Consider the following 921,439-nt stretch of genomic DNA (forward strand, 5'->3'; position numbering starts at 1 on the left):
GATCGGATCTTTGGGAAATCTATGCGTAACTGATTCTCTGAATCAGGCGCATAAATTCGACGGCCCGCACTCAGAGATACGACGGCGTATCAGGAGATACGCCGTCGTATCTCCTATCTGAATCCAGGCCACTATATTTACATGCACTTGTCGGAGGTAACTGTTCTTGGCTCTGCCTGCGATGTTCTGAGGTGGGTGTGAAACCTTCAGTGGATGTGTTTAAGACACTTGAGATCCGAGGACGTCCATTGTGCAGTGATATCTGAATGATGCCTGCAGCTACAGGCATCATTCAGATATCACCGTCTTCAGCCAGCGATTCTGTGCAACATAAGAATGATCAAAGTGGCGGTTCCGCCGCTTGATCGTTCTTATAGGCGGCGGGAGGGGACATCCCCCCTCCCGCCGCCAACCGGTGCTTCTCCGGGCTATCCCGTGCCATCGGGGGCCCGGAGAGCGAATCGGCCGGCGTTCGTTGGGAAAGCATAGAGATGACTGGTGACCAGATGGTCACCAGTCATCTCTATGACCGTCGGAGGTCCGGGCGCGACGTTATGACGTCACGCCCGGTACACGGAAGTAAACAAAGCCGCAATTGCGGCTGTCGGCATTAGATCGGTGAATTTTTTTCACCGATCTAATGCTTGTAAGCCTGGAGGAGAGATGTGGGGTCTTATTGACCCCACATCTCTCCATAAGGAGGACCTGTCACAGTGATTCCTATTACAAGGGATGTTCACATTCCTTGTAATAGGAAATAAAAGTGATCAAAAAAAAAATAGGTGTGGAGTTTTTTGGGGAGGAGGGGTGGTCAACCATATCGAAGGCAGCAGAGAGGTCCAGGAGTAGGAGTACAGAATAGTGTCCCTTCGTTTTGGCCGTTAGTATATAGTTTGTTTGTTTTAGGAAAGCAGTTTCTGTGGAATGTTGAGGACGAAATCCAGACTGAAGGGGATCAAGATGGTTATTATCAGCAAGGTGGACGCTCAGTCGGTTGTAGACTAGACGTTCAACGAGTTTGGATAAAAATGGGAGCAAGGAGATGGGGCGTAGGTTGTCAAGATTGGATGGGTCCAGTGAGAGCTTTTTAAGTATGGGGCTGACTAGTGCATGTTTCAAAGAGTTATGCCCTGTACACACGATCAGTTCGTCTGATGAAAACGGTCCGATGGACCGTTTTCATCGGACGAACCGATCGTGTGTGGGCCCCATCGTTTTTTTTTCCCCATCGGTGAAAAAACGTAGAACCTGTTTTAAAATTATCTGATGGTTAAAAAAACGATAGAAAAAAACGATGGTCTGTGGGCAAGTCCATCGGTTCAAAATCCATGCATGCTCAGAATCAAGTTGACACATGCTCAGAAGCATTGAACTTCATTTTTCTCAGCATGTTGTAGTGTTTAACGTCACCGTGTTCTGACACAAATGAATTTTTAACTGATGGTGTGTAGGCAAGACTGATGAAAGTCAGCTTCATCGGATATCTGATGAAAAAATCCATCGGTCCGTTTTCATCGGATGAACCGATCATGTGTACGTGGCATTAGGGAAGATGCCAGAAGAGAGGGAGGGATTGAAGATGTGGGTTAGAGAGTGTAGAATAGAGCCAGAGGGTGAACGTAGCATTTGCGAGGGAACAGGATCCAGAGCGCAGTGGTAAGATGGACGTTATCCCCTAGGAAGCAAGTTTGACTAGACATTTTTTAACACTGGATTTCACTGAAAGTCCTTTGTGATGTAGCTCAATAAATGTAGTTATTACTTTCAATGTGTCTCATAACGTCCCTTGGGCATGGGCGTCCGCTCCATAGGGCAAGGGGGGTCAATTGACCCCCCCTGGAAGTCAAAGTGGACTGCACTTTTCAGGCTCCACACACACACCATATCTTAAATTATTATTTTTAATAATGTGGAATACTTTCTATGTAGAACCCGAAAAGTCCCAGTATATTCCTGACATTGTCATGAGTATAAAGAGACATACAGAATACAGCAAAAGTTCGGTACACAGAGAGTATATTTGTTCCAATTTACTATGTTTATTATGCCTCAGAGAAAGGAACTGGAGAATTCACACTTAGTCCCTTTCTGTTTTTTGAAAGTGAGCTATCAGGGGTCTGTTTAGTCCCCTGATATTTCACCAAAGCCCCCCCAACAAGACTGTTAAAAAATGTAAAAATAAATAAATTTGTAAAAAAAAAAAATAAAAAACGACTGACACCGTCCACTGCCCTTCTAACACCACCCACTGCCCTACTGACACCATCCATCCTATTTGGCTGCTGGGGGGGGGGGGGGGGTTTAAACCTCAGCTAGTGGTCGAAGACAGGGTTAAATGTGACTGTGTATTGCCGCTGCCACAGCGCCCCCCCTTGAAAAAATTTCAGCGGATTGTTTTTTGTACTATTGTACTGCATATGGGGCTGAGACACTTTATGCCCATGCACACCAGCCATTTATTGTGATATTTAGTTATGATCATCATAACTTAATGATTATTGCTCCCCCCGCTAGATCAGTGGATGTAGAGTCTCTTTTAAAGGGATAATGTAAGTCTGATGTGTATCTGTTAGGCCCCGTACACACAGCCGAGGAACTCGAAGTGCCAAGCACGTCGAGTTCCTCGTCGAGTTCTGGGATGAAGCCGCCGAGGAGCTCGGCGGGCCGCCTTCTCCCATAGAACAACGAGAAAATAGAGAACATGTTCTCTATTTTCTCGACGAGCTCCTCGGCGGCTCAATCGAGCCAAAACTGTACAGACGACAGAGTTTCTCGGCAGAATCCGGGTTTTGACCGAGTTTCTCGGTGAATTCTGCCGAGAAACTCTGTCGTGTGTACGGGGCCTCATTGTTGCATTCTGAGCACTTAAAGGGGTGTTCCAGTCATTTTTAATGTTAACAACTTGCTGACCAGCCGCCGTCGTTTTACGGCGGCAGGTTGGCTCCCCTGCGCGAAAGACCGTAGCTATACGTCGGCTCTCGCGCAGGCCACTACGCCCCCGACTCCCGCGTGCCCGGCGGGGACCGGGAGCTGTGTGTGTAAACACACAGCTCCCGGTCCTGTCAGGAAGAGAAATGCTGATCTTCTGTTCATACAATGTATGAACAGAAGATCGGTCATTTCCCCTAGTGAGGCCACCCCCCTACAGAACACACCCAGGGAACATACTTAAAGCGGGAGTTCACCCAATTCGTTTTTTTTTTCTCTTTTCCCCTTAGCTTCATGCTCGTTTTGTCTAGGGGAATCGGCTATTTGTTTTAAAATATGATCCGTACTTACCCGTTTTCGAGATGCATCTTCTCCGTCGCTTCCGGGTATGGGTCTTTGGGAGCGGGCGTTCCTTCTTGATTGACAGTCTTCCGAGAGGCTTCCGACGGTCGCATCCATCGCGTCACTCGTAGCCGAAAGAAGCCGAACGTCGGTGCGGCTCTATACTGCGCCTGCGCACCGACGTTCGGCTTCTTTCGGAAAATCGTGACGCGATGGATGCGACCGTCGGAAGCCTCTCGGAAGACTGTCAATCAAGAAGGAACGCCCAGTCCCGCAGCCCATACCCGGAAGCGGCGGAGAAGATGCATCTCGTAAACGTTAAGTACAGGTCATATTTTAAAACAACTAGCCGATTCCCCTAGACAAAACGAGCATGAAGCTAAGGGGAAAATGTGTTCTCTATGGGTGAACCTCCGCTTTAATCCCTTCCCCGCCCCCTAGTGTTAAACCCTTCACTGCCAGTGGCATTTTTATAGTAATCCAATGCATTTTTATAGCACTGATCGCTATAAAAATGGCAATGGTCCCAAAAATGTGTCAAAAGTGTCCGAAGTGTCCGCCATAATGTCGCAGTACCGGAAAAAAATCGCTGATCGCCGTCATTACTAGTAAAAAAAAATATTAATAAAAATGCCATAAAAATACCCCCTATTTTGTAAACGCTATAACTTTTGCGCAAACCAATCAATAAACGCTTAAAGCCATTTTTTTACGGAAAATATGTAGAAGAATACGTATCAGCCTAAACTGAGGGAAAAAATTTTTTTATATATATTTTTGGGGGATATGTATTATAGCAAAAAGTAAAAAATATAATTTTTTTTAAAAATTGTCGCTCTATTTTTGTTTATAGCGCAAAAACTAAAAACCGCAGAGGTGATCAAACACCACCAAAAGAAAGCTCTATTTGTGGGAAAAAATTACGCCAATTTTGTTTGAGAGCCACGTCGCACGACCGCGCAATTATCAGTTAAAGCGACGCAGTGCCGAATCTCAAAAAGTGCTCTGGTCTTTGACCAGCAATATGGTCCGGGGGTTAAGTGGTTGAAAGTCAGCATCTACAAAAAGTGTAGCTGCTGGCTTTTAATAAACATACACTCACCTGCTCCACGTTCCAGCGACACGCCGGCCGGCGCTCCGCTCCTCTCCCCCCCTCTCCAGCCGTCTTCATCCTAAGAGTGGGCACCTGGCCGTGACAGCTTTCGGCTTCACGGCCGGGCACCCACTACGCATGCGCGAGCGGCGCTGCACCATCCGATTAGACAGGCGATCGCCTACAGGGAGGGGCTGCCAAAAGGCGATTAGACTATTTGCCTTAGCAGCCACTCGGCGGAAGGAGGAAGTGGGACAGGAAGTTCCACTCCTCCTGAAGCCCCCACTCGCCCCCCAAAAAAATTACATGCCAAATGTGGCATGTAACGGGGCGAGGAGTGGATTAAGCGGAAGTTCCACTTTTGGGTGGAACTCCGCTTTAACAAACTTGTAGTCTTTGATGATGTGCTGTGTGGATGCACAAAATCCAAATCAAATGTCATGGTTCTTTAACCACTTCAATACCAGGCACTTATACACCTTCCTGCCCAACCCAATTTTCATCTTTCATCGTTGTCGCAATTTGAATGACAATTGCACGGTCATGCTACATTGTACCCAAACAATCATTTTGTTCCCACAAATAGAGATTTCTTTTGGTGGTATTTGATCACCTTTGCGATTTTTATTTTTTGCGCAACAAATAAAAAAATACAGAAAATTTTGAAAAAAATAAGTTTTCCTATTCAATGACGGGCACTGATATGGCTGCACTTATGTGCACTGATAAGGCAACACCAATGAGGTGGCACTGATAAGGTGGCACTGATGATGGGCACTGATAGGCGGCACTAATGGGCACTGATAGGTGGCACTGGTATGCTGCACTGATGGGCACTGATAGGTGGCACGGATGGGCTCTGATGGTCACTGATAGGTGGGTACTCATGGGCAAGGATGGGCACTGATAGGTTGCACTAATGGACACTGATGGGTGGCACTGATGACACTGATGGGTGGCAGTGTGTTTACTGTGCAAAGATGCCTTCTGCGAGGCGTCTCCTGGCTGCTGTTCCCTCAGCAGACCGGGTAGAGTTGGTTGGGGGGGGGGGGATTGTCAGGTTCGGGGGTCAGGTCATCACATATGTCAATCTCCAGGCCCCTTCTCACTGCGAAGTTGTGCAGAATACAACATGCACCGATGATCTGGCACACAAAGTCTGGGGAATACAACAGGGTACCCCCAGACTTATCCAGGCATCGGAAACGTGACTTCAGGAGGCCAAATGTGCGTTCCACCACTGCACGGGTAAGTATGTGTGCAGCATTGTAGTTTTCCTCTCCTGGGGTTTGGGGGTTCCGGTATGGGGGTTCCGGTATGGAGTCATAAGATGGGGTCCCAGTGCATATGCAGAGTCACCTTGAAGGGAAAAGCCAGAAGGATGTTAGTCATGTGCCCCTCGTGATGTCTGCATCATGGGGGGGGACAGCTGTCCCCATACACATTCTGTTCCAATTCTCTGGAGATGTTGCTGTGATGGAATATGTAGCTGTCATGGCTGGATCCTGGAAATTTGGCACAGACGTGCCATATGAGGTATTTGGCATCCACTATCACCTGGACATTGATTGAATGCCAGTGCTTCCTATTTTGGTACATGTGCTCTGTCTCATGGGGGGGCTGTAGTGCCACATGTGTGCAATCAATGGCCCCGATGGTGCGTGGGAATCCAGCAATTTGGAAAAAATCGGTCATTGTGTCCATTCGCTGGACCTCCTTGGAGGGTTTGATGAATTGATTGGCCATGCGTCTCAGGATTGCATGGACAACCTGGTGCACACAACTGCTCATGGAGGATTGTGCCATCCCAGCCACACCTCCACTTGTGCGCTGAAAAGAGCCAGTGGCAAGGAAATGCAGTGTTGCCAGTACCTTGATCAGTGGCTGCACTGCATGTGAGCGTTGTGTTGGGCTGGTGAGGTCATCCTGCAGGATTGTGGTTATTTCCATGATGGCTTCACGGCTGAATCTGAAGGTGCGATACACCTCTGCTTCCCCCATGCCAAACACATCTAGGCGTCTGCGGTATACCCTCTCCTGTGCGCTCCTCCTTCTCCTCCTCTTCCGCCGTTCCCTCCTCCTTCTTAGCGCGTCTAAAGTCACTAGTGCAGTTATGATCATGGAGACGCCTCACAGAAGGCATCTTTGCACAGTAAACGCACATTAAACATGTCACAATGAGAATGCATCTTTGCACAGTAAACACACACATTAATTATGTCACAATGAGAATGCATGAATGCACACCACTGTGGTCCCTAGCACAGACACATCACATGCACATCGAATTGGATTAGATCCAAGATCGCCCCCAATGGTACTTGGGAGCAGTAACGCCCCGCCACGGCTCCAATTATGTCACTGTGCATTCATACACCATTCTGGGACCTGGGATCACTTCTCCCTGGTCCTGGGGATCCCTACTCCACCAAAACCTAGGGTGACACCCTTATTTAATCAGGAATGCCCACCCCCACATTCACACATCATTCGCACACATGAAACAAATCATAAGTACAGTATACAAAACAAAATCAGAAAAATAAAAAAATAAAAGTACCCCTGCAAAATTAATGGCGGCGGCGATTGCAACGCCTGGGCCGCCCACGGCCACGGACACGGCCACGGCCAACCAGAGGAGCCTCCTGGGGGGGGGGTGTGAGCAGGGGAAGGAGGATCATCCTGGGGGGTGTGAGCAGGGGAAGGAGGATCATCCTGGGGGGGGTGTGAGCAGGGGAAGGAGGATCATCCTGGGGGGGTGGGTGAGCAAGGGAAGGAGGAGCCTCCCCTGGTGACTGTCCTCCTGCTGGCCTGCCCTCCAAGGCCACTGCTATCCTTGTCAGACAGTTTGTGAGGGCAGCCGCATTGGCCTGGCCAGCCCGGGTATTGTCCTGGACAGCCTGGGTCAGGGCACTCACCTCCTGGGCCACGCCTGTTGTGGCGGTCTGCAGGTCACACAAGCATGTGATGACCGCCAAGGAGTTTGTGGCCCCATCAGTGATTGCCTCCCTCATTGCACCCAGGCTTGTCTGCATCTGGCTCAGAGTATCTTTTATCTGAGCCAGATTGCGGGTCTGCCGGGCATTGTCCCTCTGCAGATTGGCCGGCAGACACTCGGCCACCCCCCTGGTCTCCTGGGTCGCCATCCTGCCTGCCCCTGAGGCTTGTGCCCTGGGAGGAGGGGAGAGAGTGACCCTTGTGGGTTGAGGCCTGTTGGGGGAGGAGTGGGAGGGGCTACCCCTGATGGTGGCCTGACTGCTGCCAGCCTCAGGGGTAGCCTCAGGGGGAAACAAATCAGAGGCCAAAAGGACTTCCCTGCCAATCTGCATATCTTCTTCCTTAGCCTCCCCCCCCTCATCCTCCTCCCCCTCAACCTCCTCATGAGGGGAGGTGTGGCCAATCCCCTCCCCTGGGGACTCCTGCCCTTCTTGGGACTCCTCAGCAGTCTCTTGTCCTGGGGATGGTGCAGCAGCCTGGCCTGATGGGCCTACAATCTCCTGGCCTGATGGGCCGGCAACCTCCTGGCCTAATGGGCCAGCAATCTCCTGGCCATCTGTGGAGGACACAAAACAATCACAGGTTGGAGGATCCACACACTTGGCACATCTTCCCTTCCCCCACCCACACATGCTAATCACCAGATAGAAAAACCAAAAACGTACCTGTCCTCACAGCAACATCGGATTGATAGCCACGCAGGCCCACCACCTGCTGTGGGTGGAAACACCAGGACACTGGCCATTCCTCCTCACTGAGCCTGACGGGCAGGGTCCGCCTCCTCCAGTGCCCGTGGCATGTGCATTTATTTTGGCCATCTTGTCACGGACCACGCTCCTAAGATCGTTGATCTTCTTTTGTATGCCAGCGGGGGTCCTCGTTTCCCCCCCCCCGCCGCATTGATCTGATCCGTGATTTTTTTTATCATGTCCTTCCTTTGGGCCGGGGAGGTGTTCCGGCTATCAGGGCCATGCAAAAAAAAAACATATTGGACGATGCCCCGAGCTAGTATCTACTTCTCAATCGTGGAAAAATTGAGCTTCCTTTGCTTCGGTGCCATCACACCCACCACTCAGCACCAACAAAAATACACACACAACAAACAAACAAAAAAACTCACACAACAAACAAACAAAAAAACTCACAGAAGAAACACACACAAAAATCTAAACACACAAGCAGATAGCAAGAAAAGAAAAGAAAGAAAATACACTTAGGAAAAAAACAATCAGAAAATACACTTAGCAAAAAAAACACCAAATACAATCTACTACTCCTCCAAAACGTTTATCTCACACACAACTCACCAACACACACCAACAAACGATCAGAGCAGAAGCAACTTGCTCTAGGAAGGGGAACACAGGGATATACTTTTGCAAGGGAAGTGTGTATGTCTGGGGCTTTTTATACACAGGGCGATCCTCAAACTAAGTACACTTGGCCTTTTACCTATCTCACTGATTGCGCCGAGCAAAGTTCTGCACATGGCCAGTGAGGAGCAGATTCGTGCGCGCATGCGCAGTACGACCGGCCCTTCATTTGCATGGGGTCACGGCTCATTACAATGAAGCACGCCCACTTCCTTCCCACTTGCAATAACCCCGCCTTACGTCTCGGAATTTAAGTTACACTTGCGCAATTTTGGACGCAAATGCGCTGTGGATACGGCACTTACGACACAAAATTAGGGCGCCGTAACTTAAATGACATAAGTTTTGACTAACTTAATTTGCGCCGCTGTTTGTGGATCTGGCCCTATGTTCCTGCAGGCTCAATTAAGGTGTTTACCCTCTCTATGACACACTGATAAAAAAAATAGCTGGGCTATCTGTTTGGAGGTTTTGCTAGTCCTCTAGAGTTGTGCTTACGTTGGGGTGAGATATCTTTCATCAGATGACCTATATGCATATGATTGTATTTTGTTATATATACATGTTTTGAGATTTTTAGACCATAGCATGGTCTCTATGTGTGTTATGACTTTATAAAAAAAATATATACACATTTTCTTGTTTAATGATATACTTTTTGCTTACCTATCGTGATATTGTACTTCTTGCGGAAGCTCCTGAGGATGCCATGATCTTGGCAAAACATGTAGTTTCAAAACAATTTTGTACAACGACCATGTGAATTTATTCATGTTAGTTTTAATATTTGTTATTTTAATGATGTTTATTACATAACATTTAATAGCGTATACGGGCACGACCGACCCCGAAGATTAAAGTGCAAGTGTGCACGCAATGTGTGACAGAGAGTTGCTGGATGATCTTTAGCTCCCCTGTGTGTTCCTGAGTTCCTGTTCCTGTTGTTATTGGATTTCCTGTCACTGACCTGCCTTGCCTTTGACCTGTCTTTTCTCCATTCCTGGCTTTGACCCTTGGCTTTTTCCATTGTCCCTGCTTCTGCCTGCTGATCCGTGTATGACCTTTTTTAAGTCCTGAATGCTAGGGAGGCATGTAAAAATCCATCATTTTATTCTTGAAAATTTACAATCTGGGAGGTGAAAACTGAAATACCTCATGCAAATATAGAGATTTTAGAGTAGTAAAACCAGTCAATCTATCATTTGTTGTAGTAATGAAGATTATTTTTGATAGCATGGATGTCTTTTAAAATAAGATACTGAATTGTTTCTGTTAGAAAAGGAAATACCTTAGATCTCTTAAGTTTGTCATTAAATCTCTGGATATTCCAGGAGACAAAATGCACTTTATTAGTTATACTTATAGGTAAAAGAAGAGGGCATATAATGAGACCAGAAAAATGAAATCCACCTACCTAAGAGCGCAATTTGGAGAAAATCGTGTTGACATCCAAGAGTAATGGAGAGGAGTGTCAAAATGTTCAGAGAGAATGCATCAGGAAATCAAAGAGCAATCGTGAATAATAATTTTCCAATCCACCTCAGGACCATCTGAATCATGTAGAAGGCGAAATGCAATGTTACTGGTGGCTTACATAAAGGCCTCGTACACACGACCGTTTTTCTCGACAGAATCCATCAGAAAACTTGGTGGCAGAGCTTTTTTGCCGAGGAAACTGTCGAGGAACTCGATGAGGAAAAAAGAGGAACAAGTTCTCTTTTTCCTCAACAGGAGTCTTAATTTCCTCGTCGTGTTCCTTGTCGGGCTGGTTTTCGACGAGAAACACGTTCGTGTGTATGCTTAGAAACCTAGCAAAAGCAGCCCCAAGGGTTGTGCCAGTGGAATCGAACTTCCCCTGCCGTTGTATGTGTTGTACGTCACCGCGTTTGAGAACGAGGAGATTTGGTCTTGACCGTGTGTACACAAAGAAAGCTTGTCAAGTTTCTCGATAAGCCTAACAAGGAACTCGTCGAGGAAAACGATGTGTCTTTTCCAACGAGTTCCTCGGTCGTGTGTACGAGGCCTTATAGTTACATAGTTTTTTTGGTTGAAAAAAAAAAACCATCTTGTTCAATCAATAAAAAGGAAAATTATCATACGATTTTATATACACAATCCTATACCCACAGTTGATCCAGAGGGGGAATGTAAATAGCAGGACGTCCAGGGACGTCCACCTGGCAATTGAGAGCCAAGCTGTGGACATCTTTCGTCTTACTGCTGCTCCTCTCTGCCAATCCCTTCACTGGCTTCCCCTACCCCACTGTATAAAATTCAAAATGCTAGCCACAACATACAAGACCATTCACAACATCGCCCTATCAACATCACCAACCTCATCTGCAGATATTTCCTAAATCCCCCCCCTCCGCTCCTCCCAGGACCGCCTGCTCTCTAGGTTCCTTGTTACCTCGTACAATGCTCGCCTTCAGGACATCTCCAGAGCCTCTCCCATCCTCTGGAACTCCCTGTCCCGGTATGTCCGATCAGCCCCTAACCTTTCCACCTTTAGGAGAGCCCTGAAAACGTTATATTGTTAATATATAACTTTTATTTATTCATGGAAGCCTATCCCACACCCACCTAACAACTGTCCCTGAGCCACCCCCATCAAGTCATTCTCAGCAGCTATTATCTTTTGTACCACCACCCCCTCCCTTTAGAATGTAAGCTCTACGAGCAGAGCCCTCCTATTCCTTCTGTATTGAACTGTACTGTAATTGTGTTGTCCACCTTCTACATTGTAAAGTGCTGCGTAAACTGTTGGCACTATATAAATCGTGTATTATAATAATAATACTAATAATAATAATAATAAATAAATAGAATCCTTACAAGAAGACTTGAAGAGTTGTATCTAATATTTTCCCAAGTCATAAATTCTGAATTCCTGTCAGCCAGACGAGATAAGAAGCTGGCCAGGAGACTAATGTTTATGTTATAATGAGAAATGTCTCACGTTTCAAATGAACAAGCATGTATTTTTTTTTCTCCTCTCTTTTCATGACTGAGAGAAGGGGCTTATTCAAAAGCTGTTTTTATGAAGTGTCTTATATTATTTTATTGCAAATAATTAAATTAGCAATAATGTTTGTTATATTATTAATTATATTAACATTATCTTGGAGTGATTATATAGCCACTTAATTTAATAATTTTACATATATTGTTTTTGTATTTTTACAAAATTCATACATATTCAGGATAGAGTGGTTGATATTACTAAATGATACATATTAGTAAATATATTATTAAAAACGAGCATAATAGGTTTGAAACACTATGAATAAGGCTGCATTCACACCTCAGCGTCGGTCGTTCTGCGTTTTTTTCGGCGTTTTTTTCCGGCGTTTTGTCGCGCGTATTCATGCTTATTTGCGCGTTTGCATACAGCGTCGTCCGACGTTTTTGTACTTCGTCGTTTTTTATTTTAGCCAATAGGAAAAATTATCATCTTTTCATCACTTGTTGCTATGTTGGTAGATTTTTTTAATCTTCTGCATGGGCGACAAGTTCTATTGATTAAAGCGACGAAACGCCCGTAGCAAACGCCCGTTGTCCGCGCAAGTCGCTTGAATCGAGCGTTTCCATTACTTTCTATGGGTAATGGAAACGCTCAAATACGCCCAAACCGCCCGATACTTTTTTTGGCTACAGGCGATGGGCGTCAGGCGCATCAGCGTTCAGATGTGAACCATCCCCATAGACTTTCATGTATTTTGGTCCCTCTGGCGTTTGTGAGCGTCGCGCTACAGGCGACAAAACGCCTAGGTGTGAATGGGCTCTAAAAGTGAACTTGCATGTAGCCAGTATGTTTTTTGTAACCATGACTTAACTTTCAAGGTATGTGAGAAGTTAAGTTAATGACCTTATCCAAATCTTCTCCAAACCATATATTTTAAAGAGAGAAGAATGTCTGATATATATGTCAAGGTGATAGAATCCTTATCTTGCTTTATTATGTTCTTTAAAGTTAAAATCAAGGGTTATTTGGCAAGAGTTTTTTTACATATTAAGAAACATTTTAAAATAATCTTTACTACAACACTGCCCCTGTTGATAATTATGTTAAAAGTCCAACATGTCCTCCTAGATAGTGTTGCCATGGTTACATGGTAAATAGCATGTATTTGACATCATTCATTACGTAGCAGTGACATACACATAAATTTTTTGGGGGAATAATGGGTGGATACACAAAGCAGAGAGGGTAGAGAGGGCTAAGATGAGAATGGAGAAAGGACGGAAAGGTCTATGGAGGGAAAGGTATCATTGGGATACACAACTGAGATCTCTCAAACAAAAGTTTGTTATATTTCTGGTAAAGTATAATTTTCTTCTGCCTATTGGTAATTGAATTATTTAAAACACATACATAACTAAACAGTGCTGGTGCTCAAAATTTTTGGGGGGCGCAAACAAATGAAAAAAAAAAAAAAGACAATTGCAGCCTTACTGTGCCCATCAAAGGCAGCCACTGTGCCCATCAAAGGCAGCCACTGTGCCCATCAAATGCAGCCACTGTGCCCATCAAATGCAGCCACTGTGCCATTGCATCAATTGTCGCCACTGTGCCATCAATTGTCGCCACTGTGTCATCAATTGTTGCCACTGTGCCATCAATTGTCGCCACTGTGCCATGCCAAACGCAGCCACTGTGCCATCAAACGCAGCCACTGTGCCATGCCATCAAACGCAGCCACTGTGCCATCAACTGTCGCCACTGTGCCCATCAACTGTCACCACTGTGCCCATCAATTGTCACCACTGTGCCCATCAATTGTCACCACTGTGCCATGCCAAGCGCAGTCACTGTGCCATCAAACGCAGCCACTGTGCCATGCCATCAATTGTTACCACTGTGCCCACATCAATTGTCGCCACTGTGCCCACATCAATTGCCGCCACTGTGCCCACATAAATTGTCGCCACTGTACCCACATCAATTGTGCCCACATCAATTTTCCCCACTGTGCCCACATCAATTTTCCCCACTGTGCCCACATCAATTGTAGCCACTGTGCCCTGTAAAATGCTGCCAGTCAGATTGCCCCCCCCCCCCCGCCCGGCACTTACCTTTCTGGGGTTAGCCATCCTCCTTCCACGGTCCCTCGATGTCTTCTGCCGCCCTTGATGACGCTTCAGCCAATCAGGTTACTGATAACCAGAATCGGTAAACCTGATTGGCTGAGACGGCCGTTGGCTCTGATAGGCACTTTCGCACAGCCAACCAGCTGCCGTTATTCAGTTAGCCGGCGCCCTATGTCCGGCCATCTGAATAGACCAGCGGCAGCTGGCCACAATAAGCTGCAGAACGACATTCTAAAAGCCTTAAACGGCCCATTTTTTCTCTTTTTTTCTGACTACAGGAGGGGGGGGCGGCACCCGGGAGCCCCCTATGGACGGGCCGCCACTGTAACTAAACCATTAAATCTTTGTAGCATATTTATTGGAATTGTTTTATTTATAACTGCAGTATGAGATTCCCCCTAAGTATGAGATTCCCCCTAATTTTACATTTTTTTGCCTGTAAGATTTTTTTGCCTGTACTCACTGTATAAGACGACCCCCCCTTCCGAGTTTTAAAGTTTGAGCTTGCAAGATCTGTTTGGTTGAGAGAAATCACATATCGATTTCAACACTTCACTGTTTTCTTTGTTTTTGTCTCTGAGGAAAAGTTAACCATTTACATAGCAGTTACTAAGTTTCAAGACATTGGCATTTTAAAACTAGAGCTTGTGGTTGTGTCTCAGCATGTGTTTTACCCATATCGTTGATATTTGAAATTATATTCTGTGTTTATCACCAGTAATTTTTTTTTTAGATTACTTTGCACTGATTTTTAGTAAATATATATATATATATATATATTTGCACATTATTATTTTCCTTTGTCTTCAAATTAGCACAGATAAACAAATTCAAGTTATTTGGGTGATTTGTGGAAATACATAAAAATCTCCTAAATCATAGATTTTTGCTAATTTCCATAAATATAACACTGTTTAATATTTCAGTATAAATACCCTGACATAGTTTATTTAAATACAGCAACAAATTGAAGCCAAACTACAGCTAATACTTTATTTTCAGTTACAGAAAACTGTTTTTTTTTTTTCACTTTGGAATAAAGGCTACATAAATAAAAGCTGATGAATTTAACCACTTAAGACCCGGACCTTTAGGCAGCTAAAGGACCTGGCCAGTTTTTGCGATTCGGCACTGTGTCGCTTTAACTGACAATTACGCGGTCGTGCGATGTGGCTCCCAAACAAAATTGGCGTCCCTTTTTTCCCACAAATAGAGCTTTCTTTTGGTGGTATTTGATCACCTCTGCGGTTTTTATTTTTTGTGCTATAAACAAAAATAGAGCGACAATTTTGAAAAAAAAATAATATTTTTTTTACCTTTTGCTATAATAAATATCCCCCAAAAATACATAAAAAAATAATAATTTTCCTCAGTTTAGGCGGGTTTAGGCCTATACGTATTCTTCTACCTATTTTTGGTAAAGAAAATCGCAATAAGCGTTTATCGTTTGGTTTGCGCAAAATTTATAGCGTTTACAAAATAGGGGATAGTTTTATTGCATTTTTTTTTTTTTTTTTACTACTAATGGTGGCAATCAGCGATTTTTTTCGTGACTGCGACATTATGGCGGACACTTCGGACAATTTTGACACATTTTTGGGACCATTGTCATTTTCACAGCAAAAAATGCATTAAAAATGTATTGTTCACTGTGAAAATAGCAATTGCAGTTTGGGAGTTAACCACAAGGGGGCGCTGAAGGGGTTAAGTGTGACCTAATTTGTGTTTCTAACTGTAGGGGGTTGTGGCTGTAGGTGTGACGACATCGATTGTGTTTTTTGTGTGTGTCTTTTTGTAGCTGCTGACTTTTAATAAACAGTAAAAAAGCCTGGAACTCGCCTTTAAGCAATCACATTGAAACTCATGTTAAATAGGAGTCAATACACACCTGCCATCATTTAAAGTACTTATGATTAACCCCAAATAAAGTTCAGCTGTTCTAGTAGGTTTTTCCTGACATTTCCTTAGTGGCATCCTACAGCAAAAGCCATGGTCCGCATAGAGCTTCCAAAGCATCAGAGGCACCTCATTGTTAACAGGTATTAATCAGGAGAAGGGTACAAAAGAATTTCAAAGGCATTGGATATACAATGGAACACAGTGAAGACCGTCACCATCAAGTGGAGAAAATATGGCACAACAGTGACTTTACCAAGAACTGGACATCTCTCCAAAATTTATGAAAAGGCGAGAAGAAAACTGGTTAGTCAGGCTGCCAAGAGGCCTATAGCAACACTAAAGGAGATGCAGGAATATCTGGCAAGTACTGGCTGCGTGGTACATGTGACAACAATCTCCCATAGTCTTCATATGTCTGGGCTATGGGGTAGAGTGGCAAGACAAAGGCCTTTTTCTTATGAAGAAAAACATCCAAGACCGGCTACATTTTGCAAAAACACATCTGAAGTCTCCCAAAAGCATGTGGGGAAATGTGTTATGGTCTGATGAAACCAGGGTTGAAATTTTTGGCCATAATTCCAAAAGATATGCTTGGTGCAAAAACAACACTGCACATCACCAAAAGAACACCATACCCACTGTGAAGCTTGATGGGGGCAGCATCATGCTTTGGGACCGTTTTTCTTCAGATGGAACATGCTCCTTAGTTAAGGTAGAGGGGATTATGAAGAGTTCCAAATACCAGTTGATATTGGCACAAAACCTTCAGGCTTCTGCTAGACAGCTGAACATGAAAAGGAACTTCATCTTTCAGTATGACAAAGACCCAAAGCATACATCCAAATCAACAAAGAAATGGCTTCATCAGAAGAAGATTACATTTTGGAATAGCCCAGCCAAAGCTCAGACCTGAATCTGTTTGGAAATCTGTTAGCGTGATCTGAAGAGGGCTGTGTACAGGAGATGCCTTGGCAATCTGGAAGATTTGGAGTTTTTTTGCAAAGAAGAGTGGGTAAATGTTGCCAAGTCAAGATGTGCCATGCTGATAGAGCCATACCCAAAAAGACTGAGTGCTGTAATAAAATCAAAAGGTGCTTCAACATAGTATTAGTTTAAGGGTGTGTTTATGCAGCATTTTATTTTATTTTTTTATTTTTACTTCCCTCCAGTGTGAACCTCCAGAGCCGGTTCACACTGGGGCGACTCGTCAGGCGGCTCAGCCACCTGACGAGTCGCGTCCCATTCAATGCAATGGAACCGTTCTAATAGGAGCGACGCAAGTCGCTCCGACTCATGCCGCGTACACACGGTCGTTTTTTGTCTTGCAAAAAAACATCGTTTTTTCTCATGAAAAAAAAATAAAGTTTTTCAAACTTCATTTTAAAAAACGGCGTTGCTTACACACCATAGTTTTTTCAAAATGCTCTAGCAAAGCGCGGTTACGTTCAGCACGTACGGCGGCACTCTGTTCCATTCAAGCTCGCGTCATAACTTGCTTCTGAGCATGCGCGGGTTTAAAAACGTTGTTTTAAATGTCGTTTTAACCTACACACAATCATTTTTTATGACACAAAAAACGACAGAAGTCGTTTTGCAGGTCGCCTCTGAATTCGTCTTCAGGACGACTTGCAGAGTCGCACCCGAAGTCGTGCTGCGGAAGTGTGAACCGGTGTGTTGTCATATTCTGCTCCCTATCGCAGAATGCTGCGGAAGTCACGTGGTGACCAACTGCGCATGCGCAATGCACTCCAACGGCAAATGCGATGCGTTCCACAGGATTTACGACACTACCCTTCAGTGAACCCATCACAATTTGTCACGGAAGTGACGTATTACGATAGAAGGAGCGGGGGGAGAGAGAGAGAGACACATTCAGAGCGAGAGAGAAATAGAGATATAGAGATACTGAGATACATTCAGAGCGAGAGAGAGATCATGTACATATATTTTATATAAGGGAAGTAATGCACATAGGGGAGGTGATCCCCTCCCTGAACCCCGGTTCTCTCTCAGTATCTCTATATCTGTATCCCTCTCTCGCTCTGAATCTATCTCAGTATCTCTATATCTCTATTTCTCTCTCGCTCTGAATGTGTCTCTCTCTCTCCCCCCGCTCCGTCTATGGTAATACGTCACTTTCGTGACAAATTTTGATGGGTTCACTGAAGTGTAGTGTCGTAAATCCTGTGGAACGCATCGCAATTGCGGTTGGAACGCATTGCGCATGCGCAGTTGTCCGCCACGTGACTTCCGCAGCATTCTACGATAGGCAGCAGAATATGAAAATACACCGGCTCTAAAAAAGATTTCAGTTTGTTGTTCAATTGAGTTACACAGTTTATAAGTCACAAATTATAGGTGGAAAAAGTTGTGAAATTTTTTTACATCACAAAAACCTGACATTTTAACAGGGGTGTCGACTTTTTATATCCACTGTAAATGCATTGAATTTCTGCCATGGGATTGACTGATTAACAATTTGTGTTACCAAGCAAATGAACAGGTGTAACTAATAAAGTGTCCGCTGTGTCTATTTGCATGTTTGGTCATGTAGACAAACATAAACTTGTAATCTTCTTCATATTCCAGAACAGCTAAAGCTGATATTTATCCTTTCTTTTTTTATCTATGTTTTTTTCCTTTTGTAGATTTCAGATTCCATATGTGTACTGTGCGGTGTGGGCATGACGATGAGGGTTTGATGGTGAATTGCTGTAATTATGTTAGGATGGTTGTGGTAAATTGCTGGGATTATGCTGGGGTGTTGCTGGAAAATTCCTGGGATTATTATATGATGTTGCCGTATTTTTACCAGGATGTTGCTGGTAAATTACTAGGAATTAACTGAGATGCCGCTGTTAAATTGCTGGGATTATGGATTTATACTGCTATGTGATATTATATAGTGATTGTTATGATATCATGTAACCTTCCATACTGATTTATAATAAATGGAAAATTTAAGGTGAAACTCCAGTTTTGATAAGGAAAAAATCCTCCAGGTTCTTTAAATATGTTGCAAGAGTTTCAGTAAATTTTGATACAGTTCATACATGCTTCTGTTTTGTAAATAATGATGGTCTTCAAACTGATTGCAATGTGTATGATAATATGGCTTTACAATAATCACATAATCATTCTTAGTGTTATGCTACAAATACATGTAGCACCAGTAGCCATTTGCATGTGCATGAACTGAAATTATTGTACCAAAAATGAAAATCTGGTTTCCAAGTCCCTTTGCCATCAGTCTTTGTGGCCAGCCTTCCATCAGAATCTCATCTGTCAGGACTGCATATGCATGTCAAAGTCTCCATTGAATCCTATAAATAGTTTTGACACCACCAGAGGGTTTCTGTGTTTTTTATCTGGGATTTTTTTATAAATGGGGTAGAGTCCTCTAGGAAGTATATGCAGTAACATGAATGGGGGTGCACCTATCTGTGCACAGGAACCACTGGTCTAAAAACATGAATTTTATTCTACCCAATGTGACAGGAAGTCAGGTAAATCTGTGGGTGTTGTCACAGACGGAACATACATTTCTGCCTTGTTTAGACAATACACCAATTGTTATTAGGCGTCGGCTGAAAAAGTAGCCAGAAATGGTCTAAGGGCGTTGGAAGACTTCAGCTGTTCGGAATGAGGCAATTAAGGCCTCTATAAGTAATCCAGAGGATTACCACTGATTTGCTGAGTGAAAGAGAGCGGTAGCTGAAAGTCTTCTGAGGAGGTGAGGAGGAAATTGATTTTTCTGTGTGATAAAAATCAAAAGACTATTGTTCTTCTGCTGTATGACCAGCAGTGTCTGCCCAGCACTAGGCTGTGCCAGACTTCATTAGATAGGTTACTGTGTGGTGAAGATAGATGCCCCAAGTGGCCAGGGTTTATTTTATGTTTGATTTTGTTTCTGCTGTTTGGATACTTGCACTTGTCTCCAGCAAGATGGAAGAATAAACCGAAATCTTTGTTTTCAAACGTCTTCGACTGCCTGTCTGTATAAATTCAGTGTGTGGTGAACCCATCTAAGGGGTCACACACCCCGCTACCGAGCTAACCCCTTACACCAATTAAAATTGCAAGGCTACAACTGGAGGTGTCACACCTTTGGCTCATATAACTGGTCTCATGGGGTAGATTTACTAGACCTGGAGCACTCAGAATCTGGTGCAGCTGTTCATGGTAGCCAATCAACTTCTAACTTCAGCTTATTCAATTAGGGTTTGACAATAAAACCTGAAAGCTGATTGGTTTCTATGCAGAGACCAACCAGATTTTGCACTCTCCAGTTTTAGTAAATAACCCTCATAGTGTCCACATCTTAAGGCACAGTGAGACTGTGGACAATAGAGGTCAAACATGTCCCATTCAGGCTGTATAAAAAGCTTTACTAGTAGTATTCTTTGGCTCTATGCTCAAAGGGACTTCAGATGCTAAAAGGCTTAGTCTAGCTCCCTGAAGCCCAGCTTACAAACAGTGCCAGCCCTGTCCATTCATGCACTATTTGCTTGCATAATGTAGATCAGATTAAAAAAACACTTACTGTGATAGGCAGTATCTCACTCAGCCATAACTATAACCATGTGTAAGAAAAGTAAAAACCTATCAAAAAATAAAGTAATTTAAAGTACACATACCCAAGAAGGACCTAACATGTTTCACTCTAAAAAAAAAAAAGCTTTGTCAGAGGTGCAATATACAATAAAAGTATGGAAAATATTTGTGTCACCACATGGCAAAAGAACGATGGCCCCATAATTTGACATAGGACCATATAGTTTTTGCTCCAAGAAGTATAATCAAAATCAAGAGTCCATTGTTGTTTGTAAATGTCAGATGCAAAAGACAGGAATCACCCCTTCTTACTATGCAGAAAACACATAATCACTGTATGGCGATTTGTATAGAGCGGAGGGCTTATTTTCCTTTGTAAATCCCTTTAATGGCAGATGAAAACATTAAATGGTCGGTCAGTTATTATTGTACTCCTGGAAAATGCATAACGTAAAATGTACTGGTTCATATTTGGACAAATTAGGTTGCTTTAAACCACTCCTGTTGTTCTTGCAAGTTACCTCAAAACTTTGGGGGGTGCAAATATGCAAAATGAAGCCACACATGAGAATGGAGACCTTTTTTAAAGCTGGGCTGTTTGCTTTCAATTGTAAGTCTGGTTGGGCTGTTTTTTTTATTTTGTAGCTTACATTTAAAGTCTTTGCTTCACTTATAATAAGATGTGCTAAAATATTTGTCATATAGATTTAAAACATTTTTTTGAGTGATAGCATTATCACCATTTATTGCCATGATAATTTATTATTTATTGGCATACCAGTATACATTTTCCTTGAAGTTTTGGAGAAGTGTTATTGGTTAAGGGTCAAGTTTGGTTTCGAAAACTTAGGATTAAGTTATACATTTTCGAGTTAGGTTAAGGTTTAGGGTTAGGTCACGGACCTGAATACCACCAGTATATCCCAAGCAGTGGGAGATGGAGGTAATTTAAAAAAAATCTTATGTGTCCATTGTTTTCAGATCCCTTTCCTACGCAAGTAGATCCTACTACTGGCTGGCTCTGATTTGAGAGGTTGTACTATATTACTGTGCATTTATCCAAATGCTAATGCCAGATTAGTTCTAGCTGACCTTTCAATGGAAGAGAAGTGAACACTTCAACATTTGAACAGTCCACAGCAAAACTAAAGCCCAAGAAGGAGGCTAAACAGAATTTTTGCAGCTTACTAGTAGTCCAGCAGTCCGGATGCCAGCCGGGTTACAGGGGTTTACGGGTGGTACCACCGTTGATCAGTCAGGGCCCCGTCGGTCAGTTAGGGCAGTGCTCAGGGCAGCTTCTCTCCGGGCTTTGGGCTCGTCTTGGTTCCCCAGCGTCTCCTTTCCGTTCGGAGCGCAGTACTCCGCTCCCCAAGCCCACCCTTTTTTAAAGCCTATTAGAGCCTCTGGCCCGGATTCAGATAGGAGTTACGACGGCGTATCTCCGGATACGCCGTCGTAACTCTGAGTGGCGGGGTCGTATCTATGCGACTGATTCATAGAATCAGTTACGCATAGATTTCCCTAAGATCCGACCGGCGTAAGTCTCTTACACCGTCGTATCTTAGGCTGCATATTTACGCTGGCCGCTAGGTGGCGCTACCATCGATTTTCGCAAGGAATATGCAAATTAGGTAGATACGCCGATTCAGAAACGTACGTCCGCCCGGCGCATTTTTTTTACGTCGTTTACGTTAGGCTTTTTCCGGCGTAAAGTTACCCCTGCTATATGAGGGGTATCCTATGTTAAGTATGGACGTCGGGCCAGAGTCGTATTTTCCGTCGATTACGTCATTTACGTAAGTCGTTAGCGAATAGGGCTGGGCGTAATTTACGTTCACGTCGAAAGCATTGGCTTTTTGCGGGTTAATTTGGAGCATGCGCACTGGGATACGTTCACGGGCGGCGCATGCGCCGTTAGCCAAAAACGTCATTTACGTGGGGTCGGCCATCATTACCATACAACACGCCCACTGTATGGAGAATTTGAATTCCGCGGGCTTACGCCGGACCACATGCGTTACGCCGCCTTAACTTAGGGCACAAGTTCTTTCTGAATACGGAACTTGCGCCCTACTTTACGGCGGCGTAGCGTATCTGAGATACGTTACGCCCGCCGAAAGATACGTAAATGTATCAGAATCCGGGCCAACGGCTCTAATCACGTGCTTAAACCCCCCCATTGGAATCCATGCCCTCCATGTAGATCAGGGGCCGGACACATGGATGGGGGGGCGGTGCCTGTGCACCCCTAATGGACAGGCAGCCACTGATTCCAATCCAGCTTATTATTAGGCGTTTGTCAAGGAAGGGGCATCAACATTTTGCTATGGGGCCCCAAGATATGTAGTTATAAATTTTAGCTAGGTTAAGTTGAATTTAATGGTTAGGTAACTGACTGTTTCATTTGAGAAGGGGGGGGGGGTTTAAATTAGGTTTTGTGTGTTTCCTGAAAAAGAGCACATGGTATTGGTGCAAAAAAACGTGTGCACCTTGAAAAGCCATGCCAGTTTTTAGAAACCAATCTACATGTATATTGTGAATCTAATACTGTACATACTATTTTGCAGAGGATAGCCGTGTCCATTACTGCCCAAATCTGACAATAATTCTTAGCAGAAAATGAGCCTCTAATATCTATCTTTTCATGAATCCATAGCATGTTGTTGAATTCAGATAGTTTAGCATTACAGTTTGATATAAGTAATATGGTTTGTAACACCATGCTTAACTACCATCTGTGTGTGGAATACAATTCCAGCTTGGTACAGATTTTTCATTTTAAAACAATATGGGAATTAATCAAGAGAAGGAATGCAGCTTTCATAGCAAGGATCCTGCTCCTGCTGCTGGTAGGCGGGTTCAATATTCCTGCCTCCTGGAGATAATGTCAAGAGTGGAAAATATAAAATAATGAGCCAATTACATTGCTATTTGCAGGGAGTACGAAAACAATTAACAGCAAAAGAAAGAGGATTGATTTTTTTGTCTCTAGAAAGTCAACAAAGACATGATTTTCAGAAAGTGACATTTAATACAGAAGAATAAACACTTTGGTGAATTAACATGTGACTTTTTTTCAAGTTCTTTAAAACAGAATGATTGAATTTAGAAAGTACCAATCAGCTGAAGCAACAATCAGCAATATATCAGAGTCTATCTGCTGAGATTCTTGTTGTGTTCACTTAATGCTCCATTAGGGTAATTCAAAGCACCACCAATCTGAGTAGGAAATAATTGAGTACTTATCAAGGAAAACCCCAGTGTTCCCTGGTACTGCCGAGTTCCGTGACCTTTTAAACACGGTGATTAACATGCCCAATGTACGTGTGCAACAATTGATGGCTGAGAAAACAGGTTTTCCATCATGTTCAGCTGTGAAATCTTGGCCACAGCCTCAAAAACTAGGAAAACTTTCTTTGTGAAAGGAAATTGGGCTTCATGGGGATTTGGAGCTATTGTCTGGATGCAAAAAGTGGTAACCTATCTTTCTCTATCTGAGCTCTGACATGGTGATTAAATTAAATAATCTTGCTACAAGTGACTGTGTGACAACTGCATGATGCGGTTAGAATGGGAGTCAGTTAGTGGTCTGATTAGAAAGCATAGAAGAGGCAGGTGACTTAACTGAGACTAAAAAGGAAGTGTGCTCAGGAATAACTAACACAGCTCTTCCTGAAGTTTTAGAACAGACATTGCTGTGAGCTTATTGCTTAACTCCAGCTTTATCTTCAGACTTGCACAGCGGCATAGGCTCTTCTTCTGTTCTGAAATTGTTAACTCTGATTTTGCTTTACACTGTGATGTGATCATCTCATATAGCTAGATTCAGAGAGAATGGCTTAACTGTGTGAGCCTGCGTAGCGTATCGCATATACGCTACGCCGCCGTAAGTCAGAGAGGCAAGTGCTGTATTCACAAAGCACTTGCCTCCTAAGTTACGGCGGCGTATCGTAAATGGGCCGGCCTAAGCGCGCCTAATTCAAATGTGGAACAGGGGGGCGTGTTTTATGTAAATGATTTGTGACCTGGCGTGATCGACGTTTTTTTACGAACGACTCATGCACCGTCCTTGGACATATCCCAGTGTGTATTGCTTCAAAGTACGCCGCAAGGACGTATTGGTTTAGACGTGAATGTAAATTACGTCCAGCCCCATTCACGGACGACTTACGCAAACTACGTAAAATATTCAAATTTCGACGCGGGAACGACGGCCATACTTAACATTGGCTAGGCCAGCTATTTGTTCGACTAACTTTACGCCGGAAAAAGCCTTACGTAAACGACGGAAAAAATGCGCTGGGCACACGTACGTTTCTGAATCGGCGTATCTAGTAATTTGCATATTCTACGCCAAACTCAACAGAAGCGCCACCTGGCGGCAAGCTAAAATATGCACCCTAAGATACGACGGCGTAGGAGACTTACGCCGCTCGTATCTTAGCCTAATTTAAGCGTATCTGGTTTCCAGAATACGCTTAAATTTACGACGGCGTAGATTAAAAGTTACGACGGCGTATCTACTGATACGCCTGTATAACTGTCTCTGAATCTAGCTAATAGTGTGCATCACAAGCTGCAGCAAGTCATACTGAGCCATCCTCATTTTCTGGCTGGAGGACATCCAGCATCGTCTAATGCTTTCCTTCCAAATCTTATTGTCGCTGACCCTCCCATTCCATTTATTGGATTTCAGTACATTATGGAGGCTCAACATCACATGTGAGTATTGCATTGATAACAACAAAAGCCTGGGGAATGCCCAGGAAAAACCAAGCCTACTTACCGACCAGCTTGCAGACAACCAATTAGCCTGTCTAACAGTATTCGTTAAAAACAGGGGTTTTGTCTGCATGCATTTGCAAACGCATGCGTGAGCCACAGAGCCACGTAATAGCACCCTGGAATGTGTGGTCCTAACACTAAACTATGAGTGTCCCCACAATGGAGGCACAGGCATTCTGATGGATAGACGAGGACAGGTGGCTGAAGGGGAGCCACCCCTTCTTAATGGTACAGGAGCATACCAAACACCCAGCATGTATTGCATAGAGCAGTCTGTATGCAAATGCAGACTGTCTAGAAACACCCACTCCTCTAGGCTGACATTTACTCCACAAGGCATTTTGATATTTGCATAACTTCTCTCAAGGACCATTTGGCTGTTTGCATCAGGCCTGAATGCTGTTGAGAGGAGTACTAAGGCATAATGCTCTAATGTTTTCAGGAAGTTATGTGCAGCATGCTCCCAACATCCATAATCTGCTAGCATTATATAGAAAAGCACAGAAACACAGTGGTGGCATCCCTGTGTCTGGGTCTAAAAAAAAAGTATGTGATGAAAACAGAAATGTTTTATTCAAAAGGTTTTATTTAGAAATTGTATTACTTTGTTGATGAGAAGAGAAAGGAGGAACCAGGGACAGCAAAATAAAGATAAGTAAATTTAAACTTCAAAGGACATCTAAACCCAAGAACAAAAATGTAATACAATACAACCTAACAGACCTTAGTTTTAGTGGTTGCATTCATTTAAATTTTTTAGGCTAAGAAAATGTTTTGCATATACTGAAAATACCTGTTGATCTTGCCAAAAATACAGTAACTTCCCGTGAATGGAGCTAAAATTACAAACAATGTTACTTTATCTTCCTTCGAAGGCATCCCCTGTCAATTAAACATTCTCATGCCCCCCATTTAATACAAATATTTGTTGTTCAAACCTAGAGAGGTTACGATGCTGCTCCCCCATAGATAAATTATGGGGGCCCCTGGAAGAAGTAATATCTTACGAAATGGACGAAGGGAGAGAGGCGCGCTGTTGTCACCCAAGAAGCTCTAAACGTTCCCCCAGTGGACGGGTGCCTGAGTTTTGTGTACCGGCCGGCACATTAGATTCAAGGCGACTTTTTAACTGCATAATTGTAAGTGCAATTTTAACTTTTTAAATACATTTCTACCCATTTAATACACTATGTGGAGCTGTTACTGTTTCTTACATGGTGGGCACTGATACCAGTGAAATTTCTTGTGAACGAGACCCATCAGGACCGTGAAACCGTGAGATATCTGAAACCATGAGATTGGGACCTATTACATGCTGTTTCTGATCCCCTGTCATAAGGGATCATGGAAATCATTTAAGAGGCCAATCTATAAGTCTGGTGGAGGACATGTCACTCTCTTCTTTTGGACACGTTTACAAATAATCTGTCATGTGACACAGATGCACGGGTGTTTGACATCTTACCTGCTATTTATGGACTTTTTATTGTCAATACTTTGGACTGTTTATTATCACTATTATTATTATTATTATTTCATGCAGAGCAAAAACTCAAATTCAGTTTTTTTCCGTTTTTTTTGATCTAAGTGTTATTTGTTTGTTTTTTCTTTTAATCACCATCACTACTACGTATTGTTGAGGGGTGTTGATGTGGCTGCATAGTGCACCCTAGCGGCCACCATTTGTCACTGTTTTGATATAGCAAGTGAACTCTTCCTAGACACCCACTTTTATACGTTTGTGTTTGTCAAGAAGGGTTGCGCGATTTATATTTCTCTCATGTGATGTATAGGTGTTATCCAGATCCTCTAATGCCTTGGTCGTCCTTTTTTGGGAACTGGCATCCTTATTAGGTCTGCCCTGGCCCCCAGATTTCTGGCTCCCAGGTGTCTTCTATACAGGTAATAAGCTGAGATTAGGAGCACTCTCTTAAAAGGAGGGCTTCTAATCTCTGCTGGTTACCTGTATAAAAGACACCTGTCCACAGAAGCCAACAATCAGATTTCAATCTCTCCACCATGGCCAAGACCAAAGAGCTGTCCGAGGATGTCAGGGACAAGATTGTAGACCTACACAAGGCTGGCATGGGCTAAAAGGCCATTGCCGAGCAGCTTGGTGAAAGGGTGACAACAGTTGGTGCGATTATTCGCAAATGAAAGAAACACAAAATAACTGTCAATCTCCCTCGGTCTGGGGCTCCATGCAATATCTTACCTCGTGGGGTTTCAATGATCATGAGAATGGTGAGAAATCAGCCCAGAACTACACAGGAGAATCTTGACAATGATCTCAAGGCAGCAAGGGACCATAGTCACCAAGAAAACAATTGGTAACACAATATGTCGTGAAGGACTTAAATCCTGCGGCTCACATGTCCAATAGCGTGTAAGGCCCCTTTCACACTGAGGCGGTTTGCAAGCGCTATTGTGCTAAAAATAGCGCCTACAAACCGACCCTTAACAGCGGCTGCTGTTTCTCCAGTGTGAAAGCCTGCAGGCTCTCCCCTTGGGGAGCAGATTTTGGCGGCCCAATCTGGTGCTCCTTCTGGGAGACCTAACGGCAGATGTTTCGTGCCTGAGGAGTTGCGCACTCAGTTGTTGCGAACCTACCATAACTCCAAAACCGCGGGGCATCCTGGAAAGAATCAGCTGTCCTGGGCTGTTTCACGTTTGTTCTGGTGGCCTTCTCTACGTTTTGACATTGCCGCATATGTAGCGGCATGCTCTGTTTGTGCCCAGAATAAGTCCCCTCGGGACCTTCCGTTGGGCCTTCTACAACCCATTACCACTGGGGAGCGCCCATGGTCACACCTTGGGATGGACTTCATTGTGGACCTTCCTGCGTCCCAAAGCCATACGGTCATTCTCATGATTGTGGATCGGTTTTCCAAAATGTGCCACTGTGTTCCACTCAAGAAATTACCTTCCGCACAAGAGTTGGCCACGGTTTTCGCCAGGGAGGTCTTTCGGTTGCACGGTTTGCCCAAAGAGATAGTGTCGGATCGGGGAAGTCAGTTTGTGTCCAGGTTCTGGCTCGCCTTTTGCTCCCAACTGGGGATTCGGCTCTCCTTCTCCTCGGCCTTCCACCCTCAGTCCAATGGGGCCGCTGAACAATCCAATCAGGCCCTGGAGCAATTTCTTCGTTGCTATGTCTCCGATCATCAGGACAATTGGGTTGACCTTCTGCCATGGGCTGAGTTTGCCAGGAACACGGCGGTTAACTCTTCCTCTGGGACGTCTCCCTTCATGGCCAATTATGGGTTCCAACCTGCCGTGTTACCGGAGTCATTCTCTCCCCAAGATATTCCGGCTGTGGAGGATCACCTTTCCACTCTACGTGCTTCTTGGGTACAGATCCAGAGGTCCCTCGAGGTCTCTGCGGAGCGCCAGAAACTCCAGGCTGATCGCAGCCTGCTCCTTCCTACCAGGTCGGAGACCGTGTATGATTGTTCACTCGCAACCTCAACCTTCGAGTGCCCACTCCTAAGCTGGCTCCTCACTTTGTTGGTCCCTTCCGAGTGCTCCGCAGGGTAAACCCGGTTGCCTATGCCCTTGCGCTCCCACCTGGCATGCGGGTCTCCAATGTGTTTCACGTTTCCCTGTTGAAACCACTGGTGTGCAATCGCTTCACCTCCTCGGTTCCTCGGCCTCGTCCGGTCCAGGTGGGCGACAATGAAGAATATGAGGTGAGCGATATCCTGGACTCACGCTTGGTCCGCGGTCGGTTGCAGTTTTTGGTCCACTGGCGTGGTTATGGTCCAGAGGAGCGTTCCTGGGTTCCCTCCGCAGATGTCCACGCTCCTGTCTTGCTCTGAGCCTTCCACTCGTGCTTCCCCCAGAAACCGTTTTTTGCGCCGCGGAGGAGGGGCCCTTGAGGGGGAGGTACTGTCATGGTCTTACCTCCTTGCAGGCTTCTTATTACTGACATGTGCTGGCAGCCATCTTGCTTCCTGGGGTTCTTATAAACTTACCACGCCCTGCGGCTCCTCCTTCCCACTGGGAGGAGCTGGATGCTCATCATATATATATGAGGGCTGTTGCAGCATGTCTTTGCTTGGGCCTCTCGTTTACACGTTCCTGTGATTGTGCTGCTTGCTCTTTGTTACCGACCCGGCTTCCACGGACGATCCTTCTGGCTCCTGATCCCTGACTTTGTTTCACCACCTCTCTCTGACTACGGACTCTGGCTGGCTGACTCCCATTTCCTGGCTATCGACCCTGGCTCCGGTGGAAGACTCTGCTTACTGTTTGATCATCCGTTTGGACTTTAACCTTGCTGTTTGATTTTTAATAAAGCCTTCCTATTTCATTTATCTGTTGTTGTACGTCTGATTCATGCTTCCGTGACAACTTTGCAGCATTGAGTAGGTATTGAACCACCGATTTCTGGTACGACCGTGCCAGGATTACGGTGGCGTGTAGCAGAAGAGCGCAGGGTCTTTCTGAATTGTGTGATCTGTAAATTTCTGAATGATTGTTGTCCAAAAGTGTCGTAGTAGTGGGCAGGACCAGAAGATATGGAGGAGTGTCCCTTTTTCTGTCTGGCATCTCCAGCACTTGTCCCATGTAGTAGGGAAAAATCTGTGTAGTAACTGAGATGTATAATACCACCTAGTTAGAATCTTATAATTTGTCTCTTGAATTTTAGTGCAGATGGACGATTTCAGGGAGAATCTATTAATTTTTGTATGGCTGTGAAAGCAGAGCATAGGTTTTGTAGAGTACCTGGGGTAGTGTTCCTTCGTCCCTACAATAGTCTTCCAGGGTTGTCTAGTTGCGTTTGAAATGTGCAGGTTCTGGTATTGAGTGAATGAAATGGTGCAGTTGGATCGCTTTCCAAAATGGTAGCTGAAAACCCCCATTATCCCTCATCAGTGATTGGATAGAGGTCCAATGATCCCCGACTACGTAATGTAAAGCACAATCTTTATTCGCCGTCCAGAGCGTCTCATACTCTGAGTGGTCCAGTCCTGGCGCAAACGCAGGATTGCCAAGAATTGGAAATAGAGGGGACTGTCTTAAGGTTGGGGAGGTGGTCTTTGTTACGATAGAGCCCACATATAATGTGGCCCCTACGATAGGATGTGTAGTCATGTCTGGGGGGAGTCGATCATAGCACCAGATTGCTCCCTTTAGCGGGACACCTAGCTGGGTGCGTTCTACTTGAACCCATAATTTAGATTGTTCATGTCTGTTCCAGTTGATAATCCTCCCTAGGTGCACCGATTGGTAGTATTGTTTCACGTCAAGGAGGGCCAGACCTCCATAATGTTTCAGTAGCGTTAGGTAACATTGGCGAAGTCGTGGTTTTGTCTGTGACCATATACATTTTGTGAACATCGAGTGTACTCTCTTAAAATATAGGGAAGGTATCCTAATTGGCAGTGCTTGGAACAGATACAGAAATTTCAGGAGAATGCACATTTTGATGAGATTTCACCTGCTGAAACCAAGAGTGGAGTCCTTTGCTCCACTCTTCGAGCAGCCCTTTTGCTTTGGATAACATTGGGGGGAAATTCAATTCAAATGTGCGTTTCAGGTCACTAGGTATACTGGTTCCAAGGTAGGTAAGATGGCTGTCAGACCATTTGAAGTTAAATTTAGATTTCAAGGGAGTCAATTTGTCGGCCGTCATGTTAATGCCCATAGCTGTGGATTTGTCGAACTTAATTTTTAGATTAGGTATGTTCCCATATCTCTGAAATTCTTTAATTAGGTTTGGGAGGGACACCACCGGGTTATAAAGGAAAAATAAGAGATCGTCCACATATGCAGAAATCTTATATTGGGCCTGATCTATGGTGATTCCAGAAATATCTGGATTCCGGCGTATCGTACATAGGAAGGGCTCCAGCACTAGTGCAAAGAGAAAGGGCAATAAGGGGCAGCCCTGCCTGGTACCATTGGAGATGGTGAAGGAGTCAGAGAGGACTCCATTAGCTTTGAACTGGGCTGTCGGTATGGAGTAAATATTTGAGATTCAATGTAGCATGTGCCTACCGAGTCCGATGTGTTTAAGAACCGAGGACATAAATTCCCAAATCACCTGGTCAAAAGCTTTCTCAGCGGTTGTGCTGAGAAAAACACATGGTGTCTTGGTCACTGAGGCCCTGTGTATCAGGTCAAGCACCTTGGTGGTGTTGTCCCTAGCCTCCCGGGAGGGGACGAAACCTACCTGATCCAGGTGTATCAGACCTGTCATATGCTGGGATAATCTGTTGGCTAGTATTTTAGTAAGGAGTTTAAGATCTATGTTCAAAAGAGATATTGGCCTGTAGCTGCCGCAGACAGTTGGATCTTTTCATTCTTTAGGTATAAGGGAGATGTGGGAACTTAAGGTATCCCTTTGGAGCTGGCCACCTTCTGTGAGATTGTTAAAAAGTTTGAGCATGTATGGGCCTAGTACTGGTAGGAGGGTTTGATAGTACTGAAGGGTGAACCCGTCAGGGCCTGACGCTTTACCCAGTTTCATACTTATAATGGCGCATTTCAGTTCCATCAACGTGATGGGTTCTTCCAATGCAGCTCCACTTTCCTATGAGAGTTTGGGAATATTGGACAAATTAAGATAGTTCCTTAAGGCAGTGTCACTGATATGCTGTTTCGGGAGTAGGAATGAGCCGAACACCCCCCCATTCAGTTCGCACCAGAACCTTCGAACGGACCGAACGTTCGCGCAAACATTTAGAACCCCATTGACGTCAATGGGACTCGAACGTTCAAATTCAAAAGTACTAATTTTAAAGCCTAATATGCAAGTTATTGTCGGAAAATGGGTTTGAGAACCTGGGTCTTGCCCCATGTATCAATGGAAAAAAAAGTTTTAAAAACTTTCGTTTTTTCTGGAGCAGTGATTTTAATGATGCTTAAATTGAAAATTATAAATAAAAAATCCTTTAAATATCGTACCTGCTGGGTGTCTATAGTATGCCTGTGAAGTGGCACGTGTTTAGAATTGCCCCTGCACAAAATGAGATTACTATAAGAAAAAAGTAATTCAAAACTGCTTGCGGCTTTAATGTAATGTCTGGTCCCTGCAATAATAATGAAAATCATTGAGAAAAATAGCATGGGTTTCCCCCCTCACCCCAGGTCATTACCAGCCCTTTTGACACTATATACTTTGAACAGCAGTATACAGGCGGTGCAAAAAAGACAGGGACTGTAGGTTTGTTGTTAAGTAGAATATGTTTGTAATTGTGAACTGGTACTTTTTTAAAGTGTAGCTCCAGCCATAAAATCTATTTTTAAGCTTTTCTGAAAACATAGAGAAGGGTTATCACCCCTGTAACATTTGTTTTGCTGTATGTGTGCATCTGTTCAGAAGATTGCAATTAACTTTTTGTCCCAATGACAAATGATTTTTTGAAATTTCGTTTTTTTTTTTTCGAAACAAGGATTGGTGATAAAGCATCAGTGGTCAGGAGACACCTCTTACAGAAGAGAATTTCCCATCCTAGGGGTAGATTTCCTCCCACTTCCTGTTGTCTCCTACCTTTTGCAAGTAGGAGTCTTTTGTAAGTTAGATGTTTGAAAGTAGGGGCCTGCCGTATATACTCTGCATAAATTTGGGCCCTAGGTGTTGGTGTTGCCACAACACTGTAAGCCCTCACAGTTAGTCTTGGTGGGCGGCGAGCGCTGGAACGCCCTGCTGTGTGAACTATTATATCAAGAACTCTAATTACATGCCATTCTTGAACAGTGGTAGAAAAAATGGGCCTTTGGTGCTGGCGCTGGTGCCACAACACTGTAAGTCCTCACAGTTACTCTTGGTGGGTGCAGGAATGAGCCCGCTGCAAAGTATTGCATCAAAAATTGTAATTACACGCCCCTGTTAAACAGGGGCAGAAAAATTGGGCCTTAGCCACTGGTGCCACAACACTGCAACCCCTCACAGATACTCTAGTTGGAGCGCAGGAATGAGCCCGCTGCAAAGTATTGCATCAAAAATTGTAATTACACGCCCCTGTTAAACAGGGCCAGAAAAATTGGGCCTTAGCCACTGGTGGCGGTGCCCAGAACCAAAAATGTTCTTACAAGCTATCAGCATGATCATTGAGGAGGAAAAGGATAGTCACTCAGCATAATAGGATAGTCACTCAGCATCAGTATAGGCAGTCTTGAAGGGATCTGACATTTAAAAAAAAATTATTCAGTTACATCAGCATTAGGTGCTTAGTAGCTGGTGGTGATCCAAGCCTGATTCATTCGACTCGATCAACGAAGTCGGTGGAGAGGCGCACCCTGTGATCGGTTACAAAGTCTCCAGCAGCACTGAATGTGCATTCTGAAAGAACGCTGGATGCAGGACAAGCCAGTAGCTCAATTGCGTACTGTGCAAGCTCTGGCCAGTGATCCATCCCCAAGACCCAGTAAGCCAGAGGATTTTTAGTGGGAAAGGTGTCCAAGTCTGATTTTGCCCCTAGGTATTCCCGCACCATGTAATACAGACGCTGGCGATGGTTGCTGGAACCGGTCATACCTTGGGGCTGCGGACTAAAAAATTGTCTAAACGCATCAGTCAGACGGCCACCTTCTACACCGCTCCTTCTGTGACTCACCGAAGCCTCAGCAACATGTTGTCCAGGACCAGGATTTGGTAAACCCCCAGTCTCTGGGAACGCGTTGCACAGACCTTTCTACAAGGCCTCCCGAAGATGTTTCATCTTCTGCTCCCTCTGCGACGACAAGATAAGGTCCGCAGCCTTATTCTTGTAACGTGGATCAAGGAGAGTTGCCAGCCAGTAATGATCCCTCTCCTTGATAGCACGAATACGAGGATCCTTATGCAGGCTTTGCAGGATTAGGGAGGCCATGCAGCGTAGGTTTGCTGAGGCTGTCACTGAGGACGACAGGATCCGCAGCCACCTCATCCCAGCCACGTACAAGTCCATGGGTTCCTTGGTACAGTAATTGATCCCTAGAAGACTGCTGCTAATGCTGAGTGCTAGACTCCACCTCCATGCTGACACAATCCTCCTCCTCCTCCTCCTCCTCCTCCTCTTCCTCTGTGTTAGGCAGGCAAGCAGGACCACTGTCTGGATAAAGGGGGCCTTGAGAGGTAAGGAAGTCCTTCTCTTCCTCCCTCTGTTCTGCCTCAAGGACCCTGTCCATTATTCCACGCAGCGTGTGCTCCAACATGTGAATAAGAGGGACAGTCTCACTGATGCATGCACTGTCACTGCTCACCATCCTCGTGGCCTCCTCAAATGGTGACAGGACAGTGCATGCATCCCTGATCAAGGCCCACTGGCGTGGGGAAAAAACCAAGCTCCCCTGACCCAGTTCTGCTGCCATATTGGCACAGATACTCATTGATGGCCCTCTGCTGCGTGTGCAGCCGCTGCAGCATGGTCAATGTAGAGTTCCACCTGGTGGGCATGTCACAGATTAGGCGGTTCCTGGGCATGTTGTATTCCCTTTGGAGGTCTGCCAGCCGAGCACTGGAATTATATGACCTTCGGAAATGCACACAGACTTTCCTGGCCTGCTTCAGGACATCCTGTAAGCCTGGGTACCTGCCCAAGAACCGCTGCACTACCAAATTAAGGACATGAGCAAAACAGGGCACATGGGTCAGTTGTCCCTGTCACAGGGCGGAGAGGAGGTTGGTGCCATTGTCGCAAACCACCATTCCTGGCTTAAGCTGGCGTGGCGTCAACCAACTCTGAGCCTGCCCCTGCAGAGCTGACAGAACCTCTGCCCCAGTGTGGCTCCTGTCTCCCAAGCACACCAGCTCAAGCACCGCATGGCATCTCTTTGCCTGCGTACCTGCATAGCCCCTTGAATGCCTACGGAGCACCGCTGGTTCTGAGGACACATCAGCACAGGAAGAGGCCACAGAGGAAGAAGACGAGGAGGGGGTGGAGGAGAGAGGTGTGTCACAACCAGTAGTAGCATTTTGGAGGCGTGGTGGCGGAACAACCTCCAACACTACTGTACCTTGTCCCGCATCCTACCCAGCTGCCAGCAGAGTCACCCAATGCGCCATGAAAGATAGGTAACCTCCCTGTCAATGCCTGCTGGACCATGAGTCAGTGGTAATATGCACCTTACCACTGACCGCTCTGTCCAGCGAGGCATGGACATTGCCTTCCACATGCCGGTAGAGAGCCGGAATCGCCTTCTGTGAGAAAAAGTGGCATTTGGGAACTTGCCACTGAGGTACCGCACATTCCACAAACTCACGGAAGGGGGCAGAATCTACCAACTGAAAAGGCAGCAGTTGAAGTGCTAGCAATTTAGCTAAGCTAGCATTTAACCGCTGGGCATGTGGATGGCTGGGAGAGAACTTCTTTCAGTGCTGCAGCTGGGGCAGGGAAATTTGCCTGGTACAATCTGCCCTCGGTGTACCGATAGTAGATTGCCCGCATGTAATAGGCTGTGACACACCTAATTCTACACCTTCAGTCCTATGAGTGCAGGCTTCAGAGAGGACTGAGGGTATAGTGGGGTTGGAGATCCCAGCTGATGAGGGGCAAGGGGAGGTCAGCTTTGTTCTTTGGTGTGGGTCTTTGAGGTACGCTTGCCAATGAACTGCATGGCAGGTCGACATATGTCTGGTTAAGCATGTGGTGCCCAAGCGGGTGATGCTTTGGCCATGCGAGATACGCTTGAGACATATGTTGCAAATAGCAGCGGTGCGATCTGATGCACTCGTCTCAAAAAAGGCCCACACCAAAGAACTTTTGGAATAACGCTGAGACACAGCAGCGTCCTGCACATGCGTAGCTCTGCGTTGTGATGCAGTCGGTGTGCCGCCCTTAAGCTGGCCCCTGGAGGGCATCCTGCCTCGTTGGAGATGTGCCTGTGCCTCCTCCTCCTCTCTCCTATCAGGCACCCACGTAGAGTCGGTGACCTCATCATCCCCTCCCTCCTCATCACTGTTGAAAACCTGGCAGTATGCTGCAGCTGGGGGAACATGACTGCCAGATTGCAGTCCTTCTTGGTCACCCCCTCTTTCTGAAAAGAAAAAATAAACCCGCGCTACAGAATTAAAAATATATGTTAAAATGTGGCAGGGAAAGTATAAGATTTGCAAATGCGATTGAATGCAATTAAATGCGATTTAGAAATGTGATTAAAATGATAAAATATAAAATATAATGCAGATAGTGAAAGGGAAGAACAGTTAATTAGGTGGCTGCCTCTACTTTAATTATCCCACCTAGATGGGTAAATGAATGAATAGGAATTAGTTAGTAGATTTGGTGCCTATCTAACAACTATAATGTACTCATGCTAGTGTATTAAATTGGAATATAAATTATATAAATACAAATAATAAAAATAAAATAAAGTGATAAATTGCTATGCAAACATGCAGTGAATATAATGATTAAATTCAGGTGATGCGTGAAGTTATATTAAATATGTGACAAATTAATAAATAATTAATAAATAAATATTAATAGTGGGTTTAAATCAGTCCATGATAATTGAAGAAAAAAGGAGAAGAAAGTGCTTCGTGCTGAATCCAGAAAATCCTGGAGATTGCTAGAGAAAACTGTGTCCGTATCCCATGCAGTGACACCTTCTTCTGTGCTCTGATAGCTACCACACTCACCAGATCCAGCCCCCCTCTTGGGGTGGAAAGCTTTCACAGTGTATGCCCTGTGCTGCACTCTGGCGTTTTCTCGTTCCCTTTGATCCACTTTCAGTGTCCAACAATAAACATATGTAGAGAGAAGGGATCCCAATAGTGTGATACCGTTTTATATATTGTACTTTATTTATTTTTAAAAAAGGGTACTCACAATACAGCTGGTTAAAATAGGCAGTGTTATTCCAAATCTCGGAAATGTATGGTGACAGCGGTAATCGCCCGACCGGTTTCGTTATAAAACATTGTCTGGAGCGTGACGCTCCAGACGACGTTTTATAACGAAACCGGTCGGGCGACCCCGTCACGTGACCCCGTCCCCCTCCGACGCAAGGGGAAACGCCAGGCTTTTCTCAGCATCCTCAGCATCCTTCCCATGTTGAGGGCATGTGGCCTGGTACGGTTCAGGAGGGGGGGCGCTCTCTCGCCCCCCCCTCTTTTCCTGCGGCCTGCCAGGTTGCGTACTCGGACAAAGGGTCTGGTATGGATTTTTGGGGGGACCCCACACCATTTTTTTTATTTTGGTGCAGAGTTCCCCTTAACTACTTAAGACCCGGACCATTATGCAGGTAAATTGACCTGGTCAGTTTTTGCTATTCAGCACTACGTCACTTTAACTGACAATTGCGCGGTCGTGCGATGTGGCTCCCAAACACATCCTTTTTTTCCCACAAATAGAGCTTTCTTTTGGTGGTATTTGATCACCTGTGCTGTTTTTATTTTTTGCGCTATAAACAAAAATAAAGCGACAATTTTGAAAAAGTTTAGGCCGATACGTATTCTTCTACCTTCTACCTAAAAAATTGCAATAAGCATTTATGGATTGGTTTGTGCAAAATGTATAGCATTAACAAAATAGGGGATAGTTTCATTGCATTTTTATTAATACATTTTTTTTACTACTAATGGCAGCGATCAGCGATTTTTTCCGTGACCGTGACATAATGGCGGACACATCGGACAATTTTGACACATTTTTGGGACCATTGTAATTTTCACAGCAAAAAGTGCTATAAAAATGCATTGTTTACTGTGAAAATTACAATTTCAGTTTGGGAGTTAACCACTAGGGGGCGCTGAAGGGGTTAAGTGTGACCTCATATGTGTTTTTAACTGTAGGGGAGCAGGGCTGGACTTGTGATGTCATTGATCGTGTTTCCCTATATCAGGGAACCAACGATCAATGACAGTGCCACTGTGAAGAACCGGGAAGGTGTGTTTACACACACCTCACCCCATTCTTCAGCTCCGGAGGACCGATCGCAGGACACCGGCGGCGATCGGGTCCGCGGGAGCGGTCACGGAGCTTCGGACCGGGTCACGTGCGTGCGCCGGCGAAGGGTCTGGTATCTATATTTCCCCTTAATATCCATACCAGACCTGAAGGGCATGCATTTTTTTTTACAATACAATAGCAAGAAAAGGAATAAACCTATATTAAAGTAGAGAACAAATCTAGCCATCCATCCTCACAATAAAGACAAATAAACCAGCGACATCTCATATTAAATTCATAAATTAGGAATATAAAGCCACAAAATATGCCTAGTAATAAATATTACTACAATTATTAACCACTTGACAACTGGGCACTTAAACACCCTTAATAACCAGACCAATTTTCAGCTTTCGGTGCTCTCACATTTTGAATGACAATAACTCAGTCATACAACACTGTAACCAAATGAAATTTTTGTCCTTTTTTTCCCACAAATAGAGCTTTCTTTTGGTGGTATTTGATCACCTCTGCGGTTTTTATTTTTTTCGCTATAAATGAAAAAAGAACGAAAATTTTGTAAAAAAATGAATTTTTCTTCATTTCTATTATAAGATTTTGCAAAAAATGAATTTTTCTTCTTAAATTTGGCCTAAAATGTATACTGCTACATATCTTTGGTAAAAAAAAAAAAAAAATTTGGATATTATTTAGTCTGGGTGAAAGTTATAGGGTCTACAAGCTATGGTACCAATTACTGAAAATTGATCAATTTGATCACATCTGAAGTACTGACGGCCTATCTCATTTCTTGAGACCCTAACATGCCAGAAAAGTACAAATACCCCCTAAATGACCCCTTTTTGGAAAGAAGACATTCCAAGGTATTTAGAAAGAGGCATGGTGAGTTTTTTGAAGTTGTCATTTTTTCCCACAATTCTTTGCAAAATCAAGGTTTTTTTTTTTTTTGTTTTTTTTTTCCACAAAAGTTTCATATTAGCAGGTTATTTCTCACACACAGCATATGCATACCACAAATTACACCCCAAAACACATTCTGCTATTCCTCCCGAGTATGGCGATACCACATGTGTGAGACTTTTACACAGCGTGGCCACATACAGAGGCCCGACATGCAGGGAGCACCATCAGGCGTTCTGGAACACCCAGACCAATTCTGACATTCCTCTCCTACATGTAAAAATCATCATTTATTTGCTAGAAAATTACATAGAACCCCAAAACATTATATATGCTTTTTTAGCAAAGACCCTAGAGAATACAATGGCGGTCGTTGCAACTTTTTATCGCGCATGGTATTTGCACAGCAATTTTTCGAACGCATTTTTTTGGGAAATAAAACAGTTTTGTGCTTTTTAAAAAAAAAAACATTAAAGTTAGCCCAATGTTTTTGCATAATATGAAAGACGAAGTTACGCCGAGTAAATAGATACCCAACATGTCACCCTTCAATATTGCACACGCTTGTGGAATGGCGCCAAACTTCGCTACTTAAAAATCCCCATAGGTGACGTTTTAAATGTTTTTACTGGTTACATGTTTTTAGTTACAGAGGAGGTCTGGGGCCAAAATGATTGCTCTCGCTCTAACGTTCGCAGCGATACCCCACATGTGTGGTTTGAACTCAGTTTTCATATGTGGGCGGGACTTACGTACACATTCGCTTCTGTATACGAGCACGCGGGAACAGGGGCGCTTTAAATATTTATTTTTTATTTTTATTGTTCATTTTACTTAATTTATTTTAGTTTGACACGTTTTTCCCCAAAAATAAATGTTTTGATCACTTTTATTCCAATTACAAGGAATGTAAACATCCCTTGTAATAGGAATATAGCATGACAGGTCCTCTTTACAGTGAGATATGGGGTCAATAAGACCCCACATCTCACCTCTAGGCTGGGAAGCCTGAAAAAAAACAAGAAAAAAAACGATCCTGGCTTCGATCGCAGCGGTGAGTCAGAAGAAGCACCGGAGGGCGAAGGGAGTGGGGACGTCCCTTTTTGCCTCCCGTAAGAACGATCAAGAGGCGGAACAGCCGCCATGATCGTTCTTATGGTGTAGAGAATCGCCGGCTGAAAAAAATGATATCTGAATGATGCCTGTAGCTGCAGGCATCATTTAGATATCCCTGCACAAAGTCAAGGACCTCATATGACGTGGGCGGGAAGTGGTTAAAACACATTTTTTTCCCCAGAGTATTTTCTGGGTATTGCAAAGTATTGGCCGGGGTATTGCAGAGTATTGGTGCGGGGGTATTGCAGAGTATTGGTGCGGGGGTATTGCAGAGTATTGGTGCGGGGGTATTGCAGAGTATGGTGCGGGGGTATTGCAGAGTATTGGTGCGGGGGTATTGCAGAGTATTGGTGCGGGGGTATTGCAGAGTATTGTGTGGGGGGTATTGCAGAGTATTGTGTGGGGGGTATTGCAGAGTATTGTGTGGGGGTATTGCAGAGTATTGTGTGGGGGGTATTGCAGAGTATGGTGCGGGGGTATTGCAGAGTATTGTGTGGGGGGTATTGCAGAGTATTGTGTGGGGGGTATTGCAGAGTATTGGCCGGGGTATTGCAAAGTATTGGTGCGGGGGTATTGCAGAGTATTGGTGCGGGGGTATTGCAGAGTATGGTGCGGGGGTATTGCAGAGTATTGTGTGGGGGGTATTGCAGAGTATTGTGCGTGGGGTATTGCAGAGTATTGTGCGTGGGGTATTGCAGAGTATTGTGCGTGGGGTATTGCAGAGTATTGTGCGTGGGGTATTGCAGAGTATTGGTGCGGGGGTATTGCAGAGTATTGCGCGTGGGGTATTGCAGAGTATTGCGCGGGGGGTACTGCAGAGTATTGCGCGGGGGGTATTGCAGAGTATTGCGCGGGGGGTATTGCAGAGTATTGCGCGGGGGGTATTGCAGAGTATTGCGCGGGGGGTATTGCAGAGTATTGCGCAAGGGGTACTGCAGAGTACTGGCAGGGGGTACTGCAGAGTATTGCGCGGGGGTATTGCAGAGTATTGCGCGGGGGTATTGCAGAGTATTGCGCGGAGGTATTGCAGAGTATTGCGCGGGGGTATTGCAGAGTATTGCGCGGGGGTATTGCAGAGTATTGCGCGGGGGTATTGCAGAGTATTGCGCGGGGGTATTGCAGAGTATTGCGCGGGGGTATTGCAGAGTATTGCGCAAGGGGTACTGCAGAGTATTGCGCGGGGGTATTGCAGAGTATTGCGCGGGGGTATTGCAGTGTATTGAGCGGGGGTATTGCAGTGTATTGAGCGGGGGTATTGCAGTGTATTGCGCGGGGGTATTGCAGAGTATTGCGCGGGGGTATTGCAGAGTATTGCGCGGGTGTTTTGCAGAGTATTGCGCGGGTGTTTTGCAGAGTATTGCGCGGGTGTTTTGCAGAGTATTGCGCGGGTGTTTTGCAGAGTATTGCGCGGGTGTTTTGCAGAGTATTGCGCGGGTGTTTTGCAGAGTATTGCGCGGGGGTATTGCAGAGTAATTGCGCAGGGAAGGCAGAGCATTGCAGAGTATTGCGCAGGGAAGGCAGAGTATTGCAGGGGGTTAATGCAGAGTATTGCACAGGGAAGGCAGAGTATTTCAGGGGTTAATGCAGGGATGGCTGAGCAGGGATGGATGGATCTGTGACTGCAATGGTCACAGATCCATCCCACACTGCTGCTGCCATCCGCGCTCTCCTCTCACACTGTACCGATCGGTACAGCGAGAGGAGGGAGGAACCGGCGTCATCAGATGACGCCGGTTTGTTTACCTGTGATCGCGCCGTCATTGGACGGCGCGATCACATGGTAAAAGACCGGCGTTGCCGGTCAGTTACCGTGATCTGTGTAGCGCCGGGTCTCATAGACCCGGCGCGCACAGAATTTTCTGTGTGCGCGCCCGAGGCGGCGCGCATTACTGCTTCTGGTGGGCGCCGTTTCAGAACGGCGACCCCCAGTTAAGCAACCACCTTGCCGCCGTTTGTAGACGGCGGCTGGTGGTTAAGTGGTTAACCTGGATTGCATTCCTTCCATACCACTACTTAAATGTTTCCTTTTTTATTTATTTTTTTCTCCCCTGTGACCTCTAGGGGAAGGGGTCTGGGGAGAGGTTTCTTTTATTTGAAAGTAGAGAAGGGAAGGTATAAACAAAGGCATTTTTAAAAAAAACTTTGGTTCTGGGTTCCCCTTAATATTCAAACCAGACCCAAGGGGCCTGGTAATGGACTAAGGGGGGAACGCTGTTTTTTTTTCAATGACTTTTATCTGTATTGCCGGGACCCGACAATTCATTATAGCCGTGAGTAGTTTTAAATGACTTTTTTCCTTTAGAAATGTCATTTTGTGCAGGGACTTTTCTAAGCATGGAAAACATGCGCTACTTTACAGGCATACTATAGACACCCCCCAGGTACGAAATTTAAAGGAATATTTCACTTTTATTGTTTCACTTTAAGCATTATGAAAATCACTGCTCCCGGAAAAACTTCAGTTTTTAAAACTTTTTTTTGCATTGATACATGTCCCCTGGGGCAGGACCCAGGTCCCCAAACAGTTTTTATGACAATAACTTGCATATTAACCTTTAAAATTAACACTTTTGATTTCTCCCATAGACTTTTTTTTTTTTTTCAAATGTTTTTTATTGTATTTTTCAAAGATACACAATAAAGCACAAATAAGAGTCATAACAATACAACAGTTTCTTAGTCATACTATGTGTTCAACAGTGTGCCTGGGTAGGCTTCAAATTATCATTTTACTAAACAGTAACCATATAGGGCCTTAGTCCAGTTGGATAGTGGTCAGATGCTTAAACAAGTAACTAGCAATCCCTGTTTACCCCAACGGGATCATGCTGTAAACAAGGGATTATGGCTCATTATCTTATATTATTTAATAAAATCAAAATTAACATAAAGGGGTATCAAGGGAAGGAGGGGAGGGGAAGGTGAGTAGGAAGTTATCTTTTACATCCGGTCTAGTTTAGGAGTGTAGTCGTTCAGGAACACACTTAATAATTATTAAAATTCTTCAGAAAATTTGAGGCCCTAGGATGAGTAATCCATTCATTCCAATTTTTAATGAATTTACTTATGGTTCCTTTCCTATGTGCTAACATTAGCTCATAGTGAGCCTGAGTATTGAGTCTCTGGACAACATCAGATAAGTTAGGTGCTAAGGTAGATTTCCATAGTTTTGTTATGGTGAGTCTCGCTGCTGTAAGGAAGTTGGCAACTATAGTTCTAAATTGAGGAGGATAGACATCTAGATTTAAACCTAGTAGGGCTAATTCAGGTGTGAGTATTTTTAGATTACCAGTGAAGGATGCGATAAAGGAGGATACATTATTCCAGAAGCTAGATAAGGTTTTACAATCCCAGAGGGTATGTAACAAATTGCCAGTGTGGGATTCACATCTCCAGCATATGGGGGAGGAGCTAGGGAATATTTTGGATAGTCTGTAAGGGGTCAAATACCAGCGGTTTAGTATTTTCTGGGCGTTCTCCCAATGTTCTACACAAGCAGAAGAAGAACTGTTAATATGGATGGCTCTTTGCCATTCTTCCTCCCATAGACTTTTAAAGAGTGTTCCGCGGCTTTTCGAATTTGCCGCGAATACCCCAAATGATTCGCTGTTCGGCGAACAGCCAATGTTCGAGTCAAACTCATGTTCGACTCGAACATAAAGCTCATCCCTAAGACATCGACTGGGAATGCAGACTTCTACCCGGACGTCATCACGTATCAAATAATAGTGAAGCAGGAGAGACACTGGAAGAACCATTCCTGGCTCTTCCTGTGTAGTGTCCTTCATAGGATTTACTGTAAATAACAGCAATCACTTTGTAATTGACAAAGCATATTATGTGAATAATAAAAAAAACACTTAAACATAAATAAAAATAAATAAAAATAAGTAATAAAAAATTATAATTAGAAAAATAAAAAAATATTATAAAAAAATATTATAAAAAAGGAGGTTGTTTCTCCAAGGTAAATTTAAACCTCCAGTATTAATTAAGATATCAAATATGACAGGATAATTAGTAATGATATAACTAAAAAATAGTATATAAAAACTTTGAAAAAAAAAGTATTAATATTTCCAACTATCCATCTGATATCAATATAGTTAAGGTGTATGCCACTAATACGATGGGTACATAATACCCACCTGAAATAGCAATACACAGGACTCCAGCATGGATCCCCATGAACACAGAATACCAAAAATTGAGAATTAAAAATATGTATATAATAAACCACTGATGAAAACTGTTTAATATTAATTAATTATAAGGCTCCATGCACACTGGAATAAAAAACGTTGCTTCTACAGGAGTTTCATGTTCTGCCTGTAGATGCAACTCAATGTTACCCTTTGTGTCCATACACATTAGGACGTTTATAGGCATATTTTTGAGAACAACTATTAGAGGCAGGAAAAAAAAAACCTTCTCATTCGCGTTTCTGATTGGAGATCACTGGCAGAAAAAACGTAAAACTCTCCTAAACTCATCTAAACTTTGTACAAAAAATGCTATATATGGAAGTTTTTTGCTCCAAAAAGAACAGACGTTTTTTTTAAGCCCAGTGTGCATGGAGCCTAAAAGGGGACAGAAGATATTAACTAAAATTACTCCTAAGCTAAGGAAGGGAAATGGTAGGCAACCAGATCTATCTATTTTCAATATAGCAATTCAACTCCCATTCTACATTGAGGACCTAGGGGACTATATGACTAGAAGTCCTATATTCACCAGGTTTCTCGACGGGAAATGTGTCTCTTAAGGTTATTGCCCCTCCGATGTGGGTTATATTTTTCAATAGCTATTACTTGAAGGAGAGAAGAATTCCTCCCATGATGGTAATGAAAATGTTTGGACACACTGGCCCAGATTCTCAAAAGAGATACGACGGCGCATCTCCAAATACACCGTCGTATCTCTGCCTAGCGCCGTCGTATCTATGCGACTGATTCTTATGCCGCATACACACCATCACTTTATGTGATGAAAAAAAACGACACTTTCTGTGAAGTAAAAAATTACGTTTTTGAAACTTCAATTTTCAAAGACGAAGTTGCCTACACACCATCGTTTTCTCACAATGATCTTGCAAAGTGAGGTTACGTTCCACCACGTTTTACCATTGAAGCTTGCTTCATAAGTAGCTTCTGGGCATGCGTGGATGAAAAAACGTCTTAGAAAACGACGTTTTTTGCTACACACGGTCAATTTCTGTGAAGTAAAAAGTGCACTTTTGAAAAACGACACATAAAATTGAAGCATGCTTCAATTTTTTTTGGTCGTTTTTTACAAGACATAAAACGACGTTTTCCCCCACACACAGTCAATTAAAGTGACGTTTTTAAAAACGTCATTTTTTTTCATCACATAAAGTGATGGTGTGTACGCGGCATTAGAATCAGTTACGCATAGATATTGATTAGATCCGACAGGCGTAAGTCTCTTACGCCGTCGGATCTTTAATGCAATTTTTTGCCCGCTAGGTGGCGCTTCCGTCGATTTCCCTGTCGAGTATGCAAATTAGCTAGATACGCGAATTCCCGAACGTACGCGCGGCCGACGCAGTAAAGTTACGACGTTTACGTTAGGCTTTTCCCGGCGTAAAGTTGCCCCTGGGTCTATGAGGCGCAGCCAATGTTAAGTATGGCCGTCGTTCCCACGTCGAAAATGTAAAAATTCACGTTGTTTGCGTAAGTCGTCCGTGAATGGGGCTGGACGTCATTTACGTTCACGTCGAAACCAATGACGTCCATGCGACGTCATTTGGAGCAATGCACACTGGGATATTTTAGGGACGGCGCATGCGCAGTTCGTTCGGCGCGGGGACGCGCTTCATTTAAATGAAACACGCCCCCTACACGCCGAATTTGAATTCCGCTGGGTGATTTACGCTACGCCGCCGCAACTTTAAAGGCAAGTGCTTTGTGAATAAAGCACTTGCCTGAAAAACTTGTGGCGGCGTAACGTAAATGAGATGCGTTACGCCCGCACAGAGATACGCCGATCTCTGTGAATCTGCCCCACTGTGTTCCATAAACCCTTTGGGAATATTTGTTAGATGTTCCCCTATTCGGACATTTAGTGCCCTTGTGGCCTTCCCAACGTACTGAAGGCCACAAGGACACTTGAGAATATAAATGACCCCTATAGTTCCACATGTAATAAAATCTTTAATATTATATGTTTTAGAGGTGACCTGTGGGGAAAATCTAATACCCCACCGATTATCATTAACAGTTCTCATAAAGGAATGTAGAGATTTCTCATCCCCTTTCCATAAAAATAAGGCGTTGTCTATATAGCGATGCCAAAAAAGGAGGTGGGGACATCTCCAAGAAAAATATGGTAATTCTCCCATAAAAGGTTGTCTTTCCAGGTTGTCTTTTCAGGCTATAATTTATTAATTCATTCATATTTTTTATACACATAAAGGTTCCAGATGAGTAGGAAAAGAATAGGGATTCACGACTTCTCCTGGAAAAACCTCCACGCTTGGGCTCAGCTTGTCCAGACCACATTCCATCCCTCAAGAGAGACACTGTCAGTTCAGTTGACCTCTGCTCTGTTACAATCTGCTGTACACCTGTGAGTGTTCCTGGTTGGGCTGCGTTTCACTGAACTTCTTGTGATTCATTGTATTCTGACTACAATACAAGTTCTTTCTATTTGCAACTGGACTGTGCGTTAGTTACCGCTGCACCCTCCCACATCCGCACCTACCTCCTAACTTCCTTTTAATTTTCCAGAGTTTGTTTCTTTGTACCAAAGACTAATGTTCAAGCTTTTCACACTGTGAAGTGCTTTGGATCCATCTCATAACCTACAGTACAAGTGCACAAAACACAATTAAAATGTTAAAGCGGAGGTTCACCGGTACAATATACCTTTTCCCCTTAGCTTCATGCTCGTTTTGTCTAGGGGAATCGGCTAGTTGTTTTAAAATATGAGCTGTACTTACAGTTTACGAGATGCATCCTCTCCGTCGCTTCCGGGTATGGGCTGCGGGACTGGGCGTTCCTATTTTGATTGACAGTCTTACGAGAGGCTTCCGACGGTCGCATCCATCGCGTCACGGTTTTCCGAAAGAAGCCGAACGTCGGTGCGCAGGCGCAGTATAGAGCCGCACCGACGTTCGGCTTCGTTCGGCTACTAGTGACGCGATGGATGCGACCGTCGGAAGCCTATCGGAAGACTGTCAATCAAGAAGGAACGCCCGCTCCCGAAGACCCATACCCGGAAGCCGACGGAGAAGATGCATCTCGAAAACGGTAAGTACAGCTCATATTTTAAAACAAATAGCCGATTCCCCTAGACAAAACGAGCATGAAGCTAAGGGGATTGTTTAAAAAAATATATTAATGGGTGAACTCCCGCTTTAAATATGCATTCTTATAAATACAGGAGACTGGAGGAGCCTGGACTTTGGCTTGACATATCCTTAAAACATTTATTCAATGCAAATATGTTTTTTTCTACAACTTTGAAGAATTGGTAATGTACCTGGACTGGTTTATTACTACTGTATATGGCTGATTTACTACTATAAGGCTGTAATGCTCTTGTCAGGGTCATAAAGCAATACTAGAAATTGCAACAGAGCAGAACATTTGAACAAAAGCCCTTTAGCATACTACTGTTCTAACAGTGTTGGCTTTCAATATAAGGTCAGTGTAAAAAGACAGCCAGCTAGTAAAACAAAATGTGACACGTGTTGTTTGAAGGCTCACACCTGTCTGGGTCTCTTCCACCACATTGCTCTTGGAATGTCGCGCACTACATGTAACACTTGCCAATCGGGACATCAAAAGGACATCAGAGTTCTACAACATATATTAAAGATGAAAGAATGCCTGCCTTTCTATTTAGATATACATGTGGATGGCCACTGGTAACTTTTATGCACAGTTTTTTTCATTAGTTAGTGTATTTTACCCAAGAAATCCAATTGTCTTTTACATTTTGAAAGCTTAAAATGACACTTAACGCTGATCTAAAAAAAAATCTACTAAAAGTATGTATTCTTAAATAAGAACTTCATCCAAAAGGGGAAGTGTTCACAGCGTCTCCCCGCAGGGATGTATTCCCAATTGAGGAGGCGAGCACGCTGACTAACCCCCAACCAGAACAGCTCGGATGATGGGGGCAAGCTTACTGAGGAGGAACAGGAAGTGAGAAATTCAGACAAAGAAAAACAATATTTAGAAGGGAAATCAAAGGAAACGGTAAGAGAACCAACAATGCACTAACTTAAATGAACCTATTTAGAAAATAAAAACAAACCTTTGCAACCCCTTTAAGGTATATTTATCAATTCAAATCATTGATGAGTCTCCTATAGCCAGTAAGGGAGATGTGGATTTCAGGGTATGTCCATTCCATGCAGTATCATTGGGTCATCGTAGAAAGAGGTGGACAATGGCAATTTCCTGACCGGTTTCACTGGTCTCAGCCGGCTTCTTCAGAGGCTGATGAGAGTATGATCTGCCACCATGTACTGTATATCGTTGTGGCTTTAAATGGCCATCACTGCACATCCTCCTATTTGCATGCATTACCACTGCTATTGTGCATGAGCCACTAAGTCATCACGCACAAGACGCAATGGCGTCACCGTGCACGCATTACGATGAGGCAATCATGGCAAACGTGGATACAGGCTGTGATGACTGAAGTGTGCTTATCATTATATAAATTGCCAGAAGTCTCCAGGAAAGGGAGAAACAGTATAGATAGGGGCAATGCGGGGCCAATGTAATGTTAGCCAATGACATGGTGGCTAGATCTTCTCTCATTTTACAATACCATATAAAAGAATGAATGTAAAATCAATTAAAGAGGAAGTAAACCCTGGTGGGTTTTACATCTTCTTTATCCCCCTGTAAAGTAAAAGCATAATGGGTTAGTATGCATCGCATACCAGCTCATTATGTGGCACTTACCTGCGATATCCGCAATGTCCCCTCTGGTGGAAGCAGCCATCTTTGCCCCTCTTCCTTCCGGGGCTGCGGACTCCGGCTCTGTGACTGGCCAGAGCCGCGTGAGGACACTGCCGCAACTTGCACGCGGGAGCAACCAGTCACTACACGCGCTGGGAAGAAATGGCATGGAGGGCCATTTCTTCACTGCGCATGCGCCTATGACATCATCGGTGCACTACAAGGCAAATATCTCCCAAATGGCGCACGTTTAGGAGATATTTTCAGTACATATAGGTAACCACTTTAAGTCTTTAAAAAGGGAATAGGGTGAGGAATTAGCCAGGTGACAACAGCGCTGTATCCCTGGACAGGTTAGTTAGGTTAATTTCAAAAGTACCTTCTGTTCAGCCTTCTCAAAATCTCTGAAATTCTCTTTTGTTTGTGATCCAACTTCCTGGGGGGGGGGGGGGGGGAGAAAAAAGGCCTGAATTTATGCTGAAAATTCCTGTTGCCTGGTTGTGATTGCAAAGGGGACCCAAACAAAAAATTCAGCAGCCATTAAGGGGGAAATGCTACACATTGAAAAGTGCACATGACTGCAACCAGGCCCGGACTGGGACAAAAAATAGGAACGGGCATTTTGGATTGAGAAGCCCATGACATGCCAACCGGCCCCTTCCCTACTCTCGGCCCTGACAGATCCCCTGAGATAGGGGATGGGGGAACCCAGCAGAGGGGATGGAGAGCTCAGGGCAGAACCTTGAGAACATGGGGTGGGGCGAGAGCACAGAGGAGAGGCAGAGAACACAAGGAGGAAGAGGAGAGCACAGGGAGGCAGCAGAGAGCATCGGGGGAGGTGGAGAGCACAGGGGAGCAGCAGAGAGCATGTGGGTAGGTGGAGAGCACAGAGAGGAAGGCAGAGAGCATGGGGGAGGTGAAGAGCACAGGGAGGGCGGCGGAGATCATAGGGGGAGGTGGAGAGCACAGGGAGGGCGGTGGAGAGCATGGGGGAGGTGAAGAGCACAGGGGGGCTTGTAGAGAGCATGGGGGGATGTGAAGAGCACAGGGGGGCAGCAGAGAGCATGGAGGAGGTGGAGAGCACAGGGAGGGCAGCAGAGAGCATGGGGGAGGTGGAGAGCACAGCGGGGCTGGTGCAGAGCATGGGCGGATGTGAAGAGCACAGGGGGGGTGGCGGAGAATATGGGGGAGACAGAGAGCACAGGGGGGGCAGCAGAGAGCATGGAGGGAGGTGTAGAGCACTGGGGGGTGGCAGAGAGCATGGGTGAGGTGGAGAGCACTGGGGGGGGGGGGTGGCAGAGAGCATGTGGGAGGTGAAGAGCACTGGGGGGTCGCAGAGAGCATGGGGGAGGTGTAAAGAACAGGGAGGGCAGTGGAGAGCATTAGGGGAGTTGGAGAGCACTGGGGGGGGCGGCAGAGAGCATGGGGGGAGGTGGAGAGCACTGGGAAGTGGCAGAGAGCATGGGGGGAGGTGTAGAGCACTGGGGGGTGGCAGAGAGCATGGAGGGAGGTAGAGAGCACTGGGGGTGGCAGAGAGCATGGAGGAGGTGGAGAGTACTGGGGGGTGGCAGAGAGCTTGGGGGGAGGTAAAGATCACCAGGAGGCAAAGAGTATGGGTGGTGTAGGAGGAGCAGTGGGGGCGACTGCATATAGAACAATCATTCTCTCCATCTTCCTGCTACAGGCTCGGAATGCCTGTTTTTCCTCTACCTCAGGCATGCAGAAGGGAGATGGAGAGAATGATTGTTCTATATGCAACCGCCCCCACTGCTCCTCCTCCTATCCAGGTTTACAGGGGTGCTGCACTCACGTTTTCTGCCCCCGGCACCGACGGCTGGCCTATACGAGCGGCAGTGCGGCCGTGGAGAGGTTGAAGGCTTCCAATCTAGCTCCTTCCTCCTCTATGTTTACATCCCCCCGGGCGGCCGTGGAGAGGCTGGATGAGCGGCGCGGGCTTAAATAGCCTTGTGCCCTGCTACGACTTGCAGCCTGGTGGCCGCGGCCCACCGGGAAAATGCCCGGTTTGCCCGATAGCCAATCCCGGCCTGACTGCAACTAATGTGCACTGGCTGGAGGAGAGGCATGGGAGCTCAGAGGACATTACAAAGAAGTAGATAACTAAGAATTGTGTAGTTGTGCTAGCTGTTAGTGTAAGCAATTTCTTTAGCTTAAGGTTAAGCCTGAGCTGTGAATTTGGGTCAGGGTTCAGTGACTCAGGGCAGTCTCTCTGGTGCCTCCCCATGTTTTCTGGGAATTGGAGAATGTGCTAAACATAGGGGGAGTCAGGTGGAATATGGAGTGCTGAGGAGGCTGTCAGTGGCCCTCAGAGGTGCCCCTAAATCTGGGGGGGGGGGGGTGACCCTGGGCTAGGGCTCAGGTGCTGGAAGGATCCTGCCATAACACACAGAGGAATTTTGGGCTGAATTCGGACCTGAAACGGACCAAAAGACGCATAGGGCTCCTGTGCAAATTTGCACAGGAGCTGCACTAGAGATGTGTGAACCAGCTCCATAGAGAGCCGGTCACATTCTCCTGCTATTGGATCCCACATCTAATTCACAGTGTGAACCTAGGCCTTAGAGTAAAGAGTGTCCCCTAAGTTCATAACCATTTAAATTCTCTCATTACTTCTGAATAATTACTGATATCTTTTATCTTGAATTGGAGGTCACCATGGAACAGTTTGTAATTGTGTAGTAATTACTCTATGCATGAGTTTTTTTTAAGCTAAGGTTTGTTTAAAAAACAAAACAAAAAAATATATATTAAAAGGGCATATTAAAATCTTATTTGTACCAAAATACCTCTCCACATTCTCCACAAAATACCTCTCTCACAGCTGCTCCAAAATATCCTTTATACAATTTATTGAGCATTCCTTTGCTGCTTTCAAGTTACCTGAATGGTATCATTAAAAAGTGACTATTCTTACAGATCCAATTTACCCCTTATTCCTGATTACTCCCGCCCCAACTCACTTAAAGGGGAGTTCCAGGCTTGTTTAATGTTTATTAAAAGTCAGCAGCTACAAAAAGTGTAGCTGCTGGCTTTTAATAAACAGACACTCACCTGCTCCACGGTCCAGCGACGCGTCGGCCGGGCCTCCGCTCCTCTCCCTTCTCTCCGGCCGGCGTCTTCATTGTTAGTGTGGGCACCCAGCCGTGACAGCTTTTGGCTTCATGGCCGGGCACTCACTGCGCATGCGCGAGCGACGCTGCACACTGTGATTGGTCAGGCGATTGCCTGGGACCTGTCACGTGTCCCAGGCAATCGCCTGCAGGGAGGGGCCGCTGTAGGCGATATGACGTATCGCCTAGGCGGTCCCTGGGCTGAAAGGAGGAAGTGGGACAGGAAGTCCCACTCCTCCTGAAGCCCCCACTCCCCCCCCCCAAAAAAATTACATGCCAAATGTGGCATGTAAAGGGGCAAGGAGTGGGTTAAGGGGAAGTTCCACTTTTGGGTGGAACTCTGCTTTAACCCACATTGATAATATAGACACACATCAACATCCGATGTTTGACAAAATCTTCTACTACAATTCCTTTCCATACACTCCCGAACCTCCCTAATCTTAGATCTCCCTGTTTCCCCCAATATTCTCACGTCACACTTCATGCTTTCCCTATAGCTATGTTGGACTATCCTGACCACAGAATTGACACCCCTTAAACCAATATACTCGACAGGGATTGCTATTGGTCCGGCGACTGCAACCCTGCGAGGCACCACCACCTAGAAAATCATTAGGCCATTAACCTAGGAAGACACACCTAAACCAATATCTATGAAGAGCTACCGCACACGTAAATATCTTGTACGCCCGATAAAATACAGATACTCCTACAGACAATATAACATATACGACTCCTAACAAACACATTGAATGAACTTTGATACTATGCTTATTATCCACATTGCCTGCATCACGCTGGCTATTGTTTTTTTTTACACTTATGCCGCATACACACCATCACTTTATGTGATGAAAAAAAACATCATTTTCTGTGAAGTAAAAAACAACGTTTTTGAAACTTCAATTTTCAAAGACGAAGTTGCCTACACACCATCGTTTTTTCACAATGCTCTAGCAAAGCGAGGTTACGTTCACCACGTTTTTCCATTGAAGCTTGCTTCATAACTAGCTTCTGGGCATGCGCGGGTGTAAAAACGTCGTTTTAAACGTCGTTTTTTGCTACACACGGTCAATTTCTGTGAAGTAAAAAACGACGTTTTCAATTTCAAACGCATGCTTCAATTTTTTTTGTTGTTTTTCACAAGACATAAAACGACGTTTTCCCCCACACACGGTCATTTAAAGTGACGTTTTTAAAAACATCGTTTTTTTCATCACATAAAGTGATGGTGTGTACGCGGCATTATACCCTGAGTTATTCATTTTTGTCGTTTAATCACTACCTTCTCATAAGCCTCGATTACACATCATCTAACTGTAGGATTTTTCACCATCATCTTGCCTCTATACAATGACTCTGTATTTGTAAACCTTATGACTATGTATACACTTGAAATGTATAAAATGTGTACAATAAACATTCTCTTTGGAAATTAAAATAAAAAAGTGACTGTTGGTTAGCTGAATCATGCCTGACAGCCAAAAAATATTTTAGATAATGGGATACCTAATTATGTTTCCAAACAGAGTTCCACTAAACTGATAGGTACATCCTCAATAAATGCACAGCCTTTGGTCTAGCTCTCATTTAGAAAATAGCATAAAGTGTGTTATAATAGTTTTTAATCATTTAAAATAATTTTGAATGACACCCTACCTCACCTAGTGCAGCACAAAATGCATGCATTGTAACTTATTGCAGAATACAGATGAGAAACATTGGTGCATTGTGGTGCACTGTGCTTTTCCGTGTGTTGCTGTACTGTGTACAATTGTAGCTATTAATGCAGTGCATGGTAGTGAACGACAACATTAAAGTGCTAAACCACATGGTAAGCAGCACTTAGTCACACACTCAAATCAGTGGTGTCTCTAGGGGGTGCAGACAGTGGGGGCGGAAACCCAGGTGACACCCGCCAGTGGGGGTGACACCCAGGGCCATCTTTTGGGGTAAAACTTGGGGTAAAAATCCACACCAGAGGCAGAACTAGAACGTCCAAGTCCTGCCTGTCATAATGATTGATTGCTGGGCCCACCTAGCAACCAATCAGGTGCATGGAGGCCCCGGCATTCAGAGGAGGAAGATGCAACTTCCGCCTCCTGAGCTGCTTAGCCTCCACCTACTTCCCACTGACAAGAGAATGGTCGGGAGTCTGAGAAGACTTTCTATCTGGACAAGGATAGTGCTGTTGAGCTGGATGTCCAGGAGTCTAAGGGGACCTCAGAGTAATCCAGACTGGGACACTGCTAATGTAAGTGAGCAGAGCTCAGGCGCTGGCTGCACACAGAGGAGGAGGAAGGGGGCAGGGATCACACAGGGGTATTCTAGAGAGGGGAAGGACAGGATTCCCCAGAACTGTGTACACTGATTGCAACATCACCACACCATCCACAGTCTCGGATTGTCTCCTGTATGATGCCTGTAGTCTCTGCCTGTCTTTTGTATGATGCCTGCAATCTCTGTCTGTCTCCTGTATGATGCCTTCAGTCTCTGACTGTTTCCTGTAAGATGCCTTCGAAGATGGTCAGAGACTGCAGGCATCATACAGGAGACAGTCACTGTCTCCTGTATGATGCCTACAGTCTCTGACCATCTTCTGTATGACGCCTGCAGTCTCTGACTGTTTCCTGTATGAGGCCTTCAGTCTCTGGCCATCTCCTGTATGATGCCTGCAATCTCTGACTGTCTCCTGCATGATGCCTGCAATCTGACTGTCAGATTAGATACTCATCAATCATCATCCCCCCCCATGTTTTTGTCACAATGCTGGTGGTCTTATTGTCGTTGTTTAGAAAAATGCAGCATGTCTGCATTTTTTTGCACTGTATTGCGCATCACACCAGCATTGTAGTGTGAACAGGGCCATAACACAAAATTGTTCTGGTGTTTTATCAAGTTTTATCAAGTTGGCCAGGCAGAATTAAGTCCTGTTGTTGAGCGCACCATGACATAGAGGGGGCGGGGGCTTCTGTGACCACAGAGGACTGGATTGAAAAAAGATATTTACACAGATCGGATATTTACATAGATAGGAGGAGGAGGAAAGCAGTGGTTTTAAGCAAATATACAGGGCCTTGAAAAAGTATTCATATCCCTTAAAATTTTCCACATTTTGTCATGTTACAACCAAAAAATGTAAACATATTTTATTGGAATTTTAAGTGATAGACCAACACAAAGTGGCACATAATTGTAAAGTCGAAGGAAAATGAGAAATGGTTTTCAATTTTTTTTTACAAAGAAATATGTGAAAGGGGCATTTGTATTCAGCCCCCCTGAGTCAATACGTTGTAGAACCACTGCAATTACAGCTGCAAGTCTTTTTGTGGATGTCTCTACCAGCTTTGCACATCTAGAGAGTGACATTTGTGCCCATTCTTCTTTGCAAAACAGCTGAAGCTCTGTCTGATTGGATGGGGAGCATCTGTGAACAGCAATTTTTAAGTCTTTTCACAGATCCTCAATTGGATTTAGGTCTGGACTTTGACTGGGACATTCTAATAACTGAATATGCTTTGATCTAAACCATTCCATTGTAGCTCTGGCTGTATGTTTAAGGTCATTGTCCTGCTGGAAGGTGAACCCTTGCCCCAGTCTCAAGTCTTTTGCAGACTCTGTAAAAGATTGCCCTGTATTTGGCTTCATCCATCTTACCATCAACTCTGACCAGCTTCCCTATCCCTGCTGAAGATAAGCATCCCCACAACATGATGCTGCCACCACCATGTTTCACGGTGGGGATGGTGTGTTCAGAGTGATGTGCAGTGTTAGTTTTCGGCCACGTATAGCATTTTGATTTTAAGCCAAAATTTTCAATTTTGGTCTCATCTGACCAGAGCACCTTCTTCTACATGTTTGCTGTGTCCTCCACATGGCTTACTGCAAACGGAACTTCTTATGGCTTGGCTGCCTCTCTGAATAAAGCTCTCCTTGCCCGGCCTGTCAGTTTAGGTGGACGGCCACAATTGGTTCCACTGGATTTTAGTTAGGGGTATCAGAGTAAAGGGGCTGAACACAAACTTTTCAGATATTTATTTGTAAAAAAGTTGGAAAACCATTTATCATTTTCCTTCCACTTCACAATTATGCGCCACTTTGTGTTGGTTTATCATATAAAATACCAATAAAATACATTTAAGTTTTTGGTTGTAACCTGACAAGATGTGGAAAATTTCAAGGGGCATGAATACTTTTTCAAGGCACTGTAACTAAGGGGTGCAACCGCTCAGGCTTGATCTCATTGGTGTGCTGCTAATACTTAATTGCAAGATGCAGACGGAGGGTCAATGCTGGGACCCTTACTTTTTAATATCTTTATAAATGATATTGGGTCTGAGATCAAAAGTAACATTTCAGTCTTTGCAGATGACACCAAGCTATGCAGTGGAATAATGTCCTTACAGGATGTCGCCAATTTACAAGCAGACCTCAATGCTCTGTCTAATTGGGTGACTATGTGGCAGATGAGGTTTAATGTTGATAAATGTAAAGTTATGTACTTGGGGACTAAGAATATGCATGCATCATACATACTAGGGGGAGTAAAATAGTAGTGCTATGTGCAAAAGTTATTTTAAACAATCCTAATTAAATGTGAAAATAAATCTGTGACAAAGTATACACATACTAAACCATAATAGGTATATGTGAGAAGTGGAACATAATGAAAAAAACAATATATAAATAATAAAATGTTCCGAGGAAAAAAAACGTTCATCCAGTGATATAAAAAATAAATTAAAGTCCATAAGTGATTAAATTCCAAGTGATTAAACTTAAAGTGTCCAAAAAAAATCTTCTTAAACAATCTTGCTTGAAACCTTTCACCACACCATAGTGCTCAGTGACTCCACACCCAAAGGAATTGCGCTTACCAATAAGATATGCCTTGCATTCACATGCTTGGCAATATAGCTGAATAAATCAACAAACATAATAATCAATTCCACCAGTGTTCCAATAAATCAGAAGTTGCTCCACATTTAAAAGTAAAAATGGCTCCAATAGTGAAGTATATCAAAACTAATTTATTTAAAAGCAACACAAGAAACCTTCACACGTTGCACTCACATTTAGCAAAACAAATAGACGCACTTCAACAATGAACTCGGCAGTGGGCTCCAAACCAAAGACAATTTCGCAATAAGCTTGTTGTATTATGGTCTCAGCGGACCTAAGGTAAACCGTCAGTCTCACCCCCTGCTCCGTTCGTTCCCCTCTTCACTTCAAAGCACTGCACACTTGGTGGTCGGTTTTCCGAACGTTTTCCAGGAACACGAGTAGTAACCACTCCTAGACCAGTTTCGTCGCTCAGGACTTTTTCAATAGGATTGGTTACACGGTCTAATAACCTCCCCTTTATACACCGTCCGCTCGTTTACTTGGACGTATGTCACGCGACGTCTGCACGTACTCCGCGTTCCTATGACAAACTACATCTGCTAGACGGACGTGTATCACATTACGTCTGCACGCACTTTGTGTCCCCACGACCATAACACATCAAGCCCTGACACATATAAAGCAGTCGTAGAGAAATAAAAACATTTAGAGTGCACTGTACTTGTACATACTTTGAGTCATTGCGAACTGCCATATATACCAAATATAAGTGCACAATTAATCACAATAATACATAAAATTGCATCACCTAAAAACATTTAAATAATACAATAATATAATGATATTAATATATTTTTAAAAAAGCACATAGTGCTCACCTATGGATTGAAAAAAGAGAAAATATTCTTATTCATATATCTTATGTACATATGTGTACTAAAAAACTAAAGGATATTGTTACAATATCATTATTCTACAAATCAATGCATATCAGGTCAAAAAGATAAATTAACCGTTGCGTTGACACCACCTGTCAAGATGGAAACCCCTTACCCCAAATTGGCAAGATGGAACAAAGCATAACAAATGATATATATATATATATATATATATATATATATATATATATATATATATAAGGATAAAATTAGAAATTGCTAATAAAACAGTTAAGGTCGAACAGTTATGAGTCTAAATATATGTAGGAGTGGTTGGAATTTTTCAATAGAGCAGGAAGGGAACTTCATGGGTTGGTATTAATTTACAATTTACAGGTCAAACTGGCGCCTCACAGTGAATCCAACCAGGTTAAGGATTTTAATATTAGTATGCGGAAAACATTTGAGAAAGTGGATAGAGATATCCAGAAAAAGAAGGTCAAGAAGTATAACAGAGATTCAAATGATTTTAAAAGTAGTAAAGTTTACCTATGGCAAGGTGTCGGCGCCACCAATACTGCTAGTAATGGGGTTACTGGTAGCATGAATGCTGCTGAGAAGGACACTCCAATCGAGCATGTAGTGGGGCAAGCCGCCCAAGCTGTCTGTGAGAAAACACAAAATAGAAAAGGAAGAAATAACACTATGAAAGGGAATACCAATAATACCCCTAGGAAGGTGGGGGAACTAGGGAACAGTATGGTAATGACCAATATGAGAGGTTTTCCAGGGCCCAAGGTTATCCCCAGTATAACAGGGGGGGTGGCTCGGCCCCAAACCCCCAGGCTGAATACCAACAATGGAATCAACATACCTAAACCCAACAAATAGATCAAAGACATCAGATCCCTATTCAGAACAGGTATCAAACTTTGGAGTATGAGGATTATGGAGGGAATGGAGGTTATCAGCAATCTTTTTTAGATCAACGGGGGGAGGGGGAGGGGGCACTTCGTACAACCAACCACAATATGGAAACAGCAGAGGGGGAGGAAGGAAACCTGCTCCCTATTACCCCAACAGGGAGATGCCGTTGCCCCAAAGGGAATGAGAGGTTGTAGGGCAGGCAAACGTGTACAATCTCAAAAAAAGAAGGAGGGCCATTTAAAGACTGGAATTTATAACCTCAGCAAAATAGAATTAAGAGAAAGTGAAAGGAATATTTTAGATTTGGGTTTAAAATGTGCCCCTAAAAAAAGAATGAATAAATTTGATGTATTTATCGATACACATAAATTCATTCGCACATTAAACATGAAGAAATATTTTCTGAGTCATCCGAGTGATACATCCAGACAGATAGGGAGAGTCTCTAATAATATAGATAGTGGCCGGCGCAATACGTCCGTATTTAATGCCCAGAATGCCAATAATCACTTTGTGGAAGTATTTAAAAATATGGTAATAAAGGATATTGAGGCACTCCCCTTTAAAAAACGCATTAACCCTGAATACATCCGGGAGGGAATAAAAGCCCTGGAGGGCAGAAAGGGAATCATTATCTGCCCAGCGGATAAGGGGGGAGGGGTGGTGATATTGGAGAAATCCTTTTATCATGACCAGCTAATACAGCTTCTTGGTGACCAGACGACGTATAGGATGCTGTCAGTTGACCCGACAGAAGCATATAGGGATCAACTCAATTTGTTGATTGAATGGGGATTTAGAAATGGTGCAGTGAACACGAAATGAAAGTCAGTACCTTAACCCATCTTCATGTAGAATACCGGTTATTTACACTCTACCGAAGATTCATAAGAGTAACCCTCTTGCACGCCCTATCGTGAACGGCATTGGGTCAGTCACGGCGAGGCTTGGAGAATCTCTTGACTGGTTTCTCCAACCAAGTGTCAAAAATACTAGTGCTTATTGTAAGGGGTTAGCTCGGTAGCGGGGTGTGTGATCCCCTGGATGGGTTCACTACACACTGAATTTATACAGACAGGCAGTCGAAGATGGTTGAAAACAAAGATTTTGGTTTATTCTTCCATTTTGCTGGAAACAAGTGCAAGCATCCAAACAGCATAAACAAAATCAAACATAAAATAAACCCTGGCCACTTGGGGCGTCTACCTTCCACACAGGAACCTATCTAGGGGGTCTGGCACAGCCTAGTGCTGGGCAGACACTGCTGGTCATACAGCAGGAAAACAATAGTCTTTTGATTTTTATCACACAGAAAAATCAATCCTCTCCTCACCTCCTCAGAAGACTTTCAGTACACTGCTCTCCTTTCTCACAAAGCCTCAGGATGCAGCAAATCAGTGGTAATCCTCTGGATTACTTATAGAGGCCTTAATTGCCTCATTCTGAACAGCTGGAGTCTTCCAACGCCCTTAAACCTTTTCTGGCTGCTTCTGCAGCCGACGCCTAATAACAATTGGTGTATTGTTTAAACAAGGCAGAAATGTATCTCCCGTCGGTGACAACACCCACAGATTTACCTGACTTCCTGTCACATTATCTTAAGGATACAGATGACCTTCTACGGTTGCTGGAGGAGGTCGAGTTAAAACCAGCTTGCCAGACCTTTCTAGTAACCACAGATATAAGTTCACTTTATACCACTATACAACATGATGACGCCCTATTGGCACTGAATTGGGCATTGAGCAGACGTGGAGATATACCGCATGTGCAGAAATGTTTTTCGGGTAAGGTGCTGGACTTCTGTATGGCCCACAACTATTTCTGGTATCATGACCAGTTTTTCTCCCAGCAGGTTGGCGTGGCTATGGGAGCGAAATTTTCCCCTAGCCTCGCCAACCTGTTTATGGCAGAATGGGAGGACAGACATGTTTTCAGTGAACACAGACCGGAGCTGAAGCTCTATAGAAGATTCATTGATTACCTCCTGTTTGTATGGGAGGGGTCAAGGGAATCAGTGGAGGTGTTTGTGGAACATTTAAACCACAACACCAATAACATCGTACTGGATCATGTGATCAGTGAACAGGAAGCTGATTTCTTGGATTTGACAATCATGAAGGCTGGGAATGTGATCAGTACGAAAGCTTATTTCAAGCCCACTGATAGGGCCAGATATTGAGAATTCGCCGGAACTGCACAGCATCCACTAACTTTTTGACGCAGGCCAACATATTAGGGAATAAATTCCTACATAAAGGATATAAAGAGGAATTTATCAATAACACTATTGCTGAGGTAGCATTAATGCCTAGGGAACAGTGTTTGAAAAAGAAGGAGGATGTAATCACTAATAATTCACACCAATTGGGTTTTATATCAGATTTTCACTATCAATATAGGGAGATAGAAGGAATTTTTTGCAAACATTGGAACATCCTATGTAGGGATAGACATCTTTGCGAAATTCTACCAGAAAGACCGAGGTTCATCTATAGGAGAGCTCCAAATTTTGGGGATCGGGTGGTACAGAAAATCCTAGATCCACCTGACAAACAGAGCCTCAGCAGAGATTTCAAAGGCTTTTACTCCTGCCGCAGGTGTATCTGCTGCAGGACAGTGAAAGTCAATAATAGGGGTAAGAAGAACTTTACGGGTAAAGATGGCCGTATCTTTGATATTGAGCAATGTATTACCTGTAATTCATCTTTTGTGGTGTACCTTTTTTGGTGCCCATGTGGGCTGTACTATGTAGGTCGAACCAAGCATCTCCTAAGAGTACGTATAGCTGAGCATTTGGCCAATATCAAGAAAGGATTCATACATCATAGTGTTTCGTTACATTTTAAGGAGAAGCACAGTCAGGACCCCTCTGTCCTTCAATTTTGTGGCATTGACTGCATTTTTCCAGTTTGGAGGGTCTTAAATCGAGTTAGGGAACTCCCGCAGAGAGAAACAAAGTGGATATTTCTTCTTGCGAGCCTCCACCCCAGAGGATTAAATATTGAACTTGACCTTAACAGTTTTATTAGCAACTCCTAATTTTATCCTTTATATATATATCATTTGTTATGTGTGGTGCCATCTTGCCAATTTGGGGTTCCATCTTGACAGGTGGTGTCAACGCAACGGTTAATTTATCTTCTTGACCTGATATGCATTGATTTGTAGAATAAGGATAGTATAACAATATCCTTTAGGTTTTTAGTACACATATGTACATAAGATATACGAATAAGAATATTTTCTCTTTTTTCAATCCATAGGTGAGCACTATGTGCTTTTTTAATAATATATTAATATCATTATATTAATTTTTAAATATGTTTTTAAGTGATGCAATTTTATGTATTATTGTGATTAATTGTGCACTTATATTTAGTATATATGGAAGTTCGCAATGATTTAAAGTATGTAAAAGTACAGTGCACTCTAAATGTTTTTATTTCTCTACGACTGCTTTATATGTGTCAGGTCTTGATGTGTTATGGTCGTGGGGACACAAAGTGCGTGCAGACGTAATGTGATACACGTCCGTCTAGCAGATGTAGTTTGTCGTAGGAACGCGGAGTACGTGCAGACGTTATGTGACATACGTCCGGGTTAACGAACGGACGGTGTATAAAGGGGAGGTTATGAGACTGTGTAACCAATCCTATTGAAGAAGTCCTGAGCGACGAAACTGGTCTAGGAGTGGTTACACGGCATACTACTCGTGTTCCAGGAAAACGTTCGGAATACCGACCACCCAGTGTGCAGTGCTTTGAAGTGAAGAGGGGAACGAACGGAGCAGGTGGTGAGACTGACGGTTTACCTTAAGTTTGCCGAGACCATAATACAACAAGCTTATTGCGAAATTGTCTTTGGTTTGGAGCCCACTGCCGAGTTCATTGTTGAAGTGCCTCTATTTGTTTTCTAAATGTGAGTGCAACGTGTGAAGGTTTCTTGTGCTGCTTTTAAATAAATTAGTTTTGATATACTTCACTATTGGAGCCATTTTTACTTTTACATGTGGAGCAACTTCTGATTTATTGGAACACTGGTGGAATTGATTATTTCGTTTGGAGATTTATTCAGCTATATTGCCAAGCATGTGAATGCAAGGCATATCTTATTGGTAAGCGCAATTCCTTTGGGTGTGGAGTCACTGAGCACTACGGTGTGGTGGAAGGTTTCAAGCAAGATTGTTTAAGAAGATTTTTTTTTGGACACTTTAAGTTTAATCACTTGGAATTTAATCACTTAAGGACTTGACTTGTTAATTATTTTTTTCTATCACTGGATGAATGTTTTTTTCCTTGGAACATTTTATTATATATATATATTGTTATATATTGTTTTTTTTCATTATGTTCCACTTCTCACATATACCTATTATGGTTCAGTACGTGTATACTTTGTCACAGATTTATTTTCACATTTCACATTTATTCAAAATAACTTTTGCACATAGCGCTACTATTTTGTTCATTCAGAATTTTTTACATATTATTAATATTTTTTAAGTAGCTGCTTTTTTGGGGGTTTTCATATTGATTGGCACAGTGGGTGGAAGAAGGTTGAAGGGCGCATATAATTTCCTTTTTTCACTATTTGTTTAACACTAGGGGGAGTACAACTGGGGCAATCCGTAGTGGAGAAGGATCTGGGGGTTTTGGTAGATCATAAGCTCAATAATAACATGCAATGCCAAGCTGCTATTTCCAAAGCGAGCAAAGTCCTTTCTTGTATTAAGAGAGGTATGGACTCCAGAGAGAGAGAGAGATATCATTTTGCCCCTGTACAAATCATTAGTATGACCTCATCTGGAATTTGCAGTTCAGTTTTGGGCCCCAGTTCTCAAAAAGGATATTGGGGAACTGGATAAAGTGCAGAAAAGGGCAACCAAACTAATAAGAGGCATGGAGGAGCTCAGCTATAAGGAAAGATTAGAGGAACTGAATTTATTCACTCTTGAGAAGAGGAGATTAAGGGGGGATATGATCAACAGGTACAACTATATAAGGGATCCATATAGTGAACTTGGTGAGAGGTGGTTCTGGCCAGCTCATTAGATTGCTTTAAGAAAAGCCCGGTATCTTTCTTAAATGTACATAATATAACTGGGTACTGACATTTATAGGTAAAGTTGATCCGGGAAAATATCCGATTGCCTCTCGGGGGATCAGGAAGGATTTTTTTCCCCAGCTGTAGCAAATTGGATAGTGCTCTGCTGGGGTTTTTCACCTTCCTCTGGATCAACTGTGGGCAAAGAATTGGGTATATGGGATTGTATGATATTATTATTGTTATTATTTTTTTTTTTTATGGTTGAACTGGATGGACTTTTGTCTTTTTTTTGTTCAGCTTGACTAACTATGTAACTATGTATATGGTATTTAAGTGGGTTTATTGCTGAACTGAAGAGTAGTTCACAGAGAATTCACAGACATAGCTTTGCTGTATGGCTCCAGTGCAAACCCCCCAAATCTTTGCTAAAATCAAAAAATATCAAAATTTCAAGGGGTATGAATACTTTTCTAAGGCACTGTATATACCGCCTTTACTTTGACTTTAACATCTGATGCTTAGTCTTCTTAGAGCAATACAGCTTGGTTCCTGACTCACCCCCAGCCTGTTAATTGTTAGCAAAGAAACATTACCACGCTGATGAGATCATCACTCTGCTTTCTTTTTCCTGTCAGGTTGACAGTTCTATGCAATGCACTACACTAAATGACTTACACGACCATCTCACACCCGCTCAGTTTGAATCATAATGTTCAAGGGATTACAGGAAACTAATATAAAGACAGTTACTAATTTTAAGTGTATTAAACAATACATTTAACTATTTTTAACATATACATAAGTAAAAATAAACGTTCAAGGTTTTTTTTTTTTTTATGCCTGGAATTAAAGGGGTTGTTGTTTTCTAAATAGGTTCCTTTAAGCTAGTGCATTGCTGGTTCACTAACCTTTTCCTTCGATTTCCCTTCTAAATGTTTTTTTTCTTTGTTTTCTTTGTCTGAATTTCTCACTTCCTGTTCCTCCTCAGTAAACTGTTCTGTCTGACTAACCCCCAGCCAGAACGGCTCTGATGATGGGGGCAAGCTTACTGAGGAGAAACAGGAAGTGAGAAATGCAGACAAATGAAAAAAACATTTAGAAGGGAAATCGAAGGAAAGGGTAAGTGAACCAACAATGCACTAGCTTAAAGAAACCTATTTAGAAAATAAAAAACAAACCTTTACAACCCGTTTAAGCTTAGGCCTCATGTACACTGCTGCTGGTAAACAGATGTTTAGGAGCAGTTGGGCATTTTTTTCAACTGCTTCTGAACTCTCCTCTATGTTATCTTATCAGTACATGTACACAGGGTTGTTTTATAGTCGTTTCTAGGCAGTTAAGTTGAGAGGGTTTTTTTGGAACGCAAAAAATGGGTTCAGAATCTGAGTTTAGAGGCATTCCAAGTGCCAAATGCTTCTAAGTGCGGCTAAACGCGGTAACCCGCATTTAGCTGCATTTCGTTTACAGGCGTTTTTAATTTTTGCATATTTTGAAAATAAATACATTTTTAACCGCTTCTAAATGCAAACACGGCAAAATGTCGCTAAACGTGGCATGTCAACGCGGCAAAACAAACGTTTTAAATGTGGGTTACTATCTGTCAAGTTAAATCATTCAGGAGAGGTTGTAAAAATGTCCCGTGTACATGAAGCCTTAGGCACACCTGTACACACTCCACACTGCTATGTGACACCTCTGGAAACATTATACCTTAATGCCCGTCACCTACTCTTATATCGTATCTCAGATCTGATATTCTAGACTAACATTTACCAGCAACTACTGTATGCAGAGACTTGCAAGAATTTTTGTCTACTTAGGCGAAGGTGCATTTTGCCAAACGCCCCCCCTCTTTAACTGTCCTCCCGCCAACCCCTCTACCCACCACCGCCTCTCCACAATGGCAGTCCTGAAACCATTTTTTTATTTTTTTGTTTACATGTTTTAAAAATCATTTTAGGCCTGAAGATTACAGCTTCAGTCCAGGAAGTGACGTCATACACTGGTCTGTGTACAGGAGGGAGGCTGAGCAAAAAGGATGTCCACTGAACTATTGCTGCCCTTCCCAGCAACACCCGCAATTACAACACCAGTGGAACAGCAGAGCCCAGTGAACATGGAGGGGGGTGCAGTACATTGCGGTAGTGGTGGAAGTGATAGGCGGCTTCGCAGCCGCTTGTATCACTTCCATAGTAAAGTTGACGAATGGCTTCACTTCAAGTACACACACATTCTCGGCCAAAAACTGCTACAACATTACAGTTTCTCCTGATGAAGCAGTTGTATTGAATGGTTCACACTGTACAGGCAGGGCTGGTAACTTCCACCTTACTGGAGGTGAAATTACTGGAAATACTACAGCACAACTGAAAAAGATGGATACCTCTAAGCGAGGTGGGATTTTTCGGGCAACCAAAAAGCAATTGTGACAACTAGGTCATAAAAGTATAAATTTTTAATACATAAATTCAAAAAATAATAAACATTTCATAATGACAATATTATTTAAAAAGATGAAAAATTTTCTAGATTGAAAAAACTGTTACTGCTAGAGGATCACCGCACACCCCAGGACTAGGCTAAGGGCATGGATGGTCATTTATCCGACGCGTTTCAGATGTCTCAGTAATACATCCTTCTTCAGGGAACAAAAAGCAGTGAAAATTTTTTCTGAAACAAAAAAGGGTATATAATAACATATATATAGAATATACCTGTGACCAGACATTGACATTTGCAGCATGTAGAAAGTCAAGGGAAGAGGTGGAAAGCTCAATATGTAAAAGGAATGGGACTCACCCTTTTCCAAACACAGAGCGCCTAGATCATCCCCAAGGATGAGATGCTCAATGTCCATAACGATCCCCCACTCCAGAGGGCTCCATAACCATGGGGGGGTGGGATAACATAAGTATCCACAACAAAGTCAGCAGTCAAAGAGGAATAAGAAGTGTCATGGCTGGGGAGAAATTTAAATAAATGTATACAGGGAGGCTATTAGATTCTTCACTGAAAAGGCGAAGCCAGGAGTAAAATAAAGAAAATCTCCCTAAAGTGTACTCACCACTCCCAATACATCAGCTCAAATAGAAATGAACGGACACTCCAGTCATGGAAACCAAATAGAAAAAGACCAGAAATCAGAATAGCCTCCCACTCCAACAGGAGATGGGAGGAAAATGAGTGCTGACAGAAACCCCCCTGACTCCCCTTTATACTTACTTGAAGGATGATGGGCCTCAGGTGTAACTGATCCACTCACTCCAGCAATACAACAGCTGTCCTTGGATTAGATAGGGTAATTGCTTGTGGGAGGAGCGATGAACAAGCATTGACAACAAACAAACAGGACTCCTGTCCTCCATGTCCACTGTGTCAGGCGTGCAAGCAGCGCGCCCACTACTGACGTCAGCGTCAGGTGGCCGGGCTCTAGTCAATCAGAGCACAGCACCATGGCCAGGCCGCTGGTGACGCGCATCCTGCGCGTCATACAGCACATGACCCAAGACGTCCAGTGTAGTCCCGGCATCCCAGGGATCATGTGACCGCAGCGCACCCAATCAGGCGCGCGAGATGTCAAACGACTACACCGGAGAGCAAAGCACTCATTGGGACCGCCCATTGTACGCGTCACAACGACGCGAGTCAAGGGCGCTCAGTAACCGGGTTCTAGCCAGCACAGGAAAACAAAACAGAAAAAGTGTCCGCACAGAGTGAGCGGAGATCGCTGCCCACTCATAAGGACAGGGTAGCCTGTGGGATAGCAATAAAAAGTGCATGCAATTTCAGGACGTCATTGGACAGGGGGACCAGGGAGAATAGAGAAATCAAAAATGATTACATTTATAATGGAAAAAGACCATTAGAGGGACGCTGCATATGTGGAATGGGAAGGAGAAGGGGGGGCCCACAGGTTTCCACACAGTACCCAACCAAGGGAAGGGAGGGGAAATCATGTTCCCGAAGGAACTCCTAGAAACAGGGCAAAGATGTTTACTATGCCTGAATATTTGAAAACTGGCAGATGAGAAGTCTGACAGTTGGAAGAAGGGAAATAAAATCACCACTGCCGGGTAGGAGAGTGCCCCCAGGGCATAGAATGCCCCTGGGGCAGGCACCAAGGTGCTGCTCTCCCCCGGCAGTGGATGGAGGAGCCCTCTTGTATTAGGAGGGGTAGGAGCATCACGGACACCAAAGACACCCAGAAAGGGCCGGTCGAGAAATGGTACCCATCACATGTGACTCCTAGGTGGAGGGCCACAGAGTATGCTGCAAACAAATCGTCAATATTTAATCACAGGTTTACAATCAAAAATTACATATATAAATCAAAAAAACATCTCGACTTGTACATTTACAGAATCAAATCATACAATAATTTATAAATATAAATCCTACTTATTACACATCTCAACTTCAAGCCCCAGTGCCCCAAATAATACAGGTGGAGTATAAAAGGGGGAGGGGGGGAAGGGGGGGTCATATCTTCAAGCATCTGTAAAAGATGTATAGTATCTTTGGTGTAGGATGGTAGGTTGAGAACGTGTGGTCTCAGGTATTGGTCAATGACCTCACTGACACCTTCAGAGATTGAGCCGTTACCCGAAATTATAGGTCTCCCTGGAGGGTCCACAAGATTTTTGTGGACCTTAGGGAGAGCGTAGAAGGTGGGTTGTCTGGGATGTTGAACCCTTATAAAATCCCATAAATCTTTGATTATGACCCCTCGATGAAAAAAGTCATCAACGAGGTCATAAAATTGTTTATTAAAGCCATCAACCTGGGCTGGCGAAATTTTGAGATAGCATTGTTTGTTATTTAGGATTTTGAGACACATTCGCTCATAGTTGCTGTTATTCATCAAGACCACATTTCCCCCTTTGTCAGAGGCTTTAATAGTAATATCTGAAAGATTTCTCAGAGTTTTCAAAGCTAGTTGTTGTTCGGAACTTAGATTTGAATGGACACTGTCCTTTTTCATGGCTTCAAGCTCTTTGGAAGTTTCTCTGACAAAGTGGGAAATGGCTGGATTTTGGTTTAGCATGGGGAATTTATTTGATCTTCGTTTGAATCTAGACATTGGATCCTTATTTTTGGTGTTATCCTCACTCTCCATTTCCTCCAAAGCCTCATTGTCCCAAGCTCCATCTAATGTCTCATTCTCCTGAAGTAGGAGATTTAGGTCCCTAAGGGCTTTGAAGTCTGCTGCCCTAAGGTTGGGGGCCAGCTCTTCGAGTGGATCAATATGTTTTGCATATAGGCTTTTATAAAACAGCCTACGGGCAAACAAATGTATGTCTTTAACAGCATCAAATATATTCGTACCACTATTAGGACAAAAGGAAAGTCCCAATGACAAAACCTCATGCTCTACTGCTGTGAGGTTGTGGGAGGAAAGATTGATGATGTTCAGACCCCCTCCTGGTTCAGATTCGGTAGTACAGGTGGTATATCCATTATTGTTAGGTTGGGGGATGCTGCTGGATTAGGGAATGCGCTGGATTAGACACCTTAAAGCTACAACCTTTCCAGGATTGAACGAGATGGAGAGCTTTAGGCCCTTCTTAGAGGGGTTCAGTTCGGGCAAAACGGACTAGCCCCCATAGGCTACTGGGAGATCATCCATATGCTCCTCCCTCTTTCCTCCCTCTTTCCTCACCTGCTCCTCCCACTTTCCTCAATCAATCAACTGTTTTTTCTTTCAATTCCGTTTTTCCTTTCTTCCCTTAACCCTTTCATTTCTTCTCTCCCCAAAAAAAACCCTTCCCCCTTCCCCCCTTCCCTTTCCCCCCCCTTTTTTTTTTTTTTTCCCACCTCTCTCTCTCCCCCCCTTCCCCCCTCCCCCTTTTATACTCCACCTGTATTATTTGGGGCACTGGGGCTTGAAGTTGAGATGTGTAATAAGTAGGATTTATATTTATAAATTATTGTATGATTTGATTCTGTAAATGTACAAGTCGAGATGTTTTTTTGATTTATATATGTAATTTTTGATTGTAAACCTGTGATTAAATATTGACGATTTGTTTGCAGCATACTCTGTGGCCCTCCACCTAGGAGTCACATGTGATGGGTACCATTTCTCGACCGGCTCTTTCTGGGTGTCTTTGGTGTCCGTGATGCTCCTACCCCTCCTATTACAAGAGGGCTCCTCCATCCACTGCCGGGGGAGAGCAGCACCTTGGTGCCTGCCCCAGGGGCATTCTATGCCCTGGGGGCACTCTCCTACCCGGCAGTGGTGATTTTATTTCCCTTCTTCCAACTGTCAGACTTCTCATCTGCCAGTTTTCAAATATTCAGGCATAGTAAACATCTTTGCCCTGTTTCTAGGAGTTCCTTCGGGAACATGATTTCCCCTCCCTTCCCTTGGTTGGGTACTGTGTGGAAACCTGTGGGCCCCCCCTTCTCCTTCCCATTCCACCTATGCAGCGTCCCTCTAATGGTCTTTTTCCATTATAAATGTAATCATTTTTGATTTCTCTATTCTCCCTGGTCCCCCTGTCCAATGACGTCCTGAAATTGCATGCACTTTTTATTGCTATCCCACAGGCTACCCTGTCCTTATGAGTGGGCAGCGATCTCCGCTCACTCTGTGCGGACACTTTTTCTGTTTTGTTTTCCTGTGCTGGCTAGAACCCGGTTACTGAGCGCCCTTGACTCGCGTCGTTGTGACGCGTACAATGGGCGGTCCCAATGAGTGCTTTGCTCTCCGGTGTAGTCGTTTGACATCTCGCGCGCCTGATTGGGTGCACTGCGGTCACATGATCCCTGGGATGCCGGGACTACACTGGACGTCTTGGGTCATGTGCTGTATGACGTGCAGGATGCGCGTCACCAGCGGCCTGGCCATGGTGCTGTGCTCTGATTGACTAGAGCCCGGCCACCTGACGCTGACGTCAGTAGTGGGCGCGCTGCTTGCACGCCTGACACAGTGGACATGGAGGACAGGAGTCCTGTTTGTTTGTTGTCAATGCTTGTTCATCGCTCCTCCCACAAGCAATTACCCTATCTAATCCAAGGACAGCTGTTGTATTGCTGGAGTGAGTGGATCAGTTACACCTGAGGCCCATCATCCTTCAAGTAAGTATAAAGGGGAGTCAGGGGGGTTTCTGTCAGCACTCATTTTCCTCCCATCTCCTGTTGGAGTGGGAGGCTATTCTGATTTCTGGTCTTTTTCTATTTGGTTTCCATGACTGGAGTGTCCGTTCATTTCTATTTGAGCTGATGTATTGGGAGTGGTGAGTACACTTTAGGGAGATTTTCTTTATTTTACTCCTGGCTTCGCCTTTTCAGTGAAGAAACTAATAGCCTCCCTGTATACATTTATTTAAATTTCTCCCCAGCCATGACACTTCTTATTCCTCTTTGACTGACTTTGTTGTGGATACTTATGTTATCCCACCCCCCCATGGTTATGGAGCCCTCTGGAGTGGGGGATCGTTATGGACATTGAGCATCTCATCTGGTTTGACCGCCCTGATCGCGGCTCACATACAAGCTCCTTGGGGATGATCTAGGCGCTCTGTGTTTGGAAAAGGGTGAGTCCCATTCCTTTTACATATTGAGCTTTCCACCTCTTCCCTTGACTTTCTACATGCTGCAAATGTCAATATCTGGTCACAGGTATATTCTATATATATGTTATTATATACCCATTTTTTTTTCAGAAAAATTTTTCACTGCTTTTTGTTCCCTGAAGAAGGATGTATTACTGAGACATCTGAAACGCGTCGGATAAATGACCATCCATGCCCTTAGCCTAGTCCTGGGGTGTGCGGTGATCCTCTAGCAGTAACAGTTTTTTCAATCTAGAAAATTTTTCATCTTTTTAAATAATATTGTCATTATGAAATGTTTATTATTTTTTGAATTTATGTATTAAAAATTTATACTTTTATGACCTAGTTGTCACAATTGCTTTTTGGTTGCCCGAAAAATCCCACCTCGCTTAGAGGTATCCATTTTTTTTTATTTGATACAGGGATGTTGGCAACTTCATGCCTCCATACATGAGCCAAATCTTTTCATATACTACAGCACAACTAATTACTTTTGGATATTTGCAATAGGGCCGTTTAACTGGATTTAAATCCACCTCTCTGAGACAGAGATAATGAGTATACAGTTTATAACTCTCATCTTCCTCTCTTTTATCCACAAGAGAGGCAGACTGTATCAGATTTCATTTGTTTTTTTGCGCTTCCTGCAGTCTATGGGCACTCACAGTGATAGGTACATACGAAATAGCAAATGTCCTTTTAGGTGGCATTCTCTCTTCCAGGGCCCACTGCCTCATATCTTCTGTTGATAACAATGACATGGTCGTTCCTTAATGTCCTGATCGAAGATATTTATCTCAGCAGTGCCTCCAAATGTAGCGCTATTCTTTTCTACTCTCTGTGGCTACTAGGGTATGATGGCGCCACCTGTATATTATTTAGGAGCAGAGTCTTTATAATCTGTGTGATCGGGACTGGATCTCTATGCGCTAGTGCCTCCACTCAATTGGGGCTTGTGAATAGCAAGTGAAATCCCAATTGCGAAATGTATCATCCACATAGACAGTAATCCACGCTTCCTGACGACGTGTCAATCACGAAACGTACGCCGAGGCGCCTGGTTACGTACAAACAACGCACTTCCGGTCCCGCTGGCTCTCTGGCCTGGAACGCACGCCAGTTCCCCAACGAGGAAATCTCATCTGGCCTGGAACGCACGCCAGTTCCCCAGCGAGGAACTCTTATCACATTTTCTACCTGCCACGCTGACTAGCCTCAGTGCCGGGTCTAAGGCACTACACAAGTAAGAGGCCATTTGGCGACGCTGTATATTTTTGATACATTTTATTAAATAGTACTTCACTATGGTGGTTTCCCTCTCCCTCTTTGTTCAAATATCATGAGAGTACCTGAGTCTAGGAAACGTAGAGCCGCGCAGCTGAATCCCTGAACTGGTTTAGTGACCAACTGCTCTATTTGACCTTTTCTAAACAATTAGGTCAACACCTTGTGGTAAGAAGCCATCCATTAGCGCACTTTTGGGGGATCTTCTTGGTGGAGGTGGACACCTTTCACACTGAATTTTCAGAACATCTTTGAATGGACTTTATTCAACACTTTTGAATGGACTTTATTTATTCATTTATTCACTTATTTATTTAATTATTTCTTTAACTGTGTTTATGTTCACTAGCTCACCTTTGTTGGTTCAGACGGAGCATCTGATTGTATTGTATTATTTTTATTGATATTTTCTAGGTATCACTTATTTACTGATTCACAAATTATCTAGTTATAGCGCCCCCTCCATATACCATTAGTAATCCACACAGCATTGTATTTGAAAGACCATGTATTGAAGAAATAACATTCAGTGAACCATCCAACATAAGGTATTTTCCAAACAGTCTCTATGCATGTCTCAGTATGGGAAGGCTGCAGCAACTTACAGTCTGTGCTCTCTCTCAGGAGCAATCCTTTGCTCTCTCTGCAACATGTGATCTCTCCTCCCCCACACCTACCCAAGAATCCTTTCCATACCTCTGCTCTTCTTGATGACCTCATCCTCAATGCAGAGATAGAGCATAGCAGTCATATTGGAAAAGGGAAAAACAAACACTGCATTACAGGAATATACACTTGGCAAATGGGCAAATAAATTAACACATCACTACACACTAAAGCATTTGTTTTGTGTAGAGTGAAATATGCCTAATTGATTCTGCCTTCAACTGCCCCTCCCATCCTCTCTGTGTCCCCATTACAGCCTGAGATTGTGTAGACCAGCTGTTGTCCACTCTGGAGCATGCCCCAATTTCAGTTCCCTTCTAAGCTCCTAATTTCCTCCTTTTTCTTATCTGTGCAGCCCACATGACTATAGAGTCAAACATGTGGGCATATGCACAGTGGTAAATGACACTCTCCTCCCTCCCTCCCTCCTTCCTTCACGGCTTCCTATTTATTGCTAAACGTTATGGTGGTAGGATATAGTATGCTGATTGATTACATTTACTAATAAACTCACAAAAAGCGTATTTTTATTTGCTAATACCTGTAAAGTAAAACAAAAAAAAGCCTTGGATGCATATGCCATCTGAACAAAAAGAAAGCTAGTGTCAATCATCCTTCACTCTGCCTACATTATATTAATGCACAAAAATTAACACATTTGATGTTCAATAAAGGTTTAGAAAAAGATCATGTGACCACACAACAGCGCTACAGGAATAGGATACTTTGATTTAACAAAAAACTAAATACAGTGGCATGATATATACGTTTTATGGGAATGAATATTGGTAATTAACACTTTTCTATTTAGTATCATTTTAAATCTAAAGACTGCCTCTGTATTTTTGCTATAGTTCCTAATCATCATTATTATAGAGTTGGCACTATGCAGCCCTGGCACACTAACTTTCCCAGCGCAAAAGTAGCCAAAATCTCATCAACTTTTAAAATATTTTTTGTGTTTTTTTGTCATTTTAGATCTAATCTTACCATTTATTTCAGTTGCGTTACAATTATTTCTGTAATGTGAATCAGTACTTCTCCTCATTCCCCTAATTAAATACACAATATGTTTGATACAACTGACCGGTACCAATTTCTTTATTTTTCTTCTAAAATCACCCATGTTGTATGACAGCTACCTCCTGATAATAAGGATTGATGCAGGTGATCTTAAAACCAGTCTTTACTGCCATCTGGTGGCAGATTGTTATACTACACTAAGGTCAATCAATGAGCACTTTACTAAATAATATTTTCTAGTTTTTCAACGATGTAGTATTCAACTTTTTATAGGAAGGAAAGATGAGACCAGATTGGAGTATTTTTAATTTAGCAGATCCTTAGTGCTTTAAAGTATAGCTAAAGGCAAAACGTATTTTTGTTTTGGATATATTGGAGAGGTATTAGGACACCTGGGAAATTTTACAATAGGGACATTAGATCTCTGGTGACCCTACTGACAACCAGGGACTCACTTCCTCTCACTATTTTTGGGCTATGGGAGAAGAAGTGAATGGACATCTTCCCAATGGGATGCAGATGGGAAAAAAACCTGGCTGGGTTTTTAAAACTTCATTGCTTTATTCAAAATAAGAACAAATGTTTGCCTTTAGTTCTATTTTAAGTTTAAAAGAATATTACTAAGTAGATGATTTTTCATTTTCCCTGTAGTTCAAATTTAAAGCCCAACTCCAGCTTATTTTTAAATAAATAAATTATTTTTAACCTCCAATTAAAGGAGAAGTATAGCCAAAGCTATAGTTTCAGCTGACAGCAGGCATAAGTCCGCTGGTAGCTGACGTCACAGAGCTGGTCCAGGCTCTAAAAAGATCCCGATCATATGGTAGGGATCCACCCAGATGTCTGGACCGGAAGCTGGCTCAGCCTCTCAGCAAGCTGCTGAGAGCCTAAACCAGCCGCTCCCGCCCTCTCTAAGGCCCAGCGCTCCAGCGAGCACTGGAGGGGCAGAGCAGAGGGCTGGTGACTGACAGTCACTGGCTCGCTGCAGGCTGAAGACCAAGAGCTGAGCGATCAGTGGTGTTTGATGACTTCATTTACCGTCTTAGAGCCGGAAAGGGACTGATGCTGCATCTGCCTAGGTGAGTATAACTTGTTTTACCTAAACCCATACCTCTCTTTTAATAATAAAAAAAGACAATGCAATACTCATCCACTCTATGCTCCACTCCAATGTATTCACCATTCCACTTCCAAGTTGAATGACACCCAGCTACATCCAGCCCCTTCCTCTGAACTCAGGCTGTCATAGACACACCCCTGGCCTCAGTGTGTCAGGCCATGGCCAGGTGACAAGTGCACCCCGTTGGGGTCGGGGATGCACCACAGGGTAGTGAACCCTATAGCAGACTGCTGCTATAGAGAGGAAGCGTGAACCCAAGATCACCCAGGGCGCGGAGTCTAAGACCCAGCTTTGTGTTCACTAGAGCCTCTAGTGGTGAGGATGGCTTTGGCCGCAGCTGGATCCAGGTCGCGACCCCCGAGATCCCTAGGTCACACTCCGCAGGGAGAGAGGGGAAGCAGCTAGCAGGACAAATGGTAGTGATGGGTAGGCCGAGTTCAGGGCAACAGGCAGACAAGGGTAACTGTGGGACAGGCAAATGGTCAGGGGCACAGGCAGACAAGGGTAACCGTGGGACAGGCAAATGGTCAGGGGCACAGGCAACCAGGAGAAGTCAGGGACAAGCCAAAAATGGTACACAGGAAGATGATCGTAGCACACTGCAGACAGGAACTACACTACACTGTTGAACAGCACCGCAGACCTGCAGTGCAACAGTTAATATAGACTTCCTGGGATGGCCTGGGTGGGGCCATACAGGAAGAGGAAGTGATAAAAAGGGGAACCAAAACAGGGTCAGGCCTCTAATGAACAGATGGAAAAACAGGTAAGCTGCCAGACTATTGCATATTCATGACAGTACCCTCCCTCTTACGAGGCCTCCCCCTTCCCCGCCTGGGTCCGGGTTTAGAGGGAAACTTCAGATGAAACTTCTTCAATAGACGAGGTGCAAAGACCTCTGATGCAGGAACCCAAGACCTCTCCTCAGGACCAAAGCCTTTCCAATGAACGAGGTACTGAAGAGCGCCTCTACAGAGTCGGGAATCCAGAACTTGACTGACCTCGTATTCCTGATTATCCTCAGAGACTGGCGCCATGGTAGGGAGAGGACCAGAGAACTTATTGAGGACTAGAGGCTTCAGAAGGGAAACATGGAAGGAGTTAGCGATTTTGAGGCTTTTGGGAATCTGAAATTTGAAACAAACTGCATTCAGTTTAGACGTTATGGTGTATGGACCAATGAATCTTGGAGCAAACTTCAGAGAAGGAACTCGGAGCTTGATGTTCCTGGTGGAGAGCCAGACTTTGTCCCCTGGTTGAAGAGAAGGCGGTTTACACCTGTGACGGTCAGCAAAGCCTTTGAATTTGTCAGCAGCCGCCCGGAGGGAATCATGAACGTCACTCCAGATGGAATTGAAGCTGAAGCCAAAGCTGGGATATCCGGAGAACAGGTCATGGGAAGCGGAAGTTGAGGATGTCTTCCATAAACTGAGAAAAGGGTGTTCTCTGCGAACTGGTATTTACAAGATTGTTATGAGAAAATTCTGCCCACGGAAGTAGAGAGGACCAATCGTCATGATGAGACTAAGGTACGAAGAAAAACCTCTAACTCCTGATTAACCCTCTCCGTCTGCCAATTGGATTGAGGATGGTAATAAGAGGGAAAATCCAAGGCAATATTGAGGGATTTGCAAAAGGCTCTCTAGAAGCGAGATGTAAATTGAACATCCCTGTCAGAAACAATATGAGAAGGAACCCCATGTAGGTGGAAAATTTCTCGAACAAAAATGGGGACCAAGGCAGGAGCAGAAGCAAGACCAGGAAGGGGAACAAAATGTGCCATCTTGGAGAACCGATCGACTTCCACCCAAATGACCGTATTACCGTCAGACAGTGGAAGATCGTTATAAAATCCATGGCAATATGAGCCCAGGGCTCCTTAGGAATAGACAAGGGCATGAGGAGACCAGCAGGAGCTTGTGTGGAGGATTTGGACTAAGCACAGACATGACAAGCCTTGACATAGTCTTTGACCTCCGAGCGGAGATTAGGTCACCAATAGTGACGACTGATGAGTAAGAAGGACCGGAGGAAACCAGCGTGGCCCGCCACCTTGGAATCATGTCCCCAACGAGATTTTAGCTCAGTGGGGACAAAGGTCTTGCCAGGAGGAATTTTTGAGTCCAGGGTGGTAGAGTGGGCAACAATGCATGAAGTTGGAATGATCAGCTCAGGTTCAAGAGTGGGCTCCTCGTCCAAAGTGTCAAAGGACCTAGAGAGCGCATCAGCCCGACCGTTGCAGGAACCAGGTTTGTATGTAATTGTGAAATTAAAACGGGAAAAGAAGAGACTCCACCTGGCCTGTCTGGGATTCAGACGTTTAGCATTCTGTAAGTACTGTAGATTCTTGTGATCGGAGAAAGATCGTTATGGAGTGAGGGGAACCCTCCAAAAGATGACGCCACTCTTCTAGCGCCAATTTGATTGCGAGAAGTTCCCGGTTGCCGATGCCATAATTTCTCTCTGCCTGGGAATTCACACATGGTTGACGTCTCTTCTCAAAGAGTTGAAGAAGCACCGCTCCCACCCCCACTGAAGAAGCGTCCACTTAAAATAAATAATGCCTCCTCAGGATTTGGTCTCCTCAAGAGAGGTCCAGAGACAAAGGCCTGTTTCAGATCGTGAAACGCAGAGACAGCTTCGGGGGGCCAGTCTTTGGCATTAGCACCCTTCTTGGTCAAAGCGATAATAGGGGCGGCAATGGAAGAGTAATTCCTGATGAACTGCCTATAATAATTTGTGAAGCCAAGAAAGCGCTGTGTGGCCTTGAGGCTAGCAGGAAGAGGCCAATTGGTAATGGCTAAGACCTTCCCGGGATCCATACAAAGGCCCAAGCTTGAGACAAAGCATCCTAGAAACAGGACCTCAGAACATTCAAATGAGCATTTCTCCAGCTTGGCATAGAGATTATTCTCTCTAAGGCGCTGGCGTACAGTGCAGACATGGTTTCTGTGGACACACAGATTTTCCGAAAAGATAAGAATGTCATCCAGATAGATGACAACAAACTGGTACAGCAGGTCCCTGAAGATTTAGTTGACAAAGTTTTGAAACACAGCTGGGGCATTACACAACCCAAAAGGCATGACCAGGTGTTCGTAATGGCCGTCTTGAGTGTTAAACGCAGTCTTCCATTCATCACCTTCTCGTATTCAAATGAGGTTGTACGCCCCTCTGAGATCCAACTTAGTGAAAATGGAGGCACCCCTCAACCTATGGAACAACTCAGATATTAAGGGTAAGGGGTAACGATTCTTAATAGTAACAGCGTTTAAGCCTCGATAATCAATGCAGGGTCTCAAGGTACCATCATTCTTGGCAACAAAAAAGAACCCTGCTCCTGCAGGCGATGACGATTTCCAGATGAAACCTCACTCAAGATTTTCTGCGACATACACAGACATGGCCTGGGTCTCCGGGATGGACAAAGGGTATGTGCAACCCCTGGGCAGAGTTGCTCCAGGAACAAGGTCAATGGCACAGTCAAAAGATCTGTGGGGAGGAAGCACCTCAGCCGATTTCTTACAGAACACATCCCGGTAATTGCTGTATGCAATGGAAAGATCAGAAGATACCGATGTGGTAGCAACCAGAAGTCTCTCCTTGGGAGTCACCTTGGAAAGACATGACGAGAAACATGAAGGACCCCAAGCCAGGATCTGCCCAGAAACCCAGTCCACATGGGGAGAGTGGAGCTGTAGCCAAGGAAGGCCCAATACAATGGGGGTAGAGGCTTTGGGTAGGATGACAAAGGATATCTACTCCTGGTGGAGAATCCCTATCGACATCCTAATAGGTAGTGTCTGGAAGCGAATAGGACCCCCTGGGAGAATAGTGCCATCAATTGCCGAGACTACCAGCGGTGTAGTGAGAGGTGAAAGGGTGAGCTTCATAGAAGAAGCAGTTCTCCAGTCCATAAAGTTGCCGGCAGCCCCAGAATTCAGATATGCAGGGATCGATAGGGGAAAAGTGCTTACATGAAGGGACACCGGAAAAGGCAGATGGGAAGGTGATGTTTATGGGTCCAATACTCCACCTTCTAAATGTATAAGACCCAAGCGTTTCCCGGGCGAAGCGAGCAGGAGTCACAAAAGTGGCCCTTGCCTCCACAATTGAGGCACAAGCCCAGAGTTCTGTACCTAGCACGTTCTTCGGGGGTTAGTCTGGTCTGGCTCAGCTGCATAGGTTCCTCAGCAGGCAGAGGATGGTCCACGGGACGAAGTGAGGGGAGCTCAGACTGGCTAAGACCTAGGGAGTGCTGGCGTCTTTTTTCTATGGACCTCTCCTGAAAACGAATATCGATCTGGTTGCATAGGGAGATGACATCGTCCAGACCGACGGGGATGGTTTTTCCCGCTAATTTGTCCTTCACTCGGTCAGAGAGGCCATGTAAAAAGGTAGCGACAAGGGCCTCATTGTTCAAGCTCAATTCAGCTGAGAGGATACGGAACTGAAGAGCATATTGTCCCACTGAACGGGATTCTTGGCGGAGACGCAGAAGAGCACTAGCCACTGAAGAGGCCCGAGCAGGCTCTTCGAAGATGTTACAGAAGAGCTTCAGGAAGTCAGACAGGCTGGAAACTACCGGATCATTCTTCTCCCACATAGGGGCAGCCCAGGCTAAAGCTTCACCGGAAAGGAGGGAAATAATATGGGCTACCTTTGCCCGATCAGACAAGAAGTTTTGAGGCTGAAGTTCAAAATGGATGGTGCACTGGCTAAGAAACCCCCTGCAGGCCTTGGAGTCTCCAGAAAAACGGATTGGAGGTGGTAGCTTCAGTGAATGCGACTCTGCGACTGGTGCGACGGGCGCAGCCGCTGGTTGTACTTGGGGTTGTGGATTCGGGGTTCCCAACAAGGTCTGAAGCTGATCAAAGCGGGAAGCCAGATTCTGAAGGAAACGCATCACCTGATCCTGATTAGCTTCATGCGTCTCCAGTCTGCGAACAATGGCATGTAATGGATCGTCTGCGGGGAGCGGCACGTCGGCCGGATTCATGGCTGTTCAAACTGTCAGGTCACCCGTGGCCAGGTGACAAGTGCACCCTGTTGGGGTCAGGGATGCACCACAGGGTAGTGAACCCTATAGCCGACTGCTGCTATAGAGAGGAAGCGTGAACCCAAGATCACCCAGGGCACGGAGTCTAAGACCCAGCTTTGTGTTCACCAGAGCCTCTAGTGGTGAGGATGGCCTTGGCCGCAGCTGGATCCAGGTCGCAACCCCAAGATCACCTAGGTCACACTCCGCAGGGAGAGAGGGGAAGCATCTAGTAGGACAAACGGTAGTGATGGGTAGGCCGAGGTCAGGGCAACAGGCAGACAAGGGTAACCATGGGACAGGCAAATGGTCAGGGGCACAGGCAGACAAGGGTAACCGTGGGACAAGCATATGGTCAGGGGCACAGGCAACCAGGAGAAGTCAGGGACAAGCCAAAAACGGTACACAGGAAGATGATCGTAGCACACTGCAGACAGGAACTAAGCAAACTACACTGTTGAACAGCACCGCAGACCTGCAGTGCAACAGTTAGAATAGACTTTCTGGGATGGCCTGGGTGGGGCCATACAGGAAGAGGAAGTGATAAAAAGGGGAACCAGAACAGGGTCAGGCCTCTAATGAACAGATGGAAAAACAGGTAAGCTGCCAGACTATTGCATATCCATGACACAGTGTCATCGTACAGCTTGGTTTCCTGATATTGACAACAGTGTACCATGGTTGCACAAAGCATGCCGACTTGTAACCTCCATTAGAAACCCATGTGACAGGGTGACAACTCAGGAACACAACTGTGAAAGAAGAACCTTCATGACAGGATCGGTAGGTATTACTTTGCACACCTTAATATTTAATTTTGAAATGAAATTTGCATGGCAAAGTCTGTAAGCAGTGACAGGCTTCACATTTGCTTTAAAGCACTATTAAACATAAAAAATAATAATAATATATTGCAGCTTACCAACTCTAATGCCGCGTATACACGATCGGTCAAACCGATGAGAACGGTCTGATGGACCGTTTTCATCGGACCAAACCGATCGTGTGTAGGCCCCATCAGTTATTTATCCATAGGTTAAAAAAAAGCAATCTTGTTTTAAATTTAACCGATGGATACCTAACCGATAGAAAAAAAACGATCGTTTGTAGGCACGGTTAAAAATCCACGCATGCTCAGAATCAAGTCGACGCATGCTTGGAAGCATTGAACTTCGTTTTTTTCAGCACGTCGTTGTGTTTTACGTCACCGTGTTCTGACACGATCGTTTTTTTTAACTGATGGTGTGTAGGCCCGACTGACCATCAGTCAGCTTCATCGGTTAACCGATGAAAACGGTCCATCAGACCATTTTCATCGGATGGACCGATCGTGTGTACAGGGCATCAGATGTAGTGGCTGTATTAGTTTCCTTTTATTTAGGCTTTTTCCTTTTTTTATTATTTAATAGCTGCAATATAATACATTTTGTTTAGGAGTTTATTACTATGTTAAGGTATATATGCTAGGGGGAGGTTAGGGGAATGGAAACCTTTTGGACTTGGCATGTATGTGGTCATGATTGCTGAAGTTCTCTGTATATCCAAATATCCTTAAAACACACATTAAAGTGCACATTATGCCATTTATATTGTTCTTCATATTAGATATCGTGATCATTGCTCCTTTGAAGCCTTCATTCATTTTATAATAGATATGTTTAAGTGATGTTTTCAGGAATTTGCATCTGTGCTATCTTTGTGCCTCATTATCTCAAGGACTTTCTTGATGCAATGAGCATAATTTCATTACGAATCATTTAGAAACCGCAACTCCTTATATCATTTCAAGGTCACTTAATTATACAAAGCTTCAAATCATAATTATGTATTAAACTATGAAAATGAAATACAATTCTCTTGGGTCTATCTATGTGAATCAGGTGGCTTGGTGACACAACTATCTTACATCTTATTTCCTGCAGTGGTATTAAAACTTAACTTTGTAAATGCTGCTAAAATGCCCCACTTATCAGAGTTTATAGTCTTTATATGTCACTTATAAGACAATATTTAATGCGGTGTGCCTGAAATGTACTTTGTGTTCTTCAAAGATATGCTATGAATCATTCCAGATTGCTTTGTACTGCAGTTGTGCAATATATTTATTTTCTTAGTTCTGTTTGTTTTTTATAGTAGATACTTGTGCAATAGTTTCTTTGGATGTATATGTCCTGCATTCACTATGCACTTTCTGTAATTTTTTTTCCATGATAGCAGATAAATTATTGTCCACCCTACAACTAAAGCCTTACCCCAGAATTTGTTTTAGTTTTCGATAGAGTGGTGAAGTTCAAACACTCATTGGGGAAATATTAGGGAGATATTTCCTCACTTCCTTGTGATACAAGGAATGGAACAGTTGTCCCCCCGAGGTAGGAAGTCATGGACATAAAATAAAAAAGGTAAAATGTTTTGACCCTTTCCAAAGCTACAAAATATGTTTTTGGTTTTGACTGTGTCCCTGTTGACTAGATTGAGTAAATCTTCCCAATGGGAACACAAAAGGTAATAAAATCCTGACAGAGGCCCTAACTTTTTCCCTGCTCTATCCAAAGCAAAATAAAAAGTTAGTCTTCCAGCATTTAATATTTAGATTTTTGTTTTATAATGGCAGGGTAGGGTTGCCACCTCATCCCTTTAAAACAGAACACATATGAATTACACAGGTTCTGTGGCTGATTAAGGTGGTAATTAAACTCACTTGGTGCCTTACCTGCATTAAATTTGCCTCAGAACCTGTGTAATTAATATGTGTTCTGTTTTAAAGGGATGAGGTGGCAACCCTATGGCAGGGTCAGTCACCAATTGCCTTCTTATATATTTTACGGATTCTAGCTGAAATGCTGTGCACCCATTTTCCATCCTATGCTTCTCCTGCCATGGAGTCTCAGGCCCCATACACACGAGAGGATTTATCCGCAGATACGGTCCAGCGGACCGTATCCGCGGATAAATCCTCTCGAGGATTTCAGAAGATTTCAATGCGATGGCGTGTACACACCATCGCATTGAAATCCGCGCTGAAATCCTCTGCCGATGACGTGTCGCGCCGTCGCCGCTATTATGACGCGGCGACGGGCGCGACGCTGTCATATAAGGAATTCCACGCATGCGTCAAATCATTACGACGCGTGCGGGGAATCCCTTTGGACGGATGGATCCGGTAAGTCTGTACAGACGAGCGGATCCATCCGTTGGAATGGATTCCAGCAGATGGATTTGTTGAGCATGTCAGCAAATATCCATCTGCTGGAAATCCATCCCAGGGGAGATTTATCCGCGGATAAATATCCGACGGAGTGTACACACCATAGGATCTATCCGCAGAAACCCATTTGATGGGATTTATCTGCGGATAGATTCTATGGTGTGTATGGGGCCTCACTCTAGTTACTCTGTGTTGTGGAAATTTTATGAAGATGTATTTAATATGTATTGTCATAGTGTCGCCCAGTGTTAGTACTCCCGCAGCCCGCTCTAAAGAGCTGACTGGTTCAGACTAATGCTGGTTGAGTCCCGTCTGGTAGTGGAAAACTTCTTGAGGTTGGATAGAGGTGTTTGCAGAGTGGGGATATGTCCGCCAGAAAAAGGGCCCCTGTGCATTAGCACAGATGTTTATCTAGAGGGGATATGTTTGCTCTGCAAGGACATTATCGGTTATAAGCGGATGTACGCTCTTGTCTCTGCCGTGTCTGATCAGCATATGTCGGGATTCACAGCGTACACCTGCAGATAGCATCCCATCCACAAGGAATGGTAGTATAATCTGGATATGCGTTGTTCTCTGGAACAACGCAGAAGAAGAATTCCTATCAATGGAAATACGGGAGCCTTTGGGTTGTTATGATCAGAGACGGAGTTTGTTCAGCCAATGCGGCTTCCTTTTTTTCAGGTAAAGACATGCACCCTGCCTCCGCTCAGAAACACCCATAGGACTCCTTTAGCCATTATTCATTGGTTGTTTGTATTAACTCATCCTGTTGGAAAGATTTCCTGTTTGTCGTTTCCTGTGATATCATTTTGTATTGAGGAAGCGATTGGCTATTGTGGCGATCACTTCCTGTTTGTCATAGCTTTTGTGATGTTGGAATGAAAAGCCAAGCAGACTGGTCTTTGGAGAGTCATGCTGATGGAGCTGAGACGTGACCTGTGGTGATGTCTGTTTACTTGGGGATATATGGGAAATAGAGTGCTAGGTAAGATGCATTATAATAGTAATGAATTATGCGCTAATATTAACTAAAGTGGTATAGCAGTGTACAGCAAGAGTGTGACACCTAATAGGTATCTACACATATATATAGTGAAGCACAAATAAATACCAAAAATAGCAGTAAATACACAACAGTCCCAGTGTATATGCTGTAAGGCAAATGTGCAGCACACCCCCTATGAAGGGAGAACCAGTTTGTGATATTGATTTGCGATGCTGGGTAGAATGAGAAACTCTGCACTTCCTATGGCTGCCACAAACACACGTGTGAGATCTTCAGAGCAACACAGCTCATATGAAACAGAGGGGAGAAAAAACAACAACAAAACTCATGGTGCAATATTGATAAGACCCAGGTAGGAGACAGAGACTTAAGCTTGTATGAATGCACACTCACGAATCCCCGGAAAAAGGAAAGCCAAACACTCCTGCTGCTGCTCAGGTTGATGATCTCCTTATACGGATACACATCCGTCGATCCCGTCACTTGGCTCCTCCCCCACGCGTTACATCACTAGACACGTGACTTAGTCATGGGTTGCTGTGCTGCTGTGAGAAAACGCTTGTAAAAATGCAGCAACTTTGCGGGGGCAGGAAAATTGCATAGTCAATATGGTAATCCTTAATAATTATTTGTATTGCACACATACAGTGTCCATTGGTCCAGCTTTGTATAATGTACTGTATGTATTCATATCTCATACCTGATGGATCATTTTGAGACCTGAGACAAATACTGTAGTAGTCAGCGATGCCACACAGCTATCCACAGGGCATCACTTGCTTGGCTTTGGCACCAACCTTTTTTTCAGTAAATGCAGATTAGGCTAGATGAAAAAGATGGGCATCCCATCAGGTATGATAAATGTATACTTGCATTATGCCAAGCTGGTCCAATGTAAGTATGCAATACAAAAATTCCTGGAGTTTAGCTTTAAGGATACATGGGCATTTTTTCTACATTCATTTTTTATTGGGTATAATCACATCATATGTGTGTGCATGAAAGGTCCTTAAAGTGGGAGTTCACCCAATGAAGTTTTTTTTTCTCTTTTCCCCTTAGATGGATGCTCGTTTTGTCTAGGGGAATTGGCTAGTTGTTTTAAAATATGAGCCGTACTTACCGTTTTCGAGATGCATCTTCTCCGTCGCTTCCGGGTATGGGTCTTCGGGAGCGGGCGTTCCTTCTTGATTGACAGTCTTCCGAGAGGCTTCCGACGGTCGCATCCATCGCGTCACTAGTAGCCGAAAGAAGCCGAACGTCGGTGCGGCTCTATACTGCGCCTGCACACCGACGTTCGGCTTCTTTCGGAAAATCGTGACGCGATGGATGCGACCGTCGGAAGCCTCTCGGAAGACTGTCAATCAAAATAGGAACGCCCAGTCCCGCAGCCCATACCCGGAAGCGGCGGAGAATATGCATCTCGTAAACGGTAAGTACAGCTCATATTTTAAAACAACTAGCCGATTCCCCAAGACAAAACGAGCATCCATCTAAGGGAAAAAAGTGTCATGTACGGGTGAACCCCCGCTTTAAGGTGCGTCATTGTCATTCACATGTTCATATTGCATCATAAACTATAAACACAACACTATCTTTGATGCAGCTGAAACAAGTGAGCTGCTATAAAATATTGCTCTTAGCAGATCTTTTCTAAGATAAAAGATTGAATTAGTGATAAAGAACAGATACCTAAGTCATACTTCAGTTATCTGCAATATGTGGGTGTGATGACCTTAAGCTGAGACCTAAAATCTAATTATAATGCTCTTCAAAATTTCAGCTATGCCACATTCTTTCTGTAGGCATCTATCATAGTTGTGGTCAGATAATGAAGTGTGAAATGAAGCTCATTACTTTTTTATTTATTATAGGTAATTACACAGAGCCAGCCCTTTACACAGCACTTTACATGTACTTTACATGTGCTTTACATTCCCTGCCTTCAAGGGGCATAAAATCTAAGGTCCCCTATTACATGCTTACATGCACATACACATGCGGCTCCCCCCAGGGATGTAGTCCCAAAGGAAGGGGGCGAGCATGCTGACAAACCCCCAGCCAGAATGGCTCAGATGATGGGGGCAAGCTTACTGAGGAGGAACAGGAAGTGAGATATTCAGACAAGGAAAATATTTTTTAGAAGGGAAATAGAAGGAAAAGGTAAGTGAACCAACAATGCACTAGCTTAAAGGAACCTATTTAGAAAATAAAAAACAAACCTTTACAGCCCCTTTAAAGAAGACCATTAGTTGAACATTCAATAATACACATATGTGGTTCTCATCTTTAAGGAGACCACTGGGGGCATCAATTTTGGCAGTGTCTAGTGCTATCTCAAAGTAGAAGAGGAGGGAGCTGGACAGGACAGAGGAATGAGGACACAGATGGTGAGTGGGTGCAGGAGCGTGTGTATTGACTGAGCTGCCTACCTGTAAGATACCCCACCGTTGGAGATTGCCCTCTAGTGCACTTGGAATTGAAGACAGTAACCAGATGTGCCCAGGGCCCTGTTGTGGGTTGCTGTTTCCTGGGGACACTTCCAGGAAACCAAGGGACAAACCGCTGTGAAGAGCTTTGACTTGGAAATCTTGAGTCTACTCCCTTGGATGGTGTGAGGGATTCGGTGAACACCTTATGTGACTGGACTGCCTGATAAAGCCTCCCCTTACTTTGCTGATGACTAAAATTATACCAAACTGCCAATTTGCATGAACTCATAGAGTCTGGGAATGAGTGTGGTGATTATCTCATCTACCACTGGCCAGTGAGGAAGGGTTTGTTTAGCCGCTATAATTGATTTCCTCTTGGTACTAAGCATAGGCTACCTTTAACCAGTTCCCGACCCCCGCATGTACATATACGTCCACAATATGGCACGTACAGGCACATGGGCGTACACGTACGTCCTCGCCTATTAGCGGGTGGGGGGTCCGATCGGGACCCCCCCCGCTACATGCGGAGGTCGGGTCCGCTCGGGGAGCGATCCGGGACCACGGCGCGGCTATTTGTTTATAGCCGCTCCGTCGCGATCGCTCCCCGGAGCTGAAGAACGGGGAGAGCCGTATGTAAACACGGCTTCCCCGTCCTTCACTATGGCGGCGCATCGATCGCGTCATTCCCTTTATAGGGAAGACACGATCGATGATGTCATTCCTACAGCCACACCCCCAAACAGTTGTAAACACATACTAGGTGCACCCTAACTCCTACAGCGCCACCTGTGGTTAACTCCCAAACTGCAACTGTCATTTTCACAATAAAGAATGCAATTTAAATGCATTTTTTGCTGTGAAAATGACAATGGTCCCAAAAATGTGTCAAAATTGTCCGAAGTGTCCGCCATAATGTCGCAGTCACGAAAAAAATTGCTGATCGCCGCCATTAGTAGTAAAAAAATAAAATAAAATAAAAATGCAATAAAACTATCCCCTATTTTGTAAACACTATAAATTTTGCGCAAAGCAATCGATAAACGCTTATTGCGATTTTTTTTACTAAAAATAGGTAGAAGAATACGTATCGGCCTAAACTGAGGAAAAAAAATGTTTTTATATATGTTTTTGGGGGATATTTATTACAGCAAAAAGTAAAAAATATTGCTTTTTTTTCAAAATTGTCGCTCTATTTTTGTTTATAGCGCAAAAACTAAAAACCGCAGATGTGATCAAATACCACCAAAATAAAGCTCTATTTGTGGGGAAAAAAGGACGCCAATTTTGTTTGGGAGCCACGTCGCACGACCGCGCAATTGTCTGTTAAAGCGACGCAGTCCCGAACTGTAAAAACACCTTGGGTCTTTAGGCTGCATATTGGTCCGGGGCTTAAGTGGTTAAGTTGCAGATTGCTAAAAAAAAAAAAACGAATGCTTAGCTATTATTATTTCCTTCATACCTTTATACAAAATATGCTACAAAAAATGCTGTTGTCCAAAAGTGACTCTATTGTTCCTCCATACATAAAGTGGAGTGGGAGTGTAGTTGCTGTAAGACAGCAACTACTGGCAGGATCACCAGGTAACTGGCAGGATCACCAGGTAAAAATAAAGGAAAAAAGTAAACTAATGCAAAAACTACATCTAAGGCCTCATGCACATGGACAGTGAGAGGCTGGAAATATGCTGGACATAAAATTCTGGACATTTTCCCGTGCCTAGGAAGCAGCAGGTGTAGCATACAGTCTACCATACACGTGAATGGCTATATACAGGGGTACTCTTGTACACAACAATGCTTCAGTGTATCTGTGTTTACTTATGCATTACAAATGCAAGACTTCCAGGATATATTTAACCATTTGACCTCTGGATGGTTTTACCCCCTTCGTGACCAGGGCAATTTTTGCTATTCAGCACAGTATTAATTTAAAGGAGTTGTAAAGGAAAACTTTTTTTTGCTCAAATGACTGTTTACAGGGTATAGAGACATAGGGCCAGATTCAGGTACATTTGGACAGGCGCAGCGTATCAGAGATACGCTGCGCCGCCGTATCTTACCTGGCTCTAAGTCGAATCCAGGAAGATTTCGCGACGTAAGTTACGGTGGCATAGTGTATCTCTCGGCGCGTATTTCAAATTGGGCGAGTAGAGGGCGTGATTCATTTAAATGAAGCGCGTCCCCGCGCCGATTGAACTGCACATGCTCCGTTTTAAAATTTCCCGCCGTGCTTTGCGCGAAATGCCGTCGCACCGACGTCATTTTTTGAACTTCGACGTGAGTTACGTCCTTTCCTATTCACGGACGACTTACGCAAAAAAAAAAAAAATTCGACGCGGGAACGACGGCCATGCTTTAACATGGCAAGTCTATCTATACGCCACATAATAGCAGCTTTAACTATACGCCGGGAAAATCCGACTAGCGACGACGTTAGAGAATGCGACGGCCGCGCGTACCTTCGTGGATCGACGGAAAAAGCTAATTAGCATACCCGACGCGGAAAACGACGCAAACTCCACCCAGCGGGCGCCGAAGTATTGCACCTACGATCCGAAGGCGTACGAAGCCGTACGCCTGTCGGATCAAAGCCAGAAGCCGTTGTATCTTGGTTTGAGGATTCAAACTAAAGATACGACGCGGCAAATTTGAAAGTACGCCGGTGTATCAGTAGATACACCGGCGTACTTGCTCTGAGAATCTGGCCCATAATAGTTAACTGATTCCTTTTAAAAACGATTAAAAATAGATAAAAATCAATCATATAATGTACCTGTAGTTTCAGTTTCGTTTTTGCATGTTATCCTGCCTCTGTGCTCTATAGAGCTATAGAGAAGTGATGGTTTGGAAAATGAACTAGAATCTCCCAGTACTGTGGTCCTCAGGAAACAGACAACCAGGAAGTGTCCAGAACAGAGCAGAATTACAGCAACATCAGAGCAAAAACGAACAATGAGGACATGAAACCAGGACTGCAGTAAGGTAAAGGAAGCTATTTAGCTAAAAAAAAAATTCCTTTAGTGAGCCTTTAACTGTACGCAAATTAGATTTATTTTAAAAAAAATCACACAAATAGAGCTTTCTTTTAGTGGTATTTTATTTTATTATTTATTACATAAATGAAAAACAACTAAATACATTGAAAAATTATTTTTTTCTACTTTCTGTTATAAAGCATATTCAATAAAATGTCTTCATAGATTTAGGCCAAAATGTATTCTGCTACATGACTTGGCAAAAATGGCAATAAGTGTATATTAATTGGTTTGTGTGAAAGTTTTAGCGTCTACAAACTATGGTATACAGTATCTCACAAAAATGAGTGCACCCCTCACATTTTTGTAAATATTTTATTATATCTTTTCATATGACAACACTAAGGCCCCATACACACGATAGAATCCTATGGTGTGTACACTCCAGCGGATCTGTTTCCGCGGATATTTATCCCCTAGGATGGATTCCAGCAGATAAATATTTGCTGACATGCTAAACAAATCTATCCGCTGGAATCCATCCCAACGGATGGATCCGCCGGTCTGTATAGACTCACCGGATCCATCCGTCCGAAGGGATCCCCCGCATGCGTCGTAATGATTCGACGCATGCGTGGAATTCCTTATATGACAGCGTCGCGCACGTCGCCGCGTCATAATCGCGGCGACGGCGCGACACGTCATCGCCAGAGGATTTCGGCGCGGATTTCAATGCGATGGTGAGTACACTCCATCGCATGGAAATCCGCACAAATCCTCGAGAGGATTTATCCGCGGAAACGGTCCGCTGGACCGTATTCGCAGATAAATCCTCTCGTGTGTATGGGGCCTAAAGAAATTACACTTTGCTACAATGTAAAGTAGTGAGTGTACATCTTGTATAACAATCTAAATTTGCTGTCCCCTCAAAATAACTCAACACACAGCCATAAATGTCTTAACCACTGGCAACAAAAGTGAGTATACCCCTAAGTGAAAATGTCCAAATCGGGCCCAAAGTGTCGATATTTTGTGTGGCCACCATTATTTTCCAGCACTGCCTTAACCCTCTTAGGCATGGAGTTCACCAGAGCTTCACAGGTGGCCACTGGAGTCCTCTTCCACTTCTCCATAATGACATCCCGGAGCTGGTGAATGTTAGACACCTTGCTCTCCACCTTTAGTTTGAGGATGCCCCACAGATGCTCAATAGGGTTTAGGTCCTTTAGACATGCTTGGCCAGTCCATCACCTTTATCCTCAGCTTCTTTAGCAAGTCAATAGTCATCTTGGAAGTGTGTTTGGGGTTGTTATCATGTTGGAATACTGCCCTGCGGCCCAGTTTTCAAAGGGAGGGGATCATGCTCTGCTTCAGTATGTCACAGTACATGTTGGCATTCATGGTTCCCTCAATGAACTGTAGCTCCCTAGTGCCGGCAGCACTCATGCAGCCCCAGACTATAACATTCCCACCACCATGCTTGATTGTAGGCAAGACACACTTGTCTTTGTACTCCTCACCTGGTTGTTGCCACACACGCTTGACACCATCTGAACCAAATTCGTTTATCTAGGTCTCATCTGAACACAGGACATGGTTCCAGTAATACATGTCCTTAGTCTGCTTGTCTTCAGCAAACTGTTTGCAGGCTTTTTTGTGCATCATCTTTAGAAGAGTCTTCCTTCTGGGAGGACAGCCATGCAGATAAATTTGATGCAGTGTGCGGCGTATGGTCTGAGCACTGACATGCTGACCCCTAACCCCTCAACCTCTGCAGCAATGCTGGCAGCACTCATACATCTATTTCCCAAAAACAACCTCTGGCTATGATGCTGAGCACGTGCACTCAACTTCTTTGGTCAGCCATGGAGAGAACTGTTCTGGGTGGAACCTTTCCTGTTAAACTGCTGTATGGTCTTGGTCACCATGCTGCAGCTCAGTTTCAGGGTCTTGGCAATCTTCTTACAGCCTAGGCCATCTTTATGTAGAGCAACAATCATTTTTTTTCAAATCCTCAGAGAGTTCTTTGCCATGAAGTGCCATGTTGAACTTCCAGTGACCAGTGACCAGTATGAGAGAGTGAGAGCGATAATACCTAATTTAACACACCTGCTCCCCATTCACACTTGAGACCTTGTAACACTAGCGAGTCACATGACACTGGTTGGGAAAATGTCTAATTGGGCCCAATTTGGACATTTTCACTTAGGGGTGTACTCACTTTTGTTGCTCGAGGTTTAGACATTAATGACTGTGTGTTGAGTTATTTTGAGGGGACAGCAAATCTACACTATTATACAAGCTGTACACTACTTACTTTACATTGTAGGAAAGTGTAATTTCTTCAGTGTCGTCACATGAAAAGATATAATACATTTTTTACACAAATGTGAGGGGTGTACTCACTTTTGTGAGATACTGTTATATATTGGAAATTACACAGCTATAGACACTATACTGTAATGGCGTTGATCAGCGACTGCTAGTTTGACTGTGATAGGGTGGCAGGAAATCTAGCGCTAACAGTCACTGGCTGAGAGGGTCACTAACTGATACTGACGTCACCAAGGACGCTAATATAATGATCAGTGATAATAATGTACACTGTATCTTAGGGTGCATATTTACGCTGGCCGCTAGGTGGCGCTTCCGCGTCAAATATGCAAATGCGCAAGATACGCCGATTCACGAACGTACGTACGCCCGTCGCAATTAGTTACGCCATTTACGTTAGACATATGCCGGCGTAAAGATAAAGCAGGTCTCTAGGTGGCGCAGCCAATGCAAGGTATGGACGTCGGAACAAGCATATCTTTTTACGTTGTTTACGTAAGTCGTACGTGAATGGGGCAGTGGGTAAGTTACTTTCACTTCACAGGCATTGAGCCGGCGTATCTTTGGGCGTAAATACGACGTGATACTGAGCATGCGCGCGCATGCGCCATTCGTTCGGCCATGCATCCACATGGGGTCACGCTTAAATTAATTTTCAATAATGTTTATTACATTTTTCATATAAACATACAAAGGTAACGTCTTTCCATAAGAAATATGTTTTCCAATCTGGTTCACATAACAATGAACCGTTGCATTTTGAGGATATATCCTCCTATAGCATATGAAACTCAACAGCAAGGAATAGGAAAGTAGACGATTCTTAAAAATACTTCAAATATGTAGGGTAAAAGGAGGTAAAGAAGAAAAAAGGAGAATCAACCCATAGGGGAATGACGAGAAAGGAGACAGTGGGAAGGGAAAGAAGAAAGGGGGGGGGGAGTTGAGGCTCCCCGCTACCCAAAGCCATCTATAACACCTAAGTTCCATTCGACCTAGAATCATTGGTTAAGTAGCAAATCCATGGGTCCCAGATTTTATAGAACTGCTTCATCCTGTCCTGCGTGATTGCCGTTAGCCGCTCATTCAGCATAAGCCAAGACAGTTTATATTTAAGTTGATCAAATGGCAAGGCCACAGACTTCCAGTTTCTCGCTATAGTTATTTTCGCTGAGGTAAATATGAACGCCACCAGCCGTCTCTGGGATCCAGATGCGCCAGGTACTCTACCTCCCAGGAGCGCGTGTTTAGCTGATTTAACTAAATTAATCTGGGTAAGGGAGTACATGAAATTATACACCCTGATCCAGAACCTCTGGACCTTAGGACAGGTCCACCACACATGGTAGGTGGAGCCCGTCTAGCCACATCCTCTAAAGCACTCCTGAGTGGCACCAGGCACAAAGGCGGCCAGTCTAGCCGGAACCATATACCACCTCAGCAAGACCTTGTAGTTAGCCTCTATAATGGAAGTATTCATGATCGAATGAGATGCCGATTCCGACAGCCTATGCCATTCATTAATCTCAAATGTCTCCTGGAGATCCTGCTCCAATTGGAGCATATAGCTCAGCTTTTTCGAGGTATATGATAGGATAGAGTAAATAGCGGAAATATGGCCTCTGACTTTGTCATATTGCTTGCATATATATTCCATAGAAGTCATAGTAGTTAGATCACCTTTACGAGCGACAGTTTGCAAAAAATTATACAATTGCGTATATCTGAAACGTTCTGTCACTGGCATTTGATATTTTTCTATTAACGTTCTTTCCGACAATATCCCTTTATGGTCGCAAAGATCAGCTATTCGTAAAAGACCCTTGTTTGTCCACCAGTTAAAGGGGTGGTTCCCCCTAAAACAAAATTCTAACAATACATTCGGATGTCTGCTTACACTGCGGGTAGGCTGGCTTTTGTTTTTTTGTTTTAGTACATACCTCGATATCGCCGTTTCCTCGCTTGGCGGTGGGCGTTCCTAGTTGATTGACGTTCCTCAGACGGGCGCATACTGCGCGTCACGACTTTCCGAAAGAAGCCGAACGTCGCTGCGCAGGCGCCGTATAGAGCCGACTCTATACGGCGCCTGCGCAATGACGTTCGGCTTCTGTCGGAAAGTCGTGACGCGCAGTATGCGCCCGTCTGAGGAACGTCAATCAACTAGGAACGCCCACCGCCAAGCGAGGAAACGGCGATATCGAGGTATGTACTAAAACAAAAAAACAAAAGCCAGCCTACCCGCAGTGTAAGCAGACATCCGAATGTATTGTTAGAATTTTGTTTTAGGGGGAACCACCCCTTTAAACACTAAGGGAGAGAGGCCCGGGGTGAAATCTCTATTTTTGAACAAGGGGACTAATGGATTGTGAGGGGACTTAAATTTCCTGGACCTTGAGAGTCTGTCCCAGATTTCCAATGAAAAGGAAAGAGTAGGACAAAGTATGAGCGGTGGTCACGCTTAATTTAAATACAACACGCCCACGACCTGCCTACTTTGAATTACGCGCGCTTACGCCGGCCGATTTACGCTACGCCACCGTAACTTAGGACGCAAGTGCTTTGTGAATACAGCACTTGCCTCTCTAAGTAACGGCGGCGTAGCGTAAATAAGATACGCTACGCCCGCACAACGTAAAGCCGCCCTACGTGAATCTAGGCCAAAATGTCTATGTATGAAATGAACATTATGGGCCAGATTCAGGTAGACTTACGACGGTCGTATGAGTAGATACGCCGTCGTAAGTCGAATCCCCGCCGTCGTATATTTTAGTGTATTCTCAAACTGAGATACGCTTAAATATTGCTAAGATACAACAGGCGTAAGTCTCCTACGCCGTCGTATCTTAACTGCATATTTACTCTGGCCGATAGGGGCGTGTACGCTGATTTACGCCTAGAATATGTAAATCAGCTAGATACGCCTATTCACAAACGTATGCCCGGCCGTCGCAGTAAAGATACGCCGTTTACGTAAGGGGTTTTCAGGCGTAAAGATAAACCACCAAAAAGATAGCGCAGCCAATGTTAAGTATGGACGTCGGAACCGCGTCAATTTTTTCAAGTTTTACGTTGTTTGCGTAACTTGTCAGTGAATGGGGCTGGCCGTAAGTTACGATCACATCGAAAGCATTGACTATTTTCCAACGTGATTTGGAGCATGCGCACTGGGATGCGTCCACGGACGGCGCATGCGCAGTTCGATCGAAACATCATTTACGTGGGGTCACACTTAATATACATAAAACACGCCCACAGCTTCAACATTTGAATTAGGCTGGCTTATGCCGGCCCTAATACACTACACCGCCGTAGCTTCGGCCACAAAATCTTTGAGAATACCATACTCGCCTCTCAAAGTTACGGCGGCGTAGCGTATAGGAGATACGCTACGCCCGCCTAAAGGTATGTGAATCTAGCCCTAAGTGTCCAAATAAAGATGAAAATGAATAACCATAGAAAAGGAAACAAATTCCACTGTGTCCAATGGGAGGTGCAATCTCATAGAGTGATCAAAAAAGAGTGCAGAATATGAAGAATGAACCGCTGTCCACCACTACCGCAATGGATACATCCTCAAGTGCCACACACAGGTGAGAGAGGGGGGAACCCTCACCAGATAAGTTGGACCTCAGGTGACAAGGTCGTGTAAGCTTTGCAGATATACCTCTGCCGGGTTTGCGTAGTAAACCGGAGTATCCAGAGTATTGAACTCCTCAGAGTCTCCTCATCTCCATTCCTGGAATCTCCGCTGGGGGTCCGGTGAAGTTAATAGCTCCAGAATTCAAGCAAAGCCGTGGGCAATATAAAAATATAAATAAAGGCAGCAATGTGCGTTACCTTTTTATAAAACTTTGGATCGTTTATTGAATTTAAAAACCATACAGCAAACAAAACAGATAGAATATTTTAAAACAGCCGGCAAAAATTAAATAAAAGCGAACGCCCGTGCTTCCGGGGTTATGTGGGGACGTGGTGACGTCGATACGAAGCACCGCCCTGACCAGTTTCGTCACAAATGACGATATCAAAGGGCATGGGCGACGCATCGAAGTTACCACTAATTATACATATAGAAGCTTAACCAAGCCTCGTTTTCATTCCACAACTCCGGGCGGAACATGGAACCAGACCTCATTTAGGACTAAGCATAGACGGCGAGGGGAGGAGAAACTGATTGACAGGAAACTTCTCCACCTCTTCATCTTGTTAATAAACAAAGCGTCATCACTCTGTAGCAACTGGTTAAAGTGGAGGTTCACCCTTTAAAAAAAAATTTGACATCACACGGAGTCGCGCCATCCTACCGACAGAATGCCGGTGTTTTTTTTTTTTTCTCAGCACATACCTCTTAATCCCGATTTTCACCTCACGGCAATCCCGCAGGAGTGGGCGTTCCCAAGCACTGCCTGTGATTGACAGGCTTCCGAACATACTGCGCGTCACAGGTTGCCGACAGAACCCAAACGTCGGTACGCAGGCGCCGTATAGAGCCACACAATGACGCGCAGTATGCGCCGTTTGGAAGCCTGTCAATCACAGGCAGTGCTTCGGAACGCCCACTCCCGCGGGATTGCCGTGAGATGAAAATCGAGATTAAGAGGTATGTGCTGAGAAAAAAAAAAACACCGGCATTCTGTCGGTAGGATGCCACGACTCTGTGTGATGTCAGAATTTTTTTTGAGGGTGAACCTCCACTTTAATACCCATGAACCAACACAGGAGCCCAAACAGAGATGAAAGTAAAAAACAACATAAAATGTAAACTAAAAGAGGCATTACATTCCATTCAAATGCTACCAAAACAGGCCTCAGGTCTTGATGGATATTGTAAGTGAAGGAAAAAATATTGTTAAAATTTTTTTAAGGATATTTACGGGCGTAATTTTTCTTCTCTACGAATATAAAAGCAGTTTAACGCAATACATATACGATGCATTGTCTGTATTTTAATCAACATAAAAGGGGAAATACTTAAAATATATATAGAGAAATATACACCATATTAATTAGACGAAAATGGACATAAATAATAATTATAAAGCCAAACCAATTCACAAGTCTGGCTAAATAGAATACAAGACGGGGAATATATATATATGAATATATATATATATATATATATATATATATATATATATATATATATATATATATATATATATATATATATATATAAACTGCTCAAAAAAGCCTCTGATATCACACACAAGGCCAACTCAGACCCAACCTCTGTTGTACACGGTTTATTCTAAAATCGATACCAATACCTCATTAAGAGCTATCAATAAAGGCATTCATTTCGATGTCTACATTAAGGCCCAACGGTTTTAAACATTTGACCCTATGGATCCAACTCATTTCGAGTTTGGAGATTGTCCTTCTTTTGGAACCTCCTCTCCAGTGGCATTGGAGTTTGTCAATTGCTATAAAAGAGGTCTCCATAGGGTCTCTGTTGTGCACCTCCCTGTAGTGTCTAGATACGGAGTGTTCCTTGAAACCTCTTCTGATATTACTTATATGTTCATTTAACCTCACCTGTAATGGTCTAATTGTGCGACCAATATATTGGAGCCTAGTTTGTAGGCAGTTGCAGTCTAATTTCTCTATTGTAGGTGGTGCTCGACTGCAGCTGAATTGCAGTTGGAGGGGAAGTCAAGAGGAACATGATTCTTCTATAGTTTCCTGGGTCACTGGGGAAGCTATCCAATTGGATGCTTCCGTCCCATGTGACTCTGGCAGCCATCTTGGATCAGGGAGAGCCTATTTTAGGCGCTGGCTCCCAGGCTTGGAACTAATTTCGGGTGTGGTTGGTGTAGGGACAGGTCACCCATCTGACAGGGACAGAAATTAAAGGCAGGGAGAGGTTCCAGACAAGTAAGGAGGATAGGGAAATGCCGCCCTTTGTGGACAACAACCCATTTGGGTACAGAGCAGACAGTTTCCTAACAGTGAAGCTGCTTAACAGGTGGTCAGGGGAAGGTTTGCCCTTTTTTATTGGTGGTCAGAAGGAAGAATGTCCTTTTTATATTTGTGGTCAATTATACAGATATGCATTGCAATTGTTTTATGAGGAATTGAAGGCAAATTGAAGCTTTATCAGGGTATTGCTTAGCCTTGCTACATATTCTCTATAAGGCAACACATCTTCACATTTTGAATTTAGGTTTGCTTTAAAAATAATCATGAATGTGTGGAACAGTAAGTGAAATGTAAAACTCACAACACAGTTACTTTCAGCCAGTCATTTTCAAAAGATAAACATTCTACAGTTGAACCTCGGATTAATAATAATCCGTTCCAGGAGTATGCTCGTAATCCAAAGTACTCGCATATCAAAGCGAGTTTTCCCATTGAAGTCAATGGAAATGAAAATAATTTGTGATGCAATACCGAATGCGGCCAGAGATAAGGGGGTGCCAGAGAGCGCTGAAAACGTCCGAAAAGGCGCAAGGACACTTCGGCTCGTTTCATGCGCCCCTGTACCTCAGGCCAAATGAGGTACTGCGGGCCCTTTTTTTGGCTCTGCTCGGCTTCTGCGCCCCCATACCTCAGGTCAAATGAAGTACTGCAGGTCTATTTAGCTTGAATTCTGCTCGTCTTGCGAGTCAACACTCGCAAACCGAGTCAGAATTAAAAAAAAAAGTTGCTTGCAAATCAAAAGGCTCTCAAACCAAGTTACTCTTAAACCAAGGTTCCACTGTATTTATAAAAAAAAATGCATAGCTATTTGTCAAGTGAAATTGCACGTGTGCTCATTCTGTGTGACTTAACCAGCTTTCACTTAAGTTTATGGATTTTTTACACAAGCTGGGACTGTTGTGCGAATGGGGCAAAATAAAGGGTATTTCCTCTTTTAAAATGTCTTGTTAAATGTCCTTCGAGGCTTTTTCACTTCTGATCAAATGTTCTTAGGCTATTGTTTGAGGCTATTTTGGTCAAATGTTCTTAAAGCGGTGGTTCACCCTCCTTAACATCATTATACCATTACATCCGGCATCGTAGCGCGAGCTACGGTATGCCGGTCTTAAATTTTTAATCCCCGTACTCACTGTGCTATCGATCATTGAAGTTTCCGACTCCCGCGGGGAATGGGTGTGCCTATGGAGAGGGAGGATGATTGACGGCCGGCTCTGGCACGTCACGCTCCCCGAAGACAGCCGGAGTAGGTCTCGGCTCTTCACGGCGTCTGCGCACAGGCTATGCGCAGGCGCCGTGAAGAGCCAAGCCTATTTCGGCTATTTCCGGAGGAGCGTGACGTGCCAGGGCCGGCCGTCAATCACCTTCTCTCACCATAGGAACGCCCATTCCCCGGAATCTTCAATGATCCATATCACAGTGAGTACGGGGATAAAAAATGTAAGACCGGCATACCGTAGCTCGCGCTACGATGCCGAATGTAATGGTATAATAAAAAAAAACATTTTTTTTTTTAACAGGGTGAACCCCCGCTTTAAATACTTTTAGACTGGGCCTATTTTTCAAACTTGTTGTTTACAAGTTAAAATATTTTTTTTTGCTAGAAAATTACTTAGAACCCCCAAACATTATATATATTTTTTTAACACCATAGAGAATAAAATGGTGGTTGTTGCAATACTTTGTCACACCGTATATGCACAGCGGTCTTACAAGCGCCCTTTTTTTGTAAAATATTCACTTAAAGAAACAAAAGGTAACAGTAAGGTAAGCCCAATTTTGTTTTATATTATGAAAGATGATGTTACACCGAGTAAATTGATACCCAACATGTCACATTTCAAAGTTGAACCCGCTCGTGGAATAGCGAAAAACTTTTAGCCTTAAAAATCTCCATATGCGACGTTTACAAAATTCTACAGGTTGCATGTTTTGAGTTGAAGAGGAGGTTTAGGGCTATAATTATTGCTCTCGCTCTAACGATTGCAGCGTTACCTCACATGTGTGGGTTGAAAACCATTTTCACTGTTTCGCTACTCACGTATGCATTCGCTCCTGCACGCGAGCTCGGCGAGACGGGGTGCATTTTAAAAATGTATTTATTTTCTTATTTATTTTTGACATTTTATTTAAAAAAAAAAAATGGTGTCACTTTTATTCCTATTACAAGGAATGTAAACATACCTTGTAATAAAAAAAAAAGCATGACAGGACCTCTTAAATATGAGATCTGGGGTAAAACAGACCTCAGATCTCATATTTACACTAAAATGCTATAAAAAATAAATAAATAAAAAATGTAATGTCATTTAAAAAAAAAATGATAATGGCAATGGTATGGAGAGGAGTGGGGGCCATCTTCCCCTCACTCATCTCCATACCTAAAAGGGGAGCGGACACGATCGCCTCTGTTGCTGTCGGAGGCTCCAGTAAGTGGCGGAGGGCACCGGAGAGAGTCGGGGGGGGCCCCTCCTGCCGCCAAAAAAAAGTGATCTTGCGGCGAATCAGAAGAAGAGGATACCAGGGTTATGGTAGCTAGCTGCTGCAATAACAATGATATTTCTCTTCTAAGAGCCGCCATATAATGACGGCGGGCGGTCTGGAAGTGGTTAATCTATAGTTTTAGACTATTTTCTCTTGTAGTTAGATGTTCTTAAGCTTTTGTTATAATCTATTTTTGCTTCTGGTTGAATGTTCTTAGACCATTTTCTCTTAGCATTAAGAATCGGCATAAGTAGCTAATTTGCATACTCTACACTGAAAACCACGGGAGCGCCACCTCACAGCTGTAGTATAGACAGCCTAACGATCCTCGTACATATACAGCACTAAATGCAGCCAGGGGACCTAGTCCCAGGTAGTAGCATATGAAAAAATGGCAGAAAAAAAAAATATATAGTGTAACTGTAGGCCAATGGTAGATACGGATAAATCACACACTGATGCACTCACACAAAGTGACAGGATAGTGGGAGTATCTCCACGAGCGCCGAGCTCGCAAAACTTCCTCTGTGTCCCCTCTAGTCTCTCCTTGCCTCACAGTTACAGCAGGTGTTACTCAGAGAAATGGCAATTTAAATGGAAAAAAAGGAGACACATCGCATAGTCCCGCAACACAGGAACACATTTATTGGTAAAAAATCATAAAAACACTCACAATAGCAACAAATCTGCATTCAGTGACCTCTACGAGCGCCAAGCTCGTCTGCCTGCCGTCAGATGGTGCCTGGATCTAGTGCTCCAATCCCGACGCGTATCGTCACGTCACTTGACTTCATCAGGGAATAACACTAGTTACACTAGATACAATGCATAGGTATATATAGTCTGCAAAATTGGACGCCCGGCGGCCATTTTCTTGAAGCTCACTGAGTACAAATCATTCTCCATAGGATATAGTGTAATGTTACCATTTTGCCTGAGACGGATGTATAATATAGGGACCTATAAGGGATTTGCACACGATCATGGCAGTATTAAGTGCTGGTGTCCCCAAGAAACATGCTACATCAAGGGTGTAAACAGCACCTATATATACGCCATATATAAGCTACAGAGAAAGAAAAGGGGGCAATTAAAACTGCTACACATACGGCGTGAATGGCTAGTGCTAGAATTGTTGCACACGCTCAAACGCACGCGACGGTACCTCACATATGTGGTTTGAACACCGTTTACATACGTGGGCGTGACTTGCGTGTGCGTTCGCTTCTGAGCGCGAGCTACCGGGGACAGGGGCGTTTTAAAAAAATATATATATTATTTTTTTTTTTATTTTACTTATTTATTTATTTTGATCACTTTTATTCCTATTACAAGTAGGGGTGCAACAGATCAAAAAACTCACGGTTCGGATCGTTCCTCGTATCAGGAGTCATGGATCGGATCATTTTTCGGATCGGCAAAAAAAAAAAAAAAAAAATTCCCCCCCACTGTAATATTCACATCTCTCCCCCCAACTGTAATATCCACATCTCTCCCCCCCCACATTAATATCCACATCCCCCCACTGTAATATCCACATCCCCCCCACTGTAATATCCACATACCCTCAGGCAAGACGGGGTGCCCCTCCCTCAGGCAAGACAGCCCCCCTCAGGCAAGACAGCCCCCCCTCAGGCAAGACATCCCCCCTCAGGCAAAACAGCCCCCCCTCAGGCAAGACAGCCCCCCCTCAGGCAAGACAGCCCCCCTCTCAGGTAAGACAACCCCCCTCAGATAGTACAGAGTCACTTCTAGCGGTGTGTCCCACGGCCTCGAGTGCGGGCTCCTCCTCCTCTGTGGGTGTAAACAGAGGAGGAGGGCCGCTGCCGGGTGTATCAAGATGGCCGCGGCTCCGGAGCTAGGCCGAAGCCACGGCCTTTCCTAATGTTATTGCCGGAGCTAGGCCGAAGCTACGGCCTTTCCTAACGTTATGGCCACTGCTCCCGAGGTAGGCCGAAGCCGCGACCATAACGTTAGGAAAGGCCGCGGCTTCGGCCTAGCTCCAGAGCCACAGCCATAACATTAGGAAAGGCTGCGGCTTCGGCCTAGCTCCGGAGCCGCGGCAATCCGCGGATCACAGTGTGTGCCGATCCGAAGGGTGTGACCCGTTCAGATCACGGATCACCTGTGATCCGTTGCAGCTCTAATTACAAGGAATGTAAACATCACCGTTTCGCTACTCACGTATGTATTCGCTCCTGCACGCGAGCTCGGCGGGACGGGGCGCATTTTAAAAATGTATTTCACAAAGCCCAGGACGTCATATGACTTCCACCCGGGATGAGAGATCCCCTCTGTGGACGTCATATGACTATGGGCCGGTACGGAAATGGTTAAATGATAATTGAGCAGTCATGAAACACTGTACCCAAACTAAATTGTAATGATTTGGTTTACACAACTAGAGTTTTCTTTTGGTGGTATTTAATCACCACTGGGTTTTTTATTTTTTGCCAAATAAATGAAAAAGGACCAACATTTTAAAAAAATCTGTTTTTTCTTTGTTTTTGTTATAAAATGTTGCAAATAAATGACCGTTCTTCATAAATTTAGGCTAAAATGTATTCTGCTACAATTCTTTGGCAAAAATAACCTAAATTAGTGTATATTATTGAGTCTGTAGGAAAGTTACAGAGGCCACAAACTATGGTATATAAGTGAAAATTGATCAATCCTGATCTGACGGTTCATTTATTGGGCCCAAAAATGTAAGAATAGTACAGATATCCCACAAATCACCCCTTTTTGGAAAGTAGACAGTCCAGGGTATTTAGTAAGAAGGCATGGCGAGTTTTTTGAAGTTGTCATTTTTTGTCATAATTTTTTTGTCACCAGAGCAGTATATAATATACTACTCTGGGGAATAGATCAGGATTATTCTTTTACTCATTATGATTGCTTAACTGCTTCCAGACCGCCCACCGCCGTTTTACGGCGGCAGGTCGGCCCCCCTGCGCAAGAGCCGTAGTATAACGTCGGCTCTCGCGCAGGCCACGAGGCCACCGCTCGCCCCCGACTCCCGTGCGCATGCCCGGGATCGCTTGTTACAGAGCGGGGACCGGGAGCTGTGTGTGTAAACACACAGCTCTCGGTCCTGTCAGGGGGAGAAATGCTAACCCTCTGTTCATACAATGTATGAACAGAAGATCAGTGATTTACCCTAGTGAGGCCACCCCCCTACAGTTAGAACACACCCAGGGAACATACTTAACCCCTTTCCCGCCCCCTAGTGTTAACCCCATTCACTGCCAGTGGCATTTTTATAGTAATCCAATGCATTTTTATAGCACTGATCGCTATAAAAATGCCAATGGTCCCAAAAATGTGTCAAAAGTGTCCGAACTGTACGCCATAATGTCGCAGTACCGAAAAAAAAAACGCTGATCGCCGCCATTACTAGTAAAAAATAAATATTAATAAAAATGCCATAAAAATACCCCCTATTTCGTAAACGCTATAACTTTTGCGCAAACCAATCAATAAACGCTTATTGCATTTTTTTTTTACCAAAAATATGTAGAAGAATACGTATCAGCCTAAACTGAGGAAAAAAAAAGTTTTTTTTTGTATATTTTTCGGGGATATTTATTATAGCAAAAAGTAAAAAATATTTTTTTTTTCAAAATTATCGCTCTATTTTTGTTTATAGCCCAAAAACTAAAAACCGCAGAGGTGATCAAATACCACCAAAAGAAAGCTCTATTTGTGCGTAAAAAAGGACGCCAATTTTGTTTGGGAGCCACGTTGCACGACCGCGCAATTGTCAGTTAAAGCGACGCAGTGCCGAATCGCAAAAAGTGCTCTGGTCTTTGGGCAGCACAATATGGTTAAGTGGTTAAAGCAGTGAATTTTATTGCTATAAGTAAGCATTTTACTGATTTAAATCGATTCATTCAGCTTGTTTTGTTGTGATTAGCTGTGATTGTCCAGAACTAATCACATGGTACGGATGGGCTGTAATTGGCCCTGTGTGTACCATGTGATCATTGTGGCCAATCACAGCTAGCAACACAATTGTACACAATGAATGGCATTAAAGGATACCACAAATTGTTTACAATTATCATGTGATCCGCTGTGATCGAGCTGCTGCAGTGATCAGTCATCTGACAGCCGCAGCAGGACCGTTCTCATCAGATGGACCGACCGTGTGTACGCGGCCTAAGACTCTGGTGCTGGGAGAGATCATGTGACTGGACCATGGCATCTTTCTAGATAGAATAGGCTTAGGATAGGGATGGAAATAGATTTAACCTTAGTTTTGACTGAACTTGCACTTTAATTAACAAAAAATAACATTTCGCACACATTAAAAACATTTGTTAGGGTATTATTTGTGTATTGCATGAATACTGATACAATCATACAGCACATTTTTAAAACAAATATAGTGTTTTGTATGGTTTCTGTTCTTTAATACTTTATTTGTTTAATATGCAACAACATTGTAGTATGTTGACAAATGAAACTTTATTTTGTGTTGTATTTTGTAGCACTTAATTTTCTCTTCTGTTTTCAGTAGACACGATGTTACACTCATTAGCAATACCCTCAAAGGCAACAGTGTAAAATGTGTTCCTTGGTGTGGAAATGCTCAGCAAATTAGGGTGTAGATGTGCACCCCTGGTCAATATTCACATGCTTGATGTGTCCTATTGAAGTCTCCAGGAAACAGATTCACAATACAGAATGACTGGCAAGAGGCTGCAGTCAAACCCTGATGTATAATGAAAGCTCTCTTTACAAATGTGAAAATTATATACGAAGCTCGAAATATATATGTTTGATGGTTTTTGGCAGAGTGGCAATGTTTTTTTTCAATGACATTAACATTTACCGAATGATTTTACTTGTCTCCTCTACATGCTTTTTAAATGCTTATTGCTTCTTTGAACAGCTGTCACTCAGAAAAGCTGGAAGGGTCTTGTATGGCAATATTTGATTTAATTAGAACCAAAAAGGAGAATGAAGGATTAGTGGTTAACTGAAAACCAATCAACCTGGCATTCTGCGGGATTGAAAACACTTCCCCATATCAACATCCTTCTGGCTCACTGCTGCATGTAATAGCATCTGGATGTTACTAGGAGCACTGGATATGTAGGTTAGCTGTAGAATTCTATGTATTCTTCACCAATGAATATAAAAAAGTATAAACCATGACAATTCAGTCATGTGTAGCAAAAAAGGAAAATATTGATTACGCGAAGTCTTTGTAGTCTCTCAAGAGATACAACAAAAGTATACATAGACATGCAAAACCAAATATTATATACAAAAGTATAAGTATAGATAAACTTATGTCTAATAGTCTATTGGAAGCTCAATTTTATATTATCTTCCAAATTCCAGTGAATTATTGTTAAATATTCCATGTATATTCCATGATGGTGTCTTGCGTTAAACCTTTTCTGGACCATCATCTATTATTTTTCCATTTAGACAGAGTGTGCTGTTTTGCAGATTATCTTTGGCAGCTTCATCATTAGTAGGATTGCCATTGTATTGCCTTCGGTAAAGCATTCTGCAGATAACTGTGACGAGGAACATTTCCATGATCATGAGCTGTTGATTCATATCTGTAAGACATGATATTCAAGAAATGTGGTGTTAGATAATAATAATAATATCAATTGCTAATAAAACAAAAAGAAAAAAAAAAGATTGAAATTAGAATGTGAAACCAGAGATGAGCAAATCAGGTGTACAGTACTATTATTTGATCTTGGATCTTCATGATTGATGGTGATAGATCTATAAGAATAACATTCATATCTGAAATGTATTATATCCATGGGCGTAGCGTAAGGGGTTGCAGGGGTCACAATTGCAACCCAGCCCCTAGCTCCAGGGGGCTCCTGCAGCCTCCCTGTCATATCATATCCTCCACAAAGTCCAGCTCCGCTTTTCCCTAGGGCCCCACAGCTACACTCCAGTACTGGGCTTCCGCTTTACATTCCACAGTCCACCCCTCTGTTCTCATTGGCTGGGGAGAAGCTGTGAGCTATTTCCTGAATGAAGAGGAGCATGGGGTGAGAACAGCCCAGGATGGGGAAGTGTCTGTGCTGTGTGCTGCCAACATGGAATGGTAACCAAGCTCAGTGAGTTAAGAGAAGGAGAGTGCCGTCCTGTAGCCACAATAGGACAGATGGCTCTTAAGCCACTTTGAGTATCTTGGCATGCGGTGGGTGTATCTGCACGCACGGTGAAAGTGGTGGGTGGTAGTTGGAGGGGCCAGGTCAAGTTTTGCATTGGGGCCCACAAGTTTCAAGCTACACCTCTAATTATATCTGTGGTATTCCACTGCCATTTACAAGATTTGTCTTTCACAAAAAATCTTACCTCCAATACCTCTGGTAAACAACAATGGAACCCTAGTCAGGTGGTTTGCTTATATTAATAGGAAAGGTAATCACTCACTAGTGAAATACAATCTGAAGACATGAAAGGGGCTGGTCTGATAGTAGCAAACATGGTGATTATAAAAATGTTTGTCGTGGTCTGTCCTGGACAGGGGTACAGGGATTCTAGAAGCCGATTGATATTTAATGAGCATTGGACAAAAATCATACAGCACACTTGCAAATTAGTGCAAGAACCCTAAATTTCCTAATCCGTAATAACTGTGAACAGCATACAGCCTCTAAAATCCTACTCCTGCCACCAGATGTCAAGCAATGATGCCCATGGCAACTCTCTAATCAGAGTGAGAACCTTGTATGGTGGACATGGAATGAGGAGAGCTTACTTTAGGAAGTTAAAACAAGCTGTGATACAGATATTACTGCTTGCGATACCGTTGTCCACTACTGGAGCAGTGTTGCCAACCGCCAGCATTTTTACTGGCAGCCTGTAAAAAACAGGTTATATTCTCCTGCCAGTAAAAGTAAAAGGTTGCCAGTAAAAAAACGCTCGGTTTGGTCCGGAGCTGGCTGGAACCATCCGAGTGCTTGCCACAGTGTGATCGGACGGCTCTGGTGGAGGTGGTGCCCGAGCATGTCGTGTGATGTCATGGTGCAATTGAGCCAAGCAGAGTGACCAGAGCCTTGTGTGTGGGCCTGCGGTATGGGAGCAAGGTAGGCTGGGACCGGGACCGTCAGTGCTGTTTAGACTGGAGTGACCACTTGGCTTGGAGAGAGACTGCCACTGTGACTCATGAGGGGACGTGTTGTGTCAGTGAGGTCTCGTCATCATCTGTGCGACTGCACACTGCTGTCAGTGTCACTGTGAAAGTCAATTTCATGTGTGTGTGCCGCCCATTCTAATTTCTTGCCCTCCTGAGGCTGGTCCCTGAGCTACTTACTTACTATATCAAAAATAATTGTGTTTTAAATATGTTTTTTGCCTTTCTATCTACCTTAAATCATATTGGCAATTGCATATTGTATTTGTCTGTAGCTTAAATACTCTAATTTGCACTTGTAACTTTTGGAATGCCAGTAAAAACTTGGTTGTGCCAGTAAGTTTTGGGTGTTGTGTCAGTAAATGTCAATCTGGTAGGTTAGCAACACTGTACTGGAGGGTAACTTGGCTAAATCTAGCTGGCTGAACACACACAGGTAGATAAAAATCTTGCATAAATCTGGTACACGCTAAGGACTGTGGAGCAGCCAAGTGATTCCCATACACTTCCAACAAACAAGCTACCCTGTAAGTTAGAATCATGATGTTATCACAACCTTTCCTGATGCCTGTTCTGTTGGAAAAACATCAATTGCAGCCACTGTGCCCATAAAATGCAGCCACTATGCCATCAAATACAGCCACTGTACCCATCAATTGTTGCCTCTGTGCCCCATAAAATGAAGCCACTGTGCCATAAAATGCAGCATCTGTGCCATCGACTACAGCCACTGTGCCCAAACGCAGCCACTGTGCCCATCAAATGCAGCCACTGTGGCCCATAAAATGCAGCCACTGTGGCCCATAAAATTTAGCCTCTGTGCCCATCATATGCAGTGCATGTGCCCATCATATGCAGCCTCTGTGCCCATCATATGCAGCTTGTTCCCATCCTATGCAGCCTCTGTGCCCATCATATGCAGCCTCTGTGCCCATCATATTCAGCCTGTGCCCATCATATGTAGTCTTTGTGCCCATTGAATGTAGCCTCTGTGCCCATCATATGCAGCTTGTGCCCATCATATGTAGCCTCTGTCCCCATGATATGTAACCTGTGCCCATCATATGTAGCCTCTGTGCCCATCATATGTAGCCTCTCTGCCCATAATATGTAGCCTCTGTGCCCATCATATGTAGTATGTGCCCATCATATATAGCCTCTGAGACCCACCATATGTAGCCTGTGTGCCCATCATATGTAGCCTGTGCACCCATCATAGGTAGACCTTGTACCCATCATATGTAGCCTCTGTGACCCATCATATGTAGCCTCTGTGCCCATCATATGCAGCCTCTGTGACCCATCATATTTAGCCTCTGTAACCTATCATATGTAGCCTCTGTGACCCATCATATGTAGCCTCTATGCCCACCATATGAAGCCTCTGTGCCCATGATATGTAGCCTCTGTGACCCCCCTGCTTGTCATCTGACCGCCACACGCTTACCCCATTCTGGTGGCGGGTGACGGGCTGGAGAGAGGGGGCGGCGCCCGTTCACCCTTAATGGACGCACCGCCACTGGTTGGCATGCTGTTGGGTGCAAACCAATAGAACAGGCTCCAGATGAATTACCTTTTGGTCATTTTTTTATGCTCCTCAATTTATGGTGATATGGACGTGGGACAGACTCTAACCCTTGGCTACTCACTTTTGGAGGTGTCACCTTAACTCACCATTAGTAGAGGTTCTTGCCTCCTGAAATGGACATAAGTTAGGCCAACCACAGACAGTTTGAATCTTGGCCAGTTCAATAGGAACCAGCTGAGATTTGAACAGTATATGGGCAGGCTGAATGCACCAAGTTGATCGATCGATCGATCAACTTTGGTACAACCAGCATACCGGATTTCATTGCGATTAATGCCTATCGGCTGCGATAGCCGTTAGCAATAATCACTGTTTTCTCCTGGTAGGGACAGCTTCCCCAGCCCGCCCTCGACCCCCACACCAGGAAAACACGATGTCTCGGTAAGAGGGATTCCCCTGTCAGCACTGTCGATGTTGATGGGGGAATAGTGCAAATTCAAACTCTTTTGTCAGGTTCTTGACAAAGGAGGAAGGGCTGGTTTTGATGACTGAGTTAAGTTAGGATTTCTGACATCAGCGCATTATCCTAATCACAGCAAGTCCAAACACTCCATGACTGGTGGGATCCAAAATGGCTGTTTTATCTGTCTCTAGGGGGTCTCTGTCCCTAGGGGGTTCTGTACAACTAAAACATACTGTTTTTTTAAATGCACATTCTGTAGTTTCCATCTCCCAGAGACTAATATAGATTTTAATTAATATGAACATTTTCCTCTGATCTTTAGGAAAATGACAAACAGTTTGCAGACAGCATGGAGCCCAATGTGAACAGATCCCTTCCACCCTGCTTCTTTTGGAGTCATCCTGTCTGAAGGATTCTTCTGAGTGCTTCTGAAATAATAGTTCTTGTTCCCTAATCTACAGCTACCCTGTTTCCCCAAAAATAAGACCTACCCTGAAAATAAGACCTAGCGTTATTTTTCAGGAGGGCTGCAATATAAGCCCTACCCTGAAAATAAGCCTTGGTTAAAAATGCTTGTAAAATCCTATAATACACTCTATTATAGTAGTATATAATGTACAATGTGTGTGTTTCTGTAATATAATTGCGGGGGAAGAGAGCTCCGGCAGGTAACAAAAGCACAGAGCGGCTCTATAACAAAGGTATTTGGCACAATTATATTACAGAAACACACACATTGTACATTATATAATACTGTAATAGAGTGGAATAGGATTTTACAAGCATTTTAACTCAGTTCACGCTGGGGATTCCTGGCAGGGAGGGAGAGAAGACATCACATTACATAGTAAGACCTACCCTTAAAATAAGCCCTACTGTGTCTTTTGTTGGCATAATTAATATAAGACCCAGGCTTATTTTCGGGGAAACATGGGTACATGCCCACAGGTCCTGTCAGAAATAGTTAGCAACAAGGTGTTAGTTCCTCCAATGCCCAGGCCTGAGCAATCTTTTCAAATTCAAACTGTGAACATGTGTCTACTATTGACCAATAAAGTTTAAGCCCTCAACTTCATACAAAGTGGCCCGTGGCACAACAGTTCAGAGAGGCAACAGTCCTTTAGAGCAGTAGTCTCCAAACTGCGGCCTGGGGGCCAGATGCGGCCCTTTGCTTGCTTTTATCCGGCCCTTGGGGCGCTATTTCATCCACTGATACCAACAATGGAGCATAGTTTCTCCTACTGACACCAACAATTGGGCCCAGTGACACCAACAAAGGGGCTCAATGACATCAACGATGGGCCACAATTCTTCCCAATGACACCAATGATGGGACACAATTCCTCACAATGACACCAATGATAGGGGACAATTCCTCACAAGGACACCAACAATGGGGCACAGTTTTTCTCAATTACACCAACAATGGGGCACTGTTTTTCTCAATGACACCAACAATTGGACCTAATGACGGGGCACAATTACTCCCACTGAAACAAACAATGGGGCGTTAATTTTTCCCACTGATGCCAGGACCTTTTCGACTCCCACCTACCACTATCTGGCCCTCGTAAACTCTGAAGGAAGAGGTGGTAGTCCTCTCATCAAAAGAGCTCCAGGGTGGGGTGTAGGAGAGCTGAAATGTTTGATGAGACTTTAAGGTAATTTTTTTAATTATATCAATATTTCTGGACAACCATGTTTTACAATCAGGCAACCAGCAACACACAGCAAGATACTTACATAACATTCTGTAAGTGTTTACATCTACAGTGCCTTGAAAAGGTAGTCATGCCCCTTGAAATTTTCCACATTTTCTCATGTTGCAACCAAAAACGTTAATGTTACTTATTGGGATTTTATGTGATAGATCAACACAAAGTGGCACATAATTGTGAAGTGAAAGGAAAAGGATAAATGGTTTTCCATTATTTTTACAAATAAATATCGGAAAAGTTTGGCGTGCATTTGTATTTAGCCCCATTTACTCTGATACCCCTAACTAAAATCTAGTTGAACCAATTGCCTTCAGAAGTTGCCTAATTAGTAAACAGAGTCTACCTGTGTGTAATTTATTCTCAGTATGAATATAGCTGTTCTATGAAGCCCTCAGAGGTTTGTTAGAGAACCTTAGTGAACAAAACAGCAACATGAAGGCCAAGGAACACACCAGACAGGATAAAGTTGTGGAGAAGTTTAAAGCAGGGTTAGGTTTAAAAAAACAAAAACAAACTTTGAACCTCTCACAGAGCACTGTTCAATCCATCATCTGAAAATGGAGTATGGCGCAACTGCAAACCTAACAAGAGATGGCTGTCCAGCTAAACAGGCAAGGAGAGCATTAATCAGATAAGCTGGTAACTCTGGAGGAGCTGCAGAGATCCACAGCTCAAGTGAGATAATCTGTCCACATGACAACTATTAGTTGTGCACTCCACAAATCTGCCCTTTATGGAAAAGTACCAGGAAGAAAGCCATTGTTTAAAGAAAGCCATAAGAAGTCCCGTTTGCAGTTCGTGAGAAGCCAAGTGGAGGACACAGCAAACAAGTGGAAGAAGGTGCTCTGGTTAGATTAGACCAAAATTTAACTTTTTGGCCTAAAAGCAAAATGCTATGTGTAGTGGAAAACTAACACTGCACATAACCCTGAAAACACTATCCCCACTGTGAAACATGGTGCAGGCAGCATCATGTTATGGTTATGCTTTTCTTCAGCAGAGACAGGGAAGCTGGTCAAAGTTGATGGGAAGATGGATGAAGCCAAATACACAGCGGGCCATATTCTCAAATAATTTACGCCAGCGTATCAGCAGATACGCCGACGTAAGTCCGATCCTATGTTTAAGTGTATTCTCAAACTGAGATACACTTAAACATGCCTAAGATACGACGGCCTGCGCCGTTGTATCTTAGGCTGCAATATTTACGCTGACCGCTAGGTGGCGGTCAGCGTAGAATATGCAAATGACTAGTCACGCCGATTCTCTAACGTACGCTTTCCCGCCGTAGTGTTTTAACGTCGTTTCCGTAAGCGATACGCGGCGAAAGATAAACATTTCACGTCGTTTGCGTAAGTCGTCCGTGAATGGCGCTGGACGCCATTTACGTTACAGTCAAAACAAATGACGTCCGTGAGACGTCATTTAGCGCAATGCACGTCGGGTAATTTACCCGACGGAGCATGCGCATTACGATCAGCGCGGGAGCGCGCCTAATTTAAATGATCCACGCCCCCTACCAGGATCATTTGAATTAGGAGGGCTTGCGCGGGTGGACTTTACGCGCCGCCGCCGCAAGTTTACAGGTAAGTGGTTTGGGAATCAGGCACTTGCCACTTAAACTTGCGGCGGCGTAACGTAAAGGACATACGTTCCGCCACCTCAGATCTTTAAGAATATGCCCCACCATACCTAAAAAAAAACCTGTTAAGAGTCTGCAAAAGGCTTGAGACTGGGGCGGAGGTTCTCCCTCCAGCAGAACAGCAACCATAAACATACAGCCAGAGCTACAATGAAATGGTTTAGATCAAAGCATATTAGTGTGTTAGAATGGCCCAGTCAAAATCCAGACCTAAATCCAATTGAGAACCTGTGGCAAGACTTGAAAATTGCTGTTCACAGACATTCTCTATCCAATCTGACAGAGCTTGAGCTATTTTGCAAAGAAGAACGGGCAAAAATGTCATTCTCGACAAAGCTGGTAGAGACATTCCCAAAAAGACTTGCAGCTGTAATTTCAGCAAAAGGTCGTTTTACAAAGTATTGATTAGGGGCCTGAATATAAAATGCACGCCACACTTTCACATATTTATTTGTAAAAAAAAAAATTGAAAAACATTTATAATTTTTCTCCCACTTTACAATTATGTGGCACTTTGTGTTGGTCTATCACATAAAATCCAAATAAAAAACAATTACTTTTTTGGCTGTAAAATTACAAAGGGCCAGATTCTCAAAGAGTTACGCCGGTGTATCAGCAGATACGCCGACGTAACTCCGAATCTAAGCCCGTCGTATGTCTAAATGTATTCTCAAACTGAGAACATGCCTAAGATACGACGGCCTGCGCCGTCGGATCTTAGGCTGCGATTCTAGGCCGGCCACTAGGTGGCGCTTCCATTGCGGTCGGCGTAGAATATGCAAATTAGTCGTTACGCCGATTCACGAACGTACGCTTGCCCGTCGCAGTAAATTTCCCCCCGTTTCCGTAAGAGATACGCAGCGTAAAGATAAACATGCCCCCTAGGTGGCGTACTCAATGTTAAGTATGGCCGTCGTTCCCGCGTCGAAATTTGAAAATTTTACGTCGTTTGCGTAACTCGTCCGTGAATGGGGCTGGACGCCATTTACGTTCACGTCGAAACCAATTATGTCCTTGCGACGTCATTTAGCGCAATGCAAGTTTGGAAAATTTAGGGATGGCGCATGCGCAGTACGTTCAGCGCGGGAACGCGCCTAATTTAAATGATCCACGCCCCCTACCCGGATCATTTGAATTAGGCGGGCTTGCGCCGGGGATTTACGCTACGCCGCCGCAACTTTACAGGCAAGTGCTTTGTGAATCAAGCACTTGCCCGTAAAACTTGCGGCGGCGTAACGTAAATGCGATACGTTACGCCGCCGCAGATCTACGGGAATCTGGCCCACAATGTGGAATACTTTTTCAAGGCACTGTATTTAACAGATCTACAAGTGCCTACATTAATGTCTCCCTATGCAGTTTGTCAAAGCACTCCTTCTCCTTTCCCTATCACAGCTAAAGTACATTGTCACTATTGTTACAGTGACCTCATCCTTTTATAGTAAGTGGGGCTTGCTTATCCAAATATCTTGTTAATAGCTCTTCTAAGTCAGTGAACCCAAATTTTAAAGGCCAGGGAGTGCATGATGGTTTCAAATAATTTGGTATGGTGCAGCTCTTCTCTCCACTCACTTCTGGGTCTCGCTGGCTTTGCTGGGGCTTCGAGAGCCATTGGCTCCCAGTGCTGTCAATCAAAGCCAGTGAAGAGGGAGCGGGGTGCAGGGCTGAGTCCTGCTGTCTGTGTCAATAGAGCAATACAGCAGCAGGGCTTCTTGTGCGGGCATGCACAAGTGCTCCTATGGGAAGCAGATTCCCATGGGGGCACTGGACAAAGGGGAGGGTCCATGAGTGCTGGAGGGGAACCTGAAAAGAGGAGGTTCATGCTTTTTTTTTTTTAAGTTTACCTTTACATTCACTTTAATCCTCCCCTATGCTATCCAAAAGGAAAAAAAAAAGGTTTGCCTCTAGATAAACTAAACTTTAAAAGCCGGCCATACATGGATCACAATTTGGCTGGTTCAGCAGGAACTGGCCAAATTTTGTTCCATTGATGGGCACCATGGTTGCACACAAGTTGATCCATTGATAGACTTGTGTACAACCAGCCTATCAGGTTTTCCCAGAGCGATTAGTGCAACAGGCTATAAGCCGTCAACACTAATGTTGCCGGGAGGGAAGACTCCCCGCTGGGAGAACACAATAGCACTGCGGCAGAGATTCCCCCATCAACACTGAATATGTTGATTGGGGAATTGAGCAATTTCCTTTTTCTCCAATCTGTGGTAGAAGGAAAGAAAATTGCATAGTGGCTTTTTTAGTCCAAGCAATGACGAGGAATTTGAAAAATGTAAAGTGCTGGTTAACACACAAAGATTTTAAAGTGGTTGTAAAACCTTACACACCACTTTTACCTACAGGTAAGCCTATAATAAGGCCAGGGTCACCATTAGGAAGGGTGCAGGCATTACACTTGTAAGGGGCCTGATGGCCCCCAGGGGCCCGGCTGGCCCCCCTCCCCCTTGTAATTTTTTTTGCATTACACCTATAAGGGGCCCGATGGTCCCCAGGGCCTCTTACAGGCCCGACTGGCCCCCTCCCGTTTTTCTTAAAATTATTTATTTATTTATTTTTTGCATTACACCTGTAAGGGCAGCACAGTGGTGCAGTGAGTAGCACTTTCGCCTACCAGCAAAAGGGTCGCTGGTTCGAATCCCGACCACGACACCATCTGCCTGGAGTTTGCATATTCTCCCTGTGTCTGCGTGGGTTTCCTCCGGGCACTCCGGTTTCCTCCCACACTCCAAAGACATGCTGGTAGGCCCAGTATATATATGTATGACTGTGTGTCCCTAGCGTGTCGAGATCCTACGGGGTAAAATTACCGCACCAGCCAAGCAGACACTGGCTGGAAAAGTGCCCAGAGGCGATTCAGTTTCGCATGTGCAGCGCTATACAAGTCATTCATTCATAAGGGGGAAATTTGTGATTGCTGCCCTGAATATGGCTTACCTGTAGATACTATAAATATCTTCTAAACTTGCACTGTTTAGGAGATATTCTCTGTATCAGCATTCGCGACGTCATCGCCACATGCGCACTGAAGAAACGGTGCGCTTGTGCCATTTCTTCCACTGCTGTGCCGTTACCAGCAGCTCCCGTGTGCACGCACGGGAGTGACGTTATTGTGGCTCCGGCTAATCACAGCGACAGAGCCTGCGAACCAGGAAGTAACTCCTGGAGATATGTTGCTGGCCACAGCAGTGTACAAGGACCGCTGCGGGTGCTTCAATCTAAGGTAAGTATTTCTTTGTCTTTGTCTTGCAGGTTTTTTTTTTTGCCATGGGTTTACAACCACTTTAAAGCGGGAGTTCACCCATAAAACAATTTTTCCCCTTAGATGGATGCTCGTTTTGTCTAGGGGAATCGGCTAGTTGTTTTAAAATATGAGCCGTACTTACCGTTTTCGAGATGCATCTTCTCCGTCGCTTCCGGGTATGGGTCTTCGGGAGCGGGCGTTCCTTCTTGATTGACAGTTTTCCGAGAGGCTTCCGACGGTCGCATCCATCGCGTCACTAGTAGCCGAAAGAAGCCGAACGTTGGTGCGGCTCTATACTGCGCCTGCGCACCGACGTTCGGCTTCTTTCAGAAAATCGTGACGCGATGGATTCGACTGTCGGAAGCCTCTCGGAAGACTGTCAATCAAAATAGGAACGCCCAGTCCCGCAGCCCATACCCGGAAGCGGCGGCGAAGATGCATCTCGTAAACGGTAAGTACAGCTCATATTTAAAAACAACTAGCCGATTCCCCTAGACAAAACGAGCATCTATCTAAGGGGAAAAAGTGTCATGTACGGGTGAACCCCCGCTTTAAAAGCCTTTTGAAATAAGTTATGTTATTGTGTAGAAATCTAAAGAGTAAAAAGCATCAACAATCCCTTTATTGTGACTGCACCACATCTGAATGTTGGCAGAGTCGGCAACAACAGTGTCAGTCATTTCAAAAGGCTGTCCTTCATGGCGAGACACCTGACCTACCTGTTCAGGGTTGGTCTGTGAATGGCTTTATGCTACAGTAATTCCTGCAGATCCCAGGTCCATAGATAATATATCTTATCTACAAATGCTTTCCTTATAGTTCATCTTTTGTTGTAGACCTATAACCAAACATTGATTACACTACCAAAGTACACAGTAGTCCCGTCTAGCAGAACCTCCCAGCAATATTGTGTGCTGGAATGAGATGATAATAGGGAGAGGACAAGAAGTAGCCAGAAAGCCTTGTCTGTGTGACAGCCGATTACGTGTTGTAGTGCTATTGAGGACAGAGTTAAACTATCAACCACTTCTCTAGTTCCTATTATTAGTATTTTTACACAATCAAACATTTTCCAATTCCCTTTGTTACAAAATATAGCACATCCACAATAACAGGTTAAAATAATGACACCTTTGACTATCATCTGTCGTACAGTCTAGGTGGTATTTTTCATTTATATTGCTACGTAAGTGTTATTTCTTTTCTCTATTTGATTGTTTATATTGTATGTGTTTTTTGTCTTGAGAGTAAAACTTATCTTTGTTGGGTTAAATATTATTTACACCTTTGTACATTTTATTTATCTATAGCAAATACAATAACCCAAGATTAGGGTCTGCAATAGTTCTTTGTCTCTGGGCTAAAGTCTGTTATTGAATGGTTAACAGGCTGAATTTTTTTTTTTTTAGCAAAAAATAGAAATTGAAAACATTTCTGAAGATTCATATCTTTTTAAAGGATTATCTAAAGCTTTGTGTTTTAAAAAACAAAAATGACAAATATGTCATACTAACCTACTCTGTGCAGTTGGTTTTGCACAGAGTGTCCTCAATCCTCCTCTTCTGGAGTCCCTCAGCGGCGCTCCTGGTATTTCCTCTTCTCGTGTGCAACATTGGAGAGCCGCTCTCCCTCAGGGCACTCATGCGGGCGTGCTCCCGTGTCCTGCTGCTGCGTCTATTGACACAGACAGCAGGACTCGGCTTTGCCCCCCCCCCCCCCCCGGCGTCATTGGATTTTATTGACGGCAGCGGGAGTCAATTGCTGCGCTGCCATCAGTCTATTCAATCAGGACCCGAGACACCGGTTGGAGCTGGTGTGCTCGTCACTGTCTCCGGAAAGACCGGGTTCAGGTAAGTATAAGGGGGGCTCTGGGAGACTGCATAGAATGCATTAGGGTGAAAACCCCCAAGGGTTTACAACCCCTTTAAAATTGTATTTTATCTTCACACTCACAAGAATGAGGTGAGAAAATCCAGTCTGTCCACTAGGGGCAGAAGCCAAATTATTAACTTATCAAAAGAGCAATCTAAGTATCTAGACCTTTGTCTGTACCATGCTTTATGTTTTTGTACTGTATACTATAGCTCAGGGCTCAAAATTTCAAGTCCTGAGCTACTAGCCAGGCCTCGAAATGTTACTCGCCACCAGTTGCCCCACCCAGCCCGCCCCGCCCCTAAAGATGCCCTCATAAATAATCTCATGAAATGACTCTTAAATCGTTTATGCAGAATTAAGTTATAGAAATAAATATTAACAACAACGGTATCCGTGCCCACCAATGCAGGCTGCCTATGCCCACCAATGCAGCCTTGTGTCCACCAAACGCAGCCCGTGTCCACCAAACGCAGTCTGTGTCCACCAAACGCAGCCTGTGTCCACCAAACGCAGCCCGTGTCCACCAAACTCAGCCTGTGTCCACCAAACCCAGCCCGTGTCCACCAAACGCAGCCTGTGTCCACCAAATGCAGCCCGTGTCCACCAAATGTAGCCCATGTCCACCAAATGCAGCCCGTGTCCACCAAACACAGCCTGTGTCTACCAAGCGCAGCCCGTGTCTACCAAACGCAGCCTGTGTCTACCAAACGCAGCCCGTGTCCACCAAATGCAGCCCGTGTTCACCAAATGTAGCCCGTGTCCACCACATGCAGCCCGTGTGGCTCTCTTTCTCTTCCCACTCCATGGTCACTGGGAGAAGGACTCCCATTACACACAGACTGCCGGTGGTGCTACCAGGCAGCCCTTTCTCGTCAGTCCTCAAAATCCACTCGCAAAATGCGAGCAGGCGAGTGGATTTTTGAGGGCTGCATAGCTTATCTGTAGACAGAGATAAAATTGAAACCAGCTACACATTTATAAAAAAAAATGAAATGTAATGTTAGATTCAACTAATAAAAGTACCTGAATCTGTCTTGATTTTAATCTTTGGTAATCACCTGCACAGCAATACTCCTCCTGGGAGGGTCAGCACTCTTAACTATTCAGGACTTTATTTCTGTAGCCCCCTAGTCCTAAACAGGGACTATTATGTCAATTTAGATTTGGGCTGAGCTGTATCTGGTTTTTCCTAAAAGGTTAAAAGAGAAGTATTTTTTAAAGAATTATACTTACCTAGGTGGATGCAGCATTGGTCCTATGCTGCATCTGTCCCCCGCTGGATCTAAGATTTAAAACAGAGCGATCAAACACAAATGATCGCTCAGTTCTCAGAACTCTGTGAGCAGAGAAATGGTGTCTGTCAGTCACTGCTGGTTTCCCTGCCCCCCCCCCCCCTGCTCACTGGAGCGCCGGGCTGTGGAGGGGGTGGAAGCAGCTGGCTCAGGCTCTCAGCAGCTCACTGAGAGGCTGAGACAGGTGTTGGTCTAGGGCTGTGGGTGGATCCTGATTATGTTGTCGCAATCTTTCCCCAGCCTGGACTGGCTCTGACATCAGCCGACAGTGGGCTTAAGCACGCTGTCTACTGAAAATGGGTCACAGGAGTGCAGAACAAACTGCATCCTGTGATCTACAGGAGAAGTACAGCCAAACAAGCTTTTTCTGTACTTCTCCTTAAAGTTCGCTTGTGATTTCTCACTGTCACCAGTAGATGTCACTGGTATCACAGGTCATAGTGTAAGCTTTTATACTATAAATTATGAGTGTTTATATTTTCTTTAGCCAGTCTGGTAGGAGGTTCATGCCACTGGTGTATGCTGGGGGAGGATATAATATTTAGGACAGACCATGTGCTTGCTCTCTTTCCCTGGGCTGAGACCTAGGTAAGTGCTGCTGGATTGAGCTCTGCTGTTAGGCCCCATAGCCTGGTTTGGGGCCTAACATGTGCTGAAGTGGTTCTGAAGCTGTCTTGTCTGGTCTGGAGGAAGCTGTCCCAGAAGGGCCTGGTGACTCACTTGGAGGATGCACTGAAATTTTGGAACGCCCTTACAGTGTTGCTGGGTCGGCATTAAAGTTCTGACCCTGTGAAGCTGGACATTGATCTGGAGAGTCTGTAAGTTATCTGCTACTGTATCTGAGACCCCTAACCTCTATCTCCTTAAGCATTCTGCAATAAAACTTTAAAAAGACAAAAGTGACTGGCACCCATTATCCTTTCTTGGTCCCACTATTTTAGCCAATGACTCAGCCCTGGGGTGAAATGCTAGCCCACCCCTGTCTCTGGGGGTACTATCCTGCCTTTGGGGTGTTAGAGGGGTGCTACATTTTTTTGCACACTACTGTCAATCCAAAACACAAAGAGTGCCTTAAAAAAGTATTTATACCCTTGCCATTTTCCACATTTTGTCTTATTACAATGAAAACGTGAATTTATTTTATTAGGGTTTTATGTGATAGACCAACACAAAGTGGCACATAATTGTGAAGTGGACGGAAAATTATAAATGGTTTTCATATTGCCTTACAAATAAATATCTGAAAATTGTGGCGTGCATTTGTATTCAGCCCCCTTTACTCTGATAACTAAAATCTAGTGGAACCATTTGCCTTCAGAAGTCACCTAATTAGTCAATAGAGTTCACTTGTGTGTAATTTAATCTCAGTATAAATACACCTGTTCTGTGAAGCCCTCAGAGATTTGTTAGAGAACCTTAGTGAACAAACAGCATCATGAAGGCCAAGGAACACACCAGACCAGGTCAGGGATAAAGTTGTTGAGAAGTTTAAAGCAGGGTTAGGTTATAAAAACAATATTCCAAATTTTGAACATCTCACAGAGCACTGTTCAATCCATCATGCGAAAATAGAAAGAGTATGGTCTCGTACACACGACCGAGTTTCTCGGCAAAAACCAGCAAGAAACTTGCTGGGAGATATTTTTTTGCAGAGGAAACCGGTCATGTGTACATTTTCGTCGAGGAAACTGTCGAGAAACTCGACGAGCCAAAAAGAAAGCATGTTCTCTATTTCCTTGACGGGAATGGAGAAAATTGGCTTGTCGAGTTACTCGACGGCTTCACAAGGAACTTGACGAGCAAAACTATGTGTTTCGCCCGTCGAGTTTCTCGGTCGTGTGTACGAGGCCTGAGGCACAACTGCAAACCATCCAAGACATGGCCATCCACCTAAACTGACAGGCCAGGCAAGGAGAGCATTAATTAAAGAAGCAGCCAAGAGGCCCATGGTGACTCTGGAGCAGCTTCAGATATCCACAGCTCAGATGGGAGAATCTGTCAACAGGAAAACTATTAGTTGTGCACTCCACAAATCTGGCCTATATAGAAAAGTGACAAGAAGAAAGACATTGTTGAAAGAAAGCCATAAAAAGTCCCATTTGCAGTTTACAAGAAGCCATGTGGGGAAAACAGCAAACATGTGGAAGAAAGTTCTCTGGTCAGATGAGACCAAAATTTAACTTTTTGGCCTAAAAGCAAAATGCTATGTGAGGCGCAAAAATAACACTGCACATCACCCTTGTCGTTCAAAGTATTGACTCTGGGCTGAATATAAATGCACGCCACACATATTCACATATTTATTTGTAAAAAAAAATGAAAAACATATAATTTTTCTCCCATTTACAATTATGTGCCACTTTTTCCAGACCTAAATCCAGTCGAGAATCTGTGGCAAGACTTAAAATTTGCTGTTCACAGATGCTCTCCATCCAAGAAGAATGGTCAAAAATGTCCCTCTCTAGATGTGCAAAGTTGGTAGAGACAGCTATAATTGCAGCGAAAGGAGGTTCTACAAAGTATTGACTCAGGTGGATGAATACAAATGTACCCCACACTTTTCACATGTGCCACTTTGTTGGTCTATCACAAAAAATCCCAATAAAATACATTTACAGTTGTAGTTGTAACATGACAACATTTGGAAAATTTCAAGGGGTATGCAACCGCTCAGGCTTGATCTCATTGGTGTGCTGTTGATTCTTAATTGCAAGTTGCAGACTGGGATATGGTATTTAAGTGGGTTTATTGCTGAACTGAAGAGTAGTTTACAGAGACTTCACAGACATGGCTGTGCTGTATGGCTCCAGTGCAAACGGTCCAAATCTTTGCTAAAAAAAAAAAAAAATCACAAAAAAGGGCAACGATTAAATGGAAAAAATTAAGACTTAACCGTTTGTGTTTTTATAGAAGCAATAGATTATATGTTATCTTATATGTACATCGAGAAGTCTTTTTTCTTCTTAAGGTATAACAATAGACAAAACTTTTTCATTTTGGACAAAGTGGAGAGGGTGTTCTGTCCACCAGACTCATATTCTTATTACCTGTATCTGTATTGTAAAAAAAAACATGTAAAATCTGTAATTTACATAAGACAATCATATGTGGAGTGCAGGCTCCATCTAGTGTTATTTTTTGGTATTGCTTTAGTTCTGTTCATATACTACTGTATGTGTAGTTTAGGAAGTTGTTAGTAAGCATGGAATTCTGGGTAGAATCTTCACAGGAAGTAAACAGCCACCATGCTTTGAGAAGACACTGAAGGGAGCAGGACATGTCTTGTTCAATCTATCGCCATCACCCCTTAGAGAACTTAAAAAGTACGTTTTTACTATCACATCTTGTATTGTATATCAGTGTTTCTGTTATGTATGCTGTATTGTATGCAATATTGTACTGTTTGAGGTCTATTTCTGTTATTTTGTACTTTCACCTAGCTTGTTATAATAAACTGAGATCAAAGAAATATGGTATCTGAAGTTTATGGGATAAGAAGGTTTAGCTGAATGTCCTTGAGACAGAACAGAGGGATTTAGGTTTTATTGCTGTATGTGCACTTGTTAGGGAGATTCACCCTCTCTATCTGTCTTGTCTAGCATTTGCATTAAAAGTGAAATGAAAAGAAAATCACAAATTTTGGGTTGTCCTCAGAAAAGTAATAGAGGGGATATCTTCCAATAGGGACCTGGGGGGCCTAAAAGTATTTGCATGGATTTCCTCTTACTTCCTGTCTTGGCTTTTGGAAATGAAGAGAAGGTAAATCTCCTCAAATGGGACACAAATGGCAATAAAAAATGCAACAGGGGGTATAACCCTTCCTTAGTTTATCCAAAACAAAAAATTGTTTTTCTATAGTTCTATTTTAAGTTTTGCTGGGAACTTCTCTTTGCTATCTAGCGAACTAGCATGATATGTAAAAATACTTTTAGTTTTCCAGGAATTAGATATACTGTATGTGCAAAAAATTTCATGACACAGAAAAGGCTTCTGTAGGGCAATGTAGGGAGGGGATACAAAAAAAAGACAAACAACACTACTTCTTCTCTGTATGAGAGTCAGGCCTCGTACACACGACCAAGTTTCTCAGCAAAAAACAGCAAGAAACTTGCTGGGAGATATTTTTTTGCTGAGGAAACTGGTCATGTGTACATTTTCGTCGAGGAAACTATCGAGAAACTCGACGAGCCAAAAAGAGAGCAAGTTCTCTATTTCCTCGACGGGAGTCTCAAATTGGCTCGTCGAGTTCCTGGTCGGGTTGGTTTCCGAAAAGAAACTTGAGCGTGTGTATGCTAAGAAACCCGCGCTTGCTCAGAATAAAGTATGAGGCGGGAGTAAAAGTAGCATTTGTAATGGAGATAACACATTTTTCAAGCTGTAACAGACTGAAAAGTGCAAATCGTCTCTTAACCACTTCTCTACTTTGGGTGTTTTTCAGATTTGGCGTTTACAAGACTAAAACATTTTTTTTTGCTAGAAAATTACTTAAAACCCACAAACATTATATATATTTTTTTTCTAATACCCTAGAGAATAAAATGGCGATCATTGCAATACTTTTTGTCACACCATATTTGCGCAGCGGTCCTACAAGCGCACTTTTTTTTGAAAAAAATCACTTTTTTTAATTATAAAATAAGACAGCAATACATTTGGCCCAATTTTTTTATATATTGTGAAAGATAATGTTACGCCGAGTAAAATGGTACCCAACATGTCACGCTTACAAATTGCGCCCGCTCGTGGCATGGCGTCAAACTTTTACCCTTAAAAATCTCGATAGGCGACGTTTAAAAAATTCTATAGGTTGCATTTTTTGAGTTACAGAGTAGGCCTAGGGCTATAATTATTGCTCTCGCTCTAACGATCGCGGCGATACCTCACTTGTGTCGTTTGAACACCGTTTTCATATGCTACTCACTACTCACGTATGCGTTCGCTTCTGCGCACGAGCTCGTCGGGACGGGGCGCTTTAAACATTTTTTTTTTTTTTTCTTATTTATTTTTATATATTTTATTATTTTTTACACTGGAAAAAAAAAATGATCACTTTTATTCCTATTACAAGGAATTGGAAAATGTCATTTTTTCAAATGACAAAAAAAAAAAATGTTTCTTTAAGAGGCTGGGCGGGACTGACGTTTTGACGTCACTTCCGCCCAGCCGAGCTATGGGGACGGGGGCGAAGGAGATTTTTCCTTCAGTCTCGTCCCCGCTCAGCTCCCGAACGGTCGCGATCTCCTCCGCCGCTACCGACGGCTCCGGTAAGCGGCGGAAGGCGCGGGAGAGCGGTGCCCTCTCCCGCCACCGATAATGGCGATCTCGCGGCGCATCTGCCGCGGAGACCGCCGTTATACCGCTGACAGTAAAGATAGATACCTCGGTTGTGGCAGCAGCTGCTGCCGTTACCGAGATATGTATCTTTAAAGTGCCGCCGTATAAAGTCGTACAGCGGTCTGGAAGTGGTTAACAAACTTTTACTTAACACGCAAACACATGAGATTAGCAAAACCAGCCCCAAGAGTTTAGCCAGTGGAATCGAACTTCCCCTGCCGTTGTATGTGTTGTATGTCACCGCGTTTGAGAACGAGGAGATTTTGTCTTGACTGTGTGTACGCAAAGCAAGCTTGTCGAGTTCCTCGACAAGCCTAACAAGGAACTCGATGAGGAAAACTATGTGTTTCGCCCGTCGAGTTCCTCGTCGTGTGTACGAGGCCTCACAGCTCTGAAAGCCGAGGAAGTACAGCAAGTCTATAATATCTGGAATTAATGAAAGAATTAATTTCAGACTAAATAAACAGAAGTGGCGCATATGTGACATATACATCAGTAAAGGTAACTTTTTTTATCCCAACAGATATAACCAAAAGCTCTCTGGCATGAGTTCAGCTATAACTACAATTACATCACAGAATTGTGATAATACTAACTTTTATTAGTCACACAGTGTATCGATATGTAATTGAAATTGTTTGCTGTAGTATGGCCCTTTATTAAATTAAAGGTAAAACAAATGTGCAGTGCTAAAGGTGAAACAATGAATTCAAAAGTATTAACAAATGAAAACAAATAATAAACAAAGTAATGTGAATCACAGCCAAAAAGGCTGAAAAAACGTGAGTCTCAGTCACTGGGGAATGAAACAACTTCAAAACAAGAAAAACACACTCCTCTTATCAAAGGGGAGTGATATATAAAAGTGCAAATAGAGTTATCACACACAAACAAGTCCCATGTATGCATAAATGTCTCTAAAACACTGATGAGTGATTTCCAAAGTGCAATGGCGCAAGCGAAGAAAGAAGGACATCCATCGTGAAATCACATAAGTGAAAACATCAAATGTAAGGTAGCGATCCTGCCACCATGAGATAAAGGTTGGTACTCTTACCTATGGGACGAAATGCATAGGGTGCTTCACATCTGTAGCCATTTAATGCGCCTATTACCCTTTTTTTTGTGATCACTCATGTTACATTCATTTACCAGATGTCTGTATTTTATGCATTTTTTTATTAAATTCTTTGGTCATTTTTGATCTATGCCATGTGGAGGCTTCTTTTTTTCTTCCATTTTTTATCCTTCTGAGGCATCCATTCTTAACCGCCTGTTCCCTGTGGAGGGAATTGTTGCTGAAAGCGGGACATTCCTTAATCTTTCTCGCAGGATGCATGCTCGATTCAACAGTTACCAGAAGCTATATCGGTCACCTACCCTGATTAACATCCGAGGAAGAGAAGATCCTGATACTCTTACTGTTTTGCGATTTTGACTTGCCACCCTCCAGTGTCTGAGTCCATTTATTACGGTAAGAATACCGACCCTTATCTCATGGTGGTGGGATCACTACCTTACATTTGATGTTTTCACTTATGTGATTTCACAATGGATGTCCTTCTTTCTTCGTTTGCACCATTGCACTTTGGAAATCATTCATCAGTGTTTTAGAGACTCTAACTCTATTTGCACTTTTATATATCACTCCCCTTTGATAAGGGGAGTGTATTTTTCTTGTTTTGAAGTTGTTTTATTCCCCAGTGACTCACATTTTTTCAACCTTTTTGTTTATTGTTTGGTTTCATTTGTTAATACTTTTGAATTTATTGGTTCACCTTTAGCACTGCACATTTGTTTTACCTTTTGTTATACAATTTCTATTTGTATGTGCTGGCCGCTTTACGTACCAGATAGTGCGGTAATATCCTTCCATACACCATTAAATGAAAGGTACTCACATGATGCTCTGGATGGTCCCGAGAGTGGAGGAACACAGGTAATCACTGCAACATTACCAAGAATCGTAATGATCGACGTTTGCAGTTGGCTCAAAATAACAATGAACTGTAAAAAAAAAATAACGATTTTAAACAAGATAAATATCAGTGTGCTCCATTCACAAAATGAAGTTGAGTTATTTAGGTGTCAGGACACATTTTGACGAAATATCACATGCAATCCTGAAACTAGACCGTTTCCAGTAGTTACAGAGACATTTTTTAAAACACTCAGTAAATACTGCATGAAAATAAGTTAAAATCCATTCACAGAAAGAAAAAAATAATTAAATGCATGTGGAAATTAAGTAGTGGTCCAGGCATGTGGTATGTGTGGAATGTGTACTGTTTTAATAACTAGCGGGTGGCTGCCCACTCCTTAACAGACAGTTAATAACATGGTTGTTAAGGAGCAGGTGGCCGCCGCGTCCTTAACAACCGATCAGTTATCAGTGAAATGTGAACAAAATGACCTGGGCCCCCCCAAATTCACACCAGGCCTTTTTGGTCTGGTATATCTTTTAAAGGGAACCCCCACGCCAAAAATGGTGTGGGGTCCCCCTCAAAATCCATACCAGACCCTTATCTGGGCATGTAGATCAGCAGGTCAAGAAAGGGTTTGCTTTGCCCCCCAAAAGTACTGTTCCCATGTTGATGGGGACAAGAGCCTCTTCCCCACAACCCTGGCTGGTGGTTGTGAGGGTCTGCAGAAGTTTTGAGAGATCCCACCCCTCCCCCCATGTGTCTGAATGGAGCTCAGATCAGGTGCCCTCATAGAAAGCTGCTGGGCTGGAGGGAGGGGCCAGGAGCAGCGAAGAGGAACCCAAAAAAAGGCTGCTCAGGGCAAATCCACTGCAACAGAGCAGGTAAGTGTTTGTTTTTTAAATAAAGATACTTTACAATCACTTTAATGGCATCTCCACACAAGTGTCCCAGGGCCATCAGTAGATAGGGATCCCTTGCACAACACATTTGTTCACCAGCGATATAAGTTCATGTAAAAACAAACACATATACACTCTTCATAGTGTAGAATATTGCATGGTACCTTTATTCGTATTGCAGAAAATTTCTGAAAATCCCTTATATATTGTTAATATCTTTTACAGTGATGTTTTTCTGTAGCTCTGCTTACCGATCCCTGAAACCTTTACTTTCTCCGCTAAGTAAAATGATGTCCAAACACAGGGTGGGACTTGGTTTAGTCTAGGTCTCTGTGTGAAGCAAAGGGATACATTTACTAAAACTGGAGAGTGTAAAATGTGGTACAGCTCTGCACAGAAACCAATCAGCTTATAGGTTTTTTTCCTGTCAAAGTCAAACAAAGGTAACGTTAAAAGCTGATTGGATACTATGCAGAGCTGCACCACGCTTTGCACGCTCCAGTTTCAGTAGATCAATCCAAAAGTGTTCCTTTATTGCTCTACATCAGTTATTAACCTCCCTGGCGGTATGATTCTTTCAGAAAAAACATGCTGAAAGCGGTACCATTATTTGCAAGGAAATTTGGCGTTTTATATTGTAGGTCTGTAATTCTTAGGAATAACTCACTTAAAGCGGGGGTTCACCCTTAGAGGGCACTTTTCCCCCTTCGCTTCCTGCTCGTTATTACTAGGGGAATCGGCTATTTATTTTAAAATATGTGCAGTACTTACCCGTTTACGAGATGCATCCTCTCCGTCGCTTCCGGGTATGGGCTTCGGGAATGGGCCTTCCTTCTTGATTGACAGGTTTCCGAGAGGCTTCCGACGGTCGCATCCATCGCGTCACGATTTTCCGAAAGAAGCCGAACGTCGGTGCGCAGGCGCAGTATAGAGCCGCACCGACGTTCGGCTTCTTTCGGCTACGAGTGACGCGACGGATGCGACCGTCGGAAGCCTCTCGGAAGGCTGTCACTCAAGAAGGAACGCCCGCTCCCGAAGACCATACCCGGAAGCGACGGAAGAAGATGCAGCTCGAAAACGGGTAAGTACTGCACCTATTTTAATACAAATAGCCGATTCCCCTAGACCGAACGAGCAGGAATCTAGGGGAAGAAAAAAAAAAAATTTAGAAATGGGTGAACTCCCGCTTTAAATCTGACCAAACAAGATTCTAATAGGCATCCCGGGTATGACATTTTTTTAAAAACAAAATTATAAATTATAATATAATGAATAATTATAAATAATTATAACAAATAATAATATAATTATAATAAAAATTATTCAATAATGTAATCAAATCAAAATCACTGAAATTTGCTCAGTTGCAGAATTGTTGCTGTCATTATTTTTTTTTTTATGATGAATTTCCCCACAAATCGCTATCGCACAATTCTGCAAGTGATTATAATTTATTATCGCTGTTTTTTAGCTGATCTAAAACCATTTTTGACATAAAGGGACACTTTTGGTTGCTATGGAGTATCTACAGTTTGCAGGGAGAAAGAAACGTTTTTATTATATAAAATGACATGCATGACACAGGACAGACCACTAGGGACAAGGGGGGTGTGTTTTTTTTACATACAGTACTGTAATCTATAAGATTACAGTATACTGTATGTATAGTGTTTGTTTACTTTTTTGAATTTGGCGTCACACGGAGGCACTGTGTGAATCGAGCAAGGTCCTGCTCGCTCACACAGCGCGGTGGCATCGCTGGATCCAGGGACAAGGTAAGTAAAACTCCCTGTACATCCAGCGAGGCGAGCCCGAGTCTGACTCGGGGTTACCGATCCTAGCCCAAAAATCTCACCCCGAGTCAGACTCGGGAACACCGCCCAGGAGGTTAAACAAAGCTAATTCTAATGAGTTACATTTGCCCCGAACAGAAAAATTACATTGGTTGTCATTTTATTACTTCACTTTTTTTGATCATTTATTCCGGTTATGCTTTTGTTTACTTACATTTAAAGTGAACCATTTCATTCATAATTTATGCAGCACTTTACATATTGTACATTCATATGAGCCCCTGCCCTCAAGGAACTTGCAATCTAAAGTCCCTACTTCACATGCATACACACTATGGCCAATTTAGACAAGAGCCAACTAACCTACTAGCATGTCTTTGGAGCATGGACAGAAACCAGAGTACCCAAGGGAAATGTAACAAGTGCAGGGAGGACATGCAAACTTCATCCAGGTAGTGTCTGGCTTTGGATTCCAATTGAGGACCCTAGTGCCGCACGGCAGAAGTTCCAACTGATAAATTAAAACTAATGGATGCTTCAATAAAAATTGGATGCTGGGGTAGGTGCTCAGCACATGAATAGGCATGCTGACATGGTTTCAAACATGCCCTGTCTGGCTGTTGCCAGGTCTATAGGTCTGAGCAGTAGTGTATTTAGGTTTTAGGCCTGACTTAACTCATGCACCCCCTAATTTAAATATGACCCACCCCTTCCTGTCAAGGTCACACCCCTTTCTGTTTAAGACCAGCCCTGAAATTTTCAAATGGAGACACTAGTACTGAGGGCCTGGGGGGGGGGTTGGGGTTGGGGGGCGCAGTGGATTCCCATAATTTGCATAGATTTCCTCTCACTTCCTGTTTGGCTATGGGGCAGTAAGTGAAGAGAAATCTCTGCAATGGGACAGGTATGGTAAAAAATAAACTGACAGGGGCTATAACGCTCCCTTACTCTATCCAAAATTAAAAAAAAAAGTGTTGCCTATAGTTCTAATTTAAGCACACATTTCTGATAATTAGATGGAGAAGACTAAGAAGATATAACCATGCCAATGGTGCATCAAAAAACATATAGCACAGTGAGGAAGGTTTGTGGTCCAGGGTGATAGGACAGTCAAAATTGGAAGCAGTGCCCCCCCCTTTCGGAATGCCGGCCGCCCGCATACCGGAAGCAGTGCAGCCACTTTACGGGGCCACTAGACTAATTTAACTCTTAGCCCAGTCCGCCCCATAAGACTGCCGCTACACTAACAGTGTAGCACAAGCCGGCGGGGACTCTTTCCGCGCTACCCCCCGCAAAGTGCTGCTCTAGGCCTGGGCCTTGTTGGCCTAGGCCAGGAAACGGCGTTGGGTCAGAGCATGATTGCCAGCTAATTGCCCAAAAGAAGAAATCAACCTGCTAGTTTAGAAAACCTGTACTGATAGATATTGTGATAAGCAGTGCCATTTGTCAATGTCTGTACTTCTTCTTCGCACTTCCCAGAATCTGCGACAGCAGTCAGATAGCACAGACAAGCGTAATTGCTTTTGAAAGTTTATATGTACATTAAAGGCAAGATTAGTGTTTCTGCCTATGTTTATCTGTCAAAAAAAGACTATTCGGTTATCATGCCCACATGTCCAGTCACCCTCTTATATTCATGATTATAAGGTGTAAGTAACCGTCACACAAGCCTGATTACTTTTCAATATCTTACCTGATAAGCAGCAAATTTTGGAATAATATTCTTATCAGTTAAGTGAGGTCTGACGAGATTAAACATAATTCCAACTGCCCAAAGTGCAGTAAGCGTAGTAACCGCGAGCACCACACTTATATAAATTGTAGCCGATTCTCCTCGTGACTGCAAAAAATATATATATTACAGAAGTCATTCTTCTGGAGTTATTTGCACAATGGTGACACAAATAAGCAACAATTAGTGACCTATGTCCATAGCTGAATTTAGAAAATGTATTTTTTTAAGCACAATAAAAGCTAAATACAAAACATTTGCATTATTTAAAATTTACACACTACTTAGGTATTTGCAACTTTATTCTACATACAGGTAAAGGACAAAACAGTGAAGGAGATTTACTAAAACTGGAGTACTCAGAATCTGAAGCAGCTGTGCATGGTAGCCAATCACCTTCTAACTTCAGCTTGTTCAGTTAGCTTTGTCAATAAACCTGGATGCTGATTGATTTCTATGCAGAGCTGCACCACATTTTGAATGCTCCAGTTTTAGTATATCCCATCCAAAATGCTAATTATAATGGTCTGGAGTTTACTCTATACTCGGTTGTGAAACATTTCAGGTTTTAGTTTGCTAAAATCAAATCAGAGAATGGTGAATTCTTATTGTTTGCTGTGAGTTACAGCAGGTTTTCTTACTGAATATTTCTGTTTAATACAAAAGATAAAAAAAGGATAAATGTTAAAGATAGAGACAACAGATGACTTTGATATTGATCAGATTTTTAGATGACTGAGATGCTTATGCCGCACACACACGATCGGAGTATACGATGGTCTAAAATCCGATGGATTTTTTCATCGGAATTCCGTTCAAGCTGTCTTGCATACACACTGCCAGACTATTCCGACAATTCCGACCGTCCAAAACGCGGTGATGTAAAACACTACGACAAGCCGAGAAAATGAAGTTCAATGCTTCCGAGCATGCGTCAACTTGATTCTGAGCATGCGTGGATTTTTCTCAGACGGAGTTCCACACAGATTTTTTTACTTTGATGGAAAAAAGTCACATGGGGCCCACACATGATCAGAATTTCCAATGAAACAAGTCCATCAGACTTTTTTCATCGGAAAATCCGATCGTGTGTACACGGCATTAGGGTTCTTTCACAAAAAAGCTGCTTTAAATTTTTCCAGATCTAAAACTGATGTTTTGGAGGTAACCCATCTGCCCATAGAGCTATCACTGGTCCACCATGTTCTCCAGACACAAACTGAATGGGCACCCATATCAAAAATCTGACATCTGTCCCATTTAGGTCTGATTTAGCATAGGATCCGCTCAGGGATCTGTGGTTGAACGGAGCAAAGGGGCTCCACATGAAAGAATCCTTACACTCCTGGGCACCTGATGACTACACCTCTATAGGGAATGTGGCCTGCTCTTCTTAGAGCAACTGGAAATTCTGAAGACATCCCTGGACTTCTTGAGCAGTCTGATAAGCTCTTAAAGAGGTTGTAAACCCTCGTGTTTTTTTCACCATAATGCATCCATTGGCTCCCTATGCTGTCAATCAAATTCAATGAAGTGGGTGCCGGGGGGCTGGGGCCGGGTCCTACGTTCAGCATCTATGGCCTCGGGAGTGCGCCCGCAAGGTAACCCCCTGGGAGAGCGCCTCTCCTAGGGGGTTATACGATGCGGGGAGGAGCCAAGAGAGCCACAGAGGGACCCCAGAAGTCAAGGATTGGGGCCACTCTGTGAAAAACTAACTGCACACTGGAGGTAAGTATGATATGTTTTTTTAGTTTTAAAAAAAAGCTTGAAACTTTACAATCACTTTAAACTTTTTTACTAATGTTTACGAAACATATAGTAAACAATATACGTGTAAGCAGTGAAAACAATAGAAAAATTGCATAAAGACAAAAACTAACATACATCTACTTAGGCAGTCCTATAGAAAGTATAGTAACATGTAGGGCTGTCCAGAATAGGGTAAGGTTACATAGTTGCATATACTACATGTCTAGCACTGGTTGTACTGGTCAAAACAGTAACTAAAAAGACTCCACTTTAGTGAGGATTGCTCTGAACCAGTCTCCCAATAGTTTAATTATTGCAGGAGAGCCTAAGTTAAGAAAAAAAGGGGGGTATGGAGGGAAAGAATAGGGGAAATGAGAGGGGGAGGGTGTTCACCCTCCTTGGCCAACACTGAGCCTGAGGCTCCGTACAGACAAGCGGACTGTCCGCTGAAAAAGTTTTCAGCGGACATATCCGCTCAGAGATTTCGGTCTGATGGTTGTACACACCATCAAACCGAAATCCACGCGGACAGACAACGCGGTGACGTGGCCACGACGATGACGCGGCGGCGTGCGCGACCCTGGAAGGTCAATGCTTCCACGCATGCGTCGAATCACTTCGACGCATGCGAGGGATGGCGGCCGATCGGACATGTCCGGTGAGTCTGTACAGACGACCGAACATGTCCGACGGACAGGCTTCCAGCGGACATGTTTCTTAGCATGCTAAGAAACATTTGTCCGGTCGGCCGTACACACGACCGAACATGTCTGCTGAAACTGGTCAGCGGACCAGTTTCAGCAGACATGTTCGGTCGTGTGTACGAGGCCTCAGAGTCTCTATGGGGTTGATTTAGTAGCACTGGAGAGTGCAAAATCTGGTACAGCTCTGCATAGTAACCAAACAGCTTCCATTTCTTTTGTCAAAGCTTAATTGAACAAGCTGAAGTTAGAAGCTGATTAGATACCATGTACAGGTGCACTAGATTTTACCCTCTGTAGTTTTAGTAAATCGACCCCTATATAGCTTATTTAAGTTAAGGAAATGGGTATTCCTCTCCTCTCAGAGCATAGTGCAACAACATGGGTGACAACTGCAGACCTCGAGACCACTGAGCACTTCACCGGGCAAAGACAGAAATCTCACTATAATTTCAGCTTGCGTAGATTTGTTGGAATTCTGTGGTGCAAGAATAGGCTTTCTAGTGGAACCATATTTTATGTGTTTTCTCCTCTATACCTTTAAAACACGTGTCCATTTATCTTCAATCTAATGAAACCAAAGTGACAAAGAGGGCAACGTGGAAGATTTCCATAGTGAAAGATATAGGAGCAGGCTGCATAAACTAAAAGGGCCTGATCCACAGCCAGCGGGTTTAACTTAAATATTCGGATTTAAGTTACACCGCCGGAAAATTTCGACCTAAGTGCCCGATCCACAAAGCACTTACCTAGAAATTTTCTGCGGTGTAACTTAAATCCGTCCGGCGCAAGGCGTTCCTAATTTAATGGGGCGAGTCCCATTTAAATTAGGCGCGCTCCCGCGCCGGACGTACTGCGCATGCTCCCGACATCATTTTCCCGACGTGCTTTGCGCGGTTTTACGTTGCGCCGGGTTTTGAGAATCGCGACGGGCGTAAAAAAAAAATACGAGTTGTGGCGAAAAAAAAAAAAAGGACAGCGACGCGGGATAGAAGGGTCTACTTTTACAAGGTCTAAACAGTTTAGGCCTTGTAAAAGCAGCCCTAATATTGCGACGGCAAACTAATACTTACAGAGAAAAAATTAAGCGTAAAAGCTTTGTGGATCTCCGTAAGTGCTAATTTGCATACCCGAAGCGGCTGCGGTACTGCATCCTAAGATCCGACAGTGTAAGTCCCTTACACATGTCGGATCTTCTGCCTATCTATGTGAAACTGATTCTGTGGATCAGTTCCATAGATAGAAACAGGGATACGACGGCGTATCAGTAGATACGCCGGCGTATCCCTTTTGAGGATCAGGCCCTAAATGTCTAACAACAGACCAGTCAGTCAGTAAACTTCTGTACTACGGAATGTATTTGCTTCCAAAATGTTTGGAGCATTGGGCAAGACCAGAAGATGTGTATCATGTCACCCATGCCCATTCCACAGCGTATCTGGCACAGAAGGGTATATATGGTGGAGCACGTCTGGAGTGCGGTACCACTGCGTAACTGTTATAGCCAATTTCCTGATATTTACTGCAAATAGAAGATTTGTGGAAGATGGTTAACATTTTGGTCTGTTCTTCTAGCATCAATTTGAGTTGGAGACCTCTTGGGATCCCATTGGGTTAAGAATTTCAGCAGTGCATGGGGGGACTTCATGAGCAGAAGTTTATAGGTGAGAGATTGGACATGATTAGTGGGGACTTCATTTTGGCATTACCTTCTGAATGCTGTCAGGAGGCAAACAGAGATGACGTAGGTAAGGATTTAAAGAAACAGGACAACTGAAGCAAATGAAACCAGCCCAGGTAGTAGAACGGCTGTATCTGTGACAGCTGGTGGACATCCTACCAGTTTGATTGTTGGATGTAATGTAGTGCAGAGTGCATATCCTGTTGATCCAATGGAGAGAAACTTGTACCCTGTAAGCCCGGGACAAATTTGGCTTTGCCTAGGATTGGTCAAAGAGGTAATGGGAAGGGGCCATATGTAGTGAAGGCTTTTGTATAAAGTTTCTAGGTTGGAACTATAGTCAAATAGTTGAGTAAGATATGGAAGGCAGTGAAGGGAACTACAGCAGAAGTGTTAGGGGTGTGAGAGAAGTGTGTTGTTCCATGGCCATCCATTGCCTAGTGTGTAAGTGTCTGCTCCATTCTATGGCCCTAGAAAGATGTGTCACTAATTGGTAAAGTTTCACATAAGGTAAAGCCATACCACCATCTGGCCTCGTACACACGACCAAGAATCTCGTCGTAAATGAAATGTTGTTTTCCTTGACGAGGTTCTTGTCGAGAATCTTGTCAAGCTTTCTTTGCATACACACTGTCAAGACAAAATCTCGTCGTTCTCAAACGCGGTGACGTACAACACGTACAACGGCACTATAAAGGGGAAGTTCGTTTCCACTGGCACAACCCTTGGGGCTGCTTTTGCTAATCTCATGTTACTGCGTGTTAAGTAAAAGTTAGGTAAGAGACGATTCGCGCTTTTCAGTCTGTTACAGCGTGACGAATGTGCTATCTCCATTACGAATGCTACTTTTACCGAAGGTGTGCTCCTGTCTCACACTTTATTCTGAGCATGCGCGGGTTTCTAAGCATACACACAAACGTGTTTCTCGTCGTAAACCAGCCTGGCGAGAAACACGACGAGGAAATTGAGACTCCCGGCGAGAAAAAAGAGAACATGTTCTCTTTTTTACTCGTCGAGATCCACAACATTCTCGACGAAAAACATACACACGGCCGTTTTCCTCGGCAAAAAAGCTCTGCCAGCATTTTTCTTGATGGATGTTGTCGAGGAAAACGGTTTTGTGTACGAGGCCTCTGTCTTTCGTAGCGCAGTTTGAGGACTGCATGTTTAATTCAGGCTGGCTTATTGGCCTATACAAACTTATTCCAGGTGGAGCGGATACAACATTTTTTAATGTTTGTTAGGATATATTTTTTGGGAGTGCAATGATTATTTTAAAGGGCTAGACTGGGCATAAATATGTCGAACATTTAATCCAATACTGTTAAATATTGGATAAGCAGTGCTGAGATGGTGAAGCTAGAAGTTTACTATGCTCAGTAGCAAGTAGTAGTAGCAACTGTTGGGTAGATAAATACCTTTTTATACCAGTCTAAAATTTATAGAACGGGTCTTCTTTGATTTGCATCAGATTTAGAAGCCATTCACTTACCTATAATTAGGGTTGTCCAGATACCGATACTAGTATCGGTATCGGGACCGATACCGAGTATTTGCGGGAGTACTCGTACTCGCGCAAATGCTCCCGATACCTAAATAGAATACTTTTTTTGTATTTATCAACATGTTCTATGAAAATTCTTTGAGTTTTTTACTACTGCGTGACAAGCAAATAAAACATTTTTATTCATTTTTACTCATTTTTATTCTTTTATAATGTCTTGAGTTAGAGTTCTTCATAATTCTAAAGAAAATATCCTTAGTCTGTATTGTGGTTTGAAAACTGTCACATGACATTTAAAAAAAGTATCGGTATTCGGTATCGGCGACTACATGAAAAAAAGTATCGGTACTTGTACTCGGTCCTAAAAAAGTGGTATCGGGACAACCCTACCTATAATGCAGCTTTACTAACTAAAGACTTCAATGAAACCCATGATGCCACAAACACCCTCGTTTTTTTAGCCTTAAAAGATCAGCCAGTAAATTACTCACTTCACCAATTATGTAAGTTCCATTACTCCAAAGAACAACTTGCAAAAACATAAGAAAAGGCCTTAGCAGTGCGAACTGAAAGGTACCAAACTTCAAGATAAATAAGGTAATCCTGTAAGAAAGGGAAATAAAGACAGACTTGCATTTATTATTTTTTGTTCTTTTTTTTTTTTTTTGATTCATAAGGCTAGCATACAAATACATTTAAAATTTTTGTACAATTGATACATTTCGAAGGTCTGCTTCTATTTTATTTTTGAGTAAGAAAACAAACAGAAAAGGAAAGGTAGAAAGAACAATAATACAACAAAACTTTTATAAATAGAGTATACCCAGGTATGGTTACATTGGGGTTGATTTACTAAAACTGGAGAGTGCAAAATCTGGTGCAGCTCTGCACAGAAAACAATCAACTTCCATTTTTTTTATTTGCTACTCTGCAGAGCTGCACCAGATCTTGTACCCTCCAGCTTTAGTAAATCAACCCCGTAGTTACGTCCAGGTTGAAAAAGTCCATCCACTTCAACCAATAGAAAACATAAAAATAAACAGAATAAATTAATAGAAAACCTCCATATGCAGAATCCTATACCCACAGTTGATCCTGAGGAAGACAAAATACACTCCTATATAAAAACATGGTCAAATTTGCTCCACCGGGGGAAAAGTTAATTACTTCCTAAAAAGAGAGGTCTCAGCATGAATACCCTTTACAAGATAATTTAGAGTTGCTTACTGAGGATACGGCAAATGTATTAAATAACTTCCTCAACTCAGTGTATACAAAGGAAAATGGTAAAGTTCAAGTCCATAATGGGCACAGTAACCCAAAACAACCCCAATGGTGCCGCTCTAAACTGATATAGTCCAGAAACATTTATACAAAATAAACGAGAATAAAGCACCTGGACCAGGTGGCTGACATCCACATGTCCTCAAAGAGTTAGCTCTGTTATTTCTAATGCTGGCCATACACTCCACAAAAAATCGTCCGAACGAATTTTCGAAAAACGAACGTTCGGTCGTGAGCACAAACGATAGTGCCGTCATGTAATGACCGATAAATTGTTCAGTGGACATAAATTTAAAAAAATTGGTTAGTTTTTTTTACATATACCTAGTGCAGAAAATTTGGACGGGAAACACATTAACCTTCCGATTTATCGTTCGTTCGGCAGTACATTTCGAAATGTGTCCTTCGTTGTCTGAGCTGTCTGACCGACCACATTTCGGCCATATTTTCGTATAGTGTATGGCCAGCATAAGTCATTGTTTCTCATTTTTAGAGACTCTTAAATTATTGACTCTGTAGCATTAGATTGGCTCAGGACCGATGTGGTACCTATATTTAAAAGGGGTTAAAAATCTTTACCTAATATCTACAGACCAGTTTAAGTTTAAATTTATCATTGGGAAGATACTTTAACCACTTCAGCCCAGGAAGGATTTACCCCCTTCCTGACCATGGCACTTTTTGCGATACGACACTGCGTCGCTTTAACTGACAATTGCTCGGACGTGCCACGTTGCACCCAAACAAAATTGATGTCCTTTTTTCCCCACAAATAGAGTTTTCTGTTGGTGTTATTTGATCACCTCTTCGGTTTTTATTTTTGCACTATAAACAAAAAAAGAGCGACAATTTTGAAAAAAAACAACAATATTTTTAACTTTTTGATATAATAAATATACCCAAAAATATATATATTTTTTTCCTCAGTTTAGGCCGATACGTATTCTTCTACATAATTTTGGTAGAAAAATTGCAATAAGTGTATATTGATTGGTTTGTGCAAACGTTATAGCGTCTACAAAATAGGGGAAAGATTTATGGCATTATTATTATAATTTTTTTTTATTAGTAATAGTGGTGAGCTGCGATTTTTATCATTACTGTGACATTACGGTGGACACATCGTACAATTTTGACACTATTTTGTAACCATTGTCATTTATACAGCAATCAGTGCTATAAAAATGCACTGATTACTGTGTAAATGACACTGGCAGGAAAGGGGTTAAACACTAGGGGGCGATCAAGGGGTTAAGTGTGTCCTAGGGAGTGATTCTAACTGTAAGGGGGAAGGTCTCACAAAAACATGACAGAGATCACTGCTCCCGATGACAGGGAGCAGTAAAACCCTGCCATGTTGCTAGGCAGAACAGGGAAATGCCTTGTTTACATAGACATCTCCTCGTTCTGCCTCTCCGTGCCACGATCGCGGGACACCAATGGACATAGAGTCCACGGCTCCCGCGTGTATGCATGGTAGTGACTTCATTGCGGCTCCGGGCAATCACATAACCAGGGCTCGTGAAGCTGGAAGAAAGACAGGGGGAACATGTCAGCCCTCTCAGCAGGGACGTAACAGCACAGGAGGGCTTTGTTCCAAGGTGAGTATTTTCATAATGTGCTAGTATGCGATGCATGCTAGCACATTATGCCATTGCCTTGCAGGTTTACAACCGCTTTAACAAATGTAGTTTGTTTTATTTGATGTTAAAATCATTATCATTTTGCATCTTATTTTTGATCACCAATAGTTAAGCATAATATATACTTCAAATCTTGCTTTAACTCTTTTTCAGCTTAGAAGTGGCTAACTTTTTCAGACGATAAGCCAATTTTTTTATTTTTCATACAGCATATAGTTTCATATAATGGACACAAAAATTAACTAATGAATCCCTGCCCCAAGACCAATACTTTCTGAAAGCACATAAAATATAGCAAAAAATCAATATCCTTCATTTTGTACATCCCATTATGTGTCTGCAAATGTTTATTAAAACAATATTTTCAATCAAAAATATGATTATTACCCCAAAACAGAATTTTATTAGCAAAATTGCCTCTGTAATAAAAGGTAAAGTAATGTTCTGGTGTATTGGGTTAGTGTTAGCATATAAAAAATATAACATAACAGTGCACTACAATGCACGGTAGTGTGTTATCATGCGTTATGATGCATTTTATTACAGGTGTGTTGGCATGTACGTAGGGTGACCACATTTCCAAACTACCATTCAGGGACACCCTCCCTTCCCAAAAATCAGCTTGTGCTGTAACGAATCACAGCACAGTGGTTGGACACAAGAGGCAGGATTTATGATTTCTCCAATCCCAAGCAGGGGGTGGGATTGTGCTCCTCCAGGCATTCCCGGCCAGTACAAGTACTGTCAGTGAGTAAACGGTGATGTGGCGGCATTTTTTGGGGGCATCAGATTGGCCCGGGGGGGTGGCTGTGTCAGTTTTATTCCGGGACACTGTATTGTCCTGGAATGTATGTGCCCGGGGCAGACATGCAAAATGCGGGACTGTCCCGGGCAATCCGGGACACGTGGTCACCCTACATGTACGTTGGGGTGCCAATAGAAATGAATGGTACATAATTACAAATCCATGTTACTGCACCTCAAGTGAGTGAATAGACCCTAAAACTCATGATTGTTTCAGTATACCTGCACTTTCAAAGGGAAAAAGATTTATACAGTAAAATGCATGTATGTAAACATGCTAGCTGCAATAATGTGGCTTCTGATGTACGAGGCTGCAAAAAATGCATAAAAAATAACACATTACAAGATTCACTTAAAAAAACCCTATTAAAAATGCATTTAGGAACAGAAGGCTGAAGAGGCTACATGTTTATCTCACCTGTTAATATCTTTCCGTGGAAAGCATACACAACAACAGCAAAGTGGGCCTGTGTTGAGTTGAAGTTTTTGTAACCCAAACTTATTGAGGAATTCTTTTCTGCCACCACATTCACTCACCAGCATAAGTTGAAACTTGTGTATAACAACAGCGAGAAACCTTTAATAAGAGAGAATAACAAAGTGTTGGGGTGCCATAACTATTTAAAAGAAATGTAACATTTATTAAAAAATAGAAAGAATTTGGTAGGTACCTATCATCTACCTTGTGGACACAAGAAGGTGAAGACTCTGAAGCCCTGTACACACGCTCGGTTTTCCCAATGGTAAACAGTCTGCCGGGAAAACTGAGGGGAAGGCCTCGTACACACGACCGAGGAACTCATCGTAAATGAAACATCGTTTTCCTCGACGAGTTCCTTGTCAGGCTTGTCGAGAATCTTGACAAGCTTTCTTTGCGTACACACTGTCAAGACAAAATCTCGTCGTTCTCAAACGCGGTGACGTACAACACGTACAACGGCACTATAAAGGGGCGGTTTGGTTCCACTGGTGCCACCCTTGGGGCTGCTTTTGCTAATCTCATGTTACTGTGTGTTAAGTAAAAGTTTGGTGAGAGACGATTCGCGCTTTTCAGTCTGTTACAGCGTGACAAATGTGCTATCTCCATTACGAACGCTACTTTTACCGAAGGTGCGCTCCCGTCTCATACTTTATTCTAAGCATGCACACGAACGTGTTTCTCTTCGTAAATCAGCACGACGAGAAACACGACGAGGAAATTGAGACTCCCGACGAGGAAAAAGAGAACTTGTTCTCTTTTTTTCTCGTCGAGTTCCACGGCAGTTTTCTCGACGAAAAACATACACACGACCGTTTTCCTCAGCAAAAAAGCTCTGCCACCAAGTTTCTTGATGGATTCTGTCGAGGAAAACGATCATGTGTAGGAGGCCGAAGGCCGAAAACCCGGCAGGAAAACTGCCATGAGAGCTTTGGCTGGGAATCCCAGCCGTGCGTATCGCAGTGCTTCTCATAGGAAAGTATTAGTAAATCTGGCGGGAAAAGAGAGCAGGTTCTCTGTTTTCCCACCGGGTTTACCGGCTGTTTTCCTGTTGGGAAAACTGCGAGGAAGCATACACACGCCCGGTTTTCCTGGCCAAAATCTCTCTTGGCAGTTTTCCTGGCAGGCAAACCGGTCTTGTTTACGGGGCTTTAGAATCAGGCCTCGTACACACGACCGAGTTTCTTGGCAAAAACCAGCAAGAAACTTGCTGGGAGATATTTTTTTGCCGAGGAAACCGGTCGTGTGTACATTTTCGTCAAGGAAACTGTTGAGAAACTCGATGAGCCAAAAAGAGAGCATGTTCTTTATTTCCTTGACGGAATTGAAGAAAATTGGCTTGTCGAGTTCCTCGACAGCCTAAAGCCTCGTACACACGACCGAGAAACTCGACGGGCGAAACACATAGTTTTCCTCGTCGAGTTCCTTGTCAGGCTGTCAAGGAACTCGACAAGCCAATTTTCTCCATTCCCGTCAAGGAAATAGAGAACATGCTCTATTTTTGGCTCATCGAGTTTCTCGACAGTTTCCTCAACGAAAATGTACACACGACCGGTTTCCTCGGCAAAAAAATATCTCCCAGCAAGTTTCTTGCTGGTTTTTGAAGAGAAACTCTGTCGTGTGTACGAGGCCTGACAAGGAACTTGACGAGGAAAACGATGCGTTTCGCCCGTCGAGTTTCTCGGTCGTGTGTACGAGGCTTCATAAGGCAATCGCAAGTCCTAGAGGCAGACAATGGGAATAACACACAGAGTAGATATAATGGGCATACATATAAGCATGTGTACAGTATTGCGTGGACATGTCGGGGAACAAAAGTTGCTACTTAAATGTATGAGGTATTGTAGAAATTGACATTATAAATAAGACCAAAAAAAAAGTGTCAGCGACAGTAATAAAGATGTCTTTGCTCTCCCTATCCCTTCACGCCATTCAGGCCAGAACTGGCATTCTGGCAACTTTGGCAACCATCAGATGAGTTAAATACTTGCTCCCCCCCTAGCCACTGTGGTTCATCATTAGGATGGTATAATAAGAGATAATGTCAAAAATGTGTTAGGCCCCGTACACAGGGCCGAGGAACTCGACGTGCCAAACACATCGAGTTCCTCGGCCAGTTCAGCACTGAAGCCGCCGAGGAGCTCGGCGGGGCGAGAGCTCCCATAGAACAACGAGGAAATAGAGAACATGTTCTCTATTTCCTCGTCGAGCTCCTCGTCGGCTTCCTCGGCCGAAAGTGTACACACGACCAGTTTCCTCGGCAGAATTCAGCCAGAAACTCGGTCGGAAGCTGAATTCTGCCGAGGAAACTGGTCGTGTGTACGGGGCCTCAGACTTTTCTGCATCCTAAGGAGGTGGAGAATTTTTTTTCAATGCATTGTAACACACCACAAAGCTCATACTGTATGTAGACCATTTATGTGTTGTGCTACTTGGCCCGTGTAGGGATGTCGCTGAATACCTGGACAGGTGAGTGTCCTTTTATTAAAAGTCAGTAAAAATCAGCAGCTACAGTATTTGTAGGTGCTGACTTTTTGTTATTTTCAAACAGGGTGAAAGCCCTCTTTAAAGCATTTGTTATCCCAGCATTTCATATTCCTAATATGTGCATGCTATACCATGTACTTGTATGAGAAAGTATCCTGTTTTCTTTGTATGCTCCATTTATGTGGTGTTCCTGCCATTCCCTCTGCTTTCCTATTAAAAACTGACCGCACTAAGCAGCAGAGCACACGGTGATCAGTTCTCTAGCTATGCTGGGAACTCATTGTGCCCTCCTCCAATGATCAGATTTGTCCTGAAATGTCCCCGCTGCACAGCCATTCACTGGGAAGCTCAGTGTGCTTTTGCTTCTCCTCCCCCCAGCTCTTATGCAGCTGAAAACAGGGGGAATGTGATCACTTAATAAAAAAAGGGGGGAAAAGTGTATTTATGATGTATTTTTATATCTATATGGCTTTTTATCTCTATTTTAAACTGGATGAATTGTTTTATAAGGTGATCGTTCACAATCACTTTAAGTAAATTAGCTTGTGTAAGTGAAAATGTAAACTATGTTTTTTGTTTGTAATTTATGGAAAATGTAATTGAAGGGAATTTCTCTTATCTTAATACAATGTGCTCCTGCAACACTAAGGCCCCTTTCACACTCCTGAAAGTCGTACGACTTAGACGCGACTTTGCTGCACGACTTTGATGCGACTTGAAGCAATGCCTGTGTAATCTTCAGGTCTATGGACCTCAAGTCGCATCAAAGTCAGACCAAAGTAGTGAAGGTTCTACTCTTAAGTCGTTGTGATTTGAAGTCGCACAGATATGAATGGTACTCATTGGAAATCATAGGGTCGACCTGTCATGCGACTTTGCATTCCCAAGTCGCATGACAAGTGGCATAAGTGTGAAAGGGGTCTTACTGTAGAAAATGCAAGACAATATTACTGAGATCAATACTGTATGTATATAAAAACTCTAACTATACATACACAGAAGCAGTGAAGTCTGTGAACATAGTACTCCTAGGAATCCACATTCCCACTAATGATGTTGTAGCAATTATCTGCAAACACAATGACAAGAGAGTGCATTTTTAGCCAAAAACATACATATTGAGGAAATCAGACATCTTACACTTTTCTAACATATAAGATTAAAGTACAGTGGAACCGCGGTTTATGAGTAACTCAGTTAACAACTTTTTGAAAGACAAGTAACTTTTTCAAAATAATTCTGACTCAGGTTGTGAGTGTTGTCTCGCAAAACGAGCAGAATTCAGGCTAATGGGGCCTGCAGTACCGCATTTGGCCTGAGGTGGGGGGTGCCGGAGCTGAGCCGAGCGGTTCGGAAATCCATGAAAAGGCCTGAGGACAGCTAGGCTGATCTTGGCAAATCTCGGGAAGTACGTTTTTCCGAGGTTTGCTGAGGTCAACCGAAGTGTCCTCGGGCCGAGGCTCTCCGGCCCCCCCCCCCCCCCCAGCCTCTGGCCACATGCGGTATTGCATGCCATTGAAGTCAATGCGGAATTAATTCCATTGACTTCAATGGGGAAACTTGCTTTGATATGCGAGTACTTTGGATTGCGAACATTCTCCTGGAACGGATTATGCTCGTAATCCAAGGTTCCACTGCATACAGTATGGTGTACAGATCGCTGTGCGTAGGTGCCTATTAGGAGCATAACATTTCTACTCCAATAGCATGGAATTGCTAAAAGCCTAATGACTAATGCCCTGTACACATGATCGGTTTGTCTGATGAAAACGAACCAATGGATTTTTTCATCAGATATCCGATGAAGCTGACTTTCATCAGTCTTGCCTACACACCATTGGTTAAAAATCCAAACGTGTCCAACGCGGTGACGTAAAACACCAATGACCTGCTGAGAAGAATGAAGTTCAATGCTTCCGAGCATGCGTCGACTTGATTCTGAGAATGCATGGATTTTTGACCGATGGATTTCCCCACAGACGATCGTTTTTTTTCTATCGGTTTTTAAACCATAAGAAAAATTTAAAACAGGTTCTATTTTTTTTCACCGATGGGGAAAAAAAACTGATGGGGCCCACACACGAATGGTTCGTCCGATGAAAACGGTCCATCGGTCTGTTTTCATCAGACGAACCGATGGTGTTTTCAGGGCATAAGACCCACATAACACAGAGCATGGTGTACCCTTTTCAAATGTCTCTGTGGGTTTGTATATATGGGCCAAACAACCCTCCAATAATGTGTTAGAATTAAAAAGTCCAAAAATATGGTTTATGCATTTCTTTCGAGAAAAAAAAAAAAATCCTCCGTGCTTGATAAAAATAGTAATGAGCAATAATTCAGAAGTAAGTTCATTGACACATCATACATAAGACTCTTCAGGAATTGTAAAGCTCAGGTTTATGACCTACATTGGATGGTTTTGGAGTTATTATATTGAATATGAATGTATATTGAATATTGAAAATATATTGAATAAGAATGACCTCAATTCAAACTTGACAGTAATTTCTAAATTTAAAAAAATAGAAGCACTGTATGAGAGAAGGCATCTTAAATTTTCTTAATTTTGCCTTTTTTTTGACAGAAAGGTCTCTTCTATGTGCCTCTCTGACCCCGGTTACATTGTGTTACTAAAGGCTCAACTTTCCAGATTTTAGGGTTAGGACCTACCAGCAAATAATACATTTTGCTATAATAAATATCCCCCAAAAATATATATAAAAAAAACTTTTTTTTTCCTCAGTTTAGGCCGATACGTATTTTTCTACCTATTTTTGTTAAAAAAAATCACAATAAGCCTTTATCGATTGGTTTGCGCAAAATTTATAGCGTTTACAAAATAGGGATAGTTTTATGGCATTTTTATTAATAATTTATTTTTACTACTTTATTGTGACTGCGACATTATGGCGGACACATCAGACACTTTTGACACATTTTTGGGACCATTGTCATTTTCACAGCGAAAAGTGCTATAAAAATGCACTGATTACTGTGAAAATGACAATGGCAGTGAAGGGGTTAACCACTCGGGGGCCGGCGGCGCGCTCGCAACCCACGGCTGAGCTCTTAAAGAGGACGTATATATATACGTCCATGTGCCCAGCCGTGCCATTCTGTCAACGTATATAGTCGTGCGGTGGTCCTTAAGTGGTTAATAACAGACTTTTTGTCTTAATACCAGACTTTAGCTTTTAGGTCCTGTATGTTATAGAGCTGCATACAGCCACCCATGCACATGAATCGGTGAAGGTGGCTGTACGCAGCTATGCCCCGCTATTTGTTAGTGGCGCATTTTATAGTATTAAATGCGCACAGATATAATGCAATACATTATGAGCATTACATCTGTGCTCGTGTGTTTCTTTGCACAAATACCTGCATATAGTCACCTTTACCTATTTATGTCTATGGGCTATGTCTATATGCATTTTTATGTCTGTATGCCGCTCTACGACATCTGAGAAAACAAAAAATGCACTGCGTCTTTGCACTGCACAGGCAAATGGGCACATATACGTATAACCTTCAACTTCGATGGCTGGCTGTAAGCAGCTTTAGGACATTCAGGACACCAAATAAACTTTATGATGCATGGGTAAATGTGCCCATGTGCACATAGCTTTAACCACTTAAGACCCGGACCAATATGCAGGTAAAGGCCCAGGCCCCTTTTTGCGATTCGGCACTGCGTCGCTTTAACTGACAATTGCGCGGTCGTGCGACGTGGCTCCCAAATAAAATTGGCATCCTTTTTTTTCCCAGAAATAGAGCTTTCTTTTGGTGGTATTTGATCACCTCTTCGGTTTTTATTTCTTGCGCTATAAACAAAAATAGAGCGACATTTTTGAAAAAAAATCTATATTTTTTACTTTTTACTATAATAAATATCCCCAAAAAAGATATAAAAAAACGTTTTTTTCCCTCAGTTTAGGCCGATACGGAATTCTTTTACCTATTTTTGGTAAAAAAAATCGCAATAAGCGTTTAACGATTGGTTTGCGCAAAATGTATAGCGTTTACAAAATAGGGGATAGTTTTTGGCATTTTTATTAATAATTTTTTTTTTTACTACTAATGGCGGCGATCAGTGATTTTTTTCGTGACTGCGACATTATGGCACACATCAGACAATTTTGACACATTTTTGGGACCATTGCCATTTTCACAGCAAAAAGTGCTATAAAAATGCATTGATTATTGTGAAAATGATAATGGCAGTTTAGGAGTTAACCACTAGGGGGCACTGTAGGGGTTAAGTGTGACCTCATGTGTGTTTCTAACTGTAGGGGGGGCAGGGCTGGACTTGTGACGTCACTGATCGTCTTTCCCTATATCAGGGAACAGACGATCAGTGACACTGACACTGTGAAGAGCGGGGAAGGTGTGTTTACACACACCTCTCCCGGTTCTTCCGGCGGCGATCGGGTCCATGGGTCCCGCGGCCGCGGTCACGGAGCTTCGGACCGGGTCACGGGCGCGCGCCCGCGGCTAGGCACTTCAAGAGGATGTACAGGTACATGATTGTGTCCAGCCGTGCCATTCTGCCGACGTATATCGGCGTTAGGCCGTCCTTAAGTGGTTAAAGTATAAAATAGCTGAAAGTTTACATGTAAACAACAAGGGAAGTTGTTTTGGATGTACACTTTACAGATTTTAAAACCTAAAAGTCTTGACCCTTTGCTGCTGGACACATTTTTTGTTTGCTCATGCCAAAATGCTCCTTTTTGGCCTGAAAAATATTTATTATCCCAAAACATATAGCTAGATTCAGAAAGACTTAGGCTGGCGTATCAGTAGAATCGCCAGCCTAAGTCTGAATCTGCGCCGATGCAAATTTAAGCGTATTCTGGTAACCAGATACGTTTAAATTAGGCTCAGATACGAGCGGCGTAAGTGTCTTACACCGTCGTATCCTAAAGTGTACTTTTTAGGCTGACCGCTAGGTGGCGCTTCCATTGCGGTCGGCCTAGAATATGTAAATGAGTAGATACGCCGATTCACAAACGTACGCTTGCCCGACGCAGTAAAGATACGCCATTTACGCAAGGCATTTTTAGGCCTAAAGTTATTCCATCAAATAGCTAGAATAGTAATGTTAAGTATGGGCATCGTTCCCGCGTCGAAATGTGAAAATTTGACATTGTTTGCGTAAGTCGTCCGTGAATAGGGCTGGACGTAATTTACGTCCACGTCGAAACCAATAGAACCGTGCGGCGTACTTTGCCGCAATGCACACTGGGATATGTACACGGACGGCGCATGCGCCGTTCTTAAAATTAGTCAATCACGTCAGGTCACCCCTCATTAACATAAAACACGCCCCCTCAGCCGAATTTGAATTAGCCGCGCTTACGCCTGCCCGATTTACGCTACGCCGCCGTAACTTAGCAGGCAAGTACTTTGTGAATCATGTACTTGCCTCGCTAACTTACGACGGCGTAGTGTAAACACGATACACTACGCCGCCGCAAAGTTAGGGCGGTCTATGTGAATCTAGCTAATAGTATATTTTTTTAAACGTGCAGGAACTGTACGAAAAAAATGTGGGAGGTGATAATTTTTATGTTGGGATTTAGCAGCTTTACAGGCCCCTGATTATGTCTTCATTACAGCACGGCGCTCAGGGATTCATTTTAAAACTGTCTCACGACTGTTATTATTTTAACCCTTTCAATGCCATTACATGTAGGACAGATGCTTGGCAGGGTTACAGTAGAACTCAAGACAAAACTTTTTTTTTTAGTTTGGGATTAGATATGGAAAGGTTTGAATCTCCCCATGTGCCTTTTTGGACAGTCTCCTCTTTCAGTCCTAGAGACACAACAGGACGTGAGTAGTGAGTTGAAATCCTAACCAGGTGTCCCATTAGGAAGACATCTCCCCACCTCCTGTTCTGATGGAAACCATAAATGATTTTAATATTTTGGATTTCAAATAATTTTCTATTTTGTGACTCACATCACCAGGACAAACTAAGATGGCTGATGTATACAGGAATAAAAGCCTTGGAAAAGTTTTAACCTTTGGGCACCATGCAAAACAAGAAAAACAGGTGTATTATCTGAAATGACTCAAGGCCTGCACAATTATATGGCTTAGTAGGTCGGACTTGTATCTTCTGGAGATGGAGCTTTTTTTTTAATGTTTAAATTTGCTCAACTTTGGTTTTTGTGTACCCTTTGAAAAGGACTTAAAATGATATCAGTTGTACTTACTGGAGCACCAGCATTCACCCAGATGATCATGGATTTTTTGGCTCCAGGGATTTTCTTGTACATATAACATGCTTCTTCTATGAATACTATCACTGCTATTGCTGTCATAAATGTTAGAATAGCAAACAGCAACTGTCCAGTGATGTCAAGCCCTAGAAAATAAAATAGCAAAAATATGCTGGTTAATAATAACCCAGGTAAATATAAGCAATGGTAATGCTTAAATAGTTACATAGTTCGTGAGGTTGATTTATATGAAAGCCTCTTAGTGTAAAGAATAAACATACAATTATAGTACCATCATCATGGGAATCAATTTTGAATAGAATAAAGGTTAATGGGGCCCCAAAGGCCCAAAAAGACCATTAGAACAGATAGGGGCAAAGGGACTATAGCTGTACTAAGTAAACAAATTTGGAGAAGTGTTTGTAGTAAAAGTAAAAGATATAAATCAATTTATTTAACAAAATATCAAAAAACAGGAGACACACATAGTTATAAAATACATCAAAAACAGTATAAAATGGTGGACATATTGTACGACCAACCGTCCCAATCACCGAGATGGTATGGACCCTAGACGAAGGGTGGCGGTGAAACTAAGTCAAATCTCTACTAGTTTTGCAACGATAGTTGCTTCGTCAGGAGAATTTCTGTACAGAGAGACCACCTGCTAAGGAGCCATGGGCCGACCGAGGAGATTAAATCTCACATGGGGGGGGGGGGCACGTAAAGATGGAAAGCGGGTCCAGCAGTGGGAAACCTGTATTAACTGTGAAAATATTCAAAGTAAGGGGGCCCTGAGACCTTTATGATAAAAAGCAACAGCACATAATCAGCGGCGCAGGGAGCTGTGAGTAACAGATTAACCTGTGTCAACAACAAGGAGATTGTCAAACAAGAGTTTTTATAAAGTGGCAGGATTATATTTTTATCTCTGGAATAAATTCCCTTTTTTATGCATACTAATATTTTGCTAGCTTTGCTTGCTACAGCTTGGCATTGCATGCCTTTGTGAGTCTGTGATCTACTAGGACCCCCAGATCTTTCTCTATCCCTGATACCCCCAGAGGTTTTCCTCCAAGCGATTAATTTTAATCGGCATTTTTGGCCCCTAAGGCTACATTCACACCTGAGCGTTTTGTCGCCTGAAGCGCGATGCTCAAATACACTAGAGGGGAAAAAATACATTATTCCCTATGGAAATGGTTCACATCTCCACTCCAAGCCGCTGAACGCCTGAAGCTCAAACAAGTTACGGACCCTTTTTTGTCGCGCGTATCGGGCCGTTTGGTCGTTTTTGAGCGTTTTCATTTCCCATAGAAAGTAATGGAAACGCTCGATTCAAGCGACTAGCGCGACAACGAGCGTTTGCTACAGGCGTTTCATTGCTTTAATTAATAGAACATTTCACCCAGGCAGAAGATTAAAAAAATCTACCAACATAGCAACAAGTGATGAAAAGATGATCCTTTTTCCTATTGGCTGAAATAAAAAACGTCGAAGTACAAAAAGCATGAATACGCGACAAAACCCCCCGGAAAAAAACGCCGGAAAAAACGACCGACGCTCAGGTGTGAATGCAGCCTAAGTGCATTACTTTACATTTTTCAACATTAAACCTCATTTGCCATGTAGTTGACCAGCCCATTATTTTTTTGAGGTCTTCTTGTAAAGCTTCTATATCTTGCTGTGAAGTTACTACCTTACTTAGCTTTGTGTCCTCAGCAAACACTGATATTGAGCTTTTTATAGCAACCTCTGTATCATTTATGAAACAATTAAACAGAATTTTCCCAGGACAGATCTTTGGGGAAACCCACTTACCACTCCATGTCCCTGTAACCAGTTTTCTATCCATTTACAAACCCTATGGTCCATGCTTACAGACCTCAGTTTGTGAATTAAGCGTCTATGTTGAACTGCATCAAATGCTTTTGCAAAATCAAGATACACCACATCCACTGTAGAATGTCAATAGATTGGTTTGGCAAGAACAACCTTTTATAAACCCATGCTGATTACTACTAATGATACCGTTTTCATCCGAAAATTTTGTGATATAGTCCCTTATCATCCCCTGCAATAGTTTACATACTGTCAATGTTAGACTGACTGGTCTGTAGGTCAGTTTTTTTTTTATTTTGGCACCATGTTGGCCCTTCGACAATCAGCTGGTACTAGTCCTGTCATGTTGTCCATAAAAATTTGGAATTAATGGTCTGGCTATAACCTGGCTGAGTACTTTGAGGACTCTCGGGTGTAAGCCATCCAGTCCTGGTGATTTAATTGTGTTAAGCTTTTCTATTCTTTTCTGGACTCCGGCCTCTGTTAGCCACAAAGGTACATCCTGCGGCGTGTTACTAACAATACAGTTGTCATGGATATGTAGTATGTCTGGCAGCTTATCTTTCTTTCCATGTGTTCATTAGAGGCCAGACTCTCTTATCTGGCTGCCTTTATCATCTCTCCACCCCAGGCCATCCCAGGAACTCTATATTAACCAGTTCACTGCAGGTCTGCTTTGCTGATCAACGTTGTTTGTTAGGATTGTGTTCCTGCTAGCCGTGTGCTACATTATTTCTGTGTACCGATTTTGGCTTGTCTCTGACTACTCCTGTTTGCCTGTGACCCTGACCCTTAGCCTGTCCCTTGGTTATCCTCGTCTGCCTGTTGCCCCGACCTCGGCTTATCCCTCACTTTCTCTGTGTCCTGAGTGGCTGCTCCCCCTCTCTCTCTACGGAGCGTGACCTAGGGGACTCTGGGGGCCGCGACCTGGATCCAGTTGCAGCGAAGACCATCCTCACCACTAGAGGCACTGGTGAATACCAGCTGGATATTAGATTCCGTGCCCTGGGGAATCTTGGTCTCAAGCTTCTTGTAGGGTCCCTGTTTTTGCCCCAGTGAACCTCTCCTCCATATCCTCTCTGTGGTCCATCCGCAGCAGTCTGCTATAGGGTTCACTACCTTGTGGTGCACCCCTGACTCCAAAGGGGTGCACTTGTCATCTGGCCACAGGTGATATGACAACAGTCTTTGTTATACCCCTCCTTTTCCTGTGTAAAACTGAAGAGAAGAAAGCATTTAGCACAGTTGCCTTCTTATTTGTAACCAACTTTCCATCATCATCCTTTATGAGTCCAAGATTCCCCAGGGCACAGAATCTAAGATCCAGCTGGTATTCACCAGTGCCTCTAGTGGTGAGGATGGCCTTCGCTTCAACAGGATCCATGTCGCGGCCCCCGGAGTCCCTTTATGAGTCCAATATGCTCTAACCTCGTTTTTTTACTGTTCATATATTTTAAAAATTATTGGGATTGATTTTGATAAGAAATTAAGAAATTACATGCCTTTAAAAAATTAGCATTCCCCTCCACCCAGTCAATATCTGTATAGTTGAAACCATGCCATTTCAAACTGTGATATGAGGGCCAATTCCTCCTCATCCTTCAGATTAGGGGGCCCCACTATTAATTTCCCACTTGTCCCTTCGCTTGGAAGCTCCACCCACAGGAACTCCATCTCCCCCTTTGACTATTTGCAATGTAATTTCTCACATTCACTTACAAATCATTTTTGATATACAGACAAACCCCTCCTCCTCTTATACTCTCCCTGTCCCTTTGATTAAATTAATACCCCTGGATAGATGCTGACCAATCATGTGAGCTAAATAAAAAAATATTTTTCCAATGTAGGAAATCATGTGAGCTGCCAAACCAGGTTTCTGATAAACCCACTAAGTCTAAATCTTCCTCAGGTAACAGCAGCTCCAACTCCTCCATTTTGTCATTTGGCATTTGTGAACATGCCTCTGAGTTTTGTGTGCAAATTATTTCTTTCTTTCTTTGTTTTTTTTTAGGCTTTGCTGATATATTGCCAACCCAGGGTTTAGGTATTATATTACCACCAATGTCTCAGTGAATACCCTCTAACCTCTGCTCACAGTTGGCTATTGCTTCCTCTAACCCCCCCCCCCCCCCACTACCACCTAGTTTAAAAGCTAATTGCTGGTTACAACTGTGATTATTTTAGGCAAAGCAATCATTTACTCACATACATTAACTGAGAAAAGATAATTTTCTGTAATTATAATGTTATTACTTTCAAAGCAGTGAGCTTTTAGACAGTGGTGTTGACATAAAATGATCAACACGTGCCACCGCTGTATGTTCTGAAATAGACCTGTAAGAGGGTGTTAGTTTCCCCTTTTTAAGGTGGGGCTCTGCCTGCCTCCAGCCAGTCTGAACTGGTACTTCCTTTTCACTTGCAGGGTACATAAATGCTTGCAGTGGAGTTACTAGTGAGGCAGTTCATCGGAATAGCAGAACCATGGATAGCTCCAGCAGGCCTAATCCAGTCCTTTAGGACAGGGGTCTCCAAACTGCGGCCCGAGGGCCGGATGCGGCCCTTTGCTTGCCTTTATCCGGCCCTTGGAGCACTATCCCTCCCAATGATATGAGACACTATTCTGCCATCTGACACCGACAATGGAGCACCATTTCTCCAACTGACACCACTAGTGGGGCACTATTTCTCCCTATGATACCAACAATAGGGCACTATTCCTCCCCCTAATACCAGATGTTTACTCCCACTGATGCCAGGAAAATTTTCACTCCTGCTGGCCAAAGTCCGGCCCTCCAAGAGTCTGAAGGACAATAAAGCGGCCCTTTGTTTAGAATGTTTGAAGACCCCTGCTTTAGGAGAATAGTTCTGTGATTGCAGTGCTGGATTATTGAACCAGTGGAAGAGATATTAACATTTGAACCTTTTTTGTCCTTTCAATGTCATTTTACCATTCAGTAGAGTTAGCAGTTTTCTGGTGGCCCTCAGGGTGTCAGGCAGAGCATAGAAGATTCCACTGCTACCCTGGGATGAAAGAGAAAAGCCAGTGGAAGATACATTTGAACCCAGTAAACCACCCATGGACTGTGAGGCCCTGGAGGTCGCAATATGGTGACATGTAACCGAGCTACAAGGAAGAATTAACCCAATCTCATAACTTACAGTAGTCTCCCTAGTGTGGGAACTGGCTTATCAATAGAGATGGACTGAACGGACCCGAGGGTTCAAACACTGCGAAAGTTCAGACTCAAATAACAAACCCCATTAAAGTCAATAGGACCTGAATGTTAAATATCAAAAGTGCCCATTTTGAAGGCTTAAATGCAAGTAATTTGGCATACAATGGTTATAGGGGTCTGGGTCCTGCCCTGGGGGACCTGTATCAATAAAAAAAAAAAGTTTGTGAAAAACGTCATTTTTAAATGAGCAGTGATTTTTTGATTTTTTTTTAAAGTGAAAGCCTAAAAATGAAAAAATTCCTTCCAATATAGTGCCTGGGGGGTCCCCTTAGTCTAACTGTAAAGTGGCAGATCTGTATAATGTCTAGAATCTGCTGCTGCAATAATTTCATTTATAAAGCCCCAAAAAAATGAAAATATTCCTGCAAGCTGCCTTTATTTTGCTCAGCAACAACTGGGGAGCCAGTGTGTATGATGAGGCCACAATGTAGTGCACTGGGTACAAGATTAGAGATTTTTTGGATACATTCTGGTGTCACTTTGACTAAAATTGGTCTTTGGGTGTAATGGCGCCTTCCCACCGTAACCCTATAGAGATAATCTTGATGAAAGCAAGAATTTGTCTTGCTGTAAAAAATTGCAATGATATGCACCTGTCAGACAGGTACTGAAAAATTGGTCTTTGACCAGCACGTCCACCTTTGCCTGTCGACAAATTTGTTGCTGGCCCCCTTACAGTCCCAGAGAAACGTCTGCCTCTCCTTGTTGTCCTCCCAGACATTATTGGGAGGGAGGGATGGGGCTGTGCTTATAAGCAAATGTAAGGGGGAAGTTGAAATCTGTATGTAAATGCACTTTAATCAATGTAAAAAGGTGTTTGGTCCCCTTTAGTTTGAGTACTCACACTACACAGACACACTCCACGGATACAATATAATATACTGCAATATAATGAGCAAAACTGGCAGTAACGCACGCAAAACTATATGGCGTTGAACTGGCAGTAACGCACACAGAAGTGAATGGCATTAAACTGGCAGTAACACACGCAAAACTATATGGCGTTAAACTGGCAGTAACGCACGCAAAACTATATGGCGTTAAACTGGCAGTAACGCACACAGAAGTGAATGATGTTAATCTGGCAGTAACACACACAAAACTATATGGCGTTAAACTGGCAGTAACGCACACAGAAACAAATGGTGTTGAACTGTCAGTAACGCACACAGAAGTAAATGCCGTTAAAATGGCAGTAACACAATCAAATAGACAGTGTTCAATAGTCACTACACTGAACTGTCCCTACTCTAGCTATACACTATACATGTCAAGATTACTGACACAGTCTCACTAAACTACATTACACTGAAACTATCTGAGCTGTCCCTACTCTACACTAATGTATGTATGAATGACACAGTCTCACTAAACTAAAGTAAAACTTTCTGAGCTGTCCCTACTCTAGCTGCACACTATGCAAAGCTGAATGATGGTCCTCCTCACAACACTCACACTATCCCTAGACTGACACTAAACTAATATTCTACACTGACAATTGAAGCAAAATAGCACAGTATAGCACACTAACTAGCTAATAGCACTAAACAGAGCCCTGTTCCATCTCTCTCCACGCCAAAATCACACTGATAATGGATGCAATTGCAGGAATACTTCTATACTGTGGGTCGGGAATGAGCCATGATTGGATAAAGTCATGATGGCAGTGTCCAATCGTGACTCTGACAGTGCTCTGTGCCCTGATTGGCTGAAGTTTTCACTGCTTCAGCCAATCAGGGCTTTCAATGCACTTTTCAGCGCCGCAATGCATTGTGGTCAGTTCGGGGGGGGGGGGGGGGGGGCGAAAAAACGGTCGAACGTCCCGAAAGTTTGACTGTTTCCAGAATGACCGAACAGCGAAAGTTCAGCACAAACTTATGCTCGGGCCAAACCGTTTGCCCATCCCTACTTATCAAATGCCACTAGGGGGTGCTTTATGCATAAACATTGGAGTAAAAATGTGTTTTTGATTTGCCTACAGCACCAAATAAAACACTAAAATATTACTGTATACTGCACTGCATAAATACCTTCTTCCACATCTAAAGTGTAACTCCACCCTAATTTTTTTCATTTTAAAGGATGCAGACCATACACTTTGTAGCCTGTTTTAATAAGATTGTGCAATTTAAAATGCATTGTGTATAGTCTCTTTAAAGCAGCAATAAAAGCTACATCGTGTTATACTGTTATGACTCCGCGATATACTGGATATGATGTTTATGGAATTGGATCTCAGCTGAGGAGGCCTCTCAGATTTCAACCACCAGTTCCCTCTCACAGTATAATAGAGAGTTTGGGGTTTACAACATCACATCCTCCAATGAGAGCAAACCATAAGTAAAAGCTTAATAACTCTTAAGCTTAACTGAGTGACTGATATATATATATATATGAACAGTCCTGATATTACAAAAGAAAAGATCAACTTAATCTGAGGTCAGCAATCAAAATAACCAAGTGTTGCAGTCTCTGTTGAATATCACCTCACAATATGATTATCATTGAGTAACACTGCTATAACTGATGGAAGTATGTGAATGTTACCAGATAATAGGTATCCTGGAGATTACAGTCCTGGGTAGCGTTTTTAGTATTCACTATAAGCAAAACATCATGGTAATGAAATACTTGCGGTTAGTAGTTTAGATTGTAGCTGGATTCACAGTATAGCTGGAGGTGTTGCTCCTATGTTCAATATGGCACAAGCAGGTTGTTGATCCAGTAGGGAATCCTTTTCCTATAGTGCAGATGATGGGAAGTCCCAATAGGTAGGCATGCAGGAGTTTGGATGGGGTGAGGTCTTCAGAATAGGAGTGAGCAGAGTGGAGGCTCCAGGTGATAGAGACCAGGGTTCAGGCTCCGGGGACAAGGGGTGCTACAGGGCAATCTGTAGCTTGGTTCCGGGTTCCAGGTGGCGGCAGGGTCCAACGAGAATAACCGAACACCCTGCCACCGATCCTGGGGGGTTTAAATAGCCCGGGTGCCGAGCGTTCCACGCTGGGACGCGCTTCCGCGTTCCAGCGTGGAACGCAGACGTCCGCGCACCGGAAGTGACGCGGACGTCTTACAGAACGGAGCGCAGCTGTTAGAAACAGGGACAGCTGCGCTCGTTCTGCATGGAGTAACGCCGAGGGCGTTACATATACAGCCTCAATTGGATTTACCAAAACTGTGTAAGGTGAAAGGCTACCTAAGCTACTCCCTACTAAATCTCTCATCTTTAAAATATATAAAAATCTGTAAGTTTGTAAACTCTAGGAGATCTTTATTAATAGAGATGGAGTTTCCCTGTTTTTATACATATTTCCTGGAATAATTTTTGTAATAAAAAACAGTAAGAGATGAATATTATACCAATAAGGCCTACTGTACACTGCTGCTGGTAAACGGACGTTTATGAGCAGTTGGGCATTTTTTTTAACTGCTCTTGAACTCTCCTCTATGTTATCTTATCAGTACATGTACACAGGGTTGTTTACAGTCATTTATAGGCAGTTGAGTTTAGAGGCCTTTTCTGGAACCCAAAAAAATGCTTACAGAAGCTGTGTTTATAGGCATTTCAAGCTTCAAACGAAGCTAAACGTGGCTAAATGCAGCTAAACGCGCTAACTCACGTTTAGCAGCGTTTCATTTATAGACGTTTTTCATTTAAACAAAAAAATTCAAACACTTCTAGACGCAAACACGGCTAAACGTGGCATATAAACACAGCTAAGCGGCCATTTTTAGACACCGGTTTCTAGCTGTCAAGTTAAATCGTTCAGGAGAGGTTGAACAATGTCCCATGTATATGAAGCCTAAGCTAGTATTTATCTTTTTAAAAATTCAACTTAATATAGTAGCAGATTTGCTATTATGTTTTAAAACCGTTTTTCATCCAATGTGTCAGATTTTTATGTCTACTAAATGTATCTAATGGACACCAAGTGTAATACAGAAAGGGTCAATTGCAAACAATTGGAATGCTAAATCATAATTAAGTTCATGTCACAAAGATCATTGGTATGGTTCCTATTGTGCTGATGCTTTATGTGATAATTGCAGATTTTCTGCACAGAGTGAGCTTTTATCATTGCCCACTTTCATGGGTTTATAGATTTTTTCTAACATGTTTCTTCTGCATTATGATTGCTTGTTTATCTGACACCCAAACTAGATTAAACTTGAAGAATCCATTCTCTGGCTAGGTTTTGTATAATAATGTAGATGTTTTAGTGTGTAATATAGTATCAACATTATTAATTACATGTTTTTTAGGAAAATGCCTTATTTCTTTATGGCAACTGATCCTCACATACAGTTATCATTATTATTACTATTATTATTTTATTGTATTTGCAGCCATTTTATATTGTAGCACATTACAGTATGTTTTACAGAAACCATTGCATTGTTAGAAAAGTAAAGCTTTATTTATATCTATGCATTTTGGTGCATTGCGGGCATAGCCTGTTATACCTCCCAACCGTCCCTGACTCGCCAGGACTGTCCCAGAATTTGATCCATGTCCCGGGGTCCCGACAAATTAGGATTGAGTACTGGAACTCATTTACACTTTGCATGGCAGCTGGCATCTCTCCCTGGCTGCCTCTGACACACAGTGCAGAGCGGAGTGCACTGAACCCTCTACCCTCCTCAATCTGTGTTTTCCTGTACACAGAGGAAGAGGTGGGGAGCAGTACAACTACTCTGCCATAATGCCGGGATGGGATCCGGAAATGGATGGAGCTTGGATGGGATAAGAGCAGGGATCCTTAAACTACGGCCCTCCAGTTGTTGTAGAACTACACATCCCATGAGGCATTGTAACACACTGACATTCACAGACATGACTAGGCATGATGGGAATTGTAGTTCCTGAACAACTGGAGGGCCGTAGTTTGAAGACCCATGGATTAGAGCAGTGTTTCTCAACTCCAGTCCTCAAGGCGCCCCAACAGGTCATGTTTTCAGGATTTCCATCATTTTGCACAGGTGATTTAATCAGTTTCACTGCCTTAGTAATTACAACAGCTGAGGGAAATCCTGAAAACATGAACTGTTGGGGTGCCTTGAGGACTGGAGCTGAGAAACACTGGATTAGAGGACTGGATGGAGTCAGAATGGGATTGGGGGAATTGGTGCAGCCGGGATGGGATCAGGGGAATAGATGGAGCTGGGATAGGGTCAGGGGAATGGGTTTTGTGTAACCACATCCCACTGCTAAGAGCTTGGCCATGCCCACATTTAACCACGACACACTATGCACGCCACAGGTCTTGTCCCTCTTCCAGTGTCCCTCTTTCTAAAGTTCAAATGTTGGGAGGTATGGCCTGTTATTTATTTTAGGTGTTTTTAATATGCTTTGCCATTTAACCCTATGTACTGTGCATTTTGCAGAAACCTGGATCAAAGACACAGCAAGCAGGACTTTAATTTAATGCACCACAATGCCCTGTCAACAGGATTGTAGTTCATGTAAGTACTGCTTCTTAGTCAATGGGAATGCAAAAAGAGCTCTAGTTGGGTTAAAGATGTTTAGTAGTGTTTAGTAGAAGGAAAAATGCAGGTCAGAAGGAGGTTAAAGCGGAGTTCCACCCAAAAATGGAACTTCCGCTTTTCGGGAACCCTCCCCCCCAGTGTCACATTTGGCACCTTTCAGTGGGGAGGGCGTGCATATACCTGTCTAAGACAGGTATTTGCACCCACTTCCGGGAATACACTACTGCGGCAGTCATGCCCCTACCCGCACCCCCCGCTGTCTTCTGGGAAACATACTGTTCCCAGGAGTGAGCGGGGACCAGTGGCGGCGCACTGCGCTACTCCCGCAGTAGAAAACCGGGCAGTGAAGCTGCAACGCTTCACTTCCCGATTCCCTCACCGAGGATGGCGGCGGGTGCAGCCGAGGTGACGAGCGATTGCTCATCCTCGGCTGCCAACATCGCAGACGCTCTGGACAGGTAAGTGTCCATATTTTAAAATTCAGCAGCTGCAGTATTTGTAGCTGCTGGCTTTTAAAAAAAAAATTGGCGGAACCTCCTCTTTAACTGCAAGCATGAGCAATGTACAGTATTTTGAGACCCCTAAGCAAAGATCTCAGCCCCACAATTCAGACCCCCACTTCCTGGAGTGTCGGATCGTGAGTCTTCCAGCATTCCTGTCCCTCCCCCCTGCCCTCTCAGCACCTACGTCATTGGTGTATTTCTGTCGAAAGAAAGAAAAAACTAGTATGATTACCAAAAGCTGTTGCATAGTATAACCTCCGTCATTATTTACTATACAATGGCTATCAATGTTGATCTTGTATGATTTTTGTACGTTCAGCAGAAACACTTTGATGACAGGGTGAGGGCACTGCAGGCAGCCAAAAGGTCTCATGATCTGACACTTGTAGAAGGGTTGTTTTTCTCTATGAGTTGTGGGGTACAATCTTTGCTTAGAAGTCTTAAATTTCTGCAGCAAGCAGAGCTTCTGTAAGTACAAACAATACAGATTGCAAACCTTTTGTTTAATTGTGAGGGTAAAAGGTAGTGTCTTGGTCTCTTTAAGTGTGGAAAAAGCTTGCAGCTTTATGATAAGTCCTCAGATTAAAGTTGAAGTTTACATGTGTCACTCACCTTTAACAATGCCAGAGAGAGCCATAAATATCTAGCAAAGTAGGCGTGGTAGTGTTTGCTTTTATGGTCATAGGCTATTCACCTCTTCTTACCTTTTTCTTTTTATAAGTGTCAAGAAAAGTAAATATGTACAAACACATTTTGCAGAACAGATTTTACTGCTAAATTGCACTAGTTTATTCTGTAGGGAATTACAAGTTACACTGATACATTTTTTTCAATGACCGGAAGTCATCAAAATATCTTTAAACAATCCTTTTTTTCCAGATGAGGTACATGCAAAATTGTAATGTTATTCTTACAAACCGTGTAAATCAGGATGGGTCAGCATTTTCTCCCTGTTTTGTGCATTTTGGGCCGGGACTACAAGCCTGCCCATGGTTTTTCCATGTGATTTTGGAATTTCTGTGCATTTCCTCAGCTTTTTTTAGCCCAAACTGATTTGTGATATGGGATACTTTTCAGGGATTACAGACACAACTTTTTAAATTTAAAAACAATAATTATTACATCTAACAGCTATAGTTGCCTATAGATCTGAGAGTGTGGCAATTTAAAAAGTTATTATTTGAATGCCCTCATGACAAGCTTTTTATAGAACACCTTGCAAATTCGAGTCTCACTGTTTTTTTGTTCAGTCCAAAAAACTGAGGAGCTCTGGAGAAGCTTGCTGAACCAACTATGCAATGTTGGTACACCGATCTCCCTGAGCTTTTGTGTTCTGACAAGGGGATTGCCCCCACCAAACCAAAACACACCGGTCAGCTCTGGCAGCCTTTGGCTGCCACTGCTGATCGGATGACAATTAGATGCTGGTTTTCCAGGATGCCCGCTCGAAAGAAGCTGGCTGTTCGGCCGGCTTCTTATGAACTCACCAATACCAGCCAATATTCGGCCCATGTCTACTAGACTTTTTTATGTTTTTGTGAATAAAGGGGATAGGGGTAAGGAGGCAAAATGTCATTGTTTGCTTATCAGGGGAACCTTTGGGACAAATTTTCAATTCTGTCCCAATGCTAAATTTTCCAAGTGGCAGCATTGATGTGAACCCACAGAATTTTGACTTGTACCAGACAGACTGGATGACTCATGTTATGTCTATGGTAGCTTTAGGCTTCATGTACACTACAAATACTAAACTTGCGTTTAGGGAGCTTTTAGCGTTTTTTTGCCAAAGCTCCTAAACTCAACTCCATAAAAGCCTATGTGTCAATGTACACTAATGCCGCGTACACACACGCTGAACTTCCGACAACAAATGTTCGATGGGAGCTTTTGGTCGGAAATTCCGACAGTGTGTAGGCCCCATTGGATATTTTCTGTTGGAATTTCCAACAACAAAAATTTGAGAGCTAGTTGTCAAATTTTCTGACAACAAAATCAGTTTTTGTAATTTCCGAGCGTGTGCAGCCAATTCCGATGCACAAAATTCCACGCATGCTCTGAATCAAGTACGAGACGGAAGCACGCAGTCTGGTAAAACTAACGTTTGTAATGGAGATTCGGCACGCTGTAACAGACTGAAAAGATCAAGACTGAAAAGCGTGAATCGTCTCTCACCAAAGTTCTACTAACACGACTGGTATGGAACTTTTCTAATGAACTTTTCTAGTGCCATTGTACGTGTTGGACGTCACTGCATTCTTGATGTCCGTAATTTCCGACAACATTTGTGAGACCGTGTGTATGCAAGACAAGTTTGAGCCAACATCCGTCGGAAATGTATCCACGGTTTTGTTGTCGGAATCTCCGATCGTCTGTACGTGGCAATAGGCTTTTACCAAAGTTTAGTGCGACTTGTCTCACGAATTTGGACTGCAAAATCGTATGACAAGTCATGCTCCATTATTTTCAATGACTACCATTCATATTGGCACGACTTTAAGTTGTGCCTACTTCAAAGTAGTCCTTGCACTACTTTGGTCCGATTTTGATGCCACTTACACAGGCATTGTCGCGAATCGCGGTAAAATCGCGTCCGCAAAATTGCGGTAAAATCGCGCGACTTTGAAGTCGTACAAGTGTGAAAGGGGGCTTAGGTGAGGATAAGATAACCTCCCGGGAGGCTCACTCTCTGGCTCTGAACACACCTACTTAGCTTCATTAGGTTTTCAACAGCTGCAACAGCATCTAGATACCCACAGCCTACTTGATCCATTTCAATCTGGCTTCCGTCCCGGACACGGGACGGAAACAGCATTGCTCAAAATATGGGACGACGCTCTCGAGGCCGCAGACGAAGGAGAATCTTGTCTCCTGGTTCTGTTGGACCTAAGCGCTGCCTTCGACACTGTAGACCACAAACTATTACTGACTCGGCTAGCTGACGTAGCCAAAGTCGCAGAAGATGATTTATCTTGGTTCTCCTCTTTTATGTAAAACCGGTCACAAACAGTGAAATTGGGACCCTTCACTTCTGAGAAACGCACGGTATCATACGGAGTCCCTCAAGGATCTCCTCTATCGCCGGTGCTGTTTAACATCTACCTTCGTCCTCTTTTTGAAATCATTAGCAGCCAAAAACTGCTTTATCACTCATATGCAGACGACACGCAACTGTATTTCCGCATTTGCAACAAAAAGGATCACCACCTCAATCTAGAGACATGCCTCTTTGATAGAAGACTGGATGACAAAGAGTTATCTTAAACTCAACGGAGCGAAAACAGAACTTCTCCTGTTTCACGCCAAGCGTATGAATCAACCTGCAACAACTTGGTGCCCCCCGCCCATTCTGGGCAAATTCATCACCCCTAGCGCCAAAGTCAAAAGTCTCGGAGTCATCTTTGACTCCTACATGACAATGGGTGCACAAATAGGGTCAGTAGTCAGCGGATCTCACCATCTGCTGCGCCTACTACGCAGACTTACTCCTTTCATTCCCAAAGAAGATATAGCAGTCGTGGTGGGAGCAATTGTAAACTCCAGACTGGACTATGCAAATGCCCTTTACCTCGGACTCCCCAAGTACCAAATCGCGCGTCTGCAAGTCGTTCAAAATACGGCCGCCAGACTAGTGACTGGGAAAAAACCATGGGAATCAATCTCACCTTCACTGAGATCCCTCCATTGGTTGCCAGTAAAGGACAGAATTGTTTTTAAAACACTCTGTCTAACGCATAGATGTATCTATGGGAATGCTCCCCATTATCTATGCGAAAAAATAAAAGCTCACAACTCCAATCGCGTTCTGCGATCCACCAACCAAAATCTCCTCCAGATTCCGAAAGCCAATTACAAGTCCAAAGGAGAAAGAAGATTCGCGGTCCAAGGTCCCAGACTATGGAACGCTTTACCAACCAGCATTCGGTTGGAGGAAAATCACTTAGCATTCAGGAAAAAGCTTAAGACGCATCTCTTTTGATATCAAAAGAGACAGGAACAACAAGCGCCCAGAGGCGATTAAGTTCACATGTGCCGCGCTATATAAATTTTCATTCATTCATTCATTCAAAGAAAGTTAACAGTAACGCTACAACACGTAGATCTATATAACCATTGCACTTGGTTGTAAAAAAAAAATGATTTGGGAGAAACTAAACCTAAATATATAGAAAGTGCTAAAAAAGAAGGGGGAATTTACTTATAAAGAAAAGCTAAGTCATCACAGAGAAAGAACATATTGAACTAGGATGTTCCCGACACTCAGTATTACATTGATGTGTAGCTAAATGAATTCAACCTTAAAACAAGTCCAGTTAAATGTGACTAGCTGTGACTAAATTAAATCTTTCCAAGACATATTTACCCTGGCAACTTCCAGAGAGTATTTATTACACAAAACCCTATTTTGGAACTACGCAGACTGAACAAACATATTTTTCTGATCAGTGAAATGCTGCATACTGACTTAAAATTGTAAAGAAACTTTTGGTCAGTGAGCCTGCCTGCCAATCAGACTGATGGACCAATAGCAAGGAGTGGGGTTGTAATTGCAAGGCTCCAATTTTTGGACTAAAGCTGACATGTGCCTAACAGAGCATCCTGGGGCTGGGGATCTCCGAATGCTCTAAAAGAAGATAAAGATGCCTCTGTGCACCAGGTCATGCCCACTAGTCTTTTCAGTTTTTTGAGTGCAATTTTTAGTAAGGCAAAATTTTGTATAGGTTTACTTTAAAGGTCATATATAGGCAACACATTTGTTTTAGCTTTGAGTAGAATCAGGAATGTTTAAATCCCATTTCAACGTGTGTCACTTCCTGTCCTGGAGATAAAACAATTGGTAATAGAAAATTAGCATAAAATGAAATTGCCAGCTGTCACCAGAACGTGTGTTTCCATTGTGAGGCCCCGTACACACGACCAGTTTCCTCGGCAGAATTCAGCTTCCGACCGAGTTTCTGGCTGAATTCTGCCGAGGAAACTGGTCGTGTGTACACTTTCGGCCGAGGAAGCCGACGAGGACCTCGGCGAGGAAATAGAGAACATGTTCTCTATTTCCTCGTTGTTCTATGGGAGCTCTCGGCCCGCCGAGGTCCTCGGCGGCTTCAGGGCTGAACTGGCCGAGGAACTCGATGTGTTTGGCACGTCGAGTTCCTCGGCCGTGTGTACGAGGCCTAAGATTCATCCTCACATCTTGGTCTGGGAGCAACTGCAGGAAAGCAAATCACTTGATTCCCCCATCAACACTGAATGCGGAGCCATTGTGTTCAACACAGTGAATACTGCTAGCCACTAAATAGCCGTTAGAAATAATCGCATGTAAAATCCGACACACTGGTAGCACCCAAGTTGATCGTTCGATCAACTTGGGTGCTACCAGTCTGTTGGATCAACTTGGGTACAACGATCAACTTGGGTACATTCAGCGTGTCCATCCCTACCGATCCGGACAATATTCGAACTGTCGATGGCCAGCTTTACACAGGCTGCATTCCAGCAGAACCTTCATGCTTTCAGTATCTTCTCACAGAAATAAAACACGGTCATTAACAAAGATAAGCTGCCACAGTGACTCATACAATGGGAAATTCATAATTTTGGTTGCATACAAGATAATAACTTTTCTGAAACTATCCTGAAACCATTCTTATACTGTCTACAGCAAACTGTAGGCTAGTGAAGGCTTAAAGCGGGGGTCCACCCAAAAAAATTTTTTTGGCTGTTTTTTTATTTCATCCCCGTACCTACCGTATTTTCACCGCCGCTTCCGGGTATGTCTTCTGCGGGACTGGGCATTCCTAATTGATTGACAGGCTTCCGACCTTCGCATACTGCGCGTCACGAGTTGCCGAAAGAAGCCGAACGTCAGTGTGCAGGCGCCGTATAGAGCCGACTCGCAGTCCGGCTTCTTTCGGCAACTCGTGATGCGCTGTATGCGACGGTCGGAAGCCTGTCAATCAGTTAGGAACGCCCAGTCCCGCAGAAGACATACCCGGAAGCGGCGGTGAAAATACGGTATGTACGGGGATAAAATAAAAAAAACTTCCGATTGTCATACTGACAACTCGGCTGAATGTAATGTTAAAACATTTTTTTTTGGGTGAACCCCCGCTTTAATGTATAATCTGCATTTTACACAACATGTGGCTTCCCCCCTGATTAGAAAGCATCTAGTTTGGGTGGAGACCGTCATTTTTTTTATTATAGTGCCAACCTCCCTTTTTTACATGAGAATCAGATTTACAATACACAGAGTAGGGATGTATCTGTCAGCACTGAGCACACAAACCCAAAAACACATAAGTGAACAAAAAAATATTTTATTATTACAAAAATAACTAATTTCGGTATAAAATGATATATAGCACCCAAAATGTTGTGGATAATGTGGATGCCAAATCCCATTTTTTAACAGAAGGGATAAATAATTTGAACAAATAAAATAATTTTTGTATAAAGTTTGGCTTTGCGTGATGTGTGCTGACAGATAATTCTCTGTACAATTTCCTTTCCTCGTTATTACACTTATATAGAAGACGAACCTGCACAGAACTTTGATTGTGTTAAAAACATTACATAACTAGGAAATGTTCACTTACTTTCTAGGATCTCATAGGCATATGGTCCTTGTCTGTTCCTGCAGATAGGATTAATTGTAGTAATACTCGCATTAGTTGTAGGATTTTCTGTTACAATCATTTTGTTGTCCACTTGATTAGTTAAATCAGGTTTCTTTCACTGTTCCTTGTTGTTCCCAGCCTGTTTTTTATTCTGTCTGACCGTTCAGAGCTCTAACGACAAAGGATTTAGATTGCCAAACAATACAACTTTTTCTCTTTCCCCAGAGGCAGCCTGGTAACAACTAATTTCATAATAAAGTAATGAAGCCGAGCTGTGTTCTTCCTCTGCTCTTGTAGACTTCTTATAGTCAGCAGCACATGTCTTAAAGCCAAGGCAAGTTCAGCTAAACATCAACCAAAGGATATAAAACAGGTTGTAAATAAGTGATCCAAGTGTTCCATAGTGTAAAGGAAGAATGTATGCTGGCTCTATTTAACTACTTAAGCCCCAAGTTACATTTTTTTTTTGCTAGAAAATTACGTAGAACCCCCAAAAATTATAATTTTTTTTACCAACATCCTAGAGAATAAAATGGCGGTCGTTACAATACTTTTTGTCACAACGTATTTGCGCAGCGGTCTTACAAGCGCACTTTTTTCGGAAAAAAATCAAGTTTTTGAATTAAAAAATAAGACAACAGTAAAGTTAGCCCAATTTTTTTTGTATATTGTGAAAGATAATGTTATGCTGAGTAAATTGATATCCAACATGTCATGCTTCAAAGTTTTACCTGCTCGTGGAATGGCGACAAACTTTTACCCTTAAAAATCTCCATAGACGACATTTAAATAAGTTTACAGGTTGCATGTTTTGAGTTACAGAGGAGGTCTAGGGCTAGAATTATTGCTCTCGTTCCAACGATTGCGGCGATACCTCACATGTGTGGTTTGAACACCGTTTTCATATGGGGGGCTGCTCACGTATGCGTTCACTTCTGCGCACAAGCTCGTCGGGACGGAGTGCTTTAAACAATATATTTTTTTTCTTCTTTTTTTAACTTAATTTTTTTTTTACACTGTTTTTAAAAAAATAAATTGGGTCATATTTATTTCTATTATGTAAACATCCCTTGTAATAGAAAAAAACATGTCAGGTCCTCTTAAATATGAGATCTGGGGTTAAAAAGACTTCAGATCTCATATATAGACTAAAATGCAATTAAAAAAAATGACCCTTTAAGAGCATTGGAAGGAAGTGACGTTTTGACGTCGCTTCTGTTCTGCAGTGGTATGGAGACAGGTGGGGGCCATCTTCCCCTCACTCGTCTCCATACTCAGCCGGCAAGAGGACCCGATCGCCTCCGTCGCTGCCGATGGATCTGGTAAGCAGCGGAGGGCACCTGAGAGTGGCGGGAGGGGGGACCCTCTCCCGCCACCGATAAAAGTAATCTTGTGGTGTATCCGCAGCTGAGACCACTTTTTTCTGAAAGAGGACCGCCCACCCTTGAAGAAAATACCGGGGTTATGGTAGGTAGCTGCTACCATAACAACAGTATTCCTCTTCAAAGTTGCGACGTATAATGACTGCGGGCGGTCCGTAAGTGGTTAATATAGCAGATGGGAGGAGACATTTACATATAGCTCCAGAGAGACTTTTTTTTTTAATCCAATTTCTTTTTAATTATTTTCTTTTCTTATTTCATACATTTATATGCCTATTTGGCATCCAATGCAGTTCAATTGACATACACTATACAACATTTTTACATTCCTATAATATTCCAATGTACGTCTCCTTTTCTTTATATCAAGGGTGACAGTGATATTACTCCCAGTGATCATGTTTGTTGTTGTTTCTGTAGGGCATGCCGGAGCTGGAGATACTGATAGAAGCCCCGTGGGGCTAATTGGTATTCCCTGCACAGCTGCTCGTAGGTTTTCATTACCTCACCCTCGTACAGCTGTGAAAAGAACCAGATTCCCCTTTTTTTCAGGAGGTGAAGCCTGCTAGATCCTGTAGCTCTGCATATCTGGGATTATTCCATATTGGGGTGAATGGTAGCACCCCCTCTGTCCCTAAAGTTTTCCGTAACTCCCCCCATACTTTTCTGAGGAGGGTTCCTGTGGGTGCTGACTGTGGCATACTGGGCAAGCCCATCTCAAGATGGGAAGCTGCCTTTAATGAGGGAGCAGTACCAATCACCATATTTCTATTTGGATCCTCTCTTCCCGTCCCCATGCCACCAACTGCTGTAACTGAGAGGCTAAAAAATAAGTTTTGGGGTGAGGTACCGCCAACCCCCCTATCCTTTCCATATTGTAAAGTAGTTAAACTAATCCTGGCTACCTTTTTCTTCCATATCAGCTCCCGCATCTGGGTATCAATTCTTTTAAACCATTTGTTCGATATCCATATCAGTGAATTATTGAAGATATATAGGAGTTGTGGAGCCCATACCATTTTGATTAAATTAGCTCTACCTACCACTGATAGGGGGAGTTTGCACCAATTATCGCATTTCTCTCTTTGCTTTGCCAGTAGTGGACCCAGGTTCAGCTGAAGATATTCAGCCGTATCCGGGGAAACCACCACACCCAGATAGCAAAAACTACTCGCTATAGTAATCTGCTCTGCTCCTACAGGTAGCTGCTCCCTCAATGAATCTACAGGCATTAATATTGATTTGGACCAATTTATATTAAACCCAGAGAAGCTTCCAAATTCTCTTATTATCCCCATTGCTGTTCGCTGGGCCGCCGCCGTATCACCTAAATATATAAGTATATCATCTGCATATGAGGAAATTTTTTCTTCCCTCTGGCCCCTGCAAAACCCGGACACCTCCGATGTACTTCTAACCAGTATCGCCAACGGTTTAACTGCCAGGGCGAACAGCAGTGGGGATAGCGGACATCCCTGCCAGGTACCTCTGTGTAACTCAAATTGAGGGGAAAGGTTATTATTAACTCGGAGTCTAGCTCTAGGCTTGGAATAAAGCACCTTTACCCAGTTTATAAACCTGTCTCCCAATCCAAACCTAGTTAATATTTCCAAGAGGTAGGGCCACTCCACACTATCGAACGCTTTAGTAGCATCCAGTGACAGAATAGCCCTACCCCCTGGATTATGCACCGGCACCTGTAAGTTCATATATAGTCTTCTTATATTATCGGCCGTTGAACCGTTAGGTATAAAACCAGACTGATCTTGGTGCACCAACCTGTCTATAACCTGCGATAACCTGTTGGCCAGAATTTTAGCTAGAAGTTTGACATCCGTATTTAATAAAGAGATTGGACGGTATGAATCTTGAGACAACTTATCTTTACCTGGTTTAGGAAGTAATATAATTATAGCCTCCTGCATACTGTCAGGTAAAGTTCCCTTTTCCACTGCCTCAGATAATGCTTCCAGCAAGGGCTGCAATATAACCTCTCCATATTGAGAGTATACCTCCACTGGTAGTCCATCTGGACCTGGAGATTTGTGTTGCGCAGCCCCTTCCAGAGCTTCCTTCAGTTCTGCCGGTGTGATAGGGTGATTTAACATCTCCCTATCCTCCTCAGCCAGTTGGGGGATGGGGCAGCCCTGAAGAAAAGAAGCCATCTCTGAATCTACCGTCTTAGTTCTGGAGGAATATAACTCCCTATAAAACTCGTAGAAATCATCTAAGATGTCAGAGCTAAGAGTGTGCGTCTCCCCGGACTCCACTCTTATAGCCAAAATGTTCGAGGAAACCCTTTGCTCCCTGGCTACCAGTGCTAGAATGTGTCCCGTATTTTCCCCTTCCTCAAAGTGGCTCTGTTGGAGAAAATATCTCCTCTTCTCAGCTGCCGTCAACAGTACCGAGTTGTACAATGATTGCGCCTCAACCCAGGAATCCTGATTACTCTGAGAGGGGTCTACTACCAGCGCTTGTTCCCTGATTTTCATTTCATCACTGACTTTATCCTCCCATTCCCTGGAGCGGGTCTTAATGCCCGATATTTCCCTAATCAGGCACCCCCTCAAAAATGCTTTTAATGTATCCCATACCACCCCTGCACTGGCCGTACCCCTATTAAGTTGCCAAAACTCCTGTAGCAGGCCTACCGTCCCGTCTGGGGATGGGAGTAAGGTCAGCCAAAATAGGTTCACTTTCCACAGTGGGTGACCCGTTGCAACCGTAGCATCCAGTCTAACCCAGAATGGAGAGTGATCCGACAATAATCTTGGCTCATAGGCCGAATCCCTTACCCTTTGCATTAATGTTTCATTTCCCAGGCCCAGGTCTATTCGAGAGAGTCCGCAATGCGAGGCCGAGTGACACGAATAACATCTCTCATCACCATGTCTCTCCCCCCACACATCACGGAGTCCTACTTCTGAAAGCAACAGAGCAAACGTACTTTTTCCAACCATCTGTCCTGTCGCCCTTAGATATTAAAGACATTCTGTTCAATCCTCAATCCAGAATGTTATTGAAATCCCCCAGTGCTAGCATAGGGGCATCTGGGTATGAAGCCATGAATTGTGCCAGCCTTCTCAGGGGTACCGCAGAAAATGGGGGGGGGATATAGATTGCAGCAATAATACACGTTAACTTATTTAATTTGCATAACAGGAAAACGTATCTGCCTTCTTCGTCCACCTGTTGTTGGATACATTCAAACAAAACATTTGCAAACACCATTACGCTGACCCCCCTAGAATTAGAAGAGTATGTGGAATGGTACTGCCTCAAATATTTGCGTGAACTCAGCCGGTGGATAGAGTCAGGCCGCAGATGCGTTTCCTGTAAGCATATTATCTGAGGCTGCAGCCTATCAAAGTATCTAAACATTGCGTTCCTTTTATCTCTATTCCCTAAACCCCTGATATTTCATGTCATAAGTAGTACTCCCTTCTTTGTTACCTTATTCATTGAGACTTATCAAACAACAAGTTATACTAAAAATTACCAAAACAACAAAGGAAGAAAAGCTTACAACATTTCCCTCTGCTGTGGTGTTTAAAAACAATAAATCTGACAGTAGTCGTGTTTCTCTATTAATACTCCTATACCGTCTAGTGCATACATAATTCATATCTCGCCACCTTACTGTTTGTGATTGTATTTGTAGATTAGTGTTTAGTGATTTGTCTTTTCCCCCCCTTCCTACCCCATCCCCCCCCTGGCCCATCTAGGCCTACCCCCAGGGTTGTACTTATGGCCTCACTACCGCTCATACTCCTCCACTCTTCTCTCACATACCTCCCTACATCACCCTCACCCATACCCATTCGCTCCTTCCTTCTACCATACATCTATACTCCTTTTATACCATTCCTCCCGCTCCCCCCCCCCCCATTTTGATTGACTTTAGTGCTTCCGTGCCTCTTCCATGGTTTCCATGCAAAGAGCAGGTAATTATAGAGATGTTTGTTATGTTTTTTTGTTTCCTTTACAATGACTTTAAACCACTTGCCAACCGACTCACGCACATGTACGTCAGTGTGGCATGGCGCAGCACTTTGAAGTGCCTTTATGCGCTGTGGCATTAGAAGAATTTTGATTTCTGACCTTTTAATCCAAACAAGACTATCTGTTACTCTATAATTCGTTCTATGGAAGCAGTAGGTTTAAAGAGCACACCAAACTCTTAAGATAACTTCTTTATTAACTTCAGCTTTTCTTAATCTATAACACTGACAATTTTGCAGCAGACAGTCCATGTACAAACATGTGTTGAATAAAGTATAACAAAATGGCGGTTCAACTGTTCAATCTTGTCATTCTACATAAAATGGTAGAGACATTTCTCTCTTCAGTATCTGTACTTTGATTTTAAGTTATTTAACCTGCCTGGCGGTCTTCCCGAGTCTGACACGGGGTTAGATTTTCCTGCTGCGAGCGGAAACCCCGAGTCAGACTCGGGATCGCCTCGCTAGATCCACAGGCACAAGTTACTTACCTTGTCCCTGGATCCAGCGATGCCACCGCGCTGTGTGAGCGAGTGGGACCTCGCTCGATTCACACAGTGCCTCCGTGTGACGCCGATCTCCGTTCCCTGCGACGTTACGACGCACGGGGACGGAGAACGGCGCCAAATTCAAAAAAGTAAACAAACACATTACATACAGGATACTGTAATCTTATAGATTACAGTACTGTATGTAAAAAAAACACACCCCCTTGTCCCTAGTGGTCTGTCCTGTGTTATGCATGTCATTTTATATAATAAAAACCTTTTTTTCTCCCTGCAAACTGTAGATTGTCCATAGCAACCAAAAGTGTCCCTTTATGTCAAAAATAGTTTTAGATCAGCTAAAAAACAGCGATAATAAATTATAATCACTTGCAGAATTGTGCGATAGCGATTTGTGGGGAAATTCGTCATAAAAAAAAAAAAATAATGACAGCAACAATTCTGCAACTGAGCAAATTTCAGTGATTTTGATTTGATTACATTATTGAATAATTTTTATTATAATTATATTATTATTTGTTATAATTATTTATAATTATTTATTATATTATAATTTATAATTTTGTTTTTAAAAAAATGTCATACCCGGGATGCCTATTAGAATCTTGTTTGGTCAGATTTAAGTGAGTTATTTCTAAAAATTACAGACCTACAATATAAAACGCCAAATTTCCTTGCAAATAATGGTACCGCTTTTAGCATGTTTTTTCTGACAGAATCATACCGCCAGGGAGGTTAAAGGGTCACTAAAGGAATTTTTTTTTTAGCTAAATAGCTTCCTTTACCTTACTGCAGTACTGGTTTCATGTCCTTATTGTTCGTTTTTGCTTTGAAGTAGCTGTAATTCTGCTGTGATCTCCACACTTCCTGGTTGCCTGTTTCCTTATAACCATCATACTGGGAGATTTTCACGGTGGTCTAAGCTGTCATTACTGTGTGTCTAAAACTCCTCAGAACCAATCAGATTCATTTTAAAAACAAAACACTGCCCTGGATTTGTTTGTTTTTGTTCTGTGAGTCTTCCCGACTCACCTCTCACCCGGAACTTCATGTATGTCCTTTAAAATCGAAAGTGAAACTAGAGGCACATTATATGATAGATTAAATTACATTTTTAATCATTTTTAAAAGCAATCAGTTAACTTTTATGTCTCTATACCCAATAAACAGTCATTTCAGCAAAAAATGTTTTTTCCTTTAGTGACCCTTTAAACACTTTATGATCTCTCTGAAGCTTAATCAATAGTTTTACTCACTCTATATTGCTGTTTGCAGTTTGATAGCACATTTGCTATTGCAGTTTGATAGTACGTTTGGTGGAACTACAAGTGAACACATAACTAGTTCAGTATACAGTTCTAATCACATTATTAACAATAGGAACATATATAACTCTATTAAATACCTATTTTGGCCACTTGCTTCCATAAAACAGAACTCTGACTGGTGTGTGTCTGTTCAGATCTTCTCTCTCTCTGGTGTAATGAGTTCTAACAGTGTGCTAGGGAACTTTCCAGACAGAATGAGTGTAAGGCTGGCTGTGATTGGCCAAGACTTCTGCTCAATGTGAGATTGGCTGTGATTGGCTAAGACTCCTGCTGAATAACAAAAGCTTAACTCTATGCTTTCTGGTTTAAATTCTGCTGGGTCAATATACAACTGTTACATGACATCCATATATAAAGTCACAGTAAATAGCTCTGCTTTTATCTCTCACATATGAGCATATGAATTGTATTAAGGTTATTAGCAGGTCTAGCTGTATATGCATGTAAGTTAGCAACCTAGGACAGGTCTTAGCTGTCCAGCTACAGTCGGCAAAGTGGTTCGTTCCCACGAAAATGCCGTACACGTACAATTACTCCTTTAAAAACCATAGCAGACACTTGTGCACCGCTGCCGGCCACCCGCGATTGCGGGCACAAGAGCCAGAATGGGAATTTGTGTGTGTAAACACACAAATCCTCATTCTGACAGGAGAAAAGAGACAGATCTGCTGTTAGTAGTAAGTACAAACAGCGATATGTCTCCTCCTCCAGTCAGTCCCATCTCCCCACAGTTAGAAACACTCACAAAGGAACACGTTTAACCACTTGATCGCTCCCTAGTGTTAACACCTTCCCTGCCAGTTACGTTTAAACAGTAATCAGTGCATTTTTATAGCTCTGATCACTAAAATGTGCCCGTCGCAATGTCGCAGTCCTGCTAAAAATCGCAGATCACTGCCATTACTAGTAAAATAAATAAATCATAAAAATGCCATAAATCTTTCCCATAGCTTGTAGACGCTGTAACTTTTGCGCAAACCAATCAATATACAGTGATGGCCGAAATTGTTGGCACCCAAGAAATTTTTCCAGAAATCAAGTATTTCTCACAGAAAAGTATTGCAGTAACACATGTTTTGCTATACACATGTTTATTCAGTTTGTGTGTATTGGAACAAAACAAAAAAGGGAGGAAAAAAAGCAAATTGGACATAATGTCACACAAAACTCCAAAAATGGGCTGGTCAAAATTCTTGGCACCCTTTCAAAATTGTGGATAAATAAGATTGTTTCAAGCATGTGATGCTCCTTTAAACTCACCTGGGGCAAATAACAGGTGTGGGCAATATAAAAATCACACCTGAAAACAGATAAAAAGGAGAGAAGTTCCCGTAGTCTTTGCATTATGTGTCTGTGTGTGCCAGACACACAATGGACAACAGAAAGAGGAGAAGAGAACTGTCTGAGGACTTGAGAAACAAAATTGTGGAAAAATATCAACAATCTCAAGGTTACAAGTCCATCTCCAGAGATCTAGATTTGCCTTTGTCCACAGTGCGCAACATTATCAAGAAGTTTGCAACCCATGGCACTGTAGCTAATCTCTCTGAGCATGGACGGAAGAGGAAAATTGATGAAAGGTTGCAGTGCAGGATAGTCCAGATGGTGGATAAGCAGCCCCAAACAAGTTCCAAAAAAATTCAAGCTGTCCTGCAGGCTCAGGGAGTATCAGTGTCAGCGCAAACTATCTGTCGACATTTAAATGAAATAAAACGCTATGGCAAAAAACCCAGGAGGACCCCATTGCTGACACAGAGACATAAAAAAGCAAGACTACAGTTTGCCAAAATGTACTTGAGTAAGCCAAAATCCTTATGGGAAAATGTCTTGTGGACAGATGAGACCAGGATAGAGCTTTTTGGTAAAGCACATCATTCTACTGTTTACCGAAAATGGAATGAGGCCTACAAAGAAAAGAACACAGTACCTACAGTGAAATATGGTGGAGGTTCAATGATGTTTTGGGGTTGTTTTGCTGCCTCTGGCACTGGGTGCCTTGAATGTGTGCAAGGCATCGTGAAATCTGAGGATTACCAAAGGATTTTGGGTCGCACTGTAAAGCCCAGTGTCAGAAAGCTGGGTTTGCGTCCAAGATCTTGGGTCTTGCAGCAGGACAATGACCCCAAACATACGTCAGAAAGCACCCAGAAATGGATGGCAACAAAGCGCTGGAGAGTTCTAAAGTGGCCAGCAATGAGTCCAGATCTAATTCCCATTGAACACCTGTAGAGAGATCTTAAAATTGCTGTTGGGAAAAGGCGCCCTTCCAATAAGAGAAACCTGGAGTAGTTTGCCAAGGAAGAGTGGTCCAAAATTCTGGGTAAGAGGTGTAAGAAGCTTATTGATGGTTATAGGAAGCGACTGATTTCAGTTATCTTTTCCAAAGGGTGTGCAACCAAATATTAAGTTAAGGGTGCCAAGAATTTTGACCAGCCCATTTTTGGAGTTTTGTGCGACATTGGGCCAGATCCTCGTAGCGCGGCGCATTGTTGCGGCCGGCGTAGCGTATCTCTGATACACTACGCCGCCATAACTTACAGCGTATTTTCCTTATCCTCAAAGAAGTTGCGCTGTAAGTTACCGCGGCATAGTGTAATTTTGGCGGCGTAGGGGCGCGCAATTCAAATCGATGTGATGAGGGCGTGTTTTATGTAAATACGTCGCGACCCGACAAAAATTACGTTTTTTACGGCGCATGCGCTGTCCGTAAGGGTATCCCAGTGCGCATGCTCGAAATTAAACCGGAACAAGCCAATGCTTAGGACGGTGACGTCATTCTATGCAAATCCCTATTTGCGAAAGACTTACGCAAACGACGTAAACATTTCAAAATTCACCGCGGGAACGACGGCCATACTTAACATAGGATACGCCTCATATAGCAGGGGTAACTATACGCCGGAAAAAGCCGAACGCAAACGACGTAAAAAAATGTGCCGGACGTACGTTTGTGGATCGCCATATCTAGCTAATTTGCATACTCGACGCGGAATTCGACGGAAACGCCACCTAGCGGCCAGCGGAAAAATGCACCTAAGATCCGACGGCGTACTAAGACGTAAGCCTGTCGGATCGAGCCCAGATGCAGTCGTATCTTGTTTTGTAGATACAAAACAAAGATACGACGCGGGAACTTTGAAATTACGCGGCGTATCAATAGATACGCCGGCGTAATTCTTCTGTGGATCTGGCCCATTATGTCCAATTTGCTTTTTTTCCTCCCTTTTTTTGTTTTGTTCCAATACACACAAAGGGAATAAACATGTGTATAGCAAAACATGTGTTACTGCAATACTTTTCTGTGGGAAATACTTGATCTGGAAAAAGTTCTGGGGTACCAAGAATTCCGGCCATGACTGTATGCTTATTGCAATTTTATTTACCAAAATGTAGAAGAATACATATTGGTCTAATCCAGGGGTCTCCAAACTTTTTACTTCGAGGGCCACATTCTATATTTTACACATATTCGCGGGCCGAAAAAATAATTTATAAATAAATCCACAGTAGAAGAAGAATAGAATTTGACTTACTGCTGACAGCAGGACTGGCTGGTGGCCCTGTATTCTTTGCTGGCACCTTAACGCTGGAGCATCATGCAGCGGGGCTAAACTTGCAGCGTGCACGAGGCTTTACACCCGTGTCCCCATCAGTCTCCCCATCCATCTGTGTCCCCATCCATCTGTGTCCCCATCCATCTGTGTCCCCATCCATCATCCATCAGTCTCCCCATCCATCTGTGTCCCCATCCATCTGTGTCCCCATCCATCTGTGTCCCCATCCATAATCCACATTTGTCCCCATCCATAATCCATCTGTGTCCCCATCCATAATCCATCTGTGTCCCCATCAGTCTCCCCATTCATCTGTTTCCCCATCCATCTGTGTCCCCATCCATCTGTGTCCCCATCAGTCTCCCCATTCATCTGTTTCCCCATCCATCTGTGTCCCCATCCATCATCCATCTGTGTCCCCATCCATCATCCATCTGTGTCCCCATCCATCTGTGTCCCCATCCATCTGTGTCCCCATCCATCATCCATCTGTGTCCCCATCCATCTGTGTCCCCATCCATAATCCATCTGTGTCCCCATCCATCTGTTTCCCCATCCATCTGTGTCCCCATCCATAATCCATCTGTGTCCCCATCCATCTGTGTCCCCATCAGTCTCCCCATCCATCTGTGTCCCCATCCATCATCCATCTGTGTCCCCATCCATCTGTGTCCCCATCAGTCTCCCCATTCATCTGTGTCCCCATCCATCTGTGTCCCCATCAGTCTCCCCATCCATCTGTTTCCCCATCCATCTGTGTCCCCATCCATAATCCATCTGTGTCCCCATCCATCTGTGTCCCCATCAGTCTCCCCATCCATCTGTGTCCCCATCCATCATCCATCTGTGTCCCCATCCATCTGTGTCCCCATCAGTCTCCCCATCCATCTGTGTCCCCATCCATCTGTGTCCCCATCAATAATCCATCTGTGTCCCCATCCATCTGTGTCCCCATCCATAATCCATCTGTGTCCCCATCCATCTGTGTCCCCATCCATCATCCATCTGTGTCCCCATCCATCTGTGTCCCCATCCATAATCCATCTGTGTCCCCATCCATCTGTTTCCCCATCCATCTGTGTCCCCATCCATAATCCATCTGTGTCCCCATCCATCTGTGTCCCCATCAGTCTCCCCATCCATCTGTGTCCCCATCCATCATCCATCTGTGTCCCCATCCATCTGTGTCCCCATCAGTCTCCCCATTCATCTGTGTCCCCATCCATCTGTGTCCCCATCAGTCTCCCCATCCATCTGTTTCCCCATCCATCTGTGTCCCCATCCATAATCCATCTGTGTCCCCATCCATCTGTGTCCCCATCAGTCTCCCCATCCATCTGTGTCCCCATCCATCATCCATCTGTGTCCCCATCCATCTGTGTCCCCATCAGTCTCCCCATCCATCTGTGTCCCCATCCATCTGTGTCCCCATCCATCTGTGTCCCCATCAATAATCCATCTGTGTCCCCATCCATCTGTGTCCCCATCCATAATCCATCTGTGTCCCCATCCATCTGTGTCCCCATCCATAATCCATCTGTGTCCCCATCCATCTGTGTCCCCATCCATCTGTGTCCCCATCAGTCTCCCCATCCATCTGTGTCCCCATCCATCATCCATCTGTGTCCCCATCAGTCTCCCCATCCATCTCTGTCCCCATCCATCTGTGTCCCCATCCATCATCCATCTGTATCCCCATCAGTCTCCCCATTCATCTGTGTCCCCATCAGTCTCCCCATTCATCCATGTCCCCATCATCTGTGTCCCCATTCATTTGTGTCCCCATCCATCTGTGTCCCCATCCATCTGTGTCCCCATCCATCTGTGTCCCCATCCATCTGTGTCCCCATCCATCATCCATCTGTGTCCCCATCCATCTGTGTCCCCATCATCTGTGTCCCCATTCATCTGTCTCCCCATTAGACCCCACAGATATTTTTGTCCCCATCAGTGTCATCACCCCCCCCCACATTTTTGTCCCCATCAGAGTCATCAGCCCCCCCCCCCCCCCACACACACACACATTTGTGTCCCCATCAGTCTACAACCCCCCTCCCCCCCACGTGTGTCCCCATCAAAGTCATCAGCCCCCACATATTTGTGTCCCCATCAGAGCCATAAGAGTTATTAACCCCCTCACATTTGTGTCCCCATAAGAGTCAGCCCCCCCCCCCCCCCAAATGGGTGTCCCGATGAGAGCCATTCAACCCACCTCCACACAAGTGTATCAGCCCCCCTCCTTGCATGTGTCCAGCGCGTCTCCATCACTGGCTTTGCAGACCTGTTGCACCTCCCGACTCCCGCCCCGCTGGTATTACACACTCGTTACTGGTTAACAGCGAGGCGGGAGGCGGGAGCAGGGAGGCGGCTACGGGTCTGCACTAAACACCTCATTGGCTGCTGGAATGCCGTGGTCCCAGCAGCCAACACAGTGAGACGCCGGAGGGGATTGCGGGACCTGCGCTGCTTATTGCCTGGGGCGAATATGCAGCGCAGGTTCCAGAACCAACAGGGGAGCTAAGAATTCAAGCTGCGGGCCGGAAGAAATGGCCTGGCGGGCCGGATGTGGCCCGCGGGCCGTAGTTTGGAGACCCCTGGTCTAATCTGATGAAGATATTTAAAAAAAATATATTTATTATAGCAAAAAAAAAAAAATATATAGGTGGATTCAGAGACGTTTACGCCGGCGTATCGGTAGATACGCCGTCATAACTCTGAATCCACGCCGTCGTAAATTTAAGCATATTCTGGAAACCAGATACGCTTAAATTAGGCTAAGATACGAGCGGCGTAAGCAGGGCCGCTGATAGGGGGGCCACCAGTCCTCCTGTAGGGGGGACGGGCTCACAGGGGGGCCCATACAGCAGAGGGAATCAGTGCGGTCGGATGGAGGGGCAAATACAGGATGCCCAATGTGAACCCGGTTTCTCTCCCTCCCACAACTTTCAGCTGCTGCAGGGAGAGACACGGACACAGCTGCCAGCTTCCCTGTCTCATTAAAAAAATAACAAATTGTTACCCTGTATTGTTTTAAACCCTTGTAAAATGTAATAAAATTCTTGGAAAAAAAATGATTTTTTTTTTATAAAAATTGTGTCCGCTAAGAATAATTTTAGTATATTTAAATTGAAAATCTTGGTTTGATATATTTGAGGGGGGCCCTGCCAGGTAGGCTGTACGGGGCCCCGTGATTTCTAACAGCAGCCCGGGGCGTAAGTCTCCTACGCCGTCGTATCTTAGGGTGCATATTTACGCTGGCCGCTAGGTGGCGCTTCCGTTGAGTTCGGCGTAGAATATGCAAATGACTAGATACGCCGATTCAGAAACGTACGTGCGCCCGTCGCAATTAGTTACGCCGTTTACGTAAGAGATACGCCGGCGTAAAGATCAAGCTGCTCCCTAGGTGGCGTAGCCCATGCAAGGTATGGACGTCAGAACAAGCCTATCTTTTTACGTCAATTGCGTAAGTCGTACGCGAATCGGGCTGGACGTAATTTACATTCACGTCGAAACGCCGTACTTTGGAGCAATGCACACTGGGATATGTCCACGGACAGCGCATGCGCCGTTCGTTAAAAAGGTCAATCACGTTGGGTCACCAGTCATTAACATAAAACACGCCCCCCTGTTCCACATTTGAATTAGGCGCGCTTATGCCGGCCCATTTACGCTACGCCGCCATAACTTAGGAGGCAAGTGCTTTGTGAATACAGCACTTGCCTCTCTGACTTACGGCGGCGTAGTCTGGTGAAGAGGCAGCCAGGTTGGCTAGCATTTAATACAGTATTAGACCTGGGACCTGTGTCTACAGGTAAGTTGGAGGAACTCCAGGATGCAGTTCACAACACATTGTGCTACTTTCTAGAGGCACTTAGGTTCCTAGCCTGTAAGGGGCTGTTGCTAATCTAACAGAGACTGCTAGCCTGTACAGAAGAATCAATTGGAGCTAAACAAATGAATCACTTGTAGCTGTATAGAAAAATGTATCAGAGTTGTATATAGAGAGGAAGTTGTCCCTGGTTTTGTCACTTTCAAATTGGGCATTTCATAATTCCTATCCTCATCCAAGTTATTACCCCCCCCCCCCCCCCCCAATAAAAGCATACAAACAAAGCTCAAGGACTGTTCACTGTGTCTGAATGAAAGCTGGAAATGGTATGTGCCTGGCTGTGCAGCAGTGGGGAACCCTGTTACCTGCAACCCCTATGGGGGTAGTGCTACACTTACCACACTTAACTGCTACATTTGTAGGACAGCTTATTTAGATGAAAAACTACAGACATATTGGCTAGATTGCTATTTGAAAATAAAGGAAAGAATAAAATGAATGCAGCCATCACTTGTAAGAATTGGTAAGTTGCAATATAATAAATGCTTGCTTTTTGGGTTTAATACTTCCTTAATATGAATTTTATGTGATCCATTGTACTACTACTGAGAGACACTGAAACTTCTTTTGACTTTTCACTTTCACTCTCTGGTAAGCACTTTGTTTACTTTCTCATTCCACAGCCTTGCAGATTGCTTAAAGGGGTTGTAAAGGTAATTTTTTCCCCCTAAATAGCTTCCTTTGCCTTAGTGCAGTCCTCCTTCACTTACCTCATCCTTCGATTTTGCTTTTAAATATCCTTATTTCTTCTGAGAAATCCTCACTTTCTGTTCTTCTGTCTGTAACTATAGAAAGTAATGCAAGGCTTTCTCCCTGGTGTAGAGAAATCCTCTTGAGGGGGGAGGGGGCGAGCAGGAGTGTCAGGACGCCCACTAACACACAGCTCCTTTCTTTATCTGCAAAGTAGAGAGTGTCCTGACTTGCCTGCTCGCCCCCTCCCCCCTCAAGAGGCTTTCTCCACACCAGGGAGAAAGCCTCGCATTATGGTGAGTAGTTACAGACAGAAGAACAGGAAGTGAGGATTTCTCAGAAGTAAAAAGCACATTTAAAAGCAAAATCGAAGGATGAGGTAAGTGAAGGTGGACTGCACTAAGGTAAAGGAAGCTATTTAGGGAATTTTGCTTTACCTTTACAACCCCTTTAAGACCCTAAATGCTCTTCTGAAGTTTACACACAAGATTGTCTCCTTGCTCAACCCCTTGTGGTTGCTCCATGTAGAGATGTCTCTTTGGCCTAATTCACACCAGAGCATAGGCGTTTTCAGGCAGAAAGTCGCGCAATTTTACAGCGATTTTGCCACTCTTTTTGCAGCGTTTTTTACTGCATTTTGCCACGATTTTGTACAGGTCAAAAGAAGTTGTTTGAGCTTCAGGTGTTTTAGAGCTTCTGGCTTCAGGCGTTTTGGAGAGGAGATGTGAACTATTTCCTTAGGCCTCGTACACACGACAGAGTTTCTCGGCAGAATTCACCGAGAAACTCGGTCAAAACCCGGATTCTGCCGAGAAACTCTGTACACTTTTGGCTCGATGGAGCCGCCGAGGAACTCGTCGAGAAAATAGAGAACATGTTCTCTATTTTCTCGTTGTTCTATGGGAGAAGGCGGCCCGCCGAGCTCCTCGGCGGCTTCATCCCAGAACTCGACGAGGAACTCGACGTGTTTGGCACGTCGAGTTCCTCGGCCGTGTGTACGGGGCCTTAGAGAATAATAGATTTTTTTCCCCTCCAGCGTTTTTTAGCTTTAGGCTTCAAGCTACAAAACGCTCAAGTGTGAATGGGGTCTTAATGTCTCCATATAAGAAAGCAGTTTTAGCTTCTAGGTGTTTGACTCGCATGTCCTTCCCAGCTGCAAAGCTTATGCCCCGTACACACGATCAGAAATTCAAACAGCAAAAGTCCGGTGTGAGCTCATGAACGGAATTTCCGACTGTTTGTATGCTCCATCGGACTTTTGTTGTCGGAATTTCCGCCAACAAAAGATTGAGAGCTGGTTCTCAAATTTTCCGACTGAAAAAATTCCTATTGTCTATAGCAATTCCGACTCGCAAAATCCAAGCTTCAGCCCGAGGTACCCCTCCCCGGTAATGGGTCCTTTAAGAGCCACTGACAGCCTCCCTTTAGCACTGCTTCTCCATCTTCCACCTGAACTCTCTTGCTGGCATTGCTCATGTCGATTAACGGGTTTCCCAGACCCCTGTCAGGCCCACTCATGGGGATTTGCTGAGGGCCCATAAATATTCAAGGCAGCCCCTCCTAGCCTCAACTCACAAAATTCTAGAATATTCTTCAACATTCTTGAAACAGGGGGGGGGGGGTCAGGGAGCTGCCAGGATGAGTCATCCAGCCCTGAACTCTTATAACCTTGACTTAATTACAGACTCACCATGCAACATGGGTCAAGCCCCATACACACTATCAGTTTTCCTGCAGGTTTTTCTCTTCAGGTTTACCAAAACCATGTAGTGCAAGGGCCTGCCTGTTTGCATACGAATTGAAACTCTTTTGCCGCGTACACACGATCGGTCAAACCGATGAGAACGGTCTGATGGACCGTTTTCATCGGACCAAACCGATTGTCTGTGGGCCCCATCGGTTATTTATCCATAGGTTAAAAAAAAGCAATCTTGTTTTAAATTTAATGGATACCTAAATTGATGGATACCTAACCGATAGAAAAAAAACGATAGTTTGTAGGCACGTTCATCGGTTAAAAATCCACGCATGCTCAGAATCAAGTCGACGCATGCTTGGAAGCATTGAACTTTTTTAGCACGTCGTTGTGTTTTACGCCACCGCGTTCTGACACAATCGTTTTTTTAACCGATGGTGTGTAGGCACGACTGACTATCGCTCAGCTTCATCGGATAACCGATGAAAACGGTCCATCAGACAATTTTGATCGGATGGACCGATCGTGTGTACAGGGCTTTAAGGTTTGATCTCATATTAGATGGTTTTGGTAAACCTGAAGAGAAAAACCTGCAGGAAAACTGATAGTGTGAATGGGGCTTCAGAGTATGATTTACCTACTCTCACTACTAGTAGCACACAATAGAGGGTGCTACACAGTGTAATAGAATGTATAAAACACTGACTCAATTTTCAATATGTGTTTTGACATACTGTAGTTAGCTTAACTAACAGTTTGTATAGAAACACGCCCTGCAAGTCATTGTGGTTAAAGCTGATTCATGGAGCAGCCTGTTGTGTAAGCAAAATCATCAACTAGTTCTTGTTAAACTAAAATTCAGCAGTTTTTTTTTTTTCTTGCTGTGACTTGTAGTGCTGTCCTTCTTTTAATAAAAGGCTACAATTTGTTCAGAGTGCAGCTGTCCAGAGACAATCTTTGTTCTTGCTTTGCTAAGTGCATTGCCTGCACCTGAGTTGTCTGCAACGGAGGATATTTATCTGGGTTCCCACCTTAAGCGGCTATTCCTTTTTCCCCCGGTATTCAGTACAGGTTAGAGATCTTATGAACACACTCAAATCTGTTTCTGTGTCTTATTTTATTTCTCACGGATCCGGGGGTTACTGAAAGTTATCCTGCATTACCTGAAGTACACCTGGGTGGTGGTATTACCTGCTTCACACAGTATGTGCCGAAACGTATGTAAACACGTATATGCTTGTAATCCCTTGATTAGAATGAATGATATTCTGGCCAGCAGAATGAGTTTACACACATATCTAAATATGCTTATTTATGCACAAAAAACAAGCATTTTAATGAATTTAAAAAAACACAATATATATATATATATATATATATATATATATATATATATATATATATATATATATATATATATATATATATATATATATACCCCAAACTCAGAGTAGAGTTACAGAGCAGGTCTAAAGCTAGAATTATGGCTCTCGTTCTAACATTTGCGGAAATACCTCACGTGTTGTGTGAACACAGTTTACAAATGTTACTTATGTATGCGTATGATTCAGAGATAAAGGGATGGAGCGGTTTACGTTTTTTTTCATATTATTTATTTTAGTTTTGTTTTTGTTTTATTTTTACACTATCCCTTTAATATATATATATTTTTTTGTACCACTTTATTTCCTATTACAAGGAATATAAACATTCCTTGTAATAGAGACAAGGATGACAGGTCCTCTTTATGGAGAGATCTGGTGTTAAAAAAACCCATATCTCTTCTTTACCTTTAAAAGCAAAAGATCAAAAAAAATTGCTTCGGTCCTTCAAGTCCATAGAGGCGATCAAAGAGCATCTACGCTTTAATAGCCTATAGATGCAGCTGGCTGCACCGTCGGACCATTTCTCAGGCGAACTGGCAGAAACGGCAAGGCCGAGAAACAGTGGCGTCCCCTCTCGCCACTTCTGAAAGCGATCCAGCAGCTCATGAGCCGCTTGTAATGCTTTCAAGAGAAAGCCAGCTGCCGGCTGTAAAAAAATCATAGTGGGGTTTTGACTGATATCTTTAGCCATAATCCTGGTAAGCCACCGGCAAACTGAAATGTAGATATACTGTATGTATTGCTGTCGGCAAGTGATTATTATGCCTGTGGCATGAATCCTTAGGCCCCATGCACACGAGAAGCAAATGCAAACTCATCTAAACACAAGTTTTGAAACGCAAAAACCGGCGTTTAAAACGCCCGTTTTTGCCGCGAATTTCGCGGCGTTTTACTGCGTTTTACCGCGTTTTACCGCGTTTGGGTTAATAAGCATTTGGTTAAGAAACATCATAAGACCCTCCCTAAGCTCAAAAAACAGTATTATTTAACCATTTCAGCTATTTTGTGAGACCAGAGCAGCTGAGAGAGCAACAGTGTACGTGTATTTAGCGTGTCACTTGCCACGTCACCTGCCAAGTTGTGAATTGTCCACTTGCCACGTCATCTGCCACGTCACCTGGCCACACCACCTGCCACAAGTTGTGGATTGTCCACTGGCCACGTCACCTGGCCACGTCACCTGCCATGTCACCTGGCCACGTCACCTGCCACAAGTTGTGGATTGTCCACTTGCCATGTCACCTGGCCACGTCACCTGCCATGTCACCTGGCCACGTCACCTGCCACAAGTTGTGGATTGTCCACTGGCCACGTCACCTGCCACATCAACTGGCCACGTCACCTGCCACAAGTTGTGGATTGTCCACTTGCCACGTCACCTGACCACGATGCCTGCCACAAGTTGTGGATTGTCCACTTGCCACATCACCTGCCACAAGTGGATTATGCACTTGCCAAATCACCTGGCCACGTCACCTGCCACAAGTTGTGGATTGTCCACTGGCCACGTCACCTGGCCACGTCACCTGCCATGTCACCTGGCCATGTCACCTGCCACAAGTTGTGGATTGTCCACTTGCCATGTCACCTGGCCACGTCACCTGCCACGTCACCTGGCCACGTCACCTGCCACGTCACCTGGCCACGTCACCTGCCACGTCACCTGGCCACGTCACCTGCCACAAGTTGTGGATTGTCCACTGGCCACGTCACCTGTCACATCAACTGGCCAAGTCACCTGCCAAGTTGTGAATTGTCCACTTGCCACGTCACCTGGCCACGCCACCTGCCACAAGTTGTGGATTGTCCACGTCACCTGGCTATGTCACCTGCCACGTCACCTGGCCACGTCACCTGGCCACGTCACCTGCCACAAGTTGTGGATTGTCCACTGGCCACGCCACCTGCCACGTCAACTGGCCACGTCACCTGCCACAAGTTGTGGATTGTCCACTGGCCACGTCACCTGGCCACGTCACCTACCACAAGTTGTGGATTGTCCACTGGCCACGCCACCTGCCACGTCAACTGTCCACGTCACCTGCCACAAGTTGTGGATTGTCCACTGGCCACGTCACCTGGCCACGTCACCTGCCACATCACCTGGCCACGTCACCTACCACAAGTTGTGGATTGTCCACTTGCCATGTCATCTGGCCACATCACCTGCCACGTCACCTGGCCACATCACCTGCCACGTCACCTGGCCACGTCACCTGCCACAAGTTGTGGATTGTCCACTGGCCACGTCACCTGCCACATCAACTGGCCACGTCACCTGCCAAGTTGTGAATTGTCCACTTGCCACGTCACCTGCCCTCGCCACCTGCCACAAGTTTTGGATTGTCCACGTCACCTGGCTATGTCACCTGCCATGTCACCTGGCCACGTCACCTGGCCACGTCACCTGCCACAAGTTGTGGATTGTCCACTGGCCACGCCACCTGCCACGTCAACTGGCCACGTCACCTGCCACAGGTTGTGGATTGTCCACTGGCCACGTCACCTGGCCACGTCACCTGGCCACGTTACCTGCCACAAGTTGTGGATTGTCCACTTGTAATGTCACCTGGCTACGTCACCTGCCACATCACCTGCCACGTCACCTGGCCACGTCACTTACCACAAGTTGTGGATTGTACACTTGCCACGTCACCTGGCCATGTTACCTGCCACAAGTTGTGGATTGTCCACTGGCCACGTCACCTGCCACAAGTTGTGGATTGTCCACAATGCAATGCAAGCAATTAAATTTTTATGTTTTTTTTATGGTTTTTCATCATTTGCCATCATTTTTGAGATTTCTAATGTAAAAAAATAGGTCACCTTTAAAAACGCCTATAAACGAAATCGCGGCAAAACGCCGGTACCGCGATTTGCCGCGATTTGCCGCGATTTGCGTCTAAAACGCGAAAGCTGAAAGCTTCTGAACCCAACATTTTGGGTTTGGAAAAACGAGCCTAAACCCAACTGCTTTGAAACGCCAAAAAACGTGATTGTGTGCATGGACACATAGGATAACATTAAATGTGTTCAGGGGCAGTTGAAAAAAATGCCCAAATGCCTCTGAACTCGAGTTTAGCAGCGTCTCGTGTGCATGGGGCCTTAAAGTATAACTAAAGGCAATTTTTTTTTCACATTGGATTGAGTGGGGAGGGATTAGAACGCTTGCCAGTTTTTTTTGCTGTCTGTTCCCCTGACAAGGAGATTCACTTCCTCTCTACGTGTCCTACTTACCATTCTAATTGAAAGTGAAAGTAAAAGAACATCCCAAATTTTCAGTTGTCCCCGGAAAAGTAATGGAAAGGAAATCTTCCAATGGGGACTCTAGTTCTTGCGACATGGGGGTTCCCAAGGAATTCCCTTAATTTTCAGAGATTTCATCTCACTTTCCTGTTTGGCTAAGTGGCAGGAAGTGAAGTTAAATCCCCACGGACACAGATTGCAGAAAAAATCAAGTGTTATAACCCTTCCTGGCTCTATCCAAAATAAAAAAAAAAAGGGTTTGCCCATATTTCTACTTTAATACAACCCTGTTTAGGATACGTACTGAGAAAAAAATAACTATGTATTAACCCATAACAATGTATTGACAGTGTTCTTCATAAATACTTTCCTTGATACACTTTTTAAATTCCTCAATTTTTTTTGTTGATGCTGCATATTCTGTTTTATATTCCATTTCAAATGAGCATGCACTAGTTTCTCTTCGTGTGAGAAACACTACTTGGGTCTTGGAATTATATTTCCATTCTGGTAATTAGTTGTACAGTAAACTGTTCCCAGAATTCCAAGTAAATGCAACCCATGAGAGTTCTAATCTAGGGAGGAAACATTTATTGTAAATGTAGAAAGTTGCAAAGTCTGAAAACAAATTTAGGAAAAGAAGGACTATAGGAAAAATTTGTACCACTGTACCAAGGGATTACTTTAAATCTCGGAAAACAGACATCTGACAATACAAGGATATTCCCTGTAAAGCTTTGTAGCCATTGTCATTTTGAAACTGCCTGAAATCAGGAAAGTATATTTGATTAACAGGATGTTTTAGAGAATCTGTCAGGAAGAGATTTCTCTTAGAACGCTTATGGCTACTTATATAAAGCCATAGAGTGCTGTGCTTTAGTTATTCTCTGCAATTTTTTAAGTAAATAATTATATAACACTTTTTCATTTGTATGGTTTATATTAAAATGAACCAGTAGGACGTTCATTTATGAAGATGTGTTAGATTGAAAATGCGCTGCAACCTCAAAAGACATGCTGAGGGTAATTGGGCTCTGCCATACCAACAGCCTAGAGGTTGATTAACCAATTCAGCCCCAGAGGATTTGGCTGCCCGATGACCGGGCCATTTTTTGCGATTCGGCACTGTGTTGCTTTAACTGACAATTGCGGGGTCGTGCGACGTGGCTCCCAAACAAAATGTACGTTCTTTATTTCCCACAAATAGAGTTTTCTTTTGGTGGTATTTGATCACCTCTGTAGTTTTTATTTTTTGCGCTATAAACAAAAATAGAGCGCCAATTTTGAAAAAAAGCAATATTTTTAACTTTTTGCTATAATAAATATCCCCAAAATATATATATATATATAAAAAAAACAAAATTTCTTTCTCAGTTTTGGCCAATATGTATTCTTCTACATATTTTTGGTAAAAAAAATCGCAATAAGCGTATATTGATTGGTGTGGCATTTTTATGAATATTTTTTTTTTTTTTTTACTATTAATGACGGGCGATCTGCGATTTTTATCATGTCAGCGACATTATGGCGGACACATCAGACACTTTTGATGCTATTTTGGGACCATTGTCATTTGTACAGCGATCAGTGCTATAAAAATGCACTGATTACTGTGTAAATGATACTGGCAGGGAAGGGGTTAAGCACTAGGGGACGAGGAAGGGGTTAAGTGTGTCCTAGGGAGTGATTCTAACTGTGTGGGGGCTGGGCTACCAGCGACATGACATTGATCACTGCTCCTGATGACAGGGAGCAGTAGATTAGATTCAGTGACCTGTCACAAAGCAGAACAGGGAAATGCCTTGTTTGCACGGCGGCAAATTCAAAGCAGCGTAGCCGTGCCATTCTGCCAACGTATATATGCGGGAATGCAGTCGGCAAGCGGTTAAAGATCAGGTTTAAAATATAAATAAAAATCCGGGTTTTTTAATAAATAACTTTAAAGCTGATTGCACACTGGGTATATATAACATGGGTGTTAGGAGGCGTCTGGGCTTTTTTTTTCTGTCTCCAAACACCCCTGCATGTTAGCCTATGGCATGGGTGCTCAACCTGTGGCTCTCCAGCTGTTGCGGAACTACAATTCCCATGAGGCATTGCAAGCCGCTGACAGGTACAAGCATGTCTCCCAAAGGCTGAGGCATTATGGGAATTGTAGTTTTGCAACAGCTGGAGAGCCACAGGTTGAGCACCCATGGCCTATGGGGGTTGATTTACTAAAGGCAAATAGACTATGCACTTTTAAAAGTGCAGTTACACTCTGCAAATGCAGTTGCTCCAGAGCTTAGTAAATGAGGTAAAGCTTCACTTTGCAAAAGTTACCCAATCACGTGCAAGAAAAACATTTGTTTTTGCTTGCACATGATTGGATGATGGAAGTCAGCAGAGCCTTTGCTCATTTACTAAGCTCTGGCGCAACTGCTCTTGCAGAGTGCAACCAGGGCCGATCCTAGGGTCACAGACGCCTGGGTGCAGAAATATTTATGGCGCCCCACATGGGCGTGGTCATCTTACTAACGCCTCCCCTTTACAATTGTTTCTATGGCTATGACTCAAACACAGAGATGCTCCCCTAAGAAGTTTTCATTACCCTGGGATCCTCCCATGATCTTTTAACAATAAAGAAAATTAGTACACTAATGGGACCTGGAGGGGGGGGTCTCTCTAATGCACACAGAGAGGCCTTCTGTTAGAGAGTCTGTTAGAAAGAGCCCCCAGACATTACTAAAAGGGTGGCACTCGGAGAGCATTTCTGGAAGAGGACGGGATGATTGGCAGCATCTACGGCCAACCCTGAAGCCTCTCATCACACCGCCTATGGGAGAAGAGCAGACACATGCAGAGGGAGCAGCTCAGACAAGAGACTGCTCCACCACGTTCCGGTACTAGGCTCCGCTGCGGTACCCAGCCCGAATTCCGGGGACAGCGGGAGGTATGTGCTCTTGGCAGTTGCCGGCAGAGAGAGCAAGCGGGATGGGGAACCACAGCACCCGCTACATGCGCTCCGCCTCTGAACACAGATGAGAAGGAGGGAGGGGAGCACTCTGGAGCTTCGGTGTCCTCACCCCTGTGGCGCCTGGGTGCGGAGCACCCCGCGCACCCTGCCGAGGATCGGCCCTGAGTGCAACTACACTTTGCAAAGTGCACAGTGTATTTGCCTTTAGTAAATCAACCCCATTGTCTTTTTACATTTTTGAATAAGGGAATTGTCAAACAATTTTTCTTTATTTTTGACACTTTTTTGTTAAAGAGGGCTTCCAGATTCCGATAAGCCCCCTGCCCACAGACCCCCACAACCACTACCCAGGGTTGTCGGGAAAAGGCTCTTGTCCCCATCAACATTAATATATGTAATCTAGAAGCTAGGACTTGGGGAACACGTAGCTTCCCATTTTTGATCTTGAGCACACTATTCCTGGTGTACCTTAACATTACCTAGTTCTGTTTTTCACAAATTTGGTCAATATTGGCTGCCCATAAGGACATCTGGTGTTATGTTATTTTGCCCATGGACATCAGATGTCCATTGCCCATTTAGGCTGAGTGATTATGAAAGGATAAGGAAGCGGTTGGTTAACTGAATCCTACTCTTTACTTTTCAAGAGCCCCCACCAGTACCAGAGAAAAATATGTATATTGGCTTTCCCAGTGATTTCTATCTTTTCTCCAAGATAAAACCAGAATGGGGGTGTCTGGGAACCCTCACCTAAAAAGAGTGAGCCGTTTATGCCATGACTGTACCATGGTCTGATATTCCAACCTCTAATGGCAGCTTTAGTGTCACTTTCTGGGGACACATAAGCTGCATGCAAACTTGTTTTCTCTATGGTCCTTGAAAACGAAAAGGTGATGTACAACCTTCTCCCGGCCACGACACAAATGTAAAAATCAGTTCCAAAATAGAGATATGAAAAGAGCGAAATTCACCCAACGTGCACAATGGATGTTTTGAAAGCCTGTAGAAGGATAATGGAACACTAAAGATGCTCCATACAATGTTGATGGTCCTTCAGCAAAGGTGGGTTTATGCTTGAACCTGATGCTTGCACAGAGAGCACAATGACAATGACTAAAGGTAGAATACTACCCTAGCGTCTCTATGGAATGGACTTTATATTCCACAGAGGGTTGCCTGGCGTGAAACTGCGGGGGGTGGGGGGTCAGCTGCCTGTGCAGTGCTGTCTTCTCACTGCCACCACCCAGAATACTCTCTGCTAACATCATATACTTTACCTTTTTCTGTGCATGTACAGTCAACAGATTTCTTGTTTTGTAGCGAGTAGAGCGGCTCAGATGTGCACCTTGTGTATGTTGGTGCTTCTGTGAGGTCTGCATGCTTCTCATATCTGTGTCCAGGGAAGAGTAACCTGTTCTTTCTCTACAAAAAACAATTGTAAATAAGTAAGTTTTATCCTTTACTGATGGGCACTGATAAGGCGTCACTGACGCGCACTGATAAGGCACCACCAATGAGGTGGCACTGATGGGCACTGATGGCACTGATGATGGGCACTGATATGTGGCACTGATGGGCACTGGTAGGCGGCACTGGTGGATGTCACTGATATGCAGCACTGATGGGTATTGATAGGCGGCACTGATGGGCACTCATGGGGGCACTGATAGGTGACACTGATGGGCACTGAAAAGCTGAAATGATGGGTACTTATGGGTGGCACTGATGGGCACTGATAGGGGGCACTGATATGCAGCACTGATAGATGGCACTGATAGGCATCCCTGGTGGAACTGGTAGGCATTGTGTATGGGTGCTGATTGGAAGCTGCCTGGGCATTGATTGGCAGCTGCCTGGGCACAGATTGGCATTTCCCTGGTGGTCTAGGGGGGCATACCTGGTGGTCCAGTGTGGTCTCTCAGTCTGGTTCAGTAGGAATCACATCAATGGGAAAGACTGCTGTCCTGACAGTTGTGCAGAAAACCATCATTGACACCCTCCATAAGGAGGGAAAGTCTCAAAAGGTAATTGCAAAAGAAGTTGGATGTTCCCAAAGTGCTGTATCAAAGCACATTAATAGAAAGTTATGTGGAAGGGAAAAGTGTGAAAGAAAAAGGTGCACAAGCATGAAAACCCCAAATCCACAATCTCAGAAAATTCGAATATTACATGCAATCAATAAAACAAGGATTGTACATAGAACAATATCGGACCTCTGAAAAGTAAAAGGAAGCATGCATATGTACTCAGTACTTGGTTTGGGCCCCTTTTGCAAAAAATACCGCCTCAATGCTGTGTGGCATGGAAGCTATCAGACTCTGGCACAGCTGAGGTGTTATATACATGATAAATTATAAATTATTTACATGAAAATTGTTTAACAACAATAATATAAAATGTACATTGTGTACAAAATATGGATAAAACATATTACCTCATAGCTATACAGAACTAACAATTATTTTCTTTGTTTTACCAAAAATCATATAAATATAATAAAGAAAGAAATCTAATCATTAAATACATGCATAATCATCATGCACCCCCTGTGACCTATACGCATATTATCCCCACCCTGAACCAATCATACAGTGTGGCATCAATGTCATAGAAGGTATTTTATAATATTCTACATAGCTTTGATAGCTGAATACAGTTGCAATAAAAAGTATGTGAACCCTTTTGGAATGATATGGATTTCTGCACAAATTGGTCATAAAATGTGATCTGATCTTCTTCTAAGTCACAACAATAGACAATCACAGTCTGATTAAACTAATAACACACAACAAATTAAATGTTACCATATTTTTATTGAACACACCATGTAAACATTCAAGGGTTCACATACTTTTTATTGCAACTGTATCTGCAGATGATGGCTTATCGAGGTGTTATCATGTTTGTTATCTAAAAATCTCTATTGCCAAGATGTAGCACTATTTAGATCTAATATGAGTAAGTTAAAGCAAGATAAGAAGATTAAGGAAGATATGGTAACTATTTGTTACAACACATTTTACATCATACCATATCCAAACCCACGAATATAAAATAAATGTATTGCATCTTACCAGTCATAGTTACATACACTGAGCAAAATTATAACCGCAACACTTTTGTGTTTGCCCCTATTTATCATGAGCTGAACGCAAAGATCTACGACTTTTTCATAAAAAGCCTATTTCTCTAGAATATTGTTCACAAATCTGTCTAAATCTTTGTTAGTGTGGCATATCAAGATGCTGATTAGACAGCATGATTATTGTACATACAAACAGATACACAAAATTATTTTGTGTAGGCAGCGCTACAAAAATCAGTACGCTAAACCATGTGATTATACTGATATCAAACGTACACCGAAATATTAAAAGTAAATCTTTAAAACTACTGGTGAATTCACCATTACGATAATAGAAATGTTCGCTATGAAAGTTACGATAATAGAAATGTTCGCTATGAAAGTTACGATAATAGAAACGTTCGCTATGAAAGTTACGATAATAGAAATGTTCGCTATGAAAGTTACGATAATAGTAATGTTCGCTATGAAAGTTACGATAATAGAAATGTTCGCTATGAAAGTGCAATAAAATCAGTCCAAAATGCAGATTAAACTGTGAGCATATCCCTGGAATCCAGAAATTGTATATACGGTTTTCCACTGACACTTTCACCCGTGCAGTACTGGGGGTTAAAAGATATCCCCCTATAAAATGAACTCTTACCAGACTAAGCATAATATCGGCATAACATGGTAGATGAATAGTTGTTTCAAGATCTCTTCCGGTATACTGCTCACAGGATCCGCTGTTGACAGGCTGGGCGGGTCATTCACTAAATTGACTCATTCATATGGGAAAGAAAATAAATTTTTTATTTCAACAAAATTACCCCCCTGTAGGAAATGCATTTACACATTTTCAAACAAGTACTGGCATCAAACACTGTATTACATCCAATGATTGCATGTGGCGGTGTATCTCGTACTCCCAACGCAATTTAAAACTTTCAATATGTTTCTCAAAGACTTGCTCATGTTATTGTTAATTATTGTACAGGTGTGCCTTAGGCTGGCCACAATAAAAGGGCACTCTAAAATGTGCAGTTTTACTGTATTGGGGTCCTGGGGGGGGAGGGTCAGTCAGTATCTGGTGTGACCACCATTTGCCTCACGCAGTGCAGCACATCTCCTTTGCATAGAGTTGATCAGGTTGTTGATTGTGGCCTGTGGAATGTTAGTCCTTTCCTCTTCAATGGCTATGCAAAGTTGTTGGATATTGGCAGGAACTGGAACACGCTGTTGTATACGGCGATCCAGAGCATCCCAAACATGCTCAGTGGGTGACATGTCCGGAGAGTAGGCTGGCCATGCAAAAACTGGGATGTTTTCAGTTTTCAGGAATTGTGTACAGATCCTTGCAACATGGGGCTGTTCATTATAATGCTGCAACATGAGGTGATTATCGTGGATGAATGGCACAAAAATGGGCCACAGTATCTCAGTGCATTCAAAATTCCATCAATAAAATGCACCTGTGTTCATTGTCCATAGCATACGCCTGCCCATACCAAAACCTCATGGGCCACTCGATCCACAACATTGACATCAGCAAACCGCTCACCCACACGACACCATACATGCTGTCTGCCATCTGCCCTGTAACCGGGATTCATCCGTGAAGAGAACACCTCTCTTCACTGTGCCAGATGCCATCAAATGTGAGCATTTTCCCACTCAAGCCCGTTAGGATGACGAACTGCAGTCAGGTCGAGACCCCAAAGAGGACAACAAACATGCAGATGAGCTTCCCTGAGACGGTTTCTGACAGTTTGTGCTGAAAATCTTTGGTTATGCAAACAGATTGTTGCAGCAGCTTTCTGGGTGGCTGGTCTCAGACGAGCTTGGAGGTGAAGATGCTGGATGTGGAGGTCCTGGATTGGTGTGGTTACACGTAGTCTGCGGTTGTGTGGCCGGTTGGATGTACTGCCAAATTCTCTGAAATGACTTTGGAGATGGCTTATGGTAGAGAAATTAACATTCAATCCAAGGGCAACAGCTCTGATGGACATTCCTACAGTCAGCACGCCAATTTTAGAGTGGCCTTTTATTGTGGCCAGCCTAAGGCCCCATACACACGAGAGGATCTATTCGCTGGAATTTATCCGCGGATCAGTTTCAGCGGATAGATCCGCTGGTGTGTACGACCCAGCGGATATTTATCCGCGGATATATTTCGGGCCGATGGATTTCCAGCGGATAAAAATTTCTTAGCATGCTAAGAAATCTATCTGCTGGAATCCAGTCCAGCGGATTGATCCGCTGGTCTGTACAGACTCACCGGATCAATCCGTCCGATTCCCTCCCTCGCATGCGTCGTAATGATGCGACGCATGCGTGGAAGTCCTTATATTACAGCGTCGCGCACGTCGCCGCGTCATCATCGCGGCGACGGCGCAACACGTCACTGCGGAGGGAATTCCGCGCGGATTTTGATCTAATGGTTAGTACAACCATCAGATCAAAATCCGCCAGAGGATTTATCCGCGGAAACGGTCCGGAGGACCGTTTCCAGCGGATAATCCTCTCGTGTGTACGGGGCCTTAGTCACACCTGTGCAATAATCATGCTGTCTAATCAGCATCTGGATATACCACACCTGTGAGGTGGATAAATTATCTCGACAAAGGAGAAGTGCTCACCAACACAGATTTAGACAGATTTGTGAACAATATTTGAGAGAAATAGGCCTTTTGTGTACATAGAAAAAGTTGTAGATCTTTGCATTCAGCTCATGATCAATAGGGGCAAACACAAAAGTGTTGCGTTTATAATTTTGCTTAGTGTAGTTACATAGTCAGGTTGAAAAAAGATCTAGTCCATCTAGTTCAACCAAGAGAAGCAAATAGAATAAATAGAGTCCTGTGTCCAAAGTTGGCACAAAAAAAAAACTATAATGCATGAATACAATTTATTTACTTTGCTTTTACCTGGCGATCCTGCCAAGAAGAGCAGCATTGTCACCCTAAGACTACATAGCATCTCCCTTATTCTCTATAACATAGGTGGGAGGTGTTTTGCTGTTCACAGAGATAACTCGGAGTAAAGAAATTAAAAGGAGTGCAGCCAAGGCAGAAAACACAGAAAGTTATCAGCTCATAAGATTTCTGGCATGATCAATAATAATTATTGGTTTGTTAACATTTATTGAACAGATATAATGAAGCACCTTTAATGGTACAGTATAATTAATGCACCAAAAGGGAACAACTAAAGAAATTCATTGTTGGGACTTCCATATACATTAACTGTAGAACCATTAGTGACTATTTGTCCACTTCTTTGAGTATACAGTATATCCAAATATGTGGGTGCATCGGTTTAATTGCCCTGCTCTGACATCCATCTGCTAGAGGAAGAAGTGTGAGTTCCATCTGACCACTCGCTGCAGGATTAATCCAGACCTTTGGGAACCACGGCAGTCCCTCTATATCTTTAAGATCTCAAGCCTGCTTGACCCACTGTTATATAACAGATGAGTCCACCAGTTCTGGTAAGAGTATCTCATTTGTTTACAAGTGTGAGATTTTTAGCAGTCAATCTGTTCCTGTACTCTGTGCCATCTTATGGGAAGAATTTTACCATTGTGTTTATCTCCATATGGACTTCCTCTCCATCACCTATTGAAGCCTTTTGGCTTCCCTTTATATTTTTTACTATTGAACTTTGATATATTTGATTTTTTCACATTCATTTTTACTGATTTTAGTTTGTTTACCACATACTATTGATTTTTTTAGTGCTGCACTATTTATACTTCTCTAGGTTATTAGATGAACCTGTTTCTTTGCCCTGAATATGTGGCTTTAAAGGTAGATATTTTTTTTTACCTTAATATATTCTCTGCATTAAGGTAAAACACCTTCTGCATATAGTCTTCACCCCCCTTATACCTACATGAGCCTGATCTCGATCCAGTGATGTGCACAAAAACAGAGACTCTCTCTGCTCACTCCATCCTCATTGGCACAGAGACAGCAGCAGAAGCCATTGGCTCCTGCTGCTGTCAAGCACAGTCTGTGATGAGGGAGCAAGCCCAGACAAAGACTTGGGAGCAAGCCAGTATGAGTGCCCCCATAGCAAGTGGCTTGCTATGAGGGCACTCATAAGGGGGGAGGAGCCAGGAGCAATAATGGGGATCTGCAAAACCACAGAGCAGGTAAGTATATGTTTGTCATTTAGAATGAAAATAAAAATGATGTTTAAAATCACTTTAACCACTTGAGGCCCAGAGGATGTTATATGAGCTTTGGGCTTTGTGGGGCTATATCTGAATGATACCTGCAGCTTCAGGCATCATTCAGATATCGGCATTTTCAGCCTACGATTCCCTACACTGTAGGGATGGTCATAGCGGCTGTTCCACCACTTGATTGTTCCTATGGGTGGCGAAATGGGACGTCGCCCTCCGGTGCTTCTACCGACTCACCTGTGCGATCAATGAGTTGGTGACAGGATCCATTGGCCCCAGATGCTGATCATAGAGATTTTCGGTGGACCAGATGGTCGCCGGAGTCTCTATGATCGTCGGAGGCCAGGCGCGATGTCATGTTACGCCCGGCCTCTGTATTAAAAAAAACGGAGCCGCTTCAGCTGTGAAGCGGTGATCGTCATTTTTATTTTTTTAGGCTTCCCAGCCTAGTGGTAAGATGTGTGGTCTTATTGAACCCATATCTCACTGTAAAGAGGTCCTGTCATGCCATATTTCTATTACAAGGGATGTTTACATTCCTTGTAATAGGAATAAAAGTGATAAAAGAAAACAATAATTAACAATAATAATTTTTTTTTTAAAGTGCCCCTGTCCCCGTGTGCTCGCACGCAGAAGCAAACGCATATGTAAGTCCCACCCACATATGAAAACGGTGTTCAAACCACACATGTGAGGTGTCGCCATGAACGATAGATTGAGAGCAATAATTTTAGCCCTAGACCTCCTCTGTAACTCAAAACATGTAACCAGTAAAAATGTTTAAAGCCTTGCCTATGGGGATTTTTATGTACTGAAGCTTGGTGTCATTCCACGAGCGTGTGCAATTTTGAAGCGTGACATGTTAGGTATCGATTTACTTGGCGTAACTTCATCTTTCACATTATGCAAAAAATTGGCCTAACTTTACTGTTTGTTTAAAGCATGAAAAATTTCCCCCCAAAAAAAAGCGTTTGAAAAATTGCTGCGCAAATACCGTGTGAGATAAAAAGTTGCAATGACCGCCATTGTATTCTTTAGGGTCTCTGCTAAAAAAAAAAAACATACACAGTGTTTGGGGGTTTTATATAATTTTCTAGCATAAAATAGCCAAAAATAATGATTGTTAAATGTAGAAACGAAGTGTCACAATTGGCCTGGGCCTGAAGTGGTTAAGTGACAGGTTTACTTTAGGAAGTATCTCTTAAGAATAAACTGTTGACCTGTTGTTTTTATGCTAATGGTAGCTTTGATGTTCTTGTGTGTGCTTGTCACCGCCAACCAGTAAAATTTCCTTTGGACACACATTTATACGGAAAGGAATATAGTATTAGCTTTGAACCAGAGGTTGTTGCCATTGAGTCATGTCTTATCTGAGAAAAGATCAGAAATTAGATCTTACAAACAAATCTCCATCAGAAGGGTAACCATAACTAAGCTATAAAACAGATCATTAGAAACATCATACTTCTTCTGTAATAGCCTGTAGAATCCTCATAAAATTAAGACATATTTCTGTTATCTGATTGAGCAGAAGAATTTTTTTAACAACGGGTTATTTTAAGTCAAATAAAAAGTAATCTCTATTACTATGTTTTTTTTAAGCATTTACCAAAAAAATATAGACTTTATATTAGCAAATGGGTTCGTTGTACAGCAGACACATCCAATTTGCATGTCAGGAGCCTGTGACCGGCTCTCAATTCACACAGCTCTGGGACGGCTGCGGAACGAATTGCACAGGAGTCCTGTGTGTCTTCTGGTCCGTTTCAGGTCTGAATTTGGACTGAAATTGGACCTGAAACAGTGAACAGGTACACACCAGACCCCCGCTGTGAGCTGCTCTGCACGAAAGTGTGAACCCAGCATTAAAGTGGATATAAACCCACCCACTATAAACTAATGTCACAGTATTAATGTAGATATACATGCAAGCCCCCTGCATGTATCCCCACCTTGCAAATATCACCCCCTTCAGCAGTAGGACCCCCGAAAAACTCAGGAATCAGTGGGTGGATCTCTTTGCTGGAGCTCAGTGGGTGGAGTCATAATGTCACAAGACTCCCCGCCCACCTCTACACTCTTCTATTCCTCAGTCACACAGTGCCCTATGATGAGTAACATCTAGTCAAAACTCAGAAAAGTCACCACATGACTTCAGCATGCCCAATAATGCTGAGGTGTGGGGCAGCCAATCCTGGGAGAGCTGGAGAAGAAAGGAGGAGGGATGTGAAGGTGGTATCATAACACACTCTCTGCTATCTGCTCGTTCATGAGATGTCAGTCACAGCAGTGGGGGATGTGGCAACACAAACTTATCTGTGTGTCGTTTTTTATCTTACTAAAAACATAACAGGATTGCTCAGAGCTGGATTAACTCTTTCTGGCGAGAGTGGGCACAGATGACTTGATATCCTCTACTGTACCATTTAGAAGTCTTGATTTAAATTAAATCTACTTTAAATTAAAATGAAAGGCAAAGCATTTTTGTATAGATATATAAAAACATTATAAACACATTTTTCCCTTTTTTTTAATAAGTGATCACATTCCCTCTGTTCTTAGCTTCATAAGAGCTGGGGGGGGGGGGAACAGCAGCACACTGAGCATCCCAGTAAATGGCTGTGCAGCAGGGGCAAGTCAAAGTCTGATAATTGGAGGAGAGACCATTGAGTTCCCATCATAGCTAGAGAACTGACCACGATGTGTTCTCCTGTGAACGCCCCATACACACCATCAGATTTTCTTCAGATTTTTGTCTTCAGATTTACCAAAACCATGTAGTGCAAGGGCATTCCTGATTGCATACAAATTGAAACTCTTAAGATTTTACCTCATATTATATGGTTTTGGTAAATCTGAAGACAAAAATCTGCAGAAAATCTGATGGTGTGTATGGGGCTTTAGTGTCGTCAGTTTTTATTAGGAAAGCAAGGGGACTAGCAGGAACACCAGGGATTTCCCTCAAAGGAAGAAATACAAAGATAACATGAGACTTCTTCATACTGTACATGTACATGGTATAGCAGGCACATATCAGGAATTTGTATAAATACTGTCCATATTAACTGAACTACCCCTTTAATGTTCATTGTGTGTAAAATTCAACTTGAACTACTTGAACTACTGAGCTCTGGAAACAATGGTATTGTGTTATCACTCAGGCTTAGAATAGCTTTCAAAACATGTGAAAAGCAGCAGAGAGTGCCAGTTGCTGGCTAAAAACAAGAATGCTAAATATATCACAAATACTTGACAAAAAAGGAAAATGTTTTTAATTTGTTTTATTGATTGCCAGTGGATTTTTAGCATGGCAGAAGGGATCTAAGAAGCATGTAGGTGAAGTATCTTAGAACAGGGTGGGGGGAGTTTGTTTTTTTTTTACTTTTTTTTATCTCTGTTGTTCCTCACCCTTTTTTCCTCTCCCTTCCATGTATTCTCTATTTTTATTCCTTCTCTTACTCTTTGGTGGGGTATGAGTGGCAGTGCTGGTGGGTGGTGGGATCAGTGGCAGTGCTGGTGGGAGTTCTGATCAGCCAACTTAGGTGCTCTTAATCAAGGTCATCTGCTGATCTGAGAACTGTAGTGGGGACTTTTAATGTCAACTCTAATCACTGTGTCTCTGGCTTCACTGTGTCTCCAGCTCTGTGGAGTCTCTGCCCCCCACACATACTGTAAACTGAATGGGTGGCTGCGAAGAGGCTGAGTGGGCGACCGCAGGCTCCAGGGACAGCCCTGCTTGGCATCTACGAAAAGCCTGGGAGAGCGGTGCGGGCTTCAGGAACAGCCTAGGATTCGGTGACCCCCAGGCTTAGAACCACTGCTCTACAAAGTTCACTAGCAAAACCCTTCATTCAGCAGTGTTCTTGTTGCAAATGGATCACAAAAACGACCAAAGTACACATTCATCAAAAGCACTAGTAAAGGATTGAGCCTAGGCCTTGTGTACAGCCTACAGTGGGGATCGAAAGTTTGGGCACCCCAGGTAAAAATTTGTATTAATGTGCATAACGAAGCCAAGGAAAGATGGAAAAATCTCCAAAAGGCATCAAATTACAGATTAGACATTCTTATAATATGTCAAAAAAAGTTAGATTTTATTTCCATCATTTACACTTTCAAAATTACAGAAAACAAAAAAATGGTGTCTGCAAAAGTTTGGGCACCCTGCAGAATTTATAGCATGCACTGCACCCTTTGCAAAGCTGAGACCTGACAGTGTCATGGATTGTTCTCAATCATCGTCTGGGAAGACCAGGTGATGTCAATCTCAAAGGTTTTAAATGCCCAGACTCATCTGACCTTGCCCCAACAATCAGCACCATGGGTTCTAAGCAGCTGTCTAGAAAACTGAAACTGAAAATAGTTGACGCTCACAAAGCTGGAGAAGGCTATAAGAAGATAGCAAAGCGTTTTCAGATGTAAATATTCTCTGTTCGGAATGTAATTAAGAAATGGCAGTCATCAGGAACAGTGGAAGTTAAAGCAAGATCTGGAAGACCAAAAAAAAATATCAGACAGAACAGTTCGCAGGATTGTGAGAAAAGCAATTCAAAACCCACGTTTGACTGCACGATCCCTCCAGAAAGATCTGGCAGACACTGGAGTTGTGGTACACTATTCCACTATAAAGAGATACTTGTACAAATATGGTCTTCATGGAAGAATCATCAGAAGAAAACCTCTTCTACGTCCTCACCACAAAAATCAGCGTTTGAACTTTGCAAATGAACTTATAGACAAGCCTGATGCATTTTGTAAATAAGTTCTGTGGACCGATGAGGTTAAAATATAACTTTTTGGCCGGAATGAGCAAAGGTACGTTTGGAGAAGAAAGGGCACAGAATTTAATGAAAAGAACCTCTGTCCAACTTTTAAGCATGGGGGTGGATCAATCATGCTTTGGGGTTGTATTGCAGCCAGTGGCACAGGGAACATTTCATGAGTAGAAGGAACAATGGATTCAATAAAATTTCAGCAAATTTTGGATGGTAACTTGATGCCATCTGTGAAAAAGCTGAAGTTAGAGAGGATGGCTTCTACAAATGGATAATGATCCTAAACACACCTCAAAATCCACAGGGGATTACATCAAGAGGCGTAAACTGAAGGTTTTGCCATGGTCTTCACAATCTCCTGACCTCAACATAATTGAAAATCTATGGATAGACCTTAAAAGAGCAGTGCATGACAGACAGCCCAGATATCTCAAAGAACTGGAAGACTTTTGTGAGGAAGAATGGGCAAAGATACCTCAAACAAGAATTGAAAGACTCTTGGCTGGCTACAAAAAGCGTTTACAAGCTGTGATACTTCCAAAAGGGGGCAGTACAAGATATTAACTCTGCAGGGTTCCCAAACTTTTGCAGACTAAATTTTTTTGTTTTCTGTCCTTTTGAAAGTGTAAATGATGGAAATGAAATATAACTTTTTTTGACATATTATAAGAATGTCTAATCTGTAATTTGATGCCTTTTGGAGATTTTTCCATCTTTCCTTGGCTTCGTTATGCACATTAATACAACTTTTTACCTGGGGTTCCCAAACTTACGATCCCCACTGTAAGTGTGGCATGCAGAAGCTCCACAAAAACAAGGAAATTGATGTGAAGACCATCACAGGTAAACAGTAAGGTGCCTGCACATAAGCAGTATAGATAGTTTAGTCAGTAATTTTTTAGGATATGAGAATTTCATTTCAAGTCAGAAGCCAGTCGCTAAAATTGTACGTAGCATAAACCTAAATCAAATTACTTAAAGGCTATTTTCTGTCAGTTGGGCTACATGGGCTATGACCTAAAAGAAAAATTATGTTGGTGGATACCTTCTTTCAGTGGACAAATAGCTACTGCGGCAGGATAACACTGTAATGGGCCTATATAGTGCAGTTTCTATTTTTTACAAGCTGTATGTCTGTTATTATACACCACTAGTGATATAATTACATAGGTTACATGAAGAAAGATTAATGATCCCATGTAAGCAGATTTGGAATAGCTCTTTGAAAGGTGATTGAAGTGTTCTACTGTATGATAAGCAAGCAATTTAAAGGGGAAAATGGCAGTCATTTTGTAGAATATTGATTCTTAAAATGTAAGTGTAGTCCCATCTGCTTCTTTGTGTTAAAATGTACCATGATTGCCATGTTCGGTAAATGGCAAGTCTAATGCCGCGTACACACCATCGTTTTCTGCGATGGAAAAATGCGACGCTTTATGTGCTTTAAAAAAACGTCATTTTTCAAACTTCAATTTGAACAACGACGTAGCATACACACCATCGCTTTTTCACAATGCTCTAGCACAGCGCAGTTCCGTCAATCACGCACGACGTCACTATAAAGGGTCGTTTCCATGCGGAAGACGGCCTCTTTTGCTGATATCGTGTTGCTGCGTGTTAGTAAAAGTTTGGTGAGATACGATTCGTGATTTTCAGTGACTGTGCTTTAAATATCGTTTTCTTGTCTATAAGCTGAAAAACACCTTAACGAATGTGCTGATTCCATTCTGAACAGTCGTTTTACATGAATGAGCGCTGCCGTCTCCTAACTTGCTTCTGAGCATGCGCGGGCTTAAATCGACGTTTTTACGTACACACGGTCAATGTTTAGAACACAGAAAACGACGTCGGCCAAAAACGACACATAAAATTGAAGCATGCTTCAATTTTTTTCTGTCGTTTTTTAGAAGACATAAAACGACGTTTTTGCCCACACACGGTCAATTAAATTGACGTTTTTGAAAATGACGTTTTTTTCCATCGCAGAAAACGATGGTGTGTACGCGGCATAACTGAAAAAATCTAGTCTTTTTTTTTTTTTTTTTTTTAACTGTAAGAATTAAGTCCAACAAGATGTATGCACCACGCTCCAATATCCTCCACTCAAGTTGTGATTTCAGACACTATTGCAGAAGCCTAAAGTATTCTGGGATTATGTGTGTAAAAATGTAATTACTATATGCGAACAAATGCTGTATGTGTTATAAAGATAGCTTAGTTAATTAACTTTAGTTTCTATACTGATTTTTTTATTCATATTTTTGGTGTAGTTAATAAAAAGAAGACATATTTTTGGGTGATACAAACAAATCAAATGCATTAATGCAATGTAAAACCCATTTGTTTGGTAAAATATAAAAAAAAAACTAGGTTGTGTCAAGTAAGTAGACAATAAACAGGAATCAATTTTTAAATGTACTCATTCTTAAATTGACAACAAGTTTCAGTACAGTATATTTCCTGTAGACAACACTTTAAAATCTTCTACAGATCATCATTTTGGAATAAACTATGTATAGAACTAGAAAATGCATTTCCTGCAGAAAATGTGTGGGAATGCTGAATAGCTGAATTGCTAAAGCTAACTGGATGAATAGGTAAAATCCGTAAGAAAAAGTTGAAGAAGTGAGAATAGTTGGAAAAGTAGGATTGGTTTTAAAATAAGCATGAATTTCATTAAAACAGTTTAACAACAGAGTGCGCATATGCGGGATCCCGGAGTCAGACGTGCTCTGAAGGAACTCCGCACCCCCCGACCGACTAAAGCTACATACAGCACAGACAGCGGGAATCCGGCTTCCGAAAACCGTTCGGTTAGCAGCCCGAGGCCAACCTTAAAAATGTCAGAAACAGCAGGTTAAATCCTATGGAGGAACGGGACCCTCCCCCGGACACAGGCCGAATTCAAAGATGGCACCAGGACGCGTGGATACACGAGGCAGCCAGGCCTCCAAGGCACAAAAATACCAGCAGAGGGACGAGGAGCAGAATCAGCCTGACCATCCCAGGGATCCCTTTTCCTCGCAGTGGTCAGGAGACCTAGAGGCAGAGCTGCAGGGTGAGTCTCTCTCACAGCCCCCATCACCTGCCACATACAGAGGCATGCAGGAGAGTGGAGACAGTGGATTCCCCTTTGTCATCCATGGATAGGAATATGGCTGAGCTGACAGAGGCCATGTATAACCAATCCAGTCCAGATATCACAACACCTCAGTCAACATCTTACTCTGGTGATGCAGTGTTGCTAGCCCACTTCTCAGCTATGTTGCAGCAAGAGCTTTCTAAAGCCTGTACCTTGATCGCCACAGACCTTAGGAGGGACATCCACAGCTTGGGAGAGAGATTTGAGCTGATCGAAATAAAAGTGCACAGTACAGTTAAAAAGGTCAATCAAAACTCTAATATAATTACTGACCTTCAAGACAGGTTGGAGAAAGCTTATACTAAAATAGAGGATTTGGAGAACCGCTCTTGCAGATATAATGTGCGCATACGCGGCCTCCCTGAAAACCACACTGATTTGGAGGGGGCCAGGAGAGAACTGATGAAGGAACTGATTCCTGACATTAAGGCGCACCACATGGAAATTGACCGCATCCATCGCGCCCTGACAGCCCCAAGGAAAGATGGTCTGTCGTGCGACATTATAGTTAAGCCGCACTATTACAGAATAAAAGGAAAGGCTGATGCTGGCCGCCCGCAATAGACAGGACTTGTCATTATTCGGAGCACCGATCCAACTTTTCACTAATCTAGCTCCCTCCACGGTGCAAAAACGCAGGAACCTGAAACCCCTGCTACAGCAGCTTACAAACAAACAGATAAAATATCGTAGGGCATTTCACTTTCGGTTATCTTTCACATTTCAAGGAAGGTCCCATTCCTTTTCAAGGTTTCCAGAGGGCGAAGAACTTTTGCTGAGTCTTGGTATCATCACACCACCTCACGCCAGGACCAACTCTCCCCGCTGTGGCAGGATCGGCAGAATTTGCAGATGGGAAGATCTCCTCGGATGACCTGAATATGGACACAACCTCTTTCCCCTGATGGGGTCAGCTGTTATCCCTCCAAGTTGAATTGATTGTAGTCCATTAGTGGCTGTAGCCTAGACTCAGTCACCCTGGCTGCATGTGAGACGTGCAGTTCCTGGTATAACCAGAACAGTTGATCGAGAGTTTTTTTTTCTTTTTTTTTTATATATTTCTTGTATTTTTCTCAGGTTCGTCATTGCCCGTGACCGGCTGGAGAATTATAAAACATTAGCATAATACTTTGTTGGCCCCCTCTAAGGGTGGAATCATTTTTTTTATTTTAGTTTTTATTTTATTTTTAATTGGACTATATTTCATAACATTCATTCCTTGTTGACCTGCTTTAGAGGTTTCAATATTTTGGGACAGGGTGGCTTCTCCTCGGAGGGTACCCTTGCAAATACGAATCCGGGCATTGTATCCAGTTGGGGCTATTCCCCACAATGTTGCTAACTGTCTCAGGTTAATTGTAGGGCTGTTACTGATCAAAATTTTTTTGTTTGATTAATCTTTTTTTTTTTATCGATTAATCGACTAATTTCGATTAATTATAACGCACATACAGATCCAACAACTTTTAGCTTATCTCCTTGGAGATAAAATCGATGTAGCTACATAAACTGTAAAAATGGTGCGAGTAATACCAAACGGTACCAAAAGCAGTCATAAAAACATGTAGCTAAGTATGATACTGGTATAAAAATGTGTACAATGATACCACTGCTGAATCCAGATAAGGAGAGGTTAACATCAATCCGTCGGCATGTAGATGTCCCATGAAGGGAACTATCACAACTCCCAGTGGATGGTTGTAGAATCCCAGGTTGATAGAGAGAAGTGTAACAGCCCTTGCGTGTGGCAGATAGTAAGGTCCCGCCGGCATGAAGATATGAAGGCACAGCAAAGGAGCCCTTCAGATGGACACGGCAAGCCCCGCCGGTGTCCGTGACATCACCGGATCTCCGACGGAACTCCCTGAAGGTCCAGAAGCCGGCGGAGAGGTGAGTACCAATCAAAAGAATTTTGATCGATCAAAAAAATTAAAGATTAATAGATTAATTAAAAGTTAATTTGCACAGTCCTAGTTAATTGTAAAAGTTTTACAGGCCTATGGCCGAATGTTTACAGTAAAAGTTTTTTTATTTTTGAAAACAGACAACAACATACACACAATTACGACAGTACAAAGATTGCAAAGATGACAAAAAGAATGCATATAATCATACATAAACAGCATTGACACAGGACAGTCCTGGTGGGATGTTAGGCCAGCAACACCTACAATGGGACACACAACATGGACAAGAGAATCACCATTCGAGGGGTGGACGCCACCCGGGGGGTCACTCGGCTGTCATTCCTGCACCGTCACCCCCCTAGGGGGGGGCGAGGGGGGGAAGGGAGGGGGGACACCACACTCCGGGAGGCGGGAGGGGAGGGAGGAGAGGAGGAAAGGGGGGAGTGGGAGGGGAGGGGGGGAAGGGGGGGGCAGGGAGCCCCAGCCTCCCACAGCGCCACAGTGTTCAGGACACATTATAAGGGGAATTATCAGGAGTTACCAGATGAGTCAATCCATTTCGACCACATTTTTTCAAATTTTGCCGGGCAATTCCTGCTCTCATATGTCAACCTATATAGTGGTTTGATTTTCTTTTTTGTTCTACCTTCCTCTCTTCTACTTACTTGAAGTCTTACTGAGAGACATCAATTTTGGTCTATTGCTTGCTAATGGGTTACGTATGCTATGGGAGGAGGCTTCCTCAAATGTAACGGTTCACTACCATGTAACCCTGGTGGTAAAGCTTATTTCATGTTGAAAAGACGATATCTTTGTGAGTTATACTGCAAAACTTTAATAAAAATTATTGAACCATAAAAAAAAGTTTGCAGACTATTTAAAGTTTTTTTGAAAAGCTGACACTAAACTGAATTGTCTTTTCAAAAATGATTTTTTTTTTTCAAAAAAGATTTACATTTTTTCCCAATAAATTATTTTTTTCAAAAAAAAATTGTTTTTCCAAAAAATGATTTTTCAAAAAAGAATTTTATACAGGACAGTCAATGGAAGAACGTGTAGAACTCTTGTCATTTGGAAGCTCAACTAGCTAAAAGTAAAAGGCGTATCACAAAACTGAGCACATTGCCAGTTTTATGTACATTGTATAGTTTTGATGTATAAATTGTGTATGACAAGTAGATCTTGTGGGCGTGAGAGCAATTTATAGAGAAGAAACTAAGATCGTTTTTTAAGGCTCTGTGCTCTAGCTATGACATCATCCACTCTAAGCAGCCCATAGACACCCTGTGTAATTGATAACATTTCCTGAAATAATCACTAAACTTAAACAGTTTTTTCACAAAAACTGTAAAAGATATCAAACTGAAAATTACACAACCACAGCCCAGGGATGTCGGGAAGCGGCCCCCTGCCCCAAAGCACCCCCCATGTTGAGGGCATGTGGCCTGGTATGGTTCAGGAGGGTGGGGTGCTCGCTTGTCCCCGCCTCTCCTGGCCTGCCAGGCTTCATGCTCAGATAAGGGCCTGGAATTGATTTTTGGGAGGACCCCACACTGTTTTGTTTTTTTTAACATTTTGGCCTGGGGTTCCCCTTAAAATCCGTACTAGACCCGAAGGGCCTGGTATGTATTGGGGGGAGGGACCCCACACCATTTTTCTTCAGATTTTTCTATTGCCGGAAAATGGTATTGTATTTCCAGAAATTTGCATTTTTTTTCTTTGCTGCAGTAGGTTCTATACATGGTACAGATGTGCCACTTTACAAACAGACTAAGGAAACTCTCCAGGCACTTTATTTAACAGGATTTTTATTTTTATTGTTGCACATTAAGTGTCATTAAAATCACTGCTCCCTTAAAAACAATCTTTTTTTAAAGTTTTTTTTTGCATTGATACATGCCTCTCAGGGCAGTACTCGGGCCCCAATACCCTTTTTATGACCAATAACCTGCATATAAGCCTTCAAAATGATTTCAGGCTGCATAGACTTCAATGGGGTTCTATGTTCGGGTCCGAACTATTGCTATGTTCGGGAGTTCTGGTGTGAACCGAACCAAGGGGTATTCAGCTCATCTCTAGCAACCACTTTGTTTCCTTTAAATTTCCTTTGGACATTTGCAACTGCCTGGGTACCCTTATGTGAAATAAATGTTTTCTGTATTAAAAAAATATAGCTGTCCCCATACATATTCAAGTGGATTCTCTATAATACAAGCAATTAGATGCAGCAACTTCTTGCACAATACTTATTTTTCGTTTTGATTGAAGTACGAACACTCATGCTCCGTAACCACCTCCCCACAATTCTCGTAAAATAAATACAAGCTAAACTTCCATTATTCTGTAAAGAAAACGATCTTTGATCTCAATCATTGGAATAATATTTTTTTTTTCAAGAGTCAGAAGCAAATCGATCTTCACTGTTTCAATTTTGCTACAGGAAAAAGTGATAAAATGTAACGTGCTTTCAAGTTACAAATGCAATTGGGACCACATAAGAATTGTACATTTAACCATCATATAGATACTTATCTCAAGATGACTATCTCCATGCCCTTCAGGGTAATAACTATAACAGCTGTGAATGTGATAGAGAGCTTAAATGTTATGACTCATTTGTGTCTACCAACTCAAAAACTCTCTTATGAAAAAATATATTGAATAACACAAGGGCCTCTCAGGCAGGCTGCAAATGATGAGCTATTAGCATAAAATGTGACCTATTACTGCTGCTCGCCTTACAAAGCTTCAAAGTCACAAATGTTGCGAAGCTTTCAAATGAATTATTTGATCATCTTAGAGAAGTAATAGAATTCATGCCTAAATGAACAATCCTTACATGCCTAAAACAGAAATAGCTGACTCTTGCTAACTTTTTTTAAGGCCCTCTATCTATCTATCTATCTATCTATCTATCTATCTATCTATCTATCTATCTATCTATCTATCTATCTATCTATCTATCTATCTATCTATCTATCTATCTATCTATCTATCTATCTAACCCAGTTGCCAGATCAGACAACAATCCCCTGCCTATGTCAAGAGTGAAGGTTCACTCTTTGGGTGATCACTTTTTAGGGGACAGATTACTTGGGTATATTTGGAATTCTTGACTGACAGCTACTTATTTTTTACATTTTTAAAATATTTTTTTTTTTTTACATTTTTATAACGCTGTTGGGGTGATGGTGCTTGGATGAAATATCTCACCTTTGAGACAGAGAAATAAATTGAAGACACTTCTCTGTAGCCTCAGCTGCACTGAAGATGAATGAACAGGAGACAGAAGCTCCCGTTCATTCTTTTTAACGAAAGCATAGTATACACAGTTTATGAATGGACACAGGAGCAATCTGTACTGATTGCTCACTGTGTCCAATTCAGGGAAGAAAGGGGCTAGAAAAATTACATATTTACCGGCCCCTTCCCCCACTCTCAAACCACCTGTGCACCCACCGGCAGCACTGCTGGGGGGGGGGCATGGGGGGCCCAGACACACAGTGGGAAATCAGATGTGGACAGCACAGGAAGGGGTATCGTCAGCGGGTCAGCAATGCAATTACACAATTATGCACTGTGTCTGTGTATCTCCCTCCAGCAGCTGAAAGCCAGCAGGAGGGAGAGGGTAAGAAACAAGCTTTTAGCTGCTGGAGGGAGAGACACAGACTCAGTTCTTGATTCTGTAATTGTCCTCCCGTCCTGCTGCACCAATTTCTCTGCTGACCGGGCCGCCCTGTGTGCCCGGGCCTCCTACAGGAGGTGCCCCTGGCCACTGTTGTTTCTGAGATTAACAGTATATGGAGCTGTTTTTCCTTTTTTTTTTTAACCTCCATTGAGCTTTATATGTTCTCTTGGGTAAGCGGTATGTATGTGTTAAAAAGAAAATGAACTTCAGAAGCTATGCTCAAAATAAGACAGACAGAGGGCGAAGTGCTAGTCACCTGCATTTCCTGTGGTCTCCTCTTTCTTGCCTCTTCATTTAAGAGCTTCCAGCAAGGAAAACTTCAAAAAGCAGTGACATCATCAAATCTCACTAGACAGTTGCAGTCAGAGGCAGCAGTTCCTTAGCTCACACTGCAGACAGTGGTACCTGATGGTACCATTGTACCAGGCAGCACTTTCAGGGGGGCAGCAAATTTCCTGCCTGCACGCCATCCCATTCCACCAGCTCCACTCTCCACTCCACTGTGGGGCTAATTGCCGCCCGACCGCTCCTCCTGTTCCGCTCTCCGCTCCACTGTGGGGTTAATTGCATGAATAGAGCCATAACAGGTCCTTTTTATACTCCTATATACATGTATAGAGCCATGATAGGTCCACTTTAGTTATCATGATATAAAATAATGGATGTGGGGGCATTTTGGTGGGCGTAATTTTTTTTTCGGGGTGGCAGCATTTCATTCTTGGTACCAGGCAGCACAATGTCTTGGGCCGGCACTGACTGCAAATATACCACTGCCTGTATGCACAGCACTGTCTAGGCACCCTCACATACCAGGATGTGCATTGATACTCTTTTGGAGGCATTCTAGAAAAAAGGTGGATTTTTCAGGGTACTGCCAGGGAATAATTATTATAACTAAATGTTCACTATAACGTATGTTTCCACTTTAAGGCTATAAGGCATTTTGCTGCATGTTTTGGGTTGTGAAGAAAAAATATGTTCTATATTATTGGCAGAGATGTTAAAATGTTGCTTAGGCCTCAAATACAGATGAATTGAACTATTGCTCTTTTGAAAACCTTTTAAAGAAAAGCAGATGAGCTCAGATATTACAAGTCTTCGATATATCAACTATTGAAGGTTTTTATAAGCAGATGTTGGGACAGAGATTTGCCTGGACAATAGGGTATTTTGTCACAGAAACCAGAAAAAAATGTATCTGCACTGAATGGACAAGGAAAGCAATGCAGATATATGGCTAAGTCTGGTCACGCATAGAAATTACTTGTGATTAACAAATGTCAAACCAGGAAAGCCAGAACAAATAATTCGAGTAAGATTGCCCCTTATAACGGCTAGCGTTGATTCATCTTTTCCCCAAACAATGGCATCATTAACGCCTGATTGATTCTACAACCAAAAGACAAGAAGTTATCTTCAAAACATCCATTGGACTGCTCAGAGTCCATCCTAACACATGGTGTAAAAGATTTGAAGTTATGCCAGCCAGAAACATTTTAAAAACACTTATGCCCTGTACACACGATCGCTTCGTCTGATGAAAACGGACCGATGGACCGTTTTCATCGGATGAACCGATTGTGTGTGGGCCCCATCAGTTTTTTTCCCCATCGGTGAAAAAAAATAGAACCTGTTTTCAAATTTTTGTATTGTTAAAAAAACGATAGAAAAAAAACGAACGTCTGTGGGGAAATTCATCGGTCAAAAATCGACGCATGCTCAGAATCAAGTCGACGCATGCTCGGAAGCATTGAACTTCATTTTACTCAGCACGTCATTGTGTTTTATGTCACCGTGTTGGACACGATCGGATTTTTAACCGATGGTGTGTAGGCAAGACTGTTGAAAGTCAGCTACATCGGATATCTGATGAAAAAATCCATCGGTTCGTTTTCATCAGACGAACCGATCGCGTGTACATGTTATTATAAATTATTCAAATTATCTATGATATTTTCGGTCACAGAGATGATTATAATTTTAGTATCTGATGACCTAAGAACCTTGTTATAAGAAAACGATATATAAGTAGTGATTTTATAAGTAGAAATGTTTTGAAAAGCTAATTAACATTATGAAATACACCCAATTATGATTATAACTACATAAGACTGTAGGCCTATGTTTAGATTAACGCATACTCATCGGATATATCAGAATTATTCATTTATCCATAATCCATTAATCATTTTGTGTGATATTGATTGATATATATATAACCTATTTCACTCCTAGACAACCATTTTAAAAGATATACACAAATCTTATATATATATATATTGTAAGGGGTTAGCTCGGTAGCGTGGTGTGTGACCCCCTGGATGGGTTCACTACACACTGAATTTATACAGACAGGCAGTCGAAGATGGTTGAAAACAAAGATTTGGGATTATTCTTCCATCTTGCTGGAAACAAGTGCAAGCATCCGAACAGCATAAACAAAATCAAACATAAAATAAACCCTGGCCACTTGGGGCGTCTATCTTCACCACACAGGAACCTATCTAATGAAGTCTGGTACAGCCTAGTGCTGGGCAGACACTGCTGGTCATACAGCAGAAAAACAATAGTCTTTTGATTTTTATCACACGGAAAAATCAATCCTCTCCTCACCTTCTCAGAAGACTTTCTGGCACTGCTCTCCTTACTCACAAAGACTCAGGATGCAGCCAATCAGGGGTAATCCTCTGGACTACTTATAGAGGCCTTAATTGCCTCATTCTGAACAGCTGAAGACTTCCAACGCCCTTAGACCATTTCTGGCTACTTTCCAGCCAACGCCTAATAGCAATTGGTGTATTGTCTAAACAAGGCAGAAATGTATGTCCCGTCTGTGACAACACCCACAGATTTACCTGACTTCTTGTCACATACCCCCCCTCTTGTTTCAACCCTAGGGTTGGGACACAGGTTGCCAGGCAGGCATGCACTCGGGACAACCCATCTGCATTCCCCATTTTAGCACCGGGGCGGAATCAGTTACCACAAAACTAAATTCCTGGAGGGCCAGGAACCACCTATTTATTCTCCTATTGGTCTCTTTGTTCTGTGCCATCCACTTCAATGGGGCATGATCCGTCACCAGTTCAAACTGTCTACCCACGAGGTAGTACTGGAGAGAATCCAAAGCCCATTTCACCGCCAAACATTCTTTCTTAATAGTGGCATAATTCTCTTCATGGGCCTTCAACTTTCGGCTGAGGTACATAACAGGGTGTTCCTCCCCCTTGATAATCTGAGACAGTACAGCTCCTAAGCCCACATTTGACGCATCTGTCTGAACCACGAAGTCCCGTGAAAAATCAGGCGAATTTAAAACTGGCTGACTACATAAGGCCTGTTTTAAAGCCTGAAAAGCTGTTTCTGCTTCGGGAGTCCATTTGGTCATTACAGACTCCTTCCCTTTGGTCAAATTGGTCAGGGGAACAGCCTGTGAGGCAAAACGGGGGATAAAGCGGCGATTGTAGTCCACGATCCCCAAAAATGCACGAACCTGTTTCTTGTTGGTGGGACGTTGCCAATCCTGAATAGCCTCAACTTTGTTTATTTGGGGCTTGATTAGACCTCTTCTAATGGTATATCCCAGATACTTTGCCTCTTCTAGCCCAAGGGTACATTTTTTTTTTGATTGGCTGTAAACCCGGCTTTCCAGATGGAATCCAACACAGCCTGAACTTTTGGCAAGTGTGATTCCCAATCCTCACTGTGGATGACAACATCATCGAGGTATGCCTCAGCATAGGCTCGATGAGGCCGAAGGGTCTTATCCATGGTGCGTTGGAATGTGGCGGGAGCATTTTGTAACCCAAAAGGCATCTTCCGATATTGGAAAGATCCGTCTGGAGTTACAAATGCTGTTTTTTGCCTGGCCGACTCCGAGAGAGGAATTTGCCAATAACCCTTGGTCAGGTCTAACGTTGTCATGTACCGGGCAGTGCCTAGGCGATCAATCAGTTCATCTATGCGGGGCATGGGATAGGTGTCAAACTTAGTGATTTGATTCAGGTGGCAAAAGTCATTACAAAACCGCCAACTTCCATCTGGTTTGGGAACTAAGACAATGGGACTTGACCAATCACTATTTGACTCTTCTATCACCCCCAGCTCAAGCATTTGTTTTACTTCCTGGCAAATTGCCTCTCGCCGGGCTTCTGGAATTCTATAAGGCTTCAACTTGACCTTATCCCCTGGTGTGGTGATAATGTCATGTTCAACTCTGGAGACCCAACCTGGCAGGTCTGAAAACTTCTCCTTATTACGGAGCACAAATTCTTTAACCGCCTGTTTCTGAGTTTTGGATAGAGTCTCCGCTATCCAAACTTCAGGGACAGCCAGGTTAAATGGAGCAGAAAATCGGGTAGTCTTAGCGACCAAGGACTCTCTATCCTTTCATGGTTTCAGCAAGTTCACGTGATAGAGCTGCTCAGGTTTTCTTCTTCCTGGTTGGCTAATTTTATAATTCACCACTCCAATTTTTTCCAACACTTCATATGAACCCTGCCATTTGGCTAGGAATTTACTTTCGACCGTGGGGACCAACACCAACACCCTATCACCAGGTGCAAAGGAACGGACCTGGGCCCCACGATTGTAAATCCTTTGTTGAGCCAATTGGGCTTGGGCTAAATGTTCGTTCACAATCGGCATCACTTGGGCAATTCTGTCTTGCATTTGGGCCACATGTTCAATCACACTTCGATGAGGGGAACTCTCACTCTCCCATGTTTCCCTGGCAATGTCCAGTAGGCCCCGAGGGTGCCTCCCATACAGTAGCTCAAACGGAGAGAACCCTGTGGACGATTTGGAAACCTCTCTTATTGCAAACATCAGATAAGGGAGCAGATAATCCCAATTCTTTCCGTCTTTATCCACCACCTTCCTCAACATTTGTTTTAAGGTTTTATTAAACCTTTCCACTAACCCGTCTGTCTGAGGGTGATATACTGATGTACGTAATTGGGTCACTTTTAGGAGTTTACTAAGTTCTTTGGTCACCCTAGACATAAACGGGGTGCCCTGGTCAGTTAGGACTTCCTTATAGGAAGACCCACATGGCTGAAAACCTGAAACAACTCTTTGGCAATGGTTTTAGCGGAGGTGTTTCGGAGAGGAATCGCTTCTGGGTACCGGGTGGCATAGTCCATTATTACCAAAATGTGCTGATGCCCTTTAGTGGACTTCAGTAAGGGGCCAACCAAGTCAATGGCGATCCTCTCAAAAGAGACCTCAATAATGGGCAGGGGTACCAACGGACTGCGGAAATGTGGCATGGGTGCAGTAATCTGACACACTGGACAGGAAGAGCAGTACAATTCTACTTCTTTAGTGATCCCAGGCCAATAAAACCTCTGGGTGATCCTCTCCCGGGTTTCTTCCGCTCCCAAATGTCCAAGAATGTGCCCATGGGCCAGTTCCAAAACCATCTTGCGGTACGGTTTAGGCACTACCAGTTGCTCAATGATGTCCTCTATCCTCTGTGACACTCAATATAACAGGTCCCTTTCAATAATGAAGTAAGGGAGGGCAACCCTCTCGTCAGGGTTAACTAACTCCCCATCTATCTTAACTACATTCTCCCGGGCTCTTAGCAATGTGGGGTCCCTCAATTGCTCAGTGACAACATTTTCTCTGTGCACCTCGAGGTCATCAAACCCTATCGGCCGCTGTTCCTCTTCTGAGGTAGCAGGCTCCTCCCTAGGGACTGGTGTTTCCCCTGCTAATACTGAGAATGGAAACTCAGGAGAATCCTCACAGTTATAGGTTTCTGGAGTAGATGGTTCAGACTCAAAAGAACCACCTACTGGGGAATCTGGGCAGTCCCAGAGTTCCCAGAATTTTGGGAAATCCCTTCCCACAATGGCGTCATTTGTGGCAGTTTGGGAACTAAACCCACCTGGTGACACAAGTTACCGAGGGAGGTTTCAAAGGAAACCGTAGTCACCGGGTATTCTCGAGAGTCCCCATGTACACAAACTACAGCCATTTTCCTCAGATGTAGATCACTAGATCACTTTTCACTAAGGTGACCAGGCTACCTGAATCCAACAATGCCACAACATTTTTACCATCTAAGCACATTCTATATAAAGGTTTCTCATTTCCCTTTACTGCAGTGCATGTGGTTGCAAAAAGGGACTGTCGTCTCTCTGTCAGAAAGTCACACTGCATGGGTTCATCACCCGCTGGGCAAACCGCTGCTACATGTCCCTCTTCCCGGCAACGGTAACAAATCAACCTTCTGGTCCTCTCCTGTGGGATGGGTCTTCCAGACTGCTCTCGCCAAACATTAGCAGTAGTCCCGATAATTCTACTAGTTGCTCCTTGGTACCTCTCTCCACCCCCATCCCTTGATGCAGTCTTACCTATAGGTGGGGAGGGTCTGGTCTTTTTGGGAGTTTTTAACCTTTTGGGAGTTATCAGCAGAGGAAACCACCTCGGTCGCAGATGTATGACCTCATCCATTTGGCTAGGAAATGGCTGCAGCCAGAAACTCTGTCCGGACCAAAAATTTAGGAGCGAGTAGTCATGGACAAATTTCTTAGGTCTCTTCCTAACACCCTGCAGAAATAGGTGAACCATGGTGGTCCAGAAACCGCAGACAAACTTGTAGACCTGTTCGAAAGGTACCTAACAACAGAGAATTTGTCCTCTTCCACCAGAGACGCACAGACTTTTAAGGTCAGGTCAGTGTATGTAGGACAGGTCAGGTCAGTGTATGTAGGACAGGACAGGTCAGTGTATGTAGGACAGGTCAGGTCAGTGTATGTAGGACAGGTCAGTGTATGTAGGACAGGTCAGGCCAGAGTATGTAGGACAGGTCAGGTCAGGCCAGTGTATGTAGGACAGGTCAGGTCAGGCCAGTGTATGTAGGACAGGTCAGGTCAGGTCAGTGTATGTAGGACAGGTCAGTGTATGTAGGACAGGTCAGGTCAGTGTATGTAGGACAGGTCAGGCCAGTGTATGTAGGACAGGTGAGGTCAGTGTATGTAGGACAGGTCAGGTCAGTGTATGTAGGACAGGTCAGGTCAGTGTATGTAGGACAGGTCAGGTCAGTGTATGTAGGACAGGTCAGGCCAGTGTATGTAGGACAGGTGAGGTCAGTGTATGTAGGACAGGTCAGGTCAGTGTATGTAGGACAGGTCAGGTCAGTGTATGTAGGACAGGTCAGGTCAGTGTATGTAGGACAGGTCAGGTCAGTGTATGTGGGACAGGACAGGTCAGTGTATATGGGACATGTCAGGTCAGTGTATATGGGACAGGTCAGGTCAGTGTATCTAGGACAGGTCAGTGTCAGTGTATGTAGGACAGGTCAGTGTCAGTGTATGTAGGACAGGTCAGTGTCAGTGTATGTAGGACAGGTCAGTGTATGTAGGTCAGGACAGGTCAGTGTATGTAGGTCTGGACAGGTCAGGCCAGTGTATATAGGTCAGGACAGGTCAGGCCAGTGTATGTAGGTCAGGACAGGTCAGTGTCAGTGTATGTAGGACAGGTCAGTGTCAGTGTATGTAGGACAGGTCAGTGTCAGTGTATGTAGGACAGGTCAGTGTATGTAGGACAGGTCAGTGTCAGTGTATGTAGGACAGGTCAGTGTATGTAGGTCAGATCAGTGTATGTAGAACAGGTCGGGCCAGTGTATGTAGGTCATGTGTCAGAAACAACCCTGAAAGACATGCTAGTGTGCCTAAGAGCTTCCTTACATACTGATGTCATGCAATGTGTAACTGACATACATACACACACTGACTTGTGTGTCTGTGTGTACTGACACACGCGCGCGTAGGTCAGGTAAGTCGCACCGCACCCCCCCCCCCCGTTTCCGGCTTTGGGCTGAAGCCCATGGTCTTTTTGCCACCTAGCAACGCCCCTGCCACTGCTTATGATTGCGGTACATGTGCTCTGTGGCACAGGGGGGCCGTAGTGCCACATGTGTGCAATCAATGGCCCCCACGGTGCGTGGGAATCCTGCAATTCTGTAGAAATCCTGCATTGCCTTCTGCCGCAGATGCTCATGGGTGGGTTTGATGATGTGGTGGGACATGCGTGTGAGGATTGCGGGGATAACCTGGTGCACACATCTGCTCATGGTGGATTGTGACATCCCAGCCATGACTCCACTTGTACGCTGAAAAGATCCACTTGCAAGGAAATGCAGTGTTGCCAGTACCTTGACTAGTGGCTGCAATGCATGTGCGCGTTGTGTCATGCTGGTGATGTCATCATGCAGGGCTGTGGCTAATTCCAGGATGGCAGCAGGGCTGAATCTGAAGATGCGATACACCTCCGAATCCCCCATGCCAAAGACGTTCATGCGAGTTCGGTATATCCTCTCCCGTGCCCTCCTACGTGCCTGTGGACACAGTAGTAGTGCTAGGACCACGGCTGCCCCTGGCATGTTGGCATACAGATGTGTTGTCCTGCAAGTGTGGTTGCTCAACTCATCCGTAACGGTGCTGCTGCAGCTACTCTCCAGCTGACCTGTGCAAGTCTGGTGCAGAGTTACCCCTGCTTTATGAGGGGTAACTTTAGGCCGGAGGTACAACTTACGCGCACCACGCGTAGCCTGCGCCGAACGCGCGTACGTTCTTGAATCGGCGTATCTTCCTCATTTGCATATTTGAATAGGAAATCAATGGGTGCGCCAGATGCGTTCAGCGTAAATATGCGCCCACGATACGCCAGCGTAGGAAAATTACGTTGGTCGGAAGAAGCCTATTTTCAGGCGTATCTAGTTCTGTGGGTACGGCGCACAGATACGACGGCGCATATTTACACTTACGCGGCGTATCTCGAGAATCTGACCCTATGTGTATAAATACCTATCCCGACCAGTGTCAGCACAATACAGGCACCTCTGAGTGCCCAGGTACACTGATATACACATATACCCTGGTTTAATAGCCTAAACGCCTGTCCTTACCCACTTCCAGCTGCTGATGTGGATTTTGTATAAGCTGGAAACTTATGGACATTTGCAAGGCTTTTTTTCCCCTCAACATAAGAGTGACTTTTTTGCCATTTTGCTACAGCCTTGAAGAGGAAGTAAACCCCCATGTGTCCCTGCAACGGTAAAGCATAGTGGGCTACTATGCATTGCATAGTAGCCCATTATGTGACACTTACCTGTAGGAGAAGCCCGCAATGTCACCGTCTTCCACACTGGCAGCGAGTATCCATTCTTCACACCTCTTCTTCCGGGGGCTCTGTGACTGTACGGAGGGAGCCGTCTTTCGCATGCCCTTTCAAGATGGCACATGTGCCATTGAAGGCGTCGCTCTGGGAAATTGAAAATATCTCTGAGACCGTGTAGGTCTCGGAGATGTTGCAAGCACCTACAGGTAAGCCTTAATCTAGACTTACCTGTAGGTGTAACTTGTCCCCAAGGGTTTACAACCACTTTAATTTTCGAGCCTAAAGACAGTCGCATCCTTATTTAACTTTTTCATGGACATCTGTTGTTTTGTTGAAATAATGGTTTAAAAGACCTTCATTTTATGTTCTTGTAAGGTCGTTATCTGGTCATATGTTATTTTGTTTAATTAGAACACCTGCATAATCTGGGCATATCTAAAAATCAGTCATCACAGTTGTTATGAGTGATCTTCAACTAGAAGGCAAAACAGTTGTTTTAAACTTAGAGAAATAATTATGTTAAATATGTACATCTCATTGGCTCTGTAGAATGTTACGTAATATCAGTTCATGTCTATGAATTGTAATAAGTGTATAAAAGCATATATCTGATATCAGAATGATCACTTGCTTGCATCGTTCTCACACATCTGGTAAATAAAGCTTTGCTTTGCATAGAAATAAATCTTCATTCTTTTATTAAGGGGTATGTCCAGCCCAGACAATGCTGAGCCTCAGTATTGGCCCATTACTTTGATGGGCAGCCTCATTGGCCAAGAACTTGACTTGGCTACAAGAAGTGCGACAAGGGTCCCAACCCTTTGATCAAGAAATCAACAGAATTTCAGATTATCCATGAAATTTTTATTTTTAAGGGCACAATAACATGTTTGGTGGATAGCTGACTCCCTCCAGTGCTTGTGTTTGCCTTCTACTTGCTACCCTGCTACAATAATCACAGCCAATGGAGCTTCCAAATCTTACAGAATGGAAAGGTGCCATCCCCAACATCACACAACAGTTTTGGACCCGATTTTAAACAGCTAGCACCACATTATGGAAGCCGGGACACCGAGATTGCCTGGACTACGTTTTCCTCAACGTTCTGGTGGGTGAATGGGGCAGTTGAGAAAATTGTGGGAGTTCAAGCACCAAAGCATGCCTGCTGTCAAACAAATCTGATACTTTACAATGAATGTGTAAAATACAAGTCCATTTTACATTGAAAAGTAACCTGTCAGGGTGGCACCTAGAGGTATCTACTGTGTGCTCACACTGCTGGATTAGGTTAGCATTTTAATAATCAGGTTTTCTTTAAGGCCCCGTACACACGTCCGAGGAACTCGACGTGCCAAACACATCGAGTTCCTCGTCGAGTTCAGTGTTGAAGCCGCCGAGGATCTCGGCGGGCCGACTTTCCTCATTGAACAATGAGGAAATAGAGAACATGTTCTCTATTTGGCCCGACGAGTTCCTCGTCGGCTTCCTCGCTGAAAAGTGTACACACGACCGAGTTTTTCGGTAGAATCCAGCTCCGATCGAGTTTCTGGCTGAATTCTGCCGAGAAACTCGGTCGTGTGTACGGGGCTTAAGACTTGAGGTTGGAGATACAGGGGGTCCTAAAATGATTCCACTAAGCGGCAATATTGTATGTAGTCAGGGCTTTTTTTCAGGGGGAACTTGGGGGAACTCGGTTCCACCACCTCTGACTCAGACCCTTGGGGGGGGCTGCTTACCACGATCACTTGTAAACACAAAAGTCTGTTTTTTGTGTTTACAAGTGACATCTCTGCACTCTGTGTGTAACCCCCTGAACTCTGCACTCTGTATGTGATGCAATCCTGGTATTTATTGCCCCTTTAAGACCCTCCTACTGTTTGTGAAATTTGAACGGGGTCGTAGTTGAGTTCCTGCACCTATTTTCTGAGAAAAAAAGCTCTGTATGTAGTTATTTCATCTCTGTGAGTTCTTATTTAGGGGTAATATGTCTTTATTGCTTTTCAACAGAAGGATACAATACATATAACCATCAGACGTCTACAATACAGGAAGGATCATATCAATATAAATTGTCTGAGACACGAAAGCCCATTACGAGTTGTGTGCTCTTATTTAATATGACTAAATGTTAACCATTCCTTGTCAGTAATTGCCGTTTTCTTTGACAGCTGTCAATAATGGCTATTTTATAGAAGCAACATAAAAAGAAGTTGATAGATTTTGAAGGGAAATAAAAAACACAGATATGTTGATTTGCTCATAAAAATGCATTATAGAATCTGTCTGTAGAATTCTAGAATCTAGAGACCTCTAGTTTTAAACTGCAAAGAGGACTCATAGAGAACCAACTGAGCAGACCTTACAAGAATCAGCATATGGACCCCTCAAAATTATATATTTTCTGTGAAAAGAAAGAAATGGAATTACACAGAGACATTGATTATTATTATACAGTGCAGCATGTTCCTTTTTAGAGGGGGGAAGATTTTTCCATTCAAACATGAAATGCTGTTTTAAAGAGTCAGGCTTAAAGGTTATGTAATTATACCTATTTAATATGTGGGCAGGGGGCTTTCAGAATCTCCTCTGGGAACTCCTCGTCCTCAGCATGTACACTGCACGATGAAAGTACCTTTTCAGGCACAACAGCGCAATTCAGGCTGTCACACGGCAGGGAAAAAAAATCAGAATCAGGGTCTATTCTTTAATAGAAAGCAATACTGTAGTTTAAATTAGCAAGCAGCTGCTGAACTGCTATTTAAATCAGTGTTTGCACTGACATTCCCAAAAAAGTGTTTTTTTTTTCTCCCCTTTTTAATTATACTGTCAGTGCAGCACGCTGCTCCTCAAAATCCTTCTGATTTAGACCTTTTAATAGAAAGTGACAATTCAAACTGCCATGTTAGCAGCATACGTGGTGCTTAGCGTTACTACTCGACTGATGCCGTTGCTGGCTGAAGACCAAGTTGTTAAGCGGAAAAAAAAGGTGCATGAGGGGGGTAAGAACCAGTCAAATCACTATTCAAGACTGAAGCACTTAATATAATGACCTTTATCATGATGAACTGATTAGCTGTTGATGTGGAGGAAATATATCATTTCATGCAAGCTACATTGCAACTTAACAATTAATGTCCATTTATTGTCAAGTGAAACCAAATAATTAAGCTGCGGTAACCCTTACAGTGCCAGAGTGTAGCGGCAAAAACAAATAATTAAGCTGTCCTGACCCCAGGTTGATGAAAATGGTTAATTTTGTTAATTGCAGATTTAATTCATATTTGGCTTCTCACTGATGTAGCATAGCAAAGAAAAAAAATGGGGAAGGTAAAATGTCAAGTGTGTAGCTCCAAAGCTGGAAAGGTTGGCAGCAGATCAGACCCGGGCACATAAGTGATGTAGAAAGAGAAGAAAAATACCCACCTTCTGAAAATGAAGTTCATGATACCTAGTTCTCTATTTCTAGGGGGATTATTGAAAATAATTGTGACCTTTTCAGGAAAATATGCCAGCCAGACTGATTTATCTTAAAGGAGTTGTAAAGGAAAACATTTTTTTGAAGGGAGCTGCGGTGGCTCAACGCGATTGGCACTGCGCTGACAAGCCATTCACCTCTGCAGCTAGGGGTTCGGATCCTGGTCTCGGCTACGTGTGAATTGAGTTTGGTGGTCTCAGCCCGGCTCCTGGTTGGTGTGCTATGCGAGGTAAGCCTTCGCTTAGTACGCTCACCCCCCTCCCACAAAAACCACCACACTTACACACGCACTCGAAATTGGGTTAACATGCACGCACTTTGACCACGCGTTCTCTAAAAAGAGAGGCAAAGGACTAACGGGGCTGGTTGAGCGGGCTAATCCTCTCACTCCCTTATAGGGAGTCCCTCTGCCCCGTTGGGCTTCAAAGCGGAGCAGGTAGGGCGGGCTGTGTGGGAGGACCCCCTCACACACCCGCCATTGCCACCCGGGGCATGGAGAAATGTGGCAGATTGCCTCTGGGGGAGGCCTGCCTACTGGGAGTAGACAGACAGTCCGGCTCCTCTCTCGAGTACACGCACACAAAAAAAATACACTTTAAAAAAAAAAAAAAAAAGAAAACATTTTTTTGCCTAAAATTAGGGTCTGCAAGGTAGACAGACAGAATAGTGTAATGATTCTGTTAAAAAACGAGTAACTACCTATTAAATTCGTTCATCTATATCACCTCCGGCGTTCTAGTTTCTGTTCTCTCATTCACTTCCTGGTTTACGGCACTCGTTCATGTACTGGGTACTGGGCGTGCATTGTGGCACGCCCAGTAATTCACACCTCCTCGAAGTCTCTAACACATAGAGAGCGCCCTGCCGCACAGATGTAGTTCCCAGGAGGGGGTGAGCACGTCACTGACCACCGCAGTAAAGCCTCCCTTCACGGTGGTGAGTAATAATCAGACAAGCAGGAAGTGAACAGAACAGAGAAGAAATAGAACAACTTCTGAGCAAAAACGAACAATGAGGAAGTGAAAAGAGGAATGTCTGCAGGTAAAGGATGCTTATTATGAAAAAAAATGTTTTCCTTTACAACCCCTTTAATTCACTCTTGTGTATTTGAGCACAACTAATAATTATATAATATATACTATACCACCTATAAAGTAAATGTTTTTTTTATATACATATTTTTTTTCATTTTGTCCGGCATTAAAGAATAAACATGCTTGTTGTAAGCAGTCCTATAGGTGGCCATCAATTTTTTTATAATAAAAACTAAGCTGATTCATTTTTCCCTCTTGGGAGCTGAAATTGGAGTATCTGTTCTCCCTCTGTTACACTGTCTTGCAGTTACTACTGTGTATAATGTATCATCTAAAGTAAAAACGAGGCAGTGAGACCGTGTCTCAGTGGACTTTGAAACTTACATTCAGAGGTCTTGCCACTGGAGACCCAACAAGTGTAAAAAGCCTATGAGTGATTTAATGTGATGACATATAGCTGGATTCACATAGGGCGGCATATTTTTGAGCCGGCATAGCGTATTGTATTTACGCTACGCCGCCGTAAGTCAGAGAGGCAAGTGCTGTCTTGCCTCCTAAGTTACGGCGGCGTAGCGTAAATGGGCCGGCGTAAGCGCTCCTAATTCGAATTGTGAAGAGTTGGGCGTGTTTTATGTAAATAAACCATGACGTGATTGACATTTTTAACAAACGGCGCATGCGCTGTCCGTGGACATATCCCAGTGTGCATTGCTCCAAAGTACGCCGCAAGGACTTATTGGTTTCGACATGAAGGTAAATTACGTCCAGCCCCATTCACGGACGACGCGGGAACGACGTCCATACTTAACATTGGCTAGGCCAGCTTTTTGTTAGACTAACTTTACGCCTGAAAACGCCTTACGTAAACGGCGTATCTTTACTGCGATGGGCAAGCGTACGTTCGTGAATAGGCGTATCTCGCTGATTTACGCATTCTAGGCGTAAATCAGCGTTCACGCCCCTAGCGGCCGGCGGAACTAGACAGCTAAGATACAACGGCGCAGGCAGTCGTATCTTAGCTACATTTAAGTGTATCTCAATTTGAGAATACACTTAAATGTACGACGGCGCAGATTCAGAGATACGCAGGCTTAACTCTTTCTGAATCTAGCTAAAAAACTATATCAAAATAATGTGTTTTGTTTTGGGTGAGCTGACTCCTTGTTGGCTTTTTCTATTCCTTTTTTTTTTAAAAAAAAGAAGGAGAGAGTCATAAGAGATAAAGGGTGTTGCAGCTGTGACATTTTAGTAATCAGTATTTGTAAAAACCCTAGCCGGGATGGGGAGGGGGGGGGGGGTGCACTGGGCTAGGAGGCAAGAATTTGCAAGCCAGTACTAATAAGATATTTTGGGTCGGAACCCTGAGTTGAAATCTGTCACAATTCAGACATCATGGAGTCTGCCAGAGGCAAGTCACCCAGCATCAACTTTTTCTGTGGCTCTGAGAAGTCATGTGAACAAATGCTAAGAGCTGCAAAGGAAGCACACTCTGCATAGTACACTTTTCCCCCTCAGAAATACGTACTGTACCTTTCATGATGAGCTACTTATTTGTGTTTAACTGGCAGGCAGGGATGGACTGGGACAGAAATTTGGCTCTGGACTTCATCCAGACTGGCCCACTTTGACAGGTCTCTCCCATGGCAGCCGGGCAACCCCCGCCCCCCCCCCCCCCCCCCTCCAGCCACCTCTCCCCCTTCACTAGCCATTCTACTTTTATTAGAGTAGAATGGCTGGTACTGGTCCTCTTATAGGCAGTACCAGTGGGGAAGCTAGACATTGTTTAACCCAGGGCAAAGAATCACTTCCGTGCCCCCCTTATGGGACAAGATTAGGTAGAAGTGAGAAACTCCCAGGCCATAGCTGTTGAGTCAGCTGTCTGTCCCCTCCCCTATGCTCCTCTGGTCCTCCCCCTGCTCCTCTGGTCCTCCCCCTGCTCCTCTGGTCCTCCCCCTGCTTCTCTGTTCCCCCCAGGTGAGCGCTGCGGGGAGGGAGAGTAGGTGAGCGCTGTGGGAAGGGAAAGACAGAGGAGCAGAGGGGGGCGGCAGTCCGCTGTCACTGAAGCCGGCCCACTGAGCCATCGGCCCACTGGGAAACTCCCTGTAGTCCCAATGGCCAGTCCATCCTTGCTGGCAGGCCAAAGGTTCCCTGTAATACATACCACCTCCCCACTTCAAAATTAGGCCCCGTCCTCATGGGCCAAGAAACATGCCAAAAATTCTCTAGTTCACAAGAGCAAGGTATTCCACGATACATAAATAATGGGTAAAAGGTGTAATATGTGTATGCTTCATGTTATAATTCAAGTTCAATTCTTATACCCAGTTCCTTATCATGTTGGGAAACAGTTAACAGTTTTGGTCATGTGATCTGGGGGTGGGGATTTGTGGTTAGTTCTAAGATGGAGGCCACTGAATAAAGACCAAGCTTATGTTCAAGCTCATGCTGTCTGCCTATTCTTCATGCTAAATCATTGCATGGTACCAGAAGTGTGGAACAGAAGAGTTATGGCAGCAAACAGCAACACAAAGTACATTCCATGTCTGTATTTGGAATCAGGGAATGTGTCTGAAAACTGGTCACAGTGTAGGGAGCTGATAGAGCTTGTGTTTGCAGGACCAGATGCAGACAGGTGGTCTGATCAGCAGAAAGCAGCTAACTTTCTTATTTGTGTGGGACAAAAAGAAGGTGATGTGTGCAGAGCCTGGCAAACAAGTGGAGATATCACTGCAGAGGACAAAAAGAAAACAGAGGTACTGTTTGCAAAGTTTGAGGCATACTGCAACCCAAGGAGAAACTCCACAGTGCAAAGGAAATTGTTTTATGAGAGGAAGCAGTGTGGAGGTGAGTCTCTGGATGAATGGGTGACACAGCTTAGACGCTCACTTTACAGTGGGCATTTGGCGCCTAACTAAGCTCAAAAAATCAATCAATCACAGCTGTGCTTGCTTGCCAAAGACTGTGCTTTCTATGATGCTGGAGATATGATATAAAAACGCATTCTGATGGGCAGTAAGTTTAAGGGAGTTCAGGAAAAGCTGCTGCAGTAAGAAGACTTAAATCTTGAGAAAGCCATAAGGATTGCCAGAGCATATGAAATGTCAAGAAAGGACATGCAGGTACTGGAAAGAAAAACAGCTCCAGATTAATGCTATAGATAATCACAGCAGCAGATATGGGCAAGAAAGAACACACACAGGAGTAAAGGGCACCTATGGCCCTGGGACAAGTAACACAAAAGCAGCGTGTGGATATTGTGGAAACATGCACCACAAAAATAGTGTCTGTCCGGCAAGGGGGCGGATATGCAATAGATTCAAGAAAAGAGGACATTTTGCCAAGGTGTGTAATCTGTCTTCACAAACTGGAAGGTCAAAAACACGTACTGTACACGCCATAGAGAACAATGATGACAATGCAGGGTCAGCCTGCACCCCAATATATCTTGCAGCAATACAAAAAACACATCAGTCTGCAGATGAAGCAACTGTAACATTACAGATAGGGGCTAGCAAAACTCCAATCACATTCAAAATAGATACAGGAGCACAAGTAAATTGTGTACCAAGCCACATATACCTGGAACACCTCAGTAATGAATCCCCCTTAGGCCCCATACACACGATAGGATTTATCCGCGGATACGGTCCGCCTGACCGTATCCGCGGATAAATCCTCTGCGGATTTTAATCCGATGGAGTGTACACACCATCGGATTGAAATCTGCGCCGAATTCCCATCGCGGTGACGTGTCGCGCCGTCGCCGCGATGATGACGCGGCGACGTGCGCGACGCTGTCATATAAGGATATCCACGCATGCGTCGAATCATTACGACGCATGCGAGGGATGGGTTCGGATGGATCGATCCGGTAAGTCTGTAGAGACCACCGGATCGATCCGCTGGTGCCGATTCCAGCGGATAGATTTGTAGACATGTCTACAAATTTTTATCTGCTGGAATTCGGAAATATCCGCGGATAAATATCTGCTGGAACGTACACACCAGGGGATCTATCCGCTGAAACCGATCCGCTGAGATTTTTCAGCGGATGGATCCTCTCGTGTGTATGGGGCCTTAGAGACTCAAGATCTACCAAAACTAATGGGATATGGGGGTGAAAAGCTGAAAGTAATGGGTCGCTGTCATGCAAAATGTTCATACAAGGGATCTGAAAAGGTTTTACAATTGTTTGTGATAGAAACTCAAGCCCCAGCTGTGCTAGGTCTCAGAACAAGTAAAGAGATTGGACTTGTGAAGATCATAATGACTGTGGATCGTAGGCACAGAGGTCTGACAGAGGCTGACATTAAACGTGAGTACTGTGATCTATTCAAGGGCCTGGGGTGCCTCCCAGGTGTAAGCCGCATACGTATAAAAGAGGGGGCATAGCCTGTCATTCATGCCCCAAGAAGAATACTTTCAACTCTTGTGGATAAAGTCAGACAAGAACTCACTAGAATGGAGAAGCTGGGGGTAGTAAAAAAGGTCAAAGAACCATCAGAATGGGTGAGTTCTATGGTTGTGGTGGAGAAGAAGAACACAGGTGCAATTCGTATATGCATTGATCCACGTGATTTGAACAAAGTCATAATGAGAGAACACTACAAACTCCCCACCATAGAGGATATATCGCACAAGCTAGTAGGAGCAACATTATTCAGTGTACTAGACGCCCATTCTGGTTACTGGCAATTGCGTCTTGATGAAGCCAGCAGTTACCTGACCACTTCTAACTCCCCTTCGGGTCGATGACGCTTCACAAGGGTACCTTTCGGCATAGCATCTGCACAGGAAATTTTTCAAAAGAAATCACACAAATTGATCGCTGGTCTACAGGGTGTTGAAGTAATAGTTGATGATTTGCTGGTCTATGGAAAGGATCAAATGGGACAAGCATGACTAATCTTTTTTGTGATCAGAAGTCCTCGCCCTAAAACCCCAAAAAAGTTACATAGCAGCAGGGCTTTTTTTCTCAGACAATAGGTGCAGGAACTCCCCCTTTCCGAGTCACCCCTTTTCTTCGCCCCTACCCACCTCTCAGTAGTGTCCCTTTTAGACAATATAGAACCAAGTATCATTTGTATGGAATTTGGTAATGATATCAAGAAAAGCAGTAAAATAGAGCCCCTGCAGCCGGCAGCAATAGATCCCCCTAACAACAATGGACCACCCACAACAAAATAGACTCCCAGCAGCATCAACAGATCTCCACACAACCAGCATTAATAGACTCTCTGGCTGCCATCAACAATAGACCCCTCGCCCAATAGTAAATCTCTTTCAGCAACAACTAACCCCCCAGCAACATAAGACCCCCCAGCAACAATAGACCCCCCTGCAAAAATTGATCCCCAGCAGTGAGCATCAATACTCTGCAGCACACCCCAGTACCCCTTGTCATTACATACAGTCAGTCCAGAATGTGTCGGAACTGCGTTCCCCCGCGTTCCCGCTGAAAAAAAGCCCTGCATAGCAGAATCATCATAAGCAAAAAAAGGACAAAATACAAAAGACAGAGCACATACTACATTGACACACACACAACAGGAATGAGTTAGCAGGAACATTCCTTTTTATTGAAAATGACATAGCAATTGTAAGTCTAACATGTGAGATTTAGAAGCAATCATCAAACAGCCTTAGTAGAGTGTGCAGGGTTAGAAATGATGCACCCCCCAAAACCCACATCTATTTGAATCTATTAGAACCCCCAAACATTATATATTACAGAATAAAATGGCGGCCATTGCAATAATTCCTGTCACACCGTAATTTGCGCAGCGGTCTTACAAGCGCACTTTTTTTGAAAAAAATACACTTTTTTGACAACAGTAAAGTTAGCCCAATTTTATTTATATTGTGAAAGATAATGTTACGCCAAGTAAATTGATAACCAACATGTCATGCTTCAAAATTGCGCCTGCTCGTGGAATGGCAACAAACATTTACCCTTAAAAATCTCCATAGGCGATGTTTAAAAAATTCTACAGGTTGCATGTTTTGAGTTACAGAGGAGGTCTAGTACTAGAATTGCTCTCGCTCTAACGTGAAGATACCTCACATGTGTGGTTTGAACACTGTTTTCATATGCGGGCGCTGCTCACGTATGCGTTCATTTTCTGCACTCAAGCTCGGCGGGAAGGGGGCGTTTACATTTTTTATTTGTACACTGTTCTTTTTTTTAAAAAAATGTGTCACTTTTATTCCTAGTACAAGGTAATGTAAATATCCCTTGTAATGGAAAAAAAAACATGACAGGACCTCTTAACCACTTCCATACCAGGTACTTACGCAGCTTCCCGCCCAAGCCAATTTTCAGCTTTCAGCACTGTTGCACTTTGAATGGCAATTGCGCGGTCATGCTACACTGTACCCAAACAAAATTGGCGTCCTTTTTTCCCCACAAATAGAGCTTTCTTTTGGTGGTATTCGATCACCTCTGCGATTTTTTTTTTTTGCGCAACAACTAAAAAAAGGCTGAAAATTTGGAAAAAAAATTACGTTTTTATTTTTTTCTGTTAATTTTTTTGTAAATAAGTTTTCTCTTTCAATTACGGGCACTGATATGGCGGCACTAATGGGCACCGATGAGATGGCACTGATGGACATCGATGAGGTAGTACTGACGGGCACAGATGAGGTGGCACTGATTGGCGGCGCTGGTATGCGACACTGATGGGCACACATAGGCGGCACTGATGGGCACACATAGGCGGCACTGATGGGCACACATAGGCGGCACTGATGGGCACACATAGGCGGCACTGATGGGCACACATAGGCGGCACTGGGCACTCATGGGCGGCACAGATGGGCACTCATAAGCGGCACAGATGGGCGGCACTGATGGATACTTATGGGTGGCACAGATGGGCACTGATAGGTGGGCACTGGGCATGGATGGGCACTGTGGGGTGGCACTGATGGACACTGGGGTGGCGCTGATGGACACTGGGGTGGCGCTGATGGACACTGGGGTGGCAGCACTTATTTTTGCCAGGTTGCCAGTCAGTGCCCATTTGTGGGCACTGACTGGCATCTTTTTTCTTTATGCTTTTTTTTTTTTTATTTATTTTTTAGACTTTTTTTTTTTTTTTTTGCCATTTTTTTTTTTTTTGCCCACCCTGGTGCTCCAGGGTGGGCATCCCTGGTGGTCCAGTGTGGCGATCCGAGGGGGGGCTGCGCTGATAAACAATCAGCGCTAACCCCCCCTGTCAGGAGAGCCGCCGATCGGCTATCCTCTACTCGCGTCTGTCAGACGCGAGTGAGGAAGAGCCATCGACGGCTCTTCCTGTTTACATCGTGATCAGCCGTGGTTGGACACGGCTGATCACGTGGTAAAGAGTCTCCGCCGGAGGCTCTTTACCGAGATCGGAGATGCAGGGTGTCAGACTGACACCCCGCATCACCGATCGCCGCGATGCGCGCCCCCACGGGCGCGCGCGGCATGAAATCCTGCAGGACGTTCGAGAACGTCCTGTCAGGATTTCATAACCACTTCCCGGACGTAAATCGGCCATAGGCCGGGCGGGAAGTGGTTAAATATGAGATCTGGGCCTGGGTCAAAAATACCTCAGATCTAATATTTACACAAAAATGCAATAAAAAATAAACAAATTGTTGTTTTAAAAAACAATTGTCTCTTTAAGGGCTATGGGCGCAAGTGATGTTTTGACGTCGCTTTTTACCTGCAATGGTATGGAGATGGCTGGAGGCCATCTTCCCCCCACTCAGCTTCATACCACAGATGGGAGAGAACCTGATCACCTCCACCACTGCCACTGCGTCGGCAGGGGGGCCCTCTCCTGCCCCTGATAAAACTGATCTTATGGCGAATCCGCCACAGAGACCACTTTTTAACTGAAAGCGGACCACCCGCTGAAGAAGAGGATACCGGGGATATGGTAGCTAGCTGCTGCCATAACAACGATATCCCTCTTCAAAGTACTGACATATAACAATGGCGGGCAGCCCGTAAGTGGTTAATAGTCTCAGTAAACGCACAACAGCACACATATACTGTGAGTGCATAGTGACTGCCTCCTCCACATCATATGACCACCAAACAAATTAACAATAATACACAGCACATTTTATTAATCATGCAAATATATCTTTCACATAACAATGTACAATCATGATCTACAATCCAGGATCAAACAATAAACCAATATCCTTCTTCTTAGTTAGCATATTCCCTCCCAGATCCGTCTTCACCCAATCCTCATATGTAACTTGACAGGTATTCTCAGAAAGAACAGAAACATTGTATTGACCACTGCCTACAAACTCCTGCAGAGCGAATATATCACTGACCTATAAATTCAGCAACTTCTGTAACATCCACAGTGATCGTCTTCAAACCCACTTCACCACGGTGTTCAGGATTTACCTGGATTCTCATAGAATTTCACAAACGCATCAAAACCTGCAACATGTCAATGTCCTTTATTGGTTCCTCCTTTATTTGGCCTCTCGTTTATCCAGTGGTCCCCCTAGAACACCCCCAACCCAAAGCCTAGGCATGCATGACACCATAGGTGTGCGCAGCCTATTGCATTAAGGTTTCCCCCCCCCCAAAGCTCAAACACATACTACAGATCACTCATCATGTTCATTCATAAAGGGAAGGGGCTGATAAATATATATATTTACCAGCCCCTTCCCTCACTCATCCTAAAACATCTCCGCAGCGACACCCGGCAGGAGAGGAGGGAAGCCGGAGGTGCTGCAGAGGGAAGGAGTGGGGAGTGGGGAGCCAGGGCGGTAGGGGGGGAATCTGTGCTGCACAAAATTATTAGGGTGTGCCTGGGCACACCTGGCACACCCTGTGCGCACACCTTTTTTTTTATCCAGAAAACGAGTTTATTGAAGCACACATATAAAATTACATACATCGAGATTGCATTCAGGTATAAGGCATTAGGCTACATTCCGTTACAATTTTCAACAATGGTACATCGTATCACTCCACCATCCACATACATGTCAAAATCCGATCCGTCCCCGACCCCATCCCAACCCCCCTACACAATGAATTAAAAAGAAAAAGAACAAGAAAAGTGGTTTTCCACATCCCTCCGACCCATCTCATTTACATTTCGCAGATCAGGTTGGATTGCTCAGGCCGAGTAACCTGCCCGTGACCAGGTCCACCGGGGCCAAGCCCGGTACATCCAGCCACCTGCCCCACAACTTCTCAAATTTCTGGGAGCACCCTCTGTGTTGGTATATCACCTTTTCCTTTCGGAGCATCTCCCCCATTATATTGATCCACTCCTTCAGGCTGGGAGGTTCCTCCGCTATCCAGTGAGACATTATGAGTTTGCGAGCTTGGAATAGGGATCTAGCAACCGCCATCTTGGTACCTTCCTCCCACTCCAGCTCATCTAATATAAGGAGTAAGCATCGTTTAGGGTCAGTAGGGAGCAAGACTTGGAACACCCTATTAATGGTGTCCACTATTCCCGCCCAATAGGGGTGGAGCTTCGGGCATCTCCATAGTGGATCAGGTCGCCATGATCTCTCTTACACCTAGTGCATAGCGGGGTGGGCCTTAGCCCCATAGCAAAAAGCCTATGGGGGGTGTAATACACCCTCAGTAATAGGTATAATTGCGACACCTTCTGGGACACATTCAAGGAACAAAGTGGTACTGCCTGTAAGGCTTCATCCCACTGTTCGCCGTCCATTGGGCCCGCATCGCCCTCCCACTTGGCCTTCACTCTCAGCGGATGCTTGGACATGAAGCTGTGTAACAGCATATTGTAACACTGCGATATGAACCCCTTGGTAGAGGCTGCCCCTGCAATCAGATTAAACAAAGGGGTAGGAGAAGGAAGCCAGTCTGAGGCGTCACCCTGGGCCTTTACCGCATGACTAAGTTGCATATAGTAGAACTGCATGGATTGTGGTAACTTGAAAAGATCCCGCAGATCTTCAAACGGGAGGAGTTTCCCGTTGCGAAATATCTGTTTCAGATGAACTATCCCATATCTCCTCCAGAGTGCCCCATGTTGTAACTTGGCCAATTCAGGGTATGAGTCATTTGACCAGATGGGGCTATAGTCTGTGTATCCTGTCACTCCCTGCCGGTACCTAGCTTTGTTCCATACTTTTTGCATAAGGTTATAAGTGGGGTATTGCTTGTTCGGCTTCCCGAAGGCGAGCGCCTCAAGGGCAGGAGCTACCGACTCCCTCCCAACTGTATGGAGCATCACCATCTCCGAGGAGCCCCCTCCCTCCCCCTCCCTCCTCTCCCCAGTGCTAACAACCCCTACCAGCTGTTGCAGCTGAGCTGCTATACAGTATAGTATAACCAGGGATTAGGGAGGGCGAGCCCCCCCTCGTCCTTCGGGCACTGGAGATGTTCTAACTTTATCCTGGGGGTACGATTTTTCCAAATGAGTGAGCGGAACAGGGAGTTAACAATCCTAAATATCTTCAGGGTCACTACTGTGGGGGCATTATGAAGTACATAAAGCAACTGGGGCATTAGGATCATTTTGATCAAGTTCACCCTACCGGCCACTGATAGGGACAGGGAATTCCATGTTTTAATACGGTCACGAAATTTTTGCAGCAGCGGGGATACATTCAGTCTACCATACTCGCATATCTTGGGTGTCACCTGGATTCCCAGATATCTAAATGAGGCAGTCAGGGGCACCGTAGACGACGTTGGGGGAGCCCCCCCTTCGTCAATAAGCATCAGTGAGGACTTAGTCCAGTTTATCTGTAGTCCCGAGAACCTACCAAACTCCCGTATTACAGTCATGGCCCCCGTCAGTGAGCTCTCCACATCCCCTAACAAGATCATGGTATCATCTGCATACAGCATTATTTTCTCCTGCCTGTCCCCGTATCTGAACCCCACTACCTCCGAGCTGGCTCTGATTTTAATTGCAAGAGGTTCTATCGCCAAGGCGAATAGCAGAGGCGACAGTGGGCATCCCTGTCGCGTGCCTCTCCCCAAAGTGAAAGTGTGTGAAACCGCCCCTGAGGACCGAATGGCCGCCTTTGGGTTATAGTATAATAGCCGGACCCAGGAAACAAAGGATTCCCCGAAACCAAACCTCTCGAGAACCTCCCATAAATACTCCCACTCAACGCTATCGAAAGCCTTCATAGCGTCCAGTGAGAGCAAGGCCCTTTGTCCCACATTGTCTGCTGAGGATTGCATATTAAGGTATAGCCTACGCAAGTTGACAGCCGTCGACTTGTCAGGCATAAATCCTGCTTGGTCCGGATGGACCAAGCTAGTAATGACCCCGTTCAGCCTGATCGCTAGCATTTTAGCCAGCAGCTTAATGTCGCTCTGGAGCAGCGATATCGGCCTGTAGGAGCCCGGATCCAACGGATCCTTGCCAGGCTTTAATATCAGTACAATGTTAGCAGTAGTCATGGAAGTGGGCAAAGTCTGTCGTTCCCTGGCCGCATTAAACACCGCCAGGAGTTTCGGTAGGAGTATACCCGCGTATTGTTTGTACACTTCAATGGGCAGTCCGTCTGCCCCCGGCGCCTTACAGTTAGGAAACGCGGCTAGCGCTGTTTGCAGCTCTTCTAATGTGAAAGGGGCGTCCAAGGTCCTCCGCTGCACCTGACTCAGTCGGGGGAAGTCAATGTCCTGCATGTAGGTCAACAGTTCTGTCCGGGTAAATAGCTCCGTCGGGAGGTACAATGTCTCATAAAATCTAGCCAGTTCTGCCAAGACCGCGTCCGGGGAATTCACTATCTTGCCCTCTCTATTTCTGATTGCCCCAATACTGGGAGACCTCTGCTGGGAGTTAGCTATCCTGGCAAGCATACGCCCTGTACTTTCACCCTCCTCAAAGAAAGCCAGCCTAGAGAAAAATAACTTTTTTTCTGCCTTAGAGGACAGCAGCTGCTCATATGCTGATTGAGCCGACTGCCATGCCTCCTTAGCAGCCTCCGTTGGGGTTTGCACGAAGGCCTCCTCCAGGGCCGTTACCTGTTTTTCAAGGTCCTCTATGAGCCCCGAAGAATCCCTCTTCACCCTGGTAATTTCCCGGATAAGTAACCCCCTCACATAGGCTTTAAAGGCATCCCACTGTTCCGACAGGGATTCAGCAAAGCTCCCTCTATCCAAAAACTCCCGCATGCTCCGCTCCACCTCCTCGTGCGACAGGAAAAGTTCCAGCCAAAAGGCGTTAAATTTCCATGGGGATCTGGGAAGTGTAGAGGGTGGGGAAGCAATTAAGCTAGTCACCAAATGTGAATGATCTGAGACACTACGGGGCTTGTACGTCACATCCGAGATGGATGGGAGCATGGCGGGGTTGCACACTACCAGGTCTATCCTAGACAATGTCCTGTGGGTCTTGGAAAAGCAGGAAAACTGCCTCTCCATTGGGTTCCTAGACCTCCATACATCTATCCATCCTACCTCGGTGAGCAATCTTAGCAATGGAGAGTCCCTCAGAGGGGACGAAACCCCGAATGCGGGGTGTCGGTCCATCGAGGGACTCAGCCAGCAATTAAAGTCCCCCACTATCAGCAGCGGGAGGTCCGGCCTGCCCTCCAAATAGGCTAGCAGCGACCGGAGCACCGCCACCGTGAACGGCGGGGGTATATAAACACATGCCAATATACAGTTCAGTTTTCCCACCCGGCAATGTAGAAAAATAAACCGCCCCTCCGTATCAATACACACATCCATTTCCTGAAAATCAATAGCAGCGTGTATCATTACGCTCACACCTCTAGAGTACGAGGTGTGAGTGGAATGGTAGGCCTTACCCACCCAGGCATATTTAAGACAGCATTGCGTTTCAGTGGTTAAGTGCGTTTCCTGCATACATAAAATCATAGGATGATACTTTTTCAGACAAGTGGATACCATCATACGCTTCAGTGGGGAGCCTAGGCCCCTCACATTCCACGATACCACCGGTAGCTCAGCCATTGGGATATAGCATGCATAAATGAAAGAGTAAAGGCAATATAAATAAAAACATCAGCCTCCAGTTGGTACCTAGGGTCCCGGGTGTGGTCAGGACAGAACGGACATGGTATCTCGGTGTAGCCATTCGTTCGCAAAGTTCTCGATGTAGGTGGTAAAGGTGCAAAAAATAATAACAGGCCTGGGCCGTCAACAGAACGAACCCGTATTCATGGCCTGTGCTCCAAAAACAGCACTGCAGTGTGAGAAAAGAAAAAAAACAAGTCCAGGCCGCCAACAGAGCTGGCCCCTTGGCTCCAACAGGGAGCAAACCATAATAAGGCACTTTTGCTCCACGTAGATTGTGGAGTAACCGCATTTTCCTTGCAACTTTACAAGATGACTCAGAGTTCACATCCTAATATAACGTCTCCCAGCAGAACATAGTAAAAAAAAAACTTTAGTCACTCAGGTAAAGGAAGTGAAACAAAATTGAAAGGGGTCCTTTGTGCAAAGGTCAATGAGTAATAACAGCAGATCATCTTCCGCAGTCCGGGGAAGGGGGAAGAGGGGACCAGAATCAAACCCTCCGTTTCAAAGAGTGCACGCATTGCACCGAAAAACAAGACTAGAACTTAAAACATAATAACCTGCTCCAGCTTCTGTAGGGTCAGTCTCCTTCCTCCTCTCTCTCGCGGTGTCTCAGGGCCTGCTCGTTGCGATCGAGCCACATTGCCGCGTCCTGGGCTGATTCAAAGAATTGGGCTTGTCGATTAGCGGTAACTCTCAGCTTGGCAGGGTAGAGCATGGCATATGGCAGTTGTAGTGCGCGAAGGCGCCTTTTCGCATCCAAAAATTTTGCCCAGCGGCGTTGCACCTCAGCAGAGAAGTCCGGGTAGAAGGACACCCGGACCCCATTAACCTGGACATTGGCCTTCTCTCTAGCATGTCTCAGCACCGCTTCCCTGTCCCTATAGTGAAGCATTCTGGCCAGAATAGGCCTAGGGGGGGCCCCAGGCTGTGGTGGGCGACCCGGTGTGCGGTGTGCTCTTTCAACTGTGAAAAACGGAGAGAAGGCCTCTTTTCCAAATACTTCTATCAGCCAGCCTTCGACAAAGGTGGTGGGGTCCCGACCTTCCGTCTTCTCCGGCAGCCCCACTATGCGCACATTGTTGCGGCGTAAACGATTCTCAATGTTGTCAGCCCTGTTGTTAGTGTCTCTGGCCAGCTGCATAGCTGCATGGGCCTCTCGAGCAACTGGGGGCAGCCTATCTTCCACTTCACTCACCCTGCTCTCCACAGCCGTCGTTCGCTCCCGTATCTTTTGCATGTCCTGCCGCAACAGAGACACATCCTCTCTGAGACCCCCAAACTGTTCCTTGAGTGTATTTACAGAAGCAGTGCATACATGAACCGCTCTCAATATTTCAGCCAGGGTCGGTTGCTCTGTATCCCCCGTCTCAGCATCCGTATCTGTGGGTATGGAAAGTGGTTGTTCCACTGCATTCCCCTGTTCTACACATCTCCAGGCCCCTCCATCTGCCTGTCCCTGTAAGGCCTGCCCCGAGTCCTGGGCCCGATCAGCTTCCCCCCTTCCTTCCTGCTCCGAGGGACCCCCCAGCTTTTGTATAAAGAAAGTCATATCTCTCGGGTAATCCTTACCCTGTGCCTTTGCTGTTTTTTTGCTAGTCTCCCCCCTGGGCCTGTCAGCGCCTCGTGGAGTGCGGAGAGCCTGGGCCGCGGCGGCGCCATCTTGAATCTCGAGCGCCGGCCAATCATCCTTTTTTTTGGCCATTCCGCGGGTGCAGAGAGCCGGCGGGTGGACCGGGAGGGTGACCGGGTGAGTAGCCAGCTGAACAGCCGTTCAAATCCGTCGGATCGCTGCCGGGAGAGGATCAATGCCAGGTGCTACGGAGGAGCTGTGAGAAACACGTCTTCTCACATGCCGGTCTTGGCCACGCCCCCCTGTGCGCACACCTTTGCATGACACCTGCTCTTGTGTCAGGAGGCCAAAAAGTCATCTTTGTAAGTAAAAAATAGGCATATCCTTAGGCCAAACAGCAACCACAAATGCTGGCCTTTAACCACTTCCATACAGGGCACTTATACACCTTCCTGCCCAGACCAATTTTCAGCTTTCAGCGCTGTTGCACTTTGAATGTGCTACACTGTACCCAAACTAAATTTGTATCATTTTGTTCCCACAAATAGAGCTTTCTTTTGGTGGTATTTGATCACCTCTGGGATTTTTATTTTCTGCTAAAAAAAATTAAGAAAACAGAAAATTTTGAAAAATAAATGTTTTTTTTTGTTTCCGTTACAAAACTTTGTAAAGAAGTACGTTTTCTCCTTCACTGATGGACACTGATGGGGCTGCACTAACGGGCACTGATAAGGCGGCACTGATGGGCACCGATGAGGTGGCACTGATAAGGTGGAATTGATGGGCACTAATATGCAGCACTGATGGGGCACTGATAGGCGGCACTGATAGGTGGTGCTGATAGGCGGCATGGATGGGCACAGATAGGCAGCACGGATGGGCACAGATAGGTGGCATGGATGGGCACAGATAGGCGGCATGGATGGGTACAGATAGGCGGCACGGATGGGCACAGATAGGCGGCATGGATGGGCACTGATAGGTGGCACGAATGGGCATGTATGGGCACTGATACGTGGCACGGATGGGCACTGATAGGTGGCACAGATGTACTGTATTATAGTGTACTTATGGATGCCAATCAGTGCCAAACAACAATGCCTGCTAATCAGTGATGTCCATTGGCATCCATTGTGGGCACTGATTGACATCCCTGGTGGTCTAGGGTGGCATACCTGGTGGTGAGCATCCCTGTGGTCTGGTGGCATACCTGGTGGTGAGCATCCCTGGTGGTCTGGTGGCATCCCTGGTGGTCTAGTGGCATCCCTGGTGGTCTAGTGTGGGCATCCTCGGGGGGGGGGGCTGTGCTGATAATCGATCAGCACAAACCCCCCCTGCCGATTGGCTCTCCTCTACTCTATTTTTAGATTTTTTATCCAATATTTTTTTTCTCCTTAAGCTCCATTTTAGGCATTATGGTTTCTCTCCTACCATTTATGCTACAATCGAATTGCTGTTGTTGTTCTGCCTCAATTGTTGCGATAGATCATGCGCACTTTTGTCAACAACAAATTCATATTCTTTTATTAACGTTCTAATTATTTTACATTGATTGTATATGATAGCCCCTATTATATAACTTTTGCGGTATTTATCACAGAATTTATTGGCACTTTCTCAATTTCAGTGCCATTTTTTAATAAACTTTCTTCTAATATTTTTAATATTTCATATTTTAATATTTTAGCATATACCAATAAACGTAAAGTTTTTTAACATGGTATCTATTCATTATTCCATTTTGGATATCCAGTCCTTTAAATCATTGATTATCCTGCATTCTTGATTGAATAAAGCATCTTGATTTGCGACTCGAGATTAAAACTTCGATTTTCTCGTAGTTTTAGTTTATCCCTTTGTTACCATTGGTTTCAATACTGGCAGGGATCCCAATTCCAAAATGGGGGTTCACGCCCTCGATTTCCAAAGCTCAGAGCTGGGTGGTCCTGGGTGTTTGTTTTGCTGAATAAAGAGTGGCGAGTCAGCACGCCGCTCGTGCCCCTGGAAGAAGTCATTGTTGTGACAAAACGGCGTAGGGAGGAGCGGCGTGCTGACGTCACCACGAGTTGTACCACGCTGTCTATCCGGAAGGACGAGCGGATAGCAGAGCCGGCCAGCTACAGCACAGAATATACGCACTTTTTATCTGCATTCATGTGAGTGTATTTTTTTTAAACTATTAAACCTTTTTAGACGTTATTACGCTATGTCAGTGTTTTCCTTCTGGGTCATACATATGGAGGAGAGACGGTCTGACGAGTAAGAATATGGAGACACAGACAGAGTGACAGCATTCCTGGATCTCTTGGGCTGGCTTGTTTGATTACATGCGTTGTTGATCTCGGTAGATGTCCTATCGTTTTGGTAAGCAGTTAGGATATAAGTGGTGGAGGCTACTCTCATCAGTCTTAGGCCCCATACTCACGACCAAACATGTCTGCTGAAACTGGCCCGCAGGCCAGTTTCAGCAGACATGTTTGGTCGTGTGTGGGCGCGAGCGGGCCGAATTCCAGCAAACATTTGCCCGCCGGGCCTTTTCCCAGCAGACAAATATTCCTGGACTTGTTTTAAAACAGCCCGCTGGAATTCAGCCCGCTCGGACATGTACGGTCGTCAGTACAGACCTACCGTACATGTCCAGGCGCCCGCCGTCCCTCGCATGCGTCGAATGACTTCGACGCATGCGTGGAAGCATTTTAAAGGCGGGCCGCCCACGTCGCCGCGTCATTGTCGCGGCGACACCGCGTCATCGACGCGGCGACACCGCGGACACGCCCCGCGTATTGTTTACGCGCGGACTTCTGTACGATGGTGTGTACAACCATCGTACAGAAGCCCTCTGGCAGACATGTATGGTGAAAACGGTCCGACGGACCGCTTTCACCATACATGTTTGTCCGTGTGTACCCGGCCTTACTAATTCACAAGATTGTTTCTGGACCTCTTATCACCCATTTGGAGAGTCTTCTGCCATCTCTGTCATATCCCCTTCTTTTTGAACTTTTGGGATACACCTATCCATATGGACTTTTTATTATTTCACTTGTGTACCAGATATTAATTTTGCACTGGTGTTCTTTGTGCACTATATACAGCATACTGTTTATTCTATGTTGTTTTAAGTTCACATTATCTTATATGCAGCGCAGCTTTTCCTTTTTTATCTCCTCTACTCGCGTCTGACAGACGAGAGTGAGGAAAAGCCGATAACGGCTCTTCTTGTTTACATCGTGATCAGCCGTGATTGGACATGGCTGATCACGTGGTAAAGAGTCTCCATCAGAGACTATTTACCTAGACTGGTGTTGCGGGGTGTCAGACTGACACCCTGCAACAACGATCGCCGCGATGTGCGCCCCCGGGGGCGCGCAGCGGCTTAATATCCTGAGGACGTCATATGACGTCCAGTCAGGATATTGAAACCACTTTGCTGACGTCTTTTTGCAATAGGGCGGCAAGTGGTTAAATAACCTAACAAGCTTGCTCACTTCCACCCACCCAGTAAAGGACACACCCACCAATGTAATTGATCCTGTCTCTTGAGATAAGACTCAAGTGTTCACACCTGTTTATTAGGAATACACACTCGTTACAAATGAAAAAATGCCTCATTGATATCTGGGCAGGGTAAAAGGGGAAATAACAACTTTAGGGCAGTTCTTCACACAAATTGGTGACAAAGCACATTCGTCATTCATCATAAGCAAACAACATTAAAATATGTGTGCAGCATCACACCAAACGTATAGATTCATATCTGGGAAAAAAACATCCCAGCTCTAGAATTGGTGCAAACCCACACTTGCTTGATTTATAATGTGATTTCTTGGGGTTCTATTATGTGAAACCCATCAAAAATGTTAGCGCTGGTGAAAAATAAAGTTTAACACCACAACATTTAAACCTCCAGCCAGCTAGCAGGATTGGGACTCAAACCAAGAAACTCAGTATTGCAAGGCTGAAGCTCTAGATTGTGAAGCACTGTGCTGTTCCATGTTTTTTGGCTGCATCTTTGTGGTGTCAAACTGTCCTAAGTCCCAGGGGTGCAAGAAGTTAATCAATACAGATGTACTGTGGAAGGCCAGAGAGCCAGTGAACAACCTGTTTCTGGCATATGCCATCTATTTTGAAGGCTGGGTATGGCTGATTACTGCCAGCATGCTGAGAGATAAACACCTGTCATTTTGTGGGTTTTGGCTTTTTAAGAGGCTGCAATTAGTGATGGTGGGGAGATGTTAAGGCTGATTATAGTCCTTTCCATGGACACAATTTGCAATGGTGGTGGAACCCTCCTACACATACAGTACCTGCCCGTGAAAATGTGTTTCCAGCGTGATTGCATCGGGCTGGTTCTCGGCGACAGGGTGCTGTACATTTCGCGCTGGCTGCAATAGGAAAAACACATTACAGCGAGTGCGAGATAGAAGCTTCGGGGATCCGACTTGGAAATTTTAAATAAAAAACCGCCATGGGTTCCCCTCCAGGTGCATACCAGGCCCTTGGGTCTGGGATGGATTGTAAGGAGAACCCCCTACGCCAAAAAAATGGTGTGGGAATTCCCCCAAAATCCATGCCAGACCCTTATCCGAGTACACCGCCCTGCCGGTCAGGAAAGGAATGGGGATGAGCGAGCGCCCTCCTCTTGAGCCGTACCAGGCCACATGCCCTCAACATGGGGGGGTGGGTGCTTTGGGGCGGGGGGCGCCCTACCCATTCACCTGGAGGAAAAGTGTAAAAAAACTACACAGGTTTTAAAGTAATTTATTAGTCAGCTCCAGGGGTCTTCTTCCGACTTCGGGGGTCTTCTTTCGACTTCTCCGCTCTCTTCTTCTGCTTTCCTGTGTCGTCTCCTCGCTCCCTGGTTCTTCTCCCACTCTCTGGTGCCTTCTTCCTTCTGCCGGGCTGCTCCACTATCTTCTTGCAGCTCTTTTACTAGCAGCGGCCAGCCCGGTCTTCCTCCGTCGTCTTCTTCCCTCTTCTTTTCTTCTGATGTTGCCACGACACTCCCTCCCGCTGTAATGCCAGGTGTGCGGTGCGCAACGATTTATATAGGCCTCGTATGACGTCACAGTCCCATCATTCTTCGGGTGGTGACAACATAATTACCCCACCCCCTTATGTCGTCACCACCCGAAGCATGATAAAATTGAGACTCATTTTAAATTTGCATTGCAATGGTATTGTTTTTGGTTTGTAAAGACACCTGTGTGAGTTTGGGTAAAGATTTTTGTGAGATAGAGAGTAAAAAGTGAAAGTGGCAGAGAAAAAAATATTTTACCAAAATGTGAAAACATTACACATTCTAGCATTCTTAAAAACAAAATTGGTTGAAAAAGAAGCAACAGTGGCCCAGATTCAGGTAGCAATTTCGCCTGCGTAACCATAGTTACGCAGCGCAATTGCTGACTTGCGCCGGCATAACGAGTTCTCCTGATTCAAAGAACTCGTTACGCTGACTGCAGCCTAAAATCTGCGTGGCATAAGGCTCTTATGCCACGCAGATTTTAGGCTGCATTCTTGCGTTGACTGCTAGGGGGCGCTCCCATTGTGGTCAGCGTATAGTATGCAAATTGCATACTTACGCCGATTCACAATGTTGCGTGCCCCCTGCGTACGCAAGTTACGTCGGTTGCGTACGGCATCTTTAGTGTAAGGCTGCCCATGCTAAAAGCAGGGGCAGCCAATGCTAAAGGATACCCGGCGTTCCCGCGTCGCGACATTCGAATTTTACGTCGTTTGCGTAAGTGAATCGTGAATGGCGCTGGACACCATTCACGTTCACTTTGAAGCAAATGACGTCCTTGCGACGTCATTTGCCGCAATGCACGTCGGGAAACTTTCCCGACGGAGCATGCGCTGTATGCTCGGCGCGGGAGCGCGCCTAATTTAAATGATTCCCGCCCCCGGCGGGATCATTTACATTGCGCGCGCTTACGCCGGGCAATTTTGCCGGCGCGCCCTCGCAATTTACAGAGCTACTGCTCCGTGAATCGAGGGCAGCGCAAATTATTTGCGGGGGCGTAGGGCAAAATCATTGCCCTGTGCCTCCGCAAATAAAGCGCAACTCATACCTGAATCTGGGCCATTGTTACAAAGATAATTTTTTGGAGCGAAAGAAACATTTCATCTCAACGTGAAAAGGACCCCTCACATTTTTGTAAATATTTTATTATATCCTTTCACGTGAGAACGCTGAAGAAATTACACTTTGCTACAATGTAAAGTAGTGAGTGTACAGCTTGTATAACGGTGTAAATGTTCTGTCCCCTCAAAATAACTCAACGCCATTAATGTCAAAACCACTGGAACAAAAGTGAGTACACTCCTAAAAGAAAATGTCCAAATTGGGCCCAAAGTGTCAATATTTTGTGTGGTCACCATTATTTTGCCTTAACCCTCATGGACATGGAGTTCACCAGAGCATCACAGGTTGCCACTGGAGTCCTCTTACACTCCTCAATGATGACATTATGGAGCTAGTGGATGTTAGAGACCTTGTGCTCCTCCACCTTCTGTTTGAAGATGCCCCACAGATGCTCAATAGAGTTTAAGTCTGGAGACATGCTTGGCCAGTCCATCACCTTTACCCTCAGCTTCTTTAGCAAGGCAATGGTATGCTTCAGTAAAGGCACAGTGCACGTTGCATTCATGGTTCTCTCAATAAACAGCACTCATGCAGCCCTAGACCATGACACTTCCACCACCATGCTTGACTGTAGGCAAGACACACTTGTCTTTCTACTCCTCACCTGATTGCCACCACACACACTTGACACCGTCTGAACCACATATGTTTATCTTGGTCTAATCAGACCACAGGACATGGTTCCAGTAATCCATGTGTTTGCAGGCTTTATTGTGCATCATCTTTTGAAGAGGCTTCCTTTTGGGATGACAGCCATGAAACCAATTTGATGCAGTGTGCAGCATATGGTCTGAGCACTGACAGGCTGACCCCCACCCCTTCAACCTCTGTAGCAATACTGGCAGAACTCATACGTCTATTTCTCAAAGACAGCCTCTGGGTTTGACGCTGAGCACGTGCACTCAACTTCTTTGGTCAACCATGGCAAAGCCTGTTCTGAGTGGAACCTGTCCTGTTAAACCTCTGTATGGTCTTATCCACCATGCTGCAGCCCAGTTTCAGGGTATTGGCAATCTTCTTATAGCCTAGGCCATCTTTATGTAGAGCAACAATTTTTTTTCAGATCCTCAGAGAGTTCTTTGCCATGAGGTGCCATGTTGAACTTCCAGTGACCAGTATGAGAGAGTGAGAGAGCTAACACCAAATCTAACACACCTGCTCCCCATTCACACCTGAGACCTTGTAACACCAATGAGTGGCATGACACCGTGGAGTGAAAATGGCTAATTGGGCCGAATTTGGACATTTTCACATTTAGTGTACTCACTTTTGCTGCCAGTGGTTTAGACATTAATGGCTGTGTGTTGAGTTATTTTGAGGGGACAGCGCATTTCCACTGTTATACAATCTGTACACTCACCATTTTACATTGTAGCAAAGTGTAGTTTCTTCAGTGTTGTCACATGAAAAGATTTAATAAAATATTTCCAAAAATGTGAGGGGTGTACTCACTTGTGTGAGATACTGTATGTCTCTTTCCCATCACATAAAGTTATAGGTGTAAAGAATTAGCACTAGTTGCAAAAATGAAGGTTACTATTATAACCTGAACATAGAATTAACAAGCACCAATGTAGCACTGCCATCTAGTGGATGTTGTAATCATATGTAACTTGTCTCCCTCCAAACAACTTATGTGCACACCAAGAAAATGTTAATGTTTTGTGTTTAACCCTACAAACAACAAAAATGTATTTTAGTGTCACATCTGTCTTTCTATTTATCGGTCTATGTATAAAAGGTGTATGAAAATAAGGTATAGTTTTTTTAAAGAGTCAAACTTTAGGAATTTTTGGGGCACATTATCTTTACGAGTATCTCCAAAAAAAGGCAACCTGATTTATTTTTTTAGTTAAATAATTTTAAAACATCTTATTCCCTGCACATACAATATTCTACATTTTCCATATGTTTATGAAAAAATGGTTTAATTAAATTCAATGATGGGAAAAGTTTGTACACTTCTAAAATGGAACATCTATTTGAGGAACAAGTGGAATCTCCTTTATCAGCGATAACCTTGAAGTGAATCTATTTATATTAAACAGGCCCTTACCCCAAATCGTAACTTTGGTTGCCTAGAGTTAATGTGACAAAGCAGGTCAGCAAAATAGAGCTCATTTAGATTTCCATCACAGTATACTGAGCCAGTGATACTCACTATAAAGCATATTGATGGCTTGAGCACACAAGAATTAAGCCACGTACACACACGACCATTTTTCATGTCATAGGAAAAATTAAGTTTTTCTCTACGTGATTCTTGTCAAGCCTGCCTTGCATAGACACGATCATGGAAAAAAAAATGCTTGAGCAAAGCGCGGTGACGTAGAACACGTACGACGGCACTATAAAGGGGAAGTTCCATTCGGATGGCGCAACCCTTTGGGCTGCTTTTGCTGATTTTGTGTTAGTAAAAGTTTGGTGAGAGACGATTTGCGCTTTTCAGTCTTCGTGCTTTTCAGTGTGTTACAGCGTGACGAATGTGCTATCTCCATTACAAATGCTAGTTTTACCGTTGTTAAAGCCTACACACGACTGTTTTTCACAACGTGAAAAACGTCAAGAAAAATTAGAGCATGTTCTAAATTTTTAATGCCCATTTTTCACATCGAGAAAAATGCTCTGGAGTCTATACACGATCGCTTTTAATGACCAATTTAAAAAATGAAATTTTTCACGTCATGAAAAACAGTCATGTGTGGCATTAGACTTACACCTCTATGAAGAATAACAGAATGTATTGGCAAGTTAGTCAACCAGCACAAACATAATAATGAGTACACAAGCAGCTTCACAAAGTCCCTTGCAATAATTTTAAACTCCAGAATATAATATGACCCTAATAGCATAAACAGTAGCTCTCCTCATAAAATTAACTTCTGCAAATGACCAAATAAGTAACAACAGGGATCAGTCTATGTCATTTGAAAGCATTCCTGAAAAGGGAGTATGTTTTGGCCTAATGCCGCGTACACACGATCATTTTTCGGCATGTAAAAAAACGTTTAAAAAAAATGTAATTTAAAAAGATCGTGTGTGGGCTTCACATCATTTTTCGGGTTCTGAAAAACGACAAAAACAAAATTTGAACATGCTGATTTTTTTAAGCAATGTCATTTTTCGGGTTGTAAAAAATGATCCGTGTGTGGGCTAAAACGACGTTAAAAACCCGCGCATGCTCAGAAGCAAGTTATGAGACGGGAGCGCTCGTTCTGGTAAAACTAGCGTTCGTAATGGAGTAAGCACATTCATCACGCTGTAACAGACAGAAAAGCGCGAATCGTCTTTTACTAACACTAAATCAGCTAAAGCAGCCCAAAGGGTGGCATCATCTGAATGGAACTTCTCCTTTATAGTGCCATTGTACGTGTTGTACGTCACCGCGCTTTGCTAGAGCATTTTTTTTTAACGATCGTGTGTGGGCAACGTCGTTTTAATGATGAAGTTGGGAAAAAACTTTGTTTTTTCTAGAGGCTGAAAAATGTTTTTTACAAGCCGAAAAATTATCGTGTGTATGCGGCATAAGAGTATGAATTTAAAATCAAACACAAATCTACCGTAAGGAGGGCATTATCTGACTATAGATAGTTCTTAATGTGAATCCGTTGCCGGCTAGGTTGGGGCTCTTGAAGACTTTGGCATGCATGGATGGATTATGTCTATGATTTGAGAGGTTACAGTACTACACTTCAGGCGTTGGATTTAGTAACAGGGAGAGAACTTTTGGATACAATAGAATAATTAGATGAAGGGTAGGCACAGTTACAGCAATTAGATGAAAAGTGTGCACAGTTTTGCAGTGATATGGAAAGAACAGGTAGATTGGTCACGTTGGCCCTAGCTAAGCAACAACAGCAACAGTTAGAACAATGGTGTGTGGGAAACGTATACCTGCAGCTTCTTGCAACTTGAGACTATTAATGCTATAAAAGGTTCAGCTTAACTGTTTGCTATTTTATGCTTTCCCGGGATCCCTAGATTCCTTAGTAATACTTGATCTCTCGGTTGCAAGTCTTGTACCCTCACTCTAGAATCAATGGGCCTGATTCTCAAAAGAGATATGCAGACTTAACTGCTGTTCAGTCTGTGCCTAACTTTGGAAACGATTCTCAAAAGGCTTTTTCCAAAGTTAGGCAGAAAATCTGACATGTGTAAGACACTTACACGGTCAGATCTTAGGATGCAGTACCGCATCCGCCACTGGGGGCATTTCTCATTGAAATGCAGCTTTGCGTATGCAAATGAGGACTTAAGCAGATTTTCAAAGCATTTCATCACTGTGATTTCTGCCTAAGTTCCGAATTTGCCTGCGCAAAACTAGGGCTGGTTTTATAATGTGGAAAGTTAGTCACACATTGTAAAGGCCCATTCCAGCGACGGCATTTGGTATGCATTCCCGAGGGAGAACTCCACGGCAATTTTTAAATTCAAAACCGGCATGGGTTCCCCCCCCCAGGAGCATACCAGGCCCTTAGGTCTGGTATGGGTTGTAAGGAGACCCCCCCTACGCCGAAAAATCGACGTAGGGGGTCCCCCTACAATCCATACCAGACCCGTATCCAAAGCACGCTACCCGGCCGGTCAGGAAGGGAGTGGGGACGAGCGAGCGCCCCCCCCCTCCTGAGCCGTGCCAGGCCGCATGCCCTCAACATGGGGGGGTTGGGTGCTCTGGGGCAGGGGGGCGCACTGCGGGCCCCCCCACCCCAGAGCACCCTGTCCCCATGTTGATGAGGACAGGACCTCTTCCCGACAACCCTTGCCGTTGGTTGTCGGGGTCTGCGGGCGGGGGCTTATCGGAATCTGGGAGTCCCCTCAAATAAGGGGGCCCCCAGATACCGGCCCCCCACCCTAAGTGAATGGATATGGGGTACATCGTACCCCTACCCATTCACCTGGAGGCAAAAAGTAAAAGTTAGTAAACACACAACACAAGGGTTTTTAAAATAATTTATTATTCTGCTCCGGATGCCCCCCCTGTCTTCTTTATTAGCTCTATTACCAGGGGGGGCTTCTTCTTCCACTCTCCGGGGGTCTTCTTCCACTCTCCGGGGGTCTTCTTCCATCTTCTCCCCTCTTCCGCTGTTGACTCGGCGAACCCCGGTTCTTCTGCAGATGTCCGGTGCCTTCTTCTTCAGCGCTGGCTGCCTGCTATCTTTGTGTGTTAGCTCAATTTCTAACAGGCAGCCGGCGCGGTCTTCTGTGACGTCAGGTTCTTCTCTTCCCTTCTTCCGATGTTGACTCGTCGCATCTTGTCACTGTAATGATGGAAGCGCGCCTTGCATCCCATTTATATAGGCATCACCATCCCATCATGCTCCGGCAGGTACCCACGTGGTGGGTGCCTACCCACGTGCACCCACCACGTGGGTACCTACCGGAGCATGATGGGACGGTGATGCCTATATAAATGGGATGCAAGGCGCGCTTCCATCATTACAGTGACAAGATGCGACGATTCAACATCGGAAGAAGGGAAGAGAAGAACCTGACGTCACAGAAGACAGCGCCGGCTGCCTGTTAGAAATTGAGCTAACACACAAAGATAGCAGGCAGCCAGCGCTGAAGAAGAAGGCACCGGACATCTGCAGAAGAACCGGGGTTCGCCGAGTCAACAGCGGAAGAGGGGAGAAGATGGAAGAAGACCCCCGGAGAGCGGAGAAGCCCCCCCCGGAGAGCGGAAGAAGAAACCCCCCCCGGAGAGTGGAAGAAGACCCCCGGAGAGTGGAAGAAGAAGCCCCCCCTGGTAATAGAGCTAATAAAGAAGACAGGGGGGGCATCCGGAGCAGAATAATAAATTATTTTAAAAACCCTTGTGTTGTGTGTTTACTAACTTTTACTTTTTGCCTCCAGGTGAATGGGTAGGGGTACGATGTACCCCATATCCATTCACTTAGGGTGGGGGGCCGGTATCTGGGGGCCCCCTTATTTGAGGGGACTCCCAGATTCCGATAAGCCCCCGCCCGCAGACCCCGACAACCAACGGCAAGGGTTGTCGGGAACAGGTCCTGTCATCATCAACATGGGGACAGGGTGCTCTTGGGTGGGGGGGCCCGCAGTGCGCCCCCCTGCCCCAGAGCACCCAACCCCCCATGTTGAGGGCATGCGGCCTGGCACGGCTCAGGAGGGGGGGGGGCGCTCGCTCGTCCCCACTCCCTTCCTGACCGGCCGGGTAGCGTGCTTTGGATACGGGTCTGGTATGGATTGTAGGGGGGTGGGGGGGTCTCCTTACAACCCATACCAGACCTAAGGGCCTGGTATGCTCCTGGGGGGGGAACCCATGCCGTTTTTTTCTTTGAAAATTGGCATGGAGTTCTCCCTCTCAGGAATGCATGCTGAGCGACGCTGTCATTTTTTTTTATAATTATTTGTTTTCCCGGCGCGTCTTTTTTTTTTCACCCGTCGCAACTTTAGTGTCCCGTCGAAATTCTCAAAGCCGCCCGGCGTTAATTACGTTCGCGCGCTGCACGTCGGGAAAATGACGTCACACGCATGCGCAGTACGGCCGGCGCGGGAGCGCGCCTCATTTAAATTTTAAACGCCCCCAGGAGAGGAGGACCGCCTTACGACGGCGGCACTTAAGTTACACGGCCTGAAATTTCTAGGTAAGTGCTTTGACGATCGGGCACTTAGGTAGAGATTTTAAGTCAGTGTAACTTAACTGCTGAAATGTAAGTTAGGCTATGTTTTTGGGAATTTGGCCCAATGTTCTTTTTTTTTTAACATTATTTACATAGGGCTTTTGAGTCTTGCAAGGCCTTCTTATAAGTAGCTTCTAAATTCTTCTTCAGTGGCTCTACGTACCCCTGATAGGTGGCAGGGGGTGCATGTAGTAACGCCAAAGTAACAAAAGCCAGGTCTACTGGTAGCCTTGCTTCCCTGCCAAACATCAGCAAGTAAGGGGACTAACCTGTGGCATCATTCTCTGTACTGTTGCAAGCATACACCATGGTGGCAGTTTGCAAGCTCCATTGTTGTTTCTTCTCAGTAGATAAGGAGCCAAGCATATTTAAAAGTGTTCGATTGAACCGTTCAGGCTAAAGGTCTACCTCAGGGTGATAAGGATAAAGAAGTCTAGAACTACTCCCCAACAGATTTAACAGTTCTTTGTGTTTACCCTCATAGACACAGTAATCTGAGTGTATGCATTGGGGCAAGCCATAGTGCATGAAGAACGTCCAAAAAAGGACATTGGCTACAGTAGAGGCTTGCTGGATTTTTGTTGGGAACACCTGGGCGTATCTGGTGAAATGGTCCATTTTTACCAGGTTATTCCCATAACCACTAGAATCAGGCTCCAGGCACATGAATTCAATTTACACTATTGGACCTTGGTTCTGGAGATGCCCCATGGGTGGGGCTTGTCAGAACAGGGTCTTCCTTGGAATGCAGCATAAAGAAGTACAAAGATATCCCCTACACACGCTTGCATACAGGGCCAGTTGAAACGGTCTCTGATCAATAAAGAAATGTGAAATTTCACCCCAGCAGTAAATGGCCATGCTCATCATGTAATGACTTTAACACTGTCTCCTGGTATTTTTCTGTTAGGAACAGTTGCCATTTATCATCTGCATAAGGGGGCGGCCCAACCATTAAGGTAACACGGCACAGTCTCCCCTATCCATCGCCGCCGCAACCCCCTATCCATGTGTCCGACCCCTTTCATGACACTGATACCATGGATTCCAATGGGGGGTGGGTGTTTTTTTGAAGCACTGATTAGAGCCAGAGGCTCTAATAGGCTTCAAAACAGGGTGGGCTCTGAGCCCAGGTGTGTGAGAATAGCGAATGAATATTCCCTATTTCTACACTGAATCATCTCCATCACGTAGCTGTAACCATTTAAATTCCTTATCCCCTCTCTTGGCATCCTTCGGGTCACCTGCTAACAATGTGTCTGCATGCTCGTTTCTGAGTGCCTCCCTGGTCAGATTTCAGAGGCAATCCTTCTTTTGCTCATCTTACAGGTTTCTTATCATCAGCCTAGTCAACCCCTCAGTTTTCAGTTGGGATATATTGCAGTAGTACTGGGGAACACCCATGGCACCGATTACCAAGACTTCTGTACAGGCATCGCCTGTGGCGCAATGTTCTATTCTCTAACTCAGTGCTTGTACTTCAGGGGTCCAATCCGGCCCAGTGCCATGAGCGTCTGCAGCTTGGTTTCAAACCCCTGGAGGATATTTCAGGCTGAACAAGAATCCAGAGAGAGCAGCCAGCCATCTGTGTCCAGTGTCATCCAGCGTGAGGTGAGTATGTAGGTCAAAGGATTTTTTAATTGGTCTTGACCAAGAACTCTGCCCCATACAGGTAATCTTTCAACATATTTACCAAGGCCCACTTCAGAGCCAGGAACTCCAACTTTTGAGTGGGGTAGTTCTTCTGAACTGTAGCCATATTTCTGCTTACAAACGCCACCTTTGTGCTCCTGTTATAGCACACCACCCAATACTTCTCGACTGGTATCTACATGTAGCTCATATGGTTTGAATGGGTCAGCATAGGACAGACCCAGAGCGTTAGTCATGCCGCTTTTAGTTGATGGAACGATTTTTCACATTGTTCCAGCCACTATTCACAAATAGGTTCTCGGGGCTTCCATGGACCCTTACTGGGCTTACTTGTAGAATGTGTTCCCACACTATCCTTGTTATTCTACAAATATTTAGTAAGGGAAGTGGCTATCTTGGCCAATCCCTCAACAAATCTTCAATAGTAGGAGGAGAACCCCAGAAACAATCTTAGCTTGGTGGCTGTCTCTATTTTGCTGGAGTTGGTTGCAATCCCGTCAGCAGGAACGACATACTCCTAATATGTGACGGATGGCTGAAAGAATTGACATTTCTGCAGAGACAACCTCAGCCCTTTGTCATGAAGTCTGTGCTGCACCTTTTCAAGCTGCTCTTCGTGTTCTACAAGAGTCATTATGAACATAATATCATTCAGGCACACCAGGACTTCAAGGAGATTCATGTTGCCCACTGTGCGCGCCATCTGCCGGTGAAATGTGGATGGTGCATAGGAATTTGATAGTATCCGCTTTTCAGATCCAATACACTGAACCATTTGGCTCCTAAAACACAAAAGGGTGACTTTAATCCTAGGCACAGTGTACTGGTTGGGGATGGTCCTTCAATTGAGGGTTCAATAGTCATTGCACGTGCATAAGGAGCTGTTCTTCTTTCTCACCACGACTATAGGAGAAGTACCTGTATAAGGGCTTTGTGTCTCCTTATTGATGCCTGTTCTTGTCATTTTAGCCAGCTGCTTTTATAGGTCTACCAAATCTCCCAGTGGGATAGTTTGGACTCTCTCTCGTATTGACTTGACCTAACTGACCTGAATCCTATGACAGGCACTCTTGGCACAGCCTATATTGTAACCATTTTTTGAGAAGATGTTCTGCCAGTTCAGGAGTCGACCCTTTTTCTCCACTCGTTGGGTAAAGGAGTTGTAAAGATAGAACCCACCCTTGGCCGCTCCTTTATGAGCTCCCTCATCAGACACAGTGCACTCACTGGGGTTGCTACATTCACTTGTCCGAGCAGCATTCGGGGCTTTATTCTGACAGGGAGCTCCATATTGTTTCAAACACTGACAGGTAATTTGCCATGGTGGGAATTATTTCAGGAATCACTTTAGTCCCAGTGTCTTTTCCCCCGGGGTCTGTTTCAATGATGACAAAGGGACCGGGTCGGTCCCAGGTCAGTCTGACTGTGACCTTCAGACAAGCAATTTCACCAAGTTGAAGCTCCCTTTCTTCCAGTCCACACTTCTATAGTTTCCCTACTTCCTCTTCAGGAATTCCCTGTTCATGCTGAGTGCATTTATAAGTCTGGTGTAACTGAGGGGGAATTGTTTCTGTGGATAATTTGTTCTTCATGGCTAAGGGAGTGAGCAACCTCTGCATATTATCAATATTGGTCCCTATTAGCAGGGAGCTCTGCCTTGGCGCTGGAGGGTGCGGACACATGACTGCCAAGGTATCAAAGGTCTTGGAGATTTCTACTACCAAGGGACTGAAGGTTAACTTGGTGGGGACATAATCATCATATGGGATTATGGGTGAAGGGGGTTTATGGGTGAAGGGCCCACTAGGTTGTCTGTAAGCTTGTTTGGGCCAGGTTCAGCAGTCCAAATATGTGCAATCTTTTTTGGTGCTTGTGATGCATTTGCCTATATGTCTCAGTCTAATTCTCCCTGCTTGCCCTGTGTGATTCTGTCCTCGGCTAACAGGTTATTGACGTGCTAATGTCCCCTCACTATTTCTAAAGGTTAATTGATCTATTGTGTTGTGTGAAGGAGATCTGTGTTTAAGTGGCTTATGTTAATTATTCTGATTGCTCCAGTGTGGTAATTATCTCTCTATATGCGGGGTCGAGCGGTCTAGTTAATGTATTTAGTACAACTAGTAATCAGCGTCCTTGATGTCATTGTCTAAAGAAAATGTGTTTTCAGCATCGGCTCCGTCGTGTCTGCCTAATCATCTGTATGGAAGCCCCAGTGTGAGGGGGCGGAGATTTGTCATTGTAACAGTTTTGGAAATGACATATAAGCTGTGTGATATAACATTAAAGTCTGTCTTGTTCTAGCAGTAAGCCTGGACTAATGTGTGGCTTAATGGGCGATCTCAGGAATATTTCTCCTCGTGGAATATTGGGTGATGTTCTTATGGAAGAAGGGAATCTTTGACGGGGATATCATACCGATACCGTCACAATTGGTTGGCAGCAGCGGGATTTTCCCTTCTATTCCCCTTTACACCCGGATTCCAAGCAGACACTGGAAGAACTACTGGAAGTTCGTGGAAGGATTGCTAGCAACAAAACCAAGCGGGTCATCATAGCAGAATCAATGGAAATAGACCAGCAGGACGGGATTGCAGCAACGCCAGCAGTACAAGAGATGGAGACACCAGTGATTCAGGAGGAGGAATCGCCAGCCAACAAGCTAATGAGAGAGAAGCTAGCATGGTTCGGCCCGAACCCAACGACGGATGTGGTGCTGAAAGTGATGGACCTGTTAGCGAAGGAGGCTAAACAAATAAGAGATGCAGAACTACAGGAGGCTAAACAAATAAGAGACGCAGAACTACAGAAGGCTAAACAAATAAGAGACGCAGAGCTACAGTTAAAACTGGCAGCAGTCCAACAAGCAGCCGCACATTCTCCAAACAGTGAGTACAGCACAGCAGACACAAGGAAGATCCCGTTTAGCGCTTTTAAAGCTTTTGATGAAAAGGACTGTGAGATTGATAACTACCTGGCAGATTTTGAGCGACAATGTAACCTGCACCGAATAGCTAGAGGAGAGTGGGTTGCAATATTGTCAGGCAAACTGTCAGGCAAAGCTTCTGATGCTTTCCGGACCGTGCCAGATCAGGATATCCATAGCTACGCCCGGGTTAAAGAAGCGCTCCTGGCTCGTTATGCAGTAACCCCAGAGTCCCACCGACAGAAGTTCAGGGACTCACGCAAAACCACGAAAGACTCTTACGCGGAATGGGCATGCCAGTTGTCCCTGTCGGCCTCTAACTGGGTTAACAGCAGCCAGGCCACCACCGCAGAGGACATTTTGCAACTAATGCTCCTGGAGCAATTTTACAATCACATCCAGACGGATGTCAAAGATTGGGTGAGAGATCGCAGGCCCATGACTCTACCAGAGGCCGCGAAGTTGGCAGATGAATATGCGGATACTCGCAAGACAAACCAGGTCACACCACGGGTACAACCTCCACGACCAACGGCGCCCTCACACCCACCAGCCGCTAGATACCAACCGCCTAACAGACCGATGACATCTAGCCCTCGCTATCAACGCCAGGAGGACAACGAACAACGCTGCTTCCGGTGCAAACAGCTGGGTCACTTCAAGCAGAATTGCCCCATGAACGACAACACCAGGTCAAATTGGTCTCAACCTGGGTACCGCCCACCAGCAGCAGCCCATTGTGTAGACTCGGCTTGGGATCTCCAGGAGCTGGGTCCGGAAGAACCATTGGACACCATTTACGAAGTCCTCACGGTACAATCTGGTATTACGGACAACAGGGAACACCATTGTCAGCTGGTCATGGGCGACAGCCATGAGCCGGAGGGGCCCTGGTGGGAGCGGGGCAGAAAGAGGCACCGCCGGCTACCCCCCAAGAAGAAGAGGTCCTGGAAGCCGTATAACAAGCTGACCTGGAAGGAGAAGAAGCGACTGGAGGAGAGGGAGTCGCAGCGGGCGTCCCAGATGCGGGCCGAGATGTTCGCCAAGGGCCCACCGGTGGCCCCTTACACCACCACCCAGTTCCTGATGATGAAGGACCACGTGGAGAGCCTGCAGGACATGAGCAAGCAGGAGCTGATCCGTGAGTACATGGAGCTGGAGGAGTGCATAAGCCGCATGGAGGAGGAGAACAACCACCTGAGGTCACAGCAGGCTGACCCCCCCAGGCTCCATGAACTGGAGATGGAGCTGGAGAAGCTCAAAGAGGAGAACTGGCGGCTGCGGAGGGAGCAGAGGGTGGCTGACCCTATGGGGCCCTGATTCCCCCCCCCCCGAACTCTGAGCACCGGTGCTACAGCATTTCAACAAATATAACTTTTTCTTTTTATGAATCTCCTGTGACTGTCACTTCAGAGCCATAACCTGCCCCTCCCATAGTGGGACACCTAGATGGCGGCGCACAGACCCATTCGCCGTCTTCACACTGACTTCTGGTGACTTTGCAGATCGCACAAAGACTTGGGGACTGACCGGCGTGTGATCTGACGACCCGGTGGCATACCTGAGTCTGAAGCAGTTGCCAAGGGAGGTCAGTCACGCCAAACGGAGTTAACCTCGGACTAAAAGCTCTAAACCCGTCAACCCTACTGGACCAGGGAAGGTCCAACCGGGTTTGCCGTAGCAGGGGGAAAAAGGGGGGCCATTGTGATGCATTTGCCTATATGTCTCAGTCTAATTCTCCCTGCTTGCCCTGTGTGATTCTGTCCTCGGCTAACAGGTTATTGACGTGCTAATGTCCCCTCACTATTTCTAAAGGTTAATTGATCTATTGTGTTGTGTGAAGGAGATCTGTGTTTAAGTGGCTTGTGTTAATTATTCTGATTGCTCCAGTGTGGTAATTATCTCTCTATATGCGGGGTCGAGCGGTCTAGTTAATGTATTTAGTACAACTAGTAATCAGCGTCCTTGATGTCATTGTCTAAAGAAAATGTGTTTTCAGCATCGGCTCCGTCGTGTCTGCCTAATCATCTGTATGGAAGCCCCAGTGTGACATATAAGCTGTGTGATATAACATTAAAGTCTGTCTTGTTCTAGCAGTAAGCCTGGACTAATGTGTGGCTTAATGGGCGATCTCAGGAATATTCCTCCTCGTGGAATATTGGGTGATGTTCTTATGGAAGAAGGGAATCTTTGACGGGGATATCATACCGATACCGTCACAGTGCTGATTTCTCTTGACATTTCTTAGTAAGCCTGGGTGCCTGGGTGACAATAGGCAAACTATGCAAATTGACCTGCTCCCCAGGCGGGTCACTGGTGACCGTCTGCAATGTCATCAGTGCCAATTTTTGGGTTTCTTGGGATATGGAGCTCTTGACAATTTCCAGACCCACGGACAGCTGATTCACTAGGGCCCTTGAAGTTTCCCTCTATCTTACCGAAGAATAGTTTCCGTAATACTTTCACAACTTCAGCCATGAGGTTGGCCATAGTCTCCCCATTAGTGCATTGTGCTCTAAAATGTCCTGCTTATTCACAATAAAAGCACTTTCTAAATGGGCAAGGGGCAGATTTTCCTCTGTCTGCTGCTAATGTGGTCACAGTCTGGAGCTCCATCTTACCGAAGAATAGTTTCCATAATACTTTCACTACTTCAGCCATGAGGTTGGTCATAGTCTCCCCATTAGTGCATTGTGCTCTAAAATGTCCTGCTTCTCCACAATGAAAGCACTTTCTAACTGGGCAATGGACAGATTCTCTTCTGTCTGGCGCTAATGTGGTCAGAGTCTGCTTCACTCAGTCACTTTTGCATATTAGCATGAGCTTTTATAACTTTCCCTACTGTCTTTTGGACTTCATAGAAGGCCTGCTGTATGGTAGTTTGGACCTGGGCCATCTATGATCAGCCTCTGTGTTGACACTAGCTTAAGAGCAATAGGTAGCATCACAAGATTTATGTTATTTGGGGGTCTGAGACCTTCAAGCTTTAGCAGCAATGATCGATTCCTCCTACCAGATAGTCTTCATTATTTTGGAGTAAATCAATGGTTTATTCGGGTCTGTAGCACTAAGCTGGAGAATGATGGGGTCTTAAGGCTTGGCCCCTTTCTGAACTTGCGATAACAAGGTCTTGCTTGCAGCTTCTGCTTCCATAACACCTTTCACTATAACTTGGTGAAAAATGTTGTCTAGTCACCTGACATAGTCCAATAACTTCTTATTCTCTCATTGATAAGTATGTTCGAAGAGATAAATCAGTTCTGTACAGTGCTTATCGTGCTTACATCCAAAGCTGGGGGCCTGTAAGCTCTCGATCTCTCTCTGCCTCTTGACAATGTCAGCCACTTCCTACTCCTCGATGGCTTGGATTTCTTCATTGATCCAGGGGTTAAAGTCATCTTCCCCAGAGGGTGTAGGAGACCTGCCTGAAAAGAACCTTAGCTTGCAGTAGCCGTAACTGATTAGTGTGGAAAGATTCTTCAGAAGACCTACCAGTTTTCTGAGCTCAGACATCAGAGAAGTCAAGAATCCTTCAGAGGTCATGACAGGGACAAAGTTGGCTACATCTGGGTCTGGTATGACTCGCCAAGAGCTTTCTTGATTCTGTCTTGGCCCGCCTAGTCGGATCAATTGGGCTTTGAATGAATTAGCCAATTGAAGATTGTCACTTTACAGTGCAGCAGGAATCCGTTTCTTCCATTCTGTCCAAGACGTAGAGCGAAGAGTATCTAGATTTGTCCTCATATCAAGGATGAACACCTGGGGATCGGAAACCAATGCTACTAGTGTTTGATGTGCCTGTTCTTCGGACTATGTGCCCCCAGGTTTATCAACCACCAAACACAGTTCCAGTTGGCAATTTTGTTCTTGGCACCACTCAGCAGCTGCCATGGGTTCCATGTTATCTTCATTTGGCTCGTTAACTGAATCGCTACCAATTAGAGCAGAGGAATCCCGGACAAGCCCCCACATGTAGCACTACACCCACAGGAGCTGCTGGTTATTTGGATCCTCTGCTCCTGTACAGCCTTGTGTGAAGCCTAAACCTCACTGGCACCACTAGAATATGTTTCTGTAAACTTTAATGAGCACACAAAAATTAGACTTACCACTCAATGAAGAATGTAACAGGATGACCCGTGACACCCAGAGAGGTCGTAAACGGTGGTGACCGTTACAGTGGTGGCAGCAGTGGGATAATTCCATCGCTTAAAGGACGGCTACAAGGACACAGGACGATGGAGATGCTGTATGAACGGCTGAAGCTCTCTTCCCTCAAGGACTTACTGGAGAGCCGGGGCAGATCGGCCTGCAATCGTAAGAGAAGGGACATTATTACAGAGCTTGTCCAAATGGATAGAGCTGAAAGGCCCAGCATAATGCACAGGACACCCGATGAAGAGTTTTTTGACCGGGCTGTTAGACGTGGACTGGCACAGTATGGACCTAATCCTCCACCGGAGATCATAGACCTGGTTATAGCGGCTGTGGATGCCACTTGGCTACAGCAAAGAGGTGCTGCAGCAGCAGAAGTCACAGCAGCACCAACTGAAGAGAGGGGAGAGGTACAGAGACCAGTCAACCTGGAAGTGGAGTTCCAGGGAGCCGGGGGAATTGGCCCCTCTCCCCAGCAACAAGCTGTGGTGGTAAAGCGTTTACTCCCAGCTGAATCTCTGACAGCAGGGCAGGATGCTACTGGCTGCTGCACACAACTGCAGCTTGAGCTGACATTGGGGGATGGGACTGTGGTCTCCCCCCAAAGCGACCCAGCAGAAGGGCTGGCAACGGAGCAGAGTGCCACAAGTCTCTGCTCTCAACTAGCAGGAGAGGGAGTTCCTGTGGGAGTGGATGGGACTGTGGTCTCCACTCAAAGCGACCCAGCAGAAGAGCTGGCAACAGAGCAGAGTGCCACAAGCCTCTGCTCTCACCTAGCAGGAGAGGGAGTTCCTGGGGCAGTGGATGGGACTGTGGTCTCCGCTGACACAACCCCAGAAAATGGTGCGTCACCGAGACAGGAGGATGTCGGCTTGGCTTTGCAAGCATCAGGGGATTTTCACCTACCAGTGGATGGGACTTCAGTCTCCACTGGTATACCCCAGGGATGGGGCCAGTTGGCCCAGATCCCCAACCACATGATGGACTAAGCCCAGTCACCCTGTCTTCTCTCCAGTGGCTGAAAGGACTCCAGGGAGAAGGGCCAGTCCAAGCCTCTCCCCAGCGACAGGCAGGTTCTCTGAGAGACAGAGGTTGGCGGGGTGAGTAATGCTCTGTTTGGAGCAATTTATTTGGGGTACGGTATGGACAACAGCATTGGAGGACTGGATCTACTGACTGACTTCGGAGTCAAACCATTCGGGGTCTCCTCCTGTGTCAGTCTCCCACCGAAAGGGGAGAGATGTAACAGGATGACCCGTGACACCCAGAGACTTTGTGAGGATGGGGGATACTCCTGTGTCAGCGTCACTGATAACTCTTGGGTCTGAGTCCACCCTGTGCCCTTTGGGCATGGGGTGGCAAGTGAATCATAATTCATGTATTACATGAGATGGGACATTAATAATAGTTCATATTGCAGGATATCTTGAGATATCACAAGTTGTTGGCTTATTCAATGTGGGGACACATTCTTTTGAAAGGTGTTAATTGCATAGACTCCTAAGATATTCCATTGACCATTGTGTAAGGCTGTAAAGGTGTTAATCCAGGTCTGCTCCCAGACCTCTAATTATGTATGCTAAATACTGTTTATGTGTGGAATGTACTTGTCGGAGACAGAACGTCTGCCTAGGGAACTCAGTGTGTGATGGTGTTTTGTTTGTTATGCTGTTAATGAAGGAATGTGCAGTGATGAGATCATGATAATTATAGGCCGGCGCCGACACGTCTAGAATGTTTAGTAATTAGCCTTAGTGTGTTATTAGGGGGGTGGAGATCTCATTGTCCCTTTGAATACTGTCACATGATTGTAACTGTATATAAGACTGAAAGAAACCATTAAAGTTGTCATTACATTTGGAACAAGTACAGAGCTGCGTGTCTCGTCTTGATTCTGGGAAAATGCGATGTGTGTCAGATGAGCTGTCGTGGATGGGATGGAAGGTCGTAAACGGTGGTGACCGTTACAAAGAATAACAGAATGTATTGGCAAGTTAGAGTCAACCAGAACAAAACATAATAATGAGTACACAAGCAGCTTCACAAATCGCCTTGCAATGATTTTAAACTCCAACATATATCATGACCCAAATAGCATAAATAGTAGCTCTCCTCATGGTATGAACTATGGCAAGGGACCAAATAAGTAACAACAGGGACCAGACTCTGCCACTCTGACAAGGGACTAGGTTTTGGCCTGACAGTAGAAATTTAACCACTTGCCGACCGCACACCGTCGTTATACGTCCACAAGGTGGCTCTGCTGGGCGAGAGCACGTAATAGGACGTCCTCTCCCCCCGCTCGCCCCCGACTCCCGTGCGTGTGCCCGGCGGGCGCGATCGCCGCCGGGCACACGCGATCGCTCGTTACAGAGCGGGGACCGGGAGCTGTGTGTGTAAACACACAGCTCTCGGTCCTGTCAGCAGGGGAAATGCTGATCTTCGGTTTATACAATGTATGAACCGAGGATCAGTGTTTCCCCTAGTGAGGCCACCCCCCCCCCACAGTAAGAACACACCCAGGCATACTTAACCCCTTCCCCGCCCCCTAGTGTTAACCCCTTCACTGCCAGTGGCATTTTTATAGTAATCCAATGCATTTTTATAGCACTGATCGCTATAAAAATGCCAATGGTCCCAAAAATGTGTCAAAAGTGTCCGAAGTGTCCGCCATAATGTCGCAATACCGAAAAAAAAATCGCTGATCGCCGCCATTACTAGTAAAAAAATATATAATAAAAATTACATAAAAATACCCCCTATTTTGTAAACGCTATAACTTTTGCGCAAACCAATCAATAAACGCTTATTGCGATTTTTTTTTACGAAAAATATGTAGAAGAAAACGTATCGGCCTAAACTGAGGAAAAAAATTTTTTTTTATATATTTTTGGGGGATATTTATTATAGCAAAAAGTAAAAAATATTTTTTTTTTTTCAAAGTTGGCTCTCTATTTTTGTTTATAGCGCAAAAACTAAAAACCGCAGAGGTGATCAAATACCACCAAAAGTAAGCTCTATTTGTGGGAAAAAAACGAAGGCCAATTTTGTTTGGGAGCCACGTCGCACGACCGCGCAATTGTCTGTTAAAGCGACGCAGTCCCGAATCGCAAAAAGTACTCTGGTCTTTGGGCAGCAATATGGTCCGGGGGGTAAGTGGTTAAAGTCAAGCACAAATCTACTCTTTGTATAACGTTATCCGACTATAGTCCTTAATGTGAATCTTCTGCCAGTAAGGTTGGGGCCCTTGAAGGCACTGGTGTGCAGGGACAGATTATGTCTATGATTTGAGTGGTTACATTACTGCACGTCAGGAGTTGGACTGAGTAACAGGGAAGTACATTTTGGATAAAATTTGAATAATTAGATGAAGGGCAGGCACAGTTGTAGCAATTAGATACAAAGTGTGCACAGTTTTGCAGTGGGATGAAAAGAACAGGTAAATTGGCTGCTTTGGACCTAGTTCAGCAACAACATCAACAGTTAAAACAATGGTTTGTTGGAAAATTGTACCCGCAGCTTCTTGCAAGTGGAGACCATTAACACTGTAAAAGGTTCAGCTTAACTGTGGGTCTGACAATGACTCAGATCTCCATCCAGACTGTATCTCTCAGGGTCCTTTCACACGTGCGGACCGTTCGTCCGTTTTTTCATACGTCCGTTTACGGACTGCAATGCTTTCCAATGGGATAGCGTACGTTAGCGGATGAGCATCCGCTAACGTCCGTTAACATCCGTCTCTATTAAGCTCCGTTTTTTTGAACGGAAGAAAACCCTATTTTTCCTCCGTCAAAAAAACGGAACGGACGAAAAACGGATGTTAGCGGATGATCCGTTTAACATCCGATCCGCTAACATCCGTTTTTCATCAAAATATGTAATAAAAATAAAGTTCTAACAAAAAAAAAAAAACGGATGGAAAACGGATGAAAAACGGATGACAACTGATGAAAAACGGATGTAAAACGGATGAAAAAACGGATCAACTGATGATAAAAAACTGATCTAAAAAACGGTCCGCACGTGTGAAAGGACCCTCAGAGTACTGCAGTCTAAAGTCAATCTCAACAAAAGCACACCTGCTGCTGCCACTTTGTGGATGAAACAAGTCCTGCATAGCCAGTAAAATTGCCTTCTGTTGCACTTCTAAAGTAATAAATAGTCTAGAGCAACCAAGGTGATTGGCTATATATGAGGAGAAGCAGATAAAAATAAACTTACTCTCACACTAAGGTCATGGCAGTTGATAAGGACTCTGCTCTCCTCATATGGTTTTGACAGGGAGCAGAAAGTCTATTAAATTTCACACACCACAATCCCTTATTTGGCAGTTATTCTCAGCTCAGTGCAGCTCTCCCATATCACCTTCATCCTTGCACAACTTGTATTTCTAGTTTCATTGTTGTTTAAAAAAGCAAAATGATCTCAAATGACATATTATCTGCATTTTTAATTCCCCCAAAAATTGCTATTTTTTTTTTTTTTTAATTGACAGTACTTACAATAATATATTTTCAATTGGCAATGCAGATGTCGAATGACATTTCTTTTCTGTTCCCTGTATAGCATGCTGTTCCCTGTATAGTACGTAATAGTGATCTTTAGTGTCCATATTTAGTCCACATTTTAAAATCTTCAGTATATTAAAATGGGGCTTTTGTCCAACCATAGCAAGATCTACTATGATGCATTTTTCTCACTTGATGAGCAACAATTCTTCTCTACTATGCTATTTAACTACAATATCATTAATGCCCACCAGATGTCAGTAGAATAGTTTCAATGCTTAGAGTGCATTAGACTCCTTTAAGATATATTTCCTATTTGGCTTCGAACACGGCCCTCTAGTGGCCTTTACAGCATCGATGGATGCAAATACAATTTCATTTATGCTTATATTTTCAGAAAAGGTAATCCATTATACTGGCATTTTAATGGCCCCAGAAACACATACAAAAGTATAGTGATACTATATTATTTTGTTATGGTGATTATTATTTTGTTATACCTTAATTCAATGAAAAAATCTGATCACATCTTGAATCTTACACTTAGAAAAAAGATAGGTTACAAAATAGGTTATGCTAACTGTAGGTTAGGTGTAGCTTTAGGTGAGAGCTACTTAAGGCTCGCTTCACATGTGAGCTGCATCCATCGCACAACAGGGATCCGGTGCCTGCTGGTTCACCGTTTCAGGTCCGTTTTAACCAGAATTTTGGGCTGAATTCGGACCTGAAACAGACCAAAAAAGCCACAAGTTTTTTCCTGCAAAATGCACCAGACCTGCTGCAGAGATGTGTGAACCAGCTCCATAGAGAGCCAGCAAAATTATCCTGCTATGCGAATTGGATGCAGTGGAAAGCTCCTCCTACCTGAACTCTCATCATTGGAGAAACTGTGCAGTTTATTAATGACTGTGGTGTACTGATCAGCCAAAAAGTTATATAGAGGCAATATTTTAATTTAAAAAGAAGATTTATAAGCTGTGAGCACTAGGGGGGGATGAACTATTTTCATACTACTGGGTTAAGTAACACATTAAGGGTTTTGTTATAGAACATACAATATGCTTCAGTCTAGATAAAATGTTCAGCGCACATACCTCTGACATATGTTCTAACAAGGGATTAGACTATTGCGATATGCATGTACATTGTATTATGTTTGGAGTGATTGCGTGGTTTATGCAGTAAAAAAGTCCCTGAAAATCTGGAGAACTGATCCAAAAAGGGTAAAAATTGCTCATACATCCCTCCAATATTGCATGCCTGGACCACTATTTATTTAACGCATGCATATAATAATTTATTTCCATTAGTGAATGGACTTTAACACTGTTCTATGTGGTATTTACTGAAGGGTTTTGCTTATTGAGGTTAATAGTACATAAAGGGATAGTGAATCAACCTTTTCAGTATCGTATGCGATATTTGGGAAAAATGTATCATGTGACTCAAATTCCGCATGCAATATGGTTTAGTAAATGGAGCCCAGAATCTTTTTATACTATATACAGAACACTGAAACAGGGGGTGTGCAGTATTTGAATTACTTAAAGTTTAAGTACACATTTTAGCGCCGTTACAATTATAATGTATTGTCCCCTACCCCAGCAGCAAAATCTTTTCCTTGCTGGAGTAGAATATGAAATCCCCATTTCATAGAATAGAGAGAATACTGTATATGCACACCCCAAATTTACCAGATATTGGACAAGCAGATTGGCATTATAGGAAATATCTCACTGGATTGGGGACAGGTAATTTTTTTTCAAAATTTTCAGTCTTTTTTTAGTTGTTGCGCAAAAAAAAAATCGAAGAGGTGATCAAATACCACCAAGAAAGCTCTGTTTGTGGGGAAAAAAGGACGCCAATTTTGTTTGGGTACAGTGTAGCATGACCGCGCAATTGCCATTCAAAGTGCGACAGTGCTGAAAGCTGAAAATTGGCTTGGGCAGGAAGGTGCGTAAGTGCCCTGTATGGAAGTGGTTAAAGACAACCTAAAGGTTTTTTTTTTGGAGTGCGGCTGTCCATCTCTTATCCTCTACAATTTGCCTTGTGCATTGCCGGCACCCTTGATCTCCTGAATAGTCACTGATTGTTCATCATACCCACCGGTAACTTCCTTTCTCTAGTGTGTATACTTACCTGTCGCCGTGCAAACCTGCACATGCTCGAAATGACTTTGACGCATGCGCGGTAGCTTCCACGGCATAGGTGGGATGAAGCAAGATGGCAGCGACGGCATCGATTGTGACGAGCGCATGCTCGTCGTACGCAATGACGTCACCGCGTTCTTTCCTTTCAAGAGAACCGCAGTTCTTTTGAAACAAAAGTCTGTACACCCGGGCGACAAGAGTTTCTTGCCGAGAATCTCGTCAGGGAAAACGACAGGTTTTTCCTGACGAGATTCTCGGTCGTGTGTACGAGGCTTTAGGGAAATTCCTGGTTGTCACCAAAGTCACCAAAACTAGGAAGATTTCCACTTTATTGCTGTTCTGCTGACCCAAAATTTGGGATTTCCTTTCACTTTCACTCTCGTGATAATGGTAAACGGAATAAATATAGAGGGTGAATATCCTTAATAGACAAGTAAGACCAATGCTTTTTTGGCCATACTCTTCATATGGGTTACAGGAGTGCACTTATTTCTGCACTCCTGCAATCTAGATTCAGCCATCATTGGTCCAGGCTCTGCAGGAATCCCAACAATACTGTTGGGATCTACCTAGATGCCTGACCAGCAGCCTCTTTAAGGGTCAATTCTAAAAGGCAAACTTAACATTTCTTTGAATACTGAAATTACCTGTTTTAATAATGGTGTTAAGGAAAGCTGTATGAAAAGAACATTTCACAAATTACACAAGCTCAGGGCACATCAACAACAGCATAATGTACAATGTAGTACTACTTGCACTGTACCACAAAGGGCATTTACAGCTGCATGGAGCATATGAATAACGTATCTAAAATTGATTTCCAGGCATTTCTCAGTGCTGCAAAATAGAGAAATGTGAAGTAATTAAGAAAGAAACTGTGTGGGTGGTATTTATTTCCAATCTTGCTATAAATTGATCATTGTACTATTTTCACAAAAGCAAAGTGTGGAATCAAAGCTTTACAAAATTCAAAATAATTTATGGCATTCACTGCAACTTAAATAGTTGTTACTATCATTTTAAAATGTTTATGTAGCAGCAAATATATGAGTTATAGTGGAGAAGCCAATACCACACAATCATTTATTTCAGCAAATACCCAGGAAAAATTTTGTGAAAAAAAATCTACTTTCATATCTTGATGATTTTAAGGTGGAACCAAACCTGTTATATGTGCATGAAACCCAGTTGCAAAGGGGCATACAAAGTCTACAGTGGTCCAGCTCTATATGAGCAGGGCCATCTTATCATGGACCCCTGGGCAAAGTAATGCTCTGGGGCCCCTACAATGGAGACAGGAGACAGTGCAGGTAAACAGACATCAAGTAGGTAGGAGGCAGACAAACGGAGCTTCTCCTTTTGGGTGGAGCTCTGCTTTAACTACATGAACAATCATTCTGTATAGCAAAGAAAACGTAGGAAAATTCTACATACATAAAGTAACAAAACTGTCCTGTGCATAAAATATATCTGCTAGAATGATGCTCAGGACAGTTGTGATAAGTATAGACACAATTGGAGGACTTGTAATCTTATAGGATCTCCCAATAGGAACAAATCCACCCCTCAAAGTTTAGTTATAGTTTCGCTCTCCGGAAGGGAAAGCGTAAAGGTAATAGGATGGCTCAATGGTTACCACTTGTAGATAGGGCATGTATGGCTGGGAAAAAAGGAAATAGTAAATTCTTGAATACTTATGATGAGGGGAAGAGTAGTATGTGAAGTCTTCGTTATTAGAGAGTAGGGTGTGACAGGTATTATGAAAAGTGACGGAAGTTTCTGTTTGATTTGACATAGGGCTCTGTAGGGAACTAAGGATGAGCAGGAGGATGTGTCTAGCAGGGGGTTAAAAGGAAGGTTAAAGTCACCACTCAGGATGAGAATATATATTTTAAATTCTGCCAGTTTGACATACATGCTTTGTAGAAAAGGTACTTGTTTTTCATTAGGGCAATAAATATTTGCATGGGTAATCAGTATATTACCTAACCTTTCTATGAGGAATAAGTAGTAGCCTTATTTATCGGCTTTCTCTTTCTCTCTCTTCAGCCAATAGCTGAATCGGGATTGGCACTTTATTAAGTGCTTGTACCTAGATTCTGTTTAGGTTGAATGTGTCTTTTTAACTAGGTTACACCTATCAATCCAGGTGTGTTTTAATGTTGAAATGTTTGCGGCATACGATCTGAGTCGGATCAATCCGATCAGTCTGAATGACCGCAATGCATTACCTTTTTTTTATATATTTTTTATATACTTTTAGCCAAAGTGATCAGCTGCTATATAATTTTATCCATTATTGGGAATTATTGTCAGCACCAATATCTAACTGTTGTTGAGATACACACTGTTTGGGCTAGGATCCCTCAACAAAAATGGCGGATCTGTGTCCACGATCCCCGGAAGTCAAGTCTGGGCGGTCCTATCGACACTGAATGCACATAAGTAGTGGCGAGTCAGCACGCCGCTCGTGCCCCTGGAAGATGTCATTCTACTGACGAAACGGCGTAGGGAGGAACGGCGTGCTGACGTCATCACTGTTTGCCCGCGACTATCCGGAAGGAACGAGCGGATTATTTAAGCCGGCCGGCTTTTACATTTTAAATACACGCCTATGTACTACTTTGGACATGTGAGTGCATAAATTTTATTTTATCAATAAATCGCTTTGTTAGCAGTACTACCCTATGTTTGCCCTTCTTGTTTTCACTCCTGGGTTCAACGCACGAGTGCGTTCAGGCTAAGGATTATCCATATTTTTCCCATCTGGTGTGGAAGAACCTAGCTGGGGAACGGAGGCTTTCAGATTTAGTGCTACATGCGATTTATTATTTGGTGTTCGGTAAGCAGAATATTTACTTGAGGTGGAGGTGCTTCAATCAGCTGTCATACACTCATTGTGGATTTTCTTTCCAACACAACTCGGTGTTTACATGAAGATTTGTTATATTTAACCATCTTTTAGCTGACCACAGCTATACGGACTATATACATTTCTGTGCACTATTTCACTTTGTAATTTTAGCACATAAGCACTTTTTTTCTTGTGGTTTGTACAATGTTTGCCATATCATGTTGGTAATGATTTACACATACACAGTATACTAGCAGCGCAGCATTAGTCATCTTTACATTCTATATCATTTGTTCATCTAACATTTTTTTGCTGCAGCAGCCACACACACAATTTATTTTGACATCACGTCATCATTAATTATATTCATAGACCTGCGCTGTATTCCTCACATATATTGCACTTTATTTAGATACCACTTACAGCAGCGGTTATTACACTACATAAGGTAGAGTTTGTATATCATATACATTTAACAGTTTGGAATCACATTTTTTTCCATCTAGATTTTGATTAATCTGGGTTGGTAATTTGTTTCACTTTTATATCACATATTTAATTATGGATGTTTTTGAATACCGAGCTGCCAAAAGAGTAATACTGATGGAGTATTCCAGATGTATCAAGAAGGGGATTTGAGTGGTCTGTTTGTCAGACTGAAAAATCTGACCATTGCTGAGATACATACACAATGGGATGTAGCCTTCTTGGAAACCTATATCAAGTTAAGTATGGTTCCAAGAAGCCTGAGATGGCAGGTGAGCCCCCAAAAGGGCGACCTAGATCTCCAGGAATGGTTCCGATATTTTAATGAAGCAGGGGTAAATTTCTTGGAATTTTTGGTTACCAGGAAAAATACGAAGCTCACCAAACTAGATAATGAAATTAAAGCGTTAAAGGAAACAATGTCATCTCATAAGGAGAGTGACGAATATAAGGATAGATCCTCTAACCTTTTAAAAATTTTAGATAGAGAAGAAAAGGAACAGAAAATAAAGAAAAAAAAAAAAATATATAATAGAGATTTTAGTGACTACCAATCGAGTCTAGTTTTTGAATGGCAGAAGAAACTGGCTGCTGAGGAACAATCTGAATCTAATTCCCGAATGGAAGCTATTATGCAGGGCGAGGAGACCCCCATCACAAGGGTCACTCTCCCACAAACCCCGCGGGTTAATAAAGATCAAGGCAAGACTCCTAAAAAGAAAAAGATTGCCAAAAAAGTAAATAAGACTCCATATACACTTCCAAATAAAACATCTGGTACTTTCCCCAACAATTACCATCAAGAATACAACTCGGGTTGGGTCAAACCATCTCATGGTAAACATGTGGGTAATACAGAACGTAATGGAGGTGCTTATTACCAAGGTCAATACCACCAATATAGTGACTCCCCAAGGAGAGAAAGAGGTAATGGAAGGCATGGTGCTGAAGGCCATTACTATGGCCCCAATCAGGGACCTATAAGTCACCATGGTATTCGCCATCATACAGGTAGAGGTGGAGATGATTATGATGATGACAGTGATACTGATGTGAGAAACCAATTTTATCCATTAAGAGATAGAGATGGACCACGTAATACCAGTCAACTAGATTATGAGAGGGCTAACCAGATTCAAGAACTTTATAGGTTGGGCCCCTCAAGGGACTTCCCTTTAGACCAACTAGGCACTCGCACAAACGATCAATGGGGTTTTCCCAGGGCCAATCACGGTGTGAAAAGACCAGTAGAAAACAAAGAGGGTGCAGAGGGGGGAGGAGAACAAGACCCAAAGAAACAAAGGATGTAGGGGATTTGGGCATTTATAATTTGAGTTCTCACACTTTGACACAACCTGAATTGTTACTGTTGGATAGAGGACTCAAATTTGCCCCCCCTAAAAAAATGAATAAATTTTCTACGTATATGGACGTTCATCGTTATATACGGAAAATTAACATTAAGCGATATTTCGCTGGCCTCCCTAACCAAGATAGAGTTACAACTCAACATCCCTCCATCCATTCAGGGTTGGCTAACGCATCCACATGGAATCCTCCAGGAACGTTGGCACCATCCCTTAGGGTCTTTAGGGATGTTGTACTCAGAGACTTGGAATCTATTAAGGTAACCAATCAGAAAATGGACCAGGAATTAATTAAGGGTCTAGACTCCTTATGTAACAATAGCCAATTGGTTATCCGTCCAGCGGACAAGGGAGGAGGCATTGTTGTCATGGATCGTTCGAATTATATTGAAGGTACCATGAAATTGGTTGATGATCGAAACACCTATTCACTCCTTAGGGGCAACCCAGTGAATCAATACCAAAATGAATTGGAGGTGTTAATTAAGAAAGGCTTTGATCTAGGTATATTGAACGAGAAGGAACGGGAATTTCTTATTCCTAGGGCACCTAGAACCCCAATTCTCTATTGTCTGCCAAAGATTCATAAAAGCCTCACTTGCCCCCCTGGACGTCCGATAGTCAGTGGCACAGACTCGGTTACGTCCAGGGTGGGCAAGTACATTGACCATTTCTTACAACCCTTGGTCCAACAAATGCCATCATATCTGAAAGATACCAAGCAGGTTATTAATATGCTGTCTCAGATTCAGCCTAGTGATGATACCTGGCTGGTGACGGCTGACGTAAGTTCATTATATACCATCATTCCACATGAGTTGGGTATATCAGCTGTCAAATACTATTTAGATGCTCTCTCTGATTTACCTCAAGTACAGAGAGATTATTTGATTGAACTTTTGGAATATGCCGCTGGACATAATTATTTCTGGTTCAATCAAAATTTCTACCAGCAAATTAGAGGTGTCGCCATGGGCGCAAAATATGCGCCGAGTCTCGCCAATCTTTTCATGGCTAAATGGGAGGAGGATGTCGTCTATAAGGACCGGAACCCACACATTTTGTTGTGGGCGAGGTATATCGACGACATCCTCCTCCTATGGAATGGCACTAGACTCCAACTTGATGAATTTATAGGTTCCCTTAATAATAACAACAGGGGGATCCATCTCGTCCATGAGATGGATAAGGAAACAATTAACTTCCTTGACCTTACCATCAATAAGAAGGGAGGTAACTTTCAAACACAAACATACTTTAAAAAGACGGATAGGAATTCCTTCATTCCGGTGGGGAGTTGCCACCACAGAAACTGGCTCAATTCTGTACCCAAGAGCCAGTTCATCAGAATGAGGAGGAACTGCACGTCTCTTGAAGATTACCTATCTCAATCTGAAGTCCTTAAAATCAGACTAGTTGAGAAGGGCTATGAACCTAGTGACTTGGATAGTGTAAGGAAAGAGGTTGCAGATATCGACCGCTCAAAACTTTTAGATTCCACCACTAGGTCACGCAGGGAGGGCCCCATTGTACCATTTGTTACTAGTTACTCTACCCAGCATTATCTTATCAAGAAGATCATCAAAAAGCACTGGCATCTGCTGGGTAATGACAGGTTAATTAGCACTTTTCTTCCTGCTAACCCTCAGATTATATTCAGAGGTGTCCCTTCATTAAGGGACAAAATAGCACCAAATGTGGTTGACCCACCAACTAAAAAGGTTTCTTTTTTTCAGAGGGGTATCTCTGGATACCATCAATGTCGCAGATGTCAAATTTGTACATTAAACAAGGTTGCATCTAAAAAAACTCTGAAGTTTATGTCAACTAGCACCTTGAGAGAGCATTCCATCGAACCATTCATTACCTGCAGCTCAACGGGTATAGTCTATTTGCTACAGTGCCCATGTGGGTTGCAATATATAGGCCGAACCAAGAGGTCCATGCAGATTAGATTGGGGGAACATGTAACCAACATACGATCAGGGTTCCCAAATCACTCAGTATCACACCATTACGATTTGTGTCATAACAGGAATCCTGAGGGAACTTTATTCCTGGGCATAGACAAGTATGATGCCCATTGGAGAGGTGGTTCTCTAGTAAGAGAACTATCCAGGCTAGAAATGGCCTGGATACACCGTGTCCGCACATACACCCCATACGGATTAAATATAGATGTTGATGTCAACGCTTTCATTGATAATAGTTAGGTCATCTCACATTAGGAATGCTTAATAGCATCTCTGAAATATACGTTGTGAACCTGACTTGACATCCGGGGTATCAGGACTTCCCTAAAAAATTGTTTTTTCTTTTTCACTTTTTCCATTTTTCACAAATTTTCTGTTCCTAGCATTACACCTTATGTGTGCCTTAACGGCTCAATTTGATATGTTGCTATTTTTAAAAAAAAAAAAAAAAATCCTTTTTTATTGATTCTTGCCTTTGTTGTTCCGATCATTTTCTGCCATATATGATCGAGCATCTTAGAATGTCATACAATCGGATCATGAGTGGATTTAATGACATAAATCCTCTCTTTGATTTGATTTCATATCCATGATGTCACATTGTCAGCCAATAGCTGAATCGGGATTGGCACTTTATTAAGTGCTTGTACCTAGATTCTGTTTAGGTTGAATGTGTCTTTTTAACTAGGTTACACCTATCAATCCAGGTGTGTTTTAATGTTGAAATGTTGAAATGTTTGCGGCATACGATCTGAGTCGGATCAATCCGATCAGTCTGAATGACCGCAATGCATTACCTTTTTTTTATATATTTTTTATATACTTTTAGCCAAAGTGATCAGCTGCTATATAATTTTATCCATTATTGGGAATTATTGTCAGCACCAATATCTAACTGTTGTTGAGATACACACTGTTTGGGCTAGGATCCCTCAACAAAAATGGCGGATCTGTGTCCACGATCCCCGGAAGTCAAGTCTGGGCGGTCCTATCGACACTGAATGCACATAAGTAGTGGCGAGTCAGCACGCCGCTCGTGCCCCTGGAAGATGTCATTCTACTGACGAAACGGCGTAGGGAGGAACGGCGTGCTGACGTCATCACTGTTTGCCCGCGACTATCCGGAAGGAACGAGCGGATTATTTAAGCCGGCCGGCTTTTACATTTTAAATACACGCCTATGTACTACTTTGGACATGTGAGTGCATAAATTTTATTTTATCAATAAATCGCTTTGTTAGCAGTACTACCCTATGTTTGCCCTTCTTGTTTTCACTCCTGGGTTCAACGCACGAGTGCGTTCAGGCTAAGGATTATCCATATTTTTCCCATCTGGTGTGGAAGAACCTAGCTGGGGAACGGAGGCTTTCAGATTTAGTGCTACATGCGATTTATTATTTGGTGTTCGGTAAGCAGAATATTTACTTGAGGTGGAGGTGCTTCAATCAGCTGTCATACACTCATTGTGGATTTTCTTTCCAACACAACTCGGTGTTTACATGAAGATTTGTTATATTTAACCATCTTTTAGCTGACCACAGCTATACGGACTATATACATTTCTGTGCACTATTTCACTTTGTAATTTTAGCACATAAGCACTTTTTTTCTTGTGGTTTGTACAATGTTTGCCATATCATGTTGGTAATGATTTACACATACACAGTATACTAGCAGCGCAGCATTAGTCATCTTTACATTCTATATCATTTGTTCATCTAACATTTTTTTGCTGCAGCAGCCACACACACAATTTATTTTGACATCACGTCATCATTAATTATATTCATAGACCTGCGCTGTATTCCTCACATATATTGCACTTTATTTAGATACCACTTACAGCAGCGGTTATTACACTACATAAGGTAGAGTTTGTATATCATATACATTTAACAGTTTGGAATCACATTTTTTTCCATCTAGATTTTGATTAATCTGGGTTGGTAATTTGTTTCACTTTTATATCACATATTTAATTATGGATGTTTTTGAATACCGAGCTGCCAAAAGAGTTAATACTGATGGAGTATTCCAGATGTATCAAGAAGGGGATTTGAGTGGTCTGTTTGTCAGACTGAAAAATCTGACCATTGCTGAGATACATACACAATGGGATGTAGCCTTCTTGGAAACCTATATCAAGTTAAGTATGGTTCCAAGAAGCCTGAGATGGCAGGTGAGCCCCCAAAAGGGCGACCTAGATCTCCAGGAATGGTTCCGATATTTTAATGAAGCAGGGGTAAATTTCTTGGAATTTTTGGTTACCAGGAAAAATACGAAGCTCACCAAACTAGATAATGAAATTAAAGCGTTAAAGGAAACAATGTCATCTCATAAGGAGAGTGACGAATATAAGGATAGATCCTCTAACCTTTTAAAAATTTTAGATAGAGAAGAAAAGGAACAGAAAATAAAGAAAAAGAAAAAATATAATAGAGATTTTAGTGACTACCAATCGAGTCTAGTTTTTGAATGGCAGAAGAAACTGGCTGCTGAGGAACAATCTGAATCTAATTCCCGAATGGAAGCTATTATGCAGGGCGAGGAGACCCCCATCACAAGGGTCACTCTCCCACAAACCCCGCGGGTTAATAAAGATCAAGGCAAGACTCCTAAAAAGAAAAAGATTGCCAAAAAAGTAAATAAGACTCCATATACACTTCCAAATAAAACATCTGGTACTTTCCCCAACAATTACCATCAAGAATACAACTCGGGTTGGGTCAAACCATCTCATGGTAAACATGTGGGTAATACAGAACGTAATGGAGGTGCTTATTACCAAGGTCAATACCACCAATATAGTGACTCCCCAAGGAGAGAAAGAGGTAATGGAAGGCATGGTGCTGAAGGCCATTACTATGGCCCCAATCAGGGACCTATAAGTCACCATGGTATTCGCCATCATACAGGTAGAGGTGGAGATGATTATGATGATGACAGTGATACTGATGTGAGAAACCAATTTTATCCATTAAGAGATAGAGATGGACCACGTAATACCAGTCAACTAGATTATGAGAGGGCTAACCAGATTCAAGAACTTTATAGGTTGGGCCCCTCAAGGGACTTCCCTTTAGACCAACTAGGCACTCGCACAAACGATCAATGGGGTTTTCCCAGGGCCAATCACGGTGTGAAAAGACCAGTAGAAAACAAAGAGGGTGCAGAGGGGGGAGGAGAACAAGACCCAAAGAAACAAAGGATGTAGGGGATTTGGGCATTTATAATTTGAGTTCTCACACTTTGACACAACCTGAATTGTTACTGTTGGATAGAGGACTCAAATTTGCCCCCCCTAAAAAAATGAATAAATTTTCTACGTATATGGACGTTCATCGTTATATACGGAAAATTAACATTAAGCGATATTTCGCTGGCCTCCCTAACCAAGATAGAGTTACAACTCAACATCCCTCCATCCATTCAGGGTTGGCTAACGCATCCACATGGAATCCTCCAGGAACGTTGGCACCATCCCTTAGGGTCTTTAGGGATGTTGTACTCAGAGACTTGGAATCTATTAAGGTAACCAATCAGAAAATGGACCAGGAATTAATTAAGGGTCTAGACTCCTTATGTAACAATAGCCAATTGGTTATCCGTCCAGCGGACAAGGGAGGAGGCATTGTTGTCATGGATCGTTCGAATTATATTGAAGGTACCATGAAATTGGTTGATGATCGAAACACCTATTCACTCCTTAGGGGCAACCCAGTGAATCAATACCAAAATGAATTGGAGGTGTTAATTAAGAAAGGCTTTGATCTAGGTATATTGAACGAGAAGGAACGGGAATTTCTTATTCCTAGGGCACCTAGAACCCCAATTCTCTATTGTCTGCCAAAGATTCATAAAAGCCTCACTTGCCCCCCTGGACGTCCGATAGTCAGTGGCATAGACTCGGTTACGTCCAGGGTGGGCAAGTACATTGACCATTTCTTACAACCCTTGGTCCAACAAATGCCATCATATCTGAAAGATACCAAGCAGGTTATTAATATGCTGTCTCAGATTCAGCCTAGTGATGATACCTGGCTGGTGACGGCTGACGTAAGTTCATTATATACCATCATTCCACATGAGTTGGGTATATCAGCTGTCAAATACTATTTAGATGCTCTCTCTGATTTACCTCAAGTACAGAGAGATTATTTGATTGAACTTTTGGAATATGCCGCTGGACATAATTATTTCTGGTTCAATCAAAATTTCTACCAGCAAATTAGAGGTGTCGCCATGGGCGCAAAATATGCGCCGAGTCTCGCCAATCTTTTCATGGCTAAATGGGAGGAGGATGTCGTCTATAAGGACCGGAACCCACACATTTTGTTGTGGGCGAGGTATATCGACGACATCCTCCTCCTATGGAATGGCACTAGACTCCAACTTGATGAATTTATAGGTTCCCTTAATAATAACAACAGGGGGATCCATCTCGTCCATGAGATGGATAAGGAAACAATTAACTTCCTTGACCTTACCATCAATAAGAAGGGAGGTAACTTTCAAACACAAACATACTTTAAAAAGACGGATAGGAATTCCTTCATTCCGGTGGGGAGTTGCCACCACAGAAACTGGCTCAATTCTGTACCCAAGAGCCAGTTCATCAGAATGAGGAGGAACTGCACGTCTCTTGAAGATTACCTATCTCAATCTGAAGTCCTTAAAATCAGACTAGTTGAGAAGGGCTATGAACCTAGTGACTTGGATAGTGTAAGGAAAGAGGTTGCAGATATCGACCGCTCAAAACTTTTAGATTCCACCACTAGGTCACGCAGGGAGGGCCCCATTGTACCATTTGTTACTAGTTACTCTACCCAGCATTATCTTATCAAGAAGATCATCAAAAAGCACTGGCATCTGCTGGGTAATGACAGGTTAATTAGCACTTTTCTTCCTGCTAACCCTCAGATTATATTCAGAGGTGTCCCTTCATTAAGGGACAAAATAGCACCAAATGTGGTTGACCCACCAACTAAAAAGGTTTCTTTTTTTCAGAGGGGTATCTCTGGATACCATCAATGTCGCAGATGTCAAATTTGTACATTAAACAAGGTTGCATCTAAAAAAACTCTGAAGTTTATGTCAACTAGCACCTTGAGAGAGCATTCCATCGAACCATTCATTACCTGCAGCTCAACGGGTATAGTCTATTTGCTACAGTGCCCATGTGGGTTGCAATATATAGGCCGAACCAAGAGGTCCATGCAGATTAGATTGGGGGAACATGTAACCAACATACGATCAGGGTTCCCAAATCACTCAGTATCACACCATTACGATTTGTGTCATAACAGGAATCCTGAGGGAACTTTATTCCTGGGCATAGACAAGTATGATGCCCATTGGAGAGGTGGTTCTCTAGTAAGAGAACTATCCAGGCTAGAAATGGCCTGGATACACCGTGTCCGCACATACACCCCATACGGATTAAATATAGATGTTGATGTCAACGCTTTCATTGATAATAGTTAGGTCATCTCACATTAGGAATGCTTAATAGCATCTCTGAAATATACGTTGTGAACCTGACTTGACATCCGGGGTATCAGGACTTCCCTAAAAAATTGTTTTTTCTTTTTCACTTTTTCCATTTTTCACAAATTTTCTGTTCCTAGCATTACACCTTATGTGTGCCTTAACGGCTCAATTTGATATGTTGCTATTTTTAAAAAAAAAATAAAAAATCCTTTTTTATTGATTCTTGCCTTTGTTGTTCCGATCATTTTCTGCCATATATGATCGAGCATCTTAGAATGTCATACAATCGGATCATGAGTGGATTTAATGACATAAATCCTCTCTTTGATTTGATTTCATATCCATGATGTCACATTGTCAGCCAATAGCTGAATCGGGATTGGCACTTTATTAAGTGCTTGTACCTAGATTCTGTTTAGGTTGAATGTGTCTTTTTAACTAGGTTACACCTATCAATCCAGGTGTGTTTTAATGTTGAAATGTTTGCGGCATACGATCTGAGTCGGATCAATCCGATCAGTCTGAATGACCGCAATGCATTACCTTTTTTTTATATATTTTTTATATACTTTTAGCCAAAGTGATCAGCTGCTATATAATTTTATCCATTATTGGGAATTATTGTCAGCACCAATATCTAACTGTTGTTGAGATACACACTGTTTGGGCTAGGATCCCTCAACAAAAATGGCGGATCTGTGTCCACGATCCCCGGAAGTCAAGTCTGGGCGGTCCTATCGACACTGAATGCACATAAGTAGTGGCGAGTCAGCACGCCGCTCGTGCCCCTGGAAGATGTCATTCTACTGACGAAACGGCGTAGGGAGGAACGGCGTGCTGACGTCATCACTGTTTGCCCGCGACTATCCGGAAGGAACGAGCGGATTATTTAAGCCGGCCGGCTTTTACATTTTAAATACACGCCTATGTACTACTTTGGACATGTGAGTGCATAAATTTTATTTTATCAATAAATCGCTTTGTTAGCAGTACTACCCTATGTTTGCCCTTCTTGTTTTCACTCCTGGGTTCAACGCACGAGTGCGTTCAGGCTAAGGATTATCCATATTTTTCCCATCTGGTGTGGAAGAACCTAGCTGGGGAACGGAGGCTTTCAGATTTAGTGCTACATGCGATTTATTATTTGGTGTTCGGTAAGCAGAATATTTACTTGAGGTGGAGGTGCTTCAATCAGCTGTCATACACTCATTGTGGATTTTCTTTCCAACACAACTCGGTGTTTACATGAAGATTTGTTATATTTAACCATCTTTTAGCTGACCACAGCTATACGGACTATATACATTTCTGTGCACTATTTCACTTTGTAATTTTAGCACATAAGCACTTTTTTTCTTGTGGTTTGTACAATGTTTGCCATATCATGTTGGTAATGATTTACACATACACAGTATACTAGCAGCGCAGCATTAGTCATCTTTACTGTGAAATGTGTATTTTTAGTGAGTAGAAGTGCAACCCCTTTTGTTTTCGAGAAGTTATTATTATTGTGGCATACTGTAGTGTATATAAAGTTCCACATAACAAATAGTAGTGCGCTAAACCTCAAATGTATACTTAGGCCCCTTTCACACAAACGGACCCTCTATCCGTTTTTCTTCCATTCGTCAACGGATGCCAGTGCATTCCTATGGGCAAACGGATGACCATCTGTTACCAACCGTTAACCTTCGCTTCTGGGCGTTCAAGGCTACGTCAAGATCTGTGAAAACGGATATTAACTAAAGTTTAAGGACAATGTCCGTCAACGTCCAATCAGTTAAGATCCGTTTTGAAGAAATATATATTTTTTTGTTTATTTGTTTATCTGTGAACTTAACCTATGACCCAGGCAGTAGTTGGACAATAGGAAGTACATTAGAAGTACATCCCCAAGGCGAACCATGGCCAGAGATGGCTCCCTCTCATGTTGCATCACAGGTCACGTGACTTTCTCAAGGGAAAATTCAGTGACGACACTTCCGATGTCTCGTAATCGTAGAAGTGTAGTGAGGAAGTGAGCTGTCCCATTGTGAACTGATCGTTTTGAAGCTTTTTTTTTCACTATCTAAATGTGAGTGCATATGTTTTTTATTAATTAAAAGCAAGGAATTCATTCGATCTTGCGCGATGATGATTTTTTATTTGCTTTGAGAAACAGAACATGGAGAAATTAATTTTATGTGGAGAAGTTCTGATAATCCTGGAGCCAATAGTTAAAATCCTTTTCTGATCTGGCTAATCTTTTTGGAGTATCATTGAAAGTACCAATAGACCCAAGGGGGTCTTCCTTTGAGGTGAGCAGGCATTGCACAATGAGGTGGTGGTGATTATTTTGAGAACATATATTCTGCAGAGAATTTAGTGATTTTTAATCAGTCAGCAGTCAAGAGATTTATATATTTTTGTGCATGTGGACTTTTGTTGCATATTTTTTATATTTATATGTAATCACTATTACATGCACTTATTGACTAGAGATTATTACTAAGTATACAGTTAAGGTTTAGCACACTATTATTTGTTATTTGAAATATTATATGTGGTGTCAGAACATATTGAATAGTTGCAGCTGCTCCCCATTTATATATACAATATATTTTTTTTAATTTAATCCGTATCAGCGCTTTAGTCATTTAAAATCTTTATAGTGTATATAAAGTGCCTACATTTGAGGGTTAAATCGCGTTTGAAATGATTTTTTTAAAAAAAAAAGCTATTTGTGCTTTTAGTTTGTGAAGGCCATGAACAATGTGTGACTTTTTTTGTTTGTTGGGGTCACTGTCAAATATGCGACTCGTTTCTAAGAGGAAATGTGTGGCTAAATGGAAAGCACTACCAATGAGTAATTTGCCTGTCTCAGAGAATTTCCATGAGAACACATAAGGCCCTCTTGTTGCACAGAATTATGCTGGACAGATCCTGGAATATCTTTACCTCAGAACAGTTAGGCCTCGTACAGACGACCAAACATGTCTGCTGAAACTGGTCCAGTTTCAGCAGACATGTTCGGTTGTCTGTACGGCCGAGCGGACAGGTTTCCAGCGGACATTTGTCCACCCGACCGTTTTCGAGCGGACACATGTTTCTTAGCATGCTAAGAAACATGTCCGCTGGAATCCTGTCCGTCGGACATGTTCGGTCGTCTGTACAGACTCACCGTACATGTCCGAGCGGCCGCCATCCCTCGCATGTGTCGAATCACTTCGACGCATGCGTGGAAGCATTGACCTTCCAGCGTCGCGCACGTCGCCGCCTTATCGTCGTGGCGACAGCGCGGACACGTCACCGCGCTGTCTGTCCGCGCGGATTTCTGTCTGATGGTGTGTACAACCATCAGACAGAAATCTCCAGCCGTACATGTCCGCTGAAAATGTCCGGCGGACTGATTTCAGCGAACAGTCCAGTCGTCTGTACGAGGCCTTAAAGGTAAGTAATTATTGGTCTAAAACTTTTTGAATTATTTCCTCCTTTAACTGATAGATAACAAAGTAGAAGATTACTTCCCTTGGGAGAATCTCTCTATTCTGCACAGTCACAGTCAGAGGACTCATGGATATGTTAACCACTTAAGACCCAGACCAAAATGCAGCTAAAGGACCAGGCCAGGTTTTGCGATTCGGGACTGCGTCGCTTTAACAGACAATTGCGCGGCCGTGCGACATGGCTCCCAAACAAAATTGGCGTTCTCTTTTCCCACAAATAGAGCTTTCTTTTGGTGGTCTTTGATCACCTCTGCGGTTTTTAGTTTTTGCGCTATAAACAAAAATAGAGCGACAATTTTGAAAAAAATTCAAGATTTTTTACTTTTTGCTACAATAACTATCCCCCAAAAAACATTTTTTTCCTCAGTTTAGGCCGATACGTATTCTTCTACCTATTTTTGGTAAAAAAAAAATGCAATAATTATCGGTTGGTTTGCGCAAAATTTATAGCGTTTACAAAATAGGGGATAGTTTCATTGCATTTTTATTATTTTTTTTTTACTACTAATGGCGGCGATCAGCGATTTTTTTCGTGACTGCGACATTATGGCGGACACTTCGGACAATTTTGACAAATTTTTTAGACCTTTGTCATTTTTACAGCAAAAAATGCATTTAAAATGCATAAAGCATAAAGATCAACGTACATATACGTTGATGTGCCCAGCCGTACCATTCTGCCGATGTATATGTGCAGGAGGCGGTCCTTAAGTGGTTAAAAATCAATAGGTAACTCCAGAAGCCTGTCCAACAGGTTATAAAAAAAAGGAATGGAATGTCTGTGGGATCTGCTCTGGCTCCTTCAATTTAAGGAATTACCTTAAATGGCATGTTTCGGCAATGGTGGTTCTTGATATGTCTCTACCTTTAAAGGGGTTGTAATTTTTTCTTTCCCTAAATATCTTCCTTTACCTTAGTGCAGTCCTCCTTCACTTACCTCATCCTTCCATTTTTCTTTTACATGTCCTTATTTCTTCTGAGAAATGCTCACTTCCTGTTCTTCTGTCTGTAACTCAACCCCGTAATGCAAGGCTTTCTCCCTGGTGTGGAGAAAGCCTCTTGAGGGGGGAGGGGGCGAGCAGGAGTGTCAGGACGCCCACTAACACACAGCTCCTGAGAGGGATGAGGGAGGAGTCTAGGATGGTGCGGTCTGTCAGTCGGAGCAGCTAGATGGGAGCTCTCACTCCCCAGCCTAGCTTAGCTTCAGGAAATGGTTAGCCAAGGGATCTCTCCCTCTCCGCATCGGACCCCCCCCCCCCCTCTGCTCCACACTGAGACCTCTGTCCTCCCCCTTCCCCCGTCGGAACTCGTAGATTCTGACCCGGGCGGCTGAGCAAGGCTTGGTGTGTGTATAAGTCTATCCACACGAGAGCGGTGACCGGATGAGCGGCGCTGGGCGTGCAGGGGGGCCGGGGGGAGTTGGAGCTGCTCGTGGACGGCGTGCAGAGAGGTCCCGGCGGAGTACTGTGACGATCAAGACACGGGGACGCTGTCAGTAGTTGGAAGCTGCAAGAAGGGTGAGCAGAGGTAGGTGAGGAGAGCCTCGAGCACCACTGAAGCACCTCTGAAACACCAACAGCAAACCCGCACGGACAGAGCAAAGAAGAGGAGCCGGAGTCCCTCACTCCCCGTATCCCACACATACATCGGTGAACAGTAATACAGCACCGCTCCGGTCAGTTGGTTTCAGCTTTCTTTTGCTGAGGCAACAAAGTGGTGAGTAAATCTTATCCCATAAATTAAAAGGAAAAAGAAAATCTGCTGGGACATAAGGTTTATGGTCTGAAGAAATGTAAAATATATAGAAAACCAGAGTCGGGTATGAACTTTTGTGACATTTTTGCTCTTGCATTTTTTGTTTTTTATATAATATGGAATCTCAATATGGAATACCACTGTTTTCCTGATTCTTGGAGCTTATTATAAACAGATCTAGAAATGAATAATATACCACAAATTCACATTGGTGCTTGTTCAGACAGTGCTGATAATTCTTTCTCTGAACTTCCCTTGTCAAACAAACATCACCATTGGACTGAAAAGATATATTTAAAGCGAGAAAGAGGAAAAAATAAGTAAAGATCCTATCTATACACCCCGCATCTATACACCCCACTGTTCATGCGGTTTCATGTGACTCCCTGAAATGTAATGGTGTAACAGTGAAAACTGTAAACGGTGAATGGTGAAACCATGGACTATGACCTGAGTGTGCTTGTTAGTATGGATAACGAAAAGTAAGACTGGATATTTATGCTTAAAGCGGGGGTTCACCCTTAGAGGGCACTTTTCCCCCTTAGATTCCTGCTCGTTTTTACTAGGGGAATCGGCTATTTATTTTAAAATATGTGCAGTACTTACCCGTTTACGAGATGCATCCTCTCCGTCGCTTCCGGGTATGGGCTTCGGGAATGGGCGTTCCTTCTTGATTGACAGGCTTCCGAGAGGCTTCCGACGGTCGCATCCATCGCGTCACGATTTTCCGAAAGAAGCCGAACGTCGGTGCGCAGGCGCAGTATAGAGCCGCACCGACGTTCGGCTTCTTTCGGCTACGAGTGACGCGATAGATGCGACCGTCGGAAGCCTCTCGGAAGACTGTCAATCAAGAAGGAACGCCCGCTCCCGAAGACCCATACCCGGAAGCGACGGAAGAAGATGCAGCTCGAAAACGGGTAAGTACTGCTCATATTTTAATACAAATAGCCGATTCCCCTAGACCGAACGAGCAGGAAGCTAAGGGGAGAAATTTTTTTTTTTTACAAATGGGTGAACTCCCGCTTTAAAAAGGGTGGAAGACTGTATTAATACGGAAAACCAGAACCATGTAAAGGGCATAAACAGTTTTTTTTCCGGGGGGTTGTTTTTGTGAGCGTTCCATATAGCATTGAAGCTGCCAGGGTCTCCTGCTTCTTTTTCCTCTTTTTTTTTTCTTATTTTGTTTCCCCCTCTACTAACGCTATGTTCATATAGTGACCCAGGTTGATCAACTGATAGATGAGCAAGGTGTAAAAGGAAGCTACAACAAAGATAAACCAAATTTATATTTCTAATTTGACTCTTTTGACTCTTCAGAGTCTCATGATACAGGTTTGGTTACCATCCCCCTTCACTCAAAGACCTTAGAAGTTAAAACCCTTCAGCAGCCTTCAGCAGCCCCCATTAGGGCCAGCGTTAGGTTCAGTTTATAGACTGGACTGTAGGGGAAATTAGAGGAGGAAAGGGGGGTGAAAGATGAGTATAAGGGGAAGAGGAGCGAGAGGTGGGGTAGCCTCAAAATCCCCTCGGTTAAGTCAAAGCCCGGGGCCGATGAGTAAATTTGTCTCCTATGGGGAAAACAGAGACAAACAGCCCACGGAAAATCAGCAAGGGGTTAAAAATACCCAGACAGAAAAGGATAAGAAAAAAGATAAGAAAAAAGCAGCTACTATAATACCTGCAGAACACGACACACTGTCGGAGTCTAGAATAGGCCAGGAGGTTGAAACAGTTTTTGAACAGAGAATGGAGGAAGAACAACAAGATAGGTCACTACTACCAACAAAAATGAAATAGAAGGAATGTTTGCTGCCTTAGAAAAATCACTTAAATTACAAATGGAAAGAATGGAGAAAAATATGGGGTATATGTTGGAAAGAGTGGAAGAAGTAGAGAAAAAATGGATCTTAACGTAACTGTGGTTAAAAAACTTGAGGAAGAAATTAAACTTTTAAAAATTAACCAACGAGAACAAGCGTACAAATTAGAAGATCAGGAAAACAGAGATAGAAGGAAAAACATCAGGATACGTGGAGTACCAGATTCATCGCAGGCGGAAAACCTCCCAGAAATAATAATGAAAATCTGTAATCCAATATTAGAGAGAGAAATAACCTCCCCACTAAGAATAGAACGAGCACATAGGATAAGAAGACCAAGTGGATTATCACAGGAGAATCCAAGAGATATCATTGTGCGATTTGAAAGTTGGGAGGAGAAAAATCTATTATGGAGAAAACTGAGAGGCTAGTCGCCAATAAAATTTGAAGAGTACAGTATTCAAATATATCAAGATCTGTCTCAAGAGACACTGAAAAGAAGAAGAAGTTTAAAACCATTACTAGGAGTTCTGCAGGAACTTGAAATTCAGTACAACTGGGGGTTCCCAGCTTGCCTGATTGGTAGGAAAAATGGGGTCATGGCAAGATTGAGGTTTATTGAAGAAATATCAGAATTCTGCCAAAAATTTGATATTCCAATACCAAATACTTAAGGATTGAGCTTGCCGGCCAGAGGGAGGGGGGGAAGTGGGGGAGGGGGTGGAGGGATGGTGGGGAGAGGGGTTACAGAGGATCAATATAGTAAGCTGAACAGCGGGATTTGGGGATGGGGGATCCTGGGAGTGCTCCGCCGCCATTGCCCTAGGATTAGGGGAAAGGAGATAATGCCAAATAGAACACCACCTTAGCGGGAGGAGCAAAATAGCACCTAGAGCGCCAAAGGGAAAAGGCTCTACACGATGACCATAGGGTCCAGGTACAATCAGGGGAGAAGGGGAGGGAGAGGTGGGAGGGGTTGCCAGGGGGAGGGGAAGGGGACTCGGATCTGTATACCTCACAGGAAAAAACATATACCTGTCTGAAAAGGAAAAGGGAGGAAGGGGGCTCGGAGCTGTTTACCATATAACAAACATATATCTGTCTGAAAAAGGAAAAAAAAAAGAGAAAGATATGGCTAACATAAACTTTATAACATATAACGTGAGAGGCCTTAATTCCCCAGAAAAAAGGCATATGGTATTAAGAGAGATTGAAAGGTACTCTGCAGAAATAGTTTTCCTGCAAGAGACACATATAGCATTAGACTCCAATGTGAGACTCTATTCTCGGGCAATCCCAATTTGGTACTATGGAGATTCTCCAAAGAAGAGAGCAAAAGGGGTCGCCATAGGAGTATGGAAGAATATCTCTTTTAGGGTAGAAGAAAGAAAAGTCGACCCAGATGGTCGCTATTTGTTCCTAAGGCCCCATACACACGATAGAATCCATCCGCTGAAAAATCCCAGCGAATGGGTTTCAGCGGATAGATCCTATGGTGTGTACACTCCAGCGGATCTGTTTCCGCGGATATTTATCCCCTGGGATGGATTTCCAGCAGATAAATATTTGATGACATGCTATCAAATCTATCCGCTGGAATCCATCCCAACGGATGGATCCGCTGGTCTGTATAGACTCACCGGATCCATCCGTCCGAAGGGATCCCCTGCATGCGTCGTAATGATTCGACGCATGCGTGGAATTCCTTATATGACAGCGTCGCGCACGTCGCCGCGTCATAATCGCGGCGACGACGCGACACGTCATCGCCAGAGGATTTTGGCGCGGATTTCAATGCGATGGTGAGTACACTCCATCGCATGGAAATCCGCACAAATCCTCGAGAGGATTTATCCGCGGAAACGGTCCGCTGGATCGTATTCGCGGATAAATCATCTTGTGTGTATGGGGCCTTAGAGGGGCCCTCCAAGGGAAAAAGTATACGCTTGTAAATATATACTGCCCTAATAGACACCGTCAAAAATACCTTAGGGGGATTCAGAATGCCCTAATGGATTTTAAACAGGGTTATGTAATACTAGCAGGAGACTTCAACTTTTCAGTGGAACACCATCTTGATAGTATGTCGGATGTACAGATGCGAGATACCAAACAACTTTGTTTACTAAAAAAAAAAAATGTTTACCCAGCAATTAATAGATCCATGGAGGATCACACATCCAAACAAAAAAGACTATACATATCACTCATCTGTGCATGGTACGTACTCAAGACTGGACTATATGATGGTAGACCATTGGGTATTGGAACATGTAACCAAAACCTCAATAGGTACAATATCAATTTCAGATCACGCACCGGTAATAGTTAAAATAAGATTCAATGTAAGAGAGCAAAGAAAAGAAATGTGGAATCTGAACGAAGAACTTATAGATGATACAGAAGTAAGCAATGTAGTAAAAAAAGAGCTGGAGCATTACTTTACGATAAACAATACACCAGATGTGAGGGTAGCTACAATATGGGAAGCCCACAAGGCGTACATTAGGGAAAAGTTCATCTCTATAGGGGCGGGGAAAAAGAAGGCAAGAGAGGCAAATATGAAAAAAATACCAGCGGAGTTAAATGAACTTGAACAAAAACACAAAGAACGAGGAGAAAATGAGGTTTACCAGAAAATAGTAATAAAGAGGGCCCAGCTCAGAGACATAATGAAACTTGAAACCAGGAATATATTAAAAATGTTGCAAAAGAAAGATATAAGTGGGGAAACAAACCAGGGAAATATCTAGCCAGAGTATCTAAGGAAAAAAAAAACATAAATTATATTGAAAAAATAAAAAATCAGGCAGGGCAGATGAAATATAAAACCTCCGAAATCGCAGAGGCCTTTCAGACTTATTACAGCACATTATATTCTATCCAAACCAAGGAGACTCAAGAGCAGGAAGAAATAAGAAATCAGGTGGGCTGGAGTTGGTGACATTAGCATCTAAAAGTATGTGTCTCAACATTATGAATGGGTCACTCTTCTAAAATGGCATATATCCTGGGAGATATTGTGGATAAAAATTACAGAACCGTTTTAAAGCAATCCAAGACATATTCTGAATGTCCATTATTTTTTGGCTCATACTTTCTAAGAGCTTCTGGGTTCCACGGGCCCTCCCATTACATCTCTCCCCTTTTGGCAGGAGACTAACACAGGAGGAGACCCCAGACAGGTTGACTCCGAAGTTAGTCCATAGTTCCATTCCTCTAATGCCTGGACAACCCATCAGCATTGCCATTTTGCTTACCGGGTCGGTAGCTGATGGTGAAGTTGTAAGGTTGCAGGGCGAATAATGGAATTCAGTTCTTGAACAGTCACTTGCTTTGCTCTCTCAATGGCTCCCAAAACTTGTTGCTGATGCTCTTGGGAGAGGTAAGGCAAAACCTGGGCGTAAGCAGAAACGAGGGGGGGCCAAATCATTCCCCAGTAGTACATCCATTGGCAAATCCTTTATCATCCCCACATTCATGTGTCCCGAACCAACCCCCCAATCCAGGTGAACATGGGCAACGGGTAGCCGGAAGACGGTGCCTCCCGCTACTCTTACGGCTACAGTGTCTCCGGTGTGTTGGCTCTCTGGGGTGAGGTTCTTCTGTAGTAGGGTTATGGTGGCGCCAGTATCACGTAGGCCATTGGCTACCTTTCCATTGACCCAAACAGTCTGCCTGTGTTGTTGCCTGTTGTCCCGATTAGCTGCTTGTATTGGATCTGCCTCGTGCAGGACGCCCCAATGTTCTTCCTCCTCAACGCAGTGGGCCGCTTGCATGGATGTGCGGGGGTTTCCCCTTGCTGGCTGTCTCCATGACTGTGACTGCCTGGCTGGATTCAATGGACAGTCTGGCTTTTTGTGCCCTAGTTGTTTACACCAGTATGAATGGGACATTTTTGGTAATATGGTCTCTAGTGGTTGCCAACACCCCTGGTAAACAGGAAAAAATGGAGAATCCCCCAAAGTGGGGCTTTTGAGGCAACAGTAGTTAAAGTAGTCAAAGTTACAGCTTGTATATAAGGACGTGTTTGTTCAGATGTGCATAGATAAAACCTGTTGATGTTGACAGGGCATTGAATTGCACTGTGAATTTGTGACCTACTCCTAATTTTTATTGTTAAGCCTCAGCTGAAATTGATCTCTTTGAGATAGGTAGGTAATGTTTTGCTCCAGTTCAGCCTGTAAATGATAGTAATGTGTCCAATGATTTGATGACTCTACACGGTTTGCTAAGAAAGGAATAAGATGCTTAATGAGGGATGGATTAGGTTAATCTTCCTACAGTGCTGGACTGCTCTGTGCAACGTACACCTTCCTGTGGCTGGAAAACATGTTTCTTCATAGAAGAACTCCATTTCTCTTTGTGCTGTTTTGGTTGGCAGGTAAGAATCACTTGCTAAAAATGTATTTGGGATGATTAATAATTATGGGAGGCATCATGAGGTGCCAGAGAAGAGATCTTTCATCTTTGTAAGAAAAGACTAGCCCAGCTTTTTGGTCTTCTGGGAAGTTATTGTTGTGCACTGCATGAAATTAAATCTGGAACTGCAATGTAATCCACATATTATAATGTAGATGGGAAATTCCCAGGACCCTACTTTTGCTGTTACACAGTCAGCAATGGTAAAAAGTAAGAAATGTAATTTAAAACATAGCTATATTTATTTTCCAGAAAAAAAAATGCACGTCTTAGCTTCACAATGAAAAGAAAGTCTTAAAAATTACAAATTGAATTGTAGGTCATAACTGTGTTACTAGTATATTCACCGCTCACTCTCATTACAGCAAGAAGCAATGCAGCTAAAGACAGCATTGAGATGCATAGACAAGCTTAGGAGCCAATTCAAGGAACCCAGAGACCTATCTTTGATTAGGAAAACTCATTAATAGTTTATATAAACCATTGAAACTGTCAAGGAACTAATACTGTAAATAAGCCGCAATGTTTTCTGAAAAGACAGTGAGTGAATATGTAATATATCATCCATGCAATATCATTTGAATATCTAGAGAAAGTTAACCAAACCACCACTTGTTTTTAACCACTAGTAATTTATTGAGTTTCTAAAGGATATAACAGATTTTAAAAGACCAGTTTAGTTAAAATGTTTGCTGTCCCCTTATGTTTGTTAATTATAGAGCTTTGGCATAACAACGTTTTCTAATATCATAATGCTCAGCATTTAAAGACAGCTATACCCACTATGACATAATTTGTAAAAGGCAAAATTGGACCATGTGTTTGCCCAAAGACCAAATACCTTCAAGTAGATCTAAACTCAATCATTTCATTTATATACATTGTTTGTGTCAATTCAAAGTTGTTTTGAAGGAGACAACTGTTTTCTAGTTATGCTCCTGCAATGTCACCCTATCTCATGGGCTCATTTTAAAGATTACAAATTGGCATTTGAACAGGTTGTTGACCCCTGTTATAGCAATCGCCAAATTTATTTCCGAGTAAATTGCAAACAGGCATTCTAATGACAATAATTATTCCATGTAAGAAAATATTGCATATACTATATCATTAATGATCTGCATTGGAAACAGTAAAAAGCATGTATGCATTCACCTACTTGTTTAAACATTTCAAGGAAAAAATAATCAACTGAGACATTTGTCAAGAGCCTCTAAAGCCAAGCTTAAAACATTGTAGTATAAAAAAAAGGTAAAACCACATGCTGCCAAGGAAGGAGTTAGAATGTACAATCTACTTATAGTGTAAGCCATTGACGTAGCCCATAGAACACTGAACCTAAATGACCCTGGATGCTTTTGACTTTTTCAATTCACTTAGGAGTAACTCAAATGATTACTTAAAGGTTAATACTTATAGATCCCACTGTAATTAAATAAGATATATACATTGCACCTTTCTTCTATTTTAGGAATCTGTAACAATTAGAAGCATAAACAAAACAAATATAAATCTGGTTGCTTTTCTAGAGGTCCGATCTTGGACCTCATATTTTTTGTAAGGGAGTACAGGTTGTCTTATGAACAACCCAGTGACACAATTATTAGGTAGTGCCTACACCTTAGCTTAAAGAGGAAGTAAACCCTCTGAAATTCTTCCTAAAAAAACCTGCAAGAAAAAGGCATAATGAGCTAGTATGCATAGCATACTTGCCTTTTTATGAATTACTTACCTGAGATCGAAGACCCCGCAGCGAACCTCGTTCCTCTCCTCCGCAGCCGCAAAGATACCCGGAGTGACTTCCGGGTATCGCTGCTCCGGCGCTGTGACTGGCCGGAGCAGCGATGACCTCACTCCTGCGCATGCACGTGTGAGGCGTCAGGGACGGCATGGTCCCATTCATTAACAACACGCTCATTGCTCCTGCGCCGTTGTCTACAGCGCACATGCGCCATAGACATCGGTGCAGTCTTTTCTGTGTAGGTTAAGGAGATATTTCTTGCACCTACAGGTAAGCCTTAATCTAGGCTTACCTGTAGGGCCAAGTGGTCTGTAAGGCCGCGTACACACGGTCGTTCCAAACGGATGAGAATGGTCCGACGGACCGTTTCCATCGGTTCACCGCTGAAGTGGCCTGATGGTCTGATGTGCGTACACACCATCAGTTCAAAATCCGATCGGGTCAGAACGCGGTGACGTAAAACACACGACGTGCTGAAAAAAACGAAGTTCAATGCTTCTAAGCATGCGTCAACTTGATTCTGAGGATGCGCGGGTTTTGAACCAATGCTTTTGTGTACTAACCATCGGTTTGGACCGATCGGTCAGCGGTCCATCGGTTCGATTTTAAAGCAAGTTTTAAAATTTTGGTCCGAAGGACAACAGATCGATGGGCCATACACACGGTCAGTTTGGACCGATGAAACTGAACTTCGGTCCATTCTCATCGGTTTGGAATGACCATTTGTGTGCGGCCTAAGGGTTTACAACCACTTTAAACTCCCAACAGGCACTTAGATTGTTTATGTCGTTTTCTCAGACATTCACACATGTGTTGCAATTATGCACATAGATATTTAGCATGCGTTAAAGCAAAACTTTACCGAAAATGGGAAGTTCCGCTTGTCTGTCTCCTCCCCCCTCCTCTTTAAGTTTTTTCACTTTATTTGGTGGGGGGAACTGGCACCTAGTTTTGACAGGAACCCTCTACCCTTCCGGCGGGATCGCCAAGCGGACATTAAAGACGGGATCGCTCCAGAGCCTGTACTGGATGAAGTGAGCCAGCAGTGGACTTTAGCCCACTGTCGGATGAATACAGATCACAGGAGTGCACTCCTGTGACCCACAAGAAAAGTAGGGCCAAAAGGGCTTTAGTCCTACTTTTCCTTTAATCTTACTCAATCTTTCATGGCTTACTCAGTCCAAATCCAACGCTCACTACAGGGGTTATTTATTACAAGTTCATCTTCTCTAGGCTGTATCCTGGCAAGCTCTATATGAGAGAACAGGTTCAAGCTGACATCAAATGAGAAGCCACACTCAGACACATGGCTGCCAGCTGGCCCAAACTCTAATGCCACATACAGACGATTGGAAATTCCAACAACAAAACTGTGGATTTTTTTCCAAGGGATGTCAGTGTGCTTACCCACGGTCGCACAAATGTTGTCGGAAATTCAGAACGCAAGAATGTGGTGACGTACAAGACGTACGACGGCACTATTAAAGGGAAGTTCAATACTAGTCATGTTAGTAGAAGTTTGGTGAGAGACGATTCCTGCTTTTTAGCCTTGTGCTTTTCAGTTCGTTACAGGGTGACGAATGTGCTATCTCCATTACGAACGCTAGTTTTACCAGACCGAGTACTTCCGTCTCGTACTTGATTCAGAGCATGCGTGGAATTTTGTGCGTCATAATTGTCCACACACAAACGGATTTTGTTGTCGGAAAATTTGAGAACCGGCTCTCAAATTTTTATTGTCGGAAATCCCGACAGCAAGTGTCCAATGGAGCCTACACACGGTCGGAATTTCCGACAACAAGCTCCCATCGAACAATTGTTGTCAGAAATTCAGAAATTCGGAGCGTGTGTACGTGGCATAACTCTGCCCACAAGCTCTCTTTGGTAACTGCGACTGGATAACCTTAAAGCTTATACATGCTTTACTCCCCATGGCTTAATGGAACAGCCTGTGAATGAAGGAAGTCAGGGTAGGTATTGATGGAGTGATGGGCATTAAAGAGTACCTACTTTTCACTTAAAGCTGGTATCTCAGCAGGATGAATCTTGCTACATAGAAATGTTAACTATACTATAAACAACTTAAAAATAAATGAAAAATAATTACAGTCTGTGCAATTTGACAGCAGTATATCTCTTTTCTCCATTGCAGAATGGGACAGCAGCAAAGCTCAGAATGTATCTGCTAACCTGGGGAATAACAGAGCATCTGAGATAATATCTAAAGATATTTCAATTTGTTTAAATAGTATTAAGTGTAAATTAATAGCATCTAAAACCAATTTTTTTTCTTAGTTTTTGATGCAGTGCCAGGTTTTTCTTGCTGTTTCTTTGATGGGGAGATTTACGATTCACCTGCCTTGACTGTCCCAAAATCCATTATTACTGGGGCAGAACGGGAATTGATTCTGTACTTTTCTTATACTAAATTAATTAAAGATGTTGATCATAAAGACAATATACTGTAGGCAGGAAATGAGGAGGCAGTTGGGCGGGATAAATCCCATGGGGACACTTCATTAGCCTCGTGTCGACAGCAGTTGTAGCAGATTTCCCCATATTTTAATGCTGGAGCTAGTAGAAAAAGCACAAGACTAAAATATAGATGACTTGCTTCTTTCTACATCACCAATATTCAATTGACAGAGCAAAAATATGCAGAATTATTTCTATAAAAATGAACTGCAGCTGGGGAGATCGTTAACAGAATCTTCCAATTTACACATGAAACTATGGTCATTACAACATATGATAAATGCACCTCATTATGAAGTTGCTTGAAAGGGTATTGTATGTAATGAAAAAAAAATGCAATATCATGTCAGAGTTTCCATTAAAGATTAATGTTGTGCTATGTTCTATGAGGCTGAAGTCCAATCACTGAGTTTGTAGCTTCATACACTCGTGAGTAATATCAGCCATTATATACATTTCTTCTGCACCTTAATGGTAGAGAATAAAACAGGAAAAGGCACATTTAGAAGAGCATACCTAATTGTATCCAGTGTACAGAAACCCTGTAGTGTATGCTCTTTATAACAATATACTGAAATCCCCTGCTGATGCTTTGCCATAATGGCATCTTATTTGATACTTCAGCCCATACTACCTTTTATGTTACAGTTGTTGAAAGTGGCAAAGCTGGAGATGAGACTTCATCAGCTGACGATGAGAATGACACATCGACAAAAGGTCTGCGGTTATCATGAATGTATTTTTTAGTACAGGCAGTGAATGTATGAACCTTATTGAAGGAAAGTACCATTACAATTTAAAATTTAGGTTTATTAAAGTGGAGGTTCACCCAAAAAAAATCTATTTTTAACATTAGATTGAGGCTAATTACTGGAAGCAGAATCGGGTGTTTTTTTTATAAATCAATGCAGTACTTACCGTTTTAGAGATAGATGTTCTCCGTGGCTTCCGGGTATGGGCTGCGGGACTGGGCGTTCCTATTTGATTGACAGCCTTCCGAGTTTCCGAAAGTAGCCGAACGTCGGTGCGCAGGCGCCGTATAGAGCCGCACCGACGTTCGGCAACTCGTGACGCGCTGTATGCGACCGTCGGAAAGGCTTACAATCTAGGAACGCCCAGTCCCGAAGACCATACCCGGAAGCGGCGGAGAACATCTATCTCTAAAACGGTAAGTACTGCATTGATTTATAAAAAAACACCTGATTTTGCTTCCCGTAATTAGCCACAATCTAATGTTCACATATTTTTTTCGGGTGAACCCCCGCTTTAAGCATACGAATAAAAAAAAAACATCCAGATAAACAAGAACCAGTATAAGAAGAAATACAATGGCTGTCTTTTTTTGACCTTTCTTGGAAAATGAGAGTTGCCTAGTCATCTGCCCAGAACAAGCATCAAGTCAGTGAAGTCTGAACACCCAAAGCCAATAAAGTTTGAACACCTAAACCACACACACATATGAATATTGGACTGGGAGAACTATTATACAGTGGGACCTTGGATTACAAGCATAATCCGTTCCATGAGAATGCTTGTAATCCAAAGCACTCGCATATCAAAGCGAGTTTCCCCATAGAAGTCAATGGAAACTAAGATAATTAGTTCCGCATTGACTACTATGGCATGCAATACCGCATGTGGCCAGAGGTGGGGTGCCGGAGTGACTCAGAAATACTCGGGGACCACTCGCCTGATCTTGGAAACCCTCGGAAAGGCTCGGAAACACTTGAGAATGGAGTATTTACGATCGTTTCCAAGTATTTCCGAAAGGCTTTGAACGGCTCTGCGGCTCCTCTGACCAAATGCGGTACTGCACACACCATTAGCTTGAATTTTGCTTGTTTTGCGAGACAACACACAAGAGTCAGGATTTTTTTTTAAAGTTGCTCGTCTTTTAAAAAACGCTTGTTAACCTTGTTACTCGTAAACCAAGGTTCCACTGTACCTAAAGAGTTGCATTTTATGTCCAGTGGATATGTAGGTTTAGTACAGTATGTGCAGTCTGTAATTAAACTTTCCCCAGAATTTGTGTAATTCGTTTCTGCCAGTATTTGAATTGGCAAGTTGGCAATTGCGTCAGAGTGTCAAGCTAAATTTGAATTATTTTATTTTTAAAAGAAAAATGTATGTAAACTTTTAGCCTTTTACAGGCTACCATTGATTCCTCTAAAAGTCACCTCACCCATATTCTTATCACATGGCTTCAATACTTTTTGCATCATTGAGCTAGAACAACAATGCAAGTGAGGCCCCGTACAGATGAGCGGACAGTCCGATGAAAACGGTCCGTCGGACCGTTTTCATCGGACATGTCCGCTCGGAGATTTCTGTCTGATGGTTGTACACACCATCAAACAGAAATCCGCGCGGACAGGATATGCGGTGACGTGGCCGCGACGATGACGCGGCGACGTGCGCGACCCTGTGAGTCATACCCGGTGAGTCATACAGACTGCCTAACATGTCCGACGAACAGGCTTCCAGAGGACATGTTTCTTAGCATGCTAAGAAACATTTGTCCGCTGGAAACCTGTCCGCTCGGCCAGGAATCCGGTCCGGTCGCCCGTACAGACGACCGAACATGTCTGCTGAAACTGGTCCGCAGACCAGTTTCAGCAGACATGTTCGGTCGTGTGTACAAGGCCTAAGGGATTCTGACTTGCAAGGCTCCATGTTGCATGTTACTTCAGGCAATCAGCATTTTTAAAGGGGATCAGCAATGGTCACCTACACATTTCTCCCATTGCAGATGTATTTGAACTATATTGAATCTTTTGTTTTTTCATGCACCAAATACCTAGAGTTATCCAGCAGTGAGGTAAGTTCAGTTATTTATTATTTCCTGTACATAATTTCATGATTTCAACAACTGCTAATCGTACCTTTGTTTTCAAGACTTTGTTCAGTTGTACCTGCCATCAAAACCTTTGTAGTGTTTGCTTATCAATATTCCATCTATGTATAATGCCAGTGTACAGTTAGATCAATGCCTTCTCCAAACTGGAGCACACACAGGCCCATACAAACTGTTTAGACTTGCTCCCTGTGGTAGCTGACTAGTATCCCTCAAAGCAGTTCTGTATAAGAATTCTGAGCTTTGCAGTGCCTCACCTACAGTGAGAACGAGTATTATTACTTACTTACTTACATCCTTTCACAACACTGAATTTGATCAAAGTTCTTTGATGGTTTTACTGATATGGTGTGTAAAAAGAAATGGAGCTACCTAGGTGACATTTTATTATAGGTTGTTGTAACTATAGATAATACACTTCTGGATCTTTAAAAAATAAAGACTCAACCTTAAAAAAACTGATAAGATGATTATTGCCTGATCTGCCATGACAGTGTTTATTAAGCACAAATCAGTGGCCAGTTGCATTTTGTGTGGTTACCTTGTGGTTTTAGATGCATCTACTGGACTTATCTTCTACTGTTCCTAACTGTGATAAGTGGTGTTAGAAGCACCACGTATCCGAACCTTCTAAATAGGTTCCTTTAAGCTAGTGCATTGTTGGTTCACTTACCTTTTCTTTTGTTTTCCCTTCTAAATGTTTTTTTTTACTTTGTCTGAATTTCTCACTTCCTGTTCCTCCTCAGTAAGCTGTTCTGGCTGACTAACCCCCAGCCTATGTACAAGGGACACAGCATCGGTCTCCTCTCCCTGACAGGACGTGGATCTGTGTGTTTACACACACAGATCCACGTCCTTGTCTGTGTAACGGCCGATCGTGGGTACCTGGCAGACATTGCGGCCGCCAGGCACGCGCATCCGCCCCCCAGTGGCCGGAGGAGCCAAGGACGTCAATAGAAGTGCTCCCGGCATTGTAGAGCCACCTTGTGGCCGTCAATGTACAATGCCGGGGCTCCAAGTGGTTAATCAGCGCCGCAGCCAATCGACTACAGCTTAGAAAAAGAATAGGTGCGCTTCCATAAAATACATGACTGTATCAACTATAGGTAAATAATATAATGAACTAGACAATGCATTTCCTGAGGAAAATGCGAGTGGGAATGCTGAATAGCTGAATTGCTGAGCCCGCACAAAAGCCATTCACCATAACCACTACACTATCTTTAGGACATACAAGCAGTGTTCCTTCAGTACTTATAAAGCCTAATATCACACAGCTCCTTTCTCTATCTGCAATATAGAGAGTGTCCTGACTTGCCTGGTCGCCCCTCCCCCCTCAAGAGGCTTTCTCCACATGAGGTGGGGGAGGAGGACTGCACTGAGGTAAGGAAAGCTATTTAGGGAATCAAAATACCATTAGAAACGCTTTCATCCACACACAAAATCAGTTATCGAAGCCTTCAAACAAAACGTAATAAATCCACAACCGTACATGCGATCGATACAGCGACTTCACCGTTTGAAAGACACGGCCCTTGTGAACGCATCGATATGAAATTTATGTTGATAAACTTAAAAATGTGGCCATGTCAGCGATTTAGAAAAGAGCGTCTTTGTGTGTTTTGCAGAAACATTTTTTAGACTTTTTAACATGACTCTTGTCCTTTAGAAGCTCCTGGAACTAAAACTAAAATACGTATCACAAAACTGATCACATTGCCTGAAACCAGACAAGCATACCTACGTTTTGATATATAAATTGTGTATGACAAGTAGATCTTGTGGGCGTCAGAGCAATTTGTTCGCCCTTTTTTTAAAGATCATTTTCTTTTTCAAAGATCTCCACTGTAAAGGTCACATGACACACTCTAAAGCTGCTCCATAGGGTTACATTATAACCGATTGCATTTTCTGAAAAAATCGCTAAACTTAAATTGCGTTTTCACAAAAACCGTAAAAGATATCAATCTGAAAAGTCATGTTTGGATAGCTGAATATTTTGTGACCGCTTTAAAGTTTGTTTGGTGTCTGTAAGTGAAAGTATGAAGGAGCTGAAACTTTTGGCAGAACGTGTGTTTTGAAGCAGGAAAAAGGATGTTCTCATTGACTTCAATGTTAAAAAAAAGTGTCTAAAAGCTTAATATTTTAAAAAGTATAAATAGTACAAAAAAACTTGAAGAAGTCCCATCGTAAGCTGAATGAGACGAACATTTTAAAAGTTAAATGGTCTCAATAGCTGAAAGTATGCAGAAGTTACGCAGAGCCAAAAAACGTACGGAATAAAATTAAAATTAAGAATAATAAAAAACGAATATCAATACTGGGAATGCTTATTAAAGCATTCCCACTAATTATTAAAATGATCACAAACAATAAAATAGAGATTGTGAATGATTCAAATAGTGAAATTCTTTGAAATCCTTTCCTTCAATGTGACCAATGACACATGCAGACTGTCTTCTTCCGGTGCCCCACACAACGAGCATCGCAGTCCCTTACCAGTACTCCATGATCTCTGAATACAAAGAGATTATTAGCGCTTGTGTAATAGATTGCCAAGTGGGTGGCCAACTCAACTTATGCTTGTGGGCCAGATATCACTCTGCTTTAATAGCATCAAACCAGCAGGAACAAAACCACGATCCACTTCCAATAATTCTTAAAGATCACATGGAAGAACAGAAGCAGACCACATAGAGTAAAACCATAAAACGACATCCTTTATTTACAATGTGGGTTGAGAGACAAGCATGAAACATCTCACCTTCCGTATTTGGTGAGTATGATGACATTAATGCTGCGCACACACAATCGGGCTTCTGCCCGACCAAATGCACATCGGAGTAATTTAGAGTAAAATAGAACATGTTCTATTTCTAAACTCCGATGGAATTTCTCGGAAAAAGTCAGATGGGGCACACACACGGACGGACTTTTTCCATCGGAAAAAACGATCGTGTGTACGCGGCATTAGGCCTCACCCAATAAGTTTAGGCTACAATCAACTGCAAAATATTATATTAAAACAACAGGGGAACATCTGGTTGGTAGTCAGGCTTCTTTCATACTCCACATCAATATAAGAATACCCTTGACTCTAAAGCTAGCAAAGCTATTAAAAAATCGGTGCTGAGTAATGTTTTTTCTAATACTCATGTCTATAGGCACATCTCAATTATCCTAAAATATTTTATTTTATTTTATTAATAAGCATATGAAAACATTCTTCAAATTCCTTATGTGTTTGGTTTCCACAGTGGCCTAATAAGGCCTGCAAGTGTGACTGCCAGGGAGGAAGTGGAACTGTGCCATCTTCTAGAATAACTGGACTGGAATGCATGCCAGGTGAGTGCCATATCTTGGTACCAGTTTTTGCATTATTTACTTTATGGTTCCATTTAAATCTACGGCTAAACACTGTTTTATTCTTGGATAGGTTGGGAAGAGTTAGAACCTCTGTCAGGTTATTGTTGGCTATGTCGCCGGGGCCAGAATTATCACTTACCACTTATAAAAGGGCTTTTTATTTATTTATTAAATACATCTGGTTTTAAGAACTTACACGAGAAGATGTCTTTTTCTTTACTCATTCCCATGTGAGTGCACCCACTGACTGGTTTTACCTTCACTGAGATCCCTTCATTGGTTGCCAGTAAAAGACAGAATCACTTTCAAGGCACTCTGCCTAATACATAAGTGTATTCAAGAAAACGCCCCCCAATATCTAAGCGAAAAAATAAAAGCCCATAACCCCAATCGCATTCTGCGATCCACCAATCAAAACCTTCTCCAGATACCCAAAGCCAGATACAAGTCCAAAGGAGATCGAAGATTTGCAGTCCAGGGACCTCGCCTGTGGAATGCACTACCAACTACCATCCGACTGGAGTCGGACCACTTGGCCTTCAGGAGAAAGATTAAAACCCATCTCTTCTGAGGTCAAGGGGTTCCTTACCCATGAAATGGATACAGCGCCCAGAGGCGATTCAGTTCGCATGTGTTGCGCTTTACAAGTCTCTCTCTCTCTCTCACTGTCTATGAGGAGAAAAATACTGGATACAGAGTTGATTCCACTGCGATGCTGTTTAACCCTGCAAGGGTACATCTTTCTGGTGAGTGTGGACCTGAAGGGGGAGTACGCGTGGATATTTCACCTAATTTTCACAGATGATATGATCCACTCAAGCACAAGTCACCCTTTGAATGCTATCACTTATGTGAATTTATGAACTTTGATTTTCTGTGGAAAAAAAATTGTGGAGATTTTTAGATTCTCTATTGAACAGTTTTTTTTACCATATGGATTTATTTCCTTTGCACTATTAGCACATTGATCAATAGAATTTGTTAAGTGATTTATGTTTGTAATCAACAATATTTATTTTGTGCATTTATAGATGTGGTTTGCAACTTAAAAAGATAGTACACAATGGGGTAGATTCACATAGACTTACGACGAGCGTATCAGTAGATACGCCGTCTTAAGTCCGAATCCCCGGCGTCGCAACTTTAAGCGTATGCTCAAACTGAGATACGCTTAAATGTTGCTAAGATACGACCGGCGTAAGTCTCCTACGCCGTCGTATCTTAACTCCATATTTACGCTGGCCGCTAGGGGCGTGTACGCTGACTTACGCCTAGAATATGTAAATCAGCTAGATACGCTGATTCACGAACGTACGCCCGGCCGTCGCAGTAAAGATACGCCGTTTACGTAAGGGGTTTTCAGGCGTAAAGATAAACCACCAAAAACATGGCGCAGCCAATATTAAGTATGGCCGTCGTTCCCGCGTCGAAATTTGAAAATTTTACGTTGTTTGAGTAACTCGTCCGTGAATGGGGCTGGCCGTAATTTACGTTCACGTCGAAAGCATGACGATTTGCCGACGTCATTTGGAGAATGCGCACTGGGATACGTCCACGGACGGCGCATGCGCCGTTCATTAAAAACATCAAATACGTGGGGTCACTAGTATTTTACATAGAACACGCCCCCAACCAGCCTATTTTGAATTAGGCGGGCTTACGCCGGCCCAGTTACACTGTGCCGCTGTAAGTTTCAGCGCAAGTTCTTTGTGAATACAGGACTTGCTGCTCAAACTTACGGCGGCATAGTGTATCTGAGATACGTTACGCCCGCCTAATTCTACCTGAATCTAGCCCAATGTTTATGTTTATTTTTATTCATTCAATTATACTTGATTTATGCAATGTATAATACACATTAAGATTAGACAGCACCACATCCCCCCCCCCCCTCTTCCCCTACCATACACCTATAAAAAGGGCACCTACTCTACTGCTTTCCACTACTCCTTTCAAAGCCAAATCTTTATTTCCCAAATTACATTAATACCTTTTAGGATGCAACACAAATGCATAACTACCTGTAACTAAATGCAGCTCCTGGGTCCAGTGAAGTGAAGATGCTGCAGCCTAGGCACTTGTAGGTATTACTCTGGCTGCTTCTGTGCAATTCTAACTGCTTCACGCTCAGTGCTGCCTGGTTCACTATCTATCTGCATTTTACCCGCAGCCAAAGGATTTGCAAACTGTAAAAAAAGTTAAGAACTGGGGAGTAATCTGGAGCAATGTAATGTGGATTGAAAACATAGGGTCCTGTAGCCTTATTGAAGTTCCTGGCTCTGTAACCTCCATCTAAAAGGTGATCCTTTTTCTGAGAATTTTAGAAGTAGGAGATGCAACATAAACATTAACACAGTTTCTAGGTTCTATGTTCTATATCCTGCTCCTCTCCCGCTGCTGCTCCCCCATTGCTATTGTCAACAATTACCAGCTGTCAAAATGACAGCCAGTAATTGCAACTTAGTACATAGTTGGAGCAACTGTCAAAATGCAGTGGTATATGTGTAACATGACACTTGTAGCTATTGCGTCATTAATTAATTGTCATGTATTTTTACATTTTGTTTAGTTTCAATTATATGTAGATCAAATATGTGACCTTACAAAATACAGAATAACAAGAAAAATATAGTCCTGAATCAGGTGTTACAGCTCAAGAAACTTGCTGGCATGACAGTAAGGCCTCATTTACACTGCTGCTGCTAAATGGACGTTTAGAAGCAGTTGGGCATTTTTTATAACTGCTCCTGAACCCTCCTCTATGTAATCTTATCAGTACGTGTATACTGGTTCGTTTATAGTCATTTCTAGGCAGTTGTGTTTAGAGGCTTTTTCTTGAACCCAAAAAAATGTGTTCAGAAGCTGTGTTTAGAGGCAGTTGAAGCACCAAACGCGGCTAAATGTGGCTAAACGCGGCTAGCAGTGTTTCGTTTACAGATGTTTTTCATTTTAACTGTCTAAATGTGGCTAAACGCTGGTTTCTAGCTGTCAAGTTAAATCGTTCAGGAGCAGTTGAACAACGTCCTGTGTACATGAAGCTTAAGTCACATGCAACTTCTCTTGACACATGACTGCCTTAAAGTGGTAGTATACTCTGTACTACCACTTTAACCTACAGGTAAGCCTATAATAATGCTAACCTGTAGGTATAAAGAATATCTCCTAAACCTGTAAGGTTGTTGACAAACGGTCTAAAGATGCTTATCTGAAGTCTTTGGCTGCACCACCGCTTAGAATCCGGCCTGCACAAGTGTCCCCAAAGTAAGCGCCTACTATGAGGGTACTTGGCAGGGGGAAGGAGTCAGGAACCCAGGGAGTCGACCATAGCAGACGAGGATCACCTGCTTTGTGCAAAACCATTGCATTGAGCAGTGTAAGATTGGGGTGATCAGACTCCAGCGGTAGGTGCGTTTTCCAGTGAGTACGCCATTGCAGAACTGAGTTTTTAAGGGCCTGGTAGCCCACTTTTATTTAAAAGCACAAAAGTTCACAAACACAACAGTATTTCTGCATCTTGCATAACCAACAGTTTAGCCTTCCTCAGAACAAACAGTTTCCTAGGGATAAGCTCACACCTAGCTTTCTCCTGATAAGCGTCTTGCTGCTCAATCATCAAACGACATCTGCCTCCTGGAGACCTGCATGCTCTAGCTGCACCTATGCAGCGTCTCTGACTCCTCTCAGAGGGATTGGGAATCCACCCGGTTCCCAGGAACAGACTTCCTGTCTGTGGGGTGGGGCTCTGAGCCATGTCAGGTCAAAACTAAAAAGCCCAAGACACAGCTGTGCAATTAATGTCTTTCTCTCCAAAATCTGGCGTAAACCAGCAATTTTCACATAGCACAGAGTCCCACCATCACAGCAGGTAAGTATGACATGTTTGTTAATAAAAAATTAAATAATGCTTTTAATCACATTAGAACCTCTATTGGTTTAGTATTCACCTCTGGGCTCCCAAGTAATTTTGCCTTCACGTCCTCTCTTTCTGGCAACAAAATAAATAAGGGAGATCTGCCCAACAAAGTTGAATAGGCTGGTGCAGGTATATGTTGGTGAGTTCACCTATTGAGATGATGGCGGGCAATCCAATTAACTATGCAGTGATAAAGTCATCAGGTGAAGTGACCGCTGCATAGCCCCAGGGAGAGCATCCGTGCTGTCTCTAGCGGCGTAAGGGTGCCTAATTTAAATCGGCAAGTAGGGGGGCGTGTTTCATTTAAATGAAGCGCGTCCCCGCGCCGAACGAACTGCGCATGCGCCGTCCCTAAATTTCCCGCTGTGCATTGCGCTAAATGACGTCGCAAGGACGTCATTGGTTTTGACCTGGACGTAAATTACGTCCATCCCGATTCACGAACGACAAAAAAAAATCAGGATTCAAACCAAAGATACGACGCGGGAGATTTGAAAGTACGCTGGCGTGCTCTCTTTGTGGATCTGCCCCTTAGTATTTACTCATTTATTAAAAAAAATAATGAAAATAAATGTGATTGTGTTGCCACAAAACGGATTGCCTGCTGCTAACGATACAGACACGGCCCTTTAACTTGTGGGGATTGCATTAAATTATGAAATGTTTGTCCTTAATACTATACAGTTTATATATAACCTATTTTCCAGAATGTCCATATCATAAGCCTCTGGGGTTTGAATCAGGCGCTGTTACTCCAGATCAGATAAGTTGCTCAAACCAAGATCAGTACACTGGCTGGTATTCTTCCTGGACCTCAACCAAAGCCCGGCTCAATGGCCAAGGATTCGGGTGAGACAGTTTAAATGTTTAATACATATTTGTATCCTTACTGTGTTAAAAAAAAAAAAAAGTGAATTTGGTTGATGTGATTTGTATAATTCATTTTTACTTTGGGTAGGTTAGGTAGTTTTCCTTATGGACTGTACAGTTCAGGGACTATATTAGTTTATTACCTGCTGGAGATACAGGACAAGAGGTGAGAGAAAATGTAAAATATTTGGTGTCACTATTTGAAAATGGTAAACCTTTTCCAAAAATAAAGAAACCTAAAAGCTCAAAATTGTACATCCCTGCACCAGCATTCAATTTGCTTGAATCTTTCTAACTAGGAATTATTTGTCCTGGTAACTCAGTGCTCACTGTATATTATCACTTAACAGAGTTAGTCATGAAAAGCAGCCATCAAGATGTTACTCAGTGAAGGAATCAGAGGTACAATCAGTGCGGCCCATCCGTTAGGGGTGCAAAGGCACCGCCCCCCCCCCATCCATGCATCCGGCCCCCTAATCTACATGAAAGGCTCTGGACGCACGGATTCCAATGTGGGTTTTTCTTTTTTAAGCACGTGCTTAGAGCCAGAGACTCTGAGGCCGCGTACACACGGTCGGTCCAAACCGATGAAAATGGACTGAAGTTCAGTTTCATCGGTCCAAACCGACCGCGTGTACGACCCATCGGTCTGTTGTCCTTCGGTCCCAAAACAGAGAACTTGCTTTAAAATCGAACCGATAGACGCCTGACCGATAGGTCAAAACCGATGGTTAGTACGCAAAAGCATCGGTTCCAACCCGCGCATGCTCAGAATCAAGTTGACGCATGCTTGGAAGCATTGAACTTCGTTTTTTTCAGCACGTCGTGTGTTTTACCTTACCGCGTTCTGACCCGATCGGTTTTGGAAACGATGGTGTGTCAGACCATCAGTCTGCTTCAGCAGTGAACCGATGAAAACGGTCCGTCGGACCATTCTCATCGGATGGACTGATCGTGTGTACGCGGCCTAATAGGCTTCAAAAAAGAGTGGGCTCGGGACGCAGAGCACTGCGCGATGAGCCCACCCAGTTGAGTGGCAATAGCGAATGAAGTGGGTACTATTCCTGCCATTGACCCCAATGATGGGCACAATTTCTCCTCCTACTGACCACGGGCACTATGTAATTTTTTTTCCTATAACCACCAAGCCTGGGACATTTTTTACAATATACATTGACTCTGGGGCATTTTCTACTTCCAATGGCCTCCCCAATGTCTGAAGGAAATTAAACGGGCCCTTTGTTTAGAACGTTTGGAGACCCCCACCTTCAAAGTGTATTTTTACTTTGGACTATATGGACTTATCATAGTCACATGTTTTTAATTATTCCTTCCTCACAAAATTCCCCCAATGTTTTATTTCTTGTTTTAGTCAATGGACAAACACTGTGGCTGGTGCAAGCGCCAACTCTTTCCTATGTCTATATTGTGACATGTAAACATTTTATTCATGGTGTTTGGAAAGCTACTGAAAGGCTCACTTTAAGTTTAAAAGCAATATATAAGGTTTTATTATTATATATTATCTTTAAATGTTATGTTTGGGATAAAAAGCAATAATTAATAACAAGTAAAAACACATTAAAGGTTACACCTTCAGGTTTTCTAGCTGTAATTTACTGCTCTGCTGTGAATAGCCTATGTAATTTGATATTGAAATGTACAGCTGAGGATACACCCCCTTTTCCTTTTTCAGCTAATGGCGTCATAAACATTTAAGGGTACATGCTGAAAGAAGGACATATTCATTTTAGAAAAAGTATGAGAAAATAAAAGCATAATGATTCATTTAAGAAATATGCGTAGACATTAGGAATAGATTTAAGTGTATAGAATATTGTTGACATACTTTTATATTCAAACGTCACATAAGTTGAAAGAGGCCATTCTTCTGTTTTCTGGGTTACTTCTGATTTTTTGGAGCATGAGAGATATTGGGGATGAGATTTTACAGGGTTTACAACTTCAACAAATCACCTTCTGTAACTGGTCTCTTGAGACCTCTGTACTGTCAAGCCTAGTACACGTGCACGGTTTTCTCGGCAAGAAAACTGCTGGCAGAGCTTTCTTGCCGAGTAAACCGTGCGTGTGAACGAGGCTTTGTGGTTTCTCATCAAGAAAACTGCCCAGAATCTTGATGAGAAAAATAGAGAACCTGCTCTCTATTTTCTCGGCGTCCCGAGCGTGTGTATACTTACCTCTCCATGGAAACCCGCGCATGCTCGAAATGACTTTGACGCATGCGCGGTAGCTTCCAAGGCATAGGTAGGGTGAAGTAAGATGGCGATGATGGCATTGAATGTGACGAGCGCAGGGCCGCCATCAGGAATTATGGGGCCCCTTACACAGCTTCAGGCATGGGCCCTCCTGGAGCAGAGAACCGGGGGTGCTGCCGCCTGAAATTGAGAAGCGGGGGGGCTGCCGCCATTTGAGAAGCGGGGGGGCCCTTTAATAAAAATAAATAAAAAATATATATAAAATATATATATATATATATATTTTTTTTTTAAAGGGGGTTGCAATCTGGGGCCCTTTAATAAAAAAAAAAAACCTCTGGGCCCTTTAATAAAAAAATAAATAAAAAAAATAAACATTTATAAAAAAAATATATATAAATAAAAATAAAAAATAAAAGAAATAAAAAAATATATAAAAAAAAGATTGTTTTTATAAAAAAGGGGGGTTGTCATCCGGGGCCCTGGAAATCTACGGGCCCCTGGGGACCTCCGGACCCCTAAAAAAAAAAAATGGCCCTTTAATAAAAAATAAAATTAAAATATATTAAAAAAAATATATATATTTTTTTTTATAAAAAATTAATTAAAAAAAGGGGGGGTTGCCATCCGGGGCCCTGGGGGCCTCCGGGCCCCTGAGGACCTCCGGACCTCTAAAAAATAAAATTGTCCCTTTTAATAAAAAATAAAATAGAAATATATTAAAATATATATATATATTTTTATAAAAAAAAATAAAAAAAATGGGGGGTTGCCATCTGGGGCCCTGTGGGCCTCCAGGCCCCTGGGAACATCCGGGCCCCTTACAGGTGTACTGCCTGTACCCCCCTGATGGCGGCCCTGGACGAGCGCATGCTCGTCATAGTCGATGACATCACCACGTTCGTGCCATTCAAAAGAACGGCGGTTCTTTTGAATGGCCTGTGTGTACACTCGGCCGGAAAAAGAATCTTGCCAAGAATCTCGTCAGGAAAAACTGTGTTTTTCCTGCCGTGTGTACAGGGCTTCAGACCAGGATTAGCAGTTTTTTTTTTTTCATTAAAAAAAAAAATTCTGAAAGGTAAATCCTAACAATGAGTGAATCTGTCAAAATGTGGAAAAATATACATTATCAGTAATAATAAATAATCGTATTTATTTCCCCATTCACTTGCTGGGCAAGGGACAAAGATGGAAAGGGTTGGCTTCCTTCAGGTGAGGTGGGAGAGGACCCACTTAGGGTTTTTCAAAAAGGAATTCACCTAGTTAGGGGTCAATATGACATTGCTACCAGTTCATTGAATGGATTAGTCACGCAGAATCTAGATTTTAAAAAGTCGATTTATTCAGCACTATGAAATCCTTATTAGATGCCATATCTTCCTGCATACACTTGTTTCTTGCACTATATGAAGCATGCAACACAAAGAAAGGGGTTCATCTTAGGGTTGCACCGATAAGGTTTTTTTTCTTGGTGAGTACGACTACGGATACTTGTGCTGAAGTTCTTGCCAATACCAATACCTTTTCGGTGTGATTTGAGCCCATACAAAATGAATGGGCTCAAATCGCACTGCAAAGAATCGCATTTGTCGGCTCCATCTAGGGGCGAAAATTCAATATTTTCCTGATTGGGGTGTTTTAGGAAAATACCGCATTATGACCACAAGATGGAGCGGATGATCATAGGAAATAAACACATTAGACACTTTCGGGTATTTTTCTGGATGGCTATAACAATGCTAAACATTATTGATAAAAAGACACCAAATTGTATAAATGGTTTATTTTTATTGATTTATTTTATTAACTGTATTTATTGCTTTTTATCCAAAAGGTGTGCTTGGCTATCCAAATTCCAGGACAATAGTCAGTGGCTACAGATTGATCTGAAGGAAATAAAAGTTATCTCTGGGATTTTGTCACAAGGAAGGTGTGATGCAGATGAATGGATAACTAAGTACAGTGTGCAGTACAGAGTGGACGATTCATTGAACTGGGTTTACTACAAGGACCAAACTGGAAACAATCGGGTCAGTTCTCACTATTTTAGGCAACGGTAACATGTAATAAGTAATTATTTTTAATGGGTATTAATTTATTTAAGTATGACGCCACAGACAGACTACAAAGCAGTGGTGGCTGGTGCTCAAAATTTTTGGGGGAGCGCAAACAAATAAAAAAAAAAAAAGACAATTTCAGCCTCACTGTGCCCATCAAAGGCAGCCACTGTGCCCATCAAATGCAGCCACTGTGCCATGCCATCAATTGTCACCACTGTGCCATCAATTGTCGCCACTGTGCCATCAATTGTCGCCACTGTGCCATGCCAAACGCAGCCACTGTGCCATCAATTGTCGCCACTGTGCCATCAATTGTCACCACTGTGCCATCAATTGTCACCACTGTGCCATGCCAAACACAGCCACTGTGCCATCAAACGCAGCCACTGTGCCATGCCATCAATTGTCGCCACTGTGCCCACATCAATTGTCACCACTGTGCCCACATCAATTGTCGCCACTGTGCCCACATCAATTGTCGCCACTGTGCCCACATCAATTGTCGCCACTGTGCCCACATCAATTGTAGCCACTGTGCCCACATCAATTGTCCCCACTGTGCCCACATCAATTGTCCCCACTGTGCCCACATCAATTGTCCCCCACTGTGCCCACATCAATTGTCCCCCACTGTGCCCACATCAATTGTCCCCACTGTGCCCACATCAATTGTCCCCACTGTGCCCACATTAATTGTCCCAACTGTGCCCTGTAAAATGCTGCCAGTCAGATTGCCCCCCCACCCGGCACTTACCTTTCTGGGGTTCGCCACCCTCCTTCCAGGGTCCCTTGATGTTTTCTGCCGCCCTCGATGACGCTTCAGCCAATCAGGTTACTGATAACCAGAATCAGTGAACCTGATTGGCTGAGGCGGCTGTCAGTCTTATCCAAGGGACGTAGCCCCCCTACGTTCCCTGGATAAGACATCGGGGAGCTGAAGGGCTGTATTTGGAAAGCATATCAGAGCCGCTGGCACTTCCGCACAGCCAACCAGCTGCCGTTATTCAGATAGCCGGCGCCCTATGTCCGGTTATCTGAATAGGCTGGCCACAATAACATACACTCATGCAAAGACCCATGTCTTTGGGGAATTTGCTTTGTGCACTGGTCCAAATGATTTGGTGGAGGGGGATTATGGTGTGGGGTTGTTTATCAGGGGTTGGGCTTGGCCTCTTAGTTCCAGTAAAGGGAACTCTTATGCCTTGTACGTTCCAGTTGGGAAAACTGCCATGACAGCTTTTGGCTGGGAAAACTGGCCGTGTGTATGCTCCATGCCAGTTTTCCCAACAGGAAAACACGTTCTCTTTTTTCTGCCGCGATTCCCGGGGGTCTTTTTCCCGGCAGTTTCACTATAAGAAACACTGCGTTGGAGCATACACACGGCCCGGATTCCCGACCAAAGCTCTCACTGCAATTTTCCCAAAGGGAAAACCTCTGGTGTGTACAGGGGGAAAGTTACCGAGCAGGTTCTTGGTTTTCCCCCCCGGGATTCCCGGCGGTCTTTTTACCGGTCGTGTGTACAGGGCTTCAAGGTGTCAGAATAAGACATTTTGGTCAATTTTATCCTCTCAACTTTGTGGGAACAGTTTGGGGATGGCCCCTGTTCCAACATGACTGGTCGGCACAGAATCCTGACCTCAAACCCTGTCCTGACATCGGTCATGTCCGCTGTTATGTAACCTTTCCTTCATATTTTTCACCAGGTGTTTTATGGGAACTCAGATCGCTCATCTACCGTACAGAATTTCCTGCGCCCTCCAGTGATTGCACGTTACATCAGGATTCTCCCACTAGGCTGGCATGTTCGCATTGCTGTAAGGATGGAGTTATTGGAATGTATGAGCAAATGTGCTTAAATTAAAATCGAAAAGAGTTTTGGATGAAAATTGTGAACCATGAAACATAAAATTAAAGCATCTTCTTTATGTCTCATTGCATAAATTAATTGAATGTTCTTATAATATACTGCAAACCTTCATTTGAAATACCAAACCATTGTAGGCTGTGTATCATCAACTTTGGTAACATGACAACTTCAATTTGGGTCCAAAATACGCCTCCTCCTGACCAATGACACCACAAAGCTCCTAGTTTACTCCCTGGTTATCTCTCGCCTCAACCAGGGCCAGATTAAGAACATCATGGGCCTGGTGCTGAGGATTTTGGTGGGGCCTTTTAGGCTGCATTCACACCTCCGCGACAAGTAATGCCGCGTACGCGGCGTATTTTGCCGTGAATAGTGTAACTTTTTTTTACAAATCCTTCCTATTGCTTTGTATGGCCGAACACCAATGCCGCCTGAAAAAAAGGGTCCGGGACTTTTTTTCATGCCGCAGGTGTACGGCGTCTATGAGATGTGAACCATCTCATAGACAGCAATGGGAATTCTCCCCTCCAGCGGCACGAGCGGCCGGCGTCGGGCGTTTTGTCGCGGAGGTGTGAATGGGGTGTAATAAATAATAAATAAATGCGTGGGAATGACATGAACGCAGCCCGGCCAAGGCAAGTGACCAAAGGCACAGAACCCAGAAGGAAGACCGGGTGAAGATGGAAGTGTCCAGGCCCCGCCTGATTCATCGCAGCACTGGAGGGCTCAGTCTGAAAATGTAAGTGTACACTAATGTGCTAATATGCTGTGCATACTTGTACATTGTGGCATAACCTACCCCAGGGCCTCTAAAAAGTAGTAATGTCAGGAAAGTTTACTACCGCTTTATTATCGCAGGATCCCAGGAGCCTCTCATGGGGCCCCCTGACCCGGTGGACGGTGGCCCTTGGGCAGTGCCTAAGTGCACAGTTGCCAACATTTAAAAAATATTTTCAGGGCCACTTTTTTATATAAGTGCTATATTTAGAGTAGCTGAGATCCCCGATGTTCCTCTATACATCATAGTAGTAATCACAAAATTAAATGAGTACTAATAATGGGGCAGAACAAATATGAGAACTGATATTTCCTTTAGTTGAACTAACAAAAGTGTGTCTATTCTAGAGCTGGTAACATTGAGGATATTCAGTATAATTTTAAAGAACTGTTTTTGTGGGTAAGCAACATAGGGGAGGAGTATGGACGGTATATAAGTGGGAAGTATGTGCAGGTGAGGGAGAGGAATGTGGAGGGTCTAACAGTGGGCACTATGTACAGGAGAGGAGTACAAAGGGTACGGAAAAAAGCATTATGTACAGGAGAGGAGTGTGAAGGGTATGACAATGGGCAGTATGTACAGGAAGAGTGAGGGGGTATGACAGAGGGTAGTACGTACCAGAGAGAAGTGTGGAGGGTATGATGGGGCAGTATGTACAGGAGAGGAGTGTGGAGGGTATGACAGTGGGCAGTATGTACAGGAGAGGAATGTAGATGGTATGATAGTGGGCTCTATGTATAGGAGAGGAGTGTGGAGGGTATGACAGTGAACACTATGTAGAGGAGAGGAGTGTGGAGGGTATGACAGTGGGCACTATGTATAGGAGAGGAGTGTGGAGGGTATGACAGTGAGCAGTATGTACAGGAGAGGAGTGTGGAGGGTGCGACAGTGGGCACTAAGTACAGGAGAGAAGTGTATGACAGCAGGCACTATGTACAGGAGAGGAGTGTGAAGGGTATGACAGTGGGCACTATGTATAGGAGAGGAGTGTGGAGGGTATGACAGTGGGCACTATGTACAGGAGAGGAGTGTGTAGGGTATGACAGTGGGTACTATGTATAGGAGAGAAGTGTGGAGAGTATGACAGTGGGCACTATGTACAGGAGAGGAGTGTGGAGAGTATGACAGTGAGCACTATGTACAGGAGTGGAAGGATATTTAGGGACTGAGTAGTGGTTAAGCGGGTCATACATGGATTGAAATTACGCCAATTATGCAGAGACCAGCCATAGTCAATCTATGTATGGGCTAGCTGGTTTTACACAAGTCAATCTATTAATCAACTTGAGTACAACCAGCCTGTTTTTTTTTTCTTAAAACAATCAGTACTGCCAGCTAAAGTTAGCAACACTGATCATTGTACGCACTGGCAGAACACAATAACACTGCAGGAGTGATTCCCCCATCCACAGGTCAGCAGGTGAGAGGGTGTGTGGGGACAGGCTGGGGAGAGATACTAGTCAGTGGCTGGGTAGGCACTGGTAGTATCAGAGCCAGATACACACAGGTTACATACGCCACGATCGTTAGAGCGAGAACAATAATTCTAGTACTAGACCTCCTCTGTAACTCTAAACATGTAACCTAAAAAAATGTAAAGCATCGCTTAGGATACCAAAAAAAATTGTGCTAACTTAACTAACTAACTGTTTTTTTAATGAATGAAACATTTTTTTCCAAAAAAACATGTTTGAAAAATTGCTGCGCAAATACCGTGCTAGAGCTGCACAATTAATCGTTAAAAAAATCGTGATCTCGATTCAACCCCCCTGACGATCTCCAATGCAGAGTTTGCTGATTCTTTCATATAACAAGTGGAGAGACTTTCAGCTGTCAAAAGAAAATATCTGGGCAGTCTGCCAAGTTTTTAACAGGAAACATTGTAACTGACACTTCCTTCTTAGATCAAAGGGTGAGGCCCCATACACACGAGAGGATTTATCCGCAGATACGGTCCAGCGGACCGTATCCGCGGATAAATCCTCTCGTGGATTTCAGAGGATTTCTATGCGATGGCGTGTACACACCATCGCATTGAAATCCGCGCTGAAATCCTCTGCCGATGACGTGTCGCGCCGTCGCCGCTATTATGACGCGGCGACGGGCGCGACGCTGTCATATAAGGAATTCCACGCATGCGTCAAATCATTACGACGCGTGCGGGGAATCCCTTTAGACGGATGGATCCGGTAAGTCTGTACAGACGAGCGGATCCATCCGTTGGAATGGATTCCAGCAGATGGATTTGTTGTGCATGTCAGCAAATATCCATCTGCTGGAAATCCATCCCAGGGGAGATTTATCTGCGGATAAATATCCGTTGGCGTGTACACACCATAGGATCTATCCGCAGAAACCCATTTGATGGGATTTATCTGCGGATAGATTCTATGGTGTGTATGGGGCCATACACTTCTGTGTGTAAAGAACAAATCTGGGCAGTCTGCGAAGTTTGTAAACAAAATTAAACATTGTAACTAACTAACATTGTAACTAAATTTAACCACTTAAAGTCCAACACTTGTTTCTTAAGTTAAAAAGCAATATTATTTGCTAGAAAATTACTTGGAACTGCCAAACATTATATATATTTTAGCAGAGACTCTAGGGAATACAATGGCTATTGCTGCAATATGTTATGTCACACTGCATTTTCCCACTTCAATGAATAATAAAAACCATAAAAACAAAACAGTGAAGTTAGCCCATTTTTTTTTTTTGTTTTAATGTGAAAGATGATGTTACGCCGCAACAATCGTGAGAGAATCGTGATCTATCTTCTAAGCAAAAAAATTGCAATTCTCATTTTAGCCAGAATCGTGCAGCTCTGTACCCTGCAACATAAAAAGTGCAAAGACCCCCATAGAGTAATTTTCTAGCAAAAAACAAATGATGATTTTTACATGTAGTAGAGAAGTGTCAGAATTGGCCTGGGTGGCAAGGGGTTAATTACCATGAGTAATATACAAATAATTATTATAAGCACTGTGATCCTATCAGTCTGCTGCAATGTGTCAGCTTGTATTTATATTGGCCGCTCTGAATGTAGCTTCTGACAGGCTGTGCAAGCAGGCCTGTATCTCCTGAACCATAAATGATAGCCGTCCCATATTTTAACCAGTTGTGGGGTAGGTCTTCCCATGCCTACCCCCCAAATGTGGGGTTTCTGTGACCTCTGGTCATCGAGCTACAACCCCCCAAATTCGATCTTAAAAAAAAAAAATTCTCCATCAGCCCCATTGTTAATCCGGCCCTGGCCTCAACTACTGCAACTCCCTCCTCATTGGCTTACCTTTAAATAGGCTAATCCCCCTTCAGTCCATCATAAATGCTGCCAGACTCATCCACCTTACCAACCGCTCAATGTCTGCTACCCCTCTCTGCCAATCCCTTAATTGGCTTTCGCTCACCCTACAAATTAACTTCAAAATACTAACAATAGCTTACAAAGCCATCCAAAACTCTGCACACAGCTGCATCACTAACCTAGTCTCAAAATACCAACTTAATCGTTCTTTTCATTCCTCCCAAGACCTCCTGCTTTCTAGCTCCCTTGTCACCTCCTCCCATACTTACCTCCAAGACTTCCCTTGAGTCTCTCCCATTCTATGGCTCTCCCTACCCCAATCTGTCTGACAATCTCCTAGTCTGTCCACTTTAAGACAATCCCTAAAAACCCTTCTCTTTAAAGAGACCTTCCCTGCCCCCATCTAATAAATGAACTTTTATTTTCTCAATCAGCTCATCCCTCACAGTTACCTTTTGTATCTCTTGCCCCTTCCTTCTAGATTGAAAGCTCTAATGAGCAGGGCCCTCTTATTCCTACTGTATTAAATTGTATTGTAACTGTACTGTCTGCCCTTATCTTTTAAAGTGCTGCGTCAACTGTTGGTGCTATATAATCCCGTAAATTAATAATAATTGGGTTGGGGTGTCGATTTTTTTGAAGTTTTGAAAAATGATAATGACGTTTTACATGGTATCACAGTCATGTTAAGAAGAAAATATTTTGGTATTTTTTTTTACATCTGTCTTTGAACGTGTACATGTTTATGAACTGATTTCTTTATTTTAAAATATATATATTTTACAAAAATTGAATACAGAGTACACCCAGAACATTCCTTGCTAAGTGTTCTAATAAGAAAGCCCAGAATGACCTCTATACTTGGAGACACTCTGATTAAGCCCTTACGGACCGCCTCATGCCGATATATGTCGGCAGAATGGCACGGCTGGGCACAATCACGTGCAGGTGCGTTGCCCTTTAAGTGCCCAGTGCTCGCGACCCAGTCCTGAGCTCCGTAACCACGCCCGCGGACCCGATCGCCGCCGGTGTCCTGCGATTGGGTCACTGAGCTGAAGAACGGGGAGAGGCAAGTGTAAACAAACCTCTCCCTGTGCTTCCTAGTGAGCCTGTCACTGATCATCTGTTCTCTGTCATAGGGAACAACGATCAGTCATGCCCCCCTACAGTAAGAATCACACACTAGGGCACACCTAACCCTTACGGGGGCCCCCTAGTGGTTAACCCCTTCACTGCCAGTGTCATTTTCACAGTAACCAGTGCATTTGTATAGCACTGATCGCTGTAAAAATTACAATGGTCCCAAAATAGTGTCAAAAGTGTCCGATGTGTCCGCCATAATGTTGCAGTCACGATAGAAAATTGCTGATCGCCGCCATTACTAGTAAAAAAAAAAAATATTAATAAAAATGCCATAAAACTATCCCCTATTTTGTAGACACTATAACCTTTGCGCAAACCAAACAATAAACGCTTATTGCGATTTAACGTATCGGCCTAAACTGAGGAAAAAAATTGTTAGGTGTGTAACAGGGTTGACATCCCTAGTAGTGTCTGTAACATGGAACATACATTTAAAGTGTTACTAAACCCACAACAGTAAAATCAGTGGGCCGGATTCAGATAGATTCGTGTATCTATCTGCCGGCGTAACGTATGTCCGATACGTTACGCCGCTGTAACTTTGGGCGCAAGTTCTGTGTTCAGAAAGAACTTGCGCCCTTAGTTACGGCGGCGTAACGTATGTGTGGCTGCGTAAGCCCGCCTAATTCAAATGGGGATGTTGGGGGCGTGTTTTATTTAAATTTTACTTGTCCCCGCGTTTTTGACGTTTTTTTTTAACGCCGCATGCGCCGTCCGTAAAATATCCCAGTGTGCATTGCTCTAAAGTACGCGCAAGGACGTATTGGATTCGATGTGTACATAAATGACATACAGCCCTATTCGTGAACGACTTACGCAAACGACGTAAAATTTCAAAACTCGGCGCGGGAACGACAGCCATACTTAACATTAGCTACGCCTCATATAGCAGGGTTAACAATACGCCTAACGTAAACGATGTAAAAAATTGCGCCGGCCGAACGTACGTTTCTGAATCGCCGTATCTACCTAATTAGCATATTCCTCGCGTAAACATACGGAAGCGCCACCTAGCGGCCAGCCTGAAAATGCAGCCTAAGATACGACGGTGTAAGACACTTACACCTGTTGGATCTTAGGGAAATCTATGCGTACCTGATTCTCTGAATCAGGCGCATAGATACGACCTCCCGCACTCAGAGATACAACGGCGTATCAGGAGATACGCCGTCGTATCTTGTATCTGAATCTGGCCCACAGTGTATATGCAGCAAAGCATGCTTTGTTATACTCACTGTGGGACCTAAGGGTTTAATCCTCTGCATTGTGAAAGACTGTTTGATCCTGTATGCACAAATCCTCCTCTTCTTCCACTGACTCCAGAACATGTCCAGATAATACAGAGCTTTTGGCATCACTCTGCACAAGCTAAGTTTGGTGTGTATTGCTAGAGAGGTTTTTTTTTTAAGAGTGCAATGATCACCACAGGGCCAGTTAGCACTGTCCAGATAGAGGGTCAGGGGTCCTGCAGTCTCATAGGACAGCTTAGTGCAGTATGAAAACTCCTCCTACCTACAAGCTTTACCAGGAACTGATAGAAGTCACAAGATTGCTATATACTGCTGATGAGAAAAGGTATTTAACAGTTTAAATTTACTAAAATAATTGTATTTCCATGTTCTGTGTACTGCTGGAAACCAGATATAGTGAGTGCAGGGTCCTGGGCTTTGTAACACTTTGAGAAGTGTCGCTGTGCTGGTGCCGGCTATCTTCAAAGTCCTCTGTCCTCTACCCCCAGCTCTGCAGTCACAATCTTTAAATGTTGCGGGGGTTAATACGAGTGCTGGAACTGTCACATGCACTCTTCAGACTCAAACAACACCACACTACAATCCTGCGCTCATGGGAAAAAAAACATGTATGCAGACTGTCTCTTGATAATGTGGAAAAAATCAAACATTTATTCAGCCACAAAATAAAAAAAATAAAAAAGAATTCAAAATCCAATCCTAAATGGACTCCAATAGTAATAACAGATAAAACACTTGAAATATCCCATGTGTTTCTTAGAGCAGGGAGGGGCTGACAGTTCCCAAAGTGAGTCAGTGCTGATGTAATGACCTGGATCAAATAGCGGATAACCGCTAGTACCTTATGACTGGATGTTACCCGGGGGACATGCAGTCCGGTATGCGGGGGCCCTCCAACACACAGGGCGCAGAATCCAAAGCGGTGTCAGCGAAAGGGTGAGATCCAGGAGGCTCCGTGTCGAGCAGGGAGATGACGTCAGTCCCGACGAGACGTCAGCCCAGGGGCTAGAGGAGTAGAAGCCACCTCTTTTTATTATTTTTTTATTATTTAAACTCCTGAAGGTGCCTTACTCCTTGACTTTGAAAAAGCGCATGTGCGCGAAACGCGTTGTCAAGGCAACCTTCTCACATACACTTGACCCCGCACTGGGGGACATGCAGTCCGGTATGCGGGGGCCCTCCAACACACACTTGACCCCCCACTGTGGTCCCCCTGGGAATACAGCAGCAGTCAATTGGCTTCAATACAGCTCCCTTAGCAGGGCTCTCTCCATGACGTGCAGTTGAGAGCTATTATAGTGGGTGTATTTTCCAGTCATCCCCACCAGAGAGCAGCAGAGCACAGCTGTGACTCATTTTGGAGAGAAAGAGCACTCCACGGCGCACCTATACCATTGCGTGGCTGCTCCTCTAGCCCCTGAGCTGACGTCTCGTCAGGACTGACGTCATGTCCCTGCTCGACACGGAGCCTCCTGGATCTCCCCCTTTCGCACAGGGGATATTTCAAGTGTTGTATCTGTTATTACTATTGGAGTCCATTTAGGATTGGATTTTTTATTATTTGTAATTTTGTGGCTAAATAAATGTTTGATTTTTTCCACATTATTAAGAGACAGGGCCAGATTCTCAAAGGAGATACGACGGCGTATCTCCAGATACACCGTCGTATCTCTGAGTCTGAGCGGTCGTATCTATGAGCCTGATTCTTAGAATCAGTTACGCATAGATTTCTATTAGATCCGACCGGCGTAAGTCTCTTACGCCGTCGGATCTTAACTGCATATTTACGCTGGCCGCTAGGGGCGTGTACGCTGATTTACGCCTAGAAATATGTAAATCAGCTAGATACGCGAATTCACGAACCTACGCCCGGCCGACGCAGTACAGATACGCCGTTTACGTTAGGCTTTTCCCGGTGTAAAGTTACCCCTGCTATATGGAGGCGTACATGCGGTGTACCAATGTTAAGTATGGACGTTGTTCCCGCGTCGAATTTTGAAATTTTTACGTCGTTTGCGTAAGTCGTCCGGGAATGGGGCTGGACGTCATTTACGTTCACGTCGAAACCATTACGTCCTTGCGGCGTACTTTGGAGCAATGCACACTGGGATATGTCCACGGACAGCACATGCACCGTTCGTAAAAAGCGTAATTTACGTGGGGTCACACAACATTTACATAACACACGCCCACATCTTACAAATTTGAATTAGGCGGGCTTACACCGGGCCTATTTACGCTACGCCGCCGCAACTTACGGAGCAAGTGCTTTGAGAATACTGCACTTGCCCGTCTAAGGCTCCGTACACACGAGGGGATCTCCGCTGGAAATGGTCTGCCGGACCGTTTCCAGCGGAGATTCCTCCTCCGGATTTGGATCCGATGGCCTGTACTCACCATCGGATCAAAATCCGCACGGAATTCATCCGCGGTGACGTGTCGCGCCGTCGACGCGATGATGACGCGGCGACGTGCGCGACGCTGGAAGGTAAGTACTTTCCACGCATGCGTCGAATCATTACGGCGCATGCGAGGGAGGGGAGCGGACGGATTGATCCGGTGAGTCTGTACAGACCACCGGATCAATCCGCTGGTCCCGATTCAAGCGGAGATATTTCTTAGCATGCTAAGAAATTTCTATCCGCTTGAAATGGTCTAGCCCGAGGAATCTCCGCGGATAAATATCCGCTAGGCCGTACAGATGACCGGATTTGTCCGCTGGAACTGATCCGCGGATCAATTCCAGCGGATAGATTCGGTCGTGTGTACGAGGCCTAAATTGCGGAGGCGTAACGTAAATAGGATACGTTACGCCCGCACAAAGATACGCCGATCTACGAGAATCTGGGCCACAGTCTGCATATGTTTTCTCCCATGAGCTCAGGATTGTAGTGTGGTGTTGTTTGGGTTTTTCCAGCTGCTCTGGGGATACTTCTTTCCAATTTGATTTTCCATCCCTAACCATGAGGTTTCATGACAATTATAGCACTTGTGTTTTTGTTGTACTGTTCAGACTCGCCAACTATGCCAGCGCTTTCCAACCCCTCCTCAATTCATAGAAGCTGTACTACAACTTCTAACTAACAACTATTAACCCCGTAGCACCGTAAGGTTATTGCTGCTGGGGTATAGGGTAAAGGGAGGGGGGAAGAGCACTTTGGATTTTAGCTAGGACAGCTAAATACAGGTACTGTCCCTAGTGTTGAGTTAAAAAAAAAAATACCTAATTTTAGGATTTACGTCTGAAGGGGGACTGTACTTTTTCCATTTTGCAGCCTTTCAGTAGTTGTGGGTGTTGAGCCATGTAACAAAAGTGATCCTGCCGCTACCAGAAACTCACAAGTGATAGGATAAGTGATAGAACTGCTAAGAAGCCACTCACCAAAGGTTTCCTCCTTGCTGGCTGCCCACTCTATTGCTGCCTCCAACCTAGTAAGATCCTGGATCATTTTGATCAGTGAGGGTGCAATTCTGTAAAAGCAAGTGAGTGGTACCTTTGGCGATTGCTGGTGAGTAGCTGACTAGGGTATACCAAGGAAAAGAGGAAACGCTCACATGCAATTATAACTTATATCATAAATACAAAATCATGATAAAATAAAAAAATCCTTCAAATATATAACAAGTGAAGTGTATAATCAGTGCCAGTCCTAATAAAAGTCATTTTAATCTTGCTTCACCACCACATGCTCAAAAATCCATCTGTGCATTCCAACTGCATTCCAAAGCAGCTCCCTGTTATGATATGACCCATATTTCTAGAAAGGTCAAAAAACGCTTAAAAACAAATGATCATTTTAAGAAAATTGAAAACATTTAAAATAAGCTTTGGCATGTTCTAAAAAAAAAGATAGAATGTTCGGGTCACAATTACCAAATATCATATGCAAAAAAGCTTCTTCTATGAGGAAAAAAAAGATTCTATAATGTTGGTGAAGAAAGATTAAAAATTCCTTTATTAGGACTGGCACCAATTACATGTCACTAGTTATGTATTTGGATTTATTAGTAACTTTGCATTTGATGTATATACAGTATATGGTTTTACACCAGGGGTAGGCAACCCTTGAGGGATGGAGGTCTACCATGACAACATGGAAAACAGCAAAGATCACGGGGGTGCGGGCTTTATATATTTTTGTTTGTTTACTAGCAAGTCCCCAGAGGTCAGTAATATGTAGGGCCAGGCCCGTCGGAACCCGACAGGCAAAGCAAGCATTTGCCTCGGGCCCCGAGCTGGCCAGGGGCGCCCGAGCTGGCCAGGGGCCCCAGCAGGGAGGGCCCTTGCCGCACCGCTGCGTCCTCCTGCAGTCCGGTCGGCCGTGTACCATAACCGCGCGGTACAGGAGAATCAGGTTCCTGTTCCCGGCCGGACTGACAGGAAGTGCACACACTGAGTGTTCACTTTTTTTCAGTCCGGCCCCGGGAACAGCAAACTGAATCTCCTGTTCCGCGCGGTAATGTTACACGGCCGACCGGACTGCAGGAGGTCAGTAGTATGTAGGGCAGTTTTTAGAGGCCAGTAGTATGTAGGGCAGTGTACAGAGATCAGTAGTAGGTAGGGAAGTGTAGAGATCAGTGAGGCAGATGAGAGGGATGAGCAGGACAAAGTTAGCAGGGCAGAAAACAGGTCAAAGGACAGGGGGTTAGCAAGGCAGGGTAAAGGGGGGTCAGGAAGGCACATTACAGAGGGGACAGAAGGGCCTAGTACAGGGGGGTCTGAAGGGTATGCAACTGGGGGCACAAGAGGGCTGGAGGCACAGTACTGGAGGGTCAGGAGAGCATCACACTGGATCTTCAGAAGGGCACTGTACTACAGGGGTAGTCTGGAGGGCATGGTATGTGAGGGTTAGGAGGGCACGGTACTGGGGGGTCAGGAGGGCACACAAAGGTGTCAGGAGGACATGGTACTGGGGGTCAATAGGGCACACAGAAGGGTCAGTAGGGTATGGTACTGAGGGTCAGTACAGTACAAGTGTTTTCCTGATGCAGAGCTGCGTAGGAAAGCTGCTGTGGCACAGCTACCTGTTCTAATGCGCTGATCCCGCCGGTCCTCCTCTCTCAGCACATGATGTCCCCCACAAGCACATCCACTTGAATAAACTAGAAAGGACAGCTTGTGGGGATCAGCTCACTAGACTTAGTTGGACGTGAGCCCGAACATGATGCTAGTAAATTCTAGGTGGTAGAGGCATTCCCCCACCCTGCAGTCGCACATTAAAGGGGCGTGCTGAGGGGTGGGGAATGCCACAGCCTATGCTTCCCGGTTTGAGCGCTTCTCTGCGCTGTTCGCCAATTGGGGATATGGGGGGAAGGAGGACTTTCAGGTCGGCAGGATGGGGAGTTGATCATGATTTACCCGTCACCTGCCTGTGGTCAAAACGTAGTTTGAGATCGACGGGTTTCTAACCACTTTTTCACCTTTGAAGCAGTAGCCCCCCTCCCTCTGCAAAAATAAAAAAGCACCTATGCAGTAGATCAGGGGTCCTCAAACAACGGCCCACTGAGGACCTTTATCTGGCCCACTGCACGCAGGGCCAGTAGACTGCTGTGTCAGGAGCTCACTGAAAAGTTTGGGCGTACTGTGATAAAAGTCCCGCCCCCCTATTAGACCAGGTCGTGTGATAGACGCAGTGTTCTTTCTATCACATGAGCTAGTCTAGGAGGAGGGCGGGACTATTTTCACAGCACGCCCAAACTTTTCAGTGAGCTTCTGACGTGCACGTCAATCATCTATGCAGAGCTCCCCGTCGGGGAAAAGGAACGACACACCCACTCCCTGCAAGGAAGAAGACCCGGAAGTGCGGCTGAAGACAGGTAAGTGTACACATAAAAAAAAAATGACAACGCTACAAGCCTTTATTAAGGCTACAGATAGGTTAGCCAAAAAGTTAATTTTAGGGTGAACCCCCGCTTTAAGAAATTATTGAATTGGGTATATGTTATTAGGGGAAATTTTGTCAATAATTATCCCTTACATATTAAATGAAGTAGCAGCTAATACATGTTCAATGCTGCATATATTTCCTGTAGAAAATATGACTAGTGTTTGTCATGCTCCACATCTTGGCAGAATAACATTTGGCCTACAAAGCAGAATATATATTTAGGAAAAATACATTTCATATCGTAATATTCTGCAGTACATTTGTACCCTGAGGGATTTTCTGGCCGTAGTTAAGATAATTAATCAGGCCTTGAAACAAGAAGTCTGTATTAGAGAAAAACAAAATTGTTCAGGCTTTAATAACCTTTGCACAAATGAGAACATGTTACTGCTTATTAGTTATGACTGGCAGCTTGATTGGCAGCTAGTAATTAGCGGCATTGGTTTACTTTTCTTTTTTTACTAATAGCACATTTGGCAACACAAAAAGTTAAAGCTGAACTAAAATATTAAATATATACAAATATATAAAAGATACAAATTCATGCAGCTCTGTATGTACCTTTCGAAAATGCAAGCTTTGCAAGTACCTGAATTTTAATTGGTATCAACTAGGGTTGTCCCGATACCACTTTTTTAGGACCGAGTACAAGTGCCGATACTTTTTTTCATGTACTCGCCGATACCGATTACCGATACATTTTTTTAAAATGCAGCCATGTTTCCCCCCTAAACGCAGCCATGTCTCCCCCAAAACGCAGCCATGTCTCCCCCCAAAATGCAGCCATGTCTGCCCCCCAAACGCAGCCATGTCTCCCCCCAAACGCAGCCATGTCTCCCCCCAAAATGCAGCCATGTCCCCCCCCTAAATGCAGCCATGTCTCCCCCCAAAATGCAGCCATGTCTCCCCCCAAACGCAGCCATGTCTCCCCCCAAACACAGCCATGTCTCCCCCCAAAATGCAGCCATGTCCCCCCCCCTAAATGCAGCCATGTCTCCCCCCAAAATGCAGCCATGTCTCCCCCCAAAATGCAGCCATGTCTCCCCCCAAATGCAGCCATGTCTCCCCCCAAAATGCAGCAATGTCTCCCCCCAAAATGCAGCCATGTCCAGCCCCAAAATGCAGCCATGTCTCCCCCCCAAAATGCAGCCATGTCTCCCCCCAAAATTCAGCCATGTCTCCCCCCAAATGCAGCCATGTCTCCCCCCAAAATGCAGCAATGTCTCCCCCCAAAATGCAGCCATGTCTCCCCTTGTGTCCCCCAAACACATCCATGTCTCCCCCCAAAATGCTGTCATGTCTCTCCTTGTGTCCCCCAAGTGCAGCCATGTCTCCCCCCAAAATGCAGCCATGTCTCCCCCCAAACGCAGCCATGTCTCCCCCCAAAATGCAGCCATGTCTCCCCCCAAAATTCAGCCATGTCCCCCCCAAAATGCAGCCATGTCTCCCCCCAAAATGCAGCCTTGTCTCCCCCCAAAATGCAGCCATGTCTCCCCCCAAATGCAGCCATGTCTCCCCCCAAAATGCAGCCATGTCTCCCCTTGTGTCCCCCAAACGCAGCCATGTCTCCCCCCAAAATGCAGTCATGTCTCTCCTTGTGTCCCCCAAATGCAGCCATGTCTCCCCCCAAATGCACCGTTGTGTCTCCCAATATCGGCTTTGTGTAGGTCTCCCCCGCCATCTAGTTGTTCGATGCTCAGGGAACATAACAGCTTTCATATGAATAGCTGTGTGTTCCCCGCCGCGCGTCGTCATAGCCCCTCCCCCTTGTCCGGGCACTTTGATAGACAGATCGCTGTCCAATCCTGGGACCTGTCGGACAAGGGGGAGGGGCTATGATGATGCGCGGCGGGGAACATACAGCTATTCAAATGAAAGCTGTTATGTTCCCTGAGCGCCGAACTAGACTGCGGCAGCAGCAGCAGTTCTCCTACAGTGGCATGTGTAATACATACCCGAGGACTGCTCGGCTCCCTGCCTCCCACTCCGCCTTTCTCTCCGCCCTGTCAGTCTCCTCTCGGTCTCCTCTCCGACCGTTCCCCGCCCCCTCTGTGACCGCTCTCCGCCCCCACTCAGAGAAAAAAAAAAGCATCGGCGAAGTATCGGGAGCCTTTGCGCGAGTACAAGTACTCGCGCAAATGCTCAGTATCGGTCTGGATACCGATACTAGTATCGGGACAACCCTAGTATCAACCTCTTGTAATACCTGCACAGTACTCAGACTGGTAGGGAGAGAAGCATTACAAGCAAGTGGCATTGTAATGCTCATGTGCTAACACAGAGCATACTGATAGGAGGAGAGAGCTGAGTGACAGAGAGATAAGCCAATCAGCAATCTGTTTCTCATTTCACTGTCCAGTCACTAGTTAGGGACTGGAAGGAGCAGTGTATTCTGTTAGTATCTTCTGCCTCAATTGACAGTGTGCGGTGTAAATCACAGGACTGAGCTTACATTTATGCATTTAATATTTGTATATACCTGTTTTTTAGAGTTAAAGTGTTACTAAACCCACAACACTAAAATCAGTCTGTATATGCAGTATAGCATGCTTGTTATACTCACTGTGGAACTTAATTGGTTAATCCTGGGAATTGTGTAAATAAGCTGTTTGATCCTGTCTTCTCTGATCCTCCCCTTGTTCCGCAGTCTCCAATCCATCTCCTGATAGTACAGGGCATTGGGGGTACTCTGCACATGCTCAGTTTGATATGCATTGCTAGAGAGTTTTTTTTTTTTTGGGAGGGTGCATGTAATCAGCACAGGGTCAATCAGCATTGTCCAGACGGAAAGTAAGGAGTCATGCAACCTCAAAGGACAGTCAGAGGAGAATGAAAACTCCTCCTACAAGTTTTACCCAGTGCTCGGCTGGACACTGATAGAAGTCACAAGACTGCTTTATACTGCTGATGAGAAAAGGTATTTAGCAGTTTATATTTATTAAACTAATTGCATTTCCATGTTTTGTGTGCTGTGGGAGACCAGATATAGTATAGAGTCCTGTGTTTAGTAACACTTTAAGCTTTAGGTACACATTTTTATTGGAAATTCATATACAGTAATACCTTGGATTGCGAGCATAACTCGTTCCAGAAACATGCTTGTAATCCAAAGTACTTGTATATCAAAGCAAATTTCCTCATAAGAAATAATGGAAACGCAAATGATTTGTTCCACAACCATTTATTCATAGTTCCTTAAGTTTATAGTCCATATAAAAAGATTCTAGCAATGTGACCAGGTTGTGTAAGACCCCTTTCACACGGGCGGACCGTTTAGGTTTTTTAGGCAGACCTGAATGCACGCTCCATGCAGGTCTATGGAGCGACGGATGTCAGCAGTGACATGTCCACTGACATCAGATCCGCTAAATTCAGACGGATGGAAACCCTATTTTCCATCCCTCTGGCGGATCGGATCAGATAAAAACGGACTCTATGGCCTGTCTTCATCCTTCATTTTCGGCATGAAAAAAATGTTGTTTTAAAAAAATGTAATTTAAAATGATAGTGTGTGGGCTTCACATGATTCTTCGGCTTCTGAAAAACGACAACATTTTTTTTCGAGCACGCTGCATTTTTTAACAACGTTTTAAACAATGTCGTTTTTCGGGTTGTAACAAATGATCGTGTGTGGGCTAAAACGACGTTAAAAACCTGCGCATGCTCAGAAGCAAGTTATGAGATGGGAGCGCTCGTTTACACACACAGATCCACGTCCTTGTCTCTGTAACCGCCGATCGCGGGTGCCTGGTGGACATCGCGGCTGCCAGGCACACGCATCGGCATCTCAGTGATGCGGCGAGCACGCGTGCCCCCCAGTGGCCTGAGGAGCGGAGGCCGTATATAGACGGCCTCCCGGAGATTAAGAACCACACTGCGGCCGTATAAAGTCGTATGGCCGTCAGGAAGTGGTTAAGGACCGCCTAATGATGATATACGTCGGCAGAATGGCACGGCTGGGCACAGGCACGTACAGGTACGTCGCCTTTAAGAGCCCAGCCATGGGTCGCACGTGCACGCTGATGGCGCGCTCACGCGACCTGGTCTGAAGCTCCGTGACCGTGCCCGCGGGACCCCATCGCCGCTGGTGTCCCGCGATCGGTCACAGGAGCTGAAGAACGACGAGAGGTGTGTGTAAACACACTGTGGCAATGTCAGTGATCGTCTGTTTTCCCTGATGTAGGGAAAGACGATCACTGATGTCACACGTTCAGCCCCGCTACAGTTAGAAACACACATGAGGTCACACTTAACCCCTTCAGCGCTCCCTAGTGGTTAACTCCTGAACTGCAATTTTCACAGAAAACAGTGCATTTGTGTCAAAATTGTCCAATGTGTCCGCCATTATGTCGCAGTCACGAAAAAAATCAATGATCGCCGCCATTAGTAGTAAAAAAAAAAATATTAATAAAAATGCCATAAAACGATCTCCTATTTTGTAAACGCTATAAATTTTGCGCAAACCAATCGATAAACACTTACTGCCATTTTTTTTTACCAAAAATAGGTAGAAGAATACGTATCAGCCTAAACTGAGAAAAAAAATTGTTTTTTTATATCTTTTTTGGGCATATTTATTATAGCAAAAAGTAAAAAATATTTATTTATTTTCAAAATTGATGCTTTATTTTTGTTTATAGCACAAAAAATAAAAACCGCAGAGGTGATCAAATACCACCAAATGAAAGCTCTATTTGTGGGAAAAAAAGGACGCCAATTTTGTTTGGGAGCCACATCGCACGACCGTGCAATTGTCAGTTAAAGCGACACAGTGCCAAATCGCAAAAACTGGCCAGGTGCTTTACCTGCATAATGGTCCGGGTCTTAAGTGGTTAAATTAAAAAAATTATGTATTTTTACTATTTTGGGCCAATTTTCCTTTGATAAAAAAAAAAAGAAACCATTACCACAAAAAAAGACAGATTTTGCCTGAAAAAAAAAACAAGGTATAATCCACCCAGACACTAAGTAGTTGTGACGATATGTACAGTTTAACTAACTCAAAATTTGCAAAATTAAGCTTAGGTTTTTAGATTTGTTTTACCCTTAGGCGTGAGGGGGTTAAAGTAGAATAAAATCAAATCACTAAAATCTCATGTAAGTGGTAATGTGATAATAAACTCTAAAATGTGATTTTCAATCTTCATAAGTCTCTAGTTTTCTTTAAATACCTGTTGGTTGTGCCATGAAGCTCCATGTTCAAGTACTTCTTGATATATCTAGACACGTGTTTCCCAATTGTGCTCTTGTGTTGTTACCTGGTCACATGCATCTGATTGGGAGGGACAACCCAAAGGGAACACTCATTGCTGGTCTGAGGGAGCGTCTAAGACAAGTATGGAGCCGTAGTAGAACGTAGGTGGAGTACAGCATGACAGGGTGTAGGTAACTAGCAGTGGGGAAGAGGTTAAAGGAATGGGGGGTGGTTAGTGAGCAAGAGGCTTAAGGGATTGGAAGATGCAGCAAAGGGGAGGAGTTGGCTGGATTCGTGGGGAGAGAGGAGGAGGGGACAGCAACAGTCGGAGAGAGGAAGCCTGAAGGGAAAGTCATCAAGCTCCCAGCTTCTGCAGCGGTACGTGCGGCCTGGTTAGTCAGTGAGGGAAGATGAGTGAGGTAGCTAGTTTAATGGAGCAGCTGAGGGCGGTGGCGGAGACTCATGGAGCGGACTGGCTACAAAGCCAGATTACCGCGTCTCTGCGGGGGGTTCAGCAGGGCCCTCCCAACACGCGGCCTGCATCCACGCGCTCGCGGCGGTCTATTCCGCCGGAGCGCTTTAGCCCGGACAATACCCCCCGGTCACAGAGGAGGGTGAGGAGCCCCAGTCGGTCCCCGTCGGGCCCCCCCGCGAAGCAGGCACAGGCATCCGGCGCACGTGCGGGGGGGGGGAGGGCGCAGGGCGTACAGCGCGGCGAGTCCCGGGTCTCTAGGCCTCCTTCCCCTATGATGGTGCGGGCACAGATTCACTCGGCTGCCCCCACTGGCGATGCTCCGGTCGGGGGGGCGGCCCGACGCGGGAAGGATCCTCCAGCAGGCGCCGGCCTAGCGCGATCCACAGGCGGCGGCCTAGCACGTGGCGAGGCCTCCACTAGCGGTGGGGGGGGAGCGGCAGCTACACATTCGCGCCAGTCGGGAGGTCCCGCCTCCAGGTCTCGGCAGGGGCCTGGGAGGGTTGACCGGAGGGAGGATGGTGCTCAGGCCGCGTCGGCGGTGCTGAGGGACGAGCTTATAGAAGAGTTCAGCAGCGATGGAGAGGAGAGCCCTCGGGGGGGGGTCGCCCCCGCCCCTCTCACTACGCCAGCTGTGTCCAGAGGTCGAAGTGGAGGAGGAGAGGAGCGTCTGCGGCCACACGGGCAGGCGGCGGTGCTATCCAGCAGCAGTGAGGAGGGGGAGCTGACGGAGGACCCCCTGGAGGACGGGAGAGCAGCAGGACTTTCGGCTGGAGGACCGTCACGGCCGCGCCGACCCGGTAAGACCAAGTCTCAGCGTTCTATGGGGGGAGGGGGGCCGGTGGGGTTACAGGAGATTAGTGGGGGGGTGGCGGTGCTTAATCACACGGGGGAAGGGGGGGTATGGGATGCTTTGCGGGAGCTACTGAGGAGGTTAGATGGGAGTTCCCCCCAAGTTCCTGCCCCGGTGAGTCCATGGGTCCCTTCCGTACAGGTGGGTCTCCCCACGGGGTCGGCACCCCTTTTGCAGGCAGCGCAGGTACCAGTGGTTGCCCCCCCCACACAGACGGCAACCACGACAGGAGTTGCAGGGACGCAGACAGAGAAGGACAGCGAGGGATCTGCGGCGCCAAAAAAAGACAAGGACAAGGATAAAGACGTCGAGAAAATTCGGTTGGACGACGCGGCGAGGGGGGAAATTTACATATGTTTTGAAGGGCCACTAGGGGCCCACCTAAAGCCGGAGGTGAGGGAGAAAATTGGAAAAGACGAGTTTGTGGAAATATTTTCACTGCTCCCGCTGGAAAAATTTAATCTCGACCGGGTGAAACCGGACGAGAGTAAAAAAGATGAGGAGGAGAAGCGCAGATACAGGCTGATTCCACGCACGTTTGCGAATTGGCTGCAAGCGTTTGCAATTTTTGCGAGCGTAATTGGGGAAAAGTCCCCCGAGAACTGCTCCGCACTGTTCTGTTACCTTGATGCCATTCATGAAGCGCATAGGGTTTATGGGGGGTTAGCGTGGCTGCGGTATGACGAACAATTTCGTCAGCGTAAGGCGGTGCGGCCGCACATTCGGTGGGATCATAAGGACATTAGTTTGTGGATGAGGTTGATGACTAGGCCGGCGAGCCAGTCTTTTCCAGGCGGGGCCGGCGGCACTTCCGCCGCGGGATCGCCGGCCCTTAAAAAGAAAGGGGTCTGTTGGCAGTACAATGACGGAACCTGTAGGTTTGGCGGGTCCTGCCGATTCAAACATGAGTGTTCAGGATGTGGGGGGACGCACGCCTTTAACAGATGCTTTAAACAAGGAAAAGGACGTTCCGGGGACGGCGCTGGAAAAGGGACTGACGCCGGTGAGACTGGGAAGGATGCTGCCTTTTCTAAGTAAGTATCCGGATAGGGCGGCGGCGGGTTTGTTAGAAGCGGGTTTCAGGGAGGGTTTCGTGATCCCTAGTACGATGCTGGAGGTCCCTCCGGTGTCGGGGAATTTGAGGTCGGCACTGCTCCACCATGGAGTGGTGTCGGCAAAATTGGCCAAGGAGGTGGCGCTGGGCCGGATGGCCGGCCCATTTCCGGAGCCGCCGGTAGCGGGCTTGATAGTGTCCCCGCTAGGGGTGGTTCCTAAGAAGGAGGCGGGGCAGTTTCGGATGATTCATCATCTGTCTTACCCAAAGGGGAATTCGGTTAACGATGGTATTGACCCGCAGCAATGTGCGGTTACCTATACGTCGTTCGATGCGGCTGTTTCCTGGGTTCGGAAATACGGCAGGGGTGCCCTGATGGCTAAGACGGATGTCGAGTCGGCATTTCGGCTTTTGCCGGTGCATCCCGCCAGTTTGCGTTTTTTAGGGTGTCACTGGCAGGGCGAATATTTCGTTGATCGTTGCCTGCCGATGGGGTGCTCCATTTCCTGCGCCTTGTTTGAGGCTTTTAGTTCATTCTTTGAATGGACAGTCAGGGAGGTGGCGGGGGTGAATTCCGTCGTCCATTATTTGGATGACTTTCTGTGTGTGGGGCCCCCGGAGTCCCGCTGTTGCGGGGTGTTGCTAGGCACAGTACAGTACTTGGCGGAGCGTTTTGGCATTCCCTTGGCGGCGGATAAGACGGAGGGCCCGACTTCAGAATTGGTTTTCTTAGGGATCACTATTGACTCCATGGCCATGGAGTGTAGGTTGCCGGAGGACAAAGTGGTGGCGCTGCGGAGTGAGGTAAGTGTAGCTCGGGTCAAGAGGAAAATTCGGTTGAAGGAGCTGCAGTCTTTGCTAGGGAAGTTAAATTTTGCCTGTAGAATCATTCCTATGGGGCGCATCTTTAGCCGGCGGTTGTCGGCGGCCACGGCGGGGGTTCGAGTGCCGAACCACTTTGTGCGGCTGACCGCTGAATTGAGGGATGACCTGAGGGTTTGGGGGACCTTTTTGGATTCCTTCAATGGTCGCTCGATGTGGCAATCAGGACCGGTCAGCAACGCTGATTTGGTGTTGTTCACAGACGCGGCAGGGTCGGTGGGTTACGGAGCTTACTGTCAAGGTCGGTGGAGTGCTGAGCCCTGGCCGGAGGCATGGAAGGAAGCTGGTTTCCTTCGCAACTTGGTGTTGCTGGAGTTATTTCCCATTGTGGTGGCAGTGGAATTGTGGGGGGAATCTCTCAGGAATAGGAAAGTGCGGTTCAATTGCGACAACATGGGGGTGGTGTGGGCCATTAACAATATCTCGGCATCTTCCCCCCCAGTGATCAGGCTACTGCGTTACCTGGTGCTTAAGTGTTTAAAGATAAATGCTCTGATTTATGCGGTGCACATTCCCGGAGTGGATAACAGATTAGCGGATGCTTTGTCTCGTTTCCAGTGGGAAGAGTTCCGGAAGTTGGCACCGGAGGCCGAAGGGCTGGGAGAGCCTTGCCCGCAGAAGTTGTGGGCCATTGCACTGGAGTCGCCGCAGGATTGATACGGCAGTCGCTCAGCGAGGGAACATGGAGGGCATATTCCAAAGTGTGGCAGGAATGGGGCGCGCTGAGGGAGGAGGTAGGGGGGTCGGAGGACCCAGAGGAGGTGCAAGCGTTAGTTTTATTTTTCATCTGCAGTAATTATGAACAAGGTAATTCGAGAGCAGCCATAGGTAAGAAAATGTCGGCGTTGGCGTTTTTATTCCAAATGGCGGGCCTCAAGGATTTTACAAAATCCTTCGTGGTGCGCCGGGCGTTGAGGGGATATGGGAGGGGTGGTCCTGCCAGGGATTCCAGGCGCCCGGTATCATTTGCGGTTCTGGATACGGTATTGGGAAATCTGGGGAGGGTGTGTTCGACTCCTTACGAGCAGGTACTATTCCGGGCCGTTTTTGTGTTGGCCTTTTTTGGGGCATTCAGGGTGGGGGAAATAGTGTCTCCTTCCAAGACGGTGGTGGGTGGACTACAGTTTCGGGACATCCAGTGCTCCGAGGAGTCGGTAGCGATCTGGATTAGGCGGTCAAAAACGGATCAGCAAGGGAAGGGAGTAAGAGTGGAGTTATTTCGGGGGCATTGCCCGTTAACTTGCCCAGTGGTGACGGTAAGACAATTTTTGGGGGTTCGCCCACAGGGAGATGGTGCCTTCTTTGTGCATCAGAAGGGGGAGTGTCTGTCGAGGTTCCAATTTACAGCGGTCTTTAGGAAGTGTCTAAAGGAGGGAGGTTTGGTACCAGGGGAGTATTCGGCACACTCATTTCGCATTGGGGCAGCGACGGAGGCGTCAAGATGGGGGTTGCCTGCAGATTCTGTAAAGCGGATTGGCAGATGGGAATCCAACAGATATAGATTGTATGTACGTCCTCACTTGTTATGAATATGTGGACTGATGTGGTTATGATAAGTCATGTTATGTGTTAGTTGGGGCTTTTTTTGCTAGGTATTTTTCAATTTTGTCATTTCAGATCCCCAGGGATGCCTAGTCTGGATTTTGGGACATTCATTCGTTTTTTGGGGGGCAAGGCGGGCGGACGTCAAGCCCGGGGGCAGACAGCTGGGTTTACCTAGGGAGGAAGGAAGGGTCAGGTGGATTGGCATAAGGGGATTGATGTGGCAGAAGGTATTACCGGAGGTGCACAGGGGCGCAAGCTTAGACCGGGTGCCAGACATTTTGGTAATACATGCGGGGGGGAATGACCTGGGCATTCGTCCTATGCGTCAGGTCATCAAGGACATCCAGTGGGATTTCCGGCGTCTCCGGGCCTCTTTTCCTGACTTAATCATAGTTTGGTCAGATATAGTAGCTCGTATGGCGTGGAGAGAGGCCCGGTCGCTGGAAAGATTAGATAAGGCCCGTATAAAAGTAAACAGGGAGGTGGGCAGATTTGTGGTCCAGCAGGGGGGGGTGGCAGTTCGCCATCCAGAACTCGAAGTCGAGACCTGGAGGTACTTGAGAGGGGATGGGGTGCATCTCAACCCGATCGGGATCGATCTGTGGGCCTTAGGATTGGAGGAGGGCATCAGGAGGGCTTTTTTCGTTTGGCGGCGGGCACAAGTGTGAGGTGTCTCACTTGTGCCGCAGTGGCGGTGTGTGCCCTGACGTTTTTCTAAAGAGAAGGATGTTTGGGTACAACGGTAGGGGCACGTTTCAGGGATTGAGTCCCCCTCGGTGGTCTGGTGTCAGTCTGGACCACCAGGGAGAAGTGGGTGGGTCTGTGGTCAGCTAGGGTCCTCGAGGCGGTGGTTGCGACTGGGGACATGTTGTTAGCTACGAGGGTACCACAGGCCCAAAAAGAGTGATCAGTGGGTTGTCAGGGGGCTGACAACCAAGGAATGGTAAAAAGGTTTATTAAAATGTTGTTGTTTTATATTTTGGGATTGGGATATATATATATATATTTTTATATATATATACAATTATTTTGGTTATTTTGTTAAATAAAGGCCGAACAGGCCATTTTAATCCAGCAGGTGTCAGTGTGTTCATTTATAGAGAGTTAAGGGGTATATGTATTTGTGTTGGTTGGTGCAGTAAGTTATCCGGCTGCCCTAGTCAAGACAAGTATGGAGCCGTAGTAGAACGTAGGTGGAGTACAGCATGACAGGGTGTAGGTAACTAGCAGTGGGGAAGAGGTTAAAGGAATGGGGGGTGGTTAGTGAGCAAGAGGCTTAAGGGATTGGAAGATGCAGCAAAGGGGAGGAGTTGGCTGGATTCGTGGGGAGAGAGGAGGAGGGGACAGCAACAGTCGGAGAGAGGAAGCCTGAAGGGAAAGTCCCGCCCTCCCGCCCTAATTTTATGAGGTAATTGGGGGTTGTTGGGTAGGGGGTAGCGGTGTGTGCCCTGACGTTTTTCTAAAGAGAAGGATGTTTGGGTACAACGGTAGGGGCACGTTTCAGGGATTGAGTCCCCCTCGGTGGTCTGGTGTCAGTCTGGACCACCAGGGAGAAGTGGGTGGGTCTGTGGTCAGCTAGGGTCCTCGAGGCGGTGGTTGCGACTGGGGACATGTTGTTAGCTACGAGGGTACCACAGGCCCAAAAAGAGTGATCAGTGGGTTGTCAGGGGGCTGACAACCAAGGAATGGTAAAAAGGTTTATTAAAATGTTGTTGTTTTATATTTTGGGATTGGGATATATATATATATATTTTTATATATATATACAATTATTTTGGTTATTTTGTTAAATAAAGGCCGAACAGGCCATTTTAATCCAGCAGGTGTCAGTGTGTTCATTTATAGAGAGTTAAGGGGTATATGTATTTGTGTTGGTTGGTGCAGTAAGTTATCCGGCTGCCCTAGTCATGTGATTGGTTTGGCTACTAGTAAACACAGTACACTCACAATAGTGGACGGAGTGTCGATGCTGGTTCAGATGTGTGATCTATCTGCTGCCAGCAGACAAATTCTACATATTATATAAAAACTATATTTTAAATTCTATACATTTACCTGTTGCCAGGCAAGGCTGTTTTAAGAAAGTTTACATTGAGAGATTTACCTTTAGTGAAATAAAGGCCAATAAATATAAGTGACCTCAGATTTAAATAATAGGCTGCACATTGATTCCAATCGCTGAAATATATAATTAGGTAAATAATGCCTACTGAATGCATACAATGCACACTTAGACAAAGATCGTTTTCTTTCTCTATATAAAATGATCTAATAACACCACTCAAAGTATAATACGTACTTTTAAACAAAATGTTTGAGTGATTTTCTGGAGACTTTCAGTACTCCTGCAGGCTAAAAAATAGGTCACTCATTTTATCACTGTTAAGGCACACTTGAGCTGTAAACAACACAACGGATAAGGATATTGCACCTGCTCCTTTCACACTGATATGAGAAGCCAACTTGGAGTTTCAGAACTTGCAGCCTTTAATCACTTCAGCCCCGGAAAGTTTTACCCGCTTTCTGACCAGGCCATTTTTTTGCAAAACGGCACTCCGTTGCTTTAACTGAGAATTGCGCAGTCATGCAATGCCATACCCAAATAAAATCCATGTAATTTTTTTCCCACAAATTGAGGTTTCTTTTGGTAGTATTTGATCACCTCTGCGGTTTTAAATTGTTGCACTATAAACAAAAAAATAGCAGCAATTTTGAATAAAAAACAATATTCCTTACCTTCTGCTATAAAACATTCCTATCAAAAAAAATATTAAAAATAATTTCTTCAGTTTAGGCCAATATGTATTCTGATACAAATTTTGGGTAAAATCCCAATAAGTGTTAATTGATTGGTTTGTGCAAAAGTTATAGGCCCGGATTCACAAAGCACTTGCGCCGACGTATCTCCAGAAGCCTGACCCACAAACTAAGATACGCCAGAAAATAGGCTTCATCCGACCAACGTAACTTGCCTACGCCGGCATAGAGTGGGCGCATATTTACGCTGGACGTATTTGGCGCTCCCATTGATTTTCTATTCACATATGCAAATGAGGGAGATACGCCGATTCACAAACGTACGTTCGTCCGACGCAGTGCGCGTAAAGTCATACGTCCGGCGTAAAGTTATGCCCCATAAAAGAGGTGTAACTCAGCAGCATCCATGCAAGGGGCTGCACCAGGGAACTCAAGCCGACGTATTTTACGTAGTTTACCTAGGACGTGAATATGACTAGGCGTAGGTTACGTTCACGCCGTAGGCAGTGATCTGACGTATCTTAGGCAGTTGTTCCGACGTGATTGTGAGCATGCGCACTGAGATGCGCCCACGGGACGGCGCATGCGCAGTTGGCGATACGTATCTGTCTGGCTCTCGGCCCATTATTTGCATGGGGTCACGCCTCATTAGCATGGCTCACACCCACTTCCACTTACGCCGACTTACGCCATGGAAACCCAGCGCAGATTTGGAAGCACTGGCTTTGTGAATTCAGTGCTTGCCTCTCTGCCCTGCGTCGGCGTAGCGTAAAGGAGATATGCAACGGCGGCATAAATATGCACCAGTGTCTGTGAATCCGGGCCATAGTGTCTAAAAACTATGGGCTAGATTTATGGCATTTTTATTTTGACTAGTATTGGCAGCGATTAGTGATTTTTAGTGGGACTGCGACATTGTGGCAGACAAATCTGACCCAAAATTCGACTTTTTAGGGACCAGTGACACCAATACAGTGATCAGTGCTAAAAAAAATGCACTGTACCCTGTATAAATGACACTAGTAGGCAAGGGATTAACCCTAGGGGGCAATAAAGGGGTTAGGTCTGTTCTAGGGAGGTGCTTTCTAAAAGGGGGGGGGGAGTGTTACACTGGAGGAAAACAGAGATTGTTTTTCAGCTTATCTGAAACAGAAGATCTCTCTTTTCCTCACTGACAGATTAGCGGTGTGCCTTGTTTACATAGGCAGACCGCTGATCCGTGTCACCTGTGAACGATTGGCAGGTCTCGGTGGCCATCAGACCCGCTGATTGGTTCCCAATGTGTTCGGTTACAGTGGGAGCATTGCTCTGTCGGTGCGCGCCCCCTGCACCGTGTGCACAAAATCACTTACAGGTATGTATATGTACGGTGGGCGGTCCTTAAGCTGTTAAGCCCTGTACACACGCTTGGTTTTCTCGGCGGTAGAAAGCCCACCGAGAAAACCGAGGGGAAAGCCGAGAACCCGGCAGGAAAACTGCCATGGAGCTTTGGCCGAGAAATGTATGCTCCATTGGCACTGCCCCGCAGTGTTTCCCATAGATAAGTAGTAGATCGGGTGAAAAACCGCAGAGAAAACCGACAGGAAAATAGCAGGTTCTCTATTTTCCCGCCGGGATTCCCGGCTGTTTTCCTGATGGGAAAACTGCGAGAAAGCATACACACGTCTGTTGTTCCCGGCCAAAAGCTCTCCTGGCAGTGTTCCTGCTGGGCAACCCGGTCATGTGTACAAGGCTTTAAAGTTGAATTCCAGGAATTCAGCTCCTTTGCAAAATGTGAAGGCACACTATGAGTTAAGTCCAAAAAGGTGCATAACATCTCCTACGCTTACTGTATCTCTATTGTTTACATCTGACAGTTTTATTGCATTCAAATAAGGGCTTGATGCTAATGCGTCAGGTCTAGAACTGGCCATACATTATACAATTTTCTTTTAGATTTACCAAAACCATAAATTATGAGGTCAGACCTAAACACTTTCAATTTGTAGGTAATCAGGCAGGTCCTTGCATGATATACAGTAGTTTAAGAAAGATCTAAAGGAAATTGAATAAGAAAATTGTATAATGTATGGTCAGCCTAAGCATCTTTATCATTAGAGTCAGTGCAGCTGCCAAACCTGGCCCTTTCCTCCCCTCCTTCTGCCCAATCACAAAAGCCTTTGCATTATGTGAACTCATTCACAAACTACAAAGGCTTCTCTGAATGGGTGGCAGAGGGGCGGTCATACCTGATCTATGCGCTTCTTTCTCCTCTCACACAGCCCCAAGTGGCAGTGTATGTTCCGACAGAGCCATAAACCTGTCAGAGATGTCATGCACCTCCTTAGTGTAATTTCATTTTTTACAAAGTACCTACATTCTTGGAATTCAGCTTTAAAATAGTTCAGAAATGTTTACTGATGTCTGATACCTCACAAACTTAAGGCAGCATTACTATTTTATTCCATTTCCTTCAATACCATGCAAAAATAAATCACACAAAACACCCACAACTATAGCCACAAGATGATATGATCTCAATAAAGTAACACCATGAATGTTATTTAATAATAATCTGTTTCAGTAAAGAGATTTCTTTTTAAAACAAACATTTTATTGGACAGTGTTTCTGAACGAATTTCATTCTATGCAAGATTTGAGCTGTGTGATTGTCTTTATAGTCCTTGTAGCATCTCAGAAGATTTATACAGACATTCACATCTCATTGTAGACACAGGTAGGTGTTTCAAATTCCATCTTCAATAGAACTTACCGCCAAAAGAAAAATGACATTAAGACAGATTTAGCAGAGCAGAATATTCACTGTCTACAATAGACTTTTGCATTGCATATATTCACTCTTTTACATTAAAAATGTAAGTAAAAATGTATCCATATTCCATGAAGGAAGGTCTTAAATATATATATAAAAATATACTTTTAGGTTTTATTTTTGATAGTAAAATTGAAGCTGTGGCTATGCGTTAACAATCAGTTTTCTCCGTCAGGTTATACATTGGCTAGTATTTCCATCATGGATTTCTCTTAAAGGCCACTGCAAAATATATTTGGCAGGTCCCCTTAACACATTAGCGAATAAAAACAAACATTTGCTCTGCTCTTTCATTCTTTGTGTATCGTCTAAACTGGCTTTCCAGTTTAAAGCGGAGGTTCACCCTAAAACAATTATATACCATTACATCCAGCATACTTCCGACATCTAAAGTATGCTGGGGTTTTTTTTTTTGCCGTACGTATCGTTTTATTGTTATTTTCCCCCCGGCTTCCGGGTTCTGGCTCCCGCGGGAGTGGGCGTTCCTATTCAGAGGTTAGATGATTGACGTCTGGTGAAAAACTTCCCCTGGCGCATAAGGCGCGTTACCAGTTTTCCGTAAGTAGCCAACCTGCGAGTTGTCTCTATACGGCGCTATACGGCGCCTGCGCCCGCCGTGTAGGGCTGACTCCGCAGGCGCCATATAGTTTGGCTACTTACGGAAAACTTGTGATGCGCCTTATGCGCCAGGGGAAGTTTTTCACTAGACGTCATCATCTAACCTATGAAAAGGAAAGCCCACTCCCGCGGGAGCCAGAACCCGGGGGGAAAATAACAATAAAACGGTATGTACGGCAAAAAAAAAACAGCATACTGTAGATGTCGGAAGTATGCTGGATGTAATGGTATATAGATGTTTTTTAGGGTGAACCTCCGCATTAAGTAGAAATTGAGTATCTACTTGGGACTCGCTGCAACATGGAGGGATCCTTAAGTCCCACAGCCACCTAGTAAACCATCAACAACTGTCATATTGGACAGATAGGTGACCATTCAGATCCAGTGCTTTACAGTTGTGATGAGATACCAACATACCAGTAGGTGGTGCTACAGATTACTGTATCTGCAGCTTCCTACACTGGTAGACCTGGAAGATGTAGGAGAGCGGATACCCACAGTGTTACAACACAGAAGGGTCATTTGTAAATAGGGGGACATACATTTTAACCGTAAATACCACTTTAAATAGACTAAGGCATGGCATACACAATGTCTGTGGTGCATTGAGTAGTCATTTCTGCAAGTAATTTAACTGCTCACAAATAGCTGCACTAAGTCCAGTGTTCCCATGCAGAAACAGCCATATTGGCCACAGGCAGTGGGTATGTGCCATTTCGAAAACATAGCAGTACAATAAACTTGGTTCTGAAAACAACTCTTTGCAACCTTACCAGGCTATTAAACACGTCATGAATACAATATATATAACCAACAGTAGCATTGCTTGCTCTTTAAGATATACAGTGTTACATTCTATAGACCATTATAACATGTACATAGACAGGAAAAAACGAAAAATTGCCTGTTGACTGTTAACATAAAGCTATATATTTTTTATGTCTCTAAGGCCGGATTCACACTTTTGCGGTGCAAATTTCAGCTCTCTTATCTCCGCAGAGAGATAAAAGAACTGTTCAGCAGATCAGCTTCGTTTTAGATGCGAATTTGGAGACCTGGGAGAGGGGAGGGGCAGGGCCGATCCGCCCTATAGGCTCACTATGCAAGCCGCTTAGGGCCCCCCAAATTACTAGAGGTCCCACCTGGTGAGAAGTCATTTTCGGCCCCTCATCCCGCTTCTCAACTCGCTGGCTGCATGGGAGAAGAGGTAAAAAGCCAGCACCCCCCGCTTCTCACTTTAATGTAAGATGTCACATTTCCGACAGCAGAACACCCCCTACCCCCACTTCTTAACTTTAATGTTTAATGTTCTCAACTTTAATGTGACATGTCATTTTGCTTAGGGCCCCAGGGAGGTCAGGATCGGCACTTGGGAGGGGGGAAGTGTATTGAGCTGAATGAGAGAAATCCTGAAGAGAAATGAACACATGTGCGAATCAGATGCGTGCCCAAGATAATGGGCCAGAATTCGCACCTGAGCCGCACCGCAATTCCTAGAAAACGCACACGTTTTTTCGGCAATGCGCAGTGCAAATGCATCGCACATATGTGAACCAGCCTCATTGAAATCAATGTATTTTATAATGTTATGAGAATTGGATGCAGTTTAAGCCGCAACCAATTCGCATAGGTGTGAACCCGGCCTAAAAGATATAACCCCTGACCATTATAGAAAAAAAAGTCCCTTATTTATATGGTGAAGGTTATTGTAAATATAAGATATGTATTACTGTAAATGCTTTATATCTGTCTTCTAAATAGATAGATACATACAGTAGAATGTATGTATTTATAGACAGAATGATAGATTGTATGAAATAACTCTTTTAATAAAGACAACCTGATTAAGAAGAAAAATAGACCTAAAAGATAGATAGATAGATAGATAGATAGATAGATAGATAGAGAGAAAGATAGATAGATAGATAGATAGATAGATAGATAGATAGATAGATAGATAGATAGATAGATAGATAGATAGATAGATAGACAGTAAGTAGAAAGATGAATAAAGAGTCAGTAGGCAGATAGATAGATAGAGTATCTCACAAAAGTGAGTACACCCCTCCTATTTTTGTAAATATTTTATTATATCTTTTCATGCGACAACACTGAAGAAATTACACTTTGTTACAATGTAAAGTAGTGCGTGTACGGCTCGTATAACAGTGTAAATCTTCTGTCCCCCCAAAATAACTCAACACACAGCCATTAACCGCTTGCCGACCAGCTGCCGCAGTTATACGGTGGTAGTTCGGCTCGGCTGCGCGAGATCACGTAATATTACATCATTTCGCATTTCAGCCAATAGGGGGAGAAATGACGGATCGTCTGTTCATACAATGTATGAACAGCGATCAGTCATTTCCCCCAGTCACTCCCACCCCCCTTCAGTTAGAACACACACAGGGAACATAATTAACCCCTTCCTCGCCCCCTAGTGTTAACCCCTTCCCTGCCAGTGGCATTTTTATAGTAATCAATGCATTTTTATAGCACTGATCGGTATAAAAATGCCAATGGTCTCAAAAATGTGTCAAAAGTGTCCGGTGTGTCCGCCATTAGGTCGCAGTACCGATAAAAATCGCTGATCGCCGCCATTACTAGTAAAAAAAAATATATTAATAAAAATGCCATAAACTATCCCCTATTTTGTAGACGCTATAACTTTTGCACAAACCAATCAATAAACGCTTATTGCGATTTTTTTCTTACGAAAAATATGTAGAAGAATACGTATCGGCCTAAACTGAGGAAAACATTTGTTTTTTATATATTTTTGGGGATATTTATTACAGTAAAAAATATTATTTTTTTTCAAAATTGTCGCTCTATTTTTGTTTATAGCGCAAAAAATAAAAAACGCAGAGGTGATCAAATACTACCAGAAGAAAGCTCTATTTGTGGGAAAAAAAGGACGCCAATTTTGTCTGGGAGCCATGTCGCACGACCACGCAATTGTCAGTTAAAGCGACGCAGTGCCGAATCGCAAAAAGGGGCCTGGTCATTGACCAGCAATATGGTCCGGGGCTGAAACTGCTGACAACAAAAGTAAGTACACCCCTAAGTGAAAATGTCCAATTAGCCATTTTTACCTTCCCGATGCCATGTGACTCATTAGTGTTACAAGGTCTCACGTGTAAATGGGAAGCAGGTGTGTTAAATTTAGTGTTATCTCTCTCACTCTCTCATACTGGTCACTAAGAGTTCAACATGGCACCTCATGACAAATAACTCTGAGGATCTGAAAAAAAGAATTGTTGCTCTACATAAAGATGGCCTATGCCTCCAACGATGGGATAAGAAGATCTTTACATGGTTTGGGAGAATCAATATCATTAAAATGAACGTAATGCCGAGACTGCTTTACTTATTTCAGACTCTACCTGTAAAGATCCCCCTTGGATTTCTGAGAGACTTGAAATCTAGATTTGCTAAGGTTATCTGGGCAGGAAAGCCAGCGAGAACAAGGAGGGAAGTCCTGACTCTACCAAAAGAGAGGGGAGGAGTGGGATTCCCAGACCCAATGAGCTATCATAATGCCGCTCATATGGCACGGGTCGCAGAGTGGTGTATCCATCAGAAGGAAAAACCATGGATTCACATAGAACAAAAAATAACGAATATCCCCTTGGAGGGCATGGCGTGGATTCTAGATGCAGACATCCCGCAAGAGGTGAAGAAACACCCTACAGTGGGAGCTACGATACGAGCTATAAAAAGGATATTCAGGAAAACTAAAATCTCGAAATACCCAAGCCCACTGATACCGGTCCTCGGGAATCCGAGGTTTGAACTAGACCTTACAGATCTCTATTTTAATAATTTAAGACGTCTGGGAGTGAGCAGACTTATGCACTTTATGAGTGATAGTCAAAGAATGAATGGAGGGGAAAATGAAGAGAGAGTCAGGAGGGAATTAGATCCAATGAGACAAATACAACTGAAAGCCGCTATTCGAGCAATGAGAATACAAGGGGAAACGATTCGAGGACTATCAGACTTTGAAGAAGTTTGCTATAAGGGAGAACCAGTGAGACACGGCCTATCATATATGTACAGTCTTTTAGTGGAGTCAGAAGCCCCGCAAGACCTAGCATTTATCCAAGCCTGGGAAAGAGACTTGGGGATTACATTCTCGGAGACTCAGAAAACGAAAATCTTTAGGTTTACACACAAGGCCTCGTTAGCTACCAGCTACCAAGAGGGTGGGTACAAAATTCTAACCAGATGGTATAGGACTCCTGTAGCATTAAAGCGGATATTCCCGCAAGTTTCAGATCAGTGCTGGCGATGTGGGGAAGCGGGAGGCACCATGATACACCTGTTTTGGGAATGCTCTAAACTGAAGGAATTTTGGGAAATGGTAGCCGATACAGTAAAAGAAATTACCGAGGTGAGTTTGGGAGGTAATCCGGCTGCATTTCTGTTAAATGACTTTCCAATCTCCATGGTAAAATATAAAAATTCTCTGCTCAGGCATTTACTCACGGCAGCAAGGGCTTGCATCCCAATTCTGTGGAAAAGCACGGCATCGCTGACAAAACAACAGTGGCTGGGCAGAGTAACAGAAATACAGCTGATGGAAAACCTGACAATGGGAATGAGAGAGCAGGAGGAGAAATACAGACAGGTTTGGGCGCCATATATTAGCTATAGAGAGCAGAACCCCTGAGGCGGTGGGAGGGGGGGGGATGGGAGAGGGGGAGAGACATACACCCTTTTTTTTTCTGTTTGTTTGTCGGTTTATTTTTTGGTAGATAACCAGGGGGTGTGCCTGGTGGGAGGGGGTAGGGGGTAATTATAATGGCATAGGTAAAGTAAACATACAGAGATTTAAGATTATGGTGTAACCTAAGAGAGGAAAAATGTATATTTAAAAGCTATAAATAAGAATGTTCGCAAGTATTATACTGTACATATTTTTGTTTTTCTATGTACGAATTATGGAGAAATGGAAGAAAAAGCAAAAAAAAAAAAAAAAAAAAAAAAAAAAAAGATGGCCTATGCTATAAGATTGCCAAGACCCTGAAACTGATCTGTAGCACAGTGGCCAAGACCATACAGTGGTTTAACAGGACAGGTTCCACTCAGAACAGGCCTCGCCATGGCCGACTAGAGAAGTTGAGGGCACGTGCTTAGCATCATAGCCAGAGGCAGTCTTTAGGAAATAGACGTATGAGTGCTGACAGCATTCCTGCAGAGATTGTAGGGGAGGGGGGTCAGCCTGTCAGTGCTCAGACCATACGCTGCACACTGCATCAAATTGGTTTGCATGGCTGTTGTCCCAGAAGGAAACCTCTTCTAAAGATGATGCACAAGAAAGCCACAGTTTGCTGAAGACAAGCAGACTAGGGACATAGTTTACTGGAACCATGTCCTGTGGTCTGATGAGAACAAGATAAACTTATTTGGTTCAGATGGAGTCAAGCATGTGTGGTGGCAACCAGGTGAGGAGTACAAAGTTTCTTGCCTACAGTCAAGCATGGTGGTGGGAGTGTCCTGGTCTGGGGCTGCATGAGTGCTGCCACCACTGGGGAGCCACAGTTCATTGAGAAAACCATGAATGCCAACATGTACTGAAGCAGAGCATGATCCCCTCCCTTCAGAGACTGGGCCGCAGGGCAGTATTCTAACATGATAACGACCCCAATCACACCTCCAAGATGACCACTGCCTTGCTAAAGAAGCCGAGGGTAAAGGTGATGGGCTGGCCAAGCATTTTTCCAGACCTAAAGCCTGTTGAGCATCTGTGGGGCATCCTCAATCGGAAGGTGGAGGAGCACAAGGTCTCTAACATCCACCAGCTCTGTGATGTCATCGTGGAGGAGTGGAAAAGGACTCCAGTGGCAACCTGTGAAGCTCTGGTGAACTCCATGCCCAAGAGAGTTAAGGCAGTGCTGGAAAATAATGATGGCCACGCAAAATATTGACACTTTGGACCCAATTTGGACATTAATGGCTGTGTGTTGAGTTATTTTGAGAGACAGAAAATTCACACTGTTATACAAGCTGTGAGCTCACTACTTTACATTGTAGCAAAGTGTCATCATGAAAAGATATAATAAAACATTTACAAAAATGTGAGGGGTGTACTCACTTTTGTCAGATGCTGTAGATAAGTAGTAAGTAGAAAGATGAATAGATAGAGAGTCAGTAGGTGGATAGATAGATAGATAGATAGATAGATAGATAGATAGATAGATAGATAGATAGATAGATAGATAGATAGATAGATAGATAGATAATGTAGATAGATAGATAGATAGATAGATAGATAGATAGATAGATAGATAGATAGATAGATAGATAGATAGATAGATAGATAGATATCAAAGGTAGAAGCAAAGCATTTACAAAATACATTGGAATAAAAAAAGACAAATATCTAGATTTGTTTCATGGTTCTGCATTTGCCCTTGCATTACACAAAATATAATTTGTTTGGAAATGCAACCTAAATAATAAGCATGTCATTTATAATCTTTGGTCTATCTATGCCCTACTGTATGAGTGGAAGAATGAAAATCTGTTGAGTTTTGTCCACCGGTCACTGCCTTTCCAGCTGTAAAGTATATTGAATCGCAAGGTCATTTTACCTTTCAGCAGCTCTTTGCATTGTCCCAGCAGCCACATAAAGCAGGAGCAGTTATGTTTTAGTTTCCTAAGTTAGTCAAAATAAATCAGTCAAATCTGCTCTTGTAGTTGCACAAGATCCATGCTGCTGCAGGCACACCAACATCCATAGTCTTATTCCCTTTTATTAGACGTACATTAATACTGCACAAATGTATAAAAATATGGCAGAGTTGTCATCATAACAATACCTTCTTATATATATATATGCTTATAGATATAAAAATTACAGTTAATTTAACATATAAACAAACTACACACACAAATGTCTGAGTGTGCAGATAATATATATATATATAATTATAGATTTTTATATATATAATACTTTTAATGCAATATATAAATGTTATACTGTAAGTTTTTATATAAACTACTTTTGCTGTTGTACGGCTTCACAATGTTTTAAACAGCTCAAAATAACTTGACGTTGTAACAATGATATGACTCTATGATAAGAATTAATCATAAATAATCTTTACAAAAAATATCAAATATGGAAGTGTTATTTCCTTAAAAATTCCTTTATCTGGATAAATTCACTTTTTTTTTTAGCATTTAAGCCTAAAATAGCATTGTATTTTCTGAATAAGGCTACGCGTTTCTGTCCTATAAATAGATAAGTGTCATAATGGTTTGGGGTTCTCTTCTTTTCATGGAATTGGGAAAATTCCTCAGATACGCCGACATTATCTTCTTAACTTATTGCACATTCTAATGTCACGAGGAAACTGGCAGCGGAGAAACAGACAATCAACAAAAGTATTTGTGGGTAGATTTGCGGCACAGTGTAACCTCACACAAGCGTATTGCACATATCAGTATAACTATAAGTACTTGCTTACACATACCTCCTGCATTCTATAATAATTTTTTATTTATTTTTGGAGGGGGGATTATTACTTTTAAACCATTAAGATTATGAGGCTTGGAAAAATAGATCAAATCTGAGATTTGGACAGGGCTTGGTAAATCCAAGAGCAGGCTTGGGTGTATCAAAAATGGAATATAATTGGTTAGCCTCCTAAAACTGCTTTTCCCATTATGAGTGGAAAGTGGTGGTGCAACTATATCCTATTAGCCCTCTGGGACATCGCTGAAAAGACCTCTCCACTGAAAATTCTGGCTCTGCCATGTAAAATAAAGAAGTCACAATGAGCATGAGATCCCTTTATAATGGCCATAGCAGGTAAACGACACTGCAGCGATGTTGCTGTACTCAGAAATTTGCAATGGGTGATTAACCATCGGTCTCCCCAAAAATTATTTTCAAGGTTTTGGTAGATTTACTTTTCTTTTTTGAAAATTTAGGATGCTGGGAGGTATTCTTAAATATCTCTTTGAAGCTCTTTTACCAAATTGCTATTCACTCGGTACTCATTATCATGTATACACTGACTGTTTTACAAAGAAGTCAACTAAAGAGCAGTCTCTTTAAGGTCATTCAAATTTGGCAATCGGGTTCTTTTTGTCCGGTTAAAAGGCAGGCCATTCTGTCCAGGTTTTGAAGCCAGCTGGTCGGGAAAAGAAGCTCCTTCACTTGTCCCTCTGTTTACCGGAGAAACATGCCAGTGCGACTCCGGCTGTCCAGGAAGCTGCAGGCCCTGCCGGCTCTTTGACTGTGCCTCCTTTCGATGGGCAGAGCTGGAAGGCTGACCCATTGGGTGTATTCTGGCCTCTGAGAAGTTAGGTGTTTTAGGCGGTTGGTTTGGTAAAGGTTGGAAATGTGGATTTTGGGGAACTGAGTGGTTTGATGATGATGGGTGTAAGAGTTTCCATAACGACCTCAGAGGCTGACTCTGCAAAATAACAGGTTTGTGAGTAAAGAGGTTTAAGGCATCCAAGCAGCCCATAACATGGCATACAGTAACCAATAACATTTGAGAAAGTTTAAAATCACATGTTCCTCTACGTGTTATCCATTATATTATTACATGTACATATTAGATAGGTCTGGTTAAAAGCACTAAGATTGTATTTTAATCACTATCAAAATAATATGCACATACTGACTGCAATGATAGTGGATGTGTGATTTGTGAGCATAAAATGAGCATATCATTATGACAGTATTGACCTTGGCACAGGCAGCCTCTTAGTAATCCTGCTGCTGGCAATTTGTCAACATTGACAGCAGCAAGTTCACAAGGGGCAGGGTCGCCCATCGGACATCAGTCTAAAAAAAGGGTAAAATTCAGTGTCTAATACATATCACCAATTAAAAGCTCTATGTGTCTAAAAAAAGATAATACATTTGGGTATATTATTGTGTGACTGAGTAATTGTAAAACTATCAAAGCACTAAAAAATTGCCTGTAGGTAAGGGGTGTAACATGCTGGTATTGAGGTGATTCATCTGCCAAGAGATTTGTAATTCTCTGCAGCCAGTTTTGCAATCAAAACTCTCCAGCTAGACAGCATAGCTGGGACCTCTGCAATGATAGCAGAGCTTGGTCCTGAACACACCTCCACCATGGTGATAAATAATATCGGATGAACTGTCCTGATTGGCTCTCGAAAGCTCTGTACTAACAAAGTCGTTTCGAAAAGCTGTATTTTTCGTACAACTTTCGGATTGTGTGTACTGGGCTTTACACTTACATTTGACTGATTGAATTATATATATAGAGATATATTTTAATTACCTGCTAAGAATAACTTGTCAATAAGCATTGGTATGAATCGTTTAGCACCCAAAAAAAGCTTAAAAAGTAGAAAAACACTTACATGTGAGTGAATTTCTGCCATCTTGTCTGGGCGCCACTCCTTGTGCCGGCTGCTTTTGTGACTGGAGGGGAGGGCACCTTTCTGTATGGCCAGATGTTCCTGACCTTCTGTATTAGGCATCTAACACAATAATAAAACAAATTATAATTCACCCGGAATATCCCCCCAAAAAAGCACCAGTGTCAATTGTAAACCTTCCTATTGTAAATATATGAGGAGGCCATATAAGGTTCTATCCAATCTTAGACAGCTATGTGGAGTTTAGAGAAGTTAAACTACAATAATAAATCCACTTTTTATCTGGACCTAGAAGGGATATAATAAGTCCTGTACTCACATTAACTGTCCTGTAAATGCCATCAACCCTAGTACAGTAAGTGTGTTATTGGCAGGATCGCTCAGTAAAAATATATGAAAAATGTCTGAAAAATAAACATAATAAGAACTTATAAGTTTATTAAGGACTGTTTAAAGCTGCTTTAAATTGTGTCTATTGTGTGATGCCACTGTGCAATATAGGGGTCAGGGGTGTTCAGACCCCCCCCTCCCCCCCAGAGCTTCAGTGTAGAATAGAAGTTGTGCCCTGCTGCCGAAACAAGTTCTGGAACTCGACTCCACTAGACCACCTGGCAGTGTCAAGGCTGAGACACACTCCCCGCCAGCACAGCTCACCCACCTACCACTCAGCAAACCTCTGGCTTGTCCGCCCACTCTACAACCTGTACAAAAGAGAGAGGAGGGAGGCTAGGTCAGCTCCACAAGCTCACCCTGTGCCTGCCCACAACTCCCACCCTGTGCTTGTGAAGGGGTTGTGTGAGTAGGAATTTTAAAGCAGTGCACATGATCTCCCTGCCTGAGATTCTGGAAACCAGCCAGCCTCTGGTGAGTAACCTTTCCCCTCTCTCTCTCTTCCTTCCATCTAGTCCTTGCTTGCATGTGTCATAGTGATCCTTCTTGCCTTCCATGTGCTTTAGTAAAGCTTTTGCGGTTTATATGTTTTCCCAAGACACCAGCTTGTGGCACAGCATTTAAAGCATTTTTTAAAGATACAAGGAAGCCCAGGTATTGTTTAACCACTCCCCCTAAGCCTCTCCCACTAGCATGTTTGGCCCTAGTCCCTTATTCTCAAGTTCAGAAGTTGGGAGGTATGTTCTGTATGTATGAACTCTGCACAGTACCAATTCTCTTGTCTGGTATGCTGGGTTAACACAAATTTAGTGAGCTTCCAGGCTTCCACAAAATGGTGCCCTTTGCACCTGCTCAGTAAGATTGGCTATTACAGTGCACCACCCTGTGGTAGGCAGTCCAATGGTGGAGATCACTGACTGCTGTGTTCTCTTGGGGGTTGGCAGTCCCCCTGTCAGAACACAATTGAACAGTGGGGGAGATGTGTTAGTACAGTATTCCGTATTTCATTCAGCCCGCTTCTGTTCAGCATACAGTGTGTACAAGGCTTTAGACTGGACAATAGCCAACCTAACTGGGCAATGTTCATAAAAACTGGAAGAAGGCAAAACTGAAATCGGGTTAAATTTTCAAGAGGATCTGAGCAAACAGAATTAAGGATGTTATTGCTTACTATGAGCAACACATTGTTCTCCCTTTTTCCAGCTTTATGAATTTGGTGCAATTTATTTTGTTTAAAAAGACTTTTACTTAGTAGCTGTAGCTGACTCTATATACGTATCTATTAAAGACCACATCTCCAGATATAAGTAAATTAAGTGAACATTGGAGAAGGGATATTCCAAGCTGGGTGAAAGAGAATTGGGAGAAAGGGTGGAGGTTCCCATTTCAGATATTGATATCACTCCGAGATAAATGAATACAATTTAAAATAATACACAGGAGCCACACCATATAAGCTATATAAGATCTCTCCATTAAACCCTCAGAACTGCTGGAGATGTGCAGATGAATTCTGGAGGGAGGTTTTGAGAATAATTGCTATGGTGACATCAATAGTTGTAGAACAGGAGGCAGAGATATGCCTGCTTGGATTGGTTGGGAAAGATATTGTTTTGGTTGGCAGGAGAACACAGGTGGGTCTATTACTATTTTATGCTAGAAAGACGATAGTTATGAATTGGAAAAGAGTGGAAGCTCCCTCGATAGCACATTGGAAAAATTTGGTAACTAACAATCTGCCATTGTATAGGGACATATTGGAATAGAGAAATACGAAAGGGTATGGGCAAGTTGGATAGAAAATCCCATGACAGCTTCAGGATAAATAAGGGGAGGTGTCCAAGAAACAATCTATAAGATTCTGACAAGGTGGTACTACACGCCTCAGCTGTTACACAAATTCTTCCCTACCACGACAGATAAATGCTGGAGGTGTCAAGAGGAAAAAGGAACACTTCTCCATGTCTTTTGGTCATGTCCACGGCTGCTAAATTTTTGGACGGCTGTGGAGACGATAACACAAAAGTTCACTGATCACACCATTCAAAAAGATCCAGCATCCTTCCTGCTGCATGCCGCCACAATCCCGGCGCAATCATACAAGAAATGCATTGTGAGACACTTGCTCAATGCCGCAAAGTCTTGTATTCCAGCTACCTGGAAACAAAACACGCCTCCTTCTGTTGGTTTGTGGTTGCGTAAAGTGGAGGAAATTAAGAAACTGGAAGACCTGGTGCTTACAGCACAAAATAAACAAGAACAACACTCCAAAGTCTGGAGGCTGTGGAACTTGTACATATACTCCGATGAAGGGCAGTCCTTGTTGAACTCTTAATAGCTACCTCGTTACTGGCCACAGGAACAGGGGCAGTGACGATGTGCCCATCACCCTCGTGCTGAACATTACCTTCCCCCCCTCCTCCCTCTCCTCTTTGTTCTTTCTTTTTCTATTTTTAAGTTCTATCAACTGATGGTTTGACCAGATATTTGGATGCCGTGTTCTTGTCTGAGACACAAACGCTCTGACTAAACATGCGATCGACCAAACATGCTTTTGTGTGATTAAGACGACACGAATATTAGCACACTAGATCAAACACGTTTATGATCACACTATATGAACACAATGTTATTGCACTTGTCTATTGCGACAGTCTCGATGTCTTGTGTTACAGATAGGCATGAGATTCTCATTGGAACTCTTATGCCGCGTACACACCATCACTTTATGTGATGAAAAAAAACGACACTTTCTGTGAAGTAAAAAATGACGTTTTTGAAACTTCAATTTTCAAAGACGAAGTTGCCTACACACCATTGTTTTCTCACAATGATCTTGCAAAGTGAGGTTACGTTCCACCACGTTTTTCCATTGAAGCTTGCTTCATAAGTAGCTTCTGGGCATGCGTGGATGAAAAAACGTCTTAGAAAACGACGTTTTTTGCTACACACGGTCAATTTCTGTGAAGTAAAAAGTGCACTTTTGAAAAACGACACATAAAATTGAAGCATGCTTCAATTTTTTTTGGTCGTTTTTTACAAGTCATAAAACGACGTTTTCCCCCACACACAGTCAATTAAAGTGACGTTTTTAAAAACGTCATTTTTTTTCATCACATAAAGTGATGGTGTGTACGCGGCATTACACGTTTGTTTTACGGTCTATTTCGACCACAGTTGTTCTGTACTTTTTATGTATTTCTCTGTGAAAAAAACTAATAAAAATGTATATTTGAAAATAAATAAATAAGGGGAGGTGAGCCACACCATTGGATCAAGGGAGTGAGAAGAATGTATAAAGGTCAGGTGAATGGATTGTTAAATGGATTTTTTTTATGGAGGCTCGAGAAGAGAGCAGATAAATGTAAAGAATGAAATGTTAAATGTGAAATGTATAAGTATATGTATGTATATCATTTTTTTGTATGGAAAAAAAAGGATGGAAAATTAATAAAGAGATTTAAAAAAAAAACTTAGTAGCTGTAGATAACCCCCCCCCCCCCCCCCAGAACAAAATATTATCTGCGGCCCTATATAGAATACTGTAGAAGACTACAATTCAGTTGGTTTCTATTTGTGATATCAACACCTACTAATCTTTTAAATAACATCCTGCTCTCAGGAAGTTGCGTGCCATTAGTTAAGCTAAAAATACAGTATTGGCTATACTTTGCTATTAAACCTTATCATTTAATAATTCAGAGCAATTATTACAATCTTGCTTTGCCAAGAATAACCCAAGATGTCTCTTTTAGATATGTTTCCTAATTATCTGCATTTCTGGTAGGCTACCCATTTTCATTTATTTAGCAGTGCTCTACAGAAAGAAAGCAAATGTCCCGGGCCACGGGGAAATTGGGAATATAAGTTACAATCTTGACAATGATTACACTAGCCATCTGAAATGTACAGCCCAGCTTTTGATAAAATCTTGCTTTAGTTTTAGATAGAGTAGGGAAGGATTAAAACATCTATAAGCCCCATACACACGGTAGGACTTTTTGACAACAAACTTCAAAATTAGCACGTTTTCAAAATAATCCTACTGTGTGTACGCTCCATCGGACAAACTTTTTCGGTTTTCATCGGACAAAAGTTCGCTCTGCAAACGGACAAACTTTTCGGCAACAAAAGTCCTACGGTGCAAAGTCCTATCATGTGTACAGAAATCCATCAGACTTTTGTCCGAAGTACAAATACGCATGCCCAGAAAAAATGTTAAGATCAACCAACAATAGCAGAAGTTGACCAAAGGGTGGTGGTAAAGTGCAGAATAGAGCAGAAAAAACATGTCATGTTGGGAAAGTTTTGGGAAAGTCTGCAGAATGTGTATGCTATAGCATGTGTATGCTATGGGTGTGCCCGGCCAACTCCCTTCAGACAAAAATCCACGGAAAAGTTTGTAGTCCGACCGTGTGTACGGGGCTTAAGGTTACAGCATCTATATACCAGCTGAGATTTTGAAGGAGCTTCTATTTTTTTGCTTAATTTTATTGAAGAAAATTAACATTACAAATCGTAATACAAAGGAGAAAATGAGAAGGTAACATTATAAGCCTCTTCAAAGGGGTCGGCTTTCTGTCTAAATGCACCTGTCACCAGGTCAGGAATAAGGAGGATCTCATCAATGGCAACACAGACAGCAATGATAGCTGAAAGAGATTCTGCTCCTCTCCAGTCCACTGGTATTTCTCTAGTCCATTGTAATTCCTGTATGTGTCCCTATTAGGCCCCGTACACACGGCCGAGGAATTCGACGTGCCAAACACATCGAGTTCCTCGGCCAGTTCAGCCCTGAAGCCGCCGAGGAGCTCGGCGGGCCGAGAGCTCCCATAGAACAACGAGGAAATAGAGAACATGTTCTCTATTTCCTCGTCGAGCTCCTCGTCGGCTTCCTCGGCCGAAAGTGTACACACGGCCGGGTTTCTCGGCAGAATTCAGCCAGAAACTCGGTCGGAAGCTGAATTCTGCCGAGGAAACTGGTCGTGTGTACGGGGCCTGAGAGAGATTTAACTTTTCTGTTGGCCCTGGTGACACCTGTCACTGAAATATGAAGTCAGGGAGACTCCCAACAGCCATTTGAAAGGGGTGCAAGTACGAGCAAATCAGAATTGTAAAAGAAGATCAGGAGAAAGCTCCGAAAGGGAAAACCTATTTTGGTGACAACCGTGATTTTGCCTTTCTATGTAAAGATTTCATTTTACTTCCTGCCAGGTCTCTAGTGCAGGAGCTACAGGGAAACGTACCCTAAGGGGATACAGACAGCAATAAAACTCATTCAAACACTATAAAATAAAATAAAAATTGGCTTTAGTTTTACTGTTTGCTATTAATTGCTGATAATGTCTACAATGCATGTGAATATTTCAAGGAAGCCAACAAATGACACTGGTGCACGGGAAAAACAAATGCAGAAAAATTAATACAATTCATAAAGTCACAAGATTTGTTCCATACTGCCAAGCAGATTTTAAACCAACAGGTTCCCTTTTCCCAGAAATAAACACAGTGATTGCCATGCAGATCTCCACACCACCCATTTACATGCTGTTAGTTCCGAGCAGAAAAGAAAGTGGAAAAATTGAAAATTTAATTTTTTGGGGAAACTTGGCTTGAGCATGATGAAAATGTGTTATAATACTCGCATTTGGTTTGGAAGTGCATGGGGTATAACAGGAAATGAATGCCTAATGTAAGAAAATGTCAAAATACAACAAAGATTTACAGTTCAACTCTACCTTTCTAGCAAGATCAACAGTTAAAAGTAGAACTGTGAGGGGCTATATTTATTGTTAAATTCTTAATGCAACCCTGTTGTTATAGAAATCATTTTCTACTAAGCCTTACCTGTAAAAGAAAAGCTCACCTTTCCTGCTGTCCACACCACTGAACTTCTCAGTCTTTTGCTGAAGTCTGTACTGGAACCAACACTTTTGGGGATGTCAGTCTCTGTGGTTCCCCATAGCTCTCACTGCTTCCCCCTGCTGACCTTGAAACATCATCATGAAGAAACCAGTGACATCTACAGCAGGCCATGGAAGCCAACACTACCAGAAGTGTTGGTTTTATTGCAGACTTCAGGAAAAGACTAGTCAGCATTGAAGGGGAGTTTGGCAGTGTTGCAGCAGGCAATATGGCGTATGTCTTGGTAGAAATTATTCTGTATAGTGATAGGGTCACTTTAATAAGCAGTAAATAACCTTTAAAACAAGCCCAACCTCTCCTCTGTAGCTACAGACACTGTAAAGCAATGTTACTCCATGCTGCCAGCAGAAGCAAGTAATGTTTTTAAAGTGTTTATAAGGTAATTGTTTAAAATAAAAAAAGAGGATATGCTTACGTGCTTTGTGCAATAATAAAACATACAGCGGCCCCTTACCTCCTCTTCTGGAGTCCCACACCGGCCATGTCCGTTCCTTCTTCCTCTGGGTGCCCCCTCAGCAAGCTGGGTGTTCCTTTAGCCAGGCTGTGTGCGTCTGTAGACGCACACAATGCGGCTCGGACATGTCCCCCCACAAAGATTTGACAGACAGCTTATGGCTTCTGCCTGTGTCCCCTGTGAGACCAGGCAGAGAGATCAGTGGTGCTGGAGCATTAGAGCATTCAGGTGTTTGGTGGGGAGGGTGGGGATTTTTTTGCCTTAACACAGGGAGTGCATTTAGGTAAAAATGTTGACTTTAGAACCACTTTAATCACTTGACTACCAGGGCAAACTGTCACCTTCTGCACAAATGTTATAATCTGCATTATTGGAAACCCCCCCAAAAAGTAATTATATTTTCTGAAGGGCAGAGACCCTGGAGACCCTTTTTTACGTGGCACAATGTTTGCACAGTTTTTTATCAAATACATATTTTCAGGAAAGAAATACACCAAATTTTATTTTAGTGCAAACAAACACAATATTACACCCAGGTTTTTTGGTAAAATATAAAAGATGGGGTTGCATCAAGTAAATAGATACCGAACTTGTCAAGTCTTAAAACTGCGTATGTTTGTGGAATCACAAAAAAACGATGGAACCCAAAATTCTCCATAGGCGAAGCTTTAAAGCTTTACAGGTCATCAGTTTTGAGGAGGGGTCTCCAAACTTTCTAAACAATGGGCCAGTTTACTGTCCTTCAAACTTTAGGGGGCTGCACTATGGCCAGTGGGAATATACATTTTCCTGGCATCATTGGGAGTAAACATTGCCACATTTTTTATTAGGGGGAGGAATAGTGCCCCATCGTTGGTATTATTGGGAGGAATAGTGCCCAATTGTTGTTGTCAGTGGGAGAAATGGTCCCCCGTTGTTGATGTCAGTTGGCAGAATAGTGTCTTGTATCAGTGGGAGGAATATTGCCTCAAAGGCCAGATAAGTGCAAGCATTTTAGAGACCACAGGTTTAGCATAAACTGTGAACTATTGCTCTCATTCCGATGTTCACTTCAAATGTGTGACGCAATTGATGTTTTCATTCAAGAGGAGAATAAGGGGGGATATGATCAACATGTACAAATATATAAGAGGTCCATACAGTGAACTTGGTGTTGAGTTATTCACTTTACAGTCAACACTGAGGACAAGGGGGCACTCTTTACGTCTAGAGGAAAAGAGATTTCACCTCCAAATACGGAAAGGTTTTTTCACAGTAAGAGCTGTGAAAATGTGGAACAGACTCCCTCCAGAGGTGGTTCTGGCCAGCTCAGTAGATTGCTTTAAGAAAGGCCTGGATTCTTTCCTAAATGTACAAAATATCACTGAGTTCTAAGATTTGTAGGTAAAGTTGATCCAGGGTAAATCCGATTGCCTCTCGGGGGATCAGGAAGGAATTTTTTCCCCTGCTGTAGCAAATTGGATCATGCTCTGCTGGGGTTTTTTGCCTTCCTCTGGATCAACTGTGGGTATGGAGTTGGGTGTATAGGATTTTACTGTGTTTTTTATTTTGTTTTTTTATTTTTTGTGGTTGAACTGGATGGACTTGTGTCTTTTTTCAACCTGACTAACTATGTAACTATGTAACTATGTGCTCATCCTACACTTTGCTTTTTACTTTTTTTTTCTTTGTTTTATGTATTTTTTTACACTTTTAATTATTTTATTTTTTTTACTTGTTAGACCCACAATGTCTCCCCTGCCCTTCAATTGATCTATTCAAACTCAGATCATGTTTGAATAGCTGTATCCTTGACTACACTAGCTGAGGAATGACAGCTGTGACCCTGGAAGTGACGTAGTACATGTTACTTCCAGAATCATTAGTCGCAGGAGGGATCGGGGAACAGATGTTCCCACTTGTTTACTATACTGTTCATAAACGTACCTTGGTAGACAAGTGGCTAAAGTTAGGTCCCAGTAATCTGTTCTCTCACTTTTTCCTGTGCACTGCTCTGGGTGAACATTAGAGATTTAGAAGTGAGAAATTCCGCGCCTAAACATTAAGTTAATAGATAATATAAGCTGCTCCTCATAAACAATAAAAATTGTAAATATGTGAAAATAGAAAATAGAGGGCGCTAGGCCCATACAAATAATTGTATATTGCCGTGAACCAATCCAATGGGATTGGCAATTTAATTAACAATCTCTAATAAATAATTAAATAAAAATATATAAATAAATAATATACTAAAGTCCCATATATTGCAGACAGCGCTGCACATTCGCAAACAAAGTGAAAAGTTCCAATGTGATCAATGTGAATATATAAATCTTCAAAAATATAAAGGAAATTGTTGCAGTCCAATATGTTCGTTTGTGATTTTCTTTAAAAGGAGAGAAAGTGCCACCACCGCTCTATATAACTTCAATTCCACCCAAGGTGCTTGAGTTTAAATTGCTCTTACCAGAGCTAGTTGACCAGTTTAATGAAAAAGTGGTCAAACTAGCTTTTGCAGGATTGTGCCTGCGCACATAGGGATATAGACAACCAATAGACAGATCCAGGAGCTCCACATGGGATACGTTATGCAAGAGAAGAAAGCCAGGAAAGCCAATAGCGTAATAACGTTTATTAAAAGTATTAAAAAACACATAAAAACAGCCAAATGGCCTCTTACTTCCAAGGGTGCCCACCCGGCACTGAGGCTGCGGACTTGTCACCGACAAAAATGCGGTTTCAATTGTGGGATTCCGAAAGGGGGAGGAAGCCGCCGCTGTCTCACCACCTATTGATCCTTACCGACACTCCACAGCGCAGGGGGGACGTCACGTGACCAGGTCTGCCTCCGACGTACGTTTCGTTATCCTAACGTCATCAGGGGGGCGTACCTGGTCACTAAAGCATCATGGTATATGTAGTCTAAAGCGAGCCGGTCATTGGTCAAAAACAAATTCAATTTTGGATTCAGCCTCGGTGCCGCGATCGCATACACAGATAAACAGTACACTTATAAACAGGTTCTACATTTGGGATTCTATAATTAAAGGTACATTTTGCATATAGATTTATAAAAAAACTCATAGAGCCCCGCAATTTGAACCCAAAAGGACACAGCACGGAAAAAAGCAAGGTTTAAACTGAACCGCTCCTCTCGCATCCCTCCGGATGTGCACAGTCATTATATTATTTCAGATGGGATAAAAAAACTTGCAATAAATTGATCAAAACATTTTTTAGAATAAAACATGGCCTATATAGGGCAAGAGATAATATATGAGTCCTATACAACCATAGATATGGACGTTATCAACAAGTAGAATAAGTGCACAAAGATATAGAAACAAGGGGGAACCTAAGCAAAGAGACTTCCATTGACTCCCTCTGGGAGTGCATCTTACATCCAGCTTCCCACTATAAATCCAATATTAACTTATAAAAATAAAAATAAAATTTCCAACCTAGGGAAATTTGTGATACAAGATGATCACATATTCTTGATAAATATGTGAATAAATAAAAAATATATATATGTGTAGAAAAAATACAAAATTTAGCAAACATTTAATTAGAACATTATAAAAATATATATTGGATATATGGTGATGAAACAGAGAATTAGATCTTAAAAAAATTCTCGGATTGTATTAGGCTAGAAAATATAGGGTTAGTCATCAGTCAAAAAACAGTTGAGATCAAGTTCAACGTTTAGTCCTGATGGTTGCATGGTACGTAATTTGTGTACCCATTTCATTTCGTTTTGAGAAACACTCCTCAGCATGTGTGTACCTCGCCAGTTTCTATCAATTTTGTCTATACCATAAAATGTGCAAAGACTAGGATTACTATCATGATGGCTGGCGAAATGTCTAGACACACTGTGGTTAGGAAAACTGTTTTTTATATTCTTTAGATGTTCATTAATACGGATCTTTAATTGGCGTGTGGTTCTTCCCACGTACTGTAAATTACATGGGCATTCGATCACGTATGTGACGTGATCAGATCCACAGGTGATAAGGGGTTTGATTTTAAACGATTCCCCCGTCACATTTGATCTAAACTCCGTTTTTTTCTTTTTATCACCAGAATTACGTGTAGTTCTACAGGCCTTGCATCTTGTGCAATGATGGAAACCTGATCCATCCAAGAAAGTAACCAACTTCCTTGGTGGATCAGGAACATTGGGAGCAATTTTGTTCCTCAAGCCTGGAGCTCTTTTGTAAATAAATTTTGGCACTCTGGGATGGATGTGATGAGATCTCTATCCTTTCTCAAAATGTGCCAATGGCGTTTAAAAACTGATTCAACCTGGCGATATTGCCTATGAAACCCAGAAATGAAAGGTACTTCGTTTTTATACTCTTTCTTTGGTTTAGGAACCAACAGTGATTGTCTGTCCAGAACTGCCACTTGGTCATAAGCTTGTTTTAATGTTGCTTCAGAGTACCCTTTCTCTAAAAATCTAGTGGTCAGAAGCTTGGCCTGTGTCTCAAAATCTTCTGCAATATCACAATTTCGTTTTAGCCTCATAAATTGTCCTTTAGGGACTGCCCCTATCCAAGATGGATGGTGGCAACTGTGGGTGGGTACAAACCCATTCCTATCTGTAGGCTTGAAATAAGTAAGCGTTATAAATTTAGAGCCCTTCTTTTTAATCGTGAGATCCAAATAGTTTACAGAGGACATACTGGTTTCGGCTACAAACGTGAGGCCATACTTGTTTTTGTTCATCTGCGTTATAAAGATCTTTAAATCCTCTTCAGGACCCTCCCAAAAGAGGACAATGTCATCGATATATCGCTTATAGAATTTCAATGACTTGGGTCGATTTGCAAAAATTGTTTCGTGTTCCCACTTATTTAAAACAACATTCGCAACGCTAGGTGCATATCGTGCACCCATGGCTACACCACCAACCTGATTATAAAACTGATTATTTGCCCAAAAATAATTATTTTTCATCGCTAATTCAAGTCCTCTTATTAAATAATTGGTTTGTGCCTTTTTAAGCTTAGAAAACTTGTTTAGAGCCCATCGAAGAGCAACCAAAGCATCAGTATGTCTGATATTAGTGTAGAGTGATTCGATATCCACCGTTACCATAATCGTTTGCTCTGTTGCTGGTAAGGTTTGAAGTACCAATATCAAATCTCTACTATCTTTTAAGTATGATGGACTCTGTGAAACCAGTGGCTTGAAGAAGCCATCAAGGTACTCTCCTAGCCGAGAGAACAGGGAACCTATCCCACTGATTATGGGTCTACCTGGGGGATTCACCTTATTCTTATGGATCTTAGGTAGAGTATATAGGACTGGAATCCTGGGCGCATGCAAAACAATGTAATCAGCTTCTTTAGGGTTTAGAATACCTCTTTCGAGTCCCTCATTAGCCCAGACAATCAACAAATTGCTGAGCCTCAATGTGGGATCGCACCCAAGAAGCTGATACGTTTTCCTATCATCTAATTGATTTTGCATTTCTTGATAGTAATATTCTTTTTTGAGAATCACGAGGCCACCGCCCTTATCAGCCGGTCTAACCACGATATTTTTGTTACTTTCTATTGTTTTTATGGCTTCTCTGAAGTGTTTTGAGGAGTTGGAAGGCACAACTTTTAAGTCACGTATATCATCTTGGACTAAAGTCCGAAAGACTTCGATATAGTGATTTGAACCTCGGTGCGGATTAAAGACAGACTGATTCCTCAGACTACTATGGATAAATTTTTCTGGGCTTTTGGGTCTAGATTCCTGGAGATTATTTGCAAAGTGTTTTTTAATATTAAGTTTCCTAATGTGTTTCTCTATATCGATATAGACTTCAAATTTGTCGATATCTTTATTTGGTGCAAACTTCAATCCCTGTTGGAGAACTTCTAATTCTGAGTTAGAAAATTCTACTTCTGCCAAATTAAAAATCCCCTCACTTATTCTAGCCTTTTTCTTTTTCTCTCTCCCTCTTCCTCGTCGTCCTCTCTTTCTGAATATTCTTTTTGGGGAAGGGGGGATCTGGGGGGGATACGATACGTATCCTTCCACCCCCTCCCATCTCCCCCCCCCTGGTGCTGATTGTAATAAGGTGCAGGTCGACCTCGAAAATTACCCCTATGGCCCCCCCGAGGGGGTCTGGGTGGATACTGTGAACGATAAGGTTCATAGTAATAATGATCCGGACCTCTATCATCTAGGGGGCCGAATCTATTATAGGTATCTATTGACTGAGGATAAGGATGACCATAGGCATTAGGAGGAGGATAGGTAGAGGGTTTGTAGTAAGGGGTCGATGGTTTGGAATTATTTTTGATAGCTGATTTTTTTGGGGTGCTGGATATTTGTACTTTTTTCTTTTCTACATTTTTAGTAGGCTGGGAGGGAAGCTCTCCATCTAGACTGATCTCATGAGAATCACTTACTCTGAGAGTGTCTTGCCATTTATAGACCTTGTTCTCTTCAAAATCTTTTACATCCCTCTGATATTTCTTTAGTTTTTTAATTTTAATTTCACTGTCATATTTAGATAAGTGTACTTGTAAAAGTTTAGATTTTTCCAAATATTGAGGCTCAGCAATTTGTTGATTGTCTGGGCTAATGAGGGACTCGAAAGAGGTATTCTAAACCCTAAAGAAGCTGATTACATTGTTTTGCATGCGCCCAGGATTCCAGTCCTATATACTCTACCTAAGATCCATAAGAATAAGGTGAATCCCCCAGGTAGACCCATAATCAGTGGGATAGGTTCCCTGTTCTCTCGGCTAGGAGAGTACCTTGATGGCTTCTTCAAGCCACTGGTTTCACAGAGTCCATCATACTTAAAAGATAGTAGAGATTTGATATTGGTACTTCAAACCTTACCAGCAACAGAGCAAACGATTATGGTAACGGTGGATATCGAATCACTCTACACTAATATCAGACATACTGATGCTTTGGTTGCTCTTCGATGGGCTCTAAACAAGTTTTCTAAGCTTAAAAAGGCACAAACCAATTATTTAATAAGAGGACTTGAATTAGCGATGAAAAATAATTATTTTTGGGCAAATAATCAGTTTTATAATCAGGTTGGTGGTGTAGCCATGGGTGCACGATATGCACCTAGCGTTGCGAATGTTGTTTTAAATAAGTGGGAACACGAAACAATTTTTGCAAATCGACCCAAGTCATTGAAATTCTATAAGCGATATATCGATGACATTGTCCTCTTTTGGGAGGGTCCTGAAGAGGATTTAAAGATCTTTATAACGCAGATGAACAAAAACAAGTATGGCCTCACGTTTGTAGCCGAAACCAGTATGTCCTCTGTAAACTATTTGGATCTCACGATTAAAAAGAAGGGCTCTAAATTTATAACGCTTACTTATTTCAAGCCTACAGATAGGAATGGGTTTGTACCCACCCACAGTTGCCACCATCCATCTTGGATAGGGGCAGTCCCTAAAGGACAATTTATGAGGCTAAAACGAAATTGTGATATTGCAGAAGATTTTGAGACACAGGCCAAGCTTCTGACCACTAGATTTTTAGAGAAAGGGTACTCTGAAGCAACATTAAAACAAGCTTATGACCAAGTGGCAGTTCTGGACAGACAATCACTGTTGGTTCCTAAACCAAAGAAAGAGTATAAAAACGAAGTACCTTTCATTTCTGGGTTTCATAGGCAATATCGCCAGGTTGAATCAGTTTTTAAACGCCATTGGCACATTTTGAGAAAGGATAGAGATCTCATCACATCCATCCCAGAGTGCCAAAATTTATTTACAAAAGAGCTCCAGGCTTGAGGAACAAAATTGCTCCCAATGTTCCTGATCCACCAAGGAAGTTGGTTACTTTCTTGGATGGATCAGGTTTCCATCATTGCACAAGATGCAAGGCCTGTAGAACTACACGTAATTCTGGTGATAAAAAGAAAAAAACGGAGTTTAGATCAAATGTGACGGGGGAATCGTTTAAAATCAAACCCCTTATCACCTGTGGATCTGATCACGTCACATACGTGATCGAATGCCCATGTAATTTACAGTACGTGGGAAGAACCACACGCCAATTAAAGATCCGTATTAATGAACATCTAAAGAATATAAAAAACAGTTTTCCTAACCACAGTGTGTCTAGACATTTCGCCAGCCATCATGATAGTAATCCTAGTCTTTGCACATTTTATGGTATAGACAAAATTGATAGAAACTGGCGAGGTACACACATGCTGAGGAGTGTTTCTCAAAACGAAATGAAATGGGTACACAAATTACGTACCATGCAACCATCAGGACTAAACGTTGAACTTGATCTCAACTGTTTTTTGACTGATGACTAACCCTATATTTTCTAGCCTAATACAATCCGAGAATTTTTTTAAGATCTAATTCTCTGTTTCATCACCATATATCCAATATATATTTTTATAATGTTCTAATTAAATGTTTGCTAAATTTTGTATTTTTTCTACACATATATATATTTTTTATTTATTCACATATTTATCAAGAATATGTGATCATCTTGTATCACAAATTTCCCTAGGTTGGAAATTTTATTTTTATTTTTATAAGTTAATATTGGATTTATAGTGGGAAGCTGGATGTAAGATGCACTCCCAGAGGGAGTCAATGGAAGTCTCTTTGCTTAGGTTCCCCCTTGTTTCTATATCTTTGTGCACTTATTCTACTTGTTGATAACGTCCATATCTATGGTTGTATAGGACTCATATATTATCTCTTGCCCTATATAGGCCATGTTTTATTCTAAAAAATGTTTTGATCAATTTATTGCAAGTTTTTTTATCCCATCTGAAATAATATAATGACTGTGCACATCCGGAGGGATGCGAGAGGAGCGGTTCAGTTTAAACCTTGCTTTTTTCCGTGCTGTGTCCTTTTGGGTTCAAATTGCGGGGCTCTATGAGTTTTTTTATAAATCTATATGCAAAATGTACCTTTAATTATAGAATCCCAAATGTAGAACCTGTTTATAAGTGTACTGTTTATCTGTGTATGCGATCGCGGCACCGAGGCTGAATCCAAAATTGAATTTGTTTTTGACCAATGACCGGCTCGCTTTAGACTACATATACCATGATGCTTTAGTGACCAGGTACGCCCCCCTGATGACGTTAGGATAACGAAACGTACGTCGGAGGCAGACCTGGTCACGTGACGTCCCCCCTGCGCTGTGGAGTGTCGGTAAGGATCAATAGGTGGTGAGACAGCGGCGGCTTCCTCCCCCTTTCGGAATCCCACAATTGAAACCGCATTTTTGTCGGTGACAAGTCCGCAGCCTCAGTGCCGGGTGGGCACCCTTGGAAGTAAGAGGCCATTTGGCTGTTTTTATGTGTTTTTTAATACTTTTAATAAACGTTATTACGCTATTGGCTTTCCTGGCTTTCTTCTCTTGCATAACGTATCCCATGTGGAGCTCCTGGATCTGTCTATTGGTTGTCTATATCCCTATGTGCGCAGGCACAATCCTGCAAAAGCTAGTTTGACCACTTTTTCATTAAACTGGTCAACTAGCTCTGGTAAGAGCAATTTAAACTCAAGCACCTTGGGTGGAATTGAAGTTATATAGAGCGGTGGTGGCACTTTCTCTCCTTTTAAAGAAAATCACAAACGAACATATTGGACTGCAACAATTTCCTTTATATTTTTGAAGATTTATATATTCACATTGATCACATTGGAACTTTTCACTTTGTTTGCGAATGTGCAGCGCTGTCTGCAATATATGGGACTTTAGTATATTATTTATTTATATATTTTTATTTAATTATTTATTAGAGATTGTTAATTAAATTGCCAATCCCATTGGATTGGTTCACGGCAATATACAATTATTTGTATGGGCCTAGCGCCCTCTATTTTCTATTTTCACATATTTACAATTTTTATTGTTTATGAGGAGCAGCTTATATTATCTATTAACTTAATGTTTAGGCGCGGAATTTCTCACTTTACACATTACTAGGTCTCAAGAATTTTTCATTTTTGTACCTTATCTTCACGCAGCCATGGACGTTTTCAATTTTATGAGAGAACGCCATATTAATTTAGAAGAAATCTTTCAAGAAACCCCAAGTCCCAATATTGATCTAGAAAAGGGTTTTAAAGAATTACAATTTGATATGGAGAAACAGATCAGAGTTTGGTGGGACATTGCTTCGTTTGAATTATATATAAGCAAAAATCTCACCCCCAGGCGCCTTAGATGGGATGTCGGTCCCAATGATGGGAATGACAGTTTACAATCATTAGAAGAATGGTACCAATTTTTCAATGCCTGCGAACAGAAGCTCATGCAGCTTATGGTCCGGAGACGTAAAGCCAAAAACGTACTTCTGGATTCTAAAATCGCAGACCTTAAGAAAAAAATGGAGCCATTTGTTGCCAATAGTGAATATTTGGAAAAATCTAAACTTTTACAAGTACACTTATCTAAATATGACAGTGAAATTAAAATTAAAAAACTAAAGAAATATCAGAGGGATGTAAAAGATTTTGAAGAGAACAAGGTCTATAAATGGCAAGACACTCTCAGAGTAAGTGATTCTCATGAGATCAGTCTAGATGGAGAGCTTCCCTCCCAGCCTACTAAAAATGTAGAAAAGAAAAAAGTACAAATATCCAGCACCCCAAAAAAATCAGCTATCAAAAATAATTCCAAACCATCGACCCCTTACTACAAACCCTCTACCTATCCTCCTCCTAATGCCTATGGTCATCCTTATCCTCAGTCAATAGATACCTATAATAGATTCGGCCCCCTAGATGATAGAGGTCCGGATCATTATTACTATGAACCTTATCGTTCACAGTATCCACCCAGACCCCCTCGGGGGGGCCATAGGGGTAATTTTCGAGGTCGACCTGCACCTTATTACAATCAGCACCAGGGGGGGGGAGATGGGAGGGGGTGGAAGGATACGTATCGTATCCCCCCCAGATCCCCCCTTCCCCAAAAAGAATATTCAGAAAGAGAGGACGACGAGGAAGAGGGAGAGAGAAAAAGAAAAAGGCTAGAATAAGTGAGGGGATTTTTAATTTGGCAGAAGTAGAATTTTCTAACTCAGAATTAGAAGTTCTCCAACAGGGATTGAAGTTTGCACCAAATAAAGATATCGACAAATTTGAAGTCTATATCGATATAGAGAAACACATTAGGAAACTTAATATTAAAAAACACTTTGCAAATAATCTCCAGGAATCTAGACCCAAAAGCCCAGAAAAATTTATCCATAGTAGTCTGAGGAATCAGTCTGTCTTTAATCCGCACCGAGGTTCAAATCACTATATCGAAGTCTTTCGGACTTTAGTCCAAGATGATATACGTGACTTAAAAGTTGTGCCTTCCAACTCCTCAAAACACTTCAGAGAAGCCATAAAAACAATAGAAAGTAACAAAAATATCGTGGTTAGACCGGCTGATAAGGGCGGTGGCCTCGTGATTCTCAAAAAAGAATATTACTATCAAGAAATGCAAAATCAATTAGATGATAGGAAAACGTATCAGCTTCTTGGGTGCGATCCCACTTTGAGGCTCAGCAATTTGTTGATTGTCTGGGCTAATGAGGGACTCGAAAGAGGTATTCTAAACCCTAAAGAAGCTGATTACATTGTTTTGCATGCGCCCAGGATTCCAGTCCTATATACTCTACCTAAGATCCATAAGAATAAGGTGAATCCCCCAGGTAGACCCATAATCAGTGGGATAGGTTCCCTGTTCTCTCGGCTAGGAGAGTACCTTGATGGCTTCTTCAAGCCACTGGTTTCACAGAGTCCATCATACTTAAAAGATAGTAGAGATTTGATATTGGTACTTCAAACCTTACCAGCAACAGAGCAAACGATTATGGTAACGGTGGATATCGAATCACTCTACACTAATATCAGACATACTGATGCTTTGGTTGCTCTTCGATGGGCTCTAAACAAGTTTTCTAAGCTTAAAAAGGCACAAACCAATTATTTAATAAGAGGACTTGAATTAGCGATGAAAAATAATTATTTTTGGGCAAATAATCAGTTTTATAATCAGGTTGGTGGTGTAGCCATGGGTGCACGATATGCACCTAGCGTTGCGAATGTTGTTTTAAATAAGTGGGAACACGAAACAATTTTTGCAAATCGACCCAAGTCATTGAAATTCTATAAGCGATATATCGATGACATTGTCCTCTTTTGGGAGGGTCCTGAAGAGGATTTAAAGATCTTTATAACGCAGATGAACAAAAACAAGTATGGCCTCACGTTTGTAGCCGAAACCAGTATGTCCTCTGTAAACTATTTGGATCTCACGATTAAAAAGAAGGGCTCTAAATTTATAACGCTTACTTATTTCAAGCCTACAGATAGGAATGGGTTTGTACCCACCCACAGTTGCCACCATCCATCTTGGATAGGGGCAGTCCCTAAAGGACAATTTATGAGGCTAAAACGAAATTGTGATATTGCAGAAGATTTTGAGACACAGGCCAAGCTTCTGACCACTAGATTTTTAGAGAAAGGGTACTCTGAAGCAACATTAAAACAAGCTTATGACCAAGTGGCAGTTCTGGACAGACAATCACTGTTGGTTCCTAAACCAAAGAAAGAGTATAAAAACGAAGTACCTTTCATTTCTGGGTTTCATAGGCAATATCGCCAGGTTGAATCAGTTTTTAAACGCCATTGGCACATTTTGAGAAAGGATAGAGATCTCATCACATCCATCCCAGAGTGCCAAAATTTATTTACAAAAGAGCTCCAGGCTTGAGGAACAAAATTGCTCCCAATGTTCCTGATCCACCAAGGAAGTTGGTTACTTTCTTGGATGGATCAGGTTTCCATCATTGCACAAGATGCAAGGCCTGTAGAACTACACGTAATTCTGGTGATAAAAAGAAAAAAACGGAGTTTAGATCAAATGTGACGGGGGAATCGTTTAAAATCAAACCCCTTATCACCTGTGGATCTGATCACGTCACATACGTGATCGAATGCCCATGTAATTTACAGTACGTGGGAAGAACCACACGCCAATTAAAGATCCGTATTAATGAACATCTAAAGAATATAAAAAACAGTTTTCCTAACCACAGTGTGTCTAGACATTTCGCCAGCCATCATGATAGTAATCCTAGTCTTTGCACATTTTATGGTATAGACAAAATTGATAGAAACTGGCGAGGTACACACATGCTGAGGAGTGTTTCTCAAAACGAAATGAAATGGGTACACAAATTACGTACCATGCAACCATCAGGACTAAACGTTGAACTTGATCTCAACTGTTTTTTGACTGATGACTAACCCTATATTTTCTAGCCTAATACAATCCGAGAATTTTTTTAAGATCTAATTCTCTGTTTCATCACCATATATCCAATATATATTTTTATAATGTTCTAATTAAATGTTTGCTAAATTTTGTATTTTTTCTACACATATATATATTTTTTATTTATTCACATATTTATCAAGAATATGTGATCATCTTGTATCACAAATTTCCCTAGGTTGGAAATTTTATTTTTATTTTTATAAGTTAATATTGGATTTATAGTGGGAAGCTGGATGTAAGATGCACTCCCAGAGGGAGTCAATGGAAGTCTCTTTGCTTAGGTTCCCCCTTGTTTCTATATCTTTGTGCACTTATTCTACTTGTTGATAACGTCCATATCTATGGTTGTATAGGACTCATATATTATCTCTTGCCCTATATAGGCCATGTTTTATTCTAAAAAATGTTTTGATCAATTTATTGCAAGTTTTTTTATCCCATCTGAAATAATATAATGACTGTGCACATCCGGAGGGATGCGAGAGGAGCGGTTCAGTTTAAACCTTGCTTTTTTCCGTGCTGTGTCCTTTTGGGTTCAAATTGCGGGGCTCTATGAGTTTTTTTATAAATCTATATGCAAAATGTACCTTTAATTATAGAATCCCAAATGTAGAACCTGTTTATAAGTGTACTGTTTATCTGTGTATGCGATCGCGGCACCGAGGCTGAATCCAAAATTGAATTTGTTTTTGACCAATGACCGGCTCGCTTTAGACTACATATACCATGATGCTTTAGTGACCAGGTACGCCCCCCTGATGACGTTAGGATAACGAAACGTACGTCGGAGGCAGACCTGGTCACGTGACGTCCCCCCTGCGCTGTGGAGTGTCGGTAAGGATCAATAGGTGGTGAGACAGCGGCGGCTTCCTCCCCCTTTCGGAATCCCACAATTGAAACCGCATTTTTGTCGGTGACAAGTCCGCAGCCTCAGTGCCGGGTGGGCACCCTTGGAAGTAAGAGGCCATTTGGCTGTTTTTATGTGTTTTTTAATACTTTTAATAAACGTTATTACGCTATTGGCTTTCCTGGCTTTCTTCTCTTGCATAACGTATCCCATGTGGAGCTCCTGGATCTGTCTATTGGTTGTCTATATCCCTATGTGCGCAGGCACAATCCTGCAAAAGCTAGTTTGACCACTTTTTCATTAAACTGGTCAACTAGCTCTGGTAAGAGCAATTTAAACTCAAGCACCTTGGGTGGAATTGAAGTTATATAGAGCGGTGGTGGCACTTTCTCTCCTTTTAAAGAAAATCACAAACGAACATATTGGACTGCAACAATTTCCTTTATATTTTTGAAGATTTATATATTCACATTGATCACATTGGAACTTTTCACTTTGTTTGCGAATGTGCAGCGCTGTCTGCAATATATGGGACTTTAGTATATTATTTATTTATATATTTTTATTTAATTATTTATTAGAGATTGTTAATTAAATTGCCAATCCCATTGGATTGGTTCACGGCAATATACAATTATTTGTATGGGCCTAGCGCCCTCTATTTTCTATTTTCACATTAGAGATTTAGAAGGCTGGCATCTTATTGCTGGCAGGAGGGAGCAAAATGAATGCAGCCGATGAAATCAATCTGAATGTACTTTCTCCTTTACACTACTGTGCCTATAGCTAAAGAGGTCAGAGGGATTGCTTTAAGATTAAATATCCATAGGCCAGCCACAGTTTTACTTTAGACTATGACAGTGATACTCAACTTCGTAAACAAAATTATCAATGTCATTTCCTTATGCCCACACAAGCTTTTTGAAGTCTCCTTTGTGCCCAGTAGATCATAATTTGAATTCATTTGTTGTCAAAGAATAACCATAAACTCTTGCTTTAACACTGCATAGACAACTGCACAAGTGTGTCTACAGTTCAGCCACAGCAAAAAAATAATTATAAACTGGACCCAACTGAGTTCAAATCCTGCACAGACACAATGGCCCGGATTCACGTAGCACTTACGCCGACGTATCTCGGGATACGCCGCGTAAGTGTAAATGTGCGCCGTGCCCATAGAACTAGATACGCCTGAAAATAGGCTTCATCCGATCTACGTAAGTTTCCTACGCCGTCGTATCGTGGGGGCATATATTTACGCTGGCCGCAAGGGGCGCTCCCATTAATTTTCAATTTGAATAAGCAAATGAGGGAGATACGCCGATTCAGGAACGTACTGCCGCCCGGCGCAATAAAATACGCGGTTTACGTAAGCCGTACGTCCGGCGTAAAGTTAAGCCTCATAAAGCAGGTGTAAGTCATGCAAAGGTATGGACCAGGGAACACAGCCGTCGGATTTTACGCTGTTTACGTAGTACGTGAGTAGGGCTGGGCGTAGGTTACGTTCACGCCGTAGGCAGTGATTCAACGTATATTAGGGAGTAGTTCCGACATGATTCTGAGCATGCGCACTGGGATACGTCCACGTTCGGCCCATCCTTTGCATGGGGTCACGTTTCATTTAAATGGATCACGCCCACTTTCACCTACTTTGAATTAGGCGGGCTTACGCCGACTAATTTACGTTACGCCGGCGCAACGTTGGGAGCATTTACTTTGAGAATCCGGTGCTTGCCTCTCTGCTTTACGTCGGCGTAGCGCATATGAGATGCGCAACACCAGCATAAAAATGCGCCGATGTTTGTGAATCCGGCCCAATGGATGTAGAAACCAAATAAATACAATTTTACAGGTTCATTTTCCAACTGACCTGCAGATTTGTTAGAAAGGAAGAGTTCTTAAAGTGGAACTAAACCCACCAATTTAATGGTCTTGCAAAAAAAAGCTCAAGTAAGAAATGTTCAATAATTTTACATTCCGCCTACTTTCCCATGTGCAGTGTATGCTACACAAGGCATACTTCTGGCAATAACTGTCACATTTGCCAGTGTTCTTATGTCAACTCACTCAAATGGCTAGTGTCCTAGCTGGTCACATGTGCTGCACCACAGTAACTGCAGATTTAAATAGAGGCTAAGATGGCACCCTCCTTCGTGAATAGAAGGATACAAGCGTTTAGCTTCCCTTTAAGTCTGCCAATCTTGCTATTACAGGTGAATAATTCATTGTGGCTCTTGCATCAGTTAGATTAGTGAAATTAGATAATGTACCTATTTATATATTTACTGCACATTTTTTGGGCAATAGTAGTGTGGCGTCTAAGCATGCATTCAATTCATAATGCAAATGTGAAACAAGTATACATGATGCAATACAAAATTAAGTAAAAATCAATTACCCTTACTTAAAACAACCCTGGTGCTTAGTTAATAGCATGTAATAAAGCAGGGTCTCCCAAAGAAGAGGATTTATGCTTCCCTGTCCAGCTGTCCAATGGATCTTCACCCCCTTGTAGTAGATTCACTCTCTCCACATTGGATACACTTCCAAGCGTAGCAGTTGCCTCATCTGCCATGTGCTTTGTTGCTCCTTCCATTGATCCCTATATCCCTAGAGGACACCATAATGATGTAGGGGTCAGCAGAAGGAACCTTTGTGCATGGTGGGGAACATAGAAATCTGCCACTCATGGAAATGGCCAAAGTGGAAATTTTTCAGATGGCCAAAACGAAGATCAGAGGAACATGGCTGGGACAGGTGAAGAACACATGGTGGGACAGGTAAGTATTAAGTGTCTTCTTTTTCAAGTCCTGCTTTGTTTCATCTTTTTAGGGTTGCTTTAATACGGTAGTGCAAAGTGTGCAGTAACTCTTGGCAACCAAATAAAAAACTGAATTTAACGCCCCAAAATTGCACCCACCATGTCTACAGTGATTTGGCTTAGCATTCTCTCTCAGCCTGACACTTGTGTTTGGACTGCGTGTGCAGTGCCCCTTAAACTGCGAGGTCCTAAAGGTGATAGCTAATTTTCTCAGCAAAGGGCTTTTACTGCTAAGGATAATTTGTCAAACTGCCTGCCGAATTTAAAATGCTTGCAGCTTTTCTAAGTTGCCTTTTCATCTCTGAGTGACAAGGGACAGGAAAGATTAATTGTTCCCAATTTGCAACTGTTTTCAAAAGCTAACTTTTCTGCTACAGCTGTTTTGTAGCTCATGTGTCGCCCCTGACAGAATATTTGAGAACGGTGAGACTGAAACGTTTGGTCTATCTGCAGCAACAAATCATGTGCCATTTATCTGACATCATAAATGATGTCATATGGGACCATTCACTACCATGAGTTTTATGTCTACAACCCTATTAGACAACAGAAGGTGTATCACATACCAAATCTAATGAATAGTTCTAGAAATACATTACTTGTAAAGTACTTGAAATACCATAACACAAGCTAATGCCTAGTACACACAATCGTTTTTTCCCAACGGTCAAAAGACCGCTGGGAAAACCGAGAACCGGCTTAGTCCCTTTTCCCCTGTACACATGGCCGGTTTTTCCCGACAGGAAAACTGCCAGGAGAGCTTTGGTCGGGAAAACCGACCGTGTGTATGCTCCCTCGTAGTGTTTCCCATAAGATAACTGCGGGAAAAAAGAGAACATTTTCCTGTTGGGAAAACTGCTAAGGAGCATACACACGGATGGTTTTCCCGGCCAAGGGAAAACACGGCAGTTTTCCCGACGGGAATACCAATCGTGTGTACTAGGCATAAGAGGTACTCGGTAAACATTGTTTTTATATTAAAGGTACATACTTTTAGGCTGCATTCACACCTGAGCGTAGGGCGTTCGGTCGTTTTTTCGGGCGTTTTTTTTTGCGCGTATTCATGCTTATTTGCGCGTTTGCATACAGCGTCGTGCGACGTTTTCGTACTTCGGCGTTTCTTATTTTAGCCAATAGGAAAAATTATCATCTTTTCATCACTTGTTGCTATGTTGGTAGATTTTTTTTAATCTTCTGCATGGGCGACAAGTTCTATTGATTAAAGCGACAAAACGCCCATAGCAAACGCCCGTTGTCGCGCCATACGCTCAATACGCGCGTTTCCCATTACTTTCTATGGGGAAAAAAAAACGCTCAAACGCCGCTGTCGCGCGATTCGCGCGACAAAAAAAGGTCCGGGACTTGTTTGAGCTTCGCGCGACAGGCGTTTGGGCGTTCAGGTGTGAACAGTCACCATAGGGAATAATGTTAATTCTCCCCTCTGGCGTTTGTGAGCAGTGCGCTTCAGGCGTAAAAACGCCTAGGTGTGAATGGGGCCTTAATGAGCTGAGACACTGCTTTAGATAAAGCAAACTGAAACGGAAAGCCCTGACAGCATCTTCTAATGTTTGAAAGAAATTTAAAAACAAAAACTTTGTAAACAGCTCTTAGGCGTAAAAAAGAGAATGGATCAATGTCGGCAGCGCCAGACAACAATTAGGATATCTACCGACACATCAGCAGACAACCAACGGATCAATCTCAGAAGTTATGGGTATAGGGGGATTTACTAGGGTTATTTTTTTTTTCATCCAAACGCCTTTTTATCTTGTGAGTTAAAAGTAATGCAGGACCTGTTTGCTGAGCACATATATGCTTTACAAACATGAATTCCTATGGTTGCCGTGAGTTACTGCACTCTTCCGATCTTCATTGTTTTTAATGCAGTTTTATTAGATAGCCCAAGCAGAACAATAAGATGCTTGATGAATGCATGAGCACATCACCTTAGCTATCATAAGGGTGTGAGTGTGCGGTAGCAAAATCTCCCTCAAGTGTTTGGTGGCAATGATGCAATACAGGGCTGCCACATGCAGTTAAGTGAAAAAAAAGAGATGGCAAGGATCAGAGCTTTTCATTCATTAGTGTTATTGCGCCATCTGGCATAGGAAAAGTTCTGCGAAATAGTGGCAAGAATGGGTTACTGGGAAAAGAACGAAAGTCTCTCGACAGCCCATATCCATGCTGTTTCATGTGATGGGAGAGGTATTAATGTTTTATTGCCAGCTTATTTAAAGAAAAAAATACCATTGGCAGATTGACTACAGGCAGCTTTTTCAAAGAAGAACTACTCTTTAAATTGTTCTTTGAACTAAAAAGTGGGAAGAGGCTTTTCTTGATGCTCGGTTTCTCAGACTCTGTGGATTCTGTCTGCAATATATAATATACAAATAAACTAATGGCATAGATAAAGCATTTGTATTGAAACCTTGCACAATAATCAGCAAATTATGACCTCTATTGCATGCTTACTATTATGAATTAAAAACACATTCCATCACAGTGAATATCTAAGCAATACGATAATTCAGTTCAGTACCACATGGCCAGAATGGAAGGAAGGAGATTTATAGTTTCATGGGGCAACACAGGCAATTCAACAAAACTGGAGAAGGCAGAATTTGAAGCGGCTGTTCATGGCAACCAATCAGCTTCTATCTTTAATTTTTAAAGCTTAAGGCTACATTTGCATGTCAGAGGTAGGAATCTACTGATTCCTGCTTCTGTTTTTAACAGGGGTGAGTGGCTAGTGTGCCCAGCAGCTATTACCGAAGATAATCACCAGCTGTGCAAAGAGCAACGAATAGGTGTAGCCGCTTATAGCCCTTCATGAAAGTGTATGGGTTCAACCGCAACAGCTAGGCACTCACACCTGTCAAAAACAGCAGCGGGAATCAGTAGATTCCTGGCACTGCCATTGGCACAGTCTTTCTGACAGTTTTGATAAATTCCCCCCAGTGTTTTTCCTTCTGACACACTAAGGCCCCGTACACACGACCGAGTTTCTCGGCAAAATTCAGCCAGAAACTTCAGTTAGGATAAGACAGGTGTATCCAATATGTTAATGTTGCACCCTAAAAGTACATAAGCTGTGGTATTTGATTACTGCATGTCACTTCCTACTGAATTTATTACTGTTTCAATAAGCATGTGTTAAAATTTACCTGGACTAAGCTGGTAGCTTTCTGCCCCATCCAAATTTAGAATAGGGTCAATTAGTCAGAAGACTGAAAACATACCATTATATGTAAGCTGTGGGAGCAAATCCATGCAATTTTGTGGAGAACACAATTGCCTACAGCCAGAAAACTAGATGGCACTGCTCCAAAAGCCCATCTGACTCTCTCATGCAGCTCAAGGTACTGGTTCTGGTTGAATAGCTCTTTCTTGCTCCAAATCTTGTAACAAAATAAAAAAAACACGACCACCACACACTGATCTCAGCTCAGTAATCCTTTCACTGGAACATTTTGGGTAACGATCCCCACCTAGGTCCATGGTTATGATGCATTTCACCCTGTATAGGGCTTAGTCATGAAGATACTTGGACACAGGGAGGGGCTGGGATATTTGAACACCAGTTATTATGGGTCAGAGCTGCATCTGATTGTTAAAATAACTGCTGATACTATCTAGTTATATCAGCTTGTGATCCTCTTTACGCAATATTGCACCTAGTCCCAAAATCTTACATGATTTTTACAGGAACTTTCAATAATGCAACACAGCCAGATAAATATATACAAGGGTTCTGCGAAAAGTTTATACACTTGTTTTAACTCTATTAAAGTGGAAGTAAACCCTCCCATCGTTTTTAGCCAAGGAAGCTGCCATCTTGGCCTCTGTTAGATCTACAACTGTCGTGATGCTGCACATGTGATCAGCTAGGACACCATTGGATGGTTTGACAGTTTGGTTGAGAGCACAACTAATGGGAGTGTAACATTCCTGGCATGTGCAGGAAATATAACTGTTTTTTAAATGGTTAAATGGATGGGTTTACTTCCACTTTAAGTGCCGGTTCGCACAGGGGCAACCCGACTTACAGCGCGACTTTGCAAGGCGACTTCAGCGCGTCTTGGAGCAACTTAGAACGCGACTTAAAGTTGCCTCCAGGACAGGCGACTTTGCTAGTGGCCAATCAAACAATAATCAGCTCTGTGGGAGGGAGGGGTTTGCCTGAGAAAACTATTTTCTCTTCCTGTAAAGTTGCTTCAGTTAAGACAGTGATCCGACTTTGAAGGCAACTTCCATTGGGTACAACTTGCTTAGAAGTTGCCTTGAAGTAGTACAGGTACCTTTTCTGAAGTCGGAGCGACTTCAGTAATTTACATTAAGACCGCTCTCATTCACTTCAATGGAATTTCTCATGTCGGGCGAAACAAGTCGGATCCCAAGTCGATGTAGTGTGAAACGGCACTTAATATTAAAAACTTTTATTTTGAAGACCCCTCAATTATATAAAAACAAATATCCCAAACAAAATGTATCTCTATGACCAAGCCCTTTACAGGATGAAGTGTGTTGGAGCTACATGGACTCAGGAGGAGGTTGTTCTTCAAAATATGTCCCAATGAAAGGATTACGAAGCATAAATCTGTATGCAGTATATTTGTTTACTACATGTAGAGCAAGCCCAGGACTTAACCCTACAAGGTAGAAGTGCTACACCATATACCACAGGATCAACCAACAATTCTAGCCCTCAAAACAGTTTTTTAGTCTAGTTACATCGACAACACACTAAGGCAGTGAAGAGAGAATGCAATTCATTAATTTTTCTCTCTATGGCTTGATACATGGATGTTTAAAGTGCACTTGGCTTTTTTACAGGATGCATGTATGTGCCTGTCACTATATACAATGAAAACAGTTATTTTGGGAGATGATTCAAGACCCAGTAACATCACAATAGCATTCTGTGAAGCTGTCTAGCAATTAACTGATGTCACTGAGACTTGCCTAAACACGGATATTTACAAGCCGTGCAAACTAAACATCGCTTACAATGGGGCAGCAGATTTGTTAGGTAGCATCTGCAAACAATTGAAGGGCACAGTATCACATTTTTCCAACATAAGTAATATTTTAACCCTTTGAATTCGTTTTTGATACACATGAATGCCAGCCGAATCAGGATAAAAGTTATGACAGGCTCTGGTGGTGTGCAAATTAGAGGTGACTAAGTGACAGTGGGTGTAATATATGCATGATACTAGAAATCTTTTCTATTCCTGTTTGGTTTCACTGCTTGTATGTTCCATTTAAATAAAATAAAAAAAACACATTTGGACTTGATACATCCTGTAGCCTGAAGAATAATAATGACAACAAGAAAAGTCAAAGATAAAAAAATATAGTAAATTTAACAACTCACTGGTTGGGGTTTCTTCTTTTTCTTTTTTATGACTCGGAAAAAACTTTGCTTTTCTTTGTCTTTGATTTGTTCTGAATGGCTTTTTTCTACTCCTTTCCTGCAAGTAAATAACAAATGTGAATTATAAAAAAAACGATCATTCATTTTAAAACATAAGTTACATTAAACAACGTTATGACAAATTACTGTAAAGGCCCATACACACGATCGGATTTTTCGACGGAAAAAGTGTGATGACAGGCTGGTGTCGGAAAATTGGACCTTTTGTACGCTCCACCAGACAATTGTTGTAGGATTTTTCGCCAACAAATGTTGGATGGCGTGCTTTAAAAAATTTCCGACAACAAATGTGTGATGTCGGATTTTCCCATTGTGTGTGTACACAAGTCCGTCATAAAAAAAATCCACAGTACAAACACGCATGCTCAGAAGCAATGCTCACATAACACAACATTAGCAGAGTTGCCCAAAGGGTGGCGCTAAAGAGCTGAAAAAACACGTAGTTTTGTGTTTGTTGACTGACAATTCTTTGCCGTTTGTATGCAATACAAGTTCACAGCCAACGCCCTTCGGACAAAAGTCCTACGCTTTGTCCATGGAAAATCCGATCGTTTGTATGAGGCTTAAGACTGACACTGCAATACATTATTATCAAACCTCTTGTTCAAGTTTTTTTTTTTACATGTACTGTATTTATTGGCGTATAACACTCACTTTTTTACCCTGAAAATAGAGGGTAAACCGTGCCTGCGTGTTATACGCAGGGGGCTGTGGAAAGTTTTTTTCCTGAAACTTCCCTCTTAAAGTTAGGGTGCGTGTTATATGCCTGTGCGTGTTATACGCCGATAAATACGGTATATCCCAACTGATGTTTTTCGGTCCGTCAAGCGGTTCTGGAAGGCTGTGGAAGTGGCTGCTGCTTTTGAAGAAGTTCAAACATGAAAAGCACCACCAAAAATGCTTTCCACCTGTTTTTACTGGTTAGGCTTCGAATTTAGGAAACTGAGCAACCTAGTAAGAGTGGTAACAGGTACACATACAAATAAACCTGTTCATTAAGTACTGATCACTGTTTTTGAAAATGCAGACTCCATGTTTGTCATCCTTATAATTTCTTCACCACTTGAGGTGTAAAGCCCTGTACACACGATCGGTTCGTCTGATGAAAATGGACCGATGGACCGTTTTCATCAGACAAACCGATCGTGTGTGGGCCCCATCAGTTTTTTTACCATCGGTGACAAAAAAATAGAACCTGTTTTAAATAGAAAAAAACAATCGCCTGTGGGGAAATCCATCGGTCAAAAATCCATGCATGCTCAGAATCAAGTCGACGCATGCTCGGAAGCATTGAACTTAATTTTTCTCAGCACGTCGTCGTGTTTTACGTCACCGTGTTGGACACAATCGGATTTTTAACCGATGGTGTGTAGACAAGACTGATGAAAGTCAGCTTCAAAATCCATCAGTTTGTTTTCATCAGACGAACCGATCGTGTGTACAGGGCATTAGTGACCTGAAAAAAGTATGTGCATATCAGGTGTTATGACACTTGATATGTATGTACTTGTTCTGGGTCAGTGCCTCACTACCTAATTCTTCAAAGGTCATAAGATCATAGCCTGGAGATTGCAACTTCAAAGCCAAGTAGGTAATGCCCATATTTCCAGTCTGACAGCTTCCCTTGTTAAATGCCATTATCTATATTCACATTCCATCTGTACACCCACAGGGGACAATACAGTCTACAGCTACTGTTCCTTCACTGACCACTAGGTGTCTCCAAGATCACATGATTCAGACAATGCATATTATTCTGCATTCTGATGGGCCCAAGCAGCGCTGCATTTTACTAAATGATTGCAAATTTGAAATGTTATCGTCTTCTACTGCCATATGTGAGAATAGTTTATTAATCTCTTTACCTTACACTGCATTCCCTCTTATTCCCTGTTATTTACTCTCTCCTGTTTCACTGTCACCTTGGCTTGTACGGAGTCGGCAGCAATCCAGTACTTTAGACACATGTACTATTGAACTCCCTTCTTATTCCCTATCCGTGTATGTTCAAATGCACAGATTATTGCCAGCAGTCACTGAGAAAACTAGACAGCAGTATTTCTCTTATGCTGCATTGCAAAGATAATCTACCTCTCTGCTGATCTGTATCATGAAGCAAAGAGACAGAGTCTGTGCATTATATCTTCCCAGTTTGTATGTCAAACCTGGTTTACAGAGTGTTAAAAAAACTTTACAAGACACTGTCTGGATGCACCTGATAAACATATTGGTGCTTGCGCTCAGCATTCATTTACAGTCACTGCCAGGTGGGCTGAATAATCTCTCCAAGCACTCCAACTGAATGGAGAAACAGGTTCATTACATTTTTACTGAAGCTCAGCAAGATTCCTCTGAGGATGCAGCTATGAATTCCAGCGTTTAGGATTTCACAGATAACAAATTCAGACTTTTTATTTCTTCCACTTGTGACATGGAAAGCATGAAAATACGGTGCTTTGCATAAATATTCATCCCTCTTGTACTTTTGTAGTGTTAAAACATGGAATTAAAATGATTTAACTGCGTGGTTTATGTCACTGCTCTACAAATATAGCTTATCTAATGGAAAAAAATATCCAGTTTTCTAAATTATTTGCAGATAAACCGAAAAGTCTTGATTGCATCATCCCCTTTGCTGTGAAACGCCTAAATAAACTGGTGCAACAGATTATCACATATTTAACCACTTAAGCCCCGGACCTTTAGGGAGCTAAATGCCCAGGCCAGGTTTTGCGATTCGGCACTGCATCGCTTTAACAGACAATTGCGCGGTCGTGCGAAGTGGCTCCCAAACAAAATTGGCGTCTTTTTTTCCCCACAAATAGAGCTTTCTTTTGGTGGTATTTGATCACCTCTGCGGTTTTTATTTTTTGCGCTATAAACAAAAATAGAGCGACAATTTTGAAAAAAATGCAATATTTTTTACTTTTTGCTATAATAAATATCCCCCAAAAACATATATAAATCATTTTTTTTCCTCAGTTTAGGCCGATACGTATTCTTCTACCTATTTTTGGTAAAAAAATCGCAATAAGCGTTTATCGATTGGTTTGCGCAAAATTTATCGCGTTAACAAAATAGAGGATAGTTTTATTGCATTTTTATTATTTTTTTTTACTACTAATGGCGGCAATCAGCGATTTTTTTCGTGACTGCGACATTATGGCGGACACTTCAGACAATTTTGACACATTTTTGGGACCATTGTCATTTTCACAGCAAAAAATGCATTTAAATTGCATTGTTTATTGTGAAAATGACAGTTGCAGTTTGGGAGTTAACCACAGGGGGCACTGAAGGAGTTATGTTTCACCTAATGTGTGTGTTTACAACTGTAGGGGGTGTGGCTGTAGGTCTGATGTCATCGATTGTGTCTCCCCTATAAAAGGGATGACACGATCGATGCAGCCGCCACAGTGAAGCACGGGGAAGCCATGTTTACAAACGTCTCTCCCCGTTCTTCAGCTCCGGGGAGCGATCGCGAGGGGGCGGCTAGAAACGAATAGCCGCGCCCTCATCCCGGATCGCTCCCCGACGATTTCCGACCGCCGCATGTACCGGGGGGGGGGGGGGGGGGTCCGATCGGACCCCCGACCCACGGAAAGGCAGGGACGTACATGTACGCCCATCTGCCTGTACGTGCCATTCTGTGGACGTATATGTACATGCGGCGGTCGTTAAGTGGTTAAAGTGGATGTAAACCCACTCTCATCCTTTCTAAACTACTGCCATAGTGCTGATCTATATGGATATACATGCCTCTTGCATGTATCCTTACCTGTCAAATGTTTCCCCTCTGTCTGTTATAAGAACTAAAAAACTGCAGATTCTGTGGGTGGATCTGTTGTCTGCAGCTCTGTGGGTGGAGTTGTGATGTGAGTAGACTCCCCGCCCACCTCTACACTCCCCCTGTCAACATGCATTTTTCCTGTGTATTCCTTACACGAAATTCTGCTATGATCACTAACACCCAGTCAAAATGCAGAAAAGTAACCACATGACTTCAGAAAAGGAGTGGGGGTGGGAATTGAAAAATAATGCCTGTCTCCAGGCTAGTGCATGAGATATGTAAATAACCTGCCACTCACAGCAAGGGGGCGGAACGGACTAAGGTTTTTCTCTGTAAGTCCGTTTTATTTCACTGAACAATAAAAGAGGATTGCTCAGAGCTGGATTAACTCTGTGTGACAAGACTGGGTACAGATGATAGGAAATCGTATACTCTACATTGTGACATTGCGACATAAAAAAAAAAAAAAATATTGGGTTTGCATCCACTTTAACCTGCCTGGCGGTGTTCCCGAGACTGACTCGGGGTTAGATTTTCTTGCTACGATCGGTAACCCCGAGTCAGACTCGGGCTTGCCTCGCTAGATCCACAGGCACTTTTTACTTACCTTGTCCCTGGATCCAGCGATGCCACCGCGCTGTGTGAGCGAGCGGGACCTCGCTCGATTCACACAGTGCCTCCGTGTGACGCCGATCTCCGTTCCCTGCGACGTTACGACGCACGGGGACAGAGAACGGCGCCAAATTCAAAAACGTAAACAAACACCTTACATACAGTATACTGTAATCTTATAGATTACAGTACTGTATGTAAAAAAAACACACACCCCTTGTCCCTAGTGGTCTGTCCTGTGTCATGCATGTCATTTTATATAATAAAAACGTTTCTTTCTCCCTGCAAACTGTAGATTGTCCATAGCAACAAAAGTGTCCCTTTATGTCAAAAATAGTTTTAGATCAGCTAAAAAACAGCGATAATAAATTATAATCACTTGCAGAATTGTGCGATAGCGATTTGTGGGGAAATTCGTCATAAAAAAAAAAAAATAATGACAGCGACAATTCTGCAACTGAGCAAATTTCAGTGATTTTAATTTGATTACATTATTGAATAATTTTTATTATAATTATATTATTATTTGTTATAATTATTTATAATTATTTATTATATTATAATTTATAATTTTGTTTTTAAAAAAATGTCATACCCGGGATGCCTATTAGAATCTTGTTTGGTCAGATTTAAGTGAGTTATTTCTAAAAATTACAGGCCTACAATATAAAACGCCAAATTTCCTTGCAAATAATGGTACCGCTTTCAGCATGTTTTTTCTGAAAGAATCATACCGCCAGGGAGGTTAAGTACATTCAGTTTCTACCTGTGTGCATTTAAAGGGTCACATGGTCTTTAACCCCTTCATGAAGAAGTGTAAAACAAATCCTATTACCTGAACACAGTTTCACAACTTTGGTATGTGTTTGTATAACTGTACATATCAATCCAACTACTTATACACCCCGTACACATGATCGGAATTTCCATCGGGATAAACTCAGACGTATTTTTCTGACCAAATTCCGTTCAAGCTGTCTTGCATACACACTGTCACACCAAATTCCGACCGTCCAAAACGCAATGACGTACAAGACTACGACGAGCCGAGAAAAATGAAGTTCAATGCTTTCGAGCATGCATCAACTTGATTCTGAGCATGCATGTTTTTTTCTCCGTCGGAGTTCCATACAGATGAACAGAATTTCCGATAAAACATGTTCTCTTTCTAAGTCCGTCGTAATTTTCCGATGGGGCACACACATGGTCGGAATATCCGATGAAAAAATTTCGTCTGACTTTTTCCATCGGAATTTCCGATCTTATGTACAAGGAATTAGTGTATCCAGGGGAATTATACCTAGTTTATTTCTGGGCTTTCATTTGGTAGTAAATGGTAACAGATATCTTCTGACTTTTTCTTTATTGTCAAAGGTAATTTTGCTGTATAGTTCCTGCTCTGGTCACAGCAATACCACATGTTGTTTGTACCCAAAGTAAGATCTAGAAACAATAGTACGCATTTTGCTTTTTTTGTATCCTACCTAAAATATACTTTCTCTGACCTTTGACTCTGACCATGACCTAGATCAAACCCCGATCTAGCTATTTAGCTATTTTATACATACATACATATATATATATATATATATATATATATATATATATATACACAGTGTATATATATATATGTATATAGTGGAAAAGTAGTGTAGCGCTAATAATATAAATGTGTAAGGGATTGCTCCTGAATATTGAAACTCAAAAAACACCTTTGTGAATAAACTTCAAGGTGAATAACAAAACAGAAGCTGTATACAAAACACACTATAAGTGATGTGTAGTGAAGTCCCAATCAAAAATATAGGCTTCCAATGTACTGGAGTGATAAAAATATAGGAAAATTCCACAAAAACAGGAAAAAAAGCAAAGGAAACATCTTCCTATTGAAGTGACACCGATTAGTAGAGGTGAAGAAAAGAGTTACCTGTAGTCACTCTTAAAACTCTTCTGAGGTAAGTGAATGGGGTACTCTTATCAACTAGGTTGGACACACCTGTCTTCCGACAGTGGGTCACCATTTGAAGCCTCTTTCCTTTTATTTTTCCGTTGGAGTCCATGAGGAAAATTCCCAGTGTGTACCTAGTCTGACTTGACCCCGAAGGGACATTTACTGTTCCTGTGGCACCCAGCAGCTGCGATCAGGGAATTATACATCGTGACCCATCGGGACCATCCACTTCTGCTCAACAGCGGATCCAGACCATCCAGGACCCCAAGCTCACATGACCCACTGTCGGAAGACAGGTGTGTCCAACATAGTTGGTAAGAGTGTCCCATTCACTTACCTCAGAAGAGTTTTAAGAGTGACAACAGGCAACTCTTTTCTTCACCTCTACAATTTGGTGTCACTTCAATAGGAAGAAGTTTCCTTTGCTTTTTTTCCTATTTTTGTGGACTGTGTCTTATATTTTTATCACTACATTGGAAGCCTATATTTTTGTTTGTGACTTTACTACACATCACTTATAGTGTGTTTTGTATACAGGTTCTGTTTTGTTATTCACCTTGAAGTTTATTCACAAAGGTTTTTCACTGTGTTTTTTGAGTTTCAATATTCAGGAGCAATCCCTTACACATTTATATTATTAGCGCTTCACTACCTTTCCACTATTCCCATTAGACTTTGTTTGAGTGTTAGCGGCTTTCACTTTTGTTCTTTAGATTTGGGTTTCATCGCAGTTTTTTACATATATATATATATATATATATAGTTACAAACACTTTTCTTTGTTACATTTTCTTCTCTAGCAAGGTACCCTTTTCTCCATTCAAGGAGAAAAAAACACAGGGTCAGATTCTACAGTGACTGATCACTGTGATAGCCAATCAGAGACTATGACAGTGATCAGATGATCAGGAACTGGGCCTCCCAGATCCTGAACATTACTAGGAGATACAAAGTTCTTAGTGATACCTTGGTCTTTGTGCTGGGAGTGCACAGTGTAGCGTGCTCCCAGCACAAAAACAGTGGTGCCAAACTTCCGTGAGGCCACACATAATACATCTGATTAGCTCTAGGAATTTGTAGAGATGGTGAGGCTGATTCACACAAAAAAGTGTGAAGATTCACTTATCCAAACATGTGAAAAGCAAACTCTTTATTGAATCTGCTTCCATATCATACCGAACTGCATGGTGAAAACCAAGAAGCTATTAAAATAGGTTGGGGATAATGTTCTTGAGTTGTGGGTGCTAGGTTTTCTTTTCTCTTTAATTACCTCAATACAGGGCACTTTCAACCCTTCCTGCTCAGGCTATTTTTGAATGACAATTGCGTGGTTATGTACTGTACCAAAATGATTTTTTTTATATTTTTCTTCACACAAATATAGCTTTCTTTTGGCTGTATTTTTTACAAATAAAAAGAAAAAATGTTTTTCTTAGTTTCTGTCAGTAAATTTTGTTAATAAGTAATTTTTCTCCTTCACTGATGTGCGCTGATTAGGCTGCACTGATGGGCACTGATGAGGCAGCACTTATGGGCACTGATTAGGTGGCACTGATAAGGAGGCACTAATATGCCACACTTATGGGCACTGATATGCATCACTGATGAGCACTAATAGGCGGCACTGGTGGGCACTGATAGGCAGCACTGGTGGGCACTGATAGGCAGCATGGATAGACAGCGCTGATGGGCAGGCACTGAAAGGATGGCATCACTTATAGACACTGATTGGTGGCACTTATGGGCATTGATTGGTGGCACTGTTGGGGCTTTCCTGTAATCAGGGAACAGATGATCAGTGCCCTGATTACCTGCCCAGGTCTCACCTGCGAGGATATGCCGCTGATCGGCAGTCCTCGCCACACACTCTGTCAATGTAAAGCGAGGACTTTCGTATTTACATGTGATTTGACACAGCCGATCACATGGTTAAAGAGCCACGGCCCTTTACAGAGACTGAAAAAAGGTTGAGAAACATTGGTCTAATGTTTCATTTATAATGTTTGAAAAAAAAAGAAGAAAGAAACACATGCCATTCAAATACATTTTCATAATGCGTGTAATTGTGGAAGTTTTATAGATTTACCTTTTAATAGTTTCTCAACATAAACCTCCATTTTGCTGAAATACATTGAAGCTTCAGGAATGATAGCATGTTCAATTATTCACAGCATTAAGTCAGCAGCTATGGCAGGAATCCCAAGAGTAATGACTGCTAAGAGTCACAACCAGTGACCTCATTTTGAAGCTTCCCTTCCTAACACGGGAAACACACTTATTATCTTAGCTCCACTTGTTTAAATTCATCAGGCAAGTGCTGTGCGTGTAGCTAGGCTGCAATAAATAATAAACCAGAAAAGAGATGTAGGCAGTGCACCTTTTTGTCCATCTCTATAGGGAGCTGCTATTATAACTTCAAGGTTGATAACAAACGGTGAAGACTGGATCACATATCAGAAGTCTGCTGCCTTTCATTTAATAGTTACTCTACAGATATTCTGTTATCAGACTATAGATAAGAACAAAAGATGATCAGGACAGCCGCACTCCAATCCAACGTAACTTTAATGTAAAAAACTGGAAACAGTCACTACAAGTCACAGCAACAGAACCTAGGACAGCTGACGTGTTTCACACTAACTTCAGTGTTTACTCATAGCTTGAGTAATAAGTAAACACTGAAGTTAGTGTGAAACGCGTCAGCTGTCCTAGGTTCCGTTGCTGTGACTTGTAGTGCCTGTTTCCAGTATTTTACATTAAAGTTACTTTGGATTGGAGTGCGGCTGTCCTGATCATCTTTTGTTCTTATTTGCCATGTGCATTGCTAGCACCCTCCTGAGAAGAAGATTTGCACCCAACAAGACCTGCCAGGAGCGGCAATCTCTGTCTCCCTATCAGACTATAGATACAAGGGGATAATGTCCTTACCTTAAGACACATTAACCACTTCCGGAGCGGCTCACAGCGATATACGTCAGCATTTGAAGAGGGATATTGTTATTATGGTAGCAGCTAGACCGGTATTCTCTTCTTCAGTGAGCGGTCTGGTTTCAGATAAAAGTGGTCTCTGTGGCAGATTCGCAATAAGATCACTTTTATCGGCGGCAGGTGCCCTCCCTTACCACCGCTCTCCTGTGCCCTCCGCCCTTTAACGGAGCTGCCGGCAGCTCCAGCGGAGACGGCGATCGAATCCTTCCCGGTGTTTGGTATGGAGACAAGTGAGGGGAAGATAGCCCCCACCCGTTTCCATACCATTGCAGGGTGGAAGCAATGTCAAAACGTCACCTCCGATTATCACTGTGACAGGAAAAAACAGAGGCTTTAGATGGGCTTCCACTTATTTCACAAACAGGCAGTCTAAAGGCCCGTACACATGATACGAAAATCGGATGGAAAAATTCATACGACGAGCTGTCTGCCCATTTTCGGATCGTTATTACGGTGCTTTTGACAGCCGATTTTGCTTTTTTGTCAGACAAAAGCTGGATGTGCAGACTATAAAAAATTTGTTGGATATGAAATCAATGTCAGATTTTCGTTTCATTAGTGCGGTTTTCGTATGAAAAAAATTGTAAGAGCAAGACTACACATGCTCAGAAACAAAAGAATACATACAAAACTATTCAACACATTACATCACTTCTGACATTGTATTCCGTTGTAAGAAAATGTTCAGATTGTGAGTAACCTCTTCACTTTCGACATGAGACTAGCATGCCACAAAATACAGATGTTCAGTCGTCTGAAAATCTAATGCTGCGTAAGCACGATCGGTTTGTCTGATGAAAAACGGTCTGATGGGCCGTTTTCATCAGACTAACCGATCGTGTTTTTTCATCAGACTAACCCATCGGTTTTTTAACCATCGGTTAAAAAAATATTAACTTGTTTTAAAATGATCTGATGGTTAACTAACCGATAGAAAAAAAAACGATCGTCTGTAGGCACGTCCATCGGTTAAAAATCCATGCATGCTCAGACTAAATTAGGGGACAGGAGCGCTCGTTCTGGTAAAACTAGCGTTCGTTATGGAGATAGCACATTCATCACGCTGTAACAGACAGAAAAGCGTGAATCGTCTTTTACTAACACAAAATCAGCTAAAGCAGCCCCAAGGGTGGCGCCATTGGATTTGAACTTCCCCTTTATAGTGCCGTCGTGGTTTACGTGATCGCGTTCTGACACAATCGTTTTTTTTAACCGATGGTGTGTAGGCACGATTGATCATCAGTCAGCTTCATCGGATAACTGATGGAAAAATCCATCAGATCGTTTTCATCGGATGGACCGATCGTGTGTACAGGGCATAAGCGTGTGTACAAGGCTTTACGGACCTAATGAGATGAAACAAGCAAAAAAACTAGGTTGGGTGTAGATTTAAACTGGACTGTCCCATTGTTCATACTAAATAATCAGAAGCAGCTGTAAATTAACAACTTGGCACTCACTCCTACCTAAAAAATGTATTTGAAAGCAAAACTGTAAGCATTACTTTAGGATCATGAGGATTCAGTCCGATAAATTGAATTATAATTTGCATGTTTCAGATCAAAATTTATTGGTAAATTGGTAGTTTAACTTTCTGAAACATACTGTATGTTTTGAGCATGGCTAAGAACTTTCCTACACCCTGGTGGTAGAGCACCAACTTATAAATGTACCCCCTCAGATGAAAAAGACAAGCATTACAATATATCAGTGCGCAGTACAAAGGTTTATAGACATTATTAAATCTATGGACCAAAATTAGCTATTATCTACTTGCAAATATTCTATACTAAAATACTAATACTAAAATTAAAACAGGTGCTCACCAGTGATCAAAAGTAGTCTGTCTCTTGGAGTGATTTGTTCCTGCACTGTTGTCAACTGGGTGTGAAGAACTACGGTTTGACACGCTATTTTCATGAAAATTTCCCTCTGGACGAGGTGATGGAACTGTGGAGAAGGAAAATGGTAACACATCAGAAGTACAATAAATGACAAAAAAAAAATTAGGCGAAAATAAAAAAATAAATAAGCTTACAGTCCAAATAATGCTCTTCAATATTTCTTATACTTGCTAGCTAGCAATATTGTATGAGGTTATGGCAATTGTCACACTATCCACAGCAAGAGCATTAAATACCGTATTAATTGGCGTATAACACACACTTTTTTACCCTGAAAATAGAGGATAAACTGTGCCTGCGTGTTATACGCCAATATTTTGTTTTTACCAACGGGGATTGGGAATCGGGCAGTCCGCCCCGGGTGCCACCCTTTGGAGAGTTTTAGGCCGGCTGCCCTGCCTCTCCTGGCCCTGGGACAGCGCTGCCAGCATACTTTAAAGTTAAGAAAACATTACTGCCAGTCCTTTCTCATACACTGCTCCTCCTGTGTCACCCTCAATGTAAATGGAAGCCTCTAAATACCTCAATTAGCACCGCTCTTTCTGGCCGCTCACCTCCTCCCGCTCTGCCTCCTCCTTGAGTGTAGCTTTTGATTAGAGGAGAGCGGTCATGTGACCGTCAATGAAACAGCAGGGGAGAGCAGTCACATGACCGGGTCCATGAACGGCATTAATTTAGGTATTTAGAAGCTTTGATTTATGACAGTGACACAGGAGGAGCGGTGTATGAGAAGAGGCTGACAGTGATGTTTTCTCAACTTTAGAGTATGCTGGCAATGCTGACCCAGGTGACTGGGGGTCTCCTGGGAGTGCAGGGGGCTTTATAATGAATGGGGGCCGTGTACTGTGCAGGGAAAGGGGTCTGTTTACTGTGCAGGGAAAGGGGTCTGTGTACTGTGCAGGGAAAGGGGTCTGTGTACTGTGCAGGGGGCTGTGGAATGTTTTTTTCTTGAAACTACCCTCTTAAAGTTAGGGTGCATGTTATACGCTGATAAATACGGTAGTTATATTTACAGCTCATCCCATTTATTGCAAATCCAAAAAAAGTCTGTTCTTCTATCCATAAACTCTTAACATTAGTAGTACAACAACTACTAACTTTCAGATAACTGGCTCTGGCTCCCCTTTCACGCCTCTCTACAAATCTTATCACTGCGATGGGTGGCCTCTCTAATAGTGACATACGGGAGGTAGGAGGGGTTGGTCAAAGCCAGTGAAAGGAAAGCCAGCAACTGTTAGCAGTAGAAAAGTACATGATATGATTCAGAATCCAGGGATGTTAGACAGAAGAGCAGATCTTGTGTATTTGCACCTTGAGATCCCTACACCACAATTTAAGTATTCTGTTTCATCAGGTGGGTGGAAGCAAGCATGCCATTTATTCTTCTGTGGCCAACTATACATCCAATACTCTTTGTATAAATAACAGATACCGCCTAAAACACTAAGGCTCGGATTCACAAACAGCGGCGCATATTTATGCCGCCGTAGCGTATCTTCTTTACGATACGCCGACGCAGCGCAGAGAGGCAGGCTCTGAATTCACAAAGCCAGTACTGCCAAATCTGCGCTGGATTTCCTAAGCGTAAGCCGGCGTATGTGGAAGTGGGCGTGAGCCATGCAAATGAGGCGTGACCCCATGCAAATGATGGGCTGAGTCTCAGACAGATACGTATAATGAACGGCGCATGCGCCGTCCCGAGGACGCATCCCAGTGCGCATGCTTAGAATCACGTCGGATCTACTCCCCAAGACACGACGAATCACTGCCTACGGCGTGAACATAACCTACGTCCAGCCATATTCACGTTCAGCGTAAACAACGTAAAATACGACGGCTTGAGTTCCCTGGTGCAGACCTTTGCATGGATGCTGCTGAGTTACACCTCCTTTATAGGGCATAACTTTACGCCGGACGTATGACTTTATGCGCACTGCGTCGGACGGACGTACGTTCGTGAATCGGTGTATCTCCCTCATTTGCATATGTGAATAGAAATATCAATGGGAGCGCCAAATACGTCCAGCGTAAATATGCGCCCACTCTACCCCGGCGTAGGCAAGTACGTCGGTCGGATGAAGCCTATTTTCAGGCGTATCTAGTTTTGTGGGCACGGCGCACAGATACAGTTGTATTCAAAATTATTCAACCCCCACTGAAATTGATTGTTTTGCCCAGTTTGACATTGATTTTGATCACTCAGTCATCCTGCTTACAATTAAATCAAAGAGGCACGTGTAGGTCAGACAAATATAACATAACATTTATAATGAAATAACCACAAATGTCTTTTCTGTGCTCACATCATTATCAGTTTTATTCAACCCCCAAGTGACATTCAATCTTAGTACTTAGTACAACATCCTTTTACAGTTATAACAGCTTTTAAACTTGAAGCATAGCTTGACACAAGTGTCTTGCAGCGATCTACGGGTATCTTCGCCCATTCGTCATGGGCAAAAGCCTCCAGTTCAGTCACATTCTTAGGCTTGCGCACTGCAACTGCTTTCTTTAAGTCCCACCAGAGGTTCTCAATCGGATTTAAGTCTGGTGACTGCGATGGCCACTCCAAAATGTTCCATCCTTTAATCTGCAACCATGCTCTAGTGGACTTGGAGGTATGCTTGGGATCATTGTCCTGTTGAAAGGTCCAACGTCTCCCAAGCCTCAGGTTTGTGACGGACTGCATCACATTGTTATCCACTATCTCCTGGTACTGAAGAGAATTCATGGTACCTTGCACACGCTGAAAATTCCCTGTACCTGCAGAAGCAAAACAGCCCCAAAGCATGATTGACCCCCCGCCATGCTTCACAGTAGGCAAGGTGTTCTTTTCATCATAGGCCTTGTTCTTCCTCCTCCAAACATAGCGTTGATCCATGGGCCCAAACACTTCTAATTTTGTTTCATCAGTCCACAGAACACAATCCCAAAACTTCTGTGGTTTGTCCACATGATTTTGGCATACTGCAGTCGACTCTTCTTACTCTTTGGAGACAGCAAGGGGGTGCGCCTGGGAGTTCTGGCATGGAGGCCTTCATTACGCAGTGTGCGCCATATTGTCTGAGCAGAAATTTCAGTACCCACATCTGACAAATCTTTTGTCAGTTCCTCAGCAGTCACAAGGGGACTTTTCTCCACTCTACGCTTCAGGTAACGCTCAGCAGTCGAAGTCAGCATCTTCTTTCTGCCACGACCAGGTAGCGTCTCAACAGTGCCCTTTGGCTTGAATTTGCGAATGATGCTTCCTATGGTGTCTCTTGGTATGTTTAACATCTTTGCAATCTTCTTATAGCCATTGCCCTTCCTGTGAAGAGTAATCACCTCTTCTCTTGTCTTCCCGGACCATTCTCTTGACTTCACCATGTTTGTAACCACACCAGTAAATGTCTAGAAGGAGCTGAGTATCACAGTCATTTTAAAGCTGCCTGATTGGTGCTTATTAGGCTTTATTGCTGCTCCCTGACATCCACAGGTGTTTTCAATACCTGATTGAAAACACTTCAATGAACCTCTGTTCTTCAGAATGGTAGTCTTTAAGGGGTTGAATAATTGTGTAAATGAAGAATTCACAAAATAAACATTTACTACTGTATTACAAAACCAATTGATATCATTTTAGTTGCATATGGTTCTTTAAGAAGTCATTGTAGGATTTCATTCTGAATACAATTGCAAATGTACACTAAATTCCCTAAAACCCTTTACAGCATTGGGGGGTTGAATAATTTTGAACACAACTGTACAAGGGCGCATATTTGCACTTACGCAGCGTATCTCGAGATACGTTGGCGCAAGTGCTTTGTGAATCCGGGCCTACATTTTCAACTGGTTTAATCTTGTCAAGCTGCTATGGAGATGGCATTGGCGAGCATCAAAACAAGCAAAACTTTAAAAGTGATCAAGGAAAATGTATAAATGCAAAGTTTGTTACCAGTCTCGGTGGGATGTCTAAAAATTAGAGCATTCTAAAATGTGGTCCACCCTTTTCTCAGAGTTCACATAGTCAAGCGTATGGCACTGGAGGATTTATTCCATGAAAGGTGATCATTTTAGTCCTTCTAAAAAACATTACCCCATGGTAGCCATAGATTCCACATCTTTCACTGCCATGGTTTTTGTATTTGGCCCAACTCAACATAACTTATAAGGACTACATCACCTTGAAATAAACAAATATAGAGGACTGATTTATTTCCTATAAGATACAAAGCCTGTTTTTTGTCAGATTTATATTGCAGCCACCAGAGCATAGAAAGAGTCTGATTCTATTACACGATAAGATGTAAGATGATTTAGTGAGACAAAGAAGCTGATGAGAATTTAAAGTGGACAATTTTATTCATTTTGCACATATTTCTCCAGCGCTGTATATCCGTGAACTGAATATGCCCCTACTGTTGAGAAGCTGATCCATAGAACTTATAAACAAAATCAAAAATCTATTTAAATGTGTAACCAACAGTTATTCGCCGGTCACAAAGAATCATTGTCTCCACCTTTACAGTACCAGATGAAGAACTGCAAGGCCATCAAAAATGTTACATCAAGGGTCATGGTGTTCTAAGTCCCCCTAAGGCATAAACTGTTTGACATTATCCGGAATGACAACATTGTTACCATAAACGTATATTACAGTATTGCTTTTCCATGCATTACTTTATAAAATATTAGTACAGTAAGAAGAATTTATACAAAGAACAGCTTTTACCTCTGTAGAAGCTTCCAACCCTTCTAGGGACTGTGTCACTGAAAATATGGCGGTTTTCTTTGGAGGACGCCCCATCATCTGCATGTGTATCATGATAAGGACCTCCCTAATACAAATAAATATACACATTTTTTAATGCTTGCATAATGATTTAACTGTGTTATTTACCAAAAGACAAATTAATCAAGTTTAATGTAACACCCACAGAAAACTCCATATAATGACCACCTCCAGGCAAAACTAGGAAGGTTTACAGACGTATGCCTCGAACACACGATCGGAATTTCCGATGGAAAAAAGTCAGACGGAATTTTTTTCATCGGATATTCCGACCGTGTGTATGCCCCATCGGACTTTTTCCTTTGGAAATTCCAACGGAGTTAGAAAGAGAACAAAAAATGATATCGGAAATTCGATTCGTCTGTATGAGAAAAAGGGAGAGTCAGGACGCTCTCTACCTTGCAGATAGAGAAAGGAGCTGTGTGTTAGTGGGCGTCCTGACTCTCCTATAGTCCAAGGGAGGGGGCGAGCACGACACTCCACACCAGGGAGAAAGCTTTGCATTACTGTGTGGAGTTACAGACAGAAGAACAGGAAGTGAGGATTTCTCAGAAGAAATAAGGACATTTAAAAGCAAAATCGAAGGATGAGGTAAGTGAAGGAGGACTGCACTAAGGTAAAAGGAAGCTATTTAGGGAAAAAAAATATTTCCTTTACAACCCCTTTAATATGCCAATTAACTGATGGATTGTGAATGTTTTTGATCATTTCTATAAAGCAATGAGCTGGCAAAATTCTTCTGTGAGATTGGGGGTGGGAAATCTGGTTTGTGCTGGAAAATATTTCTTGTTTATATTCCCTTCTGATAGGCAATTACTTGTTATGCCTAAATGTTCTTAAAAGCTGTGAAATACAAATGAATTATTTTTGTCCTTTAGAGCCCATTCACACAGGGGCAACACGACTTCTAGCACGACTTTGGGAGGCAACTTGGACACGACTTGAGTGTGAATCATCAGGCAACTTACAAGGCAACTTCAAGTTGCCTGCAGGACAGGAGGCTTTCCAGTGGCCAATCAAACAACAATCAGCTCTGTGGGAGGGAGGGCGGAGGGAGGGGTTTGCCTGAGAAATGTATGTTCTCTTTCTGTATTGTTGCTTCAGTTAAGACAGTGATCCGACTTCTGAGGCGACTTCCATTGAAATCAATGGGTACAAGTTGCCTACAAGTTGCCTAGAAGTCGAATTGAAGTAGTACAGGAACCATTTCTGAAGTCAGAGCGACTTCAGTACAGTACATTAAGACGGCTCCCATTCACTTCCATTCATTTTCTCGACTGCGCGACTTGGGGCAACTTGGGGCAACTTGAAGTCGGATCCCAGGTCGCCCCAGTGTGAACCGGCTATTACTGAGGAAAAAAAACACTGCAAACATGCAGGCTCTTTACTGCAATAGATACATGCAATATCTCCTGCAGTAAAATAAACTCACTTGCCTGTTCTCTGCAGAATGTAAAAGGAGCTGCGCAGCTCCGTTTACATTTTCGGTGCCAGTGTGTCGGGATGAATGACTCCTGAGCATGAATCTAAAGAGTTGCATGCCACCTTGTAGACTTATCTCTTTAATTTTCATCCAACACTTTTATGGAACTTCAGAACCACAGCTATCGTTACACTCCTGGAGCTCTGACAGGAGAAACATTGCCTTGTTACATACAGCATCTCTGCCTGCCCCTTCCCTCTGGTGCCCATTCACAGAAGCCTTTGTATTTTGTGAACAGGTTCACATAACACAAAGTGCTCTTTGATTGGGCAGGAGGAGGGGAGGGACAGGAATATTGGCTGCATGCGACTCTGAGACCAGAAGGTCCAGCATTGGAGGTATTATGAAATCTACACTGCTGGCGCCCCATAAAAGTATTAATTGTAAATTAATATTAGATAGCATGCACCTCACTGGACTTAACTCCTAATTATCCAGAACATTTTCCCAAGTGATTGAATTTGTGGATATCACGGACGGGGCTGCAGGAGGAGAACCATTGCCCAGAGAACTCTGTGTTTTTAAGTTATCCAGAAGGAGCTCGTCACTAATTGATTTTTGGCTACCTATGTATAACATATTCCTATGGGTCACCGGACTGTCTGAGGTGGCCATTGTCTGTGATAATGAAAATAGCTCTTGTCTGAGAGTTTTCTGTAAAAAATTCAGTGTTTTTTTTTATATAAAGGAGTTAATCTTCTGGTTTGCTTCAAAAACTGGTGTTGCCTAGTTCTTTGGGGCAACTACAGTTATTATCACTCGCCTCATGTTCCAAGCAGCTTAGGCCCCGTACACACGACCGAGGAACTCAACGTGCCAAACACATCGAGTTCCTCGTCGAGTTCAGTGTGGACATGTTCTCTATTTGGCCCGACAAGTTCCTCGACGGGTTCCTCGCTGAAAAGTGTACACACGACCGAGTTTCTCGGCAGAATCCAGCTCCGACCGAGTTTCTGGCTGAATTCTGCCGAGAAACTTGGTCGTGTGTACGGGGCCTCAGAAAGGCGAGGTGTCAAGGAAACCATCACAGTGGTGTTCAGCTTTAAGTTAAACATTCACTCACAAACACTGAATTAAATATCTTTGTATAAACATCATAAGGGCCCATTCATACTACAGTGCATACAGTAGAATGAAGGCACAACACATGGTACCACAACACATGGTAATGCACTGTATACGGCAGCCTTTTTGAACCGGCTTGCCTTTAGGTTTCCTTTATTTATTTTCCTAAATCCAATGATGCGGGGGGGCGGGGCCGAGTCCTGCTGCCTGTGTCTATAGACGCAGCAGCAGAATCCGGGACCGCGCTTGCACGGGTGTCCCAAAGGAGAGCGATTCTCCGACGTGGCACTCGAGAAGAGGAGAAGTCACCAGCGACGCTGAGGGACCCCAGAAGAGGAGGATCAGGGCCACTCTGTGCAAAACCAACTGCACAGAGCAGGTAAGGCCCCATGCACACGAGACGCTGCTAAACTCGAGTTCAGAGGCATTTGGGCATTTTTTTCAACTGCCCCTGAACACATTTAATGTTATCCTATGTGTCCATGCACACAATCACGTTTTTTGGCGTTTCAAAGCAGTTGGGTTTAGGGCCGTTTTTCCAAACCCAAAATTTGGGGTTCAGAAGCTTTCAGCTTTTGCTTTTTAGGCGCAAATCGCGGCAAATCGCGGCAAATCGCGGTACCGGCGTTTTGCCGCGATTTCGTTTATAGGCGTTTTTAAAGGTGACCTATTTTTTTACATTAGAAATCTCAAAAATGATGGCAAATGATGAAAAACCATAAAAAAAAACATAAAAAATGTAATTGCTTGCATTGCATTGTGGACAATCCACAACTTGTGGCAGGTGACGTGGCCAGTGGACAATCCACAACTTGTGGCAGGTGACATGGCCAGGTGACGTGGCAAGTGGACAACCCACAACTTGTTGTAGGTGACGTGACCAGGTGACGTGGCAGGTGATATGGCCAGGTGACGTGGCAGGTGACGTAGCCAGGTGACATGGCAAGTGGACAATCCACAACTTGTGGCAGGTAACGTGGCCAGGTGACATGGCAGGTGACGTGGCTTGGTGACGTGGCCAGTGGACAATCCACAACTTGTGGCAGGTGACGTGGCCAGTGGACAATCCACAACTTGTGGCAGGTGATGTGGCCAGGTGATGTGGCAGGTGACGTGGCCAGGTGACATGGCAAGTGGACAATCCACAACTTGCGGCAGGTGACGTGGCCAGGTGACGTGGCCAGTGGACAATCCACAACTTGTGGCAGGTGGGGTGGCCAGGTGACATGGCAGATGATGTGGCAAGTGGACAATACACAACTTGAGGCAGGTGACGTGGCAAGTGGACAATCCACAACTTGTTGTAGGTGACGTGGCCAGGTGATGTGGCAGGTGACGTGGCCAGGTGCCGTGGCCAGTGGACAATCCACAACTTGTGGCAGGTGGCGTGGCCAGGTGACGTGGCAAGTGGACAATTCACAACTTGGCAAGTGACATGGCCAGTTGATGTGGCAGGTGACGTGGCCAGTGGACAATCCACAACTTGTGGCAGGTGACGTGGCAGGTGATGTGGCCAGGTGACGTGGCAGGTGACGTGGCCAGGTGACATGGCAAGTGGACAATCCACAACTTGTGGCAGGTGACGTGGCCAGGTGACATGGCAGGTGACGTGGCAGGTGGTGTGGCCAGTGGACAATCCACAACTTGTGGCAGGTGGCGTGGCCAGGTGACGTGGCAAGTGGACAATCCACAACTTGTGGCAGGTGACGTGGCCAGGTGACATGGCAGGTGACGTGGCAGGTGGTGTGGCCAGTGGACAATCCACAACTTGTGGCAGGTGACGTGGCAGGTGATGTGGCCAGGTGACGTGGCAGGTGACGTAGCCAGGTGACATGGCAAGTGGACAATCCACAACTTGTGGCAGGTAACGTGGCCAGGTGACATGGCAGGTGACGTGGCTTGGTGACGTGGCCAGTGGACAATCCACAACTTGTGGCAGGTGACGTGGCCAGTGGACAATCCACAACTTGTGGCAGGTGATGTGGCCAGGTGATGTGGCAGGTGACGTGGCCAGGTGACATGGCAAGTGGACAATCCACAACTTGCGGCAGGTGACGTGGCCAGGTGACGTGGCCAGTGAACAATCCACAACTTGTGGCAGGTGGGGTGGCCAGGTGACATGGCAGATGATGTGGCAAGTGGACAATACACAACTTGAGGCAGGTGACGTGGCAAGTGGACAATCCACAACTTGTTGTAGGTGACGTGGCCAGGTAATGTGGCAGGTGACGTGGCCAGGTGCCGTGGCCAGTGGACAATCCACAACTTGTGGCAGGTGGCGTGGCCAGGTGACGTGGCAAGTGGACAATTCACAACTTGGCAAGTGACATGGCCAGTTGATGTGGCAGGTGACGTGGCCAGTGGACAATCCACAACTTGTGGCAGGTGACGTGGCAGGTGATGTGGCCAGGTGACGTGGCAGGTGACGTGGCCAGGTGACATGGCAAGTGGACAATCCACAACTTGTGGCAGGTGACGTGGCCAGGTGACATGGCAGGTGACGTGGCAGGTGGTGTGGCCAGTGGACAATCCACAACTTCTGGCAGGTGGCGTGGCCAGGTGACGTGGCAAGTGGACAATCCACAACTTGTGGCAGGTGACGTGGCCAGGTGACATGGCAGGTGACGTGGCAGGTGGTGTGGCCAGTGGACAATCCACAACTTGTGGCAGGTGGCGTGGCCAGGTGACGTGGCAAGTGGACAATCCACAACTTGTGGCAGGTGATGTGGCCAGGTGACATGGCAGGTGGCGTGGCCAGTGGACAATCCACAACTTGTGGCAGGTGGCGTGGCCAGGTGACGTGGCAAGTGGACAATTCACAACTTGGCAGGTGACGTGGCCAGTTGATGTTGCAGGTGACATGGCCAGTGGACAATCCACAACTTGTGGCAGGTGACGTGGCCAGTTGATGTGGCAGGTGACGTGGCCAGTGGACAATCCACAACTTGTGGCAGGTGACGTGGCCAGTTGATGTGGCAGGTGGCGTGGCCAGTGGACAATCCACAACTTGTGGCAGGTGACGTGGCCAGGTGACGTGGCAGGTGATGTGGCCAGGTGACATGGCAGGTGACGTGGCCAGGTGACGTGGCCAGTGGACAATCCACAACTTGTGGCAGGTGACGTGGTCAGGTGACGTGGCAGGTGACGTGGCAGGTGACGTGGCCAGGTGACATGGCAGGTGACGTGGCCAGGTGACGTGGCCAGTGGACAATCCACAACTTGTGGCAGGTGACGTGGCCAGGTGACGTGGCAGGTGACGTGGCAGGTGGTGTGGCCAGTGGACAATCCACAACTTGTGGCAGGTGGCGTGGCCAGGTGACGTGGCAAGTGGACAATCCACAACTTGTGGCAGGTGATGTGGCCAGGTGACATGGCAGGTGGCGTGGCCAGTGGACAATCCACAACTTGTGGCAGGTGGCGTGGCCAGGTGACGTGGCAAGTGGACAATTCACAACTTGGCAGGTGACGTGGCCAGTTGATGTTGCAGGTGACATGGCCAGTGGACAATCCACAACTTGTGGCAGGTGACGTGGCCAGTTGATGTGGCAGGTGACGTGGCCAGTGGACAATCCACAACTTGTGGCAGGTGACGTGGCCAGTTGATGTGGCAGGTGGCGTGGCCAGTGGACAATCCACAACTTGTGGCAGGTGACGTGGCCAGGTGACGTGGCAGGTGATGTGGCCAGGTGACATGGCAGGTGACGTGGCCAGGTGACGTGGCCAGTGGACAATCCACAACTTGTGGCAGGTGACGTGGTCAGGTGACGTGGCAGGTGACGTGGCAGGTGACGTGGCCAGGTGACATGGCAGGTGACGTGGCCAGGTGACGTGGCCAGTGGACAATCCACAACTTGTGGCAGGTGACGTGGCCAGGTGACGTGGCAGGTGACGTGGCCAGGTGACATGGCCAGTGGACAATCCACAACTTGTGGCAGGTGACGTGGCCAGTTGACGTGGCAGGTGACGTGGCCAGTGGACAATCCACAACTTGTGGCAGGTGACGTGGCCAGGTGACATGGCAGGTGACGTGGCAGGTGGCGTGGCCAGTGGACAATCCACAACTTGTGGCAGGTGGCGTGGCCAGGTGACGTGGCAAGTGGACAATTCACAACTTGGCAGGTGACGTGGCCAGTTGATGTGACAGGTGACGTGGGCAGTGGACAATCCACAACTTGTGGCAGGTGACGTGGCCAGTTGACGTGGCAGGTGGCGTGGCCAGTGGACAATCCACAATTTGTGGCAGGTGACGTGGCCAGGTGACGTGGCAGGTGATGTGGCCAGGTGACATGGCAAGTGGACAATCCACAACTTGCGGCAGGTGACGTGGCCAGTGGACAATCCACAACTTGTGGCAGGTGGGGTGGCCAGGTGACGTGGCCAGTGGACAATCCACAACTTGTGGCAGGTGACGTGGCCAGGTGACATGGCAGGTGACGTGGCAGGTGGCGTGGCCAGTGGACAATCCACAAGTTGTGGCAGGTGACGTGGCCAGGTGACGTGGCCAGGTGACGTGGCAGGTGACATAGCCAGGTGACGTGGCCAGTGGACAATCCACAACTTGTGGCAGGTGACGTGGCCAGGTGACGTGGCAGGTGATGTGGCCAGGTGACGTGGCAGGTGATGTGGCCAGGTGACGTGGCAGGTGACGTGGCAAGTGACACGCTAAATACACGTACACTGCTGCTCTCTCAGCTGCTCTGGTCTCACAAAATAGCTGAAATGGTTAAATAATATTGTTTTTTGAGCTTAGGGAGGGTCTTATGATGTTTCTTAACCAAATGCTTATAAACGCAAACGCGGTAAAACGCGGTAAATCGCGGTAAAACGCCGCGAAATTCGCGGCAAAAACGGGCGTTTTAAACGCCGGTTTTTGCGTTTGAAAACTTGTGTTTAGATGAGTTTGCATTTGCTTCTCGTGTGCATGGGGCCTAAGTATGATATGTTTGTTATTTAAAAAACAAACAAAAAAAATGTTTGCATGTGTATAGACTATATTCTTAGAAATACTGGTTTAATCATTCAAATACCTATTTTGCTGCCTGTGTCCTCATTTGGGAGAACTTTCCTCACATTCAATCTATTTCATGAGTATCAGACAGAACAACAGTTTGAGGGAAATACCCCCAGTAAGCACACAGGCAGCAATAAAGCACAATTCTAGTAGAATGATGGAGGTTTACAACAGGGGTGTCCAACCTTTTGACTTTCCTGGGCCATACTGGAAGAAGAGGAACGGTCTTTGGCCAAACACAAAATACATTAACAATAAGTATAGCTGATAAACAGAAGAAAATCGTCCAGATCACAAGTTAATGATCCCTGATACAGATAAAGTACCTATCTTAGTAATACAATTTTTTGTAATATTTTTTATTATAAAAGTAAAAAAATAAAATAAAGTTAAGTTTTATGATTTTGTGTTGGGCCACATTCATAGTCGTCGTAAGCCACAGGTTGAATACCCCTACAACCTCTGTCAGGATTTTATTGTTCTCTGTATTCCCATGATAGAGATTTCTTCTTTTGTTCATGTCACGCATAAATAGAAGAGAGGAGAAATCTCCCCTATGAAGACACAGACAGCATTAAAAATCTGATATAAAAATCATAACAGGGACAAAGAAAGTATATAAAACCTGAGGGGAGTTCTAACCCTTCCCAATTCTATCCAAAACTGAAAACAACGTAGAAAGAGTCTGGCTTTTATGCCGCGTACACACGATTGGAAATTCCGACAAGAAAAGTCCGATGTGAGCTTCTGGTCGTAAATTCCGACTGTGTGTATGCTCCATCGGAATTTTGCTGTCGGAATTTCTGCCAACAAAGGATTGAAAGCAGGTTCTCTATTTTTCCGACGGAAAAAGTTCCTATCGGAAAATCAGCTCGTCTGTATGCAATTCCGATGCACAAAAAAACATGCATGCTCAGAATCAAGCAGAAGAGCCGAACTGTCTATTGAACTTCATTGATCTCGGCTTGTCATACGTCTTTTACGTCACTGTGTTCTTGACATTCGGAATTTCCGACAAGATTTGTGTGACCGTGTGTGCGCAAACACAAGTTTGAGCCAACATTCCGTCAGAAAAAATCCAAGTTTTTCTTGTCGGAATTTCCGATCGTGTGTATGCGGCATCACAGCTGATCGCTGTTGACGCATAATACAGTTTCTATGAATGAAAGGTATAAAAACCCTGTTAACTGATAACATTCTCCATAAAAAGGTTTTATGCTGGAATAGACTGGGGGACCGGTTCCAGTGCCTTGTATAGAGGACTTTGTTAATACCGATATCGAACAAGCCACCATGAAAGCTTCATTTTAATACAATCACATACTGTGGAGTGGAACAACAAAAATGTTTCCTAATGTCAGAACAAGTTAATGTTAAGATTTTCTAATATAGCAGACTAAAAACAGCAGGTAGTTGTTTTTTATATTTTCAAGTACTTTAGTCTTTGACTATTAAGGCAATAACACAATAAAATGCAGCCATGCTTTGACAGATTAAGCTACAGACCTCTTATGTTTATAAGTAACTTTGAAAAAACGAGCATAAAGATAACGGTTTATGGTTAGCAGAACTGAGATTTTATAGAGTCAATCGTCTTTGGGACAGACAAGAAAGCATATTACAATGGCACAAATATTTTGGAAAGCAAGCAAGCTTTTTCTGTTTTGCATGCAAATGAGGAATGGAAAGAACATAAGGTAGGGCAAAATCATAACTGGAAGACAGTATATTAGGGTTATATTGCAGTTCACTGGCACTTTTCTTTCTTTTAGCTGAACCATGTCAGCAATCAAGACACATAGGTAGATTCACAAAGAGTTAGGCCGGCTTATCAGTAGATAAGCCGACCTAACTCTGAATCTACGCCGGCGTTTGTTTAAGTGTATTCTCAAACAGAGATACACTTAAACAAAGCTAAGATAGGCCGGCTTGCGCCGTTCTATCTTAGCTTGCAATGTTTCTGTTGTCCGCTAGATGGCGCTTCCATTGCGGCCGGCGTAGATTATGTAAATGAGGGGATACGCCGATTCACTAACGTACGCCAGGCCTACACCGTCGCATTACGTCGTTTCCGTAAGGGATAGGCCGCCTAAAGTTATTCCACCTATGAGGTGGAATAACAATGTTAAGTATGGCCGCCGTTCCCGCTGCGAGGTTCGAATTTTTTACGTCGTTCGCACAAGTCGTCCGCGAATCAGGATTTACGTAGTTTACGTACACGTCGATATCAATAGGCCCATACGGCCTACTTAGCCGCAATGCGCACTGGGAAATGTAGTCGCCCGGCGCATGCGCAGTGTAAAAAAACGTGAGGTCAAGCCTCATTTCCATACAACACGCCCCCATCCAAGTCATTTGAATTAGGCGCCCTTACGCCCGCTCGTTTTAGGCTACACCGCCGTAGATTAGCAGGTAAGTGGTTTGTGAATCACTACTAGCCTAACTAATTTACGGCGGTGTAGCCTAAAAAGGCTAGGCTAGGCCGCCCTAAAGTTAGGCCACTCTACGTGAATCTACCTAAGAATGCTCACTGGCATCCTCGAAAAAACCCTAGGTAACGAGAATGCTAAAAAGCAGAAAAATATGCTCTGTTCTTTAACTTGCTAGGGCCACAATAGCCATCACAGGGCCCAATGAGTTTTGACTAAATGACAAAAGGTGTCACTGTTGTATGGACATCAAAGAACATTTGTGTGAATTTGTACAACATTTCTCAATTTTATTCTAAATCTCTGACTTAAAATTCAGTGAAATGATTCAGCCTGAGGTTTAGACAACTTTGCCTGTCCAGCGAAAGTTATGTTACTCTTTAGTTGTGTGATAAATAATTGTCACCAGTGGATTCATGAATGGAGTTCAGTTTTGAAAATTACTTAGTCCCAACCTTACTCTGAAGTTTACCACATGATTTACCCGTATTTCGCAAATATTATATACTATAAATATATATGTGATTTCATCAAGATTATATTAAATGCTAATATTGCGTGATTCAGACCTCAGGCTTTTGACGCGTGTTAAATGAAGCTGTGCCTTCTCTGTTGGGCTCTTTAGCTAGTGGTCTTGAGTGGATGATCCCCTCTGACAGAGCTGGGTCAGCCTGCTAACAGCAAATAAAACATATGGATCATACAGTTTGTGAAGCAAGACAAGACACATTACTTGGTGAATACAGTTTACGTAAGCAAAAAATAAAAGCTCAAATACTTCAGCACACTGCATGGGACACATAACACCAACGGATACAAAGGGAAGAAAGCAGTTGTTAAAATAAGGAAACAGAATGAGGGTCATTGTGTTAATAATTACAGTAAAAATATAACTATAAAATATTAACAACTTAAAGAGAATACTACATAATATGGTTATTCTTTTTAAGATTTCGGCCAACAAAAAGTGACAAAGAACAGACTTTTTTTGGACTAATGTTGACAACTCATCAGCATCAAGACTGCTATGCAGGAAAGGGCAGGACAGGGAAATACTTATCCCCTAGCCCTGGTATCTGGCTAGCTGTGCTAGACACAAAAATGATGTCTTGAATTGTAAAAAGTATGCATTCAAAACTCTTTTTGATTATCATGTTTACTTCACAAGTTATTTTGGTTCCTCTACAGATCGTTATCAATTACAAAGACATGTCACAGTAAGGAGGAAAACATGGAGGTCCAAATGGAGATCAATGCCTCATTTCTATTAAACAAGTATCTAATACTAAGTATTGGGTTATGAGAGTTCAACTCGGCAGTTAACTTAATGATGATAAAGAAATATATGACAGCTCTTATTAAACTATGAGGCCAATTTATTGAAGGTTGAAACTGATTTTTGGGTAAAATTTCTTATAGACAACATTGATTCCAACAGTTTTGCCTGCTTCTAACACTGGCCTAATATAAAAGTAAAGTTGTGCTGACATCAATTATCCAATATTGTGTGAGAAAAATCCTATGTTATTTTAAATTTGTCTTACATTGGGTATTCTTTGCAATGCACATTTTCACATTGTTTCACCTCATTTATTAAGATATGTGAAAGTGCTCTACTCCTTGAGTAAATTAGGTTTGCAGTTTTTATTCTTATTACTTTACTTAACATTTTCTGGGATTTTCTTTTATCACCATGACTAAAATGCATTAAAGAGGGCTCTGTTTACAATAACAATACATCCATACAATATTAATATTGTTTGTTAATGTATATATATATATATATATATATATATATATATATATATATATATATATATATATATATCTATATATATATCTATATCAGGTATCAGACACTTTTAAACAGTAATTTTTGGCTTATCAAATAATCAAATACAGAACACCACAGACCGTTCAGAAGTACATTTCTTAATCAGTGCTCCATTTAAAATAAAAAAAACTTTTCTTATAGCAAGCAGCTGTGTTATATGTTCTAACCACTGCTATGAACACTGAATTTTAAATGCACCCGGGACAGATTCCATCAGACTGTGTCTACTGTAATGTTTGTCTGCATTCCCTTAGGCTAGATACTTGCACATGGTATGGTTACATGTTTAACAAGAAGATCAGCATTCTGCCAATCACTCATTGCACAATTTATAATGGTAAACAAATGTGACACTACACATGCCAGCGGATAAGAAGTGGCCCATTTTCATGCAGTCACTGAAATGCATTGTTTCAAGATTTTGTTTTGGGATTGTGAGGAGGTTCAGTTTAAATAGACACAATGGCACAGGGGCAGTGGCTATTTGTCCCAGTGCCATTTTAAAACAGCAGCCTGACTTAGTGGCTTCTGTGGGCCCCCTGGCACTAAAGCTGCAGCAAGCTGTCAGTGAGATTGGGAGTGTAGTGACATCACGAGTGACATCACAGTGCTTCCCCAGAGCATGGGCAGAGATGCTACACTCTGTCCAGCTGGTACCTGTAGCAGTAGATCACTGCTAATCACTGATTTCAGCCAGCAAGAGGTCCCTACTAGAAGTGATTTGTTGCTACAGAGCTGTATGGGATGGTTTGGAAATTGTTGACTTTTGTTGCCTATGAATAAAGGTGATATTCTTGAACAAAGGAAAAATAAAATTTACACTATACATCCATTCTTATGATCTAGATCAGGGATCTCCAAACTACGGCTCTCTAGCACTGTTGCGGAACTACATGTCCCATAAGGCATTATAAAACTCTAATATTCACAGACATGACTAGGCATGATGGGAATTGTAGTTCCTAAACAAATGGAAGGCCATCATTTGGAGACCCTTGATGGAGATGTACTGTATGTAAAAAAATATACAACTGCATTTACCACAACTTGAAATCCATGAAATTAGATTCAGATGTTACAATAGTTGCCAATGAAAAGAACCTCCTTGGGGAGGATGCAGGTGGAACCTGTCTTATTTAGGACCCTTTCACACATATGGATGGGGCGATTCGATAGCTTGGGTTCAGTTTGCCTTTTGAAATCAATGGGAAGCTACTGCAGCTATTCGCAGCTGAATACATGTAATTAGTTATGGAGTGATTACCGTCAAATGATCTGCCCTGAATGAAGACCATCTGCAATCATGGCCTATCATTTGCATTCTCTATGGGGTTCTTACCGATAGCTGATAGCAGGGTCCACTGCATCTAATCGCAAACGGCACCATTTTCAAGTGTGAATGGGGCCTTAAGACATCAGGTTTGAAAAGGTAATGAAATAATCTACAAGTGGAGTCATTTTAACCACTTAAGACCCGGACCTTTAAGCAACTAAAGGACCCGGCCAGGTTTTGCGATTCGGCACTGCGTCGCTTTAACAGACAATTGCGCGGTCGTGCGACGTGGCTCCCAAACAAAATTGGCGTCCTTTTTTCCCCACAAATAGAGCTTTCTTTTGGTGGTATTTGATCACCTCTGCGGTTTTTATTTTTTGTGCTATAAACAAAAATAGAGCGACAATTTAAAAAAAAAAATGCAATATTTTTAACTTTTTGCTATAATAAATATCCCCCAAAAATATATAAAAAAAACATTTTTTTTCCTCAGTTTAGGCCAATATGTATTCTTCTACCTATTTTTGGTAAAATCGCAATAAGTGTTTATCGGTTGGTTTGCGCAAAATTTATAGCGTTTACAAAATAGGGGATAGTTTTATTGCGTTTTTATTAATTATTATTTTTTTACTACTAATGGCAGCGATTTTTTTCGTGACTGCGACATTATGGCAGACACTTCGACACATTTTGACACATTTTTGGGACCATTTTCATTTTTACAGCAAAAAATGCATTTAAAATGCATTGTTTACTGTGAAAATGACAATTGCAGTTTGGGAGTTAACCACAAGGGGGCGCTGAAGGGGTTATGTATGACCTAATATGTGTTTCCAACTGTAGGGGGGTGTGGCTGTAGGTGTGACGTCATCCATTGTGTATCCCTATAAAAGGGATCACACGATCGATGACGCCGCCACAGTGAAGAACGGGGAAGCTGTGTTTACATACAGCTCTCCCCGTTCTTCAGCTCCGGGGACCGATCGCGGGACTCCAGCGGCGATCGGGTCCGCGGGTCCCGCGGTCCCGGTCATGGAGCTTCGGACCGGGTTGCGGGTGCGTACTAGCACAGGACGTACCTATACGTGCATGTGCCCAGCCGTGCCATTCTGCCAACGTAAATGTGCAGGAGGCGGTCCTTTAGTGGTTAAATGACTGCTAATTTGTTAAGGACTGGCTGACACATAAAACGCAGCCCAAGTGCTGACCATTTGGGGCTTAAAGAAGTCTCCAAAAAACCCAAAACGTATTTGCAGAATCTGTAAGCAACAGTTGACTTCAAAATGCATGCATCTACGATCAGAAAGAGATTGTACCAATTTAACCTGCATGGGATATGTGCCAAGAAAAGGCCTTTGCTGTCCAAAAAGAACACTATAGCAAGACCACAGTTTGCCATTGAATATATAAGCAAATGTCCTGGGACAATATGCTCTGAACTGATGAACCAACATTTGAGATGTTTGGCCACAGTAACAGCAGACATGTCAATTGTGAAGCGTAGTGGTTATGGCTCTAGATTGTTTTGCTGCTCAATGGCAAAACAACAATGATGGAGTATACTCCCTATATGATTCCAATGAACTTGGACTCTGGTTATCCGGACATTCCAGCCATGATGCAAAAATACGTAAGGCCCAGGGGAGGCTGGAAATTTTCCCGCAAAAAATCTCTCTGCCACTTCATACAATTCAGCCTCTCGCGGGAAGCCTTGAAACTGGTTTTAAGGCTCCCCGCAAGAAGCTGAATGGTATGAAGTGACGGTGAGAATATTTGCCTTGGACCTTGCCAAAGGTGGATGTGCTAAGGCTGACTTGACCTTCCGTAATTAGAGGGTCTTGGTGTTTCAGTAAGGCCTCGTACACACGACAGAGTTTCTCGGCAGAATTCACAGAGAAACTCGGTCAAAACCCGGATTCTGCCGAGAAACTCTGTCGTCTGTACAGTTTTGGCTCGATGGAGCCGCCGAGGAACTCGTCGAGAAAATAGAGAACATGTTCTCTATTTTCTCGTTGTTCTATGGGAGAAGGCGGCCCGCCGAGCTCCTCGGCGGCTTCATCCCAGAACTCGACGAGGAACTCGACGTGTTTGGCACGTCGAGTTCCTTGGCCGTGTGTACGGGGCCTGAGAGTACATATTAACCTGTGTGTCAGTGGCTCTAATAAGGAGGATTTACCTTTCCAGTTTTCTTTTCTTGCATCACCTGGGGAGTATCTATTTTCCATTTGACTATTTGATCTTAACCTTTGTGCGTTTGGACCCTATTGACCCTTCCCCATTGTCACATTTTTGTACTTTTATTATTTATTTATATTTACAGAGCAACTTACTTTTTATATTGCTGTTTTTGTGTTATATCTCACATTATTTGTTGCTGCTCTACACTTATTTAACACAAGCGCAATATTACTTTACAATTTTTTATAAACCAAATGAAACCCGGGGACTAAAGTGTTAAAAGATATTTTGATATGGTCAGCCTAAATTTTTGCTAAAATCAAGATTACCTCAAGTGCATTAAATGTTGGGGCTGATAGAGCACAGGATAGTACTTCCTGTGTTCTCATTCTTTCACAGGAGCCTGGATGGTCAGTCAGTGGGCGACCACCATTTCAGTTGATTTTAGAGTAGCTATATTCACCTCCCCTCTGTTCCTTGTTGGTATTAACATTATTGCCCGGTCTTCTTGCAGATTCAGCTTCTTTAGTTATCTTGACTGGCCGGGCCAAGATGACGTAACATCAGCACATGGACACAGACTTTTTTTTCCTGGTTCCAAGGTATGTCACACAATGACCTATGCATTTTAATGCAATGAGGGCTGTATTAAAGCACTTGTTGTTAACACATAAGCCTTAATGCTCATTTGTTAATGTATAAGTCAGAAAAGATCTTAAAAGGGCCGAGGTACAAGTAAAGTTAATGTGGTGGGGGGCTTAGGGTATGGCTAAGCAGGTACAGTATTTTGCAGGTATTTTAAGCAGGTGTGAAGAAATGATTTAAAGTAAGAATGCTTTCGAAAATATATATTTGAATTGTTTATATTTATCAGTTTACAAAATGCAAAGTGACTGAATAGAAGAAAAATCTAAATCAAATTAATATTGGTATGGTGTGAGAGCACTGAAAGCATAAGATTTACCTGGTCAGAAAAGGGGTATAAGTGTGCAGTAAGCAAGTAGTTAAGAACTATCTTTAAAATAAAGAAAAACAAGGAGTCCTCGAAGTGATGGTTTGACATTCATCAAGTGTGTCTTGGATTACATAAGGAGACAGAGGGATTTGGGGCAGCCTACATCCACAGAAGATCTGTGGTTATTTCTCCAAGATGTTTGGAGCAACCTACCTGCTGAGTTCCTTCAAAATCTGTGTGCAGGTGTACCTAGAAGAACTGATGATGTTTGGAAGGCAAAGGGTGGTCACACCAACTATTGATTTGATTTAAATTATTCTTCTGTTCATTTACGTTCCATTTTGTTAATTGATAAAAAAAATAAACTATTAACACTTCTATTTCTAAAAGTATTCTTAATTTACAGCACCTAGTTTTGGCACAATAATGTAGTTTTGCACTGAAAACCACCAGCGTTGTTCTCTATTTAAAATAGTTAACATGTCATTTTTGCTGTTTTGTACTGAGGTATGTCTATAGTTATCTATTACTAACAACAGAAAGTAGACACAACGTTTCATTCAGTGTACAGTTTCCACAAGGCAATGGAATCTGAACATATCAAATCTAAAATAGAAAAAAAAACACATAAAACATAACAAGACAGGTAACATTGCTATACTTTTAAACCGAATATATTCATTCAGCACAATTCCCAATTATTCCATTATACAAGGAAAGCCTACTTAGAAGATTTTAAAAGCAGTTTGAAAATATTTGCACAACCCACACAAAAACACCCACTCCCTCACACCGAACACTGACAGTGCTGCGTATTACCATAATACATTTGTTTCTGTTTTAAGAAACTGCAGCAAGGATGAATATAGAAGGGCGCAGTATAACACAGAAAGAAGCAGAGCACACAAAACGTGATAAGAGAAAACTAGGCTAAAGCTCCAGTATAGCCTAATTCCACAGGAATACAAATTATATTCAGTGATGCGAGATAACAGAAGGTGTTTTTGCTGAAGCATAGTTTAACCTGAAATCACTTTATTATTTCTATGTAGATCAAAACCCTGTGATTGTTTTCAAAACTTAAAAAGGGAAAACTGCCCTAAAAATAAGACTGACAAACTGCTAAAAAGGTTTATAAAAGAGAACACTCATCAGGGTGCTTCTGGTTAAGAAAAACGCTAATCTGAATGGTTGAAGAAACTGTTTCCACAAAGGTCAAACATATACTGATAATACGAGGAAGAAAAATATGCTCAGGTAGTGTAGGTAGAGGTAGGTAGCAACTTTAGCCAACAAACACCCTGTTCTGTATTGTTAAAGCTTAGTTAAAGTTAAATTGGACGTAAAGTCACTCTGTGTACTTACTATAATCCTCTCTGTTATATGCAGCTATGTTGCACAGTGTCTTTGTTTTATAAAAATGATGCAGCGCAATACCTTATTTCAGAGCACCGCTGTGGGTCACGGGACAGTGGGAGGGGCTGAGATTCCCCTCTGACGTCAGCTGGGAGGAGAGCAGTGGGCAGTCACGTGAACGCATAGCGGTGCTCTGCAATAAGGTATTGAGCTGCATACTTTTTAGCATGGGTAAGCCTAGTGTTTCCCAGCTTCACCCATTACAACCTTTTTTGTCACATAACCACCACCTATAGTTATGCACCTTAAAAGTTTAGTGATTAAAAAAAAAAAACACACCAGGGACAATACTTACCATGAATGAAGAGTGTCTCATGTGCTGGTGGCTGCTGTGTTCAGTTGAAATCCAAAGTTCTCTGCTTCCGTGATCTTTAAATGCCTTCTAGGCCCTCCCTATCTGACCCCTTGCTTCATTCAAACTTGTACTGTGAGTTCAGATTATGAAAAAGATTCAGTGTTTGGAAGAGGACTTTCCATTTATTTATCCATTCTTTCGTTTTCTTTTCATTGTGGAAACGGATAGCATGGGGCGGAAAAGGTGGGCATAATCAGCACTCATAGTAACATCCACAGCAGAGAACATAGGATTTCAAAAAAGATTTCATTCCTCCTATAACCCTAAAAGAGGAGAGGAATGACAGGACTGGGACTTTAAATTGTGCCAAAATAGGAACCAAGGTAACAATATTCATAAAAATCCACATTTTTATTACAAAAGTTCCAAAATATATCGTAAAGCCAATATGAAACATAGCACATTGAGCCATGTCAATATGTGTTACATCAACAGTGTTGTCATTTTGGAACAGTCCAAACGACACCAATTTATATCAAGAAACTAAGGCTTGCTTGATCAACGCGCTCCGCTAACTCTGCTTCCTCAGGATCCACGCCATATAACAAGAATGGGAAAGGAAAGGGAGTAGCCGTTTAGGCTCTCCTTTCTGCATGGGATCACGGCATGGGCAGTTAGGTAAGGGTTAAAGGGGATTATGAAGGGGGATTATGAAGGGAGCTTAGGGCAGTCGGGTTTATTCAGGTCAGCAGGGTCATTTAAAGGTCAGTAAGAAAGGTAAAAGTATGAGGTTAAGGGGATTGGTCACTCAGGTTAGCTGTTTGCTGAGGGTTCTGGAAGTTTTAGGGATAGGACAGTAATTGGTCAGCAAAGGTCAGGTGGCAAGGTGGAAGATTCTGGAAGCCGTTTCTGGCCTATATAAGGTTTGGTTCCGTGTGGGTCAGGTGCCGGTTACCAGAGGATCCAGCAGCAGGAGCTTACCGCCCTACAACCCCCCCCCCCCTTCGCGGCCGTTTCATGTAGTGGCTCCCTCAGGCAAGTCGCCAGAGGGGAGAATTAAGAAAGTTTCAAGTGTGATGATAAATCAGCTCAAGTCTCAGTGGCTGGACTGAGGATGGTTATGGAGAGATATTTGGTTGAGTTATATGCATCTATGAGTTATGAGTATGATATTATTCATATGGATTTATTTTAAACCAATGAAACAGGCCGTGGCCAAGTTATTTTCCAAAAAAAAAAAAAGAGATATACATTTTTAGATTTATATGGTTGTCTTATATTATTGAAAATAAATATCTAAAAAAGATTATTGTTATCAGTTTCTTTATTTCTCTATGCATGTTTGTGTTTAATGCATGATGCCTGTGATCCCATATGGCTTTATGAATTAAATACCAAGCGTAATAAGACAAAGTGCATATATATATATATATATATATATATATATATATATATATATATATATATATATATATATATATATATATATATATATATATATATATATATATAGAGAGAGAGAGAGAGAGAGAGAGAGAGAGAGAGATAACAACATTGTAATACAGTATAAAAAAAAATAAAGCCTCAATTTTGTCATTCCTCCCCACTTTTGGGGGTATAGGAGGAATGAAAACATTGTTTGAGTTCCAATTCAATCACGTATGTGATTCAAATCCTAAAGCCATATTTGTTATTATTTGGCATGGAACCTGAGGAAGCAGGGTGAGCGAAGCACAGTGATATAAATGCATGTAGTTTAGACTATTCCAACATGACAACAATGTTGATATGGTTCAATGTGCTATGTTTCATATTAGTTTTATGATATATTTTTAAACTTTGTAATAAAAATTTGGACTTTTAATGAATATTGTTACCTTGGTTCCTATTTTGGCACAATTTAAAGTCCCAGTTCTGTCAGGGTGATGGTTATGTGGCAAAAAGGTTGTAATGGGGGAAACGCTGGGCTACCTTAGAGGTCAGACAGTTAATACTTCTCATAAAATCATACTGCTGAATAAACCAGTAAGAGGAGAAAGAGGAGTGCTAAAGTCCATAATGACTCATCAAATAAAGAACTAAAAGCAGACTTGTAAGAGAAATCCTTCCATAAAGTGGTCTTGCAGAATGTGTCCTACAACCATGCTTTTTTATTAATTGTAACAGGTTGAGAAATTTGTTTCAGCTGTGATTAAGAATGTATGGATCATGTTGCATATAAGTATAATTGGGGCTCATCATCGTAAGCCGCATGCTAGAATTACTAAATGGTGTAGTACATGACTGAAGGTCAATGATACCAAGCAAGATATGTAGGGGCTATTTGGTGTATATAAAACTAGATCATAGCTAAATTATTTTCTATAAAACTATTTTTACTTTCAAATCATATCATTTTAATAAAAAAAAGTCTAAATTTCTGAATCTATTGCTCTATTTACACACTGCTAAAAAGCCGAAAAATTAGACGTGGATTCGTACATTTCTGATACACTGGCTATGTACCAATAAGTAATGTTGTTCTATAGGATGGGAACCAGTTAAAATACTCATCAACACATCTACCTACTGAAAATACCTAAAATGGAGTTACAGAGCAGCAGTAATGTGGATGAAAACTGACTCCCTCTTCGAGCATAAAGAAAAATTGTCTCTACATTTAGGACATTTACCCCAAAATCTAAAAACTTTGAATAGTGCTAAAAGGTCAATAGTAATAGGGCCTTCAGACAAATCTTGAAAAGTTTTTTCGTCCATTTGCTAGTAATAGGGCCTTGGATAAAGCTTCATGAACTCTCCAAAGTCACAAAGACATAACAGCACGAATAACATCACATTTGGTCGCACATTCAAGAAGTGACAAATCATTAGAATGCTGGGTTAAAATTAACTGCCAAGGAGCAATAGCTAAATAAGAAACAAAAAATCAAAATGACTAATGCACAGGTTACTTTTTAAGTTACAATACATATTCTCTTTATGTGAGTGTCATTCTGCATTGGTAAAGAAAGCTAATATATTCCTTCCAAAAAATGTAATTCTTTAAGGTTTCTGTTAACAAAATAAGGAGGGGCCATGCAATCCCCTGATGTTGCTTATGCTATCATTTAAAATAACAGCTTCCTACATGGCGTGTTATAAATAAGCATATTTTGTGAAAACTCTAGCCCATGTCAGGCCTGAAAGACTATAAGTACCTTGCATTTTTACATTTGATAAACCAAACAGACAAGAATATATACACTACCAAACTAAAAATGAAACCAACCCTAGAAGAGTCTTCTGTGCAGTCTTCCCGGGATGATCCAACAGATCTTGTCAATGTTCGATGTTGTACCTGAGGAGATAACAACTGTAGACTGTTTGCCCTTGATGCCATTCCCTGCCCAACACTGAGTCCTTGGTCATTGCCCTTAACTCGCACACGGTCTCGACTCGCATACATTGAATGCCTGTGAGGACGCTGTTGTGAGGAGAAAGGACTAGTGTAGCCTAGGCCATATGAAAAAGACTCATGTGGAGCCGAGTGGGAATGGGAATGACTACCATCCAGCTGATCAGGAAGTTTCAGCTCCTCCATGGTTCTGGAATGTCTAGTGGTAGGCCTTCGAGACTCTAAGGTCCCCTCTTTACGATTAGTCCTTCCAGAGGGACTTAACATGGCCCTACTGTCACCATGCCTAGGACCAGCAGGGCTAGTTGGAGAATTTAAGTCATGGCAACTGGATGGAAAATATCTACTGTTTGGCTCCAATGCCTGTCCTCTACTTTCACTAAGGTTTCCCACTGATTTTGAGTCTGTAAGGACACCATGATTTTTAGAATAGTTCATGTAGGAACTACTCTTCTTTGAGGACTGTGGGATCGTGTCAATGTAACTATGGCGAGCATGCCTTTCGCCAGGTTGTAAACTGCCAGTTTTTCCTTCCATAAATGAATGCCTGTTGTGCTGGGACCGGGAACTCGATTTCATATATTTGCTTCCTGGTCCATCAGTTGTTTTTTGATCAGTGTTAAAATCAAATTCATTCTTAGATTTAGCTTCTTTTGGACTAACAAGATGCGGCAAATTGTTGGGTAGATCCTTGTTGCCAGACCCACTTTGGTTACTCTTTTTTGGATGGACTGTTGGGCTATGAGATCCTGCTGGGTGGTTTCCATTAATGAATGTTTCATTCGGTGGATGAGCTTCCTCATTTCGTTTTGCTCCAACAGAAAGAGACTGAGCATCTTTACTGTTTGATCGGTGATGTGGCTGAGAACTTTTACTGGATGGTTTCCTAAAGGACAATGATAAAGCAATGAATAACTACAACAACAAACATAATAAAATAAAATAAAAAAACACATAAATCTTGTCATTACTTCTGTCGAAGCAGTATCACACTAATGCTGACTCATCAAATGTGAGCTGCTGTAGCACATACCTGAAAGTTAAAAGTTTTTTAATTTGTAGTTAAAGGGTGCTTTATCATCAAAAGCTACAGTGGTGAATAATTCATAGGGAAGAAGTAAAATAGTATTTTATGCTATGGATACTGCAGTTTCTAATTATAACAAGGTGCTTATGCTAGAAACGCAAGAAATAGTATTGCAATATGCCTAAAATGTCAAAAGGGCTAAAGGCTAAATGCTAATGTTAGTCCATTTAAAAATGTAAAACTAATAAGGGAAAAAATATCTTGCATTTCCTTTAAAATGTGTTCATAGACCATTTTTTGCCATCTGTGTCCCATGAGTGAGATCGATCCTCATGCATTGTACTGTACAAAAAACAGGAAGTAACTGGAAACCCATCAAAGTGTGGAAAATGGCCTATTGTCACCAGTTTGGCCCCGTACACACGACAGAGTTTCTCGGCAGAATTCAGCGAGAAACTCGGTCAGAGCCGGATTCTGCCGAGAAACTCTGTCATGTGTACACTTTCGGCCCGATGGAGCCGCCGAGGAACTCGTCGAGAAAATTGAGAACATGTTCTCTATTTTCTCGTTGTTCTATGGGAGAACTCGGCCCACCGAGCTCCTCGGCGGCTTCAGGGCTGAACTCGCCGAGGAACTCGATGTGTTTGGCACGTCGAGTTCCTCGGCCGTGTGTACGGGGCCTCAGTGTCCCCAAAGATTTCCCCTCTAATGCTGTACTGGTGACAACTCTAAATTTGAATTTCTCCCTCACATTCAAGCCCTGGTGATACTGGACTCAGACAAACTTTAGTATGGCGATATAAAGGCAAGGAAGACATCGGCTTGAGGACTGGGGAGAATGTGTTTCAGTGATTCCGATTAGATATATTTATCAAGTGATACCTACATTTAGGACCTGCAATTTATTTATTCAACTTGAATGGAAAAGACTTAAAGGGGAGTTCCAGCCAATATTTATGTTTATTAGAAGTCAGCAGCTACAAAAAGTGTAGCTGCTGGCTTTTAATAAACAGACACGTACCTGCTCCAGCGTCGCGCCGGCCGGTGCTCCGCTCCTCTCCCCCCCTCCCCGGCCGTCGTCTTCATTGTCACTGTGGGCACCCAGCCGTGACAGCTTTCGGCTTCACGGCCGGGCACCCACTGCGCATGCGCGCGGCCCTGCGCTGTTTGATTGGACAGGCGATCGCCTAGGACCTGTCACGTGTCCTAGGCGATCGCCTACAGGGAAATCAAAAGGTGATTAAGTATAATCGCCTTTGCAGCCCCTCGGCGGAAGGAGGAAGTGGGACAGGAAGTCCCCTTCTCCTGAAGCCCCCACTCCCCCCCAAAAAATACATGCCAAATGTGGCATGTAAGGGGGTGAGGAGTGGGATAAGCGGAAGTTCCATTTTTGGGTGGAACTCCGCTTTAACAGTGAGAAGAAAAATATAAGCAAAAACAAATTGCAATGCACCTGGTGGATAGGAATAAAAGATGTGAGTAGCCGTGACATAAACCACTCACCATTATCCTTCATTTGTAAGGGAAATCAAAGGTCTTCTTAAAAAGAAGCCTGTGTTTTGAGTACACCTAAGAACAACATCATTTTGCCAGTTGAGTTAATATTTCTAAGGACATAGGTAGCAATTGGGCCAGTGATACTAAGCCTAACAAACAGAAAGGTCGTACTTTCGTGAATGCTGTTTGCGACAAAAATGGCAGCCATCTTTGTATCAGTGACCAGACTATAGAGGTCACAAGATGTTTAGCTGCATCTAGCTCACTGCAGTGATCTGGGGTGTCTGTAAAGTGGTGTTGTGTTTACAGATGCTTACGACAACTCTTTCATTGAGATGAAAGAAACTCCCCATGCACTGTTGGCTATAAGAAGGTCTTTACTAAACAAGCACATGACTGGTATTGGAAAAATGTGATCAGTGAGACATACAGTAAGGGAAAAAAAGTAATTGATCCCCTGCTGATTTTTTATGTTTGCCCACTGACAAAGCAATGATCAGTCTATAATTTTAATGGTAGGTTTATTTTAATAGTGAGAGACAGAATAACAACAAAAATATCCAGAAAAACACATTTAAAAAAAGCTATAAATTGATATGCATTTTGAGTAAAATAAGTATTTGATCCCCTATCAATCAGCAAGATTTCTGGCTCCCAGGTGTCTTCTATACAGGTAACAAGCTGAGATTAGGAGCACTCTACTTCCCTCAGACAGGACATTGAAAATGGGTCATGGATAGGTATTCCAGCATGACAATGACCCAAAACACACCACCAAGGCAACAAATGAGTGGCTCAAGAAGAAGCACATTAAGATCCTGGAGTGGCCTAGTCAGTCTCCAGACCTTAATCCCATAGAAAATATGTGGAGGGAGCTGAAGATGTGTGCAAACCTGATGGCCAACTACAAGAAACATCTGACCTGTGATTACCAACAAGAGTTTTGCCACCAAGTACTAAGCCATGTTTTGAGAAAAGGGTCAAATACTTATTTCACTCATTAAAATGCAAATCAATTTAAAAAAAAATTTGAAATGCGTTTTTCAGGATTTTTTTGTTGTTATTCTGTCTCTCACTGTTAAAATCATGGGTCTTCAAACTACGGCCCTCCAGTTGTTCAGGAACTACAATTCCCATCATGCCTAGTCATGTCTGAATGTCAGAGTTTTACAATGCCTCATAGAATGTGTAGTTCCGCAACAGCTGGAGGGCCGTCGTTTGAGGATCCCTGGTTAAAATAAACCTACCATTTAAATTATAGACTGATCATTCACTCGTCATTTCAAAATTAGCAGGGGATCAAATACCCTTTTCCCTCACTGTAGCATGTTCCTCTATAGGCAACATTTTTTTTTTAAATAAAGGCAATACATAAGAATACATACACACTGGCATTCATCTTGCAGAAATAAAAATCAATGTATGTATCAATATTGTTTGGCATAGTGTATTTATATTGTGTTTTCTTACCATTTTTTAAAGCATAGAAAAAAATATAAACTGTGCTTCTAGGACGACAAATTAAATTGAATGTGCATCTCCACACATTTAAGGCTGCCCATGTATAAAGCTTATGGCCTCTAGTTTTTAAGCCATAGCCACAGTATATTTTTTGTTTATAGACAGACATCTATAAGGAGGGCAATAGTCTACACGTTTAACCTTTTGAAAAATATGCAAGTACGCATGCAACCACCAGTGCTGGCATATACATGAGCATAGCTATGTACAGAGATTTGTGTAATGCACAATATGTTAAAGCGGAGTTCCACCCAAAAGTGGAACTTCCGCTCATTGTACTCCTCCCCCTCTCCGGTGCCACATTTGGCACCTTTCTGGAGCCACAGCTGCGGGCATTGACATCACCGCCCCGGCTCCCTCCTACTTTCTTGTCCGCTGGGCCAGTAGGAGAGAGGAGCGGAGCTTTGCACATGCACAGTAGGGTTACCGGCGTGAAGTCGTAAGGCTTCATTGCCTGGGTTTCCTTACTCGCAATGGAGGAGGCATGCACCCGACAGCTGATGGACTCCAGGACAGGTAAGGCCACGTACACACGGTCGGTCCAAACCGATGAAAATGGCCTGAAGTCCAGTTTCATCTGTCCAAACCGACCATGTGTACGGCCCATCGGTCTGTTGTCCGTCGGACAAAAATTTTAGAACTTGCTTTAAAATCGAACCGATGGACCGCTGACCGATAGGTCCAAACCGATGGTTAGTACACAAAAGCATCGGTTCAAAACCCGCGCATGCTCAGAATCAAGTCGACGCATGCTTGGAAGCATTGAACTTCGTTTTTTTCAGCACGTCGTGTGTTTTACGTCACCGCATTCCGACCCGATCAGATTTTGAACTGATGGTGTGTACGCACATCAGACCGTCAGGCCACTTCAGCGGTGAACTGATGAAAACGGTCCGTCGGACCATTCTCATCGGTTTGGACCGACCGTATGTACGCGGCCTAAGTGTCCTATTATTAAAAGTCATTAGCTGCAGTATGTGAAGAGGACGCAAGTGTGTAGATTTACTGAGCTTGATTTACTATACACAAATAGACTGTTCATTTTGCAAGGGAAGTTGTGCTTCACAAGAGAATTTTCCCCAGAGCTTAGTAAATGAGATGAAGCTCTGCTGACTACCATCATCCAAATATGTGCAAGCAAAAATGCTGTTTATTTCCAAGTAAGGTGATTGCAAATTGAAATTTCAGCACGTTCACAAAGCTCTGAGAAAAGTTCCCTTGCAATGTGAACAGCCTATTTGCTTTTAGAAAATCAACCCCCGCTATGTCACTATCGCTTGGTTTCCTGTAGATATTTAATTTTAAAAATCGTGTTTTACATTACACATATCATCACATTTTACTAAAAGAGACAATGACCTGCTTGATGAGTTGCTCTCTGAATGATGGGTTTTTCTCTTGGATGATCTGGAAGGGGAGCTTCCACCCCGATCCAAGAGTCTCTGAGTCTGAAAAGCGGGGTGGTTCAAGCACTGATCGGTCAGGTATCGATCAGACGGATTTAACTTCAGTAAGTTCTAGATAAAACAAAGTATTGTTTATAATCAGGAAGAATACCCAGATATTTTCATTTATTTACCTTTATAAAAAAAATACAAAACAGCTTAATGCTAGAATCTGAAAACAATCTATTGTGTTTAGGTATTGCGAAGATGAACAGTATAAAAGTTCGATAAAATGGTAGGAAACCACCAAGTTCAGCATCAACACAGTATTTGACAAAATCAGAATAGAATGAATCTTCACACTGTACAAAAACTAATATTGCATGACTGGAAGAATAAAAAATGACATTAATTTGAAAAAAAAGGGCTACCCCTACCAATCATGTTCCTTTTAACCCATTATTGATTTTTTTGTTGTTGTTATATAGACCATGGACATAAACACACAGCAGGTTACTCGAAACGTGTATAGCTGCTAGAAGAGGAAAACAATTCTGCACAGCTGGGTGGATATGAGCATTCCTCCCAAGAAACTGTTCCCGCAAAATTGACCTATTTGTTCTGCAACCAACATCTCTACAAAAATATCTTCACACTAAAGAGAGCTCTCATCTTTAACCTCCCTGGCGGTATGATTATTTCAGATTTTAGGTGCTGAAAGCGGTACCATTATTTTTCAAGGAAATTTGGCGCTTTACATTGTAGGTCTGTAATTCTTAGGAATAACTCACTGTCCGAACAAGAGTCTAGTAGACATCTCGGGTATAAATTATAATATAATAAATAATTATAACAAATAATAATATAATAATATTAAAAATTATTCATTAATTATTCATGAATTAATTATTATTCATGATTATTATTCATAGCCATGTCCACAGCTGTGGACATGACTATGCCTAAGAATATTTGACAAAACATGTAAGCTGTTCTTATCTCCATTATTCTGTAGCTAAAAATGATTTTGATATGGCAGGCTCTCCTTATCAATCTGCTCAAAGCCTTACTTTGTCAACATTTTGTTGCCCTGTCCCATTCTTTTGAGATGTGTTGCTGCCATTAATTTAAAAATTACTTTATTCTTAAAATGGTACATTTCCTCAGTTTGATATGAACATTTGATATGTTTTCTTTTTTCTACTCTGATTAAAATATGACTTTATGAGATTTGCAACTTGGGGTTGTAGTAGATTTCCCTTACTTCCTGTCTGGTAAACGGACAGAAGGGGTAGGAGAAATGCCGTTGTTTTCTCTGGGCCATAACTAAAACTGAAATTGAAACTGAAGTCTCTAAATAAAGCTTAATGCCCCATACAAACGATCAGATTTTCCGTCGGAAAAAACATCCAAGGTTTTTCCGACGGAAAATCTGATCGTGTGTATGGGGCATTAAGCTTCTGCTCAAGCTTGGCTTGCATACACACGGTCACACAAAAGTTCTTGGAACTTTTGTCCGTCAAGAACACGGTGACGTACAACACTACGATGAGCCGAGAAAATGTTCAATGCTGACCAGCTGTCACATGGATGGATGGTCAGCATGGATGAAGGTGTAAGGGAAACTGAGAAACTATTTCTAGGTATCAGCCGACGCTGGCCACAGAAGGAGCAGGACCTCTGAGGCAGCAGTTTTGCAGAGGCATGAGCTAACTGCATAAGCCACTGCCTGGTCTAAAGTTCCAGCAGGAGTGTCAGGCAGAGTGATAACAACAGCGCGCCACCTTTTATCCCTGGTCGCCGTGGGATCCACAGCGGTAGCAGCACTGCAAGGCCAGTGTTTTAAATGGCATTGGGAACGCTGTGAACAAAATGATGTAACTGTCTGTAATACCAATCATCTATTGGGAATCGACCAAACTGAACAGGGAGTCAGTACAGAGAGACTAGGACCCGCTCATGTATGAACCTGAGACATCGTACCTCCCCATCCTTTGCCCATGTGCGAGTAGGAGAGGTGTTCCCCAGGAATGAACCAGGGGAAGCCCCCTAGGGGTGCAAGGGGCGACACAGGTGGAGACAGCAGCTGCATTCAGAGCATTCCACAGTTTCAGCATATGGGCAGTAACAGGGGACAGTGCCACAGAGAGCCATGGAGCATGAGACAAATTACTGCTGGCCAAAACTTTCGAGGAGGGACCCAAATTTAGTAGCGACGCGATGATGCCAGTCCAATATCTGCTTCAGAGCTTTTGCCTGATAGTATTTCCCGATAGAAAGAACCCCCAGTTCTCCCTGCCTCTTAGAGCACTGTAAGGTACGTAGGCCAGACTTGGGCTCCGGCCATGCCAGATAAATGAAAAAAAACAGACTATTGAGGGCCAAGAAGAAAGATCTGGGCAACAATATAGGCACCATTTGAAGGTGGAAAATAACTCTTGGTAACACATTCAGCTTCAGTATACTAACTCATCCAGGAAAAAGTGGTACAGTCCCACCTTAGTATGTCTGCTTTGATTGTGGAGTGTAAGGGGGCTTAGTTACAAGTGTATAATTGTGAAAATACGGTATGTTTGGGAGATAAATGCCTGAGTATTTCAAGGATTAGCGACACCATGTAAAAGAAAAAGAGGCTCGCAGTTGGGCGCCCAAGCCAGTGGGAATAGTACGAGGGAGAATCTCCGACTTACTAAAGTTGATTTTAAAATTTGATAGTGAATGGAATTATCTGTAGCTCAGCCACTATATTAGGAAGGGAAATTAATGGGTCAGCTACATAATATAGAACATTGTCTGCAATCCACAGCCCTACTGTCACCATCCACAGCCCTACTAACTGTCACCATCCATAGTCCTACTAACCATCACCAACCACAGCCCTACTAACCATCAACATACTCTGTCCTACTATCACCATCCACTGCCTTACTGTCACCATCCTCTGCCCTACTAACGATCACCAGCCACTTCCCTACTGACTGACACTGTCTACTGCCCTACTGATACCATCCACTGCTCTACTGACCCCTGTACACTGTTCTACTGACCCAGGTCTCTGCCATACTGGCCCTTATTATCTGTCCTACAAAATGGTGATCCCTGTACTCTTCCCTACCAATTACTAACCTCTATGAACTGCCCTACTTATTACTGACCTCTATACACTGCTCTACCTATTACAAACCTATATTCACTGCCCTGCATTCAAGCCTGAAACTAGTTGAGTAAGTCAGTACCAGGTGTTCTGCCATCTTGATAGACTCCTGCATCAGACTTGTGGGTCACCAAATACTCCCCAAATATGACAAAAACAGTGAATGAGTTCTTGTTACTTAGTTAAGCCTTACTAGTTAATTTTTTTTTTCAACCACTTAAGACCCGGACCTTTAGACAGCTAAAGGACCCAGCCAGGTTTTGCGATTCGGCACTGCGTTGCTTTAACAGACAATTGCGTGGTCGTGAGACGTGGCTCCCAAACAAAATTGGCGTCCTTTTTTCCCCACAAATAGAGCTTTCTTTTGGTGGTATGTGATCACCTCTGCGGTTTTTATTTGTTGCGCCATAAACAAAAATAGAGCGACAATTTTGAAAAAAATTTAATATTTTTTACTTTTTGCTATAATAAATATCCCCCAAAAATATGTAAAAAAACATTTTTTTTCCTCAGTTTAGGCTGATAAGTATTCTTCTACCTATTTTTGGTAAAAAAAATTGCAATAAGCGTTTATCGGTTGGTTTGCGCAAAATTTATAGTGTTAACCACAAGGGGGCGCTGAAGGGGTTATGTATGACCTAATATGTGTTTCTAACTGTAGGGGGTTGTGGCTGTAGGTGTGACGTCATCGATTGTGTATCCCTATAAAAGGGATCACACGATCGATGATGCCGCCACAGTGAAGAACGGGGAAGCTGTGTAAACACACAGCTCTCCCCGATCAGGTCCGCTGGTCCCGGAGCTTCGGACCGGGTCACGGGCGCGCACCCGTGACCCACGGCTGGGCACTAGCACAGGACGTACCTGTACGTGCATGTGCCCAGCCGTGCCAGTCTGCCGACGTAAATGTGCAGGAGGCGGTCCTTAAGCGGTTAAAAGGAACTCGAACACGGGTGATCTTTGATCTCTTTCATGTTGTTCAAGAAGATCTCCACCTCTCAAAGGTTGCTTACCCCTGTTCTAGAGCTACTGGGTCTCATGACAGTCAACACATAGCAGAAACATACCGTATTTATCGGCGTATACCGCGCATCTTTTTGCCCTGATTTCAGGGCAAAATCGTGGGTGCGCGGTATACGCCAATACCCGCTTTCCCGCGCCGAGTTTTGAATACTGCGCTCTGACACTCGTGTATTGTCGGCAATGCTCGGCTACCCGCGCTGACGTCCTGTACGTCCAGGACGTGAGCGCGGAAGTTGCCGAGACTGCCCGACTATACCCGAGTGTACTGCGCTCGGTATATGTCGGCGCAGTATTCAAAACTCGGCGCGGGAAACGAGCGAGGACGCCGCAGAAGGACACCGGACCCGCCGAAGAGGACACCGGACCCGCCGCAGAAGGACACCCGAAGCCGCAGAAGGACACCCGAAGCCGCAGAAGGACGCCAGACCCGCCGAGGCCGCCGATGGACGCCGCGCAAGACACCAAAACTGTAAGTAGAAGAAAAACTTTTTTTCCACACGATTTGGGGTCACTTTATGGGTGCGCGGTATACGCGGGAGCGCATTATACCGCGATAAATACCGTAAGTGCTGTTGAATTTACAGTGTCTTGTGTTTTGCTTTCTGAAAGAGCCTATTTAAAGGTCCACTTTAACCGAAGCTTCCCCGTTAAAAGTTTTTACTTACTAAATCCTGTCACATGTTAAGGGTCCAAACTCCCTAAAGAGGAACTTACGGTTTGCCCACCCCCTCACCTCCCTGCCCATCCTCTCACCTCCCTGCCCACAACCGTCTGGGACATGTCACAGAAGGATGCAGGACAATTCACAAAGTGCAGAGCGGCCCGTGCATGTGCAGTGACAAGCCGGATGTGAAGCCACAAGGAGTCACATCTAGCTTCCTTTAGTAAATGTGCCGGCGCCAGGGACCTGAAAACGGATGAATAAATGGCCCAGGTGTGGACATTGCTGGATATTTGGACAGGTACAGCAAGCGTCCTTTTTTATTAAACATCAGCAACTACCGTATTTGTAGCAGTGACTTCTAATTTTTTTCATACAGCCTGAAGATTCTCTTTAAACTGTTTTTTTGTATTGCTCTTACTGGCCACGTATTGTGCTGTGAAGAGAAGCAGAGAACAGCATCTCCACTCTTCATGCTAAATAAATCGCTGCACACTTTCTTAACAAAAACACATAAATGGCAAAGAGCACTCATAGAAGATGTTCCATACCTTCATGAGGTCAAGTAATACACCACTAATGATGCCTAAATATCGTCTTTCCAAAGACTGAGGGTGATTTACAGCCGGAAACTGAAATACAAAAAAGGGAAGAAATCTTTACAAAAAACACAAAATCCATAACAGATCCTTTTGTATCACAAATATAGTATAGAACATGTTCTGTCTTTGCATACATATACATACTTATAGCAAATGTACCACCCTCATGTAAAATATGCATTGGTATAATAAAACTTTGGACATCCTAAAGATTCTTTCCAACCACTTTTAGTTGGTATATAGAAAGAGTGGACTACTAGTAGTGATCCTTGAGGAAACTAAAGACTACAAATGCTTTGCAGTCTTTACTTATGTATATGCCTTTTTTACATTTTAATTTCTTGCTGGCCTTAGGGAGATCATATTTGTATGAAATAAAAAAATCTGTAGGCTCTAGGGCCGGTAATCGGGATTTGTTGTAAACCTATACTGAAAACATGTACCTTACTCTATAGCTGTGAAATTATGAGTGAAGTAAGGCAACTTAGATGTGTATTTGGCACATGACAAAAAGTTCACCACAGTGCATTACCTGAAAAGTAGATGAAAGATGGATAGCCGCACTCCAAGAACCGTGCAGGTTGTCTTTTATTTAAATAAACAGCAAATACATCACCAAATCATGAAACAGGAACAGGGGAACAGGCTGTTCCCCTGTTCCTGTTTCATGATTTGGTGATGCATTTGATGTTTATTTACATAAAAGACAACCTGCATGGTTCTTGGAGTGCGGCTATACATCTTTTATCTACTTTTCATGCTTGCCCAGTGCACTGCCAGCACCCTTGGAATCCTGTTTTAACGTGTGACCATATAGTAGACCCACCTGGAGCGGTGACTCTGTTTCTTACAGTGCATTACCTACTGTATCTTAAAGGAGTTGTAAAGGAATTTTTTTTTTTTAGCTGAAATGACTGTTTACAGGGTATAGAGACATAATAGTTAACTGATTCCTTTTAAAAATGAATAAAAATAGATAAAAATGAATCAGATAATGTACCTACAGTTTCAGTTTAGTTTTTGCATGCTGTTTCATGCTTCTGTGATGAACAGAGACAAAGAGCCAATACAGGGCAGTGATGGTTTGTAAAACAAAACTGATTGGTGTTGAAGGCTTTTAGACACACAGTAATCACACCTCCTTGATTAGTGACCACAGATAGAAAGCTCCCATGACTTTGTTCATCAGGAAACAGACTGTTCAGAACAGAGAAGGATTACAGTAACATCAGAGCAAAAACGAAAATGAGGACATGAAACCAGGACTGCAGTAAGGTAAAGGAAGCTATTTAGCTAAAACAATGTTTTCCTTTAGTGACCCTTTAAGTAATAGATCAGAACCAGAGATTTGCTAATAAAAAGACTATATACTGTGTGTATATATACCTGTATATATATATATATATATTAACACACATATACACACACTGAAATGTGGATCCTTTGGTGGATATCTAAACCTGAGCACAAAAATGTAAATATAGTAAGCGTCTAATTTATCTGAAGTGGTCCATACAGGGCTAATACTGTGAAGGCCTCATACCCCTTGTGGGTGCCTGGATCTGGTGAGTGAGGGACCCACCAGAGCATGTAAAGAGGGAGCACTGAGTGAACACTGTCATCTGCCTTATACCATATGAAGCACAAAGCACTTTTTTGCATGGACTGTATATTTAGTATCAGTTTATACTCACAGCACTGAGCACTTTAATCTAATTAAATTTTATTTTATTTATCTATTTATTTTCGCATTTGTATGGACTTTTTTACTTTGCACACAATGGTTAATTTATGTCACGGTTCAATAATGATCTGATTTATATACCACAGCTACAGTAGGTATATGAGGACCGAATTACAGGTTTTTAATTATTCATTTTTTTATACGTTAATAAGAGGCGCCAACACCTACTACCTCACCCCCCATTCACTTTTTACATTCCATTTCGGTGGAATTTCACGTAGGGGCAGCCACTTAATAAACAACTTACCTTTATTAAGATCACTATAGCACTTGGAAATTATAGGTCCGTGGCGCGGTTTCTACCTACCCCTTTCTTTTGCATGTCCATTGTATTTATGCAAAATTTCTTGCATAATCACAACAAGGAGCTCACATGTTTTATTCTAGATGGGAAGTGTGGCTGCACACTACTAGTTTAATGATGAATATGAAAATGTTATTCTCAGATTTGGAACACTGGTTAGGGTACTCTGCTGCAGTTTAATATTCTTACACTGGTTTATTGTTTCCTTGTGGTCTTGTTTTTTGTTTCTTTATTAAATTGTGTGTGCTTGTATCTATGATCTATATATCTATCTATCTATCTATCTATCTATCTATCTATCTATCTATCTATCTATCTATCTATCTATCTATCTATCTATATATATATATATATATATATATATACACACATACATACACACACAGTATCTCACAAAAGTGAGTACACCCCTCATGTTTTTGTAAATATTTTATTATATCTTTTCATGTGGCAACACTGAAGAAATGACACTTTGCTACAATGTAAAGTAGGGGGCGTACAGCGTGTATAACAGTGTACATTTTCTGCCCCCTCAAAATAACTCAACACACAGCCATTAATGTCTAAACCACTGGCAACAAAAGTGAGTACACCCCTAAGTGAAAATGTTCAAATTGGGCCCAATTAGCCATTTTCCCTCCCGTTGCTATGTGACTCGTTAGTGTTACGAAGTCTGGGGTGTGAATGGGGAGCAGTTGTGTTAAATTTGGTGTTATCGCTCTCACTCTCTTATACTGGTCACTGAAAGTTCAACATGACACCTCATGGCAAAGAACTCTCTAAAGATCTGAAAAAAACAATTGTTTTTCTACATAAAGATGGCATAGGCTATAAGAAAATTGCCAAGACCCCGAAACTGAGCTGCAGCATGGTGGCCAAGACCATACAGCAATTTAACAGGACAGGATCCAATCAGAACAGGCCTTGCCTTGGTCGACCAAAAAAGTTGAGTGCATGTGCTTAGCGTCATAGCCAGAGGTTGTCTTTGGGAAAAAGACGTATAAGTGCTGCCAGCATTGCTGCAGAGGTTGAAGGGGTGGGAGGTCAGCCTGTCAGTGCTCAGACCATATGCCGCACACTGCATCAAATTGATCTGCATGGCTGTTGTCCCAGAAGGAAGCCTCCTCTAAAGATGATACACAAGAAAGCCTACAAACAGTTTGCTGAAGACAAGCAGTCTAAGAACATGGATTACTGGAACCATGTCCTGTGGTCTGATGAGACCAAAATAAACGTATTTGGTTCAGATGGTGTCAAGTGTGTGTGGTGGCAACCAGGTGAGGATTACAAAGACAAGTGTGTCTTGCCTACAGTCGAGTATGGTGGTGGGGCTGCATGAGTGTCATGGTCTGGGGCTGTATGAGTGCTGCCGACACTGGGGAGCTACAGTTCATTGAGGGAACCATGAATGCCAACATGTACTGTGACATACTGAAGCAGAGCATTACCCCCTTACTTAAGAGACTGAGCTGCAGGGCAGTATTTAAACATGATAACGACCCCAAACACACCTCCAAGATGACCACTGCCTTGCTAAAGAAACTGAGGGTAAAGTTGATGGAATGGCCAAGCATTTCTCCAGGCCTAAACCCTATTGAGCATCTGTGGGGCATCCTCCAACGGAAGTTGGAGGAGCGCAAGTTCTCTAACATACACCAGCTCCGTGATGTCGTCATGGGAGTGGAAGAGGACTCCAGTTGCAACCTGTGAAGCTCCGGTGAACTCCATGCCCAAAGAGGGTTAAAGCAGTGCTGGAAAATAATGGTAACCACACAAAATGTTGACACTTTGGGCCCAATTTGGAAATTTTCACTTAGGGGTTTACTCACTTTTATTGCCAGCGGTTTAGAGATTAATGGCTGTGTGTTGAGTGATTTTGAGGGGACAGCAAATTGACACTGTTATACAAGCTGTACACTCACTACTTTACATTGTAGCAACGTATAATTTCTTCAGTGTTGTCACTTTTGTATTAATGTGACTCTGCGCGGGACAGGCACTGATAAGCTTCCTCTACCTGAGCAATATATTGCACAGTGGCAAACAAATGGAATGGGAAAGAATCGCAGAGCTCGTAAGTATTTTAAAGGTGAAAGGTGGGGGCAGTTCCATGATCCAGCAAATAAAGTCATTATTTTACTTTAGGCTACTTTAGGCTACTTTAACCACTTAAGCCCCGGACCAATATGCTGCTAAATGCCCAAAGGCGTTTTTACAATTCAGCACTGCGTCACTTTAACAGACAATTATAACAAAAACATATATAACATTTTTTTCCCTCAGTTTAGGCCGATACGTATTCTTCTACCTATTTTTGGTAAAAAAAATCGCAATAAGCGTTTATCGATTGGTTTGCGCAAAATTTATAGCGTTTACAAAATAGGGGATAGTTTTATTATTTTTTTTTTTTTTTACTACTAATGGCGGCGATCAGCAATTTTTTTCGTGACTGCGGCATTATGGCGGAGACTTTGGACAATTTTGACACATTTTTGGGACCATTGTCATTTTCACAGCAAAAAATGCATTTAAATTGCATTGTTTATTGTGAAAATGACAGTTGCAGTTTGGGAGTTAACCACAGGGGGCGCTGAAGGAGTTAGGGTTCACCTAGTGTGTGTTTACAACTGTAGGGGGGTGTGGCTGTAGGACTGACGTCATCGATCGAGTCTCCCTATAAAAGGGATCACTCGATCGATGCAGCCGCCACAGTGAAGCTCCGGGGAGCGATCGCGATGGAGCGGCTATAAACGAATAGCCGCGCCGTCGTCCTGGATCGCTCCCCGCGGGAATTCGACCGCCGCATGTAGCGGTGGGGGGGGGGTCCCGATTGGAACCCCAGACCCGCGGAAAGGCAAGGACGTACCTGCCCAGACCCGCGGAAAGGCAAGGACGTACCTGTACGCCCATATGCCTGTATGTGCCATTCTGTGGACGTACATATACATGCGGCAGTCGGCAAGTGGTTAATAGGGAAATTTTTGTCTGTGGACACTATTCTGTCCTTAATATTCTTGTCAACAAACTTTCATAAATCTTTTCCAGCCATGTTCTGTCCTCTTTCACACTGAGCCGCTCATAGCGTTGGCGATAAAATGCCGCTATTTTTACCACCGGAATAGCTCTACACAGCACTGGAGGGGAAAATGTTTTGCTAAGCGATATGTGCTAACAGCATATTGTATGTTGTCAGCTATCTGGTCCTGTTATTTAGTTTAGTACTTATTTTATAAGTTTGTCCACAGGTTGTACTTCTTTAGGCCATAGGCACATTTGTGTTCTCCTGTAGATTGTTAAAAACATAACGAGTAAAGAAATATCTGCCAGGTCAGAGATAATACAAACATTGCTATTTAACATATCCTCTAGGTGTGATATTAAAATAGGTTTTAAAAATAAAGAAATAAGCAAACAATCAAAAGGTTTAGAAAAACCCATATTGATCATTATTATGAAAAATACAGACCATTTTTTTTTTGCAGATCAAGGCCAGATAATGTTTAATGCTCTGTGGAGTTATTATTCTTTGATCATAGATTTTTAGGCTCAATTCAAAGGATTACAAATTCTCCCTTAATCTGTTTTGAAGGTACTTGCAGAGGTCATCAAGAACCCAAATGCTTGAAAATAGCTGGTAGCAACACGTTAGCCCTACAGCTCTAATTGTGGGAACTCCAGAAGGCATGAAAGCAAATTAAACAGTAATTTGTACTGCAGCAGAAAGTCAAGATTATGTTGTGTAAAAGCCAGCGTATGCTCCTGAAGCATCAACATACACTACTATTTTTAACATAGCCAAATATATTTTTCGATTGGCGCCTAGTTGCACCAGCCAAGAGTCATTCTTGGTATAAAATAGTTTATTTAATTAGACAAAGAACAAACTGCAAATCCATAAAGGCTTTTAGAAAAGATCTTACATAAAACTGAATTGATCTGACTACAGTACAATAAAAAAGACTAATTTGGGTTTCTGTCTGATATAAAAAGCTAAAGTGTCAGAATTATGATGTTATTTTCTGGCTATAAAATGTGGCAGGCTGAACAAAACCAAACATAATTTGACAAAAAAAACATGTACAATATATATTGCATCTATTTGTCTGAAGCTCTGCTTTACCTTTACTGAAACCATTTTTGCATTTTAATTACAATATATATTCTCAGATGTGAGATGAGCTTGGCAGCAACTGTTTATCAAATTGTTACTGAAGGGACCATTATAATTTTGTCCTGGGCCCATAAAATATCTTGGCCCTATGGCTTAATGAAATGAGCTGAATGAAAAAAAGGCCAAAGCCTCGTACACACGATAGGTTAACCAGAGGACAACGGTCTGACTGATGGTCCGTCACGCCTACACACCATCGGTTAAATAACCAATCGTGTCAGAGCTATTAAGTAAAGAGCTATTAAGTAACTTTAAATATGCAAATTAAGCAGCAATTCTCCTGTATGACATAAGCACAGTTCAACAATGGTATAGATATAGAATTGCGCTAAATAATTAAAAATAGTAAAAACAACACACTACTGTGTCAGTAGTTTTTATTTTACAATTTTATTTTACTTTATTTAAAAAAAATTACATTTTTTTTAAACAATGCTTCCTTTTTGGGGGGGGGGGGGGGGGGGGGGCGGGGTTGAACAGTGCCAGTGTGTTTTTTTTTTATTATGTTTCATTATTCATTTTTTTGCCCTGTTGGGGGGTGGCTTTGGTGAGATATTAGGGGTCTTAACAGACCCCTGACATCTCCCTTTTGAGACAGGGAACAGGACTGAGGACAGAGATTCCCCAGTCCCTTTCTCTGCAGCCTCAGGTGCACTGAGGATGAATGTACAGGAGATAGCTGCTCCTCTCCATTCATAAACCGAAGCATCATAAACAGTTTACCATGCTCAGTGAACACTGACCCTGTGCATTCGGAAAAAGAAGGAGCCGATAAATGACATATGAGCGGGACTCAGGAGCAATGGGGGACTGGAGCATGGAGGGGGACTGGAGCATGGAGGGGGACCAGAGGAGCAAAAGGGGGACCGGAGCATGGAGAGGGACCAGGGGAGCACAGAGGGGGGACAGTCAGGGGTGATTGGTGCAGTGCTGGGGAAGAGTTACAATCACTGATCTTCATGTATAGATTTCAATAAAGCAGCTAAAAGCCACGGAAGGGAGAGGAGAAGCGTTTGTCAGCTGCTTTATTGAAATCTATACAGGGAGATCAGTGATTGTAACTCCTCCCCAGTGCCGCAACGATCACCCCTGACTGTCCAGGTATCGGGTTAAGCATCGTACAAGTACCCGGGCAAATGCTCGGGATCGGCATAGATACCGATACTAGTATCGGTGCAACCCTACGTATAACAGCCTGGGTCTTTCTCCAAATCGCAAGGCTCTCCTGCACTTGTGGTGTCACTTATCTCAGTAGGATGGATGCGAAGTTCAACAAGAAAACAGAAAGCTCCTCATAGCATAAAATCTTTTATAATTACAGGGAGTGCAGAATTATTAGGCAAGTTGTATTTTTGAGGATTAATTTTATTTTTGAACAACAACCATGTTCTCAATGAACCCAAAAAACTCATTAATATCAAAGCTGAATATTTTTGGAAGTCGTTTTTAGTTTGTTTTTAGTTTTAGCTATTTTAGGGGGATATCTGTGTGTGCAGGTGACTATTACTGTGCAGAATTATTAGGCAACTTAACAAAAAAAAAATATATACCCATTTCAATGATTTATTTTTACCAGTGAAACCAATATAACATCTCAACATTCACAAATATACATTTCTGACATTCAAAAACAAAACAAAAACAAATCAGTGACCAATATAGCCACCTTTCTTTGCAAGGACACTCAAAAGCCTGACATCCATGGATTCTGTCAGTGTTTTGATCTGTTCACCATCAACATTGCAATGTGCAGCAGCAACCACAGCCTCCCAGACACTGTTCAGAGAGGTGTACTGTTTTCCCTCCTTGTAAATCTCACATTTGATGATGGACCACAGGTTCTCAATGGGGTTCAGATCAGGTGAACAAGGAGGCCATGTCATTAGTTTTTCTTCTTTTATACCCTTTCTTGCCAGCCACGCTGTGGAGTACTTGGACGCGTGTGATGGAGCATTGTCCTGCATGAAAATCATGTTTTTCTTGAAGGATGCAGACTTCTTCCTGTACCACTGCTTGAAGAAGGTGTCTTCCAGAAACTGGCAGTAGGACTGGGAGTTGAGCTTGACTCCATCCTCAACCCGAAAAGGCCCCACAAGCTCATCTTTGATGATACCAGCCCAAACCAGTACTCCACCTCCACCTTGCTGGCGTCTGAGTCGGACTGGAGCTCTCTGCCCTTTACCAATCCAGCCACGGGCCCATCCATCTGGCCCATCAAGACTCACTCTCATTTCAGCAGTCCATAAAACCTTAGAAAAATCAGTCTTGAGATATTTCTTGGCACAGTCTTGACGTTTCAGCTTGTGTGTCTTGTTCAGTGGTGGTCGTCTTTCAGCCTTTCTTACCTTGGCCATGTCTCTGAGTATTGCACACCTTGTGCTTTTGGGCACTCCAGTGATGTTGCAGCTCTGAAATATGGCCAAACTGGTGGCAAGTGGCATCTTGGCAGCTGCACGCTTGACCAGTTCATGGGCAGTTATTTTGCGCCTTGGTTTTTCCACACGCTTCTTGCGACCCTGTTGACTATTTTGAATGAAACGCTTGATTGTTCGATGATCACGCTTCAGAAGCTTTGCAATTTTAAGAGTGCTGCATCCCTCTGCAAGATATCTCACTATTTTTGACTTTTCTGAGCCTGTCAAGTCCTTCTTTTGACCCATTTTGCCAAAGGAAAGGAAATTGCCTAATAATTATGCACACCTGATATAGGGTGTTGATGTCATTAGACCACACCCCTTCTCATTACAGAGATGCACATCACCTAATATGCTTAATTGGTAGTAGGCTTTCGAGCCTATACAGCTTGGAGTAAGACAACGTGCATAAAGAGAATGATGTGGTCAAAATACTCATTTGCCTAATAATTCTACACTCCCTGTATAATAAAATGTTGCACTTACAACAGCATTAGAACAATTGCATCTTGAGTTTTGTGCGTCAGCCGACACACAACCAAACACACCCGTCCTTTCGGGACACGAGGGTGATGGTGACATCAGCACGTTGCACCGCCACATTCGTTTTGTCACAAAATGACGGCTAACTGTGAAATTTTAGGGGCAATGCCCCTAAATAGAAGATGATCACTGCTCTAGGTTGGTTTTCACCTGTATCAACTCCACTGCACGCTAGCAGGTGCTGGCCCTGTTCGCCACAGGCTTGCGCAGTGTGCCTGTCGGGGCCGGCAGCAGCCATTTTTTTCAGGTGCCGCAACCGATGCGTTGCTCTTCACCCAATCCCAGGGCAGGGGGACCTGGCAACGCGCTGGGAGACCTGGCAGCGCCTGCTGCTGTGACTCATAGGAGTCGGACTCCTGTGATGATCATGTGAGTAACTGACTGCGACTCACATTCTGCAAGCTGTGATGGCCGCACGGCGCCCCTGTTGCCCATGGCGCCCTGTGCAGCCGCACAGCTCGCACACCCCAAAGGCCGGCCCTGGCCACAAATCTAAAAAGATCAATTTTTATTAAGACATATTTAAAGTGGATGTAAACCCGATTCATGAAATTTGAGCTGTGCACATATATCTGCAGTGTTTTCTTATCTCTCTCCAAAACACTATGTCCTCTAGCTGTCTCTTGCTCCGTAGGTCTGTTATCAGCCTAATAAGTTCTCACAGGTTCTCCAAAACAAGAGATAGAAGTGTGTGTCGGGGGAGGTTGCATTAAATAGAATAGCAGTCAACTTGCTGTCTAAGAGCAGAGCTATGCACATTCCTTTCTTCCTTTGCCTATGAGGAGAGGGGGTGTGTGCCTTTGCTCTAATCAGCTGTCTTGGCTGTATGCCAATAATCCACTGACAGTGCTAACCAGGAAGAGAAAAACTTTAACACAAAGAGCACTTTCTAAAGGATATATAGAGATGAAGAAAGCAGATATACATGTAAAACGTAAAGGGTCGCAACCATGACACTACCTGGCTGGAGTTTGCATGTTCTCCCTGTGCCTGCGTGGGTTTCCTCTGGCATCTCCGGTTTCCTCCCACACTCCAAAGACATGCTGGTAGGTTAACTGGCTTCTGTCTAAATTGGCCCTAGTATATGAATGTGAGTTAGGGACATTAGATTGTAAGCTCCTTGAGGGTAGGGGCTGATGTGAATGTACAATGTATATGTAAAGTGCTGCGTAAATTGACAGCTCTATACAAGTACCTTAAATGATAATGAATGATAATGACATAGGGAGATTTGTTTAATCTCTGTGTATCATCTGAGGCTGTTCACTTCACTGTGTATATATGAGGATTTATATCCACTTTAAAAAGACTCTCCACACTGCATTTCATGGAACATATCACTCCAGTTAGCTCATGACTAAGCGCTTATTTTGGCGTGAAATGTGTTAGCTGGAGTGCTATACTCCCTTGAATGTCCCTTGAATGTAGTGTGCAGTCTTTCTTGAATATGACTTAATAAAGGTGATTTTATTGGATGTGCGGCCATTGCCCCTAAATAAAGGGCGTACTAGGAGATGGGTAGTGACAAGTGAATACTTATTAATGCTATTGTATTATAACTGTTGCTCATAAAGCGCACATTATTACATCATTAGCCTATTTGGGGTACTATGGATATGCACTCAGAATTGCTTTACAAAAAGTTTTGCCTTCAGTTATACCTTAAGTTAAAGAAAATCTATCAAAAGAGAAATATGAGAAATCTCATTGTTGACCATACAAATTGTAAGGTGTCTGGCCAGCAATAATCAGTAGCGTTTGAACATGTTTCAATGCCCTTCACGTCTAAAAAGTTATTTTCTAGCATTTAGCATTCGGCTTTATTATGTATGTCTTTGATTCCTATATCATAGTTCTTTACACTCCAGCCCTCACAGACTGTTTTTAATGTTGCACCCAACAGTTTTGATAATTAGTTGTCCATGTTATCAGTAATGGAAGCTGGAAGACAGCTGGATTAATTAATAGTCCATAAATGTTTGTGATAAGGCAAATGCACATTGAAGGCATGTCTGATTTACAACCAAAAGATAGCAGAATAATAATCAGTACAACGATTTTGCAAACAACTTCTTTGTAAACAAGACTATTAGTATTAAAAAAATTATGCTGAATTTACGACATGTCTGGTTCCCTATTTATTACGGTGAATTTGGGATCGTGGGCAGGATCACGCAAATTCGCCAGATGTGAAAAGTGCATCATTTATGAATTCATTTTCTTGCCAACAGTCCGAAAACATTCCCTGCTAATTTCTTTTCTTATCGACTTGGGCATTGTTTCAAGACTAATAGCTAGATTCACGTAGGGTTTTCTAACTTTGCGGCGGCGTAGCTTAGCGTGTTTAGGCCACGCCGCCGTAAGTTAGCGAGGCAAGTACTTGATTCTCAAAGTACTTGCCTGCCAAGTTACGGCGGCGTAGCCTAAAGTGGGCGGGCGTAAGGTCGCCTAATTCAGATTTGTCTGAGGGGGGCGTATTTTATGATAATGAGGCTTGACCCTACGTGATTGACGTTCCTTTTGAACTGCGCATGCGCCGGGCACCTACATTTCCCAGTGTGCATTGCAGCTAAGTACGCCGCACGGGCCTATTGATTTTGACGTGGACGTAAACGACGTAAATCCCTATTCACGGACGACTTACGCAAACGATGTAAAATTTTCGAATTTCGAAGCGGGAACGGCGGCCATACTTTAACATTACTATTCCATCTATAAGATGGAATAACTTTAGGCCTGATAAAACGTTACGTAAACGGCGTATCTGTACTGCGTCGGCCGGGCATACGTTCATGAATAGGCGTATCTAGTGATTTACATATTCTACGCCGACCGCAATGGAAGCGCCACCTAGCGGCCAGCCTAAATATTGCACCCTAAGATAGGACGTCGCAAGCCGTCCTATCTTAAATAGGTTTAAGTGTATCTCTGTTTGAGAATACACTTAAACTTAGGTGTGCGTAGATTCTGAGTTAGGTCGGCATATCTACTGATACGCCGACCTAACTCTACCTGAATCTAGCTATATACAGTTTCCTATCTGCTGCAATGTCAACTCTTGGCAGATGACTAATCCTGGTGGCCATGACCTTGGAATAATTATTTTATAGAAATTCATAGCTCTTGCATCCTGATTAAAAGTACACCATATTACCAAAAGTATTGGGACGCCTACCTTTATACGCACATGAACTTCCCAGTCTTAGTCTGTAGGTTTCAATATTGTGTTGGCCCACCCTTTGCAGCTATAACAGCTTCAACTCTTCTGGGAAGGCTGTCGACTAGGTTTAGGAGTGTGTCTTTGGGAATGTTTGACCATTCTTCCAGAAGTGTATTTGTGAGTTTAGGCACTGATGTTGGACGAGAAGGCCTGGCTCACAGTCTCCGCTAATTCATCCCAAAGGTGATCTATTGGGTTGAGGTCGGGACTCTGCAGGCCAGTCAAGTTTCTCAACCCAAAACTCACTCATGCATGTCTTTATGGACCTTGCTTTGTGCACTGATCCAAATCATTTGGTGGAGGGGGGATTATGGTGTGGGGCTGTTTTTCAGGGGTTGGGCTTGGCCCCTTAGTTCCAGTGAAGGGAACTCTTAAGTTAGTAGCATACCAAGACACTTTGGACAATTGAATGCTCCCAACTTTGTGAGAATGGTTTGGGGATGGCCGCTTCCTGTTCCAACATTACTGTGTACCAGTGCACAAATGACAAAGACTGGGATTCCATTAAAGTTCATGTGTGTGTAAAGGCAGATGTCCCAATACTTTTGGTAATATAGTAGAGGTGTTTAACCACTTCCCGCCCGGCCTATGGCCGATTTACGTCCAGGAAGTGGTTGTGAAATCCTGACAGGACGTCCATGGACGTCCTGCAGGATTTCATGCCGCGCGCGCCCGTGGGGGCGCACCGTGCGGCGATCGGTGATGCGGGGTGTCAGTCTGACACCCTGCATCTCCGATCTCGGTAAAGAGCCTCCGGCGGAGTGCAAAAGACCTAGCAGGAACCAAAAATGCTTGGGTACTTTTGCACTTGTAGGGCACATGTCTGGGTGTATTTATGGACTGGGCGGAGGCAGTGGGCCGGCGTATCTTAGGGGTCACGCCGGGGCGCAGTTCTGAGCATGTGCAGATGGGGGCAGTCAGCCCGTCGATGTCACTGAGCATGTGCGGTAAAAGTTGCGCCCGACGTATCTCCCTGCGCCACCGTCGGAGCTTCATTAGCATAGAGTGACGCCCACTTACAGTTACGCCGCCTTACGCCGTCTAAAATACACCCCACTGGTGCATCTGGGTGAGAATTTTTTTGTGAATCATGTACAGGCCTCTCCGCGCTGGTCCGGTGCAGCGGAAAAAAGATGCACTACGCCGGCATAAAGATCCGCCATTGTATGTGAATCTAGCCCAATGTTCTGACCAGACCTCTTAAAACTGTTAGTGGCACTGGAAAAATCACTAGAACACCAAGCCTATCCTTTTTTCCCCTTTTTATGGCATCAGGTGAGGCTGTGTAAGGTAGCCAGCCCCTATCAGACCAACACATTACCAACTACCATAAAGTTATTGAATAGCAGCTACATTAATTTACCTACAGAAACAGTTAATTGCAACTGAACGTTTGTAGTTCCATATACTGCTAATGTAAGAGATCTAACTTTGTTATTACAAGCCAAATGTATCATTGTGTACCCAAATTAAAATTATCTTGATGTAGTCTTATTATATAATAGGGACTGGCAAGATTTTTCCAGAGTAGCGTGTCATAACATGCAATTCATGGATCATCCTAAAATAATAGGTTTTGAAGGCAAGGAAATGGAAAAATTGTGTTCTGCCGAGGTGTGCAAGCAAAGGAGGAAAAATATTCAGATCTTCAAAAAACTAAGGGCAGGTTTGTAAAATACAGTAATGCATACATTTAACTTGGAAACAAAACGGGATGTGGTGTTAAGGTCTTGTTATCCTTGTGGCCAGCAGCAGGAAAAGCTTGTGTATGTAAAACCTACGAACATTGGTTTGTGAAGACAGAAATTCACATGCTAGATTAAACATTTTGGATAAACTGCATAAAACCTTCTTTGTCAAAACAGTACATTTTGTGCTGGGATATCTTCCTGTACAGGAAGGGTTAGTCATTGGCACAAATAATCCCAATTAAAAAGAGGTGAGTCGGCAAAGAGGGGTTTAAGTTTATATAAGGGAGGGTTAGTATTGGAGAATTAGGGTCAATTATAGCCTTAGGGGAGTGAGTGAAAAAGGACCTTAGAATAGAGCATCCCGCCATGTGATAGGAGCTCTGCAGTAAATTTTATTACCAATGAAAGCTCATGCAATGCATTCCTGAGTGACCTGACTGTACTTTTAATGCAGAGCTGCTAACCAAAAGTGTTCTTGTTTACAGTGTTAAATACCACTCCCCCACCAATAATCCATGCCACACAAATGAATAAACACTAGAGAAATTATAAAAACGCTGTACATTCTGCTGTTTTCGCACAGTCTATACCAATCGGGTATAATTCTTGGTACCTCTTGGGGATCCAAAATCAAACAATGGTCCTATCTTGGACCATGACAGCAATGACCCTTTTAACTGCTTTTTAAAGGCATAAATCCAGTATTTCAATTTTGCCATGTCAAAATTTGCCACAATCAAGACTATAAACAGTAGGGAGGTGGGGGGGGGGTGGATTTGGGGTATAAAAACCTCAGGCATTTAGGTATGCAATTTAATAAAAATAAGACATGATTTATTTCAACTTGCAATAATAATTGTGATGTATTTCTCTTATATCCCTTTTCTCTGAAAAATATTCTGTGTGCACCTTGAGTTTTGCATCACTTTCTCTTCTTCTATTACTAATAAAAGAATAAACGCAGTTTGATTTTATTCCCACCCACTACATAAAAATTTTGATGACAGTTTGTGTTATATAACTTAGTCTGTGAAAGGGGCTCAGCGAAAGAGACATATAAATAATTATTTCTTGAACAAAGAAAGTTTAAGTAGTCTTTAATGTAATAAAAAAAAATGACAGGTGGGGAAAGCTTTCTGTAATGCCGCGTACACACGATCGGTTTGTCTGATGAAAACAGTCTGATGGATTGTTTTCATCAGACTAAGGCAGCGTACACACGATCGGTTAAACCGATGAGAACAGTCTGATGGACCGTTTTCATCGGTCCAAACCAATCGTGTGTGGGCGCCATCGGTTATTTAACCATCGGTTAAAAAAAAGCCAACTTGTTTTAAATTTAACCAATGGATTCCTAACCGATAGTTAAAAATCCACGCATGCTCAGACTAAATTAGGGGACGGGAGCGCTCGTTCTGGTAAAACTAGCGTTCGTTATGGAGATAGCACATTCATCACGCTGTAACAGACAGAACAGCGTGAAACGTCTTTTACTAACACAAAATCAGCTAAAGCAGCCCCAAGGGCGGCGCCATTGGATTTGAACTTCCCCTTTATAGTGCCGTCGTACGTGGTTTACGTATCCGCGTTCTGACACGATCGTTTTTTTAACCGATGGTGTGTAGGCGCAACTGACCATCAGTCAGCTTCATCGGATAACTGATGAAAAAATCCATCAGTCCGTTTTCATCGGATGCACCGATCGTGTGTACAGGGCATAAATGTCACATTAAAAAATATTAATGATCATCTGCATATTTTCCATTCTGGAAAATCTGAGCATATTGCTTACTACACTCACCCGCATCCCATGAAACCGAGGGTTGCTGTAAAACAGCTTCATCTGCTCTGGTGGAAGAGGTCCTAATACTTTCTGAATTGTGAAAAGCTGATCAATTTCACTTTCTCCAGGAAAGAGAGGCTGGCCATCACTTAGCTCTCCAAGGATACAACCCACAGACCACATGTCAACGGCCTTTCCATATGGGGCTCTAAAAAAAAGAAAAGGGAAAAGAAAAACACATTTAGAGCTGTTAATCTGTCATTAGTGTTCTCATTAATGGTGTTTTACAAACTCAGACCCATCTCATGTATAGAATATCTCCAGCTACTCATTTGAAACAAACTTTTCATTCCCGTTGTGTGGTGCTAGAGACAATTGAAGAGTGACTTTTTGAGCTACCCCAATAACGTTGATGATATTAAAGTATTTTCTTAAAAAAATTGCTAAAAACCCATAAATACATGATCAACTAGTATAAATTATTAAGCCACAACTGATCCCCTATCCAATATTCTGATCTTTGTCTGGTGTCTAGTCTAATGTGCAGAGTCCTATATAGTGCTTCTGTGAAATTCTAATCCTTACCTGGTTAACACTGTATGATACACAGGATGAGATTTATATAGCTCAGCAACTCATACTCATGAATTTCTGGTGCCTTAAAGTGGCATTGCAGTTCCATACAAAAATCTGTATCCCCTCCTAACAAAATAATAATTTGGTATTACAGGCTTCAAATGCAGACATCACGTATGTTTCAATGGCATTCCCAACTTTGTAATAGTTCATATTCTTATATGTATATGCTGCACTGCTGTGGGGAGAAGATAAAGCTGTACCCTACTAAACAAAGTTACTTTTTTTAATGTGGTAGGGCACATTTGACATACTGCCAACAAGAAAAAAAGTGGTGAGACAAACTTGGGTGTGGTTTCATGAGAGCAGGCATACAATTAACCAGGCAGTCCCAGTCAATAACTGTCACCAAATTACAGTGCTAGTGCATCCTTTCTTAACCAGGGTGCCACGGCACTTTGGGTGCTGTCTGCGTTTGCCAGGGGTGGTGTGGAAACCTTGTTGAGAAAGTGCTCTGCACATTTCTTTTTTTGCTATGAAATTATTCACAATAAAAACACTGATGTAGAATCTAATAACAGTTGTAGTGAAATTATATTCTCAAAAACCTGTTGCAATAGGTTCAATTAACAAAGCTAATAAATCAGGATAATGGTCCTAATTTGCAAGAGTGGAAATACATTTATACCGATTCCAATCAGATTTGAAAGCTAGTCATATAGCTACAATAAAAAATTCTTATTCATTTGTAAAAGGCTTGTGAAATGAGCATATAGCCAATTTCCTTACAGAGTACACCTCCTGATATACTCAAAGCACCTGCACATTCCACTTACCTCACTTGCATATGCAGTAAATTGGAAAATGTACTCATTACAAATAGAAAGGTGAAATTTGTTCACTTTGCCAGAGACAGTTATTTTGTATCCGGGAAAACAATGGTTTTTCATTATTTGTAGAACACCTCACTAGGCTTCTTATAAAAATCTAACCAAAGTGAAATGCAAATAATGGCTTAGAATAAGTACTGTAGATCAAAGGCTGGCCCACCAACTACTTCTTTACTAGTGGTCATACCTCCCAACTTTCTGAGATGGGAATGAGGGACACCTATCAGCAAAAGTATGCAGGCATAGGACACACCCCTTGCCACGCCCCCTTAAAGGAGAATTGTACAAAAAAATAAGATTGGTTAGACCCACAAGTGCTTTTTTTACCACTACTATTTCTTTATATTGGCTTTTGGAATTTACAAATGCAGCAATTTAGAAATCAGATGAAAGTGTAGTGCTGGGAAACACTTTTTGATAGATAAAAAGTGCATTTTATATACATCTATATAGATCAGACCAAAATGAGGGACAAATGAGGAGAATGCGGGACAGAGGGACATTGCTCCAAATCAGGGACAGTCCCTCGAAATCAGGGACAGTTGGGAGGTATGCTAGTGGTCCTTACTGTGACATACAGGCTTGGAATCCAAATGCACTGTACTTTGACAGCAACCACACTATACACAGGTGTGAAACAATTTTGAATAAGACAATCTGACACACTCAAGTGCAACCTGAGACAAACACAAACAAACTCTAGTGTATCCCACTCCAAATTCCATTGTTTCTTTTTTTAAATAACTATTTGGTTGATTCATGACTGTGCTGTGTTGTAGGTCAAACTGCTTTGAATACATACTTTTAAATAATGCAAAATCTTACAAGGTACCTGTTTTACAATAGTACGTTTTCTGGGAAAAGTGTACACAACTTTGAGGCCACAAAAATATGTGGTCATGAAGAAAAAGCATAATAAAAGTGGCTCAAGACAGCAAAAATTTTAAATCATGTTTACTATTGTTTTAAATTGCTTTAAAGTGTTATCAAGTCCTGTATTGAGGTAGAGTACAAAGAGATGTGGAAAGACTCTCTTGAAAGTTTGCTGCTCTCAGGCCTGTTCCATTTTCTTGTATAAGAGGCAAGTGTTATCAAATCATAGAAAAAGTGAAACCCAGATGCAGAACAGTCAGACGCTGCAACTGTTATTAGTAACATTGCCAAGCTTCACAAGTGTAAACCAGAGGAGTGAAAATACTTCTTCTAAGATTCTAACTTAGGCAACATTTTCAAAGGTTCTAAAAAGCTGCAATTAAATTGCACATAACAAGCTTTGCAGCAAAACTGGGTTAAATAAGTGAAGCTATTCCAGCTTGAAGCAACTGCTTGTTCTAGTTTCTTGTGAACTCAGGAAACCTTGATTTATCTCACTAGACAACGTACACAGGTGAATGCCCACTGTGCACACTTTCCTGCCATTACATAGCATCAATAAAGATTCTGGGGTAGTCTGGGAAACAGACATTATCTATTTGTTATGAAAAAAGCCTTAGCACATTATCATTATCATCCATTTTCAAAAACTTTGAAAGCCTGAGGGCCATTATTCCTCAATGCAGTCTTCCAAAAGTGATGTATTATCTGAGAGCTTGTTCAGTAAATCGTGAAATCTCTTACTGCCATTACCGCAAACAATTTTAGCCCTGCACAGCTGCTTTGTCCAATGGACTGCTAGAAATAATTTTGAGTTTGTTGACATGGGCCACTTGAAAAGTAAATATAGATGCTCCTCTTGTACATGTTATGCTTTATTTACAAGTGACCCTGGTCACTTTTAATTCAATTTGTAACAAGGCTGTGCAAATCAAACTAAGCAAGGGATGATTAAAGGTTGCCATCACCGAAAACCGCTGCAAAACATTTTGTAGATCCACAGTTACAGACAAATAAGGCTATAAATAAGTCTATTTTCCTGTAAAATCCAACACCTCGTCCTCACTACTGGTCTTCCATTATGATGGCTAGCTTCGTTGATCAATAGTTATGCTTGGGAGGTGGGAAGGATAAATCCCAGGGTGACTACATCACATATATATATATATATATATATATATATATATATATATATATATATATATATATATATATATATATATATATATATATAACAAGAAGATGGATTTTATTTTACTGAAATTAGTGTTTTCAGTAAAAATTTGTTAAAATAAGAGTTTAGCCAGCTGGCCCACACAGCATTGCCCCCCCCCCTTCCTCCTCTTTGTTGCCCGAAGTGGATCTTAAGTAGCTTCTCTGCATGCTTTACTCTTCTCCTCCACCTTTCACCCCTGCTTCACCCCTGTTCTGAATTCTAGAATGCCCTATTCCCTTTACTGTCCCCATTACCACCTCATATGGTAATGTTACCAATGGTGCTTCTCCCAGTCTCAATTTTAGCTATGAATAAGCACTGAGATACAGTGCGAAATGCGTCAGATTTTGTTCTGATTCTTTTGGCCGTGGCATGTAATTTTGTGACCAATTTTTATTAAAAAGGAACTTTTTTGGAGTGCGGCTGTCCCAGCTTTTCTTTCTTCAAGTTTGCATTTCCATTGCATTGCCTGCACCCATGGTTCGGATTTAAGGAGATTGGATTTCTGGTTCATCTGAGCGGTTATCTCTCCTCCCAGTCTCAATTTTAGTTGAATATGTACAGTTTCCTGTGCCTTGGGGTTTGTGATGTCACTTTCAGTGCAACCTCTGATCCAATCAGTAATCCTATTTATGTTGTTTTTTATTTGCCTCTCTACACTTATGGTTGTTGCATACTTTTCTTTATGTGAATGCCTTTCATACCTTGTATTAATACTTAAAAACACAATTAAAGTTTTGTGAAATAAAATAAAAGTTTAGAAATATATTATCATTATCGGCTTTTGTATTCCTGTGAAAAATGATTATTAGAATGTATTTCTCTGCTATGTAGGTTCGCCTTCTCTATTGGTCCTGGTGACCACTGTCACCAAAATAGAAAGCCATGGGAAATAAAGTAGCTGGGTTGTCACTTAAAGTGTGACTTAATTTCTGTTCAGAATGTTAGCATCAGTGGACATTCCTTGAAAATGTGGCTCATTTACATCTCTAGTACATGGAGGAGACTGCAGGAAACATTTTATGAACAGTCATTATCATCCTACACTGCCTGGCCCTGATTGTTTGGTTGTATAAAGAGGCTAATGCATAAAATGGGTCCAGGTCTACACAGTGCTTTTCAAGGCTGACCTGGGATTGTTGTCTGTGGTGTGTGATCTCTTGCCTTAATAGCAATGGTGAATCGGCAATGGCTTTAGTGTCTAAGATATATTTCCAAATATCAGAAGTAGAAAAGTTTTGAAATGAGAATTGTTAAGTAGAAAAGGTTTAGAATGATAGTCCTCCTCTAGGTCAGACTGAAATGCTATGTCCTGAATGACTGGCATGCATCATGTTAGAGGTATAATGTTTGTGATGTTGGTGTGCATAATGTGTGCAAAAATATTTTGTACCTGTGAGGGAGTGATTATTAATTGGGGTGGGAACGATGAGTCAGCGGAGAGTCTAGGAAATGTTGATTGAGTGGGGGAGAGTTAAGACTTTCGGCAGGTTTATTTTACCAACTTGCTTGGGAGATTTGCCATCACATCCTGCTCTAGGAACCATACAGGGATCGATAGGATATCTTATGGGATATATCACCATTGAAAACAAAAATAAGCAACTTTAACCCTTTCTCCCTCTATCCAAGAAAAGTTTTGTCCTGGAAATCCACACCACAACAAATGTTATGTATGATTTATCAATTTGTATTGCTTCATTGAAAACAAACTTTTACAATTATTGGATACACTGCTAGGAAATGCCTTTTTAGTTTGCTACATTTTGGAAAAATCCCCAAAATGAAATTAACAAACTTGGCAGGTTTCCACCTTTTTAAAAAAATGTTTGCATTAAATGTATCTGCATTTAACTTTTTTCTTTTATTAACTGTTTCCAGGGTTCACAAAACAAGTTGAAAAAAGGTTGTTTTAAATTTTTTGGAAGCCTTGCTTTTACTATTTAAAGTGGAAATCCAGTGCCAACCTATTTTTTTGGGGAGGAAGGGTCTAAACTTTGTCAGGATTTTATTGCAACGTGTTTCCCTAGCAGGATGATTTCCTTTCACTTCCTGTTGCAGAGACATAACAGAAAGTAAGGCCTCGTACGGGGGATCGAACATGTCCGATGAAAACGGTCCGCGGACCGTTTTCATCGGACATGTCCGCTGGGAGATTTCGGTCTGATGGCTGTACACACCATCAAACCGAAATCCCCACGTACAGAGAACGCGGTGACGTAGACGACACCGACATTCTCTATCGCGCAAGTTCAATGCTTCCACGCATGCGTCGAATCAATTCGACGCATGCGCGGGATTTCGGTCCGCTGGTTAGACGTACTAACCAGCGGACATGTCCGACGGACAGCTTTCCAGCGGACATGTTTCTTAGCATGCTAAGAAACTTTTGTCCGCTGGAAACCTGTCGGCTAGGCCGGAAAATTGTCCGGTCGGCCCTACACACGACCGAACATGTCCACGGAAACTGGTCCGCGGACCAGTTTCAGCGGACATGTTCGGTCGTGTGTACGAGGCCTGAAAGGATATGTCTCCTGTCATTTGCAAGCTGTCACCATAACAGTTTTCCCCATTGAAAGATTTATTATCACCTCCTATAATGTACAGTAGACAGCTCTTAAAATTTTGCATTATGCTTTGCCTTCTCTCCCACTGACAAAAGTCAGCACTAATAATGAAAGTAGATTTCCCAAACCAGGAAACCGAGAGGAAAAAAAAGATATACAGTGGGTGTAAACCTTCCCTGCTTTAACAAAAAGAAGAGTCACCCGGGGTTATACTTTAAGTATCCTCTACTAAAGAATATTCTTTCCTATGATGTGCTGTGCATGTAAAGATGGAGGCTCACTCTAAATTTCCCTCTTCCACAGCTAAGATATCTGATGAGAAGTAATACAAAACCTTCCTTTTTCCAAGGGTTGGTAGTATATCTTGGACATTAGAGCCATGGTCGATCCACTATGCTATTATAGCAGGAGATTTCCTTTCTACCTTACTTGTAAAAATGTCATCCAACAGCGCTGCATAAACAAAATGTGAAACCACTGTCAAAAAGCATAGGGGCTTTTCTTGGTAGCGTCACTACAGGCAGTATTATATCAGTCACTGTGCTCATTTCTTGTTACCTGTGCTGCCAATGATAATATATAGTAACACAGGCAGGAGAAGGGGATACAGCACAGGTCAGTTGCTGTAGACTATTACAGTCAAGCAGGTTACACAAGGGTCAACCAGTAATATCTCATTTAACAGCGTTCTATGGTCACAGCATACACTTTGATTTTTAACATCGGCATTGTTATAGCAATACAAACAATAGTTCTATTTGACAATCCAATTTAAGCTTACTTGAAAAACATTATTTCATGTTGTGAGCACTGCTTGTCTGCTGGCTATCACTTTCCACAACCTGTTGGATTCCCTACTTGTGTTGCACCATTTCCTCAGCAGTTTACTTTCAACTTCTAAGGACATTTAGCCAGATTCAGAGAGAGAGAGAGATGTTACGCCGACGTAACATAGTGAGGCAAGGTCAGTATTCACAAAGCACTTGCTCCGTAAGTTACGTAGCGAAAATAGGCCGGCGTAACCCCGCCTAATTCCGAGTAGGCAGGTAGTGGGCGTGCTACATTTAAATTAACCGTGACCCCATGTAAATGAAGGGCCGTTCGTACGGAGCATGCGCGCGCATGCTCAGAATCACGTCGCAAATACTCCCTACGATACAACGGCTCAATGCGTACGACGAGAACATAACTTATCCCCATGGGTGCTTAACTTGTGGCCCTCCAGCTGTTGCAGAACTACAAGTCACATGAAGCATTGCAAGGATGACAGTTATAAGCATGACTACCAAAGTCTGAGGTATGATGGGATTTTTATTTCCGCAACATTTGGAGGGCCACAGGTTAAATACCCAAGCAGTGGTTCCTGTACTGACTCAACCTCCTGAACCTCCTTCTCTCGCCTGTAGTTCAGAAGACAGTCTCTGTGAAAAGTGTGACACAGCAGTGCCAAATCACAGAACATTGTAATACGTGTCAAAGAATTCAGGGAAGTAAATGTAAATCTTCAAAAATAAGTATACAAAAATTCAAGATTGTTCAGATTAATATAATTAGGCTGAAAAAAATTGGAATTCAATGTGGAAATTAATATATAAGTTTAAATGTCACCCACGTTTGGTATTTCTGCTGTGTAGACAAGTGCTATAGTGTGTGGATCGGACAGTGTGACATTGTAATATCAGAGAAATTGTTTAAGGTTTTTTCAGTCAACAGGAAGAAAAAGAAAGCAACAATTTAATTTAATGTGCTCATAATATGGTCTCTAATCTCACAGACATTCCAGTTCTTCTGGCTTCAAAAAGCCACATTTCTATGAAGATAGGCTAATAACAAGAGAAGGAGTCCCAGAAAAAATCAAAATAATATCCCAACCCCTATGAAAGTCCTGTATGAAAAGATCTGCTCCACACTTTGTACACAGCTAGCCTGTTTATCGTTGGGCATACCTAAAGCCTTGTTCGTACACATGGTCAAATTTGCGAATAACCATGCATCCGATTTTTGTTGCATATGAAAATTCTCGCAAGACAGAATACAACTTCAGAAGTGACTATTTTTGTATGTATTCTTTTTTTTTCTGAGCATGCACAGTCTTGCGCTTATGATTTTTTTCGTACAAATTAAACGAAAATCGGACATTGATTTCCAGCTTTTGTCTGATGGAAAAACGGAATCGGCTGTTGAAAGCACCTTACTACCGATCCGAAAATCAGCAGATTGTTCGCCGAATAAAATTTTTCTTCCGATTTTCGTATGGTGTTTGTACGGGTCTTAAGAATGAAAAGTTGTGCACACCGATATTTACCTGCCACGAATGAAACATATTTATACAAGTAAGTTCACTACTCACCCCAGAAGCAGCTCAGGTGAACGATACCACCGCGTGGCCACATACTCTGTGTAATTTGCATTGCTGCCTTCAGATAAATTCCGGGCAAAACCTGATAATATAAAACACCGCACTTAGCAAAAACATTTTTGTTTTTGTATTTCTTTATTTATTACAGGTACTAATATAGCATCAACAATTTATGCAGCGCTTTACATTCAGATTTGTTTCTGACCTCAAAAATTCTATGCTCCCTATTTCAAAGACATACCGACACATACCAAGGTCAATTTAGACGGGGACTAATAAAAGCAAACATTCACCAATAAATCGAAAAGTGTCTCCTGTCCATCCCTCTTCTGCTTTACTACATGTATAGCAGCTTTTTTTTTTTTACCCTTTTTTCAGGAAAAGGGTTTGGTCCTTCCCTCCAATACATGTCATTCACGTAGGTGAATGATGCGTACTTTCCCCACTGTGCCTCCTCGGAAATGGACATCACTTATCCCAAGAGCCTTACTGTTTCATTCACAGAGGCACAGAGGTGGAAGGGGGGTGTGCCTAGTGGCACCTCATCTGGAGGCTGAACTCAGCCCAGCAGGCCTCTTAATGAAGACAGAAACAAAATGTTGGGGCGAGACCAAGTTGAGGCAGGGAATGAAAGGATCTCAGTGGGACAACTCTGGATCCACTGGATGGGTGAGTATCTGAAACATGGAGATCCCATTTTTCGGTAAGCGGGGGGTAAAAGGCAAACAAACGGGGTGGGTGGAGATCAGCTTTAACATATCAGCATGTGTTTGGAATGTGGAAGAAAACCACAGTACACAAAGAAATCCATGCAAACACAGGCAGAACATGCAAACTTCATGCTGTGACCTGGTTGGGAGTCGAGCTGATGACTCTAGCGCTGCAGTTTACTAATAACTCTATAGATATGTACAGTATCTCAAACATCCTCATTAAGGTTAAAGCCAGCATTGCAAAAGATTAGAGATCCTGTTGTTCACCAGAGAGTTGGAGGACACATGCAGGCAGCGAAACACTCACCTGCTTGCATGTGTCGCTCTTTTGCTGGCTGGATAAGCTAGTCATCTCTCTTTTGCCCGTGATTTACAGTTTCCCCAATTTTTGGCAGCAAAGGAATGATGCCACGTACACACGATCATTTTCCGGCATGATAAAAATGTTACCGTAATTTAAAATGATCGTGTGTGGGCTTCACATCATTTTTCGGCTTCTGAAAAACTACCAATTTTTTTCGAGCATGCTGCATTGTTTAACGACGTTTTAAACAATGTTGTTTTTCGGGTTGTAAAAAATGATCGTGTGTGGGCTAAAACGACGTTAAAAACCCGTGCATGCTCAGAAACAAGTTATGAGACGGGAGCGCTCGTTCTGGTTAAACTACCGTTCATAATGGAGTAAGCACATTCATCACGCTGTAACAGACAGAAAAGCGCGAATCGTGTTTTACTAATACGGAATCAGCTAAAGCAGCCCAAAGGGTGGCGTCATCCGCATGGAACTTCCCCTTTACGTGTTGTACGTCACCGCGCTTTGCTAGAGCATTTTAAAAAAACGATGGTGTGTGGGCAACGTCGTTTTAATGATAAAGTTGGAAAAATTTTGTTTTTTCTACATGCCGAAAAACGTTCGTGTGTACTCGGCATTATGCTTCACTGCTGAATCTGGATAGTTAATGTTCTTGCATGTCTTGTGATCCTGTAGCTCATTCTGGCTTGCAACAGGATAATAAAGTAGGATAGTAGTTTAACCACTTGGGATCCGCGCTATAGACGAAAGACGTCCACAGCGCGGCTCTCAAGTGGCAGGTGGACGTCCCTGGACGTCCTGTTGTTGTTGTTCCCCGTGCGCTCCGCTGGGGGCGCGCAGCGGGGAAACAACGTGCCCGGCGCATCGCTCGGGAGCCGATGCGAGTGCCTGGCGGCCGTGATGACCGCCAGACACCCGCGATCGTCGGTGACACAGCAGGACGTGGAGCTCTGTGTGTAAACACAGAGCTCCACGTGCTGTCAGGGAGAGAGGAGACCGATCTGTGTCCCTTTACATAGGGACACAGCATAGGTCACCTCCCCCAGTCAGTCCCCTCCCCCCACACAGTAAGAACACACCCAGGGAATACATTTAACCCCTTCCTCACCCCCTAGTGTTAACCCCTTCACTGCCAGTCACATTTATACAGTAAATAGTGCATTTTTATAGCACTGATCGCTGTATAAATGTGAATGGTCCCAAAATTGTGTCAAAAGTGTTCGATACGTCCGCCGCAATATCGCAGGCCTGACAAAAAAAAAATCGCAAATCGCCGCCATTACTAGTAAAAAAAAAAAAAAATCAGAAATCTATCCCCTTTTTTGTAGGCGCTATAACTTTTGCGCAAACCAATCAATATACGCTTATTGCGATTTTTTTTAACAAAAATATGTAGAAGAATACGTATCGGCCTAAACCGAGGAATTTTTTTTTAAAAAAAATGGGATATTATTATAACAAAAAGTAAAAAATATTGTGTTTTTTTTCAAAATTTTCATTTTTTTTATGTTTATAGCGCAAAAAATAAAAATCGCAGAGGTGATCAAATACCACCAAAAGAAAGCTCTATTTGTGGGGAAAAAAATGATAAAAATATAACTTGGGTACAGTGTTGTATGACCGCGCAATTGTCATTCAAAATGCGTCAGCACTGAAAGCTGAAAATTGGTCTGGGCACGAAGGGGGTTTAAGTGCCCAGTAATGAAGTGGTTAAGGGAGAAAGGAACATAAGTTTCGGATGAGTTTTTTTAAAACAAGATAATAACAAATAATACTGAGAAAAATGTGCTATAGTAGCAAAGCTTGTTAGTACACATGATACACTGTAATGCCGTGTACACACGGTCGGAATTTCCAACAACAAATCGGAATTTCCGAGCTGGTTCTCAAATTTTCCGACAACAAAATCAGTTCTCGTAAATTCTGATCGTGTGTGGAGAATTCCAACGCACAAAATGTCACGCATGCTCTGAATCAAGTAAGAGATGGAAGTGCTCGGTCTGGTAAAACTAGCGTTCATAATGGAGAAAAGCGTGAAACGCGTGAATCGTTTCTCGCTAAACTTCTACTAACACGACTGGTATTGAATTTCCCTTTAATAGTGCCGTCGTACGTGTTGTACGTCACCGCGTTCTTTCTGACAACATTTGTGCGACCATGTGTATGCAAGACAAGTTTGCGCCAACATCCGTCAGAAAAAAAATAGACGGTTTTGTTGTCGGAATTTCCGATCGTCTGTATGCAGCATAATAGTATGGGTGGAACTGGACACTGCAAACAGAACTTGCGAAACATTTCTCAGTATGGTAAAGCTACAATCCCATATTTCACCAGCAGGTGGCAGTGTAATTGAAATTGAAGATTACTTTTTCTGGGTTCAGTAGATTTTAGAAGCTTATTAACCACTTAAGGACCGCCTCCTGCACATTTACGTTGGCAGAATGGCACGGCTGGGTACAGGCACGTACCTGTACGTTGCCTTTAAGAGCCCAACCGTGGGTCACGTGCGGGACCTGGTCCGAAGCTCCATGACCGCGCCCCGCAGAACCCGATCGCCGCCGGTGTCCCACGATCAGTCACAGGAGCTGAAGAACGGGGAGAGTTGTGTGTAAACACACCTTCCCCGTTCTTCACTGTGGCAGTGACACTGATCGTCTGTTCCCTGATATGGGGAATAACGATCAGTGACGTCAGGCCTACAGCCACACCCCCCTGCAGTAAGAATCACTCCCTTAGGGCACACATAACCCCTTAGAGCCACCTAGTGGTTAACCACTTCACTGCCATTGTCAGTTTCACAGTAATCAGTGCATTTTTATAGCACTTTTCGCTGTGAAAATGACAATGGTCCCAAAAATTTGTCAAAAGTGTCCGATTTGTCCGCCATAGCGTCGCAGTCACGAAAAAAATTGCCGCTCGCCGCCATTAGTAGTAAAAAAAAAAAATATTACTAAAAATGCCATAAACGATCCCCTATTTTGTAAACTCTATAAATTTTGCGCAAAACCAATCGATAAACGCTTATTGAGATTTTTTTTATACCAAAAATAGGTAGAAGAATAAGTATCGGCCTAAACTTTTTTTTTTTATATTTTTTGGGGGGGTATTTATTATAGCAAAAAGTAAAAAATATAGAATTTTTTTCAAAATTGTCGCTCTATTTTTGTTTTTAGCGCAAAAAATAAAAAAACGCAGAAGTGATCAAATACCACCAAAAGAAAGCTCTATTTGTGGGAAAAAACGGACACCATTTTTTTGGGGAGCCACGTTGCACGACCGCGCAATTGTCAGTTAAAGCGACGCAGTGCCGAATCGCAAAAAGGGACAAGGTCCTTAACCTGCATAATGGTCCGGGTCTTAAGTGGTTAAGGGAATCCCGTTCATAATATTTCTCTGTAATGAAAGAGACAGAAAGTGGATTTCCTTTTAAAATGGAAATACTTTTTTAACAGTCTGAGTGCTGCTGTAGAGGAGCTTAGAAGAGGCCGATATAAAGACAAATTAAAGGTAAATCCACAAACACAATTTTTGCATATTGCAGCTTACCAGTAGTAAGCTGTGGTGGCTTTATTAGTTATCTTTTTAAAATCATGTTTTACTTTATTTTTACCTGGTGATCCTGCCAGTAACACACTTCCTGTCCTAGGGTTGCAATTCTCATTCACTCTACAGCAGGGCTTTTTTTCAGGGGGAACTCAGTTCCACCACCTTTGACTCCGACCCTTTGGTGCCTGCTCACCACAATCACTTGTAAACACAGAAGTCTGGTTTCTGTGTTTACAAGTGACAGCTCTGCACTCTGTGTGTAACCCCCCTGAACTCTGCATTCTGTATGTAACACAATCCTGGTATTTACCGTATTTATCGGCGTATACCGCGCACTTTTTTTCCCTGAAAATCAGGGCAAAATCGTGGGTGCGCGGTATACGCCGATACCCGCATCGAGTTTTGAATACTGCGCCGACATATACCGAGCGCAGTACACTCGGGTATAGTCGGGCAGTCTCGGCTCCTTCCGCGCTCACGTCCTGGACGTACAGGACGTCAGCGCGGGTAGCCGAGCATTTCCCGACAATACACGAGTGTACTGCGCTCTGTATATGTCGGCGCAGTATTCAAACTTGGCGCGGGAAACGAGCGGGGAGGACGCGAGGACGCCGCGAGGACGCCGCAGAAGGACGTCGGACCTGCCGAAGAGGAAACCCGACCCGCCGAAGAGGACACCCGACCCGCTGAAGAGGACACCCGACCTGCCGAAGAGGACACCCGACCCGCCGAAGACGGACGCCGGACCCGCCAAAGAGGACACCCGAAGCCGCAGAAGGACGCCGGACCCGACGAGGCCGCCGATGGACGCCGCGCAAGACACCAAAACTGAAAGTATAAAAAAAACAAAAAAACTTTTTCCCACAGGATTCAGGGCAACTTTAGGGGTGCACGGTATACGTGGGAGTGCGTTATACCGCGATAAATACGGTAATGCCCCTTTAAGACCCTTCTACTGTTTGTGAAATCTGAACGGGGTCGTGGTTGAGTTCCTGCACCTATTTTCTGAGGAAAAAAGCTCTGCTCTACAGTATCAATGAATGAGCAGTGTTGTCACCCTAGGCTGCGCTTCTGATTTTGTACACCTCCCACTCTCTTCATGTCCATTACATAGGGAGGAGGGGTAGTACAGTTCACAGAAGACAGCTTAGAAAGCATTAATTGAGATTTCAAATTAGTGCACAGGATGTTACAAGGACACTGGATTTCTATCAGGATCAACAGGTATTTCTCTGTACTTTTTGGTTTAGCCTATAAAATTTGAGTAAGGTAAGCTCTAATATATTCATTTTATGTTCATGGCTTTTAATATTTAAGGTACTTACACTAGCTGCATTTAAAATTATATCTAACTATATTTTTAATGAATACACTACTGAATTAATTGGTGATTTTTATGTCTGTCTGGAGTTCAGCATTAATATCTAGAAAATCGATTTGCTCTAAAAATTCAATCTCAGTTTAATGGGACTTTCCAGACTGTTCTAGGCAACATGCCAAATCAAAGACTATCAAGATCACCATGCCAAATAATAAGAAATTGATACAGCGCTTGTCAAAGAGATCTGATGTATTAGAAGATTTAAAGCGATAAATGAAAGTGAAAGCTGGTACAGAATTTAAAACCAAAGATGGGAATTATAAGGCTTTATACATGTGTGCTACAACTGCTGTAGATAACATGAGTCAAATGAAACGAATATCAAGCAAAGCGTGCCCGTTTCTTAAATGGCTAATTAAGAATGTTGTGCCTTATTTAATTGTATCATTAGTTATGCTCACATACAAGGGAATTCATAAAGAGTGTCTACGACAATCTTTAGAATTCCATCATGCCTCTGTTCAACAATTGTCAGCGTGGGCGTCAGATTCACGTACAGTGGGGGAAAATATTATTTGATCCCCTGCAGATTTTGTTAGTTTGCCCACTTACAAAGAAATGAAGGGTCTATAACTATTATCATGGGTGTATTTTAAATAATAGAGACAGAATATCAGCCAAAATTCCAGAAAAAAACACACGATACAAATGTTATAAATTGAGTTGCAGTTCAGTGAGTAAAATAAGTATTTAAACCTCAAGCAAAACATGGACTAGTACTTGGTGGAGAAACCCTTGTTGGAAAGCACAGGGTTAAGACGTTTTTTGTAGTTGGTGACCAGGTTTGCATACATCTCAGGAGGGATTTTGGTCCACTCTTCTTTACAGATCTTCTCTAAATCCTTAAGGTTTCTTGGCTGTCGCTTGGCAACTCGAAGTTTCAGCTCCTTCCATAAATGTTATATCGGATCAAGGTCTGAAGACTGGCTAGGCCACTCCATTACCTTAAAGCAGTGGTCTCCAAACTGTGGCCTGAGGGCCAAATGCGGCCCTTTGCTTGCCTTTATCCGGCCCTTGGGGCACTATCCCTCCCATTGATACGAGACACTATTCTGCCATCTGACACCGACAATGGAGCAGCATTTCTCCCATTGACACAACTAATAGTCCCCAACAAATCCCCTTAATTTGCAGGGATTTCCTATGACTTCCTGTTTGGTTATGGGACAGAAAGTGAAGGGAAACCTCCGCAATGGGACACAGATAGCGGAAAAAATCTGACAGGGGTTATAGCCCTCCTTTGCTCTATCCAAAATGAAAACGTTTTGCCTATACCTCTACTTTAATGTGCTTCTTCTTGCGCTACTCCTTTGTTGCCGTGGCAGTATGTTTTGGTTTATTGTCATGCTGAAAGACCCATCCATGACCCACACTGAAGACCATGATCTTCAGTGTTCGTCTAAAGGAAGAAGGTTCTCCTGCATGATTTTACACTACATGGCCCCGTCCATTGGCCCCTCAATGCGGCAAAGTCGGTCTGTACCTTTAGCAGAGAAACAGCCCCAAAGCATAATGTTTCCACCTCCATGCTTGACTGTAAGGATGGTGTTCTTAGGGTCATAGTCAGCACTTTTCTTTCTCCAAACACAACAAGTACCCTTTCTCATGAAGATACATGTACAGTCATGCCAATGAACATCTAAATGATTCAGAGAAGGATTGGGAGAAGGTGCTGTGGTCAGATGAGACCAAAATGTAGCTCTTTGGCATTAACGCGACTCGCTGTGTTTGGAGGAAGAAAAATGCTGACTATGATCTTAAGAACACCGTCCCTAAAGTCAAGCGCGGAGGTGGAAGCATTATGCTTTGGGGCTGTTTCCTGCTAAAGGTACAGGCTGACTTTGCCACATTGAGGGGCCAATAAACGTGACCACGTATTGTAAAAGCTTGGATGAAAACCCTCTTCCCTCTGCCACAACACTGAAGATGGGTCTTTCAGCATGACAATGACCCAAAACATACCGCCAAAGCAACAAAGGAGTGGCTCAAGAAGAAGCACATTAAGGTCATGGAGTAGCCTAGTCAGTCTCCAGACATTAATCCTATAGAAAATGTATGGAGGGAGCTGAAACTTTAAGTTGCTAATCGACAGCCAAGAAACCTTAAGGATTTAGAGAAAATCTGTAAAGAGTGGACCAAAATCCCTCCTGAGATGTGTGCAACCAACCACAAGAAATCTCTTACCTCTGTGCTTGCCAACAAGGGTTTCTCCATCAAGTACTAAGTTGTGAAATGCTTAGGGATCAAATACTTATTTTATTTACTGAATTGAAACTTCATTTATAGCATTTTTTGTATGTTTTTTATTGTTTTGTGGTGGTTATTCTCTCTCTATTATTTTAAATACACCTATGATACAAATTATGGACCCTTCTTTTCTTTGTAAGTGGGCAAACTTACAAGATCTGCAGGGGATCAAATAATTATTTACCCCACTGTACCTGTTGCAAACAGGTACATGAATTTGTGGCACGAGTGAGGAAGCGCACAGAGACTGGTGTGTTCAAATGGACAGGGACTCATATAGATGGTCTTAATTACCTCCTATTTTGTTATCTACAAACTGTAGGTCTTTATTTTTTTATTTTGGTGCAGTAGTAGTACCTGCCTTACATATTAGTAGCAGTGGCGTCATTCGGAACTACCTGAATTTCCCCCGTACCTTCATTAAGCTACTGAAAAGGGTGTCAGGTCATTTTGAATTTGGCACAGGATATTTTAAAGGGCCATACCAGAAAATTATAGGTAATGCTTTATTCCCATTGATAGTTTTAGAGTACTTTCATGCAGTCTTTTTCAACCTTTTTAACATGGAGGAGCCCAAGAAACAACTTTGCGTTCCCAGGGAACCCCTGCTGGGAGAACACAGTGATTATTGCTGGCAGGTATAGCCTCTGGCTATATTCGCATTGTAAAAATCTGACATGCTGGTTGTATCCAAGTTGATCGATGGACCAACTTGAGTACAATCAGCCTGCCCATACATGGTTCGAATCTCAGCTAATCCCTGCTGAACTGGCTGAGATTCGAACCGTCTATGGCCGGCTTTATTCTAGGTATGGATCCTAAAAGGTACATTTCGCCAGGTACAAGGAATTTCCCTTAAGGCAGAGGCTTTCACTTAACTTGTATCCCTGATAGACTAAAGATTTATGAAAGAAACTGTGCATGCCGCTTTTCTTCATATATCTTTAAGACCACATGATAAAGTCTTTTCTAATAGGATTAATATGGCATGTTTGTAGGAGAGTTGTTCTTTTGTTTCTGCATGTTGCTGAGAGCACAGTACTTTGTGCACCAACCCAGCCCTCATGGTGCATCCAAAGGGCTTTCACAGGTGTACATATAGGTATGCCCATGTGAATGAGGCCTAACTGTATTTTTTTTCTTTTTTTTACAGAAAATGCAGTCCAGATTTAATTACAGTGTTCCAAAATAAGCATTCTTTTGTGAGGCTTAAATGCATAGTTCATGTTTACCAAAAAAACGACTATGCAGATAAGGCATGTCTGTAGATAAAAACAAACTGTAGACCTTTGACCAAAATTGAATAAGGCCCTTGTTATCACATGAATGAGCTTTTCCTCTGATTCACATGTGCTTTGTTCCCTGATAAAGTATCTCTGAGCTCAAAGTCTGAGAGCTCACGCCTGTGATGGTGAAGATCAACAGTAATAGCTGGGCCTCACTTAGCAACGTCCTGGGAGGTTTACAGTTAGGCTCCATGAGGTATGTAAATGGCCTACACCTATACCATGGACATTATTCAACTTTAGTCAAAGCTGCACAGTTTTTTCTCTCCTCTGATGCAGTAGCTCTGGTCTCAGTGTTTGCTCACTCCTGTGATGGTGGAGGTGAGTAGTAATGACTAGACATCTCACAGCAATGTTCTAGGAATTTTCCAGTCAGGTTTCAGGAGGTATGTAAATGGCCTACACCTAAAGCAAGAGCATTATTCAACTTTAGTTAAAACTGCACAATTTGTATTTATCAGATGCTTCTTATCTGCATAGGCAGTTTTTGGTAAAGGAAAACTCACTCTTTAGGTTCTACTTTAAGAACAGAATTAGGAATTCCCTAAAGCAGACTCTGTGCCCTATACCTAAAAGATGGCTATAACGCAGGCTTAATTTGTTGGGAGGATGTACATGGACATCCTCCCATGATCGCGCTGCCCATGCGCCCCCTGTGGCACACGATTGATGGGCTCTGTGATCACTGAGTCCTCTGCTCTCCTCCAGCCTAGGCTGGAGGAGAGAAGAGGGAGGCGGGGATACAGCCTGCAGTGTGGGACGGACTGCAGACTGATAAGTACGTCCTTTCTCTATATACATTATGGATCTGAAGAAACAGCGGAGGCTGTGAAACGCGTCATCCCATTGGCTGGCTCCGTGTTCTATATCACTTCTATATCACTTCCGGTTCCACACTGACACGCACGCTGTCTTGAACGGCGCTTCCTGTTTCCTGCTTCCCCATGTCTCAGTGACACTGGGTCTCCATCAACCCAGCTCAGTATTTGTAGCGGCTGACGTTTGTTTTTTTTCCCCCCGGGCGGAACTCCTCTTTAAGTTAAAGACACCACAAATGTATGTATCAAAATGAATGGTCTGAAATACCACTGCACAGAACTGCATGTGAATCGCACAGGAACACATTCCTCTGTGATTCCTGGTTTGAACCGCTCTTTGGGAATGTATTTTTTTGCCTAGGTCAAAGCACAGCTTAACTTGCTTAATCTTGCTAATGTAATGACTATTCTCCAAACCTTTGTGTGGTTGGAAGCATGGAAGTACTTTGCATATAACCATGTAACTGCATGGATGTTTAAAATAGTCATTGAAAAGATTGAGATGAGCATTTAATGCACTTTGGTTGTATAATTTCCAGGGTTGTATTTAGAGGCAATGCTTTCCATTATGAAAATATAAGGTCAATTTGCACCAAATTCACATCTATTTCTACTAGCTATGACATAATTATTATAAAAAAAATAATAACAGTCTGTATTAAGGGAAATCAAATGTCCCTCATACAGACAGCACAGTCCACCAATCAAACCAGAGAAGAGAACAATACTTAAAGTCCAACTTCAGTATATTACCAAGCCCTATTCCCACCTCACTCAAAAAAAATAATCTATATGAATGCTCATTTTACTCACCTGAAGCCATAGTCACAGGACAATCCTTCTCGTTTCTTCTATTTACTGATCTCCATGGTAGGATCTGATCTCCATGGCAGGATCTGATTTCCATGGCAGGATCTTAGCTTTACTCATAAAGGAAACTGTGACTTTGGTCCTATACACTGCAGATGGCTTAGGTTTTTTAAATCAAGCCTGAGGAGTAAGGTAAATGGTGCGCAATGCACTATTTAAGTTTCACCCTTCCTGGAGTTGAGCTTTAAAGTGGAGTTCCACCCATAAATATAACATTACATCAGTAGTTTTAAAAAAATGTCATTAGTCCTTTACGAGAAAAAAATTTTTTTTTAGATGCCTTCAAATTGTTGTTGCTAGGCAGAATAGTTAATCTTCCCACTTCCTGCACCTAGGTGCTTAGGGGGTAATCCACAAAAGGGATACGCCGGCGTATCTACTGATACGCCGTCGTATCCCTGTTTCTTTCTATGGAACTGATCCACAGAATCAGTTTACCATAGATAGGCAGAAGATCCGACATGTGTAATTGAATTACACTGTCGGATCTTAAGGATGCAATTCTAGGCCGGCCGCTAGGTGGCGAGGCCATTGCGGCCGGCCTAGAATATGCAAATGAACACTTACGGCGATCCACGAACGTTCCGACGGGCCCGTCGCGCTAAATCTATGTTGTTTACGTCGAGTTACGCCGCGTAAAAATAGGGCTGAGTCCTATTTGACTAAGCCCTATTAAGTATGGCCGTCGTTCCCGCGTCGAAATTTTCAACTCTACGTCATTTGCGTAAGACGTTCGTGAATGGCGCTGGACGCCATTTACGTTAACGTCTAAGCAAATGACATCGGAGCGACGTCAGTTAGCGCAATGCACGTCGGGTAAGTTACCCGACGGAGCATGTGCAGTATGTCCGGCGCAGGAGCGCGCCTAATTTAAACGGGAATCGCCCATTTGTATTAGGAACGCCTTGCGCCGGACGGAGTTAAGTTACACCGCCGCAAATTTCCAGGTTAGTGCTTTGTGGATCGGCACCTAACTTGGGAGATTTGCGGCAGTGTAACTTAACTCTGAAAAGTTAAGTTGCGCTCGGCGGCTGTGGATCTGGCCCTTAATGATTCCTAACCTACACCGCACAGACTCCTGGGAATGTAGTGGGTGTAACTTTCCAGGAGTCTGTGCACTCCCCAGTCTCAAAGAATCATGTGACTTGGACAGCACAGGTGCTGAAACCTGATCTGACACTGCTTGTGCAGCACTGAGCATGTGCGAGGTCTGCAAGGCTGAAATCCAGGAAGTCATACAGTCTGGCTTCATGATGCCCACACTTAAGATGGCCCCAGTCAATTTCTATTTTATAAAGTGTCTAAATGCTGTAACAACCTAACAAAACGGACCTTAGTTTACAGACTAACTTTACTAGAATACATTAAGCTTGTGTATTACAGGGGTATTTATATTTAAAAAGTGAAATTGTGTCCGGAACTCCGCTTTAAGATACAAAATAGTCCCTACAGCCCCTTCTCCAATAACTATGGTGCTGGATTTGTAGCTACAAGTATTCAGAGAAGACCAGGCAAAAAAAAAAAAAAAAAAACACAATGGTAGATTATACAGCAAGATAACTCTTAGTACCAATAGAGGTAAAATGACAGTTGCATGACTTGGCTGTTTTTGGACGAATAACTGTCTATGTGAGGACCCTGCCAGCCGCTGTATGGGAAGCAGCTGAATTAGTCACAATTGCTACCCCATAGGCTGGATGCATGCAGCGTTTTCCAACACTGCTCATCTCTGCCCCCTTCCTTCTACTATCACCTGTGTGCAAATATTCAGGCAAGACAAACCTGTTTAAAGGGTTGGTTGATCTTTAACAAAAAACTTCCTATGCAGATAAGGGACATCTGTAGATAAATACAGACCTCAGTTTTGACTAAAGTTGAATAATGTCTTTGCAATAGGTGTGGGCCATTTACGTACCTCCTGAAACCTGACTAGAATGGTCCAAAGGACATTGCTAGGCCATTGCTAAGAAAGGTCCAAGTTGTTACTGCTCACTTTCACCATCACAAGAGTGAACAAACACTGAGCTCAGAGCTGATGCATCAGGGGAGAGAAAGCATGACAAGGGATTTGAAGCAGAGAAAGAGCTCACTCCTGTGATGGTAAAGATGAGTAGCAACAGCCATGCCTCTCTTGGCTACACCCTGGAAACTTCCTGTATTCCAGTCAGGCTTCAGGAGGCCATGTAAATAGCCTACACCTATAGCAGGGACATTACTTTAGTCAGAGCTGCAAGTTTGTTTTTATCTATAGACACCCCTTATCTGCACAGGCAATTTTTTTTGTAAAGGTGAATTAATCCATTAAGGACCCAGTAGTGCTTGGGGATAGTTGAATTAAGTATGCAATTTTTATAGCTCTGGGGTACCCTTACTGTGATGCCCTAGGCACTAACTTACAAGTGGCCAACGGTACATTTTTACAGTACAAGTAATCAAATAGCAAAGTTTTACTTATTGTGTATCGTTTTCTTCTTTTAAAAACTAGCCCTATCTTTTAGTGGTCCTTTCAAGGTGTTAAATTCTGACATACAAACTAATCTATTGAGATAAAGCAGAATTGGCTAAATATTCATTGCAAGCATTAAAGAGTTTTCGGCTCGCAGGAAAACGTGACAGATGCAAATTTTCTTACCAAAATCACTTACCAAAATCACAGAGCTTTAAGACATCACTGTAGCTAATTAGGAGGTTTTCAGGTTTAATATCTAAAAAAGAGAAACGTGATAGTTCAGAAGTCACATAGTTACATACATATGCATTTACAAACAGGCAAACCTAGTTATTAACAGCTTAGTACCTGCATGAGTAATACTACAAAAAAAAAAAAATACTTATACAGACCAAATTATTCTACTTTGATATTAAATCCTTGATGTTTAGGTGTATGAACACATTACGTTGATGTGAGATAACTATTGGCACAACATTCCCTAATGAGCATGAAGAAATGCCCCCTCTAATGTAAGTGGACTATTAAAATAAATAGCATATGCCAAGTGCAGCAGAAAAACTGCACAAACATATGCTTCAAAAAATAATTGATATACTTATATAATAAAGCTAATGGCTGTTACTTTATTCTACCTCCTTGGCTAATTCCTTGTGCTGAAAATTAATTTATGGGTCAAGCAATGTGGGAAGAAGTTAGCTAAGAAGTGTCCAAGGCTTCCCCTTAACTCATGTGATATCAGCTCAATCTTCAATGCATGGAAGATCTTGCAAAAAAAAATATGGAAATGAAATGGCTGACAGTGGGATATGTAAAGCAGTTAAGCTGTTGGGGTGTGTGATAAAAGTATATTTAAAAATGAATTCCAGGCATGGATATTTTCACATAGTTCCATTGATCCAACTTGGATCAATGGAACTATCAATGGATCTATGCATATACCCTACTTTGTCAATCCCAGTGGAAGCTGGAAATCATTCTGGAAGGCACTGCTACTACAGTGATCTCCACTAGCTTCTGGGTCCTGTGCCGAGTAGCTGCCCTGCTGTTTACTGAACACAGGATGTCACTTGCTTGATACGGGCATCATTTTTGGGAACACTGCATTTTCTCAATGAATGCAAAGTATATTTTGATTGAAAGAGATGGGGATTGTGAAAATCACCTCAGCCAATCGGACAAAACTTTGCTTTCATTGAAGAAAAGCATCCTCTGAATGTCTCCCATGGACCATGGAAGCTAGTGGAGATTTCTATAGAAGTGTGTCTACCCTCTTTCCGAAAAATATTTTACGGATAATCTGGACCTCCCATCCTCTGAAAAACCGAGATTTTCTCAAATCTTTAGTTTTACTAAGAAGCTTTGGTTAGATAAGACCGTGTCGGGCTATATGGCGGATTATGAGGTTAAATGTGACCAAGCCTTGGGAAGGAGGGGAGGAATTTCTATAATATATAAATCGCTTGCTGCTAATGAACAAAAATTACCTCATATGATTGCTTGGGAAAGGGATCTTCAGGTTGAATGGGATTTGAAAGAATGGTACTCTAATTTTGATAGATCCATGAAAGGGATTACCAATGTTTCACTTATAGAAGCTAATCTGAAGGTCTTTACTAGATGGTACTTGGTACCCTTGAAGCTAGCCACTATTTACCCCTCTCTGTCGCCTCTATGTTTTAGAGGATGTCAGGGAGTTGGTTCTATGATTCATATATGGTGGGAATGCCCAAAAATACGCAGATACTGGAATAGGTTATTTCTGTAAGGTACCTGTAAAAGGTAGTGTCCGAAGTGGAAGTAGTGTGCTTGAGATCCAGGCAAAGCGTCGTCAGGCAAATAGTTCACAATCAAAATCCGGAGAAGAGTCAGGCAGGCTAAGGTCATTCACGATCTGGCGGCAAGGTACAAAATCAGCAGGCTGTAGAATAGTCGGGATATCAGGCAGGAGTTCAATACAAGGAAGATCACTGAAGTCAAAACACCCAGGGAAGAAATCCAAATAAACGGGCACTGAGTGATGACCTCACTTCCTATTTAAAGGCTGTCCAGATTGAGAATTGTCCACAGCTGGCAGCAGGTGGAGCTAGAGAGTATGATGTAGTGTTGAACACAGTAAGGACATTCCCAAAGTCTAGATCTCTTCTGTAGCACAACAGGTAAGGCTATGGTTTAAGAGACCAGGAAGATCCCGGTTCGAATACAACCCGGGTCATGACAGGGCCCCCTCCCCAATGGACCCCTCCGGGGGCCTAGCGGGGCTTAGTGGGAAACGAGGTATGGAAGTCTCGTATAAGAGAAGGGGCATGCAGATCTTTGGCTGGAACCCAGGAGCGGTCTGTGACAGGATACCCCTTCCAATGAACCAGATACCGAAGGCCACGGCCCTGTCTTCTGGAATCAAGAATCTTGGAGACTTCAAACTCATTTTGTCCATCAACAAGAACAGGAGGAGGTAGCTGTTGTGATCTGGAGTAGCGGTTGAAAATAGCTTTTTTGAGGAGTGAAACGTGGAACACGGGATGTATCCGGAGAGAAGAAGGTAATCTTAAGCGATAGGAAACTGGTCCAACTCGAGCAATGATCCTGTAAGGACCAATGAATCGAGGGCCCAATTTGGTAGAAGGTTGTTTCAGTCTCACATACTTGGTTGATAGCCAAACTCTGTCCCCCACCACATATGGAGGTATATGGCGTCTTCGTCTGTTGGAAAAAAGCCTGTACTTGCCTGCTGACTTCCGTAGTAATAAACGAATCTTCTTCCAATGTAGTAGAATATTTTTCACCCGCTGATCTGCTGCTGGTACACCAGAAGAAGGCTGAAGTAGGGGAAAAGTCTGAGGGTGATAGCCTAGGGCTGCGTAGAATGGTGTGGTATGAAGAGCACTGTGCCAACGGGAATTTAGGGCGAACTCAGCTAAAGGCAAATACTCAGACCAGTTGGAGTGTAAGGCATTGACATAATGTCGAAGGTAGGTTTCTAGGGTCTGGTTCATGCGTTCGGTTTGACCATCAGTTTGAGGGTGATGTGAGGTAGAGAGTGAGAGCGTTACTCCCAGTTTCTTGCAGAACGCTCTCCAGAATCGGGAAACGAACTGGGATCCGCGGTCTGAGATGACATTGGTAGGTATGCCATGATGTCTTACAATATGGGAAAGGAAAAGAGTGGACAGTGCTTTCGCTGTAGGTAATCCCGGAATCGGCACAAAATGAGACATTTTGGAAAAGCGATCCACTGTGACCCATATAGCAGTCATGCCCTCGGACTTGGGTAAGTCTACAATGAAGTCCATGGTCAAATGGGTCCAAGGCTGGCGAGGTGCCGGAAGTGGATGTAACAGTCCAGCAGGTAATGTGCGGGGTACTTTATTAGCAGCACAAGTTGGGCAGGCAGCCACATAGTCAGTAACATCCTTTTTCATACGAGGCCACCAGACATGACGCTGCAAGGTCTTAAGAGTGATGGTGACACCAGGATGACCGGATAACACGCCATCATGTGCCCAGAGGAGTATAGGTTTTCTGAGACTAGGGGCTACGTACAGGCGACCTGGTGGTATCTTCAAGCCCTGGGGAACACGATTCTGGGTTTCTTGTAGCTGTTGGGAAAGGGCCGTAGAGATCTGTGCGACAATTTTGTGAGGTGGGATTATATACTGCTCGGCTGGTTGATCTTCTTCAGAGGAAGCGAACTGTCTGGAAAGAGCATCGGCTTTTTTGTTTCTATGCCCTGGAACGTAAGAAAGGACAAAATTAAAACGGGAGAAAAACAGAGCCCATCGAGCCTGACGTGAGTTCAGACGTCTAGCAGTCTGAAGATACAGTAGGTTTTTATGGTCAGTGAGGATAGTAAAAGGTTTGGAAGCCCCTTCCAGAAGATGTCGCCATTCAGACAATGCCAATTTGATGGCCAGTAGTTCTCGATTCCCAACATCATAATTCATCTCTGCCGGAGAAAACTTTCTAGAGAAAAAAGCTACTGGATGGATTCTACCAGACTTTGGCTGTCTCTGGGAGAGTACGGCACCTGCTCCAACCTCAGAGGCATCAACCTCAACAATGTACTGGAGGTCAGGATTTGGATGCTGAAGAATTGGAGCTTTACTGAACATGTCCTTTAATCGCTGGAAAGCTGATTTTGCTTCTGAAGACCACGCCTTGCAATTTGTACCCTTCTTAGTCATGGCAGTAAGGGGTGCCGCAATGGAGGCAAAACTCTTAATGAAGCGTCTGTAGTAATTTGCAAATCCTAAAAAGCTTTGGAGTCCTCTTAAAGTGGTCGGTTGGGGCCATTGCAAGACAGCGGAAAGTTTTTGAGGGTCCATTTGGAAACCGTCAGCACTTATGATGTACCCAAGGAAAGGAATACAGCTTTGATGGAAACTGCATTTCTCGATTTTTGCATAAAGATGGTTTTCTCTAAGCCGTTGTAATACCTGTTTCACATGCGAGATGTGCTCTGGAAGAGTCTTGGAAAAGATTAAAATGTCGTCCAAGTAGATGATCACAAAACGGTTGCTGAAATCATGAAAAATTTCATTCATGAAATGTTGAAAGACAGCAGGTGCGTTACACAAGCCAAATGGCATGACCAAATATTCAAAGTGTCCATTACGAGTGTTGAATGCTGTCTTCCACTCGTCCCCCTCATTAATTCGAATCAGGTTATAAGCCCCTCGTAGGTCTAGCTTGGAGAATATAACAGCCCCCTTAAGTAGATCAAATAGTTCAAGAATGAGTGGCAAAGGGTAGGAGTCCTTTACGATGATTTGATTTAACCCCCGATAGTCTATGCATGGTCGAAGGCCCCCATCTTTCTTTTCAACGAAGAAGAAACCTGCTCCTACTGGAGAAGAAGAGGGTCGGATAAAACCTCTTTCCAAGTTGTCTCTTACGTATTCCTCCATAGAGTTTTGTTCGGGCAGAGACAGGGGGTAGGTCTTTCCTTTGGGAAGAGGTGCTCCGGGAATCAATTTAATTGTACAGTCAAAAGGACGATGTGGAGGTAACACCTCTGCCTTTTGTTTGCAAAATACGTCTGCAAAGTCATGGTATTCACGAGGCAAGGTAGGTGGGATAGTCACAGGAGCCAACATGCAAGCAGAAAGTCTTTTGGGTTGAGACAAACAGCGAAGGCGACAGGACGATCCCCAGGAGGTTAGTTCTCCATTTTCCCAATCAAAAGAGGGGTTGTGAAGTTGTAACCATGGGTAACCAAGGATGATAGGCAGAAGCGGAGAATCAATAAGAGACAAGACAACTTCCTCTTTGTGGAGGAGGCCTACCTGCAGGGTGATTGTTGTAGTCTCGAATTTCACAATACCATCTCCCAAGAGCTGTCCATTCAGGGTGGTAATGTTCAGGGGTCTAGACTTAGGAACAAATGGGATGTTGTTCTTTCTTGCAAAAGTGTAGTCCAAGAATATACCCGCAGCTCCGGAATCCACAAAAGCCTCACAGAAAACAAGCTTAGAAGATAAATGGATAGTAGCCGGAACAGTAATCTTGGTCTTGGAGGATCTACCTGTAAGGTCTAAGCCAGCTCCTCCAACACTGGTTAGACCCTGCCTTACTGGACGGGAGGGGCAGACAGATACTAAATGTCCTTTAAGTCCGCAGTACAGGCATAGGCCCAATGAACGCCTCCTTTGTTTCTCTGACTCAGTTAGGTGGAGACGGCTCACCTCCATGGGTTCCACAGGTGTCTGGGGTTCAACAGAGGTTTCAGGTTCTGGCTGAGGTGGTGCTTGGAAGTTAGGGGCCAAACGGTAAACTGGCCTAGGAAACTTGCGGGTTCTAAGTCTCTCTTGGCACCTTTCATGGTACCGGACATCCAGACGAACACACAGCTCTATGAATTTCTCAAGGTCTTCTGGGAGATCCTTATAGACTAATTCGTCCTTGATGCGATCCGTAAGACCTTTTCGGAAGGCTGCACGTAATGCCCTTGAGTCCCAATTTGTTTCAGCAGCAAGGGTACGGAACTCAATAGCATACTGTGCCACAGATCTGGTGTCTTGTTGTATGTCCAAGAGGGAGTACTCAGCTGCAGAAACTCTACCTGGCTTGTCAAATACAATCTGGAGAGAGGCCAGAAATTTTTCAGTATCTTGGAGTACAGGTTCGTTGCGTTCCAAATAAGGAGAGACCCAGGCCAGGGCCTTCCCCTTTAACAAGGAAATTACAAAAGTCACTTTGGCAGACGAAGTGCTAAAAGTCGCAGGGTTGTTGCGGAAATGCAAACGGCAAACATTTAAAAAGCCTCTGCAGTCCTCAGTATCACCACCAAACTTGTCAGGCAAGGGAAGTTTTGGTGGTACAGAAGAGGCGGGTTGGACCGTAGCAGGAGTAGGATCCGGAGTCTGAACCGTTGCAGAGGAACCAGGCAAACAAGATTTGAGCATGGTGCAAAGTTCATCTAACTTGGCGTCCAGGGAAGAAAGATGCTGTTCATGAGCTCCGATCAATTGTCCCTGACGTGTAATCGCCTTAACAATCTCAGCAGGGTCCACTGCCATTGTGGCCCGTTTATTATGTAAGGTACCTGTAAAAGGTAGTGTCCGAAGTGGAAGTAGTGTGCTTGAGATCCAGGCAAAGCGTCGTCAGGCAAATAGTTCACAATCAAAATCCGGAGAAGAGTCAGGCAGGCTAAGGTCATTCACGATCTGGCGGCAAGGTACAAAATCAGCAGGCTGTAGAATAGTCGGGATATCAGGCAGGAGTTCAATACAAGGAAGATCACTGAAGTCAAAACACCCAGGGAAGAAATCCAAATAAACGGGCACTGAGTGATGACCTCACTTCCTATTTAAAGGCTGTCCAGATTGAGAATTGTCCACAGCTGGCAGCAGGTGGAGCTAGAGAGTATGATGTAGTGTTGAACACAGTAAGGACATTCCCAAAGTCTAGATCTCTTCTGTAGCACAACAGGTAAGGCTATGGTTTAAGAGACCAGCAAGATCCCGGTTCGAATACAACCCGGGTCATGACAATTTCATATTATAAGACGTATAACTGGTTGTAATATACACCAATCTCCAGCGATTGCTTTGCTGAATGGACTAGTACCGCATGCTCATAAGTCTACAAGAAGATTGATATTATTTATCCTAGTAGGAGCAAGGATTTCGATAGCTGCTGCTTGGAAAAAAACGACGGTTTCGATATCATATATGAAAAGGAAAGTGACTTGGATAATGGAGAATGAAAAACGGTTGGGCTTGTTGTTAGATTCAGGTAACCAGTTTCATGAGATTTGGGAACCGTGGATGAAGTACTTGGGTATATTAAATTCAACGTGAATGTAATATGGTGATTCACCGTATTCTGTTGTATACACTTGGCAGGTAGGCTATCTACTCTTCTTCCTCTCTGATCTTTAGTCCTCATCTATTCATCCTTTTTCTTTTTTCCTGTTCACCTCTTGGTTCGATTTCTTTAAATTTTCTTTTATTTCTAATTTTTAGATAACATATGGTACTATATATATGTGAATATGTTGTTAATGACTTGGTACTCTTCTTTATCATATAAAAAATGTGTTTTATCCATTTGGATGCACTCTATGATCAATTTGGATAAACTGGAATTTCTGGATATAATATCTTTTGACTCATGGATCCCGTGGAGAGTATATTGGAGGTGGATTCAGTTCCACAGACAATTTCTAGATATGGTTGTTTGACGATATTTTCTGGTATCAAAATATTTTTTTAAATAATCCGGAAATATCAGTTTGACAAAGTTTATGGTTGTTTATTCAATCTTTATCTTTTCATTTTATCCCTTCCAATTCTCAATATGAAAATATTTTGGCAATGGGGGATGAAATGAATTAATGGGAAACTATACATTGGTTGAAACGACTCGACTCTAATGTGTTTGAAGGATTAGGGGTGGGAGGTATAGAATTTAATTATTCTTAAGAGGTCAAATGGTATTACTTATGATTTGACAAATACTATAGACTGCCATGACTTTGAATTATATTGGATGATAGTTTGGAGTATATAGTATAAGTATAATTATTAGACCTCCGATGGATCGATTTACAAAAACAGGGGTTTGTTCCTTTAATTTTGTTTTTTATACCTCTGACTATAGAGTAATCCCTTCATTGGAACCTAAGTATTGTTAGAATGTAATGTACTATTAATATATGAATTTCTATATCACAATGTATTGATATTTATCTAATGTATAACATCTGATGTACCATCTACTTTTCATAATAAAATTAAACTTGATTGAAAAAAAAAAGAAGTGTGTCTACTACAGTGATTTCCAGTTTTCAGGGGGATCGCTCAGGTATGGTATATGCATAGTTACATTGGTCCAAGCTGGCCCAACGAAACTAAAAATCTCAATACCTGAAATTCACCTTTAAATGTCATAACAAAAATGACACACTTAATATGGTTTTGGCATCAGAAGCCTAGTTAAAAAGGAACTGCAGTCTCGTCACATAATTTATAATAAAAACATATTTGCCATTTCTGAAGCTTTGCATTTTATTTTATATATACTGCGATTCTGTACTTGCCAAATATGCTGCAGACATCTCCCACCACCAAGTCTGGCTGCAACCACTTTAAAGCAGAGTTCCACCCAAAAGTGGAACTTCCGCTTAAACCACTCCTCGCCCCCTTACATGTAATTTTTTTTGGGGGGGGAGTGGGGGCTTCAGTAGGAGTGGGACTTCCTGTCCCACTTCCTCCATCCGCCCAGGGACCGCTTAGGCGATACGTCATATCACCTACGGCGGCCCCTCCCTGTAGGCGATCGCCTGGGACACGTAACAGGTCCCAGGCGATCGCCTGTTCAATCAGGTAGCGCAGTGAGTGCCCGGCCATGAAGCCGAAAGCTGTCACAGCCGGGTGCCCACAGTTAGGATGGAGGCGCCGGTGGAGAGGGGGGGAGAGGAGCAAATCTCTGGGTGTCGCGTCGCTGGACAGTGGAGCAGGTAAGTGTATGTTTATTAAAAGCCAGCAGCTATGCTTTTAATAAACATAAAAAAAGGCTGGAACTCCGCTTTAACTGTGGCCAGCTGAAGCTGCTGTCTGTCCACTTTCTGAACTTACACAGACACACCTCCAGCTCTGCAGCTCTCATTGCAGAGCTCTTATGACTCACCCCACCTCCCTTCCTGGCAAACTCTCACAAGAGTGAGAAAGAGAGCTGTGCATGATGTCATAAGCCTAGGCTTTTTACCAGACAAGAAACAGGAAGTGGGCTGTATAAGCTATTTACTGGCAGAAAAAAAGAAAGGTTTTACTATCCAAAGTTAAAACAACAAGTACAGAGAATTTAAATAGATGGAAAGTTGAAAAAATTACTGAAGTTCCACTTTAGGTAAAACTGCATATTTTATCTGAAATTTCAGTCCAATTAGATATTGAAAAAAGGAAACTGCATTTTTTTTCAATGATACTACTAAAGAAGATAGCAGATACGCCTATGTACATCTGTTTACGCAAGTACCGGCATATATCCGCATACAGCCTCACACATCCATGGATTTCTATGGGCCTGTGGCTCTTGGGCAGAGAAATACGCCTTAATTTTATGTTCTACAGCCCCAGGTGCCCATGTGCATGAAGCCTAATATTATCTTTGTAAAGAATGAATAAAAGCATGATCCCAGAATGAATTGAAGAGATTGTCTTCCTAAAGTATCAAGCAGTGTTTTGGCCACAAAAGACCTAAACTGGGCCAAACACTGCCTAAATACTTTATAGTTATTTTTCTTTTTATTTCTGTACAGCTTTTTGGTGGCCATACATGCTTCTTTTTTATTTATCTGATCAATGCAGAATTCGATCAAAAGCATCAAATCTATAAACAATTAAATAGCCATAACTTCTTTAAAATTTTGATAAAATTCAATTCACCAAGGCAGAATCAAGTGTTTTCCATCAATCAGCAGCCATTAGATACTTTGTTCATGAATATAATCATATTTCGTTGAATCAGGTTACATGTTAGGAACAAATATACAATTCGAAAACGTATGTTCGTAAATTGTGATTCAATATTAGCTTTCGATCAAAGTCCACTTACTCTTGTAGGGCATATCAATCGAAAGGGTTGTCAACTATAGATCGATCATTCCTATCGGAATAAATTCATCATTTTGTTCTACAGACTATTGTCAGTGAAAGAGAAAGTAATAGAAAATCTACACTTAGTCACCCCCCACAGCAGGAATTGAGTGGAAATATACCAATGGGTAGATTTGTTTTCGTGACAATGGTATACAGCTGTATTTTCCTTAATTAGTAGAGATTTCTGCTCATTTGCCGCTATGATTGATTGAATGACTAATAAAAAAGATAAATCCTCCCAGCAGGACACAGACAGCAAAATGACACACATCTGACATCTTGTCCACTAAAGCTGGTTATACGCTAGTATAATTTTCTTCCAATTTTTTCATTTTAAAGTGGAATTACAGTCAAAATTAAAAAAAATCTACCCTGTATTTATTTGAAAAAAAAAAAAAAAAAAACGTTGGATTGCTAAATGTCTGATTAGAAACAACTGCCTAATTCAGACATTGAGCAACCCTCTTCTTCTTCATCGACAAAGGTTGCTCTAAACAACCTAATTTGGCTGCTCAAAGGCGCTTCCTATTTGTGTTGTCGGAGTCTGTTCTAACAAAGCCGCACAGCCCCTCCCAGCTCCGATCAGCCCGCAAACCCCCATCCCACATTCTCATCCTCAAATCACTAAAGAGCTCCAGGGCTGCAGGGCACGTCACACTCTCACTAGCTTTCACTACACGACCACCGACCGCCCTTAGAATCAGAAAGAAGGGAATTACGATCACATGAAAGGCAGTGAATTGCACAAAAAATAGAAGAATCGTAATTTTTGCATTTTTGGAGTATATGGCTGGCTTTTTATTGCATTAATGATTGTGAAGGGGGTATTTATGTGTAAGGCTTTTCTTTCACTTGAAGGATGTTGGTTCGATTTTCAATCTGTTGCTGCTCCTTCCCTGTCTAGTCAAAGGCTGGAGATGGAGAGGTGACCTAATTGAGAGAAAAACAGCAGAGTAAAGTCAGGCCACACAGTTGGCTGTGCTGCCTGGCAGGGCTGTGTAACTCTCAGCACTGGATAGAAGGAATACAAATCATTTAGGAGGCCCAACAGCCCCCATATATCGATTTTAAATATTAATTTAGCTGTTTGCCAGTTTAACAGCATTTACATTCCTTATTTACACTCTGCATTAAATTGAATCAATAAATCTTTTTTATAATCCTTTGTGAGAGGTGTTGATCTTCCTTGGACTCTCATTGGACCAATCTTTGGTTACTGCAGTTGTCACTGTAGTTTTCTTTTTAAATTTATTTTTATGTATTGTGGTTTTTTTTTGCTTCCTTAACAAACCCATACGGGTTATATGTTAATAAAATTATTTGTACTTTTATTATTGGTGCCTCTAACATTTGCTGTTCCTTTTTATAAGCGTACTTTATTTGTGACAGGGGTATCAACTTACACCACAAACTGTGAAACTGTAGATGAAAGACAAATGAGTAATTGGCATGTTACACACTCTGGCAACTCTTTGATAAATATATGTGCCCAAGGTGATTTGGCTGAGCTCTGTAGTGAACTAAATGATCTAACCAATGAAGAATGTAGCCATGCACTCCAAAAAAAAAATCATATCTTCTCTCATTATTTTTCTGTGAAGTGTTATCTGTTGTTACTTTTGTGACTTTTATGTTTGCCTGTTTTTGGATATTTCATATTCAGTTCATATATTTTCCTTTCCGACTTCCTTTTTTTCCTTTGTGAAAAAAAAAACAACAAAAATGCTGAAGCAATGTCTACATAAAATTCAATACCTCTATGAAGTAAATCGGTACTACAAAAATATGCTTCTACTATTTGATTACCTTTTTTTCAAATAAGACTTTGCCACTTTCAAAGCTTGCCTCAATATCTATCACTACATGAAAACATAACTTTCTAGTGTAGTTCATAAAGTAAATATATACTTTTTATGGATTGTTAAACAAAAAAACTAAAATATCCATATATTTGCCAGCTGAACTGATGTTCAATTTCCTTTGAGCTGTCTCATCAAATGAGAACTTGGGGCCAGATTCACGTAGAAGTGCGGCGGCGTAACGTATCGTAGATACGTTACACCGCCGCAAGTTTTCATCGCAAGTGTCTGATTCACAAAGCACTTGCAATGAAAACCTACGCCGGCGGCCTCCGTCGTAAGCCCGCGTAATTCAAAGGGGCGTGTGCCATTTAAATTAGGCGCGCTCCCGCGCCGGACCTACTGCGCATGCTCCGTTTCGAAATTCCCGCCGTGCTTTGCGCGAAGTGACGTCATTTTTTCGAACGGCGCCGGGCGTAGCGTACTTCCGTATTCCCGGACGTCTTACGCAAGAATTTTTTTTTTTAATTTCGACACGGGAACGACGGCCATACTTTAACATGGGCTATTACACCTGTCGGATCTTAGGGCAAACTATGCGTAACTGATTCTATGAATCAGTCGCATAGTTGGGAAGCCCCTAAAACAGAGATACGACGGCGTATCAGGAGATACACCGTCGTATCTCTTTTGTGAATCTGGCCCTTATAAGGTATGACTGTGTATATATATATATATATATATATATATATATATATATATATATATATATATATATAAAACAAACAAAAAAACACATCCAATATAGAGAATATTGCTGCACTTTGATGTTTTTTGTAATGGATGTTTAAAGCATGATCATTGTACAGTTCACGCTTACAAACTGGCATTATGAATTACAGGAAGTCAGGATTTGTACCTCCCCTTCTGTACCTCACTATTGGTTCAGAACTAAGGCAGACCATAGATTATTTGATTTTCTTTCTTGCAACCATGAGTCGCAAGAAAGAAAATTGCTTGATTCCCCCATCAACACAGACAGTCTTGATGGGGGAATCCCTCCCATAGAGCTATTGGGCCTGATTTACCAAGCCTTTACTCCATGACTCATGGAGTAAAAGCAGGAGTAGCAGCCGTTTGTCCATTTACTAAAGAAATACGCTGCTAGTGCAGTGTATTTCCCTAGTTACTAATGTGCTCCGTGCGCCCAGGAGAGGGTGCATTGTGCACCAGTACAGACCTGGCGCACGGCACATTAAACTATAAATTGCGGGGGTTTGGGCGGGAGTTTATTAAGGGGGGAGGTGGGGGGATGCAGGGGAAGTGAAGTGACATGTGTTTTGAAGTGTTTGGCGGGCCGAATTGAAAGGGAAAGTGTTTTTTGAAAACAGATCCCCGTACGCTTGCACAGTGCGCCTGAACCTCGGGAGGTTCATTTGCATACTGGGCATGCGCAGAGAGAAAAGTCAGGGATTCCCGTGCGCCTTGTCAGTACGCCGTGAAAATCTTGGTAAATACCAAGCGGCGTACCCGTGATTGCGCTGCGTGACGCGGCGCACGGGAATCTCCGAGCTGTTTTCAGCCCTGAAGGGGAACTCGGCGCCAAATTTCAAACTTGAAATCGGCGCGGGTCCCCCTTCAGGGCTACATTAGGCTCTTAGGCTTGGTCCGGAACGTGAGGGGTTAAACCCGCGCCGATTCGGCGCGGGGTTCCCCCCCAAGATCCAAACCAAGCCCTCATCCCAAGCATGCAGTCTGGCCCGGACAGGAATGGGGGAGGGGACGATCGAGCGCCCCCCCCCCCTCCTGAGCCGTACCAGACCGCATGCCCTCAACATGGGGGAGTGTGTGCTGTGGGGGAGGGGGGCACTGCCCCCCCACCCCAAAGCACTCTTGCCCCCATGTCGATAGGGACAAGAGCCTCTTCCCGACAACCCTTGCCATTGGTTGTCGGGGTATGCAGGCGGGGCTAATCGGAATCTGCGAGCTCCCTTTAATAAGGGGGCCCCCAGATGCCGGCCCCCCACCCTATGTGAATGAGTATGGGGTACATCGTACCTCTACCCATTCACATGGGGGAAATGTAAAGTAAAAAAAAAACACCACACAGAATAAAATATTTTATTAATCTGCTCCGGAGCCCCCCCTTTCTTCTTTAGCTCTCTTAGAAGGGGGGGTTTCTTCTCTCCCGATCTTCCGCCGGGACCCTGGGCTTCGGTGATTTCTGCCGGGGGAGGGCGCCATCCCTCGGTCCTCTCCGGAGCCTTCCGCCGGATGCCCCCACCCCATTTAAGCTCTTTTTCATTAGGGAGGGGCATCCGGACTTCGGGGTCTTCTGCCGGGGGATGGCGCCTATCCCCCGGTCTTTCCGGTGCCTTCCGCCAGGGTTCCGGTCTTCCTGGTCTTCTGCCGGGGGTGCGCCAACTCCCCGGTCTTTTCTCTTCTGTCTTCTCTGCTCCCTCTTCTGCCTGGCTCCCCCGCGGAACCAGGGCTTTCTTCCGTCTTCTTTCTTCTCTCTTCCTTCTTCTGCCTGTCTCCTCCGGGAGCCCAGGGCTTGTCTCCGCTGTCTTCTCCCTTCTCTTCCATTGGATGTTGACACGACGAGGTCCGGCGCTGGAATGCCGTCTGAGCAGTGGGCATGGACTTATATAGGGCAATGCCACCATGTGACCTCAACCCATGTGACATCACATTCCCTGGGCATGATGGGAATGTGATGTCACATGGGTTGAGGTCACATGGTGGCATTACCCTATATAAGTCCATGCCCGCCGCTGACACGGCATGTCAGCGCGGAACCTCGTCGTGTCAACATCGAATGGAAGAGAAGGGAGAAGACAGCGGAGACAAGCCCTGGGCTCCCGGAGGAGACAGGCAGAAGAAGGAAGAGAGAAGAAAGAAGACGGAAGAAAGCCCTGGCTCCGCGGGGGAGCCAGGCAGAAGAGGGAGCAGAGAAGACAGAAGAGGAAAGACCTGGGAGTTGGCGCACCCCCGGCAGAAGACCAGGAAGACCGGAACCCTGGCGGAAGGCACCGGAAAGACCGGGGGATAGGCGCCATCCCCTGGCAGAAGACCCCGAAGTCCGGATGCCCCTCCCTAATGAAAAAGAGCTTAAATGGGGTGGGGGCATCCGGCGGAAGGCTCCGGAGAGGACCGAGGGATGGCGCCCTCCCCCGGCAGAAATCACCGAAGCCCAGGGTCCCGGCGGAAGATCGGGAGAGAAGAAACCCCCCCTTCTAAGAGAGCTAAAGAAGAAAGGGGGGGCTCCGGAGCAGATTAATAAAATATTTTATTCTGTGTGGTGTTTTTTTTTTACTTTACATTTCCCCCATGTGAATGGGTAGAGGTACGATGTACCCCATACTCATTCACATAGGGTGGGGGGCCGGAATCTGGGGACCCCTTTATTAAAGGGGTCTCTCAGATTCTGATAAGCTCTCCGCCCGCATACCCCGACAACCAACGGCCAGGGTTGTCGGGAAGAGGCTCTTGTCCCTATCGACATGGGGGCAAGAGTGCTTTGGGGTGGGGGGGCAGTGCCCCCCTCCCCCACAGCACACACTCCCCCATGTTGAGGGCATGTGGTCTGGTATGGCTCAGGAGGGAGGGGGGCGCTCGCTCGTCCCCACCCCCATTCCTGTCTGACCAGACTGCGTGCCTGGGATAAGGGCTTGGTTTGGATCTTGGGGGGGGCCCCACGCTATTTTTTTGGGCCCCGGTTTAACCCCTTATGTTCCAGACCAAGCCTAAGAGCCTGGTATGCACCGGGAGGGAACCCACCTTATTTTTTTTTGGGGGGGTCTGGAGTTCCCCTTCATGAACAGCGATCTGTCATTTACACATGTCAGTCCCACCCCCCCCCCTACAGTTAGAACACACCCAGGGAACATATTTAACCCCTCCCTCGCACCTAGTGTTAACCCCTTCCCTGCCAGTGGCATTTTTTGAGTAAGCAATGCATTTTTTACAGCACTGATCGCTAGAAAAATGCCAATGGTTCCAAAAAACTGTTCGATGTGTCCGCCATAATGTCGCAGTACCGATAAAAATCGCTGATCGCCCCAATAACTAGTTAAAACAACAAAAAAAAAAAAATTGTAGACGCTATAACTTTTGCAAAAACCAAACACTAAACGCTATTTGCGATTTTTTGGAACCAAAAAGATGTAGAATACGTATCGGCCTAAACTGAGGGTTTTTTTAGTTTTTTGAATATATATTTTTGGGGATATTTATTATAGCAAAAAGTAAAAATAATTTTTACATATGTGGGCGGGACTTACGCAAGTCCCGCCCACATATATAAACATCGTTCAAACCACACATGTGAGGTATTGACGCGTGCATTAGAGCGAGAGCAATACTTTTACCACTAGACCTTCTTTGTAACTATAAACTGGTAACCTGGAAAAAAAAGAAAAAGGTCGCCTATGGGGATATTCACGGAATTCATTTTGGCCCCATTGCAGGAGTGTTTCCAATAGTAAAGCGTGACATGTAAGGTATCTATTTACTCAGTGTAACATCATCTTTCACATTATCCCCAAAAATTGGGCTCACTTTTGTGTTTTGTTAATTTTTAACCACTTGAGCCCGGACCATATTTCTGGTCAATGACCGGGCAAGTTTTTGTGATTCGGCGCGGCGTCGCTTTAACTGACAATTGCGCAGTCGTGCGACGTGGCTCCCAAACAAAATTGGCAACCTTTTTTTTCACACAAATAGATTATTAAATGTGCGTGTTTACTTCTGTCTTTAACACCTCCCCTTCAGGCTGGAAAGCATCAGATCAGGGGAAACCAAAAAAAAAAAGCTCTCATTCCATTGCAGCTTGGTTCCTACATGTGTGATGAACTGAGCATGCTCAAACACTTAGAAAAAAAATATCCTTTCTTTTTAAAAGGTGAAAAACACTCATTGGATGCTCATAGAGCGTGGTTTGGATTAATTGCAGGTGTGCCCAATTACAAGCTCACCCAAACTAGAGACTGCAATTTGTTCATGTGATTTCAATTGATTCATTACTAGCACTGTTATAAAAAGCTTGGATCGATCAGTCCTCAGCTGCCCTCAGAAGGGGCAGGCTGGCAGAAATGCTGTTGCTAAACACAAATGTGGTTTGTTGCATGGGTTTTGTTTTATTTTGCCAATGGTTTTGGTTTATTTTTAAATGATGTTCACTTTGATGTATGTGTCTATGTGGCCTTATTTTATGAAAAATGTGTAAAGCTATGGTTAATTAGAATTTTGAAATGTATTTTTGTTTGTTTGTCTTTTTTTGCTTTCCTTGTTTTGTTGACCAATAAAAATTACTTTAAAATTGTTAAGTTTGTCTTTTGTTACTTTTTCATGCTACATATGTTGACAGCTGCAGCTGAACTAGGTTAGGGCCTAACAAATTATGTGTGATTTTTGTCTAAGCTTCTTTCCTGGTGTGTAATCATGAAATGTTTGCCATGTTTATTCTCCCTGACTTTAAAGACAAAAACTGGTAAGTATTTTATTTATTCTGCAGTGGTCCTCAGCCCTCAAGTACCCCCGACAGGACATGTTTTGGGGATTTCTCTTATCAAGAATTGCTGTCCAGACTATTTTAAAGCACATGTGCAAGATGAAGGAAAACCTGCAAACATGGCCTGTGGGGGGGGGGGTTTGCTATTGGTGGACAGGCTTGACGTGCTGATTTACAGCACTGTGCTTAAATCTAGCGCAAGGCAATCCTATTCTAATTGTGGGTGTTTGAGGGAAGCCAAGTGAGTGTTAGAACCCCTGCTTTGTGTTTTTTTATTTTTGTGTTGAGCTTTGTGTCCCTTTTCTTAAAATTGGCTTCACTTCCTGTCACACAGCTGAACAGGAAGTGAGGTTAAAACCCTACCAGTGTCATTTCTTGGGGACACCGGTCAATCTAACTAGTGTCCCCATTAAGCAAATTGCACTCCTGCACTGCTGTGTACACCCCAAATCATGGGTCTTCAAACTACGGCCCTCCAGTTGTTCAGGAACTACAATTCCCATCATGCCTAGTCATGTCTGTGAATGTCAGTGCATTACAAGGCCTCATGGGATGTGTAGTTCTACAACAGCTGGAGGGCCGTAGTTTGAGGATCCCTGCCCCAAATGATTATTTAGTTTGGGGTTTAGTAAAGGCAAAGCCACTCTGCAGTACAAGCATAGTTGCTGAAAATCAGAGAGGAAGCACTGATGGTTTTAACATCCAATCCTGTAGAAGCAAAGTTGTTTTGTTTTCTTCCTTGCTTTGCACTTGTAGGAGTGGATTTGCCTTTAGTAAATGGACCCCAAAGTCCAAGATCCCTAATAATTTGGGGTGTACACAGCAAAATGCTAGAGTGCAATTTACATAATGGGAAACTATTTAGATTGATCTCTGTGTCCCCAAGAAAATATATTAGTAAGGTTTTACCCTCACTTCCTGTTTGGCTATGTGACAGGAAGTGAATGAATTAGAAAGGGTGAAGACACCTCACAAATGTTGTCACTATCAGGGGTGCAGACATCCCCAAAAAAATGAGCAGATAATACTTATTTGCAAATTAATAATTTTTTAGTTAACATTGGGTGGGGTGCTCTAACACACACATTCCTACATATTAGCAACGCTCTATCCTGGCCTATTGGCATGGTTATATTTTCTTAGGGCTCTCAATAAAACTCTATGAAATTTGTGCTTAAACTAGAACCAGGGGCGGACTGACAACTCATGGGGCCCCTGGGCAATAGAAGATTATGGGGCCCCTCTGGCTTACAGATGACCACCACGCCAGGAGGTAGTGCAGAGGCGGGCAGCTAAAATCTTGGGATATTCACATTAAAAGCATGTCATTTTCGGACATATCAGGGACAGATCTAAAAAAAACACAGATTTTTACATACTGTCCCTGGTTTTACTGAGCCTGGCAACCCGGATGGGGCCCCCTAGTGGCATGGGGCCCTCGGGCAGTGCCCGAGTGACTCAATGGTCAGTCCGCCCCTGACAAGAACTATAATCAACAAGTTTTATTTTCTTTCATTTTGGATAGAGTGAGGGAGGGTTATAGGCCCTGTCAGTTTATTTTGTATTATCTGTGTCCAATTGGGGAGATTTGCCTTCACTTCCTGCCCCATAGCCAAACAGGAAGTGAGAGAAAAACTATGCAAATTAACCACTTCCCGCCCAGCCTATGGCCGATTTACGTCCGGGAAGTGGTTACACAATCCTGACAGGACGTCCTGCAGGATTTCATGCCGCACGCGCCTGTGGGGGCACGCAGCGCGGCGATCGGTGATGCGGGGTGTCAGTCTGACACCCTGCATCTCCGATCTCGGTAAAGAGTCTCTCACGGAGACGGAGACTCTTTACCACGTGATCAGCCGTGTCCAATCACGGCTGATCACGATGTAAACAGGAAGAGCCATCGATGGCTCTTCCTCACTCGCGTCTTACAGACGCGAGTATAGGAGAGCCGATCGGCGGCTCTCCTGACAGGGGGCGTTTGCGCTGATTGTTTATCAGCGCAGCCCCCCCTCGGATCACCACACTGGACCACCAGGGATGCCCACCCTGGACCACAGGGTGTGCAAAAACAAAAATAATATAGAAGAAAAAAACAAAAAGCATTAAAAAATAAGAAAAAAGATGCCAATCAGTGCCCACAAATGGGCACTGACTGGGAAAATCAGTGCCACCCCACAGTGCCCATCCATGCACAGTGCCCACCTGTGCCACCCATAAGTATCCATCAGTGCCACCCATAAGTGCCGCCCATAAGTATCCATCAGTGCCACCCATAAGTGCCGCCCATCTGTGCCGCCCATGAGTGCCCATCAGTGCCGCCTATGAGTGCCCATCAGTGCCGCATAGCAGCGCCGCCAATCAATGCCACCTCATCTGTGCCGTCAGTACTACCTCATCGATGTCCATCAGTGCCATCTCATCGGGGCCCATCAGTGCCGCCATATCAGTGCCCGTAATTGAAAGAGAAAAACTTATTTACAAAAAAATTAACCTAAAAAAATAAAAAGGTTTTTTTGTTTCAAAATTTGCAGTCTTTTTTTAGTTGTTGCGCAAAAAAAAAAACGCAGAGGTGATCAAATAACAACAAAAGAAAGCTCTATTTGTGGGGAAAAAAGGACGCCAATTTTGTTTGGGTACAGTGTTGTATGACCGCGCAATTGCCATTCAAAGTGCGACAGTGTTGAAAGCTGAAAATTGGCTTGGGCGGGAAGGTGCGTAAGTGCCTGGTATGGAAGTGGTTAAGGGAATCCAGTGCCCCCCCAGAACTAGTGTGTGGGTCCCCTGAAAATTACTGGGCGGGGTTATACAAAAACAGGGTGTGACCTTGACAGGAAGGGGTGGGTCATTTTTCTATTAGGAGGTGCAGATATGTAGTCAGGCCTAGGGCAGAACCAAACCTTAATATACTACTGCATATTAGGGCTTATTTAGACCGGAACCGATTTACAGCGTGTTTTTATATTGTGGGAGGAAACCCACGCAGGCACAGGGAGAACATGCAAACTCCATGCAGATGCTGTCACGGGCGGGATTCGAACCAACGACTCTTTTGCTGCTAGGTCAAAGTGCTATACACTACACCACTGTGGTGAACGAACATGATTGCAGCTGAAAGCATGAGATCTTTTTTTTTTTTTTTCAATACCATGCTTTCCAGCCTTATTGACCCCGCCTCTCTCCATAAAGAGGACCTGTCACACACTAGTCCTATTACAAGGGATGTTTACATTCCTTGTAATAGGAAGAAAACTGATCATTTTTTTTTTATTTTTTTATTTCAGTGTAAAACATTATAAAACTAAATAAAAATAAATAAGAAAACCCCAAAAAAAAAATTTCAAGCGCCCCGTCGCGACGAGCTCGCGCACAGAAGCAAACGCATACGCGAGTAGCGCCCGCATATGAAAACAGTATTCAAACCACACAAGTGAGGTATCGCCGCGATCGTTAGAGTGAGAGCAATAATTCTAGCCCTAGACCTACTCTGCAACTCAAAAAATGCAACCTGTAGAATTTTTTAAACGTCGCCTATCGAGTTTTTTAAAGGGTAAAAGTTTGACGCCATGCCACGAGCGGGCGCAATTTTTAAGCGTGACATGTTGGGTATCATTTTACTCGGCGTAACATTATCTTTCACAATATAGAAAAAAATTGGGCAAAATGTATTGTTGTCTTATTTTTTAATTCAAAAAAGTGATTTTTATCCAAAAAAAGTGCGCTTGTAAGACCGCTGCGCAAATACGGTGTGACAAAAAGTATTGCAATGACTGCCATTTTATTCCCTAGGATGTCTGCTAAAAAAAATATATAATGTTTGGGGGTTCTGATTAATTTTCTAGCCAAAAAATTGTGATTTTCACATGAAGGAGAGAAGTGCCAGAATTAACCCGGTGGGCAAGTGGTTAAAGTACTCATGGCTATAAAGAATAGAGTCATTGCTCATTAAAAAAAAAAAAAAAAAAAGGGGGTCCCTCCAAATTAAATTACCAGGCCCTTCAGGTCTGGAATGGATATTAAGGGGAACCCCGCCGTAAAAACCCAAAAAAAAAAAGACGTGCGGTTCCCGGCAAATATCCATTCCAGACCCTTCAGGTCTGGTGTGGATTTTAAGGGGAACTCCACCCCAAATTGAAAAAAAAAATGGCGTGGAGTCCCCCTAAAAATCCACACCAGACCCTTATCCGAGCACGTTGACCTGGCCGGCCGCAGAAAAGAGGGGGGGACAGAGTGCGGCCCCCCCCCTCTCCTGAACCGCACCAGGCCACATGCCCTCAACATGGGGAGGATGTCCCCATGTTGATGGGGACAAGGGTCTCATCCCCACAACCCTTGCCCGGTGGTTGTGGGGGTATGCGGGCGGGGGGCTTATCAGAATCTGGAAGACCCCTTTAACAAAGGGGACCCCCAGATCCTGACCCCCCCCTGTGTGAAATGGTAATGGGGTACATTGTACCTCTACCATTTCACCCCAAAAAAAATGTCAAAGTGATAAAAATGACAGTAGCCGGTTTTTGACAAATCTTTTAATAAAATCTTCTTTTCTTCTTTCCTTCGGGGTTCTTCCGCTGCTTCTTTCTTCTCGTCCACATCTTGCCCGACGTCTTCTTCTATCTTCTCCGTCCGTCCTTCCGCCTTCTGGTCCCGCATCTTGCCCGTTGTCTTCTCCGTCCGCCTCCTCGTCCGCATCTTGGGTCTTCTGCGGTCTTCTTCTCGGTCCGCCGCCTTCTCGTCCCCTGCGTTTGAATTGTAATTGGCCGCCGTTTTCCCGCTCCTGGGACCCGCCCCCCTCTGACGCCACAAGTAAACTCCTTAGAAGGTCATGTGCGTCAGAGGGGGGCGGGGTCACATGAGTGTGACACGGCGGGAACTTCTTCTCCGGGCGGCGCGATTGAAATTGAATTCCCCCGCTGTGTGACGCTCTGCGACCCCGCCCCCCTCTGACGCACATGACCTTCTAAGGAGTTTACTTGTGGCGTCAGAGGGGGGCGGGTCCCAGGAGCGGGAAAACGGCGGCCAATTACAATTCAAACGCAGGGGACGAGAAGGCGGCGGACCGAGAAGAAGACCGCAGAAGACCCAAGATGCGGACGAGGAGGCGGACGGAGAAGACAACGGGCAAGATGCGGGACCAGAAGGCGGAAGGACGGACGGAGAAGATAGAAGAACACGTCGGGCAAGATGTGGACGAGAAGACCCGAGAAAGAAGCAGCGGAAGAACCCCGAAGGAAAGAAGAAAAGAAGATTTTATTAAAAGATTTGTCAAAAACCGGCTACTGTCATTTTTATCACTTTGACATTTTTTTGGGGGTGAAATGGTAGAGGTACAATGTACCCCATTACCATTTCACACAGGGGGGGGGTCAGGATCTGGGGGTCCCCTTTGTTAAAGGGGTCTTCCAGATTCTGATAAACCTCCCGCCCGCATACCCCCACAACCACCGGGCAAGGGTTGTGGGGATGAGACCCTTGTCCCCATCAACATGGGGACATCCTCCCCATGTTGAGGGCATGTGGCCTGGTGCGGTTCAGGAGAGGGGGGGGGCCGCACTCTGTCCCCCCCTCTTTTCTGCGGCCGGCCAGGTCAACGTGCTCGGATAAGGGTCTGGTGTGGATTTTTAGGGGGACTCCACGCCATTTTTTTTTTCAATTTGGGGTGGAGTTCCCCTTAAAATCCACACCAGACCTGAAGGGTCTGGAATGGATATTTGCCGGGAACCGCACGTCTTTTTTTTTTTTGGTTTTTACGGCGGGGTTCCCCTTAATATCCATTCCAGACCTGAAGGGCCTGGTAATTTAATTTGGGGGAACCCCTACACATTTTTTTGTTTGTTTTATGAATGAATCCCTTTAGAATTGTCAGAGCCGACAATTCATTATAGCCGCGTGTGAATTTTTAAATGACTTTTTTCCTTCAGAATGTCACTTTGTGCAGGGGGAGTTCTAAGTGCGGGAAAAATGCGCTATTTCACATGCTGACATTACACCCCCCCTAGGTACGAAATTTAAAGGAATATTTCACTTTTATTGTTTCACTTTAAGAATTATTAATTTCACTGCTCCCGAAAAAACGGCCGTTTTAAAAAATAAAAAAAGCATTGATACATGTTCCCTGGGGCAGGACTGAGGTCCCCAAACACTTTTTAGGACTAAACTTGCAGATTAGCCTTTAAAATGAACACTTTTGATTTCTCCCATAGACTTCTATAGGGAGTTCGGCGCGGCTTTACATATTAGTTTCAATGCGCCGGCTGCTACGCTGGTTCATGCGCCTGATTAAGCCTCCACCCGGAGTACTAATTAATGCATGAACCAGCGCAGCGCACATAGCTTAGTAAATCAGGCCCATTGTGTTCTCCTGGTGGGGGATTGGGTGAACATCGGGAGCCCTCCCTGATGGGAGAACACAGTGATTATTGCTAGAGCTATAGCCACTGGAAATAACTGCATGTAAAAATCTGAGATGCTGGTTGTACCCAAGCCGATTGATGGATCAACATGGGTAAATCACATGCCCATAGATGGTTCAAATCTTGACCAGTCCCTGCTGAACTGGATGCAAATTAAACCATCTATGGGCAGCTTTAGATAGGTGCTGACTACTAGGTGACAGGAGGGGGTGGGCCCATACAGTAATACAGTATTGGCTAAATAAATGACTCAAGGTTTTGGAGCTCCCAGGATGGATGAAGGGTAATGAAATGTACATCCTGCAACCTCAAGCTGAGTGCATTCAACTGTAACATCCTCCAGGAGCTCCCGAACCTCTCTTTTCCCCATCCACTTCCATTTGTTTAGAACAAGCAGAAGGTTCTTCTTTTATTTAAGAATACATAGGGGTTAATTTATTAAAACTGGACCACTCAGAAGATGATCGGCTACCATGCACAGCTGCACCAGATTCTAAGTACAACCTGTTCAATTAAAGTGTATATAACCCAGGACCCTGCATTCACTATAGCTGGTCTCCAACAGTACACATAACACACAGTAGACATGCAATAGTCTTAGTAAATATAAACTGCTAAATACCTTTTCTCATCAGCAGTATATAGCAGTCTTATGACTTCTATCAGTGTCTGGTTAAAGCTTGTAGGAGAAGTTTTCATTCTCCCCTGATTATGCTATGAGGCTGCATGACCCTTGACTTTCTGTTTAGACAGCGCTGATTGGCCTTCTACTGATCACATGCACGCTCCCAAATTGAGCATGTGCAGAGTGCCTCCTAGGGCTCTGTATTATCAGCAGATGGATTGGGGACAGTAAAAGTAGAGGATGATTAGAGAAGACAGGATAAAACAGCAGTTTTTCACAATGCAGAGGATTAACCCCTTAGGTTCCACAGTGAGTATAATAAGCATGCTTTAATGCATATACAGACTGATTTTACTGTTCTGGGTTTTGTAACACTAAGCTTTGACAAAAAAAAAAAAAATGGTAACTGATTGGGTTCTATGTACAGCTGCACCAGATTTTGCAATCTCCAGTTTTAGTAAAACAACCACCCCATAGAGTACTTCAAAGGATTTCTTTTTAAATCAGAGTTTAGTGTCACTTTAACCTGTAGTACAGAATAGCATTTAATATACTAACTAATTTACCCGATCTTTACTTACAATCAATCTGTTGGAAATAAAATAAGGTTAGTTAGTAGCAACATTTCTTAAGTTTATATGAAGTCAAATAAAGAATTGAAATGCAATAAAATGTGCATGAGCCTCAAAAAAAGATGGTATCCTGCGGGCTAAAGGCACAACTGAGGAAGCCTCATCAATGAGCTACAACAGATAAAAGTTTAATTCTTTGAAAAACCATTGTTCATTGTAAGCAGAAACCACAAACATCTAACATCCCATTCGCTATTGTTTCTGTGTAGTAACAAAGTACCGTTGTTTTCACTTCTCATTAGCTCAGAATGACATATGGTCGCCACATCCCTTGAAGCCTCAGCTTTGACAGAGATTACTTGGGATTCTTTTGTCACTGTTTGTCAGTGTTCATACATATTTCCTTTGTTTCACAAAGCCCCCGATAAAGTAAAAACATTTCTTATGGAAACTGAAAGGCCTACCACGATTCATGTTTTAAAGGGCTAATGTCAACTATCTAAACATAGGGTGCGTGCATCAGTTGTGTTGGCAAAACCAACTTACAGAGAGCCACAAAAATGTGGTTTACAGATACCATTGGCACAGGCCTTATCTCAGCTGTGGGTTGGATGGATCCTAGTCTGAAAAATTGAATACAGTAGATCAGGAGGTGCCTATAGACATAAGAGGCAATTCACAAAAATGTTTTAAAGCACAACTCCAGATACATTTTTCTAAATATCAGTTGTGCATTCAAAAGTTACCTCTCATTCGGTGTATGTCAGTGCCTGATCACTGGTATGCCTTTCAAAATCACTACTTGTCTTGACGCCAGATACTGTAACACTGTACTTCCAGCATCAATACAAGCAGTGACTTTGAAGGACACAGTGGCAATCAGGCACTGGCATAATTGATATTAAACTGATATTAAAAAAATGTGCCTGGAGTTCTGGAGAATTTTAACTCCACCTTAAAGGGGTTGTAAAGGTTTAATTATTTTTAAATAACAAACATGCCATACTTACCTCCACTGTGCAGTTTGTTTTGCACAGTGGCGGCTGTCCTGGCTCCTCCCCGCAATAGCTAACCCCGTCTGGGAAGCTCTGTCCTGAGGGGGTTAGCTTGCAGACGCACTCCCTGTCATACACTCTGCGTCCATAGGATGGCGTGTACACACATCAGACCAAAAGATCCCAGCAGACATGTCCGATGAAAACGGTCCGCGGACCGTTTTCATCGGACATGTCTGGTCGTGTGTACGAGGCCTTAGAGTTTGGGGGCAACAGGGCTGCAAAATACTCATAAATGGATGAACATTAAGATGCATGCTAATAAAATACTGTACATATAAATGGTCATTACTGCATTTTTAGTGTGTTGCAGTGCATTTTTATGTCCATCATGGTGTAAAAGGACCCTTAATGTATTTTGTTAATGCAAACAGTATAAGTAGCTAAATTTAACATGGTTGGAAAGGTGAATAGGAGAAGCAAAGGCAAGCACCTTGTCCAATCAGAGATGGTCTTGTATTCACTAAAAAAAAACAGGGCGTTCTGTGATTGGCAGTGGGGAAGAGGGAGCAACCCCCTGTGGACAATATTCAGTGGGGCAATCGGTCAGAACAGGACCCCGAAGATAGTGGCAATCAGCGCAGTAGCGGCAGCTAATACTCTTTCCGAAAATGAAAAAAAGTTTTGCATTCAGTCTTACTTGAAGTGAAAACACCCCATAATAGGGGAATTTAATTATTCTGTTCAGAATCCCATAAGTCCCTGTCCTAGCAAGTAAATATTGACACAGCCCATACACAGTTAAACTTTCATTTGAACACTTGCATGGAAATTCTGAAAAATAATTAGTCAGACCATCCTTTCTTGCCATCAGTGAGTCAACTAATTTTGTTCGAAAGCCCTTAAAATTTCATCTGGACCTGCTATTTGAATGGAATTTCAGATGAATTAAAACAGGTTTCTTTACAATATGTATGATCTTTCCCAAACTAAAACCACATTCACATCTAGAAATCCTTTTGTTCAAGAAACATTTTCTATTCTGCTCCTTTGAATTTTCTTGTCACTATGGTCGAAAATTAACATTGATTTGATCGCTCACTAACCACTAGGCAATCAAACGAATGCTCCAAAAAAGAAAATTTTTTGAACGAAAATGAAATATGATGGAGTGAAGTCAAGGAATCTAGCATGGTGTCAAAGAAGCCTTGAATCTGGGGGTTCCAAAACACTGGAAAGAAAAACAAATCTGGACTACAGACATCTTCAGGCATCTGTTATGTAGGCCAGAAGTTCATCTAATTATTTCGTATTCACGTTTACCTTAACTTAAAGATTTTGTACAAATGGCCATTTGACTTCTTGGGAACTAGGGCCATGCAAAAGAAAGCAACCAATATTCTGCCAGTTTTCTGTCCATTCTCCCATAAAAGAAAGCCAAATAGTGCTAAATATTTCCAACTGTTTAAAAGTTGAGTTGGAAAAGTGGGGGACCATGTCTGAGACCCTTTAGTCTTTGACAACTTAGGATTAAGGGCTCTGACTAGATTTGTGAAAATGGAAAACTTTAAAAAAAATATTGGTAGATTGTTAGGGAAATTTGTAAGTTCTGTATATAATTGTATTCTATTTTGTATGTATTGCACACTGCCCTCACTGTGCACACGGCACCAAACAATGTTTTCATTACTTGTTTGCATTATTTCGAGTCCCAATTAGAATTAGTCTGCCTATGTTACTCCCCTTGTTACCATAAACGTACAATTGTAATATTATTTGTGATAACTATGTAATCATGTGTATAAAAACCTTCAATTGCGTCATAATAAAGCAGAAGAGTTATTTGGAAAGATGCTGAGGGTATCTTTTGTGTCTGTTCCCTACAGCAGTAGTTATTATTCATTTGGAACCACTAATCAATATGAGGATAGGAGTTGCCAATCTATAAAATGTCCAGGTCAAGAGCAATTATTTTTAAATGATTATTATTTGCAGAAAATTTTAATTGTATTTTTTACGTATTATTGTATGCCAAAAAACATTGTAGTGGTTGTAAAGGCTCGAGGTTTTTTGATGCATGAAGGTAAAAAACCTTCTGGGGGCAGCAGCCCCCCAATACTTTATTGAGCCCCATCTCAGTCCAATGATGTGCACAAGGGCCTTAGCTTTCCAGGGACTCTCACCCCTCACTGGCTGAGGCAGAAGCGGAAGCCACTGGCACATGCAATACTAGACAGCTGTTTCAGCTTCTTTAACGTTTAATTAAAGGCATAACTTTTTTAACATCTGTCAGTTTTTGTTGTTGTTTGTGCCCCTGTTAAAGAGAGTCACTCTCTATTTGTTCTGTTTACCATTATCCTTGAAAAGGAAAGTAAAAGAAAATCCCAAATTTTGGGTTGTCCCCAGACATTTGGCCCATACGGGCTTTAGGGTTTAGGATCAAAAGCTGTAGGTTTATCTATTCTCTGTTCTAAAATGGCCTCAACAATTAGCCAAAATAGTTTATTCTTATTTTCCGGCAAGGAAGACTAAAGCTTCATACACACGATCCGATTTTTGGACGTCTGAACATCGTTTTTTTTGTTGCATGCTAGTCTCATGTCAAAAGTGAAGAGGTTATTCACCATACGAAAATTCTTGTACGACAGAATACAACTTCAGAAGTGACGTAATGTGTTGAATAGTTTTGTGTGTATTCTTTTGTTTCTGAGCATGCGTAGTCTTGCTCTTACGATTTTTTCCGTATGAAAACTACTAATTAAATGAAAATTGAATGTTAAGTTTATGTATACAAAAATGTTATAGTCTGCAAACCCAGCTTTTGTCTGACGACAAACTGGAATCGGCTGTCGAAAGCACTGTACTAACAATCCGAAAATCGGCAGATCATTCATCGGATGAAATTTACGATTTTGGTATTGTGTGTACGGGCCTTTAGAGATTTCCTTATACCAATTTTTGAACTACCGTATTTATCGGCGTATAACGCGCACTTTTTTCCCCTTAAAATCAGGGGAAAATCGTGGGTGCGCGTTATACGCCGATCCCCGCTTTCTGAGCGTAGCCGCCGACATATACCGAGTGCAGTACACTCGGGTACACTCGGCTGGGCTCGGCCACGCTCGGCTCCGCGAGAGGAGCCGAGCGTGGCCGAGCCCAGCTGAGTGTACCCGAGTGTACTGCACTCGGTATATGTCGGCTTTCTGAGCGCTGCCGCCGACATATACCGAGTGCAGTACACTCGGGTACAGTCGGCTGGGCTCGGCTCCGCGAGAGGAGTCGAGTGTACCTGAGTGTACTGCACTCGGTATATGTCGGCGGTGGCGTTCAAAAACAGCGCGGGAGAAGCGGGGAGGACACCACAAGTACACCACGAATGCCGCAGATGGACGCCGGACCGGACAAGGCCGTCGATGGACGCCGGGCAACTGTAAGTAACTGTATCTGTAAATTGTCAGTATTTCTTTTTTTCCTAGGATTCTCCTCTAGGTTTGGGGTGCGCGCTATACACCGGTGCACGCTATAGGGCGATAAATACGGTAATTCTTGTTGAGGTCTTTTAAATATATTTTCTCATAGTGGTGTTTATCCAGTACTACAATATTATCTCCTTTGTCGGATAGTTTAATTACTAAATCATGCTGTAATTGTTTCAAAGCTGTTATTTTATTTTGAGTCAAACTGTCCAATACTACAGTGTTAAAATTATCTATAAATCCTTCACCACATAATAACAACATTCTAAGCCCCAGCATTCAAACTGAATGGAGGAAATTTTTTAGACTTTAACTCTGTGTCACTTAGTGTCCCATAATCTAGAAATGTCTCACCCTTCTCTTGTTCACAAATCATTTCCATTTAAAAAAACATCAAATGGTAATTGTGCCTTTCTTTCATGTAACATTTAGGAATCTTTTTGAGTGGGATAACATTTTTAACTTTTCTTTAAAACACTGTTTTAAAGTCAGCGCCTTTCATAATAAATTGATAATTGTCAACTACTTAGTTACATGTTCTGGTGCATGTATTGTTTAATCCCGATTTCTTTATCAGAGGTGCTACTGTAAGGCTCTGTTCACACCTGGGTGTTTTTGGGCATTTTTTTACGGTTGTAAGCCTCAGCTCTAAAAACGCCCAACAAGACAAATCCCATTCATTTCAATGGCCCCTGTTCACATCTGAGCGTTCTGTCGCCTGAAGCAAAACACCTGTCGTTTTAAAAAAGTACAGGAGCTTCTTTTTTGGCAGATTACAGGCGTTTTCGGCTTTCTACATTGGTGACCTTTTGACCTGTATAAAATCATGGCAACAAATTGCGCAACTTTCTGCCTGAAAACGATACTCTCAGATATGAATCCAGTCTTATTCTCAAGTCCACTTTTCTTTTTCCTCTCTTGTGTAAAACCCTTGTGCTAAAAAATCTTTTGTGTATCTGCTTCATAAGATGTGTGTTCTTACTTCTTATTAACTTTATCCAACTGTTGTGCAAACAAGAAAGGGTATGAGTTCCTCCTGTTCTATGCACTGGCAAAATTCTTTTTTATAGAATGTCAACACGCAAAATGTATTAACACTGATCAGCAAATCATTTATTTTGATCTGATGCAAGTGCTGCACATGCTATCCATAGCGACATTCTAAATGCTTGATACTGCCTATATGTTGGATTGCTTTTGGCACACAGGCACATCTTGTAGAAAAGCGAATGGTCATGGGTCCCATATAAAATCACGATTGTAGAAGTTTGATGTGATCTGCGTTCTTACTACACTTTTGGCTGACTCCCATCTAGGTTAAGGGTAAGTCACTGCCTATTAGGAGTTTCAAGATTAATGGTGATCATTCAACATACTGTGCAGTATCCAATTTAAAGTGGATGTAAACGAAAATTTGAGCTGGGCACATAGATCTGCAGTGTTTTGTTATCTCACTTCAAAGCACCGTGTCTCTTAAAGCGGAGCTCTACCCTAAAGTGAAACTCCCGCTGATCGGAACCCTCCCCCCCTCCGGTGTCACATTTGACACCTTTCAGGGGGAGGGGGGTGCAGATACCTGTCTAAAGACAGGTATTTGCACCCACTTCCGGACACAGTCTGCGGGCAGGACATTACCCCCCCCCCCCTTGTGCTCCCAGAGCACAGCGGGAGCCAATCAACAGGCGCAGCGCAACTCGCGCATGCGCCATAGGGAACCGGGCAGTGAAGCCGGAGCGATTCACTTCCTGGTTCCCTCACCGAGGATGGCGGGGGGGCAGCAGAGTGATGAGCGATTGCTCGTCCTCTGCTGCGGACGGTGCTGGACTCCAGGACAGGTAAGTGTCCTAATATTAAAAGTCAGCAGCTGCAGTATTTGTAGCTGCTGACTTTTAATATTTTTATTTTTCAGTGGACATCCTCTTTAACTGTCTTCTGCTGCGTTCTTCTGTTATCAGCATGACAAGTTCTCTTTCACATATGCTAAAGGCAAGTTTTGTGTTGGAGTTTTGTGTTGGGGAGGATGCTATAAATAGATTAGCACAGCTCTGAACTATACTAAGGACAGACCCAAGAGTCTCTACCTATGAGGAGAGGGGGTGTGTGCCTTTCCTCCAATCAGCTGTCTTGGCTGTGTGCCCAGCTTCACTGCAGTTCTAACCAGGAAGAGAAAATCTCCTAACACAATCTGCACTTTCTAAAGGGTATATACAGCTTAAGACAGCAGATATACATGTAAAACATATATAGGAAGATTTGTTTCATCCCTGTGTATCATCTGAGACTGTTCATTACACTGGGCATATGTGAGGGTTTACATCCACTTTAATCATATGTCTGCTTGTGAACCGATTCGTAATTGTTATATGTTAATTATTAAAATAGTGTATATACAAGGGATCCAATAGATCTGTGCTGAAATTTATTATTTGGAGCTCTGGGGGTCCATACAATTCCTTCCGCAGATTTTGCCTCTTTGGAGCTCAACAGCAATTATCTGGATAAACTTTGCAATACATTGGAAGAATACATGTATTTATAGTGAGTGTTGGATGAACTAACCATTTGTGAACAGTCATAGATTAGTGTTGACGACTAACAATTATAGTATTGTGGAACATATTCCTATATGTATTGAATCTGCAGCAGTACATTTAATTATAGAACAGTAGGGTCCATGCTAATAGTGTAAGTCATTTTGTATTTAATAGTTTTTATTCATTTTTCTTTCACTCTGTGAACAACAAAGCTTTTGCATATTATTTAATTGCAGCATTCTCTCTTGAATGTAGACCTGTTGTGGTCACATATTGAGAGTTTTGTATATATATATAATTTAACATGCCTGATCAGAAGAAGTTTTTGGCTCCAAATTGCTCTAAATCCAGTTAACACTTACTAAACCTAACTAAGCTTTTTTTTACAGTTTGTAAATCCTTAGCCAAATACTTTTTTTTATATGCTGCCCCTTCTAAGCCTACGACACTAAAGTAATTGTGTAACCTGCAGCAAATTCACCAGCGACAGAATCACTGTAGAGGGCAAACATCATTCACCTGTTTCTGGGACACCACTGGATGGATCAATAAAGCATTCCTCCCTTGTGGCAGGGGAACATTTATGGGGTTCTGTCCATTGAGGGGGCAATTCCATACTAACAGATGTGTTTGTGTGTGTATTTTTTTTTTGTTGTTGTTGTTGCTCTGGCACTCCTTTAGTTTTGGATAAAAGGGAGTAAAAGTTAACAATTCTCTAAGGTACTTATTGTTAAATTTAATTGCATGGGTGGTGGGCATTTGACTCTTTCTTCCTGTCCCTGTGATCTAGTACAAGAAATGGGGGGGTTACTTGGACAGAAATGCAGACAGCAATAGACACACTTTCAAAAGTTCCTAACCTTTTGCACTCACTGTGTCCCCGTTAAATATATTTTTATCACTCTGTAAATAAGGACAAAGATGGTAATTAAAAAAAAACTGATGGGAGGATGGATAACCCTTCCCTGCTCTGCTCAAAACAAAATAAAACATTTTGGCTGGATTTGGGCTTTAAAATAAATAAATGAAGCTTCCAACTTTCTCTATTGGTTTAGATTTCTTGGTTATTCTTTACTTTTTTTTTAAGTTCTCCACCTAACATGACATCAGGTTAAGTCTTTCTGTTTTTGGTGTATTTGCTGTTAGCTCCCTTTCTCTTTGTGCACCCTCTACTGTCCTGATTTTTTGATTATGCATATTAAATCAAAAAGGAAATAAAGAGTGTAAAAAGGGCATCCATTAAGAGTCATATAGAGCAGCCTTCATATAATACAGTATATGTAAAGGATTTATTATGGTCGCTTTTTCTTTTTTGCACTCAAGCAAAGTCTTTCAAACCCCTTCCTATTAATATTGTTTTTTGTTAAGGCACAACCCAAAATACATTTTCATTACTTTTGGATGAATTATTGACAGTTTGATGTTATATCCTTCACCTGACTATCATACATACTTCTTTCCAATAACTGATTTCCAACCAAACATGCCTGTCTGTATCACAGCAGCCAGCACTTTGGTGTGTAAACAGGGACAGGTATTAAAACGTATGTCAAGGAAAAAAAAAAACACATATGGAGTGAGTACAGAAAAATATCTGTTGATCTGGCAGAAATTCAGTAGGCTCCTAAATCCTGTCGTGAGCTGAAAACACACAGCATTTTTATGGACTTAGGCCTCGTACACACGACCGAGGAACTCGTTGTAAATGAAACATCGTTTTCCTCGATGAGTTCCTTGTCAGGCTTGTCGAGAAACTTGACAAGCTTTCTTTGCGTACACACTGTCAAGACCAAATCTCATCGTTCTCAAACGCGGTGACGTTCAACGGCGGCAGGGGAAGTTCGATTCCACTGGCACAACCCTTGGGGCTGCTTTTGCTAATCTCATGTTACTGCGTGTTAAGTAAAAGTTTGGTAAGAGACGATTTGCACTTTTCAGTCTGTTACAGCGTGACAAATGTGCTATTTCCATTACGAGCGCTACTTTTAACGAAGGTGCGCTCCCGTTTTATACTTTATTCTGAGCAATGCGGGTTTCTAAGCATACACACAAACGTGTTTCCCGTCGAAAACCAGCCCGACGAGGAACACGACGAAGAAATTGAGACTTCCGACGAGGAAAAAGAGAACTTGTTCTCTTTTTTTCTCATCGAGTTCCACGCCAGTTTTCTCGATGAAAAACATACACACGACCGTTTTCCTCGGCAAAAAAAACTCTGCCACCAAGTTTTTTGATGGATTCTGTCGAGGAAAACGGTTGTGTGTACGAGGAGTTGTCAGCCCTGCCCAGTGTCTTTTAATAAACTACTCAACGAATGGACACAGGAGATTGAAAGAGATGTTTTTTCTTTGTTTTTTTGCAGACTTCAGAGGACTATTCCTCTTGAATTGAACAGCATTTGGCACCAGGAAAAGCGCATATTTTGTTTTTTTATTTTGTAGGGTATTCATTTTGTCAACTTTGGTAGCCATGACAGAGTGATGTAAAGTGATTGTAAAGGTTTGTTTTCTTTTTGTTTGTTTTTTAAATAACAAACATGTCATACTTCCCTGCTCTGTGCAAGGGTTTTGCACAGAGCAGTCTTGATCCTCCTTTTCTGGTGTGCCCTGGCAGTGCTCCTGAGTCCTGCTCTTCATCGGGTGCCCCCATGGAGAGACACATTCCATGTGGGCATCCATGCGGGCACGCTCCTGAGTCCTGCTACTGTGTCCATTGACACAGACAGCAGGACTCGGCCCCACCCCCGGCTCCTGTGTCACTGGATAGCTGCTATCAATCTATCCAATGAGGTCTCAAGACGGTGACTGGAGCTGCTGGGCTCGTGCTCGTCGCTGGAACGATCGGGTTCAGCTGAAGCACAGAAGGTTTTTCACCTTAATACATAGAATACATTAAGGTGAAACGCCATGATACTTTACAACCCCTTGCATTTTATTTGATCAGTTGTTGTTACTTTAAACGTATAAAAAGCAATAAAAAAAAAAACATTCCTTTTTGGGGAAAACAAAAAAATGCTTTGGTTAGTTCCATATATTTCTATCTGTTATGATCTGTTTTAAAGCACACATTGGGGCTGATTTACCAAGCCTTTACTCCATGACTCATGGAGTAAAAGCAGGAGTAGCAGCCGTTTGGCCATTTACTAAAGAAATACGCTGCTAGTGCAGTGTATTTCCCTAGTTACTAATGTGCTCCGTGCGCCCAGGAGAGGGTGCATTGTGCACCAGTACAGACCTGGCGCACGGCACATTAAACTGTAAATTGCGGGGGTTTGGGCGGGAGTTTATTAGGGGGGGAGGTGGGGGGATGCAGGGGAAGTGAAGTGACATGTGTTTTGAAGTGTTTGGCGGGCCGAATTGAAAGGGAAAGTGTTTTTTTGAAAACAGATCCCCGTACGCTTGCACAGTGCGCCTGAACCTCGGGAGGTTCATTTGCATACTGGGCATGCGCAGAGAGAAAAGTCAGGGATTCCCGTGCGCCTTGTCAGTACGCCGTGAAAATCTTGGTAAATACCAAGCGGCGTACCCGTGATTGCGCTGCGTGACGCGGCGCACGGGAATCTCCGAGCTGTTTTCAGCCCTGAAGGGGAACTCGGCGCCAAATTTCAAACTTGAAATCGGCGCGGGTCCCCCTTCAGGGCTACATTAGGCTCTTAGGCTTGGTCCGGAACGTGAGGGGTTAAACCCGCGCCGATTCGGCGCTGGGGTCCCCCCCAGATCCAAACCAAGCCCTCATCCCAAGCATGCAGTCTGGCCCGGACAGGAATGGGGGAGGGGACGAGCGAGCGGCCCCCCCCCCTCCTGAGCCGTACCAGACCGCATGCCCTCAACATGGGGGAGTGTGTGCTGTGGGGGAGGGGGGCACTGCCCCCCCACCCCACAGCACTCTTGCCCCCATGTCGATAGGGACAAGAGCCTCTTCCCGACAACCCTTGCCATTGGTTGTCGGGGTATGCGGGCGGGGCTAATCGGAATCTGCGAGCTCCCTTTAATAAGGGGGCCCCCAGATGCCGGCCCCCCACCCTATGTGAATGAGTATGGGGTACATCGTACCTCTACCCATTCACATGGGGGAAATGTAAAGTAAAAAAAAAACACCACACAGAATAAAATATTTTATTAATCTGCTCCGGAGCCCCCCCTTTCTTCTTTAGCTCTCTTAGAAGGGGGGGTTTCTTCTCTCCCGATCTTCCGCCGGGACCCTGGGCTTCGGTGATTTCTGCCGGGGGAGGGCGCCATCCCTCGGTCCTCTCCGGAGCCTTCCGCCGGATGCCCCCACCCCATTTAAGCTCTTTTTCATTAGGGAGGGGCATCCGGACTTCGGGGTCTTCTGCCGGGGGATGGCGCCTATCCCCCGGTCTTTCCGGTGCCTTCCGCCAGGGTTCCGGTCTTCCTGGTCTTCTGCCGGGGGTGCGCCAACTCCCCGGTCTTTTCTCTGCTCCCTCTTCTGCCTGGCTCCCCCGCGGAGCCAGGGCTTTCTTCCGTCTTCTTTCTTCTCTCTTCCTTCTTCTGCCTGTCTCCTCCGGGAGCACAGGGCTTGTCTGCGCTGTCCTCTCCCTTCTCTTCCATTGGATGTTGACACGACGAGGTTCCGCGCTGACATACCGTTTCAGCGGCGGGCATGGACTTATATAGGGCAATGCCACCATGTGACCTCAACCCATGTGACATCACATTCCCTGGGCATGATGGGAATGTGATGTCACATGGGTTGAGGTCACATGGTGGCATTGCCCTATATAAGTCCATGCCCACTGCTCAGACGGCATTCCAGCGCCGGACCTCGTCGTGTCAACATCGAATGGAAGAGAAGGGAGAAGACAGCGGAGACAAGCCCTGTGCTCCGCGGAGGAGACAGGCAGAAGCGGAAGGCATCGCAGAAGCCCGGAGAGTGGCGCCCTCCGGCGGAAGACACCGTACAAGCCCGGGACCCTCCCCCAAAGGCAGGAGCCTCCCTGGTGAAGGGGGTCCCGGTGAATTACGTCGCTGAAGACGGGGGTGGGGTGCCAGTGCACCCCCCCCGCAGAAACCGTCGTGGAAGCCCGGGACCCTCCCCCAAAGGCAGGAGCCTCCCTGGTGAAGGGGGTCCCGGTGAATTACGTCGCTGAAGACGGGGGTGGGGTGCCAGTGCACCCCCCCCGCAGAAACCGTCGTGGAAGCCCGGGACCCTCCCCCAAAGGCAGGAGCCTCCCTGGTGAAGGGGGTCCCGGTGAATTACGTCGCTGAAGACGGGGGTGGGGTGCCAGTGCACCCCCCCCGCAGAAACCGTCGTGGAAGCCCGGGACCCTCCCCCAAAGGCAGGAGCCTCCCTGGTGAAGGGGGTCCCGGTGAATTACGTCGCTGAAGACGGGGGTGGGGTGCCAGTGCACCCCCCCCCCGCAGAAACCGTCGTAGTAGCCCGGGACCCTCCCCCAAAGGCAGGAGCCTCACTGGTGAAGGGGGTTCCGGCAGAAGATGGCGAAGCCCGGGGCCTAATGGGGTGGTGGTGGGGGGCCCCGGCAGAAGACCCCCGGCTGACTAAAAAATTAATTTATTCATGTGTGGTGTATTATTTTTTTCCATTTTTTTCCCCAGGTGAATGGGTAGGGGTACAATGTACCCCCATACTCATTCACATAGGGTGGGGGGCCGGAATCTGGGGACCCCTTTATTAAAGGGTCTCTAAGATTCTGATAAGCCCTCCGCCCGCATACCCCGACAACCAACGGCTAGGGTTGTCGGGAAGAGGCTCTTGTCCCTATCGACATGGGGACAAGAGTGCTTTGGGGTGGGGGGCCAGTGCCCCCCTCCCCCACAGCACACACTCCCCCATGTTGAGGGCATGTGGTCTGGTATGGCTCAGGAGGGAGGGGGGCGCTCGCTCGTCCCCACCCCCATTCCTGTCTGACCAGACTGCGTGCCTGGGATAATGGCTTGGTTTGGATCTTGGGGGGGACCCCACGCTATTTTTTTTTGCGCGGGTTTAACCCCTTATGTTCCAGACCAAGCCTAAGAGCCTGGTATGCACCTGGAGGGAACCCACCTTATTTTTTTGGGGGGGGTCTGGAGTTCCCCTTCATGAACAGCGATCTGTCATTTACACATGTCAGTCCCACCCCCCCCCCCTACAGTTAGAACACACCCAGGGAACATATTTAACCCCTCCCTCGCACCTAGTGTTAACCCCTTCCCTGCCAGTGGCATTTTTAGAGTAAGCAATGCATTTTTTACAGCACTGATCGCTAGAAAAATGCCAATGGTTCCAAAAAAGTGTTCGATGTGTCCGCCATAATGTCGCAGTACCGATAAAAATCGCTGATCGCCCCAATAACTAGTTAAAACAAAAAAAAAAAATATTTTGTAGACGCTATAACTTTTGCAAAAACCAAACACTAAACGCTATTTGTGATTTTTTGGAACCAAAAAGATGTAGAATACGTATCGGCCTAAACTGAGGGTTTTTTTAGTTTTTACAATATATATTTTTGGGGATATTTATTATAGCAAAAAGTAAAAATAATTTTACATATGTGGGCGGGACTTACGCAAGTCCCGCCCACATATATAAACATCGTTCAAACCACACATGTGAGGTATTGACGCGTGCCTTAGAGCGAGAGCAATACTTTTACCACTAGACCTTCTTTGTAACTATAAACTGGTAACCTGGAAAAAAAATAAAAGGTCGCCTATGGGGATATTCACGGAATTCATTTTGGCCCCATTGCAGGAGTGTTTCCAATAGTAAAGCGTGACATGTAAGGTATCTATTTACTCAGTGTAACATCATCTTTCACATTATCCCCAAAAATTGGGCTCACTTTTGTGTTTTGTTAATTTTTAACCACTTGAGCCCGGACCATATTTCTGGTCAATGACCGGGCAAGTTTTTGTGATTCGGCACGGCGTCGCTTTAACTGACAATTGCGCAGTCGTGCGACGTGGCTCCCAAACAAAATTGGCAACCTTTTTTTTCCCACAAATAGATTATTAAATGTGCGTGTTTACTTCTGTCTTTAACACCTCCCCTTCAGGCTGGAAAGCATCAGATCAGGGGAAACAAAAAAAAAAAAGCTCTCATTCCATTGCAGCTTGGTTCCTACATGTGTGATGAACTGAGCATGCTCAAACACTTAGAAAAAAAATATCCTTTCTTTTTAAAAGGTGAAAAACACTCATTGGATGCTCATAGAGCGTGGTTTGGGTTAATTGCAGGTGTGCCCAATTACAAGCTCACCCAAACTAGAGACTGCAATTTGGTCATGTGATTTCAATTGCTTCATTACTAGCACTGTTATAAAAAGCTTGGATCGATCAGTCCTCAGCTGCCCTCAGAAGGGGCAGGCTGGCAGAAATGCTGTTGCTAAACACAAATGTGGTTTGTTGCTTTTTGCCAATGGTTTTGGTTTATTTTTAAATGATGTTCACTTTGATGTATTTGTCTATGTGGCCTTATTTTATGAAAAATGTGTAAAGCTATGGTTGTTTAGAATTTTGAAATGTATTTTTGTTTGTTTGTCTTTTTTGCTTTCCTTGTTTTGTTGACCAATAAAAATTACTTTAAAATTGTTAAGTTTGTCTTTTGTTACTTTTTCATGCTACATATGTTGACAGCTGCAGCTGAACTAGGTTAGGGCCTAACAAATTATGTGTGATTTTTGTCTAAGCTTCTTTCCTGGTGTGTAATCCTGAAATGTTTGCCATGTTTATTCTCCCTGACTTTAAAGACAAAAACTGGTAAGTATTTTATTTTTTCTGCAGTGGTCCTCAGCCCTCAAGTACCCCCGACAGGACATGTTTTGTGGATTTCTCTTATCAAGAATTGCTGTCCAGACTGTATTTTAAAGCACATGTGCAAGATGAAGGAAAACCTGCAAACATGGCCTGTGGGGGGGGTTTGCTATTGGTGGACAGGCTTGACGTGCTGATTTACAGCACTGTGCTTAAATCTAGCGCAAGGCAATCCTATTCAAATTGTGGGTGTTTGAGGGAAGCCAAGTGAGTGTTAGAACCCCTGCTTTGTGTTTTTTATTTTTGTGTTGAGCTTTGTGTCCCTTTTCTTAAAATTGGCTTCACTTCCTGTCACACAGCTGAACAGGAAGTGAGGTTAAAACCCTACCAGTGTCATTTCTTGGGGACACAGGTCAATCTAACTAGTGTCCCCATTAAGCAAATTGCACTCCAGCACTGCTGTGTACACCCCAAATCATGGGTCTTCAAACTACGGCCCTCCAGTTGTTCAGGAACTACAATTCCCATCATGCCTAGTCATGTCTGTGAATGTCAGTGCATTACAAGGCCTCATGGGATGTGTAGTTCTAAAACAGCTGGAGGGCCGTAGTTTGAGGATCCCTGCCCAAAATGATTATTTAGTTTGGGGTTTAGTAAAGGCAAAGCCACTCTGCAGTACAAGCATAGTTGCTGAAAATCAGAGAGGAAGCACTGATGGTTTTAACATCCAATCCTGTAGAAGCAAAGTTGTTTTGTTTTCTTTCTTCCTTGCTTTGCACTTGTAGTGCAAAGTGGATTTGCCTTTAGTCAATGGACCCCAAAGTCCAAGATCCCTAATAATTTGGGGTGTACACAGCAAAATGCTAGAGTGCAATTTACATAATGGGAAACTATTTAGATTGATCTGTGTCCCCAAGAAAAGATATTAGTAAGGTTTTACCCTCACTTCCTGTTTGGCTATGTGACAGGAAGTGAATGAATTAGAAAGGGTGAAGACACCTCACAAATGTTGTCACTATCAGGGGTGCAGACATCCCCAAAAAAATGAGCAGATAATACTTATTTGCAAATTAATAATTTTTTAGTTAACATTGGGTGGGGTGCTCTAACACACACATTCCTACATATTAGCAACGCTCTATCCTGGCCTATTGGCATGGTTATATTTTCTTAGGGCTCTCAATAAAACTCTATGAAATTTGTGCTTAAACTAGAACCAGGGGCGGACTGACAACTCATGGGGCCCCTGGGCAATAGAAGATTATGGGGCCCCTCTGGCTTACAGATGACCACCACGCCAGGAGGTAGTGCAGAGGCGGGCAGCTAAAATCTTGGGATATTCACATTAAAAGCATGTCATTTTCGGACATATCGGGGACAGATCTAAAAAAAACACAGATTTTTACATACTGTCCCTGGTTTTACTGAGCCTGGCAACCCGGATGGGGCCCCCTAGTGGCATGGGGCCCTCGGGCAGTGCCCGAGTGACTCAATGGTCAGTCCGCCCCTGACAAGAACTATAATCAACAAGTTTTATTTTCTTTAATTTTGGATAGAGTGAGGGAGGGTTATAGGCCCTGTCAGTTTATTTTGTATTATCTGTGTCCAATTGGGGAGATTTGCCTTCACTTCCTGCCCCATAGCCAAACAGGAAGTGAGAGAAAAACTATGCAAATTAACCACTTCCCGCCCAGCCTATGGCCGATTTACGTCCGGGAAGTGGTTACACAATCCTGACAGGACGTCCTGCAGGATTTCATGCCGCACGCGCCTGTGGGGGCACGCAGCGCGGCGATCGGTGATGCGGGGTGTCAGTCTAACACCCTGCATCTCCGATCTCGGTAAAGAGTCTCTCACGGAGACGGAGACTCTTTACCACGTGATCAGCCGTGTCCAATCACGGCTGATCACGATGTAAACAGGAAGAGCCATCGATGGCTCTTCCTCACTCGCGTCTGACAGACGCGAGTATAGGAGAGCCGATCGGCGCCTCTCCTGACAGGGGGCGTTCGCGCTGATTGTTTATCAGCGCAGCCCCCCCTCGGATCACCACACTGGACCACCAGGGTGTGCAAAAACAAAAAAAATATAGAACAAAAAAACAAAAAGCATTAAAAAATAAGAAAAAAGATGCCAATCAGTGCCCACAAATGGGCACTGACTGGGAAAATCAGTGCCACCCCACAGTGTCCATCAGTGCCACCCCACAGTGCCCATCCATGCACAGTGCCCACCTATCAGTGCCCACCTGTGCCACCCATAAGTATCCATCAGTGCCACCCATAAGTGCCGCCCATCTGTGCCGCCCATGAGTGCCCATCAGTGCCGCCTATGAGTGCCCATCAGTGCCGCATAGCAGCGCCGCCAATCAATGCCACCTCATCTGTGCCCGTCAGTACTACCTCATCGATGTCCATCAGTGCCATCTCATCGGTGCCCATCAGTGCCGCCATATCAGTGCCCGTAATTGAAAGAGAAAAACTTATTTACAAAAAAATTAACCTTAAAAAATAAAAACGTTTTTTTGTTTCAAAATTTGCAGTCTTTTTTTAGTTGTTGCGCACAAAAAAATAACCCAGAGGTGATCAAATAACAACAAAAGAAAGCTCTATTTGTGGGGAAAAAAGGACGCCAATTTTGTTTGGGTACAGTGTTGTATGACCGCGCAATTGCCATTCAAAGTGCGACAGTGTTGAAAGCTGAAAATTGGCTTGGGCGGGAAGGTGCGTAAGTGCCTGGTATGGAAGTGGTTAAGGGAATCCAGTGCCCCCCCAGAACTAGTGTGTGGGTCCCCTGAAAATTACTGGGCGGGGTTATACAAAAACAGGGTGTGACCTTGACAGGAAGGGGTGGGTCATTTTTCTATTAGGAGGTGCAGATATGTAGTCAGGCCTAGGGCAGAACCAAACCTAAATATACTACTGCATATTAGGGCTTATTTAGACCGGATCCAATTTACAGCGTGTTTTTATATTGTGGGAGGAAACCCACGCAGGCACAGGGAGAACATGCAAACTCCATGCAGATGCTGTCACGGGCGGGATTCGAACCAACGACTCTTTTGCTGCTAGGTCAAAGTGCTATACACTACACCACTGTGGTGAACGAACATGATTGCAGCTGAAAGCATGAGATCTTTTATTTATTTTTTCAATACCATGCTTTCCAGCCTTATTGACCCCGCCTCTCTCCATAAAGAGGACCTGTCACACACTAGTCCTATTACAAGGGATGTTTACATTCCTTGTAATAGGAAGAAAACTGATCTTTTTTTTTTATTTTTTTATTTCAGTGTAAAAAATTATAAAACTAAATAAAAATAAATAAGAAAACCCATTAAAAAATTTTTAAAGCGCCCCGTCCCGACGAGCTCGCGCACAGAAGCAAACGCATACGCGAGTAGCGCCCGCATATGAAAACGGTATTCAAACCACACAAGTGAGGTATCGCCGCGATCGTTAGAGCGAGAGCAATAATTCTAGCCCTAGACCTACTCTGCAACTCAAAAAATGCAACCTGTAGAATTTTTTTAACGTCGCCTATCGAGATTTTTAAAGGGTAAAAGTTTGACGCCATGCCACGAGCGGGCGCAATTTTTAAGCGTGACATGTTGGGTATCATTTTACTCGGCGTAACATTATCTTTCACAATATATAAAAAAATTGGGCAAAATGTATTGTTGTCTTATTTTTTAATTCAAAAAAGTGATTTTTATCCAAAAAAAGTGCGCTTGTAAGACCGCTGCGCAAATACGGTGTGACAAAAAGTATTGCAATGACTGCCATTTTATTCCCTAGGATGTCTGCTAAAAAAAAATATATAATGTTTGGGGGTTCTGATTAATTTTCTAGCAAAAAAATTTTGATTTTCACATGAAGGAGAGAAGTGCCAGAATTAACCCGGTGGGCAAGTGGTTAAAGTACTCATGGCTATAAAGAATAGAGTCATTGCTCATTAAAAAAAAAAAAAAAAAAAAAGGGGGTCCCTCCAAATTAAATTACCAGGCCCTTCAGGTCTGGAATGGATATTAAGGGGAACCCCGCCGTAAAAAACCCCCCAAAAAATGGCGTGGGGTCCCCCCAAATATCCATACCAGACCCTTCAGGTCTGGTGTGGATTTTAAGGGGAACTCCACCCCAAATTGAAAAAAAAATGGCGTGGAGTCCCCCTAAAAATCCACACCAGACCCTTATCCGAGCACGTTGACCTGGCCGGCCGCAGAAAAGAGGGGGGGACAGAGTGCGGCCCCCCCCCTCTCCTGAACCGAACCAGGCCACATGCCCTCAACATGGGGAGGATGTCCCCATGTTGATGGGGACAAGGGTCTCATCCCCACAACCCTTGCCCGGTGGTTGTGGGGGTATGCGGGCGGGAGGCTTATCAGAATCTGGAAGACCCCTTTAACAAAGGGGACCCCCAGATCCTGGCCCCCCCCCTATGTGAAATGGTAATGGGGTACATTGTACCTCTACCATTTCACCCCAAAAAAAATGTCAAAGTGTTAAAAATGACAGTAGCCGGTTTTTGACAAATCTTTTAATAAAATCTTCTTTTCTTCTTTCCTTCGGGTTTCTTCCGCTGCTTCTATCTTCTCGTCCACATCTTGCCCGACGTCTTCTTCTATCTTCTCCGTCCGTCCTTCAGCCTTCTGGTCCCGCATCTTGTGTCTTCTCCGGTCTTCTTCTCGGTCCGCCAGCCTTCTCGTCCCCGGACTCAGCGTTTGAATTTGAATTGGGCCGTCGTGTTCCCGCTCCTGGGACCCGCCCCCCTCTGACGCCACAAGTAAATTCCTTAGAAGGTCATGTGCGTCAGAGGGGGGCGGGGTCACAGAGCGTCACACAGCGGGGGAATTCAATTTCAATCGCGCCGCCCGGAGAAGAAGTTCCCGCCGTGTCACACTCATGTGACCCCGCCCCCCTCTGACGCACATGACCTTCTAAGGAGTTTACTTGTGGCGTCAGAGGGGGGCGGGTCCCAGGAGCGGGAACACGACGGCCCAATTCAAATTCAAACGCTGAGTCCGGGGACGAGAAGGCTGGCGGACCGAGAAGAAGACCGGAGAAGACACAAGATGCGAGGAGGCTGGCGGAAGGACGGAGAAGAAGACAGGACAAGACAACGGGCAAGATGCGTGACCAGAAGGCTGAAGGACGGACGGAGAAGATAGAAGAAGACGTCGGGCAAGATGTGGACGAGAAGATAGAAGCAGCGGAAGAAACCCGAAGGAAAGAAGAAAAGAAGATTTTATTAAAAGATTTGTCAAAAACCGGCTACTGTCATTTTTAACACTTTGACATTTTTTTTGGGGTGAAATGGTAGAGGTACAATGTACCCCATTACCATTTCACATAGGGGGGGGGCCAGGATCTGGGGGTCCCCTTTGTTAAAGGGGTCTTCCAGATTCTGATAAGCCTCCCGCCCGCATACCCCCACAACCACCGGGCAAGGGTTGTGGGGATGAGACCCTTGTCCCCATCAACATGGGGACATCCTCCCCATGTTGAGGGCATGTGGCCTGGTGCGGTTCAGGAGAGGGGGGGGGCCGCACTCTGTCCCCCCCTCTTTTCTGCGGCCGGCCAGGTCAACGTGCTCGGATAAGGGTCTGGTGTGGATTTTTAGGGGGACTCCACGCCATTTTTTTTTTCAATTTGGGGTGGAGTTCCCCTTAAAATCCACACCAGACCTGAAGGGCCTGGAATGGATATTTGCCGGGAACCGCACGTCTTTTTTTTTTTTGGTTTTTACGGCGGGGTTCCCCTTAATATCCATTCCAGACCTGAAGGGCCTGGTAATTTAATTTGGGGGAACCCCTACACATTTTCTTGTTTGTTTTATGAATGAATCCCTTTAGAATTGTCAGAGCCGACAATTCATTATAGCCGCGAGTGAATTTTTAAATGACTTTTTTCCTTCTGAATGTCACTTTGTGCAGGGGGAGTTCTAAGTGCGGGAAAAATGCGCTATTTCACATGCTGACATTACACCCCCCCTAGGTACGAAATTTAAAGGAATATTTCACTTTTATTGTTTCACTTTAAGAATTATTAATTTCACTGCTCCCGAAAAAACGGCCGTTTTAAAAAATAAAAAAAGCATTGATACATGTTCCCTGGGGCAGGACTGAGGTCCCCAAACACTTTTTAGGACAAAACTTGCAGATTAGCCTTTAAAATGGACACTTTTGATTTCTCCCATAGACTTCTATAGGGAGTTCAGCGCGGCTTTTCATATTAGTTTCAATGCGCCGGCTGCTGCGCTGGTTCATGCGCCCAATTAAGCCTCCACCCGGAGTACTAATTAACGCATGAACCAGCGCAGCGCACAGAGCATAGTAAATCAGGCCCATTGATTCCTACTTCTGGTGTGGGCAGGTCTTTCTGCTATAGTCACTTGATGAGAATTTTTTTTTTTAAAGTGAACCTGGAAGAATAAATATACTGGGCCGGATTCAGAAAGATGAGCGCATCTTTCTTCCGGCGTAACGTATCTCCGATACGTTACGCCGCTGTAACTTTGGGCGCAAGTTCTGTATTCAGAAAGAACTTGCGCCCTTAGTTACGGCCGAGTAAAGTATGTGTGGCGGCGTAAGCCCACCTAATTCAAATGGGGATGTTGGGGGGCGCGTTTTATTTTAATTTTACTAGACCCCGCGTTTTTGACGTTTTTTTTGAACGGCGCATGCGTGTCCGTAAAATATCCCAGTGTGCATTGCTCTAAAGTACGCCGCAAGGACGTATTGGATTCGACGTGAACGTAAATGACGTACAGCCCTATTCGCGAACGACTTACGCAAACGACGTAAAATTTCAAAACTCGGCGCGGGAACGACGGCCATACTTAACATTAGCTACGCCTCATATAGCAGGGGTAACTATACACCGAAAAAAGACTAACGTAAACGACGTAAAAAATTGTGCCGGCCGAACGTACGTTTCTGAATCGCCGTATCTACCTAATTAGCATATTCCTTGCGTAAACATACGGAAGCGTCACCTAGCGGCCAGCCTGAAAATGCAGCCTAAGATACGACGGTGTAAGACACTTACACCTGTCAGATCTTAGGGAAATCTATGCGTAACTGATTCTCTGAATCAGGCGCATAGATACAACCACCCGCACTCAGAGATACGATGGCGTATCAGGAGATACGCCGTCGTATCTCGTTTCTGAATCTGGCCCACTGTATGTAGGCTGCCACTGCTGACTTGTTTCGAGAGGTTTAGTTTCCATGTCTTTCACCTTTATTCTGGTGTCACTAATTTGCGAGTTACATACTGTGAACTGTGAAAAAGGGAAAGACTAAAAAATAGAAATTCCCAATCACTCCTATCAGTGACTTGCTAGGTAGGAAAGCCAAAATTAGGATGACAGCCCTCAACTGTGGGAAAACAAGTCAGCAATAGCAGCTTTCATACTTTTGTGCTTACGGGGTTCAATTTATACTGTAGCATAAAATATGCTACAGTATTTTCAATGTTTATGTAAAACAGTTAAAATTGTTGTTGGCAGCTGCAGCCATTAATTTAGATTTTTACATTCTACAACACTTTACAAATACTTTCACTCAAGCCATTGTTCCTAAAGAAGTTCACAAACAAATGTCCTCACTACATCATACAGTCAGTCAGATGCAAATCAATCAACGATCCAATACGTTTTCGACTATGATTTTTTTTTTTGACGACTCTCCTTTATTCATAACCACAGTACACTACTACAGGAAAAAAGTAAAATTTTACTGTGTCAGGGCAAAATAAAAATACTACTTGCTTTAGACATTTATATATATATATATATATATACATATATATATCCCCTATTACGTATGAAAAGCCTCTCACCTCTATGAACAATATCATTCTTGTGACACCAGTGAATTGCCTTGATGAGCTGATAAATGTAATTCTTGACTTTTTCTGGAGTCACTCCATTTGGCATTTCTTCCAGCAACTCGAGCATGTTCTAAATAAGGAAAAATACAACGGAGTTCAGTGTTAATCTCATTACAATTTGACACGGCTCATTTCAGCTCCTTAAATCCACTCAAAGGCCCGTTTCATTTTCCAGCCAAAAGAATCACGCCAAACCAATCATGAAAACACAGCGATGGGTCATGTTTTCATACAGAAGAAAATGTGAAAAATCTTGCTAATTCATTTATTTTTAATTCACAAAAACAAAAGCATCAAAACTGAAAGAAATTAGTAGGTTACCATTGTGCCGCGTACACACGATCATTTTTCGGCTTGTAAAAAACACAATTTTTCAGCCTCTAGAAAAAACAACGTTTTTTCAAACTTCATCATTAAAACGGCGTTGCCCACACATGATCGTTAAAAAAAAAAATGCTCTAGCAAAGCGTGGTGACGTACAACACGTACAAGGGCACTATAAAGGGGAAGTTCCATGCGGATGACGCCAACCTTGGGGCTGCTTTTGCTGATTTCGTGTTTGTAAAAGACGATTCGCGCTTTACTGTCTGTTACAGCGTGATGAATGTGCTTACTCCATTACGAACGCTTGTTTTACCAGAACGAGCGCTCCCGTCTCATAACTTGCTTCTGAGCATGTGCGGGTTTTTCACATCGTTAAAGCCCACACACGATAATTTTTAACAACCCGAAAAACGACATTGTTTAAAATCGTTAAAAAATATGTTCAAATCGTTAAAAAAAAACGAACCCGAAAAATGCTGTGAAGCCCACACATGATCGTTTTAAATTACATTTTTAAAAAACTTTGTTTTTTACAAGCCGAAAAATGATCGTGTGTACGCGGCATTACTGGCCTCCTTAAAATGTTAGTTCGCTGACCTGCACCAACCTTCATTCTTGTTTCAGGCCAGTAACTATCACCAGACAGAGACAGAAGATCAGTAAGTCATCTAAGCCATTGGTCATCAACCCTGCCCTACAGGGCCCACTAACAGGCCAGGTTTACAAGATAACTGAAATACATCACAGGTGATATCATTTGCTGCTCAGTGATTGCAGTATTCTTGACTGCATCTCCCCATGGTAATACATAAAACCTGGCCTGTTAGTGGGCTCTGTAGGGCAGGGTTGATGACCACTGATCTAAGCAACTAGCATTTTTATAAAAGTAAAAAAAAAAAAAAAGTGAGCAAGGACAAGCTACATATTTCTCTAATAAGAAATTCCATTAATTCAATTTACTATTAAATTAAATTTAGTATTTTATTATTTGGTCATTTAGTCCCTTTAATTACATCTTATAGATCAGTGGTGTAGAAATATGGGCACAGATGTTGCAGTCTAGGCTTTAGCAAGGAACTTTGGATAATTCACCATACTGCCCTAAAGCGATTTTACAATTAGTAAAAGCTCAACCAATCATAGACTATGTAATGATCAGTGGCTGTTTCCTTTTCTGTAGCGAAAGAGCAATGAACTCCTGTATTTATTTCATGTGACTCTTCAATAGGTGAGTTGTGGAGGATGACATTGCAAGTCCTGTGAAGATGAGTAGATTGTTCTTTCTTTAATTTGATTGCCTATAGCTTGCCAGCTTCAGATACAATCCCAATTGTGTATCAACGTAAACCAGTAATAAGAAAAAAGGACTGCCATTGCTTTCTTTTTGAAAATGCAGGATTTTATTACCTGTCCTTTACATTATTAAAGTGCTATTAAACATTGCTTGTTCACTTGTACCTACAGGTAAGCTAATAACGTGCACCGTTTAGAAGATATTCATTACTTCTGCAGCTGGTGACGTCACCGGCACATGCACACTGGGCTCTGAAGTGAAGGCAATGCATATGTAGCGCCCCCTTGCTGTCAGCCTGGGCACTACGCCTAAAGTTAGTGGGGAAGGGAGAGTTACCTTGCTCCCATTCAGTGTTTATTTAAATTTGGGACATCTGTCATTCTGGAAATGTCCACTGGGTCAGTCTGTGGTCAGGGGGTGCAATGCCACCACTGGCCTACAGATGGCGCCAGAGGGGTTCTAGCAGAACATATCTTCTCCCAGCAGCCAATTAGAGGATGTTTTCCCTCGCGGGGCATGCTGGGGGAGGGTATATCAGGACAGAGGTCATGTGTTGAGAAAATCTTCGCGGGGTCCCCATTCCAGGTGCGGTACCCACCTTCAGGGTACGCGCATCCATGGACCCCGCCGGCGCGGCCCACCTGGCCAGAGCTAAACTTTGCAGCGAATCTCATCCTGATGAGAGAAGGGACCTCAGCGTTCCACTGGGTTCCAAGGCCTGTTGACAGAATCCCAGCCTAGGATCGGGTGTCCGGACCACTGACAGGTACAGTACATGTTGCCGAGAATGTGTTTCTAGCACGACAGCATCGCGCTGATTCTCGGTGACATGGTGCCGACATCTCGCACTCGCTGGAATAAACAAAGCACATTCCAGCGAGCGTGTCATAGAAGCGACGGGGATCCGACTTGGATTCCCGCCAATTCTAGCTGCGGTATTTGGTATACATTCCTGAGAGGGAGAACTCCACGCCAATTTTTAAATAAAAACCCGACATGGGTTCCCCCCCAGGAGCATACAGGCCCTTAGGTCTGGTATGGGTTGTAAGGAGACCCCCCCTACGCCGAAAAACCAACATAGGGGGTCCCCCTACAATCCATACCAGACCCGTATCCAAAGCACGCTACCCGGCCGGCCAGGAAAGGAGTGGGGACGAGCGAGTGCCCCCCCTCCTGAGCCGTACCAGACCGCATGCCCTCAACATGGGGGGGTTGGGTGCTCTGGGGTACCCTGTCCCCATGTTGATAAGGACAGGGCCTCTTCCCGACAACCCTGGCCGTTGGTTGTCGGGGTCTGCAGGCGGGGGGCTTATCGGAATCTGGGAGCACCCTCAAATAAGGGGGCCCCCAGATACCGGCCCCCCACCCTAAGTGAATGGATATGGGGTACAGCAGACTAATAAATTATTTTAAAAACCCTGTGTCGTGTGTTTATTAACTTTAACACTTTGCCTCCAGGTGAATGGGTACGATGTACCCCATATCCATTCACTTAGGGTGGGGGGCCGGTATCTGGGGGCCCCCTTATTTGAGGGGGCTCCCAGATTCCGATAAGCCCCCCGCCCGCAGACCCCAACAACCAACGGCCAGGGTTGTCGGGAAGAGGCCCTGTCCTTATCAACATGGGGACAGGGTGCTCTGGGGTGGGGGGGGCCCGCAGTGCGCCCCCCTGCCCCAGAGCACGCAACCCCCCCATGTTGAGGGCATGCGGCCTGGTACAGCTCAGGAGGGGGGGCGCTCGCTCGTCCCCACTCCTTTCCTGGCCGGCCGGGTAGCGTGCTTTGGATACGGGTCTGGTATGGATTGTAGGGGGACCCCTTACGTCGGTTTTTCGGCGTAGGAGGGGTCTCCTTACAACCCATACCGGACCTAAGGGCCTGGTATGCTCCTGGGAGGGAAACCCATGTCGTTTTTTTATTTAAAAATTGGCGTGGAGTTCTCCCTCTCAGGAATGCATACCAAATGCCGCAGCTAGAATTGGCGGGAATCCAAGTCGGATCTCCCGTCGCTTCTATGACGGCTTTGTCTCCATCGCGGCAAGCCAGCTCGGTGCTGGCTTCCGCGATGGGGCTCGTAGGTGGTCAATCTCGCCGAGAAAGGGAGCGAGATTGACACAATATCGCGGTCACCTACTGTATGCTTGCTGTCATCCGGGGACCATTTATAGAAAAGTCTACTGGGAGGATTTCTCTTTCCTTATTCACCCAAGTCCTCTATTGAAATTTGCCTGTGGCAGGGGCCCTAGAGACAGGCCTGTGTGAGAGACCTGTTCCTCCCAGTATTATCCAGAGTGACGCTCCGGCTGCCAGGCCTATCATAGGGGTCTGTCCGGGGGCACTTCACCCACTCCGAGCGGTGTGGCGACGTGTTGAAAAAGTGGTTTTATGCAGAGCAGTGTTGATTGCTCCATTCTATATCCAGGCCTGATACCGCATGGTTCTCTTTATTCCTTCATCAACTTTGACCTTCCTAAATTGTGTTGATGTTTTGGCCGTGTTTGGCCTGGAAAATAAAGTATTGAAAACTCTTTATTGGATGTCTGGACCTCCACTCACTGTTGCTATTCTCACAGTTACACCCCTAGACACCGCCAGGGTAACTTAGCAGGCCGATCCCAAATCAACCAGCGGCTCCTTTGGGGGTAGCGCTACACATACTAGCACATTATGACATTAACTTAAGGGGGGAAGTTTTTATTTTTATTTTTTTCAAGACACTTTACTGCCACTTTAATCCTTCATGGTTTGCATGACTAAAGCAGCAAGGGTGTGTATTTCTCTTTCATATACTAGCACTAAAATGTGTCCCTCTTTCCCATATTAGAAATGTAGCGCCCTGTTCCTAGCAGGGGCTATGCTGTAAATTTTAGTGTTTGTCTGAATTGTAAATAGTCCAGATTGATTGTATAAAGTTAAATTAGCTTCTGTTCCAATTTTGGCTGTGTTCTGCGCATTTCCCACTGTTGCCACTAGGTGTCATTGTTACCACAGGCCAGTGTAAGAAATACAGCAAGCTGAAGTGTATTGAACATTTCTTTCCCCAGAAACAGCCCAGTGGGAGTGTTCTTGCTGCTGTGCATTCTGGGAGAGGATATTTAAGGCGCAGAAGCCATGTGATCTCTCTCACCTCATGGCCCTGCTGGCCTGAGGATGTGCTAATTTTCTCTCTTACTTCATGGCCCTCCTGGCCTAAGGCTGCATCTCATCTCTCCCGCCTCGGGGCCTGTTGGCCCGAGGCTGTGCTACTACGAGCAGTTTGTCTGGGGTCTACTTAACTGAAGGTGATCCTGTGCTGTCTTGCCTGCGCGGAAGAAGCCAAGCAAACTGAGAAGATTCCAGGGGAGGACCTTGCGAGAGAGAACCGGGCGGAAGGCTGGTTTCTCAGGAAGGGCCTGGTGACTCGTTTGGAGGATGCACTTAAGTTAATCTACCTTACAGTCCTGCCGGATGGCTTAAAGGTTCTGGTACTGTGCAGCTGTTCTACAACTGACAGCTGGCTAAACAATCCTGTGGCAGAGGATTATACAGGAGTTTCCACGTATCGCTAAGTCTGTGGCAGAGACTTTGTCCGTGCATCATACCAGCTGCTAGGTCGGTGTGAGAGGCCTATCCGGTTGTTGCAAGATCCAATGACAGAAAGCTGTTTGTCTTCTGGATCTAAGAAATTCTTCAGTGATCTGCAATAAGGTATCTGAATATCCCCTAACCCTTCATCCCTCTACTACTGCAAGTTCGTTTATTAAAGCATTGGAAAAAAGACTAAGTGATTGGCACACACATCTGTGTGACATTTCTTATCATAGACTATTAGTACTGGGGTGGTGAAAGGTGGGGTAAAGGCAGGACCCCGAAAATGTATCTCAGTGGCCCCTTAGGGGGTAACGCTACAGAAAGGTATCACATTATCTGATGTGGGGGCTGTGCCTTGATCTCTGAAGAAATTTGCATAATACAAGCGCCTCAAACCTGAGCCATGCATCATTTCAGTAAGTGCATATAACGTTGTATAGTGATATTAAAAAAGGCTGCCATCAACCCCTGTTCTATTCTGCTGTCACTCCTGACTATGCATTCAGCTCTGTGGTCAAACTTTGTTCAGAACAAAGCTGAAGATGCAACAGCTGTGTGAATGTCACACAGCTAATAGCTGACTATTAATATATATCTCTACAGAAGGATTTCTTGCTGAGTCTGGGGTTGTAGGAAAGAATCTGACCACATGAGTGACCCGAGATGGACCATTTTCTTCCCAATGTTGGAATCACCATTAAAGTGGATGTAAACACTCCATACCCAGTGAAGTGAACAGCCTCAGGTGATACACAGGGATGAACCAAATCTCCCTACATAGGTTTTACATCAATATCTGCTGTCCTCACATTTATGTACTGTTAAGAAAGTTCAGATCGTGTTAGGAGATTTTCTCTTCCTGGTTAACACAGAGTGTGATGTCTGGGCATACAGCCAAGATAGCCAACATTGCCGATTGGAGGAAAGGCACACACCCCCTCTCATCATAGGCAGAGACTCTCAGAGGTGTTTTGTAATAGAACCAGCTCCATGTTAATCTATTTTAGCAACCTCCCCTGAAAGAAATTTCAGGCCACTTTTATCTAAAGTGTCAGAGAATGTCAGGAGTTATCAGGCTGATAACAGAGGAACAATTACAGGAGAGAGCTATGGGACTCAACTCTTTGAAGAGAGATAACAAAATACTGCACATATATGTGCTCGACTCAAATTTCATGATTTGGGTTTACATCCACTTTAAAGATATTTGTATATCGCTATCATATCCCCTCTTGAGCATCTCTTCTCCAGGGGGAATATGTTTAATGTTTGTAATTACTTCTCATAACTGAGCCCCCGAAGTGTCGGTTTACACTACAGTGACTTGGGAATCCGACTTTTCAGACGTCAAGTTGCCCCAAGTCGCTGAACATAAGAAATTCCATTGAAGTGAATGAGAGCTGTCTTAATTTACACTACTGAAGTTGCTCCAACTTCAGAAAAGGTTCCTGTACTACTTCAGGGGCGACTTCTAGGCAACTTGTACCCATTGATTTCAATGGAAGTTGCCTCCAAGTTGGAACTCCGTCTGTATTAAAGCGAAAAAGAAAATAGTTTACCCAGGCAAACCCCTCCCTCCCACAGAGCTGATTATTCTGTGATTGGCCACAGCCAAAGTCGCCTGTCCTGGAGGCAACTTTTAGGCCTCGTACAGACGAGGGGACATGTCCGATAAAAACGGTCCGCGGACCGTTTTCATCGGACATGTCCGCTCGGAGATTTCGGTCTGATGGCTGTACACACCATCAAACCGAAATCCCCGCGGACAGAGAACGCGGTGACGTAGACGACACCGACGTTCTCTATCATGCGAGTTCAATGCTTCCACGCATTCGTCGAATCAATTTGACGCATGCGCGGGATTTCGGTCCGCTGGTTAGATGTACTAACCAGCGGACATGTCCGACGGACAGCTCTCCAGCGGACAAGTTTCTTACCATGCTAAGAAACTTTTGTCCGCTGGATATCTGTCCGCTAGCCTGTACACACGATCCGATCTGTCCTCTGAAACTGGTCCGCGGACCAGTTTCAGCGGACATGTCCGGTCGTGTGTACGAGGCCTAAGTCGCGTTGTAAGCTTCTCAAAGTCGCACTGAAGTCGCCTCTAAATTGCCTTGCAAGGTCGCGCTGTAAGTCGGGTTGCCCCTGTGTGAACCGGCACTTCGTTTTGTTGCCCTTCTCTGGACTGTCATTAATTCCAGCATGTCCCTTCTGAATACTGGTGACCATAACTGGACGGCATACTCAAGATATAGCTGAACCAGAGTTTTGTAAAGTGGTAGAATTATAGTTTTACCTCTCGAGTAAACACCCTTTTTAATGCATGCTAATATACGTATAGTTGCTAGTTTTTTTAAGACTTGTCCATGGTCTTCAAGACCACAAGTGTGTGTCTTTTGCTGAAACATTTTGTATTAAAGGGGTTGTAAAGGTAATCCTATGCATTAAGGTGAAAAAACATCTGACAACACCGCCCCCCCCCTCGCCCCCGTTTTACTTACCTGAGCCCTCAAAAGTCCCGTGCTTGCCGCCCTCATCTTCCTTGTTTCTGAGCCTGGCAGTTGATTGGCAGTTGAAAGGTTTACGCTGCTGTCAATCACATCCAATGACGCGGCGCGCCGGGTCGGGGCCGAGTGATACACTGAGCGGCAATAGCCGCCGGCTGTATCACAGGAGCACGCCCACAGGAACTCAACACCATGCGAGCTCACTCACATGAAGGTGTTGAGTTCTTGCAGGGAGGAGCTGAGACAGCCGCCGAGGGGGCCCAGAAGATGTGGATCGTGGCCACTCTGTGCAAAACGAGCTGCACAGTGCAGGTAAGTATAACATGTTTGTTATTTAAAAAAAAAAAAAATTACTTTACAACCCCTTTAAAAGATGTTCCTAATTAACATTTTAGAAGGTTGAGAGATATGAAAATCTTACTTATTTTTCCCACACAAATCTTTTAATTTGTCTAATGCCGCGTACACACGATCATTTTTCGGCATGAAAAAAAACGTTGTTTTTAAAAACATCATTTAAAATGATCATGTGTGGGCTGCACATCGTTTTTCAGTTTCTGAAAAACGACAAAAAAATAATTAGACCATGCTGCATTTTTTAACGTTGTTTTAAAAAATGTTGTTTTTCGGGTTGTAAAAAATTATCGTGTGTGGACTAAAACAACGTTTTAAACCCATGCATGCTCAGAAGCAAGTTATGAGACGGGAGCGCTTGTTCTGGTAAAACTACCGTTCATAATGGAGTAAGCACATTCATCAAGCTGTAACAGCCAAAAAAGCGCGAATCGTCTTTTACTAACAAGGAATCAGCTAAAGCAGCCCAAAGGCGAATAGAACTTCCCCTTTAGAGTGCCGTTGTACGTCACCGCGCTTTGTTCATCATTTTTTAAAAACGATGGTGTGTGGGCAACGTTGTTTTTAATGATAAAGTTGGAAAAACATAGTTTTTTGGACATGCTGAAAAACAAAGTTTTCTTTAATGCCGAAAAATGATCGTGTGTACGCGGCATAAGGCCTCGTACACACGATAGGTTAACCAGAGGACAACGGTGTTTTACGTCACCACGTTCTGACAGGATCGTTTTTTTAACCGATGGTGTGTAGGCACGACGGACCATCAGTCAGCTTCATCGGTTAACCTATGACAGCGGTCCTTCAGACCGTTCTCATCGTATTGACTGATCGTGTGTACGAGGCTTTAAAGTAGAACATGCACAACCCTGCTGACTGTTCCCTGGCTTTACTGTGCTACTGGGAAACAACCTAGCAATATTTCCAATAATGTTGCTAAATTATAGCTACTGTCCAATATCTGTAAAGAGCATTGCCTTCAATTTTTGATTGCATGAGCATATTCGTCATTTATCAGAGAAACCACACCGGATCAAATAAACAAATGGATATGATGGAATTGTGTCCTTCAGTGACATAGTGGAGTTATAAAACAAGGAGGTTTAAGAAGAAGTTTTATCACAAAGTATTCAATGCAGTACTTAAACATTACAGTGAATTGTAGTCAATTACAGAAAGCCTAGGAAGAATCAGATTGCTCATATCCATGGGTTCCTAATCCTAAAATGACCTGTTATTATTAACCACAATAGCTAGGGAGCCGGCTTTCCTCATGCAAAACCATTTTCATTCCAAACATAAATGTCTTTGTGGTATTGTATGTACATACAGTACACAGGCATGCATAAATAAAGCATATATACAAAGTTCTGACAAGTTTAAAATGCCTAAAATACCTATACTGTAATATATCCTGACTCCTGGGGGTAGTTGGAGAAATCCTCATACTGCAAACAACAGTATTTCCCTCAGAGCCTGTATGTCAGTAGCAGACATATACTCCAGGTGACTCAATATGAAGCGTGCTGGATTAAAGTTACTAGAACTTAGTATAGGAATGAAAAATTTACCAATAATGTCTGTCCAATATTTCTGTAATCTAGGCAATTTCCAGGTCGCATGTAGAAACTCTGAATACAGACAGATAGCATTAACCACTTCAGCCCCATACCATTTGGCTGGCCAAAGACCAGAGCACTTTTTGCGATTCGGTACTGCGTCGTTTAACTGACAATTGCGTGGTTGTGCGACGTGGCTCCCAAACAAAATTGACGTCCTTTTTTCCCCACAAATAGAGCTTTCTTTTGGTGGTATTTGATCACCTCTGCGAGAAAGGGCTGCCTGGGAGCCCAGGGGGGGCGAGCACCGCCGAGGGGAAGAGAGGAGAGCCGCCGGCTGCATGATCAGAGCAGGGAACATCACAGCTTTCATTTCAATAGCTGTGTGTTCCCCACGTCATGTGATGTCACATAAGCCCCTCCTCTTTTTCCGGGACTTTGATAGACAAATCACCGTCCAATCCTAGGACAGGTGACATGTATCAAAGTTCCCCGGACAAGAGGAGGGGCTTATGTGACGGCGCGCCGCAGGGGAACACACAGCTATTGAAATGAAAGCTGTGATGTTCCCTGCTCTGATCCCTGCCCACGGCTCTTTTCTCTTCCCATCCACAGGTAGACTGCATGTGACACAGGCTGCATTATGGGACACAGGCTGCATGGTGGGCATAGGTTGCATAAGACACAGGCTGCATGGTGGGCACAGGCTGCATGGGACATGGGATGCATGGGACACGGGCTGCATGGTGGGCATGGGCTGCATTGCTGGGCACAGGCTGCATGGTAAGCACAGGCTGCATGGTGGGCACAGGCTGCATGGTGGACACGGGCTGCATAGTGGACACGGGCTGCATGGTGGACACAGGCTGCATTGCTGGGCACAGGCTGCATTGGCGGGCACAGGCTGCATTGGTGGACATGGGCAGGCGGCATTGGTGGGCACGGATAAAGTTGTTAATATTTATATAACTTAATTCTACATAAAACAGAATTAAGTTATTCAAAACAAAACATAAAAGTAGTGTCATTTCATGAAATAATTTATGAGGGTGGGTTTAGGGACGGGATTAGGGGCGGGGCATGGTAGGGGTTAGGCGGGGCAACTGGTGGCGAGTAACCCTTGAGGCCTGGCTAGTCGCTCAGGACTTGAAATTTTGATCCCTGGTGAAGGGGTTAACCACTAGGGGGCGGGCGTATATATACGTTGCTTTGCCTGCCCTTGCCATTCTGCCGAAGTATATCTATGTGAGATTCCACCCAAAAGTGGAACTTCTGCTCATCAGATTCCTCCCCCCCTCTGGTGCCACGATTGGCACCATCCGGGGGGGCAGGATATCTGTCTTCAAGGAGTGTGGGCCGCGGCCCGTGACGTCAGCACGGGGCTCCCTCTTCCTCCCGTGGCCGCCGGGCCAGTAGGAGAGAGGAGCGGGCCTTGCGCATGCACAGTAGGGTTCCCGGCGTGAAGCCGAAAGGCTACACTGCCGGGTACCCTTACTCGCAATGGCTGCGGCGGCAGCACCCGACAGCTGATGGAAACATTGTTTTAGTAAATATAAACTGCTAAATACCTTTTCTCATCAGCAGTTAGAGCAGTCTTGTGACTTCTGTCAGTGTCTGGTTAAAGCCTGCAGGATGAATTTTTATTCTCCCCTGATTGTCCTATGAGGCTGCAGGACCCCTGACCCTCTGTCTGGACAGTGCTGATTGGCCCTGTGCTGATCACATGCACCCTTCCAAGAAAAACAAAACCAAAAACTCTCTAGCAATACACACCAAACTGAGCATGTGCAGGTTGCCCTGAAGGCTCTGTACTAGCAGCAGATGGATTGGGCACTGTGGCAGAAAGGGAGGATCAGAGAAGACAGAATCAAACAGTCTTTTTACACAATGCAGGTTTCACAGTGCATATAACAAGCATGCTTTACTGCATATACAGACTGATTTTACTGTTGTGGGTAATATTTTAACTAATAAAGATACTCCAGCGCTACCTCCTTTGTGCAGTGGAACCTTGGATTACGAGCATACTCCATTCCAGGAGAATGCTTGTAAACCAAAGCACTCGCATATCAAAGTGAGTTTCCACATAGAATTAAATGGAAACTAAGATAATTCTTCCACATTGACTTCTATGGCATGCAATACGGCATGTGGCCAGAGGTGGGGGGCACCGGAGAGACTTTGAAATACTCGGAGACCGTTCGGCTGCACTCGGAAAGGCTCAAAATACTCTGTAACCGATTCCGGGTATTTCCGAAAACAGCTTCAAGTGTCACCGGTGCCCCCGCACATCTGGCCAAATGCAATACTGCACACCGCAGAGGCCTGAATCCTGCTCGTTTTGCGAGACAACACTCGCAAACCGAGTCAGGATTTAAAAAAAATAATTGCTCGTATTGCGAAACGCTCGTTAACCGCGTTACTCACAATCCGAGGTTACGCTGTAATAATCTAAATGTAAAGTTGCTGCAAACACCTACAGTATCTCACAAAAGTGAGTACACGCCTCACATTTTTGTAAATATATTATATCTTTTCATGTGACAACACTGAAGAAATTACACTTTTCTATAATGTAAAGTTGTGAGTGTGCAGCTTTTATAACATTGTATATTGCATGGCTTTCCCTCCTTATGGAGGGTGTCAATGATGGTTTTCTGCACAACTGTCAGGTCAGCAGTCTTTCCCATGATTGTGATTCCTACTGAACCAGACTGAGAGACCATTTAAAGGCTCAGGAACCCTTTGCAGGTGTTATGGCTTAATTAGCTGATTAGAGTGGGGCACTTTGAGCAAAGAATATTGCCCCTTTTCACAATATTCAAATTTTCTGAGATTGTGGATTTGGTGTTTTCATGAGCTGTAAGCCATAATCATCACAATTATGACAAATCACGGCTTGAACTATCTTGCTTTGCATGTAATGAGTCTATCTCATATATTAGTTTCACCTTTTAAAGTGGTTGTAAACCCTTTTTAACAACTTTATGGTACAGGTAAGCCAACTTTACCTGTAGCCACCCAGGATATTTCCTAAACCTGCACTGTTTAGGAGATATCCCCCTGTGTCTGCATGTGCCAAACTCATCGGCACATGCACACTAGAGCAAACTGAAGCAATGGCACCTATGTGCCGTTGCTTCAGTCTTCGCGCCATTACCGGCGGCTCCCGCCATTATTGCGGGATGGTTTTACCTCTGCTAGCGGCCAAGACAGGGTTAAAACTGCTCGCAAGCCGGCGGTATAGCTGTGGTGTCCCATTGATTTCAATGGGCAGGAGTGGTGAAGGAGCGGTATACACACAGCTCCAAAGATGCTGCTAGCAGGACTTGTTTTACTGTCCTGCCAGCACACTGCCACTTCCAGCAATGTCTTCTCTCTACTTCCTTCCAGGATTTCATTTAGGCCTTTAGACTCTGTGAAGAGAGTCCAGTTCACATCTTGGATCATCACATGGGTGTATATTCACACTGAAGTCACTTAAAGCGGAGTTCCGGCCACAACTTTTTAAATATAAATACCCCTGTAATACACAAGCTTAATGTATTCTAGTAAAGTTAGTCTGTAAACTAAGGTCCGTTTTGTTAGGTTGTTACAGCATTTAGACTATAAAATATAAAATAGAAATTGACTGGGGCCATCTTAAGTGTGGGCATCAGTATGACTTCCTGGATTTCAGCCTTGCAGATCTCGCACATGCTCAGCGCTGCACAAGCAGTGTAATCGTTTTCAGATCAGGTTTCAGTACCTGTACTGTCCAAGTCACATGATTCTTCGAGACTGGGGAGTGCACAGACTCCTGGATAATTACACCCACTACATTCCCAGGAGTCTGTGCGGTGAAGCTTAAGCACCTAGGTGCAGGAAGAGGGAAGATTAACTATTCTGCCTAGCAACAACACTTTGAAGGCATCTAAAAAACAATATTTTTTTCTTAAAGGACTAATGACATTTTTTTTAAAACTACTGATGTAATGTTATATTTATGGGTGGAACTCCACTTCATGTTTTCATGTTCATTCCTATATTTATACATTTCTATATGGTCACTTAATTGTTGGCACTTTTTATAGCTTATTGTATGGTCAACATTTATTGTTTTGCACTGTATGCTATTTGCACTTTCATATTTGATACTTATATAGTGGTAGTAATTTAGTAACAATCCCCTTTCAAGGGTTGTTTGAGATTTAGCGCAACTATATATATTCTTCTACTTTTGTTCACTGTTTATGTTTTCAGGTTAGTTGCTGCTTAATATTAAGAGCTTCAGGCTGTGTTTACTCCAACATTTGGTTTGCATCCTAACACAGTTTATTTTTTCTTATTTTCCATATCTTTATACAAGTACTTAGGGGGGAATGGGCAGGTATGTTCAGCTATCATTGTTCTTGTGTAAACAATGCAATTTATTATTCTTTCACATCACTCACATTATTTACATCTAGTGTAGTGGGAGCGGATTTTTTTTGTCGTGTTTTTCCTCATGACATGCATAGGGCAGCCTGCTGATTTTAATTGGCCACCCTTCGTGCAACAATAGCGGCAAAGTGGCACTTTATTGTGAAGTGGAACGAAAATGATAAATGGTTTTTCACATTTTTTACAAATAAATATGTGAAAAGTGTGGCATGCATTTGAATTTAGCACACTGAGTCAATACTTTGTAGAACCACTTTTTGATGAAATTACAGCCGCACGTCTTTTTCTGTATATCTCTACCAGCTTTGCACATCAAGAAAGTGCAATTTTTTCCCGTTCTTTGCAAAATAGTTCAAGCGCTGTCAGATTGGATGGAGAGCATCTGTGAACAGCAATTTTCAAGTCTTATCACAGATTCTAAATTGGATTTAGGTCTGGACTTTGACTGGGCCATGCTAACACATAAATATGCTTTGATCTAAACCATTGTATTGTAGCTCTGGCTGTATGTTTAGGGTCGTTGTCCTGCTGGAAGGTGAACTTCCGCCCCAGTCTCCCAAGTTATTTTGCAGACTCAGGTTTTCTTCTAAGATTGCCCTGTATTTGGCTTCATCCATCTTCCCAGCAACTCTAACCAGCTTCTCTGGCCCTGCTGATGAAAAGCATCCCCACTACATGATGCTGCCACCACCATGTTTCACGGTGGGGATGGTGTGTTCAGGGTGATGTGCAGTGTTAGTTTTCCACCACATGTAGTGTTTTGCTTTTAAGCCAAAAAGTTTAATTTTGATCTCATCTGTCCAGAGCACTTTTCTTCCACATGTTTGCTGTGTCCCCCAAATGGCTTCTCGCAAACTGCAAACTGACTTTATATGGCTTTCTTTCAACAATGGCTTTCTTTTTACTACTCTTCTATAAAGGCCAGATTTGTGGAGTGCACGACTAATAGTAGTCCTGTGGACAGATTCTCCCACCTGAGCTGTGGATCTCTGCAGAGTTACCATGGGCCTCTTGGCCTCTTCTCTGATTAATGCTCTCCTTGCCTGGCTTGTCAGTTTAGGTGGATGGTATTTCTTGATAGGCTTGCAGTTGTGCGATACTCTTTCCATTTTCGGATGATGGATTATAACAGTGCTCGGTGAGATGTTCAAAGTGTGGGATATTTCTTTATTACCTAACCATGCTTTAAACTTCTCCACAACTTTATCCCTGACCTGGCTGGTGTGTCCACAAGGTGGACTATATTTACTAATTAGGTGACTCCTGAAGGAAATTGGATCTGCTCCATTTTAGTTAGGGGTATCAGAGTAAAAGGGGGCTGAATACAAATGCTCACCACAATTTTCACATATTTATTTGTAAAAAAAATTAAAAACCATTTAACATTTTCCTTCCACTTCACAATTATGTGCCACTGTGTTGTGTTAGTCTATCACATAAAATCCCAATAAAATACATTTACGTTTTTGGTTGTAACATGAGAAAATGTGGAACATTTCAAAAGGGGTATGGATACTTTTTCAAGGCACTGTATATACATGGGGCAGGCAACTGTTCTCTACATACTAAGGCTATGCTTGTTGCTTAGCAATGCCACACTCTGGCTGTGCTTTAACTGCTTCTTCTCACAATGTAAGCTTATGAGTCTGATGACTCATTGAAAACATGCTTCTCCAGTGTGGCTAATACCTTATTCTAAAAATTGATCTACCCTAACTTTAGTGATTAATCTACAAATCTAAATATTTATTAAAAATACAAATATAATAGAACAAGCAGGTAAAAATGTATAATTAGCATAAATATATATCTTGGGGTATATATTGCACAAATAGATCACTGTGGGGGAGATTTACTTAAACTGGTGAACACAGATTCTGGTGCAGCTGTGCAAAGTTATGCCTAGTACACACGATCAAAAATTCCGAAAGCAAAAATCCGATGTGAGCTTTTGAACGGAAATTCCGACCGTGTGTATGCTCCATCGGACTTTTGCTGTCAGATTTTTTGCCGAAAAAAGATTGAGAGCTGGTTCTCAAAAATTCATATGGGAAAATCCGATCGTCTGTAGCAATTCCGACGCGCAAAATTCCGTTGCATGCTCAGAAACAATTAGACGCATGCTCGGAAGCATTGAACTTCATTTTCTCGGCTCGCCGTAGTGTTGTACGTCACGCGTTCATTGACGGTCGATAGTTCAGAACGTTTGTGTGACCGTGTGTATGCAAGCCAAGCTTTAGCGGAATTCCGTCTGAAAAACCATCCAAGGTTTTTCCGACGAAAAATCAGCTTGTGTGTACGCGGCATAACTCATCTGCTTCTAACTTTAGCTTGTTCAATTAGGCTTTAACAATAAAACCCAGAAGCTGATTGGTTACCATGCACGCCTGCACCAGCCATGTGCACCAGTTTTAGTTACTCGCCCTAAGTATGTCTACTAAAATACATAACATTTTCCATTCAAATCGGGCATGTGAAACCAGTGTTTTTGGGTCACATGCAGCCCTCTCCTTCTTTGTGGTCCTCAGGGGTTTAAGAATATAAACTGATCAAAGGTCCAGTTGTCCTGATGTTTATAAAGGCTATAATGCAGTTTAGTACTTCAGGAAATGTTTTGAGGTCTTATTCTCTCAGCCAAAATGTTGTAAGTTGCAGTTATTATCCTGAAGTTAAAGAGGAAATACTCCCCTTATCTATTCTTCTACCATTCTTCTTCAGCTGTTGTTCTACATTAAACTCAAATATACCCTCTACCTTTTGTATAAATTCATACCGCCTGGACCTTATTAGTACTCTCTGTTGTAGGAACTTTTTTCCTAGATATTCATTACAAAATATACCCTCACCTGCCCAGTGGATCTGGCATTGTCCTGCAGTGATCTATTGCCTGTGCCTATGCCCTGCACCGCCATCTTGGCTGCCTTTTCCAGGTTCAAGCAGCCCTTCTCCAATGACAGAGAGGGGTAGATCCACGTACATCGGCGCATTAATCCGCCGGGCGTAGCATATCTAAGATACACTACGCCGCTGTAATTTTTTTTTTCGAATCCTCAAAGAATTTGCGCCGTAAGTTATGGCGGCGTAGTGTATCTTTGGCGGCGTAATGGCGCGGCATTCAAATCTCTGTGATGGGGGCGTGTTTTATGTAAATACATCGTGACCCGACGTAAACAACGTTTTTTTTTAACTGCGCATGCGCCGTCCGTGGGGGTATCCCAGTGCGCATGCTCGAAATTAAACCGGAACCAGCCAATACTTACGACGGTGACGTCATTCTACGCAAATTCCTATTCGCGAATGACTTACGCAAACAACGTAAAAGATTCAAAATTGGACGCGGGAACGACGGCCATACTTAACATTGAGTACGCCACTATATAGCAGGTTTAACTATACGCCGGAAAAAGCCGAACGCAAACGACATAAAAAAATGCACCGGCCGGACGTACGTTCGTGGATCGCCGTAACTAGCTAATTTGCATACTCGATGCGGAAATCGACGGAAACGACACCTAGCGGCCGGCGGAAAAAATGCACCTAAGATCCGACCCGACCGGATCGACCCGAGATGCCGTCGTATCTTGTTTTGTAGATACAAAACAAAGATACGACGCAGGAATTTAAAATTATGCGGCGTATCAATAGATACGCCGTGTAATTCTTTTGTGGATCTGGCCCAGAATCTCCACTCCTCCCCCACCCATTCTGTGAAAGGGATATGTGGCGGGAGTCTCCCAGGGGGGGGCTGCTGGGGCAGGACATGTCATTCTGACCTAAACTAAAATGGTGGTGGTAGAAGGAGCCACTGGAAAAATACAAAAAAGCCTCACCGAAAAAAAAAAACTGCCTGTTTTTATTGTGCATGGGTAGGGGGTAGAGGCATAGGGCCAAACTACATTTTCAGGGCCAAGCTATATTTTTAGAGTAAAGGTTTGCTTTAAGTATTGAAGTGATATGACCTTTTTCTGAAAATAAATAAGTGCGATCCTCAGCAGACCTATTGTGTGTGTGCCCTTTTAGATCAATTTGAGTTTGATGTGTCTGCTTTAAATGTTGGTCGTGATTTAAACAGTTAAAGTGATTTACAAAATTACTTCTTTGAAATAAATAGAATATCAATTCTATTTTTGTTACTTTTACATGTTTGAAAAAAAAAAAGAATCCTTCTTAAAGGGGTTGTAAAGGTTTGTTTTTTATTTTCTAAATAGATTCCTTTACCCTTGTGCATTGTTGGTTCACTTACCTTTTCCTTCAATTTCCTTTCTAAATGTTTTTTTTTCTTTGTTTTCTTTGTCTGAATTTCTCACTTCCTGTTCCTCCTCAGAAAGCTGTTCTGACTGACTAACCCCCAGCCAGAACAGGGGGCAAGCTCACTGAGGAGAAACAGGAAGCGAGAAATTCAGACAAAGAAAAAAAACAATTAGAAGGGAAATCAAAGGAAAAGGTAAGCGAACCAACAATGCACTAGCTTAAAGGAAACTTTTTAGAAAATAAGAAAACGAACCCTTACAACCCCTTTAACTTTACAAAGCAATTCCTACAATTCTAATTTTCCAAAACCTGTATGTTCATAAAATTGTCTAATCGGAATGTGCCTGCTATATGGAGCTTTTAATCAGAACATTGTGTGAAGGTTTGAAGGCTACAGGGTTTCACAGTATCTAGGACACAAGTCATGTTGATTAGCACGTACAACAAAAAAAAGTGAAACCACACATCGAACTAAGCCTTCTTCATTTCCTGAAGCATAACACCTCAATTTACTTTCCTAATTGAAGATAGAATACCTGGAAAGTGTCTGCAGTTTAAAATCACGGTTTAAATCTTACAGACTAAAGGGACGGAATATTCCAATTTAATTAGTTTCAGTGGATAATTAATAATAATGGACAAAAAGGAAAGATAACAATCACACGGGTTTGTAACAAGCCATGATAACAAAGCAGTGATGGAAATTAAAATAAGTATACATGGATAAGAATTGACATAAAGTCAATTTAAGGCAGTTCTTCTCAACTGGGATGTGGTCTGGGTTCATCAGGGGTGCTGTCAAATGACTGTAGTTGATTGAGCAGGTAAGTATGACCTGATGGAGGTGTTACACACAAATATGTATTGAGGAGCCTGGGCAACTTTTCATTTAAAAGTGTATGTGTACTTTAATAAAGACTAGAGATGGGCCGAATACCCCCCTGTTCGGTTTGCAGCAGAACTCCTGAACAGGAGAAAAGTTCTAAACCAAACAGCAAACCCCATTGAAGTCAATGGGAGCCAAACAGGAAAAATGTGCCCATTGAAGGCTTATATGCAAGTAACTGGCCCTAGAAGGGGTATGGGAGTCTGGGTACTGCTGTGGTGGACATGTACCAATGTAAAAATTAAAGCACACCTGGCCACATGCCCTCAACATGGGGGGTGGGTGCTTTGGGGCAGGGGGTTATGCCCCCCCACCCCACGCTAAAGTACCTTGTCTCTATGTTGATGGGGACAAGGGCTTCATCCCCACAACCGGGACTGGTGGTTGTGGAGGTCTGCGGATCTTATCAAAATCTGGAAGCCCCCCAGATCCCAGCCCCCCTATGTGAATGAGCATAGGGTACATAGTACATCCACCCATTCACCAAAAAAGTGTCAAAAAATAATAAACACAGAGGCATTTTTTTTTTTTACCTCATCTGTTAGAAAGGAAAGACAGCTGATGACTTATTGGTTGTTAAGGGCACTGTGGCCGGCTTCCCCGCCCCACTCCTGAACAACCAGCTTATGGGCTGATTTGGCAAAGCTTATCCCAATCAGGGCAAAAAATTCACTGTGCAGCACACAGTGCATTGCAGGGTGTTTGGTGGGACAAACACCCGCCAAACACCCTGCAAATTCGAGGTGAACAGCCAACTGCTGCTCGGGGTGAACCGTTCACCCAACTCTAATAAAGACCCTAATGTCTTATTTAATCTTTTCCAGTGTTAAAGAATAACACATAACACAAAAAAAGACGTAAAGTATAACTGAAGGCAATTCTTTTTTTTTTGTTTCAGATAGAATAACAAGGTTTAGAACACTTGTCATGTTTTTGTTGCTGTCTTTGTCCTCATTAGGGAGATTCACCCTCTCTACTTTTCAGGTTTATTGTTATTGGTGAAAGTGAAAGTAAAGGAAATTCCAAATTTTGTGTTGTTTCCTGAATAGTAATAGAGTGAAAATCTTACAATGGAGACCCTAGTTCTGGTGACCCTGATGACAAGCAGGGATTCTTTCACCTTGGAGTGATTTCCTCTCAATTTCTGTTTTGGCTATGTAATAGGAAGTGAAGGGAAATTTCCCCAATGAGACACAGATGGCAAAAAACTGACATATGTTATAACCCTTCCTTACTCAAAAATTAAAAAAATAAGTTTTGCTTTTGATCTACTTTAATTTAATCCCATTTTATACTTAAGGCAAAGCAACATTTAGCAACCATTCTAATTCACAATTTAATTAGATGCTTAAAATGTGAATCAGAAAAATGTGTATATCCAGGGCGCTCCAAGCATTTGAATCCTGACAAATAAAGTCTGTGTTGGAGAGGGTAGTAAATCTTCACAAACTTTAGGCAACACTTAGGGAGATAAGCAATCTCTAATGGAAACAGAAAAACAAACAAGGCGCCTCTAAGTGCAAAAGTATAAAGCTTTTAATATCCCCTAAAGGGGTTAAAAATACTTACAAGATAGTGGATGAAACAGGCATGTATTAGGTAAGTGCGTCCAGGAGATGTTCCAGTGGCAGGGCAGTCCCAGTCTGTGATGGTAAAGCTTCCAGGGAAGTCCACGAGATAACAGTTGACTTGTGTGAATGTTCAGAGGACACAATAACGCTTCTATGACACACTTCCTGTCCGTGTTCCATGCTGGTTTCTGTCTCGCTTCCTCTGACGTCATCCCCAGGCTCCAGCGTTATTGTGTCCTCTGAACATTCACAGCACAAGTCGGCTGTTATCTCGTGGACTTCCCTGGAAGCTTTACCATCACAGACTGGGAACATCTCCTGGACGCACTTACCTGCTACATGCCTATTTCATCCACTATCTTGTAAGTGTTTTTAACCCCTTTAGGGGATATTAAAAGTTTTATACTTCTGCACTTAGAGGCACCTTGTTTTTTTTTCTGCTAAAATGAGAATCAAAATGTGCAAAGGGTCACAACACTAATATTACACTGCCAACTGAGACACGGGAGAAGTCTCACCATGAGACAACAACTTAAGGGTGGCTACCACTGCTGACCTTCTGAAAATGCTAATTATCTAGCTCTGTCTTGTATCAATACTTTTGAGCCAAGCAGCAACTGAGCATCAGAGAAAAGTCTGAAACCCTTATATATGTCTTAAATCTGGAGCTCAGAAAGGATTTGAAATCAAAGCACCTACTCAGGCGACTATATTTTTCAGAAGGAAAGGTCAGCAGAAGCATTGTCCACTTTTCTCTCATGACAAGTTTTCTTTAAATCATCCCGATTTTTTATACAATTGTGCCATTTGTTCCAGTACTGCCATATTAAGCTATGGCTGCCTTAACCCAGGGAACCAGATGACATTTCTATCCACCTACCTTCTCCACATATTCAAAGACTAGGTATAATTTTCCTCTTCTTCTAAAGGCTTCTTTCAGCTCAACTATATTTTCCTGCTTCAATGTGCGAAGCATTTTAAGCTCTCGAAGTGTCGTTTCCTTGACTTCTTCATTTTCTGGAAAATAAAGAGAAAGGCAAAAAATACAAAATTAGAGTCGTAGTAACAATAGTGTTCTTTAAAATGTTCTGTCTGATTTAAGATTTGTGCTCTCCTCCCAGGCCTCTTTGAGATAAGTAATTGTAGGCACTAAAGACCCACTTTAAATATCCATAGCACCTGTTGAAATGTGAGTTATTTTGTCATTATAATGAAAAAAAAAATGTGATTGCTATATTCCTACTCAATTCTTCCAGTCCAGTCATTCAAACAAAACCTTGCAGCGCAATAATCCTAAATCATCTGCAAATTTGCAATTTTAGCAATGTTTTCCTGTCATTTTCATACTGCAATTAGCCTATTATGACCAGCATCCTAAAATTGTCAAGGCCGGGACGAAAAGGCTAAAGTGAAAAGCAAGATTAAGCACATGTAAAAAAGAGAATAAAAGACGAATGGTAAATAAAACATCAAGAAATGGGGATAAGAAAAGGAAAAGCTCCAAATAATAGAACTGTCTGAAAAAAATGCATTCATTTGTTCAAAGAGCTTTGAGAGATTTAAGAAAGGGTCTTAAAACTTTTACACCAATGAAAAAATGTTCAATCAGATAATGGAAATTAAAGCGGAGGTTCACCCCTACAGTATACTTTTTCCCCTTAGATTGATGCTCGTTTTGTCTAGGGGAATCGGCTAGTTGTTTTAAAATATGAGCAGTACTTACGGTTTACGAGATGCATCCTCTCCGTCGCTTCCGGGTATGGGCTGCGGGACTGGGCGTTCCTTTTTTGATTGACAGTCTTCCGAGATGCTTGCAACGATCGCATCCATCGCGTCACGATTTTCCGAAAGAAGCCGAACGTCGGTGCGCAGGCGCAGTATAGAGCTGCACCGACGTTCGGCTTCTTTCGGCTACTAGTGACGCGATGGATGCGACCGTCGGAAGCCTCTCGGAAGACTGTCAATCAAGAAGGAATGCCCGCTCCCGAAGACCCATACCCGGAAGCGACGGAGAAGATGCATCTCGAAAACGGGTAAGTACTGCTCATATTTTAAAACAACTAGTCCATTCCCCTAGACAAAACGAGCAGGAATCTAAGGGGAAAAGGTCAAAAAAGAAATAAATGGGTGAACTCCCGCTTTAAGTAGTCTTATTTTATGTCTCAGAAATGGAATTGGAAAACCCATCAAAATGAAGAAGTACTAGGCATCATACTGCTAAAAAGCAATCAAGAAACAGGAAAGAAAAGTAAAGGAAGCTCTACACCAGGGGTAGGCAATCTGGGGCCCTCCAGCTGTTGCAGAACTACAAGTCCCATCATACCTCTGAGAGTAATTGTAACTGCCAGCCTTGCAATGCCTCATGGGAAATGTAGTTCCACAACAGCTGGAGGGCCCCAGGTTGGCTACCCCTGCTTTACACCGTGGCCTGCAATTTATAAAAATGTAAAATACCGGCTGCAGTATGGAGAAACATTCAGGTGAACAAAGCAAAGCCAATAGAAATAGCCATTCCCCACTAACTGTAGTCCACATAAAATGTATATTTTCACACAAGTTCTGTGAATGGGCTCAATGTGTATGCTACTGCTTTAGGTGGGCCCGCCACACAGTACCTTGCACCCAGGAACCTATCTAGGGAGTCTGGCACAGTCTAGTGCTGGGCAGACACTGCTGGTCATACAGCAGAAAAACAATAGTCTTTTGATTTTTATCACACAGAAAAATCAATTTCCTCCTCACCTCCTCAGAAGACTTTCAGCTACGCTGCTCTCCTTCTTAACAAAGCCTCAGGATGCAGCAAATCAGTGGTAATCCTCTGGATTACTTATAGAGGCCTTAATTGCTTCATTCTGAACAGCTGAAGTCTTCCAACGCCCTCAAACCTTTCCTGGCTACATTTGCAGCCGACGCCTAATAACAATTGGCGTATTGTCTAAACAAGGCAGAAATGTATGTCCCGTCTGTAACAACACCCACAGATTTACCTGACTTCCTGTCACACTATAAATATTAGTATCCAGTTATATTTTGTGTATTAAGACAAGAGCCCATGACTTTCTTAAAACAATCTACTGAGAATGCCAGAACCAGATCTTGAGGGAGTCTATTCCACATTTTCACAGCTCTTACTGTGCACCTTTCCATATTTGGAGATTAAATCTCTTTTACTCCAGTCATAAAGAGTGTCCCCCTGTCCTCTGTGATGACCTTAAAGTGAATAACTGCACACCAAGTTCACTATATGGACCACTTATGTATTTACAGTATACATGTTGATCATATTCCCCCTTAATCTCCTTTTCTCAAGAGAGAATGAACTCAGTTCAGCTAATCCTTCCTCATATGTGAGCTCCTCCATGCCTCTTATCAAGTTGGTTCCCCTTCTTTGCACCTTCTCCAGTTCCCCAATATCCTTTTTGTGAACTGGTGCCCAAAACTTCATATTCCAGGTGAGGTCTTACTAATGATTCGAACAGGGGCAAGATGATGTCTCTCTCTGCAGTATATACCAGTAGGGAAATGCGTTGACTGTGTTTCTTTGCTCCCACAGTGTCTAGTGTTGCTGTATATGGTGTTTTAACCACTTCCCGACGGCCGTACGACTATTGACGGCCGCAGGGTGGTTCTACATCTCTGAGGCGCCGTCAATTGACGTCCGCCCCTTTCCGCGTTTCCCGCGCGCGCTCCCGAGCGTGCAGCGGAGAACTGCTGTGCTGGCCGTGTCCCTTGGACACAGCCAATCACAGATCGCCGTGAACGGCCAATCGGAGTGGCCGTTTGCTAGGCGATCTGTGCGGCCAATGAGAGATGATCTCATATGTTTACATATGAGATCATTTCTCATTGCCGGCTCTCACAGACAGCGGTGCTGTCAGGGAGAGAGGAGACCGATCTGTGTCTCTTGTACATAGAGACACAGATCGGTCACCCCCCCAGTCACCCCTATTTCCCCCACACAGTTAGAACACTATATAGGACACACATTTAACCCCTTCCTCACCCCCTAGTGTTAACCCCTTCCCTGCCAGTCACATTTATACAGTAATTAGTGCATTTTTATAGCACTCTTTGCAGTATAAATGTGAATGGTGCCAAAAATGTGTCCGATGTGTCCGCCATAATGTCGCAGTCGCAATAACAATCGCAGATCGCCGCCATTACTAGTAAAAAAAATAAAAATAATAATAATAATAATTCTGTCCCTTATTTTGTAGGCGCTATAACTTTTGCGCAAACCAGTCGCTTATTGCGATTTTTTTTTACTAAAAATATGTAGAATACGTATCGGCCTTCAAAAATTGTCGCTCTATTTTTGTTTATAGCGCAAAAAATAAAAACCGCAGTGGTGATCAAATACCACTAAAATAAAGCTCTATTTGTGGGGAAAAAAGGACGCCAATTTTGTTTGGGAGCCACGTCGCACGACCGCGTAATTGTCAGTTAAAGCGACGCAGTGCCGAATCGCAAAAAGTCCTCTGGGCAGGAAGGGGGTTTAAGTGCCCAGTAAGGAAGTGGTTAAAGATTATCAGTAAAGTGGACGCAGTTTTTAAGCCCTTTGGATCCTATTGCATTTGTTCTGTTAATGGGTGGTGAAGATCCTGTCATTCATCCGGTCCACCTCTATTCACAGAATGCGCTGCATTGTAAGAAAATAGTAGTACTGGATCCCGGAATGGTGGAGAAGGCAGAAAAGGGAGGGCAAGCAACGCAACTCTTTACACTAGTAGTGGCTGCTGTTAACCCATATAGCACCGGGTTCAGGGCATTATCCAGCAAATATGAAGGTGGCATTAAGGGAGGATATTTACAAGAAGCAGTAATCTGCAGGAAATAGGATACGCCCCATTACATGTTATTAATGTGTTTGGTGCTATAGTATATCCCAAAAAATAAAAATTTCAGCTTTAAAAAATAAATAAATAATAATCTGGGCTGAAACTAGGCCCCCGCTACAGTCTGACTGGCTCACTCTTTCTCGATGCCTTATTTCAGCTTCAAGTGAAGGCACTCTTGCTACTTGAGCAGAACAGAACTGTCAAGTCCATCCCAGTTACAAAGTTGACAGAACTGTCAAAGAAAAAAAAATAGGTTGGTTCCTTAAAAAGACAATTCCTTCCATGTTAGAAGAAATAAACATAACAAGTTGCAAAGCAATTATCCTCCAATCTTTCTGGATTTCTGCATGTCAGTTGTACTTCGTCATCTTATCAAACTTCCATGCTGTGACATACATTCTGTGAACCTTTTGGCAGCTTTACTAAGGAATGCTTCTTACTTCATCTTTTAGTGATCTTTCATTGTATAATTGACTTGATATAGTGTATATAAGGCCATCCAACAATGTAATATTGACATAGGTCATACAGTATATTTCCTTTCTAGAGAGGAAGTACATCATAAATAAATGTCCCTCAAAATGTGTTGTTAATAAGAGTTTGATTGGCTTCTTTCTTACTTGAAGTAACTAAGCAGCAGTGGTTCAAATGGGCATATCCCAAGCATATTCTAAAAGACTGCCATGAGCTACATCAAATGAAGCTGGTAGCCATATGTGGCTCATAGCAGTCTGGTTATAATGGATATACAGTAGAGACAGAACACTATGAGCCAGCCTTTTTCAACAAGGGTGGCCTGGCACCCTGGGTTGTTTTGGTAAAATGTTTTAAAATTGCCCAAAAACTGTCAGGGGGCACTGGGGGCCATTTTTTCAGAGCGCCTATGCGCCGATGACGTAATTGGCACAGTATACAGTAAATATCTCCTAAACAGTGCAAGTTTAGGAGATATTTACAGTACCTTATTATAGGCTTTCCTATAGGTACAAACATTGAAGGGAAGTTTACTTCCTCTTTAAGGCCTCTTGCACACTGCAGCTTGAAAATGCTCAGTAAATGCTTGTTTACTCACCTGTGTGCATAGGCACATTACAATTAATGGGCTGTATTTTGGCTCAGTAAAAAAATAAGCTGTACTGAGTGTTTTCAAGCTGCAGTGTGCAAGATGCCTAATCCCCCGTACACACGATCAGAATTTCTGATGGCCTAAAATCCGATGGAATTTTTTGTCGGAATTCCGTTCAAGCTGTGTTGCATACACACTGTCAGACCAAATTCCGACCGTCCAAAACGCGGTGACGTAAAACACTACGACGAGCCGAGAAAAATTAAGTTCAATTCTTCCGAGCATGCGTCGACTTGATTCTGAGCATGTGTGGGTTTTTTCTCCGTCGGAGTTGCACACAGACGATTGGAATTTCTTATTGTTTTTTTTCCCCATCGGAAAAAAAATAAAACATGTTCTATTTCTAAACACCGATGGGAAAAAGTCCGATGGGGCCCACACACGATCGGAATTACCGAGGAAAAAAGTCCATCTGACTTTTTTCATCAGAAATTCTGATTGTGTGTACGAGGCTTCAGGCTTAGTTTTCTTTAAATGTAACCCTCTCAGACATAGGAAAGAACTGAACTTAATAAAACAGTTTCTATATTATTCCTTAACAATTATACTGGATCTGATGCTATTCATGCACACAAAAATGTACTGAATGCATCATTCCAGCTACAATGCTACTCATTAGCAAGCACAAGTTCACCATCTGAAAAAATCTTAAAGAAAGAACACTATTAATGTCCAAGCATTTACTTTCAGCAGGACACACTCCCACCTTCAAATTACAATTCTTTAGAGTACACGAGTCTCAAAAAAAAAAAAAACTCAGGGATGGTGATTTCAAAAAGCTACAATGAAGAGAAGAAATGAGTAATTGGATGTGAATTTGTAAATTGAATGTATTCAAACATGTTCCTATACATAGATGCCCTAATCTGTATGTCCACAAAGATGAGATACCCATTGTACAATATGCAATTTCACATGCACATTTTTTAAAGGGGCAAGTCAGAAACCACTGCCTGCAGATTCCTGGAGTGGAGAAAAAAGTGGTCAGTAGTTTTAAAGCGGATGTCCGCTGAAAAAAATGTATTAAAAGCCAGCAGCTACAAATACTGCAGCTGCTGACTTTTAATACTAGGACACTTACCTGTCCTGGAGTCCAGCGCCGTCCGCAGCAGAGGACGAGCGATCGCTCGTCACTCTGCTGCCCCCCCGCCATCCTTGGTGAGGGAACCAGGAAGTGAGGTGCTCCGGCTTCACTGCCCGGTTCCCTACGGCACATGCGCGAGTCGCGCTACGCCTGCCGATTGTTTCCCAGAACACAACAGAGGGGGGGACGGGAGGTGACGTCATGCCTGCAGGCTGCCCGAGACTGTGTGGCCGGAAGTGGGTGCAAATACCTGTCTTTAGACAGGTATCTGCACCCCCCTCCCCCCTGAAAGGTGTCAAATGTGACACTGGAGAGGGGGAGGGTTCCGATCAGCGGGAGTTCCACTTTAGGGTGGAGCTCCGCTTTAAGCCCCGTACACACCACCCGAAAAGCGTACGAAAAATGCTGCATTTGATCGATCGTACGATAATCAGATCGTTAGTACAGAGATTTCGAGAGCCGATCAGGCCAGTTCATCCGATATTATTCTATCGGACATGCACAGAATTTTTTTCCGTATGATGCCAGATCGTACGATTTTCGTTTAATCAGTACAGCTGTCGTTCAAAAATGTAATACAAATGCAATTACAACACATGACATCACTTCCGAATTTTTATTCTGACGTGCGAGAATTTTCGTGACTTTAGTAAACTCATCAGATTCGACGTGAGATTAGCACGCAAAAAACAGATAACTCTTCCAATAATCTCCTCGTGTGTACGGGGCATTACTGTATCAGTGTTGAGATAAAAGTTTTGCCAGATTATTACAATGTATATGCATGAATACACAGAAGATAATAGTGTTTTAAGTGCTTCTAAATAATTTAGAAGCATACTGTAGCTAAGTGGTAACATATTTTGTATGACATGTTAAAGTGATTGTAAAGGCTTGTTTTTTTCCCTATAAAAATAATGCTCAAAATTATTAAAAAATCTAATGCCGCGTACACGCGACCGTTTTTCGGGTTCTAAAAAATGACAATCATTAAAACGGCCTTACCTACACACGATCGCGAAAAAAAATGCTCTAGCAAAGTGCAGTGACGTACAACACATACGACGGCACTATAAAGGGAAAGTTCAGTGAGGATGGCGCCACCCTTTGGGCTGCTTTAGCTGATTTTGTGTTAGTAAAAGACGATTTTCAGTCTGTTACAGCGTGATGAATGTGCATACTCCATTATGAACAGTAGTTTTACCAGAACGAGCGCTCCCGTCTCATAAATTGCTTCTGAGCATGCGTGTTTTTTTTACGTCGTTAAAGCCCACACACGACCATTTTTTACAATCTTAAAATCGACAATGTTAAAAATGTCGTGAAAAAATAGAGCATATTTGAAATTTTTAACGGACATTTTTTAGATCGTGAAAAATGCTCTGGAGTCCACACACGGTCGTTTTTAATGACATAAAAAAAACCTGAAAAACGGTTGTGTGTATGTGGCATAAGATTCGTGGGTTTTATACTCCTGTCCTTTACGTGATAAACCTGTGATGTTGACATACTATTGGCCCTTAGGGACTGGCATAGCTTGCCCTGGCTCCAAAGCACTCAATCTTCCTCCCACTCTCTTTCCTATCCCTTATTCGCCAGCACCTATTCATACCTAGCTGTTTAGGTTTAAATTACTTCCGAACTTCTGATTCAGTTATGGGTTAGGTTATTGCAAGCATTTCTTATATTTTTCTTCAATGATGTCGCTCCAATGTAACCGAATGCTATGATGCATTGCTGTTCAATGCAATGTAAGTAATATGGATAGCCAGTGGCCTATAAACTCTAAGGCCCCGTACACACGGGCGGATAATCCGCTGAAAACGGTCCGGCGGACCGTTTTCAGCGGACATGTCAGCCCGGAGATTTCTGTCTGATGGTTGTACACACCATCAGACAGAAATCCGCGCGTAAACAATACGCGGGGCGTGGCCGCGCCGTCGCCGCGACGATGACGCGGCGACGTGGGTGGCCCTGGACGTTCAAAGCTTCCACGCATGCGTCGAATCAGTACGATGCATGCGAGGGATGGCGGACGGTCGGACGTGTCCGGTGAGTCTGTACAGACGACCGAACACGTTCGACGGACAGGTTTCCAGCGGATAGATTTCTTAGCATGCTAAGAAATTTTTATCCGCTTGAAAACCGGTCGGCTGGACAAATGTCCGCCGACAGATCCGGTCGTGTGTACGGGGCCTAAGGCCTCGTACACACGATAGGATAGCCAGAGGACAACGGTCTGAAGGACCGTTGTCTTAGGTTAACCGATGAAGCTGACTGATGGTCCGTCACGCCTACACACCATAGGTTAAATAACCGATCGTGTCAGAACGCGGTGATGTAAAACACAACGACGTGCTGAGAAAAAACTAAGTTCAATGCTTCCGACTTGATTCTGAGCATGCACGGGTTTTTAACCGATGCTTTTGCATACTAACGATCGGTTTTGACGGTTTGGCGTCCATAGGTTAAATTTTAAAGCAAGTTCCTATTTTTTTATCCGAAGGTTAAATAACCTATGGGGCCCACACACGATCAGTTTTGAGCGATGAAAACGGTCCTTTAGACCGTTGTCCTCTGGCTATCCTATCATGTATACGAGGCCTAATTTTCTATAAAAATATTGAACAAAAAAATGTAAATGCTTTTCACTCAGTCATATATTCCATATATTTAATCACTATAAATATTTCCTATACGAAGGGTTAATACTATTGCCATGATTTCATGGGGAGAAAGTTTCTTAACATGAACCATGTTTGCAGATATAATGCTTTGTACACACAATCGTTTTTTACGGCGGTAAAAAGTCCACCGGGAAAAAAGAGGGGAAAACCGAGAACCTGCTCTGTAGCTTTTTCCCCCTACACACGGCCGGGTTTCCTGACAGGAAAACTGCCATGAGAGCTTTGGTCGGGAAACCCAGCTGTGTGTATGCTCCACTGCAGGCTTTCCCCATAGGGAAACTGCCGGCTTAAAAAATGGCGGGATTCCCGACGGTTTTCCTGTCGGGAAAACTGCGATGGAGCATACACACGGCCGGGATTCCCGGCCAAAAGCTCTCATGGCAATTTTCCTGCCAGGAAAACCGGTCGTGTGTATGAGGCACAAGAGTAAGGTAGGGTATATATGTAGCAAATATAACAGAAATCCTGTCAATATAATTATTGCATAAAGTTCTGTTTAAACTTTAGTGCAAGACTGAACACTTTCAAAATTAAACCAAAAAAATTAAAACACTCGCTTTTTCAAAGCTATAAATCCTACAACAAATATTAGGTAAAATACCAATGACAGGAGTTATAAAGAAATTATGTTGTGGCATTTCTAGAATGGTCTAGTAGTCTCTCCTAGCAGAACGTAACCACAGCAGTAAGACTTGGAGAACAGTCACACTTGGCTTAATTTATCTATTAATAAAGCAGTTAACATGCACCAGAGTATAGATTCAGCCTAACAACAGTAACTGATATAAAGAGGAAAAACAAAATAATACTTTGTTTAACATCAAGAGACAACACTGCAAAACAAGCAGACCCACTAGAGACAAGCCAGGAGCCCAGGCCTGCTGTTGCATCAGATGACAATTTAAAGCTTCAAATATAAAACAAATATAAACAGGAAAAGGCTTAATTATTATAAACAGTTTTTTTTCTTCAAGCTACACATCTGTCTGTTTTTCAAACACACTGCTAAAAAATTTAAAAACAGGAAAAATAATAGCTTTTTTTATTTTTTTATTAATGGTACTTTCTAGTGGCAATTTTGCCCTGCATGTTGCTTGCCTAAAGATTTCTCTTCCTTCACCCTTGCTTTTCTGCCTTAGGCCCCTTTCACACCGGGCCGATCAGTAATGATATGTATATGTATGCTCAGCGGGGATCGCTCCGTTGATCCCCGCTGAGCCAGCGGATGACAGAGCGGTCCCCGCACACTGTGCAGAGACGACCCTGTCTTTCCTCCGCTCTCCCCTATGGGGGGGTTGGATTAACATGGACCGTATGTCCGTGTTCATCCGATCCGATCCGCAGATGGAAGGAAAAATAGGGTATTCTTCCGTCTGCAGAATCGGATCATTGTGGAGGCGGATGTTCATCCGCTGACACCCGCAATCCCATAGGGACCAATGTATGTCCCTTTTTCATCTGCAAATGGATGGATGAAAAAGCGGACATAAGGTCCGCAGGTGTGAAAGGGGCCTTATGGTTGACAACTAACACAGGTACAGTGATTTAAGTGTTGTAAATAGATCAATAAGAACATATCATGAATGATACTTTCAGGCCGGCCATACACTATACAATTTTCTTGTCCAATGTTCCTTTAGATTTACCAAAACCATATAACATGAAGTCAAACCTAAACACCTTCAATTTGTATGCAATCAGACAGGCCCTTGCACTACATAGTTGAAGGTAAATGTAAAGGAAATTGAACAAGAAAACTGTATAATGTATGGCCAGCTTAAGCTACAGGAAGGGCAAATTTACAATTACACAGAACCATAGAAATGTGAAATATGTAAATTCCTGTACCCAGTGCTGGCCCAAGACATTGTGCTGCCTGGGACAAAGAATGAAATTCTCCCCCCCCCCCCCCAAAAGAATCACGCCCACCAAAAGGCCCCCACATTCATTATTTTATATCATGATAACTAAAGCGGACCCATCATGGCTCTATACATGTATATAGGAATATAAAGAGGACCTGTCATGGCTCCATACATGTATATAGGAATATAAAGAGGACCTGTCATGGCTCCATACATGTATAATAGGAGTATAAAGGGACCTGTGCATTGCCGGCGGCCACAATGTCTTTTGCGCAAACTAATCAACGTACGCTAATTGTGTTTTTTTTTGGTACCAAAAATATGTAGAAGAATACATATTGGCCTAAACTTTTCATTTTTTTTTATACATTTTTGGGATATTTATTATAGCAAAAAGTAAAAAAAATATATATATATATTTTTTAAATTGTCGTTTTTTTGTTGTTTATAAAGTCCAAATCTACAGGCGGCACAGGGGCACAGCAGCACACATTTAATTTTTTTTGACTTACCCTCCATGCTGCTTTCTAGTATCTAGTTTCCTGCTGCACCTGCTAGGGCTGGGTCAATGTTCAACGTCGACGAGCTGACCACCCCCTGCCCGGGTCCTGGCCAATCACATTGCAAGGCAACCTAGCAGCAGGGAATCAAGAGGAGCGAGGGGGATGCTCTGGCTTGTTTAATGACACTCTAATGATGCTTGCAGCAAGGCAGGGTCGTCTTTAATATTAACTGGACCCTGGGCAAACATTTTCTTGGGCCCCGTTCATGCAATTCCGCTCTCTACCCCACATCATAAAAAACAAACTCCTTTTGGCCGGTGATAAAGATCACCCCGGTGTTCTGAGACATACAATAGATAGCAGCTAGACTTAAAATCAGTTTACTGCAGCAAATCAGGCAGCTACCACAATTGGTTGCCAAAGGTTACCATTCACTGACTGGTTGCTAGAGGTTACATCACACAATGTGGCTCCCTGATTCATTGCTAGAGGCTATGCTATGTATGCCACAGCAAAAAGTGGTCATGGTTAAAGTGGTAAAAGTGGTAAATACAATACAATTTGAGATGACTTACATTTTGTAGACATCATGAGATTTGATGTTATGCCGCTTCTAATTCCAAGGCTAGCCAGCAATGGACAGGCTGGAATTCTGCATTGGGGAGGTGGTTAACAGGGTTGGCACCCCCCCCCCCCCCCAGCACAGGTCTGGGGAAGTAAAGTTAAGATATGAGAGAGAGTGAAGAGAAGGAGATAGAGGAAGGAGGGAAATGGAGAGAGACAGACAGAAGGGGGGGGGAAAGGGGGACAAAAGAGAGGGGGGAAGGGGGACAAAAGAGAGGGGGGAGAAAGGGGGGAAAAGGAGAGGGCGGCTAAAGAGGAGAAAGATGAAAGAAAGAGGGGGGAAAGAAGGTGGATGAGAGAGAGAAAGGGGAAGAAAAGAAAAGCAGGAGGAGAAAAAGAGATATGGGAACAAGAGAGAAAGGGAGGGGAACAAGCTGGAGGGAGGTAGAAGGGGCAAAGATAGAGAGAGTGAGAGGAGGGGAGAAAGAAATGGGGGGGTAAGAGAAAATATATGGGGGGAGAACGATGGAGAGGAAGGAGAGAACGTGAGAAAAAGAGGGGGACAAGAGGGTGAGGACTGAGGAAAAGGAGTGAGACTGTTGGGGGGACCATGGGGTAGGGTGGGGGGGGAAGAGGAGAAAAAAATAGAGGGAGCTAAGGACAGGAGATAGGAGGGAGGAAGAGAGGTAGAGAAAGATGGGGGAGAGAAGGAGGATGAGAGAAAGGTAGATGAAAGAGTGAGAGGGGGAAAAAGAATGGGGGGGGGGGGCGAGAAAGAGAGAGAAAAAGAGGTATGAGAGAAAAGGGCAGAGAGAGAGTGTGTGTGTGTGGGGGGGGGGTAAGAAGGGGAGAGAGGGAGGGAGAAGTGGGGCAGAGCAAGTGATGGTGGGGGAAAAAGGATTGTTTACCATTTATTGCCTGGCATCTCCTTCCAGCCAGCGGGGGGGGCGGCGGCGGCACGTGCTTGTGAATCTTTCTCCTCCTCTATTGTGCCCGGGTGCCACGCACGGCAGGCTGTCAGCGGCGCAAGTACCCCCCTGATGGCGGCGCAAGTACCCCCCCCTGATGGCGGCCCTGACAACACCTGTTGTCCTTCTCACTTGCTGACTGCTCCACTCCGCTCCTCACAGGCAGCGGAGTGGACGGGCTGGCTGGCTGGCGGACGTCAGAATGCCGCTCCCCTAAAAATGCCGCCTGGTACCAATGGCATCTAAAAATAACGATCAATCGAACAGAAAAATTGTGATCAGTAACAGCCCTAGTATAATTGAAGCATGTCTTTCACTCACAATATTTTGTAGGTTGTTGGGAATTTCTCGCCCAAATACTTTCTGTATTTATTAAATCTTTTTACACCTCACAACGTATACCCACAAAGCCAGATTGAAAAGGGATACTTAAAGGGGTTGTAAAGGTTCATTTTTATTCTTTAAATAGGTTCCTTTAAGCTAGTGCATTGTTGGTTCACTTACCTTTTCCTTTGATTTCCCTTCTAAATGTCTTTTTTCTTTGTCTGAATTTCTCACTTATGGTTTCTCCTCAGTAAGCTTTCCCCCATCATCCATGGGGCTTAGTCAGCCAGAACTGAACAGCTTACCGAGGAGGAACAGGAAGTGAAAAATTCAGACAAAGAAAACAAAGAAAAAAAAACATTTAGAAGGGAAATGGAAGGAACACGTAAGTGAACCAACAATGCACTAGCTTAAAGGAACCTATTTAGAAAATAAAAAACAAACCTTTACAACCCCTTTAAGCTTTTGAAATACATAAGGAGATATACTGTAACATAAGCTATCTGAAAATGATCTCAGTTATATATATTTAATAAAACCTGTTAATCTAACACCTATACAACTAGCCAGACTTAAGCCTAATGCCGCGTACACACGACCATTTTTAATGGTCTAGAAAAAACAATGGGCCAGATTCACAGAAAAAGTACGCCGGAAAATATCTGCTGATATTCCGGCGTACTTTCAAATTTGCCGCGTCGTATCTTTATTTGTAATTCAGAAACAAAGATACGACGGCATTTGGCTAAGGCCCCATACACACGAGAGAATTTATACGCTGATACGGTCCAGCGGACCGTTTCCACGGATAAATCCTCTCAAAGATTTCCGCAGATTTCTATGCGATGGAGTGTACACACCATCGCATTGAAATCCGCGCGGAAATCCTCTGGCGATGACGTGTCGCGCCGTCGCCGCGATTATGATCATAATCGCGGCGACGGGCGCGACGCTGTCATATAAGGAATTCCACGCATGCGTCAAATCATTACGACGCGTGCGGGGAATCCCTTTGGACGGATGGATCCGGTGAGTCTGTACAGACGAGCGGATCCATCCGTTGGAATGGATTCCAGCAGATGGATTTGTTGTGCATGTCAGCAAATATCCGATCTGCTGGAATCCATCCCAGAGGAGATTTCTCCGCGGAAACAGATCCGCTGGCGTGTACACACCATAGGATCTATCCGCAGAAACCCATTTGCTGGGATTTATCTGCGGATGGATTCTATCGTGTGTATGGGGCCTTAGATCCGACAGGATCTTAGGATGCAATACTTCAGCGACCGGTGGGTGGAGTTCGCGTCGTTTTCCGCGTTGGGTATGCAAATTAGCTGTTTACGGCGATCCACGAAGGTACGCGCGTTCGTCGCATTCTCTTACATCGTCGCTAGTCGGCTTTTCCCGTCGTAAATTTGCGATTGCTATTTAGGTGGTGTAATATTAGACAGCCCATGTTAAAGTATGGCCGTCGTTCCCGCGCCAAATTTAATTTTTTTTTTTTTGCGTAAAACGTCCGGGAATACGAAAGGACGTAACGCACGTCGCCGTTCAAAAAACACGTCGGGGCGCCGTAATTTCACGCAAAGCACGGCGGGAAATTTCCTAACGGAGCATGCGCAGAACGTTAGGCGCGGGAACGCGCCTAATTTAAATGGTACACGTCCCATTTGAATTAGGTGGGCTTGCGCCGGACGGAATTACGTTACGCCGCCGCAAGTTTACAGGCAAGTGCTTTGTGAATCAAGCACTTACGCTTAAAACTTGCGGCGGTGTAACGTAAATGACATACCTTACCCCGCAGCGCAAGTACGTGAATCTGGCCCAATGTTTTTTTTAAACCGATTATTCTTAAGCCTGCCTTGCATACACACGATCGTGAAAAAAAAAATCTCTAGCAAAGCGCGGTGACGTACAACGTGTACGACGGCACTATAAAGGGGAAGTTCCATTCGGATGGCGCCACCCTTGGGGCTGCTTTTGCTGATTCACGTTTTTCAGTCTTCGTGCTTTTCAATCTGTTACAGCGTGATGAATGTGCTATCTCCATTACGAACGCTAGTTTTACCAGAACGAGCGCTCACGTCTCATAACTTGCTTCTGAGCATGCACGTTATTTTCACGTTGTTAAAGCCTACACATGACCATTTTTTACGACGTTAAAAACGACAACATTAAAAACGACGCGAAAATATAGAGCATGTTCTAAATTTTTAATGGCCATTTTTAACGTTGCGAAAAATGCTCTGGAGCCCACACACGATAGTTTTTAATGACATAAAAAAAACATAATTTTTCACATCGCGAAAAACGGTCGAGTGTACGCAGCATAACGATTAAACTTTTAAAAAGTTCTTAATCCCTTGGTTCCTTTATGCCTCATACACACGATTGGAATTTCCGATGGGAAAAGTCAGACAGACTTTTCCATCGGAAATTTTGACCGTGTGTATGCCCCATTGTAGTTTTTCCATCTGATATTCTGAGGAATTCCGTTGGAGTTTACATAGAGAACATGTTCTCTTTTCCTCCGATGGAATTTCTTTGGAATTCCGATGTGAGTTTGGTCGGGCTAAAGCCTGATCGTGTGTACGAGGCATAATAAATCAATTTTGGGAGTGTCCATCCATATGGGGCTTTTGAAGGCAAATTATCCAGTTTATGATGTGATGGGTTGCCCTGTGGCTCTAGACCTCGAAGGATGCCTACCGTATTTCCGGCGTATAAGACGACTGGGCGTATAAGACGACCCCCAAATTTTCCAGGAAAAATTTGGGTTTTGGGATATACTCGCCATATAAGACTACCCCCTTCCTACTAGTCTTTCTGGAAGCTGAGGGGTAGCCGAAACCGCTGACAGAAACAGGCTTTTTTCAAATCTCACTGTGCCATTACATTTCATGCCTCACTGTGCCATTACATTACATGCCCCCACTGTGCCATCACTTGCCCCCACTGTGCCATCACTTGCCCCCACTGTGCCATCTTTTGCCCCCACTGTGCCATCACTTGCCCCCACTGCGCCATCACTTTCCCCCCACTGTGCCATCACTTTCCCCCACTGTGCCAACAGTGCTATCACTCACGTTTTGCTGACTTGTTTCCAGGCCGGTGACAGTCTCCATGCTGCGAGCGTCCATGATTTGAAAGCCGCGCCTTCTTCTCAGCGTTTCCTGTGATAGGCAGAACACAAATTTTCCCAGCAGCGCCTCTGTTCTGTGTTCCGCCTATTACGGATGTCCTCTTGTCCGAGGATGAGAAGGCATCTGTGATAGGAGGAACACAGAACAGAGGCACTGCTGGGAAGATTTGTGTTCCGCCTATCACAGGACACGCTGAGAAGAAGGAGCGGCTTTTAAATCATGGACGCTCGCAGCACGGAGACTGTCACCGGCGTATAAGACGACCCCCGACTTTGGATGCATTTTTTTGCATCCAAAAAGTCGTCTTATACGCCGGAAAATATTGATATTGATATTTTAAACTTACCAAAAACTCAAACAGAACAACTTTTTTACTTTCATAGGAGCTTTCCTACCAAATTCAACAAATATAGGCAGCTATGTGGCCTAACAAAGGACCATGATAGGTAAGTCTTCTCCTGCTTTTACTGGATGACCTGTGTCCTACAGACAGTACTGATAAGAATACTTATATTTAACATTACTTTTGAAACTTTAAAATGCATCATATGACCAGCATTGAATGGAGCCTGAATCAGAAATGTAACCAAGAAAGTACTTTAGTACTTTTAATACACTTTTTTATTTGTCCTTGCCAAACTGCTGCTGTCATTTCAAGTGAAACTGTGAAAAGAAAATATGGGAGCCACTGAAGACTTGTTTTGTAAATGGGAAAGGTTTAAAGGCTATTATTCTTCTCCTGGCTTTGCTATCTAGGGCCTGTCTTTATTACAAATCAAAGGCACTGTGCCAGACCAATCTTACAGCCGGTGAAGTCTGAAAAGTTAGAATTTCCAGTGATGAACTACTGTAAGTAGTGTTTCCAGCATGTCAGTGTTTCAGCATGTCAGCAGAGACTGCGCTTTAACCACTCGAGCACTGGAAAGTTAACCCCCTTCATGACCAGATCATTTTTTACTATTCAGTACTGCGCTACTTTAACTGGTGCCTGATCATGCATCACTGTAAGCAAATTACATTTTTATTTTTGCACACAAACAGAGCTTTCTTTTGGTGGTATTTGATCACCACTGCGTCTTTTATTTTTTTGCAAAATAAACCAAAAAAAAAAAAACGAGAAATTTGAAAAAAACAAACAAACAATATTTTCTACTTTCTGTTATAAAGCATATCCAATAAAAAATGTAAATAAAATACGGTAATATTAATTCATTCATACATTTAGGCCAAAATTTATTCTGCTACATGTCTGGTTAAAAAAAAAAAAATCTCACTAAGTGTATGTTAATTGGTTTGTGAGAGAGTTATATAGCTGGATTCAGGTAGGGCGGCTCACTTTTGAGGCGGCGTAGCGTATCGCATATACGCTACGCCGCCGTAAGTCAGAGAGGCAAGTGCTGTATTCACAAAGCACTTGCCTCCTAAGTTACGGCGGCGTAGCGTAAATGGGCCGGCCTAAGCGTGCTTAATTCAAATGTGGAACAGGGGGGCGTGTTTTATGTAAATGACTGGTGACCCGACGTGATTGACATTTTTTAAGAACGGCGCATGCGCCGTCCGTTGACATATCCCAGTGTGCATTGCTCCAAAGTATGCCGTTTCGACGTGAACTTAAATCACGTCCAGCCCGATTTGCGCACGACTTACGCAAACGACATAAAAAGATAGGCCTGTTCCGACGTCCATACCTTGCATGGGCTGCGCCACCTAGGAAGCAGCTTTATCTTTACGCCGGCGTATCTCTAACGTAAACGGCGTAACTAATTGCGACGGGCGCACGTACGTTCGTGAATCGGCGTATCTAGTCATTTGCATATTCTACGCCGAACTCAACGGAAGCGCCACCTAGCAGCCAGCGTAAATATGCACCCTAAGATACGACGGCGTAGGAGACTTACACCGCTCATATCTTAGCCTAATTTAAGCTTATCTGGTTTCCAGAATACGCTTAAATTTACGACGGCGTAGATTCAGAGTTACGACGGCGTATCTACTGATACGCCAGTGTAAACGTACCTGAATCTGGCTAATAGCGTCTACAAACTATGGTATACATACACGCTGGAATTTACGCAGCTATAGACGCTATATTATACAGCGATTTATAGAGGGACTGTGACAGAGTGGTGGGCAATTTGGCGCTAGCTGACACTGGCTGGGAGGTATAATAACTGACATTAATAGTAAAACGAATACAGTGATCAGTGCTAATACTGTACATTGTCAGTGTACTAATGACACGGGATGGGAAGGGGGTTAACATCTAGGGGCAATTAAAGGGTTAACTGTGTGATTAACAATGTGCAATGTGTGTGATGTGTGCTGCTCTTACTTTACTATCTGTCTGTTTTTGCTCCTGCTGTTCCCTGTACACAGAGTTCTGTGTTTTTGTAACCGCAGCACTCTGTGTGCGATTGGCCACAGCTGATCAGCTGACTTTAGCCAAAATCATTGGCTGAGATCAGCTGCCAAACTTGCCAATCATGCTGTGTTTGGGAGAGGGCATGTGCACAAATTCGTAAAAAAAGCTGTCTCTTGGCCAGGATCAAGCGGTTAAAGAATTCCAGGTATGTTATTTTCTACATAGTTACATTGGTCCAGCTTGGAACAATGTAACTATGCATATAACAAACCCAATTTATCCCTCTGAAAACTGGAAATCTCTGTAGTGGATATCGCTATACCAGTATATTTCAGTAGCTTCCTGGGTCCCGAGTTGAGCAGTTTTCCTGCTGCATTGCCACACAGCACGGGCACCCTTCAGAGACTGCTTTGTATTCTCTCAATGAATCTTATCTGATTGAAGGAGGTGGAGAGGCAGAGCGTTCATGTCATGTTCTCTGAATGTATGCTTTTTTTGGGACTCTAGCAGAATGTCAGAGATGCCAGCTGGTATTGTTAATATAGGATGGAGCACCCTAGGATGCCCCTGATGTTTAGTATTCGATTTGCTTAACTAGGATGCAGGTCTATTTATGGCTGACGCTCAACTTATCCACAATGTTTTTAGTGTAGATAGAGTTAGAACCTTATTTGACCTTATTTTGTATTTTTTTACATGTTTGTCTTACGAAAAACTTCTGGGGCAGAAAAATTGGAGACTTACCATATATACTCGAGTATAAGCCGAGTTTTTCAGCACATTATTTTGTGCTGAAAATGCTCCCCTCGGCTTATACTCGAGTCACCTTTTTGCGTCTGCTCTCCCAGACTTTGGGGACCCGGTACCGGCCGGCCCAAACTTGGCACACATGTAGCTCCACTCTTCCTCCATAAGTGTACAAAGTTTGTTGTCTGGGGAACCTACAGCTGGGGAGCACCGATTTTTTAAAGCCGGGCACCCCTTCCATAGACTCCCATGTTAAATGGTCATTTCTCCGGTGACTTTGGGGACCCGGTACCGGCCGGTCATAGGTCCCCTGGACCTGGACCTTGGCACATTTCTCCTCTACAAGTGTGCAAAGTTTGTTGTCTGGAGAACCTATGGCTGGGGAGCACCGATTTTTCAAATCCGGGCACCCCTTCCATAGACTCCCATGTTAAACGTCAGTCTAGTCATGGACACAGTGAGGCATGGGCACAGTGAGGCATGGACACAGTGAGGCATGGACACAGTGAGGCATGGACACAGTGAGGCATGCGCATGGACACATGCAGATGGACACCCTAGGCTTATACTCAAGTCAATAAGTTTTCCCATTTTTTTGTGGTAAAATTAGGTGCCCCGGCTTATATTCGGGTTGGCATATACTCGAGTTTATACGGTAGGTATGTGTAAAATAGACATATTTAAAGATGTATCATTAGGATAGTTTTATTCTATTCTGTCCCCTATGGGACAAAGTACAAGTAGTAATTTGGCTCATGTTGCTAGGTGCTTCCCAAGTATAGCTATGAGGTCTGACTAGGGGCTCCCATTCAACAGCAGCTTGTCTGATTAAATAACTATATAACTCCCGCTTCATTACAACTGTTTGTCTCAGCTCTGAGCACTTTACTGAAACAAGCTCAGTAAGAGTAATACAAAAGCAGGGGGTGTGTCAGCCTCCTATCCCTCTGCATTCCTCTTGCCGCTGCTTGTCTCTGGAAAGTGCTCGGACTGGCCACAGGGGGAAGAGGGGAGCAATTTTTTCAAACTCATAGCTACACTTAGAAAGCACCTAGCAACATGGGACAAAATATTATGGCGGAGATTTACTAAAACTGGAGGCCAGAGAATCTGATGCAGCTGTTTATAGTAACCAATCAGCGTTTTCAATGAAGTTTTGATAATAACACCTAGTAGCTGATTGGTTACTATGCACAACTGGCAGATTTCCTGTGCTCCAGTTTTAGTAAATCTTACCCTATGTGTACTAAATGTTGACTTCTCAAGCTGCATGCTCTGTGAAGTAATTCATTCTCAAAGATAATTAACCCTCAGTCCAGGGTAATTTTATAAATTTCTCACACAAATGTTAAAATTTGTATTTTTCATGGAAATTACTTAGAACCACCAAACAATTATATATTTTTCATACACTAAAAGTCTTTGCGCTCAACTGCTATCTCTCAAAACACTGTGACAATAAAAAACTGTAACCAACTTTCTTAAAAATATAGGGCCAAATTCTCAAAAAAGCTGCCTAACTTAACTTTCAGCAGTTAAGTTACACAGGCGTTAAATTTCTACCTAAGTGCCCGATCCACAAAGCACTTACCTAGAAATTACACGCCGTGTAAGCTAAGTGCCTCCGTCACAAGGCGGTCGTCTGCTCGAGGGGGCGATTCCTATTCAAATGAGGCGCGCTCCCGCACCGGACGTTCGGCGCATGTGTGTTACGTCATTTTTCCCGACGTGCATCGCGCGAACGTACTTTGTGGATCGCGACGGGACAATAAAGTTGCGTCGGGAAAAAAAAATACGTGCCGGGAAAAAAAATTCAAAATTTAAAAAAAAACATGGCGATCGAAAAAAAGGTTTGTTTTTACAAGGTCTAAACAGTTTAGGCCTTGTAAAAGCATCCCTAATTTTACGTATGCAAAACGTAACTTACGCAGAAAACACAAAGCTAAAAAGCTTTGTGTATCTGCTTAAGTACTCATTTGCATACGCAAAGAGGCATTTCGACTCGAAATGCCCCCAGCGGTGGATGCGGTACTGCATCCTAAGATCCGACAGTGTAAGTCTATTACAGATGTCAGATCTTCTGACTATCTTTGGAAAAATCCTTCTGAGGATCGTTTCCAAAGATAGCCACAGGGATAAGCAGGCTGAACAGCAGTTCCGCCTGCGTATCTCCTTTGAAGATTTGGCCCATACTGCCCAATTAATTATGATCACATTATTTAGATTTGTGAAGTGTTGACACAAACATTTCATTTATGTGGTTTAGCACGGCATATTGGGGAGTATAAATGACATATTTTTGAAAGCAGAGCCCAATGTTAAATGAAATGGTGGCAGTTGCAACATTTTATGTTGCTCGCTATTTGCACATTTGTTTATCAAATGCTTATTTTCAAGGAAATATACACAAAAATGTACTTTAGTGCCCACAAACACAATACAATACCCAATGTTCTGTTAAGATGGGGTTGTGTTGACAAAGCCTCATGCACATGAAAGTGACATGGCAAAAGACTATGGTGGTCAAAACTGTCCATAGTCAATACTTTAAAAGCATTTACATGTTATCAGTTTAGATTTAAATATGAATTATGGCCCTAGATTCTACTCTATACAGAAAAGGTGAAAAAAGTGTGATTTCAGTGCCTCTGTTCTAAACTCTGAAGATGAATTTCTCCGGAATGTCTATAGCTACAGAGGCAAATAAAGGCTTATTTTAAATGATTTTAAGAATAAGTCAATGTGTAAGGAGCTAGAAAACCTGCTAGTGGCATTGTGGTCCTGAGACTTGGAGGGTTTAGTTCAAGTGTTTACCAGTGGGTGTCTTTCAACAATCAACAGGTCACAGAAATTAGTCTACAAGTGGTGCTTGCTGCAGGGAGTGTGTTTAGCTCCTCCTATATAATATTTCAGTGCATAAGCATTTTAAACTCTGTGTCTATAGTCTCTTCTGTTCCTAGAAACCTGTTATCTAATTGCTGATTCCGATGCCTGTTCTTGCCTTCTGTGAACCTGATCCTTGTCCTGGCCTAATTTCTGGCCCGCCTTACTAGCTTTTCCTTGCCAGTTTTCCTCATCCTGCTGAACATGCCAAATCCCATGTACTTCCTCTCCATCAACCTGTTCCCACTACCATTGCTTTATGTACCCAATCTCTGTTCTGACTTATCTTACCCGTGTTCCTTGTACCTCCTAGTTTACAGTTTTGCTGCTTTGTATATAGTTTGTATATAGTTAGTTAGATAGTTAGGTGATTTGTATTTTGCTTTTATTTACTGGTATAGCATAGGTTGTGTTTATACACTTTTTCACCTGTGATGTGTACTCAATAAACAGTACTGTTTCTTCATTTCACTTAGTTTTGTGGTAAGCCTCCTCTGGGCAGCTCCACATATCTGGTCATACCCGCTCTGCATATATTCGTCTTAATGCGGAACTCGACCCAAAGGGGGAAGCTCCCTTAGTTTGCTTCCTTCCACCCCCCCCCCCTGTCAAATTTGGCACCAATTGGGCGAGCAGATACCTGTATTTGACAGTATCCACTCCCACTTCTGGGGGACTTTGCAGCGGAAGTTCTGCCCCCCTCCTCCTCCTTCCCCCGCCACCGTGCCATTCACAAAGCGCAGCACTTCACGCATGCACAGTAGGGAGCCGGCTGTGAAGTCGCAAGGCTTCACTGCTGGTTTCCCTTACAAGGAATGTCAGCGGCAGCACCCAAGACCCGATTGAAAAATTGACTAGTGTGCCGACATCACAAAACGGGATTCCTGGACAGGTAAGTCTCTTAATATTAAGAGTCAGCAGCTACAGTATTTGTAGCTGCTGACTTTAATTTTTTTGGTGGGGGGCCTGGAGCTCTGTTTAAAGTTCTAGTTATTATGCAATGTATGAATTTATAAATACATTTGAACTAGGGTCACTTTGAATCAAATGTGTACTGTTTACAACCTATGACTTCTTTACTCAGATGCTTAAATTATTATGCAAGAAAGCTGACATTTTGTAACTGATTCATATTCAGACTAATCACAAAGAGCATCTTAGTATAAACATATTTTCTTTCATGTACAGCCTAATGAGGATATGGTGACACTACTACAAACACATGTTTGAAGTATCTTGTAATACCAGAATGTAACATAAAATCTGTTTGTGCTTGACCACCTTTTCTGAACTTTAAAAGTTAATGTAATCCACCGTATCATAGCAGATATCAGAGCTGACTATACTTAAAGTAAAGGAAGAAAATTTGAAAGGAAAGTTGCCATGAAAGAAGTTTTCAGGTATAGGATTAAGTGTTAAAGGGGTATTTTAGAGAAGAGTTTGCTTTATTGATCAGTGAAACTTTAGTGGAAGCTTTGCGCTAAATTGTACCAGTACTGGATTCCTGGCACTGAGAAAGAAAGTAATGTAATTTCATGAGCATCTGCCAAGCAGAGCATAAAACAGGACTCACAAGTCACGCAATGGATCACAAACAGTCAGGGCTGATCCGCCCTATAGGCACACTATGCAAGCCGCTTAGGGCCCCGAAAAGTTGCGGAGGGCCCCCCAAATTACTAGAGGCCCCGTCTGGTGAGAAGTCATTTTCGGCCCCTCGCCCCGCTTCTCAACTCGCTGGCTGCAAGGGAGAAGAGGTTAAGAAGTCAGCGCACCCCCTGCTTCTCAATTAGATGTAAGATGTCACTTCCGACAGCAGAACACCCTCTCCCCCGGCTTCTCAACTTTAATGTGACATGTCACTGTCGGCAGCGCCCCCCACTTCTCAACTTAAACGTGACATTTTGCTTAGGGCCCCAGGAAAGAACATTTTATTTGCAGTGATAGCCAAATCTGAAAGCCTGGGGTATCAAAAGGGGGGATGTGACAAAGGGGGAAAGACTGGATTTCCATCACTGGAGCCTATAAGCACGCACTTGACAACTAAAGCAACACTTATATGCCTCTTCTCAACTGTAACAAAGCAAATTCCATTTGATTAAGACTATCCTATCCACTCTGTCTGACTAATCTGAAGGCGATAAGAGTATGCTATAATAAAGACAGATTGAGGTGTGATATTTAAACTGCTTAAATTCCAACTCCATGTTTTTGAAAAAAAAAATGTAGAAAAAAAACATCCTCAGAAAATGTGGAAAAGGCAGCTTTCACTGCAATACTTTTACTTCCACCTGCTGTTATTGTTGCTTTTCTGGGTTAAATGATGCCCAGCATTATACAACCCACTTCCTGTGAACCCAGGGCAATCGAGGACCTAGTGTCTGGTGGCACATCATTACAGTACCCTGAGCTCACACTACAGCTGTACTCAGTGGTGCTCAGAGGACTGCTCATCACTGGAGGGAAGAAAAGGACCTTGCAACCTATGTGACCAAAAAGAAGACAGCTGGGAAAAAGGTACACTAAAAACTTTTTTTTTAATGCAGTAAGAGACAACAGGGAGATTAGCATGGGCCCTCTCTTCATTCTTAATTCGGACTTTACGTTAAAGTGAAAGTTCAGCCAAAAATTAAAATCTCTAAATCTACTTGCAGCCACATTTCAAGACTAACCTATCTAGCCATGTAAAGCAAAAATTGCTATGCATACCTTTCCTGAAGCCGATCCGATCTCCAGTGGTGGAAGCTGTGTGCAGGAAACAGCCGACAACGACTAGGAAATGAATAGGAAGTGACGTCACCCATAGAGTTGCTATGGGGCTTCCGTTGTCAGCTGCCTCTTCTGCACACTCCCACACTCACACAGAACCAGCTGCTGACAGCTCAGCGTGGGACCGGCCCGGCGTCAGAAAAGGTATGTATGGTGATTTTTGTTTTACAGGTTTAGATGGGTTAGTCATAGAGGGCCAGATTCTCAGAAGAGTTATGACGGTGTATCTCAGGAAACACCGTCGTATCTCTGTTTTTTGACCCGTGTATCTATGCAAGTGATTCCTAGAATAATTTTCGCATAGATACGGCCAAGATCCGACAGGTGTAAGTGACTTACACTGTCGGATCTTAAATGTAATTCGACGCTGGCCGCTAGGTGGCGTTTACGTTCAGGTCTCATTTGACTATGCAAATGAGCCTGATACGCCGATTCCCGAACGAATTTGCGTCGCGTAGTCGTCGCTTACGTCGTTTCGGTAGGCGTAAGGTTACCCCTGCTACATGAGGGGTAACCTTACGCCAGTCCGCCGTATGCCATGTTAAGTATGGCGTCGGGTCTGCGTCGTCTTTTCCCGTCGGGTACGTCGTTTTCCTAAGTCGTTCTTGAATATGACTTTACGTCAATGACGCACACGTCGGCGTCATTGACATTTTCCGTCGTGAGCTGGAGCATACGGACTGGGCTATTTACGCAGGGATACGCCGGGATACGCCGGGCCATTTACACTACGCCGCCGCAAACTACGGAGCAAGTGCTTGAGGAATACGGCACTTGCTCCAGTAAGTTGCGGCGGCGTAGTGTAAATGGCTTACGCTACGCCGCCGCAGAAAGTACGAGAATCTGGCCCAGAATGTGGCTACAAGTAGATTTTGAGATTTTAGATTTAGGATGAAAATCTACTTTAAGTTTAAAGAATAAATATCCTTATTTATTTTCTGAATCTGCCTACTTCAGGTGTGTCCAACTTTTTGACCTTCCTTGGCCACATTGGAAGAAGAGAAACCGTCTTGGGTCACTCATAAAATACACTTAACAATAAGGATAGGCGATAAGCAGAAAAAGTTGGGCACATTACAAGTTAATGATCACAGGTATAGATAATGAACTTATCTGAGTAATAAACATTTTTTTTTATTGTAAAAGAGGGCAACATAAAACAATTGCAATATTTGGCACTGTTTTTGATAAACTAACTCATCAATATCTGGTTCGATAGATGTAGTAGCAATTCGCAATAAATTCTCAAGGTGCTCATCAGATAATTTGGTTCTAATTCTGCCCTTTGTGTGCTTCATCATTGAAAATAGTTGTTCACAAATATTTATGCTGCCAAAAACAGATGATATGAATACGGCGTGATTGTGAAGAGTGGGATATTTTTCTTTGGAAAGATAAAACCTCATACAAGTCCAGTGAAGAGACACTGTCAATTTTTTCAATTTTTTTCTTTGGCCGCATGGGTTTGTTCGCTAAGCGTAAACACATTTATACAAAGTAAGTTTACAATTTTGTGTTGAGCTGCATTCATGGGCGGCAGGTTGAAGACCCCTGGCCTACATTTACACTTTACCCAAGGGCAATCAAAATTCATAGTATCTTATTAGTGCACAGTATAGTAGATGATAGGGTCAAGTTAACACCTCACTAAATTGCTAATACAAACACAATTCAATAGTGATCAAAACATGCTCATCATAAATCATGTGCTATGAATCAGAGACGGTTCTAGATCCAAATTTAGCATGAGGCGGGGAGCTCATGTTGACTTTAGTGTGGTGCTTAGTCTAGTGGTACAGGTGCTGTACAGCTGTTAAACAACCAATAAAGAGCTCATGCACAAGGGCGCTTTTGCTCATTGGGCATATTCTGGCACCTGGGATAAACAGGTGACATGTGCAGCCCACTGTCAGCAGCCTTATCAAAATCAATAAAATACGATGCAGTTGTGCTATGTTTCAAGATTATTGATTCAGGAGTGGCATTCCGGCACCCAGGAGGAACAGGTGCTGCCAGAACAGCAGCCCTGTGAAAATCAATGATAGGCGCTGTTCCAAGCGTTACGTGCGTTTAGAGCCATATGTGAGGGCACTGTGTTCAAGCTGCCCCTGTGTTCTAGAGCAGGCCTCACTTCAGCCTCTGTTTTTTCCTATAGAAAACTCCTCCATCTTTCTGGTATCTATCCTGCAGGATGGCAGAGCCATTAGCACAATGAGGAAGTTCTTCAGCAGCTGATGTAACTGAAGCACACCCTAATCCTCCAGGAGATTGCTCCCGCACCTTTCTACTACCTTAGTTCAGCCCGATGCTTTCTAATACCTGCCTTTGGCTCCTATGATCTATGTCTCACCCACCTCTGTAGTTGTATGCTTTCTAATGCAGTCATTATCTGTGGGCACAGTTCTCCCTCAACAGATAGCCAATAGATTCAACCTCGCCTATGCAACCACATAACAGCCTATTTGGAGCAGAGCTGTAGTACTGAAAACAGGAGAAGTTTGTCTCCGGGTAAAAACGTGCAAACTCTAATGCAGCAAAATGTGTCGGGACCCTTCGGGGTAAGACCGCGCTATATTAAGGTACATCTTAACTCAACTCAACACACACCCTATTCTGTGATGCAGTAAAGCAGTGCATGATGGCATATGTAATCTCCTGGATGGTCTATTCATCCTACAGGAAGACCGGGATTCAGATGCATCTTTTGAATTGTGAAAAGAGATGGTGCAGAAATACTGTAAGCACATTGGGATGACTTGGGTAGAAACAACATTAGAAAGTGCTCCTATTTATTGTGAAGAGTGAATTCTGCTTGAAAAGGTCAACTTAGCCTTTACCTTTATGGCCATCACAAAGGGGTGCCCTATGTGATAGAATAATGTAAATGACAGGTCCTCTGTAAGGAGACATCAGGATTCTAAAATACCTCTATTGTAAGCTTTGCACCTCATTGAGACTAATAAAGCACAACTTCCAAAATCACTTCCACTAGAGAGCCAACAGTCAGCTCAAGAAATATAAACAAACTCCCAACTGTCAGATTACAGTGCCGTGATGCAACGGATGTACTTACATCTGCGGAAGTTAAGGGGTTAAATGGTTCATTGAGGAGGAATGCAGAAAATCAGCATTAAAGTTACAATCCTACCACATTTTCTAATGAGCGTAGAAATGTGATCCAAATTGTAAATCATGTGGCAATAAAAAAGTTTTATCATATCATCTTTGAATGCTAGTGTTTTTGTACTTATAGCACTTGGAAAGTTGTTGCTGAACCTGGTGTGGTTCAGGTCTAATATTGCACTGGCCAGGTGGGTCGAATGTACTGCTTTTCTGTGTCTCCTCGAGGACAGGAAGTAAAATGAAATCTCCCTAGTGGGACACAGGCAGAAAAACATAATTTGATAGGAGTTTAACCATTCCCTATCTAAAACTAAAAAAGGATTTGGTTTAAAGTGGTTGTAAACCCTTTCAAACCACTAATGCCTCATACAAATGACTAGTTTTCCTGTCGGGAAAACTGCCATGAGAGCTTTTGTCCAGGAAAACCGGCCGTGTGTATGCCCATCGCAGTTTTCCTGACGAGAAAACTGCCGGGAAAAAAAAGAGAACCAGCTTTCTTTTTTCCCGTTGTGTTTGCCGGCTGACTTTTTCTGGAAAACCGGTCGTGTGTATGCTTTTCAGAGGGGAAAAAACATGCATGCTCAGAATCAAGTATGAGACGGGAGCACTCATTCTGGTAAAACTAGCATTCGTAGTGGAGATGGCACATTCGTCAAGCTGTAACGGACTGAAAAGCACGAAGACTGAAAAAACGCAAATCATCTCTCACCAAACTTTTACTAACACAAGGATCAGCAAAAGCAGCCCAAAGTGTGGCACCATTGAATGGAACTTCCGCTTTATAGGCCCGTTGTATGTGTTGTATGTCACTGCGCTTTAGACGGGCGGTATTTGGCCTGAAAGTGTGTATGCAAGGCAGGCTTGAGAGGAATCCCGTCGGGAAAAACGTTTGTGTGTACGAGGCATTAGGCTTACCTGTAACTATCCTGGATATCTCCTAAACCTGCATGGTTTAGGAGATATTCGCTGTATCAGCATGTGCTGACGTCATCAGAACATGTGCACTGAAGCAACGGCTCATTTGTGCCGCTGCTGAACGTGGCGTTACCGGCGGCTCCCGTGTGCATGCGCGGGAGTGATGTCATCGTGGGTCTGGCCAATCACAGAGCCGTGGCCCGCGATACCCGGAAAATAACTCCTGGGAGTGGAAAAAAAACTACAAGTGTGTACTAGGCTTAATCCGTTTTTACAATATCAGTGAATTGAATTTCCACATTGACCACTGCAAGAGCCTAAAGGCATGTAAGTGAAAAAAAGGTTAAATAACTAGTATTTTCACATGTATATTTTTAAAATTTGAATATTATGAATAAAACAGTGATATAAATCATATAAGATGGCAGAAGCCAATGTGATCATTTTATACAAAGCAACCTGCTGGTATGTTATAAAGTCAGCTAAGCTCTATCATAACAGAACAGGTAAAAATAAGTAACGCATTCAACATTTAATACTAGATAGTATCACTGGGGATATACAGTATACAGTAGAATAGAAGACATACCTTCGCTATCTTTAAACTTCTTGATCGCCACAATCTCCTTTGTTTCCTGGAATAATAAAAAGAGAAGGGTACAATGACATCTCTATAGGGTGACATATAATAACAACCATCACACAGTATATGGTATAAATCTGCAGGAAACCAAGCTTACCCAATCTCTCAATAACATAAATGTTTCAACAAACCTTTTTTTCCCCAAATCCATCACAGCCTCTATCTCTATGTGCAATCGGTGAGATTTAATGATGTAGTGTCATTGATGGGAAGCTGCCATTTGTAACACTCATGCCGCGTACACACGATCATTTTTCGGCATTAAAAAAAAACGTTGTTTTTCAGCATGTCCAAAAAACGAAGTTTTTCCAACTTCATCATTAAAAACGACGTTGCCCACATACCATCGTTTAAAAAAATGATGAACAAAGTGCGGTGACGTACAACACGTACGACGGCACTCTAAAGGGGAAGTTCTATTTGCCTTTGGGCTGCTTTAGCTGATTCCGTGTTAGTAAAAGACGATTCGCGCTTTTCTGTCTGTTACAGCGTGATGAATGTGCTTACTCCATTATGAACAGTAGTTTTACCAGAACGAGCGCTCCCGTCTCATTACTTGCTTCTGAGCATGCGCGGGTTTAAAACGTTGTTTTAGCCCACACACGATAATTTTTTACAACCCGAAAAACGACACTTTTTAAAACGACGTTCAAAAAATGCAGCATGTTCGAATTTTTTTTTTGTCGTTTTTCAGAAGCCGAAAAACGATGTGTAGCCCACACACGATCATTTTAAATGACGTTTTTAAAAACATTGTTTTTTTTCATGCCGAAATATGATCGTGTGTACGCGGCATTAGGGGTACATTTAAAAAAAATGCCTCGCTATTTGTTCAGTTAAACTGCATGTACTGTAAATTCACTCTGTGTGAAATAACCAGCATTTCCTCATTAGTTTTAAAGTGGTTATAAACTTAAAATGTATTTTTTTTTTAAATAATGCATTTCTTAAACACGTACCTCCTCTCACTGCTCCAGCGCTTGACTGACTGCAGTAACTCTCCTCTCACTTCCTGGTCTAACAGGAGACACTGAGAGCAGCAGGAGCTATAGGTTTCTGATGCTGTCAGTCAAACTCCAGTAAAGTGGAGGCGTGCCTTATCTGTGCCGTGTGTGTCTATGGACGCACACAGCATGGGCCAGGAGCCCACATGCACGGGTGTCCCCTTAGCACCTGGCTTGCAGAAGAAGCACCCAGTAAAGAAGCAAAGAGTGAAGAGCACTGTCAGGAGACTGCCAAAGAGGAGGTAAGGGGCCATTTAAAATATCAAAATTAATATTTTTCTTCCATCTTTTGGACTTGATGACTTTTAAATGTAGCTGTGCTTACAATTTGTGTAATGACAACAACAGTTTAAACAAATCTTCAAGTTCTCAAGCACATTTAGGAATTCTTTCAACTTCCACTACCTCAAATGCTCGCAAACATGACTGCTTGGATAGCAGAAGAGTGTCAGGGGGAAGACAGTTATGTAGGCGGGCAACAGTGAGGACCTGAGGATAGATCCCAACATATCACTTGCGCTCCAGAGCAGCATGGGAAGATAATTTCTCAATGCTGAACTGCTAAAAGATAGCACTGAGCATTCACAACACTCTACTTGTATGCATTTTCTAGAATACTGAAAATTGAATTATTTACAGACCAGGTGTTTGCATATATCTATTCCTGGTCTGTGACTCAGTAAGTAGTCATAGAAGAAAGAGGACGACTGTTCCAAAGTATCTTGTAATTAGACTTTATCTTTAATAAAATCCTATGTTCAGGCTTCACTAACTAGATATGCAGATATCTGGAATATACTGTGTCATCCTGTAAAGACTTGACTTGTCCCAGGATCCTCCACTGCTACATCTCAGTACGATCAGACCACTTCCCAATGCACCTCTGCTGACTCTAGTGGTCTCCCAGTGTCCTGTTGGCTGGGACATCCTGGATTCTGGTAACAACCGCAGCTCAATCTCCAGCATCCTGTTGCCAGGCAATGCAGGCAGTTTTCTCCTTCCTGCTTGCTTTTCATTGGCCTGCATTCTGTCAGCACCTAACAACACAAGACCAAGACTTGTAATCGATTTCTCCAGTTGTCCACCTAGCTGCCTGTTTTCCAGTACTTGCATCCTACACTTAACCCCACCGCCCCCCCCCCCCCACCACCTATTTTTTACCACGTCTTTTGCCTGTTGCCCAAACCTCTCGTCTGTTCCCAAAACATCTTCTGCTTGCCACCTGAACTGACCGTTGCTTATTTACTGACCACATCTTCTGACTGCCACCTGGACTGACTTCTTATCTATTATAAACCACATCTTCTGCCTACTGCTTGAACTGACAAGTTCACACCTGCTGAAGCAATAGTTTTAGCCTTAGGCCGTGTACACACGATCAGTCCATCCGATGAGAACGGTCCGAAGGACCGTTGTCATCGGATAACCGATGAACCTGATTGATGGTCCATCGCGCCTACACACCATTGGTTAAAAAAACGATCGTGTCAGAATGCGGTGACGTAAAACACAACGACATGCTGAAAAAAAATAAGTTCAATGCTTCCAAGCATGCGTCGACTTGATTCTGAGCATGCGCAGGTTTTTAACCGATGCTTTTGCATACTAACGATCGGTTTTGACCCATCGGTTAGGCGTCCATCGGTTCAATTTTAAAGCAAGTTCTCATTTTTTTGACCGAAGGTTAAAGAACCTATGGGGCCTACACACGATCGGTTTGGACTGATGAAAACGGTCCTTTAGACCGTTCTCCTCTGGCGATCCTATCGTGTGTACGCGGCCTTACTCTGTAGACACTTTATTCACCTGTATATTACAGGACTCCTTTCTGTTTTACCCTTGCTCAACAACTTGAGCTGATTAGCCAGAAAATATAGCATTGTGTAATCATTCCTGAGAACAACAAACTACCGCTATGTTATGCCTGCTTGCTTTAAAAGAATGGGTGCTACTATTGGTGAAGCTTTATTATGCATTGCAGCTGATTCTCTCTTTTTTTTTTTTATAATTGCTTGCGGTCAATCAAGACAATTAATGGGTGGAGCCTGTGATCTTTAGAGCTACTATTTATTTCAAAGTTTCATGTCTGTAATGTGGTTATGACTAAGGCCTTATAGGCTGAAACGTGTCAACCGTTTTCATTAGCGTTTATGCACTATTGCTTTTTAATAAAATTACGATTTTTTAAGAGCAACAACCGGAGTGCGGATCATCTTTCCTACATTACTCTACTCAGCCAGCGACTGTGGATCGAGCACCCGGGAGCTTTTTCTGGAGATTTTTTTTCGGGAGATTTTTCTGTTTACACGTTGAAGCTTTATTAGCCAGCTATATTCTCTGACCTCTTATACAGGAGCAAGCATTAAAGGTTCATTATCTTGCTGTCCGCAGGCGTCCCCCTTTTTAATTTTTAATACACTCAAATGTCTGTTAGTATTATTTATACTAATATCTATAGGTAAAGTTGATCCGGGAAATATCCAGTTAGGGTGATCAGGAAATAATTTTTTCTCCCGCTGGAGCAAATTGCATTATGCTCTATTGCTTTGTTTTTTTGCCTTCCTCTGGATCAATTGTGGGTATATGATTGTATATATGGAGGTTTTCTATTTGTGTGTGTGTGCTTTTTTTCCCCTATGTTGGTTAAAACACCCCCTCTCATCATAGGCAGAGACTCTGAGAGGTGTTATGTAACAGGGCCAACTCCCTGTTAATATATTTTAGCAACCTCACTTGACAGAAATCTCAGACTGCATTTATCTGATGTGTCAGAGAATTTGTCAGGCGATAACAGAGGAACATTTCAGGAGAGAGCTACGGGACTTAGCTCTTTAAAGTGAGATAAGACAACACTGCAGATATATGTGCCCAGCTCAACTTTCATGAATAGGGTTTACATCCACTTTAAGATAAAAATGTTTTAGGTAGCAGTATGCCCCCACACCCTCCTCACTTGAGTCCTCACTTGATCCAGTGCTGTATCTGTCTGTAGCAGGTCTCTCCCTTCTCCTTGCGCTCACAGTTGTGGCTGAGAACAGCCGTTGGCTCCCGCTGTTGCCATTAAAATCCTGTGACAAGAGAGTGGGAGCAGGACTGAGGTGCGCATTCTGTGTCTATAAACACAGGCAGTGCAGCTCAGGAGCGAGACCACAGGTGTGCCCCCAAAGCAAGCAACTTGCTATAAAGGCATACCATGAAGAGGATCAGCCAGGAGTGCCGCTGGAGGACCTAAGAACAGAAGGTTCGGGGCCAGTTTTGTGCAATTCAATTGCACAGAGCAGGTAAGTATAAACCTAATTTATATGTTTTTTTTAAATAAGGTTTACAATCACTTTAAATAATCTCCTTCAAATAATACAGAGCTGGATGCATATCAATTATAATTTAAAGCCATGAAGTGAGAGAAAAAACAGCCAAGCTTCTTAAGCACTTGATATGTTTTTTTTAGGAATTTGTCTGCTTTACCTGATTGCAAAAGGCTTATACTCTGAATAGAATGCTTGATTTTAATCACCAGGCTGCATGATGTTTGATGGGACATAAAAGATTTCAGAGGGGGACTCTAGCAGTGTCACCATAGGAACCTAAGACAGGCTTTGGGTGATATAACAATGGCATTTTTTCATGAATCTCTCGTTCATAAATAAAAGCAACTAAAGCCAAAATATATTTTTCAATGCTAGCTGTTCTGCAGCTGGATCTCTGATTTAATTCACAGACATGCCAAAATTAGAAGATTGGCTGATGTTACTGTTAGTCCCCCACCCAAACACAGATAGTTTGAACTAAGTCTGTATAAATCAAGTTTATAAAAAAAAAAAAAAAACTCTGCCCCAGCTCTTGATTCTTCCAGGAGGAGCATGTGATGTCACCATATTTTATTGTTGAACACCAAGATAATCAAGCACTTCAGTGCTGACCACCAGTGTGGGGGACAATTAGGCACTGACCACCATTGTAATGGACATGTCAACAATAACCACTAATGTAGGGGAATACTTCACCACTGGCCACCAATGTAAGGGGGTACTTCAACATCAGCATACTGGGCACTTCACCATTTACCATCAAAGTGAGGGATTACTTACATTACCTACTACCAAATGAAGCACTATACTGACTACCAAGCATAACACCCTTGAACACACATCTAAAGAAGATATCAGCAATGACTACCAAGGTAAGCATCTTGGACCAAAAACAAAGGGCATTTCACTACTGCCTATCAACATAACAGGGCATTTTACCAACAAGATTACTGATGATAGTGGCACCTGACTACCAAAGTAAGGAGCAACTTAATCAATTACCACCAACTAAGGATGCACTTCACCACTGGCTAATATAGTAAGGAAGCACTACACTGGCCATGCTGCTCTTGAGAATACCTTGTATTGCTGCCCTGTGTAATTAGTGCTGTATATAACATACTTCTGAACAGAGTGGTCGTCATCTCAAAAGCTGCTACTGTTAGGTAGTCCTCAGAAAAGTATATGTAATAAAAGATTTTTCTGTCCAGAGGTTTATGTGTGTCTGTGGGTAATTAAGACAAAATGTTGGGTATAAGGACTCTGGAAAATGTGTTCAGTGTATACGTTGACCAGGCAGATCCATGCTCTACGTAACCATTTAACCAAGCGGCATGCACTTTTCAGTGTAATATAGCCAGTTTTTTTTTCTTTGGTATACGCAAGGATGCCCAGGTCTTTCACAATCGTAGAAATGCTGCTGAACAACAGAATAACTCAACTTATTCTGACCCTGTCCTTCTAAACTGCTTACAGCGTCAAAAACTGAAGCAAGGCAACAATTGGGTTGTTGCTGACATCAGCTCAAAGTAAACTTCATTCTGCACAAAACAAATTAAAAACTGAATATGATGACTGCTGTGTTCAATAGCTCAACCTTTATTTTTGCTACAGTCTTCTACCCCAAAAATTGTGGTAGCATATACCAAGCAATATGACTGCCTATTTCCTTTTCAAGAATAGAAGAAGCATACTGTAGATGCACAGAAGAACGACAGCAGAAAAATAATGTTTTTCTTTTTACATTTTTTTATTAGATCTATATTTGTCGCAATCATGCTTGAATTAATTTACTGTTGACTAAAGGCGGCCATACACGGTTCGAATTTCGAAAGAATTTTAGTACGAAAATCGTATCAAATAATTTTCGTACGGATTTCACACCCTTAGTGGGCTGCAGCAACAGACGATTTTCGTGCGGCAATCGAATTTGAGAAATCCAACATGTTTGAAATTTTTTGAAAAGCTAACGATTTTCTGTTCAATGATGGGAGAATCGTACGAGAAATGTAATAGAAAAAAAAATATGCATGTGCAAGAAAAGAATATTCCCGGAGAGAAAAGAATATTCCCGGAGAGAAACGAAGATTCCCGGAGAGAAACGTAGATTCCCGGCAACATGAAGGTTTTGTCGGCCGAATTTCGAAAATCAATGGTGGCATCATCGAATCACCAAAAAAATGAACTTTCTGATTTCGAAAAGAAAATTTGTTCGAAATTCGACCGTGTATGGCCTGCATAACTCACTACCTCTGCTGGAAGTCTAGTCCAAGCCTCAACTACTCCTTCAGTAAAACAATACTTTCTAAGAACAGATAGATAGATAGATAGATAGACAGACAGACTGGAATTGATCCGCGGATCAGTTCCAGCGGACAAATCCGGTCGTCTGTACGGCCCAGCGGATATTTATCCGCGGAGATTCCTCGGGCCGGACCATTTCAAGCGGATAGAAATTTCTTAGCATGCTAAGAAATCTATCCGCTTGAATCGGGACCAGCGGATTGATACGGTGGTCTGTACAGACTCACCGGATCAATCCGTCTGCTCCCCTCCCTCACATGCGTGGAAGTACTTACCTTCCAGCGTCGCGCACGTCGCCGCGTCATCATCGCGGCGACGGCGCAACACGTCACCGCGGATGAATTTTGCGCGGATTTTGATCCGATGGTGAGTACAAGCCATCGGATCCAAATCCGGAGGAGGAATCTCCGCTGGAAACGGTCCGGTGCACTGTTTCCAGCAGAGATCCCCTCGTGTGTACGGGGGCCTTAGATAGAGCAAAGTGTTGGAGTGATAAGCATAGCGTGACAACCCATACCAACCAATCAGTTTTATGTTATATGATCTGTAAAGTTAAAATTCTGGTCAGCTGCTAGGGGGTCACTGCATTTTTCTCATCGCAGCTCATGGCATTAATAAACGATCTTACAAATAAATGAGTTCCTGGAAGTCTGATTTGTACCATTCCTTTTAAAGAGAAGTAGATGCAATACAATATGGTCACTTTAAACTATACACCAGTTTTTTGTTTGTTTTTTAGTGCAAATGCATAAATTCTGTTTTAAAACATTTGCATTGGTCCAGAAAATTTAATAAATTACTGTATGCTGTAGCAGGCAGTAATGTAAAGGAGGTAGCCCATTAAACATCTCTCATGGCTAGAGTCTCTATGGAAACAAACTTTCTTGAAATCATGAATCATTCCTTGTGCAGCAAGATAAAAATAAAGAGCTTTCCCTGCAGTCGGGTTCGCTGGTTGTACAGCTGCAAAACTTGAAAATAAAGGGCCAGATCCTCAAAAGAGATACTCCGACTTAAGTGCTGTTCAGTCTGTGTGTAACTTTGGAAACGATCCTCAAAAGGCTTTTTCCAAAGTTACACAGAAGATCCGGCATGTGTAATTGATTTACACTGCCTAATTTTAGGATGCAGTACCGCATCCGCCGCTGGGGGCATTTCGAGTCGAAATGCCGTTGCTAGTATGCAAATTAGCACTTAAGGCGATCCACAAAGCTTTCTAGCTTCTTTTTTGCGCCGTAAGTGTTATTTTGCAAGTGTAAAATTAGGGCTCGTTTTACAAAGTGTAAAGTTAGTCACACCTTGTAAAGGCCCATTCCAGCGACGGCATTTGGTATGCTTTCCCGAGGGAGAACTCCACGTCAATTTGTAAAAAACAAAACCGGCATGGGTTCCCCCCCAGGAGCATACCAGGCCCTTAGGTCGGGTATGGGTTGTAAGGGGACCCCCCCTACGCCGAAAAATTGACGTAGGGGGTCCCCCTACAATCCATACCAGACCCGTATCCAAAGCACGGTACCCGGCCGGCCAGGAAGGGAGTGGGGACGAGCGAGCGCCCCCCCCCCTCCTGAGCCGTGCCAGGCCGCGTGCCCTCAACATGGGGGGGTTGGGTGCTCTGGGGCAGGGGGGCGCACTGCGGGCCCCCCCACCTCAGAGCACCCTGTCCCCATGTTGATGAGGACAGGACCTCTTCCCGACAACCCTTGCCATTGGTTGTCGGGGTCTGCGGGCGGAGGCTTATCGGAATCTGGGAGTCCCCTTTAATAAGGGGGCCCCCAGATACCGGCCCCCCACCCTAAGTGAATGGATATGGGGTACATCGTACCCCTATCCATTCACCTGTAGGCAAAAAGTAAAAGTTATTAAACACACAACACAAGGCTTTTTAAAATAGTTTATTAATCTGCTCCGGACGCCCCCCCTGTCTTCGTTATTAGCTCAATTACCAGGGGGGGCTTCTTCTTCCGCTCTCCGGGGGTCTTCTTCCACTCTCCGGGGGTCTTCCGCTCTCCGGGGGGGCTTCTCCGGACTCCGGGGGGGCTTCTCCGGACTCCGGGGGGCTTCTTCCATCTTCTCCCCTCTTCCGCTCTTGACTCGGCGAACCCCGGTTCTTCTGCAGCTCTCCGGTGCCTTCTTCTTCAGCGCTGGCTGCCTGCTATGTTTGTGTGTTAGCTCGATTTCAAACAGGCAGCCGGCGCGGTCTTCTGTGGCGTCAGGGTCTTCTGGTCTTCTGTTCTTCCGATGTTGTCTCGTCGCCTGTTGTCGCTGTAATGATGGAAGCGCGCCTTGCATCCCATTTATATAGGCATCACCGTCCCATCATGCTCCGGTAGGTACCCACGTGGTGGGTGCCTACCCACGTGCACCCACCACGTGGGTACCTACCGGAGCATGATGGGACGGTGATGCCTATATAAATGTGATGCAAGGCGCGCTTCCATCATTACAGCGACAAGAGGCGACGAGGCAACATCGGAAGAAAGGAAGAGAAGACCCTGACGCCACAGAAGACCGCGCCGGCTGCCTGTTTGAAATCGAGCTAACACACAAACATAGCAGGCAGCCAGCGCTGAAGAAGAAGGCACCGGAGAGCTGCAGAAGAACCGGGGTTCGCCGAGTCAAGAGCGGAAGAGGGGAGAAGATGGAAGAAGCCCCCCGGAGGCCGGAGAAGCCCCCCCGGAGTCCGGAGAAGCCCCCCCGGAGAGCGGAAGACCCCCGGAGAGTGGAAGAAGACCCCCGGAGAGCGGAAGAAGAAGCCCCCCCTGGTAATTGAGCTAATAACGAAGACAGGGGGGGCGTCCGGAGCAGATTAATAAACTATTTTAAAAAGCCTTGTGTTGTGTGTTTATTAACTTTTACTTTTTGCCTCCAGGTGAATGGATAGGGGTACGATGTACCCCATATCCATTCACTTAGGGTGGGGGGCCGGTATCTGGGGGCCCCCTTATTAAAGGGGACTCCCAGATTCCGATAAGCCTCCGCCCGCAGACCCCGACAACCAATGGCAAGGGTTGTCGGGAAGAGGTCCTGTCCTCATCAACATGGGGACAGGGTGCTCTGAGGTGGGGGGGCCCGCAGTGCGCCCCCCTGCCCCAGAGCACCCAACCCCCCCATGTTGAGGGCACGCGGCCTGGCACGGCTCAGGAGGGGGGGGGGGGCGCTCGCTCGTCCCCACTCCCTTCCTGGCCGGCCGGGTACCGTGCTTTGGATACGGGTCTGGTATGGATTGTAGGGGGACCCCCTACGTCAATTTTTCGGCGTGGGGGGGTCTCCTTACAACCCATGCCAGACCTAAGGACCTGGTATGCTCCTGGGGGGGGAACCCATGCCGATTTTTTCTTTGAAAATTGGCATGGAGTTCTCCCTCAGGAATGCATGCCGCTGTCATTTTTTTTTTCCCCGACGCAACTTTAAGCCGTCGCGATCCTCAAAACTCGGCGTAACGTAACTTCGCGCATGCGCAGTACGGCCGACGCGCATGCGCAGTACGGCCGGCGCGGGAGCGCGCCTCATTTAAATGGGACTCGCCCCATTTGAATAGGAACGCCTTGCGCCGGCGGAATTTTAGTTACACAGCCTGAAATTTCTAGATAAGTGCTTTGTGGATCAGGCACTTAGGTAGAAACTTTAAGCCAGTGTAACTTAAATTGGATTTTTTAAGTTACGTCAGGTTTTTGTGGATCTGGCCCAAAGTTTCATTAAACATAGGGTGACATTTATGCTTTGGCTCAATGGACATCAATCCCAATCTGCTGAATTCACAGCATTCTCACCCTATTTAAATATCTGTACGCTTACCTCCTTATTATATACAAACAGCAAAAGCCTTAGCTATTTACTGGATTTTTTGTTCTGGCTACAGTTCTCTATAAAATAATTATATTAAATGCATTTTGAGTTCTGATCTGAGTTCTTTATTAAACAATGACAGTGAATAAATTAGAATATTAAAAGCAATTTAAAGGAATCAGGCCTCGTACACACAACTGTTTTCCTCGACAGAATCCATCAAGAAACTTGGTGGCAGAGCTTTTTTGCCGAGGTAAACGGTCGTGTGTATGTTTTTTTTTCAAGAAAACTGTCGAGGAACAAGTTCTCTTTTTCCTCGTCGGGAGTCTCAATTTCCTCGTCGGGCTGGTTTTCGACGACAAACACGTTCGTGTGTATGCTTAGAAACCCGCGCATGCTCAGAATAAAGTATGAGACTGGAGCGCACCTTTGGTAACAGTAGCGTTTGTAATGGAGATAGCACATTTGTCACGCTGTAACAGTCTGAAAAGTGCAAATCGTCTCTTACCAAACTTTTACTTACACGCAGTAACATGAGATTAGAAAAAGCAGCCCCAAGGGTTGTGCCTCTGGAATCGAACTTCCCCTGCCGTTGTATGTGTTGTACGTCACCGCGTTTGAGAACGACGAGATTTGGTCTTGACAGTGTGTACGCAAATACAGCTTGTCAAGTTTCTCCACAAGCCTAACAAGGAACTCGTCGAGGAAAACGATGTTTCATTTACGACGAGTTCCTCGGTCGTGTGTACGAGGCCTTTTTGAATTATTTGCAGGATTATTCACGATTATTAAAGTGGTTGTAAACCCCACTTTATGACTTTTACCTACAGGTAAGCCTATAATAAGGCTTACCTGTAGGTATAAAGAATATCTCCTAAACCTGTACGGTTTAGGAGATATTCCCCCCGCAGCGGGGATCTTCGGCTAAAGGACCGGCAGCCGCCGGACCTTGCCGAATTGAAGTTTCCCACACGCATGCGCGGGAGTGATGTCATCGCCGATCCAGCCAATCTGGCGCTGGAGCGGCGATACCCGGAAGACACGCCGAGTCAAGGTGACATCTCGCTCGGCGTGGACCAGGTAAGTTCCTCTCACCTCGTTCCGAGGTAAGTATTTCATAATGAGCTAATATGCGGTGCATACTAGCTCATTATGGCTTTTGCCTTTCAGGTGAAAAAAATCGCAAGTTTACAACCGCTTTAAACTGACTTAATGTATTTATCAAAAATGAATTCGCTATACTATGTAACTGTAATGGTGTGAATCCTGTTATACTTTTCTTAATGTCTTTACTTGTTATTTTATGTTCTGATAACTAAATAAAAAATTGAATGTTGGAAAAAAAATATATAATATTAACCAGCAGGGGTTATCATAAATATAAAATTTAACACACCACAAATCTTTTTTATTATTATTATTATTATTATTATAAGTGGATATGCAGTATATTCATATGGCAGCATAAAAACAATGATGGCCTTGAATGCATAATGCTGAAATGGGTACCTACACCAGAGAATTTGAAGCTTCAGAGTGCTGTCCACATAATCAGAAGCATAGGCACATGACCATGTGAGCTCTGATGAAAGGAGGGATCAGAGATAGCATTATGTTGCTAAAATCCTAAGCTTTTGATTATTTGACCACCACCATAGGGAGTCTGCAGAAAAATTTGATCTAAGAAAGATAGGTATGTTATAGTCTTTGAACAGTAGTATTCTTTTCTTAACTAAAGCAATAAAGCTTTAAAGACCAACTCCAGTTTAAAATGTTTTAATTATATTACATATGATGTGCAGCATCTGTTTGGGAAACGCAGCTAACTTATCCAGCTGTGGGCAATCATTATCTGTCCTATTGCAGTAGCTCCTCTCCCCAGCTGTATGACATGCTGTATCATCCAGGCCACTTGTGAGCAGCATGTCAGTCAAGGACATGTGTCACAAACAGGGGTCAGGCTTGAAGACCAGATGCTATAGCAGTAGCGAGACTACCACCGACCAGCAGAATAGGTACACAAGCAGTCACCTTAGCAGATGACGCAGGCTCATTTGAGGCGCAGAGTTTAAGTACTAGCTAGTGTTCACCAGAGCTCCTGATTGTGAAGATGGATTTTGCTGCGTGTTAAAACCAGGTGGCAGTCCTCAGGATTGCAGCAGCAGGTGGTGAGCAAGCCAGGGTCCGGAAGTGTAATCAGTATAAACAAGCCAAAGTTCAGTAAAGAGCAGTCCCAGGTTTGGATCAGGCAGAAGTGTAGTCGAGGAACAAGCAAATAGTCAATAATGAGTGGTACACAACATGGACGACAGCAGGGAAAAGGAGCAAGATACTGGCTGAAGAGAGCACAATAATCTGGCAAACAGGTAGTGCAGAGACATGGTTTAAATTAGGAGGATCATGGGGGAGAGGAAAAAAGTTCAGCAAAAGTGGGTGGAGTTGTCTAATGAATCAGACAGGTTGCTGTCCAGCATCTCAGGTAGCTCAGACCGCCAGACACAGCAGAGGTCCCAGGTTCAAGTCCAGGCCCTGACAACATGCCTGCTGTAATCCTAAGCACTCTAGAACTCTAGAAATGGACATAGCTACTCCCTTTCCAACAGGCATGGCTTACACAGTAAAAGAGTCATACCTTCTGCAGGTTATATGACCTAAACATTTAGGGCATTTTTAAGTAATGGTTGTTAAATTTTACAAAATGTATTTAAGGCATATTTAGGCATATCAAGAAGGAGAGTTCTGGAAATGAGGACCCTCCACACTGGAGTTGGATATTAAGTTAAAAGACAATTTCACTTTAGTACAGTTACTTACTTCAGTTTTGGCAAGGCAACACATTGAAGATGAAGTAAAGAGTAAAGAAGTGTGGATGAAGCCTCGTACACACGACCGAGGAACTCGACGGGCGAAACACATTGTTTTCCTTGTCGAGTTCCTTGTTAGGCTGTCGAAATAGAGAACTTGCTCTCTTTTTGGCTTGTCGAGTTTCTCCACAGTTTCCTCAATGAAAATGTACACACGACCGGTTTCCTCGGCTGTGCTGGGTGTCCGTATGCGCAATGCTTATGCCAATATTTCTATGGATGTGGTCATACTTCTTTGGATATCTGTGTCTTCCATAAATACAGCTACAGTGCCTTGAAAAAGTATTCATACCCCTTGACATTTTCCACATTTTTGGCATGTTACAACCAAAAACGTCAAATGTATTTCATTGGAATTTTATGTGTTAGTCCAACACAAAGTGGCACATAATTGTGAAGTGGAAGGAAAATGATAAATGGTATTCCAACTTTTTTACAAATAAATATGTGAAAAGTGCGGCGTGCATTTGTATTCAGCCCCCCTGAGGCACTATTTTGTAGAACCACCTTTCACTGCAATTACAGCTGCAAGTCTTTTTGGGGATGTCTCTACCAGCTTTGCACATCTAGAGAGTGACATGTTTGCCCATTCTTCTTTGCAAAATAGCTCAAGCTCTGTCAGATTGGATGGATGGATGTACAAGGGACACACCATCATTCTCCTCTCCCTGACAGGACGTGGAGCTCTGTGTCTACACACAAAGCTCCACGTCCCTGTCTCCGTGACCGCCGATCGCTGGTGCCTGGTAGACATCGCGGCCGCTAGGCACGCGCATCGTCACCTGACTGACGCGGCGGGCCTGCGCGCACGCCGCCGGCACCGCTCGCGCGCCCCCCAGTGGCCTGGACGCCGGAGGCTGTATATAGACGGCTTCCCGGCAATTCAGAGCCACAATGTGGCCGTAAAAACCCGCCGTGCGGGCGGGAAGTGGTTAACCAAATCTCCCTACATAGGTTGTATATGTATATCTGCTGTGTTCACATTTATATACTGTTTAGAAAGTTCAGATTTTATTAGGAGATTTTTTTCCTGGTTAACACAGAGTGTGATGTCTGGGCATACAGCCAAGATAGTTAACATTGCTGATTAGAGGAAAGGCACACACCCCCTCTCATAATGGGCAGAGACTCTCAGAGCTGTTTTGTAATAGGAGCTGCTCTCTGCTGCTCTATCAACCTCCTTTGACAAAAGATTCAGGCTGCTTTTGTCTAAAAAGTAAAAAAAATATGTCAGGAGTTCTCAGGTTGATTACAGAGGAACCATTCAGAAGAGAGCTATAAGACTTAGCTCACTGAAAAGAGATAACAAAATACTGCAGATATATGTGCCCAGCTCAAATTTCATGAATCGGGTTTACATCCACTTTAACATTTAATAAGTAGATCTACTTTAAAGAAGCAATTTTTCTATCTACTTATTGTTATCATGGCTTTCGAGTATTTTATGTACAGCTCGGTGTCTATGTCTAAAGATCAGTAGCCCATAGCACCATAGCAGACAAAGAAATATCAGTTTCTTAGTAAAATATTACATTAAGATGAATTACCATGGGTTACTGAACACACAGCTCGATGTACTATTTTATTTAATAAACGTATCGTATGGAATTTACTCTATCGAAATGCATAAAAAAAATTAATAAACACTATAACGCAAAATTTTCTATCTTTTTTTTTTTCTTTTCAGTTTTTAAGGCACGACTAAAATAGTTTTCAAGCCACTTTCAGGATTTTGGATATATAGTAATCTCTGCAAAACATGGAAGCTTCTTTTATGACATTTCTGAATGTAATCATAGGTTTTACCTTAAGATAGGCTCCTGCCAGAGAGAGCTTAGCTAACCATACAGCTCAGTCTCGGGCGGAAGACTTTCCTTTATAGCTAGATTAAGCACACCACACTGCTCATGAGAAAATAGGATATAATACTTCTGCGGTGTCCAGAAGCTCCACATCACGTGATCTCTATTTTCATATTTTGTAGCTTTCTTCAGTCAAGAGCTAAAACATTTGAGAATAGTAAACGTGAATATACATTTATATAGAGAATTCCATAAAAATAATAGGAATGTTTCACAGTAAAAATGTATAAAAGCTTAAAAAGGTACTAAGGGCTAGGAATATGTTTTACAATAGGCACCTGGGACTACTGATGTTCTTTCTGCAGACAATTGATGTTTGCAGGGTCCAATGGGGAAGCAGAGGCTGGGAAATCTAGTGCTATCAGGCAACAGAATTTGCCAGATGTTTTTTTTTTTTTTTTTAAAGAGCATTTGCCTGAGGTCCCAGTAAAGGGGCCTGCCCAAAAACTTAAAGTGTTACTAAACACACAACAGTAAAAACAGCCTGTATATGGAGTAAAGCATGCGTTTTATCCTCACTGTGCAACCTAAGGGGTTAATCCTCTGCATTGTGTAAGAAGGCTGTTTGAGCCTGTCTTCTCTGATCCCCCCCTTCTTCCACTGTGCCCAATAATCTCCTGATGGAACAGTGGCTAGGTGACAATCTGCACATGCTCAGTTTGGTGTGTATTACTAGAGAGTTTTTTTTCTTGGGAGAGTGCATGTGATCAGCACTGTTCAGACATAGGGTCAGGGGCACTGCAGCCTCAGTGGACAGTTATAAGATAATGAAAACATCTCCTACAAGCTTTAACCAGACACTGATTAAAGTCACAAGCTGATGAGAAAAGATTTAGCAGTTTATATTTACTAAAACTATTGCATTTCCATGTTCTGTGTACCGTGGGAGACCAGGTATAGTGAATAGCAAAAGAAAATAGAGATGCAACATAGTTGAAATCATGGATCCAGATAGAAGTTTGAAAAATATGAAATTTTATGAGCTTTGATAGTTTTTCACCAAACTCTGAGGCCTCGTACACATGACCGAGTTTCTCGGCAAAAACCAGCAAGAAACTTGCTGGGATTTTTTTTTTTGCCGAGGAAACCGGTCGTGTGTACATTTTTCAACGAGGAAACTGTCGAGGATCCCGTCAAGCCAAAAAGAGAGCATGTCTTCTTTTTCCTCGACGGGAATGGAGAAACTTGCCTTGTCGAGTTCCTCGACAGCCTAACAAGTAACTCGACGAGGAAAACGATGTGTTTCGCCCGTCAAGTTCCTCGGTCGTGTGTACGAGGCTTGAGAAAATTAATTTGACGGAAGTTTTTACATATATGGACGGAGGAAAACGATGTGTTTCGCCCGTCAAGTTCCTTGGTCGTGTGTACGAGGCTTGAGAAAATTAATTTGACGGAAGTTTTTACATATATGGACTCCACCAAAGACGAGCAAAAAGGTTGTATCTTCAACTTCAAGAAGGTTCGACTTCAAGAAGACACAGTTCAGCAATCATTTAACCTATCTTAAAGGTGTTGGGGGTTTTTCATTGTGGTCTTGGGATCAGCTTTACGGTAAAACAAACCTGCTGTAACAGTTTCGACTTGCTAACAATGGCTGGCTTACAGCTCAACTCCATTCTAAACCAAACAGCACACACAGCAATAAAAACCCTTCTTCACAGTAAAATGTTTTTTATTGCTTCATGCGTTCCAGTTGTGGAGATTCCCATCATTTCTTGTCACCAACAGAGACCAAAATGTCAATAAAACCCTGACAGAAGTTCTAATTTTTCCTCAACTTAAAAGTGTTTTGTTGCTTTGTTTCTCCCTACTGGAGAGATTTCTGTATGCTTTCCGTACTTTGAGCCCCTGCCACTGGGAAAGGAAGTGAGGAAATATCATCCTAGAGAGGGACAGAAACAGACAGAAAGCAATGAAAACCTAATGCCCCGTACACACGATCGGAATTTCCGATGGAAAAAGTCAGACAGACTTTTTCCATCGGAAATTCCGACTGTGTGAATGCCCCATCGGATTATTTCCATTGGAAATTCAGAGGAATTCCATCAGAGTTTAGATAGAGAACATGTTCTCTTTTACTCCTATGGAAATCCGTCGGAATTCCAATGTGATCTTGGTCTGACAAAGGGCCGACTGTGTGTACGGGGCTTAACTCTTTTCAAAACTTAGCAATAATTTGGCATCTTATGTAGTAGCTCTACATACAAATATAATTCATTCTGTGGCCTATGAGGTTTCCACAAGCAATGCTGGTATATATATATATATATATATATATATATATATATATATATATATATATATATATATATCACTAATTGCTGATAATTATTAACATAATTCAGAATTGTATATAAAGCTAATACTTCTGAATGCTTTACCACATTTTTACCTTGGAGTATGCCCCTAAGATCTACAAAGGTCTTGGGCATCACATTCTGTAGATAACACCAAGCATATGCATCTACATCAGAAAATAAATTCTATGGTAGCAAATATTACCATGCTAATATGTGTGGAAAACTAGAAATGCCTATGTTGTGACAGAACTGTTTATATCAACACAAATAATTGGGTCACAAAAGAAGCCCAAGCTCATAATTAAATTGGACAGTTAGTTTTTCCGTCCTACTAAATACTGTAAAACCCTCCAGTAACTAGTATGATAACTGCAATAAGATGTTGGGTACTAGACTTTATCCTGTTAGGGATGTTAAATCCAGCTTAGATATCCACTTATGCTGACAACACCTACTGAAACAAAGGCAACTATCAGATGGTTTTCGAGGGAAAATTATAGAAGATTAAACATGCCTCAAATTGCAACCGAAAAAATTTTAGATTTTCGTTCAACAAGTGTAATTAAACTTTGATATGCATTTTTTAAATGCTAGATATAGGTTGCCCATAAACCTACAGTATCTCACAAAAGTGAGTACACCCCTCACATTTTTGTAAATATTTTATTCTGTCTTTTCATGTGACAACACTGAAGAAATGAATAGTGAGTGTACAGCTTGTATAACAATGTAAATTTACTGTCTTCTCAAAATATCTCAACCCGCAATGCTGGCAGCATTCAGCATTCTGAATGCTGGCAGCATTCATACGCCTATTTCCCAAAGACAACCTATGGATAAGATGCTGAGCATGTGCACTCAACTTCTTTGGTCGTCCATGGCAAGGCCTATTCTGAGTGGAACCTGTCCTGTTAAACCGCTGTATGACCCTGGCCACCATGTTGCAGCTCAGTTTCAGGGTATTAACAATCTTCTTATAGCCTGGTGGGGACGGGGCTTATTGGAATCTGGAATCCCCCTTCTGAGGAAGGATTTTGGTTAACCATTCTTTACAGATCCTTTCTAAATCCTTAAGGTTTCTTGGCTGTTACTTGGCAACTTGAAGTTTCAGCTCCCTCCATGAATTTTCTGTAGGATTAAGATTTGGGGGCTGGCTAGACCACTCCATGACCATAATGTGTTTCTTCTTGAGCCACTCATTTGTTGCTTAGGTGGTATTGCTTTGGGTCATTGTCATGCTGGAAGACCCATCCATGACCCATCTTCAGTGTTCTCGCTGAGAAAAGAAGGTTCTCATCCAAGATTTTACAATACATGGCCTTGTCCATTGGCCGCTCAATGCAGCAAAGTCATCCTGTACCTTTAGCAGAGAAACAGCCCCAAAGCATAATGTTTCCACCTCTTTGCTTGGTTGTAGGGATGGTGTTCTTAGGGTTATAGTCATAATTTTTCTTCCTCCAAATACAGTCAAGCTAATGCCAAAGAGCTAAATGTTGGTCTCATCTGACCACAGCACTTTCTCACAATCCTTCTCTGAATCATTTAGATGTTTATTGGCATACTTCAGATGGGCCTGTACATGTGCCTTCTTGAGGAGGGGAACCTTGTGGGCGCTGCAGGATTTCAATCCATGGTGGCGTATTGTGTTACCATTGGTTTGTTTGGTAACTGTCCCAACTGCCTTGAGATCATTCACAAGCACTTCCCATGTAGTTTTGGGCTGATCCCTCACTTTTCTCATGATGATCCTTACCCCATGAGGCAAAGTCTTACATGGAGCTTCAGACCGAGGGCAATTGATGGTTATTTTGTATTTCTTCCATTTTCAAATAATCGCTCCAATAGTTGTCTCCTTCTCACCAAGCTTCTTGCTGATGGTCTTGTAGCACATTCCAACCTTGTGCAGATCTACAATCTTGTCTCTGATGTCCTTTGACAGCTCTTTGGTCTTGCCCATGGTGGTGGGTTTGAATGGAAGAAAAATATTCTGTCGAGAGGTGTCTTTTATACACATTAGGAGTTGTCGTTAGGAGCACCTTCTTAAATTTACAGGACTAATCTGTGTACCCCTTAAGCACCTACTGTTGCCAGTCTTTTGTTATATATTATAAAAAAAATAAGTATTTTAATGCCGTGTAGCTTACCTCATATGAACAAGCACTTCATTTATCATCCAGTAGCAGAATACCAGGGGAATTTTAGTTTTATAGCCCACATTTCTATGTAGATTGACCTATAATCTGCAAATTCTGTGTCTCTGAACACAGAGAATTTTGAAATTATTTAAATCAACCATATGTACATTTTAGGATGGGTACTTATGAATTTTCCAAAAAAAAAGTATAAATATTCTAATAATTATTCACACTGTAAGTATGTACACTGAATATTCATCAGCTTGCCAGTGGCAACATGTGTCAAATCTTTTTCTAATCATACACATCTAATCAAAGTCAGACACTTAATTATCCATGTAATCAGAAATAAAAAAATAATGTTACAACTTACAATCAGGAAAAAGAAATAACTGGATGGAGTGTAAAAAGAACGGTGTAGGTTGGCATAGTAATTACTACCAATCTTTCCTTAATCTTATTTTGACTCAGAGTAGAAAAAAGGTGAACATTTTACAATTTTCCCCTCACGTATGACTGGTACAGATATGTCATGCTGCCCACACAGTTAAATAGGCAGCAAGATGATTATTCTATGTTTTAATTATATGTTAGGTTCCTATAATCAGCGTGAACAGTGTAATTCCAGGTTAATGTTCAACTTATCTATAGTGATTTGGAAGGTTAGTGACTGCTGGTCTGTGTCTCCTCAATTCCTTCCCAAAGTAATTATTATTCACCTGCTGCTCTTATTCCAGTCGTTGGGGTCTACAGCAAAATCACCGGGACCTACAATGGAAATTTTCTTTAGAGTAAGCTGGTAACTGTTGATTAGTTATCCTTTTTAATTTAAAAAAACACAGCAGATATCACAAGATGCCTGCCTTCATTAACCAAACACCTGTCCCCCCACTGTATGCCTTGGTTAATCTAGTTTCACGTTCTCCTTGACCAGTAAGAGTGCCCTACTGCCCACTTAGGCAATCTCATTGGACACTGAAAGGGCAGTTGACAGGGCTTAGCCCCAAAGTCAGGCCCAAGTAAAACAAAGTTTGAGAAACAACTGTCTGCTCTTAGGCAGTTCTTTTATTTCGATTTTTTTAAATGGCACATTATCTTTAAAATAACCTAGAATAGGGGTATCCAAACCTTCTAAACAAAGGACCAGTTTACTATCCTTCAAACTTTAGTGAGCCAAACTGTGGCTAGTGGGAATAAAAAAATCCCCAGCATCAGTGGGAATAGATCATATCTCATCAACCAGTTATATCAGTGGGAGGAAATATTCCCCACCGTTGATGTCATTAAAAGGAATAGTGCCCCACTGTTAAGCCAGCACCCGACAGGTGAGGATTGAACGCGGTAAGTCCTATATTGCAAGTGCCCCAATTTTGATGTCAGTAGAAGGAATAGTGTCCCACTGATAAGCCAGCACCCGACAAGTGAGGATTGAGCGCGGTAAGTCCTATATTGCAAGTGCCCCACTTTTGATGTCAGTAGAAGGAATAGTGTCCCACTGATAAGCCAGCACCCGACAAGTGAGGATTGAGCGCGGTAAGTCCTATATTGCAAGTGCCCCACTTTTGATGTCAGTAGAAGGAATAGTGCCCCACTGATAAGCCAGCACCCGACAGGTGAGGGTTGAGTTTGGTGAGTCATATATTGCAAGTTTCCCAGTTTTGGTGTCAGTGGAAGAAATGGTGTCTCAGTATTGGTATCAGTGGAAAGAATGCTGTCTCATCTTTGGTGTCAGTAGAAGGAATAGTGCCTCATATCAGTGAGAGAAGCAGTGTCCTAAGGGCAAGCAAAGGGCCACATCCAGCTTTTGGGCCACAGTTTGGAGACCACTGGCATAGTATGGAGTATAAAATATGCATAAAATGTCTAATTAGAAATCAACAAAAGTCTGTCACAAAGCAAAAAAAAGTCAAAAATCGAATGGAAAATGCCATATGACTCCTTGTCCTGTAGTGGATCTGATGCAGGAAATAGGAAACCTTAATTTTGTTTGCAAATAGTAAAGATTATAAATACCAGTCCTTAAAAAGGCTTGATTAAAATCACTTGATTTAAATCATAATTTTTAAAGAGCACCTGTCATCTCAGATCCATCATGGCAGCGCCTGTTAGCGGGCATCCACTCACCTGCTGCCGCCACATCCCTCACCTTGTTGTGGGACAGAGATGACAGTTGCTCTTTAAAAATTATGATCTAAATCGAGTGGATTTAAATCAAGCCTTTTTACTAGTGATTTAAATTGTGATTTAAATCGACTTGAATTAAATCAAATCCACACGGTTTTAAAGGTAAATATGCAGCTATGCATGGTCTACCGCATTAGTCTGTTACTATGAAATTGCGCATGGTAGGAGAAAGATTTGTTCCCATGGCTACATGTTATAAAGTAACAGAACAGCAAAGCCCAGCATCCCCACTTGTGAACATGATACATGAGTTGCACACCTTTACAATAGAGTACTCTAAAGTCAAGGCTCTAAAGTACAGTGTTAAAAATGTGACAAAACATTTAGGCTTTTTTTTACTACGGGTACAGGCACTCTTTAAAGTTCACCTGTGCCCAGACTATGGACGTAATATTTGCATGCTATTAAAGCGGTAGTAAACTACACTTTTTTTTAAACCCTGCAAGACAATTGCATAATGTGCATCACATACTAGCACATTATGAAACACGTACGTTAGAACAAAGCCTTCCAGCGCTGCAATGTTGCCGCTGACAGAACTTCCATCTTCACCCTGTCTTCCTTCCGGGTTCGTGTCCCCTGGCCGTCTGATTGGCTGTGCCGAGATCATATACAGTCATGGACTGCAGCACGGAGCTCTGAAGGGATGGCATTAGGGCTGCAACTAACGATTATTTTCATAATCGATTAGTTGGTCGATTATTGTTTCGATTAATCGGATAATGGCCTTAAAAAAAAAAAATATTGAATTTTTACATTTTTTTAGGCCAATTTGTTGTTGGGCAGATTACAAAACACAAATTGCCGCAAAAACACATTACATGCTTTTCTGCAGCTTCTCCATTGAAGTATATTTAACCAAAAAAAACAAAATAGCACTGTTTTGCGTTAAAAAGTCCTTGCCCTTTCCAAATACGCAGCAGCTGAAAAAAAATCATGGATGTGAACGTATCTCATAGGAAAACATGTAAATGAACTGTAGTGTGTTTTTGCAAAAAGCACCAAAAAACAGAGGTGTGAACCCGGCCTGAGATGTTTAGTAACATAATGGGGTTACAAAAACAAAAATAAGTACAAAAAGAGCAAATAATCGCTACTGTAAGGCCCCGTACACACGGTCGGACCAAACCGATGAGACTGGCCCGTCGGACCATTTTCATCGGTTCACCTCTGAAGTGGCCATACGGCCTGATATTTGTACACACCATCAGTCAAAAATCCGATCGGGTCACACGGTGACGTCAAACACACGACGTGCTGAATAAAACAAAGTTCATTGCTTCCAAGCATGCGTCGACTTGATTCTGAGCATGCGTGGGTTTTGAAGCGATGCTTTTCTGTACTAACCATCGGTTTGGTCCGATGGGGCAGCGGTCCATCGGTTTGGTTTTGAAACATGTTTAGAAATTTTGGACCGAAGGAAACCAGACCGATAGCCTATACACACGGTCGGTTTGGTCCGATGAAAATGAACTTCGGTTCATTCTCATCAGACCAAACCGACCATGTGTACGGGGCCTAAGGGGTTAATTTTTTTCCTGTGGGACAGTGAAAGTAATATTTACAGTAGCGATTTGCTTTTTTGTACTATAAAGGGCTAATTTTAGTTTTTTTGACCCCATTATGTTACTGGCTGATTAATCGATTATGAAAATTGTAATCCATTAATTTCATAATCGATTAGTTGTCGATTAATCGATTAGTTGTTTCGGCCCTAGATGGCATGACTGGCTGCATGCAGTGTGAATATCTCCTAAACTGTGCAGGTTTAAGAGATATTCACTGTACCTACAGGCAAACTTTATTATAGACTTACCTGTAGGTACAAGTAAAAAAAAAAAGTTTACTTTCACTTTAAGAAGCAGCAAAACTGTTTTAAAACAAGACCTCATTGACCTATCTGCATGTGTAAGTAATCCACACTCCAAAAAATTGAATGATCACAACAAAGACTCCAAAGCTGGCGTATGGGGGGAATCCCCACAAATGGGTCATTATATTCTAAAAGTGGGACCTGCAATTATCAGAATACACTGACCAGCATGTTCCTCGATCAAATGACTGACTTCTGTTGAGAGGGGACGACCACACACTGATCAAAATATGTCCGGTCAGCATATGGCCAGCTAAAGGCTAGCTTTAAGCCTGTCTTTTCCAGTGCATGCGTCAACCCACACATGCTAACTTACCTTATGTTGTACAGTAATGTGCATAGCCTTAAAGTGTTTCTAAACCTACAGCAGTGAAATCAGGCTGTAAATAAAGTAAAGCATGGGTCAGCAACCTTTTTCCACTTGAGGGTCGGATTCAATGTATGTGAATGCATGGATGGCCACATTCACCTGCTAATAAATGAAGAAAATAATAATCCTAACATAGTAATAACAGTACAGGTTTACCTCACTCTAAGGTGCTTCACTAAGGCCCCTTTCACACTGGGGCAGTATGTGCGGTGGCGCTATAATGCGGTAGTATTCCGCCGCTAGCGATATTAACCCCCGCTAGCGGCCGAAAAAGGGTTAATACCGCCGGCAATGCACCTCTGCAGAAGGAGCGGTATACACACCGCTCTTCTCACCCTACCAAAGATGCTGCTGGCAGGAGATTTTTTTTTCTCCCACCAGCGCATCGCCTCAGTGTGAAAGCCCTCAGGCTTTCACATTGAGAATGTTGGGGCAGGATTATTTCAGGCGTTATTTATGCGCTATTTTTAGCGCTAAAACGCCTGAAATACGCCTCAATGTGAAAGGAGCCTAATACAAAGCCAGTTTACCCTGAGGGAGCATGTAGCTGGGGATTAGGATTTTACTGCCCCCTCCCCCATCCTGGCACCCAAGGGTGGCTGATGCCAGCCCTGCCAGCCAGCATGGTCTGGAGATAGGGTTCCTGTTCCCAGGTGAGACGGGGTCCCTGTCCCCATGTGAGAAGGGGTCCCTGTCCCCAGGGGTTATGGGGTCCCTAATAGGGTCCCCCCTATTGCAGTGTCCTCTGCCCCCCTTCACATCACTCCCATAGTGTCCTCTGCCCCCTCCCCTATAGCAAGTTTCCTGTGTCCCTCAAAGCAATGTGTCCTCTGTCCCCTGAACCCCCCACTGTAGTGTCTTCTATCCCCTGAACCCCCCACTGTAGTGTCCTCTGTCCCCTGCACCCCCCCACTGTAGTGTCCTTTGCCCCCATAGTGTCCTCTGCCCCACCATAGTGTCCTCTACCCCCTAAAGTGTCCTCTGCCCCCCATAGTGTCCTTTACCCCCCTTCACCCCACCCCACGGACACAAAAACACACACTGTGTTGGTAGAACTCTCCTACCTTACACGGGTATAGAGCACAGCAAAGTGCCGCTGGATGGGGGAGGGAACTGCTGGTTAACTTTACATTAACAGGCTGGTGATTGGTTGCTGGGATCGCCCTGCAACAAATTACCTGCTGTTTAATGTAAAAAGTTAACTTCAGAGGTTTCCGCCCCCATGCAGCCCTATGATATTGGACGCTCGCTGCTGTCCAATGAAGAGGACAGCAGCGAACATGTCTGCGGACTGGGTGCCCGTGAATTAATCACAGGCATTGACGGGACAGACAATTAGTAGTGGTGGGCCGGGTGTTATGATTTCAGTGCCCCTGTTGTGAATTTTGAATATTAATTTCTCCACCGTGTCTATAGCTACAGATGAATAAATGTTTGTTAATAAACATGAACGCATTTATTGCTTATTCAGAATATGTAATTACTTTAGTGTGCATAGTCTGGGTACAGATCTACTTTGAGGCAAAGGTTCACAATAAACTAATTCTCCTCCTTTGCACTAATTTAACCAAACTGTCTCTGGTTTCTGAGGACCAGGCCAGGAAACATCCTGTCTAGCAGATATAAGGAATCTTAGCAAGTCATTTGTGACAGAACACAGAAGTGGAAAGTACTTCCAATTGTAATATCAGCTCCTGCACTGATAAGACAGAGCTCATATCGAATGCGTGCAATCCAACCCGCGCACGTGTCCTACTTTATTCACTTAGTACAAAACTACCATTAAGATTTATTTCTAACTAAACAAACACCTATGCTAAAAATTTAAATGAAAATATACACAAGAAAAAAGGAGTATAAATCACCCAGAATAATAGCAGTTTACAAATGCCAAAAAGCACTAATAGATTGCGTCAACAATAAAAACTCTGATACAACATATAATAGTCCCTTGTCTGCCACAATAAATACTGGTACTTGTCAGCACCAAGCACTGAAGTCACACGGCGAGAAAATATTTTGATAGACAAAAAACTGTAAACAGTATGAAAGAACACCGCTTGCATTTATAACATACCGTAGGAAACCCATTATTTACAAGCTATCAAACCGAGAAAGGTTGGGCTAGGACGAGATACACATCACTGACATTCTCAGGTAACATTATTAAGTGTGATTTCTACAATTCCGTATTATTTTTTTTAATATTAGGACTTAAAATATACGTACAATTTACTTGACCCCTTAACCAGCAAAGCGTTATCAAAGTGAATGACTCTTTTTTTTTAATAATATACCATATTAACCCTCTTATGCCACGTACACATGAGCAGTTTTCCCGTCAGAAAAAAAAACTGATGTTTTTTCCAACGGAATTCCGCTCAAGCCTGCCTTGCATACACACGGTCACACAAAAGTTCGGTGAACTTTTGACTGCCAAGAACGCGGTGATGTAAAAGACTACGACGAGCCGGGAAAATTAAGTCCTATGCTTCTGAGCATGCGTCGATTTGTTTCCGAGCATGCGTCGGAAATTTTGCACGTTGGGATTTGTACACACGACCAGAAATTCCGATAATTTTTTTTTCCTGACAGGAAAAAAGAGATCCTACTCTCTATCTTTTTCCAGCCTCAGCATACACACGGTCGGGATTGCCGACCAAAAGCTCTCATCAGACTTTTTCCAACAGGAAAACCGATCGTGTGTAGGCACGAGTGCCTTTTAGTGTGGCCCCTGACACTTCTAGAGGGCCACACAATAGAAGCACAGTGCAAAATGAATGGGCTTTAGTGCACCGGAACACCCAAAAATTGCATTGGTGTCAGTAATTATAACCATAACCATTAGTGTCAGTGGACGTAATAATAATAACCCCCAGCACTGGTGACAGTGGACGCATTAATAACCTTCAACGTTGGTGTCAGTGGACACAAGAATACTCCCAGCATTAGAGTCAGTGGATGCAAGATTAACCCCCAGCACTGGTGTCAGTACTATTAACCCTCCACCACATTGGTGGTCAGTGGCACTGAAATAATCTCTGCCCCCATCACCACCAATGATGAGGGGGGTTACCTTTCACTGCCATGACCACAAATGCAGAAGTGTATACAGCTCAGCCTCAGGGTATACAGCTCAGCCTCAGGGTATATAGCTCAGATCCATGGGTGTCCGCTCCATAGGGCAAGGGGGGGGGCAATCAACCCCCCCCCTGGAAAATCGAGAAGGTGTTGAAAAATGAAGAAACCCCTCCACGACTGACGCAGTGACAGTGCCCTGGTGACAGGCAGGTTAGAACAGGGAGAGAGAGCCGAGCTGCTGTCCGTGGCCTTGCAAGGGGGGGTGGTCTGGTGCGGGGTGACACCACTGCACCTGACCAATCATCCCCTTCTCTCGTGGCCACAGGCTGTCTGAGTGGTCCCGGGCCAGATGTCACACAGGCACAGCGAGCAGAGTGAAGCCGCCTCCCCCTCCAGTGTTTATGTGTACACAGGGGGAAGGAACCTGCTGTGCCTGTGCCACGCTGATGGCTGATCTGAGGTACTGGGAAAAGACTTATGAATAAATGGTTGTGGAACGAATCATCTGAGTTTCCATTATTTCTTATGAGGAAATTCGCTTTGATATACAAGTGCTTTGGATTACAAGCATGTTTCTGGAAGGAATTATGCTCGCAATCCAAGGTTTTACTTTAATAGTTAACATGATGAAAACATAAAATCACATGTTTACATTAGGCTGCTTTCACACTGAAAGCGCTGGTCCTTAGCGGTAAAGTACCACTGTTTAAGCAGCGCTTTTGTGCTGCTTTTTGGCCGTTAGCGGTACGCTTTTAACCTCTAAGAAGGAGTTAAAAACTCCATTTTTTTTTCTAACATCCCGCAAGTGCACCTCCCAGTTTTCAGGCACTTTACAGGCGCTATTTCTAGCGCTAAAACGCCTGAAAACTGCCTCATTGTGAAAGGGGTCTTAGCATCAGTATACTGGGTACAAAGGGCCAAATTCTCAAAAGAGATACGCAGACTTAACTGCTGTTCAGCCTGCGTATCCCTGTGCCTAACTTTGGAAACGATTCTCAAAAGGCTTTTTCCAAAGTTAGGCAGAAAATCTGACATGTGTAAGACACTTACACGGTCAGATTTTAGGATGCAGTACCGCATCCGCCACTGGGGGCATTTCTCATTGAAATGCAGCTTTGCGTATGCAAATGAGGACTTAAGCAGATTTTCAAAGCATTTCAGCACTTTGATTTCTGCCTAAGTTCCGAATTTGCCGGCGCAAAACTAGGGCTGGTTTTATAATGTGGAAAGTTAGCCAAACCTTGTAAAGGCCCATTCCAGCGACGGCATTTGGTATGCATTCCTGAGGGAGAACTCCACGGCAATTTTTAAATTCAAAACCGGCATGGGTTCCCCCCCAGGAGCATACCAGGCCCTTAGGTCTGGTATGGGTTGTAAGGAGACCCCCCTCCGCCGAAAATTCGACGTAGGGGGTCCCCCTACAATCCATACCAGACCCGTATCCAAAGCACGCTACCCGGCCGGTCAGGAATGGGAGTGGGGACGAGCGAGCGTCCCCCCCCCTCCTGAGCCGTGCCAGGCCGCATGCCCTCAACATGGGGGGGTTGGGTGCTCTGGGGCAGGGGGGCGCACTGCGGGCCCCCCCACCCCAGAGCACCCTGTCCCCATGTTGATGAGGACAGGACCTCTTCCCGACAACCCTTGCCATTGGTTGTCGGGGTCTGCGGGAGGGGACTTATCGGAATCTGGGAGTCCCCTTTAATAAGGGGGCCCCCAGATACCGGCCCCCCACCCTAAGTGAATGGATATGGGGTACATCGTACCCCTATCCATTCACCTGGAGGCAAAAAGTAAAATTTAGTAAACACACAACACAAGGCTTTTTAAAATAATTTATTATTCTGCTCCGGATGCCCCCCCTGTCTTCGTTATTAGCTCAATTAGCAGGGGGGCTTCTTCTTCCGCTCTCCGGGGGTCTTCCACTCTCCGGGGGTCTTCTACGTGGGTACCTACCGGAGCATGATGGGACGGTGATGCCTATATAAATGTGATGCAAGGCGCGCTTCCATCATTACAGCGACAACAGGCGACGAGGCAACATCGGAAGAGGGGAGAAGACCAGAAGACCCTGACGCCACAGAAGACCGCGCCGGCTGCCTGTTTGAAATCGAGCTAACACACAAACATAGCAGGCAGCCAGCGCTGAAGAAGAAGGCACCGGAGAGCTGCAGAAGAACCGGGGTTCGCCGAGTCAACAGCGGAAGAGGGGAGAAGATGGAAGAAGCCCCCCGGAGTCCGGAGAAGCCCCCCCCGGAGAGCGGAGAAGACCCCCGGAGAGCGGAGAAGACCCCCGGAGAGCGGAAGACCCCCGGAGAGTGGAAGAAGAAGCCCCCCCTGCTAATTGAGCTAATAACGAAGACAGGGGGGGCATCCGGAGCAGAATAATAAATTATTTTAAAAAGCCTTGTGTTGTGTGTTTACTAAATTTTACTTTTTGCCTCCAGGTGAATGGATAGGGGTACGATGTACCCCATATCCATTCACTTAGGGTGGGGGGCCGGTATCTGGGGGCCCCCTTATTAAAGGGGACTCCCAGATTCCGATAAGTCCCCTCCCGCAGACCCCGACAACCAATGGCAAGGGTTGTCGGGAAGAGGTCCTGTCCTCATCAACATGGGGACAGGGTGCTCTGGGGTGGGGGGGCCCGCAGTGCGCCCCCCTGCCCCAGAGCACCCAACCCCCCCATGTTGAGGGCATGCGGCCTGGCACGGCTCAGGAGGGGGGGGGACGCTCGCTCGTCCCCACTCCCATTCCTGACCGGCCGGGTAGCGTGCTTTGGATACGGGTCTGGTATGGATTGTAGGGGGACCCCCTACGTCGAATTTTCGGCGGAGGGGGGTCTCTTTACAACCCATACCAGACCTAAGGGCCTGGTATGCTCCTGGGGGGGGAACCCATGCCGTTTTTTTCTTTGAAAATTGGCATGGAGTTCTCCCTCTCAGGAATGCATGCTGAGCGACGCTGACATTTTTTTTTATAATTATTTGTTTTCCCGGCGCGTCTTTTTTTTTCACCCGTCGCAACTTTAGTGTCCCGTCGAAATTCTCAAAGCCGACCGGCGTTAATTACGTTCGCGCGCTGCACGTCGGGAAAATGACGTCACACGCATGCGCAGTACGGCCGGCGCGGGAGCGCGCCTCATTTAAATTTTAAACGCCCCCAGGAGAGGAGGACCGCCTTACGACGGCGGCACTTAAGTTACACAGCGTGTAATTTCTACCTAAGTGCTTTGACGATCAGGCACTTAGGTTGAAATTTTAAGTCAGTGTAACTTAACTGCTGAAATTTAAGTTACGCAGACTTTTTGAGAATTTGGCCCAAACTACCTACCCAAGCCATTTTTGTTGTCAATATATTTTTATTGTAAGTTTTCATTTAAACAAAATTAAAGCATTACAATAGTAGATGGTATACATTGTAGTACAGTATACAAAGGATGAAACAATACATGTCAATTAATACACAAGTAAGTGCTAGTCAAGTAAAATAAGAACAGCAATCATTATATAAAGATGGTAGATAATTTTCCTAGTGGCATCTAGCAAACAAGAGTCGAAATCTCAACATCAAATGGAAAAATAAATAAATAAAATATAGGATCAAGCTCACCCCATAATGTATTTGGAATCATAGGGCCAGATCCACAAAAGAGATACTCCGACTTAACTGCTGTTCAGTCTGTGTGTAACTTTGGAAACGATCCTCAAAAGGCTTTTTCCAAAGTTAGGCAGAAGATCCGGCATGTGTAATTGAATTACACTGCCGAATCTTAGGATGCAGTACCGCATCCGCCGCTGGGGGCATTTCGAGTCGAATTGCCGTTTCTAGTATGCAAATTAGCACTTAAGGCGATCCACAAAGCTTTCCAGCTTCCTTTTTGCGCCGTAAGTGTTATTTTGCAAGTGTAAAATTAGGGCTGGTTCTACAAAGTGTAAACTAGTCACACCTTGTAAAAGCCCATTCCAGCGACGGCATTTGGTATGCTTTCCCGAGGGAGAACTCCACGGCAATTTGTAAAAACAAAACCGGCATGGGTTCCCCCCCAGGAGCATACCAGGCCCTTAGGTCTGGTATGGGTTGTAAGGGGACCCCCCCTACGCCGAAAAATCGACGTAGGGGGTCCCCCTACAATCCATACCAGACCCGTATCCAAAGCACGCTACCCGGCCGGTCAGGAATGGGAGTGGGGACGAGCGAGCGCCCCCCCCCTCCTGAGCTGTGCCAGGCCGCATGCCCTCAACATGGGGGAGTTGGGTGCTCTGGGGCAGGGGGGCGCACTGCGGGCCCCCCCACCCCAGAGCACCCTGTCCCCATGTCCCTGTCCCCATGTTGATGAGGACAGGACCTCTTCCCGACAACCCTTGCCATTGGTTGTCGGGGTCTGCGGGCGGGGGCTTATCGGAATCTGGGAGTCCCCTCAAATAATAACCGGCCCCCCCACCCTAAGTGAATGGATATGGGGTACATCGTACCCCTATCCATTCACCTGTAGGCAAAAAGTTAGTTAGTAAACACACAACACAAGGCTTTTTAAAATATTTTATTATTCTGCTCCGGATGCCCCCCCTGTCTTCGTTATTAGCTCAATTACCAGGGGGGGCTTCCTCTTCCGCTCTCCGGGGGTCTTCCACTCTCCGGGGGTCTTCTCCGCTCTCCGGGGGGGCTTCTCCGGACTCCGGGGGGGGCTTCTCCGGACTCCGGGGGGCTTCTTCCATCTTCTCCCCTCTTCCGCTGTTGACTCGGCGAACCCCGGTTCTTCTGCAGATGTCCGGTGCCTTCTTCTTCAGCGCTGGCTGCCTGCTATGTTTGTGTGTTAGCTCAATTTCAAACAGGCAGCCGGCGCGGTCTTCTGTGACGTCAGGGTCTTCTGGTCTTCTCCCCTCTTCCGATGTTGCCTCGTCGCCTGTTGTCGCTGTAATGATGGAAGCGCGCCTTGCATCCCATTTATATAGGCATCACCGTCCCATCATGCTCCGGCAGGTACCCACGTGGTGGGTGCCTACCCACGTGCACCCACCACGTGGGTACCTACCGGAGCATGATGGGACGGTGATGCCTATATAAATGGGATGCAAGGCGCGCTTCCATCATTACAGCGACAACAGGCGACGAGGCAACATCGGAAGAAAGGAAGAGAAGACCCTGACGCCACAGAAGACCGCGCTGGCTGCCTGTTAGAAATTGAGCTAACACACAAACATAGCAGGCAGCCAGCGCTGAAGAAGAAGGCACCGGAGAGCTGCAGAAGAACCGGGGTTCGCCGAGTCAACAGCGGAAGAGGGGAGAAGATGGAAGAAGCCCCCCGGAGTCCGGAGAAGCCCCCCCCCGGAGTCCGGAGAAGCCCCCCCGGAGAGCGGAGAAGACCCCCGGAGAGTGGAAGACCCCCGGAGAGCGGACGAAGAAGCCCCCCTGGTAATTGAGCTAATAACGAAGACAGGGGGGCATCCGGAGCAGAATAATAAAATATTTTAAAAAGCCTTGTGTTGTGTGTTTACTAACTAACTTTTTGCCTACAGGTGAATGGATAGGGGTACGATGTACCCCATATCCATTCACTTAGGGTGGGGGGCCGGTATCTGGGGGCCCCCTTATTCGAGGGGACTCCCAGATTCCGATAAGCCCCCGCCCGCAGACCCCGACAACCAATGGCAAGGGTTGTCGGGAAGAGGTCCTGTCCTCATCAACATGGGGACAGGGTGCTCTGGGGTGGGGGGGCCCGCAGTGCGCCCCCCTGCCCCAGAGCACCCAACCCCCCCATGTTGAGGGCATGCGGCCTGGCACGGCTCAGGAGGGGGGGGGGGCGCTCGCTCGTCCCCACTCCCATTCCTGACCGGCCGGGTAGCGTGCTTTGGATACGGGTCTGGTATGGATTGTAGGGGGACCCCCTACGTCGATTTTTCGGCGTAGGGGGGTCTCCTTACAACCCATACCAGACCTAAGGGCCTGGTATGCTCCTGGGGGGTGAACCCATGCCGGTTTTTTCTTTGAAAATTGGCATGGAGTTCTCCCTCTCAGGAATGCATGCCGAGCGACGCTGTAATTTTTTTTTTTTTTCCCCCGACGCAACTTTTTTAAGCCGTCGCGATCCTCAAAACTCGGCGTAACGTAACTTCGCGCATGCGCAGTACGGCCGGCGCGGGAGCGCGCCTCATTTAAATGGGACTCGCCCCATTTGAATAGGAACGCCTTGCGCCGGCGGAATTTTAGTTACACAGCCTGAAATTTCTAGATAAGTGCTTTGTGGATCAGGCACTTAGGTAGAAACTTTAAGGCAGTGTAACTTAAATGGGATTTTTTAAGTTACGCCAGGTTTTTGTGGATCTGGCCCATAGTGTTCGGGAGCTTTCTCCCATTATAACTCCCAAGCAAATAGTAGACAATGTAGCGGAAGAAAAAAAAGGCAAGCTGAACTATGTCATGTTTTTGTACCAGATGTTCCAAGGGTCCCAATGCATTGTGTATTTATGAAGAGAGCCCAAGGATGATGCTAAAATCCTTTCATAGGCATTATGTAAATTCAAGAGGTCAATAGCGTCATCGGGAGAGGGTGGATTGGAATCTTTCCACCTTCTCGTAATGGACAACCTAGCCGCTAAGAGTAGATGGGTTATTGTTCTACGAAGATTGAATGGAAACTTTTCTATTCCCAATGATAAAAGAGCCAAGGCCGGATCTGGTGCCACTCGCGTGTGTGTCAAGTCAGATATTGTATTGAAGATTCCTGCCCAGTAAGCGGTGAGTTTTGGACAATTCCATAAAATATGGAATATGTCTCCTTTAGCTGGATTTATACCCAAACCATTTTTTTGTATCTACCACTGTGGTTTGCTTATGTAAAGTACGCTAAGGAACAGAAACTTTAAACTCTCCGATATGAATATCCCAAAAGAAAGCTGAACGCATAATTAATTTTTGAAACATAAAGGGAAAGCAACACTATTAATTAGACTGGTATAGATGTTTGGGGAAACCAGACTGTTGAAAATTTTGAAGCAAGCAACAACTTAAATGTGTATCATTAATGGGGAACTTAATTTCTGCGTGATGCTATATTTGCACTGTGCATTACCAGCTACCCCACAGAGTCATTGCTGGTCCTAATGAACAACTATTGATGTCTAGCACTCTGTGGGGAATTTCCTTTGCTGTTAGAGGGCTGTCGGACGACTTTAGAACATTCGGCAGGATTCAGGAACACTAATTATTGAAAATCTTTGAAATTTTCTATTGCTTATATAAAATGTACAAGCTTCCAAAACTCAGATTGTAATAACCATTAAAAACTATCCGAAAGTTAAAAAGGTACAAATTGAGCATTTAAAAAAAGTTTCTATACACAGATTTTTTTTTTTATTTCGTTAGCATAATAGACTTATGAGTTTATATTGGGGGGAGGTTAATTAAAACTCAAGAGTGCATCTTTGCATACAAACCAATCAGCTGCCAGGTTTTATTGTCAAAGCCTAACCACTTAAGCACCGGACCATTATGCAGCAAAAGGACCTGGCCCCTTTTTGCGATTAGGCACTGCGTCGCTTGAACTGACAATTGTGCGGTCGTGCGACGTGGCTCCCAAACAAAATTGGCGTCCTTTTTTACCACAGATTAACAAATTTGAATGGAAAATTGCAGGAACTGTGTGCAAAATCATCGGACAGGACACATGCAGCCATTGTTTAGGTATTAAGGCAGATGCAGCTCTTTGACTACAAAACTTGAGTTTAGATTTATTTTGTGAGATTAGGGGGTAGATCCACGTACCTACGCTGCGCCCGGCGCAGATGTCAGATACGCTACGCCGCTGTAACTTACTTTGGCTTAGTTTGAATCCTCAACGAATTTGTGCCGTAAGTTACGGCAGCGTAGTGTATCTCTTGCGGCCTAAGGGCGCGGAATTCAAATGCGGCGGGTAGGGGGCGTGTTTCATTTAAATTAAGCGCGTCCCCGCGCCGAACGAACTGTGCATGCGCAGTCCCTAAAATTTCCCACCGTGCATTGCACTAAATGACGTCGCAAGGACGTCATTGGTTTTGACATGAACGTAAATGGCGTCCAGCCCCATTCACGGACGACTTACGCAAATGACGTAAAATTTTCAAAATTAGACGCGGGAACGACGGCCATACTTAACATTGAGTACGCCACCATATAGCAGCTTTAACTATACGCCGGAAAAAGCCGGAAAAAATGCGACGGCCGCTCGTACGTTCGTCGGAAATAGCTAATTTGCATACTCAACGCGGAATACAACGGAAACGCCACCTAGCGGCCGCCGGAAAATTGCATCTAAGATACTAAGGCGTACGCCTGTCGGATCTAACACAGATGCCGTCGTATCTTGTTTGGTGGATACCAAAACAAAGATACGACGCACGAAATTTGAAATTACGCGGCGCATCAAGTGATACGCCGGCGTAATTTCTTTGAGGATCTGCCCCTAGGTTTATCCCGCTACAACTATACAAAAAGGGATTTAAAATCAATTTGACTTTGATATCTCTAACAACTGGTAATCAATGATCATATGAATTAGGCTCCCTCAGACAGGAGCAACAGGTTTGTATCTATGGCAAGTAAAAAGTACTTATTTACCTAAATAATAATGTAATTTGGTAATGTCTACTGATTCAAGGGACATGTGAATTTAGGGATCGATCCACTGGTCAGAGGGCTGTAGTGCATATTACAGATCACATGCTGTTCTTCAGAAGATGGAATGGTACATTAAAACTTCTATCTGTCAATATAATGAATAATTTTTCTAATGCTTTAGTTAAACTGACCATTTAAACAATCTCCTTAAGGCCGGGTACACACGGGCAAACATATACGATGAAACCCGTCCATCGGACCGTTTTCACCGTACATGTCTGCCCGGGGACTTCTGTACGATGGCTGTACTAACCATCGTACAGAAGTCCGCGCGTAAACAATACGCGGGGCGTGTCCGCGCCGTCGCCGCGACGATGACGCGGCGAAGTGGGTGGGCCTGCCTTTTAAATGCTTCCACGCATGCGTCTAAGTCATTCCACGCATGCGAGGGACGGCGGGCGCTCGGACATGTACGGTAGGTCTGTACTGACGATCGTACATGTCCGAGCGGGCAGGATTCCAGCGGACGGTTTTAAAACACGTCCAGGAATATTTGTCTGCTGGGACAAATTGCAGCATTTGCCCGGCGGGCAAATGTTTGCTGGAATTCGGCCCGCTCGCGCCTACATACGACCGAACATGTATGCTGAAACTGGTCCGTGGACCAGTTTCAGCATACATGTTTGGTCGTGTGTACGGGGCCTAAGATTTACCAAATCTTTTTAATGTGAGGGCCTACCAAAACATTCCATTCAATTTATATCCAACCAGGCAGGGTCTTGTACTAAGGGAAATTGTACAGTCGGATTGTATGGTGAGATTTAAACTTACATTACTACGTATACTCTTATTCTTGAGCCTACAGGCTATAATACATTGGTTTTGTATTGTGGTTTTTCTCCCTTGCGTACATTTCTGTTATAGTATATAACTTAATTAAACTGCTTGTCCTTTTATAGCTTACAGCATCAAAGTTATCTTCGAATTGTCCCATTGTGCTGATCTGCTCCAGTTTCTGATTAGTGTGGCACTAGGCAACAGGACATAAGTCAAAAGTAGGACAAAAACAGTTCCTAGGGACAAATACGAGACACCGTATTTTGAAGGCCAGAGGTCTGCTTTTCTTTCTGCTAAGAGCAAAATAGTTCCTGCAATTGTTAAAACAATGCTTTTCACAACAGAATGTACTTAAACATCAAGAACAGTGACATTGCGGATTTACAAGTAATTCCCAGCTATTTCATTCGAAATAAAAGAAGAATTTAAAGTCTAACTATAGATGGAGGCAGCTGTTATCATGATGGTTGTTCAGTGAGGCCTCGTACACACGATAGGTTAACCAGAGGACAACGGTCTGATGGACCGTTTTCATCGGTCAAAACCGATCGTGTGTGGGCCCCATAGGTTATTTAACCATCGGTTAAAAAAAAACAATGGTTTCCAAACCGATAGGTCAAAATCGATCGTTAGTAGGCACAACCATCGGTTAAAAATCCACGCATGCTTAGAATCAAGTCGACGCATGCTTGGAAGCATTGAACTTCGTTTTTTTCAGCACGTCGCTGTGTTTTACGTCACCGTGTTCTGACACGATCGGTTATTTAACCGATGGTGTGTGGGCGCGATGGACCATGAATGATTGACATGCAGATAGACAATAGAGGAGGAACCTACAAACCTGTATGTGACATTAATAGGTGGATTCATAGAGAGTTAGGCTGGCGTATCAGTAGATACGCCGACCTAACTCGAAATCTGCACCGTCCTAAGTTTAAGTGTATTCTCAAACTGAGATACACTTAAACCTATCTAAGATACGACAGCCTGCGCCGTCGTATCTTAGGGTGCAATATTTAGGCTGGCCGCTAGGTGGCGCTTCCATTGAGTTTGGCGTAACATATGTAAATAACTAGATACGCCTATTCACGAACGTACGTGCACCCGTTGCAGTAAAGGTACGCCGTTTCCGTAAGAGATACGCCGCCTGAAGATAAACATGCCCGCGTCGAAATTTTAAAATTTTATGTCGTTTGCGTAAGTCGTCCGTGAATAGGGCTGGACGTAATTTACGTCCACGTCAAAACCAATAAGTCCTTGCGGCGTACTTTGCCGCAATGCACACTGGGATATGTACACGGACGGCGCATACCATAAAACACGCCCCCTCAGCCTAATTTGAATTAGGCGCGCTTAAGCCGACCCCATTTATGCTACGCCGCCGTAACTTAGCAGGCAAGTACTTTGTGAATACAGTACTTGCCTGTAATTTCAGCTCGCTGCCCCCCTGTTTTCTGACAGCTCACACAAGCTGTATACATTTTGGACTTTTAACGGCTGTAGAGAAGTCTGAAGATAAACAGGTACAACGTATGTAGGAGGATTTGTTTAATCTTTCTATGTATCACCTGAGGCCAGTCACTTCATTGGGTATATGTAAGGGTTTACAACCACTTTAATACAGAGAATGGTTTAAGGTAAAAATCCTAAAAGTGGATGTAAACCCTCACATATACACAGTCTCAGATGATACACAGGGATGAAACAAATCTCCCTACATAAGTTTTACATGCATATCTGCGCTCTTTAGCTATATATATATATATATATATATATATATATATATATATATATATATATATATATATATATATATATATATATTTACCTTAGAAAGTGCACATCGTGTTAAAGATTGTCTCTTCCAGTTCAGCACTGGGAGTGGATTCTTGGCATACAGCCAAGACAGCTAATTGGAGGAAAGGCACACACCCCCCTCCACATTGGCAAAGGAAGGAAGCAATGTGCAAAGTATTCTACTAATCTATTTAAAGCAACCTCCCAGGACACAAACTTCAGGCTGTTTTTAGCTCCCGTCTCAGAGAAGAGAAGGCTGATAACAGAGCTACAGAACAGAAGAAACACATGGGACTCGGTGCTTTGGAGAGAGATAAGAAAACACTACAGATATATGTGCTCAGCTCAAATTTCATGAATCGGGTTTACATCCATTTTAAGCCATTATAACCACTTTTGTTTTTAAAGTTCTATCCATCGTAGTCCTGTTTCAACAACTATTTTTAAACCAATAACTTCTTTGTTGTTTACTACAAAACTATCTCGCTCTTCTACGTATCTTTCTATTTTTACTGTAAAAAAGCATGAGTAGTTTTTGTTTGACGATAGAAACATTCAACAAGATGATGATGAAATTGCTGTGATGTTGTATACAGTAAACACGACATGAGCTGAGCATTTTAAAGTATTAGTATCTTTGCACGCAACACCGAAACTTCCCATCGGTATCAGAAACAAAACATGGATTGAGCTAAGTGTATTGTCAGCAGTCTGCTAAACATCTCTGGTAAGAATTTGCCAGAGGCCAAGAACAGAGGATTGCAAGGTGACAGCTAATCATGCTCTCAGCAGCATCCAGTCATTCCAGAGAAACAGAATATTATCAGCTAGTATATATATTTCAATACATTGCAAGTTAGTATTTAAGTTACATTAGTGATTCTAAACCTTAATTTTTTTTTATAATAAACACATACTAACCTGCTCTGTGCAATGGTTTTGCCCAGAGCATCCTCGATTCTCCTTTTCTGGGGTTCCCCAATGACATTCCTGATTCCTTCTCTTCAGCGAGAGGCCACATAGGAAGCTATTTCCTATGGGGGCACTCATGCGGGCTCAATCCCAAGCCACGCTGCTTGTGTTCATAAACATATATAATGTGGCCAAATCCGACACCCTAGGGGCTGATGTAATAGCTACCAAAAATGCCACCTTCTGGGACAACGTAGGCAAGGGAATCTCCCGAATATTCTTAAATGGAGGTTTCTGGAGAACCGAGAGCACTCATTTTAAATCCCACGGCTGCAAAGAGGCCATACAGGCGGAGCCACATGTCGAACTCCCTGAATGAAGGTACGAACTAAAGACTTTGGGCTAGATTCACATAGATCAGCGGATCTTTAGATCCGCGTGATCTATGTGATTTAAGATCCGTTGCCGCAAGTTTGAGAGGCAAGTGGGTAATTCACAAATCACTTATCTCCAAACTTGCGGTGGCGGATCGTAAAACCCCCGGCGGAATTCAAATTCCGCGGCTAGGGGGAGTGTACTATTTAAATCAGGTGCGTCCCCGCGCCGATTTAAATGAGCATGCGCCGTCCGCGAAATTTCCCAGCGTGCATTGCTACCACTGACGTCGCTAGGACGTCAGTGGGTTCGGCGTGAGCGTAACTTGCGACGAGCGGGTTTCTGAATCGGCGTACGCAAACGACGTAAAAAAAAAATCGACACGGGAACGACGGCTATACTTAACATTGGCTGCGCCTCATAGAAGCAGGGGTAAGTATACGCCGGGAAATCCGCTATGTAAACGTCGTAACAACACTGCGTCTGGCCCGCGTACGTTCGTGAATTGGCGTATCTCACTGATTTACATATTATTCAGCGTAAATCAGCGAGAACGCCCCCTGCGGCCATTTTTAAAATGCAGTTAAGATCCGACGGTGTAACACAGTTACACCTGTCGGATCTTAGGCATATCTATGCGTAACTGATTCTGTGAATCAGTCGCATAGATACGACCGGCCAAAGTCATACACCGTCGTATCTCTCTCTGAATCTGGCCCTTTGTGGCTAGGGGTCACTGAAAGAAGATTACTAAAGCAGACACCTGGCCCTTGATGGTACTCAAGGCCAACTTCTGCTTAACGTTGAAGAAAGACTAAGATCTGAGCCACAGAAAAGGAGCAAGGATGAGCGCCAATCGACTCACACCAAGAAATGTATGCTTTCAACATAAGATAGTATATCTTGCTAGAAGTCTACTTCCTCGCCTTCAACATAGTAGGGATCACTGATCCAGACAAACCTGGCTTTCAACAGCCAAGCCATCAAAACCAGCGACTAAAGCAGGATGGAAGCTCAGCCCTTGGGACAATTAATCCTCTCTGAGAGGTAGCCCCCAAGGGACATTTACAGCCACCAGAATGACTTGAAGACGTTTGTCCTCGATCCTTCGCAGGAACCACAGCAGAAGCTCGAGAAGAGAAAGGTATTGGCCCCTGAGTGGCACTAGGACGACTGTGGTGTCTACCAGAGGAGCCTGTGACCTTGCCACAAACCTCTGCATCTTCCTGTTGAACTGAACCTGCTGAATGAGCTGCATACAGGCTTGTAAAAACAGAACTGCCTTGAAGGAGGATATCACCAGGCCCAGAACCTATATGCAAGTAGGGAGAGAAGGCAGTCAGCAAATCACGGCCCGTGGTTCCCGAAGTTTGACCAGAAAAAGGACCACCCTGGTCAACATTAAATTCAGTCAGGCCCAGGTGATTCGATTTTCTGGATGGGGATAGAGGGGACTTTACCCAAACCTTTGCAGGAATTTTATCCACAGAAAGGAGACTCAGGGCCTAAAAACCCAGAAACAGACAAATTCTGCCCCCTTCTTTGGTACCCCAAAAGGATCATTCCGATGATGCCCTTGATGCACATGAAGTAGGTGCACGAGGACAAAACAGCGAAGATGTCCCTGCACCTAAGTTATAGGTTGAAGGGGCCTTGCCTCCAGGACTGGAGAAGCCAGCTCTATGCTTACCAGACCAAGGTTGCTTGGAACCTCCCGGGGAAGACTTGAAAGATCTATTTCCATTATCTGCAGTCCTGGGAGCACAAGATATTTTATTTTATGGGCTAAGAAGGAGGGCCCAAGTTTGCGGCAAGGCTCCTTCCCTTTCCTGGACTGTGGCAGGAAGGTACTAATAATGATGTCATCCAGAGTAGCCCCAAACAGGCGATCGCTTTGAAAGAGCAGATTGATGAGAGCTTTCTTGGAGACTCAGGCCTGGATTCACAAAGGAGTTACGACGGCGTATCTCCAGATACGCCATCGTAACTCTGAGTGCGGCCTGTCGCAACTCTGCGCCTGATTCATAGAATCAGATACGCCTCACAGTTGCCTAGATACGAGCGGCGTAAGTCTCCTACGCCGTCGTATCTTAGGGTGCATATTTACACTGGCCGCTAGGTGGTGCTTCCGTATATTTCCGCGTCGAATATGCTAATTAGCTGGATACGCCGATTCACGAACGTACTTGCGCACAGCATATCAAGATACGTCGTTTACGTAAGACATACGCTGGCGTAAAGTTACCCCTCATAAAGGAGGGGTAAGTCATGTTAGGTATGGACGTCGGGAACGTACGAACAGCGTCGTATTTTACGTTGTTTGCGTAAGTCGTCCGTGAATGGGGCTGTGCGTAGGTTACGTTCACGTCGACTAAGCATTGAGCAGGCGTAATTTACTTTGAAAATTCGATGTGATACTGAGCATGCGCGCGCATGCGCCGTTCGTTCGAAACGTCATTTACGTGGGGTCATGATTAGTTTACATAAAACACGCCCACCTCTTCCTCATTTGATTTAGGCTCGCTTACGCCGGCACATTTACGATACGCCACCGTAACTTTGGACGCAAGTGCTTTGTGAATACTGCACTTGCCTCTCTAAGTTGCGGCGGCGTAGCGTAAATACGATACGCTACGCCCGCTTAAATTTACGCCGCCCTACGTGAATCTGGGCCTTGGTCTACAGACCAACTCTTAAGCCACAGCACGTGCCTAATCACTTTCACTGAAACTGAGAGCTGGGACAGCACGAGAGCTGCATCAAAAGCTGCATCACAGATAAACTGCAGTCCCTGGACCAACTGGTCCACCAGATACACCTAAGCAGAGGGAACCTGCTCGTTCCCCAGACCGTGGCGCAAAAGTTTGGCCCATACAGTTAGGGTCTTAGACACCAGAGCCGTGGCCAGGACTTGGGTTGGTGGGAGCGGTCTCGCATCTTTGGTGTGGAGAACCCCCTTAGTTCATCTATTAAGATCTACTTAAGGTTCACTGATGACCTATTGTTAGAGGATGGAGTGGTACAACTGGATTCATTCCTTGAGTTCCTTAATACCAACAACAAGAATTTAGCCTTCACAGGTTTCTTTAAAAGGACTCAGGACCAGCAGTGGTGTGCAGCCATTTTTTCTTGAATTGCATATTTTACAGAGGCAAGCTTGGGCGAGTACCCACGTATGGAGTCTATCAGGCGAATCCATTTCACCTGGAGCGGCGTACCTTACACTTTCTAATCCAAATGATGTAGTCGTGCCTTCCAGCAGTGCTACAAGCTCAAAATCCTGCAAGAATACACTCCAGTCCATTGCAATAATGCACCCAACTATCCCAGGAGGCAGCAGTGAAGTATGGTGACGTTACCTGTGTCTCCCGCAGGCTAGATTACCTGTGTCTCCCGCAGGCTAGAGCTGAGCTAAGATTTTATTTTCCTTCCAGGTGATTTATTTTATTTACTTAGGGTTTTCAGGTCAATTGTGCCAGGAGGACATTGGGCTTACAAAAAAAGCTGACCTTTCCTCTGGCATAGAAGGTCCTCTTAAAAACCTACAATGCTTTAAAAGATTTTTACCAAGAAAATTAAAACAGAAAAATAATGAAAATCTTTTTTAATTGACATCTAGCAAGGAAGCTTACCTATGCAATCAATATACAAATCTGCTAGTAAAATTGAACCGTGTTCTTCAGGCATTTTTGACTTAAGGCAAGAATATTGCAGTTCAATTGTATAAAAACATTTAGCAGCATTAAACTTGGTGGCAATCCCAGATGGTTACTATAGAAACAGAGTTTGAGGGGAAAGAATCTGAAAATGGGCCTGAAAAATCAGCAAAAGCTGAATACATACACTAATAAACAAGTGATAAACCAGGCATATTTGCCAGGTACAACTGAAAAATAATCTTAGCTGTATGATTTTTTCATATAAATTAAATATTTAATAAAAAGTATTTGTACACTAAGTCAGACATTGCCATGCAGGCCACCATTGAGGCTTTCACACTCCAACACTGACTGCAGGATGCACACCGACCTGTTGCACACATTCCAGATTCAAGTCATTTTTAACATCCATGTGTTTCTTTTTATGCAAGAACCAAGGCCCAAATTCACAAAGCACTTACGCCGACTTAACTCGAGATGCGCAGCGTAATTGAAAAAAGCGCTGCGCGTATCTTTGCGCCGTATCATCAAAACGAGATACACCTGAATTCCATTTTTTTACGTCGTACCTAAAAAAATTACACCAGCACTTCTTCGCGCGCAAAATACGCTAGACACACCGCTGTTTTGCTAGGCAAAGATGCAAATGAGGGAGATAAGGCGATCCACAAAATTAAGTGTGTGCGGCGTAGATTACGCCCTGTGCGCATCTGCTAGTTTCATGGTGTAAAATGACACTTTATAAAAGGTGCCCTAACTTTGCACCAGCCGTGTAAAGGTCAGCTAAAGCAACACCATTAAGGAAGAGCTGAGCACACACACTTGCAGGACAACAATCTGTATGCCAACATGCCAGGGGCATCCATGCTCATAACTATACTAGTGACTTTAGTAACCGAGGGTACCCCCTCTTCTGAGGGAACAGCAGTCAGGAGACACCTCGCAGAATGCATCTTTGCACTGTAAGCACACACATTAATCATGGCACAATGAGAATGCATGCATGCACACCCACTGTGGTCCCTAGCACAGACACATCACATGCACATCTAATTGGATTAGATCCAAGTACCCCCAATGGTACTTGGGAGCAGTAACGCCATGCCACAGCTCCAATTATGTCACTGTGCATTCATACACCATTCACATGGACCTGGGATCACTTCTCCCTGGTCCTGGGGATCCCTACTCCACCAAAACTGAGGGTGACACCCCTTATTTAATCAGGAATGCCACCCCCACATTCATACATCATTCACACACATAAAACAAATCATAAGCACAGTATAATAAAAAAAATAAGAAAAATAAAAAAAACAAAAGTACCCCAAAATTTAACGGCGGTGGTGTGAGCTACGCCTGGGCCGACCACGGCCACGGCCAACCAGGGGAGACTCCTGGGGGGGTGAGCAGAGGAAGGAGGAGCCTCCCCTGGTGACTGTCCTCCTGCTGGCCTGCCCTCCAAGGCCACTGCAATTCTGTTCAGACACAGAGTGAGGGCAGCCGTATTGGCCTGGACAGCCCGGGTGTTGTCCTGGACAGCCTGGGTCAGGGCACTCACCTCCTGGGCCACACCTGTTGTGGCGGTCTGCAGGTCACAAATGCATGTGATGACCGCCAAGGAGTTTGTGGCCACATCAGTGAGTGACTCCTTAATTGAACCCAGGCTGTCCTCTATCTGGGTCAGAGTCTGGTTGATCTGACCCAGATGGCGGGTCTGCTGGGCATTGGCCCTCTGCAGATTGGCCGGCAGACACTCGGCCACCCCCCTGGTCTTCTGGGTAGCCTTCCTGCCTGCAGCTGAGTCTTGTGGCCTGGGAGGAGGAGAGAGAGAGACCCTTGTGGGGAGGCCTGTTGGGGGAGGAGTGGGAGGGGCTACCCCTGATAGAGGCCTGACTGCTGCCAGCCTCAGGGGTAGCCTCAGGGGGAACCACATCCGAAGCCAAAAGGATTTCCCTGGCAATCTGCATATCTTCATCCTCATCCCCCCCCTCATCCTCCCCCCTCAACCTCCTCATGAGGGGAGGTGTGGGCACTCCCCTCCCCTGGGGACTCCTGCCATTCTTGGGGCTCTTCTGCAGCCTGTTGTCCTGGGGATGGTGCAGCCTGGCCTGATGGCCCAGCAACCTCCTGGCCATCTGTGGAGGACACAAACATTCACAGGTTGGAGGATCCACACACTTGCCACATATTCCCTTCCCCCACCCACACATGCTAATCACCAGATAAAAAAAAACAAAAATTACCTGTCCTCACAGGAGAATCAGATTGAAAGCCAGGCAGGTCCACCACCTGCTGGCTATGGAAACACCGGGCCACAGCCCATTCCTCCTCCGTCAGCCTGACAGAGCAGGGTGGGCCTCCTCCAGTGCCCGTGGCATGGGCATTTATTTTGGCCATCTTGTCCCGGACCAGGCTCCTAAGATCGTTGATCTTCTTTTGAATCCCACTGGGGGTCCTCGTCTCCCCCCCCCCCGTCGCATTGATCTGATCAGTAATTTTCTTAATGATCTCCTTCCTCCTGGCCGGGGTGGTGTTCCGGCTCTCAGGGCCATGCAAATAACGCCCGAAATGGGTGATGGCCCTAGCAAGTATCTGCTTTTCTCTGATTGAAAAATTCAGCTTCCTGCGCTTCGGTGCCATAACACTCACCACTCAGCACCAACAAAAAACAAACACAACAAACAAACACAAATACTCACACAACAAACAAACACAAATACTCACACAACAAACAAACACAAAAATCAAACCACACAAGCAGACAGCTAATACAAATTCAAAAACAAACACCGAAAAAACAAACAGAAAATACACTCAGAAAAAAAACAATCAGAAAAAACAAACAGAAAATACACTCAGAAAAAAACACAGCTACTACACTCTACTACTCCTCCAAATCTTTTATCTAACACTAAACTCACCAACACACACCAACAGACGACAGAGCAAAAGCAACTTGCTATAGGAAAGGGGAACACAGGGATGTACTTTTGCAAGGGAAGTGTGTTTGTCTGGGGCTATTTATACACAGGGCGATTCTCAAACTAAGTACGCTTGGCCTTTTACCTATCTCACTGATTGCGCTGAGCCGAGTTCTGCACATGCCCAGTGAGGTGCAGTTTCGTGTGCGCATGCGCAGTACGGCCGGCCCTTCATTTGCATGGGGTCACGGCTCATTACAATGGAGCACGCCCACTTCCTTCCCACTTGCAATAACCCCGCCTTACGCCTCGGGATTTAAGTTACGCTTGCGCAAATTTGGGCGCAAATGCGCTGTGGATACGGCACTTATGACACAAAATTAAGGCGCCGTAACTTAAATGACATACATTTGGAGTAACTTAATTTGCCCCGCTCTACGTGAATCTGGGCCCATGATCCTAAAACATTGTTGTCCCTTTTTCTACACTTCCCCCACTTGCAAATTTTCCTGCTTCACCATGCCCTCTGAAAATGTCCATCCAGAAATACAACATTACAATACATATTTTGACATACAAGTCATAGAGAAACATCTCCTGTTTTACCTCACTGGGGGTTATTTACAAAAGGCAAATCCACTTTGCACTACAAGTGCAAAGTACACTTGAAATTGCACTGGAAGTGCACTTGGAAGTGCAGTCGCTGTAGATTCGAGGGGGACATGCAAGGAAAATAAAAAATAACATTTTAGCTTGCACATGATTGGATGATAAAATCAGCAGAGCTTCCCCTCATTTCAGATCTACCCCTCAGATTTACAGCGACTGCCCTTCCAAGTGCACTTTCAGTGCAATTTCAAGTGCACTTTGCACTTGTAGTGCAAAGTGGATTTGCCTCTCGTAAATAACCCCCTAAGACTGCAGAACCAGCATAAAGGAATAGTCTTGTGGTGAAATGGAAGCATGCATGAGGAAGGAATAAAGTATTTCTGTTTATTGCTTTCCCCTTATAATAAACAAGGGGAAGTGGGGTTGGGAATTACTACATACTAATTTTTTTTGTGTCGATTGGCTTGAAATTTGACTTGTATGGCATACAAGAGGTCAATGCCTCTATGACTAAGCCCCCGTTGGTGGCCCTCACAAACTGGATAGGGAGTGTGGTGATTTTTCTAAGTATGCTAATACACGACTGGATGCTGATTTGCCATTCATAAATAACCCCCACTGTCTATTTTTTTGGGGCCAAGCTTCTCACTTTTTGTCAGTTTTGGGCATGTTGGTAATCATGCAAAAAATCAGTCACAGTCCAAATCCAGCCTCTGTAAGGTCTGTATTCTTAGAACAAAATAAAAAATGTGATCGCGCTCAAAGGTGCAATAAATGCTAGCTGCAAGCACACCAACAGATATAAAAAAAGTGCTGCGCTTTAAACAATAAATCAAAAATGAATGTATAGACAATTTGACCCAGATTCACAGACACTTACGCCGAAGGAATCTTCTGATACGCCGGGTAAGTGAACGGATGCGCCGTCGTATCTATGCGCCTGATGCTTGAAATAAGATACGCCTGAATTTTGGCTCCATCCGACCAACGTAAGTCTCCTACGCCGTCGTATGTTGGGCGCATATTTACGCTGGCCGCAAGGGGCGCTTCCATTAATTTACGCGTTGAATATGTAAATGAGCAAGATACGTCGATTCACGAACGTACTTACGCCCGTCGCAGTAATCTACGCCGTTTATGTAAGGCGTACGTCCGGCGTAAAGTTAAACCACCAAATAGCAGGTGTAAGTCATGTTAGGGTATGGACGCCGGAACAGCCGTTGTATTTTACGTCGTTTACGTAAGTCGTACGTGAATGGGGCTGGGCGTAGGTTACGTTCACGTTGTAGGCATTGAGCCGTCGTATCTTAGGGAGTATATGCGACGTTATTCAGAGCATGCACGCGCATGCGCCATTCGTTCGGCCCTTTATTTACATGGGGTCACGCTTCATTTTAATACATCACGCCCACTTCCTTGCTACTTTGAATTAGGCGGGCTTACGCCGGCCAATTTACGCTACGGAGCAAGTGCTTTGTGAATACTGGTCTTGCCTCTCTATGTTACGTCGGCGTAGCGCATATGAGATGCGCTACACCGGCCAAAAGATGCGCTGCTCTACGTGAATCCGGACCTTCATCTTCATAAAACATCAGGAAACAGTCCAGTGTAAAAAGTCCACCATATAAAAAAGATGTGCAGTTCTTCAAATTGTGTCACACTTCACTGCTGTGTTCCTCCATCGCATGCAAATCATGCATACCAAAACAATTTGACCCTCCAAATCAGAGAAGTCAAAAACAGCCTTAAAATGTAACCAGACTCGTGTCACAGACGCTAGGAATTTCCAACTCCAAGTCAACTTCCAGTTTTTGTCAGTATTTTATAAAGTAAAAGACCAGTAGAGCCGCATAGTGTAAAACTATAAAAGAAATACTAGTTTATTAAAAGCTTAAAAGATTTAAACTACTCACAAAAATCCATAAAAGTAATGCATATAGTAAATGCAGCTGGTCCTGGAAGTGAGGTGGGCCGTTTCTATACTTCGAGTGCGTGATGACATCACAAACAAAGGCTCCCAAGTGCATTCCTGTGCGATTCACATGTGATACGCATGTGATTTGAATGGGCTGAAATTGCACCTGAGTTCACCAAAAGTACTTCATGCACTATTTTAAAAAACGGGATTGCATGGTACTACTGTATCCGATGCAGGCTAACACACTGTGCTTGCAGCCTGTATTTGGGGTGCCGTTAAGTTGACACTGACGCCTGCTGCAGATTGCAAGTGCACACGGGACATGGGTTTCCGGCACCACATTCTGGTGTGAACTGGCTCTTCAAGAATGCATGTAAAAGCTGGGGACCTGCTATTAGGGACAAATGTAATATGTTTTCTAAGGATGTTTTCACTATGCTGCTCCTATGGCCATAGACTGCTACAGTTATATGTAGCTAGAAGAACATTAATTCATTTTACATAGTTACATAGTCGGTGAGGTTGAAAAAAGACACCAGTCCAACTTATGATGTGTGTATGTGTTATATGTCAATAGTACATTGTACGCCCCTGTATGTTGTGTCGTTGAGGTGCCCGTCTAAAAGTTTTTGAAACTGTCGACGTCCCTGCTGATACCACTGCTTGTGGAAGAGAATTCCACATCTTCACTGCTCTGACAGTATACAACCCTCTACGCAGTTTAATTTTAAACCACTTCTCTTCCAATTTTAGTGAATGGTTGCGTGTGGTTTTTCATATTCTTTCACTGAATATTTTTTTCCCCTATGCTAGGGTCACCAGTACGGTATTTGTACATTGGTATAATATCCCATCTCAAGCATCTCTTCTCCAGAATAAGTTCAATGCTTGTAGTCTTTCGCCATAGCTGAGGTTCTCAATGCCCTTAATTAGGTTTGTTGACCTTCTCTGGACTCTCTCCAGTTCCAGCATTTAAAGGGTAACTTCACTTTTGTGGGGTTAAAAAAATTGCAAATAAAATAAAAAAATGTACCGTATTTTTCGCACCATAAGACGCACTTGCCCCCCCCCCCCAAAAAATGGGGGAAAATGTCCCTGCATCTTATAGTGCGAATACTGACCAGGCACTGCCCCCCCCCCCCCTGTCGCCGTGTCAGAATCCCACTCTCCTTCTCTGTGAAGGAGAGAGGACATGATGTGAGGTGCATCCTAGCACAGGCATACCAAGAGGGAGCGGGGGGAGACGTTTTGCCCCGGGTGTCAAAACATGGGGGGTGTCAGTAGCAGTGCTATGGGGTTGCACTCCGCACCCAGGTTGGGTGTCACCCGCCAGAGGTGACACCATCCCGAAGGCAGTGAGAGCCTTTGCTGGGGATTTTTTTCAGCCGATACCCCCCCTTTTCGGTGCCGTGGTGTAGTCCTGTCTGACTTTCTGCTCCTTTCCCCGCAGCTGCTGCTGTAAACTATGTCCCCAGTCCTCATTTCTAGCTGCTTCCTGGGTACATCTAAGGCTGAGAGCCAGCCAGCCAGAGGGGATTATAATGGCAGTGTTCTCCACTGCCATTATAAGGGGGTGGGAGGTGTGAGCTGGCATGGTATCCATTTCTCATCACCTGAGCTAATGTGATAAAAGAGGCTTAAGGGGTGTTTGTGTCTGCCCTGCCACCCTGAGCGGATCTGGGAAGGGGGGAAGTTTCTGTGTCCACCACCAGATATAGTGTAGCTGAGCTGATTTGATAGGTGGGGTGGTATTGCTGTGTGCCCATCACCCACCTATAGTAGTAGTGTAATATACAATATTTTAGTACACCATTTGGTTCAGAATATATTTTTTCTTGTTTTCCTCCTCTAAAACCTAGGTGCGTCTTATGGTCAGCTGCGTCTTATGGAGCGAAAAATATGGTATATAGCATATACATTGTACAATTCCTACACAGGTTATATTATAATTGAATTTTAGTAAAAATTACCCTTCCTTTATATCTGCAGCGCTGTAATTTTCTGCGAAATGCAACACAATATGGCTACCTGCACATGTTCTGTACACAGGTGGTGTATGGAATGCCCCAAAGAAATGTAAACACCTGCTTGTGTGATTGGCTCACTGATTTTCCCAAAAATCTGCACTAAGATACAAGTCAGGCCCCGTACACACGGCCGAGGAACTCGACGTGCCAAGCACGTCGAGTTCCTCGTCGAGTTCTGGGATGAAGCCGCCGAGGAGCTCGGCGGGCCGCCTTCTCCCATAGAACAACGAGAAAATAGAGAACATGTTCTCTATTTTCTCGTCGAGCTCCTCGGCGGCTCCATCGAGCCAAAACTGTACAGACGACAGAGTTTCTCGGCAGAATCCGGGTTTTGACCGAGTTTCTCGGTGAATTCTGCCGAGAAACTCTGTCGTGTGTACGGGGCCTTAGACTTTGGGCATCCTCTGCAATAAAATGAAATCAAGTCTAAAGGGATTCAGGCCCTGCAACTTTCCTCTTTGGAGCCCTGCAAGTACAGCAGCAGATAAACAGCTATTTCTTCATAATAACAAAAGGTAGGAATCTGCAACAAAGTTTTTTTTTTAAATCCCTGCAATATACATTGATCACCTATAAAGGAATGTTTTTTTTCTCAACAAATGTGTGCAATACAAAAAGGGCGTGCAATACAAAGGTTGTTCCTTGTATTTCCTGGAGTTCCATTTTAATCAAACTGTATTTATTGATTAATTTTGAAGGATAACAAAGTCATCCTATGCCTGCCCGCATTATACTCTATAAGGTTTAGACATGGAATGATCCTGATTTACAAAATACCTCTTTGAACATATTTATTTATTAAAATTGGCTTCATTCATAATTCAAATGTACGTTTTTCACAGTATGATACACTTTACATAAAGTACTGGCCCTGTCAGTGTTGTTTCCTCCCCTGACCATCTCTAGTTCTACTAATACAAAGATGTAAATATTAATGTAATAACTGCAGGCAACCTATTTTATCTGTGCTATTTTTATGATAATGAGGAGTAGACTAGGTCGCAGAAGCTGAAGTGTGACATTGATATACATTCGTGTTTCTGCCTCAGCAGGAATACTCCCAGCCCTGCGTGTTGTGTCAGGATTGCGTCTGTGCTATTAACAGATGTTCTCTACGAGTCCATTGATTACCTTCCTGAAATATTCACAGATTCCTGCATGTGGTTCCTACCACACGAAAGCTGCATTGACGTGTAGAATGAGCAACATTAGCTATTAGGAATAGTAAGCAGTTACCTCACATATACGTAAAGCTGAATTCAAACTTTCTTTTCACTAACTTCATTTAACTGAATGAAATGATTAATCACAGTATAGATCATACCTCTGAAACAAGTTGCTCTGTTGTCTGCAGATCCCCAGATGTTCTGGGTTTAGTTGTTACTCACATGGAATAAGAAATAAGGGGGGGTCCCATAGTGTGATACCGTATGAAAAGCGGATTTATTTAAAAGATAAAATGCACTTACAATTAAGAAGGCAATCAAAAGCGGTGTATGTATAACAGAAATCATACAAACCTTATTTTTTATTCCATGTGAGTCTGAATTCAACACACCCCCATTGGAACGAGGTTTATGGATTGATCCTCCCAGCATTCTGATCTGGAGATAGTCTGCCCGGGAAGACTTAAAATATCCCTGTGCCTGCTTTGACCACTGTAATGGTGGTCATGTATGTTTGGTAAGGAGACTACAATACACGATTTGGTGTCCTTTTGGTGGTGGACTTCCTTTTTCACGAAATTGATTTTTACCACAGATCACTCCTTATGAACTTTATTAATATTTACTTATTTTTCATGGATTCTTTTCTGGACATTGTTCACTATGGTTATTTATATATTTTTTTATATATGTTAATTATTACATCATATGCGCGCTGATTAATCACTGTTTTGCATATTACTTTATCAATTGCACAGCACTGTACCTAGGTTATATGTTTGTTGTTACTTTTGGGTATCTTAGAGTATTGGTACTAGCAGCTTTTTCCTCACACATGTGTGGTTTTGTTTCAATGTCTTTTCTGATTTATTGTTAGCGCAGTGTTTTTTCCTCTTAGGAGGAAAATCTTTTTTATCCATTTGTAGAAGCCATCTTCTCTTTAACTTCAGCTTTTTCAAAGATAACATCAAGTTACCATCCAAAATTTGCTGAAATTTTATTGAATCCATTTTCCTTCTACTCGTGAAATGTTCCCTGTGCCACTGGCTGCAATACAACCCCAACGCATGATTGATCCACCCCCATGCTTAACAGTTGGACAGAGGTTATTTTCATTAAATTCTGTGCCCTTTCTTCTCCAAACGTACCTTTGCTCATTCCGGCCAAAAAGTTCTATTTTAACCTCATTGGTCCACAGAACTTGTTTCCAAAATGCATCAGGCTTGTCTATATGTTCATTTGCAAAGTTTGAACGCTGATTTTTGTGGTGAGGACGTAGAAGAGGTTTTCTTCTGATGACTCTTCCAAGAAGACCATATTTGTACAAGTATCTCTTTATTGTGGAATAGTGTACCACAACTCCAGTGTCTGCCAGATCTTTCTGGAGGGATTGTGCAGTCAAACGTGGGTTTTGAATTGCTTTTCTCACAATCCTGCGAACTGTTCTGTCTGATATTTTTCTTGGTCTTCCAGATCTTGCTTTAACTTCTACTGTTCCTGATGACTGCCATTTCTTAATTACATTCCGAACAGAGGATATTGACATCTGAAAACGCTTTGCTATCTTCTTGTAGCCTTCTCCAGCTTTGTGAGCGTCAACTATTTTCAGTTTCAGTTTTCTAGACAACTGCTTAGAAGAACCCATGGTGCTGATTGTTGGGGCAAGGTCAGATGAGTCTGGGCATTTAAAACCTTTGAGATTGACATCACCTGGTCTTCCTAGACGATGATTGAGAACAATCCATGACACTGGCAGGTCTCAGCTTTGCAAAGGGGGCAGTGCATGCTATAAATTCTGCAGGGTGCCCAAACTTTTGCAGACGCAATGTTTTTGTTTTCTGTAATTTTGAAAGTGTAAATGATGGAAATAAAATCTAACTTTTTTTGACATATTATAAGAATGTCTAACCTGTAATTTGATGCCTTTTGGAGATTTTTCTATCTTTCCTTGGCTTCGTTATGCACATTAATACAAATTTTTACCTGGGGTGACCAAACTTTCGATCCCCACTGTATGGCTAGAAGGAAAGGTAATTTTTTATAACATCCAATTACAGTATGACTTTATAGCAATTGTATACGCTATATTTTTTTATCTGCTATTTTTTTTCCCCAAGAAACGAATACTATAACAAAAAAGTATTGTGTCTTGGTAACTGTATATAGTTAAACCAGTACATGTAATGATAGTATTTAGAATCAAAATTTCTTTCTTGCAATGGGCCTTTTTCTGTTTTCTCCGCATTTACACACAGATCAAACTGACCAGAAAAAGTGATAACATTGGGATAAACGATAGCACTGCCAGAGTTGCTTACTATGGACTCCTTTTATTCCCATGGTTTAATTCTTCTTAAAAACAAAACAATGAAAGTTTGCAAAGTTCAACAACTACACTTTTGTATTCGGTTTCATAAATCAAGATCTAAAGTGAACTTATGGTTAGCAAATGCAAGACGCATTTTCTTCCTTACGCTACGCCGCTGCTTCCAACATTTTGGATTTTCTTTTACGTTCACTTTCAATGATAACAGTAAACAGAGCAAATAGAGGGGGTGAATCTTTCTATCGAGGGCACAGACAGCAATAAAAAATGATAAGTGTTTTAATCCATCTCTATTCTATAAAAACTAAAGAAAGACCTTTTGTGCTTTGTGCTCTCTGCTGTCCATACCATCATAGCAAGGTATTGGTGTAAAACCGATACTCCCTTTACAACAGATTGGGTTTACCAGATGAACAAGATTAGATCAATTGAGGAAATCAACAGCACCCAAAACCAATTCCAGTGTTTGCTCCAATGGGAATACCTTTGGACCTCTAATGCATTCCTCTAGTATTTATAGTTGTAATATTCATCTATACTGTTTCAGGCCCTGTACACACGATAGAACATGTCCGATGAAAACGGTCCGTGGACCGTTTTCATCGGACATGTCCGCTGGGAGATTTTGGTCTGATGGCTGTACACACCATCAAACCGAAATCCCCGCGGACAGACAGCGCGGTGACGTGGCGGTGACGTTGACGCCGCCACGTCACCAAACCAGGAAGTAAAATACTTCCACACATGTGTCGAATCCATTCGACGCATGCGGGAGATTACTGTCCGCTGGTTAGGTGTACTAACCAGCGGACATGTCGGACGGACGGGTTTCCAGCAGACAAGTTTTAAAGCATGCTTTAAAACTTTTGTCTGCTGGAAACCTATCTGCTAGGCTGTACACACGGTCGGATCTGTCCGCTGAAACTGGTCTCATAGAGCCCTCTTGAACTTCTCGGTAATCTAGAGGGGTTCACAATACCTCTAATAGCCCCCTCTCCCTCACCCACCCACTTTTTTTTCCTTTTCCCACTTTATAGACTCACATATGTGAGATACAGGCACAATCCCCTAAACAAGGATTACCAGCGATAAAAGAATATGGAAAGCAAAAGGGGTTTTGGAACTTTAAATGAGATGAATGATAACATGCGCCTCCATCCCTAAATCAGAAAGAAGAAAGGGGTTTTTGAGACTTTGAGTGAGTCACAAGACACGTGGTAGGAGAAATTGTAAAATTGTTTAATTGGCATATAAACAAAGCATACCTTATAAGCATATGATCAAATAATACAATCTACTAATCTGTCATAAGATGGCAGAAAACTGGTCACAATAATTTATACATCACAAAAGGGTTAAGTCACACCTATGGACCATCTGTCTTTACTGTTCTACCACCCCAATTTAAAAAAAGCTGGGACACTGTAAGGCATCATACACACGGGCAAGAATCTCTTGCCGCCCGAGTGTACACACACTCATTTCAAAAGAATCGCGGTTCTCTTGAAAGGCAAGAATGCGGTGACGTCATTGCGTACGACGAGCATGCGCTCGTCACATTCAATGCCGTCGCCGCGATCTTGCTTCACCCTACCTATGCCGTGGAAGCTACCGCGCATGCGTCAAAGTCATTTCGAGCATGCTTGGGTTTCCACGGCGACAGGTAAGTATACACACTCTCGGGTTTCTCGTCGGGAAACAGGCCGTCAAGAATCTCGACGAGAAAATAGAGAGCAGGATCTCGATTTTCCGCGTCGAGATTCTGGCCAGATTTCTAGACGAGAAACCTGAAAGCCTCGTACACACGCTCGGTTTACTCGGCATGAAAGCTCTGCCAGTAGTTTTCTTGCTGGTTCTTGCCGAGAAAACCGAGCGTGTGTACAAGGCTTCAAATCTATATGAAAACAGAATGCAATGCCTTGCAAATCTTATAAAACCTAAAAAATAGAAGAGTCCAGGTGTTCAACTGGCCTGCCTACAGTCCAGACCTTTCACCAACTGAAGATATTTTTCACATCTTGGTAAAAAAATACGACAAAGAAGGTCCAGGACTGCTAAGCAATTTGAATCCTATATCAGGCAAAAATGGGACAACACTCCTCTCCCAAAACTAGTCTCCACAATTCCCAGAAGTGTCATCATTTTCAATATTACCTTATTTCCTTTCTTACAATGGTACATTTTCTCAGTTTAACCACTTGAGAGTCACGCTATAGACAAAAGACGTCTACAGCGTGACTCTCAACGGCCGGGTGGACGTCCCTGGACATCTTCCTGTTTACATTCCCCCCGTGCCCCTGAGGGCGCGCTGCGGGGAAAAGCTATGCCCGCCGTGTCACGTGGTGCCGATGCGCGTGCCTGGCGGCCGCGATGTCCGCCTGATACTCGCGATTGGCAGTTACAGAGGCAGGACGTGGAGCTCTGTGTGTAAACACAGAGCTCCACGTCCTGTCAGGGAGAGAAGAGACTGATGCTGTGTCCCTTGTACATAGGGTCACAGATTGGTCACCTCCCCCAGTCAGTCCCCTCCCCCCACAGTAAGAATCACTCCCAGGGAACACATTTAATCCCTTGATCGCCCCCTAGCGTTAACCCCTTCCCTGACAGTCACATTTATACAGTAATCAGCACATATTTATAGCACTGTTCGCTGTATAAATGTGAATGGTCCCAAAATAGTGTCAAAAGTGTCTGATATGTCCGCCGCAATTTTGCAGGCCTGACAAAAATCGCAGATCGCCGCCATTACTAGTAAAAAAAATTATAATAAAAATGTCATAAATCTATACCCTATTTTGTAGGCGCTATAACTTTTGCGCAAACCAATCAATATACGCTTATTGCAATTTTTTTTACCAAAAATATGTAGAAAAATAGGTATCGACCTAAACTGAGATTTTTTTTTTTTTTTTATGGAAAATTATTTTAGCAAAAAGTAAAAAAAATTGTGGTTTTATTAAAAATTTATAGTGCAAAAAATAAAAACTGCAGAGGTGATCAAATACCACCAAAATAATGCTATATTTGTGGGGAAAAAAATATAAAAATATAATTTGGGTCCAGTGTTGTATGACCGCTCAATTGTCATTCAAAGTGCGTCAGCGCTGAAAGCTGAAAATTGATCTGGGCAGGAAGGGGGTTTAAGTGCCCGGTAAGGAAGTGGTTAAACTTTTGATGTTTTCCATTTTCTATTGTGAATATAATATGGGTTTATGAGAGTAGCAAATTATTGCATTCTGCTCTCAATTAGATTTTACACATCGTCTTAAGATTTTTGGATTTGGGTTTGTATTTTGTATATGCATTATACTGATAACATTGTTCACTGTATTGTGATATTTCATGATCACAAAAATCAGACAATGTATATCTCATTGCACTTGCATTCTAGATTATACCATATGTTTCATTCTGCAACCCTGAAAAGTCTTATCTCTTAAATGTCTCCTAAAAAATACAAATTAAACATAACATATGAGTCTACAAACTATAGCTTACATGGGGCAACTAACTAACATGACTGCCTTGAGTGGCCCAGCGCTGTCACGTGGAGTAAGTCACATGCTCATTCATACCCATTTATACTGTATATTTTCTTTGGCTCTTGGCATTGAATGTAGCGGCAGAGGAGCAAATAAGTAAATGCTGAGAGGATAAAAGCACAAGTCTTGGTTTGCCCTGAATGAGCAGTTTAGTAACTTCTAAATGCTATTTTATTTGTTTTAAAAATAATCTAGTATGTGCTTAGTACATAAGCAAGCTGACCTGTAACGGAAAATAAACTTTCTACAGTCTCCAACGATGTCATACACCAAAGTGCACTTCCTAGCCAATGACTATGCTTGATTTGGCTCAGATCTGCATTTTATTGAATTCATGACAAAAAAAGAGGCAGTTTTTTACTCTAAAATGTCATGTTATTTGGTAATCCTGGCATGTACCCTATTGATTCGTGCTTGTTTCAAATTTGCTGTGAGTGGGAGTAATCTGGGATCTTGTTATAATATATTTTTTCCTAGATTGGATCAGAATTGTCCATCATATCTCATGGAATTTTCTCCCATTTGCAATGCACGTACTGTATTTAATTTTTATTTTTTTCAGTTTGATCCATACCGCAGTCATAATTACGACTGTTTTCAATTGTTTCAAATATTCTTTGAATGTAAAAAATGTAATGTAAAATGTAAAAAAGATTTAATTGGGAAATGAAATGTCTACAGATGTATAGATATAGTAATTTAGTAATTATTTTACAATTATTTTAAAGTGGATGTAAACCCACTCTCATCCTTTCTAAACTACTGCCATAGTGCTGATCTATAAGGATATACATGCCTCCTGCATGTATCCTTACCTGTCAAATGTCTCCCCTCTGTCTGTTATAAGAACTAAAAAAAACTGCAGATTCTGTGGGTGGATCTGTTGTCTGGAGCTCGGTGGGTGGAGTTGTGATGTCAGTAGACTCCCCGCCCTCCTCTACACTCCCCTTTTCAACATGCATCTTTTCCTATGTATTTCTTAGGCCGCGTACACACGATCAGTCTAAACCGATGAAAACGGACTGAAGGTCCAAACTGACCGTGTGTGGGCCCCATCGGTCAGTTATTCTTTGGTCCAAAAATGTAGAACTTGCTTTAAAATTCAACCGATGGACGCCTAACTGATAGGTCAAAACCGATAGTTAGTACGCAAAAGCATCGGTTAAAAACCCGCGCATGCTCAGAATCAAGTCGACGCATGCTTGGAAGCATTGAACTTCATTTTTCAATATATGAAAGAAACCAAAACAAGTCCATAAGCGAAAGGTAGGTGTATATGAAGCACCATATATCTTGAATTAGTCCATAAACCACCAGAGAGTGAGTCTGGGCAGTCCTATACAGCACCAAGACAGACTTGTGCACCTCAACCACATAGATTTCAAGCTTACCGAAAAGCAAGTTCTAAAAGCCTGCGGCTATCACCCAGCCAGGGTCTTATCCAGATATTCGGCAGCAGCACCTCAAGGTATAAATGATAGGCAGACCACAGCCAACTCCAAGGATGATCGATCACTTAGGTCACAGATACAGGCCAATCAGTTACCCATAATGAAGAGGAACTCATAGTGTGAAATCATAACAATAGTATGTTTAATGAATACAAATTGCACTTACACTGGTAAAAACATCAAGGTAAAAAAAGCCGGCTGGGTAGCGAACAGTCGTCCACTCCAAGACAAGCGAGTTTGGGGTGGAGGAACTTGACTGGCCTGCATGTCTTGACCTCAACCTTATAGAACACCTTTGGGATGAATTAGAGCGGAGACTGCGAGCCAGGCCTTCTCTTCCACATCAGTGCTGGACCTCACAAATGTGCTCCTAGAAGAGTGGTCAAACATTCCTATAGGCCACACTCCTAAACCTTGTGGACAACCTTCCCAGAAGAGTTGAACCCTGCTATAGCTGCAAAGGGTGGGCCAGCTCAATATTGAACCCTATGGACTGGGATGCCATTAAAGTTTATGTGCGTGTAAAGGTAGATGTCCCAAAACTTTTGGTAATATAGTGTATATTGTTTATGTAGCGCCCCCTTACTTTCAGTATGGCACTACACTAAAGTTAGTGGGGAATGGGAGAGTTACATTTTGCTCCCATTCACGATTTGTTAAATTTGGGCTGCTGTCATTCCGGAACTATCCTATGGGTCAGTCTGCGTTCCAGGGGTGCGATCCCACACCTGGGCCACAGTTGGTGCTAGAGAGTTTCTGGCAGAGCCACTTTTCCCCAGCAGCCAATTAGAGGAGTTTTCCCTCACTGGGCATGCTGGGGAAGGGTATATCTGTGGCAGACGCCATTGATTCTATTCTTTCTTCACGGGGTCCGAGTTTCAGGTGCGGCATCCACCTTCGGGGTGCGCGCATCCATGGACCCCGCCACCATGGCCTACCTGGCCAGAGTTGCGCACCATGCGGAGCTCCATCCTGATGTTGAAAGGGGCCCCAGCGACTTGCTGGGTCCTGAACTTTACTAGGAAGATCCTAGGCTGAAGGCTGCGCAGTGGGGGATCGGCTCAGGGAGAACCCAGAGAGAGGTTATCCAGGAGTTCTGAACGAACCATCGGGAGTCTGGTTACCGAGTTACTGACAGGTACAGTGCAACTGTCTACCGGTAACTCTAACTGAATTTACTGGGAGGATTCGCTCAATCCAACCATCGCTCATTAAATTTCTAAGCCTGTGGCAGAGGCCTGTTTCCTCCCAGCGATCTACAAGTGACACTTTGGCTGCCAGGCTTGTGGCAGAGGTCTGTCCGGGGGCACTTCACCCACTCTGGCTAGAGTGGCGACGAACTGATTTTACTGTTACTGAGAGCAGGATTGCTCTCTTCATATCTAAGGCCTGATACCTTTGTTCTTCTTATGCTTCATCAACCTTTCCTATCCTACCCCATGTTGATGTTGGCCGCGTTGGGCCTTGGAATAAAGCATTTAAGAAAATCCATTTGATGACTGGACATTCGCTCACTGTTTTGGCTCACTGCTATCACCCCTAGACACACTGCAGGGTAACTTAATACGCCGATCCCAAATCAATCAGCGGCTCCTCTGGGGGTAGCGCTACATTTGCTAGTAGATTTTTGTGCAAAGCCCTGACAACAGAGTAATAAAAACAATACATACAGTATGTAAAATGTGTTAAATTTCCGGACAGACCTAAGGTCCTCAAAGAAAGATGGAAGTTTTGGGTATATTGACTGAAACTTCACTTATTATGTCAGGCTCCAGTAGTTATAACACTTACTAAATAAGTTTAAAAGACATCAGTACCCCCATGACAGTGGAAAATGGCATTCTAAAAGGACCCATAGAGATCATACTTGTTCTGTTCCAAATCAGCTGGGTTGAGCAATTGTCATCTTATGTCTTTTCCTTCAAGCTATATTTTTTATTTCAGATTTTATGTTTTAAAGATCCAGCACAAGAAAAAAAGACTTTGTGAGTTACCCCAATAATACGTATAGGCCAATAACAACATAAATTTTTTGGACTTTACTATATCCCTTATATGAGAGTTTCTATGGTCAATAACTACAGACCTCCCACACAATTTACCTATGCAGGTCAGAAGATTGAATCTTCAAGAAAATCCTGGCAATGGCAGCTGTATTTCTATCTTAACAGGTTTCTTTTACAGTTATCTAATACCAGCCCGTGCCTATAAATTTCTGTTTGTGAACAGCAGAATGTAATTAGTTGCATGAGCAAAGTCTAGCCTGCAAGGCATCTTGTTCAGATTCTACCCCACTAGATGCAACTTTCATCTACTACTAAAAGACTTCTAAATCATAAACTGAACTCTCAGATGTATAATTGCTATCTGTCGATGCTACAAGAAAAACTACTCAGAACACGCAGGGCCACATATATTGATGTTCTGGCTTGGAGATGATAGTTACCTATCCTCAACCATCAATTAGTATCAGACCTGCCCTAAATATCAGAATATGATTTGTGGTTATGTGGAAAAAGCTGTAACCTTTTTAAGTGCTCTTACCAGCAGAAGAAGGCAATGACTACTCTTCTTGTCAAAGGACCACGCTATTGGACACCATGCTCATCACTAGAACTCATCCCTAAATTATGTTGGTAACTAAATCTCTTCCAGGAATGTTGATCTCATGGGTTCCCCACAGCTCTCAGGCCTCGTACACGCGACCGAGGAACTCGACGGGCGAAACACATCGTTTTGCTCGTCGAGTTCCTTGTTAGGCTGTCGAGGAACTCGACAAGCCAATTTTCTCCATTCCCGTCAAGGAAATAGAGAACATGCTCTCTTTTTGGCTCGTCGAGTTTCTCGACAGTTTCCTCGACGAAAATGTACACACGACCGATTTCCTCGGCAAAAAAATATCTCCCAGCAAGTTTCTTGCTGGTTTTTGCCGAGAAACTCGGTCGTGTGTACGAGGCTTCACTGGTTCTTCCTTCTAAAGTTCACCTACAGCAGGGGTGTCCAAACTTTTTTGAAAGAGGTCCAGATTCGATGAAGTGAACGTGCGTGAGGGACCACCATTTTGCCTGACATTCTTTGAACCATTACAAATTTGGTGTAATGCTGCGTACACACAATCGGAAATTCCGACAAAACCATGGCTTTTTTCTAACGGAATGTTGGCTCAAACTTGTGTTGCATACGCACGGTCACACAAATCTTGTTGGGAATTCCGACCATCAAGAACGCAATGACGTACAAGACGTACGACGAGCCGAGATCAATGAAGTTCAATAGGCTGTTCGGCTCTTCTGCTTGATTCTGATTATGCGTGTTTTTTTGCAAGTTGGAATTGCATACAGACAAGCGGATTTTCCCAAATAGGGAACCTGCTCTCAATCTTTTGTTGGCGGAAATTCCGACAGCAAAAGCATACACGGACGGAATTTCCGTCCAAAAGCTCACATCTGACTTTTCTTGTCAGAATTTCCAATCGTGTGTACGCAGCATAAGTGTGTTTGTCCGAGCACTAATACACTGCCCAAAAAGAATTCTACTACCTTTGTGGCTGTGTGTGGTGAATATATACAGTGTCTTGCGAAAGTATTTGGCCCCCTTTAACTTTGCGACCTTTTGCCTCAGGCTTCAAACATAAAGATATAAAACTGTAATTTTTTTTTGAAGAATCAACAACAAGTGGGACACAATCATGAAGTGGAACGAAATTAACAAATAAAAAACTGAAAAATTGGGCGTGCAAAATTATTCAGCCCCTTTACTTTCAGTGCAGCAAACTCTCTCCAGAAGTTCAGTGAGGATCTCTGAATGATCCAATGTTGACTTAAATGACTAATTATGATAAATAGAATCCACCTGTGTGTAATCAAGTCTCCGTATAAATGCACCTGCACTGTGATAGTCTCAGAGGTCCGTTTAAAGTGCAGAGAGCATCATGAAGAACAAGGAACACACCAGGCAGGCCAGAGATACTGTTGTGGAGAAGTTTAAAGCCGGATTTGGATACAAAAAGATTTCCCAAGCTTTAAACATCCCAAGGAGCACTGTGCAAGCGATAATATTGAAATGGAAGGAGTATCAGACCACTGCAAATCTACGAAGACCCGGCCGTCCCTCTAAACTTTCAGCTCATACAAGGAGAAGACTGATCAGAGATGCAGCCAAGAGGCCCATGATCACTCTGGATGAACTGCAGAGATCTACAGCTGAGGTGGGAGACTCTGTCCATAGGACAACAATCAGTTGTATACGGCACAAATCTGGCCTTTATGGAAGAGTGTCAAGAAGAAAGCCATTTCTTAAAGATATCCATAAAAAGTGTTGTCAAAGTTTGCCACAAGCCACCTGGGAGACACACCAAACATGTGGAAGAAAGTGCTCTGGTCAGATGAAACCAAAATCGAACTTTTTGGCAACAATGCAAAACGTTATGTTTGGCGTAAAAGCAACACAGCTCATCACCCTGAACACACCATCCCCACTGTCAAACATGGAGGTGGCAGCGTCATGGTTTGGGGCTGCTTTTCTTCAGCAAGGACAGGGAAGATGGTTAAAATTGATGGGAAGATGGATGGAGCCAAATACAGGACCATTCTGGAAGAAAACCTGATGGAGTCTGCAAAAGACCTGAGACAGGGATGGAGATTTGTCTTCCAACAAGACAATGATCCAAAACATAAAGCAAAATCTACAATGGAATGGTTCACAAATAAACATATCCAGGTGTTAGAATGGCCAAGTCAAAGTCCAGAACCTGAATCCAATCGAGAATCTGTGGAAAGAACTGAAAACTGCTGTTCACAAACGCTCTCCATCCAACCTCACTGAGCTCGAGTGATTTTGCAAGGAGGAATGGGCAAAAATTTCAGTCTCTCGATGTGCAAAACTGATAGAGACGTACCCCAAGCGACTTGCAGCTGTAATCGCAGCAAAAGGTGGCACTACAAAGTATTAACTTAAGGGGGCTAAATAATTTTGCACGCCCAATTTTTCAGTTTTTTATTTGTTAAAAAAGTTTTAAATATCCAATAAATTTCGGTCCACTTCATGATTGTGTCCCACTTGTTGATTCTTCAAAAAAAAAATTACAGTTTTATATCTTTATGTTTGAAGCCCGAAATGTGGCAAAAGGTCGCAAAGTTCAAGGGGCCGAATAGTTTCGCAAGGCACTGTATATCTCCTCTTTGGCCCCCAACAAATCCCAGAGCTCTGCTCAGGGTAAGGATGAGCTCAGGTTGTAAAAAATATATATTTTCTCTTCTTTATCCCCTGAGAAATCTGACCTTTATCTCTTCTGTGGCCCCCAAGCTCCACTCAGGGCAAGCATGAGCTATTTTTTTTTTTTTTTAGATTTTAGATTCTCTCTGGCCCCCACTTTGCCCTTATCTTTTCTGTGGCACCCAAGCTCCGATCAGGGCAAGCATAAGCATTTTTTTTTTAATTCTTATATGTATATAAATATTCACTTTAAATCCGTTACAGTAGTAAACTTATCTTATCCCCTGAGAAATCCTTGAGTGCCTCTCACTGCAATGATGACCTCGGGCGGCCAATCACAGGCACTGAGACACTGAGAGCTCTGCAGCTGTGGACCGGGAAATGACTTAGTGTCTGTTATTGATGATGTACGTTGTCAGCTTCCCAATGAACTTTGGAACACGCCCCAGCAATATGCCCAGCTTATCAGTGAGAGGCGCTCAAGGATTAGAGAATATATATATATATATATATATATATATATTGTGACAGGAAGTCAGGTAAATCTGGGGGTGTTGTCACAGACAGGAGATACATTTCTGCCTTGTTTAGAAAATTCACCAATTACTATCAGGTGTCGGCTGCAGAGGTAGCCAGAAAGGTTTAAGGACGTTGGATAGCTTTAGCTGTTCAGAATGGAAAAATTAATGCCTCTATAAGTTGTCCAGAGGATTACTACTGAATGCTGCATCCTGAGGCTTGTTGAGTTAAGAAGAGCAGTGAGCTGAAGAAGTAAGAGAGGAAATATTGGCACGTTTTGGTGTAACCCTGGCTGTCCGTGCCCAGTGGGTCCACAATTAGAGTTATCAGCTGAAGCTATCCAACGTCCTTAAACCTTTCTGGCTACCTCTGCAGCCGACACCTGATAGTAATTGGTGAATTTTCTAAACAAGGCAGAAATGTATCTCTCGTCTGTGACAACACCACCAGATTTACCTGACTTCCTGTCACTATATATATATATATATATATATATATATATATATATATATATATATATTATTTTTTTTAAACCAAGCTCATCCTTACCATGTGCGGAGCTTGGGGGGCCACAAAAGTGATAACAGCAAATTGCAAGTGGGGGCTGTATAAAATCGGGCCGCGGGCCGCAACTAGCCACCGGGCCAGACTTTGGACATGCATGACCTACAGGATAGAGTAGTAACATGAGCTCAGAAGGAAGAGGCAGTGAGAGCTTTGGTGGACCCAGGAGATCGAAACGCCTGAAATGTCGGTTCCCCAGAAGACTTTTGGGGATTAATTCTAATGAACCTATTGGTCTTCGGTGGCACAGGAAAGTTGAGCATTCACTGCCTTCTTTTACAGGTAACAGAAATTTTTTAAGATTTTTTCACAAAAGATCATGTATATACGGTCCATGAAAGCAGGTATGTCTCTATATGTTAGCACTGTACAGAAAGCAATTATGTTTCATTAGACATTTAACACTACACTGTGGTCAGAAGAGTGTAAAATGATATCTGATTGCCAGACAAACCTGTAGCTTAGATGCTTTATGTAGTTTTTGGAATCCTTTCTAATATAATTCTAATGTACAGTAGCAGTCAGGCACTTACTTATTAGTTCAGTATATGATGATCAAAAATTATATGAAATTACCTCCTATATATGCTAGCTTTACTTTCAGCAGATCATAAGCTCCATTATTATAAGCTCAAGCAGACCCTTAAATTCACATTAAAATAATCACATACATAATTGTACCATTCACAAGCGCCTTCTTGGTATAACTTTGTGAATAGACTTACAGTATTTTCTCACTCCAGATACCCTGCAATCAGCTGCTATTATCTTTTAAAGCAACGTTTTATTAGATAGGGATCAATTTTCCTTATTATATTTAGAAGTGGTAAACTTGCGTTATGGAGCCATATGAAGAAAAAAAAAAAAAAACAGCTTGGAGTAATAATAAAAATATCCACAGCTCACATTTGCTGTACAGTGTATATAGGACACCTTGAACTGTGGTACTTTCTCTGCAGTCACAACAAAAAACAAGTTGTGCGAAAATACTAATTTCATGTCTGATTTCACTGTCACATTATTTGCTGTAATCATGGCTTTTTTTCCTCAAACAATAGGCGCTGGAACTTAACCATGGCCCCACAAAACCCCTCCCCCTACACACACCCTCCAAATCACATCAAATAGTGGGTGTGTTCAGTAAAATTTCACAAAAACAGTAGGAGAGTCTTAAAGGGGCATTAAATACCAGGATTGTAGTATATACGGAGTGCAGAGCTGTCACTTGTAAACACAGAAACCAGACTTCTGTGTTTACAAGTGATTGTGGTGAGCAGGCACCAAAAGGTCTGAGCCAGAGGTGGTGGAACTGAGTTCTGGTAGGAGGGGCTAACGGTCATGTAGCACTGTGCAGCCAATCACCCATTGAAGGCGCCAGGTGCTGGCCTTGGTATTGTGACCAGGCCACTTTTTGCCATACGGCACTGTGTTACTTTAACTGATAATTGCAAGGTCATGCAACGCTGTACCCAAATAAAATGTATGGAATTTTTTACCTCACAAATAGAGCTTTCTTTTGGTGATATTTGATCATCACTGTTTTTTTTTTTTTTGCGTTATAAACAAAAAAAGACTGACAATTTTGAAAAATATATACACTATATATATATATATATATATATATATATATATATATATATATATATATATATATATATATATATATATATATTACTTTCTGCTCTAAAACATATCCAATAAAAAATAAAAATAATCAAATTTCTTCATAAATTTAGGCCAATATATTCTTCTACTGGTTTTTGGTCAAAAAAATTCCCAATAAGTGTATATTGTTTGGTTACCGCAAACGTTATAGTGTCTACAAACTATGGAATATATACTGGAATTTTTTTTGTCATACTCGTAATCAGTGATATTGTGGTGGACAATCAGACACTGACACGTTTGACACTTTGTGGGAACCAGTGACACTAATACAGGGATCAGTGCTAAAAATATGCACTGTTACTTTACTAATGACACTGGCTGGAAAGGGGTTAAACATCTAGGGCGATCAAAGGGTTAATTGTGTGCCTTGTCAGTGTTTGTGTTCACTATGTGTGCCTTTTTTCACTAGGGCACAGATTTTAGTTCCTGCTTTGCAGGAACACAAAATTCACCCCATACCCCCTGTTAGAACAAAGCTCTGCCTTGTTTACATAGGCAGAGCTCCATTCTGAGTCTCTGCCCAGCAATCGGCTGGTGCCAGTGGATAGCGAGTGCCTGGCACCCACAGATTGGCTTCTGCCATAAAAAATAACAGCAGAAGCAGCCCGCTGGCGGCGAGCGGGTCCCCCCCCCCCCTGCCAGCAGGCAGAAGTGCAGGATCATGTATATATACGTGATCCTGCACACAACTGCGGCCCTGTAGCAGTACACCGATCATGTGTGGGCCCCATCGTTTTTTTTCCCATTGGTGAAAAAACTTAGAACCTGTTTTAAAATTATCTGATGGTTAAAAAAGCGATAAAAAAACGATCGTCTGTGGGCAAGTCCATCAGTGAAAAATCCACGCATGCTCAGAATCAAGTCGACCCATGCTCGGAAGCAGTGAACTGAATTTTTCTCAGCACGTCGTAGTGTTTTACGTCACCGCGTTCTGACACGATCAGATTTTTAACCGATGGTGTGTAGGCAAGACTGATGAAAGTCAGCTTCATTGGATATCTGATGAAAAAATCCATCGGTCCGTTTTCATTGGATGAACCGATCGTGTGTACGTGGTATTACACTGACTTTTGGTTAGTCTATAAGGCCTTCTTAAAAAACAGACTGCAAGGGATCATATAAAATGCAGAATGAATGAGTGGCCGTTTTCCTCCCATATAACATCAGCATATAACAGAGAACTGAATTATTTTTTGTATTTTTAGGGTACAGGTGAAGAGACCTGGCTCTAGCTGGAAATATCTACAACTAAAAGACCACACAACAGCTTTGGTTTTACCAAAGCGTACTGAAATGGAGAAGCGCACCTGAAATGTGTTCTACGTAAGAAAGTTCTTAGTATTGAAAATCTAAAAAAAAGCGAATTTTTTTTTTCAATAAAACACCCACAGCATGAAAAAACTTTAAGGAATGTTTCAATGGAAAGGCGGAAGGCTTCAAAAAAGTGTGTTTGCACCCTAGAAGCGCAAATTGTTTACAGCAGAAGCAGCTTATAAAACAAGAACTGTGGGTAGCAAGCTAGCATGATGTTACCAATTTAGTTGTTCTGCAGTGGTTCTCATGTGAAGTTCTTGACCCCCCCCCTACTTCTCATGATGTCTTATGAGTACAGAGCTGCATTATTACTGTTTAAGTGTGTGTTTTTTTTTCTATTACACAGCCATTGTTATTTGTCTTTTATAGATTTGCTGCCATTTTGGTAAAAAAATCTCCTCTACAATTTTCCTTTTTTTGGATCTTCACAGTAAAAAACGTACCTTTCTCTCTCAAACTAACAATGTGATTTGGTAATGCTGATACTGTATGGCGCCCAACGTATTCATGTGCAAAGTAAATTCCAATGATAGGTCCATTTTAACCTTGTTGCCTGCAGCCGCCCATTATATATAACAATTTAATGAAAAGAAAGAAGATGATTAAACCTGGGAGCCTGAAATCCTGTCTACATAGCAAAGTTGGTACAATTAGAGACTCTGGTACTTTCCTTTCAAATTATTGTGCCCTTAAAGATAAACATAAAACTGTATAAAAGGCTCAGATTGCATTACTGTGTGCCTTTCACATAGTGCTGGTGAGATCTGACTGATCTCTCCACTACACAGACAACTGGGCTTCACTTTGAAAAGGTTACATTTGCATTGGCTGGTGTGATAAAAAAACGTTATAATTCTCCACGGTTACAAATGCAGTTGAAAGGCCACCTGTCATATATACCAGCAATGCTCAGGACAGGTCACTACTTGTGCCAACACCAACCAATAATTGCTTTGTTGCTGCCAAGCTGAAATACATGCTACCTACATTTCAAGGTCCCCATTGGCATTAAATGCCCATTATAATTATCAATTTCCCAACTAATAGTCACGCACTCGATGAACTCTCCAAGAAGTAAACACCTATGAAATATTTAAATAATCTTTGTCCATATCCAACTAAAAATGATCTTTTATGCCACTTACACACAATCGCAAATTCCGACAAGAAAAGTTTGATGTGAGCTTTTGGTCAGAAATTCCAACCGCGTGTAGGCTGCATCGGACTTTTTCTGTTGGAATTTCCGAAAGCAAAAATTTGAGACCTGGTTCTCATTTTTTCCGACAGTAAAAGTTTTTGTCGGAAATTCTGATCGTCTGTATGCAATTTTGATGCGCAAAAAAACACATGCTTGGAATTATTGAAACTTAATGTTTCTCGGCTCGTTGTAGTGTTGTACATCACCGCGTTCTTCAGGGTCAGAATTTTGTGAGACCGTGTGTATGCAACACAAGTTTGAGCCAACATTCTGTCTGAAAAAAATCCACGGTTTTCTTGTCGGAATTTCCGATCCTGTGTACGCGACATGAAATACATGCTGCTTTCTATTAAGTTTCAGGGTCCCCATTAGCAAGATATGCCAATCGTAATAATTGGTTACCATCAACTAATGGTGACACACAATCTCAATGGATTCACCATGATGTAAATAATTGTCAACATTGATAAAGCAAATCTTTGTTTTGTCCATGCTACACAAAGCAAAAGGTTTGCAACTGAATTTTACATAATTTACGCTTAGTATACTTAATTTTAACTTGACGGAATATTAAACATGGGAAGTGAAAGTCAAGGTGGGAGTTACATCATTAGGTGCTAGAACATATTTAAAATTATATAAAATGTGGCTTTAAAACAGATACATATACAGCACTGTAGGTGGTCTTGTGCATCCTAGGTGCTTCCCTCCACTGTTTCAGAGGTTGTGGTCAGGAAGGTGGAGCTTTTCACACTTAGTGGAAGTGTCCAAAAGTCCAGAGATTTTAAATCCATACCAATAATTAAATTTACAATCTAAACAAGTCTCTGCAACAGGCGCTACTCGGTCATCCAGTGGAGGGAGCCTTGAGGCCTACACAATGCATGACAGCATTTATTTTTGTGGCGGCAAGAATCAGTATAGCTAGATCATGGAGATCCCCTAAGATACAATTTGACCTGTTAAAAGCTAAACTGTCTTGGACAATGATCAATGAACGTCTCTCTGCAACTTTGCAGTAAAAGATGCCCATGTTCGACAAAACATGGGATCCCGGGATTAAATACCTGACAGACGCTACCACCTAAACAAACCCTGAAGCCTATCGGGGTGGATGGGGGTGCTCATTTCCGCTATATTTCTACCTTTTTTTTTTTATTTCTTGATTACTTGATCCTCCTGCTTGTTCGTTGGAGTTTCGCGGTCGCAAGACGACTATCTTGGGTTTCCCACCCCATATGGAGGGGAAGAACAAAATTTAGGAGAATTTAATATTGTTGCATAGTGATACCATGGCATCATTTGGCCCCCAATAGGGGACACCCTTTGCCTTGATGATTCCCAATTGCTATATGTTATGTAAAACTTAGAGAATGTGGCAAATGAGGTTTAATGTTGATAACTGTAAAGTTATGCACTTGGGGGCTAAGAATATGCATGCATCATACATACTAGGGGGAGTACAACTGGGGGAATCCGTAGTGGAGAAGATCATAATTTTAACAATAGCATGCAATGCCAAACTGTGGTTTCCAAGGTGAGCAAAGTCCTTTATTGTATTAAGAGAGGTATGGACTCCAAAGAGAGAGGTGTAATCTTACCCCTGTTCAAATAATTAGTAAGACCTCATAATGAATATGCAGTTCAGGTTTGGACACCAGTTTTCAAAAAGGATATCAGGGAACTGGAGAAAGTGCAGAGAAGGGCAACCAAACTGATAAGAGGCATGGAGGAGCTCAGTTATGAGTAAAGATTAGAGGAACTGAATTTATTCTCTCTTGAGAAGAGTAGATTAGGGGGGATATGATCAACATGTACAAAAACATAAGGGGTCCATATAGTGAACTTGGTGTTGCGTTATTCACTTTAAGGTCATCACAGAGGACAAGGGGGCACTCTTAACATCTAGAGGAAAAAAGATTTAATCTCCAAATACGTAAAGGTTTCTTCACAGTAAGAGCTGTGAAAATGTCGAACAGACTCCCTCCAGAGGTGGTTCTGGCCAGCTCAGTAGATTGCTTTAAGAAAGGCCTGGATTGTTTCCTAAATGTACATAAGATAACTGGATACTAAGATTTTTAGGTAAAGTTGATCGAGGGAAAATCTGATTGCCTCTTGGGGGATCAGGAAGGATTATTTCCCCTGCTGTAGCAAATTGGATCATGCTTTGCTAGGGTTTATCGCCTTCCTCTGGATCAACTGTGGGTATAGGATTGTGTATATGGGATTGTATGTTTTTTTTTATTTTATTTTTTTGACTGAACTAGATGGACGTGTGTCTTTTTTCAACCTAACTATGTAATGTTAATACTGTTGTTATTCTCTCTCTTTAACAAAGCACTTGTTTGAATATTTGTAAAATTGATACAATTTTGTACTTTGGTATCCTTCCTTTAGTACTGTCAAAAATGTTTGCCCAACTACAAGAAGAGTTTACATTTTACATTTTAGTAAATGTAACTCTCTTATGAGAGCTAAATGTTCATGTCAAGTTAAAACAGGTTAAGAATATTCTTTGTAAAACATATAATACTAGATATAATGTGGAAGGTAAACATTGAATAACTTAGCAAAGCAATAACTCTACATATAGATTTTCAGCAGTGGTTTTTGAAATTAATGGGCAGAGGATAAAATGTAATGTTTAGTTATAGGGGATGTGGAGCGGTTTTGGAAAGAGTAGAGGGGGAGAAAGTGAAGAAAAGGGAGGGAGGAAAGAGAAAAAGCAAAAGAGAGAAAAAAAAGAGGGTGCAGGGCCAACAAAAATGAGTATGACTGCAATTTTTTTTCCTGTATTAACAATAACCATTACAATCCTGGTAGATGCATGGTCAATGCATCCCTAGTTACCAAGCAGTGTACTTGCAATATAGCAGACAAATTGCCTGTAATCAATATTTCTTACCTTGTGTCGACATTTAAGTACCACTCCATAAGCGCCTAGAGAAAGAAAAGACAACAAAATTAGATCGGAACACTAAAACAAAGTGAACTGTACACACATTATAAACCCTTAAATAAAATAAAAAATTATATCTCACTTCACCTATTCACTTTCTAATGCTGCGTATACACGATCAGTCAAACCGATGAGAACGGTCTGATGGACCATTTTCATTGGACCAAACCGATCGTGTGTTGGCCCCATCGGTTATGTATCCATAGGTTAAAAAAAAAGCAATCTTGTTTTAAATTTAACCGATGGATACCTAACCAATAGAAAAAAAACGACCGTTTGCATCGGTTAAAAATCCACGCATGCTCAGAATCAAGTCGACGCATGCTTGGAAGCATTGAACTTCATTTTTTCAGCACGTCGTTGTGTTTTATGTCACCGCGTTCTGAAACGATCGCTTTTTTAACCGATGGTGTGTAGACACGATTGACCATCAGTCAGCTTCATCGGTTAACCGATGAAAACGGTCCATCGTGTGTACAGGGCTTAAGGCAACAATTTGTGGCAGGTCAGTGCGTACTTGCCTTTTGCTGCTGCAACATCTATGTTCAGTATGGTAAAGATATACTCAATTAGAAATAGCCCCACACAGGCTTTCTGATCAGGTCCGCCTGGGGCAACGGATGTCAGCGGTGACATGTCTGCTAACATCCACTGCTATCTGGTCTGATCCTGTCCACCAAACTCAGATGGATGGTGACCCTATTTTCCCCCTGTCTGGCGGATCGGATAAAAACAGACAGGCGGTCCATTTTCATCCGACTCTGACAGGTCCGTCTCAGCACAGTGAACGGCGAGAGACATGTCTTCCACCTGCTCAGCTGAAATCAGCTAATCAATCCACCGCTGAGCAAGTGGAGTCTGTTAAACGGACAAGCCTGTGTGAAAGGAGCCTGAGGCTGGATGCACACCTATACATTTTTAGTGCTTTTTGCATTTTGCAGATTTGCACTACAGAACGTGTTCCATAGGAAACCATGTTAAGTGGACTGTAGTGCAAATCTGCAAAATGCAAAAAAGCTTGAGGAGCTGAAAAAAAAAGCCAATCACTGGTGGCTGTCATATGGACATCGGTCCCAATCAAGGAAAGCAGCTGCCTGCTCATCTTTGCCACCTGTGCCACCTAACAGTACACAGCAGTGCCGCCTACCAGAGCCACCTACCAGTGCCCACAGTGCCACCCATCAGTGCCCACAGTGCCACCCATTAGTGTCACCAATCAGTGTCACCTGCCAGTGCCACCCATCAGTGTCACCTACCAGTGCCACCCACCAGTGTCACCTACCAGTGCCCATCAGTGTCACCTACCAGTGTGCATCAGTGCCACCTATCCCTGCCACCTATCAGTGCCATCTATCAGTAACACCATTCAGTGCCACCCATCAGTGCCATCTTATCTGTGCCCATCAGTGCCGCCTTATCTGTCCCCATCAGTGCCGCCTCATCAGCGCATATCAATGAAGAAGAAAAATTACCTGTTTGCAACATTTTAAAACAAACTATGAAACATGATATTTTTTTTTTTTGTTTAACAAAAAGTAAAAATCCCAGCGGTGATTAAATACCACCAAAAGAAAGCTCTCTATTTGTGTGAAAAAAATTATAAAAATTTCATTTGGGTACAGCGTTGTCATTTAAAGTGTGTCAGCGCTGAAAACTGAAAATGAGTCTAGGCAGGAGGGGGGTTTAAGTGCCCAGTAAGGAAGTGGTTAAAACTGTGTATGCTCGTGGAATGGCACCAAACTATGGTACTTACAAATCTCCATAGACGACGCTTTAAACATTTTTACAGGTTACCAGTTACAGAGGAGGTCTAGGGCTAGAATTATTGCTCTCCCTATAATGTTTGTGGCGATACCTCACGTGTGATGCGAACACTGTTTACATACGCGGGCACAACCTACGTCTGCGGCTCGCTTCTGCATGTGAGCTCTAGGGGATGGAGATGCTTTAAATTGTATTTTTTTATTTAACACTGTCCCATTAATTTATTTTTTTGATCACTTTTATTCCTATCACAAGAAATGTAAACATACCTTGTGATAGAAATAAGGCATGACAGGTCCTCTTTTTGGAGACCAATATGAAGCCCCCAGATATCTCCTCTATCCTGGAAAGCATGAGATCAAAAGCAATCTCTGCTTTCTAGGAAAAATAATTGGCAGTGTTTGTATCTGCCAGAAGCGGAAGTGATGTCATGACGTCGTATCCAGCCTCCCAGGGTTATAGAGTTGACTGGGGACCATCAGGTCCTTGGCCAGTTCTGTGGTAACCTGGCGCCGCTGCGCACAGAAGAGCTTGGAGATGCACAGATGGGGGCGGCAGGAGAGGGGGGGACGCCCCCTTCCACTGTCTGTGAAAGCAACCTAGCGGCTAAAGGGAATAGCCAGCTGAAACGCATCTGGATGATGTCTGTAGCTGCAGGCATCATCCAGATGTCTCCACTCAAAGTCCAGGACCTCATATAATATCATGCATGAGGGAAGTGGTTAATGGACACTTGCCACATGCACTTTTGATCATTTTATTAATTACCAAAAATTTGTACAATATTGCCTGTGTCTCCTTTCACCTGTAACCTCTCTGAGATATGGCTGATGACGCCACAACTTCTGGCAGATTCATCGATACCCCAAAGGAACTTTCCTTTTCAGAAGCCGATGTTAGTCGGATTCTGTTTGCTCCTGGTCCTACACAGACCACCAGATCTTTTAAACCTGCAGACTTGTACAGCATTTTGTCTCGAAGGAAGAAGCGTGAAACAGAGTTATTGCTGCACGGCTAATATCTCGGTGAATACCACTGTCAAAAACGAATTCCTAGAGGATTGAGGATTAAGAAAAGTTCTACCATTGGCAACTACCAACAGAAACAGAATTCTGTTCAAAGCGGTGTGTGGTTTTAAACAAATGTAGTTTTGGCCTGATTCTGCTAACAGTGGACTTTATTGAAAACTTACCTCTCTACACTCTGACCTGGCTATGGAGGAGCTTGTACATACGCCTATACTTACCATTGCCACTGATACTGACTGACTCAGGAAACTGGAGGATAACATCAATACTTATTATCGCATGATTGTAACGTTCAAATAAGAGAAATAGACTAATGTTAAGGAGAAGTACACTAATAACTGTGTGTTTGGCTGGACTTTTGGACTGATTTCAGGGGAGACGTACTGCAACCCCAGATGTAGACGAACCAACTGGCCCTAAATTCCAACTGTGGATGCCAACTCTGGGAATACCTCCATTGATTCAGATTCTAACACCTCACATGCTAACACCTCGACCTCCCTCAACCGATCACAATCTTTTTAGGGCCATACCCTACTCATTCACAACAGGCTTCAGGGCACACCAGCCTCCCACCCTCCAGGACCAGGAGGGGTCACCACATGACGGGGAAGAGGTTGGGCTAAAGATTAAAAGAAAATGTGTTTTTCAACCCTAGCCAGCATCAGCGTACTTCTACTGAACATATTAGTCTATTGGATAAAGTACTTTCGTTTGTCCCCACTAACAAGTTTAAGGAATTTGATTGAAAAATGTACTTAAATAAGTTTGAAAGGAAACTGGTGACAATATTGAAAAATTCTCCACCAATGATGTCTCCTACTCCATTTTAGCTACATAGTACCACTGAGGCCTCTGAGGTACCCCTGGCCTTTATTACGTTCCACCGGGCAGTGGACCATGAAATAAAACATTGGTTGACAACTAGGGCTGAAACAACTAATCGATTAATCGACAACTAATCGGTTATGAAATTAATCGATTACAATTTTCATAATCGATTAATCGGCCAGTAATATAATGGGGTTAAAAAAACTAAAATTAGCTCTTTATAGTACAAAAAAGCAAATCGCTACTGTAAATATTACTTTCACTGTCCCACAGTAAAAAAATTAACCCCTTACAATAGCGATTATTTGCTCTTTTTGTACAAATTTTTTATTTTTTTTAACCCCATTATGTTACTAAACATCTCAGGCCTGGGGGTCACACCTCTATTTGTTTTTTTTTTGCAGAAACACACTACAGTTCATTTACATGTTTTCCTATGGTACACGTTCACATCCATGATTTTTTTCAGACGCTGCGTATTTGGAAAGGGCAAGGACTTTTTAATGCAAAACGGTGCTATTTTGTTTTTTTTTGGTTCAATATACTTCAATGGAGAAGCTGCAGACAAGCATGTAATGTGTTTTTGCAGCAATTTGTGTTTTGTAATCTGCCCAACAACAAATTGGCCCAAAAAAAAAAAAAATGCAATTTTCTTTTTTTTAAGGCTATTATCCGATTAATCAATTAATCGAAAAAATAATCGGCCAACTAATCGATTATGAAAATAATCGTTAGTTGCAGCCCTATTGACAACCAATAAGGGGGTTTCCAAAAACAATCTCACCTTGGCTGAGAGGGAAGCTATAAAGTCCCCATCCTCTAACTCCTCCATTATGATTCTCCCTGCCGACAAGGGGGGCGCAATTGTGATACAGGATGTCCTGACTACTGGAATGAAACTTCAGGATAACATGACTTACACTTTATTATCAACTGACCCCACTTTTCGCTTCAAATGCATCATCGATTCTATGCCCAGGGATGAAGAACCAAAGAAAAAGTTGCATAATTTACTACAGAACACCCACAATGTCCTGCTATATACACCCTCCGAAAAATTCATAAGGCTTAACAACACCCCCATTGGTGCCCAATTACATCTGCCAAAGGATCGGTCTTACAACAATGAGCAGTATTTGTGGACTACTCCCTAAAACCTTTTGTTAGATGCATACCTTCATTTCTAAGGGACTGGGAAATGGTTATCAACCTACTCCAGGAACTTGGCCCAGTTTCGTCTGACTGCGTTTTGCCTACTTTAGATGTGAAGATCCTCTATACTGTCATCCCACACCATGAAGGCATTTAGGTGGCACATAAAGCTCTTATGAAACTGGAACATGTCAAACCACCTATCTCATTGTTGCTTTAATTTCTGGGCTTTATCCTTGCCTTTAATTACAATGACATATTTTACTTACAGTGTTCTGGACTGCAATGAGTACTAATATTTTTTTTGCACCCTCTTTTGCCAACGTACAGCATTCATGTACCAATATGAACATAACATCTTATTGCCTAGATTGGCACCACATCATGTGTTGATTTATCTTCGCAATACAGATGACCTATTGCTTCTTTGGTGCGGAAGTGCTAAAGATCTGACACAGAGGACTGAAGAGCTCAATGATATGTCTACCCCAATCATTTTGACTCCTACAGCTTCTCATACTGACATCAATTTCCTGGATCTCAACATTTAAAAAATGGTAATTGAAAACAACACAATCTTGGGGACTTGGTTATACTGCAAGCCAACTAATAGAAACACTTGGCTTCATAAACACTGTACACATCCAGCTCTGCTCCATGGAATTCTATATGCCCAGATGCTGAAACTTAAAAGTGGCAACTCCAACCCAATAAGAGCTGCACTACAGCTTGACAAAATGATGGAATGATTTTCTGAACATGGCTACTCAAAAAAACCTCCACCAACAGAAACAATGAGTAGTGGACGCTGAGGAGTCCCAATACAAAACTGAACCACATACCTCTATATGCTTACCGGTCAATTCTTTCTACACCCGCAACCAGAGAAACATGTGTATATTAAACACAGACTTTCTTGTACATCGGAATATGTAATATACTTGCTTCACTGTCCCTGCAGTCTGTACTATATACTGTAGGCAAGACTATGTAGGCAACCTCTTTTATGGATCAGTTCAACAACCACAGATCTGCCAACAGGCAATTTCTTCCTGGACTTCTAATTAACCCGTGGCACTCCACTTTTTGGAACAGAATCATCCTATACCAACTTTAAATTGCATGCTAATTGACCGTGTCAAACCCTTACCTGGGGGGGTAGGGGTTGACCGACATGGCCTGCTGTTACAAAGGGAAAGCTGATGGATCAATGAGTTGCAAACCCTGGCCCCCAAGAGGCTCAATGAACAACTAAGCCTCATTTGCTTTTGATCCTTTGGAACTTTGATGGGAAGCACAGTTAATGGGGTATATACTTCCTGACTGGATGGATATCCAGTTGATAGTCTTCTTTATACTTATGTGTTCTGAACCTGATCTCTTTAGCAAACTTGTTGACATATACAGTATGTGCTAATTGTGTTTGCATTATGTGCTATATAGTCTGTTCTTCAGTGTGGTATTATGGGTGTCCAGACCTTTTTCTTTAATGGAAGCCTCACTGGGTTCCCATACCCACTCCTCTTGTTTGGGATGGCATGTTCTTTTCCTAGTGGTGTAAGCGTTGGGGTTCTCACCATCATTCGTCCTCTACAACTATTCACACATCAGAGTCCTCACATTTTAGTATTGATTTACATTATACATTATACCTATCCTTGTGCACTGTTTTTGTTTTCTTTGGATCTATTGTCCTTGTCTTATATGGGGTGCTATTCAGATTGTTATACTTGTTTATTTTAGCACATGTGGGGTGTTTGGTCTTGTAAAGTACTTTTGTGGGTATTTGGTTACTTCTCATTTGTTGCTATGTTGTCCAAGCACATAACTTGTTGTTTTACTATTATTTCAAGTTACTCCACCACGCTTATTGGAGTGCTGAGCTGTGGCTCGCTGAGACTGCCATCAGTCAAGGCAGCTGTGGATCCAGACTTCAGAAAGAGAGGGTGATGCGCTGCCTCGACTGATAGCAGTGATGTCAGCGGACAGCAGACTTCAGACCGCTCTCCGCTGAAAACGTGTCACAGGAGTGCAAAACTAAGCCCAGCCTATAACGCTCAGACTGGACTTCGCCTTTAAGCTAGGATTTTGCATATTTTGAACGACTATCGAGAGTTGCTCTATTTGTGATCTTTTTTACCTCTACCTTGTATGTGTCTTTTTATCCTTGCATTGAGTGAGGTCATCACTAGGGTGTTGTTAGTGGGTGAGGCTTTGGGTTCATTGGTCTGTGAAAGATGGACTGAGCTTTATTGATATGTTGACAATAAAAAAACGCTGCTGCTTTAATCTACCTCCTCTGCAAGACCCGTGAGTGTCTCTATACTACTTTTGAATACAAATATATATATATATATATATATATATATATATATATATATATATATATATATATATATATATACACACACACACACACATACAGTAGGGGCCAGATCCACAAAAACCTGACGTAACTTAAAAAATCCAATTTAAGTTACACTGCCTTAAAGTTTCTACCTAAGTGCCTGATCCACAAAGCACTTATCTAGAAATTTCAGGCTGTGTAACTAAAATTCCGCCGGCGCAAGGCGTTCCTATTCAAATGGGGCGAGTCCCATTTAAATGAGGCGCGCTCCCGCGCCGGCCGTACTGCGCATGCGCGCCGGCCGTACTGCGCATGCGCGAAGTTACGTTACGCCGAGTTTTGAGGATCGCGACGGCTTAAAGTTGCGTCGGGGATAAAAAAAATGACAGCGGCATGCATTCCTGAGGGAGAACTCCATGCCCATTTTCAAAGAAAAAAACGGCATGGGTTCCCCCCCCAGGAGCATACCAGGCCCTTAGGTCTGGCATGGGTTGTAAGGAGACCCCCCCACGCCGAAAAATTGACGTAGGGGGTCCCCCTACAATCCATACCAGACCCGTATCCAAAGCACGCTACCCGGCCGGCCAGGAAGGGAGTGGGGACGAGCGAGCGCCCCCCCCCTCCTGAGCCGTGCCAGGCCGCGTGCCCTCAACATGGGGGGGTTGGGTGCTCTGGGGCAGGGGGGCGCACTGCGGGCCCCCCCACCCCAGAGCACCCTGTCCCCATGTTGATGAGGACAGGACCTCTTCCCGACAACCCTTGCCATTGGTTGTCGGGGTATGCGGGCGGGGGCTTATCGGAATCTGGGAGTCCCCTTTAATAAGGGGGCCCCCAGATACCGGCCCCCCACCCTAAGTGAATGGATATGGGGTACATCGTACCCCTATCCATTCACCTGGAGGCAAAAAGTAAAAGTTAATAAACACACAACACAAGGCTTTTTAAAATATTTTATTATTCTGCTCCGGACGCCCCCCCTGTCTTCGTTATTAGCTCAATTACCAGGGGGGGCTTCTTCTTCCGCTCTCCGGGGGTCTTCTCCGCTCTCCGGGGGGGGTTTCTTCTTCCGCTCTCCGGGGGGGGGCTTCTCCGGACTCCGGGGGGCTTCTTCCATCTTCTCCCCTCTTCCGCTCTTGACTCGGCGAACCCCGGTTCTTCTGCAGCTCTCCGGTGCCTTCTTCTTCAGCGCTGGCTGCCTGCTATGTTTGTGTGTTAGCTCGATTTCAAACAGGCAGCCAGCGCGGTCTTCTGTGGCGTCAGGGTCTTCTCTTCCTTTCTTCCGATGTTGCCTCGTCGCCTGTTGTCGCTGTAATGATGGAAGCGCGCCTTGCATCACATTTATATAGGCATCACCGTCCCATCATGCTCCGGCAGGTACCCACGTGGTGGGTGCCTACCCACGTGCACCCACCACGTGGGTACCTACCGGAGCATGATGGGACGGTGATGCCTATATAAATGGGATGCAAGGCGCGCTTCCATCATTACAGCGACAAGAGGCGACGAGGCAACATCGGAAGAAAGGAAGAGAAGACCCTGACGCCACAGAAGACCGCGCCGGCTGCCTGTTTGAAATCGAGCTAACACACAAACATAGCAGGCAGCCAGCGCTGAAGAAGAAGGCACCGGAGAGCTGCAGAAGAACCGGGGTTCGCCGAGTCAAGAGCGGAAGAGGGGAGAAGATGGAAGAAGACCCCCGGAGTCCGGAGAAGCCCCCCCCCGGAGAGCGGAAGAAGAAACCCCCCCCGGAGAGCGGAGAAGACCCCCGGAGAGCGGAAGAAGAAGCCCCCCCTGGTAATTGAGCTAATAACGAAGACAGGGGGGGCGTCCGGAGCAGAATAATAAAATATTTTAAAAAGCCTTGTGTTGTGTGTTTATTAACTTTTACTTTTTGCCTCCAGGTGAATGGATAGGGGTACGATGTACCCCATATCCATTCACTTAGGGTGGGGGGCCGGTATCTGGGGGCCCCCTTATTAAAGGGGACTCCCAGATTCCGATAAGCCCCCGCCCGCATACCCCGACAACCAATGGCAAGGGTTGTCGGGAAGAGGTCCTGTCCTCATCAACATGGGGACAGGGTGCTCTGGGGTGGGGGGGCCCGCAGTGCGCCCCCCTGCCCCAGAGCACCCAACCCCCCCATGTTGAGGGCATGCGGCCTGGCACGGCTCAGGAGGGGGGGGGGCGCTCGCTCGTCCCCACTCCCTTCCTGGCTGGCCGGGTAGCGTGCTTTGGATACGGGTCTGGTATGGATTGTAGGGGACCCCCTACGTCGATTTTTCGGCGTAGGGGGGGGTCCCCTTACAACCCATACCAGACCTAAGGGCCTGGTATGCTCCTGGGGGGGAACCCATGCCGGTTTTGTTTTTTACAAATTGCCGTGGAGTTCTCCCTCGGGAAAGCATACCAAATGCCGTCGCTGCAATGGGCCTTTACAAGGTGTGACTAACTTTACACTTTGTAAAACGAGCCCTAATTTTACACTTGCAAAATAACACTTACGGTGCAAAAAGGAAGCTAGAAAGCTTTGTGGATCGCCTTAAGTGCTAATTTGCATACTAGCAACGGCATTTCGACTCGAAATGCCCCCAGCGGCGGATGCGGTACTGCATCCTAAAATTAGGCAGTGTAATTCAATTACACATGCCGGATCTTCTGTGTAACTTTGGAAAAAGCCTTTTGAGGATCGTTTCCAAAGTTACACACAGACTGAACAGCAGTTAAGTCGGAGTATCTCTTTTGAGGATAACCCCCCAGGTGTGTATATATATATATATATATATATATATATATATATATATAAAGTATACATTTGTAATGCAGCAATACAGGGGTGCATAAAGTAGAACAGATTAGAACAGATGCTGTTTGAAATTATTTATTTAGGGGTAGTCATGCTTACAACATACCTTCACCGACAACTCCAAGGACCTCAAATTTATTCATCACATTACCAAGATTAGGAATCTTCATGAAGACAAACACAGCTTCTGGGGGGAGCCACGGAACATGGCAGATTGTATGGAGGGAGTTGAATCTTCACAGCTCACTTGTTTTCACATAATCTGATAATGATCGTATCTAGGGAATCGGAATAAACATTAATATCAATAGTGGCAGTGTTAAGAAAAATTCAGAAACATATTTTCAGAATAATACTCTCAAATTCTCAATGTGTAACGGTGCACTTGTAGCTTTTCATAATAATAAAAAAAAAGAAGAAAATTGCTAGTTGAAGTATATTTGAACCCAAAAACGTTATATATTGCACCTTACCAGTTTATAGATGTGTTGGCTGCATTAGATTCAGACTAAGATTTTTTTTTAGCAAGTACAGAAAATACCTGCTGATCTTGCCACAAATGCAGTGTTCTTGTCACTTCCTGTGAGTGGAAAAGAAAGCACAAAGAACCCTATCCTTATCGCTTAAACGACTAGTCCAGTGATGGCGAACCTTGGCAACCCAGATATTTTGGAACTACATTTCCCATAATGCACAACTACACTGCAGAGTGCATGAGCCTCACGGGGAATATAGTTCCAAAACATCTGGGGTTCCAAGGTTCGCCATCACTGGACTAGTCCATCCATCATGTAATGAAGCTCAAGAAAGCAGACATGGCTGAATTACAAAAATGTCTGCCCCTACAGATATAGTGGAGAATGACGTATTGGCATTAAGGGACAAAAAAATTCTTACTCACAGAATCACTAGGTAAAAATATAAGTAAATTGCAATATATAAAATTTGTGTTTTTAGGTTTAGATGCACTTTAAAGTAGAACTCAACTCCCACAAAGAAATACTTAATTTTGTAAGGGCTCGCTGACATCACAACATACAAAAAAGTACAGAAAATGCATATGCGTTGGGTGAAATTCCTACTATCTGACATGGGAACCACAAGAGAGCCCATTTAAATCATCTCTTACATAGATGAAGGAATTATTTTCGTTATGGCATTTTGTTCCAAACAGAGTATTTGCAATCTCTAACTCCAAATGTTCACTGAAGCTCACAAGACTTCTAGAGCCTGCTAGGAGAGCCACTGGTATGGGAGCACGTATGCCTCAACCCCAACTTGTTTCAATTGGTGTGAATGAGGGCTATCAATGGCACAAGCCCTAGCCTTTCAGAAACAATACTCTATCCCATGGATCTTCAAACGTTTTAAACAAAGGGACAGTTTAATGTTTCTCAGACTATAAGAAGGCCAGATTGTGGCCAGTGAGAGTTCCCAAGCATCAGAAAATTGGGGTTATTTACTAAAACAGGAGAGGACAAAATCTGGTCCAACTCTAAAAAGAAACCAATCAGCTTCCAGGTTTTATTGCCAAAGCTTAATTGAACAAGCTGAAGTTAGAAGCTGATTGGCTACCATGCACAGCTGCAACAAATTCTAAGTGCTCCAGCTTTAATAAATCTCCCCCAATGTCTAAGACATGGTGGTTAGTGGGAGTGAAAAAAATGTGGGCAGTAGGAATAGTGCCTCGTCATTTGTATTAGTTCAAAAAATAGTACCCCATTGTTTATATCAGTGGAAGGAATTATGCCTCACTGCTGATGCCAGTGGAAGAAAAAGTTCCCATCATTGCTGTCAGTGGAAGGAAAAATGCTCCACCATCGGTAATCGTGAGAGGAATGGTGTCCCTCATTGTTGATGTCAGTGGAAGTAATATTGCAATATCAATAGTAGTAATAGTACCTTATATCAGTGGTAGAAACAGTGCTCCAAGGACCAGATAAAAGCTAGCAAAGGGCCATATCTGGCCTGTGTGCCGCAGTTCAGAGATCATTGCTCTAGCCCATCATTTCATATTCTTTTCTAGGTTATGTGCTGTGCCTGCTAATACACATTTTTTTATTTTTTTTTAGGAGTAAAGCACATTTACCTTAATTTTGCTTAGTGATTGGAGTGAAGCGAAGTTTAAAATGTACTTGTCAAAGGAGAATAAAAAAAAAAAACAGGATTTTTTCTTGCATCTGATCAGATGATTAAGGCTGAGTTCACACTAGTGCGAATTGGATGCAGAGACTCTGCCTCAATCCTCCAATCAGACGCAAGCAAAAATCCTGTTTTTATTTGTAATTCTCCTTCGACAAGTATTAGTAGATATTATATTAATATTAGAGATTGGAGCCGGTCTCTATAGAGCCGGTTCATATATCTCCGCTGTGAATTTGCACTGGGTCCCTGTGTGTCTTTTGGTCCGTTTTAGGCCTGAATTCAGCCAAAAATTCGGGCTGAAATCAGACCTGAAATGGTGAACGGGGACGCACCGAACCCCTGCTGTGAGCCGCATGAGGCTTCGATGTGAACCCGCCTAAAGCCTGCATGAGTGCCCCCATAGCAAGCAGTTTGCTATGGTGGCACTCAGTGGGGAGGGGGTGAAGCCAGGAGTGCGGGCAGGTACCCCAAAAGAAAAGGATTGGGGCTGCTCTGTGCAAAACCATTGTACAGAGCAGGTAAGAATAACATGTTTGTTATTTTAAGAATAAAAAAATAAGATCTACAATAACTTTAAAGTTAGCCCAGATTCGCTTTATTCACTAAGCTAAGAGAAGATTTCCTTTGCAATGTGAACATGCTCTACACCTTTAGTAATTCAACCCTGATAGTTTTTCTTTTATACATTTTTTTCAAATGGGTCTCTAGCACATGAACAGTACACACAACACAACTGCTATTTAAACCACAGAAACTTGCTTTAAAAACTGCACTTGGTTTTCCAACAGATGGCCATGACAAAACAGAATCTCTGCTGTCGGGCTGTGTTCTAAAATATTAGAAAAATGTACGCTACTTTCGTACTTGGTGAGCCAGCAGTGGTTCTGACTTTCTGCCAATTCCAGAAGTTTAAGCAATTTCTGCTATCTAAGTATTAGCAGCTACAAAATAAAAATAACTAAAGTAGATCCTACAGTTAGATTAGAATCAAAAACCATCTAGTAATAACATAAAAACATTTACAGTCATAGGTTTCAATTCAATGGATTAGATGTGTGATGTTAGCTAGATAAACAATGTTATTTGGACATGCTTGGCAAACTATCAGCAATTTGTTTTGCATAGATAAGTATTAAAATATTACTACAGTTAGTGCTGAAGGAGTAATGATTCCAAAACCCAAGACCTCACATATTGTAATCATACCTGCTGTTCTTACTTAACCACTTTCCTACCCTCCCATAGTCAAATGACGTCCACAGATGGGATCTCCCATCCTGGGTGGACGTCATATGACGTCCTGGGCTTCCCGGCGTCTAACGGGCGCACCCGTGGCATCGCTCGGGACTCGGTGCGCGTGCCCGGCGGCCGCGATGTCCGCTGGGCACCCGTGATTGCCTGTGATTACAGCAGGACCGATTAATCGACAACTATACGATTATGAAATTAATCGATTACAATTTTCATAATTGATTAATCGGCCAGTAACATAATGGGGTTAAAAAAACTAAAATTAGCCCTTTATAGTACAAAAAAGCAAATTGCTACTGTAAATATTACTTTCACTGTCCCATGGTAAAAAAATTAACCCCTTACAGTAATGAGTATTTGCTCTTTTTGTACTTATTTTTGTTTTTTAACCCCCCATTATGTTACTAAAAATCTCAGGCCTGGGTTTTTGCAGAAACACACTACAGTTCATTTACATGTTTTCCTATGGGACACGTTCACATCCATAATTTTCTCTCAGCTGCTGCGTATTTGTAAAGGGCAAGGACTTTTTATCCCAAAACGGTGCTATTTTGCTTTTTTTTGGTTCAATATACTTCAATGGAGAAGCTGCAGAAAAGCATGTAGTGTGTTTTTGCGGCAATTTATGTTTTGTAATTTGCCAAACAACAAATTGGCCCAAAAAAATGCTATTTTTTTTTAAGGCTATTATCCGATTAATCGATTATTTGAAACAATAATCCGGCAACTATGTAATCGATTATGAAAATAATCGTTAGTTGCAGCCCTACTGTAAACACACAGATCCAGGTCCTGTCAGAGGTGAGGAGACCGATGTGTGTTCCCAGTACAGAGGAACACACATCGGTCGACTCCCCTTGTGAGTCCCCTCCCCCTACAGTTAGAATCACTCCCTAGGGAACATATATAACCCCTTCAGCGCCCCCTAGTGTTAACCCCTTCCCTGTCAGTCACATTGACACAGTAATCAGTGCAGTTTTATAGCACTAATCGCTGTATAAATGTGAATGGTCCCAAAAATTGTGTCAAAAGTGTCTGATATGTCTGTCGCAATGTCACGGTCACAAAAAAAATTGCAGATCGCCGCAATTACTAGTAAACAAATAAAAATGCAATAAATATATCCCCTATTTTGTAGACGCTATAACTTTTGCGCAAACCAACCAATATACGCTTATTGTGTTTTTTTTTACCAAAAATATGTAGAAAAATACATATCGGCCTAAACATTTTTTTTTTAATTGTGTTATTTATTAAATCAAAAAAGTAAATAATATTGTGTTTTTTTCAAAATTGTCGCTCTTCTTTTGTTTATAGCGCAAAATATAAAAACCGCAGAGGTGATCAAATACCACCAAACGTAAGCTCTATTTGTGGGAAAAAAAGGACGTCAATTTTGTTTGGGAGCCACGTCTCACGACCGCGCAATTGTCATTTAAAGTGCAACAGCGCTGAAAACAAAAATTGGTCTGGGCAGGAAGGGGGTGAAAATGCCCTGTATTGAAGAGGAGTTCCAACCTGGGGCAAAAAAATTAAAATCAGCAGCTACAAATACTGTAGCTGCTGACTTTTAATATATGGACACTTAGCTGTCCAGGGAGCCCACAATGTCGGCACCCCAGTTGATCTGCAGATCGGCTGTCGGGTGCTGCCGCCGCAATCCTCGCTAAGGGAAACGATCAGTGAAGCCTTTTGGCTTCACAGACGGTTCCCTACTGCGCATGCCGAAATGCGCTGCACTTTCTAATTGGCCCAGCAGCAAAGGAAGGAGGAGGGGGGCCAAACCTTGGAGGGACCGTGGTGCAGTCTCCTGAAGTGGGGAAGGGGGAGCTGTCAAAAACAGGTAAGGAAGCAAATAAGCAGAAGTTCCACTTTTGGTTTTAATTACTTACCGCATATTTAGAATTTTACATTGTTATTCTGGTTCATGATCAACTGGACTATTGTTTGCTGGCTGCTACTACTATGTAATACACTATATTACCAAAAATATTGGGACGCCTGCCTTTACACACACATAAAGTTTAATGTCTTAGTCCGTAGGGTTCAATATTGAGTTGGCCCACCCTTTGCAGCTATAACAGCTTCAACTTTTCTGGGAAGGTTGTCCACAAGGTTTAGTGGGTGTGTCTATGGGAATGTTTGACCATTTTTCCAGAAGCGCATTTGTGAGGTCAGGCACTGACCACTGTGCTCAGTGGGTCCTTCAATGCTGCAGACATTTTTCTGTACCCTTCCCTAGATTTGTGCCTCGATACAATCCTGTCTTAGAGGTCTACAGACAATTCCCTTCCTTCATGGCTTTGTGTGTGCTCTGACATGCACTGATAACTGTGGGACTGGACATAGACAGGTGTGTGCCTTTCCAAATCATGTCCAATCAACTGAATTTACCACAAGTTGTAGAAACATCTCACCATCTCAAGGATGATCAGTGGAAACAGGGTGTACCTGAGCTCATTTTTTAGTGTCACGGCAAAGGCTGTGAATACTTAAATACAGTAAAACCTTGGTTTGAGAGTAACTTGGTTTGAGAGCGTTTTGCAAGACAAGCTACATTTTTGAATAAAATTTGACTTGATATACAAGCGATGTCTTGATATACAAGTAGCGTCATGTCACATCTGAGTATAAAAGAGAAGAGAGGCGCCTCTAAGTGCGCCAATATGGTTACATTTAATGAAGGTACAACATTTAACAACATATTGCTACACTTAGAGGCGCCTCTTTTCTCTTTTACACTCTGTAGTTCCTGCTCGATTTTGCTTCTAATCCCCTTGTAAAGGCTTCCATTTGCAGATGGACATTTTTATGGTTACACAACCCATCACATTGCTATAATCTTTTAATATGGACTACAAACTGAAGAACTTATGAATAAATGGTTGTGGAACGAATCATCAGCTACTGATGCTGTGTACTTTGCCATACCTATTTCAACTACGTTATGTTCATTACCCTAGATAATAGGTTCCATGGGTGTTTGTGTCAATCCCCCCTGGAATGTTTTAACTAGTATATATGATAGGGATCCATAAGGCCCCACAATGGGGCATTATTGTGTGTATATGTGCATGTATATGATCCATTTGGACCCTGCATTGCCTTATTGTATAATCTTGTGTACCATCAATGATGGGGATTAAGAGAGACCCCAGACTATATTGTCCATATTGTATTTTTTATATTTCCAATCATGTTTATTGTTCGATTTTGTATCATTACCATGTATAAATCGAATTAGGTTGTTGTATTATTATAATACATAATACAGGCATAATCCACTTTTAAGTACACAATGGGGTTTATTTACTAAAGCTGGAAAGGGCAAAATCAGGCTCACTTCTGCATAAAAACCAACGAGCTTCCAGGTTTTATTACCAAAGCTTAATTGAACAAGCTGGGGTTAGTAGCTCATTGGTTTCTATGTAGAAGTGAGCCTGATTTTGCGCTTTCCAGCTTTAGTAAATATACCCCATTGTGTACTTCAAAGTGGGGTATGCCTGTATACCCTGGCTATGAACTATTAGAGCCCATTCACACAGGGGCAACACGACTTCCAGCACGATTTTGGGAGGCAACTTAGACACGGCTTGAGTATGAATCATCAGGCAACTTACAAGGCAACTTCAAGTCGCCTCCAGGACAGGAGGCTTTCCAGTGGCCAATCAAACAACAATCAGCTCTGTGGGAGGGAGGGGTAGGGAGGGGTTTGCCTGAGAAATGTATGTTATCTTCCTGTATAGTTGCTTCAGTTAAGACAGGGATCCGACTTCTGAGGCGACTTCCATTGAAATCAATGGGTACAAGTCGCCTAGAAGTTGGATTGAAGTAGTACAGGAACCTTTTCTGAAGTCGGAGCGACTTCAGTAGTGTGCATTAAGACGGCTCCCATTCACTTCCATTCATTTTCTCGACCGGGCGACTTGGGGCGTCTTGAAGTCGGATCCCAGGTCGCCCCAGTGTGAACCGGCTCTTAGATATGTATTTTACTCTAATTATAACTATAATTATTTACTTTGCAACCACAGGTTTCAATTAAAGTCCTGATTTCTCCTCCCCCCTTACGTCCCCTAATTCCCTATTTTCTCCACAGGCATTCCAGTGCTTTTTTTTCTGCATCCGAAATGCATAGAAAGTAGGTTGCATGATTTCTTATGGCATAGTGCACACTAGTGCATGAAGTTACAATACATTCCGGTTCCATAAAAAAAAAAAGTAGAACATTCTGCATTTTTCCTGCTCAGAACTGTACTGGAATGTACTAAACTCATCAAAAATGCACTGGCATGCACCTACATGCATCAACAACGCACCCGACCCCAGTCAAATACTGATAACCAGTTATTGAAGTGACTTTGCCATATAGTATATTACACAATATTTGCACATATTTACAGCACTTTTGGCTGAATCTTGCAAATCATTTTTTTTATGTGAATACATTTTAATGTGCATTCCATATATACCATCTGCACACATAGTACTGCTGTGCTGGAAGGGAATCTGTACAAGTCCAGGCAGATATTTCAGCTCCAAACTGATTTAACTCTTGGATGGCAGCCAGCACACTGTCCCCCATTGCTAAACCAGAGTTACAATCATACTGCCAATTGACAAACTTTGCAGGTGTTCCCAGAGAACAGAACAATTCACATTCAGAACAGAACATGCGTACACATTCCAATTTTTTTTTTTTTTTTCAATCAAGAGGAAAAAAAAAAAAAAGGGAAAGAAAAGAAAACGATAGTAAATGGGAACCCTGAGTCTGTGTAGGATTTTCAGCCGTTAGCCCTCGGTCACACCGGTGCGACTTCAGGCACGACAAGCGATTTAAAAATGTTACCTGAATCGAATGTGTTTCTATGGCAGTGTCTTAATATATACGATTTCAAGTAGTATGATTTTAGAAGTAGTTCATGTATTGCTTTTCAGCACAATTTCACTGCCATAGATTATAATGTAAATCGTGCTGCAAATTGTGTCTATATCAGCACTGCTTGAGCCTGAAAGAAGTTAAAGTGAATGTAAAGTCTCTGTATGTTTTCTATAAAAATAACAAACATTTTATACTTACCTGCTCTGTTGCAGTGGATTTGCAGTGGAGCAGCCCTGTTCCTCCTCTTCTCGGGTCCCTCGTCGGCGCTCCTGACCCCCCCCCCCCCTCCTGTTGAGTGCCCAAACAGCAATCCGCTTGCTATGGGGGCACCCGAGCTGAGCGGCAGCTCCCTGTGCCCATTCAGACATGCAGCTGTGGTTCCCCACCCCCTCTCTCTCCTGATTGGCTAACTGACTTTGAGCCCAGGTTCACACTGACAGCAGGAATGAAAATGTGCAAGTTCGGCAGAACTCACACAATTTCATTCCCGCGTGTCAGTCCTGACTTCAGAGATATCAGTGTGGGTTCCTGCACAGAGGTCTATTGAAATCACACCCCAGAAACTACTTTTGGGAATCGGTGCGGCGTCACATCGATTCTAACGGTGCCATTGCTGGCAATAGCTGCCGATTTGGCATGTGATTTGACATGTCAAATCGCATGCCAAATCGCTGCAATGTGAACCAGGAGAAGTGTCCCGAGTGGCTGAGGGACTAGTGGACATCGCTGGATAGAGATGGGGCTCAGGTAAGTATTGGGGGGTACTGGGGCGGCTGCTGCACATAGAAGGCTTTTTATCTTAATGCATAGAACGCATTAAGATAAAAAAAAACTTCTGACTTTACAACTCCTTTAAACTCAAGTCTGCAGAGCATTGCACCCATAATCAGTGTATTTGCTAGTTAAAGACAAACTGCAGTAATAAAAACATCTTTGCCATTTTATAGCTTACCTATAGCTTACTTTGCATATTATTTTATATATACTGTGATTCTGTACTTGTCAAATATGCTGCAGAAATCTCCTTCCACTAAGTCTGGCTGCAGCCATGTTAACTGTGGGCAGCTGAAGCTGCTGCTTTTTCACTTCCTGGATTTACACAGACACACATAGGCACACCTCCAGCTCTGCAAGCTCTCATTGGCCCTCTTATGGCTCACCCCCCCCCCCACCCTGACTGGCAAACTCTCACGAAAGTGATGAAAAAAGACTGAAGGTCCAACACTGTTCCTCAATGTGACATGGAAAGCCCCTCTCACTGAAGTAGCACTGAAGTCTTATCAAATCGTTACAAATCTCATAGAAGTAGTGTTGGACTTGAAATCGCACTACTTTAAATCATCCCGGTGTGACCGCAGGCTTAAAGGGGTTTAATAACAAACATGTTATACTTACTGTGATGCATTTGCCTATATGTCTCAGTCTAATTCTCCCTGCTTGCCCTGTGTAATTCTGTCCTCGGCTACCAGGTTATTGACGTGCTAATGTCCCCTCACTATTTCTAAAGGTTAATTGATCTATTGTGTTGTGTGAAGGAGATCTGTGTTTAAGTGGCTTGTGTTAATTATTCTGATTGCTCCAGTGTGGTAATTACCTCTCTATATGCGGGGTCGAGCGGTCTAGTTAATGTATTCAGTACAACTAGTAATCAGCGTCCTTGATGTCATTGTCTAAAGAAAATGTGTTTTCAGCATCGGCTCCGTCGTGTCTGCCTAATCATCTGTATGGAAGCCCCAGTGTGAGGGGGCGGAGATTTGTCATTGTAACAGTTTTGGAAATGACATATAAGCTGTGTGATATAACATTAAAGTCTGTCTTGTTCTAGCAGTAAGCCTGGACTAATGTGTGGCTTAATGGGCGATCTCAGGAATATTCCTCCTAGTGGAATATTGGGGTGATGTTCTTATGGTAGAAGGGAATCTTTGACGGGGATATCATACCGATACCGTCACAATTGGTTGATAGCAGTGGGATTTTCCCTTCTATTCCCCTTCACACCAGGATTCCAAGCAGACACTGGAAGAACTACTGGAAGTTCGTGGAAGGATTGCTAGCAACAAAACCAAGTGGGTCATCATAGCAGAATCAATGGAGATAGACCAGGAGGAGGGGATTGCAGCAACGCCAGCAGTACAAGAGATGGAGACACCAGTGATTCAGGAGGAGGAATCACCAGCCAACAAGCTAATGAGAGAGAAGCTAGCATGGTTCGGCCCGAACCCAACGACGGATGTGGTGCTGAAAGTGATGGACCTGTTAGCGAAGGAGGCTAAACAAATAAGAGACGCAGAGCTACAGTTAAAACTGGCAGCAGTCCAACAAGCAGCCGCACATCCTCCAAACAGTGAGTACAGCACAGCAGACACAAGGAAGATCCCGTTTAGCGCTTTTAAAGCTTTTGATGAAAAGGACTGTGAGATTGATAACTACCTGGCAGATTTTGAGCCTCTGGTAGGGTCATGTAACCTGCACCGAATAGCTAGAGGAGAGTGGGTTGCAATATTGTCAGGCAAACTGTCAGGCAAAGCTTCTGATGCTTTCCGGACCGTGCCAGATCAGGATATCCATAGCTACGCCCGGGTTAAAGAAGCGCTCCTGGCTCGTTATGCAGTAACCCCAGAGTCCCACCGACAGAAGTTCAGGGACTCACGCAAAACCACGAAAGACTCTTACGCGGAATGGGCATGCCAGTTGTCCCTGTCGGCCTCTAACTGGGTTAACAGCAGCCAGGCCACCACCGCAGAGGACATTTTGCAACTAATGCTCCTGGAGCAATTTTACAATCACATCCAAACGGATGTCAAAGATTGGGTGAGAGATCGCAGGCCCATGACCCTACCAGAGGCCGCGAAGTTGGCAGATGAATATGCGGATACTCGCAAGACAAACCAGGTCACACCACGGGTACAACCTCCACGACCAACGGCGCCCTCACACCCACCAGCCGCTAGATACCAACCACCTAACAGACCGATGACATCTAGCCCTCGCTATCCACGCCAGGAGGACAACGAACAACGCTGCTTCCGGTGCAAACAGCTGGGTCACTTCAAGCAGAATTGCCCCATGAACGACAACACCAGGTCAAATTGGTCTCAACCTGGGTACCGCCCACCAGCAGCAGCCCATTGTGTAGACTCGGCTTGGGATCCACAAGAGCTGGGTCCGGAAGAACCATCGGACACCATTTACGAAGTCCTCACGGTACAATCTGGTATTACGGACAACAGGGAACACCATTGTCAGCTGGTCATGGGCGACAGCCCTGAGCCGGAGGGGCCCTGGAGGGAGCGGGGCAGAAAGAGGCACCGCCGGCTACCCCCCAAGAAGAAGAGGTCCTGGAAGCCGTATAACAAGCTGACCTGGGAGGAGAAGAAGCGACTGGAGGAGAGGGAGTCGCAGCGGGCGTCCCAGATGCGGGCCGAGATGTTCGCCAAGGGCCCACCGGTGGCCCCTTACACCACCACCCAGTTCCTGATGATGAAGGACCACGTGGAGAGCATGCAGGACATGAGCAAGCAGGAGCTGATCCGTGAGTACATGGAGCTGGAGGAGTGCATAAGCCGCATGGAGGAGGAGAACAACCACCTGAGGTCACAGCAGGCTGACCCCCCCAGGCTCCATGAACTGGAGATGGAGCTGGAGAAGCTCCAAGAGGAGAACCGGCGGCTGCGGAGGGAGCAGGGGGTGGCTGACCTTATGGGGCTCTGATTAAACCCCCCCCCCCGAACTCTGAGCACCGGTGCTACAGCATTTCAACAAATATAACTTTTTCTTTTTATGAATCTCCTGTGACTGTCACTTCAGAGCCATAACCTGCCCCTCCCATAGCGGGACACCTAGATGGCGGAGCACAGACCCATTCGCCGTCTTCACACTGACTTCTGGTGCAGATCGCACAAAGACTTGGGGACTGACCGGCGTGTGATCTGACGACCCGGTGGCATACCTGAGTCTGAAGCAGTTGCCAAGGGAGGTCGGTCACGCCAAACGGAGTTAACCTCGGACTAAAAGCTCTAAACCCGTCAACCCTACTGGACCAGGGAAGGTCCAACCGGGTTTGCCGTAGCAGGGAGAAAAAGGGGGGCCATTGTGATGCATTTGCCTATATGTCTCAGTCTAATTCTCCCTGCTTGCCCTGTGTAATTCTGTCCTCGGCTACCAGGTTATTGACGTGCTAATGTCCCCTCACTATTTCTAAAGGTTAATTGATCTATTGTGTTGTGTGAAGGAGATCTGTGTTTAAGTGGCTTGTGTTAATTATTCTGATTGCTCCAGTGTGGTAATTATCTCTCTATATGCGGGGTCGAGCGGTCTAGTTAATGTATTCAGTACAACTAGTAATCAGCGTCCTTGATGTCATTGTCTAAAGAAAATGTGTTTTCAGCATCGGCTCCGTCGTGTCTGCCTAATCATCTGTATGGAAGCCCCAGTGTGAGGGGGGCGGAGATTTGGCATTGTAACAGTTTTGGAAATGACATATAAGCTGTGTGATATAACATTAAAGTCTGTCTTGTTCTAGCAGTAAGCCTGGACTAATGTGTGGCTTAATGGGCGATCTCAGGAATATTCCTCCTAGTGGAATATTGGGGTGATGTTCTTATAGTAGAAGGGAATCTTTGACGGGGATATCATACCGATACCGTCACACTTACCTCCACTGTGCAGCTCGTTTTGCACAGAGTGGCCCTGAACCTGGTCTTCTGGGGTCCCTCAGCGGCTGTCTCGGCTCCTCCCTGCAAGAACTAAGCCCCTCCATGTGAGCTCTCTCCCATGGGGGTTAGTTCTTCCGGGCTTCTGTGATACAGCCTACGGCCATAGCCGTAGACTGTATCACTCGGCCCCGCCCCCGACGCACCGCGTCATTGAATGTGATTGACAGCAACCAACGAATGAGCCGAGAAGTCAGCGCGCTCACGGTGCGGGACTTTCGAGGGGTCGGGTAAGTAAATGGGGCGCTGGGGGGCCGCTAATCCTCTGATGTTTTTTCACCTTAATGCATAGAATGCATTAAGGTGAAAAAACTTGTAACTTTACAACCCCTTTAAGGCCTTTCACACTGGTGTGCTTAGAAAACGCAGTATGCATTTTTAAAAATGCATACTGTGTTTTCAACATGTTTTCAATGTGTTTTCTGGATTCCTGACTTCCAGCATGCACCTGTGAAACTTGGACATGCGATTTGCAAAATGCAGCAAAAAGGCCCTGCGGGTGCCTTTTTGATGCTTTTTTTGGTGTTTTTCCAATAAAAATCAAGGTGTATTGTTGACGTGTTTTTGAAACAGGACACCAAATATGCAGCATGCAGGACTTCTCAAAATACACTGCACCCGCAGCAGACTGGTGTGAAGCATTCCATAGGATTTAAAGGGAAATATTTATATTTTTAAGTTTTTGGTGTGCGTTACAGCTGCATTTTACCACAGCGAAAGTGTATCAATGTGAATGGGGCATTACTCTTGCATCGCTCTAACAATTAGATGCTCTGTGGAGTAAACATTTGTGTTTCTACCCAGAATCCTCCACTGGGATTCCAATCATTTTGGCTTGTTTGTAAATATGATTCTTGCAAAAACAGAAGAGAAAATCAGTATAATATGGAAGAACCCTTGAAATATCTTTTTAGGCTCCTGGGACCCCTACTAATAATGACAATACCTACAGCTCACTGGGAAAAATGCTCATTACATTTGTGGCCATTGTGAACAATCCCCTTTTACAGATAAAAAGATCATTGGTGTCAGTGGTTATTTATCTGAGGGGCAGGTATTGCCCATTGCTCAAGAACCTGGGCCAATCACAGTACCCTGTACTATGATAGCTGTGGGCAAATCACTGCATCACAATAGTAAAAAATTAGTCATGAATGCAAGCCATGAAATACTGTCACTTGTCAGTATTCCTGATCACACCACACCAGTCATGTGATAATGCCATACTGCACTGGTGACAGTATTGTTAAAAGAATTGTGAAAAAACAAACACATTTTATTAAAAAAACATTTTTGAAAAAAACATTTGACAAAAAATTACGTCAAAAAAAATCGCCATGCCTCTTACTAAATACCTTGGACTGTCTACTTTCCAAAAAGGGGTCGTTGAGGGATATTTGCACTGTCCTGCCATTTTAGGCCCTCAAGAAAAAGGATAGGCCATTAGTACATTAGGATTGATCAAATATATATACCATAGTTTGTGAACTCTGTAACTTTCACACAACACAAACTAAAGAATATACACAGATTTGGGTTATTTTTACCAAAGAATTGTAGCAGTTCCGGCACCTCTAGCACTGAATGTATGTGATGTCAAGAGATGCTGAGTTGTGCTACAGTGTCTATTGCTGATCTTGGTTGCTGCAAGGGATCTATATTTTGCAGGGGGAGGGTCTATTGATGCTGGGGAGGTATATTTTTGCTGACGGGGCATCTATTGTTGCTGGGATGGGTCTTATGTTGCTGGGTCAGTTGTTGCCTGGAGGGATCTACAGTTGAGGGAGAATTATATTGTATCTTGCTGCTGGATGGTCTATTGATACTGTCTTTGGGGAGATCTTTTGTCACTGGGGGGGGTCTATCGTTGACGGGAGATCTATTGTTGCTGGGGGGCTATTGTTGTTGACTGTAGGGGATCTATTTTACTGCGTTTCTTGTTATCATTAACAAATTAAAGGTGCATTACTGGGAGGTGGGTAAGGGGTGAGACCAAGGAACAGTGCTCAGAGTTAGGTAGTGGTAAAGACAGGGTACTCCAAAAGGGAGAGTTCCTGCACCTATTCTCTGAGAAAAAAAGGCCTGCATATAGATATCCACACTATACACAATAAACATATGTTGTTGTTTTTTGATAGACGGTAACAGAGAGTGTGCATAGTCTACCTAAAATCATTAGCCTTCACTTATTACCCTGGTCCAGTTTTCGTCAGCTATATATTTTGATCCAATGGTCTTTCAAACTCAGGCCGTCATAGTGAAGATGTTTTTGTTACCGCTATTGTACATGGATAAGTAAAAACAGCAAATAAGTCATATTCCTGTGCATAGCATTGCACAGTATCACTAAGGATGACCTTGGCAATGGGGTGTGTGGCGAGATGAGCCCGTGCCACTGTTTAAAATGGCAGTCTGGGTCAGGTTTTCTGAGAAACAAGCACACTAATGATGCAGGTTTGTGCTGCATTCATGTTAGAGCCAAGACTAGTGGTCAGTGCCCCACCCTCCCGAAGGGGGTCAGTGATTGCAAGGGAGCTGTGAAAGGTGCACGCTGCACCACAGTGTCCAGGACAGGACAGATTGAGGCACGTGTGTGTGTGAGAGAGAGACGGAGCAGCGGGGAGGCTGCAGAAAAGACACGGAGCATGTGTGCACGAGCACTGGATGTGTTTGATGTTCAGGAAGACCAAAACTACTACAGGTAAGTTGACTGGTAAAGCTGCGAAAAGAGCCACAAGGTTGAATGTTATTTTTTCTTTTGCCGTATTAATGGTGAGAACCCCCTGCGTAGTGAGATATTCCTGTGTGAACTTTTGCTTTACTTTTAAAAAGTGGGCAGAAAAAGCACTGAAACGTACTTCTGGCCAGAAGTAAACTCACTGTTTGGCGCACCAATGGGCTACAAATTACCCAACTCATCACAGGTGGTACTGGTTTTACAAACTAGGAATGGTCATGAGGTTGAAAATAAATGAAAAACTGCATGTATTGATATGAATACATTTAAAGGGGTGGTTCACCCTAAAAACTACTTTTTTTTATTACACTGGCCCCCCACATTACAATACGATTAAGGCTATTATTATTTTTTTGATGCTGTACATACCTTTGTACAGCATATTCACCCGTGGCTTCCGGCTTGCGAGTCCCGCGGGAGTGGGCGTTCCTAACATGTCTGTGATTGACGTTTTGAGCAAAAACGAGCTCCCCCCGTCGCGCAAGCCGCGTCACGATTGGCGAAAGGAGCCGAACGGCGATGCGCAGTATAGCGCCGACTCGCCGTTCGGCTCCTTTCGCCAACCGTGACGCGGCTTACGCGACGGGGGGAGCTCGTTTTTGGTCAAAACGTCAATCACAGACATGTTAGGAACGCCCACTCCCGTGGGACTCGCAACCCCGAAGCCACGGGTGAATATGCTGTACAAAGGTATGTACAGCATCAAAAAAAAAATAATAGCCTTAATCGTATTGTAATGTGGGGGGCCAGTGTAATAAAAAAAAGTCGTTTTTAGGGTGAACCACCCCTTTAATAATAAGTCAAGTTGATTACAGGGGAACCAGTATAAAAATGGGTCGATCAACCTCATACTTTTTAAACTTCACTGGCTAGACGTCTATTTCAGGTTGCCCACTTGCTGGTCGGTAGGTTGAGTTTGGAAATTTCCTTGGTTTCGTTTGATATGCGTCGCCCTTCCAGAGCTCCTTGTTGCAAAGGCCAGTTATAGGTGAGGGCAGTGGCCATTTGTTTGTACGGTAATAGTACCGGTAAGGCAATGCACGGGACACCTTTTCTGCCATAGTGCTATGTGCTGGATGTCCAGTGCACCCCTGTGCCTTTAAGGAGGGGTGGGCTCCCTCCAGGTTCAATTGCCTATCCATTATAATGCATGTGATTCCACTGTGGAGGCTCTGAAAATTTTGAGTTAGGACTACAGAAAATGGGGTGTCTTAACGAGGCTCTGTGACTTACGAGTGTATTTGCAGATCTGTGCAGACTAAACCCTTGTTTTTATTGCATTTTGTTAGACAGGATAATTTGGTTGGTTGCAGGCTGGTCGGTAAGTTGAGCTTGGAAATTTCCTTGGTTTTGTTTTAGTAAATAGTGTAGCCTGGACCTGGATGACAGAACCATAGGAGGGCTATGAGGGCCGGAGGGCTTAGAAAAGTGTTCTTTTCATTAAACTAATCTTAAAGGGGTTGTAAAGGTACAATTTTTTTCCCTAAATAGCTTCCTTTACCTTAGTGCAGTCCTCCTTCACTTACCTCATCCTTCCATTTTGCTTTTAAATGTCCTTATTTCTTCTGAGAAATCCTCACTTCCTGTTCTTTTGTCTGTAACTCCACACAGTAATTCAAGGCTTTCTCCCTGGTGTGGAGTGTCGTGCTCGCCCCCCCCCCCTTGGACTAAAGGAGAGTTAGGACGCCCACTAATACACAGCTCCTTTCTCTATCTGCAATGTAGAGAGCATCCTGACTCTCTTTTAGTGTATATATTCAAACGGATAAATTTCAGAGAGAATTTGCTATTAATACACAGTATAGAGACACGTCCACTTACGGTACTTTATGGAAAATGTACAAATGTAAAATACGTGTTAAAATTCCAGCCTGGTAGGAGTCTTAATTTAATGTCAGCGCTCTGCACCCCAGAATTAAGAGCAAGCTTTTATAATTAGCACTTGTTGTGTTGAGACGTAACGGATGAGCAATCTCCGTTACATAATCAAGAAGAGCACAGATTTCATAGAAAGCAACCAAAGGTCAAACGTCAGTTATAATCAAGTAAAAAAAAAAGAAGAAGAAAACTGGACTGTTTCCAGGATCCTCCACATTGTAAATGCCACAAAAAAAAAAAAAAAGAGAAGAACATGGGGGCTGAAATTTTTAGTGTAGGCAGAAATAAAAAAAATGCTGTTACAATAACTGAACAGGAATTACCAAGATATGTACTAGGTCTCTTGCACACACATGTAATAATTTATTGAGGTTTATAGACAGAAATACACTGGCAGAAACATCCTAAGTAAAAAAAAGTTATGTTCTATAACCACTTGACCTCTGAAAGATTTACTCTCCCCCTTCATGACCATTTTTTTGCGATACTACACTGCGTTACTTTAACTGACAATTGCACGTTCGTGCGATGATGTACCCAAATAAAATGTACCGTATATACTCGAGTATAAGCCGAGCTTTTCAGCAATCTTTTTTGTGCTGAAAATGCCCCCCTCGGCTTATACTCGAGTAACCTTTTTGCTTCTGATCTCCCAGACTTTGGGGACCTGGTACGGGCCAGCCATAGGTCCCCTGGCACACATGTAGCCCCACTCTTCCTCTACAAGTGTGCAAAGTGTGTTGTCCGGGGGACCTACGACCGGGGAGCACCGATTTTTCAAAGACGGGCACCCCTTCCATTGACTCCCATGTTAAACGGTAATTTCTCCAGTGAATTTGGGGACTTTGTACCAGCCGGTCGTAGGTCCTCTGGACCAGGAACTTGGCCCACATGTAGCCCCATTTCTCATCTACACGTGTGCAAAGTTTGTTGTCTGGGCGACCTACGGATGGGGAGCACTGATTTTTCAAATCCGGGCACCCCTTCCATAGACTCCCATGTTAAACGTCAGTCTAGTTATGGGCACAGTAAGGCCTGGGCACAGTGAGGCAAAATGAGGCATGCAGATGGACACCCTAGGGCTTATACTCAATAAGTCAATACGTTTTCCCAGTTTTTTGTGGTAAAATTAGGTGTCTTGGCTTATATTCGGGTCAGCTTATACTCGAGTATATACGGTATGTTCTTTTTTCCCACAAATAGAGCTTTCTTTTGTGTTTTTTTTTTCAATTTATTTTTATTGGTCTTTTTCTTAAATACAAAACATTTTAATTAAGAGCCGGTTCACACAGGGGCGACCTGGGATCCGACTTGAAGTCTCCCCAAGTCGCGCGGTTGAGAAAAAAAATGGAAGTGAATGGAGCCGTCTTAATGCACACTACTGCAGTCGTTCCGACTTCGGAAAAGGTTCCTGTACTACTTCAATCCGACTTGTAGGCAACTTGTACCCATTGATTTCAATGGAAGTCGCCTCAGAAGTCGGATCACTGTCTTAACTGAAGAAGTTTTCCAGGAAGATAACATACATTTCTCAGGCAAACCCCTCCCTCCCCCTCCCCCCACAGAGCTGATTGTTGTTTGATTGGCCACTGGAAAGCCTCCTGTCCTGGAGGCGACTTTAAGTTGCTTTGTAAGTTGCCTGATGATTCATACTCAAGTCGTGTCCAAGTTTCCTCCCAAAGTCGTGCTATGCTAGAAGTCGTGTTGCCCCTGTGTGAACCGACTCTTAAACAAGATTCTGTCACATTATGTATTTGTTCCTACTCATTATTCAATATACACAATCTTGATCAATTTCCATAATTCACATTATCAAACAAAATTTCCTACAACATACACCTACATATATTCTACTATCTTCCATTCCCTTTCATCCAAAAGAGAGGGAAAAAAAAACATAACCCCCCTATTCTCTCCCTTTCCATGTGCTCATTTTATATTTCATCTTATATTTATTTATTTTTGTGTTTTTTTTTATCACCTCTGTGTTTATTTTTTATTTTTTGCGCTATAAACAAAAAAAGACAGACAACCTTGAAAAAAAACACAAAATGTTTTACTTTCTGCTTGAAGACATATCTAATGTCTTCATTAATTTAGGCAAATATGTATTCTGCTAAATATTTTTGATAATAAAAATCCAAATAAGCGTATATTGGTTGGTTTGCGCAAAAGTTATATTGTCTACAAACTATGGGTTAGATTTATGTTTTTTTTTTTTTTTTTTTTACTAGTAATGGTGGCAATCCGCGACTTGTAGCGGGACTTGGATAATGTGGCAGACAAATCGGACATATATGCACTGTCACTGTACTAAGACACTGGTTGAGAAAGGGTTAACGTCAGGGGTGAGATCACCATTTACATAGACAGATCACCATTCTGCCTCTCTGCCTAATGATCGGAAGGTTCCGGCAGACATTGAGTCTGCCATACCCGCAGATCTGAGCTCCTGCATGTGCACCCCAGACTTGGAAGGGCAGGATCATGTACTAGGTACGTGATCCTGCGAATGAGAGCTGCCTTGCCGTATACTGTACGGTCGGTAAGTGGATAACATAACTATACACACATAAAGGTTAGTAAATGTAAATTTTTCTTCATCCTCCTCTAGCTGACAGTTTTTCGCAATATTCACTCATATATACTTCCATATACATGTGCAAGTGTAGAAAGAAATGACTGTACTCAGGCATAAAATTATTTATTTTTTGCATCACTGCATTACAGATCTTTACGCTGTTGTGAGCGTTGTCCCATAGACATCAATGCACCTGTGTTCAGATTCATAAAAAAATCTAAATATATATATATAAATAAAAAGCTACATGGCTACAAAAGCAGTGTTTTTTCACCTGTGTGTAAGATGCCCTATTCTGCAGATAATACAATACATTGATCTACGGCTCCAGGTTAGGGAACTCATACCCACAGAAAGTATGGAGGGTGCCAATTTGGGTTGTCCAAGGCACAAGCCTATAGCACAAGTATAGGATGATCGTCCTTGAAATGAATGCTCCATCAAATCACCTTTTTATTCAATAAATAAATAAATAAACAAGGGACACACTGTATAGGAGGTTGTAACATTTTTACGCATTTCATGCTGCATAGCTCATCTACCCAGATTCTTGAACATGCATTATACATTGTGAAATGCGTAACAGAGTTTTGACCTCCTCTATGTCCCTTGTTTATTGAATAAAAGATGATTTGATGGATCATTAATTTTAAGCGTGGTCATCCTGTTCTTGTACATGTGCTTTGCTACCGTACTCAGCGTGCTTTTTGGTGGTAACCTTCAAAATGAGGCTATTTATACACAATATGGGCTAGATTCACATAGAGTTAGGCCGGCGTATCAGTAGATACGCTGACCTAACTCGTAATCTGCGCCGACCTAAGTTTAAGTGTATTCTCAAACAGAGATACACTTAAACCTATCTAAGATACGACGGCTTGCGCCGTCCTATCTTAAGGTGCAATATTTAGGCTGACCGCTAGGTGGCGCTTCCATTGCGGTCGGCGTAGAATATGTAAATCACTAGATACGCCTATTCACGAACGTACGCCCGGCCGACGCAGTACAGATACGCCGTTTACGTAACGCATTATCAGGCCTAAAGTTATTCCATCAAATAGCTGTAATAGTAATGTTAAGTATGGCCACCGTTCCCGCGTCGAAATTCGAAAATGTTACGTCGTTTGCGTAAGTCGTCCGTGAATAGAGATTTACGTCATTTACGCCCACGTCGAAACCAATAGGCCCGTGCGGCGTACGTTGCCGCAATGCACACTGGGATATGTAGGTGGACGGCGCCGTTCCAAAAAAAACGTCAATCACGTCAGGTCAAACAAAATGAACATTAAACACGCCCCCTCAGCCTATTTTGAATTAGGCGCCCTTACGCCCGCCCGCTTTAGGCTACGCCGCCGTAACTTAGCAGGCAAGTACTATGTGAATCATGTACTTGTCTCGCTAACTTACGGCGGCGTAGTGTAAAGACGATACACTATGCCCCTGCAAAGTTAGGGCGGGCTATGTCAATCTAGCCCTATATATTTAGCTTTAAAGCCAAACACCAACCCAATAGCTTTAGATTTGGATAGAGTAGAAAGAGTTTGAATTTATCCGTTTTTTGTTTTTTTTAATCTTAGATTTTTTTCTCACTTCTTGTCCCTATAATACTCACAAAATAAATAGGGGATGCAGTTGTCACTGGACATGCAAAGACCGTAAAATATTGTCTAAAGTTCTGACCTTTCTTTCACTACTTAAATTGTGTTTTTGTATGTTTTCCCCTTGGAGAACTCTGAGGCCTCGTACACACGACCGAGTTTCTCGGCAGAATCCATCAAGAAACTTGCTGGGAGATATTTTTTTGCCAAGGAAACTGGTCGTGTGTCTATTTTCGTCGAGGAAACTGTCGAGAAACTCGACAAGCTAAAAAGAGAGCAAGTTCTATATTTCCTCGACGGGAGTCTCAAATTGGCTCGTCGAGTTCCTGGTCAGGCTGGTTTCTGACGAGAAACTCGAGCGTGTGTATGCTAAGAAACCCGCGCTTGCTCAGAATAAAGTATGAGACGGGAGTAAAAGTAGCATTTGTAATGGAGATAACACATTTTTCAAGCTGTAACAGACTGAAAAGTGCAAATCGTCTCTTACCAAACTTTTACTTAACACGCAAACACATGAGATTAGCAAAAGCAGCCCCAAGAGTTTAGCCAGTGGAATCGAACTTCCCCTGCCGTTGTATGTGTTGTATGTCACCGCATTTGAGAACGAGGAGATTTTGTCTTGACTGTGTGTACGCAAAGCAAGCTTGTCGAGTTCCTTGACAAGCCTAACAAGGAACTCGACGAGGAAAACTATGTGTTTCGCCCGACGAGTTCCTCGGTCGTGTGTACGAGGCCTTACATTCACAGACATGACTAGGCATGATGGGAATTGTAGTTCCTGAACATCTGGAGGGCCATTGTTTGGAGACCCCTGTCCTATATAGTTTCCCTTATGTACATTGGTGCATTATTAGTTTCTCTGTCACCAAATCCACTTCTACACAGACTCTAAATGAGAGCCCCAATTTGAACTGCAGCAGTCCAATCTTGCTCTGGCCAAAGTTGAACCCATACTGTGGCAACATAAACCACAACTGCTCTGATTCCTCCAATATGGCTGCCAAAGTCTAGAAGTTGCCGAAATTTTTTTAGTCTATATTACGGCTCATCTAGCCTTCATTTGTGCAGGCTCTTAGCAGCTTCACAGAAAGTGAATGTCAAAGGTAATGTGAAAGACAAGTCTAAAGGCTAGACATACATTATACAGTTTTCTTGTACAATTGCCTTTTAGATTTACTAAAACCATAAATTATGAGTTCAAATCTAAACACTATCAATATGTATGCAATCAGGCAGGCCCTTGCACTACATACAGTAGTTGATGGTAAATCTAAAGGAAATTGAATAATACAATTGTGTAATGTATGGCCAGCTTAACAGGGATGTGGATTCCAAGATTAGAGAACATTCGAAAGATTGTACCAATGCAAAAAACTGTGCAAGGTTAAGGTTTCCATTACCTTTCCTTAGACAAAGTACATACTGTATATTTACTATGACGTTGTAGCTTGAGCACCATACTTGTCTTAAACCAAGAGTTCTGCGTTAAACTATTTTGTAGCCCCCTATTCTAACACCAAAGAATATGAGGTCCATTGTCTCTACCGTAATACTACAAGGATATTAGAGGTCAAAACTCAAGAATCTGTATGAAAACATTTAGTCTGCAGTCATGAGCTTTTATACGGTCATTAATCTGTGACCTCTAATATCTTTTTATTTTACAGTGTGTCTTTTATTTTATGTTTTCAAATCACTTTCCTGGTGCCTCTTTTCACCCTTTCATCATATCATCAACTATAGAATATTGGATGGTTCAGTTCTCTGGTGTTAAAGAAAAAGCATAATACTAGCACATTATGTGAAACTTAATACTTAAACTTATGCCCCATACAGACGGTCATTTTTTGTGATGAAAAAAAAATGACGTTTGAAGTGATGAAAAAAAACGACATTTTTGAAACTTCATTTTCAAAAACGATGTAGCATACACACCATCATTTTGAAAAATGATGAACAAAGTGACGGCACTCTAAAGGGGAAGTTCTATTCGCCTTGAGGCTGCTTTTAGCTGGTTACTTGTTAGTAAAAGATGATTCGTGCTTTTTTGTCTGTTACAGCGTGATGAATGTGCTTACTCCATTATGAATGGTAGTTTTACCTCCCGTCTCAAAACTTGCTTCTGGGCATGTGCGGGTTTAAAAACGTCGTTTTGCCCACACACTATCATTTTCATTGACACAAAAAATGACATTTTGAAAAACGACACAAAAAATTCGAGCATGTTCGAATTTTTTTTTTGTCATTTTTCAGAAGACATAAAATGACATTTTGCCCACACACGATCATTTTAATTGACATTTTTAAAAATGTCATTTTATTTCATCACAAAAAATGACCGTCTGTACGCGGCATTAGCCTGCAAACAAAGCCTGCGCCATCTCCGCTTCAGGCCTCATCCATGTTCGCCCCTCTCCCTTCCAGGGCTGCAGACTCCGGCTCTGTGACTGGCCGGAGCCGCGTGACGTCACTCCCACCAGTCACGGCATTTTCTTGTAAAGAAACGGCTCTGGGAGCCGTTTCTTCACAGCGCATGTGCCGTTGACATCATCGGCGCAAAACACAGTAAATATCTCCCAAACGGCACACATTTAGGACATATTTACAGTACCTATAGGTAAGCCTTATTCTAGGCTTATCTAGAGATACAACTTCGACAGAGAGGTCTACAACCTCTTTAACCACTTAACGACCCGCCCATAGACAAAAGACGTCTACAGGGCGGTTTGTTAACTCTGGGAGGACATCCATGGACGTCCTCCCAAAATCGTGCTCCCACGCGCCCCCCGACGCAAACACCGGAGTGTCCGTGACCGCCGGGTAGCGAGGACCCGGCGCATCACGGGTCGCGGTAAATTGCCGCTGATAGCGGCCGTTTACCACGTGATCGCTCCGTCCAATGATGGAGCGATCACATGTAAACAAACCGGCGTCATCTGATGATGCCGGTTCCTCCCAACCCTCTCTGTACCGATCGGTACAGTGTAAGAGGGGGAGAGCGGGTGTCAGCAGCGCTGTGGGCTGGATCTGTGACAATTGCAGTCACAGATCCAGCCATCCCTGCTCAGCCATCCCTGCAATACCCTGTGCAATACCCTTCCTTCCCTGCAATACTCTGCAATACTGTACAATACCCCTGCCAATACTCTGCAATACCCCTGCCAGTACTCTGCAATACCCCTGCCAGTACTCTGCAATACCCTGGCCAATACTCTGCAATCCCCAGGCCAATACTCTGTAATACCCCAGCCAATACTCTGTAATACCCCGGCCAATACTCTGCAATACCCCGGCCAATACTCTGCAATACCCCTGCCAATACTCTGCATTACTGACCCAATACTCTGCAATACCCGGCCAATACTCTGCAATACCCAGCCAATACTCTGAAATACCCAACCAATACTCTGAAATACCCGACCAATACTCTGAAATACCCAACCAATACTCTGCAATACCCGGCCAATACTCTGTAATACCCAGAAAATACTCTGCAATACCCGGAAAATATTATGGAAAAAAAATGTGTTTTAACCACTTCCCGCCCGCCCGCCGCCCATCCTTGACTTTGTGCAGGCATATCTGAAAGATGCCTGCAGCTTACGAGAGGCGAAAGGGGATGTCCTCCCCTCCCGTCGCCCTCCGGTGCTTCTTCCGACTCACCGCTACGATCGAAGCCAGGATCGTTTTTTTTATTATTTATTTCAGGCTTCCCAGCCTAGGGGTAAGATGTGGGGTCTTATTGACCCCATATCTCACTGTAAAGAGGACCTGTCATGCTATATTCCTATTACAAGGGATGTTTACCTATGGAAAAAACTGCGATGGAGCATACACACGGCGGTGATTCCCGGCAAAAGCTCCATCCTTCCTATTGGGAAAACTGGCCGCGTGTAGGGGAAAGACTGAACCGAGCAGGTTCTTGGCTTTCCCATCGGGTTTCCCGGCAGTAAAAAGTCCGCTGGGAAACCCGATCGGGTGTACGAGGCTTAACTTCAGCTTATTCATTTAAGCTTTGACAAAAACCTGGAAGCTAATTGGTTTCTATGCAGATCTGCACCAGAGTCTGTACTCTCCAGTTTTAATAAATTAACCCCTGTGTCCTACTGGAAGTTTTCATTTTTTTAACTTTACCCATAAGGTATACCTTAGTAATTGTTCACTACGCAATTGAGAACCCAAACTGTGTGTGCTATATGTCCACGTCCATAAATATCATATATACTATGGAAACATTTGTAGTCATGGAACTTTATGTGGACATATATATATATATATAAAAACACTGAAGCCCCATACACACTATCAGTTTTCCTGCAGGTTTTTTTTTTTCAGGTTTACCAAAACCATATAATATGAGGTCAAACCTTAAGAGTTTCAATTTGTATGCAATCAGGCAGGCCCTTGCACTACATGGTTTTGGTAAACCTGAAGAGAAAAACCTGCAAGAAAACTGATAGGCTTTAATATTTTCTAAGTCACTGACCCTGAACAAGTATGAGGAAAGGTAATTCTGACTTTACTCTGACTTCACTTGCTGCATACTTGTTCCTAGAAAATGGTTCAGAAAGTACCGTATATACTTGAGTATAAGCCGAGTTTTTCAGCACAAAAGTGAAAAGAAAATGATAAGAAAATATTTTTATATCATCTTTTTTCTGTGATGAAAACTTTTCAGCAATTGATGAAATATGATGAAAATCAATTCCAATTAATAAATGAAAATAAGAGGGAGGGACGTTTACCCACCTGAACTTCAGCCTTACCGAGAGCTACGCCTGTTTGTTAAAGCCCCAGCCCCCTGTCAAAAGCTGTATTGGCTGAGAAAGGCAGGCTCCATCTTTCTGCCTGCTGCCTGGGAGTTCTGGAACAATGCCCTGCAAACCAAGTGGTATGTGTTTCCCCTCCCAGCAAGGTAGCAGTGCTTAGCACTGTGTAAAACAACTGCCTCCCCAGACTGCCCAGTTCTCTGCCCTGTGCATTCCCTCAATCCTATCTACTTCCCCATCCCCACTACATGTTATTATATTTTTACTCCAGGAGTGTATAAAAATTTTGGAAATTTTACAGAGATTTTAGTCAACTAAAATGTACTGGAGGTTTTAGTTGACTAAAATACATCTAAAACTAAAACAATTCTGATGACCAAGATAAGACTAATGCCGCGTACACACGCTCTGAATTTCAAACAACAAATGTTCGATGGGAGCTTGGGAAATTCCGAATGTGTGTAGGCTCTATTGGACGTTTCCGACAACAAAAATTTGAGAGCTGGTTCTCAAATTTTCCAACAACAAAATCCGTTCTCATAAATTCCGATCGTGTGTAGATAATTCCGACGCACAAAATTCCACGCATGCTCTGAATCAAGTACGAGATGGAAGCACGCGGTCTGGTAAAACTAGCGTTCGTAATGGAGATAGCACATTTGTCACGCTCTTACGGACTGATAAGCACAAGGCTGAAAAGCGTGAATCGTCTCTCACCAAACTTCTACTAACAAGACTGGTATTGAACTTCCCTTTAATAGTGCAGTCTTATGTGTTGTACGTGACCGTGTTCTTGGCGATTGGAATTTCCGACAACATTTGTGAGACTGTGTGTATGCAAGACAAGTTTGAGCCAACATCCGTCGGAAAAAAATCCATGGTTTTGTTGTCGGAATGTCCGATCGCGTGTACACGGCATAAGACTAAAATTGTATTTTTGTTAATAGACTATGACTAAAACTAAATAGAAATTTAACCTCGAAATTAACACTGTTTCTCACTAATGGAATAGAATCAAATAGTAATAAAAATCTTAATTAAAAAAAAAACTGCTTTATGGCTCATAATAAATCTTTTTATTGCACTGCTGTGGATTCAATGTCTGTAGTTATACACTATAAATATTTCTTGACATTTCCCTTCCCCAGGAAGTTAAAATTGCCGCTACTATCTATATGCATTAAAACAAAGGTTGCCTTGGCAACTGATGGAATCAAATACTCAAAAACACATGAATTCTAGTAACTATGTATGACTTCATTGCTTGTATTTTCCATATGTCTCCATGCCTGTCTGCCTTTTCTTGCAATTCCATTTCATTAAGCGATAAAGGGAATCCAAGCTGTTAAACTGCTTGGTAACACATACAAAGCTGATACCTATATACCTAAAGCTGCGTGACAGGCGCTTGCTTGAGTTAGGTCTAAATATGAATAATGGGAGACCTTATGCATGAAAGTGCTAAAGCACAAGTTGGGTTATATCATGGAACAGAGATGATCTCAAGGGATTTGAATCCTGCCAAGATCAGTATTTCATGAAAGGCTGGCAGAGCATTCCGATCCTGCTGCTTCCCCAGTTGAAGATACACGGCCATCTGTTATTATACTATTGTATGAGCTGGTTGTATTCATAAGTAGGTGGAAACCTCAGCCTACATATTTGTGAAGTACTTAACCCCCAGCACCCTGAGAACAAAATATCAAAATTACTGAAAGCTAAATTATAGGACACTGTACAATGGAAGAAATTTGTGTGTTAAGCTCAGTGTGCAAATTATTGGACTTTTCCAATAACGGACGATGGTCTAAGACTAGTGATGTAAGAAAATGATCAAGAGAACCAGTTGGCATGTTAATACCCTTAAGCCCCGTACACACGGTCAGGCTTTTGCCCGTCCAAACTAACATCGGAATTCCGACGGAATTCCATCGGAGTAAAAGAGAACATGTTCTCTATCTAAACTCCGATGGAATTCCTCGGAAAAAAGTCAGATGGGGCATACACACGGTCAGAATTTCCGATGGAAAAAGGCAGTCAGACTTTTTCCATCAGAATTTCAGAGAGTGTGTTACGGGGCTTTAGGCATATACAGCATTTAGTGGCAACCATTTCCCAAGAGGAAGGTGTCAATTCTCAGCAAAATGTATCCATATGAAGATGACCCTAGGAAAATTGACTACATGTACTGTATGCAAATTAAAATGATTTCATGGTGACCTGGACCTTATGCTAGTTCCAAGGCAGTGGCATTACTAATTGTGTTGCTAGCTACAATTTTTTTCAAAGCCCTGATATTTGCTTAGACGTTTATGAGACTTTATAGGCCATCAGAAGTTGGGGTTGATAAGAGTCAGGTGGATTTACAGTGGTGGATCAGGCTTTAGTCCTTTCCATGAAGAGGATGTCCACTTTCTACAACCAAAACACCTGTTAACCTCCCTGGCGGTATGATTCTTTCAGAAAAAAGGTGCTGAAAGCGATACCATTATTTGCAAGGAAATTTGGCGTTTTATACTGTAGGCCTGTAATTCTTAGGAATAACTCACTTAAATCTGACCAAACAAGAGTATTGTAGGGATCCCGGGTATGAATTTTTTTTAAAAACAAAATTATAAATTATAATATAATAAATAATTATAAATAATTATAACAAATAATAATATAATTATAATAAAAATTATTCAATAATGTAATCAACTCAAAATCACTGAAATTTGCTCAGTTGCAGAATTGTCGCTGTCATTACTTTTATTTTTTTATGACGAATTTCCCCACAAATCGCTATCGCACAATTCTGCAAGTGATTATAATTTATTATCGCTGTTTTCTAGCTGCTCTACAACCATTTTTGACATAAAAAGACACTTTTGGTTGCTATGGACAATTTACAGTTTGCAGGCAGAAAGAACAGTTTTTATTATACAAAATTACATGTAGGACACTTGGCAGACCACTAGGGACAAGGGGAGGGTGTATTTTTTACATACAGTACTGTAATCTATAAGATTACAGTATACTGTATGTAATGTGTTTGTTTACGTTTTTGAATTTGGCGCCGTTCTCCGCTCCCGTGCGTCGTAACGTCGCAGGGAACGGAGATCGGCGGCACAGGAGGACACTGTGTGAATCGAGCGAGGTCCCGCTCGCTCACACAGAGCGGTGGCATTGCTTGATCCAGGGACAAGGTAAGAAAACACTGCCTGTGGATCCAGCGAGGCAAGCCCGAGTCTGACTCGGGGTTACCGATCCTAGCACAAAAATCTAACCCCGAGTCAGACTCGGGAATACCGCCAGGGGGGTTAATCTAAAATATAGCCCGGTGGAGTTGTATGATGCTTAAATACATTTCCCATGATATACAGCAAACGGCGTGCTTCACCTGTGCATGGCGTGTGTGTGGCTGCCATATAGCAAGGACAAGTAGGTCAGTTTATTTATTTATTACAGGTTCTTATATAGCGCTATCAATTTATACAGCACTTTACACATATATTGTACATTCACATCAGTCCCTGCCCTCATGGAGCTTACAATACAAGTTCCCTATCTCAATGGTCAAACGCGTAAAGAGAATTCTGTATATAGGTCTCAAAGAGATGCAAAATGCCTGACGATTGATTTTTCCAACACAACAGTATTTTTCACATAATATCATTATTAAAATTTAGAAAATACTAGCTGAATACCCGGCGTTGCCCGGTCTTCCTATCTTAACCTTTTGGGGAGGAAAATCATAGTAATATAAATATACCCATCTTTTATATAAGGGTGTAGGTAAGGGTTAATTTAACTGTCATATATTTTTATTTGGCATATAAGTAATATGTGTACCAGGTATTATTGAAATATCTCCAGGCGTACAGAAGTTATGTGGGAACATACATTTCCCATTGATTTGCATGGGACTTTAAACAAAAACCCCAACCCTCACAAATGGGGGTAGTTAAGGGATAAATTAACTATCCTATAGTTTAACCACTTAAGCCCCGGACCAAAATGCTGCCTAAAGACCCAAGGGGTTTTTACAGTTCGGGACTGCGTCGCTTTAACAGACAATTGCGCGGTCGTGCGATGTGGCTCCCAAACAAAATTGGCGTCTTTTTTTCCCCACAAATAGAGCTTTCTTTTGGTGGTATTTGATCACCTCTGCGGTTTTTATTTTTTGCGCTATAAACAAAAATAGAGCGACAATTTTGAAAAAAATGCAATATTTTTTACTTTTTGCTATAATAAATATCCCCCAAAAACATATATAACATTTTTTTTCCCTCAGTTTAGGCCGATACGTATTCTTCTACCTATTTTTGGTAAAAAAATCGCAATAATCGTTTATCGGTTGGTTTGCGCAAAATTTATAGTGTTTACAAAATAGGGGATAGTTTTTTTGCATTTTTTTTTTTTTTTTTTACTACTAATGGCGGCGATCAGCGATTTTTTTCGTGACTGTGACATTATGGCGGACACTTCGGACAATTTTGACACATTTTTGGGACAATTGTCATTTTCACAGCAAAAAATGCATTTAAATTGCATTCTTTATTGTGAAAATGACAGTTGCAGTTTGGGAGTTAAACACAGGGGGCGCTGTAACATTTAGGGATCACTGTGTATGTGTTTACTAGTGTAGGGGGGTGTGGCTGTAGGAATGACGTAATCGATCGTGTCTTCCCTATAAAGGGGATGACGCGATCGATGCGCCGACACAGTGAAGCACGGGGAAGCCGTGTTTACACACGGCTCTCCCCGTTCTTCAGCTCCGGGGAGCGATCGCGACGGAGCGGCTATAAACGAATAGCCGCGCCGTCGTCCCGGATCGATCCTGAAGCCACGGGGACCGCCGCATGTACCGGGGGGGTCCCGATCGGACCCCCGACCCACGTCAAGCAGAGGACGTATATATACGTTGATGTGCCTGCCTGTGCCATTCTGCTGACGTATATGTACATGAGGCGGTCCTTAAGTGGTTAAGTGGACATATAAGTAACATGTGACCAAGTGTTATCGAAATATGTACAGCCGTTTGGAAGTTATGAAGTAACATGTATTTCCCATAGAGTTGAATGGGACTTTAAAGGAAAACCCCGACCATGGCAAATGGGGGTGGGTAAGGGTTAAACCACCTATCCTATGTTTGTTGCTGACATATAAGTAACATGTGTGCCAAGTTTCATGTTAATATCTTTAGCCGTTTGGACGTGATGCTGGAACATACATACACACACACGTTGAGTTTTATATATATAGATTAACAATACAGCACACATGTATTAGACCATACTGTGATTGTGGGCATTTCAGTGATTTTATGATAATCTGTTGGTAAACATTATGGGCCAATGGTTCTAAAGAAATTCTGAAATGAGATTTATGTTCTTGTCTGCAACCTTAGAATTGTCCCTGCATGCTAAAGTCGAGATCTGCCCTATGAAATCTCCTCTATCTTGCAAAATGAGATGCTTTAAAGCAGTGGTCCTCAACCTTCTAGTGCTGTGACCCCTTGATAAAATTTCACAAGTTGTGGGGACCCCTAACAGTAAAATTATTTTCATAGCGTGGGTTGAAAGCACCCAAGGCAAGACAAGTAATTTGCGCACCTAACCCGCAGACATTTAGCGCTCCCTGAGTGACTTCCACTCGTACAGTATTAAAACCCCTTAAGCCTCGTACACACGATCAGTCCATCCGATGAGAACGGTCTGAAGGACCGTTGTCATCGGTTAACCGATGAAGCTGACTGATGGTCTGTCGCGCCTACACACCATCGGTTAAAAAAACGATCGTGGTTATATGTATTGTATCAATCTGTTGAAAAGCAATAAATACATATTTACCCTTAAAAAACTATTGTGTCAGAACGCGGTGACGTAAAACACAACAACGTGCTGAAAAAAACGAAGTTCAATGCTTCCAAGCATGCGTCGACTTGATTCTGAGCATGCATGGATTTTTAACACCCCCTGAAGACGTATTACGAAACGATCGTCGGCGGCATAGCCTGGTCACGTTTTTTACTGATCTCCCATCATCCGACCCTGTGAGCTGACGAGGCGAGAGGAGACACACGCCATACGCGAGTTGAGGCTTGTACCTCTTATATCCAAGGCCTGCAGACCCAGTGCCGGGATGGGCACCTTTTAATGTAAGTGGCCACTTGGCCCATGTTTTGTTTTATATTTTTTAAAATGAAAACCGGTTGCACTATGGAGCTGTCTTTCTATTTTATGTCCCATCTATGAGACTGCTTGGAGAGGATTTGCCTGTATTAAAGTACTGGAGGACGCATCATATGTTTGCAGACATCAAAACTGCACAAGCGATTTTGACTCTCTTTTTAACTAAAGGAGTCTAATCGCTTTGGTAAGCGCATTTACTATTAGCACTTTTGGGTGTCTATTGCTTAATTGGTGGAAGAAACGATTTGAACCACTGTTGTCCATGAGAAGATTGCATGTTTATTTCTTGGATTGTTTAGAAGATTCACTACTATGCAAACTAGTGGTTTACCGTTATCCTAGGAATACATGGACATTACTATTATCACTTTATTTTTGGAATAATTTTTTGATATATGGTTTTGGGAAGCACATCACTCTTTATTAGAGTCTCTTATGAGAATCTTTTTTCTTCTCTATATTCACTCAACTAATCTTTGTGGATATTGTTATTGGTTTATGCATTTTTATTTATATCACACGAGTTTTGTAATTGCTTATTCGTCAAGTGATCAGTATTTATATATATATATATATATATATATATATATATATATATATATATATATATATATATATATATATATGTATGTATGTATAGTAATTTATACACTTCTGATACTTATTAATAGGTTTAATATATTCCTATCACACTAGCGCCCCCTATCATTCACCATTCACTAAAATCAATGAGGTATCACCTCCTTCTTTTTCAGGGGAGCAGCTCTATTTAAATTTAAATTTTTACTTTTAATTTATATGTTCCACATTTTTTTATTTATTTTTTTGGCGCGAAAATATATCTTCAACATGGATTTTTAACCGATGGTTGTGCCTACTAACAATCGGTTTTGACCTATCGGTTAGGAATCCATCGGTTAAAATTTAAAGCAAGTTGGCTTTTTTTTAACCGATGGTTAAATAACCTATGGGGCCCACACACGATTGGTTTTGACCGATGAAAACGGTTCATCAGACCGTTGTCCTCTGGTTAACCGATCGTGTGTACTAGGCCTCATGGTACATTTTAGGATGTACCACTCTTTCTTTTTGTTCTCCTTTCTTTCCCTTTCATCTCTCCATCCTAATTCCTTGTTTTTTCCCCCTATCTTTCCCTCTAACTGTCTTTCTTGCTCTCTATTTTTTTCCTTTTTCTCCCTTTTTCTTTGTTCCTCCCCCTCTTATCATCTCCCTTCCTGTGAGAACAGTGCGGGCTTCAGTAACAGCCCAGGATTTGGTGACCCCTGGCAAATCATCATTTGACCCCCGAGGGGGTCCCGACCCCCAGGTTGAGAACCACTGCTTTAAAGCAAACAATAAAAGTTACTTGTGAGTTTATATCTACAGTAAAAACCGTAGGATAAGTTCTTCGGAGGAAATAGAGGTAGGTATCCAAAAAGTCATACCTTATGTTGTTTCAGACACTATCCACCAAGCACGTATACACTTGTATAAAAAAAAACATTTAAAAAGGGGGTGATAGTGAAGATTACCTAAATCTATAGATAAACTACAATGCTCCACCCATTATACAGGGTTCCCAAGTAAGGGGGCTTAAAGCTAAATAAATATTGTCTATTGGAGCTGTTTTACCTGGCAAATGATTTGCATTTCTGTCTATCAAGTCCCAAGAGAGGAGGGGCTACATTTTCTGTACAGCCATTATGAGGACACTTCATCTCACCTTGCCTTGCTATTTTCCCCCTCTATCCCCAACTACTTGGTATGCATGGTTGCTCTCAATCCACATACTCACTGGTACATCAAATCCTGCGTTGCCTTGCTGTGATTCGCCAATCTGTTGACACAGCCTGAGTCCTGTGCCACCATCTTCTTCTTTGAGGTCATTGGAAGCCGGTTCTCTTTTGGGCCGTACAGACGACAGAACATGTCTGCTGAAACTGGTCCGCGGACCAGTTTCAGCAGACATGTTCGGTCGTGTGTAGGCCCGAGCGTGCAGGATTCCAGCAAACATTTGCCCGCCGGGCCTTTTCCCAGCGGGCAAATATTTCTGGACTTGTTTTAAAACAGTCCGCTGGAATCCTGCCCGCTCGGACATGTTCGGTCGTCTGTACAGACCTACCGTACATGTCCGAGCGCCCGCCATCCCTCGCATGCGTGGAATGACTTCGACGCATGCGTGGAAGCATTTAACTGGCAGGCCCGCCCACGTCACCGCGTCATCGTCGCGGCGATGGCGCGGACACGCCCCGCGTATTGTTTACTGGCGGATTTCTGCACGATGGTTAGTACAGCCATCATACAGAAATCCCCGGGCAGACATGTACGGTGAAAACGGTCCGGCGGACCGGTTTCATCGTACATGTTTGCCCGTGTGTACGCGGCCTTTCAGGTTCAGCAGCCAGTACCCAATGATGTGCCGCCCAGTCTGCCCTTTGTTCGCTGTGAGACCATGCAATAGCCTGGGATATGTAATGGGGAAATTCAAGGAAGCTCTGGATCTCCAGGAGGTAAAAATAGCCAGAAAATAAATAATGTTTTTTAAATAAAAAATATGGGGCCAAATCCTCAAAAAACGGGCTTAACTTAACTTTTCCGAGTTAAGTTACACTGCCGCAAATCTCCCAAGTTAGGTGCCGATCCTCAAAGCACTTACCTGGAAATTTTCGGCAGTGCAACTTAACTCTGTCCAGCGCAAGGCGTTCCTAATACAAATGGGCGATTCCCATTTAAATTAGGCGCGCTCCCGCGCCGGACGTACTGCGCATGGCCGTGACGTCATTTTTCCCGACGTGCATCGCGTGTTTTTACGATACGCCGAGTTTTGAGGATCGCGCCGGGTAAAAAACTTGCGTCGGGAAAAAAAAAAGATACGGCGGAAAAAAAAAAAAAAAATTAAAAAAAAATTGCGGCGATCGAAAAAAAGGTCTGTTTTTACAAGGTGTAAACAGTTTACACCTTGTAAAAGCATCCCTAATTTTACGCATGCAAACGTAAACTTACGGAGAAAAAACAAAGCTGAAAAGCTTTGTGGATCTCCGTAAGTCCTCATTTGCATACGCGAAGCTGCATTTTTACGCAAAATGCCCCCAGCGGCGGATGCGGTACTGCATCCTAAGATCCGACAGTGTAAGTCTCTTACAGATGTCGGATCTTCTGCCTATCTTTGGAAAACTGCTTCTGAGGATCAGTTCCAAAGATAGGCACAGGGATACGCAGGCGGAACAGCAGATCCGCCTGCGTATCCCTTTTGAGGATTTGGCCCATGGTATTTTATATATATATGGAGCTGACGTAGGTCTGGGGAGTAAAGTTCCACTTTAAGTAACATTTCCTGGTCTTCTCCTTTACCTAGCCCCTGACTGGACAGTAAAAAAAGAAACTCTCCATCTCTCCTAGTCACTCTGGTCTCTGCTCCTATCACCATGCTTCTTGTTGGTACTTGAGCACTACAGTACAGATCAATGAAAAAAAATTGAAGGGATCTACAAACCCCTCCTGCCTGCACACCCTGGAAATTATATAAAGTGCACAAAATATATAATGTGAAATTAATTAAAAAATATATGTATTATAAGCAGCAGGAAGTAAGTCTAAAAGCCTCAAATGTGTGAAGAAAACAATAGTGATTCGATACTGTGCTAAATATAATACATGTAAAATTATACAATATCATTGCAATAATAAAAGTCCAATAACCACCACCAAATTGTATGCTGATCATCAAACAATTTTGTTTGTGATATCTTCAAATGTGTAAATCCTTCTACCGGCTATAAGGTAAGTATCCTACTCACCAGATAGGATTGACACCCATTACAGGTAGTCAACACCAGCAAACAGATACTCTCCTGGTAACAGCAGCTCAAGAAATAACATGATTGCCAAATGAGAAGAAGAAAAAATAAAACTCCTCATGGTGTAGTATCTTTAAAAATGTCTTCATATAAAACTACAGAATTACACTTGAAAGACAGAAGACAAGATCGCGCTCATAAGCAAAGCAGGGACGCGGTTTGCGTTCCACCTGCATTCCAAACAGTGGCGGAAGTGGCGTGGCACGTATCACAGAACCCTACACGTTTCGTCAGCAACGTTTGACGTCATCAGGGATCACTGCAGTACAGATGTTTGGCTCAATGCACCACTTTCCGTCTTTCAATCTAAACTCTGCTGTATGGATATTGCAAAAGGCCGGTGCCAGGTGAAATTTAGGTACCTAAGCTGCTTAAATTTAATGATGTATTAATAAATGAAGAGCTGTATGTTTTTTTTTTTATATATCTTCCAGAAATCCATTGTTAAATCTTAATAAAGGATGCTGATGTCTCAATCATTAACTGAAGCCTCGTACACGTGACTGAGAAACTCGACGGGCGAAACACATCGTTTTCCTCGTCGAGTTCCTTGTTAGGCTGTCGAGGAACTCGACAAGCCAATTTTCTCCATTCCGTCAAGGAAATAGAGAACTTGCTCTCTTTTTGGCTCGTCGAGTTTCTCGACGGTTTCCTCGATGAAAATGTACACACGACCGGTTTCCACAGCAAAAAAATATCTCCCAGCAAGTTTCTTGCAGGTTTTTGCCGAGAAACTCGGTCGTGTGTACGAGGCCTGAGTTACAAATTCAGCTTTACTATTTCAGGGTGTACTATAACATAAAACTGTTTGTATATGTTTTTTTTAATAACTGCTAGCCTGATTTCTATCCATCTGTTGTGTTGCTTTTGTTTTTTTAATAATATATTTGTATGAAATATATGAGCTGGTTCAGAAAAACAATTACATACTTATTGCACAATAAAAAATGACTTTGAGTCAACCAAGTATGGGTCTTACAGAAGCAAGAGCAATATTAAAAGCCATCAGACCTTTGTGACTCATCGGCAGCTTCATCATCCTCGGCTATTAGGGACCAGTGGAGAGTAATTGTTACTCATTTTCACCATACATTCACACCTGCTGGAAGGTTTTAAGGGGTCTGACAGATTTCATTCACAAAGGAAGAGGCTCAGAAATACGAACACAGCTGTAATCAGGGAACCATGAAGTTAGATCTCTATATATAGGTATTTAGAGGAAATAGCCATTTGAAATTGCATCCACTTTTTTCTTCTTCTTTGAAGGTTATCCTGAATGGGAGTATTTCCAGGCCTCTTGCACACAGATGCATAAATATGCTAAGTTTTTAGGCATTCAGGAGGTTTTTTCTTGTATTAATCTAAATACAGCCCACTGTTTGTATTTACATTCACATAGGTGTAAAAATCTTTTTAGGCATGTTTTTTTCTTGCACAAAAGTTCCTGCGTAATGTAAGGTGACCAGATTTTTAAAATGAAATCCAGGGACATATTTTTTTTACTAGTAATGGCAGCAATTAGCAACTCTCTGCCCATCGCCGCAGCCGCCCGCCTCACAGCCTGTCAAGTTTTACTCTCCGGGTCCCGGCTACTACTGGGTGGGGTGCGGAGGAAGATCACTCCGCCAGGGAAGGCAAGGAGATAAGCAGGCAGGCTGCAGGCCGGGACTTGTGCCAAGGCAGAAGAACATGTGAGCGGAACGGGATGGGCACCCCGAAACTGAAGAAATATTCCCTCCGCTCCAACCAGCACATGATCATCAGAAAGAGGCACAGATAATGGAAAAAAATACACCCCCCTAAGCTAGTCGGAGGGGCAGAGCGGGGGCGTGTAATTAAGAAATATAACTTTTTTAATTCTGCACTGACTGACTTTGAAATTGCCCCAGCCCCTGTTCAAATACAATCCAGGGACAAAACTAGGGACAGACTTGGTCTAGGGACAGTGTCCTCAATCCAGGGACTGTCCCCTGAAACCAGGGATGTCTGGTCACCCTAGCGTAATGATCAGTAAATTATTGTTTAAATCGTTTTTTATTTAACTAATATCTGTATACATAAGTTCCCAGACACAGATTTTGTGATTCTGTGTTGCAGATCTGAACACAGTGCATGTTTACACACCTGTGTGAATGTCTCCATTGAAACAATGCAGCTCCACTCAGATCCATAAATAAAAAAAATGCCTGCGCAGGTGCAATCGTATCTGGAAGAGGTTGTGCGGCGCACCTACTCGTTGGGAGGCGATTGATAAATCAATGTCGTGGCGCATTCCCCACACAGCGCCACACCATGCCAGGAGCTCAGCAGGCGGAACGGGGAAAGGAGTCTGCCTGTGCTGCTTGCAATGATCTCTCTGCTAAATCCTCAATCAGAGTCTCTGGATACCCGTCCCCAGAAAGCTCTTGGCTGCCAACTTGGGTGAAGTTTTTATATTAGTCATTTGGAATTTGAAGTAAATAGTCTACAATAGCGTAAAGCACTGTTTTTACTTAGTTGGATATATAAAGAGAAACATAATGGCTGAAATAGTTATGTTTCATGGACAAAATAATGCTTCAGATGGTCACATGTCTGAGGTCCAAGAACTGGGTCATATGATCTTTGCTGATGAAGATAAGATAAGACTTAGGCCCCATACACGCGAGAGAATTTATCCGCGGATACGGTCCAGCGGACCGTTTCCACGGATAAATCCTCTCAAAGATTTCCGCAGATTTCGATGCGATGGAGTGTACACACCATCGCATTGAAATCCGCGCGGAAATCCTCTGGCGATGACGTGTCGCGCCGTCGCCGCGATTATGACGCGGCGACGGGCGCGACGCTGTCATATAAGGAATTCCACGCATGCGTCAAATCATTACGACGCGTGCGGGGAATCCCTTTGGACGGATGGATCCGGTAAGTCTGTACAGACGAGCGGATCCATCCGTTGGAATGGATTCCAGCAGATGGATTTGTTGTGCATCTCAGCAAATATCCGATCTGCTGGAATCCATCCCAGAGGAGATTTCTCCGCGGAAACAGATCCGCTGGCGTGTACACACCATAGGATCTATCCGCTGAAACCCATTTGCTGGGATTTATCTGCGGATGGATTCTATCGTGTGTACGGGGCCTAAGAAATGCCTGATTCTCTTCAAAAACCATGCGTATCATGAGAATCTGTCTAACAATAATGAGGATATTTGTGGCGTACTGGCAAATGTTATTTGATTAAAAATGGAATATGTATTTTATATATATATATAAGCAGTTAGCAGATATATATATATATATATATATATATATATATATATATACACACACACACACACACACACACATACTTTTTCATTTTTGAGGTGGGGGGATCGTGGGTGAGTTCCCACACTTTTTTCCCAGGACTTGACCCCAGCTTGTGCTGCATATATGAGGTGGTATGAAAAAGTTTTCTGACTAGTTTTGTAACACACCAACAGATAGCAGCACAAGGCTGCATGCACAGTCACAGGGAGCACCGACCTTCATAAGCCAGTTTGTCAAAAGACGTTGCCCTAAGTAAATTGGGAGCTGTGCAACTGGTGCTATTCGGCCCACGTGCGGTACCACCTCTGCTACCTTCTTGCTGGAAACAACTCACTTCCACACCCACCCTACTCACCAGATTTGGCTCCTGCGAACTTCACCCTCTTCCCAAAGATGAAGATCCAGCTTAAGGGTCACCGTTTGGACACCACTGCGGAGATCCAGCTCGAATCACAGAAGGTGCTTGACACGCTTTGAAAAGAAGACTTCCAAGACACATTCCAGAAGTGGCAGGGACGGTGGGAGCACTGTATTGATGTGCAAGTGGACTATTTTGAAGGTGACAGTGTGTATACGTAGATAAATAAAGTTCTTGCTTGTACACAGATCCTCTAAACGTAGATACCACCTCTTAAAAAAATAAATCTTTATTGCTGGATGTTTTTTTGTGTATATATGCACAAATGCACATATATAATGCACATACATAATAATTTTTAGCCTTGTGTATACATATGCATGAAAACACACATTTACAGTACTTTACAGCCCATCCTTGTGTTTTTACACAGGGACTTTCTGCCAGGAATCTAATGTTCATACATCAATACCATGTACAGGTACCCATAAAATAAAAAAATAAAGAGCACTGGGGTCAATAAAGATGCTAGACTCACTGGTGGAAAGATACCCTTGGATCATTTGATGACACGAAGTGTGTAAAATGGATTGTTGAAAACCAATGAAAAATGGTCTTGCAATCATCCAATCTTTTGGTATCCACTACTGAAATTTTTTATTGAATTGGTTGCTAAACATTACCATATCTCACATACCATCATACCACATACCAAATACAAATAAACAAAATTGATATTCTGTTTAAAGCGGCGCTCCACCCTAAAGTGGAACTTCCGCTCATCGGATTCCTCCCCCTCTCCGGTGCCACAATTGGCACCTTTTGGGGGGGAGGGGTGACAGGATACCTGTCTTTGACAGGTATCCTTTCCTACTTCCGGGAGTCCGGCCGTGACGCGGCAGTGATGTCACCGCGGGGCTCCCTCCTCCTCCTCCCCTGGCCACCGGGCTAATAGGAGAGAGGAGCGGGGCCTCGCGAATGCTTAGTAGGGTTCCCGGCGTGAAACCGAAAGGCTACACTGCCCGGTTCCCTTACCCACAATGGAGGCGGCAGTGTAGCCTTTCGGCTTTATGCCGGGGACCCTACTGCCGACATCGAGGGACAGCAGGACAGGTAAGTATCCATTTATTAAAAGCCAGCAGCTGCAGTATGTGTAGCTGCTGGCTTTTATTTATTTTTTTCCGGACCTCCTCTTTAAAGATCAAGAGAACCAAACCACCTTTTGCTGCAATTACCCCTGCATTACCTTTTCTGCCACTAGATGTCCTCAATCTGACGGCCAGTATCATTCAACCCACTTCTGAGCCCAAATTTCCCTGGATCTGTCCCAGCCTGTGACTTGACAGTAAAAGAAGAAGCAGAACAGTGATAAACTTTTCTCTGTGTCAATCTGCTTTCTCCTCCTATCAGCATGCTTCTTGTCAGAGTATAAACTGACTCCTTATTCCACTTCCACTCCAACACTCCAGCCCTGCTGTACAGGGACTTCAAGAGGCTGTATTTAAAAAAAGAATAACATGCCAAATAAATAAAAGTATATATAACAGTATATATAAATAAACAGCGGGTAAAATAAGTATTAAACATGTCACCATTTTTCTAGGTAAATGCTCTTGACATGACATTTTCACCACATGTCGGTAACAACCCATGCAATCCCCACATACCACAGAGCTATGTGTAAAAAAATGGAATGACACAAGAAAAAAGTATTGACATCATGGTGTGGGGCTGTTTTTCAACATACGGTACTGGCAAACTTAGTTTCATTGAAGGAAGGATGAATGAAAAATTGTACCAAGAAATTATTGATAAAAATCTGCTGCCATCTACCAGGATGATGAGGATGAAACAAGGGTGGACGGCAAGACAATGATCCCAAACACAAATCTAAGGAAACTCCCAAGAAAATAAAGCTGCTAGAATGGCCCAGACAATCACCTGACTTGAATCCAAAAGAAAATCTATGAAAAGAACTAAAGATCAGAGTTCATAGAAGAGGCCCACAGAACCTTCAAGATTTGAAGAATGTTTTTGTGCAAGAATGGGTCAAAATCACACCTGAGCAATGCGCGCCACTAGTTTCTTTACACAGGAGGCGTCTTGCAGCTGTCATTACCAACAAAGGATTTTGTATGAAGTATTAAATCCATTTCAGTTAGCGTGTTCAATACCTTTTCCCCGTGTCATTCCATTTTATTACACATATGTTAATTTATGACCTTATTTGTTTTGTTTTTTTATATGTATGGATTGCATGGGTTGTTACCGACATGTGGTGAAAAGTTTATGCCAATAGCACCTTTAGAAATATATTTAACTAGAAAAATGGTGACGTGTTACCTACTGTATATACAGGGTGAAATATAAATAAAAAGGTGTAGCTGCCCCTTTAAGTGTAAGTGTATAACCATTTATAACCTATAAAAATGCAAAAGTAAGGAACTCCATACAAACAAAATAAAATTGCTCAATTCCAAATCATATTAACCATAAGAACACTCCATCAACACAAAATCCACAAATTGTAAATAAATTCCCAATACTGTAAATTGTAACTCCCCTTTACTCCTCCTGGTTGCAATATATATATTTGGGCCACAACATGTAAGAAGGATGCAAACTCACTGCCTCACAGTGACCTCCTTATCATAAGAAGGTCAGAAAGCATGGTTCCAGCAATAAAGATGTCACAGAATATGTCAACGAACAGGCAATCTCCCATTGGGTCTCATTGGCTCCTAAACTGTACTTGTAGCTCACCCTCATAGGCAATAAAGATTATGCACCAAAAAAAAGAAATCTCATAGTGTAGTAATTTTATTACATTAAAAGCAATAAAACATATATATATATTTCCCTCACATGTACATGTGCCAAATTCCAGGCACCAATATGGACAACCTTGCACTGTGTATGGGACACCGCTCCGTTCTGATCCCCGGAGCCAGCGTGTGTTCCACGGACCCAAAATGGGCTCCCAGGATTGATGGCACCAGAACTACGTATGATGACTGTAGTCTTGCATCAATGAGGTCCACTATACAGTGTCCTCAGGAAGCCCTCTCTGAGTATCAGTATCAGTAATTACAGAGCTGTGTTAATGTGCGTTTCTGGGGAAGTATTCTGCATAAGCCCTCTAAAGCCCTGTACACACTACCGGGATTCCCAGCGGTTCAAAGTCTGCCGGGAAACCGGAGAACCTGCTCGGTAAGTTTCCCCGCGTACACAGGGCCAGGTTTCCCATCGGGAAAACTGCAGGGAAAACTTTGGCCGGGAATCCCGGGCCGTGTGTATGCTCCCTCGCACTGTTTCCACATAGGAAAACTGACGGGTTTAAAACCGCTGGGAATCCCGGCCGTGTGTATGCTCCCTCGCAGTGTTTCCACATAGGAAAATTGACGGGTTTAAAACAGCCGGGAATCCCGGCGGGAAAATAGAGAGCACGTTCTCTATTTTCCCGCCAGGATTCCCGGCAGTTTTCCTGTCTGGAAAACTGTGAAGAAGCATACACACGGCCAGGATTTCCAGCCAAAAGCTCTCCCCGCAGTTTACCTGGCAGGAAAACTGGTCGTGTGTACGGGGCTTAACTTGTCCTCACCACCTCTTTAAAAAATACTGAAAATATTAAAAGCTGTGCTGTTCTGATATTGCTCCCTATGTTTACCCTCTTACTGCCACCATTTCATTACCCACATGTCTTCCAACATAATTACTAAATATGCACACGACTTGCCTTTATGAAGACTTAACCATGGTCTTACATTTCTCTCTAAATGCATTTATTGTCATTTTTGTGCAATGTACTTCACTTAACAAACAATAATCCCCTATTCGAAATGTATTGTTCCCTCATTTTCAATTACCAAAAAAATTGTTGAAAAAATAAGCCTCCAGAACCTGTACATGTATAACTCAGCACAATAGGTAATGTATACACTTTAGAGGCCCTAGCTTTGATTATCATCTTAGCAAGAAAAGTGAAGAAAGATGGAGTTCACCTTTAATTGTCTACATTTCTCTCTATTATATGTGTCAAAGGTCAGAAACTGCTAAGGTTCTGAATATTCCTGTGTCTGCTCCCAAATGACAGAATAATTAAATGATAAAGTTCGGAACTGCAGCCAACTTAGCACCATCCATAACCACTAATGAAATCTTCCCAGACAGGTCACTGATTGTGTGCAATATCTAAGTAGGAATATAACAAATACTTATAATGCATTAAGGAGTATAAAGCATATACATAAAAGGATGATACAGTGACCATCCTGAGCCCCAGCCTTATAATGGAATTGAGCTGAGCTTTTGACACCAATATGCCATAAATACCATATGCGTAACGGTACAGAAACTGATAATTGTGTTTTGACCTAAAATACGATAGCACCGCTCATTAAAAAAACTGCAGTCAAGTCTCTTCTTCTATTACATTGATTGGGGCTTTCTGTTATCCAGATGAATAAGGAGCAATTCAGCATTTTACTATTTCGTTTTACCTAGTTTCAATGATTTTTATTGTTTTTATCAAAAGGAAATATGAAAATATTCTTCCTGGGTCAAATAGAAATTTTACAGTATTCACACATTTTGCCAGAACAATATACACAGTAAATCCAACATTCCCCAGTTTGTTAGGCTATGTTTGCCATGTATGTAGTTGTTGAATTATATGCTGTGAGAAACACTGTGCAAAACTAGGCAAACCGTGTGGCCTATCATATAACCATTAAAGAGATTAGGTATGACCAAAGAGAATAGTACTGAGAAACAGAAAAGTGAAAGTGAAGAGAGATTAAGGGAGGGTTGGGGTCAGTGGGAAAGGCAAAAGTAGGAACAGGGAGTTCTTATAAAGTTGAAGGATTTGTTATCATTTTATCCATAATCCCATGGGGTCAAAATATTATCCATGGACCCCACACCTTTTCAAATGATTTCACTTAAGATCACATTTTTTATTGATCTTTAACTATGATAATTTGTAATTTACCAGTTCACATAATATGGACGTTGATTTCCATGATCTAGTGATGGCTATTTTCGCCATTTTAAAGGTGATATTTTGTATTTTATTAAATTTTTTATGGTTGAACTAGATGGTCTTGTGTCTTTTTTCAACCTGACTAACTATGTAACAAGATCAGTTTTTTTGAGTGCCCAGTTGCCTCCATAACTAGTTTGTTTAGAAAAGCATATAGAGGAGATTTTTTTTCGGTTGACTTGCTTAAAGCGGTAGTTCACCCTCCTTCACATCATTAGACCATTACATTCGGCATCGTAGCGCGAGCTACGGTATGCCGGTCTTAAATTTTTAATCCCCGTACTCACTGTGCTATCGAGCATTGAAGAATCCGGCTCCCGCGGGGAATGGGCGTGCCTATGGAGAGGGAGGATGATTGACGGCCGGCTCTGGCACGTCACGCTCCCCGAAGACAGCCGGAGTAGGTCTCGGCTCTTCACGGCGCCTGCGCACAGGCTATGCGCAGGCGCCGTGAATAGCCAAGCCTATTTCGGCTATTTCCGGAGAAGCGTGACGTGCCAGGGCCGGCCGTCAATCACCTTCTCTCACCATAGGAACGCCCATTCTCCGGAATCTTCAACGAGCCATAGCACAGTGAGTACGGGGATAAAAAATGTAAGACCGGCATACCGTAGCTCGCGCTACGATGCCGAATGTAATGGTCTAATAAAAAAAAACATTTTTTTTTTTTTTTAACAGGGTGAACCCCCGCTTTAAGATAATCTATAAAATGATGGATCCAAAACCTTTTAAATTTCAAACATGTCCACCACACTTAGCATGCCATTTCCTCTTGGCCACAACCTTTGAAACATGTTGAAGGAGCATCGGGAATTTTTGAGGCTAATTTTGTCGGAACCATGTATCAGCACAGTAAGGCCGCGTACACACGGTCGGTCCATCCAATGAGAATGGTCCGACGGACCGTTTTCAACGGTTCACCGCTGAAGTGGCCTGATGGTCTGATGTGTGTACACACCATCAGTTCAAAATCCGATCAGGTCAGAACGAGGTGACGTAAAACACGACGTGCTGGAAAAAACGAAGTTCAATGCTTCCAAGCATGCGTCGACTTGATTCTGAGCATGCGCAGGTGTTGAACCGATGCTTTTCTGTACTAACCATCGGTTTGGACCGATCGTGCAGCGGTCCATCGGTTCGGTTTTGAAGCATGTTTTAAAATTTTGGACCGAAGGAAAACAGACCGATGGGCTATACACACGGTCGGTTTGAACCGATGAAACTGAACCTCGGTCCATTCTCATCGGTTTTGTCCGACCGTGTGTACGCGGCCTAATACTTTATAAATTTGCTTTTATGATTGAGGTTATTATATACAAATTGGATGTAATATTTAATTTTTTCTAAGAGCCCTTTTAAAGGCAACCTGTGCACTGAAAATACAGAGACAGCCTTTGCTGACCTCTTTCTGGAAATACTGGTTCCCCTACTGTCTCTGGCCTTAATACCTTCTGAGTCACTGACCAAGACCAAGCAGTGACCCAAAAAATACTGAAGCCTTTGGGAAAACATAACATTTACTTCATAGACATATGCCCTTTAATGTTCTCTTTGCAGAGGTAGGTATAGCTCCTGGAACCTGTTAACGAGAAACTATCAGTATCTCCTGCTTAACTTATCAAACTAAGGACCCAAAGTAGATGGATTTTGTCCAGGTCATAATTACTTCTCATCCCATATACAGTAAATCTATAGGAAAGTAAATGCAACTTAAACTGGGTAAAATGAGGGTTACAAGGGGATCAACTGCAGGCCAAATGCACCTGTTTTGAATAGCAAGCTTCATTTGCTCATTAACACAAGCCCAAAGCCTATTGACATTGAATCGAACTTTGTTTTAAGACTCTTTCACTTGGGTGTTAGTTTGTATAATTAGCATGGGATCCATGAACTTACTTTTGTGACATTTTGGACAGAATAAAACGCCTGTTGTTTGGACACATACCCCTACTCAAGACTATGAGAGCCTCTACTACTTTCTATTTATCTACTGATGTTACTTTAATGCAGTGTACCTGGGCAGATATTCCCTGGATAGTGTGTACAGACCTAATTGGGTATACAGTATATATATAAACAAATACCATGGCATCATCACGGAGTGATAGTTGATCACAAAGCTGAAATGTAAAAATTGCTCTGGTCCATCTAGGGTAAGCATGTGTGGGAGCTAAATTTCTTAACAATGGGGTTGATTTACTAAAACTGGAGAGAGCAAAATCTGGTGCAGCACTGCATAGAATCAGCTTATTTAAGTATGTCTACCCCCCCCCCCCAATGTATACTCAAAATCCTGTACTGTTAAAAGTACACCTGCCATGGTAAATTAATACTTGGGAAGGTCACAAAATAAAATACATATATCTTATCTGCGTTATGGTATTGTTAAAGTTTTATTTCTGTGTTCTGTTAAAAGTACACCTGCCATGGTAAATTAATACTTGGGAAGGTCACAAAATAAAATACATATATCTTATCTGCCGTTATGGTATTGTTAAAGTTTTATTTCTGTATTCTGTTACATGTCATTATCTTTGTGTGTCTTTCTAAAGGCCCTGACAAAGCAGGATTACCTGCGAAACTACACCGGACCAGGATCTACACATACCCTGGACCAAAGAAACAGTAATACTGTAAATTTGTTTCAAACTGATTTGTTTTTAAAGATTTTCATCTATGGATGGTGAATAAAGTTTTTAAAAAATTTTGTTTTAAATTGTGGTAAAATGTATTCTTTATTTTTTCTAACTCCATTGAGACACATTTAACCACTTCATCCCCGGGCCATTTGGGTGGTCAAAGACCGGGCCACTTTTTTGCAATTCAGCACTGCGTCGCTTTAACTGACAATTGCCTGGTCGTACGACGTGGCTCCCAAACAAAATTAAAACCTTTTTTTCCCACAAATAGAGCTTTCTTTGGTGGTATTTGATCACCTCTAGAATTTTTTTTTTTTTTTCAACTTCATCATTAAAACGACGTTGCCTACACACGATAGTGAAAAAAAATGCTCTATCAAAGCACGGTGACGTACAACACATACGACGGCACTATAAAGGGGAAGTTTCATTCGGATGATGCCACCCTTGGGGCTGCTTTTGCTGATTTTGTGTTTGTAAAAGACGATTCGCGTTTTTCTGTCTGTTACAGCGTGATGAATGTGCTATCACCATTACGAACGGTAAGTCTCATAACTTGCTTCTGAGCATGCACAGGTTTTTCACGTCGTTAAAGCCCACACACAATCATTTTTTACAACCCGAAAAACGACATAGTTTAAAACGTTGTTAAAAAATAGAGCATGTTTGAATTTTTTTTGTTGTTGTCTTTCAGAACCCGAAAAATGCTCTGAAGCCCACACACAAACCCGAAAGATGATTGTGTGTACGCGGCATAAGTGTCTGTACTTTACGGTTGTATGACTTTGTGACATGTCAATAAATCTTCGCCTGATTTAAAAAGTGGGCTTTAAACTTCTTCCATAGTTGCCGCTGTTTCCACTATACTATAGACCTTACTGCCCAACAGGATGTGAAAAGAAAATTTTACTGCAACCATTAAAACTCTCGTGGTACAGCAATGGCTTACCCAAAAAATAAAAAAGTTTATGGATGGTGAATAAAGTTTTTAAAAAATTTTGTTTTAAATTGTGGTAAAATGTATTCTTTATTTTTTCTAACTCCATTGAGACACATTTAACCACTTCATCCCCGGGCCATTTGGGTGGTCAAAGACCGGGCCACTTTTTTGCGATTCAGCACTGCGTCGCTTTAACTGACAATTGCCTGGTCGTACGACGTGGCTCCCAAACAAAATTAAAACCTTTTTTTCCCACAAATAGAGCTTTCTTTGGTGGTATTTGATCACCTCTAGAATTTTTTTTTTTTTTTTCAACTTCATCATTAAAACGACGTTGCCTACACACGATAGTGAAAAAAAATGCTCTATCAAAGCACGGTGACGTACAACACATACGACGGCACTATAAAGGGGAAGTTTCATTCGGATGATGCCACCCTTGGGGCTGCTTTTGCTGATTTCGTGTTTGTAAAAGACGATTCGCGTTTTTCTGTCTGTTACAGCGTGATGAATGTGCTATCACCATTACGAACCGGTAAGTCTCATAACTTGCTTCTGAGCATGCACAGGTTTTTCACGTCGTTAAAGCCCACACACAATCATTTTTTACAACCCGAAAAACGACATAGTTTAAAACGTTGTTAAAAAATAGAGCATGTTTGAATTTTTTTTGTTGTTGTCTTTCAGAACCCGAAAAATGCTCTGAAGCCCACACACAAACCCGAAAGATGATTGTGTGTACGCGGCATAAGTGTCTGTACTTTACGGTTGTATGACTTTGTGACATGTCAATAAATCTTCGCCTGATTTAAAAAGTGGGCTTTAAACTTCTTCTATAGTTGCCGCTGTTTCCACTATACTATAGACCTTACTGCCCAACAGGATGTGAAAAGAAAATTTTACTGCAACCATTAAAACTCTCGTGGTACAGCAATGGCTTACCCAAAAAATAAAAAAGTTTTGACTTTTGGCTTCCTTTACTTGCAGTCCTCCTTCACTTACCTCATCCTTCGATTTTGCTTTTAAATGTCCTTATTTCTTCTGAGAAATTCTCACTTCCTGTTCTTCTGTCTGTAACTCCACACAGTAATGCAACACTTTCTCTCTGGTGTGGAGAAAGACTCTTGAGGGGGGAGGGGGTGAGCAGGAGTGTCAGGACGCTCACTAACACACAGTTCCTTTCTCTATCTGCAAAGTAGATGTCGTCCTGACCCTCCTGCTCACCCCCTCCCCCCTCAAGAGGCTTTCTCCACACCAGGGAGAAAGTGTCGCATTACTGTGTTTAGTTACAGACAGAAGAACAGGAAGTGAGGATTTCTCAGAAGAAATAAGAACATTTAAAAGCAAAATCGAAGGATGAGGTAAGTGAAGGAGGACTGCACTAAGGTAAAGGAAGATATTTAGGGGGAAGAAAAAAAATACCTTTACAACCCCTTTAAGATAAACTTAAAATTCTTTAGATTAGCTTAAAGGGTCACTAAAGGAAAAAAAATGTTTTGCTGAAATGACTGTTTACAGGGTATAGAGACATAATAGTTAACTGATTCCTTTTAAAAACGATTACAAATAGATAAAAATCAATTATATAATGTGCCTCTAGTTTCACTTCAGTTTTTGCAGCTAGCTTAGTTTTTGCATGTAATTTAATGCCTCTGTGCTGGACAGAGCCATAGAGAGTGATGGTTAGGAAAACAAAACTAGAATCTCCCAGTACTGTGGTGATCAGGAAACAGACAACCAGGAAGTGTGGAGATCACAGCAGAATTACAGCAACATCAGAGCAAAAACGAACAATGAGGACATGAAACCAGGACTGCAGTAAGGTAAAGGAAGCTATTTAGCTAAAAAAAAAAAATTCCTTTAGTGACCCTTTAATTATAACTGTATGAAAACATTCAAGCCTTTATAACTATAAAAACTAGGACATTTGCCTACCCCTCTTTCTCTTCAACATCATTTTGATCCAAAACTACAGGTTCACTTTAAAGATGGAAGATAGTGTGATTTACTTTTTATGTATGAGACATAGGTTTATAATAATAATAATAATTTTTTTTTATTTTGAATGCAAACCGAACCAAAAGCATCCAGTAATCAAATAATTTGCCAACCAGGTTATATTACAGCCTAATCTGCTTAAGCCACAATAAAATCCTAATATAAATGTGTTTAGAAATGTATTTGTCCTCCAAACATCTGCTCTGCTTTTGTGCACTAAGCTAAGTATGACAAATAATGTTTGTCGCCTGCTTTCTCTCTAAGGTAATTCCCAAAAAGAAATCTTATATTTATTTAGAAAAGACAAAGAAACAGCGCTTTTTTTTTTATTTGCTGGGAACCGGCTAGATGAGCATTTGTCTTGAGATCAGAGACAAAATACTCTGTGGAAGCAGAATCGTTATGGGAATGTAGCACAATCGGTTAGCCTGGTGTGTAAGCATCACATATTGTTGTTAGCACCAAGTCCCAACCCAATTATTATTTGTAGCCGGAAACCTTGTACGAAAAAAAAAAAACGAATCCGTTTTCGAAAGTACTGTGTCCTACGCTTAATGAACAACTGCTGTACCTTGTGTGCCTAATCTTCTTCTGGAACGGAAGGAGGAAATTTGAATGACACTTATTAGAACACTCAAATAAAGGTTTAATTAGAAAGCATTTGCAGTTAATTTTTAAAAGGAAATTTAATCATCTACTACTGTTAAAAGGATGAGTAAAGTAAGATAAAAATAATGACTATAATGAAATGTTTTCCATATATTGGCCAGGCCTCGTACACACGACCGAGTTTCTCGGCAAAAACCAGCAAGAAACTTGCTGGGAGATATTTTTTTTCCCGAGGAAACCGGTCGTGTGTACATTTTCGTCGAGGAAACTGTCGAGAAATTCGACGAGCCAAAAAGAGAGCAAGTTCTCTATTTCCTCGACGGAAATGGAGAAACTTGCCTTGTCAAGTTCCTCGACAGCCTAACAAGGAACTTGACGAGGAAAACTATGTGTTTCGCCCGTCGAGTTCCTCGGTCGTGTGTACGAGGCTTCAGTTGTGTTTTACCAGTAAAACCTTGGCATTGACCAATATCACTTGTAGTTTCTCTTATGCTGTGGGCAGCCCTGCCACTGTTTTCACTGAAGAGTGGGCCATTTTAGGGTAAATGTATCTCCATCACTGTTCTAGCCATTTGTTTGTACTGACCTGGCTACTTCTTGTCCCATTGGCCATTTTATTCAATTTAATACACACTTCTAGATTCATTCCCCAGATAGTTTTAAATCAAGATGCTGCCCTCTTCAAAAAGTCTACATGTATCCAAGCATGCCCGCATTCTCAATTTTGGTTTCCACCCAGCACGTGTCTGGTAGCTACTACTCTTATGCCCCGTACAAACGATCGGTTCGTCTGATGAAAACGGACCGATGGACCGTTTCCATCGGACGAACCGTTCGTGTGGGGGCCCCATCAGTTTTTTTCCCATCGGTGAAAAAAAATAGAACCTGTTTTCAAATTTTCGTATGGTTAAAAAACTGATAGAAAAAACAATCGTCTGTGGGGAAATCCATCGGTCAAAAATTCATGCATGCTCAGAATCAAGTCAACGCATGCTCGGAAGCATTGGTCCATATTTCATGGTACATCTAAAAGGATGGCTTTCACCTTCAGTTGAGCTCTGGTGGGTGTCTACTGTATTCATGTCCAATCAGCAGTCAGGAGTGTGTTTTAATCAGTACTTTTGTCCAAGCTATCCTATATTGCCTCTGCAATGGAGGTCAAAGTTCTGGCCCTATAATTAAGCAGTGTATTTACCAGCTTTCCTGTAGTTCTTAAACAGAAAGATACCAGCTAGGCTCTGCCAGATGACCTGCACTGTTTCCATATAGGTTTTTATTTAGAGGAAAAACAAATACTGAGGAAGTGAGGAGGCTGACATTGCTACTTATCCTTTAGAAAATAGTAGCTGACATGCTGCCATGCTGAATAAAAGTAGTCTGTACTTTCCTGTGTTATTGACTTAGAGCAAGTATGCATTTCAGGAATTCTGACTTTGATCTGACTTTCCTGATTGGAATTCTTGTTCCAGGTCAGTGACTGAGAAATTATTGAAGTCAGTATGACAGCCATTAACTGTTAAATGATTGAAACCAGTATGACAGCCAGGCAGCTAGCATTTACAAAAGAAGGCCAGCCAGGGAAGCCTCCATAAATCTTTTGGTACAGTTTTCCTTCATCATTCCACCACAGCTTTCAGTCTTCTGTCACTTACTGATTGCTTAGTGCATTTGAATCTCTTGAATCTCCTTATTGCCAATTTGATTTTAATAATTTACATGTTACTCTTACATCATAGTTCCTCCTTGGCCAACTCTCTACCACTGTGTGACTTTGGTGAAGCCCACTTTAAGGTTATGCAACAGGTGCTTTAGAAAGGAAAGCCTATGTTCTATTAGTCCAGTTTGGGTACAGGTGTATACCTCTTTCTAGGGCAGCATTGAATGAGAGGTGTAGCACTAAAGCACTTAAAGCGGAGCTCCACCCAAAAGAGGACACTCCGCTTGTTTGCTTACTCCCCCCCTCCGCTGTCATGTATGGCCCACCAGCTTCACGCCCCACCAGCCCGCCCCGTCTGGGTTCCGCCTCTATCTGGTGACCCCCTGTTGTGTCACGCGGGACCACACACTTTAGCGCGGACGCTCACGTGGGAGCCCCGAGATTTGGAGCGATCTTTGGGAGGATGACTTGACCCCCATTTTTTTGGTTCACTACTTCACTACTGGTAATGATCGATTTTAATTAATCTTTCATGTATCATTGATATAGTGTTATGTTTTCTTTCCTCCACCCCCCACCCCTCCCTTCCTAATGGAAGGTGCTTCTATATAAATGGAGCCGTGGGTGGGGCAGATGGTTGGATTAAAATATGCGATATGTTTAATATATTTTTCTGTACATTCTCTTTCAGTCACAACCAATTAAACCTCTGAAGACGACCATTATGGCCGAAACGCGTTAGGATATTGTTTATACATGCAATATATGTATTTAGCTGTATAAATGATTTGTTGTGTACTGTAAAATATTATATGGATTTATTTTATGTCTTTTGTAATGCCGCAACTCATATCCTATTTATATTTCCTCATTTCCCCTTTTGATACATGTGAATAAATACTTTTTCCACTAATTGCATCTAACTAGTCTAATTGAGCTGCCTAAAAACCCCACCCGGGAAATTTTCTCGGTGAGCAGCATATTCTCTCCACTTCATGTGTTTTGTCCCTTCTACCAGCTTCACCCCCTTACTCGAACCACATGGTTCTTCTCCTGCAGTATATAGCTTATATATGAAGTTGGTGTGGCACCTCCTGCACAGCCACATCCTCTATTCACAGAGCAACTCATAAATCTGCCACTGTGGCAGAGTGGCATGTAAATCCCAATGGACACAAGTCTGGTAACATCACCGCTCCTGTAGTCTATTCATTTCTCCAAACCTTGGAGCTTGGGGGAAAGGTCTACAAAAACTTGTGCATTGCACCCACGATATCCTGATTATGGATGCAATGCTATTCAGGCTCCAATGCAAATATTAACGCACATTTTTTTTTTTTATTGCGAGTGCATTTTTCTTTTTCCAAAACATAGAATGTACCTTTACCTTATTCTGACTGTCATTATCCTAGTCTAAATCATGCCGTACAGGAAAAAACATAGTCTAAAATGGAGGTAAATTCAGATACTAGGGCCCAGATTCACAAAGCACTTACACCGATGTATAACAAGTTACCCTGATGTAAGTGCAAATGTGCGCCGTCATATCTGTGCGCCAGACCCACAAACATATGCGCCTAAAACCAGGCTACACCCCGCCGACGTAGCTTGCTTACGCCGGCGTAGGGTGGGCGCACATTTAGGCTGGGTGCATGGTGCTGCTTCCATTGATTAGCCATACAAACATGCAAATGAGGGAAATACGGCGATTCACGAACGTACGTGCGCCCGACGCAGGCTACACGAGGTGCGCGTAAGTTGTACTTCCGGCGTAAAGTTATTACTCATATAGGAGGTGCAACCCAGCAGCAGTCTGCACCAGGGAACACAAGTCGGCGTATTTTACGTTGTGTCTGGCTGGGTGTAGGTTACGTTCACGCCGTAGGCAGTGATCCGGCGTAGTTTAGGCAGTTGTTCCGACGTGGTTGTGAGCAGGCGCAGGGGGATTCGTCCCCGTCACGGCGCATGCGCAGTTCGTGATACGTATCTGTCTGGCGCTCGGCCCATCATTTGCATGGGGTCACGCCTCATTTGCATGGGTCACGCCCACTTCCACCTACGCCGGCGTACGCCTTCGAAACCCACGCCACGCTGGCGCAGCGTTGGGAGCACTGGCTTGCTGAATTCCATGCTTGCCTCTCTGCGCTGCGTTGGCGTAGCGTACAGTGGTTACTCTACGGCGGCGTAATGTGCGCCGTGCTCTCTGTGAATCTGGGCCCAGGTCTATTTGAATTTAAAGGTACATTATATTATTTTTGATAACTCTACAATTGCATTAATTTGTGTTTTCATGGGTAATATTTTATATCAAATTCTAAAATAACATTCTGTCACAGTCTTCATTGAGAGTAAAGACTAAGTGCAATTTACTTACAGTGGGGATCGAAAGTTTGGGCACCCCAGGTAAAAATTTGTATTAATGTGCATAACGAAGTCAAGGAAAGATGGAAAATTTTTCAAAAGGCATCAAATTACAGATTAGACATTCTTATAATATGTCAAAAAAAGTTAGATTTTATTTCCATCATTTACACTTTCAAAATTACAGAAAACAAAAAAATGGTGTTTGGGCACCCTGCAGAGTTAATATCTTGTACTGCCCCCTTTGGCAAGTATCACAGCTTGTAAATGCTTTTTGTAGCCAGCAAGCGTCTTTCAATTCTTGTTTGAGGTATCTTTGCCCATTCTTCCTTACAAAGTCTTCCAGTTCTTTGAGTATTCTGGGCTGTCTGTCACGCACTGCTCTTTTAAGGTCTATCCATAGATTTTCAATTGTGTTGAGGTCAGGAGATTGTGAAGGCCATGGCAAAACCTTCAGTTTACACCTCTTGATGTAATCCCCGTGGATTTTAAGGTGTGTTTAGGATCATTATCCATTTGTAGAAGCCATCCTCTCTTTAACTTAAGCTTTTTCACAGATGGCATCAAGTTACCATCCAAAATTTGCTGAAATTTTATTGAATCCATTTTTCCTTCTACTCGCGAAATGTTCCCTGTGCCACTTGCTGCAATACAACCCCAAAGCATGATTGATCCACCCCCATGCTTAATGCCGCATACACACCATCACTTTATGTGATGAAAAAAAACGACATTTTCTGTGAAGTAAAAAATGACGTTTTTGTAACTTCAATTTTCAAAGACGAAGTTGCCTACACACCATCGTTTTTCTCACAATGTTCTAGCAAAGCGAGGTTACGTTCACCACGTTTTTCCATTGAAGCTTGCTTCATAAGTAGCTTCTGGGCATGCGCGGGTGAAAAAACGTCGTTTTAAACGACGTTTTTGCTACACACGGTCAATTTCTGTGAAGTAAAAGTTGACGTTTTGAAAAACGACACATAAAATTGAAGCATGCTTCAATTTTTTTTGGTCGTTTTTTAGAAGACATAAAACGACGTTTTCCCCCACACACGGTCAATTAAAGTGACGTTTTTAAAAACGTTGTTTTTTTTCATCACATAAAGTGATGGTGTGTACGGGGCATAACAGTTGGACAGAGGTTATTTTCATTAAATTCTGTGCCCTTTCTTCTCCAAACGTACCTTTGCTCATTCCGGCCAAAAAGTTATATTTTAACCTCATCGGTCCACAGAACTTGTTTCCAAAATGCATCAGGCTTGTCTATATGTTCATTTGCAAAGTTCAAACGCTGATTTTTATGGTGAGGACGTAGAAGTTTTTTTTCCTCTGACGACTCTTCCATGAAGACCATATTTGTACAAGTATCTCTTTATAGTGGAATAGTGTACCACACCTCCAGTGTCTGCCAGATCTTTCTGGAGGGATCGTGCAGTCAAAAGTGGGTTTTGAATTGCTTTTCTCACAATCCTGCGAGCTGTTCTGTCTGATATTTTTCTTGGTCTTCCAGATCTTGCTTTAACTTCCACTGTTCCTGATGACTGCCATTTCTTAATTACATTCCGAACAGAGGATATTGACATCTGAAAACGCTTTGCTATCTTTTTATAGCCTTCTCCAGCTTTGTGAGCGTCAACTATTTTCAGTTTCAGTTTTCTAGACAACTGCTTAGAATAACCCATGGTGCTGATTGTTGGGGCAAGGTCAGATGAGTCTGGGCATTTAAAACCTTTGAGATTGACATCACCTGGTCTTCCCAGACGATGATTGAGAACAAAAGGGGGCAGTGCATGCTATAAATTCTGAAGGGTTCCCAAACTTTTGCAGACGCCATTTTTTTGTTTTCTGTAATTTTGAAAGTGTAAATGATGGAAATAAAATCTAACTTTTTTTGACATATTATAAGAATGTCTAATCTGTAATTTGATGCCTTTTGGAGATTTTTCCATCTTTCCTTGGCTTCGTTATGCACATTAATACAAATTTTTACCTGGGGTGCCCAAACTTTCGATCCCCACCGTAACAGTCACAAACAAATGTCATGGAAAAAGGGGCCCTTCAGTAAGAATATACTTCAAACTAAAATGTTTAACAATACATGTAACCTCTAAAATTTGTATAAAACAATAGTAACAGTATATATATATATATATATATACACACACACACACTGTATATACATATACTGTATATATACAGTATACAAAAAAAAAGAAGAAAAGTCCTTCAAAAAGACAGCAAGCTCCCTCAGCTTGTTAGAGTCCAATCAATTACTTAGTCTGCGCCATATGTTGTAAGGTCTGAATGTGCAATCATCTGAACAGAGATCAGGAGGAACTCACTGAATTAAACACATTGCATTACAGTGTGGGAGGCAAGCTCAGAACAGATGCTGACGGAAATAGCCAATCTATATGCAGAAAGCACACAGAAATCTCAGCTAAGAAAAAAAGAAAAACATTATTGTGTTTTCAGATCCTGTTCGTATCAGAGCTCCCATGATAATTTTCCTATCAAAAGAACGAACAAAAATAATGCATAAGTAAAAAACGGCTTTTAATAGGATCTATAGACTGTGTATATATATATATATATATATATATATATATATATATAGATATAGATTGTGAGCTCTAACGAGCAGGGCCCTCTGATCATTCCTGTATTAAATTGTATTGTAACTATAATGTCTTCCCTGATGTTGTAAAGCGCTGCGTAAACTGTTGGCGCTATATAAATCCTGTATAATAATAATAATAATAATAATATATAAAATAGGACACCTCAAAAAAGGACCCTGACAAGCACCACCAAGGAACACAGAAGCTGAATGGTTTGAAGAGAAATAGTCACAACTTGGGTAATCCGACAATTAAGTTTGTTAATTCTTAGAACTATGCAGGCTTATATATAAACCATTGTTCCCTTTTTAGGGCATTAGGGCTTTCGTTGCATCAGAACTGCTTCCTTACCCATACAAGTCAACGGGAATGCAAACCAAGCTTGAAGAAGGTTAATAAGGTTGAGAAAGGCCACTTTCACATGGGCGTCATCTGATCAGTCACGTTATTGCTTGGAGAAAACAGATTCCATTTACATCCATTTTTTTTTAATCCATTTTACATCAGTTTTTCATCTGTTTTTGTCAGTTTTTCATGCTAAATGACAGTGAATCAATGAAGATGATATCACTTGCTTTGTTAACCACTACCTGTGTCACAGGTTAATTTTTGGTTCATCAAGTACATTAAAGGGGTTGTAAAGGAAAACATTTTTTTCCCTAAATAGCTTCCTTTACCTTAGTGCAGTCCTCCTTCACTTACCTCATCCTTCCATTTTGCTTTTAAATGTCCTTATTTCTTCTGAGAAATCCTCACTTCCTGTTCTTCTGTCTGTAACTCCACACAGTAATGCAAGGCTTTCTCCCTGGTGTGGAGAAAGCCTCTTGAGGGGGGAGGGGGCGATCAGGAGTGTCAGGACGCCCACTAACACACAGCTTCTTCCTCTATCTGCAAAGTAGAGAGTGTCCTGACTTGCCTCCCCCTCAAGAGGCTCTCTCCACACTAGGGAGAAAGCCTCGCATTACTGTGTGGAGTTACAGACAGAAGAACAGGAAGTGAGGATTTCTCAGAAGAAATAAAGACATTTAAAACCAAAATTGAAGGATGAGGTAAGTGAAGGAGGACTGTACTAAGGTAAAGGAAGCTATATAGGGGAAAAAAATTCCTTTACAACCCCTTTAAAATATGTAAATCAAAACATTTTGTAAAACATGGAAAGGACGAAAGCCAGATGATCATCAATTTTTCGTCCGCTTCCATTTTTTAAACAGAACAAAAATTCAGACTTGTTCCGTTTACAAGAACAGACTCAAACGGAAGCGGACGAAAAACTGATGTAAATGGATGACGTCCATTTACAATACATCCGTTTTGCCCATAGGAATGCACATGTGAAAGGGGCCTTTATAAATCAATTGCAGGTCAAATGAAATTGAACTTAATGAATTCTGAATGATCTCAAAAGAATCTTAACCTCTAGGCATCGGGAGCATGCAAATATGTGGCCTCTCAGCGGGTGGGCCTTGGCACCATGAGGCCTTGGCACCATGAGGCCGAATATTTGCGTACCCTTTAGCAGACACAACTGTGCCAAGATCATGCACCATCTGAGTTCATGGCAGTTACCAATGGCGAACGGAGAGCGCCCAACCGCTTCTTACTATCGGGAGCTTTCCAATCATGTGACACGTGATCATAAACCCCTCTCCGCATCTGAAATCCTTTAAAGGGCGCTGGCGCAAAGGGGTTAACTTTAGGGTTGTCCCGATACCACTTTTTGGAGACCGAGTACAAGTACCGATACTTTTTTTCAAGTACTCGCCGATACCGAATACCGATACTTTTTTTTTAATGTCATGTGACAGTATTTTTTTTTTTTTTTAACACAATTTTTTTTTTTACTTTTTTTTTTACAGTGATTTATTTATTTTTTTAGGGGGGGGGTAGTGGATTGTCAGTGTGTGTTTTTTTTTCTATTATTATTATTATTTACATTTAATTTTTTTAATTATTTATTGCAAAAAAAAATTCTTTTTTTTAATTAGCCCTGTTTGGGGGGCTTTGGTGAGATATCAGGGGTCTTAACAAACCTCTGACATCTCCCCTTTAAGACAGAGAAAGGGACTAGGGACACATATTCCACAGTCCCTTTCTCAGCTGCACTGGAAATTAATGGACAGGAGACAGAGGCTCCTATCCATTCATAAACTGAAGCATTGTAAACACAGTTTACAATGCTCAGTCATATGAATGGACAGAGTCAGTGATCACTGACTCTGTTCATTCAGAAAAGGTAGGAACCGGGTTCAGCGGCTCCTACCGCCGCAATCCATCCTGACAGAGGGGGCGGAGGAGGAAATGGAGGGGGGACACAGATCACGGAGGGGGGAAGCAGCGGCACGGAGGGGGGACACAGATCACGGAGGGGGGAAGCAGCGGCACGGAGGGGGGAGCAAAACAGAGGACGGCATCGGCACAGAGGGGGAGAACAGAGCACGGCAGCGGCACGGAGGGGGAGAACAAAGGACGGCAGCGGCACGGAGGGGGCAGAGGATGGCAGCGACATGGAGGGGGAGAACAAAGGACGGCAGCGGCACGGAGGTGGAGAACAGAGGACGGCAGCGGCACGGAGGGGGGGAACAGAGGATAGCAGCGGCACGGAGGGGGGGGAAGAGGACGGCAGCGGCACGGAGGGGGAGAGTAGAATGGCAGCGGCACGGTGGGGGGGGACACAGGAGCATGGAAGGAGAGTCAGGTATCGGTAAAGTATCGGAGCATTTTCCCTGAGTACAAGTACTCGGGGAAATGCTTGGTATCGGTCCCGATACCGATACTAGTATCGGTATCGGGACAACCCTAGTTAACTTGATCTTAAAAGTACATTTGCGCACTTAAAAGCAAGCTGCATTTGTCCATTGGCATATATATCCATTACATTTGTAGGGACCCTGCAGCAGGCAGGTATTTTTTATTTTGGGGCAGCTTAAACTCATGATTTTATTTATTTCCATCACTTTTTGTTGATTAATTCTAGCGGGCCCTATATATGGATGATTGAAAATATTATGACATTTTTTTTTTTAGCATGGCCAATCACTGTCAGCTTAACTCATTGGGTTGTGCTAGGAAAATAATAAAGTTTTATCGCTTTCCCCGCTAGTAGCCTGGAAAATGTTCAAATCATGAGCCCTCAGCTGAAGCAGAAGATTGGTCATCAATACAGGAGTTGAACTGGCTAGGTGAAATAGAATCTTCATAAGCAACCTGCAGCCACGAGTTTGAGTCAAGAAAACCACAAGAAGTTAAAGACTCAATACCTCTATTGCATGTGTGAGATTCAGTGAACCAATAAGGAATAAGGTTGCGCTCTAGCTAAATCATAAGTGAAAAATCACAAACCACATATTACTGATAAATAATCCTGTGAAAAATCTTAATACATATAACCAATATGAACTGAATAAAAATGGTGATGCCAAAGGCAAAGTGAGAAAAATCCTAGGTAAAAATCATGTATGGAAATCCCTGTGGAAAAAAGATGTACAAAAATGCACACAAATTTTTTTTTGCAAGAAAAACTCAAAAGTAAAGAGCTAATCTTGGTCCTCTGATAATTAATAGTAAAAAGTTCTTATGAAAGAAATAATCCTAAATTATCCAGAGTGAGGAAAGTTCTTGTGGAATAATCTCCAATGTGGAAGGATGAATATCTCAAACTTCAAAAATGATATCAGACAAACACCGTGAATCCACCACCGAGTGCAATGTGCACTTACCAGCTGCATGAAACAATACAGCATGTGGCTATCACCCAGCCAAGGTCTCTATCCCTCGCGGTGTGATCAAACGATCAGTCTGCTCGCTCCACCAACAGCGCTGTCTAGATGCGATCAGCTGGCCGATCCTCTCCTCCAGCCCACACTCTTTCAAAGATGGTATCAGGTCTCAAAGAAGGGGACATACAAAAGGATCGCCATGTGTAAAAACTGATGGGTTTAATGGTAAAAAAACAGGTTCGCCAAGGGCATGTACAAAAAAAGGAAAGGTAAAAATATATAAAATATTGAAGCCGCCGGCAGCAGTAAGCACGCCCGTGCACACAAACAACGGGATGTATCGCTGCGGTGATGTTAGCATGTTGCTCTCCCGATGCGTTTCATCACTAATCTGACGTCGTCCTGGGGCTGAATTTTTGCCTGAATTCGGACCTGAAAATGTAGCCATAAATGCACAGGACTCCATTTCCAGTGTGGACCGGCTCCATTCATAACCGGTCACAGTCTCCTATCATGCAATTTGGATGTGGGGAAACCCACATCCAATTCGCATAAGTGTGAGCACATTGCTCTACCGATGCATTTCATCATTAATCTGACGTCGTCCTGGGGCTGAATTTTTGCCTGAATTCGGAGCCAAAAATGCACAGGACTCCATTTCCAGTGCGGACAGTGTAAACCGGCTCCTTTCAGAACCGGTCACAGTCTCCTATCATGCAATTTAGATGCAAGGAAACCCACCTCCAATTGGCATGAGTGTGAACCCAGCCTAAAGAAATAAAGGCTGTGTTTGGAGAAATCTCTTTTTTTACCTTTTTTTGACGTGTGCTTTTTAACCCTCCTTCACGCAAGTTCACTGGGTCTACAAGAAAACTTGTTCAGCTTATTTAATGCCCATTTTCTGCTCAATACATTTAAAGGACTCATACTGAGAGGAAATGCTGCTTGGAAACATCTGCAATTAAATGGCCTAGAATTTTTCAGAAAGTAAACTAATGTAATTCCCATTTTGCTTGTATCACGCTATTTAAACCAGACCATCCAGTTGACCTCCAGCATGCTGCAGCTAGAGACTCAAAAGATACAAAAATGACCATGGTATGATTTGAGCCTCTACTTAGGTGACGGAGGCTTTTATCACTACATTTGATAAAGAACAACATCTAGCACAGTGGAGTTGATTTGACAGGAATTGTGTGATGGCAGGTTGTTGTCGGAAAATCCAACCGTTTGTGTGCTCCATCAGACAATTGTTGTCGGATTTTGCGCCAACAAATGTGGGATAGCATGTTTTAAAATTTCCCGACAGCAATTGTGTCTTGTTGTATTTTCCGATCATGTGTACACAAGTCCATCGCACAAAAATCCAAAGTACAAACACGCATGCTCAGAAGCAATGCTAACCATAAAACAGCATTAGCAGAAGTTGCCCAAAGGGTGGCGCTAAAGAGCTGAAAAAACACGCAGTTATGTGTTTGTTGGTTGACAATTCTTTGCCGTTTGTATGCAATACAAGTTCACGGCCAACGCCCTTTGAAAAAAGTCCTACACTTTGTCCGATGGAAATCTGATCGTGTGTATGAGGCTTAAGACAGGGTTTCTCAACATTTGTTCAGTCAAGGCACCCTTTAAAATTGTGGACAGTCTCAAGGCACCCTATTCTTAAATTTTAAAAAACGATTCTACCCGCTGAGACATGCAATCTTTCTAACTTACCAATTACTGGTATCTCCGCCCCCGGAACATAGACCTTCCTATATCTCCAGATGGAAGCGCGAGTTGGGCCTACAACTTACGGAAAAACAAGTTGATCGGATCATCCTTTTCACTCATAAGACCTCTATTTGTGCAAGGCTCCAAGAGATGGGGTATAAGGTCCTGTCTCGTTGGTATTACACGCCAGAAAAGATACACAGGATGTTCCCTCAGAGCACACATTTATGTTGGAGGTGCGGGGAGGAGGTTGGAACGCTCCTTCATGCCTTTTGGTCGTTTTGCCTCCCCCAGTCCTTTTGGACAGAGGTTTATCGGATCAGAAATTCACAGATCGGTGATACCGTTCTCCCCTGAGTTCTTCCTTCTGCATCACCACAGGATCCCGGGTAAGGCCTATAGAAGATCCATACTGCCGCTCCTGGTCACAGCGTCAAAAGGCTGCATTCCCCTGAACTGGAAGCAGACCCAGCCTCCCTCGGTGGCCGGTTGGTTGAGAAGAGTGGCAGATATCCATGCAATGGAGGACTTGGTAGCCACGGAAAAAGGCCTGAATGAAAAATGTTTCAAAACATAGTTCCACTGGCACAAATTAATTTTCTCTTTTCTCCCTCCATCTTTCGTTCCTTACTTTGATCTCCTTTCGTGTTCTATTTTATTTATTTTTCTTTAAAAAAAAAATGGCCATGCGGAATGCAGAGGACTCCTGCTCCTTGGAAAAGCACTGTGAGCTCCCTCGGTTAGCATATTTCTATTATATGAAGTTTCATACATGTATGGAAGTGTGGTGAATGCTAAACTCACTGTAATATACTTCAGAGGTGTCTCTGTATTTCTGTATGTTCTTCCTTCCTAAATAAAGAATTTACAAAAAAAAACGATTCTAACAGTTTTACCTAAAGCGGCAGCATCGACACACATAGGATACCCAACATTAGAGGTGATTTATTCTTCTAAAACAAATACACTTTTGCACACTGGTACTGACTAGTACTCCGTGTTTCTCCTCTCCCTCAGTTTCTCTCCATCACTCAGCTAATTTGACCCCAGTGTTGACGGAGAGGGGCAGGGGAAGGTCAAACAAGGTTGACCCCTGTTTTTCAACACTGATGACATCACTAGTTGGCTAGAAAGTTGAAATAGTGCAGAATAAAAACCTGTGGCTTTGTGTAACTAAAAGGCAGGCTTTATCCACCTGCTGGCTTGTATACATTTTTGGGTAATTTTTAGGCATTTTGCCAAGGCACCCCTGAAGAAAATTCAAGGCACCCCAGCGTGGGCACCCTGGTTGAAAAGGGTTGGTCTAAGAGTATTGTAGTATTGTCCTTACCATCAGTGCCAGACAGGCATTAGCCTTACCCCAGAATTTACCAAACACCAAAGCCAGTCACAGTCTAAGATGCCCATCCTAACCATCATTGCCAGAAAGGCATTAGACTGACCCCCAAAATTTAACTTGAGGGCATTGCCCATAAAGCAACATCAATTGCTGGCAAAGTCAAAACCACCAATAAAGCTGTGACAAAACATCACATTTTGAGGGGGGGACGGGCAGCTGAATCTCCTCAGAGCAGTTTGACATGCTCCAGCGTAGCCTTTTTCTAGAGTTCAGGCTCCATCCTGTCACCTAAGGTCTTTGTAGAGCCAATCCTAAGCGAGCCACTTAGCTTCCCTTTTAGGTTCACTTTTACAGTGATGCCATGCTTCCAGCAGTCAAGGCTCCCTTCCCCTAAAGGAGATTAAAGGGCTCTTCATAAAAGCAGAAAAAATTGTTTCTCAGCACTACAAACTGAAAACCCTATTTATTTCCTTTGTATTAATCAAAGCAAACTCACCCCTCCATTTATATCTCCATTCTTTATTTTGATGGGAAACCACTTTGAAATACACCCCCCCTAGAATTTCTAATCCTGCCATCTTGAGTAAGGGCAGATGATCCATGTAGCATTTACTTCCTGGAATCCATCTGCCTTTACCTCAGGCACGCAGACAGGAGGGTGTGTTTAGCTAAGAAAGAACCTCCTCCCCTCCATGTGAAAGGGAAAAAAAATAGACCATGAATGCTCATGGGATGTAAGACATCACTTTGGCCTAGATACCAGAAAGCAACTAAAAAAAACTTTAACCATATACCTTCCAATCTCTTTAGTAACATTTAACTTTAAAGCGGTTGAATGCCCAAACATTTTTAAAATAAGGTAAAAGGGATATTGAGCTAGTATGCACCGCAAACTAGCTCATTATGAAATACTTACCTTAGAACGAAGCTCCCACAGGGCTTCCCGGTCACCGCTGAGGGCACAGACATGTTCCCTATGCGTCTTGTCGGGGTTTGCGGCTCCGGCGCTGTTAGTGGCTGGACCTGCTATTACGTCACCCCCGCGCATGCACACAGGAGCCTTCCGTTCCGGGAAGTTCCAGCAAGATACGCCAGACCTTCATTACGCATGCACCCCTGACGTCTGCGGCTGAATGCAAGGTGAATATCTCCTAAACCGTACATGTTTAGGAGATATCAATTTTACCTTCAGCTAAGCCTTATTATAGGCTTAGCTGTAGGAAAAAAATGACCAAGCGGACAATACAACCTCTTTAGCCCGATCTTTCTTCAAATTCATAAATGATCATGTGACACATACTGCAATTTTTTTTATGTCTTAGCTATTCTGGGAATGCAGAAAAACAAACACCTACAAGACTACAAAACAAAAAAAATATTTATATCTGTTAAACGTGCTACATTCTTCTCAACCTGCATGAAATAAATATGTACGGGAATATCAAGCGGACAAGGTCTGAAGCGTTCCCACTCATGTTCTATAGAGGACTATTATTTCATTGTGATTGACAAGAACGGCCTTCAAACACTGACAAGATATTCTGTGCCTTCTCACATCCCTTCCAAGCTCTCCTATGAGTCACGAATGACAAATCAGTTGGAATAAAACTGATGGCAACAGTTAAGTAAATGTTCCAAATTGGATTTGAATTCCCATTTTGATGAAAGGCTGCGCATAATAAGTTAGCTGGGTGTTCCCATTGTCTTTTTTGGCAAGCACTTGACAAGAAATTTAACAATCACACCTGAGGCCTCGTACACACAACCGTTTTCCTCGACAGAATCCATCAAGAAACATGGTGGCAGAGCTTTTTTGCCGAGGAAAACGGTCGTGTGTATGTTTTTCATCGAGGAAACTGTCGAGGAACTCGACGAGAAAAAAAGAGAACAAGTTCTCTTTTTCCTCGATGAGAGTCTCAATTTCCTCGTCAGGCTAATTTTCAACGAGAAATACGTTCGTGTGTATGCTAAGTAGGGGTGTCAAATTTAATTGGTGCATCGCGATTCAGGTGTCCCCGATGCATGCGACCGTAAAAATCAATGTTTTGGCCCCGCCCCTCCCGGGAGAGCGCTCCGTACCTTGTGCTTGTATTTGAGGCGCGCTCATGTGATCATGTGACTGCCCGGCCCGGCCCGCCTCTCTCCTCTTGCGTCCACGTCTCTGGCCTCAGCCCCGCCCCCTGCCTGTAAAGATCTGCAGATGTGCCCCTCACAGCTCTGTATCCCCGCCACACATGTCTTGTCAGGGGTGGTGCTGAGGGCGGGCGGGTGCCTGTGTTTGGTTCTGAGAGTGGGGTGTAGAGCGCCGGGATTCCTCTCCGCTCCTGACTGCTGGAGGAGTGTGTGGCACAGAGCGGAGCACAGAGGAGGAGAAAGCTCATCACCGGACTGTCATCACCTGACCTCAAAGTGAGTGGATTCCTCCTGGGGGTGGGCTGTGTTCTCCAACATATGGCTGATCATATTAAATTCCATTGATAAGAGTGTGAAAATACTTGAGGTTGTGTGTATAAAAAATCAGTGCTGTAACTTTGTCTTCTCTCTGGGGCCTCTGTTCATGTTCTGTGTATCATGTACTGTACAGACTAGTGACCAGAAAAGGAGCTAATTGCTGCATTGGGGTGCTTATTCACACTTTGGCGCTCTGGTGTTTTTGCACATGTTGCCATGTGTTGCGTTAAGACAGGACTTAATGGGTGTCCAACCAGGGCCGATCCTATACGCTCACTACGCAAGGGGCCCCGCCTCGCCCTCATGTCATAGCGCAACAAAAACAGCTAGAAACACTAGTGCTAAAAATAGGTGGATAATGTTGATAAAGATTACGATCAGATCAGTAGAAAGGCTGTAGCATGACCGCAGTCTCTGACGTCTCCTGTAGCATGACCGCAGTCTCTGACCATCTCCTGTAGCATGTCCGCAGTCTCTGACCATCTCCTGTAGCATGTCCGCAGTCTCTGATCATCTCCTGTAGCATGTCCGCAGTCTCTGATCATCTCCTGTAGCATGTCAGCAGTCTCTGATCATCTCTGTAGCATGTCCGCAGTCTCTGATCATCTCCTGTAGCATGTCTGCAGTCTCTGATCATCTCCTGTACTATGTCCGCAGTCTCTGATCATCTCCTGTACTATGTCCGCAGTCTCTGATCATCTCCTGTACTATGCCCGCAGGCTCTGATCATCTCCTTTAGTATTTTGGGGGGAGAGCCATGCGCACTTGTGCTGCAATCGTGATGCATCGTGATGCATCGCGGAATCGAATCGAATCGTGGACTTGATAATCGTTATCGCATCGAATCGTGAGACCGGTGAAGATGCGCAGCCCTTATGTTAAGAAACCTGCGCATGCTAAGAATAAAGTATGAGACTGGAGCGTACCTTCGGTAAAAGTAGCGTTTGTAATGGAGATAGCACATTTATCACGCTGTAACAGTCTGAAAAGTGCAAATTGTCTCTTACCAAACTTTTACTTAACTTGCAGTAACATGAGATTAGCAAAAGCAGCCCCAAGGGTTTTGCAAGTGGAATCGAACTTCCCCTGCCGTTGTATGTGTTGTACGTCACCGAGTTTGAGAACGAGGAGATTTGATCTTGACAGTGTGTATGCAAAGAAAGCTTGTCAAGTTTCTCCACAAGCCTGACAAGGAACTCCGTCGAGGAAAACGATGTTTCATTTACGACGAGTTCCTCGGTCGTGTGTGTACGAGGCCTGATAAAGGAAAAAGGAATGATTCCTATGTATACAAATACAATCAAACGTGGTTCTGTCTGGTTCAAATATGGGGTATTTTGGGCTAAAAAGATCAAGACAAGATCTTGGATCAGGAAAAGGATGTGTCTTGGATCAGCACCTATTGCTTTTTGACGGCTAGCTGAATGTTAGCATCACCTTTATGAGCCCCTTAGGTCCCATTCTAACTGCTGTGGTGTGTTATGCTGCACGTTGATGTGTGTGACATTTGAATAGGCTGCCTAACCCACAAAAAAAGGACTGTGGAGCATTTTGTGTAAAGCCTCGTACACACGATCGGATTTCCATCGGACAAATCCGTGGGCTTTTGTGCAGAGGGCGTTGGCCGTGAACTTGGTATGCATACAGACGGCAGAACTTTTTCAGCCTATATACACAAAACTACGTGGTTTTTCTGCTCTTTAGCGCCACCCTTTGGGCAACTGCTGCTAATGTTGTGTTATGGTTAGCATTGGTTCCGAGCATGTGTGATTTTTTTTCCGACGAACTTCAGGAAACCCGATCGGATAATCCGACAAGACACAGTTGTTGTCGGAAAATTTGAAAGCATGCTATAAAACATTTGTTGTTGGCAATTCGTCCAATGGAGCGTACAAATGGACGGTGCCCCAGGACGAAGTCTTCTGAGACGAAACGGCGTAGGGTGGCGGCGTGCTGACGTCTAGAACCGCATACTGTGTCCCGGAGTGAACGGGTTGTGCTAGCCGGCCAGCTATATATATTCACAATCAAATTTTATCTACATTCTTGTAAGTGTGATTTTGGGTTCACACTATGTAGCTTCTTTTCTTCTTCATATTGGTTTCAATCAACACTGATTATCGGTCTACTGTGGGAGAAGTTTTGGCTCCTGGATATCCTGCCACGTAACCCCTTGGCTGGGGAGTTAGCCATCTGCTGTCAGAAGATCTCTAGTTGGGATATTCTCCTCTGGTAAGGGGCAGTGTGATTGAAAGGTGGAGGTGTCTTGTCTATCCATGTACTATTCTGAGGTTTTTGCATTTGATGTCACTATCTGCTTGAAGGGGAAGGATACAAATTTTTCTACTATCAAACTACCATCAGATGCATATTTTGTGTTTTTTGTTTGAACAATAGACTTTTTACGTTTGATCTATATGCCATTTGCAACTAACGGGATATATTATCTCACTTATGGGTCATATTTGTTCCATAAAACTATATTTGTACTTTGTAACTATATCACCATAGTGTTCACATCAGTTGCGCAGCTTGTTTTTCCTTTGTACTAGTTTGTTTGTGGGTATCTCACATTTTAAGCTGCTTGCATTTTCATTTATTTAAAATATTCAGACAGCGCAGTATCTCCACATTTTTTCACTTGGTACAAATGGACGGATTATCTGACAAAACCCTGCCATCAATGTCAGCGCACTCCAAAACATGGTCTTGCATTACTATGCATTTTAGTGTGTTAAAATTGCTGCAAGTGCATTGAGAAGGTGTATTTGGGTGCCATATCGCAACAACACGCACTACCATAGTGCAGTAGTGTTCACAAGGCTGTAAGATCCGCTAGGAACAAAAATGGTGAGGCAGACTTTAAAGAGCCCTGTAGATGCCAGCACATACCTGTTGCAGGTTCCAAAACCCATATACCTACCTAATCTGATATGCAAAGCTTATTCATCCCTTCTTGCCTCTAGCATATTGCTGTGATGGGAAGTGGGAAATAATTAGAATCCTAGGGCCTTGAATTCTACTATCTGGTGCTCCATTGCAGAGATTTACACTCATTTCCTGTACTGCTCTTAACAGTTTTACTAGAAAGGAAGTGAAGGAAAATCTGCAACTGAGACACACACACAAAAAAAAATTCTAAGAAAGTTGACGTTCGAAAGGTGGTTTTTTGTCCTCAACCCCATGTTAAATCAAAGTATGATGCAAGAAAATATAGTACAATATTTCTTTACCATACAATCACCATATACAAAAAATAAATAAAAAATAGCCCCCGTGGCTTGCCGTGACACGTCACTGTTTTCTATTCCCGATGACAGGGAACAGACGATCAATGACATGTCAGGGGAAGGACGGGGAGATGTTGTGTTTACACTGACATCTCCCCGTTCTTCAGCTATTTGACCTGGTCGCGGGCAGGGTCACGAGCGCAAATTAAAGGGGACGTATATATGCCCATTTGCGCAGCCGTGCCATTCTGTCGATGTATATACTCATGGGGCGGTCAGGAAGCAGTTAAAAGGCCTGAACAAAACACTTCCAAATAGTTAGGAATAACATCTGCTTTCCATCTCATCAGGTCTGAATGCAGGCTTAAAGTGTTGGTAAAGGCAATTTTTTTTTTTTAATGAAAAATAACAAACATATTAGTTATACTTACCTGCAGATCATGGGTCCAATGTCAGGATCCTGCTGACCATCAGTGTAGCCGTCTGCCCATATTACTGAAGTCCAGGAAGATCAATGAACTGCGAAAGTGCTCATCTGCCGAGAAAACCGAGGGGAAAGCCGAAAACCTGCTCGGTAGCTTTATCCCCCTACACGCGGCCGGGTTTCCCGGCAGGAAAACTGCCATGAGAGCTTTGGCCGGGAATCGTTGCCGTGTGTATGCTCCATCGGCACTGCCTCGCAGTAGTAAATCTGGCGGGAAAAAACACACGCTGGGAATCCAGACAGGAAAATAGAGAGCAGGTTCTCTATTTTCCCGCCAGGATTCCTGGCTGTTTTCCTGTTGGGAGAACTGCGAGGAATCATACACACGTCCGGTTTTCCCCAGCCAAAAGCTCTCTTGGCAGTTTTCCTGCCAGGAAAACCGTTCGTGTGTACGGGGTTTTAGAGTTCATTGCCGCAATGGATGACGGTAGTCGTAGTTCATTCATTTACTGAACTTATCCTTTAAGGTAAAAAAATGTTCAGCCTTTAGAACCACTTGAATGTAGCCCTGCTACCAAGTTAAAACTATTTTCTACGGGCATTTTCTTGGGTTTCTACATATTGGGGGTTAATGAGGACAATAAGCAATATTTTAAAAGTCCTCTCTTTCTTATATCTTTGGGTTATGTTCTCCAACCTGTTAAAATAAGGCTCAGTTTTGGTTTTAAAAACTCTAGAAAAGGATGGAATTCTAAATCATTTCATTTTCACAAGTTCTGTGTTTTTTTCTTATGTTTATTTCATTTCTTTGGCGCGACTGAAGGTAAACACCAGCTGCATGGAAATCAAACTGTGATATATTTAATAAAAAAAACACCAATTCTGGCCCTCTGGAAGCATACAAAAGGTAACAGCATTAAATTTACTTTTGCCAGAAAAAGGTAGTACACTGTAGCTTTTCGGTATTTTTCAATAATTTGGTCATAGAAGATCACTACAACCTAACTTGAGAAAATGTACAGGATATATAGAACTTATAAAATATATAGTACAACAAGCATCATAACAGGTTCCAAAAGGCGACCAAAAACAAAATACATTGGCAAAAGTAGAGAATACAGATTCAACTGAATCTGACACCAACTATTTTTCCCCCTAATACCAAAGATACCAAAGATCGGGCATTGCTTACTCCTACTGGCCACAGTCCATCCCCCCTAAAGTCTGAAGGACTGTAAACTGCCCCCTTCTCTAGAAAGTTTGGAGACCCCTGGCTTAAAGTGTTAAACCAAGGAGGCTGCATTCACAATATCTGGTCTCCCACAGTACACGGAACATGGAAATGCAATAGTTTTAGTTATTATAAACTGCTAAATACCTTTTCTTATCAGTAGTATATAGCAGTCTTGTGATTTCTATCAATGTCTGGTAAAAGCTTGCAGGGGGAGTTTTCATTCTCCCCTGACTGTTCTATAAGGCTGCAGGACACCTGACCTTCTGTCTGGACAGTGCTGACTGGCCCAGTGCTGATCACATGCACTCTCCCAAGAGAAAAAAAAAATCTCTCGCAATACACACAAAACTGAGCATTTGCAGCTTGTCCCCTACCCTCTGCACTATCCGGAGATGAGTTGGGAACACTGCAAGAAGGTGAGGATCAGAGGAGACAGGATCAAACAGCCTTTTTACACAATGCGGGAGATTAACCCCTTAAGTTCCACCGTGAGTATAACAATCATGCTTTACTGCATATACACACTGGCCCGGAATCACAAAGCACTTGCGCCGACGTATCTCAAGATACGCCACGTAAGTGCAAATATGCGCCGGCGTATCTGTGCGCCGGACCCACAAAGTAAGATACGCCTAAAAACAGGCTTCATCCCGCCGACGTAACTTGCCTACGCCGACGTAGGGTGGGCGCACATTTACGCCGGATGCATGGTGGCGCTGCCATTGATTAGCCATTCAAATATGCAAATGAGGAAAATAGGGCGATTCACAAACCTGCGGGCGCCCGACGCAGGCTTCGAGAGGTGCGCGTACGTCCGGCGTAAAGTTAAGCCCCATAAAGGACATGTAACTCAGCAGCAGACATGTAAAGGTCTGCATCAGGGAACACAAGCCGGCCAAGCCGGCGTATTTTACGTTGGACGTGTGTCTGGATGGGCGTAGGTTACGTTCATGGCGTACGCAGCGATCCGGCGTATCTTAGGCAGTTGTTCCGACGTGGTTGTGAGCATGTGCACGGGGATGCGTCCACGTCACGACGCATGCGCAGTTCGTTAAACGTACTTTTCTGGCTCTCAAACCATCATTTGCATGGGGTCACGCCTCATTTGCATTGGTTTGCATGGGGCAAGCACACTTCCACCTACGCCGGCCTGCGCCTTCGAAACCTACGCCACGCCGACGCAGCATTGGGAGCACTGGCTTCCTGAATTCCATGCTTGCCTGTCTGCGCTGCGTCGGCGTAGCCTACATTGGTTTGCGCTACGGCGGCGTAATGTGTTTTTTTTATAAATCTTTTTATTGGTGTTATACACATACACATGTACTTGACAAGTAATGAATCAACAATAGAAAAGCGACCTGCACCCGGGACACATATGGTTATGTCAGAATCAAATGCATTTAGATAAAATACAGACCGATGTTACTGTTGTGGTTTTAGTAACACTTTAATGTATTTCTAGTTCATTGTTAAGGTTTACATACACTTAATCTGCAGTGCAGACAGAAGGTAGGTCTGTCTGTCAGTTGTACATGGATCCCAAGACTGACTGAACAGAGCTACATATCTTATGGAAGCAAAACAACATACATACAGTGCATTGGGAAACCTTGACCTAATAACCCATAGAATCCTATGAGATCCCAATAATGTAAGAAATTCACGATGGCTACATAAACACACGTCAGATGGAATTGGTTAGATGTTATCTGTGAATGTCAAGCCTTTGCAGTGAGAACATAATTCCACCTGTGTTTCAGCTCAGTTCAAGTGGGATCTAGACCGATGAAAAAGAGTAACTCATGGGCAGTATAAAATGTTTTTTGAAGAACAATATCCCGAAAAATTTGATAAAAATGAATAAAATTAGAATCACAGTAGTATCTGTCATCAGAACAGCTGAACAGTATGTGGTGAGACAGACATGGATGGATCCCTCAACCGCCTGTTGGCCAAGGAGGTGGAATGGAACTAGGACTGTCAGGCTGGTGGAACTGCCGAGGGGGAATCCAGCATGCCGCACAGGTGCAGGAAAAATCCCCAACACGCCCGCTGGCTTGTTGGTGAGATGGAAAGGCACTGGGGGAGCTGATCAACCTGCTGCTCGCACCTCGAGGAAACTGACCAATGGGAGCTGACTTTGGCCCAGTGGAGTGTTGGTGGCTAGACCGCAGAAAAGTCGTCAGTCATTGGGGGAGATGGAAGCAGGCTGTGACACTCGTCCGGCCTGGAGCAGCAGCTGGTACAAACTGCTTGGGGAGCACAGAACAGCTCTGCTCTGGAGATTGCTCACCCACATGTACAGCGTCCGGCAGTATACATGGCAACAATGCGTTTCAGGCCACGCCCCTTCCTCAAGTTAACACCGTGGAGTGTTGGAGCTTATCGATATAGGCGGGGGATCCTTGGTACATTCAGCCTGCCCATTAATGATTTGAACGGTTTATGGCCAGTCTTAGGTCTGTATTTGTGGCGCTGATTCCCCCCACCTTCTTGTTTCACATCTTATGGCACATGAATCTTATGGCAGATTCTTATGACATCTTATGGCAGATGAAACAGTTCCCATATATGCTTTTTTATATATATATATATATATATATATATATATATATATATATATTACTAAATTATTATTATTTATGAATATATATATACATATATATATGTATATATCGTATTTATCGGCGTATAACCCGCACGGTCACGCCCTGCGAGAGGAGACGAGCGTGGTCGAGCGTGGCCGAGCCTAGCCGAGTGTATTGCGCTCGGTATATGTCGGCGGCGGCGCTCGGAGACAGAGCGGGAGAAGCGGGGAGGACACCACGAAGGCCGAAGACGGACGCCGGACCGGACAAGGCCGCCGATGGACGCCGGGCAAGACACCGAAGAGGGACATTTAAACTGTAAGTAATTTTTTTTTTCAGGAAATTTCCCTCCTAGAACTGGGTGTGCGCTATACGCCGGTGCATGCTATACCCAGATAAATACGGTATATACATATATATACCGTATATCACACATACACATATATATATATATATCACACACACATATATATATATATATATATATATATATATATACAAACACATATACATACATACACACACAAAGGATATATATATATATATATATATATATATATATACATATATATATATATAGCTGTCAGATCCTAAAGTGAAATCCCTCTGTATTCTGTAATGAATAATTCATGCCAGTAATTACTTAATCCTATTTACATATCAAGTGTTACTGCTTTCTGGATAATTTATTATCAAATAAAATACATAAGAATTTAAAGGGATTTACAGTATTTTCCAGGCATTGGAACTACCTGTACCCATGGGCCCCATTGCAATCACACAGTCTGATTCAAGAACACCTTTAACAGGTCATCCCCACCAAATCCAGTATTTCAGCTTTGGTGGAATGTGACCAGTTTAGCCACCCACAAGATTCCTCATCTTTCTAGGACTGTGACTGCAAGTTCCCATCCATAATATTTTATTTCTAAGTAGGCACAGAAGTGGAAACTCTGATAATAAGATCTCATGACTGGAGTTTCAAAAAGATACAAGAAGCCAGGTATAGCAATGTATCCATTGTCCACGAATAAATTAAATATTCGTGTCCTTAGCGGGGGTTCACCCTTAGAGGGCACTTTTCCCCCTTAGATTCCTGCTCGTTTTTACTAGGGGAATCGGCTATTTATTTTAAAATATGTGCAGTACTTACCCGTTTACGAGATGCATCCTCTACGTCGCTTCCGGGTATGGGCTTCGGGAATGGGCGTTCCTTCTTGATTGACAGGCTTCCGAGAGGCTTCCGACGGTCGCATCCATCGCGTCACGATTTTCCGAAAGAAGCCGAACGTCGGTGCGCAGGCGCAGTATAGAGCCGCACCGACGTTCGGCTTCTTTCGGCTACGAGTGACGCGATGGATGCGACCGTCGGAAGCCTCTCGGAAGGCTGTCAATCAAGAAGGAACGCCCGCTCCCGAAGACCCATACCCGGAAGCGACGGAAGAAGATGCAGCTCGAAAACGGGTAAGTACTGCTCATATTTTAATACAAATAGCCGATTCCCCTAGACCGAACGAGCAGGAAGCTAAGGGGAGAAAATTTTTTTTTTTACAAATGGGTGAACTCCCGCTTTAACCACTTCAATACTGGGTATTTTCACCCCCTAGCGGCCCGGGAGGCCAGAAGACGTCATATGAAGTCCACCCAGGATGGCAGGGCCACCTTGTGGATGTCACTTGACATTAGGCAGGATGGGAAGTGGTTAAAGTGTATGTAAACCTCAACAATACATTTCTCTTATATGTTCCCTTTAATCTACGTTAATCTAAGTTTTTTTGTTACTGTATATCTGATAATTGCAAAAAAAACTATTGATCATGGTAAAGCAGTCCAGTGCACACCTCCTGGGTTATTTCAAGGAAGGTCCAGTGCACACCTCCTGGGTTATTTCAAGGAAGGTCCAGTGCACACCTCCTGGGTTATTTCAAGGAAGGTCCAGTGCACACCTCCTGTGTTATTTTAAGGAAGATCCAGTGCACACCTCCTGTGTTATTTCAAGGAATATCCAGTGCACACCTCCTGTGTTATTTCAAGGAAGATCCAGTGCACACCGCCTGTGTTATTTTAAGGAAGGTCCAGTGCACACCGCCTGTGTTATTTTAAGGATGGTCCAGTGCACACCGCCTGTGTTATTTTAAGGAAGGTCCAGTGCACACCTCCTGGGTTATTTCATGGAAGGTCCAGTGCACACCTCCTGGGTTATTTCATGGAAGGTCCCGTGCACACCTCCTGTGTTATTTCAAGGAAGGTCCAGTGCACACCTCCTGTGTTATTTCAAGGAAGATCCAGTGCACACCTCCTGGGTTATTTCATGGAAGGTCCAGTGCACACCTCCTGTGTTATTTCAAGGAAGGTCCAGTGCACACCTCCTGTGTTATTTCAAGGAAGGTCCAGTGCACACCTCCTGTGTTATTTCAAGGAAGGTCCAGTGCACACCTCCTGTGTTATTTCATGGAAGGTCCAGTGCACACCTCCTGTGTTATTTCAAGGAAGGTCCAGTGCACACCTCCTGTGTTATTTCAAGGAAGATCCAGTGCATACCTCCTGTGTTATTTCAAGGAAAGTAAATAACCCGTAAATAACCTGTTCGTAATGGAGATAGCGCATTCGTCACGCTGTAACAGACTGAAAAGCGCAAATCGTCTCTCACCAAACTTTTACTTAACACGCAGTAACATCAGATTAGTAAAAGCAGCCCCAAGGGTGACACCAGTGGAATCAAACTTCCCCTTTATAGCGCCATCGTACGCGTTGTACGTCACCACGTTTGAGAACGAGATTTTGTCTTGACAGTGTGTACGCAAATAAAGCTGGACAAGATTCTTGACAAGCCTGACAAGGAACTCATTGAGGAAAACAATGTTTCTTTTACGACGAGTTTCTCGGTCGTGTGTACTAGGCCTAAGCCTATTTAAATACTACTAATAATATTTTTTTTTATTCTGAAAAAATAAATAAATAAATAATAATATAGGTATATATTATGCATACACACACACATACATATAAACACATACATACACACACAAACAGGATGGGCTAGATTCAGCAAGAATTTATGACGGTGTATCTATTGATACGCCGCGTAAATTCAAAGCTGCGCCGGCGTATCTTCTTTCTGTATTCAGAAAGCAAGATACGCCGAAATTAGGCTAAGATCCGACTGGCGTAAGTCTCTTACGCCGTCGTATCTTAGTTGCATATTTACGCTGGCCGCTATGTGTCGCTTTCGTCGATTTCAGCGTAGAATATGCAAATGAGCTGGATACACCGATTCAGAAACGTACGTGCACCTGGCGGATTTTTTTACATCGTTTGCGTAAGGCTTTTCCCGGCGTAACGTTACTCCTGCTATATGGGGCATAGCCAATGTTAAGTATGGACGCGTCAAATTTTGAAACTTTTACGTCGTTTGCGGAAGTCGTTTGCGAATAGGGCTTTGCGTAAATTACGTTCACGTCGAAAGCATTGTCTATTTGCGACATGATTAGGAGCATGCGCACTGGCATAAGTTCACGGCCGGCCCATGCGCCGTTCGTGAGAAACGTCATTTACGTGGAGTCATGTTTTATTTACATAAAACACGCCCACCTCTTGACAATTTGAATTTGGCTCGCCTACGCCGGCAGATTTACGCTACGCCGCCGCAACTTACGGAGCAAGTGCTTTGTGAATACTGCACTTGCCTCTCTAAATTGTGGCGGCGTAGCGTAAATAACATGCGCTACGCCCACACAAACTTACGTCCCCCTACCTGAATCTAGCCCTATATCTCTACACATTAGCATTAAAAAATGATTTTAAAAGGGGAAATAATATTTGGATGTTTTTTCTCGTTGACATGATACAGCGGTCAACCTGTTTTAATTTGGTGTTTTCATTTTAATGGGCAAGTCGTTATTCTGGGAATTTAAGGGTTTTGTCACTATGACTATAGTTTGCGCACCACAAGTAGTCATAACTGCATATGTATTTGGTGCGTGATGTGTGTGTGTTTTCCTCATTCTGACATGACACAACTTATTCTATCATTGCATCTGGGGGAAATGATCCAATCTATGTATAGCATATTAGCTGTCAACACAGCTGTAAAGCAACAATCCATTTCTAGAAAGATCGCACCTCGTAAGAGCTTCGGAGATCTTTATTACCACCGGAGAGAAGCTGCTTTTCTGGTCTGTTCTCAGCAGCATATTATCTAACAGATTTCTGCAGCTGAAAATACCAGCAATCCAAATGTGAGCTCATCCTTAGAAGGCTGGTGCTGGATCCAGAAGACCAAGTTCCTCATCCTACGCTTCTCTACTCATAGGCAACATAAAAAAAAAAAAAGGTTTGACATTGCGGTAAGAACAGAAAGTGTCATAATCTTAAATGGTAAAAACGTTTTCTTTACATTTGACTTTTAAATGGCAACTATTTCCATCTTTTTGAAGAATACAGCGTCGTGGCAAACTGTACAAATTCTAGAAGTGAAAAATATAGACGTTACGCAATATACACAAAATAGTCACAGATAGAACTGCATAAATGTATTCTTCTACATATGCAAAGCACATCTTCCAACAACATAAAAATTGTATCTATTTAACATCCAAGTACAGCACAGCCTTACTGAAACCAAATCATTATAGATTTAGCTAGATTTAGCTAGATTTATGCTGTATCTTACTGTTTAGGTATGACAATTCTGAATTACCTTACCTTAGTCGGTTCTCGGCCTTAAAATATCATGTCCGCAAAAGTTCAATGTGGCCTGGAGAGATAAAACAAAGAACAGGAATAAAATAGGTGTACTAAAAAGAAACAATCCTTTCTGAATTAAAAAAAATAATAGTAAAGAAGATATTATTATTATTTACCACAAAAAACTGGGAAAACGTATTGACTCGAGTATAAGCCTAGGGTGAGAATGCAGCAGCTACTGTAAGCGGAAAAGAGGATCAACAATGCCCATTTGCAGCTTCACTGTGCCCATTTGCACACCTCACTGTACCCAACCTCACTGTGCCCATTGCAACCTCACTGTGACCAATCTCACTGTGCCCATTGCAGCGTACCTGAAATTCTTGACAGGCTGCGGGCGTCCATTTTTTAAAAGTCGCGGCTTCCTCCTGGTCCCGTCCCATTCCGTGATAGGCGTTTGACACTATGTTCGGTGTTCCGCCTATCACGGACATCTTCTCATCCTCAGTTTTCCAGCAGACACTGGCCCGAATTCAGAAAAGAGATACGACGGCGTATCTCCGGATATGCCGTCGTAACTCTGAGTGTGCAGGGTCATAACTATGCGACTGATTCATAGAATCAATTACGCATAGATTTCCCTAAGATCCGACCGGCGTAAGTGTTTAACACCGTCGTATCTTAGGCTGCATATTTACGCTGGCCGCTAGGTGGCGCTTCCGTATATTTACGCAAGGAATATGCTAATTAGGTAGATACGCAGATTTAGAAACGTAGGTCCGGCCAGTACATTTTTTTACGTCGTTTACGTTAGGCTTTTTCGGGCGTAAAGTTATCCCTGCTATATGAGGCGTAGCCAATGTTAAGTATGGACGTCATTCCCGCGTCGAGTTTTGAAAATTGTACGTCGTTTGCGTTTGTCGTTCGCGAATAGGGCTGTACGTAAGTTACGTTCACGTCTAAAGCATTGACGATTTGCGGCGTAATTTCGAGCATGCGCAGCGTCAAATACGCGGGGTCACCATTCATTTAAATAAAACACGCCCACATCATCCACATTTGAATTAGGCGGGCTTACGCCGACACACATACGTTACGCCGCCGTAACTAAGGGCGCAAGTCCTTTCTGAATACGGAACTTGTGCCCTAATTTACGGCGGCATAATGTATCTGCGATTCGTTATGCCCGCAGATAGATAGACAATTCTGAATCCGGGCCACTGTGTTCAGTGTTCCGCCAATCATGGACAAGAGGACGTCCGTGATAGGCGGAACACTGAACACAGTATCTGCTGGGAGACTGAGTCAGAGGATGAGAAGATGTCCATGATAGGCGGAACACTGAACACAGTATCTGCTGGGAAACTGAGTCAGAGGATGAGAAGACGTCCGTGATAGGCGGAACACTGAACACAGTGTCAAACTCCTAACACAGAACTGGACGGAACCAGGGGGAAGCCGCGACTTTTAAACAATGGACGCCCACACACCTTCAGGTACACTGATCGAGTATAAGCCGAGGGGGGGATTTTCAGCCCTAAAAAAAGGGCTGAAAAACTTGAGTATATAAGGTATACAGGTTTTATATAGCGCCAATAGTTTGCGCAGCGCTTAACAAAATAAAGGCAGACATTACAGTTACATTACAATTTGGTACAAGAGGAATCAGAGGGCCCTGCTCAATAGAGCTTACAATCTAAAAAGGGAGAGTCAATTGATACAAAAGGTAATAATAGCTGTGGAGATGAGCTGATGGAGAAAGTAAAAAGGTGTTAGTTAGAAGCAGGATAGGCTTCTTTAAATAGAAGAGTTTTCAGGGATCGTCTAACGATGGATAGATTAGGGGACAGTCAGACTGATTGGGGTAGGGAGTTCCAAAGGATGGGAGAAGCCCTGGAGAAATTCCGGCGAGCATGGGAGGAGGTGACAAGGGAGCTAGAGAGCAGGAGGTCTTGGGAGGACCGAAAAGAGTGGCTTGGTTGTTTTTTTGGGACTAGGTTAGTGATGTAATAATAGATATCCGTATAAACTTGGGTTCCTACAGGGCCCGTTGCTACTGTAATAAACATCAGACATAAGGACACAATTATCAAACTGAGAATCACAATTTGTATTTTCCTCAAATTTTCTTTTCTCCTTTCTTGTAGTTTATCAATACCAGAAGATTTTAGAATGTTGTCGATATTATGCTAGAATGAATTTTCTAAATAAGACCTGATGAAGTCCATTACACCCCATGGACACATTCTGACTGATCTAGTAGTCCTATAACAATAATTACAACCTACAAACAAGCAAGATTTCTGTCTCTCATAGACCCGTATCTTCTTCTTTAAGAGGCTTCTCTGTCCTCCACTTATTACCTGTATTAATGGCACCTGTTTGAACTTGTTATCAGTATAAAAGACACCTGTCCACAACCTCAAACAGTCACACTCCAAACTCCACTATGGTGAAGACCAAAGAGCTGTCGGACACCAGAAACAAAATTGTAGACTTGCACCAGGCTGGGAAGACTAAATCTGCAATAGGCAAGCAGCTTGGTGTGAAGAAATCAACTGTGGGAGCAATAATTAAAAAATGGAAGACATACAAGACCACTGATAATCTCCCTCGATCTAGGGCTCCACGCAAGATCTCACCCGGTGGGGTCAAAATGATCACAAGAACGGTGAGCAAAGATCCCAGAACCACACGGGGGGTCCTAGTGAATGACCTGCAGAGAGCTGGGAGTGGGACCAACGTAACAAAGGCTACCATCAGTAACACACTACGCCGCCAGGGAGATTTAGATCCTGCAGTGCCAGACGTGTCCCCCTGCTTAAGCCAGTACATGTCCGGGCCCATCTGAGGTTTGCTAGAGAGCATTTGGATGATCCAGAAGAGCATTGAGAGAATGTCATATGGTCAGATGAAACCAAAGTAGAACTGTTTGGTAGAAACACAACTTGTCGTGTTTGGAGGAGAGAGAATGCTGAGTTGCAACCAAAGAACACCATACCTACTGTGAAGCATGGGGGTGGCAACATCATGCTTTGTTTCAATGCAAAGGGAACAGGCCGACATCTGTGATCCGTGTACATGAAAGAATGAATGGGGCCATGTATCGTGAGATTTTGGGTGCACACCTCCTCCCATCAGCAAGGGCATTAAAGATGAAACGTGGCTGGGTCTTTCAGCATGACAATGATCCCAAACACACCGCCCGGGCAACGAAGGAGTGGCTTCGTAAGAAGCATTTCAAGGTCCTGGAGTGGCCTAGCCAGTCTCCAGATCTCAACCCCATAGAAAACCTTTGGAGTCCGTGTTGCCCAGCGACAGACCCAAAACATCACTGCTCTAGAGGAGATCTGCATGGAGGAATGGGCCAACATACCAGCAACAGTGTGTGACAACCTTGTGAAGAAACGTTTGACCTCTGTCATTGCCAACAAAGGATATATAACAAAGTACTGAGATGAACTTTTGATATTGACCAAATACTTATTTTTCACCATAATTTGCAAATAAATTCTTTCCAAATCAGACAATGTGATTGTCTGGAATTTATTCCACATTTTGTCTCTCATAGTTTAGGTATACCTATGATGACAATTACAGGCCTCTCTCATCTTTTTAAGGCCCCTTTCACATTGAGGCGTTTTTCATGGGGTACAGCGCTAAAAATAGCGCTGCTATACCGCATGAAAAAACCTTGCCCTGCAGGCTTCAATGTGAAAGCCCGAAGGCTTTCACACTGAAGCGGTGCAGTCGCAGGACCGCTCCAAAAGTCCTGCTAGCCGCATCTTTAGAGCGGTGCCCAGGGATGACGTCATCACAGCTCTGGCCACTCACACAGCCAGAGTCCGCAAACCCAGAACGAAGACTGGGGGAAGAGGGATGGTGACAGCGTGCCGCTGGGGGGCTTTGTTCTAAGGTAAGTATTTCATAATGTGCTTGTATGCCATGCATACAAGCACATTATACAATTGTCTTACAGGGAAAGCTTTTTTTTTACTGCAGCAGTTTACAAACGCTTCCAAACACTTTGGGGTTGAGTTACTTAAATTGGAGAGTGCAACATCTGGTGCAGATCTTGCATTGTAGCCAATCAGCTTCTAACTTCACCTTGTTCAATTAGGCATTGGCAGAAAAAAAAATGGAAGCTGATTAGTTTCTATGCAGAGCTGCACCAGATTTTGCACTCTCCAGTTTTAGTAAATCAACCGCAATATCTGATTAAAATTTTTTATTTCACATTAGGATTCTCAATAGGACAAATAGACTATAAAAGGAACACAGAAACCATCAGGCCTTATACACACGACTGAGTTTCTCGGCAAAAAACAGCAAGAAACTTGCTGGTATTTTTTTTTGCCAAACCGGTCGTGTGTACATTTTTCGACGAGGAAACTGTCGAGGATCCCGTCGAGCCAAAAAGAGAGCAAGTCTTCTTTTTCCTCGATGGGAATGGAAAAACTTGCCTTGTCGAGTTTACAGTTGACAGCCTAACAAGGAACTCGACGAGGAAAACGATGTGTTTCGCCAGTCGAGTTCCTCGGTCGTGTGTACGAGGCATCACAGGTAGTTTCCTCCCTTCTATTACCACGTTCTTTTCCTTGATCGCTGTATTTTTTTCTTTTTTTACAGTTCTGATGAAAAAAATTGTCTAATGGGTATTGTAAATCGAGTTGAATGTTGTTTGTGAAAATTGAACCTGCAAGCCCGCAAGCTCTTCTACTCATCTACACTAGTAACGTTATCGATTGTTGTAACAAACCCCTTTGGACAATAATAAAACTTTTCTAAGTGAAGAGACCTCCTTCCACCACCCACCTTTCTGTCACTCCAATCGCAATGCTAATTTCTTTTCAGTTCTGTTATAGTATCATCATAACAGAATGCCACTTAAAGTGTACGAAAACCCCAACAATGACTGTTCTCCCTTTAAGTCAGTAAAAAGACATTTCAAAGCATTTTGTTATTTCTGTTCAAAAGGTTGGATTTATACTGTATATATAGATATACAGCACACACACATGTGGGAGTGAATGGGCCCACAGAGTTTCCTTTTGTCTTTCACACTAAACCGCAGCTCATAGATGTGACTTGGCAACGTAAAAACAAAAATGGATTTTTCTGGGAGCTAAATTAAAGACTTTTGCTTCATCAAAACAGGCAAGCGTGAATAGGCCCTAAGCATCATCCGTTGAGTCACATATTTTTTTTTGTAATTAAAAATGGATTTTGTTTATACAGGGCCCTCGGATTCCTCCTGTATTGGATTGTATTGTAAGCGTAAGGTCTGCCCTCACGCTGTAAAGCGCTACGCAGACTGTTGGCACTATATAAATCCCTTGTAATAATATCAGTTACATCCATTAACATCCGATACATGCAAAAAATACTACCACAGTCCTGAGTAGTCCTGAGATATCAGTCCTGCCAGGGGCGGACTGACCATTCGGGCACTCGGGCACTGCCCGAGGGCCCCATCAGGATTGCCAGCCTCAGTAAAACCAGGGACAGTATGTAAAAATTCGTGTTTTTTTACATCTGTCCCTGAAATGTCCCTTACCGACATCCTTTTGGTCTAAACGTCCCAAGATTATAGCTGCCCCGCCTCTCTAGTACCTTTTCAGTGTGTGTATGTGTATTCTGTGTGTATGTATATTGTGTGTGTATACTGTGTATGTATACTGTATGTGTGTGTATACTGTGTGGCCCCATAACCTATTGCCTGGGGGCCCCATAATCTCCTATTGCCTGGGGGCCTTATAATCTCTGATGGCCCGGGGGCCCAATAATCTCCTATTGCCTGGGGGCCCATGAGTTGTCAGTCCGCCCCTGAGTTCTGCCCAAATAAACTTGGTGTGCTATAGAACACACCCACCCCAAATGTAATGGGGCCGAAGAGAGGAGGCAATATCTTCAATTCCAAATCTGAAGTGATAAGCTTAGACTGTCAAAGCTGCTACTCCATAAATACAATATAGTGAGTGAGTATTGTCACCCTTGGACAGCAAGTAGTCCCTTTACAGTGTTTTTTCAGCATTCCTCAGCCACAAAACAAAAAAACATTAGCGTCCTGGCTTCTAGGTGGAACCCTCCTGACTCCTGGGCAGAGACCTCCTCTGTCTGCCAGGATGGAGCCCTGAACATTGGTCATGACTCGATTAAAAGCTCTACACATACCTGCACAATCAGTGTGCCTGTTGTCCACAAAAGACAGTCCCAGGATTGGACACTTCATCAATCCTAAGTCTCTGTGAAGTCTCTGGACTCCGAGTCCCAATCTGGTTTTACCAATCAGTGGGGGAACTAAAAAAATAGTTTTTACCCTGGAGCCCCTCAACTTGCCTGGATGAGAATCCTAGGTGACACAAACCCCTTTCAACACTGTGGCAGGTCACAGCACTGTCACAGCAGGTATATGCCGTGTTTTTGTAAATATGCATCCCAGAATGCGGCCTCATGCAAGTGGTTATGAGTGCTTAAAGTGGTTCTAAAGGCAGTTTTTTTTAATCTTAATGATGCTAAAAAAAAATTCTGTGTGCGGCAGCCCCCCCCAATACTTACCTCGAGAGTCCCATCTCGATCCAGTAATGTTGCACGAGAGACTTGGCGGTCCGGGAATCTCCCTCCTAGTTGGCTGAGATACACAGCGGGCGGGAGCCAATGAGAAGAGAGAGGGGATGGGGCCGAGCCGCAGCTCTGTGTCTGCATTGCTATAGTGGGCATCCGTGCCGAGCAGTGGCTCTGCACGGGTGCCCCCATAACAAACTGAGGCTGCTCTGGGCAAAACCACTGCACAGAGCAGGGAATAACATGCCCCTTTTAAAAAAACAAAAAAAACAAGACTTTAGTATCACTTTAAATGCATGCATTAATGTAGGCATTCCTGTCCCCATCCTGACTTACGCTGGCCATGCCTTTGATTAAGTATTCTGCTATTTAAAAAAAAATCTTCTTTGAACCTTGCTCATATCCTTGAAGAAGCCTAATGGTGAAACGCGTCGATATGCAAGGGCTCACTATGTATATTTTATCATCCCAAATTATTTTTAACCATATTGTACATTTATGTGATCATACCATGTATTTTTTCTAATAAATTGTAATATAATTTTCCCATAACTTTCACATTGTTGTCTATGGGCTAGATTCACATAGCCCGCCCTAACTTTGCGGCGGCGTAGTGTATCGTGTTTACACTACACCGCCGTAAGTTAGCGAGGCAAGTACATGATTCACAAAGTACTTGCCTGCTAAGTTACGGCGGCGTAGCCTAAAGCGAGCGGGCGTAAGGGCGCCTAATTCAAAATAGGCTGAGGGGGCGTGTTCTATGTTAATTTGAGTTGACCTGACGTGATTGACATTTTTTTGGAACGGCGCATGCGCCGTCCGCCTACATATCCCAGTGTGCATTGCGGCAAAGTACGCCGCACGGGCCTATTGGTTTAGACGTGGACGTAAATTACGTAAATCCCTATTCACGGAGGACTTACGCAAACGACGTAAAATTTTCGAATTTTGACGCGGGAACAACGGCCATACTTACTATTCCAGCTATTTGATGGAATAACTTTAGGCCTGATAATGCGTTACGTAAACTGCGTATCTGTACTGCGTCGGCCGGGCGTATGTTCGTGAATAGGCGTATCTAGTGATTTACATATTCTACGCCGACGGCAATGGAAGCGCCACCTACCGGCCAGCCTAAATATTGTACCCTAAGATAGGACGGCGCAAGCCGTCGTATTTTTAGATAGGTTTAAGTGTATCTCTGTTTGAGAATACACTTAAACTTAGGTCGGCGCAGATTCCGAGTTAGGTCGGCGTATCTACTGATACGCCGGCCTAACTCTTACTGAATCTAGCGCTATGCCTTTAAAGTCCGACTCTTTTTTTGATGTCTCTTGTAGCACCAACTTTTTTGTTCGCTATTTTAAAAAGCTTACATCATGAAGTTAAACAGCCGCTGCCATTATGTGTGCAAACACCGCTCTAGGTCAGTCTCCCATCTCCAAGAACACACAGACCAGGTGCTGGCCCCATCCATTACGAATTCCAATGAGCAAAAATAATTTCGGTTGGCCGCACGTCGAGTAAAATTACCTTTATTTCAGCAAGTCCATAAAAACACAAATAGAGGGAAACAGCATCCCCAGCTAGCGCGTTTCGCGCTCCCTTAGTGCTTAGTCATAGCTCTATGACTATGTCTAAGCACTATGGTTATTGAAATGCAATTTATGGCACACAAAAACACTAAAGTATAATCAGTAAGAATACCAAATTTTATAAAAAAATACAAAATAAAAAACAATAGAAAACTGAATAAAATAAACAGGAATAGAGAAGAGTACATTAGTGTTAAGAACACTAGAGCTACTGGATATAAGTTAGTGGAGCTCAATATTTGCAAAAGGGAGAAGAAAAAAAAAAGCATTGGTTATAATGAATGAAAACTAGCTAACAAAACATACAAAACAAAGCACACAGTGAAAGGCAGCGCCGTGTCCATTCGTCTAGCATAATAGCTACTGATTGATCTTCTGAATAAGCCCTATAGCACTTAATACTGTATACTAGAATCAACAAATAACCAGTGATGTGTGATGGTAAATTTCTCTGGGAAAGGGTTTCAGTGTTTTCTCAATAAAAACAGAACTGGAAGGATGGATCTCACTGTTCATAAAATGACCTTTCTGCTCACATTGAATGCATCCAGCAATGTAAAAATGAAATGAATGGACCTGAACTCAAAAAGTAAACATTTGCTCAGTTTTGGGCAAAATCTAGAAATGTTATTTGTGCCTTTGCAGTACCATGAAAAACATAACGTTTCTTTGCAATTCTTTCATATAAGACAATGGACTGTAGGACAGATGCGACCCTTTGCTTGCCCCCGGGACACTATTCTTCCAACTGATATGATACACTATTCCATTCACTGACATCAACAATGGGGCAATATTCGGGAAACACTGACAACATTGATGGGGCAATATTCTGCTCACTGACATCAATGATGGGGTATTATTCCTCTCGCTGACACCAATGATGGGGCACTATTCCTTTCACTGACATCAACGATGGGGCACCATTCCTCCCACTGACACCAATGATAGGGCATTATTACTCTCACTGACAGTAATGATGGGACACTATTCTTCCCACTGACACCAACAATACGGGGCACTATTCCTTCCATTGAAACCACTGATGGATCACTATTTCTCTCACTGACACCATTAATGAGGCAGTATTCCTCTCCCACTGATACCAACGATGGGACACTATTTCTCCCACTGTTACCAACAAGTGGCACTATTCCTTCCACTAATGCCAATGATGGAGCACTATTTCTCCCCCTATTGATTACAGGTGCCATGTCATTGTCTTACTCTAACTGACAACTAAACCTGAGACAGACGCTAGAGCACTTCCTACTCCAACTGGCCACAGTCCGACCCTTCTAAAGTCGGTATGGCCATAATCTAGTCTGCTGACTCTGACATCTAGACCCATGAGATTTGGAGTGTAATTTGGAGATTTCACTGCTGTGGTGTTCGCTGTTCTCCTTCAAAAGAAACCAGCACTGGGCGATTCAAATCAAAGCTGATGCCCTGCCCTGGTGGGTACTGGTGAAGCTGCATTGATGGGCACTGGTGAGGCTTCATTGATGGGCACTGGTGAGGCTTCATTGATGGGCACTGGTGAGGCTGCACTGATGGGTAAACGACGTAAAATACGACGGCTGTTCCGACGTCCATACCTTTGCATGGGATGCGCCTCCTATATGGTGGAATAACTTTACGACGGGCGTAAGTACGTTCGTGAATCGGCATATCTGGCTCATTTACATATTCAACGCGTAAATCAATGGAAGCGCCCCTTGCGGACAGCGTAAATATGTGCAGAGATACGACGGCGCATCCGTGCACTTACGCAGCGTATCAGAAGATACATCGGCGTAAGTGTCTGTGAATCTGGGCCATTATGTTATACTTACAATTGTAAACCCACTCTAATGGGCCCTACTTGGGTGTCTGCATTGTTGTTCTCTGTATAGTATCATTTTAGAACCTTTTTAACCTTTCTGTATTCAGTAAAATAATGAAGTGGCAACACTTTCAAAATTGGATTATTGTTATACCTCAAAAGTCCCAGTGTTTTTTTTTTTTAGGTCTGTAGCTCAGTAATCAAGTAGACATGTGCTGTTCGTTTCGTTTAGAATTAAAAGTCAAACAAATTTATTTGGAAATTCGGATGTATTGGAATAGTACGGAATTTAAACGAATCCGAAATAATAAAATTCAAATTCAAACGAAATTCTAATTCGAATAGTTTTGGAATACTTTTTGAATTCAAATAGTTTTCCAACTTCCAAAGAGATTAAAATAGAATAGAAAATAAAAGAATAGAATATAATTTTTTTATATATATATTCTATTCCTTTATTTTCTATTCTATTTTATTCTTTTTGGAAATTGGAAAACTATTTAAATTGGAAAACTTTTCAAATTCAAAAACTTTTCAAATTCGAAAACGAAATGAACCCCGAAAATGAATTAAACAAATTTAACTAAACTAATTTATGTAAATAACAAATCAAAATTAAAAAATTCACATTTTTTCATTCTGCACATGTCTATAATCAAGACCAGCCACTGCGGGTCTCTCCACTTTCGCGGGGTAACTGGTCTTATATCTGCCCCCTTCTTTAGGGGGCAGATACCAAAGGATACCAAAGGAGACAGGAACAACAAGCGCCCAGAGGCGATTAAGTTCGCATGTGTTGCGCTATATAAGTTTTCATTCATTCATTCATTTAGCTTTCTATAGGAAGCCTGTAGTAGGAGGAACTACTAGGTTTCCCCAACAACTCTGCAGTCTACACAGGCTATGTATACCACAGTGTTTGTGTCACCACTAATTTTACAGGGTTAATATCTAGGTTTGCAAAGGCATCTGGTGCAATCTAAGCAAATTTACAAAATTTGTGGCTATTGAGGGATATATTTAACCACTTGCCGACCGCAGCATGACTATTTACGTTGACAGAATGGCACGGGCAGGCAGATTGGCGTACAGGTACGTCCCTTTAAATCTGCCGTCCAGTGGGCGAGTGCAGCCGCGGGTCTCGAGAACTCGATGTTCCCGGGAGTCCCGCAATTGCGGTCGTCAAGGGCAGAACAGGGGAATGCCTTTGTAAACAAGGCATTCCCCTATTCTGCCTAGTGACACTGATGACCGTTCCCCGTGATCGGGAACGGTCATCAGTGACATGTCAAGTGTAGCCACGCCCTCTAACAGTAAGAATCACTTCCTAGGGAACACTTAACCCCTGTGTCCGCCTTAATGTCGCAGTCATGATAAAAATCGCTGATCGCCGCCATTACCAGTAAAAAAAAAAAAAAATAATAATAATAAAAATGCCATAAAACAGTCCCCTATTTTGTAGAAGCTATAACTTTTGCGTAAGCAATCAATAAACGCTTGTTGCATTTTTTTTTACCAAAAATATGTAGAAGAATATGTATCGGCCTAAATTGTGGAAAAAAAAAATGTTTTATATATTTTTAGGGGCTATTTATTAACCACTTGGGATCCTCGCGCCGTCTATTGACGGCTACAGCGGGGATCCCAAAAGCCAAAGTGCCGTCAATTGACGGCCGCCCCTTTGGGCGGTCCCCGCGCGCGCTCCAGAGCGCGCAGCGGGGAAATTTTGTTTTGGCCGTGTCCCTTGGACACAGCCAATTAGAGATCGCCGCAAACGGCCAATCAGAGTGGCCGTTTGCGATGCGATCTGGGCGGCCAATGAGAGGAGATCTCAAATGTAAACATATGAGATCATCTCTCATTGCCGCCTCTCCCTCCTCACACAGAGACAGCGTGTGAGGAGAGAGAAGTGAGTGAAATAAGTTACAGTGTTACAGTTACAAAGTGCCTGCCATCCATCCCAGTCCCATCCACCAGTGCCATCCATCCCAGTGCCATCCACCAGTGCCATCCATCCCAGTGCCATCCATCCCAGTGCCATCCATCCCAGTGCCATCCATCCCAGTGCCATCCATCCCAGTGCAAGCCATCCCAGTGCAAGCCATCCCAGTGCCGCCAATCAGTTCCCACCCGTGCTGCCAATCAGTGCCCGCCTGTGTGCCAATCAGTGCCCGCCTGTGCCGCCAATCAGTGCCTGCCTGTGCCGCCAATCAGTGCCTGCCTGTGCCGCCAATCAGTGCCTGCCTGTGCCGCCAATCAGTGCCCGCCTGTGCCGCCAATCAGTGCCCACCTGTGCCGCCAATCAGTGCCCGCCTGTGCCGCCAATCAGTGCCCGCCTGTGCCGCCAATCAGTACCTGCCTGTGCCGCCAATCAGTGCCTGCCTGTGCCGCCAATCAGTGCCTGCCTGTGCCGCCAATCAGTGCCCACCTGTGCCGCCAATCAGTGCCCACCTGTGCCGCCAATCAGTGCCCGCCTGTGCCGCCAATCAGTGCCCGCCTGTGCCGCCAATCAGTACCTGCCTGTGCCGCCAATCAGTGCCTGCCTGTGCCGCCAATCAGTGCCCGCCTGTGCCGCCAATCAGTGCCCGCCTGTGCCGCCAATCAGTGCCCATCTGTGCCGCCAATCAGTGCCCGCCTGTGCCGCCAATCGGTACCCGCCTGTGCCGCCAATCGGTACCCGCCTGAGCCGCCAATCGGTACCTGCCTGAGCCGCCAATCAGTGCCTGCCTGTGCCGCCAATCAGTGCCCGCCTGTGCCGCCAATCAGTGCCCGCCTGTGCCGCCAATCAGTGCCCGCCTGTGCCGCCAATCGGTACCCGCCTGTGCCGCCAATCGGTACCCGCCTGAGCCGCCAATCGGTACCCGCCTGAGCCGCCAATCGGTACCCGCCTGTGCAGCCAATCGGTACCCACCTGAGCCGCCAATCGGTGCCCACCTGTGCTGCCAATCAGTGCCCACCTGTGCTGCCAATCAGTGCCCACCTGTGCTGCCAATCAGTGCCCATCAGTGAAGGTTTAGCACACACCAGCAAAATGTCCAAAAGGTCCTATTCCCTTCAGGAGGCTTTCCAAATAATTTCTGCCCCCGACGAGAGCAACGTGGAGCTCTCTCTTTCAGAGTCCCTTTCCAACTCTGATTCGGAGTTTGACGTCGCTTATGAGCCAGCCATCAGTAGCGCAACACTGAGTGACTCAGAGGAGGAAGATAGCCGGCCGGCTAAACGAAGGCGTGAGGAGGCAGTGCCATCCACCAGCACCGCAGTGCCATCTGCCAGCACCGCAGTGCCATCTGCCAGCACCGCAGTGCCATCTGCCAGCACCGCCGTGCCATCTGCCAGCACCGCAGTGCCATCTGCCAGCACCGCAGTGCCTCGGCAACAAACTTCCAGGACCCATGCCAGCCTTCCCTATGCCCTTCAGAACCCCTTGTGGCTTCCTGCTACTTCAGGAGAAGCCAACATTCCCCCTTTCACGGCCCAGCCAGGAATCCAAGTGAACACGGAGAATTTTACCCCACTCGATTATTTTAACCTCATGTTTACAGAGGACATGCTATCTGAAATTGTGGCCCAGTGCAACCTATTTGCACAGCAATTTATTGCAAACAATCCCACGTCCTACTATGCCCGTCCCTTCCAGTGGAGAGACCTTACGTTGGACGAGTTCAAAATTTTTTTAGGCCTCACATTTTGTATGGGACTCAACCCAAAAAACACTTCACGTGCCTTTTGGTCCAAAAAGCCGATCTACCACATGCCCATCTTCTCCACCATAATGCCCAGAGCCCGATACTTTGCAATAATGAGATTCCTACATTTCAACGACAATACCCAGTGCCACCCCCGAAATCACCCAGATCATGACAGGCTCTTCAAAATCCGGCCCTTACTCAATTATTTTTCCGAGAAATTCCCCCAATTGTACACCCCGGACCAACACATCTGTGTGGATGAGTCCCTTATCAAATTTAGTGGCAGACTCCAAATAAAACAATTCATGCCCAGCAAAAGAGCCCGCTATGGTGTGAAGGTCTACAAATTGTGTGACCGAGTCACAGGATACCTGTATGCCTACAGAGTATACGAAGGCAAGGACACCCAGATCAATCCCCCTAATTGCCCAGACTACTTGGGATCAAGTGGCAAAATTGTTTGGGAACTAATCAACCCCCTATTAGACAAAGGATACCATCTATACGTAGATAATTTCTACACCTCTCTTCCCCTGTTCCACAACCTGCACCGGAAGCAGACGCCAGCATGTGGCACCGTCCGAAACAATAGGAAAGGCTTTCCTCAAAGCCTGGTGAACCAAAAGTTGAAAAGAGGAGAATCAGCAAGTCTGCGTAACAATGCGGTTTTGGCGGTGAAGTGGAAGGACAGAAGGGATGTCTATATGCTATCTACTATCCACAATGACACCATTGTTGAAACCCGCAGAAGGCGTGGCACCACCATCCGAAAGCCCACTTGCATCCAGGACTATAATTTGTTTATGGGGGGGGTCGACTTTAATGACCAGATGCTTGAGCCCTATCTTGCCACAAGAAGAACGTACCATTGGTACAAAAAAGTTGCCATTTATTTTTTTCAATTGGCCATATACAATTCTTTTGTAATTTACAGCAACTCCACCCAAAACCCCAAACGCTTCCTTGGCTACCAAGAGGACCTTATCACTGCCCTTATTTTCCCCAACGATGCACCCCAAACCATCCGATCTGATGTTTTAAGTCGTCTCGCCGAGCGTCATTTTCCCGATAAAGTCCCTCCCACAGAAACAGGCCGACGACGTCAAAAACGATGCAAGGTATGCGCCAGTGAAGGAGTCAGACGAGACACAGCTTACCATTGTGCCGATTGTCCTTCCAAACCAGGCCTCTGTATAATTGACTGTTTTCGCCGTTACCACACCAAACTAAAGTATTAATCCTCCGTTCCTGCCTTCACACACCTTCACACCCCTTATGCCACCGCCTGCTCTGTAACTGACCCCGGCTTGTTTTTTGACCACGATTCTGCCTAACGATTTTGTAATGCCTCTGCCCGATTTGGAATTGACCCTGGACTGTTTTTTCGACCATTCTTCTGCCCAACGATTCTGTACTGCCTCTGCCTGATCTGGAACTGACCTCGGACTGTTTGACCATGTTTTTGCCTGCCTCATGGACTGATCTTGTACCCTGCTACTGGACTAGTGGGAACACAGGGGTCTCACATATGTGAGGGGCGCCAGAAAAGTTTTTCTGGATGAAGAAAACTTTTTCGTTTTCTCATCCTAGATTAGGGTCTGGTTGCCCGGAGGCTTCAAAGAGATTTGGGTGGGAGAAGCCTCTACCCCTGTCCCCATTCTGTCCTGAACGAGGCCCTACTTCTGCCTGCTGCCTGTAGGACCTATGCCATCATGCCTCTTGCCTGTTGCATGAACTGACCACCTGCACTAACCCTGACGGGACAGTATCCCTGCCTGGACGTTGCTGACCAAGTCCCTGCCTGCTGCCTGGACCAGTGCTATCCTGCTGTAGAACTGCGCTACTATTACCACAGGTAATCTTTTGTTTACGCTTTGCTCAGCATAATGTATTTTGAGGTGTAATTCTTGGTATGTGCATACTATGTGTCTCTGGAACACCTGACGGTGTTCCTTGCATGTTGGATCTCTGTATGTGGTCAGGCTATGTAGAAGTCTCACACACGTGGTATTGTTGTACTCAGGAGGAGTAGCAGAATGTATTTTGGGGTGTAATTTTTGCTATCTAAATGCTATGTGTTGGAAATATCTTAGAAACATACAACTTTGTGTAAAAAAAATGAGTTTTCATTTTTCTTCCACATGTTCCAAAAACTTCTGGAAAAAAATGAACCATTCAAAAGACTCATTATGCCTCATAGATTATACGTTGGGGTGTTAGCTTTCCAAAATGGGGTCAGTGTGTTGGTAATTCCATTGTCCTGGTGTTCCAGGGCCTTCAAAAGTGTAATAGGTAGTCAACTAGTTAGATGTGCAATTTATGCTCCTAAAACCCCTGATGGCGCTTCCTGCATGTTGGGCCTCTGTATGTGGCCAGGCAGTAAAAAAGTCTCACACATGGGGTATCATTTTACTCAGGAGGAGTAGCAGAATGTATTTTGGGGTGTAATTTTTGATATGTACATGCTATGTGTTGGAAATATCTTATCAATGGACAACTTTGTGTAAAAAAAATGCGTTTTCATTTTTTTTCCACATTTTCCAAAAACTGCTGGAAAAAAATAAACCGTTCAAAAGACTCATTATGCCTCATAGATTATACGTTGGGGTATTAGCTTTCCAAAATGGGGTCACTTTGTGGGTAATTCCATTGTCCTGGTGTTCCAGGGCCTTCAAAAGTGTAATAGGTAGTCAACTAGTTAGATGTGCAATTTATGCTCCTAAAACCCCTGATGGCGCTTCCTGCATGTTGGGCCTCCGTATGTGGCCAGGCAGTGAAAAAGTCTCACACATGGGGTATCGTTTTACTCAGGAGGAGTAGCAGAATGTATTTTGGGGTGTCATTTGTGGTATGTACATGCTATGTGTTGGAAATATCTTATCAATGGACAACTTTGTGTAAAAAAAATGCGTTTTCATTTTTTTTCCACATTTTCCAAAAACTGCTGGAAAAAAATAAACCGTTCAAAAGACTCATTATGCCTCATAGATTATACGTTGGGGTATTAGCTTTCCAAAATGGGGTCACTTTGTGGGTAATTCCATTGTCCTGGTGTTCCAGGGCCTTCAAAAGTGTAATAGGTAGTCAACTAGTTAGATGTGCAATTTATGCTCCTAAAACCCCTGATGGCGCTTCCTGCATGTTGGGCCTCCGTATGTGGCCAGGCAGTGAAAAAGTCTCACACATGGGGTATCGTTTTACTCAGGAGGAGTAGCAGAATGTATTTTGGGGTGTCATTTGTGGTATGCACATGCCATGTGAGAGAAATAAGCTATTACAATGACAATTTTGAGAAATTTTTTAAATGAAAAATAAAAATCTTTATTTTGCAAAGTATTGTGGGAAAAAAACACAACTTCAAATAACTCACCATGCCTCTTACTAAATACCTTGGGATGTCTACTTTCCAAAAAGGGGTTATTTTGGGGGCATTTGTACTTTCCTGGCTTGTTAGGGTCCCAAGAAATGAGATAGGCCTTCAGTACATCAGGTGTGATCAGATGTGACAATTTTTTATGATTTGCACTATAGCTTGTAGACTCTAAAACTTTCACACAGACCAAATAATTTCCAAAAATGTTGGGTTATTTTTATCAAAGACATGTAGCAGTATAAATTGTGGCCAAAATTTATGAAGAAATATTAATAATTTGCAAAATTTTATCACAGAAACTAAGAAAAAATCCTTTTTTTTCCAAATTTTCGGTCTTTTTTCATTAATAGCGCAAAAAATAAAAAACCCAGAGGTGATCAAATACCACCAAAAGAAAGCTCTATTTGTGGGAAAAAAAGGACAAAAAAATCATTTGGGTACAGTGTTGCATGACTGAGTAATTGTCATTCAAAGTGTGACAGCGCTGAAAGCTGAAAATTGCTCTGGGCAGGAGGGGTGTTTAAGTGCCCAGTAAGCAAGTGGTTAAAGCAAAAAGTAAAAAATATTAAAATAATGACAAAAATGACGCTCTTTTTTTGTTTATAGCGCAAAAAAATAAAAACCGGCAGAGGTGATCAAATACCACCAAAAGAAAGCTCTATTTGTGGGAAAAAAGGACTTCAATTTTGTTTGGGAACCATATCACATGGGAGCGCAATTGTCAGTTAAAGCGACGCAGTGCCGAATCGCAAAAAGTGGCCCGGTCATTGATCACCAAAATGGTCCGGGGCTCATATATGAACTATATGTAATTGAATAAAAGTGTTTGTACCCAGGATAGTTTAGCTTTAAATACACCTAACTGTGGTAGGTTCCTTATCATTTCTACATAATCTTCCTTACCAAAACATGCAAAAACAAATCCATGCATGGCACAAGTATGAAATTAGATTTGATTTGTATGGCAACTATTAATATACATAAATGGAAATTCAAATTAATCATAGCTGGTAACAGCTGTATAGATGAATATATAGCTATCATTAGACACAGATGTGTGTGGTTAATCATTACATGACAACCAGAATAACAGTGATTGAATAAAATGTACGGCTCTTTGCTTGCAAGAGATTTCTGCATAATGATGTCATTTTATATGAATGTTACTTTTTTTTTGTCTAAAGACCATGTATTCAGGTTTTTATCCATGTCTAATGTAGATACAAAGTGATTCACGAATAAAGCCTTTTCAATGTATTATTCAACTTGTACTTCTACCAGTAGAAATCTGGTCTAACCTATCTCATCTTAAAGTGGTTGTAAAGCCTAAACATTTATTACCTTAAAGTGGTTGTTAACCACTTCAGACCCGAGCCTTGTTTTGAGATTTGGTGTTTACAAATGAAAACGTTTTTTTTTTTGCTAGAAAATTACTTAGAACCCCCAAACATTATATACATATATTTTTTCTCTTACACCCTAGCAAATAAAATGGCGGTTGTTGCAATACTTTCTGTCACATCGTATTTGTGCAGCCCAAATAATGTTACGCCAAGAAAATTGATACCCAACATGTCACGCTTCAAAGTTGCGCCCGCTCGTGGAATGGCGACAAACCTTTACCCTTAAAAATCTCCATAGGCGATGTTTAAAAAAATTCTACAGGTTGCATGTTTTGAGTTACCACGGAGGTCTAGGGCTAGAATTATTGCTCTCGCTCTAACGATTGTGGCGATATATCACATGTATGGTTTAAATGTTTTCATATGCCGGCGCTGCTCACGTGTGTGTTTGCTTCTGCACGCGAGGTCGGCAGGACGCGTTTAAAAATTTTTTTTTTCTTATTTATTTTTATTTTTTATTTTTACACTGTTCTTTAAAAAACAAGTGTGTGTAAACATCCCTTGTAATAGGAAAAAGCATGACAGGTCCTCTTAAATATGAGATCCGTGGTCAAAAAGACCTCAGACCTCATATTTCATTTCATTAATAAAATTGAAAAAATCCGTGAAAGTATTCGGCAAAATGGAACCGTCACCAACTCCCCCCCAAATCACAAACCTAATACCCACATAAATCTGCCGCAATCACCAAAATTCACTCTAAAACCCATTTCCATTGATGCCACTAAAAAGATCATCGGGACTCTGCGTAACAGCACAGCACCCAATGATATCATCCCCACAAAACTGCTGAAAGAAAGTGCCGATATACTGGCACCAGCTATCACGCAGGAGGGCATGGTGCCCACATTGCTGAAACAAGGTACAATAAAACCAATTCTAAAAAAAACTACCCTCGACCCCAAAGACCCAAACAACCGGAGGCCCATAATAGCTCTAAATATCTTCTCCAAGGTAATGGAGAAAGTAGTTGTACAACAGCTGCAACTGCATTTAGACACCCATAAATTACTCGATCCATTTCAATCAGGCTTCCGTCCGGGTCACGGAACAGAAACGGCACTGCTCAAAATATGGGATGACGCTCTAGAGGCCGCAGACAAAGGAGAATCTTGTCTCCTGATACTGCTGGACCTAAGCACGGCTTTTGACACTGTAGACCACGGACTACTACTGGCTAGGCAAGCGGAAGTAGCCGGAGTCGCTGAAGGTGTTTTACCCTGGGCCTCGATACCTACATGACAATGGATGCACAAATAGGGTCTGTAGTCAGCGGATCCCACCATCTGCTGCGCCTACTACGCAGACTCACCCCCTTTATCCCGAAAGAGGACATTGCAGTCGTGGTGGGAACAATTATCAATTCCAGACTCGACTACGCAAATGCCCTCTATCTAGGACTCCCCAAATACCAAATCACTCGTCTGCAAGTCGTTCAAAATACAGCCGCTCGACTAGTGACTGGTAAAAAAACATGGGAATCAATCTCACCTTCACTGAGATCCCTTCATTGGTTGCCAGTAAAAGACAGAATAACTTTCAAGGCACTCTGTCTAATACATAAGTGTATTCAAGGCAACGCCCCCCAATATCTATGCAAAAAATAAAAGCCCATAACCCCAATCGCATTCTGCGATCCACCAATCAAAACCTCCTCCAGATACCCAAAGCCAGATACAAGTCCAAAGGAGATCGAAGATTTGCAGTCCAAGGACCCCACCTGTGGAATGCACTACCAAACACCATCCGACTGGAGTCGGACCACTTGGCCTTCAGGAGAAAGATTAAAACCCATCTCTTCTGAGGTCAAGGGGTTCCTTACCCATGAAATGGATACAGCGCCCAGAGGCGATTCAGTTTGCATGTGTTGCGCTTTACAAGTCTCTCACTCACTCTCTCATTTACACAAAAATGCAATTAAAATTAAATAAAATGTTGTCTAAAAATGTCTTTAATAATCTTTGGGCCGAAGTGACGTCTTGACGTTGCTTTCGCCCTGCAATGGTATGGAGACGGGTGGTGGCCATATTCCCCTCACTCAGCTCCATACAAAACACGGGAGCGGACTGCTGCCGGCGGTGACGGTAAGTGGCTGAGGGCATCGATGCGCGGCGGGAGGGCCATCTCCTTCCGTCGATAAAGGTGATCTCACGACGCATCCGCCGCAGAGACCACTTTGAGCTGAAAGCAGACCGCCTGCTGAAGAAGAGGATACCGGGGGTTTATGGTAGCTAGCTGCTGCTATAACGATTCCCCTCTTCAAAATGCCGACGTATAACGACGGCGGGCGGTCCGTAAGTAGTTAAGCAACTCTGACCTCTTTATACTATTCGCTCTGTCTCCCAAATGACAGGTGCCCCTGTGTGTGTGACTTATAATAAATCTGTCTATACCTAATTTACGAGCAGCACTCACATGGCTGGCTGGCTAGCTCTATACTCTCCCTGTCTGACAACTAGATCGGGAGGAGCCGAGATTCCCCCACTGACGTCAGTCAGGAGGGGAGGAGGAGAGAGCCGGGCAGTCACGTGAGCGCTGAGTGGCACTCGTAAATAAGGTATAGACTGCTGAAACCATCAGCTTCCAGATATTTTTGTCAAAGCTTAAAGTGATATTAAAGTCTTGTTTTTTTTTTGTTTAAAAAATAAACATGTTATACTTACCTGCTCTGTGTAGTGGTTTTGCACAGAGCAGCCCCAATCCTCCTCTTCTCGGGTCCCTCACCGGTGCTCCTGGCCCCTCCCTCCTGCAAGCAGCTTGCTATGGGGAGCAACCGAGCCAAGCCGCTTCTCTGTGTGTCCATTCAGACACGGCTCTGCCTCGTCACCCCTTTCTCTCTTCATCGGCACAATGACTTGGATTGACAGCAGCGGGAGCCAATATCGCCCACTGCTGTTTCTCAGCCAATCAGGAGGGAGAGTCCCCAGACAGCCAAAGCTCTTGTGCAACATCGCTGGACCGAGATTGGGCTCAGGTAAGAATTAAGGGGGCTGCCGCACACAGAAGGTTTTTTATGTTCATGCATAGAAAGAATGAAGATAAAAAATCTTCTGCCTTTACAACCCCGTCAATTGAACAAGCTTATTGGCTGCTATACTGTACACAACTGAAACACATTTTGCACTCTCCAGTTTTAGTAAATCAACCCCAAAGAATATGTCAATTATGTTGACCTCATTCATACTGTATATACATGTAGGAAAAAAATAAAAATACTTCTTTTAACTTTATGTATTTTTTTTTTTGTTCTAATTTCTATTTCATGGGTTGTTTGCAAAAAGCACCATAGCAACATTCTCAACTGAAATTTTAGAATGTTCTTAGGCTTTGTTGATTTTCTTTTGTCTTAACCTAGTACAGCAGGTGCCATAAAGCCATTAGTCCAATCGTAAAATAAAGAACAGTTAATTATGTATGTTCTGTTTGAATAATGTAGCATGGTGCATTATGTCTTCTCACAACACATGTGTCATAAATAGAACCTGTATGCAATCAATGTCCAGTTAGGCTCGGTTCACACTGCAGCGATGCGGAAACCCTGCGAATCCACTGCGGGTTCCCACATCGCAAGTCCCCCGGCGGCAGTTCACACTGCCCTATGTGAACTGCTGGGAGTGTCAATTAAAAGATAATGACACCCCCAAATCAGTTTGCATATCGCAAACTGCAAATTGTGTGTACACCCATGCAACCGATTCTGCTGCGGACCAGAAAAAGGGTCCTGTGCGAATTTGAGTGGAATGCAGTGCAAATTCAGGCATACTATCTGTATGGCTGAAATCGCATTGCACAGAGATCACATGTGATTTGCATTGCAGTATGGTGCTGATCACATGCAATGTCGGACATCGCACCGATGGGAACCGGCCCTGACACCACTCTGCATTGAATTTTTCATTGAGAGTCTTGTGTAATGAGATACAGAGAAAAGTCATACTGAGGAATTCAATATATAGCACATTTTTCTGGCGGTTTGGCTCTTTGAAATAGCCTGTGCCAAATTAAAAAACCCTGCCGCCTGTTTTGGTAGCTTTACCAAACACTTGCATCCGATTCAGGTAGTTCTTAAAAGTGCCACTTTTACAAAGTGGCGCTATTATTGCAACAAATTCAGAAATAATTTCCTGCAGTTCGTATGTGAATAAAGAACAGCGCTACTCTTCCGACCAGCCTTTGTAACTCAGAGGTTTGGAGTTGTCTCAGCCTATGGGGTTGATTTACTAAAGGCAAGACTGTGCACTTTTGAAAGTGCAGTTGCACTCTGCAAGGGCAGTTGCTCCAGAGGTGAGTAAATAATGCAGAGCTCTGCTGACTTCCATCATCCAATCACGTGTAAGCAAAAATGCTGTTTTTGTAATTTTTCTTGCACGTGATTGGATGATGAAAGTGAGCAGAGCTTGCCATCATTTACTAAGCTCTGGAGCAACTGCCCTTGCAGAGTGCAACTACACTTTCAAAAGTGCACAGTCTAATTGCCTTTAGTAAATCAACTCCCACGTGTTTCCACCAAAAATCATGACGCGTTTCTTCCCACCAGAGCTTAGTCATAGGGTGGATAATAAAACTGGAGTTAATGATGACCATTTCTAAGTCAGTGCAAAGAGACAGGCAGTGTCTCTGTACGTTGTATAGAGGCAGGATATTTGCCGTGGCTACCTCCTCCCATTCCCATCTGTTACTTGTGGTTAAAGGGGTTGTTTTTTTTCACCTTAATGCATCCTATGCTATTCCCCCAGAAAAAGCTTTATTTTTCTGGGGGAAGCAGAAAAAGAGGTAAGGATTAGGAGAGTAGAGAAGGAAAAATAGAGGAAAAAAAGGAGGGTGAAGAGGAAGAGAAATTGATGTCCTCTATATGTCCACCTATGCACAGGTAGACTCAAGATGTTCTCTGTATTTATCGGAAAGGGTAAATTGAGTCCAGTAAAACCATGCCTTACGGCCTCTTGTTTCTTCAGAGAGGAATTGAGTTTACAGGCAAATTCCACTGACTTACTGTGGGAGGCAAGGTGGATTCCCATTGAACTTGGATACAAGACCTAGCCGCATTAAAGTGGATGTAAACACACTCTCATCCTTTCTAAAGTACTGCCATATTGGTTATCTCCTACATGTATCCTTAACTGTAAAATGTCTCCCCTCTGTCTGTTATAAGACCCGAACAACTGCAGATTCTGTGGTTGGGTCTGTTGTCCACAGCTCAGTGGGTGGAGTCGTGATGTCAGTAAACTCCCCGCCCACCTCTACACTCCCCTTGTCAACATGCATTTTCTCCTGCGTATTTCTTACACGAAACTTCTGTTATGATCACTAACATCCAGGCAAAACCCAGAAAAGTCACCACATGACTTCAGCATGCCCAATCATACTGCGATGTAGAGCAGCCAATCCTGGGAGAGCTGGAGAAGAAAGGAGGAGGGCATCTGAAGTACACTGAATGTCTCTCTTAGGCTTGTGCATGAGATATGTAAATCACCTGTCACTCACAGCAAGGAGGAAGAACTAACTCCTATTTCTCTGTGTGTGATTTTTTATCTCACTGAAAAAAGGATAGAGGATTGTTTAGAGCTGAATTAACTTTTTGTGGCAAGACTGGGCACATAAGATATTAAAACCTACGCTGTACAATTTACAAGCTTAAATAAAAAAAAATAAAAAAATCGGGTTTATATTCACTTTAAGGAGATGTCTCACCAAAAAATGTTGATATTCTTACTTTACCAAATGTGCTCCTTTAAATGTAAAGAAGGCAATGCTACTCCCATGTCCAAGATAAATAACCTTACTTATTTTTTCGTTTTTCCTCACACATGAATGGGTATTCCAAGTGAACACAGGTTTGCATCAATTACTGTATTAAAGGGGGACCTCTGCTTCAACGGTCCGAAGCGAGGTACCTCGCCCGCCCCAACAACTTCTCTTTGACTTTTTTCGGGTACCAGTCTTTGGCCATCTTGTTTGGCCGGCGCAGAATCATCTTTCCCGCGCACGTGCTGGGGTACAGTCATCCCAGCACGCAGGTACTTTGGTGAAATGTAAACTGAGGTGCACATGCACGGCTCAGTGCAAATTCTACAGATCACTAGCTCACAGTTTATTCCATGAAGGCTTTAGTTTTGCTTTAACAGTCACTTTGCAAAGGTAACACCCACTACTCTTTTAGTAAATCTAAAATCCATGGTAAATCTCTAGATTGTCTGCTACTACATATTTTAAAGTATCGTGCCTTAGAATACTTTTAAATAACTCACACAAACCAGAAGTCATGCTTACATGTCTATAATTACCCCGTTCTAGCTTTATATCCTTAAATAATTGTATATCTGCTGTATGCCAGCTGTGTGGGACTAGTCCAAGCTCGGAAAGTCGGAAGCTGGCCATATACTAGTAGAATATCATTTGAAATTTTTCGTTTTAGGAATGTTCTTTGACTTTTCTGACCGTTAGCGTAGCCACATTGACATTTGTTTTTGACTATAGTGATGAGAAAATTCAGAGACGCAGGATGGAAAATTTTCCTTGAACGAATTCATTTGCAACAGCGCATCTAGTTTTTGTTTGGGAAGATCCATTTATTCTAAAATAAATGTTAAAAGCAAATCAAAATTTGAAGTACTTTCAACAACAGTCATTGAATGCAAAGAGACTTTTCACACAAATGATCATATGAGTGTTTTTTCAGAAACCTACCAGTGTATGGTCAGCTTAAGGAAAAAAGGTATAATGGTTTATCAGTCAGGTGTCCGTTTATGAAGCAGTGATCAGCGGTGATCCCAAGGATCGCCACTGATCACAGTCCATAAACAGTTTATGAAACAGAGATAATCAGGGAAGAAGTGTTTGAAATTGTTCTCCCACCGATTATCCCTTCACACTGAGAATTCTCATTGAATGACACAGTAACGGCCAGTTTATGAAGCTGCGATCTCAGCGCTTCACTGGCGATCTGTGTCAGAATTCACACTCCCTGATTCACAAGCTCAGAGGTGGTGAATTCGGGGAGTGAAGAGGAAATTCCGGGGAATATGAGGAGGAAGGAGGAAGATTTTTAACTCCCTTCTACCTCCTTCAGACCCCCCCAAGACTGTAACCATGTCCCCTGTCATATTTATGTGTATATATATATATATATATATATATATATATATATATACAGTACAGACCAAAATTTTGGACACACCTTCTCATTCAAAGAGTTTTCTTTATTTTCATGACTATGAAAATTGTAGATTCACACTGAAGGCATCAAAACTATGAATTAACACATGTGGAATTATACATAACAAAAAAGTGTGAAACAACTGAAAATATATTTCATATTCTAGGTTCTTCAAAGAAGCCACCTTTTGCAGCAGACACATCTCTAGAACTGTTAAGAATAGACTGTGTGAATCAGGCCTTCATGGTAGAATATCTGCTAGGAAACCACTGCTAAAGAAAGGCAACAAGCAGAAGAGACTTGTTTGGGCTAAAGAACACAAGGAATGGACATTAGACCAGTGGAAATCTGTGCTTTGGTCTGATGAGTCCCAACTTGAGATCTTTGGTTCCAACCCCTGTGTCTTTGTGCGACGCAGAAAAGGTGAATGGATGGACTCTACATGCCTGGTTCCCACCGTGAAGCATGGAGGAGGAGGTGTGGTGGTGTGGGGGTGCCTTGCTGGTGACACTGTTGGGGATTTATTCAAAATTGAAGGCATACTGAACCAGCATGGCTACCACAGCATCTTGCAGCGGCATGCTATTCCATCTGGTTTGCGTTTAGTTGGACCATCATTTATTTTTCAACAGGACAATGACCTCAAACACACCTCCAGGCTGTGTAAGGGCTATTTGATCAAGAAGGAGAGTGATGGGGTGCTGCGCCAGGTGACTACCTCTTGAAGCTCATCAAGAGAATGCCAAGAGTGTGCCAAGCAGTAATCAAAGCAAAAGGTGGCTACTTTGAAGAACCTAGAATATGAAATATATTTTCAGTTGTTTCACACTTTTTTGTTATGTATAATTCCACATGTGTTACTTCATAGTTTTGATGCCTTCAGTGTGAATCTACAATTTTCATAGTCATGAAAATAAAGAAAACTCTTTGAATGAGAAGGTGTGTCCAAACTATTGGTCTGTACTGTATATATAGTCATGTTCTTTTGATCAACCAGTGGGACACTTTCTAGTGACAACTGTCTAAAAGGGGTTTCCCTTTATTTGACAGAAAGAAACTGAAAATTTCCCCAATGGGGAAAACAAATAAAAAATAAAAAACACGTGCCAATCTTTTTTTTTTTTTTTTGTGACTTCCAAAACTAAGGCCTCGTACACACGACCGAGGAACTCGTCGTAAATGAAACATTGTTTTCCTCGACGAGTTCCTTGTCAGGCTTGTGGAGAAACTTGACAAGCTTTCTTTGCGTACACACTGTCAAGACCAAATCTCCTCGTTCTCAAACACGGTGATGTACAACACATACGACGGCAGGGGAAGTTTGATTCCACTGGCACAACCCTTGGGGCTGCGTTTGCTAATCTCATGTTACTGCGTGTTAAGTTAAAGTTTGGTAAGAGACGATTTGCACTTTTTAGTCTGTTACAGCGTGACAAATGTGATATCTCCATAACAAACGCTACTTTTACCGAAGGTGCACTCCCGTCTCATACTTTATTCTGAGCATGCGTGGGTTTCTTAGCATACACACGATCGTGTTTCTCGTCGTAAACCAGCCCGACGAGGAACACAACGAGGAAATTGAGACTCCCGAAGAGGAAAAAGAGAACTTGTTCTCTTTTTTAATTGTTGAGTTCCACAACAGTTTTCTCGATGAAAAACATACACACGACCGCTTTCCTTGGCAAAAAAGCTCTGCCAGCATTTTTCTTGATGGATTCTGTCGAGGAAAACGGTTGTGTGTATTAGGCCTTACACTTTTCAAGTTTTTATTTTCAAGACACATGGCATGTTGGGATGTCGGCCTATTGTAAAACTGTTTTCAATATTTCCTAATTAAAGAAAAAGCTTATTTTTCTGTAAAAAAAAAAAAGAAAATGTTTCTTTTTATCTTTCTTGAACTAACATGTTTGATAACAATATATACAAGTTGATTTTACTCTTTAGTATTAAACTGCCCTCTTGCCTTATTTTTAAATCTGTGTTTGTACTCTGTTCTAGCAAATCTGTATATTATTGCTAATATTTTCTTTTTCCTTTTGCTGTTTGATAACCTCTAACCTTATCTTGTTCATGTCACTGCAGAATACACAACTTTACCACCCTTCCATATTCATTATCTGTCTATTTCCAAATGATGGAGGGGGGAGAGCCAAGAAGAGAGAGATTATACGGCGTTTGTGTAATCGGAATAGACTGCCCTGGACAACAGTGTGACAAGATCTATTAAGCAAATGACCAGAACACGTACCTTCACACGACTGTAATTTGCATTACGATTCTGAGAATGTAATTTACTTTAATTTTCTGTATATCATCGTGATACAGAGTGTCAGCCTCACCTTTTGATTCAGTTCTCTTCCTTCTCAGAATGACATTTGACATAAGAAAAATGACACGTTGAACTGTAAGAAAATAATAATCATGTACAGCTGGTAAATATGTGATTTATGCCTGTTGTACAATCATCAGGTAGTTTATCTCAGAGGGGTCACTCACATAAACACACCAGAACTGGATAAATCACCCACAGGCTTGGGGAGAAAGCGCTCAGCACTTGACTACCCAGTTCTGGACCTCCTGCCGCCATTACCAGGAGCTCTGTCTATTAATAATGCATGTTATGTTCAGGGCAGGCTTCCTGGGGTGGCAAAAGTGGAGCGTGCCTGTGCAATAAGCTTTAGCATAGCCGCTTATGGCCTCCACTGGAAGTGCAGGTACGAGAGTGCCAAAAACATAAGAGGACAGGTAAAAGACAAAAACATAGCTGTACTTTATAAACAATTATATGAGTAGCAACATATCAGAGATTCCAGAGCATTCTTTTCTCCACTCCACCCTTCATTCCCACTCCTCCTTATGGCCCCTTCTTTCCCATTTTCTTTTGTTCTTTTCCCATTTCCTTTTCCTCCCTTTCCCTCTTCTTTTATCTTTCCTCCATTTGCAGAACGTGTATTGCTGACTAACCATCCTCCACATCGGTCAACATTATTGTTTCTCTTAATAAAGATAAGCGTATGGTCTTATATTAGCTTTTTCACTTGATCGTAAACCATCGAAGGTGGATGACATTAATATGTGATTCTCAGTAATTTCTAATAAAAAGTGAAAGCCAGAGACAAAACATTATTACCCCATGGCCCCTTTTACATGAATGGTGTCCATTTCAATCACTGGGGGATCCATGAACAGATCTTCTGCTGAATGAGAGCAAAACGCAATGGATGTTTTTTTTGACCATTGCCCATTCGGTTTCTTGCCCCTTCCTGAGCTTAACGGACCCATGTTAGGTCTATATGCAGGTGTTTACATCTACCTGCCCATAGATCGATATTGAGCCACTGTTCAGATTTACCTGAACTGGCAACAGTTCTGAACTTGTGGCCATGTAAAGGGGCCTGTAACTCGATGTGTACCAGGACTTTCGTGGATGGATCACCATGTACATTTTAAAAAGACTTTTGCATTTGCACAAGCATTATATGAAATGTTAGTAATTGGGTTTACATGCCCTACTAAGAGTTTTCCACTTTTTATAACTATTAGGAAGCCACTGGAACTTTCACAAGGGATGTTGAATGCTCCAACAGGTTGGTTTGTTTGGCTGAGAAAAGGAAGAATTCATCTCCCGACTCATAACAATCAAATAACAGCATAATTCAATGGGAATTTTAGTTTAAACTGAACTGAGTCTTTAATTTCATGTACACTAAAAACCTTGGATTACAAGCATAATCCGTTCCAGGAGAATGCTCGTAATCCAAAGCACTTGTATATCAAAGCGAGTTTCCCCATAGAAGTCAATGGAAACAAAACTAATCCCTTCCGCATTGACTTCTATGGCATGCAATACCGCATGTGGCGTGGCCAGAGGTGGGGGGCGCCGAAGAGCCTCGGAAATACTCGGAAAGGTTTAGGGACAGCTTGGCTGAACTCTGAGAACCTCGGAAAGGCTGGGGAATGGAGTATTTCCAAACGTCTCTGATTGGCTCCTCTCGGCTCCGGTGCCCCCCCACCTCAGGCCAAATACTGCACACAAAATCCTGCTTGTTTTGCGAGACACACAAACCAAGTCAAGATTTAAAAAAAAAACAGTGCTCGTATTGTGAAACACTCGTTAACCATGTGAGGCCCCATGCACACGTCCGAGGAACTCGACGTGCCAAACACATCGAGTTCCTCGTCGAGTTCAGTGTGGAAGCCGCCGAGATCTCGGCGGGCCGACTTTCCTCATTGAACAACGAGGAAATAGAGAACATGTTCTCTTTTCGGCCCGACGAGTTCCTCGTCGGCTTCCTCGCTGAAAAGTGTACACACGACCGAGTTTCTCGGCAGAATCCAGCTCCGACCGAGTTTCTGGCTGAATTCTGCCGAGAAACTCGGTCGTGTGTATGGGGCCTCACTCGCAATCAGAGGTTTCACTGTACATGGAAGAGAATAATGTGCTGCCGTTGACATTCTTGGCAAAATGTCTAGGGGGATCGGCACCCAACAAGGTAGAAATACTGTTCAGAGCTACACTGTGATGGCCTTCTGTTTAGTCTGTTCACAAATATTAAGCATTTTGTTACATCTCTTTGATAAGTGCATATTATCTGTTGATCCTACCAAAAATCCAGTGAAATTCAGTGAACTTGTAACTGAACATTGCCTGTGCTTAAATTTCAAGAGTTTATTAGCCTTTTCCATTTCATCTATGTGGACTGCAGAACACCATTCTCTATGTTATAGAAATAAGGAGGGGGGTATTCTGCAGTTCAAATTAGGTACCATAAGCTTAGGGTGACAACGCTGTTTCTTCTTAGGTACAATACAATTACAATTGACCATTATGATCATCCACCTAATATATCTCTTAGGAGGCATTCAAAGGCAAGGAGTGGCAAGGCTTATAAATTCCTTCCCACATTACATGTCATTGCAATCAATTAACAGAATTTGACAGGGAACAACAATAACACCCTGAAATAATGCAAAATCTCCCAAATGATTGCAACCTCTCATTGAAAATTAATCTCTTGAATGAATGTAATTCTGTGCAAATTAATATATAATCTCATAAATGAATGTTAATCCTGTAAGTCTACCCACCATATGAAAGCATGAGATATCAACATAATACTAAGTGCTGTAAATTAATTAGCCTATGCATATGAAATCCACAAACTGAATAGCAAATTCCAAAGTGAACAGCCTCTTTCATGCAACCTAATCACTGCTAGAAACAACGGCAGCATTGAGGTAAGTACCGTAGTTACATTCTTCTTTACAGGGAGCGGCTTTATTTGAACCTAGAGATAGGATAAAGGGTTGCTTTAGTGATGACTATGCATTTTGGGGTTAAAGTTAGGGATGTCCCGATACCGATACTAGTATCGGTATCGGTACCGATACCGAGCATTTCCCGAATACTTATACTCGGGGGAAATGCTCCGATGCTTCACCCGATACCTGGGCAGTCAGGTATCGGGTGGTGGGGGAAGTTACAAGTCTTCTCCGTGATGTCTTCTCCCCCGTGTTGTCTTCTACCCCTCCGTGCCGCTCTCCACCTGTGCTGTCTTGTCCCCCCGTGCTGTCTTGTCCCCCTCCGTGCCGCTCTCCCCCCGTGCTGTCTTGTCCCCCTGTGCTGTCTTGTCCCCCTGTGCTGTCTTGTCCCCCTGTGATGTCTTCTCCCCCTCTGTGCCGCTCTCCCCCTGTGCCGTCTTCTCCCCCTCCGTGCCCCCCCCCCTGTGCCATCTTCTCCCCTCGCAAAACCCAGCTCCTATCTTTTCCAAATGAACAGAGTCAGTGTTCACTGACTCTGTCCATTCACTTAACTGAGCATCGTAACCTGTGTTTACGATGCTTCAGTTTATGAATGGAGAGGAGCTTCTCTACCTTTGGTAGTGACATATCCTCTTTATGGAGAAATATGGGGTTTATTAGACCCCTGATCCCTCCTCTGCCCTCCAAGGCCAGGTAAATGCAGAACCAATACTGGAAGTGATGAAATCTGCATTACTTAAAGCCTCAGTTTTCACAAAGGAGAGGGAGAAACTGATGTTCTTCCTTTTTCTTTGTGCACTGCCAATCCAACCAGATGGAATGGGAGAGCCTGGGAGAACAGGGGAGGGCTGTGGCTGAACACTGCAGGGATAATGCTGCCATTGTCTATTATATTAGTTATTATTATTTATTATCTATTAGTAAAGGTGCTGAAAAGGAGATCCTGCCTATGCTCGGGAGGAGGGAAGAAGAGACCCTCAGACCCTGGTAAGTGCCTTTCTGCCCAGCCATTCATCAACGCCCCCCCTTCATATAGCGCCCATGGCACTTGCCATGGCTGCCATACCCTAGATACGCCACTGTCCGCATGTGCGAAAGGGGCCTTAGTTTTTTTTCCTCGCATGGAAAAAACACAGGTTTGCTTTAAAACAGTTATTTTCTGGTAGCAACCAAAGACACTTCAAGCTTTTGGAACTTGTGAAACACCGCAATCAGCAAAAAGTAAAAAAAAAATGCAATTAATGGATAAAAAACGGTGACAGATTGAACCCAATCAGTCTTCTGTACATTTCATACTATTCAATATGTCTTTTCACTGGGTGATGAAGACCTTAGGTCTGGGTGTTGATTGAAAGGTGATTGGCACTCACATAAAAAGCATTATTACCATTTCCTCTCCAATTTCTTAGTTATTCAGTAGAAGAGAGGTTATATTAATTCCCAGCAATAGGAAGGGTTGATTATTTTATGAACTTGGCCTGGGCTTAAATTCTCTGCAGAAGCACTGAGCATTCCAATGATAAAATAACACAGCTCACCACCTGCAAGACTAATTGGAAACATCACTGTAGTACTTGATAGCCCCTCCATATGCATCACTAACACTTCAAGCTACCGAATTTATATCATACTCAACAACAGGGGTAATGAGCATTATACTGCAACACTGTGGCTCTTATTATGAGATAAGAACTTGAGAATTTCTCAGAATTACTGATAACTCAAATCAGTTTGTATGTTCTTAAAAATGAATCAAAATTATAAAGGTGTGAATAAGGTTTAGAAGGTCAGAATTTTCAACATGTGGCTTAAGATCAAGAAGACAGGTCCTCAAGCTAGTAGACGAAAACTTCAAAACCAACCTTATAAATAATATTCTACCAAAAAGTGTGGATGCTTGGAACACATTTCCAGCAGATGTCGTGAGTCAATCAACAGTAAGTGAACAGTTTTAGCCTAGGTTCACATTGGAGCGATTTTTCATGCGATTTGAGAGATCAATTCGCATGACAAGTCGCAGTCTATTGGAGGCAATGGCACGGTTCCATATCGGTGCGACACTGATTTTGTGGCGCCGCACCGATTTGCAAAAGAAGTTTCTGCACTACTTTTGCCGATTTCAGGTGTGACTTCAATAGACATCTGTGCATGTAGCAACACAGATGTCTATCAAGTAGCACCTGAAATTGCGCTGACCTTGCTACTTTGAAATCGCGCTACTTCAAGTGAAGTAGCACGACTTCAAAGTAGCAGAACTGTGAACCAGGGTTTATACTCAGAAAAAGCAAACTCTACACATGATTTGTTTTCTTATGCCTGTATTCTTCTATTTTTCCATATCACCACTGGTTCAATAATGCCACAATGGTGCTATCAAAGTAGCTTCCTCGTGAATAACTGGCATAGTTATTTTTTTCAAAAATGTTATAAATGCACTCACAGTAAGAAAATAAAAATGTGCATTTATTAAATTTTTTAAAGTGATTGTAAAGTCTCGTTTTTTTTCCCAATAAAAATGACATGTGATACTTACCTGCCCTGTGCAGTTGGTTTTGCACAGAGTAGACAATATCCTCCTCTTCTTGGCCCCTCCCTCCTTTTGAGTGCCCCCACAGCAAGCAACTTGCTATGGGGGCACCCGAGCTGAGCTGAAGCTCCATTTATCCATTCAGACACTGAGCTGTGCTTCACCCCTACCCCCTCTCTAACCTCAATGGCTAATTGACTCTGATTGACAGCAGCGGCAGCCATTGGCGCAGCTGCTGCTGTTTTAAAGCCAATGAGGAGGGGAGGCCCGGATGGCCAAAGCAGTCGTGGACATCACAGGATAAAGATGGGGCTCAGGTAAGTATTAGGGGGGCTGAGGGGAGCTGCTGCACACAGACAGCTTTCTATCTTCATGCATAGAATGCATGAAGATGAAAAACCTTCTGCCTTTACAACTCCTTTAAACTCAAGTCTTCAGAGCATTGAAACCACAATCAGCGCATTACTTTTGCAATGCACAAGCTTCTGCATTTTTTAACCTCCAGCGGCCTCTTTATAGTGTCGGTCCATGGGAAGAATAATCCCTACATTGGTGGTCAGTGGGAAGAAAACCCCCCCACAGTGTCAGTCAGTGGGAAGAATGTCCCCCTTTACAGTGTTGGTGAGTGAGAAGAATGCTTCTTACATTGGTGGTCAGTGGGAAGGAAGAACCAACACAGTGGAAGTCAGTGGGAAGAATGCCCCCTTTACTGTGTTGGTCAGTGGGAAGAATGCTCCCTGTATAGGTAGTCAGTGGGAAGGAAGAACCATCACAGTGGCAGTCAGTGGGAAAAGTGCCCCCTTTACAGTGTTTGGCTCAGTGGGAAGAATGCTCCCTTCATATGTAGTCAGTGGGAAGGAAGAACTATCACAGTGGCAGTCAGTGGGAAGAGTGCCCCCTTTACAGTGTTGGTCAGTGGGAAGAATGCTCCTTACATTGGCGGTCAGTAGGAAAGAAGAACCATCACAGTGGCAGTCAGTGGGAAGAATGCCCCCTTTACTGTGTTGGTCAGTGGGAAGAATGCTCCCTTCATATGTAGTCAGTGGGAAGGAAGAACTATCACAGTGGCAGTCAGTGGGAAGACTGCCCCCTTTACAGTGTTGGTCAGTGGGAAGAATGCTCCTTACATTGGCGGTCAGTAGGAAAGAAGAACCATCACAGTGGCAGTCAGTGGGAAGAATGCCTCTTGACATTCAGTGGAAAGAAAAAATCCATCAAAGAGGTGGTCAGTGGGAAGAATGTCCCCTTTTATTGGTGGTCATTGGAAAAATGCATCTTTACAGTGGCAACCACAATGCCACACTTGGGATCACCATACACTTTACAATCTGGCCATACAATCTCTGTGCAATCCACCTTGGATCTACCAAAAACTATCTAATATGAGGACCTACTTAATCTATCCATTACACTTGTATCTATTTAGAAAGGCCCTTGTAATACATTGTTGTTGGTTGATCTAAAGAAAGTTGTAAGGTACATGCTAAGCTTAACAGACAGATAAAAATATCATTGGTGTCATGCCAACTGGCCTCGGAACTATGGAGGCATCATCAGATAGGAAGTCAATCAACCAAGTTTAAGGAACTCCTAGCTACCTCTAGAGCAGGGGTGTCAAACTCAAGTTTATTGTGGGCCGCATCAGCATTATGATTGCCCTCAAAAGGGCCAGTTGTATTTGTAAGATTAGATGTCCAACACATCGCCTCCCCTTTGCATTCAATGTCAAAAGCCACCTCCCCCACTCTCCCTTACATCATAGGGCACCCCCTTTACTTATGCTGCTGCTGGGAAGAAGCTGAATGCATTGATTGAAAGCAGAAAGTAAGGGTTTGGAGTAGGACCAGAGGATGGCTGCAGCTCTCCTGCAGTTGCAGGGGAGGCTGCGAGGGCCACATGAAATGGCCTGCAGGGCCGGATTCGGCCCGTGGGCCTTGTGTTTGACATCTATGCTCTAGAGCAGTGGTTCTCAACCTTCTAGTGCTGTGATCCCTTGATAAAATTTCCCAAGTTGTGGGGACCCCTAACAGTAAAATTATTTTCATAGCGTGGGTTGAAAGCACCCAAGGCAAGACAAGTAATTTGCGCACATAACCCGCAGAAATTTAGCGCTCCCTGAGTGACTTCCACTCGTACAGTATTAAAACCCCTTAAGCCTCGTACACACAATCAGTCCATCCGATGAGAACGGTCTGACCGTTGTCATCGGTTAACTGATGAAGCTGACTGATGGTCCGTCGCGCCTACACACCATCGGCTAAAAAAACGATCGTGGTTATATGTATTGTATCAATCTGTTGAAAAGCAATAAATACATATTAACCTTTTAAAAAAACGATTGTGTCAGAACGCGGTGACGTAAAAAACACAACGACGTGCTAAAAAAAACAAAGTTCAATGTTTCCAAGCATGCCTCGACTTGATTCTGAGCATGCATGGATTTTTAACCGATGGTTGTGCCTACTAACGATCGGTTTTGACCTATCGGTTAGGAATCCATCGGTTAAAATTTAAAGCAAGTTGGCTTTTTTTTAACCGATGGTTAAATAACCTATGGGGCCCACACACGATTGGTTTTGACCGATGAAAACGGTCCATCAGACCGTTGTCCTCTGGTTAACCGATCGTGTGCCTTATGGTACATTTTAGGATGTACCACTCTTTATTTTTGTTCTCCTTTCTTTACCTTTCATCTCTCTATCCTAATTCCTTGTTTTTGTCCCCTATCTTTCCCTCTAACTGTCTTTCTTGCTCTCTATTTTTTTCCTTTTTCTCCCTTTTTCTTTGTTCCTCCCCCTCTTATCATCTCCCTTCCTGGGAGAACAGTGCGGGCTTCAGGAACAGCCCAGGATTTGGTGACCCCTGGCAAATCATCATTTGACCCCCGAGGGGGTCCCGACCCCCAGGTTGAGAACCACTGCTCTAGAGGAACCCTGGGGTTCTACAGAACTGTAGTTGAGAAAATGCTGATTTACTATATCCACATCACTGAACTGTGTCTACATCATTTGCTGTTTCCCTAGGGAGAGAAGAGAGAGTCTCTTCCATAATACATTTTACTCAAGGTATACATACAAATGTGACAATGTGGTATTTTTGGAGACAATGGGCCAGATTCTCATAGAATTACGTTTCTCCACGGCAGCGTAACGTATGTGATTTACGTTACACCGCCGCAGGTTTACAGCGTAAGTGCCTGATTCTCAGAACTCTTACCTGTAAACTTGTATCTCTTTTGTGAATCTGGCCCATTATGTCCTACATAAACCTGTATTTCGTCTCAGTCGACAGCTTATTAAATGTAATACGCACCACCAAACTGTATATACATAAGAGTAGTTTTAAAATGTTATGGAACACTCTGATAACTGTCACACCACAGATACACAAATGTATTTAAAGTAACCCTAAGCTTTAAAGATAAACCATACAGTACCTACTTTAACTTGTCAATGCTTCTTTAGCTAGGTTTAATAATTTCCACATAAAAATGAGAAGAACACAAAATTAAGTGAAGGTTGCCCTTTGTTGATCACAACACTTCCACAATCAGTGACAATTTTAGACCTTGGAGGGCCTGGGGTACTTCAAATTTGGGGGCCCCTCAATATACAAATCAATTTATTGACAAAGAAAAAAGTGAACTGAAATTAATGATGAACCACATTTGTTCTTAAAAAATTATAATTTAGGTTCCGAAAAAGACACTTGTCTGATTTTTATTCACAATTTTATTGACCGTCAGTTATGCATCACACTATGATATTTGCAAAAAGTCTTTCTTTTTTTTTTTCTTTCTTTCTTTTTCTTTTCTTTTTCCTTATATTTCATAAATTTTTTCCATGTTGGTATTTTATACTCTTTTCTTTTTCTTTTTTTTTTTTTTTTTTTATTATATGTGTGGGTTCTTTTTCTTTTATACAATTACAGATTTGTCGTTTTTAAACCATTAATTATTCTTTTCGCAATTAACCAGTCTAACTACATTACTTGCTATTGTAACATAACTAGCCTCTTTTTTTTTTTTTCCTCCCCTCCCCCCCCCCTTCCCCCCCCTCCCTAGATCTGTGTGCCATGCAGTCTTCTCTTTGGTTTCTCACCTGTCTGCTTCTGCCATTCCCTGGACAAACTTTTCTGTAGATTTAAACACTTTCCATTTTTCCCATACCACCCTGTATTTGTCCTCTCCTCCTGTCTCTCCACAGGCAAGATACTCCATCTCTTCTATATACTCCACCCTTTCTATCCACTCTTTAATTGATGGCCTCTTCGGATGTAGCCAGTTTTTTGGGATCAGAGCCTTTGCTGCGTTTAGCAGTACTGGGACCAAAGTTGTTCCATATTGTTTTTTTGTTTTTTCAGTTCTGTGAAACAAACAGGGCAGCGGGCTGCAAAGAATCCTCTCCCCTGTTATTTCTACTATATATTCCAAGATTTCCTTCCAATATTCCTGTATTCTCGGGCAGTCCCACCATATATGCAGAGTTGTTCCTTTTTGCTTACAGTTTCTCCAACATAGCTCTGAGTTATTTGGGTGGATCTTACTCATTCTTGATGGGGTCAGGTGCCATCGAACCATACATTTGTAGTTTGCTTCTACGGTGGTGTTGTCCGAAGCATGATTGTATACTGCACCTATCATTTGTAATTTATCGATCCTTTTACCCAAGTCGTTTTCCCACTTTTCTAAAAAGGGGAGAGTTTCCTGGGTCTCGAGCTCAGTTAATATCCCGTATGCTTTTGATATACCGTGTATCAGGGGCTTGTCCATATTGCATATTTTTTCTATTGGGTGTAGTGTCTTGTCTTCCCTAATCGGTTGTGGTAGTGTGCTCACAAAGTGTTTTAGCTGCAGATACTCCCATTCACTCATCTTTTGTTCTCCTTCTCCTATCTTTATATCTTGTCTTAATTTAATTTTTCCCCGTGTGACAATATCTTTTAATTTTTTCTCCCCCAGTTGCTTTCCAAAACGTGTTCCATTGCCTGGTGGAAAAAAATTTGTGCCCACTAATGGGATTAATGGAGAGTTATACTCCCATTTTTCCCGTCTAAATATTGTGTCCCATATTCTAAATACGTTCCTTGTTATACTATGTGTTTTTGTGCCCAATTCCCTAGTTTTTGGTGGTATCCATATATTTCTATTTAATTGTGTGCTACTTAATATTTCTTCCATTCGTACCCATTTTTTTTTTTGTGTGTATATTTGTCCATTCTGCCAACCTAGCTAAATTAACAGCGAAATAATATATTTTTATGTCGGGGAGCCCCAACCCCCCTCCTTTTTTTTTCATGCTTAGCAATGAATAGTTTAATCTAGCCTTTTTACCTGCCCATATATATTTCAAGATTACTGTTTTAATTACTTTAAAAAAACTTTGCGGTATTTTTATTGGAAGCATTTGAAGTTTGTATGTAATCTTCGGTAATATCATCATTTTAAACGCATTGATCTTCCCTATCCAAGAAATATGTTTTTTTGCAAGATTTTTCAGGTCTTGATTAATGTCGTTAATTAAGGGGACAAAATTAGCCAGATAGAGTTTTTCAACTGTTGATGTAATTTTTATTCCTAAGTACGTTATAGCTTCTTTTTCCCATGTAAATGGAAACTCTTTCTGTAGTTCTTCTACTTCTTTTTTATCTATCCCCAAGTTCAAAATTACTGTTTTTATCGGGTTTTGAGAGTTCACCGTATCTTTTTATTTCCTTTATGATATTAGGGAGGGAGACTCTAAGTTTGGTCAAATATAGGAGTATGTCGTCTGCGTACGCCGCCACCTTGTGTTCTTCCTCTCCCACTCTCACCCCCCCTATATCCGGGTTTTCCCGGATTTTTGCTAACAATGGTTCCAGAGCTATTACATACAGGAGAGGTGAGAGCGGGCACCCCTGTCTGGTTCCATTTTTCATTTCGAACACAGACGACATACTCCCGTTGACCTTCACCCTTGCCGTCGGGTGGCTATATAAATTCTTTACCCATTTCATGAACCTTGGTCCCAGGCCTATATTTTGTAAAGTTTCCATCATAAACCCCCAGTCGACTCTGTCAAATGCTTTTTCAGCATCTAAAGACATGAGTACGACTGGGGGTTTCTTTTTTGGGTCATGTTGCAACAACAACAGGGTCCGTATGCTGTTGTCTCTCCCTTCTCTGCCTGTTACAAAGCCCGCCTGATCTGTGTTTATTAATTGCGGCATTAGACTTTTTATCCTTGTTGCTAATATTTTCGCATATGCCTTCAGGTCTGCATTTAGCAATGCTATTGGTCGATAGTTGGAGCACAGAGTTCCATCTTTTCCTGGTTTAGGGATAATAGAAATATTTGCTAATAGGGATTCTTTTCTTATTTCCTCTTCCTCCCCTATTTTATTAAAATAGTTACACATCTCTGGGACCAGTAGTTCTTTACATTTTTTGTAATATTTAATCGGCAAGCCATCAGGACCTGGACTCTTACCGCACGGTGTTTCCTGGAAGGCTCTGTATATCTCATCCTGAGTTATTGGAGCCTCTAAGGATTCAATGTCGTTTTGAGAAAGTTTAGGTAATTTCACTTCTTTTAAGTATTCCCTAATTTTCTTTTTTCTAATATTTTCCTGCTCTAGAGTTTCATTGGTTGCAAAAAGTCTTTCTACTTGCACTGATCATCTGCAAAATCTTTAAATAACTCATCAAACTTTATCATCTTGAGGACGCTGATTTGGACAGCCAATGGGCACAGAGCAATAGTCTTTCAAGGGTCATTGTGTTGATATAGATAATTCTATATCAGTGCCAATTTGCTGAACGACCTTTCTCCCAAACAACTAGTGATCGTTAGGTTCAATATATACTAAGAGCTATAAAAACACCCGGAAAGGTATCATCAAGCCCTTTATCATGTGATAAAACTGCCTGCTGAGATGGAGTTAGACATGACTGGAGCTTGGCAAAGGCTGCAAACTGAACGATCTCCTCAACTTACACATTAATAAAGTCTTGAGGTAAAATAAGTTTCATGATTTTATAAAGTACATCTGGGGCCACTTCTGGCAGGGGGGTCCTAGACAACTGCCCCTTTTACCCACTTATAAATCCAGCAATGGCCACACGATAAGCATAGCTAGACATTCCAAAAGTTTCCAATGGCAGAACTGCTTAGATCTCTAAATATAACATTAGCTAGCTTACTGAATATAAAAACAAGCTTTATTCATGTATCCACATGTAAGCAAAACTATTTTTAAAGCTTACCTCAAGGCAGATATAAAAAACAAAAATGTATGCAGCTCTGTATTAATTAATACATTATTGTAGCTGATTTATTTTTATTTTTTTAATGCAAGTAGTATTAGTTTCTTAGTTTAGGAAGAAACACATAAACAATATTGGTATAATGTTCAGCGTTAAACCATCTTATGAAAAAGATTAAAGTTTAATATTTTAATAAAAATGCATGATACATGAAGGTGCAACCATGTGAATGGTGAGTGGATTAAAAGTTCTGGGGGATGAACCCCTAAAAATTAGACTCTAAAAAAGTCTCTAAATGGAGGCTGTAAAGGGAGCGAGGCTGCTTCAGGCGCGGGCTGGGGAATCCGATCACTGTGATCAACTGAAGCCCTGTACACATGCTCGGTTTTCTCTGCGGTAAAAAGTAAGCTGAGAAAACCGAGGGGAAAGCCAAGAACCCGTCAGGAAAACTGCCATGGAGCTTTGGCCGGGAATCCCAGCCATGTGTATGCTCCATCGGCACTGCCTTGCAGTGTTTCCCATAGGTAAGTAGTAGATCTGGCCAAATTTTCCTGCCAGGATTCCCGGCTGTTTTCCTGATGGGAAAACTGCGAGAAAGCATACACACGTCCAGTTTTCCCGGCCAAAAGGTCTCCTGGCAGTTTTCCTGCCGGGAAAACCAGTCGTGTGTACGAGGCTTGAGGCTCTTCAAGCTCCAGCTGCAGCTAACACACGGAGCTTGTGAATCCCTCAATAGAGACTTTCCGGCGACTAGGGTTGTCCCGATACCACTTTTTTAAGACCGAGTACAAGTACCGATACTTTTTTCAAGTACTCACCGATACCGATACTTTTTTTTAAATGTCATGTGACAATTTGACTAATGGGCACTGACAGGGGGTACTGACAGATGGATGGCGCTGATAGGCGGTACTGATATATGGAACTGATGTCACGTATGGGCACTGAAAGGTGGCACTGATGTCACTTATGGGCACTGAAAGGCGGCACTGATAGATGGAACTGATGTCACTTATGGGCACTGAAAGGCGGCACTGATAAATGGAACTGATGTCGCTTATAGGCACTTATGGGCAGGCACTGATGGGCACTGAAATGCAGCACTGATTGGCAATTTCATAATAAATGACATGAATGATGAGAGGAGAGGAAGGACCTTGCACTTGGCTGCAGTAAGCCAGCAGCGGACATCTTGTTACACCCAGCCCCAACTATATGGGCTGGATGTAACAAGATGTCCGCTGCTGGCTTACTGCAGCCAAGTGCAGGGTGTACCAAGATGGCCGTCGTGATGTTCACCCTTCCCGAAAGGAGACACGGAACATCACTTCCTGTACTGAATGTGATGGCTCCGGTCACGGGAATATGCCGCGGCGCCCTGCACCCCTGCCCTGACCAGCTTACCCACTCCACTCTGATTCACTGCTGCCAGACGGATCTCCACTCCGCCCTCTCCATCCGCTGACTTCCAGTTCCAGGTATCGGATCTGGCATCGGGAGCATTTGTGTGAGTACTAGTACTCGGACAAATACTAGTATCGGTATCGGTACAAACCCTACCGGTGACCATCCTGTGCTCCTTAAAAACTGCATGTGGAAGTTCCCACCCACTCTGCAAGTGCTCCATTATTTTTCACACAAGTTTTTATACTTATATACTGAACAAAATTCCTAAGCTGTTTAGGGATTGGCTTGGAGCTTCTCTCTCCTTCTTTTAGTTTCTTAGTTTAAGTTCTTAGTATCAGCTTTTTGAAGTTCCTACACAGCAGAGCTTAGACCAGGAGAAGCAGAAACAGCACAATGAGCCAATCTATTGCTCTGCAGTGCTTGTGTGCTAATAAGAATTGCACTGATAGCAGAAGACAGTAGTAACAAAGAGATAAGCTGATTAAATTTACCCCATGCCAATGTATGTGTAGAAGAATGATGGATGTTTTTTGTATGCTTGCGATATCAAAATAAATAAAATATATATATATAAAAAAGAGACAAGAGCATCAGCTACTCTTCTTTTACTGTACAGTCATAGCACGGAGGAGGGACAAGAAATAAAAAAAAAACGTAACATACTTTTTGGGGTTTTTGCGCTGCAAGGTGTGACTTCACCATTCTTCGGAGGGATCTCAGGAATGCAGAGTAGCCCAAATCCAAACTGCAATAACATGGTCTTATGAGAATTGGGCTACTTAACATTTTCCAGGAACTGGAAGGAAGGATGATAATTACGTCAGTCTTACCTAAGCACTATTATGCCGCGTACACACGATCTGAATTTCCGATGGAAAAAGTCAGATGGACTTTTTTCATTGGATATTCCGATCGTGTGTAGCCTCATCGGAGTTTAGATATAGAACATGTTCTATTTTTCTCCGATGGAATTCCGATGTGATTTGGCCGGGGCAAAAGCCCGATATTGTGTACGCGGCATTAGAGGTATCTGAGGTGGTAAGTATTTTATCCTTTTCCCACCAACAGGAGTTTTTTTGCAGTCTAATGCAGCATTTTAGCGAAGAGGAGAGGGCTCAAACCAATCACCCCCTCCGAGTTCCATTGTTAAGGACAACAAAGAAGCAGAACAATTGTGCATTTACTGGAACATTTGATTTCAGTGTGACAAGCCAATTACATAATGGTTTCTAATATATTCATAAGTTGTTGTGAAGCCACCTTGGCTAGCGATATAACTCATTTCATTGTCAGGTACAGTTTTTTTATATATATTTTTTTAAATATCTTTCCAAAGCTCTGTGTTAGCAGAATACCTCTGCTAGAAGTTTTTGTATTTCAAGTGATGGAATTAAACATTAATTTCCTCATTATGTCTATATTACACATTATTCAAGCCTTTCAGCGACGGAAATTGCAGCTGATTATTACAGATCAGCCGAAGAAGGTCACAACTAATTTTAATTTTATTAGATCAACTGCATTTAAAATCTTTCTTGAGATAGAAGCTATAATTGCTTGGCAATAGTGTCATCAGATAGTGCAGACCTTTTTGTTCAAGGCCATCATGAAACTCTTACTGGCCATCAATTTTAAAAACGAATATACAGTTTTTATAAATGTCACTCTTCAGGCAGTGATGTCAAGCTATAGCATAAATTACATTATCGTTATACCTTAGGGAAAATATGGATGACTTTCTTTGCCTTATTATGAAAGTACAGTATATCCATTTGGTTTGGTTAAAGTTGAAGGTATGGAATTGCCATACAAGTCACCTGCTAATACTTGTAGTTCCGCTCTAAGTAAAAAAGGGAAATGTGTATAGTCCTGCTGGTACTCAGGAATGGGGTACCAGCTGAAAATATCAACATCCAGTAGTGTATTAGCATACATAGAAAAATCTCCACACTCCCTATCCAGTTTGTGACGGTCACCCACCGGGGCTTAGTCATAGAGGTCATGACCTCTTGTATGCCATACAAGTCAAATTCAAAGCCAAACGGCACAAGAAAATGAGTATGTAGTAATTCCCAACCCCACTTTCCATTGTTTATTATAGGGGGAATGCAACAGAAATACCTTATGCCTTCCTCATGCAGGCTTCCTTTTCACCACAAGACTACTCCTTTACGCTGGTACTGCAGTTGTGGTCTCTCTGCCTCCATTATGTACATTGTATGTGAGGATGCCAAAGGCCCATCCACAATGAACGCTAGGAATTGCCAGCAGTCAGGGTAATGAAGAAAAATGAATTTCAGCTTATTTCAACCCCTCTTGACTAAACAAGTGCATAACCCTTGCTGTTCAAGAGGGAGCATTACATATTTTAGTGTTGACTGGAGTTTAGTTTTGAACATTTCCTTTACCTTATTCAGTAACCATCTATAGTTTTCAAAAACGCTCAAACAAAATTACACCTAAAGCATACTTGTGGTATGGCACAAGCCAAAGTGACCAGATGCCTCACTGGACCTTTAGGGTGCCTGAACACTGTCCAGGTCCACTGCTGTAGAAACCCCTTCAAAGTTGCTACACAAATACTTATTTGAAAGCACAGTGCCTTGAAGAAGTATTCATACCCCTTTACATTTTCAACATTATGTCATAGTACAACCAAAAATGTAAATGTATTTTATTGGGATTGTATGTGATAGACCAACACAAAGTGGCACATAATTGTGAAATTAAAGGATTTTTTTTACAAATAAATATATGAAGAGTGTGGCATGCATTTGTATTCAGCCCTCCTGAGTCAATACTTTTTAGAACCACCTTTTGCTGCAATTACAGTTGCAAATCTGGGCATGTCTCTACCAGCTTGGCACATCTAGAGAGTGGAAATTTGCCCATTCTTCTTTGTAAAATAGCTCAAGCTTTGTCAAATGATGGTCTCATTTGACCAGAGCACCTTCTTCCAAATGGGGTCTCGCAAACTGTAATCAGGACTTCTTATGGCTTTCTTTCAACAATAGCTTTCTTCTTGCCACTTTTCCATAAAAGCCAGATTTGTAGAATGCATGACTAATAGTTGTCCTGTGGATTCTCTGATTAATGCTCTTCTTGCCCAGCCTGTCAGTTTAGGTGGACGGCCATGTCTTGGTAGGTTTGCAGTTGTGCCATACTCTTTCCATTTTTCAGATGATGGATTGAACAGTGCTCCGTGAGATGTTCAAAGCTTGGGATTTTTTTAATAACCTAACCCTGCTTTAAACTTCTACACAACTTTATCCCTGACCTGTCTGGAGTGTTCATGATGCTGTTTGTTCACTAAGGTTCTCTAACAAAATTGAAAACCATTTATCATTTTCCTTCTACTTCACAATTATTTTCGACTTTGTGTTGGTCTATCACATAAAATCCCAAGAAAATACATTTACGTTTTTGGTTGTAACATGACAAACTATGGAAAACTTCAAGGGGTATGAATACTTTTTCAAGGTACTGTATGCATTTGCTTACTTTTAGGCAGGTGACCAAGGTACATAATAATGTAAGCACGGAGTACTGCTTTCTGAGATGTGTGAGGTATTATGTGGGGGCTACCACAGCAGATCCAGATGGTGGCAAGCCACACTAAAAGCATTAAGTGACAGAAGAAGATGTCTACTATACAAATGTGGGTAATTTGCTTTGTGTGACCTTACAACAACTTAGTTTAAACTGCACTATTGACAGACCAAAGTTTGCAGTCAGGTATTACCAGAATCATGTAATTGGATTGCTTCCTTTCTTTGCAGCATTATGCATATAGCCTTTGGACAAACAATGTGCCATCTGTTGTAGGTAATATGGCATCTCTCATCTCTTTAGATGTGAAGAGAGTTGAAGATCTAATGCAGTAAATCTGTTTCTAATACATTTATGCTTAAAATAAATGCTTGTTCACTGGTTGTAATGCAGTGGTATGACTACTGAAAAATAAGCAAACAGCACACATTTATAAAGCACAACAAGGTGCTTTACAAATGTGCCCTGCAACCTGCTGGCTTTGGCACTCATCAAGTATCACAGCTTTGGGACTCATCACCGTTTAAAGTCAAAGTCGGAACCCATCAATGTCAAATTATAGGCTCTCTTCCAATTAAAGAGTTCTCTCAGCTTTTTCAGCTACATGTGGCATCCCAATTTTTTTTAAATAGAATGGGACAAGGTGTGCGTAGTGGTGTAAGGCCTCGTACACACGACCAGTTTCCTCGGCAGAATTCAGCTTCCGACCGAGTTTCTGGCTGAATTCTGCCGAGGAAACTGGTCGTGTGTACACTTTCGGCCGAGGAAGCCGACGAGGAGCTCGGCGAGGAAATAGAGAACATGTTCTCTATTTCCTCGTTGTTCAATGGGAGCTCTCGCCCCGCCGAGCTCCTCGGCGGCTTCAGGGCTGAACTGGCCGAGGAACTCGATGTGTTTGGCACGTCGAGTTCCTCGGCCGTGTGTACGAGGCTTAACCCTATCCTGCCTTCATTCTCCATGGTGGGCATATCCTTGCCCAGGTGTTCGGAAACAGGTAAATCATGGCTCTGGTTTCTAAAAAGCAGATCTAACTTCACACATATTCATGTTTAAAGAAGTCATTCAGAGTGTGAAAGAGAGGAAAAACCTCCATGTAAGAAGGTAAGCTTCGCTGAGTAGAAAAAAGAGGTTCAACATCTTGGAACATCTTTGAAATACTAAAGCTAGCTGAGAGTTGAAGGGGTTTTACACAAGCATGTTCCTAAAACCTTTTTGCAAGTGTTCAGTCACCTGAAGGTAGCTGCATATAATCCAGTCTTAATAATTAAGGGAAGCATGTGTCCTGCACTATACAATAAGGAAACTAATGCCCACATCTAAGAACTGATAAGCTGCTTAATGGTTTTGTTTTTGGGTTTAGATATGCTTTTATTAATTAATTGAATTACACTGATCGACAAAAACAGGCTCTTTCATGTAAAAGTGAAACTTTGACGTTAAACAGTCCGTTGATCAGTGGAAAAAATAAATAAATTCACTGTGATTTAATGTAAACCTATAGCAGCAAGTGTTATTCTTTGCCCTTTTAGCTATCCTGTCAATGGCGAATTGCCATCATTGTCAGGATAGATAGCTATTGGGACATTGACTTTAGCAAGTTCTCATGAAAGTTGTAAGAACCAGTGTAAACTGCACACTGGTTCTACTAAGGCCCCGTACACACGACCAAACATGTATGCTGAAACTGGTCCGCGGGCCAGTTTCAGCATACATGTTCGGTCGTGTGTAGGCGCGAGCGGGCCGAATTCCAGCAAACATTTGCCCGCCGGGCCTTTTCCCAGCAGACAAATATTCCTGGACGTGTTTTAAAACTGTCCGCTGGAATCCTGCCCGCTCGGACATGTATGGTCGTCAGTACAGACCTACCGTACATGTCCGAGCGCCCGCCGTCCCTCGCATGCGTCAAATGACTTTGACGCATGCGTGGAAGCCTTTAAATGGCAGGCCCGCCTACGTCGCCGCGTCATCGCCGCGTCATTGTCGCGGCGACGACGCGGACATGCCCCGCGTATTGTTTACGCGCGGACTTCTGTACGATGGTTAGTACAACCATCGTACAGAAGCCCTCTGGCAGGCATGTACGGTGAAAACGGTCCGACGGACCGGTTTCATCGTACATGTTTGCTCGTGTGTACCGGGCCTTAGAGGTGTTGCATTAACCTTTGAATGCTGCATAACAGGTTCACTACACTGACCTATATACCTATATAAACCTGATCTGTTTCCACACATGTGTGGAGTAAAACCGTAATTTCTGATTGCTCTGGTGGCTACAAATATATGTTTAAAGGGAAAAAAAACTGTACATCCATGTATGTCTATGTCTGCCTAGTAAGTTATGTAATTACTTTGCAGGTCACACCGGGCCAAGTTACACATACAGTAAAACCTTGGTTTGCAAGCATAATTAGTTCCAGAAACATGCTTGTAATCCAAAGCACTTGTAAATCAAAGCATTTTTTTTACAGGGTATAAAAGAGAAGAGAGGCACCTCTAAGTGTAGCAATAAGTTGCTGGATGTTGTACCTTCATTAAATGTAACCATATTGCTACACTTAGAGTCTTCTCTCTTCTTTTTTATACTCAGTTGTGACATGGCGCTATTTTTATATCAAGACATCGCTTGTATATCAAGGCAAAATTTATCAGAACATTTTGCTTGTCTTGCAAAACGCTCTCAAATCAAGTTACTCTCAAACCAAGGTTTTACTGTACCTGTTCTAAGAATATAAACTTCATATCGATTATATAAGTGGAACACATGCTGTATTTATAAACATATGTTTATATACAGTATATATATATATATATATATATATATATATATATATATATATATATATATATATATATATATATATATATATATTTATTACAGCATGTGTTCTACTATTACATATATGTTAACCCATTTAAATCAAAAATCACTAAATAGCTAGTCAAATGCCTAGAGGGGAGGGCTAAATTACTCAATCATAAACAAATAAGCGTGCCATTCATTTCCAATTTTCTGGATCAGGATAAACTGGATGTCCTTACTGCACTCAAGGTTACACAATGGTCAGAGTGAACTATGCCAAATCAATGCAGAGAGTTAAAAAAGCAATGTCCACACCACTCAAATCAGAATCACAACACACGCTGGGGAATACGGTTCCACAGCCACCTATGTAAGTTGTTTATGAATGCCTTCCCATAGTGAATGCATAAATGTCTATTTACATATTATAAGTATGTCCGTACACAATTCATTTTCCAATAACATTCCAATTATTGCCAATGTTGGTCACTTATGTGAAACATGTAAGAAGGCTCAGCTGGTATGCCTATAAAAGAAAGCTAGAAAATGCTGAACAAACACAAAACAAATTTACATACCGGTACATTAAAAAATATACGTGGAAGCCATACTGCCTCACGAAGATATCCATGTAAACTCTGGTACCTAAAGGAGGCCATACACCAGTAGAATTTTGTTTAATTGCTCCTATGGAGATTCTGAACATTTAAGTTATATTGTAACTATAACAAAATTGTTTGGTGTTTCAAGAGCATCGGACAAAAAACAAGATTGAATTATATTGCTGGTTTCATGGATCTTGGCTCTTCCATGGATGTTGGCTTTGTGAAATTATCTGTCAACTGCTTTTGTGGAAACATAGCAAATATTGAGTACTGCTGTCACCTTTTTTGCCAAAGTTGTTCTGTGTTGTTTGGCTTCAGTCCCTAATGATGTTTCAAGGTCCATTTTTGTTTTTGGCCAACACGCACATTGCAGAAACACACACATTTTACTGTCTGTTACCACACTGGGGTAATATACAGTAAATGGCCCCTCAACTAAAGCCCATTTGAATCTTTATGTCCATCTCAGACTACCCTGCCCATAGGATGACAATAGTTTTAACAGCAAAACAAACAGTGTTCCCCACCGTGAAAGTAACTGGAAAATCAATGGATCTCTCCTGACAGAATCTACAGATACTAAACTCAGTAAAACAAAAACTGCTGCTAGGGACAGGCTGCAAATAATATAAAATGTTCGTTTCACATAGTTCCACTTTAATGTTAACATGGAAAAAAAGCTGAAGCTTCATATACTGTACAACTTAGGCCAAGGATCCGTGGGGACTACAAAAGTACATGAGGACTGATTTGAAGACTAATGTACATAAGTACTTCACATCTGTTATGGAGGTGATCAGAGAAAGTGTTCCATAGTCCTAACAAATTTCTTGTACTAGGCCGACAAAGCTGCTACTCCAAAAATACGTCACAGCGAGCAAACGTTGTCTTACAAGGAAAGGAAATCTGTTATGCCGCGTACACACGATCGGTTTGTCTGATGAAAACGGTCTGATGGACCGTTTTCATCAGACTAAACCGATCGTGTGTGGGCCCCATCCGTTATTTATCCATCGGATAAAAAATTAGGAACTTGTTTTAAAAGGGATAAAAAACCTATAGAAAAAAATGATTGTCTGTAGGCACGTCCATCGGTTAAAAATCCATGCATGCTCAGAATCAAGTCGACGCATGCTTGGAAGCATCGAACTTAATTTTTTTTCAGCACGTCATTGTGTTTTACGTCACCGCGTTCTGACACGATCGTTTTTTTAACTGATGGTGTGTAGGCACGACTGATCATCAGTCAGCTTCATCAGATAACTGATGGAAAAATCCATCAGACCGTTTTCATCGGGTGGGCCGATCGTGTGTACAGGGCATTACTGATAGGATCACTAGGCTAAAATAAAAAAGAACCAAAATAAAAGAAGACTATGCAGCCATGATACATAAGGCCTGATAAGCTGAAGTATATATTTCATTTTTGTTCTTGGGTTTAGATAGACTTTAATTTATTCTGCACTATAAATTAAAATGTAATTACTGAATGTGGGATCCTGTGTAATTAGAATAAATGACTGTGGAGGAGGCATAATGCATTTCCATATAGCTTTTCTTGTCCACAGCAAACCCATAACCCCAGTAAATGAAAAGTCCTGAACCATAAGTTCAATGACCTATAGAATGATGTCACAGAGTTCAGCAGATATGAAAAGAAATTAGGCTGTTTCTCTAGCATTCCTGTACTTTGATCCCTTTTCCTTCAGTGCAATGTGACAACTATGTTAGCCACTGATCCACAGAAGGGCGAAAAACACATCTACCCAGGACAAAAGAATATAATTTTTTTATTAATTGTGTAGTAAACACATTATTAATTGTGTTTTTTATTTTCAGCAATGAGTCTACAAAAAGTTACTTTTTGTATTATTAAACAGTTATAAAAGTGTCATTTTAGCCAAATTTACAAATTCTATTTACGTAACATTTTGTGATGCTACAATTGTCTCCTTTCATGTGGCATATACAATCTAATCCAATGAAATAAAGTGTATGAGGCCTAGTTCTTCTAGATTACCTACAGATGAAAAGTATTTTGTGTTTTCCCCTTACTTTCTGTCTTAAGTTGGTTTCACACTGGTGCACTGCACTTGGCCGAAGTGCACGATTTTCGTGTGTGTTTTACCCACAGTTTTAGCTAAGTTCCCATAGACATTCTTTTTGGTCGGGTGTTTTTGCCATGATTTCTAAAAACCCACCAAAAGCCCTGCGTGTTGCATCTTTGGTGTGCTTTCAGAAACAGCGGCTAAAACAAGCAACCTAAGAAAGTCTATGGGACAGGGTTAAAACTGCAGGCAAAGCACACCTAAATTACTGATACACCCGCGCTTCAGCCAAACCACAGCACACCAATGCACACTGGCCTTAGTGAAAATGGTCAACATGACAAATAGAGAGGTGGAATCTCCCCGCCAGAAAACAATACCAACTTGAGAGGGTCTCACCCTTCCTCATTCTATCCAAAATGTAACTAGGAACTTCACCAAGTGTTTTCAAATGAAAAGGCAGTAGGGTTTCAGTGCCGTCTTCCCACAGCTAAAGAGCTTACATTTTAATCATTAAAGTATGTAGGTGGCTTCATAGAAATTTAGCAGGCTAACCTGGGAACAGGGTAAAGTGTTTGTAACCCTAAAAAAAAAAAGAAAAATAAAGATCCTGTTCCCTTATAGCAGATTAAAATTATGCTGCCTAACTTGCCCCTCTCTAAACTGTAAAAAACGTTTTTTTTACTGAGTGTCCCACTCAGGCTGCTGAGCCCTGACTACCGTGGTCAGTTTAAGTCCCTCCGTCATCCGCAGCTCTACTCTGTCCTCCTCACCCCCTCCCTCTCTGCCTGTCAGCTCCCATGTCTGTGTGAGCTGTGTGCCCCCCCCTGTGTGCCCCCTCCCACCCCGTCGCTATTCGTAGTAAAGAAAAAAACGTTACAAAATATCCTGCCAGCATATTTATGTAAAGTATTATCTGGCAATAACTCACCGTGTAAGTGCCTGTTTAAATTGATGCCTCTAAATACCCTTTTCTAGTTATCTTCAGGCTGGTCACATGACAACCGGCCGCTCTGCTACTACAATCCAGTGCTACAGTGGGACTTGCCGAGTAGCCAGCACGACGTCAGAGGGAGATCTCGGCCAATCCCACTGTAGCCTTGGATCAGAGTAGCAGAGTGGCCGGGAGTCACGTGAACGGCCTGAAGAGAACTGGAAAAGGGTATTTATAGGCATCCATTTAAACAAACACTTACACAGTGAGTTATCACCAGATAAAGGAGAGGGGCTGTAAGTGAAAGGGGTTTTTGGGGTTAAAACCAGTTTAAGAATGAAGGTAAATATATATATTTCGAGCAGGATACAAGCAGAATGCTGGACAAGGGTTAGATCCTTTTTAAATGTCCTTTTTTCTCATTTTAGTTAATCTTTTAATAATATTACAAGTTTCATGGCTGGATAAAAGTCACACCAAATATCATCTGCTTAGGCTTGAAAAATGTTGCAAGAGCATTAGAAACACTGATATCCAATTGTAAACTGAAATGTGAACAAGCAAGCACACTGATCTCCAAACTGTGACTGCAATAAATTTAATGACCACTCAACAAGCACTACATTACTAAGTTGGAGCCCTGCCCAACCACACACCAATGAGTAAATAAAAAGAATAAATTACAGTTGACCTGTTAACTCCTAAATCAACAGAGACAAAATTAGTCTCCAATTTGAGATATATTGTGGAATTAAAGGTACTTAACCCTCAGGATTTTCTTTGCTTAATTGTCCCTGACACTGGAGAACACTCGATATAACATAATTCATGAAATTCCTTCAGGTCAACAAAGGCATGGGGGGTTGCTATACATATTTGCCTACTCACTCATGTTTTATGAAACGTAGACCATGATCTTACTCACACTGATGCGATAGATACATGGCTAATTTTAAGCTTGCTATTGAAAGATAAAAAGTTGAACTCCAACTAGGTATTAAAAAAAAACAGAAGATCGCCCCGGGACTTTAAATGAGGCGAATGTGGTTAGCCAACAATTGACAGAGTAAACGCAGTCTCAAAATGTATTAAAATTGTCATGTAAACATAAACGTGAATCATAGCCAAGCCACTGAAGTTATACATACAGTAAAAAATGTCATTACATTTTCATACAATTTTTTTACATTTTTCATTACAATTTCATAAAAGTATCCAAACGCGTTTCGCAAGACTATGCTCTCTTCATTAGGGGTAGATATATCTGTAGGGGGTATAATGAACCAAATGCGTATCAACACAGATATGGTATCTTGACAATTAGTCAAGAGGGTCCAAAATGCATGGCCCTATTCTCACCAAAGGCTGGATCAGACTACCCATTGCTGGATACCCAGAGGTGGCAGAAATGCTTTGCCATTTACATTTTATACCATGATACGTGTAATGAATTTTTTTTACTGTATGTATCATTTCAGTGGCTTGGCTATGATTCATGTTTATATGACAATTTCAATAAATTTTGGGACTGCATTTACTCTGTCAATTGTTGGCTAACCGCATTCACCACATTTAAAGTTCCGCGCCGATCTCCTGTTTTTTGTTGCATATATTGGGATGGAGGTGGTTTGCGGGGGACACCACACCTTTTCCCTTTTGTCAACTAGGTCTAAAAATCATCAAATAACACAGTTATGAATTCTATAAAAAGTGAAGCTGCCATCATTCTTTTAAGGCCCTGAATGTAGACAGTGTGCGTTCGGGGATGAACAGCCGCTCCTGCACAGCTGTCAGATTTTGACATGCGGCTGTGTCTGTGCATGTGAATATAAACCCTAATTGGCCAAGTCTTTCAGCTTCTTTTGGTATACAAGCACTTGCTCCGGCATCACTTGCAATTCATTGCTCTGGACCTGCTTCCTGATATGAGCCAGTGTGTCAGCATGGGTGCTTGGGCTCTCTGCCAGGGGCACATACAACAGGGTGATTATACTGGAGCATAACTGGTTCTCAGTTGTCACCTTATAAGAATAATGCCGCGTACACACGATAATTTTTCGGCTTGTAAAAAACGAAGTTTTTTAAAAATGTCATGTAAAATGATCGTGTGTGGGCTTCACATAATTTTTCGGGTTCTGAAAAACCCACAAAAAAAAATTCGAACATGCTCTATTTTTTAATCGACGTTTTAAACAATGTCCTTTTTCGGGTTGTAAAAACTTGCGGCGGTGTAACGTAAATGCAATACGTTACACCGCCGGAATTCTACGTGAATCTGGCCCCACAGTTGCTAAAATATAATAAAAGCTTTACAAAGCTGGCACACACCCTTTTGACAAAAATCAGACGCTCGGTTGGCCAACAATCGTACCGCATGTACAAGGCTTTATGCAGGCCATATATGGGTCGAATTTCAAAAGAATTTTGAATTAGTGGGCTGCAGCAACAGCAGATTTTCATGCAGCCATCAAATTTAAGTATATTGGGCATGTTGGAAATGTTTTGAAAAACAAACAATTTTCTAATTGATGATGGGAAAATTGTACGAGAAATGTAATCGAAAAAAGAAATGCACGTGTGCAAGAAAAAAAAATTCCCGGGAAAGAAAAGAAGATTCCCAGCCACGAAAATTATTTTCTGTAGCAACAGGAGGTGAAATTGAAATCTTGGTTGGTCGAATTTCGAAATCAATGGTGGCTCCATCAGATCACAAAATGCACACAATTTCTGATTTTCAAAAGAAAATTATTTTGAAATTCAACCATTTATGGCCAGTCTTAGGCCCCGTACACACGAGAGGATCGATCCGCTGGAATTGATCCGCGGACCGGCTCCAGCGGATAGATCCCCTGGTGTGTACGATCCAGCGGATCTGTTTCCGCGGATTTTTGTCCCCGGGGATGGATTTCCAGCGGATCAAAATTTCTTGACATGCTAAGAAATCGATCCGCTGGAATCCAGTCCAACGGATTGATCCGCTGGTCTGTACAGACTCACCGGATCAATCCGTCCGAATCCATTCCCCGCATGCGTCGTAATGATTCGACGCATGCGTGGAATTCCTTATATGACAGCGTCGCGCACGTCGCCGCGTCATCATCGCGGCGACGGCGCGACACGTCACCGCGGACGGAATTCCGCGGGGATTTTGATCTCATGGTTAGTACAACCATGAGATCAAAATCCGCCAGAGGATTTATCCGCGGAAACGGTCCCCCGGACCGTTTCCGCAGATAAATCCTCTCGTGTGTACCCGGCCTTAGACAATTGTTTGCCGCTCTTATTTATCTGCCTACATATAGACTCTCAATTTGGGTGATCCCCTTTCCCAAGGACCCCCCTGTCTTGTTGATAGCTTCTGAACTGGAATCGTTGGGCCCAAGTGATCATTTAATTTCACATTGAAAACTTTTTTTGCAGTGCTTTGTGTGTTTTACACTTTGCTTCAACCTCTATTTGGGTCTTGTTCACAGCACTAGTAGTATACAGTAATGCACTTAAACAGCAACTATTTACACACCCCTTAAATAACTAAAGTAGATGTAAACCTGGGGCCAGATTCAGAGAAGTACGCCGGAGTATCTGCTGATACTCCGGAGTACTTTCAAATTTGCCGCGTCGTATCTTTAGTTTGAATCCTTAAACCAAGATACGACGGCTTCTGGCTTCGATCCGAGCATTGATTCTGAGCATGCGTGTTTCTACTTTCGACTTTTGTGCGACAGATTTGTGTACTGACCATATGGAAATCAGACGTGCAGCCATTGTCCATCTAAAATTTACTAGCCTGTCATCCAACATTTGTGGCCAAAAGTTTGACAACAATTGTCAAAAGGAGCGTACTAACAGTAAGATTTTAGGACAACAGTCTGTCAACAGACAATCCCCTCCCAACAATCGTATTGTGTGTACGAGGCTAAAGTCCTTTCACACTGGGGCGGCCTCAGCGGTGAAGCGCCACTATATTAGCGGCGCTTTACCGTCATTTTCACTGTGCAATTCGGCCGCTAGCGGGGTGCTTTTAACCCCCACTAGCGGCTGAGAAAGGGTTAAAACTGCCCACAAAGCTCGGCGGCGCTGCCCATTGATTTCAATGGCCAGGGGCTCTTTAGGAGTGGTGTATTCACTGCTCCTACAGAACCTCCAAGATGCTTCTAGCAGGATTTTTTTACCGTCCTGCCAGCGCACAGCTCCAGTGTGAAAGCCGCTCTTTCATGGCGCTTTGCAGGTGCTATTTTTAGCGTTATAGCGCCTGGAAAGCGCCTCAGTGTAAAAGGGGTCTTAGAGTCCAATATCTTTTAATGACAAAATCAGTTCACGACAGGAAAGTATAAAACAGCTAATAAGTTTTGGTGGGCCAGAAAAACACTCTTCATCAGGGCTTCAAAATTAACAGAGATTTAATTGACTCGAAAATGCATTTTAGCAGACTGATCTGCATTCAGATGTATTTAGCAGAATTCAGGGCAGTCAGTTGGTGCATCAGTGTCAGTGTAATGAAAACCCAGTAAACAAGACCAGTCTATAATCTGCTGACTGCCTGTTTCACTTGCCCTTTTCACTTTTACAGTAATAACCACCTGCATGATTTATGACAAAAGAAGTAAAGCCTACACAAAAAGGCAAGAGCCCAGGGCAATATCATGTGTAACTACAGCCATTATACCAAATTACTTACACAAGGTCTTTCACACAACATTTAAAAGGTTCTAAAACTTTGGTAGGAGTTTAGTTCACATGCTATACTCTTCTGTTCCCACATTATGTCACTGGCTCCGTAAAGTAGATGACCTTTGTCTCTTAGAAGAACTAACGTACATAGCTAGAGGCAATATTTCTAAACACTCCAAAATATGGACCTCTTGGTTCGAGTTCAAGTCCTTTAATATGTACCTTGAGATCATCTCTAGTCCTTAACATATACAATTAAAGTACAGTATCTCTATCTTACCATCTTTATGATTTATATATAAATCCTGCCTATGGTAATAATCACAGCGCATCGAACTTCTTCACCGCTCCTCTTTCTATATATCTTTTCTTTTCTCCTTTTTCCATTACTCCCTTTTCCCTTCTTTTTTCCCTTTCTTCTCTTTTTCTTACTTTTTTTTTACAAATAAAACATGCCATTTGCTCTCAATGAATATTGCCAATTCACTATGGGTTACAATGGCTTTTTCTTGCAGTAAAACCTTGGATTGCGACCACAATTCATTCCGGAAGCATGCTTGTAATCCAAAGCACTCAAGCACTGTAATATCAAAGCGAATGTTCCCATAAGAAGTAATGGAAACTCAAATGAATCATTCCACGACCATTTATTCATAAGTCCTTCAGTTTATAGTCCATGTAAAAAGATTATAGCAGTGGGATAGGTTGTGTAACCATAAAATGTCCATCCACAAATGGAAGCCTCCACAAGGGGATTAGAAGCAAAATTCAGCAGGAGCTAGAGAGTATAAAAGAGAAGAATGGCGCCTCTAAGTGTAGCAATATGGTTACATTTAATGAAGGTACAACGTTTACCAACTCACATGGTTGATGATTAAAAAACGCACATTTGAGTATATAGGTATCCAGGGTAAAGCTGTCCACATACTGTAGAACATCCCCCGCACCGCCGGCTCTCACCGCTGTCAGTCTGCAATCGTGACCGGGAAGACTACTCGGTAGTAGAGCGTTCAGAAAGTGAGGCTTGAACCACTTGTGGAGCGCATCCTGGAAGGGATGACACCAATGGCAGTATGGAGGATGGTCTATATGTGGACAGCTTTACTCCAGATGCCTGCATACTAGGATGTGCCTCTTTTAATCATCAACCATGTGAGTTTCTAAATGTTGTACCTTCATTAAATGTAACTGTATTGCTACACTTAGAGGCTCCTCTCTTCTTTTATACTCAGTTGTGACATGATGCTACGTGTATATCAAGTCAAAATGTATTAAAAAATTTTGCTCATCTTGCAAAACGCTCTCAAACCAAGTTACTCTCAAACCAAGGTTTTACTGTACCTGTTTATTGGTATTTGTACATGTTCATATTGCTACCTCTATTGTGTACCTCTGTCTAACCTGTATCTATGGTCCTCTTTAGAGTGGTCCATGATACATGACTTTTTGTATTCTTTTCATGTTTTAGCCATTAAAATGTATGAAGGACATGCTATACTCACCTCTACAATTTATAAAACTGATTGAGATGCATAGAGTTTTCCTTTAACATAATACATATGAAAGGCAAGAATGACACATATTGAACAAAAAACTCTACACAAAATATAAATTTAAATCTTTTGGGAAATAAATAAATAAAGTTCTTATAAATCCATCAGAATAATAAAAAAAAGCCAACAGAAAGCTTTTAATAAATGTAGCTGGTCCGCAAGGCACTTCAAGATACAAAGAAGCACTGGCAGATGGTTTTCTGTACGTCGTCATAATCCATTATAGAATACATCAGTCAAGCCCTTTCAGAATACTAATAGAATTTTTGCTCACAATACAAAAAACTTCTTTATATGAAATTATCTGACTTTTTTTTTCTAAATACATGTTGAAATACCATCAATAATATAAATGCACAGGACATTGCTGACCTCATCTAATTTAAACATTTTAATAATTTATTTCCTTGTTTAATGTTATTTCTGTGCAATCTGCTAGACTTTCAGATCAATCACCTTGAGTAAATGCTACTTTTTTTTTTCAAAGCATCAAAAATAGAGGGACATTGATGGTTGATGGTTTGAAGCATCCATCAGATGCTCTAGAATAGAAATTCTCAAAATAATATTACTGAGCATTGACTTTCCAGGCTCACTCCATAGATTAGGGCCCTGCAATGTCACAGTGAGTCCACTTAGGAAATCTGAACCTTTTTAATATTTCAGTATATGGAACAGATATTTGCAATACATATTACTATCCTTACTTTATAGTGTACTGTGATATAACAAATGAGGAAGGCAACCTTGGTGTTTTTTAGGTTTGGTGTTTAATATTATGGCTTTTAATGTATTAAATAAAGCTTTTTGTAATGTGCATTTGCTGTTTAGAACATTAGAAAAATCATTTTTTTCATGTATTTATGGAGGAGGTTGAGTCTAACCCAGGTTTTTTTTTAAAGTAGTTTGTTTAACCACTTGCCGCCCAAGGTACATCATATAATGTCCTGAAATTTGAGTGGGCTTTTTTCAGCCAATAATTCCCTCCACCGTAAGAACAATCATAGTGGATGTTCAGCTGCTTGATTGTTCTTACAGGCAGGGGGAGGAGACGCGCTCCCTCCCGCTGCCCTCAACTGCTTCTACTAGCTCACCCATGCAAGCCGGAAAAGTTATCTGCCAGCTGCAGAAGTTCACCATAGAGAATACCAGTGACCAGATGGTCCCAAGGCAGTCTCTAAGACCCTCGGAGGCCCAGGCGCGTCCGGCCTGGCAGTTGTAAATACTGCCGTGTACTCGGCTGGAAAGCCAAGATCATTTTGTGTTTTTTTTTATCTTAGGCTTTCCAGCCTAGAGGAGGGTTGTGGGTTATTGACCCCAGATCTCTCCATAAAGAGGACCTGTCATGCCCTATTTCTATTACAAGGGATGTTTGCATTGTAAAAAAAAGTACACATATGTAAATGGCGTTCAATCCACACATGTGATGTATTGCCGCGAACGTTAGAGCAATTCTATCCCAAGACCTCCTCTGTAACTCTAAACAGGTAACCTGTAAACATTTTTAAAGTGTTGCCTATCAGGTTTTTAAGTACTGAAATTTGGCACCATTCCACGAGAGTTCATGAAATGTTAGGTATCCATTTACTCAGCGTAACATCATCTTTCACATTATACAAAAAAATTGGGATAACTTTAGTGTTTTTTTTTATATATTTTTTATTCATGAAACTGCTTTTTTTCCATGTGACATAAAAAGTTGCAACGACCACCATTACCTAGGGTCTCTGCTAAAAAAAAACATATATAATGTTTGGAGGTTCTGAGTAATTTTGTAGCAAAAAATTATTATGATTTTTACATTTAGGAGCGGAGTGTCAGAATTAGACCAGATGGCTATAGTGGTTAAAGTTGAACCTTGCCATGAGTGCCACCAGTAGTAGCAGCTAGTCGTGTCAATAGAAAACGTATTAGTAAAAAAAAAAAAAAATGAAATACTTATATCTTACTTAGCCTTTACTAAATTGCATACATCAATACTATATAGCAATTTTGTGGAATTGTTGCTTTCTATAGCTTATGTGACCTTGAGTGAAATATATGGTTTTAGGGGCATTTTATGAATTCTAAAGCGGAAGAGAAGAATTTGAAACCTTGCTTGGTGGACTGGAGTAGAATCCAGAACCCTGGCGTTAAAAGGGTTTAGGTATAAGTCCGCATTCCTATTACAATCTGCAGTAAACAATCCCACACTGGAGCTGAAGGCTACTTCATGAGCTGCTTGAAGATTATTGAAAGCCTTGGTAGGATACTTTTACTGTAAGATTTGCTATCCAGATTAGAGTATACAAGTAGAAGGATGTGGGAAATGGGCCTAATAAAAGAAAATGAATTAACAGGAAATGTCCAAAACAATATCATGACTATAAGTGGCGTGTAAGGGTATTTTTTTTTATTCCTTCAATGTCAGCTCACATCATTAGTATTGATAAATCTTGGGGGGTATTTAGACTGAACCATCCAGTCTTTGGCTTTGCCTTGACAGTTTCTTGATATCAGTAACCCAAAATCCACTACAACCGAAGTGACCACGTGACTGATTCAGTCATGTCAGGTCATGCATTGAGGGCCAAATTATCTTTATTACAAAAAGCAATACAGCTATGGAACTTTTTTTAAAACTTTTTTTTGCTATCATGTAATGTGAATGTCAAGTGTATTTATTTTTCCCTATAGGTCAGTTGTAATGGCTTTAGGTTAACAAATAATGACCATTGTACTATATCAATGCATGGGTCCATCCAACAGGTTTTAAGGTAAAGCTAGCTCATGAATATTAAAAGTGCCTGAGAAGACATCGCCCCTTTGGTTTTAATCATCTGTAATTCATGTCACAGGAAATCCTCTAATTTAACATTTTCCTCCTACACTGACATAAGTGCATTGTTGGAACATTTACTATTCTTGTGCTGACTGCTGTAATTTAACTCTTTCAAAGAAATACATTTAGAAACATGTTAGTAGTGAATAAGTGAATAACGAATTAAATCTTGTAGCTTGTGGTCTTATAACCTAGAAGATAATTCGAATTTTATGGTGAAGCAAAAGATAATTAAAGCCGAAATTCCAAAAATTATAAATACAAAAGCAACCCTATCTAACCTATATTTCCTATATCAGTGGCAATACGAGGACCAACAAGATTGTTTGAATGCATGCACACAAAACCTAAATTGTAATTATTTTGTCTATATGTATCTCTGGAGCACTGATTGCAAATGGCCATGTGTACTATTGTTTGCAACTCGAATGTACTTGTTTGACTACAAACTTGAAAAACCCTGCTTGCGTTAAAATTAATGAACCAGAAAAAAGACACAATTTAATCCAGTTATGGATTATTTTCAAAATCAAATTAATAAATGTTTTTTTTAAATACACAATTAACATAAGTACTCCTGATGAAACTGCAAGGGCATGGCTCTTGATAGCTGATTCACTCTCAGTGTCTTAGGAAGCTGGTGGCAGCTTTTGCGCAAACAAAGCCTAAAAATACTATTTTCCAGATTAATTCAATAAAACAGTGTACCAATATTTTTACAGAATATACTGATTAATGCTTTTATGTGCAGATCAAAGGAGTGTCCTTTGATCTACATTTAAAAAAAATGGTTCCAGTAACCTTGCAAGTGAAATTTTAATTTTTTCTTATTAAACCTTTATTAGCCCCAATTAATTCTCCCCTAAGGCCTCGTACACACGACCGAGTTTCTCGGCAAAAACCAGCAAGAAACTTGCTGTTTTGTTTTTTTTGCCGAGGAAACCGGTCGTGTGTACATTTTTCGATGAGGAAACTGTCGAGGATCCCGTCAAGCCAAAAAGAGAGCATGTCTTCTTTTTCCTCGACGGGAATGGAGAAACTTGCCTTGTCGAGTTCCTTGACAGCCTAACAAGGAACTCGACGAGGAAAACGATGTGTTTCGCCCGTCGAGTTCCTCGGTCGTGTGTACGAGGCTTCAGCCATTATTCATATATTAATTTTTAACTTGGAGTTTATTCTGCTTATATTTTGCCTTCCAAGGTTTCTCCTTTCCTACTCTCATCACAAATTACTGTAGTCCACAGGTGTATGTAGGTGTGGAAGCTCTCATGGTTAAATCACTCCATTGTAGCTCTGGCAGTTTGTAAAATGAACTATCCTGCTGCAATGTCAATGGCCCGGATTCACAAACATCGGCGCATATTTATGCCGGCGTAGCGTATATAATATACGCTACGCCGACGCAGCGCACAGAGGCAAGCACAGTATTCACAAAGCACTCGCCTCCACTCGCTCTCAAATCTGTGCTGGATTTCCTCCGCGTAAGTCAGCGGAGGTGAAAGTGGGTGTGAGCCATGCTAATGAGGTGTGACCCCATGTAAATGATGGACTGAGCGCCGTCCCGTGGGCGCAACTACGTTTGTGAATCGGCGTATCTCCCTCATTTGCATATGTGAATTGGAAATCAATGGGAGCACCACTTGCGACCAGCGTAAATATGCGCCCACGATACGCGTAGGAAAGTCACGTCGGTCGGATGAAGCCTATTTTCAGGCGTATCTAGTTTTGTGGGCACGAAGCAAAGATACGACGGCGCATATTTACACTTACGCGGCGTATCTCGAGATACGTCGGCGTAAGTGCTTTGTGAATCCGGGCCAATGTCTACTCCAGTTTTAACTCTATTGCAGACTAAAAAGGTTTTCCACTAAAAATGCCTTGGATTTGGCTCTAAGCATCATCTCCCCAGTCTCGGACAATTTTCCAGTCTCTGCAGATGAAAAGCTTTCCCACACAAACCCAAAACAGGATTATGTCAGGGTTTATATCATGCAGTATTTATAAAGCCTGGGCTATAATTGTCCAAAGGGCAGTTTCTCCCATTTAAGCTGTGAGCTTCTTCAGGCCCTTTCTATTGACTTCTTGGTTGCTTCCTTGACTAAAGCCTTCTATACCGAGGTTTCGATGTACAATCTTCTTTGGGATGAGATGCTTTTTGTCACATTCGTTACTTTTTGGATGATGGATTTACCGGAGTTTCTAAGGATGTTCAAAGTTTGAGACATTTTGTATAACTGAACCCCCAATTGTTGTCTTCAAAATGTCATTCTTGAGTCAATCTGATAGCCTCTTAGGCCTCGTACACACGACCGAGTTTCTCGGCAAAAACCAGCAAGAAACTTGCTGGGAGATATTTTTTTGCAGAGGAAACTGGTCGTGTGTACATTTTCGTCGAGGAAACTGTTGAGAAACTCGACGAGCCAAAAAGAAAGCATGTTCTCAATTTCCTTGACGGGAATGGAGAAAATTGGCTTGTCGAGTTTCTCGATGGCTTCACAAGGAACTCGACGAGCAAAACGATGTGTTTCGCCCGTCAAGTTTCTCGGTCGTGTGTACGAGGCTTAAGTCTTTATAATGCAGTTTGTTCATAGATATCTTTTAACTACAGTAATTCAGGAGTTTAGAAATATGTTTGAGATTACGCGACACTTGTACACTAACCTCACATTGAGGATCTCACTCAGCAATTAATGGGATTTCTAAAAAAGATTGGTTGCCCTAGTGCTTATTTAGTGGTTTTCTGACAAAGGAAGAATAATACCTAGACAATAAAGATTATTCAGTTTTTATAATTAGTTTGGAAAGCTATGCAGATAGCTGCAAAATGATGGACTACTTTGTGAAGAACATAAAATCCAATTTACAATAATTTTAGTTCCAGGTTAAAACACTTAAAAATGTCCAGGAAGAAGGCTAAATTTTCATCAAAGGCACTGTACAAGTAACTGCAAAGGAAGTTCTGAGGGGAGGGGGAGGAAGGAGGATGTCTGCTATTCTGATGTTATATGAAAAGCTTCCTCAGGGACTGCAAATATGTCCTTGCTCCTTGCCCATCCCTACAGGCCTGTAGACAATAGCTGCCAGCTATATCTGATTTCCAGTGGTAGTGTTTAGAGACTTATTCCTAGAAATATCCTTGTTTTGGAACATATAATAAAATTCCCACATTCTGGGATGCTAAATACATTTATGTTATCCAAGCTTTTAAATGAAACATTGTTTTAAAAGGAGTCTCATTTAATACAGTAAAATTTAACAGGAGACTTTAAGCCAGAAACATAATGCACTTCAGACAAGATTGATTTGTTCAGTGAGGCCCTTCTTAAAAAGTTGCACAAAAAAAGTAATTTTCTAGCAAAAAAAAAAAAAAAAAAGATTTTAACTTGTTTGAAAAATAGGCCGATCTTAAAGTGGTTAATGCTTTCCAAGATTTGGCCAGAAAGATGATAATGCTCTTTTTGCCTCACCCTGGGGGAAGTCCAGGAAAGGTAAACTTTTTATTTATTTTTTGCTCTGTTTTCCAGCTTTTTTGGGAGCAGGGGGGCACCTTGAAAAAAGCAGGGCTTGTCACTGAGACGCATGGTCCTCTTGAAAGAGGTGACAAATATATTTTTTAAATAATCCTGTATGAGGACCCCTATGTCTGAAGAAGTCTGCAAATGGCTTTTGTCAGAACCAGTGAAACTGCTGAGGATTCTAGTTCAGACCTCTAAAGCCCTTGTACACACAGACGGATTTCCATTAGGTAAATCTATGGAATTTTGTGCGAAGGGCGTTAGCCGTGAACTTGTTCTGCATACAGACGGCAGAACTTTTTCAACCAACATACTTAAAACTATGGGGCAGATCCACAAAAGAATTACGCCACAAAAGAATTATTATCTATTGATACGCCGCGTAATTTAAAATTTCCAGCGTCGTATCTTTGTTTTGTATCTACAAAACAAGATACGACTGCATCTCGGATCGATCTGACAGGCGTACGTCTTAGTACGCCGTCGGATCGTAGATGCATTTTTCCGCCGGCCGCTAGGTGGCGTTTCCGTCGAATTCCGCGTTTAGTATGCAAATTAGCTAGTTACAGCGATTCACGAATGTACGTCCGGCCGGCGCATTTTTTTACGTCGTTTGCGTTCAGCTTTTTCCGGTGTATAGTTACCCCTGCTATTATGAGGCGTACTCAATGTTAAATATGGCCGTCGTTCCCCGCGTCAAATTTTTAATTTTTTACGTCGTTTGCATAAGTCGTTTGCAAATAGGGATTTGCGTAGAATGACGTCACCGTCGTAAGCATTGGCTTGTTCCGGTTTAATTTCGAGCATGCGCACTGGGATATCCCCACGGACGGCGCATGCGCCGTTCAAAAAAACATAGTCGGGTCACAGCGTATTTACAACGTATTTACAACGTATTTACATAAAACACGCCCCCATCACATCCATTTGAATTCCGCGCCCTTACGCCGCCAAAGATACCTACTATCTTCCATATCCATTCATCCTCAAAATCCGTTTGTAGATTTTTTTTTTCGATGAATAAGACACATTTGTTGTGGGAAAATTTGAAAGCATGCTATAAAACAATTGTTGTCAGAAATTCCGACAACAATTGTCCGATGGAGAGTACAAATGGTTTCACCGCGTATAACCAGCTTGCAAAACTATCATTGCCATGACATATCTGGTGAATACTGAACAAGGTGTTGCGCTAAAAAATATTATCCATAGTGGAACTGTTATCCCTAGCAACCACTTATGGTTTTAGTTAACTACTTGCCGACCAGCCGCCGTCATTCTACGGCGGCAGGTCGGCTCTCCTGGGCGAGAGCCCGTAGCTCTACGTCGGCTCTTTTAGCGGCCACTAGGGGCGCGTGCACGCCGCCGGGGGCGAGCGCGCCCCCCGCTCGTCCGCGACTCCCGTGCGGGTGCCCGGCGGGCGTGATCGCCGCCGTGCACCCGCGATTGCTCGTTACAGAGCGGGGACCGGGAGCTGTGTGTGTAAACACACAGCTCCCGGTCCTGTCAGGGGGGGAAATGCTGATCCTCTGTTCATACAATGTATGAACAGAAGATCAGTGTTTCCCCTAGTGAGGCCACCCCCCCCACAGTAATAACACACCCAGGGACATACTTAACCCCTTCCCCGCCCCCTACTGTTAACCCCTTCACTGCCAGTGGCATTTTTATAGTAATCCAATGCATTTTTATAGCACTGATCGCTATAAAATGTGTCAAAAGTGTCCGAAGTGTCCGCCATAATGTCGCAGTACCGAAAAAAAAAATTCGGTCGCTGCCATTACTAGTAAAAAAAATATATTAATAAAAATGCCATAAAAATACCCCCTATTTTGTAAACGCTATAACTTTTGCGCAAACCAATCAATAAACGCTTATTGCGATATTTTTTTACGAAAAATATGTATAAGAATACGTATCGTCCTAAACTGAGGAAAAAAATTTTTTTTATATATTTTTGGGGGATATTTATTACAGCAAAAAGTAAAAAATTAATCAAAATTGTCGCTCTATTTTTGTTTATAGCGCAAAAAATAAAAACCGCAGAGGTGATCAAATACCAACAAAAGAAAGCTCTATTTGTGGGAAAAAAAGGACGCCAATTTTGTTTGGGAGCCACGTCGCACGACCGCGCAATTGTCAGTTAAAGCGACGCAGTCCCAAATCACAAAATGTGCTCTGGTCTTTGGGCAGCAATATGGTCCGGGGGTTAAGTGGTTAGAAGAATTAACTTGATTCTGTGGTATCGGCAACAGATTCTGATTTGGTTCAATTTTAATAAATCTGCTGTTATATTACAGTTTTTAACTATGGGCAGAATTATGGAAATGTTTTATTTTCCACTAGCTCAGTGGACACCAATCAGTAGCTACACTTGGCTATCAGCCCTTTGTGATGTTATTCACCATACATGGGAAACTACATTACTCATTTGGCACCAAGTATATAATTTCATTAAACTATTCAACATTATCATTAACAAGGGCTTGTTTTCATGATCATTTTTCACACTTACCCAGGGAATAAGAACATTTGCAATCTTTTGCCACAATGTGCTATTTTATAACTCAATGATCCATAAACCACCTGCAGCTAATCAGTGAATTCTGAGAATATCACTATAAAAAAAAAATAGCCAACAATTTGAAATGAGCTGATGAATTAAATATACAAGTATATACAGAATTTGTTTTCACTAGTCAAGTCAAAAAATGTGCTTTTAATCACTTCCTGCAATTTTTCAAGGTGCGTTAAATAGTACTTTCTTTCAATAAAAAAAATGTTTCCAAGCTCTTCCGTGGCAAACAATAGCTACCATTTTCTTTTTTCTTTTTACTTTTATAGGTAAAATATTTTAATTTGTTTTCCTCTGAATTGAACTGGTAGTAGAGGGTTTTAGTTAAAAAGCAATGGCTGACGGTAGTTGTAGTTCTCCCATTCACAGTGGATGATTCATTGTGAATGATGGATGCGGTCGGGGGGCTGCTCAGTGCTCAGTGATCCAGCCAGTAAGGCCTAATGTACACAGGACAAAAAAATAAAAAATTCACCGTGTAAAAGCACCTCTCTGTTAGCCTATGTGTCCATGCACACATAGGCATTTACAGGTGTATTAGAAGAGGGGTTTTTCAGGAGGGGCGCTTTTGAGCAGGAAAAAAAGCCGAACGCGCCTAAACGCATTTATAGACACCTAAACACTAGATGCATTTATTTAGCACTTAGCTATTTTTCAGCTTTCAGCGATGCCACAATTTAAATGGCAATTGCGTGGTCATGCTACACTGTAACCATGTGAATTTTTTCATTTTTCTCACACAAATAGAGCTTTCTTTTGGAGGTATTTAATCACTGCTGGGTTGTTGTTTTTTTTACTGCGTGGCACTGATAGGCTGAATTTATTGGCACTAATGAGGTGGCACTTATGGGCACTGATGAGGAGGCACTAATATGCCACACTTATGGGCACTGATAGGTGCCATTGATAGGCGGCACTGATGAGCACCGATAGGCTGCACTGAAGGGTGGCACTGGTAGGCACTAATATGTGGCACTGATAATCGGCACTCATGGGCATTGATGGGCAGCACTGATAGCCAGCACTGACTGGCATCATTAATGGGCACTGATCGCTGCCACTGGTGGGCACTGATTGCTGGCACTGGTGGTGCTGTATTGTAATCAGTGCCCTGATTACATGTCTGGATGTCCCCTGTGAGGAGATGCCGCTGTTTGGCTCTCCTCGCCACACACCCTGTCAGTGTGAGGCAATGAGAGCCGATTACCAGCATCTCCGTGTTTAAATGTGACCAGCTGTGACTGGACACAGCCGCTCAAATGGTTAAAGAACCACGGCCCTTTGCAGAGATCTGGGTCGCGCCTTGTCTTAGCAACACGGCGTGGCCACAATCACCACCCTGCTCGCCTGCACGAGAGATGCCGTTCTGGGACGACGTCATATGATATCGTCCCAGAACGAGATCGCCCCTCCGACATTTGACAGTGGGAGGGCAGCAAGCATTTAAAGATCACGCTGTCCAGCAAAAGTAGCAATTAGAGGGTTGGGACAAACCATTTAACACTGATAGGGGTGCTTATAATAGTCTGCTTTTATTCATTTAGAATGTAAAACCTTTATCCCAAAGGGAAATAAAATGGTTTATTTACTTGATTAAAAGTGTTAGCAGGAGCTCAGCTTTATTTTGTTAGTCAAGTCCATCTAATTCTGTTATGCCCCGTACACACGTGTGGGATTTCCGACGGGAAAAGTTACAGTCGGAAATCCCGAGGGGAAAGCCAAGAACCTACTTGGTCAGTCTTTCCTCGTACACACGGACAGTTTTCCCAACAGGAAAACTGCGATGGAGCTTTGGTTGGGAATCCCGGCCGTGTGTATGCTCCATCGCAGTTTTTCCCCATAGGAAAACTGCCAAAAACCACGGGCAAAAATTTGCCGGTTTTCCCAGTGGGAATAAAGAGAGCTGGTTCTCTTTTTTTTTTGTCTGGTGGTTTTTGGGCAGTTTTCCCGTCGGAAGAACTGCGAGGAGCATACACGACCAAAAGCTCTCCTCGCAGTTTTGCCATCGGGAAAACTGGCCGTGTGTACGAGGCTTCAGTGTATCTAACACTACTCTCTACCCAGTCTGACAATACTGCTGTTCAAGGGTGTCTCTGTTGCTCCGTTGGAGACACCCTAAGCCCTCGTACACACGACCGAACATGTCTGCTGAAATTGGTCCGCGGACCAGTTTCCACGGACATGTCCGACCGTGTATACGGCCTAGCGGACCGGATTCCTCGGCTAGCGGACAGGTTTCCAGCGGACAAATGTTTCTTAGCATGCTAAGAAACATGTCCGCTGGAAGCCTGTCCGTCGGACATGTCCGAGGATTAGTACGACTCATCGGACATGTCCGCTGGCCCGAGAACCCGCGCATGGCATCAAAGTGATTCGACGCATGCGTAGAAGCATTGAACTTCCGGGTTCGCGCACGTCGCCACGTCATCATCGCCGCCACGTCACCGCGTATTCTGTCCGTGGGGAATTTGGTCTGATGGTGTGTACACACATCAGACCAAATGATCCCAGCAGACATGTCCGATGAAAATGGTCCGCGGACCGTTTTTATCGGACATGTATGCTCGTGTGTACAAGGCCTAAGACGGGAAGTGTGTTATCCGCCAGGTCAAGGGGTAAATATGAAAGGAATAAATGAATACAACCACTACATTAAAAAAAATTGATAAGCTGCAATAGATATAATATATTTTTGTTGGATTTAAAAAAAATTACATTCTAGGTCCAGGCAAAAGATTTTTCTTTAGATCTGGATGGAATTGGTAAGGACTAGAACTTTAGTCAGATTTTAAAGTCCGACTCTGGGAAACAAAACACCAGTATTACAGCAATTATATATTATGCTGACAGAAAAGAAACCTCCCACCATGCTAACTTTATGCTACAGCTGTCAAATGTGTTTTACATATGGAGGGAAGTACAGATCCCGGTGAGCTTCAGCAGTATAGTTTATAAATAGAGCCCATGGACAGAGTAACCACACTTTGTTACTCTTTATCATTTACAAATTAGAATTATTGTTACAGCAATATGTCTATTAGCTAGTAATAATAAATGATTGGAGGACAGGGACTTTTGCATAGGTATCCATTCAGAACACTTTTTTGTCTTTTTTTTAGTCTCATTTCTTTTTAGCATAAAACTTTCCACTTTAAAAAGTCACCACAACAAAATATAATCAAAGTCGAGTGAGATTGCTGCCAAGTCTCCACTTAAGCTTGATAAATGTGTCCACAACCCCCACCATCCATGTCTACCATTTGCAAAAAGTGTTTATGGCTAGCTAATACGATATTAGCATTTCATTTTCATTTTATTGAATCTGTGGGATTAATGTGGCTCCCCGCCACTTGTTAAATTGGAAGCTGAAAAACGGAAAATGGGTCAGGGATAAAGCAAAAATAAACAGAATATAAAATGAATATAGTAATATAACATAAATAAAAGAAGCCTTAGCCAATATAACAAACGTAGCCATCTAAAAATGTAGCAAAAATACATTTCAATATAGAGATAATAAGGGTAAGTTAAAAAGTGTATGATTCGCTCTGATACTTTCAAACTACTGTATATAGAAAACTATAAAAATAGGTCTCTTTTTCCACCTTTTTGAAGTGACCCCTTTATTATTATTGTCATTATTATGCAGGATTTAAAGTGGGAATAAACTCACATGTATGATATTACCGTATTTATCGGTGTATAACACGAACAGGCGTATAACACGAACAGGCCGTATAAAACGCACCCCAATTTAAGAGGGAAGTTTGAAGCAAAATATTGGTCAGTGAGCATCAATGCAGCCTGATCTGTGCCTATCTGTAGCCTCAATGCAGCCTGATCTGTGCCCATCTGCAGCCTGATCTGTGCCCATCTGCAGCCTCAATGCAGCCTGATCTGTGCACATCCGCAGCCTCAATGCAGCCTGATCTGTGCACATCTATAGCCTCAATGCAGCCTGATCTGTGCCCATCTGCAGCCTGATCTGCGCCCATCTGCAGCCTCAATGCAGCCTGATCTGTGCCCATCCGCAGCCTCAATGCAGCCTGATCTGTGCACATCTATAGCCTCAATGCAGCCTGATCTGTGCCCATCTGCAGCCTGATCTGCGCCCATCTCCCTCATAAATGCAGCTGCCTGATTAACCCCTTCCCTGCCAGTGTCATTTTTACATCGATCGGTGCATTTCTTTAGCACTGATCAATGTAGGAATGTCACTAGTCCTCAAAAAGTGTAATTTGGGCTCAGATTTGTCCGCCGCAATGTCGCAGTCCCGCTAAAAATCGCAGATCGCCGCAATTAGTAATAAAAACAATAAAAAATAAATAAAAGTCCCTAAATCTATCCCCTATTTTGCAGATGCAATAACTTTAATGCCAAACAATCAATATATGCCTGTTGCGATTTATTTTACCAAAAATATGTAGAAGAATATATATCGGTCTAAACTAATGAATACATTCGTTTTTTTTTTATAGATTTTTGGCATATGCATTATAGCAAAAAGTAAAAAAAAAAACGTTTTCTTTTTTTTTTTAACATTGTCGCTTTATTTGTGGGGAACAAAAGGACATGCATTTTGTTTAGGTACAGCGTCGCACGTCTGCACATTTGTCAGCTAAAGCGATGCAGCGCCGTATCACAAAAAATGGCCTGGTCAATAAGGGGGCAAATTCTTCTGGGGGCTGAAGTGGTTTAAAATACTTAATTTTTTGTACTTTTATCTGCAATTTTTTGTAAGTTGGAGAAAGGGTCTGCTTTATAAAAGTTAGTGTTTGAATACCACCTGGGTGGGTCAACTTATCTCAAATCTAACCTATTTTCATGTATATATTTTTTAACAATTCATTAGGATTTTAAATAACTAACTCTTCACCTTTATCTGTTTTATACATTATTTATTTGCAAAAACCACTATACATAATTTACAAGTACTTGCAAGACCCAGTGTTTTACATCATGTCAGGTCTTGTTAGGGTTAAATTCCTATAAAGTATGCTGAATACTATGGACATATAACTGTACCAAATTGAAAAAAACTAGCAGTGAGAGGCATGCTGTGTTAAAGCTAACCTGTCACTATAAATATAAAGATTACCCTTGCCAAGTCCGCTTCAGGGAAAGTCATGAAAATGTAATTTCATCTGGTCACGTAGCCAATGTTTAAAGGACATTAATATAGCGTATAACGCGAAGAAGATCATTTTAAATTAACAATTATGCTTTTGTGCAAAAAAAAAAAAATATTTTTATTTTTATTTTGTAGCCCATATCAACTTCAAAAACTACTGGTTACATCTGAAGGGGGAATAACAGACATTTTAATATAAAGTTCAATGTGGATCAACATCAACACAAACAATGTAAATTTTATTATTTTTGTTCCAAATTTTTTTTTTTTCAGTTATTTCCCATCTGAATTAATCTGAATTGTTACTGCCATTTCCACAAACAGAAACAAATATTAACACTTAAAAAATGAGTGAAAAAGCTAATTGCTATACAAATGAAAAAATAAAAGTTGACAAATGTACATTACAATCACAAATATAAAAAAAAAAGGTAGCCATCACCATACCACACATTTTACAACTTAAAGTGGAGTTTCCATCCCAAATTGTTTTTTTCATTATTGTGCTCATTAGACCTAAAAAAAGAAAAAAAATGCCTGTTGCTATGCAGTCCCACAAAATCTGCCTTTGGAATCATCTAGGATCCTGACATCATCTCCCTCTAATGCTCCTGGGAAATGTGTGTCATCCTTTCCCAGGATACCCAATTATCACTCCCCATCCAAGACTTCCAGGAAGTAAGTGCTTGTGGGCTTCACAATGCCCACAAGCAAAATGACAACGGTGTGGACATAGTTTTATAAACTATCTTTTTTAAATAACTATGTGGAGCGTCGGCGGATTGTAAAATAGTAAGTGACCGGATTTATATTATAAAAACGCATGATGAAAGGACATACATTTAAAAAATGCTAATTGTGGTTGGAACCCCGCTTTAAACTCAAGATAACAATTTTCGTCTCATCTGGCTACCGCTTTTAATTAAATCAGGTTACAGTTTCTTAAAAAAACAAATGAGCATTAAAAAAAATGTGTGGTAACGCTAATCTTTATTACCTACTGATCATACAGATAAATCGACCTATACAGTGTCTTAAAAAAAAGTATTCATACCCCTTGAAATTTTCCACATTTTGTCTTGTTACAACCAAAAATTTATGTATGTATTGGGATTTTATGTGATAAACCAAAACAAAGTGGCACATAATTGTGTATTTATTAACTATCCCCAATGGAAAAGAACCAAAATATTTCAGTTTGTCCTATAGCTGTAATATACATTAAATGCCTAACAAGCTATAGATATAGGGTATTACCATGCAAGTGAAAGATCTACTCTCCATCCAAAGTCAGGCAGTCTGCTCCAAACAACATAAAGTGTGTATAAGGTCACGTCCACAGTCCATCAAGCCAACATATCACCATGCATTACGGTCACATCCAAAATTTGCCAGCCACCAAGTCCACCCCGTATCTGCCATGGCCGCCAGCCCATGCGGCACTCCCTAGATACCCCCCACAACACCAGCAACGTTGGCGGCCAACGACCTAGCTCTAGAGATATTCTCTATTGCTGTGATTTAGATGAGGATCTGATCACATTTTATGGCAAATTACTGCAGAACACCAGTTAATTCCATGGGGTTCACGTAACTTTTTATATATACAGTATACTGTATATATCAACTTCAATATCACAATAACACATAACCAAAAAGAACTTGGGGCATGCTACTGATGTTGACTTAAAGGGGTGGTTCACCCTAAAAACGACTTTTTTTTATTACACTGCCCCCCCCCCCACATTACAATATGATTAAGGCTATTAATTTTTTTTTTATGCTGTACATACCTTTGTACAGCATATTCGCCCGTGGCATCCGGCTTGCGAGTCCCGCGGGAGTGGGCGTTCCTAACATGTCTGTGATTGACGTTTGACCAAAAACGAGCTCCCCCCCCGTCGCGTAAGCCGCGTCACGATTGGCGAAAGGAGCCGAACGGCGATGCGCATGCGCAGTATAGCGCCGACTCGCCGTTCGGCTCCTTTCGCCAACCATGACGCGGGTTACGCGACGGGGGGGAGCTCGTTTTTGGTCAAACGTCAATCACAGACATGTTAGGAACGCCCACTCCCGCGGGACTCGCAAGCCGGATGCCACGGGCGAATATGCTGTACAAAGGTATGTACAGCATAAAAAAAAAATTAATAGCCTTAATCGTATTGTAATGTGGGGGGGCAGTGTAATAAAAAAAAGTCGTTTTTAGGGTGAACCACCCCTTTAACACATGTAGTCAGTGGTAGGGAAGTCAATAGGTATTCATTTACGAAATGTACACAATATGGCCAGAGGTTTGCCAGCGTCTGACTATCACATCGCCAATTCATGGTACTGAAGTTGGATGAGAACACCTGGTTCTCAGGCCCCGTACACACGACCAGTTTCCTCGGCAGAATTCAGCTTCCGACCGAGTTTCTGGCTGAATTCTGCCGAGGAAACTGGTCGTGTGTACACTTTCGGCCGAGGAAGCCGACGAGGAGCTCGACGAGGAAATAGAGAACATGTTCTCTATTTCCTCGTTGTTCTATGGGAGCTCTCGTCCCGCCGAGCTCCTCGGCGGCTTCAGGGCTGAACTGGCCGAGGAACTCGATGTGTTTGGCACGTCGAGTTCCTCGGCCGTGTGTACGAGGCCTCAGTGGGGAAGCCAATGCATCCCAAGAATGTTAATAGGATTGAGGTGAGGGCTTTGTGCAGGCTAGTCGAGTTCCACACCAAACTAAAGGAAAAAAAACATAAGGGGAATTCAATAAAGTACTATTAATGCCCCGTAAACACAATCAGACCTTTGTCCGACCAAAATCACATCGGAAATCCAATGGGATTCCATCGGAGAAACTCGATCGGAGCCGTATTCCGCCGAGAAACCCGGTCGTGTGTACACTTTTGGCCGAGGAAACCGACGTGGAACTCGTCGGGCCAAATAGAGAACATGTTCTCTATTTCCTTGTTAGTCAATGAGGAAACTTGGCTCGCCGAGATCCTCGGCGGCTTCACAAGGAACTCAACAAGCAAAACGATGTGTTTTGCTCGTCGAGTTTTTCGGACGTGTGTACGGGGCCTCACTGGTTGTTAAGGAGGCTATTGGCTTCACAGGCAACAACTTCTGAGTGGGTGGAGTCTAATGGGGAAACTGAGACACGAGTTCCCCATCAGGTCTGCTCTTGCCTTGTAAATGACAGCAGGCAGTGGGTGGATTCTATATCCATTAGCAGGCTGTCTATTGGCTAACGATCAGGATCTGCCCACTGCCTTCTGTCAATCACATCAGACATTAAAATATGAATTACATGTTTAAATCATCAATCATGGAACTGTGAATGGCCACTGCAACATATAATGTTCCTCATAATCTGAGAGAGAGCGAGAGAGAGAGAGACGGACTATGAATGATGTGGCCAGTTGAGGAGTCAAAAATGCATTAATGCTGCTATTTCATACAGTAGATAAAAGTAAAATTTCATCCAATGGTTCATAATTTGTACATTTTCAGTAGTGATTTGTGATTACATATTTCCTATATTGATGACCAGTGCTGTGTCTGAAAAGTGTATTAAAGCTCAGAGATTACCGTTCTTCCTGGTAAAATGAACATGGAATACAAAACACTTTGCAATGACGCCGCACTCAGTGATAATGCCAACAGCTTTCCCAGAATGCACTAAATGCACAGACCAATTTATGTCTTTTTATATGAATGTATGTTGCCCTTAGCATTTGAAAAAGCTATACAGGTCTGTGATTCCACTCTCTCCTAAGGGAAATGGGGGCTGTTCAGGCAAATGAAGGCTGTACTGTCATTGGGGCTAGACTCCGTATGGCAACTGGAACATGGGCTGCAAATGCTCTGCTAATCAACAATGATACTGAGCGATCTGACACAATGCTTACCATGGGTCAGGAAAAAGTGATCTCTGTACCACATAGTATCAAACAATCAGGCCAGGATATGGGTTTTTAGAGACTTGTGGAGTACTGAAAATAAGTAGAAAGGTAAGGTGTGCCAACACACCTCCTGACCCATAACCTTAAAGCCCAATTCCAGGAAACCTACAAACCATCCCTTGCAGTGGGGCTGCACTCATACTGCAAGGGTTAGATGCTAACTTAGTCTAGTGGAGAGTTTTTGCACTTTAACTTAGCTGATCCTCCACTACCCCAGCAGGTGGTGCAACACAACACTCCAGCAGTGCACTGTCCATCGGCATTATCACTATGAACCCAGAACTGGTTTTAAAGATGTCAGGGCCTAAGACCAGTGGCGCATGGGGGAGAAGACACCACAGGGACCAGTCTAGCAATGCAAAGTATTGGGTAATGTACCTAGTACGTGATCAGACACTTCTGCATCTGGGGCGTACATGCATGCCACCGGTGACCCGTCACAGCTGTGATTATACCCAGCGGGAGCGGATCTGCAGGTACCATGGTCTCGATAACCACTGGCACCCGCCAATCATTCAGCACAGAGGCAGAACAGCGATCTAAACCAGGCAGATCAACATTCTGTCAGTAGAGGAGGCATGGATCCTGTATTCTTGCAAAGCAGGGACAAGGATTCATGTCCCCCCCTCTCACAGTACACAAACACACTAGCTAGGCACACCTTTAACCCTTTGATCGCCCCTGATGTTTAACCCCTTCCCAGCCAGTGTCATTAGTACAGTGCACATTTTTAGCACTGATCACTGTATTAGTGTCACTGGTCCCCAAAAAGTGTCAAAGTGTTAGTTAGTGTCTGACTGTCCACCGCAATTTCGCAGCCCCGCTATAAGTTGCTGTTTACAGCTATTACTAGTAAAACATATACATTCAATAGTTTGTAGACGCTATAACATTTGTGCAAACCAATCAATATAAAACGTAATATGTGTATCAGTCGTATCTGACTATCTGTGAGGCCTCGTACACACGGCCGAGGAACTCGACGTGCCAAACACATCGAGTTCCTCGGCCAGTTCAGCACTGAAGCCGCCGAGGAGCTCGGCGGGACGAGAGCTCCCATAGAACAACGAGGAAATAGAGAACATGTTCTCTATTTCCTCGTCGAGCTCCTCGTCGGCTTCCTCGGCCGAAAGTGTACACACGGCCAGTTTCCTCGGCAGAATTCAGCCAGAAACTCGGTCGGAAGCTGAATTCTGCCGAGGAAACTGGTCGTGTGTACGGGGCCTGAGTCTATGGGCCAGTTCTCTAAAATGCTTTTTTCATAGAATTTCCTTGGGAAGTTTTTTACAAGATAGGTGGCCAGGTCTTTACTCAACCCTCCCTAATTGCTCAGCTTGGGCCCGGCATGCAGATTGTGATAACACATATGCATAGCCAATTTGTAAACACATACTAAAACCAATTTAGACAGGAGCAAATTAACCAACCAGCATGTATCTGGAGTGTGGGAGGAATCTGGAGTACCGGAGAAACACACACAAACAGCACATGCAAACTCAATTCAAATTGGGTCACAGACAAGATTTAAACCAAGGACCCCAGTGCTGCAAGGTAGAAGTGCTAACCACTAAGCCACTGTGCCACCCAGAACATAATACTAAACTCCAATTTATTCAGCTGTGTATTAATTGAGATAATTATTAAATAGGTTTAAAGCAACTAGTTTAAGTATCTAAATTTGACTTTATACCACCATTAGCAGTGGGAAAGTAGCACTTAGAGCCAATTAAGTGTGCACAGAGGGACGACTCATCAGTGGGTTGAAGTTTTTTTCACTGCCTAGTTATCACAGCCTGGGGTGCAGACTAATGCCCTGTACACACGATTTGATATCTGATAGAATCTAATCCGATGGATTTTTTCGTCGGATATCCGATGAAGCTGACTTTCATCAGTCTTTCCTACACACCATTGGTCAAAAATCCAACCGTGTCCAAACGCAGTGACGTAAAACACTACGACATGCTGAGAAAAATGAAGTTCAATGCTTCCGAGCATGCGTCGACTTGATTCTGAGCATGCGTGGATTTTTGACCGATGGACTTCCACACAGACGATCGTTTTTTTTCTATCGTTTTTTTTATTCATAGGGAAATTTTAAAACATGTTCTATTTTTTTTCACCGATGGAAAACAAACCGATGGGGCCACACGCGATCGGTTTGTCTGATGAAAAAGGTCGATCAGTCCGTTTTAATTTGACAAACCGATCGTGTGTACAGGGCTTAAGTTGACTTATCTGTATTACTTGACTGCAGTAGAAAACGTCAGCTCTCTAATTTGGTTGTGTTATTTGGTATAGCTGTGTAAATATTAGAACAAGATAGAAAAAATACAAATCCTTTAGCAGGAACAATAGCACGCTCCTTTCAGACCCTACATTTCTGACCAAAACCTTAAATAGAGCGGTAGAGGGGGAGGGGAAGTTGGCAGGGAAATAACTCTGAATTTCAGCTTTAGCTATTTAGCTCTGTAAACAGTGGGTTTTCCAAACATAGCAGAAAACAGCAGACATAAGGATTAAGAGGATATGAAATATGCATGTGCAGTATTTCATAGTAACCTGATTAAAACATTAAGGGCCAGATTCAGAGAAGAGATACGACGGCGTATCTCCTGATACGCCGTCGTATCTCTGAGATACGATTGTCGTATCTATGCGACTGATTCATAGAATCAGGTTACGCATAGATAGCCCTAAGATCCGACAGGTGTAACTTGTGTTACACCGTCGGATCTTAGGCTGCAATTCTAGGTCGGCCGCTAGGTGGCGAGGCCATTGCGGTCGGCGTAAAATATGCAAATGACTAGTTACGGCGATTCACGAACGTCCGCGATGCCCGTCGATCTAAATTTACGTTGTTTCTGTATCGATACGCGTCGTAAAGTTAAGGCTGCCTCCTAGGTGGTCTACCAATGTTAAGTATGGCCGTCGTTCCCACGTCGAAATTTTTAATTTCACGTCGTTTGCGTAAGTCGTCCGTGAATGGCGCTGGACGCCATTTACGTTAACGTCAAACCAATGACGTTCTTGCGACGTCATTTAGCGCAATGCACGTCGGGTAATTTGACGGACGGAGCATGCGCAGTACGCTCGGCGCGGGAACGCGCCTAATTTAAATGGTGCCCGCCCTATTTGAATTAGGCGGGCTTGCGCCGAGCAGATTTACGTTACACCGCCGCAAGTTTACAGGTAAGTGCTTTGTGAATCAGGCACTTACGCTGTAAACCTGTGGCGGTGTAACGTAAATGGGATACGTTACACCGCTGCTGCGCAACGTAATTCTTTCTGAATCTGGCCCTAAGTTTTGAAAATCGGAAAATACAGGTGCATCTCCAAAACTGTAAATATCATAAAAAAAGTACATTTATTTCAGTAATTCAATTCAAAAAGTGAAATGTATATATTATATATACCTTGGGTCACTTTCTATATTTGAGTTTCTCTACGATTTGGGTGGTAGACACCTGCAACCAGTGACCCCACACACCAAATTCATTATCATTGATTATCCTATTGTATTATCGTTTTTATTATCTCATTCCCATGTGTTTTTCATGTCATGATTCTGAGCCGTTTGTAGGTGTAACCAATTCCCTGATATAGTTATATAATAGGTATCCAAGTTATATATACTCTTTTATAATTAATTAATTAATTAATTAATTAATTAATTAATATCAAATACCCTTATATTAATTAGAAATCTAATAGTTTCCATTTAAAATGTTAAAAAATGTAATCCCGCCCCTTCCTCCCTCCCCATTCTTTTATTCCTAGACAGCCAGCCCGACTTGCAGATGTCAGATCGGATTATTGTTTTTCTCACTTCCGGGGTTGCAACACGCTCAGCTCCTTTCCCCCCCACCGGTCACGGGGCGGGGTTGAACCTCGGCGCGTCGGCGTCATGCGCAAGTTGGTCCCGCGAATGGCGCCATTAGACTCCGTGAGCGGGAACCCTGCTTGCCAAATCCATCATACGCCATAGCGGAGGTGGATGGACCACCCGCTGGGGCACTATGTGCCCTAGATGGGGGTCTTATCCTCCTCCCCTCTAGGTGTTCCGCATGACGTTGGCGGGGTTCTGCCCAGGACCATGGGTATTTAGTGGGGTCAGCCTGGCAGCTCATTCTTTCACTATCCTTGATGATTTAAGGACTTAATTTTAACACTAAGCCATTAGCAGGTAATTTCCACACATCACACCTTCACCATATCTACATACAATTTTCGCTCACTTCCCCACACACCTACTTACATCCCATCACCACACTCACCTTGTATATCCTCTGATATATGTTAATTTCCCTTTATATACAAAAACACTTTCTACCCACATAGTAGTCCTTCATCTGACATCACCATTTTTAATTTTCATATAGATTTGGTGCACATACACTCCCTGTTGCCGTTATATGGTTTAGCTGTCATGTGTGCCCTTAGCTCCTTGCCTAATTGGTCCATGGGGGAACGGATATACCCTGCCTCAACCCCGGATGAGACAGTCCATCTGGATCACCTTTTAAATCTGCTGTCGGACCTGGATTTAACTCACGGGTTGTCCCGTGAGTATTTTCTTCTTATGGTCCCCGTTGTTAATTTCTCATTTAAAATCTTAATTATTACCAAATATTTATATGCTTATCTTTTTAATTTCTAGAGTATATATAATTACACATCATACTCCTGATGATTGGTAGAAGTCAAGAAACGCGTCAGATTTTCAACTCATGATGCTTGATCCAGTTTTTTCCTTTAATATTTGATTGTCAACCTATGATGTTCAGCTCAGTTTAATCATGAATTTTTATTATTTATCTGTTTCTTGTCCTGAATTTGTGTTTTTTAAATTTTCTTGTGCATATATGTGTATTAAATTGTTCTTTTTATGTCCTTTGATTGTTTTGTTTAACATTTAGTACCATGATAATTTTTGTAAATCTTGTATGATTGCCTATTAATTATGTTATATATAATTAAATGTTTGCGATCATTTTCATATTATGGACAACCCCTAGGGGTATATGACATTTAAATAAATTACATTTTCATTAATACTCCATTTCTAGTTTATTTACAGTGACATGCTTCATTTAAAGTCCCATTTCCTTCCCCCCCCTATTTATATATATATATATATATATATATATATATATATATATATATATATATATATATATGCACACAGGGATGGAAGCATGTCTCTGTTGAGTGCGTTCTATATTTAAGTTTCTCTTTTATATATTATATAGATTCATTAAACAGAGAGTCATATATTTAAAGCATTATTTTCTTTTAGTTTTGATGATTATGGCTTACAACTTGAAACCCCAAAATTCAGTATCTCCGAAAATTTGAATATTGTGAAGAAGTTCAATATTGTAGACCCATGGTGTCACACTTGAATCAGTTAATTAACTGAAAATACCTGTATAGGTTTCCTGAGCCTTTAAATGGTCTTTCAGTCTGGATCAGAAGGTTTCACAATTGTAGAGAAGACTGCTGACTTGACAGTTGTCCAGAACACAGTCATTGACATCATCCACTAGGAGGGTAAGTCACAAAAAGGTCATTGCTAAAGAAGCTGGCTATTCACAGAGTGCTGTATCTAGGCATATTAATGGGAGGTTGAGTGGAAGGAAAAGGTGTTGTAGAAAAAGGTGCACAAGCAACAGGGATAACCACAGCCTTGAGAGGATTGTGAAGCAAATGCCATTTAAGAATTTATGGGGATTCATAAGGAGTGGACTCTGGCTGGTGTCAGTGCATTAAGAGCCACCACACACAGAAGTCTCTAGGACATGGGCTACAACTATTGCATTACTTGTGTCATCAAGCCACTCCTGAACCAGAGATAGTGTCAGAAGAGTCTTATCTAGGCTAAGGATAAAAATGACTAGACTGTTGCTCAGTGTTCCAAAGTCCTCTTAGCATTTAATTTAGAAATCAAGGTCCCAGAGTCTGGAGGAAGAGAGGAGAGGCATAGAATCCAAGTTGCACGAGGTCCAGTGTGAAGTTTCCAGTCTGTGATGATTTGGGGAGCCATGTCATCTGCTGGTGTTGGTCCACTGTGTTTTATCAAGTCCAAAGTCAGCACATCCCTCTACCAGGAAATTCTAGAGCACTTCATGACTCCCTCTGCTGACCAGCTTCATGGAGATGCGGATTTCATTTTACAGCAGGACTTGGCACCTGTCCACACTGCTAAAAGTACCAATACTTGGTTTAATGATCATAGTATCACTGTGCTTACTTGGTCAGCAAACTCGCCTGACCTAAACCCCATAAAGAATCTGTAGGGTATTGTCAAGAGGAAGAAGAGAGACAACAGACCCAACAATGCAGACGGGCTGAAGGCCGCTATCAAAGCAACGCGGACTTCAAAAACACCTCAGCAGTGCCACAGGCTGATCACCTCCATGCCACGCTGCATTGATACAGTAATTCATTCAAAGGAGGAGCCCCAACCAAGTATTGAGTGCATACTACATTGACATACTTTTCAGTAAGCCAACATTTCATTATTAAAAATCCTCTTTTGAAATATTAAAATTTTCTAAGGTCCTGTACACACGTCCGAGAAACTCGACGGGCAAAACACATCGTTTTGCTCGTCGAGTTGCTTGTGAAGCCGCCGAGGATCTCGGCGAGCCAAGTTTCCTCATTGACTAACGAGGAAATAGAGAACATGTTCTCTATTTGGCTCCACGAGTTCCTCGTCGGTTTCCTCGGCCAAAAGTGTACACACGACCAGGTTTCTCGGCAGAATACGGCTCCGATCGAGTTTCTGGCTGAATTCTGCCGAGAAACTCGGTTGTGTGTAAGGGGCCTTAGATACTGAATTTTGGGTTTTCACTAGCTGTAAGCCATAATCATCAAAATAAAATAAAGAAATGCCTGAAATATATCACTCTGTGTGTGATGAATTCTATATAATATATGAGTTTCACTTTTTGAATTGAATTACTGAAAAAAATAAATTTTTGATGATATTCCAATTTTTTGAGACAAATAAATAAATTATATATATATATATATATATATATATATATATATATATATATATATATATATGGAAATACAGAACAGTGTGGTAGGTTTACATTTATAAAATTGGTGCCCAGATTATCAGCGATCACTAAACGAAGAATCATAATTGGCTTCACTCATTTTTCATCCCACAGAGTAGAACACGTTGGAGGGCAATAAAAGGGACAAATGCCTGACGAACAACTCCTCAAGCTGCATTAATTAACAAAGACCAATTTAAAACACTGTTGACAGCTTTTCAAATTTGAGCCAGAAAGCCATAAACCAAATGACTCATGGCAAATGCAGGCATAAGCCTGTGATCTATATTAGTCCTGCCAAGTGCATATGCACTCAGATTGAATTTGTCTCCATGAAACAGGAACTTAACAATATCAAGACTTTGTTAAAAATTATATACCGCTGACAAATTGCTGCCCTAAAATAACACTCCTAAGACGGCAAATAAATATATATATGATTCGGTCAGAGTGATAAATCAAAAGTACAATAAATTGAAATATTATTTAGAACAACAGATGTTTTAGAGATCTTCTCCTAGCAAGTAAAACAAAGGTGATTTCATGTATGAGATGCTTTGCCCATATGTTTTTGAACTTAATTAAAAGTAAGCGTAATGATATATGGCATGATAAATTCTCTACTGTTTCATCTTACTGAGACATCTTATATCAGTGCGAAAGCCCCCGTAACAACAGCACATATTCATATTAATCAGTGTAAGCCTTACGATGCTGCAGTATATCAGTTTGTGGCATCTCTTTCTACTTTTACAAACTACGAAAAGTCAAGATGACAGACATAGCGTAAAAGCAGTGTTATGCTGCGTACACACGATTGGACATTCCAGCAACAAAGCCGTGGATTTTTTTCCAACGGATTGTTCGCTCAAACTTGTCTTGTCTTCCACAGTCACACAAATGTTGTCGGAAAGTCCGAACGTCAAGAACGCGGTCACGTACAACACTACGACGAGCTGAGAAAAATTAAGTTCAATGAAATTGATTCCAAACATGCGTAAGATTTTTGTGCGTCAGAATTGCATTTAGACAATCGGAATATCCGACAAGAACTTTTGTTGTGGGAAAAATTGAGAACCAGCTCTCAAACATTTGTTGTGGGAAATTCCGCCAGCGAATGTCCGATGGGGCCTACACACGGTCGTAATTTCCGACCAAAAGCTCACATTGAACTTTTGTTGTCGGAAATTACGACCGTGTGTACGCGGCATAAGAATCCATTGCCACCAGATATCAGTCATTTAAAATTCTGCATATGTAAAGGCAAAGCTTTTTAAAATTTTAGATAGAGTGGGTAAGAGTTGGACCCACAGTCAGTTTTATTAGGCCTAATACACACGACCGAGTTTCTCGGCCAAAATCAGCAAGAAACTTGCTGGGAGATATTTTTTTGCCGAGGAAATCGGTCGTGTGTACATTTTCGTTGAGGAAACAGTCGAGAAACTCGACGAGCCAAATAGAAAGCATGTTCTCTATTTCCTTGACGTGAATGGAGAAAATTGGCTTGTCGAGTTTCTCGACGGCTTCACAAGGAACTCGACGAGCAAAATTATGTGTTTCATCCGTCGAGTTTCTCGGTCGTGTGTACGAGGCCTGAGTGGGAATGCTGATTCAGCAGCATTCACACTATTATTATTCGTTTTTTGTTTTTTTTATTGGTGTAGTTCCGATAAGGAGTGTCACCCCTCTATTTAACCTGGTGATCATTGATATGAAGACAGATAGACAGAAGTGATGGAAAATTAAAAGTGTTTGCTCTATAAAATAAAGTTGTTACCAGCGTTGGAAAATTGGAAAGAGGGGGGGGGGGTAACAAACCCCGGGACTTTATACGGTATCAGTAAATTAAGAAAATATAATCAGTCGAAAAATATAATTTATTTAATTGATCACATACATAAAAAGTGGAAGTAAATACATCCACACATTAGACAAATATGCGTAGCTTCAAGGAGGAGCCACATTCATGGCTTGTATATGGTATGCCCATTGCCCTTGGGCAATGGGCATACCATGTACAAGCCATACCATGTACAAGCCATGAATGTGGCTCCTCCTTGAAGCTACGCATATTTGTCTAATGTGTATTTACTTCCACTTTTTATGTATGTGATCAATTAAATAAATTATATTTTTCTACTGATTATATTTTCTTCATTTACTGACACCGTATAAAGTCCCGGGGTTTGTTACCCCCCCCCTCTTTCCAATTTTCTGTTTGTTAATATGGGATGTGGTGTCTTGACATTGATCTCCTATGCCTCACTTAATTTGTTACCACCGTTGTCAAATATTGGAACGGGAGGTAGTGTTATACATATTGAGCTCCCCAGAGTTAGAGAGGTGCTATGGCACTTTTGATGATAAAAGGTACATGCACTGACACCTTTAAGTGCTTACTTTTAAAAAGAATGTAGAGTTTTTGTTATACAATCACTAAAATACCTTAAAAATAGATTTGAAATAGATTTTAAAAATTGTTTTAAGATTTTAGTCACATAAAATACTGCACTTAATATTTTTACGGTTACCTACTTGCGGACAACAAGTAGAGTTCTAGATACTTTTCACATGTCCACCTGGTTAACTTTAAAGTGATTCTAAATCCTTTGTGTTTTTGTTTTTTTTAATCACAAACATGTTATACTTGCTCTGTGCAAGGGTTTCAACAAAGCAGTCCCGATCCTCTTCTCCTCTGGTCTTCTGCCGTCACTCCTGGCCCCTCCTTGAGTACCCCCCAAAGCCATACCTATGATTAAGTAGCGTTGGTCTGCTTCGCAACGCGTCAGGTGAAGGAGAAGTGCCATTGGTGACGTCATCTCCGCTCACGGCCGAGAGCGGAGATCTGCTGCCCATTTACATTCGCTGTAATCATTGCATGCTGTTCACAGCTATTTTTAATGTGAGTGTTACTATTTTTTATTAAACCCTTACCTAATTTACTACACTATGGAGTCTGCACTTTGCTTTCATTGAGAGTGTCTGGATGAACCGATGGTCGGAGGATTGGAGTGATCTGAGCTGTCCTAGGATCCATATTGTGTGCTGCTGGGTTTCATCCACATCTAACAGGCTGGTTTAACCTGTTTTGAGGTGAGAGGCTAATAATTCCTTTATCTTGGGTCTGCACAGCTACACTGGAGGATCGTGCGGTGGATTGCAGTACCATCTTCTGTCTAAAACATTATTGCACCTTTTTGGGAAAAGTTTGAAATTAAGCACCTTATCAACTTTATATTTATATACACATTTTTTGCACCTTTGGATTATTTTATTATGCGCTGGATTTTACCTTGAACAATATTTTTGAATTTTATTAATATATTTATCATATTTTATCAAGCACCGGAATTTACCTTGAACACTATTTATTCAAACTTTATTTATTAATTTATTTATGCTTGAACATTATTTTCATTCACTTTGCACAATTTTTGGTGCACATTGTTTTGATTTTTAAACACATCCGGGTTTATGTTTTTTGTGTTCTTTGGACTTTTTATGATCATTATCGTTCACTGTATCACTTTTTTTCACATCTGGTGATGGCACTGGAATTCATTATGTATTGGAATTTACACTTTATGACCCACTGTCATTTTAGTCTTCAGTAATTTCATCAATCTCACTATTCCTACCCTTCACATCCTAGTTGTGGATGTCATGAAGGGTTTCTGAGGAAACTAGGAGTGGAACACATTTTATTGGTTTCATTGGTCAATATCCATACGTTGCTGTGCGGTATTCGATATCTAATATATTTTAGTTCTCCACTGGCAAGCGCCACTACACCCCCCTTTTTACATACCCCCCAAAGCAAGCCATCTGCTATGTGGACTTGCTCCTGAGCACACGTAATGTGTCCATTGACACACAGAGAGTGGCTCAGTCCTGCTTTCTCCTCGAGGGAGATGACGTCAGAATCCTAGGTGATTCAGAAGGCAGATTTCGTGGGACCGCCTAGCAAGAGGTATTTCCAGGTGAGTAAAAAAAAAAAAATATCCAATTCTTTTTTTGCAGGGTATTATATGCACATTAATGCCATCTTGTATTTTTGGTGGAAACTCCACTTTAACAAAAAAAAAGTTTTAGAAAGTTTTTTTTAGGTCAAGCTGTACACCCATAGCTGAATGATCAAAGGAGCCCCCTCCCCATTTGGATCACAACATGGATTTTCAATTGTTGACAGCATCTACTGTGCTTTCAATTTAGCAACCCCATCATGCTTTAAATATTAGGCCCCGTACACACGTCCGAGAAACTCGACGGGCAAAACACATCGTTTTGCTCGTCGAGTTCCTTGTGAAGCCGCTGAGGATCCCGGCGAGCCAAGTTTCCCCATTGACTAACGAGGAAATAGAGAACATGTTCTCTATTTGGCCCGACGAGATCCTCGTCGGTTTCCTCGGCCGAAAGTGTACACACGACCGGGTTTCTCGGCAGAATACAGCTCCGATCGAGTTTCTGGCTGAATTCTGCAGAGAAACTCGGTCGTGTGTACGGGGCCTTAGTGTAGTAATCGTATTCATGTTTTTTTTTTATATATATTTTATTTAAAAAAAACAAAAAAAAACACAGAAAATAAGAAAAGGATGTAACAACAATCTGAATTGATGCAACATTTTCAAACTTTGAAAATAAAATCATTCCTAACTCAAGTTTTCCTTAAAAGTTGTCCATAGATGGTAAAAAAGAGGGAAAAAAGGGAACCAAAAGGTAAACCCTTTTCGGACTTTAGCGGCACAGTAAACAATAGAGATACATAGTAAATATATTTTTAATAGAAAAAAGACACATACATGAAATAAACGGACAGTGCAAATATAAAAAATCATATATATGAATACAACGCGTTTCATCGTTGGGCTTCTTCAGGGCGCAGTTCAGGATATAGTGATTGCAAAAGCAAGAAAGGTATCTCACTATATATAAAAACAGTGTTTTAATGATAGATTGATGTTTCTAACACATTCATTTTTTGAAAGCATTGAAAAGGAACAGCCAGATATCTAAAAACAGGTGTAAATATGGATAGCAGAATCAAATACCTTGCAAGTTCAAATCTTGATCCGCACAATGGCTAGCGCAGAGATCCAATATTGGATATCTGCATTAGCCATTGTGCTAATCAAGATTCCTTTTCAATGCTTTCAAAAAATGTATGTGTTAGTATTTTAATGATAAATCGATGTTTCTGTTTTTATATATAGTGAGATCCCTTTCTTGCTTTTGCAATCGCTGTATCCTGAACTGCGTCCTGAAGAAGCCCAACGGCGAAACGCATTGATGCATTCCGGTTCTCATCATATAATATGTATTCATATGTATGATTTTTAATATTTGCACTGTCCTTTTATTTCATGTATGTGTCTTTTTTCTATTAAAAATATATTTTCTATGTATCTTTATTGTTTACTGTGCCGCTAAAGTCCGAACAGGTTTTACCTTTTGGTTCCCTTTTTTTCCTCTTTTTTATCATATTATTTTTCTATTTTCCTATTGACCATAGATGAAGATAAATGGAATGTTGCCTGGTTCAGCAGTGATTGGGCAAATTTCGATCCAATCTATGGCCAAACGGGAACGTTGGAGATCTCTTGGCGATCAGCCAGCTGCAACGCTGATTAGTGTATCCTGACAGCAGAGGAGCCCCTGCAGTCAGGAAACAATGGCACAGGATTCCTCCATCTACCTTGATTGTGTGAATGGGGGAAGAGAATACATTTTTTTTTTAATCAAACCTCTGGCTGATTAGAAAAACAAAATGAAGCACATAAGGCCAATCTAAGTGTTTGTAACAAATTATATCGTTTCTGCATTGATTTTTTAAATAGATCTGGCTTATAAAAAAATATATTCTCACTGATCTTTTAATTTCTCCACTTCATAAGCCTGTCTTCACACCCATATGTTTGGGTGCAGAAACAAATCGCACTTTCTGTGAGGTTTGGTGAGGTTGCAGGCAAAATGCATTCACCACACAGAAGTATGAAAGAAGCATGCGAGGATCATGTTCATTGCAGCAAACCTCTCTTCCTTGGAAAAAAAATATTGTCTACGGAATCACTAATACACACATTTTATAGTGATTTGTAGCTTATTTGATGAGTTTGTGCTGCTTTTCATGTCAGTGACAATCTTGCCAGTGACAATTGCAGTTAGCAGACACGTGTTTGTCTCACGAACATGCTCTGAAAAAACACGTGACACTTTGTGCGAAAAAAGGTTTGGCATTTGTGTGAAAAACGCAAGCCAGAACATGCGTTTTCTGCATTGTCCAAAATTAGCACAGGTTGTGTGTTAGGGCTCAATAAAGTGGTATTAAACCCCCCAGAGTTTTTTTTACCTTAAAGTGGATGTAAACCCACTCTCATCCTTTCTAAACTACTTCTAAACTACTGCCATAGTGCTGATCTATAAGGATATACATGCCTCCTGCACGTATCCTTACCCGTCAAATGTCTCCCCTCTGTCTGTTATAAGACCAGAAAAACTGCAGATTCTGGATGGAGTCGTGATGTCAGTAGACTCCCCGCCCACCTGTGAACAAGGAAATGTTTTTACACAGCGTGGAGCCGCAGGATATCGGTGATGCGGGGCGGCCAGTATGAGATGATGTCATCTCTCTACTCCCCGCCGCACCTCAGACACTAAGACAGAGCACTGGCTTTGCGGTAGGGGGGGCGGAGAGAGATATCATCTCTGCTTGCCCGCCCGCTCGTTTGTTTCTTCAAGCACCCAGCGCTCTCATGCCGGCAGCCCAGCATGTCTCTTGCCGGCCACCTGCACCCACAGCCCGGCTGCAGAGGAGCCGCGGCCCGGTAGTGGGCCGGGGACCGGGGGTTGACGACCCCTGCTGTAGAACATGCAAACTACTTCAAAGTAGCCTTACACAATCGCACTGAAAGTCAGATTAAAATCAGATCCGGTGAACCGAGTCTTAAAGTGATACTAAAGTCTCTGTTTTTTTTTTTTTAGTTAAAAATAACAAACATGTTATACTTACCTGCTCTGTACATTTTGCACAGAGCGGCCCCAGATCCTCCTCTTCTCGGGTCCCTTTTCGGTCCTCCTGGCCCCTCCCTTCTGTGCCCCCATAGCAAGCAGCTTGCTATGGGGGCACCCGAGCCGAGCCACAGCTCCCTGAGTTCATTCAGACACAGAGCCGTGGCCCGGCCCCCTCCTCTTTTCTCTCATTAGCTCACTGACTTTAATTGACAGCAGTGGGAGCCAAAGGCGCCTTGAGCCAATGAGGAGGGGAGACCCAGACAGCGGAATCTCTCGTGCAACATCGCTGGATCGAGATGGGGCTTAGGTAAGTATTAGGGGGGTTGAGGGGGGCTGCTGCACACAGAATGCTTTTTTTTATCTTAATGCATAGAATGCATTAAAGTGGAATTCCACCCATAAATATAACATTACATCAGTAGTTTTAAAAAAATGTTATTAGTCCTTTCCGAAAAAAAATTTTTTTTTTAGATGCCTTCAAAGTGTTGTTGCTAGGCAGAATAGTTAATCTTCCCACTTCCTGCACCTAGGTGCTTAATGCTTCCTAACCTACACCGCACAGACTCCTGGGAATGTAGTGGGTGTAACTTTCCAGGAGTCTGTGCACTCCCCAGTCTCAAAGAATCATGTGACTTGGACAGCACAGGTGCTGAAACCTGATCTGACACTGCTTGTGCAGCACTGAGCATGTGCGAGATTTGCAAGGCTGGAATCCAGGAAGTCATACAGTCTGGCTTCATGATGCACACACTTAAGATGGCCCCAGTCAATTTCTATTTTATAAAGTGTCTAAATGCTGTAACAACCTAACAAAACAGACCTTAGTTTACAGACTAACTTTACTAGAATACATTAAGCTTGTGTATTACAGGGGTATTTATATTTAAAAAGTGAAATTGTGGCCGGAACTCCGCTTTAAGATAAAATACCTTCTGCCTTTACAACCCCTTTAAGCACACTCCCAGCTGTGCTTGCATTTGTAAATCCAACTATCGTCTTTCTGGTGGACCAACAGAAGGCATCAGTTTTCCTTCCCCATGTGATAACCCCCCTCTTCTTTCCTGTCAATTATTCCAGGCTCCGCTGTTCCTCCTGTGGGTCCAGGACTGGCATGGGTGTTGTAGGGTAGAGCGGAGGGGGACCAATGAACCTCCATCTTCCCTCTAGTGAATGAACGCACAGGAGCAAATATATATTAACTAACTTTGGGGTTTAATGCTGCCATTCCCCAGCTGGCCGGGGATGAAGCTGATCAAACACAATCTGTGCTTGATCAGCTTAATTGGCGCCTTTTGTGACAGAAATAATTATGTTTAAGAAAATAGAAAAAATTCAAGTAACACATACATATACAAAAAAAATGTTAAAGCCCCCCCACCCCCACATACATATGAACATAAATGCAGTGAGTGCACCTAAGTATGGAAACAACAATTGCAACACACATTAAATATCACCGTGAACATCAAAGTGGGAGCAATAATTCTGGCGCCATCATTCACTGTTTGCTTTTAAAATGTCACCGAAAATTACCATATTGGGTACTAAAGTTTGTCAGCGTTTATTCAGCCTGTGCAATTTTAAGGACATGTTGGGTATCTATTTACTTAACTCAACCCCATCTTTTATTTTTGAGCCAAAAAATTGATAGGTAAAAAAGATATTGGCCCAGATTCACGTACAGCGGCGTATCTTTGTGCGGGCGTAGCGCATCTCATATGCGCTACGGCGACGTAACATAGAGAGGCAAGGCCAGTATTCACAAAGCACTTGCTCCCTAAGTTACGGCGGCGTAGCGTAAATGGGTCGGCGTAAGCCCGCGTAATTAAAAGTAGGCAGGTAGTGGGCGTGATGTATTGAAATGAAGCGTGACCCCATGTAAATAAAGGGCCTAACGAACTGGGCATGTGCGCGCATGCTCAGAATCACGTTGCATATACTCCCTAAGATACGACGGCTCAATGCCTTCGACGTGAACGTAACCTACGCCCAGCCCCATTCACGTACGACTTACGCAAACTACGTAAAATCCGACGGCTGTTCCGACGTCCATACCCTAAAATGACTTACCCCTGCTTTATGAGGCTTAACTTTACGCCGGACGTACGCCTTACGTAAACGGCGTAGATTACAGCGACGGGCGTAAGTATGTTCGCGAATTGGCGTATCTAGGTCATTTACATATTCGACGTGTAAATCAATGGAAGCGCCCCTTGCGGCCAGCGTAAATATGCGCCCAAGATACGACGGCGTAGGAGACTTACGTCGGTCGTATCAAGCCAAAATTCAGGCGTATCTTGTTTGCTGAATAAAGCGCATAGATACGACGGCGCATCCGTGGACTTACGCGGTGTATCAGAAGATACGCCGGCGTAAGTCCTTTCTGAATCCGGGCCATTGTGTTTATGTGCAGGCCTGGTTCACACCTATACATGTTCTAGTGCATTTTCAGTTTTGCAGAAATGCAATACAATCCATTTATCATGGGTTCCTATGGATGTAGTTCACATCTGTGCATTTTCCTGTTTTTTGGTTCCATAGGGAGGTTAAAGATGTGTATTGAAACATGCAAAATGCACCAACAATATGCAAATTGCAACCTGCACAAGTCTATGGGAATACATGAGACACTTCAAGCAGGTTAAAACCAAGTGAGAGGATGTAAACTGCAGGTCAAAGATGCCTGTGATTAATCTGAATGACCTTATAAGCATAACCTCATAAGCATCTCAACCCAATGTCAAAATGTATCTGCATTTGCACTGTGTATTATAGACAATAACTATGGGCCAGATTCACGTACAATTCCGGCAGCGTAACGTATTGCATTTACGTTACACCGCCGCAAGTTTTATGGGCAAGTGCTTGATTCACAAAGCACTTGCCTGTAAACTTGCGGCGGCGTATCGTAAATCCGTCCGGCTCAAGCCTGCCTAATTCAAATGGGGCGTTTATCATTTAAATTAGGCGCGTTCCTGCGCCGAACGTACTGCGCATGCTTCGTTTTGAAGTTTCCCTCCGTGCTTTGTGCGAAATGACGTTGCGCCAAAGTCATTTTTTGTACGTCGATGTGAGTTACGTCTTTTCCTATTCACGGACGACTTACGCGGAAAAAAAAAAAATTGAAATTCGACACAGGAACGACGGCCATACTTTAAAGCGGATGTGCCACTAAAAAAATATATTAAAAGCCAGCAGCTACAAATACTGCAGCTGCTGACTTTTAATATAAGGACACTTACCTGTCCTGGAGTCCAGCGCCGATCGCAGCAGATGACGAGCGATCGCTCGTCACCCTGCTGCTCCCCCCTCCATCCACGGTGAGGGAACCAGGAAGTGAAGCGCTCCGGCTTCACTGCCCGGTTCCCTACGGCGCATGCGCGAGTCGCGCTGCGCCCACCGATTGGCTCCCGCTGTGTGCTGGGAGCCGAGTGTTCCCAGCATACAACGGGGGACGGACGGGAAGCAGAGAAAAAACCCGTCTTTTGCCCGTATCGTAGGGCCGGAAGTGGATGCAGATACCTGTCTGTAGACAGGTATCTGCACCCCCCTCCCCCCTGAAAGGTGTCAAATGTGACACCGGAGGGGGGGAGGGTGCCGATCAGCGGAACTCCACTTTAGAGTGAAGATCCGCTTTAACATGGCAAGTCTAAAGATAGACCACGAAATACCAGCTTTAACTATACGCCGGGAAAAGCCGACTAGCGACAACGTAAGAGAATGCGACGGCCGCGCGTACCTTCGTGAATCGCCGTAAACAGCTAATTAGCATACCCGACGCGGAAAAACGACGCAAACTCCACCCAGCAGGCACCGAAGTATTACACCTACGATCCGAAGGCGTACGAAGCCGTACGCCTGTCAGATCGAAGCCAAAAGCCGCCGTATCTTGGTTTGAGGATTCAAACTAAAGATACGACGCGGCAAATTTGAAAATACGCCGGAGTATCAGTAGATACTCCGGCGTATTTCTTCTGTGAATCTGGCCCTATGACTCTGTTTTTTCTTTCTGTTAAATCATCACTTCTAGTCTACATATAGTTCCAGCGACAGCATTCAGTGGCAGTACATGGCTTTTCAATGAATGAATGGCATGGCAGTTTATAATCTCCACCAGGAGCACATGGCACCGTAACCAATTGGGAAATAGGGTCAAAGAGTTGTCACCTTATAACAGGAAGTGCTTGAACACGGACCTTCATGGTGGGATCACCAGGTATTATTTCCTAAGGAAGTTGCAGATTCTGTAAAGCGATGTTTCTACTTCAAAAAGATTAAAAATGACAACAAGATGCTATTGGCTTATATGAGATTTCAGAGAACGGGTTTAGATCTACTTTTAGCAGTCAGCAGATATCACAGAGCACTAGAGTCTCTGCAGGTATCTGTCTATATTATTATTCCATCTGCTTTGGATGAGTACAAAGAAAAGCTCTTTTATTTCAGTGTGTTGGCTGTGCGCAAGATGTACAACATGTAAGGATATACACAACAACTATAGAGATCGGTTATCTGTACAGTGGCTGACTTTCCCTGAGTGCTGGTTTTTCCTCTCCTGAGTGCTGTAGCTGTCAATGTGATTTGGAAAAAAAAATCTGATCTAGCACAGAGGACAAAACAGAAGTCATTCTGACCTTCCTTTGCCAACCCGGTTCTTCTGACAGCACATACAGCAGCACTGAATCAAGGACAAGGTGAAGTCCTAAAGACTCCATATTAGAGATATTGGGGTAGATTCAGGTACAGCTGCGCGCTCCTTACGGAGGCGCAGTGTACCCTTTTTACCCTGCGCCTACGCAAATTATTTGCGCTACGCTTCATTCATGAAGCAGTAGCCACGTAATTTGCGTGGGCGCTCTTCAAAAATGCCCTGCGTAAGGGCGCCTAATGTAAATGATCCCGTAGGGGGCGGGAATCATTTAAATTAGGCGCGTTTCCGTGCCGAGCGTAGAGCGCATGCTCCGTCGGGAAACTTTCCAGACGTGCAATGTGGTAAATGACGTCGCAAGGACGTCATTTGCTTCAAAGTGACCGTGAATGGCGTCCAGCGCCATTCACGATTCACTTACGCAAACTACGTAAATTTCAAACCTTGCGACGCAGGAACGACGGGTATCCTTAGCATTGGCTGCCCCTGCTTTTAGCATGTGCAGCCTTACGCGAAACCCGACGTACGCAAACAACGTAAACTGCGTACGCAGGGCTCGCGTAACGTTGTGAATCGGCGTTAGTATGCAATTTGCATACTATACGCTGACCACAACGGGAACGCCACCTAGCGGCCAACGTAAGAATGCAGCCTAAGATATGAGGGCATAAGAGCCTTATGCCACGCATATCTTAGGCTGTAGTCGGCGTAACGAGCTCTCTGAATCAGGAGAACTCGTTACGCCGGGGCAAGTAAGCAATTGCGCTGCGTAACTATGGTTACGCAGGCGCAATTGCTCTTTGAATCTGGGCCATTGTTTATAAAATTAGTTATTCATTCTTAAAGAATATGGAAACCCAACATGTCATATTCCGGATATATGTGCTGGAAACTACGCTACGGCTGGCCGGAAGTGACGTCACCCTCTGGGCACGAGGTGGGGACACCATGGCGGCATCCAAGCATGCCACATGCAACTGACGTCACCCTCTGGGCAAGAGGTGGGGACACCATGACGGAATCCAAGCATGCTACACGCGGCTCACAGTGGACCTCCCGCTGTGTTTGCCGCGATTTCTAATGGCCCATTATAACTCGGTTCTGTTCATCTACCAATTGGGATCTGCCGAGCATTGATTTAGCCCTTCCCCTTTCCAGCATGAATCTCAGGCCTCGTACACACGATCAGTTAACCAGAGGACAACGGTCTGATGGACCGTTTTCATCGGTCAAAACCGATCGTGTGTGGGCCCCATAGGTTATTTAACGATAGGTTAAAAAAAAGCAAACTTTTATTAAATTTAACTGATGGATTCCTAACCGATAGGTCAAAACCGATCGTTAGTAGGCACAACCATCGGTAAAAAATCCACGCATGCTCAGAATCAAGTCAACGCATGCTTGGAAGCAAGTATTTAACCGATGGTGTGTGGGCGCGACGGACCATCAGTCAGCTTCATCGGTTAACTGATGACAACGGTCCTTCAGACCGCTCTCATCGGATGGACCGATCGTGTGTACGAGGCTTCACTGTATGGCTAGTGGTAGTCAGTCGTAGAGGGACACAATTATTGCACAGGACTACCACTGGTACATTTTAAATCCCACCCTTTTTGTGAAGCTTTATCGACCTAGGTAGTACAGCCGTGGCCAAAAGTTTTGTAAAATATACATTTTCACAAAGTCTGCTTCCTCAGTTTTTATGATGGCAATTTTCATATACTCCGCAATGTTATGAAGAGTGATCAGATGAATTGCAATTAATTGCAAAGTCCCTCTTTGCCATGAAAATTAACTTAATCCAGTGCACAGCTTGCTCAGGAATGGCAGCAGGCAGGCGTGAGTGCCTCTGCATGCACAGTGAGGCGAAGACTTTTGGAGGGTGGTCTGGTGTCAAGAAGGGAAGCAAAGAAGCCACTTCTCTCCAGGAAAAACATCAGGGACAGACTGATATTCTGCAAAAGGTACAGGGATTGGACTGCCGGGGTCAGGGGTAAAGTCATTTTCTCTGATGAATTCCCTTTCCGATTGTTTGGGGCATTCAGAAAATAAACTTTGCCTGGAAAAGTAAGAGCCGGTTCACACTGGGGCGACTTGCGATCCGACTTCATGTCGCCTTAAGTCGTCCCAAGTCGCGCTGTAGAGAAAAACAATGGAAGTGAATGGGAGCGGTGTTAATACACACGACTCAAGGCGATCCGACTTCAGAAAAGGTTCCTGTACTACTTCAATCCGACTTGTAGGCGATTTGTACCCATTGATTTCAATGGAAGTCGCCTCAGAAGTCGGATCACTGTCTTATCTGAAGCGACTTTCCAGGAAGATAACATACATTTCTCAGGCAAATCTCTCCTGCCCTCCTCCCTCCCTCTCCCAGAGCTGATTGTTGTTTTATTGGCCACTGGAAAGTCTCTTGTCCTGGAGACGACTTCAAGTTGTGTTGTAAATCGCCCCAGATCGCCCTGTGGTTCACGTTCAAGTCGTGTGGGAGTCGCCTCTGAAAGTCGCGCTGGAAGTCGTGTCGCCCTAGTGTGAACCGACTCTGAAGGTGAGCGCTACCATCAGTCCTGTGTCATGCCAACAGTAAAGCATCCTGAGACCATTCAGGTGTGGAGTTGCTTCTCGGCCAATGGAGTAGGCTCACTCACAAGTTTGCCTTAGAACACAGCCATGTATAAAGAATGATACAAAAACATCCTCCGAGAGCAACTTCTCCCAACAATCCAAGAACAGTTTGGTGATGACCAATGCCTTTTCCAGCATGATGGGGCACTTTACCATAAGGCAAAAGTGATAACCAAGTGGCTTGGGGAACAAAACATCAACATTTTGAGTCCATGGCCAGGAAACTCCCCAGACCTTAAGAACTTGTGGTCAATCCTCAAGAGGCAGGTGAACAAAAAAAAAACACACAAATTCTGACAAACTCCAAGCATTGATTATGCAAGAATGGGCTGGCATCAGTCAGGATTTTGCCCAGAAGTTGATTGACATGCCAGGGCAAATTGCAGCGGTCTTGAAAAAGAAGGGTCAACACTGCAAATATTGACTCTTTGCATAAACTTAAAGCGGAGTTCCACCCAACAATGGAACTTCCGCTTTTCGGAATCCTCCCCCCCTCCGGTGTCACATTTGGCACCTTTTAGGGGGAGGGGGGAGCAAATACCTGTCTAATAGGGTTGTCCCGATACCACTATTTTAAGACCGAGTACAAGTACGGATACTTCTTTTCAAGTACTCACCGATACCGAATACCGATACTTTTTTTTTAATCTCATGTGACCGCGGCACATGTGTCAGTATGTTTTTTTTTTTTTATCTTTAACAATTTGTTTTTAATTTTTTACATTTTTATTTATTTATAATGCTTTCTTTTTTTTAAGGGGGGGTGGACCGTTTCAGTGTGTTTTTTCTTTCATTTTTTTATTTTCTACAATCATTTTTTTTATTCTTTTGTTTTTTTATTCTTTATTTTTTTATTTATTTTTTCAGCCCTGTTGGGGGGCTTTGGTGAGATATCAGGGGTCTTAACAGACCTCTGACATCTTCCCTTTGAGACAGAGAAAGGGACTAGGGACACATGTTCCCCTGTCCCTTTCTCAGCAGCATCAGCTGTGCTGAAAATGAATGGAGTGAAGACAACGTCTTCTCTTCATTCATAAACTGAAACATTTGTAAACACAGGTTACAATGTTTCAGTTATGTGAATGGACAGAGTCAGTGATCACTGACTCTGTCCATTCGGAGCAGTAAGGAGTCGGATTTACCGGCTCCTACCCTGCTTTCCATCCTGACATTTCCAGGGGTGGAGGAGGAGCACCGAAGGGGAGAGAAACACGGCAGCATACACGGGATACACACGGCGGCATACACGGGACACACGGCGGCATACACGGGATACACACGGCGGCATACACGGGATACAAACGGGATACACACGGCGGCATACACGGGATACACAAGGCGGCATACACGGGATACACGGCGGCTTTCAGCTGCTTTAAAATCAGCAGTGATCGGTGCTTGTAACTTCCCCACACACTGATCACAGTACAAGTATCGGGTGAAGCATCGGGAGCATTTGCACAAGTACTCGGGCAAATGCTTGGTATCGGTCCCGATATCGATACTAGTATCGGTATCGGGACAACCCTACTGTCTAATACAGGTATTTTGCTCCCACTTCCAGGCATAGAATGCTGCAGTATCCACAGATATCTATGCCACGTCCGACACCTTCTTCGTCTCAGAAGACAGCAGGGACCATTCAGATCGCGCATCCTGACTCGCGCATGCACAGTAAGGAAGCGAAGCCGCAAGGCTTTATAATGCCACCTGTGCCTCGATTAGGGAGATTTGACCTCTCTGCATTTCTTGGTTAACGATTTCACCAAAAGTAAAATAAATTCCTAAATTTTGAGTCACCAGAACAAGGGAAATCTTCCAATGGGGACACAAGGTCTGTGGACTATTGGGGATTGGGATTCCCTCGCTTTGGAAGGATTTCCCACTTCCTGTTTTGGCTATGGCACAGGAAGTGAAGAGAAATCTCCCCAATGGGACACAGCTGCAAAAAGAGCTGAGAGGGGTTATGTTTACTCCACCCAAAATAAAAAATAACGTATTGCCTTCAGTTCTGCTTTATGCAGTACAGCCATGATAAATAAAATATTGCAAGTCACTATAGACTGCCACATTATCTGTGGAACTGTTTTATACTCCTACACACAGCTTCAAAAATGAAGAGAACAGGTTCTTTGGCTTCTCTCTCTATAATTAATGGACAGCTACAGGTTGTCCTCCGGTTGAAACTCTACTTTGTGTAGCCTCCTGACCACTAGATATTTACAAGCATTAATTATGCTGCTTAAAAGCCCACGCCGCTTTCAAATATTTTTTACGTTTTTTTTTATTTTAGCAAATGACTCCTCACACAAATTACTATTTGTGCATTCATTTTCTCTCCACATCAACTAAAATGGTTACCATTAATTCCTGCCACTTCCCTGAAATGAATTTATAAAAAGCATTCAGCACATTACAAGGAGTGCTTTTATAAACATTTGCATTCGTTATTTTAAAAAATAGATTTTTATGCTTTAGCCATAGATTAGTTAAAGTCCCCCAAAAATTATAATTCGGTTTTTGGTAGATGCTGAGCTAAATTACCTGACAATTTCCGAACCGCTTTGTTGTGCCTTTGAGTTCCTGCATTTGTACACCTACAGTTCTATTACAAGGAGTTTCCTTTTCCCTATTTATATTTTTTCTTTGTATTTAAAATTATTTTGTTATATATATATATATATATATATATATATATGTTATATTTATAGTATATTACTGAAGAGGAGCTTCTTTATATTAATATTATTTTTAACTTCTATTTATAGCCAATTAATGTGAATGAGCTTATCTATATAATTATTGGTATTATTTTAGTTTACATTTAGGCTTCATTTCCATGGACATTTTTACAGCCACTTTGTTTAGCCTTTTTTACAGCTTAAAAACGCCTGTCCATGTTTTTTATTTTTTATTTATTTTTTTGAGCTGGAGCTAAAAAACGCAGCGTTTTTTAGCGTTTTTGCGCGTTTTTGAGCGTTTAACGTCTGGCGTTTTTACAGCTCTAACGCTGGAGCTTCAGAACGCACTGGTCCTGGGTTTTTTTTTGCAGCTTAAAAACGGCTCAGCCATCTACAGCTCAAAAACGTCATGGTGGGCATGAGGCCATAGACTATCATGGAGAGCCGTTTTTAAGCTGTAAAAAACGCTCAGAAAAGTGTCTGTAAAAACGTCCATGGAAATAAAGCCTTATAGCACATTAGGAGAAGGAGCTCATTTATATTATTATTATAGTGTATATTTATAATATATTACTGAGAAGGCACTCATTTACTATATAATTATTTTACTTTATATTTATAGCGCACTACCGAAAAGGAGCCTTATTTTTATGATTTTTTTTAGTTTAAATTCATTGGGGTTGATTTACTAAAACTGGGGAGTGCAAACTCTGGTGCAGCTGTGCATGGTAGCCAATCAGCTTACATTTTTTAAATGAAAGTTTATGACCCCTTTGATGCTGGTGCGGCTTGCAGGCGCTATTGCGCTAAAAATAGTGCCTGCAAACCGACCCTAAACAGCCGCTGCTGTGTCTCCGAGGGCTTTCACACTGGAGCGGTGCGCTAGCAGGACGGTAAAAACAAGTCCTGCTAGGTGCATTTTTGGAGCGGTGAAGGAGCAGTGTGTATACCGCTCCTCCACCGCTCCCGCCCATTGAAATCAATGGGACAGCACGGCTATACCGCCGGCAATGCGCCTCCGCTGTGTATACCGCTCCTCCAACGCTCCCGCCCATTGAAATCAATGGGACAGCGCGGCTATACCGCCGGCAATGCACCTCTGCTGTGTATACCGCTCCTCCAACGCTCCCGCCCATTGAAATCAATGGGACAGCACGGCTATACCGCCGGCAATGCGCCTCCGCTGTGTATACCGCTCCTCCACCGCTCCCACCCATTGAAATCAAGGGGACACTGCGGCTAAACCGCCGGCAAACTGCCCCCGGCTAGCGGCCGAATGGCGCCGGGAAATTGGCAGTAAAGCTCCGCTAAAAAAAGCGGCGCTTTACCGCCAACGCACCTCCCGCCCCAGTGTGAAAGGGGTAAAGGTCGGGTTCATATATGTGCAGCTGTGGTTCACAGTATGGGGTCCGGTGCCATTCATGTCTGAATTTTTTCCTGAATTTGCACCTGAACCAAACCCAAAGACGCACATGACCCTTCTGCAATCCGATTAACGGCCGACCCGAACCTATGTGAACCGGCTCCATTGAGAGCCCATCATGAGAATTGTATGCGGGGGGGGAAACTCACATCCAATTTGCATATATGTGAACCCAGCCTAATTGAACAAGCTGCAGTTAGAAGCTGACTGGTTACTATGCAAAGCTGCGCCAGATTTCTCACCCTCTCGTTTTAGTAAATCAACCCATAGTATATTACTATGGAGGAACTTTTAATATTATTAATTTTTTACTTTATATTTATAGCATATTGTCATTTCACTTTATATTTATAGCATATTACTGAGGAGCTTATTTATTATTTTATATATATTATTCTATATTTAGTGTATTTCTAGCATGTTACTGCGAAGGAGCTTAATTTTTAACATTTTAGAATAGGGTGCCTTTAGATTATACAGAATTTAAATGCCTTAAGTGAAAAAATGTTTCGAAATACTGCTTCATATATGTATATTACTGAAAAGGAGCTATTTTATTTTATTATAGTGTATATTTATATTATATTACTGAGAGAGCACATTTACTGTATATTAAAGTGATAGTAAAGTTATTTTTTTTACTTTTACCTACAGGTAAGCCTATAATAAGGCTTACCTGTAGGTTAAAAAAAATATCTCCTAAACCTTTACAGTTGAATGCAGCGGTGCATGCGCATGCGCACAGGGGATTTTCGGCTTAAGGCCCGGCAGCTGCCGGACCTTGCCGGAAAGAAGTGGCTGGAGCCGCGATACCCAGAAGACATGCCGAGGCGAAATATCAGCTGCCTCGGCATGGACCGGGAGGGACACCGACGCCTCGTTCTAAGGTAAGTATTTAATAATGAGCTAGCATGCAGTGCATACTAGCTCATTATGCTTTTTCCCTTACAGGTGTAAAGAAAAATAAAAGTCAGCGGGTTTACTACCGCTTTAATATTATTATTTTACTTTATAGTTATAGCAGGCTACTGAGAAGGAGCTTATTTATATTATTATTATTTGACTTTATATTCAGAGGGGTTGATTTACTAAAATTGGAGAGTGCAAAATCGTGTGCAGCTCTGCATGGTAGCCAATCGGCTTCCGTTTGAACAAGCTGAAGGTAGAAGCTGATTGGTTACTATGCAACGCAGAACCAGATTTTGCACTCTCAGTTTTAGTAAATCAACCCCATATTACTGAGGAGGAGCCTACTTATATTATTATTATTTTACTTTATATTTATAGCATATTACAGAGGAGGAGCTTATTTTAATTGTATTTTACCCTATATTTATAGCATGTTACTGAGAATTTTGTACATTTTAGAATGGGGTGCCTTAATTCACTCTGCCTAACATGTCTGCATTGCCACTATCACCACCTCCCCTATGGGCCCATCTTTTACTCCACACCTACACAAAGCATCCAACCCCCCCCCCCAACACTATGTACACACAACCTTACCCCTTTTGCTGCACCAATCACTTCACCAATACGCTTATACCCCCTATCTAACCAAGCCTATGCACTCCTCCCGCTCTCAATCCACTTCTCCATGTCTCACAATGTCCCTCAACCTTGTCCTCCTCCCCCTGCTCTCACCACTGTGCCCTTCCCTATGCCCCCCCCCCCCCATGATGTCCCCACCACCCGGACATTGCCTGTTCTGGAATGAGCACATTGTTTGTCATAAAAACGCAAGAATTCTAAGAGAATCACACATGGTCACTGGCAGTGCACTTCCTGAAGTCTCTGCTGTGTAAGTTTTGCTCTCTCTGCTCCCCGTATCACCAATCACATTCAAACCTCCAAGGTAGGTTTGGATCCGATTGGTGCCTGCCAGAAACATCCTAGTACTTATTTTTTAAGATCACCAGTAATGCCTGGATACATAAAAAAACTAAGTACTGTACAGGTGAGGCCGTGTTCCCTGAAGGCTTAGGCCCAGATTCTCATAGGACTTACAACGGCGCAGCGCTAAGTACGCCGTCGTAAGTCCTAATCTGAGCCGTCGTATCTATGCGACTGATTCTTAGAATCAGTTACGCATAGATATCCATTAGATCCGACAGGCGTAAGTCTCTTACGCCGTCGGATCTAAACTGCATTTTTTTTTTGACCACTAGGTAGCGCTTCCGTCGGATTCCCTGTCGAGTATGCAAATTAGCTAGATACGCGAATTCCCGAACGGCGCAGTAAAGTTACGACGTTTACGTTAGGCTTTTCCCCGCGTAAAGTTGCCCCTGCTATATGATAAGTATGGGTGTCGTTCCCGCGTCAAAATTTTAAAAAGTTACGTTGTTTGCGTAAGTCGTCCATGAATGGGGCTGGACGTCATTTACGTTCATGTCGAAACCAATGACGTCCTTGCGACGTCATTTGGAGCAATGCACACTGGGATATTTTACGGACGGCGCATGCGCAGTTCGTTCGGTGCGGGGACGCGCATCATTTAAATGATACACGCCCCCTACCCGCCGAATTTGAATTCCGCCGGGTGATTTACGCTATGCCGCCGTGACTTTACAGGCAAGTGCTTTTGTGAATAAAGCACTTGCCTGAAAAACTTGCGGCGGCGTAATGTAAATCGGATACGTTACGCCGCCGCAGAGGTACGCCCAATGTACCTGAATCTGGCCCATTATTTTCAATTATGACTCGAGTGAACAATAAAATATGGGCACATGGCATTTCTCAGGACAGATTTCCTGATGGTGACCACTGGACCATGCCTGTGCGCTGGCAGTGTCCATCAGATGCCCATGTGAAATCTACAGTGTCCTGGGCTGTCTGAGCAAAGACCTAATTTTTGTAGATGCTGACAGCTCTGCATGTACAAAGCAATGACAGGCAAACAGGAGCTCCAGCTGTCCGCCAATCTTCCTATGTATCCGCGCATCAAGCAGTTACCTGCAATCAGAGACAGATGCATCTGTGTGTGTCTAGGGGTTGGACATCGGTCTCTAAACGCAGGTAACTGCTTGCGAAGATTGGCGGCCAGCTGCAGCTTCTATCTACCCGCCATTGCTTTATATACAGGCTGAGCACTCACAGCTGTCGGCAACCACCAGTCAGCCCAGCCGCAATATTCTGCTGCTGCTCTTATCTCCTGGATTGCGTGACGGAGGCTGCACAACGAATATTAGTTTGTTTTAGAAGATTAAAAAAAGAAAAAGATTAAAAAAAAAAAAAAAAGATTAAAAAAAGATTAAAAAAAGAAAAACGCATCCAGCCAGAGATGTTACGAAGCATCTTTTTGTTAGGAAATGATTCTATCCTATGACTTTTAATGTGTTGGGACTTATGGCATTCTACTTATTTCCATGGGGGGAATATCAAAATAAGATCATCCAGAAATGTTCAGCCTTGCCAGCGCTGCTCTCCTACGATATTGGTGTCTTGAGAATATACGATAAACGCCATTCTCCATAACCAGCCAAGTGACATATGACTCAGTGCTGCAGGTATCAGATGATAGATAACAAATGTAGAACTCAAGGTCATGAGGGTTGTCTAACTCAATGGAACTATATGATCTATTCTCATACACCAAGTGTGCCATGGGTATATCTTTATTGGTTTTTATATACAGAGATAACTTACTGTAATATTATTCAGCTGTATAACGGACAATTTTATACCAATCATTGTATATAGAACAGTGCAGCCCTTCTTGCCGTGCAAGTTATGTTTGCATCTTGTATATACTTACAGTAAAGCGGAGTTCCAACCACAATTAGCATTTTTTAAATGTATGTCCTTTCATCCGGCGTTTTTATAATATAAATCTGGTCACTTACTATTTTACAATCCGCCGCCGATCCGCATAGATATTCAAAAAAGATGGTTTATAAAACTATATCTACACCGTTGTCATTTTGCTTGTGGGCATTGTGAAGCCCACAAGCACTTAGGGGGTAATCCACAAAAGGGATACGCCGGCGTATCTACTGATACGCCGTCGTATCACTGTTTCTATCTTTGGAACTGATCCACAGAATCAGTTTCTCATAGATAGACAGAAGATCCGACATGTGTAAGGGACTTACACTGCCGGATCTTAGGATGCAGTACCGCTGGGTAATGCTGGGGGCATTTTGCGTCGAAATGCCGCTTCGGGTATGCAAATTAGCACTTACGGAGATCCACGAAGCTTTTACGCTTCGTTTTTTCTCCGTAAGTATTAAGTTGCATGTGTAAAATTAGGGCTGCTTTTACAAAGTGTAAACTGTTTACACCATGTAAAAGTAGACCCTTCTGTCCAGCGACGCGTTTTTTTTTTGTTTTAAATTTTTTTTTTTCCGCCGTATCTTTTTTTTTTCCCGACGCAACTTTATTGACCCGGCGCGATCCACAAAGCTCGGCGTAACGTAATTTCGCGCTATGCACGTCGGGAAAATGACGTCACGAGCATGCACCGACAGCCGGCGCGGGAGCGCGCCTAATTTAAATGGGAATCGCCCCCATTTGAAGAGGAACGCCTTGCGCCGGCGGAATTTAAGTTACACAGCCGAAAATTTCTAGGTAAGTGCTTTGTGGATCGGGCACTTAGGTAGAAATTTTAAGGCAGTGTAACTTAAATGGGAATTTTTACGTTACGCCGGCTCTTTGTGGATCTGGCCCTTACTTCCTGGAAGTCTTGGATGGGGAGTGATAATTGGTCAGCGCACTGCATCCTGGGAAATGATGACACACATTTCCCAGGAGCATTAGAGGGAGATGATGTCAGAATCCTAGGTGGATTCAAAGGCAGATTTCGTGGGACCGCATAACAACAGGCATTTCCAGATGAGTAAAAAAAAAAAAAAATTATTTTTATTTTTTAGTCGTAAGCTAGAGTTTAAAGCAAAATTGTTTTTTTTGATGGAACCTCCACTTTTAATAAAAATGCACTACCCTGTTGTCAGTAATAACATACTACTGAATGCTATCTTATTCTAAATAGCATGCATAATCGATGTCGTATTTTATTCTCTTGGTTGTCAAAACTCGAAATTTCACCAAAGAGAAGCACCTTGTCATTGAAATTACCTTGTAACCTCAGAGTTAGAGCAATACAAAAGGTCTTTTCCTGATATATGTTGTGGCCATGACTATGTGTAACCAGATCTGCAACCTGAAGCAACAGATAATAAGTGTCATCAATGACCAGAACTTCAACACGCAGTATTTGTCTAAACAAAGATCTTCAGTTTTACCAACAAGAACATGACGATGACAAAGCTATCTGAAACGTGCAATAAGTAATGCTCCAAAGAAACGGGGGGGGGTCAAATGCCAGCGAGTGTCGGCGCATCCAAGGGACAGTGGCAGCGAGTGTCTGTGCATTCAAGGGACAGTGCCAGTGAGTGTCGGCGCATCCAAGCGACAGTACCAGCGAGTGTCAGCGTATCCAAGCGACAGTGCCAGCGAGTGTAGGCGTATCCAAGCGACAGTGCCAGGGAGTGTCGGCGCATCCAGTGGACAGTGCCAGGGAGTGTCGGCACATCCAAGGGACAGTGCCAGCGAGTGTGGGCGCATCCAGTGGACAGTGCCAGGGAGTGTCGGCGCATCCAAGCGACAGTGCCAGCGAGTGTCGGCACATCCAGTGGACAGTGCCAGGGAGTGTCGGTGCATCCAAGGGACAGTGCCAGCGAGTGTTGACTTATGCAAGGGACAGTGCCAGCGAGTGTCAGTGCATCCAAGGGACAGTGCCAGCGAGTGTCGGTGCATCCAAGCGACAAAGCCAGCGAGTGTCGGTGTATCCAAGCGACAGTGCCAGCCAGGGCCGCCATCAGGGGGGTACAGGTAGTACACCTGTAAAGGGGCCCGGATGGCAACCCCCTTTAAAAAAAGGTTCCCAGGGGCCCAGAGGCCCACAGGGCCCCAGATGGCAACGCCCTTTTTTTATTTTTTATAAAAATATATATATTTTTTTAATATTTTATTTTATTTTTTATTAAAGGGCCAATTTTATTTTTTTAGGGGTCCGGAGGTCCCCAGGGGCCTGGAGATCCCCAGGGCCCTGGATGACAACCCCCCTTTTTTATATAAAAAAAAAAATTAATTAATATATTTTTTTATTTCTTTTATTTTTCATATATATAATTATTATTATTATTATTATTATTATTAAAGGTCCCAGAGGGCCCCGGATGGCAACCCCCCTTTTTTTTATAAAAAAATTGTATTTATTTTTTATATTATTTTATTTATTTTTATATATATATATATATATATATATATATATATATATATATATATATATATATATATATATTATTATTATTATTATTATTATTATTAAAGGGCTCAGAGGTCCCCAGGGCCCCATGTGACAAACCCCCCTTTTTTATTTATTTTTTATTAAAGGGCCCAGAGGTCCCCAGGGCCCTGGATGGCAACCCCCCCCTTTTTTTTTTTATAAATGTTTATTTTTTTTATATTTTTCTTTATTTTTTATTAAAGGGCCCAGAGGTCCCGGATGGCAACCCCCCCTTTTTTGTAATTTATTTTTCTAAAAAAAAAAATGTGCGTGTATATATATATATGTATTTTATTAAAGGGCCCAGAGGGCCCCAGATGGCAACCCCCCTTTTTAAAAATAAATACATTTAAATATATATATTTTTTTCTTTTTATTAAATGGCCCAGCCAGAGGTCCCCAGAAGGACCCCCCTTTTTTATATATATTTATTTCTTATTTTTTTGGTGAAAAGGGATCCCCCCCCCCCCCCCGCTTCTCAATTCGCGAGTGTCGGCATATCCAAGCGACAGTGCAAGCGAGTGTCAGCGTATCCAAGCGACAGTGCCAGTGAGTGTCTGCGCATCCAAGCGACAATGCCAGCGAGTCTCGGCGCATACAATCGACAGTGCCAGCGTATCCAAGCAACAGTGTCAGCGAGTGTTAGCACAAAAAGCAGATCTGACAACAAGTCACCAAGTGGGTATTATCCTTAGACTGGGAGCCGAACCGAGCCAAGTGTCAAAGGGATCAAAGTATGTGAATCCATCTTGCAGAAAATTTACAGAATGTCTGCTATCACACCACAATCTAACCGCACCTCAAAGCAGATTTCTCCTACATTACTTCCCCGGAGGTCCGGCGTTAAAAAAAAAAGATATTAAAAGTCAGCAGCTTCAAACACTGTAGCTGCTGACTTTTAATTAGGACAATTATCTGTCCAGGGAGCCTGCGATATCGGCAGCCGAAGCCAAACAATCGCTCGGGTTTTGGCTGCCCCGTCGCCATCCTCAGTGAGGGAATCACATCCTCAGTGAGGGAATCAGAAAGTGAAGCGTTGCGGCTTCACTTCTCGGTTCCCTACTGCGCATGTGCAAGTCGCACGGCGCTATGTGAATGGGCAGATGTCTCCTGGGACACACACAAGGTCCCAGAAGACACCGCTCCCCATTACCCAGGAGGCAGTGCGACGAGAAGAAGAAAGAAGACAACCGCGAACAAGGAAGTGGCAGATTAGGACAATCTGCCTAGTAACAGCCACTTCTGGTAAGTATAAAAAAAATATCTATTTTTTTGTAGCCTTTTTGTCATTTTTTTTAGGGTGGACCTCCGCTTTAACCACTCCCCACTAGAAAATCAAAGCCTTCATGGGGATTTTGCAAGCATTCTCTGTGCTTTTTCAAAACTTCAAAAACACAACAAAAATACGCCAAAAACACATCATAAATGCATAAATGCATAAAAAGCTGACGCGTTTCGCACAGAGATTCAGTGCTTAGTCATAGCTAAAACATAATAAGATATATTCCAAATATATACTAGTTCTAAGATGATCACATGAACCACTGCCGCCAATTGTGTTTACTTACTGCTTATGTCTAAACAGGTGTGACCATCATAGGCGGGAGTGGACTAAATGAGATAAAACACATAAGCTAAAAAGCAACAAAATACAAAACACAAAATGAAAAGAATGATTCTTATTATAAAATTAAATCTGTATCTAATAAGATTGATTTAGAATAGGGCCATAATACATGTGCACAAAATTAGTATACATATAAGCATGTAAAATTGTGGCGACAACAATCCTATACAATAAGTCAAACATTGTTATATGTGTGTATTCCAACCCACATGGTCTCATTATAAAATCATGTCATGTATATAAGACATGGAAGACTCAAAGGGCCCGGATTCAGAAAGAGATACGACGGCGTATCTCCTGATACGCCGTCGTATCTCTGAGTGCGCTCGGTCGTATCTATGCGACTGATTCAGAGAATCAGTTACGCATAGATATCCCTAAGATCCAACAGGTGTAAGTGACTTACACCGTCGGATCTTAGGCTGCAATTTCAGGCTGGCCGCTAGGTGGCGCTTCCGTTTGTTTACGCGAGGAATATGCAAATTACTATTTACGTCGATTCAGAAACGAACGACCGTCATTTGCCTTCGGCTTTTTCCGGCGTATAGTTACCCCTGCTATATGAGGCGTAGCTAATGTTAAGTATGGCCGTCGTTCCCGCGCCGAGTTTTGAATTTTTTACGTCGTTTGCGTAAGTCGTTCGCGAATACGGCTGGACGTAATTTACGTTCACGTCAAAAGCATGACGATTTGCCGACGTCATTTGGAGCATGCGCACTGGGATATGTCCACGGACGGCGCCGTTCGTTGAAAACGTCAAAAACGTGGGGTCAGTACTATTTTACATAGTACACGCCCCCAACCAGCCTATTTTGAATTAGGCGGGCTTACGCCGGTCCAGTTACACTGCGCCGCCGTAAGTTTAAGCGCAAGTTGTATGTGAATACACAACTTGCTGCTCAAACTTACGGCGGCGTAGTGTATCTGAGATACGCTACGCCCGCCTAAAGATAGGCGAAGGTATCTGAATCTGGGCCAAAGTGTGTAATAAGGGTCGATGTGTGTGAGTAAATATGGGCACTAGACTAGGTTGACACTAGCCCGCACTGTGCATTCCGGTTGCGGGAATGGGAATCACATTGATTCCCTCATCTGCAACCACCTGCAGTCGGATTGCACTGCTCTTGCGAAACACACGGGGCTGTCATTCATTCTGAGCCTGCAGCTCAAATGCGGGTGCGGGAAACACAGGAACGATAGGGCCGCATTTTTAAAAAGGATCCCATTGGTCCGTTCTTTTCCCGCGTCACTTCCGGTTCGACGGATAGGGCCGCATTTTTAACCACTTGCCGCCCGCCAATGACAGATTGACGGCGGCAAAGTGGTTGTAGACTCCTGACTGGACGTCATATGATGTCCTCAGGATTCTGAGCCGCTGCGCGCCCCCGGGTGGCGCGCATCGCGGCGATCGTTGTTGCAGGGTGTCAGTCAAAAAATGCCAAAAAAAAAAGATGCCAATCAGTGCCCACAAATGGGCACTGACTGGCAACATAAGTAAATCAGTGCCGCCCCACAGTGTCCATCGGTGCCACCCCAGTGTCCATCAGTGCCACCCCGCAGTGCCACCCCACAGTGCCCATCTGTGCCACCCATAAGTGCCACCCCACAGTGCCCATCTGTGCCACCCATAAGTGCCGCCCATGAGTGCCCATCAGTGCCGCCCATGAGTGCCCATCAGTGCTGCCTATGTGTGCCCATCAGTGCCGCCTATGTGTGCCCATCAGTGCCGCCTATGAGTGCCCATCAGTGCCGCATACCAGCGCTGCCAATCAGTGCCACCTCATCTGTGCCCGTCAGTACTACCTCATCGATGTCCATCAGTGCCATCTCATCTGTGCCCATCAGTGCCGCCATATCAGTGCCGTAATTGAAAGAGAAAACTTACTTATTTACAAAAAAATTACAGAAAAAAATTAAAACGTAATTTTTTTTCAAAATTTTCAGTCTTTTTTTAGTTGTTGTGCAAAAAAATAAAATCGCAGAGGTGATCAAATACCACCAAAAGAAAGCTCTATTTGTGGGGGAAAAAGGACGTCAATTTTGTTTGGGTACAGTGTAGCATGACCGCGCAATTGCCATTCAAAGTGCGACATGGCTGAAAGCTGAAAATTGGCTTGGGCGGGAAGGTGCGTAAGTGCCCTGTATGGAAGTGGTTAAAAAGGATCCCATTGGTCCGTTCTTTTCCCGCGTCACTTCCGGTTCGACGGTGGGCTCCACGCTGAACCGCAGACTGAGGCGCACTTCCTGTTCGGGTCCTGGCTCTAAGGAGGTCGTGTTTCGTATACGGCTAGTACGCTTGCCAGCCTGAGGACCCTCTGCAGATACTGGATCGATGCCACATCCTCCAGTGCTATTACATCTGGGTCATCACCATCCATCCCACGGACCGCATGTGACACCGGACCATCTATTCTTATTCATATGCCCATCTTAACCATCATCCTGTGAGTTGCGCATGCGCCGTCCGTGAAAGTATCCCAGTGCGCATGCTCCAAATTAACCCGCAAAAAGCCAATGCTTTCGACGTGAACGTAAATTACGCCCAGCCCTATTCGCGGCCCGACGTCCATCTTTAACATTGGCTGCGCCTCATATAGCAGGGGTAACTTTACGCTGAAAAAAGCCTTACGTAAATGGCGTATCTGTACTGCGGCCGGGCGTCGGTTTGTGAATAGGCGTATCTAGCTGATTTACATATTCTAGGCGTAAATCAGCGTACACGCCCCTAGCGGCCAGCGTAAAATTGCAGTTAAGATACGACGGCCTAGGAGACTTACGCTGGTCGTATCTTAGACAAATTCTGGCGTATCTGATTCTTTGAATCAGGCGCCAAGATACGACGCCTCAGACTCAGAGATACGATGGCGTATCTGGAGATACGCCGTCGTATCTCCTACCTGAATCTGGCCCAAAATGTTAATACATACACAAGGAATTTTTTTGCTAAATGTAGCTACCAATAAAACCCTACATCATGCACTTATGAAGGCATATTATAGGCTTTTAGCAAACCGCTTTTTGGATTAAGCCATAATAAAGTTAAAGTCTGCCAAAACTTCTTCTGTTTAGAAAGGACATGTGCCAATTCTTCATGGCGGTTGCCTGCTCAGTGCAGTTGCTATGGCGCTCGAAGGGGAATTATTCTTACTTACCTTCGGCAAAAATGGCAATTAAGAGCAAATAATTGCTACTTAAGATTAGGTCATATTTCTCATTGACATGTCAGTATCTAACCAGCACTCCTCCCTATTGCTAACTGCACGGGACTGGGAAACTGACAGCTGGGTATACATGAGTTACTGTACACAACAGTGTATAATTATTGTGCCTTTCATTGTCTTATAAACCCTGAGCTCCAACGTTACCTGTAGCTATAATTTGGTCATAGTTGTAATATCGCTATAATTAACAATAAAACAAAAGAAAAATAGTCACGAGCTGTCAAGCGGATTTATACAAGAGTGTGAAATGGAATGGAAAATATATCCAAGTTGGCGAAACTTTAAATGAGTTTAACATACATAACATTTAAGTAGGGAGAATCCTGCAACGTATGCTGGAAGGTGGAGGAGGTAATAAATGATTCAGATTACCGTATTTATCGCGGTATAGCGCTCTCCCGCGTATACCGCGCACCCCTAAAGTTGCCCCGAATCCTGTGGAAAAATTTTTTTTTTTGTACTTACAGTTTTGGTGTCTTGCGCGGCGGCCTTGTCGGGTCCGGCGTCCGTCTGCGGCTTCGGGTGTCCTCTGCGTCGGGTCCGGCGTCCTTCTGCGGCTTCGGGTGTCCTCTTTGTCGGGTCCGGCGTCCGTCTGCGGCTTCGGGTGTCCTCTTCGTCAGGTCCGGCGTCCTTCTGCAGCGTCCTCACGTCCTCCCCGCTCGTTTCCCGCGCCGAGTTTGAATACTGCGCCAACATATACAGAGCGCAGTACACTCGTGTATTGTCGGGCAGGCTCGGCAACTCTCGCGCTGACGTCCTGTACGTCCAGGACGTGAGCGCGGAAGGAGCCGAGACTGCCCGACTATACCCGAGTGTACTGCGCTCGGTATATGTCGGCGCAGTATTCAAACTCGGCGTGGGAAAGCGGGTATCGGCGTATACCGCACACCCACGATTTTGCCCTGATTTTCAGGGCAAAAAAGTGCGCGGTATACGCCGATAAATACGGTAAGTATGTTCCATGTAAAAAAAAAAATGGATATAAAATACACTAAGCCGGCCACTCTCAACCAGGTTTCTGTGGGACTGTTTGTCCGATGAAGACAGACGATGTTAAAAAATTGTTGTTAAAAAATAGAACATGTTTTAAATTTTTCCTATGGATAAAAAACCGATAGAAAAATCCAATCGTCTGTGTGGAACTCCATCAGATAAAAATCCACGCGTGCTAAGAATCAAGTTGACGCATGCTCAGAAGCATTGAACTTCATTTTTTTGGCTCGTCGTAGCGTTTTACGTCACCGCGTTTTGGCACGGTCGGATTTTTGACTGATGGTGTGAAGGCAAGACTGATGAAAGTCAGCTTCATCGGATATCCGACGAAAAAATCCATCGGATTAGATTCCATCAGATATCCGATCGTGTGTACAGGGCTTAAAGGGGTTTTCCACCCATTTTTTTAAGTTTATTAAAAGTCAGCAGCTACAAAAAGTATAGCTGCTGGCTTTTAATAAACAGACACTTACCTGCTCCAGCAACACGCCGGCCGGGGCTCCGCTCCTCGCCCCCCCTCTTCATTCTCAGTGTGGGCACCCGGCAGTGACAGCTTTCGGCTTCACGGCCGGGCCCCCACTGCACATGCGCGAGCGGCACTGCGCATGCGCGAGCGGTGCGGCGCCGTACGATTGGACAGGCGCTCGCCTACAGGGAGGGGCTGTGAAAAGGCGATTAAGCTAATCGCCTTTCCAGCCCCTCGGCGGAAGGAGAAAGTGGGACAGGAAGTCCCCTTCTCCTGAAGCCCCCACTCACCCCCCCCCCCCCAAAAAATTACATGCCAAATGTGGCATGTAAGGGGGCGAGGAGTGGGTTAAGCGGAAGTTCCATTTTTAGGTGGAACTCCGCTTTAAGAGGTCCTCCAGAGGTTGTGAGGGGTTCCTTGAGCTGTGGCCGACTGACCTCCCATCTGATGGTGTCTGCAAAGTTCCAAGTCCAACGCCACTTGGCAAATCTTTTTTAGCTGCCTGTAATGTCGCATACACATGGTTGGAATTTAAAGCGGTAGTAAACCTGCAGAACTTTTTTTTTTTTTTTTTTAAACCTGTAAAGCAAAAGGCATAATGAGCTAGTATGCACCGCATACTAGTTTATTATGAAATAATTACCTAAGGCTGGATTCACACCTATGCATTTTTAGTGCTTTTTGCATTTTGAAGATTTGCACTACAGAACGTGTTCCTTAGGAAACCATGTTACATGGACTGTAGTGCTATAGCCAGATTCAGAGAGACTTAGACTGGCGTATCAGTAGATACGTCAGCCTAAGTCAGAATTTGCGTCGGCGCTAATTTAAGCGTATTCTGGTAACCAGATACGCTTAAATTAGGCTCAGATACGAGCGGTGTAAGTGTCTTACACCCTCGTATCCTAAAGTGTAATTTTTAGGCTGGCCGCTAGGTGGCGCTTCCATTGCGGTCGGCGTAGAATATGTAAATCAGTAGATACGCCTATTCACGAACGTACGCCCGGCCAACGCAGTACAGATACGCCGTTTACGTAACGCATTAGCGGCCTAAAGTTATTCCATCAAATAGATGGAATAGTAATGTTAAGTATGGCCGCCGTTCCCGCATCGAAATTCGAAAATTTTTACGTTGTTTGCATAAGTCGTCCGTGAATAGGGATTTACGTCGTTTACGTCCACGTCGAAATCAATAGGCCCGTGCGGCGGACTTAGCCGCAATACACACTGGGAAATGTAGGCGCATGCGCAGTTCAGATAAAGCGTCAATCACGTCGGGTCAAGCCTCATTATCATAAAACACGCCCCCTCAGACAAATTTGAATTAGGCGCCCTTACGCCCGCCCGCTTTAGGCTACGCCGCCGTAACTTAGCAGGCAAGTACATTGTGAATGCGCTCGCCATCCTGAATCTAGCTACAAATCTACAAAATGCAAAAACCTCCAAAACTGCATAGGTGTGAATCCAGCCTTAGACCTAGGCATCAGTAACTTACTTGTCCGCGCCGAGGGAGATGACATCTTACCTCGCCGTGTCTTCCGGGTATCGTGGCTTCAGCGCTCTGAGTGGCTGGAGCCTCGATGTCGTCACTCCCGCGCAAAGTCCGGCGGCTGCTGGGCCTTAAAGGGGTTGTAAAGGTAAAAAAATGTTTCCCTAAATAGCTTCCTTTACCTCAGTGCAGTCCTCCTTCACTTACCTCATCCTTCCATTTTGCATTTAAATGTCCTTATTTCTTCTGGAAATCCAGCTTGGTCTGGTAAAACTAGCGTTCGTAATGGAGATAGCACATTCGTCACGCTGTAACGGACTGAAAAGCACGAATCGTCTCTCACCAAACTTTTACTAACACGACTGGTATTGAACTTCCTTTTAACAGTGTCTTGTACGTGACCGCGTTCTTTGGCGATCGGAATTTCCGACAACATTTGTGCGACCGTGTGTATGCAAGACAAGTTTGAGCCAACATCCGTCTGAAAAAAATCCACGGCTTTGTTGTCGGAATTTCCAATCGTCTGTAAGGGTGACATTCTGACCACCATTGTTAGGGAACTGGCCACCAATATAACACATTCTTCCCACTGACCACCAAATTAAAGGGGTTGTAAAGGTTCGTCTTTAATTTTCTAAATAGTTCCTTTAAGCTAGTGCATTGTTGGTTCACTTACCTTTTCTTTCCATTTCCCTTCTAATAGCCAGATTCAGAAAGACTGGCATAACTTTGAGGGGGCGTAGCGTATCGCATATACGCTACGCCGCCGTAAGTCAGAGAGGCAAGTGCTGTATTCACAAAGCACTTGCCTCCTAAGTTACGGCGGCGTAGCGTAAATGGGCCGGCCTAAGCGCGCCTAATTCAAATGTGGAACAGGGGGGCGTGTTTTATGTTAATGACTGGTGACCCGACGTGATTGACGTTTTTAACGAACGGCGCATGCGTCGTCCGTGGACATATCCCAGTGTGCATTGCTCCAAAGTACACCGTTACGACGTGAACGTAAATTACGTCCAGCCCGATTCGCGTACGACTTACGCAAACAGCATAAAAAGACAGGCTTGTTCCGACGTCCATACCTTGCATGGGCTGCGCCACCTAGGGAGCAGCTTTATCTTTACGCCGGCGTATCTCTTACGTAAACGGCGTAACTAATTGCGACGGGCGCACGTACGTTCGTGAATCGGCGTATCTTGCTCATTTGCATATTCGACGAGGAAAACAACGGAAGCGCCACCTAGCTGCCAGCGTAAATATACACCCTAAGATACGTCGGCGTAGGAGACTTACGCCGCTTGTATCTTAGCCTAATTTAAGCGTATCTGGTTTCCAGACTACGCTTAAATTTACGACGGCGTAGATTCAGAGTTACGACGGCGTATCTACTGACGTAAACGTCTCTGAATCCAGCTATAAATGTTTTTTTTATTTGTTTGAATTTCTCACTTCCTGTTTCTCCTCAGTAAGCTTTACGCCATCATCCGAGCAGAGGAAAGTCATTTAGAACACCTTACTAAGGAGGAACAGGAAGTGAGAAATTCAGATAAAGAAGACAAAGAAAAAAAAACATTTAGAAGGGAAATGGAAGGAAAAGGTAAGTGAACCAACAATGCACTAGCTTAAAGGAACCTATTTAGAAAATAAAAAACAAACCTTTACAACCCCTTTAAGTTCATTTTAGCATAGGTTCCCTGAGACCTGAAATTTTTTTGTGGTGTAAAAAGGTTGAGAAAGGCTGCACTATGTCCTATTTTAAAAGAGGAATGCAGATGTGTAGCTCGTGTATTTGAAAATGGATGGATTCCAAAGTTCAAACAAACATTTTTTTTCCTAGCAAACATTGCAGAACAGCAATCAAATGGAGGTTTAAAACGAATATACTCACAACTAAAACATGAGCAAAGGAATGTACACATGAAATCAAAAGCCGGTCAGACCAATCTAGGTGCCAACAGGTACTGCTATGGGTCGTGTCAATCTTTGACAAATACCTATAGAAAAGACTCAAAAATGTAAGCATAAATGTAGACCTAAAGTCTAAAAGTAAGTGGTGGTAAATCCTTATATATACCCAGTGACGTGACTGGCCTCAGGTGATACACAGATATGAAACAAATCCTCCTACAGAAGTTGTACCTGTCTGTTTGCAATCTTCTCTATGTCCATTCAAAGAATAGAATTAACCAGTTAAGCCCCGGACCAATATGCAGCCTAAAGACCCAAGGTGTTTTTACAGTTCGGGGACTGCATCGCTTTAACAGACAATTGCGCGGTCGTGCGACGTGGCTCCCAAACAAAATTGGCGTCCTTTTTTCCCCACAAATAGAGCTTTCTTTTGGTGGTATTTGATCACATCTGCGGTTTTTAGTTTTTGCGCTATAAACAAAAATAGAGCGACAATTTTGAAAAAAATGCAATATTTTTTACTTTTTGCTGTAATAAATATCCCCCAAAAACATATATAAAAACATTTTTTTTCCTCAGTTTAGGCCGATACGTATTCTTCTACCTATTTTTAGTAAAAAAAATCGCAATAAGCGTTTATCGATTGGTTTGCGCAAAATTTATAGCGTTTACAAAATAGGGGATAGTTTTATTGCATTTTTATTAATTCTTTTTTTTTTTACTACTAATGGCGGCGATCAGCAATTTTTTTCGTGACTGCGACATTATGGCGGACACTTCGGACAATTTTGACACATTTTTGGGACCATTGTCATTTTCACAGCAAAAAATGCATTTAAATTGCATTCTTTATTGTGAAAATGACAGTTGCAGTTTGGGAGTTAACCACAGGTGGCGCTGTAGGAGTTAGGGTGCACCTAGTGTGTGTTTACAACTGTAGGGGGGTGTGGCTGTAGGAATGACGTCATCGATTGTGTCTCCCTATAAAGGGGATGACACGATCGATGCGCCGCCACAGTGAAGCACGGGGAAGCCGTGTTTACATACGGCTCTCCCCGTTCTTCAGCTCCGGGGAGCGATCGCGACGGAGCGGCTATAAACAAATAGCCGCGCCGTGGTCCCGGATCGCTCCCCGAGCGGACCCGACCTCCGCATGTAGCGGGGGGGGTCCCGATCGGACCCCCCACCCGCTAATAGGCAAGGACGTACGTGTACGCCCATGTGCCTGTACGTGCCATATTGTGGACGTATATGTACATGCGGGGGTCGGGAACTGGTTAAAAAAAAAACTTGTCAGAGTTGTCAGAAATAAAGGGCCGAGAGCTGAAGTTACACTCTGCAGGGCTTAGAGAAAAGAGCTCTGAGTGCTGATTGGAGGAAAGGGACACCCCACCCCCCTTCACACAGCACACAGAAACAGAGCTGAGGCTGTCAATCAGCTGGAGTTCCCTCCCCTGTCACCTTTTTCTCTTGGTGTCAGGAAAACTTGTCAGAAGTAAGACAGCGGAGGAATGAAGCAGCGGACAGAAATTACACTTAAAGCGGAGGTTCACCCTAAATATACACTTAAATATACACTTAAGCTCACTTAAGCTCATCCAGATCAGTGCAGTACATACATAAACATTTGGCTATTAATTTTTTTTTTATTGTGTTTAATTACCGTGAATGCTGAGCTCTGATGCAGTTTTCTAGGCAATATGATGGATTAATCTCCCATCAATTATATGTATTGAGTAACCTTTACGCTTATCGCTGTAATTGTTTATTTAAATGTCTATGTACAATGTTTACTTTCCAATTCCAGCATGCCTCCGGAGTTTGGCCTCCCTGATTGGCTGGTCCAGCCTGGTGCCCAACCCCTCCTTCATTACTGGCGCACGGAGTGTCGTCCCCAGCAGGGAGCACCAATCACGGCGACCTGTTTGCAGCCTATGACCTGGCGTCATGCCATTGGGTCTGCGGCTGCACACCCACGCACTCACGTGCAGGGGTTGGTGGGACGTTGGACGGCGGTGGCGTCGCAAATTGATGACGTCACACGCCGTCCAGGGATCCTTACAAAAGCGGCTGAGAAAGCCGGTTTTGTGAGTTAGCACGGACGCTCTCCCTGGGGACACACGTAGACGAGTACCAGCCACGGTAAGCCAGACTGCTATCCATCTACCCGGCCCCTGTTCTGATTGCCCTGCATGACTAACCGGCCTATTGCTTTCTAACTTCCTCAGCTGGAATCAGTGCTTTTCACTGTCCATATCCTGGCAGTTCAGCACACCATACAATTGGCTGACAGATACTGTCCTTTTGTGCCCCAGTAAAATCGAGTATCTTTTATACAGCAATGGTAAGGACCCATCAGGGTCTACCTATATAATTTTTATTAGTTTGCTTGGTGATCGGTCTCCTTAACTCTTGGCTTCCTGGATATTCCTTGCACTTCCTTACAACACTATATGTCCCACGCTCACCTCGGTCACTTTGCATGCATTCACAACTAAAAATAATTACTTATCACTTCAACCTCTTTATTCCACTTCACTTCCCCCTCCTCCCCACTTCTTTCCCCCCCCCCCTTGTTCTTCCCCCTTTACTTCCAATGGATTACCTTAATTCCCCTCCCCCTTTTTTTCTCCCCTTTTCCCCCCCCTTATCCTTCCTTTCCCTTCCATTCCTCCCTTTTTTTCCCCAGCCCCTGTTTTCTATTCCCCAAACCCCCCCGCCCCCCTTTTCCTGGCCCCTTCCTTCACTACCTTTTTCAACACAATTATTTTTATCCCATCATCTCTAACACATTTCACCTTCACGAGCACGTCACCATGCACACCTACCCTTCCCCTCCCCCTTCCCCCCCCCCTCCCTTCCTTCTCTTTTCACCTTTAGACGCCTCCCCCTTTTTTCCCCCGCCTCTCCCCTTTTCCACTTATTTTCCCCTCAACTTTCCGTCCCCCCTTCCCGTTTCCCCCCCCCCCCTCTCCCCTTTCCCCCGGCTTGTCTTTCCCCCCCCCCCCTGCTCCTGTCTTTTCTAATATTCAATTTTTATTTTTCATTTCTACCTTCTCCCCCCCTCCCCCTATTTTTCTCCCCCTTTCCCCCCCCCTGTTTTTCCCCCCCTCTCCCCTCCTTTGTTTTATTACAAACTCCCCCCCCCCTCCCCTTCCCCCATACTTTCTCTTTATTCACTCCCACTATATCTGAGTGTCATTCTTTATGTCTTTTTTCATCCCACCCTTAATCACTTCCCTTCTCTTTCCCCTTTCTCCCCCTCACCCCCTCCCTTCCCTTCCCCCTTCGCTCCCTATCTCCCCATTTTCCTTAATTAACTTTTGCCACTGAGACATACCACTTTCACACACCCAATGGTGATCCCCATCCTATTAATTAATTGATCACTTCGCTGCATATAAATTCATCAATCTTATTCCTCAATAGAGCCCGTTCTAAATAAACATATCCCCCTCCTTGCGCCATAGAAGGTTTTCAACTGGGTTCCGGGCTCGATCAATTGACCAGTCTGGGTGAGTTTTTTACTCCATTATAAGGCATGCCGCTTGGATTATATCATACAATGTTTACAACTACTGTATAAACTTGCTTGTATATTTATATGTTTTATGCATATTTTGTAGATAAACCCCCTCCTGAAGAAGCGGTACACTACCGCGAAACCGGTCGAGGCGATCGACTCCTTACATTCAGACATAGTTTGTGTATAACTTACTGATGTGCAATGTGGGGATTGTCTTTAAATGTTGTTTTATGATACCTGTTTTATGTTTAATAAACACTTGTTATTTTTTACTATACCGTGTCCAACCAGTGCCGTGAATAGTCCCCCCCAAAATCCCCTTCCCCCTTTCCCTTGACCTAATCAGTGACAAACGTTCGGCCTCAAGCAGCCAATGGTGTCCTAATTATTTGGGTCTTTTTATTCTACATACTAATTGGGATGTAGGCACCTGTTTATTTCATATACTTTCATTATAAAAGAGACCACACTCACCCTTTTTTTCAAAAATAGGGGATAGTTTTATTGCATTTTTATAAAAAAAAATTTTTTTACTACTAATGGCGGCGATCAGCAATTTTTTTCGTGACTGCGACATTATGGCGGACACTTCGGACAATTTTGACACATTTTTGGGACCATTGTCATTTTCACAGCAAAAAATGCATTTAAATTGCATTCTTTATTGTGAAAATGACAGTTGCAGTTTGGGAGTTAACCACAGGGGGCGCTGTAGGATTTAGGGTGCACCTAGTGTGTGTTTACAACTGTAGGGGGGTGTGGCTGTAGGAATGACGTCATCGATTGTGTCTCCCTATAAAGGGGATGACACGATCGATGCGCCGCCACAGTGAAGCACGGGGAAGCCGTGTTTACATACGGCTCTCCCCGTTCTTCAGCTCCGGGGAGCGATCGCGACGGAGCGGCTATAAACAAATAGCCGCGCCGTGGTCCCGGATCGCTCCCCGAGCGGACTCGACCTCCGCATGTAGCGGGGGGGTCCCGATCGGACCCCCCACCCGCTAATAGGCAAGGACGTACGTGTACGCCCATGTGCCTGTACGTGCCATATTGTGGACGTATATGTACATGCGGGGGTCGGGAACTGGTTAAAAAAAAAACTTGTCAGAGTTGTCAGAAATAAAGGGCCGAGAGCTGAAGTTACACTCTGCAGGGCTTAGAGAAAAGAGCTCTGAGTGCTGATTGGAGGAAAGGGACACCCCACCCCCCTTCACACAGCACACAGAAACAGAGCTGAGGCTGTCAATCAGCTGGAGTTCCCTCCCCTGTCACCTTTTTCTCTTGGTGTCAGGAAAACTTGTCAGAAGTAAGACAGCGGAGGAATGAAGCAGCGGACAGAAATTACACTTAAAGCGGAGGTTCACCCTAAATATACACTTAAATATACACTTAAGCTCACTTAAGCTCATCCAGATCAGTGCAGTACATACATAAACATTTGGCTATTAATTTTTTTTTTATTGTGTTTAATTACCGTGAATCTGGAGTATTTGCAGACACTTCCTGGTATCCCTCCCGCAGGAGTAGGCGTGTCTCTTCTCCTCCCCAGCGCCCCAATGTCTCCTGGGAGCACAGTGTCATGCATCCCAGAAGACAATTCACCAAGCCGACCGTCGTAATCTCGCTGGATTTCACTCGTCACGTGACTCGTCAAGCAGGTCACGTGACGAGCATTCACCACTTCCCGGAAGTATTTGCAAAATGGCTAATTCCGGCAGCGGTTTTTAAAAGTTTACATTTTCAGCCAATTCAGACTGGGGATGATTATAAACCTCCAACACATGAGTACCAAGTTGCTAGGCATTAAAACAATCAATGCACTAATAAAAGAGAAAAAACGATATACCGCGGAACCTCCGCTTTAATGCTGCAAAATGAGACAAAGTCAACACTATAGAGAAGGATATGCTTTGTTCAAAATGTATGCCTTAATCATAGCAATGATAACGCACTATGCTATAGTGTGAAACGCGTCAGCTGGTATCCTGTTGATGTGATCTTACTTTTACAAAAAAAAAGCAATTTTCTTCGAAGTGTGGCTGTCCAGATATTCCCTTTTATTTTGCATGAGCATTCAGGAACCTATAGTTCAATGCCCGAAGCTTGAAAAGCTACATGAGCTACTTTTGAAGCAGATTGGGTCATTTTAAGCCCTTTAATAGAAGGCGGTAAAAAAAACAAAAAAACGTGTGTTATGTATATTTTAGAAGTTCTCCCATTATAAATCTATATGGGGCCAAAACAGCTGGATCCTGCCCCAAAAGCAGCTCATGTCCAGCACTTCGCTCCTACAACATGCAAATAAAATGCACAAAAGAGCACCAAAAAAAGCCTAAAAAAAATCACCTGCGTACGCTATGCTCACCCCGTAAATGGGGGCCAATTGGCTAACTGGTTCCTCGTTTTTGGTCAGCCCTCCAAAAGCAACTCAAAATCTTCTTTTTTTTTTTTTTTTTAAATAACATTTCCATTTTTTATATACCCTATTTTCCGGCGTATAAGATGACTTTTTGCATCTAAAATCATGCCCCAAAAGTCGGGGGTCGTCTTATACGCCGGGTACCTGTCTGTCAGACGGCGACCATCGATTATTCACTGTGCCATCTATACATGCCTCACTGTGCCATCTATACATGCCTCACTGTGCCATCTATACATGCCTCATTGTGCCATCTATACATGCCTCACTGTGCCATCTATACATGCCTCACTGTGCCATCTATACATGCCTCATTGTGCCATCTATACATGCCTCACTGTGCCATCTATACATGCCTCACTGTGCCATTCCATTCCCTGCCTCGACGATCTCCCTACCTTCTCCTGTTTGTAGAGTATGTCAGACAGCGGCCATCCATTATTCAAAAGCCGCGCCTCCTCCTCTGACTGTTCCGTGATAGGCAGAACACTAATTTTCCCAGCAGAGCCTCTGTTCAGTGTTCCGCCTATCACGGATGCTTTCTCATCCTCTGCCTCGGCCTCGGACGAGAGGACATCCGTGATAGGCGGAACACTGAACAGAGGCTCTGCTGGGAAAATTAGTGTTCCGCCTATCACGGAACAGCCTGAGGAGGAGGCGCGGCTTTTGAATAATTGATGTGAGGCATGTATAATGGCACAGTGAGGCATGTATGATGGCACAGTGAGGCATGTATGATGGCACAGTGAGGCATGTATAATGGCACAGTGAGGCATGTATAGATGGCACAGTGAGGCATGTATAGATGGCACAGTGAGGCATGTATAATGGCACAGTGAGGCATGTATGATGGCACAGTGAGGCATGTATGATGGCACAGTGAGGCATGTATAATGGCACAGTGAGGCATGTATGATGGCACAGTGAGGCATGTATGATGGCACAGTGAGGCATGTATAATGGCACGGTGAGGCATGTATAGATGGCACAGTGAGGCATGTATAGATGGCACAGTGAGGCATGTATAATGGCACAGTGAGGCATGTATGATGGCACAGTGAGGCATGTATGATGGCACAGTGAGGCATGTATAATGGCACAGTGAGGCATGTATGATGGCACAGTGAGGCATGTATGATGGCACAGTGAGGCATGTATAATGGCACAGTGAGGCATGTATGATGGCACAGTGAGGCATGTATGATGGCACAGTGAGGCATGTATGATGGCACAGTGAGGCATATATAGATGGCACAGTGAGGCATGTATAGATGGCACAGTGAGGCACTTATAATGGCACAGTGAGGCATGTATAATGGCACAGTGAGGCATGTATAATGGCACAGTGAGGCATGTATAATGGCACAGTGAGGGGTCGTCTTAAACAGTGAGTATATCCCAAAACCAACATTTTAGCTGGAAAATCAGGGGGTCGTCTTATACGCCGGCAAATACGGTAAGTTCAGCTAAAACATCAGACTATAAAATGCCAGCTATTGAATGAATAAAAATAAATAAAAAAAAAACTGATTACCAGCGACACGCAGTTTCAGCACTGGAAGCAAAATGATTATTTCCTAACCTCCCAAGGGATAATATTTGCAGGCATGCAATCCAAGGCTAAGGCAAATAGTTCAAAACATCAGAAATTGAAAATGATGCCACGACCGGAGGAAAGATCACACAAAACGAAATGAACGCCTATTTATTCCAGCAGGTGAGAAGAAGGTGGTATGAATACAGCCTGCCACCCCTGTACTAGATGCCCTTTACAGCGCCATTCCATGTGCAAATTGTTCCAAAATGAGCGGAAGGGGTACCAGTGTAGCAATAAATGTAATCACAAATGTCCAGCAATGTCCTAATCAGAAACAAATAATAGATCAATGAATCTGATCTCCACCTTCTGCTATACAAGGGAAATGAACAAAGCGATGTTGGCAGCCTTGTTAGCCAATTGCGTGTGACGGCAGAAATAACACTTGTTGTATTGATTGATGTTGCACAGTTTTCATTAATTATACTGGAGGAGAGCAGAAGACACATGTGTAGGTTTCTATATAGCATGGCTGGTGTCCCCGTTATATATTATCTGCCCACATAAAGACCACTCAATGCAGAGAAACACATAAAAAAAACGAGCAGTGCCAGAATTATCATAAAAACAACTGGCAAAGGAAAATTAACCTCCTCATGGGTTCAAATGAATAGCCCGATTAAGCCCTTCCCGTCTCTCAGCCCCTTAGGAGCTTCTAAATGCTGGGAGGCGGGCATTCGGGTCATGTGACCAATGCGATTGGCTGTCACAGCGGTCACATGGTTCAGAAAGCTCCTGATCGCAAGTACCGTATTTATCGGCGTATATCGCGCACTTTTTTGCCCTGAAAATCAGGGCAAAATCGTGGGTGCGCGATATACGCCGATACCCGCGCCGAGTTTTGAATACTGCGCCGACATATACCGAGCGCAGTACACTCGGGTATAGTCGCCCAGTCTCGGCTTCTTCCGCGGTCACGTCCTGGACGTACAGGACGTGAGCCCGACAGTTGCCGAGCCTGCCCGAGTGTACTGCGCTTGGTATATGCTGGCGCAGTATTCAAAACTCGGCGCGGGAAACGAGCGGGGAGGACGCGAGGACGCCGCGAGGACGCCGGACCCGCCGAAGAGGACACCGGACCCGCCGAAGAGGACACCGGACCCGCAGCAGAAGGACACCCGAAGCCGCAGAAGGACACCCGAACCAGCAGAAGGATGCCGGACCCGCCGAAGAGGACACCCGAAGCCGCAGAAGGACGCCGGACCCGACGAGGACGCCGATGGACGCCGCGCAAGACACCAAAACTGTAAGTACAAAAATAACTTTTTTCCACAGGATTGGGGGTCACTTTGGGGGTGCACGGTATACGCGGGAGCGCGTTATACCGCGATAAATAGGGTATGCATTGGAAGCGTTCCAGTCCCTGGCGGTGACTGTGCTGGGGAGCGTGCTCTCAGCACAGAAAACTGATTACATAAGGCTAAATATATGCGACCTTTAGGCTGCATTCACACCTGAGCGTTTTGTCGCCTGAAGCATGAAGCTCCAAAACGCTAGAGGGGAGAAAATACATTATTCTCAATGGAGATGGTTCACATCTCCACTCCAAAACGGCTGGCGCCAAACGCCTGAAGCTTAAACAAGTTCTGGACCCTTTTTTGCCGTTCGAATTGAGCGTATTTGGGCGTTTTTCTGTTTTTAACATTGGTGACCCTAGACCTGTCTAAATTTGCGACAAAAGGGGGTAAAAAACCGCTGCAAAAATTGCGGAAAGCACTCTAAAAAAAGCCGCAAATATTGCGACAAAACGCAGTAAAAAACGCCGCAAATATTGCGACAAAACGCGGCAAAACGCTACGCTCAGGTGTGAATGCAGCCTTAGGCCCACCAGCTGAGAGGCTGTAAATTAGCAACACATCGGTGGGAAGTAGTTAAAGCGGAGGTCCACCCTAAAAAAAAAAAAAAACAATAGCCAAAAAGGCTACAAAAATTTGAAAAAAATAATTTTCTTTTTATACTTACCAGAAGTGGTTGTTACTATGCAGATCTCCTAATCTGCCTCTTCCTTGTCCGCGTTGGGTCTTCTTTCTTCTCCTCCTCGCGCTGCCTGGGAAATGGGGATCGGTGTCTTCTGGGACCTTGAGTGTGTCCCAGGAGACATCCGCCCATTCACATAGCGTCGGGCGGCTCGCGCATGCGCAGTGGGGAATCGGGCAGTGAAGCCGCAACGCTTCACTTCCTGATTCCCTCACTGAGGATGGCGGTGGGGCAGCCGAGACCCGACATCATCTTGCAGCTTCAGCTGCCGACATTGCGGGCACCCTGGACAGGTAAGTGTCCTTATTAAAAGTCAGCAGCTACAGTGTTTGTAGCTGCTGACTTTAATTTTTTTTTTTTTTAAGCCGGACCTCCGCTGTAAAGATCCAACTTCAAAATGTTGCTGCAATATTCAGCTTAAGAGCCCTTTCACACTGGTGCGTTTTTGCAGCATTTTTGCGGTAAAAATAGCGCTCTTAAAACGCTCCTAAAACGCCCCTCTCCATTAAAATGAATTGAAAATGCTGTAAAAATGCAGTAAAAATGCAGTATTTTCCCGCTATTTTAACACTCCGCTATAGGCGTTTCCAGTGTGAAAGGGCTCTTAACCACTTAACATCCGCCCGCCTTCAAATGACGGCAGGCGGAATGCTCTATTGTTCCAACAGGACGTCATATGACGTCCTGTCATTTAAAGCCTCTAGGGCAGGGATCCTCAAACTACGGCCCTCCAGCTGTGGCAGAACTACAAATCCCATGAGGCATTGCAAAACTCTGACATTCACAGACATGACTAGGCATGATGGGAATTGTAGTTCCTGAACACCTGGAGGGCCGTAGTTTGAAGACCCCTGCTCTAGGGCGTGCCACCGGGAACACATCGCGCGTGCCCGGCGGCCGCGATGGCCGCCGGTCACCCGCGATTGCCCAGTAACTGTGCAGGGACGTGGAGCTCTGTGTGTAAACACAGAGCTCCACGTCCTGTCAGGGAGAGAGGAGACCGATCTGTGTCCCTTGTACATAGGGACACAAATCGGTCACCTCCCCCAGTCACCCCCCTCCCCCCACAGTAAGAAAACACACAGGATACACATTTAACCCCTTCCCCGCCCCCTAGTGGTTAACCCCTTCCCTGCCAGTCACATTTATACAGTAATCAATGCATATTTATAGCACTGTTCACTGTATAAATGTGAATGGGCCCAAAAATGTGTCAAAAGTGTCCGATGTGTCCGCTATAATGTCGCAGTCCCGAAAAAAAACGCAGATCGCCGCCATTCCTAGTAAAAAATAAATAAAAAATAAATCATTATGTCCCCTATTTTGTAGGCAATATAACTTTTGCGCAAACCAGGTTATTGCGATTTTTTTTTTTACCAAAAATATGTAGAAGAATACGTATCGGCCTAAACTGAGAAAAAAAATATATATTTTTTTAAAAAATGGGATATTTATTATAGCAAAAAGTAAAAAATATATATATTTTTTTTTTTTCAAAATTGACGCTCTTTTTTTGTTTATAGCCCAAAAAATAAAAAGCGCACAGGCGATCAAATACCACCAAAAGAAAGCTATATTTGTGGGGAAAAAAAGGACATCAATTTTGTTTGGGAGCCACGTCGCATGACCGCGCAATTCTCAGTTAAAGCGACGCAGTGCCGGAAGCTAAAATCTCGTCTGGGCAGGAAGGGGGTGTATGTGCCCAGTAGGCAAGTGGTTAATGAAGGGATTGCCCAGCAGTACCTTTTTCTGCAGCTAGACGTCCTCAGTGTTATGGCCAGCACCATTCAACTGACTTCCCAGCCTGTGACTGGGCAGCGAAAGGAGAAGCAGCACAATGATGAGCTTATCTCTCTGCCACTCTGCTTTCTCCTCCTATTAGCGCGCTTCTTGTCATCACATGGCTCCTTGTGCTGCTTCTCTCTCTCACATTTCAACCCTGCTGTTTCAGAGACTGCAAGAGGCGGATACAGGTCCATACACTGCTTGCGTTTAATGATGTATTATGAATACAGAGCTGCATCATTTTGTGTATTTTATATTAAAGCTGGAGTTTAGCGCTTTTCACTGATTCGTTCAGAAAGGGTTAGTTCACCTTTACCAAAAAAAACTGCCTATGTGGATAAGAGGCATCTGTAGATAAATAAAACTGTGCAACTTTGATGAAAGTTGAATAATGGCTTTGTTATAAGTGTAGGTCATTTAGGCACTTCAGCTGCTGTGGAACTACAAGTTCCACTAGGCATTGAAAGGCTGACAGTCACAGGTATGACTCCCAGAGGCATGTTGGGATTTGTAGTTTCACCACAGCTGGAGTGCCAAGGTTACCTACCCCTGTCCTGGGAGCTTTCCAGTCAGGCCTCGTGAAATACATAAATGGCCTACACCTAGGCTCCTCCCAAGACCTCCTTCTCTCTATGTCCCTTGTCTTCTCCTCCAGGACTTCTCCAGAGCCTCTCCCAGCCTCTGGAACTCACTTCCCCCAATATATCTGGCAATCTCCGACTCTGACTGCCTTCAGGTGATCCTTGAAAACTCACCTCTTCGGAGAAGCCTTTCACGCCTCCAACTAATCTTTTACCACTTCCATCAGCTCATTCTCCACAGCTACAACCTGTTGTACCACTTGCTTCACCTTATTAGATTTTAAGCTCCTCTTAGCAGGTCCCTCTTAACCCTCCTGTATTGTAACTGTATTGTCTCCCTTTTGTATTGTAAAGAGCTGCGTAACAGTTGGCGCTATATAAATCCTGTATAATAATAATGGAAATCGCTGCGTAAACTGTAGGCGCCGTATAAATCCTGCATAATAATGATAATAATATTGTAAAGCTATGCGTATACTGTTGGTGATATGTAAAACCTGTATCATAATAAGAATAAGAATATTGTAAAGCGCTGCATAACTGTTGCCGCTATATAAATCCTGTATAATAATTAGGGTTGTCCAGATACCGATACCAGTATCGGTATCGGGACCGATACCGAGTATTTGCGCTAGTACTCGTACTCGAGCAAATACTCCCGATACCAAAATAGAATACTTTTTTTTTTTTTTTTTTGTGACATCGAACACAAATTGGATGGCACCATTGGATGGCACTGATAGGTGGCACTGGCATTGATTGAATTGCACTCATAAATGGATGGCACTGATAGGTGGCACTGGCATTGATTGGGTGGCACTTATGAGATGCACTAATAAGCTGCCTCCCTGCACTGATGCACTAATGGGCACTGATCTGCACTGATAGGTGGCACTGGCTAGCTGCACTTTTGGGCACTGGCACCGATGAGCTGCACTGACAGTGATCACTACTTCAATGATATGTAGTTTTCCAGTACCGTATGCTAAAAAACAGCCCCACACCATGATGTACCAGTTCTTCATAATTCTAAAGAAAATATCTTTGGTCTGTATTGTGGTTTGAAAACGGTCACATGACATTAAAAAAAAGTATCGGTATTCGGTATCGGCGACTACTTGAAAAAAAGTATCGGTACTTGTACTCGGTCCTAAAAAAGTGGTATCTGGACAACCCTAATAATAATAATGTAAAGCACTGCGTAAACTGTAGGCACCATATCAATCCTGCATAATAATAATAATATTGTAAAGCGCTGTGTATACTGTTGGCGATATATAAATCTTGTATCATAATAAGAATGATAATATTGTATGGCGCTGCGTAACTGTTGCCGCTATATAAATCCTGTATAATAATAATGTAAAGCGCTGTGTATACTGTTGGCGATATATAAATCCTGTATAATAATAATGTAAAGCGCTGTGTATACTGTTGGCGATATATAAATCCTGTATAATAATAAGAATAAGAATGTTGTAAAAAGCCCTATGTAAACTTTTGGCGCCATATAAATCCTGTATAATAATAATAATAATAATAATGTAAAGTGCTGTGTATACTGTTGGCGCCATATAAATCCTGTATAATAATAATAATAATAATATTAATAATATTGAATAGCGCTGCGTAAACTATTGGCTCTATATAATTCCTGTATAAAAATGTATAATATTGTAAAGCGCTGTGTTGGCGCCATGTAAATCCTGTATAATAATAACAATAATAATAATATTGCAAAGAGCTGCGTAAACTTTTGGCGCCATATAAATCCTGTATAATAATAATAATATTGTAAAGAGCTGCGTAAACTTTTGGCGCCATATAAATCCTGTATAATATAATAATAATAATAATAATAATAATAATAATAATAATAATAATAATAATAATATTGTAAAGAGCTGCGTAAACTTTTGGCGCCATATAAATCCTGTATAATATAATAATAATAATATTGTAAAGAGCTGCGTAAACTTTTGGCGCCATATAAATCCTGTATAATATAATAATAATAATAATAATAATAATATTGTAAATCGCTGCATAAACTGTTGACGCCATCTAAATCCTGTATAATAATAATATTGTAAATCGCTATATAAATCCTGTACAATAATAATAATAATAATAATATTGTAAAGCGCTGCGTAAACTGTTGGCGCTATATAAATCCTGTATAATAATAATATTGTAAATCGCTATATAAATCCTGTACAATAATAATGATAGTAATAATATTGTACAGCGCTGCGTAAACTGTTGGCGCTATATAAATCCTGTACAATAATAATAATGATAGTAATAATATTGTACAGCGCTGCGTAAACTGTTGGCGCTATATAAATCCTGTATAATAATGACAGGCAGCAAAGTGCGGTAACCCGTAGGAACCAGTGGCATCGCCATGCTCAGCGGTTGCTATGCGTTACACCTTGTTGCACGGATGTTTCTGCTGTGGAGGTTCACAATGAAATGTAAAAGTGTGCGGGGGGATCCATGAGACAATGAGCGTGGGAAATGTTGGCGGATGATGCGGGAAAGGTGATAAAAGGCTGCTGATTGGCCGGGGATGTCCATGGATTTCACGCTGTGACAGGCAAGCCAGCAGAGACCAAGCATGGTAAAAATAGTTTCTCCATAGGAGCCAATGTATGGATGGCAATAGACTGCAACACATGCCATGGTAGCATTACTCATTGTACCCAGCATTACAGAGGGGGAGGAATCACCCCCATCATCATCATAGTGATAGGGATCTGTCCAGATGGGTGATGAGATCATAGAGGATGAGGCCAGGGCATGCTGTGCCAGGGTGCTCTCCATCCATACACACACATATATATGTATACATAGAGTATATATAGAACATGGAGGGGATGGCAGGTGTCCTGTTGCAGATGTGAGGGGGCGGTAATGGCTGTGATGAGAATCTATAGGAAAGGTAAGGGTGATCCCACACCCAGGAAGAGGGGGGCAAAGGCAGGGAACCCCCTATCACCCACCAATGCCCATCGCTGTCACTCACCTGTGCCCGTGCCGCTCTTCTCACCTCCCTCCGCTCCTCTGCCGCTGTTTTCCTTTCGGGTATCTACTCAATATCACCAGCTAGGAGAAAACGGCAAGCCACGCCTACCGCCGCTCTAGCCACGCCAATCGCACACGCCCCTCTGCGCCAACACCTGCCCACTTCTTCCTGCAAAGCGGCGTCCGGGAAGAGCGCAACCAATCACAGCATCGGAATCAGGACAGGACGTTCACTGACAGGCAGGAGAACCAATAGAGGATGTAGAGAGGCGGGCGATAAAGGGGGCGTGGAATACAGCAGGTGTGGAATGCGGAGGGACGGGATAGGCAAGAAGAATTTACAGGCGGAGAATCTCGGGTCTCCCAGGCAACGAGCCATGGGGGCGTGAGCGTATGGTTGGTGGTTGACAGGCTGGGGCGTGGCTATTGTGTGACACGCCCGTTTCATACAATGATTAGTATGACATCTCTCCGCACATATGTAGAAGCGCTCACACCGATCGTCACTGATACATGGAACGGTGGAGACGCAGCTAGTCCACCTCTATCACAGCAATCTGTACATACATTGCGGGGATCACAACTGGAAACCAGCCATTTTGGTTCTTTTCTCAATGAGCGATTTAATAGCATAACTTATTTTTCTCTTAGAAATAAAACCATTTATTTTTGGATAGAGAGATTGAGAGTTGTAACCCCTGACAGGTGGAGATTTCCCTTCATTTCCTGTCCCATAGCCACAGCAGGAAATCACCAGAACTAGTGTCCCCATTGCAAGATTTCCTCTCTATTCCTGTTCTGGTGATCACTGAACATGTGGAATTTCCTTTCACTCTTGGTGATAAGAGTCACAAGGACAGGTATACTGATCCCTATCCTCTCTATCCAAAGAAGTATCTTCCTGCCAGCAAAATCCTATGTAAAACAATCAAGTCATGTGCATGAGACCTCACAAAAGCCAGTGGCATCCTTCTCTCTGTGAGGAAGCAGTCATCTCTCTGCTGAGGTACCACATGTCTCCTGCTTCCTCAGAGGCTCAGACCAATAGCTCTGCAATAGGAAAAGCGCGTGCTTATGGCTGATTGTATAGCTCTAGCTCTAACCCATCAAGAAGCATTGTCAGACCCAGTCATGGCTGGTGCTTAATTTTTTTGGGGGGGCCGCAAACAAACTGAAAAAAAAAACACATCAATTGCAGCCACTGTGCCCATCAAACGCAGCCACTGTGCCCATCAAACACAGCCACTGTGCCATCAAACGCAGCCACTGTGCCATCAAACGCAGCCACGGTGCCATTAAACGCAGCCACTGTGCAATCAAACGTAGCCACTGTGCCCATCAAATGCAGCCACTGTGCCCATCAAACGCAGCCACTGTGCCATCAAACGCAGCCACTGTGCCATCAAACGCAGCCACTGTGCCCATCAAACGCAGCCACTGTGCCATCAAAAGCAGCTACTGTGCCCATCAAACGCAGCCACTGTGCCCATCAAATGCAGCCACTGTGCCCATCAAACGCAGCCACTGTGCAATCAAACGTAGCCACTGTGCCCATCAAATGTAGCCGCTGTGCCCATCAAACGCAGCCGCTGTGCCATCAAACGCAGCCACTGTGCCATCAAACGTAGCCACTGTTCCCATCAATTGCCACTACTGTGCTCATCAATTGCACCGTGCCCGTCAATTTCTGCCAGTGTGCCCATCAATTGCTGCTACTGTGCCCCATCAAATGCTGCCAGTGTGCCCATCAATTGCCACTACTGTGCCCCATCAGATGCTGTCAGTGTGCCCATCAATTTCCGTTACTGTGCCCCATCAGTTGCTGCCAGTGTGCCCATCAATTGCCGTTACTGTGCCCCATCAGATGTTGCCAGTGTGCCCATCAATTGCCGCTACTGTGCCCTATCAGATGCTGCCCGGCACTTACCTGTCTCACAGCGGGTCAGCGGCGGTCTCCTGCACGTCCTCCATGTCTTCTTCCGTCCTCTCTCAGGCATCCAATCACAGCGCCTGACGTTTCAGCCAATCAGGTGACAGGTAACAGACCCAGCAACCTGATTGGCTGAGAGGCGATTCAGTGTTAGCAAAGCGAATTCCTTCGCTTTGCTAACACACAGCTGAGTGAACAGCGAACACCCAGCATGGCGCCCGCTGTTAACATTTTTGGGTGCCTATTAGAGCCTATGGCTCTAATCAGGTGCTTCCAAAAAACACCCCTGCCGGGGTAATTCAGGTTCCCTGCGCCCGAAAAGGACACCTGAATAGGGGGAAGAAGCTGTGGCCATAGATAGATTCATGCAATGCATGAATCTATCTATTGGTGATAGAATGATGCAGGAGAGAGGGGGTGGCGTGGCGTCCATACACCCCCCGCCAGGTCCACACTTACCCCATCCAGGTTGCGGCCTCCCCAGCTTTTCCTCCCGGCCAATCAGATCTTAGGACCTGCTTACTGTCCGGATTGGCCGGGGGAGAGCCCGGAAGACAATAGCGAATAGTGATTCACTAATGTGACAAGTGGGTGGGCTCGGGGCGTAGTGCTCTGTATCAGTGGGAGCCAGAAATGGAGGGTGCAGGGGAGCCGCCCCCCTAATCTATATGCATGGCACCGGCCTCATGGATTCCAATAGGTTTTTGTTTTCTTTTTCTTTTTTTGAAGCACGTACTTAGAGCCAAAGGTTCTAATAGGCTTCAAAAAAGGGTGGGCTCGAGGTGCAGAGCATTGCACCCTGAGCCCACCCATTTGTGTGACAAAAGCAAATGCATATTCGCTATTGTCACACGGATTCTCCTCCTGGCCAATCAGGAAGCGGGTCCTGAGAAGTCTTTTATGGACCCCCTCCTCCCATTTGTGGATTCACCACAATCAGCATTTTCTGCAAACCCACTCCTGGCATATTCAGTATGCGGACCTTCCTATTATTACTTTTTTTATCAGTAACATTTGACTGTTTTGAAGAAAAAGCTGTATGACTTCAAGCAAGGCCTTACAGTAAGGATCGCAGGAGCGAGATGCTGAGATCTTGACTTGATGATTTCTCCAGAGTCATCAACTCTAAAGAAAGTCCTTTAAAGCGGGAGTTCACCCATTTATAAAATTTTTGCCCTTGTCCCCTTAGCTTCCTGCTCGTTTTGTCTAGGGGAATCGGCTATTTGTATTAAAATATGATCCGTACTTACCCGTTTTCGAGATGCATCTTCTTCCGTCGCTTCCGGGTATGGGTCTTCGGGAGCGGGCGTTCCTTCTTGATTGACAGTCTTCCGAGAGGCTTCCGACGGTCGCATCCATCGCGTCACTAGTAGCCGAAAGAAGCCGAACGTCGGTGCGGCTCTATACTGCGCCTGCGCACCGACGTTCGGCTTCTTTCGGAAAATCGTGACGCGATGGATGCGACCGTCGGAAGCCTCTCGGAAGACTGTCAATCAAGAAGGAACGCCCAGTCCCGCAGCCCATACCCGGAAGCGACGGAAGAAGATGCATCTCGTAAACTGGTAAGTACGGATCATATTTTAAAACAACTAGCCGATTCCCCTAGACAAAACGAGCAGGAATCTAAGGGGAAAAAGTGCCCTCTAAGGGTGAACCCCTGCTTTAACACGTTGTAACTTCTATTGGGAAAAGGACATTGGAGTTTATTTACGAAAGCTGAAGACTGCAAAATCAGGCTCACTTGTGCATTGAAACCAATCAGCTTCCAGGTCGCTGCCACCCCCTATTCAGGTGTCCGGACCCTTGTTGGGCGCCAGGCATCTGAATTACAGCGGTGGGGGTGTTTTTGGAAGCGCATGATTAGAGCGGTGGACTATAATAAGCTCCCAAAATGGTAAACAGCAGGCGCAATGCTGTGCGTTCGCTGTTTCCTTAGTGTTGTGTTAGGGAAGTGAATAAATTGCCTCTCAAACAGGTGCTCGGGTCTGGCTACCTGTCACCTGATTGGCTGAAGCGACAGGCGCTGTGATTGGATGCCTATCAGGCGTCCAATCATAGCAGAGGACGGGAAGAGAATGGGAGAAGACATCAAGGACTTGGAGTGTGGAGGACAACGCCGTGACCCGAGACAGGTAAGTGCCGGGTGGGGGATGCCTACTGGGTCAGCATTTGATGGGGCACAGTAGCGGCAAATGATGGGGCACAGTAGCAGCAATTGATGGGGAACAGTAGTGGCAATTGATAGGCACACTGGCAGCAATTGATGGGGCACAGTGGCAGCAATTGATGGGGCACAGTAGCGCCAATCGATGGGTACAGTGGCAGCAATTGATGAGCACACTGGCAGCAATTGATGGGCACACTGGCAGTAATTGATGGGCACACTGGCAGTAATTGATGGGGCAAAGTGGCAGCAATATATGGGGCACAGTAGTGCCAATTGATGGGCACAGTGGCAGCAATTGATGGGCACAGTAGCAGAAATTGATGGGGCACAGTAGCAGAAATTTGATGGGGCACAGTAGCGGCAATTGATGGGCACAGTAGCGGCAATTGATGGGCACAGTTGCAGTAATTGATGTGTTCAGTGGCGGCAATTAATGGGTACAGTGGCTGCGTTTATGGCACAGTGGCTGCATTTGATGGCGCAGTGGCTGCGCTTGATGGGCACAGTGGCTGCGCTTGATGGGCACAGTGGCTGCGTTTGAAGGCACAGTGGCTGCGTTTGATGGGCACAGTAGATGCATTTGATGGGCATAGTGGCTGCAATTGATGTTTTTTTTCCAGTTTGTTTGTGTCCCCCTAAAAAAATTTGGGCACCAGCCGCCACTGTTGCCAACGCTTAATTGACAAAGCTGAGGTTAGAAGCTCATTGGTTTCTATGCAGAAGCGAGCCTGATTTTGCACTCTCCAACTTTAGTAAATAAACCCTATTGTTTTTTTCATAGAATTGGTTTCAACAAGTCCTGAGACTAGATCAAGCCTGAAACTATCGGGCCAGATCCACATAGATTGGCGTAAATATAAGCGGGCGTAGCGTATCGTAGTTACGCTACGCCGCCGCAACTTTGAGAGGCAAGTGCTGTATTTACAAAGCACTTGCGTCTAAAGTTACGGCGGCGTAGCATAAGTGTGCCTGCGCCTAAATCAAATGAGGAACAGCGGGGCGTGTTTTATGTAAACTAAGCATGACTCCACGTAAATGACACTTTTTTCGAACAGCGCATGCGCGTGCATGCTCAGTATCACGTAGAATTTTCAAATTAAAATACGCCCGCTTAATTCCTAGACAACGTGAACATAACTTAAGCAAAGCACCAATTTGCAAACGTTTTACGCAAACATTGTAAACAACGGAAAATTTGACGCTGTCCCGACATCCATACTTAACATTGCGTACGCCTCATGAGGCAGGGGTAACGTTACGCCGAAAAAAGCCTTACGTAAACGACGTAAAAAAATGCGCCGGGCGGACGTACGTTCTGAGAATCGGCGTATCTAGCTAATTTGCATACTCGACGCGGAAATCAACGGAAGCGCCACCTAGCGGCCAGCGTAAATATGCACCTAAGATCCGACGACGTACGTCAGTCGGATCTAGACCACATTCAGGCGTATCTTGTTTTGTGAATACAAAACACAGATACGCTGGCGCATCGTAGAACTTACGCGGCGTATCAATAGATACGCCGCCGCAAGTTCTTCGTGGATCTGGGCCATCGTCTTTAGCTGTGCCGAGTTTGTAGCCATTGTTGGCCATAGGAGTCACAGCCTGTAGGAAGAGATTGGTCATTATCTGCCATTATCATTGAAATGTAAATCTGTGTGTTCATACCTCATTACAAGCATATTTTATTCTGGATATCTGATCAAGCAGATATGTATAAGGAATGTTTGTGCATGTCCTAATGTGTCCTAATGTGTCTATTACCCAATTCACTAAAACAGTTACAATTATCTGGTGATAAAAAATATACAAAAAATACTAAGTCAGTAACACAACATTACAAAAACGTTTTAAAGAGGAAGTAAACCCATCGTTTTAACAGTTTCAAAAACCAGTTACATTCCCGGGATGTGCCCGGAATGCAACTGTCACATTGGTTTTGCTCTCCACCAAACTGTCAAACCGTCCAATGACTGGTGTCATAACTGATCACATGTGCAGCATCATGGCAGTTTAAAATCAAACAGAGGCCTGAGATGGAAATTTCCTTGGCTGAAAACGATAGAAGAGTTCACTTCCACTTTAAAAAAAAAGCAGGTTATAAATATCTCCAAAGGCAGATGTGAACAAGGCAAATTGTACAATTACCAGGAATGCCTTATATTGTTCTCCTTCATAATACACTAACATATAAATGCATTTATGGTCATCACTTAACCACTTAAGCCCCGGACCTTTAGGCAGCTAAATGCCCAGGCCAGGTTTTGCGATTCGGCACTGCGTCGCTTTAACAGACAATTGCGCGGTCGTGCGACGTGGCTCCCAAACAAAATTGGCGTCCTTTTTCCCCATAAATAGAGCTTTCTTTTGGTGGTATTTGATCACCTCTGCGGTTTTCATTTTTTGCGCTATAAATAAAAATAGAGCGACAATTTTGAAAAAAATGCAATATTTTTTACTTTTTGCTATAATAAATATCGCCCAAAAACATATCTAAAAAAATTTTTTCCCTCAGTTTAGGCCGATACGTATTCTTCGACCTATTTTTAGTAAAAAAAAATCGCAATAAGCGTTTATCGATTGGTTTGCGCAAAATTTATAGCGTTTACAAAATAGGGGATAGTTTTATTGCATTTTTATTAATTATTTTTTTTTTACTACTAATGGCGGCGATCAGCGATTTTTTTCGTGACTGCGACATTATGGCGGACACTTCGGACAATTTGACACATTTTTGGGACCATTGTCATTTTCACAGCAAAAAAATGCATTTAAATTGCATTGTTTATTGTGAAAATGACAGTTGCAGTTTGGGAGTTAACCACAGGCGGCGCTGTAGGAGTTAGGTTTCACCTAGTGTGTGTTTACAACTGTAGGGGGGTGTGGCTGTAGGACTGACGTCATCGATCGAGTCTCCCTTATATAAGGGATCACTCGATCGATACGCCGCCACAGTGAAGCACGGGGAAGCCGTGTTTACACACGGCTCTCCCCGTTCTTCAGCTCCGGGGAGCGATCGCGACGGAGCGGCTATAAACAAATAGCCGCGCCGTCGTCCCGGATCGCTCCCCGAGGGAACCTGACCGCCGCATGTTGCGGGGGGGTCCCAATCGGACCCCCCACCCGCTAGAAGGCAAGGATGTACATGTACGCCCATTTGCCTGTAAGTGCCATTCTGTGGTCGTACATATACATGCGGCGGTCGGGAAGTGGTTAAAGTACAGTGGAACCTCGGATTGTGAGTAACGCGGTTAACGAGCGTTTCACAATACAAGCACTGTATTTGAAAAAATCCTAACTCGGTTTGTGAGTGTTGTCTCGGAAAACGAGCAGGATTCAGGCCAAAGCAGTGTGCAGTACCGGGGGGGGGGGGGGGCGCCGGAGCAGAACGGTGCCGATCGCAGCCGTTCTGCCTTTTCCAAGGCTCTCCGGTGCCTCCCCACCACTGGCCGCATGTGGTATTGCATGCCATTGAAGTCAATGATGAACAAATTATTTTCGTTTCCATTGACTTCAATGGGGAAACTCGCTTTGATATGCGAGTACTTTGGATTACGAGCATTATCCTGGAACGCATTATGCTTGTAATCCGAGGTTCCACTATACAACCATGGGCATATTACAACAGCAGCCACTTACACTGCCAAGGCATAGTTAAAAGCCTTTTCGAATTTCCTATAAGAATAAAAACTTCAGTTGCTTTTCTATAATCATAATTGTGTACTTTTCATTGCTTCAGACTGCCTGTCCTTTACAAAAATGGAGCTGGTGATGAGGGGGACTATTTGCATGTAGATGGTGTACAGCTTGGTGCAGCGACAATCAGGCCCGGATTTCCCACAAGGCCACTGAGGCCAGGACTTGGGGCGGAAGGGCTCCAAGGGGCGGCAGTGGCATGGAGTCCCCGACGCCCAGAACATACAGTTAAGGGCGGTAAGTTATGAGGGAATCCACTCGCTCGTTAACAAGTGATTGCGGCGATGTCGCCGAAATCACTTGTAAAATATGTGCTCCCGTCTGTCCTCCCCTCTCCCCCCCACCCCACATACCTCTCTCTGCTGGCTCTGTCTTCTGGACTCCGTCCTCCCCCCGGCCACCGAGTCTGTCTCCTGTCCCTGCTGCCGATGTACACAGTGAGAGGGGAGAGCTGTGCTCTTCCTATCTTAGCTGTGACAGGAGTTCTAGCACAGTGCTAGGACTCCTGTTTTGGAGGTGACAGGGTCAATAAAGAGAACATGTCACCTCCAATTGCTATTACACAGGAAATTGTTTTCTCCTGTGTGATAGCAAAAAAGTTAAGTGAAAAAAATTGATAAAAAATAAATAATAAGAAATAATAATTAAATTAATAAAATAAAAAAGTAAAGAATAAGAAAAATAATAAGAAAAAAAATAAGAACATGATACAAAAATTTAAGAAAGTAAGCGACAAGCTACAAATAAATAAAAATTAAAAAAGTGATAAAAAAGTAAAAAAACAAACAAAACATATTTGATCTAACCATGATTTGGGCGGGTCGGTTGGCGGGGAGGGGGTGCATTGTGGAACCTTGCCTTGGGGCGGCAGGGAGAGAAAATCCAACCCTGGCGACAATAATTCACACAGTCAGGTGCAAAAATAAACTTGTATTGAAGCAATGCAGCAACAGTTCATAACATTCCCGGTGGGAACACTGTCCAACCAGGTGCACTCACGGTTACAGCAGCGTGAACAAAGTGGGTTCCGGACAGAATTACAGCATCTGTAGAAAGGAGCAGAAAGAAGCTTGGCTGTGTCGTGCCCAATTGGGAAGATGTCCAGAAGAGATGCGACCCTACAATTTCCCTCCTTGTCAGGAACCTTTCCCTATCGCTAGTACTGTCCCTAAAGCCCCGTACACACGATCGGACCTTTGTTTGGGCAAATTCACATCGAAATTCCGACGGAATTCCATCGGAAGAAAAGAGAACATGTTCTCTATGTAAACTCCAATGGAATTCATCTGATGGAATTACTCCGATGGGGCTAGGGTTGCCATCTTTTCTTCAAGTCAAACCCGAACACTTCAGCGTCACACAGCAATTTTTTTTCATAGTATGCATAGATGTTGCTATTAAATAACATTTCTAATCATATGAAGTTAATCACAAGAGTCACCTCTTTAGAGTCCACAGAGTTCCCCCTTCTAGATCAGAGTCCCCCCTTTAGATTAGAGTCCACAGAGTTCATCCGTTACATCAGAGTCCACAGAGATCCCCCTTTAGATCAGAGTCCACAGAGTTCCCCCTTTAGATCAGAGTCCACAGAGTTCCCCCTTTACATCAGAGTCCACAGAGTTCCCCCTTTAGATCAGAGTCCATGGAGTTCCCCCTTGAGATCAGAGTCCCCCCTTTAAATCAGAGTCCACAGAGTTCCCCCTTTAGATCAGAGTCCACAGAATTCCCCCTTTAGATCAGAGTCCACAGAGTTCCCCCTTTAGATCAGAGTCCACAGAGTTCCCATTTTACTTTTGAATCCATAAAGTTCCCTTATACTGTAAGGGGGGACTTTGCAGACTCTGATGTAAGAGAGAACTCTGGGGACTCTAACATAAGGGATGCTCTGGTGTACGGCGAGGACTCTGATGTAAGGGGGAGTACTGTGGCCTTTGGTGTAAAGGGGAGCTTTGGTGTAATGAGTGCTTTGAGAACCCTGATTTACCTTAGAATACTTAGAGGCAGGAGATAAAAGGTGGGGGACTTAGTCTGGTCTGAATAATGTGTCCGGGTCTCAGACAGTCTGAAACCTGGACGCATGATTCCAAACCCGAACTGTCCGGGTGAATCTCGAAGAGGTGGCAACCCTAGATGGTCGGAAATTCCAATGGTGTGTACGGGGCATAACAGATGGGGTACCTTTCACCACACTACCCACACTACCCACTCGCATAACGCGCACCAAATCCAGGGGCCAGGGCCTTAAATAGACTCTGCCACACCTAAGATGGTTACCAGAGTCACATGGGCAGCCAACATCCAATCAGATCGCTGCCTGTGACTCAGGAAGCCATAGAGAAACCCAGTTCCTCATGATTTCCTATGCTTCTGCATTGCCACTGTGGTTGAGTGCCACCTGCAGTGGGGACAGCAGTCTTCACCTGCCTACATGCAGCTTGCAAGTCATCTCAGTTTAAGGTTTAAGCTACAGATAAACTACTATTTCTGAATAGCCTTGTGCCTTATGCAAATCGGACATGTGCCATTGGCTGTTACCATCTGTGGTACCTGGAAGCTTGGAATGCTGGGCTGGGTGGGAGCTGCAGCTGATGGACAAGCTAAATATAGAGGGGGCCACAGTATTGTTCATCACTACTTCCCCAACATCATCATGTCAAGCTGTAGTCCAATTGCAGACACAGTTGATGTAACAGTGATAACGCTGCTCCGCTACTATGAAATTACATACAGCAGAGAGCTCTGCCAGGATCAATAAGTATTTAGAAAGATTTGCAGGGGGGATTTAAAATAATGAAAAATACACATAGGTGGTACATTTTTATGCTAACCACCATTTCAATTGCTAATCTTTGCCTATAGATCTACTTTAACCACTTCCATACAGGGCACTTACGCAGCTTCCTGCCCAAGTCAATTTTCAGCTTTCAGCACTGTCGCACTTTGAATGGCAATTGCGCGGTCATGCTACACTGTACCCAAACAAAATTGGCGTCCTTTTTTCCCCACAAATAGAGCTTTCTTTTGGTGGTATTTGATAGAGGTCGACCGATATGGGTTTTTCTCTGGCCGATGCCGATGCCGATATTTAGAAATCGGGGCAGCCGATGGCCGATATATGAGGCCGATTTTTGCGGCCGATATTTTGGGCCGATTTTTGGATTGGGATGCATTGTGGAGGAGGATGGATGGTGCTGGGCGTGGGTGGGAGATGCGTTGTGGAGGGGGAAAGATGGTGCTGGCTGTGCGTGGGGGATGCATTGTGGAGGGGGATGGATGGATGGTGCTGGGTGTGGGTGGGGGATGTGTTGTGGAGGGGGATAGATGGATGGTGCTGGCGGTGGATGTGTTGTGAAGGGGGATGGATGGATGCAGCTGGCCGTGGGTGGGGGATGCATTGTGAAGGGGGATGGATGGATGCAGCTGGCCGTGGGTGGGGGATGTATTGTGAAGGGGGATGGATGGATGCAGCTGGCCGTGGGTGGGGGATGCATTGTGAAGGGGGATGGATGGATGGATGGATGGAGCTGGCCGTGGGTGGGGGATGTATTGTGAAGGGGGATGGATGGATGGAGCTGGCCGTGGGTGGGGGATGCATTGTGAAGGGGGATGGATGGATGCAGCTGGCCGTGGGTGGGGGATGTATTGTGAAGGGGGATGGATGGATGAAGCTGGCCGTGGGTGGGGGATGCATTGTGAAGGGGGATGGATGGATGCAGCTGGCCGTGGGTGGGGGATGTATTGTGAAGGGGGATGGATGGATGGAGCTGGCCGTGGGTGGGGGATGCATTGTGAAGGGGGATGGATGGATGGAGCTGGCCGTGGGTGGGGGATGCATTGTGAAGGGGGATGGATGGATGGATGGAGCTGGCCGTGGGTGGGGGATGCATTGTGAAGGGGGATGGATGGATGGAGCTGGCCGTGGGTGGGGGATGTATTGTGAAGGGGGATGGATGGATGGAGCTGGCCGTGGGTGGGGGATGCATTGTGAAGGGGGATGGATGGATGGAGCTGGCCGTGGGTGGGGGATGCATTGTGAAGGGGGATGGATGGATGGAGCTGGCCGTGGGTGGGGGATGCATTGTGAAGGGGGATGGATGGATGGAGCTGGCCGTGGGTGGGAGATGCTTTGTAGAGGGGGGTGGATGGATGGAGCTGGCCGTGGGTGGGGATGGATATATATAAAATGAGTGTGTATACAGGAGAGGGGTGTGCTCTAACATGTACACACTGTTCCCTCCAGCACTGTCCATTGGATGACACCTGTGAGCTCCCACGTGAGTTGGAGTACAATCACTAGAGAGCCGAGGCACCTATCAGAGATGATAGGAATACTGTACATTACCCCAGTCTCCAGCAGCACGAGAAATGAATCCTTCAGCCACGCTGCTGGTAGCCTGCGCGCCGGCCCCGCCCCCCTTACCTCGGCGGGCTGTAGCAGAAAGCAAACTTGTCACAAGCCTGAGCAGCTGCAGTAGTTGCTTGTCTGCGCGAAGAGATCACAAAAGCTTCCTGCATGCTGGGACGGTGGCGGGATTACTGAACATGGGCTCTAGGCTACGGCTGGAGCCGTAGCCTAGAGCCCATGTTCAGTAATCCCGCCAACGTCCCAGCATGCAGGAAGCTTTTGTGATCTCTTTGCGCAGACAACTTGTACTGCAGCTGCTCAGGCTTGTGACAAGTTTGCTTTCTGCTACAGCCCGCCGAGGTAAGGGGGGCGGGGCCGGCGCGCAGGCTACCAGCAGCGTGGCTGAAGGATTCATTTCTCGTGCTGCTGTAGGTGGAGCGGGGTTTTAGCGCGGCAGCCGAAAATCGGCCGATTTTTTTACAATAATCGGCCGATGCCGATTTCTTAAAAACGGCCAAATATCGGCCGATATATCGGCCGACCGATATATCGGTCGACCTCTAGTATTTGATCACCTCTGCGATTTTTTTTTTTTTGCGCAATAACTAAAAAAAGACTGAAAATGTTGTAAAAAAATTACGTTTTTATTTTTTTCTGTTAATTTTTTTGTAAATAAGTACGTTTTCTCTTTCAATTACGGGCACTGATATGGCGGCACTGATGAGATGGCACTGATGGACATCGATGAGGTAGTACTGACGGGCACAGATAAGGTGGCACTGATTGGCGGCGCTGGTATGCGGCACTGATGGGCACACATAGGCGGCACTGATGGGCACACATAGGCGGCACTGATGGGCACATAGGCGGCACTGATGGGCACATAGGCAGCACTGATGGGCACTCATGGGCGGCACTGATGGGCACTCATGGGCGGCACAGATGGGCACTCATGGGCGGCACTTACGGGTGGCACTGATGGATACTTATGGGTGGCACAGATGGGCACTGATAGGTGGGCACTGGGCATGGATGGGCACTGTGGGGTGGCACTGATGGATACTGTGGGGTGGCACTGATGGACACTGTGGGGTGGCACTGATGGACACTGTGGGGCGGCACTTATTTTTCCTATGTTGCCAGTCAGTGCCCATTTGTGGGCACTGATTGGCATCTTTTTTTATTCTTTAATGGTTGTGTTGGTTTTTTTTTAAACTTTTTTTTTTAGACTTTTTTTTTTTGTTGCCCTTCCCTGGTGGTCCAGGGTGGGCTTCCCTGGTGGTCCAGTGTGGCGATCTGAGGGGGGGCTGCGCTGATAAACAATCAGCGCAAACCCCCCCTGTCAGGAGAACCGCCGATCGGCTCTCCTCTACTCGCGTCTGTAAGACGCGATTGAGGAAGAGCCATCAACGGCTCTTCCTGTTTACATCGTGATCAGCCGTGGTTGGACACAGCTGATCACGTGGTAAAGAGCCTCCGTGAGAGACTCTTTACCGAGATCGTGTTGCGGGGTGTCAGACTGACACCCTGCAACAACGATCGCCGCGATGCGCGCCCCCGGGGGCGCGCAGCGGCTCAGAATCCTGAGGACGTCATATGACGTACGGTCAGGATTCTACAACCACTTTGCCGACGTCAATATGTCATTGGCGGGCGGCAAGTGGTTAATATAGGCGGATAAATTACCAATTCAAAGCAAAACATGTACAAAACATTACACATGAGTAAGCTTACAGTCTAAAGCCTCGTACACACAATCAAACTGTTGGTCAACCAAGCGTCTGATTTTTGTACAAAGGGCGTGTGCTAGGATCTTGTCTTGCATACTAACGGTACACAGTTGTCGGACAACAAACGCGAACGTAGTGATGTACTACGAGGAATTTCAGCTCTTGAGCGCCACCCTTTGGCCCCCTTCTGCTAATTTTGTGTTTGGTGAGCATTGATTCCGAGCATGCGTGTTTGTACTTTCGACTTTTGTGTGACGGATTTGTGTACTAACGATACGAAAATCAGACAACAGACCGTTGTCCGCTAAAAATATACTAGCCTGCCATCCAACATTTGTTGGCCGAAAGTTGGACAACAATTGTCAGAGGGAGTGTACTAACGGTCAGATTTTAGGACAACAGTCTGTCAACAGACAATCCCCTGCCAACAATTGGATCGTGTGTATGAGGCTAAAAGGGTTTGTAAAAGTTTGTTTTTTATTTTCTAAATAGGTTCCTTAAAGCTAGTGCATTGTTGGTTCACTTACCTTTTCCTTCGATTTCCCTTCTAAATGTTTTTCTTCTTTGTTTTCTTTGTCTGAATTTCTCACTTTCTGTTCCTCCCCTCAGTAAGCTGTTCTGGCTGACTAACCACAGCTCGGATGATGGTGGCAAGTTTACAGAGGAGAAACAGGAAGTGAGAAATGTAGACAAAGAAAAAAAACATTTAGGCCCAGATTCTGAAAAGACTTACGACGCCGCAGCGCCATGTACACCGTCGTAAGTCCTAATCCGACCCGTCGTATCTATGCGTCTGATTCTTAGAATCAGTTATGCATAGATATCCATTAGATCTGACAGGCGTAAGTCTCTTACGCTGTCGGATCTTAACTGCTTTTTTTTTGGACCGCTAGGTGGCGCTTCCGTCGAATTCTGCGCCGAGTATGCAAATTAGCTAGATACGCGAATTCCCGAACGTACGCGCGGCCGACGCAGTAAAGTTACAACGTTTACGTTAGGCTTTTCCCACCGTATAGTTGCCCCTGCTATATGAGGCGCAGCTAATGTTAAGTATGGCCGTCGTTCCCGCGCCGAAATTTGAAAAAGTTACGTCGTTTGCGTAAATCGTCCGTGAATGGGGCTGGACGTTATTTACATTCACGTCGAAACCCTGACGTCCTTGCGGCGTACTTTGGAGCAATGCACACTGGGAAATTCCACGGACGGCGCATGTGCCGTTCCGCAAAAACGTCAATCACGTCGGGTCACAGTAGTTTTACATAAAACACGCCCCCCTGATCCAAATTTGAATTAGGCGGGCTTACGCCGGCCGATTTACGCTACGCCGCCGCAACTTACGGAGCAAGTGCTTTGAGAATACAGCACTTGCCCGTGTAAGATGCGGAGGTGTAACGTAAAGCGGATACGTTACGCCCGCACAAAATTACGCCGCTGGATGAGAATCTGGGCCTTAGAAGGGGAATCGAAGGAAAGGGTAAGTGAACCAACAATGCACTAGCTTAAAGGAACCTATTTAGAAAATAAAAAAAAGAACCTTTACAACCCGTTCTAGAGATGGATGAGTGCTAGATACAATGAGTTAAGAAGATAGCAGTAGCCAAAGTTGATGGGAATTAGTTACTTAGGTGGGGACATACTAAACTGCATATTGGGATGATGGGATGATTGGATTATTGGTTGCAATGCTCAGAACTCTCACTAGATGTCAGTGTACTTTTTACACACATATATGGTAATGACTGGGCACTTTTGAAGAATTTAGGTCTAAGGGATTTGGTGAAAGTCTAAAAGGAGTGGGGAAAGAATTGCAAGAATGGGTCAGCTAAAGAGAACACTAGAAGCCATTCGTGGGCTGTGATTAGAAATGTGTAAGGCATTAGAATATCATCATATGTCAAGGACTGGGTTCCAGAGTTTAGCACAGGTAACTATAGTGAGTCTCGGAGAACCATCATGGTATTACAGCAGAAGAGTGATCCCAGATGTCCTCTATCCAACGATGATTATTCACACAACAAAGACTGTAGCCTTTGGGTAAAATTGTCAAACACTAATTTGTTATAAGTTTAATGCTTATAACCCCAGGGTGAATGGTGATACAATTCATCCACTTGTGATCCAGTTTCTTTAATCTCTGGGTACTTTGTATTTCAAGACAGGTCTTCAGTGAGTAATGGCATAATAAAAAAAGGTGGGAACTTGTCACTCTTTTTTTCTAATGTTTTATTAATGAATGAACTTTAGCCTTAGAGAAGGTGTGATGCATCAGAAAACCTACAACAAACAGCTATAGCTAATACATTTCAAGACGGTATCCACTTTTCAAAACATATGCAATACCACTCCAGGCTGGTTTACTCTTGCCCATAAAATACTGGGTGCACATCCATACAAACAAATTAGTGGATGACTGCACTGCAGTGAAACTCATATACGGATACAAACCCATGAAACTAGTACAACTGGAGGAAGTGAGTGGATGACTGCACTGCAGTGAAACTCCTATACGGATACAATCCCATGAAACTAGTACAACTGGAGGAAGTGAGTGGATGACTGCACTGCAGTGAAACTCATATACGGATACAAACCCATGAAACTAGTACAACTGGAGGAAGTGAGTGGATGACTGCACTGCAGTGAAACTCCTATACGGATACAATCCCATGAAACTAGTACAACTGGAGGAAGTGAGTGGATGACTGCACTGCAGTGAAACTCCTATACGGATACAATCCCATGAAACTAGTACAACTGGAGGAAGTGAGTGGATGACTGCACTGCAGTGAAACTCATATACGGATACAAACCCATGAAACTAGTACAACTGGAGGAAGTGAGTGGATGACTGCACTGCAGTGAAACTCCTATACGGATACAATCCCATGAAACTAGTACAACTGGAGGAAGTGAGTGGATGACTGCACTGCAGTGAAACTCATATACGGATACAAACCCATGAAACTAGTACAACTGGAGGAAGTGAGTGGATGACTGCACTGCAGTGAAACTCCTATACGGATACAAACCCATGAAACTAGTACAACTGGAGGAAGTGAGTGGATGACTGCACTGCAGTGAAACTCCTATACGGATACAATCCCATGAAACTGGTACAACTGGAGGAAGTGAGTGGATGACTGCACTGCAGCAAAACTCCTATACGAATACAAACCCATGAAACTGGTACAACTGATGCAAATAAATTCTATCTAAGAAGACAATTTGCACAGTTTTAAGCCAGGGTATTTGTAAACTAAAATGCATGTCTAATGAGGGTTATGAGATCATTTAATATGCCAAACTCCTTCTTAGGAATTAGGGGCCAGATTCACAGAAGAGATACGACGGCGTATCTCCTGATACACCGTCGTATCTTTTGTCGTATCTATGCGGCTGATTCATAGAATCAGTTCCGCATAGATAGCCCTAAGATCCGACAGGTGTAATTGACTTACACCGTCGGATCTTAGGATGCAATACTTCGGCCGCCGCTGGGTGGAGCTTGCGTCGTTTTCCTGCGTCGGGTATGCTAATGAGCATTTACGGCGATCCACGACGGTTTTCGCGTTCGTTACGTCATCGCTAGTAATTTTTTCCCGTCGCAAAGTTAGTCATGATTTTACATGCCTTAACTTTACACGAGCCATGTTAAAGTATGGCCGTCGTTCCCCGCTTCGAATTTCTATTTTTTTTTTTTTTTGCGTAAGACGTCCGGGAATACGAAACGCCGTAACTCACGTCGCCGTTCAAAAAAATGACGTCACATCGAGCAAAGCACGGCGGGAATTTCCAAACTGAGCATGCGCAGTACGTCTGGCGCGGGAGCGCGCCTAATTTATATGGTACACACCCCATTTGAATTGGGCGGGCTTGCGCCGGACGTGTTTACGATACACCGCAAGTTTACAGGTAAGTGCTTTGTGGATCAGGCACTTACACTGAAAACTTGCGGCGGTGTAACGTAAACGGGTTACGTTGCGCCACCGCAATTGTACCAGAATCTGGCCCTAGGAGACTGCAGATAAAACAGCAGTGTAAAATTGATTAGTAACAGTTTTGAAGAGCAAGACTAGGTCGAAATGTAGTAGAGACACAGCGTACAGGCAGGCAGCTCTTTAGGTACAATAATTAAAAGCCCACTGATGTTACAGCAGTTTAAAATTGACCAGGAGCAGAATGTGTTTTTAACCACCTCAATACAGGGCACTTACACCCACTCCTGCCAGGCCATTTTTCAGCTTTCAGCGCTGTCACAGTTTTAAAGACAATTGCGCTGTCATGCTACACTGTAACAAAGTGAAATTTTTTATAATTTTCTTCACACAAATGGAGCTTTCTTTTGGTGGTTCTTCTGGGTTTTTTATTTTTTCCAAAAGAAAAAGGCCGAATATTTTGGTGGTTCTTCTGGGTTTTTTATTTTTTCCAAAAGAAAAAGGCCGAATATTTTGAAAGTATCGTTTTTCTTTGTTTCTGTCTGTAAATTTTGTAAATAAGTAATTTTTCTTCTTGATGGGAGCTGATGAGGCAGCACTAATGGGCACTGATAGGCTGCACTGATGGGCAATGATGAGGTGGCACTTATGGGCACTGATAAGGCGGCACTTAATGGCACTGAATAGGTGGCATTGATGAGGAAGCACAAATATGCCGCACTTTTGGGCACTGATAGGTGGCACTGATATGTGGCACTGATGAGCACTGATAGGCGGCACTGATGGGCACTGATGGGAACTGATAGGTGGCCCTGGTGGGCACAGATAGGCAGCATTGATGGGCACTGATCACTGATAAGACAGAGCCTTTGGAGTCACTCTGCACATGCTCAGTTTGGTGTGTATTGCTAGAGAAGGTTTTTTTGTTAGAAGGGTGCATGTGAACGGCACAGGGACAATCAGCCCTGTCCAGACAGGGGGGCTTTGGGGGATGGAGTTCAGGATGCTAAAGTTTTACTTTAAAAAGATAACATAGGAGAAAAAAACAATATACCCACAAAAGAAATGAAAATACCAACCCCCGGAAAAAAAAAAATGTTTTTATTTATATATATGTAGGAAAGCCTTGCAGCAAAATGAAAAGCTTGCAATGGACTGGACAGGAGCTAAAAGTGGCAACTGTCCTCAAATTATCCAATAACTAAAATTAAAGACAAAACCGACTCATTAATACAAACAAAAAATGAAAAGGGGGTGATTGGCCAAAGAGCTAGCAATCAGAATGAAAACACAGTTTTGTAGCTGATCCTGATCTCTCTCTATGCATTGTGTCATCTTTCCAAAGCTTTCTCTACAGCAGCTTCAATACACTGACACTATGAATGCTATTTTACAGTGAGGGGGTTGGCTTATCCAAAAGCCAATTTATTGGCTAATTGGCTTATCAAAAAAGTCCCTTATTGGCATCTTCTAAGCATGCTGGCCATGGTTCAAATGTCATGCAGTGCACTATGGTTAGAAAACAAAATTGCCTGGGTAAATTCGGGCATAAATTTGTCTGGATCATAATTACAGTACCACAATAGCTGCACATTGTAACCTTATCCCAAATAGACATACATCTGATTTGTAGCTTTTTTTGTTAATGTTCTGTTTGTAAAAAAAATGTCTGTGTGGGCTACATCTATAGTGCTCTTGCAAACACAATCAAGATTTATTCTCACTTCCTTTTGTTTCACTGAGGCAGGAAGGAAAGAGAAACCCCTTAAAAGGGACACAGATAAAAACACATATTTTAGTGAGGACAAAGGATTACAATATATTTCAGGTTTTCTTTTGTATTTGTATGTAGTGCCCCACCAACCCCCGTAGGGGCAGCTGAGAATGACCCAGGTCTCCCTTACCTGGCTCATTCTAGGCAATGGGGCAGATTCACGTACAGCCGCGCAAAATTGTGCGGGCGTAACGTATCTGATTTACGTTACGCCTCCGCAACTTACACGGGGAAGTGCTGTATTCTGGAAGCACAGTGCTTCCCCCGTAAGTTGCGGCGGCGTAGCGTAAATCACCCGGCGGAATTCAAATTAGGCGGGTAGGGGGCGTGTATCATTTAAATCAAGCGCGTCCCCGCGCCGAACGAACTGCGCATGCGCCGTCCGTATAATATCCCAGTGTGCATTGCTCCAAATGACGTCGCAAGGACGTCATTGGTTTCGACGTGAACGTAAATGACGTCCAGCCCCATTCACGGAAGACTTACGCAAACAACGTAACTTTTTAAAATTTCGACGCGGGAACGACGGCCATACTTAACGTTGTTGCGCCGCACTTATGCCACCATATAGCAGGGGCAACATTACGCCGGGAAAAGCCTAACATAAACGTCGTAACTTTACTGCGTCGGCCGCGCGTACGTTCGGGAATTCGCGTATCTAGCTAATTTGCATACTGGATGTGGAATTCGACGGAAGCGCCACCTAGCGGGCAAACAAAAATTGCAGTTTAGATCCGACGGCGTAAGAGACTTACGCCTGTCTGATCTAATGGATATCTATTGTAATGTTTGGGGGACCAGCTTGATCGCAGGACACAGGCTTTTTAAATCAAAACTAAGGTTTATTAAACTTAAATGGCTTAGCAGCAGCAAAAACAAAGGAAATAACAGTCTCACCGACTTGTACAGCTCAGAACTGCTATCGCAGTTAAATAGTCCTTGCAGGTAAGTCCTTCAGTAGCAGGCTTTCAGGCAACACACTGCCAAGTCCTTTCACAGCTTTTCATAGCTTCCACAGCTTTCCTTGTCCACCATTCACCATGCACAGACTCTCCTACACTCCTTCACTCTCACCTGCACTTCCTGTCTGCTTTAAACTCCTTCCTTGGACAGGTGCATTAACCCTTTCCGTTCCCTTAAAGGCACCACAGTCCAAACAGAGGGGAAATATAACGTCCTTCCAGGACCCCAGCCATGGCGTCCTGTACATATCCCCCCCCTGTGCCCCAACGCCAAGGAGGTGGAGGCAACAGTGGAGCTAAAACAATGGACTCGGGAGAGGGCATCTGCATTTTGATGCAGTCTCCCGGGCCTATGCTCCACTATAAACTTAAACTCTTGGAGCGCCAGGAACCACCTGGTAATCCTGGCATTAGTCCCTTTACCTTGCCTCAGCCACGTTAAAGGGGCATGATCAGAAACTAACCTAAATTTCCTCCCCAAGAGGTAATATCTGAGGGACTCCAGAGCCCACTTAATGGCCAGACACTCTCTTTCAATAATAGCGTAGTTTTTCTCCGCTGGTGTCAACTTCCTACTGAGGAAGACTACTGGGTGCTCCTCACCATGAACAACCTGTGATAATACAGCTCCCAATCCTACATCGGAAGCATCAGTTTGGACAACAAACTCTTCTGAAAAATTGGGCGCTATCAAGACAGGGTGTTGGCACAGTGCTGACTTGAGCACCAAAAAAGCCTTCTCAGCGTCTGCATTCCACTCCACCATGACCGATTTCCGACCCTTAGTCAGATCGGTCAATGGAGCCGCCAATGTGGCAAAGTTAGGTACGAACCTCCTGTAGTATCCCACCATGCCCAGGAATGCACGTACCTGCTTTTTTGTGAGGGGGCGGGGCCAACTCTTTATAGCCTCTACCTTGCTGACCTGAGGTTTCACCACCCCTCTACCCACAATATAGCCCAGGTATTTCACCTCCTCCATTCCCAAAGCACATTTTTCAGGGTTTATTGTAAACCCCTCTTTCCAGAGAGAGTCCAGTACTGCCTGGACTTTGGGCAAGTGTGACTCCCAGTCTCTGCTAAAAATGACTATGTCGTCCAAGTACACTGAGGCATACTCCCGATGAGGTCGTAAAATCCTATCCATTGCTCGCTGGAACGTGGCTGGAGCAGTTTGCAGTCCAAAAGGCATTCTTTTGTACTGAAAACTCCCCTCTGGAGTAGAAAAAGCAGTTTTCTTTTTAGCAGCCTTAGTTAATGGGATTTGCCAATACCCCTTGGTAAGGTCTAATGTTGTGATATACCTAGCTGGACCTAGTCTCTCAATAAGTTCATCTACCCGGGGCATGGGGTAGGCATCAAACCGTGAAACTTCATTAAGCTTCCGGAAATCATTGCAGAATCGCAGAGTCCCGTTGGGCTTTGGTACCAACACAATCGGGCTCGACCACTCACTCTGCGATTCCTCAATGATCCCCAGGTCCAGCATCTTCTTTACTTCCTCTGAAACGGCCTTCCTTTGAGCCTCTGGGATGCGGTAGGGCCTGACAAAAACTTTGACTCCAGGTTCCGTGATAATATCATGCTCTATGATACTAGTTAGCCCCGGCAAGTCTGAAAACTTCTCTTTATTTCTCTGCAAGAACTCCTTTGCCTGCTGACTTTGGTATTTAGATAGGGTATTTGCTACTTGGACACTCTCCACCCCAACCTGTGGCTCAAGCCTTGCACTAGCCAGGGAGGTCACCGGTTCCCTGTCTGTCCAGGGCTTTAACAAGTTGACATGATATATCTGATACGGTTTCCTCTTGCCTGGCTGGTGGACTCTATAATTGACCTCTCCCACTTTTTCCACAACTTCAAAGGGTCCTTGCCACCTGGCTAAGAACTTACTTTCCACAGTGGGAATTAGCACCGCTACTCGATCCCCCACTTGGAAGTGCTTATTTTAGCAGCCCTGTTATAGACCCGTCGTTGAGCCTCCTGGGCTTTTTGCAAATGCTCTTTGACTAGCGGCATCACGGTTTGGATCCTTTCCTGCATTTGGGAGACATATTCCAGGACACTCTTATGCTGAACAGGTTCACTTTCCCACTCCTCTTTAACCACGTCAAGAAGTCCGCGAGGTCTCCGCCCATATACCAACTCAAAGGGCGAAAAAACCCGTGGAGGCCTGGGGCACTTCCCGGATAGCAAACAGGAGAGCTGGTAACAGGCAGTCCCAATCTTTCCCATCCCTTTGTACCACTTTCTTGAGCATAGATTTAAGGGTCTTATTAAAGCGTTCCACCAACCCGTCCGTTTGGGGATGGTAGACCGATGTGCGTAGCTGTTTAATCCGGAACAGCTTACACACATCGGCCATAACCCTTGACATAAACGGGGTACCCTGGTCTGTGAGTATTTCCTTGGGGAAACCAGTCCGTGTAAACATCTGGAATAATTCCCGGGCAATGGCCTTTGAGGAGGTATTCCGCAGGGGTAGCGCCTCAGGATATCGGGTGGCATAGTCAAGAATTACCAATATGTAAGAGTGACCTCGAGCTGACTTTACCAAGGGACCCACTATATCCATGGCTATCCTCTCGAATGGGACCTCAATTATGGGCAGAGGGACCAAAGGGCTCCGAAAATGAGTCACCGGAGCGGTCCAACTGACAGGTCGGACAAGAGGTACAGTATCTCTTTACCTCTGCTTTCAGACCTGGCCAGTAAAACCGGTCGGTGATCCGTGCCTCCGTTTTTTCAACTCCCAGGTGTCCCCCTAACACATCGTTATGGGCCAGGTCCAGAACCTTTCGTCTATATTGTTGGGGTACCAACAATTGCTCTACCACATTTTCTCTCTCCTTGGTAACCCGATACAGCAATTCATTATATATTGCAAAGTGTGGCACCTCTCATTCGCACCTGGCTCTTGGGGAACCCCATTTACTACTACCACTTGTTCCCGTGCATGGGCAAAAGTGGGGTCCTGCATCTGAGCAGTCCCAAATGCCCCATGGGGAACACCCAAATCCGGCAGCGCAGGGGTAGAGGCCACTTCCTCATCCTCTTCCCCCAGCATTACCTGAAGTGGGAAAGGGCTCCTCCCCCTTAGTGTTTTGGTAGGTCTGTGGACCACATATCTTGACATCCTCAATAGTATCAACACTACTTTCATCACCATTAACCCAATCATTAGCATTTTCCCCATCTGGGTCCACATTAACGTTGGCAGTTCAGGGTTATCCCTCTCAGCAGCAGGAACAGGGGGGGCTAGTTTCTCCCCAGTCTCTGAACTGTTCTCCTTGTTCCCACAGTTTTGTAAACAATGGACAGTCTCGTCCTATTATAACATCATGCACCAAGTTCTTTATCACCCCCACCTCTTGAGTAACAGTGCCACATGCTGAGGAGATAGACAACGTGATGAGCGGGTACTCTCTAGTGTCCCCGTGAATGCATACCACCCGTAAAGTTTTTCTTACCGGACCGATCTTCCCAATCACTCTAGGATGAACCAGGGTTACCATGCTTCCAGAGTCCAACAAAGCCCGGGCAGGGAGGTGGTTCACTTGGACTTCACACTCAAACTTTTCCTCATCCAGGTCGAGGTGTGTGGTGCACACTTTGTGGGCACAAAAGGACCCCCTCCGAAGAACCCCGCATTCCATGGGCTCCTCTTGCAGTGGGCAGTGTGCCCGGGTATGACATCGCCAACATTGTACATCCCCTCCTCTCCGAACAGGAACAGAACGCTGCGAAGGTACCGGGAGTGTCTCTTGGCCTTCCGGGTGTTTGTCCCAGGGCTCCTTGGAACATCCTTTCGAAGGGCAGCAGTTGGTCGAACAGGCCGTGGCAGACTAGGCCCTATGCGCTTGGTAGGTCCGAGCAGGTCCTCCACCACTGTATATCGTTCCACCATCTCAACAAGGAGGTTTGCTGTTTTGGGGTCTCCATGGCTGACCCACCGTTGGAGGTCATCTGGCAGGGACCTCAGGTATCGGTCCAGCACGACCCGCTCCACAATTTGGGGGCCAGACAACACCTCAGGCTGCAGCCATTTTTTTACTAGTTGCACCAGGTCATGCATTTGAGACCGGGGTGGCCGATCTGGACGATATTTCCATTGGTGTACACGTTGGGCCCGAACGGCCGTAGTCACCCCCAGACGAGCCAGAATTTCTGCCTTTAACTTTTGATAGTCTTTAGCATCATCTTGTGGCAGGTCAAAGTAGGCTTTTTGAGGATCTCCAGTGAGAAAAGGAGCAATGAGGCCGGCCCACTGGTCCTGAGACCATCCTTCTCTCTCCGCTGTCCTCTCAAATGTAGCAAGAAATGCCTCTACATCATCGCTCAGGGATAATTTCTGTAGAAAATGGCTTGCCCTCACAGTCACCTGGTTGCCAGGGCAACAGCCGCTTGTTCCCGAACCTGAGACAGCTGCTGCACTGCTTCCTTTAAAGCCGTCACCTGAGCCTGCATAACCCCTTGCTGCGTCGCTTGCTGGGCCGCCAACAGGCGAGTATTTTCTTGCTGCAGAGCCAGCGCCTCTTTGTGGTAAGTTTGTTGTGCCTCCAGCTGGGCTGCTAAGCGCTGATTAGCTTCCTCATTGCGAGTCTGCGCTTGCATGTTAGCCAAGGTCAGCTGTTTAATTAGCTCCTCCATTGCTTCAACTTTCAATGTTTGTGCAGCTTTAACCCAGGACATAAATTCAATGTACTGTCTCTTTAAATGTCAGTTCAATATAAAGTCCAATGCAAAAAGAAAAAAAGTTTTTTTTTTTTTTCTTTTCTTATGCCTGTTATTCTGTCCTGCCCGCATTCGAGCACCAGTGTAATGTTTGGGGGACCAGGCTTGATCGCAGGACACAGGCTTTTTAAATCAAAACTAAGGTTTATTAAACTTAAATGGCTTAGCAGCAGCAAAAACAAAGGAAATAACAGTCTCACCGACTTGTACAGCTCAGAACTGCTATCGCAGTTAAATAGTCCTTGCAGGTAAGTCCTTCAGTAGCAGGCTTTCAGCAACACACTGCCAAGTCCTTTCACAGCTTTTCATAGCTTCCACAGCTTTCCTTGTCCACCATTCACCATGCACAGACTCTCCTACACTCCTTCACTCTCACCTGCACTTCCTGTCTGCTTTAAACTCCTTCCTTGGACAGGTGCATTAACCCTTTCCGTTCCCTTAAAGGCACCACAGTCCAAACAGAGGGGAAATATAACGTCCTTCCAGGACCCAGCCATGGCGTCCTGTACACTATGCGTAACTGATTCTAAGAATCAGTCGCATAGATACGACGGGTCAGATTAGGACTTACGACGGCGTACATGGCGCTGCGCCGTCGTAAGTCCTTTGAGAATCTAGGCCAATGTCTTTTTGTTGGTTTATTGCAGCAATAGAACAGCAGAGAGGGATAAGGGTGCAAAATACTCCAAGAACGCCAGCATGTACAGGAGGACAGACTCTCAAGCACAAATCCTTTACCAGCAGCCAATTCTGGAGGTAGAGGGAATGGCCAGCTAATCTGTGACTCTGTATGAGCAGTACTAGTCCTTAGAGCAAACTCTGGCATTCAACTGCCAAAGCACATGCACACCTGGAGTCCTAGGCAAAGGTCATACTCACAGCTTCCATAGTGATAAAGGGGGTCTTTCTCCAGCCCAGCTCCCTAAGGTAGCTTCCTCCAGCAGATGTCTTTCAGTCCACGTTCCTCCAGGTACTCAATCAAGCACATGCTGACATGCAACAGCTCTTCAGTACACAGGCTGCCTGACAGACAGCAGCCTCAGACAAAACTGAACAAGACTTGCAAATGTTTATCTTCTCCCCAGCCACCTGCTGGGAGCCCCTTCTTAGGGATTGGCTGAGGTCAGATAAATATTCATAACTCAGTGGCTGATCCTCCTATTCTACTACTATTTCTGTAAGCTTCTTTCATAGACAGACAGAAGCAATCAAACACCAAGCGTAGGAAACCTTAAGCCAAAAACTACATTTATGCTGTCTGGGGTAGGGAGCTACATGTAGCACAATGTCCTTGCTTCCTGTCAGTCTGAGAAGGGTTCTAACCCCCCTTTCCCATTCTAATAAAATGGGGTTCTACAAGACAAAATAAATCATTTTCCAATTTCATAAAACATAAAAGAACATTACACATTAACCAACTGTCAGCTGTACAGAAATGCATATATAGCCAGAGTTATATACATACATGTGCTGAAAGGTGAATATGGTCAATTTATGCTAAGAGTGGGAGGGGCCTAAAGTGGTTTGGTTAAATAAAACCTGAACCTACCCTGCTTTGGGCAAAGAATGCATAATGCACAGAGTGTAGCGGTCAGGAATAAGGAATTCACAGACTGCAGGGTAGGAGTAACTAAGAAACAGAGTGCAGGGTTTCAGAGTACATGATGCACAGAGTGCAAGGTTCAAGAGTTATGTGATGCACAAAGTGCAGGGGTCGGAAGTGAGTAACGCAGAGAATGCAGGGTTCAGGAGTACATGATGTAAAGAGTGCAGGGTGTCAGAGTACGTGATGCACAGAGTGCAGGGTTTAGTAGTTATGTGATGCACAAAGTGCAGGGGTCGGAAGTGAGTAAAGTGAGTAACGCAGAGAATGCAGGGTTTAGGAGTACATGATGCACAAAGTGCAGGGTTCAGGAGTTATGTGATGCACAGTGTGCAGGGGTCAGAAGCGACTAACGCAGAGAATGCAGGGTTCAGGAGTACATGATGTACAGAGTGCAGGGTATCAGAGTACGTGATGCACAGAGTATAGGAGTCAGAAGCGAGTAACGCAGAGAATGCAGGGTTCAGGAGTACGTGATGCACAGAGTACAGGAGTCAGAAGTGGGTAACGCAGTGACTATATGTGCTTAATACCTGTAATTATAGCAATCAGTATATGAATTCCTTTTTTTTCACATGCCTATATTCATATTGTTACTCTACATTTACATGCAAACTATGCTATCCTGCAATAGCAAAAGTTACAGGGTTAGCAACAAACGCTATTACACTAAAGGGGGATACATACAATGGTCAATTTTTATTCATACGGATTAAATCATTTTTCGGAAAGAAAATATTCTCTAATTGTAACTGGTTAAACTGTATTATCTGGAGTTGGAATTAATTTGTAAGACCATTTAAAATTTCATGTCCATGAAATCATTTAACCTGTATAAAAATATGTGCCGATAGCTGTTAGTCACAAGATATTTTTAGATTTATAAGGTTATAATGCAAGAAGCAAAGGGCTAAGCTCAAAGCACAGTAACCTATACTAGCTAAAGTGAATTAACTTCCTGAGCCAAATCAATAGAAGATAGATTATTTTTTGCTTGATGTGGATACAGCACTTTTGCTCTTATCTCCTTGCACTAATCAGAGACCAAATCTTGTGTGAACGACCCCTTACAGTGCAAGCAATATATTGCTGTAGGCAGTGTACTGAGCACTCCCAGCCTTTTGTTTTTCTTTTTTTAATTGTAACACACATTTGAACGAAAGATTGAAATTACGGTACATTGTCTGCCACAATACAGTGCTCTTTGCAAAGGCCTTTCTTTCGGGTATGGATTTTAAGGGGGACCCCACACCGAAAAAATGGCGTGTGGGTCCCCCCATGATCCATATCCGAGTACACAGCCCAGCAGGTCAGGAAAGGGGGTGGGGACAAGCGAGTACCATACCAGGCCGCATGCCCTCAACATGGTGGGGTGGGTGCTTTGGGGCAGGGGGGTGCCCCCACCCCATAGCCCCTTGTCCCCATGTTGATGAGGGTCGGCGGGCGGGGGGCTTATCGGCATCTGGAAGCACCCTTTAACAAGGGGGGGCCGCCAGATCCCGCCCCCCCCCCCATGTGAATGAGTATGGGGTATACATTGTACCCCTACCAATTCACCAAAAAAGTGTCAAAAATAAAACACAGTACACCAGGTGTTTAAAGTAATATATTAAGGCAGCTTGCTTCTGCTTTCTTCTCCCCTCTGCGGCTCTTCTGCCTTCTCCGCTGATGTCTTCTGCCTCTGCCGGTTCTTCTCCCCTCTCCGATTTTCTACGCTCTCCACTGATGTCTTCTAGCCACCTCTGATTCTTCTCCCTTTGTCCGCTGACTTCTGTCTCTGCCAGGTCTCCTCTTTGCGCTGTCTTCTCCCTCTGTTGTTCTTCTGATGTTGCCTCTATGTGCTCTCCCGCTGTAATGCCAGATCCGCCATGTGCTATGACTTATAAAGACATGGGGCGGGGCCATCCGTTGATGTCACCGCCCTGGGCATGATGGGTCAGTGATGTCACAAGGGGCGGACCTACATGTCTCATCACCCGGTGACCCCGCCCCATGCCAATATAAGTAGTGGCACCACCGTGCACTTAGCATTAAAGAGAGAGTGCGTTGAGTCAACAATGGAGGAATGAACATCATTAGTGTTGCTGGCTATAGCCAGTGGAACTGATCATTTCAGAAACCCGACAGGGTAGTTGCATACAAGTCGACAGATCGATGTGTGTACAACCAGGATGCATGCATCAAAGTTTGGCCAGTCCGCGCTGAACCGGCCGAATTTTGATCTATTTAGGCAGCCCATAATTTTTTTTTAATTCAACCAGCATATAACTGACTCTTCACCTCCATCCACACATTCAATGTGAATGGGGATTCCTCTCCCACTGAGTCTTCGTATTCTGACAGTGGGAAGGACTTCCCCACTGTCAGAATACACAGATCAGTGCTGCAGGTTGTAGCCTGCAGTGCTGATTAATGAACATTTTTTGACAGATCTACGTCTGTTCAACCACAATGCCCACACATGGATGAAAATTCAGTAGGACCTTGCTAAAATGTGTGGGCAGCTTTAGTTTGCAACCTAATCAAGTGAAAAATGCACCATCTTGTGGTAGGCTTTGCAATCACAGCTTTTTTTTTATATTCTAAAAATAATTAAATATGTATTAAAATTCCTTATGGCACAAAAGGTTAAGAAAAACTGCCACAAGATTACCATCTCAGATTGCACATTAAAGGCTCATTTACACTGTGGGGACCTTTGAAGAGCGATCCACTGTGGATTGCTCTTCAGAGGGCGCTTTACAGGCAGTAGGAGGCATTAAGGTTGCCCCTTATGTGGCTCTAACCTGTACCACCAAGCCACAACCATATGGTGACTGGATCGTGTTTGATGGGTGCTACTGTTTATCATAAACTAAGAGCAAAAATGTAATACGTATATTACAGCCTACCAGTTCTTCTATGTGGCGGCTGTATTCGTTCTTTTTTTCAGGCGAAGCACATTTTTCTGCAGTAGAGAAAAATACCAATTGATCCCCATGTCTTTGTAACTTCCTGAGATTTGATACAATGTTATTAGCTTTACCAGCAATAGTCTATAAACTACAAACAACTCCACTTTTCTTAATGAAGATGAGGAGAGGGAAGTGTTTGTAGTCCAATCCAGGAGAGCAGCCTATGGTGACAACACTGCACCTCCATAGAAAAAGTATATTGTCACCCTATGACAGCCAATATGCTATTGGCAGGATCACCAAGTGAAAATATAGAAAGAAGTGCGAAAAAGGGGAAAACTAATGCAGTTCAAGGACAGATAAACTGTAGTATATTCAATTCTTGTTTTTGGGTTTAGATACCCTTAAGCTATGGTCAAAGCTGACAGAAACCACATTTTTGTACCAAACACATCATTTTCTAACATCCATGATATTGTTTGTCATGCTGATAATGGAACCAGGTCTATTATTTATCTGGCACAAAGAAGATGGTATTCAAGCTGAGAGGGATTTATGCACAGGGTCAGCAGTGTCAATCATAAAACCCTTAGAATATGAAAAAACTCTTTAAAAAATATGCCACTACGGAAAATGAAAGCAAATATTGTACAGAAGACAGTGTTACTTGGTGCATAATGGTGGAATACATTATTCCAAATGTCTGCTGGCCCAAATTTAGGAGGCAAGCAATCAATACATAAAAAAAACCATTATCAGTGCAGCAGGTTAGTAAATGAAATGGTCTCTGCGCTCGCAATCTAGAACAGAGCCATGGTTCAACTTGTACATGGTATTTCTTGTGCTCTGCTTTATCTGAATTATAAAGCTGTGACAGGGTTGATGATACGGTACACCTGAAAAACATAAAATACATTCTAATACTTGACAACGGTCCAATGCCCACTAAATTCATTTCCACAGAAAGGTCACCAATAGAGATGAGCCGAACACCCCGGTTTGGTTCGCATCCAGAACATGCGAACAGACCAAAAGTTCACGCAAACATTTGAACACCGTTAAAGTCTATGGGACTCGAACATGAGAAATCAAAAGTGCAAATTTTAAAGTGGGATGAAAGAAAAATCCTGGATCGCTGCACTCCTCAAAAAACAATGTCTTTATTCAAAACATAAAAAAATAAATAAAAAAAATGCAAATAGAAAAAACAGCCAAAATTCATGCAGTCAAACAAGAAGTGGACTAGGAAAAAAGAGCTGACATGTTTCGCATCATGTGATGCTTACTCGTAGCAAATTTTAAAGGCTAATATGCATGCTATTGTCCTAAAAAGTGTTTGGGGACCCGGGTTCTGACGTGGGATATCCCCAAAAAATCCATACCAGACCCTTCAGGTCTGGTATGGATTTTAAGGGGAACTCTGCGCAAAAAAAAAATGGCGTGGGGTCCTCCCAAAAATCCATTTACAACTATTCGCGGCTATTCATGAATTGTCGGTCCCGGCAATACAGAGAGAAGTAATTGAAAAAAATGCCATTTTTTCAATGACTTTTATCTGTATTACCGGGACCCGACAATTCATTAATAGCGCAAGTAGTTTTAAATGGATTTTTGGGAGGACCCCACGCCATTTTTTTTTTGCGCAGAGTTCCCCTTAAAATCCATACCAGACCTGAAGGGTCTGGTATGGATTTTTTGGGGATATCCCACGTCAGAACCCGGGTCCCCAAACACTTTTTAGGACAATAGCATGCATATTAGCCTTTAAAATTTGCTACGAGTAAGCATCACATGATGCGAAACATGTCAGCTCTTTTTTCCTAGTCCACTTCTTGTTTGACTGCATGAATTTTGGCTGTTTTTTCTATTTGCATTTTTTTTATTTATTTTTTTATGTTTTGAATAAAGACATTGTTTTTTGAGGAGTGCAGCGATCCAGGATTTTTCTTTCATCCCACTTTAAAATTTGCACTTTTGATTTCTCATGTTCGAGTCCCATAGACTTTAACGGTGTTCAAATGTTTGCGTGAACTTTTGGTCTGTTCGCATGTTCTGGATGCGAACCAAACCGGGGGTGTTCGGCTCATCTCTATTGGTGACCTTTCTGTGGAAATGAATTTAGTGGGCATTGGACCGTTGTCAAGTATTAGAATGTATTTTATGTTTTTCAGGTGTACCGTATCATCAACCCTGTCACAGCTTTATAATTCAGATAAAGCAGAGCACAAGAAATACCATGTACAAGTTGAACCATGGCTCTGTTCTAGATTGCGAGCGCAGAGACCATTTCATTTACTAACCTGCTGCACTGATAATGTTTTTTTTATGTATTGATTGCTTGCCTCCAAAATTTGGGCCAGCAGACATTTGGAATAATTGTATTCCACCATTATAGCACCAAGTAACACTGTCTTCTGTACAATATTTGCTTTCATTTTCCGTAGTGGCATATTTTTAAAGAGTTTTTCATATTCTAAGGGTTTTATGATTGACACTGCTGACCCTGTGCATAAATCCCTCTCAGCTTGAATACCATCTTCTTTGTGCCAGATAAATAATAGACCTGGTTCCATTATCAGCATGACAAACAATATCATGGATGTTAGAAAATGATGTGTTTGGTACAAAAATGTGGTTTCTGTCACTTTGACACATAGCTTAAGGTGTATCTAAACCCAAAAACAAGAATTGAATATACTACAGTTTATCTGTCCTTGAACTGCATTAGTTTTCCCCTTTTTCGCACTTCTTTCTATATTTTCACTTGGTGATCCTGCCAATAGCATATTGGCTGTCATAGGGTGACAATATACTTTTTCTATGGAGGTGCAGTGTTGTCACCATAGGCTGCTCTCCTGGATTGGACTACAAACACTTCCCTCTCCTCATCTTCATTAAGAAAAGTGGAGTTGTTTGTAGTTTATAGACTATTGCTGGTAAAGCTAATAACATTGTATCAAATCTCAGGAAGTTACAAAGACATGGGATCAATTGGTATTTTTCTCTACTTGCAGAAAATGTGCTTAGCCTGAAAAAAAGAACGAATACAGCCGCCACATAGAAGAACTGGTAGGCTGTAATATACGTATTACATTTTTGCTCTTAGTTTATGATAAACAGTAGCACCCATCAAACACGATCCAGTCACCATATGGTTGTGGCTTGGTGGTACAGGTTAGAGCCACATAAGGGGCAACCTTAATGCCTCCCTACTGCCTGTAAAGCGCCCTCTGAAGAGCAATCCACAGTGGATCGCTCTTCAAAGGTCCCCACATGTGTAAATGAGCCTTTAATGTGCAATCTGAGATGGTAATCTTGTGGCAGTTTTTTCTTAACCTTTTGTGCCATAAGGAATTTTAATACATATTTTATTATTTTTAGAATATAAAAAAAAAGCTGTGATTGCAAAGCCTACCACAAGATGGTGCATTTTTCACTTGATTAGGTTGCAAACTAAAGCTGCCCACACATTTTAGCAAGGTCCTACTGAATTTTCATCCATGTGTGGGCATTGTGGTTGAACAGACGTAGATCTGTCAAAAAATGTTCATTTAATCAGCACTGCAGGCTACAACCTGCAGCACTGATCTGTGTATTCTGACAGTGGGGAAGTCTTCCCACTGTCAGAATACGAAGACTCAGTGGAGAGGAATCCCCCATTCACATTGAATGTGTGGATGGAGGTGAAGAGTCAGTTATATGCTGGTTGAATTAAAAAAAAATTATGGGCTGCCTAAATAGATCAAAATTCGGCCGGTTCAGCGCGGACTGGCCAAACTTTGATGCATGCATCCTGGTTGTACACACATCGATCTGTCGACTTGTATGCAACTACCCTGTCGGGTTTTCTGAAATGATCAGTTCCACTGGCTATAGCCAGCAACACTAATGATGTTCATTCCTCCATTGTTGACTCAACGCACTCTCTCTTTAATGCTAAGTGCACGGTGTGCCACTACTTATATTGGCATGGGGCGGGGTCACCGGGTGATGAGACATGTAGGTCCGCCCCCTTGTGACATCACTGACCCATCATGCCCAGGGCGGTGACATCAACGGATGGCCCCGCCCCATGTCTTTATAAGTCATAGCACATGGCGGATCTGGCATTACAGCGGGAGAGCACATAGAGGCAACATCAGAAGAACAACAGAGGGAGAAGACAGCGCAAAGAGGAGACCTGGCAGAGACAGAAGTCAGCGGACAAAGGGAGAAGAATCAGAGGGGGCTAGAAGACATCAGTGGAGAGCGTAGAAAATCGGAGAGGGGAGAAGAACCGGCAGAGGCAGAAGACATCAGCGGAGAAGGCAGAAGAGCCGCAGAGGGGAGAAGAAAGCAGAAGCAAGCTGCCTTAATATATTACTTTAAACACCTGTGTACTGTGTTTTATTTTTGACACTTTTTTTGGTGAATTGGTAGGGGTACAATGTATACCCCATACTCATTCACATGGGGGGGGGGGCGGGATCTGGCGGCCCCCTTGTTAAAGGGTGCTTCCAGATGCCGATAAGCCCCCCGCCCGCCGACCCTCATCAACATGGGGACAAGGGGCTATGGGGTGGGGGCACCCCCCTGCCCCAAAGCACCCACCCCACCATGTTGAGGGCATGCGGCCTGGTATGGTACTCGCTTGTCCCCACCCCCTTTCCTGACCTGCTGGGCTGTGTACTCGGATATGGATCATGGGGGGACCCACACGCCATTTTTTCGGTGTGGGGTCCCCCTTAAAATCCATACCCGAAAGAAAGGCCTTTGCAAAGAGCACTGTATTGTGGCAGACAATGTACCGTAATTTCAATCTTTCGTTTCAAATGTGTGTTACAATTAAAAAAAGAAAAACAAAAGGCTGGGAGTGCTCAGTACACTGCCTACAGCAATATATTGCTTGCACTGTAAGGGGTCGTTCACACAAGATTTGGTCTCTGATTAGTGCAAGGAGATAAGAGCAAAAGTGCTGTATCCACATCAAGCAAAAAATAATCTATCTTCTATTGATTTGGCTCAGGAAAGTTAATTCACTTTAGCTAGTATAGGTTACTGTGCTTTGAGCTTAGCCCTTTGCTTCTTGCATTATAACCTTATAAATCTAAAAATATCTTGTGACTAACAGCTATCGGCACATATTTTTATACAGGTAAAATGATTTCATGGACATGAAATTTTAAATGGTCTTACAAATTAAATTCCAACTCCAGATAATACAGTTTAACCAGTTACAATTAGAGAATATTTTCTTTCCGAAAAATGATTTAATCCGTATGAATAAAAATTGACCATTGTATGTATCCCCCTTTAGTGTAATAGCGTTTGTTGCTAACCCTGTAACTTTTGCTATTGCAGGATAGCATAGTTTGCATGTAAATGTAGAGTAACAATATGAATATAGGCATGTGAAAAAAAAGGAATTCATATACTGATTGCTATCATTACAGGTATTAAGCACATATAGTCACTGCGTTACCCACTTCTGACTCCTGTACTCTGTGCATCACGTACTCCTGAACCCTGCATTCTCTGCGTTACTCGCTTCTGACTCCTATACTCTGTGCATCACGTACTCTGATACCCTGCACTCTGTACATCATGTACTCCTGAACCCTGCATTCTCTGCGTTAGTCGCTTCTGACCCCTGCACACTGTGCATCACATAACTCCTGAACCCTGCACTTTGTGCATCATGTACTCCTAAACCCTGCATTCTCTGCGTTACTCACTTTACTCACTTCCGACCCCTGCACTTTGTGCATCACATAACTACTAAACCCTGCACTCTGTGCATCACGTACTCTGACACCCTGCACTCTTTACATCATGTACTCCTGAACCCTGCATTCTCTGCGTTACTCACTTCCGACCCCTGCACTTTGTGCATCACATAACTCTTGAACCTTGCACTCTGTGCATCATGTACTCTGAAACCCTGCACTCTGTTTCTTAGTTACTCCTACCCCTGCAGTCTGTGAATTCCTTATTCCTGACCGCTACACTCTGTGCATTATGCATTCTTTGCCCAAAGCAGGGTAGGTTCAGGTTTTATTTAACCAAACCACTTTAGGCCCCTCCCACTCTTAGCATAAATTGACCATATTCACCTTTCAGCACATGTATGTATATAACTCTGGCTATATATGCATTTCTGTACAGCTGACAGTTGGTTAATGTGTAATGTTCTTTTATGTTTTATGAAATTGGAAAATGATTTATTTTGTCTTGTAGAACCCCATTTTTATTAGAATGGGAAAGGGGGGTTAGAACCCTTCTCAGACTGACAGGAAGCAAGGACATTGTGCTACATGTAGCTCCCTACCCCAGACAGCATAAATGTAGTTTTTGGCTTAAGGTTTCCCTACGCTTGGTGTTTGATTGCTTCTGTCTGTCTATGAAAGAAGCTTACAGAAATAGTAGTAGAATAGGAGGATCAGCCACTGAGTTATGAATATTTATCTGACCTCAGCCAATCCCTAAGAAGGGGCTCCCAGCAGGTGGCTGGGGAGAAGATAAACATTTGCAAGTCTTGTTCAGTTTTGTCTGAGGCTGCTGTCTGTCAGGCAGCCTGTGTACTGAAGAGCTGTTGCATGTCAGCATGTGCTTGATTGAGTACCTGGAGGAACGTGGACTGAAAGACATCTGCTGGAGGAAGCTACCTTAGGGAGCTGGGCTGGAGAAAGACCCCCTTTATCACTATGGAAGCTGTGAGTATGACCTTTGCCTAGGACTCCAGGTGTGCATGTGCTTTGGCAGTTGAATGCCAGAGTTTGCTCTAAGGACTAGTACTGCTCATACAGAGTCACAGATTAGCTGGCCATTCCCTCTACCTCCAGAATTGGCTGCTGGTAAAGGATTTGTGCTTGAGAGTCTGTCCTCCTGTACATGCTGGCGTTCTTGGAGTATTTTGCACCCTTATCCCTCTCTGCTGTTCTATTGCTGCAATAAACCAACAAAAAGACATTGGCCTAGATTCTCAAAGGACTTACGACGGCGCAGCGCCATGTACGCCGTCGTAAGTCCTAATCTGACCCGTCGTATCTATGCGACTGATTCTTAGAATCAGTTACGCATAGTGTACAGGACGCCATGGCTGGGTCCTGGAAGGACGTTATATTTCCCCTCTGTTTGGACTGTGGTGCCTTTAAGGGAACGGAAAGGGTTAATGCACCTGTCCAAGGAAGGAGTTTAAAGCAGACAGGAAGTGCAGGTGAGAGTGAAGGAGTGTAGGAGAGTCTGTGCATGGTGAATGGTGGACAAGGAAAGCTGTGGAAGCTATGAAAAGCTGTGAAAGGACTTGGCAGTGTGTTGCCTGAAAGCCTGCTACTGAAGGACTTACCTGCAAGGACTATTTAACTGCGATAGCAGTTCTGAGCTGTACAAGTCGGTGAGACTGTTATTTCCTTTGTTTTTGCTGCTGCTAAGCCATTTAAGTTTAATAAACCTTAGTTTTGATTTAAAAAGCCTGTGTCCTGCGATCAAGCTGGTCCCCCAAACATTACACTGGTGCTCGAATGCGGGCAGGACAGAATAACAGGCATAAGAAGAGAAAAAAAAAAAAAACTTTTTTTTCTTTTTGCATTGGACTTTATATTGAACTGACATTTAAAGAGACAGTACATTGAATTTATGTCCTGGGTTAAAGCTGCACAAACATTGAAAGTTGAAGCAATGGAGGAGCTAATTAAACAGCTGACCTTGGCTAACATGCAAGCGCAGACTCGCAATGAGGAAGCTAATCAGCGCTTAGCAGCCCAGCTGGAGGCACAACAAACTTACCACAAAGAGGCGCTGGCTCTGCAGCAAGAAAATACTCGCCTGTTGGCGGCCCAGCAAGCGACGCAGCAAGGGGTTATGCAGGCTCAGGTGACGGCTTTAAAGGAAGCAGTGCAGCAGCTGTCTCAGGTTCGGGAACAAGCGGCTGTTGCCCCTGGCAACCAGGTGACTGTGAGGGCAAGCCATTTTCTACAGAAATTATCCCTGAGCGATGATGTAGAGGCATTTCTTGCTACATTTGAGAGGACAGCGGAGAGAGAAGGATGGTCTCAGGACCAGTGGGCCGGCCTCATTGCTCCTTTTCTCACTGGAGATCCTCAAAAAGCCTACTTTGACCTGCCACCAGATGATGCTAAAGACTATCAAAAGTTAAAGGCAGAAATTCTGGCTCGTCTGGGGGTGACTACGGCCGTTCGGGCCCAACGTGTACACCAATGGAAATATCGTCCAGATCGGCCACCCCGGTCTCAAATGCATGACCTGGTGCAACTAGTAAAAAAATGGCTGCAGCCTGAGGTGTTGTCTGGCCCCCAAATTGTGGAGCGGGTCGTGCTGGACCGATACCTGAGGTCCCTGCCAGATGACCTCCAACGGTGGGTCAGCCATGGAGACCCCAAAACAGCAAACCTCCTTGTTGAGATGGTGGAACGATATACAGTGGTGGAGGACCTGCTCGGACCTACCAAGCGCATAGGGCCTAGTCTGCCACGGCCTGTTCGACCAACTGCTGCCCTTCGAAAGGATGTTCCAAGGAGCCCTGGGACAAACACCCCGGAAGGCCAAGAGACACTCCCGGTACCTTCGCAGCGTTCTGTTCCTGTTCGGAGAGGAGGGGATGTACAATGTTGGCGATGTCATACCCGGGCACACTGCCCACTGCAAGAGGAGCCCATGGAATGCGGGGTTCTTCGGAGGGGGTCCTTTTGTGCCCACAAAGTGTGCACCACACACCTCGACCTGGATGAGGAAAAGTTTGAGTGTGAAGTCCAAGTGAACCACCTCCCTGCCCGGGCTTTGTTGGACTCTGGAAGCATGGTAACCCTGGTTCATCCTAGAGTGATTGGGAAGATCGGTCCGGTAAGAAAAACTTTACGGGTGGTATGCATTCACGGGGACACTAGAGAGTACCCGCTCATCACGTTGTCTATCTCCTCAGCATGTGGCACTGTTACTCAAGAGGTGGGGGTGATAAAGAACTTGGTGCATGATGTTATAATAGGACGAGACTGTCCATTGTTTACAAAACTGTGGGAACAAGGAGAACAGTTCAGAGACTGGGGAGAAACTAGCCCCCCTGTTCCTGCTGCTGAGAGGGATAACCCTGAACTGCCAAACGTTAATGTGGACCCAGATGGGGAAAATGCTAATGATTGGGTTAATGGTGATGAAAGTAGTGTTGATACTATTGAGGATGTCAAGATATGTGGTCCACAGACCTACCAAAACACTAAGGGGGAGGAGCCTTTCCCACTTCAGGTAATGCTGGGGGAAGAGGATGAGGAAGTGGCCTCTACCCCTGCGCTGCCGGATTTGGGTGTTCCCCATGGGGCATTTGGGACTGCTCAGATGCAGGACCCCACTTTTGCCCATGCACGGGAACAAGTGGTAGTAGTAAATGGGGTTCCCCAAGAGCCAGGTGCGAATGAGAGGTGGCCACACTTTGCAATATATAATGAATTGCTGTATCGGGTTACCAAGGAGAGAGAAAATGTGGTAGAGCAATTGTTGGTACCCCAACAATATAGACGAAAGGTTCTGGACCTGGCCCATAACGATGTGTTAGGGGGACACCTGGGAGTTGAAAAAACGGAGGCACGGATCACCGACCGGTTTTACTGGCCAGGTCTGAAAGCAGAGGTAAAGAGATACTGTACCTCTTGTCCGACCTGTCAGTTGACCGCTCCGGTGACTCATTTTCGGAGCCCTTTGGTCCCTCTGCCCATAATTGAGGTCCCATTCGAGAGGATAGCCATGGATATAGTGGGTCCCTTGGTAAAGTCAGCTCGAGGTCACTCTTACATATTGGTAATTCTTGACTATGCCACCCGATATCCTGAGGCGCTACCCCTGCGGAATACCTCCTCAAAGGCCATTGCCCGGGAATTATTCCAGATGTTTACACGGACTGGTTTCCCCAAGGAAATACTCACAGACCAGGGTACCCCGTTTATGTCAAGGGTTATGGCCGATGTGTGTAAGCTGTTCCGGATTAAACAGCTACGCACATCGGTCTACCATCCCCAAACGGACGGGTTGGTGGAACGCTTTAATAAGACCCTTAAATCTATGCTCAAGAAAGTGGTACAAAGGGATGGGAAAGATTGGGACTGCCTGTTACCAGCTCTCCTGTTTGCTATCCGGGAAGTGCCCCAGGCCTCCACGGGTTTTTCGCCCTTTGAGTTGGTATATGGGCGGAGACCTCGCGGACTTCTTGACGTGGTTAAAGAGGAGTGGGAAAGTGAACCTGTTCAGCATAAGAGTGTCCTGGAATATGTCTCCCAAATGCAGGAAAGGATCCAAACCGTGATGCCGCTAGTCAAAGAGCATTTGCAAAAAGCCCAGGAGGCTCAACGACGGGTCTATAACAGGGCTGCTAAAATAAGGCACTTCCAAGTGGGGGATCGAGTAGCGGTGCTAATTCCCACTGTGGAAAGTAAGTTCTTAGCCAGGTGGCAAGGACCCTTTGAAGTTGTGGAAAAAGTGGGAGAGGTCAATTATAGAGTCCACCAGCCAGGCAAGAGGAAACCGTATCAGATATATCATGTCAACTTGTTAAAGCCCTGGACAGACAGGGAACCGGTGACCTCCCTGGCTAGTGCAAGGCTTGAGCCACAGGTTGGGGTGGAGAGTGTCCAAGTAGCAAATACCCTATCTAAATACCAAAGTCAGCAGGCAAAGGAGTTCTTGCAGAGAAATAAAGAGAAGTTTTCAGACTTGCCGGGGCTAACTAGTATCATAGAGCATGATATTATCACGGAACCTGGAGTCAAAGTTTTTGTCAGGCCCTACCGCATCCCAGAGGCTCAAAGGAAGGCCGTTTCAGAGGAAGTAAAGAAGATGCTGGACCTGGGGATCATTGAGGAATCGCAGAGTGAGTGGTCGAGCCCGATTGTGTTGGTACCAAAGCCCAACGGGACTCTGCGATTCTGCAATGATTTCCGGAAGCTTAATGAAGTTTCACGGTTTGATGCCTACCCCATGCCCCGGGTAGATGAACTTATTGAGAGACTAGGTCCAGCTAGGTATATCACAACATTAGACCTTACCAAGGGGTATTGGCAAATCCCATTAACTAAGGCTGCTAAAAAGAAACTGCTTTTTCTACTCCAGAGGGGAGTTTTCAGTACAAAAGAATGCCTTTTGGACTGCAAACTGCTCCAGCCACGTTCCAGCGAGCAATGGATAGGATTTTACGACCTCATCGGGAGTATGCCTCAGTGTACTTGGACGACATAGTCATTTTTAGCAGAGACTGGGAGTCACACTTGCCCAAAGTCCAGGCAGTACTGGACTCTCTCTGGAAAGAGGGGTTTACAATAAACCCTGAAAAATGTGCTTTGGGAATGGAGGAGGTGAAATACCTGGGCTATATTGTGGGTAGAGGGGTGGTGAAACCTCAGGTCAGCAAGGTAGAGGCTATAAAGAGTTGGCCCCGCCCCCTCACAAAAAAGCAGGTACGTGCATTCCTGGGCATGGTGGGATACTACAGGAGGTTCGTACCTAACTTTGCCACATTGGCGGCTCCATTGACCGATCTGACTAAGGGTCGGAAATCGGTCATGGTGGAGTGGAATGCAGACGCTGAGAAGGCTTTTTTGGTGCTCAAGTCAGCACTGTGCCAACACCCTGTCTTGATAGCGCCCAATTTTTCAGAAGAGTTTGTTGTCCAAACTGATGCTTCCGATGTAGGATTGGGAGCTGTATTATCACAGGTTGTTCATGGTGAGGAGCACCCAGTAGTCTTCCTCAGTAGGAAGTTGACACCAGCGGAGAAAAACTACGCTATTATTGAAAGAGAGTGTCTGGCCATTAAGTGGGCTCTGGAGTCCCTCAGATATTACCTCTTGGGGAGGAAATTTAGGTTAGTTTCTGATCATGCCCCTTTAACGTGGCTGAGGCAAGGTAAAGGGACTAATGCCAGGATTACCAGGTGGTTCCTGGCGCTCCAAGAGTTTAAGTTTATAGTGGAGCATAGGCCCGGGAGACTGCATCAAAATGCAGATGCCCTCTCCCGAGTCCATTGTTTTAGCTCCACTGTTGCCTCCACCTCCTTGGCGTTGGGGCACAGGGGGGGGATATGTACAGGACGCCATGGCTGGGTCCTGGAAGGACGTTATATTTCCCCTCTGTTTGGACTGTGGTGCCTTTAAGGGAACGGAAAGGGTTAATGCACCTGTCCAAGGAAGGAGTTTAAAGCAGACAGGAAGTGCAGGTGAGAGTGAAGGAGTGTAGGAGAGTCTGTGCATGGTGAATGGTGGACAAGGAAAGCTGTGGAAGCTATGAAAAGCTGTGAAAGGACTTGGCAGTGTGTTGCCTGAAAGCCTGCTACTGAAGGACTTACCTGCAAGGACTATTTAACTGCGATAGCAGTTCTGAGCTGTACAAGTCGGTGAGACTGTTATTTCCTTTGTTTTTGCTGCTGCTAAGCCATTTAAGTTTAATAAACCTTAGTTTTGATTTAAAAAGCCTGTGTCCTGCGATCAAGCTGGTCCCCCAAACATTACAATAGATATCCATTAGATCAGACAGGCGTAAGTCTCTTACGCCGTCGGATCTAAACTGCAATTTTTTGTTTGCCCGCTAGGTGGCGCTTCCGTCGAATTCCACATCCAGTATGCAAATTAGCTAGATACGCGAATTCCCGAACGTACGCGCGGCCGACGCAGTAAAGTTACGACGTTTATGTTAGGCTTTTCCCGGCGTAATGTTGCCCCTGCTATATGGTGGCATAAGTGCGGCGCAACAACGTTAAGTATGGCCGTCGTTCCCGCGTCGAAATTTTAAAAAGTTACGTTGTTTGCGTAAGTCTTCCGTGAATGGGGCTGGACGTCATTTACGTTCACGTCGAAACCAATGACGTCCTTGCGACGTCATTTGGAGCAATGCACACTGGGATATTATACGGACGGCGCATGCGCAGTTCGTTCGGCGCGGGGACGCGCTTGATTTAAATGATACACGCCCCCTACCCGCCTAATTTGAATTCCGCCGGGTGATTTACGCTACGCCGCCGCAACTTACGGGGGAAGCACTGTGCTTCCAGAATACAGCACTTCCCCGTGTAAGTTGCGGAGGCGTAACGTAAATCAGATACGTTACGCCCGCACAATTTTGCGCGGCTGTACGTGAATCTGCCCCATTGCCTAGAATGAGCCAGGTAAGGGAGACCTGGGTCATTCTCAGCTGCCCCTACGGGGGTTGGTGGGGCACTACATACAAATACAAAAGAAAACCTGAAATATATTGTAATCCTTTGTCCTCACTAAAATATGTGTTTTTATCTGTGTCCCTTTTAAGGGGTTTCTCTTTCCTTCCTGCCTCAGTGAAACAAAAGGAAGTGAGAATAAATCTTGATTGTGTTTGCAAGAGCACTATAGATGTAGCCCACACAGACATTTTTTTTACAAACAGAACATTAACAAAAAAAGCTACAAATCAGATGTATGTCTATTTGGGATAAGGTTACAATGTGCAGCTATTGTGGTACTGTAATTATGATCCAGACAAATTTATGCCCGAATTTACCCAGGCAATTTTGTTTTCTAACCATAGTGCACTGCATGACATTTGAACCATGGCCAGCATGCTTAGAAGATGCCAATAAGGGACTTTTTTGATAAGCCAATTAGCCAATAAATTGGCTTTTGGATAAGCCAACCCCCTCACTGTAAAATAGCATTCATAGTGTCAGTGTATTGAAGCTGCTGTAGAGAAAGCTTTGGAAAGATGACACAATGCATAGAGAGAGATCAGGATCAGCTACAAAACTGTGTTTTCATTCTGATTGCTAGCTCTTTGGCCAATCACCCCCTTTTCATTTTTTGTTTGTATTAATGAGTCGGTTTTGTCTTTAATTTTAGTTATTGGATAATTTGAGGACAGTTGCCACTTTTAGCTCCTGTCCAGTCCATTGCAAGCTTTTCATTTTGCTGCAAGGCTTTCCTACATATATATAAATAAAAACATTTTTTTTTTCCGGGGGTTGGTATTTTCATTTCTTTTGTGGGTATATTGTTTTTTTCTCCTATGTTATCTTTTTAAAGTAAAACTTTAGCATCCTGAACTCCATCCCCCAAAGCCCCCCTGTCTGGACAGGGCTGATTGTCCCTGTGCCGTTCACATGCACCCTTCTAACAAAAAAACCTTCTCTAGCAATACACACCAAACTGAGCATGTGCAGAGTGACTCCAAAGGCTCTGTCTTATCAGTGATCAGTGCCCATCAATGCTGCCTATCTGTGCCCACCAGGGCCACCTATCAGTTCCCATCAGTGCCCATCAGTGCCGCCTATCAGTGCTCATCAGTGCCACATATCAGTGCCACCTATCAGTGCCCAAAAGTGCGGCATATTTGTGCTTCCTCATCAATGCCACCTATTCAGTGCCATTAAGTGCCGCCTTATCAGTGCCCATAAGTGCCACCTCATCATTGCCCATCAGTGCAGCCTATCAGTGCCCATTAGTGCTGCCTCATCAGCTCCCATCAAGAAGAAAAATTACTTATTTACAAAATTTACAGACAGAAACAAAGAAAAACGATACTTTCAAAATATTCGGCCTTTTTCTTTTGGAAAAAATAAAAAACCCAGAAGAACCACCAAAATATTCGGCCTTTTTCTTTTGGAAAAAATAAAAAACCCAGAAGAACCACCAAAAGAAAGCTCCATTTGTGTGAAGAAAATTATAAAAAATTTCACTTTGTTACAGTGTAGCATGACAGCGCAATTGTCTTTAAAACTGTGACAGCGCTGAAAGCTGAAAAATGGCCTGGCAGGAGTGGGTGTAAGTGCCCTGTATTGAGGTGGTTAAAAAACATTCTGCTCCTGGTCAATTTTAAACTGCTGTAACATCAGTGGGCTTTTAATTATTGTACCTAAAGAGCTGCCTGCCTGTACGCTGTGTCTCTACTACATTTCGACCTAGTCTTGCTCTTCAAAACTGTTACTAATCAATTTTACACTGCTGTTTTATCTGCAGTCTCCTAGGGCCAGATTCTGGTACAATTGCGGTGGCGCAACGTAACCCGTTTACGTTACACCGCCGCAAGTTTTCAGTGTAAGTGCCTGATCCACAAAGCACTTACCTGTAAACTTGCGGTGTATCGTAAACACGTCCGGCGCAAGCCCGCCCAATTCAAATGGGGTGTGTACCATATAAATTAGGCGCGCTCCCGCGCCAGACGTACTGCGCATGCTCAGTTTGGAAATTCCCGCCGTGCTTTGCTCGATGTGACGTCATTTTTTTGAACGGCGACGTGAGTTACGGCGTTTCGTATTCCCGGACGTCTTACGCAAAAAAAAAAAAAATAGAAATTCGAAGCGGGAACGACGGCCATACTTTAACATGGCTCGTGTAAAGTTAAGGCATGTAAAATCATGACTAACTTTGCGACGGGAAAAAATTACTAGCGATGACGTAACGAACGCGAAAACCGTCGTGGATCGCCGTAAATGCTCATTAGCATACCCGACGCAGGAAAACGACGCAAGCTCCACCCAGCGGCGGCCGAAGTATTGCATCCTAAGATCCGACGGTGTAAGTCAATTACACCTGTCGGATCTTAGGGCTATCTATGCGGAACTGATTCTATGAATCAGCCGCATAGATACGACAAAAGATACGACGGTGTATCAGGAGATACGCCGTCGTATCTCTTCTGTGAATCTGGCCCCTAATTCCTAAGAAGGAGTTTGGCATATTAAATGATCTCATAACCCTCATTAGACATGCATTTTAGTTTACAAATACCCTGGCTTAAAACTGTGCAAATTGTCTTCTTAGATAGAATTTATTTGCATCAGTTGTACCAGTTTCATGGGTTTGTATTCGTATAGGAGTTTTGCTGCAGTGCAGTCATCCACTCACTTCCTCCAGTTGTACCAGTTTCATGGGATTGTATCCGTATAGGAGTTTCACTGCAGTGCAGTCATCCACTCACTTCCTCCAGTTGTACTAGTTTCATGGGTTTGTATCCGTATAGGAGTTTCACTGCAGTGCAGTCATCCACTCACTTCCTCCAGTTGTACTAGTTTCATGGGTTTGTATCCGTATATGAGTTTCACTGCAGTGCAGTCATCCACTCACTTCCTCCAGTTGTACTAGTTTCATGGGATTGTATCCGTATAGGAGTTTCACTGCAGTGCAGTCATCCACTCACTTCCTCCAGTTGTACTAGTTTCATGGGTTTGTATCCGTATATGAGTTTCACTGCAGTGCAGTCATCCACTCACTTCCTCCAGTTGTACTAGTTTCATGGGATTGTATCCGTATAGGAGTTTCACTGCAGTGCAGTCATCCACTCACTTCCTCCAGTTGTACTAGTTTCATGGGATTGTATCCGTATAGGAGTTTCACTGCAGTGCAGTCATCCACTCACTTCCTCCAGTTGTACTAGTTTCATGGGTTTGTATCCGTATATGAGTTTCACTGCAGTGCAGTCATCCACTCACTTCCTCCAGTTGTACTAGTTTCATGGGATTGTATCCGTATAGGAGTTTCACTGCAGTGCAGTCATCCACTCACTTCCTCCAGTTGTACTAGTTTCATGGGTTTGTATCCGTATATGAGTTTCACTGCAGTGCAGTCATCCACTAATTTGTTTGTATGGATGTGCACCCAGTATTTTATGGGCAAGAGTAAACCAGCCTGGAGTGGTATTGCATATGTTTTGAAAAGTGGATACCGTCTTGAAATGTATTAGCTATAGCTGTTTGTTGTAGGTTTTCTGATGCATCACACCTTCTCTAAGGCTAAAGTTCATTCATTAATAAAACATTAGAAAAAAAGAGTGACAAGTTCCCACCTTTTTTTATTATGCCATTACTCACTGAAGACCTGTCTTGAAATACAAAGTACCCAGAGATTAAAGAAACTGGATCACAAGTGGATGAATTGTATCACCATTCACCCTGGGGTTATAAGCATTAAACTTATAACAAATTAGTGTTTGACAATTTTACCCAAAGGCTACAGTCTTTGTTGTGTGAATAATCATCGTTGGATAGAGGACATCTGGGATCACTCTTCTGCTGTAATACCATGATGGTTCTCCGAGACTCACTATAGTTACCTGTGCTAAACTCTGGAACCCAGTCCTTGACATATGATGATATTCTAATGCCTTACACATTTCTAATCACAGCCCACGAATGGCTTCTAGTGTTCTCTTTAGCTGACCCATTCTTGCAATTCTTTCCCCACTCCTTTTAGACTTTCACCAAATCCCTTAGACCTAAATTCTTCAAAAGTGCCCAGTCATTACCATATATGTGTGTAAAAAGTACACTGACATCTAGTGAGAGTTCTGAGCATTGCAACCAATAATCCAATCATCCCATCATCCCAATATGCAGTTTAGTATGTCCCCACCTAAGTAACTAATTCCCATCAACTTTGGCTACTGCTATCTTCTTAACTCATTGTATCTAGCACTCATCCATCTCTAGAACGGGTTGTAAAGGTTCTTTTTTTTATTTTCTAAATAGGTTCCTTTAAGCTAGTGCATTGTTGGTTCACTTACCCTTTCCTTCGATTCCCCTTCTAAGGCCCAGATTCTCATCCAGCGGCGTAATTTTGTGCGGGCGTAACGTATCCGCTTTACGTTACACCTCCGCATCTTACACGGGCAAGTGCTGTATTCTCAAAGCACTTGCTCCGTAAGTTGCGGCGGCGTAGCGTAAATCGGCCGGCGTAAGCCCGCCTAATTCAAATTTGGATCAGGGGGGCGTGTTTTATGTAAAACTACTGTGACCCGACGTGATTGACGTTTTTGCGGAACGGCACATGCGCCGTCCGTGGAATTTCCCAGTGTGCATTGCTCCAAAGTACGCCGCAAGGACGTCAGGGTTTCGACGTGAATGTAAATAACGTCCAGCCCCATTCACGGACGATTTACGCAAACGACGTAACTTTTTCAAATTTCGGCGCGGGAACGACGGCCATACTTAACATTAGCTGCGCCTCATATAGCAGGGGCAACTATACGGTGGGAAAAGCCTAACGTAAACGTTGTAACTTTACTGCGTCGGCCGCGCGTACGTTCGGGAATTCGCGTATCTAGCTAATTTGCATACTCGGCGCAGAATTCGACGGAAGCGCCACCTAGCGGTCCAAAAAAAAAGCAGTTAAGATCCGACAGCGTAAGAGACTTACGCCTGTCAGATCTAATGGATATCTATGCATAACTGATTCTAAGAATCAGACGCATAGATACGACGGGTCGGATTAGGACTTACGACGGTGTACATGGCGCTGCGGCGTCGTAAGTCTTTTCAGAATCTGGGCCTAAATGTTTTTTTTTCTTTGTCTACATTTCTCACTTCCTGTTTCTCCTCTGTAAACTTGCCACCATCATCCGAGCTGTGGTTAGTCAGCCAGAACAGCTTACTGAGGGGAGGAACAGAAAGTGAGAAATTCAGACAAAGAAAACAAAGAAGAAAAACATTTAGAAGGGAAATCGAAGGAAAAGGTAAGTGAACCAACAATGCACTAGCTTTAAGGAACCTATTTAGAAAATAAAAAACAAACTTTTACAAACCCTTTTAGCCTCATACACACGATCCAATTGTTGGCAGGGGATTGTCTGTTGACAGACTGTTGTCCTAAAATCTGACCGTTAGTACACTCCCTCTGACAATTGTTGTCCAACTTTCGGCCAACAAATGTTGGATGGCAGGCTAGTATATTTTTAGCGGACAACGGTCTGTTGTCTGATTTTCGTATCGTTAGTACACAAATCCGTCACACAAAAGTCGAAAGTACAAACACGCATGCTCGGAATCAATGCTCACCAAACACAAAATTAGCAGAAGGGGGCCAAAGGGTGGCGCTCAAGAGCTGAAATTCCTCGTAGTACATCACTACGTTCGCGTTTGTTGTCCGACAACTGTGTACCGTTAGTATGCAAGACAAGATCCTAGCACACGCCCTTTGTACAAAAATCAGACGCTTGGTTGACCAACAGTTTGATTGTGTGTACGAGGCTTTAGACTGTAAGCTTACTCATGTGTAATGTTTTGTACATGTTTTGCTTTGAATTGGTAATTTATCCGCCTATATTAACCACTTGCCGCCCGCCAATGACATATTGACGTCGGCAAAGTGGTTGTAGAATCCTGACCGTACGTCATATGACGTCCTCAGGATTCTGAGCCGCTGCGCGCCCCCGGGGGCGCGCATCGCGGCGATCGTTGTTGCAGGGTGTCAGTCTGACACCCCGCAACACGATCTCGGTAAAGAGTCTCTCACGGAGGCTCTTTACCACGTGATCAGCTGTGTCCAACCACGGCTGATCACGATGTAAACAGGAAGAGCCGTTGATGGCTCTTCCTCAATCGCGTCTTACAGACGCGAGTAGAGGAGAGCCGATCGGCGGTTCTCCTGACAGGGGGGGTTTGCGCTGATTGTTTATCAGCGCAGCCCCCCCTCAGATCGCCACACTGGACCACCAGGGAAGCCCACCCTGGACCACCAGGGAAGGGCAACAAAAAAAAAAAGTCTAAAAAAAAAAGTTTAAAAAAAAAACCAACACAACCATTAAAGAATAAAAAAAGATGCCAATCAGTGCCCACAAATGGGCACTGACTGGCAACATAGGAAAAATAAGTGCCGCCCCACAGTGTCCATCAGTGCCACCCCACAGTGTCCATCAGTGCCACCCCACAGTATCCATCAGTGCCACCCCACAGTGCCCATCCATGCCCAGTGCCCACCTATCAGTGCCCATCTGTGCCACCCATAAGTATCCATCAGTGCCACCCGTAAGTGCCGCCCATGAGTGCCCATCTGTGCCGCCCATGAGTGCCCATCAGTGCCGCCCATGAGTGCCCATCAGTGCTGCCTATGTGCCCATCAGTGCCGCCTATGTGCCCATCAGTGCCGCCTATGTGTGCCCATCAGTGCCGCCTATGTGTGCCCATCAGTGCCGCATACCAGCGCCGCCAATCAGTGCCACCTTATCTGTGCCCGTCAGTACTACCTCATCGATGTCCATCAGTGCCATCTCATCAGTGCCGCCATATCAGTGCCCGTAATTGAAAGAGAAAACGTACTTATTTACAAAAAAATTAACAGAAAAAAATAAAAACGTAATTTTTTTACAACATTTTCAGTCTTTTTTTAGTTATTGCGCAAAAAAAAAAAATCGCAGAGGTGATCAAATACTAGAGGTCGTACCGATATATCGGTCGGCCGATATATCGGCCGATATTGGCCGTTTTTAAGAAATCGGCATCGGCCGATTATTGTAAAAAAAATCGGCCGATTTTCGGCTGCCGCGCTAAAACCCCGCTCCACACTACAGCAGCACGAGAAATGAATCCTTCAGCCACGCTGCTGGTAGCCTGCGCGCCGGCCCCGCCCCCCTTACCTCGGCGGGCTGTAGCAGAAAGCAAACTTGTCACAAGCCTGAGCAGCTGCAGTACAAGTTGTCTGCGCAAAGAGATCACAAAAAGCTTCCTGCATGCTGGGACGTTGGCGGGATTACTGAACATGGGCTCTAGGCTACGGCTCCAGCCGTAGCCTAGAGCCCATGTTCAGTAATCCCGCCACCGTCCCAGCATGCAGGAAGCTTTTGTGATCTCTTCGCGCAGACAAGCAACTACTGCAGCTGCTCAGGCTTGTGACAAGTTTGCTTTCTGCTACAGCCCGCCGAGGTAAGGGGGGCGGGGCCGGCGCGCAGGCTACCAGCAGCGTGGCTGAAGGATTCATTTCTCGTGCTGCTGGAGACTGGGGTAATGTACAGTATTCCTATCATCTCTGATAGGTGCCTCGGCTCTCTAGTGATTGTACTCCAACTCACGTGGGAGCTCACAGGTGTCATCCAATGGACAGTGCTGGAGGGAACAGTGTGTACATGTTAGAGCACACCCCTCTCCTGTATACACACTCATTTTATATATTCCATCCCCACCCACGGCCAGCTCCATCCATCCACCCCCCTACAAAGCATCTCCCACCACGGCCAGCTCCATCCATCCATCCCCCTTCACAATGCATCCCCCACCCACGGCCAGCTCCATCCATCCATCCCCCTTCACAATGCATCCCCACCCACGGCCAGCTCCATCCATCCATCCCCCTTCACAATGCATCCCCCACCCACGGCCAGCTCCATCCATCCATCCCCCTTCACAATACATCCCCCACCCACGGCCAGCTCCATCCATCCATCCCCCTTCACAATGCATCCCCCACCCACGGCCAGCTCCATCCATCCATCCATCCCCCTTCACAATACATCCCCCACCACGGCCAGCTCCATCCATCCATCCCCCTTCACAATGCATCCCCACCCACGGCCAGCTCCATCCATCCATCCCCCTTCACAATACATCCCCCACCCACGGCCAGCTGCATCCATCCATCCCCCTTCACAATGCATCCCCACCCACGGCCAGCTCATCCATCCATCCCCCTTCACAATACATCCCCCACCCACGGCCAGCTGCATCCATCCATCCCCTTCACAATGCATCCCCCACCCACGGCCAGCTCCATCCATCCATCCCCCTTCACAATACATCCCCCACCCACGGCCACAGCTCCAGTCCATCCATCCATCCCCCTTCACAATGCATCCCCCACCCACGGCCAGCTGCATCCATCCATCCCCCTTCACAATACATCCCCCACCCACGGCCAGCTGCATCCATCCATCCCCCTTCACAATGCATCCCCCACCCACGGCCAGCGCATCCCCCCAATACCCTCCCATCCCCCTTCCACAATCCATCCCCCCCCCCCAGCTGCATCCATCCATCCCCCTTCACAACACATCCACCGCCAGCCAGCACCATCCATCTATCCCCCTCCACAACACATCCCCCACCCACACCCAGCACCATCCATCCATCCCCCTCCACAATGCATCCCCCACGCACAGCCAGCACCATCTTTCCCCCTCCACAACGCATCTCCCACCCACGCCCAGCTCCATCCATCCTCCTCCACAATGCATCCCAATCCAAAAATCGGCCCAAAATATCGGCCGCAAAAATCGGCCTCATATATCGGCCATCGGCTGCCCCGATTTCTAAATATCGGCATCGGCATCGGCCAGAGAAAAACCCATATCGGTCGACCTCTATCAAATACCACCAAAAGAAAGCTCTATTTGTGGGGAAAAAAGGACGCCAATTTTGTTTGGGTACAGTGTAGCATGACCGCGCAATTGCCATTCAAAGTGCGACAGTGCTGAAAGCTGAAAATTGACTTGGGCAGGAAGCTGCGTAAGTGCCCTGTATGGAAGTGGTTAAAGTAGATCTATAGGCAAAGATTAGCAATTGAAATGGTGGTTAGCATAAAAATGTACCACCTATGTGTATTTTTCATTATTTTAAATCCCCCCTGCAAATCTTTCTAAATACTTATTGATCCTGGCAGAGCTCTCTGCTGTATGTAATTTCATAGTAGCGGAGCAGCGTTATCACTGTTACATCAACTGTGTCTGCAATTGGACTACAGCTTGACATGATGATGTTGGGGAAGTAGTGATGAACAATACTGTGGCCCCCTCTATATTTAGCTTGTCCATCAGCTGCAGCTCCCACCCAGCCCAGCATTCCAAGCTTCCAGGTACCACAGATGGTAACAGCCAATGGCACATGTCCGATTTGCATAAGGCACAAGGCTATTCAGAAATAGTAGTTTATCTGTAGCTTAAACCTTAAACTGAGATGACTTGCAAGCTGCATGTAGGCAGGTGAAGACTGCTGTCCCACTGCAGGTGGCACTCAACCACAGTGGCAATGCAGAAGCATAGGAAATCATGAGGAACTGGGTTTCTCTATGGCTTCCTGAGTCACAGGCAGCGATCTGATTGGATGTTGGCTGCCCATGTGACTCTGGTAACCATCTTAGGTGTGGCAGAGTCTATTTAAGGCCCTGGCCCCTGGATTTGGTGCGCGTTATGCGAGTGGGTAGTGTGGGTAGTGTGGTGAAAGGTACCCCATCTGTTATGCCCCGTACACACCATTGGAATTTCCGACCATCTAGGGTTGCCACCTCTTCGAGATTCACCCGGACAGTTCGGGTTTGGAATCATGCGTCCAGGTTTCAGACTGTCTGAGACCCGGACACATTATTCAGACCAGACTAAGTCCCCCACCTTTTATCTCCTGCCTCTAAGTATTCTAAGGTAAATCAGGGTTCTCAAAGCACTCATTACACCAAAGCTCCCCTTTACACCAAAGGCCACAGTACTCCCCCTTACATCAGAGTCCTCGCCGTACACCAGAGCATCCCTTATGTTAGAGTCCCCAGAGTTCTCTCTTACATCAGAGTCTGCAAAGTCCCCCCTTACAGTATAAGGGAACTTTATGGATTCAAAAGTAAAATGGGAACTCTGTGGACTCTGATCTAAAGGGGGAACTCTGTGGACTCTGATCTAAAGGGGGAATTCTGTGGACTCTGATCTAAAGGGGGAACTCTGTGGACTCTGATTTAAAGGGGGGACTCTGATCTCAAGGGGGAACTCCATGGACTCTGATCTAAAGGGGGAACTCTGTGGACTCTGATGTAAAGGGGGAACTCTGTGGACTCTGATCTAAAGGGGGAACTCTGTGGACTCTGATCTAAAGGGGGATCTCTGTGGACTCTGATGTAACGGATGAACTCTGTGGACTCTAATCTAAAGGGGGGACTCTGATCTAGAAGGGGGAACTCTGTGGACTCTAAAGAGGTGACTCTTGTGATTAACTTCATATGATTAGAAATGTTATTTAATAGCAACATCTATGCATACTATGAAAAAAAATTGCTGTGTGACGCTGAAGTGTTCGGGTTTGACTTGAAGAAAAGATGGCAACCCTAGCCCCATCGGAGTAATTCCATCAGATGAATTCCATTGGAGTTTACATAGAGAACATGTTCTCTTTTCTTCCGATGGAATTCCGTCGGAATTTCGATGTGAATTTGCCCAAACAAAGGTCCGATCGTGTGTACGGGGCTTTAGGGACAGTACTAGCGATAGGGAAAGGTTCCTGACAAGGAGGGAAATTGTAGGGTCGCATCTCTTCTGGACATCTTCCCAATTGGGCACGACACAGCCAAGCTTCTTTCTGCTCCTTTCTACAGATGCTGTAATTCTGTCCGGAACCCACTTTGTTCACGCTGCTGTAACCGTGAGTGCACCTGGTTGGACAGTGTTCCCACCGGGAATGTTATGAACTGTTGCTGCATTGCTTCAATACAAGTTTATTTTTGCACCTGACTGTGTGAATTATTGTCGCCAGGGTTGGATTTTCTCTCCCTGCCGCCCCAAGGCAAGGTTCCACAATGCACCCCCTCCCCGCCAACCGACCCGCCCAAATCATGGTTAGATCAAATATGTTTTGTTTGTTTTTTTACTTTTTTATCACTTTTTTAATTTTTATTTATTTGTAGCTTGTCGCTTACTTTCTTAAATTTTTGTATCATGTTCTTATTTTTTTTCTTATTATTTTTCTTATTCTTTACTTTTTTATTTTATTAATTTAATTATTATTTCTTATTATTTATTTTTTATCAATTTTTTTCACTTAACTTTTTTGCTATCACACAGGAGAAAACAATTTCCTGTGTAATAGCAATTGGAGGTGACATGTTCTCTTTATTGACCCTGTCACCTCCAAAACAGGAGTCCTAGCACTGTGCTAGAACTCCTGTCACAGCTAAGATAGGAAGAGCACAGCTCTCCCCTCTCACTGTGTACATCGGCAGCAGGGACAGGAGACAGACTCGGTGGCCGGGGGGAGGACGGAGTCCAGAAGACAGAGCCAGCAGAGAGAGGTATGTGGGGTGGGGGGGAGAGGGGAGGACAGACGGGAGCACATATTTTACAAGTGATTTCGGCGACATCGCCGCAATCACTTGTTAACGAGCGAGTGGATTCCCTCATAACTTACCGCCCTTAACTGTATGTTCTGGGCGTCGGGGACTCCATGCCACTGCCGCCCCTTGGAGCCCTTCCGCCCCAAGTCCTGGCCTCAGTGGCCTTGTGGGAAATCCGGGCCTGATTGTCGCTGCACCAAGCTGTACACCATCTACATGCAAATAGTCCCCCTCATCACCAGCTCCATTTTTGTAAAGGACAGGCAGTCTGAAGCAATGAAAAGTACACAATTATGATTATAGAAAAGCAACTGAAGTTTTTATTCTTATAGGAAATTCGAAAAGGCTTTTAACTATGCCTTGGCAGTGTAAGTGGCTGCTGTTGTAATATGCCCATGGTTGTATAGTGGAACCTCGGATTACAAGCATAATGCGTTCCAGGATAATGCTCGTAATCCAAAGTACTCGCATATCAAAGCGAGTTTCCCCATTGAAGTCAATGGAAACGAAAATAATTTGTTCATCATTGACTTCAATGGCATGCAATACCACATGCGGCCAGTGGTGGGGAGGCACCGGAGAGCCTTGGAAAAGGCAGAACGGCTGCGATCGGCACCGTTCTGCTCCGGCGCCCCCCCCCCCCCCGGTACTGCACACTGCTTTGGCCTGAATCCTGCTCGTTTTCCGAGACAACACTCACAAACCGAGTTAGGATTTTTTCAAATACAGTGCTTGTATTGTGAAACGCTCGTTAACCGCGTTACTCACAATCCGAGGTTCCACTGTACTTTAACCACTTCCCGACCGCCGCATGTATATGTACGACCACAGAATGGCACTTACAGGCAAATGGGCGTACATGTACATCCTTGCCTTCTAGCGGGTGGGGGGTCCGATTGGGACCCCCCCGCTGCATGCGGCGGTCAGGTTCCCTCGGGGAGCGATCCGGGACGACGGCGCGGCTATTTGTTTATAGCCGCTCCGTCGCGATCGCTCCCCGGAGCTGAAGAACGGGGAAGCCGTGTTTACACACGGCTCTCCCCGTGCTTCACTGTGGCGGCGTATCGATCGAGTGATCCCTTATATAAGGGAGACTCGATCGATGACGTCAGTCCTACAGCCACACCCCCCTACAGTTGTAAACACACACTAGGTGTACCCTAACTCCTACAGCGCCGCCTGTGGTTAACTCCCAAACTGCAACTGTCATTTTCACAATAAACAATGCAATTTAAATGCATTTTTTTGCTGTGAAAATGACAATGGTCCCAAAAATGTGTCAAATTGTCCGAAGTGTCCGCCATAATGTCGCAGTCACGAAAAAAATCGCTGATCGCCGCCATTAGTAGTAAAAAAAAAATAATTAATAAAAATGCAATAAAACTATCCCCTATTTTGTAAACGCTATAAATTTTGCGCAAACCAATCGATAAACGCTTATTGCGATTTTTTTTTACTAAAAATAGGTCGAAGAATACGTATCGGCCTAAACTGAGGGAAAAAATTTTTTTAGATATGTTTTTGGGCGATATTTATTATAGCAAAAAGTAAAAAATATTGCATTTTTTTCAAAATTGTCGCTCTATTTTTATTTATAGCGCAAAAAATGAAAACCGCAGAGGTGATCAAATACCACCAAAAGAAAGCTCTATTTATGGGGAAAAAGGACGCCAATTTTGTTTGGGAGCCACGTCGCACGACCGCGCAATTGTCTGTTAAAGCGACGCAGTGCCGAATCGCAAAACCTGGCCTGGGCATTTAGCTGCCTAAAGGTCCGGGGCTTAAGTGGTTAAGTGATGACCATAAATGCATTTATATGTTAGTGTATTATGAAGGAGAACAATATAAGGCATTCCTGGTAATTGTACAATTTGCCTTGTTCACATCTGCCTTTGGAGATATTTATAACCTGCTTTTTTTTTAAAGTGGAAGTGAACTCTTCTATCGTTTTCAGCCAAGGAAATTTCCATCTCAGGCCTCTGTTTGATTTTAAACTGCCATGATGCTGCACATGTGATCAGTTATGACACCAGTCATTGGACGGTTTGACAGTTTGGTGGAGAGCAAAACCAATGTGACAGTTGCATTCCGGGCACATCCCGGGAATGTAACTGGTTTTTGAAACTGTTAAAACGATGGGTTTACTTCCTCTTTAAAACGTTTTTGTAATGTTGTGTTACTGACTTAGTATTTTTTGTATATTTTTTATCACCAGATAATTGTAACTGTTTTAGTGAATTGGGTAATAGACACATTAGGACACATTAGGACATGCACAAACATTCCTTATACATATCTGCTTGATCAGATATCCAGAATAAAATATGCTTGTAATGAGGTATGAACACACAGATTTACATTTCAATGATAATGGCAGATAATGACCAATCTCTTCCTACAGGCTGTGACTCCTATGGCCAACAATGGCTACAAACTCGGCACAGCTAAAGACGATGGCCCAGATCCACGAAGAACTTGCGGCGGCGTATCTATTGATACGCCGCGTAAGTTCTACGATGCGCCAGCGTATCTGTGTTTTGTATTCACAAAACAAGATACGCCTGAATGTGGTCTAGATCCGACTGACGTACGTCGTCGGATCTTAGGTGCATATTTACGCTGGCCGCTAGGTGGCGCTTCCGTTGATTTCCGCGTCGAGTATGCAAATTAGCTAGATACGCCGATTCTCAGAACGTACGTCCGCCCGGCGCATTTTTTTACGTCGTTTACGTAAGGCTTTTTTCGGCGTAACGTTACCCCTGCCTCATGAGGCGTACGCAATGTTAAGTATGGATGTCGGGACAGCGTCAAATTTTCCGTTGTTTACAATGTTTGCGTAAAACGTTTGCAAATTGGTGCTTTGCTTAAGTTATGTTCACGTTGTCTAGGAATTAAGCGGGCGTATTTTAATTTGAAAATTCTACGTGATACTGAGCATGCACGCGCATGCGCTGTTCGAAAAAAGTGTCATTTACGTGGAGTCATGCTTAGTTTACATAAAACACGCCCCGCTGTTCCTCATTTGATTTAGGCGCAGGCACACTTATGCTACGCCGCCGTAACTTTAGACGCAAGTGCTTTGTAAATACAGCACTTGCCTCTCAAAGTTGCGGCGGCGTAGCGTAACTACGATACGCTACGCCCGCTTATATTTACGCCAATCTATGTGGATCTGGCCCGATAGTTTCAGGCTTGATCTAGTCTCAGGACTTGTTGAAACCAATTCTATGAAAAAAACAATAGGGTTTATTTACTAAAGTTGGAGAGTGCAAAATCAGGCTCGCTTCTGCATAGAAACCAATGAGCTTCTAACCTCAGCTTTGTCAATTAAGCGTTGGCAACAGTGGCGGCTGGTGCCCAAATTTTTTTAGGGGGACACAAACAAACTGGAAAAAAAACATCAATTGCAGCCACTATGCCCATCAAATGCATCTACTGTGCCCATCAAACGCAGCCACTGTGCCTTCAAACGCAGCCACTGTGCCCATCAAGCGCAGCCACTGTGCCCATCAAGCGCAGCCACTGCGCCATCAAATGCAGCCACTGTGCCATAAACGCAGCCACTGTACCCATTAATTGCCGCCACTGAACACATCAATTACTGCAACTGTGCCCATCAATTGCCGCTACTGTGCCCATCAATTGCCGCTACTGTGCCCCATCAATTTCTGCTACTGTGCCCCATCAATTTCTGCTACTGTGCCCATCAATTGCTGCCACTGTGCCCATCAATTGGCACTACTGTGCCCCATATATTGCTGCCACTTTGCCCCATCAATTACTGCCAGTGTGCCCATCAATTACTGCCAGTGTGCCCATCAATTGCTGCCAGTGTGCTCATCAATTGCTGCCACTGTACCCATCGATTGGCGCTACTGTGCCCCATCAATTGCTGCCACTGTGCCCCATCAATTGCTGCCAGTGTGCCTATCAATTGCCACTACTGTTCCCCATCAATTGCTGCTACTGTGCCCCATCATTTGCCGCTACTGTGCCCCATCAAATGCTGACCCAGTAGGCATCCCCCACCCGGCACTTACCTGTCTCGGGTCACGGCGTTGTCCTCCACACTCCAAGTCCTTGATGTCTTCTCCCATTCTCTTCCCGTCCTCTGCTATGATTGGACGCCTGATAGGCATCCAATCACAGCGCCTGTCGCTTCAGCCAATCAGGTGACAGGTAGCCAGACCCGAGCACCTGTTTGAGAGGCAATTTATTCACTTCCCTAACACAACACTAAGGAAACAGCGAACGCACAGCATTGCGCCTGCTGTTTACCATTTTGGGAGCTTATTATAGTCCACCGCTCTAATCATGCGCTTCCAAAAACACCCCCACCGCTGTAATTCAGATGCCTGGCGCCCAACAAGGGTCCGGACACCTGAATAGGGGGTGGCAGCGACCTGGAAGCTGATTGGTTTCAATGCACAAGTGAGCCTGATTTTGCAGTCTTCAGCTTTCGTAAATAAACTCCAATGTCCTTTTCCCAATAGAAGTTACAACGTGTTAAAGCAGGGGTTCACCCTTAGAGGGCACTTTTTCCCCTTAGATTCCTGCTCGTTTTGTCTAGGGGAATCGGCTAGTTGTTTTAAAATATGATCCGTACTTACCAGTTTACGAGATGCATCTTCTTCCGTCGCTTCCGGGTATGGGCTGCGGGACTGGGCGTTCCTTCTTGATTGACAGTCTTCCGAGAGGCTTCCGACGGTCGCATCCATCGCGTCACGATTTTCCGAAAGAAGCCGAACGTCGGTGCGCAGGCGCAGTATAGAGCCGCACCGACGTTCGGCTTCTTTCGGCTACTAGTGACGCGATGGATGCGACCGTCGGAAGCCTCTCGGAAGACTGTCAATCAAGAAGGAACGCCCGCTCCCGAAGACCCATACCCGGAAGCGACGGAAGAAGATGCATCTCGAAAACGGGTAAGTACGGATCATATTTTAATACAAATAGCCGATTCCCCTAGACAAAACGAGCAGGAAGCTAAGGGGACAAGGGCAAAAATTTTATAAATGGGTGAACTCCCGCTTTAAAGGACTTTCTTTAGAGTTGATGACTCTGGAGAAATCATCAAGTCAAGATCTCAGCATCTCGCTCCTGCGATCCTTACTGTAAGGCATTGCTTGAAGTCATACAGCTTTTTCTTCAAAACAGTCAAATGTTACTGATAAAAAAAGTAATAATAGGAAGGTCCGCATACTGAATATGCCAGGAGTGGGTTTGCAGAAAATGCTGATTGTGGTGAATCCACAAATGGGAGGAGGGGGTCCATAAAAGACTTCTCAGGACCCGCTTCCTGATTGGCCAGGAGGAGAATCCGTGTGACAATAGCGAATATGCATTTGCTTTTGTCACACAAATGGGTGGGCTCAGGGTGCAATGCTCTGCACCTCGAGCCCACCCTTTTTTGAAGCCTATTAGAACCTTTGGCTCTAAGTACGTGCTTCAAAAAAAGAAAAAGAAAACAAAAACCTATTGGAATCCATGAGGCCGGTGCCATGCATATAGATTAGGGGGGCGGCTCCCCTGCACCCTCCATTTCTGGCTCCCACTGATACAGAGCACTACGCCCCGAGCCCACCCACTTGTCACATTAGTGAATCACTATTCGCTATTGTCTTCCGGGCTCTCCCCCGGCCAATCCGGACAGTAAGCAGGTCCTAAGATCTGATTGGCCGGGAGGAAAAGCTGGGGAGGCCGCAACCTGGATGGGGTAAGTGTGGACCTGGCGGGGGGTGTATGGACGCCACG

At 43.4% G+C, this 921,439-nt stretch overlaps 3 protein-coding genes across 5 annotated transcripts; 1 reads left to right on the forward strand and 2 right to left on the reverse strand.

Annotated features, from left to right (window-relative positions):
* Positions 1–104,993: 104,993 nt before the first annotated feature.
* LOC120927498 (organic solute transporter subunit alpha-like) lies at positions 104,994–167,873 on the reverse strand. Its single transcript, XM_040338209.1, has 8 exons — positions 167,534–167,873; positions 149,867–150,018; positions 144,641–144,714; positions 141,099–141,257; positions 137,441–137,552; positions 131,276–131,422; positions 126,867–126,972; positions 104,994–106,313 (listed from the first exon to the last, which is right to left on the reverse strand). The coding sequence occupies exons 1-8, from the start codon at positions 167,631–167,633 to the stop codon at positions 106,135–106,137; spliced, it is 1,029 nt and encodes a 342-aa protein (XP_040194143.1). The 5' UTR covers positions 167,634–167,873; the 3' UTR covers positions 104,994–106,134.
* Positions 167,874–292,839: 124,966 nt separating this feature from the next.
* On the forward strand, positions 292,840–314,414 carry RS1 (retinoschisin 1). The gene is made up of 7 exons (XM_040338210.1): positions 292,840–292,949; positions 297,852–297,920; positions 300,005–300,021; positions 303,315–303,402; positions 308,044–308,185; positions 312,257–312,452; positions 314,186–314,414. The coding sequence occupies exons 1-7, from the start codon at positions 292,898–292,900 to the stop codon at positions 314,336–314,338; spliced, it is 717 nt and encodes a 238-aa protein (XP_040194144.1). The 5' UTR covers positions 292,840–292,897; the 3' UTR covers positions 314,339–314,414.
* A 35,231-nt stretch (positions 314,415–349,645) lies between these two features.
* CDKL5 (cyclin dependent kinase like 5) lies at positions 349,646–861,231 on the reverse strand. 3 transcript variants are annotated; one of them, XM_040338213.1, is made up of 20 exons: positions 861,132–861,231; positions 728,604–728,655; positions 649,213–649,384; positions 639,128–639,162; positions 566,486–566,531; positions 536,879–537,015; positions 515,214–515,334; positions 467,837–467,896; positions 454,009–454,099; positions 445,555–445,744; positions 429,616–429,696; positions 424,201–424,358; positions 418,671–419,682; positions 408,021–408,122; positions 397,404–397,509; positions 392,615–392,738; positions 381,388–381,484; positions 378,258–378,380; positions 352,263–352,382; positions 349,646–351,334 (listed from the first exon to the last, which is right to left on the reverse strand). In XM_040338213.1, the coding sequence occupies exons 3-20, from the start codon at positions 649,274–649,276 to the stop codon at positions 350,954–350,956; spliced, it is 3,048 nt and encodes a 1,015-aa protein (XP_040194147.1). In that variant the 5' UTR covers positions 649,277–649,384; positions 728,604–728,655; positions 861,132–861,231; the 3' UTR covers positions 349,646–350,953. The 3 variants fall into 3 exon arrangements, with proteins under 3 accessions (XP_040194147.1, XP_040194146.1, XP_040194148.1); XM_040338212.1 differs by having other exon boundaries at positions 408,021–408,125; XM_040338214.1 differs by lacking the exon at positions 408,021–408,122.
* Between the last annotated feature and the right edge of the window lie 60,208 nt (positions 861,232–921,439).

The sequence above is a fragment of the Rana temporaria genome, chromosome 2 (assembly GCF_905171775.1).
Source record: "Rana temporaria chromosome 2, aRanTem1.1, whole genome shotgun sequence".
Lineage (NCBI taxonomy): Eukaryota > Metazoa > Chordata > Amphibia > Anura > Ranidae > Rana > Rana temporaria.

What these genes read in the sequence shown, in the direction of transcription:
- LOC120927498 (XM_040338209.1), bottom strand. Translation starts at nt 167,633, where the DNA reads ATGATTGTAACAGAAAATCCTACAACTAATGCGAGTATTACTACAATT. An exon ending in GGGTGAATGCTGGTGCTCCA is followed by an intron (nt 144,715 to 149,866) that starts GTAAGTACAACT and finishes TTGTGTTTGCAG; the next exon opens with ATAATTGCTACAACATCATT. An exon ending in CAAAATTTGCTGCTTATCAG is followed by an intron (nt 126,973 to 131,275) that starts GTAAGATATTGA and finishes TTTTTTTTACAG; the next exon opens with TTCATTGTTATTTTGAGCCA.
- RS1 (XM_040338210.1), top strand. Translation starts at nt 292,898, where the DNA reads ATGTTTCTTCATAGAAGAACTCCATTTCTCTTTGTGCTGTTTTGGTTG. An exon ending in TGTGCTGTTTTGGTTGGCAG is followed by an intron (nt 292,950 to 297,851) that starts GTAAGAATCACT and finishes TTTATGTTACAG; the next exon opens with TTGTTGAAAGTGGCAAAGCT. An exon ending in CTCAATGGCCAAGGATTCGG is followed by an intron (nt 308,186 to 312,256) that starts GTGAGACAGTTT and finishes TTTATCCAAAAG; the next exon opens with GTGTGCTTGGCTATCCAAAT.
- CDKL5 (XM_040338212.1), bottom strand. Translation starts at nt 649,276, where the DNA reads ATGAAGATTCCTAATCTTGGTAATGTGATGAATAAATTTGAGGTCCTT. An exon ending in TCTTTGAATATGTGGAGAAG is followed by an intron (nt 515,335 to 536,878) that starts GTAGGTGGATAG and finishes TTCCTTATTTAG; the next exon opens with AACATGCTCGAGTTGCTGGA. An exon ending in ACACGCGTCAAAAGCCTGAG is followed by an intron (nt 397,510 to 408,020) that starts GTCTGAATCACG and finishes TATTTGTATTAG; the next exon opens with GGAGGTCCTTATCATGATAC.